The 1153433-nt window shown below is 45.3% G+C and overlaps 1 protein-coding gene across 1 annotated transcript; it reads right to left on the minus strand.

The window, feature by feature from the left end:
- Positions 1–35575: 35575 nt before the first annotated feature.
- PUDP (pseudouridine 5'-phosphatase) lies at positions 35576–973490 on the minus strand. Its single transcript, XM_078657972.1, has 4 exons — positions 973368–973490; positions 564327–564545; positions 409884–410113; positions 35576–35865 (listed from the first exon to the last, which is right to left on the minus strand). The coding sequence occupies exons 1-4, from the start codon at positions 973468–973470 to the stop codon at positions 35689–35691; spliced, it is 729 nt and encodes a 242-aa protein (XP_078514098.1). The 5' UTR covers positions 973471–973490; the 3' UTR covers positions 35576–35688.
- Positions 973491–1153433: the final 179943 nt, after the last annotated feature.

Below are 1153433 nucleotides of genomic sequence, written 5' to 3' on the forward strand. Positions count from 1 at the left end.
GCCGACTCCCATGCCGGAGCATCTGTGGACGGTAGGCAACACAGGGTCTTTCAGCTGGTGGTAGGTTCATTGGCACCGTCTACTAGAACAGCTTATGAGTTGGCGTGGAAAGAGTTTTTGTCTTCTGGAGCTAATAAGAGAGAACTGCAGTGGCAAAGGTCAGAGGATGTGGTTCAGTTTATTTTGTGTTTAATGGATAAGGGTTTGTCCAGAGTTACTATTGCTGGGAAGTTAGCGGGCGTTTCATTTATGGGTATGTTGTTCTGGGGTTACTCGCCGTCTGCGGGGGAGTTGGGTAGGAGAATGTTGGAAGGGTGGGCTCGGGAGCGGGGAGGTGTTCAGGCGGTGAGGTCTCCTTTGTCATGGCAGAAGTTGGCAAGTGTAGTGTCGATTTTGCCGGTGGTTTGCAGGGATAGGTCGGAAGCTTGCCTTTTTGCCACCTTGATGGTTTGGATGTTTTTTGGAGCCTTTAGGGTGTCCGAGTTGTTGGGTAACCGGTCTAACAAAGGAGTTTTGTGGGGGGATGTTCGTTTGTCGGGTAGAGGAGTTCATATCTGGCTTTCACGTTCAAAGACGGATCAGAGGCACCAAGGCAAGGGTATTTGGTTAGAAGCTGTTTCTTCATTGGAGACTTGCCCATTGCGCTGGGCGCGACGCTGGTGGGAGTTTTCGGGTGGGGTTTTGGAGCATAATGTTTTTCAACACTTGGATGGTTCTGTGGTTACTACATATCAATTGCGCATGGTGTTGCGGAAAGCGCTGCGTCAGCTGGGCTTGGATGAGTCACTTTATGGTACACATTCTTTTAGAATTGGAGCTGCGACAGAGGCTTTTAACAGGGGTTGGTCGAGGGAGGACATAATGCGTTTAGGGCGCTGGACTTCAAACTGCTTTCAGCGCTATGTCAGACGTGAGGTTGGGGATGCGCCTGCGTCTTCTTCTGTTTTGCCTATCTGATACTTCTTTTTCTTGCAGGTTCTGTGGCTGGTCCTCGTTCCGCCTTCCTGACTATATGGATTGTGGGACACTCCTTCGATAAAAGAGCTCAACTTCAAGCTCGTTTGAGTTATTTTGGTGCTATGCTTGGCTTCAATGACCGTTTATTCAATGTGGTTTGGAAGGGTAGGGGGGGTATGTTATGGAAGGATCTTATCCCAGCCCTTAACTCTTGGTTGGTGGGTGGGGTTTGTCCGGATGTTTTGGTTTTACATCTTGGGGAGAATGATTTGTGTTCGGTTAAAGGTGTTGTTCTTCTTAGGACCATGAAGAAAGATCTTTCTTTGTTGCATCAGCAATGGGCTGGGTGTCACGTCCTTTGGACGGAATTGATCCCGAGGAGGTGTTGGCGGAATGCGGTTAAACCTAAAGCTATTGACAAGTCTCGCAGGAAGGTTAATCTTGAAGTGTCTAGGTTTTGTAGAGATTTGGGGTTTGGTCGGGTTGTTCATAGTGACATCCATTATGATGCTGTAGCCTTTTTTCACAGTGACGGGGTTCATCTGTCCCGGATGGGGATGGACTTGTATCTCTTGGAACTGCGGGAGGTTCTGTCCCGCTGTTTGAAGGTCCAAAGTTTCTTAGGTTAGTGCAGTTTTTTCTTCCTTCAGCCTTTTTTTGCTTTGGCGGCAACCCCCAACCCCCCCCCCAGGTATTAGGCGTTGTTTGGGGGGCAGAAAGGTGGTTTTTGGTGTTCCTCCCCCACTGCTTTCTGGGTGGCGGATTAATTTGATTTGCCAGTTTTGGGCATGAGGGGAGTTGATAGTTTGGAATTTGGATTTTGTCAGGGGAAGTTGTGCAGGTGGAATTCGGGTTTGGAGGCATAGGCTGGGGGATCTGGACTGGCTTTGGCTGTAAGTGGGGTTTTGAGATATGGTTTTGGGGCCTGTTGAAGTTATAATGTTTTAATGGGGCTGTTGTATGGTTTTAATATGTGATGGGGTATGTACGGGTGGGGGCGGGTTTGACGAAGGGTGAGGGGCGGGGGTGGGTGTTTTGGGGGTTGGAAAAACAATACAATCATTTGGTATAGGTTTAGATTGTTAGGCATTTGCTGAGGTTATGTTGTGTAAATGTGCACCTGTTTCATTAAATCGGCCTTTTTCACACTCTACCTGGTCTCTTGGTCTGCTCACCCACCCCTCCCTCCCAACTGCAGTTGCTTGCTTAACCTCTGCTAGCCATTCTCTACTTATCCAAAAATGCAGTTTATCCCTATATTACGTAGTGACTTACAAACCTACCTGATGCATGTGCACAACTAAAACTCTCAAAGCTTCCAAGTGTGCCTGGCGTACTTCTCCATGTACTTCCCTCCTGTGAATTCTTAGCCCCACCTCACGCCTTTCAAGCTCTCATTAATTAATACCCCGTGACCTCAACCCTTGTAAATACTTAGCCACACCCCAAACCTTTGAAAATCACTCTGATTAATACCCTGTGACCTCAACCCTTTACAAAAAAAGAAGAAAGAAAGGCAAATGAAAATAAAATACGTGCCGAGTGCACTCTACTCTAGGGAAGTCCATGGAGAAGTACGCCAGGCACATAGACAAGAAAGTACCTCTAGTCAGACCTATATATTTTTTCAATGATAATCTTCACAATTTACTTAAAAAAGGATGCTATATATATGACGAAGACATTAAATTTATTCAAACATACTATTTTTATTTTTTCCTTTTGTTTTCCCATTTGTTCTGTTTTTCTTATAGTAAGTACATAGCAATTTATTTACATGTAGAAAATTAAGCACCACTTTTTATAAATCACTCTTTACAATACATAATTGGACAAAAGAAGAACCCCAAAAAATCCATCTTGCACTCATACCATTCATTCCATCATGCATGCTACTACATTCACTTCCCAGTCTAAAAAAAATTTTGTGGACATATCAAACAAAAAAACAACAAAAACATACAGTAGATTGTTTTGAAGGGACCCCTATAAGTTAATATGACCAAAGGTCCTCAAAAAATTTTTTAAACTAGGAAGCGAATGTAGTATCATGCAGAAATAGTTAACCAACACTTGTAACGCGTGCTCAAAAGACAATGTCTGCACTAGAAAATTTGAAACATTTAAGCATCCTTGACTCTCTGAGATATTGTGAGCAAGCAGTCCAAAGCTAACTTTAAGAGAGGGTATGTGGGGTTGTAAAAGCAGTATGATTTTTTTTATGGTGTTTAAGTAATGTAATCTGTAACCGGCATGATTTTTCAAAATGCTAAAACGTCTTGACCTAAGGATCCAGTTTGGTAAGAGATATGGGGTGCCCCTAGCACCCGAAGCATTATTTTTTTAAATCACTGCTTCTCTTGGAAGTTTGCTCATATGTCAATACTTTTAGTAGAACATTTACTCTTGCTCATGAGCTCAGTCTTCACCCACTCATTAGTTTACTAAAACCTCCCTTACATGATTGATTCTAAAAACTGCATGATAGCTAATAGTATGCTTCTTCTCTCCTCTAGGATGTTCTGTCCATGGAATATACTGCAGCTTTCTCTTGCTCCATTTTATTTTACTCACAGCTTTCAATAAGTAAATGTTTAGATTTGGCAAGGAGTGGCAGAATGCGCTGGACTGGACCTCCACTCTACAAATCAGTGCATCCTAAAGGTAAGGCACAGACTACTCTATAGTGTGTATGGTTCTTTTTCCTTACTGTTGTACTGCTCCTACAAATTCAGTAAGACTGTACATTTGGGCAACATAAGCATCAAAACTATGGGTGACTGTGTTCACTCATATCATCAGAATACATTGACCTGAATTTTGACTTGGGGAACATGGCGGCGGCAGGCTAGCGGCTGTCGTGGAGCTCTTCACCCGAGCGCATTAGATTGACTGATAGGATGTCCCGGCAGAACCCCGCTGGTAAGAACTGGTAGCGCGAAGATTGCGTCCTTCATTTCAGCGGAAAAATGAGGGTTTGTTTTTTTATCTACATGTGAATAACAGAGGAGGAAAATCGAGGCGTTGGAAAACAACGGGAGCAGCGGTCGGCGGCCGGCGGCCGGCGTTAGGACCTTGAAGCGAGGGGATGGTTGCAGCAGGCGTGAGCTGCGAGGACGGGCGGACGCAAGACGTGAGAGGCGAGGCAGTGAGAACGGCGAGAACGGCAAAAGCGGATCTGGGAAGCACAGCGGAGGTGCCTGCTACGAACACGGGGATCTTTCCAGGACACCCCTGCATATCTGAGATAAGTGCCGGTTTAAGACGCTGTGGAGGAACTCAGGAGGGGGTTATTTGGAAGTGGGATATTTTGCAGCGCAAACGAAGTTTTTTTCCACTGCAACACTATAGAGGACCTGTCTGCTGGGGGCATTTCTCAATTAGCAGGTACCTATCTCCAGTTACTTCAGTTATTCCTGAAAAGGGTGGGGTTCGTATGGAGGCGGCTCCACCTGCAACAGAAATAGTAGCGCCAGACACTGTGCCTGATACTGATATTTCTACGAGAGTAGAATCATATTCAGCCAAAGTCACTAGAACCCTAGAGTGTAAGGGAAAAGACCGGGCAAACAGTAAGCAGGCTAAAAGTCGAGGAGAGGTAGTTAAGAATAGATACCAGTTGAGGTCAAAACAAGAGTTAAAACAGAAGGGGGTTCTAGATTCAGCTGAACTCTGTGAGAAGGTGAGACCTTCTCCTTTAATTCCACATAAAAGTAAGAAGAAAACGAGTTCTAAGAAAGCTATTTGTAGTAAACCTCTCCAGCAGATTTCAACGCAAAAAAGTACTCCCTCTCTCAACAGTTACTTCAAGGTGCTAGAGAAAATGAATTCTTTAGAAGAAGGGGCTAATATGGAAGATGCCTGGCGGCCCACCCATAGTACGGCGCACCCCTCCTTACCTGGTCCAGTCTTGGCTAACAGGTATTCCCTATTAGCTGAAACTCAAACAGAGGAAACTTCAGAAGACTCAGAGAGTCCAGTTAATATAGATAACGATACTCTAATAAGCTGTAACAAAATCAATAGTCCCTCCGAGAATCTTCCTTCTCATCAAGACTCTTTGAATCTACAGACATTAGAGACAGCGGAAAGTAGTCATATTGAAAACCTCAAAAGTCTATCCACCACAGCTCCTACAATTCATGTTGCGTCAGGAAAAGCCGCAGAGAAAGACACCGGTTTGATCTCTACTCCCTCCCAGGAGTTTGATAAGATTGGCCTTCTGCTTCATGCTCTAAGAAGCGACCTGTTGGAGAAGTTCGAAACTTCAGAGGCAAATCAGAAAAGACTACACGACAGGTTTGACTCACTAGAAACTAGATTAGAGGGAATAGAAGCGCGAACAATTACCCTGGTGAAAAAGGTCTCTACCCTTTCAGATTCTACCATAGAAAACGGTGAGGAATTAAATGTCTTAAGGAAACAGAATAAGGCCTTAGCGATGGATATGGAAAGACTTGAAACTCACTCGAGACGGAACAATCTCCGCATTTTAAAGATTCCTGAAGGTGAGGAAGTAGGGGATATGAAAGCCTTTGTCTGTAGACTCCTAAGGGATGGGATATTGAAAGATCGTCCAGATATAGACCTTGAGGCGGAGATTCAGAGAGTCCACAGAGACCCTTTTAGAATACACCAAGACCGTAAGGGGCCCAGGAAAATATTGGCCTATTTCCAGACCTACACCGTTAAAGAGCTGATATTGAGTAGAGCTCTAGCAAGCGCCTCTCTCCACTATCGGGCCAACCCATATCTGATCAGGTCTGACATAGGAGGCAGAACAGCTCAGAGACAATGGGAACTGGGATCAAGAATGCCGGAGCTGAGATCATTGGGAGCAAAAGTACAGATGAAGTTTCCCGCCCTGCTTAAGGTTATGTGGAATAATAAAACTTTCACCTGTAATCAGCCGGAAGAGGTAGACGAATTGTTACAGAAAATGAGGGAGTAGGTTAGGGAGTAGGTTAGTCAAGATATAATTTAGCGATGTAGAGATTCAGGATAAACATAAAAACTATACATTATACTGCACGATGTAAAAAAAAAAGAATAATAAAAAAAAACTATATCTACACATAATAATAGGGCTCACACATCACACTGAAGGGTGAAAAAAAAGAAAAATGGGGGGGAGAAAGTAGGTAGTGAGAAGGGAAGAAGGGATGTGGTAAAACTACACTAACTTACACTAATTTACTCTAATTTACTCTGAGAAAAGCAGGTGTAGCTAACAAGGCAAGGGACAAGTAGGTAGATGGGGCGCGGTAAGGTGGAGAGCACAATAAGGGCAAGACAAACGCCCAAGATGAAGGGAGGGTTCCTTGGGGGAGGGAGTGGGGGGGAGGGGGAAAAAAGAAAAAAGTCCTCATTTATGCATAGAAACTCTAAAACCAATATTTACATACATAGACAAATACAGACTTATAAACATGTATATAGACACCCAGACAGTACCCTAAAGATTAATTGGGCGAGTAAAATTTGGCCATGGCAGTGAACCCCCATATAAGTAGTACGATTATTTCCTGGAATCTTAACGGAATAGGAAGCCTCAAGAAACAACAGAGAATTTGTGATTTCCTAAAGAATCTTGAAGCCAGTATATATTTACTTCAGGAGACCCATCTCGAAGAAAAAGAGTGCAAAAAGGTGTTTGAGAAAAGGCACTGGGTACAGGACATTTTATGCTCAAGGCAAAAGGGAATATCCAGAGGAGTTGCAATAATTATTAGAGCAAACAAGGGCATTAAAGTACAGAGATGGGACACAGATCAGACTGGGAGGTGGTTGGTAGCTGAACTTCTAATCACTGGCTCACCGTATACTTTTGCTGTATTTTATGGCCCGAATGAGGACAATGAAACTTTCTTGGGCAAACTTGAGAGGGTCTTAATCTTGAGCAGGGCATCTCTGATTCTTGGGGGGGATTTCAATCTTATTTTAGATATCCAATTGGATCGTACCTCCAGAGCAAAATACATTCTGCCTAAAAAATCCCTCTCTGTTCTTACAAATATAATGAAAGAACATAACCTGTTGGATGCATTGAGAGCAAAGAACGGCAACCTTAGAGAATATTCTTTTTACAGTAAAAGATACAAACAATTCTCGAGAATTGACTTATTTTTGATAGACCATTCTTTGGAATCAGTCCTGACATCTGTTACTCATATTCCAGTGGGCCTTTCTGATCACTCAGTAGTACAACTTATCATTAATTTTGCAAATATTACTACTGAACGAAGATGGACTTTAGACAGAACTATTCTCTTAGATGATAACATTGGAGTTAAAATCAGAAATAGCATAAGGGAATTTTTCTTATTTAATGTGGGCTCGGCACCAGAGCAGACTGTTTGGGAATCATTCAAGCCCTTCCTAAGAGGTTTACTGGGATACTACATGAGGCTAAAAAGAAAAGAGATAAAAGACACAGAAACGAAGGAACTAGATTCTATTAAAAATAAAAGGGCAGGAGCTTCAGCACGCAGCCTTGGAGGAAAGGGGGAAGATTCCAGAATTAGAAAAGGAACTTCAAAGATTACAGTTGAGTTTTAAAGCTAGAGCTGACAAACAGATACATGACAGATGGGAGACTAGTAAATTAAAAAACTTTGAATATGGAGAGAGGTGCGGGGCACTCTTGGCGTGGAAGGCCAGAGCAGACAGAACCAGAAACAACATCGAGACTCTAAATCAAAGGTCTTCTGGAGATCAACTAACCAAGGAAGAAGAGATCAGGGAGGAAGCAAGAGGATTTATGGAAGAACTATATCGGGAAAACATCAACGTTGGAATAGATGACCTGAAGAAGTGGTGGAATCAAAGGACTCTACCTCAATTGAAAGAAGATGATAAAAAGACTCTGTTGAGAGACATTACTGAGAGGGAAATTAGAGTCCAGCTAAAAAAGATGAGTAAGAACAAAGCCCCAGGCCCTGATGGCCTGCCAACGGAGATCTACAAAGATAATGAAGAGGTGATTATTTCACACCTACTGTCCCTTTTTAATAATATTTACCATCAAAGAGGAGATATTCCATCTTCCTGGTTTGAAGCAACCATCACTTTAATAGCAAAACCAAACAAGGACCCAAAGAACATAGAGTCATACAGACCTATATCTCTCTTAAATTCGGACCTTAAAATATTTTCGGGGATTTTGGCTGAGAGACTATCCAAGGTTATCAAAACTGTCATTCACCCTGATCAAAGGGGTTTCATCTCAGGACGACAATTGAACGAGTTGACTTTTCAGGTCATCAGTGCAATTGATTATGCCAAAGCAAAGGGATTGCCACTCACCATCGTGGCAATAGACGCCGCGAAGGCCTTTGATCAAGTTAACTGGGTGTTTCTGTGGGACACCTTAACAAGGTTTGGCTTTCTACCACTCTTTACTCAGGCTGTCAAAAATTTATACGGGCGTCCACGAGCTAAGGTTTTAATTAACGGGGCCCTGTCAGATTGGTTTGAGATATCAAGAGGGACGAGGCAGGTTGCCCCCTGTCTCCTCTCCTTTTTGACTTATATATTGAGCCCTTTGCGACAGTGATACGATCTGACCCAACAATTATTCCTTTTAATATGGGTGGGCTAGAGTTAAAAACAGCATTGTATGCTGATGATCTGTTGCTATACACTACTAACCCTTTAGATGCTATTCCGAAGCTATTCAATCTAGCAGAGGAATTTGGAGCTATCTCAGGTTATGGTATTAACAAAAATAAAACAGATGTAATGAGTTGGAATAGTCCCGTTCCTATACCAGATACAAAAATAAAGATCAGATATTTAGGTATATACATTACTCAGAAACTACAAGATACACCCAAAATATCTTGGCAGACTGTGGTCAAAGAGATAACTAAACTTCTTCAGAGATGGTCCAACCTTCCTCTCAGTATCTATGGAAGAGTCAATTTAATTAAAATGATAATATTACCCAAAGTGACCTTCCTATTCAATAGTATTCCACTAACATTTTGTAATAAAGACATTTCAAATCTTCAGGGAAAAATTGGCTCATTTATCTGGGCATCTAAGTCACCAAGAATAGCGTGGAAGAAATTGAGGAGGGGGTTAAAAATAGGAGGACTAGCTCTCCCAGACTTGTTATTTTACTGTTATGCATTTCAGTTGAAAAACTTCAGACTCCTGGCCAATAAGTTAGACTCATCATCACATGGTCGTTTGTTTCAAGCTTTGTTATCTGACCTTCCTAAGGGTCTTGAATTTTTTCTGTTTAAATTTAGCGCCCAAAAATTTTATAAAAAGTCCGCCTTAAAATTCTACTATCAGCCTTAAAACTTTGGCAAACAGCCTGCAAAATTTGGAAAATCCCCTACTATAACTTTCTGGCACCAATTTGGGACTCCCCCGGAACACCTGAATGTCTACGAGATCGACTCTCCCTTCCCTTGAGAGAGGCTGGTTTAAAACGATGGGGAGACGTCCAGGTAAATCAAGAATTATTAGATTGGACATCTATATATAATCTGACGGGAGGGTCACTTGCGAGGTTTAAATACTATCAAATATCATCATGGTGGGGAAGCCAAAATTGGGTGTCAGAAACAGTGGGCTGCGAATTCCTAGAGCTAATCAATAGACAAGAAGGGTGGAAGGGTGAGGTCTCAGCATGGTATAACTTATTAATTGGGGCAAAGGACAGGCAGGAGGAAGAGATCTCAAAACTCTGGGGGGATATAATAGGAGATGACACAGAGAAACAATCGGAGGTTTGGTTAGACTCATTTGCAATATCTCAAAAAATAGTAAAACCCGCCAACCTCAGAAGAAATCATCTCTACACGGCACACAGGGTCTATTGGACTCCCTCCAAGCTCGCAAAAATATCGGGAACACCACATTTCTGCCCCAGATGCAGAAATACAGAGGCAGACGATGTACATATTTTTGCAGACTGCATAAAGATAAAAAATTATTGGTCAACGGTCTGTATTTTCTTAGAAGAGGTACTGCCTAGATCAATCACGTGTAACTTCAGACTGATCTTTATGGGTTTGCTAGAGGAATATGATATCAGAGATAGTATCACCCAGTTTATATTCTATGTGATTGTTATTGCCAGGAGAGAGATCTGCAGAGAATGGAAATCCCCTACTCCCCCGAGGTTTGCAGACTGCCTAAAAAATATTATGATCATTAGTAAAATAGACCTCTTGTGTGGTGGAGAGGAGGCGGCAAAGATTTGGGCCCCGCTGATAAGATGGTCGGACAGTTAGACAACAAACGTCCAATGATTATGCCAGGGGTTTGCGGTCCGGTCCTCCCCAAGACAAGGCACAGAGATATCGATCAGGGGAGTTGGACTGGTAGAGAACCTACCTCTGGGAGATCTCTTGAAAGCTCAACATAATAATAAAGTATTCCAGGGCGCACAGTTAGGTATTATGTTGGCAGAATTGAGAGTTTCCATCTAGAGTCATTCCAACCCCACTGCCAACTCCAACGACATCACCCCCTCTCAAATGCTTTGCGACTCCCTAGCTTCATTCTTCCACGACAAAATCGCAGACATCCACAACAGCTTCGACAACCAACCCGAAGACCAACCCACCCAACCCTCTGCCGTACCTTCACCCCCCTTGAACATCCTTAATGACTGGAACCCAATCTCCACTGAGGACACCATCCGCATGATGAACTCCATCCACTCAGGATCCCCCACAGACCCATGCTCTCACCACATCCTCAACAAAGCAGACTACATCATAGCACCACACCTCCAAGACGTCATCAACTGCTCCCTCAACTCCGGCACCTTCCCAGAAAGCTGGAAACACACCGAACTCAGCGCCCTTCTGAAAAAACCCACAGCTGACCCCACCGAACTCAAAAACTACCGCCCCATCTCGCTCCTTCCATTCCCGGCCAAAGTCATCGAGAAAGCTGTCAACAACCAGCTCGCCACCTTCCTCGAAGCCAACAAATCCCTCGACTCCTCACAGTCCGTCTTCCGAGCCAAACACAGTACTGAAACCGCATTCATCGCAGCAACAGACGACATCCAAACTCTACTGGACAATGGAGACACAGTCGCCCTCATCCTCCTCGACCTCTCCGCAGCCTTCGACACAGTCTGTCATAACACCCTGCTACAACGACTCAAAAACATCGGAATACAAGGAAAAGCACTGGAATGGATCACCTCATTCCTTGCCGGAAGAACTCAGAGAGTACGCCTCCCACCATTCAAGTCAGAGGCCACTGAAGTCATCTGCGGCGTGCCACAAGGATCTTCACTCAGCCCCACCCTCTTCAACATATACATGAGCCCCCTCGCGACCATCGCACGCCAACACAACCTCAACATCATCTCCTACGCTGATGACACTCAACTGATCCTCTCACTCACCAAAGACCCAAACATCGCCAAAACCAACCTACATGAAGGAATGAAAGAGGTAGCCGAATGGATGAAGCATAGCCGTCTGAAACTGAATTCAGACAAAACAGAAGTCCTTATCTTAGGTACCTCCCCCTCCGCCTGGGACGACTCTTGGTGGCCAGAGGCCCTTGGAAAAGCACCCTTCCCGACGGATCACGCACGGAACCTAGGCGTCATCCTGGATTCCTCGCTCTCGATGACCAGACAAGTCAACGCCGTCTCTTCATCTTGCTTCAACATTCTTCGCATGCTCAAAAAAACATTTCGCTGGATCCCCACCGAAACTAGAAAAACGGTCACTCACGCACTAGTTACAAGCCGCCTGGACTACGGAAACACCCTTTACGCCGGTACCACCGCAAAACTTCAGAAAAAACTCCAACGCATCCAGAACGCATCAGCCAGACTCATATTAGACATCCCGCGTAAAGAACACATTTCTGGTCACCTGAAAAACCTCCACTGGCTCCCCGTCAATAAGAGGATAACTTTCCGCCTCCTCACCCACGCACACAAAGCTCTTTACGAACTTGGACCCGAATGCCTCAATACACGTCTTTCCTTCTACACCCCCCCCCCGCCAGCTGCGCTCTTCCAACCAAGCCCTCGCTGCTGTTCCCCGCGTCAACAAAACCACCATGGGAGGAAGATAATTCTCCTACCTAGCGGCCAAAATCTGGAACTCACTTCCCATGCACCTTCGTCTCACTCAAAACCACCTAGCATTCAGAAAGCAACTTAAAACCTGGATATTCGAGAAGTAATTCCCCACCCCTCTTCAAGTGCCTTGAGACCCTCTGGGTATGTAGCGCGCTATATAAATTTATTGACTTGACTTGACTTGACTCTGGTGGCATATATGAGGACAAGAAAAAAAAAATAAGAAAAAAAAAAAAGAATACATTGACCTAGTTCGTGGCTAGCTCACAGTGCACCATCTGAATCTCTTCACCCACGGTACCCGATTGTGTCTCCAACCTCAGAACATGACAACCCTAATTTCCCCAAGGAATCATGGAAAGAGATCTACCCTTTCGTTTTCAACTCAGGCATGCCCAAAGGGAGACAAAAGAAATAGTAATACTTGTATTTGTATAGCGTGGCTAATCACCCATGAGGGTCTCTAGGAGCTGTCCATAGGCACGTGGAGATAAAGTTATTTCGCCAGACTCACAGGATATTGGACCGACGTCAAGAATCAAATCTGAATCAGCTCCAAAGTCAGCAGCTCTAGCTGTTACGGCACACCATCACCCATGAAATTGGCATTTCAAACATTTATTGAAGCAATTATATTCCTGTGTAAAATATGTGTGCTGCAATTAACAGTAGTATTGATTTTATGGGTACATATAATTGTACTCCTACCTAGCACAGTCTATCCTAGAAAGCATAGGGTGGATGCAATTCTGACAGATTCCTCAGAGTGGGGGGGGGGGGGGGGGGGGGGGGGGGGGGGGGGGGGTGTGTGTGTGTGTGTGTGTGTGTGTGTGTGTGTGTGTGTGTGTGTGTGTGTGTGTGTGTGTGTGTGTGTGTGTGTGTGTGTGTGTGTGTGTGTGTGTGTGTGTGTGTGTGTGTGTGTGTGTGTGTGTGTGTGTGTGTGTGTGTGTGTGTGTGTGTGTGTGTGTGTGTGTGTGTGTGTGTGTGTGTGTGTGTGTGTGTGTGTGTGTGTGTGTGTGTGTGTGTGTGTGTGTGTGTGTGTGTGTGTGTGTGTGTGTGTGTGTGTGTGTGTGTGTGTGTGTGTGTGTGTGTGTGTGAGAGAGAGAGAGAGAGAGAGAGAGAGAGAGAGAGAGAGAGATAGAGAGAGAGAGAGAGAGAGAGAGAGAGAGCATGTAGCAAGTCACAGAACAGGCTGCCATCCCTCCCAGGATAGTGATGGGATTCAGTTTCGCTAGATTTAGGCTTCAGCTGAGTGCAACAATCCATCGAAATGCTACTCTGTCACACATTGTTCTATGCTTGAGCTCTGGTCTGGCTGTCACTGTTGATTCTACCCACCCAGAGCCGTCACTGAACAGACAACAAGTAAGGCCAATTTGCACATTGCACCCAGTTCTGTGCCAGAATATTATAAGGTATAATAATGTGCTTATGAAGACTTTTATTTGTAAGCAAACCCTTTCTGAGTACACTGCTCATATGGGCATGCCAGCAAATGTGTGCCAAAAGTCACAGTTTAAAAACATGTCAATTTTAAGCAGGAACATGAAAAATGGAAGTGTTTTCTGCTTAGGGCCTACTAACCTCACGACCCACACTCTTTATCTGTAGGGTGACTAAAAAACTTCATGTGAAACCTAAAAATATACTAAAATCAAAGTTTAAATTGCTCATCAAACCTAAAAGTCTAAAAAATATCTTCACTTTAATGACAAAGCATAAAGAATGCCATATTGCATTACAAGCCAATTAAATAAATATGCGATTAATATCTGCATAAGAACTCAATTTTTATATTAAAAAGTTGCTAAATTTTAAAAGCTCTCAAAACTGTATGAATGTTTAAATGTTCAGAGTCAGTAGAAACAATGTTGTTTCCAGCTTTCATAGACATTGTTTCCGTTGGCACCACAATGATAAGTTCCAAAGAAGAAACATGGTTTTGTCCAACCCAATCAGCAGCAGCTCAAAGTGTTACAGTCAGTAGTGCAGCTGCAAAGGACGAGCCAAGGACCGAAAGTCCAAAAGCCGAGGGATCCAGAGAAGACTCATAATATACCTTTTGCAGCAAAGGCAATTGCGCAGGATATCTTTTAAAATGGATTCTTAATGGCCCCATCAGCAATTTCATAAATGCCCACCTAAAGGTGTTTTAAACAGGACAAAAAGTGGAATGTTGAAATTGGCAAATAAATAAATCCATGAATTATCCAATCGTCTGCTGGCACTTCCGACACAGTGAGTGCTAATTCCTCTAGATGTTCTATGTTTAACATTGTGTATGCTGTGTCCTTCTTTGCCATTATTTTCTGCTCTTGTGTTAACTTGTATGGCAGGAATTATTCAGTTACGCTCAAATGCTTCCAGAGAACGCAATCATTCATCAGAGACGGCAAATGCCCAGCTCCAAAGCATGATAGATCTAAGCTGAATTTATCAATGTTGTAAAAGTAACATGTCACTATGTATGACATCAATATCCAATGACACAATATCAGTCAGAGTATAAATTCTAGTGGATCATGTAGTCATACTATTGTCAACTACTGCTAGAGGCTTTTCTACAACAACCATATCTAATGGCAACACTAGCCACTACTCTGGACTGGAATGTAAAGAATTGTATGTACCATTCCTTAGCATACTGTTGAGCTTTTCTTCGGTGTAGTTTCTGAATTGTTTCCAATTCGCAGATCAAGCAAATGTGGGAATGTTTGGTGTATTCAGATCCTTTATATTGGCTAAGCCTACGCAGGCTGTTTGTTGTAAAATGTTGTTCAGGAAAATCATTTGTCTTGTATTCAACATGCTCTAACCAAAACCTTATTACCTTGGACTTTACAGACTTTTGTTCGGCAAACAGATTTCAAATCAATATCATCTTTCCAAAAGTTCAACCTTTGTATCAACAAATGGGAACTAAATGGGGCCGAATAAATTAATTTTGTTTCGGTCAGCATATTTTTCTTGGATGGGGAAGGGAGATGTTTATTAAAAAAAAAAGACTCTGGGTCTACAGGTTTGTTGTTAGAAAAATATGTAAACTTCTGTGAGTAAGAGCAACCCAAAGGTGGTGTAGGGCAATGCTCCCATTGTGCATATTTAAATAACGCACATGGAATACTACCTCTGTGTAAGTTGTGGTTCGCATAGTGATCATAACAAAACCATTTAATCATAATTCGATAATCCACTATACATATCTTCACTCTCAAATACAGTATAATGTTGTCACTCAGAGAGCATAGATTTATAGCATTCATATCCCAATAGCCAGTGATACTGTCAGGAGTGATAATGTCATTGAGTGATATTTTGAATACATACAGTATTTGCAAAGTCTCTGTAGGACCAAAAATTTCAAATGGTGCTTTATTCCAAACAATTCCCTTTTTCCAGAGCCATTGAAGTGTTCACAATGGAAATTTAGGGTGCGATAAAATATGTCCTTTTGAGCCAAATTATAATGCACAAGTTCCATGCAATGGTGGTTCTGACGAATTCAAGGAAAAGTAATTAATGTCGGCAAAAACAAGGAACTTACAGGGTGTTGTGGAACTGGTAGTTAACCCCAATGGTGGATCATAATTAATAACTTTGTTGTTGGTATGCGGTGTTGAAAACTGTGAATTCGCTTACGGTATGGTGTTAGTAGTTGCAATTGGGATTAGCAAAACTTCAGTGTCAGGTATCCCCCACTGGGGAACAGAAACCTCTGTGTTGGGTAATGCATGTAAATGTATCTCCTATATCGTAGTGAGACGCTGCAGGTAACTACTAAGGAGCCTTTGTGGTCTACTGTGCAGGACTGGCCACATGGTGTGGTTTGATCAGGTCAATCAACATAAATTGTTTGTTTTTACAACCAGCAAGGGGCAGTAAAGTATAGCTCTGGTACCTTCAACTGCTAGGACCTGCACTCTGTAAGATGGGCCAAACTCCTTCTTGACCACAATCTTCGCTCAAACCAGATCTTTGGAATCAAGCCAGGAGTTGCTGGTTGCACTTTCACTTCTCCAGTGGCAGAACATTTTGTCAAGCTCATTAGACTGCTTGTCCCTTAAGTCTTTCAGATCCTGTAAGACAGCCAGATGTTCAGTGATTTCAAAAGGCGTCTCTGCCACCACTGTGCTAGGACTGTTGAGGTTTGGAATCCACATCTGCACTTCAAACAGGATTTCTCAGGGAGTCCGACCGCCCAAGGATCGTTTAGGCAGATTCTTTAACCCCTCCCATGCTGATGAAGAGCTCAGCTCGTCATCAGCCATGGTGCTCGTGTGCTGATAATGAGCTGAGCTCGTCTTGGCCGTTAGAATGCTCACACGCAGGGATAATTCCCCTGCTGTGCTGAGCGTTCTGAGAAACGGGCGTGGCCGTGACGAGCTCAGCTCGTCATCAGCACACGAGCACTGTGGCTGATGACGAGCTGAGCTTGTCATCAGTACCGAGGCGCTGTGCGCGCCCCCCGCCCCCCGGCACAGCGGGGGAATTACCCCCACAGAGAAGGGGTTAAAGCTTTCTGGAACTCTTACAGGTGGTGGATTCAGCTATGACCTGAACTTAATACTGTGGCTGTTAAAAATTGCTTTAAGTCTTTTTTTTCTATTCACTATCGAATTTCCCTCAGTATGGTGGGGAGAGGAAACGTGCACAGCCACACCCAAGGAACCCATGGTATCCCAATAAGCCTTAGGGGCAAACACTGGGTCCTGGTCCGAAAGGGAATGCAACTACTGCATATGTCCTGACAAAGACTTGCAAATCTTTCATAACAGTTCAAGCATCAGCTGGTCGCTTTGGTCGTACCCAACAGAATGTATTTAAAGGGACCGTCACTGTTTAATGTTCCACAGTGGTCAAGATACTCACAGACCGGTGCTTGTTAGAAATCAATAGCAGTGTGCATGCTGTTGTAGAAACTTTTATTTGTTGACAAATGTCACATTTAATGACATGAGGCCTGATTTAGATCTTGAAAGATCTGGTCCCACTGTAACTTTTTTTTCACCGCCCACCTACTTGGCGGTCCACCAGCTGTATGTAGATGTTGGCGGGTCTACGGATGAAACACCATCAACACCACCAAAATGTCCCTTCCCTGACGACAATGCTATATGCAAAACAGCTGTTGGAAGAAGTCCAGCCAGGATTCCCACCAGTCTAATCACAATGTGCCTTTCCGTCAGGACAACTGAGGCGGGGATACCTCCATACTTCTGTTGGCAGATTAGAACGAAATGAAGTAAACATGTACCTTTTTTCTGCTTCCCACTTTTGTTTCCATCTTGAACCTCATTGTCCAGGTCCATCCTTAGCTGCTACAACTTGAACAGGACGTTAATTAGCTCCATTGCTGCTGGGATCAAAGGTAAGCTTACTATGAATCTTACTATGAATCGTGTTAACATTTCCTTTAGCCTTGTGTATATTTTATATTGCCCTTACATGCAATTTTATTCTTATGTGTAATGCTTAAATGTTCATTTGACATTTTATCATTGTAAAATTAACACACCTGTTTTGCAAAAAGTTGTTTGTGGTGCCTGTGGGTGTTTTTTGTGGTGCATTTGGGTGTACATTCAATAGTGTCTGTATGTTGTGTGTGTGCTATGCTTTATTAAAAAAGGCACATGGCACATTACCTACATATAGTTTTTAACCACACACAACCTGTAAACATTATGGAAGTGGTACTTACCAGTCTCCACTCCATCAGGGACTCACTCCATCAGGAAACTGCAGCTAAGACTAACACTAGCACAGCGAGGACATCTAAATCAGCCCGGCACAAACCCACTGACTTGACGGTGACAGAGTACTGTTAGCCAGAAATGGAGTCTGCCACATAGATGAACATGCGCCATTTATGCGACGGAAGCCAGTCTGTCAATGTGGACGGCGGGTCAGCTGGCACATATCTAAATACGGAAGGCGGGACTCCATTAGCTCGAAGGAGTACTTGAAACAGCTGCCAAGGAGGGACGACAGGAGTCTCTGCAAGGTCTAAATAATGCCTATAGTCTTTAGTTTGTTTATAAATACCTGCCCACTAGTAGCAATGCTGTAGCTATGAAACTGTAGCCACCAAACCAGTGTGGGCAGAAGCTAACCCATCATGTGCTGCCATGATCAACTCTGGTCTGCGATTTGAATTTGGATGTCCTCTAAACCCTACTCCCGGAACATGAGCAAACAAAACAGCTTTCACATTCAATAGGTGGGAGTATTTTGCTGGATATGACTTTGGCAATGGGGTGCCACAGCGTGAAGCTGGGACAGCCACCATAATGTGTTCATCTACCCTCATTTGGGAACAGGTTACTGCAGCTATCACAGCAGTTTGCACTGCTGTCTTTGTGGCTTCAGCAGACAGTGAATTCTCAGCGAAATGTACTCCCATACTTTGGTGGCTCAGTGTCTGGATAACATAAGGCTGTGGCAAACTTGCTTTAAGATTTGCCACCTTCCCCCAGAGCAACTTGTGCCTAATAGTATACCCTTTAGAGTCTCTGCATCCATTCTGGCTCCAGTAGTGTAAATACTCATTGTAAAACTGAACGCAAGAATATGAACCACATACTATAAGTGTGGGGAATTCTGGATCCCTATTTTCTAATACCAGGATTAGTGCTTTCAGCTCAGCCAGCTGTGTTGTGCAATCACCCAATGACTGTGTGAATGTTTTGAGAGGCTGGAGGAGTCCATCCTTTGAGGGTTTTATTACAACTGCACCCTGGGCTGAACAATCAGTGTAAACTTTGAAATCATACTGAACTACAGGAATAATTTCACTAGGCACATGGTATTCTTGTCCATATTGTGAATATGCTTGTGTTTGTAATATAGAGTCGAAGACACAGTCTACGGCTGGTTCTGTTAATGAATTGGCCCACTGTATCTACCTAGGGTGTAAGGCTTTTGCGTTTGTGATGCAGGCATTTGTGACAGCCTCTAAGGTTGGGATGGGAGTAATGACAATAATGTGTTTCCCAGAGCAAAAGATCTTTCCTTCACAACAACTGTCTGTACTGCCGTAATTTTTCTCTAGGTGCAAAATGCATCTCTGTATTGGAATATAATCACGCCTTATATGCAATAATGTGTTTCCCAGAGCCAAAGATCTTTCCTTCACAACAACTGTCTGTACTGCCGTATTTTTTCTGTAGGTGCAAAATGCATCTCTGTATTGGAATGTAATCACATCTTATATGCAATTGGTACAGTGCCACCCTCGTTGAAAGTGACCTATGTGTAGTCTGTGGTCCCTGCAATTATGCAGTGCAGATCACCAAGTTTGTGGTGTTTACACAGGTGTGTAAATGTTTTGATGCTAACATATCAGTCTGTCCTCTTCTCATTTTGAATTTACTTCAGGCAAAGCAGCCATGGATGGTGTACCACCCACAATGGTATAGATTGAAGAAAACATTGTACCCCAAGTGGCATACTCTTCCACCGGGGGAACCATTCCTAAAGGTAGGCACATTGTGTTTATTTTGATGTCCTGTATGGGGAAACACTGCTTCAAGATGAATTGTTTTTCGTGCAATTCAGAATGAAAACTCCTCCCTTCTGGGGGGAACCTTTCGCATAACTGAATTAATAGTTACTGAACTAATCACTAGCAGCCACATTTGATTGTACAGCTTGAGCAGTCCTCTCTGGGTTTGTTGTTATTGTTCATGTAACAAACTGTTGGCCTGATTTAGATCCTGGTGGGACTCCCTTTGTCCATCCTTGGCAGCGGTTTCAAGTACTCCGTTGAGCTGAATGAGTCCTGCCCACCATATTTAGATGTGTGCTGGCTGAAACAGCATCTGCATCAACAGACTGTTTACCGATGTGTAAGCAGCACACCTACATTGATGTGGCGTACTTCACTGCTGTGCTGGCTAACGGTACTCAGTTGCCATCAAGCCGGTGGTTTTGCGCTGAGCCAATTTAGATTTCCCTTTTGTGATGGCATTGTCCTAGCAGCGATTTCCTGATGGAGAGAGTCCCTGGTGTAGTGGAGACTGATGAGTCCCACTTTTAAAATGTGTCACTATACATATAGGTTATGTGTGGTTAAAAAATACATGTAGGTAATGTGTTATGTCCCTTTTTGTACTTATAGCATAGCATAGCATAGCGTCGAAAAAGTGACGGCGGAACCAGATACGCTAGGACTTAAATCAGGCCCTGTGTCATACTTCTCTATAATCTAACAAGACCTGTGTAAAGTGTACTCAACTCAGCTGGAGTGAGTGTTGCTATCTGTAGATATGGTGTGTAGCCGGCTAAGACTACTGCAATGTTTCCCCGTCATTGCTGAGGGGAACCAGTCTGACGTTTGATAGTAGATGTGGTATAGCGTCTTGGAACCAGTTTATGTGTTCCTGAAATGTTAATGCAATTTCTAGGTATTCATAAGCTTTATAATTGTTAAGAATTGCTGCTTGAGTGTTTATATGGAATGTTCTGGTAGTAGCGTCTGCCGCCCGAAAATGTTACCCATGAATAGAATACCTTTGTTTTATAGGCTACGTGGACCTCCACCACGAAGGTAACATCTCCCATGGGAGCGAGCTCATGATGTTGTAACATCTCTGTTACTACATGTCTACAGTTTAGCAGTATGACCACTGGTATTGAATTAGCCACACGTAAGGTCCAAGATAATCCACAGACATTTGCTGATTATTTGCATTGATTGAAGGACACTGTTGGTCATTATTGTGGTATTGTAAATGGTACTCCAAATGCCATGGAGGCAGCTTTTGTCCAAAACCATGCCAAAGGTAGAGTAAATGCTGCTTGTGAGGGTTGGACAAGAGGGTCCCCAATAAATGGGAAATTTCTGTGTGAAACCCTCTTCCTACTCCTTCTTGGATTGGTCATGTATAATTTTGGTGCTATACGGTGTATGTAGGGAGGACACAAAAATTAATAGCCATTCTTTTCCTCTCGTTCACCCAGGCCCATAACCCCCATTTTGGACATGTGAATAGTGGTCTAGGTGATTGGTATTAGTTTTATGTTTGCAATGAGAACATTAAATGAGATTCCTCCAATTTCTTTGTAGTAGATTAAATCAATAGGATTTAGGAGTGATCATTAGTGGTTGGAGGATAAATATGTGTGAATTTATGCAGATGGTTGTGAGATTGATAGATGAGCTAGAGGAAATGTTATATTGTTTGATTGCAGAGACCTGACTTCCAAAGACAGGTTGTGATGTTTGAAATGAGATGTGGGCAATTTGCAAAAATACAACAATAAAGATTAAGACAGGCATGCCTGTGAGTTAGAGTACAGCAAAAAGAACAATTGATATATTGAATGGTGATCAAATCAAACATTCACCCCAGTCACAGATCTGGGTTTAATCAATAATTTTTTTGCTCACCACGCCACCCCAGTTTAGACCCAGCCACATGCAAATCAGTTTTGACCCTGCTCCCTGTGGCGACAGTCCAGCTTGAATTGACAGTCCAGGTCCTCCCTGGAACAGAAACAAGTATTCTTGGACATGTGTCGGGGTATTAACCCTCACCAACCAGGCTAGCTTGAATCCAGTGGCACAGTGAGCACGGGACACACATCTGGGCATACCTTTCCCACTTTGGGAGACCAAAGCAAAAAGAACAAATGATGGACGGAATGCGGAAGAAATAAACCTTCACAGATCTGGGTTTAATCCATCGTTGTTTGGTTGTTTTATTTGTTGTTTTTTTAGTTAGAGTAGGCTGTGCTCAGAAAGAGGCAGAATGCAAAGGATGTAAAGTTAGAAGAGGATCATTTGAAAGAAATAAGAAGAGGCACAGTAAGAATTGCAAGTCAAGGTTGGTTTTTCATGCCAGGTTTTAGGAATAAAGGGAAGACTTTTTTGAGGTAGCATGCAATCTGAAGATGTAAACTGTGGCAAGGTACAAAAAATATTTGCATGTGAGAAAGGGCTATATCAGATACTTTTGAAAGGTACTGGTGTCCACTTCTGACCTACTGGTATACCACTGCTTCAGCATGGATGTTGGCTAGGCTTGAAGGAAGCATTAACCTCATTATCATCCAAAGGTGAGAGAATATATGGGGCAATTAATGCCTACATTCAAAGTTTGGTTCACAGTAATAGTTACAAAAGCAAAGTGGGATCCATTCGGAAGCCCCTGGTTTAGCATGGAAGTAAGGGGGGCACACAGTGGAAGTGCTTTGCGAGAATTCCTGTAGCTGGAGCTAGTAGGCTGTGTCTCCTTTAGATAAGCATGAAAGAGATGCTAATTAGTCTACCTGAGCACTAGAGATGAGCAAGCCACTGAAAGCTCGTACCAGATGCTTAGCTCTCACTCAGCTTGAGGTCCTCTTGAGCATTCAAGCCCATATCGAGCCGAATTTTAATGTGGCTTTTGCCTGCCACCCATTTTTTAACCTCATACAACAAAATGAAAACAAAGCATTCTCTTTGCTGTAAAACACGAGAGAGGAGAAATTACTTATCTAGTGGCTGAATTGTACAGTGTGAAAACCTGGGCTCAAACTCTCCTTCCCCTCTTGACCAAATTGTGTGACCATAAGCAAATGTTCACTATGCCTCTTTTTTTTCCATTATCACATATGAGAGCACCTACAAATAAGTAAGTTCAGGATGTGTGATGTACAAAAAATCTTGTGTTTTCTAGTCTACAAGAATCTAGCCCACAGATAGGGTGCACATGCCAATTGACTTGCCTCTTAGTTCACATATTGCAGCGTGGGCAAGATGAAAGGGGGGGACAGTGATATTTTTAAGTTCATGTTTAGAAACTTTCACTTTTAATAAATGTCTTTCAATGCTGTGATTTCTGCAAATATAAACATTTTGAAGAAATGTAACATTTTTACATGATACCTGTTGCACTATGTACATGCCAAATAGTTCATGACTCAGGTATGGTCTATTAAAGCCAAGCCAGACCCTTTGTTCGGATCTGCATCAACTTTCGTTGTTGAAGTGTTGGTTTGTCTACCTGCACTGAGTGCTACCATTTGGTGAATGGTAGAGGTGAGTGGTGGCACGGCAGACTCTAATATGCAAAGTGAGAAAACCTTCAGTATGTTTCCTTCCTTTGTGGTTTGTATTTCCCTGATTACTTGTTCAGAGTTGTTCATGACAGTCAGGTGCAGAAACTTAATACCTCTTTTGTGGCTCTGTTGTAGGTGCTCCAGGATGGAGACGACCTTTCGTAAGACGTATCAGTTCTCACAAAGGTTGCATCTGGACAGAGGTTTTCACAACAATTTCTTGATCTTTTTTTTGTAATAAGTAATGTCTCTTTTTCTCCAAGATGTAGAATATTTAAAAAAGAATGAAAAAAATACAGATGCTGCTCTGGTACATGTAGGAAGCAGAGCACAGGGAGTTGCTTGGTTTGCAAGTGGAAAGAGGGGTGTGTCTGAAAATGTATATGTTATGTGGGAGACTGTCCATCGCAAAGTAAAATACCATTTATCACATAGATTTGCTTCAGGACATATGATACTTTGAGAAGGAGAATATAAAATAAAAACTAAGTAATGTAAATGCTTAGCTGAAAAAGGGGTAGAGTTATTAGTAAAAATGATTATGGAATTTCCTTTTTGTTTACCATTTCTAACAAGCATTGCCAAAACCATTAGGTCTGGCTTTGGAAAACCTGCAATATTTTTTGATTTAATATATTTCGCAAAGCAAAAATCCAACACTCTTAAGGTAGTGTGCATATGCACCTCCCCAAAATGACACACTGAAAAATAAAATGAAAACCATTTAGTGAAATCAGAATGAAAGCAGAGTTGCCCCTCTAATACTGACACTGAATTGACTACATTTTAGGTAGGTGTGCACATGTAGACAAGAAAAATGCCATCACTTATGGTGAATCAAGCCAAGTGACGAAAGGGATTGATCCAATATCTCCAAGCTATACACTGTGGTGGGTGGAAGCAAAATGTGAAAGACAGCTGAACAGAACAATGAATGAAGAGGGCTGGCCAAACGTTCCTGTATCTTTCAATGTATGTTTGTATTTTTATTATGAATTCTTTGGGAACATGAGGCTGGCGAAACAGCTAAAGCTGTCTCTAGGCCAGACCTAAAAATTTGACAGCCAAGAAGCCAAGCTTTATCTCAGTTATTGGCCTTTGGAATAAATTATTTACTTTCTGCAAACAGGGCAACCTGTTTTGAGTCTAGAGTGGATTTTGTGAGCCTATTAGTCCAGTGGGAACCTTTGAAAGTTATATTACTGGATGCCATCAATGAAATGGTGTCTCTAGAACCTCCAAAACTAATGTTAAATCAGCTAAGCTGTTAATATTTGTTCGATTTGGAAAGACATGTTTTGCAGTTTAAAATCAGCCACTTGAGGAAAATTGAAGAAAGAGACTGCGTTCTGCAGTAAAATCCCTCATTGAATTTCTCCTTTCTTGCAGTTGCTCAACTGCTTCTCCATAGGGCACCTATCCAGCCAAGATTCCTCCACCGCTTATTCTTTTAGTTAGAAAAGATATGCGCAATTGAATGAACTCATGTAAGAACAACAGAAGATTATTTTGATTTAAATGAGCCATAATCATACCACTCTAAAGAAACCACAATAGATCCAGAAGAGCTTACAGACTGTAACTAGCCAACTACAGATCACTGTGGAAGAGAACACGCTACTCAACTACTTTCTGGGTGTCTTCGGAACATATACATTCCAGTTATTTTTTTAGACATGGGTGACAATAGAAAGCCCTCATTTTTTTGGAAGAAATGCTTAATCCGGAGAAGAATCCCCTAGAGCCCTCTCCTCCACTGCAGGGACAGTGCAGGGAAAAACATTCTCCTGATTGACTCTGGACAGAGTTTTTCTTTTTAAAAACCTAACTAAACGAGGCCCTAATTTTAGGCATTAGAGAAAGTGGTACCCACCATTGCAATTACTACTTCAGAGTGGGAATCCATAGAATAGAATGTTCGACACAGTAATTTTGGAGATCAGTAAAGATAGTTGATATTAGGCCTTTGCTTTTTAGGATCTTCAGTTTCTCAAGGCGAAAACTAAACGCGGAAACTCAGGTATGTCATAGGAACCTGTTTGTCCCCCAAATTACTGTGTTCTTATTATTGCAGAAGCTGTACATTACTCCAACACCAGCTACACACCATCTTACACTTTACTATACCCACTCCTCTGAATAAACTGTATCTCACTGCAGCAGCAGCTCCTCTGTTAAGGCGGAGGAGCATCGCCCCACTGCGCAGAAGTTCCAAACCTGTGCCTGTGATTCAACCCCGATTAGAAGCTCTCAACATGCAAAAGCTGTAAATCTGTGCAAAAACTCCAAACCTGTGCTGGGGTGGGGCATCGTGACGAGAGTTGGGAGTATAGTGGCGGGCACTTGTAAGTGCGCATGCGGGTTTGGCTGGCTGTCTTAGATCGGCAAAACCAACATGCGTACTTCGCATTTCTCCACCCGGCTGTGTTGCACAGCCAGGCGGAGAACTGACACAGGCTCTCAGGCCATGTATGTTTGGCAAACCAGGTCCCTCAGACCAATCCCAACACTTCTCTTATGCTGGGACAAGTATTCCTAGCATGAGAGAAGCATCTGGATTAGCATCTGGGAGCGTGCGCAGAGTGTAGCAGTACATGGACCTCCTGGAGGCGAGGATCAGGGCAAGAGCAAGGTGGTGTCCGGCAGCAGCAGGTAAGTACTCTTTTATTCTTTGGTTCCATTAAGTTGTCCATGTTTTTTTAAGTAATTCTCCTCTGATGCCCATCACTTAGGACTGATTGAGGGGAGCCGCCATTGCCCGGTGTGCCATTTCACTCTCGCACCATGACAAATAGGCAAGACCCGGTCCCTGTCTGCCTCCTTTCCCCTCTTCAATAATCTTATATGGTCAAACGCAGCACATGACTCTAACCGCTTTCCCTCTGGAACCAGCTAAAGAAGATGAGATCTGACCCACAACTGCAGCATTGCTCCTCCGGCACATGGTAATTGGAGTGCAGTGCCCACCCCCTATCTGCCATTTTACCTCACCCATCAGAACTGGGAGTCCAGAATCTAACTCCTGTCTTCCTGATTTCCCCTCTTAATCTCTGGCAAAGTAGTCTGACCCTGCCCATCACTGAAACCTTTCCTCTCTCCCATGGGGCGTGGAAGTTGGATCAGCACACATCTGAGACCTTTCACCTCTTCGACTAGGAAAGGCGGGTCTCAGCTAGGGAGTTAAATGGGCCCCTGCAGCTTGACAACTGGAGCTGTTTATGGGGTCATACATTTGCCTTTTTGAAACAGAACAATATCACTTTCTTAGCAGGGAGCCGCTCAGAGACGAATTAGACTGTGGTACCTTGGTATACAAAGTGGAGTGGTGTGGCTCACTGGCTAGAGGCAGCAGACCCGGAAACAGAGAACAGCCCGGGACCAGGGTTCAATTCCCGACGCGACAGGGTCGTGGACCAGGGTCAGCGGACTCGATAATTCTCACCTCGGTGTCTACTCTAACCAGGGATCACACTCGGCAACTCTGGGCATTAGCTTGCCTCATCTCTACAACGGCCCCCCACATTCGCCGGGGATGCCTGGTTTCACCTTGGAGATACCCAGTAAGGACCATCTCACAGGGATAGCCAGGACGGGTTCCCCAGCGGTCTACAGCGCCACGACGCCTCAGGGCAGCTGTGCGCTTTACAAGACACATACATTTACATACTGAAACCTTTCCTCTCTCCCATGGGGCGTGGAAGTTGGATCAGCACACATCTGAGACCTTTCACCTCTTCGACTAGGAAAGGCGGGTCTCAGCTAGGGAGTTAAATGGGCCCCTGCAGCTTGACAACTGGAGCTGTTTATGGGGTCATACATTTGCCTTTTTGAAACAGAACAATATCACTTTCTTAGCAGGGAGCCGCTCAGAGACGAATTAGACTGTGGTACCTTGGTATACAAAGGTCTCAATCCATCCTGGCACATTCCTACATAAGTCCATTAACTCATCATTTCGAACATCTGTTACAATCCGTCCATCGTTAATCCATTGGTCCATCCACCCATCCACGAATGCAGCCATGAACCCAGTCGAGACGTTAATTTAAATCTGTATAACTCATCCTTCCATTGCCATCCATCCTAGCCCTGAAGATTCATTCATTCAATCACTTTTATGTTGCAATTCCACGAATATGACAGCACAGTACCTGCATGATGTAATCAGTGTTAGTTTAACAAGAGTTTGCCGCAGCCCACTGTCTGGGCCTTCACTCCAGAGTAGTAAATACAGCTGTGTAAACGATTAAAATGCAAAACAGCAGATTTCCCTTTGTTGATGGAGCTGTCAATGCAACCTTTCAACTTTTATTACAGATTCTTCATACTCCTTGTGGGTCAGGCTCCTACACATGCTCTTTATAGCTGAAGTAGCATGTTCACCTTTGTCAATGAGCGCATTAATTGAACATTGCAATAATGGCCCATCTAATTGCTGGTCTCATAAGCAGCACTTGCATCTCTTCACACGACAAGGTGAAGAAGTGTCCACAACCCCAGCACTTAACATAACTCATGGGTTGGCTGAACAGCACGCCAGATATTGGGGCTCCTCATTCCTTTTCACAGGCGCGATGCTGCCATGGTACTTGTGCACAGTCCTCTCCGCAATGACACCAGGATTCCTCTCGTGGCTCATGGGTCATCTTACTACTTGAGCCCACCAGTACCCCCACCGTGCTCATGGCATCCAGGATTGGCAGAAAACCAACGGGTGCATGATTCAGAGTTTTTCCATTTGACTTCGACATCACTACAGACAATATGACAAGTTGAAGCTCTTGCTATGTAAATGTGTGCAAGACAGAGCATCTTTTAATAAAAAAACGCGACTGCTTTTCCAGATACTAAAAAAGTAAATAACTCAATAAAACAGAAGAGTATCAGTAAATAAACCAAGGGATTGACAGATAGTAACATGAGTTTAAATCGAAATATTTTTTCTTAAGCAAACATTTCATCTGTGTCATGGTCCTATAATTTCTACATGGAAATGTGAGCAATGCTGCAAAGAATGGCACTGGCATATTTTTTCTTTGTAAAGGAAATTGCATACATACCGACGTTTCCATTTGAGGAACACATTCACAATCAGTGTATTCACAACAGTAAAACTCTATATGTCACTCTCTGCACAGCAGATTCTTTGAATGTTCCAATCACTTTAGCAAAACATCTACTGTATAATAGCGGCAGAGCTGATAAACTGGTCTCCAATTAACATTAGCAATGGGCCACCATTTTTTGGAGGCCAGCACGCAAGCAGCCTTCTTGTTTTGTAACATTAACTGGCCCTCCAAAATGGCCTTGGTGTAGTCTACTCCAATGATATACAGGACTTCAGAATCAGGGACGCATATCTGTGACTATGAAACGTTGAAACACATGCAATTTGCATGGAGTATTTGCGGACCATTACCAGGAGTGTGGAAAGTTACACCATAAGTCCCAGGCGCAAAGCACACCAGACAGGATTCACTGAAATGTTTCATGTGACATGGGGCATCTTGACAGATATCAAATGACTTGTAATGAGGGGCGACCAACTCTGAATACATTCCAGATCTCCCTTACAAGTGGTGTCAATATAGGCATGTTGCCTGTTCAAAAGAGCGAATGCATTCTAGGGCTTTAACATTTTTATTGGATTTATTTAACTTATGCTAGGGTGGTGTTCCAGTCTGACAAATCACAATAACTTGTATTTGCTCAGCAGATTTGATTTCCAAAAGTATATCAATAAATAATTAAATCTGTGAGGTATTCAGCACTGTTATCGCAAAGTCTGTTATGAAGTTCTGGGGTTGTAGTGAATAAGCAGCTACCTACATCATTATCACATGAAATCTCTCTTTATTGATGTCATAACTGCACTTTCAGTTTCCTTATTAACCTTCTTTCTTTCTTACATTTGCTTGAAAATGCACCATTTGTCCACTCTTTTTTTCAAATGTTCTCGGGGTGAAGCACCCACCACTCCCCCCCCCCCCCCCGGACTCCCCCTATGGCAGTCAGCTTGATCAATAGGCTTAGTTGCCACGGGTCACGCATCCTGAAATTTTACGCCTCACCACTTTCATATGTCATGAGCCGCCACTTTCTCACTGGAAAATGAGTTTGCAGATTTATGCCAAAAAGCACATTGGTGATCTATGGAGATATTAAAAAGGCTTAATGGAATTGCATAACCCACTAAATCAACTGCCACTGTAAAGAGAATAATCATCATTGTCCCCTAGTTGTTCATGCTGCACTGAGAAATCCTGTTGAAAAGCCACGTGTTTCATTTTGAATCATTTTCTGAGATTGGGGACTAAATTTGTTCGATTGGGGAGTAAGATGGCCATATAGTTTTGCCCTCACAGAGCAGGTCTATTCAAAGTACCATGGAGAAATTAACAGGGAAGTCCACTAAAAATAAAACGCAAGGTTAAAGGTAATACTCTGTATATAGCCCTAACACAGTCGATCAACCTGAAATCAATTTTGTCCTATATAGGTTTCCACTTTCTCTGAGAAAAATAGGAATAGTTGTGTTAAATAATGAAGAGGCTTTCTACTATCTCTTATTTAAGCCAGGTTCTATTTGGATTAAAAACCGCAGCACATTCACATTTTAGCTTTGTTTTCTTTAAATGATCATACCAATACCAAATAACACTAATGTTAGAGAGCTACAGCTTTAACAGTTACATAATGAAGAATAGAATAGTTTTGTTTACGATGAATACTGAATTTATTATTTTTATTTTCCTCATTTTATGTTATGATTTTTTTTATTTGTAGTGACTAATGAACTAATTGATTACTGGCTATTATTATTCAAACATTTTCATTCAGTCTCTGTTTCCTAGGTCGTATCTCTTGATTACCTCTTAGTGGGTTAGCTCTGTTATCTGTAAAGATTAGAGCGAGAAACCTGAGCAGGAGTGTTGAGAAATCAAATCCTGTATTCATTATGTCAGACTGTATATGGGATAAATGGGGTCAGAAACATGCAGCCTTTCAGCATCAGAAGATGATATAATTCATTTCTAAAGATTACCACAGAGTAGCTGCTTACCCGCAGTTTCAGCTGCTGAGCTTTGGCGCGCATCTCAAATGGAGCTCTGCAAACGCGCGCGTGCAGGAGTTTTGTTCCACCTGGGCACTCATCAGTGTCGTCATCCCTCAAAGATGGCAGGTAACGGGGGCCAGAGCAGCGGAAGGAGAAGTAGATGCCACGCACGTGCAAGAGGCGGTGCTCAAGAGTCCAGCAAACGCCCCCCCCCCATGAATCTGTTACAAAACAGGAACTTTTATCAAACTAGTCTATCTAGGTTATCGTGTGCTGAGCTCCATTTCGTGCCAGAATGGGTTCGTGGTGGACACAAAAATGACAAAACCTTTTTACCGATCTTAGATTTATTTACTGTTACACATTATCTTGGCTGGAAATTCTTTATTGAACTATTTTGTCATGAACATCAGCTGTTGCACAGGCCCAGCAAAGGCATGATGTACAGTAGAACAGCTGCTCATGTCCAACAATGAACCTTTTACATTTGAAAACAGCCTACTAGAGACCTTCCTACTAAACCTGGCCTCGTGACCATACTTAGTGTGATGGACACAGAGCGGGAGCCTCTTTAAAAATGAATATTCAGATCCATTTTGATTTACACTTTGCATTTTATAGGCTAACAGATTATGGGGAACATGCAAATCGGTTTTAATGGAAGATAAAAAGGACAAGCACATATCTTTGAACAGAGTCATAAATTGTTTCTTTTTCTATCTAAACAGAAATAAAGCACTGATGGAACTAGAAAAGGCCTCTCTTGAAATGAAATGAAAATATATAATAAACGCACACTACTACTCTGAGGTTTCTAGGTGCACAAGCTTGCAAACTGGGCAGTACCAGGTTATGAGGCTGGCCAATCTTGAGAGACTCCTATAGATTGAAAAGCCAGGTTTTCAGTTTTTTCTTAAAGCAGAGAAGGTCTGTTTCCTTTTTCAGGAATAAAGGGAGGGTATTTCAAAAATGGGAGGTGCTGCCAATAAAACTTCTCCCGCCTCATTTTGCTCTTTTTACTGTGGGAACAATTATATTGCATGCTATTTCTGAGCAAAGGGATCGTGGCGGAAAATACAAATGAAACCAAAGATTAAAAACTTGTGGGCCTTCCCCATGAAGAGCCCTGAAAGCAATGCACTGGGCCTTAAATTGTATACGCTTCTCAATAGGTAACCAATGGAGAAGCCGAAGGGGCAGCTGAGACTGATTCTCCTTTGGGTATGCCTAGTAACAGGCGAGCAGCTGAGTTCTGTAGGACCCGCAACTTCTTTAGACTTTTTTTCTTATATTTACAAAAAGAGCATTTGCATAGTAAATTTTTAAAGTATCAAATCAGAATTTACAGGTTTTTGCAGGTCAAGAATTTCATCGTAAAGAAGGAGGCAAAAGTGATTGTATTCACACGTCCTTCGAATGTCAGATGGTTGTCAAAGATAACTCCAAGATTTTTTACCTTCGTGACTGGCGACGGAAGTTGTCCAAGTTCAGGTGGCCATCAGTCTTGGGACCAGAAGGAAGTATCTTTCCCAAAGAGTAGCACCTCAGTCTTGCCTGAATTCAATTTTAAGCAGTTATGGGCCATCCATTTTCCGATCTCTTGCATTCAGTTGTAAAAGCACTTTGCTATCTCTGAGATATTAGATAATACGGAGATCACTATTGGTGTGTCATCTGCATAGGTAAATGCAGAGAACCCAAATGATCTAATGAGTTTGGCCAAAGGGGCCATATATATGTGAAAAAGGATCGTGCTACAAAACTAACCCTGGGGGACGCCGTAAGGGAGAAAGAAGGATGGGGATTTGAATTTATCAGCTGCAACAAACTGAATTCTGTCTGACAGAAATGATTTGTCAAAAGCAAGGGCTTTATCTTTTACCCCAATATCCTCAAGTCTATTCAGCAGGATTTGGTGGTTTACAGTGTCAAATGCCGCTGAGAGGTCTAATAGGACCAGCACTGCACTACCTCCAACATCCAGTGTCCATCTAATGTGTTCCGAGGCACTTATCAAAGTCAATTCTGTGCTGTGATGTTTCCTAAATCCGAATTGGCAAGGGTCTCAGTGGCTCCGGTCCCCAATGAAAGCAGCCAACTGTGAGTTGAGAGCTTTTTCAATTATTTTTGCCGGAAGGGGCAATCTGTAAATGGGACGGTAGTTCCCAGGATATAAAGGATTTAGGTTAGCTTTTTTGATTAAAGGGAGAATATCTTCCAGACACTGGGGAATTTTCCTGGCCTATCATAAGATTAGAAATTTCTGTTAGGTGGTCTGAAATAGTGTCAGCTACTTAATGAATAGTCTTCAGTGGGCATGGATCCTGCGGAGAGCCTGACTTAGTTTGCAGGAGGATGGTTTTGGTTTGGACTTGGGAAATTTCAGCAAAAGAGATAAAATTGACCTTTCATTCATTATTAATAGTTTGGGAGTCACTGTGGCATTCATTAATTTTACTTTGGGAATCGTTGTGATCAGCCAAAGGATTAGAGGAGAAAAGATTAAAAACCGACTTGACCTTTATCTTAATGCAAACAACGAATCACTACACATAGTAGTGATTAAATACCATGATCTCCGAACATACAATTCTAACATTTTCCTCAACTCTTGCTTTGTTATCATTAAAGGACTGCACACCACATAAAAGAACTGGAAGTTTTGAGTACTGTATTTGCATTTGTTAAAATCAAGAAGGCTTAAGGCATCATATGCTTGCATAGGTTGTGAACTATGAGGCTAGGACTAGGCAGCATTTCTAAAGACCTTCGAGGGAGCCTGATTATTCTTTTCTGAAAATTGAGCACTATTGATGGGATCTAGTGAAAAGTGTCCCTTACAGTTTCACTCTTCTTCATGCTCACAATTAGCACAGATATGGCATAGTTGTGCCGCAGTTATCTGTGGTGTTTGGCCAACTGTGCAGACAGGCTCATCACATAATTAGGATCAGTGCTTACTTTGTAAAAATGAAGTGCAAGGGCCCTCATCAGGAAGTTGGTGCAGCCTGCACCACCCATTGTCCCTGCTAGCGCTACCAATGACAGTACCAAACCAGGTACTAATGATCACACTCCTACAAGTGTGACAATTCAAAATATTTCAGGCCCGCAAAGTTATAACATTAGTATGGGAGGCAGGTATTAGTAATTTTTAACATATATTGAATTAGTGAACAACTGTTGTTGTGCTCATTCTAAATCAGACAACCAGCCCACCATGTGGCACACTGTCATAAGTGCCAATGCTGCTAATTATGTGCCGGTGCCGAGCATTGGGAACCACAGGCTAAAATTAAGCACTGATTAGGATGAACTCAAACAATGGTTATTGTCATTCTACTTGGAGAGACAATACAGTTTCCCGTCAGAATAACAAGGCTGGATAAAAAGCATTCTATCAATTAATTCAATGGTGTTTGAAGGGATAGATGGGAATTTGGCACTCCACTGCAGAAGATGAACTTAATTGATGAAGGCATGGCAATCAAAGTCCTATATTTTAAAGAGGGTAATTTTATGTCAAGTACTGGCCGTCGTTATAAATTCTTTTTAGTATTATTTATTATATCATGCCCATTTCATTCAAAACACAAATAAGAATTCCATGGTTTCATAATTTCCAGATTGATTCCGCTTGATAAGAGTTTCATCTCACATGCCCCAGGCAGTATAAATCTTTAGAATATCAGCAAATCGATTTTTGCAATGTTTCTTATTCTAAATTCTTGCAAGTAAACGTAATATTGACTGACCAGCTTAGTACAGAGTTCCAAACCTCTTTTAATTGTACGACTTTCCCCTTTTTTGTGTGGAGTTTTGTATAGCGCAAAGTTGACCCGAAGGTATCAGAGTGCTTTACATGAGCACCAGTTGCGTTACAGACAGACACATTCATATTTGTTAGGCATGGGGAAATTACATGATTTGCCTAGAATCATAGGATGTTGAGCGTCTCCTCTGAGACTCGAACCCAGTTCCCCAGCTTGGACGTTAACAGCCCTAGCAGTAAGACCACATCCTCTCCCCACTTCTTTTTGCTAAAACATTAAAGAAAATGGCAAAGTCTAAAAAGAAGTAATTATCTCTGGAGGGGCAACCTTTTGAAAATGAGGCTATGCAAATAATTAGCTTCAGGCGCCATGCAATACAGAGGTTGCTGCTCTTGATCTCGCAATTTTTCCCTTACCGATTGGTTGTCGCACTGATTAAAACAAGGCTAAGAGGCTTTAACTGACAGCAGGTGGTTTCTTCTAAAAAGCTCCTTAAGTTTTGTTTTTTTCAGAATTCTTCTGATGGTCACAAAGATAGTAAGCCCCATTTTATCTGGCATCAATAAGCATTTCAAGCGTAACACCCAAATATCTTCTGCCCAAAATATGTATAATGTCCACCTTTATTTAATTTAGGGATCTTTCTTCACAAAGGACTATCACTCTGGATGAAGATACACCACCGTTTACTATTTGGACAGAGATCTCATAGTGCTCACATTATTGCACTAGAGACATCCTTAGTAATAGCTGTTTGCATTTTTAATATGCAGCGTCTTTGTCATGTATTTTCTCCATTGACACCTTAGAGCAGACGACATTTGTGTAATCTCTAAATGTTTCAAAGTAAGACTATTTCAATGGTCTTTAGCTTGGTATCAAAAGTTTACTCCCAACTAGTTTTCAAAATTTTCAAGACACGGCAGCCCACATATTTAGTGGCACCCAACATTACAGCTCAGCTAAGCCTATCCTAAAAGCCCTGCAATGGTTGCCTATTTGCCAAACTATTACTTTAAGACACTGTGTTTCATCCATTGTGTCCTCTACAGTAACTCTCATTGTTACATTTCCAAAAGATTCTTAAATATACTCCAGCTAGGATACTGCTCTCTTGCTCATCAGTAATCCCACAATCCCCTTGTTTTCACAGAGCCCATTTTGGGCGGCAGACCTTTCCGCTCCAGGCTCCTCTGGCCTGGAAACCTTGCTAACGTATGTGCAATGTACACCTATTCACTTAACATTCAGGAAAGGTATTAAAACCCGGCTATTTCAAAAATATAATGCTTCTCATTTAGAATCCTCATTAACTTTAGAGCAGGGAAACTGTTCACTGATGTTGTGTCAATAAATTGGAATAAACAAATACATTGGCTTTTCTGGTCCACACTCCAGTTATGGAAAGCCTAGACGTGGTTACAATGGTTGACGCTACACATACAGCGATTTGTTAACTTTATTTCAGCGATTACAGTTTCCTGTCATTCTTCTCAGCCATATCAGCACTTGTCCAAACAACACTGTTATGTTACACAAACAACACAGCATAAAAGAAACCAATACATTGATCATTTTTATCAGTGGGTGATGTTGTTCTCAGAGAAGTGGCTGAAAGGTGTGTGGGGTGTGTACAAGATGAGTTTGAGAGCAAAAAATATCAAGACTAAGGAGACATATTCCCATGCCTTTAATTCATAACTTTCCACAGTTGGAAACATTAATAAAAAAAATTATACTGAAGAGGAGCCTTCTCAGAGTAAAAATCAAATGCAATGTTACAGCTTTTAATCATATGCTGGTAGACCAAACAGTTCAGGCGTAAAAACTTCCAAAGACTTCAACACCACTGTAGCATCCTTTGTAAGCTCTCTGTTCAGATTTTCATCAGGGACCATGACCACCTGCATCCCAGCTGCTAGTGCTGCCTGAACCCCAAAGGGAGCATCTTCGAACACCAGGCACTGCACATAAAAACAAAATAAAATAAAAATAAGATAAAGAAATGTACAGCACAAAAACACGAAATTGAGCAAAGCATTTGAAATGAAAGGCATACATTATACTTGTACACCATTTTAAGCTCTTAAAGGCTTTACGATCTACCACTTGAAATAATGTTCTGGAAATAGATTTGACACAGAGGATTCACAAAAATTAAATTGAAAGCAGAAGTGGAACTACTTTAAGGGTAGGTACTACTTTTTAGTCAACATGATTATTGTCATAATCACAGCTGAATGACAACGAAAGTGAAACTGTGCATACGGCAAGTACTACTTTATACTCAAACTCAAGAGTGACAAAACTCGAAAAATAGCAAACAGGTTTACAGACTTTTATCCGATAAGTAACTGCTTTAGATTTCGGAGACCATAGTAGAAAAGCAACCGCTTAAGAAATATTATTCAAAGGGCAGGGTGGGGTCAGAGAGTCCTGTGGCGAAGTTGAGGGCCCTACTCTACCTAAGTCAACAACCTTCCCCTTATATAATACTGATGTTGGGAATCAGTACTTTAGAATTTGGGGTGAAATTCCCAAAATTGTTTGGTAGATGTAGTTTTCATTGGAATAATTAGGTAAAAGATTACAAGAACCACAGCTGTTAAATTTTTGGGTGATAATTTTTGTCCCATTGAAACGCATTATAATTAAAGCCTGGATTTGAGGCTTCAACAAGGTGCACAAAGGACGATAAGAGATTTTCATATTAACATAAATCATTTGTTTATGGCATAGGAACTTTAATAATTGTTGGAAACTCTAAGGTGATTTCAACCATATGAAAAATGTTGAGCATCTGCTTCAAGGTTTGTGAGAAAGTAGTGCTCACACATGATTTTCTTATGGTAGTGATGGTAAGAGTTTTAGGGCTAGATGTAGGTAATTTACAATTACCGATTTGAAAATACCGAATTTTACCGATTCGGCATTTTCGAAATCGGTAATTGTAATGTAGATAATAATTCGGTAAAAAATACCGAATCGGTAAGAATCGGTATTTACCGAATCAGTATTTACCGATTCGGTATTTGCCATTCATTCCTATGGGCCTGGAGGCCCATAGGAATGAATGTCAATTACCGAATCGGTAAAATTGTGAAGAAGTCAAGGGTGGCAGGGTGTCACTTTGACCCCCTGTTGCACCCCTGATTAGTGCTGGTGTGCACATGTGGCATACATACATGCCCTAAGGGCATGTACGTCTGTCACATGAGTAAATGCACATTTATGCATTTACATAGGAATTCCTTATTTACCACCAACTAATAGTTGGTGGTAAATAACGAATTCTTAAAGCCCAGAAGCACTGTTTACAGTGCTCCCTACATATCATTTACCGATTCAGTAAATACCGAATCGGTAAATGATGATTCGGTAAATAAAGAATCGGTAAATACCGATTCGTTATTTACCGAATCGGAAACATAGCCACCTACATAGGCAAAGGCTTTTACCGGTCGGTAACGGCCGATTTCGGCCGTTACTGCCCGGTAAAAGCCCACCTACATCTAGCCCTTAGAAGCTTAAAGGAGGCCACATTTTCAACAAGTTTACAAATATATTCTTCTCGGTACAAAAGGGGGTGGTGATGGACGGAGCATCTGAACAAATCAAACACTCACACCCAGTCAACAGATCTGTGAGGGAAGGCATGGCTTGGCAGTTCGGGCTGGACTGTTCCCATGAGGCACAGGGTCAGACTGATTTGCATATGGCCATGTCTGAACTGTGGTGGCAGAGTGGGCTAAAGAACGGTGATGGATTAAACCCAGATCTGTTGACTGGGTGTGAGTGTTTGATTGGTTCAGATGCTCCGTCCATCACCACCCCCTTTTGTACTGCTTTGTTTACCATAAGTTGGCAGGGTATGCTCAGACGTGAGTCCCTTACTCCGTTTGCCACGGGATTCAAGAAAGCCTGGCTGAAGACGGCTGAAATGCCAGAAACCGGTCCTAGGAAGCTTGTTTCCGGTCCAGGGAAGGCATGGCTTGGCAGTTCGGGCTGGACTGTTCCCATGAGGCACAGGGTCAGACTGATTTGCATATGGCCATGTCTGAACTGGGGTGGCAGAGTGGGCTAAAGAACGGTGATGGATTAAACCCAGATCTGTTGACTGGGTGTGAGTGTTTGATTGGTTCGAATGCTCCATCCATCACCACTCCCTTTTGTACCGCTTTGTTCGCCATAAGTTGGCAGGGTATGCTCAGACGTGAGTCCCTTGCTCACTTTGCCACTGGATTCAAGCAAGCCTGGCTGAAGATGGCTGAAATGCCAGAAACCGGTTCTAGGAAGCTTGTTCCAGGTCCAGGGAAGGCATGGCTTGGCAGTTCGGGCTGGACTGTTCCCATGAGGCACAGGGTCAGACTGATTTGCATATGGCCATGTCTGAACTGGGGTGGCAGAGTGGGCTAAAGAACGGTGATGGATTAAACCCAGATCTGTTGACTGGGTGTGAGTGTTTGATTGGTTCAGATGCTCCGTCCATCACCACCCCCTTTTGTACCGCTTTGTTCGCCATAAGTTGGCAGGGTATGCACAGACTTGAGTCCCTTGCTCACTTTGCCACTGGATTCAAGCAAGCCTGGCTGAAGATGGCTGAAATGCCAGAAACCGGTCCTAGGAAGCTCGTTTCCGGTCCAGGGAAGGCATGGCTTGGCAGTTCGGGCTGGACTATTCCCATGGGGCACAGGGTCAGACTGATTTGCATATGGCCATGTCTGAACTGGGGTGGCAGAGTGGGCTAAAGAACGGTGATGGATTAAACCCAGATCTGTTGACTGGGTATGAGTGTTTGATTGGTTCAGATGCTCCGTCCATCACCGCCCTCTTTTGTACCGCTTTGTTTGCCGTAAGTTGGCAGGGTATGCTCAGACGAGAGTCCCTTGCTCACTTTGCCACTGGATTCAAGCAAGCCTGACTGAAGACGGCTGAAATGCCAGAAACCGGTCCTAGGAAGCTTGTTTCCGGTCCAGGGAAGGCATGGCTTGGTAGTTCGGGCTGCACAGTTCCCATGAGGCACAGGGTCAGACTGATTTGCATATGGCCATGTCTGAATTGCGGTGGCAGAGTGGGCTAAAGAACGGTGATGGATTAAACCCAGATCTGTTGACTGGGTGTGAGTGTTTGATAGGTTCAGATGCTCTGTCCATCACCACCCCCTTTTGTACAGCTTTGTTCGCCATAAGTTGGCATGGTATGCTCCGTCGTGAGTCCCTTTCTCACTTTGCCACTGGATTCAAGCAAGCCTGGCTGAAGACGGCTGAAATGCCAGAAACCGGTCCTAGGAAGCTTGTTTCCGGTCCAGGGAAGGCATGGCTTGGCAGTTCGGGCTGGACTGTTCCCATGAGGCACAGGGCCAGACTGATTTGCACATGGCCATGTCTGAACTGGGGTGGCAGAGTAGGCTAAAGAACGGTGATGGATTAAACAAAGATCTGTTGACTGGGTGTGAGTGTTTGATTGGTTTAGATGCTCCGTCCATCCCTACCCCCTTTTGTACCAAATATATTCTTCTGCCATGAGAGGAAAAAGTCTGATACGTCCCGTAACACATGCATTTCCCACAACAGCCGCAGTCTGTCAGTTGACACATCAGTATTCTACTGCAGCTTCACCACAGTGTTTCACTGAGCAACAAGAACACTAGCATTCTATGTTCATAACTAGTGTGTGGAACACTGGTAAGCCATGTTGCTGAACTAGGTGTTGAAGAATTTAAAAGAATTCCTACAGAGAACACTGCAGTAAATGAATAAAATGATTAATTCAATTTTGTCATACAAATGGCTGTGGGGAATGCTACAATGATGACACATTTTCTATAAATTCTCAATTATTTTACTCATCCATGCCAGAAATATGTCTGGCAGGCTGACTGAAACATACTTTCAACAGACAGCAGCAGCTCTCTGTCAGCTGATTCCCTTGAAGCTTCACCACAGATTTTTAATGAACAACTAGAACGTTAACATAATATCTTCATTATAAAATGGGTGCCATGTTGCCAAATAGGATGTGTTCAATTTAAAGTCTTTCCTGTGAAGCAAGCTGAAGCAATTAGCTTCAATGTGTTGTTATAAACATGAAACCAGCAGATTAAAAATCTGAGTGGAAAGCCATAGATTCATAGTCATTTCGTCATAATGTATTTTTAAGGTCTAAAAATATTTAATGAGTGATCTCAATTTAAGTCCAACATCCTTTTTCCACATATGTTTCCTCAGACCACCTACCCTCTCTTGCTAAATGTGTGACAGTAGATTACAGTAGGTACAGGAAACTATTTGCAGACTGATCTCTTATTTAAAAGGAATAGATTTGTGTTCTTATGGAAAGTGAGACCCTTCAAATGAGTTGCTATTTGGACATTTATTTTTTCTTTTAACTTTTTCTCATTAGTCATTAGTTTCACTTTCCTGAATGAGTGTGCCCTGGCCTTCAAGGTATTTTTATTGTGAATTAAATATAAGGAAATTATAAAACACATTTGAAAAGATAAAATATGTATGAATATTATGTCTATAAAAATGTACTGCATACCTTATAGACAGGACACTGGAATTATGTGATTGTGCGATTTTTGCATATTGTAGATTTGCAGCATTAGCCACATAATCCACTCCTAATCTGTATAATCTGCAGGTTTTAACCAAAAAATAATTGCGTTTCTAGCTCAAACAGTTTAAAAGTTACTAAAACACAGCAACATGTGATACCACGCAGTGGAAGGACCTTTTGAAAGGTTGACTGGTCACCCTTATGTTACTTTTTGCTAGATTTGTGTGTTAAACTGGTACTAATCAGGTGCAACCAATGTCTAGACTGTGTTACCAAGTGTAAAAATAAAAAAATTATGAAGTAACACTATCACAAAATGTGCCATAGTATGCAGCATAATTAGCCTTTTCTTGACGCATAATTTAGTCAACACTGCCGCATAACATGGCCTCTCTTGCCACCAAATTCCAGAGGCCCTGTTTATAGACAACTGCAAAGGTAATAATTAACGTTTTTATTGTTTTAAATAAGTACCATTGTAACTGAGGTAGAATACTGATGCTACTTTAAAAAACACCTTTAAAGTATACACAAACAGATTGAAAGCAATGTTTTCAGGGACTCATTCTGTCAGGAACGTGTAGTTGTGGGATAAGAACAATTTTCATGTACATACTTTCAGCAGTATGTGCAGGAAAGTGAATGATTCCAAAGCTGTCATCTCCAGCAGCATGTCTCCCAGTTTAGGTACAGTCTGTTACCTAGGTGTACTCTCTGGTTCTTTATTAAAACTCTGTCATTTTCGCAGGCAGCTTTTATGCTAAGAAGGTGTTGTGATAGTTGTGGAAATTTACCTATGCGTGCTTGACTAGCGCTGACCAAGTTCTGCTACTAAGTCTGAAAACCAATACATAAACGTTTGCAAATGCTAAATTCGCATTGCTGATGTGGCTATGGTCTGTAAGACTTTGTGCTATCGCTATGTGTAACACTGAGCATTTATTCACTTATGTTAATCTTGTTTTCTTCCTTCTCTCCTTCCCCAAATGTAAAACCTAATAAAAACATTTTTAAAAAGGTGTTGTGATATGTGGGTTGGTAACTGTAATGTGGCTTGTCTCTTGTTAACAGCAATGAATCTTCTCTGTAGGTATCGACTTGGTAGGAAGCAATCAAAATGCAGCATTTTTGGTAGGGTACAGCTGTCTGATAGACAATTGTGAACACAGTTGTTGTGATGTCCTCTGCAAGAAAAGCTACTAGACAGCGGAATCGATTGGATGAAAATGTTCATCAAAGATCAAACAGCACCTTGGGATTTGCAGGGAAAACATTGTATGGATTTTGACTTGTGACTGTAAATAGAAACGCACGAATTGTTGACTGGGTAACCGAATGGAACTCAATCCGGTTTTATCTTACGTTGTAATAGCGGGAAAAAACTGAATAATTGTGTTGGTCTGCCAAACGCCAGTCTCTTGACATAGGCGCTTGAATGCAAGAGGTATGGAAATTCTGTACTTAGCAGCTATTTTCTTTTGTTTGCCTCGGTTTGTCTGAAATGGTTGAAGAATTGAAAAATGGGCATTAATGGACAAGGGATTACAGCTCTATTTAGCAGTACATTGAATTCTAAGCACACAATAGAATACACATGTTTTCTTATCCACAAAAGGTAGCAGGACACAATACAAGCTGCAGCGTTGCTTTGATTCGCTAATATGACAATAGAACACACACTTACATATAAAAACATATGATTTTGCATTAAAATTAGGCTATATTTTCCTATGTTATTTTCTTCAATATACTGGCACTGCCATAATCTTTTGTCTCACCTGGGATTGTAAAAAATGTCATTAGAATCCCAATGTCATATTTAAAAAATAAGCAGATGCGAGTATTGAAAGCAGTGCACTTAGAAGGACTGAACAAAAGAGAGAGCACAGCCTTCACCAGAACAGAACTCCGGATATTTCATGTCATTTAATGGTCTTTGCATAACGTTACCGATGGCTCGTCGCTAATTTGTTTGTGCCCTTTACATGCATCTAATACAGTCAATACAAAAATACGGTAAAGTTGAGTCACATAACAAAGTAAAAAAGTTGGAGTTAAAAAGTATCCAGTAAACTTTGTGTTTGGATTTTGTTCCGGTGTCACTGATCACATTTGGGTAGAGTCTAAGTGGGATAGCAGGACACTGTAATTATTGTATTAATATAGCGCGTATTATCCATGTCCAAGCGTTGAAGAGCTTTACCTCGGGAAGCACGCTGCCCCAGAAGCCAAGGTTATAAGCTAGTCCAGATTTATATGCTACGATTGTTTTTTTTGGATTAGTTTTATATGCTCAAGCAAATCATGCCATGCCTTCACTCCAATTTCTTTGTGGTAGCTTAAAGTAATAGACGTTAGGTGTTACTAGTGGTGTTGGAAGGGGTAGTGCAGATGTTTGATGGGGTTAATAGATGAGTTAGAGGGAATAGGCTGTCTGGTTGCTGGAGTGTGACTTTTAAAATAGGAGACATAATACAGAACAAAAGGTAGAATGGCAGAGAGGCATCCCACCACCATATAAACAACATCGATCAGGTGTAAGCAGACTCTTAATGTGGGAGACAGACACATTTGTATTACATGTCTTGCAGAAGCAAAACAGCACTTTTCCTCACCCTCCTTAGGCATTACGAGAGCTAAATGCAGCCTCGTCCAGGGTAAGATATACTTGTGCCTATTATGATTTGTGCTGGTGTCCAATCCCTCATTTCAAAGGCTGACTGATCATTTACAAAAATTGTAAGAAATGGGGTTACTGGTTGACTGGGGTGTAAGCCCTGGTCAAGCAGCAACCACAATCCTTGTCAGGGTGAGGCACAATCAAACCCCAAATGAACCGGTGCTCAACACTCAGGTCCCTTATTTTTATTTAATTTATTTATTTTAAAGGTTTTATATAGCGCTGGCTAGACCCGGAGGTATCAGAGCGCTTTACATGAGCATCAGATCATAGTTACAGGTTACAACGTTACAACGGTTACACAGTTATTAGAACATGGCAACATAGTTACTTGTAAGGTCAAGATAAACAATAAGCACAAATACGTAAGGGGAAAAGCAGGCAAGGGGAAAGATTCAGGGGAGGGGGGAAGGAGCTGGGGAATTAGACTGGTAAAGAAGGTGGGAAAGAGAAGGTTGAGGGTGAAGGACATCGCTTGGAAAGAGGAGGGGAAGGGTGACGGGGACGCAAACCGGTAGACGAGTCAAAGGAACATCCAAAGTCCAGTAAGCTGTGATCCCAGGGGAAGTGGTATTGCTTCCCTATCTCTGTTGCGGGCGGCTCCCTAGGCGCAGTGGACTCTCTCAGCGGGTACGCTGAGACTCCAGAGTATAAATATTGGATCTTTACCCAACAAGGGGAGAAGGGGTGCTTAATCAAAGGGCACAAAGGACAGGGGGCTAGGCAGACTACCAGGCAAGGTGAGGGATTCAGGGGAGAGTGGATAGGAGCTAGGAGCTGGGGAGGTAGACAAAGGGAGAAAGAGTACTAAATGGGAACAGATTTAATGAATGAGTTATTATATAGCCCTGGCTAGACCCGATGGAATCAGAGCGCTTTACATGAGGGACAATAATGTTGCAAATTACATCAGTTACAAATTACATAAGTATCAAGAAAATCATTTAGAGAACATAGGGGACAAGGTGAATGGAGCAGGAAAGGTAAGGGGATAGGGTAAAGGGGTAGGAGGAAAACAGGACGTAGAGACGAGGGGAAATCTGCCCAAGGTCCGGCTTGGTAGGTGATGTCAGGGAGGGGGAGTCCACAACCCATCTCCTCTTTAGCTATATAGTAGCTCTACCGGGCATCAGCCAAATCGCTAGGTCTCCACAGTCTGGGGTAAGTTCCGCAGGTCCAAAGTCCTGATGTGTAGGCAAGTTAGGGTATAGGTTCACGGTCTGGTCAATGTCCAATTGTTGTCCCAGGGAAGTAAAACAACATGTAGGGGACCACTATGGAATCCATCTTGGGGTCAGGCAGGGGACTGTACTGTACACTGGTGGCCATCCTAAGGTTAGGCATCAGGCAGTTAAAGTCAATATCCAGGACAGCGGCCGCCAGAAAATAACAAATCCAGCGTGCACATACCATCACATGCACAGACATGCACAAGCACCCACCATTGAGAGCACACACTCTCCAATGCGCACTGACGCACACAGACAAGCACATAGCCAGAAACATCCAAGAACACAATCACACATAAAATCCAATACTCTAATGCAAAAACACCCATATACATGCACACGCAAACACCATCACATGCACAGACATGCATAATCACACACAAATGTGCTCACTCTCATATACACGCAGGCACGCACATAAAGAAACTATCAAGAACACAAGCACACATACAATCACATGCTCCAGAACAAAAATACCCAAGGACGTACACACAAATACATGCACACACCATCACACGCACAGACATGCACAAGCACACAACAAATGTGCGCAAACACTCTCATGCGAGAACAGAGGGCGCACATACAGAAATATCCACACGCACAAGCATACATACAATCCCATGTTCTAATACAAAAACACTCAAATAAATAAATGCACACACCATCACACGCAGACATAAGCACACAAACAGAAACATATGCGCACACACATAGAATCACATGCTCTAATACAAAAACACCCAAATACATGTCCACACCATTACACGCACAGACATGCACAAGCACACAACAAATGTGAACACAGTCTTTCATATACGCACAGGTGCACACACGTGCGTTCCCGCACCCCCCTCATACACGCACAGAAGCACACACAAAAGCATTCCCATGACACATTTCTCCAGGACTGCCGCAGCATTGATGGCACACAAAGGCAGAGTCAGCGGTATCGATGTCCTGGGGGCGCCTTGGTGTAATAGAGCCTGTTCCTCCTCTCAGTCGCCATCTTAGGGTCAGGCACTTAATGGTGCACAATCGTGGTCGGGCTAAAACATAATGTCTTGCAAAAAGAGCGGGAAAAGCTCGGTACGAGCTGTTCCATGTGCTCCTCACCGACCCTCTGCCCGCTCACCGTCAGGGCCCACCGATCAGGAGTCTGGTCTTCAGGCACACTCCCCTGTCCCTGGGTGCTGGCTGCCACAGATAGATGTTCGTCTCAGGGCAACACAACCCAGGGCACCCCGAATCAGGCCCCCACTGCTATGCAAACTTTCCTCACCACAAGTGTCTGTACTCTGCTGGCCCCCTACGTGCTCAGGGGGTCGCGATGATGCCCCCAGGCTCCGAGCCATGAACAAGGCAGAGCGCGAACCCCGGGCCGACCGATTGCCGCCCGCAGCCCTTCCAAATCTGCACCTCTCCTCGGGTGCAGGCGCCATTTTGAGCTTCATAAGTCAGCAAAGCCCTGGGTACAGATCGTCAGCAGGGACCACCATGCACGGTCCCCAGTGGCAGTGATGTTACTCTGCTCCTCTGTCAACTCCGGTTATCGGCCTCAATTGCTCTTTTCAGGGCATGTAGCAGAAACGAGAGTGACCCCTTTAACCAACCAGGGGATTGGAGTACTTTTAAATAGTAAAATCAAAGGATCCCTTGGCGGACAAATTGATTACTGAAAATCAATTCACACAGATAGCCCATGTATTAGAACTCTACTGAATAGCAACAAAAAGCTTTTCTTCAAAACAATTATACCATAAACAATTTATATAGACCACGTATTTTATTAAAAAAGAGAATACATAACCTCCTGCTCTCAAGCAGATTACAACTAATTGTTAAAATTAATTTCATTTAAAACAGTACCAACATTCATTGTATGTGCTATAGTCTTTCGAGAGACACACTGCTCATAAAACAACACAAAAATAATAATTCTTTCCTTCAAATGCACTAAATCTTTATACAAAATAAAAGAGAAGAAAAGAGAGACATAAAACAGACACCACAGTTTGTCATAAAGTTACACATCAGGGTTTGCACTATTCTGGCTAATCCTTATACCACTCAATTTGTAATCTTTAAAGGATGAGCTGATTTCCCACGATTGTGTTATGAAGCGTCAACACGTTTCGATGGTTTTAAAGAAAATAGTCCATCTTTTTCAAGACAATCACTTTTTGTCTCTCTCAATTTAAAAGGCACTCTTTTCAGGGCAGCCATGACTCACAGGCACTTCACATCCGCTCCCTCTAACAGGAACGGCGGTGCAGAGATCCCACGTTCCGCCCAGCAGGATGCCCCGACTTCCGCTCCCTCGCGTATGTGCCCCGGGCTCGCACAGAGGGCCCCTCAGAAATCGCTACCACACCCGCAGGGCTCTTCAGTGCAATCGAGTCGCAGCAGCCAGCGCACGCGCTCCGCTCGCCGATACCAGAAAGGAGTTGCTCACCCACGCAATGTAATATGTAAAACTAGTCTGAAATGACAAAAATCCAATTAGTAGAACTGGAGAAACTGACTATTTAAAGATTTAATTTAAAATGGTGCCAAAAAGCACAAAGCGCCAACTCTGGATATCTGGGCGCACCAGACCACCACTAAGCCACAGGTTGAGGCCCGCAGCAATGGAGTGCAGGCTGGCTACAGGGACTGAGTTAGGCCCGCTGAATAAGGTACCTTAAATCCTGGCATGCAGGGCCTTGTGTGGATCCGTGTTGAAGGTGCGTCGCACAGTCAACGCGATGGGTCGGTTCAGAGATTCGGTGAGGCTGACATGCGAGGGCCTGCGTCATCATCGAGGATCTTGTTGGCGGGGCTTGCAATACGAAGCCGGGTGTCAAGGATGCAGAGTCCAGTCGAGGTGATCCGCTGGTTTCTAAGAGTTGCAAGGCTGATTTGCAGAGTCTGGTGTCATTGTCATGGCTGCTGTTGATGAGAGATGCAAGGGCCCGCACCAATGATGAATTGCGCAGTCTTGGCGATGCAGTGGTTCAGAAGAGCTGGGATGTGATGCAGGTCTTTGCGACTGGTCCAATCCAAGCAGCAGGAGCAATGCATCGGTTCTGCTAGGGTTTGCCCCATGCAGCAGAAGAGATGCACAAGTTCTGCTGGATTCACAACGGCTGGCAAAGCACTTTAAGCTCTCTTCTTAGGGTCCAGGACTGAGATGCCACCACTTGGTAGGGTAAATGCACAGATGGCAGAGTCCAGATACAAGGCTGTTGGAAGCCTGTTTTGTCGCTGAGGCTTCAGATCACAAGAGCAGCAAAATAGCCCTTGGAGTCACTCCGGGTCCTGGGTTCAATAGATGCAGGCCCAGTCCTTTTCACCCAGCCAAGAGGGCAGCAGGTCAGCCCAGCGGGAAGCATTTCGTTCAGTGCAGCAGTCCAGTAGTGTGGAAATCCATCTAGCAACAGAGCAGTCTTTCTTCCTGCCAGAGTATACACAGGTCCAGAAGTGTACTGAAGAGTTAGTGTCTGAGGTCCAGAATGTATACCCAGCTGTGCCTATGAAGTGAGGGAGAAGCTCATACGGTTTCCCTCTGAAGTGCCCAGGCATCCAGCCTTCCCTATACTGGCTCCAGACTAAATGCAGGGGGTATGCAGCCACTGGTGTGGAGGCAGGACACACTTTATTCAGGTGTAAGTGGGGCTGAGCCCAGCTCCTCGTTCCTGTCCTGCCAGTGATCGCCCATCCAGGCACACCCACGCTTCCTATTGTGTGTGGCTTTCTAGGAGGAATAAACAAAGCCCAGCTGTCATCTACACCCAGTTGTTGTGAAGTTAGCAGGCTAGTGGTTGTGGGTGGAGCTTAGGGGGTGGACAGGAAGAGGAGGGAACCGACGAGGGAGAGGCAGTTAGAGTAGGGACAGGGTAGAGACAAGTAGCTGTTAATAAAGCTCCATTAATTAAGAACCTGTATCTGTGGTTCTTTGTAGCAGGATGCTACAACTGGCGACGAGGGTGGGATAGAGCAAGCCCCACTGTGTGCAGAGTCTCACAAGGACGCCCTGTCCCGAGCAGCTTCAAAAACGCAAAAACGCTGCTGAATGGAGCCACGCTGCCGCCTGAAGGAAGAGGCCAGCAGCTGTCAAGATTGCCCTTCAAAGTCTGTGAGGTAGCAGAGGGGCCGAAGAAACGAGCGCTGAACCGCTCGAGAGCCAAGCAGTCGATCGCGTTGAAACGCATCGCACGCTGGAAGCGTGTGCCCTGGGTGAGTGGCCCGTGTGCAGAGATCGGGAGCCCACTCCGACCCTGTACTGTGCCCAGGAAGGAAGAAGAAGTGCCCCAGAGCCGTGGACGGCGTCCACGACGTGCCGCCAGCAAGCGCTGCTAAGAGCGCTGCAATTTGAGCCCAGACGCTGTCGGAGATCGGGAAAACCTCACGCCTAACGCGTGAGGTTTGGCAGGTCGTCGGCGCGAGAGAGCGGGAACTACGAATGTGAGCTGGGCGCTCACCCCAATCTCACCTGATGTCCATAGTAGCTGAGGAGGAGTGAATCCTGGTGTGGACTGCCCCCAGAAGCCAACCGCTGGTGAGTCCTGAGTGACCTCGAATGAATGAGCCTGGAGAGCCAGCCTCGTGTGTGCCTGCAGTGACGGCGGCCATCTTGAAGTCAGGCATCCGGTAAAGACAACCCTGTATAGAGTGAAGGCGGCCATTTTGAAGTCAGGCACCAAGGAAAAGTAACAAGCATTGGCGGAAAAAAAAAAACAAGCATTGGTACCCAGGAACAAACAAGCATTGGCAAGGAAACAAGCATTGGCGCCTGGAAATAAACAAGCATTGGTTAAGAAACAAGCATTGGTACCAGAAATAATTTTTTTTTTTTTTTAAAAAGCATTGGTGCCCGAAATAATCAAGCATTGGCAAAGAAACAAGCATTGGTACCTGAAAGTAAACAAGCATTGGTGAGACCAAGTGAGTGTGACAAAGACACAAACAAACACTGCAACGATGTCCGATGACGATAGACATCCGCCAGATGCCAAGCCGACGATTCCAGGTGGGTCACACCTGCGAGCGCCCGAACCCCTCAAAGTGACCACTGGGGGAACCATGGGTCCCAAATGGCAAGAATGGTTCGAAGAATTCGAAGATTATATCGAAGGATCAGAAGTGACTGAGGATAAATAGAAGTTGATTGCCCTGCGCAACTTGGCGGGGCGGGAGATCGTCAAAATAATCAAAGACCTTCCTGCCGCAGAGGCGGACACATATGACAAAGTGCGTGACGCATTAAACAAGAGGTTCCTTCACAAAAAGAACGTCGACTATGAACGTCACACATTTCACTCGGCTCGTCAAGGGAAGGAGGAACCAATGAGCGCTTTCATGATGCGACTGAGAAGACTAGCTAAACATTGTGCATTTGACAATTTCTCAACAGATGCTGCAATTAAGTCGCAAATAATTGATGGGTGTCACTCCGACCAATTGAGGAGACGATTATTGAGAAAGGAACATAGCCTTGATGATATAGAGGAGATGACACGAATATTTGATCAAGCAGAAGAATATGCAGCAGACATCGAAACGGGACACAAAGGAAGTCACGAACAAGTGCGACGCGTGCACGCCAAGAATGAAAATCGAAGACGCTCGAGTGACGAACACTGGAGGGCACGTCCGTCATCACGTCGAGAGCGATCAGGACATCAGCGGCGAGAACCGTGGAAGAAGGACAGGAGATCAGAGAACGTGAGGAAGTGCTACCGTTGTGGGTATGACTACCCCCATGTAGACAGTTGTCCTGCCATGGGCCAAAGATGTCGGAAGTGTGGTCAAACGAACCACTTTGAAGTGATGTGTGGGGAATACAACAAGGAGAGACGAAGTGGTGCCACGAAGACAGCTCAGCACGACTCACGAAGAGATACCCCGAGAACGTCCCGATCTGGCACCCGAAGACACCATGCCCGAGCTGTCCAAGACCAAGCTGAACAGTCTTCTGGGTCGTCACACTCCAGCCGAGAGTCACGTCGGTCCAGGTGGGAACGGAGGTCACCATCCCAGGAATCTAGACCGTCATCCAAAGACTCAACTTACACCATTGAATATCTGAACTTAGCCGCAGATCAAGACCAACTTAAGACATATCCCAGGCTGGACATCAAGGTTGGCAATCATGACACACAATTTGTACTAGACTCAGGTGCATCCCTGAACTACATTCCAGTCCCCGAATATGAAAGAATGAAGCCGCGTCCTCCACTGACCTTTGCACCAGTCAGAGTCTTTACCTGGATGGCTAAGAAGCCACTTCCCTGCCTCGGGAAGTTTTCAACGACCCTCCAACATGAGGACACAACTATCCCAGCAGTAATCCATGTCATTAAGGGCCCGGAAGCGGACTGTCTGCTGAGCCTCCCGACGGCTGAACGCCTTCATCTAGTGGAAATCCTTTTCAAGGTCAGCGGAAATCAAGATGTGACCCGCCAGTTTCCCAGACTATTTCAAGGACTAGGCAAGCTAAAGAACTGCCAAGTACGATTACACATTAATGAACAAATCAGACCTGTCGCTCAACACCCTCGACGGGTACCATTTCATCTCCAAACCGCTGTAGAAGAAGAACTCCAGGATTTGCTAGCTGGTGATATCATCGAGCCCACTGAGGGTCCAACACCATGGGTGTCCCCAGTAGTTATCGTTCCCAAAAAGGGCACGGCCAACAAAGTCAGACTCTGTGTGGACATGCGCCTGCCCAACACTGCAATCGAAAGAGAGCGACACCCGGGGCCACACTTGAGTGATATGATCTCGGCCCTAAATGGAGCGAAAATATTTTCCAAGTTGGACTTAAATAAGGGGTACCACCAGTTAGAATTGGAGGCTAAGTCGAGATATATCACCACGTTTGCAACCCACCTGGGGTTGTTCAGATATAAGAGACTAAGTTTTGGGGTTTCCTCTGCAGCCGAAATATTCCAGGAAGCCATTCGGCAGGTCATTCAGAACATTCCCAATGCCTTCAACTATAGCGACGACATCCTTGTCTATGGTTCAGATCTGCGAGAACATGATATCGCACTCAATCGTGTTTGCCACGCACTACTAGAAGCAAACCTGACTCTCAACAAAGAGAAGTGCGAATTCCATCAGGATACACTAAAATTCTTTGGTCATATCTTCTCAAGCGCTGGCATGAAACCTGACCCCGATAAGATTGGGACTCTGAACAACACCAAGAGCCCCCAGGACGTCAGTGAGCTCAGGTCATTCCTCGGTATGGCCAGTTATTGCGCTCGCTATATCAGGGACTACGCAACAATCAGCCATCCCCTTCGCCTGCTGACCAAACAAGGCCAGCCGTTTGAGTGGACTACCCAATGTGAGAACTCCTTCAAGGAAATCAAGAAGGCGGTAGCATCTGCGGATCACTTGTCCTATTTCAACCCAAAAAGAAAAACTGAAATTACTGTGGACGCCAGTCCCGTTGGTCTTGGTGCCATCTTGGCACAGTATGACAATGACTCAGATCCACGTCGAATAATCGCATATGCTAGTCGTAGCTTGACTGACCCGGAGCGGGCATACTCGCAGCCTGAAAAAGAAAGTCTTGCCGTAGTGTGGGCATGTGAACATTTTCATGTCTTCATATACGGAAAACATTTCACTTTGATTACAGATCACCAGGCTCTTATCACCATTTACGGAAACCCACGATCCAAGATGCCCCCAAGAATCGAAAGGTGGTGCCTACGACTACAGGAGTACACATTCACCATCATCCACAAGCCAGGGAAGTCAGAAAACCCTGCTGACTATATGTCCAGACACCCGGCCACATCATCAGTCTCTAAATCGTCCATTGCGGAAGAGTACATACATTTTGTGACCGATCAGGCTCTTCCTCCCGCTATCCCAATGGACACCATCAGAGAAAGCACAGCACAAGACGTCATCCTGCAGAAGGTCCTGCGCAGGATTCGACACAACAGATGGAGGCATGATTCTAAAGATGAAGAGACTGATCCTGTCCTCAAACAAGAAATGCAGGCCTTCCGGCATGTGTGCAGTGAGCTGTCAGCCACCACGGATGGCATAATACTGCGAGACCAGAGAATCGTGATTCCCACTCAACTGAGACAAGGAGTGGTTGCTCTTGCCCATGAAGGACATAGGGGTATTGTGTCAACCAAACGCGCATTGAGAGAGCGAGTGTGGTTTCCGTATCTCGACCAAATGGTTGAAGCTACCTTGAAGGACTGTCATTTTTGTCAACTTACGAGCAAAAGTGACCCTCCAGCACCCCTAAACATGACCCCTCTACCACCTGGAGTGTGGCAAGAAATTGCTATTGATTTCTATGGACCCTTGGCATCGGGCAAGTATGTGCTGGCCATCATTGATGAACACTCCAGATACCCCATTGCACGCTTTGTGTCATCTACAAATGCCGTAAGCACTCTCAAGGTATTAGACGAAGTCTTTGCAGCCTGGGGCGTTCCCTCCACGGTTAAGATAGACAACGGACCTCCATTTAATGGAAATGACTTTGCAGCATTTGCGAAACACCTGGATTTCCATCATCGTAAGATTACACCCCTCTGGCCACAGGCCAATGGAACAATTGAAAGATTCATGGCCACGCTCAAAAAGACTTTTCAACATGCGACAGCAGAAGGGAAAGATCTACAAGTCGCCCTCAACGAGGTCCTCCGAGCTTACCGGACAACTCCTCACGCTACCACAGGAAAATGCCCGGCAACACTCATGCTGGGGCGTCCTATGAGGAATCGCATCCCAACGTGGGAAGGAGCCTTACGACCATCATTGTCACCCACTCAAGATCATCAAGAAATGATGAAGACAGACCAGCGCCGAAAAGACAAAATGAAGTCATATGCAGATCACAGGAGAAGAGCGAGGTCACTCTCGTTACATGAAGGAGACCGGGTGATTGTCAAGCAAGAACAACAGAAAAAGACTGACTGTCTATTCAAGGACGAACCGTTACTGGTCACTAAAAGGAAAGGAACTATGGTGACTGCTGAATCAGAACAGAGACGAATCACGAGAAATATCTCGCATTTCAAGAAATTGCCACACGACGTCACCGAGATCGCAATGAGTGAAATGGACACTCCCGGTTCGGAAGAACCACCTTCAGTCAGTCGTGAGAACACTGGTCCAATCAATGAAACACGGAGTGACACTAATCTGAGAGCGAGGTCACCACGACCTCATCGTGACATACGTCCACCCAAAAGACTCATTGAAGAAATGGACTAAGAAGTCAGTATGTTATTTGTTTTGTTACAAAGGGGGGAGATGTTCTGAAGTTAGCAGGCTAGTGGTTGTGGGTGGAGCTTAGGGGGTGGACAGGAAGAGGAGGGAACCGACGAGGGAGAGGCAGTTAGAGTAGGGACAGGGTAGAGACAAGTAGCTGTTAATAAAGCTCCATTAATTAAGAACCTGTGTCTGTGGTTCTTTGTAGCAGGATGCTACACCAGTCAGTGACCAGAGACAGGCTACAGGCACTTAATGGTTAAGGCAAGAAAATGACAACTTTCTAAAAGTGGCTTTTAATGGATTGCATTTTTAAATCTAACTTCAACATCAGTTAGGATTTTAAATTGTGATTCCGGAGACAAAAAACATGAACTTGTCAGCTGTTCCCATTTGGAATTTACACTTACATAATGCAATAAGGCAACCCCAATGTTATTCTATGGGGTTGATAGGCCCTGCAGAAGTAAAAACGAATTTAAGAGTGTTTCACTACGAGGACATGCAAAACTTAAAAGCATGTGTCCTACTTTTTAAATACATTGCACCGTGCCCTCTGGGTGTGTCTTATATGTATTAAAAAAGGAAGGTTTGGGCTTGGCCAAAGTTTTTTTTGCCAAGTCATAATCGGTGTTTAAAACTACACACTCTCCGACTGCAATGGCAGGCCTGAGACAGGTTTAACGAGCTACTTTTGTGGGTGACACAGTGAGTGCTGCAGACCCACTAGTAGCGTATAATTTACAGACCCTGGGTACATGTAGTACCACTTTACTAGGAACTAACACATATTTAGGTGTACAATTAGGTATAAGTCAATGTTAACATGCTTAGAGGAGAGAGTGCAAGCACTTTAGCACTGGTTAGACAGCTGACACGTGCTTAGCCTCCTTTTAGCTTGCAGGTCTGTGGTTTTCTCAAAGCTGAAAAAATACAGTGTAACAACAGCACCTTAAACACCCGATAACCAATTTTAAAACCAAATAGTCCTACCTAGAAAGTGAGTTTCACATTCCACTGTAAAGGTGATTAAAGTATCCACCAAGTGAAACTAGTAGCGCTCTAAATAAGGCCCTCAGTCTTCAACACAAATGCACTTCAGATAACTGCATGAGGTGGAAGAGCATGTATTGTGGAAATAGTTTGCTGGAATCCTGCGTTAGGGTTTGAAAAAAGGGTACGAAATGACCTTGCAAAAATGAAAACTTCGTGTATTGAAACACTATGCATTATGAATTGCAATAACCCCATAACGGTTTAGAAATGTCTTTATGTTTATTTAAACTACATTCCATTAAGCTACATTACAGATGTGGTATTATTGATCCATAACAAAAAAAGTGCGTGGTTCGAGGTTGGTGCTTTATTTGAATTGAGCACTCTCTTTTATGCAGTTGCCACCACAATGGAGATTGGAAGTTCATTCGTGTTATAAAGCCCAATCGCCTAGTATTTCAACGCCATACGTGCTAAACATTCTCTGAGGATGCTTTTAATTGGAGTTGCAATAAAATGTTCCGTGACAAAAACACATTATCTTTGTGAACAAAAAATGGTAAATGCGTCAGGCTGAGAAGATCACTCTTTTAACGTTTGCACTATAAAAGAGTTTAAAGAGGAACTGTAGAGACTGTGGCAAAGAATCATAGCATTTTAGGCAAACTACCTTCATAGTGCACAAAATGGCTGTGACCTTGGTGGAGTTGTAAAGGTGAACACAGGCCACTAGGGCTCCGTGAAATAATCAAGAAGGACCCAAAAATGTAAATTTTCCTTGTCTGTTTTCTCTTACCTTGGTCTTACTTACAATAACGACATACAAAGCAATTTAGGTCAGCTTCAGATGGCTGTGAAATGTGCAATGCAGCCTGTATCTTGTTTGAGCTATGTACCAATTACAACATATTCAGTATGCAAGGATACATTTAAAATATCGTTACATGGTAGAAATTCGACTTCTGCATCATGTAATTGTTTGCTACCTGCTAGACTCGGAGAGAGAAACGGAGGAATTGGGTCTATTAATGCAGGAAAAACAAACGTGCCAGGCTGCCAAAATTTCCCATGGGGACTTACAGTCCTGAAGGGCAGTGGAAGAACAGACATTTTTGCAAATTTGAAATGTGCAAATGGCTTCGCTTGGAGGAGGCGGAAAACTGTACTTTTCTTAAAGAACAGATTGATACAGCGTTAGATGTTTGAATATTCAAAAATACTAATGTACTTGCATCCCGAGGCTGCAGCAACGTTTCTGTAGACAGGAAGAGCTGAACAGATAACATTAAAAGGAAAAAATGATTACCTTATTCCAGTTATAAAATATGAGGAAAAATGTTGTTGGTTGACTGGGGTGTGATCCCTGGTCAAGAAAAGCAATCCCTTCCAGGGTGAACCCAAAAAAAAGTCATTACATTAACCTGTGCTTAATCCTGGGTAGCTTGCCACAAAAAGCCATCAGATTTAACTTAGAAGGAATGTGTAAAGTACTTATGCAGCACACAAAGAGTAATAAAGTGAAACCCAACACAAGAAAAATCCCAAACTAAATTAGAAACAGAGTAAATTAGAATAAATGGTTTGACACCATAACAACAAAAATCCAATTAGTAGAACTGAAGTTGTGAATTTTTAAACTTTTTAGTAAAAATGAGCACTGAAAAGATCAATGCGCCAACCGCAGACATCTGGTTGTGCAATATTGGGTCAAAGTTCAAAAATATGGTTGACCGCGATGAAGCGTGGTTCATATACAAAAAGTTTATTGGGCCTGGTCAGCGCTTACCTTCAGACTTAGAAATATTTCTGAATATGATGTTCTGAGAAGGTAAAGTTCAGCAGGGCAAGGTTACAGGAGTTGTCTGATAGCCTTGGGTCAGAGACGCGGTGAAGATTTCTACATTTAGACTTAGGCCCCAATTACAAGGGCCGTCGGACTGCACAGTCGGCGGAGGTCTGACCACCCATTGATCCAACTGCTGAATTACAATCTCAGTAGTTGGACCCACAGTGGTCGGGAGGAAGACCGCAGCGTCTTCCAGGAACAGTGAGCCGGACGGGACGACGGTCAGAATCGTATTCCAGAATGGTGGTGGTGCCGAGGCAGGCACCACCATCGGGATTACGATATCTCTTTCCAACAGTAGTTTCATGTCTGGAAGACCACCATGAAAAGGCTTTCGGAAACAGTATTTAGGGGCCCCAAACAGGGTCTCTGTCTGTCGTGGAGTACTATAAAATGTCCTGATGGGCACATTTAGTGCTACAACTTACATCCATGCACTGTGTGGCATGCACAACATGGTTTATGTTTTGTAAAGCGCACAGCTACCCGAAGGCTTCCCCGTGCTGGTGAGTACTGTGCTGAGAGTAGGGCCTCTAGTATATTAACGGGGAAACAGCCATGTCTTAAGTTTCTTCCTGAAGGAAGGAAAATGCTACTTACCAGTATGCATCTGTTCTTGGCATGTAGAGCTGCAGAGTCTCACACTGTGCATTAGATCGCCACCTGGTGTTGGACTCGGATGAATGCATGTTGTTGTTGTCTTGGACACAGCGGCGTTTGTGGTGGCCCTTTTCCTTGGCCGCAGCACAAGATGCTGCTGTATGGAGTACTTTCCGACCACACAGCGGTCATATCATAATGTGGTGGTCGGACTGCTGCATGCTTCTCTGGCGGTCTCCTGATCGCCGCAATAGCGGTCGGCGGTCCTACCTCCCACTATTGTAATAAGGCCCTTAGTCTTAAAAATCTCCAACTAGACAAGGCAAAGTGCTGAAGATTTAGACAGTTCCTCAAGGTTAGATACCCCTTTGGTAAAGGACCGCTCAAACGGATTTGCTGCTGCGGTGACCAATGTAGCGGGGTATGCCACGAAGTGTATTCGACAGGCAATGCAACTCCTGGCAGATAACCTGGCCGGTTGGTCCAAGGCTCCTCCTGATTCTCAGTTGTTAGCCCAACATTATCCAAGTCCCTACTTTTGAGTTTTAATATCGTTTCACCTTCAGCACCACTTCCAAGTGTCAGAACTGGCGGGACACCACTTGGACAGTCAGGACTTACTCAGGCTTGGTTCAGGTGTAGGTCCAAGGTGGAGGAAGCCTTTTGTGTCCCTGAGGCTCAGATCAGGAGTCCAGCAAAGTAGCTCTTTAGAGTCACTTTGGGATCCTGGGTTCAAGGTTCCAAGGACAGTACTTCTTCCCCAGGTAAGAGGGCAAGCAGGGCAGAAAGCCAGAAGGGGGTCAGCAGACCAGCAGTAGTTCTTCCTAGCAGATTTCACAGGTCCAGAAGTGTACTGAAGAATTAGTGTATGATGTTCTGCTTTTATACCCAAATGCCCTATTTCTGGAAGGTGGGACACGCTTCTAGACAGTGGCTTTGAAGTACATGGAATTTCCCGACTCCCCTGCCCTGACTCCAAGCTGGCTACAGAGACAATGAATCCTTTGTTTGAGGGCAGATAACTCCCCATGCAGTTGCTGGTGGGGCTGTGCTCAGCTCTGCCACCTCATCAAGCCAGCAGATGCTCCATCGAAGCACATCTAAACTCTCTATTATGTGGTTGTCTGGAAGTAATTCACAAAGTCGGCCTGTTACACCCAGTAATATGACCCAGAACAAGCTACAGGCACAAAAGGGCTAAGGCCAGAAAAATTTCAACTATCAACTTTTTAAAAATATTATTCTCATGTACAACTTTTTATTACACAGCACCCCGCCCTATGAGCTACCTAAGGCCTACCTTAGGGATGACTTGTATGTAATAAAAAGGGGAGTTAAAGGTTTGGCAACAGGATTTTAATGCCAAGTTGTCATGATAATTTAAAACCACTTTCAGGCTGCAGAGGCTGGCCTGGGAAATGTTTTTACAGTGCTACTTAGGTAGAAGACACAATACGTCCTGCAGGCCCACAGGTAGCATTTAATTTACAAGCTCTGGGTATTCAGTATACCACTCTACAGGGGACTTACAAGTAAACTAAACATGCCACTAGGGTGTAAGCCAATTCTAATATGTTTTAAGGAAAGAGCAGAGACGTTTTAGTACTGGTTAGCAGTGCTAGAGTGCACAGAGTCCTAAGGCTAACAAAAACGAATTAAAAATAAGTGGGGGGTAAAAGGCAAAAGGTTTGGGGTAGACCCTGCATAGAGGGCTAGATCTAACATAAAGCTATACTTGAAGCACTCTTTGGTTTCACTACACAGTGCTCACATTGTGCTATACAACTCACTTTACAAAAATAGTTTATATTTCGGTGAGTGCTCACAGATCTTAGTGCTCAGTGTGTTTTGATGTTTTTCATACCCAATATAATCTGACAGTGATATATGATTTCAGCATTTCAAAAAGATTTGAAAGGCCTTTATTGGGTGGGGTTTAAAAAAAATATGAGGATATTTCAGTTTTAGAGAAGTTAGCACAGTCATAGTAATAAAGAGGGTTCAAGTTTTTGTTTTAAGAGATACAGGGCACTCACCTCCCTCGTGGCATTATTAATCATTGGGTCCATTCCTTACCTTGGATATGATGTTTTTAACAAGGTTGGGCTCCTGAATGGTATGGAGCTCTTTATGAGAAACTTGCTACATATTTAGAATCTTACTGAGTATTTGAGCTGATTTTCTGATTACTAATACACTAAGCTTAAACTCATTGGTTTGTGGGAGAACTGGGGGACCCCCGTATAATAAAACAATTACATTGTGGTAGACTATGGTATTTATTCTAGTCTCACTAAGATAAGAATAGTTATCAGAAATGTGGGGATCTTTTTTTTGGAAGGGCAATAATAAACCCTTAGAACAAAAAAGACTGAATTTAAATTTAGAGGAGCGGGAGAGGATCCACTACATGCAGATACATCATTGGGCACTATACAGTAGATTAGACCTGTGCCAACGAAGGGACTCACAGGTTTTAAAAAAGCGCCACTGACATGAACAAACACCTGACATTGAGAGGTGTTGTGGTCGGCGAAGACTGCCAAGATGGAGCTTCTAGGACGCATGGGAAAGGGAATTGGGTGCTACATTCCAGGCATTAATTTGTGAAAGGAAGAGTGCCCGTGCCCGAAGCCATGCTTATAACCCAGAAGCTAGTGTAATGGAAAATCGAAGCGCCAAATACAAAGGCTGGTAGTCTTAAATCACCTCATGCCTCTTTAATACGCGTTAGACACTCCTTGCCCCTTTAAGTCATTGTTACAGGTTCCTGTTTTGTCTCTTTGTGGTGTTTTCTTTTGTCTTTCTGAATTGTGTGCTTTTTCCTCTCTTGCTCTCGGTAAATATCTTTAGCAAAAAAATTATTGTCAGTCCCCCAAAAAACTGCTGGGGCTCTCCACCAGCAACCACTGGCTCAAACTGACACATTCATGGATAAGGACATGGCTGATATCATGCGTCATTTACATACGGAGCAGAAATGTGAATGGGGTTCAAGGTTGCTTAAAAATAATACACAGTTGGTATTACACACTTGTTAAACGTCTTACATTTGATATACTCGACTTCCAAAAGAAGAGGAAGTTGGGCTTAATTTGTAGATACTTGTCATCTCATCTATACAAAGTCAAAATGTCTGTCCTGCCACAGCTTTCGCTTAATGGATATGAGAGAGCGAACCCATCAAACCAATTTAAAGACAATTTATTTTGCTCCTGTATTATAAATATGATGACACTTTTTTCTAGAACCACTTGTTTAGCCTACTACTAGAAAAGCATTATTGGTTGAAAACAATGGAAGAACACACGCATGCAGGCAGCAGGAAGGCAATAGTAAACAACTGACATGGAATGGATGGAGAATGAAGTTGACTACCGTAAGTAAGATGGACCTTGCAATATAACTTCTCTTTCTTCTCACAGTCCTTTCCTTTGCAGCCTTTTATCAGTCTGCACCACTTCCTGCATCTCCACCTGTCACAATAGCGTAGCAAGGGGGTCTCATACCCTAACACAAGCCAGGAAAGCAGGCCCTTTTACAACCCATTTAGGTAATAAACGATCCCCAGAATTTGGGTACAATGAGTTCCTCATGCATGCGAATAACAAGGACCACCTGTAATTATTCTAGAGCTCCTAGGACAGGGTAATGTAACAGTGGAAAAAAAGTTTCCTAGGCAGTTCAAATGATACAAATCACATCAATATATTTTCCATATTGCTAGAGGGATAACTAGAACTCAGTGTAAAGGAGAAACAATTGTTTAAAACATATTAGAATTGACTTTATTCATATTTATATTAAAAAGTGGATATAACGCGTCAGTGAAATGGACCACAGTAAAGACAAGAACTACTGGAGGGGTTGCGGACACTTAGGCACATTACTGCACATCTTGTGGGAATGCCCCCTGATACAACCATACTGGACACAAGTGATCGATGACGTAGATGCACACTTCCACACCGAGCTGCCCCGCTTTCCCGCCTACATCATACTTGGGCTCCCTAACCCATTAACATACCACCTGCACTCACGAAGAGGACGCCAAATGGCTATCGCCCTAGGCTCAGCGATCCAAAACATCTTGGTACACTGGCGCACTGCTACAGTCCCCTACACTACAGGATGGCTTCATCGGCTATGGGGGGTGTTGGGGATGGAGAAGATGTCCCTTACACTAGCCGGAGATAAAGATCAATTTGAGGAGCTTTGGCAACCATTCCGCACTTTATTAGTCACCGAATTTAGAGAACTTACATGGCCACGGTATCTCCGCTTGTTACGACTCACGGAACCAGAGGGCGAGGCCTAATAATGGGGAAACGGGGAGACTCTGAACTGCAGCCTGACAAGGCAACACTGGGGGAGAACGACTCGAGCACTGGACGGGGAGGGGTGGGAAGGGGGATTGGGGTAGTTGGGGGGGGGAAGGGGAGTTTCTACCTGGTTGGCACGATGCACTCTACTCGGTAGATCAACGCAGCAACAGATCTGACGAGTACTGGACTGTTATAATGATTTCCTCATGCCTTATCCTTACCCTTCTCATGTATACTGTTGCTGTTGATGTTATACTGCCTACGCTGAATGGTTTGCCTTCCAGGTGCAGATTTCAAATAAAAAGAGTTAAACCTAAAAGGTGGATATAAAAGAGCAGTTCAACATACAATTAAATACATTACAAAACAAATACGATGTGCTCATTATTTAGTGTTGTGGCTAAATAATTAAGTCTAAATAATAAAGTTACACGGACATATGATGAATAAAATTGTATGTCGAACTGCTTTTTATATCCACTTTTTAATATAAATATGAATAAAGTAAATCTCAATATGTTTTAAACAATTGTTATGTTATGTTAAACAATTTATATAGCGCTACAGCTACCCCAGCAAGGGGGTGTCCCGGCGCTAACCAAGGGAGTATAAATGACCGCTACCACAATGACCAGCTCACCACCTAATCCCTAGGAAAAAGGTAGGTCTTAATCACCTTCTTAAAAGGTAAGTGGCTGCTAATACCTCGGATATTAACTGGCAATGAGTTCCACAATTTAGCTGCCTTCAGTCTAAAGGCTCTACCTCCAGCCCTGATTTTCTTTATCCGAGGAACCAACAGCAAATTTTGGCCAGAGGATCGAAGCTGGCGCATGGGCTCATAGGGTGTGACTAGATCTTTCAAAATCTCAGGTGAAGCCAGCCTCCACGCTTTAAAAACCAAACAGAGGGCCTTAAACTCAATACGCCTCTGCATAGGAAGCCAATGTAAACGCCGCAAGGCACTCCTGGCTAAACTGGACCTCTGTAATCTCAGGAGTGTTTTAGCAGCCAGGTTCTGAACCCTCTGGAGCCAATTGATCTCTGACTTATTGGCTCCCAGGTACAGAACCGAGCCGTAATCCAGGCGTGACAAGATTGTCGCCTGAACAATAGTTTGACGCGTAGAAGCATCAAAAAATCTAAAAATAGGCTTAAGCTTCCGCAATAACCCAAAACAAGTTCCTGCCACTTTCTTTGTTTGGGTTTGAAAGCTAAGAGCCTCATCCAGCTAAACCCCTAAATTCTTCACCACAGTCTTTGGGGTGGGGGGGCGGGACCAAGATTAGTAGGCCACCAAAGATCACTCCAAGAGCCCCTATCTTTGCCCACTATCAGAACCTCTGTTTTGGATGCGTTTAGTTGCAGACAATTGGCTGACAGCCAATCCACCACTGAGGCGACACTGTTTTGAAAGTCTGCTGCAGCTGGGGCCGTATCACAGCCATTGGTGCTAGAGAGGGCTACCACCAGCTGCGTATCGTCTGCATACGAAACCAAGGTAAGATGTTTACTCCTCGCTAGCAATGCCAATGGCATAATATATATATTAAAGAGCAAGGGACTCAAGACAGAGCCCTGCGGCACACCTTGGCCGACCTTGAAGATGTTAGAGGAAAAGGGAGGCACATCCACTTGGAATGTCCGCTCTTCCAAAAATGAGGACAACCAACTCAGCGTCAAACCCCGAATCCCAACTTCCTTCAGACGTCGCAAAAGAATAGAATGGGACACCGTGTCGAAGGCGACACTCAAATCCAACAATATTAGTGCAGATGTTGTGCCGCCATCGAGGGCCGCCCAAAGGTGTTCAGTCACAGCCAATAGCGCAGACTCTGTGCTAAGGCCAGGACGAAATCCATTTTGCGACGGGTCAAGGATGTTATTGGTAGAAAGGAATTCGGAAAGAGTGGCGTTGACATGTGCCTCCAAGATCTTAGCCGCCCATGGAAGTCTTGAAATAGGCCTGTAGCTCTCAACACAGGCAGAGTCAAGGTTTGACTTCTTTAACAGTGGTAGAACCTTCGCCTGTTTCCAGGAGTTGGGAACAGAACCAGAGGCAATGGATGCATTCAGTACTTGCCCCAATGGTTGTAAAAAGACTGGCAGCAATTTAAGAAAGTGGGCTGGCTTCAAAGGATCCAGTGGAGATCCGGATTTTATTTTAGTACAAAGTACTTTCAACTCTGAGTTAGTAATCGATGGGATCTCGCTCATTAAGGAGGTGGGTGAGCAAACCTGCTCAGATGACTGTGGTACTACCGGAAAGGCCATGTAAATCTTGTTCACCTTCGGGATGAAATGTTCAGCCAGGTCATCGCACTGTTTATTAGACCGAATGGCTGATTCACTCATGGCCTCTGTCAACGTTGTGACCAATGTAAATATACATTTTTCCTTATTCTCGGTGTTATTTAGTTGTTCTGCATAAAAGAAGGCCCGAACCACCTGAATCCTTTTCTGTTATTCCTTTATAGTTGACCTATATTGGTTTTTGGCCAATATATCGTAGTCCCGCCTCCAAATACGCTCCAACCCCTTGCAATGTTTCCAGAGGGTAGCCAGCTCTGCATTATACCAGCGGCTACCCTTAGCTTTGCAAACAGGTGTCCATTTCTCCGGAGCTAGATGGTCTAGGGATCGTCTGATCCATGATACAAACTCATCATAGCCCTCCGTTGGGTCTTTAGCTAACATAGGGACCGACACCTGAAGCTCATTCGCGAGATTATCCCAGTTGAGCTTGTGCCAGGCACGTTTAAGTGTATGTTGACGTAAGCTTCTGTCTTTAGGCACGTCAATCCGCAGATTCATCTTAATCAGATAGTGGTCTGTCCATAGTAATTTATCAGGATTATGCACCATCAGTGTATTTAAATTCGAGAAGACTGGATCCAGAAGATTACCTGCTACATACTTAGGTCCTCGCACCAATTGTTCAAGTTGACACGCCCCTAAATCCTCCAGGAAATTGACTATGTCTGGATCTTCTAGATTCTCAAGATGGAGGTGTAGATCTCCTACCAGAGTGAAATTGGCCCAACCTAGGGCGAGCCTACTCACCAGTTCAACACAGGCTAATTTGAAAGTTTTGGAAGGACCAGGCGGCCTATAAATTAGTAGGCCAGAGAATGTGAACTTCTGAGAGATTGAAACATTAAAACTAACACATTCACTTCCCTCTAACTCCTGTTGTTCAAATATACAGGTATAGTTAGCTCTAAAAATCACTGCTAGGCCGCCCCCTCTAGAGTCTCTATTCAAGGTCAAAATTTTATATCCATCTGGGAGTGCCAATAATTCAATTGTCGTTGAATCAGCCGTGAGCCATGTCTCTGTGAGAAAACAGACATCTGGCTGATAGTCGTCCAGAAGGACCTAGATATCCTCATAGTGTCTAACCAAAGAACGGCAATTAAGAGAAATAATCACCAAGTTATTTTCCCCCTCGGTCCTGGCAGACTTGCCAGGACCCAGCAACTCATCTTTATGCTGATCAACTAAAGAGGAGAACTTACAATTCGGACATCTAAATGGACCATCACAGTGAGCTAGACCCTGAATGGGACATCCAGGACTGTCTTTCCATAAGGAACGCATAAAATCAGCCGATAGAACTAATCTCCCTGGGGCAAAACCGGCAGCATCCCTGGCTCCTGACGTCTGACTGGCGCTGACGGGCGCAGACGGGCTTGCCTCTGGCACGCCTCCGGTGCTCCATCGGCGCGCACGCTACGCGCTTGCATCGGGCTCGGTTAAGTAGCCGTCTGAGCCTGGCAGCTAGACCGCCGACCTCAGAGCCCCCAACACAAAAGAAGGACTCCTCGTGAGTCTGAGACTAGTAGTCAGTCCCTGTGCAAAAATGGGAGACCAGTTCCCTTAATCAAATTTTAAAGTGCAGGTATGTTCTCTAGAAAACGAAGTCTAAAAACGAAATTTAAAACAAATCAGTAGAGTGAATTTCTTCTTTCCTTTTTTAAAAACAATTTAGCAGCAAACAAAATAGCAGCGAAATTGACATGCAGCAGCGCGATACACCTCTAGGATGTTTCGCCTTTACCCTTAGTTCTAGTTATCCCTCTAGCTATGTTAGAAATATATTTATGTGATTTGTATAATTTGAACTGCCTAGGAAACTTTTCTTCCATTATGAGTTCCTCAAGCACTTGGGACCCGGATTGCTCCGCCTCATGCACCAATCATAGCTGGGTCTCTGGTCATTCGAATGCTTGTAAGGAAATTGCACTTTTTGTCCTTCTTCATTTTACAATGTACCACTAAGATGGCCGCCATACAGGACTGTATTGTGATTGACTTCTGTATGCCATGTGACACAGTCAAGGGATCAGAGTTTACACTATTTTCTTGAAATCCGTGGGTATACTTCAGTTAATCACACCCGAGGTAAATGGAGATGTGGCAGCTCACAATGTTCAGGACTGGAGGAAGTTGCCCCATCTTCCTTTACCTTCAGTAGGAACAGCCATTAATAGTACTCCCCATGGACATCCTCTGATCCTACGAAGCCACCATCACGAAGAAGACCAGCAGCCACCATCACGAAGAAGACCAGCAGCCACGTCCTTGATTTCTACTAAGGGAGACAGAAGACCCTAAAGTACTTTAAATAAATGCACTTTGGAAGGGAGAGGCACCCCCTTGTGCTGTATTCACATCCCCTTGCTGGGCATGGAAGGCTTCTGCTGGAGCTTTCTTTCATTTCTCATTTTGCTCTGTGGATAGGGTCGTTCAAAGGCTCAGCAGAACACATTACTTTTCTTCGGTGGGGAAAGTCAGGCTCCTCAGTGTTAAATGTTTCCTGTAGTTGAGGGCAGGCACCTGTAGAGTATTATGCTTTTCTCCACTGTAGCAGGCGTCAGAGACCACAGTCGGTGATCATGACTACCACTGTTTACCTCTCATCAGGGAGAAGGATGACTTGAATCAGGGCTTCTCTCAGCTGTGGTGGACTTCTACTTAAAACAAAAATGATAGAAAAGCTATTATGGCCATTGCTGTTTTCGTGCTTATCACATAACAGATTTCGTTGAATTGAGGCGTCAGTGTGGGGTTAAAGTCCATGGTTACTCCTAGGCTTTAACTGGTTTGGCTGGTGGTTGGCAGAGAGCTATTTTATTTGAACAGGAGAATGGTATTGGTACCACAGATAGGAACCTTGGAGATGGCACTTCAGTCAACGCAGGCCTGACCCTTTAGAGAGGTATTCTCCATGCAAAACTATTGTTCTTCCGTTTTTTTTACTTTTTTTAATTACACGACTTATAATACCATTGCAAAAAATCATACAATACACATACATTAAATGTTCCAGTTGCAGGCCATATCCAGGTTTTCTAGTGTTCATGTCCAGTTCCCTCTTGATCGCTGCTATATCTTTCCCCAGTTCCATCAACATTTTATTTCAACTGTAGTTTGACAAAGGACCTCCCTGTGGCGGCGTACAAATGTTTCCCCTAAATTTGTTCCACCCTCCCCACATCTGCTCTAATTTTTTGGGACACCCCCTATTTACATAGACCGCTTTTTCAGCCACCATTGCCCAATCCATGTCCATGCACCATTCTGCGTAGGTAGGTGTTGTTTGTGCCCCCCAGTATTTGGCTAAGTTGCGCTTTGCTATCATCATGCCCAGCGTGGCCCAGTCTTGGGTTTTGCAAATGAGATCTGTAGCTTCCTGTTCTTCCAGTTTTGTTTAGTTTTTCACTTTTCTAGGGCCGTATTATGCATTTTAATTGTTTGTGCCAGTGCAAACAATGAAAGTGCGCCCTATCATGGTGAATGAGCTGCCCCCAGGGCAGCGGCGAACTTGCACTGCCCTGGGTGAATGCATTCATATGAAAACATGCAGCAACTGCTTGCAACCACTCTGTGTTTTCACAGTGCAGGTGGCCCCGCTTGCACTTTTGCAGGGGATTGGAGATCCCCTTGCAGACGGGTGCCGTCAGTGACTGCACCTGCCTGCAAGGGGTTGTCTGGAGGGTCCATTGGACCCCCTTTGCCCCCTCTTGAGGGCAACACCTTTTAGGTTGCACACTGTGAATGCCCCTCCTGAGAGCTTTTTTGCCTCTGCACCCACGGGAGCAGAGGCATAGGAACTCCCTCATTTGCATAGGGCAGGCCCCCAAAACGAGGAAATGCCCCCTGAAGGTAGCGCTGTGATTTTAAGTGCAAAACCAAAGGGGATGATGGACAGAGCGTTGACAATACAAACACTCACCCCCAGTCAACTGATCTGGGTTTAATCCATCACCGTTCTTTAACTCACTCCGCCACCCCAGTTCAGACATGGCCATATGCAAATCAGTCTGACCCTGTGCCTCATGGGAACAGTCCAGCCCGAACTGCCAAGCCATGTCTTCCCTGGACCGGAATCAAGCTTCCCAGGACCGGTTTCTGGCATTACAGCCGTCTTCAGTCGGGCTTGCTTGAATCCAGTGGCAAAGTGAGCAAGGGACTCACGTCTGAGCATACCCTGCCAACTTAGGGCAAACAAAGAAAAACCAATGGGGATGATGGACGGAGCGTTGACAATACAAACACTCACCCCCAGTCAACTGTTCTGGGTTTAATCCATCACCGTTCTTTAGCTCACTCCGCCACCCCAGTTCAGACATGGCCATATACAAATCAGTCTGACCCTGTGCCTCATGGGAACAGTCCAGCCCGATCTGCCAAGCCATGTCTTCCATGTCTTCCCTTGTATCGCCGTGGTTTTAAGTGCGCCAGCGATATCAGTATTACAGAAGGGGCCGCACAAACGTCTGTGCCCCTTCTGTAAAATCAAAGTGCCCCGGAGGTGTGCAAAGCGGGCGCAAATGCCCGCTGCGCCACCAGGGAACTTACTGTAACATGGCCCCTGGTGTTGTACAAGCCTACATGGTTTCATTCTTCTTTTTGTGACTTTTTTCGTGTAAACCCAAGGGGCACCCACTGACACAAGTGAGTGCGGTCATTGACTGATCTGGGCAAATGCATTTACACTGTTAGACACAACATGTACACTTTGTTTGAAAACTCCAACAAAGAGCGGCAAAAAACAATGGTATTGGAGCAACTAACAGTTGTGACAACCTCTGACGAAGGAGTGAAAAATGGAGGAGACTGGAGACACGTAAGCGTTGAACAGAGGAGAGGTCAGCATGGACCTCTCAATAATTTCCCTAGTTGCTGGGCTTTTTGCATAGCGGTAGTGAAGGTGTAGGCTCTATGCGCTGCATGAAAGGAAAGCCAAGAACCAACCAAGTGCAGAGATGTTTATTCCTCATTATTTCAGTTTGCTGAGGAGGGCTAGGTGGCTCACTTTGTCATGGGCTGCTGATATCTACAAAAGGACAATGACGGCAGGTTCACCCTCACAGAAGGATTTTAGTTCCTCCCATATGATGCCCGACTACCTTTCAGTCCCAAACTACTTTGAAATTAACCTCAACTACTTTGAAATGGCCCAAGCCTGTGCTGATCTTGCACAAAAATGTGATAAAATAGATAGAATGCAACTTTTGAAATCCATTACCTTGACAACGCTCAAACTCCCAGATGGAACTTCGTCGATATCTATCTTGTTTTTGCTCATTATGACTTTATCACAATTTTTGAAAGATATAAGGAAGAGCCTTCTCCCTGAGTAACCTCTCTCAAAACACTGGGTCCAGACACGCACACCGTGATTGCCACCAAGACTATCACGGAAATACAGCTGTTCAAGAGGAAGTCTCCTGGTGACGCAGTAATAATTCGATATGTTAGGATACGTGTGCTGGGTGCGGGAATGCCATCAAAGCAACGCTGCAAGCAGGACAATTTATTAAAAAATATCACAACAAAAATATAACGGTATCCTCTTTTTAACATCGTAGTTTATTTACACCCGCTTTTCTTTCACCTACTGCAGTGTTTCTGATAGTATCCCTCCTCCTCCTACTATCATTAAAAAAATTCCTTTTTAATTCCGCCATTACTTGCCAATGTCATTTTCCTGTAATAGCGGCGTTTCTAAGGGATGGCAAAGCTGTCCTGCACATCAGCGTGGGCCAAACAGCCCCTCGCTGTTGCTATGCTGTATGCTCGCTCTATTTGCTGTGGCGAATACACAAATACCCTGTTTTCGTTTCTTCTGTTAGGTCCCAAGTGTCCGTGGGCTGTTCTAGAGAAGGAATGCCCTCACTTAACCCTGCGGTGCTGTAGCTGTAAAAGAATGTACGCTGCAAGTGAACTACAAAGCAGCCCTGCACTGTTCTTTTGGGAAGTAAAATGCAATTTCTTTGTATGGGTGAAAAACAACTGCCCTATCACCACTCTTGATAAGAATGCATTTCTATTTCAGCGTGAAGCATACATTATTGCCCTTTTTTATTTTGAGAAAAAAAGCTATTGGCAAACGATATAATGTAGCCAATACATGTATCACTTAATAACTCGGGAAATAATGCAGATATAACAATACACATGTACATAAAGCAGGTCCCGCTTACATATACATATTCAAGGGTATGTGTAATTTCGAAAAGAACACTGAGCTCATTGTTTTGAACTGAATAATATAGTGTACATTTAGTCTGAGAAGCAAACAAAGACAAATAAAGTACCAGTGATAAAATGCAAGGCCAAGCAGAAGCATACATAAGAAAACCTGTCCAGCGGTCGACCTCGGAGCTGAGGAACGGGGGGGGGCATATTATCAAGAACACGCGATACAATTATCGCCAGGAAACTGCCGCTAAAGCGGCGACAATGAGCTTTATAATATGTCCTTGTGAATTCCCATAGCAGCTCAAGTTCTGGTGTTAACCTGGGCTGCTATGGGAATTCACAAGGACATATTATCAAGCCCATTATCGCCGCTGTAGCGGCAGTTTCCTGGCGATAATTGTATCGCCTGTTGTTGATAATATGCCCCCCGAGTTCGAGTCTCGGCAGGGACGCTGAGAATCCTGTGCAGACCACTTAATCTCCCCCTGCCTAATAAAAAAAAATTAATGTATCCGTCCTTTGGGTCTATCTAGTTCACGCTATGTAAAAATAAAAAAAAATAAAAAACCTGAGCAGCAATGATTAATATTTACTGGAAAAGCAATTTCTAAGGTGGTCCCCAGTGTTGTAAAAATTAGATCCTATAACGATTATACTGCCAGTTGACCATGTCAACCTAGCTTGACCATGCCTGTTTGTCCTTGGCGAGAAGAGATCATCAGCTACCTTTCGCAAAATATTCAAATTGAAAAGCAAAATGAAAGACAATAACAAAATAACTTCATGTGGCAAACGAAGGCTGATATGCCTTCAAAGGCAGTTAGGCAATACTTCTGACAAATTCTGGCACTGTCCTTGGAAACACATGAACCAGTTATTGCAGCAATCTTAAAAAATTGCCAGCTATTTGCTCTTTAGGGTTTGAGTTTAAGTAAGTAAACATCTTCTAAAGCACACGAAGGCCGAGGCGTCTTAGCGCTAACACCCTAAAACGGAAGCATATGAGAATTTATTTCTTACCAGAAGTAAAAACCCATGTCTTCAACAATTTCCTAAAATGCACCAGACCCTGTTCAGATCTCACAGTGAAAGGCAATGTATCCAAAGTTTACTTTCCAAGTAGGAGAAGCTTCTACCTCCCCACTTGATGTTCATTATCTTTGGGATAGACACTCATTTGGCTGTTCCTGATCTAAAATTACGATGGGGAGTATACCACGAAAAGAGCATCTGAAAATAGAGGGGGACAGTATTGTGCAGGACTCTATGGACTATACACAAGGCCTTGAACTTGACTCTCTCACAAACTGGTAGCCAATGAAGGTCAAAAATGCTCTTTGAGACAGAGCTACATTTAGGTATCTTCAATGGACTGCGAGCTGCCACATTTTGCAATTTTTGAAGATTAAGCTGCAACTGATACTGAATTCTTAAATACAAAGCATTGCAATATTCAGTTTTACTGAGAACCAGGGCTACAATGATCATCTTTTGAATATCAGGGGGAATGAAAGGAAGAACTTTTTTAAGGAAGTAATGAATTTGATCAGTCAAGGCTTACTCAGTCTTGGAGGGTAGTGTGGAGTAGAACATTTAGTTCAATCAGCACATAGATCACAAAAATCAGATTTCAGACTTTGTACATATAAATAAAATGACAAAGCCTGCAGTATATATAAAAACTGATAATTTACAGGCAAATACATATATTATTGCTTTATGAGGTGTTAAAATATTGTTACCATATTTTGCCATTATTGGTAATAATTATCCATGTCAACACATATGTTGGAGTTACTCCTAGCTGTCTACTTCACCAACAAAGCATTTTCCTTTGTCCTAGCAGTGTAATCATTAACCTCACAGGAAGACAGCCATGAATATTGCTTCTGGTCCTCGTCTTCCTCTACAAATCTATGCTGAGCTCCATGAAGTACAAAATGAACACTGAAAATGCTGCAGGGATCTAGTCTGCGGTCAGTTGGCATAAATTCAACTGTCCAATCAAATTCAAAGTTAGTCCCAGATCTTTGGGGGAGAAAGGTCATTTACATTTTAGTGTGCTACATCTTCATGCCAGCAAGCTTCATGGTAAACTGGCCTGCTGAATTTGTGCACTACTTACAGATAATTCTTCTTTTCAACAAAACAAAGCACAGGTTATTGGGGTTGAGTAGGCACCCCATCTTCGTTGTATGAAGTGTGCAGTCTTGGCCCTGACTTCGCTCCATCATTGTGTTCACGAGTTGGTGTTGTTAGGCCACAAGCTCATCTGCTAGAACTAGTTTGGTCCAATCCCGGTGCAGCTGAAGGTCCTGCATTCCTCATTTACTGTGCATGCATCCAAAGTCAAACAGATGTACTTGACTTCAGAATGAATTCTGGAGGTATGGCGAAATCGGAGGAGCAGTGATTGGGGATTTGTGGAGCGCGTGCTGATGCAAAAAGGAAGCATGACCGGTAGGCATACTCACTCTTGAGCTCACTATTGCTTGTAGTTGTAGATTTTTTGGGCGGATCTCCGCAGGTCTCTGTCTCTGGTGAGGAGTAGAGCAGACCTCAAGGTTCCTGTCCACATTGCTAGACTCTTTGGCTGCCTCGGGTTTACCACGCAGTAAAGGTCAGTAGTATTGAAGGCTACCAGAGTGTGAACTGTGGCCTTCAGGCCTGGCACTCAGTTCCACTTTCTGGAAGCTCCAGCAGTAGCAAGGTCACAAAAGTCAAATTCAAAAGGATATTTCACAAGCTGGAGGAAAGCTCATGTTTATATATCCAAGTTCAAGCAGTTGGCCAACACCACTGCCAATCAGAAGTGGTACATCATCCAGATTCAGATGGTCCAGTCAATGTTGCAGAGTCACAGTTTCATCCCTTAGAGAGGAGCCCAGGAAGGTCCTCTACCCAGAATGAAATTACGTGGTCACTGCCTACATTAAGATGACCGGTGGATGATCAGTAGATAAACAAAAGAAGGGGAAAAGGTGGTTGTCCTCTATTGGGGAGCATTCATTTATCAACAGCAGTCACTCCCATGATAAACATAAGATTTACAGATACCTGGCACGACGGACTAACAGCACGAAAAACGATGGTAAGAATCACATTTTCATGATAAAACATTGATCTTCTTTGATGTCAGCCAGAGGGCATATAACAAAAGAAAATGTTTTTTTTGTTGAGAAAATGAAATGAAAATTATAGCTCCAATAGGCCTTCATGTCCCAGTTCTCCATCCAGCTAAACTAAAGGTTTTGCAAATGAGAGTGTGTGAGAGAGTGAGAGAGCGTGTGTGTATGAGGCCTGGGTTGGGGAAACTGAGATATTTGGCTGATGTGTATGACTTTTCCTTGATGGTTTTGTCCTTTCCTAAAATAAGTTGAAAGATGCAAAACCAAACATTATCTTTGTTACATTTCTAAAAGCAGTAATTCATATTTGTATGTTCATTGGGCTTAGACAGACAGCAGTCCCCCCCTTCCCCCGCCCCCAGTGCCTTGAAACCCTTACAGGTGAGTAGTTGCGCTTTACAAAACAACTCATTGATGGAAGTCACAGTATTCTCCTACTACCTACCAGCAAAGAGGTCACTTTCTGCAGAAAGAGACAGACCTGTCATGACTGATTTTCAACAGATGGTAATAGGTGGAATCAAAGTGCTTGTATAACTGACACACCAGACTGAAGGTGAAAGTGGTGGACCAGGCGGAGGTGTATGCAGAGAGAAGATAAAGAATGAAGGGCCGATGCATGATTCCCAATCATAATCAAGGGATGCGCAGTTTCCACACTACATAGTTTGAGAATGGGAATGGAATCTGCAACGTGGCCAGTGTACTAATAGACTGCATTGCAAAATTTCAATTCACAAGGGGTCACAAAATAGCTGACTAATAAATATCAGTCAGTCAAAGAACTTTATTTTGGCTGTGACTGCCATAAAAGCACAAAAAGTATAACATTATAAGTTTAACATCATGAAATGACACAATGATAATAAAAAGGTATAAATACAATATGACATTTGAACCCCAGATGGTTAAAGGGCAGCAATATGTAGAGGGTCCCACCCCCTCAGGCAAATGTCACATGGGGGACATTAAACGTGGGTAAGTATCTCTATCAAGGGCGCCACTATCAGCATATTAAACAATACCATCAGTTAAATCAAGGTCTTTAAAAATATAAATTAAACAAAGAATGTTAAAAGGAGTTAAAACCCATAATTAAAACAATTTAAGGTCAAAAAAGTTAGTCTTAAAATAGGACAAGACTACCTAAATTCTCTACTCTATGTTTTCAATAAACATCTGCATTTGCACCACATTGCAAATAAGAATTTGGAGATTGCAACAACAAAAACCGGGTGAGTGTCATATTTTAATATCCTAAAGACCTCTCTAAAGATTCTTATACCCAGGTTTCTGCAAAGTTGTAGGATCCATTTAGATCTAGCCAGACTATATGCAGGGCAGAAGAAGATCACATGGATCTTCTCGGTTTCTTCCACTACAGTTCACCCGGGACAAAGTTGTTAGGTAGCACCCGCCCAGTTATTAGTGGGAGCTTCCCGTTCCTGAAATGTAGGAACAGTTTCTTAGCTGCAAGGGGTTGAATAATGTCCAAAGCCAACTCCAAACTGTAATGCTGCTTTACATCCAAAAACCTGGAAGTCAGACTGGATGAGTCTACGGTCTGGAGAATACATGCCAGTCTATGTTCTTTCAGAGAAGATGATAATGATTTTTTAGATGTAGCTGGGCATGTCACCTCTGGTGCGGACCACAGGTCATTTCTCCCAATAGCACGAAATGCATTCCTAATATAGGACAACCACGGTGTGTTGCCCATCCCCAGAGTAGACATAACAGGTTTTAGTTCCTCCCTATAATATCCTAACTCTGGCGTGCACCATAGCCGTCGCCAGTAGAGAAGAGGACGGAAAGTAATCAGGTCGGCAATAAGAACAATACCCAAGTCCATCCTTTGAGGAATTAAAGGGGTGCTTTTGGAAGGCTCAGGAGTTGTCTTAAAAAATTATTTTCAGTTACTGTCAGAGTGTTGGTTGGGCAGTGACCCCAAAGTTCAGCACCGTAGAACGAGGCCCCCCTTGCTTGAACCTTATAGATTTCTGCAGGGGGACCAATTACCTTTACTGCGCAACTCCTATGGACTTCTTAGTGATTTGCGGCCCCCACTCCATTTTATCATTTAGGGTAAGGCCCAAGTAGTCAAATATACGGACCCTCTCTAGGGACCTAAGATCCATTTTAAGGTGTGGGCAGTTGGTAGAATCGGCGTGGAAGACCATATACTTTGTTTTCTGTATATTGATCTCCAAGTTCCTTTTCTTACAAAAGAGGCTAAATTCCTCTAAGACATGCTGCATCCCCATAGGTGTTTTAGAAAGGAGCAGCGTGTCATCCGCAGACATTAGGGCTGGTATTTTGTGGTTGGCAAGTCTTGGAGAATCAATGTCCTTAACAGTTAGAAGATCCTCAATTAGCCCATTTAAAAAGAGCGAGAAAAGGGTGGGTGCGAGCACACAACCCTGTGTCACTCCCTCTTCAACGGGGAAAGGAGCTGATAATTCCCCACTTTTTCCAAATCTTATTCTAGCAAAGGTACCTTCATGGAGGCATTTCAGCTGTTGACAAAGGTAAGCTGGAACTCCCATGTCGAGCAATAAGGCCCACAACTGATCTCGGTCTACCATATCAAACGCGGATATGAGGTACATGAATGTTAGATAGAGAGAGCCTCTCTCCAGCGTTATGGTTTTCCAATAGATCAGTTGTAGTCTAAACAACTGATCTATAGTTGAGGTTTTAGACCTGAAGCCTGCTTGTAGGGGAGTTAGTATATTATGGTCGTCCATCCAAACCTGCAATCTTCCCAAAAGAACACGAGCAAAGATCTTTTGTGTTACATCGATTAGACTGATCGGCCTATAGTTTGCGAATGATCTCAGCACCTGCCCAAGTTGGAGGGGGTGCCAAACCGTGGAGTATTGCATTAAAAAAAGGTCTGCAGGTATGGTGCCCACTATACCTGTTCAGTTCTGAACAGGTCTCCTGGGATCCTATCCAGTCCAGGTGCCTTATTTGGTAAAACTTTGGACAGTGCAACTGTTACCTCAGCCAGTGAACAGGGAGGTTATGTCGCCGAGGGAGACAGAGATTTGATCACTAACAGGTAGCTTCATCTCATTGGTTCCAATTTGAGGCTTAGAATATAAGAGTTTAAAATGGGCTCGCCAAACTTCCTCCCCGAGGTTTGGCTCGATTGAGGGCCTCAGTTTTTCCTGTCTTCACCAGGTTCCAAAATCCTCATGTATCTTTGTCATCCAGGGCTTTCTTAATAGCCTGCCATCTGTCAATTTCCCATTCAGATTTTGCTGTTAAATTAGTTTTCTTAAAAAACACCCTTGCTTCCCAGTGGTCGAAGTGGGGGGAAAAAAGTAGGGGAACTGTGGGTGGAGAATCAGGGGGCGGGAATAACCGAAGATTGAACCAGTGGGCGGAGTCAGGTGTGTGGCTAGAAATAGCAAAACATACCAATTTTTTGTACGTTTAGCATTTCACTGACCAGTTACAGCTTATAACGTTATTTAATTAAAACAATGAATAAACATGTTTATTTGAGGTTTAATTCAGGAAAAAGCAAACACTCATAGGGAATACAGGTTTATGTAAAGAGTGTGAAATATAAGCAGGAACAACATGTTACCTTAATGCTTTTACTCTCATTGTTCAGAATTCCATGATTATTTTTTGTCTCAAACATTGAGGTCATGAATACAGGGCTCCTCCTGTACACATGTGTTAAGCAGGGCTCAGAAGAGAAAGGGACTCTTCAGGAGAATCTAGACTCACGGAAACCCACAAAGGCTCCTTCATAATTATGTCAGCCAGCTAGCTGCTCAATAATAATATAGCAAAAAGAATAACTGGTGGACAGAATGCAGAACAATATCATACATTCATCCCAGTACAGAGATCTGGGCCTAAATCCATCGTTTTTTTGCTCACCATGCCATTCCAGTTTGGACCCAGCCATATGCAAATCAGTCTTGATCCTGCACCCAATGGGAACAGTCCAGCCCGAACTGCCAGGCCTGGTCATCCCTGGACTGGAAACAAGCATCCTAGGACCAGTTTCGGGCTTTCAGCCCTCATGAGCCAGGATGGCTTGATTCCAGTGACATGGAGAGCACAGGACTCATGTCTGAGCATACCTGTCCCACTCGGGTGACAAATGCAAAAAAGAACAATTGATGGACAGAATGCAGAACAATGTCATACATTCACCCCAGTTCAGAGATCTGGTCTTAAATCCATCGTTTTTTGCTCACCATGCCATTCCAGTTTGGAACCAGCCATATGCAAATCAGTCTAGATTCTGCGCCCAATGGGAACAGTCCAGCCCGAACTGCCAGGTCATATGTATTCAAGTGTCCTTTCATTCGGGAAGTGAACACAAAGGAGTACCCACTGAACTATGCTCATAACATATTGCTCTTTGATATGCATGGTACATGTTCTTTGCAGCAGGCATATTACCCCTCTGCACTACCTTAGATGAGTAAAACAGCCACTAGACAAAACATGCTCCCATCTCTCTCCGGCAGGTACATTGATCACCAAAGTTATCTTGGCACTTGTATTGTTGACTGAAACCTGCTGAATATACAAAGAACTTTGCAGTGTTTTTAAAACTCCTGCACTTCTACAAAACCGGTCCCCCCAAACTAAACTGGCCCCCTACCCTTCAAGTCGCCCTGGGAAACGCCTGCTCCTGCCCTTCACTGCTTCTGTCCAGTCAGTACTCCTGCTCATGTTCGATCAACACTCCTGCTTCATCTATTCCCCTGCCCCCTGCATTCTCCTGGCCCATCACTTCTCCTGCCCGTCACTGCTCCTGCCCTGTTCACTGCTCCTGCCCTGTTCACTGCTCCTGCCCTGTTCACCGCTCCTGCCCTTTTCACCGCTCCTGCCCTGTTCACCGCTCCTGCCCTGTTCACCGCTCCTGCCCTGTTCACCGCTCCTGCCCCGTTCACCGCTCCTGCCCCGTTCACCGCTCCTGCCCCGTTCACCGCTCCTGCCCCATTCACCTCTCCTGCCCCATTCACCGCTCCTGCCCCATTCACCGCTCCTGCCCCATTCACCGCTCCTGCCCCGTTCACCGTTCCTGCCCCGTTCACCGCTCCTGTCCGTTCACCGCTCCTGTCCGTTCATCGCTCCTGCCCGGTCACTGCTCCTGCTCATGCCTAATCACTGCTTCTGCCCCGTCACCTCTCCTGCCCCGTCACCTCTTCTGCCCCATCACCACTCCTGCCCCGTCACCACTCCTGCCCCGTCACCTCTCCTGCCCCGTCACCTCTCCTGCCCCGTCACCTCTCCTGCCACGTCACCTCTCCTGCCACGTCACCTCTCCTGCCTGTCACTTCTCCTGTCCGGTCACTTCTCCTGCCTGGTCACTTCTCCTGCCTGGTCACTTCTCCTACCCTGTTGCCTCTCCTGCCCTGTTGCCTCTCCTTCCCCGTCACTTCCCCTGTCCCAGTCACTTTTCCTGTCCCATTCAATTCTCCAGTCCCGCCACTTCTCCTGCCCCGTCACTTCTCCTGTCCCGTCACTTCTCCTGTCCCGTCACTTCTCCTGTCCCGTCACTTCTCATTCTTCTGTCCCGTCACTTCTCCTGTCCCGTCACTTCTGCCCCGTTCACTGCTCCTGCCCCGTTCACTGCTCCTGCCCCGTTCACTGCTCCTACCCCGTTCACTGCTCCTGCCCCGTTCACTGCTCTTGCCCCGTTCACTGCTCCTGCCCCGATCACTGCTCCTGCCCGGTTACCACTCATGCTCATGCCTAATCACCGCTCCTGCCCCATTACTTCTACTGCTTCGTCACTTCTCCTTCCCCGTCACCTCTCCTGCCGTCACCTCCCCTGCCCCATCACTTCTCCTGCCTGTCACCTCTCCTGCCCCGTCATCTCTCCTGCCCCGTCACCTCTCCTGCCCCGTCACCTCTCCTGCCCCGTCACTTCTCCTGCCCCGTCACTTGTCCTGCCCCGTCACTTGTCCTGCCCCGTCACTTGTCCTGCCCGTCACTTCTCCTGCCCGGTCACCTCTCCTATCCAGTTACCTCTCCTGCCCAGTCACCTCTCCTTTCCTGTTGCCTCTCCTGCCCCATCACTGCTCCTGACCCGTCACTTTTCCTGCCACGTCACATTTCCTTCCCCGTCACTTTTCCTGCCCGTCACTTTTCCTGCCCCGTCACCGCTCCTGCCCGTTCACTGCTCCTGCCCGTTCACTGCTCCTGTCCGGTCAGCACTCCTGCCCGATGACCGCTCCTGTCCCATCACTTCTTCTGCCCTGTTCACTGCTCTTATCTGTTCACTGCCCCTATCCGTTCACTGCTCCTGCCGGTTACCGCTCTTGCCTATGCCTAATCACCGCTCCTGCCACATCACTTCTCCTGCCCCGTCACCTCTCCTTTCCTGTCACCTCTCCTGTCCCGTCACTGCTCCTGACACGTCAACTCTCCTGCCCCGTCACTTCTCCTATCCGTTACTTCTCCTGCCCGGTCACCTCTCTTGCCCTAGTACCTCTCCTTTCCTGTCGCCTCTTCTGTCCAGTCACTGCTCCTGCCCAATTCACTCTGTGTACAACATTAACAAATTACACATGGTGTCAAGTCCCCACGTACTCTGTCTGGGAAAAGCTCCTCTGTAATCACCAACTCCGATCTCACTGGCACATGATATGCTCAAGGCAGAGGGCGGGCGCATTGTCATTCGAAAGGGGGTAATCAACCTCAATCGGAATGACAATGGGCCTGCCCTCGGTCTGTGCGAGCTCAGGGGGGGGCGGGGGCTGCTGCAGCCTCTGGAGTTCACAGAGAAGTGCGAGCAGCCCCTGGAATCTAATGAAAAAAGTTATCGTTTTTAAGTCTGACTATTCTTGCCGTCCCAGGGTGCTTTTTTGAAAGTAAGAAGTAGGGACTGAAATTATTTTTAGAAGTAGGGGCATGCCGTGCCCTTCCGTTCCCGCCCACTTCTACCACTGTTGCTTCCCTAGTACATGCAGTGTCCCCCTCTCTAAGTTTGGTCAACAGGGCGCTCTTTGCATCCCTGCATGCCCTGTTGTACCAGGGGTTCTTTCCTCTACGATGAATTCCTTTGTGGATTGTGCTACTGTAAAAAAAACTCTGCCAGAGTCCCAACCATATTCAGATATTTTTTTGCCAACGCCTCTTTGGGGTCAATGACACCGCTACTATCTGAGATGGAACTTGCCTTGTCTAAGAACGGAATAATAGATTTATACAAAGAGGCCATCACTTCTGGAGATTGTACAAAAGTACCCCAGCAAATTCTTCTGCCTCCATCGGTTGCTGTTAAATTAGATGGTGGCGGATCAGTCAAACCTTGCCCTTCTACCGGTTGGAACCTGTCCAAGGTTACAACCAGCGGATTATGGGCACTTTCAGCACAGGTTTGGACCAGAAAGTTCAAAATCCTGTGCAAGATTTCCACATTTACCAGGATGTAATCAATTGTGGATGCCTGCCCATTCCTTCCAAAGGTGAAGTTCCCCAGGTTAACAGGGCCGGACTGGGAACCACAACCGGCCCTGGCAAAGTGCTCTGCCGGCCCCCCATCCCCACTATTGTTGGAGGTGCTGCCGAGCCCTTTTCGGCCGATTTTGGTACAGGGCCGATTTTGCAGGGGCCCAAAACCGGCCCCACCTGTGCGGCGCACCAATGGATTGCCCGGTGCCCGCTATGGGCAGTCCGGCCCTGCAGGTTATCAGCCGACCATTGCATGCCCTCAGCGAATGACTGAGGGTACGTGAGGTCAGCTGTAGGACTAAAGGGGTCTAGCCCCTTATCGGGTAGAGATTACACATAGGGATTGCCCAGGTCGAATCCTCATCACTCGTAATAGAATATGGTAAACCGTTTAGGGGTTCGAAGTGGCAATTGAAATCCCCACCAATGATAGCATACATTTGCTCGGGCAGCGTGGAAAGAAAAACAGCCAAGCAATCTAGCGTCTGTGAGGTCTGCCCGTGCCTCACAGGGCGAGAGTAAACATTAATGATAGCCACCTTTCGAAAAGTACCTAAGGGAGAGAAGGATACATAAAATGTCTGGGGAGTACGTTTTCTATCTTTTTGACTGTGCAACTGAGATGTATACCAACCCAAACAGTCAGACCCCTGACGGTCTCCCCCTAGGCCCCTGAATGGCCACTTCGCAGTATGTAGCAAACCCAGTTCTATGCAAAGGTTTTAGTGCCCAGGTCTCTTGGAATAAGCAGATCTCATGGGTGTCAATGAATTCACCCCAATCGGGGAGATCCATTTGAGCATTTAATCCAGGTATATTCCATGACCAAATCCTTGGCATTTCTACTTTAGTACTCTGCAGAGCTATGCGGGGCCCCCCTCTTTCAGGAACCGTGAGCGGGTTCACCTCCTCTTCTCCACAGGCGATGTCATAAAGGGCCTCGATATGGCTATCAACTCTTCCTATATTGTTCTCTACTAATGCCAGATCATTACTTACCATCGGTAGCTGGTTGATAACCACAGCTCCCTGTAACCTTTGTACTTTCGTAGCATGGGTCACAAAAGTAGACTCCCCCCATTAAGGTGTTATGGGCAGGATCCCCACCCTTCCTGGCGGAGTACTATGTGAAACCTCCTGAATATCATCAATAGTACTCATGGGAGTCTCTTCTATCGCCAATTCATTTCTTGGGACCAATAGCTTATCAGTGGCCTCAGCTCCCTCACTAGTAGGGGACGAGCCTAACTGGCTAGCCTTAGATGGTGACTATTGGCTAATGGGGATCAGTCAATCTACCTGGTCTAAAACACTAAATCTGTTACTTAGGGAAAGAACAGCTGGTAGTAAGGTATCAAAATTACAACGTCTGTTATTTACATTTCCTACCTGAGCTCTCATCTCCCATCTTTCCCATGGGTTGTCCCTTCTCTCTATCAAAGAGCAAGGAGGGTAAAAATAGCTTAAGGGAAGGGTCTGTATTCCAGTTACTGACCGCGGCTGGCACCAATCACAGATATGTTTAACCACCCGCCTGTCTCTAAAATTGATCAAAATACATTCACCCGCAATGGGTTTCTCTCTTTGACCCACCAAACTTACTCTACGAGCAAATTAGATTTCACTGAACACCTGGGGTGGGAGAGGTCTGTGTTTAGCCAGTGGGTACACTTATTTTTTAAATCACTGTATGTCTCCTCCTTGCCTCGTTCCAACATGGGGACCCCAGCCAATACAACGACATAGGGAGATGACTCAGGTGGTAAATCTATGCGTGACAGACTGTGTTTCGTTACACCAGTGCTGGGAAGGCATGTGCAACGCTCGCAGGCTTTGTCTTTTCTCAGGACTTTTTGCACCAGGCCTGCCCCCTGGGTAAATGTTTCTGATCTCGCACTCTCTAAATTCCCTGCACCAGCATATGTCTCATCACCAGAATTGGAAGTGGTGCCGCCCCCATCATTCCTACTGAGTGGTGCTAATATTATGTTACGTGTTAATAAGGTAGGTGGTAGGGTAGCAGATATAAGAGGATTACACATCACATTTGTTGTGGTTACAGGAGACCCAGCGTTTCCCCCAAAGGCTTTTTGATGGAACCAGAATTAGATACAGCAAGTGATTCACAATGCAATAATTTTTCCTCTATTAGTGGTAGTCTTTCAAGGTTTGGCGAGAAAGATGTTGTAAGTAGGGCCCCCAATTTAGCCCAGAAACCCTCTTCAGCATAGGGTGGGTAAACGCCAACCAAGTCTGAATTTGGGACACCCAATAGAGGAATAGATAGCTGGGGCTCTGGTATAGATGACAATACTGCGGTTTCCGGCCCACCGATCCTGTTAGTTTCTTGAATCTTTGCATTTTTTTTGCCTATGCGGGCCCCCTCCCCGCTTTCTCTTTGTTGCTGGTTCCAGCACTTGATCTGTAACTTGAGATGTAGATTTAGGGGCAGACCTCGTTGAAACACAGGAACGTGTACTACAAACTGTCCCATTTGTCGCTGGAACATCAAACGAGGGGCTAGAGGGGGGCTCCAGTGTTAGAGAAGTGTTCACTGGGACCTGTGGGGACTGGCTGTTGCCTCCAACCAGAGCGTGGAGGCTAGGGCCCGTATCTGTGTGTTGCTCAGGTGACTGTGCAGACATCAGGCCCCCCCAGAGAAGATCGTTTTGATTGCAGGGGGACTAGCGATAGGCGTCACTCAGTCAGGGCTATTTCATGGGCCAAAACTGAAGTTGCTCTGATTATGAACTGGTCCAGCGTCCCTGCCACATTTCCTCCCATTAAAGGATTCCTCCCCTTTACTCCTCTGGTGGCCATTGTAGGGTAGGGTCTATATCAGCAATTGGCCTACAAGCTAGATCCCCTCATCAGGGTACAAACACAATATACAAATGTAAACTGACCTTGAAATATAGCAGAGTTTAGAGGGGGGCCCGGCCCGTCCTCTTCCGGTTTCGAACGGGCTCAAAAAGGCCCGCCCTTGGTACGGGCTTCGCCCGGTTCAAGCCCGCACGAGTCCCGCGAAGCGGGAGCGGCGAGGATTGAAGTAGCCCCCTGCAGGCACAGATGAGGGCGATCACGGCACTTGGGCTGCTGTGACCTGGAGTCCCTCCTGAGACCAGAGTCCACGCTGGCAAGAAAATGTCCGAAGCGGCTCCCAGTGACTGTGCAATATATGACAACCAGTGACTGCCTCAGAATGCAGGGATGGAGGCCTGCAAGTGACAGCAGACCTCCGTCACTGCATTTGCTTTCCCAAATGGGAAACCTTTTTTTAATAAAAGCAGCTTATGCCCAATAAAGAACGGAGCTGGTTTAACTAAAAAAAAATCCCATTTGTAACGATAATATGGAGCAATCTGTAGTCCCATGGGAGCTTCCTGTGTGCAAACCAGTTGCCACCACAACCCTGGCTGTGATAACTCATCAATGATATAAACCACTGATACATCTTTTTTTGATACGCCACTTGGAGGGATACAAAAGAACTATTAAGAGTCTGAAAGATTTTTACAAGTCATAAAATGCCTTTAGAACATTGTAAAAAGACCCCTTGCGGCTGCAAACCCATGATTTTGCAAATTGCAGGATTTGTGGCTACGTAAGAACTTTCGCTGCACGGGCCCGAACTGCAATGAACTGCTACCGTATCACACTGAAATTGGCGGAGAGTCAACTGGCATGTCTGTTACCATACAAGTCTACATCACATGGCCTCATCAATATTTCTTATTCAGTAAAATTGTAACGCAGGATTGCACCACGGGTAGGCTATGGCCCTATTAATATAGTTCTCTCACATGCTGTCATCTTGACATGTTTGCAGAGAAAAAAATAAAACCTCCAGGTTCCTATAAAGCCAAACGTCTTTATGCATGTGTCGCTAATCTAATAGCAGAGCAGTGCTGAATTTAACATGCGTCTCAGTTGTGATAATGTGAGCAAATCAGCGTGTGAACAAAAATACATATTTTCTAAAATTCATCAAATATAAATGATTCTTCTGAGCAGAAATATCAATCTTCAGCCTACTACTGAGAAATAAATGTAGTACACAGGCCAATCAGGCCCAGAGTGGGAACAAAAGGCAGGTCAAGCAAGGCAAATACGTTGTGATAAACAAATGTACTGACGGTGCTCGACCCTCCCTATGAGTTTGTATGGATTGTAAGAAACTTTAGAGAAAATATAGCGATAAACTGTGTATTTAATATGAACGTTTCATAAATATTGGCAACACAAATGGCAAAGGTGCTTTACTGTTAGAGCAAGGTTGCCATATATCCAAAAGTACACAGACAGAACTAATAAAATCGCTGATTTCTTGAGAAAACTTATTGGCATAACCCCTTAACTGCTGAGGCTTTTACACCCCAGTGAGAAGCACTTTTTTGGCTACTTGGGGTAATTCCACATAGGGCATCCACTCCAAATTTGCGCCCTTTTTCCCAACATCATGGAGATTCTAAATGAACTGAGGATTTGAGGATTCCCCTGAAGGGGACTGAGAAAATAGCCGAAATATTACTAAATTAAAAGACATGGGGGGGAAAATAGGCAAAAAGTATCATTTACTTCCTCCTAAAAGTTGCATCATTAAAACATTTATTCTGCTTATGTTACCATCTTCCCAGCTTTCAGAAACATCTGTTTTTTTGCCATTTTTGAAATTGTTGTACTTTCAAGCTACTTTCAGTTTGTGGTGGAAACCGGAGTAAAGCCAAGGGTGATCCCATAAAGCTATATATTCCTAAAAAGTAAACAGCATTCTGAATTCAGCAATGTGTCATTTCCGTAGATCCCTCAAGGTTTGCCTAAGGAAACTAAAGATTGGTTTAAAAACAATTGAAAAATGTTTAGGAATTACAGCCATTTGTGACAAAGTTTTCATCTGTAACTTCTTGCCACAATGGCTGATTTACAAAAGCAATATATTAATACTCTAGACTATTGTGGTTGCGGGGATACATAGGATCTGTAGGGTGCACAAGAAACTGACATAGCCAAAGCCAACAACTGAGCTGCACCTTACAATGATTTTTCATTATGCACCAAGTATAGATCAATTCATATGGTAAAAGATAAATAGTGAAAAATGGGTATGAATGAAACCTATGCATTTCTGATATGTACACCAGAACAGAGATTAGGAGCAGTAGTTATTTGCACATCTCTGAATTTGTGAATACACATATTAGCATGTGATTCAGAGGGCATTTTTCAAAATGTCTTCTTTTTCTACACACTGGCTTACATTTGGATGGCATATATGCAGAGAAATCCAATTGATAAGGACAAAATGATGTATTATATTGTGTTCCCACATGTCTCCCAATAAAAACTGTACCTCACTTGTGGGAAGGCCTAGTGCCTATGAGAGGAAAGGACCCAATTGCAAATTGGACGCATTACGTTTTCCCACTGAAAACTGACCCTTTTGTTGCAAAGTGGGTAGCTGTGAATTTTGAGCCCTAGCTTAGTCATCACCTAGGGAAACCTATGACCTGCACATTTTTTAAAACTAGACACACTGGGGAATCCAGGGCGGGATGAGTTGTGTTGCTCTCACCAGGCTATCCTACCCAGAAGCCCTTGCAAGCCTTGACAAAATATACACATATTTTCCTCACATTTATGTTAGTAAAACTTCTGGAATCTGCTGGGATCCACAAATTACCCTACCACTCAGCATACCCACAAGTTTTCGGATAAAAAAGGAACCTCACTTGTGTGAGTAGGCCTAGTGCCCGTGACAGGAAAGGGCCAAGTGAGTACAGGTAGATTTTGGGCCCTAGTTCAACCGCCACCTAGGGAAACCTAGCAATCCTGCACATTTTTGGAAACTAGGCAACCGGGGGAATCTATGGTGTGGTGGCCAGGGTTTCCTACCCAAATCGCCGTTTCACTTTTTGTTGATTATTTTAACATGCAAAGTTCTGGAATTGCGGGGTGACTCACTCTACCATAGAGAGGAAGGAGCCACTCCTCTTGACCATAGAGAGGTTAGCGCTCTAGTTGATCGGCCTCGCCTATTAATGGCAGCAGCAGTGCGGACGCGCAGCTGAAAGAAGGCACTGCAGGCATCGGTACTCCCTTGGGGGGGCCCTTATGCCATTCATTCCTTCTCCATTTACATTCAACACTATCCTGGCACTTTGTTCTATTTTTTAACTGGAGCTAACAGTGCACAATTACGCTTTGAATTAAATGTTTGAATTTGATTGTTCACCTTTTAAAAATCTCAGTTTCACTTTTTGTTGATTATTTAACAAGCAAAGTTATGGAATTGCTGGGTGACTCACTCTACCATAGAGAGGAGGGAGCCACTCTTCCTGACCACAGAGAGGCATGTGCAGGTTTATCGGCCTCGCCTATTAATGGCGGCAGCAGAGCGGATGCGTCGTTGGCTCGCCGAAGGTGCGCCAAAGGCAAGCCCATCTGTGCCTGTCCACGCTCGTAAGGGTCCATGAGCCAGGTATCCTGCCCAAATACCCACAAACCCACTGAGCCATATTAAGTTCACTGCTCAGGAACTGTGGCAACTCAGGCCTGCCCTGTCTCCACTCTGCGCACACTCTCTAGATCCATTTACCCCCGCATGGAAACGGAATACAGTGTCATAGCTGTCTCTTCCCCGCAGACAAGAGCTTGCCTAAACAAACGCCCTCACAAGTTAACCAAATACAACACTCACCTGAAAATGGGGCCCATAAACTGCAGATCCCTACCAGGACACAAAATTGAAATCGGGAAGAACCGTAAGACATTCTGTTCATCACCGAAACATGGCTCAATGAGAGCTTGGCACCAGATATTATCATGACCCTCCCCCCGGTATTAACTGACAGGCCTGGGTGGGAAAGTCAGGAGGATGGGTGGCCATCATTAATAAATCACAGCTTAGCTGCTCCACTACCCCAATGAAATTAGCCAATTGTGAAGCAATGCTGTTTAGAATAACACTTGCCCCACTGCCTCCTCCTCCGGAATCCTTGTCTATAGGCCTCCTGGGCCATGTGGGACATTTTGTGAGGCTCTTCTTGACCTACATACCAGTCTTATTGTAGAAAAAGGAGCCTTTACAGCGCTAGGGGACCTTAACATTCATCTAGAAAACACTAGGAACCTCTGCAAATCCCCCAGCTGGTGGGGTCAATCACACACAAAAAGGGACATCTCCTTGACCCTATCTTTTCGAATGACCCCAGAATGAGGGTCCTCACACCAGTTCAAGTTCCATGTGTGAGAAGTTGGCCTGGTATATGATGTTCACTATTCTAGTGGGCACCTTGCACCAGTCAAAACGACCCTTATTGATGGTAGGTTATAGAGGCAACCTTATAGAAAGCTATCCTAGTGGCAGCTGTGTAGAGCAGCCTTCAGGCTAAGACTTGGAGACGAGTTAAGCAAGTTGTTTTACCAATTATAATCTCTTGAATGATTGAATGAGGAGCCGCCTTTTGACTTTAATTAGATTCACTCGCACACTTTGTAAAGCACCCGTTTTTTCGCCTGGTAACCACGTTACCTCACAGGCATGCCGACCTGCTGCTGTTAATGGTCTCATAAACGCTCACTATCCGCATGTTACCGACCGTTTAGGGTCATGTCATTTCACGTTTGAACTTGCCCGCAGACACTTTCTTTTAACCTTTTCTTTCACTGTTCACAACTATGGGCGCATGTGGTCGTTCTCACAGATTCATTTATATGTTAAGTGCAGTTATTTCATTGTTCCATTATGGTTATTTGATACAATATTTATCATGGTTTTGGTATATCCTTTGTTTGCAGAGCTCCTTGAGAAAGGACATTTCGTCCGAAATGCATTGGAGCTTTTTGGAGCTTCTTTAACGCTTTATGATGACATCAACAACTGTCAATCTTTTCATATGAAGTTAATATGAAACATACTTATGCAAATTTGAATTAAAATCCTGAGAACTTTCTACAAGTTTGGAACTTTAATTTCCCTGGAACCTCCGTGTTGTTACACACTGGTCCACACAAGAGTGCCCACCACAGGGATGCGCTTACACCCCAGTAGCGCACGCAACCCCATAATCCTATAGGACGCACCTGAACAGTTGCGCCACCTGTAAGGAGCACCTTAAATTGATTAACTTTTGCTTCACCTTTTAAACCTTCATTCTCAACCTACAACTGTGCGCCACGTTCACATTACCTCCATTCAGACCTTATCACACTATCACTGACCACCGGGATAGTCCCTAAGATGTGGAAACACATTATCATGAATCCTCTGCTTAAGAAACCCCAACTAGATCCATCGGTATTGGGGAATTTCCGCCCCATATCACTACTACCCAATACGGGGGAAAGTTGCAGAAAAGCATGTCAACAGCATCATCTCACAGATCCTGGAGGAAAACAGCATCCTGCACCAGACACAAATGGGGTTCGGTCCAGGACAAAGCACAGAGTCAGACCTTCTAATATTAACCGATAAACTAAAAATGATACTGGACAAAGGGGGCTCCGCTGTGATTCTCCTTTTAGACCTAAGTGCGGTGTTTGACACCGTGGACCATAATATCCTAACGCAGAGACTAGGCGACATGAGTATCCAGGGCACAACCAAAAAATGTCTCAACTCCTTCCTAAGCGAAAGGTCGTTCCAATGCTTGGAATCAGCCAATTTCTCTGACACCTTTCTGGCTACCCATTGAGTACCTCAAGGCTCGGCACTCAGCCCGACCTTGTTTAATGTTTACCCTAATCCTCTATCACAAATTGTTCAGGAGTTTGAAACCATCATTGTGTCCTACGCCGACGATACACAATTGGTAGTCTCAGTGTCGGAGGAAGCTAACTCTAATCATATTCTGCTGGTGCCATGCTTGGAAAAGATAGCCAAATGGATGGCTAACTCCGATCTAAAACTGAACGGAGACCAAACTGACCTGATGTTCCTGGGCAATTACCCAGGGCCTTCGTCGAGGATCAGCTGGCCAGAGGACTGGGGTGCCCCCCATTCCAAAGTCTTCAATAAAAAACCTGGGGATGTGGCTAGACCACAACCTTTCTATGGAAACTCAAGCCACGAAACGTTCCTCAATCTGTTTCGGCATCATATAGATGATCCGTAAGATCTTGAGCCTCATCTCAGAACAGGCACGGAGAACAGTGGTTAAAGCTCTAGTGATTTCAAGACTGGACTACGGCAAGTCCCTGTATCTGGGTTCCCTTAAAACGTGACAGACATTCTACAAGTGGTCCAAATTGCGCGACGAGGATGTTCCTGAAGATCCCTAGACAGGAGTCATAAGATCCTCATACAAAATATGCATTGGCTCGCCATCCACTCAAGGGTCAGGTTCAAAGCTTTATGTCTAGATAACAGAGCCATGTGTGATGGGAGTCCTACCCTGTTAAAAACCGTGGTTGCTTCATGCCGACCAGAAATACTGCCCTTAATCTGCGCCACTTGTTTGGGGTGTTGGGCCACTCCTCTATGTTTCAGGAGGACTCGGTGATAGTGTCCCTGGAAGCTAAGATGGCCTTTGATATGATTGAGTGGCTCTTCCTGTTTGCTGTGCTGGAGAAGTACGGGTTTGGCGCCCGATTTATAGCTTGGGTGCACCTGCTTTACGCCCGCCCTTTGGCCCGGGTAACTGTAAATGGTGGCCGTTATGCCACCTTTGAGCTGGGTAAGGGCACGAGACAGGGTTGCCCCATGTCACCACTTCTCTTCGCCCTAGCCTTGGAACCCCTGGCCATATGGATCAGAGGGGACCCTCTGATTCGCGGTCTGAACTGGACTCCAGATTGGTCGGATAGAATTTCCCTCTATGCCGACGACATTCTACTGTATCTGGCCCGACCCCGGTCTTCAATTCATAGCGTGCTACACATTTTCGCCCTCTTCCAACAATACTCCGGTTACACGATCAACTGGGAAAAATCTCTGGTCTATGTATTGACCGGGGCGACGCCGACTCTTCCGGTGGTCTGCCAGGCCCAAATAGTCACCGAGGGGTTTCTGTATTTGAGGATATATATTACCAAGGATGAAGGGGTGTTCCAACGTCAGAATTTAATCCCTCTGCTCAAACGGTTTTGCGCAGATGTGCAGCATTTTAAAGCTTTACCTCTCACACTCCTTGGTGGAGCGGCTCTCTATAAAATGATATTGTAGAGAACAATGGTCCCTATTTTTGGAGCAGAAATCCCATTCATACAATAATCATACTCTAAATAGTTAGTATGTCTTTTGTCCAGCCGGACAAGAATTTATTTTTCAAATAAGAGCAAAAATAAAGAGGTGTTTCAAACACTAGATGACAAGTGGGCACAGCCGTGACCCACAGAACATTGAGACACAACAACGAACACAGAATGGCCAAAGGGCAAGGTAAGATATGTCTGTACACTTATGTATTAGAATTTTACAGAATTGAATCATTACTTTTTACACCATTGCACATTACAATATTGCTTAATCATATTGCATATGGCGTATGGGTGTCGACAACGTTTCGATGCCAGCACTAGATACTAGGCATCATCCTCAGGACATTTAGATCAATCATTGTTGTCTTAAATGATACAATTACACAATGCCTTTATCGCATTACTGTACATGTAATTAACATAAGGAAAAAGGGGGGGGGAAAAGACAAAATTGTTGATAATCATAAATTCTGCTAGGCATATTATATCTGTGACTTTAGTGGATTAAAATACGGCGATCTATATAGGTGGAGGGGGGCAGAAAAACGATAAGTGAGTGAAAAACGGCGGGTGTGATAAGATGCATACTAGTCAGAGAGGCGTTGACTCACAGTTGCTACAAAGTGCTGTGATTATGTGAGCAAGGAGGTGGTAAGTTAAGTCATTGAATATTAGTCACGTATACTGATAAAAAGAGGATCGGCGTGATACCAAGAATCCGATGGTGGTTCTCAACCGCTGGATGCACCGACCGATTACGGACCCTGCGTACACAATGGACAGGTACAATATGTCCTCGGGTAATTTTCTTAGGGCGCTGTATGGGGGTAAAAAGTATGCAACTAAGTACACTCCGAACTCGACTACTGTAGATTTATAGGGAGTGGCCACGGCTGCGTTGGGCTGGAAAGGTAGGATTACTAAGGCTACCCCGCGGTTTGAATCTCTTCAATTTCGTATGCTCTCGAGGTTCCAAGGGTTTGATAAGTGGGACTTAAAAGGTCCCTCAACAGTGGGGGGCCTATGGCAGAAGGGGGGAATTGTTCCGTTTGGAGAGCCGCAACGACAATACCACTTACAGGAAGGCGGAAACGTTCCATTATCTTCAGGTGCGGGGTGTACTACAGAAGGTGTTACCTAGTAGCTCGGACGTGCCACTTTCCTCACTGCTATAGGATCGGTTACTGGATGATTATTTCCGGACCAGGGAATCTTCCTGACATACCGAAAGATTCCCAATAATATGCCGGACTCTATGGGCAAGATAGGGGCAAAATGGAATGATGAGAGTGGGGAACTCGAGGACGAGCAGTGGAGGGAAGCCTTTGCCTCGCCATGGGAGGTGGCGATTCGCTCACGTTTTAGGTTGATCCAACTTAAGGTGCTTCAGAGGACATACTACCAGTTCGGCACTTGTTAAGATGGGTCTTTTGTCCTCGCCGGACTGTCCTCGGGGTTGTGGACAGCTGGGTACCTTCCTACATCAGTGGTGGGACTGCCCTGACCTCCTGAGATATTGGGGAAGAGTGGTCTCCGCCATGACCCACTTATGTCATAAATCAATAGCTCTATCCCCACGACTCTGCCTTTTGAATGTTTGGGAGGCTACTGATCTAAACAGGTATGAGCGTCTCTGGGTCACACTGGGCTGTATGGTTCCCAAGCGCAACATCGCTAGAAACTAGAAGGGGGGGGGGTTGCTCTTAAGCATGCGGAATGGGCTTCTGACATGGACTGGTGCATGCAGGCGGAGAGGGCGGTGTATCAAAGTAGAGGTTGCCCGGGTAAATGGAACAAGGTGTGGGGCCCTTGGAACAAAAGTAGAGGTTTTACTTGTACCCCATTTGCAGAACCGTGTGGTGTGGTTGATGATGTGACACCGTAGGCTGACTGTCGCAGGGGCTGATGACATTAGAGTGTTTTTTTCCTTTGACCCAATGTACTATTTGGTTTCATTTATGTTTCTGTAGTCCTTTGGTACTGTTTATTGTCTTGTAATTGCACCATTATTGTGTTTATTTGTTTTATTTTTATGTTCAATAAAAGGAATAAAATAAAAAATAAAAACATGGTCACCCCATATGTCCCTAATAGATCTTTCAGGATCTCATCCGGCTACCTCATGAACACCTTACGGATAAAGAGATCTAGATGGGGAGGGAATTCCTTCTTACACCTTACTCCAAAGCCATGGAACTCTATGACCAAGGAACTGAGACTGACCAGAGAGGAGAGAAGTTTCAGAAAAAAACTCAAGACGTGGCTGTTTCCTTAATTGCATGCGCGCTAGCGGTTTTCCCGCTGCGCGCTGCGTTTTAAAAAAACCCGCGTTACATGACGAGCTCAGCTCGTCATCCGCGTAGCGCAGGTTACGCCCATGAGGAGCTCAGCTCGTCATCCGCCCCGAAGGGGTTAAATTCCTTCCTCCACACTAAGCATCTACGCTGTGTCCTCTCTCTGTAGCGCTGGGAAGCCCTTGGGCAGCCATACACGTTATAAATCCCATAAACATAAAGCACCAGAGTCCTTTTAATGCCTCGCCAGTGTCAGCCAATGGCCGACAGGCGCAATGGGGAGGTAGTGTGAGCGTCAGTCATTGGCGAACTCCTGAACTTAAAGGGTTAAACTTGTTAGCAGGGCTTTATTAAACGTTTGGGCACAGTTTTAAAAAAATGTTGCAAATCTGCACACACTTTTTGACCTCAAAAGAGATTGGATTCCTGACCGTTTGGAGTATGCAGCTTTGAAGGTGTAACTCTCAAAAATGTTTTGAGAACTTCTTTTGCACCCATGGAAACACATATCTGCACCTCCTTGTTTACTGAAAAAAATTAAAGAACAATAGTAAATGTATTTTTGAGGAACGTCTTCTGCTATACTCTCTTCCCTCTTCGTGGAGGTATTCACTGTCCCTTGTTCAAAAAGGATTTACTTCTGCCTCTGACATGAGTAAATATGTGACCAATTCTAGGATGTGAAGAAGTAGGAACATTTCTTATCAATACCCAAACGTATTCGTTTGTGGGTGGTTCGCCATATATGTTATGTGTGATAGTCACTTTTTCTGGATCGCCCTTTCAGTGTGTCATTCGCTGTATAAGTAGGGGCAGACTTGGCAGGTGCAGGCAGTTATGCAGTGCAGAAGTGCATAGCTTAGCTACTCGAACATGCACACTGCATACCCAACATGTTGCCGCCCCCGGGCCTGATAATGGATATGGATTTTTTTTTAACTAAGATGGATAGTCACAAGGTATAAGGGAGAGAACATTACGGAATAATTATTATATTATCCCATAAAATACTGTGAGTCACATTACAACAGTGGAACATGCCAATAAATTAGTATATTCAGACACTTGGAAATAGACCGAGATAGAACACATTTCCTGCTTATTTCCCTTCCCGTTGCTGGCTCTCTGTTCTTGCCTCTTCCTCCTAAGCTAATTTATAGAACTCTCCTATTTTTAGCTCGACTTTCCCTGTGCTGGTTTTATGCTGCTTCCCTGAGCACGCCAGTATTAGCTCTGGGGTTAAAAATGTATTCATTCTCCTATCATCAGCTGAGAATGTTGCTCTGTGTTTTTTTAACTCTGTTCGCCGGGAAACTGAGACCGAACATAGGGTGTTGGGAATTTATTTAATGCAACTTTAAAGCTAAACATAATGAAGGGATTGTCGGTTTCGTTTCTGGGTAATTAAGAGGCTTAATTGCTTCTGAGTTAGGAAGAATTAGTTAAGCTTTTCTATCATGCAATACTGCCAACCATTCTCAGACGCTCCTTCTCCAGAGCAAGCGCAGTGACGTCATTAAAGTCATTTAGGGATTTTACTGCCGACTGTTGCAGTGTTGAGCATTTCATTATACTGCTGGATATTAACACGTTTCTCAAAAAAACAACATAAAGCTGTTTTGAGAGGCATTTACGCTTATGTATGAGAAGTACACTGCATATCACAGTTGTTTGTGTCTTTTATGTTGGCAGAAGACAATAACGATAGAGACAGAATTAATGCAAAAAATTGTTTAATTCCATCGTAAACACTAATAAAACTTTAGGTAAGCTTCAGATTTTGACAGCAATTATGTTTCAGCATGATAACAATGACACAGAAACAGTAGGTTGTATTCGAAGAGACATTTTTTTAGGATGCAATATGAAAGACAAATACAGCAATTCAACAGCACAGCAAACAAAGCCAGCCAAGAATAAAGTGGGGAAGGTAAATCCTTTGCCTGCTACACTCCATTAATGAAGAACTGCTTTTATGTGCTTGGTTGAAAGGGAAAACAAAATGCATTGATTTAACAGATTAAAAACGTGATAGAATAAACAAACCTTGACAAAGTCAATAGTCTTTGCTGTTGACATGCACACATTTACCAACACACCAGCAAACATCAATTTTCAATATACGTTAAAGAAGCATACAGGCACCCATGCACACACCAACAAACATACATGGATCAATGACATTCCACCAAAAGCCATACATGATCATATGCAGCATGGAACCCATTTGTAGAGCTCAGGATAATATGTAGCAAGGAGCAAGGCTAAAGGCTATAGCCAAATTGGGCTCCACAAGGCTAGATACCTTGTCCGTGAGGTCCTGCTGAATTGTATTTGCTGCTACATAAAGCGCTGAGCTAGAGAAATCTGAATGGCATTTCTAGCTGTTTCCTAGCCGGAAATACCATTATTAAATGTAATCGTGCATTCCACTGTTTCTCTATGGAACAGCTAGTCTTGCCACGGTGGAAATAGCTTGTAGGTGCTAGTCACTGTAGGGACATGTCTAACATTTCATTTGAACATGTTCTACTTTCAAATACCATGCAGCCTGTCTTATGGTCTAAAAGGCCTACCTAGGGGTGACTTAATAATATTTAGAAGGAAGGTTCAGACCTGTCAAAGGGTTTATTTTGACAGGTCAAATTGCAGTTTTTAAACGGCTCAGTCAGGCATCTGTGGTAGGCCTGATGGCATCTTTTACGCTGCCACTGTAGGTGATGACACAATAGGTGCTGCATTTCACTAGTTGCATTTTACCTTACATGCTCTGGGCAAATTTGCACCATATATTTATTGTTGACTTATAGGTAAGTTAAATATGCCAAACAGAGTTATGCCAATTCAACCATGTTTAAATGGGGAGCTCAGGCACGTTACTACCGGTAAGCAGAGGTAAAGTTCACAAAGTTCTATAGTCAGCAAAAATAGATAGGTCAAATATCTGGGGGTTCCCACAAAAAAGATGGTAATTTTCTACATATACCTAGAGATATCACCAAAGTATTGTGCAGTCCAAATCTGGCTGGGCATTCAAATATTTATAGCGTGAAAAATGTGAGAATTTTCTGTAGACGTAAATGATCACTCTTAAGGTGGACCTTGACAGCTCGTCCATTTATATAATTATTCACAGTTTTTTAATAGAGTGAATCAGACCCAATTTGACTACAGAGCCCTTTAAAGTGAGGCATGAGGTAACCGTGCAGTGGGTAGAAATAAACACACCAAGGATTGAATAGGAAAATACACATGTCTCAGATGCATGGATAAACGATGACAAAAACAGCTAGAGAGAAAAACAGAAAATAAAAAAACTACACTTGACTGCTAACTGGTGTCGAAGAAGAGAGACATGGGTTAGACAACTTGCATATGATGATAAGCGATTAGCATAAATGCAAACTTATCAGAAAGCATATTTGTGACTTTTAGCATTCTGAAGACGGACACCGGAAGATGTGGCTTCGGAACTTTTTATTTTTAAATAAAATGACATATACGAAGAACTGGTTCTGAGCACAAGGGAGCAAAAGGGATGCATTTCCAGAGTGTTCTGTTAAAATAAAGCTAGCTGAAAAAGCTTGATTAATGTTTTTATGAAAATAGGGGGATTCCAGATAGAGGATGTCAGCACTTCCAAGGTAGTCATATAACTTGATGGTAGTTTTGTCTCCCTGTATGGACAGATCTTGGCACTAACAGGCCCGTTTGAAGAATATTTTGGTTTCCATAGGATGTTATTTGAGGGAAAATAGGATTGAAGAGATATGTTCTGATCTTTTGGTTCCAGATGCTAGTACATGAATGGCAGCTTTTAAATCAGCCAAGTGAATTTTAAGGCTACCCATTCGTAATTAGATTCCATAATCAATTCTTGAGAAGGCACACACTTGCACTAGTATTATAAAATCTTCATCAGGAATAAGAGAATTTATTCCACAAAGGAGGCTGATTTGAAATGCCACAGCCTTTAGAAATGGCATTGATACAAATTAAGGTTATTATATAAAATGAAACCAAGAGATTTCAACAATTGTTGGTTAGCAGTCGAGCAAATGTATTGCATTAAGCTAGGTTTGAACTGGTGTAGAGCAATGACATAGGGATGACAAAAGAATAATTGTTCTGCACGTTTAGTTTTAGATGATGAAGTGACATCCACGACTGAATGTGTGTACAGGTCATTTCAAAGTCATGAGTGAAAATAAGTTGTTGGTTGGCATAGAACAGAGGTTCCAGGTCTAGATGAAAAGGCAGTGAAATTATGTTTTCAGTGAAGTAGTCAAGGATGTAATTTAACAAGTCATGAATTATATAATATGTTGTAAGCTGTCCACCAGAGTGGTGGAAGTTATGGTAAGTGTCCAACCAACCCTCCACAGGCAGCAAGCCCCGCTGTCTGCATCCGAGGTGAGCCACATTGCCTAGCCTTCAGCCAGGCCCTAAGTCCCACCTCTCTTTTCAGGCAAGTGGACAACCTCTGATGTGTACAGTCTTAGGCCATGTGCAGCTGGGTGAGCTGAGGCCAGAACGTGCGCCTCTACATCTGCAGGCGGGTAGGCAGTGGCCATCTGAGTGCTTGGCCTTCCACCTTAGGCAGTGGACTGCAAGGTTACGTCACCAGCCAGGCCCTGCAATCTACTCCCTGTGGGCATGCCGCCAACCCCCACTGTGTAAGTGCACTATGACCATGTGTAGTGGGGGTGAGTAGCAGGGCCCAGCCTGCAGCTAGGCTCTGCAGACAGCCCACTATGAGTACACACATTTTTTTTGTGTTTATAAGTTTGCTATTTGTGACATTTTATTATGGGTATTTTGTTAAACTTTTAAACTCTTTTAAACACTGTTTGGTACATTTGTAAACTAATTTTCAATTCTTCATTTTTTTTAAACTTTGAATAAATTCTTTGTTTGTTTTAGATGCGCATGGGAGATAACATCGTTATTCATCTCCCTTGACCAGATGAACTTACTGCACCATTTGCAGTAGGTGGAAAAGAAATGCAGCTTGTAATCTTCATTCTCTTCTGATTGTTAGTGGATGTCTGAGGCCAAGGTATCTTCCTCTACCTACTCACAATGCTGCCTCTGCGTCTCTGCTCTACCGAACTGATTGGGATGCATGGCTTCCATGTGCCTTATCATGCCACTGGTACCGACCAATAACATCCATGGACGTCCTTGTTGCAAGACGTGGTCACATACAGTGCGTGTGAGTTTGCCAGGATTTACTTTTTATTTTCTCTGCAGGACTTGTAAAGAACTTCCAAACCGAACTTTCTCTTCCAGGCTGAGGTGAAGCAACACCCATTGCTGTAGCCTGTTGGCTTGCTTTGTAGATAGTGTGTAGTGTTTAACCAATTTGATAGCTCCTTTCCCTTTTTTGGCGTTACCGGATTCACTGATCCCTGCAGCACCAAAAAACAATTCAATGCTAGAGTGCGGTGACATTCTTGCAAGAATGGCAAGGCGGAACTTGATTTACTGGTAGTGCGAACCCAAAGCTAGAGCCCTGAATCCTGCAACTGTTTACAAACCTGAGTTTGATAAGAAAGCATTAATTTTATACTTTGTAAGTAGGGGTTTGCTTACATTAATTTAAAACTCACAAATTCTGTTATACATTTGAAATGTCCACATTTTGAGAATTTTTGGAGATGCCTTACCAGGAACTGAAAGTACAAATCCAATGGAATAGGGTTTGCTAATCCTTGGACACCATTCGTAATTTCATTGGTTCCTATGAATGTACAATTACACTTTCAAAGAGTTCTTCACCTTTTGCACGTCATGACACTCCTTGCCATAAGAGATCTCTGCAGCAAAAAAGAGTGTATAGTTGGTTTTTCTGTTTCTTCATGTTTTTTGGGGAAACAAAACTCCAGCCAGGCCCTGCATCTAACCCATTGCAGCATAATGTGCACGGCCTATGTCCGTGCACAGTGGGTGATGCCTGGCCAGGCAATGTGTCCATCCTGCAGCGTGTAGACAGCCCCTGCTGAACAAGGCCTTCAGCCTTACACAGTAGGCATTGCCAACAGAGCCTGGCCTTTGGCCTCGCATTGCAGACAACCTCCTTCGACCATTCACAGTTGGGGATCCCCACAGGACATGTCATAAATCCTGCCCTTCATCTCACACTCCACGGGTGAGCAAAAGGGGTTGTGCTGCAAGTGAACCAACGTTATCCAAGCAGCCAACTTCTCCTGACAAGGATATATGGCCAAATGCAGCAGGAGTGTGCTCCAGAAGAGAGACACCCTCACAGACAAGTAACACCCACTGTGCATGGTATGTGGCCCACTGCCAGGCCTTGCAACCATTCGCAAACAGACACCCCTCACTACCCATAGCATTCCGCTGTGTGCAGCTGGGATGTGCTGCAGGAGCAACTCACTCTCCACGGGTTGTCAACCTCCAGTATTTGTGGCCTGTGACAAAGCATGGTGATCTGGCCAAAAGGACTGGCCTCCAACTGGGGTTTGCTGCAGAAGCGAACCACCCGCCACAGACTATCATCTCCCGCTGCACATGGCCTACAGCCGGGCGCAGCTGGGATTGGCTGCAGAACCTGGAGTCGTTCTCAGTCATGTCTCTCACCATCTCCGCCATGGGCAGACAATCCCGAATGTACATGATAAACGGCCATGTGCAGTGTGGGTGGCACAAGAACAGCCCTCCACAGCCTTCAGCCATGTCTAATGGGGTGTCCTGTAGAAGACACCCACACTCCACTAGTGGCCAACTCCTGATGCACACTGACGGTGGTGGTGTACAGTGGGGATTGGCTGTAAGAGCATTCCATCCTCTTGGCACAGCCAACCCCACGGTGAAAGGTCTTCAGCTAAGCGCAGTTAGGGATGGCAGCACGACTTGCCTCTGACCAGGCATCGCACCCCGTCCTCCACAGACAGACAACTCTCACAGTGATGGTGAGTGTTTAACCAACTGGTTTGTGTCATTCATTTTGAAAGGCCTAGTCTCACGGTTAACATACCTGCACTAGAGCTTTGTTCTGTTCAGTTTTGGAAACCAGTTAACCATATGAATATAGCACAAAACACCACGATTTAATACCTGTCACTTGCCACTCACTGAATAATCACATTATAAACATCTTCCCTAAAAGGTTCTATTTTTGAGACGTCTAAAATATCTACATACATCATTTATCAGAAACAGTAATGTAATAAAATTAACCCCTTGCACAAAATATTGGCATGTAAACTACAGATTCCCTAATCCTGTGTAAAAAGACTTAGAAATGGTCCAATTAAAACCTTGGTAAGCACATTCAGCCATGCTCATCCGCCATAGCAACGACAATCATATTCATTAAAGAATTCTAGCCTTATATAAATCTCAAGAGTCAGCCTCTACTATATGTAAGGAGAAGAGCTTTTTTAAATTATTTGTTGTAAACAAAGGCATTTGTTACACTTGGCATAATCTTAACCGCTTTACCCAATAATAAAAGGCATATTTCTTCTGTACACCAGTTTCCAAGGTTACATGATCATAGCATGTTTCTAGTCTCTAATCAGGTCAAATGGTCACCATATATCTATCCAAATCTTCACAAGAGTAAAACTTTAAAATCATTGCTAGTTCTTTTTATCACTCTACTGTCTTCCATTAATTATAGCACAGGCTTAATTTATTTTGCAATGCATAGTATCCCCTTACAAAGGTAAGAGGTCAAGCTGTGTTTCTGGAAGAGAGAGACAATATCTCTTAGTTGCCTCTCACTATCATTTTCTTTGTAACCTGCCATTTTGTTTTTGTCATAAATAGTATCCAAACACAAAGCAATTACTTTAGAGTAAGCACTTTCTTTCTGTTAAATAACACTGCTTCATATTGACGACTTGTCATTTTGCAACTCATTTTCTAAGATTCACAAGGACTTTAGCAGCATGGTTTGCATCTGGATAGTTTGTCACAATCCTCTGTCCACTGGCCTCATGAGTATGCTAGATCTTAATAAGTTAATGGGACTACCTAATGTGGACTTAATATGACTTGGCCTCCATGGAATTGTGGCAAGCATTCGACATATGATCAACTGGAGGTACTGATTGTGCATTGTAGGGAGGGATTGATTTAGGCATGGTTATTGATGTTGCTTTATCTTTCGAAATGAAATAAACTTTTGGAAATTTGAAGCATCTCTTTTCCCCATAGTTTTTATACATTAAAATATCTGTCTGAAGCAAAAGAGGAAATAGTGTGAGCTGATTTGTCCACAAACTAAGAAATCCTGTAAACATGCAATAACGCATTTTCTGCATACTTCAGGAAACACAGCATTGGATCTATCTTTACAACACTAACGTTCGGGTTAACATGCCTGAAATATTTTCGAAATGGTGGGAGTGCATTTGACAGCTTAAGGCAATACAATCTTCCTAAGCAACCTGAAATAATGTATCCAATTTCATCTAAAAGCCTGCACAATACACATCATGAACACAAAGACACTTTTCAGAGCCATCTTTAATGTAGAATTGCAATTGTTTTTTTTTTATAAAAACTTTTTTGCAACTTTTTGAAGCCACGGATCAAATGCAATACTCCATTTTGCTCCATGATTTCCCGCAACTCCCTTTATGAGTTAGTGACAAGTCAACGGACCTTATAAATTGCCAAAGAAAAAGAAAAAATGAGTATGTTATTTATACTGTAGAAGCAAGAGTTAGGCCCCACCCACAGCAGACCTCTGGCCCCAATATGCATGGTCTTTGGCAGATAGCAGCAGCACCTCACCCCAGCTGCGAACTGGCATAGGTCACCTGTAGCAGGGATGGGCTGCACAGCCTGGCCAAGCCCCATCTTTCACACATGTCGCATTCCCTAGTGCATAGCAGTGCATAGCTGGGTAGAGGGCAGGGCTAAGGCAAAGGCCAGGCCCTGCGCCACAGCCTTTGTAGGCATTCGACCCCAGCTGCGCACCGCCTTCAGCTGTCTGCAAAGGTGAGGGGGGGGGGCCATATCAATTGAAGGTTTGGGCCTCTGGCAAGCTTCAACGACCTATTCAGGATTTGTATCTCAGGAACTGGTCCACGGATCCATCAGTAGGCCAACATAGGTCCATAAAGCTTGCCCTAGTTTTGCAGCATCAGGAATGTGAAGTTTGCTGGTGTAACAAATACAAGACTGGGTCGGTGGCATTAATGGGATCATACTGGAAGCTGTAGAGGATCTGCGAATTCCATACCAAAATCCGCATTCTTTTTTAAGATTTAACAATCGGGGGGGGGGGCGGCGTACTTCCCCTACATAGGCATGAGGGTGGGCTAGCATGGGCTCTCCTTGCCCACTCATGTGCCTTTTCATTTTTACTTTTAGGGAAACAGGACCAAGTACCAACATCCTGCAATAGGTACTGCTACATTTTCCCTCTATACTGTGGCCTGCCGTTCAGATCACTTCAGTTTGGCGACTGTGACATGGCAGCTGAATAACCGAAAAAGCCGAAAAAATCCTATGGAAACCATAACGACACTGGCGCTTTTGATGTTAGTGTGAAATAAATAAATAAACATATATATATTCTATATGCAAGAGCACAGTTTGTGGAGGGGCAATGGCTCGCAAGAGGTGAAGCCTCAAGTGGATCAAGATGCACTTATCTTCTCTATACAATGTTAATAAATTGAATATTACACTCTGTGAATCGGAAAGTATCATTTGTTCCATGGAATTGTACTCACATGGATTTGTTTTGAAAATTACATTTGACCAAAAACAGTACACAGGGTTTTTAATTTGGCCAGCAAAGTCACACTGAAGAGCCCTCATAACCAATAGATAGAGTTGTTTCCTTGTATACAATAATTTTAACATGCACTCTGAGAGTTGTTAAACATTGTTTTTCATACATATATTTATATTTTGCAGTACTCTGGTAATAAAGTGCAATTTGACTACTTAATGTGGACATAAGCCTTGGCCTCCATGGAATTGTGGCAAGCATTCGACATATGAGCAACAGGAGGTATTGATTGTGCATTATATGGAGGGATTGATTTAGGCATGGTTATTGATGTTGCTTTATCTTTCGAAATGAAATAAACTTTTGAAAAGTTGAAGCATCTCTCCTCCCCACAGTTTTTATACATTCAAATATCTGTCTGAAGCTAAAGAGGAAACAGAGTGAGCTGATTTGCCCACAAACTAACAAATTCTGTAAACATGCCAATAAAGCAATTTCTGCATACCCCAGGAAACACAGCATTGGACTGAAAGAATGCATCCAATTTCATCTATAAGCCTGCACAATACACATCATAAACACAAAGACACTTTTCAGAGCCATCTTTAATGTAGAATTGCATTTAGCTTTTGAATAGAAACTTTTTTTTCAACTTTTTGAAGCCACGGATCAAATGCAAAACTCCATTTTGCTCCATGATTTCCCTCAACTCCCTTTATGAGTTTGTGACTGTTCAACAGACCTTATGAATTGCCAAATAAAAAAATGTGTATATTATTTATACTGTAGAAGCAAGAGTTAGGCCCCACCCACAGCAGACCACTGACCCCAATATGCATGGTGTTTGCACTGTAGAATGAAATGTGTGGTAGTGCATTTATTAGTACTGTTGGAAAATAAATGTGGCACTGGAGAAATACACTCTCCAGGGCCACATTTATTTTCACTGTAAAGGAAGGGAGGAAGGAAGTAAGGGAGGAAGGAAGGAAGCTAGATCGATAGATAGATAGAGTGATAGATAGATAGAAAGACAGACGGATGGACGGAAAATAGCTATTGAGACTGCATTTGGACCTAGGGTGAGCTAAGACTTTGATGGCTTAATTGATAATACAATCGACAAGGCAATGACTAATGCCTCTAGTAGCTCCCACGTCTGTATGCAATATGATACATTACAACTCCTTGGTGAATTAACTCGCCGTAAATTATATTCAGATTTAGGAACCTGTCTTCTCTTCCTATTAATTTATCAAGACCTAGCATACTCAAGAGGCCAAGGTGGACACAGGAGAGACCAACCATCCCAGACACAAACCATGGTGCTAGGGTGTGCCCCATAACTGCCATGAATTCAGACAAATCATGTGATTTAATAGGGTCATGCAGCTTTATCCTCTTAGTTTTACCATATTTAAAGTTGTTTTGTAAAATTGCTTTTTTTGCACTAATCTTTTAGTAATATGAGTCTCAGCTATCACTGATTAAGTTCAGTATGAGCAACTGCCTTAACTTCCATCTAGACCCTGTTTTTACCCCTAAAAATATCTAAAATGAATGCTCTCCCGTAAGCTTGACATGAGTCAGTAGATTGTTTAAGGCGGTGCCACTGGTGCGGCCCACTAGGGCCTGACCTGGGGAGGGGGCACTGACTTCTTGGGGAGGGGGGATTCTATTTAGCAATAACTTACTATTTAAAAGCACCTGCTGCAGTGTTCCTTGTGCAGCTAGCTTTCAGGCAGCAATAACAATGTCAAGATAACTCTAGTGATGAATGTTCCTGCTAGAGAGAGAGAGATCAAAGTTTTGTCCAGTGGCAGTTTTAACCTGTCGTAAAGTAGTGTAGAGGGGGTTAATATGCCTGATGCAAAGAACAGATCTGTATTTTATCTGGACAGCTGAGTGGATTAGTAAAGCCAGCCTTTACCAGCACCTTAAAAACAAGCATTTGCAATGCAATAGGTCTCGGCTTTATAGCAAGACGTATTGCATTGGAAATGGTTGGCATCACGGACAACAAGAGGGAGGGAGGGCAGGAGATGGGGAGAAGGCACGGACAACGGGAGGGATGTTGGGCAGGGGGGAAGAAGGCACAGACAACAGGAGGGAGAGAGTGTGGGGGGGTTAAAGAAAGCACCAAAGCATGTTGTGCCTGCAGTAGGAGAACCTCATTAAAGAAAATAGTGCCCACAGCCTAAATAGCACATACCGTTTAAGAACCGAATTAAAGGGGCCAGTCGCCATGGAAGGTGACAAATGAAAAGGAGGCACTAACAAGCCCATTTACGAATCAGAAGCCAGCAGTTAGGACAGACAATGACACAAGCCAATGGCAAATATGGGCGGAGAGTGGGCAGGGCTTCTATTCGCTACTCTGCCACAACAATTCTCGCAGAGAAGTGCATGCACGCTGGCTCTAGGCTTGACCTAAAAATGAAATGTACATAAGAGAGGGGAAATGGAGAGATGAGAGGCTGTTTTGCCAGGTGATAGTGAGGGAATCTCAGGAGAAGGTCCTGGGGAGACACCAACGTGGAAGCCGGCCCTAATTGTAAGATTCAACCAGCAGCATTCATATCTCTGTTTAAACTTCGCCCATTTTATGAACCACTTCTTGAAATGATACCAACTGTTTCATAGAAATTCTGACTCCTACTTCCAAAGAATTTGCATACTCTGTTTATTTTTGTTATTTTATATTAGTATTTCACATAACTCAGACCTAGCTACAAGAAGCGGTAAAGTGCTGTACAGAAGCACCTGAAACAGTATTGTGTCCTTGAAGTCTAGGTGAAATGAGATCACAGAAGCCAAAAGATGATGGTAAGGCGGTTTATAGCAACGTTATCAGGAAAATAACAGAAAATACCCATATAGTCAATTTTCCCATTACACATTTTTCAATCACATACTTTCACAATTTGAGATACAGTAAGATTTAGTTTCCTCGTAATCATACGATTTTTGGTCAAGTGCTGAAACCGAGATTAGTACACAGGATAGCAGGTTGAAGTTTAAAACGAGCACTTTGATACGATAATAATACAAACAGTTTCTTAAAATTGAAGATAAAACGCAGGAATTGGTTGGCAATTAGTATGCTACCTACTTCTTCAGTACATTCTCCAGCCACAGAAAATAACCGCTTCCGGCATTCGGGAGAATGGAAAAAAAAGTACATTATATTCATATTTTACAAATATAGATCTGAAAGTTGCAACTGCCTTGCTAATCAGGGCCACTTGTTAAGAATTAAAAGGTATATGGAGGCTGTAAGCACATTCTCCACCTGTCGCCACAAAAAGCACAAATTCAAATGGGAGCTGCTGCATACTTTTGTCCTGCTCCCCTACTCCCACTCCCCCATAATAAGAAGAGGTTCTTTGGCATTTTGACAGTGTGTCTGTCAACTCCCCAAAACCTAAAGTGAAAACTTCGCCTCTCGTGTCAGACTGGCTGAGAGTCATAGTTTTAAAAATGTGAAATGCGACATCTGGTTGACATCAAGATGGTAACTGACGCCAGCATCCCTTGTTTTGCTTTCTGGGGAGAGGCCTGACATCCATCCTATGGCGGGGGATCTGGGATTAGGGCTCTTGCCAGGGGACCTACAAATATGCTAAGCGCCCAGCTGCCACAGGGCTCTATGAGCAGTGTGCACCATTCGTGAAGGAGAGTGATGCACCTGGGTAACCTAGTGAGAAGGTACAGGCAGGGCTTATGGGAGGGAAGGCAGGGACCCTCATCCAGCAAGACAAGGGAAGCAAAGTTCCTTCTGGGAAGCTATGCTGTGGTGCCTTACTCCTGTAGACACCACCCAGACAACACCAGGAGACGCACAAGAAAAAAATCTTTCGCCATGTTGACTGTTGCGGAGCGGCCTTTAGTACAGTTTATAGCTGTTGGGCAAGGGTAGAGGCCCTCACTGGGGGACACGTGGATGCACAGAGTGCCCAGCCGCAATGGATGCTGCACTTCGATAGTTGTACATGCTAGTTTGGGAGAGGAGGAATGTGCCTGGTCTGCCTGTTGAGAAGTGGCGTGATAGGCTTAAGGAGAGACCGGTGGGCTAGGGGAAGTGATGTGCTTGCTGAGAAGAGGAATGCAGGATTTCTTGCCCCATCCCAGAGGAAGAAAACTAAACCAGATGACAGATGACATTGCCCAACAAGGGACAGTGGAGGAAGTCAGATCATTAAGCAGCAAACGTGCAAATTCCCATGATGGGCATACGTGGCACAGAGGCAGCAAAGCTTTACAACCCTCATAGCTAGAGAATTTCCAGTATAGTAATAGTGAAAGAAGAGGGCCCTGCATGCAGTGAGAGACCCACCTATGCTGAGGAGGGGGAAAAACACCATCTACTGCAGAGAAAGACAGATCCAGCCAGTGCCTCAACAGGTGTGCATGTAGGGGCTGATTAGGAGACAGTCAAGGTCTACGAGACGCAGGCGATATAAAGTACAGAAACAAAGACAGGATGCCCACTATCAGGTGCAAGTAAAACAGGAAAGATGCATTCTGCAACAACTTCTTTAGTTGCATGCTCAAGTCTGAAAATCACCTTTTGCACTCAAAGCTTCTTTTCTTGATGACCGTTCACTCCACTCCATCGTCTCAAGAAATACATTGGCACGATAGGCAAGCTCGATAGGAAAGAGGGAAGGAAAACCAGAAGACTTTTTTGGAGCAGACTAGCTCCAAGAATAAAGGATGAATAGACCTTGAAACAAAGAATTATTCAGAGCCTGTATACTTATAATGGAGAAACAATATACAATCCTCCAAGAGAAGCAAAACCTATGCCACTAAAACAAGGAATTTTCCCAAGGGTGCAGTGGACCAAAGATGTCAAGACATACATGCAAGATTTGTTTGGGGCCATCTTAGTAAATGGAGATGTCCCAGCCCAGACTAGGTAGGGTGCAACGCACAGAAACTTGATCCAATAAAAGCTCGGCACCTATGTACATTTTAGCCTAGATATTTCATTTCAATGAGAATGAATGCTTTATGGTAGCAGCTAGGAACAGCAGGGGCTGTACTGTATTATACAGAGACATACCAAGACACCAGGGCAAAGGGGAACAAAACCAGCTACCATTTACCATTCCCATGAGGAACACAGTGTTTGAGGTCATAATAACACTGCCACGTAACTTCCTATCCTGAGTGAACTTGCACAAATTCAATCAGATATGTTCCTCTTTCATCCCCTATGGCCCGACCAGGGCCGGATGAGGCTTAGGGTTTTCCGAGAGCAATATTTTTCTTTATTGTTTTTTCCAGGAGAAAGGGCTATAGAGTACAGGAGACACATACAAAAAGGGGGAAGATGGATTCTTCTCAATGTCGCACTTCAAGGAGCTGCTCTCCATTGCTTATATTTACGTTCCCAACTCAGGTCAGGGGAGCTACCTTAACCACATTGGTGCTAAGGCAACTCCCGCTGGGTGCTGAAAAGCTTTGAAACCCATTGTTCATGACAAGGTCAGCTCGTCATTAGCACAGCTCCAGTGTGCCTCATGACGAGCTGACCTTGTCATGAGCATGGAAGGGGTTAAGAGAACTAGGGGGACTTAATGTGTAATAGTAGGAGGAGAAGGTAAACTTAGTACTAACTACTGCCATAAAGAAAACAAAAATATGTATTGAGGAAAAGTGTTTTTCTGATTAGCATCATCTGTACCGGGACTCCATTGTTTTTTCATTGCCATCTCGTGTCAAACACTTCCACACTACCCACCTGGTAATTTCTGCTGATGCCTGAGGAAAATCTAAACTGACACGACAAAAACCATCTTGCAGCCTGCATTTCTGCCCAGGAACTGTTGCACACCCAACCCCCTGTTCTTTGCAGTTCAACAGAAAGCCATGAGACACCCACGCCCTGTGTAAACAAGCTTGTTTTCCATCTCCTGCTCCCAGCCTGGTGAACATCCTTGACACCGTGATCAGGTTATCTAGACAATGGTCTGACTGTTGGGCCCTGATCAGGGTGATTAAACAATGACTTGAAGGACCGGGCTTTGATCAAGGCAATTGAACAAAGACCTGAAAAACTGAGCCTTGATCAAAGTCGAGTGAACAATGATCTGTGTACCAAGCCTTGACCAGGTCACTAACTACAAACATCGTCTGGATCTGGTAATCAACTATAAACACTGCCCTGATTAAACAATGGTCTGACAGCCAAAAGACTGGTATGAAAAATGTATAAAAGGCTTGTAAGCTACAGAGTGAAGTAGCAGCCTCCTGGGTTTTGTCTCTGACTAGCTTGGGACTCTGTTCCATAGCCCGGGCTATTGAAATAAATCTGGGTTCCTCCTGCAGACGAAGGCTCCTGTGTTTCCTTTTACTAAGTATGGAAGGTATGGAAGATTTGGGCGGTTCCCCCGCCGCCGAGATCCCGTAAGTGGGTTATCCCGGTTCTTCAGTATGAGGTTTTGTAATGCTTACCAGACAAAGGTAAGAAATTGCATGGCATACCTATGGGAATTCCAACACCCACTCACAACACACTGTTCACATTACTCTAAGGTGCACTGCACCAATGCGAGACTGGACATAACTTTGGTAGATAAGGGCTTGTTACAGATGTTTGAGAAGGCAGATGAGGGCCCAATGACCCTACCACATCATGGCCTTCCTATGGACTTTATTCAATGGGTGGTGAGAGGGTCACAAGCATCTCTGGGTTATAGAAGACTGAAAGAACCCCCCCTCTAATATCATGCAGTGTGCAAGAAAATCTCATGTATTAAGGATTACCATGCCAATAAGGCTGGTGGGAGGTGAAGAGATTTTGTGGGGGTGCTTTTAATGCAGTGGTTTGAAGCAATTTAATGCAAGCATTTAGGCTCAAGTGACTGAGGGAGACTACAGCCAACTGTCTGAGGAAGGAACTGTTGCCAACAGAGGCAAAGCATAAGACAACACACTAACAATGAGTATGGCAGAAGGTCTTAATGTGAGCAGAAAGCTTAGTGCACTAGAAATGGATAAATCTTATAACACATTTAGACACACATATCAAGTGGAAGGGACTAACGAGAGCTGGTTATAGGCCACCAAACTAACAGTCAAACAAGTCAGGGGGTTTACTGAGGAGATCTGAAATGATTTTCTGGGATGCGCTACTGGTGAAGAAGTTAAACTGTGGGTTTTCCACTGCTTCTTTTGGCTCCCTGCTGCGGAGGACTCTTGTAAAGCTAACAAATACGATTCTTTCACTGGGGCAACCCTTGCTCCAACTATTAATGAAGGCTTTAAAACCCTCATAGGCCAACTGGGTAAGGACCCTACACTTTGCCAGTGGCGGCTCATCCCCTATGGCGTAGTAGCGTCGCCCCACTGCTTTCTCACAGTGCGAGAAGCAAAAACTTAAAATGGAAATAACTATTAGTCAGTACCATTTCATGTTTGCTGTGTGGGAGGGCAGGCGGGTGGGCAGGGCTGCTCTGGACTCCATGCAGGGCAGGGGAGGAGTGGTGTGCCAACCCCTGAGTGTGCAAAGACTGTTTGGTTAACCATCTCAGGCCACCCAAACCAGTCATGCACACTGTCCCTGTTCTTCATGCATGCATCCCGCATGGGGAACATGCCCATCCCTCCAGCCCCTAGCTCCACTCCAGACCAATCACAACGCTGCTTGCAGCATTGTGATTGGCTTAGGGGAGGGACCCTGGCGGCCTGCTTCCTGTTCCTGTCAGGAGACCAGGAGCAAAGAAGACGTGGGACACGGCCTCGAGGTACGTTTTTTAAAGTTGAGACACCCCCAAGCGCGCAGCCTCTCCTGTGCCCTACACTCCCCGTGTGACCCTCATGCCCGCCCTCCCACCCGCAAGCCATGCCAGCCGCAACTGCACTTTGACAGTCATACAGACCCATATCCCTCCTTAACGAGGACAGTAACCTCTTCTCCAAAATTTTAGCAATTTGACTGGATTATCTGCTGCATGGTCTGATACACTTAAATCAACCGGGTTTCATGAAAGTTAGAGAAACAAGAACTTATATTGCAAAGATTTTGCATATCGTACTTAGGTATAGTCCTTGCAAAGTCAGTCCCTGATACCTTGCTTCAAAATGTGACAAAAGGTCCCCATCCAGTAAAAGCAGACCTTAATCAGTGCAACAATAATATTTCTTAGAAGGAGCAAGCAGCAGCAGTGAGGAGAAATGTCCTGCCTAGAATTATCTATCAATATCATTCACTTACCTAACAGGTGATATTAAACATTGCCTGACCTGTACCCAAAATATATATATGAAAGGAAACAGGCACGAATCAGGCAAAACCAAGTAAATTGTAATTCCTGGGAGGGAGGTCTGGGTATTTCTCACCTCTGATAGTATGAAGCGCCAAAGTTGCAATTTGTATGGGAATGGTCATATATAGACACACAATGGGAATGGTGTTATATTGATCATACTGTTTCATGCAGGGCTCTTTAGGAGTCTGCATGGCTGCCTAAGCCGCAAGAGAAAGCCACATCTGTATGTTTCCACAGGCACACAGGCCTCTTTAACAGTTTGGGAAAAAGTAATAATTAAATAGGGACTCCATTTCTATCCTTCATAGATTTTACTGGGTTGAGGAACACAGTCCTCTCCCCAGCGATGTATCATAAAGCATTTCAAGCCTTGAAGTGGGTTATGTGTTGTGGTAGGGGACTGGTTTAAGAAGGGAGCCATCAAATCATTCCCCCAATTCAAGGAACAGTATGGCCGAAAGGGGAGAGGTTCGGCACTTGCTGATGCAGCCCGAGTCAGGAGGGAGGGAGGAAATAGGCCGCTCAAACACTGCTCAGTCCCATGCATGTCCCCTACTCACAAAATCTTGGTACAGTTAAAGTCCTTTGAGGGACTGGAGTTCAAGACACAGTAGGAGGCAAAACTGAAAATTTCCTTGTAAGACAATTAGTGGAAACATATCCTCCAGAGACAAAATAATTCCACCTAGAACGCACAGGACAAGGAAAAGTTAAAGAAAATAATTTCAAAATCAATATTTCGAAGTCCGACAGCCCATATATATATCATAGAATAGTAAAGATGCGAACACTGATGCAGATTGTCCCTTTCAGGTGGTCTAAAGCAAAAATCAGATACCTGGTTACATGCCGGAGAACCAGAGCCCCAGAGGTCAGATATGAAAACATAAGGACGGTCAAAGCAGACATATAAAGCTGGAGACACACACCGTTATCTTGAATGTTGTACACTGCAGGGTTCAAACTGGTGAACCTCCAAAAGATTTTATAGACCTTCTGACCTTACTTTGTGTATTATGAAGGAGAAGGTACAGACACTGCAACCCTTGCGTCTAGAGTATGGCAGGGGAACAAATAAAAGAATAGAGGTAGGGGATGTGTTGTGGCAGGGACTGATTTAAGGAGGGAGCGATCACATCATTCCCCCAGTTCAAGGAAGAGTATGGCCTTTAAGAGTGGAGAGATTCGGCACTGGATGATGCAGCCTGAGTCAGGAGGGAGGGGGGAAATAAGCTGCTCAAACCTTTTAATAAACTGGTGAAAATAAACACTGCTCAGTCCCATGCATGGTGCCCTACTCACAAAATCTTGACACAGTCAAAGTCCTTTGAGGGACTGGAGATCAAGACACAGCAGGAGGCAGAATTTAACATTTCCTCGTAAGACAACTAGTGGAAGCATATCCTCTAAAAACAAATTAATTCCGTATAGAAAGCACAGGATAGGGAAAAGTTATCAAAAATGATTTCAAAATCAATATTTCGAAGTCCGAGAGCCTCTATATATATCATGGAATGGTAAAGATGCGAACTGTGATGCGGATAGTCCCTTTCGGGTGGTCTAAGGCAAAAAACAGACATCTGGTTTCATACTTGATAAATAGAGCGCCAGAGGTCAGATATTAAAACATGAGGACGGTCAAGGCGGACATATAAAGCTGGAGACACAGCCCGTTATCTTGAATGGGATACACTACAATGTTCAAAGTGGCGATCCCCCACAAGATTCTATAGATCTTTCTGCCCTTATTTTGTGTATTCTGAAGGATTAGATACAGACAATGCAACCCTTGTGTCTAGAGTACGGCAGGGGAACAAATAAAAGAATAGGTGGAATACACATCTATTTGAGACCTAAAGAGGAGGGACGTGGATTCCCTTATTATGGCAGTACCTACAAGCAGCATAACTAAGAAACTACGGGAAAGGTTGACAGAGCCTGGTGTATAATACATCACACCCTAACCAACAGGATAGGTTGGAAACTACTATGACAGCAGAAAAAATACTGAGACTGCAAACTGTATGTAACCCCAGTCACAGAGATGGACCCAGAAGAGAAAAAGGCTTTCCTATCCTCGTTTACCCCATCTTAGAGCAGCCGCGAATTGTGCCCAGCTATGAATGAAGCTAGGTTTAGAGCATGAAAGAGGGTGTTACAGCATGATCAGAGACATTTTTCAGAGGAAAAGTGAAGTCATTCCTACAAGCAAAGGGAAACTTTGGGTTTGAAAAGAAGGCTTCCATACCAACAAGTGAGGCACTGGGTCATGCAACCTACAATTATGAGCTGATTGACTAGAATATTGACACTCTGTAAGAGGTATCTGTTGGAGGAAGAGACTACAAAACAAGCCATATCCATCATATATAGGCTTTTTGCGAGACCAGAAAGGGAAAGAGGCTGCCCTTCTTAGGATCCTGGGAAAAGGAGCTAGTACAGCTAAATGAAGAAAAGTGGGAAGAAGTCCTAGTGAGAGCAAACAATTTTGAGACCATGAGTGTAAGGGAGACACTGCTTAAAATTCTATATCGATACTATTACACTCCAGGCAAATTACATCACATAGACTCAAGCAGATCCAAGTGTTGCAGCAGAGACTGTAAGAAAGTCGGAAATCAGTCAGTCATGCCTCAAGATTCCACATCACCGAGGGAAGGACTTGCAAGGGATCGAGGATATCCCAGAGTCCACTAGAGGGAGAGGCCTTGAAGTGATCCTACTAGGCACACCGATTGAATCAATATACGCACTGCACAAAACAAAGCACAACATAATTTCCCAACTAAATCTGGTAGTGAAGCAGACACTGGTAATACAGTAGGGCACACAGCTATATTCTAAAGGTGATATGTGGCTTCGAATGGTATGGTGGATTCTGGCCATGAACAGGCTATCCAAAACTGCAAAAGGATATAAAATTGTCTTTTAAACAATGGTAGCCAAAACGTCACTATGTGGCCAAACACTATCAAAAGTGGCGTGCCCAGGCTGCTTGCAGCTAATGAACAATGTAGAAGAAGAATTAGTATAAATTGTGCCATGTAGGCAGAATCAGCAGAAAATTACTCATGAAGGGGCTTGGAAAAGAGAATGCATCTCGTGGGGAGAGATCTAGCATTGGTCGGAGAGGCTCGAGGTACACTCACACACACATTCCCTGGGCATGTCCAATATTGGCAACAGATTGAAAGGAAGTGCTTGTGGGGAGACATTTTAATGCAGTTGGTGACCTTGCTAAATGCTCATCAGTTGCACTCTCAGGAGCCTCCTTAGAAAGGGCTTACTTATGTTGGTGGGAAAGAGCTGAGGCACCAAGGTATAACATGTCGTTGTTGAGGATCTGTGCATATATCAGTACGTAAAAAAATATTATACGACATGGTAGGAAACAATAGAAAGTTGTAGAGAAAAGGGGGATTAGTCCTTGGTTTCCTGTCCCTAGACTGTAACAGTGTGCCCTGTCCCAGCAGACCGAGGGAACTCTGATAAAGGAAGAACTGGAGGGAGGCCAACACCATACAAAGGAAGCAATGTCAGAGATAAAAGGCACAATGTGAACTGTTAGTATCTAATAAAAGGTGCAACCAAAGTCATACAGGGCGGTGGGTTCGCTTGGAGGGAAAGTTTAATGCTAATTCTTTACCATCAAACTGAATCTGGCAGTTTGTGTTGTTTCTACTGAGAACTTCAATAAAGATTATTGAAACTTGAATGCTTCTTAACAGCAACCCCTTCCTAGCCATTTGCAAGAACTAATATGGCTTTAACACTCCTTTAGTTTCCGCTGCTCTGCCGTAAAGCGGCTGTGTGCTGGACTGGAAGCAGTAGTTGACCAAAACAAAAACTTCCAAGGTTCAGGGGGAAAATCTGCCTGAAGATAAAGTCCTGTTGATCCCATGGGAATATCAACAAAGACACTGCCAACCCAAACCAAGAGTAACTAGACCTAAGTACCAACTTGACAAAGCGTTTTCTGAGTAGGTCATGATGCCCTAAATACTCCTGAAGGCATGAAACCAGTGTCAAAGAAAATAATTCAGTACATCTGCCTTCAGATGAAGTGCATTGAAAGGACTTTGCTGTTTCAGCTTGTTGAGGATGAGCAGGAACTGTGGTGAGTACCAAGACCTTTGCTAGTTTGGGGATATAATGGTAATAAGAGAACTACGCTCATGCTGCGCTAAGATATTTATTTTTGGTTTTGACAATAGGGCTGAGAAGTTCATCTTATTGGTAACCTTCCAAGCCACTCACATGGAATACACATTTTCTTACCAACCAAACCAAAGCCTATGACTGCTGATATTCCAGCCAAATAGTTTTCTCACCAGTTGTGCCATTTGAGATCACAAAAACCCAGAAATCCAAATGAACATTAACAGGACCCAACTATCATAGCTGCGGACACATTTTTGCACACATAGGATAAAATAATGTTTATGGTGACTCTGGTACTCCTGTTCCATTATCAACGTCTTGGTATCCCACCAGCTAGGTCTCCAGTGTGAGTGCCATTCAAATTTCACTGGGGCCGGTAATGTACACTACTTACCCTACTGGAATTGCATGTTTCACCCTGGGACTTTAGAAGAAATTCCAATGCAATTCCAAAGGAAAATGAAGAATTACCAGTGCATTCAGACCACTCTGAGTTACTGGTTGCCTCAGGTAATTCTTTATTTCCGAGTGGAAAATCAGGGTATGTCTTCTAATAACTGTGCACTAGCCGAGTTACTGGTACACCGGTATTGGTAACTCCAAGAACGCAGTAAACACAGAGGGTGAAGTTACAGGTTTGAGGAATCAGTAACTGCTCCTATAGCTGTTTAACAGAGTTAACTAATTCCCTTCTTTAACAAGCTGTGTCAATGACAATGGTATTGGTGCCTTTATAGTTAAGAGGTTGTTAGCAAGCTTTACTAATAAAACAACATTACAGACTGGGCAACAACGTTGAAAGCTTCCTTAATGCAAAGAATATGCACAGGACATGAAGAAGCAGCAGAGGGGACATGGTTTCCTTACACACAGAATAGGTACAACACTGGTGGCAACAGTACTTACCTTTTTACACACAGCCAACAAGTGCCTCATGTGAGATGGCAGTGCACTCTTCCAGCCGATATATAGAACAGTAGTGTAAAAACTGAAACAGTGTATGCATCTTCACACACAGACCGTGGAAAGCTTTGCCATACACTGCATAAGTACAATAGGGCGAATGGCAGTGTAATCATACTGCACTTATGCAGAACTAGAATAGGACATGCAGCATCTCAGAAAGCTTCCTCTACATATATAACAGTGTAACATCAAAGGCAGTGGTAATACAAACATCATGCAGTGGATGAAGGGTGACCAGAGAGGAGGAGCTAGAACTCTCTATTTCAGAAGAACAGGGGTATAATGGATTCTCAATTTACATCACGTAGCCCATGGACATAATAGGGATTCAGAACGACAGTATTTTCTGGATGATTTGCACTTCTTCCACAGTGTACTGCATCAGTAGAAATGAATCGGGATTATATAACTTTACTCCACGAGCATATTCAGAGGAATGTCCATTATTTATTGAAACGGTTTATCTAGGGTTTATTGGTATAACTACTGAAGTTTTACTGCACATCGACCCACTGCACTATTTTCTTGTGTTGATGGTATAGCAATTCACATACTTCAATGCAACATTTAGGTATTATTGTACTTTCTTTCACTTTATATGGCTGAAATAATACATTTTTCTTCATTTTTGTATGCTGTTGCGCTGGAGGTAATTTTTACAATTGAGACTACATACTGCGTTTGCCCTTTCTAATTTTCCTATCCTTTATTGCAGTTTTCACCGCTATCATCAAATTGCTGAGGTGATTAATTGTGGTTCTTGTAACATCTTCCCCAGCCCGGGTTTTCACCAATGACTACACCACACACAGGGCTCAGTTTAACACGTCTTTATTCTTCTGCATGTAATCGAGAACTCAACATTCTAAACCTGCATTCAATTCACTATGCTCTAATGCTTACGTCACAGTTCTATGGAGTCCATCAGGAGCCACAAATGATCCTTCATTACAAACTCACACAACACTACATCTCCCCTCTGTTAAATGGAAAAATTCAAAAGTTTTACAAATATATACAATTACAGCATTTCGATGGGTTTATGTGGTGCTTGGATCACACGTCCCAACAGTTTCTTCGGAAACTGGGGACAGGCTGTAGAAAAATCCATGACCGGTATTGGTGATGGAGAAACAGCAGCAGTCAGGGGTTCTTCACTTGTTCTTTCAGACACAGTCTCTACAATGACATTAGTGCCTGACGAGCGATGACCCACATGTCCGAAATGAGAGGAGTCTCACGTAATGGAATTCTTAGGACGTAGGGTAGTCACCATGTGTCCTTTGCTGGTCAGAACATGAAATGGTTCAGCATGAAAAGGACCAACAAACTTTAGTTTTTTTATGTTGACGGACAAGCACTCGATCTCTTCTAGTGAACATTACATCTTATGCATGCAGGTGCTGGTCTGCATTGGCCTCATTTCCCTCTTACGATCCAAGTCTTTCATGTGTGACTTTGTTGTCATGGCTCTCCTGAACATCAACAGCTTAAAAAGTTTAACAGCTTAAAGGGCAAGCTTTTCCATTAGAGAATGGAGGGCAGCTTTCTTTAGTGTACTCATGAAACGTTCAACAAGTCCATTGGCATGTGGCCACACAGCCCAGGCTTCGAAGATACTGTCTAATGTCTCAATGACATGTTCTTGAGTGATAGATCAGAGATCTTTGATCAATGGAAAACGGGAGTATTCATCAATGATCACCAACAGGTGATGTCTACTGTAAAGAGGACCAAAGAAGTCCACTGCAATTCTTTCTCATGCATGCATTGGCAACTCTGAGATGTTTAGCGGGTGTTGAGAGGTTTTCAATGACAAGACTTTAATTCTCTTTCAACTCTCTCATAGAGATGTGAAAACCAGACTCTGTCACAGAGAGCTTGCTTGGTGGCAGCAATCTGTTGTCTCAGCCTCACCAGAATGACAATTCTCAAACTTCTTGGAATAATACCTTCCTGAGTAACGAACAGTTAATCTTTGTCATTATTAAACGTTTGATATTCACTGTCACTAGTAAGAGGTAGAGGGTGCTGGCTAACCCCTTACAACTGTCCTGCGATTAATCTGGCGATTCCTGATAATTATACGTTTATTCATCTAGATAGAGGGGGAAAACTAGGAGGAGGTATTGGGCTAGCTTTCAAAGATCATCTTAAAGCCCAATGGTTGGCGACAATTAGCAATGAATTAGTGGAATTGGGTATTTTTAGGGTCTCCATGTCGCCTACAGCACCTTACTTTACCGCCCACCAGGACCGAAACTGAATTTTGTCAACTACTTGACAGATTCATAGCTATGCAGGTCTTAGCTTCCAGGAACTTCATTTTACTGGGGGATTGTAATTTTCATGGAGAGGATCTGTCTAATCCAGATGTCACTCAGTTGACCTCAAGCCCATATGACACGGGTTTAATGCAACAGGTGTGTGGCCCCACCCATAGCGCAGGCCACATGTTGGATCTTATTTTTACGAATATGGAACACTTAAAGTTTCACTTCTCGTGCTCTCTGACATGACGGATCATTATTTGATTCTATTCTTATGCCCGCCTAATACTGATTGTTTCAACCCGAAGCCTTCCAACCCTTCAAACTCACAAAGGGGTAGACCCTGGCAGAAGCTCACCTTGGAAGCGTTCAAGGAGACGTTTCCACTCTATAATAAGGACTCCGTACAAAATGTTCAGGACACCTCCGCTATGTTGGCCAGTTTCAATTTGACTGTGATACAGACTCTGGATGTAGTCATCCCTGAGTGTAATAAGAAGTCCGCTACCCGACGGAAATCGGCCCCTGGTATTCAGGGGACCAAAAAATTGACAAACCTTCATGTAAAACCTTAGAGAGATGATGGAGAAGAACTAAAGATGAGGCGGATAAACAAAGTTATAAAGCAGCTTTATCTCGCTATCATCGAAAAATTAAAACGGGTAGATGCACATTTATACAGCTTCAAATAGAACAAGCCAGAATTTCATCTAAGGCATTGTTCGATATTGTGAAAGATTTTGCTTCCCCTCTAGCATGTAAACAGTCCTCTTTAGAAAAACAGGAGCTCTGTGATTCTTTAGCGATGTATTATTAAAATAAAATCTCATTAATTTATGACAGTTTTCCTACCAGGAGCTCTAACTATATTAGATCTACTGGGGTTTCTGATGCCTCCACAACAGTGCATGGCTGTCATCTTAACCACTTTGAAACTATCTCACGGGAGGATATAAAACATCAACTTCAGGCAGCAAAATCGGGATCTCCGAGTGACATATGCTCTCAATACAATGGCCCTTCTCTCTTCTATTTTTGCTCCGCCAATCCAGGAAATTCTTAACTCCCCCATTTTAACGGGCTCTATTCCAACAGTCTGGAAGGAAGCCTATGTTCGACCAATTCTTAAAAAACCGACAGCAGATCCTCAAGTCTTGAATAATTACAGACCAACATCTTTGCTACCTCTGCTGGGGAAGATACTGGAAACCCAAATAAATAAACAACTGAGCCATTATTTAGAGATTAATAATATCCTGGACCCCTCGCAGTCAGGCTTTCGGACGGGCTTTAGTGCAGAGACTGCCTTATTGGCGGTCACAGATTCAATAAGACAAACCCTTGATGAGGGTGGTTCCGCAATACACATCCTCTTGGACCTCTCCGCAGCTTTCGATATGGTCTCCCATCGACGTCTGGTGGAGAGGTTACGGGAATGTGGTGTTGAGGACCTCGCCCTGAAATGGCTAAAAAGCTTTCTGGCAGACAGAGGGCAAACGGTCATGTTGGGTGCTTTCAGTTCTCAAAAATTTCTGTTAGATAAGGGAGTGCCACACAGGGCTCCTGCTTGAGCCCTACTCTCTTTAACGTATATATGGCTCCATTGGCTAAGATCGTTCAACCTTTCGGGTTTGAGATTATATCGTACGTAGACGATACTCAGCTGATCTTACCCATGGGATCGAATCTTAATGAGGAGAGATTGCACTTTTCGGCAGGAACGGTGGCCATTTCAAACTGGATGACAGAATGCTGCCTCCAACTCAATCCAAAAAAAACAGAGCTTATGCTTCTGGGAAGAACAAATAATTTCAATATGGGCGATTGGTGGCCTGCCCAGTTGGGGAGGGTTCCCAACCCCTCATCCTCAGTGAAAAGCTTGGGAATACAACTGGATGACAAATCGACTATGAAGGATAAGGTTAAAAACATTACAGGCTCTTGCTACTATAGTCTTCGTCTACTCCGTAGAATTATTCCATATCTACCAGTGAAACATCTCAGAACGGTGGTCCAAGCGATGGTGGTGAGCTGCTTGGACTACGGGAACGCCCTATTGGCCGAAGTAGGCAGTGACAATTTGTTCCAATGAAATGGAAGCTGAGGTGCTTGATTTCACTATAAAATGTATGTAAGCTTCAGCTGTCTTTTAATGGGTAGCAGGGCATTGTGAAGGCACTTGTGAGAAGTAGTCAGCAGGGTTCTGATCTTTCCCTGGACGATGTGCAATGGTGTAGTTGTACTCTGCAATATCAGACCTCAATGTTCAATGCGGGGAGGCATTTTTGCTTTTGGATTGCCAAAGAAAGTCAACAATGCTTGATGATCTGTCACCAGCATTAAGTGTTTTCCATAGAAGAATACGTGGAAATGTTCACAAGACAGCACCACTGCTAAGCTTTCTTTCTCAGGTTGTGTAAAAGGACATTCAGTTTGGGGAAAACTTTGGATTGCACACACTACAATACGTCTTCGAGCATTTGGGTGTTAGCTGCGCTGTGCAAGGACGGCACCCAACCCAACAACAACCTCAGTATGAAGCTTTGGATCAATATATGCAATTTCAGTATCATTCTCAATAGCTTGTTTGATTATCTGGAAGCTTTACTCGCATTCATGTGACCAAAGAGAAGAAACATTTGTTTTTGGCAACCCTCTTGAAGTTGCAATGACAGTGGCAAAGTCTTGTATGTATCTAGGGCAGTAGCTGATCATGCTCAGGAATGAATGTAACATGGAAACATCTTGTGGGGGACTGGCAGTTGACAGCGCTTGCACTTTAGCTGGATAGGTTGGAATGCCCCCATCAGAAAAGATATGGACAAGTAATTGTAACTTTGTCCTATGGGACACACATTTCTCAGCATTCAAAGTTATACCAGCATCAGTGAGCAACTGAACTGACACACTGGCATGGGAGCTTTGTCATGCTCCTTTTGTGCCGCTCCAGAAAACAATGTCATCACAATAATTGAAAGCATTCATGACAGGCCATATAATATACCAAATAACATCTTGGAATAGCTCCGCAGCTGATGACAACCAACTGTTAATTAGATTTAAGACCATTTCTCACAATCAGGCAAGACCTCAAAAAGACTAGCAGGCAGGTAGGTGCTCTGGTGAACTAGGGGTGGGTGAAATTTGTGTAATTTGCTTTAGCATAATTATGTGAAATTAGAGCTCAATTACAAAAAATGCAACATGTCCACTGTGATGGAACAATGGGTGCTATGGCCTGACAGCATGTGGACCTCCTCCATCTCGGATGTGGTAAGATCGCCTCACAGATAGCAGTTTCAGCACTAAATTTGTGTGGCTGGATCACAAAACATTTCTGATTGGCACCATTTTGCATACTTGGTTGAAAGATAAGGTATTGCTTTGTGCAAATACCTTTTATCATCATATTATGAAAGCAGGTGGATGTTGTTATGTGTGGCAAGAATATTTGTGGGTTATTATGTTGTGGCTGTGATGTGCTCTGTTTCTGATTTAGACTGCATTACTCCAATGTGATGTTGTTGTGTTGTGGTTGTTTTTTTGTGTTGGGCCCTGTTATTTTTTAAGTGTGCTATGTTGCTTTGTGTATGCTCTTGTGCTATGTTATTTTTTTTTAGATGTGTTGACAAATGCTGCAACAGTTCATGTCAAAAGCAGCACATGCCTTTAAAGTTTCAGTGACGAGCAACCAACAACCATTTATCACTGCTTAGGGACCACGCAAGTCACATCACCCTGGACTCACCTGGATGTCTACTTTTCAGAAATGTCTGGATTTAGTAGGGCCCCTGGTTGCTGATCACCCAAAGCCTGAATAGTGCAGCCATTTAGAATTGCAGCTAGAGGAAACTGGGATTTAAATCCATGTTGTTGGCTTATTTGTCAAAACTACGTCCAATGGAATTTCCTCTCAGGTGCCATGTGGATGTGAGAGCTGTTGGCCACAGGTACTTATAAAGGGGTTGGGGCTGTTGTAAGACAATGGCTTTTTGCAGGTTCACCCCCACCTTTTGACTATAAGATACTGGTGTAATGACTCTGAAATGCACAAAGGTCCACTGTCCAGGCCTCAGTGCCTGTGTTCTAACCTTTAAAGGCATATGTCCAATTGGTTTACCCAAAACTGATATAAGTTAACTTGCTTATAAGTTTATTTATTTATTTATTTCATTTATAAATCGCTCTGTCACCATACGGCATCCTGGCGCTGAGAGACTCAAAGTACACAGTAAAAGGAACAAGCAACGAAAAGGTGTTGGCAGCTAGTAAAGAGCAGTACAGTAACTAAACTTTGGGGAATAACAGAGTCTTTAGCCTTTTCCTAAAGGGTAAAAGCTCACCAATATGTCTTACTTCCGGGGGCAGTCCATTCCACAGTTTAGCTGCCGTCTCTAGCATATAGTACATGGGGTACTCAGGGCCTGTAAGTTAAGTGTCACTCTTGGACTGCAGCAATTGTTGTGCCAATACGAGTGTGACAAAGCAAAGCATGACTCCCAGTCTGCCATTGCAGACTGGCAGAGCAGTTTTTAAACTGCTAACTTGACTCTGCCATTTAAACCAATGGCAAAGCTAAAACCTTCCTTTTTATTAATATTTGTAAGTCACCCTAATGCAGACCTACTGAGACCAATACTAAAATGTGTTTTGTTAACTTTACATGTTCTGATATTTTCTGTGGGAAGGCAAGTAGCCCCACTGGTGAGTATGAAGTTTCACGATGATAACCCAGCAGTACTATCTTCCAAATGAGACTACTAACTATGGTACTTCAAGGTATCAAAAGAATGCTGTTCATGTCAAATTTAATGTAGATATTTTATAAATGACAGCTTTATAAAGTTGCCATTTTTTAGCTCAAATTTTTCCATCTATTGCACACAGCTGCTGTCCTTGAGACAGCCTATTGCCCTCCCGGGAAGAGGTGAAAATGACTCAAGAAGAGGAACAAAGGACCTGCTGAGGTAAGAGGTATGACCTCCTCCTGGCGAGATAGCCAGGAGGAGGTCATACCTCTCAATGTATTGAGACATAACTATTTTGTCTGATGCCCGATGGAGCCACCTCGTTTAACTATAGGGGAGATGGGCCGTGGATTCCCTCCTTGGTCATCATCTACCCAGTCGGTCTTTAGACAGACTTCTTTTCGTCTCCCCTTATTGTCTCTCCCCTTATCCTCCCTTTCTCACCTCCCCTGCCCCCTCCACTACTTTTCTCTCTCCTTTCTCTCCTCTCCTAATTGTATTGCCTATTTTTTGGATTTATTGTGTAATTGTTGAACTTTTTCTGTTACATTGTTGATTCTCATGTAAAGCGCTCAGATACCTCCGGGTCTAGCCAGCGCTATATAAAACTCTTTAAATAAAATAAAATAAATAAATAAATAGAAGGGGAAGCTGCCCTTTGAAGGGCATATGGTAGTTATGGTATGTTATGTTAAATCCATTTATATATCGCGCACAGATACTCAGAAGAGTGTCCTGGCACTCGCTCAAGAAAAGGAACCACTAACCAAGGCGCTATTCAAAGAGGAAGGTTTTTAACTTTTTTTTTGAAGATCACTGCGTAAGGTCATGGGAAGAGCATTCCAAGCCAAAGCAGCTTTGCGCACAAAAGAGCTCCCACCGAGCCTCTGGCGTTTAAATCTTGGGGTCTGCATCAGGAGCTGGGAGGATGACCGCAACTTTCTCATAGGATTGTAAAAAACCAACCTCTTCTGGAGATAAGAAGGACCCCGGCCATACAAGGCCCTCTGGGCAATGACCAGGGTTTTGAATGTTATACGCACCTCCATTGGTAGCCAATGCAAAGAACGTAAGTGGCCACGCACACTACATCTGCGAGATATACCCAGCAAGAGTCTAGCAGCCGAGTTCTGTATGACCTGCAATTTGTTCAGAAGGTAGCCAGAGATACCCGCATAGAGCGCATTGGCATAATCCAACCGAGACAAAATCAACGCATGGACAACCGTTTCTTTGGCAGGTCTAGGAAGAAGAGGCAAGAACTTCCTCAAGGCTTTTAATGTACCAAAGCAGGTTCCTGCCAGCTTTTTGACCTGGGTAGAAAAGGTCAGATTGTCATTAAACCAGATCCCCAGATTTTTTGCTGCAGTGCCCATGGCATTAGGCATAGGGAAACCAGGAAGCCATAGCCTCTCTCGGAAGTTATCTGGAAAAGCGCCCTATAAAAGAACCTCTGATTTCTCTTCATTGCATTTTAACTGTGCCTGAGAGAGCCAACCGAGGAAAGACAATGTTGTGCAGCAAGAGCTGAGTTCTCAGCCCTTCCCCAGGAAAACAGGAGCTGGGTATCATCAGCATAGGCCATCACCTTAGCCCCAAGTGACTCCGCTAAATAAATCAGCAGAGTTACATAGATATTAAAAAGAAGGGGGCTAAGGGATGACCCCTGCGGCACCCCAGTAGCTACCTGCTGAGGAGCCGAGACACAAGGGGGAAGCCAAATCTGCTGGGAGCGATCCTCGAGGAAAGATTTGACCCAACGCCAGACGTAGCCAGAGATCCCAATCGCCAAAAGGCGATCCAGAAGCAAGGAGTGCGGTACAGTGTTGAATGCCGCCGACAAGTCGAGCATGACCAATGCCGCTCTTCCACCGGCATCCAAATACCCGCGAATTCCCTCTCTCACCTCCAACAAGGCAGACTCTGTACTGAACGAGGCACGAAATCCCGATTGGGCCAGATGTAATAGACCTGATACCTCTACAAAGTTGGTCAGTTGCTTGGTCACGACCTTTTCACAAACCTTGGCCAAGCTTGGAAGCAATGATATAGGACGATAATGTCCTTGCATCGTAGGGTCAAGGGATGGCTTCTTCAGGAGGGGGAGTATTTGTGCCTGCTTCCAAGAAACTGGAACACGACCCTCCCGCAGAGACATATTAACAATTTTATTGGCTTCAGGGTTAATAGAATGCGCAACCGCGGCCAGAAGTCTAGCGGCGCAGGGATCAGTCGGAGAGCCTGACTTCAGAGATTTGAGAATTTTGAGCGAGCCAGCTAGCTCAATAGGCTCAAAAGTTGACAGAGTATTATTAGGGGTGTTAGCCGACCAACCAGTCAGAGAAACCGTAGAATCTTTAGTACACGACGTAAAACTGGCTTGAATGGAACAGATCTTGTCCAGGAAGAAATTTGCAAGAGTGTTGCACCAAGTCACTGAGACTGGCGCAGTTCGAGCTTGGGCGCTGGGAGCCATAAAACTTTGCACGATGGAGAATATTTCTTTAGAATTATTATAGGCCTGATCAATGCGTAGAGAGAAATAGCAACTTTTTGCAGCTGCTTTAGCGCTATAATAGCTTTTTTGTTTTGCTCTCAGTAAAATTTTAGCTGGAAGACCATAATCACTAGAGCGCCATGCCCGTTCCAGAACTTTGCACTGGTGTTTCAGGGCTTTCAATTCAGAAGAAAACCAAGGCTTAGAAGGGGAATCTCTAGCCAACTTGGGCCGGCAAGGTGCAGAGAGAGCCGACACAGAGACAGAGATCCAATAAGTGAAATTGGACAAGTTTGCAAGATCTTCCTGGAGAGTAGGCCATGATGTGGCCAAAGTGTTGGAAAACTGGGTAGAGTCTATTTTACTAAAGGTTGGTGGATGATGACAGTTGGTCTGCCTAGCAGGCTGAGTAATTTCCCACGAGAAATAGATGAGAAAGTGATCCGACCAGGACATGTGTAAAGGCTTGGCCACCTGAATCGGAAATTTAGAGCAGACGGGGTCTAAAATATGGCCCCCTTGATGAGTAGGATGGGAGTCGCACTAGGAAGCGGCTTCTCTTTTATTTTTGCAGAATGGCTTTCATCTTGGGCAGAGACGGAAAAGCTGTCAAACCTGTTTTTTCAAGCTGAGTGTAGCCCCCAGATAGTCACATCTCTGGGTTGGGCTAGGGAGCTCAACACCCCAAGAGAAGGATCCAGCTGTGTTGGAAGAGGGCAGACTAGTGCATTCTGGGACAGTCAGATGTCTCACTTCACAGGAAGTCATCATCAGGCGGGAGGGTACCTGGTAGCCCATTAGCTAATTAGTCACCATCTCTACTTAGGCTAGTAATGGGAATCAAAGTGCCAACCCTGGCACCCAGACCTCAGATCACATCTGTACTGGAGAGAGGAATAAAGAGTTGACCTGCTGTTCTCTGGACCTAGCAAAGAGAGGCTGCACCAAAAACTGGACTGCACCTGTGGGCTAGCACAGAGGGGACTGTGCTTGGAGAGGCGCACTCTTGGAAAAGTTATCCACGAGTGCCAGAGAGAGAAGTGACTCCAAAAGTCCGTTGGCTGACTCCCTGATATAGTCACAGGGTAATAAATTGCTGAGAGGCTTGCACCCTTAAGAGCCCAGTGCCAAGAAGAAAGACTGCTGCTGGATACCGAGCTGTAGCCTGGGAGACGTAGTCCAGACCCTCAAAAGTTGCACCTGGTTCTGCTGGACACAGGAGAGTCACCAGAGAGATATTTAGTTGCCCATCAAGGAAATTATTGCCAACCAAAGGAAACCGCTGGATTTACTGTAACCGGAGACCAGTGTTAACTGGTCTTGTGCTGGACTTCACCTGGACTCCAAGGGAGATCAACCCCTGAAACCAAAGTCACTCCCCAAGCTTGAGGGCCAAGGGGTGGCCACAGGAAGACCCCTGAAACTGGCTCATTTTTCTACTTGGTTGTTGTGGCTAACCCTAAACGATTGCAGTAGATTCCTAAGATTTATTGCATTTAGTGAAATGCTGTGATGCCCCCTGCGCACAGAGTGTGTAGGCTCCCTGTGCACAGAGTGTGTAAAAAGGACTTTCTGCCTACCTTTTCTGGGACCCTCTGCTGGTTGGACGCTGTGAACCACGGACCTCTGCCTCTGGATACCCTGCTCTGGGCTGTTATTTTCCTCTCTGCCTCACTGCTTGCCGGACCAAGGAGAAGTCGTCCCTGGAGTTCTGCGGCAGCTGTGTAGCTTGTGGAGCGCTGGGTACTAGTGCAGGGCTGCGAGCGTTTCTGCAGGGACTCCATTTCCCAGGAGTCCCTGCCTGGCCAATTCACATCACCTGGCCCGCTCTCCCTGCCAGCCCCGCCCCCTGCGCACAGAGTGTGTAAAAAGGACTTTCTGCCTACCTTTTCTGGGACCCTCTGCTGGTTGGACGCTGTGAACCACGGACCTTTGCCTCTGGATACCCTGCTCTGGGATGTTGTTTTCCTCTTTGCCTCACTGCTTGCCGGACCCGCTGCGCGGCTCCCGCTTCGCAGGAGAAGTCGTCACTGGAGTTCTGCGGCAGCTGTGTAGCTTGTGGAGCGCTGGGCACTAGTGCAGGGCTGCGAGCGTTTCTGCAGGGACTCCATTTCCCAGGAGTCCCTGCCTGGCCAATTCACATCACCTGGCCCACTCTCCCTGCCAGCCCCGCCCCCTGCGCGTCATATTCATCCTTCATTAGTGGTGTCTACTTCCGCTGCGCGGGAGCGCGCGGGAGCGTCCCGGGAGAAGCCCGGGACAAGGGCAGGCCGTCAGTGGCCGTCAGGGGCTGCAGGAGGATGGGCTGGGCCCACTCCCTAACATCTACTCCCCGGGGCTATTTTCCACTGTTGCCTTAGCTTTGATGAAATTTGGGGTGCCCCAAGCGCTTGGGATGCTCACTGAAATGTCTAACTCTCTACCCTCTAGCGTTGGGGTGTCCATACTCGGCCCCTTAGATAAATATTTTGCAAGGGCAACCAAAGAAATAGATAAAGAACTTTTGCTAGCGGAGAAACGTGCAGAGCGCCGTTTCTCAATAGAACTTCTTAAAAAGAAACCACCAATTATTTCTCTAAGGTCATCCATCACTCAAGAGTCAGGCAATATATGTAGGTTGGAAACCGATGCTGAGCTATTTAGCACCGACCACATTCCTCTTATTTTTCAAGACCATAGCATAATCCCTGCACAATCTGATATCACCAACGATGGTAACCTAAATTGCCCTTCTATTAATTCCAATTGTCTTATAGATCTTAACTCCCCGGTTGGTCTGGATCCTGCTTCGCAACTCCAGTCTACCTTTTCCACCCAACCAATTGACATTGATGCACCTACAGAGTTACTTCCATCAGTTACTGTTAGTAAGATCAAAGACAATTCCAAGAATCCCCGGAGGGCACATTACTCTCCACCAAAGAAAAGAAGGAGAAAAGGCGGGGAGCAAATAGGGGAAAATTTCTCGAACACAATCCCTTCTCTAGTAGGCCCCAAAGATAAACCACCTGGCCTTCCAGAGAGGGATGTCTTAATAGGTACCCAAACACCATCTCTCCCTAGAGAATCAACACCATTCACTAAAGAGACAATGGAGACGTTTGAACGGCTCCTAAAATCCTACATGCTCCCTCTTATAGAGAGAGTCAGAACATTAGGGGAAAAAATGGAATGCATCCTGGCAGCCTTTTGCCCAAGCGCAAATCCCGACCCCGAGAAACCCAAAGATTTGCCACAGTTAAAATGCCAGCCAAGCTCTAAAACTCCAAATATAATTAGATCTTATAAAGAGAAGGAAAAACCAAAGTCTATTTGTAAAACAGCCCCCCAAACACTACCAAGCCAAAGGATGTACATGACCCACCTAAAGACAAGCATGTGACAGCCCCAAAAAAACCGTCTCTATCCACCAAAGCTCCAAGTATGATCCCGGGGACAGTTAAACCACAAAGCGTATATTTAAATCGTAGGAACATAGTGGATTTACCCCCAGAGTCAGCCAATTATGTGATCCTTCTAACAGGTGTCCCAATTATTTCTAAGGGATATACCGAATATAATGATAATCTTAAAAATAAAGTTATCTTCTGGTTGCGTAAAAACAGACCCCTCCCCCATCATCTAAACGGAGATATAATCTCCGTAAGACGATGTCAATGGGTGGGTCTTAGACCCAAAGACATTGAGGGGGATGTTGTGATCGTAAACTTTAAGGACCATAGAGTGGTCACACATATTACTGACTGGTTCCCAGGAAGAAGTGAGGGGGGAGTTTCAACTCGTAACTTTTATCCCGAGGCTTTGTTTATTCCTCCTAATCACCCCGTAACTCGTAGAAATGTTAATCCCTCGAACTTCGCTAATTGCCCACCACATTTTTTACGTCCCGCCAAAAACACCAATAATATTTTCCCGGTTCCCTTATGTCAACGCCCCCCCAGATATTCTTTTCCATCCAATAACTTTCTTAACCCTCCTAAATCTAACGAGTATTGGAACATCCCGTTGTATAACTTATATGAACCCCTTTCGGGACTGGAATCAAACGATTGACTTGTCCTGCCATTTTCTGATACGGAGGTCACTCAAGATCGTATGGGTGTCTTTGTCATATAAGACAATGACCAAACTAATGTCGGGGCACCGAAGGAAATGGCATGTCAGGTTGAGAATGTGGAGCCAGACTTATCAGGGCTCGACAAATCCACTCGCCCGCTCGCATTTGCGAGGGAGAATGGATGAGGACGAGCTATTTTTAGGTCCTACTCGCCCTTTCTGGCGAGTAGGAAATCAAACTAGCTTTTGTCCTCTGTCTTTAAAAACAGAGCAAAAGTGACAAGATAACACGATTTAAAGGCATTTTTATTGCTCACAAAGGAAATGAGCAATAAACATGCCTTTAAATCTTGTTATCTTGTCACTTTTGCTCCGTTTTCAGAGACCGAGGTCAAGTGGGTTGGAGTCAGGTCGAGGGGATTTTCCATGGTACTAGACCTGCAGGACTAGTACCATTTTTCGGATTTGTCGAGCCCTGCTTATATAGAGGAAATCATGATATAAGCTTGGTAACAGATAAGGCTGTGGTCCAGGGTGTAACGGCATCCCAGGTTGGAAATGGGGTGATTGATATACCTATAGGAAATCAAGACAGAAGCGTGGCATTGGGGACGGCTGTCTGGGGGGGATGGTGAAATCAATAACATCCGTCCCCACCTTAGGAGGGACGATGTACTAACAGAGGCCATTTCAAGCCAGGTAGAGGGTGACCTTTTACCATCAAGCATGAATGTCTCCGGAAGGGTGATATTGGCCAATAGTTCAACATCACTGAAAGTTATCTCATGGAACTTAGCTGGCCTACGTAGTAAACTACAAATTGAGGAATGGCTGGAGCTAGTGAATAACCAGGATATCTTAATCTTTCAAGAGACCTGGGCGATTGACCCGATATTCCACCATGGGTATCTAAATTTTTATAAACCAACTCGTAGGACAGGAGTGGGTAGACCGTCAGGGGTCTATGTGTCTGGCCAAGCCAGTCATTGGACTATTATATTACTGAGGTGCCCACCATAAATCCTGATATCCTTGTGATCAAGCTCTTAAGACCTGGTTCCCAGGCGATAGTTGTTATAAATGTTTATGTACGGGGAATCCCGGGGGGACGTAGCCCAATTGGAATGTTTAATGATTTAGAGCTCATTCTTAACCAAGTTGGGAGGGAAGCCTTTATTATTTTGGCAGGAGACCTAAATTGCACCTTTGAGCCACATCTTGGAAACGGGATGGACTTCCTGGTAGAAGAGGACAAACTCTGGAAGATTCCATGCCTAGAACTAGCATCCATTAAGAAAGGGACAGAAGTAGCTCTCCACTGGTTCGGGTTCTGCCTAGATTGGGGACTGAGAGCCACAAATGGGCATACCCCTTCAGACAAACAAGGGAAGCATACTTTTGACAATGTTCATAGGACGAGCAGGATTGATTACATCCTTATTAGGGCTGAGTACTGGTCCTCCCTGGTAGATATGACAGTGGTGGATCGCCCGAGAGTGATCATAACCCACTATCACTCAGTCTCGCACTTGATAGTAACCATCGGAAGGGAGCACCGCAGAAATGTGCCACGGCTGATGTGTTTCTGGAGAACGACAGAAGAAGGGTACAGTGGTGCAGGGTTGTGGAGGACACTGCCACCCTAAAAACAATCTCAGGGAAAGTTGCGGAGGTAACGCTCGTTATGGAGAATACAACTGACCCTGTTGACATTTGTGGGTTACATGATAACCTTTTTAAACTTCTGAAATCTTTCATTCTCACTTCTAAAAAACTTGGAAAAAAAACACAAATACCATTGGGTGGGGGAAAGTGGTATAATCAACTGTGTCGCCAAGCCCATATAGACCTACTAGCAGCACTTAAGTCACGTGATAGTGCAGCAATACGGAAGAGTAGGCAGGATTATAAAAAGTGCCAGAAGGAGGCTAAATCAGCCTGGGACGAGAAACATTGGCAGGATCTTTATGAAGCGAGTTTATCCCCCAACCAATCGAGGTTCTGGCAAGTTCTTAAGTAAATGTAGTTGAGCTTATATAGCGCACAGCTACCCGCAGTGGGTTTCCCGGCGCTTGCTTAGGGAACCCTTCCTGGTATTCCCCTGTGAGATAGCAGGGTATCCACAAGGTGAAAGTCAGGCATCCCGCCGCGAGGGGCCGTTGTGGAGATTAAGCAAGCTATTGCCCAGAGTCGCAGAGTGTGAACCCGTGAGTCGAGGAGGCACCGGGGCGAGAATTATCGAGTCCGTGGAATTTTTAGCCCAAGACCCCGCCGAGGCGGGGATTTGAACCCTGGTCCAGGACCGATCTCAGCTTCCGGGTCTGCTGCCTCTAACCCCTGAGCCACACTTCTCCATAAGTGGGGGAATTCCTATGAGTCTCAACTCCCCTCCAACCATGTAGCGGAAGAAGGATGGGTTGCACATTTTGGGGCACAATTCAGCAACTCTGGTTCCATAGTTGCCCCTGTAGCAAGTATGTGTGTAGCAAGTTTGTGTGCGGCCCCGCTAAGAACTCGGGGCCTAGTTCCCCTCTTTGATCGTTTAGATGTAGAGCTGGCCTTAAGCATGACCAAAGGGGGGAAAGCTCCCGGTATAGACTGTATTCCCTCAGATCTTTTTAAATTTGATCAAGCAGCATGGGTTCCCTATATACTAAAAGTTGCTAATGCGGTGGCAGATGGCGCCCCGATATCCGACTCATGGCAGGGGGCGGAAATCCTTCCTATATTCAAAAAGGGCGATCGCTCACAGGCAGCTAACTATCGTCCAATCAGCCTTATTGACGCCATCCAAAAGATCATCTCCCGGATGGTGCTGTTTAAGATCTCAGCTTGGATGGACGAATTGTCAATACTGTCACCCATGCAGGCCGGTTTCAGGCCCTTCGTAAGTACAATAGATCAGATCTTAAGAATCATTCTAATATACTGGAAGGTGGTGGTCCTAAGTGGAGGTGTGATCTATGCGGCCTTCGTGGACTTGAAGTCCGCTTTCGATTTGGTTCCAAGACCCAAATTGTGGGAAGCTCTGATACAAATGGGACTTCCGAAGGACCTGTTGGACATAATTATAAGACTTCACGATAAGAACTATGCTCAGGTCCGATGGGGTACACAGGGCCAAGTCACCAAAAAGTTTCCGGTGACACGAGGAGTCCGTCAAGGATGTGTCCTTGCTCCAACCCTTTTCCTTTTATTCATTAATAGAGTGGTTGCATATTTTTTGGATACTCCTACTGATGCGCCTAGTTTGGGTGGTATGAAGTTTCCTCTTCTCATCTTCGCGGATGACACGCTCATACTCTCAAAAACACAAAAGGGGCTTAAACTGGCTCTCAGCAGATTTGTAGAATTTTGTGATGCCAATGACCTGCAGGTCAACACAAGCAAAACTAAGTTTATGGTCTTTACTAAAAATAGGCCAAGATCAGGCCAGGTAAGCCTTAATGGCATTAATTTGGAACAGGTAAATAAGATGACCTACCTAGGGGTAGTCTTAGATTACAGATTAAGATGGACCGCCCAGATGGATGTATTATCATTAAAATTTTCTCAGCTGAGTGGGACATTGGTTAGGGAACAGCGATCGTCCCTAACCAAGAGAATAGGCTCAGCGCTCAAAATTTATAACACCAAGATTAGATCGGCCATTGTATATGGAGCATATCTCTGGGGCTATGTTGATTTGTCCCATCTTGAGAAAATCCAAAACAAGTTTTTACTAAACTTGGTGGGCCTTCCTCAATCGACCCCTATGCTTCCCTTATTGATGGACCTGGGCTGCAAACCAATAAAGGAATTGGCAAAACTTAGAATTATCTCACTTTGGAGGAGAATCTGGGTAACCCCTGAATTGGCCACATTTGCTGAGGGACTACAAGATCTTAGACATATAGTGGGCTGTGGAAATCTTCCTTGGTTTAAAGCTATAAAATCTATTTTGTCAGATATGGGCCATATTCAGCTATGGTCCGACCCTAGGAATAGTGTGTTTCCATCAAAAAAAGACCTCAAGGATCAGTTTTGGGCTGTATATAGAAACAAGCTGATTATGGAACATAGCTCGCCAACCCTTTCTAGTAGGTTTTTGAAGCACAAGGTGGACCCAGCCCTGGAAAGTTACTGGGACGCCATTACAAAGAGTACTGATAGAAAACTTTTTCATCAATTTAGGATAGGAACGCTACCCTTGAGATCATTTACGCATAAATGGAAGGGAGGGACGGGGAACTCGTGTCCATGGTGTACAGATCAGGAGGAAACTGTGGGTCATTTCTTTTTTGTTTGTCCTGCCTATGCCGCCCCACGGAAAAAATGACTGAAACCAATCTGCCGAAACCTTAATACTAGAGGGGCCAATGAGGCCCTAAGGTTGCTAGGGATGATAACATCACTCCCAGTGGCTATATCAGTTGCAAAATTTTTAGGTTGGTCTTGGATCATCAGAGTTAGAAATCCACAGTGATAGTTTATTCCTGAATATACCTTGAGCGAGGCCATTTGTACGTCTTTTTGACAAAAATTTAATCAGATTTTTAAGATGCGACTTTTGTATTACAAAAACTATGTATTATGTTGTCTTTTTAAAGTTTTAGGATGCGACTTTTGTATTATACAAAATTATGTATTATGTTGTCCTTCTAAAGTTTTAATTGTATTTTTTGTGATGTCTTTTATGGCTAATTTTACCGAAATAAAGACGTATGAAAACTGAAACTGAAATGCTGTGATGTATTGTTTCCTTGAAAATTCATATAGTCAGAACCCTTTGGTGCATTTTTGTCATTGAGGTGTCTATTTAAAGATGAAAATAGAAACTATTTTTAGAAATTGATGTGAGATTTTTATTGTGCTGCCTTTGCTTCTTTATTCAACTTTTTTGGTATTTCTAAATGCTTTTCCCTTTTCCCTTTGATAAAGCCTGATTGATCTGAGTCACAGCTACCCAGGACTGCTCTAAGGTTTTATAAATGAGCCTGAGTGGACCTGATACAGAAATGTGCCAATATACTATGTAATCATTCATATTTCTCACACCTGTGTACAGCAGATGAGAGGCAAGGCCATTCCCGAAGGCAAGGCCATTCCCGAAGGCAAGGACAATACATTTGTTTGTTTGGTCTTTAGAATGTTCGATTTTCATTGGAAAGATAGTCGCTGAATTCCGAACTCAAATTATTGGGGGTTCTTCTCAGAACAGGAAACAGGTAAGGGTGTTTTGGAAATGTGTTGCATGTCTTCTGACTTTAGGACGGTTGGCCTGGTGGTGTATCTCATCTAGGGTAGGGTTATACTTTTCAATGCACTGTGTCTTGTGTTATAAATATGCAGGGATATTTTCCCTAGGAAATGAACATTCATCGGAGGACTAAATTAATACTGTTAAAGGAAGGCCCATAAAGAGATTCCCAACCTGAGTCTAAATGATTGTATTGTTGTATACTGAATCACTATTGAATCAATGTTATATTTTACATTTGCTACACCAAAGAATGGGTGATAGGTTATTCTTTAACATTAAAACTTTATGTGTATATAAACTCATATAAACTTTGTGAACATATGAACTTGTATTGAGACCAAATTATTACTGACAGGGCCGGACTGGGAACAAAAACCGGTCCTGGCAAAGTGCACAGCCTCCCCCTCCCCACCCCTGGGGGTTGGGGTGCGGCCTAGCTGTTTGCCAGGGCCGTTTTCGGCCGATTTTGTTACAGGGGCCAATATTGCAGCTAAGCTGCAAAAATGGCCCTGTAACAAAAACCACCGCCCTGGGGCCCAAAACTGGCCCCCACCCTGGCAGCCCACTGAGGAGATGCCCGGTGCCCGCCACGGCCGGTCCAGCTCTGATTACTGACAGCACTGTCAATATGAGGAGCTCCTTGATGGGGAGGGATAACTAATCATTAAAGCATTAAAAATGGTAATAGTTTCAGATGACAAAGTCGTTTTGTACATTCAGATTGGCATTTTTGTATACTGCTATTTGTAGTCAAAGGTGGGCAGAAAGACTGTTGGGGCTTAGGGGTGGGGAAAAAACAGATCCCCGGGTAGGCAGGGATTTTCCTAAAAAAATAAAATAATAATAGAAACCTACCACCCTACAAAGGCAGATTGGTGGTAAACCCCTAATTTGTCTCTCAGCGGAGCAGAAAGACTGTGAGGACCTTTAGGGTTGGGGCACAGAAAGATGCCAGGGTGGGTTGCCCACACCCCTTATTTTTTGTTACCTTTTTCTCCAGGTATCTAATGGGCTTTCTGCTGGGAGTCTGGGGAGAAAGGTTAGGGGTAAACATCCCAATCCAACCCTCAGTAGTAGAAAGACTGTTGCGTCCATTCTGAGGTGGGGGAATGACCCGATGTCTGGTTGACCTGCCATCAACCCTTTTTTGGGGGGTCCCTGGTGTCTAGTGGGGTGGATCCCTCCTGGGGATCACACCCTGAGGGTGATACCCAAGCAAGAATCTAATAGGGAGCGATAGTGCTGGAAAGGGGACATTGTCGCCGTTCCAGAGCTGCCGCTCCCACAGAGATCAGTGCTCGGGGGCAGAATTATGCTCCCATCACCCTCCCCAGCACCGATCAAAGTGAAAGCAGAGAGTGGAATTAGGCTTTCACTTTGTTTGATGTGACGTCAATGAGCTGTGTCACATCAAACAAAAATACACTTTATTTTATAAAAAAAGAAAATGCTTTCTGCGCTTGCACCACAAGCATTCTCTGCTTCAGAGCGTTGGACGAGTCGTTTACACCCTCTGCACTGTGGAGATAATGCAGAGGATATCAACAGGTCACCCACTGCATTAAATTGGTTAATTGTGTTGTTATGTTGCTTATGTATGTTATTGTGTTTAGTTCAGTTTTTTGCAGGTAAGTCAACAAATGCTGTTACACTTCCACCAAAAGCAACACATGGGAGCGGTGGTTTGGGCAGTGCCCCCAGGAAGCCCTGCCCCCTCTAAAGCCTCTCTACGAGTACTCATGCAGTGATAGGCTCAGGGCCTGCCATATCCTAGGCCCCGCCTCCTTTTTCACTTAATGAAGAAATAGTCAACACTGGCACCTGTGCCACTTGCATGAATCCAACACAACGATCTGCCGATTTTAGTGATCAGTGTATGGAAAAACTCAAATGTCTCCACACTTTGAAAACAACGTGTCATCTGACTTCTGTACCGCACAGCTTGAAGACAGCACTGTCACTGAGACAGGCGTGATTAGCATCAAAACGCACATTATGAGTTTATGTATGAAACCCTGCAGCTCTCTGCTTTTACAAACAGCTTTGAGGATTGCTTTAGCACCCGGTCGCCAGTACTGTGTAAGTGTCTCGGCCTTGACAGACAGGCACATTCTGCTCCACGTTCAGTGTTGCCTAACAAACATCACAGCTGACAGGTGCTTTAATATTGCAAACAAAAACAAGTCAGCTTCCTTCAAGACAGAGTTGTCAAATTTTTACCTCCATTCCGAAACCTGACAAAAATCTTTCAAGGAGTGAAAAGGCACGGGGGGGGGGGGGGCGTGTTGTATACCCACAGCTTCTGGTTGGCACCAGGGTGCACCCACTCGCTGAAGTATTTTCAGCTAATCATACTGGTATTTGCATTGTTCACTACACTGTATGCTGGATGATTTGAAGTTGTCTCATGCTCTAGCTTATAATTACATTTCTTAGGTAAGCCATGTTAATAAAATGTTGCAGTTATCACTGGGCAAAGGAGAGCTTTGAGTTTATTCTAAGAACATCCACAGTGAAAGGGCTAAGAAACTAATACTAAAAGTACCTGTTTAACAATGCCTCCGCAACGCCCACCCCCTTCCCCCCCATCCTCTCCCACCCCTCTATTTGGTAGGCCATGCTCGTGGAAATTCTCGAGCAAGTCAGAAGCAAATCAGACTTAGAAAAACATATTTAGTGAATCTGGCCTAAACTGTTTTAATTTCATCCATAGAAATCATGTCAACTTCGAAACAGATAAACAAAATGATTGGTGTATTCTAGCCAACTATTTTAGGAACTGTTAATATTGTACAGCATATTTGAAAAGGTAACAAGCATTGGCTAAGCCAATAGGTCTCGCCTATCCGAGCGCTACTGGATTTGCCTTTAGCCATACTGTTCAGCAATGTGGCTGCTATTCAGCATGGCTGCACTGTACATACATATATTGTCAACAACAAGGGGCCCCAATTTAGTCAACAGGGGACCTCGGGGAGCAATTCTTTTCAAACAACATCGGTCCCATGTACATTCTAGTACAGCATCAATAAATATAGACGGAATCAGTTCTATATTTTAGAGTGACATGTCCAGCTGGACAGAGGTCCTTCACGTTTACTTAATAAACACAATTGCAGAATAAAACAAGAATACCTTCCACAAAACTGTACATACTGCATAGGTTTGTTTTACATGCATTTACTTTGTTGTTCTCGAGCTTGCATTTACTTACCTTGAAATGCTTTGAGTAAGTTCCACGTTCTAGCATGTTGCTCTTCAGGGTGTTTCATTCAGTTGTCTAACAGTTGTGGTTTGACACACTCTGAGGTGGCAGCAGCTAGTCTTTGGCTCCCGCTTGCTTCAATGAAATAAACTTCTTAGTACTTCTAAACGTTCTTGGTAAGCCACTTCTTTACAATGGCTAAGCATTAGTGGTGCGGAACAGAGTGGTAGACACTACAGTGGCGTAGAGTAGGGTGGGCATAGAGTAGAGTGTAGTAGACTGAGATAGAGTGAAGTGGAATAGAGCAGAGCAGAGTGGAGTGGTGCACAGTTCAGTGGAGAGGAGTTGAGTAGAGTGGAGTGGCGTAAAGTGATATAAAGAAGAGTGGCAGAATAGAGTGGCATAGAGCAGAGTAGCAGAGTGAAGTGTCATGGAGTGGTGTAGAGTCAAGTGTGACAGAGTGGATTGGAGTAGAGTAGAGTTGAGTGGCATAGAGTGGCGTAGAGTAGAGAAGCATGGCGTAGAGTAGAGTGAAGTGGAATAGAGCAGTGCAGAGTGGAGTGGTGCACAGTAGAGTGGAGTGTTGTTGAGTGGAGTAGAGAGGAGTGGAGTGGAGTGGCGTAGAGTTGTGTAAAGAAGAGTGACAGAATAGAGTGGCATAGAGCAGAGTTGCAGAGTGAAGTGTCATGGAGTGGTGTAGAGTCAAGTGGGACAGAGTGGATTGGAGTAGAGTAGAGTTGAGTGGCATAGAGTGGCGTGGAGTAGAGAGGCATGGCATAGAGTTGAGTGGAGGGCGTGGAGTGGCGTAGAGTATAGTGATGTAGAGTGGCATGATGTAGAGTGGAATGGCACAGAGTAGATTGGAGTAGCGTACAGTGAAATGGAATGGCGCAGAGCGGAATGGAGTGGTGTAGAGCAGAATGGTAATGCAGGAACGTCATGACCTGTTTTAGAGTGGAGTGGCATAGAGTGAAATGGCGTAGAGTAGCGTCACATAGAGTAAAGTGGAGTGGCGTAGAATTTAGTGGAGTGGCATGGAATTGAGTGGCAGAGTAGAGGGCAGTAGAGTAGAGGGCAGTAGAGCAGAGAGCCGTAGAGTGGGGTGACGTAAAGTGGCATGGAGTGACAGAGTGGCTAGAGTGGCGTAGAGTGGAATGGAGTAGTGTAGAGCAGAGTAGCATAGAATGAAGTGACATGGAGTGATGTAGCGTGAACGGGCACAGAATAGAGAGGAGTGATGTAGAGTTAAGTGGCATGGAGTGGCAGAGTTCAGTGGAGTGGCAAGGAGGGGTGTAGAGTGGGATGGAGTGGCATGAAATGGCATAGAGTGACATGGAATGGGCTAGCGTGGAGGGGAGTGGCTTAAAGTAAGGGCGTAGAGTGGCATACAGTGAAGTGGCTTAAAGTGCAGTGGAGTAGAATAGAGTGAAGTGGCACAGAATAGAGTGGTAGAGTAGCATAGAGATCTGCAGAGCAGAATGGGGCGGCGTAGAGCAGAGTAGTGTACAGTGAACTGGTGTGAGGTGGTATCGAGTGGAGTGGCATGGAGCGGCATATAATACAGTAGCATAGAGTAAAATGTCATCGAGTGGCGTAGATTAGAGTAGAGTACTGTGACAGAGTGGTGCTGTAGATTGGAGTGGCGTAGAGTCTAGTGGCACAGAGTGAAGGGGAATTGAGTGGCATAGAGTATAGTGATGTAGAGTAGAATGGCAGAGTGGAAAGGAGTGGTGTACAGTGGGATAGTGTACAGTGGCATGGAGCGGCATAGAGTGGAATGGAGTGGTGTAGGGTGGAATGGAATGGCGTTGAGCAGAGTGGCATAGAATGAAGTTTCATGGAGGGATGTAGGGTGGAGTGGCATACTGTGAAATGGAGTAGAGTTGGGTGGTGCAGAGTAGAGTGGAGTGGCGTAGAATTGAATGAAGTAGATTGAAGTGATGAAAAGAACAGTAGAGCAGAGTTGAGAAGAGTTGGGTGGAGTGGCATCGAGTGGCACAGAGTGGCATTGAGCAGAATGGAGTGGCACAGAGAATAATGGCATAGAGCAAAGTAGAATGGAGTGTTGTGGTGTGGCATGGACTGAAGCACTGTAGGGTAGCGTGGCACAGAGTAGAAATGGAGTGTGTTGGAGGAGAGTGGAGGGGTAGAGTAGAGTGTCTCAGAACAGAGAGTCAAGGAGTGGTGTAGAGTAGGGTGGTGTGGTGTGGCAGGAAGGGTGTAAAGCAGAGTGGCGTAGAGTAGAGTAGTATGTAGTAAAGTGGCTTAAAATGCAGTGGAGTATAATACAGTGGAGTAGCGCAGAGTAGAACAGCACAGAGTGCCGTAGAGTGATGCAGATTCGAATGGCATAGAGTAGAGTGGCCTAGAGCACAGTGATGTACAGTAAAGTGGTGTGGAGTGGCATACTATAGAGTGGAGAGCTATGGTATGGTGTAGAGTGAAGTGGTGTGATGTGGAGTGGCAGAGTGGAGTGGCACAGAACAGTGGGGTGGAGTGGCATGCAGTGGTGATGAGTGATGTGGAGTGGCATAAACCGGAAAGGAATGGTGTACAGTGGAGTGGTATTGACTAGCGTGCATAGAATACAGTAGTGTGGAGAGGAGTGGCATAGAGTGGAGTGGCATAGAATGGAGTGGCATAGAGCAAAGTGGCATAGAGCAGAGTGGCATAGAGTGGCGTGGAGTGAAGTTGTGTACAGTGGACTAAAGTGGAGAGGGGTGGCATTGAGCGGAGTGGCATAGGGTAAAGGGGAATAGAGTGAAGTGCTGTGGCGTGGCACATTGTACAAGGGTGTTGACTGGGTGATTGGTGTACAATGCAGGGAGTGGAGTGGAGTGGTGTAGAGTGCCACAAAGAAGTGTAGAGTGGCACAGAGTAGAGTGGGGTGGTGTAGACTGGGGTACAGTGATGCAGTGTGTTGTGGAGTGGCATAAACTGGAGTGGCGTGGAGATGAGTGGAGTGGCATAGACTGGAGTGGCACAGAGTTGAGTAGAATGGAGTGGGGAGACTGGAATCGGGTAGAGTGGAATCGAGTGGAGTGGCGGAGAGTGGAGTGGTGGAGAGTGGAGTGTCGGAGAATAGAGTGCCATATAATGAAGTAGAATACAATGGTGGGTGGAGTGGTATAGAGTAGAGTGGAGTAAAGTTGAAGTGGCACAGAGTTTGGTGGCAGAGAATGGAGTTGTGGAGAGTGGTGCAGAATAGAGTGGCACAGATAGAGTGGAGTAGAGCAGTACAGTTAGGAGTGTAAGTAACTTAACGTCTTATCAGCTGGGCCTTCGTCCACCCCAGGGCTGAGCCCTTTTTAGCTATTTGGGTTAGTTTGCACTTTTTCCACATAAGCTGTCCATGCCAACTTTGAATCCTTTTTTTCCTAATGTACTGGGAACTTTAAAGGTACCCAAGGTTTATGGATTGCTGTGAAACGTCTGAGAAAGATGCAAAATATAGCTACAATATGAGTTTTGGGGAAAAAAAAGGAACTAAGTACTCCAGATTAAAGTTCCCGTTTTTCCTCCCATAAATGGCATCAAGCAAATAATTTGCTTTGCTAAAGTCATCCTCTTCACAGCTTTCACGAACATGTAGAGCTGGAAAAAAACCTGAATCGTGTTATCACAATTTTGGCATCCCATTTTTCCTATTTTTAGTGCCTTCAACCTGCTTTGAGTTTGTGGTGGAAACCAATGTGAAAGCCATATGTACAAGGAAGTGGCCGAGAGAGGTGTTAGCCGTCATGGCTTAATGCCTCTCTCTCCCACTTCTGAAACGCAAGGCTGTACCATATTTACAAGAATGTGGTGCAGCCTTGCGTTTCCACCTGCAATGGAGCTAAGTTTAGCAATTTAGCTCCAACGCAGGCACCCTTGCACCATAGTGCAAGGGTGTCTGTGTGCCGGGAGTGGATTGTTTATGTGTACGAAGATGTCCCTTCCTGCACATAGACAATCCTAAAATGCCATTCTGTCACTGTCATGTGTGTTGTTTCTTGCAGCTCACATGAAAGTCACAAAATGGCATTTTTTAAGGATTGTTTATGTACAGGAAGGGGGACCTTCCTGTACATAAACAATCCATGGCATTTTGCTTTTTCCATGTGTGTTTTACCTGGTCTTAATTTTGGCGCTGCCTCCTATGTACGCCACCCTTGCAGTTAGGGGGCAGCGTCAAAAACAATGGGTGTTGCGGTGGAATGCCCACCAAAACACCCGCTGTCCACCTCTTTCACGCTAACCATAACAAGAGGAAACCGCCCAAAACCCAACATGAAGATAGCACATTTTTCCACTGCAAAACTGACACTTTTTTTTACAAAGTGGGTAGCTGTAGATTTTGGGACCTAGCTCAGCCAGCAATTAGGGAAACATAGCAAACATACACATATTTGAAAACTGGACGCCTACGATAATCTAGCGTGGTGTGACTTGCTTGCCTTTCACCAGGTTGTTTTAAGCAGCATCCCTTGCAAACCTCAAACGTTGACTAAAAAAACACATTTCCTCAAATTTCTGTGATGGAAGGTCCTGGAATCTGCGGGGAGCTACAAACTTCCTTCCACCCAGCATTCCAGACGTTTTCCTCACAGAAATGTGAGGAAAGCGTGTTTTTTTAGTCAAAGTTTGCAGATTGCAGGGCATTGTGGGTAAGAAGATGTTGTGGAATCCACATGAATCCGCCTGGGGTCTTCCTCCAATCCTTGGACACCATCCTTGTGGCAACTGTGTGAATTGTGCATTCACGGAAAAAAACACCGTATTCAAACATGGCAACTATGAACACACTTTGGTGACCTTCTCTAATTGCAATACGCGGAATGTCGTATACTGCATTTGGTGTCCCTGTGGTCTTCCTTACGTCGGCCAGACCCAACAGCCTGTAAAAGCCAGAATTGGACAACACCGGAGCCGTATTAGGAAGTCAGTCCTAACCGCACCTCTTGTTGCACACTACAAAGAAAAAAATCATTCAGCAGACGACCTCAAGTGGCAGGTCATTGACATTGCTACAATACCTGAAAGAGGCGGTGACATCTCACAAATTCTGCAATGCCGTGAATGTCACTGGATCGACAAAATCAACTCGATCGACGAGGGATTGAATTCCGCTGACGAATGGAGAAGGTTTGTGTCCACCATAACCCTTTAACTCAGAGACACCCACACATGCACCATTAGCACTCACACTTCATGATACGTGTAGATCCTTCCCTCAAAGATCGTTTAAACAATTTCTGCTGTAATCTTTTCACGTTTTAACTGTCTTCCATGTTGCATTGACTGATTATTATATACCTGTATTCAATATGTTTAATATCATAACAGAGTTCGATAATAATTCATATCTCATGTACATGACTGTAATATGGTACCCATCACGGTTCCATCACACCAGTCCGTTAGAATCATCACTTGCCAGGTAGTATCCATCACATAGATCGAGGTTCCCTTTCCCGCCACCTTACGAGGATGGAGAATCTGACTCTCCTCATTAGGCCTGCGCACGTACAAGACGCATTATGGTATAACCGCGAGGACGCTGTCCTCTGCATTACACCGAGTTCTCAGACGGAGGCAGACGTACTGAGAGACGCGATCGTGCGCCGGTAATCATCCCCCAGGTATGATTCCCCACCCCACTAGCTCCGCTAGTACTCTCTACAAATGGAGAGTAAGGCCCTTTTTAGTAACTAGTCCCTCTATTCTTTAGGCATCATCCTGTTAGATTCTCACTCGACACGGACCATCATACTGACGGCACTGACCGCCTAGTCCGAGAGTTGACATCCGCCAGCTATACATACCCTGATCACTAGCCACAGTGGTAAGTACCACTACTCATGTGTACTATTGGTCGGTTGAACAACACTCGATATATGTAACCTGCCCTTACCCTGCTTTCCTTTATTTCCCCTCTACTTGCAATAGTACCCGGCTGGGTCCACTGTCATTAAACTTTACCGTTCCTTAACCACGCATGGGGTGCGTTTTGTGAACACCGCACTGACCATAAGGTAATTGATTGTTCCACTGATTCACATACATCCAATATACATGCATACACATAGTAACAGGTCTTGACTGACTGACTGTTTTAATCCCTTTAGATGTACCACAACGCTCAGTCCTGATGAGACCCCTGATCCCATGGGTCGAAACGCCGTCGACGCCATAGGAAATGAACCGCGCTAACAGTGCCTATGATTGAAGATAGCCATTGTTTAAATTATTGTTTACATCATTGTTATGGTCGTTTTCCTTTTTCCTGTAAATACTCGAGTAGAAACCCTGTATGTATTCACGTACTGTCACTCAACTATTCCTTGGTTCTCACAAAAAAACACTTGGGACACTTTGCACTTTTTTCCGTAACACTATGTGTACAGAATGTATATATTGATGGAAACTCTTGTTTCAAAAAAACAAAAAAACTTTTGACCATGAGCCTTGCTTCTCCCTCAATCATCCCCTCTAAATCCCTCTACTGTAATTGCTATTATGCTATGTACTAACTGTGTATCATAACCGCATTGTACCACTGGACCCGTTGTTTTCTATATAAACTAATCTCCCTGGTTCCGTTGTGAGTAGGGTTCCCTTGTTTTTACTTTGTGGAATCCACATGAAGCACACCACCCTGGACTGTCCCGGGTGTCTACTTTTCAGAACTGTCTGGATCTGGTGGGTTTTCCCATACGGCAGAGTATCCAAGCTCAACAAGTGCAGCCATTTACCATTGCATGTGGGGCGATATTGGGAGTTAGCCACCTTCTCGGCCCATATGGAAAAACAACACCCAATGGAATCAAATGTCCTCTTGTTTGCCATTAGGATGGGATTTCGTAGCGAACCGTGGAGCAGAAGACTGTTAAGGCTTTAGGGGTGAGGCTAGGTCAGAACCACCCCATTATTTTATTTTTAAAATATATTCCTGCCATAGACTGGGCTTTTTCGTCCCCAAGGGGTAAATTGAAGTGAGACCTCCTGCCTGGATCTAGGCAAAAAGAATGGTTTGTTCCTTTTGGTGGTTGGATGTGGCCAATCTAAGAGTGCAGCACCCCATCACTTTCTTTTAACCCAAAGGCAAAATACCTAGTGTCAGGTGGACTTTCTACCCCACCGGGGGCATATTTGGAGCAATTACCCCAGTTGGAACAAAACTCCTACATGCCTCCAGAGGGGCAAAAAGATACTATTGCCCCTTCTGGAGAAGCGGTATGGCTCAATGCCAGGATAGGATACATCCTTCTTTGGTTTGCTTTGGTTCAATTTTGAAATACCTGGTGTTTAGTGAGCACCTGACCATGCCCATGCCCATGATGGCCAGCCCCCACCTCTCTTGTTTTATTTCCTGATGTCTAGAGGGCTTTCTGCCATCCTGTGGGGCAGATTGGGTGCAATAATCCCACCTGCCCTCCATGGGGCAGAAAGACTGTCACTATAATGTATTTGGGGTGAGGGCACAGCCATGCCCACAGTGGGTAGACCTCACCCATATATTTTTTTTATTGACCCTGTTGTCTAGTGGGTATTCTGCCCTCCCCTGGAGGGGGCAGATCGGAGGTAATCGGGAGAGAGAATATCTATTCTCTTGTTTGGGCGGGGCATGGCCATGCCAATGGGGGGCAGCCCTCTCCTATATTTTATGTTTTCAAAAAAGACATTCCCTAGTGTCTCCTGGGCTTTCTGCCCCCTGGGAGGCTGATTGGGGGAATCACCCCCTTCTGCCCTCCGGGAAGGGGATGGGGGTAGAAATAGTTCACTATATTTTGGTGTGTAGGGCTGGGGTATGGCAATGCCCATAATGGGCAGCCCCCACCCCTACATATTATTTAATTGACCCTGGTGTCTAGTGAGCTTTGCATCCTGGGGGAGAAGATCAGGAGTAATTACCCCCATCTGCACCCCAGGGGAGCGGAAAGACTGACTGTCCTTTTGTTGGGGGTGGGAGCCATGCCCATAGTGAGCATCCCCATCCCTATATTTCTTTTTTTTAATGACCCTGGTGTCGAGTGGGCTTTCTCCGGATAGGAACCAAACTTAAAATCAATGCAAATGTATGAGGCACAAACAGGATAAATGGCTGAAGGGCAACAACTTGAAGGTGTATATATGTTGCTAGTGTGGCATTTATACACAGGACCAGTTGTAGGATTTCCGGTGCCCCGAGCAGAAAGGGAATGTGCAAGACCCCTCTAATTTACATATGTGACACATTCATTGCTCCAGAAGCTGCTTTGTGCAGACGCCTCCTGGGCCGCAGCTCCTCCTCTCACCCACCTACAAGCACCTCTTTTACAGCCCGTTTTGGGCTGAAGGTGTGAGAATTGCTTGGGGGCTGAGAGTTAAAACTGTGGGGATGTTAAAGTGCTGACAATGGGCGTCCCGCAGTGTCTCTGAATGGGCAGCCGGGCAGGAGGGGAACATCCTGAACAACGACTCAGGAACAACGTGTTCCGGAGTCACACAAGCCGAACAACGACTTGTCCGAACAACGACTCAGCCTTAACCACGCATGTGTGTGTTTAAGGCTGAGTCTGTCTAGTGTTCGGGCAGGGCGGAGTTAGAAGAGCGTCGCAGAGGAACAGGTAAGAAGGGTTAATTGTGGGGGTGATCGTCATTATTTTAAGGGAGGGGGAATTACTTATATGGGGTAGAGTCAGATTATTAGGGGTGTGGGTGATCGTATATGTTGAATGTGTATATAATTCAGGTGGGGGAATTAGTTATTAGGGTTTGTGGGTGATCGTGTATAATATTAGAGTATGTGAATTTGTTTATAGAGGGTGGGCATTTGGGGTTATTTTACAGGGGTTGCATGGGTTTGGGGTTAGTTTTTAGGGGTTGGAGGTTAGTTTATAGGGGGTGTGGGGGAACATGTTTGTAATAAGGGTGTGGAGGAAATCGTGATTAATTTTAGGGTGGGGCGAATTAGTTTAGTGGGTGTGGGTGATCGTGTTAATTTTAAGGGTGGGGGAATTAGTTTATACGGGGTGGGGGTTTGGGGGACTCGCTGGAAAGCATTTTTTTAACACGGAAAATAGTGGTACAGGAATGCGTGGTAAAAAAAATTGTGGTTTAGATTAGTTTGTGGTTGCGAACTCGTTGTTAGGGAAGTTGTGGTTCGGGAAGTCATAGTTACAACATAAAACCGGGCAGGAGGCCTAATTGCAGGTGAAACCTGCAAAATGTGTCTCCTTGCAACTGGGACACCATCCCTAAGAGGCCCAGGGAGGGCCCCCTCCCCTCCCTTTCATGGGCCCAATTGCAAAGAGACGCCTTTCTTTTAATTGATTCGGCAGGAGTACAAGAGGGCTGGTGGTGTGTTAAACTGGTGCGGGCCCCATGCTGGTGGGCTGACTGCGAGGCCCTGGGCAGCTGCGCACACTGCCCATGACTAGCGTCGGCCCTGTTATACATTTTAACTGCTTAATCCAACCCACCTCAAATCTGATTCCATTCTATACCACTCCATGTAATGGGATTTTATAATTATGTCCAGGGCGCACAAATACCTGGAGATGTCTTGCCACTGTCTTTGCTGTAACAAATTGACAGAGAGCTCATTGACTGCCAAACAGGCACGTTTTTAAAGCTTTTCTAAAGGCGAGTAGTTTGGTCATGGATTTGACATGCATGGGTAAGGTATTCCATATTTTGGATGTGCAGATCACAAAACTTCTTCCACTCCCGGAGGAGAGTTTGAACTTGGGAACTTTGGCATTTTTGGCCGCCGAGGACTGCAATGTCCTAACTGGAAGGTACCAGTTGAAGCTGTTTTTCAAATCGTCTGGCTCTATAACACGCAGTGTTTTTAGGTCGAAGCCTGCGTAGGCTGCGCTTGCGCAGTCTAGCATGGCAGATCTTATGTTTTGGAGTGTGGAGGCTTGAACCCGCCCTTCTTCTCCATTGGCTGGCTTCCTAAACGGGGGCCAGCCATTGGAGGAGAGGGGCATCACTCCGTTCAAGGCCGGTCTTTTGGGGATTCGGGGGGGTGTTTTTTACTTTCTTTCTCTCCTCTTCCCATTGGCTGGAATTTTACCTTCCAGCCAATGGGAAGAGGAGAGAGAGAAAAACACGCCCCCGAATCCCAATATGAGGCTGCGTTTCTCCGAGGCATTTCTGCATCGCCTCGGAGAAACATGGTCGTGTGGAGCGCTCCTCTCGTTTTCTCTTCTTCCCCTTTTCTACTTTCTCCTCTCCCTCTCCTTTACAGCTCTCCTGTACCTCCTTTCCCTGTCCTTCTCACCCGCCCCCTCCCTCTTCCTCCTCCTTTCCTGACCGCTCCCTTTTCCTTATTATTACCCTCCTTCTGCCCGCCTTTACTGCCCCCTTCCGCTGCCTGGTCCCCGGATACAATCCGCAGTTTTCTGGCGCCCTCGCCCTCACGAGCCGCTGCAGTGTGAGCTGCCAATCTGTGGGGGACGGACACTCCAGTAGCTCCAGAGCCTAGGAAAGGGAGCGGCGTCCACCCGCTGGGGGCTCACCGCTCACACACGTCAGCCGAGGTAGGCCCTCCCTTGGGGCTCACAGTTCCACTGCGATTCTATTCCGGCAAGCCAGGAGCACTCGCAGGCCGCTCCCCTGAGTCTGGGCTCGTGAATGTGAGAGCTGCCGCAGCTCCGATCAGGGCTGCTCATACGCCCACCAGTCAGGCGATCCCCAGCGATCAGGCTGCTGCACCGTGTTCGTCGCAGTCCATTCACTTTCGAGCCGCGCGTTTGTTCACTTTCGCGGCCGCGCATTTTTGTTTTTTTTCCTTTGGGTGAGGGCTTGTTTTGCCATCCCAGCAGTAATGACATTTTACCAAAGCCTCTCCCTATAGATGAAACAATAGTTGCAATTTATGTTGACTATTGGATTGCGTTCCATGGTTAAATTTACTCGCAAGTGGGATATGTGTAGATTTATTACACTCCATACATAGAGCGTTGCATGCAACCCAGCACTGCAGCCTTCAAGAGTCATCTTACAGCTCACACCACCGCTGCTGAGTCCGCAGCAATTAACCACCAGTAGGAAAACCCTTGCGTGAAAAGCGCTGCATTGGCCCAGTGCATTAAGGTAGCGCTAGCAGCACAAGAACTGCCAGTAACAGATGCTTTTTTGGTCCAGAGATTTTGGAATTAAATAAATAGCGACACACCAAGTATTTTTGTTTTGTAATTATTATGCCATATCTGAACATATGTAGCAGCCATCTGTGTTCGTTTGCTTACTATCGTTAAGACCGCGTTTACAATTTTCTGCTGCTAATTTGTAGATGTTCCCTAGGGTCCACTGGTCGTTCCACTTGACGAGTTTCTCTGTCCACAATTCACTGCCGTGCCGTGCCCGCTCCCGTTCACTTGCACTTGAACCGTGTGTGCTTTGCAATAAATCAGACGACCGCTGGGATTGCCCGTAACCGTCTGTCTGAGGTCTGTCAGGGTGCCGCGCCTGTCAGGTCTTTTGTTCAGCAGGTTTTTAGCCTCTAATGTATGCCCGTCATAACAGTTCATATAGCTTAGTAGGCTGTGCACCTCCTGCAGAGATGCGTGTGCACGTGTATAGATTTCAGGTCACGTGCGCCTCTTTCAACAAGTACCACTGAGTCGGGTATTAATAAGAATCAATATAGGGTACCGAATAATTGCGTATTATTTAGCGATCAAATGCACACACAATTTGCTTGTGAAAACGTAGTGTGCAACATCATGGTATGTTATGTCATCCAATGCACGCTGTGTAATGTGTTCAGCTGTATTACATTATGATAAAGCGGGCATTTGTCTTATGTCATGTTACGTTGCATTAACTTATATTGTAGTAAGTTTTGTTAAGCAATTTTCGATAGCATTGTATGTCTTGTTATGTAATGTTACTCTCAATCATACTTTGGTATGTTATGCTTTGTTGTGCTGTTTGCATGATGTTAATATGTTTATGTTACCTTACATAGTATGTTACATTAGCTCATGTTATGTTGTTATGTTAATTACAACTATGCTTTCTTATGTTACCTTTTATTTTTCTGTGTTACACACTGTTAATGTAGTGGGGCTGTGTGTGTGTGTGGGGCTGTGTGTGTGTGTGGGGCTCTGTGTGTGTTGGGGGTTCTGTGTGTGTGTGTGTGTGTGGGGCTGTGTGTGTGTGTGGGGCGCTGTGTGTGTGTGTGTGGGGCTCTGTGTGTGTGGGGCTCTGTGTGTGTGTGTGGGACTCTGCGTGTGTGTGTGGGGCTCTGTGTGTGTGGGTCTCTGTGTGTGTGGGGGGGGCTCTGTGTGTGTGTGGCTCTGTGTGGGGGGGGCTCTGTGTGTGTGGCTCGGTGTGTGGGGGGGCTCTGTGTGTGTGGCGGGGGCTCTGTGTGTGTGGTGGGGGCTCTGTGTGTGTGGTAGGGGCTGTGTGTATGTGTGGGGGGGCTGTGTGTATGTGTGGGGGGGCTGTGTGTATGTGTGGGGGGCTCTGTGTGTGTGGGAGAACTCTGTGTGTGTGTGGCTCTGTGTGGGGGGGCTTGTGTGTGTGTGAGTCTCTGTGTGTGTGGGGGCAAATGCAATAGGTCTCGCATTTGCGAGAGATTAAGCTATTGACATTGTAAATGACAATGCCATTTATTTATCTGTTTTCAAAACCAACACATAAATAAACAGTTTGTCATTTACAATGCCAATAGCTCTAACTTTGGCAAAGGTGAGACTGTTGCAATGTAAATGCTTGTTTAGACAATGCAGAGGGCCGTAAATATATTTCTTTGCCTGACTGGTAGCCAATGACTTTTTTTATGGCATTCGAGGTGGTTTGAATTTTCGGGATCCCTAGCAGGGTTTGCAGTTGGTTTACGAATTGCTGTTGTATAGGCCATTGCAGTGATGTATTTTCGAGAGTACCAGAGATGTGACTACAGGAGGAATGGAAGGACGGATCCATGCCACTTCCCTCTATGACATTGTTTACCTACGCCCGCATTTTTTAAACGTACTCATACAACTAAAAATCAGAAAGTGACCGACTTTAAGGCTTAAAATATCTATGTAACTCCGTTTATGTATCCAGCTGTGGCCCGTGCAGGTAAGAGTGGTGGGGCGGAGTGAGGGGGGATTTCGACCGACTATGACGAAGGAAAATATATTTTTTTATTAATTTTCCCTTGTCATCGTCCGTCCAGATGCCCCACAGTTCTTCACTGCACATGCCGCACCTGAATGTTTCAGAGACAAAAGGTACTAATGGAAACCCATCTGCTGCACCTTTCGCTTCCTAGTGCTCTCACCAACTTCTGAGAAAGATGTCACTCATTTTTCCCCGAAAGTCCCTGATAGGAAATAATAATTAAAAATAGCAATGCTGTATAGGACACAATGACCATTCATGCGGATGAAGGCCCATTTCATACGGGTAAAGCCTCCTCGCCGCTACTGTTAGCATGCATTCATACGGCAGAATTTGCCAGAAGGTTAGCAAAAAGTAACATTTGCATTTCCGTAATAAAGCAAAAGCTTCGTGGTTCTCGTGCCAGATGGCGAGGTGCAGCACGCGGGCTACGAGATCAACACTGTACAGGTGCAGAGAGAAAGCAAACAGAACTTGCAGACGACATTAAACGGGGTAGCAAAGCAAAAAGGGAAAGCATTCATTTCCAAGTCTCAGACGGCATTCTGTGAATCCGTAATGACAACAGTTTCTACATTCTGGGCTATTGCACGAGTTATTTGACAGGGATGCTCGAAGGAGAAATGATAGCTCATAAAATGTGGTTGAAGTGAGGGGGTACTTATGTGGGTGACACCGGAAGGGAGGGTGAAAGGAAAAGAGAGGTTTAAGTCTTATAAATCCCCTGCTCCTATTCAGGATTAAATCAAGTGAAAGGATGCGAGTCTCTGAGTGACAGCTGGACATAGACAGTCCGACTCTGCAGAAGGGAGAAGGTCACATTTACATGTGAGGTTACTCCGATCATTCCGGATGGCTGCAGCTTTCTTTTTTATAGAGAGCTGTGTGTGTGGAACAACACTGCGAACTTTGTGAGGCATCTCGAGTCACGTGCCTCAAGAAATTCCCAAGCATCCCAGAAACAGTGCTCGGTTGTGTGAACTGCAGAGATCTAAATTCAGCTGAATGAGACTGGAAATAGCAACCGAGACTGTACTTCCGTCGCGAGCAAGGACGGTGATCCTCCTGGGGACAAATGTGCCAGCTACTCACTACCTAGCACTGACACCCCCCAAGCTACGGTGTTTCTGGAGGTTTACCAGCTCAGAATCGCAGAAAAAAATATCTAAATTGTCCCCGGGCCGCGCGCAGTGCAGCATGGCTTTTGTGACTGCCTTGATCGTTCTTTCTTTGAAACTGCTCTCCAACACTGCAGAGCAAAATACATGTCAGGGGATAAGATCCTGCCCATTCACAGACCAAATACTATCATTGTAACACGTTTAGGAAACGTCCGGGTGGGGGTAGTCCAAGAATATTGAGTTATTCACACTGTCCTGCCAAAAGGGGGGACCCAGGGAGAGCTAGGCGCGAGCCAGTCTCTTCCTGGGTAGGTTCACGCGAGAATCAGGGCACCAGGTGGGGGCTGATTAGGGGAGGTGATATAAGGGAGGCAGGCTGGCGGTTGGGAACTGCGTGGGCGGGAAGCTAGAAGGGAGGTTTTGTTTTGCCCCACCCACCCTCCCTCTTTTTTATTTTATTTTTTGGGTTTTATTTTGTGGTACTCTAGGCTGCTTCGTTCGGTAGGTTTGCCACGGTTAGGACAGGTGTCTTTGTTCTTTTGGAGGCGGGTTTTGGCTAGTGGGGTGGGCAGCCTGGAGCGGGTTGGCCATCCTTAGGGTAGCTCGTTGGGTAGTACTAGGGGTAGTAGGCAAGAGTTAGTTCGGGGTTTTGGGATTTAGGTTTTGTAGGATCACTGTATAGTTGATTTATGATAAATAAATAAATAATGAATGTGTTCACGAAATTTATGATGCACCTGTCTTAAAATAAAGTGGCCTTTCTTGCTCCTAAAGAGGTGTGGACAGTGATTTCTTGCGCGATACCCTATCCAAAATGTCTACCACTTGAACGTGAAGGCGAGTATGAACAGCAGTGGCTATGGCGGAGGAGCATCGCCCCACTGCTTTTAACCCCTTAAGTGCTGATGTCAGCCGTTGGACGTCGCGAGCACTACCTTCGTAGTGCTGCGCACGGCCGAAGCAGCCCCGCCCATTTTGCGGAAGTGCCGCACTGCCGCGGAATCGCAGCCGCCGCAAACGGGTTAAGCAGTGCCAATTAGAAACATAAAATGATAATAATTTAAGAGTTATTATCATTTTATGCTTCGTGTCCTGCTGCTTGGCCGGCGGGCGGGTGGGTGGGGCTGCTCTGCTCTCGGAACAGGGCAGGGGAGGAGTGGTTTGCCAACTCCTAAGTGCACATGACTGTTTGGTCGGCCATTTTGGAACACCCAAACCAATCATGTGACTTTCCCCTTCTCCATGCAGACTGCATTACAGCCTGCATGGAGAATGATCTGGTGCCCCCCACGACTAGAGGAGGGGCGCCCTTAGTTGCGCCACAGGACCGAGCCGAGCTTCCTATGGGCTAGAGAGGTGGGGGTCTGCAGGTGACGTATGGTCAGGGATGGTCCCTGTGACGAAAAGGAAACCGAATCCTATGGGGGCTATTTAAGAGGGTACGTCCAGGACCTCCTCCTCTTTGTCTCCTGGGACCCTCTCGAGGTAGCGTCAGGAGCGTTAACAACCACCCACCCACCCGGCAGGGTAACAAGTCTGGTGGCGGAGCGCTGACAGTTAGCAACAAAGGGGCAGACACAACAATGGTGGTTCAGTGCCTTGAGGGACCCCCAGGAGGGGGTAAAATTGCAGTGTGCTTTAGGTTGGTGGGGAGGAGGGACTGGCCTGACGGTGGTCCTTGACTCTACTGCCCTAACCTGCCACTTATGTACCGAGGTCAACCTTTGGGAGGCTGCCTGTGTTCAGGTATCCCCGGCGGGCCGGTGCGCTATGCGGTGCCCTTGATTTCAAAATGTCATTTTCGACAATTTGTAATTGTTTGCTGTAGCGCATTGGGGCCTGACGGCGCAATGTGCGCAGTGGAGCGTTCAAGTGTTTGGTCAACTTGATACAGTGATTATCTGTAAAGTGATTCTTAATTCCTTACTGCCTTAACATGATATTGACTTGAGACTGTGATGCCATGTATAATCATATATATACATATATAAAAATATGATACGGAGTGTGAAGCTATGTGTAATCATCTATCTCTATATATATATATATATATATATATATATATATATATATCCAATAGGATAATGGTACTCTCCTAGTACATGGTGGAGAATTTTCATGTTTTATTTGAATAAATTCTACGCCTTGGACACTAATAACTGGTCTGGTGATTCCTTGGGCTTAGTATTGTATGTGGGCATGACGGGCCTGTGTGGTGAAGGATGAAGGAAAGTGGAGCTAAGTGGGGAGAGAGAGTGTCATGTTGTGCGCACACTATATGCCCAAACCTTTAGCCCCTGGCTGAGCGCTGTGTCACAGCGCTCAGACCTATCACAATGCTGCATTGAAGCATTGTGATTGGTTTATGGGAGAGAGCCTGGCTGCCTGCTTCCTGTTCCTAAAGCCAGAGGCAGAAGAGTAAGATCAGAGACGCGGGACCCGGTGGCAAGGTAAGTTACATTTTTTTTATCACCCCTGCAACTCCCCCACCCCACCCCGCCCCCTCTCAACCCCGCGACCCACTGCGCCCTGCTCTCTAGCTTCTAGCCAAGCCGGCCACCACTGCAGGTAGGTTTGAGGTTTATTATCCTAGACCTCCACTCTGTGTTCCTTGAGAATATTTCAGTCTTTTAGGTAAGTAGATGTGGAGTTAAAAAAAGTAAATGCATACTTAGCTATGCATACTTACCATTATGATATAGCGGTAGTAGATACTCTAGATAAAAACATTTGGGAGGACGATATTTTTGTTGACAATATTCTAACATACAATGGGAGAGGAGCCTTGTTTTGCTAGGTGTGCCGCAGGAACCCCAAACTCGAATGCGATCTTATAAGTCTATAGTCTCACAAGAGTGCAGGTAAGATGTACAGCCAAGCCCTCACTGCCTTTTCTTAACAACGTTACATCAATCTGCACGCACACAGTGGTAGGAGGAGAGGGGATAGCAGCTTATCAGAGTGTGGGAAATAACATGTTGTTTCTCCTACAATTTTGTTACGTTAAAAAAGAAAAAAAAATACAAGTAGTGGAAGGAAACAGCTAGAAATGACAAGACGAGCAAAATCAGCAAAAAAACAATCACATTTTTTGAAGCAAGATTCTCAAGTAAAAACTATTTTTGCTAATACATTCTCTGGCAATTGTGTTCCCTCCAACATTTCCTGCAGGTGAAGATGGTCAAAATGTTGGGAAAGGTTACAAACTGTCAAACATTTCCCAGCATTTGTCTGACTCTGAAGGTGAAGCTCGAAACTTCGAAAACCCCTGTCCTGGTCCAGTACAAAACCAGTTCAAAATATCTGATAGAAGAGGAATAAACACATTTTTTATCTGCACCCATTGCATCTTTTTGATCAGGGAGACATGAATTAAGACAGTGACAAATCGATATCCCTGCCTTTCCTACAGTTCTGGTTAATACTAGACTCAAATGCAACATATGCTAAACACCTATATACATATGTCTGGTACAGTGATACAAAGTGGTTACATTAACACGAGCCTGTAATTTCTGAGATGTTAAGAAAAACATACTGATCTCTGGAAACAAAATTTTCCTACCAATAGGTCTCCAGGGCCGCCAGGTGGCATCAACCATCCTCAGCCACGACTCTGCCCTCACCAGATATGATGATACTAGCGTATACAAGGTACAAATCAACATGCTGGTGATAGTTCCTGCTTCTTTTTCCATGCCCCATTGAGGCATGTGGAGAATCAAGGACAATCTCACTACCACATACATGTTGGAATACCTTGGGAATGTATTAATCTCAGCACCAATTCACAGGGAAGGGGAGGGTAATGAGAAATTCAGTAGTGATGATTACTCAAGAAAGATATGCAGCATAGCCCTTGCGAAGTATCTGTCACTGCACTTGAGGTCTGAGGCAGTAATATTTAGTAAACATATGTAAGGATAACCATGTGGCTTCCTGACAGATGTCGAGTACTGGAACACCTTTTGAGACAGCCATAGTAGCAGCCATGGCAGTGGTGGAGTCAGCACAAATGCTAGACTGAGGCTCTTTCTTGGCCAAGGCATAGCAGATGTTAATACAGAGGATAAACAAGCTTGAAATTGTGCACTTAGTCATTGCTTTGCTCATCATGGCTTGAGCAAAACTTATAAACAACTAATCATCCATTCTGTCCTGCTTTGTGAGACTGATGTAGTAAGACACTGCACAACTGGAGTTAATTCAGTCTCTGCAGGCACTCCTACTCAGTGGTGGGATAAGGAGCAGGGGAGAAAAATGGAATTCTACTGGACTGATCAATGTGAAAGCTAGAGAACAATTTCTTTTATTTTTTTAATTTATTGGCATTTCAGAAAAATAAACAAGCACAGAAGACATTGGCATCAAATCGCGACATTGGATATTGCATACATTGTTTGAGAATCAAAACAGTAGACAAAAAGCATTCAATACCTGGACACAATAAAAGTGTAGGCCCGCATGGCATGTCTATCAAGGACCCACCAAGGTCAGAGTGCCTCGGTCAATTGTCCCCACCCAGGGCCTGTACAGTCAGTCTTTATCTCTGCAGACAGTTTACATGGTGTAATGAGCGCTTGGTGTAGTCGCTCCGCTAAAGAACTGTAGCGCCCCAGTCACAACCTCCGCTCGTGTATGTGTGTCCGCACTTTACTCATCTAAAGCAACCTGTGTGGGCCTTTTTTCGGTCTATTACGTGGGGGCAACATTTCACTGTATAGCTCAGTTTGCGTGCTGCAATACAACACCTCGTTGGTCCATTGAGACAGTGTCGGTACCGGGCCTCGCATCCAGGAGAGCGCCACACATCTCCTGGTGAGGAGGAAGGCCATGTCCACCAGCCGTCTAAGTAACCCAAAATGGCTAACAAGAGATCCGGAGACAGGTTTAGATCCATGACCCTGTTCACTTCATCATATACCTTGTTCCAAAATGATGAAATCCCCGGACAAGACCTTGCCACATGTAAGAAATCAGCCACTTGCGCCCTGCATCTCTCACATTGAGGGCTCTCCCGTAGACCGTATCTCTGGAGCCTTTCTGGGGTATAGTAAACCCTGTTTAGGAATTTAAAATGTAACAACCTGTGACGGCTGTTGAGTGATATTCTCTTCGTGCTAGAGCAGCAGTATTGCCACTTCTTGTCTGGCAGGTCTATAGCCAGGTCAGTCTGCCATGCCAGGCGAGGTTTAGCATAGTCGGCCGTCCTTTCTGAGAGGGCAATGTGATACAAATTAGTTACCAATTTGGCAGGGGACTTGGCCTCAGTAATGTAAGCAAATGCCGTGACCACCGGGGGCTCCATCATATCCTCCCCTAGGAGGTCCTTAAGCGCATGTCTCAACCTGTGGAACTGAAAGCGCGGTAACAGCGGATGAGGGACGTTCCCCGTCTCGATCTCTTCCCAGGTGCGCGCAGTGCCTTCCGCGAACAGGTCTCCCATATTATGTATGTTCAGTGAACCCATCGTAGCCAGCACCCCCTTGTCCCTACATGGGGCCAGCCATGAGCACCAAGCGAGGAGGGCCTTCGGGGCATACAACAGGCTGCAAGCCTGTACGTCCATCATATGGTGCCAGGCATGAGTAACTGTATTCAGCGAATCCAAAATACCCGTCTGGCGATCTCGCGGTCGGGCTAGCAATGCAGGAAGGGGGACAGGGGCTGCGACTACTGTTTCTATGCGTATATGCGGAATGTCCACTGGGCCATGAATTCAGTGGTAGGCATGTGCATTTTGTGCAGCCCGATAATAAAGTTCCAGGTCTGGGGCATTCAGGCTGCCCGCCGCATATGGACGAGTAAGAATTTTCCACGCCACTCTTGGCTATTTTCCGGCCCAAGCCAAACGTATCATTAACGAGTGCAGGCGTTGTTGGAAGAACGAGATGGATAGCACCATAGGGATATTGTTAAACAGGAACAGAAAGCGAGGTAATACAATCATTTTCATGAGAGAGACCCGCCCCATCAGTGACAGTGGCAGAGCAATCCATTTTTCAATATCTTCCTCCAGTTTGGAGATGGCCACGCCATAATTCTCTCTTAGGACTACCTCAGAGTCCGTGTGCAGGCGAATCCCGAGGTATCGCACCGCTTCTGTAGTCCACTGAAGCGGGTATTCCGGATCAACCCTCCACGTAGCCGGTGTCAGTGGGAACATAAGAGATTTGGTCCAATTCACATGGATACCCTAAAGAGAGCTGAACAAGACCACCTCATGTAGCACCACCGACAGGTGCACCTCCAGGATCCCGGACATATCGTAAATCGCAAATCATACGTTCTTATATAGCGCCTTTCACCGTAAGGTCTCAAGGCGCTTGCTTTGGGAACCCGTCCTGGCTTTTCCCTGCGAGATAACCCCTACTGGGCATCCCCAAGGTGAAAGCCAGGCATCCCATCGCGGTGGGGCCGTTGTGGAGATTAAGCAAGCTATTGCCCAGAGTTGCAGAGTGTGAACCCATGATTGGAGTAGGCGCCGAGGCGAGAATTATCAAGTCCGTGGACATTTTTGAGCTCAAGACCCTGCCGCGTCGGGAATTGAACCCTGGTCCCGGGTCTGACCTCTGCGTCCGGGTCTGCCTCCTCTAACCGGTGAGCCACACTTCTCCCATATAAGAGGGTGTCGTCCGCATGTGCGGACACGATCAGATTGTACGAGGGGAATCGTATGCCCCTGTGCCCGTGATATTCACGTAGGTGCACGCAAGATGCTCGGCCGTGAGCACATAAAGGATAGGGGAAAGGGGGCATCCTTGCCTCGTGCCCCAGCTGATTTGTATGGGGTCTGTGGTCAGCAATCCGATCCATATGCGGGCCGTAGGGGAGGTATACAGTGTTGCCAACAGGTGAAGGAACAGAGCACCCACACCCATTCGACTCAAGACCTGTCTCAGGAAAGGCCATTCGACAGAGTCGAAGGCCTTTTCCATATCCAAAAAGACTGCCACTGCAGGAACTTCCGGTCGCGTATGTTGAAGCGCCGGAAACACCGTCCTGAGATTATAAGTGAGGTTGCGACTGGGCACGAAGCCCGCCTGCTCATGGGCGACCAACGTGGTGACCATGGAGCTTAGGCGGTTTGCAATCAACTTGGCGAATATCTTCGCATCAACGTTCAATAACGATAGTGGTCGGTACGAAGCGCAATCCCCCGGAGGTTTCCCCGGTTTAAGAATGGCAACCAATATCGCTTCACACATAGTGGGCGGCATTGTACCGGAGTCCGCAATGTCTTCGAATAGCGTGAGTAACAGAGGTATCAAAAGATCTGCAAATGCCTTATAAAAGGCAACAGTAAGGCTGTCACTTCCCGGTGCTCTCCCCGCCCTCATAGCAGACAACGCCCCTACGATTTCTTCTCGCTCAATCGGACGCACCAGAAATTCACAGTGTAGATTAGACAGCCAGGGCAGTTCAATATGGGAAAGATAGTCCAATGTGCGTTCCTCCGGGGCAGGCCCACGGGAGGCATACAAGGCTGCAAAATACTCGTGAAACTTTTCCGCAACCTGATCTTCAGAGAGTGGTTCGTCCGTCGGGGTGGGCCTCATCTCCGGTATCACTACCCTGTTCCTGCGTTATTTGGCTATCTGTGCCAGGACCGATCCAGGGCAGTCCCCCTCACCATAGGATCGTGCAGTGGCGTATTTTCCCAGGTGTTTAACTTCAGAGTCAGCCTCTTTGTGGTATTCGCGCAGTGTTTTGGCAAGTTCCTGCGTGAGGGCATCACTGCAGTCTAGTAGGCGTCAGGCCTCCACCTCTTTAAGCTTTTTCTCCAGAGTCCCCAGCCGACCCCGGATCGATTTGAGCACCCCTGCATGTTTGGAAATGGCTATCCCCCTGATCTATGCCTTAAAGGCCTCCCATACTGTCTGAAACGAGTCGACAGTACCCATATAAGTGTCGAAAAACATCTCTATGGACGCGGCCAGCTCCTCCTTAAAAGAGTCGTCCAGCAAGGAATAAGGAGGGAAGCGCCAAGCGAAAGGTGGGATGCGCTTCGTAGGTGTAGGGATTGTCAGCAACAGAGGTGAATGGTCCAAATATGTGCGCGGCAGTATCGTGTAAGTCAGCACATTGTGAGTTAAATGAGTGGTGGCTAACCAATAGTCAATCCTAGTGTGGATATTATGTGGTGTTGAGTGGTGTGTATAGCCTCCCTGAGTCGGGTGTCGATATCTCCACACATCACGTAAGTCCAGTCGTGTCATTGCTGACTCTAACGCCCTAGCAGAAGGCGAGTGGCGACGCTCAGGGCCGTCCGACCTGTCTAGGTTGGGTTGTCTTGTCATATTAAAATCTCCCCCCCAAAGAACATTGCCCCCTGAGCGCTCCAGGACCTTATCTGTCAAAGACGATTAAAAGGCAGGGCGGTCGTAATTAGGGCCATAGGTATTCATTATACAAATCTCCATGCCTTTCCCACAGCATTTCATGATTGTGTAACGTCCCTCCCTGTCCATCTCCAGTAGGCTCAACTTTAGCAGTGTCTTAGGGTTAATCCACGTAAGAACCCCCCTGGCATGTGATGTAAATCTCGCCGCGTGCACATTACCCATTAAACCCCTGGATCGCAATATAGTACTGTCTGGGCGAAGGTGTGTCTCTTGTAAGAGCGCAACGTCAACTCTATGTCTAGAGAGATATTGTAGGACTTTCCTAACCTTACGGTGGTCATTGAGACCCCGGACATTCCAGGTCATCAGCGTCAGTGTATCAAGAGGCTCCCCTGGTGGTGTCATCGTAAAGTTAGCAGACGGTGTATGGATCCCAGCAGCGTGGCCTGAGCGTGTGCTATCTCGCCATGCCATGTCATTCATGTGCTATACGACCAACTAAAACCGCCAAAAAGCGGCGAAGTGACCCCCCCCGCCCGAGCGGTACATAACAGTGTCGCCACTCCCCCCTCCCACGCCTGCCCTGCCCTAACTAGGCCCGAACACCCCCCATCCCTTCAAAACCCCACACTCCCCCTGCCCCATCCCCCAAAATCTCATACCTAGAAAAAAAGAAACAAACCCCCCCCCCCTTTTAGAGGAAAGTGGAATTCACGCGGGGACGTAGGTAGCCAGCAGAAAAATCAAGGTACTGTGCTATGTCATGTGACCGCCGACCCCTCTCCCGTCCCATATCAAGTATATTTAGCATGTAACCACAACCTGTATACACGTACCCCAAAATCATGTCAGCACTGAGCGCACTTCCATGGGACCATACAGTCTGCGGTTTCAGCAGTACCTTCAACAACAGGGCCCCTCCGCACCCAAATACCCATAAGTAATGTACTTGTGCTCTGTACCATCTCACCGTACCGCTGTGTATCCTCATATGCGACTTCCGGAACTTCTGGATCGTGACCCAGCATGCAGCAAATCAAGTTGAATCTCACCACTCCCATCCTACCACCCTCCCCATTCTCGCAGCTCTAAGCCCGTTGTGGGCAACCCATATTATAATGCAAACAAGGGCCATATCATATCACCCACTCTTGGTAACCCCGCCCCGGGACTCCCAACAGGCAGAATTCGCACTCAACAGCCCATCGCTAGGTATCCTAGTTAGTCCTGTTCATCCAGGGGTCCTCCCGCTGCTCCATCCTGTTGCTCTCTGTGCGGGGAGGGCCGCGCGTCCTTACGCCATTCTTTGAGGGCCCTCTGGAGTGCCTTGGGATCAGTGAAAATCATAGACTTCCCCTGTCTGTTGTCCCGCAGCTTCGCGAGGTACAGCATTGCATTGTCAGTGCCCATCTCTCGGAGCTGTCTTTTCATCGGCACAAACTGCCGCCTTGCGTCCAGGACTTTAGCTGTAAAATCCAGGAATAATGAGAGCACCGACCCCTCGTATTGTAGCGGCTGTTTCTTTCTGGCGAGCTTCAGCGCCATATCACGGTCCCTGTAATTTAGTAGCTTAGCAATTATAGGCCTCGGAGGCGCCCCAGGTTTCGGCCGCGCGCCCAGAGATCGGTTGGCCCTCTCAAACACAAACATTCCAGAGAAGGCAGTGTCTCCCAGGAGTTTCTTCAGTAGGTTTTCCCCAAATACCTCCATATTCCCGGTTTGTGTTGTTTCTGGAAGGCCTGTAATACGGAGGTTACATCTCCGTGAACGTGCCTCCAAGTGCTCCGTCTTGACCTGCAACATCTGGATCACTCTGCCCAGCTGTTTGTGTTCCGAGTCCAGGGATGTTTGAGCCTCCTCCACTTCCGTTAGGCGGCGTTCTGACATGTCTATCCCCTCCGCCTGTTTGTCGAGCCTCTCTGCCATGCAGTCCCTCCGATAGGTGAGTGCGTCCATCTTGGAGCCCAAGGAAGCAATCCCCCCTGCAGACCCTTCTCCATGGCGAGCAAAAGGCTACGGATATCTTGTTGCGAAGGTTCTTCAGTAGGTTCCGACTCTCCAGGACCTCCCCCTAATGTGGACTCGCCAGTCTTGGGTCTCTTCCGGTCAAATGTCAGCTTGGGTTGGTTCCTGTCCGTTCGCCCCATTGCTGCGTCTCCGTGGGTACCCCTATCGCAGGGGCTGCAGACAGGGTCTTAGTGGCCAAGCGCCGAGGATCGTTGCCACTCCCACCCCTTGGCTAGGGTTCCCACAGAAATGTGGCAAAACTGCTTTGTTAAAGTGTAGCAGATGCTATGAGTCTGCAGAGGAAGCTTGCAAGATCTTCATCACAATTTTTGATTTAGCCTCTGTGGTAGGTGATGTAAATTCCAGCAATTCTGCCACTTTTTGTAGCACCCTAGTGAATGAAGAGACTTTCTCTGATGGGTGCCTGAAGAATAAGGGATACCCCCTTCTTGAGATGTATCCAGAGCATTTGGGCTGTGTAATTCCAGCATCGGTATTGTAAGAGGAGAGGAATCTGCCTCTGAATTCTCATCCTCTATGGTGCTATATTCTTTATCTAGCACAACAAGCATAGCGGTAGAAGCCAGACAGTTCCTCCATACGGGCAAATCTCTGACCCCAAAGGAGCTGTTATGCCAAAGATGTATCATCAAGACAGGCAATATCTTTTCTTTTTGGGACATCTGCTGACTTTAATGATTTTTGAGATCGTATCCAAGTAGTGTCTGATGGCGGTGCTGGTATCGGTGTCATAGATACCATCAAGCTCATGGGGGTGAGTTGCTAGGGGGTATACGCTTTATCAGAAGTGGCACCAAGGCCACAGCCTGTGGAGGCAACAAGTCAGAAGGTGCTGTAGTCCGAGTTTCCAGAATACCCAGACCTGAAGGAGAGGACTCACCCTTTAGGAGTGGCCCACATAGTAATCGGGATGACATAAAGATATTCAATGTGGCTTGCTGGAAAGCCTTGACATGCCAAGGTTGGCTAATGAATTTGACAATTCTAGTTTTTCAAGATGAGAAGTTGTGCTAATGACGAGGAAGAGCCTAGCATTGAGGAATGGTTCTTGAAGAGGAACTGTTCTGTAGCGGAAGAAGAACATTTCTCCTTCCTCTCATGTTTTTTTTTTAGATCTGTTGGGTGATTTTCTTCCTGTTGAGGGACTCGCCTAAAGGGAAAGGGGATCACATAGTCATATCCGAAAATAGATTGGCTATCTGATGACCTTCGGGTAATTCAATGATTTGGAATGGTGATCAAGGAGTTGTGCATTGATCCAAGACATCATATACAGATGTTGTGAAAGGTCCAACAAGGACATCTTGTTACAACATCTGTGAAAGGTTCTGAACCCCAACATCTTAGGAGTAGACATTTGAGCTCGTAGCTGACAAATGCTGAGGAATTTTGTCAGTGAAGCATTGAGAAGAGCTCCAGAATCACGCCGATTAGACACAGAAAAACAGGTTTACAAAACAGAGTACAAAAGTGTGCAAATGAGCCATAGAGTGACCATCCTTGGCTTGCCTACTACAAGGCAGGATGGCATTTGGACTTGCGACATTACACTGCTACTGGCTAAAAGCCAGAGAGTAATGTTATGAAAGAGCGCGAATGCCTCATCACTGAGTCAGTAGGAAAAATAACTTTACGGGCGAGTGGAAGCTAAGGTCATGGCTATAACTGCATAATCGCATAATCCTGGTAAATAAGTAAATTGTCGGCTCAGGGGATTGATGCAGCCACTCCATGAATGTGTGTATGACCTCATGTTCACAGGATCAAATCTTAGCTGGTCCACTTATCCTTCTTGGGTGGATAAAATGAGTGCCATTGAGCTGGATAACAATAAACATCTGTTGTTTCAGCGCCAAGAGGGCCAAGACAAGTCACGTTATGGGTATACATGTGATTTACATATGGAGGTTTTGTTATAGTAGTGTCGTGCAGAAGGAACTTTTAACAGAAAATCAATAAGTGTGACACGTTTCAGACTCAGTTGGCCAATAAAGACGATAACTGACCCCTGTGAAGGCATCAGGACAGCCTGCAAAATAAAGTGCTAAAACACTTGTAAACTGCTGGATGAGCAAGCATATCGTCCATGGATAGATGTTGTAGTGTACCGAGTTGGATTAACAATAACGTGAACAATACCCTTTGATATACATTGCAAGTGTCATTTATTGCCTGATGTGAAGAAACAGAATGCTGAATATTTGGCCTGCAAACATCTGTAATGAGAATGCTGTAATTGATTATTCCGGAATTTCTAAGTAGTAATAGAATCTATGGCATGCGTTAGGTTGATTGATAGTTCATGGCAAGTTCAACAAAATACATGTCATTAAAAAAAGAAACAAGAAACAATAAAACATCTGTCCTGTTTCCTTGGTACTCTCTAAACTGTTTTTTGCAAGGCCGTCCTCTTTCGATTTCTATTAGGTCAATCAATGTCTCAAAACCTTGGACCACCTCCACATCAGCAGAATTTCATGAAGCTAAATATACTGAACATACTTTAAATATAGGGTAAACAATCCTCAACTTTAGCAGGAGAACATGTTTCCTTATGCTTGGAAAAATTATGTGTTTAGTTTGAGATCTAATTGTTTTTTGAAATCCCAGATTAAAACAAAAATGTGTTTTTTAAATAAACTTTAATCTGCTTTTTTAAACCAAAAGAAAGTTTGGCGCGTAACAACATAATTGACACATATACTGCCATGTACATTTATATATACTTTAACAATTTGAGTGTATTATATTCAGAACTCGCAGGTAGGATCGACACAAATTAACACATGATGACCAAACGATTTTTTGCAGTTTCATCAGAGGATTATAATCAAACTAGAGTCAATAATGTGTATTACATCATGAACAATTAGGGAGGCTGTTGCAAATTCCATAAATAGTAACGGAGCGAGCCCAAATGTCCCTGTGGTGAGAAACCTGGGGCTGCAGTGCGCAATATACCTCCAAGAGATCAGAGCAGATGGTCAAGTCAAGGAGCCAGTGTGTGCATCTAGGAGGATCATTCTTCCTCCAGTTAGTAGCCCCTCTGAGTTTCCCAAACAACAGGTCCATGGCTACAAAACGGCAATGGGGATTAGGAAGATCTTTGACGTACCCCAGTTGGGCCAGCATAGGCGTGAGCATTTAGTCAGAGGACACCATCTTGTTTAACTCTTGCCTCAATTTAAGTTTGTATGCATGTATCTGGGGGCGCTACCAGGCCATTTGTAAGAAGTCTGCTGCAGGGGTTCTGCACCTTCAACAGCTAGACTCTGTCACCAGGCCAAAACTATACATTACGTTGGTGTATAGTAAGCCCTATGAAGAAACTTGAGCTGGAGCAGCCAGAATCTACAATCTAGCAAGATTTTATTGGTCTGCTTAGAGCAGTAGACCTAGCGTGCGTCTGCGATAAGAAAGCACAACTAGTTCTTGGGTTCAAGGAGTGCGACTGCATGAATGAAGCTGCTGTACATTCTTGTAATCAATTTAGTTAGTATCATTGTGAAGAGTGGCCATTCGGGAGATTCAGCAGGAAAGGGCAGATAGATAGCTCTGAGGGAGCTGCAGAGTCTATTACATATTAACATGTGCATAGAACCAGGCTGTTCAGATTCCTTAGACACATCACAGGAGAGGAAGCAGAAATTCACAAAAAGAGCAGCCATGGCGAGAAGAGTTCTTGCTTGTAGGTACTTCATCGTCCTCAGTTCTGAGGTCAGCGCTAAGCACAGATTATGGAATAGCGGGGAGTAAATATCAGGGAAGATTGTGGCAAGGCATATAGCATATAGAGCGCATATTGAGGTATACCATTGGAATCTGCTTGCCACAGACATACTGAATAGAACTATCATGGCATTTGCAGATGAAATGAGTTGAGCATTTTCATGATAATTCAAAGTTTAAGAGACGTTCTCTCTGGGTCTACACACATACTTAAGGTTAGTATGGCTTAATTTTTATTAAATGTAATGCTGTTTCTATACACAGTCGATTTCCAGCTCAATTATGGAGTCCCAGCGAGACACCATCTGCCCAAGACCACTTAGTGCTCGAGTTGATGGGCGGTAACTTCTATCTTGAATGCAAAAAGTCACTCGGCCACAAAGTAAATTTCGAATTGAAGAAAACATCTAAAGTGCTAAAGTTCGGACAGAGAAAACGGGAAAAAGTTGCGTAAGGTAAAATAAAGACAGATGACTGGTTTACACCAAAACATTGCCAAACAATCTTAATTTCGTTAAGAGTCAGAAAAGTTCACCTGAGAAATCCCTTACTGCAATTATATGAACACTTTCTTATTGTACTTATATTCCATATACGTATTTCTTTTATATGCTGATGGGCCTCGAACGCTTTATTTTTTCCAAAATTAAAATCTGATTAGATGTTCCGTAATTATTTTTATCCTGACAAATTTGGTGAGATGTCAGTGGAGAGGTGGGTAGGCCAGCAGGCACCAGTCACCTTTTTCTCCTGCCGGACTGTAAAACACAAATCGCCAGCAATAACATGGTAGGAAAAATCTTTTGTGACACATTTCTTATAGGATTATTCATGTTATATGCACACATAGCCCCAGAGTTTTCATTACATATTGCCATGCACCTGACCCAGGGCACCATGCAATTAAATTATGGTTCAGCTAAATGGAAAATATAAATGAATTATTTCGGCCTCGATTTGAAAAAAAAGGTTGAAAGAACTGAGCTTTGATTACATTATGGAGAGTAGATAAAAGTTTAAAAAAGCACAGCATACTGCACCATTTGACACAACTGCACCCGTTACAGGTTTGAGTAGCAAGGCTTTGGGGCAACAGAAAGATGAAGGCTAACAGGTGGAGGAAATCATTCCGATTACATAACCAGTAGAACAAAATGATATCTGGAAAATAATCAAGTATGTACACTGCCACAACGTGTACTGAAGCAAAGATTATTTTGGTTAGAGAACCGATGTGTCAGGCTTAATGCCCATGCGATTCGCTTGCTATGTAAAATATCCTGATTCACAAACCCCAGAGCTATGTATGAATCCGAATACCAAAACTCCTCACATTAGAGGACAACCGCTTGGAAACCCAGGGTTCTAAAAAGTAGGTAGCATTTAAGAAGGTGATCTCATTTAGGTGAATGAAGAAAATGTTTTTAGAGACAGATAATAGGTTTGAAAATTGTGAGACTCCCATTAAAGTCGATAGAGGCATTTTGTTTGCCAGGCAGGTGAATGGAATCAAAAGGAGGGCGGAACCTGCCAAATGTGGGTGAACTGACTGGTGTAGCCCGCCCCTAAGTTCACATACATAACAACAATATGTGGATACAAAATGCCAGCCACAATTGCCTAGACAATCCTTTCCTCTCATGGATGGCTGTTTGAGAATATTTAGATTTAGTTGCATGGCCTACATGCACCCAGAAAAATAAAAAATATTCCTTATGTGTTTACACTAACACTTCAATGTGGACCTTTCTCCAGGGCTCTCACCCACCCTAGAACTAAATTCTCAGTTGAAAGATCTTGTATGCAAAATCTTCAAGAAAAAGTACCTTTTTCGTTATTACCAGATCTTTGTGCGGAAGTTCAGAGCAATGCCCTAGTGGAAGGCAGCACTAAAACAAGTAAATTGTCGAAAATAATGAAATACACAGGGAAACAAGGAAGAACCAGGCAGTTGGTGCACAGACTGATCACGTTATTGACCTGTGGTTCTGTCCACACATCTTATTTACTATGATATCTAAATATCACACATGGTCCAAAGAAAGGGTGAGCAGCCATAAAACACTGGCCATGAAATATTGTCTGTGCTGCTTTATGTATCTAGCAAAACATTTTTAAGGTCAGAAGTTCGTTGCAAGAGAAAAAACACAGTACAAAACAGCTATAATCTGTGGGTTAAAACACATCCAAGCATTGGTATGAAACTTAAGTGTGTTTCGTGAACACCATAAAGACGGGAGATGGAACAGTGAAGACAAACATGCGTAATACAAATTGTACATAGATACAGAATTACAGATACGCATGGGATGATCGCAAGGAGGGATATACGCAAGTGACAATATGGGATGAGACAGACGAGGGATGCGGCAAGGTTTGAAGGGCCAGGCACACTAGGGTGAAGCAGTGCTTCTTAATCTGTGGTCCACGATGCCTACTAAGTGGTCCTTGATTAATTAGAAAGTGAAGTAATATTAGCAGATTAATAAAGAGTATGTATATAAACAAAATGTTAAATTAAACATTTTGAAATGATCCGTAAATTTGGACATTTGAAATTGGAGGCTTCAAATTAAGTTGGTATCCTCAGATTGATTTGTAGCAGCTATGCCAGTGCATCAAACAGAGTACAGTATGGACGATGGGTGGCCTCAACTGAATTTAGAAACGTTCCGACCTGCCCTTTTAAAATTTTGAATGAATATATGTTTATTTCAGGGATAGTCCATATAAAACAACAATGACTTAAATACATCATCTTTAAAATCCATGTTTAGAAAAACATAAAAATATATACTGAAAGACCTAAAATATTTATATATATGCCGAGTTCATTGCGTCATAATAACAATTTTCTTTGCATATGCCACATTGTTTGTAAAAATGAGCCAGACTAAATACTATTGCATTTCTTGAGCCAGATTTCAATATCTGCAAGGCCTATTTGTACTGTGCAACTTTCAACAAACGGCATATTGGTATAATCCACGATTTCTGTTGAGCCATGTGCAGCAGCGGAAGCACCTTTTAACAGTCTAGCACCGGGCCCAAAGCACTGCTATATTACAAATCGTTACTTAGTATACCTTACTACCGAGGCATTGGTCCTCTGATGGATCTTTCTTCGTCGCAGTAAGGGGTGGAATCTAGGATAAACCACTGTCAGTCTACCCAAAGACGACCATTAATTGGCACATACCCAAGCACAGTTTCAAAGAAAGAACATTAATTTCACATAAATAACTCAAGTAGTTCTTCAAAATAAATTAATTATTGTATTAGGGATTCCAAATTATTACAAGTAACATCTTTAGCAATTCTTTCATGCATACTAATGCATGCTGACAAAATTCTAAACATTTAGTCAATCAAATCAAAGAATGCAAAGGATGGTTTGCAAGGTAACAGGATGGTTCAAGTAGAAGTCTCTCAAAGGGTCACAGGGTTCGAGCTAAAGTCCACTAGGGGATAGCTTTGGAAGGTTGAGCATATAAATTAGGCTTCTCCAACGAGTAGCCCGTGAGCTACTGATAGCTCTCTAGCTACTTGTAAGTAGCTCTCCAGTGTGTTGCTCGGACTACTAAATTAGAAACTTTTGTTTGGTTGAAAGAATGTATGACTCCTAAATGAAAATATTTGATGGTTCAATGGTGTTTCATAGCGGAGACTTATTACAAATATTATTACATTGGTGCCTAGGGAATTGCAACTACGGCTGTCATGTAATAACCATAGTTAGGCATTCCAATTTCAAATACAAAATCATGCCTGGAGTGTTCAGTAATAAAATTTTCTCTGACATGGGCACTGTTACACACTAATAATATTACTAGCTCAGGATGATTTTCATATACCATAAGTAGCGCTTAATACAGAAAATGTTCGAGACCCCTTATAGAGATAACTCCCTCCCCTCGAGCGAAGATGGTTGGTTACAGATGTGGGGGTATGCTTATTTCCCCTATGCTATCCTAATAGGATGTGCCCATGGCCTTCCTGTGATTAGTTCTGGGTCCCACTGTATTTCTCATGGAGTCAAGATCAGGGCCTGATATTTAATGAGTGAAAAATGGAATCTCTAGTAAAGTCAGTTCTCATGTATTATTTTTTTCTGAGCTCAGACTAAGAATCTCTTTTAGTTAGTACTGGTGGATTATAAAAATGACTTTTAACATTGGCGTCAAGCAAACACTACTTGACCTGGTTAGTTGGGCCAGAAATCGCTTTAGATTTACTTGACTTTGATTGTGCAGAGCTGCCAGAGCTAGTACCCTATAATACATTAACTATTTTCTTTAGTTCTATTACTTCAGAACTTAAAGACTGCTTGTGTTTTTTGCTTTCGTCTTCCCTTTGGGGGGCTTCAGGGGCTTTCCTTTTGCCCATGAAATTATCAACGGAACGTACAAAGACTAATCAAATTGAGGTTAAGCACCCCAGCACTCGCTGTTTGCTAACAAAAACAAGTGAGACTCTTTGAAGTGAGACTCTTCGAAGTGAGACTCTTTAAAGGACAAAGTATAACAATCAGTGATCACATAAATGCGACTCATATTCACCAAGTTCAAAGATAAAAATGTTTACCCAGAGGTAAAGAATAAAACCAAGAGGACCGATGACAACAGGCCCACCTTCGCCCAGGGGGAATGATCCAGGCGCATTGTGGTGCTGTCAGGCCTAGAGTGTCTAATCTCTTCTAGGGCTTCCTGGGGCTTGGAGTGTCCCACCAGGTGCATGGTCCCACACAGAGGGAATGATCCAGGCATGTTGTTGCACTCTCTGGCCTCAAGCCCTGCCCCATTTCTAGGGCTTCCTGGGGCTTGGAGTCCACCACCAGTTGTGTGATGTCCTGCACAGCGGATATCATCTGGGTGCTTTGTAGCACTATCTGGCCTGGAGTCTCACCTCACTCCCAGGACTTCCTAGGGCTTCAAGTCCCCAACCAGATATTTTACGATTTTTAAAAATATTGATCTGTGTATTAATCAAAATATTTAATACTCATTTGCATATTTGTTTGATAAATGCTTGTTTCTGTGATTTTGCTTATTGTCAGCAGTTCAAATCATCAACATTGCTTAGGCTGGGGTTTCCAAATTCCAAACATGACTCCATTGAGGTCCTGGAATTCCTATAATGACTCATAAGGGGGTTCCTGGATTCCAGCAATGACTAAGTGGGGGTCCACATAAATCAAAAGGGTAAGAACCACTGTCGTAAAGTGTTTGTACTGAGCTCTGAGGTAGGGTAAAAACAATCAGGTTTGAAGCTGCAGAATGGGATGGATTCACTTGGTCTTATAAAGTGGAGTTTAGAGTGGAACTATTTTGTGATGTCACTTGATGGTAGAGTAGATGAGATAAAGAGGAGGGTTGAAGAAAGAGGGTAGAGACTAGAGCCTCCATGATAGGTAGTTTGGGGGGTGGGAGTGAAGCTATAAGGTTCTGGCATTACTTAGTTCTGGGTATGTCAAAGACATAGGTGAGGGAGTAGAGTGAGTGCTTGTAAGATTCCATATGCTATGAGATGGGGGATCTACTCTTGCTGCATTGGAATGATCACATTTTGTTCTGTTTCTAAATATAGGATTGGAGAATATTTTCAAGGCTGTGCTTGCATGCTGAAGTTGCTAATGGTTAGGCATGGGAAACGTGCATTGAGGGTGCAGTACAACATATTATTGAGGTGATCAAAATAAAGTGGACGAGGCTAAGTGGCAAGCTCCTTGTTTACTTTAGTATGGGAGGCTTGGATGGTGTCTTATCTCTATAATCGGGTGAGTTTGTACTGGATGAAGAAATCCAGGGAGCGTAACATGGTCCTAAGGGTGAGGGCAAGTTCAGAAGGGGGGAGGGATTCAGAGTGACTTAGAATGGTTGGAGTAAGATCTACGTTGAGGGTAGTTCGTGTTTTGGTTAATAGAAGGCATATTCCTCCACGTTTACGGCAGAGGCAGAGTGAGAAGGAAATTATGGCATGATCGTTGTGAAGAGCTACAGGGGCAACTGAGTTCTTGGGGTGGATGCATGTTTCAGTGAAAGTCGTGAAATGAAGTGTGAGGGAGAGACGGGTAAAGGAGTCAATGACTAAGGGCGTTTTATTGAACAGTGACCACCTATTCCGCAACTAGAGGGGTATGGTGTTCACATTCTGTGAGAGTTTGTGTAGACTGAGTAATTGTGTAAAGTTAAGGTGGGGTGGAGAGATGAAGTTATGAAGAGCAGGCATGGTAAGGCAAAGGCGAATTAAAGAGATAATTGGAGATAATATATAGGATGTTGGTTTAAGAGTGTGTCTTGTGGTTAAAAGGACAACACAGACAAGTCCAAAATGATATGTTACATCCTAGCAATCATAGGAAGCAAAGTACTGGAAGGAGCAGGGGTATCAATAAGTAAATAAAGTTGGGGTGACACAGTTATATAGTATAACTGGCCACCAAATACTGATGATGAAGAGGGGCAGTTATGCAAGGTGTGTATGGACTGCATCAGTGCATCTGAGTAAGAATGACATAGCAATGCAGTACACGGATGCAGGCCAGCAGTCATATCAAAAGAATGGGTATAGCAATGCAGTGCACGAGTGCAGGGTTTTCAACATTTAAAATAGAGGGACACATTTAAACAGTACACAAGGAGCCTGATTCTGCTAAGTTAGACATGCAAGGGAGGACTGGACAGGTTAGGTAGAGCTAGAGGCAATCAAGCCATCCCTTAGGCTGTGTAGAGAGAGGGTTATTGTAAATGTTCCTGAGGATGTTACAATGAATTGAAAAACGACCAACAGTGGCACACAACTTTCAGATTTTCACTCAGTTTGCTCATGATCTGCAAACCTACCATGCTGCTTAGGAGGACATCAGTAAATATAATAAGTAGACCAGGTAAGCAGGAGAAAAGAAGGGGCCTTGCTCGTCCCTGACTGAATAGAAGTGATGGGGAGGTGAGTGTAGGGTATGTGTCTTTTAGGCTGTGTGTCAGATTTAGGATGTTTACTGTAGATGAGACCTCGTGGCTGCCTGGAGGTTGGTGAGGTGATGCCTGGCCGGCAGAGATCTACAAGAGCATACAGTTAAACTGAAAACAAAACAGGCTTAGGTGTGGCACAAAACAGGGGAGTCGAAGCTGCGTAAAACAATGAGTCACAGAAGATAGCATCAATTTGCTCGACAAAGGAGAGGAAGAAAAATAAACAGCAAACACGGAGAGCAAGGTAGAATGGTACAACAATTTTGGATAAAAACACAAAACAGAAGGATACACGGCATTTCCCTAAAATAAGAAGGAATGATCAAATTCAAAACTTAACGTTAATGAAGCAAAGTTCCCAGAAGCTAGACAGTGACAATAACACCCCATCAGTCTTTTTAGAAACGGTCTTTAAATTGACAGACAATGCATTGAACTAGATATTCTGACCTCAGATGTGTGGGCTGTATTCATACAAGTTTACTCGATGTGCTCAGGCCAAGTTAACAATTACTTCAGGCGTATATGACTGAGTAATTTTACTTTACTCTCTTTCTGATAGCAAACTAATGAAGGTCATTTGGTTTCGATAAAAGATACGCCAGACTACCAGATTCTTAGCACAAACAAGCAGATGCATTCTTAAACCTTTTAGGGTAATTTTAGAGTTTCCACAAAATCTTAGACCCACGTGTTAACAAAAACAAGTTTCACAGAGATTGAAGAGTTCTCTGCAGTAGTTTGGTTACAAAAATCAGAAAAGAAGTGGAACATCAGGCAATGGATGAAAACACTAACAATTGTACTGATGTGTTGCTCCTTCAACATACCGTATTAATCTATGACATCCACATTCCGAACCTTGACCACTATAAGGGGACAACAACCATTACATAATTTATCTATCCCACTTTGGGATACTAATTAGATGCATCTGAATTGCTATATTCTTTAATTTTAACAAACCGGTAAGAATGCATTCTTAAAAAATAAATGATGTGAGATGTTGGTTTTGGAAGTAATGGGTTCTAAATTATAATGCATACAGGAATAAATAATTAAAAAGCTTTCTAGTTTCATAGAGCGAATCGGATTCCAGGTTTAATCAGATGAGAGAGATTAGATGTGGGAGTCGAGTATGTTGTGGGTTTGAGGCAGTTTGCAATGCTGGGTGATAGAATGTACGTAAGCAACCAAATATCAAAATTCCCAGGAGTGCTAACTTTTTAACTGAGTCACCATCATTTAAATACATATCGAGACCCCATTGGAATCTAATATCTTGTATTAATCAAAAGATTTTTGAGAGGCTGATTTGTTAGGCATGACCCTCTCTGCAGGGTAATCCCCTAAACAATTTGTCTTCACCCTTCTGTTTTCTAAAACCGTTTTTGTTGTATTTTAGGTCTCTTTGTACTTTACCACTGCTAACCTGTTTGTAAAATGCATGTACTCTCTACTTTAAACATGAGCACATTGGATTACACCCAATTGGCACATTTAATTTACTTGTAAGTTTCTAGTACAGTTATACTGCATGGTCATCCCTCAGTCCAACCCTCTTCAACATCTACATGACACCACTCGAAGATATCAACATCATCTTCTATGCCAACTTTACCCAACTCGTCCTCTTGCTCTGAGAGGACCACTGCTAGAAATGGGGTTTCTGGTTGGCTAGGGTATGCACCTAAACCAGGCAGAACTCACCACTCTAGTCAGGGCAAGGGAGTTACACACTGAAGATAACTCCTGCTCACCCCCTTTGTAGCTTTGCAGAGCAGTTAGGCTTATCCAAGAGGCAATGTGTAAAGCGTTTGCGCCACACACTCACACAGCAGTGGCACACTAGACACACCACAAAAGAAACTCCACACAAGGTTATATAAAAATATCCTTTGTATTATCCATAAAAAACATTAGGTCACAATCACATAAATATCACTGTGCCACTAGGCACTTTGTCATGACATCGCATAAAATCATGCACCACTATTGGCAATCGGGCAATTATCAGAAATATCCCAGTTAGTGCACTCTAGTAAATACTTATAGGTGAACACCACACTCAAAACATTAGGCCTAACATCACAGTTAGTGTAACCAGTAACTACTGGTAGGATTGCACATGTTAGAACACATCATCCCCTAATATGGCCATAAACACATGAAACACATGGTGAGGGCAAACACATAACTCATGACATCAGGGCACAAACTGCAAGATATGACACAGGAATCATAAGCAGGGCACTTTGAGTAAATCCTCCTAGATTGCACACATCACCCACATGTGATGAGGACAGCACCTTGTAATATAGAAGCACATTTTAGGCCCCATCACATAAGTCACTGTGCCAGTGTAACTAGTGTGGCAATGCAATCCATTAGGATAGGTGCTTCCAGGTGTGTTCACACCACACCACTTCACCTGCACTTCCCCCCTTGCTCCTTCTACCCCGAAACGCTCCACTGGTTTCCGTAGAACAGGCTAGTGTGCGGGGACTAACGAGACGCCCTACGGACAAGAAAACATCAAAAGATCTCACCCCTGGAGATTAGCCCGGCGGGAGGTCGGTATGTCGGCGCGAGCACACCATGCCTGGGAACTCGCGCTATCCCGCGTGAGGCATCCGCCGGTCCGCACTCTTCGTGTTCTACTGCAGGCAGCCTGGTGCAGCTGGGAGAATCCTGCCTTCCTTAGCAACGCCCGCACCCAGGCCTGGTATCCAGCTAGGGGCCCGCATCGGCCTGGTTTGGAAGCGGCTGAATGGAGCCCGCGAGGTCCCGGTCTCTGTTTGGGAACTATATTCAACAAGTACCCCATGGGACACGCTGAGTGAATGAAGTGTGCTCATGTTAGAGTAGAGTGAGTGCAGCTACTCAGGAGGTAGTTCAGGGATATTTCTTTGACTTTGATTGTCTATAGCACCCTGTTCCCTGGAACTAGTGGGGTCTTCTCTCTTTCCTTTACCACAAAGTAAGCCCACTCCTTGGGCAACAGAATTGAAAGCGCCCTCAAAGCACGCTGTGACAATGATGAACCAGGCGCTCCCAAATGCTCAGGTTTTGATAATTCCAGAAGCTGAGCAGCTCTTCAAAATTTGCGGCCTAACAGAAGCAGGCGCATCACAATGCTCACTGGAGAATATTTGGGGCACGATTATGGAGTAGGGTGCAGGCAGGCAGGCCAGCACATCAGGATCTTTTAGCAAGGTTGAAGTCCTTCCAGTAGCCCAGCAGGCCCCAGATCAGCACACCAAGAAAAGTCCAAGTGGCGGTTCCTTCTGCCAGTCCAACAGCTCCTTGTCACCAGTCTCTCACAGTGTCTTCTCTCCTTCTCACTTTACTTATAGTGCCCATGACTTTGTTCTGGGGGCACTTTAAAACATATTTACAAGTAAACAACACCCCCCATTCACAGTGTAAGCCCTGGCCCCAGACACACCACAGGGGCGGAGCCAGCATTGTGGAAGGTGCAGGTGCAACTCCTCCCACCACCCCAAATGCAGACCTATCCAGGTGCAAGGGTAAACTCCCCCAGCTACTCTAAATTCATCCAAGGTCTATTCAGCCTAGCGCTGAGTAACCCAGGCAGGGCAGGACACCCCTCAACCCCCGCAGGGACTGGCTGGAGTGAATGTACATTCCCTCTACCCTGTCAGTCAGAACCAGACAGTCAATACAAATCCAGGCAGGGCACAAACCCACATAGCACACAGAAGGGCCCACTGATAAAAGTGGCCTTTCTAAAATAGTAATAATAAATCTGCTTCCACCAATAAGCAGGATTTAACACTACTATTCCAAACATACCAAGAAGTCTACTTTGGTGGGTGGGGCAAGCAGCACTGCAAGCCCACCAGTAGCATTTAATTTACTCGCCCTGGGTATATGGGATACCACTGTACAAGGGACTTATAGGTGAATTAAATATGCCAAAAAGGGGTAGACCAATCTTACCAAGTTTATTACAGAGAGCACATGCACTTTAGCACTGATCAGATTTGATAAAGTGCGCAGTCATAAAACCACCAACAACAGGTCAGAAAAAATACAGGAGGAAGGCAAAAAGTTCTGGGATGACCCCGCAAAAACGGCCAAGTCCAACAACCCCTACTTCTACAACTGTATGAAGAACATCACTGTCTGGATGAAGGACTCTGCTTGAAGCACAGACAAAACTGAAATTCTGAACTTCAGCAGACACACTGCTCTCTGAAAGGACTCCTGGTGACCAGCAGAGCTCAGACCCACACCCACGCCAAAAGCCCGCGCTCGCAATCTCGGCATCATCCCGGACAGCGAACTTTCCATGAAACGTCAGGTCAACGCCATTTCCTCCCCCTGCTTCCACATGCTCCACCTGCTCCACAAAGTCTTCCGATTGGGAGCTTCCCATCAGCAACAGGAAAACGGCTGACTAGACTACAGCAACACACTCTATGCAGGTACCTCTGCCAAACTCACGCAAAGACTCCTGACGATGCAGTTTGCAGCTACCAGACTGATCCTCAATCTGCCCAAGAGGACACACATCAGACAGCACCTTAAGGAGCGCCACTGGCTCCCTATCCAGAAGAGATGACAGTTCAAGCTTCTGACCCAGCCTACAAAGCTCACCACAACCAAGGACCCACATACATAAACCAGGGCCTTCATGTCTACCAACCGACCAGGAATCTCCACTCTGCACACCTCACCCTCGCATAAATACCACATATCCACCGCTGACACTTCAGAGGACTATCCTTCTCTCACCTCGCTGTCAAAGTCTGGAAAGCTCTCCCCCTTCACCCCTGCACCACACTCTCGCTGACCCTCTTCAGGAAGGGACTCAGACCTGTCACTTCAACTGATACCTGCAGCACAATGCTTGGATACACCCTAGGGTGATAAGCCGTTGTATGCAAGTATGACTTGCAAATTAAATGGTACTGGTGGGCCTGCAGAACTTACTGTGCCACCCATTTAAGTAGCCTTTTGAACATGTCTCAGGTCTGCCACTGCAACCTGGGTGTGCAGTTTTAAACTGCATTTCGACTTGGGAAAATAAACCTTTTGCCAGACCCAAACCTCCCTTTTTAATAAATATAAGTCACTCCTAGGGTAGGCCCTAAAAAGCCCATAATTCAGAGTGCAGTGTATTTAAAAAGTTGGACTTGTACGTTTAAGTTTTACATGACCTGGTAGTGAAAAACTCTTAAGTTTGTTTTTCACTACTGCAAGGCCTACTTCTCCCATAGGATAACATTGGATTACCTTATTACATTTAAAAAGAGATAACTTTTGATTGGAAGTATGTAGGAATATCGACTTTGGTCTATTTAGAATTGCAATTTAAAAGCCTCTTTAATGGTAAAGTTGTATTTTAGGTCACAATTCTTAAGATGCCTGTTTTAGAAAGTTGGGTTTTCTGGTCCTAACGATTTAGTGTCTGCAGCCTGTGCCTGGGTCATATTACTAGGTGTAGTTGGCAGTTGGACTTATGTTTTACTCCCAGGCAGTGAAACCAAAGGGGAATAGGTGTTGGCAAGATGGGCCATTTCTGACTTGATAGGGAGCGGACCTGTCACCTACCCTACTTGCCCATGACAAAGACTCTGCTTCAGCATACTCACATAGGGTCTTGCACTAGTCCTTTGCGCTCCCAGACAAGATGGGGTCAGGGCAGAGAAGCAGGGAATTCCAGACACCTCTGTAGGGGGAGGACTCTAGAAGCTTCTCCAACTTAAAAGTGGGCACCAGCTATAAATATTGGACCCTCAGACCCAACTCTCAGTACACTTCTGGACTAGTGGAAGACTCACAAGGACTGCTATGCTGCTCTACTGCAACAAGGAATGCTCCTCTAATGTCTTGCGGCCTGAGTGAGAAGAACTGGACCTGCATCTTGAATCTAGGACCACCAGAGTGACACCAAGGGCTAGTTGACTGGACTCCTGATCAGAGCCTCAGGGACAGAAAAGCTCCAACCAACTTGAACCCTGCACCTGGACTATGCCTGCTGAGTCTCGCCCCACAAGTGGGTCCATAGTAACCCGGGAGCGCAGGCCGAAGTTTTAGCCGCGAGAGAGGGAGTGGCTGCGCAGGTAGAGAGGTTGCGCTAATTCGACCACAAAGAATATCTGGTGCGGGCACACGCGGAGAGAGATAAGGTGGGTTCCCTCTTGGCATGGTTGGCCAACCCGACCCGAGGGGTACGCCAGTCCTGGCTTTGACCACTTCAGCGGGCGTACCGGAATATACCCAACAAGGGATTAAAAAGATGTTCTTGGCATTCTATACGGACCTCTACGAGAGTAAGCTGTGGGGTGTATGTGATGGATTGGATGAGTTCTTGGCTGAGGTACAACTTCCGTGCCTTGAGAGAGACCAGGGAGACGCGTTGGGGCAGGAGATCACAGTGGGGGAAATACGTAGCGCAATAAAACATATGGCGCGTAAGAAAACCCCAGGTGCAGATGGCCTACAGATTGTGTTTTACTCTACTTATGTCGATATCCTGGCCCCCAAATTGCTGGCGGTTTATCTGGAAGCTCAGGAGGTAGGGAGACTGCCGGATTCCACCCGCGAGGCTATCATTATCCTGTTGCTGAAGCCAGGTAAGGACCCTTTATCCAGGTAGGCCTACCGCCCATTATCAATGTTAACAACCTACTATAAGATTTTGAGTAGGATTCTTGCGACCCGGGCTCTTCCTTATATGACACAACTGGTTCATTCTGACTAAGCGGGCTTTATACCAATTCGCAATACCGTGACTAATGTACGACAGCTGCTGCAAATTCTGGGAGATGACCATAGTGGGACCCCTGCCGCGGCGATTCTCTCAGTGGATATTGAAAAGGCATTTGACAGCCTAGAGTGGCCGTATTTGTACCGAGTCCTATGCGAGTTTGGACTTGGGGACGCCTTTGTGGGGTGGACGGAACTCCTTTATAGGTCAGCGACGGCTCAGGTGCGGACGGGTGTGACGATCTCATCGGTCTGCCGGGTGGGGCGGGGCACGCAACAGGGATGCCCGCTCTCCCCGTTGCTGTTTGCATTGGCCATTGAGCCCCTGGCCTCTCATGCTCGGTTGGGGAGGCATTATCCAGGTTTATACCTTTGCGGGGACATGCAGTTTATCTCCCTCTACGCGGATGACCTGTTGATCTTTCTCGCCAATGTGGATGCAGCTTTGGAGGGTGCGAGATGATTGCTCCATGTATTTGGGCAGTACTCAGGGCTGAAGGTAAATTGGGCAAAGACCTGCTTGTTTCCTGTGGCGCCGGCTGTGCTGAACCCTCCGCAGGTGGCAGGCATCCGCTGGGAGCCCCGTTGTTTACCTTATTTGGGCACCAATGTTTATCATACCCCCGAGGATTTGTTGGAGGGTAATTTGGGCCGGGCAATACACGGACTTAGGGGTAGTTTTGGGTTTTGGAGTATGTTGCCACTATCGGTAGCGGGTCGGGTGGCGTTCCTGAAGATGGTGGCGCTCCCGCGCTTATTGTATTATTTTCAGCTCCGCTCTATGGCGGTGGGCTTTATCTGGGGATCGGGCAGATGGCGGGTAGCTATGACCACAATGATACGCCCGAGAGCTAATGGGGGTATGGCAGTGCCAGATTTCGAATGGTACTATTTAGCGGCGCAGTTGCAGTGGCTCACCCAGGCTGTGGTTTGGGAGTTCCGTGGCCCAGATGGCCCTGAAGGGCGATGGATCCCATGATATATTTTGTCCTTTATAGTGCTTCGGCATAAGATGTGTCTTGAACCGCTCGCTGCTGAGAGAGGACTCTGCGGTTGTGCTGGAATCGGAGCCAGCGCCGGCCCAGATTCAGTCGTCCGTATGCTCCGGAGATACCGCTGGGTATGTGCACAGCCTTGCCTCATGACGGGGATTGGGCAGCACTAGCTAATTGGGAAGATCTGGGAATACAAGTGCGGGGAGACCTCTACGAAAATGAAAATCTGTTACCATTTCAGGATCTTCAACATAGATACGATCTTGCGCGAGGGGATTATTTGCTGCATTCAGCGCTTATTTCGGCTATGCAGTGTTATTGGGGGATGGGTCTGTTGGAACCACGGACCTCGAAGGTGTGCCAGTATGTGGTGACGGCGGCGGGAACTGTTAAGGCCATTATGTGCCTGTATAGGCGCATGGTGATTGAGGCTCTGGAACCATTGCACACGTTGCAGGGAAGTGGTAACAGGACCTTGGCAGGGAAATCCCGGAAAAATCATGAGTACAACTGATTAGAAGAGCCTGGAAAAGCACGAGGAATGCTAGGTTTCAATTGGTACAATTTTACGTCCTGCACCGGGCGAATTTGACGTCGGCCAAGCTTAATCAATACTTCACCGCGGCAGCCGCTCAGTGCCCGAAATGTGGCTTGGAGGGAGCCGACTTCCAGCACATGATGTGGGGATGTACGAGTTTAGGGACATATTGGAAGGAGGTGCTGGAACTGCTGTGTCATATAACTGACCGGACATTAGAACTAGACATGGGCGTTTGTTTATTGCACTGGTTTCCACATACATCTAAAACGAAAGTGACAAGTACATTTATGGACCTGGGCCTTGTATTAGCCAAGAGGGAAATCACAATGCATTGGAAATCAGTGAGGGGGCCAAGTGTGGGGAGATGGCGGACGGAATTGCTCAAATGGGCACAGTGTGAATTCACACTTAGGCTGCAGCAGGCCCTGCAAACTAATAATGATAAAGCACTGGAGGCGGCGAGGGCTTGGTAGGTGTTAGTTGCGATATTGAAGGCCCCAGACTTAGAATCAGCGGAGGGTTAGGACCTGGAGGATTGGCGAGATCCAACTGGCACTTTGGCATGGGGGGATTGATCCGGGATATGATCAATGGAATTAATGATGGTCTCTGAAAAGAAATGTTAGGCCTTGTATTATATCACTGTCGATCACGTTTATAATTGTATTGTATTCTGGTGTACTTTATTGTGGATAGATCATACTCTTGTAGCACAGCGGAGGTAGGGATATGGGCGTGGGGTATAGGGTGAAGCAGTTGATGATATATCATATTGTCATTTATCCAATTGATGTTGCATTGCTGTTCACCGGCGGTGGTTGTTTGAAAATCAATAAAAAAAATTTTTTTTAAAACAAGTGAGTCCATTGTAGTCCTATACCCTTGGAAGTGGTCATGAATTTGTTCTGCAGCCTAGTTATGGTCCAAGCAGAACCGACACAGCGCGATGCATTACATCGGAACTGCAGCTGATCTCTGAAGCAGGACCTTGCTGCTCTTTGGAACCACCATAGCATGGTATATCATTGACGCAGGACCTCGTATCGCAGCCCCTCACCTCCACGGAACCGCTGCTGTTTGACACATCCTCGACGCAGGACCTTGCACCCAGCGCTGGACAGTGCATCCTCGACGACAGATCTTGCAACCCTCCGCAAACAAGATTAAAAGTACTTTGTTCAGAAAGCCTGACTTGTTCCCTGTATCAAGCCTGTGCTCCATCGTGGTCGGGTTGAACTTGTGACTTTGTCCCAGTCCGGTGCACCAGATAACCACAATTGACGCTTTATGCTTTCAAGCACTATTTTTATCTAAATCTTTAGAATTGCATATCTCTGGTTCTAATAAGTAGATTTTTGTTGTTATGTGCTAAGTAATGTATTAAATTGTACATTTTCCTTGTGTTGTGTTTTCACTTTATTACTGTTTGACGTGCTGCATAATTACTTTACACATTGCCTCTAAATTAAGCCTGACTGCTTTGAGCCAAGCTACCAGAGGGTTAAGCATGGGTTAATTTAGGGTTTCCTTTTGTTTCACGCTGACAAAAATTGTGGTTCCTGCTTGAGTAGGGTTTCCATCCACCTCAACCAGTAACCCAGTTTTCTACATTGGTGGCAGCGATGGGATTTGTGTATGTGCAGCACCATACAGCAATTTTGTGTAACACTAAAATCCCATATAAATAATTTGATACTAGATGTGACCTCTTTTTAATTTCCCCTCTTGTCTCTTAAATTGGTAATTTTTCAGAATTCAATTTCTACCTCACCTTCATACACTTGGGTCTCTTATTGTTGCACCTGTTATACCTTGCCAGAAATGAAATGGTTCCCAACTGTCTGCCAGACAACGATATGAGGGAGCTGATCTACAATGATGACTTTAAGAAGTATGAGTTGCGGACTTTCTGCAAGGAGAAGCATCTAGCCATTAAAAAGGGGTACTCAATACAGGACTTGCGGGACACAGTGTATGCTTTTGAGGAAGTACGCTGGTGGGAGGCTTCACAATAGGACCAGGAGGGTTATGGCCCTGAGAAGGACAATGAGGAGGAGGATGGAAATGACTACGCAATGGCTACAAAGGAAAGAGGAGGGGCCACAGAGATGGAGTCCCCTGCTGGATCCAATGCAGGAAGCAGTGTTGAAGGAAAGACAAGCTGAGAGGGACCCGAAACTGTATCTAGCCAGACTGGCTGCAGAACAGAGAAAAGCTGAGGTTGAAAGAGCCTTAGCGAAGGAGATGGCAGAGGCAGAAAGGGTCTTTACAGAAAAGAGGATGAGGTGGGCTCAAGAACTGAGTCTAAAGGAGCTGGACCTAAAACTCAAACAAGCCTCAGAGTCCAGCAGTAAAGGTGGCAGCAACCACACAGTGCCCAATGGAGACCAAGGAGTCCACATACCCGAAATCCTGGTGCCTAGCTTTGAGGTGAAGGATGATATTGATAGGTTTGTAGCCTATGAGGTAGGCCCTAGAATACATAAGGTCCCAGAAGAGTTTTAAGGGGTCAGTGTATAGAGGCATATGCCAGTTGTAGGGAAGGATCTCCTGCAGCTTTAAAGGTGCTTGACCAGATGCACTACACTGCCATAAGAGCAGCACCTATGTCTTAGTACTAAGTTTAGCCTCACTCCAGAGGGATACTACTTTACGTTAAAGGACAGTCGTAGAATGATTGGCCAGTCTTGGGTAGATTTTCTGGACTTCTCCAATAATGCACTGACTGGTTGAGTGAAGAGCAGCTACGTGAGAAGTTATGAAGTGCTGTATGATCTAATTTTGCAAGATCACATGCTCACTAACTGTTTCACAGAGCTTCCCCAACACCTGATTGACTGTAAGCTCTCTGACCCTCAAGGGAGCTTGCAAAGCTGGCAGACCTCTGGGTTATACCAGAGTATCTAGAAAGTTACCTGGGAGTGATCCTGAGGAGGATGGTTCAGCTTCCCCCCAACAGTCTTGGGGGGTGGTACACAGTGACCCAGCCAGGTCAAAAAATAGTGTGTGGGGAAGGGTTCCCATGAGCCTTCAAGATTAGGAGGGGAGGTTCTGGTGCACCCAATTTCCAACCATGTTTCTGTGATTGCTCCCAGCTGGGACACAAGCAAGGGGACATGATCTGTACCAAAAGACCAGTCAGTGGTGAGACCTCTACAGAGATAGGTAAACCCTGATGCCCACTGGTCACATTCTGGGTGCTACATCACCACCAATGTTCAGTGAGTTTGAAGGGGCAGCCGCCCAGGGTACCTTGAAAGCTCAGTTTTCTGGGGGTATCACTACCGAGAGGAGGGTACGGAAGCCCAGATGGCGGGGTAATGGGAGGTAGGAAAGACTAATGCCAGCCTTAGGAGACAGACCCTGCGCTGAAGGGCCAGTCTCAGAACACCACTCTTGGACTGGTGAGAAGAAGAGTTAAAAAGGGTGCCTAACACCCAGTGTATTGCCCCCCTCCCCATTGAGAAAACGCAGAGGTCAGAGAACCCTCAGGAAACCCCTTGCCAGCCCCAAGGCTGAAAGTGAGGCACCTGGCAGTCGATAGCCTGGGGCCTGGCTCTTGACTGACTGGCCTCTGTTGGTTATTGCTCTCATGGGAAGTTTTCTCCAAGGGGTGGAATAGGCCACATCACTTTGCTGGCCATCGTGGTACTGTCTAACTACTCGGATGCATCTGTGAGCAGATTAAGTTTATGAGCTGCACAGATGGGGTCTTAAGTGAGCAGAAAACGTTCCCATGAGCCAGGTCAGTGACTAAGGAGAGGGTAGACAGAGGGATCTAACTGAGTTCAGAAGGGCGTAGAACTGACAAGTGCCACTGCATAACAAGACCTTTGTACATGTTCTATCATCTAAGCAGGCAAACCCATCAAGGTATTTATTAGTCGACCCTGGCTTTAGACTGGAGGGAGGTCATTTTGGACTTGGCCGTCTATGCAGGATCATCACCTAAACATTTTGCCTTCACCCTCCTGTTTTCTGAAATCATTTTTGTTGGCATTTATGGTTGCTGTGCTTCTCCTCCTCTGCTACAAGAAGGACTACTACTCTGCTGCCCTGCTGCCTGAGTGAGAAGGACTGGACCTGCACAGGACCATCAGTTAAATCAAGGGCTAGTTGACTGGCCTCCTGATCAGACAGAAAAGGCTCCAACCACCTTGAACCCTGTACCTGGACTCTGCCTGCTCTGACTCTGGCCCCCCAGGTACAGTCACCCCAATCCAGGATCCTTGGAAGTGGGCCTGGGTGTACTATAGCAGCCCAGCTGTGGTCCAAGAAGAACCGATGAAGTGTGATGCAACACCTCATTGCCTCGTATTGAAACCTTCACTGGGCAATGCTTCCACAACACAGGTCCCAACTTCTCCTCAGAACTGCTGCTGCATGACGCATCCTCAACGCAGTACCTTGCACCCGCCGCTACACGATGCATCATCTACTCGGAATTTCACAACACTTTGCAATCAGGATTTAAGGTACTTTGTTCCGCGGGAATAACTTGGTCCCTATAACTTGCCCGCGCCGCATTGCGGTCAGTTTGAATTGTGACTTTGTCCCGGTCCGGTGCAACCAGGTAATCACAGCTGGTACTTTGTCCTTTTAAGCACTATTTTTATCTAAATCTTTAGATTTGCATACGTCTGGTTCTAATAATTGGATTTTTGTCTTTTTGGTATGAAATCATTTATTAAATTTTACTCTATTTTTCTAAATTGGAGCAGGATTTTTCTTGTGTTGAGTTTTCACTTTATTACTGTTTGAAGTGCTTCATAAATACTTTAAACATTGCTGCTAAGTTAAGCCTGTCTTCTTTGTGCCCAGCTACCAGAGAGTTAAGCACAGGTTAATTGGGAGTTTGCTTCTGTTTCACCCGGACAAGAATTATGGTTGCTGCCTGAGTTGTGTTCCCTCCCATTCAACTCAACCAATACCAAATTTCCTACAATATTATTTTACAATTTACAATTGAAAGACTCTGAGACAGAAAATACCTACCCAATCAGTCTGGGATTGGTCATGGTACATATCCTAACCACCACTTTCCCTCTCCCACACAGAGAACCATCACAGGCTTTAGGGTTTTGACAACTTGGGAATGAGAAGAAATATATCAAATGCATGCTTTCTTCCATATGAATGGTTTAAGGGGTGTTGTCACTTAGTTCAGTTTACAGGTCAGTACAATGTATATACAGTGTAGCTATCCTGCCGAGGTGGTCTGCTAAAGCAATTTCTATGTCCTGATGTGAATAGCACACACAGCCAAAAAATGTGTATCTCCCTAGTCAATCATACTTTGGGACACTGTTGTTAGAGCAAGTGCACCCGTTGCCTGAACTTGTAGGATTGTGCCTCCATGTTGTCCCTGTAAACCACTTTCGCCTGATTTTATACTGCAGAGGCAAAAACACACACCACAACAATTTTGCCAAAAGTAACCTCCAAGTTCCATAAATAGGGAAATTATAACGTAGTCAAACACACCTGGGCAAAAAGATCCCTTAAGGTGAATCCACCATGAGGCATCAGTAATAAGAATCAATAGAGACAGTAACAGAAGGAGGATACAAAATGACCACTTGTGCAATTCCAATTACCACTGGATAAAAATTTCCGGTAAGGTCCGAATTCAATGTCTGAACCATATCAGAGTCTGGCCACCTGTACTTCACAATACATCTTGCCAGGAACACCATATGAAGCCAAAGACATTTGGCTTGAAAAACAAAAGGTAGGATTAGATCTACAAAGTATACCAATACTAGTACAAAACACACCATATCTCTAACCTTACCCCAGAAATCGCAGGACTTCTTGTGAAATGATCTATAGAAGTTGGATGTTTTTGTCCAATAATGATAATATGGCATAAAAGTTGAGTCCATGTTTCTTGAACATAATGAAATCTCCTTAATGGTTTTATTTCATATTCTTAAAAGCTCTTGACTGATTCCTTTTGTTACATTTCCATGGCTATTATCTCCTGAACAAGAGATTCTGCATGTAAAAATAGAGGAACTACTTGGCATTTAATATGTAAGCATCATGCCAGTAGTTGTGATATCAAACACCTCTCTATGTTCTGTTCCTCCCAGACTTTTGGGCTGTGCCAGAATTTTTCTCAGGAAAGTGGGGGCCTTCTATCAGGGGCTGTGGGTTTGCAGGAAGGTACTATTCACATCAGATATGAACTAGGATCCCAACTGGTGCCTTGAATTCCTCTGAAGCCTTGGCAGACATTAGCGTTGACTCGCTGTATCCAAACCACATACAGCCCACCGAAGGAATCTGTGTGTCCTTGTTTAACTACTCTACCTACTCTGCAGTTTGGTGCAAATTGCAAGGATGCATATCTGTCTCAGGGAGTTAGATGGAATCTTTTTGCTGGTAGCTTGAAGAACCTAATACCTGACCATCTAGCCCTAGAGACCACATGGGTCCAGTCGTTCCTCTTGGGTGGAGGTCCTAGGGCAGTTAGAACCCATATCCAAGGGATGATGTCAAATTCCCTGCTATCCATGCAAGGCTTAGCAGGGCAGTAGTGACCCTGCTGCATGGACAGAGATCATGAGTGCCATCCTTCTTTCCTCAAGGAGCAACTCTCAACTAACTGAATCTGCTAGGAAGGTGCACTCATTCACATATTCTGTTACATACCCGGGCATCTAATTAGACAACAGCAATTTCCATCAGTCATTCTGAAATCAGGTACCTTACCATCCATTGAAACATCCCTCCTTTCTTAAGGAAATATATTGTCAGCTTCCTACAAGGCCTCTGAACTCATTGATTACCTTGTACTATACAAAACACAGCACCTGTGAAAAGTAATACAGCTCCATGCATGCATACTCGTGCAAATCCATAGGGAAGGTGGCCATACACAAACATGTTCAAGCCCTAGACTAAGACAAAACATCTCTCTTAATTCTTTTGGACCTATCATCGGCGTTCGACACAGTTAACCATGAGATGTTATTAGAACATCTTGAAAATAGGATGGGATTAGGGGGAACTGTCCCGAAATGGTTAACATCCCTCCTTCGAAACCGCTCCCAAAGATTCTTAGTCAATCGAAAGCTATCCTCTCCTTCTCCGATTACGGATTCCCCCGAGGTTCAACTCTCTCCCCATCTCTTTCGAAACTCTATCTGGAACCGTTAGCTGAAATGCTGCGTATCTCCAACATCTCTTTCCACATGTATGCGGATGACACACAGATCTACATCAAAATCTCATCCCTAGAGGAGATCAAAACAATGAACGAGGCGCTAAAGCTAACTGTACAATGGCTTGCTAGCAACCAGCTCAAACTTGTTTAGCCTTGTAAAGCGATCTGATACCCTAACGGGTTACGTTCGCGCTCTATAAAACACTAAATAAATGATAAAATAAAATGAATAAATGTCCCCACAATTGGGTGATATCTATTTTAATGAAAACCTGCATTCAAAGAAATTCCAAACAAAGGGTCAGATTTACAAGCCCCTTGCGACATGTTTGCGCAGCTGTTGAGTCACTTTTGTGATGCAGGGGCAGCGTAACAATTGTGGCCAATTCAAAACGTGATGCATGTAGGGAGATGCCTCATGAAAGTGACGCAGTGAAATCTACAATATTTCACTGCGTTACTTCTAGGACGCCACTGCGTCAAAACCTTAAGCCTGCTTGAAGCAGGCATAAGGAATGACGCAGTGTTGTAGGAATTGGCCTCAAAATGCATTGCTGGAGTTGCGTTGTGCTTGCCACACGACTTTAGCAATGCGTGACTTTTGCCCCAACAGATGCTTCAGAATTTCTGACGCATCTGTCAATCCTTGCGTCATGGTGTACCGTATTGTAAATATGACGCATCCATGGTGGTGCAGGGGTTTCTCAGGGTGGCGCAGGGAAAGTGACGCATCTCTACAGATGTGTCACTTTCTTATAAATCTTCCCCATAGTGCCTAAGGTAGGTGTCTGAAATAACTACTTATCTCTGTAGCTCACAAAATCCATGATTGGAACCAAGAGGTGCAATCTTCTTGAAGCTCATCACACTTGTTGGAAAGTATGTAAACAAAAAACAAGCACTGGCAAATGCAATCTCTTCACTCTGCCAATGCTTTGAAGTTACCGCTATTGGCTTTGCCAATATCAGAAGCTTTTGAAATGTGATGATACAGGCAAAAAACAAATACCTCCCCACATCGATATCTAAATAAATTATATAAAATACTAAATATATAGATTTAACAAAATGGTGTAATCTCGTGCAAAGAAACTCCTTTTATCACATACACAGAATATAGAAATGCATATAAAAAATGACATTAAATTGAGTGATACCAATAAACAAATTTCACATACCTGCATCACAGGAAGAAACAAAAAAGACATCAACAAGTCTTTTAACAAAGCTCTACATCACCAATATGATCACTGTACAATCATGAAACAATGCTTCATTTGCATTTGTACAGCGTAGGGTTTTGATTGGGGATTAAAATACGTTGATGCGTTTTGGTAGATTCAGTGGTAGCCTCCACCTTCTAACCCTGTCCCCTTAGTTCTGAGCAGTTACTCTCTTTCAGATTCCTGGCATCGGCAAAGCCAACAGCTGTGACTGGTGATCTTGAAAGTGTTTTTCTTATACTGTGTGGATGGCCACCAGGTTGTGTGATGCTAAGTGGCAGCTATCTTAAAAGTAGAGAAACTAAACCTTTCATCATGGCAGCCATCTTAAAAGTGTGACAACATTATTTTCTATACCTTCAATATGGCCACAGAGTCACATCACCATGCTACATTGTGTGACGTAACAGTACCGCCTTCTAGTGTCGTGCTGGACACATTCTAGTGCCTCAGCAGACTCTTGGTTAGTCAGCCACTCCCTCGTGGGAGTGGACATACATGCACCTCACACCCACAGAGATTAGGAGTTAGGAGAGAGGATGTCATCTGGACCAAAACGCACTTTATGGATAGGGCGGGACTGGTACGGGAGGAACGGGAATTGCTGAAACCCACAGTTAAAGCGCACTATATTTTATTGTATTCCCCTGCAATTGAGCCATACCTCAGGATTGTTTCCAGGCCATTCCACAGGTTTTTGCTGACCAAGTTCAGATTTAATCTGGTCCATTTCTATTTGGGTAATTATCAATCATGGGCAAAACCAGAGGGGAGGGCCCCATGTAACTGCGATAATTATTCACCCCAAGATACAATGCATTTTATCATGTTTTGCGGCCACTTTGTAGAAATAAGGAAAACATATCTGTTGCCCATTTTAAAGGAAGCTGGCTTCATTCACGTGAGGCCAGCCTTAGTCTATCTTCAGTCCCTGAGCAACCCTTACATTATATTTAGTGTGGCCAATTTTCTGGTGACAGCATCGAGAATTAAGCCACACAATGCGAATACAACTGTACCATAAAGCACTTTTTTTATGCGCATCTTTGCACGGACTGTTTTTGATGAATTACATTTTATATGTTTTTATATGTATCTTATGTATTTTATCATATTGGAAAACTTTACTGAACTCAGACAATAAACTTTTAATCTTGTATGTAACGTTTTATCCCTTTTATGATTTTTAACAAATCGAATAAAGTGTACTTGACTGACTCACTGACTGATAAAAACACTTTCAAGATGGCCAGTTGCCACTGAGGGTTTTGTCAATATTGGGGCATTCTAAAAGTGCTGGATACTGGCAAAACCAGTAGCGGCAGAAACTACAGAGTGTGAGTAGGCAGACAGGAGAGGATATGGAAGGGGGGTTGAGGGAAGCAGAGTAGAATGGGGAAAGTGGGCAGCAAGAATCACAGGTAATGGCTGTATGATAACGGAATCCTCCAGGGTTTCACCAAGCCCGCCATATGCTGCCTGGTGTACCACAGAGAAGTCAAGCACATCTCCTGCCAATACTTGAAGGGAGGGTGGGAGGCGGGGTGGGGGAGGTTAATGGAGTGAGTGAAAGAGGACACGGTTGCTCTATGTGTACACACAGCAGTAAGGACGAACACTCAAATGCAATGCTAATAAGAAATCACAAATGAAAAAAGAAAGGTAAATCCCTGAAGTCAGCAGTGGAAGGAAGCAGAGGGGCAGGACAAAACAGGACTAGTGAGGTAGGTGATCCAATCAAGAGAAAGGACGCGAGAGTAATCAAATCATGTGCAACGGGCTGCCCCAAACCCACCACAATATAGAATAGTATGCAATGCTCTCCGCAACAGACAACGGAAAGCTGCCTGTGGTGAGACCGTAAAAAGGGGTGTAATAACTTGTAAGGCAAACAGACAACACCATTTGACTTGAAGAATTTATAGCACACGGTACAAAGTGCATTAAAACAAAAGATATATCTGTACGATAGCCATTCCTACCACCGATACAAGATTCATAGCTGCCAAGGTTTCAGATTGCCATGTGTGACATTTTTTTAAAAATTGTGAAATTATGAGTGACATTTCAATGACTATGAGTGACACTTTCTCGCGAGCAAAAATCATGCAATTAAGACGAGTGAAACTTCTAAATATCAGAAATTACAGCCATTTGAGCAACAAGAAACTGTTGCAGAGAGACACAAATGGAAGGACACTAACTAATTATCCAAGAAGGCTAGCCGTGAACAGAAATTGATAAGATCATGTTGCTTAGACATCTTACTCTAGTTTTTTACTGCAGCATCACTTGCTTCCAGTTTGTCTGTAGGAACGTGCTGTTTTAGAGTGAGGTTTAACCATCTGTGACCGCCAACCTTGCTCATAATTGCTATAGTCTGGATTTTGCTACCTAACCTACATACATACACCACCATCTCTGAGTCAGTGCTACCTAAAAGTTTTAACACAACGTACTTACGTTTCCACATCATTTACTTTAGTTGGCACTAATACTTAATCGGCAGTGCTACCAAGTACCAAATATTTTTGCAAGCATGATTCAACACGTGCCATGTAACTATAGTAACACTGGCGGCGTGGACTTTCACTTAGTATAGTGACGATCCTACTGGTCACTTACTGCACTCATTGCCCAGCCACGATGTATTCACTCTGCCGCAGCCTGTCTTCAACCTGGCAGCCACTCGAGTCGACACTCCTCGCGGCCTCTCGTAGTCCTCAAGGTGGGGCACTGAGGCTGCAGTGTTGCGCAGCGAAGCTCATCCCCATCCTCCCTTAATTCTCCCATAGTGCTTCGACTCCCTGACTCACAGCCCACCCCTTCCCTGGGGCCCGTCTTCTGAAGCGACTCGCGCACTCCTGTAATGTGGAGAGCTTACACCGGCCTGCCCCACGCTGTCCTCCCAGATTGCCAACTCTGTCTGTCCACGTAATAGTGCTTAATTTGTGCCCAGGCCTGTTTGTGCCGGTGGTTGCAGGTGATGGGCATCGGCTGTCGTAGTAGGTGGAAGAAAGAGACCGTCACCTAAGGTGAAATAAAGAAAGACTAAGCAGCCTTTCTATTTGACACCACCTGGTTTTACCAGCAGTGGTGGAGAGCGGCTGGGAGCTCCCCAGAAAAACTTCGGGCCCTAAGTTTTTGTTTTAATTCAGCACTGTCTGTCTTTGCCAAATATCTCAATGCTCTCTCGTCACAACTCCCATATCTCTCACTCTTGCATCTCTCACTCAATGTACTCTAATCAGAGCCCTCATTTTCACAGTAGTTTGACATCACAATAACTTTTAAGCACTCGTGTCCACTCACCAGAACTCGAACTTTAAATGTCAAGATAGCAGATCACTCGAATTCACTGCCCTCATAACAGACCCCTTGCAGTAGCTCTCACTGTCCTCTTACCAGATCCCTCGCATCTTCCCTGCCACTCGCCAGATTCCTCACTCGCTCCCTGTCTCACCAGACGACTCACTCTCCCCACCGTTTTATAAAAATCCCTCAAACTCGCTTTCCTCTAACTGGGACCCTCACACTTACTCTCACAGCCCGGTTACCAGATTGCTACTGCCGTTTTATCAGATCGCTCACTCAATGTTCTCTTAACCGATAATTCAGAGTCCCATCATAAGACACTTTCGTCACCCTCATTTTCATACCAGATCCTTCACACTCACTCCCACTGTCCTCTTGCTAGCTGCCAAAGCTGATGCCGAACATCGGTAAATACTCCTGTGAACTATGTCAACAATTCCTTTTCACACATGGCCTTCGCAGTTCTCACGTATTCACTTTCCCCCACCTTTGCTCACACCTCCTGATACAAGCCCTAACAGATCACTTCTTGCACTAACAGCCTTCTCACTTTCACTCCCGCTTCGTATCCCTATTGTTTTTCTGCCCCAAAACTCATCCTTTTACTTGTCAAACTTACTCTCCCACATTCTTGGCCCACACACAGTTCCTGCCTAACACTCTTCTTTCCCAACCCCTCCCTTTCACTCTTCTGGCCCCTATCCCTCCTCCTACACATCCCTCCCCTGCAATACAAAGTACTTTAGCTGAACTGACATGCACCCCCTCTGCCGCTCCTCCGGCTCACACTCACCTTCCGTGCCGCCGGAGCAGCCGTGCAGCAGGGCCAGCAGCCCCCAGATGCAGCAGTGCAGGTCGCCGTGCAGTGCCATGCTCCTTAGTGCAGCGGACAGTGCAGTTCCATGTTCCTCGGTGTAGCGTGCGGTGCGCCTCACGTCGGGAGCAGAACCATGCTCCGCTGTGCAGGGTGCTGTGCAAGCCTCCCCGGTAGTGCTTGGAGTGACAGGCGCCTCGTTCACGGGTGCACCAGCGGCATGCTACTTGGTGCAGTGTGAAAGCCGGCCAGTGCCACCCGCAGCAAATTCGATTCATCCCCCCTCGCGGTGGCAGGGGCTGGCCTGCCTGATGAGACTCGAGTCTGTCTCTCGTGCTGCCTCATGCTCCCTCATGCTCCTGCTCATTCAGATTCCCCGCCGCTTCTGCTGCCTACTTCCTTTTCCTCCTCCGGACGTGACGGCATTCTACTGCCAGCACATCCGGATTAAAATCCCGGCCCCATGGTGCCACGCTGATTGACAGCAGTACTATCGACTCCTAGGAGAGCAGCCTCTTTCCCCCCCTTATTAGTGCGAGGGTGTGATGAAACTGACTGTTGCCGGGCACCGCGCCGGCGCTGCAGCTGCTTGCCGCATTGATTAATTGTTTCCAGGGTAACTAACACAGCAGGTAGCTGCCTGGGGAGAGCAGATCGCCTGTTAACTATTTTGGACTCGGGAGCAGCAGAGAACCCGAGCACAGGCGCCGCTGGTGGCGCGCCTGGCAGGTGGCAAAATGCGTGACAATTCATTTCAGTGCGGTGATGCGGATCACCGCCTGAAATGCGTGGGCGTCACACCTGATGCGTGACGCTTGGCAGGACTGAAGATTTGAACAAAACTATGACAAACCTTAAATGTATTGTAGACATAAATGAGTATTTCACAGTTTTCCGTACACAGTAACGCTCTTTGCTGTACAAGCATGCGGAGCCTTGCTGTGCAGCTGAACAGTGCGTTTGTTGCACCGCTGCCCCTGTTCGGAAGCCTCCTACCTGGCGGAATACATGATAAAGCTCTCCATCTCGCGTTATTTGCGGTGTGGCTTACATTGAGAACCTGAAGCCCCGCGAGCTGCAGACTAACATGCTGGGAGGGCTGCGTTGAAGGGAGAGAGAGAGTCCTGTAAGATTTATTGTACAATTCCAGCTCCAAGTAATCTGGGTCATCATAGTGTGTGATAATAGGGGAGAGGCAGCGAGACTGCGGCTATCGATAGACACAGAAAAAGAAGGCGAGATAAACCGGCACTTAGCTCGGTGGTAAGGCAGTAATTTACACTTTCTAAATGATACTCCGCCGTTGGGAGTGATGGAATCAGCACACAGGCAGGCCATAATTCCTCATTTAAAAACATGAGACAATTGCGGATTGAACACAGCCATTGTCATAACAGCTCATCAGATCTGTGTTGGGTATTAGGTTGCTTTAAATTCATTTTCCTTGCAATTAGTGTATAAGTAGCGAGTCTGTTTACTTTTGAGATGGATTTCGAAAACATTTTTCACACGGCCATATACTTTTACAGTTGATAAATGTTTGTATTGTTAAATATTTATTCAACCTCTAGCCTTGTAGTCAGGGAAACCTGGTTTTTGTTTTGCAAGTGACCTTGCGAAAATGTTCACCTTCTTATACAAAAAACATTCATTAATAAAGCATTTATAAGTGATTTGTGTTTCAAATGTACAACAATAAGGTTCTTTATAGACTACAGTAAATATTTAATATTTTAATCACGGTCAAATTGAGAGAATGAAAGTTCATTTCATCAATGAAGCCCTCCCTCATATTGTTCTCTTCCTAGATCCATACTCTTAAAATACAACAAACACTTTAATAATATCGCAAACACGACAAAAATTGACGGTAGGATTACAACTGCACGGTTTTTGCAATCACAGAATGAACTTTCCCTATCTCCCTGGTCTGCTGGCCGTACGCAAAGTGATCGGGCCCACCTGCAGAATATGAACAGCGGCCCCCGGATGGTCCCCTGCAGAATATGAACAGCGGCCCCTGAGTCTACCATTTTTCATACATATTCATTGGACCTGGGCAAAAAGGGGCCTTATGACTGGTTGGGTTCCTCCTTGGGCCTGCGTTACGACCCTGCTGGGAGTTAGGAGATATTCTACTATAAGCATGAGAAGTTCTACTGTGAGCTGTGCTTCTCTGGGTGGTGTGTGTGATGGAGTGTGGTGGCTGAGTTATAGGGAGGAACAGGGATAAAGGAGAAAGGACATGAGGAGATCCTGAAGAGAGGTGAATGGTAGCTAAAAGTGTGAAAAAAGTGGATGAAGGGGCAGGAAAGTCATAGTTTAGGTGGGAGAAACAAAGACAGCTGGAATACGACAGACGTACCTGCTTAATTTGAGCTGGTAGTTTCTGGTGCTCAGCACCAGCACTTAATCATCAACACAGGCTCTTTTCATGAGCACCAGTGAACAGGGAGATTTAGCGATTTGCCCAGATTCACAGGATAATGAGCGGACGCAGAGACTCGGACCTGGTTTCTCAGCTCCGAAGTCGGCAGCTCTGGCAATTACCCCACATTCTCTCCCAACTTTCATGGTTAGTACTTGGTTCTGTTTTAGATGGCACCAACCGGAGAAATGGACTGGTGCAAGCTGCCTCCTGAGGAGAGCCTCAGAGCTTTATTTTTTTTTACAAATTAACAACTGCGTACATACCATCAAACAGCTCTCAACGTTTTTTCAAGTTGCTTCCAATAGGCTTGTAGGTCAACTAGGGAATGCTTGGAGAAGAAATCACAACCCTTGGGTTGTCTTTTAGTTACCCGTAACATAGTTCTAGCTAGCCCTGGTCTCAAGAACTAGGAAAACAGGAACAAAAAGGAACCGAAAACCTTTTTGGAGTCTTGGCCACTGATAGCTTTAGCCTCTTGATTCAATGTTTTCCTCCCAATTCATATGTTTGTCCCACCTGGAAGAATTCCATAGCATACTTGAGGGGATGCTTCCCCCCTCCCCTGTTTTTTTAATGGAAGTGCAAGTGTTTACTGGATCCGTTTTATTTTTTTATTTTTTATTTCTTTTCTCACACAGTTTTTTTCACCACCAGTGCCCCACCACTTAAAAAAAATTTTGTTATTACTTTTTTTTTTACAACTGACTGGTAGCTGTCTGGCTGCTCGTGTCCTTATCATTCCTTGCCCCTCATACTTCCCGCCTTGCTCACAGAGTTCTCAAAAATGTGAATATTTTGCTTTTTATTATTTTTCCCAACAGCCTGGCAGCTGCCAGGCCACTTGCATCCTTTGCACTGTTTTTGTTCTCGATATTTTAATTTAGGATTCTGATATAGCCATCCACCATGTTAGAAAGGTAAATTTAAAAGTGTCATGCCAAGGTGGTTGCTCAGCATCAAGACCCATGAACACGTCACAAAGCATGTGTCACAACGCACGAAGCACAGTGGCCACCTTGGAATCAGTATCCTTTGATAAGAAACCTATTGTAAAATTGTTAGCCATGTCTGCACATGCATTTATATGCCGATGGAAACATGGATTTGAAAAGCTAACTGCCCATCCATTTATAGCTGACACCTATTGGCTTTGCCTGTGCCTGTTACTTTCTGTGTATTTCATTCCTTTCCCTTCCTCCATGCCCTCACTTGCAAAGAGGAGGTGGTTGAGACCCTAAGGGTGGGACAAGGGTCAACCATGTGATCTCAACAAGGATCTATGGGTGCATGAAGTCACTTTCACCACCCATGGTGTTTTGGTTATATTGCATCCATGCCAACAGGTATAATCATAGCTCCCATTAGACCTACGTATATCACCAGCACATCTCACATACTCTCATAATGCTTTGCCCTAGCTCAAAACTAACCGTAACATAGTCTTTCAGAGGCCCTCACATACATAGCTCTCACCAGATACTCAAATGGCCCAATATAAATACTTGCATAGGTCTCCAAGAACCCTTCATGCACCTCCCAACATACCATCACAAAGCTAACAGCAGACCCTAATGTGACTTACAAAAGGCACATGGACAGCCTTGAAAAAGACAATCATATTCTTCAATAGACTGGTACAGAGATCCAACTATGCCCTACAAAAACAAAATTTCTCAGGATAATACTGTCAATGCATCAGTAAAACTAAATTCCACTGATGCTCCTTTGAATTGCACACAAGTATCGACAAGGAGATTTTTCCAAGCCAAGGTACCGTGTGGCATTGAAAAATTAGATGCCACTCTGACTGGCTTCAATGTTATGTTCCAAACAAAGAAGAGAGTAAGGGAGTTCGTTCACCCAAAAGTGAACTAGAGACTTCTCCTATTCCCCTGGGAGGAAATATAGCAAAAACAAAGAGAGGAGTATCCACTATGAATTTGAAGAACAGACGTATCTGGAGGACCGGTTCTTGGCAAAAAGGAGGAAATTCATCCTTTTGATAGAAACCCCTCACTCACCACCTAGTGGTGACATGCTTCATCATCGGGGTCCACCTCGGCGTCCTAGCGACACCAAGGTGTGCTGCGACACCTGAACTACAGTGGAGCGGGTTGTGGCTGTAGGTGCAAAAAAAATTGTTAAAAATTGTCCTGGTTGTACTCAAAAACAATGGATTTAATTATAGAGCAACTGAACAATGTGTTTAAAAATAATTACTGGCGAGATCCTGGTAGGGAGGGTTACGACCAAGTGATCTCTATATGTGTTGAGTGGTCAACATGTTTCTACCATAAGGGCTATTGCCCGGTATTCGTCAGGACCAGAAAAAACAGGTGGACAGGGGGTGCGTGCTCCCTAAAAAGCACACCCGGCCTTGATCCCCTGTGTGCCTACTGGCAAAAATGGCCAGTGGTGGGTGCTGCTCAATCAAATAAGTGAGCTGGCGAATAAAAAAGAGACCTGTAGGGAGAGAAGGGTGGATAAAGAACAATCAGGTATTGAGTGATAGACTTACTCTCCTGTAACGTCGTGTAGTCTCTTAGTGCAATGGAAATATGGTGCCAAAAGAGGGGGGGGGGGGTTCCAGATATACATAATTCCGTGGTGAGGGAGTGAAAACTAGTCAACATCTATGCCAAAGGATAGGTGCACGCGAGTTGCATGCGGTGCTAGCACGACCCAAGCGGGATAGAGTATTGAGTTTAAAATACTTGTGCTACAGGTCTGTCACGTGGTGCCTGGGCTACTCGCAAGTATCAAATGACAGTGCAGGTACCTCTATCATCGTAGATGGATGTGCGGTGGAGTGATTTAAGGCATAGTAGTAACTCGGTAGTGCTATATACATTTGTCAGCAGCCGACTCAAACGTATACGTGAATAACATTAAATTAACATACAAAACGAACACACATGTAACACTGATGGACACACTTGAGCTCAAAATGACATGGGATTGGGCTTACTCGAATATGAGTGCTCTGCGCTTCAACGGGCAGGGCGTAGGGTCATTGCCTGTATAGTAACATATTCTGTAAAAAACAAAAGGGGGGCGAGCATTGTAAATCTCTGCGCCGCTCGAGACGCTGCGTGGGTGGGGGGCGGCGCCCTCGTGGACCCGGTACTGGGATGTGTACCCGGGACCTGGTATTGTGAATCTACTTACAGTTGCAGGCAGAGAAGATCATGGTCGACCTACTCCTCGCGTCCACTGCTCGGCTAGTGATTTCGAGAGCAGCTGGGCGCGGTAAAGAGGAGTCGGCCGCTTCCGTGTTTGGGCGCGGCCTGGGCGAGTTGGGGGCGGGGCTGGCAGTACGCGGTGGCGTGCTGTCGGTAGCTAGGCTACCGAAAGGAAACAACCAGCAAGTTAGGTTGAGAAACAACATTTTTTTTTAATATCCATGCAGTGGAATTAACCTTTTCTACACTGTAAGCCCTCGCATTCATTCATACCAGCACTGCGGAGTAACTACGCTAGTCTACCGAACCTGCCCAATGTTGTTTCTCAAGACTCCTCTTTACCGCGCCCAGCTGCTCTCGAAATCACTAGCCGAGCAGTGGACGCGAGGAGTAGGTCGACCATGATCTTCTCTGCCTGCAACTGTAAGTAGATTCACAATACCAGGTCCCGGGTACACATCCCAGTACCGGGTCCACGAGGGCGCCGCCCCCCACCCACGCAGCGTCTCGAGCGGCGCAGAGATTTACAATGCTCGCCCCCCTTTTGTTTTTTACAGAATATGTTACTATACAGGCAATGACCCTACGCCCTGCCCGTTGAAGCGCAGAGCACTCATATTCGAGTAAGCCCAATCCCATGTCATTTTGAGCTCAAGTGTGTCCATCAGTGTTACATGTGTGTTCGTTTTGTATGTTAATTTAATGTTATTCACGTATACGTTTGAGTCGGCTGCTGACAAATGTATATAGCACTACCGAGTTACTACTATGCCTTAAATCACTCCACCGCACATCCATCTACGATGATAGAGGTACCTGCACTGTCATTTGATACTTGCGAGTAGCCCAGGCACCACGTGACAGACCTGTAGCACAAGTATTTTAAACTCAATACTCTATCCCGCTTGGGTCGTGCTAGCACCGCATGCAACTCGCGTGCACCTATCCTTTGGCATAGATGTTGACTAGTTTTCACTCCCTCACCACGGAATTATGTATATCTGGACCCCCCCCCCCCTCTTTTGGCACCATATTTCCATTGCACTAAGAGACTACACGACGTTACAGGAGAGTAAGTCTATCACTCAATACCTGATTGTTCTTTATCCACCCTTCTCTCCCTACAGGTCTCTTTTTTATTCGCCAGCTCACTTATTTGATTGAGCAGCACCCACCACTGGCCATTTTTGCCAGTAGGCACACAGGGGATCAAGGCCGGGTGTGCTTTTTAGGGAGCACGCACCCCCTGTCCACCTGTTTTTTCTGGTCCTGACGAATACCGGGCAATAGCCCTTATGGTAGAAACATGTTGACCACTCAACACATATAGAGATCACTTGGTCGTAACCCTCCCTACCAGGATCTCGCCAGTAATTATTTTTAAACACATTGTTCAGTTGCTCTATAATTAAATCCATTGTTTTTGAGTACAACCAGGACAATTTTTAACAATTTTTTTTGCACCTACAGCCACAACCCGCTCCACTGTAGTTCAGGTGTCGCAGCACACCTTGGTGTTGCTAGGACGCCGAGGTGGACCCCGATGATGAAGCATGTCACCACTAGGTGGTGAGTGAGGGGTTTCTATCAAAAGGATGAATTTCCTCCTTTTTGCCAAGAACCGGTCCTCCAGATACGTCTGTTCTTCAAATTCATAGTGGATACTCCTCTCTTTGTTTTTGCTATGGCTTCAATGTTACTCTGATCTCACCTCTTAGTCCTTTTTCATTCAATTTATGTGTTGCGGTGGTGTAGACCTGAAATCATATGCCAGTTTATTGCTACAATAATTAACTGCTCTTTGATGAAGGCAAGACTATTTTCTTATGTCTTTGGAATATCAACTCACGGCTGCTATTGCATCAATTCGTTCTGCATCCATACTTGTTTTTTCATTGTAAACTACTGCCTTTCTTGATCCATTTAACAACCTTCTCCCTCTCATACTTTGCTTAGCTTGTTGCTTATACCTTTCCCCTCCATAACTGTGCTCTTAATGTAATTGTTTCAGCTTAAATCGGTCCGTTTCCCTTATGACAACCCTAGTCTTTCCCTACAATAACTTAAAAACATTTTAATGTATGGAATGTTTCTACCCTCACACTCACTAATTTTAGCATGTCATATAATATATTTACTCTTATGTTTTTGTATATATATATTTTACCATCCTTGTATATTTGTTTGTCTACTGTTGTACACTTCTAACTATATTCTAATTTCAAAAGAATCCTTATATCCCTGTGGCATGTTTACACTACATAAAATCCTTAAATAAGTAAATAATCATCCCTAAAACAAGATAGCTAACCTACCATCATGGAGTGGATGATCTTAATTACACCAGGTACCCTGAGTAAACTGGTGTAGCCAACATCCACAGTCCATCAATTCTATGTCAGGGCAGAAGGTGAGCATTATGCATTCTAACTTCACTTTAATCTCCAACAGCAGCAATAGAAACATTGCTGCAAGACAATATTTTCCAAGGAAAAACAATAGTCAAAACAACTAGTCACAGTCAAATCACAGTAAGATATCTCAGTGTGACTCTCCTACTTTTTCGCTGCTCCAGAACAGATAAGAACTGTTTTTCTCACCTCTGTGTTTACCACATTGAATGTGCTTGAGGTATTATATGGACACTGGTGATTGGAAGGCACACAGTGCCCTGGTGGACGCTCATTTGATTGTGGTTTAGGTTTTTTTCTCCACAGGTTACGTTGTGGCCAAGAGGGAGTCATGTGTGGTGTCTTGCATTCTGACGACAGCCAGAGGGCGCCAGATAGCATCAGAATGCTCTGCACTTCAGCAGGCTCATCAGCAGGTAGCGATGAGCTGTCCTTTAGCTGGCAGCCCAGCAGAGCCTGATAGAGTGAGGTTGCTGAGCATGCAGGATGGCACAGACAGTCCAAGCACATAGCGATACACCAATGGGCCAGACCAGGGGCATAACACAGGCCCCCGCAGCCCACGTGGTGCAGGGGGGCCCCTAGCTCCAAGGGGCCCCATCGGCCCTGCAGTCTGGCCGGAGAGCTCCTGATTGAGCCTGGGGGGGGGGGGCCCTAAGTACTGTGCAGGGAGGCCCCTTCACTTTTCGTTACGCCAGTGGGCCAGACTGCTTTATTACCAGGACTGCAAGGTTAACAATTGATGACACACAAACCCCCTTCTGAAAGGTAAACCTGGATCACCCCTAGAGGAACCGAAGAAGCCCGCAGGCATCCCAGTGGGACGTTTGCCAAGACAAAGGTAAAAAGAAAATAGGGGCAGTACTTGCAGTCTAATGCCTTTGACAGCCTTAGGCAGGCCTTCATGGTACAATCTAAAGCGACTAAACTGGAACATGATTTCGGCAATATGCCATCAGCATGCCCCAGCGGCTCTGCTGCACCTTTTTAATGACAGATTCAGGCCCCATTACAATTGCAGACGATCGATTCAAAGAGGAGGATTCCCATGCAGATTCTGAAGGCCCTTAGGATGCAGATAGACCTTGACGCCCATGTCTCAGGGGTAAATGGCGTAAAGTGGATGTGGGAGAGGACCAGAACGATAAAACACCTAGGAATAAATTGGATGTTGAGAAAATATACCACCCTCAATTGTATGAGTGGACCCTAGGGGAAAAGGTTGCACAGTGTATAAGAAAACTCCCGCACAAGAAAGGTGGCACCTTTAGACAGAATGTCCTCAACCAATGACGGGGGGCAAGGTAATCGCAACACCCTATACTGTATAGTTCTTTTCTCACCTTCATTTTTAACTATAGACCGTTTTATTTTATTTTATATTTTATATTATGTATGGGTTTGTAACATAACCATTTAGACATGGGATTCAGGGGATATGGGTGGGAAAGTGTAGCAATACTCGGGTATTAATTTTAACACCTGAAAATGTATGTAGAGTAGTAATTAAACATTTTTAAATAGTTTAAAAAAATTATATTATGTATGAGGTTGTATCATAAGGCTTACGGCACGGGGTGAGAGGGATTTAGGGGTTATGGGTGGGGAAGTGTATTCATACTCAGGTATTGATTTTAATACCTAAGTATTAATTTTTTAGAGAATTAATTACAAATTTAAATTTAAATTAAAAAAACATATTATGTGTGGGTTTGTAACATAACCCGTTAGGCATGGGGTGAAAGGGATTTAGGGGTTATGGGTGGGAACGTGTATTAATATGCAGGTATTAATTATAATACTTGAGTATTATTTTAAATAGAAGTTAATTAAAAAAATAAAAGTTATAAATATTGATATATATATTGTGCAACAGTTTATTACATAATCCTTTAGGTACGGGATGTGAGGAATTAAGGGGTTATGGGTGGGAAAGTGCATTAATACTCTGGTATTAATTTTAACACCTCAACATTCCATTTAATAGAGAATTAAATAAAATATTAAAATTTGTTTTTATTTAAAAACAGCTATTATGCAAGGGTTTGTAACATAACCCTTTAGGCATGGGATGTAAGGGATTTAGGGGTTATGGGTGGTGACGTGTATAAATAATCAGGTATATATTTTAACACTACAGAATAAATTAAGATTTTATATAGTTAAAAAAACATATATATTATGTATGGGTTTGTAACCTAATCCTTTATGCAACGGTTATTAGGGTTTTAGGTGTTATGGGCGGGGAAGTGCCTTACTACTTAGGTATTCATTTTAATACCGGAGTATTCATAAAAAAAAAATTCTTTAAAATGTAAAGTTAAAAAAATACAAAAATATTTAGAAACAAGTTTATAAATTAGAATAAAATTTAGAAAATATAAAATAATAAACAAAGCACATGCAACTTTTTTACAAAATTGAAAAATATTTTATTCATACTTCAAAACAAATATGAGAATATGATATTGGTTATAAATAAGTAATGCATTCTTTTAAATCAATAACATTTTTAATAAAAGATATAAATGTAAAATAAAAAAAATGTTTGTTTAATTTTGAACTTTGTAAATCTTTTTTTAAACATTACACACATATTTTTCCCATGCTTTTGCATTATATTCAATGATAATAATTGTCCTTAATTCCTTTTTACTATTAGACTTGACGAATGCAGTTGTACTGCTATTTCTACAGTCGGTGGAGCGTAGCGGTCAAGATCAGTTGCAAGGGAGAGCTGCGGTCAGTTAAGAACTTGTAATATTTTATATGTAGAGTTGTAGGTAACTAAATTGATAGTAAGGAGAAAAGAGGGAGGTAGTTATGTGGTGTTTAGTGTAAAACACGATGTTATGTATGTTTTAACCCATTTTTCATCTTATTCAGGTAGCTGTTTTAGGCCTACGTTGGGAGGATTGCAGTTATTACAAGATAATTTTAAAAAGGAAACTCTCACCAAAAAATTGAATACATTTCTTAACTTATATGTGTTTTTTTCATAATAGCAGCCACTTGTTTAACAGCAGTTGCGGCCGGCATGACTCACCGGGGGTCGCGCGCGGAGTTTGGAGGATTAATTTTAAATATTAAAAAAAAATAACTTATGATCAATGGCCTGATCCGGCCCCACGGTGTCTCTGCTCCTCACAGGAAGCAGGCAGCCTCCCTCCCCTCCCCTAAGGCAATCACAATACTACAATGGCAGTGTTGTGATTGGTGGGGACGGCGCACAGCCAGGCGCCTATGGGGAGGCCATTTTCCCCATGTAGGTTCATAGCAGCCTACATTGAGAAAATAGCAAAGTGCGCATGACTGTTTTGGTCAGCCCCAAACAATCAGGGCCCGCAACATTGGGCTAGCCACTCTTTCCCTGCCCTGCTGCAGGACCTCCCACCCGCCACCCCCAACCAAACCCTTCTGCTTTCTCGCAGTGCGAGAAAGCAGTGGGGTGACGCTCCTCCGCACACATGGAGGAGCCGCCCCTGTTTAACAGACAGAAAAGGATTTGTGGGATGGGACGCAGGCCTTACAAAAGAGCGAAGAAGGATTATTTTTTTCTTGGGACCAGATTTTTTTAATGGATTACTGCATTTTGGAACTTGGAAAAGAAGTTGGACTTGACTAAACTTTTTTCGAATTAAAACATGGATCAAAGTATGGATTAGTTTTGCCGTTTTTTGGGCTCAAACTATTTATTTATTTTTAGTGAAAATGTGCTTTGGGATTGCGTTTTTTACTTAAAACACAGATTTTTAAACCAACAAATACCTTTTTGGTACTGGTGTTTACGCTAATCTGTGTTTTCTTTTTTGTATCGGGCCATTTGAAAATTTATGGATTTATGGTTAAAGATTGTGGTTTAGTGGATTCAGAAGACTTTTGGTGACAAGATGAATTGAAACATCATCAAAAGTTGAAGAAAGAAGACATCTGCAGGTAGGATTTCAGGTATTCCTAATACATTAAAAAAAAAAAATCACAAAAAAGCAATTTAATTGTTTAAATAAAAACAGCCAAGTAAGTTATAAGAAGGGGTTTGTTTGCATTAGAAATCTAGTACGCTGGGGCGTGGCCAACAGCATGGCCGAATAGCCGTGCTGATTGCGAGCTCCGCTGGCCCGGATTGAAATCCTGGCATAATCCTGGTCCTATTTGCCGCCACACTGAATCACCGGCGACTACTGGACATCGGAAAGCAGTGGTGTGGCCGGCAAGCTAAGTCGCAGCTTCCCTGTCCCGGAACAGAGACCTTTCCTGGCGCGGTGCTTGGTGCAAGGTATCCCTCAAGATGGCGCCTGCACTGTGGTGAATGAGGCCTGAGAACTGAGCTATGGTCCTCCTGCTTGGCCTGGCGGTAGGAGGTGCAGGCAGATACTAGGGGTGCTTGAGGCGGCTGCGACTCCAAACTGCATGAACCCCAGCGGCGTCATCGCTGGTCTTCGATCGCGCTGGGTGGCTCCGGCGGCGCTCTTGAGGGCCTGTGGCTGGCGGTGCAGAGATCAGAGATTCAGGCTACTCCCTGCCTCACGCTGCTGACAGAAGGACCACAGCAGCAGGGGCAATCATCATCGGGTCGCTGCCCGTCTCCCAGAACCCCAAATTATTGAGGTGGGGGGACGGCCTCAAGTTGCGACGTGGGACACCGAGTGCCTCGAGCCAACTCTTGGTGAAGCGAGGAAGCCCAAGTCAGGAATGACGCAAAGAAAAGCGTTGAAGACGAGTGCTCAGAATCCAGGATTTGGCTGGGGGCATGCCGGGAAGAGCATTGCGGTCCAGGGACGCTGGGGAACGTCTGTCGGAATCTGAGGAGGAGGTGGTTCGGTCGCGCCCGTCGCGAACCCTGATCAGATTGGATGATGCTGGCTATACTGGATTTACTGAGAGACAGGATTAACCGGATGTGGATAGTGAACACCCGTTGCTCGAAAGCATTCAACGATTAGAAGCATCGGAACAGACCCTGCTTGAAGCCGATGCACAGCAGCAACAACTGCCCAGCAATGGCGAAGAGGACTGAGAAATGGGGCCAGAAGGCTGCCAAAAGACAGTAAGACTACCCTAAGGTTAAGTGGGCACTACAGGATTTAGGCCTGAGTCAGGGAAGTACATTGTGTGTTTTTGTTTTATTATTGTGTAGTTAATTGATTGGGGGGAATGGGGGTTACAGACCTCTTAGTGGATTACTCGTGCCTGAATGGTTATGTTGACGAATTGGGGGTTGGTGTGGGTACCTTAAGAGTGTCGGGTGGGGGAGATATGGACACTGTTTTGCGTACTGATTTGAGATTGTTCTATGGGAAAGGGGATTGTTTCGTTTAATTTGTTAGTCAAAATTCTAAGGCTGAAAAGGGAGGGGGCAGGAAGGGCAGACCTCTGATGGGACACTGGGCAGGTGACAAACCAAGAGACAATTTACAATGGCTGAAGACAAACATACAGTACTGATATGGAATGTTAATGACTTAGGCAACAAAGTCAAGAGGGGGTTGGTGACCCGCTATCTCAAGCCTGATATCGTATTTTTACAAGAAACACACCTTTTGGGCTCAAGCCGTTCCTTCCTGGGAAGGGGACAATATACCACTATGGCACACACAGGATTTACCAAAGGTTCCAGAGGGGTTGCAATTCTCATTAAAAAGTCTCTTCCCTTCCATGTCACACAGCAATGGGTTTACGCAGACGGGACATACATTTCAGTGCAGGGCATTTAAAGGCGCAATACGTTTTTACTTATTAGTGTATATGCGCCCCCCAGACTACAGCAGCGTACTTTAGTTAGATTAACTGAGCTCCTCTTATATTACAGCCCTGCAATACATATAATAGGGGGAGAATTTAACGATGTGAATGATCCCTCTATGGACTGTACCCAGATCCGACATGGATCCCATGGGGCTACAATTTTGGCCCGATTCTTGGACACCCTGGGGTTAATGGATCTGTGGCAACGGCACCTCCTTCATCTACGAGCATGCTCTTACTTTTGGGGGGCCCACAGAGTGTTCTCACGGTCGGACTACCTCCTCGCCCCGGCAGGAGAGATCAGACAGGTGGACGCAATAGAATACCTAGCTAGAGGCATCTCTGACCACTCGCACCTACTAATGAAGGTGGGTGGAAGGGGGGTCACAGTAGCGACTGACCTCATGGGCACTGCAGAACAAGACAGTGGCTAAGGTGATTCGGGTGGAATCCGAGCTACATTTTCATGAAAACGAAGGCTCGGTACAATCGGCGATCACTTTGTGGGAGGCATACAAGGCGGAACTCCGTGATAGAGCGCAAAACATAATTGCCCACAAAAAGAAACGTGAAGCCCAGGGGACTGCAGACTTAGAAGACAAGCTCTTAAGCCTAGAGGGAAGCAACCCTACCACGCTAACTGATCAAACCCTTCGCCAAATTGAAATAAAAGAGACTATCTAGCGCTTGCAACCAAAGGGGTGCGGGCACAACAATTGCCTACCCAACATTGGCTCTATGAAACAGGGGATAGAGCAGGGATATTACTTGCATGGGTAGGAAGGAAGGAACTAGAGACACGATGGGTGATGTCTATTAAAGAAGGCACTGTCACGCATACTGCACCCATGGCTATAGCGGGGGCCTTTGCTCGATACTACACAGCACTATATGCAGCCCAACCCCAGAAGGAGGAGCTACAAATACACCAATACTTAAATACGATTGACCTACCCTCGCTCTCACAAGAGGAGAGAGACAGTCTGGAGGGAGATCTGACGTTGGCAGAAGTGACCAGGCAGAAAGTGGACAATGCCCCGGGTCCTAGCAGTCTTCAGAGTGAATTTTTTAAACTAAATAGTAGATTTCTGGCATCCCACCTGCTCAAGATGGTCAAGGAGTCGAAAGACCAAGGGATTTTGCTGCAAGACCTCCGTGTAGCTACGGTGGTGGTCATTCCTAAGGCGGGGAAACCTTCAGGTGATTGTGGGTCCCATCGCCCCATATCCCTGCCCAATATCGAGATGAAGACTCTGGCCACAATACTTGCTACACGTCTCCTGACAATTATTAACCCCCTGATACATAGGGATTAGTCAGGTTTCATGCCGAAGCGGGCCATATGTTTCAACTTACGCCGTCTCGTTAACTGGATGGACATGGTGCAGAGTCGGGATAGCCCCCATATGCTCCTTTCGCTTGACGCTGAGAAAGCATTTGACACGATTCATTGGCCCTTCATGAGGTGCACCCTGGAAAAGATGGGCTTCGACCCAGTATTCCGAGAGTTGTTGGCATTGTTAAATAACTCACCTGAGGCTAGAGTCCGAGTCAATAGGGTTGTCTCTCCGAGTTGGACGATAAAGCGCGGTACCAGAAAGAGATGTCCCCTGTCTCCCCTATTGTTTGCGCTCACCCTGGAACCGTTGGCTTGTGTAGTTAGAACCCATCAAGGACTTGGTGGCTTGGTAGACGAGTCCCGTTTTTTAAATGAAGAACACATATCACTATATGAAGATGACATTTTGCTCTCTGTAACACATCCGGCTGAGACGCTCCCCCAAATGTTGCAGATATTTGAAGGATATGGTGGCCACGCGGGCTATAAGAATAACTGGAACAAGTCCACTCTATATCCATTAAGCGGGGCGATGGAGCCTCAAACCTACCCAAGCTATTTGCGGCTTTCTACGGAGGGGTTTACATACTTGGGACTTTAAATCACCATTGACTCCATAGCTAGACTGGAACACAATATTAGAGGGTGCTTCTGAACTTTCAGGAAGATGTGAAGAGGTGGAGGAAACTCCCTCTGACCATCATGGGGAGGGCCGCCATGTATAAGATGGTAACTCTCCCCCAGCTCCTTTACATTTTACATAATACCTATTACAAACTACCAGATACTATTTTCACTGCCATTACAAGTGAATTACGTTGCCTTCTGTGGGACGGGGCCCACCCACGCATAACGCTGCAACGCAATCCATATAATGGGGGTCTAGCTTTGCCGGATATTAGAGCATACCACAGAGCAGCCCATCTTATAGTCATCAACGAATGGAATCATGCGCCGGGAGATATTCCTACTTATAACCTGGAAAGGCTGCAATTCCGAACCCGCACTCACTTACACTACATATACGGGGGAGCTGGTGGTGCATGTCTCATGCCAGCCACCCAACAAGTGCTGGTGGAATGGAAGAGTGTGGAAAAGCAGATGAAATGGGAGGGGAGGCCTACGCGGGAGACCCCTCTTTGGGAGGGTGCTAGATTACCTGAGATCAGAAAACTTAGGGGCTTTAAGAAATGGGACCTCATAGGTATCTCTAAGGTAGGGGACCTGTTGGAGATGGGTTCTCTAGCATTGTTTGCTTTGCTTCAGGCTAAATACCAACTTCATGATTCCCAAGCCTATGACTACCTTGGACTTAAACACGCCTGGCAGGCTGAGGGGTTGGAAGCTGCGACACTGCAAGAATTTGCCCCGTTAGAAGGTAGGCTCCTACAAGAAGAGATCCTGACCCAAGCCATATCCTTGACATATAAGACACAAATCAACAATATACCCGATTACGTTGGTCTGCTCCAAGCCAAATGGGAACTCACCACCGGCCCACTAGAAGATATTGATTGGGAAACTGCCCTCATGCACCCGTGTGAAGTAGCGATTAGATTAAAATTGCGCCTCATACAATACAAAATCCTAAACAGAACCTATTTTGATAGGGCACGCTTACAGGCTATGGGGAGGGATGATACCCAGATTGCCTTAGATTCCTCACGGAGTGGGGCACGAATATCCACACCCTCTGGGAGTGCAGACACATTCAAACCTACTGCCATAGGATAGTGAAAGAATTGAACGATATCCTTAGAGCTCAGCTTGGGATAGATGTAAAGTTTTTCTTACTAGGTATCTCCACGGATATTGATCTGCCGCGACACAAGCTCCTGCTGGCTAACCTAGGGTTAGTAGTAGCCAAGAGAGACATAGCTAAGGGTTGGGGGGGCTAAACGTCTTCCTAGATTCACCGAGTGGATGTCCAATATGGATCTATATATGGTCGCAGAGAAGGTGGTTTACAAGGCGAGAGGGTGTCTTTGTAAATTACGGAAAATGTGGATGCCTTGGATAGACTACTATGGCTTGGATCTAGACATGGAAGAAGGATGAATGGGCCTCCCAAAGGGCAGGACAGAGACCGGACATTAATAATTGTGACAAATGACCCACTCTTGACAAATGTACTTGTATTGGAAAGGACCCTTGTATCCGTTTATATGTGAAATTGGTTTAATCATGTGTTCCTCATTGGAGATTCTGCTGCAACATCTTCTGCTCACCACTATATCTTGCTTCCCACTAATGTACCCATATCGTGCATCAATGATTTCTTTTTTCATCTGTATGTTTCATTTATCAAATAATAATAAAACATTTAAAAAAAAAGAAAGAGATGTAGTATAAACTGTTGCATTGGTACCAATAGTCGTTCTGACATTTCTTTACTTCTTTTAGATAAATGTGGGTTCAGACTACCTGTTCAAGATTGTGCTATTCTCATTTCTTGTTAACTTTGCTCCTTCTTCAAGGTTTCCAAAAAGTTATAGAAGATTATGTTGGTTTTCCGATAGATTTGTTAAAGGAGCTGAGACATCCCTCCAATATTAGTTTTTGGGCCACCCTCTAAGCAGGTCATGTACCAGTTCCACCAGTCAATTGGGAAGCTTGGTTTCCTCCTGAGACCCGACTGGCTTAGATGGGCAATCCAAGTGTCTTTAAAATAATTTAGTTAGGGGCCCAATTTCTAGTCGTTTCATGTAAAGTAGTCAGATCCAGTAATTGATGTGTAGTATTCATCTACACAGTAGGGTGGCACAAAGCATAAGGCTGTTAGTTTCTTAAGTTGATATTGTAGTTCACTGTCTGATATGCAATCTTCACCTAAGGATGTTTTTGTACACCAATATGCCTGTGAAAAGTGCAAAAAACATACTTGAATTTGGGTTTCTTGAATTTGGGTTTCTTGGTATAATTTAGTAATGGTGTTAATCATAGATAATTCAAAATCAATAATCTATTTTCTAGGACTTTTATTTAGAGTTTTAGTTTTTATTGCTGACAAAAATTCAGTGTACACTGAAGCATTGTTTAACAGGCAGTAAACTGTACACTAAAGATACAGTGGGATTGTTAATGTTGGCATGAATAGTGTATATTTGGCTGAAGGGAAGGGGTGGATTTAAACGTACCATCCGTCACCCAAATATCCCTATTCTCTAGTTTAGCAAGGTTACGGGGGGATGCTAAAAATTAGTATTAGCTATAATGGGTTTTAATTGTGATGCAACATGAATGATTAATGATTCGTTAGTAAAGGTTACTGTTAATTCTTCTGGCATATTGATATCTGAGTAGGTGGAGGTGTGACACGTTGAGGGTTACTTGTCTGTTTTTGTCTGTGTACAGTACGACGTAGATTAGGAACAGAAGGCATAGAACTAGCTATACGCATAGGTATGTTTTGGGAAACCTCCCTCAAAACTGAGCCACAGGGTTCATTAGAGGTGGAGGCAAGGGTTTTTATTTGTTCAATATTTTGTCGACCTACAACCTCCATTGCAGAGGCAGAGTGGTTATGATTGGTTATTTTTTTAACATTTTCACTAAGAGTAACCGCTCTGCCTGTGAAATCTCTCCTTACAATAAATGTAGCCACCGTAGCTCAGTAGTCTGTTTTCCCTGCTTGATTTTATATAGTTTGTTTGATTTCTTGCTGACATTCTTCATCTATATTCATAAAGAAAAAAAGAGAAAACATTAATTTGATATATGAATTTATTTTTAAATGTCCCCTGCAAGCGAAAAAAGTTTATAGATTAATTATTTCACGGCCTATTTTTTTATTTTATAACAAGGGTGGAATTCCCACCACCACCATCCAGCACCTTCCCTGAGGCAAACAATGATTGGAGAGGGAATAGTAAATTTGCCCCAACAGCATTCAGCCCCTTCCCAGAGGCAAACACCTGTCGGATTAGGAATAGTAAATTTAACCCCGCCACCATCCAGCACCTTATTTATTTATTTTTAGAGTTTTATATAGCGCAAACCAGACCCGAGAAATCGGGTATCAGAGCTCTTTACATGAGCACCAGTTATTTGTCCATAACCACAGGATGTTGAGCGTCGTTGCCGAGGTTTGAACACGGTTCCCCAGCTTCAAAGTCGACCTCTCTAGCTGTAAGACTACATCTTCACCTACACCTTCCCTGAGGCAAACACCTGTCGGAATAGGAATAGTAAATTTGCCCCAACAACATCCAGCACCTTCCCTGAGGCAAACACCTGTCTGAGTAGGAATAATACATTTGCCCCACCACCATCCAGCACCTTCCTTGAGGCAAACACATGGACTACGAATAGTAAATTTACCCCTACCACCATCCAGCACCTTCCCTGAGGTAAACACCTGTCGGAGTAGGAATAGTAAATTTGCCCCCATCACCATCCAGCACCTTTTCAGAGACAAACACCTTTTGGAGTTGGATTAGTAATTTTGTCCCCTTTCACTTACATGCATGTGCCCTGAGGTAAATCATAATAAAAAATGATTGAAAATGGTTTGTTTAATACCAATCGATTTACTTAAGATACACTTACTTTTGAGAGTGTCTTTAGAGAGGGTCAGGCAGAAGTCTGTTTATTATTAACAAAAATTGTATTCAAATTATTCAGGGCTTTTAGTGCATTATGGGTGTGTGTTTGTTGTGACTCTTTTACGTACTTGATCTGTAGGTGGCAGTGTTCAAAAGCAATGTGTTTCTTTTTTTTCTCTATGCTCCGATGCTTGTGGATACCTGTGAAGTCAGTGATCCACTGAAAACAAAATGGTGGATGGCTCAATTAATACGTTTATGTGTGCTGAAAGGTAATTGAAAACGAAATATGTTTTCGATTGAATTTTAAATTTAGACAGTAAATATGACAGAAACTATATTTAATATGTAATGTTTAACAAGACTTTTTTTTCTTTCTTGTTTACAATGGCAGCCATTTTGGTATGTCAATGAATCCAGAGTTATAATTAATACTAGAGAAAGGACACCTGAAAAACTGCTTTTGCAATGCATCTGCTTCGTTTAGTATCGGTGTTATTTTGAATAGTTTTTTTAAAACAATGATAGATACTGTAAATGTCATCCTCGATTTAATGCGCAGCTGTATCTCTCTCCATTTTTTTCTTTTGTCCGACTCTGGGGCAGTGTGAGATGCCCTCCCAAACAGCTGCTCGTGGCTGTTGTAGCATTCCTCCTCAGCATGTCCAGTTCCTTTTCGGAGAATTTTAGTTTACGCAGATGCTCCTTGCTTGCCTTCTCACTGGGCTTGCTGGACATCTTAGGATTTTTTGGGGAGCGTGTCTGCAGCGTTGGACTGTACTGCTGCACCTTACCATGAGCTACAACTCTGTTCAGGATCGTCAAGGGACACCATTACCTGTTTAGGGGTCATTCTGCTCTCCCAGGAAGTGTTTCAGCTTTTTCTTTATTACAGTTGCTATTTGTGACTGCAAAAAGGTATTTTCTGCCACGTTCGGTATTTGTGAAGACTAAACAGGCATTTTGGACACAGACGCTATCTGCGAGTGCTTACCGACTTGCAATCATCCTCCTTGCAAAAATGTGATATGAGTCATTTGCGACATGCAATTTGGGGACCAGTTGGGTACGTACATTGTGATTTGCAAGTTGCAATTTGCCACAAATTGCGACTCGCAAATTTCAGCGGTCGTACATCTGGTCCTATATTCATTAAAAAATATTACTTTCTATAAAAACAGCAAATAACGTGTTTAAGGAATGCAATTAATGTGCACGTGCTAGCATACTGTGTATCTACGCTACAGCTTGTACTACTAGTCATCCTTGACTTGTCACTTTGAAGTCTTGCAATGCTCTACTCCCTACACGACTACTGCTCTGTCAAGCCTAATCTCCGACCTATTCATGCCTCTGCGCTACCTATCTACATTTTTCACAAGATGTGTTCTCACAAAGCGGGCCTGCACCTTTCTATCCCTGCTATATTTAATTATGTTTCTCTATTCTACTAAAGCATCTGTCTACCTCCCTCCCTCGGGACCTGATTCCATTTTGTGCAGCCTTTCTATTCTATTATTCAAGATAGCTTAGGCCTGTATTTCCCCTTTAATAGGTACATCTGTACACGACTTTCAGCTAATACCTGCATTGACATGTATGGGCCTTCTTCATTTCTACATTTAGCATAACAAGTTTCTTTAATAAGCACACATAATGTCAAACATAACGTTTCTTCTTGGATCACTAGCTCTCTTTTTCGACTTAATGTGAAGTACTGCAAGTTGAAGGACAATGGTGCAGATGTATTCTCTAGAGAAAAAATAGAATTGCAATTCAAAACTAGATAACTATAAAAAGCTATGTGTTCAACGCAGATTGTTTTCCAGCAAAATATACAAAATAGGCTTATAGTGTAGTCTAGATCCAGTGTAGCTTCATGAATGGAAAATGCATTGGCCAATGTAATACTTGCACATTGGTGTCACTGTTATGACTGAAACGTGTAAGTTACAATTACTTCCATAATTCACTCCTTCCCAGGTAACTGGGCATTGTGGGAATAAAGAAACTCTTTATAATTGATATATTTAATGTCCAATGTAGCCCTACATGTAAACCGATTTAATCTGACCACTTAATACTGCAGTCTTATAGGCAGTGTGAAAGAACAACTTGGCAGCCCTGCGGCCAAATTTTTGTTCAACTGTGTGCAGGTGGTATAAGGATGTTCAGCTTCCCATATTGGTCATGAATTTTTCATTCCAGTTGCAGAGTTGTTGCACATTTTTACCCGAAAGGGGTGTTTACAACGCCCTCGCTACCCAGAGGTTCAAAAATGCCAGTTAGCCAATAAAAGAAAATGAAGAAACCAAACAAAAAAGATGAATTGTCTTACAACTATCACAATCAAGAAACTATAGAAAGTGCAAAAAGTCAGATTTACTTTTGGCTCACATTTTGTCTTTCTTTTGTTTGTGGAAATTATTTGCAAAATAGTTTATCTATGGAGAATGTATCCTGCATGAGGCGCAATGTACTCACATAGTATTTCATCTCACATGTACATCAACCCCTAAAATAAATAGCACTTCCTGCACATGCTCATGGGATACACAAGTTGGTAAGATTAGCATGTGTTCTTTACTTCTCTTGCATGCCTCTGTTGCCCAGCACTCAGCAGTTTAGCTAGGGGGGGGGGCGGCACCTTTTTTGAGGCGGCTGAGGCCGCGCGGGCGGGCCGGCACTCACTCCTGGACTGAGGAGGCCCGGCCGAGGCCCGTGCGTTGCGGCCGCGGTCGCCGATGTAGGACAACACTAACACTGTCACCTGTTTGAGTTTGACCCGGCGTCACCTGCCGTCAGTTACACTCAGTGACTGTGACAGCCATCCAGCCAGCTCTTCTGATTTATCTGCGCACAATTGAATAAATCATGTCGGTGGGCACTGGGTTCCGAAATTGACTCAATCACGTCATAGCTGTGTATGTTGGGGGGCCCCCACCTCCCAGCCTCGCTCACAGGGCCGCAATCAGTGGTAGCGTGCGCGGTGCACACAGCTGCAACCAATGACGGCCCTGTAACATTTTGGCCCAACCCTCTCGCCGCTGCACTACGCGCTGCGCTGCGCGCTCACCTCACTGCACCTCCCGTCGTGTCGAGGAGTGTGGAGACGACCACCACCATTCTTTTTGCCTGGCCTGGCCTGGCCCTGCTCAGCTGCCCTGTGCTGCTCAACTTTACAGTACTCAGTACTGTCTCTCTGTGGGCTGTGGCTGCGGGCGGCCGGCACTCTGCGCGACGACAGACTGGTATGCTAATGCCTCCCAAAATGGCATCGGAGACAGTCCTGATGGAGCGAAGGAAAAATGGCACTCCAAACAGGATGTCTCCATGCAACGGAGCACCCGCCTTCGGGTCTAACTCGGTAGGGGTAGGTTCAATATAGAAGTATGTCCGGCACAGCGGAATTTAGAAAGAAGAAATGCTCAAGGTAGGCGCAATTACAAACATATTAAGCGTTACACTGTAAAACTAGGGCAGTACACTGTGGAAGTCATTTTTCTTACCATTAACGGGACTGTTCTGCTATAATACAAAGGTAAGAGCCACCAATCTCTGCCTTTGTCTCAATTGTTCCCCTTCCACTAAATTAGTGGTTTATATTCCCTTAACTACAAAGCATATTACCCAGGAGGCATTTAATTGATATACAAAGCTTTATTGGTAGTAATAACGCATGATAGCCCATCACCTTTCTAATGGAGAGTCTAGTTAAAAGCTTGGGGCAGTTCGTTAGTCTCTAAAGGTACCAGTCCAGTTCTCACTTTTCCTTTTGGGTCAGGGGTTGAAGAATATAGGGAAACATCTACGGAAGGAGAGGCATTTTATTTCTCCTGCGTAAAATAATTCTCCCCCAACCTACGACGCAGAAGCTGTACTATCGGAGGGGGGTGGGGGGGCGAGGGGGGGGGAGAAGCTCCCTTTCGAACTTAACTAGAAAATAGAAAGAGGACAAAGCGTCTGCTGAAGTTATAAAGCCAAGGTCACCATTAGGAAAATTAACAAAAGATACAATTACCAGATAATACAATTAAAATGGTACAAAGGCCATCGCCACCAGGCAGGAAAGTACCACTGCAGTATATAAAGTCTAAGTTAACTGCACTTTGCACCAAAGCATGTGGTGCCCTCATGCTGGTAAAAAATGCAGGTAAACAAAAATGAGTTCATTCAGAGAGGTAAAATAGCAGATGCGTTACTTTCACTGATATATGTTTTGTAATTGCAATGTATTATGACAGAGGGATTAAAATTAACACCAGCTTCGAATACCAAACTGCTTGCAACCATGTGATACCAAATACTATTAGTTGTCTTTTTTTAGATCCCAGCTTGGAGTGGTTTGGTAGATACACATCTAGGTAAGCTGTGCCAACGTTTACTTTAGATTCGCATTTTCAAAAACGGACTCATACTTCCAGTTTGGTTATTAGTGTCTGCACACAAGAAAACTTTCAATTTTAAGAGGGCACACCTACATTTGCACAGCTAATTTTCTAACCTGCCTTGCACCAGGCCAGTGTCCAGCGACATATTTTGAAGGTATGGACCTCCACCTTCCCCCCTGAAATGACAACATAAAAGACTTCGGGGCCTGATTTAGATATCTGCGGATGGGTTACTCCATCACAACGGTGACCGTTTAGGTCCGGGTTTGAGCTGTACATTGTGATCCAACTGTTGGATCACACAATGTACAGCTCAAGCCCGGATCTAAACCAATGTATTTTACAAATTCCAATGCCATTTTGGAATCGGGCTTAGTGTTGAGTACAACGCGCTTTGAAGGCAACAGTCTGCCAGGTCTTTCAAATACAAAATTCATCTGCGATTCCCGGCTTTGCACTTTTAAACTACTGGGCCGCCAGCGGCGACTACAGTAATTGTGATTTATGACCTTGGTCCAAATTTACTAAGATTTGTCCAACGAAGCTATTTGTGAAAATCTGTGCGCTGTGTTGCATGAAGGGTAAAAGATTGCACACTGCCCTATTTATAAAAAGTTGTGTGCTGATGATCTCATCGGTGACGCTTGCACAAAAAACAGTTTTTGAGTAAGTTTCAGCATTGTTCTACATCGCAAGGAAGGTAAGTTAACAGTTCTTGCCCAGCTTAGGTACTCGAGTGTCCGTCTCCAGTGCAAATTTCTAAATGCCGTCACCTTTGCATAAATCTCACAATGTGTTACTTTGCAGAAACTTTGCACATTATGCCCATTGTTTACGCCTGCTTTCTTTTGCTGCCAGGAGGTCACAGAAAGCCATGATGCGCTAAATTAGTATATATTACTAGGGGTGAAAGTGAATGTTTGGATTTGTTAATTTGCGCAGGACTGATTTTTCGCCCTAAGTGGGATGGATATGCTCAGCCGTGGTTCCCATGCTTGATGTGCCACTGGATTCTAGCTAGCATGATGGATGAGGGGGGATACCCTGAAACTGGTCCCAGGATACTTGTTTCTGGTCCAGGGTGGACTTGGCTTGGCAGTTTGGGCTGGACTGTTCCCATTAGGAGCAGGGTAAAGATTGATTTGCATATGGCTTGGTCTGAACTGGGGTGGCATGATGAGCAAAATAATGAGGGATTTAACCCAGATCTCTTGACTGGGCGTGAGTGTTTGGATTTATTCAGCATTCCGTCCATCATTTGTTAGCGCAATATTAGTGTATATGGCTTTTTGAGGGATAGGAGTTGACAGCAGTGTTTCTTCACTATTACTCCCACTTGCCAGACATTAACAGGAGTTTGATGCGACGTGAAGCACAGTTGTTTTGTAGTGTGCTCGTGTCTGCTTTTTGCTGAAAAATGTTATAGTGCAGGGAAATTGAGGCCACATTTTGCACCTCTCTCCTTGATTAGGACCACTTTACATCACGTGAGCTCCTGTACAAGAGATTAGTAAATCTCTCAGTTGTCTCATGTTGCTCGCTGTTTTGTCTATAAAGGACGTAAAGCTTCACTACAACGCTTTGGTATACAACATGTTGAATTTTCTTGGACATAGCCTTTTCCTGGTGGTTAATTTGTCTTTTTAGGGTAGATTTTTGCTGGTGTGACATGCAGTGCTGAAATATATTTTTTTTTACTTAACCACAAATCGATGGTCGCAAGTAGGTGGTGGGCAGAAATCGGCCAAGTCAATGACTCGTGAAATTATAGGGCCTTAGTCATGATGAAGTGCAGTGTTGTGACAAGCAGCGAGTCACTGGAAGGCAGTCTGTGGTCTGCTACTTCATGTGCAGTATTTTTCTACTAACTAGGCTCTCAATTGCTTCTTATTTGGCTACAGATCAAATTTACTTCAAAGATAGGTTTTTACGGACCTAAAACGGATGCTGCAGGGATGTCCGTGTATCAGGATGTTTAAAGAGTTTGTACTAGTTAACCAGATTAGGTAGTTATGTCTGCGCCCTTGTTATTCATTGAAAAGTTATGAGGGACATGGGTGGCCTGTGAGCGTGTTTGTTATTCAATGAAGAGGTATGAGATACATGGATAGCATGTCTGCACCCGAGTTATTGAATAAAGAGGTATGAGATACACCTATGGCCTGTCTGCGCCCTTGTTATTCGATGAAGAGTTATGAGATACACGGATGGCTTGTCTGCTCCCTTGTTATTCAATGAAGAGGTATGACGAGATACACAGATGGCCTGTTTACGCCCTTGTTATTCAATGAAGAGGTACCATATACACATATGGCCTGTCTGCATCCTTGTTATTCCATGAAGATGTATGTGATACATGGATGGCCTGTGTCACATGCGGTTTTTCTGAGTCCCCAGATAAATCATGCAGTCTGTGTGTTCTCTTTGGTACTGCCAGTCACCGGTGTATTCAACCGTGTAGCCTTTGACCGTGTCATGTATGTGCATGTAACTTGCATGACCGAGGTAACTATTAGCAGCAATACTACGTGTCTCTCAGACATCTTTCAAGTGCTCACCGTCCTTTTTCCCAGCACCCCCCCCCCACCCAAGGGACGGCAATCTGAGGGATAGCCCCGGGCGCCACAAGCTCTAGCTACGCCCCTGCCAGCATTAGGGTTTCGTGCGCTTTTTCATGGCATGGCATCGATATCTCTATGGATCAGTCGAGATCAGAATGATATATCGCTTTGAAAAACACAAGCATCACGTTGACTTCTTTTGAATTTGTCTGTAATTACCATTGTTCTGGAAAGAGTGGTGTGAATCACAGTAATTAACTGCCAAATTTGTTTTCTATTCCCAACTTGTTGTCCATTTACTCAAGCATTTATTAAACATCTGTGGTGTTAATTTGTATTTGAAAGTGCAGCTAGTAAACCATAACCTACTCTTGCAAAAACATGCATAAGTTATATTCTGGTGTCAATGAAGTAGGAAACATGTCAGTGGAAGTACAGTCGCACTGAGATGATTCACATAACATTGAATTACATTAGGTCAGGCTAAAGTGGAGGTTTAATTAATTTCTGGCTTGTTTCTTATTATTCTGGATGACATTTTTTTTAGAGTCAGCTGCATGTCTGCTATTCTATAGTGAATTTGTTTACTGCTTTTTTGAGAGTAAGCAAACATTGTGTAGAGTCGTAGCAATCAGCAAAAAACACTGTCAGCGAGAAGTGCTATTTGATGTGTAGGCAGGGTGGAATTATGATTCAATCGGCAGCACTAAATACCTAACTTCAGTGACAATTTCCAAAGGCTCCTATCACAAAAACAAAAAAAATGGCCTAGCCCAAAAGAGCAATAGGAGACCGACAGAGTAGTAGACTACTTCCCCAAAAGAATTTCACTAAGCAGTGATTCAGATATTATTAATGATGTAAAACTGCTATTTTAAGAATAGTAACATCTGTAATATTCGATAAGTGAATTCATGGGACCCAACCATACATTCACAATGAATACAAGAAAAATTATCTTCACGAGCTAGCCCTCTCTCTCTCTCTCTCTCTCTCTCTCTCTCTCGATATATATATATATATATATATATATATATATATATATATATATATATATATATATATATATATATATATATATATATATATATATATATATATATATATATATATATACACATACTGAATGTGTGGTTGGGTCCCATGAATCTACTTGGCGAATATATTATATATATTATATATATATATATATATATTCACTGAAAAAACCATAGGTTATAGACCATATATAGTTAGGAATTAGCATTTACAAAACCTTATTTTACTCACACAAAACCATTGAAATTCCATATATAGTTAGTTGCACTAACTATATATCGCGCACCCGCAATCCACTGCTGATGATGTCACATATTACATCATTCATGACATGGTCAGTGACATCACTGATGACATCACTGATGACATCTCAAATGACATCACTGATGACATCACTGATGACATCACTGATGACATCACTGATGACAACATCCAGTGACTGTATGTTTCTGTAAAGTTAAAATGTGTCTTACATGTTGAAGAATGAGTGGAAGTATAAGTGTCTGGACAAAGGATTTAGTAGGTGCATGACTGAATGTATGAGTGAGTGATTAAATGTGTCTCACTGAGTGCATGGGTTAGTGACTAAACTGTCTTAATTTGTGCATCATTATGTCTGTTGTTCTGTAAACTGCTGCATGTGTTGATCAGTAGCTATATGATTAACTATATGGGTTACTGATTGATTGTCCAAGTATTTGTATGGGAGACTGAGTGTGTGTGTGGCTGGCTGGGAGGTGTGTGACGCTGTGCATATCAATGTGTACTTGTATCAGTGATTGTATAAGAGAGTAAGTATGTGTTAGTATATGTGTGAAAAGTATGGTGTTCTGTGTTTAACTATAGATGAGGAAATCGAAGTGTTGTGGAAAAGTAAATTTTGCCATGTTCTGTGTCACTACGTGTCATCCATCATATGTTATGTGTGCATGATTAATATGCATATGTATTCCCCATGTTCGATTCAAGACACAATTATAGTTGTGTCCACCTCTAGTATGCCAGTTTCCAGTTCTCGTGAATACTACGAATATCAGGCCTATGTAAAGCTACGTTGCCACGTTTCTCAGTATGCACGTTATTCCATTATAAAGTCCCCGTCTCTAGGCCTCAAAAGGGCCTGGACACCAGATTCAGCTCCTGTCTCCTGAAACCTCGCTGAGGAGCGATACAGCCCCCACCTGTATCCTCGACCCTTCACTTACTTCCTGCCTCACAGTGCCCGGTTCAGGCTGGCTCTGCCTTTGAGTCTGCCAAAAATATGTTATGATTCCAGTTATCAGTTCAGTCCTCCTTCTCTGCATTCCTAAATTACTGAATCGCATCAATAGTTTCCGTCATTGTCTAGCCTTCACGTCTCCACGTTAGAGAAATACTGTATTAATGGTCATTTAATATTCTTCATCACGCACTACATGTAGAATAATGCATGGTCCAGTCTTAGAATCAAGTTAGCCTTTCCCCTCCTGACTTCTAGTTTATATCAACATGTTCTCTAAACATCAGATACTAGATACTGTTTAGGTACATGTCGCCCTGACTCTCCAGACTTCAGTCTCTGCTCCTAGCACAGAGTTCATAGCCCCCAGCTTCTCCTAGTGATACGTCATTGCTAGTTTGCGCGCACCATCAGGTTAGAGGTCCCGGCTCCTTAGGTAGCCCCCTCCATGGTTTCCGCCCCATTCATGACATATTCTGTTACGTTTGCATCACATGTCTATGTATACGCCCTGTTACACCTCTTTTCACCCTTATCTTTCGCGACTGCTACGCGTCACACCTTCTGCTCCACCCACTGCTACGCCTATTGCAATGTAATGCTATGTGTTTGCGTTATGTATATATGCTCATGCACTGTTATCAAAAAGTTGTTCCCCTTGTCCCGATCCTGACCCCGGCAGCGCTGCTGGGCCTTGCCATCCTATTCCTGTATTTGCTGTATTAAACCTGCAAAACTCCTACTACCTCGAATCTTGACTCTTATTTATTGAGCTATCTGTTATTCATTTATTCATTCAAAAATAGGGTATTATTTATTTATTTACCACATAATGGCGCCCGAATAGGGACTTGCCCTTTCCCCACGCGTCGGTGAAGCCACGCCGACCCCCTGACCCTCTGCAGTCGTGACGGAACTCTTCTGCGCACCGGCAGATATTTCTGCTTCAAGTATCCCTCAGGCCCACGGAGGAGACGGAGGAGGCGGTCCAGCATCCAAACGAGACGGTGGAGGAACGCGGCGAGTCCCGACCAGAGCCCAAGCCGAGAGTTCAAGGTCCGAGGTATCCGGAGGCCCACCCGTAACAGAAGTCCGAAGTTCGTCCGTCCGACGTCGAGGCAGTCCAGTCCAGTCTGAGGCCTTCCGTTCTTGCTGCCCGGTGAGTACCGTTACTGGGGTAGTATCTAGACAGGGTCAATTTAATTGACTCTGGTCCGTGGGTTGGTGGTACACAGACCCACAAACGAAGTGTCCACTTCGGTGGATGCGGGTCCTGACGTGTCTCTTTATGAGACCGGTAAGTTTCGTACTGTTTCAGCAGTGCATCTAGTTCCTGTTCTAGTCAGTTCTGTTCTCGAGAAAATTCATGTATTCTGTGTTCCGTATTCCAGGTAGTATTCTGTTCGAACTGTTATTTTTAAATGTTCTTCATGTATTTTAATGTCGTGGTATGAATGGGGAATAAGTATCGTGTTTATTGTGTATTGTATTGTGTCTAGATTATAGTTCAGTCATGCCGCTCTTTTCGAAATTACGTCAGTTAAAAACCAGAAAGGGTCTGCTGGAAGCAGCAGTTCCAGTTCCGCCTAGGGACAGTCCAGGTCATTTTATGTATCAGAAGCATGGCATAAGCGCCGTACTGTATCTAGATTTATGGGTAGAGTATACCAAACAGTTAGAAGAAAAGTATAGATGGCCCGTATCGGGTACATGGGATGCCGAATGCATCATGCGAGTAGAAGAAGCATTATGGAAAAAGAAAGCCAGACAGTCACAGAAAGATGCCATCGAGTTATGGCGCAAAGAAGCTCATAAAAGAACTGAAAAGGAAATCAGAAAGTCAGAATTAAGTAGAGAATCCTTAGAACGAGCACAAGAAAAAGAACTAATCGAGATAGGTGAACAAGTCAAAGCCGAACAGTCAGACAGACAGAGGCATGCCCTTATTAGGGGTATGTATCCTCTCTTTGCCGAGGGCTTGCCAAAAGCGACCCCAGAGGCATCCAGTAATTTCCCGCCACCATTAGTTCCGACCAAGCTACGTCACAAACAGACCGCAGCTGATATTTTTATTTCGTCCTATTTGGACGACACAGTCCCAGAATATGCAAATCCTGTTCGCGCTCCGCCAGTCCCTGTAAATCAGGCACTTCCCGCTCCTCCAGACACCGGAGTACCTGTTACGGTACCCCCGGTCCAGCCCGCCATACAAGTCCAGCCTACATTTCCATTTCCCACTCTGCCAGGACGAAGAGCCTCAGTAGACGACTCTAGTTTAGGGGCCGCAGGGGGAGGTACTCCTCAAACCCCGCCGCCACACAAGCGTTTAACGACAGCCGAATTACATATACAAGCATCACAGCGTACGCCCAGACATCAGACTGTAGCAGAAATAAGAAAATCCCTTGCCGAATGCGGCTATGATCCAGTCCCAGGCGAGGATAATATGGTTTTATATTCATTCCGCGTAAGAAAGGTGGCCGAGTATCTAGTCACCTTACCGAATATGAAAGAAGATCTAGACAGAATATATCGTTTCATCCGTACAGGGGATGATCCAGAAAGCATTAGCGAGGCCATGTCTCAAAGGAAAGCCGAGATCCAGCTCATGATATTAAAGTTTCTGATCAATTGTCTAATAAGAGAACAAGATTACCCGTCTAAAGATCCGGCTGAAATGAGAACCCTGACAAGGTGGAGTGATAATATAGCCGAGGGTAAGCACAAGACCGTCGGTGCTATGGAGAGTATGTACAAGAAAATCCGTAAAGAAATAATAAAGTTACACGAACAGCGTAAAGCAGCACAAGTAAGCGAGAAAGAAAGTAACTCTGATCCGGAAGAGGTTGAGGACGAGAATCCCGACAGAATAGCGTATGTAGGAAAATCTAGATTTCCAGATCGCCATTTACGCCTAGAACACAAGTCTATTTTTCATTCTCCAGCACCAGAACAAGGTTCACTAGAACAAGTGTTTCAAGCTACCGATCACATTCTGAAATCACGAATCGGTTACAGTGAGTTAAGTACCATGCATGAACAAGAACTAGCCCGATCAGCAGTCCGATGGATTACTGATTCTACCACTTTTCCAGACGAAAAAGTGGCACAAATGTTTCTGAAAATGCCCCCAGCCGAACAACGACTGGTGGGTATGTATATGATTCAGCACCTCATTACTTTGTATGAGGGTCAACACTCTGATCCAGGTCCGTTACATGATATCCTGAACGAGTTACTCCAGTATAGATGGAAAGGTTTAGGTACCGATTTAATTAGTGTCATTCTAGAACAGCGCCACAAATATAGAACGTTTCTGAACCCGCATTTTGTTCATGTCTCACCCTCAGAAAGTAAACCATTTTACATGGAGAGACAGAATCCGTTACGAGAAGTCCACCCAGTTAGAGGAACGGGTGGCGAAATGCAGCGAGTGTTTGTATACACTCCGATCACAAAGATGGAACTTCTGGAGATGAAGAAATTAATTCCCTGTCATGATAAAGATCCAGCAGGGTTCCATAGAGAATTAAAAGACATGCTCCGTATGGGAGAATACACGTATCCAGATATAATTAAAATGTTAAAGGTTCTGCTGCCCGCAGGGGTGTATGAAAAGCTCAAGGAAAAAGAATGGGAGGTGGGAGAGAAAAAGATCGATTGGGCAGTTCTAGAAGCTGAAGATAAGGCACGAGTACCAGGTACCGGTATTGGAGATAAATGTAAAGAATTACCGGAATTATTAATACAAGTTTTACCCAGATTATTGACAACTAGAAAAGAAGACTGGGATGCAATCTCAGCCTGTAAACAGAAACAAGACGAAGATATTAGTGATTTTTATTCTAGATTTGAAAAATGTTTTAGCATCAACAGTGGCCTCAAGACGAGTAGTGAGTCATACCCTCACCTTTTTGTTACTAAATTAGTCGAGAATTCAAGTCCACAAATTAAAAATCGAGTTTTGAAAGTCGAAAGTACCTGGCAAGCTAATACCCCGTCCCAGATGTTGCAGATGCTTCAATACCACCAGAATAGAATCAGAGAAGAACAAGAACACGAAAGAAAACGTATGAAAGACACGAAAATGAAAGTACTAGTTGCACAATCTGTTCCTCAAGACAGTCAGAAGAGGGGTCCAAATCAAGTCAGTCATCCTGCAGCTCCCGTTAAAGGGAACTGCAATTATTGTAAACAGCCAGGTCATTTTATAAATGAGTGTGCAGTTCTGAAACACAACATAGCTACTGGTAAGACTAAAGAAAGACCACGTCCGCCTAGACAAGAACAAGTTTCACAGATTCCTCAGCCACAGAATGCACCACAGACAGTTACCGCACCGCAGCCTATTGCTGCAACACAGCACGTTACACAGCAGATGTACCAGTATGCACAGTCTGAGTATCCAGAGTACCAGCAGTATTCATGAAACAGCCTAGAGAGGGAGGTAGGCTTGCCTCTCATCGAGATACCTGTAGATCAAGAAGGTCCCTATGTTCACAGTCAAGTATTAGGGAAAGACAGAAAGTTTTTGATTGATACAGGGGCAAGTAGGACCACAATTAGTCACGCCGAAGTTCCAGGGGCTCCGCTCTCAGGCTCAAGAAATGTTTCCCTTGGATTTTCAGGAAAACCTATCGTAAATGAGATTTCAAAACCAGTTTCTCTAGAAGTAGGTCCATTGTCCCGCACTACTGATCTGTTACTTACTAAGTCATGTCCAGAAAATCTATTAGGCATTAAAACACTGAAAGAGTTAGGTGCAGTTATATGCTGTTCCCCAGAGGGAATACGATTGTTCCTATGTGACTTTAAGGGTCACTATGTATTACGAGATTTTGATTCAAGACTGTCTAATGTTCCACAGCATCTATGGGCGCAAGGTCCAACTGATGTTGGTTATATGCAAATCACACCCTATCGTGTGACTCTCAAGCCAGGTGTGGTGTTACCACGAATCAGACAGTACAGATTGCCACCTGAGGCTGTAGCAGCCTTATCCAAAATTATTGACGAGCTCATGGCTCAAGGAGTGGTTGTAGAAACTGACTCCAATGTATGCAATTCCCCGATCATTCCAGTCATGAAACGTACTGATCCAAATGCACCCCCAGTATATCGATTAGTGATTGACCTACGAGAACTTAATAAATGTATTATTCCTCAGTACCCAGTCGTTCCAGATATCTCTTCCCTATTGACAGCCATTGATTCCGAAGCCACGTTCTTTACTGTAATCGACCTCAAGAACGCGTTTTTCAGTGTCCCTATTCATCCAGACAGCCAGTTCCTTTTCGGATTTTGTTTAAATGGAAGGAGCTATATGTTCACACGAGCTCCTCAAGGTTTCACAGAAAGTCCTAGTATTTACAGTCAAGCACTTAAGAGACAACTAGACAACATTCACATGCCAACTGACACTGCCCTGCTCCAGTATGTCGATGATCTCCTGATCACAGCCCGTTCTGAACGTGCTTGCGAGCGAGCATCCCTTACAGTCTTGTATTTCCTAGCCGAGATGGGGCACAAGGTGTCCCCTTCTAAGCTTCAATTCTGTGTCCAGCAAGTGGTCTACTTAGGACACTTACTGTCCAAGAGGGGTAGGCAGTTGACACCAGACCGTATCCAGTTAATAGCGAGTCTTCCTCAGCCCAAGACCCAGAAGGAGGTACGTGCTTTTATTGGCCTTACTTCTTACTGCAGACAATGGATTCCCCAGTATGCATTTCTAGCCAAGCCACTGATACAGTTAACGACACAGGAGGCAGCCGTACCGACTGTCCTCCCTTGGACATCTGAACATACACTTAGTTTCAATGAGTTAAAGAAAGCTCTATGCCAAGCTCCAGTTCTAGCGACACCGAACTACAGTAAGTCTTTTACACTTTTCGTAACTGAACGGGAAGGTACAGCATTATCTGTTCTCACACAAGATCAAGCAGGACAATACAAGCCCTGTGCTTATTTTTCGAGCACATTAGATCCTGTAGCCCAGGCTCTGCCTGCGTGCCTCAAGTCAGTTGCAGCCACAGCACTAGCTATCAGACAAAGTGATTCCATAGTCTTAGGACACTCCTTGACAGTACAAGTTCCACATTCCGTGGAAGTTCTTTTAAACCGAACACAGACTCAGCACTTGACAATTGCACGTTTAACAGGTTATGAATTGACACTGTTCCAGCCACACATAGAAATCAGACGCTGCAACATTTTAAATCCTGCTACACTGTTACCATCAGTTACTCCGAATTCTGCCACACATGACTGTGTGGAAGTAGTTAACATTACGACAAAGCCAAGACAAGATCTGACAGATATTCCGTTACCAGACCCCGACCTGACACTTTATGTGGATGGTTCATGTATGAGAACAAGTACAGGAGAACTAGTCGCCGCGTATGCAGTGACTACTGATACTGAAGTTATTGAGACACACCGCATTGACACCCTGTCCGCTCAAGCAGCAGAGCTAGTTGCTCTGACACAAGCCTGCATACACGCCAAGAACTTGAAAGTTAATGTTTACACAGATTCACGCTACGCATTTGGAGTTGTACACGACTTCGGAGTGCTCTGGCAGGAGAGAGGTTTCATGACTTCTCATGGAACCAAGATTCAGCATGGTCTCCTTATTCAAGCTCTGTTAGATGCCATACATTTACCGACATCTATCGCTATCATGAAGTGCAAAGCACATACGAAAGTTACTGACATTATTTCTCAAGGTAACGATCTAGCAGATCGCACAGCCAAGCTTACAGCACAGACTCTAGACATTCCAGTTAACATGACACACACTCCAGATCCGATTACATGCATGACAGTTAAGGACCCTACACAAGATGTCATAGATATCCAGTTACATGCTACTCCCGAAGAAATCAAGAAATGGTCCGAACAAGGAGGGGTCCAGACAGATCAAGGATGGTTAACGAAGGGTAGAGCCACCTGGTTTCTCCCCGACTCTATGGTTCAAGTCATTATTAATACCGCACATAGTCCAGCACATTTAGGAGAAAAAGCTATGTTAGACAGTATCCAGAACATTTGGTTCAACAAGCATTTACGAGCTGCAGCCAAGCAGAAAGTCCGTACCTGTATGATATGTTGTCAGTTTAATCCAGGTAAAAGTGTCCCGGTGGAACAAGGTGGATTCCAGCCTCCTGACCACCCTTTTGAAGTCCTCCAGATGGATTATATTCAGATGGAGCGATGTCGAGGTTTCAAGTATGTCCTTGTAGTTGTATGCGCTTTGTCCAGGTGGACAGAAGCATATCCAGTTCCAGATTACACAGCCGCGACCACTGCCAAGCAGTTGGTTTGTGAGTTCTTCCCCCGTTATGGACTCCCTAGAGTCGTATATTCTGACAACGGCCAGCCATTCTCATCTGAGTTAATGAAGCATGTTTCCCTTTTGTTGGGGTACCAGTGGAAGTTTCATTGTGTACGCCATCCTGAAGCAGCCGGTCTCGTAGAGAGACATAACCAGACCCTGAAAATCCGAATTGCAAAAGTGTGTAAAGAGAAAGGTGTGGACTGGCTGGTAGCTCTACCAGTCGCTTTATTTTATATGCGCATGGTCGCACATTCCAGATCAGGTCTGTCCCCGTATGAGGTCGTTTTCGGCCGCCCCCTAACATGTGGGGTACTCCTAGACCCCGAAGTATTACCGATGTTTCAAGTAGTATGCTGACAGATTACCTAGCTTCCTTGATGTCTGCCCTCAACTCATGTCGTTCACAGGTTGCCGCCGCATTTCCAGACAATACCGAGGTGGCACCGCATGAAATCGTTCCAGGATCCATGGTGTTGGTGAGGAATTTTGACAGATCAAGTCTGCTGGAGCCTCGCTGGAAAGAGCCCCGACAGGTCCTCCTCACCACCCGTACAGCCGTGAAGTTGGAAGGTCGCAAAGGCTGGGTGCACCTTTCTCATGTAAAACAGTTTAATGGACTAAAACCCGTCCCAAAGAACATTTCCCAGGATTTGAAGGATTGCCAAAGCATTGTTCTCAAGGACTGTCCCGCAAATGACAATGTTACTACACCCCCCCTGTTAGAGAAAACTCCGCAACAGGAGTATAAACTCAAGTTAAGGTCTAGTAAAATAAGTCAGCCAGTTTGATTGTCTAAGTCCTCCCCTAGGTGAAACGGTTAGACTGTTTCTGACATGTATAAAATAGACCCCCATAGTGAGAGAGTTAGCCAAAACTCAATCCGATGTATCATTTTTCTATGTTTCATATTATTTCTCAGTATTATGATTTCCTGCACCAGTTATGCGTTTTACCTGTACTTTCCAGTTTCTCATGTAAATATGTCTGCTAATGCTACAGTAGAGCACACGTTTAGTGATCTGCCTCCTCATGAACTCTCTTACCGCCTCGCTATGCGAAATAATTCCTTTATCCGCATGTTACATTACTCACACCAGACCAGCAATGCCACTAATTGTTGGGTGTGTGGTCGACTCCCCCCTTTCCAGACCCCGAAGGGAGTCCTGCCACTTTTTCCTTATCCATTTTCACATAATGGTTCGTGTGGAGCATGGTCCACGTTAACGTCATCCTCAACAGATATGTCTTTTCTTAACAGTACATGTTTTCCAGACAAGCAAGGTCTCCCCCACAGAACCGGGTTAGATCTAGAAAATGAAGTGTATAATTTAGGTAACTATTCTTCGAATTTCATGGTCCTGAATGTTCAGTCTGATTCCACTCCAGACTTACCTGCTATTTCAGTACTGCCAGTCAGAGGTGAATTATGTGTCCGAAATAATGGTTCCGTACATGTAGGACATAGTGATTGTACTACTATTGTCAAGTATAGTGACAGTGGGAAATCTATTTTCAAAGCTTCACGTCATTCTTATTTTATTTGTGGTCAAACTGCATATGTTCGTCTGCCCCTCGATTGGGAGGGAACCTGTTACATTGCCTTCCTACTGCCACCAGTTTTCCTAGCCCCATCTGATTATCATAGAAACACACATCTAGTACACATTAGACATAGAAGGGAGTCCCCAATTGTCGATTATACTGAAACTGCTCTAGAACAGTATACAGATTTCAACAGAGGTTTCTTTTTCTTTATCGGACCTATCCAGAATAGTAAGCTAATCCGTAGGTTAACCGGAACCCTTGAAGCAGTAGTCAATGAGACTGCTTCTGCTCTAGGTAATTTAACTGAAGAGCAATCTGCTATGAGATTTGTCGTTTTACAGAATCGTCTCGTCCTTGACGTCATACTGGCCGATAGGGGCGGGGCCTGTAGAGTCATCGGATCTAGTTGCTGCATTTTCATTCCAAATAACGCACCGTCTGTTTATTCAGCTATAACCAGACTCCATAAAATTGCCCATCTGATACACCAAGATCCAGGCACCTGGACATGGTCCGGTTGGTTCTGGAATATAATTTCCGCCTGGGGATGGAAAGTCTTGTCCTTTCTAGGTATTGCAGTAGCGATCATATTCAGCTGCTGTCTCTGTATACAATGTGGCCCTGCGATTTGCGGCATTTGTGCTACCTCTTGTATTCCTAGTCCCAAGCCCCGTTCTAAATCCCGTTCCAGGATAATTCGAGACGAGCAAATGATACTGTATGAAATGATAGATGGTATCATGAATATTGATGTTTCCTGATGGAAACGTAGTGACAAGGAGGGAATGTGGAAAAGTAAATTTTGCCATGTTCTGTGTCACTACGTGTCATCCATCATATGTTATGTGTGCATGATTAATATGCATATGTATTCCCCATGTTCGATTCAAGACACAATTATAGTTGTGTCCACCTCTAGTATGCCAGTTTCCAGTTCTCGTGAATACTACGAATATCAGGCCTATGTAAAGCTACGTTGCCACGTTTCTCAGTATGCACGTTATTCCATTATAAAGTCCCCGTCTCTAGGCCTCAAAAGGGCCTGGACACCAGATTCAGCTCCTGTCTCCTGAAACCTCGCTGAGGAGCGATACAGCCCCCACCTGTATCCTCGACCCTTCACTTACTTCCTGCCTCACAGTGCCCGGTTCAGGCTGGCTCTGCCTTTGAGTCTGCCAAAAATATGTTATGATTCCAGTTATCAGTTCAGTCCTCCTTCTCTGCATTCCTAAATTACTGAATCGCATCAATAGTTTCCGTCATTGTCTAGCCTTCACGTCTCCACGTTAGAGAAATACTGTATTAATGGTCATTTAATATTCTTCATCACGCACTACATGTAGAATAATGCATGGTCCAGTCTTAGAATCAAGTTAGCCTTTCCCCTCCTGACTTCTAGTTTATATCAACATGTTCTCTAAACATCAGATACTAGATACTGTTTAGGTACATGTCGCCCTGACTCTCCAGACTTCAGTCTCTGCTCCTAGCACAGAGTTCATAGCCCCCAGCTTCTCCTAGTGATACGTCATTGCTAGTTTGCGCGCACCATCAGGTTAGAGGTCCCGGCTCCTTAGGTAGCCCCCTCCATGGTTTCCGCCCCATTCATGACATATTCTGTTACGTTTGCATCACATGTCTATGTATACGCCCTGTTACACCTCTTTTCACCCTTATCTTTCGCGACTGCTACGCGTCACACCTTCTGCTCCACCCACTGCTACGCCTATTGCAATGTAATGCTATGTGTTTGCGTTATGTATATATGCTCATGCACTGTTATCAAAAAGTTGCTCCCCTTGTCCCGATCCTGACCCCGGCAGCGCTGCTGGGCCTTGCCATCCTATTCCTGTATTTGCTGTATTAAACCTGCAAAACTCCTACTACCTCGAATCTTGACTCTTATTTATTGAGCTATCTGTTATTCATTTATTCATTCAAAAATAGGGTATTATTTATTTATTTACCACAGTGTGATTGATTCTTCACAGGACTGACTAGGTGTATGAGTGCATATCATAGTGTTCTAATAATAACTGACTGTATGTATGAGTAATTGTATGGGTGAATGAGTGAATGTGTGTGTAGACGTACGAATCAGTGAGTGCGTATGTAGTAACTGGTATTGGTGTGTCATGATGTCATCAGTGATGTCATTTGAGATGTCATCAGTGATGTCATTTCAGATGTCATTAGTGATCTCATCAGTGATGTCACTGAAGTATGGTGTTCTGTGTTTAACTGTATAGATGAAGAAATGGAAGTGTGATTGATTCTTTACAGGACTGACTTGGTGTGTGAGTAACTCCATGGATGAGTGGCAGTGTGTGACTGTCTGCATAGGTGTATGAGTGCATATGATAGTGTTGTAATAATGAGTGACTGTATGTATGAGTGATTGTATGGGTGAATGAGTGAATGTGTGTGTAGACGTAGGAATCAGTGAGTGCGTATGTAGTAACTGGTATTGGTGTGTCATGATGTCATCAGTGATGTCATTTGAGATGTCATCAGTGATGTCATCAGTGATGTCATTTGAGATGTCATCAGTGATGTCACTGACCATGTCATGAATGATGTAATATGTGACATCATCAGCAGTGGATTGCGGGTGCGCGATATATAGTTAGTGCAACTAACTATATATGGAATTTCAATGGTTTTGTGTGAGTAAAATAAGGTTTTGTAAATGCTAATTCCTAACTATATATGGTCTATAACCTATGGTTTTTTCAGTGAATTTTCAAGGTTTTGTAAATGCTAATTCCTAACTATATATGGTCTATAACCTATGGTTTTTTCAGTGAATTTCATTGGTTTTTTAACAGCTAATATCTGTAGCTGTAAAATGTATTCTTCTTTAAATCCAAAAATATATTTTATATGTTTATTAATAACTTTTTTTTAAAATATTTTTTGTTCTTCGTTCCCGCTTCGCGAATCGGGAAGCTTCCCGTTAGCTGACCTTGATGCCGCGAAATAGACCGCGAGCCGGTAAACGTTTCTTTACCGCAACTGCCGCGTTAGAAAACAACATCGTGACGCCTCCCGTCCGCATGACGTTTCGCGTTGTCGCGTGATACGTCATATGACGTGCTACGTTAGCGAACTCGTACGCTTACCGAGTCGCAAAGCACAGGTTTCTGGAAGCAAACCGGGAGGCCCTGCAAAGCGCGTAACGTAAACACAGCAGGTCATGTGACTTGGTAATAACACTTTTCATTGGTTCATTTCACTTTCGGTTTCCTAATGATGTAAGACTAGGTCATATGATCTAAAATGAACACTTTTCATTGGTTGAGAACTATTTTTTTTCCCAAATGGTGAAAATCCCTCCTTCTTTCCTCACTCTGACTTTCATCATTGTGAGAGAAAGACCCTTTGTTACCAGTGAGCAATGGCTTCTTTACTAGCTTCAGCTGGTGCTTCCCCACCACCTCCACCACATCCAAGGAAGAGTGGACCACCTGCTAAAGTTATAATTCAGCAAGAAGAGGAAGAAGAGGAACAGGACGACCTAGATAATCTCCCTATTATGGCCAGAAGATCTGTTGTACCGGAAGTAACGGGACCAGAGGGCAGGGAGATGGTGCCAAATATACAAACGAGATTTCGTGAAGTAAAACAAGTCTGCGTACATTGCAGTGGATTCATTTGCTACGGAGAAAGTAGCATCACTCTGATCAACAGAGCTATTGACAATCATGCTCATGTTTGTCCGAAACTCCCCAAACAATAAATTCTTTTTTTTTGTTTTCTTGTTCCTGTTGAGCCCTTTACAATGAATCGTTTTCGTTGCCCCCTCCGAAAAAACCCCCAAAAAAATATAAAACTGTTCAGAAAAATTCAAAAAAAGTAAAAAAATGTTCAGAAAAATAATAAAAAAAATATAAAACAACAAAAACAATTGAAAAAAAAGTTATTTTCAGAACTACCTCCCCGTTATTAAAAAATTGGTACAATATTTGCAACTGTGCCAACCTCTATTTCTCTTAGTTCGCTTCCCAGTTCGCTCCCCGGTACGCGAACCGGAAGCGAACCCAAACATTTTTTTTTAAAAAAAGAACAGTAAGTATAAGGGAAGGAAACAGACAGTTATGTTAAAGGAAAGACAGCTATAGGGGAGTAAACTAGAGATACTATTACCCGTAATCCACTGCTGATGATGTCATATATTACATCATTCATGACATGCTCAGTGACATCATCAGCAGAGGATTGCGGGTAACAGTATCCCTAGTTTATTCCCTATAGCTGTGTTTCTTTTAACATAACTGTCTGTTTCCTTCCCTTATACTTACTGTTCTTTTTAAAAAAAATTTTTTAGATCAGTCAGAAACAGTGAAAGTAATGAAATATAAAAGACTACGTAGAATATGAGCACTGTATGCAACAACTTTGACACTTACAGAAGCCTCACCTTCTCCATGCCTCCTACACAGTTCTACATGTACATCATAAATGCAAACAGAACAGAATTAATTATACATGTTAAATGGTGTATTTTTGCTGTTCTCAGAATGTATCAAATTTCACTAAAACAGTGACTTAAAGGTATTCATCATATAACAGCGGGGAAAAAAAAACACAATCAAAATGATTGTGTTTAAAAAACCCATACAACATTACAAATCAGAATTCAGAACTCCTTAAAGTTAACTTACTTTCCATGACGGCCAAGGATGTCCTATGAACAGCTTACACTCTGTTGTGCTGTTATTACTTTCAACCCGCCACTTTCTGAAAGAAAACCTCCATCGTTTTCAAAAACATGTTACATACAATAAATGACTTCTTGCTCTCTACCACAAGATTCCACAAGGCCAAATCTTGTCAGAGCTATGTATAACTCTTGGATTTCTTGTTAGCCAATCCCGTCTTTTCGCATTTCCGCAACTTTCAGAATTAAAATGTTGAAGATCATTTACACAATCCTGGACTAGTAATATCTTCCCCTTCTTGCTCAATCATGTTCTACATTTCCTATCACACTGATACTGCTTACTATGAAGCAGACTTACACTACCTTTATGACTAGTACAATTATTTAATTCTCTACATCACTTTTAATCACAAAGCAATGTAAAACAGTAGACAGCATTGCAGACTTACATTCCCTCTACTCCATGTTTTGATTGGCTGCTTCAATTAGCTTATAAAAAGAAATAGTTTTTCTGAACTCATTCAAAGTGCACGTATTTCTCAATAACGTCCAGTGTTATGGTAAAAAGTTATGTCTCTGTACTACACTTATCCTCAAGGCCAAATAGTGTAGGAGCCATGAGAACTTCTTGAAATTCCTCAGAGCACATCCCGAGATTCTTTCCCTAAAATTTTGGTTTTAAAAACACCAGGTAAGAGTTTTTAAGGTCATATGGCAATTTTTTTTTGAAAATTAAAACAGAATCATTGCAGAATGACCAGCCATTTCTACACTTTAAATAAGCTGTATAATGTCCTGATGTTATTGAAGGACCATCATGATATATAATTGCTACAGTTACAAAAGTCCTTCCTGATATTGACAACTGTGAAGCCACAACATTTTTAATTAAAGTTGTCAATTTTGTTCCATCAGGCCTACATCGTTGGAACATTAAAATGACATACTGGCCATATGTTCGTATAAATAATGTGGACATCATTTCAGATTTACATTGCCTACACTCCATATTGTGATCAGCTGCTTTTACTAGCTTATTAAAAGAGACTGATTTACTGTCTGGCAAAGTTAAATATATAAATCTTTCTGAGTCTACACTAGCACTACTTGATACCCTACAGTTCTCGCAGTCATGCTGCCATTGATAAGAAAGCCCAAACAGGTGATCTACATCTACACCTTCAGCATGCAATACATCAAGCATATACATTAAAAACTCCTGACAATCTTGCTGACTATTTTGAGAGAATTGTGTTTGGCCTGAACATCTGTCTAACAGATTTCGAATTTCAGACACACTTTCTATGTTTGTTCTATCAGTGCTACATTTCTCTAACACAGAATTTAACAAACTGCAAAATCTTTGATCAGAATTGACCACAATCTCTTCTTTTACATTTTGTAGAGAAAACAAAACATTAACCACTACATTAGCATAGCAGTTGACACCAGAACTGTTTTCAAATTGAAAACCAACAACATCTTCAACAGAATCCTTTTTGTTTCTGCTTATAATTTCAGGTTCATCGACTTTTCGTCTTTTTGCTACAACCTCCCCAGTATTGGTCACATTTCTTCGTTTCCGGCCTACCACACGTTTCTCAAACAAAGGATACTGAGGCAAATGTGGCGCATACTCTCTTCTCAAACTATTGTATTCCTTAACACAATCTAGATCCGCACAAATGTTTGTGACATCACACTCAATCAAGTACAATCCCGATAAAGTCCTAACTCGTGACAATGCCACATATGCCATACCCTCCTTGAACACAGAACTGCCAATATTCACCAATGCACAGTCTACACTTAAACCTTGCGATTTATGGATTGTCACCGCATATGCCAAGCAAACAGGAAACTGCTTACGACGAACATATAAGTCTTTTACAAGCAAAAATCTAGCAGAACAACGAGCAATTAGCTGTACTTCCTCAATGCCATCAAATTAAATTTTTAAAAATTCAATTCCATCTCTATTTCTGTATTTCACAAAATCAACAACATTACCCATTGATCCATTTACCAGACCTCTTTCAACATGTAAATTCCTTCTTAAAATTATACGGCAGTTCAAGCACACATTCAGAGTCTTTTCAAAACCCGCAGTTTTAGATATACTCTTCTCTAATGAATCCAATTTTGTTTTCAGATTCTCAGACAAAATAATTGTTGATCCCATATGCTCTACTCTGTCAATAGCTTCCAATTTCACAATCTCTTGCTTTTCTAAATGCAACATTTTGTTGTTGAATTTGGCACATTTTGCAAGAGTTGGCATCAAACATATTCCAGATTTTTTCTCAGTAACTTTCTGAAAAATATTCTCAGGCACAACATCTTCGTCTGGATATAAATTTGTCAGTAATCGTGCATGTAAAGCTTCTTTCCCATGCTCGGTCACTTTTCCAATTCTAACATCTTGTAGAATAGTCTTGTAAACTTCATCCTTTGCCTGACGCATATTTTCATGCAGTTCAGCATAATTGAAGTTTAACCATATATTGACGTTGCCAATACTCCCTAAGCACTTCCTGGTATCTTCATGCGTGAGCATTTTGAACACAGGTTGCCCTTTCACTGGTGTCAGCTGCAGAAGATCTCCGAAAACAATGATGTGTTTGCCACCAAATAACACATCATACTCTGTTTTGAGAACTTCTTGCATTCTCAAATGCACAAAGGCAAGCATGACATTGGAAACCATGCTTACTTCGTCAATGATAAGAAGTTTCATTTTCCTCAAGACTCTTGAAACTTCAAAACAAGCATCTCCAGATAGCTGGTGATATTCTAATTTGTTGTCATGCTCCACTGGCAGCATCAGTAAACGATGTAAAGTAATCCCTTTAATGTTATGTGCTGCCAGTCCAGTTGGAGCGGTGACAACACAAGACAGCGATGACTCTGTCCTTTCCTGCAAATAACATGAAATTGCTTTAATAAGGAAACTTTTTCCAGTTCCCGCTTCTCTACTCACGTACAGTCGGACAGGCTTCAACGACGTACATGAGCACTCTTTCTTGTCATGACTTAATCCATGATCAATTTGCATGGTAAGTTCGTCATATATTTTCCTCTGCTCAACGTTGAGTTGTCTTTCCAACTCTTCTAAGTTAACCGCATCCTCCTGAGCATGTGCCATGGCTCTTTCCACTTCATTCATAGCAGTGGCAGCTTCATTTTCGATAAGAGGTCCTCCTAGTGGATCCTGACTCAATGAAGCAGAACTCTGACTGTCCTGAGAACTGTCTCTGGCAATCTCGGCTGCAATCGTTGCTTCCTGCTCAATTTCCACATTCAACATTTCTACATATTTGGGAAAAGCAGGACATTCTATGGTCTCCTTGGCAGCATTGAATGAGTCTTCGTAACAAAGGAAATCTCCAAGCAGTTCCTCTTCTGCACGCCAAGGCTTAAAAAGTTGCAAAAGTGCTAAATAGAAAAACTCCTTTTTTTCACGAGATTCGCCACTCAATTTTCGATGGTTTATCAAGTGGCATTTTCTTTGCTTGACCAGACATCCCTCACTTCCTATTACAGCATACACTCCTTTCTCAGTATCTTCTTTGATGTTCCTCTTGAATATGTAATTTTGCAGAACCTCATACAGACAAACATTCTCGAGGTGACTGCTTCGATTTGGATAATATGTATCCAACATGTTGCTCTTCAAAATGTCGGTACTGTTTGGCTCCTTTTTCGCCAAATACTCAATTTCCCGCACAGGTTTCAGAACTCGATTACGCGTTGCAGCAAGACCAACACTCGCCCAAACGATACTCCTGGACTTGGCATAGAGACTTGCTGAAGACAACCGGTCAGAACATTCGTAAGCTCCGATTTCTCGATGCGACAACATCTTCAGACTGAAACTGTACAACTTCTTGCTGAGGCTCTTTTCATGGGAAATGTCCTCCCACATATCCTTCAATTCTGTCTTCTCTTTTTTGGTGATGTAAGATGTCACATACCGAGCCACAGCCATACAGTTATCAGCCACAAACTGTATATCCATGTTAGCATTCCACATGGACAAAATCACCGGGTTGTAGTCGTTGATGTACTTAGACTCTTCGTTCCTCTTCAAATTGTATGTGTTTTTAGGTGATTTCTTCATCACATTATGTCGCAGCGAAGACATCAAACTGTTCACTCTTCCTTTAGAAATCACCGATCGTGGAAAGCCGAAACGACATTTGGTGTAGAACTTGTCTTTGTTCCGGAATTTACGACGACAGTACTTTCCACATCGATGGCTTTGGAAACGTAGAACTTTTTCTCTTAGGCTTTTTTTCTCCTTTGCGTTTGGAACAGCACACGTAGAATACTGTTCTATGAAACTCATCACTGAGTCGTCTGCATCCGTTCCAAATTTAGGTGCATTCTTGATCCACAGCAACATATGTATATGAGGAGCACCTCTTGCTTGGTACTCCTTCCTCCAGAAGAAATCCAACACCTCTCCAAGAGGTGGATTCTTCTTATTCATGATGAAAGACATCATACCTTCAAATCTATGATTGAAGTACCTACATACATTGACTGGATCCAAAGAGCACAGTTCTCCGGGTGTCTTGAATTCGATGTTTTCTACGTTAGCATTTGCCTCTCGTAGAAATTCAAGTAAGTCTTCCCAGCCATACTCAGCACAGCTCAAAGTGAGGAACCATGTGGGAGTTCCTAAGTTCCTCAGCATACATTTTAAATCACCATGACGACGGTACCAGTACTCATTAGTACCACGCTGACACGCCATGAGATTAATCAGGTGAGAATCCAAAATACTGTCTTGGACATTGACTTTATCCATAAAGTCACTTGCCGAGATGTTTTGCATGTGTATACCACTTTTCAAGATGTGGTTCACTGCATATGACAGTCCAGACAGATCGCTTTCAAACAGGAGATGAAACAAATAAGGAATGCATTGTCGAAACCTAGGATCTCCTGCATACAATCGCAAAGTCCGGTATTCAGAAGCAGGAATTTGATGAGGTCGCTCATCATATCTTCCTCCCTGACCTGTTGGAAAAAGCTGTGGGAAACACCGAGCTTCCAAACTTTCCTCCCAAACACTAATGGGACTCCCTTTCGCTTGTTTCATTTGAAACAACTCAATAGCATTCCCCATGACTTCCTTGGAATGCAAAGGATGAACACTATAATGTTCATATATTTCTTCACTAGTACAGGGTTCTACTTTCTCAATTTGACCAGCACACAAATCGCTATCCTCTTCCTCACTTACTTCCTCTTCTGCAACATATACATTTTTATAGTATTTATTATATTTTTTCAAATACAATGTTGCCCTTTTGACTTTCCTAACATCTACTAAATCTTGCCATATTTTCTTATTCTTTGTCGGAACCCCATTAACTAAGATAACAAGAGGTTCCTCTTCCACTTTTTCTACTCCAATTGTGTTAATGTTTTTCTTCAAATCTAGAGGCAAATAAACAACTCTTCCCTTTAATCCTCTCTGTAAATCTGATGGAGGCAATTTCCCTGTCTTTGGCTCCATTCTTACAATAGCCTGAAAGGGATGGATACTTTGAATCAAAATAGATTCATAAGTATTTAAATCCTTCAATTCAGAAGGAATCTCAACCAATTCCAGATTATTATGAACTGCTCTAGCAGGCATCTGGTTTTGATTTAATTTGTTACAACAATAAGTACACACACGTTGATCCAATCCCAAATCAAAACAATTTTCTACCATCAAGTATGTTGCAAAATCCTTCCATTCACTATTATTTTCCCTTTCACTTTTTCCATATAAATCCACTAACTTAGTCTGATTCTTATAATAAGTGCGTCGACAACACACACAAGTGAAATTTGGCCTCTCACTTGATTTCACCTCAAACGTCGCAATTTCCCTCTGGAAATTATCTGTACTGGAAACCTGTACACTATCTTCCACATTACTCTCTTCTTCTTGGTCAATTTCAACATTCTCCTCTTTACTTCCAAAGTAACAAAACTCAATTTCTTCACATATATTCTTCACATCTATTTCAGAACCATGCAAAAGAGCAGCGCATAATTGTTTAAGCATAATTGCTGGACTCTTAGCATAATACAACATTCTAACTAATTTCCTCACTTTATTATGATGCACTGCTAGCATCCTGAAATGATGAAAAACACTCTGGCATACTCTCCTGGAAAGACAAGCCAGTGAATGACCATGCAAACCTATCACTTCTCTCACTCTGCAAGGATCTAATTCTTGCAACAACTTCATTTTCTGCTTCAAACTTTTCTTATTAAATGACCGTATAAAATCACAAAGCAAATTGATGGAATCCTGTCGTACACTGCAAATACTACTACACTTCCAGGTGTAGACAGGACCCTTAGGACGTCTCCCTAAAACCTCATTACCTAACACCTCTTCTATCTCTGTTCTCACAAGTTTTTCTTTTTCAACTGGACAACCATCTTTCACTTCATAAGCTCGACCACTGGTGTCAACTGCATGCACCAAATCATTATCCTGGAAATAACTCTCCTCATTAAAAAATGCCTCAGAGCTTGAACTATGCATCCATTCTCCAGAAAAAACTTCACAAAAATTACTACGATTAACTATTCTCTTCCATCTACTATTTCTTTTGAAATCATAAATTACCTTGTTTAGCTTCCTAATTCTATTGATTGTCAAAATAAATAACTTACGTTTAATTTCAAATGCCTGATCAATAACTTTCTCAACTATTTTTTTTCTCTTATAAAAAAACACTTTCTGCTGACCTTTCTTAATATTTTTTAACAAATTCCAAATTATCCTGTGGCGGAACATTCGTTTACGAATATCCCTAAACTGTTGTTTCCTTCTACTTTCATGCATAGAGTTATCTCTTACTCTAGCAGTAACATTTCTCATTGGCCTTTCCTTACCATTTGAATTCTTTCTCCTTTTCTGGACTGAAACATTTTCTGTAGTAATATTTTTTTTACTACACATATTTCTTATGACTGTTTTTCGACTCTTACCCGGTGCTTTCTTGGTGACTTGACAAATCTTTTTGTTAGAGGACTGCTGCATTATTCCATGGTCCTGCTGTCTTTGACGTTTTGCAGCCTTTCTTACTCTTTCTTTGCTAGGCATCCTAAAATCTTGAAATAATCTGCAGTTGAATCTGTGGTAAAATATAATAAAAAATGTTATTAACCACTATTACCCAACAGTAAATTAATAACAGTCATCAAAAACTTAACACACTACTTAAGTATATAATATACTGAAGCCTATCTCCAATTTTTCACTGAACAGGACTCATCTCTTCTTAACCTTGGATAAACCTCACCTACTCTGTGTCCCCTGCACATAATTAAATGTAAAGGGGCAGATTTATATTAACTAGCACATCCCCAGGGATGCACCAGTTAACGTGCACCGCTGCTCTGCCACCCACGGTGTGCCGCATTTACAATCAGATAGGACAAAGCTACATCAAAACCCTGCGCCTGCTTGAAGCAGGCATAGATCTTGACGCAGGTAGGCTGAAAGCTAAAGCAACAACTAAGTGTCGTGTGCAGAAGTTACAAAAAAGGAAAAATGGCGTTTAAACCAGTAATGAGACCATGCTAACGTAATACAGAGTAAAAATATCCAGGATCTACATCAGTTTGGGGTTCACGAACCTGGCAGGTACAAGGCACTGAGGCTTTCCACCGTGCATGTCTCATCCCAAAACATATGTTGTTTGTGAATGAAACAATTTCCCAGACCAAATGCTTTGGATTGGCTACTTCTAAAAAATTAAACACCCCTACTATCCCGGAGTTAGAGGAATATGATGGTTGGAGTAATTTTACTCGTTGTCTATTAAAGATTTACAGGCCCTACTCCGTAATTCTTCCTTTAACATTTCCAGTATAAATCCAAAAGGTTGACTGCTTTGGCAACGTGCCTTATCCACGGTTTAATAACGCTGCCTTTTGCTTTATATAAGTTTTCAAATTGTATGAAATATATACCAATAGGTCGTTATTAACCTTTAGGTAGTGGTTTTCTTCATGAAGTCTGGTCGCTTCCATACACATACAGATTTTCAAAGATGATCAAGAACTTTATCTGAATGGAGAGGAATGCACTGAGACGCCAGATCATTCACTAATGTGTAGGCACATACAGTTACACGGTTCATGCAACAAACACCGACCAAATATGGCTTGCGTGTTGCAAGGCACACCAGTTCCTGCTATCATCCCCACGTTCAAGTTCTTGGAAAATGGTAGTTATTTGATGCTCAATAATGAAGATTGTTCTGGGTTAATTAAAAGTATTCATTTTATCGTAACAGTAAATGAACGGGTTATTTGCTGCAGAAATGTTCTATTTCCTCCCACACATGAACATAGGGAGTTTTCAATCTGGCCACAAATACCAACCTTGGGAGCACATTTCAACGGCATGGCAAGAATAAGAGCTATTTTGTCTCAGAAAGAGGTGGCCTTGAGTTCGGCCCGTGAAACTTTCGTGCTTCACACAGCGAACACCCGTACAGAGGTGCAGACCCTTTTAAATACAGATTCGCCTTTCCATTTCAGCAAGATGGTTCGGACTATCTCTAACGCGTCCTCCACAAAGGGCCTGGCGCACTTTTTTAAAGTTGTTACCAGTGGTCTCGTGACTTCATTTGAGAAAATCTTTGGAGTCATCCCTGCTTTCTTACATTCTATTTTTTCCACTCTGCTTCGTGGATTCCCATTTTTACTTGCATTACCAGCGGACGCTCTTGTGCTTTTTTACATTTTTAAATATGGATGTCCCTCCTGTGCAAGCTCCCGCCCTGCAGCTGCTGACACTGTTCCGCAATCGCATGCTAGAATATTATGGCACAATGCCGTTGGCGATATTAAGCACGGCATATGGATTATCTTTTCTATGCTGATGTGATTCCTTCAAATCTAAGACACTAAAGTATCGGCACGCCCTAAACCAACACAAAGAGACCTTCTTAGCAAATAATATATTATGTGTATTAGGGAGGGTGAGATATAAGCAGCCGCGGGCCGTGGAGGGAGTTACGGTGGGGCAGGGATGCGGGGAGGGGGAGGGGCAGGGTGGAGCCCTCTCCACCCTGCCCTTCCGCCTCCCTGCCCCACCGTAACTCCCTCCACGGCCCGCGGCTGCTTATAAGTGTTGCTAACTCTTATTCATTTACAGCATGTTAACATACTGTCACCATTCGCTTTTTATGTACTATTGACTATGCTGGTAATTTTGCTACTGATAATATGTGTACTTGTATAATCTAAGATACTACGCCTGAGAAGAAGGCATTAGTAAATAAACATTTCAAATACACATGTGTTCTTCTTAACTCCATGTTCTCGTTTCTAAGAAATATATAACGACCGACTGTTCATGAGTTCCACGTATCCTGAGGTACTATAAGTTCATATTCTGGATTGTCTAAACATTGAGAGTTTGTTATATCCAATGTGACACTGTACCTAGCTTGCTAAGGGGTTTTGATTACTAAGGTGAGTTTTGGGACACCCTAATTCGCCGAGGTTCCAATCCTCTGTCCACAGTTCTGTGTCAGAACAGAAACCCTGCGACAGGGGCACCCCTCAACCTTACTGGAGCTTCATCACACTTGCGATACAACTCCAGCAATGCGCCAACTTTACGGCACAAATACGTCACGCATCTGTGCTGTTTTTGCCCCATGATGCGCCGCATTGTAAATGCAGCACACCATAGGTGACGGAACAGCGGCACAGAATGACTAACACATCCCTGGTGATGCGCCAGTCATCATAAATCTATCCCTATGCTTCTTATCTTGTTAGAGATAAACCGCCATATGTATCATCAAAGTTTTTTGCATTTCCTAAATAGCGAACTTTAAGGAATAAATAGCGATTCTTTACCATTCCTAGTTTGCGATGACCTATTTGCTAATTACAAATTACCCATTCATTTCCATGCAGCAGGAGGCCCATAGGAATGAAGGTGCAATTTGCGATTAGCAATTACCTCATCGCAAATTACGAATTTTTCCGACGGTGCAGGGGTGTCTCAAGAACACCCTGCTGCACCCCTGAAAAAGAAATTTGGGGTCATATGGCGCACATAAATTTTGAAAACATTCCTTTACCTCAAAAACGATTTTCAACTCATAATTTGAAAACACTGCACATGGGGAAATGACTTAAAATGTCCTTAAGACACATAAAAGCATTTTTTGATTGCCTTTGCAGCATGTCTCAGTCACCTTTAACATGCCTATGTAACGGAAACATTCAAAATCTAAATTTGCCATGCACAGGTGGGAGCATATTTACAAGCAATTTGCTCCACAGACAAACTTCTTACATTGAAATGGGAAAAATAACATCAGAGACTCTCAATTACCTTATAAAGAAGCAGACACCATTATGTCCTTCTCATCAATATTAAAACCATTGCTTTTTCTCAAAAACGATTTACAAGTCATAATTTGAAAACACTCCACAGCTCCTATGCACATAAAAGCCCTGTCAGTACTAATACTTCACATTTTCTCCAATTACAATTTCTCAAAGAAACAAAATCTATTTGTGAAACACTTGAGACAAAGCAACATTTGAAAAACACAACTTTCTTCATAATTTTCTCCTTAAAGCACACTATTTTCTATCTAAATTAAAGAAATCTTTTCTCACCTTAGCAAATACTTTGAGTTTCAAAACAGTCTCAGAAACACACCAATTTGTCTTCAGCAGAGCAAAAGGTATGCACTCCAGAGTCTGCAGCTATCAAAAGCACAGAAATGCTGTAATTCCTCACACATATCTCTCATGTCACCCAATCAAAACTCTTCCCTCACTTTTTTTCAAAGCAAAACCCTTCCCCCCTCTGCCCCCTCTCTGCTTTTTCTGCATAGCAACCACCTCTTGCAAGACCTCTCACACAACAATGTTGCAATTGAACTCTGAACTCTCAGTGCACCTGCATATCCAGAGCATTCTTTCATTTAATGATTTTTTCTTCGCCACTCAAAATACATCTTTCAACGAACTCATCCATGCACACTAACTTTCTGTTTTCAGCAATCAAAATCCACCAATCACTCTTACTGCTTCATTAACACAGAAACTCCTCAGTTTTTTTCATTTTACACTCTCATTTTTTCAACTGCCATTTCATTGCCACACTTCATCTGACTGCAGCAGAACCTTCTCTCACCATGTTTTCTGTCTGGATTGTTGGACATAGTTACATATATTGGGCTCAAAGGTACGCTGAAAACAGGAATTTACCTAACCTCAATTTACAAGATGTGGAAATTAAGTGGTTTGGCCACAGAGGATTAAAATGTCACCAATTGATACCATTGGTGAAAACCTTTATGCATTTGCCAAAACCTGACCTGTTAATTGTGCACTGTGGAGGTAATGATTTGGGCACTTTGACTGGGGTAGGTCTGGAAATGCTTTTAAAGGACACCTTTGAGCAATTGATGGCACTTTTTCCTCAGACTGCCTTGGTATATTCAAATATATGCCAAAGACAGAAATGGAGGTGGTCGAACCAATTTTGTCCACAAATTGAGAAATCGAGGAAGCATGTAAACAAATCTGTTTCAGCTTACATGAGAGACCATGGAATGGGCTCCCTGTACAACAATAACTTGCGTTACTACATGCAAGATATCTACAGAGGAGATGGAGTTCACTTCTCAGATGAGGGCAACAGAGTTTTCACTCTGAATTTAAGACTGTGCATTGGTACCTACTTATAAGTACCTAAATGTACCATAAACCCAAAAGCTCTTCTCAGAGCTACCCTACATCTGATCACTCACAATTATTATTTTACTCTAACTTTTTTCACTAATTTTCAAGAAAGTACGCTCCCCAGAACGCTTCCCGGTTCGCGAACCGGGCGCACTCCACGGAAAAAAACTAAAAAAACAGTATATTTTTTTTTGCCCTGCGAGACCCTTTCAAAGCCTCCACATCAAACCTAGGGGGTCAGGGACGATCTACTATGCCCCCTTATGGTCATTTGCCCCTTCGCTTTGGCCTCCTCTTGTCTCTCGATCCTACCGAGAGACAAGATGGCGGCCGCTACGGACTGTTTGGAATGTTTACAGACGCCGAAAAACCAATCAGCTTCGCAAACCTCCGTAACGCGAAAAGTACGCGAAGCGGAGCGCTGTTACAGATATATATCTTTTTTTGAACGTTAATTTCTCAAAATCCACTGGAGCACATATATTGAGACCTAGCAAAGGCACATCGGGCTACCAGTCCCTACAATTTTGCCAAGTTTCGTGCAAATCCATTCAGCCGTTCGATTATTATTATTTTATTTTTTTTTGCCCCGCGGGGCCCTTTTAAAACCTCCACATCAAACGTAGGGGGTCAGCGAGGATCTACTATTCCCCCTTATGGTCATTTGCCCCTTCGCTTTGGCCTCCTCTTGTCTCTCGATCCTACCGAGAGACAAGATGGCGGCCGCTACGGACTGTTTGGAATGTTGACAGACGCCGGAGAACCAATCAGCTTCGCTTCACAAAGCTCCGTTGCGCGAAAAGTACGCGTCCTGGGACGCTGCCCGGTCCGCTGTTACAGATATATATCTTTTTTTAAACGTTAATTTCTCAAAATCCACTGGAGCACATATATTGAGACCTACAAAAGGCACATCGGGCTACCAGTCCCTACAATTTTGCCAAGTTTCGTGCAAATCCATTCAGCCGTTCGGGCTAAAAGTGAGGCCAACCGCCCTATGGAAATTAACATGGGAAAAACGCGTTTTGGGACCCCCCTTTTTTCTCGGCCCCCCCTTGACGAACCCCCCCAAAATTGTCAGGGGTTGCTCAGAAACAAAATGTGCCATTTTCCTGAAAATTTCAGCCAATTCCGTCCACAAACGCCAAAGTTATTAGACATAGAATTTTCAAAAATCCCATAGAGAAAAAATCCTAACTATATATACCTACTGGCGACCGCCAGTAGGTAATACATATATATATATATATATATATATATATATTCACTGAAAAAACCATAGGTTATAGACCATATATAGTTAGGAATTAGCATTTACAAAACCTTATTTTACTCACACAAAACCATTGAAATTCCATATATAGTTAGTTGCACTAACTATATATCGCGCACCCGCAATCCACTGCTGATGATGTCACATATTACATCATTCATGACATGGTCAGTGACATCACTGATGACATCACTGATGACATCTCAAATGACATCACTGATGACATCACTGATAACAACATCCAGTGATTTTTTGTTTCTGTAAAGTTTAAATATGTCTTACATATTGAAGATTGAGTGGATGTGTAAGTGTCTGGACGAAGGATTTAGTAGGTGCATGACTAACTGTATGAGTGAGTGATTAAATGTGTCTCACTGAGTGCATGGGTTAGTGACTAAACTGTCTTAATTTGTGCATCATTATGTCTGTTGTTCTGTAAACTGCTGCATGTGTTGATCAGTAGCTGTATGAGTAACTATATGGGTTATTGATTGATTGCCCAAGTATTTGTATGGGAGACTGAGTGTGTGTGTGGCTGGCTGGGAGGTGTGTGACTCTGTGCAGATCAATGTGTACTTGTATCAATGATTGTATAAGAAGGTAAGTATGTGTTAGTATATGTTTGAAAATGTAAGGTGCTCTATGTTTAACTGTATAGACAAGAAAATGGAAGTGTCATTGATTCTTTACATGACTGACTAGGTGAGTGAGTAACTCCATGGATGAGTGGCAGACTGTGACTGTCTGTATAGGTGTATGAGTGCATATGATAGTGTTGTAAAGATGAGTGATTGTATGTATGAATGATTGTATGGGTGAATGAGTGAAGGTGTGTGTAGACGTAGGAATCAGTGAGTGCGTATGTAGTAACTAGTATTGGTGTGTCAATGGTTTCAAAAATTATACTCTGTATTTAACACTGGGTGAAACAGAGGTTATATTAAAATGTGAGGAGATGCATTGTATTGTCACATGAATGATATCATCAGTGATGTGGTCATTGATGTCAAATGAGATGTCATCAGTGATGTCATCAGTGATGTCATTTGAGATGTCATCAGTGATGTCATCAGTGATGTCACTGACCATGTCATGAATGATGTAATATGTGACATCATCAGCAGTGGATTGCAGGTGCGCGATATATAGTTAGTGCAACTAACTATATATGGAATTTCAATGGTTTTGTGTGAGTAAAATAAGGTTTTGTAAATGCTAATTCCTAACTATATATGGTCTATAACCTATGGTTTTTTCAGTGAATTTTCAAGGTTTTGTAAATGCTAATTCCTAACTATATATGGTCTATAACCTATGGTTTTTTCAGTGAATTTCATTGGTTTTTTAACAGCTAATATCTGTAGCTGTAAAATGTATTCTTCTTTAAATCCAAAAATATATTTTATATGTTTATGAATAATTTTTTTTTTAAATCTTTTTTTTTCTTCGTTCCCGCTTCGCGAATCGGGAAGCTTCCCGTTAGCTGACCTTGATGCCGCGAAATAGACCGCGAGCCGGTAAACGTTTCTTTACCGCAACTGCCGCGTTAGAAAACAACATTGTGACGCCTCCCGTCCGCATGACGTTTCGCGTTGTCGCGTGATACGTCATATGACGTGCTACGTTAGCGAACTGGTACGCGAAGCGAGTCGCAAAGCGCAGGTTTCTGGAAGCAAACCGGGAGGCCCTGCAAAGCGCTTAACGTAAACACAGCAGGTCATGTGACTTGGTAATAACACTTTTCATTGGTTCATTTCACTTTTGGTTTCCTAATGATGTAAAACTAGGTCATATAATCTAAAATGAACACTTTTCATTGGTTGAGAACTCTTGTTTTTCCCAAATGATGAAAATCCCTCCTTCTTTCCTCACTCTGACTTTCATCATTGTGAGAGAAAGACCCTTTGTGATCACTGAGCAATGGCTTCTTTAGTAGCTTCAGCTGGTGCTTCCCCACCACCTCCACCACATCCAAGGAAGAGTGGACCACCTGCTCAAGTTATAATTCAACAAGAAGAGGAAGAAGAGGAACAGGACGACGAGCACGAAGAGAGGCAGTTTTTGCCTGAGCAGCCCAGGACGTCTCACCGGAAAGAAAACTTCATTTGGCAATTTTTTAAAATTCCCAAAGGTCAGAAAAAAGTAAATGCAAGATACGTAACTTGCCTTATATGTCAAGATAGACTGTCCAGAGGAACCGAGAAAAAATACAGTTTCGGAAACTCCACAATGCATCGCCATATGACTAGGTGGCATCCTAACAACTACAGTGCTGCACAGTTTCGGAACGACCTAGATAATCTCCCTATTATGGCCAGAAGATCTGTTGTACCGGAAGTAACGGGACCAGAGGGCAGGGAGATGGTGCCAAATATACAAATGAAATTTGGTGAAGTAAAACACATCTGCGTATTTTGCGATGGATTCATTTCCTACGGAGAAAGAAGCATCACTCTGATCAACAGAGCTATTGACTATCATATGCAAGTTTGTACGAAACGCCCAAAATAATAAATACTTCTTTTTTTGTTTTGTTGCTCCTGTTGAGCCCTTTACAATGAATCGTTTTCATTGCCCCCTCCAAGAAAAACCCAAAAAAATATAAAACTGTTCAGAAAAATTCAAAAAAAGTAAAAAAATGTTCCGAAAAATAATAAAAAAAATATAAAACAACAAAAACAATAAAAAAAAAAGTTCTTTTCAGAACTACCTCCCCGTTATTAAAAAATTGGTACAATATTTGGAACTGTGCCAACCTCTATTTCTCTTAGTTCGCTTCCCAGTTCGCTCGCCGGTACGCGAACCGGAAGCGAACCAAAAACAGTAAGTATAAGGGAAGGAAACAGACACTTATGTTAAAAGAAAGACAGCTACAGGGGAGTAAACTAGAGATACTATTACCCGTAATCCACTGCTGATGATGTCACATATTACATCATTCATGACATGCTCAGTGACATCATCAGCAGAGGATTGCGGGTTTTTTGGCAACGTGCCTTATCCACGGTTTAATAACGCTGCCTTTTGCTTTATATAAGTTTTCAAATTGTATGAAATATATACCAATAGGTCGTTATGAACCTTTAGGTAGTGCTTTTCTTCATGAGGTCCGGTCGCTTCCATACACATACAGATGTTTCAAAGATGATCAAGAAGTTTATCTGAATGGAGAGGAATGCACTGAGACGCCAGATCATTCACTAATGTGTAGGCACATACAGTTACACGGTTCATGCAACAAACACCGACCAAATATGGCTTGCGTGTTGCAAGGCACGCCAGTTCCTGCTATCATCCCCACGTTCAAGTTGTTGGAAAATGGTAGTTATTTGATGCTCAATAATGAAGATTGTTCTGGGTTAATTAAAAGTATTCCTTTTATCGTAACAGTAAGTGAACGGGTTATTTGCTGCAGAAATGTTCTATTTCCTCCCACACATGAACATAGGGAGTTTTCAATCTCGCCACAAATACCAACCTTGGGAGCAGATTTCAACGGCATGGCAAGAATAAGAGCTCTTTTGTCTCAGAGAGAGGTGGCCTTGAGTTCGGCCCGTGAAACCTTCGTGCTTCACATAGCGAACACCCGTACAGAGGTGCAGACCCTTTTCAGTTCAGATTTGCCTTTCCATTTCAGCAAGATGGTTCGGACTATCTCTAACGCATCCTCCACAAAGGCCCTGGCGCACTTTTTTAAAGTTGTTACCAGTGGTCTCGTGACTTCATTTGAGAAAATCTTTGGAGTCATCCCTGCTTTCTTTCATTGTATTTTTTCCACTCTGCTTCGTGGATTGCCATTTTTACTTGCATTACCAGCGGACGCTCTTGTGCTTTTTTACATTTTTAAATATGGATGTCCCTCCTATGCAACCTCCCGCCCTGCAGCTGCTGACACTGTTCCGCAATCGCATGCTAGAATATTATGGCACAATGCCGTTGGCGATATTAAGCACGGCATATGGATTATCTTTTCGATTCTCCTACTTCACCTGTGTCCAGCCTGTATTTCACTGCCTGACCTGTGATTTCGATTGGGCCATTGATTTGTGTCTCTGCGGACCGGTTTCTCCTGACGTCGACTTTAATCAGCTGATGACTCCTATCATTACTCACGAGTTGGTTTGTCCTGGCGAAAGGATTATGGCTGTGGCATTGATGCATGGACTAATTGGTCCCTGGAATTTACTGGCGGCAACACAGTCTTTCTTGGAACAGAGCTTTCTTGAAAACCCACCGAGCTGTCCTCTGATGGTGATAGAGGATCCGGTGCTGGGAGAGCACGTATGTTCTTTTCCGCTTTTAAATTGGATGGCTGAACTGTTTTCGGATGAAGACGGTGACTTCCTATTGGAGGCTGTTGCAGCTTATTTTGCATACACAGTTATGTCATAGACCTTTTTCATGTTTGATATGCTGAGTACTAGCATTTCATTGACAATTCATTGACTTATTTGTCAAGTTTTTATTATTTACCTTGCCTATTGGCTTAAGACTCGATAAAGTACTTGGCTGTTTTATTTTTCTTTAGCATTAAATTTTCCTAGTTTTTAATGCTTTACCTTGCGGACCGTCCACATATAAACTTGCAATCTGCTCTCATGAGATGGCACTTCTATTATCTTATTCAGTTCGTTTCCGGATCATGGGGAGGTGTCATCTACGTCCTGGATATCTTTACACCGTGTTAAGTTAGCATGGGCTCATTACCGGTTTAAACGCCATTTTTCCTTTTTTGCAACTTCTGCACACGACACTTAGTTGTTGCTTTAGCTTTCAACCTAGTAGTTCATCGTGGTTTACATGAGAATAATATGTTATTGCTCTACTATCTGCTTTGCTTGTTAAACTATATCTGTACAGCGAGTGCTAAAGTTTCAAGAACAACACGATACAGAATTGTTATGAGGTCTGATCTCCACGACTTCATACTCATAACATAAGTGCAACTTCTGCCAATTCTGGGCATGAGGCGGGTTTTATATTGCTTTGCCGAACACACATACACAACACTTGATGCGGTTCACATGAAGAGAGAGCTGGTGTATGCTGATGTGATTCCTTCAAATCTAAGACACTAAAGTATGGGCACGCCCTAAACCAACACAAAGAGACCTTCTTAGCAAATAATATAATATGTGTATTAGGGAGGGTGAGATATAAGCAGCCGCGGGCCGTGGAGGGAGTTACGGTGAGGCAGGGAGGCGGGGAGGGGGAGAAGCAGGCTGGAGCCCTCTCCACCCTGCCCCTCCCCCTTCCCACCTCCCTGCCCCACCGTAACTCCCTCCACGGCCCGCGGCTGCTTATAAGTGTTGCTAACTCTTATTCATTTACAGCATGTTAACATACTGTCACCATTCGCTTTTTATGTACTAGTAACTATGCTGGTAATTTTGCTACTGATAATATGTGTACTTGTATTATCTAAGATACTACGCCTGAGAAGACGGCATTAGTAAATAAACATTTCAAATACACATGTGTTCTTCTTAACTCCATGTTCTGGTTTCTAAGAAATATATAACGACCGACTGTTCATGAGTTCCACGTATCCTGAGGTACTATAAGTTCATATTCTGGATTGTCTAAACATTGAGAGTTTGTTATATCCAATGTGACACTGTACCTAGCTTGCTAAGGGGTTTTTGATTACTAAGGTGGGTTTTGGGACACCCTAATTCGCCGAGGTTCCAATCCTCTGTCCACAGTTCTGTGTGAGAACAGAAACCCTGCGACAGGGGCACCCCCGACCCTTGCTGGAGCTTCATCACACTTGCGATACAACTCCAGCAATGCGCCACCTTTACGGCACAGATACATCACGCATCTGTGCTGTTTTTGCCCCATGATGCGCCGCATTGTAAATGCAGCACACCATAGGTTACGGAACAGCGGCACAGAATGACTAACACATCCCTGGTGATGCGCCAGTCATCATAAATCTATCCCTATGCTTCTTATCTTGTTAGAGATGAACCGCCATATGTATCATCAAAGTTTTTTGCATTTCCTAAATAGCGAACTTTAAGGAATAAATAGTGATTCTTTAACATTCCTAGTTTGCGATGAGCTATTTGCTAATTACAAATTACCCATTCATTTCCTTCATTTCCATAGGGCGGTTGGACTCACTTTTAGCTCGAACGGCTGAATGGATTTGCACGAAACTTGGCAAAATTGTAGGGACTGGTAGCCCGATGTGCCTTTGCTATGTCTCAAGATATATGCTCCAGTGGTTTTTACGAAAATTAACTTTGAAAAATATATATTGGGCTACATTGGCCTATATATATGTTGGAACCCAAATGTAGCCCAATGTAGCCCAATGAAGCCCAATGAAGCCCAATGTAGCCCAATGTAGCCCAAAGATGGCCGCCAGAGACGAAAAAAAACAAATGTAGCCCAAATATCAGCCAGATGTAGCCCAACTTTAGCCCAGTGACAGAATGACCAATCAGCGTCGCAAACCTCCGTTACGCGAAGCGGAGCGCTGTTACAGATATATATCTTTTTTTGAACGTTAATTTCTCAAAATCCACTGGAGCACATATATTGAGACCTAGCAAAGGCACATCGGGCTACCAGTCCCTAATATTTTACCAAGTTTCGTGCAAATCCATTCAGCCGTTCGATTATTATTATTATTTTTTTTTTGCCCCGCGGGGCCCTTTTAAAACCTCCACATCAAACCTAGGGGGTCAGCGAGGATCTACTATTCCCCCTTATGGTCATTTGCCCCTTCGCTTTCGCCTCCTCTTGTCTCTCGATCCTACCGAGAGACAAGATGGCGGCCGCTACGGACTGTTTGGAATGTTGACAGACGCCGGAGAACCAATCAGCTTCGCTTCACAAAGCTCCGTTGCGCGAAAAGTACGCGTCCTGGAGCGCTGCCCGGTCCGCTGTTACAGATATATATCTTTTTTTAAACGTTAATTTCTCAAAATCCACTGTAGCACATATATTGAGACCTACAAAAGGCACATCGGGCTACCAGTCCCTACAATTTTGCCAAGTTTCATGCAAATCCATTCAGCCGTTCGGGCTAAAAGTGAGGCCAACCGCCCTATGGAAAACTCAATGTTAAAAACACGTTTTGGGACCCCCCTTTTTTCTCGGCCCCCCCTTGACGAACCCCCCCCCAAATTTTCAAGGGCTGCTCAGAAACAAAATGTGCCATTTTCCTGAAAATTTCAGCCAATTCCGTCCACAAACGCCAAAGTTATTAGACATAGAATTTTCAAAAATCCCATAGAGAAAAAATCCTAACTATATATACCTACTGGCGACCGCCAGTAGGTAATATATATATATATATATATATATATATATATATATATATATATATATATATAGAGAGAGAGAGAGAGAGAGAGAGAGAGAGAGAGAGAGAGATTTTCTGAGAAAAAGAGGAGCAGACTGCCACTGCACAAACTGTAGCACCACTTCATGTTTTGTTTCTTTGTTAGAAAAGTAATATACAAATAGCGTGTTTTCCTCTTTTTTTTGCCAAGCAAACCCCTGCTTTTAATATCTGAAGTCATTCAAACATCAGATTGAGATTTATTAAGCTGTCAGACTAACTCAATTTCACAATAACATCCACAATTTCAGTTCAATTCAACACATTTTATTGCTCCATAAACAGAAGTCTCCCTCATAAAGGCCTGACCCTTCCCTTCTCTTTGAAATACGATGGGGACGCCTCTGAAAATGAAAAACTGACTGACAAAAGGAGACAGGCAGGGAGAAACGTGCACACATGAACCCAGAGCAACTCTGTAACAAAAGCAAATGCAAACGCAGTGGAGCAGAAAAAATAGAAGCCTTCGTCTAGAAGAAGTCCATAAATTGCGGATGAGCAGTAATACCTGTAATGTAAAAAAAAGTTTGATTTTGATTTGATATGGTAGAATCTGGCAGATGCTCGAGTCCAGAATATACCTTGGTGTATAAGGCTTTAGGTGGTTTTGTATTCATCCCATGAGATTCATTCAAAGCAATACATATGTGCAAGATACTTCTAACAGTTCCAGCGTATTAGTGTGTCATAAAATAGCCATGTTCATAACCATTCCATCTATGAGTCACATGTATAAATAAATGTCTGACTGTCCAAGCAATTGCTGAATGTATACACAATATATGGGATAAAGTACCCCCTGGCATACATTATAAAGATATTGCAAGTCACCGAGGAGTTCCATAACCATATAGAGGAACGAGGCTGAAGGCTAAGTTTCTTCATAAGGGGACGGAACTCCAAGGTGACTTGCAATATCCTTCTTATGTACGCCAGGGGGTACTTTCATATCAGGTGAAATAATACATATTTCAAACACCACAACAGGCATTTGACTATCTTTAGAGGTCCCAGGTCAGCCCTGGTAGAGGAATTGCATCCTGCTCCCCTTCTACATCTCCTGTACTCTAAGAGGAGTCAGACTAACTATGGACAATGGACTGTTGGCCTTCCTTGCCCCCCGTTTATGTAATAACTGCTGAGGGTCACCTCCTGCAATAAAACTGTATATTCGTATCCTATACTCGCCCTCGACTGCGAGATGCCCCTCTCTATGTGTAAGTTTGTCATTCTGATGCCTTGCAGTTTTTCTCCCTGCAGAAGTTAGTTGTTAACTATTGATATACTTCATCTCCTCCTGACATTGGTAATATTCAGACATGTAAACACATAAAATTCTGATGTCCCCGACACCCCCTACCCTTGATGTGGGATGGCATTTCTCTTGGAGCACCTCAGGGGTTAAACCCTTACAGATGTTTATATTTCTTCGTCCATCTGCATGTGTTCCCTTTCTTGCTTTCTAGATGTACAGTATCTCTGTTGGGTCTGATTCCTTTCTGAAGGTAGGAGAGCTTTATTTCTTGATGCGATTGGGCCATCAGAGTAGGTGGGTGAGTGGATGGGAATTATTTTCAGTTATCAATCTATTATGGAGGTCGTCTTGGTGGTTTGGGACGTCAGTGTGGGAGAGGGATGGGGGATTGTTCTCTCTTCTTTTTTTTCAGGTATGGATGTTCAATAGTATGGTAGACTCTTGGCATATATATCTATCAATATGTTCCCCTGGCGAATGGTTGGGTTATCATCTGAATGATGCTTGTTACTCCCCACAAATTAAGGAAGATGATGACACTAGATGGCACTACGCATGAAACTACACACCCAGTGTGACCTGGATCAATGGAGGACTGGGTGTCCCTAGAAAAATGCAGTATACATTATCTTTTCTAGACAGGCATCATGTAAGCATAAACCTCCTGCAGGATACGCATCTTGACCAACCCAGGATATATTCCTTTGGAAAAAAGGTGGGCTGCCCATTATGTAGCATCCTCATACTTCACCTACATCCGCAGGGGTCACCATTTTAGTGAAAAGAGTGGTTCTCTTCATGCCTAGTGGACTGTGCATGGATACGCAAGGACGCTATACTATCCTCTAGGGCCAACTGGGTGGGAACCGGTGACAATTATTAACTGCTATGCACCAAATATAGATGATCTGACCTCTTTTGACTCATTCTGGGGAAGTCTCCCGCTACACACACCGCTCCTGTGGTGTGGCGACCTTAATTGCACCCTCCAGGACAGGCTGCATAATTTGAGGCCTACAGCTAGCCCACCCTCCACAGCCTTGAGGCACCTCACTAAGATAATGAAGAACCACCTACCGTTGGATGTCTGGAGGCATTGGCATTTGCAGCTTAAAGAGGGTACCTTCCACTCTGCCATATAAAATACTTGGACTAGGATTTTACGAGTCGTTAGTGACACAGGATGGGACCCTTAGGCGGTGGAGGTCAGACATCTGCCCAGGACACTATGTGATCACTCCCTTGTATTGTTAGGCATAAAGCTACCTGGATTGTGGTCCTTGGGCAGAAACTGGCAACTGAACCTGGAGCTATTCTTTGGTGTGGTTTCCCCTAACCTTTTGCCTTCTGACCTCCTGTTTTGCTGACTTTAGCATTCTGGGCACTTTAGCACTGCTAACCAGTGCATATGCTCTGTACTCTAAACATTGTAACATTGGCTATTCCACAATTGGCATATTTAATTTACCTATAAGTCTCGAGTGAAGTACACTCTATGTGCCCAGGGTTTGATAATTAAATGTTACTAGTGGGCCCGCAGCACTGATTTTGCCACCCACTTAAGTGCTGCTGCAGAGCCTGAGTGTGCAGTTTAAACTGCCATGTGGACCTGGCAAGTTAACCTACTTGCCAGGCACAAACCTTACTTTTTACTACATACAAGCCACCCCTAAGGTAGGGCCAGGGCAGCCCTAAAGGCAGGGTCCAGTGTATTTAAAGACTATGACATGTACCTTTAAGTTTTTCATGTCCTAGTAGAGAACTACTATTGGTCTTTAGTCTGTTAAATAACTTTAACCGCATTTAAATGTGATGGCTTCGACAATCTTCTACTCTATTATTAAAAGGCCCTGTCCAGCTGCCTTGGGCCAAACCCCTTCTTGGCTATAACACTTTTAAAAAGTTGGCATTATCTTGCTTAAACCATTTGGTGCCTTCTGACTGTCCCTGCAATAGACGTCAGGGCTACAGCTTGCTTCCTGCATTCCCTCTAGACAGCCACACACAAAGGCAGAGTAGATGTGAATGAACAGCCATCTGCATGTTGATGGGTAATTTTTAAGCTGGATGCGAGGGAGGAGCTGACACTTATACCTGAATAGGGCTCTGCCTAACCCCACACAAAGTAATGCATACCTTCTTGTAGTAAGTCTGGGGCTAGGACAGGAAAGGCAGGGCCTTGTGCACTTTAAAGCATCTCTTCGAAGTCTCCCTACTTCAAAAGCCAAAATGAGTATAAGTACTGGACCTCTGACACCATGATTTCAGAACACTTCTGGATCTAAGGACATTCTGCCAGGAAGAAGAGCTGCTGTGCTGCAGGAGGGACTGCCATTTTGATAATTGCTTTGCTGTGTTGCTGGACCTGCTCTCTACATCATTGAACCCAAGTTTTTACAAGGACTTGCTGGCTTGCCTCTTGTTTTGAAATCTCAGGGCCAGCAAAGACTTCCTTCAGTTGCTGGACTCCGCCAACTGTGAGTCCTGTCCTGCCAATAGGTGGCAATCCAGTCCTGGGCCTGAAAAGTGGGATGTGCAGCTATTTTTCAACAATAATTGATGCTGTGTTAGCTTTGTGCCGATCAGAACTGATGCCTTGAACATTGACTCAGAGGCAGCACTGATTCGGGGACATTCCTGCACGGCTCCACAACACCGCAGGACCCGACTGTGAGGCTTGACAACAACACAGCATCTGCATCATAAGTGGTTTGACACAGATGCAGGACACGACTGCAAGGCTCGACGAAGACGCATCGCCTGCATCAAAATGGGTTAAATGATGACGTAGGACCCGACTGATCGGAACTGACGCATTGAGTCTTCAGCGCCAACGCTTACTCCATCCAAGGTACTTTTTCATCTGGCCCAGCGGCGTTCCTGTAGCCAGCCTGCCCTCCAATGCAGTTGTCCTCAACTTTGGATTTACCCTGGTCCGGCATGACCTCAAGTAACCCCTAAACGCTATTGGCTTTTAAGCACTATATTTCAGCTTATTCTTTACAAATTCTTGTTTCAAATTTTTCTTATTGGATTTTTGTCGTTTTAGTCTTGTTTTACTCAGATAAATATTCTCTATGTTTCTAAACTGGTGTGGAGTCTTTTGTTTTGGTGTTTTCACTGTGTTTCTGTAATTAATATTTTGCTCAAATCCTTTACACATTGTCTCTTAAGTTAAGCCTGACTGCTCTGTGCCAAGCTACCAGAGGGTGAGCAAATGTTAATTTAGGTTGTGTATCCGACTTACCTTGACTAGGATTGTGGTCCCTACTTGGATTGGGTTAAAACCTCTGCCAACTAGAGACCCAATTTCTAAATCAGATAAAATGCATGCACACATTGACGAGATCCTCTGGACAAAGTTTGGGTCTGAGGAAAGTGGGGGACAGTATGGAAGGCTTTTACGGTCACAGTGCATGAACTTTGAATGTAAAAGTGTATGGGTATTTTGCAATCACTTTGTGCACTACTCGATAAACTAGAGCAAGAAATTAAGGAGGTGGAGGAGATGGCTGCCGGAGACCCATCTCGTGCGACCCTGACACTCAATGAAGTCGAGCTGACTGAGCACTATGATATGGCAGAGCGCAAGTGCCACTTCCGGGGGAGAGTGCCAGTACAGGAGCATATGGTGAGGGAAAAAGTCCTGTCAGAACATTGGCTATCATGGTTAAGAGCCCCTTAGTGACCAAAGGCATTGGGTGGGTGATGGATGGCTCTGGAGAATCTAACAGATCACGGATGCCATTCTACAAACCTTCCATTCCCACAATACACAGTTATACACTTCTAGGGGGACCACTCAGGACCGGGCAATTGTCGAATTCTTAGAGACAACTGCCCTGGGCTAGCTGAGGATCACTTGCAAGCTCCTGTCTCAGCCTTTCACATTGCAATAACTAAAGGACCTATTTGTGAGCTTTCTACCTGCAAGACCCGGAGCTGGACGGGCTGCCTACAGAGTATTATAAGCCATACTCTATCCCATTGCTACCTCGGCTGCTACCAGTGTTTGAGGAGGGTCACCAACAGCATATACGCCCCCATCCATGCGTGAGTCCATCACAGTTACGCTTCTGAAAACAGGAAAGGATCCTCAGTCCTGCGAGTCTTATCGCCTATTATCCATCATCAAGTGTGATGCAAAAATATTGGCCAAAGTAATGGTAAACCGCCTAAATCTATTGCTACCCGATCTGGTCCGGCCGGATCAATTTGGTTTAATGTCGGGTCTCTCGACTGGGTACAACTGGCACTCCTTCTTCGCCATCCTTCAAGACCTAGAACCTGACCCTAATGCAGTGTTTTGGGATGCCGCTCGAGCTCTAAACGCCCTGGAGTGGTGCTACCTATTTAATATCCTGGCTATAATATTACTTCTGCTGGTCTTTATAGACTGGATTCATCTCCTGTACATGTGCCCGGTGGCAAAGATCCACATCAATGGACAGATGTTACACCCCCCCCCCCCCCCGGCTGCTGCTCGAGGCAGGGGTGCCTCCTTCCCCCAATATCACTTGCTGGCGGGCAGGTTCAGGTAGCACTACGATAAACACGCAATCTGTTACACAAGTCAGCAATTCCTTATTTTCCTGTAAGTAGATGGCATGACTCTATACTTGAGAGATCCAGACATGTGCCTCAATAACATACGGAGAGAATACATGCAATATATCTGTCCTGTTCCTGCTCACCCCCAAAACACTAAAATACATCCTGGAATATCCACTGGAGTGGTGCAGTGACTTTGTCAAATATCTGGGAGTAGGGGTGCATAGGGATATGGACTCAGTGATTAGGGACAACTTTGGCTGTGCCTTGACCAAAACGTCTGAACAGATCAGAAGATGGATGTGTCTTCCTCTGTTACTCACAGGAAGAATAGGCCTTATCAAGATGGTACTACTCCCACGCCTGTTGTACCTGTGTATTAATATATCTTTGCCACAATTACAAGCCCTGTTCCTATAGATTTGCATGCAGTATGTAAGACTCACTTGGACAGCAAAGAGGCCCAGGATACCATGGGGCACTTTTGTACTCCTATTCCACCAGGAGGAGTTTGAGGCCCCAGGGCTGTAATACCTATGCATGCAGGCACACTTCACATACTTCTGGTTTTGCCCAGTCCCATATCTCCCACATCTAGCGATGGAGAAAAATGTAGTTCATCCATCACCCTTGACATCGATGCTCAATGTCCTGATGCCCTGCTGCCAACACCTCACAGTGGTAACTGACGCCTAAAACCTGGTTTGGCCTGTCCAGACTCACAGGCAAGAAGCTGCTGTATTACCCCCTCGCTCCTCCTCCATCGCCATTCACTCCTATTGGTACACATGATCCAAAAGCAATTGCTCAACTCCACGCATGGGGCCTTGACACATGGGTGAATTATATAACAAAAACCAATTCAAGTCACTCACTGACTTTTTGGTGAATCAGTCATATACACCTGTCAGGAGAAGTGTGACGCCGCGGCTAGGGCCACTGACGCTGGATGATGGGGATCACAGTTCAATCCCCGGCTCCGGAGGCAGGGTCTGCCCAGCACCATGCGACTCTGGGCAATAGCTCGCTTAATCTTCCCAACAGCCCCGAGATACCCCTTCGGGGGTGATTCGTAGGTATAAAAGTATTGTATTTTTTTTTTTCAATGTCTTTTTTTATACCAGACTAAGGGGGTAGTACTTCCTACAAGAGCACTCATCTAGTCACAACCTGGAAAAATTATCAGCCCCCAGCACAACTCTACTAATTTCCATATTGTACACAACGGCATTGGAGGCAAAACCCCTGGATCGCCCACAGATGAAACTTGGGTAGGCGGAAGAGCAGGCCTCGATATACCAGATAAGATATAGAGCTAGTGCTATTAACAAGTACAATATAAGCCAGTGGTCGGTTACGCATTATTCATTATAAATTTCTACATAGGGCCTACAACACGCCCAAAACCCTTTACAAGTTCAGACTGTGTCAGGACTCTAGGTGTGGCTTCTGTGGCCAGGAGGATGCAGGTTTTCTGCATCGCTCATGGTCGTGTGGTGTTGTCAGTGACTACAGGTGGATGGTGCTCACAGCCCTCTCGGGTATGATAGAACATGACACACCACATGACCCCCGGGTGCCACTACTGGAATGGGTGTGGGATGTGCCCCCTTCTTTTCATCGCTAAAAAATCACTGGCCCTTCTGAAAGGGAAACACATAGTGGCCTACTGCTGGAGTAGGGCCAGATCACTTAAGTATAAGCAGTGGGTCAGTTCTCTGATCTATTCTAATGAACAGATGGAACTCTATGCGGAACCGCTGCCGCCCACTGCTCGACCCAAAGACATTTGGAACCTACTTCAGAGCTACTTGAGAGCAACTGATGTACGCAGTGACGTCACAGGAGGGTAATAAACAGGCATGCTGAGGCAGACAGCGCTGGCGGTGGCCTGCCCTGCGCAGAGTGTCATTGGCTGTGGATCAATTGTGGGGGGAGAGATATAACGTGGTAATTGCTCACCACACAATTATGGCACTCAGTTGTAGGTGGGGATGCATACAGAAAGAAACATGTAAACTATGTCTGAATAATTTATGTCACTGAATTTAGAAGGCAGGCCGAGCAACACAGTAATCTATGTTAATACTCGAAGAATTTGGAGCTAATCAAATGATTGCACACGGTTTGGCTATTTAACTTCTGCAAGAACAATTCAATGCAAAGAACTACTACAAGAATGTGTGAAAAACAAAATCAGCGGCAGGCAAAACTATATCGCACCTCCCACAGTGTTCCCCAAAATTTGATCTGGTACACTTATTCCCTAGTCTGAGCCGCTGAATGGTACTACTGCAGGGCAGATAAATATAGAAACACAAGTGTGGTGGTGCACCCAAAAGTGGTTTGCATTGTGATGACACGACTGACCAGAGTTGTCATGATCGTTGACTTCATGGAATTATATGGATTATGGAATGAAAAACCCTGAAGAAGTTCGTTTTTTCTGAACGAAACTTGCTGGCTAATGCTGTATACGTTTTTTTTAAATGACTATGAAATAATGGATGCCAGATAAAAAATAAAGAAGACATATGAATTTGACTGTTTTTGATTTATTTCTTTAGGTGCACCACCACACTTGTTTTTCCATTTTTACAGGTTTATTGAGAGGTGTGTTGATTGTGCATGTGTGTGCATGTCTATGCACGTTTTTGCTACTCTTTTAATGAGTACCCAAAATGGTAGATGTGTCGCTATATGGCCGAAGGCTGTGAATGAACTTCTTTTCAAGCAGCATTTCATATATATTACTCCCCTCATCTGCAGAAGTGTAAGACGCTCCTTCTCCTACATTGCAGCAAAGACCTCGATCAGCCTCCACGCGCAACTCCGGACCATCATCTCACTTCCAGAATTCCGAAAGGCCCTCAAGACCTGGCTGTTTGAATAAGCCTCTGGGACCTGCAAGAGCCCGGATACCCTATCGGGTGATTAACCCGCGCTTTATAAATCCTGATTGATTAAACAGTCCTGGTACTCTATATGTTGCAAGAATTAGAAAAATAAATGTCATGTTTGAGCCTGGAGATGCAGGAATAGTCCTAAATGGTAAAAAAAAAAGAAGAGGAAATCTTATGAATCTATGCTAAAAAAGTACACATTGCTATCTTTAATCATAACTTTATATTAAGTCCATCCATGTCTCGTCGCCTCATAAGTAAGCAAGACTGTTCCTAGAACAATGAAAGAGCAGACTGTCCTGTGATAAAATTTGGGAAGTCGGAGTGCATGCAAGTCCCCCTCTGCACTATGGCTAATGATAGCAAGCCACTGTGCTGAAATCAAGAACAGGCTATTCAATTTAGAGTTTCAATATCTTTAAATTTCACACAGACCTGACTCCGCATCCCAATCCTCAAAAACAAGATCCCGTACCAAAAAAAGGATAACCATCAAAACTTCTAAAACCCCTTAAAAATTCCCTCCCACAGATCCAAAATTCAACTGCAATGCGATCATGGTATCTCCAGGGGGAAAGCATTCAGCAATGATATTCAAGCACTCTCCTCCAATGGGATGGAGAAATTCTTTCTTTCATCTGCGGTAGCTGATATATAGTCTCACTAGATCCAGAGAGAACTACAAAAATGCGATGTAATTCTGTCCCTACTAGGTCATCTCTCTTTTACAGCTATTCTTAAAAAATGTGTTCCTTTCACAAGTCCATACACCAGGGACCTTTGTGGCATCAAAGGCCATGGAAGTGGTTATGTTAGACCAGAAAAAAAAGAAATACTCCTACCCAATCGTTTCTTCACTCAAAAGAATAAATGTTTCAAACAACTTCTAAAATACAGATTACAAATAGTCACTGGCAGGAGATTTTCACTACTGGAAGATCAGTTGCTTAGATGTGTGTTTCAAATCAATAAATGTCTGTTTTGACGTTCCTGCAGGCGTCAACTAAAGAAAAATCCTGACAACTAAACTGGGGAATAGTAGATTTGTACTGCTACATTGTCAATAAAAATGTTTTTAAAAAACTATACTGGGGAATACTTTCATCAGTCAAAAGTGCTCGATTTTTGTTCTTAAATGTTGTTCACGGATTGTACTACAACAGCTCCTCTCCACTTCAGAAACTATTACAGATTTCTTTACACAGCACTACGTGATTGTAGCAACAGAGACCAGGCCCCTCATGGTAACAGGAATGGGAATATTCCATTAACCCCTTGGGCGCGGCCGCGATTCTGCGCCTGTGCGGCACTTTTATTGAGTGGGCGGGATCATGACGGCCCCCAGCCGTCATCAGCACACGCCCACCATGGTTCATGACGGCCGGGGGTCGTCATCAGCATGGAAGGGGTTAAAGAAGTCATGACACTCAATAGCCTGGGTACCTACATGCCTCCTCTGGCATAAGAGGGGCCTGTCTCAGACACTAGAGGGAGGTCCAAAGTCCAGTGAACTCATGCAGGTGATTTTGCATTGGGTCCTATGCTAAAAAGGGGCACTAGGGACTCCAGGCCCCAATTAGAGACAGCCCCCCTAACAATGGACGACTGGCTTCCCACTGAGCCATTAGACTGGTGAGGAAGGCAGAGGTGAGTTATGCTGGAGAACTTGATGTCTGGAAATAGTGTAGCTGTACTGAAGTTCAGAATCTTCACAGCGGTGGTTCCTTCTGGATCGCTCAAACAGATTTTAGGATTTCATAAATCTATGTCCAAATAGATTATTCAGTGAATAGAAAAACTCGTACTCCAAAAAGGTTCCAAAATATATTGTTTACAACATATTAATGCCCATAACAAACATATCAGGTTCTCCAAATAAGTGAATTGGCCCAGTGCATGTGAGTTGTGCCAAAGTGAGAAAAACAAAATAAAGCAACTCTCGACATGAAAATATTTGTCTGGAACATCAGGTGCTAAAATGGGCAAGTTTTTTCATCCATCATACAGCAAAAAATGTGTATATCTAGTCCAAAACCTCTATTCGTTAATGATTCAACCTCACTATTGCTTCAAACGAAGTGTTCATCAGAACAATAGTGATGCTCCCTGTAAAATAATATGAAGGGCAGAGGTAACTACCTCATTGGGTAATTGTCAAGGACCAAAAGGTATACTTTACTTCCAGTAATGTGGAATTCATGCCAACAGAAAAAAAACCATAACATTGTTTTATAATCTTGGTAATCTCTCTCTACTGCTTGCCCGCTAAAGCGCCGGGACACCTCTGTTTGAGGTAGCTGTCACGCTCTATAAATGCCGATAATATTATTATTATAATGAATATGGTGTAGGGAATTAAGCACAACACATGATAAGATAATGTAGATAGGTTTACAGAGAGGTAATGTGATATAAACCAAGATATCCTAGCTTCTGAAAAGTAAGGCACAAATCACACCTTAAAAATAGCTAGAGAATAGTGAACGTGCACTACATGCAAGTGAACATACCACTAACCACTCAATATACAAATAATGTGGTTAAAGAATCTACTGGCCCTGTAACGATATGAAACAAATGAAAAATTGCTCAACTTAAATGTTTGTTTCAAAAAGGGCTATCAATTGGCAGACAAAGAAACTTACCAGAGTTCCTATTGGAAAGACTTCTCTAGTCAGCACAAAGCAGCATGAGGCACTGTAAACAGAGTCATCTTGGATAAGTTGGATGGGCCAGTAAAGGTCCCCGCTAACTTCACTTTTGCTTTTTAAAGATAGAACTTACACGCAATTTCATCACTTTTCTAGAGTATTTTAAACTAGAGGGTGAAGGGAGTTGCTATGGGGACTGGGTTCACTTCAGACATGTATATGGTTAATTATCAACACCAACATATAAACATATATAACAGTAGAAACCTCTTTACAGCTAACATACTCTGCTAGACCTGGCCCTCTATGCAGGATCATCCCCACACGCTTTGCCTTCACCCCTCCTGATTTTCGAACCAGTTTTTGTTGTGTTATGCTTGCATTTATGTAATATTAGACCTGACAACCTTTGTGTGGTCTTCCTCCAAACCTTTTGCCTTATCACCTCCTGTTTGCTGATATTTGGTTTGGTTGGATTTAGGACCACTGCTAACCAGTGCTAAAGTGTATGAGCTCTCTCCTTCAAACATGCCTAATTTGCATGTTTAATTTACTTAAAATTCCCTAGTAAAGTGGTACTACAGGTATCCAGGGCCTGTAAATTAATCAGTACTAGTGGGCCTGCAGCATGTATTGTGCCACCCACTAAAGTAGCAGTTTAAAACCTGTCTCAGGCATGCCATTCTAGCTTGTGTATGAAGTTTTAAACTGACATTTTGACCTAGCAAAATATTTTTTTATAAACAGCCCATGGGGCAGGGTGAGTTGTATTTAAAAAGTGGACATGTACTTTTAAGTTTTTCATGTACTGGAAAACTCTCAAATTCGTTTTTCACTACTGCAAGGCACACCTCACCAATAGGATAACACTGGGTTACCTTATTATATTTAATAAGTGATAACATTTGTTTGGGAGCAGGTAAGAACACCATGTTTTGTGTCTGAGGAATTGTAATTTAAACCTCTCTACAATGGAAAAGTCAGATTTTGAGTCACAATTCTGAAAATGACACTTTTAGAAAGTTGGCATTTTCTTGATCTAACTATTTGGTGCCTACATCATATGACTAGGTGTCATTGGCAGTCTGCTTTTGTGTATTCAACCCAGGCAGCATCACAATAAAGAGTCTGGGTGTTGGCAGGATGAGCCCTCCTGGCTTTATTGGGATGCAGAAGCGGTCACCTACCACTCTTGCACTTCAAAGGCACTGGCCCAGCACATTCACAAAGGAATTCACCTTAGCCTATTGTGCACCCAGAGAGACTGAGACCAGGGCAGGACATTCCTGACACTTCTGCAGGGGGAAGCCTTCTGAAGTTTATTCCACTTCAAAGGGGGCACCAGGTATAAAAACAAGCCCTCTGACCCACTCTTCAGTATACTTATGGACCTGTGGATACTACAGAAGGAAAACCCTGCTGCAAGAGGACTGTACTGCTGTCTAAGAAGGAAGACTGCACCACCCTCCTTCATCCCAGGCTAACTGAGTGATTCCAAGGAATAGCTGTTCTGAGCTACAGGGACACAACAAGCTTCAGAGGCCCCCAAGCAACTGCCCAACTGACATGCTGCACAGGACCTGCCTGGACTTGCCTGAGCCCTGCTGGCCTCTGCTGGAGTGAGCTCTGGATTCCCAAGAGGTGCCGTCATATCCTGGGGGCTTGGCTTGGCATCAGTTGAGCTTCTCCCGCAGGATAAAGCAAAATCCTGATGTTTTGGGGTCCTCTTGGCCGTAAATGGGCCAGTTCGCACCAAGATCTTGCCACCCAATGGGAATATATGGTGAACACAACTCTTCGCACTTCAGCATCCGTCAGCAACGCAAGATCTGGACTTGGTGCTACAACAGCGACAGCCCGAGATGACCGCAACACAGATCTCCAACAACAATCATCTACAACGCCCAACAGGATCTTCGCGCTACAATGATGACCGTCTGCGTTGCTGAGGCCGCTCCTTGCACAACAACGATGACCATCCCCAATGCTCTTCCTGCTGCTCCACACGGCCTCCTTCACCATGAACAGAACTATTTGAACTACACTTTAGAAGGTAACGTTTTCAGCTGGACTTACCTGGTCCCTGTATCCAGCCCGCACTCCATCACGGTTGGCCTGAACTTGTGACATTCACTTCGTTTTGCATGACCAGTAACTGCTAGCGGTGCTTTGAGCTTTTAGGTGCTATAGGTACCTTAAATATTTGAAATTGGGTACCTTCAGTTCTACTGATATGATTTTTGTTGTTTTGTTATCAAATAATGTATTAAATTTCACTCTATATTTTCTAAATTGTTGTGGGATTTTTTATGTCTTGTGTTTCTTTTTATTGCTGTTTGTGTGCTTCATAAATACTTTACACATTCCCTTTAAGCTAAACTTGACTGCTTTTGTTGCAATCTACCAGCCAGGTAAGCATAGGTTAATTGAGTGGCTTTTTGTTGTTCACTCTGACAACCATTGTGGCTCCCGCTTGTGAAGGGTTTCACCCCTCTCACCCAACGACCCAAATTCTCACAATAACACTCTGGGGAAGGCATATAAATGATGTGTTTCAGGTTTGGAGACGTGACGTAGCCACTTCGGAACTTTTTGATTCCTGGTTAAACATAGGCAGCACAAATCATCTACAACTTCATGTACCCAGTTACAACCTTCATATGGCATATCCAGTGCAAAAAGTTCAAGTACAGTTTATATGCCCAAGTTCTGTTATCATATGAACAGGAACAACCTCAAACGCCTATTTTTATCTGCAAAATCGGAGAAGAAATGCACTATTGGAGTGTCACTTTAGGTGTAAAAGGTGTGCATCAGTAATTAATCAAATTTGTCTGACAGCAGCAAATTCAGTTGCAAAATTCCATTTAGGAGCGTACATATATTCAGTTACAAACTCAACCTAGGAGCAGACCCAGCAGGAATTGGATACACAGTTAGAAGCTCAAATGCACATCCAGCGTAGTGTGTGGATGCTTCATTTCAGTGTCCATCCATTGCAACTGGAAGCACTCTTCAGGAATGTGGACTAACAAAGATAATGGCCAACAGCTAACGCTGAGACAGAAATACTACTCAGGTCTCACCCAAAATGTGATTAACACTTTCTTCAAGCAATGGCTGAAGGGGCCTGATCTAAACAAACTAACTGAAAAGTCAAAATTCTACGTGTGTGTTTTTGGCGTTATTGACATGAGCACAGGAAAATCTATGCGTAGGCAGCACTAATTCAAAATAATTGAGATGTTTTTATCACCATGAGCTGCAATTATTATAAAGGTGCCATCCTCCTAGGCGAGGATCCTCCCATGCATATCATCACTAATTCTAATGCTGCATTAACCATGAGTACCACTGTTCATTCCAAATGTCAGCATGCTAGGAATATCACACTTGAGGGCTGGCACCCGTCGTCCATTTTATTTACATATTTGTAAGAATTTTTGTTACCCTAAAATAGATGGCAAATCTTCCAATAAGCACTGTTTCACCACCAAAGTTCCCCTTTTTGTTATTCTGATTTTCACAAGAATGAATGGTGTTCAAAAGTTAACTCAATGGTAAGGATATCAGGGTCAAATAAGAGCAGTCTCCTCATAGATGCAGGAAGAATCTATTTACTCATAAAATCAACTCATATTTGTAGTTTTAACACATGGCATACATGGATAATAGGAAAGAGACAGATTTGCTTCACCTAAATTTCAGTACTTAACTACCACTTTGTATTCCCAATCATACTCTAATTGCAGTGACTACAAATAATGTTCCATTAACTGATAGTAGTGCATGAATAACTTCTCTGTGTCAATGGTCGCAATTTAAAGCTAAGCTATTTTTCTGTTCTGCGTCCAACTGCTAACTGATGTATTATCTTGTCCATGGATATCCTTTCATGAGCGCATATCCTTGTGCTACACTATTGTTCACCTCAGCAACATTTCATTGACAACCACATCTATAAAAATAATGAAGGCCAGGGCAAGGTTTAAAGCTACTTTCTTGTGATTGATCAAATGAATGTAACTGGAATCGTCTTTCTTTTCAGAAGAGCTGGAAATTCAAGTAATATGGAACTATTTAACACAGCATAGGTGCTCAAGGTCCCACTTGGTGACATAAAGAAAAAGAGAAGAAACATATGTGAAACAATATCTTCATTACGTTTTTAAAGCCAGGAATGATTAAAGCAAGTGTTTTTTTAAACAGGTCTCTAACACTTCTGATGAATTTACATTTTATTCAGGTAAGTAAAGCAGAATATGCCTCAAGGATGTAGACTTTATCTTGAATTATTTTTTTTAAACGACAGACATACTTTTTTCTCATAATTGAGGTATTATTCGTTTAAATTACTGGTGGAGAGGGACCTTCAATACATGTATTCCTCCAGTAATATTACTAGACAACTGACAAACCTCTCCGGGATAACAAAGTCCAAAGTTCGGGTGTTGTGCATATTCAAAATAAATAATGTTCCCTACTTGATTTTATGATTGAAGCAAATTTATATTCAACATGCTTTAAAACATATGATGGCCATATTATCTTCCTGCAAGCAGGGGCATTATATTGTGAGCTTTTTGTTCTGATCCCAAATCTAATGAAGAATAGGAGTAACAGGTCCAATGGTTTTCCTTAGCCGTTTAAATTCTTCTTCATGACTAATCATCAATACGATAATATATAGTTTTCGGCAAATAAAAACATTCATTTAATATGCTTCTATAATTGTTCAAGATACTGTACTACATGGCAGCTTTGACACCTAAGAATTTGTACTCAGCAGACACTAATTCACCATCAAGCCTATAGTTTAAGCTATTCAAAACTCAAGCTTGTAGGATCTATGAGTATTTGATTTTAGCATGTTGGAAATAAGGGAATGAAAGCATGAGTGGTTACCAGGGACATAACTTAGCTGAATCGTGTGTGACTGGTTCCCATACAGACTACAGCTGTTCTTTGTTATGCTTCCTCTGACAACCAAAGTGGTCCTAGACACAATTTATCAAAGACATATAAATGAATTATTCATTTTTTACTCTTTGTAGGACTTAATCCTGGAAAGGAAGGAGACAAAACAACAAGCAGTATTATCCTAAATACCCAAAACGGATTATATGACACTGAGTTTGTATGTAGCAATATAAATTCGCAATTTATTTCACAATCATATATACATATTTACAAGAACCCAAAGAAAGTTTGGGGGAATTCTGCCAGATGCAGTAGAAAGTGCAAAGGTTTATGTGCTCAAGTGAAAGTAGGGAAGAAATGAGTAAAAAGGGGATAATCGATTGATTTTGAACATGGACTAAGGTTCTGTTCCCTTAGTATTATGCCAGCCCCACGTACATTAATCATACGGTTTGAATATAGTCTTTCAAAAAAGGCAGGAGAAGGGGTGCAGGCATCAAGGAATGAGGGGGATCGTCGACGTTTCGACCCTGGCGCTGTGGAGGAGGCTTCAAACACCTCAGCTACGGGTCTTCCTCAGGACGGAAGGAGGGGGGGGGGGGAACCTGGGGGAAACCATACGAAGAATCAACCAACTGAAACTTAACAAATTAAAATTTAAGAACTCCCAGTGAAAAGGTTGGGTATGTTACCTATACTGCAGAGAGACAGCGCCCCAAGAATGATGAGGGTGGCCACCTACAAACAAAAAACGCATATGGTTGATTCTTCGTATGGTTTCCTCCAGGTTCCCCCCCCTCCTTCCGTCCTGAGGAAGACCCGTAGCTGAGGTGTTTGAAGCCCCCTCCACAGCGCCAGGGTCGAAACGTCGACGATCCCCCCCCATTCCTTGATGCCTGCACCCCTTCCCCTGCCTTTTTTGAAAGACTATATTCAAACCGTATGATTAATATACGTGGGGCTGGCATAATACTAAGGGAACAGAACCTTAGTCCATGTTCAAAATCATTTGATTATCCCCTTTTTACTCATTTCTTCTCTACTTTCACATGAGTACATAAACCTTTGCACTTTTTACTGCGCCTGGCAGAATTACCCCAAACCTTCTTTGGGTTCTTGTAAATATGTATATATGATTGTGAAATAAATTGCGAATTTATATTGCTACATACAAACTCAGTGTCATATAATCTGTTTTGGGTATTTAGGATAATACTGCAAACGCATTTGGCTTGTTGTTTTGTCTCCTTCCTTTCCAGGATTAAGTCCTACAAAGAGTAAAAAATGAATAATTCATTTATATGTGTTTGATAAATTGTGTCTAGGACCACTTTGTTTTATACCATACGATACCCCGGTCCTTTGACTTTGTCTGGGTCATACCCCATTTTTCTTAATGGTTCCTTGTGCAAGGATTCCTGTGAGGGTTTTGTTTGTGTTTTAATTGTGATTAATTGTTTCTGGTTGTCTTGTGTTTGCTTAGTTTTTCCAACTGGTTTTTACTTCACTAATATCAAGACATACTGGATATGTCTGAAAAGGAAACATTAGCATATAGTGATGAGTACATCAATAAACTATTGACAGCACAGGGCAGTGGTAGTTTCCTGGGACGTACGACCCCTATTATTGATTTAACCCTTAATGACAAGGTTAACAAACTTGAGAGATTAGAAAAGAAACTTATCAGGACTAGATTACACGGCCACGTCCTAACACAATATGTCCAAGCCAACATAATCCCAGTGGGTTTGCAGGTTCATAATGAGCCTGCAATTTTTGTAGAAAACCCCAAGTTCAAGGGGAATTTCAGTTTCATTTCAAATACATGTTCCAGGCACTGGATGGTGCTTGGAATTGAAACTGCCCTTGAAGAAGTTGAGCGTCTGATTAAAGAAATTGCTGATCTCAGGAAGGAGGTCATAGAGGATAAAGCACTTAACAACGCAAAAGAGGCATTTGAACGCTTAGAGAGAACACTAAAAGATTTTGACACGTTCACGCAATCCACTAAGCTTGACAAACTTGCTAAAGATCTGAAATTTTTTGATAAGAAAACAGTCTACCCCTACTTAGCAGAGGGCTACTACAACCAAGAGTCACAAGGAAGATACACAACTAGGGGCCGAGGAGGTTACAGAAGGTATAACACTTTCTCAAATTCCTCGGCTAGCAGTGGATCTGAGAGTGAACAACCTAGCACTAGTGGCGCTGCCCAACAGGAATACCAAACTGATTTTTTAGAACAGGATCCATGGACAGAACCACGAGGCAGAGGTCGTCCCTGGGGATGACCCAGGGCTCGAGGCCAACCAACTTGGAATCAAGGGAGGGCCAGACCGACCAAACAGGTCCATTTCGGCCAGGAGGTACATGGGGACATTCGGACATGCAAACAACACTACAGGTGGTAAATCCACAGACTGAGATAAGATCAGGGAGCCCTTTGATCAACCTTTCCAACTATAATTTGACAATGGAGGAAGAACGAATTCTTGGCAAGGGTTTATCTTTTGTGCCTACGAGTCTACCCAATACATTTAACCTTAGGATAGAACTTCATCAGTTCTTTCGTAAGGTCAGATTGAAGCATTACTTCAATAAGATTCCTTATCAGCTGGTCTTCAGCAATACTGGGCTTCGACCACCTTCTACCTTTACTCCACCCTCACAAATGATGCCTCAGAAGATTCTGGCTTACGAACAAGTGGTCATAAGGGATGTTAATAAACTTCTGACGGAAAAGAAATATATTAAGTACAACATAACCAGACAGGAACGACAGGCACTTGAGGCTTTGAAAACCAATCCTGAAATCGTAATTAAACCCGCCGATAAGGGGGGGCAATTGTGATTCAGAATAGGGAGGACTATAAGTCTGAAATCATCACGCAACTAGGACTTGAAGGGAATTACAAAAAGCTGCCCACTGATCCAACTAAAGAAATTTCGGCCTCTATAAAGGCCATTACTGATTCAGCCTTTCAGGAGGGTTTCATTACCAAACATGAACTCGAATACGTAAATAACCCTCACCCTAGATTACCTACAATATACACACTCCCTAAAGTACATAAGCGGCTCAATAATCCCCCGGGTAAACCGATTATATCAGGGTGTGGCTCGGTACTTGAGCCGTTGTGTAAGTTTATTGACATATTCATAAAACCCATTGCAGAAGACACAACATGTTATCTAAGAGACACCGTGCAGGCAATAAAACTAGTTGTTGAACAATTTTTGAACCAGGAGCAAGACTTGTTAGTCACAATGGATATTACAACCCTTTATACTAACATCTCCCAGGGAGCAGCCCTAGATGTGATTAAAAAAGTTCTGGATGAAAGGCCCAGGCCACACAGAATCCCAACTAGTTTCTTGATAGATCTCCTCGAGATTGCTATGCGCAAAAACTTTTTCTACTTCGATGGTGACTATTATGTACAGACCAATGGAGTAGCCATGGGGGCGAGTTTTGACCCTGATCTGGATATAATATACATGGATGCTTTTGAACATGAACATGTCCTCAATTACTGTAACCCTTACCATGCCAACATCACACTTTGGCATCGATATATCGACGACGTGTTGTTGATATGGAAAGGCAGCAATGAACAACTCACATCTTTTCATTTGTGGCTGAATTGTAGGAACAGAGATATTCAGTTTTCCGTGGCCCATAGCAACAAGGAAATCAACTTCCTAGATATCACCATTAGGGAGGAGGAGGGAAAACTGCATACCACTCTCTTTAGGAAGCCTATGGAGAGGAACACACTGCTGAGATACTCTAGTCATCATCCTCGCAACCTCAGGGACAACCTCCCTTATGGGCAATTCCTGAGGTTGCGAAGGAACTGCAGTAGGAAAATTGATATCTTTACTTAGTCAGCCATCTTAATGGAACGTCTATTAGACAGAGGATACCCCAAAAGCCTTTTAAAAAAAGCAAGAAGGAGAGCATGGTTCTGCCATAGAGAACATCTTCTCGAGCCTAAACCAGTGAAATCCACCATTAATGAAAGAATGACTTGTGTTACCACCTTTAACACTCGTAGTACTGAGATTAAACAGGTTATCAATAACCATTGGCATTTGGTGGCTGATGAAATCGGTATGCCTGAACCACCGATGCATGCTTTCCGCAAGGGGAGGAGTGTGAGGACTTTGTGGTTCAGTCATTCCTGCCAAAAAGAAGTTTGGACTGTCAGATCACGCTGTGGAATATGCCTCCTATAGTAGGGCATCATAAATGCGGATCATGTAAGGGCTGTACTATGGCGTTGGAGCTTAAGCAATTTACATACAATGACCGTAGCCATGTATTGCAGCATCACACTAACTGCAATACTATGGGAGTGATTTACACTATCCTCTGCCCGTGCGGCTTTATGTACATAGGCCAGACGGTGCAGAAAGTCAAAACACGGATTCTGCAGCATTGCAGTCGAGTACGCTGCAAAGTGCAGGGGGCACCCCTAGTGGAACATTTTGTGAAATTTGACCACCCCCCGGAAAGTCTTAAATGGTGGGTAATTGAGAAGGTTACAAAAAACCCACGGGGAGGAAATTTTGCGAGCATTTTAAGTACCCGTGAATGCAAATGGATGCATATGTTTGATACAGTTAGCAGAGGTCTCAACGAATATGAAGTCACCAGACAAATGGCCTCCTTACATAATGGTTAATATATGAGCCTATTGTTTACCTTTTTCCATGTATTTGCTGTTTCTCACTGATATGTTATTATGAATATGGCTGTCGCAAACATTTTACCCTTTGTTTGATCACAGGCTATGTGATCGACAATGTTCAATTATTTAACATACAAATACTTTTCCTCTGTATATAAAGCTATCTATGCTTATGAGATTACACAGACCAACTGTTCTAAATTTAGATTATGTCTGTTTGTATTTCGATTATGTAGTGTGTTTTAACTAATGTTGTTTGTTGTTTTTATTGTGGGTTTTTATTCTGTGTCACGCGCTAACATTCGAGCACCTTCTGGTTGGCTTTTAATTCTCCATGGCAAGGCTTGTCTAATTATGAAATTCCAAACGGAGCCGTTTTTGACAGCAAGCTTTGCCGCAGTATTACCTTAATTTTGAATCAGGAAGTGATTTTCTCCTATAGACTCAATGCTAGAGTTACTTTTATTTTGAAACGGTGCGCGTAATGCTAGAGGGATCTTGACCTTTTATTTTGACACAGTGCGCACGCCTCTGGCTGCGTGCACGCCACGAACGAGGCGTTTATCTAATCGAACGCCACTTCCCTCGGGTTGTCTATGGTGACGGCACCCGTTGAGGAGGTCAGCGTTAGTATTCACAGGTACGGTGATAATTCGAGTCTGCCACGCACAATATTTGGATTAAATGCCACATTAACGATGTTCTTTTGGACATCTGCTCATTCTGGTTTTGTTTTTTGGCTTGACTTTGTAGGACCACGCCCTTGGAATTACCTGACTGGCGTTTTTGGTGTAAAATTATTCCTTGGTCTGCCTTAATCAAGATTCACCCTACGGTGAGTGTTTTGCCAGAAATCCATATGTGGTATACTGAGCTGTTTGGTTGTTTGGGCAATATAATGATGTTGTCCCCATATGATTGCTTTTCAGCGATTTGGATTTATTTCCCAATCAGCCCTCTCCATTAACAGGAAGAGCAGTATATCAAGTTTTCATTTGTTGAAATTTTAGAGCACGCCATCAATTGGTGAGCCTTTTGTTTTTCCCTTTTGAAAGAAGAGCTCTTGCTTTCTGTGAAATCAAAGTGCTGGTAATTGATTGATGGGCACTTAGCCATATGCGTTTTTTGTTTGTAGGTGGCCACCCTCATTCTTGGGGCGCTGTCTCTCTGCAGTATAGGTAACGTACCCAACCCTATGACTGGGAGTTCTTAAATTTTAATTTGTTAAGTATCAGTTGGTTGATTCTTCGTATGGGATCCCCCAGGCCCCCCCCCTCCTTCCGTCCTGAGGAAGACCCGTAGTTGAGGTGTTTGAAGTCCCCTCCACAGCGCCAGGCTCGAAACGACGACGATCCCCCCCATTCCTTGATGCCTGCACCCCTTCCCCTGCCTTTTTTGAAAGACTATATTCAAACCGTATGATTAATATGCGTGGGGCTGGCATAATACTAAGGGAACAGAACCTTAGTCCATGTTCAAAATCATTTGATTATCCCCTTTTTACTCATTTCTTCTCTACTTTCACTTGAGCACATAAACCTTTGCACTTTCTACTGCGCCTGTCAGAATTCCCCCAAACTTTCTTTGGGTTCTTGTAAATATGTATATATGATTGTGAAATAAATTGCGAATTTATATTGCTACATACAAACTCAGTGTCATATAATCTGTTTTGGGTATTTAGGATAATACTGCAAACACATTTGGCTTGTTGTTTTGTCTCCTTCCTTTCCAGGATTAAGTCCTACAAAGAGTAAAAAATGAATAATTCATTTATATATGTTTGATAAATTGTGTCTAGGACCACTTTGTTTTATACCATACGATACCCAAGTTCTTTGACTTTGTCTGGGTCATACCCCATTTTTCTTAATGGTTCCTCTGACAACCAAACATAATTTGTATGCAAATGTTAATCATCAAATGCTATTTGGTGCAATATAACTAATACAAAGCCAGAAACATTCTACCCCCTGATCACTGGCATATCAGGCAAAACACATTCAACGAGAAAAGAGCAAGTAATTGTTTTAGAGGTTAAAGAGAAACCATTAGAGAGCACACCTTTGAAACACTCCTCTGTCTGAATGCATGACTCCCGGTCAACATGTTTCAAGCCTTACCCCTATGGCTTTTCATCAGGACCAAATTAATTGATCCCTTGTACCACTCCTAAACGAAACCGAATGGTCATCTTAATTAATATTAAGGTGAAATGAGGAAATTATTGTGCAATACACAATACCTATTAGGTATGAGTATTCAATATTATCTGGAAAGATAAGATATTACAAGAGGATTAACTTGCCACTGAAGTTATACAATTCTTTTCTTCACTACTATGATGATAAACGGATTAAATAGATAATCAAATGACTACCAGCTAGGTATAGCTAGCTAGATAAGGAGCAATTACCCCAATCTCTCCACAGAAATATTAATGATTACTCCATAGACTATGTGTTGTCATGTTTGTTTTTCCAGAAGGCACTACGACAATGTAAATAAATAGACTAGCCATGCACAAGAAAAAATTATCACTTTGGTTCCACAGATTGGTGATGTGTTCTACACTATATAACTTCATTGACAAGTTAATCTCTTGTAATATGTTATCTTTCCAGGTCATATTGAAAAATCATACCTAATAGATATTGTATTTTGCACGATATTTTCCTCATTTCACCTCAATATTAATAAAGAAGATCATCCGCTTTTGTTTAGGAGTGGTACAAGGGATAAATTAATCAGGTCCTGATGAAAAGCCATACGGGTAAGGCTTGAAACATGTTGACCAGGAATCACAAATTCATTTTTCTGTGCTTCTCCCTGAACCCCCTTTTTTAACAATACCAGCCACAGGAATCAATAAAGTTTAGGTTCCAAGCAGCCAGGTATTTTTTTTATCTCACAAGTTCTGCTGACCCTTCCACTCTCACATTATTTTATAGCTCACGCCTTCCAAAGGGCGCCCAGATCTCCGTTGGTCGAAGAATGCCCTGTCCTGCAGCGGGCGGGAAGAACTCAATCATGATGCATGCCACCAAGGGACCTTTTGGTGGGGGAGGGTTATTTTAGGAAAACTCATCGTTTTCCTCAAGTATTACCAATATTACTGGAAGGATAGTTCTTTGTTTTTCAAGTGGACTTTCGTTGGTTGTTTTTATAACATTTCCTAAGAACCATGAGGTAAATTTCGAAGTAGAACACTGACATACTGAAATGCAAGGCAGTCTAGTAAGAATAGAAAGAAAAGATTCAATAGAGGTATATGAGCATCTTACCAAAATATCAGCTATATATATATATATATATATATATATACCCTCAAGCAGGGAGAGTTAACAAGTAGATCCATTAGCATGTAGGTTTGTCTGTGCATGATGGCTGGAAGGCATGCTGGGCATTTAATAATGGTTAGTCCATGCATGGTGTCACTAGTCTGTACACTTTTACCCATGTCAACCCTGTTTTGATGACCATTGACAAATCATGGTTTGTCTGTGGTCAATTACGGCTAAACGTGCTTTGACTGTTTGTTTGAATGCACATTTGCTAAGGGTGGGGAGTGGGCACAGCTCATGTACATTCTGACAGAAATGGCTGAGTTGTTTTTCTCTCAGCAAGGAATTTACCCTTCGGTGGTCCAAAGGTTTTTTTTCAAGTTTATCTGATGATCTATCCCTACTCAGAAACAAGGTATGTGCAAATTGTACACCAAATGGTTTACGAGCAGAGATGCAATTTGCAATGTGAACTGGGTGCTAATAGGTTGTGTCACAAATTGTTTAATTGTAGGGGTTGCAAAATTACCTGCCTAATATTATTTTGAAGGGTCACAGTTTGTGACCCTCCCACCTCCTCACTTCCGAGCAAGGCTTCAAAGGCACGGATGGTGGTCAGCACTATGCCTGTATTTGATTTGCCAAGCAGGACACATTTTGAACAGCAGCGGCAGTTTCACCGCGGTGCAGCGGTTTAGCGCAGTGGGAGGGGCCGCAACGGCATACACACATGCGCAGCACTGGGAAGGTAGTGCGCGCGACGGCCGTTGGACGTCAGAAGCAGCGAAGGGGTTAAAAGCAGCCACATCCATCAAAGAGATAAGTCCTTATTTTTCTTTTTATTAGAAAAAAGCAGGTTCCCTTTTGGAACACATCATGGGAAGCGGCTCCCACCGTGGCCATCCAATACTATTCCCAAAAGGAATCAGTTAACGCTCTGACTCAAGACGAAATAACATTTCAACGGTTTGTAACTGCAACTTGGGTCACAGACCATTTTGTTCCTTAGTGAGCTGCAAAAAAAGGTTGAAACACCTTTTTCCCGCCTCCCTTCCCCTCCCCTCCCCTCCGTCCCACCTCCTGTCTGCAGTTCGGGAATGTTTGCAAAACCCATTTTACGAGTTGGAAAAACTTTTCTGATTTGTAAGAGGAGCTCTGTGCATTGTGGAAAGACACTTTGCTGTCACATAGACAGGCTCCTATCCTTTGCACCCACTAAGCCCTTTAGTACACAAGGCCCACATTTACATAAGAACACTGAGGTACCACACAAAATAACACAGGAAAATCTCCCCTTATAATTCACTTAGGCTGTGAACAGTTAATGCATTCAACTGTTTCAGTATCCTAGAGTGAGATATTAGATGATTAAAAGTGGTTGGCTGACATTTCCATCTGGACTCCACTTTGAATCACACTCCCTATTATTCGGAGATAAAAGAATGATGGAAGGGAAGTGGCAGGCTTAATGTTTTAGCAGATACAAATGTCAGCCTGCCAAAGTCTACAAGATCACTTTAAAATAGTTGAGTATCTTATTGAAAATGACACTCCATCACAGGCATAGGAACCAGTGACTACTGTGCCTGACTGAGACAATAAGATTACAATGTGATTATTGCGGTGTGCGCTCTAGTCTATGCGCGCATACGCGATGACGCGGCGCGCACGAGACTAGAGCGAGGAGGCGGCGCATGCGCAGAGGGTGAGACAGCAAAGGCGCGAACGCTAGAATCGGCAGTTGGCGACCGGAGCTCGGCTCAGATAGACGCTCGGCGCCCTTAGCTCTATGTATGCAAATTTGTGATATAAATAAACCAAGTGTTATATCTCCAACCTGCCTCAGTGTGTCCTGTGGGAAAACACCAACATTACAGTGGCGACGAGGCTGGGACCCGGACATCACCAGGTGCAGGGACGACAGCAAACACCCCCACAGCCACCCTCACGAGCCAGCAAGGCAATTCACCGGCAGGAAAGAGCAAAGGGCGTGGCAGCAGCGCAGCAGCACGGCACGAAACCGAACACCAACCATACAAGCCAGGTTAGTGTGGCCCAAGACTCCAGGAGCCCCCAAGCAGCAACCTGGCAACCAAGGGAGACTCCCCCAAGCTAGAGGAAAAGGGGGAGAGTGCACAGACTGCGCACAGTGCGAGGGACAATACCCCAGGGAGCCCAAGGGGCCAAGGCGACACGGCAGAGAGCGCAGGAGCATCTGGTGAACCCACCATACGGAGGGCCCAGGAAGGCGAGCCTAGAGGCGAAGAAAAAAATGGCGAGTCAAGCGTCAGCCCTGATGGCACCAGTCCCGTTCCTACCTAGACCAGGTGAACCCCAACTAAAATGGGAAGATTGGAAAGATTATTTCTTAAATTACATTGAGGCTCTGGGAGATGAGAGTGAAGGGGAATACACGCCGGAAAGGAAAAAGAGACTGTTGCTCCACAACTTAGGCCCGGAAGGGGTGAGAGTGTTTAAGAACCTGGTGCCCAAAGAGAGGGGTGCAACGGAAACGGATGTTTTTGTGAATGCCCTGGACGACCTGGACAGCCATTACCGCCCAGCGGTTTGCGTCTCGATAGACCGCTATAACTTCCAACAGCGAAAACAGGAGGCGGGTGAGTCCATTGATGATTATGTGGCAGCCCTTCGCCGGCTAGCGATCACGTGTAGGTATGGGAACCTGCAGGATGAATACATCAAGGACCAAATCGTAATGCACACCACCAGCAGAGCGGTTCAAGACAAGCTATGGGCAATGAACGAGACAACCCTGAAAGAAGTGGTGGCGATGGTCAAAAAGGCGGAGATGTCGAAGAGAGGCGCAGACGCGGCGAAAAGGGAAAGTGGACCCAGACAGATGATCAACAAGATTGAGGAGGCACCACAATTCAGCAAACCCAAAAGCAATTACGGAGACCCGAGGAAGGATATAAGAGGGTCTGGAAAACAAATGGCTCGCTCCGGCCCGGGAACAAAATTCGCATGCTACAGATGCGGCAGTGCAGCACACGCGGCCCAGGACAGGCGTTGTCCCGCGTTCCGCGCCAGGTGCTCGTTCTGTGGGTTGACTGGTCACTTCGAAAAGGTCTGCCGGAAGAAAGGGACGAAGTCCACTGTTAAGTGCATCGATGCAGCCACGGCCAACGTAAGTGAGGAAGACGATTTGGATGAGGATGATCTGGTCCTGTGCATAGAGGATCAAGTGTTGGACGTGTCCGGGAAGCGAAGAGATAAGCCCCGCACCGACATGCTCATCGGGGGCGTCAAGGTACATGTGGCCGTGGATTCAGGGTCCCCCTGGACCATTGTACAAAGGTCGATATGGGAAGAGGACTTCGCGCCAGTCATAGGACCTGACCTAATGCCGCCGGACATCAGACCCATCTCGTATACCGAGAATGCCATCCCCCTGGTTGGGTGCAGGGACCTGGAGTTCGAATTCAGAGGACGGTCAGCCACGTGCACCCTGTATGTAGCAGAAAAAGGCCCGTCGGTACTGGGATGGAGAGATGCTGGTGATCTCGGTATCATACTCAACCCTGGGGGGGAAGAACAGATTTTGCTAACAGACGAATGGCCCCTCTCGAAGGAGGAGGACTGGAAGGCAGCCTACCCCAAAGTCTTTGAGGGCACGGTTGGCAAACTGGACAAATTCGTGCACAAGATGGTCCTCAAGGAGGGAGCAGTACCAGTGGTGCATAAGGTCCGGAACATACCGATGTCCACGAGTGAGGCGGTGCGCCAAGAACTACTGAAGCTAGAAGAGCAAGGCATCATCGAACCAGTGGACAGTGCGGAATGGCTATCGCCCTTGGTAGTGGTCAAGAAGCCCAATGGCAAGGTCAGACTCTGCGTGGACCTAAGGGAGCTCAACAAAAACCTCATAGTGGAGAGGTTCCCGCTCCCCAGAATAGATGAGATGCTGGCTAGGACAAAAGGCATCACCCACTTCTCCACCATAGACCTGACGTCTGCGTATTACCAGATAGAACTGCATCCGTCGAGTAGGAAGTACACAGCCTTCATAACGCCCTTTGGATGCTACCAATTCAGGAGAATGCCGTTCGGCCTAGCATCCGCTGCGGCTGTGTTCCAAAAGCTTATGCACAGGCTGTTTAAAGACATCTCGGGTGTGCAATACTTCCAAGATGACATCCTTGTGATGGGCTCTGACAAAAGTGAGCACGATAAGAAACTACATCGAGTACTGGAAGTGCTGCAAAGCAGAGGATTGACGGCGGAATGGAGCAAGTGTAGAATAGGGTCCCGCTCTGTGACCTACCTGGGGCACGAGATAGGGACGCATGGCATATCACCGAAGGAGCAAAATGTGAGAGCAATAAAGGACGCCAAGGCCCCAACTACCAAAGAGGAAGTGCGGTCATTCCTCGGAATGGCCGAGTATTACAGCCGGTTTGTCAGACATTTTGCCACTAGAACCTACAGGATGAGACAACTAATCAGAAACAATGCAAAATTCGAATGGGACGCAGAAGCCCAATCCGAATTCGAGTCCATTAAAGACTGTATCAGCCACGCCATCCCATTGCAAGGATATGTCCCCACCGGCAAAACAGTGGTGACAACAGACGCAAGCGACAAGGGCTTGGGGGCCGTCCTGGCGCAAGAAAGGGAAGATGGTGCCAAAGAAACGATCAGTTTTGCATCCCGGGCGCTGTCCCCGACGGAACAAAGGTACAGCGTCATTGAAAAGGAGATGCTGGCGGTCACGTGGGCTTTGAGCAAGTTTCGTCAGTTCATATGGGGCACGAGATTCAGACTTCAAACGGATCACAAGCCACTCATCAAAGTGTTGACATCATCGGGCCATGACACCGCCACCCCGAGAATAGCGAAAATGACCCTGAAGTTGCTAGACTATACATATGATGTAGAATATCTTCCAGGAACGCAGAACAAGGTAGCTGATTACCTCAGCCGGGCAGCTGCAATGGAGGAGGCGCCAGGTGAGACCCCCGACACAGAGGAGATGGTTGCCAGTATGGAGGATCACGAAACGTCAATCAGTGCACAGGAATGGCAGGCGGCTTACGAGCTCGATGAGGAAAAGATGGAAGTAAGGAGACACCTTACCGAGGGGTGGCCGGACAAGAAGAAGCTCAAGGAGGGTGTGCGACGATTCTATGAAATAAGAGAAGAATTGTCCCTGAGTGACTCGGGGATATTCTTGTACAGAGGAGAGAAAGTGGTGCCCCCAGTGACACTGATACCCAGACTGCTGAAATTGCTCCATGAGGGGCATTTGGGCATTGTAAAAACCAAGGCGCTGGTCAAGCAGATGTATTGGTGGCCAGGGATGGATAACCACATTGAGAGGCAAGTGAGGGAGTGCGAACAGTGCCAAGGAGCAGATAAAGTGCTTCGTCCACTCAGACCAGCTCTGGGGAAGTTCGACACCCCGCAAGGCCCATGGGAAGAGGTGGCCATTGACATTCTGGGGCCGGTGTTGGACAGCAGAGGTGTGAATAAGTACATCTGTGTGATAATTGACAAGTATTCCAAATGGCCGGAGGTGGACATACAAGAGTCGATGGACACGGAGACGATCCTTAAGTTCCTAACCTCGGTGTTCCTCAGAGAGGGAATACCCAAATCCATTCTCAGTGACAATGGACCGCAATTTGTGTCGGACAAGTGGAGGAGATACATGAAGAGGAATGGGATCGAGGTGAAACACACGGCTGTGTACCATCCAGCTTGCAACGGCCAGGTCGAAAGGTTTAACAGGGTGCTCATGGGCTCCATTCAGGCAGCCATATCGCAAGGAAAAGACTGGGAGGTGGAAGTGATGAACATGCTGTGGGCCTACCGGATAACGCCCTCGGTGGTGGGGTATAGTCCGTTCCAAGTGCTTAGGGGACGTTATCCCTTCACCCGGGACAATGTAGCATGGAGGGAGAAGACCATCACCAGCAAGTGGTCCCCAGCGGTGGTACAACATAATCTGGAAAAGGCCCAGAAGATATATGCAGCCCACTATGACAAGCGACGCAGCACGAAGGACACGGCGTTGGAAAAAGGGGAGTGGGTTAGGATCAAACTCCCCACTCTGCAAAAGAAAGGTGAAAGTAAATTCAGCCAGCCGCTACAAGTCAAGGAGGTGCGCGGTAGGGCGGCTCTTCTCAGTGACGGAAAGGTCTGGTCGCAAGACCGCATGGCCAGAGTCAACAAAATATTAGTCTGGCCCAAGGTCGAGGAGGAAGAGAGTTGCATGAATCACCAGGAGGCCAGAGCCCTCTCGGAGCACGGCACAGACAACCACGAAGAAGGTGCAAGGGATGACTGTGAGGCGGAAGGCCGGGGAGCCAGGATCTCCGACGGCGGTGATGTACAGGCGAATGCAGAACAGAGAGCAGATGCGAGAGAAGCTGGGGTGTCAGGAGGAGAGACAGAAGTGGGAGAGAACATGCCGGTAAGACACACCCGCAGCGGAAGGGCAGTTATTGTGCCCTCTCGTTATAGAGACTTTGAGATGGAAGGACACTAGCTAGTTGCTGCCCCCCCTGGGTGCCCCACCAAGACACTTTCACAGTTGCAGGACACTCAACCTTTTGGGGGGGGAAAGCCTCAACCTTGTTTTCATTAAAGGGGGGAGATATGTGGTGTGCGCTCTAGTCTATGCGCGCATACGCGATGACGCGGCGCGCACGAGACTAGAGCGAGGAGGCGGCGCATGCGCAGAGGGTGAGACAGCAAAGGCGCGAACGCTAGAATCGGCAGTTGGCGACCGGAGCTCGGCTCAGATAGACGCTCGGCGCCCTTAGCTCTATGTATGCAAATTTGTGATATAAATAAACCAAGTGTTATATCTCCAACCTGCCTCAGTGTGTCCTGTGGGAAAACACCAACATTACAATTATCAACTTTTCAGTCTCTTTTAGATTCGTAACTGCAAAGTGCCAGGGTCAATTAGATTTTGGTCCTAATAAATGTTCTGCAACAACATTAAGTACCTAACTTATGGAAGACAACTTTTAGATTTTGTTTGACAGTGTTATGTAGATTCATGTGAAGGTGTTCAAATATGTACCGGAGGGAATATGGCATACACATCACATTTGCCGTTTTTGAAAACACATCCATAAAAAAGAAACCAGGAAAGAGAATTAAAAAAAATATTTTCTTGTAATAACAAACGGTCACAATAAAAGTAAAATGCATTAAGATCAAATTACACTCAATATTCATAACATTTGTTTAAGTGCTGGGTGCCTAACAATTTGACAAAAGTCTTTAACATTTAAGTTGTGAGCTCGAATATGACTTGGATGTCTTAGTCCAATACCACCTCGTCTTTCGTACTAATCATAGTCCTTAAAGTAGAAAGTAAACAAATACAGGTAAACTCGTTGGCCTTACAAAAAAACTTTCCTCAGCATCCTTAATGTCTTACTGCAAATTTTTATTTTTCCCAAGAAAAGTGACATATGGTCGTGATGTTGTGCCTAGTAATGTTGCTTTTGTATTCGTTCTTGAATTTATAAAAAAAATGTGTATTTAACTTTGAAGCATCCACATGTATGAGTAGCTCAGGGAAACTCTGTATATGTATGTGCAAAATGGGCAACAACGTTTTTTCCTTTAATTCATTTGATTTCAACCATTTTGACTGGTACAGCATTACCTCTCCTGCTACTGCTTATTTTGGTCAGATGGAGGGACTTCCTCAACCTTCCTACTACAGATGTTAGGGAGCAGTGCACTGTCACAGTCCTTCCGTCTCTTTGTGTTTTTAAGTCTCCAGCGGGAGCCAGCTCTCGCCCTTGGTCCTTATTAAAGTAGTCAGAGGCATCTGCCTGGCTCTATAACTGCTACTGGAATGCGTCAGATGTGCACACATGATGACATAACCAAAGGTTGTGCAACTTGTAGGATCAGCATTAGTAGGAAGTGACAACAAAAAAGGAAATGCTCCATCCCCACTGAGAAGCTCTGCTGTGATATGTCGAGAGTTTAATAATTTGCATCTACCATTCACAGTTGGAAAGAAATGGCACAAAGTAAGCCATTGAACAAGGCCAGGGGGGTTCTTGCAACCTGAATATAGCTGACTTTCATAATTCCCATGACTAGCTTGGAAGAAATCTCTATCCTGAAGCGGTGGACCACATTTAAGAACGTTTCCTTCAGTTTTACAGATAGAGGCTTATTTACATAAACAAGATACTACTGAGCCAGTCTCTTCTGGGAACACAGCAATATCAGACGAATTGGCCCTGAAAACAGGGTATTCCTCTTTGACTGTGTGAGTTTGGTGGGGCTTTTGCTCCAATATATAACTTTGCAGGATATGGAAGATGTTACGTTCTTTGAAAAACTATGTTTTTGAACATGATCAGTGCCCACCTCTCTGGCTGTGATAAAAGTTTACAATGGTGCTCTAGGATGTGATTGAAAGAAACGCTAAATCGCTTAGGTGGTGCCTGACTATGTAATGGACCCTAAATAGGACAAGACTACAAATGTAATCAATTTAGGACATAGTAAATCTATAATATTTTGATCAATAAACATTAAAACAAACAAGTAGGTGTTTCGTGTGATGACACAGTGAAAGTGATCAGTGAAATCATTGTTGACCACACAACCAAACAGTGGGGAAACAAAACAGATAAACTGTTAGCTGCTTGTATGTTCATTTTATTAACACAAACCACATTGTTAGCTCAGGTTCTTAGAAGACACATTGAAAGTCCAGCCAACAGATTAAGTCTGTTGCTGTTTTGTACACTCACTTTTGCATAAGTTGTAGTCTCTTTTGACAGAATGACTTATGCAAAATTCAGTTACAAAAAGGTAACAAGTGTCTTGTTATATTGTAAAATACTATCATCGTATTGTCCTGATGAACATCCCTGATTTAATTAGATGAGTGGGGTCAAAACGTCAATAGACCTGAATAGGGCACTTGATTGACAAGGGGTACAAACACATACTAGAAGGGGGAGGGGGTAAAACCCTTATGATTATATCGAGCTTTATTGATGGTCCCAGAGGGGTGTCCATTTTTATGAAGGTCTTAACTGCTCCAGTTAGTTCCTATAGAGAAATTGGAGTGGTGTGAATTTGTCTCTTAGGTGTTTAACTTCAGCTAAAGCAAACAAAAATATTTAAATTATCAGATTTTTCAATACATGCATTTTCTTATTATGTAGTTATCAATTATGCATTTCAAGTATGCTGTATGCAAAGTATGAAAGGAAAAGAAATGAAAAATAATTGCATTTTCAAAATGTGGTGTATCACACAAGGGTACATATGGGAGAAGTGCCATTAAAACAAAATGAAATTTTAAAAAACATATCGAAAGATGGTTGGTCTTTCTGCCCAAATTATCAATAATAAATTAAATTAATTTGAGATAAATAAAGATACTGATAATAATTGCCTTGTGTCAAATAGTTACCACAACAGATATGAACCAATATTGCTTGAGGAATTACATCAAATAAGGGAGAACTATAGTGAAGACATTTTCAAGGACAAATATTACTAAGTAACTGAAAAAATCCAGTGTATTTCATACCTGAAGATACAGCAGACCATGTAAAGCTCCTATCTACTGAGCAATTGCAGATGTGTTTTGAATGTGCTGCTTCCTTAAGAAGGCCAAGAAGCTAGAGGTTTCCTTGTTGCTTCATAAACTGAATTATTTAATTACCAAAATACTGCCACAGGAAGACAGTGAACAGCAGTGACTGCATCCCTAATATTAGAAGAGAGTAGATGATGAATGATGGTATATCTGTGCCTGAGACAGATAACAAAAATCTAAAAAGGTTCATACACAGTATATTGTGATGTATCAAATTGGAAAAAGCTGAGTGTGGCCGCTATTAACTATTTAGGTACACAATACATGGTTTTCTGAGAAATTATAATATTGGAATTGTGTCTTCTGTTGGCTACCATATAGTCTGGACTGCAAACAATAACTTTGGTTGACACTCAATGCATAATATATCTATCTATATATGTATAAAAAAAAAATATATATATATATATATATATATATATATATACACACACACACACACCCACACACACACACACACACACACATCTCCTCTCGTTTGTGGCTCAATCGCCCCGGAGCTTTGGAGCTTCATATGCGGTGCAGTTCTCCACGGCGGAGCCAAGCCGTGCAATATTCTTCAAACCCTCTTTTGCCAAGAAGAAATGGAGACGCACTCACGGGTACTTTCGTATTATTATTATTCTTTTTTAATTGTAATTCACACCGGTCATCGGTTGAGCGATGACCCGTGTGAATTACAAATAAAAAGAAGAAGAAGAATGCAAAAGTACCTGTGAGAGCGTGACAGCTTTCAAGGAAAAATCTCTTTGAATACAACTTATTACTACCTTCCTAAAGGTGACACATATTAAAATAAGTATTAGATACTATGACAGAATAGTGAACAGGACTTATTGATCAGAACCTAAGACAATACACGCTCACCTACAATTAATCTGTATTGAGGAAAGGGCCAAAATCAGTAACTACCATAAAGATAACACAACTTGAAAAAGCACGGTAGCCTTCCTGCTGGATTACTTAACCATCTTTAAAGTTATGTTATTCACATAAATTTTTGGGTTTCTTTAAAACACTGTCTGGAATGTATTTGCATTCCATTGAATTGCTTTGATTACTTGCCGGTAATTGCATTACTCGGAGTCCTTCTCTCGCTTGGTTTCCTGACAATATGCGGCCTCCACCGACACATCCCCCTATTCATAATAAAAAACACTATCCCTTAACCTCCTGTATCATCACAAGCTCCACTAAAATCAGTTGGCCTGCAATGACAGGGGGGAGGGAGGGTGTAAGGAAGTGCTCAGAGCAATGCAACTACCAGTACGTAATGGAAGCATTACCTCCTCCTCCACCCTCACGCGTGGCTTCCTGATAGTATGAGATGTAGCCATGCTGTGAACTAAAGCAAGGACAACTAAATAGATGCAGAAACCAACTTTATTACAGAAAAAACAAGCCACTGTTATACCACTGCAGACAATGCTTTGGAACCAAAAGTATTTGCCAATGCAGGGCCCTGGGAGACCCTGTAATACTTAATAAAAGTAGAAGGAATTGCTCAAGTGGCAGTCCTGCAAATGTCATCTAGGGAAGCCCCTTGACACTCAGCCAAAGTATCTAACAATCCCCGAGTAGACCTGCCAGCTTCTCCTAATGGAGATGGAACACCAAACTGGGAATAAGCCAAGGCAATGAGAGAACGGATCCACCTGCTCAAAGTCTATGATGAAAACTCTCTACACTTTCCAGATAAATCAAGCCAGCTCTGCGTACACCCAGCGAATGAAGACTAACTTCCTCAGGAGATTGGGGTTCAGGACAAAACACCGCCAAAATAACCTCCTGCTGAGCATGAAAGATGGAATTAACCCTGGGAATAAATCCAGGACCTGGCCTTGGCACCAAACGATCCTCAAAGATCCACAAAAAAGGAGCTCTACCAGAAAGAGAACCTAAGCCACCCAACCTCCTCCTTGAAGTAATGGCCACCAGAAAAAAGACTTCCAGGGTAAGAGTCCTGAGAGAAATGGACAAAAGAGTCTCATAAGCACAATTATGAAGAGCCTGTGGCAAACCCCAGGACGGACAAACAGACAAAAGTCACATGTTGGAAAACCCCTTAAACAATCGCTAATTTAAACATTGGAAATCAGTCAGCGTACTCCAGGGAGCTCTGAAAGACCTCATCACAGCCCATTGTAGCTTCAGAGTGGAAGGAGACAGTCCTAATGGGAACCCATCTTGCAGAAACTGAAAGATCTGGGGAAGACAAGCTGACAGAGGCATAACCTGCTGTTACCAGCACCATTTCCCAAAATAACCCAGTGGCTATCATAGGACGGTCTCCTAGAAGCCTGAATAGAAGGGGACACTAAAACAAACCAACCCAGCATTATCAATCCAGACTGCTCAATCTCCAAACATGAAGTGCAGGCAAGCCAGCGATGACTCCCGAAGGGCCAGGAAGCTCAGAAGGGAAGAATTCAGAGGCAGTAACCACTACCTGCCCCTCCTCACTCTCACCAGAAGAGGAAAACAAGAGGAGTGGTCCCATGCTGAAGCAACTAGGACTATCTATGCTCCCTCTGTTCTCAGAAATTTCTGGATTAAAGGAAGGAAAGCAAACAGGGAGGAGGGAAAGCAATTAGCGGACCCTGAGGCAATGGACTGGATAGGGCACCTATCCCCCAAGCTGACTGTTCCCTCATCATGGAACAAAAACGAGGAAGAAGAAAGTTGTGAGTATCTGAAAAAAGATCCACACCACGCACCCCCACCTCTGCCAAGTCTGGCAGTCAGCCAAGGACAAAAATTACGAGAGGAGGGAATCACCCTGCTCAACACATTTGCCAACGAGTATAGATGACCTTGAATAATAATCACAGTCAGAGACAGGTCATGAAACAAAATCCAATAAAAAATACGATCCGAAATGAGAGATGGGGAGGAGGCGATGGTTCACCCCTGGCCTGTTGATGTCGGACTTTACTGTATTATTGTCTGTTTTGATCAGAAAAGCCCAGCTCTGAATCCATGAAGAAAAGGTCAGGGTGAGCAAATTAATCGCTTCCAGTTCATTGACTTAGCACTCTGGGATTATGTCCCCAGACTCTGCACCTGATGAGAGTCCATCCAAATCCCCTAACCCTTCATGCTGGCACCCATGGTTACAATTACTGAAGAAAGTGGAGATATGGGGCCCCTTTAATATATTCATGGGATCCAACCACCATGCCAGACCATGCCCTACACACCTTGCCACGGGCAGATGGAAAAACATATCCTGCGAGGAGGGATCCCATGCCCAAAGAAGGAAGTGTATGAAAATCCTCAGATGAAACTGAGCCCAAGGCACCAGAAATGGATGCCGGATCCCCTTGTACTCTCAACCAATTCGCAACCTCCGAGAAGGGGAGCACAGAAGGGATATAAGATGTGACTGAATCTTCTCTACCCTGTTGTCTGAAAGAGTAACTATTTCAAGGTTGATACGAAATCGAGCTCCGATGAAGACACAATCCTGAGCCGGAATCAACTGTGATTTCTGGGAGTTGATCAGAAACCCATGAGATGTTAACACCTTGATCACCTTGTGGAAAAGTAAATTTTGCCATGTTCTGTGTCCCTACGTGTCATCCATCATATGTTATGCGTGCATGATTAAATATGCATATGCATTCCCTATGTTCGATTAATGACGCAATTACAGTTGTGTCCACCTCTAGTATGTCAGTTTCCAGTTCTCGTGAATACTACGAATATCAGGCCTATGTAAAGCTACGTTGCCACGTTTCTCAGTGTGCACGTTATTCCATTGTAAAGTCCCCGTTTCTAGGCCTCAAAAGGGCCCGGACACCAGATTCAGCTCCTGTCTCCTGAAGCCTCGCTGAGGAGCGATACAGCCCCCACTTGTATCCTCGACCCTTCACTTACTTCCTGCCTCGCAGTGCCCGGCTCACCCTGGCTCTGCCTCTGAGTCTGCCAAGACTATGTTATGATTCCAGTTATCAGTTCAGCCCTCCTTCCCTGCATTCCTAAGCTACTGAATCGCATCGATAGTTTCCATCATTGTCTAGCTTTTACGGCCCCATGTTAGAGAAATACTGCATTTAATGGTCATTAAATATTCTTCATCACGCACTACATGTAGAATAATGCATGGTCCAGTCTTAGTGTCTGTTAGCCTTTCCCCTCCTGACTTCTAGTTTATATCAACATGTTCTCTAAACATCAGATACTAGATACTGTTTAGGTACATGTCGCCCTGACTCTCCAGACTTCAGTCTCTGCTCCTAGCACAGAGTTCATAGCCCCCAGCTTCTCCTAGTAACACGTCATTGCTAGTTTGCGCGCACCATCAGGTTAAAGGTCCCGGCTCCTCAGGTAGCCCCCTCCATGGTTTCCGCCCCATTCATGACATATTCTGTTACGTTTGCATCACATGTCTATGTATACGCCCTGTTACACCTCTTTTCATCCTTATCTTTTGCGACTGCTACGCGTCACGCCTTTTGTTCCACCCACTGCTACGCCTATTGCAATGTAATGCTATGTGTTTGCGTTATGTATATATGCTCATGCACTGTTATTAAAAAGTTATTCCCCTTGTCCCGATCCTGACCCCGGCAGCGCTGCTGGGCCCTGCCATCCTATTCCTGTGCAGGTTGTCCTGTTCCTGTCCTTTATGCTGTAATAAACCTGCAAACTCCTACTACCTCGAATCTTGACTCTTATTTATTGAGCTATCTGTTATTCATTTATTCATTCAAAAATAGGGTATTATTATTTATTTATTTACCACATAATGGCGCCCGAACAGGGACTTGCCCTTTCCCCACGCGTCGGTGAAGCCACGCCGACCCCCTGACCCTCTGCAGTCGTGACGGAACTCTTCTGCGCACCGGCAGATATTTCTGCTTCAAGTATCCCTCAGGCCCACGGAGGAGACGGAGGAGGCGGTCCAGCATCCAAACGAGACGGTGGAGGAACGCGGCGAGTCCCGACCAGAGCCCAAGCCGAGAGTCCAAGGTCCGAGGTATCCGGAGGTCCACCCGTAACTGAAGTCCGAAGTTCGTCGTCCGTCGTCGAAGCGGTCCAGTCCAGTCTGAGGCCTTCCGTTCTTGCTGCCCGGTGAGTACCATTACTGGGGTAGTATCTAGACAGGGTCAATTTAATTGACTCTGGTCCGTGGGTTGGTGGTACACAGACCCACAAACGAAGTGTCCACTTCGGTGGATGCGGGTCCTGACGTGTCTCTTTATGAGACCGGTAAGTTTCGTACTGTTTCAGCAGTGCACCTAGTTTCTGTTCCAGTCAGTTCTGTTCTCGAGGAAATTCATGTATTCTGTGTTCCGTATTCCAGGTAGTATTCTGTTCGAACTGTTATTTTTAAATGTTCTTCATGTATTTTAATGTCGTGGTATGAATGGGGAATAAGTATCGTGTTCATCGTGTATTGTATTGTGTCTAGATTACAGTCCAGTCATGCCCTTGTTTTCTAAGTTACGTCAGTTAAAAACTAGAAAGGGTCTGCTGGAAGCAGCAGTTCCAGTTCCGCCTAGGGACAGTCCAGGTCATTTTATGTATCAGAAGCATGGCATAAACGCCATTTTGTATCTAGACTTATGGGTAGATTATACCAAACAGTTAGAAGAAAAGTATAGATGGCCCGTATCGGGTACATGGGATGCCGAGTGCATCATGCGAGTAGAAGAGGCATTATGGAAAAAGAAAGCCAGACAGTCACAGAAAGATGCCATCGAGTTATGGCGCAAAGAAGCTCATAAAAGAACTGAAAAAGAAATCAGAAGGTCAGAATTAAGTAGAGAATCCTTGGAACGAGCCCAAGAAAGGGAATTAATCGAGATTGGTGAACGAGTCAAAGCCGAACAGTCAGACAGACAGAGGCATGCCCTTATTAGGGGTATGTATCCTCTCCTTGCCGAGGGCTTGCCAAAAGCGACCCCGGAGGCATCCAGTAATTTCCCGCCACCATTAGTTCCGACCAAGCTACGTCACAAACCGACCGCAGCTGATATTTTTATTTCGTCCTATTTGGACGACACAGTCCCAGAATATGCAAATCCTGTTCGCGCTCCGCCAGTCCCTGTAAATCAGGCACTTCCCGCTCCTCCAGACACCGGAGTACCTGTTACGGTACCCCCGGTCCAGCCCGCCATACAAGTCCAGCCTACATTTCCATTTCCCACTCTGCCAGGACGAAGAGCATCAGTAGACGACTCTAGTTTAGGGGCAGCAGGGGGAGGTCCTCCTCAGACCCCGCCGCCACATAAGCGTTTAACGACAGCCGAATTACATATACAAGCATCACAGCGTACGCCCAGACATCAGACTGTGGCAGAAATAAGAAAATCCCTTGCCGAATGCGGCTATGATCCAGTCCCAGGCGAGGATAATATGGTTTTATATTCATTCCGCGTAAGAAAGGTGGCCGAGTATCTAGTCACCTTACCGAATATGAAAGAAGATCTAGACAGAATATATCGTTTCATCCGTACAGGGGATGATCCAGAAAGCATTGGCGAGGCCATGTCTCAAAGGAAAGCTGAGACCCAGCTCATGATATTAAAGTTTCTGATCAATTGTCTAATAAGAGAACAAGATTATCCGTCTAAAGATCCGGCTGAAATGAAAACCCTGACAAGGTGGAGTGATAATATAGCCGAGGGTAAGCACAAGACCGTCGGTGCTATGGAGAGTATGTACAAGAAAATCCGTAAAGAAATAATAAAGTTACACGAACAGCGTAAAGCAGCACAAGTAAGCGAGAAAGAAAGTAACTCTGATCCTGAAGAGTTAGACGACGAGAATCCCGACAGAATAGCGTATGTAGGAAAATCTAGATTTCCAGATCGCCATTTACGCCTAGAACACAAGTCTATTTTCCATCATCCAGCACCAGAACAAGGTTCTCTAGAACAAGTGTTTCAAGCTACCGATCACATTCTGAAATCACGAATCGGTTACAGTGAGTTAAGTACCATGCATGAACAAGAACTAGCCCGATCAGCAGTCCGATGGATTACTGATTCTACCACTTTTCCAGACGAAATAGTGGCACAAATGTTTCTGAAAATGCCCCCAGCCGAACAACGACTGGCGGGTATGTATATGATTCAGCACCTCATTACATTGTATGAGGGTCAGCACTCTGATCCAGGTCCGTTACACGATATCCTGAACGAGTTACTCCAGTATAGATGGAAAGGTTTAGGTACCGACTTAATTAGTGTCATTCTAGAACAGCGTCACAAATATAGAACGTTTCTGAACCCGCATTTTGTTCATGTCTCACCCCCAGAAAGTAAACCATTTTACATAGAGAGACAGAATCCGTTACGAGAAGTCCACCCAGTCAGAGGAACGGGTGGCGAACTAGAACGAGTGTTTGTTTACACTCCGATTACAAAGATGGAACTCCTAGAGATGAAGAAATTAATTCCCTGTCATGACAAAGATCCAGCAGGGTTCCATAGAGAATTAAAAGACATGCTCCGTATGGGAGAATACACGTATCCAGATATAATTAAAATGTTAAAGGTTCTGCTGCCCGCAGGGGTGTATGAAAAGCTCAAGGAAAAAGAATGGGAGGTGGGAGAGAAAAAGATCGATTGGGCAGTTCTAGAAGCTGAAGACAAGGCACGAGTACCAGGTACCGGTCTTGGAGCGAAATGTAAAGAATTACCAGAATTATTAATACAAGTTTTACCTAGATTATTGACAACTAGAAAAGAAGACTGGGATGCAATCTCAGCCTGTAAACAGAAACAAGACGAAGATATTAGTGATTTTTATTCTAGATTTGAGAAATGTTTTAGCATCAACAGTGGCCTCAAGACAAGTAGTGAGTCATACCCTCACCTTTTTGTTACTAAATTAGTCGAGAATTCAAGTCCACAAATTAAAAATCGAGTTTTGAAAGTCGAAAGTACCTGGCAAGCTAATACCCCGTCCCAGATGTTGCAGATGCTCCAATACCACCAGAATAGGATCAGGGAAGAACAAGAACACGAGAGAAAACGTATGAAAGACACAAAAATGAAAGTACTAGTTGCACAATCTGTTCCTCATGACAGTCAGAAGAGGGGTCCAAATTAAGCCAGTCATCCTGCAGCTCCCGTTAAAGGGAACTGCAATTATTGTAAACAGCCAGGTCATTTTATAAATGAGTGTGCAGTTCTGAAACATAATATAGCTACCGGTAAGACTAAAGAAAGACCACGTCCGCCTAGACAAGAACAAGTTTCGCAGACTCCTCAGCCACAGAATGCACCACAGACAGTTACCGCACCGCAGCCTATTGCTGCAACACAGCACGTTACACAGCAGATGTACCAGTATGCACAGTCTGAGTATCCAGAGTACCAGCAGTATTCATGAAACAGCCTAGAGAGGGAGGTAGGCTTGCCTCTCATCGAGATACCTGTAGATCAAGAAGGTCCCTATGTTCACAGTCAAGTATTAGGGAAAGACAGAAAGTTTTTGATTGATACAGGGGCAAGTAGGACCACAATTAGTCACGCCGAAGTTCCAGGGGCTCCGCTCTCAGGCTCAAGAAATGTTTCCCTTGGATTTTCAGGAAAACCCATTGTAAATGAAATATCAAAGCCAGTTACTCTAGAAGTAGGTCCATTGTCCCGCACTACTGATCTGTTACTTACTAAGTCATGTCCAGAAAACCTATTAGGCATTAAAACACTGAAGGAGTTAGGTGCAGTTATATGCTGTTCCCCAGAGGGAATACGATTGTTCCTACGTGACTTTAAGGGTCACTATGTATTACGAGATTTTGATCCCAGATTGTCTAATGTTCCGCAGCATTTATGGGCGCAAGGTCCCAACTGATGTTGGTTATATGCAAATCACACCCTATCGTGTGACTCTCAAGCCAGGTGTGGTGTTACCACGAATCAGACAGTACAGATTGCCACCTGAGGCTGTAGCAGCCTTATCCAAAATTATTGACGAGCTCATGGCTCAAGGAGTAGTTGTAGAAACTGACTCCAATGTATGCAATTCTCCGATCATTCCAGTCATGAAACGTACTGATCCAAATGCACCCCCAGTATATCGATTAGTGATTGACCTACGAGAGCTTAATAAATGTATCATTCCTCAGTACCCAGTCGTTCCAGATATCTCTTCCCTATTGACAGCCATTGATTCCGAAGCCACGTTCTTTACTGTAATCGACCTCAAGAACGCGTTTTTCAGTGTCCCTATTCATCCAGACAGCCAGTTCCTTTTCGGATTTTGTTTAAATGGAAGGAGCTATATGTTCACACGCGCTCCTCAAGGTTTCACAGAAAGCCCTAGCATTTACAGTCAAGCACTTAAGAGACAACTAGACAACATTCACATGCCAACTGACACTGCCCTGCTCCAGTATGTCGATGATCTCCTGATCACAGCCCGTTCTGAACGTGCTTGCGAGCGAGCATCCCTCACAGTCTTGTATTTCCTAGCCGAGATGGGGCACAAGGTGTCCCCTTCTAAGCTTCAATTCTGTGTCCAGCAAGTGGTCTACTTAGGACACTTACTGTCCAAGAGGGGTAGGCAGTTGACACCAGACCGTATCCAGTTAATAGCGAGTCTTCCTCAGCCCAAGACCCAGAAGGAGGTACGTGCTTTTATCGGCCTTACTTCTTACTGCAGACAATGGATTCCTCAGTATGCATTTCTAGCCAAGCCACTGATACAGTTAACGACACAGGAGGCAGCCGTATCGACTGTCCTCCCTTGGACATCTGAACATACACTTAGCTTCAATGAGTTAAAGAAAGCCCTATGCCAAGCTCCAGTTCTAGCGACACCGAACTACAGTAAGCCTTTTACACTTTTCGTCACTGAACGCGAAGGTACAGCATTATCTGTTCTCACACAAGATCAAGCAGGACAATACAAGCCCTGTGCTTATTTTTCGAGCACATTAGATCCTGTAGCCCAGGCTCTGCCTGCGTGCCTCAAGTCAGTTGCTGCCACAGCCCTAGCTATCAGACAAAGTGATTCTATAGTCTTAGGACATTCCTTGACAGTACAAGTTCCACACTCCGTGGAAGTTCTTTTAAACCGAACACAAACTCAGCACTTGACAATTGCACGTTTAACGGGTTATGAATTGACACTGTTCCAGCCACACATAGAAATCAGACGCTGCAACATTTTAAATCCTGCTACACTGTTACCATCAGTTACTCCGAATTCTGCCACACATGACTGTGTGGAAGTAGTTAACATTACGACAAAGCCAAGACAAGATCTGACAGATACTCCGTTACCAGACCCCGACCTGACACTTTATGTGGACGGTTCATGTATGAGAACAAGTACAGGAGAACTAGTCGCCGCGTATGCAGTGACTACTGACACTGAAGTTATTGAAACACACCGTATTGACACCCTGTCCGCTCAAGCAGCAGAGCTAGTTGCTCTGACACAAGCCTGTATACATGCCAAGAACTTGAAAGTTAATGTTTACACAGATTCACGCTACGCATTCGGAGTTGTACACGACTTTGGAGTGCTCTGGCAGGAGAGAGGTTTCATGACTTCTCATGGAACCAAGATTCAGCATGGTCTCCTTATTCAAGCTCTGTTAGATGCCATACATTTACCGACATCCATTGCTATCATGAAGTGCAAAGCACATACGAAAGTTACTGACATTATTTCCCAGGGTAACGATCTAGCAGATCGCACAGCCAAGCTTACAGCACAGACTCCAGACATTCCAGTTACCATGACACACACTCCAGATCCGACTACATGTATGACAGTTAAGGACCCTACTCAAGATGTCATAGATATCCAGTTACATGCTACTCCCGATGAAATCAAGAAATGGTCCGAACAAGGAGGGGTCCAGACAGATCAAGGATGGGTGACGAAGGGTAGAGCCACATGGTTTCTCCCCGACTCTATGGTTCAAGTCATTATCAATACCGCACATAGTCCAGCACATTTAGGAGAAAAAGCTATGTTAGACAGTATCCAGAACATCTGGTTCAACAAGCATTTACGAGCTGCAGCCAAGCAGAAAGTCCGTACCTGTATGATATGTTGTCAGTTTAATCCAGGTAAAAGTGTCCCGGTGGAACAAGGTGGATTCCAGCCTCCGGACCACCCTTTTGAAGTCCTCCAGATGGATTATATTCAGATGGAGCGATGTCGAGGTTTCAAGTATGTCCTTGTAGTTGTATGCGCTTTGTCCAGGTGGACAGAGGCATATCCAGTCCCAGATTACACAGCCGCGACCACTGCCAAGCAGTTGGTTCGTGAGTTTTTCCCCCGTTATGGACTCCCTAGAGTCGTATATTCTGACAACGGCCAGCCATTCTCATCTGAGTTGATGAAGCATGTTTCCCTTTTGTTAGGGTACCAGTGGAAGTTCCATTGTATACGCCATCCTGAAGCAGCCGGTCTCGTAGAGAGACATAACCAGACTCTGAAAATCCGAATCGCCAAAGTATGTAAAGAGAAAGGTGTGGACTGGCTAGTAGCTCTGCCAGTCGCTTTATTTTATATGCGCATGGTCGCACATTCCAGATCAGGTCTGTCCCCGTATGAGGTCGTTTTCGGCCGCCCCCCTAACATGTGGGGTACTCCTAGACCCCGAAGTATTACCGATGTTTCAAGTAATATGCTGACAGATTACCTAGCTTCCTTGATGTCTGCCCTCAACTCTTGTCGTTCACAGGTTGCCGCCGCATTTCCAGACAATACCGAGGTGGCACCGCATGAAATCGTTCCAGGATCCATGGTCCTTGTCCGCAATTTTGACCGCTCAAGCCCGCTGGAGCCACGCTGGAAGGAGCCCCGACAGGTCCTCCTCGCCACCTGTACAGCCGTGAAGTTGGAAGGTCGCAAAGGCTGGGTGCACCTTTCACATATAAAACAGTTTTATGGACTGAAACCCGTCTCAAAGAACATTTCCCAGGATTTGAAGGATTGCCAAAATATTGTTCTCAAGGACTGTCCCGCAAAAGACATTGCTACAAACCCTCCCCTGTTAGAGAAAACTCCGCAACAGGAGTATAAGTTGAAACTCCGGTCTAGTAAAATAAGTCAGCCAGTTTGATTGTCTAAGTCCTCCCCTAGGTGAAACGGTTAGACTGTTTCTGACATGTATAAAATAGACCCCCATAGTGAGAGAGTTAGTCAAAGCTCAATTCGATGTATCATTTTTCTATGTTTCATATTATTTCTCAGCATTATGATTTCCTGCACCAGTTATGCATTTTTCTTGTATTTCCCAGTTCTTCATGTAAATAAGTCTGCTAATGCTACAGTAGAGCACACGTTTAGTGATCTGCCTCCTCATGAACTCTCTTACCGCCTCGCTATGAAAAATAATTCTTTCATCCGCATGTTACATTATTCACATCAGACCAGCAATGCCACTAATTGTTGGGTGTGTGGTCGACTCCCCCCTTTCCAGATACCGAAGGAAGTTCTGCCACTTTTTCCTTATCCATTTTCACATAATGGTTCGTGTGGAGCATGGTCCACGTTAACGTCATCCTCAACAGATATGTCTTTTCTTAACAGTACATGTTTTCCAGACAAGCAAGGTCTTCCCCACAGAACTGGGTTAGATCTAGAAAATGAAGTGTATAATTTAGGTAACTATTCTTCGAATTTCATGGTCCTGAATGTTCAGTCTGATACTACTCCAGACTTACCTGCTATTTCAGTACTACCAGTTAAAGGCGAATTATGTGTTCGAAATAATGGTTCCGTACATGTAGGACATAGTGATTGTACTACTATTGTCAAGTATAGTGACAGTGGGAAATCTATCTTCAAAGCTTCACGTCATTCTTATTTTATTTGTGGTCAAACTGCATATGTTCGTCTGCCCCTCGATTGGGAGGGAACCTGTTACATTGCCTTCCTACTACCACCAGTTTTCCTAGCCCCACCTGATTATCATAGAAACACACATCTAGTACACATTAGACATAGAAGGGAGTCCCCAATTGTCGATTATACTGAAACTGCTCTAGAACAGTATACAGATTTTCAACAGAGGTTTCTTTTTCTTTATAGGACCTATCCAGAATAGTAAGCTAATCCGTAGGTTAACCAGAACCCTTGAAGCTGTAGTAAATGAGACTGCCTCTGCTCTAGGTAACTTAACCGAAGAGCAATCTGCTATGAGATTTGTCGTTTTACAGAATCGTCTCGTCCTTGACGTCATACTGGCCGATAGGGGCGGGGCCTGTAGAGTCATCGGATCTAGTTGCTGCATTTTCATTCCAAATAACGCGCCGTCTGTTTATTCAGCTATAACCAGACTCCATAAAATTGCCCATCTGTTACACCAAGATCCAGGCACCTGGACATGGTCCGGTTGGTTCTGGAATATAATTTCCGCCTGGGGATGGAAAGTCTTGTCCTTTCTAGGTATTGCAGTAGCGATCATATTCAGCTGCTGCCTCTGTATACAATGTGGCCCTGCGATTTGCGGCATTTGTGCTACCTCTTGTATTCCTAGTCCCAAGCCCCGTTCTAAATCCCGTTCCAGGATAATTCGAGACGAGCAAATGATACTGTATGAAATGATAGATGGTATCATGAATATTGATGTTTCCTGATGGAAACGTAGTGACAAGGAGGGAATGTGGAAAAGTAAATTTTGCCATGTTCTGTGTCCCTACGTGTCATCCATCATATGTTATGCGTGCATGATTAAATATGCATATGCATTCCCTATGTTCGATTAATGACGCAATTACAGTTGTGTCCACCTCTAGTATGTCAGTTTCCAGTTCTCGTGAATACTACGAATATCAGGCCTATGTAAAGCTACGTTGCCACGTTTCTCAGTGTGCACGTTATTCCATTGTAAAGTCCCCGTTTCTAGGCCTCAAAAGGGCCCGGACACCAGATTCAGCTCCTGTCTCCTGAAGCCTCGCTGAGGAGCGATACAGCCCCCACTTGTATCCTCGACCCTTCACTTACTTCCTGCCTCGCAGTGCCCGGCTCACCCTGGCTCTGCCTCTGAGTCTGCCAAGACTATGTTATGATTCCAGTTATCAGTTCAGCCCTCCTTCCCTGCATTCCTAAGCTACTGAATCGCATCGATAGTTTCCGTCATTGTCTAGCTTTTACGGCCCCATGTTAGAGAAATACTGCATTTAATGGTCATTTAATATTCTTCATCACGCACTACATGTAGAATAATGCATGGTCCAGTCTTAGTGTCTGTTAGCCTTTCCCCTCCTGACTTCTAGTTTATATCAACATGTTCTCTAAACATCAGATACTAGATACTGTTTAGGTACATGTCGCCCTGACTCTCCAGACTTCAGTCTCTGCTCCTAGCACAGAGTTCATAGCCCCCAGCTTCTCCTAGTAACACGTCATTGCTAGTTTGCGCGCACCATCAGGTTAAAGGTCCCGGCTCCTCAGGTAGCCCCCTCCATGGTTTCCGCCCCATTCATGACATATTCTGTTACGTTTGCATCACATGTCTATGTATACGCCCTGTTACACCTCTTTTCATCCTTATCTTTCGCGACTGCTACGCGTCACGCCTTTTGTTCCACCCACTGCTACGCCTATTGCAATGTAATGCTATGTGTTTGCGTTATGTATATATGCTCATGCACTGTTATTAAAAAGTTATTCCCCTTGTCCCGATCCTGACCCCGGCAGCGCTGCTGGGCCCTGCCATCCTATTCCTGTGCAGGTTGTCCTGTTCCTGTCCTTTATGCTGTAATAAACCTGCAAACTCCTACTACCTCGAATCTTGACTCTTATTTATTGAGCTATCTGTTATTCATTTATTCATTCAAAAATAGGGTATTATTTATTTATTTACCACAACCTGGCAGACCTGATCTGCCGACTGACTGCTGATTCTGCCAAAATCAGGCAATTGACAAGCTAGAGTTAGATGTAAACTCCTTGCTAATGAACAAGATCCATCAATAGAGCCAGAACCTTTGTAAACACCCATGGTGCAGACTTCAGGCCAAATAGGAGTACACAAAACTGAAAGAGAGCTCCCCCCATCTCGAAACAGAGATACTTTTGATGTTGGAGGTGAATAGGAACATGCAAGTAAGCATTCTGTAAAACAAAGGTAGCCATGAAGTCTTGCATATAAATCAGAGGAATGATGATTTGCAAGGTTACCATATGAAAATGTATTTTTCTTTATTAAAAGATTGAAACTTTTCAAGTCAAGCACAGGACAAAGGCCTCCCAACACTTTCTGCATCAAAAATAGCATGGAGTACACTCCCTACTCTTGTTCATTCTCCTAAACCAGTATGATGGCCTTCATTTGCAGTAATGAAGGAAAACTATCCCACAAAGCCCGCATTTGAGGAGGGCTTCTGAGGACAGGAGTACGGATGTACAACGCACCTGGAGGTGGAGAGCTGAAATCGATAAAGTAGCTGTTCTGAATGATGTTCAGAACCTACTGATCTGACATTTGAAGCTTTCCACTGAGAAAACAAGTCCTTGAGCCTTCCTCCCACAAGCTCCAAGCCTGGAGGACAGGAATATTCAGGGCCACTGAGAGGAAAGACCCTCCTTGCTGGAACCCTCCTGAGACTTCCCTGACTTACTGGGATGGAATTCATGCAGCCTTGAGGAGTAAGATTTAGTATCTGCTTTGTGGAAATCCTTGAAATCCCTAGCCCAGGATTTAAAGGATCTGGCAGGAGAAGATTTATAAAACCAGGCATGTTTCTTGTCTTTAAATGATTTCCTCTGGGTGTGGACAAGATGGCGGCAGGATAGGATGCACGTTTGTGTTCCTCTGGCTCTGCCACACACAAACATTGCATTTCTGCCCGTTCCTGGCCCTAATTAGCTAGAAGGGGAGTCTTGCTTGTAATCGGACTCCGGCGGTGCTGGAGCAATCCGGAGCGGTAGTGGTTTCGTGTCTGAGACCACTGAGACGGACGCCATGGACTGGCGAGGCCTATGGCCATGGAAGGGAGATGGATGTCCCAGGGGCCCGCTGAGCAGCAATTCAGCAAACCGGAGGGGTAACGGCGGCCTGAGATACTCGCACCCACTCCCGGAACCTGTGGGGCTCACCTGGCAGAGGATTGCTGAGTGAAGGGCTGGATGCCTAGATCATTGGAGTTTGCGGTGGCAAGCAGCAATCAACAACCGCCATCTTGGAGCTCGCATCAGCGGCCCACAACAGGACTCCGGGGGTCGCTGAGTGCCCCAACAGGTCTGACCGGGGGTGGCCAAGCCCCAGTGACATTTTCAACCAGCACCTCTTGCTCCTAGGCTGGCGGCGGACAGGCCTGCGGCACGGGGGTGCGGCTATGGAGTACGGCGTTCGGCGGCCGCCATTTTGAGGCTTATCCCGCTGGGGATTGACGGCTGCTCCTCGGGCCTGCCGCGGCCGACCGGTTGTGTGATTCAGGCTAAACTGCCCTATTGGACAAAGACAAGCGCCTCTCGGCCAGCGCAGCCTGCGGGGGGAGAGGAGCCAACCATCTTTGGCACATGCAGTCTGTCTGGCCTCCCCCAGAACGGACTGTTCCGTGCTCCTGGAGCCCTCTGTGGTTGATCTGGTGGGAGCTTGTGACCACCCTGGCAGGCAATATCCGGCACCCCATGGACTCCGAAAATTGCAGAAGAACACAGAGACCCCCATCGCCATAAGCACTTCAGGCCTTGCTTGTCCGGTCCACCGGGAGTAAACTCAAGCCCATCCACCCAGGGGGGGGGGGGGGGGGGGGGGGGGAATTGCGCCAGCCGGAGAGATGGTTGGTGGGTGGCGCTGCAGAGCTTACCGTGGGCATAACGGAACAGCGGCCTGGTATAGAACTGGCGGCCTTGTATAGAACTGGCCAACCTCGCTGGCGGCAGGGCGCGACGTGGGACGCTCTCAGTTACAGCACGACACTCAGAGCCCAGAGGAAGATAACAAGCAATAGGGAGCCGGCTAACTGTGCCCTCTTGCAGGGTAATAGGTGCTGCCTGAGAAGAGTGGAGAGCAGTGGCTGTGAGCCCAGACTTGTGAGAATACTGCCTAGCGACTGCCCCAATGACTCGCACAACAGAAAGGGGCTGAAGTGACTAACATGCTGCCATTTTAAATAAGCCTCCCTGCGGCCTAGAAGCACTTGCGCAGCTCCAGATAGATCCCCAAGTCATGGGTGATCTTTACAGGGAGAAAATTGTGGCTGCACGGAACCCTGCGCCCCTCCCACTGTAAGATGGCAGAAAAGTTCATACTGCACTGGTGGCAGGGGGAAGCGAGGTCTGCGAATCCGGACATCGCAGAGAGAAGGGTGGTAAAAGGGACATGAGAGCACACACCTAAGGCACTTTCTTACTGGGTCAGGGAACGTGCACTAATCAATCCCGGACCCAATACTGCAGAGCGAAAGAGCAGAGCACAACAGGTGACCGACCCTGGATTTAACATCCTACCACAGTGCAGGCCCAGGCGATCGCAGGGTTCTGAACTGAGGGACCACCTCAAGGGCCTGGGGGCGTAGAGGAGAGTGACAGACACATTAAGACCTAGCAAAGGATCACACATTTGCGGGACCCCACAGGCGCTCAACCACGAGAAGGAGTGCTACCAGGTACCAGACACTGTCATGGCCACAGCGTGTGCAAAGAAAGACAGATCAGTGAAAGATATGTTGGTGAAGCAATCTGGGGTGAGCAGCCCAGTGGGAGAGGCCCACAGTGATGAGGGCCAGCAAGAGGTGACTGAAGGTGCTGATGGCCCGGCAACTAAAGCATTTATGACAGCACTGTTTACATCCCTCAAGGAAGATCTCTAAGACATGAAAGGTCAACTCTCCACCGATCTGAAGGAGATCCGGTGCGATCTAGAAGAGGTGAGGGAGCGAGTGGCGACCTTAGAGAAGCAAGACACCAACAGAGATGAGGAGATAGCTGTGATGCAACAGGAGCTTATCCGTCTACAGGAACAGCACATAGACTCACAGGCCCATGCTGAGGAACCTGAGAACCGTTCCTGGTGAAATAATGTACGTATTAGGGCTATGCTTTGGCAGGCCGAAGTAGACGATATCAGGGCTTATGTCCTCGCTCTTTTCCACCACGTCCTGGGACGCGATCATACCAAAGATATTCAGTTGGATAGGGTACATCAGGTGGGCCTTCTAAGAGGGAATAAGGCTCCACCGCCAGACATACTTGTATGTGTCCATGATTTCCAGCTGCAGGAGAAGATCAATCGTAGAGCACCAGAGACCGAGCCTATCCAATTTCAAGGTCATGCTCCCACCTTTTTCCAAGGCCTAGCGGCATCAACCTTGAAACAAAAGTTTTGCGCTATAAACACCCATCTCCGAGAGCAGGGAATCTCATATTCTTGGAGTCACCCCTTTAGAATCATCTTCAAATACCAGGGGAGGCTGAGGCAGCTTCGCTCCCTAAAGGAGGACCTGAGGTGCTGGGGTTAACGGAATCCTCTGCAGCTGATCATGATGGCGGCCCTCTAGAGAGCTCTTAGCATAAGTGTTCCCGATTGCACCTGGTTGGAACGCCCACCTCCAAGCTTAAACTGGATCCGGCAACGATTGCTCAAGAAAGGGAGGCGGTGATCACCTCGCTGTCCTGATCACCGGGTCGACCGACTTCCCCCTGAAATAACTTTGTAGCATGCGCCAGGATGGTTTACACGAGGTAGAGTTGGGGGGACCCACTGAATCGGCTTGAGGCTCCCGATGGTGGACGCTACCTCGCCGACTGGCAGAGGTTGGGAGCTGATTCATGAAGATCTTCCACCGTGCCATGACCCATATGGGTCTCCCTACGTAATGAACTTTTGTCCCCTTATGTTTTATATCTAACCCATGGGGTGTTAATTCTGTTTTTGGGTGTTGTTCTTCTTCTTTTTTTAAACTGTACCAGTCACTAAAGATCCTTACACACACTCACTGACATTAAAGTTAGCCCAATAAGTCTATTGGGGCCTTGGAAGAGAAATGCGCGCCATGTAGCTCGCCAACCCTGATATCACATTATAGGTAGGGATTTAAATGTTGTAAGCCTGAATGTTAGAGGTCGGAACAATCTAGTGAAATGGTCTGCGATCCTCTCCCTGTTAGAAAATTCCGGTGATATCTGATTATTGCAGGAGACACATCTCCTCCCGAGAGATACAGTGTGCATGCGAACACGCCTCTTTCCACAGCAAATATGGTCCTGTGGCCAAGCTAAGAAGAATGGTGTTGTAATCCTGGTTAGAGCAAATTTCTCTGGGAAGGTGGTGGACACACTTGCAGAAATAAGTGGGTGCTTACTCACAATTAGAATTCTGTGGGAGAACACATACATCACGATAGCCTCTATATACACACCCAACACACAGGAGGAGTCTTTTGTCCTTAAAGCCTTAACGGAGGTACTATCATCTCCAGATGCAGCTGTCCTGGTGGGAGGCGATCTTAATCTGGTGATGGACACAGCGATGGACCGGTCAGGGCAGAGGTCGATCCAGGCAGGGCCCTCTCACCTGGTGCTGGGGTGGCTAGCAGAGAATGGCTTTCAGGATGTCTGGCGTATTTACCAACCGGGGGTTAAGGATTATACCTAATATTAACTGTCCTACAAATCATACACGCGGCTGGATCCTTTTCTTGCCTCCAAGTCACTTGTGCCCTGTCTTCTATAGAACCTAGATCTCTTTCTGATCATGCATTAATTTTGGTCAACATCCACACAAATCACAGGCCAACAAACCCCCCCTAGAAGGCGTTCGAGGGAGAGCCTTCTGAAGTCTCCCTTAGTCTTGACAAAGATAAAAAACCAGACGAACGATGTGGGAACTGCTTTCCTGGCAGCTGTCTGGGAGGCATTGAGACTGGTGAAGAGAGGGGAATTTATCGCAATCTCTGCTGCAGAGAATAAGGTCAGTCGGGAAAAGCATCATACTTTGGAACGTGAGGTGACTGAGTTGGAATCCATACACAAAAGAACGGGGGCCGAGAGTATGGAGAGTGTTAGAAAAACAGAGGCTTCTATCGAAACGCTTAGATCTCGATAACGGCAGATTGCGCACTTCTCAGGCTATGGCATAAGTTTTATCTCAGTAGCGACTAAGGTGGCTAGATATTGGCTCAGAGGCTTAGGGCTAAAACGCTGGCATAATCGATAAATGTGATCAAAAGACCCACAGGAGAACAGGTCTATACTAATACGCAATTAGTAGACGCTTTTAGAACCTTCTATCAAACTCTTTACTACGGGCAGGATCCTCCATTAGTAGAACCCCGCTCCTACTTAGAGAAATGTTCACTCTCTAGCCTGCTGAAATCTGCAGCAGATCAACTAGATCAACCAATACGCACAGAGGAGGTAATCTCTGCAATTGCCCGCCTAAAAATTCAGACGACTTCTCTGCCTTACTCTACAGGGCTTTCTGTCAGGAGCTGGCACTCTTCTTGACCAGATTATTCTATTCATTCCTGAAGACAGGATCAGTAACAGATTACATGTCAGAAGTGGCTATCTCTGTAATCTTAAAGGCATCCAAGGAACCCCACTGAATTGGGTTATATAGACCCATCTCGTTATTATTACATAGATGTGAAACTATTCACCAGCATCAGGGCAGCTCGTCTAAATCCATTGATGGCGGGGCTGGTGGATCCTGATCAGGCTGGCTTTATTCCTACCAAACACGGGGGGATAATACTAAACACCTTTTTCATCTTATGGACAGTATTCAGACATTGCGCAAGCAAGCATTGTTTCTATCAATCGATGCAGAGAAGGCGTTCAAAAGGGTAAGCTGGTCTTCTCTGTTCAAGACACTGCGGTGCTTTGGGTTTGGCAAACAGTACATAAAATGGATCATCTGCATAAACTGTGCTCCTAGGGCCTTCGTCCGGGTGAATGGGGCGACTTCTGCCGCATTCTAGATCACTCGGGGGACAAGACATGGATGTCCTCTGTTTCCCCTCTTGTTCGCTCTATATATGGAGCCTTTTGCACAACGATTGAAGGAAGACCCACGGATGGAGGGAATAAAATCTGGGAAGGACATACATAAGGTCAGCCTATATGCTGGTGATGTAATACTTTTCCTATTAATCTACAGTCCACTCTGTCAGCATTGATTGCCGAACTAAATAGCTTTGGAGAAACCGCTGGCTTCAAAGTCAATCTAGGTAAGTCACACATGCTAAATCTCTGGATCCCGCAAGCCCTAGTAGAGACTATTCAGCATCAGTTCCCATTCCAGTGGACATAACAAGATATCTCTTATCTGGGTATCCAGCTTGCCCTGACTATTCAAAGAACCGTGGCCCTAAATTATGTGAATCTGGTTGACCAACGACAAAAGCATTAGACAGCTGGACGCGACCCCGGCTGGCCTGGTTTGGAAGAATTGCAGCTGTAAAAATTACTATCTTGCCTTGCATCCTCTACATTTTCCAAACAATCCCTATGGCGCCGCCTCTGAAAGCGTTTCGCCAACTGCAGTCACTAATTAATACATTTGTATGGGGGGGAACGGCGCATATCGCTTGCCCAAATGACGCTCCCTATGATGAATCAATATTTTCAGGCATCGAACCTTCGGTACATAGTAGAGTGGAACCGTCCCCTCTCTGGAAAATACTAGAATTTTATGGACAAATCTGTGGCAGAGGACAACATATGGCGCGAGATCTGGCTTCCCCTTAAACACATGGCATGGGGACTGTATTCCTCCCCGGTTCCATCTTCAACCATGAAGGTGTGGGATACAGTGGCTTGCAAGAGAGGCTGGACCACTTTTTCATCTTCAATGTCCCCGATAGTGGACAATCCAGATTTTCCCCCAAGGCGTGATTCAGAGGTGTTCCAAAGATGGAGGGAGGGGGGGTTGCAAGTGGATAGGATCCTTGTTTGATACAAAGTAACTGATTCCATTCAAACAGTTAAGGCAAGACCATGAGCTCTCTCAATCTGATGAGTTCCCCTACTGCCAATTTAGACACTGGGTTACATCACCTTCCTGCCAAAGGAGGGAGTCGCGACCACTCACTGCTTTTGAAAAATGGCTGGTATGTAAAGAAGATGATAAGCGCCTCATTTCTGAGCTATACTCAATGCTTTCCGCAGGCAAATATAGGGGGGCGAACTAAAGGGCAATTGCGATGGGAGGCAGAAATAGAAAGGACACTCTCCGACAAAGAATGGGCAGACATACACTATTGGGCATACCATACAGCGCATAACACAGCAGAAACCGAATCAGCATATAAAGTGATATTGTATTGGTACTTTATGCCAGCACGCATACATAGCTGGGATAAAGGCAGATCCGAGCAATGTTGGAGGGGGTGCAGGATGACCGGATCATTACTGCATTTATTATGGTATTGTTCTAAACTGCAGAGCTACTGGAAGGAGGTTTTAGATCATGTAGACAAGGCTTTCGGTACTTCCATTCCTAAATTTCCAGCATACACTTTTCTGGGCCAGTCAAACCCTCTGACCTTTCCCCTTTGATCTCTGAGGGGTAGACCGATTTTGCTAGCTTTATTAGCTGCGCGACAAGTGATTCTGGCCCACTGGGGGACACCGGCTATTCCTGAGTTTAGCGCTTGGCTTCAGAAATTATGGCTAATACTGGCTATGGAGCATATGCCTTTGGTGGCTGATCGCAAAGAAGAGCCATACGCTGAGCTATGGGCCCCTTTCCTACAATTGCTCTCCATAGAATTGCGGGAGATAACCTGTCCCAAATATCTACAAATTCTACAATTGCTTCCTCAAGACGCTCCTCAACACACATCGTGGCCGAAGATATAAGGATGCATCTCGGTACATTCTCTGCTATCTAGGAACGGGATGACTGGTGCAGGTCTTAGGGAGGGGGAGGGGGGAGAAGTTCTTTGTTTAGAGTTTTGTTCTTCTTATTTCCGTTATGTGAGTAAGTGTTTAAAAAAATCAAGAAACAATTCTATTGACACTGCCAGCCTCTGGGTTGTAGGCACACAGCTTAGTAATCTCATTTGATGTAAGCGCTGCCGGCCAGTGGTTGTAGGCATGAAGCTGTGTTCTTTTACTCTGAATCTCCTTAATAAAAAGATTGGTTCTCTAAATGATTTCCTCATCATGTTTTCCTGCCAATGGCCCAAAAACTTCTTACCCTCAAAAGGACGCTTCATCAAGGATAACGTCTCCAAAAAAACAGCTTTCAATCCTGCAGCCAAATATGATGGTGGGCCATCACCACCGAGCTAGAAGCCACAGATGCAGCCTTGATGATATTGGTTGAGATGTCTGTTAAAATTTGGACTCCAGTTCCACATGAACCAGGATATCTGAAACATCTTCACCCTTCTTCTTCAGCTCAGCCAAAGCATCAAAATCCTTAACTAAGGACTGTGAGGTCAAGGCAGCCTAGGAAGTAGCACGCAGAGTAAGGTTAGCAGCCCCAAAGCAGCATTTCAAACTCACATCATCCTTTTTATCAGTAGAGTCCGAGTGTGAGCAGTCATCAGCATTCAAAGATGACCTGTCCAACAAAGGAGCCAAAATTGAGTCCACTTTAATGTTCTGTCGCAACACAGATTCTTTCTCTTCCGATTGATAAGATATCTGTAAAAATCGTGGAATTGGAAATTGATCCTGCTCCTTTCAGCCCTCAAAAATTGCTTCCCTAATTTTGGGGTGAAAAGGAAGAGTCACCGGAGCCGCCTTGGCAAACTGAGACAGCAAACCATCCACGTTCTCCTCAATATGGGGAGAATCCAGCCCCAAATTATCCAGAATGTGCAACAGGATAATCCCCAAGTCCTCTTTGGAGAGAAACTTCCTGGCAAAGGAACTGAGTTTCTCGGGCAAAGAGCCACTGTCTGAATCAGACGAAATGTCCAAACACTTCCTTTCCTTATTGCGAGAAGGCCTGGCTGCCAACGCCCTTGCCACCGCCTCATCAATCATGGCCTGAACCTATCTGGCCGTCAATCTGTCCTCCTCATCAGGACAGTGACTAGAAAGGTATTCAGAGACTTCTCCATCCTCACCCTCTGGAGAAGGACTAGGGGAAAGCTTCCTCATCTCACAACGCTTTTCGATAATGATACCAAGCAGAAGTGACAAAAACAGGATTCCCCTGAAACCCAGCTCAGTAGGGAAAAAACACATAGGTCCCCCTCAATAAGGTAAAGGAGAAACATGAGAAGCAAATCCCACGGCGCCACAGCATTGATGCAGTCCCATAAGTGTGCTCTACTTACCTGTCTCTCCTGTTTGACCTGTGGTGAGCATTGCAATAGCCAGCTACAATCATGAAGGGCCCAGCCAGAGAGGCACAAAACTCTCCAATTGGGACTGTGTTTAGCCACTCAGGCTCTCCATTGGCTGAAAACCTGGAAACAATGCAATACAACACAGGCGGCGCTGGGGGACACATAGAAACTTTCGATGCTGAAGCGTTGCCTGCCAAAAGCTCCTGCAATCCCCAGGGCCCCGCCGGAGAAGAAATTAGCAGGCATTGTCGGAGAAAATCACTGGAGCAGGAAAACAGCACCAGCTCATTGTGGAGGCGACAGAAAGAAATAGGAGGTACGGAGGGGGAGTTTTTTAAAATTAAAAATAGGGGGAGTGTCAGTGGAGGCAGTGTGTCAGTGGAGGCACAGGAGGACTCATTCTGTCAGGAAGCCGAGCAAGAGGAAGGAGGAGGTAATGAGATGCTTTGGGTTAGAAAATAGTTTGACTCCATAACATACATATATATACTTCATTTTTGATTTCATGTAAACGCTTTTCCATGAAATGTTTAGCCATCCAACACACTCCCTGTGAGAATGGGTCATGTTGCTGGACTTCTGCACACTTTTTGCATTACTTACACTGTGTGTAAATATACAATTGCAAATAAGTACAGAAAGGCATTGTAACTTCTCTGTCACTCACTTGTTATTTCCAATACCAAAAGACTTGTGTCAGTTTTAAAAATTCCAAATGTTTGGCTTAATATCTGCATTGCTAGCTTTGCAAATCACCAGAGTTTTATGCAGGAGCTACATTTCTTCTGAGGTAAAAACCAAACCCATGCTAACAAAATATGTGTGTCAGGCCCAAACTTTGTGGTATGTGTTTTTCAGGAATCGCATTTATGCTAATTCTGATTCCAGCAAAACAGGTAACGCTTGTATCTGATTTTTTTTAAACAGCAAAAATAATTGCATTTTTAAATCTGGTTTATAAACCATTGTGACTTAGTAGCATTGGTCCCTGTTATCATTGGACAATTTTAAGAAGTGTTTTCATCAATAAGGAACATTTTGAATGTACAGTTTAGGTATTTTATATGTAAATTGTTTTTGGTATTCAAAGAGAATTTTTGCAACATTGTATTGTGGAGTTCACTGTACAGAAAATGTATAAACACAAATCATTAAAATAAGTCTTCTGTGGGTTGAAGAGAATTGATGAAGATCATGAGATGACTTAAGGTTTTTGCATAACTTTAAGAAGTTATCCTTGCGAGGTGAATATGGTAAAGGAATGTATAATGTTAGGGTGGGATTATCTCTTACTCTCTGGTGGCTAAAGCTATGCAAAAACTTGGTGACATACATCAAACTGCAATTTTCTGAGTTTGAGTAATTTACTGACCTAAAAAATACAAAAGACTTTTTGGTACGAATGCAAAATTTAGGACCAACACATTTATAGGCAGAAGTGCACGAAGACTCACTTGCTACCTTAGTAGAGTTCAAGTCTAACCCATGCAGGATTTGACAGGCAATAGAAGATAAAATATAGAGTTATAGATGAGTTACTGTAAATTATGAGGATGCTTTTCACCAATGGGTTCTGAGTGACACCAAGCAGACAATTAGAGTGAAGCTTGAGCTCTCTATGATATCACCCAGAACCCCAGGATAAAAAATTGCCTTGCAATTTAAGTTTTACCCATCTATAATTTTATGTTTCATATGATGTACTACCCCAAATCATCATCCACTCCTTCCAAAACATACGCAAGGCAGAGGAGTAATAAGGGAGCCATATATAAACTGTAAGAAAAAAATGTAAGACTCTCTTCCTGCCATTCAACCTTTCCCGTAAAAAAACGCATCCTTGCTCTTCTCAAAACATATATATAAAAGAAAATACCTGGCCACATGGCACCTACTCACCCCACCCTAAGCATATACCTCGCTACTCACCTTCTTAAAATACACTGCGTCATAAAATATCTGACCTTAGGTCACCCACCCTCACCACCCTCAGCAAAATCCTCCCCAGCCAAGAATGAAAAAAAAATAACCTGGCCTCTTTGGGAACCACTTGTTTGTACCGCTTAATTTCCCCTCCCAGTACAGATCTTCAGAGATTTGCAGTGACAGTGGACAAGGAGTGTGATGCCGGCACAGTGTCACCTGCATTCTCCTGTCTGCCTTGGGTCTGTGGAGACCTGGGAGAGGCATGAGAAGGTAGCTGAGACAGCCACTGCATCACCTCATTGGGATCTCCAGAGCCCTGAATGAAGTGGCTGAACACAGGGGGAGTTAGGGTTTCCACTGGGCAACATCACAACAGTGGTTTACTACTTTGGTTAACCATTGTGGTGATGTCATTGCATTGAGTAAGGATCATCACTTGGTTATTCACACTTAAGTCTTCCAATGGAAGCCACATACAACATTTCCAATACACAACAGTGTTAAGGAGTATCTAAAAATAATAATAATAATAATAATAATAATAATGTGTCAACTATGATATTACTGCAGTAGAAAGTAAGCAATGAATAAACTAAGGATAAAAATGATCAGCTGTTGATAAGGGTGTTAGAGATAGAGCACAAGTAATAAAGTTTATAATTGTATGCGTCTTTATTTTATAGTTATTTATATAGTGCAAAAGATTTCAGTGATACAGGCTTCATAGTCAGCACAGAGCTGAATAGAGTATGGATTACATGCAGTTACTTGTGCACCTAAATGTTTTTACAGAGCCCTGTTCTCTCAAGAGAGAGCAGAGGTACTCTGCACCACTGCACTCTACTCTACTGCACTCTACTATGCAACACTCTAATCTATGCTACTGCATTGTACGCTGCTAAATCCTATGTAGCTGCACTCTAAGCCACTGCACTCTATGCCACTATGCTCTGCAACACTCTACACTGATGTGCTCTGCACCAGTCTACTCTACGCCACTACACTGTATGCCACTTACACGATTCCACTCTGTGCCACTCAAACACACAACACTCTCTGCCACTCCACTCTACAACACTCTACTCCACTCTACGACACTTCACACCACTCTCCTCTACACCACTAATTTTTAGCCTTGCTAAATAACAGCCACCCAGGTCTACAACATGGCTAAAGCACATTGGCAAAGAAAATAGCTCTTGCATAGGTGAGACCTACTGGCTTGTTTAGTTTTTTCTGTTGGTACTGAAAGCCATAAGGTCATCAGGAGAGGACTCAGGAGCAGGAGTGTCTCACAATCTTTAGGTCGGTGCTCACAGTTCTGAATCTTGTTTCTTAGTTAAGGTTTTGTTTTGATGGCAATTAACGTACTTCAGGTGGTGTGCTTGATGTTGTCAATTCCATAGGAATGTGCAACTATGAATCTTTTGTTTATGGCTAAGGGAAGGAGGCCGTCTTCAGCTACTTTAGGCTTTGAAGACTTGTTTTCATTTCCCATATTTCTTCTGTAATGTGTTGCCACACCCCTTCTTCCTGTGGATTGTAGTCTTCAGCAAGTCTGGCTGTTTCTTGGCTATATAAAACAGGAAGTTAGGGATGAGTGTATTCATATTGTAGAAGTAAAGGTCGAACATCTAACAACATTTTTTATAGAAAGTACAGTTGCTTGTCCTAGATAAAGGCTACTTTTCAATAGAAAAGAAAAGAATGTGACAATAAAAAGAACACACATTTATTGTATGTAGCAGTTTTATATCAAGTGAACCAGAAATGCCAGGGCAGCAGATTGTTTTACAGAGATACAGGCAGTCAAACTGAACACGTCAAGAAAATGTACAATATTAAGAGTATTAAAAGTTAATAACGGCATAGATAGTCATTTAAGTTCTATGCTAAGAGTGACATTGATTGAGGTGGCTTGTTATTATATCAGCGGGGATGGAATCTGAGATTTAGAGTACACTCTATTGGAAGCTTATCTGAAGGTTGGACTCCAGAAAAAAAACAGTGTATGGACTAGATATTTAGCTGACAACATATATAGTTTTGCGCTCTATAGAGGCCAGCTTTGAATGAGCACAGCGGCAACTGCCACAATAAAGAGGGGGTTAGGATGGTGGAGGGAGCACGGGGAGCACACAGGGGTTTAATAATATGTATCTTTTAAAGAATCACTTACCTGGAGCTGCTGCCCAACTCTGGCGTTGTGCTCGGGCATCATCCTTCCTGGTCCCAGCAAGCACTGGGGCCACGTCTAAGACTCCGTGCTATCCCCGCGCTCCTCTCATGTGAGAGCAGTGCGGGGATTGGTCTGAGGGGGCTGGAAAGACGGTCCTCTGCTTAGACTAGGGAGTCTGTAGGGGTTTCTCCAGCCCAGCTGTTCGATGCAGGAGAAACCTAAGTGCGCATGTGTGTTTTGGTCGGCCTGGGATGGCCGGCCAAACACATATATGCACTTAGGGAGTGTAGATTGCACTCCTCCTACCCATGCCCCACCCCTCCCTAAACATGCTGGCTCAGAGCCGGCAAACAAAAATAAATAGATGATATCATTTTATTTTTAATTTGCTGGCTCTGAGCCAGCCAGTGGGGCGACGCTCCTCCATAATTACGGAGGAGCTGCCGCTGGCCTTAAGGGCTGCTTCTAAAAGGGAAAAGTGAATTCAGTGGATCATTAATCGCAGGAAGTCGAGCTAGGTCCTCAGGTGAAGATATTTTTTATACAAGGATGATCAATGTACACATGGTAGGACATTTTTGAAACTGAGACCTTTAATCTATACAATGAAAAGCGTTGGAGATAGAAGAGAACCATGAGGAACTCCGTGATGCAGGAGAGATTTTTTTTTTTTTTAAGTGCATGCAGGAAACTAAATGCACTTTAGTAACTTCACCTGCATAAACTCTCTGCACCACGGGAGGGCAGAATCTTGCTGGTAACGTATATATATATATATGTGTATATATATGTGTATATATGTGTGTATATATATATATATATGTATATATATATATATATATATATATATATATATATATATATATATATATATATATATATATATATATATATATATATATAAAATATATATATATATATAGCTTGTTCAGTTTTTCTGTGCTTAGCGCCACAAAATAATGTATTCTGAAAAGGGTTACACGAAAATAAGCTGCAATGTCGATCGGTTCGAACTGCAAACAGCATACTGGCATGTTTACTCTTTTTGCTGAAGGCACGAACTAACACTGCGCGTGAACGTACACGGCACGCACTTTCATGATTACTTAGCTGGGGATAGAATGGACAAACTGGCGTTTTCATGGAGGCATATTAATTGCCTGCCCATATCCCAGTAGACGTGAGGCGAACAGACAAAAACATTAATCTTGACTATAGATTATTTTTCATTATAACCCAATTTTTCATTGGTTTGTTCCGTTTGGAACCTGGGAAAACTTTAGGAAAGGACAGTGCTAGTGTGGTTTTTTTAATACTACTTAGCACGCTGAATTAATATACCCATAACGGCTTCTCTAAAACAATTAGTAACACATCTCCAATGACCTACTAATCTGCTTGCAATGCTTTATGCCTTTGGAGGTACACATTTCTCGTAAGATTACGTGACTGAAAATTCTCGTCACGTACAAGGTCAGAAGGAGGCTCATCCTAATTTGTTATTATTCTGCATTGCGTTTATTTAAATCCCTTACTCTTGCCACATACGTACCTGAATCATTAGCAAGATATACACACAGGAAAAAATAAGGGCCACCCAAAAGAATAGGAACCGGTTTCAATAAACCTTTTTACTCGTAGGCAAAAGGAACAGAACCCCCAGGGCCGGAATGTTTGTGTGAGAAATGTATGTTGGGTTTTTTCATGCGTAAAACCGAAACATCCAAAAAGAAGAATGAGGCACAGTAAAGTTGACAGTGTCTAAAACACTTAAAAAATAGAGCATATGTACAAGATCCTATCGCCACCATAATTCACTTTTATCAACGTTGTGGTGGCGATAGGGCCTGCGCCTTATTTACAAGGCAGTGTTAAGCCACTTGATGTGGCTTAACGCTGCCATGTAAATAAGGCTCCCTTTCATGCTATGGTTAGCGCTAAAGGGGTGGGCAGTGGTTGTTGCGGTGGGTGTTCCACCGCAACACCCATTGTGTTTGACGCTGCCCCCTATGTACAAGGGTGGTGTACGTAGGAGGCAGTGCCAAATTTAGGACCAGGTGCAACCTGGTATTAAGTTGGCAAAACGAGGAGAAATGCATTTTATTTCTCCTTGTTTTAGCTTCATCCATTGCGCAGCACACATGGAAAAAACAAAATGCTATGGATTGTTTATGTACAGGAAGGTACACCTTCCTGTACATAAACAATCCTTAAATACAATTTTGTGACTTTTATGTATGCTGCATGAAGCAGGTCAGTGTGCAGGTCGTGTCCCAGGCACCAAAAAGGGGGGGGGTGAAGGTGGGGGTATCCTCCTTTCGGAACTAGGGACCTCACACACCCAGCAAGCTAGGTGTCATGCTTCATCATCTGGCCCTGCTCCTCGTCGAGTCGGCGCTGCAATACCCGACAGGCACCCATTAAAGGGGCTCTTTGCCAGAGATCTTTTGTTCCTGCCGTATGGGTGCCGTGGGTGTGAGAGGCCTAGTGTGAGTGTAGATGTTCCAAATAGTAAAAATTAAAACAAGCAGGGAATCCTCATAGCAACTTTATTCTAGGGGATCCCTGCCTGATTAAAAGTAATAAACAGAGGCGACTGTCAAGCTATCAAGAGTTAAGAGGCGCTCTGCTCCTGGATGGTCGACATGTTTCACACCAATTAGTCCGAAGGATCAGGCGGCGTTTCTTCAGGACAGAGAAAGGTGACTATGTACAACAAGTGGGGTGTAAAATGTGCCACTAAACAACATTTAATATAACACGGTGGTATGGTGGAGTAATACCTGCCACCACAAGGATATGCGGGGTACTACCCGCAGGTACTGGGGCAAACTTATTGATAGCCGAGATTGCGCCCCATCTGCTACAGCACTATTTATGACATCTATATTAGGATGTCCTCTTCTGTTGGAAGCCGAGCAGTCCACCTACCCCTATGTGCTGAAGCCAGGATGCTTCCCCCAAGTCCTTTGTCTTATCTGTTTGCTGAAATTCGTTTTTGTTGGTTTTAGGACTCTGCACTTTACCACAGCTAACCAGTGCTAAAGTGCTTGCGCTCGCTCCTTTAAACATTGTAAAATTGGCTTACAACCTATTGGCACATGCAATTTACTTATTGGTCCCAAGTAAAGTGGTATTACATATACACAGGGCCTATCGCACTTATTGTGCTACCCATGCAAGTAGCCTTCTAAAACATGTCAGGCTTGCCTTTCAAGCCTGTGTGCAGTTTTAAACTGCCAATTCAAACTGTCAAAATAAACCTTGTGCCAGGCCTAAACCTTCCTTTTCAATACATATGTCACCCATACGGTAGGCCCTAAAACAGCCCATAGGGCAGGGTGCAGTGTATTTAAAATGTTGGACATATACTTCTAAGTTTTGTATGTCCTGGTAGTAAAAGCTTGCAAATTCGTTTTTCAATAAAGTGAGGCCTACCTTCCCCATTGGATACAAGAGTTACCTCAGTACATTTAATACGTGCTAACCTTTGATTGGTAACAGCCAAAAATGCCATGTTTGGTCTCATAAGAATTGTAATTTAAAATCCCCTTTAATGGTAAAGTTGAATTTGAAGTCACAATTCTAAAACTCCCACTTTTAGAAAGTCAGCATTTTCTTTTCATAACCATTTAGGATCTGCAGCCTGTGCCCTGGGTCACATGTCAGTGAACAGAGTGGTAGTTGGCTTTGTGTATTCCTCCCAGACATTAAGACAAAGGGAGACTAGGTGTTAGCAAGATGGGCCATCCTGCCAGGATGAGAGAGGCAGCACACTCACAAGGAACGTTTTTAATAACACATTTTATTGCTATTAAGAACGTTTTCATTACAGAATAAGAAAAATGTAACAACAGGATAACAATTGTGCTTCTTTCCTCAGTCTCCCCAGCCCACCACCCCTACCAAGAGCTCTCCCCGTCTGATGTATGCATTTCAGTCTGTCCGACTCTGACTAAGGGCAGCTATCACACATACATAAGGATTTCAGTCTCTAGAGTCCTGGCTTGTGATTCCCCTGGTGTAATGGCGATTCCCCGATAGTCCACCCATCTCCTCCGGATTTGTACCTACTTTTGGGGCAGCCTCTGGCATCATATAAAGGCTTCTCTTTAATCATACACCAGTCAAATCACCTTCGTCATTCTCAATGGACGGAGGGTCACCATCCCTCCATCGTCGAGCTATATCTCTCTTGGTAAAAGCTGTAGCAATGTCACTGTGCGTTGATCTTCATCGAGGTCCATAGTAGTAAGCAGCAGGACCACCTTTGGGTCCCAAGGCACAGCCCCTCCAAAACTATTCCAGGGCATAAAAGCACCTGTCACCAGTACGGCTCCAGTTTGATGCAGCCCCATACAGAGTGTAGTAATCCACCTTCCTGCAGTGTACATCCAGCCGGGTCTGGTGGCTCAGTGGACTAATGCGTCCACTTCAGGGGCCTGTGTTCGACCTCATAGTCACAGGTTCAAATCCTGGCGGATTCACTCAGCCTTTCATCCATCTGAGGTCGATAAAATGAGTACCATTGAGTTGGGTAACAACAAACATCTGTTATTCAGCACCAAGATACCCGTAGTGGTGAACGTGCGCTTTACAAATACACATGTTATGTTATGGTGTTATGTTACATCAGAGGAAGGTGGGGGAGGCAATCTCTCCCATTTTCCAGAGCTTGAGTCTCGTAATATATGTTCTATGAATATATTTCAGCTGAATGAGATGGAGTAGTGTTGCGACTGACAAGTGTTATGTTGAAGCCCTAACCTTTGCTCACCCTTCGCCCGTGGGGGGACCTAGGTCCTTCTCCCAGGTGGAGCAGACCACAGCAAACGTGTCAGACATGTGTTGTATTAGTGAGCAGTATACCTGTGTCACTTTGTTTTCCCCCACCTCTCTCCCATGAGTAACTCTGCTTCCAGAGGGTTATATTACAAGAGTTCTTCCAGTACAGCATTAGTATGTGCTGTAGTTGTAAATAATGGTAGAACTGGCTGTGTAGGTCATACTCAGTCTGTAAGATCTAGTATGATTTGAATACCATGCCCTCCATCAAATCCACCACATCGGAGCGGCCTATTGTGTCCCATTTTCAAAATCCTGCCACCTGCAACATTGCATAACCCATCCATAGTGGTGTCCGTTCCATGAGTCTCCCAGCCCATCTCATGTCTCTCAGACGGGTTTTCCACGTTTGAATCACCACCATAGTCACTAGAGGAAGTGGCAGCCCTGGTCTTCTCCCATAGAGTAGGTGCTGAATAGGGGTTTCTTGGAGCGCCCATTTTTTAGATACGTAGGCATGGATTTAAAATATTTGTTAAGGGCAATACGGGGAAAGACTTGGTTCCACAGGAAGCTGCGAAGTTCACAGCATATTATATGGGTAAGAGAACGGGTTAGGTTGCATGGGTAATTTTGCAATTTAACTGGGCGGTGATACCATTTTAAAGATGGCTGAACGACCCACGAGGGACAGAAGAAGGCAGAACATGTCTTGATATCAGCCTTTAATGTGTCCATCATATCCCATTCGGTGGTAACAGTTTGAATAATATATACTCCTAACTATTTGAAGCTGTCCATGACAATATGTAGATTGGATGCCCATCCCAGTCTCTGAGGGTAGAAGGGAATCAGGAAGACCAAGGACTTAGCAAAGCTGATGAATAGGCCCAACGTTTCACCAGATATTCAGAGAATTTGGAGTGTTAGAGGGCCGGAGCTTTTGGGGTCTGTCAGAAACATCAGGACTTCATCAGCATATGAGGCCACCCTGTCCGATACACCGGGTCCCCACTCAAACCCCCTCATCTGAGCATTGATGCAGAGCCATTCCACCAGTGGCTGTATGGTCATGGCAAATGAAAGTGGATACCGCGGACACCCCTGTCTCATGCTGCATCGGACAGCTAACAGTTGTGATGTTTCAGACCCCATTCGGATTGAAGCAGCAAGGTCTGTATATAGGCCTTGAACTTAACCACTTGGATGCTAAGGCAATTCTACTTTTTGTTCATCATTTCCATTGAAATGAATGGCAACTCCATGACGAGTTACCCTTGTCATTAGCAGCGAAGGGGTTAAACAATTGATTAGGGTCTGAACTTGAGGCGAAAGAGGAGGGTAAATGGGTATGTCCTGCCCACTGTGTCAAAAGCCTTTCCATATCAGCTAGAAGCAGTGTTGCCAGCAGTTCCACTCTGTCTGATACGGCCAAGGCATTGTACAATCTCCTGTAATTATGCTTAGTGACTTGCTTGGGCATAAATACTGTCTGATCTGGATGAGCCAGTGAGGAAATTATTGAGAGCATGGGGTCAGATCTAGCAATGATTTTTACCTCTGTATTTAAGACTGACAAGGGGCAATATGAGGAGCATCTCTCCAGGGGCTGTCCCGTATTCAGAATCACTACAATCTCTGATGTTCAAAAGTTGGGAAGGCAGCCGTGAGGCTTTCACCACTTCCTTCAGGACTACTTTCAGGGGGTCACTCAGTTTATGCAAAAACAATTTAAAGAATTCTCCCGGGAACCGATTAGGGCCAATCGCCTTCCCAGAGATTAACCGGCTCAAGGCCGCCAAGAGATTGCCAGCCATAAGGTCCCCTTCCAGGGATTGTCTTTTCATATCGGAGAGGGTCAGAAGGGGCAGGTCCCACACAAACGTTTCGATCTGTGCTTTGGCCAGCATATCATGTTGAGCATATTGAACAGTGTAGTGCTGTGTGAAGTTACGAGCAATGACTTTCTTACCAGTCATTTTTGACTTGTCTTAGTCCAAAAGGTATGTGATCAGAGTGACGTGTTGTATATTGGAACAAAGATAGTGGAGAAGCCGGCAAGCTTTGTCTCCCTATTGATAAAGGCACATTTATGAGGCAAGCCATATATTTTTTGCCTCATCTAGCACTGTGTGCTGCAATAGTGTTTGGGATTTAACCATTCCTCTACACAGCCTTGGATTCAGGCTTTCAAGAGAATGCATCTCCAGATAGAGGATCCAGGACTCCAAATCGTTTGCCACTTGCTTTTTCCTGCACGTCCTACCTGTTGAGTAGCCTATGTGTCTCCGAATGGTCGCTTTAAATGCTTCCCACAAAATGCCTGAGTCTGTGGATTACCGGTTCCGGGCAAAGCACTTGTCTAATGCTTCTACCACGTGTGTCGTGCATCGTTTGTGCTGCAGAGACCAGATGGTCAGCCTCCTCCGCAGGCGAGTCCTGTGAAGCCCGGTTGTCTTGTGGATTTCCACAGGGGTGTGGTCAGAGAGTTCTTGGGCCAAACTTTGTGCCACTGTCACCCTCTGTTTCTCTCTTTTGGGCAACAGATAGTAGTATAGGCAGGAGAAAGTGCTGTGTACCCGAGGGTGAAACATGAATCCCTTCTCCCAAAAATGAAACCGATGCCATATTTTGGATAATCCCTGTGCTTTCATGAAGGGGGGATCATCAGAGGTTGACTTATAGCAAGCCCCCCTCCCTGAAGTCTATAGTCTAAGACCCCGTTCCAATTCCTCCTCCAGCCACATGGGCTCTCCGAAAGCTCCCCTATTAGTCCTGTAACAACTTCCAGAAATGATGCAAAGAGTGGCAGGGGCCTAGACATTTACCAGTGTCAGAGGTTCTCCATACAGGAGTCCAGTAATTGTAACCACGAAGGGTATATTGCCTTTGATTAGGATGGTTGTCCCTCGAGAGCCCTTCGTGAAGCCAGAATGAAAAACCTGAGTGAACCATAACGTGCTAGAACGGGAACCTTATTGCTCATCAGGTGGGTCTCCTGGAGGAACAATATGCTGGCCTGTAGTCTTTTCGAGGCCATCCTTTTATTCTTGTCAAGTAGGCTTTTAACGTTCCACAACACTAACTGAATCTGGTACCGCCATACCTCTCTAATATTTCAGCCATTGGGGACGGGTGTGCATTCCTTGATATGGTGCATGTCAGAATCCACAGGGGGTTGTATTGGCACCAGCAACATAAACAGATACCAATAACTTCCCAATCTCACTACATATAGTTCAAGAACATGAAATACCTGTTGTGGGGCAGATCGACTCTCGGCACCGATGGGCCCCCAGAGCTTTCATGTCTCAAATGAAACCCTTACCAACAAGCTACCACCCAGGTCAGTGCCCCCACTATGCAGTCTCTCATTCCTCAAAAAAAAGGGAGAACTGTGCTCCGGGAGGGTGATCCTACAGTGCTAGCACTGCCCCACCTCAAATCTGTTTCTGGGGAGAATGCCTCATTGTAATCAATATTTATCTTCCTCAAGCAGGAGGAGGGAAGGGGCCATGTGATGCCGGGTGTACCGGTCTGCTCTCAGGCCTCCAAGGTTTAAGGCTCAGAAGTTCTGTCCAGTTTCCCCCCGTCATTGAGATACAGCAAATCAGGGCACAGCTGAACCCAGCAAGGTAGGACCCTCCCCTTTCGCCTGCTGCAATGTCGCAGCACCAGCTGCTGCCCCACCATCACTCCCAGGAGGCTTATTTATTGCAACATGTTTATTACTCCAAGACGACCGTGAGCAGTTTTTATTGCACCCACAGTTCCTGGACTGCTTAGGGCGGTCCTGGCTGCCGCCTCCATAGAGCGGTCTGTGTCGAGTTGTGCCAGAGTGTGTGACCATACATGAATCCTATCATCAGTCCAATGCAACACCTTCTTGAAAAATGTTAAAAGAGGGTTTGTGCTTGATATACAACTTTGAGTCTGGTGGGGTTTAGCAGCATGTGGTGGATATTAAGGCTGTGCAGCTTCTTCCTAGCTTCTATAAAAGATTTCCATTGTTGTTGAAGCAGTTTAGTGTAGTACGGGAATATTATCATGTTAGAGGATTGAAACACTCATGACTCTTGTGTGCCGGCGTATCGCAGGATGACATCCCTGTCAAGATAATTCAGAATCCAGAGGTGGATTTTTGGCTAGGGCTCTGTGAGCCCTTCCAATGATGAAGCATGAGGATAGTGAACCAGACCATGGAACATAGAGGAGCCATTGGTCTAAGAATTTCTCTTTTGAGGGTCCTTCAAACCCCACAATGAACCCCACCAAGCAAAGATTGCTTCTCTGGGCTCTACCCTCGGAATCTTCCATTGTCATGGCTTGTTCTTTAGAGATGGAAGAGAGTCTTGAGATAATCCGCTGTATATCCGCCACTGTGCTTTCCACTCCGGACACTGAAATCAGCCTCCACTATTCTGTCCAGGGCTCGGGGAAGGACTTGGCCCAACAGCATGACATTTGTTCCCACTGCACCAATCATGGCCTCTAGCAATTCCCTCAACAGGCTGATGATGTGAAGGATCATAGTTGTATCTGCTTCGGTGCCGCTCTTCCCGTTCCAATCAACCGACGGGGTGTCCAATGATTTTCTAGTAGGGTGTGCTATCAAGCATGCCCTTTTTGCCATGTTGGTGGATTTGATCCCTGGCCATGGTGGGTTCCCTGAGAGAGGAAGTCCTCGGGATGGTCACAGTTTATGTACGGTGAGACCCACCAGCCCTGGGACATGTGGCCTATTGAGGCAACATAAGCTGCCTTTTATGGCCAGTATCTGTATTTCCAAAATATTCTGTATTGAGTCTCATGTGAGGTCAGTTGTGGCCTTTCAGGTCCTGTCAAACTCTAGCGTCCCTCCAAGTGACCATCAGCCAGCAGGCTCTTTCCGCCTTGCGGGCCACCAATAGAGAAGTCTCTGAGTCCCTCCTCATACGGTCTTTGTGTGAGCCCAGGTCAATCGTAAAGTCTGGTTATGGGAGCCATGTGGGCCCTGCCCTTCTTAAACCCTAGGCCACTGTTAGGCCCACATAGTGGGATCTGTAACCCAATCCCCTTTTTCATATGATGCTGATGGGTGGGGGCGCCGCGTTCCCCAAGGGCGCTGCTGGGTTAGGCCACAGCACTCCGGCCGTGGATGTGGCCCGGGCCTGCGGTCCTACAGCGTCCACAGCCCTTTTCCAGGGCCCAAAGCCACTTAAATGTCAGCACTGGTACGGGGATACAACCACCCTCTTAGGAGAAGCGCCTTCATCCCACTCTGCCGCAGCATCTCTTTAAGTTGTAATGGCCCATCCCCGGAGCAGGCTCCCACTGGACGGGGCCCTTTACTGCCTAGGCTGAGGTGTCAGCCTCCCATCACATCCTTGTCGGCACCAGGATGCACCACAGGCCCGCATTTGCAGCTGGTCGAGGCCAACATCAGCTGGCCCGCACCTGCACTCACCTTTGCAGCAAGCCCTCGTTGCTCACTCTTGGGCCTTTCCTCTGCCGCTGGGCTCCCAGTCTAGTTTGAGGAATATTCGTCAGCCCCTCGCACCGTGATCACATTCCCCATAGCTGTCTGGCACATCAACTCAGTTGAGTGCAGGCTTCTTATGCTCAAAGAGGTAGGATGGTGTAAGTTGTGAGGCAGGAGTTGCAGAACTGGTGTAGATTGTGAACGCCATCTTAGGTGACCAGACGACGACGTCCCACTCACAAAGAACTTGATACCAGTCTATTGTCACCCTAGACTTCTTGGGCCCTGGGGAGCGAAGGAAGGTTAATTCCACAACCACTTATGGAGGGAATCTAGAAGTTTTCCCACTTCAAAGGCTCGCGCCATGTATAAATATTGGACCCTCAAACACTTTCTTCAGTTCACTCTTGGACCTGTAGAGGACTCACCCAGAAAATCGGCCTTGTACTTCAGAGGAATGCTCTGCTGCTTGAGGCCTGTTTTCATACCTTAGAGGACTGCAATGCTGCTACCAGAGGACTGCCGTGCTGCCTGAATCCTGCCTTGCACCCTCAGAGGACAGACCTGCTGCTTGACACCTGCCTTACAACTTGATCACAGGACTACCAGAATGACTTTAAGGGCTAATTTGCTGGTCGCCTGATCTGAACTACAGGGACACAACAAGCTCCAACTGCTCAAACTCTGGACCTGGACCCAGCCTGTACTGAGTCCTACTCTCCAAGTGGTGCCCAACTACTGGGCCCTTGAAAGTGGTGCTAAAGGTGTCCAAATAGCTAACACAAAACTTGGGATTTTAAATATTTTCCACTAAAAGGTGGCTTGGGTGGCTTGAGAATCAAAAAAAGACTGGGACTTCCCTGCTCACCAATCCGAACAAGGTGCATTGCCAGTCAACCTGACTTTGAGGTAGCTTTTGATATGCTCTCTGCAGCCACAAATCTTATTCACCAACTCCTCTTCAGAAGGGTATCTGGCCTCGTGGAGCATTCGTGGATTACAGCGTGCACCTTCATCCCGCTGTAGATTTTTGACTTCCAAAAAACTGTCAAATCTACACTGCGACTTTGTCCAGTGGCTCCCCGGTGACACTTCCTCCTCCTTGGACAATGTTGGCTGCCTTGTCCATTTGAAGTTTAACTTCTCAGACATTTTTCTTCAAAAATTCTTCTAAGTTGGCATTTTGATCTTTTAGGTGCTAGTTTTCACTACAAATATTAACAAATCGTAACTCTGGTTCTACTATTTGGATTTTTGTCATTCTGGTGTTATTTTATTTACTTAACTTTTCTCTATTTTTCTAAATTGGTTTTGGATTTTTCTTGAACTGTGTTTTCACTTTACTACTGTTTGTTTGCTACATAAATGCTTTATGGAGTGTCTATAAATTATGCTACCAGAGGGTTAAGCATATGTCAATTTAGTGACTTAAGTGGTTCACCCTGACAGGAATTGTGGTTGTTGCTTGAGGAGGGTATTCACCCCGTCAATCAAAAACCCAATTTCCTACTGGTAACATTCATTAATTTGGGCAGAAACAATGAATCATCTCAATGACCATAACTTTATAATCTGAATGAAAAAATCAATACTTAGCATTGCTGAATGCAACACTGAAGTGAACAGAGGCAAAACCACCAATTAGCATATATTCATGCACAATAATGAAAAGAACAGTGTAAATCCATACAGTTGCAAATAAAAAGATATTTAAATCAGAAACCGTTGATAGTTAAAGTATAAAAATCTTAGAACAAAAATTCCAATAAATCTATTGTAATTCTAAGTAAAGTGGCTTAGATATATTTTGTATTAGATATATTCATTTCCGGAGAAGTTGTTTAATAATGTATGTAAAACAGGTGTAAAGAGATGATAAGACTGTACCTAAATTAATGTAATAGAACATTGAAGTAGTGAAGGCACCCATGTCGTGAGACACTTTCACTAGGAAAATTCAGAATAACGAGCACGAGGTAAGTGAATGATCTATGTGTAATCTGAAGAAACAAAAGCAAATCAGTAAGATCTATGGGGGAAATGAGTTTAATAATATCTATAAGTTGTGTTATGATTTGTACTGCATGCAGAGATTTGATTGCCCTTTAAATTTAAGAAAAGACATTTCAAAAGAGAATCAAAGTGATGAATGCTTTCATAACCCCGGCAAACTTCAAACAGCAGAGTTCTCATCGACATTGCATCCTTAGGCTGAGCTCTATTCATCGTGATACTAACTCACAAATTATGTGTTAAAGCATCCATTGTAATATAGTATCCAAACATTCTAGCCAATAGAGCACATCCATAAATTCATCAAAATTTAAGAAATTCACACCGACAAGGCAAAGTATTGTGGACAAATTAGAGGCTTGGAAGAAAAATATATGCTAGAAAGGATGTATGTATGCTACAGAAGGTGGACATTGGGAGAATATAACCTGGAACGATTCACTGTGAATCTTCAAGCCAATTCTACTGAGGTAACTGATCTTCTGACTTTTGGGTGAAGGATAACAAAAGCCAAGAGAAGTTACTGTGGTAAACAAAATATAATAGAGTACACAAAAAGCTTAATTTAAAGTTGTAACAAAGAATGAGCACATGAGTGTAGAGATTTAGACATATTAAATGACATGAGAAAATAATAGATAAAAGGGAATAAATACAAAAAACAAATGTTAACAAGTTCAGCTATAGCCCAATAATTGATTATACTGAACTCCTAAATGGTGACACTAAGGGCCTGATTACGATGTGGGCTGAAATAGCTCCGACCCGTCAGACCGCATCATAATCGGCTGGTCGGATTCCTTTCTGACCGACCCATTTTGATGGGGTCAGTCGGAAGGGAATCTGAATCAGATTTCCCAAAATGGCCTCCGACGTCCGCCATTCGGAAAGCCTTCAGTAATCCCTCGGATGGCTCTTTCCAGCCGAGGTATTACCATGGCAAATTTCCACAGCTTTTCTGTGCCAGCCTTCCCAACACAGAAAGGCTTTGGGAATCTGTCCTGCGGGGCCCTCAGCAGGGTACCCAAGGGCGCAAGGCCACCGAATGGCGGCTTAGGGGGCACCATAGCCCCCTGTTGATCCCTGCCATCTTGAGGTGCCTGCCAACCGGGTGCAGGGATGAACTGCACCTCAGCTCTTTACAATAAGAGCATGCATCCGTTCTGAAGCCTAACAGGGGATCCGTCACCAGTGCAACTTAGCTACTTAAAGTGTAGTCTCCAAAATTAAATGCATATTTAAAAGTATTTATGTCGGATGTTACCTTCCCGCAACTTCTTAGAACAGTGCTCATTCACATCTCCCACAATGGATGGCATGTTTCACTAGAGTCCCTCACACATCTTAGTTGTTCTTCTGGTATCTTGTTATACTTTGTCAAAGAAGCTTCCTTCATGGGAAAAAATTACTGACTTTTGGAATTAAATTCAAAAGAATCTCAGTAGTCTAGTCTTTAAAAGCCCCAGTGTTACTTGTATGTATGTATGTATGTATGTATATATAGAGATGGGACTTTTAACGCTACGCAACTCATCCTGCATTCCACCTAACAACTTTGACATTATTCAAGTACACTCCATGCCGCACTTACCTGGGAGTGACCAAATGCATGCTGGGATTCATAGTCCACATGAATGTCGTGAACTGTGAATGGTGAGCTTAACATCAAAGGGGTGGAGCGGATATTCACCAATTACAGTGTGGCAAGATGGTTTTTAAACGGCATAGCGCAAAGCTTCCTGTAACATCTATGGCGCTGACGAAGGCCAGAACAGGCCAAAATGCATTCACCGAGACTTGATATTAAATAAAGGAAGTTTCCTCTGCTCCCCTATGTGGCCTCTGCTCTTTCTGTCAGGAGGAGCGTTTTGGAGATATTGTGCGCGCCGGCCAGAGGCGTGCTACAGAGGCCCCCGTTTCCCAAGCAGGCCCGGACGTCCCTGGCTCCAGCTTCGGCTTTCTTTTTCTTCAAGTTATTGAAAAGATCCGGGCCCGCCTGCATGTTCGGGAGAAATATTGGTGGTACAGCGAGGTCTTCAGCCTCGGTTGGGCGGGATGTATTGACATACCTGCCCCCACCTAAGTGAATCCTGAACAGATGGGCTGAGACGGTTTTGGGGACCCGAGGAGGCAACCCGAATTTTAATCAGCAGGAGATGGGACTTTTAACGCTACGCAAATCATCCTGCATTCCGCCTAACAACTTTGACATTATTCAAGTACACTCCATGCAGCATTTACCTGAGAGTGCCAAATGCATCCTGGGATTCATAGTCCACATGAATGTCGTGAACTGTGAATGGTTAGCTTAACATCAAAGGGGTGGAGCGGACATTCACCAATTACAGTGTGGCAAGATGGTTTTTAAACGGCATAGCGCAAAGCTTCCTGTAACATCTATGGCGCTGGCGAAGGCCAGAACAGGTCGAAATGCATTCGCCTAGACTTGATATTAAATAAAGGAAGTTTCCTCTGCTCCCCTATGTGGCCTCTGCTCTTTCTATATATGTATTTTTTTTAACCAGAGTTTATATAGCCCAAACTTGACCCGAATCGGGTATCAGAGCGCTTCACATAGCACCAGTTGCATTACATGAGGACAATTAGTTTGTAGTGCAGTAAATGGGGAGGTGAGTGTGGAAGCAGCTGGAAGCGTGTCTTGCTACACCTCTTCCTCTGTCCCTTTTGGAAACTCTTAGGCTTGCCTGCAGGAACAAGAAGCACAAGATGTGGCGTGCTGAGCTCCAGGAAAGGCATTTGGAATCTGGTGTGGCAAGCCCATATATTGTGATATCGCAGGGTTCCTCGGGGCACAGACACAGGTCTTAGGCTAGGCGTAACAGCCGGTGAGTGGTCTCCACACAATTGTGCATTGCACCAACACCTCGACCCCGGCTTCCATGAGGCACGCGATTTTGCGTTTCAAATTTTCTCTTTCGACAACTGAGAAAGGAAACACCTAACTGTGAGTACACGTTGGGCTTCACAGTGACCAAGGGTAGGGTACACCTTAGCGTGTGTAGACCGCCATGGCCACACTCACTGGTCCTGACGAAAACCTGGAAACTTCCTCCTAGAGGTTGAAAATTGTAGACCTTTTTAATTTCACTTTTCCACTATTTAGATACCGAAGGTCAGTCAGTCAGTCAGTCAGTCAGTCAAAATACTTTATTCGGTTCATAACAAAAACCACAAAAGTATACAGAGAACCACGAAGGGAAAAAACATTTAAAATTGCAATATGACTAGCTATCTACAACAACACAGCATCCAAAGAGAAAATGTAAAATTAAAGAGCAGTAAAAATTGAATATCAATTTCATATCTAAATTTACAAACATACACAATTCATCTACATGAGAATAAATATTTGTTGTTTAACAAACTATAAAAGAAGATCACAGAAAACTATCATCTCAAACTGGCTAATTCTTTCCTCAGTCTCATGGCTATGTTTAAAAAAGTGGCAACGTTAAAAATTTCCCACACATTAGACAGCAGTTGGAGGTATAGTAGGGCAGCTTTCACTTGTTTAAACCCCTTATCCTTTAGTAGGGGTACAATGAATTTTTTCCGAATCTCAATAAAGTAACCACAAAAGAACATGAAGTGGGCAGTATCCATTATGGAAAAACCATCACAGGTACATAGTTTCAGGTCTGATACCTTGGTCCAACAAGGGCGCCCAGAGAGGAGTAAATGAAATTTATTTAGTCTAAACTTGGTTAGTAAATATCTGTGGTTGGCATTGTTAACAACCTTCAGATATAATTCCAGGTCATTGTCTGTTGTTACGACTAGCTGATGGGCTCCTACGGTAGGCTTAATCAACTCGAAGCCCTCTCTGTCCATCCCTCTATGAAGCTTAAAAGCAGTCTTGACCCATTTTATGTCAGCTTTAACCAGTTTAGACGGCTCCTCAAATATTTCTGGGCGCCCTAGTGAGACTGCAACCTTTTTAACATAATTTAGCCACAGGATAGATTCCCAGTGTTTTAAACTAAGACAGTCCCTCAGGATCTCGTGGTTCACATCCACTTCTGGGTTCAACCAGACCATGATCCACTTTAAAAGGGGTGCGATGGCAATCCAATCCTCTAAGTATTCCACCCCACATTCCTGGTGAACTATAAAACCTGGGGTCGATTGTGGTACTGATAAAATGGACTTTAAGAATTTGTCCTCTGCCACCTGTAACAGCTTAACGTTCTTAAAACCCCACAAATCTGCGCCATACATGGCTATGGAGACACATTTTGCATCATACACCTGTAATACTGCCTGTAACGGTTTTACCCCCAATTTACGAGAAAAACCCAGGACAGCAGAGATGGACCGAACAAATGCATTTCTTTTCTCTGACAATTGAGGAAGCCAGGTTGAACTTTCATCGAAAACCACCAGAAGGTATGGAAATTTGGCTACCTTAGATAACCTATTCCCATTACAGTGGAGTGTCATCAACTTCCTGTGCCTGCCCTTTGTGCCCATGGCCATGATCTGAGATTTGGTATAGTTGACGCTAAGATCCAAAGAGGACATGAACTCGTAAAAGGAATTTAAAAGACTTTGTAGGCCTACTGGGGTGCGCGCTATAAGTGCGGCATCGTCCACATAAAATAATGCGGGGAGGGAAAACTTGCCTGCTTTTGGAATGTCCTTACAAACTGCTCCAAGGACACTGGCTAACTCATTGATATACAAGGTAAATAATAAAGGGGCTAAAATGCAACCTTGCCTGACCCCGTTAACTATACCTATCTTACCCGTGCAATTCTCCTTACGATCTTATCTTACTGTGGCTGTGAGGTCTCTGTGGAGGTCAGCTAGAAAGTATACTATATTTACGTCGATGCCCATCTTAAGGAGTAAGCCCCATAGCTTGGACCTGTTTACTCGGTCAAAGGCCGAGGACAGGTCCATAAATGCTATGTACAAACACCCTTGCTTCGCTATGGTATACTTTCCAATCAGTAATTGGAGATTGAGGCTCTGATGGTACGCCATCAGGGCCGGGGGCTTTATTGCTCGTCATTTTACTGATGGCTTCAGCCACCTCACCCTCGTTCACCACCAAAGTGTATGGGTGACAAACCCCCAAGGTTGAGTCGTCATCCCCTGTGGATACCTGTTCATAAACTGACTTAAAATGGGTGAGCCACTTGCCTTCCTGAATACCGCAGTCTAAGACATTATTGCTCGAGTCAACAAAGTAGGGTTGGTTGATCACTGCCCAGAATTTGGAGCTGTTTTTTATTACGTCAATAGAAGTCAATTCTGCCCAGGCATCTTCCCTGATCTCCCGTTTCCTCTGTTCTACTTCTGCTTTATATGCTTTCCTTAGCAATGCCACGCGTTGTCTATTAACAGGCTTACATTTCAAGGCCTCCTTTAAATTACGGTTGGCTGCTGAGCAATTGTGATTGAACCAGCCAACTGACCCTAAATCTTTGGTTTTGCCAGGGTATGTTAGGTCAGTCATGATCAGGTGACAAATCTTTTGGTATGCCTCCACTACCTCACTGCCCCCAGCTTCCTTATCCATGCATATCTGCAGCTCCTCCCCTCTGCTATTGGAGAGGTTACCTTGGAAATCCTCAGGAACAATTTTACACCATTTAATTCTGCGAGCCTGGTCTGTTGCGCGAATGTCTTGTTTGTCAACCCTGTTCGGTTGTGTCTCAGATCTACTAAGGACACCTCCTTCACGTAAAAAAACAGGGTTGTGATCGCTGAAATGAGACCAGACCGGAGAATAGTCTACAATGTAACTACCTAGCATTAAACTTGTGAAGATAAAATCGATAGTTGACCCAGTACCATTTACTTTAAAAGTTGGTATATCCACCTCATCCCCCATGGGTAACATTAAACCATTTTCAGCCAAAATGTATTCCAATAGGATTCCCTGCTCTGTATGCTCAAAATGAGCTTCGCTCTGTTGGGGCAGAAGGATCATTGGGCAAACATTTGTCTGGGCATCTATGGATATTGAAGTCCCCTAGTAATATTATATAGCAATCTTTTTCCGACAGCTCCTTATAATCTGTTAGAAAGGAATGTAACGCTGTCAGGTTGCTAGTTGAGGTGGCTCTGTCAAAAGAATTGTAAAAATTAATGATTAAAACGTTATATGCCTCTTTACGGGCAATTTTCACTACCAGACAATAGGGGGACCCTGAGGCAATCACCGTGTGTGTGCCTGAAATATTAGCTGCCACCAAGGTTACCAGTCCCCTCCTCGCTCTTCCTCTAGTGGTGGTGACTGCGGGGAGAGAATAGGTAGTGTATCCATCCAAGGTGAGTATGTTCTTTGTATCCCACGTCTCTTGTAGGGCAATGATGTCTGTGGTCCCTATAGATTCCCTCCAGATGGGGTCATCGACTTTGTTCCTTAGCCCGGCGATGTTCCATGTTCCTACCTTTATATATCTATTATCTCTAGGTGCATCCATACCCACCAGTTGACTGTTTGGGCTAGATACTGGATCCCTACCTTTACCCAGCTCATGGACAACGGAAACTGGTTCCCTGGTGTCCACACTTAAGACCCCGGTCTCCGGGACCATTTTTGCGGGTGAGGCAGGGTTGGTCCTATTTCCTTTATCATATCCTAGCACTTTGCCCGCCTGTTGTCAATCCACCCAACCCAGATCGGACAGGCAGTCATACTGATTTGTCGTTGGGATGTTACCAGAGTTATCTAGTGGATAGCGAGCCTGGGCATAGTTGGAAGGTTGACCAGAAAACATACCATTGGCCCTAAAGCTGTCTGCATGATGTCTATTGTCATTGTTCTGTCTACCTCCTCTTCTCTGAACCAGGTTCCAACCCTCCTCACCACCCCTGCCCCAACTATAAGGATTCTTTTCCCTGGGCACCTATTGTCTCAACGCTCCTCTATGATGATTTGGGTCTTTAAGCCAACTCCATCTGTTATCCCGTTGGTCATTGGGCATATAAAAATAGGACAGGGGCCTAGCCGTGACCAAGGTTACAATTGTTGCTACGAGGATTCCCCCGACAGATATATTCCGCGATGCGGGAATCCTCAACGGTCACTACAATGCAGTCCCCCTGTATTCTTTTCCTATTTTGTCCTACCCAAGGCGTTCTCTCAACCATTAAGATGGTGCCACAAAGATTTGGAGGTAAAGGATAATTATTAGCCAGCCAGTGGCATACCTTATTTTTGAGCGCGTGGAAGTTTTCTGTATTTGGGGGGACCAGTTCCGTTACCCCCCGTCAAAATAATCACATAAGAACAAGCATCTGGAGGTAGATGGATATTTCGCTGTGTCAAGTTATTTTGATGGGGGGCTGAGGCGGGTTTTGAGGTAGGGATATCGGGGCCTTTTACGTTGGGTTGGTCAATGGGCTTATTTAATGTGGGGGTTTGGGTGCTCTTGATGGAGCGGGATTCAGAAATTAAATAAATTTCAGCTCGTGAAGTTACACTTCCATAATTAATTAATAAAATTAATGATCTGTGCTGTGTGAATACTAATTCAACCTAGATTAAAAATTGCATTTACATAAACACGTGGAAAACTAACATGTGTGCTCATAAACGTGCATTATGTTGCATTTACATATATGTGAAAATAATGAATTAATTCTGTCTATTGTCATGTCAAAACTAAATGCGGCTGTTTATTAATGGCATGTGCTTATTCCTGTATGCTTATGTTTTGTTTTCCTGTCATGAATGTTGCACAAATTTGTTTGTTGCTTTGTTCGGCGTCTGCTAGGTAACATAGATTAATGGGTTAAAATTTTAGCAAAGGCGGGTGGGTAACAGAACGAATTTAATTTCTTGCATTAATTATTCTTTTGTGTTTGTTTATATATTAGTTATCGTGAAAAGTGGTTTGGGCCTAGTGTATTCGTGGTTGGCAAAAGTTCTGCTCGGAGAAAGCAAGAGTCTAGTGAGGAAAAAGAGTATTCTCTGCCAAAATTATTCATGTGGAGTGAAATAAATAAACGTGATGAGCTGACTGTTCTTTTAGTCAGCGAGGCCAAGGCCAGGAACCGGCAGAGGAGTATGACAAGCTGAGGAAGTTATGAACTTTTCTATTAAAATGTTGCAAACTGGAGGAAGCCTCACAATTCGAAAGCAAAGGACAATGGACTCTAAGAAAGAGACGGAACTAAAGTTTTGGAGAATGCAATGACATTATGGCCTGTCACTTGACAGCCAATGAAATCCCAGACCGAGCAGAAAGAATATAATTTTCTTAGATTAGTTTATCGTAAAAAGGTATAAAAACTCTTCCCCCGGGAAAGAGCTGCTGCTGCTTGCTGTCCTTTAGATGGATGTGACGTGCTGACGGACTTCACTTGGAGCACGTAAGAACTTTTTAGGGCCTAAGACTTTTACCCTTTATTCTTTAATGGAGCAAGTGTAGCTAGGGACTTAGAATTTAGGTGATGCCAAACTGTTATTTCCATTTGAATCATGCTTTTGAATTTTACATAAAACTGTTATTACCATTTTGCAAAAGACTTTAATAAAATGCTTTTAATAAAAGATTCTAATACATTTTCTATGAATAAATAGTTAATAAATAATTTTCTTTGAAAAACAAGCTGGCCTTGTTATTTCATGGGTTTAGGTTACCATTAGCAGATCTTTTCTCCACAGTGGCTTAATGAATCGTAGGGTTTGTTAAAGTGTGATGAATTCATTTACTGCAGTATGTAAATACATGTATATATTTTGTGAATAGGTTAATTAGGTCACATGATTCAGTTGGTCAAAATATGTCATGTTAGTTTATGGGCCTTGTGATTGATTTATGATTAATGGTGTGTATTGTGAAGTTGGGTAACGTTGTTTATGGCATATTTCCTATAGGCCGCTGGATCAATTTCCTGGTAGCAGAGATATGGTTGCTATGGTAACCAACATGCTACATGGTAGTTGCATAGGATCGATGTCTAACATATGTTGAGTTCGTTCACTCGTGTTACATGTAGTCGAAAGGTTTTTTCCTGCAGTGTGAAAAATCCTAGTTGTACCGGTACAGAGTGGTGTGACATGAGTGAAGTCACACAGTGCATTTGATCTGTTTCAGAATAGTGGTATTAATGTATATCACAAGTGTTGTGGCCGTACAACACGCGTTAGGGATATAGGGGTGCTAGATAGAATGTATGTATAGTGAGGATTATCTATGAAATCGTAGCTTTGAGTATAGGGACAAGGAGTCCGTTCTAAAATTCACTGCGAAAAGAGTAATAGAATATATTCGAGCTTGAGTGAAGGGTAAAGTAACGTTGTTTATTTTGCTAGCGATTCAGGTTTTCTGTGGCTGGTTAGAGTCGTGCCAGGATTCCGTGTATGTATGGTTAGGGATACTTTCCATTTGAAAGTGTATAAATGATTCTGTAATCCCGTTCGAGTCAAACTTTGAATTGCTACTTTATGTGCATACAGAGGGAAACGAGTTCGTTATTGCCTGTTTGAAGGGTAGAGTAAAAGTTTACTTTATCGGCGAATGTATATTCTGTGAGAGTAGCGTCGTCTATTCCACGCAAAAGAATACTTGCATGCCTGTAAAATCTGTCACTTTATTTTAGAGAAGCAGACAAATGGTTTGTTCTTTTTGTCGTTATTAATTGAGATTCATTGAAAAAGCGTTCTTAAAATGGCGTTCTGAAAAGTTTTTGTGAAGGAGGGGTGAGCGCTGAGAGTGAGACGCGAGAAGCCGCAGCGGCTGTGTACGTCACATGGTCCGCGCAGTGATTGGGTAGCATACATCACAACCTGTACACTGATTGGCACTCGTGACTTGGACGAGCTATAAGCTGATTGGCTCTTAGGGAAAGCACCATTTCTTTTGGTTGAGCAAAGTGGTGACGTAACCCAACCCTGATTGGCTTGTTGGTGTGTTTCGCGCACGGATTGGCTAGATTTGCAGAACAACCAGGAAATATTTTCAATCATTTCCAACTAAGCGGATTTGATTTAAAAATGAGTTATTTTTACAAGAAAGTTGAGAAAAAGCTTACATTGCTTCAGAGATTTAAACATTTTATTTCTCCCGATAAGAAAATTGAAACGCGAGGTGGAAAATTACTTCATAAATATAAAACACCTGCAGCGTATATGGAAGGTGAATATGGTTATCATACTTGCCTATGGTTTGATGTTTGGAAGCATTACACTAAAGACGATGGTGTTTTAGCCTGGCCTGATGATGGTTCATTTAACATGAGAATTTTGAGAAATTTGAGAGAAAAGATGTCAGCTCTTGTACCAAAGCCCAGACTAACACAATTCGAAGCTTTAGTTGAATGGGAGGATGAGATGTTTCAACTTCAGAAGGAAGCAAATGGTTTAATTAGACCTCCTAAAACATCGATTTACAAACGAGAAACGCATGAGGATAGAATGCGTCTGTGGAGACAGACAGATATGTGTGATGGTCTTTATGTAATAAGAGAAATGGTCTCTGGAATACCAGGCGAAAAAAGTACCCAAAAGAAAAATAATACTGTGGTAGAAAGTGAATCGGAAGATGCAGTCTTAGAAGAAATCTATATGACAAATAAAAAGCAGACCCCATTAAAACCAGCTTGTTCATGGTCCACTCCGATGGTTTCTCCAGGAACCACACCAAGTGCACCTCCATTAAATGAAGGATCACCCAGATTGTATCCAAATAATTCTGAATCTTTTGGAACCCCAGAACGAACTAATTCTAGTGCTTGTAATGAAAATAGAAATTTTTCTGAAACCCCAATGGGAAGGGAGGTTCCTAGAAATTCAATGGGAGCTGGCAGAAATGAGGAAGATGCAAATACTTCAGAATATTTACGATCAAAAGAGGAATTAATTCGGCAGTTAACTAAGGGCATGGAAGCAGTGACAGTTCCAGTAACGATTGGTCCTGTTCAGCCTGTTTTTGATAAAGGAGAAATTAAACAACCAGGTTTGACAATTCCATTAAATGCAGAAATTCAGAAAGTAGCTGAAAATTTTTATTCGGATTTAACTGAAATACATCGTGAGAAAACAAAAATGCCTGATTTAACTTTTAATCAAGGTTCTTTAAACGGAACACCAATGGGTGCAGAATCTGATGCGGAAACTTCAGAGAAAGCAGAATCCAATTCAAAACTTGATGTTGCAAAATTAAAGGCAGATTTAGAGGAGTTAATAATTGGCACAATTGGTCCTGACAGTTTGAAGTATTATCGAGATGATGAACTCTTGTTTATCAGTAAGAGCATTCAGTGGAAAACAAAGAATAAATATGATCAGTTGGAAGAATTGGCTGCAGAATTAGAAATCGATTTGAACAGACAGAAAAATTTGGGAAAACATTACAGATTAGACTTTACTGAGAAGGACATTGGAAACTTTAATACGATGGGAAGAATTATGCATATAAAGGAATTGATTGTGTACATCAAAAAGTTGGGTGACTTGAGTAAGTGGAGAGTGAAGTGGACCAAAAAGAAGGAAGAAGAAAGGTTGGATAAACTGGCTAAACAGTTTCCGATGAGAGAAATTGCAGGTGGTGGGTATGTTCATGTTCCATGGTCAAGACAGGACATTTTGTTATTTACAAATGATTTCCCTCGGCTGAGAGAAAAGCCAGTGGAATGGTATCGACAGGTAGACGGATTCATCAAGGTTTCGAAAGTTCTGTGGATTGATCTAGATGGATTTTTTGACATTGTCGTCCCATCAGATCTCTGGACAGAATGTAAAATTGCTGTGAGTTGGCCAAAAGTGGAACCAGAGCGAAATAAGGAGACAGGTGCTCCAGCATCAGAGGTCATGGATCTATATGACAAAGTGATTTACTGGTTAAAACAAAAGATTCCCCCAAAAGAAGTTGATTGGGTAAAAATAGACAGAACAAATCAGGGACCAAAAGAGTCAGTTCATTCATTTTATGAAAGGTTATTGCTAGTTTTCAAGCAGTACAGTGGCTATGAAAAATTAAATGAAAAGGACATGAGCCACTTCATTTACAGATTTGTTTATGGTCTTAGACCAGAAATTGGAGAAATGATCAGGAATAATATTGTCGGATGGCAATCAAATTCAGTTGACGATATTTTGAGAAAGGCAAAATACTGCAGTGATGAACTGGAAGCAAAACAGAAGAAATTAAAGGAGAAGGCAATGTGGGCACAGGTGAAGGTAGCTGAACATCAGATTGCAAGTCTTGAGAATAAAAATGTAAACTTTGTTCAGAATCAGAGCCAGAATCAGGGTCAGGGAAAGTTTAAAAATAACTTTAATAAGCCAAAATTTAATGTTAACATTGAGGAGTTAAAGCAAAAATTACCTTGTTTTAATTGCGGCGAAATTGGACACTGGAAGCGTGAGTGTAAAAACCCGCCCAGAAAATTTTAAAAATGCATCATTAAATCCACAGATGCAGAATGATGTAGAATAATATTGACCTGCTATTTATAACGGAAACTTGGCTTAAACCATGGTGCAACCCGATCATAACTGAAACTGTCCCCCAAGGCTACCTCATTCAGAGGACCGATAGATTGGAACTGAGAGGAGGTGGACTAGCCATTATCCACCGAGACTCTCTGAAATGCTCAACGTTCGAACTCTCGGACGTAAAAGGGGCAGAAAGCATGGGATTCTGTTTTCAGATAAATGAGGAGAACACCTTCGTGGGGGCCTTAATCTATCGCCCCCCAGGACCTCAGAATGGCTTCTTCGAAAGCTTCGAAGATGCACTCAGCACTTTAACCCTGAAATATGCTAATTTTACAGTTTTAGGCGACCTAAATTTTCATCTAGATAAACCCAACGACCCCAATGCAATATGGCTTAACGACTTAACTGATATCCTGGGGCTGGAAATACTGACCAAAATGCCCACACACAAAGCAGGCCATATATTAGATTGCATTTGTACCAACATCAAAACCTTAACCGTTGAAACTCCCCTGATCCAAACATGGACCGATCACTGGTTAATCCCTTTCAAACTTACAACTAAAAAGAAAAGACCTAATACTGCCAACCTAAAAATCGATTTCTCGATACAGAAAGACTGGAAAAAACTTGCCAACTCACCCAACCTGCATCACATCGCAGAGGAATCTAAACCGTCCCTTACCGGATGTACTGAAACCGACTATAACAATTTCTGTAAATGGGTCACAGACTTCTGTGGTCCTGCTAACTCAGGAAAAGTACGGAAAAAACAAAATAAAAAGTCAGCACCCTGGTTCTCCCCCGCTCTAAAAAACAAACGTACTGAGGTCAGAACCCTTGAAAAGAAATGGCGCCATAACTATGATGAAACGGAAGTTCTTGCCTATAAAACCGCTAGGAAACAATATCATTCTATGATAAAAAACGCCAAAAAAGATCACTTCCTAGAAGTCATTAATCTGCCCAACAACAAACAGAAAGAAATCTTTAAAATAGTTGATGAGTTCATGAACCCCAGAATTCTCAGGCAAGAGATACCACCTTCACTGACACTCTGTAACTCCATAGCAAACTACTTCGAAAACAAAATACTAAATCTCACCAAAGACTTCCCAGACTTTTCAGAACCCCCCTTATAATAATTTACAACTAACCAACAGTAAACCTCAGCTAAAAAACTTTGCCCCCATCAGCCTCGACGAAACTCGACAAGCAATTCTCTCCTGTAAATCAGGCTCCCCTTTTGACCCGTGCCCCCCACTGCTCCTCCACACTCTGGTGGACATGGTAAATCCAACTATAAATTCCATCATAAACTCTTCTCTGGCCACTGCCGTCATTCCATCCGAATGGAAGCGTGCTGCTGTAAAACCGCTGCAGAAAAAGCCCCTAGCTGATCCCACCACGCTCTCTAACCTTCGCCCAATCTCGCTGCTTCCACTGCTGTTTAAACTGACTGAAGCAGCAGTAAATAAACAGCTAACTAAACATCTGGAGGAAAACCAACTCCTACACCCTAACCAGGCAGGTTTCAGGGCAAAACACTCCACAGAGTCAGCCCTTCTACATACAGTGGAGACACTTAAGATGGCACTGGATCAGGGAAAAAAGGCCGTCCTGATCCTGCTCGATCTATCGGCGGCCTTTGATACGGTCTCACACCCCGTATTAATTGGCCGCCTGGCAGAATCGGGACTAACAGGAACCGCTTTCAAGTGGCTGAAAAACTTCCTAAGCCATAGGAAACAAGTCACCATATTAGGAAACTACTGCTCAGATGAAAAAACTTTAACAACAGGGGTACCACAGGGCTCAAGCCTGAGCCCGGTTCTTTTTAACCTTTACATGTCCCCTTTGATTGAACTCATCACATCATTCAACATCAGTACAATATCCTACGCGGATGATACCCAACTCATCCTTGTATTGGACAACAACTCAACCAAAGCAGAAGCAAATCTGAGAGACTGTCTCACCGTAACCTTTGATTGGATGAGAACTCACCACCTTAAATGCAATTCAGGCAAAACTGAAATCCTCCCTTTTGGCCAGAACAACCTTTTTTCCCCTAACAACTGGTGGCCCAAAGACGCAGAAGTCCCACCCAACACCATCACGTCGGCCCGTAACCTCGGGATAAGGTTTGATGAAGCCCTATCCTTCAAACAACAAGCAGGTGCTGTGGCAGGGTCCTGCTTCAACATTATTAGAGGCCTCAGAAGGTTCTTTGACCTCCTCCCCCTGACAGCCAGAAAAACGGTAGCAGTGGCCCTCATCACATCCCGGCTAGATTACTGCAACAGCATCTATGCAGGTTCCAACAAAGCTGTTTTGCATAAATTGCAGATGGTTCAGAATGCGGCTGCCCGCCTAGTGCTAAGACTACCCAGGAAATCATCTGCCTCCAAAGCACTTAAAACCCTGCATTGGTTACCCATCCACAAGAGAGTACTATTCAAAATCCTACTCATCACTTTCAGAGCTTACCACCAGTCGGGCCCTAAATACCTGTCTCAAAGGTTTGGAAGATATACTCCCTCCAGGTCACTCAGATCATCCAACCTAAACCTATTAGCCGTCCCCAAATTTAGACTAACCACAAAAGGTGGAAAATCCATCGGAGTGCTAGGAGCCAGAGCCTGGAACAAGCTCCCACCCCAAATGCGTCTGATCCATTCAGAGAACCTGTTTCGAAAAGCCCTTAAAACATGGATTTTCAAGGCCACTGACACACTATGTCTAGCGTTAATTTAATTCACTCCCTATCCCCGACTCAAATACTTCTCCCTTTTTCCTTTTCTGTTTTGGCAGCTCTCCCTTCCTTTCTTTCTCATCTGTGACACGTGATGATTAGCGCCAAGATGCTCCATGGAGTGTAAGCTGCGCTCTATAAAAGCCAATTCATATCATATCTGCAGCAACAGCTACAAAGGCAATTTAAAGATTTGAGTCTTCAGCAACATCTACAGCGACAGTTAGTACATCAGCAGAGTCAGATTCCACAGCCTCCTCTTCCAAACTGCGGGGGTGTCTGAGATATAACGCAAATACAGGATTCAGCGGAGGTGATCAGGTAATAAGAACTCAAAGGCAAAATGTGCAAAATGCATCAGGACAATTTTTGTTAACAGGAAACCAAGGGAGTGATTCTGAAGACTGCTTCTGACGGTGCCCGAGAGAGGGGGAATAGTGTGTAATTGGAGCCACTCTTGAGGTTGACCAGTCTGGTCCATATGTAAATGGTAAAGTGAATGATGTAGAAATCACTTTTCTTGTGGACACTGGTGCTACCCGTTCTACTGTTAGATCAGTGGAAATTGAAAACCTGCCTCTGGGGATACCATCCAAGTAGTTGGTGTAAGTAATCAGCAAATTAAAACAGATTTGACAGAACCTGTGAAGGTGAAAATTGGCAATTTTAAAGACAAACACAGGTTTGTAGTTTGCAACAGCAGTCCTGTAAACTTGTTGGGAAGAGATATATTGTGCAAGATGAATTGCAAAATATATTGCTCTCCAGAGGGAATTGAATTACAAACTATGGAAGAAGATGGACTGTACAAATTAACAATGTTAATGGTTGAAGCAGAAGAAACAAAATTATTTCCTGTATTTGATAAAGAAAATTTACCTGAAGAATTAAAAGAGACAGTCAAAGCTGAAATTTGGGATTTAACAGGAAATGAAATGGGTCTGATGAAAAATGTTAATCCATTCAAAATTACAGTGGAGCAGGGGATTGAATTTCCAAACATACCGCAGTACAAAATGAAAGCTGAAACAATTGAGGGTGTCATTCCTGTGATTGAAAAATTCATTAGGCAAGGTGTTTTGAAAGAAATTGAGAGCAGTCCTTGTAACTCACTGATTATGGGGATCAAAAAAACAAATGGAACGTACAGAATTGTTCAGGATTTGAGAAAGATTAACCAAATTGTTGTTCCTTGTTGTCCAGTTGTTCCAAACCCAGCAGTTATCCTTTACCAGATTCCGCATGATGCAGAATGGTATACTGTCATTGGTCTTTGCAATGCGTTCTTTACTGTTCCATTGCATCCAGAGAGTCAGAAAATCTTTGCGTTCAGGTTCCAAAGTAGGACCCTAGCATGGTGTCGAATTCCTCAGGGGTATACAGAGAGTCCTTCTATCTTTAATGAGCTGTTAAAGAAATCTTTGGAAGATCTAAATTTACCTGGCAGATCAACATTAGTCCAATACATTGATGACCTTTTAGTGGCAGCAAAAACAAGAGACAACTGTGTTACAGATACGATTACTCTTTTGAATCACCTAGCAGATGAAGGACATAAAGTGTCTCCTGCAAAATTGCAGTTTTGTAAACAAGAAGTAAAATATCTTGGTCATAGAATTGCAAAAGGAATCAGACAGGTGACAATTGAGAGAATTAAAATGATTCAGGGAATGCAACCTCCAAAAACACAAAGACAGGTCAGAATGTTTCTGGGAATGGTTAGTTACTGTCGTCAATGGATTAGTGGATTTTCAGTAATTGCGAAACCACTGCAAAGACTGACAAAATCAGACATAAAAGATCCAATTGTCCTTACTGAAACTGAGTTGGAAGCTTTTGAAAAATTAAAAAGAAGCTTGTGTGAAGCTCCAGCTCTGGGCATGCCAGACTATGAGAAGGATTTTGAGCTGTATTGCAGTGAAAGAGAAGGATATGCATTGTCTGTGTTAATACAGAGACATGGAAATTTAAGGAAACCTATTGCATACTTCTCAGCAGTCCTTGATCCAGTTGCAAAAGCATTACCAGGCTGCTTAAAAGCAGTTGCAGCAACTAGTGTGAGCCTTGAGCAAAGTGAAGGAATCATAATGGGATTTCCTGTAAAAGTCTATGTTCCCCATTCAGTTGAGATTCTCCTTACAAGGAGCAAAACGCAACACTTAACCAGCAATAGACTCACAAAATATGAGAAGATTATTCTGGGATCAGATAATGTTTCAATAGCAAGATGTGTGAATCTAAATCCTTCCACGTTGTTGCCTGATGGTACTGTAACTGAAATTGGAGAGGAAAACGATGTGGATCATGAGTGCTTGGATGTTTTGGAATATTGTACCAAGCCAAGGCAGGACATTAAAGATGTACCTTTGGCTGTTTCAGACCATGTCTACTTTGTTGATGGTTCCTGTCTGAGAACAGAGGGAGGCTTTTTCAGGGCAGCCTACTCAGTCTGCACAGTTGCAGATGTTGTGGAAGCATCATGTCTTGAAGGAATTCGTTCAGCACAAGTGGCTGAATTGATTGCTTTCATTTGTGCATGTGAAAGAGCAAAGGATTTGAGGATCACCATAATAACTGATAGCCAATATGGGTATGGAGTTGTGCATGATTATGGACAGCTCTGGTCTCAGAGAGGCTATATGACATCAGCAGGTTCATCAATCAGAAACGCAAAATTGATCAAAAGACTGATTGATGGCATACAGTTGCCAGAGAAATTGCAGTGGTAAAATGTGCTGCTCATAAGAAAGGTGAAGATTTTATCACCAAAGGAAATGCTTACGCAGATGAGATAGCAAAATACTGCGCAAGAAACAATTTTGCACTTAATCGGGAGAAAAACGATGAACATGCTTTGAGTTCATTAATGCTAACTTCAATAGTTGAAACTTGGCAGGAAGTCAAAGATTTACAAGATGAAGCTGATGATGAGGAGAAAAACACATGGTTGAGAGCAGAATGTAGGCAGAGAGATGAGGATGGAGTTTGGACCTACAAAGATGGCAGGGTAGTCTTACCAAATAGCATGATTGCTGACATGGCCAGAATGTACCATGGCCCAGGTCATATTGGAAGAGATTCGATGATTAGGCTTTTCAAAGAAACTTGGTTTAATACAAAATTTAGAACAATTGCAGAATCTCTTTGTCAAAGGTGTTTGATCTGTCAACAAATGAACCCAAACAGAAAGACGGTTGTGGGAACGGGAACCATAGGACGGGAGGGTGGTCCTTTCACCAGATTACAGATGGATTTCATTGAGATGCCCAAACACAACAAGCTACAATATGTTTTGGTATTTGTCTGTTTGTTTTCAAGATGGGTTGAAGCATTTCCCACACGTCACAGCGATGCAATTACTGTGGCAAAGTTGCTTTTAAGAGAGATCATACCAAGGTACGGTTTCCTTGTGACTCTGGAGAGTGATAGGGGAGGTCATTTTGAGAACAGACTGATGAAATTAATTTGTGAAGCCTTACACATTGAGCAGAAGTTGCACTGTGCATACAGACCAGAGGCATCTGGAGTTGTAGAGCAAATAAATGGAACAATAAAGAACAGAATAGGGAAAATGTGTCTAGCAACAGGTGTAAAGTGGACAGATGCTCTTCCACTTGTTTTGATGACTCTAAGAAGTACACCAGATAAAAAGACAGGTTTAAGTCCACATGATATCCTTATGGGCAGAGTCATGAGACAAGCATTTATACCAGTAGGAAAACTGTTGAGCCGAAGGTGCGCCAAAGGTAAGCCCGTCTGCGCCCGTCCGCGCCTGGACCGCGCCCAGTGCCAGGACCCCTGGCCCCCACCGACGGAAGCCGACCCGACGAACCTACGACGCCACCGACCTCAACGCACTCAACACCGGCCGAACCCCGGGCTGCTACCGAGCCACACCGAGACGCACCCACGGACCCTTCAGCTGCCACTCCTGCAAGTTCACCTGCATCCGGTCCTGCACGGCACCAGCACCCACCAAACCGAGCACCAGCAGCACCCACCTGAAGTGCATCCTGCTCAACACCCGCTCCGTCCACAGACACGCCGTCGAGCTCTGGAACCTGATCGACACCACAACCCCAGACATCGCCTTCCTCACGGAAACCTGGATGAACGCCTCCTCAGCGCCCGACATCGCCATCGCCATCCCGGACGGCTACAAGATCATCCGGAGGGACGGCATCAACCAGACAGGAGGAGGCATCGCCATCATCCACAGGAACACCATCCGCATCACGACCGACTCCAACGACACCTTCGCACCTGCCGAGCACCTGCACTTCCAGATCCACGTCAACCCCAAGACCACCCTGAGAGGCACCCTCATCTACAGACCCCCGGGACCACGCACACAATTCAGCGAAGACATCGCCGACTTCATCAGCCCACACGCCCTCCCCTCCGCCGACTACATCCTCCTCGGGGACCTCAACTTCCACCTGGAGAACAACAACGACCGCAACACCACCACCCTGCTGGACAACCTCGCCAACCTCGGACTCAAGCAACTGGTAGACACCCCCACCCATTACGCCGGACACACGCTCGACCCGGTCTTCTCCTCCAGCAAGGACATCGCCTTCAGCCACGCCACGGGACTCCACTGGACGGACCACAGCTGCATCCACTTCAGCTTCAGAAGGACCACGCTCCACCATCACCAGCAACAGATTCCCGGCAGAAGCTGGAAAAAGATCACTGCAGACCAGCTCGCTACCTCCCTGAGCAAGAACCCTCCCACCAGCACAACGAACCCCAGCCAAGCGGCCACCAACCTCACGAAATGGATCAGCGACTGCGCAGACGACCTCGCCCCTCTGAAGACCCCGCCGAGCAGACCCGGCAGCAAGAAAGCCCCTTGGTTTAACGACGAACTCAAGAACTCCAAAAAGAACTGCAGAGCACTCGAGAAAACCTGGCGCAGAGACCCAACACCGGACAACATGACTGCCCTCAAGCTCGCCACCCGAAAACACCACCAACTGATCCACGCCACCAAGAAAACAGCATTCAAGGAACGACTGGACAACAACGCACACAACAGCAAGGAACTCTTCAACATCGTGAAAGAGCTCTCCAACCCCAACGCCGGAAACAACGACACCACCCCTTCGCAAGACCTCTGCAACTCCCTCGCCTCCTACTTCCACAACAAGATCGCGGACATACACAACAGCTTCAGCACCCAACCGACGCACGCCACGACCGAACCACCGCCCCCCACCACCACCCTCCGAACCGGGACCCCGATCAGCACCGAAGACACCATCCGCACGATGAACTCCATCCACTCCGGATCTCCGACAGACCCCTGCCCTCACCACGTCTTCAACAAGGCCGACGCCGTCATCGCGCCCCACCTGCGGGACATCATCAACACCTCCTTCGACATCGCCACCTTCCCGGAGAGCTGGAAGCACGCCGAACTCAGCGCTCTACTTAAGAAACCATCAGCCGACCCCACCGACCTCAAAAACTACCGCCCCATCTCGCTGCTCCCGTTCCCGGCAAAAGTCATCGAGAAGACCGTCAACAAGCAACTGGCCGCCTTCCTCGAGACGAACGGTTCCCTCGACCTCTCGCAGTCTGGCTTCCGGACCAACCACAGCACCGAGACCGCCCTGATCGCAGCTACCGATGACATCCGAGCCCTGCTCGACAACGGAGAAACAGCGGCCCTCATCCTCCTGGACCTCTCCGCAGCCTTCGACACTGTCTGCCACCGTACCCTAGTACAGCGCCTCAGCAACGCCGGAATCCAGGAGAAGGCACTGGAGTGGATCATCTCCTTCCTCGCCGGAAGGACACAGAGAGTCTGCCTCCCCCCGTTCAGATCGGAGGCCACCGAAGTCATCTGCGGCGTACCACAAGGATCGTCGCTCAGCCCCACGCTGTTCAACATCTACATGAGCCCCCTCGCAGCCATCGCACTCCAGCACAACCTCAACATCATCTCCTACGCCGACGACACCCAGCTGATCCTCTCCCTCACCAACGACCCCGCCACCGCCAGAGCCAACCTGCACGAAGGGATGATAGACGTAGCCAAATGGATGTCGAACAGCCGCCTGAAACTGAACTCGGACAAGACTGAAGTCCTCATCCTGGGATCCTCACCCTCTGCCTGGGACGACTCCTGGTGGCCCCCCGCCCTGGGCAGCGCACCCAAACCAACAGACCACGCACGCAACCTGGGCTTCATCCTGGACTCCTCCCTCTCCATGACCAGACAAGTCAACGCCGTCTCCTCGTCGTGCTTCAACATCCTGCGCATGCTACGTAAGATCTTCCGATGGATACCCACCGAGACCAGGAAGACAGTCACCCAGGCCCTCGTCACCAGCCGTCTGGACTACGGCAACTCCCTCTACGCCGGAACCACCGCCAAACTCCAGAAGAGACTCCAGCGGATCCAGAACACCTCAGCTCGACTCATCCTGGACATCCCCCGCCGCAGCCACATCTCCGGACACCTGAGAGACCTGCACTGGCTCCCGGTCAACAAGAGAATCACCTTCCGGCTCCTCACCCACGCACACAAAGCCCTACACAACCAAGGCCCAGGATACCTCAACAGCCGCCTCAACTTCTACGCTCCCAAACGCCAGCTTCAATCGACCAGCCACGCCCTCGCCGCCGTCCCCCGCATCCGAAGAGCCACCACAGGAGGAAGGTCCTTCTCCTACCTGGCCGCCAAGACTTGGAACTCCTTTCCGACCCATCTCCGCCTGACCCAAGACCACCTCGCCTTCAGGAAGCAGCTCAAGACCTGGCTGTTCGAACAGTAGCGGACCGGCCCACCCCCCCCCAGCGCCTTGAGTGCGCTATACAAATGCTTTGATTGATTGATTGATTGATTAATGACAGTGCAATTTTGGAGTATTGCAGGAAGCTGTCTGATGTCGTGAATTCTGTGTCTAATCAGGTGGGAACTGAAGTACAGTCAAGAGAAAAAGAGCAAGCACATGATATGTCACCTGGAGATTGGGTGAGAACGAAAGTTCACCGAAGAAGAAACTGTCTGGTGCCGAGGTGGCAGAAACCGAGACAGGTAATACTTGTGACGACGAATGCAGTGAAGTGCAGAGGCATAAAATGGTGGATACATCCCAGTCATACTATTCCTGTACCTACACCTGAAAACTCTGATGAAGAGAGTGATACAACAGCTGATTCAGATTCTGAATAAGAAGCTGAAGAAAATCCAGATTCTGAAGATCGACAGGGAGGTCGACATCTGGAAATTTCATCTGTGAATGGAGATTTGACTGAAAAAGATTTGAGAATTATTGTTGTAGACTCTGAAAATGATGAAGATCTGCTAGAAAAAGAAGCAGAAGCGGCAGAAGAGTCTGATCAAGTTCAGAAGCAATACCTGGAGAGTATCGAAAAGCAGAAAAGAAGCTCTGAATGCAGGGACAAGAAATCCGAAATTGGGAAGTTGAAGGTAATTGAAGAAGAAGAGGAAGACGAATTGCCAAGTACCAGTTATGGAAGTAATGTTCCTAACGGAGTGAAGCTGCCGAGTAGAGAAGAACCTGAGTCAAGAGTTGAAATTTCTGACAGTGAATTTGATGAAAGTGATGAAGATTCGCAAATAAGAAATTTCAGAAAAATATCTTGGAGAACAGAGTCTAATGTGACTGAGCCAAAGAAGAAATTTTCAAGGAAAGGTGATAACTGGCCAAGTGAAAATGGAGGGCTGAGATTCAGGTTGATAAAGAAATCAAAAGAACACGTGAATGAGATAACTAGTCAGAAGGACCCTGAAAAGAAAGCAGAAGTTATTTCTAGAAAGACAAAGAGAGTTTTAAAGCCAAATCAGAAATACAAGTCTCCTGAGTGGGCTTATATTATAATTCCACCTGTAGTTGAGGTAAATAGTAGCAGTCAGGAGGAGATTGAAGACAATAGTGACAATGATTGAATGATTTTCAGTTTAGATTTAGGTTTCTGTTTTTGGCATAAGGCTGAAGAAATTGTGTTAGGTGACACAAGGTTGAAGAAATTGTGTTTAGCTGGAAAATAACTTGTGACGCAAGGTCGAAGAAAAGCTGTTAGAGGGTTAAAAAAAATTTTTTTAAAGAGGGGGGTGTTTAAAATTTTAGGTTTTACATTTAGACATATTTTTAAAATGTTGTTTTTTTTTTCTGTGATAAGGCTAGTGAAAATGCCTTTTGTTTTGAAGCGTGGTACCTCGAAATGTTCCATTCTTAAAATTGCTGTAAGATGACTCTGATATGTATGCTCATATTAATTCTGCTCTGATTAGTTTTAGCTGTCATCTTTCCTTTTGGGATCGATAAGGAGATGTACAAAGTCAATATGACAAGCAAAGCTACAGTTAGTCCAAACAAACATAGTGCAGTAGGCAAAGCTAACAAAATTATTGATCACAGACCAGAAGCTCATCAAGATAGGTCTGTTGGTGATTTTTCTAGCAATACATTTTCAAGACTTTTGGGAGAATATGTTAAGGTTATGGGTGTCAAAGATTGTTACATCTGTGTAAAGTTGCCTGCTTCTGTTTCTGAGGGAGTGACATACAATATGCTTCCTCTTACTTATGGCATGACCTGCAGTGTGATAGCTAGCCTATTTTATCAGACTGGTCGTTTAGAATATTATTACTCTAACTACGATGAGATTTTTGCTAACCTGAAAATTGAGAAGGCTTTATATAAACACAAACAAGCTAAACAGATGAGGGAATTCTTTTTAGTAACTAATGAACTCACCTATGAGTATGCTTATAGAAATAATCTAACTTGCAAATTGAGAGCTGAGGAAAAAACTTTCCTGAATCTTGTTGAGGAGAGAAGGGCAATCTATAAAAGAAATGAGATGGTCAAACAGACCAAATCCAAGTTCTGGCAGAAGGAGGATGAAAAGTTCAATGGTAAATCTTTTGATAATGTTGCAATTCACATAGACAAGCCAATTAGCGGCAAGCTTTGCATTAGAAGAGATAACACACTTTTTGATAATTATTTTGTGGGTGCTAGCAATTGTGAAGACACTTATCAAATCATGGGGGGTTGGGGATTCAAAGGTGGTAAAGACCCAATTTTTCCCGGAATTTACTTTGTCTGTGGAGACAAAGCCTATTATAATCTCCCGGACCATTGGTATGGGACATGTTTTGCTGGTCTTGTTTTTCCAAAAATATTTCATGTTGACAGAAATGCAGAAGGCTCATTTGAAATCAGTAATCATGTAAATAGGTACAAGAGAGAGAGTTTCTCAGAAATTTTGGGAGACATTTTTGAGGCTGTGATACCTTTAGTGTGTATAACCCTGAATGCAGGAAGAATCAGAAAATTGTCCACAATAGTTGACAGATTGTCAACTGACACAGCTGGTGGTTTTCAATTAGTGGATACCGAGGTCATTGCAATTAGATCGATGGTAATGCAGAACCGCCTTGCCTTGGACATACTCCTAGCAAATGAGGGAGGAGTCTGTGGCATTTTACATGTTCAGCACTGCTGTACATATATCCCAGATGAAAGTAGAAACATTGAAATGTACATTAAGAATATCACAGAGATGCATTCGGAAATAGTACCCTTAGAAGAGGATGATTTTTCAGAACGTCTTTACAAAAGATTTCAGGCTATCAAAACCTGGTTTCAAGAGATTGGTGGATCAATTCTTGGCAAGATTCTAACACCTTTATTTGTAATAATTTTTGTGATAATTTTGTTAAAGATCAGTTGCATGTTACACAAGAGGAAGAAGTATATGAAGGAAAAGAAGAGAATCTACAAAATCAGAAAGGAACAAGAGAGGGAGGTAGAGCTGGAGGAGTTTCGTAGAGCTCAATATGATAGTTGCAGACAAACAGCTGAGACAAGTCTTTAGAAATACTAATACAGTGCAATCAAACCATGTTCATCCTAGATAAAATTTGCTAAATTTTGGGTGTGGTGAGGTGATTTGGAAATCACCAGATGAGGGAGTTGATGGAGCGGGATTCAGAAATGAAATACATTTCAGCTCGTGAAGTTACACTTCCATAATTAATTAATAAAATTAATGATCTGTGCTGTGTGAATACTAATTCAACCTAGATTAAAAATTGCATTTACATAAACACATGGGAAACTAACATGTGTGCTCATAAATGTGCATTATGTTGCATTTACATATATGTGAAAATAATGAATTAATTCTGTCTATTGTCATGTCAAAACTAAATGCGGCTGTTTATTAATGGCATGTGCTTATTCCTGTATGCTCATGTTTTGTTTTCCTGTCATGAATGTTGCACGAATTTGTTTGTTGCTTTGTTCGGCTTCTGCTAGGTAACATAGATTAATGGGTTAAAATTTTAGCAAAGGCGGGTGGGTAACAGAACGAATTTCATTTCTTGCATTAATTATTCTTTTGTGTTTGTTTATATATTAGTTATCGTGAAAAGTGGTTTGGGCCTAGTGTATTCGTGGTTGGCAAAAGTTCTGCTCGGAGAAAGCAGGAGTCCAGTAAGGAAAAAGAGGATTCTCTGCCAAAATTATTCATGTGGAGTGAAATAAATAAACGTGATGAGCTGACTGTTCTTTTAGTCAGCGAGGCCAAGGCCAGGAACCAGCAGAGGAGTATGACAAGCTGAGGAAGTTATGAACTTTTCTATTAAAATGTTGCAAACTGGAGGAAGCCTCACAATTCGAAAGCAAGGGACAATGGACTCTAAGAAAGAGACAGAACTAAAGTTTTGGAGAATGCAATGACATTATGGCCTGTCACTTGACAGCCAATGAAATCCGAGACCGAGCAGAAAGAATATAATTTTCTTAGATTAGTTTAGCGTAAAAAGGTATAAAAACTCTTCCCCCGGGAAAGAGCTGCTGCTGCTTGCTGTCCTTTAGATGGATGTGACGTGCTGACGGACTTCACTTGGAGCACGTAAGAACTTTTTAGGGCCTAAGACTTTTACCCTTTATTCTTTAATGGAGCAAGTGTAGCTAGGGACTTAGAATTTAGGTGATGCCAAACTGTTATTTCCATTTGAATCATGCTTTTGAATTTTACATAAAACTGTTATTACCATTTTGCAAAAGACTTTAATAAAATGCTTTTAATAAAAGATTCTAATACATTTTCTATGAATAAATAGTTAATAAATAATTTTCTTTGAAAAACAAGCTGACCTTGTTATTTCATGGGTTTAGGTTACCATTAGCAGATCTTTTCGCCACAGTGGCTTAATTAATCGTTGGGTTTGTAAAAGTGTGATGAATTCATTTACTGCAGTATGTAAATAAATGTATATATTTTGTGAATAGGTTAATTAGGTCACATGATTCAGTTGGTCAAAATATGTCATGTTAGTTTATGGGCCTTGTGATTGATTTATGATTAATGGTGTGTATTGTGAAGTTGGGTAACGTTGTTTATGGCATATTTCCTATAGGCCGCTGGATCACTCTCTTTATTAATCACTTGGTTGGGGGGGTTTATTACCGATTTTTTGGGCATCTTGTTTTTTGTCACTGTTGCGCTCTTGCCCGCAAGCCTTGATTTACTAGCTTCAATGGTGGCATTGGTGGTCCTATTGGAAAAGTTGCTATCATGAAACCTTATATCCTTGTGTATGTCATGAAGCACTTTTTCAATGCCATGAAGCCTAGCTTCTAGGGGTGCGAGTAGGGTTCTAACAATTTTAGTTATGATGCAGCCTATAGGCTCCTCCTCCCCATTAGCCACCCCTGATGAATCAACCCTCGACCTATTGGGTATAATGCTATCCTCGAGGATGTCAGATAGGGAGTTATCCAAGATGGTATCATCGATGATGTTCAGGGGTAAACTGGCGACCTCAGCCGGGGCTACTACCGCCCCGGTTTTCTGACTAATGACTTCATTGCCAGGATTTCTCGACTCTACCTGTCCGCCCCTCTCATTCGAATCAATACTAGTATTCCCGGCTATAGTAACACGGGCTTTCTTGGCTCCAGTGATGTTAGTGTTTGGGAGCTTGCGTTTAGGGATTGCCCCCTCCCGCCTCCCCCTCTTTTGTTCATTTACAGTCACTACCTGGGTGTCTGCCTGATGATATGCCTGGTTAATGTCCGAACTAATCCCTGTGAGGTTATGAGCCTGAACCTGGGGATTAAGGGGTGATGGAACTCGTGAGCCTGACTGACTACAGTGCACATTGTGAATATCAGCAAGGACCTGCACAGGATTGGGTATATGGGATGAAGTATCAGGGGTGCGGGCAGAACCAATGAGACCCAAAGACGATATTTTGGCAAAAGCCAAATCCTGGGAAACCCTTCTTTCCATAAGTACAATACCTTGATCGATCAACGAGTTGGTACGCACAATAAAATCATCTAAGGTGCCTGTCAATTTTTTACTACCCGCCGCTGCCATACTTCTAGTTTCGCGGCACTCCATGCTCCTCACCAGAGCAAAGAGAGGAAACAGCAGGAACCGCGAGCACTAGACTCTCATAAAAATTTCACTAGAATGACAGCTAAGCAATTCAGAATATCCCTAACTAGCGTTGAACCCAATACGAGAAAGGAACACTTGCACAGCAAATAATAAAGCTACCACAGTCTCAGGAGAGGAGTCAAGAGCCTTGGCCCAGTCCAGTCTCTTCCGGCCTCTGACGGCCGCAGACGGTCCCGCCCTTGTCCCGGGCTTCTCCCGCTCGCTCCCGCGCAGCGGAGGTAGGTACCACTATTATAGGATAAGTATGATGCGCAGGGGGCGGGGCTAGCAGGGAGAGCGGGCCAGGTGATGTAGATTGGCCAGGCAGGGACTCCTGGGAGATGGAGTCCCTGCGGAAACGCTCGCAGCCCTGCACAGATGCCCCAACACTCATCAGGCTACACAGCTGCTGCACAAGTTCCCCGGCGACTTCTCCTGCGAAGCGGGACCCGCGAAGCGGGTCCGGCGAGCAGTAGGGCAGAGAACAAGAACAAGGTATCCAGAAACCAGGGTCCGTGAAGCACAACCTCAAGCCAGCAAAGGGTCCAAGGGTAGGGTACACCTTAGCGTGTGTAGACCGCCATGGCCACACTCACTGGTCCTGACGAAAACCTGCAAACTTCCTCCTAGAGGTTGAAACATGTAGACCTTTTTAATTTCACTTTTCCACTATTTAGATACCGAAGGTCAATTAAACCTAGCACGGCATTGCTAAGAACGTTTTAACATTGTCCAGTTGCTCCAGAATAAAAGTTTTTTCTAAAGGGGTTAAATCTGGCCAATTTTTAATTCACTCACTTTTTTTCACTCACTTGCCTCCAAAAAATACCTGCCCTACTGTAATCAGGTGTCGTAGCACACCCGAACGGCACTCGGCTGTTTGGGTGGGATCCCAATGATGAAGCCTGTCACGAACTAGGTTGGCGAGTGAGAGAACTTCTTAAAAAATGAGATTTTCGCCTTTTTGGGTGCACCTAGTTTTTTACTTAAGAGACATTGCACGTCTCTAGGGTGTACTCCTCCTATTGTTTGATCATACCGCAAGTGACCCCTGCGGCTAACACTGAATTGGAGCAGGAGGTAAGCAATGCCCTGAAACTTACCTCTATTACTTCAAAACATCAGTGGACTCAGATTCACCATGAAAGAATTTAGTGGGAAGAAGTAGGTTGCAGTGAAGTTGAGCGAGAGAAGGAATGAAGAGTACTTGACAGTGAAGCTCAAGGCTGATGAGCTGGAAGACTGCTTTGTAGAAGAAATGGTGGTCAAATCTGTTCTCTGTTCTCCTCTTCCTACAAGCCAATTTCACAATCCCAGCTCCATGTAAAGTACTCAACTCATGGATTCTAAAACCTAAGCTAAAATTCTGACACAAACACACCTGATTCTGGACATATATCTACCCTTGTAGCTGTTCCACAGCAACTACTTTGCTTTCACCCTTTCCCTTCACTACCACCCTCCATGAGGTATATATTTACTTTTGCAGTTGCAGGGTAAAGACTAATTGGTTGTGATCGAGTGTCCGGTACGATAAAGAGCAGATGAACTAGCACACAGATGAGCTGCACGAACACTGCTGTTGCTTATTTCTCCTATTCCCTTTATGTTCCTCTTCCTTGCTGAAGGCAGTCACTTTTAATTCAAAGACTACATAGATGAATGCACTCAAACACCTGTTAAATTAATGAAGGTAACTAGCACAGAACACAATTCTACTAGACCCCCTAGCATTTGAAACCATTTTAATGTATAGGTGGTAGAATGTGCCAACATGAAACGTCCAGTTGCTTTCTCCTTACTAACTTTGCTGCAATTTGAACCACAAGACAAGGTCTTCAGAAGGTCAAGTTTTAACTTTTTCATGTTCTCTGCAAATATAATTTTCTGCTTAGAATGTTCTTGTTCACGGGTCCTTTGTGCCACGCGATCAATCTAGACTTTTAATTTCTTTTTTACCTACCTACCAAATTCTTTTTTTTTTACAACTGGCAATGTTCTTAGGGCTTTGTGTTTCTTGCCTTGAATTGTACCCTACGAGCAGCAGTGGGCATGAGAGCACTGGAAGGACAACTTTACTATTCTACATCCGATCCTAGAATATTTGGGAAAAGCGCAACTTGCCCTCAAATATTCCAAACAGCTTATTTACTATTCTACTTCATGTCCTAGAATATTATGGGGAAAGTTATAAATTCCCCCAAGTATTTTAGGAAGTGCTGAAAAGTAGTTGCTTTGAGTTACAGAAAGTGCTGCCCTGAGCGCGTCGCTCAAGGAAAAAACTAGGAATGCTTAACTTTTCTGGACAGATGCTACCCTCATATTTGGAAGAGGACAGAGTATGGACTCAAGCATGTACGACAAACACAGTTGGCTTTATCCAAAATATCTGCCCTTCTCAGAAGTCTGTCTACTCTCCAGTAGTCCAAGAATTCTTTTTCAGTGTTCTCATCATTTTATCTCACCATCTCATCCTACTGTCCTAACTTCCTCCGACCTTCGGAGGCCTGTCTTTAACTTGGTTCGCTTCTGACTGGATTCACAGCTGAGGCCTTTCCTCTCACACAATCCTTCTGAATTGGAATCGAAAGCAAGTGCAATGTCTTTTAATGAACTGTCTGCTGGCTCTAGGCTTGTTTTCCGAACGTAATTCCCTTATTATGATGATAAAGTGTAGCTATAGTCATGCATGAGCCCAATGCTGATCCAGATATATGCTTATGATGCTGAAGAAGGTACTTAAAAAACCAAGGGTACCACAGAGAGCCTTTTGTTCGACTATTTGTGAATCAATGGTTTAACCTAGCCCCAGTTGGAAGCACAGCTGAGTTGAAAAGAATTGTCAGCAACCTCCAAGAACAGCTTCTTCTCTTCATCATAGAAAATCAGTTATCACAGAAGAAAGAGGAATAAAAATACTGCAATGTGACAATCCTCCTCTGCCCCAGAGTGATATCGCTCCTTTTCCTCTTAACTTTACTTTTACATTCTGGACTTGTGTCAACATAATCCTCCTCAGTTTAGCTTAAGAAACTACATCAAACTAATAACAGTCTATCATGACTACTTTGTGAAAACATTGCAAGCATAGTGTACACAAAAATAACATATAATGTTACTACAAAGCCTCAGAAATAGATAGTTGTACTATGAGACGCTGCCTCCTTTGAACGTTTCCTGAAAACCCAGGGTTGTTAAAGCACAAGGGTTTCGATATACTCACAGAGGGTTAGGTAGATTAGAAGGATGCAGTAGGACCTAACCACAAAGATAACACTGAAGGCTGTGAATGAACATGCCCTAATTGTAACACCGAAGGCTGAGACTGAACATGCCCCGTTGTAAAACTGAAGGCTGCAACTGAACATACCTCAGTTGTAAAACATAAGGCTGAGACTGAACATGCCCCGTTGTAAAACTGAAGGCTGCAACTGAACATACCTCAGTTGTAAAACATAAGGCTGAGACTGAACATGCCCCAGTTGTAAAACTGAAGGCTGTGACTGAACATGCCCCAGTTGTAACACTGAAGGCTGAGACTCAACATGCCCCAGTTGTAACACCGAAGGCTGAGACTGAACATGCCCCAGTTGTAAAACTGAAGGCTGTGACTGAACATGCCCCAGTTGTAACACCGAAGGCTGAGACTGAACATGCCCCAGTTGTAACACTGAAGGCTGCAACTGAACATACCTCAGTTGTAAAACATAAGGCTGAGACTGAACATGCCCCAGTTGTAACACCGAAGGCTGTGACTGAACATGCCCCAGTTGTAACACTGAAGGCTGCAACTGAACATACCTCAGTTGTAAAACATAAGGCTGAGACTGAACATGCCCCAGTTGTAAAACTGAAGGCTGTGACTGAACATGCCCCAGTTGTAACACCGAAGGCTGAGACTGAACATGCCCCAGTTGTAACACTGAAGGCTGAGACTCAACATGCCCCAGTTGTAACACCGAAGGCTGAGACTGAACATGCCCCAGTTGTAAAACTGAAGGCTGTGACTGAACATGCCCCAGTTGTAACACCGAAGGCTGAGACTGAACATGCCCCAGTTGTAACACTGAAGGCTGTGACTGAACATGCCCCAGTTGTAACACCGAAGGCTGAGACTGAACATGCCCCAGTTGTAACACCGAAGGCTGAGACTCAACATGCCCCAGTTGTAACACCGAAGGCTTAGACTGAACATGCCCCAGTTGTAAAACTGAAGGCTGTGACTGAACATGCCCCAGTTGTAACACCGAAGGCTGAGACTGAACATGCCCCAGTTGTAACACCGAAGGCTGAGACTGAACATGTCCCAGTTGTAACACTGAAGGCTGTGACTGAACATGCCCCAGTTGTAACACTGAAGGCTGTGACTGAACATGCCCCAGTTGTAACACCGAAGGCTGAGACTGAACATGCCCCAGTTGTAACACTGAAGGTTGTGACTGAACATGCCCCAGTTGTAAAACCGAAGGCTGTGACTGAACATGCCCCAGTTGTAACACCGAAGGCTGAGACTGAACATGCCTCAGTTGTAACACCGAAGGCTGAGACTGAACATGCCCCAGTTGTAAAACTGAAGGCTGTGACTGAACATGCCCCAGTCATAACACTGAAGGTTGTGACTGAACATGCCCCAGTTGTAACACTGACGGCTGTGACTGAACATGCCCCAGTTGTAACACCGAAGGCTGAGACTGAACATGCCCCCGTTGTAAAACTGAAGGCTGTGACTGAACATGCCCCAGTTGTAACACCGTAGGCTGTGACTGAACATGCCCCAGTTGTAACACCAAAGGCTGAGACTGAACATGCCCCAGTTGTAAAACTGAAGGCTGTGACTGAACATGCCCCAGTTGTAACACCGAAGGCTGAGACTGAACATGCCCCGTTGTAAAACTGAAGGCTGTGACTGAACATGCCCCAGTTGTAACACTGAAGGCTGTGACTGAACATGCCCCAGTTGTAACACTGAAGGCTGTGACTGAACATGCCCCAGTTGTAACACTGAAGGCTGTGACTGAACATGCCCCAGTTGTAACACTGAAGGCTGAGACTGAACATGCCCCAGTTGTAACACCGAAGGCTGTGACTGAACATGCCCCAGTTGTAACACCGAAGGCTGAGACTCAACATGCCCCAGTTCTAACACCGAAGGCTGAGACTGAACATGCCCCAGTTGTAAAACTGAAGGCTGTGACTGAACATGCCCCAGTTGTAACACCGAAGGCTGAGACTGAACATGCCTGAGTTGTAACACCGAAGGCTGAGACTGAACATGTCCCAGTTGTAAAACCGAAGGCTGTGACTGAACATGCCCCAGTTGTAACACTGAAGGCTGTGACTGAACATGCCCCAGTTGTAACACTGAAGGCTGTGACTGAACATGCCCCAGTTGTAACACCGAAGGCTGAGACTGAACATGCCCCAGTTGTAACACTGAAGGTTGTGACTGAACATGCCCCAGTTGTAACACTGAAGGCTGTGACTGAACATGCCCCAGTTCTAACACTGAAGGCTGTGACTGAACATGCCCCAGTTGTAACACTGAAGGCTGAGACTGAACATGCCCCAGTTGTAACACTGAAGGCTGTGACTGAACATGCCCCAGTTGTAACACTGAAGGCTGAGACTGAACATGCCCCATTTTTTGTACAGACAAACGAGACTATATGTAGCCCTTTAAAACACATAAACTGCCCTCTCTACCACAATTCATTTACAAGTACTTGGAAATACACAATCGTACCAAAACAACATTTTCAAGAAAAGTGGAAAATGCCTTGATAGGAACATATGGGATGAAATACAGACCTTCACCCTGCCCTATCTTACTCCCAAAACCAGTATGTGCCTGGTCTACAGAGCTTGTTTATGGAGCCAATCCGCATGATGGCCATTGTTACTTTCAGGAAAAGGGAGACAAAACATAGAAAGAATGAGATGTTGTTCAATGGAGATTGGAAGAGATTTGAAACGAGAAAGAAAAACAAATCAATTATCAGTCTGTCAATGCTAAATCTATTGTTTGGAGTAGGCTGCAGAGTAGATTTTGCCTGGGGACCCCTTCCCATTTGCGAGTGGCTTACCACCAACTTGAAGTAGGTGGTAAACTGTGAGTGTTTTGCGACCGCAATTGCGGCTGCAAAACAATGGTATATAGTATACCATTGGGACACGCTATTAGGAAAAGAGGCCCTTGGTACACCCCTTCCTGATAGGGATTCACAAACCCTATTTTGCGAGTCGGTTACATGTTACCAACTCACAAGATATGGTTTGTACATGGGCCAGACTTATTTTGCGGTTGCAAACAGGCCGATTTCCTGTATGCGACTGCAAGAAATGGTCATACATCTGGCCCTCAGTCCTTTATCTATACTACTATTATAAAGGAAGAACTTTGAGGCTTTGAGGCGGGTAAACTCGGGAACCACAGCGCCAATCCACACACCCGATACATCGTTGTAATCCTCAGGGTGTGCAGATGGACATAGGCTATATAAATTAAAAATAAATACGTTATTTAAAAAATATAAGTTAAAAAAAAGTAGTCCCTTCAAAGTAGCGTCAGCCGCGGCGTGCATGCTTACATCAGGAGCGGCGTACACGAGCACGAGGAGCGGCGTAGATCAGCGCGGGGAAGAGCGGCGGAGAACAGCGCGGGGAGGAGCAGTGACAAGGAGCAGCGGAGATCAGCACGGGGAGGAGCAGTGACGAGCTGAGGAGCAGCAGACATGAGCGGGGGACAGGCGGTGAGGATCGGCGGGCAGGTAGTGAGGAGCGGCGGTGGGGAGTAGCGGTGAGCGGCGGATGAGGTAGGGCACCAAGTAAGCAGTAAGCAAAGCAAACGTGAGAAGGTAGCAAACGGGGCATTACAGGAGGAAAAGTGACGTGGGCAGGTACCAAACGGGGCATTACAGGAGGAAAAAGAAACGTGTGCAAGTTACAAAAGCGTACAAAGTGGAGCGGTCAGCTTAAAGCTAAAATGACAATCGGGAGAAGGTACCAAACGGGGCATTACAGGAGGAAAAAGTGACGTGGGCAGGTTACAAAAGCGTACAAAGTAAACATAGAGGCATAATACTGCACAACGTCAGGGCGGGCGGGGGCCCTAAGCCATGATTGCTCCCGGACAACGTCGGGACGGGCTGCTAGTTTAGGTATAAAAGTCAGCAGAGAACCTGCGATAGTTATTAGCAGCAATTACGGAATGGCTTTAAATAATCTCTTGAATAACATAGATGGATTAGTCGAACTCTGTGATTAACATGCAGAATTGCTATTAGGAAGACGGTGGTTTTACCACAGTTGATTTTCTATTTTATTAAGCATTCCTATTGCCTTAACCCTGGACTTCTTTAATAAATTATGTCAACTGCTGATAAGGCTAGCCTCGGCTAGCAACCCACAATTGGTTAGTCTACATTAATTCCTCCATACGCACAGGGTGGTTTGGCTGTTTCCAACTTTGGGAGATATTGCCAAATTGCTGGCCCAATGTGCACATAATTGGGTTGACATTACATCTGGCCTCCCACATATATGTAAGAAACGAGATTCTACTGGTCCTTCTCAGTTGGTCGCGAAATTGTGTGAAAGGTCCTTAAGGAAAATTAACAGCGTAGATCTGATAGGAAATACTCTCTATGCGTGGCACTGGATGCTGGAGCGCCGTGGTGGGGATGTGTTGTTCTCCTAAGGTGCAAGAATTGAATGGTGCTCCTGGCTCACAGTATGTCTGGAAAGGGGGACTCGAATACAACATGAACATTTTAAATCAGCAGAAACTGCAGATTTATTCCCCGAAACCAACTTCAAGACTCTTCACCAGATCCGGAGTGTTAATCTGAATATAAAGGCAGCAACTGTATTTCTTTATTACTATATAGATAGTGCGCACACTGCTCACTACTTACAATGACCACAACACCATTCCAAGTTCTGACTTATTTAACACGTAGTGTTATTTCATCACACGATTTCCAGTTTATATGCTTTATCCTGGAGCATTACAGCTGCAACTTTCTTTGTGAGGTCTCAGCAGACGTAGCTAGTGAAGAGCTGTTCAGCAATTAAAATGTCTCCCTGAATGCAAGATAAAGACAAATAAAATTCAAATAATACAGAAATTCCATTACACTCAGTTAGGCTACATTGTTATGGCCTGAGGGAACATGCTTTCTGTTTATGGTGTAGGGAACAGACAGCAGATTTCATGCATTTAGGCTGGAATTGCCCAGGATAAGTAATTTTGGGAATAAGATGTTTATTGAGTTAGGCAAGATGATTGATATGATTTGGGTACCTTTTCCCTTTGTAGCTTCACTTGTCTATATAAAGGAAAAATCTATATAAACACATGAACATACGGCGTGAGCACTACTAGACAAACGGCAAGCCACCATACAAAGGGGAGAGGCCACCCTACCTACTATTACTGGTGGAATTAAAGACCTGATATATTGCAAAACCATGTCAGATAATTCCAATATATTTATGCAACTCACTCTAGACCTAAGGATATTTGCGCACTGTTGCACACACAGTTAGACAGTCGTATCCTAAATACAGAATTATTGTTTGTGACGTGATCATTGTTGACCTAGATGTTCCTATGAGTGATTGATTGTTAAATGTCTCTCTTACCAACCTATAAATGATCAATGTTTTTTCATGCACGTTTACAATTTAGTGATTTCTATAGCAACCTTCCTATGACTTCTAATGCAAAACATCAAATTTATTATGCTTGGTAACCTGCTCAAAGGCCTACACTCTTTAAGCTACCCTTCATATGTAACTCTGTGGTATGTTATAACTAGAATGTATTTTTTTAAACAGCCTTAAATATTTTCTCCAGTGTAAAACACACAACTAAAATGAGTTAGATCCCAGTCACTGACACACAGCCCACATGCTCCTTTGTCTGCCATGATGAAGAATTCAGTTCCTTGAGCACAGATCAAATTACCAGAACCAATGTTAATTCCCTTAATCCTAAAAACAGCTTACAATACTCACTATTCCTTCTACAGCACAACCTTCTACAGAATTAAAGATCCAGATTGTGCCTTGTGTGCATCAGATAATGGACCAAATAATCGGCCACCACATGTTATCATTATTTTGGAACCTTCCTGTAATCATAGCATGAGCTGAACTTTCAATAGTTATTCATAGGAAGTTCCATATCAGACCAATTCAAATTACCCTCAAACCAGTGGAATCAGTAACAATTCCCAAGAAACACCAACAAATGAAGCTCTTGTCAAAAACAAACACCTTTACAGTTTTTCTTGGTACATTTTCTTTCATTGTATCGTTTATAGTACACTTGAAAGGTTATTAATGCCTACTGTAGGCCTAGTGACATGGGGTCAAGTAGTATGCTACAGCTGACATAAAGCAACTTGGGAACTCAAGTGGCAGCAATTTTCGGGGGCAAGGACGTCCCTCCAGAAAACAGTGGGCGATGCCCACAAGAAGCATATAACAAAGCAGATTTGTGACAAAGCATTATTAAAAATAAGTAAGCTTATTAAAAATCAATTTGTTTCTGGGCACGTCCTCCTCCTCAATGCTATATTTTATTTGGACCATGGGCTGACAATTGAAGTTAGAAGGTAAGCAGTTATTCCTCTATTATGCATACATTTTCTTAACCAGGCAATATAGATCCAGGCACGTGTTCTTCAAATTAGCAAAGCTGCTGATATCTTCTTCGTCATGTGTTTCCCAGTGACCTTTAAAGGCCTAAACATTCATGTCATGTTAACACTCCATTCAGCAAGCATGATCGACCTCAAGGAACTAAGGCATTTTTTCTGCCCAACCGTGGAGGCCCATGAATCAAATATTGCAAATATTCAGCTTCTTATGTCCAGAAATGCTATCCAACTTCCAGTCTGGGGGAGCATCTTTGTGATTTTGTCTATTAAAGAACAAGAACCCTTCCCTTCCAGGATTTAAGATGCAGAACTAGATATACCTTCATGAAAAAGAAGCACAAAGTGTCTACTACCGAAGAATGTTAATAACATAGGAAGAAACACAATGTAACCTAGGGCACTGTGACCGTTTTAGAGCTTTAAAAGCCATACTTTTTTTTATGACTGAGGGCTTTAGATCTTCCGCTAAAGCAAATCCCAATTCTTCCATAACATAATGTCAGCAAGCTCACATTTTGCATACATATCTGAGATATATCTTTCGTTTCAGGGATTTGGCATTTGAACAGTGGAGATTATATATTTTTTAATGCCCTGGCAACACCTCTTTCCAGAATGTCTGGGTGCCTTTCTTGTTAATAACATTCAGGGTCGTGGATCTTTCAAAGAACCTTAATTTTGCTTTCTTGATGTGTTTACATTGTTATTAATGTATGGCTACTGTCATTCACTTTAGTCCATTCAAAATGTTGATGAACACAGGAATAACACGCAAAGCATATATCTTGTCTAAATTGACAGAATTTCTGCATTAAATCAGCTATTTATGGAATCCATGGGTTACTACTAACCTTTGCATATTCCAGGCTGCTCCCATGTAGGTTCAACCACTGTTCATAAAATATCTCATTATTTTCAAGGCGAAACCTGAGCATTCTGCCATAATAAGGACATCTCTGGCCTACCATTCAGAAGCTAAAATACATGTATGAAAGAAGTCAATCAAAACAGGAAGCTTACAGAACATCAATGTTTCCCCTCCCTTATGACAGTATTATCAGCAGAAACTGGGCACTTGGCCTCTTTCTATCATGTGCAGGGGTCAAAATTGATAAAAATTTATTTAATAATGGAGAGGGACGATAGTGTTGCATGCGTATAGTCGACCGAAGGGAGGGCCTTGTTCGCCAAAAAAGCATGCAGGGTACCTCCTCCATTTGAGCAGAGGAGCATCGCCACACTTACAAATCCCCCCAAATATGAAAAATAAAATGGTAATTAATTATCATTTTATTTTTCAACCCCCATCCCCAGCCGAGCGTCAAGATGGGGATGGGAGTGGGACCGCTAATGAGTGACAGAAGCATGTCGCTCAGCAGGGAGGAGGGTGAGCTGGCATGGCACTGTAATGTGCGATGTATTTTTGGCCAGTCGTCTTGTGATGGCCAGCCACACATGAGCACTTTAAACATTTTGTTAGAGAAAACTAAAGACTGCAGAGCGCTGCGGAGCGCGGAGTGGGGGCGCTCCCTCCGATCCTAGGGCTGCTCTCATTCTGGTGAGAGAAGCCCTAGGATTGGCCGAGGGAGTTGGTGCTTCCGGTTCCTGTGTGGAAAGAAGAGGTCCGGAGCGAGGACGTCGCTGAGTTGAAGTACCGGTTTTTTTATATACTATTTTAAGCGTGAGCGCCCAACCCCTCCCCGTATATGCTAGCCGCCACTGGAGCCAGTGTCTTAAAGAATGTGATGGCTCCAAAGACGTGCCATGGGTAGGAGCTGTGATGAAACTTTCGTTCAGGTACAGGCAGTGCTTTAAATGGAAAAAAATAAGTGCAGGTACTCACCAAAAATAGGTAGTGGATTGGGGGCGGGCTATGTTTGTCCATATATGGCACACTGACGAATCAGTACTAGTGCTGCAGTTTTTTTTTTTTTAAAGCATTAAGGATTTTATGTAACCTAGAGGGCCGGGATTTTGTTTCATGCAAATCCCTTTCATTTAAATTGTTGATGGGCGAAGATGTGCGCGGGATTAAACCAATGGGCATGCTAACAAGCTGTGTGCCCTGAACAATGTGGCCCACACTCGCGCCCATCAAGTGTTTTAGTCACCTTCTGGCACCCTCTGAAACGGACCCTGCAGGGATACTTGACCTTTCACTCCAGAGAGGCACACGCAACCCTGTCTCCTACTGAAGACGAGCTGATGTACTGCCTCTTCTGAACCAGCTCAGCACTGGCGCAGCTCGGTTTGAAAGGTAGTTTAACCCACTGCAGGTCGTGCAGCAAAACCTGCCTAGGACGGAGCTCAGAACCAACCCCATCAAAACCGGGCCATTATGAGTACCGGTACTCTCCTTTCCCGAGGAAAGGTCCCGGTACTCAAGGGGAGAAAATATGCAAGTGCCGGGACTCCGTACCGGCGAGTACCGGCCCATTTAAAGTACTGGGTACAGGCAAAGGCGAATGCTCAGATGGCGATTGTTTTCCTCACACTGGCAGAGAACATGCACAAATCATGTAACTTGCACAGGTCATGTGAGGTGAGCAGATTTTACTTAAGACTTGGAAAACTCCTCTACACCATTATATCACACTGTTGGCTCTTTGGTCAAAGGACTTTTCCAGGTAATATTTCCGTGGGGAACCATAGAGCAATAATAATAATATTAATAATTTGATTTTCTGTGGTCATTTCTGAACGCTAGGCAACAGGTGTTAAAATTAGCGAATTTCAACGTATCTTCTTCAAAGGTATGAAATTCCGAGATGACTTTGCTGGTAAGGACCTTCCTGGCCTGCAGATGCATGGATTTCAACCACTCGCGCTGCCTCAATGAGCTATCTTGTCTAATGCGTCAAGCACATTTGCCAAAGTCCAAAAACACAGTACTAAGGTAAGTGTATGAGGATGAAGATGCGTGTGACGCCTTATAGTCCACCCTGCACCTACCCATAACAATCCAGCCATGAGGTGACTAGCAAATCCGAATATGCTCGCCAGGGCACTGTAAAAAGACGGAATGGCGTGTCTTTAAGAAAACATGAGAAAATAGGACTTCGGACAACTACCGGGGTTTATTTGTTTAGAAGAAATAAAACGTCCACTGCAGCTTCAGGGAAAGTAATTTTCCGTGCCAGATCTAAAAAAAAAAAAAAGATGGAGGTAACACGAGGTTATAACCAGGCGTAATTGTGACGATGATATAAAGAAACACGAACTAGAGCTTACGTGCGCAGAACTGACATTTGGGGCGCTCACCTGAACAGTACACTTCACATCGGCGGTGTTTGAACGTAGGAGGGGAGAGAGCGCGCGCAGCAACGTTGCAGGCGGCTGATTTTGTGGCGCTCATAAAGGTTAAAGAACTATCAGCGTTGTAAATGGAAATGACTCGCTGTTAATCTTATGAATGGGTGGCATGGCAACAGATACTGCATTGCCTCCACAAAACTCTTGATATTTATCATAAAGGTTTGAAAGCATGATTTCCTGAAAGCAGTTTGGAGCTCCATTTGCTTTTTAATACATGCAATTCAATCGAACCAAATATATCCTCGTCCCATGTGCAGTGAGGTTTTTTTTATTTTGGGGGATCAAAGAAGTAGGACTGGCAAGCAATGGAGTGTATTTTTCCCTAGTCCTTCCAGTGTTGTTTAATTAATCTAGGTGGCTTGAAATATTCGTTGTCACAACACACACAGGCAATGACAATATCAATTGAGGGGTTACCTCTTTTGCAATGTATATGGTCCCCTGCCTTATCTGATACGCTACGCTCTGCGTTTAAGTATTTGAAAGTTGATGCCTTGGTACCCTCACGGGTGAGTAGCGCGCTTACAATTCCCCTGACTGATTGATTGAATTTTCCCCCTAGGACGCCAATCAAGATGCCAACTAGCTAGCTCCCAAATCGCACAAGAGAAGACACTCATGACACAGTAGCCAGTTTCGCACTACAAATTCATACGTTTTATTGCTTCATGGTGCGACTGGCTGCAATGTTTCCATCTGCTCGCAAGGTTTTTGTCAAATTTAATAAAAAGTGTTTGATTGGGTAGCTAAGCTAGGGCTACCTGATAATAAGTATCCTTATTAACCTGTAAATTCAAGTGGGTGTCCGTGTCTTCAGTAGGTCCACCAGTAGTTAGAGAAAATAAAGAATCAGAAAGTGAGGCAGATGTGTACTTGCGAGAGGTATTTGTTACAGCTGTCAACAAAGGCAAAGGAAGATGAAAAAATAATTCGGAAAGGTGAGATTTTCTGAAACTTAGACAATGAGTCTCCCAGTACCAAACTGTATTTTCCTTGCATGGTTATTGCACTGGAGCAATGTTAGTTATCTCCAATTGGCAGTGGCCGCTGCTCTGATTTAGAAGTGGTGTGCCAACGCGAACACAGGGGGGGGTGATATAATAAATTAACGCACTTACCTGCCGCTGCGACCACCACCTCGGTTCTCCTCTCCCGACACTGGTGCACACTGCACAAGCTCCCAGGGGACAATCACGGCGCTGCTCTCATGCTGGTACCAGTATGAAAGCCGCATGATAATTGGCCTGAGAGGGCCGACTAGACGCTCGCTGAGGCACAGGGAGCCTTTATCTGTACACCACCCGATTGTGAAACACAGGGTGCAGAGCAGGAATATCGATGTATAAATATTGAGGGACATAAATATCCCCGCAAAAATATCGTGGGGAAGAAATATCGACAACAAAAATATCGTGGACAAGAATATCGACCGACAGGTAAGTAATATCGATTTCAAGAACATCGATGTCTTAAATATCGTTTACAAATATAAATTTGTAAAAAATATCGAATTATTAATAATGTTATGTATTTTAGTATTTTAATGAGAATTGTTTGTCAGTTTATTATATGTTTTAACATTTTTACTAGTTATTAATTCATTTTAAATTAAAATTTGTGGTTTTAGTTCTGTAGTGGGTTATGGGTTTATAGGGGAATAGGGTGGGAAGTAAATTAATGATATAGATTTAAATAATAATTCATAGTAGTTGTTTTACTATTTTCTTATTTGAATTTTATGTTTTTAGTTCCGTAGCGGGTTGTGGGTTTATAGGGGAATAGGGTGGGAAGTAATTTAATTATATAACATTTATTGAATAATTAATGTGTTAATTGATTAATTAATAATAGTTTAATAATTAGATGTTAATTACTTTCAATTAATCAATTATTAATTAATTATGTTAATTGTTTAATACATTTTAGGTGTGTGTTGTGGTGTTTATATGTGTAAATGGTGTGAAGGGTGGTAAGTAATTAATTTTTTATTGATTCATTATTAAATATTTTAAAATTAATTTCCATTAATTAATTAGTAATTATTAATTGTAAGTGTGTAATTAATTGAAGGTGTGTAGTGTGGTGTTTATATGTGTAAATGGTGTGAAAGGTGGTAGGTTATTTTTTTATTGATTAATTAATAACTATAATTTAATTTACATTAATTAATTAGTAATTATGCATTTTAATTGTGTAATGAATTGAAGGTGTGTGTTTTGGATATTATAGTGTTAATGTGTAAATAATTATTTTGTATTATCTTTGTTAATAATAACATATTTAAATTTATATATTAATTATGTTAATATTGGAAATTAAATTTAATAAAAATGTAGATTTTTTTGTTTTTTATTGTTGTGGGATCTAGCGCTTTCCCTACTATTACACTCACTGGAGTGGGAATAGTAATTTTTACCCCTCCGCTATCCAACACTTCCGTACTTTTGCACTCATTGGAGTGGGAATAGGAATTTTTACCCCTCCGCTATCCAACGCTTTCCCTACTGTTGCACTCACTGCAGTGGGAATAGTAATTTTTACCCCTACGCTATCCAACGCTTTCTCTACTGTTGCACTCACTGGAGTGGGAAAAGTAATTTTTACCCCTACGCTATCCAGCGCTTTCCCTACTGTTGCACTCATTGGAGTGGGAATATTAATTTTTACACCTCCGCTAACCAACGCTTGCACACACTGTAGTGGGCACTGTAGTGGCCATAGTACATTTTACCCCTACGCTCTCCAACACTCTCCCCACTGTTGCACTCACTGGAGTGGTAATAGTAATGTTTACCCCTTGGCTATACAACGTTTTCACTACTATTATGTTTATTTTGTTATTAAATGTATGTTATATATTTTTTAATAGTTTAATGTGTTAATTAAATATAGAAATATTTTATTTAATTTTATTTTATTTATGTGTGTATTTTATTTTGATATAATTTAAAAAGTTTAGAAATTAAATAAAGATAATAGTTAATAAAATGTATGTAAGTAAATATATGTATATGTACACATTTTTTATATTTATATTTATTAAATTAAGTTTATTAGTTATAATTAGTTACAATATATAATAAATGTAATGTATTTTGTTAATAATATTAATAATAATAATATTTAATACATTTTATTTAAGTTATGTAATTTTGTTAAGTCGATATTTTTTACTTCTATATTTTTACATCGATATTTTTGTGTCGATATTATTGTACTTACCTGTTTATGTATAGGAAGTCAATATTTTTGTTATCGATATTTTCACATCAATATTTTTTTCAACAATATTTTTACTATCGATATTTTAACATGGAACCGCAACACAGCTGGGTTGGAAAAATGTAGGTGCATGTGTCGGTTTGGTCGTCCCAAAATAAACCGCCAGACTGATATGCACCCTTACAGTGCCCACCACTCATCCTGCCTACTTGCAGACATGACGCTCCATCAGGGTAGTCCTGCCCCAACACTCCGCTGGTAATGGGTAGGTAAGAAAAAATAAAATGATAACAAAATGGTTTTATTATCATTTTATTTGGCATGTTTGTATCTGCTGCCTCTCAGCTGCGGGGCGACACTCCTCTACCATAACGGAGGAGCTGCCCCTGCCAATTGGGTAATAAAGATAACAAGTTTGTTTTCTTGGAATTAAGTCAAGTAGGCACTTAAGTTTTTAAATTCTTGGCAAAGGAAACATATAAAATCCAGTAAAAAATGCAATGAGTTTACAAGTGAGCTTGCTTCTATGGATTAACCAGCCCTCTCAGCACAAAGTGTGCAGTATAATAAACGCAACCAGATTCCTATGTTTTTCTGTTGATGATCTATGCACTTCAGACACTGAACCGCTTACAATGTCGCCAAAGAACTGGATTCAAGCACATCTATGAATGCACCATGCACATGTATAGATTTAACTTATCTAAATCTTCAGTTGTGCATTTATCGATTCTTCCTTCAAGAACTAGATTTCTTCTTAAATCATTTTCATATTATTTCTGACTATGATACATACAAGTTGGTGAATGTTAGAAATTGGATTATTGTTTGAGGGGAGTAAGTACCCACCTCAAGCAATGATCACAATCCTTGTCAGGAAAAACCATTAAATTCACTACCCTGAGCCCAACCCTGTGGTAGCTATGGCTCAGAGCAGACAGTCTTAACTTAGAGGTTATGTGTAAAATATTTATGCAGTACTAAAACAGTGAAAAAGTTTAAATGCAAAATAATAAAACCCCCAAAACAAGAAAAAGAAAGTACATTTTAGGAAAGAAAATTAAACTAAAATGACAAAAATTTAGCAAGCACAAAGTACCAATGATAGTTAATGGTAGCGGTAGAACATGACCTATGCACAATTTTACGCTGACTGTGTTGGAGTGTGAGTTGGATACAATAACCAGGCTTGTCCTGATCAAAGATTTTACCTTCTGACTTTAGCTCTTTAAGTCCGAATCCACCACAAGAGTACACTTCTAAAGCTCCCAGGGCCCCAAGGGAGACACTGTGAAACTCACAGAGGGGCAGGCAGAGACTTATAGGTGAGTCTAGTCCAGGTCCAGTTGCCACTGGTCAGCTCGGTAGTTGCAGGAAAAGTACTTTTGTAGCTTGCTGTGTTCCTGTAGCTTTAACAGGAGGTCAGCCTTATGCCACTTGGACTCCACTTCATTGCCCTGGGAGCAAGAGAGAGAGCAAGTTTAGTCCTCAAGAGTTCTTCTCAGATTGCAGACAGCAAACTGAGAAGGGACTGGGGCCCCTCCATGGGTATACAAATATATATTTTAACATATATAGTTTAATGTACCCAGAGACATACATAGTGTAGTGTCCCTCTGGATTCTCTTCTTCCCTAAAGGACTGCTTAACAGTGGGTTACCTTTGAGGACCATACATAGAAGCGATCAGGTCTGCTTTGATGAGGAGGAAGAATTCATCCCCTGAGGGTGATGGGTTATCAGAGGTGGTAGACGCCTCAGTTAATAACGCTGTATCCAATTCCCTGAAGCCTTTTGGGAAGAAACTCTTCAATTCATCTGAGATCCTTCCTACCCCTCCCCAGGTAGGAAGATGGGACACCACCTTGTAGAATAAATGAACCCAGAAGACATAACGCCCCAGTCAGACCAAGGCCAAACAGAAGAGGGAGGTTGCCAATGAAGATGATACTTTTGCGAAGTACAAGGAGGCTTTCTTGGCTTGGTCCAAATGCATGGCAAAGGAGCATATCACGTGCCAAAGACCTCACCATGATCCTCCCAGTGACAAAGTCGCAAGAAATTCCGAACTTACCCCATCCTTTGCCCCTTACATAGACGATAATTCAAATGAGACTGGGTTTTATGAGGATTCCTATTATGGTTCAGAGGCTGGCAGACCCTGTCGACTGACCCAGGAACCTAAGCGTCTTGAACTAGATGACAGGGACATAATTTCAAAGTCATATTGGACATGCACGATCTGCAAGATGTCTTCCCTCCTACATCCTTTAATGGACTCCAGACAACAAGGTTGCAAAATACCTGGATGCTTCCTTCTAATAACCCTAGATAAGGAATCTAGAGGGCATTTCTGGGCTAAATGCTCCAGCCCCACTTTAGTAGGCACAGTGGCATCCACACCTGAGATTGAAAGCCACATAGCCATATTCATAGCAGAGTTCGTATAGGACCCCAGTAAGGGCATAGGTTGCCAGTACAGGCTGTTGGGCACAGCAGGACCACTCACAAAGATTCTGAATATGGCAGAAGATGCCAAGGAGTCAGGGACTCTGACATCCACAGCTGTTCTTTCAGGATAGACCAAGAGGTTGGTCCTCTTCCTAGGAAATACAAATTGCAACATCTATGCTGAGAGATGCAAAATGCTCCTTATAGAAGTTGATCCAAATCTTGGAGACTTGGCCACTTCTGAGATAGGCATGGTTGCCCAAGTGGGGCTCTTTGGTGATCCCTTCCTCAAAGAATTGGGCTAATATGTTTCCACCTTTACTTCCTCTGAAAAGGCACAGGTCTCAATAAAGATCCTTCACGGGCAGAAGGGTTTTTAGGGGGTGGAGGGCTGGAAGGGAGTGCTCCTCCACCCGTTACCCCAACCAAGGTTCTCATTAAGTGCAGGCATCTCGAAGACGCCAGTGGCTAGACCAGAATTGCTTCAGTAGATTTTTCCCATCAGGGGAACCGACAAGAATCGTGGAGGCAGAGGAAACTTCAACCCTTCAAATGGATACCCTTGTGAGTCAGATCACTATTCCTTTGTAGAAATAGGAGAAAGGTTGGCTTAATTTGTTCACAACTGATGAGAACTGACCAGCGAAGCCTGGCACTTCCAACTGTTCAGGGCATTAGGATAGACTATTACAGCTCGATAAGGCAATGGCGGAGGCCAAAACATATTTTGTTCATGGCCAAAGATTCCCCTTAAAAGACCAGGAAGTGCTAACCTTGGAGGAGAAAGGGACCATCGCTCCAATTAGGTCACACACTAAGGACTTCATTAGAAACATATTTTTGGTGTAGAAGAAAGACAGACGGCACCATCATGTAGTCAATTAAGAGAATTCAAAAAGTGACTGGCTTTCCGCCATTTCAAGATGGATAGAATTCATCTACTCAGGGATATCCTCCAACTGGGCAACTGGATGGTCCTTCTAGACCTGAATGACATCTATCTGATGGTGCTGATCATTTCTCCTCATCGCAGGTTCCAGTAGTTCTGATGGTGTATGAATTTCAAGGCCCTACCCTGCAGTCTGTTATTGGCCCCCTGGTGCTTACAAAGGTACTTAGACTAATCAAGGAGTTACTCCCAGCGAGGGGAACTCACATTATTTTCTGCCTCAGCCATATTCTACATCTTTTACTCTATACATTGATCAATGACTTCATAAACAATGTAACAGAGCCTGGGGTTCATACTCAATGCTGAGAAGTCGGCCCCAGTCCAGACTCAGAATATTATGTTCATGGGCTTCATTACAGATACCAGCCAGGCAACCTTGTAACTGCTGCCAAGATTAACAACATCAAAAGGAGTCAAACACTCCAAAAACCGATGGCCTCACTTCAGCAGATTGCTAGAGTAGTTGGGCTAATGGCAGCCTCCAGTCAAGTGGATTTCCCAAGGTCTCTCCACTATTGAACCCTGCAGCTCATGAAGGCCCGCATCTCAGAAGGGATCTCACTTATTTGGAGTAAGTAGCCCTCATGAGCGCGGCAATGCATCGGTGACTGCAACACATGGAAGCCTGGAATGGCAAAACTATCTTTGAATCCACACTAGATCTCGTGATAGAGAAGGATGACAGGAAACTATGCAGGGGAGCCAGATGCGCAGATTTATTTATTGGATGAAGATGGTCAGATGATGAACTGGCACTTCAAACCAGCTGCCTGGAACTTCTGGAGAGCTCCTTTAAAGTGAAATGTTAGAAAAAGGACCAGCTCAAATGTTGTATTCTGCTGAAAATGGACAACATCTCACTAGTGTGCTACATCAATCATATGAGAGGAACACAGTCAAAGCAAAGGATTTCTGGCATTTCTGCCTTAAGAACAAGGTGACATCAGAGTATCACCACAATATCACAGTGGATTGACAATCAAGAAACTTCCTGGATGCCAGTGCTTGGAAGCTTTATCCTTACATCGTTCACACTATCATAACAACATGGGGTCCATGCAAGATGGACCTGTTTGCATTGCAATCGGATCACCATCTTCAAAGGTATTTCAGCTGGAGCCCAGACCCAAGGATGGTGGCGACCAATGCATTCCTTTAATGCTGGTTAACTGAGCTCAACTATGACTTTCAACGGAGCTCAACTATGGAGCCAGCAGGTGAACCTGGTTTTAATTAAGTTGATCCAGAGGTCTCAAGTATTGTTTTCGGTTCTGTTGGAACTTTCTTGGGAACTTTTGAGCGAACGTACCCTTATTTAGGGGAAACTTTCTATAAAACAGATTACCAACAAGGAGGAGCTAACTATAATCCACCTAAGATTAACACTTTTTCTGACTCATCAGACCCAGATTCAGATGGAGATTCGATGTACCATGATGAGGGCCCATACAATCCAAATAATGGCCGTAGAAATCAGCGCCAACCTTTTTTAGGGCATCGCGGAGCGAGACGGGGCCGACAACGAGTCCGCTTCCAGCCACAATCGAGAGGCCACTACCAATCCCATCAGTATCCGAAAGAGCCCCAACAATATCTGGAAACTCGGAACAAACAATATCAAAGGTAATAGATACAATACCTATCTTTAACCTCTCAAAGCATGTCCTATCAGAGTCGACTGTTTCTATCTTAACTAAAGGATTATCATTCGTACCTCACTCAAACACAAATGTGTTTGAACTCCATCAAGATATACACTCCTTTTTTAGGAAGATAAGGCTACAGAAGTTCTTTATGAATAGAGAGAACATACAGATGGAAGATGATACCAACAACATCGTATCTTTACCTTCAACTTTTACTCCAACTTTAGACCAATTAGGCCCAGAGATGGCTATCTTTGAAAAAGTAGTCACCACTAAACTAAGAACAGCCCTTCGTTATGTTCCCAAACCAAAATATAATATCTCAAAAGATGAACACACTGTTCTACAAGACCTAAAAAATAATAAATCACTTGTGATAAAAAGCAGTGATAAAGGAGGAGGTATTGTTCTAATTGACTCAGCGGCATATGAAGAAAATATTCTTTCTATGCTTAATGATCCAACATTCTATAAAAAAATTACTAAAAATCCAACAGAGAGAGTAATCAAACTTATTCACGAAATAACAACTAAAGCTTTCAATAACGATATCATTACAAAGAAAGAATATGAATATTTAAACAAGTCCCAAAATAAAATAGCTTGCATCTATGGCACACCAAAGATGCACAAAAATGAACAGAACCCCCCTTATCGCCCTATCGTATCGACTATAGGTACCCCCACTGAAGCCTTATCAAAATATCTTGATAGCATTTTAAGACCTTTCATTCAGTTTACACCCTCATATATTAAAGATACTGGGGCTATTATTGCTAGAGTAGAGCATCTACCTTTCAATGAGAATAAAGATCTGTTAGTAACATTGGATGTTGAAGCTCTCTATAGCAACATTCCTCAGAACCAAGCTATGGAGGCCACCAGTTGGTTTATAGATTTACATCAGATACCATGTAATAAACCATTTATCCTACAATGTCTATCAGTGGTACTGAAAGAGAATGTGTTCCAGTTTGGTGAACACATGTACCAACAGACGAAAGGCGTCAGTATGGGGGCAGCAATGGCTCCATCGATAGCCAATATATATATGGCTAAATTTGAATCCCAAAACATATACAATGAGATGGCACCGTTCTACGAGTCTGTTTCCCACTGGTACCGATTTATAGACGATATTTTTTTCATTTGGACCAATGGGGAACAGACTCTCGTAGAGTTCCTGGAATGGCTGAACCTGGCAGATGGAAATCTCCATTTCACTGCCCATGTTAGTTCAGCTAAAGTGGAGTTTTTAGATATCAACATCAAAAATGTGTCTAACCAATTGGAAGTTGACCTACATGTGAAGCCAACGGCAAGAAACACGCTGCTTCATTTTAGTAGCTACCACCCAAGGAATCAAAAGGATGGGATACCTTTCTCCCAATTCCTTAGGGTGCGTAGAAACTGCACTAATATTAGGGACTATGATGTCCAGTCTGAACAGATGAAAAACAAATTCATTGCACGTGGCTACCCTCATAGATTAGTACGTGAGGCATACAAGCGAGCACGCTATTATGATCGAGATGTGCTACTTAATCCCAACAAACAGCAAAAACAACAGAAGTTAGTGTGTATTACTAAACATTCTCCACTAAATGCCACAGTCAAACAAATCATAAATTCAAACTGGCATCTCCTAAACGTAGAATTGACTCAACCCAAACTACCAAAGCCCCTATTTGCCCATCGTCGAAACAAAAACTTGAAAGATCTAGTGGTAAGATCACGTTTCGAAGGCACAGGCAGCAAGACTCCATACATCCAAAAGTCTTTTGAAGGCGGCAATGCCATCAAGGGAACTTCGCGATGTGGGTCATGCCAGTCATGTGAGGGTATCATTTCAGGTGAGACCTTCACATTCAATCAGATAAAGATTCAAGCTCAGGAACTATGGACATGCAATACCAGTAATGTTGTTTATCTTTTACTGTGTCCGTGCAATTTAGGTTATGTTGGTGAGACGTCAAGAACCATGAAAGTGCGCCTCACCGAACACAGATCTGCCATAAAAACACGCAAAATGGCAGCCCCTTTAGCCTCACATTTCTCTGAGTTCCACCATCTACCCTCACAGATTCGATGGAGGATTTTAGAAAAGATCCATACTTCTAATAGCAATGGTGGAGATAAAATTAGAAAGAAAAGAGAGGTATACTGGATTTTTTCTTTGAATACTTTCTCTCATGGGCTGAATAATGATCTACCATGGATTAATGCAATATTATAAAAAGAAGCTCTATTAGGCTAATTGTTCTAGTCTGCAGATGTGCTTACATTAGTCAATGCAATAATATAAAATGAGCTCTATTGGGCTATGTGTCCTAGTTTGTAGATGGGTTCACATGGAATATTGTGAATCCCTGTAGCCCTTAGGTACACGAACACGGATTTTTACGAATAGTTTTCCTGTCATAGGGTCTAAAAGACAGTTCAGTTAGACCTTATAAATAAAGAGCTTGAAATGTTAGCTTTTCCCTTTAAGAAACACATGGCTGCAATCTAACCAATAAGTGGAGCCGGTATATATAGCCAATGGAAAAGCCTAACTGAGTTTCATGCCGAATTTCGAAAAATCGCCGGGATTCATTTGCCACCGGTTCGTGCTTAGTCCTGTGAATCACGGTAAGCTGTAGGCAATGCGCGAAAAATCTTTAGCTCTTACTCTTTGAACATCAGGCAGCGCACCATTTTTAACTGCGGGTGTTCGGTTTTGCAGCAATCAAGACGCAGGGAACCACTTGCAGCAAGGCCACGTAGACAAACTTTTGAAGCCGAGCTGAGCTAGCCGAATGTGTAAGAGGCTGCTGACTACGGTGAGCCGCCGTCTACTACAGCGTTTTTCATATTAACTGCACGTGCGGTATTTGTGTTAGCATCTTTACCATTTGATTTAAAAGCACACAGGATTTACACTGTTTCCGGCTCCCGCCATAGCGTTGTTAATAATAGATCGGTAATGTGGTATTGTACTGGGGTTTATTAGTGACCTGCAGGTGATATAACAGTAACCGCGTTTATGCCCCCATCTTTAAACTAAATTTGTCGGAAACTAGTCATAGCAGGCCAATACTAAAATTGCCTTCCAAGTAGGCAAATATGGCTTGGCACACATGAGAAGGCGATGTAAACGTATGATATATCTGTCCCTCGCTACGATATCAATCTTGCTTTTACCGACATCTGTCATAGTGTCTTGCTTATAAAATTCTGTTAATGTAGTGGCTCTCTCAATAGTTTTAAATAACAGTAGCAATGTCTAATGCTTCGCCTATAGATACATAAATACGGACACCGGGAACCACACGCAGCCGGCTTACAATAACCATTACTAAAACAGGTAAATAATGTTTATGGTTCACGTTGGATGAAACATCATTTTGGCAGCCCTATCTAAAATTTTGACTAAATTCGGGTTTTTGCCTTGTATTCTCTCGTTATGCAGGAGGAAATGCTTGATTTTTAACGTGATAAACCTGCTGTTTTTCAGGATATCATCTTTGGAGGTAAAACCCCGCAATCATAACCTGATATTACCGTCAAGGCCGGTTTGGCTTACATTTCTTAAATAAACGGCAAAAACTGTTGAGCTTTTCATGGTTTAAATTTTGAACTAGATATGTTAGCAATCGGCTATATCGTTTGTTTCCATCAGCTCACAAGAGTAATAATAAATAATATTAGAGAATCTAACGTGTTAGCTAGCTAATAAGATAGGTAAAATATTTAGGCAAGAATAATACGTTCTATTAGGTTGCAGGATAGCTATAATTTAAAGACGGTCACTATAAAAAGTATGTAGGACAACTGAAAATAAATTTAGAATGGCAAATCCATGTGTTTCAGTAACTGAGTGGTACACTGATTTTTACCCCCCCCTTTTCTTTGCAGAACCTATTAACGTTCTATCCACCCGGGGATCTATTGCGATATAATCCGCCCTATATTGGCTTAATTCTGGCACCATGTTTTGGTATCTATAGGTAAGCAGACCCAACAATATAACAACATAGGGTACAACTTACCATCATGGCCCTAGAGGACTAATAAGGCTTTAAGGATGATACAAATGTACAAACCTTGATAGGCTCTCCCTATTGCTTCTATCTTTCCTTCTACTCTCCACTATAGATGTGAATGTATAATAATTTGGTGTAGCATTTATGTGAATAGGTTTCCATAAAAATGTAGACAGACTTGTATATATGTATATAAATGTTGCCTCTCATGTATGAATGTCTAGCGGTATTAATAGACTTTGTTTGATAATCGGAACACTAGCACTATTCATGAAATGACAAAATGTACAGTAACAAACGTTTTTTGCACTGTAGATACAAACCTGTAAATATTTTCTATATATATTTTTTACAGAAATATGATGGTACAGTCCTGAGGAAGACACAGTTGTGTCGAAACGCGTAGACAGGAAACCATCTTTTTATTGTAACATATATGTACCTACTCATGTGTAAATTGATGCATATGATACAATGCTGGAATATTTTATCATATATTGACATAAATGTATTTAAAATCTCTTTTTTATCATTGAATTATGTTTTATAATTGAAATTAAAATACACTAAATGTGCAAAACGTTTTTCTGATTATTTTCTCAAAAATCTTTGTGAACTAATGTCATTGCTTATGTCCTAGTGTTCGATTGAGGATTTGCCTGGGTATTTTACTCACATACACTGTTTTGCCCTGACCCAGGAAATTGATCCAAATCAGGGGGTCCTTGTTTACTTGCACATATATGGAACTTTCTTGGGATTCACCGATACATCTCCCCTTTGGAATAAAGTCACAGGCTGTCACTGGTGCTCGAGGGACACACACGGGTGAATGACACACCAGCATTTGGTCAGCAAGTTGGTGAGAGATATCAGACTTCCCTTTCCCTAGTGCCCCTGGTGCTCTAATCTGTAGGATGTAAATTTGGTTGTGAACTTTCCCAAGTCATGGCCACATGAAGAGTCACTTTCACAAAAGGAACTCCCAGCAAAGCTGGCTATGCTCTTATGCCTGGTTTGATGTTGCAAAATCTCAGGTGTCCAGGCTCTAGACACCTCATGTAACTTCAGATGGGGTGACATTCACAGTAGAAGGCAACGTCGTATATTAGGTTTATATCAAATCCAGGTTTTCCGGATGTTCCAACACTCTGTGTAGTCAAATGCACCTGAGCCTATAAGGACAAGACTAGGGAGGTTCATCCGGCAGGAGTAAACCAATGTCTGACTGCTGTTCAGGGTAGGTTCCTCCCCTTCTTTGCAAAATGGAACAAATGGATCATGCAGAAGGCAGGCATTGATATTCCAGCCTTTGGGGCTCATGGCACGGAAGGAGGTATGGGCTTCAAAAGCTTTTGCCCTAGGTGCATGCTTGGGGATATCATGAGAGCAGCAGATTAGTATTCGGAGTCCATGTTCACATAGGATTACTTTAAAGCTGTCAGTAGCAGCCGCACTGGTGGTAAGTAGGCTTTGCACATGCTCTATTTTGGCTCAGGGTCCTGCTATAAAATTTCCTAGCCATTGTAAAGGATAGTTTTAATTATATTAAGGACACAAAGGGCGAGGATTATCCGGACCAGTGATAGGTACATCACACTTACCAAGCCTGGATACATTGATTGAACTGTATGTTATCAATGAGCTTTTTTTTTTAATCTGGGGTTTGCATTAGATGGATGAGTGGATCAAAGGGTGGTATAATGCTGTCAATAAGATGGTTTGTAAACTGTTTAATGGATATAACCTTGATGACTTATGGGTTTAACTATAAATGTTGTTTCTTTTAGAAGCTGATCAGAAGCAAGAGTTAAAAACATATCGACCTATCCAGTGGTTAAAGAACCCGATGAAGTCTTTGTATGAGTGCTTCCTTGGTACTGTTCCTATCTTTTTTCAGCCAAATCATGTGATTTGTGCGCCAGAAAGAATTTCCACTCTGATATTGATGCTGTACCAACGATGATTTTGCACCTAAATTTTTAACCGACCCTTAGATGTGAGATGTTCTCCTATGTGTGTTTCCATGCTCCTGCTGATGTTGCACTAAGGGCGATTTTGCACCTGAATTTTTATTTTGCTCGTAAATATGATTTTTACTCCCACTAACACTTTCATATTCCTGCTGATGTTACAAAAGGGGTGACTTTGCACATCCATTTATTTTTGCTCCTAAATGCAATTTGTGCTCCTAAATATGTAATCAATTAATATCAATGGGGTATCCCAATATCTCACAGAACCTGGGGAAATATGACAGTATATAATGTAGACAGGTTCAGTCAAGAAATAAACAATTGCTTTGAAGAATTAAGTTTGTCCTGTTATGCTAGGATGCCCAGTCAATGGTCTACAATAAATGCTAATAACCACAATGACAATAAAGATGAGACTGACGCTGTGAGCTCAAATTGTGACCAATATATTATGAAATCATGTGTCGTATAAAACAATACGTACATCAATATTTAAGAACACAAGACTGTTTCACAACATAAACGATTACATACATATACAAGTGCCATATACATTACAATGCATAGAACATAACCAAAGACTATAAGACAATTGACAATATCAACACCCATAAAAGATGATAATTTGATTGGGCGTCCGTGTATCCTTATTTGACATATTGAAACATATGGCCTTATTCTTTGGCGTGGATATGTCAGATTTAGAGCAGAACATATTTCTGAACAGCCCGTAATGAAGTCTTCTTGGTTATTATAGGGAAGGTCCCCAGGAACATGCCGCCGAGAATGACTAATTTTACAGTATGGCCTTTGAAGAAATAATCTGAACAGTGAGACACAGGATGCATTATTGGCTCCTGTCATACAGGGTGCACTAACAGCTCCTGTAACTCAAAATGAAGGAACACGTTCTGTGGCGTCCTTCCCAATTGATATAAGCTACATAGACCACTACGTATTTATTTGCCATCCAGGAAGCACTAACTGGCTCCTTGCTACAGTCCCAACCAGACAGAAAGGTCCCATTCCATGTTCTGGACCACTGGATTTGAAGGCATTTATTGAAAAGGGGCGAGATTGTGTGATCTCACCTTCCCTATAATAACCAATAAGTCCTCATTACAGGCTGTTCGGAAACATGTTCGTAGTCCTGAAGAAGACCCTGTGATATTCTGTAAAAACACTCTACATTGGACGTTGACGCAAAGAATAGGCGTTCCGCTCTAAATCGGACATATCCACTACAAAGAATAAGGCCATATGTTTGAATATGTAAAATAAGGATACACAGACACCCAATCAAGTTATCATCTTTTATGTGTGTTGATATTGTCAACTGTCTCATAGTCTTTGGAATGTGTTCTATGTAATGTAAATTGCACTTGTATATGTATGTAATCCTTTATGTTGTAGAACAGTCTTGGGTTCCTAAATATTGATATATGAATTGTTTTACAAGAATTATGATGTTATAATATATCAATCACAATGTCAGTCTCATCTTTATTGTCACTGTGGGTATTAGCAGTGATTGTAGACTATTGACTGGTCGTCCTAGCAGAACAGGACAAACATAATTTCCCAAATATGTAATGACATTCTTAGTGATGTTACAACTAAACGTGATTATGCTCCTACATTTAATACACAGAGTCCTAATGGTCAAACTGAAAAACCTTAATCTGTAACAAAAACTATAGTCTCAGACTCACCTTCACCCTGTATAAAATTGGAAAGCCATGAATTGGGTGCAACCCTGAGACCAAAAACAATGGCATTATGCCTCGCTGAAAGACACTGCTCCTCTTATGCTTATCCCCCTACAATTCCCACCTCACCTGAGTTCCCAAGGGACATTATATATAAATAATACCTCAGTGTGACTCCCATACCAATTTTAATTAATACTGCAATACATCTAAGTTCCAACGTATGTACACCAGCATCCATAGGACCTACACAAAATAGTCCAGGAATGGAAACATCATACAATATTTCAGCATAGAAGTGCCGAATCTCTTCCTTATTACCCATCAGGAATTGCTTTTGCTCATCGTTTGTTATTGAGTTAGCCACACTGATTACATATATGGTGTTTCATGTTAACTTTGGCAGATTTTGATATATCTCTTGCAACTCTACTACATGCACCACACTCTAAACAGATATAACCACACTGTCATGTAAAGAATGCCTTTACACATCTCTGCTCTGTACTATTATCATCACACTCCATTATCACAATGATGTAATTTATGAAAAGGCATAGCTAAACGATGGTAATGGAATATACATTTGAAGGCCTTGTGCACAAATGGCCACTAGTACCTGAAGAAAATAAATCCTCAACTATACGTTGAAATCTTGTTAGCTTTCTTTGATGTATGTCCAGGCATTCTGTGGACAGTGGGAGTAGCACAAGTGACAGTACGAGCAGTTAGTTCATAGACAATAGGTTTGAAATGCTGTCCAGGCAGGGCACAAAGGAGTCGTTTGATATGTTAGTTTTGTTAACCCCAGAGTCACACAATATTTGGATTGTTTGTTCACAAAATCTATATTATTAATTAGCAGATCATTGTAATAGGAAATTACTTATTCCACACAAAGACAATAATGCACCCTTGTACCATCACCTATGCAAGCACCTATCCACACACAGTCATCTGTTTATCTACCCTTCTGGGCACCTTATACACCATGTGGGAGAGGTGTGGAGTATTGGCCAGAGCGGCTGACTCCGGAGCAAGAAGCTCACGGTTTGATCCCAGGCACAGGTGGCAGCTTAGCTCAGCTTCATGTGACTCCGGACAATAGCTCACTTAATCTCTCAGACGCCCCCGGTGCCTTGAAACCCTTAAGGGTGACATGTTCGTGCTTTACAAATAGGAATTAGTAGTATTATTTATCAATATTATTTATAATCTATCCACCCAACGTTATGTTAACACTTAGGCACCCATGCACTAATTTATTTTTTCTTCAACCCAGACACTGGTCTACCATTCCACATACATCTACTCAAGCTATGCATTCATCAACATATCTACAACTGTCGATCATCCAGCCATTACCGAAGCACATATCCACCCAGCCACATCTTCACAGATATAGCCCTGTAGATGCACCCATCAATCTACCCATCCATAATTGCATCCATCCAGTTATTTATTCATCTTTGTTAAAATTACACCGCCATCAATACATCCCTCCATGTATCTAACCAAAATCCACCAGTGCATACATGTGATCATCCAAGTGTTCCTTGACTGAATGTGTGTCTCTGTGTGTTTTTTCTACATATGTATGTTCACATCTTGGTGGTGTCTGCGTGCATATGGGTTTCTGCCTGTGTTTTCTGTTTCTGCATCAAAGCAGGTCTGGCCTTTGCTCACATAATTCCTTGTGCAAAACAAAATTTGGTGCCTCTTCTAATCCTGCCTCCTTCATTTTTCCCTTCCCTTTACACTTCTGCCTTTCATAAGAGCTGTATATAATAGGTGTTTCTATGACACAACATAATATTGCTGCTTTTGTGCTATGGTGTCTTGTGGAATGAGAAAACAGTGCTCTGTTTTCTTAAACTGTTGCATGTTATATTCATTATGTTTGCATAGCGCCAGGGTGCCCTCCTGATGGTAACTGTGTGCGTTATGAATAATATTCATTCATGAGGAAGATATTAATTAGTGCTATTGTAGTTGTAACCACTACCTTTATCAGAAGATCCCTAGTGTCCCTGGGGGGGAAACGGGGCAATGCTGAGTTATGGAAGGTCTGTGCCCAGTCATCGTCACTGCTCCTGACCTGGGCTCCCCCTTGCTACTGCAGAAGATCTTAGTGAAGGGGGACTCTTGTGCTCACAGGTCAGTCAGGTCCGGGCTGACGATTGACCAGCTGGCGAACACCAATTTCCCTTCTCTTGTCTCTCATCTGACTTAACAATTAAGATGCTTAAGTGGAGGAAAAAGCTATGGGAGGGGACGGGGTGAGAGGAGAGAAAGGTAAAGAAAAGGAAACAAACGAAGAGAATGAAAAGATTTAGAGAGAAAATGAAAAGGTAATCGTGGTCTGAAATAATAAAAAAATAATAAATAAAAGTAGCTCGATCAGCACCTTGTGTGCTCCTCTAAGCTAGGATCTCTGAGCCTGAGCCCAGCTCACCGATGCCCAAATTGGCCCACAGTGTCGGTTTCTGCATTAGGGCGGCGGGGCGTTGCCCCACATATATTTGGCCCCCGGCCTCCGTAGATTAACGTGAATTAAAAAATAAAGAACTGGGTAATTACTTTAATTAAAATCAGCCCGAGACCGGGAGTCAGTCAGCTTTTGGTCGGTGCAACGGCAAGTCTTACATGGACAGGTCAGGTCACGTGACATGACATGAGTCACTGTCAAACAGGTAACTACTACAAGCGAACGCCTAGTGAGCAAGCGCACATTTTTTTGGGGCCAGCCGCTTTTCACCAGCCAAACCAAAATGCTCACTACAGGCTTCTCTGTACTGCACATTGCATGACTGAGTGGTTGCTCAAAAAGGCAGACCCCCTGTCACAGAATGAGCGGTGAGTTTGCCTGCTCACGCCAATTCTGGTGCTGCACTGGGCACGAGAGCAGCGTCTGGATTGGCTGCAGGATGCACTTGCCAGGTCTAATGTAGGCCTTTCTACACATTGCACTGCTGGGTTGGGAGGGTCTGCCCAACGGAGCAATGACCAATCACTGTAATGGCTCATTGTAATGCCATGCAGTGATTGGCCATTTCTACCGTTACTGGGCTTGGCTGGGGTGATCGGCCTGCCTCTCCGTTTATCCCCTCCTCTCGGCGAGACCACACCAAGGCTTTCGATCAGGAGCTTGGTTGTGGAATTAATTTGGAGTAGTGGACTTCCGACTACTGACGACTCGGACTCGCCCACGACAAAGTCAATCAACAACTGAGCAAGATTTGGTGCTAGTCACTGCTAGTCCAAATGTCCACTTTTTTTGTTTGGTTTACGGCGGCTGAAGGCCCATGATGTAATATAATTTGCTGCATAACAAGTATCCTGGCTGGGTAACAAGTATCCCGTCGGGTTACTTGTTACCCGGCTGGGTTACTTGTTAACCCCTTCCACGCTCATGACGAGCTGGGCTCGTCGTGAGGTAGCCTCCTGCTACGCTGATGACGAGCCCAGCTCGTCATGTAACATGTGTTTTTATTGTTTCCAGCACACAGTGGGAAAATGCATAGCATCGATGTGGTTAAGCAGCAAATTAAATTATACGGGCCTGTGGCCACAGTAAACCAGGCCAAGTCTCTATTTGACCACTCCCAGCTGTTTCTCTGACTCCAGTCCATAATGAAGCAGCAAATTAAATTATAAAGGCCTGTGGCCGCAGGCCATGTTTTCTGCTAACATCAGATTCTGTTGTTAGCAGAAAACATGGTCTGCGGCCGCAGGCCCGTACAATTTAATTTGCAGCCTAACAAGGACCCCGGCTGGGTCTCAGACTCCATTCGGCCACTCTCAACGGAGTTTGTGACCTGCTCAGTTGTTCGATAAATTAAAAAGATCTGTGAGGTACTCAGCATTGTTGTCTTGAAGTCTGTTATGAAGTTCTGTGGTTGTACTGAATAAGCAGTCACCTATGTTATTATATGACATCTCTTTATTAATGTAATAACTGCACTTTCACAATTGCTTTATTAACCCCTCCCGTGCCCATGACGAGCTCAGCTCGTCATGAGCCACGGTGCTCCGGTGCTCCAGTGCTCATGACGAGCTGAGCTCGTCATGGCCCGTGGAACGCTCGCACGCTGGGCTAATTCCCCTGCTGTGCTGAGCGTTCCATTAAACGGGCGTGATCGTGACGAGCTCAGCTCGTCATGAGCACCGGAGCACCGTGGCTCATGACGAGCTGCGCGTCTCCCCGCCCTCAGCACAGCAGAGGAATAGCCCCAGCAGCCAAGGGGTTAACCTTCTTGCTTTCTCAAATTTGCTAGAAAATGCACCATTTGCCCACTCTTTTTAAAAAAAAATCTCAGTGAGAGAACCCCTCCATTCTCCCCATAGGTCACTCAGGCTGGCTCGTCACATTCTCTCGCCGCTGTGCACTCCACCACAAATTGTGCACCCCACCAGAAATTGTGCACCGCCCCACTTTCAAATATCACCAGCCACCACTGCCGACCCTGATAAAAACATATCATGTAACACACATATATTGCAATAAAGAATACATGTACCAAATGGAAGCCAAACTATGGCTTTGACAAAGGTTGTTTGGTCATAAGACCTCCTTTTCACAAAAGCTCTAGTTATGGCCTGGCTTTGCAGAACAGCTGTCCTCAGACAATTATGAGAGCATCACTAGATAGAGTCTTTTGCTCTGACCACATGGTGGGAGCCAGGTGTGCATGTTTAGATTGGTCAGAAGCTATGTGGTTCCACAAAAAAGTGTTTGCCCTCAACACAGCTGTGATCTTTTTGTTTATTTATCTAGCTGCCTGAGGTTGAATTTTCAGGGGCACACACATGGCATTGTAATGCTAAAAAAGTGTCTTAGAAAACTATATAATTGATGGTGTTTTTGCTCTGGCAGAACCACAGATGAAAGAAGGCAGTCATTAACCTACATGGATTTTTAGGTCTGGCTTGACAATGTATTCATAGGTTGACCTATTAGATTAGCCAATTCTTGCATATATAGTAGGCATCGCAGTACTGCAGGCCTCCCCATAGGATATGAATTTGAATGTGGCTCGATGAAGTTTCTGGAAGCTATTTCCGGTTGGCCAAAAATCGACATTCCAAGCCCCAACGAGCACCCCAGGGGCGTTTACAGCTTTGTGAACCGCAGCGCTTCATTTATCCTAATAAAACCTTTATCTGACAGTACCAGCTTTCTAAGAAACAGCAAGGGCAAAGGACAACGCTGAGAACATTATTTTGGACTGGCTGCCGGACGTCCTTGGCCTCCTCTGATAGAGGCTGACAATCAAGCCTGTGTAGCAGAAGAACCGTTAAATGATTGCTGCAAGACAGTCAGTTAACTAACAACAAACACAACACAGATAAGGCCATCAAATTCGTTCCATTCGGTGTGCGCCAGACCTGAGTTGCATTCCAAAATTGAAGTGACGAAACACTGAGTTTCAGAACTGATCCTGAGGCAAAGGGAGAACAGTTTGGAACTATAACAATTATATTTTAAAGCTGATGACTTTTATTTTTTTATTCTGCTGCACTATATTAATAGTTTGATTTAAATTACTGAACGTTGCAGAGCATTTTCTTTGGCAACTCCAACAATGACAAGGTTCCAGATTGGTTACTGTTTTCTCCATATTTTGCGGTACACTTCTATGCATTCTAGAAAATGGAATGGGATATCGGTGTGCCTCTATCATCTTTACGCTGACTCAATTTGTTCAAACATCTTCAGCCACAGCTCAGAGTCCATCTCCTTTTTAAGTTATGATTTTCTTCTGCTGTTTCTGTGAACTAGGCTAAATTTAGATAAATGTGCCGGGGAGAAACTTAGTCCAACCTTTTGTTTGAAGTTTATTGGCAGGTTTGATACATTAGGACATTTAAGCAGTACAATGCACATCTAAGGAAAGATGCTAGGAGCACAATTCTTGGCCGGGATGTGTCCCACTTTGAGACAGAATTGTGCATGTTTCAGGAAACAGCTATAAACTTGGCAGTAGTGTTGTTTATACCCAAACTGTAATTTTAAGCACTGTAGGCACTGGCGTCAAGCACCACAAAAAGAAATGAACATATAGATCCGTTTCGGAGTTATGAGAGACAACTGTATTTTGGCAGCGACTTTCCAATGTGGAGGCCTGTGGTGCTTGCAGCCAGTGCCTACAAAACTTGAAATTACAATTTGACTATGAACACTTCTGCCAAGTATCAATATCTTACCTAAAAATGCATAATCATGCACACAATGTGCTATGATTCATTATTAAAATCTAAATATATGACTAGCCGAGGAAAAACGATAATACTATCAATGTAGATCCACACTAGAGCCAGATGTACACAGACTTCCGTTTGGGCTTTTCTATTAGCGACTTTTTGCGATTTGCTATTAGGAAATCACAAACCAACAGTGTATTTTACACTGTTTGCTATTTCCAATAGGTCGCAAACTACCTGCCTCGTTAATATTCATGAGGCATGTCGAAATTTGCGACCCATTGGGAATGGTTAGAACTCACAAGGTTGGTGGCCTACTGGGGTTACAGACCACCATGTCTGTGACTGCTTTTTAAAGAAAACAGTTTTTTATTTTGAAATGCAGCCAGTTTTCCTTGAAGGAAAATGGGATGCATTCAAAAAAGAAAAATGAAAAGTTTCCTTTTCATTTTTTAAGAGCAGGCAGCTGTCCGTGGCACCACTGCCTGCTCTTAAAAAAACGTTGGTGCCCACATTCATAAAGGTGAAGGGGTCCCTGGGAGATTTTCTTCCCATGTGCAAATTGTTTACTACTTCCTTCACTGAGTTGGCAAAGTATGAATGTTTTGAGACCGCATTCCGGTCACGAAACATTGATATATGCCCATGGGACTCATTATTAGGAAGGGACACCCATGATGCCCCTTCCTAAGAGTGACTCGCAAACCGAATTTGCGATTCGGTAATAGCTTCCAGAATTGCAAATAGAGCTTTGTACATTTAAAAATGCTTTTTTCTGGTTGCAAACGGCCCGATTCTTGCAAGCAGAAAAAAGCTTTGTACATCAGACCCATAGCCTTTCCCGGTAGACAGACTAGAACAACAATTTCAGATGTCCAGAAACTTGTTTTAAAGCAAGTGCAATAATATTCTAGAAGGAAACATAGGTGGATCATCGGATTGGGGTACAGCGCAGTATCTGGTAGAAGAGGAACCAGGGTGCAGTGTTCACTTAAGTTACAAAGCCTTCTCATCAATTACATCAGGCTTGTGCATCAGAAACGATTAACCTTTGCCCTTTCTCCCAGGGCTCTTACGGATATTACTGCCTCCCATCATATAGCTAATGTCCTCAGAGAGGGAGGGGCACTTTAACAAATCGTATAAATGATGCAATTTTTCTATTAGCTTGTAAACTATGCACGTATGTGAAAAATAGATGGATTCACCCATAATGCCTTTCTCCCTAGGAGGAGTGGAACTGCTTCCACTCGCCCTACATATTTTGAAACTCAGTATCATTGGCAGGTGGGTGAATAAGTGGTCAGGGGGCATATATCAGCCCCAAACACTAATTCATTTAAGACAGATGTTCTGGTGAAAAAGAGGAGTATACCCCTGATAGTAACCCCTCTGCAGAGTAAATACCTACGCAGGGATTGTAAGAGGCAGTAGATCATTGTACAGGATTGAACGAACTAGATCTCTGGTTTCTCGGGGGGATTGCCTCTCAGGCCTGGGCAAGGCTTGTCTGCTTCCTCTGGCAACCAACTGTCTTCTGGCACCCCTGGGGCTGCATGCTGGATATTGGGTAGTTAACCATACTATGCCCCCAAGTGATATTTGAAGAAGAACCACTAGACACCGGGGGAAAAAAGGAGAAAAAGAAATTCAAAGAAAAGAGTGGTCTGGCCCACCTGGCTTTTGGGAATACTCTCTAGCTCCTTTGGGAAGGAGACATTTCTGCCCGACGGCAAGACAGTGGTCACCCCAATCTGTCCCCACAGCGGAAGCAGGCTCACTTAACACAAGAGGAAAAAAAAAGACAATTGCAGTAGATGACCTGTCTTTCTTGGTATCAGGTCGCACTCCCATCTCCTTAGAAATAAATAACTCTCTGTCACCTTAGAAGCAGATGGGAGCTTTAACTCCAAACTGCCGCCCAAGGAACAGATATGCCCTTAGATACAAGACAAAGTAAAAAATAACAAAAGGTGAATGGAGTGTAGGCTCGCCCTTTTTCGGATTTGGTGCATCCCCCACAATTTTGTTTGGGAGAAAGACTTTCGAGCCCACCCTAGATGGCAGAAGGAATTTACCCACGCGCCTCCCCGCTGCTATCTGCCTCCAGTCGCTACCTGCTCCCGGCCACTGACTGCCTCCCGTCTCTTCGGTGCTGCGGTGCGCCTTGGCTGTATCGCTCACTGCTGTGGGCCCACCTCGTCCACGGCCCCATCCGGATCTGCTGAGTTCATCTATAACGACGCATCAGCCCACTGCTCCGGTTCTGCTGCCCTACACGCTGATCCCCTGTGGCGCTCCACCCTGTTAACATTGGGGACTGCTCCTCTCGCCTCCCTGCCGGCCCTGCTGCCTTGGGGAAGCCTGCATGAAGCGCTTCGCCGCCCGGCCTCCCTTGGGTGCACCAGAGGCCTCACTGTCCAGCCTGTGATTTTTCAACTGAGATGGGCCTCATCTTCGCCGGCCTGCGGGGTCCCACTGCCCTCCCGGAAGCCTCTATTCCCCATTTGCTGCGTCGCACCAGCAACTCTCTGCTGCCGGCACGTTCACTACTGCCTGGCGCCCCTCAGCGGCCACCACCTTCGTTGTCAGCACCCCTACCCCCTATACTGGACTCTGGAGCTCTCCCTTCTGGGTAGGGAGCTAGGGTGTGCCGTTACGGCGAGGGTGACTGCCCCAGTAAGACCTTGGCCAATCTTCTGCGACAGCCTCACGCTGCCTCCTACATCACAGCACTGCAAGGCGGTGATCCGGAATGCACTACATCTTCCACCGAGGTCATTTCATGGGTCACTGCTTTTTACACTCAACTTTACACTGCCGGGGCTATACTATCGCGTGACCTACTGGACCAATACTTCGAAACTCTTGAACTCCTCTGGGTGAGCAATGGCCATCTGGAATATCTCGATGAACCCTTTTCTAAGGAAGAGATCCTAGCTGCCTTCAAAAGTCTGCCCGGGGATAAGGTGCCTGGCTCCGACCGTCTGGCCGTATCTTTCTATGAAATGAAATTAAATGAAATTAAATGAAATGATTACGCACTTGTATAGCGCACGACTACCCGTAGGCATCTTGGCGCTTGTACGAATACCGCCGAGGAACCCTTACTGGCCTTTCCCTGTGAGGAGCCCACTCCTGGGCACCCCCAAGGTGAAGTCAGGCCTCCTCAGCGTTGTTGGGGCCGTTGTAGAGATTAAGCAAGCTATTGCCCAGAGGTACAGAGTGGGACTCATGATTAGAATAGGCACCGAGGCGAGAATTATCAGGTCCGAGGAAATTGAGCCCGAGACCCGCCGAGGCGGGAATTGAACCCTGGTCCCGGCCAGGCTACTGCATCAGGGTCTGCCACTCTAACCATTGAGCCATACTTCTCTACAAAGCATTCGCATCCGTCCTTATCCCACATCTCGCCGCTATGTATAATGACTCTTTCGAGTCAGGCCATTTTCCCCCTTCACTTTGCGAGGCCCTGTTGACACTGCTCTTGAAGCCAGACAAATTCCTTGAACTTCTGGACTCCGTCTATCACTCATCAACACCGGCAATAAGATCTTCGCTAAGCTTTTGGCCTCCCGTCTTTCGCCCCTCATACCCATGATTGCTCGCCCGGATCTGTCCAGTTTCATTCCTGGGCACGCAACGTCACATAACCTCCGCACGATATTTGCTGTGCTTCACCAGATCAACCCCGCTCTACCGGCAAGGGCTACCAACATTTTTATATTTGTTTCTGAATGTGCCTGTTCCTCTCACAACTCACTTCTTTCGTAGCCTCCGTTCCCTTATCATCTCCCTTGTCTGGGCAGGGCTTCAGCCCAGAATCGCGTATGACACCCTCATGTTCCCCCTTGCGTGCGGCGGTATGGGTTCCCCGGATTTTAAATTATAGGCCCTCAGTGCCCAGGCCAGCTTCCTTCACTTCTGGTTGCATCCAACGCCGTTCCAGCCTCACGTGGCGGTTGCGGCCGACCTGGCGGCCCCCTTTCCCCTGCAGACTGCAATCTTTGCCCCTGCCAAGCCTCCACTTGGGGGAATCGACACGCTGGAGACCCTGTGCTGGGCTTGGGATGGTCTTAGGAAATATGTGGACTCGAGCTTGCTCTTCGCTGGCGCCATGCCTATCGCTTACCACCCGGCTTTCTCCTCGCTGCACATGGCAGGAATGGCGAAACGTGCGGCTGGCATGGGTCTGGCCACCTTATCTGACCTCTACCCTAATGGCAATTTCTTTTTGCTACTGGCAGAATCTGACCCAATGGACACACTGCTCTATTATCAACTTAGAGCGTCTTGTCAGGATTTGCATCCTACGTTCCCGGAGCCCCCCCCCCCTTCGTTGGCTGCCCTTGACCGGACATACACCTCTTCCTCTCCTCGCAGACTGGTTTCTAGGCTCTATGCCACCACGCTAGCGGCTTCCACAATATCTGCTGATCGCGCCCGCATGGCTTGGAGCGAGGACTTAGGCATCGATCTCTCTCAAAAGGACTGGCTGTACTGTTGTAAACAGACCAAACGCTTATCTCCAACCTACCGCCTGCGCCTCATACATTTTAAATATTTACACCGGCTGTACCGCTCCCAAGCTCAGGTATTTAGAATGGGTCTCGTCTCTAGCGACAGATGTCTCCAGTGCTCTTATAAAAAAAATTACGTTGGGATCTTCATAACATCGAGTCTGAGGTAGCGGAAGCCTTCGGTAACCAGTTCTGCAGTGCAATTGCGGAGCAATCGGGGTGGGTGCCCTAGCAGGTTGTATATTTGGGATTTTCGCCAACTTATCGTGTACCCTGAGTAGCAGGGAAATATGTGAAATATCTGCATTAACCTGCCTAGTGTAAGCTCTGGATTCTGTCACATAGAGCAGGACATTGATCCCATATAAGGAGATTTTATCTTTCCACTGTTCGGTCCATTGCAGGCCCGGAACAGTGAGTCCTGCCTTATCCATGCCAGTAGGGGTTTCAAAGCAAATGCAAAGGTCAAGGGTGACAAGGGGCTACCTTGCCGTATTCCAAGCTGCAATCGGAAGACTAGGGACTTTCCCCTGTTCACCCTTACCTGCGTGAGCAGATCGGTACACAAGAGTCGTACCCATTTAATAATTCTTGGACCGAAGACCATTCTAGCCTGCACCTCGAACATATACACCTATTCAACCGAGTCAAATGCCATTCAATCATCTAGCGAGAATACCAGTGCCTATTACTGTAATTGAGGATCTCTACTTAGCACGTTATGGAGATATCTCAGGTTTAATGAGGTTCTACGAATGGGCATAAACATCCTGATTGGTCTGGGCGCATCAGGCCCATGATCACTTTGGTGAGTTGGGTGGCCAGAAGCTTGGCCTATACCTTTGCCTCAGCATTGAGGCAGTGCACCCAATCAGAGACTTTCTATAATTTCACAAGATGTGGGGCTATTTTGTGGGTCAGCAGTTTGTATAATTCGATTGGCAGTAAGTTTGGACCAACTGCTTTGCCAAGGACAACTCTCTCACCACGGTTGCTATCTCCTCTGAGGTAATCTCCTCTTTGAGGAGTGCTTGATCTGGTGTAGATAAGGTTGGCACTTGTAAGTCAGTTAGAAACTCTCATGAGTCCTCTGCTGTGGCAGACACTGTGGGGGAATATGACTGAGCATAGTAAGCAGTGAAGACGTCTGTGCCACCTGTTGTCGCTCTCGCACCAAATCTCGCTCCCACAACTGCACTTCTAATACCTTTCGGCTTGCCTGCTCTCTCTTATCTAACATGGCTAGCAATTTGTCTGCTTTGTCACCGACCTCATACACTCAGTGTTGCGTTGCTCTACGACTTGAGAAGGTCGCATCTATTGCTACGTCTCTGTGTTCACATTGTTTAAGAGCAAGGGCATACCTAGCTTCAGCATTGTCCTGTTGAATCGGAGCTCTTTCAAGTGCCTGGAGTTCTCATTCCAGCGAGTCTAGGCGAGCTTGTTTGTCTTTTTTGTGTCCTGCTATTAAAGCAAATGCCTGTCCCCTAATTACTCCTAAAGGGTCTGGACCAAGTCGACCGATTTTTCATTCTCAGTGAAGCAGTGCTTTATAGCGGTTTGGAGACCCTTTTTTCATCTTTGGTAATTTCAGATATCATGGATTCCATCTCCTGAACTGTAAGGGGAGGCGAATTTCTGATCAGGATCCCCACTGCCCTGTAGTCAGTCCTATAGCCTGTGTGTGCTGCTAGTTTGTAGCCCCAACTGTCGAGTGCCTTATAGGTGTTTCCTTTCAAGTAAGTCTCTTGTAGCTGGCCTACGTCTTGGGGGGCATATCCTTTAAGGCATTGTAGTATTACTCCCCTTTTGATTTTGTCACCTAGGCCGTTGACATCCCATGATAGCTGGTGTGTCGTCACATATCCATCGTTGTGTTTACATATTTGGCACGGTAGCAATGACTCATGTGCCCAAACCCGTTGGAGGACTGGGGGAACCTCTGCAGTGCCCTTGTTTAGGTGTGGTGTCTGTGCTCTCAAACTTGAATGCCTCCTCCAGCGGGTCCAACAATAAAAAAACATGACAAAAATCACAAATGCACCCACCTCCCTGCTTCTATGCAATGTCGACTCAAAACTGCCCGCCACCCAAACCTTGCTGAGAGCCTGTCTCCCTTATCCAGAACTAAACAGTAAGACATAGTGGCAATTACTAACATCTAACCCATCCGCCACTTCCCTAAAACCAAGAGTCATTGGGTCCCTCATTCCATTCAGGATTCCTCACAGCAACTCTTCCAAAACCATGGGAGAACACTTGAGGCAGCCCGAGCAGCCAGTGCCCATGTCAAAAGGGCACGAGGTTTTCATGGTAACAGGTCATTTCAGCCTTCTCCATCAGACCAGTCCGGCACTGTTCTTGTGGTGCCTTGGCCTGTGACATTATTCGATGCTTGATTGTCTGTGGTCTTTTGATGGACCATGGTGGTTAACTCGTTATGCTGACGCTGTGAGCGATTCTTTGGTTTTGCGCCCAACCTGCCTCCATCCCTAAAGCCAGTCCCACGCCACCTCCGAAGTAATAAAATGCCATGTTTTCCCTTAGCCACCACTCTGAGTTGCACTGGAAAAAGCATTGATACTTCATGTCCCATTCTCGGAGGAGTCATTTTACTTCCACAAAGCTCAAATGGAGTTTCTCAACTCTGAGAGTATAGGCTGGGAAGATGTTTATGGCTGTGTTTTCAAGCAGTGGGGTGGGCCGCCTGGAGTATACCATTGCAATCTATGAAAATAAAGATCCGGGCTATTGCTGTGCATGGGGTTGCACCCAGCTTTGGAGGGGCACCCAGTACTTTGTGCCCTCTTTCCACCAAAGCATATTTGGAGAGTCCACCCGGTTAGAGCACACTGAGTATTATGTCTTCAACAAACAAGTCTACAAAGGGCCCTCTGCCTTCTCAGGCACCCCACCCCGGTGAATAATGTTGAGCCTTGAGCAACCCTCAAAATCTTCCTATTTCGCACCCAGAGTTTCTGTTGTGGAGTGCAGCTCTTTGGCCTGTTTCTTCAGGGAGACAGTTTTGTCTTTCACAGATGTAAGGAGTCCTTCACCTCCTTCTCACGTGTGCTCATGTTACATAGGTCTACTCTCACAAGACTCAATTCGGTCGAGACTGTGTCAATTTTAGGTTCTAGGTAGTCCTTGACTCCCTGTGTTGCTGCCATGATATCCTTGAGCGTCTGTGCCTTTTTCTTGTGTGGACTGGTCTGTCTTGTCCACCATGTCCTCCATGGCTGGTTTGCGTGATTCCTCATAGGGAAGGGTATATTTGTCCAACTTAGTTTGTTGCGCATTGCGTGACCCCCTTCCCCTGGTTATCTCGCAGGGCAGATGGTTTGTTCTCACTATCTGTAAATTAGTCATTATTCTGACATACAGTCAAGCCCTCTAATGAGTTTAAAGCAATTCGTATGGCTAACAAATGTTGACATAATAAAAATATGCAGTAAAAAAGATAGTGAAGCAAAACAGTATGTTCAGGAAAAAAGACCAGTGGGGGCTAGCAGGGGCTCAAGACTCTCCAATTGACCCATGCCTGCATGTGTGACCACAAGGAGTCTTTGCTTCAGATAAACTATATTGCATGATTCTAATCATTAAGTGAGTGGGCGCAAAGCAAGCTGTATGCATCATTGAAACTGTAGCAACCAGCAAGTGATTAGTGAGTGGACATTCTTTAGCACAGTAACAAGTAACAATTTATAGTCAACCAGTGTTGCAAGTGAAGCCATTAAACTGCATGACCATACAAGAATCACCGTATACACTGAGCCATATTCAAGTTACTGGTAGGAACTGGGCATATAATGCTTCACGTGGACTATTGCTAGAACCTCTAGAGTAATTAGACACCACCATCATAAACCTGACCACACCTAGGCATATTGAGCAGCATCTTAATATTATTCATAGCGTCGTGGTATATTTGATAAGCACCCTGTTTATGGACCATGGAAGGACTTAAAAATGGACTATTTGATAAGCCCCCCCTTCAGAAATGATTTTAAAATATGTGCGCTTTCTACTTCCTATGAGTTTATAAATGTTCCAAGGTCAGAGTTGAACCTGTTAAGAGGCATACTATGGATTGAAGTCCCTTTGCTTTATTTATTAATGAAAGGATGTAACTTATCATTGATCACTGTGACACACCAATCATTCCAAGGTCCATCCGAGAGCGAACACGATCAGGTTCCTAACTCAGTTCACGACACAGGGACTGGTAATAAGGTTATTCAGTGTGTCTATGAGTCATCTCTGTCAATAAGTCTCAGAGGCCCTGCTGAATTTCAAACTGACAATATCCATTAATTCCTAGATTTCTAAGTGATAGAGTCTGAAACCTGTTTTCCAAGTGTACGGCCTTATTCTGTTCTATCCTTTAGAACCTTTCTGAAGACTGAAAAGAATACAAGTTATTAGCATAAAAACAAACTTTGAGATGTTAATCCTTTGGAAGATGGGCAAGGAGAACAAGTTAAAGAATAAACAACTGGGTGAAGAGCACTGAGGGACTCCCCAACGCATTGGCTTCGCCTCACATATAAATCGTGCAAGCCTGATTTACTGCAGTCTATCAAACAGATAGAGTTCAACCTAGTTGAGCATTGCTCCGGAAATGCTCTCTGATGCCTGACGGTAAACGAAGATAGAATGGTCAACAGTGTCAAAAGGGTCTGGAAGATCTAATAAAAGGCCTGCTCTGACACTGTCCCCATCCATAATTATACACAGATCATCCAGCATCAATATCACCACCATCTCCGTGCCCATATCAGCCACGGATCTGGCCTGACAGTCACCTAGCACAGAGATCAATTTGACCAATCATGCACTTGTGGAGGAAATTCATCTTTGGGTAATCTGGATATGTACAGAATGGAGTAAATTGACCTGTATTTCAAAGAGTCATTAGGATCAACACTGGGCTTAGAAGGGGGGATCCAATAACGTTTTAAGGAGCTTTAGAACTCGCTACTGCTTCGATAAGCATTAATAAACTTAGAGACTAATGGTCAACTTTTTCTTTAGTTGTAACAAAATTAGGGAATGCGAGGCTTGCTAGGCTCTGGCATGGTTGCGCTTCTTTAGAGCTCTGGCACAGTCATCTCTCTGGGTCCTCAAGCAGCACAGGGATTAACAGCACTGCATTGAAGGGCTTCCTGGAGCTGCAAGGGTGCTCCCTGCTTTCATGGGGAGACCCCAGTGGCATTTGCAGATTCTGGGTGCTACTGAAACTTTGAAAGACATGCCCTTCTAAGAAAGGACCTAGGCAGCCACAGAACAGTTTAACCTAGGCCCAAATGAAGACACATATGGAGCAGCAGAGTGCGCAACACCCCTCAGAGGAATCGGTTGACCGGGGATGCTCTCTGGGTACCACCATGCTGCAGAAAACAGTGGCACAGGAAAAGACAGGGAGGCAGTGCTGAGAAGCATGTGGTGCATCCAGTGTCACTGATGGAGAATCATTGTTGAGTTTTTGCCATTATATATTGTTCACATGCTTGATCCTGGCATGAGGGTAATGCTTCTACATAAGCCAAGGTAGGGTTTCTGATTGGTATTTTCAGTCTTGTCGGTTGAGTTTTTGTTGAGGATTGGAGTTTAGCACTAATTACCTCCTGCCTCCTCTCTCTTTCCAAGCCACTGTCTAGGGTTGTACTAGACAGTTAGGTAGCCTGGGCAACAATCACAAGGCAGCTATTTCTACACAATTGTGAAAGTTACATGTTCAACTGTACAGAGATATACAACATTCTAGGTTCCGTAAATACAGTGTTTGAAACATGAAGACACATTTATTACAAACTAGTGCACCTCCATTGAAACACACAAAACATTAAATGCTAAGGCAGAGTTATTATTTAACCTTACTTGCATTAGGCACACATACTTAGAGTGGCTCAAATGTCATTCGGGTTTATTTCCTTCTGCAGCTCTCAACAAATGACCATAGTCCTTGACTGAAAGATTGCATTATTTCCTCTTCCGCTTGACATTTTCACCATTGTGAAGGCCTACCATTATGAATTCTGGTTGAGTCCTAAAACTTTCAATGATTAAGTAGGAGTATGCTAGCACAACACATAAATGAATATGGATTTCATATGGCTGAAGAGGGCCGCTGTTTTAAAAGGGAACAGAATGGGTGTAAGAAAGAGATTCCCGTAATCCAACAAGTGTTTAATAAAGGAAACCTTAAAAACTTTGCTTAAATTCAAGTCATACAATCGTCCCAACGAAGCCCAAGGTGAGTGTTTCAAACGATTCAAACATGAAGACAAGGCAATATCTGCTTCTTCAACTAACCCTGTATTAATAACTTAAACTATCTACTCATTCATGACTTAAAAACCTTCTACATCACTTCTTCTGTACAAATTAATAGAAAAACACACCTGCCAACCACCCAGATATTCTCACATTCTAAATTGGGAAGAGTTTTGAATAATACGGCCACAGACAATTTGACCAATATTTGATCATAAAAAACCTCAAGAGCAGCTCGCAAAGTACAATCTCTTTCTTTTTTTTAAACCTTGCAGCTTTTAACTCAAGGCAGACTGTTCAAATTCAATCCGGTACCTAATACTTAAATTCTGAAAATACATCAATGGTTTAGCCTTTTAGAGCACAGCCTGGTCCTATGTTGTTCATTAACTTCACTCTAATCAACATTTCTAAAATACATTCCAGATTTTTTCTTCAAAAGACTATACACCTGATGAAGGTAATAAATACCATGCCTCTTCTTTTAATGAGTTTCTAAGTAAGTACACTATTATGATGATGACGATTATGACAAACTCCATCCCTGTCTTGCCCAGGGCACTACCGATCAGTGAAAGCAGAAGAATCATCCAACATACTTATGTTAGTGGCGCCTTATATGTCACAACCATCGATTGAAACAGGCCCTTCTAAATAAGCAATCTTCACAAAACGAATAAATAATAGTAATTTTCTTTAATATACCATGCGCTACCACATTAAAAAAAGTTGTAACAGTAGTAATAACAAGTGCACTACTATCAATTCGCAGAATATAAGAAGATTACATGGAAACGAGAAATCGAACCTATGATCGCCATGTAACAGATGCCAGTAGGTAGCACTTAACCAAGAGTCTTCTATCCACCTTTAACAGCAGCATTGTTCCCATGCACAGATAGTCTGACAATCAACTGACCTCAATTTCATGAGTGCAGAAACATCAGAATACACAAACCCTAGCAAATTACTTCTATATTCATTATATTTTTATCTTCTAGATATCCCATTCTTGAATTATATATGCATTTATTTTCAGTTTATGACAAAACATATAAATGCACATCTATTAATGTTGTTATTCATTACATCATCATAATTACATCTGTTTGAATCATGCTTTCCTGTACAAATTGATTTTTCCTTTCCAGTGATTGTTTTTAAATACTGATCGAAGCTTCATAGAACTCTTGGCTTTCTCACGTATTGCTTTTAAATAATGGGCACAGTTTCACAGAATGTAAGTAAGTGAAGGCTGTCTGGGCTTTATTACTAATTGTTTAAAATGAAAATTTTCAACAATGTTCAAACACAATATATAAACTAGAACAGAGCATAATAAGATAGAGAGGAACTATGTGCCAGGGATCTGAGACTGAGGGTCATAGAGAGCTGCAATGACCTTCCTTTCGTTAGGGCTACGGGGAAGGCACATCCATCCTGCCTTTGGCTGTCTTAGCTACAGGCTTGCACATGAGAATAGCATCTGCTGTTTCTTTGCTGAACATTGGTTCTATTGTTCAGAAGAGATATGTCAGTTTGAACCATATTTAAAACTTAAAGTTGGCCCCTTTTGGTGCTAAGTTTAGGTGAATCAGCAAAAAAAGGTTGCGATGGGGATATTAATATTAAGAAGCTTTCTGATACCATCACAATGCGGCAATATTTTTTTACTATTCTGCCCCTGATATGTCGATCTATCTCGCTTATTTTTCTAATAGTTACTATTTACATTGTGTGCATTAGGAAAGGATTTTGATTTTAAATAACTCTTGAAATATGTTGCTGGTTTCCTAGTGTTCTTGAGTGTGCCTTTCCATGGCGAAAGAGGGTTTGAGTTCCACTAACTATCCCAGTGAAAGCTCACATCACTGATCATTACCTAGAATGCATGTCATTCAAGTAGGGTTAAGTGGGTTGTGGGGTGGCTGCAGTCGACTGGGGTTTCTGACTCAGTTTGCCAAACTGAGTGAGTACTTACTGCCAGAGGATATATAAAACCCATTTCCGGGCAATGTTCTGGAGAGAAATCTAGAAAACATATTACTACATCTTTTTCTCTACACAATTTCCTTCCCTTTTGAATATTTTCATTTGTTGTACTTGTCTTTGCTGTGTGGGCCTCTGTGCCCTATATTTGATCTACAGTAGCCAGTGACTATAAACTCAGCAAAGTGGGTAGGTATGCAGTTCCCACAGGGGTTGTAGTGTTTGCTCCAATATCTAGTAGGTCAGATCCAGCGTGAATTCCCTTTTTGGAATAGGAGCCCTCACACAATCAAAAGCATGTAATGCTTCATCATAAGGCTATTGCTCCTCGTCGAGTCGGTGTGGCAATGCTCGATGGGCACCCTCAAGGGGGCTCTCTAGCAGAGATCTTTTTCCAAAGAAGCCATATGTGAAGAGCCTGTGTAGGGCCCTAAGTATAGATGTGTGTGTGATGAGAGTGGAGTGTGTGACTAAAACGAACAGGTAAGTCTCAGGACCAAAACCTATTTATTCAATGAGTGTACCTGTCCTGGTAAAAAGTAATGGGGGCCACCAGTAGAAATAATGGACTTGGGTGGCAGAAAAAACAAAGGGTCAACATGTTTCTTACCTCAATTTGTCGATAAATGATCAGGGCAATTCTTCAAGACCAGAGGGATCGAATTCTATCTACACAATGCTTGGAACCATTAATATGTAGCATTTTATCCAAGCAGAAGCGTATTATCTGATTTCCACCATCAAAACCTGCATAGACTTGCCTTTTTGACCTAGCCAGGTAGACACAATTGTGGTTGCTTATATGCCTCATCTAGATAATCTAGAGAGGAATGCTGTGATTTCAGCATAATAGTCCTAGCAAATTTTGCACAGTGACCTAGCCAGCATCCAAAGCCTCAGCAAAACACTCTGGATGGAATCATTTCTGACACCCTGTTTTCATCAACTTCCTCCTCAAAATGTCTTCAACTTGTACACTTAATTCTTCTCTTTTGCTGCCTCTACATAAATCATATCAATGTTCCCTTAGATAAAGCAAGTCCCTCAACCTTTATGAATTAAAGTAAAACCATCTTTACATTGATCTCTAAAACTTTATTCTCTTGGGTCTTTCATTCTGTATATGTTCAACATTGTATATATACATATGCAGAGTTTGACTGGGGATTGCTTGCATCAATAAAAAGCTGTGGGATTCTGGGAGGTTCATGGTATATCCCTGTGACTCAAACTGTGAATCAGTGTGACAGTTTAGCTCAAGTTGTAAATCAGTGTGACAGTTTAGAACGCTGGAAAACTGGTAGATATACTGAAGACAATGCAATAGCAAACTACCAATAATGTCTGGTAAAGGCATTCTGTTAAAACATTCCAATGTCTGTCTTTCTGTTCACTTTGTTTTATCTTGAACATTCTACCCAGAGTGGGTGGAATGTTCTTCTTCCTCGGCTATATTGGCTATTAACCCCTTCCATGCTGGGGTCGGCCATTGGCCGACGGCTGCATTACCTCGCTGGTGCTACCGTCGGCCAATGGCCGACGCGGCCCCGCCCGTTTTGCGGAAGTGCCGCACTTCCGCAAAATCGGCGGCGGAGGGGTTAAAAATGCTTCCTCATTACATTCCCGCACATGGGATTATGGCCTACAACTTTGGTAGTGTGTGTTTCCATTGGTAGTGGGATACAATGTTAAAGCTGATATGAGTAATGCGTATGTAAGCATGACATAAAAAGTACCTGCACTGTGGCAGACTACTGTTGCTTCAGATGCATGATGCTAGCCCACCAACCTGATAGCCATTGCCTGGTTTCTTTAGTCTGATTTCAAGCGGACAACACAAACACAATGCTGTCTAGTATAGTATCTAATCTTTCAAAAGCTTCTGCTGCATTAACTACGTTCTCTCCAAATGTCAGCCCTTCTCCTTGGAGCAAGGTTCTTGCCACATTAAACACATAAAATAAATTAAGGTGTCTAATGAGAAGAGTGGAGTTCCACAACATCCGGAATACCGGAATTAGAAACCTAACCATAGGAAGAACAGGGATTCCCCTGTACATGTGTGAAAAACCCTCTTTCCAGAAAGAAAAATTATTTTCTAGAGTCCCCTCACCCACCTGGGTTACTCCTAGGTAGCATGCTTCATCATTGGGGTCCTCTCAATCCGCTGCGGATTGAGGTGTGCTGTGACTTGCGAACTACATAGGAGCACATCGTTTTTGGAAAATATGTGTGGAGCAGTGATGTGGAGTGGGGAAAATAGGTTAAATATACCTCACTAGTGAGCTCATATTTTATTCCTGCTCCAAGTCAGTATTTTTTAAGATCAGGGGATTAATACTAGGGAAAGACCTAACCATAATGAGTATGGTGTCCCGAGTACTGGGTCAACATGTTTCAAGCTTTCCTCTAAAGCTCTTCTTCAGGACCACACGAGGGCCAGCCAAAAGTATCCTGTGAATAGGAAACAATGGGGTGCACACCTAATGTGTGTTCATCTGATATTTAATACATACGGTTTTACACTGACACGCTGTATTTTTGTTTAGGCAGAAATATGCCTCATGATCTGCAGGGGTAGAGGGGCTTGTAGTCACACCTTCGTCAAAGCACTCCTCTCGCAAACTGACCTGATTGCAGGTGCGGTCTCCAGGGGAGCCATCTGCCTAAACAAAAATACAGCGTGTCAGTGCACAACCGTATGTACACTTTTATTAATACAAATGTCTACCCAATAATGAACAAGTCAAGCTTCATGCCAATAAGAACTACTCACTTCATATCTTAATACTTCCTTTTTTTCTTGTTACTCTTCTGATGAAACTCAATAAAATAAAATACAACAAAAACAAAGAAATGCACTTATACTACCACTGACATTATGAGGTTTAACAAGCAGTAAGAACCAATAAAATGCAATACTGACTCTACATGCTGAACTTTAAAGTGTTTAAACGCCCCCTACCTTTACCAGTGGTGGCGGTGGATTAAATCGCTGTGCACAGACCAAGAACGCGTCTGGATGTGGCTTGCCGTTCTTCACATCAGGGTCATCTCCGAGCACTATGTGATGAAACAAATTGAAGAAATCCTTGTGCCGGATTGTTTTCATATCAAATGTTACCTTTGCTGAACTTGTAGCAACAGCCATCGGGATCTTATATTTCAGCAGATGATTGACCAATTTCTGTACCCCTGTTACAGGAATAATAAATAAAAAAAAAGGTTAAAGGGAAGCAAATTACACATGGGAGAAATATCTACGGTGCCAAGTAATGCAAAGTTAGGGCAAGCAACAGTTATGTCTTTATTTCCTATAGAAAAACCAAGCATCTGCAATGGAATAGGTCTTGCATTTATGCGAGTTTGAGCTATTGGCATAGTAAATGACATTTATGTTTTGGTTTTTAAAACATTAATAAAAGGCATTGTCATTTACAATAGCTTAAACTCTCGGAAGTGCGTGACCTATTGCATTCCAAATGCTTGAAGGCATCGCTGAGTTGCCCCCTTCTGTCTCCCATGGCCCCTGAGGAGCTCCCCATTTGCTACGAGTTAAATAAACAAGCTGGTGGTCAAAACTGTGCAGAGAGACCCTCCTGCAGTAGAGAAACTCATTAAAGAAAATAGTGCTCACAGACTAAGGAAGACATACCGTGTAACAACCGAAGTAAAAGGGCCAGTCCTCATGTGAGGTTACAAATGAAGACAAGGCAGTTCTAAGGAGGGACTAAAAAGCCTAATAACGAATTAGAGGCTAGCATTTAAGAAGGACAATGACACCAGCCAATGACAAATATGGGCAGAGAGTGGGCGGGGCTTCAAGTACACACTCCAATACAGTATGGCTCGCAGTGCAAGCAATGCCTAGGCTCAACCTAACAAGAGGCTGTAATAAATGATTTAGACTCCAGATCATGAACTTCCCAGGCAAAATGTTGGAAATTTACTCACTGTAGTTTATGAGTAGGTTTTGAGTACTTTTCTGACTCACAAAAATTCCAGCAGCATTTTGGCTAACTGTGCCTGTCGTTAATTGCCAGGACTATTCCCATGCAAGGCCATTTAATAATCCACTGCCTTTCAGCTAAATTCACACTAAGCAAATACCAGGGTGTGAATTATTAATTTGGAAAGGGGTAGCACTTAGCAACTTATAAGAACACCTAGGTTAGGCCTCAGCATATTTCTCATGTGAAACTCTGCTCAACCCCTGGTACCTGTGGCATAAGTATCAGAAAGCAATGCCCCAGAGAAATTTGTGTTCAGTCCAAACAGAACTAACAATTATCAAAGTCAAAAAAACAAAACAATAAAATTCTCAAACCGAGTTAAAAAAAATAGACAAATTGTTAACAAAAACACACCAAAAGACTCAAAATTGGAGAAGAGGGAAGCAGAGATATGCTTTTTAAAAAATGTAAGCTAAAAAGCGCCTACAAAAAGTAAAGCTCCATGGGAAAAAAATTAGACAAGGACTGTAGGGAGCGCCTACCAGCTGCTTGGCAGCAGCGGGCTGAAGCCCCTCCATATGATTTTGAATGAGTAATGACACGCTCACCTGTGGGCGGAGTGATGAGGCACGCCCACTCAGCCTAGGGAGACACGCCATCTGGTAATTAAGTGGGCAGATGAGGGAGTGGTATAAGCGACATCGATGCCACCAGCATTGGACACCCTTGTATTATCCCCCTCATTCCTGGTCAGGCTCACCCCGTAAAGGTTAGGGAGACCATCAAGGATTGTCTTAAGGGGGCAAAGAGTGGAACTCACAATTGCCAGACCAGAAGCTCTTTATCAAAGGCTGGTAGATGGCCTAATGGGGGGGGTAGGTGAAAATGGCATTGTGAATCCACCAAGGTAAAGCTAATTGGGAATAAGGTATGTCCACATCACTGGTTCTGGCTAGGCTTTCCAGGGTATTCCACACTAAGAGAATGGTGCAGTCCAGTGAGAATGGAAATTTAGGCTCACTATGCTCCAATGGCGATAAAAGAAGACAGATAATACCATGATATGTGCTGTCGAACTGACTTTGTGCTAAGTAACAAGCATTTCTGAAGCTCTAGGTCAGCAGGAAAACTTAGAGCTGTCAACTTAGAAGTTGCCTCCGAACCACCCAGACATAATGACATTAACAAAGGAGAATCTAATAACGAGTGAGCAAACTTTTAAAGAATGAACTGCGAGAAGAGATCAATACTGGATGTTTCTATTTGGCATTTCTTTTGAATTTCAAAATAAATTTCACCAAACCTCAAATTGAGCACCTGGATCCTGGGAGTAAAGTTAGACAATCAACCTGATGATACAGATCTAAAAACTGGGAGAAATTAAAAGGCCCTCCGGGTAACCAAAGGAGTCAGGAACTCCCAGACCACAGCAAAATCAATGGACAAAAAACAAGGCCAGTCAGGAAGGAGGTGTCACCATACCCATAGGACTGAGTCTACGTTGACGAAGGAGGATAAAAGGAGAGGGGTGGGCACCCAGAGTGCTGTGGGAGATGAACTGGACTTGTTGCCACCCTGTCTTCATCCAAGCTGAAACTCCAAAAGACACAGTCCCCACATTTGACACTTTGACTTAATATTCTTTGATTTAAGCACAATAGTATATTGTAAATAGGCTGTGGGAGCCCCACTAGTGAGGTAGCGCCAATAATGGTGCAGATATTTACCAGGTCACTGTCTGGAGACGTTCCTCAAATTATGAGGCACGACCCTGGCACTGGAAGAATTATCATGAGGTTCAAATGATAGAAATGTTTGATTTGACAAGATGGTATGGGGAAAGGTATAGGGGGGACTGACCTTCACTGTATCCTATCAGGAATGTCCTCATGTCTCACAGAGGGGTCGGACTATGGATTGATACAGGCAGATGAGTCCCTTAACATGCAATATTCAGAAATAGAGTATCATATGGAGGAGTCTTCAGATGGTTGAAGTAATGACACAAGGCTAAACTCCCCTAACAAAAGAACACAAATATGGCAGTACATTTGGAAGGAAAGGTTTCATATAGTGGACATTCAGGAAACTAACCAAAAGAGCCCGCAATAGTCAAGATTTCAGCACAGGCCACATTCTCAGGCATACTACTTTTCAAATCACAACCAGCACAATGGGGTGGCCCTGTTTTCATGTATAATGAGCCCACACACCCATTCGGAAACCAAATAAGATAACAAAGGCTGGGTTGTTTGTCAACTTAAAGGGAAGACGTTGACAATAGCTACAGCCTGTACTCTCAATTTGAGCCAAGATAAAATAGTAGACACCCCATCAGGGTTTGCTGAGAGAGATATTATCCTCTTGGCCAATTTTAACCCTGTTTGTACCATGAAAAGCAATAGAATGGGAAGGACACCACATTCAAGAGCATTCTCATGTAGGTTAAAACACACAACACGGGAATTGGACCTCCTTGATATCTGACGAGCTCAATATGAGCCTGACTACACATTTTTCTCATTTGTTCATAGAATGTACTCGAGAATCAATTATATTTTGGTTAGCAGTACAGCGATCTCTGTAGATTTCCTCGTGGAGGAAATCACGAGTAGGGAAAGGAAGGCTTTCCTCCATTGAGCTCTACGTTTTGTGAAGAAAATGATGTCAGTGGTCGTAATACCTTTATGTAGTGAGAAGTATGGGTCAGCAAAAGGTGTTTCAGGGTGAGATTTTAAAAAGTTATGTTTAAAGCGTTTGGCAGATTTTTTAGTGAGTTGCGGCAGGTAGATGATTTTGAAGGTGTGAGTGCCTGAAGGTTCCATGCTGTGAGTTGTGATGTAGATCAGAGAGAACGGAGAGGGGAAGTACCACTAGAATAGATTCAGCTTGAGGTAATCAAAGACACTCTAAGATAGTCTAAGATGACCGACTCATTGGACGAGGTAGTGCTGAATAGATCTGAAGTCCTTTAACTATGTTCATCGGATGTGGGACAGGCCTGTTTCACTGTTAGTTGAGTTGAGGGGGAAACAGTGTGAAGCCTAAAGTTGTCCTATTTCACTGTGGGGCAGGGAAAGCCCTGATTAGTTGTAAGATGATAACAATAGAGGAAGGGCTAGTGAATAGCTTCGGGGATGACCATTGGAAGAGGGGGTCCCATTGGTTTTATTATTTGTGTCCTCGGCAATTTTAAATGCAGGAAATCAGAGCCAGTGAGTAAATAAAGTAAAATTCCCATAGGTAAGATTACCTTAAAATAATGTCGTTGCTGAGGTCGTTTCAACAATGAAACAGTGATCTGCAATTCAGTCGAGCCCCATGTCATGCAAGAGGGCTATCATGCCAAGAGTTAAGGATGCAATTAGAATAGTTACATCAGGGGATAGCCACCATCGAGATCACTCAAATTGATCAAAAACGTTAGGGAAGGAAAACCAGTTACTCTTGTGAAGGTGGTTCCCAGCTGTGACTGCCGCTAAGAGGGATAAACACCCGAAAGGGATCCCAAGCGTCAGGAGCTCTTACGGGAAGCTCCTACCAGTCGGCCATTTTGTGATCTGTTACCCTCTGAAATGCTCCTATGGAACCCGAAACCTGGCAGGCATCTGTTATGTAATGGTATACAGATTTGTAGAGCACACTTTAACCTAGTAGGGTATCCTGGTGCTGAGCAGGTGTGTACCGAGCCAAACCTAGGGCCTAGTAAGACTACTCTAAAAGTTGGGTGTTAGACCTGTCATCATTGGCGTGGGTCTCCCTTCCATTTTTTGCTGTTGCCTCTGATGTTTTTGCTGGTTTTAGATGTTTTGGTCACTGTGCCACTGCTGTTCAGTGCCACAGTGCAGGTGCTCCCTATGGTAAATTGTTGTATGGATTAGTGAATCCATGATTGGCTTATTTGGTTTACTTGTCAGATCCTAGTACAGTGCACTGCGTGTGCCCAGGGCTTGTACCCCAAATGCCGCTGGTGGGCTTTCAGCACTGATTGTGCCACCCAGCGGAGCAGCTTGTAAAGTGTGCCATTGCAGAGCCTGTGTGCAGTATGGTACTGCCATGTTGACTTGGCAAGTGCACCCACTTTCCATTTCTACCTATCAGACACCCCTAAGGTAGGCCCAAGGGCAGGGTGCATAGTAGATAAAAGGAAGGTCATGCCTGATGTGGGTGGCATGTCCTGATAGTGAATTACAGCCATTTTCGTTTTTCACTATTGCAAGGCTACCTGCTCCCATAGGCCAGAATGGACAGTTTGATTATAACACCCTATAATCCTAACTTTCCCAGGGAACATGGTAGAAAAACGAATTTAGCATGCCTGAACTCAGAATGATAAAATAAATCTTTTAGTGAAGTTGGTTTTAACATTCTGTGTTAGAAAATATCACTTTTAAAAAGTAGGTATTTTCTTGCCTAACCATCCAAGCCTGCCTCTGCTAGGTTGTGTATTCCCTGTCTGGTTTGTGAGTGACAGGGACTGGGGGGCTCCAGGAGACAGGGTGAGTCGGCACAAGGCTGAATAGACCGATCTGCCTGTAGAGTAGTGGGAGAAGTAGCACCTGGCCCTGAATAGGGCTGTGCCTGCCTTCCACAATGCTGGCTCCAACTCCTGTGATATGTCTGATGACCCTGGCCCACAATGTCAAAGGAAAGGAAGGAGTCCTGTAAACAAAGTGCTCCAGGACTGCACAGAACTGGTTTGGACTAGGTATAAACACGCTATGCCTTCAGAGACAAAGGATTTTGATGTATAAAAAGGGGGACCCAGAAATTTAGATCACTTCTGGGAATCAAGACAAACCTTTGCTGTGGAGAAGAACCAGGAAGCTGAAGGAGGTGACTACCCCTGTGCTGTGTGTTTGGGGGTTGGCCTGCATGGATTACTTCATTGCCAAAGAAAGGAGAAGAAGACTGAGTGTGCTTTTCATCAACTTGAAGAAGAATCCCCAAGGGCTTGAACTTGAGCTTGCCTCCTGCCTGAAGTCTCAGGGGTACACGACTTCACCAACCAGCTCCCTTCTGAATTCCCTTGCTGGGAATTGAAGTGCCTGCTGTTGTGCTGGGCCTTCTGAGAAACTGTGTGTCACATCGCACCGGAGAATCGCATTGAGGCGCCATCCTATCACATCGTACCGGAGAGCAATAAGAAACCGACACATCACCTCCCCGCACAGTAAGGAAGCGAGCATCAGCTCCCCTGCGCAGCAGTAAAGAACCGACGCATCCACTCCCCTGAGGGTAAGGAACCTTCCTGCGACCCTTTTGTTCGTTCTACGTTACGCATCCAAGGTACATTGAGAGTAAAGTGTCGCATTCACAACTTGAGAGAACTGAGCTACAATTTTAAAGTCTATTTTTGAGTACAGTATTGTGGATTTTTGTCATTTGGTCTTGTGTTAAGTCTATTTAAAAATACTTATTTTTATAATACAACCTGTCTGGTGTCCATCTGTAGTGTTGTCACTGTATTTCTGTATGTGTTTACAAATGTTTTACACACTGCCTCTGAGATAAGCCTGTCTGAACGTGCAAAGCTACAAAAGGGGTGAGCAGGGGGGGGTTATTTTAGGAGTGTAGCACCTTACCCTGACTAGACGCAAGGGTCCCTATTTGGTCAAAGGTACCTACCTCTGCCAACTAGAGACCCCCAAATCTAACATCGGGTCTTCTGCTTCTTGTGGTATTCAAGAAGTGAGGAAGAAGCTCTTCTGTGTAGTGGGAAGTCATTCAACATTTTAGGAGCGATGTAGAAGGACTGATTACCGGATCAGGTTTTCCATATGCGTGGGATGTGTGCAAGTAGGAGTCTGGATGAATGGAGGTGCCTGGAATTTTTGTGAAAGCAGATTTGATTATGAGGTATGCTGAGCCTGAAAGCGTAGGTGAGGAGTTTGAATTGTGCTCATGCGTGTCTGGGGAGTCAGTGGTGCTTCTTCAGGTACGGTGTGATGTTAGGGCTGCGGGGGGGAACGAGAGTGATTCTGGCTGCCGAGTTCCAAATGGTCTACAGCCTTCTGATGAGTATTTTGTTGATCCCCGTACAGAAGGTTTTCCTGTTGTTCAGCTTGGCTGACACCAGGTCGCGTGTGATGGTTTTCTGGGTTCTGATTGGGAGCCATTTAAACATCTTCTTCAGCATCTTCACAGTATGAAAGCATGAGGCTGTGATGGCGGTGACTTGGCCAGTCATGTCAGTTTTACTGTTGATTACGATCCTGAGGGACTTGGCGTAGCAGGTGGGGATGGGTGTTGGTTCTAGGACTGTTGGCCACCACATAGAGACCCGCTGTGAAATGCGCTTTCCGAAGATGATGATTTCTGTCTTGTCAGTGTTTCGTTTTAGACAGTTAGTCTTCATCCAGTGGGAGGTTTCAGTCATGCAGACATTGAACAAGGTCCAGGCACTGAGCATCTTGCCTGTGGGGGAGAGAATAAGTTGTGTGTACAGTGCCAGGCTGACTGACTGGGTCCTTCCAATCAGGAAGGAGTAGATCAACCGGAGTGCGTGTCCTTGGATTCTGATGTTGTGTAGGCGTTGGGTGGAAAATCATGTTAAAGGAGAGGTCTAGGAGGACAAGGGCCACCATGTCTCCTCTGTCCATAGTCATGCATATGTCATCATTGGCAGGGATTAGGAAAGTTTCCGAGCTGTAGTTGGATCTGAAACCAGAATGAGTGGTGTCAAGGAGTTGGTGGTCGTTCAGGTATCTGTTGATGAGTTTCTAAAAGAACTTGGATGGGAACTGTAACAGGGAGATTGGTCTGTAGTTGGCGAGCATTGAAAAGTTCATGGAGGGGTTCTTCAGCAACGGTGGGACACCTGTATATTTGAAAGTATCTGGGAAGGTCACAAAAGAGATGGAGGCATTCAGAATGGGTGTGATCATGACTCTTATGGGTTGAAGTCCTTTGGACCAGATGTGGTGGGAGTAAGGGTACGATGGAGTCCCTGAGTGGATTAACCTCATGGTGCTGGCGGCTTCTTATGTAGTGACAAGGGACCATGGGGTTAGCATTGGATCTGTTGGAAGATGCGGTAAACGGTGGTGATTTTGTTCCTGAAAAATTGAGAGAGATTGTTGAAGAGGTCCTGCAAGGGAGTGACCGAGCTGGAGGCAGGCTCTGGCGAAGTGAAATCCTTCACAATGGCAAAGACTTCTTTGCTTCTGTTGGCGTGGGTATCGAGGCGATCCTCCAGAATGGCACGTTTGGTCATAGTGTCGCAGGGAGGATTTGAACATGCTCCTGTCTGTATTTTCCTGGCTCATTCACCATTTGCTCTCCAGTTGTTTGCAGTAGCGTTCATAAGTCTGAGTTTCTCCATATACCAACTGACCAGGGGTCTAGATCTTGTTGTATTTCTGTGGGAATCGGGACATGAAGCGATTCAATTGTTGAAATGTATTTTTTATGGCTTTGAGGAGGCTGTTGCTGCATTTGGATCTGTGGGTGTTGAGAGCGGTGTTCAGGCACTGTCAGTGATGCAGTTCCAGTTTCAGCAGGTTGGTCTGGCAATAGTGCGTGTGCACTGGACTGGACCAGGATGTTGAACTTTAAGCAGGCGTGGTCTGTCCCCGACTTACAATACCAATCTAGAACAGACCAAATTCTGCAATTAAATTACCTAGAGTAGGTAAAAATATTATTAGCAGCCCACTGGAGGAAAAAAGATTCACTTCCTAGAGGCGGGAGAGAGGGTGCTGAGGGTTTGTGTTGTTGACTTGGTTGACTGAATTGGGATGGAGATTGGGATGAAATGTATAGCTCCGCATTCATCAACAAGAATTGCATTTGAGCATATTCTTTCCTATTGCTATTGTCTATGGCACAACAAATTAAATAATAAAATCATTTAGTTAAATAAAAAGAAAACACGATTTTCCCTCCTTTGGGGTTTCAACAAGATGGTTTAGGAGGGCCCTGGGAATGAATTGGAAGCAGATCCAGCCACCCCTATTTGGCATGTCCAATTCAAAAGAAAAAATGTGAAGGATGTACTTTGTTCAACCAAATACTCAAAGTCCCTCCTGGTCGCCTTATCCCTGTTAAGTGGCCAGCTGTTGACAACATCCTGCCTTTCTGGGCCCAGAGGCCCAACCATTGATACCTGGCAGCAGAGTAATTCACTCACAGCCGGGTATGGGACCTCTGGCAAGGGGAGACAAACAGGTCCTAAACACGTTTTAGCTCAGGTAACAGAAAGTACAACTTAATAAAGTAATTTTTCCAATACATTTCTCAAAAACCTAGTTTCGACAATGATTTTTTTTACTGAGTGAAAAATTAACTTTGAAACATTTTGATATAATTTTCGTAAACAGAGATATAAAATAAAGATTTTAATTACACCTAATCCTGTTAATTGAACATCAAACTTAACCTTCACAATGAAAACAGATTTTGAGGATTTACTCACAGTAAGGACACATTATTTCGAATAAGTAGTGTGCTGCTTTTTTGTATATTAAGCACTAAGCACTGAGAGATTACAGGGCACACTACAGGGGGTGACTTAATATATAAAAATACTTTTGCCTACATGGCAAAGACCCTTTTCTTTTCAATGTGTCCCTACAGCCGTGCCAAAGCGATGGCACAGGCCTTGTCCTTTCTTTCTGCCTATTGTAAAGCGCTCTGATATCCTTCGGGATCTTGTTCGCGCTATATAAAACTTTATAAATAAATAAATGCCATATATTTTTGTCACATACGTGGTTGGTATGAACACACACTTCAGCCCCCAAATGACATTTAACTTCCACCCACCTGGTGCATTGTCTGTATCTTCTATCATAGCGATACATGAGAAATTAAATAGTCCAATTGGGTGAAACCCATTTTGATATTGCTCTTTTAGGGCCAGAATATACACACAGTGGCACTGAATAGCTTTGTCATACTGCAGTCATATTACCAGAAAAATTTGGTTTCAGAAAATGTCGATAAATCTGTGGTGACCATGCAGAAAAGAAAGATTTGATACAGATACATAAATAAATATACTAAGTATAGAAATGTACATGTGTTCATTCAGCATGCGGACATGTCACGCTAAAGTACACTATTGTCATTTTTGTTTCTGTTTGCCCAGAAGGAAAATAAATGTCCTAATGGAGAAACACCTCCAGCCACACATTCTCCAATCAGGTGCTCTCTGCCCATTACATCTAAAAACAGGTTTACTCCTATACTTGCCAGGAAGAAATCTTCAACTATTTTCAGGGCACGAAACTACCAGCAAATCCTTTGTGAATAACCACAAATGCATTTTAGTTGTTTGCCAACGTTTACAATGTTCAAAGACCCACCCCTGAGAACAGATTTAATAATGCAGAAATTGATATACTGATAATTATTTACAAGTTTACATTCACATCATTCCTGGTTCTGTGAAGCAGGAATCCAAATATGAACTTGTATAGTAAGGTTATGTTTCATCCAAGTGCAACACAGGGGGGGCAAATAACTTGACAATCAGGGCCTTAGCTTTTAAAATGATCCCTGCCATGCTTAACACCAACATTGTGGTGGCTGTGAATATGACACCAGTGAAAAAAGATGTATGAAAATATTGGAAAGATACCCTAAATCCAGTGAAATAAACACCGGTCAGAAAATATTAAAACGATTAACTAAAAAATACATTGAAGCTTTTCAAAAGTGTTTTTAAGCATGTGGACTGTTGGCTTCTATATACCAGATTGGAGTTCGCATTAAGAAAAATGTGTTATATTTTAAGAGGGTATATGGATAAGCCCTAGTGAACATTTTCACCACGCGCAAAAATCTTCGTTTAGAGAGAAGAGTTGTAGATGGAAAAGGAAACACTGCGGTTATTTTCCTTCGCCATTCTCCCTCTAGGCTAACGTTTAAATATTCCAGCTATATATATATATATCTGATTTTCCCTGCTCCACTGACCCATTTTGTCTAATTTGGCTCCTGTGAGAGCCCCTGGCATGAACAATATGCAGAACTAATATATCTGAGGAATGATGGATGCTTTTTTAGTCAGCACTGTAAATCTTTTCCACTTGAATAAATCCTGCACTGCCATTATTATACAAGCAAACACAAATGTGTTAAGTAAAAAAAAACACTGCAGGTACCGTTCTGCACCACGGAGCCAATTTAAGCTTTTCCGCGCTACTTTGAAATACTTAAGAGAATACTGACTGACACCGCAAGCTGTGACGGAAAATTGTCTGGTTCTCCGAAAGCATCTACTTTTGTAACCGCATGCATGCGGCCGCTATTTTCGCGCTGTAAGGCTATTTTTCAAAAGCCGCGTTACATGACGAGCTGAGCTCGTCATGAGCATGCGAGCTGCGCAACTAGCTCGTCATGAGCAGGGAAGGGGTTAATACATGCGTGTCAATGGCATTCAGTGCACAAGTACCTAGAAGCTAAAAATGCAGTAACTATTGTGCAACAAAGAATTTGGAAAATGTACGTGTCTTCAACATAACTCCACAAAACTCTAGTTTCAAACTGGACTCCCCGAAAACAAGCACAAAATACCCTTGGTGATGCTGGTATGGGTGTTTAGATAGTTTCTTATGTATGGAATTGAGTTACTTAGCTATTTGTTACGATGTTGGGCTTTGTCCCTTTTATGGCCCACTTATTTATCTTTAGAAATGTACTGGTAACAATATTAATTAAGTAGGTGCATTCATGCCTGATCATATTAATAAGTAAGTACATTGCTGAAGCCCCTGCTATTTTACCCTGAGCACTTATGTGGCTAACCCCTATTACTCTACCCCCAAGAGCTTACTTGGCTCCAAAACGGAAGTGTCAATCGCACGCGTCACAGAGACGTTTCTACTTGGGCAGCCGCAGATCTCATCTTGGTGAGCAGGCCTCTGTAACCATCCCCTGGCCTCGCTCAACCTGAATCCAGCCTCGGGACTGGATTCATCTATCTCAGAAACCTGCTGGACGCAAGGGCTCGCATTACACAACAGGCCACTGTAGCTGAAGCCTACTGGACACGAGTTGGCCTTCCGGCCCGTCAGGCAGAGCTCGGCATACTAGAGGAAACATTGGATATCAGCGTGAGGCTGAGCCAACGCGAGATTTGGGGCCATCTTGCTTTCGGCTTAGTGCCATTCCGTTTTTGTATTATTACTCTGACGATTTTTATATCTGTAACAATGTGAAGGTGTCAGTTGACAGTTAGAGTATCTTTCTTCAACAGCTGAGTGGTTTTGACAATTATGGGTCAGGAGAGGTTTCTAAGCATTTTATTACCTTTGTGTTTTTATTCTGATACTGATAATATCTTGACACAGATCTTTTACCAGTTTGTTATGGAAAGATTGAGAATCACCTGAGATCCCTGAGGGGAAAGTGAATGAAGAATTTAAAGATAATACAATATGAAATGAGAAGCTTATTAGAGGCCGTCTCTGATAATGGAGAATAAAAAGGAAAGAAGACAAAAAGCATTGAAAAAGGGCACCTACTCTTAAAGAGAGTGCGAGGTCTTAGCACCTGTAAAGAGAGCAATGCCCCTATTCGGCATCCTACCTTACAGGAAAGGTGTCCTTTGCGGCATGCAAGAGATGCATGTCCTGATTGGCACGCATGAGAGGGATACTCAAGATGTTGAGTGTGTGGAAGATGAATACCAGAAAGATAATGAAGAATCCTATGATGAGTGTGAGCTCGCTTTCTAACAGGAAGATGATGGGGTTGATGACCTCTTTGCTGAGGATGTTATTCTTTCTGCTTCAAAGGATAATGTAAGGAACCCTTTGGGGGAAGAAATGTTCTCACCCCATAATGTTAAGCACCCAAGAAGTTCGGAATGGTAGCCTTTAGAACATTTGTGGAATTCTATTAAGAGGTGTATTAGGAATCTATTTAAAAAGGAGGTGAGGAATGTGTTAAAAGCAGAATGCTCTAGACCTGTCATCAACGATAAGGTCTGCCTCACCCCAAACATAGATCCCAAAATAATCACCTTTTTATTCAAGATGGACAGAGAACCCAGGAAGGGACTACAAAGGTCCCTGAAACAGTTCCAGGACCGGCTCCTGGATGTTGTTGGCCCATTGGCAAGAATAACTGCCATGAATGAAGAGGCATACTCTAAGTGTCTTCCACTGGAACTCGACCTTCTAAGGGGTTGGAGCCTAAAAGCTTTGATACTACTGGCCAATGCTAAAGCTGGCCTTAAAACTGAAAGATATAAAGCGGTCTTGATGAAAATAACCCTTAAGTGAGGGGATTTAATTGGGATGGAAGCCAGCTAGAACCTGATGGGCCTGTCATTCAGGGAAGACATGGCCTAAAGCCTTGGTAAATACATTACTACCCTCACAGCCCTGGACCAGGCTCAAAACAACATGCACAGTCTTCGGTGGAGGTGCTTTTTTGCAGGGCAAGCAGAAGGGGACTTTCTGTCAGTCGAGGCTACCAGATGTCCCAGTTCAGTCATTTCAGGCAGAGAGACTATGGTAAAGGATATCAAGCGCATCCTTCTACCCTCAGCGAAGCTGCTATTAGCAAGCAAAAGGAAGTAAGCCCCGAGGCCAGGGGTCTTCTGGATACCAGGGTGACTGCAACAACTTCTCCTTCTTCTTACCTGGGAAAAGTAGGTGGTCGCCTAAAATAGTTTACCAGTGTGTGCGAGAATATAACACAAGACCCAGGGTTTTAGAAAAATTCAGGGTTTCAAAATAGATTTCACGGAAATCCCCTTACAGTACATTCCTCCAAGGGAGTTGGTTTTGAACTTGGACCAACAGAGTATAGTAGAAGAAGAGGTAAAGTCTTTGTTGATGAAAGGGGCTACTGTATAGGTGAGAAAAGAAGACACTCTCCCAGGTAGAGAAAAAAGACAAGGGGTGTAGTCCCATTATAAACTTAAGGGATCTGAATACATTTCTGGTGTACAGTCATTTCAAGATGGAAGGGATCCATCTCTTGAGAGACTTGTTGAAAAACGACAGGTTGGTAAAGTTGGATCTGAAAGATGCTTACTTTACAATTCCCATGGTGAAGAGTAACCAGCCTTGCCTTTAGTTCACCAGGACAATCGACTTTACCAATTTAGTTCTCTTCCATTGGACCTATCTTCAGCAAGATGGTTCTTCACCAAGGTGATGAGGGCAGTGGTTTACTACCTGAGCGAGAGGAGTATCTGAATGATCATTCCTCTAGATGACAATTTAGTAATGTCCCAATGTCAGACTCAAAACCAGAAATATTTGGATATGGTTAAAAACCTACTCTAGAGTCTAGGCTTTATTGTGAACTAGGAGAAGTCTGTTTTGAACCCATCATGCACTCTGGAATTTTTAGGCGTCATGATACACACGGTCAAAGTGGTTTTGCTGTTGCCAGGAAAGAAAATACCCAAGATAGGGAAAGACATTTGCTAGGTGCACAAAAGGGAGTTTTTAACTCTAGGACAACAAGCGGGCTAAAAGGTATTTTTTCCCCTTCAATTCAGGTGGTCTTTCGCGGTCCATTACACTATCATGCATTACAAAGAGTAAAGACAAGAACAATCTGGGCAGCCTTATGGTATGGAAACAAGATAAACCTAGACCAGGAGGCGAAGACTGAATTGGTTTGGTGGTTAGAAAACTTAGATGCCTGGAATGGGCGGGCAATTTTTGGTTGTTCTCTGGACTTCATTTTGGAGTCAGATGTGAGTCTAACAGGCTGGGTGCACATTTGGGTGTGCATGGGGACTAGTGGATTGTGGTCAAACATGGAGAAAGTACTACAAATACATTGTTTGGAGTTGACAGTAGGTCTTTATGCTCTCATGAGTTTCAGACATTAATTGCAAGGCATAGCAGTACTGTTGAAGATGGATAGTGATTCTGCAGTGACCTACATATATATTGATTAGGAGGCACAAGCTTTCTTGATCTGTTGAATATGGCCAAAGTGCTTTGGTTGTTTTGTTTACAACACAAAATCAGTTTGAGGGCAGAAGATTTGCCTGAGAAGGAGAATGTATCTGCAGATTGGAATTGAAGGTTTTTAAGATATTGCAGCAATCGGAAATTGAATTAGGAGAGTTTCAGGAAACTAGATCAATCCTGGGAACCTCTGGAGATAGAGTGAAGCAAGGAGCCAGGCAATGAACAGACTTCAGCAGGAATAGTGAGCAAATATAATCAGGCAAATTGGTCTACTAATTAGATCTAACATGATTAGAAAGGCTTTAGGTAAAACAAGATCGGAGTCTGCATACATCTGGGAGGTTAGTCACTTTAGCAAAGATCCAGAGAAGCAGGGTCTATGAGGAGAAAAAGGAATGTACTTACTAAGCACCAGGGCCAGACTGGGACGAAAGCTCTGACCTCACAAAAATGTTCAAACCAGGGGGCATGGCTTGGCCACAAAAGATGGCGGTTGCTCTGTGAAGAACTATAGCTGCCCGCACAATATCTGATAGAAATCAGCTGTAAACTAAGCTGCTCCATTGCCGCAGAGAGCACACGGGACTAAAGTGTTGTGGTGAAACTATGACTCTGCCCCTCCACCCCCCCTCCCCGTTTTTGGACTGAGGCTGCTTGAAACGACAACACAGCACCTTGTGGCTTGCTCCCACTTGTACGGCCTGGCGGCAGCTGAGGTGAGGCTGCAGAGTCATTCGTCTGCACTGGCATTGAGTGTCAGGTCCTCCGTGGGCAAAGGTTGAAGATTTTCCCTTCCTTGCCTGTTGGCACCTTTGTTGGCACACCAATGTGCACAGGGAGGGGCGGGTGAGGGGCTTGCTTCTGGACCCTGCCGTGAGGCTGTGATCTGCCTGCAACTCAGTGACTGGATCGGGTCACTATGCGCTCCCCAATGCCACGTGAGTGAGCCCCCCTCTCTGATACCATGAGGTGGGTCCACCTCCTTTCTGTGCTGGCTGAGGGGGCTTTCCACGTCTGGGAAACAAGTCTGGGGTGTTTTCTCTCCCTCCCCTGCTCCCCCCCCCACCACGGGCCCCTCCTGCTTAAGGCCTGGGATCGGTGGCAAGTTTAGGCCGCAGGCAGTGCTTCTGGTGAGGCACTAGGGGCCTGTGGAGGTGTTGCCCTTTGACTGACTGCAGCAGCCAAACTGGACTGTGGAGTGTGTGCGGGGAGGGCTGCCCACACTTGTTGATTTCATTGCCTACTTACCCTGACATTGGTGGCCTCATCGGGGCCAGGGGGAATGCCTTGCAAGACTTTCTTTCTCCCCCCACGTACTTACGGCCATGAGTTTGCAGCTTTTGGATGGAGCAGGAGGCTTGGTGACTCTCTCAGCCCCCCATGCTCTCTTCCATTGCCCTCCCATTCAACAGGCCTTGTCAAACTCTCACCCTGGCTGGTACATCAGTGGATCTTCGGCTGCCATTGTCCGAACGCATTACTTACAGCCTGATCATGCTGCAGGCTGTGCTCTGGTTGAGGTGCTGGAGGCCGTGAGGGTGTGGCCCCTTATTTTTACTGCAGTTGTCAGATTGGACTGTGGGAGGTGCAGAAGGGCTGTTTCCGCCTGCTGACTCTCTTGCCCCTCTGCCCCAGAGTCAGTGACTGCACTGGGCTGCAAGGCACGATTTGAGGCTGCCTCTTCCTTCCTCCTCCCCTCACCATGTCCCTCCCCATGCCTCTGCTGTTGGTGGACATGCGGGAAGACTGTTTATTCTCCCCCTGCTCTCCTACACTATCCTCCTTTTGGGGAGTGACACTGTCACATCCTGGTCCTGTCTGTGAAGTCAGAGGGTTATTCAGCCGTCATTTTGGACTGTGACGTTTGGGGAATCTCCTGTTTGCGTCTGACCCTGGGAGTTTCTTTGCTTCTAGGCTCCCGCTAGACACTGCGGAGCAGGCTGTGCGACCTTCTCCTTTCTCTTTGGGTGGTTGACATCTCTTTTGGCTGGAACGGATTGGTGGTTGTGCCACAACCAGGTGAAGTAGGCATGGACCTCCTGGTACCGGCTTTTCATAGTGCCGTCCAGTGTGATTCTTCTGCCATCGCTTCTTCATTGCGGGGCGCACTGGTGAAGACTGTCCCACTGAGGGTGCGATCCACATCGGCTCCTTCTTCCTTTGTGAGAGACTTCCCCAGGCCTGCTATTCTCCCTTGGCAGTCTTGGGAGAGAGACTTCCTTTCTTCATGACGTTGTTTGCCATGGAGAAGGATAAGCTGCCCCAGCCCTTCACATAGGGGAAGATTGACAAATATATACTAAACCCTTTTCCTCAGCAGAGCCCTTGCCTGAACCTGTGGGTGCTCAGAGGACTACCCTCCAGTCCTCTGATGAATCCCTTATTTTGCACGCTATCCTAGAACTTCGCACTTCTGTTGAGGAGAAGATTGGGGAGCTTTGTGTTAATCTCTCTCTTATCCGCCAAGACTTATGCAACGCAGTGGACATGGTTGAGGATCACAAGACCCGGCTTTCGGTAGCAAAGTGCTCCATGCAGTCCTGCCAATCTAAGATGAGGGCCCTGGAGCGTTCTGTGGTCCTGCTAAAGGAGTGTATGGAGGATGAGGAGGGGTGCTCCTGGCAGAACAACATTTGAGTGGTAGGTGTTCCCGACGGTGCTGAGGGTTCGAACATGACTGTACTTTATTACTAATTGCTCTGGTCCTGGGTGCCGTCTGATGCCATGTTGTAGTGCTTAATTGTGGAACGTGTGTTAAAAGTTAGGCTGCAAACGTCAACATTATCGGCGCCATCTTGCTCTTCTTGAACCCATTCGTGCACGTAAGCGGCAGCCATTTTGAGCACCATGGCCTCCCTGCCCCTCGCTGATAGCCAGCGCGTCTCTCTCTCTCCCTCGACCTCGCAGGCATCCCCCCGCGCGCTGACAACCCCCCCCCGCTCTCACATGCCTTGAGTCGTAAACCCCTCTTCAGCGCAGCACTGTCCCGGAATCCCATCCTGTTCCCAGCGCAACACCTCCCTTCGTTCCTTTCATGGTCCCAGACCCTTTGATACAAACCCCCCTTTTTCCTGTGTGCCTGTTTTTCTTCCTCGTTCCCAGGCCGCCACCTGGCTCTACGGATACTGTTTATTGCCCCCCCGTACAGTAGGAAGCTTCCCCCATTAAAGGACCCTCGAATTGATCAAAGCCCCCACCCTATGATATCCGATCAATCCCACACATTCCGTGAATCGGCGGAATGTCCAGCTGCGCGATAATCATCACCTATTGTGACCGGGGTGGGGACTTCAACTGTAAATGTGTGTGGGAACGGGCCTGAAGGGGAGATTCCGAGGATGTCCTTTCATACTTCAAAGCATTGCAAGAATGTGTTACCTGCAATAAAGATCATAAAGCTGTGTATAAGAGGCCAGGCCTCAGAGATGCGGTTAGAGCAACTCGTGACGATACTTGCTGTCCGAACTGATGTGTTCTCCTCCGGAGAGAATAAACCCTTGTTTCCTGCCTTCCAGTCTCCAGCACCTGCCTCTTCATTGGTTAATATCTTGTGGGTTTAAGAGGCGACACCGCCGGGCAATACTTAAGGATCTTTTATTCTGATTGGTAGCCTGACCTTTTACAATTGGCGTCCCAAACGTGGGGCCCATCAGTGACTCGTGGATCCAGTGGGAGAGGTCCTGACGACAGAGTGAATGACTGCAACGATCGGGAGTGCACCTGTCCGATAGACCCTCGTCTGACAGCCGATCATCCGAACTTCACTGGTTCCGAACAGACCTCTCTCGAGTGATCTACGGTCCTGACTGGGAACCATCAGGAGTGCCGCGAGGATTACGAAGAAAAGAGGACGATCGGGCGCTGGATTCGGAAGATAAGAAACTGTCCATGCGGTCCGGGTAAGGTCGTGTAAACACGACGAATTGCGAAATGATTGTTTAATTGCTTAGAAAATACTAGTATTACTCTTTGTTAATTTATTTGGAGATTCGCTGTCTGCAAACGGAGAAACAACAGGCTCTCTCTTTGCAAGCAGTGGAGGATAGGTAATGCAGCCGTCGTGCCTATCTTTCTCCCCCACTGATTAATTAATTGAACCTGAACTATTGTTCACAGACTGTTTTCTGGAGATTCTCTCTCTGCAAACTGGAAGGCACCCCCCCCTCCTTTTTACAGATAGTGAAAGGGTAGGTAACGCAGACCTTTGCGGGCCTACTTATTCTCCCCACTGAATTGTTTTGATTGACCGAACGTTGACTATTTGATATTGGTTCATGAGGTATTCACTGCCTGCAAACAACGTAGAATAGGAATATTCTGTCTAGTCTTTGCACGCAGTGATAAGATAGGCAGTGCTGACTTTTGTCCTCGTTGTGAGCCGTCATGTCTGTCTTCTCCCCACTGATTGGTAGCCTGTTTAGCCCGGACCGCTTATTAGAGATGAACCATCCGGCTCCACTGGAAGGCACCCCTAATAAGGACATGTTCATGAAGCATGGATTGATCGCTATAGCCTATAACAAGCTGTGGCATAAATATACGAAAAAGGATCGAGAAAGTCAGTGGCCACTGATAGGATCCTTCGATGATGACAAAATAAATGCGCTAGAAACAGCCCTTGGTAAAAACAAGACAACGCCCACTATGCTTGATAGTTTCGGCATGTGGTGCAAAGAAACTGAACAACGTAAAAAGAAAACTGAAAGTAGGTTGGGAAAAGAGCTGCGAAAAGCAGCCCACCTAGCTGCTCAGAAACTAGAAGGAGAGATAAAGGAAAGAGAGAAAGCCAAACAGAAACTAGAAATGGAAACATCAAGTCAGTGTCCGGTTAGAACGTCCTCCATGCTCTACCCTGATTTACCCTCAAGACAACGAGCCAACGATGATCTGCTGTTAGGTCCTCCGACCATCTACATGCCCCCTCCATATGCCCCTTCCCAACCCTTAGCACAGCACTCACCACCCCCAGGTACAAACGAAGGTAGCGCCACAGCTTCGGCCCCCATGGCCTCTGTGCCGGCCGAACCCCTTGTATTAAATACTACGCAAACGACAACGTTAGGCGACCCTGAGACCCGAAGGGCTGGTTCTGCAAGAACAAACAGACTAAGCAAAGATGAGCGAACAGGGATCGACAAGATAGCAAGGACACTGGTAGAAAGGAAGGAAGATGAAGAGTACATCACGGATATGTTTAACTCGTATAAAGGGAGTCACAGACGACATTTTACCGTACGACTGTGTTACCATGTCTTGAACGCATACGAGGACCGATATCGAGACAAAGGTCCCGAGAGCCTAACGACTCTGTACCGGAAGGTCGATATCGGGGATGAGGGCGAGTGTGATGTGACGGACCTCCTTACGCGTACGCTTGAGGTTTTCCGCCACCTCACTGAACGAGAATCGGGAACTAAACCCACGACATCCATAGTGACCGAACCACAAACTGAGCAATCTAACACCATGATGCCGATACGAGAGGCTGCCCCTTACTGGGTTCCTCCACGAGGTGCAGGGACTAACGATGATGCAAACCACCAAGATGCAAAAGGAAGGGTAGTGTACAACTGGGTCTACCAGCCATGGGACCGGCAAGAGATTCTGACATTCCGGAAATCTCTGCCTGACCTACGTAAAAACCCCACTGCCTTCTATACTGAATTAGGTACAGCCCTAGGTTCAACGATTATGACCCTGGCTGACATCGACTTGTTTTTCGGGTTATGTCTACCAGCTGATGTGCGGAAGCAAATCCGGAAAGTCGACCACCTTGAGCTGTTTGGACATACCTGGTCACAACTCGATAACATTGACAAACAACGAGGACCTGGACAAAAGCCTTTGAAATCCATTCTAGACCTTCCAGATAAAATCGTACAGAAATTAAAAACCCTGATTCCAGAAAAGAAAGTGGACTGGTCGATAGTAACGGCCTGTCGCCAGAAACCCCAGGAGGATGTATCGGAATACTTCTCCCGGTTTGAAACGGTGTTCTCCGATTACAGCGGCCAGGACATGATCACTGCAACCGGACACCATCTGTTTGTCCAGAATTATGTTAAGGGTCTGTCATCGGAGGTCTCCCAGAAACTGCAGGCGAGCGAGAGTAGTTGGGCAGCCTCCAAACCTACGGCTATCCTCCAGATGGCCCAATATTATGAACATCAGAAAAATGAAAACGATAGGGCAACAGAGAAAAAGAAGAAGGACTTGAAAGAGAGGGTGATGATTGCCCAACTGCAAGGGGTGACTATAGGACGAGACCAATACCGGGGAAACTATCAGACGAACGTCCCTAAGGCTGCATTTCCCCAGGACCGCACTTTGACTCCCCACAGTGGACGTACAGACCTTAGAGAGGACCAGTGTGCTTTCTGCAAAGGAACTGGCCATTGGAAATCCCAGTGCCCAGTTCTTCTGGAAATAATCAGAAACAAAGACCCCAAGGACATAGCAAGTGGACCGAGAAATAAGGGACAACAGCGAGGGCCCCCAAATGACACGACTAACGACAGATCAGGCAGACCAAATACATTTGATCGACCCAGACAGAACCAATACCAGCAATCTGACTACGATGACGCCCACAACTTTGCATAGGACTGCCAAGGGCAAGGGAGGGATCCAGTCGAGCTCTATGTTGACCAGCAAGGCCCTTACGTCACTGCTAAGGTCCTGGGTACCAAGTCTCCATTTCTGGTAGACACTGGCGCAACACGTAGTGCGTTATCTAAACGACTGATTCCAAGGGCACCCTTGTCTGGCTCACTTATAACATCGACAGGTTTCGATGGAACGCCCTCCACTAACCCTTTGTCCGCCCGATCCTCTTTGACGTAGAAAACAACACCACTGACACCACGTTTTTGCTTTCCTCCAATAGCCCTGACGCCATTATGGGACTTGACTTATTGAAACACTTCCAAGCGACGATCAGATGTTCTCAAGACGGAGTTCGAGTTTTCCTTTACGACAACCCCGTTCTGCTTAGACATTGCCCTCCCCGACGCATGTTTTCCATCACCGACGCTGACACATCCCTGCTTGACACCCTGCCTCCGTATCTGTGGGCCAAGGCGGATTCGGACGTAGGGCGCATGTTGATTGACCCAGTGCACATTACTGTCCGACCAGACGCAACACTCCCAAAACTTCCACAATATCGGATATCGCCCGAGGGCGAGAAGGCATTGGTAAAGATTATTCAGTCACTGATAGACGCAGGAGTGGTAGAGGAAGTGGTTAGCAACGTTTGCAACAGCCCTATCTTGCCCATCATCAAGAAACAGGGAGAGGGAGATGAGAAAGCATACCGTTTTATCATTGACCTTCGAGAGATCAACAAAGTGGTGGTACCCCAGTACCCTGTGGTCTCAGACATCACCACCATCCTGACTTTGATTCCTTCTACTGCCACCACCTTCACTGTCATTGACCTCAAAAACGCATTCTTTTCCATCCCCATCCACCCAGACAGCCGATATCTCTTCGGCTTCACCCTAAAAGCCCGCTCATATAGGTTCTGCCGAGCACCCCAGGGCTACACAGAAAGCCCTAGCATCTACAGGCAGGCCCTCAAGAGGCAACTGGATCAAGTCCAGTTACCCGATGGAGTGGTGTTAGTGCAATATGTCGATGACATCTTTTTGGCAGCCGACACCACTCCATTAGCAGTTACAGCCACCATTCAACTCCTGCACTTCCTTGCGGAAAATGGCCACAAGGTCTCCAAGAAGAAGTTGCAATTCTGCCAACCCCAGGTCACTTACCTAGGCCACCTTTTGTCCAAAGAAGGAAGGAAACTCACTCCCGACCGGATCCAAACCATTCTCGAAACTCCTGTCCCTAAGACCCAGAAACAGGTTCGCTCCCTACTAGGCCTCACCTCCTTCTGCCGACAGTGGTTACCAAACTTTAGCCTCATTGTGAAACCGCTGCTTTCTCTGCTAGGTAAAGACGTCCCCTTCCCACTCCCTTGGACCCCTGAGTGTCAAACCTCCTTCACGGAACTACGAGATGCCCTTTGTTCGGCCCCTGTCCTAGGTACCCCTGATTACAAAAAGCCCTTCTCCCTCTACACTCACGAAAGGGAGGGGTGCGCTTTATCTGTCCTGACCCAGGCCATTGGCCCAAAGCAACGACCGTGCGCTTACTTCTCTGCCACTCTTGACCCTGTAGCCAGAGCCTTGCCTGCCTGCCTTCGAGCTGTAGCTGCTGCTGCAATCTCTATCCGACAGAGTGAGGGGATCGTACTCTCGAATTCCCTCACGGTACTGGTACCCCATGCAGTTGACACCCTCCTGAACCAAACCAAGACGCAACACCTGACGAGTGCACGACTGACTGGATACGAACTGACTTTGCTTGCACCCCATATCGCCCTGAAAAGATGCACCACACTGAACCCGGCAACTCTGTTACCCTTACCAGAGAACGATTCCAATGTGCACCCTGTACATGACTGCGTGACTCTCACGGACGAACAGACTAGAAGTAGGGTTGACCTCAGAGACACGGCTTTCCCTGACCCTGACGGAGAGCTGTGGGTGGACGGTTCTTGCATCAAACTCCCCGATGGCACCACTTCCGCTGCCTATGCAGTCACCACGGCTCGAACTGTAGTCGAGACAGCCCGCATCACGCAACGATCTGCCCAGGCAGCGGAACTGATTGCCCTGACACGAGCCTGCATTCTGGTAGCAGGAACCACAGCGAACATTTACACCGACAGCCAGTATGCCTTCGGGGTGGTTTACCATTTTGGGCTTCTTTGGAGGGAAAGGGGATTCTTGACCTCACACGGCACCCCCATTTTGCACAGGGATCTAGTCTCCGCCTTGATCGAAGCTGTCCTTCTCCCCAAAAAGCTTGCAGTCGTCAAATGCCAGGCACACAAAAAGGTGACAGACATCATTGGGAAGGGAAATGCGCTAGCCGACATCACGGCCCGAACGACAGCTGAAAATAGGACGACAACACATATGTAGGTGACCAGGTCACAAGCAGAAAAATGGACTGACGCTAGGGACACTATTAGAGACATTCAAACGGCTAGCACACAACACGAGCTGACTGAATGGACACGGGTGGGATTAAAAGATGACGAAGGCTGCTGGCGGACAAGAGACACAAACAAATGGTTGCTACCTGACTCGTACCTGATTCCCATACTGGCTATGGCACACTCCCCTGCCCACATAGGATCAGCCCCCATGATTGAACTTGTCTCCAGAGTTTGGCACAATGATAAAATCACAGACTCCGCCAAACGTCTGGTCCAACAATGCTTGATATGCCTGCAACACAACCCCGGGAAAGGAACTGTAGTACCCCGGGGAGGATTTGGGGTCCCAAATCACGAATTTGAAGTCCTGCAGATGGACTACATCCAGCTAGACAGGTGCCAAGGCCTGAAATATGTACTTATCGTGGTGTGCGCATTTAGCAAATGGGTGGAAGCATACCCAACCCGTGACAACACTGCTATGGCCACTGCAAAAGTACTGTTAAAGGAGTTTTTCCCCCGTTACGGCCTTTGTCGTATTTTATGGAGCGATAATGGCCCCCACTTCATAGCTGAAGTCATCCAGTTCATCTTAAAGGGGTTGGGCATCAAGCAGAAATTCCACGCAGTCTTCCACCCCCAGTCTGCTGGACTTGTTGAGCGACACAATGCCACACTAAAGCTTAAACTGGCCAAGATAGTGGCTACCACGGGTCTGAAATGGCCAGACGCCCTCCCACTGGCATTGCTATCGATGCGTTCCACCCCACCAGACTAGAAGTAGGGTTGACCTCAGAGACATGAAGTTGTTTTCGGTCGACCCATGAGTGTCTGGTCTGCACCGAAACCAACTTCCATTCATGACGTCCCGGACGTCCTAATGTCTGATTATCTGTATAAATTGACTGAAACTCTGTCTGTCATTCATCAGCAGGTGCAGCAGGCCATCCCCGATGCTTCCAGGGGTCCGGGTCACGCCATCCAACCTGGAGATTTCGTGCTGATCCGAAACTTTCAGCGGTCGAAGAGTTTGGAACCCCGGTGGACGGGCCCCTGGCAAGTGTTAATCACCACCCGGACGGCTCTTCGTGTGGAGGGGAAACGGCACTGGCTGCACGCACACCACTGTAAGAAGGTCTCCTCGACCCTGGCCACGACAGAAAACATCGACCACCAAGAAGAGCTCCTGAACAAGGACCGACCGTCGCTAACCTGCTATCCTGATACCGAAGCACTTGAACTTTCAAAATTCTCTGATCCCACCGTGCCATCCAGAGAAGGGTATTTCCTGCGTCGAAAGGAGGGAGCTTCGGCTAAGTAGACCACGAACTAAGTTGAATCTCAGAACGGTGACCCAAAGCAACCAAGGGTTACCTGGAGAGAAGCTAAACTAAGTCTGTGGTTCTGCCCACTACCGAGCACCAGGAAAATGAAGATGATGGAAGCGCCAGATAAGAAGATGATGGAAGCGCCAAATAAGAAGATGATGGAGGCAACAGGAAATACCCACTACAGAAACCCAAGAACAGACAGACTCCACAGCTCAAAGACAATTGCACTCTTCATCACAATCCTTTTCTGCTTTCTCCTCATGACCACACTCTGGATTGTGGAAGAAAATGCACCTGCTCACGAAACATTCCTGACCACTGCTCAGCCTACCACCATGAAGGAACATTATCTGATTTCGCTCTCTCCTCAACTCAGAGAGAGGCGAAAGGAGTTTTGGAATAACTCTTTCGTACAGCTCCTTCACCAGCACAATCTCGCCACAAATGCCACCAACTGTTGGATCTGTGGGTTGCTACCCCACGCCACTGGACACTCGATACCATTCATCCCCTCACCTTCTCAGTTCATGGCTCCTGCCTTGCTTGGCTGATCCTCCTGCAAGAAAGCTATAAGGACAATGCCACCTCCAGCAAAACCGTAACGCATTTCTTCCACGGGGTCTGGCGAAACAAAACAAAGGTACACTTCTGCCCGCAGACCTCCAACGACTCAATCCACATGGACATCCCTGCTAAAGAACGAATTGAAATGCAGGTGTTGAACAATCCAACCAGACCCACCTTCTCCTACCTGCGGAAACGAACGGCTGCCACTCTGACTGTGGCCCTGTCAGTCATCAACGTCACAGGCCACATGTGCATAGAAGGACATGGGACACAGCTGGTGGGCCGCAGTGCTTGCCGTTTTACCAGAACTTTGGACTCCACGGATCCACCTTCCTTTGTGTCGTCCCCAAACATGTATTTCGTCTGCGGCACAAAGGCCTACACCTGGCTCCCCAAAGGCTGGGGGGGCACTTGTTTCATCTCCTTCATCCTTCCTCCGACTTATGTGGCCCCAGCGAATCATCATAGACAAAAACGAGCCAAGGACATTGAGCAAGCCGACTCAACAGGAGCGCAGTTCCTCGATGCTATGAAGGGACTTGTTCCCCTCTGGGGCCCGATGGCAAACAGCCGTGCCATCCGACATCTGACTCAGGCAGTTGAGACAACAATGAACATCACAGCTGGTATCTTTGCTAACAACACCGCCAAGCTTCAAGCGGTCCGCTTGGTGGCCCTCCAGAACCGCCTTGTCCTAGATGTGGTTCTTGCGGACCGTGGTGGAGCATGCCGCATTATTGGGTCCAGCTGCTGTACATACATACCGGACAACTCACCCTCAGTGTACAAAGCCATCGAACATCTTCACAGACTCTCTGCAGAAGTCCACCAGGATCAGGAAGAATGGTCGCTTGGTGGTTGGTTCTGGAACACCGTTAAGAACTGGGGCTGGAGACTGTTCACCATTATCCTGATTCCTGTAGTTGTAATATGCGGTCTATGCTTAGGAATTCAATGTCTGCCACCTCTGTGTTCACTATGTACAAATTGTATTTGCCCTAAGACTGTGGACTTTGGAAACGAACGCATGGGAGCATTATATGATGCCGAGGTTAGGAACTTGATGAAGATTGACATTGAGTAGGCAAGTTGGCTAGATATGTTGAAAAGGGAGGACTGTTAAAAGTTAGGCTGCAAACGTCAACATTATCGGCGCCATCTTGCTCTTCTTGAACCCATTCGTGCACGTAAGCGGCAGCCATTTTGAGCACCATGGCCTCCTTGCCCCTCGCTGATAGCCAGCACGTCTCTCTCTCTCCCTCGACCTCGCAGGCATCCCCCCGCGCGCTGACAACCCCCCCCCGCTCTCACATGCCTTGAGTCGTAAACCCCTCTTCAGCGCAGCACTGTCCCGGAATCCCATCCTGTTCCCAGCGCAACACCTCCCTTCGTTCCTTTCATGGTCCCAGACCCTTTGATACAAACCCCCCTTTTTCCTGTGTGCCCGTTTTTCTTCCTCGTTCCCAGGCCGCCACCTGGCTCTACGGATACTGTTTATTGCCCCCTCGTACAGTAGGAAGCTTCCCCCATTAAAGGACCCTCGAATTGATAAAAGCCCCCACCCTGTGATATCCGATCAATCCCACACATTCCGTGAATCGGCGGAATGTCCAGCTGAGCGATAATCATCACCTATTGTGACCGGGGTGGGGACTTCAACTGTAAATGTGTGTGGGAACGGGCCTGAAGGGGAGATTCCGAGGATGTCCTTTCATACTTCAAAGCATTGCAAGAATGTGTTACCTGCAGTAAAGATCATAAAGCTGTGTATAAGAGGCCAGGCCTCAGAGATGCGGTTAGAGCACCTCGTGACGATACTTGCTGTCCGAACTGATGTGTTCTCCTCCGGAGAGAATAAACCCTTGTTTCCTGCCTTCCAGTCTCCAGCGCCTGCCTCTTCATTGGTTAATATCTTGTGGGTTTAAGAGGCGACACCGCCGGGCAATACTTAAGGATCTTTTATTCTGATTGGTAGCCTGACCTTTTACACGTGCCCACAGATCCCTTATGGCCAAGTCTCCGCTGGGGGCTTTGCCAAGACCAGTCATTGCCCGACTACTGAATTATGCTGATTGAGATGCTATCTTGTGGGTCACTCACCCCCAGGACTCATTACATTGCAACTCGGTCCAGGTGACGGTTTTCCTGGACTATACGCTTCGTACCCAGCACAGCTTGTTCCAGAAGGTGATAGAAAAACGTAGGGCCCTGGTAGTACAATGTATGCAGATTTTTCCTGTATGTCTTAAAAAAAATTTGGGGGGCAAATTATTCTTTTTTGACACTCCAGAGGCGGCCTGGGAATGGCCCATGCAAGGCTCCTCTCGCTTTGGAACGATGGCTGACCCGAATCACAGGGCTGCTGGGGGTAGGGGAGGGGCCCTCCCTACCTGACCATAAACGTCGACCTGGTTTTGGTCATCCCTGAGGCGGCATCTGTCAGCTGCCACTGACTCCTAATGTTGCTTTTTTGTCATTTTTCTGTTACGGAGATTTGTATCTTGTTTAATGGCTGCTGCACATGTTATGTCTTCACCTAAAACGTTGTTTTAATGTTATTTTGTCTGTTCTTTTGATTTGACTGTATGGTGTCATTGTGCATGCTCAGTTTCATTACAGATGTGTATTAACTGGGTATGGGGTGGGTCGCACCTCGGTGCCTGAGGCCTATTGGCACACGCCCTCCAGTAAATGGGCGGGGGTTTGGGTGGGGTAAGTTTTGGCGACAGTCAGAGAGAGGCTAGGTCTTGAGTGCGCCTGTTAGACCTGGCATCATTGGCATGAGTCTCTCCTCCATTTTTTCTGTTTGCCTCCTCTGTTTACGATGTTTTTACTGGTATATTGCTTTGGGAACTGTGCCACTGCTGATCAGTGCCACAGTGCAAGTGCTCCCTATGTGAAATTGATGTATTGATTGGATTCCATGTTTGGCTTATTTGGTTTACTGTCAGTCCCTAGTAGAGTGCACCAGGAGTGCCAGGGCTTGTAAATACAAATGCTGCTAGTGGGCTTGCAGCACGTGTTGTGCCACCCACAAGAGCGGCCTAGTAAAAGTATGTCTAAAGGTCTGCCATTGCTAGACCTACGTGCAGTCTGGTACTGTCACGCCGACTGCGCAAGTACACCTACTTGCCAGTCCCTAAACCTTCCCTTAACTTCATGTTAGTCACCCCTATGGTAGGCCCATGGGCAGGGTGCATTGTAAGCATAAGGTAGGACAAGCCTGACAAGGTTGGCATGTCCTAATAGTGAATTACAGCCATGTTCGTTTTCACTATTGTAAGGTTACCTGCTCTCCATCAGTTAGAATGGGCTGCCAGGATTTTTAATGCTATAATCCTAGCGGGCTCGGGGAGCATGGTGCAATGTCGAGTTTGGTATCCCTGAACTCAGGGTTTAATAACGCATCCGTTTGGGTGGATGGTTTTTGGACTCTGGGTTTGAAAATAGCACTTTTAGAAAGTAGCTATTTTCTTGTCTAACTGTCTACCGGTCCCTGCTGGTTCTGGTGTGCGTGTGACAGGAGCTGGGTCGCTCCAGAGGTCTGAATGAGTCAGTGTGGGATGAGTGGGGCATTTGCATTGAGAGTAGGGGAAGAGTAGCTCCTGATAGCCTGCCCTGCCTGATACAATGCTGGCTCCGCCCCCCTGCCGGGCGACTGATGACTCTGTGCCTGCCAGGGACTTTCCTGGCCCCACCTCCTACCGGGCAACTGATGGCCCTGCCCCTGCCAGTGACAATGCTGGCTCCGCTCCTGCTGGGCGGCTGAAGACTCTGCCCTGCACATTGAATAGGCCAGGTGCCTCGGCCTGGCAACACCCACAACAAATCCAAGATGGGGGGAAATTCCCCTGCATGGACAAAGGGATCAAAGCCAAAAAGGGGTATAAGAGAAGGACCCCTGAACCAAGATTTTAGATCACTTCTGACAAGGAACCCTGAACCAAGGACAAGAAGCCTGCTGATCCAAGGACTTGCCTACCCCTTCTGCCAGTGAGTTGTTTGTTGGGGGAATCCTGCAGTTGCTTCTTTATTTTTGCCAAGGAACCAGGAGAGAGGAACTGAGTGTGTACTCTCAAACTTTGCCAAGGAAAATCTCCAAGGGCTGGAAGAGTGCCAGCCTCCTGTTGAAGTCACAGGGCCAAAGGACTTCATTTGTTTGCTGAAAGTGCTTGTTGCTGGAACCTGAAAATCCAGCACCTCTGAAGAATCCAGCAATCTCGACGCCGAATCCAGCTCGACATCGTGAGTGCAGCTCCCTTGTCCCGCACCTTCGACGCCGGCCGCCGGGCCCGATCGACGCCAGTAGCGACGCCAGTGACTAGCGAGTTCGGCTCCAGCTCCAAGTGACCCTGTGTCGACGCCGCCGCTGATCGCATCGACGCCGAGCCCTCTCGACGCCGTGAGCGCTGCTCACTCTTGCAACATCGACATCGACGCCGTATCCTGCTTCGCCTCGTGAGCGCTGCTCCTGCCTGACTTCGGTCGACGCCGCTGCAGATCGCCCCGACTTCGAGGCCCGATCGACGCCGAAGACGCGACGCCGGACATCTCGACGCCGCTGAACATCGAGTGCTTCACTTTTCCAAGGTACTGTGTTGTGGGGGTCTGTGCGACTCCGGGCTCGACGTAGCGCTCCTCGCGGTCGACGCCGAACCTTTGGATTAACTTTGCCTCGACGTCTTGTGACTCCCGTGTGGGTTACATTGTTGCCAAGAACTGTGTTTTAAAGAAGAAGTGTTGCTTTTGTTACTAAAGACTTTGTGCTAAGAAGAAACCGTACTTGAACTATTATTTTTCCTTCCAAGAGTATTTATTAAGATTGTGGTATATTTTTGTCGTTATTTGGTCTTGTGCTAAGCCTTATATAAACATTCTTATTATTATAATATTACTGTGTCGTGTCCATTTGTAGTGTATTCACTTTATTACTGTATGTGGTCATAAATGTTTAACGCACTGCCTCTGAGATAAGCCTGTCTGCTTTGCCAAGCTACCAAAGGGGTGAGCAGGGGTTATCTAAGTGTGTGACCCCTTGCCCTGACTAGAATAGGTGTGTCACTATTTGTCAGAAGTGTATACCTCTGCCAACTGGAGACAGCCGCTTCTAACAGCGCCCAGTTGGCATCACCCTGAGAATTGTACTACGACAGGTACTTCATGTTTTCGAAGTATAGAGGGGGATGGGAGTGGTGGGGATTGGTTTGGGTATTGTTTTTTCTTTTGCTTCTTTTTGTTTGCATTACACTATAGGCACACACACTGCTCTTATTGCTCTGTGGCTGTGCTCACTCCCCACACCTCACATCTGACTTCTCGACAGACCCTCATGGTGACTGGCCTTCCTTTAGCTGATAAGCCCGGGTCTGTTCGGTTCCTCACTTGGAATTCCTATGTACTACTCGATAAAATCAAAAGGAGGGCGGTCATGAGAGCTGCCCGGAGGGTGGGTCCCAACTTCCTGGAAAATAATTTAGAGGGAAACAAGTGCCCCTTTGCTTGGTTTTGAATGAGGGTTTCATAGAGGTTCCAGGGCTGTAGCTATACTCATATGGCATAGCTTCCATTTAACCACGTTCAGACCTGGCACAATTCCTAGGGTCATTATGTTGCGATCACTGGCCTCCTGGAACAAACCCTTTTCTCTTCTCAACGTGTACATGCCCCCCCTTGTCTGCACCAATCTTGCACGTCCTACGCACCGTTGTTGTGGAGTTTCATGCGGGTCCTTGGCTGCTAGGGGGAGACAATAACTGTGTTGCTTCTACGAGTCTCTTCACCCCAGCTTGATTCATCAATGCTATTGGTTTGCTATTCGTTTGCTATTGGTTTGCTGGATGCATGGTGGTTTTGTCGCCCCACGGAGAGGGAATACACTTTCTTCTTGGGGGTGCATCAATCCTTTTCTCCGGCTCAATTATTTTCTTTTGCCTGAATCCCAGGGCTCCGAGATCAGCGAGGTGCACATACAGCCGAGTTACAAATGTTGGTGGGATAGAGAAGGGGGCCACCTTGGTATATGCTGAGCAATTGGACCTTGGAAGATGCCTGGTTTGGGTCGGCCCTTCATGATGCCATGCTTGAATACTTTCACCATAACGTGGGATCGGTTTCCTCATCAAGGCTTCTGTGGGAGGCTAGGAGGGCCATGACACAGGTTTCCGCAATAGTTATATGGCGCCTCACTGTGACTGCACAGACATTGAGGTGGAAGAGCATCTTATTGAGCTGAAGGCTCAATATCTGCCCCCCTCCCCCACCCGGCAGTCATTCAAGACTAGCTGCACCCCAGAAATGTCATAGATCAGACCCTGATGGAGGAAGTGTGCTCAGTGTGGATGGTGACTCAGAGAAGCATCTATTAATGGGGGATAAATCCAGCAAAACCCTCCACTGAATTTGCTCCATCACACTTGCACAGGACCCGATCCCTAGCATCCTCAATGCCTTGGGGGAACGTGTCTGGTGATCAGCTGGTTGCCGGTGCCTTTGTTGAGTACTATAGCACGCTATATGCCCTGCGCGATTATGAAATCCCCTCAGAGGTGAAGTGATTTTCTGGTATCTCCTTACCTGTACCCTTTCTCCCCTCAACAGAAATGCTTTAGAGTCGGATAACACAGTGGAGGAGTTGGAGGCTGTTCTGATGCAGCTGTGTCCGGGGATATCACAGGGTCCCAAGGCCTCCCGGCTACATTTTATAAGGGTCCCTGGGCCCCACCTGCTTGGAGTTTTTTGAGAAGCCCTGAAGGGCAAACTGCTGCTTCTGACCTTTAAAACCACAGACATAATAGTCCCTCTTAAGCCACGTCAACCATCGGAGAGCTGCGGGTCTTATCGCCTGATCTCACTTCTCAACATCGAGGTTAAGATATGGGCAAAAGCATTGGCTAAGAGGTTGAGCAAGGTCATATCCATTTTGCTTCACCCGGACAAATCTGGATCCATGCCAGGCCACACTACGAGACAATATTAGGCAGGCTTGTAATGCTATTACTCTTTCGCAGAGTCATCATACTGATAATGCACTCCTGCAAGGGAACTTCAGTAAAGCTTTTGATTCAGTCGCTTGCAGTTTCTGTTTTACCTCCTCCCCAACTGAACTTCGGACCTCAGTTCATCAGTTATGTGAAGCTTCTTAAGACTGATCTCTTCGCTCAGGTCAGGGTGGGAGGGTTCACCTCCGCTACCTTTCTGGTCGAGCAGGTGACGTACTATAGATGGACCCTCTCTCCTCTTCTTTTCACCTTATCCATAGAACCACTGTTGAGCTGGGTTCATGTCAATGTGCAGCAGCAGGGGTTTGAGTGGAGGCCTGGGACGGAGGAGTGGATTGCATTATATACCGATGACGTGCTAATTTTTTTAACCAACCTCTGTGACACGGGCCGCATTTGCTCCAGATCCTTGATATCTTTGGGAGATTTTCCGGACTCTGAATTCATCTAAGTAAGTCCTCTGTGTTTGTGGCGAATGCTTGCGCGGAGGGATTGTTGAGGCTATCGGGCTTCCACGTCCTCCCACAGGGGTGCCGGTATTTGGGAGTGTACGCCACCTTGGACAAACCCCGGGCATGGGCCCTAAATATACAACCGCAAATTGAAGGAATACCAGCTTATTTCAAGCACTGAGCGACATTTCCCCTCTTCCTTCTCTGCAGGTTGGCCATCTTGAAGATGGTGGTCTGTCCCCAATTTTTGTATCAGCTCCAGAACATCCCATTTCCAGTACCAGTGTCTTTCTTTTCCAGTGTTGACTCTCTATTGAGGGTCTTTTTACGAGATTCAGGTCCCTCCGGAATCACTCTGTCCAAATGTTATTACGCTATATATGACAGTGGCATTGCCACTCCGGACATGCGGTTCTATTACAGGGCTGCACAACCAATTATCCTGGATGACTGGTGGTTCGGAGGCTTCGGAGATCCAGCCTATGAATCTGAGGGATGGGCACTGGGCTATTTGACCCTGTTGCATTGATTATGGGAGACCGGTTCATCGAGACAGAATGAGGCCATAGTGCCATGCTTGTATCCTGGTAGCCGACCCTGCCCTGAAAGTAGCACCCTAGCCTGTACACTGCTAGGGTAATGATAGCGTGGCAGAATGACATGCTAACATACGGTCCTGATTAGCACCATATCACAAGATTATTTGGGTCCTATAAAGTGCAAGTCAAATAATACGGGCTCCAAAGAAAATGTTTTTTGTTTCTTTTTGAAGGTGGCAGTGAAGTGGTGGTGCAAAGGGCAGCTAGGAGTTTCAATCATTGAGTGCCCATCCAGAGATTGGCAAAAATAAAAGGACTGGCTATGAACATAATGTAAGCTAAGTATCTATAATAATGACACTATGAATGGAATAATTAGTACCATAAATAAAGCTGGAGAAAAGAATGTATATTCTCAAGATGGCATTTTTTTAAAATACAAAATTAGATACAAATGGACAGTGTAAAGAATTGTTATGCAATTAATGTATTTGTTGTATTTAAAAAGTTTTATGTGCCAAATAAAGCTACGCATAAGTAAAGCAAAAGCTAATTAAAATGGTTTTCAACCATTATCAATATAATGAAGAAGCATAAAATATGGAAGCATACCACCATTATAATTAAGGCTCCCAATTTTCAGTTTTTACTCATTTTTACAGATAAATTCAGACAGAAAACAATGTGTTTCCTGTCTATATTTATTTTTTACAGCAGAAAAATACAGAACATTGTGCTTCATGATGGTGACTCTCCAAGCTGCCCTCCATGAATTCCAGGCCAACAGATGAGCAGATAGACATCATGAGCAGTTAAAGACCAGGACGAGATTTCCTTAAATACAGGCATGTGTTAAGATATATTTGTATATTATGCTTCTATTCACCTGTGGATGTAGTGTTTTGTAATATTTGGCTGGGTAATTTTCTCCAACATGACATACATCAAAGTAGGAGTGAATGTTTATCAGTTAAATACATGTGGAAATACACCATTTTACAAATTCATTTATTGTCAAAACACAAAATAAATATGGATGAATACCAATAAAATGGCCCAAAAATAAATATGGATAAATACAGACGGAAATGTGAAAAAAATAAACACCATAAAACCGGGAGCCTTAATTATAATGTACGTTTCCTTCCATAAGATGCATCACTTCCCTAGATGGCCAGACTACTAGCAGTATCCATCTTTCACCAAGGGATTGGGCCAGTCAGTAAATTGGTTTTGGTGGACTCTAAACTTTGTGACACCGGAGCATGGACCAAATTAGCAGAAAGTCTTCATGGATACTGCAGCAGCGTTCAAGTGTCTGTAAATTCCTAGACTGTAACCGGGCAGAGACATCCTAGATGGAGAGTCGCTCATCAATCTGGCACAAAGAATAGATCCAGAATGAATAATCAGTGCCCTGGAGGACTAGGGAGATAACAAAAGTTGTTTGGGGTTTAACCATGGAAAACAATACAAAACTGGCTAGCTAATACCCACAGGTCCAGAGTGTAAGGTGAACAAGTGATACAAATGGACATTCAGTTTAGGTATGGAAGGGGCAGTGGCATCAGGAAAGCCTGTTTGCAGTGCAGCTATGGAATTAAAGGGCTTCTTTCCTCACTGTCATTGAGATGAACAATAACATTTATAAGATGGTCTAGCACTTTGACTATACCATTTTGTAATACCAGGAAATGAAAGGTGATATAAAGTATTGTAAATGTGCCTAGTTTACAAGGAATACACCACAGTGTCCTGGATAGCAATGTATGTACCATAAGTTTGGAATCTGATCTGGAAAACTTACCTTATAAAAGTTGTCAATTTGCTCACACAGGTTTAAGATTACTATTTTTTTAAATACATTTCAGACTTTTCAACAATTAACAGAAAATTCCATGAGTATTCACTAGATGCTGTGCCTGTCGCGAATTCTCAAGAGGAGTACACAGTGAAAACTATAGATGTATATTTCATTAGTAGGTGATAAGAAGCAAAACTGCATTTAACTTTGTAACTTTTTTTGTTTCTCTATGTGGAAAACACTTTTCTCGCCACAGAAACCCTTTCCTCTAAACACACATCTATTTTGAGGATGTGCTTGCCCTAGTCCCATGCTAAAAACAGATTACTCCTTTATACAAACATTTTAAGGGCAGGGAACTATATGTAAAACATTCTGAACACCCACAGACTTGTGAGTTTGTGTTTTTCATCAGCATTTTGTGTGGGCCCACTTTGGAATGCCCAAAAACTAGCCTAGGCGTGCTGATTTGTAGATATAGAAATTCCACTACACTGCCAGATTTTCTATGGACATGATTATGATCCCATGTCACGATTTTGCCGGCCCTAGTGTCTGTATTCACAGATACCTTTGTGAATCGGGCTACATGGCCGTCCCAAGAATAAACCTTATTTTGGGGTTGCGGCTGCGACCCCTGGCTTGCCCTTTGCAAACCATGACACTGCCTTTGCGACCCCTGGCTTCAGAGGAGCCAAAATCACTGCAAGGGACATAGAGCAGGTTGTCCTTATGGATGTCGATTGGGGCTCCACTTTCCTTGTTTTCTGTCATTTCTTTTTATTACATTAATATTGAATAAGATTACATTATTCACTATTAGTGTAATAAAAAATGGAATGCAATTAGCTGAAATATGACCCTCCCTAGAAGCTGAGGTAAATGTACGTAAGCTGTGTGTGTGTTTACGGGTGAGAGTGCGTTTACATACACAGCCAGTGGCGGCTTCTCCGCTATGGCAGAGGAGCGTCGCCCCACTGCTTTAAAGCAGTGCTAGAAGCAAAAACATAAAATGATAATAACTTTCAGTTATTATCATTTTATGTTTCCTTTGCGGGCGGGTGGGTGATTTGGGGCTGCCCTGTGAGCAGAGCAGTGGAGGAGTGGTTTGCTCACTCCTAAGTGCGCAATGACGGTTTGGTCGGCTCTCTTGGGCTGCCCAAACCAGTCATGCGCACTTTTCCACTTCTCCATGCAGGCTGCATTACAGCCTGCGTGGAGAACATGCCCACCTCTCCAGCCCCTGGCTGAGCACAGACCAATCACAATGCTGCATTGCAGTGTTGGGATTGGGTTAGGGGAGGGAGCCTGGCTGCCTGCTTCCTATTCCTGAAGTCGGAAGCAGGAGATCAGGAGCAGAGACGCGGGACACTGCAGCAGCAATGTATGTGATTATTTTTTTTGCTCACTCCCTTCATTGCCACTCCCCCCCCACGATCCCCTCCTCCAGTGCCAACCCTCCCCCCACCCCCAACCCCCCCCCCTCCACCGGCGAGCCTTGCAGGCCACAACTGTACATGGCAACATTTTAGAAGAGAAAAGTGAGAGTTTTAGAATAAATAAAAGGGAGAATGTATTTTCCCCATTAACCACAATTGTGATGTATTTCTATGGGTACTGTATCGATCCCCCTATTCCTGACCCTGGTTTGGTTAATAATTAACTAGCAGCCATCTAACGGCGCAAAAACCCGTTATCTGATTAAGCCACACCACGGCACAGAAGCGCGTTATCTGATTAAGTCATAACGCATGCCATCTAATTAGGCAAGCGATATTCCTCCAGCCCCCTGATAGGCATACGGAGTTCTCAAAACAAATCAAACCTACAGCGACCTGGGAAAATCCCCGCAGCCATTGTTTTGATTTAATCGAGAACTTCAGTAAAGAATGTGCGAACGAACCCGTTCGTATGACATCCTTATTGACGTATTTATGTCCATCCTTACGTCAATCTCGGCACCTTTCAGGTATAAATATTACCGACATTGCCTTAAGCAAAGACACGCGGTGGTGACGAGATTGGAGCAGCGAGACTTGCTGAGGAGCCCAGCTGAGAGCGAAGCCCACAGACACTGCCCCTCCTTCCTGACGCGCTGAGAGAGAGACGCTGCTTTACTCCTGCCGAGAAATCCAGCTCCGGCGCTTCCAAGCCGCCCTCGCAGGCAGCTGGAATATCAAGACCTGGGATGAGAGATACCAGCCCTCCAACCTTCTAGATCCCAGGTACAGAACTGAATAACCCCTTGCAGAGAATTCTTGAGTCAGTCCCTTGGCAAAACAAACTTAACTTAAACTGCTACTTATCTACTCCCGCCCACGTATTAGGCTTAGGTCAGGTACACTGGGGTAGGCGTGGTTAGAAGCACCAGTTGAGTACGATTAGTCAAATGTATATATGTATGTATCTATTTTATCCATTTTAAAGTATCATATGGCTCAGAAACCATATCAATGCTTTTACAGTATTATTTTATAATTCTGTCTTTACTGTATGCACTTTACTTAACTATAAGTATTGCAATAATAGCGATTCATTTCTCTTGTACGAGAAAAGAGACTGATCAATAAATAACATCTTTTATTGAACACGCCCATCTCTTCCTTTCTCTACAAACTGGTGAAACTAAGAATGCACTGAACTGACTGAGTAAAATAAGTTGTCTTTTGTTTTCACACGACTCTAGAGATACACTCTTGATTAGGGGAGAGCAAAGTTGTCATGTTCTATGGTTGTCAGAAACTAAATCCCTTCTCGTCTATCCAGGGAGGTTCAGATCCTCCTTGCCTATTCGAGAAAGTTTCTAGTGAACTCTGAGCTAGCTGGCCAACACAAAACTTTAAGTCTAATATCGTTGGTAGAAGACCTAGTTAACCTCTGCCCTAGGTCTATACTATTGAAGATATTATTCCAATGCGCAGAGCCTATTGGGATAATAGGAACTACACTACATGGCGCCCAACCGTTTGGATAGGCGATAAAACTAACGCAAGACATTAGAGTAACTCAGTCGTGCTTTTTCACACAGAGCCCCTTTTTTCCCATAATACTCCATAGACGTCTGGAGTGGGTGAAAGGTCATATCCGCCAAACCTCGCAGGAGGAGTCTCCTATGTAAGGCTATTGGTTTATTCAACGTTGAAGGATATACTGTTCCAAAATATTGTGCATCTAATCTTTGTTTCCGTGGAAACCTGATCTGCAAACAAACAAAATAACCTTTCTAACAGTAAAATGTCAGACAGTGAAGTAGAAAGGGAGACAGCTAGAATAGCAGCTGAGCTCATAGCAGCTGATAATACTCTGCTGCAAAATGACCCGGATATAATACTCATCCCGGTCAACATAAGAAAATCTATAACTTTAAAACTTATAGAAAATGGGCTCACACCAAGAGGTGGTACAGTCATATTCGTAATTGAGGCACACGAATATCGGCAGACAGAGGTATTCTATTCATGGATAAACTTTCCAGCAGCAAACGCTGTAACAAAGGACTTCCACTATTACAAAATAGAGGAACCTCCTAATGAGTACACTCCTTTCGAGGAGGTGGAAATACCACTCAAATTCCAAGAGCACCTGCTCTTGTTTAATGGCGCCCTAAAACATAATAATCACATCACCAGGCTCGGTCCACTAGGTAGACCAGGAGCGACGTGGCCGGTCCTAGCCGGATACACACCACATCCAGACATTGAAGAAATGCCTGCAGCAGACCTTTTAGCACAGCTAAAACAATTAATAAAAATACATAGACAATTAGTCCAATATGTAATGCGGACTTCAACAGTCCAACCAGCAATTAAAATTCCGCAGCTGACCCCTCATCAGGGGAACACAAATAAAATTACACCACAGAACATACAGTCCTGTCTAGGTAAAGTACCCGCAAAACGGGAACAAATTCCTTTCTGGCAAGCACAAAAAATCACTCAAATAGAGGCGGTGTTTCCAGATACCACCCCTGTTGAGAAACACAGGATTCTGACTATCTGTCTTCCAATGGGAATCGCACCACATCTGGAGGACTGTGACACTTGGGGAACAGTCTTTGCTTCCATTTACACAAAAACACATGGTGTACCATCCATGTCAGTAATACCAGATGTGCTAAAACAAATTCAAGACGAATACGGTCCAGAACCCGCTTTAACTCTCGGTATGAAATTACTGAAAGACTTCAAGCAGGTCTCAGCAATATTATTAGCCAACATAAAGGGAGAAGCAGCAAATGTGGCGATCCGCCAGAGGTTAAAAGAGACAAATATAGCAGACCAACCATCTGAAATTGCCAGAATTATAGAAAAATCCTATGAAGAACTAGGAAGAGATAGTTTGGGTGGAATACCGGTGAAACCCCAACTAATTGAAAGTCCTGAAAAGGTATTTATTAAAAATAATCTAAACACTCAAAAAAAGAGCTGGGAAGGAAATAAACAATCCACTCCTAAAGAAAAAAGATTCCAGTCCAGAGGAAGGTCTCCTCGGCGGAGAGAAAGATCTCCTGACCAAGGACGCAAGTCTCCCCAAAGGGAGGCCTCTGTGAAAAAATACAACCTTAGAAATAGGGATAATATAAAAAAACTGATAAATATCAAGATATTGATACACGTCCCTCTCAATCTTTTCAGACTTCCTCGCAGAAATCGGAAAGAAGAGGACGATCAGAACACAGGGAAGAGCACGTCAAGTCCAAAGACAAGGAACCTGCTCATCAAAATAAAAAATTACAATTTCCAAAGAAGAAGGTAGCCAGTATTAAAGTAATAAATCATGCCGAGAATACTGAGGACACAGCTGAAAAACGGAGAATGGGCTCAGACAATGCTAGACAGCGCAGCAGAAGTGAGCATAGCTCGCAAAGTCCTTATGAATCATCTGGAGACAGTGGACACGAATGAATACATTCAAGTGGAAACTGCAGATACCAGAGTTAGCAAACCTCATAAAATATATGAAATAACATTGCGTATAGAGGGGGGTAAGACTAGAAAAATAAGGGGTCTATTTTGGGATAATCTCTCCAAGGGCTATGACATCCTTCTAGCTGAATGAGACTGGCCACCCGAGTTTGTCAGGGAGTGCCCACATGGCGAAGAAATAATTATGCCTGCCTTCTCAAATCATATTCCAATTCATAAAAAATATACACTTGCAAGAAAGTGGGCAGTAGCTCAAGCCCCTGCCTTATATAAAAATCATGTGGGATGGGATGAGGACTCACCTCCTCACAAAATCCAGTTAAAATCACAACCTACTGCACAGAGGCAGAACCCAATTAAGCAAGAAGCTAAAAAACAGGTAAAAGAGATCCTAGATCAACTTGAATACCAGGGGGTGATTGAAACTTGCACCTCACAAATGAATAATCCTTTGTTTCCTGTCTCCAAACCAGACAATTCATATCGTCTTGTTTTGGATTACAGACATCTTAACTCATGTTGCAAAACCTTTGCAGTAAAAACCTCGCATAGTGCTGCACTAATGAATAACAGTGCGCAAAAAATACAAAACAACATTAGACATCTCTAATGGGTTCTTTTGTCAAAATATAGCACCAGAGAGCAGATATTTGACGGCGTTCTCAATAAATGGCGCGCAAAAAAAATTCTGTTGTTTGCCCCAGGGGTTCAAGAACAGCCCAGGATTATTCTCAGCGAGAGTAATAGAATTACTACAAACATATGATGACGAGGCATTATCTTATGTCGACGACATCTATCTAACAGATGATGACTTGGATACTCACTTGAAGCGAGTGAACACCATAATACTTGGGCTCGCAGCAGAGGGTTACAAATTCAACTTTAAAAAGTCAAGAATTGCCCATCTAACAGTCCTGTTCTTAGGATATGAACTATCAAGTGAAGGCAAAAGCCTGGCTGACAATTTCCTAGAGAAATGTGCTGTAATCCAAGCACCTAAAACATTAAAAAACTTACAATCAATTCTAGGCTTCCTAAATTTCGGAAGAACTTACATTATAAATTATGCAGAGAGAGTTAAACCTCTCTATGATCTAATAAAACCAGATTTTAAAAGAATCAACTGGACTCAAAAACACACAGAAATTTTGAGATCTTTACAAACAGACATGTTAGTTAAAACAAAATTACAAACACGTGATAACACACGCAACCTTGTGATTCGAGTCATCCCAGGAAGATGCGGATTCACATACCTGACCTTTAATGAGGGAGAAAAGATACCAATTGCATACAAATCACACTTGTACACAGAAGCTGAAAAGAAGTTCAGTGTTAAAGAAAACATTATTCATGCAGTTCAAACAGCTATAGCAAGAGAAAAAGACAAAGCTGACGGTAGACGTATCACAGTCAGAACAGCAGAATCAGCCTTTGAGGCATTAACAACCCCAGGTAATTTACCAACCACAGCATTGAATCCAGAGTGGATACAATGGGTACATTCGAATACTACAGAGAAAGTATACTACTATTTTGATCCAGAATTGAAAGAATTAAAATATCTAGATTATGAAAAAACATACCCTCTGCCAATCGACATTCTGCCCTTACGACAGTACGCCTGTGTAATCTATACAGACGGATATGCTCAACCCTCAGTTTGGGGAGAACAAGCATACAACCCCACATGTGAAGTTACAAAAGAAGTGTGGCGCGGAGGTAAATTAAGACCTCTATTGACAAAAACACACTCAGTGGAGAATAATTCAGAACAACAAACTGAAATTATAGCGTTAAAAATGGCGCTAGATAATGCCGATCGCGAATTCCCGACACTTATAGTGTGCGATTCGCATTACTGCGTCAAATCATACAATAACGATTTGCAGAAATGGATTCAGAATGGTTACAAAGATGACACAGGTGCCACAATAAACCAGAAAGCGCTTTGGGAACAAGTAGTTCTTTTAAAGAAAGAACTACCAAAAACTCACGTGATACATTCAGTGAGTCATCGGCGTGATGGCGTTCACGTTGCAGGGAATTCATTGGCTGAGACAGCCACAGCGGTTGCAACTAAATCGGCTTCCGTAGCTGCAAAAAAGCGTACAGTAAAATACATTGACGGTGAAACAGTGCTGGCGGTGAGAACATCATCAAAAGGCGACTGCTCAGCGCTACCGATCAATTACCCACTCAACTATACATACATAATCGATGCAAACTCCGTTCCTTTTGCTCGAATCCCTGGAGTGGGGGACAGAGTAATTCCAAACATGGACAGGAGAGGCTTGTTAATCGCAGACGCACATATGGGTGAGGGTCTTAGACACCTCAAGCTAAAAGATTCCCTAGAAGAATTACAATCAGTGTACTGGTGGCCAGGCATGAGTCTGCATCATCACATTTTTGCAAAAAACTGCCCAGGCTGTAACAGAGATCGCAGTGGCGAGCGAGGAGGACTATTGCCATGGCATTTCGCTCCAGATAAACAACAACAATAAGAAAGTACCCATCATGAAAAAAAGCGTCATATTAACATAAAAAGACTAATTTTCACTTATAATGTAGACCCCAGCGCTCGGCTGACGTCTGGACTGTTATAAAAAGATTTGCGAGTCTATAATGGCATATACGCTAGGAGCATGCTACGTTTTGACTACATATTTTCCCTTTAGCCCTCAAGCTTATGGGGAAGCATGGCCAAATGAGCATTGCATAGCGGGACTCTTCTCACTTCCTTCCTGAGGGATACGGAATGGTGTAAAGAAAAAACCAAGGCATAAAGCTATCTATAATGGAAAAGGTATTAGGTTCGGGAGCTGGGTGGGTCAAACATTTAATAAGTGTCCAACGTAGTCTAAATAACCTGCCAAGAAATTCTCTGAAAGGATTCAGTCCGTACGAACTATTGTTCGGGACTAGAATGATGATCCAAGATCTTGATAGTCAGACTTCAGTGGTTAAAGATAAATGCTTTGATATCAAAGATCGTTTGGCTATTTCACAGGACTTAAATGAAACAAGGAAAGACCTGAGCAACATAAAGTTGAAACAGCAGCCAACAACCACTGAAGAGAAACCACCTGTCCCAGCAAGGCCTGTCTGGATTCCAAAAGTCGGGGATCTAGTCAGAGAGAAGATCGCGGTAAAGAAGGAATTTGGGCCTTCTTACAGAAAAGCAGTTCCTGTCTTGTCTGTCAACGGGACAAGATCAGTAGTACTACCGCCCCTTGCTGGTAAAAAGGAGAACCGAGTTGTATCCATCGACCTGGTAAAACCACAATCATGTGGCCGATAACAAACAGTAGGCCAAGTGGACTCCCAAGAAGTAGTAGAACACCAATGCTACAAATTCAGAGGTTCAAACCAAGAGGCTAATCACATTCGAAATGCCTACAGAACATCAACAAGGACTATGCAACAAAGCAAAGGAAACTTAAACCTCTAAAAACCCAAATAAAAACATTTAGTCAAGACACACCAACCTACAATGAAGTAACATATGACTATGCTGATGAAACAAAGGAAACTTCTAGAACAAAAAGTAATCCAGAAGCAATTGGAACAATTGACAGAACAGCATCCGGCTACTTCATCAACTTCGATGATTCATCTGAAGATCTGAGTGAATCGAAGAAACAGCCATCAACAAAAACTTTTAAAGATAAAGCTAAGGAACTTTTTCAACAACTGAAGGAAACCTATCTGATTTCTCCATGGATTGAATTTTGGGTGGCCTTAGGTGCATTTATCCTCATACTTTGGCTCATCATGGTACTATGCTTGGGACATTTCATTGAGGGAAAATATGCTAAAATGGACACAGCAAGCCAGAAAATCAACTTGGTCCTTAAACCACACACATCTTCACACGTCGAGAAAAGAGAACTTTCTTCAGTCAACTTCACAGCCAACCCTATACCCGGCGGGGTAGCATGGGACAATACTGATTATGAAATCTATGGTCCGGTTGAAATCCTGAAGTATCCACACCAATTCAAGATCTCATTGAGTGACTTTGTTAAACCAAGCACATTTGCTGATGATTGGGACTTGAAAGTATTAATGATATGATGTCTGATCTTGTGATGTCTGCTAAATTTACAGAACATGATTATTTGCAGGGTTCGTCTAATTATGATCAGATGTTCTGCTACAACCACTATGGTAACCATTATCTACATAAATCTGCACAACCTAGAAATGTTTTAAATTATAACCAATGGGAACATTGTGCTACTCCTCCAAAAGGTAGCTCGAAAACATTTTATGATAAATATTCATACTTTTCAGGGTTTAACACAAGTAAAGCAGAAACATTTTATTTCAAATTGTCAAATAAGACAGGTATGAAGACCATGCTTACAAACACAAAATTGATATATTCAGATTCATTTTTTTGAGCAAATGAATACATTTGGTTTTGATTTCTGGAACAATAATATTGAAGCAAAAACTGTTTGGGGTACAAGAGATTGGCAAGTACAAGGTATAGAATCATTGTTTAGAGCCTGCATGATCCCAGAACAAATTATATTCTTGAATGACACTATTCAACAAACTACCTGTCTTGGCTTAGCCAAAATCAAAGATTTAAACAAACCGTCTATTCCAAAGCCAACAGTGAACAGTAATAGCTCTATAGATGTTGAGATAGACGTAAACCATATATTAAACCAAAACAGAACACATCCTGAATGGAAAAAATGGTTGATCTGGCCCACAGATAGTCAAGTCAAGTCAAGTCATAGGATTTGTATAGCGCACTACATACCCAGAGGGTTTCAAGGCGCTTAGGAAGGGGAGGAGGATTACTTGTCAAATATCCACGTTTTAAGTTGCTTTCTGAACGCTAGGTGGTTCTGGGTAAGGCGAAGGTGAGCGGGGAGTGAGTTCCATGTTTTAGCAGCCAGGTATGAAAAGGATCTGCCTCCCATGGTGGTCTTGTTGATGCGAGGTACAGTGGCGAGGGCTTGGTTGGAAGAACGTAGTTGGCGGGAGGGGGTGTAGAAGGACAGTCGTGAGTTGAGGCAATCTGGTCCGATGTCGTAGAGTGATTTGTGTGCGTGGGTGAGCAGTTGGAAAGTGATCCTCTTATTGACGGGAAGCCAGTGGAGGTCTTTAAGGTGACCAGAGATGTGTTCGTTGCGTGGGAGGTCTAATATGAGCCTGGCTGAGGCGTTTTGGATTCGTTGGAGTTTCTTCTGGAGTTTTGCGGTGGTACCTGCGTAGAGGGTGTTTCTGTAGTCCAGTCGGCTCGTGATCAGAGCGTGGGTGACTGTTTTCCTTGTATCGGAGGGGATCCAGCGAAATGTTTTTCTGAGCATGCGAAGAATGTTGAAGCAGGAAGAGGAAACGGCGCTGACTTGTCTGTTCATTGAGAGTGAAGAATCCAGGATGACGCCTAGGTTCCGTGCGTGGTCTGTCGGGATGGGTGCTTTTCCGAGGGCTTCCGGCCACCAGGAGTCGTCCCATGCAGAGGGGGATGTACCTAAGATGAGGACTTCTGTTTTGTCTGAGTTCAGTTTCAGACGGCTTTGTTTCATCCATTCGGCAACTTCTTTCATTCCTTCGTGTAGGTTAGTTTTGGCGGTGCTGGGGTCATTGGTGAGAGAAAGGATCAGTTGGGTGTCATCTGCGTAAGAGATGATGTTGAGGTTGTGTTGGCGTGCGATGGACGCGAGGGGGCTCATGTATACGTTGAAGAGGGTGGGACTGAGTGAGGATCCTTGTGGTACGCCGCAGATGACTTCAAAGGCCTCGGACTTGAATGGAGGAAGGCGGACTCTCTGTGTTCTTCCGGTGAGGAACGAGGTGATCCATTCAAGTGCTTTTCCTTGGATTCCGATGTTATAGAGGCGTTGTAGGAGGGTGTTGTGGCAGACTGTGTCAAAGGCTGCGGAGAGGTCGAGGAGGATGAGGGCGACTGTGTCTCCATTGTCTAGTAGCGTTCGGATGTCGTCTGTTGCTGCGATGAGGGCGGTCTCGGTGCTGTGTTTTGCTCGGAAGCCAGATTGTGAGGGGTCGAGGGATTTGTTGGCTTCGAGGAAGGTGGCGAGCTGGTTGTTGACGGCTTTCTCGATGACTTTGGCCGGGAATGGGAGGAGCGAGATGGGGCGGTAATTTTTGAGTTCGGTGGGGTCCGCTGTTGGTTTTTTCAGAAGGGCGGTGAGTTCAGCGTGTTTCCAGTCTTCCGGGAAGGTGGCGGAGTTGAAGGAGCAGTTGATGACGTCTCTGAGGTGCGGAGCTATGACGGAGTCTGCTTTGTTGAAGATGTGGTGAGGGCATGGGTCTGTGGGGGATCCTGAGTGGATTGAATTCATCAGGCGGATGGTGTCCTCAGTGGAGATTGGGTTCCAGTCGTTGAGAGTGTTCACGGGGGGAAGATGATCAGCAAATGGTAGGGTGGGATGATTTCCGGGTTGGTTGTCAAAGCTGTTGTGGATGTCTGCAATCTTGTTGTGGAAAAATGATGCTAGGGAGTCGCAGAGGGTTTGAGAGGGGGTGATGTCGTTGGAGTTGGCCGAGGGATTGGAAAATTCCTTGACGATGTTGAAAAGTTCCTTGCTGTTGTGGGCGTTGTTGTCAAGTCGATCCTTGAATGCTGTTTTCTTGGCTTTTCGGATCAGTTGGTGGTGAGTGCGGGTGGCGTTTTTGAAGGCGTCCTTGGTGCTGGTGGTTAGGTTTCTTTTCCAGGCCTTTTCAAGGGAGCGGCAGAGTTTCTTGGACTTCTTGAGATCATCGTTGAACCATGAGGCCTTCTTGCTGCCAGGTTTACTTTGCCGTTTTTTCAGTGGTGCTAAGGTGTCGGCGGTGTTGGATAACCATAGGGTGAGGTTGGCGGCGGCTTCGTTAGTGTTAGAAGAGGGGGCTGAGGAGTTTTGAAGGAGCGATGCGGAGATTTGGTCCGTGGTGATTTTGTTCCAGTTTCTTTGCAGGGTAGGTTGGAGGAGGATGTTGGGTTTTGGTTTGTTGTAGGAGAAGTGAACGAAGCTGTGGTCAGTCCAGAGGAGGTCCGTGGTGTGTCCGAAGGAGACATGATTGCTGGATGTGAAGATGGGGTCGAGTGTGTGACCTGCGATGTGGGTGGGGGAAGTGACTAGTTGTTTAAGTCCGAGGTTGGCGAGGTTGTCCACGAGGGTGGCGGTGTTGCGGTCGTTGATATTTTCAAGGTGAAAGTTGAGGTCTCCCAGAAGGATGTATTCTTTGGAGGGGAGCGCGTGTGGAGTGATGAAGTCCGTGATGTCTTCACTGAATTTTGCGCGGGGTCCTGGTGGTCTGTAGAGGAGGGTGCCTCGGAGTGTGGTTTTGGGGTCGATGTGGATCTGGAAGTGAAGGTGTTCGGAGTTGGCGAGGTTGGCGTCAGAGCTGGTTGAGATGCGGATGGATTTCTTATGGACGATAGCGATTCCTCCTCCTGTGTGGCTGGTACGGTCTTTGCGAGTGATCTTATAGTCTTCAGGGATGGCAATGGTGATGTCTGGTGCGGAGGAAGCGTTCATCCATGTTTCCGTAAGGAAGGCGATGTCCGGAGAAATGGTGTCTAGTAGATTCCATAGGTCAATGGCGTGCCTGTGGACCGATCGGGTGTTGAGAAGGATGCATTGTAAGTGGTTGGGGTCGGGAGCCTGATGTGTGGTTGTAGCGGGGATGTTGTCGATGCCGCTGAATTTGCAGGAGTAGCATGAGAAAGGTCCATGGGTGCGTCCAGGAGCGGCTTGGACGCAGTTGGGAGCGCGACCGGGGTTAAGGGCTAGGAGGGTGGCAGCATCGTAGGTAGTGCGAGAGGGCTGGGCAGCGCGAGGGGCAGGGGGTCTGGCGCTGGGCGCGGTCCAGGCGCGGACGGGCGTAGACGGGCTTACCTTTGGCGCACCTTCGGCGCGGACTGGGCGCGGTCGCTGCGCGTGAACGCTGCGCGCGGGAGCAACTGTCATATATGGAAAGTGGAGGGGGAGGGGCGAGGGCGTCGAGGACAACAACAAACAAAATGGAGGCGGAGGGGGGAGCACAGCGTAGCGCTAGAGTCAAACGCGCTAACAGGACTGAAAGCAGTAGGGAAATAATTAATAAAGCGCTAACGAAGCAAAGCGGCAATATGCAACACAGCAGTCGAAGTGTAGCTAAATCAAATTGCACAATTAAAGCAGTTCAAGCAAGGCAGCGCTACGGAATAATTAACACAGCAGGCGAAATGTAACAAAGCAGTTCAAGCAAGGCAGCGCTATGAAATAATTAACACAGCAGGCGAAATGTAACCAAATGGAAAGGCGCTTTTTAAAATCAATTCTAGCGATGCAGCGCAATAATACCAGATGCCTGCAAGAGACACTGGGAGCGACCACTCAGCCTGTAAGCGAGGAGCGAGTCACGGCGCATGTAGGGAGTGGAGCGCTATTTCTAATCTGTGGGAGGGCGTCACAGCTGGGAGGCGGGGCGGGCACACGAGGACAACAACAAACAAAATGGAGGCGGAGGGGGGAGCACAGCGTAGCGCTAGAGTCAAACGCGCTAACAGGACTGAAAGCAGTGGGGAAATAATTAATAAAGCGCTAACGAAGCAAAGCGGCAATATGCAACACAGCAGTCGAAGTGTAGCTAAATCAAATTGCACAATTAAAGCAGTTCAAGCAAGGCAGCGCTACGAAATAATTAACACAGCAGGCGAAATGTAACAAAGCAGTTCAAGCAAGGCAGCGCTATGAAATAATTAACACAGCAGGCGAAATGTAACCAAATGGAAAGGCGCTTTTTAAAATCAATTCTAGCGATGCAGCGCAATAATACCAGATGCCTGCAAGAGACACTGGGAGCGACCACTCAGCCTGTAAGCGAGGAGCGAGTCACAAATAACTGTCAAGACAGATTCCTGAACAAAATACAGGGGTTCACATTGACCAGGCCAGACCCTAGATATTCCCAAAGACAACATCCAGGGATAGTAACCACCTACAGTGTGGGCAAGCTCTGCCTTCAATGGCTACAAACATCCACACTGGCAGAAATTAAGCAACACCTAACTTTACTTACAGAAGGTGCTGACTTGCGTGATTTCATTATGGGACCACGCAAACAGCGTCAAAAACGTTTCATAGCGGCCTCTATATATGCAGCTTATAACGAAGCCTGGAAAGAAGCTCAAATTGAGACAGCAGAGAAAATACGGGAAATTGACCGTATTAATTTGGAAAAATCACTTTCTGTGGTGGACAATGGGTTAATGACTCTGTCCTCCAGAATATACTCTCTGGACAGCATTGTGTCTTCAGCAATCGATATAATATCGCAAGACTTACTGTTGTTACAACACGGTCAGTCCCAATTGCGTTCTATTGTACAGCTTGGCTGGACGTTACAAAATCTGCGTTCAGGCTATGTGCCTTGGCGTTTAATCAACACAACGTCATTATTTAATATCTTTAACCTTACTGATAAACAAATCAGTATGGCACAGAAGGGTGCTGATTATACAATCCTGAGCATTGAGAATCTCGAGAGATTGACATTGACAATGTCAGAACGACCTGTCATTGAATGGATAATACATGGGATAATTAATATTCCGATATCAACTTTCAGGTTTCAATACTGCCAAAAATATATACAGGCAGGCCAGTATGAAAGGTTGGGTAAAGGGTACATTAAGTCAACATGGAACTTGCCCTATACACACGCATGTGTCAGTAATAAAGGCCAGAGTGTGTTTCTTAGTGGCAATAATTGTGCGAGGTCACTAAGCGGTACACTTCTGTGTCAGGGTATTAGTTTGCATGGAGCCTGTGAAGGGACTTCAAATAACCTTTCATGTTACCAGCTAGGCACACCTGCAACACAAATAGAACCATTCTTTAGGAGGCTCTCGAACGGGAGTTACATTCTAATAGTAGATCGCAGATGTTGTAGTTTGCTGCCCGGAAAACCTTATCTCATAACCGTGACTAGGAAGGTCATGTGCTGTGAACGAGCATTGTTCCCGAACGATTCTCCAGACAGGGAGGCAAGGTTATGGCCCAACTTGAAAATTGCTTCTATTCGAATTGATACTTTAAGCAGAATGAAGACAGTGCTCCTACAGACGCCGACCAGGCTAACGTCATCTAAAGAAACGTATGATCTCCAAGTTGCAAGGACAACGGCAGAGATTCATTCATTGTTATCAACTAATTCCCCCATACATTTCGCAGAAATACTGAACGAAATCTTAAATATTTCTGATACCAGTGGTGTCTCAAGTGTATTTAAGACAGTGTTTTCAGGAGCTTTAACACCATTCAAAGCCATCCTGGGTATTTTTCCAGACTTTGTCCATTCCATTTTTGGCGGACTTCCTCTCCTTTTGGGACTAGTGGCAGGCATCCTATTTTTGATCCTGTTATTTCGCTATGGCAAACCATGTCACAGACAAAACACCTGCGACAAGGGAAGAAACGATCCTAGCCATTGGCTACCGGGACCGCATAACTAAAGTCCTTGGACTAGCACGGCTTCGGGACTTGAACATGACTTGGTTTCTTTCATTTAGACCGATGTGGCAACGTTGTGTTATGCCTATATTAAGGTGCTTGCTATGTGGCGAAGAATGCGTGTTGGACACCTGTCTGACACTACAATCGGATGTGCCAATGGACGCAGAAACCTTGTTGGGTCCGGTAACGGCTCATACATTGTGCTGTCCCCAGCGGCTACCTATCCTGATGACGGCATTCGTGGATACTTCACCACTGCGATTGAGGGGTAGTGAAGTACGAGATGAAAGCAGCATCGATCAGGTACGACCTTCAGTCAGCTATGCTGATCAAAACATCAATGGAGGCAATCATGCTCATGAATGCATGGTAACAACTTTTTCCAAGTTAGTGGAACTTTCGCAAGAAGCTGTTGACAGTTTTTTCAACAGTCTGAATGATATGATGTTTTCACCCGAGCAGAAATAATGACTTTGAGCAAGCTAGCACACGGAGTTCCCTACATCCTGAATTTGGCCTTCAACTTTTAAAAAGCGATATGGGAATTTTTTCTCATCAGTTTTTCAGACAGCGGGAACCTTTTTCCCCAATCCAAAAATATTTACAATTTTTTGGGACACTTATCTTCTGCTTAAAGTAGAAACTATTCTTAGAGAACTGAATTTCTATTTTAGGTACTCTAGGGACATTAGCTACCCTCTAGCATGTTCATACAAATTTTATGTTGTGATGAAATGGTCTCGCACTTTTCTTCTGTATTAAGAGCCATTTCATGTGTAGTTTTCGCATTTTATTCATGCTGAGTTTAAAATATGCGTTGTAGATTTAACATTATTATACTGCTTGAGTGCATATAGTACATATAATTATCTTTCGTATATTTCATATTTCCAGTTTTCAGAATGCATATGAATGTATTTTGGGGTGGTACGGTATACACATGCACTACTAGTTTTTTACTATGCCTAGATTTGTAAATATGGACATAGTCTACGTGGAGTGGGTGTGATGTATTTCTATGGGTACTGTATCGATCCCCCTATTCCTGACCCTGGTTAGGTTAATAATTAACTAGCAGCCATCTAACGGCGCAAAAACCCGTTATCTGATTAAGCCACACCACGGCACAGAAGCGCGTTATCTGATTAAGTCATAACGCATGCCATCTAATTAGGCAAGCGATATTCCTCCAGCCCCCTGATAGGCATACGGAGTTCTCAAAACAAATCAAACCTACAGCGACCTGGGAAAATCCCCGCAGCCATTGTTTTGATTTCATCGAGAACTTCAGTAAAGAATGTGCGAACGAACCCGTTCGTATGACATCCTTATTGACATATTTATGTCCATCCTTACGTCAATCTCGGCACCTTTCAGGTATAAATATTACCGACATTGCCTTAAGCAAAGACACGCGGTGGTGACGAGATTGGAGCAGGGAGACTTGCCGAGGAGCCCAGCTGAGAGCGAAGCCCACAGACGCTGCCCCTCCTTCCTGACGCGCTAAGAGAGAGACGCTGCTTTTCTCCTGCGGAGAAATCCAGCTCCGGCGCTTCCAAGCCGCCCTCGCAGGCAGCTGGAATATCAAGACCTGGGATGAGAGATACCAGCCCTCCAACCTTCTAGATCCCAGGTACAGAACTGAATAACCCCTTGCAGAGAATTCTTGAGTCAGTCCCTTGGCAAAATAAACGTAACTTAAACTGCTACTTATCTACTCCCGCCCACGTATTAGGCTTAGGTCAGGTACACTGGGGTAGGCGTGGTTAGAAGCACCAGTTGAGTACGATTAGTCAAATGTATGTATGTATGTATCTATTTTATCCATTTTAAAGTATCATATGGCTCAGAAACCATATCAATGCTTTTACAGTATTATTTTATAATTCTGTCTTTACTGTATGCACTTTACTTAACTATAAGTATTGCAATAATAGCGATTCATTTCTCTTGTACGAGAAAAGAGACTGATCAATAAATAACATCTTTTATTGAACACGCCCATCTCTTCCTTTCTCTACAAACTGGTGAAACTAAGAATGCACTGAACTGACTGAGTAAAATAAGTTGTCTTTTGTTTTCACACGACTCTAGAGATACACTCTTGATTAGGGGAGAGCAAAGTTGTCATGTTCTATGGTTGTCAGAAACTAAATCCCTTCTTGTCTATCCAGGGAGGTTCAGATCCTCCTTGCCTATTCGAGAAAGTTTCTAGTGAACTCTGAGCTAGCTGGCAAACACAAAACTTTAAGTCTAATATCGTCGGTAGAAGACCTAGTTAACCTCTGCCCTAGGTCTATACTATTGAAGATATTATTCCAATGCGCAGAGCCTATTGGGATAATAGGAACTACACTACACAATGCTCACATCATGATGCTTTTAAAACATATGTGATTTTATATTGTGTTTTACTTCAATTGCATTTTGTATTGTATTGCATTGGTTTTAATTAACTGTGCAAATAAAAATTACTACTACTTTACTTACTACTACCATTAACCTCTTTGAAACGGAAGCATTTTCGAACAGGAGACAAGCAAAATAAAGCCATGTTTTGCTGCAACAATCTAAAGACTCCCAAATGAATCGGATCCATTGGCATGTATGTGTTTTTGTAAGAGACAGTGTGTATATGTGTGTGTCTGGGTAAGCATGTGAGTGTGAGTGAAAGTAAGGTCAAATCAATGGCGTGTGTTGTTGCTTCCCCTAGCATTTTGATGAATTGACGTCTGTGGTCCCAGGCCTTAAATTTCAAGATGGAAGTCTTACTCACCTGACAACACGACTTATCCATCCAGTCAAAATACATTTTAAACAAATGGACAGAAATATTTCAGACAGAAATATGCATGTACCTTGCTACACACCGCACTGCTCATTTATATGATAACTCCCTGTTTTTGAACTTTCCCTTTTGCCTCCTTCCGGTAGTGCGAGCTTATTTGACACTTCATTGCATCTGGCACTTCCTCTTAAGGCATGTCATTTGCACTGGATGGAGACGTTCACCAGAAGCATCAACAATACCAGCTTTATCCGAGATTGTTTGAGCTAGATTCTGTCATCGCCCAGCTGTAGCGCGCCTCGCATAAGTGGAATTGTTCCTGCACTTAGGCAGGTAGATGGAAAAAGCAAATAGCCAATCAGGCGAGCCATCCATTGTTCACGCTCAATTCAGCCAGAGACTTGATTAATGTTTCAGAACATTTACTGCGCTGAAAAAGATTTTCCTTCCGTCCGCGGGGAAATACAGTGATTTTGGAACCCAGTGCCCGACTGATCACATGGTTATTTTCCCCCAATTTGTGGGCTGTTCGAGTGGTTTATTTGCTTCAGTCTCTAGGTACTGCTGTCTCAGCTAAGCCATCACAGAGCGCCTGTGAATGTGTGCCTGGCACACAGGGAGTTAGTTGACCGAGGAGATGGAATGCTCTCGAACGGCTCCTTCTCTAGGGTTCTAGGAAATCCCAATTCGGTTTAATGTTTGGAAAAGAACATCGCGCTGTTTCGGTTTTGCGCGAGATTTGACCTTTCCAGAAAAAAAATGATGTATGCGCATACAAGGGACTGAGTTGCTGCGTAACGTATTTCAAACAACATATGTTTAAAGAGAGTATCAACAAAACATAAGAGAAATCTAATTCGAGCAAATCATATAAAGCAAACAACCTTGTTTTTTTTTTAAATTAAGTATTTCACTGTCATGTGAATGAACAAAGAGTTAAAAAGAATTCCGACTGAAACCTGTCATAGTTGAAAGCCCGGGAGTGCAGAGCTTTATTATGCGAGCTTACACTTGATGAGCAGATCACATGCTTATTCGGCTAACCGTAGCTTGTGTAGTTCTCGCGTTTCCTAGTTTTTCTTATTTCCTCTCGCATGTGTTAGTTGGCGTTGGCAAGTCGCAAACATTTTTTATGCGAGTTTATACCTTGGTTAGATTTTTCTCACGAGTTCTCCGAAACTCTGTGGCACCAGTAACTCGCTATCATTTTGTAGGTAAGTGCAAATACTTTGCTTAGCTATTTCGTTACATTACATTACACAAGGTCATTTTTCTACTTTTACATCTAGTGTTAGCCATGATCTTTTCATTTTACAAGAATGGTAGTGATAGCTATGATATAATTACCTAAAGTAGCTTTCAGTTATAAATAAATAAGACAACTCTCGTCATGCATTGGTCTGTTATTGTGCCATTCACATATTTCTTGTGCCCACTACAACTGCCCACTACAACATACAGAATGCAGCAGTGGTTCAGCCCACTTTGGCCATTTACTAAATTTACTGTAAGTGATTACATTCTGCCCTTGCACGAGAAGTACATCCACATATAGAATATTTCTCTTAAGTGATAGGGACTACTATGGCAACGTGCCTTCTGAAACCAAAAACATATTTTTGCTTTTAGCCATTTTATTTTATAAATCAATTAGGGCCCAGCAGTTTCCACAAATAAGTTTTGCAAAAAGCCATAGCAGAACAATTCAAGCATTGAAAAAGCTAAAAAGATGGCGACAAATGCAATACCTAATAGCTGTGTCAATGCTTGTTTTATGAGGCATAGGGGAGATTACGTGATTTGCCTAGTTTTGTTGTAGAACTCCTCATATGTTAGGCCCTACATTAGATAAGAGCAGCAGTGACTCTGCCTCCAATCTGCCACCTCTTACCCCGGCACTGGAAGTCACTGCTGTGCTAAGCTGCAGTGGAGCCGGGGTGGAGGGGGATGGCCTGATTCTGACTTATTCTCACACAACCAATGCGCATCTCCTTTTTCCTTGGGCACTGATCTAGGACGAGTAGAGGCTGCCTCTTACTTCACACCAGTGACTGGTGTTGCAGAGCAGCTGGATTGTGACATTTTTATCTCGGGGACAATCCTCAATCCTCGAGGCATGAAGAAATTGAGGGCCAGTCTGAATCTAGTTATAGTCCATGCGGTTTGGTACTGTTTTGAGCTGAAGGGCATTGGTGATACTGTTGTCCAGATAAAGTACTGCTTCAATGCAAAACTGGGGAAACCGATTCATTTGGTCTTTTTTTTTCCCAATCCAACATGACAGCTATCTCTTAAGCTTTGCTCCCATTAGAACCAGCACTGTCCTGATACCTGAGGCCAACATTATTTTTCTTTGCTTCGTAACCCTTTGAGGTTTCCATCCTCTGTTGCGTGTAAAGCTTCACTGCACCAGAAGTCCCTTGTTACCTCTTTAGGGAATAATTTCTGACCTGTAAATTATGAGTTTTTTCCTATTTATATTTATCTGGCATCTTGTTGTACTTTCTGTGTACGAAAGCTTGTGAGAGTGTTTTATGCATGTTTTTTTCTCCTCTCTTTTTTGCCTTTCCTGGTGACGCTCTTCTTCTCATCTTCGGGAAAGTTTTGCTGTTCTGATTTGACACCAATTTCAGTATTCTTTCTGGGCTTTTGAGGGTTGTCAAGGGGACCACTGAAGAAGGTCTTTCTTATCAGCATTCTTTCTTTCACAATGACAGATGAGAGCCAAAATACGGGTTGTGTCATATTTTGTACGAGTTACTTTTCTAACTTTGGCTTTTTATTCTCTCTTGAGTGCCACACCTGATGTCGTTTCACTTCTTATTTTCAAAAATTTATTCAGAGCGCCTAATAAAAGGAAGATGTGCATGAGGCAGGAGAGGCAGTGCTTAATTTGAGCAGGAAAGAAGCCATGAACAGCACCTCCAGAACCAACAGAACCCCAGCAGTACCACCACCGCCCTCCTAATTCCTATTGCAACCCAACACATATTGAGAGGCAGTTACACCCGTTATGAGCTTCAAGAAACACTCTAATCCATTTAGACAACTTCACAGCAGTATCCTATATAAACAGACTAGGAGGTGCGAGATCCAAGGTACTCTCAAACTTAGCACGACAAATTTGGTTATTTTGTTGGGAACACAAAACTATCCTAAGAGTGGAGTTTATTCCAGGGACACAAAATGTAAGAGCAGACTGGAACTCGAGATTTCTGAAGGATTACAACGATTGGAAGTTACATCCAGAAGTCTTCACTTTGATTCACGACCTATGGGGCCCATTTCAGATACATCTCTTTGCGAGCAGATTGAACTTTCAAGTTCCAACCTATTTCTGCTAGAAGCCAGACCCCCGGGCTACAGAAGTAGATGCTTTTCTTCAACCTTGGGGGAAGAACATAGCCTATGCATTCCCCCTTTCTCCTTTACCCAGAGAGTTCTCTGGAAGGTGAGAGTAGAGCTGAGAACTATAATTCTAGTAACTCCCTTCTGGAAATCCCAGGTGTGGTTCCCCGGAGTGATGGAACTGACTGTAGACATCCCTCATCTAGTTCCAGCATCCCTGGGACTGCTTCAAGAACCAGAGGGAGAAGAACACCCTTTGGTTTTAGAGGGGAAAATGAACCTTCTTGTCTGGAAGATTTCAGGTGACCTAATAGATATTCGCAACTTTCATCAGAAGTTAAGAACTTATTTGATGAATGCTGGGCTCCAGGAACCAGGAAAAGATATAGGGGTGTGTGGAAAAAAATGGTGCAGTTGGTGTTTCGAGAGGAGTTTGGATTCTGTGAAGGTCCCTGTTCAACAGATAGCAAACTATTTAGCAACACTTTTCAACTCTGGCCTCTCTGATAAGACCATTAATTGTTACAGATCCGCTATTTCACCTGGGCATGCTTTATTGAACAATTTAATGTTCTTTAAAGGGCTGCATGTTGGGCAGCAAATAAAAGTATATGCATAATGTTAGCCTCCGTTGTCTTTAATGAAATCAAGATTCTCTCTGCATAGTAACTGGAGAATTGTCATTCTCTTTTAAAACCGACTGATCATGCCACCATGAGATGCACCATATGGAGAGTGTGTCTGTACCTGAAATTGACAATATCACCTACAGGTAAGTAGAATGTCAGGTGGCATAGCAGAAGGGCTGCTGAATACATCTGTGTCTCTGCCTGAGAGTCCACATCACTGCAGAAAGTATCTTTTTGCTTGAGATTTCTAAGTTCCCTATGGTGCAAAAGATCAACTCTACAGTGATATGTTCCTTAAATTCTAAAGGAGGTTTCTGAAGAGAAGATGAATCAACTGCAGCGTATGCTATCTAAAACACCAAACTAGCGAGGGGGGGACAACATTTGTGCATATCTCGCTGCATGAACAGCGTTAGTATCTTTAGGGTAACAATGTTGTTTTGACAATCGAACAGAAAAACACCTAGGGTGCTGCAAGGGTGCTGCACATCTGAAACACAAGACAACAACTGACAACAATAATACCAGCCACTGTATTTTTTAAACATTATTATGTTTTATGCCTGGATGCGGTAATGTTAGTGAGCTAGAGATAAAAATAATATACTACAATATACCATAAGTCATTCAATGACTACTGGCAAATCTTGCAAAAAGCATTGCTCTAATACGTAAATGACTGCAGGTCAAATATGATAAAATCAGAATTCTTCTGTAGCAAGGAGGGATGTGGAGGTGCCATGTGCTGGCAGCTTTCGCTACACTCACTGTATGGCACAGCTGGCATGTCTGCCTCTGTCGAAGACAAACATGACAGAAGATCCACTCAGAAGGAGGGATGCTGGGGTAATTGGGGGCGGTTGTCAGATGTCATGCAACCCCCTCTTTCTGATAGACAAGATCCCCAGGACATCTGCTGGAACCTGTGGCAAACAAGTTGGGGAAGCCACTTATATGGATTCCATCCTCACTTAAATGGAGAGAGCAAACCACACACTGCTCATATTACACGTTAGAAGGTTCTGTATACCTTCTTGAGGATGCGCGGGAGGGTTGGAAAATCAGGTATGGGACCGTTTTTTTGAAGGGCGGGTCAGGAGGAAGGACAAAAAACTGCAAAAGTACAAGCAAAAGCGCCATTCTGAGTGGCAAAATAATTATTTGTAGTGCTGCTAAAACTGGTAATTCATGCTGCACTATCATGAGCAGTCTGATTCCAGAAGAAGCACAAAGCATATCTTGCAATGCTGAAAGAGTATTCAACCCTACATTAGGTGTATGTTTAAATGCAGGTGGTTCACCATCTGCAAGAGCTGTCAGTTGATACTAATGCAAGAATCCCCTTTAATATTGCACATTCTCCCGTACAAGAGAAAAGTCCAAATGGATAAAAAAAATGCCACGAAGCTCAATAACAGCAGCAAATAGTTAATACAGACTCCAGGGAAATGCATGGCTCATTTCTTCTGCACGCACTCACATGAACACAACTTCTCTGTACAAAAGCATCTGACTGGCCATATTTTGGGTATTGTTAATAGGGTGCATGGCTATGCAAAAGGTGTACAGAACAATTTCAATGTGATGAGAATAAAGATGATACCCTGCACCATTCCCTAGCCTATCCCACCTCCTAACCACCCCCTCCGAACTGTCCAGGATTACAAGGAAGCAAATGAAGAAATGTCTACATATCATGGGGGTACGAAGGTTCCATGTTCTTGCTCCACTGTCCTGAAGGATCTCTACTGGAGGGGTATTCTGGTGCCAACGAGGCCAGACTTTGCGTGGAGAGCAGAAGAGCGCCATGAAGAAGGGATGGCAGCCTGCGACACTCCACAGCAAGCACCACCTCCCAACCACTGTCTCCAGTTCTGCCAGGGTTGGGTGTTGAAGAGGATGCACAGTTGTAAAGATGAAATGTAGGCAAAGTATTGTAAAAGGAGGGTTCAGGGTACCATCACTGGAATTCCAAAATTATACCTGAAATGTTCCACCATTACCACAGGGCAGCCATGTTATGGTTAACTAATCTAAAATTACTCTTACACGGGGAGCAAAGGGGTAGCAAAGCTTGTGACTTAAAGGGGCTGGGCCATTCCCTTCCTCTTCATATGCTGTCCTGTGGGCAAAACTCAAAAGTAGATGAGTGAAGGTGGCTGTAAAGGATGATATAAAGCCATCTTGTGTATTGTTACATATAATTTTGATTTATTACAGAAGTCGGACATAATCTAAAACTGTCTTCAGGCCAGTTAAACCAAATAATAAATGCTATAAGGATTTATAATAAAATGGATATTAGAAGACCCATTACAGTTTTCTATAATTTACGGAGTTGTGCCCTTCAAGAAAATCTCTCCAGGTGTGTAGTTTTTTCCCTTGATTCCATGGTTGCCCTACAGCTACCGCTGAACCCCCTGGTGTCACTCGCACTAAGGAGACAGTAATGACTGCAGTTTTACTGATTCGTGGCTTGGAGACTCTACTTGAACATAACAAGTCCTGCGACTTACACTTTCCATTGATCAGGGGGAGCATGCACTGCTGGCACTCTTTTACAGATGCTATTACAGTCCATGGGAAGCGAGCACTGATCTGACAGCCTTTGTATGTCGGTGTCTTTGAAGTTCACCCAGTTGTCAGGCAGCTCGCCCGTCCGGTGCTGCCTTCCGCACGATCGAAAGCAGAGACTTTATTACAAGACACAATCTCTGTGCTGTGTCACTCACACCGTACACAGACAACACAAAACCGTGAAGCACCTTTCAAAGTGCAGATCATGAAGCTCTGATAATCCAAATATAAGCGTGTCTTTTTGGAAGTCCCGTTTGGTGCTCAAAGGTAAGAATCGTGAGAAATAAAAAATAATAGCAGGAAACGTGACAGAAAATCGCGCGGAAGGGTATTTATTTACTTCTAATATAAAGTGTGTGGAAATAGAACTCGCAGTTATGTTACAAACCTAATAATCTTCCGCAGGACTGGCTAGTTTGCTAAGACAAAGAAAGCAACGAGAGCGTTTACTCTTTTTTTACTTAACTTTACAGTTATTGAGGGTACGTAAGGAAGGAATAAGATTTAAACATGAGCAGTCTGAAGCTTCAGTGACCATCTCAAGTATTTTAATCCTCTTTAAGTTGATTGTAAATACTCAGGCTACTCAAAGTGTTTTTCCACTGGAAGAAAATAATGGTCCCTTCCACTATGTAGGCCCTCACACCTTCACCAAGGAGTGTGCCAATAGTTAGCCTTGCCAAGACTCCTCGAAATGCACCTCTCTTTCGACCAACATTTGCCCCCAATACAATGAAAAGGATTCTTGAAGTTCACTGAGCCACACACTGTATTGTCCAATAGGCAGTGCCAAAAGGTTGCCATTTTTTTGTCTTCATATTTATTTGAATCGTACTTTAAGAATCAAAAAGAACAACAAATCAGTAGAACATAGGCACCTTTAACCTACCAACCAGTACAGATGTAGAGTAGCTCCTAAAAAAAAATCTGAACTCCAGAGCTAACAATGTTTTCGTTCGTTTGAGATTATTTTTCAGTATATCTAATTTAGGTATGTATGTATGTGGTATTTCTATAGCGCAAACCTAGCCAAAGTCAACTAAGTGCTGTACATGACCAAAGATAAAAAAAAAAACACAAGTGAAAAATACCTACTAGTGTATCTTGGCAGGCAGTGTGCAAAGGATGAGCCCTATCATGTCATGGATGCCCACTGTATACCAAGAACTACCACTATTGTGCCGGGATGGGATTTTACCACCATTATGGCATCATTATACCTAGGTCATACATTCCCACATACTCCTGTGTGTGCACAAACATGCATATATGCACTAGCAGTGCTTAATGTCTCTCTGTAGTCTTCGACAGCAATTGTTTTGGAGACTGGAACCCATCTTGCCAACCACGGTCTGCCCCCTCAATCTGTGCCACTGAAAAATCAAAATTTCTCATTCCTGCCTGTTCCATAATTTAGGACTGCGAAGGTCCAGACATTCACAATCGGTCAGGCGGAAGCTTAGAAAGGGTCATGCGAGCCATGCAGTAGCACAGTGCAGTTAGTTACTTTCACTAGTTATGAAGACTGGTGCCAGTTACTGCAAGGGGGCAGCACTGGCCAGCAGTTACAGCCACAAAGCTTGGGAGCCGCGGTGGAAACTGAAAACTGGCTGTCCTCTCCACTGCCAAAGAGTACCTGGCAGAGGTCAGGGAAGCCATGAAACACCAGAGGAAAGGTAATGGCAGTTGAACTCTTATTCTATTTGCAACAGAAAAAGCACACCTTGAGGTAAATACTTGCATGGCATGTAGTAGGTTGTGGGCAACATCAATGGGGACTACAAACACAATGCTGAGATCCCTTATACAGTAAATTCAACAAACTCGTTTGAAGCAGCGTTTAGCTGGTTCCGGATCCTCCAATTCTTTTGGCGGATAAGACAAATATTTTGTCAGTGAACATAACTGAGAGAAATGGACAAACCGGCATTTGAAGCTTAACAGCAGCCACTGATTAAAAAGCATTTTCTCTTCTTAGAACATGTAATGTGGTGAAACCAATCAGGTGATGAACCATAGCTGTAAAAAACACTATTGTGAGCCCTGTTGCGCAACATGGCAGCCTTATGAGTGACTACAACACATCTGTAAATTATTCATCATGCTAGGTAAAGTGTCTTCCCTGACTGGTTCAATCAAAATCCTATGAAAGATCGCTGAATTTAATGTGCCTGCTTCCTAGATCTCTATATAATGCTTATATAAAAAGTTGTAACCTAAGCAGAGGCCATTCAGCCCTTTGTCCTTTCAGGGATTTTACATGTAATAACATCTATGATAAGGAATGAAGTAGGAGCAATACATATTTCTGTCACATACAGGAAAGGTGCAGCGCATACGACTGCAATGCAAGCTTTTTCACACTCATAAAGAACATGTACAGTACATGCAAGCATCCCACACACACAATAGGTGCAGCTCGGGCGCCGGCATAAAATATTCCCTTGCACACAGAAAAGAAAAACCACTGGGAACCAGTTGCGGCTACTGCTGTTATGGAGTGGCAGGGAAGCAGGAGTATCGGACGGGCAGTCCTGTCAAGTATCACGCATCAGGTGTGACGCTAACGCATTTCAGTGTGGTGATCCGCATCACCGCGCTGAAATGCATTGTCAAGCGTTATAGTGCCTCCTGTGCTGCTATATAAATGCACGTGATGAACTGAGCTGCAGCGCCTGTCAGCGCAGTGAGCACTGCTCCCAGCAGGCAGAAGCTAATGGGGCTGGCTAGATCTGCTTGCAGCTCTGCAAGTACTGCTACAATGTATCCAAGTTGTATAGGCACGTGGCGCCGAAATTAAGCTGACATCACAGCAGTCAGTGCCCACAGGTGAAGTTAATTGACTTCCTGCCGCCCGCGCTTCTTGAAGTTCTGCGCAGCTCCTGCTCCTCCTGACCTCACCACAGCAGGGAGGCAGGATGAGGTGATACTCGCTCTTGTGTATCAGCGCTTTCATTTTCGAGGAGCAAATATCTTCTTATCACTGCAACATCAACTCAGGCCCGCGCTGAAGCCGGCTTCCGTATTTGATCCAGAGCTGAGACGGCAGATAGAGGAGGCCTGCTCCCAGACTCCTAGGTGCAAGATCCCGGGGTGTTCGGGACAGTACATTTATTTAAACAGGGTGTCACCGAGAGCCAAGGTATGAACTGCCTTGTGCTCACTTGTGTTCAAAACGGAGGTCTGGTCACGGGAGCCCTGATTCCACACAGGTATGTATAATGTAGGACAGGAATAACTTCATTTCTTTTGGGCTCGGCTGGAACACCCGATATTTAAAGAGTGCTTGTGCTAACAGCGTTGCTCATCAAACTTTTTCTGTGGTGCATAATGCAGTCTCATTCCTTTACGTGTGTATTAGCTCTCCTTATCCATGCCGGAGTTACGTCTGTTTTGCTGAATATCCACGAATCCATGCGTTTTCATCATGCCCAGGTAGAGCTGAGCTTCTGAAAGGACAGTAGTCTTAAGTATATGTATTCATTTTTTGCCTAGCCCAAAACACTACTTCCAAGAATATCTGCTACATTAAATCATTAAAATATGTTTTGAAACAGTGAAAGGAAACCCACAGTTATGTTTTTTTAAGTATACGCATTCATGTTTTGCCTAGCCCTGAGCACTTACTTCCAAGATTTTTAAGATCATCTTAGAGTTTCTTGTTCTCAAATGGGTGTAATTTCTGATAAATATAGGTTTCCCTCCTCTTCATTGCTGGATTTTGCTTGCGAGAAAGAGTCACTCATAGTCGTTGAAATGTCATTCATAATTACAGTGAAATTATGAAAATGTCACACATAGCAATCTGAAACCTTGGCAGCTATGAAGCGGGGGGGAAGTTGAGGGGGGTTGAATTAAATGTTTTTTTAAAAACTTACCTGTTCCTAAAGCCACCTTGCGCTTTGGTGCTCCTCCGTCCCGCTGCTCCTGGCAGTCCATAGGATAACAGACTCCCTATCCAATCCATACGTGGGGATTGGCCTGGGCAGGCTGGTTTTACGCTCCTTTCAGGCACAGGGAGTCTGGGCTTTTCTCTAACCCGGCTGTAGAATACAGCCGGGTTACAGAAATCTAAGTGCGCATGTCTGTTTGGCCGGCCTAGGGCAGCTGGTCAAACATACATGTGCAGTTAGAAGTGCAGAACACTCCTCCCCTCCCCGTGCCTGGCCCGGCTCCTCCATAAACATGCTGGCTCAAAGCCGGCAGTTGAAAAATAAAACAATAGTAAAATATTGTTTTATTTTTCAGCTACTGGCTCTGAGCCAGTGTGGCGACACTCTTCCATATTGCGGAGAAGCCACCGCTGCTGGGAACAGCAGAGCAATTACATACACATCAAGCATGAACCACACACAAAAACATACAACACATACATCAGCCTTTCTGCAATATTGCTACAGTGCAATCCTCCCTCGCTCACAGAAAAGTTATAGCACTGACAGTAGCAGTACAGCCTAACGGAAACAAAACAAAATGCTCAGGACAAGAGGTAGCTAAGCAAGTTTCCCTAGCATACATAGATTAAGTGCAGCTCTTTCAGCAGCTCTGCAAATTCACTTGCACACAGAAAATGGGCAACATACAAAGCAATATATTAAGCATTGATCCCACAATGAAAAGGAGCAGAGCAATGAGCAGCAGTGTAATGTTCACATGTTCACACACACACACACACACTAATATATCACATGCACTAGCTGTGCTGTCTTCACCCACACAAAGGAAAAAGTACAACGTAAGTAGTACGAAAGTACTATGTGGGTAGTAGGAAAGCACACCGAACACAGGGCACACAGTATGGCATGGCTACCAGCATTACAACATTTGCACTCTCAGTACAGATTCAAGCATACACAATGGGCAGCAGCAGTATAAGCTACATTTGCACATGAAAGAAATGTAGTAGCAATACAAGCTTCCTCCACACACACAGCATATCTGCTTCTTTCACATGAAAAAGGTACTGCACAGGCAGCTCCACTAAAAAATTCCATCACACACTAGTTGATTGAAAATATTTGTAGCAGGAGCCAAAATGTATCCCACCCACAGAACAGGTATTAAACACAACAGTCAGCAAAGCTGAAAGCTTCCTTCTTGCACCAAAAAATCGACACAACATGAAGAAGTGTCTTTTTTTTCTTTCACAGACACCAAACAAACACAGTCAGTATCAATGAAATGTTAATTCCAAAATCAGGATATGTTTAGCACAGACAGCAGCATGCAGCCTACAGACACACTCAAAAAAAGGTACTGTATAAGCGCTACAAGTCCAATACGCATTTGGTTAACAAAAATACAAGAGTTACTCTCCCAGCACAGATACGCTCTGGGCAGCTGCAGAGTAGGCTTTCCTTGTACAAAAAAGATTTGCAATAGATGTATAAAGTACCGTAACACACTGTATATGTGCATCAACTATGTAAGCTTCCCGCACAAAAAAGGGTGCAGCAGGAGCAGTAAAATATTTCCTCACACTTAAGGTGACCTGAACACCCATAGATGTAGTAGAACATTGTCTCACATACACAGCAGCAAAATTACAAGCTTCTCTCATGTACAACAAAAGTAAAGCACCAGAAGCAGTGAAAGATTTCAACTTACATGCACTAAACACATAAAATACAGGAAGTATAAGTTCTAGGTTCATTCACAAATACTTGACTGATAGAGCATTGGTAGAGTATTAATTATGATGTAAAAACATGACAGTCAATTTCATCTGCACATTAGCAGTATGAGTGTTCTAGACTGGCTGTTCTCCAGTATTCTGCCCTTCTGCATTACTGCGACTGTTCTCCAATGCTGCATCACTCACATTCTGTTTCATATACCGAGCACCCTCTGCTCCGCACTGCTGTCTTGTCCCTGGTCTCCATTTGCCCTCTTTCTTGAGTGAGGTCTGCAAGTCATCTACAAACCCCTCCTGCATTAGAGGAGTTGGTATGGGCACCCATCCATCCTATGGCCCACCCTGAGGCAAATGTGTCAGCGGAGACCCTTCTACTGCAGACTCCAGCGGCTGGCCTCCAAGGAGACTTCCTCAGCTACTTCTTCTGTCCTGGGCCCCTGAGTGTCCCCAGGTTGTTAGTGTAAGTGGTGCAGCGTCTGTGACCATGTTTCCTGGATACCCACCAGTATTCACAAGTAGGCGCCCTTTTTGCTGACACCCCATCCTGCTTGTATAAGTGTTGTTATAATGTTCAAGAGCACAACAAAACAAATAAATTGGAAGCGTGAGATAGGTTGGATGAGAAAATACAATTTCTTGATATATGTTTCTTACACTGTGAAAACTTGGTAAACCAAATCAATTAGCAGTGTGTGATAGTTTGCCAGAAAAGGACTCATTTATGATACAACTTTGATAAACTACTGTGAAACAGTCTAGTAAAACAAAGTAGGGAGTAGTGTCTGGTTGTTGGGCACTGTCCAAAATGATGAGCTATGAACCCAGATAACAGCAATGAACTATGTCTGTGGGTTGTGATAAATATCAGTGAAAATGAGCTCCGACTGATTGGGTTTAGGGATACACAGGTTGGCTGATTTAGACCCAGGTTTAACCATTAAAGTGTTCTAGTTTAAAATGTTAAAACAAGAACATATCTGAAAAATTAACATGTTGCCAAATAGGATTACAGCAAACACAGCTCAAAAGTATATTAAAGCAACTGTAATTAATATGGACGTCGCTGTTGGCATTAGCCACAGACACAGCAGAAAAACCTTCAATTAACTGATGTGAAATTCACAATAATGGTTTATCATTTCCATAAACCAGTGACTGTTACTGTAGCCAACTTTTAAAAGTCGAAACATTAAGAGGTGTATGTATTCTTTTTATTATTTTATTCGCAACCTTTAGCCTGAGCACAGCCTATCATAAAATTCAATGAGCGCTACAAAAAATATTCATTACAGAAAAATAAAAGTCTATACAAAATAGAGGTGTACTATGTATCATGAGAGGTAACAGAATTGTACAAAAAGAAAGAGGAAACAGAAAGAAATATAGAAGAGTAGAGAAGAAGAAAATGGCCATAGTCTTTATTGCAAAAAATGAATTAGCCTGTCTTTTACATCAATTTCATAAAATAAAGTAAAATATACTAGAGTGCTTCCATAACATTAAGAATAACAATGCTAATATTAGATATAAATAGGTATAGCTAGTATATGTAATATACAGTCATGGTGAATTCAACTTAACTATCACAGTCCGGTTGTTGAGAAATGACATTGATTTCTACAATTGATTGCTAGACAGATATAAGAATGGGTTCTGGAGAACTCATTTGTTTACGTCTAACACACATGCCACTCTTGGGCAAGTTACTCATCTTAAAAAACTCACAATCGTTCCATGAACTTGCGTTGTCCTTCAGAACAGCGCTAAAAAACACAACACAAAATGATGAGCAATCAGCCCAATAATTGCAATTAAATATATCTTTGTGTTGTGCTAAATTCTCAGAAATCTAGTTCTGCCCTGCTCTAGTTTAAGGGTATATATGTTGGTTGATGTAGAATAGGGGTCTCCAACCTTTTCTGTAGTGAGAGCTACTTCTGATAAGTGAAAATCATTGTGAGCAACTAAAGGCCAAGCAACTCAGGCATTGATACCAGACACACATGCCCAGCATCATTGACTTAAAACCTAATGTCCGAACAGACAGATACTATGATTTGACAGGGCTGCCATATGTGTCAGTAAGAGTGTGGTTGTTGGGGTGTATGCACATGTGTGCGCAGAAATGGAATATATGAGTATGTGTGACTGAGAGCCCGTGTTGTATGTACTTGTGTCACTGAACATCCTTTTTGCCCTATGTGGCATAATTACACGTATAACACAAACATAAAACAATTTTTTTAAATAGAAGAAATTTAAAGTGCAAAAAAATATTCAGCAAAAATGTTCATAATATGGGAACATTTTACTGCACTAAATTTCTCTCACTTAAAAATAATGGTTGCATTATTAAGTTATAAATATGGTACTGTGTCTACCGGTCAATTAGGATCAAGATGGCTGCGGTGTGTGAAGATGACACTTTGAAATGGGAGAAAATAAAACTGAAACGTTAACTTCAAGTTCATATGGATTCCATAAAACCCATCATTTAAAGTTTCTCCCATATCCAAATGTCACATTTACAAACAGCAGGCATCTTGCTCCAAGGGGTCTATAGGCACAGTGCCATATTTATGAAAGAAAAATACAACCATTTGATGAAAAGGGAGGAATTTAAAGTGAAGAAACATCCTTCATGAAACATTAAGGCATAATTGACTTAATTGAAAGTGGAGAAAATCATTGAGACTTAAGGATTCATAGAAATATTTTTCTTCACTTTACATTTCTCTCATTTAAATAACATGACTGTATTTTTCAGTAATACTGTGGCAAAGCATCTACTGGCCACTGGGGGCAAGAGGCTTCCTGTATGTAAATGCAACACTTTGAAATGGGAGAAAATGAAAACTAAGAGTTTAAAATTAAGGTAACTTTCCATTTTAATTTTCTCCCATTTAAAAACAAGTAGAAACATAATATTGTTCTTGAGTTGACAAGGACCTTTATTTAGGAGCTAAATATCTCACTGCTTGAGTTCTTCACCTTTGTGTTCCAGCCTGGGTCATATATCTGACAGAGCACCGCTCATTATTAGGACCTGCTATCTGCAGCCTGATGATATTGTAAAATAATCAAAGGCTTCCCTTAACTTTAGAAGGAAAATGTGGTCCTGTGCTTATTTAAAAATTAACTCAAGGCTTGAAGCTACTCTGAAGGGGTCTATGAGCTACTGGTAGCCAGCGATTAACCGGTTGGAGACACTTGATGTGGAAAAACGTTTAACTAATAAAACGTTACAGTTTAACATTTTAAACAATAACATGAAACATATTTTTAACAGCAACACGCTGGCAAAGTGGGTGTTATAACACAAAGACAACACAGAAGAATATTGAAGCAATTTTAATTATCAGAACATTCTTTCTGCTGGCATTAGATGAACTCCCAGACAAAGCAGCTAAACATTAAAATAACTGGTGTGAATTTCAAGTTAATGGTAAAAGTGGCTGTTACTGTAGCACTCTATTATGATAACTCTAAACATAAAGAGATGTTTGTATTTCTTGGGTATTACATTCGTAAATTGTACACAGCATAACTTATAAAATAAATCAATAGGTGCTACACATTTTCATAAATAAAATAATTTCAAAAAAATTATCAAAGAAAAATAAAAAACAATGCAGAATTAAAGATCAACAGAAAATAGGAGATAGAAAAGAACAGGACTTGAACCCACACGTTAGAAAACAACACAGAAGAGAGCAAGAAAGATAATAAAACAACCTATAGAATTAAGTTTGCTGAAAGGTTAACTTGGAAAAAAGTGCTTGCAAAACAAAGGCTGAAGTTGATATTCATTCAATAAATCACAACATAAATCATGAGCAATGGAGGAAAAGGCTTGATCCTAAATCAGTAATGCCAATAAAAAGCTATGCATTATTTCGCGATATGTCTGAAACTTTTCCTCAAAATTTGGCCTCCTCAAACCTACAACTAAGAATAAAGGTACAAAGACTGGAAATTAAAGAATGTGTATGTCTCAGCGCAGATCTCTGTATTCTAACCATATTTATATTTCCAATCTAACCAAACTCATAATGTAAATATAAAACAAAATAGAATATACATACTTTATGAAGTACAGTTATAATGGATGATTAGTTAAGATTAAAAGTTAAAGTGGTAGTAAACATTTATTGCTAGTCAAATATGGGTCATCAGTCTTGTTTGTAAAAGGGGCATCTTAATAGAACGTCTGTTGACACTATGCAAGGTTAATGTAATCTGCAATGCCATAAAATGCAGCATGGCAATTTCTAAAAGATATCTATATTTAGGAGGCACCAAAGTAAAAAATAAAATGACAGCATTATTAGTAACAGCGAATTTTTTAATGTAAACGATAACATACAAATACATTGTGATAGCCTCTACATAAACAAGACAACCATGGAAAATAATGACTAGCATAAACATCATGGGAATAACCCACACAAAATGAATTAGGGAGGACCAATCAAAATAAATATTTTCTGTCATATTCATATAGTGATGATAGTGCAGGTCTGTAAAGTGTTTGCAGATCCACTCATGCATTTTGTCTTGATTGTTACATGCAAGCATGTTTTTTTCCGGAGAGCAAAAGTAATACAAGAATCAGCTCATCATTTCAGATGACAAAACGCCGTACACGACCAGTACAAGCACAAACATTGCCCCACATATATGTGCAAGGTGTCATGGCTCCGAAGCAAAAAAACATACACATGCTAATTCAGAATTGTCATTCCAGTTATCAGATCCACCCTGCTTAATAAATGTGCTCAATATGAGCAACAGTTTGAAGACTTCAAATACAGTCACTCAAAGATATTTCTGCAGGTCAGCATAAACTGTTGTCTAGTAATCCAAATAATGCTGTGGTCTCTGGTGCTCAGAAAAGTCTATACATTGACTTGTGCTGGGTAAGATTCACACTGACATGTGACTTATCAAAGTAATTCTTTGGTGTTTGAACACATTGCATAAAGTATGGTAATTGACCTTCTGTATGAAAATCTCCACGTCATCACTGTGCCAAAAATGGAGAAATCAATAAGCTTGGAAAGGGGTAGACTTTTCTTTTACTATTAACACAAGCTTGGTGATTCTGATCATCTAACAACAAAAGTACTCTATTCACCAGAAATGGCTGCATATAAATGTATCCTCGCTGTCCGTGTGCCTTTTGCTCATATTAGAATGCAATAAATCTGAAAGAAACTATTGATCTTTGTATTCACAGTGAATTAAATGTGTAGTATTCCAGCAGAGATCCAGCTCCTTCATGACAGCTGGTCAGTATTCAATAGCAACATCAGATTCCAAGAAATGTATATCAATCTATTTTTTCAGTTTTATACTATTTATTAAAATAATAAGAATTGCAAGTAAATACCACAGAAGTGTAATAAACATGTGACTGTTATAAAATATACAATCAATTGGGTAGTAATTCCATTTCAAGAGTATTAATTACAAATACAACAATAATAATAGTACTGTCTACAAAATAGATGTATATTGTGTAACATGGGAGCTAACAGAATTGCATAAAAAGGAGAAAGAAAGAATTACATAGGAGAAGGAGAAAAGGTACATGTAGTCCTTCTTTTGTTAAACATAAGAGTGTCATTTACATTAATGTTATTAAATGAACTAACATATACTAGAATGCTCCCATAATAAGACTTGCAATGTTAATTGTATATATATAAATAGAACAATTACAGTGTTTTTTAAATCATGGTGGATTAAAGATAACATTCTGAGAAACATGTCTTGACATAATTAAGAAACATTTAATAAATATCTAGAGAAAGGAAACCAAAAAATATATATTTTCCTTCAGGAACATCTACATTAAGATTAATACAAATTCTGATCCACCGGGTTTTAAAAGATATGATTATTACAATCTTTCCAATATGAAGTTATTTGTTGAAATACTATTGCAATTACTAACAACTATAACTTATAATCGTTAGCATTACATTTGACTGGTAATACTAAAGATCCCAGGAAAATAAAGAAGCAACAGCAATTTAATTAAAATATACATTTTGCACTAGCTAGATTAAGGTTTTCAATCTTTAATCAATCGTTTCCAAAGGAATGTGTAACTTTCTTAATGCACATATTTGATAGATTGAAGGAACTGTACTGCCATTGGACATCCTCTCCTAATATAGGCACAAAAGGAAGAGGCATTTCTAAGAATCATTTAAAGGAACACCATTTCCAATTACAGAAATCATCCCAAGTGGAGACCAAACGCTCTTTAATCAGTGGTGTAGATCATGACTGCACTCATGCATGAGTTGTAACATAATAAGGGTTTATTTTATAATGCCCTTCAAGTTATCCCATATTTAAAGGTAGTTTATTTTTGTCTATTACATTTACATAGGCATGCTAACAACATACATAAGGTGTTGGACAGCCCTAGCTTATTATAAAACGTAAAATGGAAAAGGTCTCTTACTAGAAATGTTTTAATGGATGGATATCCTTTCCACCGAAATAAAAATCCCATATGATTTATTGGGATTATATTTCAATGGACGGGATATCCATCACCGTTGTGACAGAGTAACCCATCCGCCGAGATCTAAATCAGGCCCAGAACAGACACAGCACTATCGTAGCCAAAAAAGCCAACCCAGCCTTCGACTAAGAAGTGTTTTACAAGTCTACATGTAGCTCCTCACTCTATTCTAATATCCTGTTTTTCTTGAGTGCCAGCTTCATCCTCGTTGTACTATTAAAATAAATGTTTCAGTTCAAAACAAATATTTAGAAAAGAGAACAGGTAACTAAAAGATACAGGTTTGTTTCAAAGTGGTTATGATCTTCCATGTTGACATATATACATTTTAATATTCCTTATCAAAAACAAACAAGTTACAATTAAAAGGGGGTTTTAAGACATTGCAACATATGTGGTACATAGAGCTAGAAAATGGCAAGTAAGGATGGAGTCTTTGATTTTGATCTTATGCAGAAATGTCAAGGAACAAATGTAAGATCCTTTGCTGAATTCCTAGAAGCCTAGAATAGGAGAGAATGTCCGGGAGAAGAAATTAGTACAGAAACAAGAGGCAAAAAAAGAATAACAGCTAATGGAGAGCACATGTCAAAGAATGGAAGGAGAGAGAAGCAACATAGGAAGTATGAAACTTGCCAAGACTGCCTGTGAGTGTAATATATTGACAAAAGAGGGATTATGATTGCAAGTTCAAAAACACGGTATGTCACAGCCCAAAGGGTGGCTGAGTGAGACTACCAATGGCAACATAGGGTGCCCATGTAAGAGGGTGAGAATGAAGGACTACACACAAGATAGGATCTCTCCAAGTGGGAATGGAACCTGGGAGATTTTGATTGTTGAATGTAAATGTTTAGTTTGTCACAGAGTTTGTTTCTTAAGAAGTTTAAAAAATATTTTGTGCAGTACACCTATAAACACTAAGAATGGCAAATGTTTTCCAATTGCAGACAATTGGTTGAGAGGTAAGTTCTGTTAAAAAGTCAAGAAGAAGCACGTCATTTCTGTACTTCAATGGGTCAGGAGTTTCGACTAAGACATCTAGGCAGGGCCATCAGAAGTACATTGCTATCCAATGAAAATGTATTTTATTTTTGATGGCTGCCCAAAGGGGCTTTATTTGATCACGTGGAATTCCCTGTGCATCATTGTGCCACTGGTGGCCTGGTAATGCCAGATGGTATCTAAAACAGAAAGCGGTATCATTTATTTAAATGAAGGGTTAGGGCTACACTGAATTAACATACAGCTACACTAAGATCAAATGAACAATGAAGGTGCACATTCAATTGCTGCAATATAAACTAGCATTCCAGCTTTTTGATATAGCTTTTTTTTAATTTAGTGGTGAGGACTTGCGTAAATTGTTATACGGCTAAGGATGAGTGGCCTTCGATAGTGATCAAACGAAGAAGTTTAAATCAGTCAAGAGCTGGAGATGAAAGCTTCAGTTGAATATGGCATGCTTTAGTTTAAGGAAGCTGTAAAATTCAATATTAAGGAGTTTTTTGTGTACCTGAAGTTGAACAAATGATAGGGGTTGATCTGAACTAAGATCAGTGAAGGATTTTAAAACAAATTTTATCCAAGACTTTCACACTGGGAGGAGCCTTCCATGTTTATCTCCTTGTGCTTTACTGGGTCTTTGATTTATTATCTCTCTATCCACGTTGTCCTCAAATAATTTTGGGGAAGGCTTGAATTGTTAACTTTGGGCACTAAAAGATTTCACCAAGAAGCCTGGCATATGGAATTTGGCACCTCTGTGCAATTACATTAAGGTCCTCTATGGTTATAGGGGGTATCAAAAGATGTACAGATGGTGGCTACCAAATGTAATCTGGTTGCAATGGTTGACTTGTCATGATTGACTCCTACATATAGTTTTTAAAAAAACCACATATACTGAAAATAACTAACACACGTTAATAAGGACCACCATAAAATGGCAGCATGGTAAATAATAGAGTCCAATCGGTGTGGTTCGAATTTTGTGTAATGTTGAAATGGTGATCATTAAAAATGGTTGTCGCTTGTAGTTGTTATTGTACATCATAAAACAGTATTCTGTAAAAAATACGAGGTCTCAGAATTTGTAAGCCGTAAAAGTTGATCATCAAAGATGGCTGCTCTTTAATCTAGTTTTTTGTTATATATTACAAAATAAGTTCATGAAAATATCGTAGTTCTCAAAAATACGAGGTCTGTTCACGATGTATACTTAGTATGTCTTACTTTTTTTGTTGTAAGGTGGATGTTTAATGAGAAACTGTACAGAGTAATAGGAACAATATGGGCGTACTGAGCCATTATAAGATGGTCGCACTAGAATGAAAGAACATTTATAAAACAAGTTCTTAAAAATATGGTAGTTCGGGAAAAGAGGGGATCTATTCATGATTTACAATTAGTAGGTTTACATTTTTATTGCCTGGTATGTATACCATTGCTGAAAGCTGGCTGTTTATATAAAGAATTGTATGGTGTAACATGAAGATTATGGCCATACTAACCCTTATATGATAGCCACCTTGGGAGAATGAAATTGACGAAAAATTTGTACTGGAGTTCATGCATGTGATCTAGTGTGAGAAAGCTCCTGTGCAAAGCGAACTACCTTACCGATCCCCAAGACTCCTAGATCCAGATTCCCCTCCTCTGTCTCCACATGGACGCGATCGGGACTACAACCCGGAAGTCCCGCCTTCGAGAACCGGAAGTGGTTACCCGGGACCAATAACAGAGGAGTGGAAGGACCGTGACGGGAGAGAAGGCGGAAAGGAGTCAACCCGAAAAGAAGACGCGGGACCCGGTTTCAAGCAGGATGACGCGGGACCCGACCAAAGGAAAGAAGACGCGGGACCCGGTTTCAAGCAGGAAGACGCGGGACCCGACCCAAGGAAAGAAGACGCGGGACCCGGGTACAAGCAGGAAGACGCGGGACCCGACCAACGGACAGAAGACGCGGGACCCGGTCTGCAGAAAGAAGACGCGGGACCCGACCCAGAGAAGACCTGGAGATCGGGGATTACCGAGGACGGTGAAGAAACCTGGTCTGAGGATTGGTGGTGTCTGGAGGTGGCTGGGGAGCGGCCGTGACTCAGGAGAGTTACGGCGGAGCCAGGTTAGTGCTTGTGTCTTGGGAATAGGCGGGAGAGGGTGGAACAGAGTTGGTGGCCATAGCGTATAACAGAGGAATTAGGTTAAATCCTTTTGTGACTACATACGCTGCCGTAGTTAAACCACTTACCGACGAAACAACTGTGAATGCGCACCCTTTCTTTTCCAGTTAGGCACTGAATGAACCTAAGTTAAAAACCTTATAGATATATTTTCCGTTTCTCCTCTTCCTTACCTTAACCCTACCTTGCTTTACTTTGGCTGTGGGACTATCCTCGAGGCACCTCAACAAACATAGTGCACCAAGGTGTGGTGATGGAAATACACCTCTAAACCAGTGCCATATATCAGTTTGACGGCTCCTTTCATTTCTTTATCCTCCTATGAGCCTCCGGGGAGAACACCACGGTCAAGGACAACCCGAAAGCAGGACACCTTTATCCTCGTCAGACCATTCCAGTTCAAGGGAAACATCAGACGAAGAGGAAAAACATCCAATAACTATAACACAACAACCTGCTTCTGCTACTTTTGTTAATAAACCTACATTTAAACCTGTAATTAAGCCTCCACGCCTGTTTATCAAGCCTGCCGTCCCACACCTAGATTGTTTGAAATGGCTGAAGAGAATTTAAGAGGGAGTTTTTGCAACACTCAATTTTTTTTAGTTTGGAAACCGATACATTTGGTGCCTGACTTGCAGGGGCATGGATTCTGATGAGTTGACATGAGTGTTTGATCAAGATTTTCATTGTGTGAGTCGCTCCTTTTTTATGCTAACTGAACGTTTTTTAAATCTGAACGTTTTTGAAATTTCATACATTTCTACCTTGTTATAGTCTAAAAGTTTGAACTGAGAAATCTTATTGTTTTGCGAATGGATTAAATGGGAGGATATCATTGCATATTGAAGGTTTCATGGTGTAGCTAAAACAATTTGAAAAACTTTTTGAGGATACAGATTATTGAAAATTAGATATATTGGAATATGTTATACATCAGGATTCATGCCCGTCTTTCCATACCCCTTACATCTAATGGTATCTGAGGTGTCCTTAAATTGTAAAATACATATTTTTAGGATTAATGGTTATGATTGAGCAAGGTTTTGTAGAGGGAGAGAAGACTTTGAGTATGTGATAATTAAAGGCTTTCATAACACCTGGATATATTCAGATTGTTCATCAAATGATGTCAATGGCAACAAAAGCACACCTTGTGTTTACCAGGATCCCTAATTCACAATGTATTATGGATTCTTAAGGCGGTACTTCAGTACCATCAAGGGTGAGAGTCATTTGTGCACACATATTTATGCATATATGGATGACCCTATGTGATGCATCCGATCTCCGATGTGAGGATTGTGGTGAAAGGCAGCTATTCCTATACTGATAACTTGATGAGTCACTTGACGGCATAAGGAATGAATGCGTTGTTAATTGTGACTTTGCTGAATTTATGCCTTTTTTCTGGACATACGCACAAATTGTTGTGCCTTTTGAAATTAATAGTACATGCGTTTCTTAAACTATATGTATATTTACTGAATGACAATATTGTAGGATCTTAATGCAAATGTTTCTTTTTTAAATGGTATCAATATGAATTTCTCTTCTATTATCGCTAAGTGATGACACGCTATTGATATTGAAAGGATTTGTAGAGTACGCTTATACCTGGAGGCATATTGGCTCTGTCTGGTTTCAATGGAGGAGGGACAGTAAGTTAGAGAAAAGCCAAGGTTTTAGCGACTTTCTGAAAGCCAAGAGAGTGGTGGCAGATTATAGATTTTGAGCCAGACTGTTCCATTTAAGAGCAGTGCATCTGGTGAAGGTCTTGCCTCCCCAGGACACACGTTTGTGGGGAGGCACGACCAGATTTCTCTAGTGGCTGGAGTGTTTGGAAACCGATACATTTGGTGCCTGACTTGCAGGGGCATGGATTCTGATGAGTTGACATGAGTGTTTGATCAAGATTTTCATTGTGTGAGTCGCTCCTTTTTTATGCTAACTGAACGTTTTTGAAATCTGAACGTTTTTGAAATGTCATACATTTCTACCTTGTTATAGTCTAAAAGTTTGAACTGAGAAATCTTATTGTTTTGCAAATGGATTAAATGGGAGGATATCATTGCATATTGAAGGTTTCATGGTGTAGCTAAAACAATTTGAAAAACTTTTTGAGGATACAGATTATTGAAAATTAGATATATTGGAATATGTTATACATCAGGATTCATGCCCGTCTTTCCATACCCCTTACATCTAATGGTATCTGAGGTGTCCTTAAATTGTAAAATACATATTTTTAGGATTAATGGTTATGATTGAGCAAGGTTTTGTAGAGGGAGAGAAGACTTTGAGTATGTGATAATTAAAGGCTTTCATAACACCTGTATATATTCAGATTGTTCATCAAATGATGTAAATGGCAACAAAAGCACACCTTGTGTCTACCAGGAGCCCTAATTCACAATGTATTATGGATTCTTAAGGCGGTACTTCAGTACCATCAAGGGTGAGAGTCATTTGTGCACACATATTTATGCATATATGGATGACCCTATGTGATGCATCCGATCTCCGATGTGAGGATTGTGGTGAAAGGCAGCTATTCCTATACTGATAACTTGATGAGTCACTTGACGGCATAAGGAATGAATGCGTTGTTAATTGTGACTTTGCTGAATTTATGCCTTTTTTCTGGACATACGCACAAATTATTGTGCCTTTTGAAATTAATAGTACATGCGTTTCTTAAACTATATGTATATTTACTGAATGACAATATTGTAGGATCTTAATGCAAATGTTTCTTTTTTAAATGGTATCAATATGAATTTCTCTTCTATTATCGCTAAGTGATGACACGCTATTGATATTGAAAGGATTTGTAGAGTACGCTTATACCTGGAGGCATATTGGCTCTGTCTGGTTTCAATGGAGGAGGGACAGTAAGTTAGAGAAAAGCCAAGGTTTTAGCGACTTTCTGAAAGCCAAGAGAGTGGTGGCAGATTATAGATTTTGGGCCAGACTGTTCCATTTAAGAGCAGTGCATCTGGTGAAGGTCTTGCCTCCCCAGGACACACGTTTGTGGGGAGGCACGACCAGATTTCTCTAGTGGCTGGAGTGTAGGGATCTACCTGGAGAATACCATTTAAGGTTGTTCTTCAAGTAGTCAGGGCCAGTTCCATGAAGTTCTTTGAAAGCTATGCAGAGAGCCTTAAAGCGACACAATGCTGATTAGAATTAGGGAATGTCAAGGAGCATCCATGCTGCAGTGTACTGCATTGACTGGAGTTCATTCAATGATATTTTTTGTAGATTTTGGAAGCGTCCATTGCAGTAATCCAGTCTTGCAAGGACTAAGGCTGTGACCAAGGTCTTTAAGGAATCAAAGGGAATAAGATGGGCGATTTTCTTTATTATCGTCAAGATGTAAAAAGAAGAGGAGATGAGGGCATTGACTTTTTTCTTTGTTCGCAAGCTTGTCATCTATGAGAACATCTAGATGTTGTACTTTTATTGCTGGCAAGGGGAGTGTCTCCAGGTATTTTGGCCACCAAGAGGAGGGCCACAAGGAAACATTGTTTCCGAAAAGCATGACTTCCGTCTTGGTTGAGTTTCATTTGGGACAGTTGTCACTCATCCAATTGCTGATTGCAGCCATGCAGCTCCGAAATGTCTCAGCTGTATTGTGGCGTCATTGGAGAGTGACACAATGATCTGGGTGTCATATGCATAGGTCACCAATGAAAACCCGAAAGACTTAATCAAATTTGACAAAGGAGTGACATAGAAATTGAACAGGGTCGGGCTTAATGACGAGCCCTTAGGAACCCCACAAGGCAGAACAAAAGGCTCTGAGGTGAATCCCTTGTGGGTTACCGATTGAATCCTATCGGGGAGAAAAGAGTGAAGTAGTGCAAGGGCTGTGTCTTTGGTCCTGATATTCCATAAAAGGTCAATCAAACAAGCATAATTGACCGTGTCAAACAAGTGTTATTGATCATGATTGACCGTGTCAGAATTGACCTGACAGGTTGAATAAGATATGGACTGCTCTGCCTCCCTTATCTAATGATGATGTGATTTTGTCTGTGGCCACAATAAGTGCAGTTTCCGTACTATGGCCACTTCTGAATCCAAACTGGTTCTTGTTAAGAATATTGTCAGTTTTAATGTATAATGACAACTGAATGTTCATGACTTTTCCAGCCATGTGGCTAGTAACACAAGCCTGGATATAGGACGATAGCTGTTAACATCTTCAGGATTTAGGTTGGATTTTTTTATCAATGGAAGGACTTATGCCTTTTTCTATTGCTTGGGGAAGTGTCCTGTGCTGAACATGGTGTTGAAGATTTTAGCCAAGTAGTTGGCAACGACATCGGGAACAAGTTGAATTATTTGTTCATTTGATCAAGGTTGGTGAGCTCACACTTTTTGCTTTCCTTGTTGGCACTCTGGTGCTGTTTTAGGAGATGCCTGGCTCCTTCATGTGGCCACCATATTGCTAAGGGCTTAGACTCTGCTTTAATCAGTTTATGCTTTTAACTTTCTTCCCTTTTAGCTGCCTTTGCATTGTGATTATCAGTATTCTTTAGCATCAGGGGAGCCTGCGGCTAGAGAAGGGAATTGCTGGACTCCAGTTAGTTTATTTTTTAAACCTACCTGTTTATTCTTAATTGCGCTGCAAAGTGCTGTATTGAAGCCACGTCCCCAAACATGTCCACCCTTCATGATGGACAATTTAGTCAACTACACAGCCCGTCCGCGAAGCGGGTGTGCCAATGGCAAGCCCACCTGTGCCTGTCTGTGCCCAGATAGCGCCCAGGGCCCATCCGCCTGGTGGTTTTGCTCCCCAGTCGCATTACGCTGAATCTACTCAAGAGAAGAACTTCTACTCCTCAAATCAGGTAAGGTGACAAACTCTGTAATATTCAACCCTTCTGCAGCCATAGATGCCACCCTCACATGTCAGAAGTGTAACTTTAGGTGCCTAAACCACAAGCCATGTGGCGGCAATCCACCACTTTTCTTGGTTAGGCCCAATAAGCATAAAATCACCGGAAACTAGAACCCTAAAATCCAATGTGCATTGATTAATGCAAGGTCCCTGATAAAGCACACTTTTGAATTTTCTCAATTCATGGATAGTCATCAGCTGGATTTCGCCTTTGTTACAGAAACTTGGGCAGACCCTATATCGGGCCCTGATATGGTTACAGCCACGCACCCGGGATACACCTATCCATAGACTAGACAGGCTACACAAGAAAGGTAGAGGTCTAGTGGTTATATACCATGACTTCTATGAAGCCACTTTTTCTCCAGTCAACCTTAACGAATGCAAAGCACTAAACCTCAATACTGAGCTCAACAAAACTCAGTCCTTCAATAGACTTCTTCTATATCGTCCCCCTGGATCAAGATCCATGTGTTCATCCAAGATATTAATATTCTTTTCGAATCTTTTTCTTTCAAAACCGATTTCACAGTGTTAGGTGACTTGCACTAACACTTGGAGAACAACTCTGACAGGGACACAGAAGAACTATTAGACAACATGTCCTGCCTTAGCCTAACCCAGATAATGGATGGACCTCGTCACCTTGCTGGCCACACACTTGATGGCATCTTTACTAATAACACATATTTGGCTAGCACAGATATCCTCACTTTGACCTGCACTGATCACAAATCAGTGACTTTTGAAATAGAAACCCCCTTGAAACAGCTGATTCTTACTAAAAAGTCACAATCTTTTAACTAAATCATTCATATCCATGATTGGCTATAAATTCAGGTTTTTAATGCGATTTAAATTGTGGACTTTGTTTGTATTATATATACTTATTATAAATAAACCTTTATGTATTGCATCACAGCCCTGAAGAAGTTCATTCTTGAACCAAACGCTTTAGATGAGGCCGTATCATTATAAATGAAAACGGAAGGAAAATACAAGTTTTATTATTTGGAGATGAAATAAAGAAGACACAAGAACTTCAGAAATTACGAATGGACTTTTTCTTTGGTGCACCACTATACTTGTAATTTTATGCTGGTCTGCTATGAAGAAGTATCAGTGAGCAGCTGATACTATTTAGGGAGTGCACCAAGATTATAAATCGGGGAGGTGTAATGAGATGTACCTAACCGATGTTTGTAATTGACTAGGAGAGACAACGGGTTTAAGAGGTTTCACTACATTTCTCGCAATAGTAAACCAGAGTGGGGTAGATTTTATTACTGATGGTTCTATTAGGCATCAAATCCTTATCATCACTAATATTCAGGTCTGATAAACGTAGTAATTTATGGGTTACACATATGCAAACTCCTTGGTCAAACCTATAATCAAAAATGTGTAAGGGGATTCATTGAAATATATGACTATATTAATTAAGCAGTCTTATTGGGGAATCTCAGGAGTAACTTTGCAGTGGAGCAACTTAGCATTAGGGTATGTGTTATTTTTGTGGCTTTGATCCCCCCCCCCCCACCACAATAGGAACTTAGGCAACCATGTTTCAATAAAGTTATTTTTTTTTAAATTATGTTTTCGACACTGATACTTATGGTTTCCTCTATGGTACTGGAGAAAATGATGGGACCCAAGAATTTAGGTGGACTGTGCTGTTCTCAGTCTTTGATCACTGAACTCATGAAGTGCACATTCAGCAGCATCATGTCCGATTTATGTCAATAAAAGCAAAAACTTGACACCAGAGAATAGGTTTTTAAGACTGAGAGTCCCATGCAGGGCTCAAATGAAATTACGTAAACTGCGAGTAAAGTAGCACTTCATAAGCAATGTCTTCAAGTTATGCTTTTAAACCTTTCGTCTATTTTGTAAGGCTCTGATGAAAGGTTCCAGTTCTACCAGAAATAGAAGTGGGGACAATGGAAGTCTGTACCTGGTGTCTAGTTTTAAGGTAAAGTAGTCTGAGTTGGAACTTTAAGTCAAATATAAACTTTAGGCTTCTGATAAAATGACTTTACCCCACTGATAAAATAATGCCCCAGGTTGCTCTTAGTAGTGTGACTTCCAAAACTACTCAGAAAAACTTTCAAAAGTCTTTTTTTTTGCACAGGGTGATAGCAGCAGAGGGGATCTTGGATCCTTTTGCCTGGTTTTTCATACAAGAGATGAGCTAAGATAAGTCTTCCTTTGTTTTTTTAAAACTTTGTTAACCAACAGAACAGTGGTAGCCGGTACAGTGGATGACAGAGGGTGTTTCCCACCCACCAAAGAGCTAGAATAATTCTTACAGAAAGAATTGAATAGATTATCATCAGTAGGATATGTTTGGGAAATTAACTAAAGAATGTGTGAAGGCCATTCTAAATGCTCATCCGGACAACATCTAACATTCAACGGTCAAACTTCTAAAATTGCCTTGGAACCAGCATAAAAAACGTAGTCGATTGTAGCACCTGGGTCGTGAATTGCTCAAAACACATGACTCCAAACAAATGAGGTACTTGAAATCCAGTCTTGGTTAAAATTCTGTGCTATAGCCTCTTGACTGGAGTTTCCCTTCTTTAGCACTGTGCAGTTGAAATAAATGGCCAACTTAGCAGCAGTGTATCCTGTTATCATAGTTCTGAAATACACTTCCATATTCATCTAAAAACATAAACACTTTTATTTATTCAGTGTACACAGCAAATAACACAACAATGCTCCTTTTCAGATAAGCATACTGCTTTTGCAATAATGTGTTCTACTTATCCTTTACAAGCAGAATCTTCTAGGTGGAATACTATTAGCCCCAATGTTTTTGATAATATATAGATTACCTAAACAAAAACATTTGTGGATAGCAATTTTATGTCACAAATTGAATCTTACTTTGTGTCAACGTTTGTGTGAAATACACCAGAGTTCCAGGGTTCATTTTTACAGAATCAAAACCCAGTTCCAGGCTTTCCTGCAAATATCATACATTTAAAATAAAATATATGAATGTTCAAGATTTCCTATTAACAGCTATGAGGTGTCTCTGCAATTTCTCCCTCTGGCTCCGGGTTAACATCTCTTTCCTAGGAAAGAGAAAAGGCATTAAGCATGCCCCTATAGTACTCCACTCCTACCAAACCCACTTGTGAGGGAAAAGCTATTCCTGACGCCACGAGGTCTGATGTCTTTGTAGGTGACGCTTTGAAAGAAACACTGCCTGGCTCTGTTCACTTTTTAGGAAGCTTTTACCTTGTTCGAAAGAAGTAAAAATGGGTGTGTGTTGGGAGTTGCGATGTCCTTTATGACTGCCGGCACCACCTCCTCAAAGGCAATAACCTTTATGATCGACTCCTCAAAGGAAATAACCTCAGGTGGTATAGAGGCTGCACCGGAAGTATTTTCTTTTTAGTACAGTTTACCCTGGTCTGGGTCTGGTTGAGGTAAGTCATAAAAAAAATTTAATGTTACTTTGCGAAAGAATTCTGCCATCTCGCATCGTAGTTTAAATTTGAGGTTATTGCCTTTGACGAGTCGGTCATAAAGGACATCACAATTCTAGACCCTAAGAAAGTAGATTATCACAACCTCACAGAGGAAGAAAAACTGGGCCTGAAAAGTTTAAAGAAAGAAAAAAATGTGTCATCAAATAGGCAGATAAAGGAGGAACTACTGTGATTCAGACGAAAGAAAACTACCACAAAGCATGTGTCTCTGCTATGAGTGAGAGAAATTATAAAATCCTAGGACACTGATCCCACTAACTCCTTACAATCTGAGATAAAAACTCTAGTACAAACATCCAGGGAGAATGGGTGGCTCACCATGAGTTTTTGATAATGCTAAAATAATTCTAAGTCCAAAAAAACCCATATTTTTATACGCTACCTAAAATCCACAAACTGCGTAATCCCCGTCCAGGAAGGCCAAACGTTTCGGTAATGGGTTTCGTTTTGAACCCCTCTATGAATTTGTTGATTGGTTCCTTCTCCCCTGGTTCCTTCTCCCCCTGTTAAAAAAATGCAGTCTTACATAAAAGATATGAAACATCTATTGAATAAACTGTCTGATATTGACTTTGACTCTAGTACAAAACTGCTGATGAGACTTGATGTGGAGACTCTATACCAGAATACCACAGTAGGACAGCCTCTGTGCCATTGAAAATGTACTACAACAGGAGGAGTGATACTACAAAGTTCAAGTCCATTGGATTATGAAATTGGCCAGACTGGCTCAATTCTATCCAGATGCCCTTTTTGGACGTCACAATCACAACAGTAGAGGGTAAATTAAAAACCAGTGTGTATACTAAACCAACAGATAAAAATAGCTTGCTTGATTTCGAGAATGCGCATCTATGGGCTTTAAAAAAAAAAACTACCTAAAGAACAATAACTCCATTAAAGAGGGAACTGTTCAAATTTGGCAGACTATGAATTAAAAGCTAAGAACTTGACTGACAAACTTACTGAATGTTTCTACACAAAGAGACTGACTGATTCAGAGAGGAAATACAAGGGCAAGTAACAACAATAGGCAGTAGCAAATACATAATTGACCTGCGTGAGTATGTACAGCATTGTCACTAATGAGGTCAAGAAAATTATCACTATAAACTGGAGTATAGGGGGCGTGGCTAAGATGGCGACTTGAGCAGACGTGCTGCTCCGGAGCTCCCGCCGAGTATTAGCACCAGCTCTCTGGGCCGTTCCTGCTACAGTCGGCCTTCATCCTTGTGGGAATCTGTCCAGGGTTCAACGAGGACAGCGCTGAGGCAGTCAGCGGCTCCCGAAGGGCCGATTTGCCCGAGAGATGGGCTGGTCACCGCGCCGTGACTGGAGGAGGCTCGGTGCGACCTGGAGCGGCGGCGGAGTGGCGTGTGGCTGGTTGTGCCACCCGTCGCCCTTGTCTGGCCGGTGTGCCCTGGGTGCTCTCAAGCGGAGTGGCGGACTGCGCCGCGGCGGTACAGCGGAGACAGGCCGGTGTCCTCCCTCCAGGCGTTCGGGGACGACTGCTTCGCGGCGGAGCCGAGTCAGCCGCCATTTTGGACTGAGCCTGGATCGCTGGACTGGGCTGCAGACAGGAGAAGCCTGCATCAGCCACCGGTGAGCTGCGATGTGCAGGGATCGGCGCCGGAGCTTGGCCCCTCTGGGATAGCCTGGCCTTTAAATTTTGAAGCTCCTCTGGAGAGGGGGCTTGGCGGCGCCGCTGCGGTGAAGAAACGTGACCGCCATTTTGCAACTAGCCCACCGCGCCTGGACCGGCGCAGACATCAGAGCGGGGCCCGATGGTGTGGCTGGAGAACGGAGGGCCCAGGCGTGCATCACCTGAGGTCCGGCTGGGGGCTCAGCGGGCACGTGCTGCCCGGCTTCAGTGCAGGCGTGAGGGAGGCTCGGGGCGCTGGCTTGCAGCAGGCCCACGCTCGGGCCCTCTGCTCGGACTGCTGGTTGACGGCAGGAGATGGCTGAGGAGTCCACTGGAGATGCCGGTGATTGGAGCGGTGGATGGAAGAGCGGCGCTGAGCGGCAGAGGCTGCTGGTGTAACATCGTCTGCTGACCTGCGACCCACAGTTGTGGTCGGAGAGGCTGTGTGGGACCGTCTATGTGCATAGCCCAGCACCGGGAGACAGGCTGACGGGGTGAAATGCTACTCCCGGGGTAGCCTTCTAGAACTATCGCCCCTGGTGCCTGCGGCGAATGTTGGTGTCCGTGGTGGTGGAGACGGTTCTGCCTGTTGATGGGGTCCCAGTAGCCCTGGATGGAGTGACGGCGGTGCAGCAAAGGGGAAGTGCGGCACGTCCGGCTGAGGCCCGAATATCACCCATGCTCCGTTTCAGCTTTTACGACTACCTGACTTGGACTTTGGTGGGCGAGACTGAGCGCCAGGAGAGGCCCTTGCCACTTGCGGAGGTGGTGATGGGCGGACGCAGGTGAGAGCACCACAGTCTGAGCACATTGAGAGCATCGGTGAGCCACGGGGTAGAGTGGCTAGACTCTGGCCAGTGAGGCCTAACGTGAACCCTGCCAAAGCAAAGAGTACGTGAGCGTATTGGGGGGAAGTGAAAACAGCACCCCTCATAACTTCCCCAGAAGCGCCCAATGTGCTGACTCCTCTGTGGGGCAGAGGGGACACTAATTGACATTATTTGTTGAAGAAGAGCTGGTCACAGTGATAAGGGGAGCCCTGCACAACGCTCCTGAGCCTTGACCGGAGTGTGTTATGTCCTCCTACAGAAAAGGTAAGGATAAGACCATTAAAGACTTGTTTGTCAAGGCACAAGCGGACCAAATGGCCTCTAATGCCGTGGCGGTGTCCTCGGGCCCAAAGCCAGGGAAGGAAGACGGAGCTGAACCCATTACAAAGGCGTTTCTCGAATCCATGTTTGCCGCTCTGAGGGATGACATCCATACCCTCAAACAAGAGTTCACATCAGAGATCCGGGAGGTCAGGCGAGATGTGGACGGCATCAGCGAGAGTGTCGCTGACCTGGAAGGGAAAAGTGATGGGAGGGACACGGAGATAGCGGCTCTGCAACAAGAGCTTCTCAGGATCCATGACCAGCAGGTAGACCTCCAAGCACACGTCAAGGACCTGGAAAACAGGCCCCGGCACCACAATATACGTATCAGAGGGGGGAAGATGGATGAGGGCTCGAAGGACCTATTCGCCTACTCCAGGGAACTCTTCAATCACATACTGGGCAGACCACTGGAGACGGAGCTGAGAGTGGACGGGGCACACAGTGGGTCCCCGGAGGGCTCCATCGGCCCCGCCGCCTGACATACTAGTTTGTGTCCAAGACTTCGGCACCAAAGAGGCTATCCTCCAAAAGGCTCGACAACTGCGCCCCATACAGTTTCGAGATCACGCTCCTGTACTCTATCAAGACTTGTCCGCCCTCACCCTGCAGAATAGGAGACCTTTCGAGCCTATGACTATGCACTTACAGCAGCGCAATATCACGTACAGCTGGGGACACCCGTTCAGACTGGTGTTTCGCATGGATAATAAACTGTACCAGTTGCTTTCCCTGTATGAGGCCTGCAGGCTGCTGGGTGTGGAGCTACCGGAGTCTGAGGGTGGAGATGAAGATTCCAAGGAGGAAGTTGATGATTCCAGGCCCGATGGCTTATGCAGGGCCGCAAACGTTGTCTTAGCAAACACCGAGCTGCAAAGGTCATGGAGGGCAGGAGGGCAGCTTTGGAGGCCGTCTCTGCAGATCTTCCTGGCAGTCAACCCGGCTGACTTTGGACGCTATGCCTGACCGATTGTCTGATTTCCTACGGCTTAGGCCGTTGGCGGGAGGGAGATGTCATTCCTGTTGGTGTTCTACCCCGATAATCTCTCTCTGATCAACCATGGTTGATGGACTCCATGTTTTTGTCTCTTTTTACTAATTCAGAATGTTTTGTAGTTTGGGAATTGCGGGGGGTTTGAGGGGGGTGTCCAGTGCTCCACTGTCTACTTTCCTTTAGTGTTAGCGTAGCTCCGCATGGCCGTACGGCCCTTCCCTGCCTAGCAATCAAGAGCGCTGGAGGCGCCCTGCATAGCTCCCTATTTTCAAGCCTGACCCTGCCAGTTATTGGTCATGCCCGATACCACCCTTAACATCTTAACCCTCAATGTGAGGGGTCTTAATAACCCAGTGAAAGGCAGAGCGGTATTGTCGTGTTTGGAGAAGACACAGGCCGATCTATGTTTACTTCAGGAGACCCATCTACTAGCACGCGACTGTCATATGCTGCGGTCCCGCAAGTTCCCCACTCAGTTCTTCTCCTCATGCTCTACTAAGACGGCTGGGGTGGCGATTTTGGTGGCACAATGGTTTAAAGGGGAAGTACTACACAAAGGCGCTGAGATTAAGGGGAGACTTTTGACCTACCGTTTTGCCTTAGGCGGTCTAACGTTTACTATTGGGTCCCTGTATGCCCCGAACGAAGGCCAGGAGAGGTTCCTACATTCCGCGCTTACTGAGGCCACAGCCATGTTGGACCGTAATATCATTTTAGGGAGCAACTTAAATCTGGTATTTGACAACCTTTTGGACAGATCCAGTCAACGCACTCACCAGGTGGGTGCACTCTCTGCAGAGGGGCTAGGGCGTTTGCATGACTTGGGACTTCATGACCTTTGGCGCAGCTCCACCCCCTAGATAGGGAATACTCTTACTACTCCAATGCACATAAGACTCAAGCAAGACTTGATCGCCTGCTGGTTTCCGCCCGATACGCGCAATCACGACCACAGTCGAGATAGGGGTGGCCTCACTATCGGATCACGCTCCGGTGGTCGCCACACTCACCCTTCCACCCACATCGTGGCCTTCCAGGGTTTGGCATCTCAGGGACACTCTCTTACACAGAGCTGACGTGATAAAGCACATACACAGCGCCATCACTGACTGCCTCTCCCATAATACGGATACATCCCTTGCGACCAAATGGGCGGCACTGAAAGCAGTGGTTAGGGGGAATTTATTGCTCTCTCGACTGCTGATAATAGGGAACGCCAGCGTAAGCGAGATGAGCTCACGCAACGAGTCCGTGAATTAGAGCAGATGCACCAGAGGACGGGTGCCCCTAGGGTGTGGCGACAACTTAAGACTACGAGCCATCAATTAGTGGCGCTTGATCAAGACAGGGCAGAGTTTGCGGCCCTACGGCTGCAACACGCCTATTATACTGGGGGGGACGACTGTGGACGCCTGTTGGCCAATAGGCTACGAAAGGCCCGTCAACAACAGGGGGTCAAGGAGGTTGCCCGTCGGATGGGACTACAGTATCAGAGGATGCTGCTATAGCGGAAACATTCCGTGACTTTTATCCTAATGTCTACACCGGGGGCCCGGCGGACAGCTCCGAGTGGGTCGCCTTTTTAGACTCGGTTTCCCTGCCATCTCTGACAGAGGCGCAGGCCGAACACCTGGACAAAAGCCACATTCTATCACACGTTGTGGTCTTGCCCCAAGGTACGTCCCTTGTGGGAGGGAGCGACGACTCGTATGCGCACAGCCCTGGGAAAGGATATAGTACTGACCCCACAGTTGGGAATATTAAATATCTGGGAGGCTTCGGACCTGACTGAGTCGAGCAAGAATTCACAACGCTGGGATACACGCTAGCAAAGAGAGAATTGGCTATGGGATGGGGGAGTGTAAACCCGCCTCATAGCACCCTGTGGGTCACAGAAATGGATTTGATGTATGCTGGCAGAGACAGAGGTATGCAAGGCTCGGGGATGCCCCAAGAAATGGGATATGAAGTGGTCAAAGTGGAATAAATACAGGGGAGATCTTTGTGTGTCGCCTACTGTGGAAATGGAGATGCGTAGACAGGAGAGACTTGTAGAAGATATGTAAGGTGCACCCATGATTAATGTTTTGCAGGATCATATGGCTGAGAACTTGAACTATGTTGTCCAATCATGTACTGTATGACTACGATTTAAATCAATAAACAAAGTTTTAAAAAAAAGAAGAACCAACCTTGAATTAGAAGATGAACAATGTAACTACTATGCTGAAATGAAAATCTTAGAAAATAGTCGAAGAAAGTGGTTAAAGACAACAAACCCATAATCTGTGCTGAGTAGATATTGTTTTGGCTTGATTCTCTATCATAGGAGGGCTTGATGAAGCAATTCTTTTTTTTTAACTTTACATTACACTTTTACTGATTTAGATAAAAACCTGAATGTGCACATTGCACAAGATGAATGAAGTGATACAGCAAGCATTGGCATAGTCAATAGGTCTCGCATTTAGGACCTCCTAAGTGTTTAGCCAGAGCAATTGGCTTTGCTAATCTGCCTAAGCTATGTTGTAAAGTAGTATGGATTGTGTGCAGCATGTTGCAGAGTTATAATAAAAGAGAGCTAGGCATTTTTGTTACCTTATCTATAAATAGGATTATGTATAACTGAACGACTTATTAAAAAAAAAATTAAAGTAGTGCTTCACTGGCAAACTCGGAAAAGTGGCGCTAATATGAGAGATTGTGAATAAAACCAATTGGGCCACTTTGCGGACAAAAAAATAGCATTTGTATTAAACTAGGCAATATTAAATAATCATTGAAAAGTTAATCGATAAAGAGGCACAGGGATCGGGGCAGAGACTAAAAGGGGAATTACACTGCGACATTTTCTGGGAAATTCAAAGTGCAGGGCAATTCAATAGCTCAAGCACGAAGATGCCGGGTCTCTACTCTGGTCCATTTGACTACAGAAGAGGTTACTTTCACAGGTAAGGGTAAGTTGCGTAACTTGAAGAAGGAGATATCCTTTTTTGCCATGCCTCTCTCATTAACGGCATTGTTCATTTAGTTTGAAAAAATAAATGCAATCATTTTGTTTAAATCTAAAAAACAAAACAGACATATAGATGTCTCAAGCTGTTACAACCTGTGTTCAGAAATTCCAGTAAACGGTCTAGCCGTAATTTTACTAATATATGTGCTCTTACGAGGGCATTGAATCATGCATGCCCCCACTTGTTGAAAAGATCATTAAAGTTTTGACCTCATAATGCTTGTAATTTTCTGACTCATTGAGCATGTTTAATTCCTTCACAAATTTACATTTAATTCACTGGTTAGAGAGAAGCAATTAGGCCCTAATGTATACAAATTATTGACAGTTAATCCAATTACGAACGTACAAGTTATAATTAAACCCTTTGTTACAGATAATGTAGAACAAGTGTAGAAGTATACATAACTAGCAAATGTAATGATGGTAGAATAGCTCAGATTTTTTACGTAAAAGAATATTACAACATAAAAGGGCAGTCATAATTAAAAAGACATTACACATTTTAGACTACCGATTTACATATCTTGTTCCACAAATGCCCTGATGAACAGACCTTTCAAGACAGCTTCAAATTAATTGTTATTTTTTTAAACCGAGTGTTACTGCTTTAAACTCATCAATAGAGATTTTCGGTTATTTTTTTTAGATAAAATAAATGTTTTACTTTCAGGTTTGGAATAAGGGTTGGACATTCTCCAGAGTGAGCACTGCACCCAACATCTTTCAATACTAATTATTGATTGCTTGCAGTGTGCTCAATACAAACACACATATTGCTTTATAGTGTAGAGGAAGCCAATGACAGACAAGGACAGGGAACCAAAGACGGTAGGTAGAGCAAAAGGCAAACAGGGTAACTGCCCGATGGAGATCACACTGAGCTCAAAATGCATCCTGCCCACATTACCATGACCAGGTTAAGGTAATACGGCCACAGTCCGTCTTAAAGTGTATAATGGCAGATGATTAATGATGCATTGACACATCTCTACTCCCTGTTATGTAGCTGCTAGGGAATGTAATATGTATAATAGCTGTATATAATTACATACTGAAGTGTGTACAGTGACGTCACCTTTTATTATATAGCTTTTCAAGGACTCCTGTGATTTGTCCTTCCCCTTTCTTTATCCCTTCCCCGTTTCTCTTTATTTTTTTTTCCTCTCGAATATGCTGGCGTAGTAGTTGTTTGTTGTACTGATTGCAATGTTAAATGCCAATAAATGCATTACGTCTTAAGGCAAATAAATATGAGGATTAAGCACCTTTCCCAAAACATTTCCAAGGTTTGAAAATCCTGAGCTACTGCTGTATCACAATGTCAACTGAATGCTCTTGAGAAGTATGTCAGTAAATGGATTCTGTAACAGGAGAGGAGGCTTTATGCTTCACTTTTCCTTATTCTGCTGACAGCAACTCCAATAAAACAGCATCCCAAAATCTATACTACCAGGACCCCAGGGTAGTGAAACTACAAATACATGAGCCAGTTCAATCAGTGTGCTCTTGCCTCAATAATCAATAGTCAGAGTTCATTGGAAAAGAGCATTTTTATTTGCTCCTGAGAGCCGATTTTTTGTTCTCTGTGGATCTGTGATGATTTCGTTGTAATACTTATTTCTCACAGGGTTTATATACGCTCGTTTGTGTATCTAATACTTGCTTGACGTGGTGCCTCTGTTTTCACTTTGCCTGCCATGTTTGCAGTGAGCAAGAAGGCCTTATGGACCGAAATCGGGAAGACAGAAAGAAGAGCTCTCAGTTTTGCATTAAATCTAGGGCGGTGACACGTCTCTAAACTGCACTGTCTTATCAAACATTTATTTATTTATAAAGTTTTATATAGCGTGAACATGACCACCGAGGGGATCAGATGATTCAGAAAAGGGGGTGGTGATGTGATGAACAGAGTGCCTGAATTAAGCAGACCACTCTTACCCAGTCCAAAGATCAGGGCTTGATCCATCGCCGTTTTTTAGCTCACTGCACCATCCCAGCTCAGAACTTGGCTATATGCAAATTAGTCTGTTCCTGTCCCAGTGCATGATGGGAACAGGGCAAACCAAACTACCAAGCCAATTCTTATACTGGGAAGGAAACAAGCTTCCGGGGACCGGTTTCTGCCATTTCAGGCGTCGTCGGCCCGGCTTGCTTGAATCCTGATGGTGCAATGAGCAAGGGACTCACATCTGAGTATACCCTTCCACGCTTATGGTGGACAAAATGATTCAGAAAAGGGGGTGGTGATGAACACCGAGGGGATCAGAGCGCTTTACAGAATACGCAGCAAGGAAGGGTATAGGCACACATACAAAGTCAGCAAAGCAAAAAGTACAAAATTAAAAAAATGTCCAGCAATCACGCCAGCAAAGCCACTGGACTACAAACAGCAGCTATAGACCCCAGGTCAAGTGGGGAAGGCGGACTGAGGCAGAAATGTCTTCATCAAGAGTCCTTTAACATCCATTTTGAAACGGACAGTGGAAGAGATCACCCTGACTTCGGAGGGAGAGAGTTCCAGATCCTCGGCGCCATGCCTGAGATTGTAAGTCTTTTTTTTCTTGAATGTTTGTGGTTTGAGTAAAAGGGTGCTGGCACTTCTGGAGGCTCTTGTACCACATGAGAGCTCCAGTTTCTGAGCGAGGTACAGCGGGGTCTTGAAGTGGATGGCTTTGTGTGCCATGCATGCAATTTTCAACTGTAACCAAGATTCTTACGGGAGCCACTTCAGGGCCAGCAGGTACGGAGCGATGTGGTTGTATTTTTTTTAGTCCCCGTTAAGAGCCTAGCAGCAGAATTGAGGGCCACCCTTGGAGGAGCCGTTTTCCCTCTGGGCAAGCCGGACACAGTTGTGCTGCCATAGTCCAGCTTTGCGATCACTAAGGATTGCACTGCAACCTTTAGATCATGTGCAGGGAGAAAGGGTTTGAGCCTCCTTAAGATGCGGAGTTGGAAATTCGCTCCTTTGGTGAGGGAGCTGATGTGCTTTTGCATCTTCAAACTATTGTCTAATATAATACCAAGCGAGGATGCCGAGTCCACGAGGTGAGGTATACAATTGAGAGCAGTAAACTGATACAGCCATTGTCCCATTACTGTGGATTGCTTCTGGGGTGAGATTAGGATGAATTCTGTTTTTAGAGCATTTAGCTTCAGGAGGTTCTGTGTCAGCCAGCTTTGTGTTTCCAGTAGGACTGAGTTGAGGGACTGAATGTCCTCAGGGGAGGCGATATTCAAATAAAGTAGGATGTCATCGACATACATGTGGTAGTGAATGCTGGATGATTTCAGAATTTCTGTTAGAGGCTCCATGAACAAGTTAAAGAGTGTGGGCGAGAGTGCTGAACCTTGTGGAACCCCCAGCATAACCGGTGCAGGATGGGCAAGGATTGGTTCACCTTGAAGCTTTGAGATTGATTCAGTAGGAACGAAGAGAACCAGTTAAGCACCGGCCCAGACAACCCCATCCTATACTCCAGGAGGTCAATTAGGTTATCGTGTTTGACAGTATCAAATGCTGACGAGAGGTCGAGAAGGATCAGTAATCACAACTCATTTTGGTCCAGCATTTTTAGCGCATCATCGACAATATAGGTTAGAGCCGACTCTCTGCTATGGCCCGGGCGGAAACTAGATTAGAATTGGTCCAGGATTGGAAATGGTCGATGTGGTTGCAGAGTTGGGGAAGCACACATTTCTCCAGGAGCTTTGTCAGGGTGGGGATGTTGGAGATTGGGTGAAAGTTATGTAGGTCTGTGGGATCAGCTGTTGGTTTCTTTAAAATCGGGGTAACTTGCCCCGATTTTAGGCTGTCCGGAATATCCCCTTGCTGAAGTGATGCATTGACGATCTTAGTCCATAGCGTTAGGAGGATCTAACTTACAGGAAAAAGTTTGATGGCAGAGGGACATTATAATGATTCGAAAGTTTCTGAGTCGAGAGTGTTTTGCATATACTGCACTCATCCAAAGTTTGGAACAGTCCCCAGGATGCATTATTTTTAGGGGGTCTGGATGCACAGGGTCAGAGATAGCCACGCCTAGTAAACAGAAGAAGGTCTGTGTTCTGATCGACAGGTGGGCCTGGGCAGATCGTAATTCAGTTTCAATCTTACTAGACTTAGTAGTGAAGATGTCTGCAAATTCTTCACAATTAGGCACTGCTCCTTGACCAGGAGATACAGGGTTCAGATGACTATTGGCTTTGGACTTGATGAGTTTGAACAGTTTTTTGGGACGGTTTTTTGCTTGGTCTAGTTGAGTTCTGAAAAAGGTGGCCTTCAAGCATCTGATGTGCTTATTATAAATGCTTCGCAGGGATCTCAGGTGGTAGAGATGATCAAGGGAGGGATAAGACCGCCATTGCCTTTCAGCAAGCCTTAAGTTTCTTCTTTCGGAATTAAGACTATTCGTAAACCAAGGATTGCAGCATTTAGAGGACATTCTTTTGAGCTGTAGCATTGCAACCAAGTCTAGTACATTCAGCATTGCGTGGTTATAGTGGGCCGTAAGTTCGTGAACATCAGACATGCTCGGTGGGGGAGGCAGGATGTTCTCACAGAGAGCGGTCAGATCTTGCGGGTTGATGTTCCGTAGGCATCTTTTCAGCTATTTTTGGTTCTTAGGCTGGGTTTTACCTGCTCTTACCGAGTCAAGAATGCGAAAGGAAATGCAATAATGGTCTGTTCAATCACATGGTAGGATCGGGTCCAGGAGGATGGAGTTGGGCTTACCAATTATAAGATCTAAGGTAGCTCCTTCGATGTGGGTGGGGCTGTCACATATTTGGGTTTGGTTGAGGTCAAGAAGGAAGGATTTCAGGCTATTGACCACAACATCATTTACATTGTTCTAGTGGAGGTTGAAATATCCCAGGAAGATCTGAGAGCCATGGAAGGTCAGCATTGGCCGAGATAAAATGTCCATGATCAGTTCTGAGAAGGGAAGGGGGGGGCGGGGGTTTAAACGTGTGCAGTTTGCCGGAGTGAATATTGCCACTTCACTACATAGGTATTCACAAGACGGCAGGGGTCCGTCTGTAATACTTTCACTGTAAAATTGCTACGATGTAAACATGCTATGCCTCCACCTTGAATAATTGATCCGTCCGACCTAATGATATCATAATTGGGAGGTAATAAAAGGTCAAGGATGGGGGCAGCTGAGTCATTTAACCAGGTTTCCGTTACAATTACAAGGTCAATCTTAGCTCACCACACCCCCAAAGGGCCCAAAGAGGTAACTGCAGGCAGTTCATTCATTTGTAATATTAACTATGATCTGATCGCCTGATGTATAACAAGGATGAGTGAATGATTTTAGTACTTGGCCTTTCAGTTTCAACCTGGAAGCAACAGGTTCAGCAATGAAGGATGCATTCAGTGGAAAGAGAGATTCCTCTGAGTTGAGGGGGAACTGGCAATGTTCTGGATAAGACCATACAATGGCTAACACCATTTCGGCCACACTAAAGAGTTGGCAGTTTCTTGGGGCAAAAGGGATGCATCATCTGGATGTGATTCTAGAACACCACAAATAATTCCAGAGAACATTGTAAAATCCTGTGAAATTTAGAGTCAGCTGTCAAGTTCACTAAACAGTCCTGGACCAATGCAACCAACAAGAGATACTGCTCCTCAAGGCAGGTTTTGTGTAGCTGATGTTTGGAATGGACAGCAACCCTATAGCAGAAGTTCACTATTCAACTGTCTGGCCCAGCTGCAGTAACCAAATTACCTGTAATAGTGACTGCATGAAAGTCACAACTACACCACCCACCCTGGAAATGCATCACTACTACGACTGACTGCCGGTTGTGTGGAAAAGGGAAAGAAGACATGGAGCACCGGGTGTGCATCTGCAAGAAGCTAAAGGCTGAGTAAAGAGCCATGATATGCCCAATATTCAACGGAGGAAGCATTCGATCATGCAGACAAGCAGTATTGGCCTGTTACTCGCTCACAGATATACAGCAGACAGACACACAAGTTATGGAGTTTAATTTAGATTATGACTAGTTTGCATGTATAGCGGTCATCAATCTGATCGCCACCACTGCACATGTACAAACAGCACTACAGGTCAGAAGGAAGCAACTGAAGGCAGCACTCTCTGAGTTGAAGAAGCGGACACGTAGCATGCGTGTAAAAAAAAGTATATAAGGAGGATGTAAAAAAATTGTGTGCATAATATAATTCGATTTCAGGGGATAATTGATCTAGCATGTGGCGCTGGCGCTGCCTGGGTTTTAAAGTCCGTAGTACCAGCAGTAAATAGCTCAGGCATGGGTCCTTGTATTTCCTTTCTTCCATGTACTTAGTCCGATTCACTTTACTTGTAGTACTAGCTTTTGATTATGATCACCCCAGCGCAGACCCCATTAGTCTGGAATTTCAGTGTCTGGGCACATCTACATGCAACCTGATGTAGTGTCGCAGTCTAGTTTACGCACGTCACGTACAGACGTGACGTGCGGCCGTGAGGAGGGTGCGCGCGCAGCGCACATTGAGAAGCGCGAAAAGCCGGCAGAGAGCTGTCGGAGCCGGCGCTCTTTAGGGAAATTAAGCTAAATAAACAAGTTTACCAGAGAACATTGCAGCGTCCTCATTGGGGTCAAGAAGGGCATTACTATCATTACAATGGCGACGAGGATGGGATCCTAGACCCCCTGCCCCCCCACAGAGGACCAGACCACCAAGGACACCATCTGCCACTGGTAGCCAGAGAGGCGAGCAGTAAGAAACTGGACCACAGCAAAGGAAGAAAAAAACCTGGTGCCAGGCAGAGCCAGAGGTCAGGAGGAGATCAGCTGCAACACTCAGGTACCACCCTAAAGAGCGTGGCAGAGCTCAGCACAGCCCAGGGGAGGTGACTACCAGCCCAAGGGGTAGCCCACACCCCAGAGACGTTAGGACAGTGCGCCTGAGCACGCGACGACCCACCAGACAAGGAGGACCGCGCTGGATCCCCCAGGCAAGGTTGAGGGGGCGGACGAAGGCAGTCCCCAACCGCAACCGAGCAAGGAAGAGCGGGACAACACGCCAGGAAGTCCCAGAGGCCAAGCGAACGCACGCCCTGCGATCAAGAGCAAGAAAATGAGTGCGCAGGCGGGGTACGCAATGGCGCCAGTGCAGTTTCTACCAAGACCAGGAGAACCGCTTATGAAGTGGGAAGACTGGAGGGAGTATATCGACAATTTCATAGGAGTATTGGAGGATGAGAATGAAAAACAATTCAATCCCAAGAGGAAGAAACGCATATTATTGCTAAACCTGGGCCCTGAAGGCCTGAGAATTTACAAAAGCCTTGTCCCGAAAGAAAGAGGAAGCACCGACGTGGACGTGTATGCCCATGCCATCGAAGACCTGAGCGAACACTACAGGCCGGCGGTATGTGTCTCAGTGGACAGGTTCAATTTCCAGCAAAGGAAACAACGGCCAGGAGAGACGGTGGAGGAGTACGTTGCGGCCTTGAAGAGACTAGCGTCCACGAGCAAATATGATAACTGGGAGGAAGAGTTCATCAAAGACCAGGTGGTGATGCATACCACGAGCACGGCGGTGCAGGACAAGTTGTGGGCCAGCGGAGACACCACCCTAAAAGAAGTGATGGTAATCGTCAAAAGGGCAGAGCTGGCACGCAGATGCTCGGACGCAACGAGGAAAGAGACAACCACCAACGCAATGGTGAACAGAATAGACGAGGAGGAGCTCCGCAGGGACTACAAGAGCAAGGGTTCGGCGGCAAAGGGACACAACAAATGGCAAGGTAACCCAGGCCCTCCAGGGAAACAGGCAGGAAGTACCAAGAAATCGTGCTATCGGTGCGGAAGCTGGTCGCACGAGGCACATGGCAGGAAGTGCCCCACGTTCCGCGCCAAATGTTTGTACTGCGGCATAGTGGGCCACTACGAGAAGGTGTGTCGGAGGAAGTCCTCGAAGAGCATGGTAAAGTACGTCGGACAGGAGAGCGAAGAACAAGGAGAGGGTGCGGAAGAAGACGTGGTCACAGTCATTTACATTGAAGATCAAGTACAAAGCGTAGAGGGCCAGGTGTTGAACATCGAAGGCAAGAGAACAATGAAACCGGTGCTGGAGATGCTGATTGGTGGGATACCGATTAAGGTCGTGGCTGACACCGGCTCGCCCTACACCATCATCCAAAGAGCGGTGTGGGAGGAGAGCTTTGCACCACATCTTGGCCCAGAATTGGAGCAGTTAGACATCCGCCCTGTAACGTACAACGGGGACCGCATTCCCATGGCAGGATTCAGACCACTACAGTTTGAGTTCAGAGACCTGTGGTAAATAAATAATTAATTACCGGTTCTATTTTTCAGGATACTCATATAAACAGATAGCTCAATAAATAAGAGTCAAGATTCGAGGTAGCCGGAGTTTACAGGCTTTAATCAGACATAAAGGACAGGAACAGGACAGCCTGCATGGGAATGGGATGGCAGCTGCCGGGGGCAGGAATAGGCTGGCAATTGGCGTCACTTTTAATAACAGTGCACAATATTTATAGTTAAACAAATACATTACATTCAATACAGTAGGCGTAGCAGTAGGCGTGGTTTGTAACAGTCGCGAAAGATAAGGGCAAAATGATGTAACAAGAAGGCGTGTACAGGGCGTATACATAGACATGTGATGTAAACGTAACAGAATATGTCATAAACGGGGCGGAAACATGGAGGGGGCTACCTGAGCAGCTGGGACCTCTAACCTAGTGGTGCGCGCAAATGGGCAATGACGTGTTACTAGGGAGAACTGGGGGCTATGACTTCTGCGCTAGAAGAGGAGACTAAAGTCTGGAGTGTCAGAGCGACATGTACCCAGGCATATCTAGTATCTGGTGTTTATAGTACATGTTGATAGAATCCAAAAGTTATCAGGGCAAAGGCTAATAGACTTTAAGACTGGTGCATGCATAATTCTACATGTAGTGCTTGTGTGAGGAATATTCTATGAATATTAATACAGTATTTCTCTTACATGGAGACATAAAGGCTAGACCATGACGGAAACTACTGATGCGATTCAGTAGCTTAGGAATGCAAAGAAGGAGGGCTGGACTGATAACTAGAAACATAACATACTCTTGGCAGACTGGGAGGCAGAGCCAGGCCGGGCCGGGCACTGCGAGGCATGAAGTAAGTGAAGGGTCAGGGATACAGGTGGGGGCTGTATCGCTCCTCGGAGAGGGTTCAGGAAACAGGAGCTGAATCTGAGTCCGGGCCCTTTTGAGGCCTAGAAACGGGGACAATTCAATGAATTAACGTGCACACTGTAAAATGTGGCAACGTGGGTTTACATAGGCCTAATATTCGTTGTTTTCACGAAGACTGGAAACTGGCATACTAGAGATGGACACAACTGTAATTGCGTCTTTAATCGATCAGAAGGGAATACATGCATATCGATCATGCACATATAACATAAGATGGGGAACACGTAGGCACATACAACATGGCAAAATTTACTTTTCCACACACCGGTCAGCGTTCTGCAAATTGCACATCTCTGAGAGAGGACCCTCGGTCTTAGGATGGCTCGACCAAGGCGACCTGGGCATCAAGCTGGACCCAGGAGGAAAGGAACAGATACTACTCACGGAACCGGGAGTCTGGCCGGACCTAGAAAAATGGAAGGAGGACTACCCCAAGGTTTTCGGAGGCACAGTCGGCAGGATGGAGAAATTCGCGCACAAGATAGTCTTGAAGGACGGTGCTGTGCCCGTCGCCCACAAAGTGAGAAATGTTCCCTTGGCGGTAAGGGACGCTGTGCAAGAAGAACTACAGGACCTCGAGAGGAAAGGGATCATCGAACCCATTACGTGCGCGGAGTGGCTCGCACCCCTGGTGGTCGTGAAGAAACCGAGCGGGAAGATCAGGCTGTGCGTCGACCTACGCGAGTTGAACAAGAGCATAGTGGTGGAGAGATTTCCCTTGCCCCGGATCGAGGAAATGCTGGCCAGAACCAGGGGGGTCAAATGGTATTCCACCATAGACTTGACCTCTGCCTACCACCAAATAGCCCTGCATCCGGAAAGCCGAAAACTCACGTCTTTCATCACTCCATTCGGGTGCTACCAGTTCCGCCGGATGCCGTTCGGGCTAGCCTCGGCGGCTGCGGTGTTCCAAAAGTTGATGCACCAGCTGTTTAAAGACACCGATGGGGTCCAGTATTTCCAGGACGACATCCTGGTAATGGGACGAGACAGACCGGATCACGACAACAAACTGGGCAGAGTACTGAAGATCCTCGAGAGCAAGGGCCTCACAGCAGAATGGACCAAGTGCCGGATTGGAATGGAGTCGGTGACGTACCTGGGTCACGAGATAGGGGTGCGAGGGGTTACCCCGAAGACAGACAATGTGAAAGCCATCTGCGAAGCGCCACCGCCATCCACCAAGGAAGAAGTACGATCATTCCTTGGAATGGCGGAGTATTATAGTAAGTTCGTGCAGCACTTTGCCTACAAAACCCATCACATGAGGCAGCTGACACGAGACAACACGGAATTCTGTTGGTCGGAGGAAGCACAAGGTGAATTTGAAGTCATCAAGAGAGAGGTGGCTGGAGCAATTCCGCTCCAAGGATACGACCCCCAAGGAGCCACGGTACTAACCACGGATGCCAGCGACAAGGGGCTGGGTGCCGTCCTCATGCAAGACCGGGGCCAAGGGAGAATGGAAACGATCAGTTTTGCGTCCCGCACGCTCAGTGAGACCGAGAAGAAGTATAGTGTAATTGAGAAGGAGATGCTGGCGGTTGTGTGGGCCATGTCCAGGTTCAGACAGTTCTTGTGGGGCACACGGTTCTTGCTAAGGACAGATCACAAACCCTTGCTGAAAGTGCTAACGTCCAGTGGACATGCAAGTGCCACACCGCGGATCTCAAAGATGACCCTCAAACTGCTGGAATTTAGGTACGACGTAGAGCACATCCCTGGCAGCAGGAACAGAGTAGCAGACTACCTGAGTAGAGCGGCAGCCATGGATCAGAGTGGAGTAGACCAGGCTGGAGCGGAAGAAATGGTGGCACTCATGGAAGATCAAGAGAAAACCATCGGACACCAGGAATGGAGGCAGGCTTACGGAAAGGATCCGGTCATGGAGGAAGTGAAATCATACATCACAGGAGGGTGGCCCGATAAAAGACTTACCCGTGGAGGCCTCAACCCCTACTTCGAAGTCAGAGAAGAGTTGTCGATGGACGACCAAGGAGTATTTGTATACAGAGGGGAGAAAGTCATCCCCCCAGCAGACATCATCCCCAAACTGTTGGACACGCTCCACGAGGGACACTTGGGAATCGGAAAACTTAAACTAAGGGCCAAGCAGAACTACTGGTGGCCAGGTATGGATGTAAGAGTTGAGAGGCATGTAAGAGACTGTCCACAGTGCCAAGGGGCAGATAAAACGCTCAAACCACTCCGCCCTGCCCTGGGCAAAATTGACCCCCCAAGGAATCCGTGGGAGGAGTTGTCCGTGGATATACTGGGACCCATCTTGGATGCGCATGGAGTCCAGAAGTACGTGTGTGTCCTGGTGGATCGGTACTCGAAATGGCCTGAGCTGAAAACAGACGAGGTGATGGATACAGAGACCATCATAAAATTCCTGGCGGACACCTTCGTGAGAGAAGGCATTCCGAAGTCCATCTTAAGTGACAATGGTCCCCAATTCAGGTCAGAGAAATGGAACAACTTCATGCAAAGGAATGGAATCCTAGCGAAACACACGTCCATATACCACCCGGCTGGGAACGGACTGGTGGAGCGCTTTAACAGAGTAGTGATGGGCTCTGTGCAGGCAGCCATCTCCAACAACAAGGACTGGGAAAGGGAGATTGAGCGCATGGTGTGGGCGTACAGAATCACCCCCACAGGTACAGTATACAGCCCTTTCCAAATACTGAGAGGCCGCGAACCATTCACCCAGGACAACCGTGTGTGGAAAGACAGTCATAACAAGCGAATGGTCCCCTTCGGTTGTACGAGCCAACCTGGAAAAAGCCCAAGCCACTTACTCTAGACACTACAATGCCCGGAGAAATGTGAAAGGGACAGAGCTGAAAAAAGGGGAGTGGGTACGAGTGAGATTGGCCACGCTAAGGAGGAAAGGAGAGAGTAAATACAGCAAGCCCCTGCAAGTCAAGGAAGTGAGGGGTAGGGCGGCTCTACTGAGTGACGGTAACGTGTGGTCACAGGATCGCATGGCCAGATGCAACGGAAGGCAAATATGGAACTGTGATGGATGAGACCCTGAAGGGGCAGAAGCCGGGTCTCAGGAACAAGAACAATCAGATGGAGAGTTGGATGTGAGCAGAGGAGAACAGTGGAGAGAGACAATGGAATATGGTGATCAGGGATCAGTTGGTGAGGCGGAAATGAGCAGGCGAGAAGGAGGCGCGACCGCGCTGGAAGGTGGAGGAATGAGCGAAGAGTCGCAAGAAGGTGCGGTCCCGCCTGTCCCCCCGAGACTCACTCGGAGTGGTAGGATGGTGAATAAGCCTGCAAGATACCGAGACTTTGACATGAGCGACGGACAGTGAGTTAAATGTTTGGTTGGGAAAAAGGGGAGATATGTAGTGTCGCAGTCTAGTTTACGCACGTCACGTACAGACGTGACGTGCGGCCGTGAGGAGGGTGCGCGCGCAGCGCACATTGAGAAGCGCGAAAAGCCGGCAGAGAGCTCTCGGAGCCGGCGCTCTTTAGGGAAATTAAGCTAAATAAACAAGTTTACCAGAGAACGTTGCAGCGTCCTCATTGGGGTCAAGAAGGGCATTACTATCATTACACCTGATCCTGTCTAATCATTTAGACTAAATGGTTAGCAATGGTTTGCTAAGAGATGTTCAACCCCTCCCTGCTGTGTCTTTCACTTGCTGCCTTTCACAGAACAAAACCCTAATCAACACTCCAGGTCTCAGAGACAAGGCTGGGCAGTGATGTGGCAGCCTGCCTTTGATGCCGCTAATAAGTTTGTTTTACTACACTCTTGTTGGAGATAAAAAATAACAACAGAGCGATGGGGTTGGGGGACATCAGAAGAGCAGGAGGCTGAGTAAGTGGGACATGCTGGGAGTGTTGTCTGCCCTTCCCGTCTTTTACTCCCTGGTTACGTTTACATCTAACCCCCTCACAGCTTTACCTGCAGCTAACGAAAGCCATAGCGCCTGAAAGTAGCCACTTTCTCAGCCAGGGAGGAGGAAAGACTGGAAAGAGAAAGGAAGTGAAACAGCCCCTATTAGTAGCCATACAAGCACGAGGAGAGAGGCTGTTATTAATGATGCTGGGGAATATTTTATGTTGAGCCCCACAAGACAGAATCATGTAGAGAAGATAATGTTCATAGCCAGGCAGTGCAACACAAAAAATAATGCACCCACTACACTTGCAAGACCACACACACTCCTCTAGTGCTCTGTACTCAGGATCAGAGACAAACAGGTTCCCATCTGTCAGGCATCATTGTGCGCTCGTCCAGCACCCGAGAACACAGGCATGCACTGCAGGCTCAGAAAAAAGTGCAGTCAGTAAGAAGCATATGTGCACTACACAGTGTACCCACTAGTACACCAAAGAGCACACACATTCATCCAGCACTTAGGAACCCAGGCACACACTAGCGCACTCAGTAGAATGTGAAATCAGGATGGCATGCACTAGCACCCATAAGCACGGCGGCCACCGTGCTGTGTAAAATTGATAATAATTATAATGAGGCAAAACATTTATTGGACTTTGGTCTGTGGCTGTCTGATTTTGTTGAACTGATAGCATGTGTCGCTGTCCAAGTGAAAAAGTCAATAAAGCTGTAGTGATACAGGCAATAGTACAGGCCCCACTCATTTAGCATGAGTGTAGTAAAAGTGCAGTATGTTGTTGGTGGTGCATTTGGGCCACACTGGCACAAATATTGTACTAACGGATGGTGCAGTAACATAGCACACTGTCATTAACATATAGCACATTTCCATTATCCAGCAACCACAGTTTTGCAGTGCAGTATATTCACAAGTGCAATATGGCAGAAATGTAAGTTTTTTTGATCATGGGTGAAAGCTGCTGGCTTTTTGTTTAGGATTATGGGAGGTTCCAGATTTGATCTGTAGATGCGCCAAAAACTCTAACTTTGTGAAAATGTATCTCTCCAACTTTTTACCAGTATGAAAAGGTGGCTGCAAACCAGGATAATATGTATGCCAAAGGGGATGCAGTGCTTACCTTCTACACAGTGCCCCTAAGTCCAAAAAGTTTGATATAGTATTGTGTGCTAAGGTAAATAAAATAAGCTTTACAATATGTGCCTGCGCACAAAGCCCATCGCTGTTCCTGTGCCAGAAGGTACCAGGCAAATGTCTGTACTGCGATTGCGAACAAATTGAATGTAAATATTAAGCCTAGCAGGAGTGCTGCTCAACCTTCCTGCTTTCCAAATTTGCTTGAAAATGCACCATTTGCCCACTCTTTTTTCAAATTTTTCACGGGAGGACCACCCTGTAGGTGATTCAGGCTCGCTCGCTATGCTCGCTGGCCACAGTGTAGTACGATAATTGTTTCACGCTTCACCACTTTCAAATGTCGCCAGGTGCCACTGCTGATCATTTACAAAATTCACCACTTCTGCTTGCCTTTTTTTACCCAAAAAGTTCGCTGTGCCGTGATGCGTTGCGGAAGAAGAGGAGAAGCTAATTTCCTATCCAGTATATGGGTATCTTGAATTCAAATTACAGCTGGGTTTTCCGTCTTAATCCATGAAACAATAGCCCGCATTTTCTTTTTATTATTGAGGCCGTTGACGTAAAAAGAGACCACATTTAAGATTTCCTTTTTATCCATTAGCAGGCTGCACTATTTGGTCTCAGAGGGGTAGCAAAAGTAAATTGGCCTATGCTTGGCCCCCCCAAGATCTATCATTAATACTGCACTTACCCTCACAGGGTATAGATTTACGAATGGGGTTCGGATGACTCTAATTCCCCCTCCACCCTACCCCCCACTCCCCTCTCCCAAGAAAAGCTGTGGTGAGCAGTCCACCGTCCCTGCTCCTGCCTGACAGGCTTACCCCGCTTCCCAAAACTGGCACCTTGACCTTGTGCCAGATGATATCGTCCTACCTACCCCACCCCTCCTCACTCCAAGACGTGAAGAAAATAAAGAAAAAAATCTGAGACAACAAAGGAGAAAGAAGTCCCAGGAAGCTCCAAAAGGGCGTCTGAAGAACAGACTCACACGAGAGAGAAAAGGCAAGAAAAAATATACAACTAATAGCAGCGACTGCCTAAGAACCCTGAACAAGGAAACTAGGACTTGTTAGAATGTGTTGCAATAGTTCCTGGGCTTCGGGGACACTGCAGTGTACATGAAATATTCCTTTTACAAGCACTTTATTTTACTTTGTTGTGTGATCATAGCCTGTGCCCCCGTTCTTTAAATAAATGCAACATCTTAACAAATTCTTTCCACCTTTTCGCTGCAGAGGCAGACATATCAGGGAAAATACGACATAATGGTGCGTCCGAAGGGGTGAACTGTCGCTGCTTCACTGCCTTGGATAGTATTTGTTCCTTCACCCTATAATCACCAAGATTAACAAGGATTGTCAGCGGAAATTTAGCATTAGGAGGAAGATATTCAGGCACATGATGGGCCCTCGTGAGAGTCAAATCACCATTATATTCCGGAGGACATATTTTTTTTATAAAAGAGTTGACCTACTGTAGTGTTTCCTGGCCCTCAAGTCCTTCCGGAATACCAAGGATACAGAAATCGGAGTGTCTAGTATGATTCTACAATTCCTCTAATTTATACTCCATTACAGATTTTTGGCTCTGACGAGTGGCAACCTTGTCATTCATGATAGAGACTTGTTCCTCCAGCTGCGATATCCTAGTTTATGCTTTATTAAGTCGCGCCGGCACCCGGGCCATGTTATCTTCGATTTTAGTAAGCCGGGCAGGTAAAGCAGCAATTTCCATTGATTTAGAGGCTATAAACTCCCTAATCTCCTCCAAAATTAAATTGAGCAGGCTCCGAGCATCCAATTGCAGTGTAGCGAATCTGTCGTACTGAGAGGAGCCTTCCTGGATTGATTCAGACCCAGGTGTAGATTGTCCTGCAGATGCTACAGAGGTTATGGTGCTGCTTGCCCTGAATTTTCCAGCACAGGTAATCCAAATGGACTCTGTGAGGGAGACAGCAGCGATTGTGGTGGAAGTTGTGATAGGTCTTTGCTGTTGCCACTGGGAGACGTACTCACGTTTGAGCCAGGGGACTGTCCAGTTGCTGGTGGGGCGCTCGCTGACACCTCTGCACCAGGCGTTAACCCAGATTTGGCTTTGAAGAATAGAGGCCATTTTTTAAGTTCCTTAGATTTCCCAACGTCAGCATCACTCGTGCGAGTAATCGTCTCAGGTCGCTCAGATATTTGTGCAGTTGAGGCCCCCCCCCCCCCCCCCCCGGCAGAACCAGCGAGGATCAGGACCAAAACTCATATCCAAATCGGCTGAGGAACTCCCTGACAGTCTTGCTGAGGGAGGTCTGTAGCAGCCATCTCCAAAATTTCTGTAGGCAATACCAAGTCCTTCTGTGAGGATGTGGTGCGATTAGCCCATGCCGCTGCTTGCCCTACAAGCTTTTTGACCCTCTGAACCAAAACTGGGGAATCAAGATGGGTAGCTGCAGTACTTTTGGAGATGTTTTGCATGTTGAGAGTTTCTCCAGAAGGGGCTTTTTTTCCCTCTTTCTCCTTTTTCTTACCTTCACTCTTTCAATTTTTCCTCGCCTCTACTCCGCCTCTCCTCAGAAGTCTCCACTGGAATTAATATGCTGCTTTGCTATGCTGGGCTTTCAGGGGTTACAGGAGTTTACCAAAATAAATTGTAATATGTTTGTGCATAGAACCCCCCAGCGACCCTCTACCAGGTAGTACGAAACCCCTATGCCCGAACAGGCAACAGAGCCCATCTAGTTACCCCCTGGAGAGAAATCTGGTGTTCCATGATGGTGCAAAAAACATCCCCCCGCAGGCTGTGAACCTGCTCCGATTCTTGGAGTTAGCACAGCAACTCCCAAAATTCCTCAGCATGTTTTTTTCGGCAAACCCTTGGAATACCACAACAAAGTTGATTGAGGAGATTACTTTCAGCTTGCTGCTGTTGCTGTTTTGTGAGTCTGTGGGTCTAAGGGGTACAGAAAAAAGCAGATCCTTTAAATAACTGCTTGCCTGAGAGATCCCAGTCACTGACAAAGAATGTAGCAGAACATCTGCCAGAAGCAAAAAAGAGGAGCCAGGGAGCTCACACAGACCATATGGTCCCCCTGCAATCATTTATCCAACACGCTCGCCCCCCTTCAGTCTGCAGTTCAAAAGCCCAGTAAAATCCCGCCAGGTTGCGGCTCTAGGCAGCTACACACCTGCAACAATACTCTCACGGGCTCCGACTTTAACTCCGACTCCATCTTGAAAATCAACCGCGGCCATTACCGGCCACGCACACATCTTCCTGGTGCAGAGAGGGGGAGTGGCCTACGACACGTTCAGCCAACTGCCCTCATCGACCGGATTTGATCCTTAACGTGGTTGCTGACTCGGAGGAGAAGCTCATTTCCAGCCCTTCTTCCTTGGTGAAATTCCTGTTACTGCATAAGGAGTGGTACGATAACACCACAAAATAAAGACTTTGTTCATTCTCTCGACAAGTCTATTTGTTTGAGGAAACAAACTGAACACCATTATCAGATATTACCGTGGGAGGAAACCCTTCTTTAGAAAAACTTCTTTCTAGAAATTCAGCCACTATTTTGGATGTCACCTCACTCACAAACTTTACCTCAGGCCATTTACTATAATATCCATTGTGACCAGCGCAAACCTTGAAGTGCTGTCAAATGAATGTAATGACCCAACAATGTCTATTCCTACTTTTTCTCAAGGTCCTGTGGGTAACTTAATGGGCATAATGGGGGAATGCTTAATTTCATGGACTTATCACAACTCAAACAGATTACACATTCTTTGACTACTTGAACAAACTCTGGATCAATGGCAGACCACCAAAAAGACAATCTTACCCATATTTTGGCCATTGTAGTACCTAAATGACCCTCATGAGCTCCAACTGAGATTGAATTTCTTAAAGTAATGGGTGGAACAAACGTATCTGATCTCAACAATAAACTATCTTCCGCTGACAATTCGTCAGCAACTTTGACAAACGTTTTGAGAGCAAAATCAAAATTCCTCTGTTTTGTCCAATCTGATTCTCTGTACTTCATTACCAAACCTATTAAAGTATCTTCCTTCAGCTCTTTATGCCACTCCTGCTCCCTTAAAAGCTCCTGACTAGGGTAATTCCACTGGCGACACAATAAGGTCCTACTTATCCTCTTGTCGACTCAGCTCCTTATCATCTTCTTCAATTTCAGAAGAGCGTGATGAAAAATCGGCACAACCATTATTCTCACCTAGAATATACTCAGGCGCAAAATCAAAATGCAACAGCTTTGTGGAAAGCTTTGCAATGGGGGGCAGTACAACCCATGGAATTCTTTCCACCAAGATATAAACCAAAGGTTTGTGATCGGTCTGGATCACAAAACGCTTTCCCCACACATAGTTCTGAAACTCCATGACAGATCACTAACAGGCCAATAGTTCCGTTTCAATTATTGAGTACTGTTTTTCAGTATCAGACAAAATATTGGATGCATAACCAATGGTCCGCATCTGAGAATCTTTCACCTGGCTCAGAACCGCTTCCAACCCCACATTGCTCTCATCTACTGTCAACACACCTTTGAGTTCTGGATCGTAATTTTTCAACACTTTAGGTGATATCAGTTGCTTAATTACCCACTCAAAAAATTCTTGACTCATTGTTCTCAACTTAAATACAAGACAACGATCTTAACTCATAATTTTGTATGCATCTAGAATGACAAACATATGCCAAGAAATCACTTCAGAACGTCTTTGTCCACCGTAGGTTTAACCTGAGTGATAATTTTTAGAAAACCGAGCTTAGATTCAATTCCCTGACTTGTTACCAAGTGTCCCAAATATTCCACTTTGTCAGTCAGAAAAACACATTTGTCTCTTCTGAGTACAACCCCTTGAGTTTGAAATCTACACAACACTTCATCCAAAATCTTGTCATAAAATTGTCTATCTGGAGCAAATACCAATACATAATCTTGAAATATGGAGCCCCTTGTATACTTTTGAGCATGTCGACCATCACTCTTTGGAAGACAGAGGCTGCCGAAGTTAGCCCAAAAGGCATACGGTAGTACTGGTACATCACAAAAGGGGAAACAAACGCCTATGACATGGCTTGACTCTACTCTTTGACAAAAAAGTCTGCTTTCAATCCTGCCAATAACTCTGAGATATTGGGCACATGATGTGAGTCAATCCAAGTTTTTTTGATGAGACAACGAAGGTCAACACATACTCTCAATTCCACATTATTTCCGCCCCACTACCAGAAGTGACAATCATAATGAGGAATACACTGGTTCAAGTATGCCTCTTTTATTTTAAACATATTTCATTGATTTTCTTAACAGTACAACTTCCATATCCATTTTGCCGCATTGTATAGATTTCACTGCAGTAATCAGTACAAAGACCTACTATACAGCAATTAAATATAATGTAAGCATTGACACTGAAATCACATGCACATCATCATTGCCAATCATTGAGCCAAACAATTATACATACAATGCATTGCAATGTCTCGCAATTATGCCTCTTTACATAACAAATCCAATTCTTTTTCCAGATCTTTCCAAAAAGAGCACATTTCTGAATGTGTGTTTAACTGGTCTTACTCCATCTTTTACTATCATTTTGTGCTTAAATGTCTTCTTTGCCCAACTTGCCAGAGAGTTCATGTGAAATATTTAGTCATATTTTTTTCTAAGTCTTCATTATCTCAAATCGCTAGTACCTGTTTACTAATGCCTAATTTCAAAACCATGCCAAAAATTCCCTGGTGGAACCAACCTAGAATATTAAGGCCTTTATGAGCCACATACATTTTGCCTGCTACTGTACAACCTTTGAACTCCAATATAATGTCTAAGTATCCACACAAGTCAATACTGTGTCCCTTGTATGATACAGCCTTTCAATCAGGAGGCAAACATGGTCTATTGAGCCACACCTTGTCAAATAACTCTTGTGCAATCATAGATATGCATGCACCAAAATTCACCAACAATTTAAATACTTTGCCACCCATTGTGATTCCCACATAAGGCTCAATATATGCACTTGGGTCACCTGTTTTTATATCTCAGTATTAACCACCATAACCATTTCCCTCAGGTCCCTCCTAATACTTTCTTCTTCATTGAGTGCACTGTCATCAGTAATACATTTAACAGATGAAATCATCCTAGAGCTCTGACTAACAAACTGTAGCAAAGTGCCCACGTTTGTTACATATTTTTTGCAGGACATTGTCTTCCCACAAGTGAAACACCCATCCTGTTGTACAAAACATTATTTGGATTTTTCTCCTTGCTTAGGATTCTTCCTAAATGTATTCACCTTTGTATTCACTGCTGCCAGTAAATCCGAATTCTTGCTATCCCATTCCTTAGCAGATACCTGTGATGTTTTGAGGCTTTTGGCAGTCTTGATTGTAACCTCTAACAAAGGGTTTCTCATGGCCAATAATTTTTGTTTAATTGCTTTATCTGTACAGTGACCTATAATCTGATCTCACGCTAGTTGATCCACTAACTTTTTGAATTGACACTCATCCGCAAGTCTCCTGAGTGCCATAAGGTAGGCATCCACATCTTCCCCTGAATTTTGGACTCTCTTAAAGTACTCATGTCTAACAACTACTAGGCTAGGTTGAAGATCAAACCAAACCTGTCATTTTGTTTTTTTGTTGTATTTTTTTACAGTTTCTCTGTATTTATCTAGCTTGTCCTCTCTTTCCTCCACCTGTAAAAGTGGTAAATATTTCAGAATGGCTCTATCCTCAAAACCCATGGACTGCAACAACAGATATTTTTTCCATTCCTGGCAAAAAAACATAATGCCCCAATGGCACCCAGATACGTCTCCAAGGCATCAAACTATTGTTCCCAAGCCACAGGTGCATCACCGGGTGTTTGCAAGAAGGTATAAGGAGACGGTCTTACTGCCTACATTTTACTTTTGGGGGAATAACGTTAAAAAAATATCACCTTCAGAGCACACCAGCACCCTGTATTTCCCTATACTTAGTGTTAATGGTGACACCAACACTAAACTTTATGATAAAATGAGGTACTTGAATCCATTCATCCTCGTCCACTTTTCCTTTTTTTTAACGTATTTTATTGATGTTCCATACAATATAGCTTATACGTATCCCAGTGCATATATCCATGAGTCTGTAGTACACATCAAAACTTTACAGTGAGAGATACATATCCATTATCTTATTGTACTGATTGTAAATGTCCACTTTTCCTTTTAATCTGTACTAAAAACAATTACTAGACAGGTAAGGACATTGATATATATCAATACGTCTCAAAACAACACCCTTTCAGGCATAGAGTGATGCATAAATTATGCAAAAAAGAAGCAGAGAACTCTTTGTAGTTGCCAGGTTTAGATGGACAGCAGCTTCTGTATAGAGCACCCTACAACACCAGTGACACTGTGAATTTGCTCACCTCAAATGTCTGCTTTTCTACCAAAGTTTTTAAGCATAGGATTAGCACAGTGCCATCCACGTCGAGATTGATAGGGACAAAGTATTTTGCCATTTATACAGCAAAGTCTTTAAGCATAGGATTAGCACAGTGCCATCCACGCCAAGCTGTAAATTGACAAAAGCCTTTTACCACTCCAGGCACAGTATTACAGCTTTAAATTAGTAAAATTCCAGCCAAGCCAACCTGAATGAATAAAAGCAACCCCTAACACGTGTTTCGCTATCATTATAGCGCTTCAGGGAGGTTTTCCTTTGTCCAGACACAAAGGAGCACCCAGTATAAGTCAAAATTATACCCTTTCAGGCATAGAGTGAAGCATAAATTATGCAAAAAAAGAAGCAGATAACTCTGGGTAGTTCCCGTGTATGCTTCCCGTGCTGTGAGTGTCGAATCAACATGATATTGCCAGAAGCTGTCAATCCGTAACCAATATGCTTCTTCTTCCTGATGCAGCTGTGCACATTAGAATCCTGTGTGTGATAAAAAAAGATAAGCTAGGGTGCAAAAGGTCTTTACAAAATGGCTGCGGTGGTTGAAGACATGCGTCTGACGTTGGCTACAACCAATACTAGTCTCTATTTTCAAACACACCCAAAATGGCCGTCCGATGAATCTGCTGCCCGTAACAAACACTGCATTCAAATACAGGCGGATGCATTTCACACAATGGATAGGTCGTCCTTGTCAGCCAATAATGTCTGTGCTGCAGTCCAATGCAGACATGTGCGTTTCACTGCTTCAGTAAATGCACCTCACACTCTATTCAAACTCTCATTTTGCCTCTCCAAAAAGTTGCCAGTGTCTTTGATAGTCTGGTATTTTTCTGTGTGCCGCAATGTCCACTTTGCCCCCGTTGTACTACAAGAGAACGCTGGAGGAACCGAAAGTGTCGTTATTTTCCATGAAAACACGTGGGTCCATGTCAGTAGATAGCCACTTGGTCAAGCCAAAAAGGAATGTCATACTCCAAGAACGCTGGAGATCAAATGTGAATAATAAGATGCTTCCCAGAAGAAGCTGATGAGGGCGAAAGCACAGGCCATTAATTATGGTTTCTCATCATTGGCGACAACCATTCGAGGCCATGATCTGAAACCCATGGGCTTAGTTATGAAAGCCAAATTGCTGCCAACGCTCACATACGGATCAGAGATAATGCTAGGTGATGAGGCTCCTCTGTTAGGCAAATTGATGATAAGAGCCTTCAAATAAACCTTCAGGCTCTCTTGATCAGCCTCTCCTGCACAGCTCTGGTTAGCATTCCTACTTACAAAACAAACACTTGCTAGGCGGGCAGCGTTCGTAAAGCTCTGCCATAATCTGCGAACAGCAGCCGAAAACACACTGGCTAATTTAGTCTGGATCGAAATCAATTTACAACGGGGTAATGGCGCTCACAAGAAATATCTTGAAAATAGCATTAGGATGCTCGAATTGGGTAACCTATGGACCTCTAATACCTCTGGGCAAACTTTTAAGAAATTAGTAAATAAATCAACCAAACTGCAAAGCTGGATGGCAGAAGGAAAGCCTGTCTAGACTTCGTCATGGGTGGCTGGTGTTGAAATCATATTGCATCCTAAGAGAATCATCCCTGCTGGCAGCACCTTTCGACCGGAAGATCAAACAATCATTTCTTGCCTTAAGATTCGGAGAAATACCCACACTAGACCTTATGCCAAAATGGAGGATGGCTGGTTTAAGTAAACATCAGTCCTGCCATTTATAACACCAGGGGAATGAAACATTGCTCAACATTGTATGCATCTGTCCTGTATTGATGGTTCAACGAAGATCTCTATTAAGACAGGATTTCCTTGAATAGGGAATTAGGTCATATAGGCCTGCACTGGTGGTGTCTATGGACCCATGCAATACAATGCTGAACATTAGACTAACCCAGTTTTTTGTTTTTTTAATATCTTTATTGCATTTTTTATCATTTATATGAGACAAACAAACCAAACAAACACGTGGTACACTTCCTGTAAAATAAGAAAAATGATTGCTAGGTCATCGTGTGCATCCTCCTAGTTATTATCTCTTAGGGATCATGGCGTTATATGCACCTACATTGCAGGAGTTGACGTGTTGTAGTAAACTAATACGGGTATTTAAAACGTGCGCGTATTTTTGCCTCTAATTGAGGGACAGGAAATGTCCATCATATGTGGCATCTCCTAATAGTGATTAATCAGATGCAATCTCATCTAACATTACAGTGGTGCAAGGTCCCATTCGGTTCAACTGCAGGAGAACGACAAACAATAAAGCATGTGTGAAAGGAGTTGAACATCGTCATCTGATGAAAGACATCAACATTTTTTAACATTTAAACCACAACTAAGAAATATAAAATCAAATCAAAAGAAAAGGAGATATCCAATACAGAAAGGAACATGTGTCTAACGTGTGTGCCGTTCAAACGAGGCCATGCCGAGGTTCATGTGTGTGTAGTAGAAGTGAGTTACTTTTTCTGGCTGTTGCGCTGTTGCACGGACACTAAGGTATCTAACATTTGCAGTTGTGTATATGGAATGTCTTAAAGGGATGTGGGGCCGTTGCCCAACTGGACAACTGTGGCTATAATGTTTTGTGAATGCTACCCATCCGCTCCACCAAGGCAACACGTAAGGCAACTACTTCCACCTGTTGCATGGGGAGCCCCTGCGATGCCGCATTGGCCTGTATAAGGGCCTTCAGAATATCGTCCCAAGCCTGGTGATGGGAAACTTACGCAGCCCAGCCGTTTCTTCCCTATGAAGAATAGTGCTCTCCGCCTGTGCCCAAACTTCTAAGAATTTCAGCCAATGGGGAGTTTCTGGAGGGTCCTTGTGTTTCCATCTCTTGGTTATCAATCGTTTCGCAGTGATTAAGCATAAATCACAAAATGTAGAGCTTACTTTGTTAGCTTTTGTTCGTTTATAAAAACCCAGAATGCAAACCTCCCACGTGTTTGGGAGCTCGGTGTTGGTGCTGCTTGCTAGAGTTTCTGTTATCTTGTGCCAATAGGACTGGAGTAGGGGACAGTACCACAGCATATGTAGGAGGTCAGCGCCTAGAAAATGACATCTCGGGCAGTCAGAGGTGGTGATGTTAAAATATTTGTTGATCTTGTCCGGTGAGAGATACGCTCTATGTAGTATATATGTTTGTATGAGTTTAAATCGCGAGTTGCATGGTATGTGTGGCACTGGCTAAGACACGTTCCCAGTCTTTATACGTCCAGGGTGGACCTCTGTCCTCAGTCCATCTCGCTCGGAGTCTCTGTGTTGGTTTTAAAACGTGTGTGAGCAATGCCTGTACTAGCCAATGGATCACATGCGATCCCTCTCCCATCACATGCAGGTACTGCAACAACTGATATGTTTGCGGCTCTACCGTCAAGTCTCCCCATTTTAGTGCTAGTGTTCGTATGACGGCTGCGTGCAGGAGAAACTGTCCCACCGGCAGGCCAGTATCCGCTGCCAGGGTTTCAAAGGGCAACAGGGCGCCGTCCGTGTATAAGTCTCCCAGTGTCATACAAAAGGGGATGATGGACGGAGCGTTTGAGCAAATCAAACACTCACCCCCAGTCAACTGATCTGGGTTTAATCCATCACCATTCTTTAGCCCACTCAGCCACCCCGTTTCAGACATGGCTATATGCAAATCAGTCTGACCCTGTGCCTCATGGGAACAGTCCAGCCCGAACTGCCAAGCCATGTCTTCCATGGACCGGAAACAAGCATCCTGGGACCGGTTTCGGATTCATAATCCTCATCAGCCAGGCTATCTTGAATCCAGTGGCCAAGTGAGCAAGGGACTCACGTCTGAGCATACCCTGCCACACTTAGGGCGAACAAAGCAATACAAAAGGGGATGATGGACGGAGCGTTTGAGCAAATCAAACACTCACCCCCAGTCAACTGATCTGGGTTTAATCCATCACCATTCTTTAGCCCACTCAGCCACCCCATTTTAGACATGGCTATATGCAAATCAGTCTGACCCTGTGCCTCATGGGAACAGTCCAGCCCGAACTGCCAAGCCATGTCTTCCATGGACCGGAAACAAGCATCCTGGGACCGGTTTCGGATTCATAATCCTCATCAGCCAGGCTATCTTGAATCCAGTGGCCAAGTGAGCAAGGGACTCACGTCTGAGCATACCCTGCCACACTTAGGGCGAACAAAGCGATACAAAAGGGGATGATGGACGGAGCGTTTGAGCAAATCAAACACTCACCCCCAGTCAACTGATCTGGGTTTAATCCATCACCATTCTTTAGCCCACTCAGCCACCCCATTTCAGACATGGCTATATGCAAATCAGTCTGACCCTGTGCCTCATGGGAACAGTCCAACCCGAACTGCCAAGCCATGTCTTCCATGGACCGGAAACAAGTATCCTGGGACCGGTTTCGGATTCATAATCCTCATCAGCCAGGCTATCTTGAATCCAGTGGCCAAGTGAGCAAGGGACTCACGTCTGAGCATACCCTGCCACACTTAGGGCGAACAAAGCGATACAAAAGGGGATGATGGACGGAGCGTTTGAGCAAATCAAACACTCACCCTCAGTCAACTGATCTGGGTTTAATCCATCACCATTCTTTAGCCCACTCAGCCACCCCATTTCAGACATGGCTATATGCAAATCAGTCTGACCCTGTGCCTCATGGGAACAGTCCAGCCCGAACTGCCAAGCCATGTCTTCCATTGACCGGAAACAAGCATCCTGGGAGCGGTTTCGGATTCATAATCCTCATCAGCCAGGCTTTCTTGAATCCAGTGGCCAAGTGAGCAAGGGACTCACGTCTGAGCATACCCTGCCACACTTAGGGCGAACAAAGCGATACAAAAGGGGATGATGGACGGAGAGTTTGAGCAAATCAAACACTCACCCCCAGTCAACTGATCTGGGTTTAATCCATCACCATTCTTTAGCCCACTCAGCCACCCCATTTCTGACATGGCTATATGCAAATCAGTCTGACCCTGTGCCTCATGGGAACAGTCCAGCCCGAACTGCCAAGCCATGTATTCCATTGACCGGAAACAGGCATCCTGGGACCGGTTTCGGATTCATAATCCTCATCAGCCAGGCTATCTTGAATCCAGTGGCCAAGTGAGCAAGGGACTCACGTCTGAGCATACCCTGCCACACTTAGGGCAAACAAAGCGATACAAAAGGGGATGATGGACGGAGCGTTTGAGCAAATCAAACACTCACCCCCAGTCAACTGATCTGGGTTTAATCCATCACCATTCTTTAGCCCACTCAGCCACCCCATTCCAGACATGGCTATATGCAAATCAGTCTGACCCTGTGCCTCATGGGAACAGTCCAGCCCGAACTGCCAAGCCATGTCTTCCATTGACCGGAAACAAGCATCCTGGGACCGGTTTTGGATTCATAATCCTCATCAGCCAGGCTATCTTGAATCTAGTGGCCAAGTGAGCAAGGGACTCACGTCTGAGCATACCCTGCCACACTTAGGGCGAACAAAGCGATACAAAAGGGGATGATGGACGGAGCGTTTGAGCAAATCAAACACTCACCCCCAGTCAACTGATCTGGGTTTAATCCATCACCATTCTTTAGCCCACTCAGCCACCCCATTTCAGACATGGCTATATGCAAATCAGTCTGACCCTGTGCCTCATGGGAACAGTCCAGCCAGAACTGCCAAGCCATGTCTTCCATGGACCGGAAACAAGCATCTTGGGACCGGTTTCGGATTCATAATCCTCATCAGCCAGGCTATCTTGAATCCAGTGGCCAAGTGAGCAAGGGACTCACGTCTGAGCATACCCTGCCACACTTAGGGCGAACAAAGCGATACAAAAGGGGATGATGGACGGAGCGTTTGAGCAAATCAAACACTCACCCCCAGTCAACTGATCTGGGTTTAATCCATCACCATTCTTTAGCCCACTCAGCCACCCCATTTCAGACATGGCTATATGCAAATCAGTCTGACCCTGTGCCTCATGGGAACAGTCCAGCCCGAACTGCCAAGCCATGTCTTCCATGGACCGGAAACAAGCATCCTGGGACCGGTTTCGGATTCATAATCCTCATCAGCCAGGCTATCTTGAATCCAGTGGCCAAGTGAGCAAGGGACTCACGTCTGAGCATACCCTGCCACACTTAGGGCGAACAAAGCGATACAAAAGGGGATGATGGACGGAGCGCTTGAGCAAATCAAACACTCACCCCCAGTCAACTGATCTGGGTTTAATCCATCACCATTCTTTAGCCCACTCAGCCACTCCATTTCAGACATGGCTATATGCAAATCAGTCTGACCCTGTGCCTCATGGGAACAGTCCAGCCCGAACTGCCAAGCCATGTCTTCCATGGACCGGAAACAAGCATCCTGGGACCGGTTTCGGATTCATAATCCTCATCAGCCAGGCTATCTTGAATCCAGTGGCCAAGTGAGCAAGGGACTCACGTCTGAGCATACCCTGCCACACTTAGGGCGAACAAAGCGATACAAAAGGGGATGATGGACGGAGCGTTTGAGCAAATCAAACACTCACCCCCAGTCAACTGATCTGGGTTTAATCCATCACCATTCTTTAGCCCACTCAGCCACCCCATTTCAGACATGGCTATATGCAAATCAGTCTGACCCTGTGCCTCATGGGAACAGTCCAGCCCGAACTGCCAAGCCATGTCTTCCATGGACCGGAAACAAGCATCCTGGGACCGGTTTCGGATTCATAATCCTCATCAACCAGGCTATCTTGAATCCAGTGGCCAAGTGAGCAAGGGACTCACGTCTGAGCATACCCTGCCACACTTAGGGCGAACAAAGTGATACAAAAGGGGATGATGGACGGAGCGTTTGAGCAAATCAAACACTCACCCCCAGTCAACTGATCTGGGTTTAATCCATCACCATTCTTTAGCCCACTCAGCCACCCCATTTCAGACATGGCTATATGCAAATCAGTCTGACCCTGTGCCTCATGGGAACAGTCCAGCCCGAACTGCCAAGCCATGTCTTCCATGGACCGGAAACAAGCATTCTGGGACCGGTTTCGGATTCATAATCCTCATCAGCCAGGCTATCTTGAATCCAGTGGCCAAGTGAGCAAGGGACTCACGTCTGAGCATACCCTGCCACACTTAGGGCGAACAAAGCGATACAAAAGGGGATGATGGACGGAGCGTTTGAGCAAATCAAACACTCAGTCTCCCAGTGTCTCTACTCCTGCCTCAGTCCAGTGCGTCAGCGCTACGTCCGTTACAAAGTCTCTGCCCCTGGGCATCCCTACAAGTGGCAGTGTTGGGGCATAAGGAATGGTATCCATTGTTAGCTGGAGGCTTCTCCAGTAACATGGGTGGGCTAGTTCTAAATGTATCTGTGTCGGTCGGGAAAGTTTTTCCAGTGGGTGGAATAAACTGTAAATTTGTATCTGTGTCCATGAAGACGATTCAGTCGCAGTATCTGCCAGGTTCTTGCCGCTTAGCCATTTTGCGACCCATTGGAGCTGTGCAGCTAAGTAATATAATTCTAAATGAGGGACTGCTAAGCCTCCACTTTCCGGCGGCGCATATAATTTCTGCAGCGCTATTCTGGGCCGCCCCGTATTCCATATTAGACCCCTGACCAACCCTTCCTGTTCACGAAACAGCCGCACCGGCACATATACCGGAGGATTTGCAAAATAATATAATAGCCTAGGTAACATTATCATTTTAGTTAGGGTGATACGACTCATCAGGTTGAGCGGTAGAGTCTTCCAGAATTGTATCTGTGCCCATAAGGATGAGATGGCGCGCACCAGGTTGCCTTCCAATGTGTCCGCCGGGTATCTGTAGATGTATATGCCCAGGTATCTAAACGTGGTCGGATACCAGGTAAGCGTTGTCCCATTAATTATTATATCAGCCTCGCCCACGTCATCGCGAGAAGAATACGCGCCCGATTTGACCCAGTTAACCTTGAGGCCCGAAACTTCCTCGAACCTACGGAATATCTTGGATATGGCTGGCGGCATGACATGCAAGTCCCTCACATACAGCAACAGGACGTCAGCATATAGGGACAGCGAGTGAAGCCCATCTTCCTGGGGTATGCCCCAGTCTGCACCGTTTTCTCGCAGCATAACTGCCAGAGGTTCCATTGCGAGGGAGAAAAGCAATGGGGACAACGGGCATCCCTGTCTGGTTCCACGCCTGATTGCGTCAGATATGAGTTTTCCTGTGCCGGCCCGTGCTATGGGTCATTGGTACAGTAATTGCACCAGCTGCAGGTACTCATCTCCTAACACGTATTTGCATAGTACAGCTGCAAGGTAGGGCCACTCCACCGATTCAAAGGCCTTCTCCAGGTCTAGCACTAAGCACCCAGAGCATGGCCAGGTCTTCGTTGCGTATCTCTGCACCTGAAATAACCTGGGTATGTTAAGAGAGGTGCTTCTAGATGGGACGAATACATTTTGATCGCTGTGGACCAAAGCTGGCACAAATGGAGCTATTCGCCTAGCCAGGGCAGAGGCAAGGATTTTATAGTCTGGTTAGCAGGGCCAACGGATGATAGGAACCAAGGTTTTCGGGGTCTCTGCCTGGTTTTAGGAGGGAAATCAGTGTTGCCTCATTTTGCGTAAGTGTAAGGGTCGAGACCTCTAACGCCGCTGACTATACTCGCAACAACTCCAGCACTAATATGTCGGAATAGGCTTTAAAAAAATTCAGCCGGTAGTCCGTCAGGGCCTAGAGATTTGCCGTTCGACAGTGAGAAAATGCTATCTCGTATTTCATCCGCCAGCAAAGGAGCACCCAGGTCATCTTGTTGATGCTCTGTCAGCCGTGGCAGCGTCAGAGCAGTGAGGAACTCCTGTATGTCTGTGGCTCTCAAATAAGACCTATACATCATGGAATAGTGCTCCACAAATGCATTGTGGATGTCACTTTGGGTATGTACCTCGTTGCCACTTGCGTTTTGTATAGATCTCACCGGTGTGGTAACTGCATTTTGCTGTATCAGCCACGACAGTAGCTTACCAGGTTTGTATCCCATATGGTGGGTGCGCGCTGAGTGTGCAGCATAATTCAAATTGCGGAGCCATTCCAGTAATCTGGAATGCTCCCCTCTGATTCGTGCCAGAGACCCATCATCACTCTCTATTGCCACTCCCTCTCTTCGGAGCAGATCATTTTCAATTTGTGCAAGTTCATTTTCCAACTGTCTGCGTATACCCGCCTGTGCACTAAGACTTTCACCTCTAACCATCAAATGAAAGCATCCCATCCTACTTGTGGCGTCGTGGCCGTGTCAGTATTCTCTTCAAAGTATTGTGTAATGTGTGTGGCCAGCAGGTTCCAGAAGGGTGCATCCAGTAACATATCCGGTTGCAGCCGCCAGGTTGGAATTGGTGGCCGGGGGCTTTCCCATGATACCTCTAATATATGCGGGTTGTGGTCCGAATATGTCCTGCTTAAATAATAGACTGCGGATATATGTGGAAGTAGCTCTTCCGACTGCATGTATCGGTCCAGCTGCGCATGCCAGGTCGTGGGCACCGGAGTAGTGGGAATACACCCTGTCGTGGGGGTTACGGTGTCTCCATATGTCTCTGAGATGCCACTGTCCTGCCCAGTTAACCAGTGCCTTAATGGCGGTGTGTGTGGTTGCGCCCTGAAGGGGTGAATAGGAGCGATCCAGTGAGGCGTCTAGTACGCTGTTATAGTCTCCCCCCAGAAACATAGGTATGTCATGCCATGGCGCTAAGACTCGCGACATATCATCAAAAAAGGCTGCCTGGTCAGTGTTGGGAGCTTACAGGGACGCAATCACCACCCGCCGGCCATCCAAAGTGCCCCTCACCACCATTCACCTCTGGCCTGGTCAAGTGGAAGACAGTTTTGGATCATTGTAAGACTGGCCAGAAGCAGGCATTTGGAGATTGTGGTTGTCAATGGCAGCATAATGGGGTGTGAGCTGGCTGTAGGAATACTATGGTGCAGGTATATCAGAGGATAGTGCAGTGTAATACTTAACCAGTTGTGTACGTCGGACAGCCGGAAGCTGTCCAACGCCACAGTGCTCATGTGCGTTGGATGGCTCCATGCCGGACGCGCACAAGGCAACTGAAATCCCTCTGGAGCCGGTACAGGGTGGATTTCCTTTAGTCCAAAACAGCCTCGGGAGCTGGGAAAGAGCTTTTCCAGCTCCCGAGGCTGTTCTGATTGTTTCAGAGAAATAACGATCAGCACGCACGGTGCGCTAACTTCATTTCACTAAAACCGACACTGAAATGAGTCGATAGGCTAATTTCAGTTTAACTGCCTACGTGCTTGTGGGGCTATCTCAGCCCCCAAAGCACATAGGCAGGCGGGAGAGATATTATTGGAAAGGGGAGAATCTGCTTGGGGAGCGCCACAAGAAGGCAATCCCCAAGCAGGGATCCACCAGTAGACACCAGGGAGGGGGGAGGTGGCACCTTGGGCAAGGCCTTTCTGCCTCCTGGGAGGCAGATGGGGGCAATAGCCTACTGGGGGTAGAGAGCATACTAGACACCAGGGATTCACTTCCCTTATGTATACAGGGGTGGAGGCTGCCCAAAATGGGCATACCAATGCCCCCACATCTCCCAAAATGCCAGAATCTTTCTGCCCCACCCCCAGGAAGCAGATGGGGGCAATAGTCCTTGACCTGCCCCAGGGGGCCAGGAAGGCTACTAGGCACCAAGGGATTCTGGTTTTTCTATACATAGGGGTAAGGGATGCCCAGAAAGGGCATGTCAATGCCCCCACCCCCAAAGAAGTTTGACACATTCTTTCTGCCACCCCCCCGGAGGCAGATGGGGGCAATAGTCCCTCATCTGTCTCCCCAGGGGGGGCAGAGAGCCCACTAGGCACCAGGGATTATGTTTTTTTATTGTACGTTGGGGTGGGGGCTGCCCAGAATGAGCATGTCAATCCCCCTACCCCCCATTAAAAGTAGCCACAGTCTTTCTGCCTTCCCTGGGAGGCGGATGGTGGCAATAGCCCCTGATCTGCCCCACGGGAGCAGAAAGCCCACTAGGCACCAGGGATTATGTTGTTTTTTTTATACGTAGGGGTGGGAGCTTATGCTAATGCCCCCACCCCCAAAATGTTTTTGACACAGTCTTTCTGTCCCCCCTGGGAGGCAGATTGGGGCTTTAAGAACATTTGTTTTTTTGACAAAGTTTGAGGTTTGCAAGGGATTCTTGGTAACAGAACCTGGTAAGAGCCACACAAAAAAAATAAAGTACAGGTTTGCTAGGTTTATCTAAGTGCCGGCTGAGCCAGAGTCCAAACTCCACAGCTAGGCACATTGCGAAAAAACTGTCAATTTTCACTGGAAAAATGTGATGTGGCCACGTTGCGTTTTGGTCCGTTTCCTGACGTAGGCACTAAGCCTACCCACACAAGTGAGATACCATTTTTATCGGGAGACTTGGGGTAATGCTGGGTGGGTGGAAGTTCCCTCACAGAAATGTGACGAAAATGTGTTTATTTTTCCTTAGTTTGATATTAGCAAGGGATTATGGGTAAGAGAACCTGGTGAGAGCCACCCCATCCTGGATTCCTATGGGCATCTAGTTTTCAAACATGTGCATGTTTGCTAGGTTTCTCTAGATGCTGGCTGAACTAGGGTCCAAAATCCACAGCTAGACACATTGCGAAAAAAGGGTCAGTTTTCACTGGAAAAATCTGATGTCCCCACGTGGGGTTTAGGGCTTTTTCCAGTCGGGGCAGTAGACCTATCCACACAAGTGAGGCCCCATTTTTACTGGGAGACTTAGGGGAACACAGAATTGTAGAACAAGTGTTATCACCAATTGATTTTCTATACATTTCTGCCTTCCAGAAGTAAGACAATGTGTAAAAAAGAAGTCATTTTGAAGAACTTTCCTCTAATTCACATGCTAGTATGGGTACCCGCAATTTCGAAGATGTGCAAATCACTACGGCAGGTAAACTCTATATTTTGTTCCCATTTGGAAATACATTAATACCTATTTATTTATTTATTTATTTATTTATAGAGTTTTATATAGCGCGGACTTGACCCTTGGGTATCAGAGCGCTTAACATTTACATTTTGAAAATAATTTTTAAACAATTGAGATACATAGCGAATAGCAACAATTATTATAAATAATATTCCTGTACATGACTTTCTTATCGTTTTCAGCAAAAATATTTTTTACACTGTGTAACAGTATTTCTATACACATGGTTCTGATGTGTTTTCCGTTATTTCTACAGCATAACCGGTTCATGGTCGACATTTGGGTGTTAGACATGATGATAAAGAGAGCAGTCTCGCCTATGGAAGGAACTTGCTCATTAGGAAGTTCTTATCTTCCTTCTTGAATGTTGCTATGTTTGGAATTTTTCTAATGTTTGGAGAGAGTGAGTTCCAGATTCTGGGGGCTGCTCCAGAAAACGCTTTTTCATACGTTTTCTTCTTCCAAAAGATGGGTGGTTTCAACAGCCGATCTCTGGCACTCCTAGCTGGTCTGCTTCCCCCTGACGGCTCTATTTTCCGAGCTAAGTACCTTGGAGTTTTGTAGTGGAGCGCTTTGGTGTAGTACATGCCAGTTTGAATTTAATTCTGGCTTCGTATGGTAGCCAGTGTAATACTTTCAGGTGACGGGAGATATGGTCCTATTTTTTGGTTCCAGTATTGAGTCTTGTTGAAGCATTTAGACATGCTTTTAGTGGAGCTGTGGAAATTTTTGATAGACCTGCTAGAGTTTTACATCCATATTCGATCCTTGAAATAACTAATGACTGAACTGCCAGTTTGAGGTCCGCCGTAGAGATGAGTGGTTTCATTTTTAGGTCGAGCTATTTATAGCTCTGAACTATTAAGGTTAAAACAAACTCTTTGACCAAGAGGATTCCAAGCCGGATTCCTGCCAATGCATGTTGTCTACTGAACCGTGACGCTTCGCCAGGCCCGCGCTTGGCCTCACTCACACCCCATGCTGGTTCCTTCCCACTCGCTTGCTCCCCTGCTCCCCCACCTCCCACCCCCATCCACCTCACACACCACATCAAAGGCTGTTGCTCCAACCCCCCCCCCCCCCACTGCAATGCCGAGAGCTTGTTGCTGTGTGATTCCTACCCTCCTCCACCCACAGTCTCTGCTTTCCCTCCCCCTCCCACTGTCTCTGCTTTCACTCCCCCTCGGTCACAGAAGGGGGTTGTGCTGCTGTATGAGGCATTTTTATCAGCGCGGCTCCCTTTCATGTGCGCTGGTTCTGCTTTAATTCTTGTATTTATTTACCCTGCTCCACCACCCCACCACTCTCGCTCCCCCCTCCATTTCAATCAATCACGGGCTCCAGCATCACAGCGGAGCCACGTGGACAGGAACAGAGGGCTGTGCAGGTAGTCTCTCATGCCCTCGCTATAAGGCTGCCTCGCCCCTTGCTGAAAATCACAGCTCGCAGCGCTTGTGTTTTTGACTGTCCTACAAGGCTGTGAGCCTTTGAGGACAATCATCTCAGCGCAAGCTCTGCTTTGTAAACAATACACCGCAGTTGACCCTGTACCCTTCAGGCTTGCCCATCCTCCCACAGCGGCGCACTCAGAGCGCCTTGTTCAATGCAAACAGTGCGCTCTTTAAACTGAGCCATTTACAGGCCAGTCCGTACTTCCTGAATTTGGGAACTGCACTCAAAGCTCCTCATTCTTTGCACGGAGACACGGAAGGCGCTGCACGCCCTAAGCTGGAATATTTATATTGTTTTTGTTTCGCTGGTCATCTTGTAGGGCTAAGCTAAAACCCCCAGCTCTTGTTGAGAGTCCTCGAGGTTTCTTATCAGCTGCATCTCTCCACTTCCACTTCTCTTAATGCAGCCGAACCTTTTAGCAGCCGCCGTAGGAGCTGTTTGTGATACCAATCTGAAAACCAATGGCCAGCGGGCATGCTCTACTTGCTAAACATATCACATTAAAAAAACTTTTCTCCAAGAGTTATAGTGGGTATTATTAAATGATTGCTACCAAATCCTCCTACACTTTCTCGTGAAGAATGAAGACGACGTTTGCATTCCACATCACCTATGAAATGTGTAAAAATGGCATTTTTACCCTCAACATTATAAATCTATTCGTTTTCGCCCATTTAATTCACCAACGTGATAGGAATGTACATTATACTGTTATTATCCCGTCTTCTCTTTTTAGTAAATATAGGTAATTAATACATCAATCAAATACCCAAACTCGTTTTGAATATTTGTGTGGATACTAAAGGATTCTTAACTGCCAAAGTGTTACTGATTTACATCACACCTAAATGGCGGGGAGTGGCTGAGGGATAGTACTTCTCTAAAGAGCATCAACGCAATTGGTGTAACTATGTGAGAGTTGTGCCGGGAACTTTGATTCCTCTATTTTTCTTGGAGGCCTTGGCAGCAGTTAACTGTTCATTGTCCGCTGAGAAACACCGGGCCTCAGCTGAAGGTGAGGGTGCATTATGAGGGTAGATGGTAGTTAATCATAGTTAACGCCCAACAGCCTATCGAAAACATGACAAGCAGCCATTCTGTCACTCAGACCAGTAGAATCACAAGCACTGTTCGTCTTTTATTCACACCCGTGGCTCCCACTAAACTTAAAATGCAGGCACACAATACTAGAGAGTGCCAGCAAAGTGCAGGTGCGTGGCTAATATTTTATTCACAACATTTCTATATTGTGCTGCAAATACCAAGGTCAAATTACATGTAAATCTGCACCTTTTTTATGTATTCGTGACTGCTCTCTCAAATTGCATTACATACTTGGGATAGCACTAGTGCAGATAAGGTCCTAGGTGTTACATTTGTAAAAATAAATAATAATAAATAACAAATAAAAAAAATGTGCTAGTGTCCAATGTATTTTTCAAGAGGTTATGTGCGATACTACTTCTCAGATTGCTGCTTCCATCACTAAAACAGTGCACTGACTTCATGGTCCCGTACATCGCATTCGGTGCAAGCACTCACTCCCTTGTTCACACGTGCTTTTTCTCCGAAATCAGTGCTCAAATCTTTCTTAGTATATGGGCAATCAGGGGCATCGCTCTCTGGCTAGTAAACCTTTGGTACCCGCAACACAGGAATAGTTACCCGGCCTCTTGGGGATCATTCTGGAGTATTTCTTGCACGTTCATTTGTTTTCACCCAGTTCATGGGGAACAATTGAGGGGATTGTGGACGGACTAATGGGGGGGGGGTGCAGGGTTCAACCGGCCCTGTGATGTCATCAAAGCATGCAGGACGTCACAGGGCCATCGTTCAACCGGCCCTGTGATGTCATCAAAGCATGCAGGACGTCACAGGGCCAGGGTTCAACCGACTCTGTGATGTCATCGAAAGATGCATGACGTCACATTTCCGTCTCACACCATTTCGTTGAATAAATGCCCACGTGATGCAGTCCGGGGATAGCACCTTTTTTTCTTGGACCCTTATACTAGTCAAAGTCAAAGTCAAAGTCAAAAGTTTATTATGTTTTGGCTCTCAAAGAGGGCCACATAAAATAAGACACACCATTGTACAATAAAAATAATTGAAGAATAACAGCATACTACAGAAAAATAAACACTACATTATCAGAAAGCAAAGCAATAATCATCATCTCCATGTACATCATTAATAAATATTTAAGAACCCTTTGAAAAATTTAAAAATTCTACAACAAAACATTTCACTTGGAGGGCAGTAAAGTGCTTGGAAGAACATTTTTGCATTTACAATTCCCAATTGTAAACAAATTGGTTTTAACCATTTTTGGCGCAAAAAGCGCAATGCAGGACAAATAAACAAGACGTGATTACGATCCTGTACAGCAAAATTACAAAGATTACATAATGGAGATCCCCCATACCATTTTGCTAGGAGTAAGTTGAGTGGAAGCAAATCATGTCGTAGAAGGTACCATAGTCTACGGACTCCATGGGGAATATTCCAAATCAGGTATTGTTGGGTCTGCCTTGGCATATATGTTTTTAGAAGTAATTCCCTATCTTTCAGACTTGGTTGGGCAAGGATATCCAGCTTATAACAGAGTTCCCAAGATATACATTTTAGTTTAGATTTTAGTTCTATGGGTGAGAGTAAAAATAGTGTACTCTCATCCAACTCTAACAGAGCTACTGCTTTCCTAAAGCTTTTTACTAATAACGAGAACTCGTTAAAATTGCCCAATAGTTCTTTTTTAATAACTTCGCGTAGGGTACCAGATTTGCCTCTGGCCAAGCAGGCTACCCATCTTACGAGAGCAACCAGCCCCTGTACCCAACAACTTCGGAGTCCAAATTCCAACCTACATGAAGATATGGAACAAGCATTATTAAGCGATGAAATTTTCCGCAATACCTTTCCTTCCATTTTATGCAAAAATCCCCAATGTTTCAATTCTACTAATTCCATTCCATATAGTAGAGTGGCGGGAACCTTTGCTCTAAATATATCCAGAAAGAGAGAAAAATGTCTCTTCCCGGTAGCATTATATAGCGAACATAACCCCGTGCCATGGGCCATTGCTTTACGAGAGTTATGTTCGATGTGGGGGTTCTCACTAAGATTTGCTGATATTATTTTACCTAAGAAGGTATAGGTTTTAACCACCTCGAGTTTTTGTCCACCAATAAACCAATTATAACTTCCTGACCTACATTTTTTCTTACCAAAAATGCACATAATTTTACTTTTCGATGTATTAATTTTCATATGATGTGCTACAGCGAATTGGCTCAGTGCATGTAGACGATTAGATAAACCCTTCTGGGTCAAATCTAACACAAGTATGTCGTCTGCATACATGAGGATCGATATTGCAGACCCTCCAATTATCGGGGCTAGTCCCTCACAAGCTGTGATTGAGTTTGGTAGGTCGGCCGTATATAAAGAGAACAATATAGGCGCCAAAATGCACCCTTGTTTGAGCCCATTCTGGGAGGGGATAGATTGAGTAAGACCCCTTTCTCCACCTTGTAACACCATACACCATGTATTCGAATGCAGAGACCTAACCAAATCAAGTAGGTATCCTGGCATACCCAATACCGCCAGCTTTCTCCACAGCGTTTGACGGTCCACTTTGTCAAACGCCGTGGAGAAATCTATAAAAGCGGCGTATATGCCGCCACCACGGACACGTACGTATTTGTCAGTAATCACCTGCAATAATGTCAGGTTGTCAAGCGTTCCATGCTCTTCACGGAAACCTGTTTGTTCCATAGGTAAGATCTTATTAGATTCTGCCCATTCCATGATTAACATTAAAAGACATTTAGCGAAAATTTTCCCTATTGCGTCTAATAGAGCTATTAGACGATAATTAGATGGCTTCTCCCGGTCACCCTTTTTAAATATCGGAATTAATATACTTCCCCTCCAAGATTCGGGGACAGTTCTAGATAAAAAGCATGCTTGAAATATTGGAAGAAGAATCCTACTCCAAGTAGTGGCATCCTGCTTAATTATTGACATGGGGAGTTCATCAGGCCCCATAGCTCCGGAAGAGCGCATGCTCATTATCACGGTAGCTATGGATTTGTCAGTAGGGAATATTAATTTTTGCTCACAATTAGGGGCGAGATTACTTATATCCCCCATTGGACCATTAGAAGCATATAATGTAATCACAAATAGAGTCCAAACATCTTCCGGGATTGCTATTGGAGTGGGATTTATTATTGAACCACATCCTTTCCTTATTATGGACCAGAATTCTCTTGATTTATTATAGGTCGATGCCTCTCTTAATTTAATCCAGAGAGCGTCTTCTTTTTCTCTTTTTAGCTTGGATCTCAATCTAACTCTCCTTCGTTTTAGTAGTGTTAACTGGCGCTCATTTTCCCCTGATCTATTAAGATATTGTTTCCTTATTAGTTTATTTATCTCCCTATTCAGTAATAGTAATGAACTAGGAGAAAACTGTGGTCTCCTAGGATTTCCCATTTTCTTGGCTATCCCAGTAACTTTTTTAATTAAGTTTACAAGTTGTAAGAATTCTGTACCCTTCCACTGATCAAGTTCGATTAAGGTTTGGGCAAGGAGATTCTGCACATCCATCATATTAATGGATCCCCAAAAACATCTACCGGACTTACGATCAATAGTGAGATCTCTATTCTTTAGGGACCAGGAATTAGCATCAGGGGGGCTTAATGAGACGGTTATGTTAATCATTTTATGATCACTCATGGGAGAGTGAGAGATCACCATATCTCCAATAAAAGGGAACGTATCATAGTCCGTAATTGCATAATCCAAGATGGACTCGCCCCTAAATGATCCATGTGTATAATTAGCAGGAGTATCAGAGGGCATCCTGCCGTTTATAATAAGCCCCTCTAAGAGACTAAGTTCCTCCAGGAGGATCTTACCTCTTTTATTAGTTTTTGTTCTAGAAGGCCAGAGTGCTTGGGGTATATTATATGCTTCTTCCTTAAATTTATTTCTAAACATGTCTAAAGTGAAGTTGGAGAGTTTGCTATTTAGATCGCCTACCAACAGTATATAGGGGGGGTGTTCAACCTCCAATAGTTGTTGAACATAGGAAAACATTCGCTTTAAAACTGGATTAAAAGTTTCTTCAGGGGGAATATATGCATTTAAAATAACAAACGAGGACCGAGTACCCACTGTGGCTAGATTACTAATAGTTATGGATTGAAAAAGGTTACTAGAGTCTGTGTAGTGCGAGGATTGCCATTGTAGAGAATTCGATAGTAGACAGGCAATTCCACCTTTAGCATGGCCTTTTTTAGAAGGTTTCGCGGGAGCCTCCAGGACAAAATAATCTTTCCCTGTATAAGGGAGATTTTTACACCATGTCTCCTGGAGACATAATACATCTGCATTTAAAGAACATAATAAGTCAAATTTCTCTGGGCAATTATACAAACCAGTGGCGTTCCAGGAGACAATTTTTAAATGAATGTTAAAGATGTTGGAATAGTCGTGGGTTTTTCGTAATATTGGTTGATAAAACCCCTGGTAACCAATTCCACATCTGATTGTCTTCAGTTAGAGGAATATCAATGTTGTCAGGTAATGGGAAAACCTGAGATACCATTCGTTTGCCTCTAGAGACCCAGATTTTTAGGTCCTTGTTACAGGTTGGATATTCATCCTGTGTAAAAGCAGGTTTTATAGTGCTATCTCTAGAGGAAATACGAAAAGCATTATTATCGTAAGGTAACACGTCAATTCCTCTACATTGGAAAAATTCCGCCTGTTGAAGAACAAGATTAGTAATTATTTTGGAGTAAAATGTTACCCTAGTTCGTTGCCCATTCACTGATCTTATTGGTAAAACCAAATCAATGTCATTAGATAAAATTAATTTTAGGCTTTCAATATCTTTAAAGCAGTTAAGCAGCCAAGATCTGTTCATTTTTAGGTCTTGATCAAACAACGGAAAAAAGTCCAATGTCAACGTGTCCACAGATAACATAGTGCTTTTTAAAGGCTGAATATTTGAACTTCTAGCTATATCAGGGTGAGGCCGGAAAATAGGCGCAGATGGATTTAATACATTTGCCACTAACAGAGAATTTCCCGGGTCATCAACCATCAATGCTAGGGGTTCAGGCGCATTTATCACAAGACATGGAATTACCTCATTTAAAACCCCAACAGAGGTGCCCACCAATACATTATTAGCAGTATCCTCCACTACCTCTTTGACAGAGATATCCGACTGTGAATTATCCCCATTTTCTCTAACGTCAGGGACTTCGGATATTAAATGTTTTTGAAAGATGATTTGCCTTGGCCTTTTTTTTTTATATTTGCAAAGCAACTTCCTATTTTTCCCTTTTGATTTTACTTTTGTAATTATATTTCCTGTCAACGATCCTTCTGGGCCCTTTTTTTCATAAGTAAAGATAGGAAAAAGGTCATTACCGACCGTTTGTACTATCTCTACCAAACTATCTTCCTTGACAATAGGTTTTAGATCTTTTCTCTGGTCAAAGGAAGATAAAATAGGGCTCTCGAGAGGCTTATGGATGTCAGCCTTTATAGACATTTTCAACGGTGTATTACCCTCCAGAGGATTATTACAATCTTCAACTTTTTGTGCATCAAGATCAGTAGGAGAAATAGATACATTCGCAGCTTTTTTAGCCAACAATTCCTTCAATATCTCAGTTACTGAAGTCAAAATACAATCAGAACTCACAGCAAATTTACCAAGTAGAAGCAATATAGAGGACAGAATTTGTTCGAGAGCTATCAGAGACTCAGAAATGGGTTTCTCATTTTTTGGATAGCTAGATGGAGCAAAAGAACAAATCCCCGATAGATTGAATTGTGGGGACTTCAAATCACTCTGCATTGATAAATTGTCATTGGATTTGATTGAAGGAGTGCTGCTATAGAGCAGCATTCCAGATGGCGTGGCTCTAGTTGGTGTTTTACTGTCCCCTACCTGGGTCAAAAGTTTCTTGTCCATATATCGACCACAGAGTTCAAGATCAATACTGGTAGAAATAGATGCATCACCCATGTCTTCCTCCGCGTTTACTCTTCCATTGGAGGTGTTATGATGGACTACTTGCGGATTTTTTATCATGGGGACTGAATCCTCTCCATTTAATCTATGAGTTGAGAGAATTACTTCATTTAATTGAGTCAGAGGAGGCTTATTTGTTTCCATCAGTAGGTCCGAATTTAAGTCAATCTCCACCATCGATTGCAGTTTCGGTTGCAACAATGTATCAACATCAATCATTGTTGGGACTACTAGAGAATTATTTGCAGATCTTTCCCAAATTTGTTCCAACTGCATCTGACCCTTCAATAGTACACTGTTTTCAGACTTTTTCCTCAGGGGAATAGAACCAGATGTCAAACAAGCTTTATCCCCTAACACTTTCCCGGAGCGTAATTTCTTTGTCGACATAGTGCCTGGGAATTAACTAGCCCGTAGGCAGGATACACAGACCCAGATATAAACAACACAAGTTAAAAAATAAATATAGATCCACAAGGAGAAAGAATTAAGCTTATACTAACGAGAACGTATTTCAGGCAGAGAAGTCAATCTGCGTGTTTTCAATCAAGCGTTTACTATAATGAATACCAATGAATTGTTATGCAGGAAGATGAAAAAATACCGGGGCCCAGCCCGGCCTACCTCGGCCACTGAGGGCCACAGAGGGCCCGCCCTTTGCCCGGGCTTAGCCCGGCGTCGCCCCCGCGCGCGTCCCGCGATGCGCGCGCCTACTGCCCAATTATCGCCAGGTGAGGGGGACGTGGCGGGGCGGTGCTCCAGGGCCAGATGGTTTATGGTTCTTGGAGTCTGTCTTGTGTCACAGACCGCCGACCAGCCAGCAAATACGAGTGTTTCCGGGAAACGCGAGCAGTGGGATTCAAACGCTGCACAACAAAGTTCTTTACAACGCTGCCCAGTAGCGCTTTAAGTGAGTAGCGCCGACAACGTCCTTTTCATTCAGCAAGGGCTCTGCCTCCACGCACTGCAAACCGGAGCACAGAGTATCAGCATTCACTGCGGCATACACCTCTCTCCAGCGCGCCTACTGCCCAATTATCGCCAGGTGAGGGGGGCGTGGCGGGGCGGTGCTCCAGGGCCAGATGGTTTATGGTTCTTGGAGTCTGTCTTGTGTCACAGACCGCCGACCAGCCAGCAAATACGAGTGTTTCCCGCGAAGCGGGAAACGCGAGCAGTGGGATTCAAACGCTGCACAACAAAGTTCTTTACAACGCTGCCCAGTAGCGCTTTAAGTGAGTAGCGCCGACAACGTCCTTTTCATTCAGCAAGGGCTCTGCCTCCACGCACTGCAAACCGGAGCACAGAGTATCAGCATTCACTGCGGCATACACCCAGTATGACCCTTATAACATGCTCTGTCTTGTGCCCCTGGGTGGACTCCACGGAGTCCTTCCCAGGCTCTGGTGGGGGTCGGGGCATTTCTCTGCTTTTGAACGCGCTGAACCAACTTTATGAGGGCAAATAGCAACATTTTGGATCCAAAAACTTAAAACTCATTAAAAATGCATGTTAGGAATCAGCTCTGCCTATTGTTCACACTCTCAACAATACATTATGCTTATGCACTGTGACGTTCACTACACCATGTGTGAAGCACGTCTTAGAACCTCTTGCACCTCCAACAGAGACCAAACTACATCCGACGCACTACCAACTATGCAAGGGCCAGGAATCCGATGCTGTATACACCTGTTTACTCGCAATTCTGTTGCATTAAATACTTGTGAAAACAAAATCATTGTCCCTGACGAAGAATGTCAACTCGAAACGTGTAGGCAATTTAATGCAAGTGTAATTATTAAAACAACCTTTTCCAAACAACGATTGTGAAACAAACCAAACAAACCAAATGAAACAGATGAAATCTCTTTTTTCCTCATAAGTGTGCACTACCGCCAATAAAAGGCTTCTATGATATTCACATTTCTATATAGAAGGTGCCCACCTCAAGCCAAATTGCCCCTTGGCATGTGAACAACAGGTGCTATTGTTACCCGACTCACTGGTACTCATATTATCTCTCTCTGAAGGATGAGAGGCCTAATAGGCCGTGCCAGGTGGTCGCCCCAGTGGTGTACAGGTGACACGGAGACCTCTGTTGAGAAGGTCCAACAGTGCAGGCCTTCTATCTATCTATCTATCTATCTATCTATCTATCTATCTATCTATCTATCTGTCTGTCTGTCTGTCTGTCTATCTATCGCCCTCACTTTATCTATCCATCTATCGCCCTCACTCTATCTTTCTGTCTGTCACCCTCACACTATCTGTCTATCGCCCTCACTCTATCTATCTAGCTAGCTATCTATCTATCTATATATCGCCCTCACTCTATCTATCTATCTATCTATCTATCTATCTATCTATCTATCTATCTATCGCCCTCACTCTATCTTATTAATCTATCTATCTATCTATCTATCTATCTATCTATCTATCTATCTATCTATCTATCTATCTATCTATCTATCTATCTATCTATCACCCTCACTCTATCTATCTATCTATCTATCGCCCTCAGTCTATCTTATTTATCTATCTATCTATCTATCTATCTATCTATCTATCTATCTATCTATCTATCTATCTATCTATCTATCTCCCTCACTCTATCTTATTTATCATTCTATCTATCTATCTATCACCCTCACTCTATCTATCTATCTATCTATTGCCCTCACTCTATCTATCGCCCTCAGTCTATCTATCTATCTATCGCCATCACTCTATCTATCGCCCTCACTCTATCTATCTATCTATCGCCCTCACTCTATCTATCGCCCTCACTCTATCTATCTATCTATCTATCTATCTATCTATCTATCTATCTATCTATCTATCTATCTATCTATCTATCTATCTATCTGTCTGTCTGTCTATCTAGCTATCGCTCTCACTTTATCTATCCGTCTATCGCCCTCACTCTATCTAGCTGTCTGTCACCCTCACTCTATCTGTCTATCGCCCTCACTCTATCTATCTATATAGCTATCTATCTATCTATCGCCCTCACTATATCTATCTATCTATCGCCCTCACGCTATCTATCGCCCTCACTCTATCTATCTATCGCCCTCACTCTATCTGTCTATCTATCGCGCTCACTCTATCTATCTGTCTATCTATCGCCCTCACTATATCTATTTATCTATCGCCCTCACGCTATCTATCGCCCTCACTCTATCTATCTATCGCCCTCACTCTATCTGTCTATCTATCGCACTCACTCTATCTATCGCCATCACTCTATCTATCTTTCTATCTATCTATCGATAGCCCTCACTCTATCTATCTGTCTATCTCTCTATCAATCAATCGCCCTCATTCTATCTATCTATCGCCCTCACTGACTCTGTCTATCTATCTATCTATCTATCTATCTATCTATCTATCTCCCTCACTCTATCTATCTATCGCCCTCCCTCTATCTATAGCCCTCCCTCTATCTATCTATCGCCCTCACTCGATCTATCTATCGCCCTACTCTATCTATCACACTCACTCTATCTATCTATCGTATCACCACGACATCACTGAGCACCACCACAGCATAACTCAGGGGCACCACAACATCACTATGCGCTACCACAGCATCACTGAATGCCACAGCATCACTCGTCGGCACCACAGCATCACTCGTCGGCACCACAACATCACTCAGCACCACCACAGCATCAATCTGTGCAACCATTCAACAACAACTGGTTCAAATATGTTCTCTCAATGTTTCAAGCTTCATTACAAATGTCACAAAAAGATGTTAATATTTCACTTCTGTTTTGGGATTTTCGTCACAATAAAATACACTGAACATAATCTTCACAAAGTTATTTACAAAAGTTTAAGCTATTGCCATTATAAATTACAATAAATTGTATTTAAGTATTAATTTAAAAAAACATTGTTATTTGTAATGTCAATACACCTAAGTCACGTAAATACAACACATATTGTATTACAAATGCTATAGGTGTCACATTTGCAAAAGTTAAAACTGTTGGCATTGTGAATGACTAAGCTATTAATTCCGCTATTTTCAAAACCAACACATAAATAAAAAATGTGTCATTTACAATACCAATAGCTCAAACTTTAGTAATGCAAGACCAATTGCATTGCAAATGCTTGTTCTAATATAGTTCAGGTGAAACAGGCACTTTTTGTCATTCACTTGGTGTGGGCTTTCATGTCAAGCGTGATTACCAGTGATTTAGCAGATTCGACTAGTGTTGGGGTGCAGTTTAGTGCTGTGATCAATTTGGTCCATTCCTTCACTTCTGTGGGTTTCTTAGGTGGTGAAATTAATAGGAATTCCGTTTTGTGTGTGTTTAGTTTTAGATGATTGCTAGTTAACCAGTGTAATGGCATTCTCAAGGCCTCATTTATTTTCTTTATGTCTTCCAGTGACGATATCTTGATATAGATCTGAGAGTCATCTGCGTACATGTGAAAAGATATGCAAGCGTCTCGGAGAATATCTGTGAGGGGTTTAACATAGAGGTTGAATAGTGATGGGGATAGTGTAGATCCTAGAGGAACTCCAATTGAATTCGGGCATGATGGGGAAAGCGTCTGGTTGACTAAGAATCTTTGAGATCTGTTCTGGAGAAAGGATTCAAACCATTTCACAACAATTCCAGATAGTCCCATCCTGTCTTGAAGCCTGGCTAGCAATTTTTCATGGTTTACCATGTCAAAGGCAGACGACAGGTCAAGAAGGACAAGTAGGCATGGTTGATTGTGATCTAGGGCCTGCAGCGCCTCATCCACTATATGTAAGATTGCTGATTCTGTACTGTGGCCGGATCTGAATCCGGATTGGCAGTCGTTTAGCAGCTGGAAATTGGCGATGTCGTTGCTCAGTTGATTTTGTAAACATTTCTCAATTAGTTTGGCAAGTATTGGAATATTGATTACTGGGCGAACGTTATTCGGCTCTGCTGGGTCCGCTGTAGGTTTTTTGATGATGGGGAGGACTTGACCAGTCTTTAGACATTCAGGAAGGATCCCTTGTGATAGTGAGGCATTTATTATCTTTGTCCATACTGGGATGACGATATGATTGATTCTTTCCAGGCATTTAGAGAGGAGGGGGTCATTGTAGTGGTTGTTAGGTTCAATATCCGATAGAGTTTTGTCAATTGTATTCTGGTCATATAGCTCGAAGGTTGCCCATTGTGCGTTGTTTTTCAATCTATCATGATCGTTTATCGTGGTATCAATGTTTTGTGTTGGTGGTTGTCTAGGAAGGTTGTCGGGTGCCAACCTGAGCTCTCTTTCTAGCGTGTTGGCCTTTTCAGTGAAGAATGTTGAGAATTCTTCACAGCTCAAGTGAGTTTTAGCAGTTTCTTGTGCAGATTGAGCCAATTTATTTTATTGTTGTTTTAACATCTCGAATAGTTTCTGTGGTCTGTTTTTGGCGCGGTCTAGTTCCGATCTAAAGCATTCCTTCTTGGAATAGAGTACTTTTTTGTTGTACTCGTGTCTGATCTTTCTGAGTGTTTTAAGTTGGGGGGATGATGGGTGCTGTCTCCATTTTCTTTCTGCCAGTCTCAGTTTACGCCTATCTTCATTCAAATACTCATTAAACCATGGATTTTTATCCTTCTCAGATATTCTTTTTAGTTTTAGTGGCATGGTGGAGTTGATTATATTCGTCATTGACTTAGTGTAGTGCTCTGTGAGTTCGTTAGCGTTCAGTAAGCTGTTAGGCAGATATGGTTCCTTCTCACATCTTGCTATTAGCAGCTCAATATTAGGGTCTTTGGTGTCCCGGGTCCATTTTTTTCATTTTGACAGGCTGCGTGGTTTTGCTCTTTTTTTATTGTGGGTATCAGGAAGGTTATGGCATGGTGATCTGACCAATGGGGGCGTGGCTTGGGCGCCGATGCGGGCAGTGGTGTGAGTGTTAAGCTCCGCCCGTGATCCCCGCTGCAATCCTGAAAATTTACCCCCTAGATCCCCCAAACGCCACCGAGGGGTGATCCGGTGGAGAGGAGCTGGTCCTGAGCGTTGTGGGCTCACTGGACAGAGAAATCTGAGGTATAGAGGGATTTCAGTGTCGGAGCTTTGTCGGAGGGCGCAGACAGATGGCTCCTGGAGCGGTGGTCGGCGGAGAGGGATACACTGGTGGCCTACTGAGACGAGGTCTGTGGTTCACACATTGGGACTATTGATGGCCACAACGGAGTGACCCAGGCGGCCCATCCCGGTGCCACAGGGGGCGAGGTTCATGGAGATGGGCCAGCAACGTGCGTGGTGGGGAGGCCTGTACCCCAGGGCGCCGCCCGATGCCTCACGCCGTAGACTCCTCCTTGGCACGGACTTAACAAACAAGCAGCCCTGCGGGAAGCGGGGCGGGAGTGCTTGGCCACTGCTACAGTGTGGAGGCTGTGACCGCTGTGATATATTGGACCTGGAGTGGACCTAGGGGTTATCACGATTGGAACCGCGGAGCGACCACCGGCTTTGTGAGCACGTTGAACTGGGTAACACAGAGTGTGGGCGGCCTGACGGGGCCTACGCAGATGACGCGGTGAGCAGAGGCACTGACTGGGGGCGTTGGGGGTGCGATATTGGCCGGGGACAGGCTGGACATCCAATGGGAGCTCTGGAGGGTCCGATGATCTAGGACTTGACCTCGGGCCCACCCGCTACGTACTGCGAGACTACGTTCTGAGGGCCCCTGGTGTGAGATTGGCCTACCGACGCCATGGGCAAGTCCCGAGGACAGACGGAAGAGGGTCCCCAGCCCTCAGACGCTGCGTCTCCGTCTCAGGATAGCCAAAACGCGCAGGGCCTGGCGCGTGAACCTGGATTGCAGCAACAGCTGGATAAGATCCTCTGTGCCATCGCGGACTCGCGGGCCGCCCTACAGCAGGACATTGCACAGGTGGCGACGGGGCTGGGCCTCCTGCGGGCAGACCACTCGAAATTATCTGATCGGGTGAAACAAGTAGAAGATGTGCTCCAGGAGGTAGCACCTGCACAAGCCACACTGACTACAACGATGACAGGCGGTCTGGACCGGATCTGGAGAAGCGCGCGGAGGATGCGGAGGGAAGGAATAGGCGGAACAACATTCGGGTAGTGGGCCTACCAGAGAAAGCAGAGGGCTCGGACATGGTGCGATACCTGTAGGACTGGCTGAGAACGAAGGTGGCCCCTGAAGGATTGTCCGCCTTTTACACTCTTGAGCGAGCGCACCGCGTCCCTGCTGGACCCCCGCAGCAGGGACGTCCTCCTCGACCAGTGGTGGCGCTCCTGTTACATTTTAGGGACAGGGACGTGCTCCTTCAGAAGGCCCGCACGGATGGCCCGTACCAGGTTGGCAATAGTAAAGTTACCCTATTTCCGGACTATTCTTTTGAGACTCAGCAACATCGAGCAACCTTCCAGGCAGTCAAGAAGGAATTGCGAACAGAGGGGATACAATACTCCCTGTTAGTCCCGGCCAAACTTCGCACCCTACTGGATGGGAAAACCTGTTTTCACGATACGCCAGAGGAAGCGTGGACGTGGCTGGAATCTTATCGCGCTGGTAAGAATGGGCCGGAACGAGAGGTGAGGGCGATGGCCGAGGATTCGCTGCCCCGAAGATCACAGCGTATAAGACGCCGGCGGCGTGGGCTGCGGAAACCATCGACTTCACAAACAGAGTTGGAGCGCAAGGGGGCATTAGCGGCGGTGTCGGCGATCTCTGGGGAACTGTTGCTGACTTCGACGAGAGGCTCGGATCTGGACAATGACAAGGAGGCTTCAGAGACGGACACTTCAGCATCGGGCAGCTTGAATCTGCCCCTGGTTACACCGGGAACGGCGGACGGCCTGATGGATGAGTAGACTCTGTGTATTCTGTGAGGGAGGGGGGCCTGACCTGATCAAATGCGGGTAAAGCGCTTGGGGAGAAAAGTAAACATTGTGAGCTTCCTAGGGGACTACGTAGTGCTGAAGAGAAAGGGGGCCCCGGGATTGGCTTAAGTTGGACGGCGCGGACTAGCGCCTAGGCCACTGTGATATGTGGATTTATGCTTGGGGGGGGAAATGGGGGGATAGGCGGTTGGGGGGATGCGGGGGTTGCACTGCTTAATTACTGGTTTTTTGCTAGGTCCGGTCCAGCCCCCACCGGATGGTCCCCAGTTAGTTGGCCTGATTACAAGCTAAGGCAATTGTTGGGCTAGTTTGGATGGGATTCACTACGTTAGTGCCTGTTCTTGGGGGGGAGGGTGATGTAGCGGGTGGGGTGGGATGGTTGGGGGAAGGGAATGGCTCAAGTGGGGAAGGATGCCCGCCGGCGCAGCTAGGGGGGAAAGTGAGGTTCCTGTGTTTTTTACATTACTGCTATGGCTCCATTACCTGATGTGAAATGTGTGACTTGGAATGTACGGGGATTGCACTCCATGCAGCGTAGATATAAAGTCCTCTCTTATTTAGTGCGTAGAGGCACGCAGATAGCTTTCCTACAGGAGACTCACTTGACTAAAACAGAGGGTTGGCACTACAGCGCAGGTGGCGAGGACAGCTTTACTATTCCACTTATTCAGCATTTGCGAGAGGGGTGTTGATTTGGATTAGGGCTGGGTCCCCTTCCAAATGACTGATCATCTGGTAGATTCTGAGGGCCGCTATGTAATGGTTAGCGGACGCCTTTATGGGCGAGAGGTGACCCTCTGCAGTATCTATGCAACACTGCTAGCAGCATACGCAGGCTGATACGAATATTGGATGGAGACTACGGAGCAGAGGGGCAGGCAATGGTCCTCTCGGTGGATATTGCCAAGGCGTTCGACAGCCTGGAATGGCCCTATTTGTTCTCAGTCATGAAAGCCTTCAGGTTTGGATAAGGATATGTCCGCTGGACTGAAATACTGTATTCATCGGCAACTGCTAGGGTGAGGGTTGATAGAGTCGTTTCCTCTTCATACCCTGTGGGGCGTGGTACTAGACAGGGCTGCCCGCTCTCCCCGCTGCTTTTCGCCCTAGCAATGGAGCCATTAGCGGCGCGCGCTTGGATGGGAAGGGCATTGAGGCTTGAGACTTAACGATCAATCGCATTATATCTCGCTGTAGGCGGATGATCTCCTATTGTTTCTGAGAGATGCGGGGGGAGCACTGTAGGGAGCGCGCTCCCAGCTCAGCCGGTTCGGAGATATCTCTGGCCTGCGGGTCAACTGGGCGAAGACTTGCGTATTTCCAGTAACCAGAACGGGCGACCCCCCTGCACTACCACCTGACTTGACGTGGGAACCTAGGAGTCTTCCCTACTTGGGGACGAATGTGCATCATACTCAGGAAGACCTCCTTGAAGGCAACATAGGTAGAACGCTAAGGGGCCTGAAGGGTAGCATGCATTTTTGGGGGGCTCTACCATTGTCGGTGGCGGGTCGAATAGCGCTGTTGAAGATGGTGGCTCTTCCTCAGCTCTTATATTTTTTCCGGACCCTGCCTATACGAATACCCGTTGCATTTTTTCTGCAGCTCCGCTCTGCGGTGGGGGGTTTTATCTGGGGTGCAGGGCGGCGCCGGGTAGCATTAGATACTTTGGTACGCCCAAGGGCTGAAGGGGGTCTTGCTGTCCCGGACTTTGAACTGTATTATTTAGCTGCACAATTCCAACATCTTACCCAGGCAGTGGCACAGGAGTTTCGAGGACCGGAGAGGGAGTCTGAACCCGATGTGCCACGGCATGTTCTGTCCTTCGTGGTCCTGCAGCAAAGATTGCGGACTACTGTTTTATCGACTACGACTGCGCCCTGAGGAATTGCTGGAAACGATTCCACAATAGAATTGGGGTGCAACGACCTTTCGCTCCGGAAATACCGCTGGGCATGGGTACGGCTCTACCGCATGGTGGGGATTGGTCTGCCCTTGTGGAGTGGGCGGTACTGGGCCTTCAGATGGTGGGAGATCTATTTGAAGACGGGGTACTATTGCCCTATGGTAAATGCTAGAGACTTTTGGCCTTCCGCGAGGTCATTTCTTAATACATGCGGCCCTGGTTGCCGCTATCCAGAAACATAGGGGCACTGGCCTCTCTGAACCGCCAACAAGCGGGGCGTGCCAATATGTAGTGATGGCAGCGGGTACGTACAAAGCGGTCAATTGCTTGTACAAACGTATGCTGGGGGAGGGGTTGGCCCCGCTGCAGAGGCTACACGACCAGTGGGCGATGGATATAGATAAAGAAATACCCAACACGGCCTGGTCACAACTACTTAAAAATAAATACTTTCTGGCATTCATTATTGCTTTCGCACCCATTTCTATCACTAACTGGAAGGAGATTGATCGCACAAAAAAAAAGCCTATGCCCCAGTAAAATGCCAAAACTGTGTAGAAAATGTTGGTTTTATGACAAATGTCTGTCTCATCCTGAAAGCTGAGAAGATGGCGATTTAAGCACCACAAACCCTTTGTTGATACCATTTGCAAGGGAAAAACAGATGCTTTCTTCTGCAGCACTTTTCCCATTCCCCTCACCCCCAATAAAGAAATATGAGCTGTATTTTGACAAAATTTGCTGTCCCATCCAGGGTAATCCACAAACCCTGTGTACCTTTATAAGCCGCACGATGTTGGAAGAAAATGACGTAAATTTGCAGTGGCTAGCTTATGTGGACAAAATGTTACAGGGGCCTAGGGATGAACTACCCAAAATAAGGCTTAGCGCAGGGGTAGAAATGGCCGAGTAGCAAAGGGGTTAAGGTTTAGTTTCTGTACTTCCCACATGGCCACTACAATGCAGTGATGTATTATGAAAAAATGACAGCTGCAGTTATGTGTATTATTTACTCATTTAGATGTAAGTGATGTTGTTGTCGTATTTAATAAAAACAATAAGGTTTACTATAAAAAAAAGTGGTGTATTTATTGTGATCATAGTTACTTTGTAACAAAGGCCAAACCAAGTATTGATTAGTAACTGTCTGGGGCGGATTCTTGCTGATTTACCAGCTAAACCAGCTGGTTCAAAGTGACCATTTTGTTTAGGTGATCACCTCAGTTTTCACATTTTGGGAATCCCATTCTGGCAATCTTCAACTTTAACACTGAGACTCTGCTATCCAGTGCCACATGTATGTACTTTGACTTCTAAAACATGTAAAAATTGGCTTAAACCCTTTCCTATTAGGCACCATGGTGGAGAAATACATCCCTGGTATGGAAAGTTAAATGCCACTTATGAACTGCAGCAAATATGGTACAGTAGTAAAACCATGACTTCTGGTCTGCGTTGTCTAGCCTGACAGCAGCAGCTTTAAGCCTGTGGGCCAGACCTGTCAAAATCAACCCTTTGACAGGTAGGAAAACCTCATAAATAAAAACCTGCTGCCCACAAGGTAGGGTGCATAATATTTAAGAGTGGATCATGCGAGACATTATGAATTGCATGTTACCGCAGAGACTAGGCCCAAACCGACACTGTCACTGATCAGGCTCTAGCTGTAACACAGGAAAAGTCAAAGTACAGATTATAAGCTTTAATATATATAACGTTTGACCTGATAGCCTTAGGATGGTCTTCCCCTCAACTTATTTGACTCACTCCTCCCTCAACTTTTTTGCCTCACTCCTCCACTTTTCTTTTGCTGGTATTAGAACTCTGTTCACTTAGCCACTGCTGACCAGTGCTTACGTGCTTGTGCTCTATCCCCTAAACATGGCAATATTGGTTCATCCCCAATTGGCATGTTTAATTTACTTCTAAGACCTTAGTAAAGTGATACCCCTGTACCCAGGACAAGTAAATTAAATGCTACTAGTGGCCCTGCCATTATAACATAATGGGGTTACCCATTACCTTTTTGCGGACTGTATGCATGTAATAATTTGGATTCTAATTGCGAATACTCTTAGACTCTATTGCTTGACAAATATGTCCAGGACCAACTGTTTTCTCTAACACTGCCATGTCGACCTGCTAAAATAAACCTTTTTCCAGGCCCAAACCTTCCCTTTTTATACATATAAGTCACCCCTAAGGTAGTTCCTGGACAACCCAAAGGGCAGGGTGCAATGTAGCTAAAAGGTAGGACATGTACTTTTAAGATTTACAAGTCCAATTAGTTACAAGCTCCTAAATTTGTTTTTCACTATTGCAAGGCCTGCCTCCCATAGGATAACATTGGGATTATCTCATTAAATTTTGTAATTGTAATTTCCAACTAGTAAGACATAACTGATTTAAGTCTGGAGTCTCTGGAATTCAAATTTAAAATACTAACTCATGGTGAAGTCGGATTTTAAATTACAATTATAAAAATGCCTCTTTTAGAAAGTTGTCATTCTCTTGCTTTAGCCATTTGGTGCCTGTAGCCTTTCTCTGATCACATGGCTGGGTGCAGTTGTCAGTTGGGATTTGTGTATTCCTAGACAACTACACACAACAGGAGCTTAGGTGTGACTTCATAGGCCATACTGGCAGGATGAGATGGAGGAGCTGGACACAGCCTCACTTACACCATAATATGCTATGTCCTGTCCACACACAAATGGCTGCATACCCTCCTGCAGTGAGTCTGGAGCCAAAGCTGGGAGGGAAGACCTATGAGCATGTCTTTGAAGTCTCCCCCACTTCAAAGGCACCACTGGGTACAAGTACCGGACCACAGGCACTGCCGCTTAATTACACTTCTGGACCTGTGGATATTCTGTCAGGTAGAAGAACTGCTGTACTGCTGAAGACTGGCACTGTCCTGGACTGCACTCTGCTGAACTCCTGCTTTGCTGTGCTGATCTGCTGCCTTCTTGCCCAGGTGGGAAGGACTGAACCTGCATCACTTGACCTAAGAACCCAGACTGCCTTTAAGGGTTAGTTGGCTGACTTCCTGATGTGAAGCCTCAGGGACATATCAGGCTTCCAACCCCTGCACATGGACTCTGCCATCTGTGAGTCGACCCAGCCAATTTGTGCCACCCCAGTCCTGGACCCTTGGAAGTGGGCCTAAGTGCTTTCCAGTGGAACCAACATATTTTCTCTGCTAAATAAAGCATCCCCAAGCTGAACCAATGCATTTCCTTGGCTAAGCAGCACACCCCGAGCAGAACCGAAGCATCACAACTGCAACATGGTTTTTGGCCTATTGCAAAAAACTTGCATTGCCTCCATCTCCTGAATCTAGGGACAAACTCATCGCCTTCGGAATCGCCACTGCGCAAATCCCTCATCGACTGCAGACTCGACAGCGATGCCGAAAAGTGACCATTTCAGCTTCACCGCTCATCATAAGTGGCGTATTGCCTCTGCTGCGCTTTGTACCCTCAACACTGGACTTTGCATCGCAAGCCCAGTCGACAGCATCCTCGATGTTGACATAACAGGGCCTCGCACTGCAGCCTCGTTGCGGCTGGGAACAGATACATCGCCTGACGTGCATAACGTATCATCGACACAGATTCATGCAATGCTCCACAACCAGGAAGTAAGGTACTTTCTCAGCTGGCCTAACTATGTCCCTGTAGCAGGCCCGTACTCCATCGTGGTCGGCCTGAACTTGTGACTTTGCCCCGGTCCGGCGCGACTAGATATCTCCAATAGCGCTTTTTGCTCCTTGGCATATTTTATTTAAATTGATAAAGTATTAAGTCCAGCACCCGTGCGAGTAAACCAAAACTCAAGTACTTTTAAGTGAATAAGTTCGCTGCTATATTGGCGTGCAATTAGGTATCGTCCTCTGACCTTGGACGTGTAATATAATAAAACTGCTGTATTTCTCAACTGAGAAACGTTCCTGAAATGCACTGCACTGCCTGTGTCCCAATGGGAATTTGCAGCAACATTTTGAACTTTGATTGACGTTGGGACACAGGCAGTGCATTTGAGGGACGTTTCCCAGTTGTGAAACGTGGCAGTTTCATTGTATTTTATTTTATAACATTGAAATTCAAAATCTCCAGTTCTACTAATTGGATTTCTGTCATTTTGCTCGTTTTATTTATTAAACTCTGAGCTAATCTGGAGTGGAATCATTTTGTGTGGTGTTTTCACTGTTTTATTGTTTGAAGTGTCGCACAAATATTTTACACACTGCCTCTAAAATTAAGCCTGACTGCTCTGTGCCAAGCTACCAGACGGTGCGCACAGGTTAATTTAGGGGTTGCCTGCCTTTTACCTGGATTTGGACTGTGATTGCTGCTTTATCAGGGCTCATACCCCAGTCAACCAACAACCCAATTTCTATCACAACTACAGACTCCATTCAAAGGTTTAATTTTATATATAATAGAAATCAAATCTACAGGTGTAGTTGGATGTTTATTAAACAAATGGGGAAAGTAACTTTTAGAAAGTGACCTTTAATCTGCTAGAAGCAGCTGGACGTTAATTGATTTAGCTCTTCAGCAACTGCCCAGCTTGTCTTTGGGAAGAATTAGGTGTGTAACCTGCTCCCACAGCAGAGACAATGATCTGGGAGTGGCAAGATGCTTTCTTTGCCTGGCAGGAAGACCAGTTATGGTGGGTCCTAAAACTTAATTAACTTCAACTAGGCCTGCCCCATCACAAGCAATTGCTAGGTGATACTTGGAAAGCCCCAGGTTTTGTCTCTATAGTCAGGGTGGCACCAAACCCAGTTGGAAGAAAGGCACCTTCAGAACCAGTTTTGAATGACCACAGTGGAGGAGGACTGCTCATTACCCTGGCAACATCTTTGGTTAGGCAGACAGGGTCTGCACAAGGGGAGAAGAGTGTTCTGACCTTGAATTCTGAGCACGGTGGGAATGTTTACAGCAGGCCAAACAGGAACTTTAAAAATGTGGGTAGGGTTGCCCCGTTGAACTTCAACCTCATTGGTTAGGGAGTGCCCATGAGCTTTAAATTGTCAATGGTTGTACTTTTAGTGGATTGAGGTAGACATCTTGTCAAACGCCAGGCCCAGACAATATCCTGGTTGACTTCTTTGAACATAATTTACTGTTCTCTGCCTCTTTTCTACTTCATATTTTTAATGGTGTTTTAACTGCTGACCAGATATCCTCATTGAATGGTGGAGAGAAAAGGTCTCATCATAAGGAGGATGTAAAGACAGATCTGATAAACCATGGACTAGCCTCACTATTAGATTCAGTAAATGATTTGACAATACTAATTCATATTCAGTAATTTATTCAGGAAGAAACTAATTATGTCCCGGCTCAGGTTGATTTTGGTAAAGAATTAGGAATGATTGATCAGTTTGGTTGGGCTCCATAGCTTCAAAGTGTAGTGTGAAGAAATTGCCCATTATTTATATATACTTTTTATCTATTAAAAAGCAATTTGATGAAACTCAGATAGAGTTAGTAATGGGATTCATGGTTGGCTGAGGTATGCACCCAGGCCAGGCAGTAACCACCTCTCTTAGTTAGGGTAAGTGTAGTAAACCCTAAATGTTTACAGGTGCTCACCCTCTGGTAGCATGACGCAGAGCAGTAAAGCTAAACAAAAGAGACAATTTGTAAATCAATTGCACACAAACACGTGAACAGTAACACAGAGAAAACACCACATAAGTACTCCTCACCAGTTTAGAAAGATAGCCAATATGTATCTGAGTAAAACAAGATCAAAATGATAAAACTACAATACATACTAATCAAGATATGAACTTTGCAAGATTAATCAAAAATGCTGTGCTTAGAAATCAATAGTTCCAACTACAGCTATCTGGTTGCGCTTAACCGGGGCAAACCCAAACGTCCAGTGCAACCGCAATGGAGCGCAGGCCCAATACAGGAGTCATACAGACCCGCTGCCAGTACCTTGGATGCGTGGAATCTTGGGGACAATGCATTGAGCAAGGAAGGAGATGTGTCGCTGTACAAGGCGATGCGTCATGTCCGAAGTTGGGGCAACTGCATGGATGTGTCGAAGTCAAGAAGGAATGGGCATCGGGCTGATGCATCGATGCCGATCCCCTGGGATGCAAGCCAAAACAAGCGCTTGTAGAACATTTAGAGATGCAGGATGTAGAGAGTCAAGTCTAGTCCTCTCATTTATAGGTAAGAAGCACCAGGCAGCAGGCCAACACAGCAAAGCAATCAGAAAAGTGGCAGTCTCTCATGGCAGCACAAAAGCTCTTCTTCCAGGTAGAATGTCCTCAGTTCCAGAAGTGTTCTCCCTGTATGATGTCAGAGGTTCAGTACTTACACCCATTTTAGCCTTTAAAGTCACAAGAATTCAAAGGAAAGTCTTTGTAGTGCAGAAGACCCTGCCCTGACTCAAGACTCACAACAGGGGGTATGCAAACCTTTGTGTGGGGATAGACACAGCCCTATTCAGATCCAAGTGTCAGCTCCTCCCTCTCACTCCAGCTCAGGAAGACCCATCAGCTTGGTGATGGGCCATCAGGATGTGAGTGACACACCTCAGCTCCCTTTGTGTTGGACTGTCTAGATGGTACGCACAAAGGTCAGCTGTCGCCCAACCCAGACATGTATTCCAGAGACAGGCAGAAGGCACAGAATGATTAAAGTAAGAGAAGGTCAACTTTCTAAAAGCTGCATTTTCAGACCTTCAGTTTTAAAACCAAATTAGCTCAAAGATGTATTTTTAAATTGTAAGTCTAGAGACACCAAACATACTCTTCCTATCTTTTCCAAATTGAAGGTTACACTTGTAAAATGTTACAAGGCAGCTCTAATGCTACCTTACGGGAGAGGTAGGCCTATCATAGTGACAAGTAAATGTATTAATTTTTCACTACCAGGTCATGTAAAACGTAAAAGTACATGTCCTACCTTTTAAGTACACTGGACCTGTTCAGAGCCTACTCTAGGGGGAACCTATGTATGACCTATGTGCAAGAAAAGGAAGGTTTAGGCCTGAAAAATAGGTTTATTTGTCAGGTTGAAATGGCAGTTTAAAACTGCACACACAGCCTCTGCAGAGGCAAGCCTGAGACATGTTTGAAGGCTGCTCATGTGGGTGACACAGTCAGTACTACATGCCCACTAGTAGCATTTGATTTACAGGCCTTGGGCACGTGTAGTGCACTGTACTAGGGACTAATCAGTAAACCAAATATGCCAATCCTGGAGAAATCAAATGCCATTACATATTAGATTCAGAGCAGATGTATGTTAGCACTGGTCAGCAGTGAAAAAGTGCACAGAGTCCTAAAGCCAGTAAAAACAAAGTAAAGCACACAGTCAAAACAGGAGGTCAGAAGGTAAAATGTAAAGAGAAACCACACCAAACGATGCCATGTCTAACAAATAACAAAATATTAGTGACATTTTACAGCTGAGTTTGAACAAGGGAAATCTTAATATTCATATTTTCCATTGAAACAAGCACATAGTCAGATATTACATTGCTTTTAATGGTGAGTTATTAGACACAAGTCCAGTTGTGAAAGGTGTCAAGAAAGTATTCTTGCACCAACCCTCTTAAATCTATTCATTATTGCTGTTCAAAGCTCCCTTAACAATGTCTCTGCAGATTTTTGTAGCATTGGCAGAGTATGCGGTTCTGTGCTGTCCTTTGTTTGAGATGTCATGGGGAAGCATTCTCTGTCATAGTTCTAAGGTTCCTAGGGTTAGTCATCTCTGAGTTCTCAGAATAAGGCTCTCCTTGAGACCATTATTAATGCCTCTTCTCCAGATGATAAGGCTGCTGTTAAGTCACTACTCGGTTTATGTGAGTATTACTCGCAGTTTATCCCTGAATTTGCCACTATAGTACGTCCCATCAGCAACCTACTCAAGAAAGGTGTTAAGTTTCTGTGATCTGATTATTGTGTTTCTGCATTTGATCAGGTAAAGTCAGATTTACCCTGTTGCATTACTGTTGTTCGCAAGCCAAGTGGGGCTTGGTGCTATTTTAACACAAAGGTTTGGAGATAAAGAGGATACTGTGGCGTTTGTGTCCAGAGTACTGAGGAATGCTAAGATACAGTACTCTGTTAATGAGAAGGAGCTGCTAGCATGTTTGTGGGCCATAGAGAAATTTCGGCCACATATTTGGGGTAGGCGGTTCAAGTTGCTAACGGATCACAAGTCTTTAGTCACTATTCTGTGCTCTGGTGTCAGTAAATGTTGGACCCCTAGAATTAGGAGGACAGTCACTAGGTTGCTGCAATACCAACTAGATGTGTCCCACATTGCTGGTGCAAAAATTGGGGGAGCTGATTTCCTTTCCCACTTCCCGCAAAAAAAGAGGAGAGTGAGAATTTGGGTTTCAATTAACTTTGTGATGAAGATTGCGAAGATTGTTTTGTTGCTGCATCGGACATACCTGAACTCAATTTAGGTTCCGAAGAAGACTGGAGGGATGCATTGAGCAGCGATGCATTGCTACAATAAGTGTGCGAGTTTGTGAGTAAAGGGTGGCCCAGCGAAAAGGTCTTGTCTCCCCTTTTACAACCTTATTGTAAGGTTAAGAATAACATTTCTATTGAGGATGGTATGCTTCTGCGTTGGGACAAGCTTGTTCCTCCCCATGAGGTCAGACAGGCCATTATTTAAAAAGCCCATTGAGGATCACTTGGGTGCGACGCTTAACAAACGCTGCATTCGAGATTGTTTTTGGTGGCCAAGAATGGATGGAGAGGTGGATGGGGTTGTGGCGAATTGTGGTGTGTTTGTGCTGTTGATAAAAGAATCAATGTGGTTTCACCTCCTCTCTTGCCTATCGAATGCCTCTCTGGTCCATGGGTCAAATTGGGAATTGATGTGAGGGGACCATTCGATTCATTGCTTGATGGCTCTAGGTACATGCTAGTACTCATGGATTATGTGTCTCGATGGCATGAAATTAGGTTAGTAAGAGAGGCCAATGCTTCTAGTGTTGTGGCATTCTTGAGGGAAGTTTGCACGAGAGCAGGGTTCCCTGAAATTCTTGTCTCTGACAATGAAACTCAGTTTGTAAGTAGTGAGGTGCAACCTTTTCTTGCTTCATGTGGTATAAAGCATTCTAAGAGATATTTGTACCACCCACAGACGAATGGTCTTGTGGAGAAGAAGAATGGTTTGGTGGCGAGTGCATCAAGTGGGCCAAATCATGGAATGGCATTGCTAGGTCTTTGAGTAGCATGTTGTGGTGTTACAGAACAACACCTCATTCCTCCACCAAAGTTTCAACCTTTGAGCTTTTGAGGGGACGGTAAGTGAACCCCAGTTTTAAGCCTTATTGAATGTGTATATGGCTTGAATCAGACTCTGATGTGAAGAAACTCATGGGGTTGGTGAAGGAAAACATGTCTGAGGCAAAATTTAAACTGAAAGTCTGGTATGATAACAGTAAGGGTGCTAAAATTGTTCCTTTTGGGGTAGGAAATATGGTCTGGATTAAATCTCCTATTCATGTAAAAAAGGGAGAAAGCAAATTTGGTGAGCCGACCAGAGTTGTGAGAATAGGCAGTAATGCAGTTCAGGTTGTGAGCATTGGTGGAATCTTTCCAAAATTGTTAAAGTAAGAACCGGTTATAGGTTTGAGGCTGGCAAGGACATTGTGGAAAAGACACCTGTGTCTGGTGAGGATTATGGTAGTCTTAGGAGAAGCTCAAGATTGTCTATCACTCCAAGCAGGTTCCAGGAGTGATTCGGATTTTGGTTTTTCGTTTACTGTGTCGCATCGTCTTTTAATGTAGTTTTTTTTAGGTTTTTGTTTTGTTATTTTTGGGAAGAAGAGGAGGTGTGTAATATTTGCAGAGTATGCTGTTCTTTGTTTGAGATGTCATGGAAAAGCATTCTCTGTCGTAGTTCTAAAGTTGCTAGGGTAAGCCATCACTGAGTTCTCAGAATGTTATTGTTCAACTAATTGTATCTGTACAGTGGAGTTGGTGGCTGGTGAAGTCAGTGCTACTTGGCTCCACAATCGTGTAGCCGTACAATAAATCTTCTCTACTTACCCTGGCTCCAGCGTCTTCACTACATTTTCCCTATCTAAACTAACTTGCCGACACATATTTTAATGTACCTCAATGATTATGTGCTTTTAAGTAGATCTCCAAATTGTAAGGTCACCTCACTATTTGCTTGTGCGGTCATCCACAACTGAATACTGCTGTGTATTAATGCTCACAACTGTAATAACTTGGTGGTGGGTAGGCCAAAATATATGAAAGTTAATTCGGTATTTTACAATGCTCTCTTTTGCTATAGTGAATAACTATTTCGAACCACATAGTTCAAAGGTAAAGGTTTGCGGTCAGAACATTTTCTCAAAGTTTCTTATTGCTTCACGCTACACACATTACTTTTTTTACTCCCATTTAGTCAAATATCCACTGTGCTTGTTGCAGTGACCCGCAGAGGGATTAGCTAAATTGCATATTACAACCTTTACTATGAATTTGTTGTTTTAATGACTACTCCATTTGGGCGGAGGAGCCCCTCCTCCCCGCCCCCCCCCCCCCCCGCCACCACCCACAAATAAAATGATAATTAAACAGGTTTCTAACTCATTTTATTATCATTTTATTTTAATCTCCCAGGACCGCTCTCAGGACTCTGATGAGCCTTGGGGGCGGGTCCAGGGGGGTGACACTGTGGTGGGGGAGTGCTAGTGCACTCCCTTGTCCCTTCAATGCGCATGAGGTATTTGGCCGGCTGTTTCAGACCAGCCAAACATCTCATGCGCAGTGAAGCTTTCTCCAGCCCCAGCTGCATTGCTGGGGATGGAAAAAGCAGGCACATGCTCCCAGTCTGCCTGGGAGCGCAAAGTCATAGCGCTCAGGCCAATCCTGATGCTGCTTTCCTGCAACGTCATGATTGGCCGCATTGCAGTCTGGGAGCCGGTCCCATAAGCAGGAAGAGCGTGATCGAGTGGATGACGGAGGCGATCAGGTACATTTATTTTACTTTTTTTGTATTTTGTCCCCAGACCCACCCCTCGCTCCTTCCTCCGGCCTGCCACGCCACTTTGGCGGGGGACAGACCACGACTGTTTGTGCTGATAACAGGCACCCATGTCTTCTATTATAAGTGCTCTGGTACCTGGTTGGTGCACTCTAAACCTCTAAAAACAAATACATAATCGATAAAATGAATACTGACCAATATATATGAAATAGGGAGCAGGAGGACTTTAGATTTGCCTTATGCCTTCAAACTCCATCAGCTAAAATAGCATACAATGAATTTGCTCTATTTTCTATTAATTCTTTTTCAGCATGGAACAAACTAACTTCAGTACAATCATTTTTATTGGGAAGCAAAGAAACAAAAAGCATGGGTGACACGCTGCAACATATGATATAATGTTTCAAGTTAATTAAGATGAACATTGCTTTAAGAGCTGTATGCATTTTAGAAGCAGAAAGATTATTTGGGTGGGACGTGCAGGGAAACAAATTTACACAAAATAGCGAGTGTTTGAAAATGTGGCATACCTGGCATTAAAGAGGCACTTGGAAATACTTTCTCTTGCTTAATCCGGCTTTCCGTTAACAGTTCTTCTGCAGTTATAGGGAGATCCAGTTGGTCACGAATTACCTGAGCAGCTGGCAACGACTGTTTGCCCATAACTAAGGATTTGACTTCCCATGTGTATTTCTTTCCATATCGAGCACAAATTTCTTCGAACACGTCTGTGTACAACTGTTCAGTATCTGGAAAAGTAACATTTGAAAATATGAGTACTAATGGATAACGTCTTTATTGCTTGATTACGAAAAATCATTGCAATTAAAACATCTTAATATTCGGACAATATATAAAAAAGATTATCACATTTAGTTATAGGCCAATAAAACTATTTATGAGCATTTTGTTTTTAAACATTGACAAAAATATTCTTGACAATTTATAAATACAATCATAATCATGCAATAAAACCGATTAACTTTTATCAATCCTTATAAAAATGAACTATAAAATGTATCAGACATGGACTGGACTATGAGTACTAGCCAAAACTTACATTATGCGGTTAAAAGAGGCTGGATTACATTAAAGGCTCACGTATGCTATATTTCAACTATAGTTTAAGAGAGAAAAAATATACAAGTGCATAAGAGATATAAAGAACAAATATGATGCTAAGAATACATACGCAAAGTGTATTTATTAAACGGTTGAAAGGAGATCAAAGGCATGTAAGAGTATGTTAAGGAGTACTCCTGTGATACTCATTTACATACCCTTAGATGCTTTTGTGAATCGTGTCCAAAAAGAGCTAAAATGGGAAAAACTGTGAACATTCGGTCATTTTCATGCACAATTAGTAGAAAGAGAAAAGAAAGTGTTCTCTTTGCACTTTTGCTACTAAGGGGTTAGACGTTTTGATTGTAACTCATAACTGCATACACGCGTACGTAAATTGAGTACTCCTGCAGTACTACTTATCATGGTCATATTTTTTTGTGAATCGGCCCCATCATATTTTAGATGATGTATGAAATACTATAACTGTAATCTGGCAGCACTGTTTTTACTTCATTCCATCTTTAATCACCAGGCAAATTATTCACAGGACAAAGTGCACATAAACCTCTGGTATTTGTATACTAATTCTAAATCCCTTTCTTTAAACGCTGGTATCACTTTTGCTCAAAAGATGATCATAAAGCTGCAGAAAGGAGCTAAACGAAAAAGTCTATCAACCATCATGTCGTGCTCAAAGACTGTGCTTTAATCTGGAATGGATGATATAGCTTTTCCTCTCTGTAATTATGGCCAACAGTTGAATCACTAAACGGTTGTAAGTTCAGATCAAAAGTGACCACAATCACACAGTTCTCCTATTTATAAAAATCCCAGTTGCTGTTTGCTTATAACCGGCCCCATTACGAGTATAGCAGAGCTGCTTCACTGGAGGGGACGATGCCATCTTTTCCCACAGACCATGTCGGGGGGAAATACAGGTGTAAAAAAATACAGGGTAGATACCGTTGCCCCATGCAAAGAAGTTGGGCCCCATGTAATATGCTGAACATGTTCCGGGGTAATTTTCCGACAAGGACACAATCAGCAGCGCCTGCACGTTGTCTGCTTTCCCTTCTGAACAGCAAGGTGCAGGTAGTGGGGTTGCTTTCTTACTTTCACCCCCAGCAGGCTAACATACAAAGCCCTCATTTAGAGGGCTATTAGCCCTCCTTTTGTTCGAGTAGCATCCTGACTTGGAGCTATCTCGAGCCTATCGCCTAGATTCCAGAGCTACAGACAGGAAACAAAGGCACACAGCGTGTTATGCCTCGCTTAAGGTAAGCAAGCTGTTGACTTTATTCAATCATACATAAAACAGATATGAATGCACTGGTATTTCAGATTTAATGGTATGTACGAATATTTCAGGGGCTGCTCTTCTGCTAAGGCGGAGGAACGTCGCCCGACTTTCTTTCAGCATGGCAAAAAAAGGAAAAATAAAATGATAATAACGCAATGTTTTTATCATTTTATTTTTCTGTGCTGAGGCAGTTTGGTAGGTAGGGGCTAGGGTGGGCAGCGCAGGGGGAGGAGTGGTGGCACCCTCCTAAGTATGCATACAATGTATAGGAGTCGCACATCGTCCTTCATAGCTCACTGTGCTTGATTAGAAGGATTGCAGTTTATGAACTGCAAGTGACAAAATGATTTATATTGTAAAAGCTGTAACCCACTTACCTATTTACATCAAATAAAAATCTGTCATCTGCATGTTACATAATGTGCTTTGCAGGTGACATATTAACCCTTAATGCTGCTTTGAGTCGAAACTGTAACCAGACAAAACACAGATATCTCCAGCACATGCATTAAGCACCATAGTTATCTTACAATTATTATTATTCCTTGAGATTTACTGGCCACAAAAAGATCTCTGCAGTAGGTGCCTTAACCCCATAAGATATTTCAAAATGTGGCCTTTGCAACCAGTGAAGACAGAACAGATTTACTATCAGGTTTTTCCCTTGTTGCCAATTTCTTTGGGTCAGAGTTCTTTATTTTTTGTTAAATAAAAGTTGATTGTCAGACTGCTTTCCATGACACTGCCCCTTGTGAACCCATCAGCATTTGTTGCACATAGACATGGGTAAGCCAACAAATTAACAGGGAGGCCCGAGCCAGAGTCGAGCATAGAGGCTGGCTTGGCTGTATAAGGCTGTGCACGAGCGAGCCCTGGAAAGGGCTGGCAAGTAAATCATCCATCAAACATCTTGTTAGAATACAGTATGGTATATTCAACATTCAATGAAGTGTATTTAGCATGCAGAAGTGTTTTACCTTAGTACATCAGATCATATCACTGTATTGATTAAAAGTGACATTTTAAATATGAATTTGTAAACATGCCTGCCCACCCCTGCCCCGGCTACAATGGCATTGGTAAACTAGATGAAAGTCAGTTGTCATACCCTAACAATGGCCCAGATTCTTATTATAAATGGAGCAACACTGCAGTCCACTAAATTAAACACAGATTGGTTTTTGTACAGCGCACATCCTGAACTCACCTGTCTGAAGGTGCTCTCATATGTGGTGGTAAAAAAGGCTCAGTGAAATAAACTACTTCAATAGGATTACATAATTGGTGAGCATGGCAACTGTGATTGATCATTAGTTTTGTTGTTGCATACTGTGCAGTTCAGGCCCTAGATGGGTATCTTTTTGTGTTAACTGTTAATGCTTTGTCTTCAACTCTTGGTGCACGAGGTTAGAGCATGATGTCAGGCAGAAGCCACATGGAAGCTTGGCTTATGTTGGGATTGAGAGCCCAAGAAGACCTCAAGCGAGCCAGAGCCAGGCAACTAGCTCAAGCTTTCAGTGGCTTGCCCACCTCTAGTTCACACCGTTTAAAAAGGTAAGCAGCCAAAACGATGGTCTGTTTGTTCTTGTGCCCCTACACCTGCTTACCCACCCTGACCCTTTCTGTCTATTTGAACTGAAGCACACATTGCACATGGACAAAAAGAGGAAGAAAGAAGCCAGATGGCGATTGCTGGTGGAGAAGAGTCAGCTGTATCAAGTCTTTCTTTCATTCCAGCTCTTCGTAAGTACTAATACCCCAGCTAGAATTCACCTCATCCCATTGCAAAATAAATATTGCATCTTATCTTTGGACAAACTGCGGCCCCTGCTGTCTGAACCTGCAACTGAAACTGCCTGAGCCCTACTGGCCTCTGCAAAAGTGAGTCCCTGGTCCACAAGAGGTACCGCTCCAGGTCCTGGACACTTGGCTGGCATCAGAGTGCACTCCTCTGACTCAAAAACGAGAACTCCTAAAGATTTGGGATCTAAGCGATTGAGCCCATTCGCACCAAGATCTTGCTGCCTGTGCCGAATGTGCCAACACAAAGCTCCAGTGAACATAACTCTTCGCACTACTGCCACCACCGGCAACATGAGATCTGCACTTTGCGCAACAGCATTGACAGTGTGTGGTGACCGCAAACGTGAATCTCCAGCAACAACCATCTGTGACGCCCAATAGGATCTTTGTGCTACAGTGGCACTTGTCCGCAATGCCTAGCCAGCCTGAACTTGTGACTTATATCCGGCCTCAAAAGACCAGATAACCGCAAGTGGCACTTTGTGCTTTTTAGAGCTATACTCGGCTGTATGATCAAACAACAACCTAGTAAATCACGAGTGCCTAAACCACGAAGGCTCAACAACGATCAAAGTCAAAGCACTAATGTATTGAACCATGACTTCCTGAACCACGAACAATATTTAATTTACATATATACCGAATCTCCCACTATGTGCAAGAGGGGAAACATCCTTTATGACGCTACTTTTACGACGCAGTGCCTTTACAACGCAGGTTTTTCAGCGCAAGTCATTACAACGAATTGCGCTGTGGGGCGCTCTAGGATAGGTAATAGTTTAATTTACTATCCAACACCTTCCCTACTATCCACGGGGACTGGAGTTGGAATAGTAAATTAAACTATTCACTATCCAGCACCCCCCAACGCAAGTCGTTGTAACGACTTGCGTTGAAAAACCTGCGTTGTAAAAGCATGCGTGGTAAAAGCATGCGTTGTAACAACATACATCCGTGCAAAACAGAATATTCCGTGAGCAACCTGCTTTCTGCACGTCAGATGAAAACGGGGAAATGTCACAACATCCACAACTGAGCTGGCGCGCATCTCAATGGAACGTCGCGCAGAACAAAAGAGAAGAATCCAGACTCCTACACGGCTCCTCAGGCTCGAGATAAGCAGTTTCAATGCATGTTTGTGCTATGTTTAAAATGCACTCACCGCTGATTTTAAAAAGTACCGGGCAGACCTCAACATTAAAAAAACGCACCCACAAACTCCTCAGCTGCACACAATATTCTTTTTCCAATCATTACCAGAGGGTTACAGCAAGCACAATCAAGCAGAGAGGTTGGTAAGGCTTTGCTTATCTGCGTGAGCACCTAACAAGTGATGAACACAAATACATCAAGCTGTGCCCATCAACGCAAACACAATAAAGTGGTGTAGACTCGTAAGGCTGGAAAACATGGAGCGCATGCTTGACGCAGAGCTGTGCCAGCCGAGTCTTTCAGATCTCCAAGTCAGCCAGCAGGAGCAAAGGCCGCATTGTCATGTTAACAACGAAAACGCTGTGCTTATCAGCGTAAGCACTCTAAGCAGAAGCACCCACGCTGTGACATCAATCACTGAACCTAAGTATCAAAGTACAGTGTTATACAAAAGCAATGTAAAAGTAAACTGCCACAAATATTTCTACAAGTGACGTAATTCTTAGGATAAAAACTTTATTAAGCTGTGCCTGTCAGCGCAAGCACTTCCATTGAGCCAAGGCCTCCAGGCATGCTATATGTTTTACAGAGTATAAAGGCAGATTAGATAACGATCAGCCTCCCTGCTGAGCAGAGCAACTGGCTGACTCATTCAACGCTCCATAACTAAACCGAGGCAGCCCTAAGCTGTGCTATGTATAATTGTCAAGTTGTGCTTGCAATTACAAAAGTGCCATCTATTGGCCAGTCACGAGGTCTTTTTTTTCGTGGTTTAGGAAAGTCGGTGTTCGAGTAATTCGTGGGGTGTTGTGGTTAAGGATGTCGTTGTTGTTTAGGATTCGTTGCTCAGGTCAGTCGTTTTTAAACTTTCGTAATTAAGGCTGTTTCCCGCTATAGTCACCGGAAATGTTTTAAATTGCGTATCTCTGGTTCATTTGATTGGATTTTTGTTGATCTTGTGTCATTTAGACAGCTATGTGAGAGTAGTTTAAAGTGCGCATATGTGGCTGGCCATCTCAAGACGGCCAGCCAAAATGACTTGGGCACTTTAAACAATGGGTTGTGCAATGCAAACCCCCCCTCCTACCTGCTGCTGTCACTGAGCAGCTACCCCGCCCCTGTCCTAACGCTCTCTTCAGGACGGGGGATAAAAATAAAAGGGTAATAAATTACCATTTATTTTTCTTCTCTGGGGCATTTAAGTGGGGCGACGCTCTTCCGCTGCACCAGAGGTAAAGCCCCTGCTCATGACAAATGACCAGGGCAGAGAATAGCCAACTCAAGTTCACTCATCCGATACAACGCATGCCATTACAACGCGGTCATTACAACAACCGCGTTGTTACATCGCATACCATTACAACGCAAGTCATTACAACGAATTGCTGTAGGGGGCAGAGGTGTCTGATTTAAAATCCAACACCTTCCCTACTGTTACACAGACTGGAGTTGGAATAGTAAACTTACATCAAGTCGTTGTAATGACTTGCATAGTAATGGTATGCAATGTTACAATGGGGTCATTGTAATGACTGCTTTGTTATGGCATGCGTTGTAAATGCATGTGATGTAACGTGGCCTATTCTTTCCAAACACATTTTAATGCTTCATAAATAAGTACTACAGAGAGGCTCTGATTTGGTGCTTGAGCACAGTACATGTAGTTTTTTGTTTTTTTTAAACTTTATTCACAGCTGTGGAATAGGAGTTATGACATTACATTTGGTATCCACATTACATCAGCCGGTGTTTTGTATTTTTACCCTTGTACATAACTCCCCATCTTGACAGGATCATTTCCAATATATATCCGACAGTGGTACCGATACCCTGTGCATTCTGCATGTTCCTGCAAGCATCTATTTTGTGGGGGTAAACAATAAGACTGTCCAGTCTTTTCCCCTCCCACCCACCTCCCCCCTCCTTCTTGGCAACCCCACCTACCTGTCTCCTGACGGTTTAGCAACCTCATACATCTAAATTCGGACTCCTCTGGCTCCCTTGTATTCTATTATGTGCTGAGTCATGGTATGGTGCAAGGTATGGTGTAAGGGCATCTGGGACCCTCCAGACTCTCATAATACAGCCCTTGGCTTCCCCTTCTTAGCCCTGTGGTCCGTGTTCTGCTGCCTGGGTTAGGTCTGCTTCCTCAAGCGCTATGAGCATAACTGCTTAATGGGTCTGGCCCTGCCATTCTGAGAGACCTGGTCACTCCCTACAAAGCTCCCAGGTCCCTTCGCTCGGAGAATGAGAACCTGGCCAATATACCTAGACACCGGAAGACACGTACTGGCGGCCGTCGCTTCTCGGTTAAAGCATCCACCAGATGGAATGCACTTCCCCGCTCCCTTCGGCTTGAACCTAATCATCTGATTTTTAGGAAAAAACTTAAAACGCTGTTGTTCCCTAAATAGAGTCCCTCCTTTTCTGCCCTCAGATCTTCATAATTATTATAGCGCGGGGATGCCCTCGGGTCACCAGGCGCTTTTACAAATCGCTAAAATAAAAAAATTAAAAAAAACTCCCATTCTTGGGATATGGGGAATTTCCGGTGGCCCCGTACTTCTTCCCTCCTAAGTGCTGTCCCCTCTGCCCGTCACCCCTTAAGCACCTCTGCCTGCCATAGGTGTGTCCCCGGTGATCTAGGGGATTTCCACCTCATCATTATTGCCCTAATTGCCAATAAGAGCGCTAAGTCCAGCAATTTCAATTGGGCTTTCAGTGTCTTAGGTCGTCTGCGCAGCCCCAGTAGGCAGGGCATTGCTTCTTCCGGCACCGGTAGGTTCGTGACCGTCCGCAGCGTCCGGCACACTTCCGACCAATACCCGCAAAGTCGCTGGCATGACCAAATCATATGGAGGAATCCGGCCTCTTCTTCTCCACAACGCAGACATCTGTGGGGGGAGTCCGGGAACATTTTATGTAGACGTTTGGGGGTCAGGTATGCCCTGTGCAAAACCATCGCTTGGATAAATCTGAACTTAACGTTGCGTGATACACGCCTGGGGTGTTCTAGTATTGTGTGCCAGTCCTTCTCCGACAGAACCCTATCCGTGTCTTGAGCGCAATTTTGCATAAGCGCGGTGAGCGAAATTGTAGCGTGTGCCCTGACGCCCGTATACAGCCACCGTACTAGATGTCCTCCCGGTCCCATGTAATATAGTAAGTGGACTAATTCATGTTGAGGGGGTTGGAGGCGTTGTGGTGCCCACCTGTGTTGTATATAGTGTGTAACAGTGGCATGTAATAGATACAGTCGGGGAGGGGCGCCAGTGGCTTGCAAGAAGGCCTCATGATCAAGTAGGTTGTCATCACCGAAGAAGTCACCCACTCTCACTACTCCAACCTCCTGCCAGGGGCGTAGTACTCTATCTGTAAGCCTGCCTTGTGGCGTCGGAATACCCAACAGCGGGATATTTGCCGCGTACGCCCCAGCTGACGATGTGTATGCTAGGGCTTTCCGCCAGCATAACAGGGCCGTGCGGAGGAGCGGGTGGCAATCCGCGGGAATGCGGCTCCGCGGGAGCAGCAGGGTGTGTCGTTCCCCCCATCGCAGTCTCTCAGCCGTGTAGTCTATTTTGTGAAGGTTCCGTCCTGCCGTCCCTTAGGAGAGCCACTGCAGCTGACTAGCATAATAGTAGCCTTTAAAGTCTGGGGCCCCCAGCCCCCCGGCTCTGGTCCCCAGCTGTAACTTACGGAGCCCTATCCGTCGCCTCCCAACCCCCCAAATTAAGGTGATCAGAAGTGAACTAAGTGTATCAAAGATTGACTGCGGCAAAGATACAGGGAGGTTAACAAAGAAGTACAATATACGGGGAAGCATTACCATTTTGTAGATCACGATCCTACCCATGACAGATAAGGGTAGCGTCGTCCAAAACCCCACAGAAGTGCGGAGACGCGTGATAGCTCGTTTGATGTTCCCATCTATCTGGTCTTCCTGCTATCTATATACCTGGATCCCCAGGTATTTAAATGTAATGGGAGCTACCGGGATAAGGTGGGCTCCAAAGGGTATAAAATCCGGGCTTGGAGTATCTCGGAAATAGAAGCCGTTCGACTTGTCAGGGTTTATGGCCAGGCCCGAGATGTCAGTAAAGCGGCCGAAGATCTCGTAAATATCAGCGTGGTCCGCCTCCAGGTCTTGGAGGTATAATAAGATATCGTCAGTATAGATCAATATCAGGTGGTGTATGCCGCTGCTTGGGATGCCTCTCTGCTCCATCCCGGTTCGTAGGGCTATGGCCAGAGGTTCGAGGGCGAGGACAAATAACAGTGGGGACAAGGGGCAGCCTTGTCTAGTGCCACGGTGGATAGCGTATGTATCAGATATATGCTGCCCTGTGCGTGCCCTCGCCGAGGGTGCGGTGTATAGCAATCTAATCCATGTTAGGAGGGAGGCCGGAAGCCCAAACTTCTCCAAGGTTAGGAACATAAATGGCCAGGACAGTGAATCAAATGCCTGTCTAAGGTCCAAGGCTATGCAACCCGCTCTAGGGAGAGCCTGTGGGGTGGTCGCCATGAGTGCGGGTAGCCGTCGTGTGTTTATGGAGGTGCTCCTACCCGGAAGGAATCCCCATTGGTCTCTATGGATTAGGGTAGGGAGATGCGTCTGTAGTCTTAGAGCTATCGCTTTGCTAAGTATTTTGTATTCTGTGGAAAGCATTGATAAAGGCCTATAGTTTGACATATCCAGACGGTCCCTACTGGGCTTTGGTAACGAGATAACCAGTGCTTGCATCGTGGAATCGGGCAGGCGGTCCTCCTCTAGCGCCATCCGGTATACTTTTTCTAGTATTGGTACCAGAGTGTCTGAGTAGGTCACGTAGAACTCCACCGGGAGTCCGTCCATGCCAGGCGTTTTATTGCGGTTCAGGGACTTGATGGCTGCCCGTATTTCGTGTTGTGTGATGGGTCCCTCGATGTCTTTTTGGGCATCAGCGGTCAGTGTTGGGAATGGAAAGTCGGCCAGAAAGTCGGAAATACGACCTAGGTCGACGTGCGCAGGCTGGGCATATAAAGCAGTCAGGTGGTCACAGAACGCCCTGTTGATCTCAGTTTGTGTGTTAACTAGGTGTCCGTCTCGCGTCTGTATTCTAGTTATCACCGGGATATCCGGGTGATCTCGTACCAAGCAGGAAAGTAGTGCTCCCGACCTGTCAGCCTCCGTGTGTTGTCGGCGGAGGTATTCTTTGTGGTCTATGACTCGCAGCGTTTCTAAAGTGTCAGCATGTTCTATATTCTCTATGTGTAAGTCTTTCTTCTTTTCAGGGTCGACACCAGCTTCCTGTTCTAGCGTTTTCAGTCTGTCTTCTATATCTCGGAGTTTTTGATGTATTTCCTGCCTGGCTCCTACCAGTTGTCCAATCGCTGCGCCGCGTACCACTACCTTCATGGCATCCCAGACCACCAGATTTGTGGAGGCTGTATCCCAGTTTTCTACGAAATATTTGTCTAACGTCTCGGACAAGGAAGCTCTGAAGGGGCCGTCCTCTAGCAGAAGCGGGTCTAGGCGCCAAGTAGAGACCGGAGCCGGAACCCTGCCCCACAGGAGGCTGAATGTTAGGGGCCTATGGTCAGAAAAGGTTTTTGCTAAATATTCTGGGTTTTCTACCTTCGAAACCAGTGATTCAGAGCACAAGAACCTGTCAAGCCTAGTGTGGAGCATGTGTATATGTGAATAATGGGAATATTTCCTAGTCTCTGGGTGCAGTGCACGCCAAATGTCCCTCAAGCCCCATCCTGCCGCCCATGTGTGGAATAGCTCCATCAGTCGGGACACCCCTGCCACCTGCAGGGGGATGTGACCTGTCCTGGTCCAGATCCAGGATCATATTCCAGTCCCCTCCCAAGACCCAGGGAATATCTGCCCAGTCCGCCAACGCCAGACCCACTCTCTGCAAAAACTTGTCCTGATCAAGGTTCGGTGAATAAATACAGCCGAGCACCACTAGTGTACCATCCAATGTGCCCTTCACTAGTATGTAACAGCCTTGCTCATCTACCCTCCTCTCCACCTCCGAAAACGGCGTACCGTGACTGACCCAGATTCTCGCCCCTCTGGAAAAGGCGGAATAAGTTGTGGAGAAAATCGTGCCTCTCCATTTTTTCCTCATTTTAGTAGCTTCTGAAGCAGTAAGGTGGGATTCCTGGATGAAGGAGATCTGTGTGTGGTGCCTTATCAGAAAGGAATTTATTCTATGTCTCTTCTGTACCGCTCCCAGTCCCCTTACATTCCACATTGTAATTCTATACGTTCCTACCGCGTCAGCCATAATCATATGTGTACATGTTCTTCGGCTGCCAGAGACCTCTGACCTGATCCCTATGCATTAACCACCAGGAGACATCCCACCCCCAACCCCACTCATAAAAATGAACAATAACGGCGCAGCATAAGAACACAGCTGGGCCCAACAATAAAACAAGTCTCAAAAAGTTTGAAAGTCTAGTGCGTTCGCCTTCGGGGGGTGGCCGAACACCAGGACAGTCCTCGCTTTCAGCCTATCGGGCTCCGCTGGCTCTACGGCAAGCTGTCCTTAGGGGCAATGTTACCAAAGCGTAAAGGGAAGAAAAAAAAGAAAAAAACACAGAAGTCACCCATGCCTCACATATATGTCGAAGTGCGGTAGCTCCTTAACAGGTGTAGTAACAGTAAACCAGATTATACATTCCCAGGTAGTGTCGTCACACCCATGTACAGCATCCTCCTCCCTCCGCAACCCCACCAAACAAGTACACCGTATGGCAGAATCAAATAACAGGAAATACAATACGGTTTGTAGGCAGATCAACCACTTCCGGCCAGGTCTTCTCTCCCGCAATTGTCCATCACATTGTCTGCTGTACGGGGCGTGACAGTGGGGAACAAAAGCACACTATGGTCCGAGTCGGAGTGGACCGTCCTGTCCTCCGAGTCCGTTGTTATCTTCCTGGGGTCTTCTCTGAAGGCGCCTGCCATCGCCAAAGCGTATAACTGCTTCTCCTTTTGTTGTTCCCGTGAAGGTCCTTGTGCACCGCGTCTCGGCTTGGGGGACTCGACCGCTCTTCTAAACTGTGTGCCACTCGATCCATCGATATTCGTTTCTTGTGAGGTCCCTTGGCTCCCATCTATGCCCATTACTTCCAGCCATTCCTCGACATCCGTAGGACTCTCGAAAAAGTGTGTTTTCCTATCATGTATGATTTTCATACAGGCTTGAAAAAGCAATGCGTACTTGAGGTTGGCCTGTTGCAATTTCCTTTTCACCTCCAAATATGATGAGCGCTGTTTCTGGACAGTGTTGGTGTAATCCGGGTAGAGGGAGATTTTATGGTTGTCATATTGAATAAGGGACTTCTCCCGTGCTTTCTGTAGTAGAACATCCCTGTCTCGATAGTTCAGGATTCGCACTATGAGAGGGCGTGGGGGCCGGATAGAGCTGGGTCTGCCCGTCGGCATCCTGTGTGCTCTCTCCACACAGAAATGTGGTGATAGGCCTTCTTTGGCGACATGGTCACGAAACCACTGTTCCATGAAATCCTCGGCTTGGGCCCCCTCACATCGTTCCGGAAGGCCTATAATGCAGATGTTATTACGGTGATTGCGGCCTTCCGCATCCCCCACCCGGTCCATGAGAGAGGTAACCTGTGATTGGAGTCGTTGGATGGAGACGGTATGCTCCGCCACAGTTGGTGTGATCTCGCCAATGGTCGGGCCTTGGTCTTTCACTCTGTCCGCCAGTTTACTGGGATCCGCCTTCAGCAGGGACAGATTCGTCGTCAGGGTACCCATCCATTGTTCCAGCACCGCTCTAGGTCTCTTATTTCCAGCAGTATAATGTCCAGCTTATCTATTTGTTGCCCTTCCGCTTGCTGCTGTGCGGAGGACATCGACGATGCCCCCTCTCCGTCAATGAGCGACATTATACGAGTCGATGTTGGTCCCCCAAGCCTTCCGCCGTCTTCACGCCCTTGCTGACCATGTTTTGCAGTGCTCACGGTCCTTGCGGTCGGCCCGTGCACCCCCTAGCAATAAGCTCTCAGTAGAAGGACCTCACCTGGCAACACTCCGTCTGGCAGGGCCCGTGTGTGGGTGGGGTGCCCAGCCGCCCGCGGGCTAGTGTGACTGGAAGGTCCGTGTTTCTTTGCAATTATTGGGGAGAGGGGGGGGGAGGATTGTGGAAGCTCTCTCGGCGTCTCCCTCTGCCCGCTAAGCAATAGTCCTGATCACCTCAAGCAGTCGTTCCCGGCGGGGGCACCATGGCCCGCCCCGTCGGGGTCTTCAGCCTTCTCGGGTCCAGCGGTCCCCCTGTGGCGCACAGAGGCTCACTTGCGCCATCGTCGCGGAAACCAAGGGGGGGAGGGGGGGCCGGGATGGTCCTTCGTTCCCAGCCAACGGCGCCCTGCTTCCCACTATCGCCTCAGGTCCGTTGGTGAACAAGTGGGGGAAGGGAAAAAATGAAGAGATGGGGGGGGGGGCCTTTAACTTAAGCAATGTCCATGCCATCCACTTGAGTGTCTGGCCGGCCCCCGCCCACGTCCCGTGTACAGTGTTCCAGGGGTGCTCCTACCACGCTCGATCTCCTCCACGTGGCCACTGGTGTGCTGTCCCCTCCGCCGACTCCCTCGGTCCCCGCAACTCGCACCGCCTGTGCACAGCGATCGTGACTGCTCCTCGGCGACCTCCCGGCTCGAGCTGGGTCCTCCGGTGCCTCAGGGTCGTTCTCTGAAGCGATCCTCCGGCCACTTCCGGCACCGCCGGTCGCGGGGCAGGCGGCCTCGCCTCTCACTGTGGGTCCCGTCTCCTGCTCGCACACTCCTTCAGCAGGCCTCATCGCAGCTATCCCAGTGTTTCGGGATTCCTTCGCACCGAGCGGCCAGCGCCGAGGGCAACAGGAGGTGCCGACTGTGTTCCGACAACCTTCTCATCCACCCATATGTACAGTTAACCAGCTTTCCTGTGCAATGTATTGAACCTCTCAATTAGTCTTACGACTAATAATGTATAACTGTAAAGAATCTTCTTGATCCCTTTTTCCTGTTTTTTATAATGTTTTTATCAAGCAAAATAAAACATTATTATTGTTACTAGTATTACACTGAATTTACATGATCTAAATACCCACCAGGAGGCATGCATTACACAATGCCTTCTTCACATGAGACAACTACTAAAGGAAAGCATTGTTGTGCAGGAGACTTTCACCTGGTATGGGACGGCAATCTTGATCGCTCCAGTGTCCAGGTTCAGACCATAGAGCAGCCATCAAACACAAACATATATGTGAAGAAACCGGTCTGGTTGACACCAGGAGACAGCCACATTAGAGGGAGAGGGACTACTCCTTCTCCACTTCCAACAGAACCGACACAAAGAAAGACTGCATTTTCATAGATAAAAGACAAATAAACAAGGGGCACAGATTGGGGGATTCTACCCTTTCAGATCACGTACATGTGACAGCAGAATGGGATGTTGAAACTGAAAGGAAGGGGGTTGGAAATGGAGAGTCAAAGAATACCTTATAAGAGACCCAGGAAAACGTGTCAAACTATGGGCCAAGATAGAATTCCTACATAAAGATGAAGGGAATGACACTGCATAGCTCGTGAAGTGGGATGCACGCAAAGCATACATAAGGGGACTCTCAAACAATAGAGAACAGCAACTAGAACATGTCAGGATAGTTAGGAAATTACTAATCCAACAACAATCTACTAAAGCCCATACTACTGCAGATAAAATAAGGAAAATAAACAGGTTCAGAATACAACTAAACATATAGAAAAACAACAAAGGGGAGGGGACCCTCCTGGGATTAAAATATAGGTTTTACACAAAACAAATGTCAGTTTGAGTGCTAGCCTTACAGTTGGGGGCCAGACAATAACAAGAGGCATATAATTGAAATCTACAAACCGGCAGGTGAGAACAGACTAGATGAAGAGGGGAAGGTCAATCACTCAACCAATCAGTATTTGTAAGCACAGCTAATCACACCTAGGGGTATCCAGGTGCTGAGATCTTGGAGGCCTCTAGTCGAAGAGCCAGGTCTTGAGCCCCTTCCAGAAGTCCGCTAGAGAGGGTGCTGTTCGTAAATGGGAAGGTCGCTCCAGGCCTTGACAGCGAGGAAATAGAAGGAACAACCTTTACAGTGGCTCCGACGGATGCGGGGAAAGTGAGCAAGAGTGAGGCGGAGTGCAGTTGTCTGGCGGGCTGGTGGAATTTCAGATTGAAGTTTTCTCGTATTTTTGTGAAAAGCTGTATAAAAGGGATCACAAAGAAGAGGCAGTAGGTGTGGCATGTTGAACTATATGTTTTCTACCTTGCCTCGCAGAGGAACAAAGAGAATATTATGTTAGCTAATTGAGGAAGTTCGATTGGCCATAAAATCACTGAAGTGTGGGAGAGCACTTAGGACAGATGGCTTCTCAGCAGTGCTACATAAAATCTTGGCAGGGACATTACCAGTGACTCTGAAATGTTTAACTGTGTCGGAGAGATGTCGGGCTCACTCAACCAACGAGAGGACGATATAACTGTTATTCTAAAACCAGATAAAGATCCACAAGTATGTACATTCCACAGACCAACTGCCTTTGTGTAACCTACATACCGAACAGGTTTGATACATATGGGCCTGGCTTCACAATGGCGGATTAATCAGGGTTCATTAGAGGGCATCAAACTCATGACAGCATCTGAAGAGCCACTCACCTAACAGAAAAAGCAAACAGAAAAATATACCAGCCATTATGGTAGCACTGAAAGCCGAAAAGGCAATTGTTAGAGTTTCTTGGAAATTAAAAAGCATAAAATAGGCCAAGCCACACAATTTGCAGTTGGGTGCTCACTAGCTATATAAATCAGACATACTAAAGTCACGATATATTCATACTATACCCTGACCTGCAACTAGAAGTGGCACCCAACAAATTCACCCAACTGCTGGAGAGGGTGTGGGCAGAGGGGGATGTACTTACTACGGCACTACCCTAAACTGCGGCGATACTGGGAAGAGATGTTCAGACTAGTGTTAATACTATATTTTTCACAGATAGCCCGCTGTTCCCAGTATATACTCTCCTGGGCATACCTTTGAAACTGACATATTCTCTCCGCTAGATCCGAGGCAAAGTAATAACACTAGCTAGACAAGCCACTACTACACAAAGGGGGAGAAAAGAGGTGCCAGTACACATTGCATGGCTCTGTCAAATGTAGGAGCACCTGGGAATGCACACATTTCAGCAGGTTTGAAAAGGCGAGATGCTCAGTTTGAGAAAGTTTTGATTCCCTGAATAGAGTTTATGTCACATGAATTTAAGGAGTTTACCTACCGAAAATACTTATGGATTTTCCATCTAACACAATGTCCCAGAGTGGACCGATAAAGAACGTGTCTCCAGGAGACACCTTGGCGGGATGGTGGGAGGGGGAGGGGAAGCATCATACAATGGAACCAAACGTCGATCCTCACCATTTCCTAAATCTGATCAGAGTATCCTGCTTACTATAGTCTCTTAATCCACTATTTAACTGGTGTTTTGCGCCCCAGCAGACACTAGATGTAGGTGACTGTATGTGTGGCTCTGAAACAGTCGGCAAAACAGAGTTAAACCATAAAAATCAGACCGCTAGAGTGGTAGTGAATGGGAACAAATCAGATATAATACAGCTATAGAGAGAACATGCCATGGTCGCCCTTTCTCACCCCTCTTATTTGCTGTCACTTGAGAACCTTAGGCTGCAAGGACCCAAGACAACCCTGGCTTCAAAGGCTTAACATTCGGTGGAGTCCAGCATAAAATGTGCCACTTTGCTGAAGATGTACTACTGACTTCAACAGAGCCAGAGAAATCACTAGGGCCCCTAATGCAAATTCCAAATGAACACGGACAAATCTGAGATAATTAATATTTCCCTGCCCAGAGAAGAGGCTGATCAGTTGAGGAATAGAGTTACCTTTTTGTAGGCAGGACTGCATATCCCCTATTTGAGAATAAAAGTCACATCTAACTTAGATTAAATGGTCAGAGTGAACCAGCCTCTCCTAAAGAAGTTGATTTTTACTGGCTTAAAGAGATAAAGTAGCCTTCCACTTTAATAGCTGGGGAAAATCGCCACTGTAAAAATGAATGCTCTGCAGTACTTTCTTCATGTTTTCCAGACACCGCACATTCAGCGCTCAAAAGAAGAAATATCAGTGTGGAGAATATTATTGGATTTTATGAGGGGGGGGGCAGGGGAAGAGCCACAGTCTCTTCAACACTCTTGTCAGCATCTAGATCCAAAGTGGTATGTTAGTTCCCAGACATTTAGAGATACAACAAAGCAACATATTTGAGACTCCTCCAAGATTGAGTTGTCTGCAAGACAAACAAGAAATGTATGTTTATTGATAGAGCTGTGAGGAGACAGCACATTTGGGTTGTCTTAAGCCTGCCTAGGTATACAAGTCCTAAATACGCATACACCATTGATATAAAAGGCACACTAATGAAAACTCAGGATGAAGTGCACAGGAAGTTGGGGCTGACTACTTATATAGTTCCAGATGGCTTAGCCCATTCTCTAAGTTATTTAATGTTCCTCTTAGTTAATGAGGTCTCCCACACACCCTAGGTACATAAATGTTTCTAATTCAGGCCTTCATTGCTTCCCGTTCTGTGGCCTGAATAGATACGAAGTGTTCATCTATCCCAAAGTATGTAGGCAGGACATTTGCTGATATTAACCTAGATTTGGGTTCTTTTTACTTTGAAAACATTTTTTTATTGAAAATGAACATATTCAAAGCATCACGAACATATTATACAATTCTTTAAAAAAGGCATATTGTGTCATAACTCTTTTAACTTTCTACCTTTCCTCCTCCCCACCCACAACTTCCTTTAGCCATCCTCGCCCAAGTAATTAGTCAATTAGATGCAAGTCGATCTCCCTCCTCTATTTCATAACATCTGTTTATGCAGATCACTTTAGTAATTTAGATCTAATACTCTTAATCTTTGAGGTCTGGTAGAAACACATTTGATGCTTGTAGGATGACCAATTAGTGGTCTTTGAAACTGGCGGCACTGTTAAGCCAGCTCATACATCATTTTCTCCATAGACAGAACCATCCCTAATGTAGCAAAAAACCCTAACATTGTAAATATTCTGACTTTTTTCAGTCAGCGGCAACCAGTAGTTCGGTGAATATTAGAAGATGCCCAATGAGTGTCCTTAGTGCCATTTCACATTGCGAATGCCTAACAAGACTACATCTGAGGTTCCCATATTGGGAAGCCTTTCATTTGTTTAATTTTGCTGAGCAACTCCTTTTAAAAAAGGTCTGAATGTATCACAAGGCCACACAATTTGCAAAATTGAACCTTCTGGACCCCCACGTCCCTAGCACGCACCTTTAAGATTGAGATATATCTCTTTGAAACTTTGGGGTGTCCTTTATGGAGTGATATTTTACAGTGAGACCATTTGAGGAGGAAAGTGGCATGGTGGCAGCTTGACCTGGGTGTTATCCATTTGTATGCTGTGCTGTGCTGCGTTGCCTGAAATAATTGTAAAATTGGAGCCTGCTGTTTAATATAGTGCTAGCTATCAGATAACTGCATTTATGTGCAGTAAGCACGCTCAACATCATGTGATTCTGGGCAAATCACTTAATCTTCCTGTGCCTAACAAAATGAATGTGTCAGTCTGCAACGAATCTGGTGCTCATGTAAAGCACTCCGATACCTGATATCCTCGGGTCTAGTTCGCGCTATAACCCCCCACCCCCAAGAAATGGTACTGAAGTTGGCAAAGACGTAAAAAGGAAAGTTTAAGTCATCTCTTTCAGGATTCAAACCTGCAACATGCTGGCTGCACACACATCTCAGGAGCAGGCACTTCACTCACTGAGCTATCCTACCTATCGTATAGTAGAGCATAAATGATCTCTGAAAAAGGGTCGGGACAGTACTACTACAATACAGCAATTCTGGGCAGTTAGCTAGGGAGTCAACAGTAGGGTCAGACTGCCTCTAGAACTAGCAAATATGGATATTAATAGGGGGGAATTACATTTTGTATAAATCGACAAAAAACCCTGAATAAACTCTACAAATGGTTAAACGTTCAATATATACATATTTTTTAAATTCGAGAATCTATTTATTTGGCATCTCACCTCTAGGCATGCATTGACAACGACTGATTGTGAAGCCGTGTAAAGAAATAATTAAGGTTCAGGGATTTTTTTTGCAGGCAGAGATATTTTGACAGCGGCCTCTGAATGCAGGCACGTTTTCGAGTTGCTGACTGAGCACAAGGAATGAGCTTTCCCCAAAAAGGTCGGAAATTAACCACTGTAAGACCCCTTGGCATGTCTCCAATCTTATGGGGGGGGGGGGTTCTGGCGTGAGAAACGTATTTTCTAGGTAAGGGGCATTAGTCAAGGTCACAGAGGCGGAAAAGATGAATCAAGGTGAAAAACTCCTAGTCACAGATGAGTCTGGCAGCAGCTGGGGTGACGTGGACCATAAGATTGGGTTGGCAGCTCAGACAGTGCACAAGACATTTTCGTGCCTGGGATAATCTCCAAGCACTTTGCTTGAAATTGGATCAGCAACAGGTTGTGCTTGTGAGGTGAAATGCACCGGACATGGCAGATCACAGTGAGATAATTCCTTTAGCCGCTCTGCAGTGGCACTTTATTCTTCTGTTCAGGTCTTGGTCCCAGATGGACAAGATTAGCACCTCGGCGCCAGATGAATGCCCAGCTGTTACCTTTGTAAAGGTTTCCTTGCCACAAGCAGCGGGTGAGGGATTTCGCGTAATAAAAAAAAAAAACAAGGATCGTCATGTTACCGTTCACGCCGGAATCATTTAATAACATTTTATAAACTCTTGATTATGAAAAAGCTGCCGGCCAAAAGTTCTTACTACTGAAAATGGCATCATCGCACTGTCGAAAATTCGCTACCAACCGACATGCACTAGCAAAGAGCCGATTAAAAATACTGGCATTATTTGGAATTTTCATTTCAACATTAAAAACGTTGATTTTATTCAGTGTCTGTTTGCTACAGCCTCATCCGTCATGGTCATTTAGCACCACTGTGCGCCGGAGAGTGACAGTTCTACAAACAGTGTTGATTGAAGAAGTTGCGGGGCGTGCAGGCAGCACCTACTTCAAAGCTAAGCCGGCGTGGCTAGGCCTCAACGAGATGAGATGAATTTATGAAGTGCGTCATTTTCTGCTCCTTAATTACAGCGGGCGGCTTTCCAGACCTTACCACAGTGTTGGCCTTATAACCTCACAAATCAAATTGATTCCACCCACATTTAGCGCTGAATCAACTGTGCGCGCGCAGCTGACTTGTTTGCCAAATGTATTTGCATTCTTCTTCACACTCTTTAGCTCACAGAGGCACGCGGTAAAAATTCACAACAATATCGGATGCTATCCGACGCATAAATCCCCACATTCAGCATCCACTAATCATCGTTTTGTCCTCCTCCGGGCGTTGGGAATGCTGCTCGGTTCTTCACTTGTGCCAACGACTGCATTTTCATGTACTAATTACTTTCTGCTAAAAAGAGGTCCTTTGTGTATTTGTATTTTTAAATTTGATCGCTTTTGTAGTCTTAAAATGATTTACAAATACCCATCTAGTGGCGCGAGTACAAATCTGCAGAGAGAAAGGAAACAGGCCTAACATGTTTAAGGATAGATTGACTGTTTGCCAGAAGAACAATATGTATGACGCCCTTACGTCCCAACCACAAGAGACACGGTTAGTTATGCACTGTATGTTGAAGAAATACGCTGGGGTGGGTGCTCGGGGGTTATTGCATATACTTGTTTCTTTTGATACAGTTTAAGAAGCATGTCCATCAATACATAATTATTAAATATGGCCTCGAAAGCAATGTTAACATTTTATTAATTCTCTTCAAAATTAGAGGGAAACATTGTTTGAGAGAATGGAACACAAATGCGGACTAGCATTGGGAGTCGACCATAAAAGAGGGCAAAGAAATGTAAGGCTAAATAGGTGCATAATTGCAGTCTGCTTCTGAATCAGCCCCACTTACTTTGCTGCATTTTTAAAATACTATTTTGCATACTTTGTTGCTCAGCCATATGTTGCACACATAAGGAAAAACTGAGCCATAACCACAAAAAACAATACTATACTATCCAGGTATTTGAGCATTGACTCAAAACCAAATATTAGATTCACCATGACCATACATTTTTCGTCGACCAACTTTTTGTCACTAAATACACATAATTCACAATTGCCAAAACTTTCTGCATGTTTATGGTGATAAATGGCAGCATTATTTTTTAATGGTGTGGTCATCTTTTCAAAATAGCACACCTCAAATCTCACCCTTAATCGAGAGGTATCACCATCCTTCAACTGCTTCATAAGGATCCAAAACAAGGAGAATGCTGTATTTATGTATTTATAAAGTTTCCACAGATGTCAAAGGGGCCCCACGCCTGAAAACCTTTCTTACAATCCAAACACGTTCAGCAACATTGCTTTCAATGTGTTCTTTTAAAACCACTCAATCTCACCCTCCTTAAATACTCAAAATGTTGATAGGTATGAAACAGGTGCCTAAACAGATGTCTTTCTTAAAAGTATACAGAACTTATTTCAGATTACATAGGTTATGCTACAATGGCCCCATTGCCCACATTCACCAACTTCTTCTCTGATATGGATGTTGTAAGAAATTGGGTTTTTGATTTAAGGGGTGAAAACCCTTCTCACACAACAACCACAATTCTTGCCGGGGTGAACCACAAAAGTCACTAAATTAACCTCTGCTTACCACCTGCTAGCTTGGCACAAAAGCAGTCAGGCTTATCTTCAACCAGTAAAACCAGAAATATGCAGTCTTAAAGGTTTAAGTAAAAATAGGACTTAGAAGAATAAATCGCTAAATTTGTGTATGTGGTAGCGCTAAACCTGGAAAAAGTCACAAGTTCAGGTCGGCTGTGATGGAGGAGCTCAACTGATGCCAGTCAAGGGTCCAAAACCTGGGAGAGGCACTATTTGGGATCAGAAGGTCACTCCAGCAGAGGCCAGATTGGCACAGACAGGTCTAATTGCAGTCCAGACATGTCAGATAGACAGTGTCAGGGAGGCCCCCGGATCTTATTGTGTCTCTATAGCTCAGAACAGGCGGTCAACCAACTGACCCATGGGGTAACTCTGGTAGTTCTGGGTTCATGGAGATGGTTCTCGCTCCTTCAATCAGGAAGGGGGGTCTCAAGTAGTAAGGTAGGCCTCTGAGAAACAAGGCAGGCCTCATGTAGCAGGGCAGTCCTCATGAGTACAAAGCAGTCCTTCAGTAGTCCTCGCAGGTACAGGAGTTCACTGACGAGTGTGTATGAAGGTCCTATTTTTTATACCTGTTGCCAGCTTTGAAGTGGTAGAAACTTGTAGAGTTTTTTCTCTACAATTGGTTTTGGAATTTCCTTTCTCCCTGCCCAGGCTTCAAGAGGCTTGGGGTGACAATAGACTGGTGTCAAGTTCTTTGTGAGTGTGTTGGAGGCAGTCTTTTAAAGAATGTAAGATGGGCACGGATCAGCTCCACCCCTCCAATCCGAGCATGATAGCCCTCTTCCAGATACACTTAGGTCTTATTGTTCACTGTTGGGGCCAATACACATTCCTGATGGGGGAGCCATTAACAGGTCCAGGCAACTAGACGCTTCTAAAAGCCTCCGCAAGCTTGGGGTAGGAAAAAGCCAACTTTCTAAAAGTAGCATTTTCAAAACTGTAATCTAAAATTCGACCTTATCATTAAAGAGGATTTTAACTTACAATATGGGTGAGTCCAAACATGGCATTTCTACCTGTTCCCAATCAAAAGTTAGGACTTATTAAATGTATGTAAGACAATGGGTTCTGCCCATCAAATCCATCTGGATTTTTCGCTTTTAGATCACTTGGTTTTTGGCCTTCTTACTGTGGGTAAGCTTCACAACTGGTGAATCTCCCACTGCAAACTCATGGTAAATGGACTGCGCAAGATTACCACCAGTGTCTGCTTTTAGGACAAGGCTTGCGTGACGCAGCAAGGGTAAGGTGCACTTGGCTGGTTAAATGTGAACACATGCACATGTGTGAGGGCTGCCCATGTAAGACTTCAGTCGTGTGCAGCCCAGTAACTGCACATAGATAGCCTGGCGCAGAAGGGACCCTGCAGGATTGGATATTGACCTGGGGTAGGTCTCATAATGTTAGTGTACACTGATAGGGAAAGTCAGTGTGGTTTACTGTCTTGTCTGCAGTGACACTCCATTATACTCCTATGGGGAAAACTGTCTTAGAGTGCAGTTTCGCTTCGCTTTGGCCTACATGACTATGGTGGAATCTGCAAGCAAATCCCAAATATGACAGTTCCAAGAAGATATCTGTACAGTTTATGGGTCATTTAGGATTGTCATAGTTCTCTGGCTCAATTCAGAATCCAAGCCCAGGTCTTTTATCATCTTGCTGTGTTAAGTTAATTGCTTTTCACTCCAGTAGCAGGAACAACGACCCCTCCCTCCCCCCACACGAAGGGAGCAATGAACAGTACTTCATTCATCTCTAGAGGAGGAAAGAATGGTGATGAAGGATCTGAATCAATCAATCAGCTGTCATACTGTACCAGGGATGAACCATGAACCAGCCCAAGCCCACTGTACAAAGGGCTCAGTGGGAGTTCCCATTTGAAGATTTGGTAGGAAAGGCCCTGGCAGCAATGTCAGCAAGCAGAGAAGCTGAGGCCCCCAAGAGGAGATGTGACTAGTGAATCCTGCATAACGCCATTTTGTATTGTCTCAGCATGCTGTGCAGAAGGGTTGGGATGGAGCAGAGCGGTCAGGATAGGCCAGAGGTGCATCACTTCTTGAACCTTCCACCTATTTTTAAAAGTTCTTGCACAAGAGAGAGAGCTCTCTCTTAGTTGTGTTTTCCTGCTGGACACTGGGACTGGAGGTGGAAGCCATGGACAAGTGGAAGGAGGAACCCCCTGATGCTCACCTGGACTAATGACTCTGACTACAGTTGCCCCCAGGTTCGATGGAGCTCTCCTCAGGACCAGATAAACTGGTCCTCTTAGCGGTGCGTCCATTGGGGCGTAGGGGCGTAGCCCCACTAAGCCACATGGACGCACCGTGGTATTTGCGGCAATAATTACCTCTGTGTGACTGTGTTATCAGCGCTACCGGCCGGGAGTGGGAAGTGCGCAGGGGGTGGGGCTGGCTGGGCTGCTGCAGCTTGAGTGACAGTCCTCACTCAGCTGCAGCAGTACTGGGCATGACAAGGTGAGGTGCCACCTTGCCCGAGCATGCGCGCTAGACTTTCCCCATAGAGAGGGGTGCTGCTTCTTACAGGCGCCGCCGCTGAAAACACGTTAAAAAAAGGGCGAGTGGTAAATGTGCCCCCCCCAGCGCCAGGATTGGCTAGTCCTACCACCGCTCGGAAGGTGTCACAGGAGTAAAGGCGGGCATTTAGCCCGGAACTAGCATCGACCCGCGTCAGTGCCTGTGCTCGCGCCAGCAAGTTGAGAGCAGTTAATGCGAGGAAAGAATATTCAGGCCCCGGCGCACCGAGGCTGCCCCTGCCTCCCTGTTTGCGTTTCACAATGCGCACGAACGCCTGACTTTTACAGGTTTATCTGTGCCAATGCAGGGCGCTTTCCCCCAAGACATCAATAATTAAAGCCTCATTGGCATCTCCGCAGCTGGCCCTGTGGATTCACTTGGGGCTGGACAGGTGAGCGCTGAGCTGCGCGAGGGAAGACGGCCCAGCTTTTGTAAGCGCCACGCTTAATCTGCTTTGGCCCGTAAGTTCATTTTCTCTTCTCTACTCATTTTATCGGAATGCTTGCTTTTTATGCTACAAGACCCACACCTGTGTCTGCGCAGCAAACATCAATTAAGACTCAGCACAAAGAAAATGAAGTATATTAACAGGGGAATAAAAAAGGTACGCTTGATCTTTACAAAATATATCGTCTAAACTTTACGAAGGTACAAAATGCACTTTGTAGAATTAAGCTTTTTAAAACTTCACGATTCCTGCTTTGAATTTCTTTGTTGAGGTGAATAATTCTTTTAAACAGGTGAAAAGGGGCCTGTACTAACGATCTCAAATGTTTGTATTGAAGTCAGCTTTAGTTTCCAGCAAGGAGGCGGAAGTGACGCCTCCTCTAGCTCGAATGTTGTCGTCCCCCTTTGCAGTCATTATCTGATCTAGATTTCCCTTGCCAAATGCTTTGTGGAAAAGGATTCCCAGTAAACCCGTCTATGGGAGCTGAGCCCGATTCGACTGTGGGAGCATGTAATAAAACGACACAAACCTTTGGAAATGCCATCGTTAGCGCGCCGTTGTCATGTTCCTTCTACTCGCCTTGTGTTTTCCATGCTCGTAAAATCCTCTTGCGGCCCAGGACGCAGTTCTTTTGTGTGGGAATGTTGCTGAAACAAACGGACCACTGCAGTTTGTCTTCAAACAATATTGTTTGCATTTCAAAAATGAAGGCAATGTTTTTGAAGAAGGAATCCTGATAGAACAATAAAGAGCTGTATTTCACTCGTGGGAATACAGAACATGAACTTGTTTTAACTTGTGAGTGTTTTTACGTTATTGCTTTAAAAGATTTGAGCTTTTCATATTGCATATTGGTTTGCTTTAATAAACAAGGTGGGGGCAGTGAATCCGAGGCCATTTGCATGATTGAAACGGATATAAAGGTAATTTTAAGTGCCTTGTGTGTGAAATGGGATGTATTATTAATGAGCATTGCTTGGGCTAAGGTTTCAGCCTGTTTGCAGAAGTATTCGTCAGCCTCATCTTTTCAGGCTGAACTTGTTTAATGCCATAATTGCAATGAGGGGTTAGCTGTGAGGCTGCTTTATTCCATCAGTTTTCGGTTGGGGGTCGAAGGCGCCAAGAATGTTATTAGATTTCCATTGTGCACTGAAGGTTCAGCTGCAGAGCAGAGAGCAGTTGGGTGTGTTGGGGGTGGTGCTGTGGGGATGGGGTGGATGTGGTGGAGTGCGAGGAGGAAGGATGGGTGATGAGGTAGGGCAGGCCTCTTCACCGAGTGCCTCATGAGCTGCTGGAAGCTGTCCAGGCACCGAACCAAGGTTCGATTCTCGACCTTGGCTCAACCTCATGCCATTCTGGGTACACCACTTAATAAATCTCTCCGCGCCTATCAAAAATGAATTTGTTTGTCTGTAATGTAAAACTCTCCAATACCTTCGGGAAGAGTTCGCTTTGTACAAAACTGCAAAAGTAATCTGTCTTGCCCGTTTTTTGTTTGTTTTTAGAACAAAAGCTTTATTGTACAACCTTAATCTATAGACACGTTCCAGTGCTAGCAGTATGTAGACACTGGGTGTGATATGTCATGTGTGCCACATGTCGCTGTCCTGATGAATAACACAGAAACACTAATGTGTGGCCTTGTCACCAGGACTGAGGGCACACCCGATCTGTTTTTCTCCAGCTGTCCGATTCGACGTGACACGCGTTCCGTTTACTAACATGAACTGCTGCTCAATAGAAATAGGGAACTTGGTGCCTGGGGGTCTGTTGGTCTGTGTGCCTGGGGGTCTGTTTTTCTGTGTGCCCGGGGGTCTGTTTTTCTGTGTGCCTGGGGGTCTGTTTCTCTGTGTGCCTGGGGGTCTGTTGTTCTGTGTGCCTGGGGGTCTGTTGTTCTGTGTGTATGGGGGTGTGTTGGTTCTGTGTGTATGGGGGTGTGTTGTTCTGTGTGTATGGGGGTGTGTTGTTCTGTGTGTATGGGGGTGTGTTGTTCTGTGTGTGTGGGGGGTCTGTTGTTCTGTGTGTGGGGGGTCTGTTCTGTGTTCCTGGGGGTCTCTTGTTCTGTGTTCCTGGGGGTCTCTTGTTCTGTGTGCCTGGGGCGGTCTGTTGTTCTGTGTGCCTGGGGGCCGGTTGGTCTGTGTGCCTGGGGTGGTCTGTTGTTCTGTGTACCAGGGGGCCGGTTGTTCTCTGTGTACCAGGGGGCCGGTTGTTCTCTGTGCCAGGGGGGGCGGTTGTTCTGTGTCCCTGGGGGTCTGTTGTTCTGTGTGCATGGGGGTCTGTTGTTCTGTGTGCATGGGGGTCTGTTGTTCTGTGTGCCTGGGGGTCTGTTGTTCTGTGTGTCTGGGGGTCTGTTGTTCTGTGTGCCTGGGGGGGTCTGTTGTTCTGTGTGCCTGGGGGGGTATGTTGTTCTGTGTGCATGGGGGTCTGTTGTTCTGTGTGTGGGGGGGGTCTCTTGTTCTGTTTGCCTGGGGTCTGTGGTTCTGTCGGCATGGGGGTCTGCCCGGTGGTATGTATGCATGTGGTACTGTAGGTGTGTTAGTCTGAGAGTGCATGGATGTTTACATGCATGTATCATCTATGTCGAGTCAACATGTGCTTGGATGGTGTGTATCTGTATTTACTATAAAAGTCAAACACATTCGCTTTGCCAATATTTGGATTTCATCTCACTTCAAAAGCAAATTTAAAGTCTAATTTTACGCCCACTTTACCTCTCAGCCTTGGTCATGGTTCCTCTAGAGAGATAACGGATGCAGAAATCTGACATTAATAGAAACTGAGTGGCTGGCTTTTATCTGGTATAAATGCTATCTCCACGGCCTGTAAGTATGAGTTTTTATGAAATTGCATTTTTGCATGTTGCCTAGCTGCAGGGAGGAGGTTAATATTGTTGTGTAGATATCTCAGTGCACAGGAGTCTGTGGCAAATTACTCAGGACATAAATACAGTGGGGAGTTCATTGCATTGATTGTAATTATTTCCCAAACACATGTAAACTCAAACATACTCACACATGTAAACAGCCAAAAACACCAGCACATGTAAACGCAAACCTGCTCACACATGCAAACAGCCACAAACACCAGCACATGTAAACTCAACCATACTCACACATGCACACAGCCACAAACACCAGAGACCAACAAGCAGACAACCACATCCACTCACTTATTCTGATAATGGGAAGTTCCAGGCTCAAGCATGCGTACCGGAGGGCCCTAGAACAGGTGAGGTGCCAAAGATATAAAGACAACACTCCTAGCATTACGGAGTAAAGCTCATTCTCTTTCCGGTTTTTCAAAGCTGTTCCGCTTAGAAAAGGGTCAGTTCCTCTTGAGCATTCCACAAGAGTGACTCGCAGAGTTGCTACAGAAGAGTCACGTGCTGCTTCCTGGGTGTATAGGCCTATGGGGAAGGCATATGAGTCATCAGTCATTGCTTCATAGGTTCCTCGCAGTGACCGTGTGTAGGACCTGTATAATTTGATCATTGAATAGTCATATTGTATGGCTAAGCAGACCTTGAAGTTCAGATTTTTTCTTTTTTGAGTTTTATATAGCGCGAACTAGACCTGAGACATCGGGTATCAGAGCGCTTTACATGAGCACCAGTTTCGTTATAGATGAACACCTTCATTTTTTTATTGGTAGGCACGGGGAGATTAAGTGATTTGCCCTGAATCACAGGATGTAGAGTGTTGTTGCTGAGAGTCTAACCAGGTTACCCAGCTTCAAAGCCGACCGCTCTAGCCGTAAGGCTACATCCTCTCCCCTGGATTGTTGATTGTAGTCAATTGGTCACAATTATGCAGCTCTCCTGTACGGATCGCTCATAGTGTTCTATTTACTTAATAAAAAATGTTTGGGGAAAACAACAGAAATATTTGCCCATATAACGTTATTTTGTATTGCACGTTCTTTAAATGCCATTGCCGACATCCGCCATGCCGCTGTGCTTTTTCCTTGAAGCACATGTCTTTTCAATGCCATCTGAAATTCCTGCAGAGATTGGATGGGCCACATATTGGGTGATGTGGAGTTTCGGTGTAGAAGGACAGAGATGTAAAAGTCCCAGAACTAGGAGGCAAACATGGTGGCTTTGGTGTTGTTTGAAGGTTGTGATTGGTGGATCTAAGGTTCTGATCTGGTGTGTAGTATGGTAGAGTGTCAGAGAGGGTGTTGGGAGCCGTGTCATTTGCTGATTTGAAAGTTGTGATTGGTGAATCTAAAGTTCCAAGTTGGTGTGTAGCATGGTAGGGTGTCAGAGAGTAGGTTGAATGCCATGTCATTTGCTGATTTGTATGTCCATTTAAGTGGTTTGAATACGGTCCTGTTCTTGAAAGTGAGCCAGTTGGCCTGGTGACCAGATTCAGTCTGAGCATAATAGGACGGAATGTATGAAGCTCTGTGGTTATACTGAATAAGCAGCTACCTATGTTATGCCATCTATTAATGTAATAACTGCACTTTCACAATTGCTTTATTAACCTTCCTGCTTTCTCAAATTTGCTTGAAAATGCACGATTTTTCTTCTTTTTTTTTCAAAATTTTCTTGGGGGGGTTATCCCCCCAAACCCCCCTTTGGGAGTTCGGGCTCGCTCGCTGCGCTCGCTCGCTACGGTGCTGTATGCAAATCACTTTGCGCCCCACCACTTTCTAATCTCACCCACCGCCCCTGCTCTTACCCCTCCTAAGGACTAATTGGAGGAAGAACTGGACTTTTGCGCCAAGGAGGAGAGAATCACCAGTGGTGAAAATGCAGGAAGGCTGGCGTGGGAAGTCAGTGGAACTAGTTTCCTGCAAAGTTTGCCACATTGGGGGCCTGAGTAAAGTACCACAGGTGGCAAGGGCTCCTCACTAGGAGCAAAATGAGCCCCAAACCATGTAAAACATCCCAACGGGACCTGAGATATCAACAGGAGAAGGATTTGACATTTGACCTCCCCCAGCGGGGCCGGAGTGCATGGGGCTCCACTATCAGACTGCTTCATGCCCCAGAGGTGGGCCACGGCCCATGGTGGTCACCGCAAGCAACAGTCTCCACTTTTATACTCTGGGGGTGGGAGTGCGAGGGCCCCCTTCCCAGAGCTAAAAAGGCCCGGTGATCCAAACCCCCAAGCTAGACCTCATCAATGGGGGACTGGACCCCCAACTCCGGGCTCCCACCACTAAGAACAATGGGAGAGCACTGCTGCAAGTCCTGCAACATACAGGGAGGAGCCCAAGATTCAACTACAGGCAAGTCCATACTCTATGTCCTACGGGGTGACACTGCCGCACCCCCCCAAAACTGCCCGATCGCGGTGGCCACGGAGGGGTTCTGCTATCTAGGGATCTTTATCTCCAAGGAGAAAACAATTAGATACGAGAAAAATCTTCTCCCGCCCCTGCAGCGATTCAAAAGAGACGCAGCCTCCTGGCGGAAGCTCCCTCTGTCCCTCCTCGGATGGGCGGCACTCTTCAAAATGATGGCGTTGCCTAGATTCCTATACGCCTTACAAAACTACCCAGACTTGGTCCCGCACTCCTATTTTACGTCCATTGAGGCCACGCAGAGGGAGCTACTGTGGTCTGGAATGCCCCGTATATCCCTTCAGATATTGACTCTAGGATGGTTCGACGGCGGTATAGCGCTCCCAGACATCCGCAAATATTACTGGGCTGCACACCTCTCAGCCATTAACCAGGGCACATACTGTGATGGTAATGATCCGGCATATGGAATGGAGCGCTGGCTTTTACCGGGTGGCAACTTTGAAGCGGCGCTCTACTCCAGGCCGGGAAGGTAACCACTGACTGGGCCCACGCAACATTCCGTGCAGTTGTGGCATATTGTGCAACGCAAACTAGGATGGTCTAATACCCTTACGATGGCCACACCTTTGTGGGTCTCGGAGAGACTTTGAACGCTCGGCCGAACCAAGGGGTTCCGCAACTGGGACCTCATAGGCATCTCTCACGTTCGGGACATGTGGGGCCCGTATGGGGTGGTGCCCTTTGCCTCGCTCCAACGCGCCTACGAACTGGCGCACTCGGAACACTTTAGGTACCTACAGGTTAGGCACTCCCTTCAGGCTAACATCCCCGCGGGAACACAGCCCCCAGACTCCTCCCCGCTAGAAGATAGACTCCTAGATGACCCCCTCCCCGAACATACCATATCCCTCACGTACAAAAAGATCATTAACAACTCCCCGGACCTGTTGCTCCCCCTCAAAGGGAAATGGGAAGCAGATGGAATGGAAATAGACGAGGAAGAATGGAGAATGGCTCTTGCTTCCCCTAAGGAGGTGGCCATATCGGCCAGACTCCGGCTCATCCAGCTAAAAATCCTGCATCGAGCTTATCTCTCAGGAACTAGACTACAATGAATGGGCCGCAGTGAGGATGGATGCTGTAGGCGGGGGTGCGGAGAGGTGGGTACCTACTTCCACATACTGTGGGAATGCCGACGGTTGAGGGACTACTGGGCCCGGGTGACCCGCTGTATGCAAGAGGTGTGGGGAGTGGAGCTCAGGCTGGAAGCTAAGAGGTGCCTGTTAAACATATGGGAACCTACAGGCCTGCCACCTCGTGGGAGGTTATGGGCGACTTTAGGGTTTGCAATAGCTAAAAGAAACATCGCTAGGCTGTGGGGGGCGGATCGGCCTCCTAGAGTGGGCTTATGGAAAACTGACATGGACTGGTGCATGCTCCAGGAAAAAACAGTGTACGTAGCACAGGGATGCCAGAGGAAGTGGACAGAAGTCTGGTCCAACTGGAATGAATATAGAGGCAACATCTGTGACCCCCCCAGGCCGCCCCGATTGACGAACCGCTTGCACTGTGATACCTTATTGTGAAGTACTGCCCTGCGTGCTTAATAACATCAAAACTATGTATGTAATGTGACTTCTTGCACTGAACATGTGATATTGAATGCTCTGACTGTGATGACCACTGCCCTTTTTTTCTTTGTTGTTAATAAAAAGAATTATAAAAAAAAAAGATTCAACTACAGGGCCTGGCACCAGGCAGGTGCAGGGGGGCACTGCCATGCCCCCAGTAGTAGTAGGCCTACCCTGCTCCCCATGACTGTGTCTTGAGGGGAGCGGGTGGTGGTACCCTGCCTGCAGGAGCGGGCAGGAGAGAGTGCCGACTCCTGCGGTTGCATGGAGAGGTGAATGCCACAAGAGGAGTTGGCGGGCTGTCAGGAGAGAGCTCCCTGGGCTGGCTCTAATGTTGAAAATGTATGCAGGGTTTCCGCGTGGGGTCAGCACCCCCAATTAATAAAAAGAAAAAGGCAAGTTACGTAGCACGAAGCCACGTGGCACATCAACTGCAAGTGGCCAGAGCAGCTCATAAGAAATGCACAGGCTCCACGAGAGGGCACCCCATAATACCCTGTGCAGCCATTTACAGAGTATAAAAAGTGGAACTTGGTGGCCCCAGGATGGCAGGGGCTCCACCAAGGTACCCAAGAAAGTGAGGGGGCTGCATAAGGGCAGCAGCAACCCCTAAAATAATTTAATAAAAAAAAGCTGACTCTAAGTTTGCTCGGTGTGAACAAAAACGGACAACCCAGGAATTGTTTGGACTTTTCAAACACTCCACGGGTGGAGCTGGAGCTGGATCTTTACAGCTGGGAGTCAAGTGCAGTGCCCTCTATGGACTGATATTATGGCTGCCGGCTCTGTGGCCTAAAGGTTATTAAGAAAGACAGAGAGACATGGAGCATTGGTAATGCTTTATTTAAAAGATTTCTCCATGGTCTGATGCGATGCTTCATTTAAAGTTGTCAACAATGCTTTACTTGAAAGTTTGTTAGTGCTCCCAATTTATTTTCCCAAGAGGTTGCAGTGTTTTATTAATGATGATGTGAACACCTAGTTGCACAGCCTGGTTACTTATAAGTGCAGAAGGGGATGTCATGCTTTATTGTTGTTAATGCAGGAATGTCCTACCTCAGTATTGGTAATGTGGGCATGTAATTACAATGGTTGACTATTCTTAATAAATGCAGAGGGATTATGATTATCGAAGCCAGTGATGGGATGAAGTATTACCATAGCAATTGACTCCAATTTTGAAATGGGATAACATTGACCTTGTGTAAACTGACACCCCCATATATGATTAGGTGGTGTGTTGTGTGTGATGGCGGTGTACTGTGAAGTTGCAGGTCATCACCCTTTAAATATTGTGTGGCTAATGGTATTTTGCAAAAAGAACAATTGATGGACAGAATGCAGAACAATGTCATACATTCACCCCAGTACAGAGATCTGGGCCTAAATCCACAGTTTTTTTGCTCACCATGCCATTCCAGTTTGGACCCAGCCATATGCATATCAGTCTTGACCCTGCGCCCAATGGGAACAGCCCAGTCCGAACTGCCAGGCCACGTCCTCCCTGGACTGGAAACAAGCATCCTAGGACCGGTTTCGGGCTTTCAGCCCTCATCAGCCAGGATAGCTTGACTCCAGTGGCATGGAGAGCACGGGACCCACGTCTGGGCATACCCGCCCCACTCTGGGTGACAAATGCAAAAAGAACAATTGATGGACAGAATGCAGAACAATGTCATACATTCACCCCAGTACAAAGATCTGGGCCTAAAGCCATCGTTCTTTTGCTCACCAGGCCATTCCAATTTGGACCCAGCCATATGCAAATCCGTCTTGACCCTGCCCTCAATGGGAACAGTCCAGCCCGAACTGCCAGACCAGGTCCTCCCTGGACTGGAAACAAGCATCCTAGGACCGGTTTCGGACTTTCAGCGCTCATCAGCCAGGATAACTTGACTCCAGTGGCATGGAGAGCACGGGACCCATGTCTGGGCATACCCGTCCCACTCGGGGTGACAAATGCAGGATGCTTGTTTCCGGTGTAAATTTTCTTTTAATTTTCTAAAGAAAAGCACAGACTGGACAGTCTTTAATTAAGTATATTATTTTGTACCAGTAAATGGTGATTAGTAGCCCATACCACCTCCCTTGAGTAGGCCTTAGACTGCTCTTCTCCACTACCCTGAAAGAGTCAAGAGCTACAAAGGGGTGTTTGCTTCCCAGTGGAGGGTGATTGTGGGCCCATTACTTGTGCAGGCCACACAACTAATGGCCCATTTCCTCACAATGTACTAAGGTAACAATGTTAACCTATAGGAGAGGTAGGCTGCACAGTAGTGAAAAATGAATTCAGGAGTCTTGCCTACCAGGACATAGAAGTACATGTGCAACTTTGTAAATACACTGTACTCTGTCCTATGGGATGTTTAGGTCCTACTTTAGGGGTGACATATAGTGGAGAAGCGTGGCTCAGTGGTTAGAGGCGGCAGACCCGGAAGCTGAGATCGACCGTGGACCAGGGTTCGATTCCCCGCCTCAGCGGGTCTCGGGCTCATAAATTCCACGGTCTCGATAATTCTCGCTCCGGTGCCTACTCGACTCACGGGATCACACTCTGCGACTCTGGGCAATAGCTTGCTTAATCTCCACTACGGCCCCTCGTGGCGGGATGCCTGGCTTTCACCCTGTGGACACCCTGCCGGGGTTTCTCACAGGGGAATACCAGGACGGGTTCCCTAAGCAAGCGCCAGGATGCCCTTTGGGTGACAGGTTTGCGCTATATAAGTACACCTACATTTACATTTACATATAAATTAGAAATGGGAGTTTAAGACCTGGCAAAAGGTTTATTTTCCTAGGTCAAATTGGCACTTTAAACTGCACACAGGCTGCAATGGCAGGCCTGTGAAATATTCAAAAAGCTTTTAAATGGATGCCACAATAAGTGCTGCAGGGCTAATGGTAGCATTTTATTTATAAGCCCTGGATACCATGTATTACCACTTTACTAAGGACTTCTAAGTAAATTAATTGTGCCAATTGGGTGTAAGCCAATTTTACCATGTTTTAAGGAGTGAGCACAACTACTTTAGCACTGGTTAGCGGTGATCAAGCGCACAGAGTCGTGAAAGCCAAAACAAACAGGTTCAGAAAACAGGAAGCGTGAAGTCAAAACGTTTGGGTGGGTGACACTGCAGAGAGGGCCAAGTCCAACGGGTCCTATCCCAAGTAACTCTGCATTCTCGGCTACTAACAGTTAATACTACAAAAAAGGATTTTTGGGGATGGGATGAGAGGAGAAAATCCAGAAGATAGAAGGCAAGATGGCTGCCGAATGTCACAGTTCATCTATCGCACACCACTGAAGAATGGTTTCATATTAGTGTTAGCATACTGTAGTCTAAGAAATTGATAGGAGTAGTATCTCTCACTCAATATTGCATCATGTGTTCCAGAGAGTGTCCTTGCAGTCTTGACATAAGGAAAATCTTGGGGTCTGACTGCAATGTAGTTCAGTTCTACAAATGCTTCTATATTATAAATTAAATAAAACGTAGAATCCACAAGAATTTTCAAGCTCTGTTTAGGGTCAAGAAGATGAGTAGTTGTAAAGCAGAAGCTATAATTACAGTTTTGTCAAACCAGAGAAAGATTTTCAGAAGCTGTTCAATTACAACCAAACGTTACTTTTAAATGAGGATTATAAAATATATGTGGAAGTCCTGTCAAAATCTTTAGAAGTTCATCTAAACTTCGATAACCACATCCAACTGGATTCTGGTGGACTTGCTATTGCTATTACCATTGATGCAGCAAAACCTTTTGACAAGGTGTCCTCTGTTCATGTGTAACCAGCCCAGTGTCCCTTACCGTAGACACACAGCAGTGGCCTTATCTTAAAACCGGACATTAGCAGTAAATAAGCTCCATCCAATTTCAGTGAAATTATCACGAGTAAGACTCAGGTAGCGAGACTCACCCACAGTAAAAGTCCAGAAGCCGGATAGTCATAAGAGAAAAAAATCCGGGTAGATGAAATGGGCGAAACCCAATTACTACACCAATATTGCCCTCCCTCTATAGTCGAGATCTTTATAATCCTTCAGATATTTCATAAATTTGCAACTGTCTCAAACTATATCAGAAGACTTTGGCAGGGTTTCTGGAATCGCAATCAATCAGGGGCTTGTAAAGCGTGGCTACTCACCTGTGAATGTCTCAAGGCATTGGGGGGGCATTGGAGGAGACTGCTGGTCCCTCTGGGTGTAGGATCATTCGAAGAGCCAGGTTTTGAGGCCCTTCCTGAACTGGGTCAGCGACGTGGACTGCCTGAGGTGGAGGGGCAGGGTGTTCCATGTCTTGGCAGCGAGGTAGGAGAAAGAAATTCCACGGGTTATGGTCTTGTGGATCCTGGAGACAGAGGCTAGGGAGAGTTGGGCAGAGCAGAGTTGTCTGGCGGGCACATGGAATCCGAGGCGGTGGTGCAGGTATGCTGGTCCTTTGTAGGCATGTGTGAGGAGCTTGAAGGTGAGTCCCTTGTTGAATGGGATCCAGTGGAGTTGTCGGAGGTGTTGCATGATGTGGCTGCGGCAGGGGATGTTGAGGACCAGTCTGGCTTCAGCGTTTTGGAAGTTCTGTAGTTTCTTGAGCTGTTTCTGGGTGACGACGGCATAGAGTGCGTTGCCGGAGTCGAGTCTGCTGGTTATGAGTTTGCGGGTGACCGTCTTTCTGTATTCTGTGGGGATCCATCTGAATGTCTTTCAGTGCCGGTGGAGCGTTGGGAAGTAGGCTGAGGAAAATGAATTGATATGGAGGTTCATTGTAAGTGAAAAGTCCAGAATGCCAAGGTTGCATGTGTGGTCCTTCGGAGTATGGGGGGGAATTCCAGACCGGCTGTCACCAGGAGTTGTCCCAGGCTGACAGGGTGGGTCCCAAGATGAGCACTTCAGTCTTGTCTGAGCTGGGCTTGAGGAAGCTGTCTTTCATCCAGGTGGCAACAGCCTTCATTCTGCTGTGGAAGTTGGTTCTGGCGGTTGTGGGTTCATTGATGAGGGAGAGGATCAGCTGGGTGTTGTCGGCATTAGAGATGATGTTGAGTCCATGGCTTCTAGCACTGGCTATTATGGGGGCCATGTGGAAGTTGAAGAGGGTGGGGCTCAGGGAGGAGCCCTGGGGTACTCTGCAGCTGATCTCTGTAGGCTCTGAGAGAAACGGGGTAGTCTGACTCGCTGAGTCCAGCGGTGAGGAAGGAATAGATCCAGTCCAGTGCCCTGACGCGGATTCCGGCGTCGTGGAGTTTCATGATTAGGGTGCGGTGGGAGATGGTGTCGAAAGTGGCCGAGAGGTCCAGTAGGATGAGGGCTGCAGTCTCACCTCGGTCGAGGAGGGAGCAGATGTAGTCGGTGGCAGCGAGGAGTGCGGTCTCTGTGCAGTTGTTGCTTCGGAAACCAGATTGGGAGGTGTCCAGGACTTGGTTCACTTCCATAAATGCAGAGAGTTGAGTGTTGATGGCCTTCTCAGTGACCTTGACTGGGAAGGGGAGGAGGGAGATGGGTCTGATTTCTTGTGGTCACTCGGGTCTGGGGACGACTTCTTCAGCAGGGGGTTGATCTTGGTGTGTTTCCAGTCGTCGGAGAATGTGGCTGTTTCGATGGAGCAGCTGAGGGTGCAACAAAGTTGGGGGTGATGGCGACAGCTGCACTGTGAAAGATGTGGTATGGGCAAGGATTCGACAGGGCTCCTGAGTGGATGCTCTTCAAGGTCTTGAGTGTGTTCTCGGTTATGAGCGGGGTCCAGCAGAGCACGGACTGTGGGGGTGCGGCGTGGTTGCCTGCGGTGTTGGCAGGCATAGAGGCAGGCTCTTGGGTGTCCAAGTTGTCATAGACCTGCCTGATCTTGTGCTGGTTGAAGAGGTCTTGGGAGCGAGGGGCGTCTGTGGTCTCGCTGTTGGGTCTGTTGAACTCCTTGACAATGGTGAAGAGTTCTTTGCTGTTGTGTGCCTGGGCGCTGATTCTGTCTTGGAGGGCGATTTTGAGGAGGGGTGGTGTGCGGTGATGGCGGCTTTGAAAGTATAGTGGGTTTCCAGGATTTTTTTGTTCCTCCATCTATTTCCGAGTCGTCTGCAGGTGCATATGGACACATGGAGGGTAGGAGTGAACCATTTGGCTTTCTTGGAGTGTTGCTTGCCTGGTCTTTTCTTAAAGGGTGCCAGGGTGTCGCTGCATTCGGAGATCCATCGGTGAAGGTTGCGTGCTGCGGTGTTGGCATCCATTGGAGTTGGCGGAGTGGATGTGCTGAGGGAGTCAATGAGAAATTCTTCGGTGGCCTTGATCCAGCTGCAACAGTGAGGCGGTGGTGTACGGTGGGCGTGGCGAAAGCGAGATGCACGCAGTGGTGGTCGGTCCAGAAGAGTTTGGTGGTTTGGCTGTAGCTGATGTTCTCGCTGGCAGAGAAGACGGTGTTCAGCGTGTGACTGGCTGTGTGGGTTGGTGCAGAGACTAGTTGCTTAAGTATGATGTTGGCAGGTTCTCCAGTATGGAGGCGGTGTTCTGGTCACTGGAGTGGTCCATGTGGAATTTGAGGTCTACGAGTTGGATTTAGTCGGTGGATGTGAGAGTCTGGGGTGCGATGAGGTCTACTTTGCCCTCAGTGAAGGGCAGTCGGGGTCTGTTGGGCCTGTAGACGAGGGTGCTGCAGAGGGTGGAGTTGGATTGGTCTGGAAATGGGAGTGGAGGTGTTCTGTGGTCATCATTGGGTCGCTGGAGTGCAGGGTCAGTCAGAGGGTGTTCTTGTGGATGATGGCGATGCCTCCTCCTGGGCGGTCGGTGGTCCTTGCAGGTGATTTTGTAGCCGTCGGGGATGGTGATGTTCGGCCCAGGGCAAGGATTAGTCCAGGTTTCCGTGAAGAAAGAGATGTCAGTAGAGGTGGCGCTGAAGAGGTCCCAGATTTCTGTGATGTGTTTGGGGAGGGATCATACATTGAGCAGGATGTAGCTGAGCCAGTCGGGTGCGCTGTTGGTCGACTGGGCGGCAAGAGGAGCTGGGATACTGGCATCAATTTCCAACTATTATTTCCCTTAAGTCAAGTCTAATATGCCTTGCGTTAAGATTGCTACAGGTCCAGTTGAAGTGGGATTGGCCATTGGTGGTGAACAGCTGCATGTGCATTGGAGGGTGTTGCCATGGGACCTAAAGCCTCTCTTGATAATGCCCTGCTGCAGGGAGAACATCGGAGGGTGGCCAAAACAACACAATAAAAAACCTAATCAGCACAGACCTTTAGATGAAAGGGGAGTAGTCACTGGACCAATGTGTGGAAATAAAGTGGTGTCAAAATCAAAAAAGGACTAGCTATGTTAAAGGGAGAAGGAGACTCAATGAAGTACGTATGCCGGCAAACCAGTTGGTTTGTTCAAGAAGCCCTCACCCACCAACCTAGTTGGTGGCATGCTTCATCATCGGGCCCACCACAGTGACACCGAATGTGTCCCGGGTGTGCTTCAATGCCAGGTTACTGCGGAGCTGGTATATTTGATGAGTGTGCAGTGTAGTGAGTGAGAAAGTGAAAATGAAAAAGCTATACAGTGGGTCCCAGTACCCGAGGGTAATGAGATATACTTTAATTTACTGGGCCCCTGTTAGCTATTAAAAGGCAGACGGACGTGTTGGAGTATGGATTATGATCTCCAGCAACCCGTGTGGTCTACATGTTTCAGCCTGGCCTTATTTAATTTAAAACAGGCTTTCCTCAGGACCAAGTGAGTATGTGATTAAGGTGCAATTTAAATAAATAAACTAAATTATAGTGGTTGTGTTATTTTTGGCTATGTGTAGCACTCTCTAATGTGCTATATGGGTGAGAGGGGGATTCCCTCTCACTTTGACAGGCTATTTGCTGTACAAAGCTTCCTTGGGTCATCTGGCAGAGAAAAAGACCGGAATTGCCGGTCTGGTTCCTCCTTGGACCTATCGTCCTTCTGCGGTGCCCGAAATGCGAGGGGATCCGGACTAGCTTACCTAGTCCTCACTCTCTCCTTTGATTTAATAATGGAAATAAAGTGGTCCATCTCCAAAAATAAGGGGGGCAACTGGAATGGGTCAGGCCAATGTAGTATGTATAATAAAGTCTTTTAGGGAATGACCAGACGTGGAAACTACCTGGCCATCTTCATTAGTGGACCAGAAGTGGGAAGAATTTGTTGAGAACAGTTGTCCAGGATGGTAATATATTTAGTGGAAAATTATGGCAGCAGTGCAGGAACTCGCTGGGAATCTGAGGCTGCACCTTTGGCTGGGGCAGACATCTGGGTTCACACAGCAGCTGTATGATCTTTCTCCCTGCCATGTGATGAATTGAGGAAGTTCTGTCGGGACGTTCCAGTGTCCCTGATTCTCTGCAGGATCCGGACCCTTGTGTGCCCATGTGTGGGAGAGGCCTAAATGCAATAGGAGGATGCTGACACCCAAGCGATTCGCCTGCAAGACCTATGTTAAACATACTGTGATCAATTTGTGCAAACTGACAAGGGAGGACATTTTGAGATTAGGCAGGAGGAAAGAGGAGCCCTAAGAAAGTTGGAGGAGAGCAAAGAACAGTTTTTTATTGGACTCTGTTTTGACCATTGATCTGGGATGCAGGAGGAAGAATTGGACAGGACACACCAACAACCCACATTCATTGGACATTTAGACAGCAGAAATTATGGAATAATGTTTTGTAAACCCATTCATTCACAACAGTAGGATCTGACAGGGTGGACAGGGTGCAGTAGAGTTTGTATCCTATTGATTTTCATTTGCTGTTCTGAAGACTTTGTGGTTATTTTGTATTTTTGGTCTGGTTTCAATTACGGCTATTATTGTGATGAGCAAAAGAGATGACACTGCGGGTGGCCTGTCATTTATACAGCTATTCAGGGAGGTCAGAGCAGTTCTGCTTTCTTCTCTCCAAGGAAGGGGCAGCATAAGGAAACCCCCTAAAAGATGCATTGCTGAAGCCCTCTTCATCATCAAAACAACTAATATTGGAGATGCTGCAAAAAATAGAGAACACCACAACAGGGACTGAAAAGAAGCTGAATATGATGAAAGAAGGCATTACAGGCTGGAGTCACAACTGAACAAAAATGAGAGTGAATATAAGCAGCAGTAGATTGGATGTATCCATATAGCCTCTTAGATGAGGAGGCTGAACAGTGAGCTAAGGCAAGATACAATAATACTGGTGAGCCCCTCTGACCAGGTTGTGAACCTCACAACAGTGGATTTATTTTAGGGTAACCAAGTTAGCAACAGATGCCGTGAGACTGGATCTTAAAAGGTTTCTTTAAAGATGGTTTGAAGAGCAATAAGACATTGAGACAATTTGAAATTGTGGACTGCATTATGCCTAAAATGGAGGCAACTCATTGGGGTCAGTGACGCTCCCATAGTCATCATCCTGTTAAACTGTCGTATCTGGAACACGTGTTGAGCAGGGTCAGAAAAAATGGTAACGTCTTTTTCAAGGATTCTCATATCTTGAGTGTCCCACACTTAAGCAGTGCAACAGAGAAAAGACAGAGGGAAGTGAAGACGGTTAAGAAAGACTTCCTGGACCTGGAGATGAAAGTAAGGGCATTACTACTTGCTAACCAGATAGTCATAAGAAATGACAAACATTATGTTTTCTGGAATTAGAGCAGTCTACATCTCCCTTGGAGAATGACAAAGGTGAACTGGATGAAAATGCTTGTAAGAGATAAAAATGTCAATGCCTGTAAATCCCCAGGGTGGCATTGTGTAGTCTAACTAAGCAGCCTGCCCCATACTCAGAGGCTAGTCGATGAGAGCATTGACAGTACAACCATGGTTTCTCAAAGGCATTTTACCTAGCATTCAGAAAGAACAAAGGAAATTGAATCTGCCATGGAAGGCCCACGAACCAAATTGGAAATGCAAATGTCTGCACTTAGGATCATCACCTTCACAAATGCTTCTTCGGGCATTGAACCTCATGAGTATTTGCTATAAATGAAACACAAGAACATCAGTAACTAAACCAAAACTAGGCTCCCTCTTGGACGCTTGGCTTAAACCGAAGACATAATCTCATAGCTATATGGATGCAATGAAATTCCTAAAGAAAAATAAAATTTTAATTTAGCAAGAAAACGAGTTAAAACATTCCCAGTGATATACAAGGCTGTTAGCAAAGTATTAAAAACAGCTAATACTAGGTACATGATCTAGAAGCTTTCAAATCCGAGTCGGTGGTTACCAGAAGACTTAAAAAAAGATTTCAAATTGTAGAAGTAAATATCTACGTAAGACCTGTGAAATGAAGTTTCTGCAAGATGTTTTGGATAATGTGCAGGCAATCTTATACAATAGAATACTGACATCAAAGAAGCCTGATTCAAATAGCAGGCAATTTCAACACAATAACAGGAAACCAGGATACAACAAGCAACAAAGTATTAGAGGAATGAAATGACAAAAGAACAGCCCTTCTGGTATGGAAGTCTATAATCAATAGCCATGAGGCAGTTATATTTCTAACGTATCTCATTACTCGTCAGCTGCGAGGAGCCAGGTTTCACTGTGGACAGGACTTGAACATACAGAAGTTGCACGTGATTGTTATAGATTTCAAGACATATTGCATATATTGCACAAATGATTCACAGCCAATGAGAGCCAGTTGCTCGGCGAAACAGTAGGGGTTCTCCACTCATGTATCCAATTATTAATCAGAATAAGGTCAGTAGCTATACATAGGCATTAATTTATTAAATCAGCAGGAGAAGCATAGCAACAGCTTGTCGCATATACTTGTGACTTGGTCATTACTCAAGGCCTTGCACTTACAGCAAAAGTGCAGACAGTCAAATTTCACTTAGAGGCCAACAGCCTGTGCACCATCTCCAGGCTGGCTCTTACTTGAGTGTCACAAAATGGAACTTGAAATATAATATATTCTATACCGGGCTCACAACTCATAAAAAGAGGCATCCGCTTAACATACTTTATAGAAGGAGATGGAATCGTAGGAAGAAACATTCAAAGCTCATGCAACAAATGTCCCTTTCTATCGTTAAAGTACAGCAAGCTCAAACTTAAAATACATTTTTATCCTCATTCAATAATGGCACCACTAAGCAGCATTCATGTATGGTTTCTACAGAAAGATCACAATCCTGCTATGATTAAGCAGAATGTTTCTGCTGGGAATGTATAGGTTCACAGGAGAAGCTCTGAGATCAGCAACAAAACATACCTCGAAAAAAATCAGCAAGTCCCTACATATACCGGAAACTAAAATATGTCAAAACCAACTTTAACACTAGGACAGGTATTAGTGCCCGCAAAGGGAGGTAAATGTCAGCCTGTGGTATAAACAAAAGCGCTTTACCATAAAATAATATCTGGACAAAAAAAAACAGATATAAAGAACACAAGAAACTTATAAAAGGAGCAGAAAATCTTCCAAGGTAAAACATAGAATTTAAAATGCCACTGAAGAAAGCAATGAAAACAATACTTTTATTAATCGCATAGGGAATACGCAATGGACCAAAGATCATTGTGGTAAAGATCACAGAAGAAGAAGAATGGATTAAGATTTCAGATCAATCTTCAGCATTGCCTGGACCAACATTTATAGTTTCAGTAGTACCAACCTTCCATATTCAGAACATATAATTAACTTCATGTACAGAAAATGGCAAGTGAAAGCAGAGAAAGTAACAGACTAGATAAAATACAGTTCTCTCACTGAATCCATACAAAGAGTGAGAGCACAAAAAAGTCAGACTGTTTTAAAACACCACCAGCAAGTTTCAAGGATTTTGCCTACTGGTTACAAGCAGTGATCCAGCCTTTGTAGCAGAGAACTCCCTTCCTGAGTCAAGGATTGCAAATATCTTGGTATCTTTATATAAGAGCTCCACTTCCACCCCAGAGGCTTACAACGCAAGACAATTATCATCATAAATACTGGGCGAAAACTGTATTCCTCTACATTCTTTATTATCTTGTCTAACAGTCAAACTTGGATGAATGAAGATCACATTGTAAACATTTCCATACAAAGACAACTAATCTATGTAGCCATTCTCAACTTCTTTAAAGCGTAAGCCTCCCCAGACATAATCTAACGTATGGGAAAGCTCCAAAAGATGGAGACCAATCTATATCTTTTATTCATTGTTCATCCTTATAAGAGTCAGCTTGAATGGTAAGTCTGAACAGGAATATGATTGGCCAGGGGGTAAAATGAGGGTGCATACTTGCTCTCACACTGTACAATTTGTGTGTTAATGGCAGCAACGATGTGGTCACCAATGCCATCCCTAAGATTGGTAGCCAGGTTTACATTAATAAAAGCTCCACATGAATACAAGCCCAATTCCTACAATTTAAAGAGAAGAAACTGAATACACAAGACGAGAACAGTTCCATTGAAGAGGAACGCAAATTACAGTTGTTCATTAATAATAGTGCAAGAGAAGACAGTCCAACTGGCTAATGCTCCACTTTTCTCACTAGAGATAATCAGCTCAAATCTTCAGATGAACACCAGTCAGGTGTTAGAGACATAAGTTAAAGAGATTTAGGGTCAAGGAGGAACTGTAGGCGATCCACACTTTACAGGCACTTACTCACAGCAGAAGGGAGGGAGAGCAAATTACCCATTTCATCTGGCCACACAATGGAAGGAACCCTCGACAGAGGCACATGTTGGGTGTCAACAGCAAATACAACAAGCCTGAAGTCAGAGGATCTATCCAAGGGAGATGAGATAAAAAGAGAAAGGGAATGCATAGCCATGAAGTATTGCTAATTTCCTCAAATTGAAGACAAGGACTGAAGTATAGGAGTCCAATTGATACTGCAATATGCTTGTCTGGCTTACAATAAATGATACATCTGCTCAGCAAATATGTGCCAGTGTACCCCGACCATAGTTCAGCATTTTCCATAAGTATAAACCAAGTGGAGCTAGGAGGTACAAGTAGGTTAAACTGCTCAGACCAGGGCAGGGAATGCTATTAATCGAGGAAGAAGATTGGCCGTAGGTCCGCAGGTTGTGGCAAGAGAGCTGAGGGTGTTAAATTTTATCTTTGCTGGATCCGGGGCACAAGTTTGCAGACTGAAACAAGGGGCAGAGTTGAATTATCCAAATGGAATAGCAGGAATGCACACAGAATCTTTTAAATAGGGAGGTATAGGAAGGATGAAGAGAGCAATAAGATGCAGCCATGTCAGAAGCTTTGGTGTGCCAAGTATCAAAAGGTTTGCAGAGCCCCTTTTAGTTTTGTGATCCAAGAAACTGCTCATAGTCTAAGGAAAGTGAGAACACAGTATTTGCACCACCTATTAGTGCTGCTACACTGGCTCTTTTTAAGAAGGAATGGGTCATGTAGTTTGTTCTATGGTTTACAACATGTTGTAATAGGAGAGCGGAGCCCCAAAATGAGCATGGCCCTAAAAGTCATGGATCCTGGGGAAAGAGCCCTGGATGCACTCTCCTTATGATGGCCCTCATAAGGTGTGGGCTTTGACAAGGAAGGGGAGAAATTGACTGTTGATCGACTCAGTGGGGACTAAAGGGAATTTATTGACTGACTGGGGCACACAAGGGGGCGGATTACGATGGAGGATTTTCCGCATCTTCCGGGCCGGCGGAAGCCACCGCCGGCCCGGAGGATGCGGAAAATCCGCTGCGGACCCACCAAAGACCCACCGCCACATTAGGATGGCTGGTGGGTCCTGGTTTCAGTCCGCCGCTTTTCCGCCGCGGTTGGCTTACAACCGCGGCGGAAAAGGCCTAATATGGTGGCGGTGTCTCTCAGACACCGCCAGACATATTAGGATGGCTGAGAAAACATGCTTTTCCGCGGCGGCTTCTCTGCCGAGGAAAAGCATGCGGATCTTCACCTCGGGGGCCCGTAGCGGGCCCCCTGGGTGAAGGGGGGGTGGGGGGTGCACATGGGGGGTACCTATGGTACCCCCCTGCATTTGTATGCAGTAATCGGCAGGCACCGCGCGGTGCCTGCCGCTTTCTGCATACGAATGCAATGTATGCATTTGTAACATTGCGGCGGGGGCAGCTTGAAGACGCACCCGCCGCAATGTTACAAATAGAGGATGTGACCGCCAGGGTGGCGGTCACATCCTAATTGGACAGGAGGGAACTCCGCATGCCCATGCGGAGGTTCCCTCCTCCTTGGTGATCGCGGACGGACTCAAGTCCGTCCGCGATCATAATGGGCCCCATAGTGATACTTGGTTTGTAAAATGTATGGTTACAGCGTAATATCTCCGAAATTCTATTGTATCTGTATTAATCCCTTACTGTGTGTATCCGCCTATTGATGTTGGGTTTATTCAATCAACAATATATTGAATGCAGTAACAGTTTCACTCCACTATACTTAGATAGTGTAATATATTTTCATTGAAGCATGATTCACCGATTTAAACCACCATTAAATACATACAAGTGTGTTTGCATAAGGTTTAAACCATTTGCAATTGCTGTTGGTAGGATTCCAAACCATTGTTTTTCTCCCACTGTGCCATATAGACATAAGTCTCCTGATGCAATTCAGTACTGACCTGGTTTCTCACTGGAACAAATCACCCGAACTGCAAGTCAAGGCCCCCTCTGAAGAGAACGCAAGCAACCCCAGACCGGTTTGCCCTCATCAGTGAAGTACAGCTTGCATCCTATTGCACATCGAGCAAGGCACCCACATCTGGGCTTACCCATGGCCACTGAGGACACTAGACAAACACATAAGGTGATGGGAGGAATGCTTTAAAATAATCTATATCACCGGCAATCGCTTTGGGTTGCATTCCATTATTTTTCACCCATTGTGCCACCCGAGACAGAGGTCCACCGTATGCAAATCATTACTGACCCTGCACCTCGTGGGAACAGTACATCCCGAAATGACAGGCGAGGCTACTTCCAGAAGAGAACAGAAGCAACACTTAACAGTTTTGGCCTTGTAAGTTAGATATAGCTTGGATCCGAGCACCCAAGCTATACCTAACCATTGAGGGTGAAACCAGTTGGTTAAAAGCATTTCTTTTTGCTGATGCTGAACAGGAGAGGTAAAAAGCATGGGTCAAGTCAACTGATCTACAATGGCAGCCATAAGGCAAGATCTATTCCTTTGCTAATACAGTTAAATGCAGCCTTCCCTTAATTTATAATTCTTAGTTTATAAAGTTAGGATTATTTTTTTGTTGTTATATAAATTGTCTTTTTCTGAAATAAATTGACTGTTTTAGGTGAGTTTATTCAATTTAAGGTAATGGCAGACAATGCATGCAATGGTGAAGAGTTGGACAACCAACAAATTTACCTCAGACCTGTTCATTAAAGAAACAGGAACAGATTTTACATACCACAACCTTTTTTCCACATGTATTGCCTAACTCTGCTGTAGAGAGAACAAATGTCCCTAACCCTTAGCAAAAACAATAAAGGGAGCAGTAAATAAAAACTGTTAGAAATTGGGTCTCTAGTTGGCAGAGGTATGCACTCTATCCAAGTAGGGACCACAATCCTAGTCAGGATAAGTCAGATACACAACCTAAATTAACCTGTGCTCACCCTCTGGTAGCTTGGCACAAAATAGTCCTAACTTAATAGAAAAGGTGTAAATTATTTGTGCAACACTTAAATTACAGTAACACAGTACAAACACCACATAAGAATATTTGTCAAAGTAAAACAAGACCGAAACAACAAAAATCCAATAAACAGAACTTGAGATATTAATTTTTAAAGGATAAACTTCAATATAGTGCTTTAAACTCAATAATGCTAAGGGGTTACTTGAGGTCGCACCAGACCTCGGTAAATCCAAAGTTCAGGCTGACCGCGGTAGACCACAGGGCGGCTACAGAATTCAGACAGTTCCAGCTGTCAAAGTACCTTGGATGGAGCAAGCTTCGACGTCGAAGACTCGATGCGAGGAGGCAGTACGTCGTCAATCCGTGTATGGAAGTGATGCATCGGTGACAATCCGGGCAGTCGATGAAGACTTCAGCGTTGAACCCCTTTATGATGCAGGTACTGCGTCATTGTCGAGCCACGCCTTTCATTGAGGTGATGTGGTCAGCGGCGAACCTCGCAGTGATGTCTTCGGGTTGACTCAATGTCAGCGGCAAACTTCGCAGGCAGGACCCGCGTCATCGTTGAGCTGTGCAGGGAGGTCTTCGGCTCGACACTGCGTCGACGTCAAAGGGCACTGCACCGGTTCTTAGCGGCGCAAAGTTGTCACTGCATTGATTTCGAAGCAAAACCAGCTGCAGAACCCACTTCTGAGGAACGGGACGGGATTGTCACCTCAAGCAGGGGAGGACTTACAGATGGCAGAGTCCAGCAGCTGGAGCAGAGTTTAAGGAAGTCTTTGAGACTTCAAGAACAGAGGGCAAGCCAGCTAGCCCTTAAAGAGCTTGAGTTCAAGGAAGTAGAGAGCAGGTCCAGTCCTTCTCACTCCCAGGCAAGATGCAGCAGGCCAGTACAGCAAGGCAAGAAGTAGCAGTCCCTCCTATAGCACAGCAATTAGAAGGCAGCATGCCAACACAGCAAAGTGGAAGTACCTCCTGCAGCACATCAGCTCTTCTTCCAGGTAGAATGTCCTTGGTTCTAGCAAAGTTCAGATTTTGTGGTGTCAAGGGTCCAGTACTTATACCCAGTTGTTGTCCCTTTGAAGTGGGGGGGACCTCAAAGCGGGCTTTGAAGATCACAAGGTCCCTGCCTTTCCTTCCCTGGCTCCAGACTCCCTACAGGATGGTATGCGGATCTTTGTGAGGGAACAGGCACAACCTTATTCAGGTGCAAGTGTCAGCTCCTCCCTCTCAATCTACCACAGGAAAGCCCGTTAGCCTGATGATGATCATCTGAGTGCAAATGTCACATTCCAGATCCCTTTGTGTGACTGTCTAGAGAGAATGTACAAAGAGCAGCTGTCACCCAACCCAGACGTGTATTCAGAGACAGGCTGCTTAAAGTAAGAAAATACCAACTTTCTTAAAGTGGCATTTTCAGATTTACAATTTAAAATCCGACTTCACCGTGAGTTGCAATTTTAAATTGTTAGTCCACAGACACCAAACTTCTATCTTTTCCCAATTAGAAATAACATTTAAAAGATGTTTTAAGACAATCCCAATGTTAACTTACTGGAGAGATAGGCCTAGCAGTAGCTAAAAACAAATTTAGCGTGTTATCACTACCAGGACATGTAAAACTCAAAAGCACATTTCCCACCTTTTAAATACACTGCATCCGGCTCAAAAGACTGCAAAGGGCCTACCTGACGGATGACTTCTATGTAATAAAAGGAAACGTTTGGTCCTGGGAAGTAAGATAACTTGCCAGGTCGAAATGGAAGTTTAAGCTGTACACACAGCCTCAGCTATGTTTAAAGGGCTACTGAAGTGGGTGACACAATCAGTGCTGCAGACCCATTAGCAACATTTAATTTACAGGCCCAGGCCACTGATACAGTACTTTATTGGGATGTATATGTAAATATAATATGGTTAAGCCAATGTTACCATGTTCAAAGTAAAAAGCATATGCACTTTAGCACTAGTTAGCAGTGCTCAGTGCCCAGAATCCTAAAATCACAAAAGATTAACTCTGCAAAACAGGAGGTCAGAAGGCCAAAAGTCAGGAGAGACAATGCCAAAGATGCCAGGTCTAACAATAAATAACTTTAACTATGGAGGACACTCAGCTGATTTTTTTATGAAAAACAGCAAACAGCCTTAAAATACTTCCACCTTGCTAATATTCAAAACACACACAAATAAATGCAATAGGACTTTAATTTTCACTTTTTTTGTGTAAAATCAGGCTACTGAACACCACCTATTAAAACACTAGATTTGCCAGTGGAGCCTTCAGATGGATAAGTCTGGGGCTTCACACTCTTTACAGTAGTTTCATAATAAAGGTATTAACTTCTGCCACTTTGCTATGATCCATGGTCTTTAGGCACTCTTACTGTAGTGAGTCTATAGGGCCTAAACCCTGATCCATAATGTATAAGCAACACATCTACACCACAAATATGATAGGTGTACTTTCAGACTGATTTCAGGCAATTTACACATAGCATTTACATAATTGTTGGGTGTCAAATATTCCATGTTTATTAACTAAACAAGTGCAAATCACATAATTGTTTATGGATGTAAATTATGAGTTCCACTATTAACACTAGGGGACAAGCCATTTATCTGAAAATGCGTCACTATAAAACTGTACAATATAACCCTCTGATAGTGACATCTAATAAACAATTAATGATCGCATTGCCACTTCCACTGCAAAGATCTACTTTAATTTCCCATGCCATTAGATTGGTTTTGCGTAACAACTTTTACTATCGTAGAAGATTCATCAGGGGAATGCCTGGTGTCTATGCCAACCAACAAAAGCAACCCTCAATGAGATGGGCACAATCTGCTTGCAGTGGCCACAGCCTTGGACCGCCTAAAAAGTGGAGGGGCCATATCTCCATCTCAAAAGGCTCCATAAAATGTTTAGGGACTCCTGATTTCCTATGGTGCATAATTAATCTTCCACCTTCAGGATATAAGCCATTCTAGTGAACAGATCCAATCGACCATAATTAACATCTTGACAAGCATCACTGTCATATCTGTCAAAGTGTTTTCCCTATAGTATTTGGCACGGGAAAGTCCTCTGCCTGGTAATGGAAATGCACCCCTGCCCTGAGTGCCCTGTCTCATGGACTGCGGTCTTGATGAACCAGGAGGGCTGCCCAGAGCACAACCATCATATTGGTTGAAGGCTACCACCTTTACCAGAAGTTAAGTAGCATGAGTGCGGTATTGGCAGCATGCTGTTAAGTGATCAGTAGGAGTGAACTGGCCCTTTCTAAACTGTGCCACTGGAGTGAGGCCTACAGGCTCACTCATGTTAAAGTTCTGCTGCTGTGTGCTTTAGACACCCCTTGGCCTACAATGGTTTGGTGTGCAAAGCTGGGTAGAACATGAGTGGTGTATATGCGCAGGGTGTATGTGTTCCAGTGAAGGGCACAATACAAGGGTAATGCAGTATTGTGCAGGGCGTGCATGCTGAATGCATCTGCAGGTGTATGTGTGCCTGGGAGTGGTACAGTACATGAAGCATGTTTGTGCTGGGCAGTGCATGCATGTTAAATGTATGTGCGGAATGTTTGTGTGCGTATGAGTGGTACAGTACAGGAAGGAAACAGTGTTAAGCAGTGTGTGTATGCTTAATGTATTTGTGTATGTATCTGAGAAGTATTTTATTGCTTGTAGTAGAAATAAAATACTTTTTTCAGAAAAGTGAGTATTCGGCTGGACAATTATTTCTGCTGCAAGCATTTTGAGTTGTGAGCTTTTTTTCACTCCTCAGCATCCCCCTACGCGCAGGGAGCCTTGGACTGCTCAGACCATGTTAATGCCAAGAGTCAAATGCTGGAGGGTTAGTGGATCCAGTTGCTTAGAATCTATAGGGCCCCGCTATATCAAAAGTAAAAGGCCTCAACCCCCGTGGTTAGGCCCAGTAACTCCTGTTGTTTGCCCTGCCGCCTTCTGAAAGGGGTTCCGACAATCTTTATGCATCTGAGCTCGACAAATAAGGCAGTTTGAGTGGAATTCCATTATCTGAGAGACCACCTTTCATCTAAATCAGGTTCAGGAGAGCAGCATTCACCTGCGGTGGAATGTTAACATACAGGTTCTCTGCCTGAGTAGTAGAGAGATATTTCCAGGGCACCGCTGAAGAAGAGGATCATGGGAGAATTTCTGTTCATTTTCTATTCTCACATGAATAAGATACCGAGACTTTCACCTCTTTAATGGAACAGTTTGTCAGAAGAGTCACAATATTATTTTCATTGGATATTTCTGTGGGGGATTATTTCATATGATTCATTGTATACAGTGGCCCACCAGCAGTGGTGGCTCCTCTGCAAAGGTGGAGGAACGCCACCCCACTGTTCTTTGAGCAGTGCAAAAAGGAAAAACAAAATGATAATAACACTATGTTATCATTTTAATTTTCCGTACTGATGCAGTTTTGTTTACTTTACGAGGCAGGGCAGGGCCTGTCACCACAGCCAGCAGGGGAAGAAGTGTTTGGTGCACTTAAGTGCGCATGACGGTTTGTATGGCCATCTTGGCCCGGCCGAACAGACATGTGCACTTAGCATTTCCCTACTCGGCTGTATTGCACAGCCGGGTGGAGAACATGCACAGGCTCCCACTACCTGTCTGAGCACCAAACCAGGCCACTCAGACCAGCAACAACGCTGCTGTCATGCTGGTTACATCAGCGTCAACCAAAAGGAGAACCCAGGGGTGCCCCAGGCATCAGGGGTCTCCCTAGTTTGCTTGAATAGTCGGCTAGTCCTGAACGTGATATTGCCACCAGGGAAATGATTGCCTCTTTCCTACTGGAGAGTCTCTTTACCGGCAGAGCAGGGACTCTTACCCTCTCATAAGCAGGCAGGTACCCATTGACTTCCAGGCAGGTTAAAAGCTTCTCAAGTAGTAAATCCAGACTTCAGGTGAGTTCCCCTTACCTTTGGGAGGAAGACCGGTAGGCAAACACCACCCCTTGTTGCACTCTGTGGAGCAACCCTTCCCTGGTCATAAAGGACTTTGAACAAAGTAGGGTAGTTTGGGTCCCACTTTTATATCCAACTTCTAGATAGGGAATATGGATTCACTCTCTCAAATGTAGAACTGATTTAGGGTAGTTCTCCAGGCTGTATCTCCAGGCTGTTCTCCAGATACAGGGTTTCAGTAGAATGATGCTTCTCACAGCAGGTAGCACTGGGGCTCCTATTACTCCTGGGGCAACCACAACAGAAGCACCAAGAGGTGTGGGATTTCTGCCATTGACTGTCATCAGCCCAACTGAAAGGGTAATCAGGGACAAACAAAAGGGCAGGTCTAGCCTTTTATCTAACTCTGCAGTCTAACCACTGACCCCTACAAAAATCGATCCTACTGGTCTCCATTACTCTGGCCACTCATATACACCATGCATGTACTGCACTGAGCACGCGCATAACACGCTTAAAAGGATGGCAGTGCAAAAAACTGGCCAAGTGCATAGAAGCAAAACTTTACATGGATGGGCAGTAATTTCTCCACTTGGTGACCAAGATAAAAAGGCCTGGTCACAATATTGACCCATAATACACAATATCCTGCCAACACTGCTCTATTTTCTAAACCTATGACAGGGACAGTAGTCCTCTGTCACAAATGAGAGCCCGCTTGGTCACAGGACAGGTAGAGATAGCTGTACATGCTTGGATTAGGGTGATGCCATGACCAAACTAAACAGCAATGGTTCTCATCTCTGCTGGTACAAGTTCCTGAAATACATAAGCCCCCGATGACATGTCTTTCCATGTGTTTATTATTTACTGAATATGATCCCAGTCTCTGAAAATTGTGTAGTCTATGGTAGATTGCTTTCTGCTTTAAAACAGTTGCTTCATTGTTGTGCCAGATTTACAATGTTGAAAATGTTTTGATAGGTTTTTATGTGGAAAGTAGTCCTTTAAATTTGCTAATAGACAATACATATACATTTTCAAATGTTTTATAATTTTCTTAAATGTAACACAATAAAAATGATGTTGAAGCAAGTGCATGTTCATGCATGAAGATGCGACTGCTGTCAGTAAGAAGTGGGTGAAGTAAGTAGAATATGCACTAATAAAGCTAGTTAGTCACGGTTCCAAAACTCCAAGCTATTGCCCGGTAGTCGCAATTCTAAAAACCTAAACTATTGCCTTTACCAATGATTTTTCTTTGTGGTTCGTCATGACGCATGCACATGCCTAGTTAGCAATCATGCATCATTCTATGAAAGAAACACATTTCGAAATGGACGCCAATTTGTAAGCATGTGACACTACAGACATGCATACATGTGCCATGACAAGGGCATCGTGACACATGCATACGTGTTCCTCATGATGTATAAATGCAAATACATCATGACGCACTGCAGCCATTTTATTCTCCTTAATGTACCGTTCTAACATGGCAGACAGCCTTGTTAGAACTTTAAATTAAAATTAAAATTTGTGAAAAATAAAGCGAGAACCAACAAGAACAAGCATTGGAAATACAATAGGTCTCGGATTTATTTGAGTTTGAGCTAATGGCATTGTAAATGGCAATGTCTTTTCGCCATGTGTTATGGAGTGTATGCATGTGGTGTGTAGTGGAATTATGTGGGTTGGATTTGAATTGTAGCAATGGTGTCATGCTGCGTTTTAGATGAATATGTTTAAAAGTAAAGTGTGCCATACTGCGATTGCTACAATAGTTAATTGTGGATTCGTTAACAATTTGTGTCTGTACTGATGGCTGGGGGTGTGTGCTTGTGGAAATTGTGCACTGATGGCTGGTGGTGTGTGTGCCTGGTGGAAGCGTGCACTGACGGCTGGAGGTGTGCGCCTGGTGGAAGCGTGCACTGACAACTGGTGGTGTGTGTGCCTGGTGAAAGCGTGCACAGATGGCTGGTGGTGTGTGTGCCTGGTGAAAGCGTGCACAGACGGCTGGTGCTGTGTGTTCTTGGTGAAAGCGTGCAGTGATGGCTGGTGTTGTGTGTGCCTGTTGAAAGTGTGCACCGATGGCTGGTGGTGTGTGTGTGTGTGCCTGGTGAAAGTGTGGTGGTGAGTGTGTGGTGGTGCAGCAGTGTGTGGCTTGCAGCAGTGTGTGGTGTGCAGCAGTGTGAGGCGTGCAGCAGTGTGAGGCGTGCAGCAGTGTGTGGCGTGCAGCAGTGTGAGGCGTGCAGCAGTGTGAGGCGTACAGCACTGTGCAGCGTGCAGCAGTGTGAGTAATGCAGCAGTGTGCAGCGTGCAGCAGTGTGAGGCGTGCAGCAGTGTAAGGCGTGCAGCAGTGTAAGGCGTGCAGCAGTGTAAGGCGTGCAGCAGTGTGTGGCACGCAGCAGTGTGAGGCGTGCAGCAGTGTGTGGTGCGCAGCAGTGTGTGGTGCGCAGCAGTGTGTGGAGTGCAGCAGGGTGTGGCGTGCAGCAGTGTGTGGCGTGCAGCAGTGTGTGGCGTGCAGCAGTGTGTGGCGTGCAGCAGTGTGTGGCGTGCAGCAGTGTGTGGCATGCAGCAGTGTGTGGCGTGCAGCAGTGTGAGACCTGCAGCAGTGTGAGGCGTGCAGCAGTGTGAGGCATGCAGCAGTGTGAGGCGTGCAGCAGTGTGTGGCTTGCAGCAGTGTGTGGTGTGCAGCAGTTTTTGGCATGCAGCAATGTGTGGCGTGCAGCGTGCAGCAGTGTGTGGCATGCAGCAATGTGTAGCGTGCAGCAGTGTGTGCGGTGCTGCAGTGTGTGGCGTGCAGCAGTTTGTGGCGTGGAACAGTGTGTGGCATGCAACAGTGTGTGGCGTGCAGCAGTGTGAGGCGTGCAGCAGTGTGAGGCGTGCAGCAGTGTGAGGCGTGCAGCAGTGTGTGGCGTGCAGCAGTGTGAGGCATGCAGCAGTGTGTGGGGTGCAGCAGTGTGTGGAGTGCAGCAGTGTGAGGCATGCAGCAGTGTGCCGTGCAGCAGTGCAGCAGTGTGCCGTGCAGCAGTGCAGCAGTGTGCAGCATGCAGCAGTGTGAGGCGTGCAGCAGTGTGAGGTGTGCAGCAGTGTGAGGCGTGCAGCAGTGTGCAGCGAGCAGCAGTGTGAGTAATGCAGCAGTGTGCAGCGTGCAGCAGTGTGCGGCGTGCAGCAGTGTCAGGTGTGCAGCAGTGTCAGGTGTGCAGCAGTGTGAGGCATGCAGCAGTGTGAGGCATGCAGCAGTGTGAGTAATGCAGCTGTGTGCAGCAGTGTGAGGCGTGCAGCAATGTGAGGCGGCAGCAGTGTGAGGCGGGCAGCAGTGTGAGGCATGCAGCATGCAGCAGTGTGAATAATGCAGCAGTGTGCAGCAGTGTGAGGCGTGCAGCAATGTGAGTAATGCAGCAGTGTGCGGAGTGCAGCAGTGTGCGGCGTGCAGCAGTGTGCGGCGTGCAGCAGAGTGAGGCGTGCAGCAGTGTGCCGTGCAGCAGTGCAGCAGTGTACAGCATGCAGCAGTGTGAGGCGTGCAGCAGTGTGAGTAGTGCAGCAGTGTGCGGCGTGCAGCAGTGTGAGGCGTGCAGCAGTGTGAGGCGTGCAGCAGTGTGAGGCATGCAGCAGTGTGAGGCGTGCAGCAGTGTGTGGCGTGCAGCATACAGCAGTGTGAGTGATGCAGCAGTGTGCCGCAGTGTGAGGCGTGCAGCAATGTGAGGCGGGCAGCAGTGTGAGGCGGGCAGTAGTCTGCAGCATGCAGCAGTATGAGTAATGCAGCATTGTGTGGCGTGCAGCAGTGTGAGGCGTGCAGCAGTGTGAGGCGTACAGCACTGTGCAGCGTGCAGCAGTGTGAGTAATGCAGCAGTGTGCAGCGTGCAGCAGTGTGAGGCGTGCAGCAGTGTAAGGCGTGCAGCAGTGTAAGGCGTGCAGCAGTGTAAGGCGTGCAGCAGTGTGTGGCACGCAGCAGTGTGAGGCGTGCAGCAGTGTGAGGCGTGCAGCAGTGTGTGGTGCGCAGCAGTGTGTGGAGTGCAGCAGTGTGTGGCGTGCAGCAGTGTGTGGCGTGCAGCAGTGTGTGGCGTGCAGCAGTGTGTGGCGTGCAGCAGTGTGTGGCGTGCAGCAGTGTGTGGCATGCAGCAGTGTGTGGCGTGCAGCAGTGTGAGACCTGCAGCAGTGTGAGGCGTGCAGCAGTGTGAGGCATGCAGCAGTGTGAGGCGTGCAGCAGTGTGTGGCTTGCAGCAGTGTGTGGTGTGCAGCAGTTTTTGGCATGCAGCAATGTGTGGCGTGCAGCGTGCAGCAGTGTGTGGCATGCAGCAATGTGTAGCGTGCAGCAGTGTGTGCGGTGCAGCAGTGTGTGGCGTGCAGCAGTTTGTGGCGTGGAACAGTGTGTGGCATGCAACAGTGTGTGGCGTGCAGCAGTGTGAGGCGTGCAGCAGTGTGAGGCGTGCAGCAGTGTGAGGCGTGCAGCAGTGTGTGGCGTGCAGCAGTGTGAGGCATGCAGCAGTGTGTGGGGTGCAGCAGTGTGTGGAGTGCAGCAGTGTGAGGCATGCAGCAGTGTGCCGTGCAGCAGTGCAGCAGTGTGCAGCATGCAGCAGTGTGAGGCGTGCAGCAGTGTGAGGTGTGCAGCAGTGTGAGGCGTGCAGCAGTGTGCAGCGAGCAGCAGTGTGAGTAATGCAGCAGTGTGCAGCGTGCAGCAGTGTGCGGCGTGCAGCAGTGTCAGGTGTGCAGCAGTGTCAGGTGTGCAGCAGTGTGAGGCATGCAGCAGTGTGAGGCATGCAGCAGTGTGAGTAATGCAGCTGTGTGCAGCAGTGTGAGGCGTGCAGCAATGTGAGGCGGCAGCAGTGTGAGGCGGGCAGCAGTGTGAGGCATGCAGCATGCAGCAGTGTGAATAATGCAGCAGTGTGCAGCAGTGTGAGGCGTGCAGCAATGTGAGTAATGCAGCAGTGTGCGGAGTGCAGCAGTGTGCGGCGTGCAGCAGTGTGCGGCGTGCAGCAGAGTGAGGCGTGCAGCAGTGTGCCGTGCAGCAGTGCAGCAGTGTACAGCATGCAGCAGTGTGAGGCGTGCAGCAGTGTGAGTAGTGCAGCAGTGTGCGGCGTGCAGCAGTGTGTGGCGTGCAGCAGTGTGAGGCGTGCAGCAGTGTGAGGCGTGCAGCAGTGTGAGGCATGCAGCAGTGTGAGGCGTGCAGCAGTGTGTGGCGTGCAGCATACAGCAGTGTGAGTGATGCAGCAGTGTGCAGCAGTGTGAGGCGTGCAGCAATGTGAGGCGGGCAGCAGTGTGAGGCGGGCAGCAGTGTGAGGCGGGCAGTAGTCTGCAGCATGCAGCAGTATGAGTAATGCAGCATTGTGTGGCGTGCAGCAGTGTGAGGCGTGCAGCAGTGTGCGGCGTGCAGCAGTGTGCGGTGTGCACCAGTGTGTGGCGTGCAGCAGTGTGTGGCGTGCAGCAGTGTGCGGCGTGCAGCAGTGTGAAGCGTGCAGCAGTGTGAGGAGTGCAGCAGTGTGTGGCGTGCAGACCTGCAATTCTGGCACTGATTCATTGCTGTATGGGCAAGTCCAAACCAGTTAGCAAATAAGAAAAGTATGCCCGGGCTGAGCAAGGGAGTTACTTAGGATCGTAGAATAGTGTCAAGACGGAAGCCATGATTACAGTTCTGGTCTCCTGGTTCACCTGTCCTCAGTACGGCCAACATACCACAAGGAAGGATTTAAAGCAACATAACTGCCTCTCAATCATGTTATATCCAAGCAGCCTCCAAAGGCTTTATTATCTCTTCCTGTGTTTTCTTATAATATTAAAAAGCTTGAACCTGTGCCAACTGAGACTACCCACCAGTCCCAGCTCCCTACAATGCCCACCGCATAGTGCTGGTCATATTTTACTCTGAACACAGTAATTAATTGCTCAAATTGAATCTAATCTGGCAGGGAAGAGGGAATGTGAAAAAGGCCTTCCTGCGCCACCAAAACACAGCACTACTTGTGCCACCACAGTGCTGTCGTTTCATTACACCGGAAACAATATACGACTGGAAACAGATCTCAATGATACTCATTTTAGCTTCCTCTGAAGAGTAAAAAAAATAATAATAATATACGGTCGCTCTGCAGGTACCCAAACCTGACATTTATAGACGACACACATCTGCAGCAGGCGCAACAACCCACTGGGTTATTTTACCTGAACTAATTTGCGAACCAAACACATTAGATAGATTGGCAGTCAAGAAGAAAACCGAAGGAGCGATTACGAATCGAAAGCGCAGCTTAAAAAAAAAAAAAAAAACTGAGACCGAAATGGGAGTCACGAGTCTCACTGTTTCCTCAATGCCGGGCCCCGGGGGAAGCACAGTCGCAGACTAGTCTTACCCCGGGGTCATTCGCGCAAGACCCAGGCTAGCTAGGGGGAAAGGGAGGAGTTAGTGGGGAGGTTATAAGTGCAGGGGAGGAAGGGAACTTCCTCTTCCTCCACGCAGCACCATCGGGAGGGTTGTTAGAAAGGGGAGTAGTGGTTTGTGTATTTAGGTGGCCGTTGCGTTGTCGGGGGAATTTTTTGAGGCGTTTCTGTGGCGAGGTCGCTGAGCGGTGACGGGGATATTTATATTGTGTTAGTTGGAGCGTCGGCGGTCTTTTGATGGCCGAGGTGCCGGCAGAAGAGGTGAGGGCGGCATTGCCTGTCTTAGCGAGGGCCGGCTGGGAGGATTTGCTGCAGCCTGGGGTTTTGTCCCAGGCGTGGGTTGGCTGTGAGAGGGCCCCGCGCGCGGCCTTGGCTGGGGTCGCGGCGGCGGTCCTCGCGTGTCAGGATGACTCACGGCCGCCCAGTGAGCAGGCGGCCGTGAGGGGGCGGGCAGCTCCTCGAAGCCGGCAACGCGGGGAAGCTGGCGTAAGAGCCTGCCCCCGCGCAAGTACCCACCGCTGGAGTTTGTGGCCGCAGGGCCGAGTGCAGCCCTGAAGGGGGAGAGGCAACTGGGAAGACTGGTGGAGCGCTGGGGGAGGGGGGGGCGAGGCATGGGTCCCCGGGGGTAGGGGCGGCCCGGGGGGACTGGAGGTCAGACCTGTGGAGTGTAGGGCCAGGGAAGGTGGTCAAGGAGACTAGCCAGGCAGCGCTGCAGGTTCCTGTGCCTGCGGGGGATGTGCTGGTAGGGGGGGGCAAAGGGAGGATGCTCCCATTGACCTTTCTGTGGGGTCAAGGGCGGGTACCCCGGCCCCAGTCAGTGGGGGGAAGGTGGCAGCACAGCTAGGGGAGCCGGGTGGGGCGGTTTTTCTGGGTGACCTGGGGAGGGTAGGGGGTCCTGACTTGGGGGCCCCCCATGACTGGTTATTGACGCATGGAGCAGGGTTTCAGGGCTATTGCCCGCCCCCTCTCCTCCCGAGTTGGGGGCCAATGGTGTGGGAGGACAGGTTACGGGAGCAGAGGCTCCTGGCGCAATGGCAGGAGGTGAGGTGGGACGAACAGACTGCAGCCTGGGGGGATGAGATTGAGGGACCCCCTACCCCCACGTCGGAGGAGGAGAGGTTGGCGGAACACGAGGAGATGGATAGGAAGGCAAAGGGTAAGAAGGTGAGCGGAGTGGGTGCAAAAGGTCACAGGTCAGGTGTAGGGACAGCCAAGACGGCTCTGAGGCCCGATGGTGCTGGGGCCCTCTCAGGCTGGAGCGACCTGAGGGGCGGGGGGGATCCAAGCCGGCAGGTGTCGGCAGAGGTCGGGGTGGCCTGGGGGGGCGCAAGACGACTCCAAAACGCAGGCCGGAAGCAGCAGGGCGGTCCGCGGCGGCCGTCCCTCCAGCGCGGGACCGGGCAATGGCGACGTGTACGCCTGGTGTGCGGAGAGCGCCTGCAGGAGTGGGCAAGGGTGTGAAGAGAGCGATGAAGGAAGTGCTGTGTGTGACTGTGGATGAGGAGCCTGAATTAGAACAGGATTATGAGGATGAGAGCGAGGAGCTTGAGGACGGGGAGGTGAGGGATGACAATGACGACAACAGAGGAGTTGGTGTTTTGCAGGCTCCACCGACGACGAAGGGCATAGTCCAGGCGGTGGCGAAGAAGGTGTCGGCTCCAGAGAGCGGCCCCGAGAGTTACAATCTACGTTAACAGGTGAGGGGACTTGGTGGGCGGCATGGGACGATGGGCCAAAAGGTGGTAGGAAGAAGGCTTGTAGATCGGTGGGTGTGGGGGATGGGTCAATGCGGGAGCCAGGGGCACCAACGGGTGGTCCGCCTGCGGATGGTAAGAAGGCAGAGGGTAAGTCTGTGACTACGGCAGGGGTACAGACAGACAAAGGGGATGGGAAAGATGACAAAAGTGAGAAAGGGGATACAAAGGTGCAGAAGAAGCTCCCTTACATGGGGTTGGCTATGCCACTGGGGTCGCATTTGTCGGAGAAGATCAGAAGGAGGATTTGGAAACATGAGTATGTGGATGTTTTTAAGCTTTTGCACAGGGAGGTGCAGGCGAAGGAAGGGTCAAAAGAGGAGGAGTGGGAGCTGACTAGGCGTCCCAGGGTACCGGTAACGATGGAGAATTGGACCTCTGCTTTCTTGATTTATGCCAGCATATACTGTGAGAAGTATTTGGATAGGGCCATTGCGTTGTTGAAATACATGGACATCATACGTAAGGCGCAAATGCAGTTTGGAGGTTTCGCTTAGTTGAGTTATGATGAGGAGTTCAGGGCTAGGGTCAGTGCCAATCCAGATAAGAATTGGGGGGAAGTTGATCAGGAGCTATGGATGCAGTGGATGGCATACACACACTCTGCTGCTTCTACTCATACAGCCAGCGGTTTGCCCGTGGCGTATCAGTCTTTTCCGCCGCGTGCCGCCCACGGCGGGGCGGGAGGAAGTGCTGCAGCAGGCACACCTACCACGGGTCAAGCCAGCAAACCCAGGAACTTCAACACCGGGGCTTGCTGGAGTTACAACAGGGGCTATTGTTCACCCTACCCGTGCAAGTTCAAACACGAGTGTTCCAAGTGTGGAGGGAAGCATGCCCTTACGCAGTGTGCGCCTTACACTGGTCACCCCCTCAGAGCAGTGGTGAAACGCCGAGGGCAGGGGCCAGCCTGGACAGAAGGGCACCCACACCGGTTAGGGTGGAGGCGATGGCCCCGTGGCTCTCGTGTTACCCGGACCAGGAGGCGGCATTGCGGCTTTTCTGGGGTTTCACAGAGGGCTTTCGGGTAGGCTATCAGGGTCCCAGAGTACAGAGATGGGCGGACAATTTGAAGTCTGCTAAAGAATTGCCAGGAGTGGTAGATGCAAAATTGAGAAAGGAGGTTGAGGAAGGAAGGGTAGCCGGCCCGTTTACTGATTGGCAGATGGATGATTTGATCATTTCTCCACTGGGGGTGGTACCGAAGAAGGAGGACGGGGAGTTCCGGATGATACACCATCTCTCGTGGCCAGAAGGGCAATCAGTGAACGATTTCATTGCCGTAGAGGACTCGAGGGTGCTTTACGCTTCGGTGGACGATGCGATTCGCCTGGTGCGGGTGTGTGGGCAGGGCGCGGAATTGGCAAAATGTGATATCAAGTCAGCTTTCCGACTGCTGCCCATACACCCCGCGGATTTCTTGCTCCTGGGAATGCAATTCGGGGGAGCCATCTTCGTGGACAAGGTCTTGTCCATGGGGTGTGCTATTTCCTGTGCCCTGTTTGAACTCTTTAGTACATTCCTGCAGTGGGCCTTCACGAAAGTTAGCGGCTGTCGGGATGTCACTCACTACCTGGATTTCCTCTTTCTTGGGAGGATGGGCTCGGGAGACTGTGGCAAGGCTTTGGCAGGGTTTCTGGAGTTGGCAGTGCGATTTGGATTTGGTGTCCCCTTGGCGCCGGAAAAGACGGCTGGTCCCAGCTGCTGCGTGACGTTCTTGGGGATTGAGTTGGATTCGGTCCAGTGGCGGGCTCGCCTCCCTGTGTCTAAGGTTGAAGAGATTTGGGTGTGTCTGCTGTGGGCAATTGGTGAGCAGAGGATTGCTTTGAGGGCAGTGCAGAAGTTGCTAGGTTTCTTGAACTTTGCTTGCAGAGTAGTCAGGGTGGGACGGACGTTCTGGCGGCGGCTCGGCATGGCCATGTCAGGGGCAGTGCTTCCACATCACAGGGTTCGGATCTCCATGGGGGTGCGGGCTGACTTGAGGACGTGGCTGACGTTTCAGACGGAATTCAACATATTGTCACTGGACTTTGAGGAAGTCAGGGCGGTTTGGCAATGTCAAATTTTCTCAGACGCAGCGGGGTCATCTGGGTTTGGCATCTTCTGGGATGGCAGGTGGTGCGCGGAGCGCTGGCCGGCTCACTGGTTGAAACAAGGGAGGAGCATTGCCTTTTTGGAGTTTTTTCCTTTACTGGTGGCGCTGGAGGTGTGGGGGCTGGAATTCCAGAATAGGTCCGTTCTTTTCCACGTGGACAACATGACAGTGGTTGAGTTGGTTAACCGCCAGAGAGCCAGGGATCTGAGAGTGCTGAGGTTGCTGCGAAGTTTCATGTTGAAGTGTCTGCGCTTGAATGTGGTGTTTTGAGCCAAGCATGTCCCTGGAGCAAATAATGACATTGCGGATGCTTTGTAGCGTTCGCAGTGGCAGCGGTTCCGGCATCTGGCACCGGGAGCGGAGCTGTGCAAGACCGAGCTGCCGGCCGGCATCTGGGCCTTGGGGGAGTGAGAGTGGTAGGCCTGGTGGAACACTCTATTGCCGAAGCAACAAGGAAGACATACCAGCTGGCGTGGGCTGAGTTTGGAGCTTGTATGGGTTGGCAGCGTGATTCAGTGCCAAGGGACCGATCAGCAGTAGAACAGGGAGTGCGGCGTTTTGTTTTAGGTTGCATTGACAGAGGATTGACTGTGGCGATGATATCTGTCAAACTGGCAGGAGTGTCCTTTTATTGTACTTTGCTCTTGGGGTTTGATCGGACGAAGGATGTGGTGTTGAGTAGGATTCTCCGTGGTTGGGGTAGAGAGCGTCAGAGGGGGGGTGGGAAGTTGCGGGAGGCAATCACATTTGAGTTGTTGGTTCGCCTGGTTGGGGTGTTGCCGGAATGCTGTTATGATATGTTTGAGGTGCGAGTTTTTCGGTTGTGTATGGTTTGGATGTTTTTTGGGGCATTTCGGGTGTCTGAGTTGTTGGGCACGAGGTCCTTGGCTGGGAGAAGGCATGAGGAGATATGGTTGGATGGTGGACGTTTGGGGATTTGGCTGGGGCATTCTAAGACAGATCAGTTGGGCTGGGGTAAGTGGGTCTGGCTGAGTGAGGCGGGTGAGGGGGGTGTGTGCCCAGTGGAGGAATGGAGGATGTTCTCAGCTGCATCGCTCGGGAGGCAGGGCGAGATTTTCTGTCATGAGTCTGGTTCGAGGGTGACGTCTGGGCAGTTGCTGGCGGTGTTGCGCATGGCTTTGCGGCGTTTGGGGCTTGAGCCGGCCGGGTTTGGGACTCACTCTTTTCGAATTGGGGCCACGACAGCTGCGGCCCGTTTGGGGTGGTCATGGGAGAGGATTCGGCAGATTGGGAGATGGAGGTCACGGCGCTGCGAGCGATATGTGCGAAAGTGAGGGGAAGTTGTGAGTGGCCTGTTGATGGTTTAAGGTTTTTTTTTTTGGTGGTCTAACATATGTTTCTTTCGTAGGTTGCGTGGGAGGACCGGGGCCAAGACGGTCACCTGGATTGTGGGGCATTTCTTTGTGCACTGGGCGTCAAAGTACGTGGATCAGCAGGTGTACGGACGTAACCTGGGATTGAAAGAACATCAACATGAGGTGCACTGGTGGGGAAAAGGAGGGATGCGATGGGGGGCACTACTGCCTTGGCTCGCAAAGATGGTTCCGCAAAAAGGATGCCCAGACTTATTGATAATCCATTTGGGGCAAAATGACCTGGTAGGGCTTGCAGGGACTTGCATAGCCTGGACTGAACTTGTCCCCAGGAAAGTTTGGAGGGGTGCAATGAAGCATGGGGCCATTGAGAGGGCACGAAGAAAACTTAATAGGGCAATGCGACTGTTCTATGATGACAGGGACATACAGGTGATCTCTCACGGGGGTATTCGACTGGAGGAACCCTTACTGTTCAGGGACGACGGTGTGCATCTGTCACGTTTGGGGAATGAGTATTATATGAAGGAGATGAGGGATGTGGTCAGTAATCTGTGGAACGAGGCGATCTGGTGCCGTAGGTCGATGTGAAGAGTGTGATTGAGGTATGCATTTGAGGCTGACTGGAACCAGGGGGGTGGGGCAGTGAACCGCCCTACAGGGAGTAGGTTGGCGATACTTTTGAGGGACAGGGGGGGTCAAGAGCGGGCGCACCCATCCTTTGGGGGGAAAGTTCTGAGGAGCTGAGAGCATGACGGGAATGTCAGAGGCATCGGGATATGAGGACAGGTGATTTGTGAATTGGATGAGGTACGGTATGGGATGGAGCGGTTGGTGTATGAGGCAGAGTGGCGGGAGAGTGTGAGGTATGGAAGAGTGATATTGGGGGGTTGTTTATAATGTTGATGTTGGTTATTTGTTATTGTTAAGCAGCCTGGTCTAATAAATGGCCTTTTACGCTTTAACACCTGCGTGGTCTGTTTATTGCGCGATGCCGGGCCCCGGGGGAAGCACAGTCGCAGACTAGTCTTCCCCCGGGGTCATTCGCGCGAGACACTGGCTAGCTAGGGGGAAAGGGAGGAGTTAGTGGAGAGGTTATAAGTGCAGGGGAGGAAGGGAACTTCCTCTTCCTGCACTCAGCACCATCGGGAGGGTTGTTAGAAAGGCCACCCACCCACCCTGCAGTTATAGGGTTTGGTGATGGGTTGGCTTGCGTGCCAGTTTAGGCCAGAGCTGCTGTAGGCGATACTTTTGAGGGACAGGGGGGGTCAAGAGCGGGCGCACCCATCCCTTTGGGGGGGAAGTTCGAATGATCTGAGGAGCTGAGAGCATGACGGGAATGTCAGAGGCATCGGGATATGAGGACAGGTAATTTGTGAATTGGATGAGGTACGGTATGGGATGGAGCAGTTGGTGTATGAGGCAGAGTGGTGGGAGAGTGTGAGGTATGGAAGAGTGATTTTGGGGGGTTGTTTATAATGTTGTTGTTGGTTACTTGTTATTGTTATGCAGCCTGGTCTAATAAATGGCCTTTTACGCTTTAACACCTGCGTGGTCTGTTTATTGCGCGTTGTGGGATCACGAGCCGCACTCTCTGCCACTACTACTGCTCATAATAATAAAACTTGAATAAGAAATAATAATGAAGGCTTGCATGGCACACACCATAATCCTCGCTCGGCGGTGGCGGGTCAGTCGCTGTTCTGCGGAGGAGGCCCTGGTGGCAGCATGGCGCCCCCACGTCTCCTGTGGTTCCCGGGGTCCCCTTGCAGCGTCAGCGCTTTCATGCGAGGGTGGCACTGCCGGGACAGTACACTAAAGTGCAGCTTACAAAAAAAAAACTGAGTCCGAAATGGGAGTCACGAGTCTCACTGTTTCCTCAATGCGAGATCACGATCCGCACTCTCTGCCACTACTACTGCTCATAATAATAAAACTTGAATAAGAAATAATAATGAAGGCTTGCATGGCACACACCATAATCCTCGCTCGGCGGTGGCGGGTCAGTCGCTGTTCTGCCAAGGAGGCTCTGGTGGCAGCAGGGCGCCCCCACGTCTCCGGTGGTTCCCGGGGTCCCCTTGCAGCGTCAGCGCTTCTATGCGAGGGTGGCACTGCCGGGACGATACACACTTCCGTCGCGCTGAGACCGCATCGCCGCCGTGCGTGAGCGCGGCCCCGCTGTGCGCGCTCTCGCCACCGGAGGATCAATAGGCAACAGCGACTGCAGCGCTTTGCAACACAACCCACAGGGGCACGACCCGCACCCGGTAGAGTCAAGCGGAGTGCAAAGGGAAGAAAGAATGAATCTCAGTACACTGCTGTAGAAATAGCACTGTTTCCTCCTCACTGACAGGACGATGCACCGCCTACCAAACGGCTTCTCAGTGAAATGTAGCAGCCCTGGGACAAGGAAGGGGGGGGCGTAGCAACAGCAAGGAAGGGGGGGGCGTAGCAATAGCAAGGAAGGGGGGCGTTCTCTCGACTGCATTCGTGCCCCCCACCCCTTTCCAGGGGCTTAATTTAGGAATGTCCTTGCCCTGATAAATGCCCCCCACCAATCAGGCCTAAATACAACACAAAGCTTCCATCGTGATGACACCCCCGGAACCCCCTCCCCCTCAGATCAGACCTAAATACAATACAAAGCTCCCCTCACGCTGCAGCTGTCATTTGCTCAGACTGAGTTTAAAGGGACAGGGGCTGCCGGGAGTCCAGACATCCCCGCCCCGGCCCCAGCCCCAGGAATTACAAATGCTGGCTGCCAAGGCAGGAGTACAAAGACACCTGCGCCCCTATTGCCTCTGCCACCCAAAGCTCCACCCAAACTAACACAATATGCTATCAAGAAGAAAAGAAAAAGCTTCAGCGACAAAATGCAGACAAAAAACCAGTTGCTGCTATCGGGAAGTGTTTTTGTCGTAGAAAAGTGCCTACGTGGGATATTGGTCTAAGTGCTATATGGATATTCTAAATAAAACAAGCGATCGAAAGCGATTGCGAACTACAAAAAAAATAAACGCCCGCGAGTGGTGCGCGCGCGCGCCACTGCGAGCATATGTTTTGAATTATCGCGGCTGTTAAGCCGCGATAATTCAAAACATATGGCCTCTGGTGCGCGTAACAGACACCAATAGGCCATAGGCGGAGCTACGCGACCGCCCATGGCCTATTGCGTGTTCTGTTTTAAAAACAGCACGTACCCGAAGGCCAATAAAATTGGACCTTGGACATCCACATGTGCAATTTCAAGGTCCATTTTCAATTCCCCTTGGTAAAGGACTCGCTGCGCGACACTGCTGCGCAGTGTACGGCAGGCCCGAGCCCTAAAAAAGAAGCACGCAGCCTAGCTGCACTTTGCAGCTGCGCAAACAATAAATAAATTAATAAAAATATTTTAAATGGAGAGCAAGATAGGGAGCATCAGGGAGGGAGTAAAAAGAGGCAGAGGAACAAGCAGCAGAAGTGAGAAACCACATTAACTCCCATGGAGTGCTAAATGCTAAAGAAATACGCATTGGTAAAGCCAAATAGATCGTGTCTTTTGGCTTGAAAAGCAGACTTATTACCCTATCGACGTTACTGAACCACATCAGCAAAAAGAGAAAGAAATGGTTTTTTAGATACTATACCGCATCAGCCAAAAAAAGAAAAGAAAGAAGCACAATGACGTATATGCTTGTATGCATCATCAAACGTGCAAGTGTCATGTCAGCACACTGAAATGTACAGGTGTATACAGCATGATGAAGCCCCCGTTTCGTATTTTATTTACTGTTTGAAGATTGTGCGCACCATCTTGAAGACGTAAGAAAAATATTTAAAATGTGTGTGAAAGTGAAATTTGAGAAAGGAGAAGCCCAGCAGCAAATTCGATTTTTCCAGCCACTTCCCTCAAAAAATTGTTTTAAATCAGAAGACCTTTCTAGAACAGGAATGGAAGTAATGGAGGAACTGAAAGTTGGTTGAGAGGTGGAAGTCAACACAGGGGGAGCATCAGGGAGTGGGGGATAGAGGGGGATTTAAAAAAAAAATCCTGGAGAGTCCCATATCTACATTTAAGATAAAGCTGTTTGGCGAGGGATGGCATAATTATGTTTCAAAAGGACTGCAAAGATCATTATAAGCAGCATAAAAATTGGTGAAGTGTTCAATCCATTTTTTTATGCTAGATGAAAACGTCTACAGTAATCTGATTGTACCGAATACCATGTGCTAGAACAGCTTTATGTTCTTATCATTTGCCTCTTTTGTGAGGTCTGTCTAGTTGTTATCATACCACTCTCTTAATTTGGGTTAATATTTTCTTAGAAATATTTCTAGCTGCTTGTATATTATCACTATTCTTCAACCAGATTTCAGTAATTAAATTGCTCTTAGTTCACCTACATTGCTTGTTGAGCCATGGGCTGTGCTTCGAGTTATAATTAACATGCTTCAGTTCTCCAGAGAAATGCTTTTTTAAAGATTTAAAAAGTTCATTGTGAGAACAAACTGTGCTTTTGGGCTGGAAGGACTACCATATGTTCAAAACAGAGACTCTAGCCCTTCAGCCAATTCCCTATATAGCTTAGCCTGTGACTCAGGGTGCTGCTTCAGGGAACCCATTTCACATTGCGTCTGTTATTTGGGACAGTACATTCTGTGGCAGTCTGTAAGACCGTTGATGTTGCCAGAAAAAAGACACTAATCGTCATAGTTCAATTGAGAGCTTTATGATTACAATCACAGCGTTCCTTGATTGTCATATCTCACAAATCCTTCCACAGCCTTAGATCTTACATGATTTAATCAATTTGACTTGTATGGCTTGGTCTATATTAGGTATGACCTCCTTTCGTGTCAGAGCAGTGCACCCATTACAAAATCTGAGCCCAAGTGATATTGCGAGTGCTAAACACTAAAACTGTATGTTGGGGAGGCATATAAACAGTATCTGAAGGGATCAGTGAAAGGATTCAACCCATCCAGCCATACACTATGAATCCAAAATTCTACTGAGTGAGACAAATACAAGAAGAGGAAGGAAAGCCACTGAATCTAGAGCGGGCACCTTACCAGGCAACAAAGCAATCTTTTATAATTGGCTGACCTACGCCAAATCTGAGTGCGTATTATGTATTAGGAACAACAGATTTGCCAACAGGTAGCTAATGCTGTCTGGAGCTGAGTTCTAAACATGAACTGTCCAAACAACAACTCATTTGAGGGGTCTCATAACCCATAGGAGCGAAAATCTATTCACTTAAATTAAGTCTGCGAAAAACTTCCTTAGCTTATAAAAAAAATCGAATTCAGTCCATTTAAATGGAATAAACCCCCTGAAGATCTTATACTTGAAACTTCTGCACAGGAAAAACTTTAAATCCATAAGCTCCAATTTCAGCAACAAAGCAGAGCCTCACCTCTGTCATGAACATAGCATATTGTTCAAAATAGCTCTGTAGAGGCGCTACACACTGTTTCTGCTGTTCCAAATGGCAGGAAAATGCATACCATCTGAGACAAAAGAGGAAAATGCGATTCAATAACCTATCGTCAAAACATCAGCAGCAAACTCACCAGAATACAGTTAACAAAAAAGTCTAAACTGCATAGACCAAATGCATGACCAGCGGATACTGCTTCATCCTTCAGTCAATATTCACATTCTAAATCCTGTGCCGTGTTTGTCCTGAACAGTCCACTAAAACCACTCTCATGTTAGGTCAGGGATTATATCAATATTTTCTGCCAGACAGGGAAATAAACTTTTAATACAGAGTGAGTCCGGACCGTGTCTAATGGCTAAGCAAAAGGATTATAGCTTCAGTAAAAGAAGTCCAAGCAGTACTGACGGGGGGATTTTAATAGGTAAATAAAATGAACATCCTTTTATGTCGCCCAGCATACTGATAAGTCAAGGCATGCATGCCGCAGCGTATGATTCTGAGCTGGATGAACGGAAATGTACCACCTGATTGATGTTTTTCCAGAGGCTGGTGTCCTAAAACTTCTGAGCAAACAAAAATAAATGGTATTTTTATTATTACTCAGTTTTACCAAAAGTCAAGTTTTTCAATGTGATCAAAACACGTAACTTCCCACACATCTTTTAAAGCTGAAAGTGAAAATTGTTAGTCAAGCCTGTTAGCCAACATGTTTAGAAGAGGGTCAGAACAAGGACATTTTGAGATAATTTATCACTCATAAAAAACGATGCTGGGAACAACAGCTCGTTCTGTGAGTGCTTATATCATACTCTGTGCATAAGGCAGGCATGCATGAATATGCGAGCCCTTGCACTTTTATGTATGATCAGTATTTAAACAATTTGAGAAACATCTTCTCACAAGAGATGCAACACCACTTTTCAATGATCTAGACTGAATGAAGACAACAAGTAACTTCCTTGATGCCAACCAGCAAACAAACACCCTACTCCTCCTCAAACAAAACAACCTTTACGATGGTTGTCGCCCTGTGGCTCAATTTATTCAGCAGACCACCTCATTCAATGAGAACCTCATGCCTGTCTCATATCAGTTAATACAAATGCTCCATTCGCTAGATCTTGATGAAGTCTGCTCATTTGCAGGTAGTCCTTGCCTAGCCAAGGCAATTGCAAAATGCGCTTCTACCCAACTAGTAAGTAATCTTATTGACAACAGCCTGTTCAGTGTTTATGAATCATGATTGGACTGGATAAGAGTATTCAAATAGAAAAGGAGGTCATTTATGACACATCCTGCCTAATGAAAAGCACTAGAATCTGGTACTTCATTCTGTTTGGCACGTCACTAGCATCTGATACAGTTCACCACGAAGTTTAATTAAATGACTGATCTTTCAAATGGATTTTAGTAGCAAAGACTCTAACTGGTCCATATCTCTCCTGCAAGAACACAAATTCAGCTTGTCGAAGTCGAGGATGCAGGCCACATCCTTAAGTCTGTCGAAATCACTATGCATTTATAACATCCCCCTTGTTCTTCAAAACTCATATATATGTATATATATATATGTATATGTATTACCTACTGGCGATCGCCAGTAGGTATATATAGTTAGGATTTTTTCTCTATGAGATTTTTGAAAATTCTATGTCTAATAACTTTGGCGTTTGTGGGCGGAATTGGCTGAAATTTTCAGGAAAATGGAACATTTTGTTTCTGAGCAGCCCCTGAAAATTTGGGGGGGGTTCGTCAAGGGGGGGCCGAGAAAAAAGGGGGGTCCCAAAACGCGTTTTCCCCATGTTAATTTCCATAGGGCGGTTGGACTCACTTTTAGCTCGAACGGCTGAATGGATTTGCACGAAACTTGGCAAAATTGTAGGGACTGGTAGCCCGATGTGCCTTTGCTAGGTCTCAATATATGTGCTCCAGTGGATTTTGAGAAATTAACGTTCAAAAAAAGATATATATCTGTGACAGCGCTCCGGGCAGCGCTCCGCTTCACGTACTTTTCGCGTTACGGAGCTTTGCGAAGCGAAGCTGATTGGTTCTCCGGCGTCTGTAAACATTCCAAACAGTCCGTAGCGGCCGTCATCTTGTCTCTCGGTAGGATCGAGAGACAAGAGGAGGCCAAAGCAAAGGGGCAAATTACCATAAGGGTGCATAGTAGATCCTCCCTGACCCCCTAGGTTTGATGTGGAGGTTTTAAAAGGGCCCCGCGGGGCAAAAAAAAATAAAAAAATAAAAATCGAACGGGTGAATGGATTTGCATGAAACTTGGCAAAATTGTAGGGACCGGTAGCCCGATGTGCCTTTGCTGGGTCTCAATATATGTGCTGCAGTGGATTTTGAGAAATTAACGTTAAAAAAAAGATATATATCTGTGACAGCGTCCCGGGTAGCGCTCCGTTTCGCGTACTTTTCGCGTTACGGAGCTTTGCGAAGCGAAGCTGATTGGCTCTCCGGTGTCTGTAAACATTCCAAACAGTACGGAGCGGCCGCCATCTTGTCTCTCGGTAGGATCGAGAGACAAGAGGAGGCCAAAGCGAAGGGGCAAATGACCATAAGGGGCATAGTAGATCCTCCCTGACCCCATAGGTTTGATGTGGAGGCTTTAAAAGGGCTCCGCGGGGCAAAAAAAACCACGTTTTTTTGGGTGGGGTGCGCCCGGTTAGCGTAACGGGAAGCGGACTGGGGAGCGTACTACAAGGAAACAAGAATGATTGACTTTTAACTTATTGTATGTTTATAGACTTTTTTTTTACTTTTTTTTCTGCTGAGTGACGTCTCAGCCTATCTCCACGGGATGCAGTCCCTACCATCTTGGCGTTTAAGCCCAGGGGGACCGGTAGTGTGGGAGAGATTACGTCTGTTAACGTTCGATTCGAAGGAAATCAGGAAGTGTTGAAAAACATTGTCTGCGCCATCTTGCCTTTTTTCAAATGCCACACTTTTGTCGTGCACAGCAGCCATTTTAGATGCCTTGACCAGACCCACTCTCTGCACGCTGTCGATCCTTAGCATTGCTCCCCACCCTCGCAAGCATCTCCCCCAGGCACTGGTCACCCCCGCTCTCTGTCTTATGCATGGGCAATAAACCTCCCCCCATCTGCGCTGCTCTTCCCTGAGAATCACACTCTGTGCCCGCCCGACACCTCCCTTTCGCCCTATTCACTACCGCACCCTCTGACACTCCTCTTCCTCTGTATCCGATTGTCCAGGCCGGTCCCAGGCTATCAGGTAGCCCTGCAGATGTACTTTATGGCCCCAGCTGTAAAGAATCACCCCTCTTCAAAGGAGTTACAGTAGATCAAGGCCCCCACCCGATGAGATCCGTCACACCACACGCGTTCCTACTATCTGAAAACTATCCTGTATTGTGATTGGGGAGGGGACCGAGCCTGAAGCGGAAGATTCCAGGGATGCCTCTTTGTACATCAAAGTTTTTACAATTATGTGTCACATTAAAAATATATAGCACTCCAACAAAGTAGTAGGATTATAAAACTTTAATAACTTATAAATATATACAACGCAACAAAAACAGTAAAAACATTTAAACATTTTTAGGAAAAAAGAAGGAACACTGCTCAGTAGCGGTCGGTTGTGCGAATAGTCCCAAGGCAGCACAACGTCCTGAGTTCTGGACGGCACCCAGGTGATGTTGCCTGGGTGCCGCACTGGTTTTGGGTATCCTACAATGCTGCTCCGAATAACGGCGTGGGGCGTCCCGGGGGGTGGCTCGTCAGTAGCGGTCTGTTGTGCGAATAGTCCCAAGGCAGCAGAACGCGCTGAGATGTGGATGGCACCCAGGTGATGTCAAGTAAGTTGCCGCACTGGTTTTGGTATCCCACAATGCTGCTCCGAATAACGGCGTGGGGCGCCCCGGGGGGGGGTGGGGTGAGGCGGCGTGAACGGGCCTCCCCAGGTGGAGGCTCGTCTGCTGTAGTGGGGTGCCCTTTTACCGTTTCAGTTGCCATTCCGCCCGCTTTTGGTACACTGTGTCAAAATCCGCCATTCAGCTGAGTTGCGCCCACTCTTGCGGTGCAGCGATAGGCGGCTGCCACAGGACTCTCAAAATGGCGGCAGGCTCTTTCCTTTTTGGGCCTGGTCCACTGAAATGGCCCTGGGACACCTTGGAAATCGGACGCTTGTCTGCTAGGTCTTGGACCCCATTCTCGAAAGCGTCCCCTCAGCCTTGAGGATTCTACAAAAGTCTTGGGGGCCCCCGACTCCTGCAGACTTCCGGTGGGGAGCGGCTGCCATGATTGCTCGCGGAATGACCACGACGGAGCCACGAGATGGTGGTGCTCTCATGCTGACGCCAGCTTCAGTCTGAAACATCCAGAAACAAGGTGGGGCTTTCATGGTTTGGGAAAAAAAAAGTTTTCATCCAATGAAAAGTGTTATTTTTAGGTCATATGATCAAGCCTTCCATCATTAGGAAACCAAAAGTAAAATGAACCAATGAAAAGTTTTATAAACAAGTCACATGACCTGTTATGCGGCATAGGGTATAAAAAGCGTAGAAAATCCGTTGGCACGTGAGGCGGCGTCAGTAGCGGATCGATGTGCGAATAGGCCGAAGGCAGCACAACGCGCCAAGATCCGGATGGCACCGAGGTGGTGTCTAGCAAGTTGCCGCACTGGTGTGGCCATCCTACAATGCTGAAAGTCGGCGTGGGGCGCCCCGTTGGCCTGTGAGTTCGCGTCAGTAGCGGACTGATGTGCGAATAGGCCGAAGGCAGCACAACGCGCCAAGATCCGGATGGCACCGAGGTGGTGTCTAGCAAGTTGCCGCACTGGTGTGGCCATCCTACAATGCTGAAAGTCGAGTTGGGGCGCCCCGTTGGCCTGTGAGATGGCGTCAGTAGCGGACCGATGTGCGAATAGGGCCAAAGGCAGCGCAACGCGCCAAGATCCGGATGGCAACGAGGTGGTGTCTAGCAAGTTGCCGCACTGGTGTGGCCATCCTACAATGCTGCGCCGAAAGTCGGCGTGGGGCGCTCCGTTGGCCTGTGAGTTCGCGTCAGTCAGTGGGGGTTGTTTGAGGATCTGACTGCATCGGAAAGCAATGTGATGCTGTGCGTCGCCCCCAAGATGAAGGTTCCTCGGCTGCAGTGGGGCGCTCCTTGGTGTTTCACTCGCTATGCAGCTGAGTTGCGTGCGCACTTGCGGCGAATAGGCCGAAGGCAGCACAACAATATTTTCTGAATAGAAGACGCCACAAGGCGCTGAGATTCGGTTGGCACCGAGGTGGTGTCTAGCAAGTTGCCGCACTGGTGTGGCCATCCTACAATCCTGCTCCGAATAACGGCGTGGGGTGCCCGAAGGGGGGGGGGGGAGGCGGCGTGAACGGGCCTTCCCAGGTGGAGGCTCGTCTGCTGTAGTGGGGCGCCCCTTTACCGTTTCAGTTGCCATTCAGCTGAGTTTCGGCCGCTCTTGATGCTACAGCGACAGGCGGCTGCAACAGGACTCTCAAAATGGCGGCCTGTTCTTTGGATTTGGGCCTGGTCCACTAAAATGGCCCTGGGACACCTTAGAACTCGGACGCTCGAATTTTTTTTCCTTTCCCCTACATGCAAAAAAGGTAAATGCCCGGTACGTTACCTGCCTCATCTGCCACGATGTACTCTCCAGAGGAACCGAAAAAAAATATAGTTATGGTAACTATACCATGCATCGTCATATGGAGAGGTGGCACCGATTAATTATAGTGCTGCACAAAAGAGAGATTTCGAGGAGAACCCCCGACCTGCCAGTACATTCACCAAAGAAGTGGCACTGACAGCAGCAGAGGCAAGGGAAACGGTCCCAAATATTTAGAAGAACTTTGGAAAGATTAAAATGACATGTTTAGATTGTGGCAAATTAATTTCATGTGGACAGATGAGTGTTACTCTAATAAATACAGCATATGAACATCATCATAGTCGATGGTTGGTAGAGACATTTTGACTATATCCTGGACCTGCCCGTCCTCGCCCAAAATGGCGCCGGAATAAATGGGACTCCTAACTCCTTGTTGTGTACTGGTTGCAGAACCTTGAAATCACGAGATACGTATGCAGTTTTGAAGCACATGGCGGGCGGGGACGAGAATTGATTGAATATTTCGACATCCCTATTGATATTAAGTTCTGATGTGTTATTGATTACTGTACTATTGAAAGTTCGAATTAACGTCATCCATGGTACTTGCCCGCAAATGTATATCTAGATAATTTTATTGTAACTGGCTCTGTCGTATTTTAATTATAAAATGTACGTCCACCGATTCCGCAACTGTTAGACACCTTAGTTCTTGCAACCTAATGGCCCGCCCGTTACGTTCCTCTACAGTGTAAATGTCTACTCATCATATACGATTACAGTTTGCTCCGTGGCCGGCCCACGTGGTTATAGGCCCGTATTTGTATACTGACATTTTCACAATAAAGGTTTTTAAAAGAAAACATGGTAGTAGTATTTACATTGGTAAAGTTTTTAATAATAGTCACTGTTTTAGAATCAGTAAAAGGCAAGTGAAATAAAGCAGTCCAATTACATGAAGGGTAAAAGGTATAATACGCAGGAACGCAGTAAAGATAAATGGTCAAGGGCTGTTGTGTTTCTACTTCTGCAACATAAAGTGATCGATAAGAATCTGATATTCAGGCGTATCGGCGACTAAGACAGCAGGCCGAGCCTCTTTTGCTCAACGGCTCCGTCATGGGACGAAGAAACGCCCTTTTTCTCGAAAAAGGAATATATTTTACTTGCAGGACAGTTGTAAATTTTCCGGGAAAGTACATTAGCCTGGAACATTATAACATATGTTTAAGAAAAAATAATGTTCGAAAGTAATAAAAAGCGTAATTTTTAGGTCATATGACCAAGCCTTTCATCATTAGAATAAGAAAAGTAAAATGAACCAATGAAAAGTTTTATTAACAAGTCACATGACCTGTTATGCTTACGTTACGCGTTGCACGCCGCGCCCCGGATCGCTTCCGGGAAGCTGCGCTTCGCGCACCGGAGCACTTCCGGATGCGCTAACGCGGCGCGTCATATGACGCATTACGCGACAACGCAGGTCCAGAATATAGTCAAAATGTCTCCACCAACCAGCGGTCGGAACACAACCCCTTTCAGCAGGCTAAATAGTTCTGTTAAATGACAACAGAAGGGACAGGCAACAAGAACCATCAGTCAAAGAGGGGAGGGCAAGTTCTTCTCTACCGGGTCACGTTGGGGCGCTACCGGAACTGATCGAATTGGTAGTCTACAGTGTTTCTGGATGTTTCAGACTGAAGTTGGCGTTAGCATGAGAGCACCACCATTTCGTAGCTCCGTCGTGGCCATTCCACGAGCAATCATGCTAGCCGCTCCCCACCAGAAGCCTGCGGGAGTCGGGGGCCCCCAAGACTTTTGTAGAATCTTCAAGGCTGAGGGGCTGAGGGGACGCTTTCGAGAATGGAGCCCAAGCTCTAGCAGACAAGCGTCCGAGTTCCAAGGTGTCGCAGGCCCATTTTAGTGGACCACGCCCAAATCTGAAGATCCGGCCGCCATTTTGAGAGTCCTGTGGCAGCCGCCTATCGCTGCACCGCAAGAGCGGGAGCAACTCAAGTACATGGTGAGCGAGACGCTGTAGGCGAAAGAGCGGGCGGTAAACAGCTGAATAGCGGAAGAGGCACAGTGTAGCAAAAGCGGCCGAAATGGCAACTGAAACGGTAAAGGGGCGCCCCACTACAGCGTGTCTTTAGGTGAAACGGATTGTGGGACAAGGTCAAGAATGGAAGAGTCACCAAAAGGCAAAAAGTTCCGCTTGACCCCGGGAGCCGGCCACCTATGTCGGGGGCGATCTCAGGCCACACCAGGGCAACACGACTTGCGGAGGGGGCCGGAGCCAAGCGCCCCCTCCGAGTCCGCGTCATGACACCGTCCCCCGGGGGCCTCCGTCAAGCGGTTCAGGGTGGCACCGCATCACATTGTTTTCAAATGCAGTCACGTCCTCAAACAGCCCCCACTTACATTGAGAATAGTGAAGCTGTAGCAAGTGCAAATAGGCTTCAGACAGTGTTACAAGCACTCCTCAAAACTTTGAACTATCAGAGTGCATGAGTTTCATGCTCGATCGATTGAGCTAGCCGGATCGGGCAACAAAAAGTATAAAATTGTTATGTAAATAGTTATTTAATAAAATGTTTTACCCTGTTACTTTGCTGGTGTCTGCTGATCATGTCACATATTACATCATTCATGACATGGTCAGTGACATCACTGATGACATCACTGATGACATCTCAAATGACATCACTGATGACATCACTGATGACATCTCATTTGACATCAATGATCACATCACTGATGATATCATTCATGTGACAATACAATGCATCTCCTCACACTTTAATATAACCTCTGTTACACCCAGTGTTAAATACAGAGTATAATTTTTTAAACCTTTGACACACCAATACTAGTTACTACATAGGCACTCACTAATTCCTACGTCTACACACACATTCACTCATTCACCCATACAATCATTCATACATACAATAACTCATCTTTACAACACTATCATATGCACTCATACACCTATACAGACACTCACACTCTGCCACTCATCCATGGAGTTACTCACACACCTAGTCAGTCCTGTAAAGAATCAATCACACTTCCATTTTCTCATATTTACAGTTAAACATAGAACACCTTACATTTTCAAACATATACTACACACATACTTACTCTCTTATACAATCACTGATACAAGTACACATTGATCTGCACAGAGTCACACACCTCCCAGCCAGCCACACACACACTCAGTCTCCCATACAAATACTTGGGCAATCAATCAATAACCCATATAGTTACTCATATAGCTACTGATCAACACATGCAGCAGTTTACAGAACAACAGACATAATGATGCACAAATTTAGACAGTTTAGTCAGTAACCCATGCACTCAGTGAGACATATTTTATCACTCACTCATACATATTTAATCACTCACTCATACAGTCAGTCATGCACCTACTAAATCCTTCATCCAGACACTTATACATCCACTCATTCTTCAATATGTAAGACATATTTAAACTTTACAGAAACATAAAATTACTGGATGTTTTTTTTCAGTGATGTCATCAGTGATGTCATTTGAGATGTCATCAGTGATGTCATCAGTGATGTCACTGACCATGTCATGAATGATGTAATATGTGACATGATCAGCAGTGGATTGCGGGTGCGCGATATATAGTTAGTACTACTAACTATATATGGAATTTAAATGGTTTTGTGTGAGTAAAAAAAGGTTTTTTAAATGCTAATTCCTAACTATATATGGTCTATAACCTATGGTTTTTTCAGTGAATACATATATATATATATATATATATATATATATATACACACACACCCTTGTGCGCTCTGATAAGCAGCTTGGGTATCGTAGTTCTTTCACAGAAGAAATACACAACACTACCTGGAAGTAACTATATAAAAGGACACTACTCAAGATGACAGACAGTCATTGAGAACTGGAATGCACAACACTACCTAAAATGTAATCCCCAACCAAAATATTCGGCGTTCCTGCATTTTACTGCCAATCCCAACATACTTTCTGGACTGAACAGACTCGGTCAAATAACAGCTACAAGGAATCACAAAATTTAGCATCGATCCCACAAGCCCTAGTGTAAACCCTGGTGTAAAACCAGTCCTCAATCCCCACTACAGAAAAACATGGAAAGGAACACGGTTTCTCCTATCCAAGATAAAAAATATATATCTTTGAAAATAATCATCACAAAAACAAACAAACATTTCTAGCTGGGAAATAAAATAACAAAACTGACTGTTTTTTCCACAGAGCATACTGGTGCTCATCAAAGACATGCACGATGTATAATTTCAAGCAACTGTGACTCTTGATGCAATTAGACATCGGAGGCCTTTGCACTAGTCCTCTGCAAGCATGTCTCATTTTCACAAGTGTATTTACACTACTGGAGCAACATCCATAATACCCCAAGCCACCTGGCCGAAAGCTCACAATCTCAGAAGAAACGAACGGGCACATGCATCAAAGGAAATTGCATTCGCAAACGGTGCGAATCGCAGAATTCGGCCGTTTGCGAATGCAATTTCCATTTTTGGGATCTCAAATTGAGATTCCTTAAATGCAATGCATCAAACTTTTAAAATTTGCGAATTCGCAAATAAGGGGTGCAAATTACCATGAAGTTGACCTTCATGGTAATTTGCGAAAACTTTGAAAAACGCACAAAAGTGCATTTTTCAAAGTGCCATTTTACACACACACATACCCTTGGGGCATGTGTGTGTGAAAAATGTACTTAATGGCAAATTTCAGGGGTGCAACAGGGTGTCCTTTGGAACCCCCTGCACCCTTGAAATTGCATTCTCATTTTGCGATTCCTTAATTGCTATTCGCAAAATGAGAATGTCTTCCCATTCATTCCTATGAGCCTCTAGGTCCATAGGAATGAATGGGAAGGGATTCCTTAATTGCGATTCTTAAATTGAGAATCGCAATTAAGGAATTTTAAGAAAGCGCAATTTATTTAGCGATTTCTTGATGCATTGCAGTTTGCGATTCCTTAATTGCGATTCCTTATTTTTCGCAATTAAGGAATCGCAAACTCCAATGTTGATACATGTGCCAGTAACTCTCTTCCTAACAAGCACTCTTTGACATATACATTCCAATACTCTAAAGTTACACATGCTGAATCAATACAGTTCTTGATGTGTTTAGTGAATCTGTACTCACTTGCACCTAATTTAAAAGAGTGCATTCAATAAATGTTCCTACTCAAAACATATTGCCCAAGCATCTCTGCATTATTACAACCATAATATGTACCAATGTTGAACACTGAATTGAATCTGTATTTGTCCATTTGATATCCATTTTTGATTTTGGATAGCACCATTATTTCCCAAAAACATATCAGGAACCTTTACATAGAAAAATAGATATACGGATGCTGCCAGGGTAGAAGGAAGAGTGGTAATGGAGAATAATGGACGGAACAGTGTGAGATTGGATGAGTGCGTTCCATTACGAGTGTACAAGAGGACATGAGTGACTGTCTAACAGATATATCTACAAGATATATTAGATATATTATCACCTCCCTCACCACCAACATCATCTTCTTCACCAAGCCCTGGCGCAACCCCGCATCCACACCAGTCGTTGCCTCAGCAACTACCGTCAGTTACATAATAGCACTCTGGGACCACATCAGCAAAGATGGAGGTGGAATCGTCATCATCCAAAAAGAAGCCAGCCACTGCACTATCACAGCAGACATCATCACACCTTCCGATTCCAAACCGACAGCCAAACTAGAATCAGGCACCCACGCCTACAGACCTACAGGAACACGGCCAGTGGGGTAAAGAAACTTGAGGGCCTCCTCCCCTCCAGAGTCAGTCCGGAGCTCTCAGGCCTGGATACTGTGATGAGGGGACCCTCTGGAACTCAGGCCCCCTGCACTGCAGAGGCGATTGTTACGCCATTGACTATGGCCCCGTTTCTGCAATGCCATCCCCAAATTCATTGCCCCGCTCACCATTGACTCCAAACACTACATCTTCCTCGGAGATCTCCATTCCCACTGCAACAACCTTAACAACACCAACACTGCATATCTCCTCGAAAGCATGAACAACATCGGCCTCACCCAACTAGTCACTAATCCCACACACAGCACAGGACACACGCTCAACCCCATCTTCACTGCTAGTGAGAGTCAACAGTGGCGTAGCTAGACCTTTGGTTGCCTGTGGCATTGCAGAGCGAGGGGTTCTCTAGACAGGGGGGTGCTGGTGATTGCTGCCTGAGAGGGGAGAGAATGCCGCCCTCAAAATCTTGTGCCCCCCCTCCAAGCCACCTTGCTAAGCCACTGAGAGTCAAGTATAGCCAGGTCACCAAGCTCACCTGGGCAGACCAAACCAACGTCCATGTCACCATCTCAGGATCCCCTGGCACAAAGCCTCCTATCTCCTCACACTGCAGCTGGAACAAAGTATCAGACAGCCAGTGGACTCACGCCCTCAACAACTCCCACCCAGACACTGCAACCAACCTTGAACAGGCTGTCAAGAACTTCTCTGCCTGGATCACCGATTGTGCCAAGAGAGCAGCCCCCGTCAAACCCACCAAACTCAAGGCTCACTAAATGGGCCAGCTGGAACACCACGGAACTGAGAGCCATGAAACACAACTGCAAGCAACTAGAAAGGAAATGGTGCGACAGCAAGGAGCTCACAGATTGAGCACCTTCAGGACATCCCTCACCTAAACCACCAACTCCTGAAAAAACTAAAAGAAGCCCCCTAGCCAACCACATCAAAGCCATTTCTAACCACAGCAAAGAACTCTTCAACTCTGTCAGAGAGTTCTCCAGCCAGTCAGCCATCAAAAACATCATCACCCCTTCCCAGGAACTCTGTGACAACCCGGTAGACATTTTCTACGAAAAGATCTCCACCATCTACAAAACTTGGAACATCAAACCACCTCCGCCGACATCCTCAGCCTTCTCACTACCACATATGCAAACCCCGACTGCCTGCTCACCAGCTGAGACCAGATCACCACATAAAACACCACAACATCTGTCCACCCAGGAGCTCCCACTGACCCTGTCCCCACCACATATTCAACCTCAGAAGCAAGATGATCAGCAACAAACCAACCACCATTTTCAATTAATGAGAAATGGCGTCCCTGATCCTCCTCACCCTCTCAGCAGCGATTGATACAGTTTACCACCACACCCTTATTAAGAGGCTTCATCAAATCAGAATACAAGTATACACACTCAAATGGATTACCTCCTTCCTCGCTGAAAGAATCCAGAGAGTCTGCCTACCACATTTCACCTCAGAACTCAAGATCATCATCTGCGGCATTCCGATAGGCTTGTCCTACAGCCCTACATTATTCAGCACATATATGAACTGGCTAACAACGTCAGAACCCATGGACTAAACATCATATCGTACACAAACGACACCCAGCTCATTCTCTCTCTATCAGAAGATCCCTCCAACATGATGACCAAGTTCCGCAGGTGCATGATGAGCGTCGCCAACTGGATGAAATACAACTGCCTAAAACTCAACACAGACAGAACAAAAGTACTGATCTTCGGGAAAAACACCTCCCCATGGAACGACTCCAAATGGCCTTCCAAACTAGGACCCTCACCAACGCCGACAGACCGTTGGCATTATCCCAGACAGCAAGCTACCCATGAAAACGTAGTCTCTACCGCCTGCTTCCTCACTTTTCACATGCTCCGTAAGATCTTTAAATGGCTTCTCGTCAAAAACAGACAAATCGTCACTCAAGTCCTAATCACTGCCTAGCTGGACTACAGAAAGGCACTCTATGTAGGAATCGCCATGCACCTCCTTAAGAGACTGTAGACCATACAGAATTCCTCAGCCAGATTCATCCTTGACCTCCCCAAATGAACACACATCACCCCCACATCATAAAGCTCCACTGGCTCCCTATTCAGAAGAGATGCTAATTCAAGAAGCTGATTCACACCTTCAAAGCCCTTCACAATCATGTATCGGCATACATCAAGCATGAACGTCCAACAACTCTCCAAACACCTGCGCTCCGCCTCCCTCTGCCTCACACGCCCCCGGAATCCGTCAAAGTAACAGTGAAGCACGCTCCTTCTCCTACCTCGCTGCGAAGTCCTGGAACGACCTCCACCTTCACCTCCTGACCACATCTTCTCTTTTGAAATTCAGGAAAGGACTCAAGACCTGAATGTTCAACTGAACGCTCCCAAAGCAGAAAGGCTCTCGGCGCCTGGATACCCTCGCGGGTGATTGGCTGTGCTTTATAAATCCTGTTTGATTTGATTAAAAATTGTACAATATATGCATACAAAAAGAAACCCCATTACTGTGTTGTCCTATACATTGACACTAACTAGGTTCACTATCTGCCCACCTTGGCGTATACAAATAGCAGCAGTGGGAAAACTCTCCCTTGACTTTTATTATCTATTCCCAACTGCCAGCCTATAACCTGCCTTCAGCTTATAGAATTTCTCCGACTTCTTGCCATTGGCTGGCTTTATTGTAACTCTCATTTGCTTCCTTCTTATTGGATGGCGTTCCTTTTCCTCCTTGTGAAGATAGTTTATTTACCTATGTGCCTCTAATGCTCACTTTTAGAGAAGTACTTTTTTTTCTTTTAGGTTAAGCACTGCATGAGATAGAATGTGTTTTCTTCTGCAGGAAAAGACCCTGTAGCCCTCTTCCTTGTGCAGTTTTCTTGCCCTACAATGAAGCCCCTCCCCCCACAGACACCCACACTCCGTGTTGCTCCCCCTCCTGTGCTTTTTCCCACTGTATTCCTGCCAGTACACAAAAGTTCTCTTTTCATGGGGGCTGACTTAATGTGTCACATTTGCTGATGAGTAATGTTACTTTGTATAGTACATAACAGGACACCACTGTAGTGATCTAGAATGAAGCTGACTGAAGTAGATTGTAGCAGCTAAAACAAACATACCATGACGATCCCCGATACATATTCTTTAGAAGTGTATTTCTTTGATGACTGTTAGAAAAACTGAGGACAAATATTGTAGCACCATTTCACACGAATTAAGTTTCTTAATAAGTAGGTTAAAGTCCACTTTTTATTCTGTTTTTATGAACCACTTACAAGCAACTCACCTTACAAGTAGTTATTTGTGCAGCATTCGCTACAAACTAGTGTGCTTCAAGTTTCCCGCTGATAGCTATTGCTTTCATTTTCACCCAACTCAATGGCTGTTTATAGTTTTCAACAGCTGCACAAAGAAAGGCTGAGTTGGCTGCTGTTATTCCAACGTAAGATCTTGGGGCCACTCAGCGGGTGCTTAGCTCACAAATATCTGATTTTCAGCGTGGGTTTGTTTCCAGCAGCCTATTTCTGTTCTCATAATCCAAAACACCCATGTTCTTGACTGAACTTCACCCTCCCCTTAAATGAAAACATTACATGGTTTAAAAGGTGCCACGCCACATAAGTGCCGGCATATCTTAAACCCCTTAAAAGTGAACAATGTTTTATCAATGAACAGAGTAACTCAAGCAGATGGGGTTCAGTCACAAATGACAAATTAATTCAACTAAGACTGACAGCGAACAGAACTACTGAGGCAGCCAGGGTGGAGCTGGAGGGTTGTATGACATTACGACGCGGGCTTTTACCACGCGTGCCATTACATCGCTGTTTTTACAACGCAAGTTGTTACAACGACTTGCGCTGTAAGCGCTGGATAGTGGAATAGTTTAATTTTCTATTCCAACTTCAGCCCACGTTACAGTAGGGAAGGTGCTGGAATAGAAAATTAAACTATTCCCTATCCAACAGCGCCCTGCAGCGCAAGTCGTTGTAACGACTTGCGTTGTAATAGCAGCGTTGTAATGGTAGCGCGTGGTAATGCCCGCGTTGTAAAGGCTGTTCCCCAGCTGGAGACCTATAATGAACTATCTCACAAGTAGGCAGTGGTCTGGTGGCCTCAGCAGATTTGCATCCCTCTTCTGCCATCAAATTGAATGTTTTTTTCCATATGATACCACTGACAGTCCAGATGTGAGATAGAGGTTTCCTGTGCTACGTCATACAGTTTAAACGGCTATGCCATATAGTTGCCATTTGTGTAGAGTACAATCTGCCACTGGTAATGCACCAAAGCAATTTTTGTAGTTTAGGGATACTTTTCCAACAATTGCAGATTTCCATCATAAACCGTATTCCGATTCACACTGTGAATGGGTATGTTTCTCTGTTGGGTGAATGTGTCAACTTTAATGTGCTGTATATCAATTTTCTTGGTGGTTTGGTCCATGAGAAGGGGGCTGGAAGCAGAGGTTCTACCAATCTGTTGGTGCATCTTCAAAGTTAAGATGCAAGCCCACTGCCCGGCAGATGCATATGTGTGTGTCTACAAGGCGATTAGTGGCAGTAGATTCCTTTGAGTGCCATAATAGTCAAACAATAGCTTGATTTAGCCTTACTTTCTAGGGAGTTGTGTCTTACTATGTTCTGTTGAGGAATGATGTGTAGTGTGCAATGGGGAAGAGTGCTGTTGTGAACAGTCTGTGATGGGTTAGAAAGACATTTTTTCTTCACTTGCTTTGCAAATGATTAACATGAAAACCTCATAGACTGTATAAGAACTAGTGACACATGAGATTCATATTATTTTATCAACATTTGTGACAATGTCTACGTGCAGTAAATAAAAAGTGTTAGAGTGTAATTGTTCTCAATTTAAGGTCTAGGGAAGGAAGACCGGCTGAGTCTACTTTGCCATAATTCTAATTTGTGATGTACATGTCACACCAGATGTCATCAATGGTTGTGTAACTTGCAGAGGCATCTTGCTGGCTTTTAGTGGTGGTTCTGCAGTTAGTACCGTGCTTATCAATGAATATATGCCCTCCTTAAATGTTTTTCTGTCTCTCGGTTTCTGCCTCTCCCAGGACTCACTACTAACCGACTTCCTTTCTCTGGGTCTGTGCCTCAGTCTGTGCTAGTTAGCCTCTAATTCTAGTCTGTCATCACCAAGCCTGTCATAAGTTAGCATTTTAAAAATATGCACAGGCAAAGTTTTATCCTAAGTGATTTATTGCGTGCTACCTGTTTGTGTTGCCTAAGTATGTCATTTAGTCTATCATGCAGTGTTTCTTCACAATATTTTCTGCATCCTGGGGGCCTTCCTTCACCATCTATCTTTTTCATGTTAACATTCTGTGGGCTGCTGGTGCATTGGGGCTGTAGGGTTGTGAGATAGGTTTTTACTGATCATTCTGAGACCTGGCATATTTGGTCTTTCAGTGCCTGATGGTCAAAGGTGCCACTTTCTTTTATATGGCGCCAAAATGTAACAGCACTCCTGGACATTAAGCAGCTGTGTATTCCTCTCAGGTTTGCTTTGTGCATAGGACGTGGGACTACACTACTCATTTGCAGAACTAGAGGTACAGGGTTTCTTTGAAAGATTTATCCCATTCTGAACCCTTTCTAGGTTTCAAATACAGGCAGTATTTAGCTGTCTGCAGTTAAAAGACCTATTGGTTACAATAGCAACTCTTGGCATGCGCTTTGGGTCAAAATATTGCTCTTGATAGGTAGGCATTTTTGTCTTTTTAGGTCTTGCTTATCAGATAGTGCAAGCTGTCTGGTTGAGAAAGACCTATTGTGAGCCTACCAAAAACTTACAGTGGGCCTAGAGCCTGCCCATGCTTACCATTTATTGGCTTTAGTGTTGGTCTCATTTGCTTGCTTCTTCGTGGATTCCTTGCCTTTCACTTCTTCAGTTCGTCCCTTCCTTGGACCAGAAACTCTTTACTATCCTTTTGAGTGAATGGCTTATATCCTTCCACTGCTCACATTTAGTTAACTTCTTTTTTCTTTCAGCACTCAAAGAGAGTGTATGTGTTTTCTAGCTCCTTCCCCATGTGCTGCGTCCTTCCCCAAAAATCTGTCACCCTGTATGTGCTCCATGTTGCTCTTTCTCTCTCTCGTTCTTCTTTCCCTGCCTCCCCACATTCAGAGTTGCTCTCTCCCTCGTGTGTGGCTTTGTTCCTCACACAAATTTGGATTTTTATTATAATTCCCCCCTACTGCTTCTCCCCCATACACTTCTCCACTGTTCCTCCACCGCTTGAGGGCATTTCAATAGTATTTGTTCATGTTTTTTTGAGGACCCAGCAGCTGCTTTTTTGTGCATAACATTCCTAGAAGCAATACACTAAGATGGCACCTGCCATTTTAGATCAGATTAAAATAAGGAAAATGGCACCTGTGTCATTCCACAAGCATTCATGGTGATGTGTAGGCGTGACTGCAGAATGATGCGACTCTGTACCAGCTGCCACATCATCATGCCTTTTTTTTGCTGATGCTGTGCAGTAACAGTAAACAGCACTGGCAAAGCCAAAAGGTCCAAAAGGCAAGACCTATTTGGCTTGCTCTTTAAGGAGTAATGGAAAAATTAAGTGCGGATTGACAAGAATAACACTCCTGCAAGTCTAGGCAGGGTTTCAGCAGAAGTTGTAGACAGCGTAACATTGATTCACTTTGGCATAGCCAGATCAGAACCAGGTCTTACAGAGAAAAGTTTTCCTCCATTGTGCCTTTAAGGATCCCAAGGCTGTCTTCCACAGTACCAACAGATCTTTGTTATAATGTGAGCCAAACATGATGCCTAGCAATTGGACTTCTAGACACTAGAGGTGCTGGGGGCAGAGGTGACGGGAGGGGTTTTAGTTTCCTTTGGCAGTGGAAGATGTCTTGCTGGCAGAGTGATATCTGCAGACTAAGTATTTCCCTGTGGAGAAGCACAACATCCATCTGGAGCTTGAAGGAATTATTGGTCTGTATTTAAAGGTTTCTTGAAGAAAGACAACACGCTTTGCCTTTTGATGTTGCTCACTGTCTCAAGAAGCAGGAAAATGGCTGCCGCCCCTGGCCTTCCATACAAAATGGAGTCCTACAGCCTGTATGATTCTTGCTATCAAAACCATCACTCTCTAAGAGAGACTTGTAGACCACTGTCATGTGACCTCAAGTCAACTTCTTGATTTTGAAGAAACTGTCCGACGATGTCTGAATTTGTGTTGCTTGCCCCACTGTCAGAGTCATGGTCAGAGCTGCCGACTTCAGAACTGGGGAACCAGGATTGAGTCTCGGCATCGGCTCAGCATCCTGTGATTCTGGGCAAATCACTTTGGGTACATGCATCAAGAAATGCTTTTACGAGTCCTTAATTGCGATTATTAAGGAATCGCAATTAGGGACTCTCAAAAACCTTTGCATGAGGAATCACTATCAAAATAGCGATTCCTAAACATTCCCTAATTTTTGCAAGTCGCAATTAAGGAATGGCTTCGCATTCATTCCTATTGGCCTACAGGCCCATATTAATGAATGGGAAATTGCATGAGCAATTTGCGAGTACCAATAGGTACTCGCAAATTGCGCATGCAATGTCAAGGGTGCAAAGCTGTCCAAGTGACACCGTGGGCATGTGTGTGTAACCTGAAACCTTGAAAAATGCACTTTAGTGCATTTTTTAAAGTTTTTGCAAAATACAGAACAGAGTAATTTCTCAGTATTGTGCGGCCCCAAATAGCGAATTCACTATTTATAAGTGTTTCTAGCATTGCATTTAAGGAATCGCAAATTGCGATTACTTAAATGCAATCCCAATTTTAGAAATCGCAATAAATTGCAATTCCTTAAATTGCGAGTGCCTAACATTTTAATGCATCGCAAAAGGCGTTTTTTGCAGGTGCAGAAGGACGATTTTTGCGAATTGCACCGTTTGCGCTTGCAAAAAGCTTTGATGCGTGTGCATGTTTATCTCCCTGCGCCTACCAAAAAAAATAAAATACAAATAATTAAAGTATCCTTGTGTAACATAGCTGGTGCTCATGTAAAGCGCTCTGATACCTTCGGGTCGTGTTCGCTCTATATAAAACTGTAAAAACAAATCTCCTTGTCATTGTTTGTGACTTACTGTCCAAGTTTCTTTGAATTTTGTCACGCTGTGTCTCTTTAATTTGGTCCCAATTAATAAGTCACACTGCCCAAATGAAGATGGCTCCATACTTCACTTATTTAGACAGTGTCTCTGCTAAGATTCCAGTTCCACTCTGACTCCCTCTATGTATAGGTTCCACTATGAACGGCACTTGTCCCCATGAAATGGAGTATTTTTCTCTTCATCAGTGGTGCCCTAAATTTTGCAGACTCATGTCACTTTGACACGGTTTCAAAGCTTGAGTTGCCCAGACCTGCATGGATAACCCTGTCCCTGCCTCCTTCAGTACAAGCTACTTAGTTCCCAACACTATCAGTGAAGCTGTCAGCGTCGCTAGTATGGTATGTTTCGACTTCCAGTATCAATTCTCCCCATCGCTGTCAGTGTCTTCCGAGCAGTGTAAGTGACTTCCTATATCAAGTTATCAGACACAGGATGCTGTGGTATTGACATAAATCATTGCCAGCATCATCAACGTGGTATAAATGTTTTGAACTGGGACAAAAGGTTTCCCTGTCTGTAAGAAATAAACTGATACAATACAAAACTCCCCATAGGGGGGTGTGGCCTACTGCCGGGCATGGAGGACGTGAGCTGAAAGAGTTCCGTCTCATGCCCTGACAATTAACTAAAATATCCTGGGAATCCCTGGACCTGCAGAGCTGGGTCGTCCCTACTGCGCTGCGGGGCCCCCTTGGTACCCTGTGGCTGTGATTTAGACCCCAATTACCTGGCGGAAGACACTGGGCTCTGCATTGCTTCTGCGCGGCTGGTAGCTTGGGCCGGTGAGAGGCGGAGTTGCGTATTCTGCATGGTGGCCCCACTGTGACCGACAGCCTCTGCAGCGTTTCTGATGCCTTGGGATACAGGCGTGTGGATGGGGGTCGAGTCTCTTGTTTGGCGGAGCTTTCAGCTTGGAGCGACGATTGAGGCAAGCGGCTGTGTTTCTATCCTGCTGAGCCGCGACCGCAGCGATCGCGGGCAAGATGGCGGACGTGCCTGAAATCAGCATGTGTAGGAACAGAAGTCGGAGTCACAGGCGTACGAGGGATCGAGGATTGGGGGTACCCTGATACGGCACCGTGCAAGACGAGCAGGTATTAGTGCTGTGGTGAGTGGAGACTGCGGGCGCTTCAAACCCCCCCCCCCACCCCCGATTGAGATGCTGCTGATGCCGGGATGAAGACGCGCTGAGTGGGGTGTGGCTGACATTTGGGGGGGCGCCACTGATGCCATACTGGACATTGCTGCTTCCCCATGCAGGAGATACTCGTCTCTTGTCCATGATTGTATTGAGGCAGTGTTTGCATTGTGCCTCCACATCGGGGATGTACACCTATCCTTCCTGTACTGCCTGCAGCACTGCTGAAAGACTCTAATAGGAAAGATCACACCCCTGTACTTCAGATTTAGCACCCGCACAAATTGAGCGCAGTGACGCTCTTCAACTACGACCTACCCTGGTTGTGGGGGGGCGCTCCTGACTGCGTTGGAGGGAGGGTGTACTCCTCATTGCTGGACTATACTGTCCCAGGCTGCTACAGCGGCGCCTGACAACCCTGGTGCTGTTTGCGGGAAGCGTATAGCCACTAACTGGAGGAGTCAGACGACCTGTGGCTTATGGAACCTACGCCACTGGGCGTAATATAAGCGCGCAAGTAGTTTGGGCCTAGCTGGGAGCACGTCGTTGTGGAGTAGTACCCTGGTTGGCCCCCATAAGATCATCCTGGAGCAGAGGAGGACGGGAGGACGCAGTGGCGCAATGAGACGTAGAAATAAGCAGACGGACGCTACCGCGAATGCTGAAGCGCAGCTCACGTTCGGCAGTGACCCCTCTAATGTCTCGGAGACTGATGAGATACCGCCTACTGGCACGGATTCCCACAATGCTAAACTAGATATAATTCTAAAAGAAATAAGGGACTCTCGAATGGCGCTGGAGACGCGTATGGGCACGATGTCTACTAATCTTGGCTTACTGCAGGCGGACCATAAAAAGCTGGCAGACAAGGTCAAGTTGAACAAACTGGCGCTAGACGATCTCATACCTCAGCAGACTATGCACTCCACTCAACTGGAACAATTTCAACGACAATTGAAGAGCTTGCAGGACCGGGTGGATGACGCGGAAGGGAGGTCCTGTCGCAATAACGTTCGCATACTTGGTATACCGGAGCGCAGCGAGGGATCCAACCCTACACAGTTGGTAGAGGACTGGCTGAGTGACCATGTGGCAACAGAGGGCCTTAAATTGCTGTATCGTGTGGAAAGGGCACACCGTGTGCCTTCCAGACCTCCTCGGCAGGGTGCGCTGCCGCGCCCGCTGATAGCGTGCATCTTGCACTACAAAGACCGTGCGACTATCGTCAGGGCTGCGAGAGAGAATGCTCCTGTGCGTTTCAAAAACAGAACAATTTCTCTTTACCCGGATTTCACCCCGGCAGTCCAGAAGGCTAGAGCTACATTTTTTGGAGTTAAGAAAAGCCTGCGTGCCCGCAACCTGAAATATGCACTGCTCTTCCCGGCTAGGCTGAAAGTTGTCTACGGACAGAAATCGTACTTTTTTGACAACCCAGAGGACGCGGTGGACTGGCTTGAAATAACCTTTACACCGGAGACTTCTCAGACTTCACTGCCGTCGGGACAGCTGCGTCGTGCTTCCCAGATACGAACGACTGGACTACCGCGATCGTGACACGGCACTGCCGCAAACACTATGGGCTCAGGCCCGACTTCGGAGCAGATCACATCCTGCCAGAATGACGCACTCCTTACAGCGGCGGCTCTGGCGGCTCATGATGCCCGGGCTGCGGCATCTCCGGAACACTCATCAGATGCTGACACGGTGCACTCTGAATCTGAAACTAGGATGACGCTGTTCCCCTCGATAACAGCTCAGGTTGCCAGTGACTTCTAATGTGGCGATTCGAGAGGCCTAGGAGTGGTAATGTATACTGAGGTTGTGCAATGTATGTATTGCTATTGATGGCTGCTTTATGGGTCCAGGGTACATATGCTTTAGAGGGTAATATGCTAATGTAAATGAGATAAACTCGCACGTGTATTACGTTTCTTTACGAACTGTTGCGGTTTGGCCTCCAAGCAGTTTCTGATGGTACTCCTCTTATGTTTATTTGATGCGGTTTGGCCTACACCACCCAGGCGACTGCGATGGAGCATATATTGCTTGTAATTCAGGTTGGAATGTTGTTCAATGTTTGGTCCTCTGATGTTTCATGTGGGAACCTTGAGTTGGGGTGTTTCTATGATATAACATGCTCAGCTCTTCAACAATTTCTATATATAGGGTTTCGGCCTCCACAGATCATACTACAGTTGAGCTTTATACATCAAGATGACATTACGTAGTACATACACCTGCTGCACATGGAATGTGAGGGGGTTGGGTTTTATTCATAAAAGACACCGGGTCCTGGCGCAACTCACTAGAAGGAAGATTGCTATAGCCTGTTTACAGGAAACTCATCTTACTATTGACGAGGCAGCCAAATTGCAACGGAAATGGAGAGGGCAACTATTCGCTACAACATACTCAGCGGCCGCCCGCGCATGCGCATTGGTATCCAAGACGGCGGCGAAGGCGGCGCGAACGAGCAGAGGGAGCCCCGGGACGCAGCGGACAAGGTAAGTGCCTTTTATTTACTTTTATTTCAGCATTTACAAAAATTAGGTATGTAGGGGAGGGCGGGAGGGAGGCGGGTGGCGGGCAACTTCGCTGCGCCCACGGAGTGGGCGTAGTGTTGCCTGCTACGCCTACTTTGCAAAGGGCGAAGTAGGCAACACTACGCCCACTCCCTGGGGGTAGCGAAGTCCTTCGCCCAGGGTTATTTATGATGTTCGGTTCACTGATTTGTAAAATCAATAAAACAAATTAAAAAAAAAAAGCTCCCCATAGAATGTTCCTCACGCTGGTTACACAGTACCACATTACCCCCTCCAAATCATTTCCGGGTCCCAGGTGCACATATGAGCTCGCGAGTCTGCGGAATTACCAGGCAACTAGGAATACTGGGGCGAGATTGAACGTAAATACTGCGCGGGTCCAATCGCTATAATCCTGAGGCCCTTGGAATCAAGACCTGTGTGATTTACATCTTTCTGTGGACGTTGCTGTTACACACTATGAGCTTGTTTGACTAGAAGAAGAGTCTGCACAGAAAATAAGCAGGGCTTTTTCTCTCAAAAGTTTTGGTTGGTAGCAGAACTGTGCCGAATGACAATTGTCTTCTGCTTGAGAGGTCGTTTGGAGGTATTCGCCACAGTGAATCAATAATTCGCACACAGCCAGTCTTTCTTCTTTGCTTATCTCGGTTTGTCTGATCCAATTTCAACAAGTCTCTATAAGATTACAGCAAATCCTCTTCTGCCTAGTCAAAACCCCACTGCCAGATGTACCTTTGACCTTTTGTATTATTCTTGTGTTTACCTTCGTCTTTTTTCCAGCTGCTGAAGCTGTCCTTTTCAAGCCCTTTGCTTGCAGAATAAAGCGATTATTCACTCAGGACTGCATCCTCTCTGTTCATGTGCCATTCTGATTTCTATTCTAAGTGTGGTGATATGTTTTTCCCACTTTGACAGACAGTTCAGACAGCATTCGGTATAATGTCCCTACTTGGTGCTTCAGCTCTGAGTGGTGTGAGTAGTTACAAGTTATACTGCTTGACATCGGAGATTTTGTAATTTATTTTTCATGAACAAGCAACAAATATGTGGCTTCTGCAATTGCATGTTGGCATAAAGAGGTTCAATATAGTAAAAGGGAGGGAAAAAACAAATTTCAGAAAAGGAAAAACGTCTTCAACTTTAATTGCAAGCACCGGGTTATTGCCCATAAGATTTTCTCAAATATAGAAAAGACAATGGACAAAGAAACATCATAATGGTCACTGAAAGCAAAAATTATTTATTAGTCTGTAATGCAAAAAAGACCTCAGTTTCCTGGTCCTAAGGGACTAAGGCCGAGATGTATTATAGTTGTGGTCTCAAAAAGCGGGCACAATTTGCGACCAGTCTTTTTGCCGCCAGATACTTACTTTGCGAACTGCCCTATCTACTAGTAGGTTGGTTAGCAAAATAAGAATTTGGATTGAGTCGGAATCAAACCTCCCTAATTAATATTCATATATGTTGCAACAGTCACACGGATGGTGACCTGCAAATGTCAGCAGACCACCATTTCTGTGATTGTTTTTAATAAAGGCTTTCTTCCATGAAGGAAAAAGAGTTGTTTAAAAAAATAAAAAAGAAAAAGTTTTTTTAAAGTTTCTCCTTGATTACAGCCTACTCCTACAGAAAATGTTTCTACAATTTCTAAAGGTTAAGGGGTCTAAAGGTGACCCTTATCCTGCTGTGAATGGGTTACCAACCCAACCTGGGGTGTTGACAACTTTTCAATGGTGTGCGACCCATTGATACATCAAATACTGATTCAGTGCTTGCCCAAAACAAGCTCTTTCCAAATACCGAATCAGCATCAAACATAAATCCACTTTAGAGTCTGTAACAATTTACTGACAACTAAAATGGGTTTGGTGCTTAGCCAGTGTTGGACCTGACCCTTTCTGCAAGGCCATTCCAGATGTTTGCCTTCCTCTGCCTTCCTTTGCTGAACCTTTTTTTGCTGACTTTTAGGACTGTGCACTTTTTCCATGCTAAACAGTCGTAACATCCTTGTGTTTTGTCTTATAAACATGGTAAAACGAGTCTGCACATGATTGGTTCATGTAATTTACTTGTAAGACCCTGGTATATGGTGCTAAATGTACCCATGGCCTGCATATTAAATGCTATGGGTACTTGTGCCCCCCACTAAACTAGCCTTTAAAAACATGTCTCAGGACTGACACTGTAACATGGTGTGCAATTTTAAACTGCCATTTCGACCTGGCAAAATAAATCTTTTACCAGGCCTAAATCTTTTTTCTTAATACTTATAAGTCACCCTTAAAGTAGGCCCTAACCACTCATAGGGTGCTTGAAATTTAAAAAATAGGACGTTTTTAAGTTTTACATTTCCTGGCAGGGAAAAACTCCTAAAAGTATTTGTCAATGTTGTAAGGGTATCTCTCTGATAGACTAAGACTGGGTTACCTTATTATGTTTAATAAGAGCTAACTTAAGTTTGGGACCAGACAGAGGTATGCTGTGTACACTCAAATGAATTGTAATGTACAATCTTCTTTAATGGTAAAGTCGGATTTTAAGTTACTATTCTCAAAATGGCACTTTTAGAAAGTTGACATTTTTGTACCCTTCTGTCTGTGTCCAGGGTCACATGTCTGTGAATGGCTCTCCTGTGGTGTTTTGTATATTGCTTCCAGACATTGAGACAAAAGAGGCCTAGATGTGAGGGGATAGGGTCTTCATGACAGGATGGTTGGGGAGGAGCTATGCCTTGCCCTGAGTACATTCGAAAGGGACCTGCCTGCAGCACACACAAGGCCTGCTCTTGCCTTTGTCACCCTAGGCAGTTTGAAGCCAAGCCCAGGGAAAGAACTGACCAGAACTAGTTTTGGTTGTAGGTCAGGGAAATCCCCCACACAAAAACTGGCACCATGTATAAATGTGGCACCTTCAAAACAACTCATCAGAACACTCCTGGACCTGTGGAAAGTTCAGAGGAAGGACTGCCCTGCTGTCTGACGAAGGAAGAATGGACCTACTTGCCTTGAACCAAAACTCTCCAGAAGTGACTACAACCGTCAGTTGGCAGACCTTCTGTATAAGCTACAGGAACATAACAAACTTGTAGATGCCTCCCTGCAACTGCCCAGATGACCTGCACAATCTGGACCTGCCTAAGTGCTGCTGTTAGACTCTGCTGGAGTAAATCCTGATCCTCAAGACCCCCAGGTCCTGGACCCTTGGCTGGTCTCAGTGGATACTCCTCTTGAAGAAAGGGTGAAAATATAGAAGTTTTGGACTCCGTGCAACCGCAAATGGACTTCTTTGTGGAACCTACTCTTCGCCACCAAAAACGACCGTCAGCATGAAGCTCCAGTAAGAACTGCTCTTCGCGCCAAAAATGACAGCCTGTGTTGAATGCAAATGTGAATCTTTAGTGACAACTGGCTCTTTATGCTACAGCAGCGACCGTCCACGATGCCTGACGTGCTTCTTGCACCAACAATCTCCTTCTAATGGAATCCGTCAAGGTCTCTCTGCTCGTGGACTTGAGAGGGTAATTCTTCAACTGAACTTCTCTGGTCTCTGTATCTACCTCGAACTCCATTGCAGTTGGCCACAACTTTTGAAATTTTCCCCGGTCCAGCGGGGGCAGATAACCACAATTTGCGCTTTGTGGTGCTATTTTCACCGGAAACTTTATAAACTCATATTTCTGGTTCTACTGATTGGACTTTTGGCATTTTGGTGTCATTTTATTTATTTAATCCGGCTGTATTTTGCTCAATTTGTTAGGGATTTTTCTTGTGTTGTGTTTTCACTTTGTTACTGTTTGAGTGTTGCATACATATTTTACACATTGTCTCTAAGTTAAGCCTGCTTGCTTTGTGCCAAGCTGCCAAAGGGTTAAACAGAAATTAATTTGGTGACTTTTATGGTTCACCCTGATAAGGACTGTGTTTATTTTTTGAGTATTGAGTCCACTTGTTTCAAATAAAAGCCAATTTTCATACAGCCAGAAACATTTCTGCAGTCACAAATTCTGAACTGGAGTGTTTGCAAAATACATTTTTTTTCCTACATCTGGTCCTATGTACTACATTTCAATGCAAATTACAGAACCTGGTGAGGGGCACACAAGTCACCCCATCCTAGATTCTCCTGGTTGCGTAGTTTAAAAAAATATACAAGTTTGCTAGGTTTCCCTAGGTACCGGCTGCACTAGGGCTCAAAATCCACAGACAGGCACCTATAAAAAAAAAGGTCAGTGCCTAGTGGGCTTTCTGACGCCCTGGGTGGGTGTGGGGGGAGGGCAAATCAAGGGGCTATTTCCCTGATATATCCCCAAGGGTAGAAAAAGACTATGATCATTTTTGGAGGGGCAGCCTCCAACCCTGAAAAAAAAAACATCCCTGGTGCCAAGTGGGTTTTTGGCCCCCTCGGGAGGTGGGGGGCAGATATGGGGCTCTATCCATTATCTGCCTCCCGGGATCAGAAAGACTGTGGCAATGTTTTTTGGGGGGGGGCATTGACACACCCATTCTGGGCAGCGCGCCACTCCTATGTATAAAAAAAAGAATAATCCCTACGGCTAAGTGGGCTTTCTGCCCCCCCCGCCAAATCAAGGGCTATTGCCTCCATCTGGCTTCTGAGGGGGGCAGAAAGACTGTGGCATTTTTGGGGAGTGGGCTAAGTCGCACGCCCATTCTGGGCAGCACCTACCCCTGAACTTTGAAAATAAATAATCCCTGGTGCCTAGTAAGCTTTCTGCCCCTGGGGGTACTGCCCCCATCTGGCAGAAAGACTGAATATGCCCATTAGAAATGGAGAAGCAAAGACACCTGCCCAAGGGGCCACTCCCCCACCCCTCTCTGGTGCCTAGTGGGTGCATTCCTGCTTGTTGATCGTCCTTCTGGGGTCCCCAAGCAGGGATCAACTAGAGAGTGGTACCATTGGAAAGGGGAGATTCTCTCCATTCCAATGATACATCTTCCGTGTGTTTCGGTGCTCAGAGGTCTGAGATAGTCCCATGAGCACCGAAACAGTCAATTGAAACTAGGTTTCAGTTTCAATTTTATGTGATGACATCAGACTGTGATGCACGCAATTGTCATTATATTGGAGGAAAAATGCATCGGGAGGCTGGGGAAGCTCTTTCCCACCTCCTGAAACTAAAAAAAGGAAATCCCCCTGCTGTTTACAGCAGAGGGATTCAGTGCGCTTGTGCACATGACGGAATGGTTCCGTCATGAGCACACGAGCACTGGTGCTCATGACAGTACCATCCCGTCTTGAGCACCGAAAGGGTTAAGGATAGCAGGTAAGATATTTATTTTTCACATTTGGGTCAGGGAGGAGAGGACATGTTATGTATAGCTCTCCCATTATCCTCTGCCCCAACAGTACGTTAAGGCAAGGCCAGATCATTTTGGGGGCATGCAAAACATAAAATTTGAGATGGGTAAAAAGTGAATTACGGGGATGTTTTTCACCTTGGGATTCTGAGAAACATCATAGACAATACGAGCTTCACTCTCATTGTGTATTTGATGTCACTCAGAACCCCTCGGTGAGAAACATCCCTTTAATTCAATGTTACCCATCTATAATTCTATATGTTATATATGGCTCGAGCCTCTATCGTTTATTTCAGTTTGTTAATCTCATAACTAAGGCTCCGTGTTTTCAGTTTTTACCGATTTTTACAGATAAATACAGACAGAAAACCATTCATTTTCTTGTCTGTATTTATTTTTAAATGTGGATAAAAACGGAAATTGTGAGCTTTTTGAGTGATTCTAAATACAGTTTGCCATGACTGCCAGGCCAATAACAGTGTGGATTGATAGGTCAGGGTGTTAAAATAAAACCATTTTAGTAAAGATGCTTAAACAGCAGTAGATCTGCACAAGGCTGAAACTGAAATGTGCATATTTTCATAGAAATGCATTGATTTATCTTTTTCAGGTGTTCATATAACTGAAACCTGGCAGGCATTCAAGCATGACTGCATAGTTATTAGTAAAATAAATGTGGAAATATGCCAGTTTCAGCTTTACTTTTTTCACAAAACCCATAATAAATATGGATAAATACAGATAAAATTGACAAAAATAAATATGGATAAATACAGCTAGAAACGACAAAAAATAAAGACCATAAAACCGGGAGCCCTACTCATAAACCACTACTTTGACATCACAACATTTAATAACAAAACTGGTTATCCACTGCTGTAATGTCATAAAGGCCTTCCAGGCAAAGCTACCAGGACTGTCTGAGAGTCTGTCGTCACAGCTCTGCTTGTGTGCTTTGACTCAAAGCAGAAAGCACAGCTGCAGTAGGGGGAGGAAGGCAGGAAAGGTGATGGGTTTGAGTTAAAGATGGCAGGTAAGATATTTATTTTTCACATTTGCGTGAGAGCCATTAGTGTGAATGACTGGAGTTTAAATCCAGTAATTCACTGCTTCGACATGGCAATATTGGATAACAGAACCTTTTAACCACAGTTGCTTCATAAAGGAATTCTATGTCAGGACTCGGAGGCGAGGATTATGCCATCACTTTCTTCATTTGTTGAACAGTAACCATTTTAAACATGTATAAAAAACACTTAATTTAAGAAAACTCATTGTCCAATCAGATCAGAGTGTGTCCGCCTACGATCATCCTGTTTGTTACTGCTGTAGCCGAGATGAGTATCGGGACCACAGTTCCGTCTTCACATATGCATGTTTCTGTCTGTTTATAATTGCCTTGGCATGTTTGTTTAACTGATACAACTCTTCTGTGTTTTAGGGCAACCGTGGGAACACCCATCACTCCTTTGCGGCCACTTGAGTGTTTTTTTGTTTAACAGTTAGCCATCTCTGTGTAGCAGTGGGGCGGACACACTGAGGTCTTCTGACCGGTAGAGGGCGAGCGTCCTTGCGCATCACGTCTCTTAACTCACCCGCTTCACTCCCTACCATGCGGATCGGAGAATATTTTTCGGGACTTCCCTTCTTTGCAGAGCGTTCTCTGATTGAGCTTCTGACACAGTAGGGTGCCCCACACACCTTGGAATTTAATGGCCCTCCCGGGGTATGTATTCTTGCATAATTACACAGCGGTGCTGCTCACAAGTTTAGTGCATCGACCCAGGCAGTTCTCATCGGCCAGATAAACATAAGGCCATGTTGGGTGTCCTTTGAATTCTACAGCCCCTTAATTTAACTGAATTGTAGCGCTGTTCTACCCACTTTATTTCTGGGTTCCCCCTAGATACGATATTGCCCTTTATAGTATTCACTAAGTGGGCTACTTATTGATACTTACAGATACCTACCTGATCCAATGGAACCGTATGAAGACTCATACACTGAAGAAGATGAGGTATCTTACTTCCTGGAGTCCGATGAGTTTCGCGAGGTGGTAGACGCCTCCTTCCACTGGGCGGTCTAGGACCTGGTAGCACCTCTGGATAAGAAGCTTTTAGCTATAGCACAAATGCCTAGAACCTCTCCCCTGAAAGAAGGACTGCCTGGGCCTTCTGCCCACTATCGCCTCGGTTGCCCATAAATTCTACAGAGAACCAGCGCAAGCACCCCAAACTCCTGGGGTACATCTGGATGCTTTTTCTAGACTGAAGAAGGCCTTCTTAGGCCATGCCCTGCTCTCGTCCCCAATGCCAGAACCCACAGGGGACTCACAGGTGCCAGTGTCTGAAGCCCTGCTTTCTCCGCCTTGCCTCTGCTGGATCCCCTGTGAGATCAGATGCAGACTCGGACCATGATCAGTCCTGGAGACCAAACAACACCCCTTCGAGGCGGACCCATCAGCAGACTGGACCCCCGGTACAGAGTCTAACATGCTCGACCAGGAGGCGTTCATGCATCCGTGCTCAGCAGAATGGTCTGCAGCTGAGAAGGTGGTCACGTATGTGGCCGGGAGATTAGGTAAGTCCTTGGACTAGGAGATTCGCAACGGCCTGTGGGTGGAATGCCCTCGTCCCTCAATATAAGGCAAAGTAGCGGCTACCCCCAAGATTGTCTCCCGCATGCCCACTTTTTTGGCCAAGTATGTTAGAGAGCCAAAGAAGGGCACTGACCGCTCCTGGCGTTCATGCCAGGATAAATGGATTTGATGGGTCCATTGACCAAAATCCTAGACATTCTTGAGGAGCCAAAAGGCATCCAGGGCGCTTATATCCCCTGAAGTTCTCTATTGATGGCCCCAGCGTGCAGTTATATTCCTGCGCAATGCAAACTGCACTGTCTCTTTGGAGAGATGCAGGTCTCTACTGATCAACATAGGTCCCAAGTTAGAGGACCTAGCGACCTTAGGAGTAGGTCAGGTCACACAGGACGGGCTCTTTGGTGAGCCTTTCACCAAAGAACTCAGAAAGTTAGTCTCTACTTTTAACTCGCTCGACAAAGCACAGTCATCGATCAAGCGCATTTTCCCCCAGCAGGTTTGCTCAGGGATCGGCCGTGGCAGGGAGCGCTCAGCTGTCCTCCCTCACTCTCAGGCCCCAGGCAGAGGTCAGCCCTCCCAAAGAGGACAATGGCAGAACCCTGTCCGCCGCTTTTATTCCACCAAGCAGTACCTCTGCCACAGACGATCACAAGGTGATTCCCGCGGAGATGGCTCCTCCGCCAACACGCACGGTGAGTCTACACCTTATTTCTCACAAATGTTTGGGGGGTAATCTGGCACATTTCGTGCATGCTTGGAGCACTCTTACCCCCAACGAATGGGCTCTACAGTCAGCATGGGGGTTCCATAAAGATTTCTACAGTTCCCCTTTCAGCCTTTTCCACCTTAACCTATCCACTTTTCAGGGAGGGAGGAAGCTCCTATTCAGATGGAAATTTAGGTGGGGTCATATCTCTGTCCACGCCCCATCCCTTGTGTTTCCCCAGCAATTTGTTCCATGTGGAGAAGCGTGAAGGAGGACAACGCCTGGTGATCAATCTCCAGGAATTCAATTAATGGCTGTTTTTCCGCCATTTCAAGATGGAGGGTATTCATCTCCTACGGGACGTCCTCAGGCCCAACGATTGGCTGGTACATCTGGATCTGATGGACGCATACCTCAGGATCCCAGTTTCCCCGCCACATTGTCGGTTTTTGCTGATCCAGCGGAAAGGTCAGACTTTTTAATTCAACTCCCTCCCTCCCTTTCGGCCTATCATCTGCCCTGTGGTTCACCAAAGTGCTCAGACAAGAGGCAGAATATATGAGGGTGTCTGGGATTCGCATGATTGTTTAATTAGACGACATGCTGTTCATGGATTAGTGCCCACGTGCTTCTGCTATGCACCTATGGATAGCAGTGAACCTCCTTCAGCCTTTTTGTTTCATCACAAACCGCCAAAAGTCAGCCCTTACTCCTTCCTGATCCCTTACCTTCCTGGGCTTTGTGATAAATTCAGCGGAGACCACCCTGACTTTCCCATCCAGAAAAATGGCCAAGCTACAAAACTCTCCACATCTATCCGGCAAACTGTCAGGGTCATTGGCCTCCTGTCAACCTCCATTCAGGCAATTTTTTTCTGAGCCCTTTCACTTCAGGGCCACGCAGTACCTGAATGTGTCACACCTGTGCCACGTCCTCATGTACTCCTAACCTCTTCTCCTCATGCGCCTCCGCCTGGAACAGGAACACGATATGCGGCTCACAACCGTATCTCATGACAGAATTCTACGCCAGTGGCAAAGGTTGGGGCACACACTGTGGGTAGTTCACCACCAGAGGATGGTCCGTCACAGAACAGAACCTGCAGATTAACTGTCTGGAGCTGATGGCGGGTTCCTTCGCAGTGAGGTGTTAGACGTGGGATTGCATCCAGTGCTGTGTGCTCTTGAAGATGGACAGCGTAGTGGCGGTCCACTACATCAACCATTTGGGAGGCACGCGCTCCAGAGGACTGTCAGATCTTGCAAAGAGTTTCTGGGAATACTGTCTCGACCACCATGTGTCGGTGGTGATGGAACACCACATGGGCGCTGACAACCAGTTGCGGATTGGCAGTCCTGGCACCTCAAGGATATGAGCATGTGGAAACTCCTCCCAGTCACATTTCAAGCTTTCTCAGATCGCTGGGGTCCTTTCACAACAGACCTCTTTGCATCTCACCTAGGTCGCCAGCGTCCCCGGTACTTCCGTTGGAGACCACATCCCAGTGTGATAGTGACAAACGCATTTCTCCTAGTTTGGCGGGGGAGTCGGGTTATGCCTTCCCTCCTTTTGCCATGATAATGAGACTCATGACGCAGATGCGTGGATCTAGTAGTTGTGACACAAATATGAAAGTCGCAAGTTTGGTTTCTGGTTCTGATGTCAGAAACGGGACTTGGATCCGGTGCAGACGGACGTTGTCCACAACTAGAACTTTTTGGCCTCTCTGGCAGCAGACAGGATGGCCTATAGGTCGGTAACACATTCTGATCTGCTATTTCCTCAGAACATGCCCATGTGGGAGGTATCCCAGTGGGGGAGCATCCGTTGGTTCGTAAACTGCTCAGGGGTATCAGGCTGTCTCTTCCTCCGGAGCAGAGATATTTGGCTGTTTGGGATGTTCACAAAGTGTTGCACATTTTTCTTTCCTGGCCTCATAACAAATATCTTTCCTGGAAACAGATATTTTCAAATTTGTCTATTCTGTTCTGTTGTGTTTGGTGTCTTGCCAATGGGACTCGGATGACCGGGCCCTGGATCTCACAGGAAGAATTTTTACTCTGGATAGAGTCTCCTTCCATGTCTCTCAACATACGAAGTGTACCTCTAGAATCATTTCATACCCAGCTTTTCCAGATTCTCCAAAGTTATGTGTGGTTCGCTGTGTCAAGATGTATGAGGCCATGACTGAAGAACTCCGTCCCCATAGGGAGCGGCAATTACTTATTGCCGTTTGTAAACCGCATAAGGCAGTTTCCTCCCTCACCCTTGTAAGGTGGGTCCAATGGGCAATGCAGAAGGCAGGTATTGACTCTAAGGTGTTCGGAGATCATTCTACTGGAGGAGCTATGCATCAAAAGCATTCACCCTAGGAGCTCGTCATGAATGTGGCGGACTGGTCCTTGGATTCGGCCTTTAAAACGTTCTATTTCAAGCCAGTTCCCTCCATAGGGATTCTGGTGGTAGATAAGCTTTAAACTTGCATAATCCTTGCTTCCGGGTCCTGTCATAGAACGAAAAATGTCCTATCATTCGGAAACAAAAGTATCAATTCTATTAAGGACACGGAGGCAAGTATTAGCCCACCCTCTGCTCCATGCACATCCCCCACCTGGGGATGTAGGATACATCTGTGTGGATGTAATTAACATGTTTTGACTTAATTCATTGATATGCTCAAGTTCCTGGTGAAAGACTAAACTGTCTCTTCTAAATGTTCGCATTATCGCATTTCCGGCATTACATACACTTGTAACATGACCTCTGGGTGTTTTAAGGGATGGCGTTATGTATCTTTAAAAATGCCCCATTAAATTACCTTTAAATCCCCTTACTGCACATCCTTAACCCTACCAAGGCTTTATGAGATGCAAACGCAGGGAAGAAACCCATTAACAGCAAGTTGCGATATCTAATATAAACACCCAGCCCATTTTATTTACTACGTAAAATCAATATAAAATGTAATTACCCAGTTCGAGTCTTTTTTTAAATGATGCCACTTTCACTCACTGCTATGCTCAAGGACACTGAAAATGTGACTAATGAAAAGTACAACTGACTTAAAAAATGTTCTTTCCATTTTTTGAATAACTATTTTAATTTGTCTTTGTAAATGCACGTACAGTCAGGCGCACACTTTAGATCACACACCTTATGCACCATGGCACATATTTAAATGTTGTATCACAAATAACTGTCTTTACTTTAAAGTGTTAGCTCAGATAACTTCATTAGTTCCAAATGTACATGACAACACTAACAGTGTGTTGCTTCCTAATATCTGTAGTCGTGCATCCTATCCTTAATTGTACACGAGACACATACATTACCAGGCATGCCACTGGAAATGTCATGTGCCATATCCCACGGGCTCTTAATTAATTTGTGAGGAAATCAATGTAGCATACAGCAAAGTACATGGGAATGGAGAGGCTATGAAATTAAACATTTATTTTCTTTTTTGTCCTCCGCAGGACAAACATTTTTCTCGGTAGAGAATGTCCTGCCCCTACATCATCCACAGATTTTGGGGTGATCCTTTCTTCCTTTCAAACTAGACGGGTAACTACTCAAGCTAATGGCTAAACTGATTTACCATCTATTTCCAGGGTGGAAAGGTGGAAAGGGATTGTATCGGACTTTGTGAATGCTTCAAAATGTACATGTTAGTAGGCATTCACAAACTTACAAGACTGATGACACCATGTAACCCCGACTTCCTGTCCCTTGCGTGAGATTAACTACTGTTGATTTCTCCACAATCATAGCAGAGAAATCTGCACATGTACATCCAGTAATAATAAACACAAAAGAACTGTCTCATATAAGACTAACACTAAATGAATACCCTAAGGTGGAAACTAAGAAAGTTTAAGGACAAAAGCCCTCATTCACCCATTGGGCGGTATGATTAATCATCAGGCACCAACCCAAATGGGTCCTATGTAGCAAGCTACTACCCAATAAATGTATTTATTTAGGGAGCTTAGAAGGAATGTTTTGATGGCTGTAATGCTAGGCCACTCATATGGTGTCTCAAAAGTGAAAACTATGTGCAGAGGGGAAACAAAAGTAGTGAAGGTGAAGATTAAAAACACCTATTGGGTAGAAATGTTAATTTTATTTTCATATCCAAGTGGTGTCATTAAAAGCAGAAGTGGGGAATATTGCACACACTTGGCAGAGGTCGACATGTTTCAGCCCTTTCAAACCCTTTATCAAGAGGTCATTGGAATTCCTCAAGACCTTATAAGCCCTCTCTGGTTTAAATTAGTAAACATCTTTGAATTTAATACAACCCGCAATTTCTGATAGCAATGTGATGTTCCATTGTCAGTGATATAGAGCCTATAAGAAAGCATTTCAACAACACAGTTATGAGTAGATTAACAACATATGTCGACATAATAAATCTCAAAGTTCCAACAAATGCAACAGCGAGCGTCGTCCTTGGAGAGCACCCAGCGGGGCCTGGCGTCAAGGGTGGAGGATGCCGAGGGCTGGGCACGCCGCAGCAGTCTCCGGTTTGTTGGTTTTCCGGGGGTTGTGAGTCCGGAGATATGGAGAGGTTTCTTACCCAGTGGCTGGAGAGTTGGCTGCCTCCGGACTCCCTATACAAGTGCTTCAATGTTGAGCGTGCCCACAGGGCCCTGATGCAGAAGCCCCCGCTGGGGGCTCGCCTGTGGCCAGTGATTGCAAAATTGCTTCATTATCAAGACAGAGACGCTATCCTGAAACAGGCCAGGACCCTTGCAGTACAACAATGCCCGCATCCTGATATTCCCTGACTATACTAAACTGGTCCAACAGCAGCGGCAATCATTTCTAGTGGCCAAGGCCCGCCTGCGTGAGCTCAAGCTTCTGTATGCATTGCTCTATCCGGCTCGGCTGCGGGTCGTTGATCGTTCTCGCACTCACTTTTTCGATTCCCCAAAGGAGGTTATCCAGTGGACGGGCAAGACGGTGCGGCTGCACACTCACTCGTCGCCTGGGAGAGACTCTGATTCGTCCTCGAGTGGAGCGGCTAGAACTTTGCCTAATATCAAGGGGAAGGGGTCTAGGCGATTCAGGTCTAGAAGGAGGTCCAAGTAAGGCGATGCCTCAGCACGGAGGGTTCTGCCTCGAGGCAAACTGCACCAGCTGAGTGAATTATGTTTGTGTTCATACATTTAAAGCCCACAGGTGCTTAGAGCTGGCCAGAGGAGCCCGAAGATGGACTGTCAATCTGTTAGACATTTACAGTTAGGGACAGGGGCCAGAAGAGAGTTGGGATCCATTGGCGGGTGAGGGGTGGTACCTTCTGTTGGGGTCAGCCTGCTCTGCCTGCCGCGACAGATAATTCACTGTTATTGAGGTTTAGGGTGGGGGCATGGGGGTTGGATGGGTTGTTCAGGGGTGTTGTTGTTTTTAACAGCACTATTCAATTACATGTTGGAGCCTTGCTACGCCACATATCTCTAGACACCAGTATTCTACATATTTCTGAAGCCCTCACATGGCTTCTGTATTGGGTGGACCGTTGGATTCCATGGGGTCCCTATGTATATTGAGCTGGAATGTCAGGGGGGCGCTTGATAAGATTAAGCGCAGATCAATCCTTAGGCAAGCAAAGCGTGCCGGCGCTGATGTTCTAATGTTGCAGGAGACGCACCTCATGGGGACGAAGGCATTGTCTTTCAGCAGCACATGACTCTTTCTCCAGCATTGATTGCATCTTTGTCTCCCAGGACATTGCTGGCAGGGTGGTTGAGGCGGACATTCTCCCCTGTGGGCTCTTGGATCATTCACTGCTGGCCATTACTCTGCATGCTGGGCTAGCACGTGGGCCGTTCTGGTGGCGCCTCTCCACATGGAATCTTCAGAATGAAGATTACAGGGACCGTATGGAAGACGCCATTGACCAATATCTATCCCATAATGTGGGGTCGGTGCCTGTGACGGAATCCCTCTGGGAGGCAATGAAGCCCACTCTTCATGGGGTGAACATCTCCTTTTGTGCCGCGGCCCATAGGGCCCGTAGAGAGTCTCTTATTCGGGCAGAAACTACACTCTTGGATAGGCGTAGCAGGGAGATGGGGGGGGGGGCGGCTCGTCCGCCGCCAACTGATACTCGCGCTACAAAGCTAATTATCCCTCCTGCTCGATGAGGCCCATCAGGTTTGGCTAACAACCCGGAGTAAGATATACCAGTGGGGAGACAAATCAAGAAAGCTATTAGACAGATTGTGTAGGGGTGCGTCGGGTTCCCTTGTTCTTCCGGGGATTGTCAGGCCGTATGTGTTGCCCATATTGGATACATCGACTATAGCAGAGAGTTTTGCAGTGTATTATGCAGACTTATACACTCCCAGGGACTGTCTGCCAGCGGAAGTGATAGGTTGGTTTTTAGACGATCTTCTGCCTCAGGCCCTCTGTAACGAGGTCAATGCTGAACTGGACTGCTCACTCACTGAGGAAGAACTGGGTTCCGCTCTACGGGAGCTGCGCCCTGGGAAAGCCCCTGGTCCCAATGGTTACCCGAACAAATTCTTCAAACGGTACTTCCTCCAGCTTGGCCCTCACTACCGTAAAGTGGTGGAGGACTCCAGGGAGCTTGGTCATCTGCCTAGTGATTGCGGAATGCAGAGGTGGTGGTCTTTCATAAACCCAGTAGACCGCCCAAGCACCACGCGTCTTATCGTCCCATCTCCCTCCTCAACGTCGAGGCCAAGGTCCTGGCCAAGGCTTTGGCCAATCGTCTTCGGCCTCATGTCTCCTCCCTGGTACATCCGGACCAAGCTGGGTTTATGCCCCAGCGGGCGACCCGTCATAATATCCACAGAGCGCAAACAGCAATTGCAGCAGTTCGGGACCTGGGGGTATGTGCAGCACTACTGCTCGCGGACATGGATCGTGCTTTTAACTCATTGAGTGCGGAGTATTTATTTGCGCTCCTCCGCAGATTGAATTTAGGGCATCACTTTTTATACTATCCAACCCAGCTTTATACTGATATAACGGCGTCTGTACGCGTGGCAGGCTGTGTCATCAGTTTTTACCATTGGCCGTGGAACCAGGCAAGTGTGCCTACTGTCTCCGTATCTGTTCGCCATGGCGATGGAGCCCCTGGCAGCCTGAGTGCGCATCGATGAGCAAGTGGCTGGTCTTGAGTTGGTCGATGGGCTGTCGGACCGTATTGCCCTATATGCCGATGATGTGTTATTTTTTCTTACCAATTTGGATAGGACTGGCCCGCAACTGTTGCGCATAATGCAGGTGTTCGGCGAGACCTCAGGCCTCTATATGAATGAGCAAAAATCTACCCTTTGGGTTTTGGGCGGAGGGGGCGATCTTGGCAACTTGGCCTCCGCAGTAAGGGTGGTACACTCTGGGCTGAAATATCTAGGTGTGTTCCTCTCTCATTCGCAGTCGACTGCATGGGACAGAAATCTTGTGCCGGTGTGGAACAGGGTGCGCAAAGATATTAAAACATGGTCCCACATGCCCTTATCTATACATGGTTGCTGGGCTATTTTTAAGATGGTCTCTCTTCCCCTTCTTTTATATCAGCTACAAAATCATCCATTTCCCATCTCCTCAAGATGGTTCTGCCAGGTCAATGCAGTCTTGGGTCAGTTTTTATGGGGGGGTGGGGTGGCCAGTGTGGCTCTTCATTCCTGTTTCCAATCCACATATTGTGGAGGGCTTGCGACATCTGACATTCTTTCGTACTATATGGCTTTGCACTTTCTTGTCCTTAATATATGGTGGTATGGGGACAGGTTGGATCCGGCATATGCAGTGGAGCGGCGGCTCATGGGTGATCACTCGCTGCACACTCTCCTATATTCTGCGCCCCTGCGGAGCTCTCTGCCAGTCGTCACACAGCACATTTTTCGGGCCTGGAGGAAGGCTTTGCAGAGGATGGGTTGGTGGAACCGTTTGACCCGGGAGACCCCATTGTGGCAGAATGGACGCCTGCCGCAGTTGGCGGCCTTGCCTGGATTCCGTGGTTGGTACGCGATCGGGATCTCCGTGCTGGGGGATGTCATGCGGGGGCCTGTGTTGAAGTTGTTTCAAGACCTGCAGAAAGACTTTCAGATGCAGCGTACCTAATTTTTTAAATATTTGCAATTTCGACATGCTATTTCCCCTAGCTTGGAGGGACTGGGGGAGCTGGCCGATTTTAGCCCGGTTGAAGCGAAAGTTTTCATGGGTGATTTGAAGGACCATAGGATCTCTAAAACGTATCAATCCCTTGTCACGCACAGCTCCCCATCCCTGCAGCGTCTTCGTGAGGCGTGGGATAGTGATGTAAGCCCACTCGAAGAGGAGGACTTGGTGGAGGCCCTTGCCTCCCCTCGTGGGGCAGCCATTGCCATGAGCCTTTGGCTTATCCAGTTTCAATACCTTCATAGGGTATATTTCACTAGAGTCAGGCTGTACAGGGCGGGCTTGGTAGCTTCCCCAGTGTGTCTACGTTGTATGCTTGAAGAGGGCACTCTGCTCCAAACTATATTGGATTGTTCCACCCTGGCGCGGTTCTGGCGGGGAGTGATGACATGCCTGTCAGAGGTTTTGGGTTGGGACCTCCCTCGCTCACCTAAGCTGGTGCTCCTGCATGCTATGCATTATATCGGGGGCAACGTCTATAAACGTCATCTTATGCTCCTGGGCTTTACCGTTGCCAAGCGTGAAATTGCTCGACTTGGAAGGCGACAGTGGCGCCATCCATCTGGGTTTGGAAGACAGGATTAGATTTTTATAGCGAGGGGGTGCCCCAGTAAGCATTATAAGATCTGGAAGCGTGGGGCGGACTATCGGGGACTAGATTTGGAGCCTGTTCCAGCACAGGGCTCAGACCGGCTCTGATCTTCTCCCCCCCCTCCCGTCTCTATATTTATTTTGGTGGGGTTACTATTTAATTTCCTTTTATCTGATTGTATATATATATATGATGGTGGGATTGTGCCCTTCTGTAAGGTATTGTAGTGAGCGTAGGATTTATGCTCCGACTGTATTATTTGATTTTGCATGGCTAACAGTGCGGTTGGGTGGGGGGTTTTGTTTGTTCCTTATTTCTTTTGTTCTATTTAATTTGCAAGTACTTTCAATATTGTTTTTCATTTTTATATGAGAAAAGTGTCAAAGTCATGATAACGTATGTTGATGCTACGGAAGGCTCTGGGTTACAGAGCTCCGCTCTATGTGTTTTTTGACAAATAAAATATGTTTTAAAAAAAAAATAGATCCAACAAATATGTGCTCCATGAATAATGCACACACAGTAGTGGAGAGTACATAAGTATAAACCATTGAATGCTCACCCCAGAATTTGCTTCTTAAATAGGTCTAATATTCCTGTACTGCAGCATCCCCAATGTAGGCAAATGCTTAATTATAGGTTTTATATCGCTGACAACAGGAGCAAGCACCCGACATTACATGCATATACTAATCCCCCAGTATATTTTGTAGGAATTGTGCCCTGGTAGAATTGGTATAAAAAAATAAAATAGGGGAACATGAGTCCAGAAAATTAGAGAAATACGTGAGGCAGGAAAAGATATATGTGTAATAAATAGGAGAAAACAAATTTGACAAATAATATTGATATATACAGATTTGGGTAGCATCTTCACAGAAACAGCGTAAGATTTTAACGTTAGTCTGAAAAACATACATATTCAACGGGTTAGTCCATAAGACTTTGAAAATATTAATGAATATACAATGGGGATTTAAAAACACAGAAAATAAAGTATAAGAATAATGTGGTAGGAGGGGAAGGTCGGTTTGGAACTTAGGATACTAATGCATACTGGTTGAGAAGAACCAACATCCTGAAATAGTAAGGAACAATACAAATACAGACAAGCATTTGCAATGCAAAAGGTCTCGCATTAGGAACGTTTGAGCTATTGGTATTGTAAATTACACATTTTTTATTTATATGTTGGTTTTGAAAATAGCGAAATTAATAGCTTTGTCATTTACAATGCCAATAGTTTCAACTTTTGCAGATGTGACACCTATAGCACGTGTAATGCAATATGTGTTGTATTTACGGGACTTAGATGTATTGATATTACAAATAACAATGGCTTTTAATTTTTTTAATAATTAATACTTAAATAACAGTTTTTGTAATTTATAATGGCAATAGCTTAAACTTTTGTAAATAACTTTTGTGAAGATTATGTTCAGTGCATTTTATTGTGACGAAAATCCAAGAACAGAAGGGAAATATTAACATCTTTTTGTGACATTTGTAATAGAGCTTGAAACATTGATAGAACATATTTGAACCAATTGTTGAATGGTTGCACAGATTGATGCTGTGGTTGCACATATTGATGCTGTGGTGGCGCTAAGTGATGATGTGGTGGCGGCGAGTGATGCTGTGGTGTTCAGTGATGCTGTGGTAACGCATAGTGATGTTGTGGTGGTGCTGAGTGATGCTGTGGTGATGTAATAGATAGAGTGAGGGCGATAGATCTCAAATATCCTATCACATGTATGCTGACGACACGCAAATGTACATAAAGATCGGATCCATAAAAGAATTGGAATTAATGAATGAGACACTAAAAATGGCACTTCAATGGTTAACGGCAAACCACCTGAAGCTGAATGCTCATAAAACAGAGTTCCTACTAATCTCTCCACCAAAGAGGAATACAGAAATAAAGGAATGGATGAAAGTCATGACTGCGCTAAACTGCACCCCAACTCTTGTCAACTCAGCCAAATCTCTAGGAATCATCTTAGATGAGAACCTAGACATGAAAGCCCACATTAACTCAATGGCGAAAAGTGCCCGCTTTCACTTGAACTACCTAAGAAAATTGAAACCATTCATCACAGAGTCAGACCTCAAATTGGCAATCCAATCCTTAGTTATCTCGAGGATCGAATATGGGTGCACCACCTTGGCGGGATTACCAAAAATGTCCACAGCACCATTGAAAGCCTGTCTTAACGCTGCAGCAAGACTTATCACCGGAACTAGGAAATATGACCATATATCCCCGCACCTAAAAGCATTAAACTGGCTACCATATGAAGCAAGAATCCAAATGAAGATAGCATGTATCACACATAAAGCATTACACGACAACACCCCAAGATATCTAGCAAAGAAAATTCAGTTGTCCGGTGGCAACCGACCTTCTAGGAGTGCTGGGGAGCTGCTACTACGACCAGCCTTCTTCCGAAAGAAGAAAACCTATGACAGAGCGTTCTCGGGAGCGGCCCCCAGAGTATGGAACTCACTCCCTCCAAACATCAGGAAGATCCAGAATCTGGTCACATTCAAAGGGAAGTGAAGAGCCTGCTGATGAACAGATACATTACTTAGCGAAGATCACTGATCATAGATCTGCTATAATACTGCCTTAGTACAGATCTTGTACGCCACTAGATTGGGAGGCACAGGCAATACTATAATGGAACACATATCCTATGATACTAGAACAACCCAAAGGCTAATAGGAATGGAGATTTGACTGAACAGGAGAACAGCATCTTCATGAACTTATACCATGCTACCTCATACATGAACCTATACCGTGCTACCTCACTTTTGTAATATATACATGTTTTGTTATTATTTAATCATAGCATAATTGATGAAGCAAAGCTTCGCATATTTTGCGGCTTGCCGAAATCAAGAACCTCGTTTATGTGTAATAAGGTAACAAAAATGTATGTTTTACTAACCTTTATTTTGTTTAGGCAAAGTTCCCGAAGCTTGCCTATGTGTATTTCTAATGAATTAATCCGTGTCCCTAAAAAATGGCCGCCGCTTGTATTTTAGTTACTGCGCATGCGTCAGCCACACTCACGTGTCCTGACGCGTCTGCAGAAGTGGAGGGAAAGTTATGCGCATGCGTAATTCATAGCTGTGCTTATCATGTGGTACTGCTCGTGCCACTGCTCTTGTGTCCGTGTCAATGTAGCTAACCTTTTATGCAATAAGTTTATTTCTTGATGATGATTTAAAAGTACAAACCCTGTGATGTATTTTCATAATGACATTATTATGTATTAATTTGTTTTCGCTTACTTTTCATGTACCGCGGGAAATGGGGGTCTGAGTGAGAGGAGAGCCATATTGGAGGTCCCTTCTGCGCCTGTGCGACATTCGGCAGCACGAGGGACCTTGGCTGATGGAACACCGCCAGTTGGCAGTGATGGGCAAGATGCTCCTGAGAAAGTCACCTCTGCCCTGCAAGAACAGCGAATGTGGCTCCTTATATGATACATTGTAATGTTGCGCTACTGTTTGCCGTGTAACTTCTCATGGGAACCCCAAACCTGCTAGGCGGTACCCAAATATGTTAATGAAGGCTTCAATTCGTGTATTGTGATTGGTGTGTTACCCAAACCCTACCTTAGGACCAATCGAAATTGAGGGATTCTGACACTTTGCAACATTGGGGGGTGGTACACTGTCCCTAAACTGTATATCTACCCTGGGTTCACCTAGTGAACCGTCCGACTTGTCTGGTTTAGCTGACCTGTCACTGACCCAACGCACTCAATAGGTGACTGAAGATACAGAGCGCTGCGGAGCACTCTGTCCGAATTTGACCATAGACTAAGGTTCTACTGAACCTTAAAGTGCTGGCAAGGCACTTAGCTGGGAGTTCGCTAACCCAATCGGGGTCTTGATCGATAGCTGCAGAGCGGGTGGAGCGCAGGCGTTGCTTCCGAACTGTGGGTTCCGGTCCTGTCCTGAAGAGGGTCCTGTCCTGAGGGTTTGCTGTCCTGTCCTGAGGGTCCTGTCCTGATTCCTATTCCGAGGGTATCCTGTCCTGTTCTGGGTGTCCATTCTGCACCTGCCGTCCTTGAGGGGTATCTTTCCTTGAGGGTTTCCTGTCCTTAACCGACCCGTGGCCAGGGTTTGGTTTCCACACCTTTCTAGGTAAATATTGCTCTGAACCTCTTGAAATTCTTGCACCTTCTGAATTTCTAACTTTTGCTTTAATAAAGTTCAACATTGCATATGTGATATTTTCCATGCCTTTCTGCAACTATTGAAAGTCATTTATATTTTCCCTAAAGTTTATTCCTATGTCTTCTCATTTGTTAGAAATTATATTTTGCATAGCAGTGTGTCATTTCCTGATATGGTCTAGAACTTCGTTGCCTAGATTGTTCAAAGGCCCATTCACCTTAAGTGAAGCGTGTTATTCATTATAAGCTCTCCTATAGTCACCCACACTTAGTCTATCCCTGTCTAGATAATACTGACTTGCATAGTATTTTCTCGCTACATTTTAATTAGTACTTTGATGATTACTCTGTCATTATTTCTTTATGCTTATGTGATTTACGTTATCTTGGTTATTGATTGCCTTGTTTTATTGTACCTCATGCAAGAAAATATTGAACTTTAGATAAACATTTTAAAACTTCCAGTTGTCCGTGGTCATTTAAACAGTATTTGAATGTTATTGGTTGGGTTTGTATTTTGCTGCCTTTTCTTTTACAGCTAGCTCCCTGATTCATTGTGGTCATTAGGCACCCGCATCGGTGGATGGTAAGTCGGGTGCACCGAAAAATTAGTAGCAGGGAACACACACACACTCAACCTGGTAGAGCTCGTGAAGTCACCCGATCGATGTATATGGTGATTTGGAAAGTATATGGGCCCTGAAGCCGGAAACGGCGAAAACTATTGGCCGGGTGGCCTCGCGCGCTCTATCAGTTTTCTGGTAGCTAGAGGATGGTTAGGGACTAGTTGAGAGTAAGGCAGGGATTAGTTGGACTAGTTAAGTCGGAAGCTGCTATTATATTAATGCTGCTATAAGAGCGGCTGTTCTGAGGGAACTGATCACTCTCTTGTGAATACGCTGCTGAAATTCATGAATTACTGTATTGCCATTATTCTTGTTCTTATATTGTTATATGTACTAATCCATGCAATTGTCAATCGTCTAGTTGTATGTTGTCCGAACTCCCCGGGGAATTGAAAGGGCAAGTGGTGAATAGAATCCATTGTCCTGAGGTCACAGGTTCGAGGAAAGTTAGGTGCAGGTTAGGATAACCGGGAAGCACTAACTAGGGTTTTCTGAATACATGTGTGAATAAATGACAGTAACGGGGTTCATTGGCAAAATTCCCATAGTGGCGTAACCTAGTAAGGGTCACATCGGAAAAGTAGCAGGTTCCTCGGAGCTAGCGTGAAAGCAGAGGGGTCCGCTGAGAAACCTTAAACTCGGAATATATCCCGGAAAGAAGTGGATGAGTTTAGGGGAATAACAGGTTCACCGATGCTAGAGTGAAGGGTAGGCGGAAGAGATCTGCCCGCAGCGAGTGAAAAGTAAATGGAAGTAGTTTACTTGCAGTAAAAGAATTCTTTCTCTGTCTAGACACTTGAGCACTGTGGCGAATGTGTATTTGTTGTAAAATAACCAAGCACTGAGCACTTTAAAAGAAAGAAAGTTTCCGTTACCTTGTGAAGGGAGGGAGTCAGTCGCGAAGCGCCTCTGACGTCACTCTGTGCCGCGCTGGGATTGGTAGAAGCAGTGGGCGGGTAGCGGAGCTGAAATTGTAAAGGAGGGGTGAGCGCCGGAGCGTGGGAACTGTCTCACGAAGGGGCCGCGCACCCATTGGCGGAGCTTATTTTGTGTCGCGCACCCATTGGTTGCACGAATTTTCTGAAGCGCGTTCTGATTGGAGGTAGTTTGTAAACAAAGTTAGCGCAGAAGTCGTATGTGGCACTCGCAGACTACAGAGACTCGACCTGATCCAAGGCATCTAGGGTTTGAAAGGGATCAGTGGAAGGCTAATAGATACGATATTATGTACGGAACCAAGAGAAAAATGTCCCTTGTAAGTAAGGTGAAAAATTATTTTAAAACGGACAAACCGATTAAATCTAGAGAAGGTGTTCTTGTCCCAGCACCCAATACTCCCGCCTCATTCATGATGTTTGACCGAGGGTACAATACCTGTGTGTGGTTGGAGAATTGGGTGAAGTACACAAAAGATGACGGAGTATTGGCTTTTCCGTTAGATGGTACTTTCAATGGTAGGATCTTATTTAATTTAAGAACCCGAATGAATGAACTGCATCCCAGACCGAGACTAACGCAGTATGAGGCATTAGAGGAATGGGAGATTGAGGCTTTTGAAAGAGAAAGACCCCGAATGGACAAGGGTTTGACCAAGTGGTACCCCAGGCAGAAACAGGAGTCCAGGGATAAAAGGATGAAACAGTGGAGGCAGAGCATGATTGTTGAGGGTCTGTTTCCCATGATGCCGGCATGTCATAACATTGGAGCGGGTGAGAAAAGTACTGAAAAATGTAAGCATTGGGGGGCCCTGGGGGATTCAGATGATGAATTAATAGATGACATCTGTACCAGAAGTCCGCCGCCTTACAATGAGGGAACCCGACCTTCCAGTGTAGGAGATGTTCCCCGACGCCACTTCCTAAAGGAAGAAGACAGGTCCCTGGGACTGGGAGGGGGTGGTCAAGTATTGCCCTATCCTGAAAAACCCGAACCGGCGGAAACAAGGGATATATATCCCAAAGTGCCCGCAAGCCAGGAAGAAAAATATTCACGTACGAAAATCTTTTTTCCCAGACCCTTGTATGAAAGCGAAGAGAAACCATCGAATTCAGGACTGCCTTTTGTTCAACCTCCATATGGGGAAGAGCGCAGGCCCTTTAATACTGGAACTTTATTCCCGAAACCTAATTATGGGGGAGGACCAAGTGAAACGCATCCTACTGCCCCGAGTTTTACTCCTCCATTGACCCCACAGATATTACATGATACAACTTTAAGAAGGGTACTAGTGGAAAAGGAGCAAGAGGCTCTAGCTAGACAAAGGACAGAAATAATTCAGAAAATTTCCCAGTTAAATACCAGTCCTGAGGCACTGACTATTCCAGTAACTATTGGACCGGTGGTCCCGTTATACGGAAATGGTCAGGGAAATCCGATTACTCCAGTTATGACCCCAGTCATGGCAACCCCGAGACAGGAACCGATCATCATAGATGATCAGTCCAGTGAGTGCGAGTCTGAAGTTGCGTTTTTGGAATTGCCAAACAAACAGACTGGAAAGGGAATACAGCAGAGGCATAACCCTTTTAATACAAAAGAAATTAAATTAGAGACAGCAACAGGTACTAGGAATGTCTCTCTGGTAACTCCGGATGAAATTGAGAGTTGGAGTCGTGAATTAGAAAAACAGACTCCGCAAACAAAACCTTTAGACCTCTACAAGCTGAGGGTCGAAATAGAAGAATTAATGGCAGGAAATGTGGGGTTGGATCGATTGAATACCTACTCTGAGGAAGAATTGTCGTTCATATGTAAAAGCTTTACTAGGAACACCAGAGTGCTCCATGAAAAACTGACCGAAACAGCAGTTAGTATGGGGGTAGATATCTCAAAATCCAAGCCCTTACAGAAACCGTACAGAGCAGACTTCTCAGACAAAGATATAGAACACCTGAATGTGGCAGGGAAGAAGTTGCAGATTAAAGAATTAATGGGGGTACTGCAGAAATGGGGAGATGTGGAAAGATGGAGAAGCAGGTGGGCGAAAAAGAGGGAAGAGGTTCGCTCCCGACAAGTGACTCCCGAGTTTGCTTTAAGAGAGGTAGAAAAACCTGAGCAGTTATGCCCCATGCGCGAAGTTCCAGGGGGGAAATATGTGCATGTCCCCTGGTCTAGGCAGGATATTGTGTCCTTCACGAACGATTTTCCAAAATTACGAGAGAAACCAGTTGACTGGTACAGGCAGGTGGAGAGGTTCGTGAAGGTACAGAAATGTCTGTGGAAAGACCTGGATGGGTTTTTCGACATTGTGGTTCCAGTAGATTTATGGACCCAGTGTAAAATAAACATAGACTGGCCGAGTGAGGAGTACCCCAGAAACAAGGAAACTGGAGAGCCATCAAAGGATGTCATGCGAAAATATGAGCAGGTAATTCAGCATTTGAAAGAAAAGGTGCCCGCAAAGGAAACTGATTGGACAAAAATAGATAGAACAACACAGGAAAGGGACGAGACAGTGCACTCCTTCTATGAGAGGTTATTGCAGGTATTTAAAACATACAGTGGTATTGACAACATCGACCTGAAAGATATGACGCACTTTATTTACAGGTTTGTAAATGGTTTAAGACCTGAAATTTGTCAGTGGATAAAAGACAATAAAATCTGTTGGCATACTAAGAAAATGGATGAGGTCCTGCGGTACGCTAAGTACTGCGAGGACGAGATGGCAGAAAAGAAAAAGGCCCTTAAGGAGAAGGTTATGTGGGCTCAGGTGAAGCTCGCAGAACAACAGGAAAAACAATTGAGTAACATGGTTAAAAATGCTGAGAACAAAGGTCCTGGGGGAGGGGGTGGAGGAAAGCCCCGGCCCAAATTTAGCAGGGAAGAGGCTATGAAAAAATTTCCCTGCCATCAGTGCGGCGAAATTGGACACTGGCGAAACGAGTGTCCCCAATTAGTCGATGTTAATGAGAAAACTCCTGATTTAACTCCACAGACGCAGAAAGAAAGACCAAGAAAGACTCAACCCCAGGTAAAAACAGTTCAGGTGCCTCGAGCACCCAAGCAGGTATACAGGGGAAGACAGGCAGAAAATGAAGAGATAGAGGTTTGGGAAAGCGGGGAGAACAGAAATACAGCAACTTCGCAGTATCTGCTAAATGATACCTTCCTTTGTAACGATCAGGACTGACGGGGCCTGAGAGGGGAGGACGAGGAGTGCGTACTTGGCGCTTCCTTGCCGGTAGACCAGTCTGGACCATATATTGAAGGAAAGGTTGACGGAAATGATGTCACCTTCCTGTTGGACACTGGCGCTACCCGTTCTACTGTAAGAACAGTGGACGTCCCAAACCTACCCCTCTCGGGAGAAAATATCCAAGTAGTAGGTGTATCTAATCAATTGATTAGTACTCCTGTTACCGAACCAATGGAGATTTCAATTGGAAATTTTAAACAGATGCATAGATTTGTCGTCTGTGACACCAGTCCAGTGAATCTACTGGGACGTGATTTGCTGTGCAAAATGAACTGTACCATCTTTTGCACACCAAAAGGTGTTGAAATACAGACCCCAGATGAAGACGGCATTTATAAATTATTGTTGCTTAGACCTGACTCAGAAATTAAAAGATTGACCCTGCAGGACTTGCCCCAAGAACTACAGGAAGCTGTAAAGCCAGAGGTGTGGGATTTCACTGGAAAGGATGTGGGGTTGATGAAAGATGTGGACCCCATACAAATAGCCATCAAGGACAATGCAGTATATCCTAACACTAGGCCCTACCGAATGAATGCTGAAGTGAAAGCAGGGGTCACTCTGGAAATACAAAAATTATTGGAAGGAAACATCATACAGGAAGTGATGAGCAGCCCATGCAACTCACCGATTATGGGCATCAAAAAGCCTAGTGGCAAGTATAGGGTAGTGCAGGACCTAAGAAAGGTTAACAAAATTGTAGTTCCTTGCTGCCCTATTGTCCCAAACCCTGCAGTGATATTGTACCAGATTCCTTGGGATGCTGAATGGTTCACTGTGATTGATTTGTGTCATGCATTCTTTTCGATACCCCTGCACCCCGACAGCAAATTTATTTTCTCATTTGCTTTCGAGGGTCAAGTGTATTGTTGGAACAGGGTCCCTCAGGGGTATACAGAGAGCCCCTCTATCTTTAATCAGATCTTGAAAAAATGTCTAGAGACTTTGATCTTACCTGGGAACTCTGTGTTAGTGCAGTACATAGACGACCTTCTACTGGCGTCTAAAAGTCACCGGGACTGTGTAGTTGACACCATTGCCCTCCTAAATCATCTGTGTGAGAAAGGGCATAAAGTAGCCCCTGACAAACTACAGTTCTGTGCGAAATCTGTAAAATATCTGGGACACCAAATAGAAAAGGGTGTCAGAAAAGTCACATCAGAAAGAGTGAGAATAATTCAAAAAATGCAGTTGCCCCGTACTCAAAAAGATGTCAGAATGTTCCTGGGTGTATTAGGGTACTGCAGGCAGTGGATTCTGGGATTTGCAGCCTTAGCCAGGCCCTTGATAAAAATGACCACGAGAGGAATGCCAGATGTTGTACAGTGGGACGATGAAAGTCTAATGGCTTTCACAAGACTGAAAAACTGTCTGTGTACAGCCCCTGCGTTGGGAATGCCAGATTATTCCAAAGAGTTTGCCCTTTTCTGTGACACTCGCGATAATTGCGCATTGTCTGTCCTGACTCAAGAACATGGCACGACCAGAAGGCCTGTGGCTTATTTCTCTGCCACACTGGACCCAGTAGCTGCTGGGTTACCAGGCTGTCTGAAAGCAGTAGCTGCTACCTGTGCAAGTTTGGAACAGAGTGAGTCCATTGTCATGGGACATCCTGTGACCGTGTATGTTTCACATGGAGTGGTAATTCTATTGACCAGAACTAAAACACAGTATCTCACCCCTAGTCGGCTGACTAAATACGAGAGGATTCTTGTGGGTGCAGCAAATGTAAGCATTGTTAGGTGCGGTATTCTGAACCCTGCCACCTTACTCCCCGACCCCTTGGAAATGGAAGGTGGGGATGATGATGAACATGATTGTATTGACCTGACAGAATTCAGTACTAAGCCACGCCCAGACATAAAAGAAGTACCATTGCCTGAGCATGATAAAGAACTATTTGTGGATGGTTCCTGTCTAAGACATGAATTAGGAGGCTCGAGTGCTGCTTATGCAGTAGTGTCTTTCACAAAAATTGAACAAGCAGGTTACCTATATAACATCAAGTCTGCACAAGTAGCCGAATTGATAGCCATGATAAAGGCTTGCAAAATTGGGAAGGACTTACGCATAACAGTGTATACTGACAGTCAGTACTGTTATGGCGTTGTGCATGACTTTGGCCAATTATGGCTACAGAGGGAATTCATGACTTCCTCAGGTACTCCCATTCGGAATGCAAAAGTTGTTCATGACCTTTTAGAGGCCATCCAGTTGCCCAAAGAACTGGCAGTGGTAAAATGTACCGCTCATCAAAGGAGCATGGACAGAGTATCACTGGGAAACGATTATGCTGATCGAGTGGCTCAATGGTGTGCCAAAGATCGGTATATTGTAAATCCAAAACGAGGGGGGCCAGGAACCAGCTGCCAGCTTCAGGTGTTTGAGGAAGTGCCTACATGGGATGAGGTGAGAGAGTGGCAGGAGTCGGCTCCTTGGCAAGAAAGAGAGAAATGGAAGGAGGATGGATGTAGACCGAGACGTGTGGATGGTGTCATCTTGGGCCCAACTGGTATGCCTGTGTTACCCCGACACTTGCTTGGCACAATGGCTAGATTAATACATGAAGGATCACACATTGGTAGGGATGCCATGATTCTGGTATTTCAACAGACTTGGTACAGTAAAAAGTTCAGGAAGGTAGCAGAGTCCCTTTGCCAGAGGTGCCTGTCATGTCAACAGATGAACCCAGGCAAGAGGACAATGGTTGAACTGAGCAAGATTGGGAGATCAGGGGGTCCCTTTATAAGGATACAGGTTGATTTCATCACCATGCCCCGTTGTGAAGGGAAACGATATGTCCTTGTCATTGTTTGCGTATTTTCAAAATGGGTAGAAGCTTACCCTACTCCTCAAAGTGACGCACTGACAGTAGCGAAGTGTTTACTAAAAGAACTGATACCTAGGTTCGGAATACCATGCATTATTGAATCAGATAAGGGTGGACATTTCCAAAATGACATACTGGCTGAACTCTGTAAGGCCTTTGGAATAAGGCAGAAACTCCATTGTGCATACCACCCAGAGGCTTCTGGAATAGTGGAACAAGTAAATGGAACCATCAAAAACAGACTAGCAAAGCTGACAGATGCTACTGGCATGACCTGGGTGAAGGCCCTGCCCTTGGTCCTGATGGGACTGAGAAGTGTTCCTGACCGCAAGACAGGCCTAAGTCCCCATGAAATCATTATGGGAAGAGTGATGAGACAAGCATGGGTGCCAGGAAGCAAACTGTTGAATATTACTGATGATTTGGTGCTTGAATACTGCAGAAGATTGGGTGATCAAGTGCGTTCTATCTCTCGCCAGATTGGAGACGACGGCATCCTCAATCCAACGACTCCTCTCCACAGCTTGGTTCCAGGAGACTGGGTCAAAATAAAGAAGCACACTCGATCAAGCTGTCTGGCACCAAGGTGGGGAAAGAAACGCCAAGTAATCCTGGTGACAACCACTGCAGTGAAGGTCGCAGGTGTTCCTCAGTGGATCCACGCTGGACACACCCAGAAGGTATTGCCAGACAAAGGATTTGAAGAAGAAGGGCAACCAGCAGAGGACCCTGAAGGAGCCAGACCAGAAGCAACTGACAACGAGCAGCCCAGCACCAGTCAGGTTGCAGGAACAGCAGACGTTGGCCCAGGAGTAGTTGACTACGAACTGCCAAGAATCCAGCCTGCTGAAGAGGTCCAGGAAACTGAGCCAGGAGTAGCTGAAGACGAGCTGCCAAGCATATGGCCAGAAGAATGGATACCGATGATTGATCTGACTGAAGATCCTATCAGAACAAGAGAACGACTTAGTGAAGGTAGAGAGTGGACTAGTCAGGAAAAGCAAGGCACAGGCGAAGAACCTCAGCCGTTTGAGATTCAAATCAAAACTGAGGAAGGAGAAGGTCAGACAGGGACAGAGCAGGTATTTGATACACCACCGCGCACACCTGATGCAGATAAGGGAGAGACTAGAAAAAGAGTGATAGTTCGAGCAGAAGAAAATCAAGAGATCGAAGTGCTTGAACAGGATCAGAGAGGGTTAGAAGAACGGGTTCAGGAAACAGAAACAGAAATAAAGACAATCGAAAGCCAAAAACAAAATATTCCTGAACAAGGCCAGATTAACAACCAGGCAGAAGAATTTGATGCTAGCCCTGGAACTAGCCAGATAAGGGAAGTAGGAGAAGAAAGTGGAGAAGAATTACCACAAGATAGAGAGAACAAAAAGATAAGGAAAGAAAGTGAAGTCCAAGTACCGACTAAGAGACTAAAGAAAAGAAACAACCTTGAGCCTAGATTTGTAAAAAGATTGAGACTTAGGATAAAGACAGTGGAAGAAAAACGTGCAGAGGCAAGAAGAAGTGCTCGGATAGCAGAGCAAGAAGAAGACTCTTCCAAAAGAAGGAGTGAGCGAATAAAAAGACAAAACAAAAAGTACAAGTCTCCTGAATGGACACTGGTTTTGGAAGAACTTGAAGATCTTGATATAACTGACGTGAGCGACGGGGAGCCTGTCCCAGAGTACTCAGCTGAAGAGGAAGACGAACCACCGTGAATTTAAATAAAAAGTAAGCTAGTTGTGTAAAAAGCCAAAAAGAGGGGTGAGAACACTCCTTCTGAGCCAAAATGTCTGATTCAACAGTGAATGGTAGACCTAGTTGCAGCCGTTTTAAGACGTGTTGCAAGGTGTGTATATGTAGTGTAGTAGTACTGATAGTTATCTGGATAGGATTAACAATTTTCATTCCCTTTGCTGTAAGTAAAGATACTAACATTGTCCCTGCTGAAACTGTAAATACTGACAGTGAGGAGTTGACAACCCAGAGTGTAGAAAGACATGAAAGAGCTTTGAGACAAACAAAACAGAACTTAGAAGCATCAGATGAGGGAGGACTACATTATCATGGAGTTAAGAACAAGACACACTTAAATGTTTTCGCAAACTTGTTAATACACTATGTAGAGACTATGGAAATTGAAGATTGCTATGTCTGCATGAAGCTACCTACTTCTGTGGCTGAAGGCGTGACATACCATCATCTGCCATTGACATATGGAATTTCCTGTAGCATTTTAGCTAGTTTATTTTACAAAAGGGGACCGTTACAGTATTATTACTCTAACAATGACGTGATCTTTTCTGAACTTCCTATACGTGGGAACTTGAATCCTGTACATACCAAAACTGACACCATAAGATATATGGGAGACTACTTTCTGACTATAGGGAACATTGACATAGCAGACGCACACAGAGATAACTTGACTTGTTCTTTGCGTGAGCAGGAAAAGATGTTCCTGAACATGGCAGAGAAAAGGAGAATTAAAATTCAGAAGAAGGCTAATGACGAAAGTCAGAAAAAGCCAAAGTGGGCAGAAAACATGGAAGGCACCTCATCTGGTGGAGCGGGTCCTGCTCTGTTGCTGGATTTTGAAAAGAAAGGCAAGCTATGTCTTCACCGCGAGAAGACTAGCTATTATAATAATGTTTTCATTGGTTCCAGTGAATGCGAACATAATTACAAGGTAATTGGAGGTTGGGGTTTCAAAAATGGGTCAGAGCCTGTGTTTCCTGGAATTTATTACATTTGTGGGGACAAGGCTTATTTCAAATTGCCGGATCACTGGTATGGGAGCTGCTACTTTGGCATTGTTTTCCCGAAAATATACCATGTGAATGGAAAAGCTGGAAGCAATGAAGATACTAATGGCTTAGTGCGTAGTAAAAGAGAAAGTATAGGTGAAATTATGGGTAGTATTTTCAGTGCACTGATACCTGGAGTGGGAGTGGTTCTGAATACTCACAGAATTTGCAAATTGTCTACTATAGTAGATGTGCTGTCTACTGAAACAGCTCATGGATTTCTGCTGGTCAATACCGAAATGGTTGCGATCAGATCAATGGTTTTACAAAATCGACTTGCTCTTGACACCTTATTAGCGAAAGAGGGCGGAGTCTGCCGGATGTTGAAGGCGCAACATTGTTGCACTTATATTCCGGATAAAAGTGTGCAGATCAAAAGATATGTGAAAAACATTACTAATTTGGCAAAGGAACTCAAACCACTCGAGGTTGATAGTGCCTGGAAAAGACTGGTAGATGGTCTCTCAAATGTAGGTCATTGGCTTGCTAGCATAGGTAAAAGCTTATTATTCAAAATTCTGATGCCAATTGGTATTATAGGTCTTATTATACTTTCCATTTTCTTATGCTGTAAATACCGCAAGCGCACCAAAAAGCACGAGGTAAATGCAAGAGGAGTGAAACGAAGTGTGGATGAGATTGAATTAGAGGAAGTGAATGATCAGATATACAAAAAGGTGAAGACTTCTCACCCTGCTAAAACTGAAAGAGAAAAGTTAGAACGGTTGCTGGAAGAAATAGAACTTTATAAAGTGTGAAAGAAAGTTGGCATCTGGTTCCATTATAATTTGTGATGATAGTAGATATCATCAAAGAGGGGATTGATGAAGCAAAGCTTCGCATATTTTGCGGCTTGCCGAAATCAAGAACCTCGTTTATGTGTAATAAGGTAACAAAAATGTATGTTTTACTAACCTTTATTTTGTTTAGGCAAAGTTCCCGAAGCTTGCCTATGTGTATTTCTAATGAATTAATCCGTGTCCCTAAAAAATGGCCGCCGCTTGTATTTTAGTTACTGCGCATGCGTCAGCCACACTCACGTGTCCTGACGCGTCTGCAGAAGTGGAGGGAAAGTTATGCGCATGCGTAATTCATAGCTGTGCTTATCATGTGGTACTGCTCGTGCCACTGCTCTTGTGTCCGTGTCAATGTAGCTAACCTTTTATGCAATAAGTTTATTTCTTGATGATGATTTAAAAGTACAAACCCTGTGATGTATTTTCATAATGACATTATTATGTATTAATTTGTTTTCGCTTACTTTTCATGTACCGCGGGAAATGGGGGTCTGAGTGAGAGGAGAGCCATATTGGAGGTGCCTTCTGCGCCTGTGCGACATTCGGCAGCACGAGGGACCTTGGCTGATGGAACACCGCCAGTTGGCAGTGATGGGCAAGATGCTCCTGAGAAAGTCACCTCTGCCCTGCAAGAACAGCGAATGTGGCTCCTTATATGATACATTGTAATGTTGCGCTACTGTTTGCCGTGTAACTTCTCATGGGAACCCCAAACCTGCTAGGCGGTACCCAAATATGTTAATGAAGGCTTCAATTCGTGTATTGTGATTGGTGTGTTACCCAAACCCTACCTTAGGACCAATCGAAATTGAGGGATTCTGACACTTTGCAACATTGGGGGGTGGTACACTGTCCCTAAACTGTATATCTACCCTGGGTTCACCTAGTGAACCGTCCGACTTGTCTGGTTTAGCTGACCTGTCACTGACCCAACGCACTCAATAGGTGACTGAAGATACAGAGCGCTGCGGAGCACTCTGTCCGAATTTGACCATAGACTAAGGTTCTACTGAACCTTAAAGTGCTGGCAAGGCACTTAGCTGGGAGTTCGCTAACCCAATCGGGGTCTTGATCGATAGCTGCAGAGCGGGTGGAGCGCAGGCGTTGCTTCCGAACTGTGGGTTCCGGTCCTGTCCTGAAGAGGGTCCTGTCCTGAGGGTTTGCTGTCCTGTCCTGAGGGTCCTGTCCTGATTCCTATTCCGAGGGTATCCTGTCCTGTTCTGGGTGTCCATTCTGCACCTGCCGTCCTTGAGGGGTATCTTTCCTTGAGGGTTTCCTGTCCTTAACCGACCCGTGGCCAGGGTTTGGTTTCCACACCTTTCTAGGTAAATATTGCTCTGAACCTCTTGAAATTCTTGCACCTTCTGAATTTCTAACTTTTGCTTTAATAAAGTTCAACATTGCATATGTGATATTTTCCATGCCTTTCTGCAACTATTGAAAGTCATTTATATTTTCCCTAAAGTTTATTCCTATGTCTTCTCATTTGTTAGAAATTATATTTTGCATAGCAGTGTGTCATTTCCTGATATGGTCTAGAACTTCGTTGCCTAGATTGTTCAAAGGCCCATTCACCTTAAGTGAAGCGTGTTATTCATTATAAGCTCTCCTATAGTCACCCACACTTAGTCTATCCCTGTCTAGATAATACTGACTTGCATAGTATTTTCTCGCTACATTTTAATTAGTACTTTGATGATTACTCTGTCATTATTTCTTTATGCTTATGTGATTTACGTTATCTTGGTTATTGATTGCCTTGTTTTATTGTACCTCATGCAAGAAAATATTGAACTTTAGATAAACATTTTAAAACTTCCAGTTGTCCGTGGTCATTTAAACAGTATTTGAATGTTATTGGTTGGGTTTGTATTTTGCTGCCTTTTCTTTTACAGCTAGCTCCCTGATTCATTGTGGTCATTAGGCACCCGCATCGGTGGATGGTAAGTCGGGTGCACCGAAAAATTAGTAGCAGGGAACACACACACACTCAACCTGGTAGAGCTCGTGAAGTCACCCGATCGATGTATATGGTGATTTGGAAAGTATATGGGCCCTGAAGCCGGAAACGGCGAAAACTATTGGCCGGGTGGCCTCGCGCGCTCTATCATATTTACTTACGCTAACGTCACATGTGTCACGAATATATATGTCATCTACCTCAATGCGGTTGCTTGTTAACTGCTTATACATATGCTAACCTTGTTTCCTTTTCTTACTTCATGTTAAGCGCTCTGATACCCACGGGTCTTGTTCGCGCTATACAAAACTTTTTAATAAATAAATAAATAAATAAATAAATAGATAGATAGATAGAAGGAGTGCGATAGATAGATAGAAGGAGTGCGATAGATAGATAGAGGGAGTGCGATAGATAGATAGAGGGAGGGCGATAGATAGAGGGAGGGCGATAGATAGATAGAGGGAGGGCGATAGATAGAGGGAGGGCGATAGATAGAGGGAGGGCGATAGATAGATAGAGGGAGGGCGATAGATAGATACGGTGTGGGCAATAGATAGATAGAGGGAGTGTGATAGATAGATAGAGGGAGGGAGATAGATAGATAGATAGATAGAGTGAGGGCGATAGATAGACAGATAGATAGAGTGAGGGCGATAGACAGATAGAGTGAGGGTGATAGATAGAGTGAGGGTGATAGATAGATAGTGTCAGGGTGATAGATAGTGTGAGGGCGATAGATAGAGTGAGGGCAATAGATTGAGTGAGGGCAATAGATAGAGTGAGGGCTATAGATAGATTGATAGAGTGAGGGGCGATAGATAGATTGATAGAGTGAGGGGCGATAGATAGATTGATAGAGTGAGGGGCGATAGATAGATAGTGTGAGGGCGATAGATAGATAGTGTGAGGGCGATAGATAGAGTGTGGGCGATAGATAGATAGAGTGAGGGCGATAGATAGATAGAGTGAGGGCGATAGATAGATAGAGTGAGGGCGATAGATAGATAGAGTGAGGGCGATAGATAGAGTGAGGGCGATAGATAGATAGAGTGAGGGCGATAGATAGATAGATAGTGTGAGGGCAATAGAGTGTGGGCGATAGATAGATAGATAGATAGATAGATAGATAGATAGATAGATAGATAGAGTGAGGGTGATAGATAGAGTGAGGGTGATAGATAGATAGAGTGAGGGTGATAGATAGATAGAGGGAGGGCGATAGATAGAGGGAGGGCGATAGATAGATAGAGGGAGGGCGATAGATAGATACGGTGTGGGCAATAGATAGATAGAGGGAGTGTGATAGATAGATAGAGGGAGGGAGATAGATAGATAGAGTGAGGGCGATAGACAGATAGATAGAGTGAGGGCGATAGACAGATAGAGTGAGGGTGATAGATAGAGTGAGGGTGATAGATAGATAGTGTCAGGGTGATAGATAGTGTGAGGGCGATAGATAGAGTGAGGGCAATAGATTGAGTGAGGGCAATAGATAGAGTGAGGGCTATAGATAGATTGATAGAGTGAGGGGCGATAGATAGATTGATAGAGTGAGGGGCGATAGATAGATTGATAGAGTGAGGGGCGATAGATAGATAGTGTGAGGGCGATAGATAGATAGTGTGAGGGCGATAGATAGAGTGTGGGCGATAGATAGAGTGAGGGCGATAGATAGATAGAGTGAGGGCGATAGATAGATAGAGTGAGGGCGATAGATAGATAGAGTGAGGGCGATAGATAGAGTGAGGGTGATAGATAGATAGAGTGAGGGCGATAGATAGATAGATAGTGTGAGGGCAATAGAGTGTGGGCGATAGATAGATAGATAGATAGATAGATAGATAGATAGATAGATAGATAGATAGATAGATAGATAGATAGATAGATAGATAGAGTGAGGGTGATAGATAGAGTGAGGGTGATAGATAGATAGAGTGAGGGTGATAGATAGATAGAGTGAGGGCGATAGATAGAGTGAGGGCGATAGATAGAGTGAGGGCGATAGACAGAGTGAGGGCGATAGATAGATTGTGGGCAATAGATAGATACAGTGAGGGCGATAGATAAATAGAGTAATTATGTGGCCTGTAATTATGTGGCACTGAGTGGTATTTGGAGTGTATGTTGCGTTGAGCACAGTGTAAATATGTAGCACATAATTATCTGGCACTGAGCAATATTTGGAGTGAATGTTGCATTGAGTGCAGTGTAATTATGTGGCATGTAATTATGTGGCACTGAGTGGTATTTGGAGTGTATGTTGCGTTGAGCACAGTGTAATTATGTAGCATATAATTATGTGGCACTGAGTGGTATTGTGTGGAGTGTATGTTGTGTTCAGTAGAGTGTAATTGTGTGGTGTGTAATTATGTGGCACTGAGTGGTATTGTTTGGAGTGTATGTTGCATTGTAATTATGTAGCATATAATTATGTGCCACTGAGTGGAATTGTGTGGAGTGTATGTTGTGTTCAGTAGAGTGTAATAGTGTGGTGTGTAATTATGTGGCACTGAGTGGTATTGTTTGGAGTGTATGTTGAATTGAGTGCAGTGTAATTATGTAGCATATACTTATGTGGGACTGAGTGGTATTGTGTGGAGTGTGTGTTGCATTCATTAGAGTGTAATTATGTGGCATGTAATTATGTGGCACTGAGTGGTATTTGGAGTGTATGTTGCATCGAGTGCAGTGTAATTATGTGGCATGTAATTATGTGGCACTGAGTGGTATTTGGAGTGTATGTTGCGTTGAGCGCAGTGTAATTATGTAGCATATAATTATGTGGCACTGAGTGGTATTAAAAGTGCTTCCACACCCCATCAGGGGTAACAAGCGCTATATAAATACAAATCTTTTTTCCCTCCTCTATCTTTCCGCTATCCTTCTGAATCCAAATAACTGACTAACCTATCCACCACTCAAACTACTTATATATTTCACTATACTAATTTCAACACTAATCCTTTATGGGTTCTGGAGTAGCGTACTACTTACCGAAAAATCGCTTCAAAGCCTCGTTTGGGGTAGAAAGCGCTATATACATGCAATTACAATACAATACGCGTAATGTGACCACAACATGGTAGAATATTTTGCTGTGAGACTACAGGTCTTGGATAAAAACTTGAAACATTTCTGTTCAGTAAATCCACTACAGGTAACAGATTGTTGCTTGCCTTCAGTGGACACCCTGATAATCCTCAATCGTGTACCTCACGTCCTCAGCTGGTGAGGTCACACTGGAATGGTAGCACTGTTTCTGAATATGAGCAAGAACATGAATGTGTGATTCAGCACTTGAGACAAAGTGTTTACTGAAAACGTTTTACTCGAATACATAAATAAGGTGAAGGAGACACAAAGGGAGTAAATTACTGTTTGGAAGTAGATTGTTGGAATACACCAATAAAAAGTAGACATTGTTTAACTGTATATCTAATATCAGACAGCTTTTTGGAAAGGACTGGGATATTCTGCAAACAGATTAAGTAATAGGATCTAGAATAGGTCATGGTTTGGGGATTACATGCTGTACGGCCAGATCTTTGAATGAGGCATTGGTCAGGAGTTATATTCCCCAACATAAGGATAACAAACGCTATAAGCCATCAAAAACGTTTTAGATGCATTAAAAGTAAAGCATATACTCAGTCATAATGTGAAATCAGAGGCCACACACTACAAAACCAAAAAGGAACAAAAACACAATGTGTCGGATTTTACAGTTTCCCACCTCTCTCTCTCCGTCATCATTTACCCCGCCAAATACCCCCATGCTCTGTATTGCTCTCTCCTGCATGTGCTGGTCACTCTCATTCTTAAGCTCTTGTTGCTCTGTCCATTGTGCGTTTCTCCCCTGTCCTTGTGTTTCATTTGCATGTGCTGCTCTCTCGTGCTTCTCCTTTCCCGCCCTCCATGTTGTTCTCTCTACTGTGTGTTTCTTCCTCAGGAACGCCATGATCCACTCTTCTTCGTGTGCAGCTTTTTCCCTCGTCCCATCACACACTACTCCATTATTCCCTCGTCCCATCACACACTACTCCATTGTCCCCCAAATCAGTGGTCCTTTTTAAAGACTTTTTTAAATTTACCGATCCAAAATAGCAAACGCAACTTGGATCAATAAGGAAGATTGTCCCTGCATGGTTAAGTAGGTGCGTGCATGTGTAGTGACTCATACATGCGCCTACACAATGACACGAACAGCAACAGCAGGCACGCCATAAACTTTTTCTGTTTTTTCCCCCGATGTACAGCATCTGCAAACAAAATTAGCAAAGACTATCTTTCAAAAGCAATGGCAAGACCAAATGGTTTTGCCAATGGCCGTTTATTATTATGTTTGAGCCATTTGTAATTTTGTTTTTAAACTATTACACCACAGGGTAGCATTAACTTTAAGATGAAAGATACATATAACATGCGAAATGGATTAGTAGATATGAACATCGACTTCAATATATCTGCATATGATTCGATAAATGTGGCTATATTTTGGTCACTTGGGCCGAATTTGTTTTGACCGCAATAATGGCTAATCGTTGTAGTCATCTATTTTCATTGCATTCTGGGATTGCAGCATCGGTATTTTCATAATAAACACAAAGCTACATGTAAAGTGGCCATTTAGTGAATGATGTCACGATAGATTTCACAACCCAGCCAGACATCCTCAAAGAAGGGAACATTCCAGAACACTTATTGGTGGTTATTGTTGACGAAAGATTGGGTTAAAGGACAAAAAAGACCGAGCATCTTGGCATTGCATCATTTGTGTGGCCGTGATGAAGTGGAATTCTAAATGTATCAGATCAGACAACTATGCATAAGCTCGACAATGCACACAGCCAAACAAACGCACACGAGGCCCTCCCTCACTTGGCCAGAACACCATGAATTACATAACGCAGGCACACAACCGTATACTGGGCCCGTGCTACACATTTCCAATCTTGCGTGTTGTGGTCTGGTCTGTCTACGTGACTGCGCGGGTATTTCCTGATGTCGGCAGCACTAAGCCGAATAAAATTAGTCGCCGCTTTACAGGAGAAATCCTTTTCCCCCGTGAGCGGAGAGGCCTGGCTAGCGAGCATTAGCAGCATATTGTGCCCTCCGACGAGTTATTAGCTGGGAAGAACGGGGACAGGGTGTGCGCGCGTCCCCGGGCCAGCGGAATCGGAAGGAATTAAAACAAGTCAGTCGTGGGGCGGGACTTCCACCTTCTGCGGGAAGCCTGCGGCCACGGAGTGCCTGGCAGAGAGCAGCAGTGGTGACGCGGTGCTCTCATGCCTGAGGGAGAGCCCCGCGGTGGCTGCACACGTAAGGAGGAGCGGCGGAGTCCGGAGCCTGTAGCCCGGTGAGTGGGGCTTAGTTGGGGGGGTGGAGTGTGTACACGTGTGTATGTGTGTGCACGCTTGTACGTGTGTGTGTGCGCGCGCCTGTGTGTGTGATTGACTGATTGCAGGAGGCTGACTTGCCTCGGAAGCGGGACAGGAGATGTGCACGGCGCGTGGCTGTACGTGATCGTACACATGCTGAAATCGCCAAAAGCGCGTGCCCATCCCCTGTTCCACTTCCAGAGCAAGTCGCTAACAATAGAGGCTTCGCTGGACAGTAGCTCGCCCTAAAAATGGAGATTACTGTTTCTAGCCTCTCTTCAGGACCAATACAACACTCAAATCCCTCTACAACCGACGGAATGCAGCAGAGGTCGATCCACCACAATGTATAGATATATGTCATCACATTTTGGGTGTGCAGAGCAGGGGGTGAATGTCAAAGAGAGCAGATAGACTGGAACAGAACATGATAAAGACCTATGTGTGAGGCTGGGGAGTCAGAAACACGTTTTGTTAATAAAAGATCATAAGTGTATTTACATACGTTTTTTCTATGAAGGAAAAAGAGACAGAACGTCAGAGCAAGTTTGTCATGATGACTATATTTACATGGGAGCTGAGGTTATTAGTTTTTTTTAAACAAGTGTGCATAAACTGTTATCATCATTTCAGAGAAGTTGTTGAAAACATCAAGGTAAGTATTGCGTATTATCTTTAAAAGAATAAACTGAAAAAAATTGTTTTTATTTTGTTAAGTGATATTTGTCCACTTTTTTTAATCTTGTGAATAGTTGTTTGCATTGCTTTATCTCTGTGCTTTCTGAAATTCTAATTAGTGTGCTCGATCACGATTGGGATCACTATCAAATAAATGACATTTGGAGATATCATCCCCAAAGTTCTTCCTTTTTGTTTATATCCCCCTCAACGGATGTAGTGATTTCACTACGCACAGGAATGGGGCGCAAATGACTGTCTGTTTTCTGTAATAAAAGGGTTTCCACTGGCAAAGACAGATTCTTTACAGGGCATGATCAATTTGCTCAGAAAAGCACTTAACTACCAGAAAACAACTAGCACCCAATAAAACTAAATCCAGAAGGAAGGCCACCAATCAATGGTTCAATGCAGATGTAGACAATCTTGCATATGATAGAATGAAACCATGGCGAATGTGTTCAAAAAACAATTCTGAAGTCCATTAGACAAACCTTTTGCCACACGGCAAGAAAGCTTCCTACGCGAAATCTTTCAGGAGAGCTCTTTGTTATTGTCTAGGAAATATGAGATCCCAGCTCTCAAAGCTTCCCAGACCAGCACTCAGGGCAGGACTGGCCAATGCGGGCACCGGGCAATCCCCTGGTGCGCCGCAAGGGTGGGGGCCGTTTTTGGGCCCCTGGGGACCGTTTTTGTTACAGGGCCGTTTTTGCAGCATAGCTGCAAAATCGGCCCTGTACCAATATCGCCCGAAAACCGGCCCCAGCAAACAGCTCGGCAGCACCTCCAAACCCTCCCCCCCTCCCCCAGTGGGGAGGGGGTCCGGCCGAGCACTTTGACAGGGCCGGTTGTGGTTCCCAGTCCGGCCCTGCCAGCACTGTGGACATCTTCCAACATTCTTTTTAGGAAAAGTAAGAAATATTCAAACAAAAGTAAGATATGATTGCTGAAAGTCACTGTGCCCCCAATAAGCCCACCAACAGTAAGACATTTCTTCAGGGATCTCAAACTGACCACTGAAAAGCTCATCAGAACTTGAGACAACAGCGAGTAAAATCAAGGACTGCAGAGAAAAAATGGACTCATGTCTGCATTGAGAGAGAAAGGACTATATCACAATTCTTGCCTCAGATCTTCCACCAATGATAAATGCATCCTAGCCACAATGGGGGTTTGACTACTGAAACACTGTCTCTATCAGTTCCTCCATATAACACAATAAACAAGCATCTGCAATGCAATAGGTCTCGCATTTACGAGAGTTTGAGCTATTGGCATTGTAAATGACAATGCCTTTTTTTAATGTTTTGTCTGTTTAAAACATAAATAAAAGGCATTGTCATTTACAATGCCATCGTTGAGTTGCCCCCTTCTGTCTCCCATGGCCCCTGAAGAGCTCCCCGTTTGCTACGAGTTAAATAAACACGCCGGTGGTCACAACTGCGCATGAGAGACCCTCCTGCAGTAAAAGAATAGTGCTTAAAGACTAAAGAAGACGTACTGTGTAACAATCAAAGTAAAATGGCCAGTCCGCATCGGAGTTTACAAATGACGACAAGGCTGTACTAAAGAGGGACTAACAAGCCTAGTAGTGACTCCGAAGCCAGCATTTACAAAGGACAATGACAAAAGCTAATGACAAGTATGGGGGGAGAGTGGACGGGGCTTTAAGTACTTACTCCAATACAGCATGGCTCTCAGAGCAGTGCATGCGCTGCCCAGGCTCGACCTAAAAACTACAGAGACTGTAAAACAAGGCAGCTACAGCATGCCTCAATCTAAAAAAGCAAGAGAGCTAAAAACCCGCCTTTGAAATTAGTCTAGCGGCTCCAAGGGAAACAAAGAATAGACAACACACAGAGTTCGCTCCTAAAAAACACTACATCTCTCCTTGGAATCCACCCGCTGGCATTGCTAACTTGATCAGACAGATCATGTGCAACAGAGAGAAAAAGAAAGGAAAAATGCCACGCTTGACAAGCATCATTATTTAGAACAAATTGAATGCGGCTCTAAAATAACAACAAAAACATGAACCGTTCAGGAAAGTTCTAAAACATGCTTTACCAAACAGGTATTCGACAACTCGAAGTACAGCCCCATCCCTCCCCCTATTTTCTGATGAATTGTCCACACCCATCTTGGTGAGTATACTGAACAAAATCAGGAGGAGTCTTGACAACCATAAAAACCCAATAAAGATGAATGACTGACAAGCCCTTCCTAATAATAATAATAATAATGAAGCTTATAAAGCGCCTGGTTACACTAGGAAACCGTGTGTCCCCGCGCTGTGGAAACAGTACCATGCAAACTACAATAACAGTCCAGCAAGAGCTCATAGGACCAGGGAGAAAGACATAGGACCTGCACTACTTAGGAAAGATGTAGGTCTTCAATTTCTGACTGAACCTCCTCTCGGATGGTTCCATGCGGAGCTCAATCGGAAGAGCATTCCACTGCTTGCTGGCTAGGTATCTAAAAGATCGTCCACCCATCCGTGCTCTATAGATATGTGGAACCTGGAAGAGCATACTCCCAAGGGATCTCAACAACCGCTTAGGCTGGTACACGGTCAACAGCTTTTGAAGGTATACAGGACTCTGTCCCTGTGCAATACGTTGTGCCATGCACATCGTTTTAAACATAATTCGTTCACGGACGGGGAGCCAGTGAAGGGTGGCCAGGGCCCGTCTCCCGGATGACTTCCGGGGAAGGTACAGAGCCAGCCTGGCGGCCGCATTCTGCACACACTGAAGTCGGTGCAGACCTTTTGTGCTCAGACCAATGTACAACGAGTTCCCGTAATCCAGGTGGGGAGTGACAAGAGTGTGAATTTACGTTTTCCTACTGGTGATGGAGAGTAGGTCCAGGGTTTTACGCAGGCTTTTTAGAATGCCATAGAATTTGCCAGAAACCCCTCTCGTATGATGTTCAAAGGACAGGTTGATGTCCAGTTGTACTCCCAGATTTTTCACTTGCTCCGCAGGGTTGGGAGTGGGCCCCAGTTCCATCGGCCACCACGCTGAAGACCATATTGAAGGTGCCTTCCCTATCACTAGAAGCTCAATTTTGCTCGCGTTGAGGCGCAGGTAGTTGTTATTCATCCAGCCTGCCAGCTCCCTTAGACAAGCGGAGAAGTTCGCTGCCGCCTCTTCCGGGGGCTGAGAAAGTGTCACCACCAGTTGCGTGTCATCTGCGTAGGACACGGTCTCCACCCCATAAGCTTCCACTAACTTCGCAAGGGGTTCCATATATAGATTGAATAAAGTGGGGCTCAAAATAGAGCCCTGCGGAACTCCTTGCTTTAGTAAGCGCACCTCTGATTTAAAAGGGGGGCAGTGGACTTGGAACCTTCTGTCTGCTAGGAACGAACACAGCCATGCGTGAGCCGGACCTACAACCCCTGCCTCCCTGAGGCGGGTCAGTAGTATGGGATGTGAGACGGTATCAAATGCCGCACTAAGATCTAACAGCAACAGTGCGGCCGCCCGTCCCTCATCCACTTTCCCGTGCATCAGCTCCGTGGAGAAAAGCAGAGCCGACTCCGTGGAGTGGTTAGCTCGAAAACCTGACTGCGAGGGGTGAAGAAGTTGGCCCTCCTCCATATGTTTAACGAGCTGTGCGTTAGCAATTTTCTCCACCACTTTGGCACAGAAAGGTAAGAGCGAGATAGGACGAAAATTGTCTAGATGGAATAAGTTAAGATTGGCCTTCTTTTTGATCGGAATGGCCTGAGCAGTCTTCCAATCCTGCGGCACATAACTTGTTTGAAAGGACAACTCTGCCATATGTCCTATGTGGTTTATCAGAAGTTCCAGCAGATTCTTAAAGATCTTAGGTCGGGCTGCGCCCGTTGGGGAGCCCGACTGGATACTGCGGGCTATCCTCATCAGTTCTGATTGCTCGGGGACAACAAACTGATTAAGGCACATATCAGCCCTGAGCCTCACTTCACTAGCTCTTCCTGTAGATGTCTCCTGCGATGTCATAGGGAAGGACCTATATATGGTCTCTAGCTTATGCACAAAGTGGTCAGCAAGAGCCTCACAGAACTCCTTGGAATAAGTGTCTGGAGCTAGAGTCCGATTAAGTGACGTGAGCTCCTTGTAAATAGAGAAAAGCACCTTGGATGCATTCTCTGCTAGCTCAATTTCTTTATTTAAAAATTCTCTTTTAGTTCTTCTTATCAGGCGATGGTACTCCTTCATACTATTCTTATATTTCGACTTGGCCGTCTTCTCATAATTTTTACGCCAAGTACGCTCTAAAATTTTGCAAGCAGACTTGGCTGCTCTTAAATCAGCATTAAACCACCGTGCCGTCTTAGTGCACCTCGCCGGGGCATTATTCGTCCATGGCGCGGCCTTATCTAGGGCATTGGTCAACCAGTCCTCGTATTCTTTCCATGCCTCATCCAGGTTTTCTCTCAGCGGAGGACAGTCCAACCTCAAAGCAAGTTCTAACTCATCCTGCTTGACTTTCCCCCATTGCCTACGTTTATGTGCTACCGGTCTGCCTTGCGCGGAACTTTTAGGCCGACCATATGTATAGAAATGAATCAGGTAGTGATCTGACCATGTCACCTGAATCGGTGGTTGGACCTCCACTTCCTCCCAATTCGCAAAAATTGGGTCAAGAAGGGGCCCCGCCTGATGTGTTGGCATCCAGGATTGGAGTTTCAGCTTGAAAAGCTCCAGCGAGATAATCACCTCTTGAGCTTCCCTGTTCTCTTCCTCCTCCAAGTGAAAGTTGAGGTCCCCTAGAATTAGGAGCCTATTGTAGCGCAGAGCAGGTTGCGCGACCATCTCCACCAGGTTATCTATAAATTGAGATGCTGCCCCAGGTGGACGATAGATCAAGTAGCCATGTATAGTAAGATTAGGTGCATATGTAATTGTAAAAAAGCCTGCTTCGCTATTGCTAATGTCCACAGCTTCTAGGGTGCATCTCACCTCTAGTTTATGCACCATAGCGATCCCCCCCCCTGTTGTCTACCACGGTCTATTCTCAATATGCCATATTCGTGGGGGAGTGCTTCCAAAATTTCCGGGGCGGACTCCCCATCTAACTAAGTCTCTGTTAGAAAGAGTACATCTGGTTGATGGTCAGTTAGAAGATCAAAAATTTCAAGTTTATGTTTCTTAAGGGAGCGACAATTCATTTGTATCATGGTCAATCTTTCCTCTTTACTCTTGTTCCCAGGAGTTTGCATAGGATTATAAAGACAAATCTCGCACCTTTGGTGCGCCTGATCCAAACGCAGACCATGCTTACAAGCACCCTTCAAGGGTGGGCACATAAGTTCCATTTGTTTTTTTGAGTACTGTAGCCTTAAAGGGGCGACCGGGGGCCTTTGGGCAGGGGTTTGGGCCCTAACCCACCACAGTGTAAAAAGCTCACTGAAGCGACCATGAAGGGTGAATGTCACACAACACAAAATCCACTAATAAAAACACATAAATTATATAAATTCCTAAACTGGTTAAGGTGCACCACCTGGACACACAGTGCTTCCTTAAATAGGTCTTTATCACATTTATCATATAGAATTGATTTAACAGAATATACAATGTGGATTAACAGTGGTTAAGTTGTAAAAAAAATAAGTGTGTGGACTCTCGTCAGGAGACTGCTTGAACCAGCCCATTTCTCCTATTAGCAACCCCTAAAACAGAACCAACTAGTAACCATGAAAATGGGGAGAGGATGTGGCGTAATGGGCAGAGCTGCCGACTCCGTAGCTGGGGTACCAGGTTAGAGTGTCGGTGTCGGCTCAACATCCTGTGATTCTGCGCAAATACCTTCATCTCCCGGTGCCTACCATAAATGAAGGTTTCCTTAACTGCTGCTAACGAAAAGTGCTGGTGTTGATTATTAGGTGCCGGTGATGAGCACCGGAAACCACCAGCTCAAATTAAGCACTGCAATAACAGAACAGGCATGCCTCACATTACACCATGATGAATCAGCTGCGTAAATAACAAAGACATTTCTTTAGTTAATGGTTGCTTTTTAGTTTGAGAAAGACAGTTGTGTTACTTGGAGAAATAAACTGCCCTTTGCCGGCGTTCTTTTTATTTTACTATTGTAAGAAACAGACACACAGAAGAACAGTCTCAGTACGATCAATGAGTTGATGTACTTCTAGACTATATCTGCCAGTGGTATATATTTGTGTGTTTAGCGCCTTAGAAACTATAAACTTCGTTGTTTCAGTCCCCATTGTGCCTTTCTCCTTTTGTGGCAAGAGCAGATTCACTTCACATGTTTGGGTGACTAAAAAGAAATCCTACATTTAATCTGACTTTTCAAACTTCACACACAAGTTTTGCTGTAATTTGGAAGCTTGCACAAACGCATCCTTTCAATACTCAGAGGGCGCCATGAGGAAGAATTCTCTAGTTTAAAGTCATCAGCATGACTTTCCCGGAAATGACATCACAGAAACTCTGCTTCATGATGGCCTTAGAGAAAATCATACTACGTGAACAGAAAGCACCATTTTGCTTCTGATTCATCGGGGCATCATTAGTGATACACTATTCATGGAAACGAGTAGTGAAGTTTGCGGCTATTTTTACCTGAGCCAGCACCTCTTCGTAAGCATGCATTTGTGGACAGTGCACTTCTGCCTGCAGCAAGCAAGGCGTAGCTTTCAGAACACTTCACAGTTTCAAACCTTGCCAGTAATTCTCTTCCCGCTCAGGAAGCTGGATTGCACCTCTTAGTATGTTCAGTATGCATGCCTTCCAAAAACAGCAAGTTCACTCTGAACAATATGTAAGCTGTTGTTTTGCCACAAAGCGCTATCCTACTTTCCAAACCATGAAATGTTAGCAGCTATCTAAGGGGCTCATTACAATGGCGGAAGGACCGCCAGAGCCAGCCTACAGTGGCTGGCCCTCCACCATCTGACAGCAATTTCCCCCCCGCCAGATTATGAAGGCGGGAGAATCCTCAGGGAAGCGTGGCGAACGCAAAGACCGTCCGCCACGGTCCTTATTCGCCTGCCTTGCGGAACCAAAACATAGGGCAGCATTGCGGCGGTGCCGCCATAGAGATTATGCTATCCCTTTCCGCCTATCTTTACGCAGCGGTCATCCCACCACGAAAAGACAGGCGGAAACTGATTTGGATTTGGGGGCCCGAAGCGGGCCCCCCTTGTGTTGGGGGAGGTAGCTGTGCACTGGGGGGCACCCATGGTACCCTCTATATTTCACAGCACTAAGTGGCAGGCACTGCGTGGTGCCTGCCACGTAGTGCTGGGAAATGCAGTGCATGCCATATTAACATTGCCAAGGATGCGCCCGCCATACTGGTGGGCGCACAGTAATATGTGTGGTGGGACCGCCGCAGGTCCGCCCGCCATCGTAATGAGCCCCTAAATTCGTTGGTTCATGCAAGGTCCGAGTGAGTGCAATAGCTAGGGGAATTATTTCAGCAACTGGAATACATTTGAAAAAAATATATTTTGTAAAATGCACAGGCACCAACAATGCATTGTCTCTTTTTTTCTATTTCAATCAGGGACAGCACCAAAAAAGTTTTATGTTTTTATTTAAAGGGTTGATTTCTTTCTGTTTGATTTATTTTAGTGTTCCTTTTCTAATGCCGCTGTCGTCAGTTGTGTTTAATTATATCTCATATTTGTAGTTATTTTTAAATTGGTATACAGATGCCAGCGGTAGAGAATTATATTGTGTACACAGTAATCTTGATGGAGGGGAAGCTGATGTAGAGGAGGTGGGAGAAATCAAGAGTTTGTTGACGAAAACTAAACATGTGTAAAGAGTTAGAATGAAACTATAGTTTGCAGGTTGTGTTAAGGCGCTCATGAGGTAGTAAAGTCTGAGGGTAGCAGTGTCAGACTATCAGCATGCACCTCCGGCAGAGGTGGTGGTGGTGGAATCTGAGAGGGCAGAGTAGTGTAGTATCTATATATATATATATATATATATATAAATATATAATGTAGTGTCCGGAGACACGGGGGCAAGGGATGCCTAGGCCGCGAAGTGGGGCCTAACTAAAACTTGAACAGATGACGCAACACTGACTGACAGTTAGGGCCAAAGACCACGAGCGGTCTTCCGGCCGTTTATTTATACTCAGGGGCTACCCCGCCCCCGAGGCGTATGCGTGCGTGTGTGCGTACGTGTGCGGGCCGGGTGGCTCCATTACTACATCCCTCCAAACTCACAGATCAATAGTCCCGGCCATGAGATGTTTTCGATCAGTTCATATTCCATGCATAGTCCTTCAATCGTTGATTGGGGGTCGGATTGGGTCGCAGGTGATATCTTTGGCTTTGACGACTTTCCAGACTCCCCGTCTCCGCTGGTTGTTCAGGGCGATGTTGATCATTGCTCGAGGAGTTTTCGGGGCTGATGTTGTCGGCCGGCTCGAGTCTCGGTGAAGTCGGTCTTTCTTCTTCTCGTGGGGACGTGGGTGACTCCATGCGTGCTGGCTCCTGGTCTCCGTCTTCCGTCTCCTTAGATGCAGAACCGGCGTGTCCACCTTCGCGAGAGACACGCTTAAACCACGACACGTTGCGAGTCACAACTCGTGTACCTCTGGATGCGGACACCATGGTGCCGTGCACATTCACAATCTCCCACACTTCCGGTTCAAAGGCTGGGTCGTATTTAGAATTTCGGTGCCTGTTCTTGAGGACCACTTTGTCGCCAACAACTAATGACCTGGCTTGGGCTTTCCTGGCCTGACTGGCTTTGTCGTTTGTGCGCCTCCGTCGTTCTTGGGTGGCTTCGTGGTTTATTTCTGGGGGGCACCAGGCAGGTGTAGTCGGCACGCAGTCTCTGGGTACTTTCTTGAATACTAGGTGCGCCGGAGCGCAGCGGGTGGTCGAGTGGGGTGTCTGTCGATATGCGCTGAGGAACTGTGACAGGCACTCTTCGGCATCCTCCCTTCTTTCCACACCGATTTGTAGCGCGCGGTTCAAGGTCCGCATAAATCTCTCGACTTCCCCGTTTGCTTGGGGCCATTGTGGAGTGATTTTTCTGTGGTGGATGCCTCGGGCGGCGAGGTATGCTTGGAAGTCTTTCCCCTGAAAAGGAGGGCCGTTGTCCGACCTCACTTCTTCTGGCAGGCCTACCATGGCGAATACTCTCTCCAGGGCCTTCTTGACATGGTGGAACGCTGTGGAGGGTACAATTTCCACTATGGGAAAACGGGAGTAGGAGTCAATCAAGACAAGGGTGTGCCGTCCATCCGGGAATGATCCAAAGTCCACACTTATTTTTGACCATGGCTCTTTACAGGGATCTTCGGTGATCACAGGGTGGGGAGCAGGTTCCCGGCCTGTGATGGTGCACGAATGGCAGTTGCCAACCTCTTTCTCTACCGCTGCGTCCATGCCGGCGAACCACACCTTGTTGCGCAGGCGTCCTTTGGTCTTTGACACCCCCTGGTGGCCTTGGTGCGCGAGGCGCACGACCTCCCCCTGTAGCCTAGCAGGTACCACGATCGCTGTCCCTCGGAGGATCACACCATGGGGTCCGATGCTCTGCTCGCTCTGAGCCCTCCACAGTTGTTGTCTTGCCAGCTGTTCCTGGGGCGTGAGGGCGCTGACTCCATCCAGAAAATTTTTCCAGTTTCTATTTGCCAGCGTTGCTTTTACTTTGATGAGGCACTCGTCTTCATCCGTGGCCTTCCCGATGTCTTCCAGCGTCAGGGCCACTGGGCAAGCGTCTTGAGAGATCATTCGGACGTATTCCTCGACATCGTCTTCATCGCTTGTAGTTTGGACTGCATCTGAGGATCCGGGGTGTCTTGATAGGAAGTCCGCAGGATTATCGGCTCTAGGCCGATAGATGACCTCGAAACGGTATGTTTGGAGTTGCACAGCCCATCTCTCAATCCTGGGTGGGGCGAGCCTAGCGGTTCCTGCAAACAGAGGCACAAGGGGCTTGTGGTCAGTCACTACTTTGAACTCATGTCCAAACAGGTAGAGGTGAAAGTGCTGGCACGCCCATTTTATGGCCAGTGCTTCACGTTCAATTTGGGCGTACCGCATCTCCGTCGCGGTCAGTGCTCTGCTAGCGTAGGCTGTTGGCACCCATTCATGGGCTTCTGTCTCCTGCATGAGGACGGCCCCCAACCCAACGGGACTCGCGTCCACAACGACTTCCGTGCGCCGGTGTGGCCTGAAGTATGCCATGACTTTGTCGTCGATTAGTGCAGCTTTGATTGCCGCGAAGGCTTCGTCTTCCTTGGCAGTCCACGCCCATGGTTGGCTCGATTTGGTGAGGGTGCGTAATGGCTCGGAGAGGGATGCCAATCCAGGGATGAAACGGCCACAGTACGTGGCCATCCCCAGGAAGCTTCTGACCTCAGTGGCTGACGTCGGTTTGGGAGCTGCCCGGATAGCGTCTGCTTTCTTCGGATCGACCTGAAGTCCCTCCCTGGAGAAGATATACCCGAAGAAGTCCACTGATTCCTTGTAGAAGGAACACTTTTCTCTATGGAGAGTGAGGCCGTGATCAGCAAGGCGTTGCAACGTGGCTCGGAGGTGGACGTGATGCTCTTCCAAGGTTTTGGAGAAGACAAGGATGTCATCACTTAGGTTTATGACTCCTGTCAAGCCTGAGAGAGTCTCCCTGATGGCGTTTTGGAAAACTTCAGCCGCCGATGACACCCCAAAGCTCAGCCGCTTGTACCTCCGGAGTCCGACATGGGTGGAGAATGTCGTGATGTTGCGACTGTCCGGGTGAAGCTCAAGCTGGTGATATCCGGCGTTGAGGTCCAGTTTGGAGAACCAGCGAGCGCCGTTGAGGTCTGCCACGATGTCGTCCATCGTTGGTGTTAGATGCCTCTCCCTTTTTACTGCTCTGTTCGGAAGACGCATGTCCACACACAGGCGTATAGCGCCTGGCTGCTTCGGCTTAGGAGCAATCACGAGCGGCGATACCCAGGGCGTCGGGCCCGACACCTTTTCGATTACCCCCAACTCTTCAAGTTTTAGCAATTCTTCCTCCACTTGCTTCCGCAGGTGAAACGGCACTCGTCTGTGTCTGAGAGCAGTGGGTCGGACCGTTGGGTCAACGTGTAGTTTGAACTTTTTCCCCTTTAAGCAGCCAAGTCCTTTGAATAGGGTTGGGTAATCTCGCAAGATTGCTTCTGCGTGTAGTTCATGCACTTGTCGCGCAAAGAATACTAGTTGCAAATCTTCCGCCGTGTGGCAGCTCAGGAGCGTGCCGCGCCTGCCTCCGGTAACATGGAACTTGGTCTTGACTTGTTGATCATTGCAAGCAGCTGTCACTTCGATTACTCCCCTCAGGGGAAGTGGGTCGTCGCTGTCATAAGTGTATATCTTGGCGTTTGAAGGAGACAGCGGTGGGCGCGGAGACAGTAGCTCATATTGCGTGCTGTCCATCACATTTACCGATGCCCCAGTATCAATGAGTGCTTGCACGGGAGAGCCAGCAATGGAGATCTCACACATCGGGGGTGGGCGTCTTCTAGAGCCTTCTCTTCCCACGAAAGAGACGAAGAAAACGTTGTCATCATCGTCATCGACACGGAATGCAGATCTGGAGGCGTCGCTGCACGGGCCTGGATCTTCTAAGGAGAGTTGTCGCACTGCCTGGGTAAGGCCTCTTCCACTTGAGCTAAAACGGCGGTTCCCGCTGCTGCGACACACCTTCGCAAAATGATTCACTTTTCCGCAGTTGGAGCATACTTTTCCTCTCGCGAAACACCTTCCGCTTGCAGGGTGTTCCATGCCGCAGTTCCCACAGGGGTTCCGGGAACTGGCTTGTGAGGCTCCCCTCTGTGTTTGTGGCCGGCGTCTAATGGCGTCTACTTGTTCCTCCTTGATATGAGGGGTCTTTGCGGGTGCACCGGGTCTGTCAAGAGCAGCTTGCATTTCGTCAGCTCTGGCGTTGGATAGCTCATGCGAGCGCGCAAGGACGAGGATCTCATCGAGGGAGATACGTGGTTGCCTAAGAATGAGGCGTCTGAGTTGTACCGACCGGCACCCCTGGATTAGTTGTGCGCGAATCTCTAGGCGCTGGTCCGGAAGTTCGCAGGCAATAGCTAGTTTCCTTAACCGGGCATAGAAAGAGTCAATGGGTTCCGTCTCTCCCTGCCTAGCTTGGCGCAGCTTAAACCACTCGTAGTCAGGGTTCACTCTGGGATCGAAGTAGAGGTTTAACGCCCGTACTGCGGCGTCGAAATCTTGTTCTCCACCCCGATCTGGCAATGTTTCAAAAAGTTCATATAGCTCATCACCGCCATAACACATGAGCAAAGAGCGCTTAACTTTGCCATCGGTCTCACGGACACCGATAAAATAGTGCTCCAACCTTCCAATCCACAGACGCCATCTTGCCGCAGCCGTGGGTGGATCCACCAGTTCGCTGAACGGAGGGAGCGGTGCTGCGAGGCCATGCCCGGGGGGGGCTGCAGCAGCGGCTGCGGCGGCACCAGGAGCCGGACCCGGAACAACAAGAGCCGGCACCGTGGCCGGGGGACCAGTAGGAGCAGGTGGTTGGTTCTGTGCAGGGGTCGCGGCAGTGGCACCACCATCGGCTTGTTGTTGGCTCATGGTTATTTATTTATTTTTTTTACAGTTCGAACACGTGAGAAAACACGATGTGAGAGGCTAAGGCAGGGCAGGCACAGTGAGGCGCAGGTCCCACGTGGCAGAAACGGCAGCGCCGGGTAACTAGGCTTTCAGTCCGGGTGAGGCGTGCAGAAATATGCTCGAATAGACTAGGATAGCCAGGGGTGCAGTGTTGGTGGATGAGGCAGCCGATGTGAACTGGAGTGAGCCGATTTGCTGTCTGGTCGAGGGCTGAAAAACTCCTTCAAAGCGAATCCCAGCGTCCGCCCAATGCGTGAGGATACGCAGGTCCTTTCTCCCCGGTCGGCAGCCTGAAACGCGAGCTGACAGGGCTTACGCGACCTGATGCAGTGTGCGCATGCGCGAGCCCGCGGCTCCAAGCGCGGCCGCTGAGGTACGGGCGCGAGGGCCGAGGATTACCCCCCGATGCGCCGGCGGCAGGCGAAGAAACGCACACGAAGGAAGGCGGACGTTGGCGTGTGCTCTGGTAAGCCGCTTAAGAGCGGGCAGGGTGGCGGGCGTCGGTTGAGGCCTCGAAGAGGCGCGAGCTCACCTGACGCACCACGGCCTGGTGCGTACGTCACACTCGGCAGCACCACCGCGGGGCTCAGCCAAGTAGGGATGGCCGGCGCAGCTGCGTGGCGAGGCGCGGGTAACCGTGACCGCCTCGTCGCCAGTGTAGTGTCCGGAGACACGGGGGCAAGGGATGCCTAGGCCGCGAAGTGGGGCCTAACTAAAACTTGAACAGATGACGCAACACTGACTGACAGTTAAGGCCAAAGACCACGAGCGGTCTTCCGGCCGTTTATTTATACTCAGGGGCTACCCCGCCCCCGAGGCGTATGCGTGCGTGTGTGCGTACGTGTGCGGGCCGGGTGGCTCCATTACTACACTAGACTATGGGTGGCACAGCCCACATAGGAGATAGCAGGATGCTCTGAAACTGAGATGACAAAGGATCCTTAAATGTAGAGAGCAAGAGGTATGAACGACAGCCATCAGACATAGGGAAATGTAGACATAGGGCTATTTTATTGTGAATTTTAACACGAGAGCCTGAAATAGGGGCCAGTAGAAAGAACTAGGACGCATTAGGAGGAAAGACATGCTCTGTCTCCTGTGAAGAGAACATTCGTTCCGTATTACTAAAGACCTGTAGATGTAGCACAGTAGCAAAGAGCAGGCAGCCACATTCTTGTGGGTCTGACCAACGATGAATAAAAATTAGCTAGCTATCGCGCCAAGAATTTTCAATTCTATTAAGGACACGGAGGCGAGGATTATGCTTTCTCTTTCATTTATTGCTACACACAGCAGCCAATGAAATTTAGTATTGCACATCAAAAACTACATTTCCCATGATGCAAACAATACATCACATCCTGTCATAGCCCATAAGAGCCAGTCAATACCCGATATCCTACTCTTTCTTTACTTCGAACAGTAAAGTCCATGAAATAACTGAAGTCCAACAAGAACATCCTCCAACATGGAAGAACATCCAACTGGAATGAAACCTCTTCTCAACAGGAAGCATATTTAGTCCATCTTCTTCTCAGAACCTGGAAGAATGAGAAATAGAGCCCGTAATTCTGCTTAAACAGAACATACAGTCATGGGTGGAAAAAAACATTACAGTACATGTAATATAACCGGGTAGGATAATCCTCGCCTCCGTGTCCTTAATAGAATTGAAACTTCTTGGTGCGATAGCTAGCTATTTTTTTATTCTATTACAGGACCTGAGGCTTCGTATTATGCTAGTTTAAAGCTGATGAAACACCACAGAGGAAATATCACCCACCGGTTTATAATAAAACTGTTTGAAAGTAGATTCTGAGGACCAATCAGCAGAATGCATAATGTCTTGAACAGTAGATCCTAACATAAAACTCTTAGAGGCCATAGCGCCACGAACAGAGTGCGCCCCAAAAACCTGGGTATCAATACCCCTCTTACATAACATATTTCAACCATCTGGCTATAGTAGCCGCAGTAACAGGCCTGTATGGTTTCTGCAAAGCAATCAATAACGGAGCTATACCTGTAGGTCGAATAGACCTTGTACATTCCTCATAGGCCTTAAGGCATTGTGCTACACAAAGCTTAGCATTACTCGGAAACGCATGGTAATTAACACTTCTAGACATTGTCTTGGTCCTGGAAGTAATATTGAAGGAGACTCCCTCCGGAGTATATACTCTACCTGTAATGTCCAGAGCTTTAACATCTGATGACTGTCTATATGCCGCAAGACATAAAAGCATAGCCAACTTAGCCGAGAGTTGTTTCCTTGTCAACATGTCATTTTGGGGCCAAAGATTAAACAGGGAAAGAACTAGAGAGACATCCCATAAGGAAGTATACTTAGGTTTGGGCAGATTCACTACTCTAATACCTTTCAGAAGCTTACATACGAGCGAGTGCATACCTACAGGTTTACCTTCAATTTGAAAATGACCCGCCGAAATAGGGGAATGAAAATTATTAACGGAACTATATGCCAATCCCTCGGAGGCTTTCAGAAAAAGAAAATTCACAATGCAGGGTAAACCCGGGATCCACGTGTTGTTCCACGCACTAATGAACCCAGCCTTTCCAGGCTGAAGTATATCTCTTTCTGGTGGATGGAGCCTAAGCTTGATTGATAAAGGCTGAAGCTTGCTCCGAAAAACCTGGCATTTGCCAACGTTGCCGGAAAGTCTCCAAGCCATCAGGGACAGTTGCCCCAACATCACCATCAGGTGCATCTCTCCATGAGGGACCTGGAGCATCGTCGGGGATTCCGGAATCTTCCTGGGGAAGTCGCAGCTCACCTCCAGAAGACTCGGGAACCACGGCTGCGACTTCCAGAGGGGAGTCACCAAGATCACTTCTGCCCTCTGTCACATTATCTGTGTATACACTCGAGGGATCAAAATGAATGGGGGAAAAGTCATAATTCAGGGACTGGGACCAGTCCTGAGTGAAGGCATCCGTTGCCAGAGCTAAGTGATCCGGTCTCCAGCTGAAAAACTGAGACATTTGCAGATTCAACCTGGACGCAAAGAGGTCGATCTGGCATGGCCCCCAAATCGCCTGTAACCATTGAACTACCTGTGGTTGGACTTGCCAGTCGCTGTAGTCCTTGAGATGTCGCGAGTGCCAGTCCGCCCCCAAGTTTGACTGGCCCGGAATATATTCGGCTATGACTGATATCTGGTGACTTAGGCAATAGTGCCAGAAGTCCTTCGCTATCTCTACTAACATGGAGGATCTTGTGCCTCCCAATTTGTTGATGTAGCGAACTGCCGATATGTTGTCCATTCGTAGTAGGATGCAACACAAGACTTTCTTGGGTGACAAAGTCCTGATCGCGAATGAGCCGGCGAGCAGCTCTAGGCAATTGATGTGGAGATCTAATTGTTGAAGGGACCATCGCCCTACTGTAGGAATATTTCTGCAGCGCGCCCCCCAGCCCCAGCGGCTGGCGTTGGATTCTATGTCTACCTCTGGAAGGGAGCCGAAAATGGCTCGACCGTTCCACGCTTCTACGTGGCCTAGCCACCACTGAAGTTCCTGGCGGACCTCCGATGACAGAGGAACCAGGTCCGTATAGGAGAGACCCTTCTGCAGATGTTGAATCTTTAATCTCTGAAGGGCTGGATAGTGAAGGGGAGCCGGGAAGATCGCCTGAATAGATGATGCCAGGAGACCCACTATCCTGGCAATGGCTCTCAGTGAGACTGTCTGTTTGGACAACAGAGAGCGTAGTTTCTTCTGTATGTCTCGCAGTTTTGAACGGGGAAGACTCAACTGAGCCGCGTGGGAATTTATGACAAACCCCAGAAATTCTATGTTCTGCGAAGGTCACGATACGGATTTGGCTTCGTTGACAACAAACCGAGATCTTGCAGTGTAGCAATGGTCAAGCGCAGGTGTTGAGCCGCCATCTCTGGCGTCTGCGCCATAATCAGTATATCGTCTAAATACACAATCATGCGAATCCTTGCTCTCTGAGGTAGGCTACCACTGGCTTCAACACCTTGGTGAAACAGCATGGTGCCGAGGAAAGTCCAAAAGGAAGGACCAAATATTTGTACCAACGGTATCTCCACTGGAATTGCAGAAATCTCCGATGTGGAGGAAAAATCGCAACTGATAGGTAGGCGTCCTTCAAATCCAGAGGGACCATCCAGTCCCCCTGTTTCAGAAGGTCTGCCAAGAGATGGATACCCTCCATCTTGAAATGTATGTAGACCATGTAATGACTGAATTCTTTTAAATTGAGTACCAACCTGTAGCTCCGCCTTTCTTCTGAACCAGAAAAATATTGCTGCAGAAGCCGCGAGGGCCCTTGTCGCAATGCGCTAGCGCGTGTTTCTGCAGCAATTCTTCGATTTCTGACTATAAAAGCGCATTCTGTTTGGGAAAAAGACAGCTGCCTGGGCTGTTTGTTCTGATAGGGGACCTGAAAGAAATCTAGATGAAAACCCTGAACAGTTTCTAAAATCCAAGCATCCTGAGACCAGTGAGCCCAATTGTGAAAGAAATATCGAATACGACACCCCAAAGGGAGTGGGAAGGTGTCTGGAGCACTCACCTGAAGATTTTGAGGCTTGGAAGCCACCACAATATGCTCCCCTGTTGAAACATCCCTTGTTGAAACGTTGCCTGGTAGGGTAGAACGTTCCCCCACGGGTGGAATCCCAATCGCCTCTGCCTCGGCCAAAGTCACCTCTCTGGGGGCCTTGGGAAGATTGGCGGCCAAACGAGCGTCCCAGGCCTCGTCCGGCCCTGTTAAAAACACCAGCCTGAAAGACTCTCTTGATTCCTGACTGGGCTTTATCGAGAGTCGTGGAGGTGCCCACATACTTAGCCATGTCTTTTACAAAACGCTCACCGAATAAGTTGCCGTCCGCCAGAGGGCCTGGTTCCGCCGCTGCTAGCTCGGTGAGGTTGGAATCCATCCTTATAAGGAGGGACTTCCGGCGCTCCGTGAATATGGTGCAATTAGCATTACCGAAGAGGCATACCGCCCTTGGCATATCATTCCTTTTGGCCCAGCGTCCCATATTTGTCACGCCATTACTCAATATTTTCACAACAAACAGAAATAAAACCAAAAACCGAAGGAAAAATGTATTGAACCAAATTCAAGCAAGAGCGTTTTTCTTCTGTAGGAACTATTTATAGAAACTCTCTCTTAACAGATAGATTTGATTAAAACTAGACCCCAGTTTCTTCACTCTACCAGTCCCAGTCACCGCAAAGAAGATTCAAACTCCTTTTCCTACCCTTTCCTCGCTGCGCACTGGTCGCCTTCTCTGCTCAGTAGACGAGCCCTGACCTGTGTGAGCCACATTCAACGTTATTCATGGTTGAAGCTGGCTGCCATTCTGCTCTGCTTTTACGCTGCATGGCACTGCGGCTGAGGGCACTGCGGCTGAGGTCTCTGCCCTCATGCTGAACTCGTCCCTGTGGCTTACTGTTGAAGACCAATAAAACATTTTTTAGCGTACTTGTTACGAATTTTCAATTCTATTAAGGACGAAGGCTTCACCCCCCCAACCCTTCAACCAGTAATCGAAATGTACTATAGACTAGGCGCACACCAAGCACTTTATGATGAAATCATTAATTATAACTATGTGTTTGCTGTTTTTATAAGAAATGTTCTAATCTTTGCTATGCATCTGTCCCTCTATTATTGTATAATGTATGTGCTGTGAACTTTTATGATCCTTTGTGATCGAAATAAAGTGAAGATGATGATGATGAGTAATCCAAATTGTTACAGGCGACTCCTCTTTTAATAGACTGTCTACGAGCATCAGGTATACAGTAGCGTCGCTCTTTTTTACCTACACTATGTTCAATTATAATAGCATGGGATGCTACATGAGTTCTTCCAAGTAAATCTGAGAAAAGTTTTGAAAAAGACAAGAAAGTTTGATTTAAAATTATCTTCCGATCTTCGCTAAGGCTATCCCCAATAGAGATATCTGCTCTAGTATTTGCTTCAGACACCGGGGTGGTTGCTAGATTTATCTTAAGGTCAAGAGGGCCTGGCCACTTTTTAAGTAGATTGATGTGATAGTTTTTCCTTTGGGTTCTTGACATCTGGAGTTTATGAGTAAGTTTTCCTATTCGTAACAAGGAAAAAGGCTACCTAGCCCACCTTATCTACCAATGCCCAACTCTTAAAACATACTGGGTGAAAATCTTTGGTTTTATAAATAAGGTACTGGGTTGTACACTAAAAACTGAGTTCGCCTCCCTCGCCACCGCATTTGTTACCGCAGAACTAAGATCAGAGTACGATAAGGACCTTCTAGACCTGCTGCTGACCGCAGCAGTGAAAGTGGTCCTAGCAAATTGAAAAGACTCAAGTAAGGCTTCATCCAAAGGCAGGTTCAACTGGATTACGCACCTCAGGGGTGCTGACAACATTGCACTACAGAACTGACCCTGGAGACCAGCAGCCAGGGGGATGGGGAAGTCACTCGACACATACCTAGATTTCTACAAACCCCCATGAATCCCCCCAGGTAATCAAGTCTTCCCAGGGACAAAACCCCTGATCCCCCTGCCCCCCAGTAAGTGTGATAAAGGAACGTAAATGAGTGCAATCACGTTGGCCCTAAGGATCGGTTGGACTGACTTGACTGCCCATATCGCCACAAACAATCTAGCGATGTGGTGGCCTGGTCAGGCGATTATAAGCCTCACAGACACAGAACCTCTCTTGTGTCCTTCTCTTCTGCTTTCTCTTTCTTTCTTTCTTTCACTTTCTTTCTTTCCTTCTTTCTTTCTCTCACCAAGCCACGTCAGGTGGGGTTAGCCAAGCACATGTATTGAAGCCATTGTAAACACTGTCATACAAGCCACGCATGACTAATTCTGTATCCGAAATGCTAATGTCTTTAAATATAAAATCAATAAAATACTTTGAAATCGAGATTTGGTCTCTGTCACTTGGATCACTTTATCAGTAGTGGGTAACAATACTAAAACCCACTCACCTACTTTTAGTTCTCTCTACTTCGTGCTCTTATTATAAAAATATGGGTGCTCTTGTTGTGCTTAATCCAATTATTTTTGGGCCACATCTCTTAGTTTTCCTGAAAGGGTTTTAAGTAAATAAATATAGTGTATTAGGGTTTTATCTTCTTGAGAGGTTTCCTCCCTGGCTTCTTGGTTTGTGGCCGTAGAGGTTCTGGTGCACTAGTGGCACTAACAAGGCAGACAGATGGGACGGTGCGACTGGTAAGTGCTCCCACTCCTCCTCCTTCTCTCAACCCCTGGACTCTGAGAGATGGTACCATTCCAACACACAGAAGGGCACAACCAGTTTTCCCCCAGGCTGACTCAACTCCAGTTGAACACTCCACAGTTTTTATACAAACACTACTGCATAGGCATCACGTACACACTCAAGATGGGCTCTTCTTCCTATGGAACCGTTCCTGTTGTGGAAGAGAAACCATAGCAGTGCCACTTTGAATAAAACCTCTGTTACACTCAAAGCTGTATTTACACACAGAAGTCCCCATATTGTGCAAATTCTACCAAATAGGAATCTCTTCACAAACAGATTAGGTGCTTCACGAAAACAGCTGTTCCCCTCCAACTTGACCAAATAACAAGTTATGATTGCACAAAATCTACAATAAGTGGAAAGAATGAATCAAAAGGAAATCCACCTTTCCATCTTGCTTGTGGTTATGGAATTATTTCATGGTGTCTTAGCAGCTTTTAGCTGCAGAGAAGGAAACTGTGGTGCTAACAGTGGGACAAACCAGCAAGGAACATCAAGCTATCTGCCAATCATTCTGAAAGAACCATATCCCTTCTGTGTCAAAGGGTCCTGAAAAAGCCTTATATTGAATTCGCATGAATTCTCTATGTTAGCCAATATATAATTCAATTAACATAAAGAGATACAACAAACAGTTTCAATGTTGTACAGATTATTGTCTACTTACCATATACCAAGGTGAATAAGAGGAATGCACTTAGGTTTGTGGGAATGTGACAAGTTGTACAACATTGAAACTGATCGCTATACCTCTTTATGTTGTTTGATGGGAATGTTCCCTGCTTAGTAAACAATGATGTATCCCTGCCCTTTGTGCCGGACTGTATGTGCAACTAGGTTCCTGACTTTTTGTTTGGTCCTGGCATCATGCTAATCTAGCGTGTTTCACAGAGACATAGGCCTGTCCCCAAAAATTGGGGGTCCAGAACATGATCTGTGACTTGGAGGGAAACACCATGGGTACCCTTACAGTGGGCCCAAGACTACTGTCCATTCAATGGGTGAATCACATAGAGTGCTGGAGGCAGTGTACTATATTGTGTAACTCTTTACTGTGGACAGACCTTTTTAGGTTTTGCCTGGCGAAAGCTGCGCAGAGAGCGCAGCTTTTTCGCGCAGGCGAAAACCTAATGAGTATAGTAGGGGAGACAGGAACGGCCCCCGTCTTTCATTGGCTAGCTCCATAAATGGAGGCTAGCCATTGGAAGACGGGCCTGTCCGTCAATGCCGGACCAGATTCGGGGGTGTTCCCGAGAATTTTTGGCTTTTGGCTACGTCACGCTACGTCAGCCGAAAGCCAATTCTCGAGAACGCCCCCGACCCCCATTGCGCTTTATTTGTGCCTGCATAGCGCTGGACGCGCTTATATTTCTCCCCCGAGCGCTTCATAGCGCTTTTCTGCCCTAGCGAGTGCCCACCTCGCTTATTTGTTATTTAATTGTTCCCTGGCAGGCGCCCAGGGACCTTGGCGCTATTGTTTCTTTCACCTCGAGGGAGCCCACCCCTCGGTGAATTCACTCCCCGCCTGCAGTAGCTGAGGCGGGCCGCCGCGCTGCCCGCGGCGACCCGGAAGTGACTAGCCGGCCGGCCAATCCTAGCGCGGCCGGCCGGAAGTGCCCGCCCCCCGCAGCCCAGGGGAAGAAGGAAGACGGCAGCCCAGGAGAAGAAGTATGGCGGCCCACGCGGGGCTCCCGTGGCCTGGAGGGAGCCCCGGGAGAAGCGGAGGACGATGCCGGTCTCCCATGCTGAAGAGGGAGACCGGAGAAGTGCCCAAGAGATTGCGGCCATCGCAAGGAGCCCCCGCCAGAGTGCCCGGTAAGTTAAATGGGCTACCGAGCGCAGCAGCACCACCACCAGAGGCTTGGGGCTCGGAGCCGCACCATGGTGGACCTGGGCGGCTGCCCCAGGAGACATCTCTGCGAGCCCCTGCCGCCCCCCGCCCTGCTCTGCTGGGCCCTGCTGCTGCTCTGCGCCCCGGAGAGCTCCGCGCTGGCAGACTTCTCAGGTAAGACCCTCTCTGCTTCCCAGCCTGTCCTCTCCCAGCCTGTCGTCACCCAGCCTGTCGTCACCCAGCCTGCCCTCTCCCAGCCTGCCCTCTCCCAGCCTGTCCTCTCCCAGCCTGTCCTCTCCCAGCCTGTCCTCTCCCAGCTTGTCCTCTCGCAGCCTGTCCTCTCGCAGCCTGTCCTCTCGCAGCCTGTCCTCTCGCAGCCTGTCCTCTCGCAGCCTGTCCACTCCCAGCCTGTCCACTCCCAGCCTGTCCTCTCGCAGCCTGTCCTCTCGCAGCCTGTCCTCTCGCAGCCTGCCCACTCCCAGCCTGCCCACTCCCAGCCTGCCCACTCCCAGCCTGCCCACTCCCAGCCTGCCCACTCCCAGCCTGCCCTCTCCCAGCCTGCCCTCTCCCAGCCTGTCCTCTCGCAGCCTGTCCTCTCGCAGCCTGTCCTCTCGCAGCCTGTCCTCTCGCAGCCTGTCCTCTCGCAGCCTGCCCACTCCCAGCCTGCCCTCTCCCAGCCTGTCCTCTCCCAGCCTGTCCTCTCCCAGCCTGTCCTCTCGCAGCCTGTCCTCTCCCAGCCTGCCCACTCCCAGCCTGCCCTCTCCCAGCCTGCCCTCTCCCAGCCTGTCCTCTCGCAGCCTGCCCACTCCCAGCCTGCCCTCTCCCAGCCTGTCCCCTCCCTGCCCTTTCCCAGCCTGTCCACTTCCAGCCTGCCCTCTCCCAGCCTGTCCCCTCCATGACCTTCCCCAGCCTGTCCTCTCCCAGCTTGTCCACTTCCAGCCTGCCCTCTCCCAACCTCACCCTCTCCCAGCCTGTCCCCTCCCTGCCCTCTCCCAGCCTGCCATCTCCCAGCCTGTCCCCTCCCTGCCCTCTCCCAGCCTGTCCTCTCCCTGCCTGTTGTCGTGTCCCGGTGGCAGCAGGCAGCAGGCAAGAGCGTGCACTGCGTCCCCGAAGTAACAGCCCTAAAGCAAGCAAGAAGTACGCCCCCCTCCCACCAATCCCTGTTAGGTAGTGGAAACTGTCCAAACTGGGGTGCAGACAGCCCCTCTCACCTTTCAGCCTGGTACCACTGCACCAGCCGCACTACTTCCCTACTGACCGTTCTCCACTTCAGCCCCGTCTAAATTACAATTCCTGCTTGTGACCCTTTTGCCTGCTTGTGCTTGTTTTCGTGACCCTGTTGCCTGCTTGTGCCTCCGTGTGCCCCTGTTGCCTGCTTGTGCCTCCGTGTGCCCCTGTTGCCTGCTTGTGCCTCTGTGTGCCCCTGTTGCCTGCTTGTGCCTCCGTGTGCCCCTGTTGCCTGCTTGTGCCTCCGTGTGCCCCTGTTGCCTGCTTGTGCCTCCGTGTGCCCCTGTTGCCTGCTTGTGCCTCCGGGTGCCCCTGTTGCCTGCTTGTGCCTCAGGGTGCCCCTGTTGCCTGCTTGTACCTCCGTGTGCCCCTGTTGCCTGCTTGTGCCTCCGTGTGCCCCTGTTGCCTGCTTGTGCCTCCGTTTTCGTGCCCCTGTTGCCTGCTTGTGCTTCCGTGTGCCCCTGTTGCCTGCTTGTGCCTCCGTGTGCCCCGTTGCCTGCTTGTGCCTCCGTGTGCCCCTGTTGCCTGCTTGTGCCTCCGTGTGCCCCTGTTGCCTGCTTGTGCTGTGTGGGTGTGTGTGGAAGGCTCTGTGTGAGTGTGTGGAGGGCTCTCTGTGGCTGTGTGTGTGGGGAGCTTTGTGTGGCTGTGTGTGTGGGGGGCTGTGTGTGGCTGTGTGTGTGGGGGGCTCTGTGTGGCTGTGTGTGGGGGGCTCTGTGTGGGTGTGTGTGTGGGGGGCTCTGTGTGTGTTTGTGTGTGTCATTTGCGAGAGATAAAGCTAGTGGCATTGTAAATGACAATGCCATTTATTTATGTTAAAATAAAACATAAATAAAAATAATGTCAAGAGCAAGCCAATAGCTCTAACTTTAACAAAGGCAAAACCATTGCATTGTAAATGCTTGTTCTTGGTGTCAGAGAGAATGTGGGCTACTGAATATTCTCGTATTAAGTTCTGCTGCTTTGTGAACCCCCGAACCTTGCACTGACATATATGGGCCTGTTGAGTGTGTTTGCAAGAATGTATATAACATGTATGGTATTTAGACTGATTTACAGTCCTGGGGCAGCAGGATTCTTTCTAGATGCCTCGGGTTGAGTATGGTACAAGATGGTGGATGAGGTCAGCTTCCCTGGCAGTAGAAGAGCACTGCTTGCATTCCTGTGGTTGGAGGGGAGAGATCCAAACACGAAAGTTAGAGAGGATGGAGACAGGGCTTCTCTTAGACGTTCAAGATTCTGATAAGTCTTTCTGAGCACAGCCACATGGTAGAAGGCATTGATGAGGGGTGGGACTCCAGTTCCTGCTATTCACCATGACAAAGTTTATAGGCAGGGTCTGCTCTTTTGTCTGTCCCTATTAGTTGCTCCCGGGAGGCCAATGACAGCTAGATGCAAACATCCCAAACTTCATTGTGCCCTTGCAACCAGCCCCATTGCTTCGTGCAGTGAGAGCACAAAGGGTTTGTCTAAAAAACATCCAGAAAATTACATTTGAAAAAAGGAAAACCCAAACTGGTTGTGGAGGCTTAGTCAGGGAAGCCACACTCCTAGACTTGAAAACAGCATAAAAGTGGAATCCAATCAACCCCACTTTGTTCCAGTTCCAAGTCCCTGATCAAGGGTGGGAGTGCTACTCAGAATAACAGAATACTCAAAGTGCCTCTGGGTGATCAGGGTTGGTGTCAGTCCAACAGCTATTCCCCCAGAGGTAAAAGAACATGACCTGAAGTTTGTACTTTCTGCTGGAGCCAAAGGTCTTCCTAGTGCCTATAAGCCCACCTGCCTGCTGAGACAGGGAAGGAGAATGCCTGGCCCTGCAGGCAGAGAGACTGTCAAGGAGAAGAAGCCCAGCATGTGGAACACCCAGAGTAAGCTGATTACAACATACAGCGAAACCAGGAGATACCCATGCTTTGAGGGGTAGCCCCAGTTTCTCTGCATGGATCCCGCTGTGAATTGTACCAAGACTTTGTGAGCACAAACCTCACCTTGTCTTCTGGTAACCTAGAATGAGCCATTTACCACAAAATGACATTTATTGAGCAAGACGTGCTTGCACTTCACCACACTCCTACTCCTTTAGACTATTATATGTTGCATAACCTCAAACTCATTAGTAAGAAGTTGACAACAATATCTACTCAGGAACCTGACTGAGCTGTCCCCCTTGAAATTTTGGTCACTGCTAGAAGCCCCAAAAAACGAATCTGTCTTGTATACAGTACTGCGCAGAAGCCAATAACTAGGGCTATACTCCCAGCGTGATCGGCTTGGGAAGTGGATTTTAATAAACCGATAATGGTGGAGGTATGGTTCTACTGTTGTGCACAAACAAGGGAACTGCTCCCAAGTAGTAGATTACGACTTATACACTTCAGCTTTCTTCACCATCTCTATTACATTCCGTGGAAGTTACACCAATGGGAATAGAGAGAGAATTCTTAATGTGTGCACTGTGGTTGAAGGGAGGCACATTTTATTCGGTATACAACCGTTTCAACGCAACTTTTACAACGAACTTCTTTTACAACGCAACTTTTACAACACAGGATCCATTACAACGAATGTCTTTACAATGCATGTTTTACATCGCAGGTACCTTTACAACGCATGCCATTACAACGTAAGTATTGGTAAGTATATCATTATATTAAAAATGTTATTTAATTATTTTTATAAAAATAAATAAATATTAATTAATTATTATATTTAAAAATAAAATATTATGTATTTAAAAAAATAATTTATGTAATTATATTATTAATTATTATTTTTACCCCTACACTATCCAGCACTTACCCTACTATTACACCCCCCTGGAGTTAGAATAGTAATTTTTACCCCTACACTATCCAGCACTTACCCTACTATTTCATCCCCCTGGAGTTAGAATAGTAATTTTTACCCCTACACTATCCAGCACTTACCCTACTATTTCACCCCCCTGGAGTTAGTATAGTAATTTTTACCCCTACACTATCCAGCACTTATCCTACTATTACACCCCCCTGGAGTTAGAATAGTAATTTTTACCCCTACACTATCCAGCACTTACCCTACTATTACACCCCCCTGGAGTTAGAATAGTAATTTTTACCTCTACATTATCCAACACTTACCCTACTATTTCACCCCCTGGAGTTAGAATAGTAATTTTTACCCCTACACTATCCAGCACTTACCCTACTATTACACCCCCTGGAGTTAGAATAGTAATTTTTACCCCTACACTATCCAGCACTTACCCTACTATTACACCCCCTGGAGTTAGAATAGTAATTTTTACCCCTACACTATCCAGCACTTACCCTACTATTTCACCCCCCTGGAGTTTAAATAGTAATTTTTACCCCTACACTATCCAGCACTTACCCTACTATTACACCCCCCTGGATTTAGAATAGTAATTTTTACCCCTACACTATCCAGCACTTACCCTACTATTACACCCCCTGGAGTTAGAATAGTAATTTTTACCCCTACACTATCCAGCACTTACCCTACTTTTACACCCATTATTTTAAAACACATAAATTATTTAATAATATATATATATATATATTTATTTTTAAAAATTAAGTAAAATTAAAATTAAATTAAATTAAAATATATTAATTTAAAATAATTACATTTCAAAAAAATTATATACTTACCAATACTTACGTTGTAATGGTATGCGTTGTAAAGGTACCTGCGATGTAAAAAAATGCGTTGTAAAGACATTCGTTGTAATGGATCCTGCGTTGTAAAAATTGCATTGTAAAGGTAGGCGTTGTAAAAGTATGCGTCGTAACGTCATACATCCATTTTATTCACCTGGGATGGCACTGCGAACTGATTCAGCACTTCTGGCTACAGATTACACACATTTTGCAGAAACTGACTGAATTGCAGGAGCCAATTAGCCCATTGTTGCGCTACTGGGATGGACTCCCAAGGCTGATTGTAAAGTTTTTGCCCTTGCTTTGCTCATTGCTAAGAGACTAGCCGTGTGACACGGGTCATGGCAAAGCCCGGACGAAAGATCAATGGTTTCAGGAACTTAATAGTGACTTGTTGCCATATCGAAATTTCTTGCTTCGCTAATGTGCAGCGCAATCTGAGTAACCCTATTGGCTGCTCGATTGTATTTGTTGTTGGTTTGCCTTCTTCATTTGGGGGAGGAACAACATTAATGTATTGCTGAGTAATGACCAATGTGTCATTTGTCTGGCTCACCTGGAGCTGTTGCGCCATGATGATACTTGTGTATTGTGCCATCCTTTTGTTTGTACCACAGTAAAAAGAATACAATTGTGATGAAACAAAAGCATGCTATGAGCCAAATAGACCAGGTCACCTCGAAGTAAAATCCACAATTGACCAGGATGAAGCAACTGCCGCAGACACACCATCATGGATGACACGGCCTGGAGATCACAACTGCGATACCTAAGCACTTGTTTATACCTGGGGGGGGGAGGGGGGAGGGTTGCAACTGTCGAAGAGAAGTGCAGTGCAGCACTGCCTCTGTCCAGCCACCCCTCCCCAAAGTGAGGTTGTGACCACAGCCCCAACCGATGTGAAGCTACTGATGTGAGGGCAGGTACTCTAATAGCACATGTTTTCTACTAATACTGCAAATGCCAACCAGTAGGTAAAAGTTGGGCTGAGCCTGCAACCGGAATGAAAGAGGTAAATGCGCAGAAGAATCTCTTATGTGTGATTAAGACATTTTGCCTGAGTGAATGCAAATGGGAAAAATGCATTGAATGGAGTTGCACACCTGATCAGTAGGGTAACTTAAAAGGAATCCGAACCTGTTCAAAATTAATGCCTATGTCCACTGTATACTAGGGACTATAGCTATTAGAAGCTATCTAAAGTAGGGAAAGAGTACTGTAAATTGGGGTGTACCGCCTTACTGAACATCATAACCAAGAATACAATCCAGTAATTGCAATTCCTTTTGAAACCTATGGTATTTAATTTTGCTGTGAGATTAAAGTATTTCTAAAGGGTAAGCCATGGGCTGGACAATACATTATTGTGTCTGCTGGTTGAGTTTTGAGATCTGGCCCCCAGCATTTGTCCATACTAGAGCCTTGAGAAGAACGTCAACCCTCACTACCCAGAGAGTCAAGTGAGTAAAGGGTTGTACTTTGTCTATTTTGCAGCACTACTGGTCGGACCCCAGACAGCCAGTGGCAAACCACCTCAACCATCTGCACCCTGTCTCCCTAAATGGGGTCTGACATGGTGTTACTGACATAAAGACATAAGGCCCTCTCCATTTTAAGCACTCTACAATTCAGTTATCGCAATCTCATTAACATGTCTGCCTTTCACGGAGACAAATTGAAAATTCCTCAATTCCACAATATTTCTATTGCAAATAAAGGGCATATATATATATATACACAATTTCATCATATTCAGATCACATTATAAAATGATACTTTCCATTTTAAAAGGCATTAATATTGTCAAAACATACTCTCATTAAAAATATGAACATTCCCTATAAGATGTGATAAAACCTAATCAATTTTAACTACAGCTGATGGCTCAAAGTTCAACTGGGTTGTCCTCAACCTTAAGGCTGACCACAAAAAGGAAGCTAAGCAGTAGCACACAAACGGGTCCCCAAGCATTTGGATAAAATAGAGTGCTATCCAACGTTGCCTAAAATTGTATTTTCGAATGAGAGGTAAAATGTCAAGTCATTTAGATATAGACATCAACAAAACACTTGATGTGACATCAGTCTGGAACAAGTGCCTTGTTATTTCAATTTAAAGGTCAAACAACAATCAACAGTAAAAACAGTGTAGCCTGTATTGTGTACTTTTACTTTACATCTTTAAAGGAATGCGTCCTAAAGTAGCATCTTCGTGCTTATTGGTTATATCAAAGATATCTACGGTGACATTGCAAATCCCATCTCTGATACGATACAGTATGAAAGGTTTGCCAATTGACCACCTGTCAAGAAAGGTCCTTTGCACCAGATTATCGTGAGCAAGGTACTGCCAGAACTGCCGTCGATCCTGCCTGCAAGAAATGCTGCTGGCATATTGTGCTTTCTCCTGAAAGGTGATAGCAAGCCCGGAAGGATTTGATGCTGATGCTAAATATGCATTTACCTTTAGCAATGAACACGTCCACCTTGACTCCTGACACTTATAATGTTTGTTATAAACAAGGTATGCAGTGCATTCATCCTCCCTAAGAAAATCTAGCTGCAAGTAATTCAACTTTCCATGCTGTCCTCGCGTAGCGCATAGAAGTAGTTTTAGGGTGTTAGTTTTTTAGATGACATTTTAGCCATGGTAAAATTTAAAATTTTCTTTTTATTGTTTTCAACATGCATTTGAGATGTTTTAATTGTATTCTACATGATTATTTTAGATATGTCGAGCAACATGGTGCACCTGTGAAATAAATGAACTTTTTAGTTAAAGTGTCTTTTCTTAGCACATTTTGTGCCTGTGTTATTGAAGAGATTTAAAAAAAGGTTTGTTTCTGATCACCACAGTTTCCCTGGATGCCTGTTTAAGGACAATTGGTAACGCAAAAGTATTGAACTATGTATTGGATGGGGTTCTGCAGGGCTACAAAAACCTGTCTTTCACATTCAAGCGTGGTGCATTGAACTAAGTTCACTCGTGTCACCCGTAAGTGTGAAACAAACCTCGTAGAGCTGAGCCATAGACTCAGTTTATGCAACATTACATTTAATTTCCAACTGAGGAGTCAAGAGCTTCAGGATTTGTGGGTTGCTCTCATCGCCATTCCCAGCACCAATAATTTGTGAGATGTTTTAAGTTCTAATTTTATTTAATGATTTAATTTAATTTTATTTTATTTAATGTGTTGTAAAGTGATTTCATCAAAACACGGAACACAATTTAATAAATTCAGAAGTTGCAGTTTTGGTGAAGATATAAGAACAGTAATGACTATTGGCTGACAGGGTTTTTCCACTCACCATTCTTCCTGCCAACAGAAGCCCCGCCCACCCCAGGACCTACTTAATGCAGGCCGCAGCGTGACCACATCAGTAGGCACCTGGACACCTAGCTTGCCACTTGCCTGTGGCCTCCAGTTCCTGTTTGTTCCAGACTGATCCAATGACAAAGCAGCTGTCTGGAATTTCGATTTGGGATTTCCCACTCACCGTTCTTTCTGCCAACTGAAGCCCCGCTACTTAGTGCAGGCCGCAGCATGACCACCACATCAGTAGGCACATGGACACCCAGCTTGCCACTTGCCTGTGGCCTCCAGTTCCTGATTGCCCCAGACTGATCCAGTGACACTGCAGATCCCATGGTATTCTTACTGGGATTTTCCTAACCGGGTTTTTCCACTCATTTTTTTTCCTGCCAACAGAAGCCCATCTGTGACCATACGCAACTGGACCGCGTCCAGCGCCACAACCCCTGGCTCTCCCGCCCCCAAAGTTACACCATCGCTGAGCTCTACACCCTCAACACCGGATGCTGCAACACTGCCACTGCGCTGACCCACGCTCCATGGTAGAACCCTTCACCTGCATCCACTGCCACTTCACCTGCCACGGCATACAAACCACCCCACCCTAAACACACCACAGACACCACCTGAATAAAAACACCAACTTGCATGCACCCATCTCATCACACACCCACTATACAAGCATTCCACTGATTTATGAGACCTCATCGCCACGCGCGCACCCGACATCGTCTTCCTCATTGAGACCTGGCTCCACCCCACATCTACCCCGGATACTACAACAGCGGTCCTGACAGATATAAAATCACTCACTAGGACCACACCAACAAGCCAGGAGGAGGAACCGCCATCATCCACAAAGAGACTATACAGTGTATTATTTATTTATTTAATCGGGATTTTATAGAACGCGCAGCTACCCCCAACGGGGGTGTCCCGGCACTAAGACAGGCAGCAGGAGAAGGCACTAGCAGGAGTATTGAGGCTAGTAAAGAGCCAGGTCTTTAGCGCACGTCAGAAGATGGGTTCTGTCTCAGCAGTGCGTAGAGAGAGTGGCTGGCCATTCCAAGCTTTGGGGGCGATCACTGCGAAGATTCTGCCACCCATTCTAGAGAGGCGAAAATGAGGAGTCGTCAGAAGTAGATCATGGTTAGATCTAAGGTTACGACTGTGTTGAGAGTGCTTGAGGCAAGCCTGAAGGTAGCTAGGGTCACGACCTTGAAAAGCCCGAAAGGTCAGGACGAGAGCCTTAAACTGAACACGTTTGCTCACCGGAAGCCAGTGAAGCTTCCTGAGATGAGGGGTGATCAAGTGACAATAAGGAATTTTACATATCAATCTGCCCGCCGCGTTTTGAATAATTTGCAGTCGTCTGATCGAATAGGCTGGTGCCCCAAGATAGAGACTATTTGCGTGGTTGAGATGAGAAGTAATTAAGGCATGGACGATGGTCTTACGGGACTCCAGGTGAGGAAAGTGAAGGAATTTACGGAGCATTTGCAGCTTGCCAAAGAATGAAGAAGATATCTGACTGATTTGGGATTCGCAGGACAGATCGTTGTTAAACCGGAAACCATGGTTCCTAGCAGAGTCCACTGGCTTAAGAGGGGGGGTTCCGCTCGGAAGACCACCAGAGCGTCTGACTTTTTGATTGAAAAAAAGAACCTTCGGTTTTATCCGAGTTGAGTTTCAAAGTGTTTAGTGGCATCCAAGAAGAGATGTTACAAAGGCATTGTCGAAAATTGGCAAATGCCGCTTGGGAGTGATCTTCGAAGGAAAACACCAATTGGGTGTCATCGGTGTAAGAGATCACTCTAACCCTGTGAGATTCTACTAAGGCAGCGAGGGTGGAGAGATAAACGTTGAAGAAGAGAGGGCTTAAAGCTGAACCCTGGGGTACCCCATGGTTCAAGGGTTTCTCTTCAGAAACAAAAGGAAGGACGGAAACTTGTTGCGTCCGGCCGCTGAGGTAGGACCGAATCCAAGACAGGGGAATGCCCTGGATCCCTAGGTTGTGAAGTCTCTCAAGATGGATGGAATGAGAGACCGTGTTGAATGCCGCGGACAGGTCAAGGGGCACCAACATGGCTGCTTTACTAGAGTCAATGCCTTCCCGCAACGGTCTCAGAAACTGCTAGGAGGGTGGTCTTGGTACTATAGCAGGATCTAAAACCGGACTGGGAGTTGTGAACAAGATGGCAAGATTCTAAATAGCTGGAGAGTTGTTCCTGTACTCATTTTTCCAAGATTTTGGCAGGTGCTGGTAGAAGTGAAATGGGTCGGAAGTTTTTATAGAACATAGGGTTGGCTTCAGGTTTTTTAAGAATGCGCACTAAAAGGGCCTGTTTGTTGAGGGGAAGATACCAGTGCAAAGGGAGGAGTTCCAAATCTGGTTTAATGGGAGATTTCTGAGGGGATATATCCAGAATTTTTTCCTGAAAAACATCTGATAGCCCGTTACATAGATCCTGGGTGGGAGGATTTACACTCGAGGTGACAATCGATTTTGTGAAGTCTTTGACAATTTTAAAGAGTTTTTGGTGAATTGCCAGCCATTTGAATTATATTAATAAAATACTCTCCATTGTGGAGCGTTTAGTCTCAACTTCAAGCTCCCTACGGATGACAAGACAGCCATCAGAAGCACCCTCGCATACCGACCCGCAGGCCCGCGCTCCAGCTTCTGCAACATCATTGCAGACTTCATTGCGCCCCAAACCTTAGACTCCAAGAACTGCATCTTCCTCGACGACCTAAATTTCCACATCGACGACCCCAATGACAAAAACACTGCACACCTCCTCGACAGTATGAGCAGTCTCAGATTGGCCCAAATTGTCCATAACCCTCCCCACACCACAGGACACACGATGGACCCAATTTTTACCTCCATCAACGGCGTCAAATACAGCCATGTCACAGAACTCAGGTGGACCAATCACTCCATCATCCACTTCAACATCTCCAACACTCACATCGCCACCCCCAAGATGACCAACGCCCGCCACCACAGGTGGAACAAAATCTCTGACACCAGTTTGGCAAATGTCTCAACAACCCTGCTACCACCACCAACCTCGAACAGAAAGTGAAATACTTCAAAGCCTGGATCACCAATTGTGCAGACAGCATTATCCCCATCAAAAACAATTCATCATCCCCATCAAAAACAACAGCCAGAGAAAATCCTCCAAAAAGGCCAGCTGGTACACCCAAGAACTCAGAACAGAGAAACAGGACAGCAAACAGTTTATAGAGGAGATGGCGACGCACTAAGGACACCTTCGACAGGGCACCTTCAAGACCTTCCTCAACCTCTACCATCACCTGCTGAGGGCGACAAAGAAGACAGCCCTTGCCGCACACATCGAAACCAGCGGCCAACACCACCAAGGAACTTTTTTTACATTGTTAAGGAATTCACCAAACCGACTGCCAGCGAAAACAACATCATACCCTCACAGGAGCTGTGCGACAACCTTGCCCACTTCTTCCACATCAAGATAGCAATCATATACAGAAACTTTGAACCCCAACCCACACCTACGGACTTCCTCATCAGATACGCCACCATCGTAACTGACAAGTACCACAAACTGACCACCTGGAACATCCTCTCCACCCAGGACATCACCTCCACCATGAAATCTGTCCACTTGGGAGCTTCCACAGATCCATGCCCACACCACATCTTCAACCTTGGAAACGAAAGGATCAGCCAGGAACTCATCACCCTACTCCACTACTCTATCACCAACGCAGCATTTCCAGAAACCTAGAAACATGACTAAGTCAAACCACTACTCAAAAAACCCTCTATCAACCCAAGCAAGCTCAAAACCTACTGGCTAATCTCCCTGCTGCCATTCCCAGCTACTTGAAAAGATCACCAACAATAAACACATGACACACCTGGCGCAGAATCAGCTACTCAACGCCCCCAAATCCGGCTTCTGCAGCAATGACAGCACCATAACAACCCTGACATCCAAACCCTCTGTGACTGAGGAGAAACAGCAGCTTTGATCCATCTCAACCTCTCAGCAGCATTCAACACCGTATCTCATCACAAGCTGATCGAAAGACTCCACCACATCGGCATCCAAGGGGAAAAAAGCTATGATGGATCACCTCCTTCCTCATCGGAATAACCTCCCACCTTTCACCTCTGAATCCAAGGAGATCACCTGTGGTGTCCCCCTGGACTCATCCTTCAGCCCCATGCTCTTCAATACATATATGACCCCGCTGTCCAACATCGTCAGATCCCACGGTCTCAACATAATTTCCTACGCAGACGACACCTAACTCATCCCCTCACTCACCAACGACCCAACCACCACTAGAACCAACTTCCACAGATGCATGACAAAAGTCGCTGACTAGATGAAGAACAACTACATACAGCTGAACACAGGCAAGATGGAAGTACTGATCTTTGGCAACGCTTCACAAGATATTCAAGTGGCTACCCCTATACAAAAGACGCGCGTGACACAGACCCTCATCACCAGCCAACTGGACTCAGGCAACGCCGTTTATGTAGGAATCACCACACACCTCCTACAGAGCCTTCAGACACCCAGCACACCGCAGCCAGTCTCATTCTTGGCCTTACTCGACGAGCCCAAATCACACCCCACCTCAGGCGACTCCACTGGCTCCCTGTACAGAAGAGATACCAATTCAAGCTGCTGATCCACGCACACAAAGCTCTACACAACCAAGGACCCACATACATTAACCACCACCTGAACCTCCACCAACTGTTAAGAAGACTACTCTCAAACTCCTTTTCACTTGCCCATAATCCCTGCAGCTACCAAAGCAAAAGTGGAGGACGCTCCTTCTTCCACATCGCAGAAAAGACCTGGAACGGCCTCCCCGCACACCTCCGGACAATCATCTCACTTCTGGAATTCCGAATGGTCCTCAAGGCTGGCTGTTCTAAAAAGCCTCCAGGAACTGCAAGTGTCTGGATACCCTATCAGGTAATTAGCTGTGCTTCATAAATCCTGATTGATTTTGATAATGCAGGAAATGGGGAAAGGAAGTGATATTAAGCAAAAAGACAAAATATTGTGGCCTAAAGTACAGTGAGAGGCAAGCCATTACAATTGTTGGAGTCCAAGGGGGAGGATCCACAAATATACAATTAAGCACATGGCAAGCAGAGTGCAACTTGCATGACTTGAGAGAATGCCCCGCACATTTCTACCTGTTACTAAAGGTATTCCAGCACCTTGGGGATTGTTTACCTGCCAAACAAGAATGTGATGCTCTATAGTAGGTTCTGACATCTAGAAACAAAGCTCCCCTTTACATCTGAGCCTAAGTAATTTATTACGCTCTCTACATAGGAATCGACACACACCTCCTACAGAGACCTCAGACCACTGAGCACTCTGCAGCCTGTCTCATCTTCAGCCTTTTCCGACAAACCACATCACACCCCACCTCAGGCGATTCCACTGGCTCCTTGTACAGAAGAGATGCCAATTGAAGCTGCTGATCCACGCACACAAGGCTCTACACAAAAAAGGACCCACATACATTAACCACCCCCTGAACCTCCACCAACCACCGAGAAAACTACACTACACCTCCTTTTCACTTGCCCATACTCCCCGCAGCCACTGAAGCAGAAGTGGAGGACGCTGCTTCTTCCACATCGCAGAAAAGACCTGGAACAGCCTTCCCGCGCACCTTTGGACCATCCTCTCACTTCTGGAATTCCGAATGGTCCTCAAGGCTGCCTGTTCTAATAAGCCTCCGGGACCTGCAAGAGAATGAATACCCTATCAAGGAATTAGCTGTGCTTGATGAATCCTGATTGATTGATAATGCAAGAAATTGGAAAAGGAAGTGATATTAAGCAAAAAGACAAACAATTGTGGCCTAAAGTACAGTGAGAGGCAAGCCATTCCTATTGTTGGAGTCCAAGGGGGAGGATCCACAAGTACACAACTAACCACATGGCAAGCTGAGTGCAACTAGCATGACTTGAGAGAATGCCCCGAAGAGTTCTACCTGTTACTAAAGGTATTCCAGCACCTTAGGGATTGTTCAACTGCCAAACAGAATAGTGTTGCTCTATAGTAGGTTCTGACATCTGAAAAAAAGCTCCCCTTTACATATCAGCCTAAGTAATGTATTACGCCCTCTACGTAGGAATCGCAACTCACCTTCTTCAGAGTCTTCAAAACATACAGCACGGTGCAGCCAGTCTCATGCTCGGTATTCCCCGATGAACCCACATCACACCCCACCTCAGGCGACTCCACTGGCAGCCCGTACAGAATAGATGCCAATTCAAGCTGCTGATCCACGCACACAAGGCTCTATACAGCCAACAACCCACATACAGTACCACCGCCTGAACCTCCACTAACTGTCGAGACGACTACGTTCCACCTCCTCTTCACTTACCCATACTCCCCGCATCTACCGAAGCAAAAGTGGAGGACGCTCCTTCTTCCACATCGCAGAAAAGACCTGGAACAGCCTCCCGGTGCACCTCCGGACCATCATCTCACTTCTGGAGTTCTGAATGGTCCTCAAGGCTGGCTGTTCTAATAAGCCTCCAGGACATGAAAGCACCTGGATACCCTCTCAGGTAATTAGCAGTGCATATTAAATCCTGATTGATTGATTGATAATGCAGAAAATGGGGAAAGGAAGTGATATTAAGCAAAAAGTCAAACAATTGTTGCCTAAAGTACAGCGAGAGGCAAGCCCTTCCAATTGTTGGAGTCCAAGAGGGAAAATCCACAAATATACAATCAAGCACATGGCAAGCAGAGTGCAACTAGAATGACTTGAGAGAATGCCCACAGAGTTCTACCTGTTACTAAAGGTATTCCAGCACCTTAGGGATTGTTCACCTGGCAAACACAATTGTGATGCTCTATAGTAGGTTCGGACATCTGGCAAAAAGCTCCCCTTTACATCTGAGCCTAAGTAATTTATTATGCCTGCTAGGTAGGAATCGCCACACACCTCCTACAGAGACTTCAGACCATAGAGCAGGTTGCAGCCAGTCTCATCCTCGGTCTTCCCCAAAGAACCCACATCACACCCCACCTCAGGCTACTCCACTGGATTCCCGTACAGAAGAGGTGACAATTCAAGCTGCTGATCCACTCTCACAAGACTCTACACAACCAAGGACTAGCATACATTAACCACTGCCTGAACCTCCACCAACCGTCAAGAAGACTATGCTCCGCCTCCTTTTCACTTGCCCATACTCCCCACATCTACCGCAGCAGAAATAGCGGATGCTCCTCCCCTCTAATCGCAGAAAAGACCTGGAACAGCCTCCCCGCACACCTCCAGACCATCATCTCACTTTTGGAATGCCGAATGGTCCTCAAGACCCGGCTGTTCTAATAAGCCTCCGGGACTTGCAAGCACCTGGATACCCTATTGGTTAATTATCTGTGCTTTATAAATCCCGACTGATTGATTGATAATGCACGAAATGGGGAAAGGAAGTGATATTAAGCAAAAATACAAAAAATAGTGGCCTAAAGTACTGCAAGAGGCACGGCATTTCAAATGTTGGAGTCCAAGAGGGAGGATCCACAAATATACAAATAAGCACATGGCAAGCAGAGTGCAACTAGCATGACCTGAGAGAATGACCCACAGAGTTCTACCTGTTACTAAAGATATTACAGCACCTTAGGGACTGTTCACCTACCAAGCAAAATTGTGATGGTATAGTAGGTTCTGACATCTGTAAAAAAAAGTTCCCCTTTACTTCCGAGCCTAAGTAATTTAATCCAACCAACTCTTAGAGGTGTTCCTTGGCGCACACAATTCCGGATTGATTTTTACAAGGTATTGAAGGCCTATTTTTAACAGGAGTTCAGGAAATATGACTAAAAATCTAGTTATGACCGACATGTTGACTGTAGAAATTCTACCTAGCCATAAAATAATCCGAGTTTCACTTCGACTGGACTATTTGGATGTTTTGTACTAGAGGAGCTAAATTGGCTTTTGGTGGGTCTGGAATGGTCGCAGAAAGGTGCATACCATAGTTGCGGTTAGGTGTATCCCATAGTAAGGTGTATCCCTTACGATTGACAGCATTGAAACAATTGTTACAGTTCATGTATGGTTATCACGTTAATCAAATGCTACCATGTTCATTCCAACAATGCACGTCCTGATACACAAGTAAATTAATGTCAACTCTATCATAAATGTTGCAGTTCTTATAAGCAGCACATTTCAGTTGTCCCTGACTGATATAATGAACGGTCTAAATTCTATGGTAACCAATAGTGCATAGAAGAGAATGACTAAGCTCTAGGTACTTTATCTAGTGAATGTTGGCAGACTTACAGAGGGTGTGCAGAAAAGAAGACATCACAATCCACAGCCAGTCACCCAAAAGAGAGCCATATGTAAATATCCTTTACAGTTACACCGCACAGTGCCCAGGCCGAACTGACATTACAATCCACTGAGTAACAAGTCATCCCCATACAAAAGTCCTCCCCCTTTTTAAAATTCCAATCAGTAGTCAAAAGAAGGTGCACTGACTTCAAATTGAAACAATGCGCTAGCGTGCAGTAAGAAAAGAGTACACCTAACAAACCCTTGGATGAGGAAACTAGTCATCCAAGGCAATTCTCTAGAAAAGCTAAAAGCCATTCTTGTGTTCCTCACAAAGCAAGGGAGGTGGTTTAACTTCAGTTAGCAATCAGGGCTGCTACAAGACACTAACACTGGACCTTCAGTTGGGAAGGGGAAGGTAAGATGATGTCTACAAGGGCTCATAAAATCCTGGTTGGCATAAAAATAATCCAAGCACAGAGTATTTTGTTAAAGTATATATGGTGCAGAAAATCACAAGGTCCTAACAGTAGCCTTGCAAGGTCTGCTAAAGTGAATTACAGGAAAACATTTCAAAACACATTAGACACACAATGACATTGTAGGAGCTTCCAAAATTCTACCTCTATCACAATGCACTGCTCATGGGGTCTAGTGCCCAACGATATGCTGTACTTCCTCAGTGTTCCAGGAAATGCCAACATTTTCCGTAAATTATAAATGGTTCTATTAACACACAGTGCAATTCCTCAGCTATACGGTGTGTGTTCCTAGATGGGCACGTTTTGGGGAACTTCTGTTGCCACCTATATTTTGGCCACAAAATACAGCAGTCTTCTTTTTTAATTTAGATTCTCTTAAAAAATCCAGGCCTTTATTACTCCTGTCGAAATGGATGACTGGTCTCCATAGGTAAGAAGCTAATTGCTTAGTATAGAACTATGTAAGTAGACATCTCGTTCACCTTAGGTTTTGAGCATGGGTCAAATTCAAATTTGCTCCTGCCTTTTCCAATTGCCAATTTAGGGAAAGCAGATGTTTCTACCACAAATTACTAGTACTTTTGATCACAAACTACTACTAATTATAACTACTTACGAATATCCATTAATAAACCAGATCTTCTGTCTGTACTTATAAGTCTAGAGATACACCCACAAAGCTCGCCACAATCATTGGAACTGCCTACTTGAACAGCTGCATTCCTGCCACCAACATTCCAGACACCTCCACTCTGCCAGTCTCTCACAAGCACCCAACCGTTGCATACACAAAACTGTACCTCCCAGAACACCACAGATCATCCTCCTCTCTTCCTGGCTTTTGCAAAAAGCTGAAGACCTAGCTTTTTGATTGGGCCCCCAGGGCTGGCCTCACACACCTGCTACGAAACGCCTGGATACCCTCATGGGTGATTAGCTCGCTAAAAAAACATAACATAACAGCCGTGGTCTCCCCTAACTTTTTGCCTTTAGACCTCCTGGTTTTGCTGACTTCATTTTTGCTGGCCTTATGGCTCTGTGCACTTTACCACTGCTAGCCAGTGCTTGTGATATTTGCTTAATACCCAATTGGTATATTTAATGTACTTGTAAGTCTTTAGTGAAGTGCACTACATCTGCCCCCCAGGGCCTGTAAATTAAATGCTACTAGTGGGCCTGCAGCACTGATTTTGCCACCCACTTAAGTAGCATTTTAAACATGTCTCAGGCCAGCCATTGCAGAGTCTGTGTGTGCAGTTTTGAACAGCCATTTTCAGGCCTTAAACCTTCCTTTTTAGTACATATAAGTCACCGCTAGGGCAGCCTTGGACAGCCCAGAGAGCAGGGTACAGTATATTTAAAAAGTAGGACATGGGGGTGTGTCCAAGATGGCGGACGAGTAGGACGCTTCTGCTCGCCGCTCCTGCCCACAGCCGGAGCCTTACCTGCATAGCCTTGCCCAGCATGTCCCTACCGGCAGATTTTGCTTTGGGAGCAGTCCGTGATCCATACCTTCACCTTTGGAGCGTCGAACGAAAGGTGGAAGCTTGTTTCGGACACCCGGGGCTGGCTGCGATCGTGCTGAGGCTGCCTGAGGAGCTTCCGACAGTGGCGGCTGTTGTGGCGGGTGGTAGCGCGAAGGGTCCTGGCTGCCCTGGTCGGTCCTGGCTGAGGTCGTGGTGCCGGATCCTTACGGTGGCGATACCCCGGCCGAGATTCTGCCGCTCACGCGGGCTGCCTGATAGCCGCCAGATACAAAACTAAGATGGCGGTGCCTGCCCGCACCTGAGGTCCCGCGGGGCTGGGGGAACATGGAGGGGGATTGCAGACGGCGGCGGTGATCAAGACCATGGTTGGAGGTCGCCCTGGTGAGTCCCGACGGCGGGCGAGGGGCCGGCGCTGTCAGATACCTGTGACCTAGCTGCGAGGAGTTCCTGGTCTCAATAAGATGGCGGCACAGCCCACTGCTGAGGTGCCGTGGCGGTGACTGTCTGGAGTGAGTGACTGCCCGGTGAAAGCCTGGATGACGAGTGGGTCCCGCTCTTCTTCCGCTGCGCTGTTGGTGCTGAAACTCGCACCCCTGTGGTGCGCATCGCGGCGACATTGAGGATCGGCGAGATCTCAGAGCACTGGTGACAGACCCGGTTTGTCTGCAGAGGTTGATGACGGAGTGGGCGAGCCTGGAGAGGTGGGAGAGGTGAGAGGAGCCTAGCGGCGGCTAAATTGCTAAAGTGCCTTTGTGACGGCTTCTCTGCGACACCGTGGGTGTTCCTGCAGTTCTTGCCAGCTAGTAGCGTGCCATAGCGACAGCGATTGGGACCAGCCTTCCTCACTGGGGACAGCGGCGAAAAGAGGGCGGCCTCATTGCGAGGCCCGCGCGACTGGACTGGCCTACAGCTGTCGGGGGCAGCACAGGCGAGCCTAGTGTGTCCTTTGGGGAGGAGCAGTGCCTGGCGGGGCCAACACCTGGGATACGCTGCATTGGAGGGGCGCTGCGGTGCTCCCGCATCCTCACCGGGGCCCTGCCTGCCTATCACCCTCGCAGTTAGCACAACCGATCAGCAACATAATGGCTGGAGCAGCTGATTCAGCCTTAAGTGCCCTTTTGCTCTCCTGGACATTGAGGCTACGGCGCAACTGGATAGGGCACAGCTGCCAACTGGACGCTCTTCACGAGAGCCCGAGTAAGGCCTTAAAGCTCCGGGTGCCTGACTGGAGGCTTAGCTACGCCCTTGCCCACAGGTGTTGACTCTGGCGGAGTGACCCTTCCGCCCTGATCTATTCTGGGAGTCGCCAGGGTTGAGAGAGCATTTCTTGTGTTGCCAGGGGTCAGCCATCGAAGCAAAGGGACAAGATTGGACTTTGGAAAGTGGGTAGTGGCACAGGCGCTCTCTCCACGACCTTGGTTCTGCAACGATATCTCGAAGTGCTGGTGCGGTGGACGGGCGCGACCAGAGCTACCCTGTCTCCAGCTGGCTGCCTGACCCTCTATATGGCGACCTCCAAGAGCCAAAAAGACAGGTCCTTCAAAGACTTATCTCTTAAACCTGGCACTGGGGGAGCTGACGCTATGTCGCGGACGAGTGGGGTAACTGACCGGCAGGACCCGACGGAGACCGATGGACCTGTCACACGCACTGTTCATGAAAAAAGACCTCACGACCGAGATCAGGGAAATGCGCAGGGATCTTAACTCTGTGGGGAGGCGGGTAGATGAGTTGGAGAATCAGACGGCCAGGGATGAAGAGATGTCTCAGCTTCAACAGGAGGTGCTTCGCCTACGTGAGCAACATTTAGATCTTCAAACCCACACCGAAGCCTTGGAAAACCGCTCGCGTCGAAACAACATCCGGATTCGAGCGGTTCCACAGGGTTTGGAAGCTCCTGACATAGAGGCCTTTGTAGTACACCTGTTCCGTCACGTTTTGGGAGGTCCCCCTGACCTGGAGATCCGGCTGGAACGCACGCATCAAGTGGGCCTCAGGAGGTCAGCAACAGCCCCGCCCCATGACATCCTGACATGTGTTCATGATTTTAAGCTTAAGGAGCGCATCCTGCGAGAGCCACATTCGAAGCATCCAATCGAATTCCGCTCCTGCAAACAGCTCCTTTTTCAAGACCTAGCGGCCTCCACTCTTCAGAAGCGGCGCGATTTCCGGCCTATCACCACATTTCTTCGCTCCAAGGACTTTGCATACTCCTGGGGGCACCCATTCAGGCTCATTTTCAAATGGGAGGGTAAGCTCCGCCAGGTCTGCACTGTGGAGGAAGCGTCCTCTCTCCTGCCAACCCGGGGGCGACCCACGACAGTCCTGAGAAGCGTGTCAGCCCCGTTCAGCGAGAGGACGTTGGCCGCGGGAGGAGAGTGGAGGGCTCGCGACCGATATCTTGTCCGGACACCGAAGCTATGGCCAAGGAACGTTCGGCAGTCCTCCGCTTCTTATCAGAGGACTCCACCCTCACTTCCGCCGACTGATATGTCCACTTTCTATTAGCATGTCATCCACCTTTGCTTCCTTAGTCCGGATTTCCGGTGGGACTACTCTAGCTGTTTGGGCTGGGTCTGGGGGGGGGCGAGTACTCCTGCTATCCATCCCACCTCTCACCGCAGGCGGTTCGCCTGGGACTTTTGTGAACTTTACACATGACAGTTCTTCTGGGTTTGTTGGTTCGGGGTATTTTTTGTATGATATTTCCTTTTTTTATGGGGTTCTCTCCTCCTCTTCCGATGTTGAGCCACGTTCTCCACCTGGGCCGGTGTACCTGTCCTAGGTTCTTCAGCCGGGCGGGGTTAGTTGTGGCAGCCTTACATTCCCGCCCGCATGGTCACTGATATTCATATTGTGTCCTTAAATGTGAAAGGCCTTAACAACCCTACTAAATTAAGAGCACTGCTGTCTTACTTAGAGCGTTCTGATGCCCATATATGTTTAATTCAAGAGAAACACCTCCTTACAGCAGATACCCGCCTTCGATCACGGGCATTTCCGATTTAAATGTTTTCATCCGCTCCTTCTAAAACTGCAGGGGTTCCCCTCTTGGTTTCCTCCCGCTTTTCGGGCCATGTGGGTAGCAAACAAGCTGAAATCAAGGGGAGGTTTCTGGCCTATACCTTTACAGTAGACAGGGTTTCATTAAAACAGTCATTCAGGACATCGCAGGGTTGCCGGACCGGACAGTTTTGTTGGGAGGGGACATTAACTTGGTCTTAGATGGGGACATGGACCGTTCAGATCGGCGATGGGGTCAGACGGGGACCTTGTCCAATGCGGGGAAACGCCTTTTGACTGATGCCGGGCTCACTGACATTTGGAGACATAAACACCCTAACACCAGGGCATACACGTTTTATTCACACCCGCACAAAACTTACAATCGCATTGACTACTTCTTTACTTCCGACCTGCTCACACAGCGCGGCAGCGAGGTTGAGATTCTCCCCTGCCCATTGTCCGACCATTCTGCGATGTGTCTCTCTCTGACCTTTCTCCCAAGGCGCGTTACTCAACGATTTTGGCATCTGCAGGAGATCATGCTCCAGCGTCCCTAAGTAGTGTGGCAGGTCGAGGAGAGCATGGCGGACTACTTAGCTTTAAACGATACGCCAGACGTTTCTATGACGACCCTTTGGGAGGCGATGAAGGCGGTTCTTAGGGGGGTCTTAATTGGCATTGCATCCGCGGAAAATAAAGACAGAAGGGAGAAGTGAGCACACCTGTTAGCCAAAGTAGTGGAATTGGAACGTATTCACCAGCGCACCGGAGCGCCGAGGGTCTGGCGACAGTTGAAAGCAGCTCGCGTACAACTCGGTGGGTAACATATTGACCGGCCGGAGTATGCAGCTGTACGCCTAAAGCATTCCTTCTATGTTGGGGCGATCGATGCGGGCACCTACTTGCCAATCGCCTTCGTGCCCAGCGACAAGCGCAAAAGGTGACATTATTACAGGATTCTGGGGGGCAGGACTGTAGGGAAGATGAGACGATCGTCGAAGCTTTTCGGCAATTTTACGCATCATTATATTCGGCTTATGTATTGCCTGACACTGCACCATCTTGGTATCTCCGGAAAGCGGCCACCTCCACGTTACTACCATCACATGCGGCGGAACTGGAAGCCCCCATTACAGTTGAGGAGGTTATCTCTGCGATTGCCCGTCTTAAGCATAACAAATCTCTGGGTCCCGATGGGTTCTCTTCGGGTTTTTATAAGAAATTTTGCAGAAAGCTGGCCCCTATTCTTGAACGCGTTTTTAATTCCGTAGGATCAACAGAGTCTTCTCCTGTCCCTTCCTCTATGTTGGAAGCTTTAATAACTGTAATACCTAAGCCTGGGAAAGATCACCGTTTCTGCGGCTCATACCGCCCTATATCACTTCTTAACGTGGACTTAAAGATATTTACCAACATCTTGGCGACGCGGCTCTCCAAATTTCTTCCCGGCCTGATAGATCCGGATCAATCCGGTTTTGTCCCCAAGCAACAGTGCTAGGATAATACTAAACGCCTTCTCCATCTTATGGACCGTCCTGAACGATTTCCGGCAGAACGCATGATCCTCTCTGTCGACGCTGAGAAGGCGTTTGATAGGGTTCATTGTCCGTATCTCCGAGCAACCCTGCTTCACTTTGGCCTTCCTGAGCGTTTCAAAGCCTGGATCTTCCAGTGCTATGCGAACCTCACAACCACAGTACGGGTGAATGGGGTGGCGTCAGCGGCTTTTCCAATACGAAGGGGGACTAGACAGGGATGTCCGCTGTCGCCGCTGCTTTTTGCCCTGTATATGGAGCCCCTAGCCCAACGCATTCGGGATGACCCATCGATCCGAGGGGTGTTCTTTGGAGGGTCTGAGCACAAGCTTTGTCTTTGTGCCGACGACGTGGTGGCTACCCTGGAGCGTCCTCGCGACTCCCTGTCGGCTTTTCTGGACGAATTGGCTCAATTCGCCTTAGCATTGGGCTTTCAGATCAATGTGCATAAGTCGCAAGCTCTTAGCTTGTCCCTAGAGTCTGAGACGCTGGTGCTCCTCCAGCGGAACTATCAGATCCAGTGGGTCCCGGACTCCATCTCATATCTGGGCCACCGGGTGGCCCCCACCGTTTCCCTTACCAGACAACTGAATTACTCACTCCTATTGAAACAAGTATGAGCCTCACTCCGTAAGTGGAGGCCTCACTCCGGCGGTGAAGATGGTGCTGTTACCACAGATTCTTTACCTCTTTCACACACTCCCGCTGATGCCCCCCACCGGGGTTCTACGAACCCTGCAGAGGGACATAGAGCAATTTATTTGGCGGGACCAAAGAGCTCGGATGCGCCGCGATCTCACCTACAGGGATCCGTTGGAGGGAGGTTTAGGGATCCCAGATTTTTTGGCATATTGGCGGGTGGCTCAGCTGCGGGTATTGGTGGAATGGACTCGACCAACGTCCAAGAAACATTGGTTATTTATGGAAAGGGCTCTTGCGGCTCGCACTCTTTGGGGGGGTGCCCTTTCTACCCCGTCAGAGTCGCCATGGCAATTAGTATTTATCTGAGGTGACTCGGCCCATTATGGCGGCTTGGGACAGGACTGCGACTGTGAGAGGACTTACAACATTTCCGTCCCACATCACACCTATTGTGAAGAACCCGGACTTTACGCCCGGCTTTACCTATAGAGAGTTTCAACATTGGACAGCGGAAGTTACCCGATCCATCGAGCACTTCTTTGATCTCTCTGGCCTCCGTCCGTTTGAGGAGTTCCGTACTGAGCTTGGGCTTCCTGAAACGGAACTATCACATTATTTTCAGATTAGACACTGGGTGCTGCAAGAGGGGGTACGGGAGGGAGCTGTTGCTAACGCCGTTTGAGAGGTGGCTCATCTCGAGGCACAGTGACGTGCGCCTGACGTCGGACATGTACAAATTCATGAGGGCCCCCCCAGCCACTGCGAAAACTGCGGGGCAATTGCGGTGGGAGGGCAAGCTGGGAAGGGAACTCTCCCCGAAAGAATGGAAGGACATTCACCATCGGGCCCGCCGCACGGCTCGCAATGTGGCATCCATTGAAACGGCCACCAAACAGGCCACTTACTGGTACTTGGCGCCTGTAAGGCTCCATAGGAGCAATCCCTCGCGCAGCCCGTTGTGCTGGAGAGGCTGCGGTGCGCCGGGTACTCTCACTCACTTGCTCTGGGATTGCCCTTCCCTGGGGACATATTGGTCACAAATACTAGACGTGATCGACTCCCATTTCGAGACACAGATCCTGAGATTCCCAGCCTATATTCTTCTTGGCCTCCCCAATGCCATCACCTTCCCACTCCATTCTAGGAGAGGCAAACAAATGGCCCTGGCTTTAGGAGCAGCAGTACAGAACGTCCTGACACACTGGAGCTCCACGGTACTTCCTACCCGGTTAGGCTGGTTACACAAATTGTGGTTTATCTTGGGGATGGAAAAGATTTCTCTCTCTCTGACCAACCCCAAACTCTGGGCCCCTCTTGTACCGCTGCTGACATCTGAATTTACGGAGCTCACATGTCCCAAATATCTTAGATTATTACGTTTGGCTGAAACCCCACTGGCACCCACTCCTGACACACCTGATCCTTAGCTGTTCTGGGCCTCATTATTGGCTTATAATATCCCTATTGCACGAGTTTACCTTATCTTTGAGGAGGAGGAGAGGGGAGGGGGGAGGGGCGAGGGGAGAGGAGCGGGAGGTGAGGGGAGTTTTGTATTCAAGTTTATTGTTCTCTTTGCCACCTGCACAATACTACCATGCCGGGTTCTTGCCCGATGATTGTGGAGCACAATGGCTCATTTGTTCTTTTTTTGGAAATCAATAAAGACATCTTAAAAAAAAAAAAAGTAGGACATGTACTTCTACGTTTTACATGTCCTGGTAGTGACAAACTCTTAAAGTAGTTTTTCACTACTGCATGGCCTATCTCTCCAAAAAGTTGACATTGGAGTTACCATCAAACATTTTATAAGTGTAATTTCCAAATGGGAAGAGAAAACCAGATCATGTTTGGTGTCTCTATAATCACATTTGAAAATCCCAACTTATGAGGAAGCCATATTTTAAATTGCAAGTCTGAAAATGCCACTTTTAAAATGTTTACGTGTTCTTGCTTTAGCCATTTTGTTCCTGCAGCCTGTCTCTGCTCACATGACTAGGTGCACTTGGCATTTGGACTTTGTGTATTCCTCCTAGACTGCCGCACACAATGGAAGCTTATGTGTGTCTGGATGGGCCACCAGTGGCAGGATGAGAGGGACAAGCCGGGCACAGCCCCACTTACACCTGAATAGGCAGTGCCCTGCCTTGACACAAAGGGCTGAATACCCCTGTAATTAGTCTGGAGCCAGGAATGCATGCCTCAAGAAGCTTCTCCTCACTTCACAGGCACAACTCTGTATAAAAGAAAGACTTCTGACACCACCACTTCAGCACACTTCTGAACCTGTGGATACTCTGTCAGGAAAAATGACTGCTGTACTGCTACAAAGATTGCCACTCTGCTGGACTGCTGGACTGCTGCTCTGAAGGAACTGCTGCCCTGCTGTGGTGACCGGCTGCCTGCTACCCTCTTGCCTAGGGAAGAGGAACTGGATCTGTAAATTCATCTTGAACTCAGGATCCCGGAGTGACTCAAAGGATTCGTCTGCTGGCCTCCTGATCTGAGCCTCAGAGGCATAAAAGGCTCTCCAACAACAACTAGCCTGTCTTTAGCATGTTCCTGACCCCCAAGTGGTGGCTCTCAGGTCTTGGACCCTTGGTGTGGGCCATGGGCTCTTTATATCAAGCTTTTGTGCTCTTCAAGAAAGGGGCCCAGTAGCGCGCCACTTGCACTGAAATTCAGTTCGAGCTGGTGTCAGCTAGTCTCTTTGCACAGCAGCATCGACAGCCTGCGGGGCGCTGCCAAAGGAAAGCTGCAGCACACCCGTCCACAATGACCAGCCTGCTTTTGCACCATGCCAACTACCTTCCGCGATGCTCTCCTTGCTCCTCATGACCCTCTCAAATGCAAACAGGAATCTTGGCACAAAACTTGAGAAGGTAAGCCTTCAGCGGACTAATCTGGGGCTTTATCTGACCCATGTTCCATTGCGGTAGGCTTGAACTTTAGACTTTTTACCTCGCCCAGTGTTCTTTTAGAGGCTGTATTGCAATTTATTCTATAACTTTTCATAACATTTTCGTTCTACTGATTGGTTTTTGTAGTTTTGATCTTTTTAGGTCTCGTCCTTTACCATTCCGAAGGAATGGGAAATGGCCGAGAATTCAAGTGCTCGAACTGATTGTCAAACCACCGCTTTTTTTCGTGGCGTTTTCTTCGAGTGCACGTACAGGCACGCGCTTTTGGCCCATACACTTTCATGGCCATCTGTTCCTCAATGTCCCTCCCACCCTTCGTCAGGCTAATGGCCCTCCCCCCTCCCCCAGCAAAGAGCGCGCATCGCGGCCGCACAGCACATCAAAGGGCTTCTCCCAGCGTGTGCTGTGCGGCTTCTCCTCCCCTAATTATGTGGCCGGCCGTACTTGTGTTTCCCGGCCGCTTCCCGGCCGCTTCCCGGCCACTCTTGTATTTAATTAGCAGCAGCAGCATTTCTCCTGCGCCAGGCCACATCAAAGGCTCTGTGCCACTTTCACCCACACAGCAACACTTACAGACACGCAACGCCACTCACACCCACGCAAGCCCACTATCATCCATGCAACGCCACTCACACACGCAACGCCACTCACACACGCAACGCCACTCACACACGCAACGCCACTCACACACGCAATGCCACTCACACATGCAATGCCACTCACACACGCAACGCCACTCACACACGCAACGCCACTCACACACGCAACGCCACTCACACACGCAACGCCACCCACACACGCAACGCCACTCACACACGCAACGCCACTCACACACGCAACGCCACTCACACACGCAATGCCACTCACACACGCAACGCCACTCACACACGCAACGCCACTCAGCCACGCAACGCCACTCAGCCATGCAACGCCACTCAGCCACGCAACGCCACTCAGCCACGCAACGCCACTCAGCCACGCAACGCCACTCAGCCACGCAACGCCACTCAGCCACGCAACGCCACTCACACACGCAACGCCACTCACACACGCAACGGCACACACACACACGCAACGCCACTCACACACGCAACGCCACTCAGCCACGCAACGCCACTCACACACGCAACGCCACTCACACATGCAACGCCACTCAGCCACGCAACACCACTCACACACGCAACGCCACTCACACGCGCAACGCCACTCACACGCAACGCCACTCACACATTGTGGGTGCAGATTGTGGGTGCAGATTGTGGGTGCAGATTGTGGGTGCAGATTGTGTGTGCAGATTGTGTGTGCAGATTCAGAGTGCAGATTGTGGGTGCAGATTGTGGGTGCAGATTGTGGGTGCCGATTGTGGGTGCAGATTGTGGGTGCAGATTCAGAGTGCAGATTGTGGGTGCAGATTGTGGGTACAGATTCAGAGTGCAGATTGTGGGTGCAGATTGTGGGTGCAGATTGTGGGTGCAGATTCAGAGTGCAGATTCAGAGTGCAGATTCAGAGTGCAGATTGTGGGTGCAGATTCAGAGTGCAGATTGTGGGTGCAGATTCAGAGTGCAGATTCAGAGTGCAGATTCAGGGTGCAGATTGTGGGTGCAGATTGTGGGTGCAGATTCAGAGTGCAGATTCAGAGTGCAGATTGTGGGTGCAGATTCAGAGTGCAGATTCAGAGTGCAGATTCAGAGAAAACTCAGCAGCACCACCACCATTGCAATGCAATAGGTCTCGTTTTAACGCAAATTTAAGCTATAGGCCTTGTAAATGACAAAGCCTTTTATTTATGTTCCAAAAACCAGAACGCAAAAATAAAGGGCATTATCATTTACAATGCTAATAGTTCAGACTCGCGTTATTGCGAGACCTATTGCATTTCCAATGCTTGTTTTTTATTACATTATGCTCTATTCTTCTTACATGGTGTGGGTCATTTTTGTGTGGTGTTTTCACTGTATTACATTTCAAAGTGTTTCACATAAACTTTACACATTGCTTTTAAGTTAAGCCTGACTGCTTTTTGGCAAGGTACCAGGGGATAAACACAAGTTAGTTTGGGGCTTGCTTGTGCCTTAACCTGATAAGGATCGGGGTTGCTGCTTGACCAAGTCACACCCCCCCCCGTTAACCAATACCCCATTTTCCTCACAACATCATTGATAATATCACTACAACATCTGAAATGACATCGAGGACAACACTGTGCATGGGGAGGGTGCAAGTTACAGTTACTTTAGGGGCACGAGTTACAGTTACTTGAACAGGTGAATTTCAGTGGTTCTGTTTATAATAATAGTGGTTGAGTCATTTCATTAGCTTGTCCCAAACTTGAAATATCAGAATTAATATTTTAATCTGCACTTAGATTTTCTCATAAAACAACCAGAGCCTTCCACAGTGTAAACTGCTTTTGGGGGCTTTTCCTGTACAGACATGGCAACAGTCCTAATGTTAAATACTATGTGCAACACCTTGTGGGCTACAAGGCCTACACAGGGGTGACATTAATATTTAAATGAACGTTTTTCGCCTGTCAAAAGGGTTACTTTCACAGCTCAGGCTGCAGGATTAAACTGTAGTTGTGAGGATACATTAGTAGGCCTGAAGCCATGTTTTTCTCGTCACATTATTAGTTGGCCCACTAAGTGCTGCAGACCACAGAGACTCATCATCTTAGGCAATACCTTAGTTTCTAAAAAACATGTATTCAGTGTCAAACTTTTCACATGAGGTCCTCTTCACCTGAATGGAGCACTGGCTGTCACGGGCACCAGTCCTGGTACTACCTTTGGTCTTCCAAAATTCTGGGGGGTGGGCCTCCACTAGCCAACAGGAAGTTCCTGACACTTGCTGAATGATTCAGTCTTCTTTTATACTTGTGTCCCAGAAGGGGTCTGTGTATTGCTCATCTGCACGTTGGAAGAGGAATATGCTTGGTTGGCCACTTTGTGTAACTGTCATTGGTCTACCCAGATATTCACTTTGTCTTCAGGTGAGGGCAGGCAGGAGAAGGCAGTGGTGTGATTCATCGACTTCCAGGCATACATATCATGGACAAAAGGAAAAAGATAGCATTCACACCTTTTATCGATCAACCTTTTGGGGGTGACACATGGGGGGAAAAGGAGAAACTCTGACACAAGATTGTATTGCACTTCTAAAAAGACAGAGGTCTGTAGCTCCCAACACCTTGTACTCTCACCCTAGAAGCTATTTCTTTAAGGAAGGATAATAGGCAGGACAAGACCAGGGCCTAGCCCTCCATTTCTAAAGTGTCAATTATCTCAATCCTCCCACACAAAGGCTACAGAATTGCAAGCACAACACATCCGGTCTTTGGGCCAAGCAGACTCCTTTTTTTGCATGTCGCTAGTAGTAATCCGAGATGGATTCCACTAGTCCACAATCACACAGGGACTATACACTGCTGAATCACGCTATAACACACCAACACAAAATATACATTACCAGTGTGAGGCTAGAAAACTTTCACCAGGTAAATGTAAACATTTTTTTTAACTGTTCCACTACAACCTATTACATGATCCCACCGCTGCCAGTCTCAAGTAATTCAGCAAGTTGACAGTAATCACTCTCTTTAAGAGGGTACGCTTGGTGACGCCCTCCAGACAGGTCTACACTGGATCTCAATTTCACACACTAAAGAGGCCTGTCTAGCCAATAGGTCTCAGCCATGAATCCTATTGGCTTTGTCAATGCTTGTTTGCTCTAGGGACAAGCACCACCCCCGCCCCCTCATCGGCTTGGCTCCAGACTAAGTCAGTGGCTGTGGATATGCACGCCTCCTTGGTGGCCATTTATAAATGTAGTTTTATAATGGACTTAACAAAATGCATGGTCTCAAGAGATGCAAGTGCATCTGCAGTGGCCATCTTTGAATTTATTTTGTTAATGATTTATATAATCTCTTTTTAGTGTGTTAGCAAATAAATTAAAAAACAGTCCCTGCAAATGCACGCACATCCGGAAAGTGAATATTTTTTTAAAATACCTTGAAAACCAATTGCTAAGGGATAGAAGCACACATCCACTGTGGCCATATTTTAATGTATTTTATGTGCATCAATAAAATACATTGAAATATGTTTGCCGTGAATGTGTGTGCATGCACACTCATGTACAGCCATCATGAAACAGTTACAAAAACATTTCTGATTTGGCCACTCTCCGATGTGCCCCAGTGCAGGCACTCAAAGCAAACGGAGCTTAAGGAGCCTACGGGGAGGGCCAAGGAGCCATTTTAACGAGGGGTAATAAAGAGAAGGGAGTTGATAGAAGGAGGAGGAGTGAGAGAAAGAGAGAGGAGAATATATATAGTCCCTCATTTTCACTGGATACACCATCCAACCAAATCACTGTGATATGTACAATCCTGAAGAATATGGAGGAAGGCCACAAGCGCAGGTAAGCACGGTAGACAACAAAGCTATCCAATCATAAGCAAGGGGTGACCCTAAGCCATTCTATGTTTATGTATTGTTTTGGAAACAAAGGCACACCAGCAAACAACCAAACATTGTCTCTAACTGAGATCATAACAGGGATCCTCAACTCACAAGCATTATAGTCGATTTGTCTGGGAGTAACTGGGAGTAACTCAGGGCAGGGTCATTCTGTGGGTGGTTGTAACCACGAACCAGGTGTTTTCCTGCAGCCAGATGTCCAGCCAAAGAAGGGAGGGACTTCTAGTGACCGAGAACTCCTTGGTGCACAGCTACAAATGGCTAGTGGACAGAGAACCTTCTGGCTACCATCAATAATCATTTACTCACTCCTGCTTAGACCTGTCCTTTGCACACCTGCTGGTCAGCAGCCATATACTGTCCATGACATTTAAACCCAGCTGTTTCACGAAAAACGCATTCAACAAATATTTCTCTGGCTGAGCTTATAGGACTTGTACCTCAGTTTATTTTATTTATTTATTTGAAAGGTTTTATATAGCGCTGGCTAGACCCGGAGGTATCAGAGCGCCTTACATGAGTATCAGACCATAATTGCGGGTTGCATCGTTACAAAGGTTACACAGTTATTAGAGCATAGCTACATAGTTACATGTTAGGTTGAGACAAACAATAAGGACATATGTGTAAGCGAAAAAGCAGGCACAGGGAGAGATTCAGGGGAGAGGGGGTAGGAGCAGGGGAAGATGACAGCGAATGAAGGAGGGAAAGAGGAGGGTGAGGGTGAGAGACACAGCATGAACGACAGGGGTACAAACCGATAGACGAGTAATAGCTGTGTCTAAAGTCCAGTAAGCTGTGATCCTAGGGGAAGTGGTATCATTCTCTTAACTCTGTTGCGAGAGGCTTCCTTTATGCAGTTGACTCTCTCAGAGGGGTTTCGAAGACTCCAAGGCCTACCTACTGGATCTTCCCCAACAAGGGGAGCGGGAGTGCTTTGGTAAGGGGTGCCATACCATGCCTCAGCTGTGCGTGGTTCCCTTGACGCTGTGGACTCTCTCAGAGGGGTCACTGAGACTCCAGAGTAAAAATATTGGATCTTTCCCCAACAAGGGGAGAAGGAGTGCTTAATCAAAGGGCAACAAGGGACAGGAGGCTCTTCCCTCTCTCTGAATCACCCCACTTCCTTTTTGTTAAAGCGTGAACTGAAAACATTCCTTTTTAAAGCCATGATTCTCTTTTCCATTTCACTAAGCTTCTTCATTCCCCAACTTAGTGAAATAATTGTCTTCTCTACTATACCTCCAGATAGTGATGCAATCTATTCCACCCTCTCCCCCCTTTTTCTTCATACTTTCTATTGCTAATATCTCTTGCATCAATATTCTCATTATAAACCTAAATGACCAAGTCTACTGGGCCTATAAGCGACTACATGCACATATACGTCTGAATATAGATTTTCATTCTTATGCTACTATACTGCTATTTTAATTTAATCTGTTGTAATGCTACTATATATCTGTAAATGTTGTACATTGGTTGAAGGCACTTCTGCTGTTACTTAAAATTTCTCTACTGCGGTGGTGTGGAATTGAACAGGGAAGGGAAGGAAAGTTTCAAAAATCTACTTGTCCTGTAAAAAACTAAAAAACAATCCCCTAGTCCCTTTTGGTGCCTTGAAGGGGTGAAAAACTATGGCAGCACTCTCAATATAATATAATAAACTCTGATTATTACCCCTGTGATTATCTATGGACTTATATCATATCCTGGTTTGATTTTTGTAGTAAAGTTCTGATTTTGCTACCTTTCCTCAAATCTACACAAAGTGGCTGGAAGTACACAGAAACAGTAGTTCCAAGGTTGCCTTGCCCTCTGACTCTGCTCATGCCCACAAACTCATGTGTTTGAGGGTATTCACCAGCTCGCCTACAATCTCTGCCCACAATGGAAAAGGTTGGAAATGTACTCCTGATAAGAGCAGGAGTAAAATCTTTTCCAGGGTGAGAAAAACGGAATGTGAGGAAAGGGAATGTGCAACCACTCAACAGACATTTGCATAGAGAAATATAAACATGCCTATTTTTCCCCATGCAATAATGGAATTCGCAAACGTTTTATAGGCAAAAGGCTTACAAGCCTACTTCTGTAAACTCTTGTGAAGTTCTTAAAGTTGTAAATCTGCACCCATTCAAGGACATATTCTTGTGGGTGCACTTTTGCGAGTTTTTCAACAGTCCCAATAACTTATTTTCATGTAGCCCTCAACAGTTTTCCATGAATTATCCACTATTAATCTTTTTTTAATTAATCAATAAGGTTTTATTAAATGATGCCTCAAAGAAATAGTATTGAAAGCTGCAAATTTTTTTCCAATTTGTACTCTTTGTGTGCCCTGTATTTTGAAAGAAGACAATCACCAATATTGCTATAAAACATATACATGTATTTGTAAGCTTTATGGGAGTATTATAATAGTTTCAAATTGTTAAAGTTTGCAAATGCGGACACGTTACCATAATAGAACCATTTCCAGTAATGCAAGCTGAGTTCAGAGCATTGCCTTAGCATGTTCATCCGTATGGTAAATACTTTGCATTAAAAAAAACATTTATACAAGTTTTAACTTATTCGTATGGCTACAAAACCTTGCTTTGCTTATTGGCAGAAAATCCTCTTTCACGGATCCATACTGTGGGACTACAAACTGTTGGCCAAAGGGTTTGTCCCCGGGTGGTGGGAGAGCAATGGGAGAATGGTGCTGAGAAGACTTTTCCAGTGGACAAAATGAACATCAAAACTTATTGTCCTTCAATGCAAATAATAGAATCTCGGCTTTGGGCTTTAGGAATCCCACAACCCCTGATACTATACCTATAGAAGAACGTGGAGATTCAAAGGTGCAGCGAGCTTTTATCACAAAGGCCCTCAGCATCTGTCTTGTAGATTTACACCTTCCCAACCAGCACCGTCTCTCCGGTCTTCCAATGCCTTGCTGGTTACAATTCCTCACTTTAGACGAACAAGCATTTACAATGCAATGGTTTTGCCTTTGTTAAAGTTAGAGCTATTGGCATTGCTCTTGACACTCTGAAGCTCCACTCTGCACTCTGAAGCTCCACTCTGCACTCTGAAGCTCCACTCTGCACTCTGAAGCTCCACTCTGCACTCTGAAGCTCCACTCTGCACTCTGAAGCTCCACTCTGCACTCTGAAGCTGCACTCTGAAGCTCCACTCTGCACTCTGAAGCTGCACTCTGAAGCTCCACTCTGAAGCTCCACTCTGAAGCTCCACTCTGAAGCTCCACTCTGAAGCTCCACTCTGAAGCTCCACTCTGAAGCTCCACTCTGCACTCTGAAGCTCCACTCTGCACTCTGAAGCTCCACTCTGCACTCTGAAGCTGCACTCTGAAGCTCCACTCTGCACTCTGAAGCTGCACTCTGAAGCTGCACTCTGAAGCTCCACTCTGAAGCTCCACTCTGAAGCTCCACTCTGAAGCTCCACTCTGAAGCTCCACTCTGAAGCTCCACTCTGAAGCTCCACTCTGAAGCTCCACTCTGCACTCTGAAGCTCCACTCTGCACTCTGAAGCTCCACTCTGCACTCTGAAGCTCCACTCTGAAGCTCCACTCTGCACTCTGAAGCTCCACTCTGAAGCTCCACTCTGCACTCTGAAGCTCCACTCTGAATCTGCACTCTGAAGCTCCACTCTGCACTCTGAAGCTCCACTCTGAATCTGCACTCTGAATCTGCACTCTGAAGCTCCACTCTGCACTCTGAATCTGCACTCTGCAGCTCCACTCTGAATCTGCAGCTCCACTCTGCACTCTGAAGCTCCACTCTGAATCTCCACTCTGAAGCTCCACTCTGAAGCTCCACTCTGAAGCTCCACTCTGAAGCTCCACTCTGAAGCTCCACTCTGAAGCTCCACTCTGAAGCTCCACTCTGAAGCTCCACTCTGAAGCTCCACTCTGAAGCTCCACTCTGCACTCTGAAGCTCCACTCTGAAGCTCCACTCTGAAGCTCCACTCTGAAGCTCCACTCTGAAGCTCCACTCTGAAGCTCCACTCTGAAGCTCCACTCTGAAGCTCCACTCTGAAGCTCCACTCTGAAGCTCCACTCTGAAGCTCCACTCTGAAGCTCCACTCTGCACTCTGAAGCTCCACTCTGAAGCTCCACTCTGCACTCTGAAGCTCCACTCTGAAGCTCCACTCTGCACTCTGAAGCTCCACTCTGAAGCTGCACTCTGAAGCTCCACTCTGCACTCTGAAGCTCCACTCTGAAGCTCCACTCTGAAGCTCCACTCTGAAGCTCCACTCTGAAGCTCCACTCTGAAGCTCCACTCTGAAGCTCCACTCTGAAGCTCCACTCTGAAGCTCCACTCTGCACTCTGAAGCTCCACTCTGAAGCTCCACTCTGCACTCTGAAGCTCCACTCTGAAGCTCCACTCTGAAGCTCCACTCTGAAGCTCCACTCTGAAGCTCCACTCTGAAGCTCCACTCTGAAGCTCCACTCTGAAGCTCCACTCTGAAGCTCCACTCTGAAGCTCCACTCTGCACTCGGAAGCTCCACTCTGAAGCTCCACTCTGCACTCTGAAGCTCCACTCTGAAGCTCCACTCTGCACTCTGAAGCTCCACTCTGCACTCTGAAGCTCCACTCTGCACTCTGAAGCTCCACTCTGAATCTGCACTCTGAAGCTCCACTCTGCACTCTGAAGCTCCACTCTGAATCTGCACTCTGAAGCTCCACTCTGAAGCTCCACTCTGAAGCTCCACTCTGAAGCTCCACTCTGAAGCTCCACTCTGAAGCTCCACTCTGAAGCTCCACTCTGAAGCTCCACTCTGAAGCTCCACTCTGAAGCTCCACTCTGCACTCTGAAGCTCCACTCTGCACTCTGAAGCTCCACTCTGCACTCTGAAGCTGCACTCTGCACTCTGAAGCTGCACTCTGAAGCTCCACTCTGAAGCTCCACTCTGAAGCTCCACTCTGAAGCTCCACTCTGAAGCTCCACTCTGAAGCTCCACTCTGAAGCTCCACTCTGCACTCTGAAGCTCCACTCTGCACTCTGAAGCTCCACTCTGCACTCTGAAGCTCCACTCTGCACTCTGAAGCTCCACTCTGCACTCTGAAGCTGCACTCTGAAGCTCCACTCTGAAGCTGCACTCTGAAGCTCCACTCTGAAGCTCCACTCTGAAGCTCCACTCTGAAGCTCCACTCTGAAGCTCCACTCTGAAGCTCCACTCTGAAGCTCCACTCTGCACTCTGAAGCTCCACTCTGAAGCTCCACTCTGAAGCTCCACTCTGAAGCTCCACTCTGAAGCTCCACTCTGAAGCTCCACTCTGAAGCTCCACTCTGAAGCTCCACTCTGCACTCTGAAGCTCCACTCTGAAGCTCCACTCTGCACTCTGAAGCTCCACTCTGAAGCTCCACTCTGCACTCTGAATCTGCACTCTGAAGCTCCACTCTGCACTCTGAAGCTCCACTCTGCACTCTGAAGCTCCACTCTGAATCTGCACTCTGAAGCTCCACTCTGCACTCTGAAGCTCCACTCTGAAGCTCCACTCTGAAGCTCCACTCTGAAGCTCCACTCTGAAGCTCCACTCTGAAGCTCCACTCTGAAGCTCCACTCTGCACTCTGAAGCTCCACTCTGAAGCTCCACTCTGAAGCTCCACTCTGAAGCTCCACTCTGAAGCTCCACTCTGAAGCTCCACTCTGAAGCTCCACTCTGAAGCTCCACTCTGCACTCTGAAGCTCCACTCTGAAGCTCCACTCTGAAGCTCCACTCTGCACTCTGAAGCTCCACTCTGAAGCTCCACTCTGCACTCTGAAGCTCCACTCTGAAGCTCCACTCTGCACTCTGATGCTCCACTCTGATGCTCCACTCTGAAGCTCCACTCTGAAGCTCCACTCTGAAGCTCCACTCTGAAGCTCCACTCTGAAGCTCCACTCTGAAGCTCCACTCTGATGCTCCACTCTGATGCTCCACTCTGATGCTCCACTCTGATGCTCCACTCTGATGCTCCACTCTGAAGCTCCACTCTGAAGCTCCACTCTGAAGCTCCACTCTGAAGCTCCACTCTGAAGCTCCACTCTGCACTCTGAAGCTCCACTCTGCACTCTGAAGCTCCACTCTGCACTCTGAAGCTCCACTCTGAAGCTCCACTCTGCACTCTGAAGCTCCACTCTGCACTCTGAAGCTCCACTCTGAAGCTCCACTCTGCACTCTGAAGCTCCACTCTGAATCTGCACTCTGAAGCTCCACTCTGCACTCTGAAGCTCCACTCTGAATCTGCACTCTGAAGCTCCACTCTGCACTCTGAAGCTCCACTCTGAATCTGCACTCTGATGCTCCACTCTGCACTCTGAATCTGCACTCTGCAGCTCCACTCTGAATCTGCAGCTCCACTCTGCACTCTGAATCTGCACTCTGCAGCTCCACTCTGAATCTGCAGCTCCACTCTGCACTCTGAAGCTCCACTCTGAAGCTCCACTCTGAAGCTCCACTCTGAAGCTCCACTCTGAAGCTCCACTCTGAAGCTCCACTCTGAAGCTCCACTCTGAAGCTCCACTCTGCACTCTGAAGCTCCACTCTGCACTCTGAATCTGCACTCTGAAGCTCCACTCTGAAGCTCCACTCTGAAGCTCCACTCTGAAGCTCCACTCTGAAGCTCCACTCTGAAGCTCCACTCTGAAGCTCCACTCTGAAGCTCCACTCTGAAGCTCCACTCTGCACTCTGAAGCTCCACTCTGAAGCGCCACTCTGAAGCTCCACTCTGAAGCTCCACTCTGAAGCTCCACTCTGAAGCTCCACTCTGAAGCTCCACTCTGAAGCTCCACTCTGCACTCTGAAGCTCCACTCTGAAGCTCCACTCCGCACTCTGAAGCTCCACTCTGAAGCTCCACTCTGAAGCTCCACTCTGAAGCTCCACTCTGAAGCTCCACTCTGAAGCTCCACTCTGCACTCTGAAGCTCCACTCTGAAGCTCCACTCTGAAGCTCCACTCTGAAGCTCCACTCTGAAGCTCCACTCTGAAGCTCCACTCTGCACTCTGAAGCTCCACTCTGAAGCTCCACTCTGAAGCTCCACTCTGCACTCTGAAGCTCCACTCTGAAGCTCCACTCTGCACTCTGAAGCTCCACTCTGAAGCTCCACTCTGCACTCTGAAGCTCCACTCTGAAGCTCCACTCTGCACTCTGAAGCTCCACTCTGCACTCTGAAGCTCCACTCTGAAGCTCCACTCTGAAGCTCCACTCTGAAGCTCCACTCTGAAGCTCCACTCTGAAGCTCCACTCTGAAGCTCCACTCTGAAGCTCCACTCTGAAGCTCCACTCTGAAGCTCCACTCTGCACTCTGAAGCTCCACTCTGAATCTGCACTCTGAAGCTCCACTCTGCACTCTGAAGCTCCACTCTGAATCTGCACTCTGAAGCTCCACTCTGCACTCTGAAGCTCCACTCTGAAGCTCCACTCTGAAGCTCCACTCTGCACTCTGAAGCTCCACTCTGAAGCTCCACTCTGCACTCTGAAGCTCCACTCTGAAGCTCCACTCTGCACTCTGAAGCTCCACTCTGAAGCTCCACTCTGCACTCTGAAGCTCCACTCTGAAGCTCCACTCTGCACTCTGAAGCTCCACTCTGCACTCTGAAGCTCCACTCTGAAGCTCCACTCTGCACTCTGAAGCTCCACTCTGCACTCTGCAGCTCCACTCTGCAGCTCCACTCTGAAGCTCCACTCTGAAGCTCCACTCTGCACTCTGAAGCTCCACTCTGAAGCTCCACTCTGCACTCTGAAGCTCCACTCTGAAGCTCCACTCTGAAGCTCCACTCTGCACTCTGAAGCTCCACTCTGAAGCTCCACTCTGAAGCTCCACTCTGAAGCTCCACTCTGAAGCTCCACTCTGAAGCTCCACTCTGAAGCTCCACTCTGCACTCTGAAGCTCCACTCTGAAGCTCCACTCTGCACTCTGAAGCTCCACTCTGAAGCTCCACTCTGCACTCTGAAGCTCCACTCTGAATCTGCACTCTGAAGCTCCACTCTGCACTCTGAAGCTCCACTCTGAAGCTCCACTCTGAAGCTCCACTCTGAAGCTCCACTCTGAATCTGCACTCTGAAGCTCCACTCTGAAGCTCCACTCTGACTCTGCACTCTGACTCTGCACTCTGAAGCTCCACTCTGACTCTGCACTCTGAAGCTCCACTCTGAAGCTCCACTCTGAAGCTCCACTCTGAAGCTCCACTCTGAAGCTCCACTCTGAAGCTCCACTCTGAAGCTCCACTCTGAAGCTCCACTCTGAAGCTCCACTCTGAAGCTCCACTCTGAAGCTCCACTCCGAAGCTCCACTCTGAAGCTCCACTCTGAAGCTCCACTCTGAAGCTCCACTCTGCACTCTGAAGCTCCACTCTGAAGCTCCACTCTGCACTCTGAAGCTCCACTCTGAAGCTCCACTCTGCACTCTGAAGCTCCACTCTGAAGCTCCACTCTGCACTCTGAAGCTCCACTCTGAATCTGCACTCTGAAGCTCCACTCTGCACTCTGAAGCTCCACTCTGAATCTGCACTCTGAAGCTCCACTCTGCACTCTGAAGCTCCACTCTGAAGCTCCACTCTGAAGCTCCACTCTGAAGCTCCACTCTGAATCTGCACTCTGAAGCTCCACTCTGAAGCTCCACTCTGACTCTGCACTCTGAAGCTCCACTCTGACTCTGCACTCTGAAGCTCCACTCTGAAGCTCCACTCTGAAGCTCCACTCTGAAGCTCCACTCTGAAGCTCCACTCTGAAGCTCCACTCTGAAGCTCCACTCTGAAGCTCCACTCTGAAGCTCCACTCTGAAGCTCCACTCTGAAGCTCCACTCTGAAGCTCCACTCCGAAGCTCCACTCCGAAGCTCCACTCTGAAGCTCCACTCTGAAGCTCCACTCTGAAGCTCCACTCTGCACTCTGAAGCTCCACTCTGAAGCTCCACTCTGCACTCTGAAGCTCCACTCTGAAGCTCCACTCTGCACTCTGAAGCTCCACTCTGAAGCTCCACTCTGCACTCTGAAGCTCCACTCTGAATCTGCACTCTGAAGCTCCACTCTGCACTCTGAAGCTCCACTCTGAATCTGCACTCTGAAGCTCCACTCTGCACTCTGAAGCTCCACTCTGAATCTGCACTCTGAAGCTCCACTCTGCACTCTGAAGCTCCACTCTGAAGCTCCACTCTGAAGCTCCACTCTGAAGCTCCACTCTGAAGCTCCACTCTGAAGCTCCACTCTGAAGCTCCACTCTGCACTCTGAGGCTCCACTCTGAAGCTCCACTCTGAAGCTCCACTCTGAAGCTCCACTCTGAAGCTCCACTCTGAAGCTCCACTCTGAAGCTCCACTCTGAAGCTCCACTCTGCACTCTGAAGCTCCACTCTGCACTCTGAAGCTCCACTCTGCACTCTGAAGCTCCACTCTGCACTCTGAAGCTCCACTCTGCACTCTGAAGCTCCACTCTGAAGCTCCACTCTGAAGCTCCACTCTGAAGCTCCACTCTGAAGCTCCACTCTGAAGCTCCACTCTGAAGCTCCACTCTGAAGCTCCACTCTGAAGCTCCACTCTGCACTCTGAAGCTCCACTCTGCACTCTGAAGCTCCACTCTGAAGCTCCACTCTGCACTCTGAAGCTCCACTCTGAAGCTCCACTCTGCACTCTGAAGCTCCACTCTGAAGCTCCACTCTGCACTCTGAAGCTCCACTCTGAAGCTCCACTCTGCACTCTGAAGCTCCACTCTGAAGCTCCACTCTGCACTCTGAAGCTCCACTCTGAAGCTCCACTCTGCACTCTGAAGCTCCACTCTGCACTCTGAAGCTCCACTCTGCACTCTGAAGCTCCACTCTGAAGCTCCACTCTGCACTCTGAAGCTCCACTCTGAATCTGCACTCTGAAGCTCCACTCTGCACTCTGAATCTGCACTCTGAAGCTCCACTCTGAAGCTCCACTCTGAAGCTCCACTCTGAAGCTCCACTCTGAAGCTCCACTCTGAAGCTCCACTCTGAAGCTCCACTCTGAAGCTCCACTCTGAAGCTCCACTCTGAAGCTCCACTCTGCACTCTGAAGCTCCACTCTGCACTCTGAAGCTCCACTCTGAAGCTCCACTCTGAAGCTCCACTCTGAAGCTCCACTCTGAAGCTCCACTCTGAAGCTCCACTCTGAAGCTCCACTCTGCACTCTGAAGCTCCACTGAAGCTACACACCGCGCAGGGCAGCTCTGGATGCTGATGCGAGAGGCCAGCTGGGAGGCGCGCTGCTCGTCTTCCTGCTCGTGCTGACTCGGAGAGAAAACTTGTTTTCATTGGGAGAGCGGCCTTCAAAGACCCGGTCACTGCGCCTCTCCGAGTGTTTAGCTTGGGATAAAATGGGCGCAGTGTTGTGGTGATGACAGTAGAGCAAGGGAGGTGCCGGCAATGCCGGAACAGACTCGGGGGCGTTCCCGGCGTCGCGTGACGTTGGCAAAAGGCAAAGAATGTCAGGAACGCCCCCGTGTCTGGTCCGGCATTGACGGACAGGCCCCTCGTCCAATGGCAAGGCTCCGTTTACGGAGCCAGCCAATCAATGACGAGGGCCGACCCAAAGCACCCTACAGTTCTCAACAGGATTTCGCCTGCGCGAAAAGCTGCGCAGAGCGCAGCTTTCGCTAGGCAAAACCTAAAAAAGTGGGCTAGTAGCCCCTTCTCTCATCTGGCCGCCAGGGAGTGGAATGCTCTTCCAGTTCTGCTCCGTGCTTCTAGGGACACTGTGGCCTTTAAGAGACTTATTAAGACCTGGCTCTAATGCTATGCTTTCTAGTCCCATTGTTTAAAGGGTTTAGCCTTGCTATGCAGAGCTAGGACACTCTATGAGTAGCTGACGCGCTGTATAAATCCCTAAATAAGAATAAAACTATACACTTATACTAAGGGACTCTTTACAACAGCGGAGGAACACTTTACGTGACTGGGTTGAATAACTTATGGGGCAAGAAAAAGCAAATTATGCAGTATCATGTGTCACATCCTGTAGCAGTTTGACTCACTGGTTCATTCATACAAAATGTATCCCATAGACTAGGGAAAAAACAAAGATATCATTAAAAAGAAAAGCATACACATTAACTCGATCGCATTGAAAATGTAATTCACTTACAAGTAATGATTTTGTGAGGCTTGTAAACTGAAAAACACTATTTTATGCGCACCGACCCTTTTATCGACAAGAATGAAAATAGTGTGTTACAAGAAGTGTGTATATATAGGCTTGTTTTCTACTGGACACTGAATAAAACATGCTTGTATGTGTACACCTCTTGAAATAAAAGCGGTGTTTCTTTTATTCTGTATTTACCAATTATGTATCTTCTTGAAAGAAATGTTGCTAGGAGAAAAGTGTCGCCAGTTATCCATCAATTTGCACCAATACTTAAACACATTTTCAATAGAAAGTAGGAATCAATATTTGCAACCCGTTTAGATTGCATTTGAATAAGAAAGGATCTTTTTCATGACTCCCAAAAACGCCATTCTAAACCCCATCAACTGTCAATTCTGTCTTGAAAATTAAATAAAAAAATAAGACTACAGTTTAAATGTGGGCGCAATAGAAAAGACAGTAGGCGAACGCTGGGAGACGCGAGTCCCAAGTAGGTGGGATCGAGGGCCAGGACCTTAGATGAATGTGTGACTAAAAGGCTACCCCTTCTACTGCTCCCCCTGAGACACATGCAATCCACCGTAATAGGGCAGATATAAGACATAAAAAAACGGATGGAAGATAAGTATACCATCCATACGATTGGTGAGAATGCAGCATTCTGCATCCTCCAACCCAAGAGGCCAATTTGAAGGGCTGAAACATGTTGGCAAGACACTAGGGTCATAGGACCATCACCTCCTGAAGACCCATTGTATATATATAATTTTAATATCCACTACGCTTCTATGAATAAAGGGATACTTGGCGACAGAGTAGGATTTTTATCTTTAGAACCCCTGGCCTATCTGTCCAAAGAGCTCCCTGTATTATGGTTGAGCCCACCCTGATCTCTATGAATCAGGGTGACACCGATGACGAAGCAACACACCACCAGGGTGTGTTAGGGTTACTAAACAAAAAGGAATTGCTTCCTTTCCCGCGCCGAGCGGGCAACACCATGAGAGTTTAGCACTGAGCCTTTAGTACACTGGTTGGGATACCTTTAGTAATTAACAATTATCTATCAATTTGCACCAATACTTAAGCACAGCATTTTCAAGAGAAAGTAGGAATCAATATTTGCAACCTGTTTAGATTGCATTTGAATAAGAAAGGATTTTTTTCATGATTCCCAAAAAGGCCATTCTAAACCCCATCAACTGTCAATTCTGTCTTGAAAATTAAATAAAGAAGACTACAGTTGAAATGTGGGTGCAAGAGAAAAGACTATATGCTCAATGTCGGAGAATAAAATAATACATAGTAGATTGAAGTCTTTTCCTAGCAATACAAAATTAGAAGTTTAGTTCTGTAATGTTTTATATAACCTTATAACAGTATTAAACAGGAACAAATATCTATTGCTGCTTCACTATGAGCACTCACAGACACAAGCATTTGCAATGCAATAAGTCTCGCATTTACGAGAGATTAAGCTATTGTCATTTGCAATGGCAATAGCTCAAACTCTTTTAAATGAGAGACTTATTTCCCTTCAAAGAAGCGGCCGCCTTTGACCGGGGCTACTTGATAGTTAAAGCGCTCATGGTGAGAAAAGCACGTCGTGCCTGCAGTAGGAGAAAACCATTAAAGAAAAGAGTGATTACAGACTAAATAAGACATACCGTGTTGCAACCGAAGTAAAAAGGCCAGTCGCCATGGAAGGCTACAAATGCAGACAAGGCAGTACCAAGGAGGGACTAACAAGCCTAATAACGACTCACAAGCTAGCGTTTACGAAGTACAATGACACAAGCCAATGACAAATATGGGCGGAGAGTGGGTGGGGTTTCAAAGTTACACTCCAATACTGTATGCCTTGCAGGGGTGCATGCGCTGTCCAGGCTCGACCTAAAAATAGTTTCACTCATTTCTCCTACAAATAGTATAGTGACTGCATGAGCAGCAAAAAAACATTGTGTGTAATGATAATTCAAACGACCGCATGGAAGAGAAAAACTGCACATCAATTGTGGCGTTGATGTCCCTAAAGCCCGCAGCACATCTATCACAATACTGCAAGACATCAGCATAAATTCAACAGGCCCCACTTTCAAATGCACCATGATGGATATCCTGACAGAGCAAAAACGTTTCACTTGACACTGCCAGGTGGTGCTCACAGCTAGCAGAGGTGAAGATAAATTGACAGTCCAGGTTTTAAACGGTGACATCCAACCTAGCGTTTTACCTTCGCACTGGTTACAGGGAAACTAAAAATATGGTTTAAAAAAAACAATAGCTTCAAAAGAGCCATAGTTATCCACTCCTGTAGATGAGGGAATGGGTTTCTGAAAATAAACTCCCTACCTGAGCATAACAACGGATATAAATAAGGTTTCCATAAACAAATGTGCGTACACGAAAATAAAACGAAGGAATAGACTAATAAAAAGCAGGGACAAAAAAATAGCAATTTTCTTTTTAATTAATTTCAATAGGCAACCAGAACTGTAAGCTCTCTTCTCAGATAAAAGAAACATAGGTGCTACCACTAGGGCGGAGGAGTATCGCCCCACTGCTTCTTGCAGTGTGAGAAGCAGAAACTTAAAATGGTAATAACTTTTCGTTATTACCATTTTATGTTTGGTTGCGGGTGCTGCTCTCACAAGTTCGCAAAAACTGTTTGTCGGCCCCCTGGGGGCCCCCCAAACCAGTCATGCGCACTCTGTCCTTCTCCATGCAGGCTACAATACAGCCTATATGGAGAAAATGGCCTCCCCATAAGCAGCTGGCCGGGTGGCGTCCCCACCAATCACAACGCTGTTTGCAGCATTGTGATTGGCTTAGGGGAGGGAGGCAGCCTGGCTGCCTGCTTCAGCTTCCAGTTCCTGGAGAGCAGGAGAGCAGAGAAAATGTGAGACCTGGCCAGCAGGAAGGTAAGTTTAATTACATATATATCGACAATCAGCAGGGGGAGGAGCGGTCCACGCCAAGACACACATTTAAGAGGCAGCGGACATTACACATATGAAGGACTTTGGTGCAGGGTATTGAGAAAGGCGTTCCTGCCGAAATGCATTTGCCGCCACCATGTTGCCCGTTATGCTGAATAAACCCGCCTTACCTGACCCCTCGAGGCTCCTGCTTCTTTTGTCATGGAGGAAGAGTTTTTTGCACGAGTATCTGTGCCTGCCAGCGGCGCAGTTCAGGAGCCCCGCCACAATAGGGAACTGGGCAAATGCTGGCGCACGCTCCTTGGAGCCTTCATTTTCCTGGTAAGGACAGCCCAGCTCCCGCTTCGCGCACAAGGGACTGTAAGCAGTGAGGTATCATGCCTCGTTTGGACGTTGTGCATTGCGCATTCGATCCCTGCAAATGGAAATATGTGCGTGGGGCTGTGGCGTCATGAGGGGACAGGAGGACGGACTGCTCAGCATTGGGGCAATCTAAGCCTGGTCTCCGTCTGTCCTGTGGCCGCGGTGGAGATTACACTCCACGTCCTCCCCATTTCCACCAGCCCGACTCGCTCAGAACATATGGCTTGCTGGGAGCTGCAGTCCTCGGATGTCAATGGACTGCTGCAGGTGGGCTCGACAATCAGCAGGGGGAGGAGCGGTCCACGCCAAGACACACATTTAAGAGGCAGCGGACATTACACATATGAAGGACTTTGGTGCAGGGTATTGAGAAAGGCGTTCCTGCCGAAATGCATTTGCCGCCACCATGTTGCCTGTTATGCTGAATAAACCCGCCTTACCTGACCCCTCGAGGCTCCTGCTTCTTTTGTCATGGAGGAAGAGTTTTTTGCACGAGTATCTGTGCCTGCCAGCGGCGCAGTTCAGGAGCCCCGCCACAATAGGGAACTGGGCAAATGCTGGCGCACGCTCCTTGGAGCCTTCATTTTCCTGGTAAGGACAGCCCAGCTCCCGCTTCGCGCACAAGGGACTGTAAGCAGTGAGGTATCATGCCTCGTTTGGACGTTGTGCATTGCGCATTCGATCCCTGCAGATGGAAATATGTGCGTGGGGCTGTGGCGTCATGAGGGGACAGGAGGACGGACTGCTCAGCATTGGGGCAATCTAAGCCTGGTCTCCGTCTGTCCTGTGGCCGCGGTGGAGATTACACTCCACGTCCTCCCCATTTCCACCAGCCCGACTCGCTCAGAACATATGGCTTGCTGGGAGCTGTAGTCCTCGGATGTCAATGGACTGCTGCAGGTGGGCTCGACAATCAGCAGGGGGAGGAGCGGTCCACGCCAAGACACACATTTAAGAGGCAGCGGACATTACACATATGAAGGACTTTGGTGCAGGGTATTGAGAAAGGCGTTCCTGCCGAAATGCATTTGCCGCCACCATGTTGCCCGTTATGCTGAATAAACCCGCCTTACCTGACCCCTCGAGGCTCCTGCTTCTTTTGTCATGGAGGAAGAGTTTTTTGCACGAGTATCTGTGCCTGCCAGCGGCGCAGTTCAGGAGCCCCGCCACAATAGGGAACTGGGCAAATGCTGGCGCACGCTCCTTGGAGCCTTCATTTTCCTGGTAAGGACAGCCCAGCTCCCGCTTCGCGCACAAGGGACTGTAAGCAGTGAGGTATCATGCCTCGTTTGGACGTTGTGCATTGCGCATTCGATCCCTGCAGATGGAAATATGTGCGTGGGGCTGTGGCGTCATGAGGGGACAGGAGGACGGACTGCTCAGCATTGGGGCAATCTAAGCCTGGTCTCCGTCTGTCCTGTGGCCGCGGTGGAGATTACACTCCACGTCCTCCCCATTTCCACCAGCCCGACTCGCTCAGAACATATGGCTTGCTGGGAGCTGTAGTCCTCGGATGTCAATGGACTGCTGCAGGTGGGCTCGACAATCAGCAGGGGGAGGAGCGGTCCACGCCAAGACACACATTTAAGAGGCAGCGGACATTACACATATGAAGGACTTTGGTGCAGGGTATTGAGAAAGGCGCTCCTGCCGAAATGCATTTGCCGCCACCATGTTGCCCGTTATGCTGAATAAACCCGCCTTACCTGACCCCTCGAGGCTCCTGCTTCTTTTGTCATGGAGGAAGAGTTTTTTGCACGAGTATCTGTGCCTGCCAGCAGCGCAGTTCAGGAGCCCCGCCACAATAGGGAAATGGGCAAATGCTGGCGCACGCTCCTTGGAGCCTTCATTTTCCTGGTAAGGACAGCCCAGCTCCCGCTTCGCGCACAAGGGACTGTAAGCAGTGAGGTATCATGCCTCGTTTGGACGTTGTGCATTGCGCATTCGATCCCTGCAGATGGAAATATGTGCGTGGGGCTGTGGCGTCATGAGGGGACAGGAGGACGGACTGCTCAGCATTGGGGCAATCTAAGCCTGGTCCCCGTCTGTCCTGTGGCCGCGGTGGAGATTACACTCCACGTCCTCCCCATTTCCACCAGCCCGACTCGCTCAGAACATATGGCTTGCTGGGAGCTGTAGTCCTCGGATGTCAATGGACTGCTGCAGGTGGGCTCGACAATCAGCAGGGGGAGGAGCGGTCCACGCCAAGACACACATTTAAGAGGCAGCGGACATTACACATATGAAGGACTTTGGTGCAGGGTATTGAGAAAGGCGTTCCTGCCGAAATGCATTTGCCGCCACCATGTTGCCCGTTATGCTGAATAAACCCGCCTTACCTGACCCCTCGAGGCTCCTGCTTCTTTTGTCATGGAGGAAGAGTTTTTTGCATATATATATATATATATATATATATATATTTTTTTTTTAATTGAATTAACTCTACCCCCCGCGCGACCCTCCCTGCACAGCCCCCCACTACCTGCGAGTCATGTCAGCAGCGACTGGGTGCTATATTTGCATCGATCTCTCACACATTATAAAACGAGACCAACCATGCCTTCACTGCTTACACCTAAGCTATAATGGTGGATTAAATCATATTTTCACCTCTTATCCATTACTTCAAAAGAAGGTACATGAGTGATAACATTTAACCAGTTTGCTGCACAGTGCAGATTTTCTAAGGTTTCTAGTGAGCACTTGTGGCATTTCACACCCGGTTGGACATACAATGTGTGATGTTAGTCCACAAATGAGTTTGTGCATTATGTGGGATGCTCTCACCCTAAGGTACAAATTACAAATGGGCCATGAACTTCTAATTACTTTTTTCACAGACATTGGAATTAAGAGTTGTGCGATGAACTTCGCACTCCATGCATTTTACCAGGGGGTGGCGGCTACTCCGCTAAGGCGGAGGAGCGTCGTTGCACTACCCGCAGAGCAGTGTGGAAAAAAATGATAACAGAAGTTATTTCTGTTATTTTCATTGTATTTTTTTCCGGCCACGTTGGGCGGGGCTTGAACTCCTGTGACGTCCGGGAGGAGGAGTGGTTTGCACTGCTTAAGTGCGCGCAACTGCTTGGTCGGCCCAATCAGTTATGCACACTTTGCATGTCTCCCACCAGTCTGCAATACACAGCTTGATGAGGAACATGCAAAGCCTCCCAGTCCCCGCATAAGCGCCGATCCATGATGCTCACACCACTCACAACACTGCAATGCAGCGTTGTGATTGCTCAGGGGAGGGAGCATATGTGCTTCCTGGTTCCAAAGAGACGGCGAGGGACAACACGATGGACCTGAAGCGACTGCAGATGCGGCATGGAGGTAAGTGTTTTTTTTTATTTTGTAATACCCCCCACCCGTGACCACCCCAACACTGCCCGACCCTCCACTCTCGTTCCCTGCCAGCCGCTACTGGTAAAATGTCTGGCAAATATAGAGAAATGCGAAACTCTGTGCTGAGGAAAACTCTAGCCCATTTCTGTATTCTTGCTATCCCACGTGCCTACTCAGGCCACAAAATCCTTGAGTAATGTCAAAAACATCAAATGGTCATACACCTATACTCCTGCCAATCCAATCAGCACATCCAGTCCAATATGCATGCTTTTAAATGCCAGATTAGCCAGTGCTCGTCAACCTGAAATCTCCAATGTCATCTCAATATTCTTTGCATGACCGAATTCTAGCTAAAGGTTTATACCCAATGATACATTCTCTCTTATTCCGCTAATGATCAACAGCAGTGAAGGACACAGCCTTTATGAGGGTTCTCATCAATTCATGGCTAATGAAGTTCTATATTGCTTGTTCTTGCGCCAATGTTTAAGTGATTAGCTGTGAGTAGTGCCCTACCTTATATATAGAAACATAAAAAATACTACTGTTGTGTCGCTCACTTTAGAGAATTCCATCTGCTCTGGTGTTTTGACAATAATTTTTTCTCTTCTGGACCTTTAGATTTTGGAACCCAGAAGTGGCAGCACGCCTGCTCAAAAGGTTACAGACAGTGCATGCTCTGTACAAAATGGTAATTCCCTTCATCTTCATTGTAGCCCAACTACAGTCGGACTGAGCATAATATGAGGTCAGGCTATTACGCTGACACCCAGTGGCGGCCACCACATACAAAAGGTTGTCATGAGGGGAAGCGCTGGGGTGGGGAATATAATACAAAAGATAAAACTTACCTTAAGTTGCCGGCTGTGTCCGCGTTGCACCAGGTGTTTCTTCTTCTGTGTCCCAACGGGGACTGGGGCTGCATCAGACTCCCTGTCCAATCCCTACACTGCAGAGCAGCACGGGATTGGCCTGAGCGGGCTGAAAAAATGCTCTGCTCAGGTCAGGGGGTTTCTCCAGTCAGACTGCTCAATGCAGCTGGGCTGGAGAACCTAAAATGCGCATGTGTGTTTTGGTCGGCATGAGACGGCGAGCCACACACAAATGGACACTTAGGGAGTGCACATATCACTCCTCCTACCCCCTTCCCGGCCCCCCTCACTGCACACGCTGGCTGAGCCTGCTAGTTAAAAATAAAACAATAATCAAATATTGTTATATTTTTTAGGTGCTGTCTCTGCCAGTGGGGCGGCGCTCCTCTGCCATTGTGAAGGAGCTGTCCCTGCTGACATCGGGATTTGTAAAATATCACTACCTATTTTATTTTTCGGAACTCCGTCAGTCAGGATATTTGGCAGTTTTACAGGAAAAAAAGATGAGTATCTGCTATATCTGCAGAGCAGAGGTACTAATAGAACTAGTCGGACAAAGAGACAATCATTAAGTCTACATAAAACCCTCCCAGTCACTCATGCCACGCCAAACTCATTAAACTTTTACCTGTTAATAATTCAGACTTCATTCCATGAAGATCACAAATATTTCATACAGTTAGTTTAGTCTATTACTATCCACCATGGTAGGTCCATCCACATATATTGGATACTGTTTTATCAGTAGTCATCTGGGAAGGCAGGATGGAAGGACATTTGCAGTGGATGGAAGTTCCCTTATTTTCTGTCACATAAATTCAGTGTGTAACCAAATTTGATGTTTGCAGAGCATTGTCGGTAATATAATGGAAGCATTCATAAAAGCCCCGCCCTCGCTAGACTCTCCTAGGACTCTGCTTTTCAAAAATGTCTGTGTCAATCCAATTTTATTTGCTTTTTCTAAGCGAATCCTGATACAGCAAAATACAAACAATTTCTACATATACATGTATAATCATTTAAATCAAAATATAAACTTAATCCAATGATTGGAATGAGTTAAATAAAAATAATGTAACAATCAGAGGCATGATAGAGACCCTCACACCCCTGTGGTGCGGAGGGGGGGGGCAGAGTTTCTTGTTTAGGAGGGGGCCCCTCTCACCCTCTAAGCCATGCCATTTTATGCCTTGCAGAATGTGTGCATAGCAGTCCCCGGTAGAATAGGCCAGGCTCAACCGAATCCAAGACCAATAAATGTCTGTGTGATGTGGGTGGCGCCAGGGGCCCTCAACACATTCTGCAGGTTGCCTAATCATTTTGCGTTACGTCACTGGTAACAATCACATAAATCAGCACATTACATTATAAACCATAAAGCTCCATATACAGAGCAAATGCCCAATAAGTAACAGAGAAAAAACTAGCATCATCACAGCAGTATTAATTTCTAACCACAACCCACTATGTTTATCCATGCCACAAAAGCTTAAATTCAATTTTATGCTGATCAAGAGCGAAGGAAAATCTTCGACTAAACCAGGAATGATGTGCAGAAATGTTAACTCTAAGTGAATATAATCCCTTAATGGAAAATTGTGCCCAGGGCTCTAAAATCAGTCGCTGTAATTCCGGCTTCAACGCACTCTGCTTGTATTGAAATACTCTGCCTCAGCTAGAGAAATTTCTTCAGATCTTTTCCCTCCATTAAAAAACAAAACATTTATCCTACGATATAAATTCCACAGTAAAGAGTAGGAGACGCTGCTGCGTCGTGCACAGGTGAGCAAAATGTCTCCTACTAAATCCACAATGCACATTTCTGTGGCTTCTCCGTGAGAAATAACATGAACAACTGGCTGGCGGATATATGGAAGAAGTTTAGCTATTTGACGAGAGGATAATCCCAAGGTAAGTGTAAGATTTAACTCACTCCACACAGCTATTATTTAGCCATCCATTAAACTGATTCTTTGTTTTCCATCAAGAGAATACCAATACCTTTCTTCTTTACAAATTTCGTTTCAGATAATTTTATTTGTCATATTTTGCCATCTACCGAGGCCTCTCTGGCAAACCAATAGGCATTAGTTTGCAAATGATAAAGTATGAAACACATTTTACCCACACCAGGTGGAACTTTTCACGTTACTGAACACTGGAGGGAAAAAAGGAAATATAAGGAGAATAGCAACACGCGAGAAGATATCACTGTTTAAGCCGTTTCTGGTAGTCATACTTGCTTTTAAGACGTTAACTATATCCATTAAAACTTTTGACCATGTATGGGGTATATAAGACACTCACGAGATCCAACAGGCCAGATGGAATGCCTTCGACTTCTTGCTCTGACCACAATGTATATCTGTTGACAACAACAGAAACTGTGGCGAAAACAATAAAAGCAGCTTAAATAGCATGATTTTTTTTTCAAAAACGGTATTAATCCACAAAAGACTAAAACACTATAATGTTATCAAGGCATGAACATCCTTCCCAAAATTCTAATGGCTGAAGAGGTATAACTCCATTCTCCTTAACACCCTCCTGCAGAGGGTCTAATAAGAGATTTTCACAACAGTTTACCGCGAAAATCTAAAACAGTAATCTGCCTGCAATGTTTTGTAGCAATTTAGAGCCTTTTCTCTGGGTAGGTAGGTAGAATGCTACCTCTCCATAACTCTGGGATATTTCCTAATCTATAATACATTTAAAATGTCGATTGGTGACATTTCATTTCTGAGTGTGGTATTCCCTCACAGCCCTCTGCTGAAGAACCATTTAGCCTGCAGCCTGTCACACGACTGCTATTAGCATGGATTCTATGGCAGGACCGGAGGCTTCGGATTAGGCTTTTCTTTCTCCCATTTATTATGCTTCAGCAGCTTTACCAAAGTTATGTCATAACAAGAAAAAATACATTTCCCATGATGCCAGGGGACAATGCGAAAGAAAAAAATGTCCAACAGTCCTCAAGCAATCATGTGCTAGGAACACCAACAACTTCCTGCGGGGGACGCTCTGTACTACTCTTTCTTCGCTGCTCCAGCACCATTCAGTTAAGTGCGTGACCTTCTCTGTGTGTTGGAAGTGTTTTTATAACATATATTGTTAAATTGGTGCGCGCTGTGTTGAACTGCATTGCTTTGCCACATGAGCACTGTTTAACGTCTTTTTTCAGCACAGGAGTGTCTTTCGCTCCTTTGCGGCCGCATCTGTCAGTTTGGGCCCCCAGGGGGACTGGGCAAGAGCCGATGCCCCCCTGGGGTATTTCGCGCGAGGGACGACCTCACGCGACCTGATTGGGGGATCGGGAGGGTGGGAGGGGCTGTTCCAGGCGCGGGGAGGGAGAGGGAGGGCGACGTCACTCTGTGCGAGTGAAGGAGCGGTGGTGTCGTTTTGAAGCAGCTGAGAGGAATTTTCTGTCAGCGTCAGAAATTGTGTTGCGTCGAGTGGTTTTTTTCGACGGTGTTTTCTCTGACAGGCGAGTCATAGCGGCGGAGGAGATTACCAAAGAAGCAATTAGAGCATTGTTGGCTGTTGGGCGTGGAGATTTATTACGGCCCGGCGCTATCGTTGACACTTCTGTGGAAGTGAAGCGCACTCGTCGCTTAGCAGCAGAAGGAATGGGTCGAGCTGTTGCCGCCTGCAGGCCTATAACAGGTACTTCCTCAAAGACTATGTGTGTGGATAAAGCCCCCGCTGCTCGAGCAAGGAGGGCGAGATCTTCGAGTAGGGGCAGCAGAGCCCCCTCCTCTGCGTTCTGCTTCCGCTCCGTGTGTGATGAGGCGAGGTCAGCTGGTATTTACACATTAAGCCAGGAAACGGGCTGGGAGGTGAGGAGGTAGAGCCAGTGGTACATTTGATACCCGAATGAGCCATATACAATTCAATGAGGATGCTTCCTGCAGTGGGATCGGTGCTGGTTTTGGTGAAGCGCCAAAGACGCCAGAAATGTCTGTTTCGCATGGTGATAAGACGTTGTCTGGAGAACTGCCTCAAAGGCCCTATGCAGTATCGAAAGCAAGCATTAGAGTGGACAGTGCACCTCAGGTTTGCGTTATTGGGCAGAGGAATAATTTAGTAGACTATTCAAGTGACAGTGAGGAGGAAGACTATGGGCAATTGGAGGTTTTGGAAGGTGAAAACTCCATAGGGGGGGAGCGTGCGTCGGCTGAACCAATGCAGCTGAGTGAGTTTGCTGACTGCCAGGAGGTGGTAGTGCCGCAGCCTAGAGCCCCCCCGAAAGCCTTTAATGACACAGACTTTCATGAGGAAGAACCCTATTCTTCGGGTGCTATGTATGACTCACAAGAGGTTGGAGGAGCATGGTGGGATCAGCAAGTTGGGGTAAATCAAGGATGGGGGGGGCCAGGGTGGGAGTGGTTTTAACGGTCAAGACATTGGAAGTTCTGAGGTGTTTCCGGAAGAGAGGCCTCCGCCTCGTCACCCTCAAATGGATTTTGAGTCTGGTTTGGGTCCACAGGGAGGGCAATGGGTTTGGGTCAACCATGCTGAGTTACCCAAGAAACAATGGTCTGGTACCCCAGCAAATCAGGTTAAAGGTAAGTATGGAGCGGTTCCTCGCTGGAGCGGCGGGAATTTGGCGGCGACTTCAGGTTTCAATCCTGAAGTTCAGAATTCCTTTCTTCACACAGCGAAGCAAAGTGCGGCTTTGGGGGCGGGGGTAGTTTCTAGAAGCGGATCTGGTGCGGATTTTAGGCCTGCGACTAGGATGTCAATGTGGCGTCTGGCGCTAGGCCAGGTACAAGTTTTGAAATTGCTGAATTTAGAACTGTGCATGAGGATGATGATGAAGATTGTGATAAAGAAAATGACATGTATCCAAGAATTGGGGTGTCTTCAGAGGTGGCGGTTGGTTTGGGCGGCCAGGCGTCTAGAGGGAGGGGGGAAGGCCAATTAACCTCTGCCAGTGTATTTCAGAGACCTGGAGCGGTTCTCTCAATGGCACATAGGCACCATGGCGGACATCATCAGCGTGATGGTCTTGAAGAATTTCATCAACGAGCTTCGCAGCTACCAGCAGGTAAGACAGACTGGTGGGCTGCGTGGACACGGCCGTTGGCAGGTGGACCAGGTGTTGCGCCTGTGGAAGGTGGAAATGGGGTATTGGCAAAAGGTCAGGAGTTGGGTGCAAGGGCATTGGAGGCCGCAGTCCACTTCAGGGCCTGGGGAGCAGAAGGACAAAGAAGGAGGAGGGAGCCCTGTGTCATCAGTAGCTAGTTCAGTGCACAGTGAGAATCCGAGAATTAGCCGTACAAAATTGCCATATATGGGGGTGGCTATGCCCTTGGGCACCCATTTGTCTCAGAGAACTAGGCAGAGAATTTGGAGCCACGATTATGTGGATATTTTTCGCCTTTTGCATAGAGATTTACAAGCCAGGGAAGGGTCTAAGGAGGAGGAGTTGGAGTTGTCTCGCCGCCCCAAAGTGCCAAAAACAATTGAGAATTGGATGGCTGCCTTCCTTATTTATGCCAGTGTTTATTATGAGCGTTACCCTGAAAGGGCGGTTTCACTTTTTAAATACATCGATATCATCAGAAGGGCGCATTTACAGGCGGGAGGATATGCTTGGTTGAATTACGACGAGGAGTTTCGGGCGAGGGTGAGTCTCTTTAATGATAAACCGTGGGGAGAAGTTGATCAGGAGTTGTGGTTGCAATGGTTGTCAGGACACTCGGCTTCCAACACGATTCATACGGCCAGTGGTTTACCAATAACTTATCGGCCCTTTCCACAGCGTCCCGCCACGATGGGGGCGGGTGGATTGGGGAGGGGTCAGTTGCCTACCACGGGAGCTTGTTGGGGTTTCAATAGAGGTTCCTGTGTGCGCCAATATTGTAAGTTCAAACACGAATGTGCACAGTGTGGGGGTAGACATGCCATCTTCCAGTGCTTTCCTAATCAGCAACTCGGAGACCATGGGAGGGGACAGAGGGGGCGTGGGGCATTACCACCTCTTATACCAAAAGGCTCCTACCCCAATTAAGTTGCAAGCGATGATGCGATACCTGGAGATGTACACGGATGCTGAGGCGGCAGTTAAATTGATTTGGGGTTTTAGGCTGGGATTTCGAATTGGCTATCAAGGTCCTAGAGTGTTGCGTTGGGCGGATAACCTCAAATCGGCGAAGGAATTGTCTAAGGTGGTACAGGGCAAATTGCAAAAAGAGTTGGAACTAGGTAGAATAGTTGGACCTTTTTCAGACTGCCCCTTGCCAAATTTGATGGTTTCACCTCTTGGAGTTATTCCAAAGAAGGCCAAAGGTGAGTTTAGGCTTATTCATCATCTGTCTTGGCCAGAAGGGCAGTCAGTAAATGACTTTATCTCGACAAATGACTCGGCTGTGTCATATTCGTCAGTTGACGATGCTTTGCAGTTGGTTCGCAAGGCTGGGACAGGAGCAGAACTAGCCAAATGCGATATTCAGGCAGCTTTTCGTCTTTTACCCATACACCCAGTGGATTTTGAATTACTGGGTATGTACTTTGAGGGAGCATATTATGTGGACCGTGTGTTACCAATGGGTTGTGCTATTTCCTGTTCACTTTTTGAAACATTTAGCAAATTTCTGGAGTGGTGTGTCATTCGTCGCTCAGGGCATTCAGCAGTCTGCCACTATTTAGATGATTTTCTGTTTGTTGGGGAAGCTGGTGCTGACCAATGTTCTACTGTTTTGGCCTGTTTCCAGAATATGGCAAGTGAATTTGGAGTGCCCTTGGCGGAGGACAAGACGGAAGGTCCGACTACAACATTGGTATTTTTGGGTATAGAGATTGATACCACGGCAATGGTGGCTCGCTTGCCTTTGGCTAAAGTGCAAGAGATTAGGTTTTTTCTACAGGAAATGTTTGGTGCTAGGAAAGTTCAACTGCGTCAGGTCCAGAGGTTTCTGGGTTACCTCACTTTTGCATGCAGAGTAGTTCGAGCAGGTAGGACCTTTTGTAGGCGCCTGGGTTTTGCATTGGCGGGGGCTGTATTGCCTCATCATCACATACGCTTGACAAACAAAATCAAGGAGGATTTGCTTATATGGTTGATATTTTTGGAGGACTTCAATGGAGTGTCTATCAATTTTGTGGATGAAGACACGGTGTGGCAAGTGCAAATTTTCTCAGACGCCTCTGGAGCCATGGGTTTTGGGTTGTTCTGGGAAGGAAGGTGGTGTGCGGAGCTTTGGCCGACACGCTGGTTGGAACAAGGTCGTAGCATTGCCTTTTTAGAATTCTTTCCACTTTTGGTTGCACTGCATATATGGGGTGAGGAATTTAAGGATCGCTGCGTGTTATTTCATATAGATAACATGGCAGTGGTGAGTCTGGTCAATGGACAACGGGCAAAGGATGTGAGGGTTCTACAGTTATTGAGAGCGTTCATGTTGCGTATCCTTCAGTTGAATATTGTTTTTAAGGCCAAGCACATTCCTGGGGTGAACAACTCAATTGCTGACGCTTTATCTCGTTGCCAGTGGCAGAGGTTCCGGGAGTTGGCACCCAGAGCAGACAGACACAAGACAGAGATCCCTTCGAGCATTTGGGACCTGGGGGACTGAGGATTGCAGAGCTGGTTGAGCAGTCATTAGCGGAATCCACGAGACGAAGTTACCAGCTGGCGTGGTCTGGCTTTCTAGGCTATGCGTTGCAGCGAGGGATGGACGGTACAGCGGTGCAAAATGAACAGTTTATGTTAGAGTTTGTGTTATATTTGATGGACAAGGGTTTGTCCCATACGACGATTTCAGGCAAGTTGGCAGGTATTTCCTTTTACAGCCAGCTTTTGTTGGGGAATGAGGTTCGGATAGGTTTCCTTTTGAGAAAAATGTTGAAGGGCTTTGGTAAAACCAATTGGCAGGCAAAGCAGTTGAGGGATCCCATTACCTTTGATTTGTTACAACGAATTTTGGGGGTCCTGCCCGTTTGTTGTTATAATGAATGGGAATTGTTTCGTTTTAGGTTATGCATGGTGTGGCTGTTCTTTGGAGCTTTCCGCATCTCGGAATTACTTGGGTTGCGAAATCAGGTTGGGATCCAGACATCGGATATTCACGTACTGGGAGGAGGGCTTTTGCAGATCAAGTTGAAGCAGTCAAAGACAGACCAAAAGGGGAGTGGGATGTTGGTGAGATTGGGAAGGAGTGGGGTGGGGGTTGTTGCCCTGTGGAGGAATGGGAATAATTTCTTAAGTCTGCTGTGTTTCAGGAAGGAACTATATTTTGCCATAAGAAGAAAGCCCACTTGACTTGTTTTCAATTTTTGGCAGTTCTGAGAAAAACTTTGTCATTGGTGGGGGTAAATCCAAAAAGTTTTGGTACGCACTCTTTTAGAATAGGTGCGGCTACAGAAGCTGCTAGGTTGGGTTGGGGGAAGGAAGCTTTGCAACATATAGGGAGATGGAAATCTAATTGTTGCTACAGATATGTCAGATTGTAATGTCAATGGTCACTGTGTTGTAGTATTAATGTTAGTTTTTGTATCACAGGTCGAGTCTTGGATTTCCCTCGCAAAAAGAGGACTTGGATGGGGGGGCGCTAGAGGGCGCACTGCGGTATGGCTGGCTAACGAGTCAGCTCCGCCGGGCGGTCGCACTTCTATCAACTCCTGACCCCCTAAAACCCCACCGGCACAAGCGCTGAGCAAAGATTTGTGCATCGGAATGTGGGGCTGACCTCTCCTGACACGGTGACTCGGCCTGCGCTGCGAGAAACAGTCGTTACTGCTACAAAACCGGAGCCCTCGCGGACGCCGCTCAAAATGGCCGCTCCGGAGGCTCAGAGACCCGGAGCGATTGCCAGCACCTAGCGTGCCTGGACTGCAGCTGACGCTCGGCGCGGCTTGGTGTGTGGCTGTCTGAAGACACCTGGGGCTCAGCGGGGCCCATGCAGGTCCCCAGAACTTAGCGCACCTCCACATCGGCGTGCGTTCCACTGCGGGCAAGATGGCGGCGCCCGTGGAACGCACGACACTGACGGCGGCACTGGTCGATCAGGCCGGTCGGAGCCCCTCGAAGACCAGCGGTGCCACTCGCACATGAGGGAGAGCAGCAGCATTTGAATCCTCATCTGCAGTAGGCGCCTGTGAAGCGCTCGGCCAGCGAGGCCCCCACACGAGGACACGCAGTGAGTACCGTGCACGCCTCAGCTGCCAGCAGGAGATATCTGCAACATACAGAGGCACCTAACTTTCATAAGCGCTATCTCTAGCCCCCACGTGAGTCATGAGGCTGGCTGCGCATTGCCCAGGAGGTGAGGGGTATGCATGGAGCATGCACTTATGAGGAACGGACCCCATAACTTTGCCACGCACGTCAGTTCTGCGCACCTGATCTGAGGGGAGGCCCCCCAATGCATTGCAGCCACTAAAATAGCGCCGTTTGGAGCACTGAGCGGACGGCCCTGCACGGAGGCGATCGGCCATATTTTCAAAGCACGTGGCTGGCTAATGACTGCACGTAAAGCTCGGTGGGGGGCTGCAGCGAAAACACACCGCGTCAACTCCACGGCCGGTGGGACAATGGCTAGCAGCCCCAGATTGTCATCGGCACAAACTACGCCAAAGCAGCAGATTGACATGGGGAAACCAGACAGGCAACAAACTAAGCTCCAATTTGAAGCGCGGAAGCAAGATAAAATGGCCGCGACAGACCAAGAGGCGGAAGGGGGCCAGGAACAATCGGGCGCCACGGGCATGGAATCAGTGCTACGGGCGATTCAGAAGAGCCTGCAGGAAATGAATGGGACACTGGACAACGTGGTGCAACGAGTGGACAACATGACGGCGAAAATTGAACAGCACGACGGGCGTATAACAGAAGCCGAACTACGAATCTCGCAAGTGGAGGATGACCATCAGGCCATGTCCAGGTCCTGCGGAGGCCTGGAAAAGACAGTGGAAAGCTTGCGCGCCAAGGTGGAGGACCAGGAAGCCAGGTCCAGGCGCAACAACGTCCGGATTTCGGGTTTGCCGGAATCCACAAACACAGGGAGGATGGAGACTTATATAGAATCATTGGTGAAAGAGGTATTTGGTTCTGAGAAACTGTCTTCCGTGTTCCTGGTCGAACGGGCACACCGTTCACTTGCGCCTGTGCCGAAACCTGGTGCCGCCCCACGCATGGTCATAGCCCGCTTGCTCAACTACCGAGACCGTGACACGATACTTAGGTTGGCCAGAGAAATGGGTAAGGTCACTCATCAAGGTAACACGCTAGAGTTCTATCCGGATCATACCATGGCGGTGCAACTGGCTCGGAAGGAATTCGCTCCAGTTAAAAAGAAGCTGAGAGAACTCGGACAGGAATATGCAATGTTATACCCGGCGAAACTCAAAATCTTCACTGGCGGGAAACCGGTCATACTACCAACAGTACAGGCGGCGCAGGAATACGTTCGGCAACAACTGAAAAGGCGCAAGCAGCAAGATCGAAGTGCGGACACGAGCGATGTGGAATGACTGACCCAAACTATGGACGCACGGAACTGAATTTCGGTGCCCATCTGTGCGGCGCAGGCGACGGACACTGCATTCGTGAGCGCATGTTCACACACCCCTAAGCAGTTGTGATTGTAGCGGATGGTGACCTGGCGTGGCACTTACGAACTCACTGTAAGTATGGACCTTGCTGGAGCTGTGCCGCGGCAGAATCAGCATGACTGTGAGTATCTCTGTAATAGAGGGCATAGGGATTTCTTGTTATTTGCCACTCGGATGTGAAGATTGCGTGATCACGACCTAGTGCCTGCCACCCTGGTAAAAAATATGGATTACATAGCTCAACTGACAGAAGGCACATTGTCCATACCATGGCTCAGTCTGGTGGCTACGCAGATGTCACTAATAGTGGGGGAATTGGCGTACTGACATTATGCCACTTTGGCGGCCCTGCTTGTGCTGGAGGAGGTGAGGGGTTGGGGAAACTAGAGCACGTGTATTACACTACAGCATGGATTTGCGACCGTCCACGTCCACTATGTGGATGGTGACGTGTGAACCTGGTGATACCCCCGAGTGGGTGTACCCCGCTAAGAATTTTACATTACAGTTAAAGGTTGTTGAGGGATGGCTTTGGCAAAGTTCGGGGGCTAAAGTGGGTGGGGGGAGGGTGGGAATTTCTGAATATTTCCAACTGCAATTTCTGTGTCTGAGACGCATGGCGAACTCCTTAGTTGTGTATTATGATGTGAGAGATGTCTATGTACAGAGCGTACCAACGTCGATGCCGGTCACTGTCAAATGTTTACGTCAATACGCACTGAACAGAAAGAGTTATAAATGTAAGGTATACACCATTGATATCCAAGTTCACACCCATGACAGGTACTAACACGCTCAAATTTCTAACGTGGAATGTAAGGGGGCTAGGCGACCCGAAAAAGATCAGGCGACTCTTTGCTTATTTTGACAGGATACAAGTCAGCATTGTGTTTTTACAGGAAACGCACTTAGCGCGAGACAGTACTTCCACACTAGGCGCTAAATGGGCTGAGTCTGTCACCAACTCGAACTTCTCGTCATACTCTAGAGGGGTGAGCATATTAATCAGAAAGGGAACGGGTTTTGAGATCACGAGCATACATAGAGACTCAGAAGGGAGGACCGTAATAATAGCTGGAGTGGTAAGGCGGCAGAAGATACTATTAGTAAACACATATGGGCCTAATGTGGATGACCCGGAATTTTTCAGACAGGTATGGCACACTATCGTCGACATGCAGACAACTCACGTAATTTGGGGCGGGGATTTCAATGTCACCCTACAGGATACTCTGGATAGGGCAACACATACGCTGGAACAGCACGGCAAAGCGCGGTTGATGCTGCGAGACACCATGGAAGACCTAAACATGGTAGATTTATGGAGGACACGCAACCCAGTAACGACTATGGCGACACATATAAATGCAGCAAACAATAGTTGGGCTAGGCTAGACTACTGGCTGGGCACGCAGGAGATACTTGCGTGGGTTAAAGACATAACTCACCTACCACGAACACTTTCGGATCATGGTCCAGTACTATTAGACATCGCTATACCATACTATGACCCACCACCTTTTACCTGGCGTTTCAACGCGGCTGCACTGCAAGACCCCATATATGTTGAAACCATACACAAGGCTATAATAGATTACTTCGATCTCAACGCCCCAACTACTGAAGACCCTGGTCTGCTATGGGAGGCCTTTAAAGCCACGATACGGGGGATCTGTATCAGCACCACCTCTGGCATCCTCAAAGATATCAGACGACAACTGCACACACGAGAACAGGCTATACAAACCTTGGAACAAACGTACACCCGGACGGGCGACGCTGCTGTTTTGGGGGAAATTAAAGCGCTCCTAATTGAATACGATGAGTTCGCGACGGACGAACTGAAGTATGTGTCAAAGCGTGCGACAGCGAGGAGGTATGGGGAAGGAGGGAGGCCTGGTAGGGAATTGGCCGCAAAAATATGCGCGGGTAGAGCCCCACAAAACATAACGTCCATTGGCACGGACACAGGGGAGGTGATCACGGACACCAAGGGGATATTAACTGAATTTATGAAAACTTACGAGGCACTTTACACAGCGCGTCCTTCACCGACACAGGGTGATTTACTACACTACATGGAAGATATAGAGCTGGCATGGCTAGCTGAAGGGCACAGGAAATATCTAGAACGCCCGGTAACAGTGGAAGAAGTGGCTGATACCATTCGGAGATTACCAAATAACAAAGCACCTGGGCCGGACGGCTTTGCCACGGAATTCTATAAAAAGTACGCTGATACACTAGCACCATACTTGGTGCGGCTGTACGGGGCGGCGCATGAAGCTCAGACGCTACCAGCATCCATGAGAGAAGCACTGCTCGTGGCGTTGTTGAAACCGGGTAAAGAGGTAGATAAGTCAATCAATCAATCAGTGACATTTATAGAGCGCGCTACATACCCGTAGGGTCTCAAGGCGCTGGGGGGGGGGGGTGCCGCTACTGCTCGAACAGCCAGGTCTTCAGCTTCTTTCTGAAGGAGAGGTGGTCTTGGGTCAGGCGCAGGTCGGACGGGAGGGAGTTCCAGGTCTTGGCGGCCAGGTAGGAGAATGACCTTCCTCCTGTAGTCGCTCTTCGGATGCGGGGGACGGCGGCGAGGGCGTGGTTGGCTGATCGGAGGTGGCGTCTGGGAGCGTAGAAGTTGACTCGGCTGTTGAGGTAGCTCGGGCCTTGGTCGTGCAGGGCTTTGTGTGCGTGGGTGAGGAGGCGGAAGGTGATTCTCTTGTTGACGGGGAGCCAGTGAAGGTCTCTCAGATGTCCGGAGATGTGGCTGGATCGTGGGATGTCGAGGATGAGTCTGGCTGAGGCGTTTTGGATCCTCTGGAGTCTCTTCTGGAGCTTGGCGGTGGTACCGGCGTAGAGGGCGTTACCGTAGTCCAGTCGGCTGGTGACGAGGGCCTGGGTGACGGTCTTCCTGGTCTCTGTGGGGATCCACCAGAAGATCTTCCGTAGCATGCGTAGGATGTTGAAGCACGCCGAGGAGACGGTGTTGACTTGTCTGGTCATGGAGAGGGAGGAGTCCAGGATGAAGCCCAGGTTTCGTGCATGGTCTGTCGGTTTGGGTGCAGTGCCCAGGGCGGGAGGCCACCAGGAGTCGTCCCAGGCGGAGGGTGAGGAGCCCAGGATGAGGACCTCCGTCTTGTCCGAGTTCAGTTTCAGGCGGCTGGTCGTCATCCACTCAGCTACCTCTTTCATCCCTTCGTGCAGGTTGGCTCTGGCGGCGGTGGGGTCGTTGGTCAGGGAGAGGATCAGCTGGGTGTCGTCGGCGTAGGAGATTATGCTGAGGTGGTGTTTGCGTACGATGGCCGCGAGGGGGCTCATGTAGACGTTGAAGAGGGTGGGGCTCAGGGATGATCCTTGGGGGACGCCGCAGATGACTTCGGAGGCCTCTGACTTGTACGGTGGTAGGCGGACTCTCTGTGTTCTTCCGTCGAGGAAGGAGATGATCCATTCCAGCGCCTTGTCCTGGATTCCGATGTTGCTGAGGCGCCGAACTAGGGTGCGGTGGCAGACCGTGTCGAAGGCCGCGGAGAGGTCTAGGAGGATGAGGGCCGCTGTTTCTCCATTGTCCATCAGGGCTCGGATGTCATCGGTGGCGGCGATGAGGGCGGTCTCGGTGCTGTGTTTGGCTCGGAAGCCAGACTGTGAGGGGTCGAGGGATCCGTTCGTCTCGAGGAAGGCGGCCATCTGCTTGTTGACGGTCTTCTCGATGACTTTGGCTGGAAACGGGAGGAGCGAGATGGGGCGGTAATTCTTGAGGTCGGTGGGGTCCGCTGTTGGTTTCTTGAGTAGAGCGCTGAGTTCGGCGTGTTTCCAGCTCTCAGGGAAGATGGCGGTGTCGAAGGAGGTGTTGATGATGTCTTGCAGGTGGGGTGCGATGACAGCGTCGGCCCTGTTGAAGACGTGGTGAGGGCAGGGGTCGGTCGGTGATCCGGAGTGGATGGAGTTCATCGTGTGGATGGTGTCTTCGGTGCTGATCGGAGTCCAGGCGTGGAGGGTGGTGGTGGGGGGGGGTGGTTGGTCGGTCATGGTGTGCGTTGGTTGGTTGTTGAAACTGCTGTGTATGTCCGCGATCTTGTTGTGGAAGTATGAGGCGAGGGAGTTGCAGAGTTCTTGCGAAGGGGTGATGTCGTTGTTTCCTGCGCTGGGGTTGGAAAGCTCTTTCACGATGTTGAAGAGTTCCTTGCAGTTGTGTGCGTTGTTGTCCAACCGGTCCTTGAATGCTGTTTTCTTGGCGGCGCGGATCAGCTGGTGGTGTTTCCGGGTGGCAAGTTTGTAGGAGGTCCTGTTGTCCGGTGTCGGTTCCCTTTTCCAGACTTTCTCGAGGGCTCGGCAGTTCTTCTTGGAGCTCTTGAGTTCGTCGGTGAACCATGGGGCCTTCTTGCTGCCGGGTCTGCTAGGCGGGGTCCTCAGCGGGGCGAGTTCGTCCGCGCAGTTGCTGATCCACTTCGTGAGGTTGTCGGCGGCCTGGCTGGGGTTCGCTGAGCTGGCAGGAGGGTGCTGGCTCAGGGAGGTGGCGAGCTGGTCTGCTGTGATCTTGTTCCAGCTTCTGCGGGCGGCCTGTTGCTGGTGATGGTGGGACGTTGTTCTCTTGAAGGTGAAGTGGACGCAGCTGTGGTCCGTCCATTGAAGCTCTGTGGCGTGGCTGAAGTCGATGTCTGTGCTGGATGAGAAGACGGCGTCGAGTGTGTGTCCGGCGAGGTGGGTGGGGGTGGACACCAGTTGCTTGAGTCCCAGGTTGGCGAGGTTGTCGAGCAGGGTGCTGATGTTGTGGTCGTTGTTGTTCTCCAGATGGAAGTTGAGGTCTCCCAGGAGGATGTAGTCGGCGGAGGGGAGGGCATGCGGGCTGATAAAGTCGGCGATGTCCTCGCTGAATTGCGTGCGTGGTCCAGGGGGTCGGTAGATCAGGGTGCCTCTGAGGGTGGTGTTCGGGTTGGTGTGGATCTGGAAATGTAGGTGTTCGGCGCTGGTCAGGGTGTTGTCGGTGCTGGTCGTGAGACGGATGGTGCTCCTGTGGATGATGGCGATGCCTCCTCCCATCTGGTTGGCGTTTCGGTCCCTCCGGACGATCTTGTAGCCCTCTGGGATGGCGATGGCGATGTCGGGAGCTGAAGAGGCGTTCATCCAGGTCTCCGTGAGGAAGGCAACGTCTGGAGCTGTGGTGTCGAGGAGGTTCCAGAGTTCGATGGCGTGTCTGTGGACGGAGCGGGTGTTAAGCAGGATGCACTTGAGGTGGGTGCTGCTGGTGTTCGGCTTGGCGGGTGCTGGTGCGCGGCAGGTCCGGATGCAGGTGAACTTGCAGGCGTGGCAGCTGAAGGGTCCGTGGGTGCGTCTTGGAGTGGCTTGGTGGCAATCTGAGAGTCGGCCGGTGTTGAGAGCGAGGAGGGTGGCGGCAGAGTACGTCAGGCGGGTAGGTCGGGGTCTTCGAGGTCGAGGTCCAGGGGTCCTGGCCCTGGGCGCGGTCCAGGCGCGGACGGGCGCAGACGGGCTTACCTTTGGCGCGCCTTCGGCGCACAATCGGCGCGCCCGCTGCGCGCCAACGCTGCGCGTTCGCACGGTCGCCATTTAAGGCGAAGTGCGCGGGTGGGCGGGGCAGCTGGGAGGCGGGAGCGGGGAGGGTTACAGAAGACAAAAGGGGCGGGGACAAGCGGCGGTGGCGGGAAGGGAGGGCGGGGGGCGACGAGGTAGGCGGACAACAAGGAAGGAGAGCACACGGAGAATACAATAAAACAGGCACAAAATAAGGCACAAAATAAGCGTAAAACAGGGGAAAAAGAAGGTTAAACTAAGCAAGCACAATATACCGTCAAAACAAGGCAAAAGACACTCGCAGCGGCGGCAGCCGGCAAACGAGGCAGCAGCGAGGCAGAGGGCAGGCAGGGGGCACACACAGCAGCTGGTGGCCGTGCGGCGCGGGGGTGTCCCACAAGTGGGTCACACTCACCTGCGTCGCACGGTCGCCATTTAAGGCCAAGTGCGCGGGTGGGCGGGGCAGCTGGGAGGCGGGAGCGGGGAGGGTTACAGAAGACAAAAGGGGCGGGGACAAGCGGCGGTGGCGGGAAGGGAGGGCGGGGGGCGACGAGGTAGGCGGACAACAAGGAAGGAGAGCACACGGAGAATACAATAAAACAGGCACAAAATAAGGCACAAAATAAGCGTAAAACAGGGGAAAAAGAAGGTTAAACTAAGCAAGCACAATATACCGTCAAAACAAGGCAAAAGACACTCGCAGCGGCGGCAGCCGGCAAACGAGGCAGCAGCGAGGCAGAGGGCAGGCAGGGGGCACACACAGCAGCTGGTGGCCGTGCGGCGCGGGGGTGTCCCACAAGTGCGACTCATATCGCCCTCTTTCATTATTGAATGTGGACACTAAAATCATAGCTAGTTTATTAGCGGACAGGTTGAAACCCCTTATGCCTTTGCTGATCAGGCCAGACCAATCTGGTTTTATCCCCGACAGAGCGACTACACATAACACTCGTACATTGTTCGCATTGGCCCATTATTTAACACCGGAATCGAAGGCGGTGGCTGTGTTACTGGACGCAGCAAAAGCATTTGACACAATCGGCTGGCCCTTTATCCAAGCAGTACTGGTGCGTATGGGGTTTCCGCAGATTTTTCTGGGTTGGATAACGATGTTATATTCAAACTTGACAGCACGCATCAGAGTGAACAGGTACATATCAGAGCCCATTCCAATATGCAGAGGCACTCGACAGGGGTGCCCGCTCTCGCCGATGCTATTCGCGTTGGTGCTGGAGCCGCTGGCATGTAAGATCCGGCAGCATCACCACTATTCAGCTATACAAATGCCCTCCAGACCCATACATATCTCACTGTACGCAGACGACATGGTGCTATATGTTAAGAATCCTGAACAGCACCTCAATCCACTCCTGAGAGAGTACATTAGGTTTGGCCTACAATCCGGGTTGCAGATTAACTGGGATAAATCTCTAGTTCTGTCCTTAACGGACAGCACCTGCCCGACCAAACTAGACTATCCTTTAAAATGGCAGGAGGAACCTACGAAATATTTGGGTGTATGGTTCCACAGAGACCCGGAATTGGTGGTAAGGACGAACTACGGGCGGACCATATCGTCGCTGGAGGACAAGGTTAAGAGATGGAACAGACTTCCCCTATCGTTGGCAGACAGGGCGGCCATTGTAAAAATGGTGCTTCTACCGAAGTTCCTGTACTTGTTTAATAATATCCCAATCAAACCACCCGCAGCAGTATTCCGTAATATTAACACACTGGTCCTTAATTTGTTGTGGGCGGGGAAACAAGCGAGGATGGAATTACGTACCATGACGCTGCCATATGCTAAGGGGGGCTTCAGGGTGCCGGACTTTTATTTATATTACTTATGCGCGCAAGCGCAATACGCGCATTACTGGTTCCACGAGGTGCCCTTCTTGACACATGTGGCCGTAGAGGCGGGTGACGCTGACCCTATCCCACTAGCCAACATATTGACACATAAACGCACTAAACTACATGAACGTGACATAAATCCAGTTAATACCACGACTGAGGCATGGCGGCTGATAGGCAAGGCAACACACAGCTTACCACTGTATGCACCGACACTTCCTCTGGCACATCACCCAGCTCTTTCGGTAACGCAGGAGCGGGTCGGCATGGATCTGTTCAAGCGGGCGGGCCTAGACACTCTTGGGGACCTATACGATGGCGGGGTCTTCCTAACACTGGACAAGCTAAACTACATCACAAACCCGACTCCATTGTTCAGTTTCAACTACTATAGACTACAAAGAGCGCTTAGGGAACACTACCCGACACATCCGGAGGAACCTCCCACACTCGCGCCCCTACAACTACTCCTAACTACACCGACAGCGTCACATCTAGTATCCAAACTGTATGCAACTGTACAAGAGGCGGTGGGGGCGAATACTCACAAGGCTAGGGACAGATGGAGCGCTGGACTAGCAGAACCTCTCACTGACTTGGAATGGGATTCCTCCTGTGCGCTCACTGGTATGTTGACCCCTAACGGGAACTTGAAAATAATACATTACAAGTATTTGCATCAGGTATACCACACGCCTCAGAGATTACATAGATATGGTTTGCGAGATGATTCACAATGTTGTAGGTGTAAGCAAGATGATGCGGACTTCATGCATCTAGCGTGGCACTGCCGCAAAGTGGCGGGGTTTTGGGAAGGCGTCATGCAGGTCCTGAACGAGATGCTGGGGACCTCTATGATGTGTGATGCGAAAATCTGCTTGTTGGGCATTATCCCGCAACTTAGAGCATTGAAACGCAAATTTTGTGCTATAGCGCTTTTACTGGCTAAGAGAAGGGTGTCTATGCACTGGAATGGCAGAAGGGCCCCTGAGGTGAAGCACTGGATGAGAGATATGGTGTATTGTCGAGACACGCTCGCAACATATGAAGAAGAGCTGCCAGGTGGCTCTAGGCCCAAGGATTATTGGGGATACTTGCGGGTATATTTACTGGCACATGTTGGTTCTGAATCGGAGACGGAGATAGAGGGACCTACAGATACGACACTGACAACTCAGAGTGTACAAGTTTCGTAATAATGACACTGAGGAGGGAGGATGCTGTGACACAGAAGGATTAATGCATAAGGTGAACTAAAAGTTGGGGACTACATTGTTTGGTTTTGTTTCAGTTACGGTACCAGATAAGAAAAAAAGAACTTTGAAAATGTAAGATTACTGATTTATAAGTGAGCGAATACAGCACTGACATACATGTGGATGCTATCAGTCATTACGCCGCCGGTCCGCTGGATGTCGGCTGATGGGCCGTGTAACACTAATGCCAATGATTTTGATTTTTGAGTGCGGGTAGCCGGCCATTTATGGATGTAGGCATATGCACTGTATATGTTTACCCTGTTTTTTCTGTTTGTAAGCAACATGAAGTGCATCAATCCTCTTACCTCAATAAACAAATAAAAAAAAAAAAAAAAAAAAAAAAGAGGACTTGGATTGTTGGACATTCCATAGTTAAATGGGCGGCAATTTTTGCTGAACAGCAAATTTGCGGACGAGGTCTAGGTTTGTATAGCAGTGATCATGAGGTGGTATGGAAAGGTGTGGGGGGAATGAAATGGAAGGAGTTATTTCCTTCGATATCCAAACTAGCTGCGGCTTGGGGTATTCCAGATTTGTTAATAATACACTTGGGTGAAAACGATCTGGTGGACTTGTCTGGATTAACGCTCATTAAGCAAATGAAACTGGATTTAGTGGTAATTAAAGACAATTGGGTGGGTACTCGGGTGGTTTGGACGGAATTTTTGTACAGAAATCAATGGAGAGGTGCCCGGGTACATGCGGCTGTTAAACGAGCTCGCCGCAAGGTGAACAGAGCGCTAAAAACTTTCTGCACAGCTATGGGTATCACGGTGCTGGCTCATGAGCATTTTAACAGCGAAATGCTTCATTTGTTGCGAAGTGATGGTGTACACACAGATGGGCCACTCATACTATCTCATGGAACTGCGGGATACATTGGCTAACTTGTGGTGCGTGGATTTATGGTGCTCATAGAAAGACAAATAAAAAAATTTTTACAAAACGGAAAGAGAGCTTTGCTCATATGATGTGCAATGGCAGCACAATTGGGCCACTTGGGTTATGATGAGGTCTGGGTGGGGCAGGAAAACTCTGAAGGGTTTCCTGGGTGGCGTGTTTTAAGGAATAGGACCCTTCCACGCTGATAACAAGTGCTGGTAAGGGCGAAATCGCCGCCTTTCCCGCCTAATAATCTCCTCCCGCCCTGATTGGGACATGCCCACTCGAGGCCACGCCCCCTACCCCAAGCTATAAAAAACTAGCTGAATCACAAGCAAGTTAGATAACTTGGACCCTCCTGAGGCGCAGCCGGGAGTAGTAGGAGACAGAATTATTTTCACTGTTTTTAACTTAAACAATTGTATTTTTGCCACTTGAATTTTAACTCACTCACCCCTCCTGGGAAATATCCTCTGTGTGCAGGCACCCTTCCACGCTGATAACAAGTGCTGGTAAGGGCGAAATCGCCGCCTTTCCCGCCTAATAATCTCCTCCCGCCCTGATTGGGACACGCCCACTCGAGGCCACGCCTCTATCTATCCCCTCCCAACAAAAATGTGCATGTTCCGGAAGCGCAGCGGACGAGCGCAGCGGGCGCGACGATTGCGCGCCGAAGGCGCGCATAAGGCAAGCTCGTCTGTGCTCGTCCGTGCCGAGACCGGGCCTAGGGCCACCCCCCCTATATCCCAGGCTACAAAACGCAAGCATTACAGCACGGAAACTCTCTTGGGATTAAGACCCCATGGCAGGGATTGCTATCAGTCCCAGTTCCACGCAGAAAACATCCCATTTACCTGTCCCTCCTGTCAATCAACCCTCAAACCTAAGCCGGGCCCAGACCAATCACACGAGTACCGCATGTTCTTGCTCAATTGCAGATCCCTGCCCAAACACAGGGCAGAGTTTGCGCTACTGCTGGAAGAACGTTTGCCAGACATTGTTTTCCTGACGGAAACATGGCTGGCCACAGACTCGGATCCGGCGGTAATCACAGCCCTCCTTCCTGGCTTCCAAATCATTCGACAGGACCGACGTGAGGGCAGAGGAGGAGGTTTAGCTATTATCTATAAAGACCAATTCCTCTGTCGAGTAATCCCGGAAACCATCCCGGACTGCGAGAGCTTAGCCTTCAGCCTCGAACTCTCCCCTAACATCTGCTTCACCGGTACACTAATTTACCGCCCCCCAGGCCCTCCCAAGCAATTCCACAATTTTCTCGCTTCAATTGTGGCGGAACGCGTCAGCACTCCCTCGAACTTCACCCTGCTAGGGGATCTTAACTACCACTTTGACTCCACAACCGATCACATAGCCACTATGCTGGTAGATGACCTAGCAGCGCTGCAGCTAACCCAAATCGTCAGGTCCCCCACTCACGTCAAAGGCCATTTGCTGGACCCTGTGTTCAGCAATTGTGCAGATCTTACATCTAGCCCACCAATCCCCCTTCCATGGACTGACCATTTACTAGTCCCCTTCACCTGGACCACATTCAAACCCCCAACCATCAAACCCACAGTACGAATAGCCAGAGCCTGGTCCCGCCTCCCAGTCGATAAATGGACGACCAAACTCGCTAGCAGCCTTCCTCTCCATAACAAGGATCCCTGCCTAGCCAACCCGACATTTGAAGACTGGATCACCCAATCCCTTGACAACACTCTCCCCAAAAGAAAAACCACTCTGAAACGTTCCCACAAATCTGCACCCTAGTACTCAGAGGCCCTTAGGGCAAAGAAACGCCTATGCAGGAAAGCTGAAAGGAAATGGCGTTTGGACTTCTCTCCAATGGAAAAAACCCAATACCGAACGCTACTTAAAGAGTACAAAGAAGAAATCAAAGTTACTCAGGCGGCATATTTTGCTAACAAAATCATTCTAGCCAAATCAAAACCAAGGGAGATTTTCCAAATAGTAAAAAATCTCACCAAGCTACCACCCAGTTTGCCTGAAACCACATTCTCAGAGCACTGCAATAAGGTGGCAGCCTTCTTCCATCAAAAGGTTGACAAAATCTACGCCTCCTTTCCCCCCTTGGCCGCACCCGTCACAGCCTCGACTAACACAGCCTTGGCACACCTTTCCCCACAGACTCCCTCCACACTAGATCACTTCCCCCCCCTAGATCTGGTATCTCTGGAAACTGTAGCCCAGAAAGTCAAATCTGGCTCCCCCAATGACCCAGCGCCACCTGACATTATAATGTCGGCATCTCAGGTCACCCTGCCCATCATTATGGACCTCTTGAATGCCTCCATCTCCTCCGGCACGGTTCCGCCTGGATGGAAACGGGCCATGGTTAAAGCGCTGCTGAAGAAACCCAGTTTGGACCCACTAGACTTCAGCAACTATCGGCCAATCTCCCTACTTCCCTGGCTGAGCAAGGTTTTGGAGAAATACATAAAAAGCCATCTGGTCACCTTCCTAGAAACCAACCAACTACTAGATCCCACCCAGACAGGCTTCCGACCCAAGCACGGAACCGAGACCGCCCTCCTCATGGTCACCGAGGAATCCAGAAAAATCTTGGACCAAGGAGGATCAGTGGCAGTGATCCTCCTTGACCTTAGCGCGGCCTTTGACACGGTCAGCCATGACATCTTGCTGAACCGTCTAGCTAATGTTGGTGTCAAGCACAAGGCTTGGCTATGGTTTGAGTCCTTCCTGAAAGACAGATCATTTCAGGTATTCGATGGGGAATCAGTGTCCACCAGCAGACCTTATTTATTTATTTATTTTATAATATTTGTAAGGCGCGCAGCTACCCACAAAGGGTTTCCCGGCGCCGCGCCTTTAAGGTGCGGGGTCCCACAAGGCTCCTCTTTAAGCCCGGCGCTATTCAACATTTATATGAGGCCACTGGCTGAGGTTGTTCGTCCGTATGGAGTTAAGATCATCTCCTATGCGGACGACACCCAGCTGGTGGTCTCACTGGCACAGGAGGCCAACATTCCCATAAGCGGAGGACTCTATAAGTGCCTTGAGGAGGTAAAGAGCTGGATGTCTGCCTCATCACTCAAGCTAAACGGGGACAAGACGGAGCTGATGCTTCTAGGTTCTGCGAACCCAAGCTCCTTCAATTCCCTGTGGCCACCCTGTTTGGGTACCCCTCCAACACCCAAGGACAACATCAGGAGTCTTGGGGTGTGGCTCGACAAAACCCTGTCATTCGACACACAAGCTACCAAACTTTCGGCCACCTGCTTTGGCCTGCTTAAAATGCTCAAAAAAATTCTTCATCTTTTACCCATGGAGGCTAAACAGGTGGCCATCCAGGGTCTGATCCAGTCCCTCCTGGACTTCAATAACGTCCTGTATCTCGCGGCACCAGACTACACACTGCGGAGACTTCAAACAGTGCAGAACTGTGCAGCCCGGACACTGCTCCAGCTCCCACGCCGACAATCCATCAGAGCTGGTCTGACCAGTCTACACTGGTTGCCAGTCCGCCAAAGAATCCACTTCAAAGCCTTGTGTATCGCCCACCAGGCCTTCTGGGACACAGGCCCCATTATCACCCGCGACCTAATCTCTCACTACCATCCAAGTAGAAACCTACGGTCAACCCAGACCTTCATTGCCACCACACCCAGAATAAAAAGAGCCAGATCAGGTGGTAGGACCTTCGCCCATAACGCCTCCAAGCTGTGGAACGCCCTTCCCCTTCATCTGAGAGCTAACTCCAATCTTACCTCATTCCGGAAACAGCTCAAGACTCTTCTTTTCAACTTCCCACAGTAATTCCTGGTACTATCCCCGCCTCTGCCTAATCATCTGTTGGTCCCTTAGCGCTTGGACGCCCCCGGGCATCAATCGCGCTCTATAAATCCACTTACAATTACAGTTACAATTACAATTACAATCTAGAGCGGATTCATCCTTTCTCTAAGGGGAGGGGTTGGGAGGGTAGGTGGGAAAGAAAAGGAAAGATGGAAATAATACTGATGGTTATGGAAAACAAGTTATGGATTGTTGCGAAGAATAAAGCATTGGAGAAAGGAAATGTATACAATGGAAAAGGTTTTGGGGAAAATAATACAAGGCATTGTTTGGAAAAAGTTAATGTTGCGGGGGTCTGTCTTTGGCTGTCCTAGTAATAAAGGTGACCTTTTATGCTATTATGCAGAGTCGTGTGAGAGTCCTTATTTGCGCGATGGGCCCCCAGGGGAACTGGGCAAGAGCCGATGTCCCCCTGGGGTATTTCGCGCGAGGGACGACCTCACACGACCTGATTGGGGGATCGGGAGGGTGGGAGGGGCTGTTCCAGGCGCGGGGAGGGAGAGGGAGGGCGACGTCACTCTGTGCGAGTGAAGGAGCGGTGGTGTCGTTTTGACCCACCCACCCACCCTGGCTTTGAAGGAAGTCGGGGAAGGTGTTTTTTGTTCTCCGTTGACTGTATTGTGGTCCTGTTTGAAGTCTAAAAAAAAAAAAAGATGTCACTTTAGGGCACTATAGGCAGACTCCTTTTGTTTTGTGTTGTTGGCGTGTTTTAAGAGATAGGATAATCTAGAGCGGATTCATCCTTTCTCTAGGGGAGGGGTTGGGAGGGTAGGTGGGAAAGAAAAGGAAAGATGGAAATAATACTGATGGTTATGGAAAACAAGTTATGGATTGTTGCGAAGAATAAAGCATTGGGGAAAGGAAATGTATACAATGGAAAAGGTTTTGGGGAAAATAATACAAGGTATTGTTTGGAAAAAGTTAATGTTGCGGGGGGTCTGTCTTTGGCTGTCCTAGTAATAAAGGTGACCTTTTATGCTATTATGCAGAGTCGTGTGAGAGTCCTTATTTGCGCGAAAGGCTCTCGGCGCGGTTGTGGCCCTCCCGCCGCTAGGGGTCCGCGCACCCGTCAGTTTTCGCGCGCTTCTTCAAGCGCTACCCCCCGCGCAGCCGGTAAGTCCTATTTCCTCAGTTTCTGTGTGCACAGAAGAGACTTGCTCGGCTGCGCTTGTCAGTACACGCGGGAGAGGATTTCTCTATTAGATGATTAGCGCGTTTAGCGCTCTGGCATTAATTCACGAGAGCCTCTGCCTGGAGCAAGCACACCCGTAAATGGGTAAGACCTTTCTTTTATTGACAGGGACTGGCCCAGGCAGTCATTTTCCCTCAGTAAGAGCAGGGTGAAGGGGTACCAGGGCTCAGTTCCCTCAAATTTCTTTGGCTATTGAATATATTACAGGGTGTGAATCCCTTCCATTTCCCCTTGTGTGTCTGTTACGGTGGCATAGCTTCACTATGGAAGAGTATGATGAATTCTATGAGGAGGAAGTCACCTACTTGCCCATAGACTATCATTTCTGTCAGGTGATGGACTCCTCTATCCTCAAAGCAGTGACTCATTTGGTTACGTCACTGGAGAAGAAGGTGGAACAGCTTCAGGCTCAGTGTCTCTTACCCCTCCCTGCGAGGGAACATTTATCGGGGTCTAAAAAAACCCTACCTCCAGTTGAGCGTTCAACTAGCACTCTAGACTCCAAACGGAAACACTCTGAAGTGGAGAGTGTTGATACAGATGCATTTACACGCCTGAAGAAGGCGTTCATGGATACTCCGTCCGCATTATTGCCCGCACCACCATCAGAGGATCTGGAGGGACCCTCTGGCACACCGATCACTTCACCTGAGGGTGATCCAGATGAGTCCCCCCAGACATCTGATAGGGATGATGAATCCAGTAGACCCTGGCATTACGCTAAAGGGTACCAGTTACCCCCTCCTGTGGTGGACAGTGACATGCTTAATCCTGATGACCTACTCCACCCGTGTTCTTCTGCATGGTTTCCAGCCCCCAATGTTGCTGCTTATATGGCAGCTCATTTACGCAAACTGTTAAACCAGGAGGTTAGGAGCTGCCTTAGGGCGGAGTGCCCGAGACGGGCCCTGAATGGTAAAGTGGCGGTCACACCAGAAGTGGATCATAAGATGGCCACTTTCCTGGCCAAATTCATCCGTGGCCAAAACAAAGGCATTGATTGCTCGTGGAGAGTGTGCCAAGATAAGCTTTTGGACACAGCAGGCCCCTTGGTAAAGATACTAGACATGGCCGATGACGCCAAGGCTTCTGGTACGCTTATTTCTCCGGATGTTCTATCCGGTTGGGCCCAGAGGGCGATCATTTTTCTGAGAAATGCCAACATGGCAATTTCTACTGAAAGACGCAGATCTTTACTTACTAAAATAGACCCTAAGCTTGGAGAGTTATCCACCTCAGAGGCTGGCCCAATGGCAGCCTGCAATCTCTTTGGAGATCCGTTAGTGAAAGAGTTGGACAAATATGTTAATACTTTCAAGTCTTTGGATAAAGCCCAGTCATCTATTAAGCGGATCTTCACCCCACGTGTTTTTGGCGCAGCCGGTCGTGGCAGGGGTGCGCTCGACCAGCTGTCCTTACAACCGAGCCTCCTTCAAATCGTCAGAGCCAAGTAGAGGGCAGTGGCGAGAACCGGAGAAGTTTGGCAACTTCTACCCCCACCAGATCCTACCCACGCCGTAGAGGTGGCAGAGGCAGAGGAAATGGTTCCTTCAACAATCAGCACGGTGAGATTTCAGTTCTTAGGGGATGTCAGGATTGGGGCAGGTTGCAATTTTTTCTTCACAGTTGGTCTTCTCTCACCTCAGATGCCCGAGTCTTACAGACAGTCACAGGCTTCCACATAGAGTTCTTCGAGCGACCAACCCAGTTTGTTCGCCCGCACCCTCTGTATTTTTCACAGGACCAGAAGTATTTGATAGACAAGGAGGTCTCGGAGTTGCTGCTCAAGGGAGCTATCCTTCCCACAATCTTACACTCACAAGGTTTTCTCAGCAACAAATGCTTAATAGAGTCTAAACTTTCCTTTACGATAGCTAGGAAATTTAGTTTTGTGCATTCCTCCCAGACAGTGAAACAAAGGGAGACTAGAGTTGACAGGATGACCATGCGGCCAGGATGTGTGGGACGGAGCTGTTCCCTGCCCTACTTATATTTTTAAAAAAGCTGCCTCAGCACACTCACAAATAACTTCACACTAGCCTTTTTGTCACCCCAGATCCCTTGGAGCCTGGTTAGGGAGAGAGGAAATTCCAGGACCATCTGTGGAGGAAAACTCCAGAAGTTTTTTCTACTTCAAAGCTGGCATCAGGTATACCGAGATCTCCTCTTCAGTTCACTGCTGGATCTGCAGATGACACTCAGAAGACATGCCCTAAACTTCAGAGGGTTGTCTTGCTGCTTGAGGCCAGCTTTGTACTCACAGCACTGCCCTGTTCCTTGAAGCCAGTTGTGAACCCTCAGCGGACTGCCCTGCTGCCAAAGGACAACCTTGCTGCTGGAACCCAGGACTTTCAAAGTGACTCCAAGGGCTATTTGGCTGGCCTCCTGTTTTGAGCTACAGGGACAAAAAAGCTGGACTGAAGCGAGTCCTACCCTCCAATTGGGGCCAATCTAGCTCTGGACCCTTGGAAGTGGTCCTGAAATTGCCCAAACAGCCTAAAAACAAAACTTGGCACTTAAAACATTTTCAGCCAAAAAATGCCTTGAGAACCGAAAGAAGACTGGGACCTACCTTCTTATTGATCTGCTCGAGGTGCATCGTCAGTTGGCCTGACTTTGCAGTAGCTCCTGTTATGTAGCAGCAAATCCTGTTCTGCAGGTCCTCGCAGAAGGGGTATCTGGCATTGTGGAGCTCTTATTGGCTACAGCTGCTGGAGATTTTCAACTTCCAAAAAGAGTATGGACATACGAATCTTCACCCTCACTTCATCCAGCGGCTACTTGATGACAACGCCTCCTCCTCAGACACCACCGGTTGCCTTGCCCCTCTGAACTTTACCTTCTATAACATTTTTTTTCAAAAAAGTTTTGAATTCCGAAAGTAAACAGAGACCAGTCACAAACCACTTTGTGTATCCAAACCGCGCTCCATCGTGGACAGCCATACAGTTCAACTTTGCCCCGATCTCGCCTGACTACATGTCCACAGTTGGCCTTGTAATCTTTTAGGCATCAGTTTTTACTAAAACTTAAAAAATTCACAACTCCGGTTCTACTGACTGTAGTTTTGTCGGTTTCATGTCAAATCATTTATAAACATTTACTCTTTTGCTAAATTGGTGTGGGATTTGTTTATGTACTGTTTTCATTTTATTACTGTTTAAGTGCTATACAAATACTTTACACATTATCTCTAAGTTAAGCCTGACTGCTTTTGTGCCAAGCTACCAAAGGGTTAAGCATAAGTTTATTTAATGGCTTTTGTGGTACACTCTGGCAGGGATTGCGGTTTCTGCTTGAGAAAGGTTCTCACAGCTCCTCAAAACCCAATTTCTGACAACCAGTCCCAGATTACGCCAAGAAAAAGTTGTCTTGCAGCGTTTGATGTTCTAGTATAGTATAACCTTACAGGAGATTGGAATGTGTCAATCTGGAATTAACCAGTGTTTACATGTTTTAGGGGTCAGATCATATACACTGGGCAAAGGACAGCAATGCCGAAGTGTGCAGAGCCCAAAAAACAGCAATAGAATTAAGATAAAATGGAGGAACCACTCAAAAAAGATATTTTCCTCACAGTGTAACATCAGATTACTTTCGTAGATTTTAATTAAAAGACAATTTCATTATTTGCTGCCGTTCATGGTGATACAAATTTAAAAAAGTGTACTAAAAGTAAATAGAGATTGGATAAGGCACCCCAATTAGAACACCTACCCACAGATCTAAAAGTAATTTCTCATGAGCCAGCTTTTTCTCTGAATAGCAAAAATATATATACTTGACTGCGGCTAAATGCAGGTCTACCAATAAAATGCCAGTGTGCATGACTGTAATACAATTAAAGTGCCAATGTGTAAGACTACAGAGCAGATAAAGTGCCCATGTGCAATAAATAACTGCTTGTTAAGAAAATATTTCCATCAGTTGACGGGATAGGGAACAGCTTATATCGCTTTACACTAGCAACCCGTCCTTACACATCAATGTTCCAATTCAAGTTTATTTAAAAAACTTGACTAGGTTGATCAAGCCTTATATCAATTTCTTAGCAGCCCAGACAATCAGAACCATAACTCCACTAGGTGTTTGTCGAATCACTACACAGCCCCCCCCCCCCCACCCCACTGCCACCCAGGACCGGACCTATACTTTTATCAGGTTTTTAAAAACAACCAGGAACTGCACTAATCTAATGTTCAGCATTATGTATATTGGGTCCAATGACTCGATCAGTGCAATCCTGCAGGACCTGATTACCACATTGATGAACTCTCTTCTCAATAGACTTCGCCGCTGAATAACCAAAAATGGACAGATACATATGACGTGCTGTAGAGTCTCAGTCCCCTGATGGCATAGTTGGCAGCTTGTGTCATTGCCTAGGGCGTATTTCCTCCATTTTGGCAGGAAGTATAATGTGGGTATCTCACCAAGTCGGAGGGCCAGGAATGACTGTTTGACCTTCCAGAGTTAAGAGGCTGCAAGGAGTGATGATTATTTTAGGGATAAGTATGATTTCAACACCAGACACCCATGCAGACATCTGATCAACCTTTCTTTATCTGCGGTCCAACTTTGTAGTTTAATCGACTTGTTTACCATTTTCTTGAAGGCTTGCCAAGATATATTAGAGTTCCATAGATCATTCAATTCCACCCCTCCAGCCCCTGGCTGAGTATAGTGCCACAGCGCTCAGACCAATCACAAAGCTGCACTGTAGCATAGTGATTGGCTTAAGGGAGGGACCCTGGCTGCCTGCTTACTGTTCCTGTCAGATTCGGAGGCAGGAGAGCAGGAGCAGAGACAAGGGACACAGCCTCAAGGTAGGATTTTTTTTTGGTAATTCAGATTTCCCCCTGTTGCCTGCTAAACTAATTTCCCTCCTACTCATACCGTGTTCACTGCGAATAGTTCGACAGATCTTTATGCAATGTTTTTATTTTTCTAAGATGCAAAAATATGCAGTGACAAGCACACAGAAACACGCACCTATAAGTCTTAGGACATTTATTGTAAGTGACAGAGACCAAACGCTAAGAAGAAAAAACTAAGCGACCACAGATGAATCACGGTTCTTAACATGAGCCTCAGGACTAAGTTCGCAGCTACAGAAAATAAAGAACAATAAATCACAACGTGCGGCAGACGCTGAACATTTCAGTTGCAGATGTTTTTATGCAAATAGCCAATAGAGCAAACATGTCTGCAGTACCAAAAGATTATGTCTGCTAATTTGAGCCCTGATTGCGAATTAAAAGATATAATTAGATGTGACATAATCCACTAAAAAGTCCAATTACATGGTTTCCATTAATGGAATGGATATGTAAAGCTTGCTCTCTGTCAAGGAAGGTTTTTTTCATTTAGTTGCCTTCCTTCAGGCATAGGTTTAAACTGTTGTTTAATTGAAATGTTATCATTACACGTTGTCTGGCGATTTCTAAAGGTTCAACGTTGGAGAGCAGTGAATCAACACATGTCTTTTGGAATGCCTCTGCATTACACGTTCTAACGCCCATGCGCCCTGTTCAACCCCGGGTGATTTTCCGGCAAGTACGGATGAAACTGTACACAACACGGGAAGAAGTAATTCGATTTAGCTCGCGAGGGAAATATAGTGGTTTTGAGATGTTTAAAGGGACAGCCGGATTGGCGTGACGCACTGGGATCTGAAAAGTGTTGTTTGACACTGCTTCTGGCTGTCCCAATTTATGAAAGGTTTCCTTGGGGATCAAACGAACAAGGCGCTAAGCAGCCATCAGGCCTACAAGTGTCTGATTATCCCAAGAGAAACTTCTACCCTGACATACTTTTCATGTAGGTTGCTCTCGTTAAAATCCTTTAACCGTGTTCTAACTTCTTTCATGGCATTGGTACAGGGCAGGTGAGAATTGTCATGACTGAATACCTTAATCATATTTGTTGTAACAGAAAAGCAAGCATATAGCTATAGGTTACATTTGTACTATTTTTATGTTTACAATATCTCTTGATCGGAGGATAAAGAGGCACAATTCGGAGCGGTAAAAATGGCTTATTCAAGGTTATTAAGTCCTTCACTTAAGACAACTTCCTCAGTCATAAATAACCCCAGCTTCATGTCGTCACTAAGCCATCAAAGAGCTCCGCAGTCACACAGACAGTCCAGACTGAAGGCCAAGATCTTTATAATGTCACATAACTCTGCGGTGACATGCAATATGCGTATAGGGGTATTTTATTCCTTATAATACATGGATATGCCCAGTGCTTTAAATGGAAAAATAGAAGTACCGGTACTCTGCACCCGAGTACCTGCTTAATTTCTGAGAAGTGCCTGTACTCTCCAATTAAAAGTATAGCATTTCTCTTGAGAAGTCGCAGTATTCTCCTTCTCAGAATAAAAAAGTGCTGGTACTCCATACCGGACAGCACCTGCCTATTTAAAGCACTGGATATGCCAACACTCTTTCCAAACAGGCTTTAAACACCTCTATTTCTTGCTTCAAATTATCACATCAAAACTATGGTTGCAGATCACAGACTCAAGGTTGAATCTCATATGAAAATAAACATCAATATGCAGTTATTTGGTAGTAAAATATACTTGTAAAACTTTAATATGCTACTTTTAAATGCGGATGCAGATCATAATGTCTAATAACCGCATCATCCAGATGGATTCTCGCACTTTCGCATAATGACATCCAGATATGCAGAACTTAAACATACTGCCATAAATGCGTACCAATCAGTTGACTACTGTGACTTTTCAGTGGAAAATAGTTCAGAAGTAATAGATGGTTATTATATCTGGAAATCAACACCGCTTATTTTGAATAAACTGAGCTCTGCGGGGTACAATACTGTACCTTGCGACAAGTGAGTGAGCAGTCCCCCATGAGACCCCTGTTCCATGCCTGCTCCACAATATTTAATCCAGCAACGGCAAGTGAGTATTAGGCACAGCCAGACATGAGACACCTCCAACATGGAATGACTTTTCCCCTTGCACATAGAAGCAGGCCACTTGGGTTGCTAAATTGTAATCACGGTTATGTCCCTCTGTCAACCATTTGTGAGTACTATACAATGCATCCATCAGATCAGCAGGCCAATACTTATCAACAGATCTGTGAAAGTGAAGTGGATGCTGTAAAACGTTTTTGCTATTTCCCTCCGCACAATCACAGTCTTCTGTCATAAAGATGCAAGCAGTGAGGACTGCTCCTCTACCTCCATTAGACATGCTTTTCTCAGGGAATGTTCTCCCTGTGTGTCATTCACCCTCTGTTCTGGAGTATGCTGGGGGTCGCACCCCTCCTGTAGGTGGGGAACAAAGGGTTGACAGGGAGACGGATGTTGACAGGGCAGGTTGAGATGAGGAACATATCTCCATGGTTCCTATCTACGTCATGTAAGCATGTGAATCTTTCAAACCCAGATCGTAATTCCTCAAGAGATTCAGATATGTTGGGGACGGAAGATCTGTGCCACCCCACGTCTTTGGACTGGTCTTCCTTGGAAAATGTCCCCAAAATGTGTCCCATAAACGATGGATACCTCTTGGTAAGGAGGTCAGGGGCCAACTAAAAGTTGAATGCCTCCACATTTTCTTGGAGGGGATGGTAGCGATCACACCCGAGATAGAGATCAAGATGGCCCTTTTCCTTTACAAGTTTCTAAAGGACTTCAAGAAAGGGTTCGACAAGTCCTGGCTGGCCTGTGAGGACAAGTTGCTCAATGTTTCAGGCCCTCTCACTAAGATACTGGACATGGTAGCAGCCAGGATCACGGGAGCTGAATAGGTCATAGCGGGTGACGCGTCTTTAGGAAATGCCCCTGATGAAGGGAACAATCTCGAAATGCATTGGGTTCTTTTTTAATAAAGAAAGCGTAACATGTGGTAACCATCTTTCCTGTGTTTTTGTGAATATCTCTGCATGGTAGTTGAATGAATAAAATGGATTGAAGAAAAGTGAAAAATTACGAAAAGGAAATTGAGTTGAAAATGGAAGAAGAGTGTAAAAAAGAATATAGTATTTAATTGATTGGATTCATTCAGTTTCATGGCTGTGCTGCCCGTACGGGATCAAAAACTTGGTCTCTTTGTGTTCACATAAACAATGGATACCTCTTGGTAAGGAGGTCAGGGGCCAACTAAAAGTTGAATGCCTCCACATTTTCTTGGAGGGGATGGTAGCGATCATACCCGAGACTGACATCAAGATGGCCCTTTTCCTTTACAAATTTATAAAGGACCTCAAGAAAGGGCTCAACAAGTTCTGGCTGGTCTGTCAGGACAAGTTGCTTAATGTTTCAGGTTGTTGTATGTCGTTTTCAAATCCGGATGGATTTCCCGATTCATGCCCATATATAGGTACAATTTGCGTTGCCCTTATATAGCCATAGATATCCAGTCCTTATTTAGGCATAGCCAATGCTGCCCAAATACAGGCACGGCTACTTCTATCCGTTCATCTACGTCACAGCGATTTCTTGGAAAACCAGACTCCTAAGCCGTTAGGGACTTCCCCTTGCTTGAATATTGATTTCTCCAAGAAATCAGTCATTATGCATGAACAACTATTCCTTAGGGGTTAGGGGTAGATAGATAGATTGATGCAGATAGATAGATAGAGTGAGGGCGATAGATAGAGTGAGGGCGATAGATAGATAGAGTGAGTGAGTGAGAGCAATAGATAGATAGAGTGAGTGAGAGCAATAGATAGATAGAGTGAGTGAGGGCGATAGAGTGAGTGAGGGCGATAGATAGAGTGAGGGCGATAGATAAATAGATTGAGGGTGATAGATAGATAGAGTGAGGGCGATAGGCAGATAGATACAGTGAGGTAGATAGATAGATAGATAGATAGATAGATAGATAGATAGATAGATAGATAGATAGATAGATAGATAGATAGATAGATATAAAGATATATAGATAGATAGATAGATAGAGTGAGGGCGATAGGCAGATAGATACAGTGAGGGAGATAGATAGATAGATAGATAGATAGATAGATAGATAGATAGATAGATAGATAGATAGATAGATAGATAGATAGATAGATAGAGTGAGGGTGATAGATAGGTAGAGTGAGGGCGATAGATAGATAGCTAGCTAGATAGATAGATACATAGATAGATAGATAGATAGATAGATAGATAGATAGATAGATAGATAGATAGATAGATAGATAGATAGATAGATAGATAGATAGATAGAGTGAGGGTTTCTGACTCCCCTTGTAGGATGTTGGGAAATGGAGTCCGTGAAAGAGATACCAACCTCTCTCATTCTAAGGTATGGAGCTGATTACAACCTAGAGATACCTTTGGCATTTCTTGGCAAAACTAAACCTATGCTAAAGACCATACTTACTTCTTCCCTCGTACTAGAATTAGGTTAGGTAGGCTTATTTTAGAAGCACCAGTTGAGTATTTTAGCCTGTGTTATTTATGTATGTATTTTTATATGGCATAGCACCAGACAATGCTATTACAGTGTTATTTTATATTACTGTTTATGCTGTACGCATTATACTTTGTATTCTGTCTAACAATTGTAGCAGTTCACCTCTCTTGCATGAGAAAGAAAACTGTTCAATAAACCTCTTTTATTGAAACGCCCATCTCTCTATTTTCTCTACAACTCTGTAGAAACGAAGCATGCACGATTGACTGAGTAAAATAGTTATCTATTGTTTCCACAACTCTGAAGATAAGTTTCGATTCTTGGAGAAACAAAGTTTTCATGTTTATGCGGTTGTCAGAAACAAATCCCTTCTTGTGTATTCGAGAAAGTTTCTATTGACCTCTGAGTTAGCTGGCACACATAATTAAGTTTAGTATACTCGATAGAGACATACTGACCTCAGTACTATGTCAAATCTATAGTGTATATTATTCCAATGCGCAGAGCCTATTGGGAATATAGGAACTACACGACATGGCGTCCAACGGTTTGGTAAGGCACTAATTTAACACTAGATACTGGAGTAACTCATCATGCTTTTCTCAGAGACCCCTTTTTTCCGTAATACTCCAATAGACGTCTGGAGTGGGTAAAGGGATAATATCCGCCATAGCTGAGTAGGACGAAAAATCCTATGTATTAGCTTTTTGGTTTGTTCAACGTTGAAGGATACAGTGTTCCAAAATATTGTGCACCTTATCTTTGTTCCCTTGAAACTTGCTCTGCAAACTTTCAGTCAACAAAATGCTGGTTAGCGACAACAACACCGAAGCTGGTGGAGCTGCGGCTGATCCGGCTTTTAACATTTCTGGTTTCAAAGAAACCAACGAGGATGATATAGCCATCCCTCTAAATTTAAGGAAAGCCCTCACTATAAAACTTATAAAACATGGACCGGTCATTGAGAGGTGGTAGGGCAGTTTTTGTGATTGAGGCACATGAATATCACCAGACAGAGGTATTCTATTCATGGATAGTCTTCCCTGAAGCAAATACAGTAACACATGTGTTTCACTTCTACAAGGAAGGTGAACCACCAGAGGAATACATTCCTTTCGAGGATATTAGAATTCCACTCACATACCAGGATCATGAGCTCTAGTTTAAAGGCGCCCTAAAACATTTAAATCACATTACGAGGCTCGGTCCAATAGGTAGACCAGGAGCAACATGGCCGGTCTTAGCCAGCTAGACACCGCATCCTGACATTAATAATATGCCAGATGTAAACTTACTACCTCAACTCAAAGAGTTAATCAAAATCTAGAGACAATTGGTTCAATATGTCATGCGGATTCTTACAGTCCAACCTGCAATAATGATTCCACAACATACCCCTGACCAGGGAAATACACAAAAAATAACACCACAGACTCTACACTTAGTCATTGGTAAATTACCTGCAAAACGGGAACAAATTCCATTTTGGCTATCTCAAACAATTACTCAAATCGAAGCAGTATTTCCTAATACTAGCCCCCATGAGAAACACAGGATTTTAACAATCTGATTACCAATGGGGATCGCACCACATCTGGAGGACTGAAACACTTGGGGTACCGTCTTTGCTGCAATCTACACTAAAACACATGGTGTTCCGTCCATAACGGTAATACCTGACTTCCTGAAACAGATTCAAAATGAATACGGAGCAGAGCCTGCTTTAAATCTGGGTATGAAATTACTAAAAGATTTCAAACAGGTCTCAGCAATAATATTAGCTAATATTAAAGGTGAAGCAGCATCAGTGACGATCTGCCAAAAGTTAAGGGAATTTGATGTAACTAAGCAACCACAAGAACTGGCCAGAATAATTGAAAAATCCTATGAAGAATTAGGCAGAGAGAGTCTGGGTGGAAAACCAGTGAAACCCCAACTAGCTGAAAGTCCTGAAAAGGTCTTTATTAAAAACATTCCTACTCCTTCTAAAAAGAAGTGGGAAAACACTAAACAAACTTCTAAAGAGAAGCGTTCTCATTCCAGAGGTTGGTCTCCTCAAAGGAGCCCTCTGAAAGGAGGTACAACCTCAGGAATAGGGATAATTTGATAAAACCTGATAGATATCAAGATACTGATTCACGTTCCTCTCGTATCTTTCAGACTTCGTCACAGAAATCCGAAAGAAGAGGACGGTCAGACAAGTAAGAACGCGTGAAGTCCAAAGACGATCAATAAGTTTAGAAAAATAAGAAACCTCAATTCACCAAAAATAAGGTAGCAGGTCTAAAAATCAGACATGTCGAAGATCTTGAGGACACAACTCAAGAACGGAGAATGGGCTCAGACAATGTTGGACAGCGCAGCAGAAGTCACCATAGCTCGCCAAAACTTGAAGGATCGTCTGGAGACAGTGGACTTGAATGAATTCATTCAAGTTGAAACTGCAGAACACCAGGGTTAGTTCTCCACATAAGTTATATGAAGTAACACTCCGGATGGAGGAAGACATACAAAGAAAAGTGAGAGCACTCTTTTGGGAGCGGCTTTCTAGGGGTTATGACATTCTTCTCGCTGAACAAGACTGGCCACCAGAATTTGTCAGGGAGTGCCCACATGGTGAGGACATCATTATGCCAGCCTTCTCCAACCACATTCCAATTCATTTAAAATATACTTATGCCAGGAAATGGGCAGTTGCCCAAGCTCCCGCATTTTACAAAAATCATGTAGGATGGGATGAGGATTCTCCTCACCATAAAATCTAGTTAAACAATCAACCAACTGCACAAATGCAGTATCCAGTTAAGCAAGAAGCTAAAAAACAGGTCAGGGAGATCTTAGATCAACTTGAATATCAGGGGGTGACTGAAACTTGCACCTCGCCAATGAACAATCCTTTGTTTCCTGTCTCCAAACCAGACAATACATATCGTCTAGTTTTGGATTACAGACATTTAAACTCTTGTTGCTAAACATTTGCAGTGCAGAATGCACACAGTACAGCATTAATGAATAACGTTGTGCGTAAAAGGTACAAAACGACATTAGATATTTCTAACGGTTTCTTCTGTCAAAACATTGTACCAGAAAGTAGGTATTTGACCGCTTTCTCAATAATGGGGACACAGCGTCACTTCTGTTGTCTCCCTCAAGGATTAAAGAATAATCCTGGGTTCTTTTCAGCAAGGGTAACAGAGTTACTACAAACGCATGATGATGGAGCATTGTCATATGTAGATGTCATCTATCTGACAGATGATGACTTGGATAGGCACTTGAACAGGGTGAACACCATTATATTGTGCTTCGCCTCTGAGGGATATAAATTAAATTTTAAGAAATCAAGAATTGCTCACCTCAACGTCCTTTTTTTAGGATATGAATTATCAAGTGAAGGCAAAAGCCTGGCAGCCAACTGTTTAGAAAAGTGCGCGCTGCTCCCACCTCCAAAAACGCTGAAAACTTACAGTCGATTCTAGGTTTCCTGAATTACAGTAGAACATACATTCTAAATTACGCAGAAAGGGTAAAACCTCTCTACGAATTCATCAAACCTGATTTTAAAACAGTAAAATGGACACAAAAACACACTGAAATTTTGCCTTCATTGCAAACAGACATATTAGCTACAAAACATTTACCAACCCGCGTAAACCTACGCAACTTAGTGATCCGAAACATTCCAGGACAATGCAGATTCACGTACTTAACTTTTAACGAAGGTGAAAAAGTACCAATAGCTTACAAATCACACTTGTACACACAAGCAGAAATGAAATTCACTTCTACAGAAAAAATTCTGACAGCTGCTCAAACTGCTGTAGCAAAAGAGAGAGCCCTCGCAAAGGGTAAGCGCATTATTGTTGTTACACCTGTACCTGCCTTAGAGGCAGTGACAAAAGCGAGCATTCCCAATGCTAAAGCTTTACATCCAAGATGGATACAAGGGGTTAATTCTCTTGCTGCGACAGACGTTGAATACATTTTTTATCCTTATTTGAAAAAAACACAAGCATTTTTACAATACGAACAAGAATGTCTTCTGCCTACAGAAATTCTACCTCTAGAGCAGTATGAATGTATAATTTATACTGACGGATCAGCTCCACCCGCTACGGGGGGGGGGTAAACAAGCCTATAGTGCGGCGTGCGCGATTGTTAAAGGTCGTTGGAGCGATGGCAAATTCTGACCAATGGCCACTAAAACGTAGTCTCTAGGAGATTATACAGCTCAGCGAACTGAACTACAAGCATTCAAGATGGCACTTGAGAATACGGACCACGAATTCCCCACACTCATAGTGTGCGATTCGTTTCATTGTGTTCAATCTTACAATGAATTCTGGCAAAACTGGATTCAAAACGGTTTTCAAAGATGCAAAAGGTGGCACAATCAAGCATAAATTGCTTTGGGAACAAGTAGTTCAGTTACGACAAGGACTACAAAACACTCACGTGATACATACGCTGAGTCATCAACGTGATGGCGTTCACGTTGAAGGGAATTCATTGGCTGATGAAGCCGCAAAGGCAGCTGTGCAAACGGCTTCCGTAGTTGCAATCACTCATTCAAAAACGAAAATAGACGGCGAAATAATGCTAGCTGTCAATGCTTCAAGCAAAGACAGTGGTAAAACATTACCTAAAGGGTTTCCACTCAAATACTCGTACATAACTGATGCGAACAATGTTCTGTTTGCTCAAATCCCTGGAGTGGGGGATAGAGTAATTCCTAACATAGATTAGGACTAATGCTAGCAGCACATGAAGGGATTGCCTCTGCACCTGCAGGTGTTTCCGCCGCAGTGTCGTTATTAAAACAGAGATACTGGTGGCCACGCATGAGGAAACAAACCAGAAACTATGTTTTGGAATGTGAACTATGCCAGAAGATGAAAGTCTCTACTGTAAAACGTTCTGCAAAGAAACCCCTGTTAATTTCAGATACCCCTTTTGATTGCGTTTACTTCGACCACTGTGGTCCCTTACAAAGGGATGGTAACTACAAATATATCATGGTCGCAGTGGATTCGTGTTCAAGATTCATTTGGATGTGACCTCGGCTCTCGGCTGACGCTTGAACTGTTATAAAAGATTTGCGAGTCTTTATCGGCACATACGCAGTCGGCACGCTACATTCTGACCAGGGTCCTGCGTTTAGCTCTCGAGCTTACAAGGAGGCCATGGCCAATCTGGGCGTTGCATTGCGGTACAATAGTCCATTCCATCCTGAGGGTAATTCGATATTGGAGAGAAATAAACGGGATATAAAGCAATTTATAAAAGCTAGGGTATTAGGTTCAGGTGTGGGTGGGTCAAACATCTAATAAGTGTCCAACGTAGTCTTAACAACTTGCCAAGAAGATCTCTAGGGGGTATCACTCAATATGAAGTCCTTTTGGAACTAGAATGCTGGTTGTGGATCTTGATTGTCAGACATCAGTGGTGGACCAAAAAGATTTTGATATCAAATATTGTTTGGCTGTTTTAAAGGACTTAAAAGAGATAAGAACAAAACAAAGTAACCTGATCCTGAAACCCACCACCACTGAGGGAAAACCGACTGTCCCAGCAAGGCCTGTCTGGATCACAAAGCTTGGTGATCTATCTGAGAAAAGATCACGGATCAGAAATAATTTGGGCCTTCTTACAACCAGTACCTGTCCTAGCATTCCACGGATCAAGAACAGTATTACTGCCCCCCCTTGCTGTTAAAAAGGAGAACAGGTTTGTGTCAATCGACCTGGTCAAACCACATCATGTGGCCAATAATAAGCAGTAGGCCAAGTAGACTCCACCAATGTAGCAGACGCCCAGCTCTATCTACTATCTAAGAGGTTCAAACTGAGAGACTCATCACCTTTGAAGAATCTGCAGTACGAAATGAAGGACTAAGCAACAAAGCTTGGGAACTTGTACTTCTTGAAACCCAAATAACAGTTCGTCAAGAAACACTTTTCTACAATGAAGTAGCATCTGACTACACAAATGAAACAATTGATCCTTCGGTTCCAGCGATTTCAACGAATCCTTTTGCAATCCCAACAATTGACAGAACTGCCTCTGGCTATTTCATTAACTTTGATACGTTTCCTGAGGATCCCAGCGAGCCTGCAACTACGCCAGGGAAAACAACTTTGAAAAAACAAGCAACAGACCTTTTTCATCACCTGGAAAAGACTTATCTGGTTTCACCATAGATTGAACTTTGGATGATGTTGGGTTTATTTTTTCTTCTACTTTGTTTGACTCTGGTAATAACTTTGGGAATGCTAATAAATGGAAGATATGTCAAAATGGACATAGCAAGTAAGAACATCAACTTACTCTTCAAACCACACAAATCATCCCATCATGAACAAAGAGACTTGTCAGCAGTGAACATCACAGCCTCATACCTGGTGGTATAGCATTGGACAAAACGGATTTTGAAATGTTTGGCCCGTCGGAGCTGTTGAAGATTCCACACTGGTTCAAAATTTCATTAAGTGACTTTGTTTCATCAAGTACCTTTTCTGATGATTGGGACTTCAAGATTCAAGACTGTTAATAAAATGATGATGTCAGACATAGGAATGTCTGCAGTATTTACAAATCATGAATATTTAGAAGGTTAATCAGACTATGAACAAATATAGTTATAATCATTATGGTCACCATTTCTTGCATAAATCAGTAAATCCTAGAAATGTATTAATGTATAACCAATGGGAACATTGTGCTACGCCACCAAAGGGTAGCTCAAAAATATTTACTAGAAAATGTCTGTACTTTTCAGGGTTCAATGTATCCAATACGGAAACGTTTTTCTTTAAAAATGTAAACAAAACAGGCATGAAAAGTATGTTGACAAATACCAAACAGATTTATTCTGCAGCCTTTTTATGCCCAGCTGTGTAAATTAGGTTTTGACTTTTGGAAGGACAACATTAAGAAAAAAACTGTCTGGGATTGGCAGGTACAGGGTATAGAAGCTTTATTTAGAGCATGCATCATCCTTGAGCAAATTATGTTTTTGAAAGACACTGTCCAACAGACATCTTGCCTTGGGTTAGTCAAGATAAAAGACATGAACAACCCGTCCATACCTACACCTACACCTGTTAGTGATAACACTTCAGAGGGGGAGGTCGACGTACATACTATTTTGCATCACAACAGAACAGAACCAGATTGGAAAAATGGTTGATCTGGCCCACAAACACAAACAACTGTCAAGATAGATTCCTGAACAAGACACAGGGTTTCACATTCAATAGGCCAGACACGAGATACGTTCAATTACATCATCCTGGAATAGTAACAACATACAGTGTAGGGAATCTCTGCCTTGATTGGCTACACAGACCTACACTGAAGGATGTAAAGCAACACTTATCTTTACTTAAAGATGGCGCTGATCTTAGGGAATTCATGCTAGGACCAAGAACACGGCATCATAAACGTTTTATATACGCCAGTATCTATGCTGCATATAATGAAGCATGGAAGAGAACGCAAGCAGAGACTGCAGAAAGAATACGAGAAATGGATCGTATGAATTTAGAGGTAACTCTCTCTGTAGTTGACAATGGGTTAATGACTCTGTCGTCCAGGATATATTCATTGGACAGCATAGTTTCTTCTGCCATAGACATCATGGAACAGGATTTGGTCATGTTGCAACATGGTCAGTCGCAACTACGTTCTATCATGCTATTAGGCTGGACGTTGGAAAACCTTCATTCAGGCTATGTGCCTTGGCGTTTTATCAATACTACATCACTGTTTTCAGAATTCAATCTCACTGATAAATAGATCAAATTGGCACAAAGGGGAGCAGACTATACGGTGCTGAGCATTGAAAAACTGGAAAGATTGCCATTTACAGTAGCAGAAAAAACAGCTATTGAAAGGATAATACATGGACCATCACTCTGCCTGTTACAATTTTCCATTTTCAGTATTGCCTAAAACATATACCAGCAGGCACATATGAAAGGTTGGGTAAAGAATAAATCAAGACATCCTGGGAATTACCATACACACATAGATGTTGGAGTGGGGGACGTGAAGTGTTTCTTAGCTGTAAAAACTGTGAAAACACACTAAGCGGTTCTCTACTTTGTCAGGGTATAAACTTACACGGGGCTTGCAATGGTTCCTCTAACAATTTATCCTGCCACCTGTAAAGTTCACCAGCTGCAGTGATTGATCTAATTTTTGCACAACTTTCAAATGGAAGTTACCTCATGTTGATCGATCACAGCTGCTGTGACATGTTGCCAGGAGTGTGGAAAAGTAAATTTTGCCATGTTCTGTGTCCCTACGTGTCATCCATCATATGTTATGTATGCATGATTAAATATGCATATGTATTCCCCATGTTCGATTAATGACGCAATTACAGTTGTGTCCACCTCTAGTATGCCAGTTTCCAGTCCTCGTGAATACTACGAATATCAGGCCTATGTAAAGCTACGTTGCCACGTTTCTCAGTGTGCACGTTATTCTATTATAAAGTCCCCGTTTCTAGGCCTCAAAAGGGCCTGGACACCAGATTCAGCTCCTGTCTCCTGAAGCCTCGCTGAGGAGCGATACAGCCCCCACCTGTATCCTCGACCCTTCACTTACTTCCTGCCTCGCAGTGCCCGGCCCAGCCTGGCTCAGTCTCTGAGTCTGCCAAGAATATGTTATGATTCCAGTTATCAGTTCAGTCCTCCTTCTCTGCATTCCTAAGCTACTGAACTGCATCAATAGTTTCCGTCATTGTCTAGCCTTCACGTCTCCACGTTAGAGAAATACTGCATTTAATGGTCATTTAATATTCTTCATCACGCACTACATGTAGAATAATGCATGGTCCAGTCTTAGAATCAAGTTAGCCTTTCCCCCCCTAACTTCTAGTTTATATCAACATGTTCTCTAAACATCAGATACTAGATACTGTTTAGGTACATGTCGCCCTGACTCTCCAGACTTCAGTCTCTGCTCCTAGCACAGAGTTCATAGCCCCCAGCTTCTCCTAGTGATACGTCATTGCTAGTTTGCGCGCACCATCAGATTAGAGGTCCCGGCTCCTTAGGTAGCCCCCTCCAATGTTTCCGCCCCATTCATGACATATTCTGTTACGTTTGCATCACATGTCTATGTATACGCCCTGTTACACCTCTTTTCGCCCTTATCTTTCGCGACTGCTACGCGTCACGCCTTCTGCTCCACCCACTGCTACGCCTACTGCAATGTAATGCTATGTGTTTGCGTTATGTATATATGCTCATGTATTGTTATTAAAAGTCAGCGCGCTCATCCCAGATCCAGCCCCAGCAGCTGCTGGGCCCTGTCATCCTATTCCTATGCAGGTTGTCCTGTTCCTGTCTGTATTAAACCTGCAAAACTCCTACTACCTCGAATCTTGACTCTTATTTATTGAGCTATCTGTTATGATATATGTCTAGTCAAAAAGAGAGGTATTATTTATTTATTTACCACATAATGGCGCCCGAATAGGGACTTGCCCTTTCCCCACGCGTCGGTGAAGCCACGCCGACCCCCTGACCCTCTGCAGTCGTGACGGAACTCTTCTGTGCACCGGCAGATATTTCTGCTTCAAGTATCCCTCAGGCCCACGGAGGAGACGGAGGAGGCGGTCCAGCATCCAAACGAGACGGTGGAGGAACGCGGCGAGTCCCGACCAGAGCCCAAGCCAAGAGTCCAAGGTCCGAGGTATCCGGAGGCCCACCCGTAACTGAAGTCCGAAGTTCGTCGTCCGTCGTCGTAGCAGTCCAGTCCAGTCCGAGGCTTTCCGTTCTTGCTGCCCGGTGAGTACCATTACTGGGGTAGTATCTAGACAGGGTCAATCTAAATTGACTCTGGTCCGTGGGTTGGTGGTACACAGACTCACAAACGAAGTGTTCACCTAGGTGGATACGGGTCTTGATGCGTCCCTTTATGGGACCGGTATGTTCCGTACTGTTTCAGCAGTGCATCCAGTAACTCTAGTCTGTTCCGTTCTCGAGAAATTCTTGTGTTTCTGTTCTCAGTATTCCAGGTAATATTCTGTCCGAACTGTTATGTTATGATGTTGTTCAATGTATTTCCAATGTCGTGGTATGCCTGAATTGTTCTCCAAATTGTTATTGTTTCTCGTGTATTGTATTGTGTTCCGATTCAAGTTTACAATGTCTCTCTTTTCGAGATTACGTCAGCTAAAAACTAGAAAGGGTTTGTTAGAAGAAGCAGTTCCTGTTCCGCCGAGGGACAGTCCAGGTCACTTTATGTATCAGAAGCATGGCATAAGCGCCATATTGTATCTAGATTTATGGGTAGAGTATACCAAACAGTTAGAAGAAAAGTATAGATGGCCCGTATCGGGTACATGGGATGCCGAATGCATCATGCGAGTAGAAGAAGCATTATGGAAAAAGAAAGCCAGACAGTCACAGAAAGATGCCATCGAGTTATGGCGCAAAGAAGCTCATAAAAGAACTGAAAAGGAAATCAGAAAGTCAGAATTAAGTAGAGAATCCTTAGAACGAGCACAAGAAAAAGAACTAATCGAGATAGGTGAACAAGTCAAAGCCGAACAGTCAGACAGACAGAGGCATGCCCTTGTTAGGGGTATGTATCCTCTTCTTGCCGAGGGCTTGCCAAAAGCGACCCCAGAGGCATCCAGTAATTTCCCGCCACCATTAGTTCCGACCAAGCTACGTCACAAACAGACCGCAGCTGATATTTTTATTTCGTCCTATTTGGACGACACAGTCCCAGAATATGCAAATCCTGTTCGCGCTCCGCCAGTCCCTGTAAATCAGGCACTTCCCGCTCCTCCAGACACCGGAGTACCCGTTACGGTACCCCCGGTCCAGCCCGCCATACAAGTCCAGCCTACATTTCCATTTCCCACTCTGCCAGGACGAAGAGCCTCAGTAGACGACTCTAGTTTAGGGGCCACAGGGGGAGGTACTCCTCAAACCCCGCCGCCACACAAGCGTTTAACGACAGCCGAATTACATGCACAAGCGTCACAGCGTACGCCTAGACATCAGACTGTAGCAGAAATAAGAAAAACCCTTGCCGAATGCGGCTATGATCCAGTCCCAGGCGAGGATAATATGGTTTTATATTCATTCCGCGTAAGAAAGGTGGCCGAGTATCTAGTCACCTTACCGAATATGAAAGAAGATCTAGACAGAATATATCGTTTCATCCGTACAGGGGATGATCCAGAAAGTATTAGCGAGGCCATGTCTCAAAGGAAAGCCGAGATCCAGCTCATGATATTAAAGTTTCTGATCAATTGTCTAATAAGAGAACAAGATTACCCGTCTAAAGATCCGGCTGAAATGAAAACCCTGACAAGGTGGAGTGATAATATAGCCGAGGGTAAGCACAAGACCGTCGGTGCTATGGAGAGTATGTACAAGAAAATCCGTAGAGAAATAATAAAATTACACGAACAGCGTAAAGCAGCACAAGTAAGCGAGAAAGAAAGTAACTCTGATACTGAAGAGGTAGAGGACGAGAATCCCGCCAGAATAGCGTATGTAGGAAAATCTAGATTTCCAGATCGCCATTTACGCCTAGAACACAAGTCTATTTTTCATTCTCCAGCACCAGAACAAGGTTCCCTAGAACAAGTATTCCAAGCTACCGATCACATTCTGAAATCACGAATCGGTTACAGTGAGTTGAGTACCATGCATGAACAAGAACTAGCCCGATCAGCAGTCCGATGGATTACTGATTCTACCACTTTTCCAGACGAAATAGTGGCACAAATGTTTCTGAAAATGTCCCCAGCCGAGCAACGACTGGTGGGTATGTATATGATTCAGCACCTCATTACATTGTATGAGGGTCAGCACTCTGATCCAGGCCCGTTACATGATGTCCTGAACGAGTTACTCCAGTATAGATGGAAAGGTCTGAGGAACCGATTTAATTAGTGTCATTCTAGAACAGCGTCATAAATATAGAACGTTTTTGAACCCGCATTTTGTTCATGCCTCACCTCCAGAAAGTAAACCATTTTACATGGAGAGACAGAATCCGTTACGAGAAGTCCACCCAGTTAAAGGAACGGGTGGCGAAATGCAGCGAGTGTTTGTTTACACTCCAATTACAAAGATGGAACTCCTCGAGATGAAGAAATTAATTCCCTGTCATGACAAAGATCCAGCAGGGTTCCATAGAGAATTAAAAGACATGCTCCGTATGGGAGAATACACATACCCAGATATAATTAAAATGTTAAAGGTTCTGCTGCCCGCAGGGGTGTATGAAAAGCTCAAGGAAAAAGAATGGGAGGTGGGAGAGAAAAAGATCGATTGGACAGTTCTAGAAGCTGAAGACAAGGCACGAGTACCAGGTACCGGTCTTGGAGATAAATGTAAAGAATTACCAGAATTATTAATACAAGTTTTACCTAGATTATTGACAACGAGAAAAGAAGACTGGGATGCAATCTCAGCCTGTAAACAGAAGCAAGATGAGGATATTAGTGATTTTTATTCTAGATTTGAAAAATGTTTCAGCATCAACAGTGGTCTCAAGACAAGTAGCGAGTCATACCCTCACCTTTTTGTTACTAAATTAGTCGAGAATTCAAGCCCACAAATTAAAAATCGAGTTTTGAAAGTCGAAAGTACCTGGCAAGCTAATACCCCGTCCCAGATGTTGCAGATGCTTCAATACCACCAGAATAGAATCAGAGAAGAGCAAGAACACGAGAGAAAACGTATGAAAGATACGAAAATGAAAGTACTAGTTGCACAATCTGTTCCTCAAGACAGTCAGAAGAGGGGTCCGAATCAAGCCAGTCATCCTGCAGCTCCCGTTAAAGGGAATTGCAATTATTGTAAACAGCCAGGTCATTTTATAAACGAGTGTGCAGTTCTGAAACACAACATAGCTACTGGTAAAACTAAAGAAAGACCACGTCCGCCTAGACAAGAACAAGTTTCACAGACTCCTCAGCCACAGAATGCACAACAGACAGTTACCGCACCGCAGCCTATTGCTGCAACACAGCATGTTACATCGCAGATGTACCAGTATGCACAGTCTGAGTATCCAGAGTACCAGCAGTATTCATGAAACAGCCTAGAGAGGGAGGTAGGCTTGCCTCTCATCGAGATACCTGTAGATCAAGAAGGTCCCTATGTTCATAGTCAAGTATTAGCTAGCTAGCTTTTAATAACAATACATCAACTTATATACATAGCGCAAACACATAGCATTACATTGCAGTAGGCGTAACAGTGGGTGGAGCAGAAGGCGTGACGCGTAGCAGTCGCGAGAGATAACAGTAAAAGTAGGTGTAACTGGGAGTATACATAGACATGTGATGCAAACGTAACAGAATATGTCATGAATGGGCGGAAACTTTGGAGGGGGCTACCTAAGGAGCCGGGACCTCTAACCTAATGGTGCGCGTAAACTGGCAATGACGTGTTACTAGGAGAAGCTGGGGGCTACGAACTCTGTGCTAGGAGCAGAGACTAGAGTCTGGAGGGTCGGAGCGACATGTACCGAAACCCTATCTGGTATCTGATGTTTAGGGAACATGTTGATATAAACTATAAGTCATGAGGGGAAAAGCTAACTTGACTCTAAGACTGGACCATGCATTATTCTACATGTAGTGCGTGATGAAGAATATTAAATGACCATTAATACAGTATTTCTCTAACATGGAGACGAGAAGGCTAGACAATGACGGAAACTATTGATGCAGTTCAGTAGCTTAGGAATGCAGAGAAGGAGGACTGAACTGATAACTGGAACTATAACATACTTTTGGCAGACTCAGAGGCAGAGCCAAGCTGCACCGGGCACTGCGAGGCAGGAAGTAAGTGAAGGGTCGAGGATACAGGTGGGGGCTGTATCGCTCCTCAGCGAGGCTTTCAGGAGACAGGAGCTGAATCTGATGTCCGGGCCCTTTTGAGGCCTGGAAACGGGGACTTTATAATGGAATAACGTGCACACTGAGAAACGTGGCAACATAACTTTACATAGGCCTGATATTCGTAGTATTCACGAGGACTGGAAAACTGGCATACTAGAGGTGGACACAACTGTAATTGCGTCATTAATCAGACATGGGGAATAACATATGCATATTGGTCATGCACACATAACATATGATGGATGAGGCGTAGGGACACAGAACATGGCAAAATTTACTTTTCCACATTCCCTCCTTGTCACTACGTTTCCATCAGGAAACATCAATTTTCATGATACCATCTATCATTTCATACAGTATCATTTGCTCGTCTCGAATTGTCTTGGAACGGGATTTAGAACGGGGCTTGGGACTAGGAATACAAGAGGTAGCACACATGCTGCAAATCGCAGGGCCACATTGTATACAGAGGCAGCAGCTAAATATGATCGCTACTGCAATACCTAGAAAGGACAGGACTTTCCATCCCCATGCGGAAATTATATTCCAGAACCAACCTGACCATGTCCAGGTGCCTGGATCTTGATGTAACAGATGGGCAATTTTATGGAGTCTGGTTATAGCTGAATAAACAGATGGCGCGTTATTTGGAATGAAAATACAGCAACTAGATCCGATGACTCTACAGGCCCCGCCCCTATCGGCCAGTATGACGTCAAGGACGAGACGATTTTGCAAAACGACAAATCTCATAGCAGATTGTTCTTCGGTTAAGTTACCTAGAGCAGAGGCAGTCTCATTTACTACAGCTTCAAGGGTTCTTGTTAACCTACGGATCAGTTTACTATTCTGGACAGGTCCTACAAAGAAGAAGAAACCTTTATTGAAATCTGTATACTGTTCTAGAGTAGTTTCAGTATAATCGACAATTGGGGACTCCCTTCTATGTCTAATGTGTACTAGATGTGTGTTTCTGTGATAATCAGATGGGGCTAGGAAAACAGGTGGCAGTAGGAAAGCAATGTAACAGGTTCCCTCCCAATCGAGGGGCAGACGGACATATGCAGTTTGACCACAAATAAAATAAGAATGACGTGAAGCTTTGAAAACAGATTTCCCACTGTCACTATACTGGATAACAGTAGTACATTCACTATGACCTACATGTATGGAACCATAACTATGGACACATAATTCGCCTTTGACAGGTAGTACTGAAATAGCAGGTAAGTCTGGAGTAGTATCAGACTGAACATTCAGGACCATGAAATTCGACGAATAATTACCTAAATTATATACTTCATTTTCTAGATCTAAACCTGTTCTGTGGGGGAGACCTTGCTTGTCTGGAAAACATGTACTGTTAAGAAAAGACATATCTGTTGAGGATGACGTTAACGTGGACCATGCTCCACACGAACCATTGTGTGAGAATGGATAAGGAAAGAGTGGCAGAACTCCCTTCGGCATCTGGAAAGGGGGGAGTCGACCACACACCCAACAATTAGTGGCATTGCTGGTCTGGTGTGAATAATGTAACATACGGATAAATGTGTTGTTGCGCATAGCGAGGCGGTAAGAATATTCGTGAGGAGGCAGATCACTAAACGTGTGCTCTACTGTAGCATTAGCAGACATATTTACATGAGGAACTGGAAAATACAGATAGAATGCATAGCTGGTGCAGGAAATCAAAATGCTGATGAATAATACGAAACTCAGAAAAACGATACATTGAATTGAGCTTCGACTAACTCTCTCACTATGGGGGTCTATTTTATACATGTCAGAAACAGTCTAACCGTTTCACCTAGGGGAGGACTTATACAATCAAACTGACTGACTTATTTTACTAGACCTGAGCTTTAACTTATACTCCTGCTGCGGAGTTTTCTCTAACCAGGGAGGGGTTGTAGTAATGTCTTTTGCGGGACAGTCCTTTAAAACAATGTTTTGGCAGTCTTTAGAATCTTGGGAATCCTTGGAAATGTTTTTAGAAACCGGTTTCAATCCTTTAAAAAGTTTAATATGAGAAAGGTGGATCCATCCTTTTCTGCCTTCCAGCTTGACGGCGGTACGGGTGGTCAAGAGGACCTGACGTGGCTCCTTCCAACGAGGCTCCAGCGGACTTGATCTGTCGAAATTCCGGACCATCACTAGGGAACCTGGAACGATTTCATGCGGTGCCACCTCGGTATTGTCTGGAAAGGCGGCAGCAACCTGTGAACGACATGAGTTGAGGGCAGACATCAAGGAAGCTAGGTAATCTGTCAGCATATTACATGAAACATCGGTAATACTTCGGGGTCTAGGAGTACCCCACATGTTAGGGGGGCGGCCGAATACGACCTCATACGGGGACAGACCTGATCTGGAATGTGCGACCATGCGCATATAAAACAAAGCGACTGGCAGAGCTACTAGCCAGTCCACACCTTTTTCTTTACAGACTTTGGCAATACGGATTTTCAGAGTCTGATTATGTCTCTCGACTAGACCGGCTGCTTCAGGATGGCGTACACAATGGAACTTCCACTGGTACCCTAACAAAAGGGAAACGTGTTTCATTAACTCTGAGGAGAATGGCTGACCGTTATCAGAATATACGACTCTAGGGAGTCCATATCTAGGGAAAAATTCACGAACCAACTGCTTGGCAGTGGTCGCGGCTGTGTAATCTGGGACTGGATATGCTTCTGTCCACCTGGACAAAGCGCATACAACTACAAGGACATACTTGAAACCTCGACATCGCTCCATCTGAATATAATCCATCTGGAGGACCTCAAAAGGGTGGTCAGGGGGCTGGAAACCACCTTGTTCCACCGGGACACTTTTACCTGGATTAAACTGACAACATATCATACAGGTACGGACTTTCTGCTTGGCTGCAGCTCGTAAATGCTTGTTGAACCAAATGTTCTGGATACTGTCTAACATAGCTTTTTCTCCTAAATGTGCTGGACTATGTGCGGTATTGATAATGACTTGAACCATAGAGTCGGGGAGAAACCATGTGGCTCTACCCTTCGTTAACCATCCTTGATCTGTCTGGACCCCTCCTTGTTCAGACCATTTCTTGATTTCTTCGGAAGTAGCATGTAACTGGATATCTATGACATCTTGAGTAGGGTCCTTAACTGTCATGCATGTAGTCAGGTCTGGAGTATGTGTCTGATTAACTGGAATGTCTGGAGTCTGTGCTGTAAGCTTGGCTGTGCGGTCTGCTAGATCGTTACCTTGGGAAATAATGTCAGTAACTTTCGTATGTGCTTTGCACTTCATGATAGCAATGGATGTCGGTAAATGTATGGCATCTAACAGAGCTTGAATAAGGAGACCATGCTGAATCTTGGTTCCATGAGAAGTCATGAAACCTCTCTCCTGCCAGAGCACTCCGAAGTCGTGTACAACTCCGAATGCGTAACGTGAATCTGTGTAAACATTAACTTTCAGGTTCTTGGCATGTATACAGGCTTGTGTCAGAGCGACTAGCTCTGCTGCTTGAGCGGACAGGGTATCAATACGGTGTGTTTCAATAACTTCAGTGTCAGTAGTTACTGCATATGCTGCGACTAGTTCTCCTGTACTAGTTCTCATACATGAACCATCCACATAAAGTGTCAGGTCAGGATCTGGTAACGGAATGTCTGTCAGGTCTTGTCTTGGCTTTGTCGTAATGTTAACTACTTCCACACAATCATGTGGGTCTGGATTTGAATTAACTGATGGTAACAGTGTAGCAGGATTCAGGACGTTGCAGCGTCTAATTTCTATGTGTGGCTGGAACAGTGTCAATTCATAACCTGTTAAACGTGCAATTGTCACTGTTCCAGCCACACATGTGGTATATAAATAAATAATACCGGATCTATTTTTGAATGAATGAATGAATAACAGATAGCTCAATAAAATAAGAGTCAAGATTCGAGGTAGTAGGAGTTTCTGCAGGTTTATTACAGCATAAGGACAGGATCAGGACAACCTGCATAGAACGGGGTTAACAGGGCCCGGCAGGACAACCGGGGCCCAGCAGCTGCCGGGGCTTGATCTGGGATGAGCGCGCTAGCTTTTAATAACAATACATCAACTTATATACATAGCGCAAACACATAGCATTACATTGCAGTAGGCGTAACAGTGGGTGGAGCAGAAGGCGTGACGCGTAGCAGTCGCGAGAGATAACAGTAAAAGTAGGTGTAACTGGGAGTATACATAGACATGTGATGCAAACGTAACAGAATATGTCATGAATGGGCGGAAACTTTGGAGGGGGCTACCTAAGGAGCCGGGACCTCTAACCTAATGGTGCGCGTAAACTGGCAATGACGTGTTACTAGGAGAAGCTGGGGGCTACGAACTCTGTGCTAGGAGCAGAGACTAGAGTCTGGAGGGTCGGAGCGACATGTACCGAAACCCTATCTGGTATCTGATGTTTAGGGAACATGTTGATATAAACTATAAGTCATGAGGGGAAAAGCTAACTTGACTCTAAGACTGGACCATGCATTATTCTACATGTAGTGCGTGATGAAGAATATTAAATGACCATTAATACAGTATTTCTCTAACATGGAGACGAGAAGGCTAGACAATGACGGAAACTATTGATGCAGTTCAGTAGCTTAGCAATGCAGAGAAGGAGGACTGAACTGATAACTGGAACTATAACATACTTTTGGCAGACTCAGAGGCAGAGCCAAGCTGCACCGGGCACTGCGAGGCAGGAAGTAAGTGAAGGGTCGAGGATACAGGTGGGGGCTGTATCGCTCCTCAGCGAGGCTTTCAGGAGACAGGAGCTGAATCTGATGTCCGGGCCCTTTTGAGGCCTGGAAACGGGGACTTTATAATGGAATAACGTGCACACTGAGAAACGTGGCAACATAACTTTACATAGGCCTGATATTCGTAGTATTCACGAGGACTGGAAAATAACATACCAGGGGTGGACACAACTGGAATTGCGTCATTAATCAGGCATGGGGAATAACATATGCATATTGGTCATGCACACATAACATATGATGGATGAGGCGTAGGGACACAGAACATGGCAAAATTTACTTTTCCACATTCCCTCCTTGTCACTACGTTTCCATCAGGAAACATCAATCTTCATGATACCGTCTATCATTTCATACAGTACCATTTGCTCGTCTCGAATTGTCTTGGAACGGGATTTAGAACGGGGCTTGGGACTAGGAATACAAGAGGTAGCACACATGCTGCAAATCGCAGGGCCACATTGTATACAGAGGCAGCAGCTAAATATGATCGCTACTGCAATACCTAGAAAGGACAGGACTTTCCATCCCCATGCGGAAATTATATTCCAGAACCAACCTGACCATGTCCAGGTGCCTGGATCTTGATGTAACAGATGGGCAATTTTATGGAGTCTGGTTATAGCTGAATAAACAGATGGCGCGTTATTTGGAATGAAAATACAGCAACTAGATCCGATGACTCTACAGGCCCCGCCCCTATCGGCCAGTATGACGTCAAGGACGAGACGATTTTGCAAAACGACAAATCTCATAGCAGATTGTTCTTCGGTTAAGTTACCTAGAGCAGAGGCAGTCTCATTTACTACAGCTTCAAGGGTTCTTGTTAACCTACGGATCAGTTTACTATTCTGGACAGGTCCTACAAAGAAGAAGAAACCTTTATTGAAATCTGTATACTGTTCTAGAGTAGTTTCAGTATAATCGACAATTGGGGACTCCCTTCTATGTCTAATGTGTACTAGATGTGTGTTTCTGTGATAATCAGATGGGGCTAGGAAAACAGGTGGCAGTAGGAAAGCAATGTAACAGGTTCCTTCCCAATCGAGGGGCAGACGAACATATGCAGTTTGACCACAAATAAAATAAGAATGACGTGAAGCTTTGAAAACAGATTTCCCACTGTCACTATACTGGATAACAGTAGTACATTCACTATGACCTACATGTATGGAACCATAACTATGGACACATAATTCGCCTTTGACAGGTAGTACTGAAATAGCAGGTAAGTCTGGAGTAGTATCAGACTGAACATTCAGGACCATGAAATTCGACGAATAATTACCTAAATTATATACTTCATTTTCTAGATCTAAACCTGTTCTGTGGGGGAGACCTTGCTTGTCTGGAAAACATGTACTGTTAAGAAAAGACATATCTGTTGAGGATGACGTTAACGTGGACCATGCTCCACACGAACCATTGTGTGAGAATGGATAAGGAAAGAGTGGCAGAACTCCCTTCGGTATCTGGAAAGGGGGGAGTCGACCACACACCCAACAATTAGTGGCATTGCTGGTCTGGTGTGAATAATGTAACATACGGATAAATGTGTTGTTGCGCATAGCGAGGCGGTAAGAATATTCGTGAGGAGGCAGATCACTAAACGTGTGCTCTACTGTAGCATTAGCAGACATATTAGCATGAGGAACTGGAAAATACAGAAAAAAGGCATAGCTGGTGCAGGAAATCATAATGCTGATGAATAATACGAAACTCAGAAAAACGATACATTGAATTGAGCTTCGACTAACTCTCTCACTATGGGGGTCTATTTTATACATGTCAGAAACAGTCTAACCGTTTCACCTAGGGGAGGACTTATACAATCAAACTGACTGACTTATTTTACTAGACCTGAGCTTTAACTTATACTCCTGTTGCGGAGTTTTCTCTAACAAGGGAGGGGTTGTAGTAATGTCTTTTGCGGGACAGTCCTTTAAAACAATGTTTTGGCAGTCTTTAGAACCTTGGGAATCCTTGGAAATGTTTTTAGAAACCGGTTTCAATCCTTTAAAAAGTTTAATATGAGAAAGGTGGATCCATCCTTTTCTGCCTTCCAGCTTGACGGCGGTACGGGTGGTCAAGAGGACCTGACGTGGCTCCTTCCAACGAGGCTCCAGCGGACTTGATCTGTCGAAATTCCGGACCATCACTAGGGAACCTGGAACGATTTCATGCGGTGCCACCTCGGTATTGTCTGGAAAGGCGGCAGCAACCTGTGAACGACATGAGTTGAGGGCAGACATCAAGGAAGCTAGGTAATCTGTCAGCATATTACATGAAACATCGGTAATACTTCGGGGTCTAGGAGTACCCCACATGTTAGGGGGGCGGCCGAATACGACCTCATACGGGGACAGACCTGATCTGGAATGTGCGACCATGCGCATATAAAACAAAGCGACTGGCAGAGCTACTAGCCAGTCCACACCTTTTTCTTTACAGACTTTGGCAATACGGATTTTCAGGGTCTGATTATGTCTCTCGACTAGACCGGCTGCTTCAGGATGGCGTACACAATGAAACTTCCACTGGTACCCTAACAACAGGGAAACGTGCTTCATCAGTTCAGATGAGAATGGCTGGCCGTTATCAGAATATACGACTCTAGGGAGTCCATATCTAGGGAAAAATTCACGAACCAACTGCTTGGCAGTGGTCGCGGCTGTGTAATCTGGGACTGGATATGCTTCTGTCCACCTGGACAAAGCGCATACAACTACAAGGACATACTTGAAACCTCGACATCGCTCCATCTGAATATAATCCATCTGGAGGACCTCAAAAGGGTGGTCAGGGGGCTGGAAACCACCTTGTTCCACCGGGACACTTTTACCTGGATTAAACTGACAACATATCATACAGGTACGGACTTTCTGTTTGGCTGCAGCTCGTAAATGCTTGTTGAACCAAATGTTCTGGATACTGTCTAACATAGCTTTTTCTCCTAAATGTGCTGGACTATGTGCGGTATTGATAATGACTTGAACCATAGAATCGGGGAGAAACCATGTGGCTCTACCCTTCGTTAACCATCCTTGATCTGTCTGGACCCCTCCTTGTTCAGACCATTTCTTGATTTCTTCGGAAGTAGCATGTAACTGGATATCTATGACATCTTGAGTAGGGTCCTTAACTGTCATGCATGTAGTCAGGTCTGGAGTATGTGTCTGATTAACTGGAATGTCTGGAGTCTGTGCTGTAAGCTTGGCTGTGCGGTCTGCTAGATCGTTACCTTGGGAAATAATGTCAGTAACTTTCGTATGTGCTTTGCACTTCATGATAGCAATGGATGTCGGTAAATGTATGGCATCTAACAGAGCTTGAATAAGGAGACCATGCTGAATCTTGGTTCCATGAGAAGTCATGAAACCTCTCTCCTGCCAGAGCACTCCGAAGTCGTGTACAACTCCGAATGCGTAACGTGAATCTGTGTAAACATTAACTTTCAGGTTCTTGGCATGTATACAGGCTTGTGTCAGAGCGACTAGCTCTGCTGCTTGAGCGGACAGGGTATCAATACGGTGTGTTTCAATAACTTCAGTGTCAGTAGTTACTGCATATGCTGCGACTAGTTCTCCTGTACTAGTTCTCATACATGAACCATCCACATAAAGTGTCAGGTCGGGATCTGGTAACGGAATGTCTGTCAGGTCTTGTCTTGGCTTTGTCGTAATGTTAACTACTTCCACACAATCATGTGGGTCTGGATTTGAATTAACTGATGGTAACAGTGTAGCAGGATTCAGGACGTTGCAGCGTCTAATTTCTATGTGTGGCTGGAACAGTGTCAATTCATAACCTGTTAAACGTGCAATTGTCAAGTGCTGAGTTTGTGTTCGGTTTAAAAGAACTTCTACTGAATGTGGAACTTGTACTGTCAGGGAATGTCCTAAAACTATGGAATCACTTTGTCTGATAGCTAGTGCTGTGGCTGCAACTGACTTGAGGCACGCAGGCAACGCCTGGGCGACTGGATCTAATGTGCTCGAAAAATAAGCACAGGGCTTGTATTGTCCTGCTTGATCTTGTGTGAGAACAGATAATGCTGTACCTTCGCGTTCAGTAACGAAAAGTGTAAAAGGCTTACTGTAGTTCGGTGTAGCTAGAACTGGAGCTTGACATAGGGCTTTCTTTAACTCATTGAAACTAAGTGTATGTTCAGATGTCCAAGGGAGGACAGTCGATACGGCTGCCTCCTGTGTCGTTAACTGTATCAGTGGCTTGGCTAGAAATGCATACTGGGGAATCCATTGTCTACAATAAGAAGTAAGGCCGATAAAGGCACGTACCTCCTTCTGGGTTCTGGGCTGGGGAAGACTCGCTATTAACTGGATACGGTCGGGTGTCAACTGCCTACCCCTCTTGGACAGCAAGTGTCCTAAGTATACCACTTGCTGGACACAGAATTGAAGCTTCGAAGGTGACACCTTGTGCCCCATCTCGGCTAGAAAATACAAGACTGTAAGGGATGCTCGCTCGCATGCACGTTCAGAACGGGCTGTGATCAGTAGATCATCGACATACTGGAGCAGGGCAGTGTCAGTTGGCATGTGAATATTGTCTAGTTGTCTCTTAAGTGCTTGACTGTAAATACTAGGACTTTCTGTGAAACCTTGAGGAGCGCGTGTGAACATATAGCTCCTTCCATTTAAACAAAATCCGAAAAGAAACTGGCTGTCTGGATGAATCGGAACACTAAAAAATGCATTCTTGAGGTCTATGACAGTGAAGAACGTGGCTTCGGAATCAATGGCTGTTAACAGGGAAGAGATGTCTGGGACAACTGGGTACTGAGGAATAATACATTTATTAAGCTCTCGTAAATCAATCACTAATCGATATACTGGGGGTGCATTCGGATCAGTACGTTTCATGACTGGAATGATCGGAGAATTACATACATTGGAGTCAGTTTCTACAACTACTCCTTGAGCCATGAGCTCGTCAATAATTTTGGATAAGGCTGCTACAGCCTCAGGTGGCAATCTGTACTGTCTGATTCGGGGTAACACTACACCTGGTTTGAGAGTCACACGATGGGGTGTGATTTGCATGTAACCTACATCAGTTGGACCTTGCGCCCATAAATGCTTTGGAACATTAGACAATCTTGGATCAAAATCTCGTAATACATAGTGACCCTTAAAGTCACGTAGGAACAGACGTATTCCCTCTGGGGAACAGCAAATAACTGCACCTAACTCTTTCAGTGTCTTAATACCTAACAGATTTTCTGGACATGACTTAGTAAGTAACAGATCAGTAGTGCGGGACAATGGACCTACTTCTAGAGTAACTGGCTTAGATATCTCATTAACTATTGGCTTTCCTGAAAATCCAAGGGAAACATTTCTTGAGCCTGAGAGCGGAGCCCCTGGAACCTCGGCATGACTAATTGTGGTCCTACTTGCCCCTGTATCGATCAAAAACTTTCTGTCTTTCCCTAATACTTGACTGTGAACATAGGGACCTTCCTGATCTACAGGTATCTCGATGAGAGGCAAGCCTACCTCCCTCTCTAGGCTGTTTCATGAATACTGCTGGTACTCTGGATACTCAGACTGTGCATACTGGTACATTTGCGATGTAACGTGCTGTGTTGCAGCAATAGGCTGCGGTGCGGAAACTGTCTGTTGTGCATTCTGTGACTGAGGAATCTGTGAAACTTGTTCTTGTCTAGGCGGACGTGGTCTTTCTTTAGTCTTACCAGTAGCTATATTATGTTTCAGAACTGCACACTCGTTTATAAAATGACCTGGCTGTTTACAATAATTGCAGTTCCCTTTAACGGGAGCTGCAGGATGACTGGCTTGATTCGGACCCCTCTTCTGACTGTCTTGAGGAACAGATTGTGCAACTAGCACTTTCATTTTCGTGTCTTTCATACGTTTTCTTTCGTGTTCTTGCTCTTCTCTGATTCTATTCTGGTGATACTGGAGCATCTGGAGCATTTGGGACGGGGTATTAGCTTGCCAGGTGCTTTCGACTTTCAAAACTCGGTTTTTAATTTGTGGACTTGAATTCTCGACTAATTTGGTAACGAAAAGGTGAGGGTATGACTCACTACTTGTCTTGAGACCACTGTTAATACTAAAACATTTTTCAAATCTAGAATAAAAATCACTAATATCTTCATCTTGTTTCTGTTTACAGGCTGAGATTGCATCCCAGTCTTCTTTCCTAGTTGTCAATAATCTGGGTAAAACTTGAATCAATAATTCTGGTAATTCTTTACATTTATCTCCAAGACCGGTACCTGGTACTCGTGCCTTGTCTTCAGCTTCTAGAACTGCCCAATCGATCTTTTTCTCTCCCACCTCCCATTCCTTTTCCTTTAGCTTTTCATACACCCCTGCGGGTAACAGGACCTTTAACATTTTAATGATATCTGGGTAAGTGTATTCTCCCATACGGAGCATGTCTTTTAATTCTCTATGGAACCCTGCTGGATCTTTGTCATGACAGGGAATTAATTTCTTCATTTCAAGAAGTTCCATCTTTGAAATCGGAGTGTATACAAACACTCGTTGCATTACGCCACCCGCCCCTTGGACTGGGTGGACTTCTCGTAACGGATTCTGTCTGTCTATGTAGAATGATTTACTTTCTGGGGGTGAGACATGAACAAAATGCGGGTTCAAAAACGTTCTATATTTGTGGCGCTGTTCTAGAATGACACTAATTAAATCGGTACCTAGACCTCTCCATCTATACTGGAGTAACTCGTTCAGGATATCATGCAACGGACCTGGATCAGAATGTTGACCCTCATACAGAGTAATGAGGTATTGGATCATATACATACCCACCAGTCGTTGCTCGGCTGGGGGCAGTTTCAGAAACATTTGTGCCACTATTTCGTCTGGAAAAGTGGTAGAATCAGTAATCCATCGGACTGCTGATCGGGCTAGTTCTTGTTCATGCATGGTACTTAACTCACTACAACCGATTCGTGATTTCAGAATGTGATCGGTAGCTTGAAATACTTGTTCTAGTGAACCTTGTTCTGGTGCTGGATGATGGAAAATAGACTTGTGTTCTAGGCGTAAATGGCGATCTGGAAACCTAGATTTTCCTACATACGCTATTCTGGCGGGATTCTCGTCTTCCTCTTCAGGATCAGAGATACTTTCTTTCTCGCTTACTTGTGCTGCTTTACGCTGGTCGTGTAACCTTATTATTTCTTTACGAATTTTCTTGTACATACTCTCCATGGCACCGACGGTCTTGTGCTTACCCTCGGCTATATTATCACTCCACCTTGTCAGGATTCTCATTTCGGCGGGATCTTTAGACGGGTAATCTTGTTCTCTTATTAGACAATTGATCAGGAACTTTAATATCATGAGCTGGATCTCGGCTTTCCTTTGAGACATAATCTCGCCAATACTTTCTGGATCATCCCCTGTACGGATGAAACGATATATTCTGTCTAGATCTTCTTTCATATTCGGCAAGGTGACTAGATACTCGGTCACTCTCCTTACACGTAAGGAATATAAAACCATATTATATTCGCCAGGAACTGGATCATAGACACATTCGTTAAGGGTTTGCCTGATTTCTGTAACAGACTGATGTTTGGGCGTGCGCTGTAACGCTTGAGCATGTAATTCGAGTAATGTTAAACGCTTGTGTGACGGCGGGGTTTGAGGAAGACCTCCTCCTGCGGCCCCTAGACTAGAATCGTCGACTGACATTCTTCGTCCTGGCAGGGTCGGTAATTGTAACGTGGGCTGGACTTGTATGGCGGGCTGGACCGGGGGTACCGTAACAGGTACTCCGGTGTCTGGAGGAGCGGGAAGTGCCTGATTTACAGGGATAGGCGGAGCGCGGACAGGATTTGCATATTCGGGGACTGTGTCGTCCAAATAGGACGAAATAAAAATATCAGCTGCGGTCGGTTTATGACGTAGCTTGGTCGGAACTAATGGTGGCGGGAAATTACTGGATGCCTCTGGGGTCGCTTTTGGCAAACCTTCGGCAAGAAGAGGATACATACCCTTAATGAGGGCATGCCTCTGTCTGTCTGACTGTTCGGCTTTGACTTGTTCACCTATCTCGATTAATTCTCTTTCTTGAGCTCGTTCCTGGGATTCTCTACTTAACTCTGACTTTCTGACTTCTTTTTCCGTTCTTTTATGCGCTTCTTTGCGCCATAACTCGATGGCATCCTTTTGTGACTGTCTGGCTTTCTTTTTCCATAATGCTTCTTCTACTCGCATGATACATTCGGCATCCCATGTACCCGATACGGGCCATCTATACTTTTCTTCTAACTGTTTGGTATACTCTACCCATAAATCTAGATACATTATGGCGCTTATGCCATGTTTCTGATACATAAAGTGACCTGGACTGTCCCTAGGTGGGACAGGAACCGCTTCCTCTAACAGACCCTTTCTAGTTTTTATCTGACGTAACTTGGAGAATATAGGCATGACTGAACTGTAATCTGGACACAATACAATACACAATAAAAACACGAAATCACATCACACTCATACCACAACATTAAAATACATAAAGAACATTATAAATAACAGTTCGAACAGAATATTACCTGAAATACTGAAAACAGAAACAGAACAGAATTTCTCGAGAACGGAACAGACTAGAGTTACTGGATGCACTGCTGTAACAGTACGGAACATACCGGTCCCATAAAGGGACACATCAAGACCCGTATCCACCTAGGTGAACACTTCGTTTGTGAGTCTGGGCACCACCAACCCACGGACCAGGAGTCAATTTAGATTGGTCCTGTCTAGATACTACCCCAGCAATGGTACTCACCGGGCAGCACGGAACGGAAGGCCTCGGACTGGACTGGACGACGGACGACGAACTTCGGACTTCAGTTACAGGTGGGCCTCCGGATACCTCGGACCTTGGACTCTCGGCTTGGGCTCTGGTCGGGACTCGCCGCGTTCCTCCACCGTCTCGTTTGGATGCTGGACCGCCTCCTCCGTCTCCTCCGTGGGCCTGAGGGATACTTGGAGCAGAAATATCTGCCAGTGCACGGTATGGTTCCGTCACGACTGCAGAGGGTCAGGGGGTCGGCGTGGCTTCACCGACGCGTGGGGAAAGGGCAAGTCCCTGTTCGGGCGCCATTATGTGGTATATAAATAAATAATACCGGATCTTTTTTTGAATGAATGAATGAATAACAGATAGCTCAATAAAATAAGAGTCAAGATTCGAGGTAGTAGGAGTTTCTGCAGGTTTATTACAGCATAAGGACAGGATCAGGACAACCTGCATAGAACGGGGTTAACAGGGCCCGGCAGGACAACCGGGGCCCAGCAGCTGCCGGGGCTTGATCTGGGATGAGCGCGCTAGCTTTTAATAACAATACATCAACTTATATACATAGCGCAAACACATAGCATTACATTGCAGTAGGCGTAACAGTGGGTGGAGCAGAAGGCGTGACGCGTAGCAGTCGCGAGAGATAACAGTAAAAGTAGGTGTAACTGGGAGTATACATAGACATGTGATGCAAACGTAACAGAATATGTCATGAATGGGCGGAAACTTTGGAGGGGGCTACCTAAGGAGCCGGGACCTCTAACCTAATGGTGCGCGTAAACTGGCAATGACGTGTTACTAGGAGAAGCTGGGGGCTACGAACTCTGTGCTAGGAGCAGAGACTAGAGTCTGGAGGGTCGGAGCGACATGTACCGAAACCCTATCTGGTATCTGATGTTTAGGGAACATGTTGATATAAACTATAAGTCATGAGGGGAAAAGCTAACTTGACTCTAAGACTGGACCATGCATTATTCTACATGTAGTGCGTGATGAAGAATATTAAATGACCATTAATACAGTATTTCTCTAACATGGAGACGAGAAGGCTAGACAATGACGGAAACTATTGATGCAGTTCAGTAGCTTAGGAATGCAGAGAAGGAGGACTGAACTGATAACTGGAACTATAACATACTTTTGGCAGACTCAGAGGCAGAGCCAAGCTGCACCGGGCACTGCGAGGCAGGAAGTAAGTGAAGGGTCGAGGATACAGGTGGGGGCTGTATCGCTCCTCAGCGAGGCTTTCAGGAGACAGGAGCTGAATCTGATGTCCGGGCCCTTTTGAGGCCTGGAAACGGGGACTTTATAATGGAATAACGTGCACACTGAGAAACGTGGCAACATAACTTTACATAGGCCTGATATTCGTAGTATTCACGAGGACTGGAAAATAACATACCAGGGGTGGACACAACTGGAATTGCGTCATTAATCAGGCATGGGGAATAACATATGCATATTGGTCATGCACACATAACATATGATGGATGAGGCGTAGGGACACAGAACATGGCAAAATTTACTTTTCCACAAAAGACAGAAAGTTTTTGATTGATACAGGGGCAAGTAGGACCACAATTAGTCACGCCGAAGTTCCAGGGGCTCCGCTCTCAGGCTCAAGAAATGTTTCCCTTGGATTTTCAGGAAAACCTATCGTAAATGAGATTTCAAAGCCAGTTACTCTAGAAGTAGGTCCATTGTCCCGCACTACTGATCTGTTACTTACTAAATCATGTCCAGAAAACCTATTAGGCATTAAGACACTGAAAGAGTTAGGTGCAGTTATATGCTGTTCCCCAGAGGGAATACGATTGTTCCTACGTGACTTTAAGGGTCACTATGTATTACGAGATTTTGATTCAAGACTGTCTAATGTTCCGCAGCACTTATGGGCGCAAGGTCCAACTGATGTAGGTTACATGCAAATCACACCCTATCGTGTGACTCTCAAGCCAGGTGTAGTGTTACCACGAATCAGACAGTACAGATTGCCACCAGAGGCTGTAGCAGCCTTATCCAAAATTATTGACGAGCTCATGGCTCAAGGAGTGGTTGTAGAAACTGACTCCAATGTATGTAATTCTCCGATCATTCCAGTCATGAAACGTACTGATCCAAATGCACCCCCAGTATATCGATTAGTGATTGACCTACGAGAGCTTAATAAATGTATTATTCCTCAGTACCCAGTTGTCCCAGACATCTCTTCCCTATTAACAGCCATTGATTCCGAAGCCACGTTCTTCACTGTCATAGACCTCAAGAACGCATTTTTCAGTGTTCCTATTCATCCAGACAGCCAGTTCCTTTTCGGATTTTGTTTAAATGGAAGGAGCTATATGTTCACACGCGCTCCTCAAGGTTTCACAGAAAGTCCTAGTATTTACAGTCAAGCACTCAAGAGACAACTAGACAACATTCACCTGCCAACTGACACTGCCCTGCTCCAGTATGTCGATGATCTACTGATCACAGCCCGTTCTGAACGTGCTTGCGAGCGAGCATCCCTTACAGTCTTGTATTTCCTAGCCGAGATGGGGCACAAGGTGTCCCCTTCTAAGCTTCAATTCTGTGTCCAGCAAGTGGTCTACTTAGGACACTTGCTGTCCAAGAGGGGTAGGCAGTTGACACCAGACCGTATCCAGTTAATAGCGAGTCTTCCTCAGCCCAAGACCCAGAAGGAGGTACGTGCTTTTATCGGCCTTACTTCTTACTGCAGACAATGGATTCCTCAGTATGCATTTCTAGCCAAACCACTGATACAGTTAACGACACAGGAGGCAGCCGTATCGACTGTCCTCCCTTGGACATCTGAACATACACTTAGTTTCAATGAGTTAAAGAAAGCTTTATGCCAAGCTCCAGTTCTAGCGACACCGAACTACAGTAAGCCTTTTACACTTTTCGTTACTGAACGCGAAGGTACAGCATTATCTGTTCTCACACAAGATCAAGCAGGACAATACAAGCCCTGTGCTTATTTTTCGAGCACATTAGATCCTGTAGCCCAGGCTCTGCCTGCGTGCCTCAAGTCAGTTGCAGCCACAGCACTAGCTATTAGACAAAGTGATTACATAGTCTTAGGACATACCTTGACAGTACAAGTTCCACATTCCGTGGAAGTTCTTTTAAACCGAACACAAACTCAGCACTTGACAATTGCACGTTTAACAGGTTATGAATTGACACTGTTCCAGCCACACATAGAAATCAGACGCTGCAACGTTTTAAATCCTGCTACACTGTTACCATCAGTTACTTCAAATCCAGCCACACATGATTGCGTGGAAGTAGTTAACATTACGACAAAGCCAAGACAAGATCTGACAGATATTCCGTTACCAGACCCCGACCTGACACTTTATGTGGATGGTTCATGTATGAGAACTAGTACAGGAGAACTAGTCGCCGCGTATGCAGTGACTACTGACACTGAAGTTATTGAAACACACCGTATTGATACCCTGTCCGCTCAAGCAGCAGAGCTAGTTGCTCTGACACAAGCCTGTATACACGCCAAAAACTTGAAAGTTAATGTTTACACAGATTCACGCTACGCATTTGGAGTTGTACACGACTTCGGAGTGCTCTGGCAGGAGAGAGGTTTCATGACTTCTCATGGAACCAAGATTCAGCATGGTCTCCTTATTCAAGCTCTGTTAGATGCCATACATTTACCGACATCTATCGCTATCATGAAGTGCAAAGCACATACGAAAGTTACTGACATTATTTCCCAAGGTAATGATCTAGCAGACCGCACAGCCAAGCTTACAGCACAGACTCCAGACATTCCAGTTAATCAGACACATACTCCAGATCCGGCTACATGTATGACAGTTAAGGACCCTACACAAGATGTCATAGATATCCAGTTACATGCTACTCCCGAAGAAATCAAGAAATGGTCCGAACAAGGAGGGGTCCAGACAGATCAAGGATGGTTAACAAAGGGTAGAGCCACATGGTTTCTCCCCGACTCTATGGTTCAAGTCATTATTAATACCGCACATAGTCCAGCACATTTAGGAGAAAAAGCTATGTTAGACAGTATCCAGAACATTTGGTTCAACAAGCATTTACGAGCTGCAGCCAAGCAGAAAGTCCGTACCTGTATGATATGTTGTCAGTTTAATCCAGGTAAGGGTGTCCCGGTGGAACAAGGTGGATTCCAGCCCCCTGACCACCCTTTTGAAGTACTCCAGATGGATTATATTCAGATGGAGCGATGTCGAGGTTTCAAGTATGTCCTTGTAGTTGTATGCGCTTTGTCCAGGTGGACAGAAGCATATCCAGTCCCAGATTACACAGCCGCGACCACTGCCAAGCAGTTGGTTCGTGAGTTCTTCCCCCGTTAGGGACTCCCTAGAGTCGTATATTCTGACAACGGCCAGCCATTCTCATCTGAACTCATGAAGCATGTTTCCCTTTTGCTAGGGTACCAGTGGAAGTTCCATTGTGTACGCCATCCTGAAGCAGCCGGTCTCGTAGAGAGACATAATCAGACTCTGAAAATCCGTATCGCCAAAGTATGCAAAGAAAAAGGTGTGGACTGGCTAGTAGCTCTACCAGTCGCTTTATTTTATATGCGCATGGTCGCACATTCCAGATCAGGTCTGTCCCCGTATGAGGTCGTATTCGGCCGCCCCCCTAACATGTGGGGTACTCCTAGACCCCGAAGTATTACCGATGTTTCAAGTAATATGCTGACAGATTACCTAGCTTCCTTGATGTCTGCCCTCAACTCATGTCGTTCACAGGTTGCCGCCGCATTTCCAGACAATACCGAGGTGGCACCGCATGAAATCGTTCCAGGATCCATGGTGATGGTCCGCAACTTTGACAGATCAAGTCCGCTGGAGCCTCGTTGGAAAGAGCCCCGACAGGTCCTCCTCACCACCCGTACAGCCGTGAAGTTGGAAGGACGCAAAGGCTGGGTACACCTTTCTCATATTAAACTTTTTAATGGACTGAAACCCGTCTTAAAGAACATTTCCCAGGATTTGAAGGATTGCCAAAATATTGTTCTCAAGGACTGTCCCGCAAAAGACATTGCTACAACCCCTCCCCTGTTAGAGAAAACTCCACAACAGGAGTATAAACTAAAACTCCGGTCTAGTAAAATAAGTCAGTCAGTTTGATTGTCTAAGTCCTCCCCTAGGTGAAACGGTTAGACTGTTTCTGACATGTATAAAATAGACCCCCATAGTGAGAGAGTTAGTCAAAACTCAATCCGATGTATCGTTTTTCTATGTTTCATATTATTTCTCAGCATTATGTTTTCCTGCACCAGTTATGCATTTTTCTTGTATTTCCCAGTTCTTCATGTAAATAAGTCTGCTAATGCTACAGTAGAGCACACGTTTAGTGATCTGCCTCCTCATGAACTCTCTTACCGCCTCGCCATGCGAAATAATTCCTTTGTCCGTATGTTACATTACTCACACCAGACCAGCAATGTCACTAATTGTTGGGTGTGTGGTCGACTCCCCCCTTTCCAGACACCGAAGGGAGTCCTGCCACTTTTTCCTTATCCATTCTCACATAATGGTTCGTGTGGAGCATGGTCCACGTTAACGTCATCCTCAACAGATATGTCTTTTCTTAACAGTACATGTTTTCCAGACAAGCAAGGTCTCCCCCACAGAACAGGGTTAGATCTAGAAAATGAAGTGTATAATTTAGGTAATTATTCGTCGAATTTTATGGTCCTGAATGTTCAGTCTGATACTACTCCAGACTTACCTGCTATTTCAGTACTACCAGTCAAAGGCGAATTATGTGTCCGTAATTATGGTTCCGTACATGTAGGACATAGTGATTGTACTACTATTGTCAAGTATAGTGACAGTGGGAAATCTATTTTCAAAGCTTCACGTCATTCTTATTTTATTTGTGGTCAAACCGCATATGTTCGTCTGCCCCTCGATTGGGAGGGAACCTGTTACATTGCCTTCCTACTGCCACCAGTTTTCCTAGCCCCACCTGATTATCATAGAAATACACATCTAGTACACATTAGACATAGAAGGGAGTCCCCAATTGTCGATTATACTGAAACTGCTCTAGAACAGTATACAGATTTCAACAGAGGTTTCTTTTTCTTTATAGGACCTATCCAGAATAGTAAACTGATCCGTAGGTTAACCAGAACCCTCGAAGCTGTAGTAAATGAGACTGCCTCTGCTCTAGGTAACTTAACCGAAGAGCAATCTGCTATGAGATTTGTCGTTTTACAGAATCGTCTCGTCCTTGACGTCATACTGGCCGATAGGGGCGGGGCCTGTAGAGTCATCGGATCTAGTTGCTGCATTTTCATTCCAAATAACGCGCCGTCTGTTTATTCAGCTATAACCAGACTCCATAAAATTGCCCATCTGTTACACCAAGATCCAGGCACCTGGACATGGTCTGGTTGGTTCTGGAGTATAATTTCCGCATGGGGATGGAAAATATTGTCCTTCCTAGGTATTGCAGTAGCGATCATATTCAGCTGCTGCCTCTGTATACAATGTGGCCCTGCGATTTGCGGCATTTGTGCTACCTCTTGTATTCCTAGTCCCAAGCCCCGTTCTAAATCCCGTTCCAGGATAATTCGAGACGAGCAAATGATACTGTATGAAATGATAGACGGTATCATGAAAATTGATGTTTCCTGATGGAAACGTAGTGACAAGGAGGGAATGTGGAAAAGTAAATTTTGCCATGTTCTGTGTCCCTACGTGTCATCCATCATATGTTATGTATGCATGATTAAATATGCATATGTATTCCCCATGTTCGATTAATGACGCAATTACAGTTGTGTCCACCTCTAGTATGCCAGTTTCCAGTCCTCGTGAATACTACGAATATCAGGCCTATGTAAAGCTACGTTGCCACGTTTCTCAGTGTGCACGTTATTCTATTATAAAGTCCCCGTTTCTAGGCCTCAAAAGGGCCTGGACACCAGATTCAGCTCCTGTCTCCTGAAGCCTCGCTGAGGAGCGATACAGCCCCCACCTGTATCCTCGACCCTTCACTTACTTCCTGCCTCGCAGTGCCCGGCCCAGCCTGGCTCAGTCTCTGAGTCTGCCAAGAATATGTTATGATTCCAGTTATCAGTTCAGTCCTCCTTCTCTGCATTCCTAAGCTACTGAACTGCATCAATAGTTTCCGTCATTGTCTAGCCTTCACGTCTCCACGTTAGAGAAATACTGCATTTAATGGTCATTTAATATTCTTCATCACGCACTACATGTAGAATAATGCATGGTCCAGTCTTAGAATCAAGTTAGCCTTTCCCCCCTTAACTTCTAGTTTATATCAACATGTTCTCTAAACATCAGATACTAGATACTGTTTAGGTACATGTCGCCCTGACTCTCCAGACTTCAGTCTCTGCTCCTAGCACAGAGTTCATAGCCCCCAGCTTCTCCTAGTGATACGTCATTGCTAGTTTGCGCGCACCATCAGATTAGAGGTCCCGGCTCCTTAGGTAGCCCCCTCCAATGTTTCCGCCCCATTCATGACATATTCTGTTACGTTTGCATCACATGTCTATGTATACGCCCTGTTACACCTCTTTTCGCCCTTATCTTTCGCGACTGCTACGCGTCACGCCTTCTGCTCCACCCACTGCTACGCCTACTGCAATGTAATGCTATGTGTTTGCGTTATGTATATATGCTCATGTATTGTTATTAAAAGTCAGCGCGCTCATCCCAGATCCAGCCCCAGCAGCTGCTGGGCCCTGTCATCCTATTCCTATGCAGGTTGTCCTGTTCCTGTCTGTATTAAACCTGCAAAACTCCTACTACCTCGAATCTTGACTCTTATTTATTGAGCTATCTGTTATGATATATGTCTAGTCAAAAAGAGAGGTATTATTTATTTATTTACCACAGGAGTACCATATCTAGTAACTGTGGCAGCCAGGGCAGCCAGGGTCACTTGCTGTATGCAAGTATTGTTTCCGAAAACCAAGACAGACAGGGAGTCGCCTTTATGGCCTTCACTGAACATCTCTTCTATAAGAATTGATACTTTAAGCAAAATGAAATCCATTTTTTTGCAAAAAACTGTGCCACTGACCTCGGCCAAAGAAACCTATGATCTACAAGTCGCAGGGACTTCTGCCGAGATACATGCCCTCTTAACTACAAACTGCCCTATACATTTCTCAGAAATGTTAAGTCGTATCTTAAACATGTCTGATACGAGCGGTATTGTACATGTATTTAAGACCGTATTTTCTGGACTGTAAGCACCGTTTGAAGCGGTCCTAGGAATATCTCCAAACTTCGTGCACTCTGTGTTTGGCGGACTGCCCCTCATCCTCGGACTTGTTGCAGGGATTCTATTTTTGCTCCTACTGCTGCGATATGGCAAGCCAATTCACAAGCGACACCCAGTTCTCCATGGAGACAACTCTACTGGCGATGAAGTGACTTGAGCGCATCGTCCAAATTTTGGTACTATCTCGTCTACGAGAAATAAATACCACATGGTTTCTGTCATTCAGACAAATTTGGCAAGATTGCATCTTACCTGTTCTACGCTGCCTGCTATGCGGAGAAGAATGTGTGTTAGACACATGTCTCACACTCCCATCAGTCATGCCAACGGGTGTTGATACTTTGCTTGAACCAGTAACGGCCCATGCACTGTGTTGTCCCCAGCGGCTACCAATTCTGAGGAAGGCATTCATTGAGATCTCACAGACGCAAAATGATACAGTTGAGGTACGAGAGGAAACAGGCGATTGGCTTAGAGTTCTATGGGTACATAAGCAAGAATGTCAGCCCTGGCCTGTGGTCTTCTCAGAGGACGTCCAGAAGTCAGTGGTGGCCACAGAAATCGAAAAGTTGGAAGCCAAAGGGACTATTATGAGATCTTTCCTACACCCCAAGGGATTCCTGGGCAATATCCCCATAATGTACAAAAAAGAGAGAGGTGCTCAATCTGTAATCAATCTCAAGGAGTTTAATGGCTGGTTAGTCATTTCAAGATTGAGGGAATTCAGCTCCTTGGTGGCCAGGAAATGATTACATATTGCTGATTATTTACTCAGAAACACACATCCATTACCAGATAACTAGATGACCCCCTGAAAGCTGGCTGCACCTCAGAGTGGGAGGAACATTAACAGAAAGCATATCAAGAAACAAAATAGATATTGTCCGCTTAGACTACCATGCAATAGTATGAACAAATGAAATGTACTCAATTGGCACAAAATACAGCCTCACTGAAAAGAGTGCTGCCCTTTTAGAATACCAAAACAGTGGAAAATATACACCAGTAGCATATGTTAGCTTGTCCTCAAAGCTACCAAGCAGAAATTACCACATTGTTAAGAAAGCAATCACAATTGTGTATATTGCTATGGCAACATTTCCAGGTGTCAAACTTCTCATTCCAATTATAAAAACCACACAACCATTAGGCAAATGTATCTTTCAGCTCTAAGACCAATCGTTCATAGTTATCTACAGACAAGGATCAGAAAACCAGTAAATCCAGAGACGCTACTGTGGCTACAAATATCAACCTAGAACAGACAGGTAAACGCATATACTTCATTCATAGTTGATTAAACATGCCCATGTCCAACCTTCATAGGCTAATTAATTTCAGCCACTTATGTGAATTGTTGGATTTGGCCCTGTCTGCAGGGTCATCCCCAAACTTTTTGTCTTCACCCTCCTGTTTTCTGAACCCAATATTGTTGACTTTTAGGACACGCACTAGTGCTAAAGTACTTGTGCTCTCTCCCTGTCTACAGGGTTATCCCCAAACTGTTTGTCTTCACCCTCCTGTTTTCGGAACCCAATATTGTTGACTTTTAGGACATGCACTAGTCCTAAAGTACTTGTGCTCTCTCCCTTAATCATGGTAACATTCGCTTACACCCAATTGGCATACTTAATTTACTTGTAAATCCCTAGGAAAGTGGTACTGCATGTACCCAGAGTTTGTGAATTAAATGCTACTAATGGGCTAGCAGCACAAATTGTGTCACCAACTTAAGTAGCCCAATTAAACATGTCTCAGGACTGCCATTGCAGTCTGTGTGTCTAGCTTTAAACTGCCATTTCGACTGGCAAAAGTAGCCTTTTGTAAGGCATAAACCTTCCTTTTTAATACACAAAGTCACATAATACATTTAAGTTGGGCATGTAATTTTACATGTCCTGAGAGTAAAACAAACTCTAAAATTCAGTATTCTCTACTGCAAGGCCTACATCCCCCATTTGATACATTGGGTTACCTTACTACAATTACTAAGTGGTAACTTTCAATTGTGAGCAGATAGGAACATCGGGCTTGGTATTTAAAGAATGGGAATTTAAAACGTATCTTTTAAAAAAATATATTTATATTTGCATTTTCAACAAAACAGCCAATGTGTTACAGATGGTCACTCTCACACCCAAATACCCTCCCCCACCCGCCTCCCACAGCATCTCTTTCATGACATTTACCCACTGAAGAAGCAGCTCTGCAGACGGTAACATATTTGGGAGTCTACTCCCCTCTCTGTCTGTCCTCCCCCGGGGTCTAATACACATGTTCCCTAACACTCCATCCCTGAATGCTGTACGAATCGAAGAGACCCACATTTCGCTATTCAGGGTCCAAACCCCTATCCAGACCATGATACTTCCTCCATTTCCCCATACCTTACGGAACTTCCAGGGACACCCTCTCGCTGTATATGTGACCCTTTCTGCCGCCATGTAAAGGTCCATGCCCCATCTCTATTCATCCAGTTGTGGGGGAAGCGCTGCCCCCCATGCGCGAGCAACATCTCTTTTCGCCACCACTAGTGCCAATAATGCAAAGATAAGTTGTGGGCTACTCAAGTCAACGTCAGGTGATATTCTCAACAGTATGAATTTAGGGCCTAGGGGAAGTGTGATCTCAAGCACCTTACTCAACTCACCCAATATTTGTGACCAGTATGTGTGGATGACGGGGCAGTCCAAGATGGTATGATAGAAGTCCCCCTGCGAAAGGACACATCGCAGACAGTCAGGGTCACTTGCCCAGCCTATTCGGTGAAGTCGAGCCCTGTCGAAGTATACCCTGTGCAATATTTTGTATTGGATGAGACGGAGGTGTGATTTGATCGCTACCTCCCTAGGATGCATCAAGGCAGCCTCACAGTCTACTGTGTCCATCGCGCCCACGTTTTGCTCCCATGTTTCTCTTAATTTTCCTAATTTGTCTGCCATATTATTGTTCAGGGTTCTATATGTCAGAGATACTGTCTTTTTGGTTATCCGTTCTTGTAGTAAGCGACCTTCCAACGGAGCATATTCTGGCAGGGGGCCAGAGAGCACGGTCTCCGCCCTCCACGCATGTCGTAGTTGGGCGTACTTAAAAATTTGGGTGGGATGTAGTCCGAACTCCCGCGCCAAAGCCCCGAAGGCTTTAAGTTCCCCCTTAGCCACCACATCCCCCAGGGTGGAGATTCCGATGTCGTCCCAGCCCCTAAAGCCCTTAAGATTGTGAAGTTCCCTCAACCAGGTGCAATTCTATATCGGTGTTTGTTTTGTCGGTTTACGTGCCCAACCTACGGCCTTAGTCGCCCTGTCCCACATCTCAATGGTTATTTGCGTGGCCGGCAGTAGGCGTCTCCTACCCGAACCCCCATATAAATAAAACAGGCAGGATTGACGTGCCATGGTGTCCCTTTCCGATCTGTAGGTGGGATGATCCGCCGGGGCATGGAGCCAGTCATTCACCGGCGCTAGATGTTCCGCCCAATAGTAGGCCTCAATATCCGGTAGGGATATCCCTCCGTTGTACTGGTTTCGTGGCAGTGTACTTAACGCAATCCTCGGTTGTTTCCAGAGCCACAGCAGCGAACGTAGTTCTGCTGCTATCGTCTGAAACGTCTGTCACGGGAGAGGGAAGTATTCATTTTGGAGGGCGTACAGAAAGCGAGGCAGCATTATCATTTTAAACTTGGCGGCTCGGCCAAGTATCATAAGGGGGAGCGTTTTCCAGCGTAGAGCATCCATTGTAAAATTCGTTATGACTCGCTGGATGTTTTTTTGGTAGGAGAGATTCCTGTCTGTGGTAATATAAATCCCCAGGTACGTGAACCCCGTCTGCGTAACCAGGAGTGCCCCTGGGAGAGGGGGCCATATTACCTCAGTTCGTGGGCTATACAGAACCGACTTATGCCAGTTAATCGTATACCCCGAGAAGGTGCCATATTTGCCCAGGAGCCTGATTAGTGTGGGGATCGTGCTGTCTGGTTGGGTAACTTACAATAGGATATCGTCCGCGTATAGCAAAATCTTTTCTTCCTCTAGGTCCGTCTGCGCTATTTGGAACTCCCTTATCTCCACTGTCTGATCTCACAGGCCGCAATTTCAATGGTGAGGGCGAACAGTAGTGGGGACAGAGGACACCCCTCTCTGGTTAATTTTAAAACCTTTCCTAATAGAAAGTCAGATTTTATGTCACAATTCTGAAAATGCTACTTTTAGAAAGTTGGCGTGGTCTTGTCTTAACCATTTAGGGCATGCAGCCTGTATCCTGGGTCACATAACAAGGTGTAGCTGGCAGTTGGCCATTCTTTATTTTCCCAGAATGCGAGACAAAGGGGGAATAGGTGTAGGCAGGATGGGCCAAATATGACTTGATGGAGGGGCTGAGCTGTTATCTACCACACTTGCACATCACAAAGATCCTGTCTGAGCAAACTCACAAAGAGTTTGGCACCAGTCTCTTGTGTCCCCAGAAAAGCAGGAGCCAGGGCAGGGAGGCAGGAAATTCCAAGCACCCTTGGCAATGGAAACCTCTAGAAGCTTCTCCTACTTCAAAGCTAGCACCAAGTACAAATATTGGACCCTCAGACCCAAGAGTACACATCTGTACCAGTGATACAATAGAGGGGCTGCTATGCTGCTCTCCTACTAGGGATAGAATGCGTGCTACCCTGCTAATTTTCTGGCCTGCTTACTGAGAAGGAAGACTGGACCTGTACCCTTCATCCCCTGCTGATGATACTCCATGGGCCAGCCAACTGACCCCATGTTATGAGCTAGAGGGGCATAACAAGCTCCAGAGGCACTCTGCATCTGCCCAGTTGACCTGCTGCCTGGACCTGCCTGAGCTCTCTTGGCCTCGGCTGGAGTGAGTTCCTGATCTCCTAGAAATGTCCCTCAGGCCCTGGACCCTTGATGTAGCATTTGTGGAGCTCTTCCACAAAGGGAAGGAAAAATCCTGGAGTTTTGGGATCTTCGCGACCACAAAACAGGCCGGTTCGCACCAGAATCTTGCCATCTGCGCCGTCCGCCAATGTGAAGCTCCGGTCAACCCGACTCTTTCTGCCACTGCAACCACCAGCTAAGCCTGGCAAAGTGAGGTCTGCACTTTGCGCTACAGTATCAACAGCCCACAGTGACTGCCAACACGAATCTTCAGCAACGGCTGTCCAAAACACCCAACAGGATCTTCGCGCAACGGCAATGACCGTCAGCAATGCCTGGCCTGCTCTTTGCACTACAGCGACGGCCATCTGTGATGCTGTTACTGCTCCTCGTAGCCCTCTCTACCACTAAAGGAACTCTTCATGCTGGACTTTTGAAGGTAACTCTTTTAGCTGGACTAACAAGGTCCCTGTATTCAACCTGTGCTCCATAGCAGTCTGCCTGCACTTGTGACTTTCACCCGGTCTAGCAAGACCAGATAACCACAAGTGGTGCTTTATGATTTTAGATGCTATACTTATCTTAAATCTCTGAAATTGCATATCTTCAGTTCTACTGATTGGATTTTTGTTGTTTTTGTCTCAAATGATTTATTTAATTTACTGTACATTTTAAGACAGCAATTATTTAATTTAAGTAAAGACACTGGGGGCATCCTTGAGGCCTTGGATAAAAACATGGAGGACAATACGGTTAATGTGACTGTGGTAGCGGCTGAAGTTTCTGTCTCAATGCCTCTCATATTTATCACAGAAGATTCTACAAAAGAAGTTAAAAACATTGAACTCATACCTGCCACACCTGCAATGCAGGAAGTATCTGAAATCTCTGACCTTCTAGCCAAAACATCTCTTTCAGTTCCAAATATTGGGGAAATACCTGGTGGTGCCTGGTCATTTTCCAATGTGTTAGCATCAGCTGATTCAGACTCACCCAGAGGCAGAACAAACCTCTTACCAAAGGGGTCAAAGCAGCCAGCAGTTATCATTGCACTCCCACAAAATAAAATCACTAACTCGTTCTTGACTGCATTGAGCTACGAGCAGCCATTAGCGAAGTCAAATATGGATCAGTCATCTCCTGACTCTAAATTCAAAGACTGTCAAGAAAAGAATGCCGGTGTGTGTACTACCCCACTACCCCCCCCCCCCCAAGAGTCCAGAAACTATACAGGAAAGACTTGCCAAAGAAGTGCTCACACATAGGCTCTGGAAGCAGAGGCAGGTCATCCACTAACTCTGGCAGAGTGTGCATTGTCTAAGCACTAAATCAGAACCGTAGCAGCCATGCACAAGGAATATAATGCTGGGGGGAGTAACAACCAGGACCCGGTGCCCAGATTATACAACAGTCCTTCTGTAAAGAACGAGACAAATGAAAATGGCAGACAAGGTCTATCTACTCCTATTATTGGTCTCTCTAAATTGGTCATTCCTTTTAGCAGAGGGGAGTCTGACATCTTGTTTGAGTTGGATGATGCAGTCTTGTGCCTTGTAGACACATTTCATGAGGCGCCTGGTTAAAACAGTACCATGAAATCAATATCTTTGGATTGCCAGTCACCAATGCGTAGGGCCACTGATGCTAAAGATGATCCTACTCTGGAGCAGCACCCAGAGCAACCAATTCTAGCCATTATGGACACCATGAGCAGAACATTGGATATTATGGCGAATAAATTTAGCAGCATTCAGTATGAAAATGGATGACCAAACAAAAATCCTTCGTGATGTGTTATCTAGCATAGCAACCATCGAATCTTGCATGCAAGCAATGGAGTGTGCAGGGACAGAATTCCTTAAGCGCAACGTATTCTCAAATAAGATAAGAACTTGTGCAAAGATTGTCATTAAGCTTGTAGGAATCCCGGAAGTCATCAGCTCAATTTTAAATGATTGTAAAAAGGCGAAGGAAAGCCGACATCTCCAGTAAGTGCAAGTAAGTTTGATCCCAATATTTCGGAACCCTCGAAGTAATGGGCCATACAAGGGCAGGCCTCGAGTGAGGTCCAGAGCCCAATAGCAGATTCTGAAGATAGAGTCGACAAAGGGTCAAATGACTGCTTGAACAAAAGCGTTTTTTTTCTTCGAGATCCGGCGTTTCCAAAGAATCACAGAAACATAGGAAACTTTTCAAGCAATCTCACAAACAACGATTGTTTAAAACCATTAAAAAACCACAAAAGAAAAATCGCAGAACGACCAGCATGCTAAGTGAGAGTACAAAAATCTTCATGTAAGGAGGAGAAAACAACAAAGGTGGTAGAACATAACAATCGTGATGGGCAAGCCAGAAGCCGACTGCGCCGACATCCTTGCTCCACTGAAAAACCCTCCGAGCAACCTCAACAGCAAGAAAGCCGCGTGGTTCACCAACGATCTCAAAGACTCCAAGAAATCCTGCCGTGACCTCGAGAAAGCCTGGCGCCACAACCAGTCAACGGAAAACATGACAGCCCTCAAGAACGCCACCCGCAAACACCACCAGCTGATCCGCACCACCAAAAGGACATCCTTCAGAGAACGACTGGACAACAACACCCACAACAGCAAGGAACTCTTCAACGTTGTGAAAGAGCTCTCCAACCCCAACGCCAGCAACAACGACATCACGCCCTCTCAAGTCCTCTGCAACTCTCTGGCCACCTTTTTTCACCGTAAGATCGTCGACATACACAACAGCTTCGGTGCTCAGAACTCGTACCCCACCACCGAACCTACACCCCCCACCACCACCCTGTGCGCCTGGACTCAGGTCAGCACGGAAGATACCACCCACGCGATGAACACCACCCACTCGGGCTCCCCAGCCGATCCCTGCCCACACCACATCTTCAACAAGGCTGACTCCATCATCGCACCCAAACTTCGGGACATCATCAACAACTCCTTCATATCCGCCACCTTCCCGGAGAGCTGGAAGCACGCAGAGATCAGCGCCCTCCTGAAGAAACCCACCGCAGACCCCTCAGACCTCAAGAACTTCCGCTCCATCTCGCTCCTCCCCTTCCCTGCAAAAGTCATCGAGAAAACCGTCAACAAACAGCTGACAGCCTTCCTGGAGACGAACGGCTCCCTCGACCCATCGCAGTCCGGATTCCGAGCGAACCTCAGCACGACTCGTCTTGGACATCCCCCGACACAGCCACATCTCCGTCCACCTGAGGGACCTGCACTGGCTCCCCGTCAGCAAGAGGATCACGTTCAGACTCCTCACCCACGCACACAAGGCTCTCCACGACTTGGGCCCCAAATACCTCAACAACCGCCTCACGTTCTACACGCCAACCCGCCAGCTCCGCTCCGCCAGCCTCGTCCTCGCCACCATCCCACGGATCCGCAGAACCAGCACCGGAGGAAGATCCTACACCTACCTGGCGGCCAAGACCTGGAACACCCTCCCCACCCACCTACGACTCACCCCGGAACATCTCTCCTTCAGGAAGCAACTCAAGACTGGCTTTTCGAGCAGTAGCAGCCCCCCCCCCCTGCGCCTTGAGACCCTAGCGGGTGAGTAGCGCGCTTTACAAATGTTCATGATTGATTGATTGATTGATTGAAATAAGAAGGAAGCAGGTAAACCAAGAAAAACACCTATAAATGCAGGAAATGTGAAGCATCCTGCTGGAAAGCACACTCATACAGAAAGATTCCCTACTGGCCCCAGAATAATTCCTGGACCTGTAGCCAGTGGGCAAGTCGCTCCTGCTAACCACCTGAATGTGCTGAGCAGTGCAGAGAGTGGATCAGAAAATAAAACACTCTCAACAATGAGGCCATCTCACTACAGTTGATTGGTTTACTGGTACTCCCCTCTCAGGACACACTCAAAGTATACTCAGGATCAATGGTCGCCACTCAAGATAATGATCAGTTTAGTATGGGAACAGGGTATGGTACTGGTAACAGGGGCAAGCTGCAGTAGCTACCCAACTCCCAACTGTAGGCCATCCAAGCAGGGCCTGTGAGAACATCATAGAAGCTGTGCAGAGTACAGTAGCCCTACTTGCAGGACCCAAAAACAAACTCTATGATAATGATTCACTCCGACGGCCCTCCAAAGCTACCTTTAATAAAACCGGCAAACATGAAGTTAATCCCTGGGCTAAAGGCAATCATACAACAGCAGTCTATCTATAACATAAAATCCCAAGATTGCACACTACCTAGTCTAGCAACCCAAGGAGCAATGTTAAGGGCTAATCTCAAATACATCGCAGGTAGTACACTTGCAACATTGGCGTTTAATAGACAAGTTTACAACCTTTAGCAGTGTCAGCATAAAAATATTGGCATAAACACCACAAAACCCATGGCTAGGAGGAAGGGACCTGAGGATCTGCACTTGGTAATGGGACAAGAATGTCCTGCAAGTCCTTCAGCAAATGATATGGCACCTTGGGAGTTCTGCAAGGACCATGCAATCTTAATATTTACACCAACATTATGATCCCAGAGAAATCCCAACATCCTCAATAGATACAATCTATTGAGAGTCCAACATTACTTGCACGGGTTACATAACGTGTCATCATAGGAACTACTGAGAGTTGGATTTGCATCTGCTAACTCTACAGCAGATGGAGATTCCACAATAAATTGCTGGGCAAATAAGCATACAGCGGAGTTGTTTCTTGCCAGTAGCAATACATTGGCCAACCGGGGAATACTGGTTCATGAAGGTACCCCAGACCTTATCCAATGGTATTTGAAACTGTATACCCAGATCCGACAAGGCACCAGGAACCAGAACTTCAGAACCCCTGTGTATTATCATCAGCCTTGGGTGCCCCCAGCCATGTTTTTAAAGCAGAAGCTCGAACTTTAAAGGTTAATATACAGTAGCCGACTGTAATAACTAATCTACAAAGCTCGGGGAACAACCAAAGCTTTGCCAATATGACATACACAATAGCTGAAGTGACAAAAAGAGGGTCGCCATGTCCCGATACCCAGCATATGTTGCTCACGATCCATAGGAGATAGGTGCTGGTCTAAGTCATAAGATAGGCTGAAGGTGCCTAGTTGGAATATCACTGAGATGAAAAAGAAGTTAGATGACACAGATTGGGTAAAACTTATCAAATTAAATACTATTCGCTGCTTCCAGGAGACTTGGGCTCTGGATGAGTTTACTATGGATGGATTTATTCTGCTTTTAACAGAAACCACAAAGGAAACAAAAGGGAGACTGAGAAGTGGTCTTACTATTTGCATTTTCACTCAACTGGATACAGTTGGCCAAGTGTTCACCCAAATTAATAAGAACTTTTAAATGCTAGTGATTTCCATCGAATTTGGGATGTTAACCATAATAAATGTTCTCTTTCTGCCAGGTCTGCAATGGGACTTTCCCAGGCAATTGAATACTGCCTGGCAAAATAGTTTGTCTCCTTCATTTTCCAACTACTCACAAGCAGAGCAACATGTCATTCTGGTTTGCAGGAATTTTAATACCAAACCCGGCGACACAATTGCCAACTTAGATGTGCTGCACAATCATGTTATCTGCAAAGCAACCTATCCACGTACTTTGCTAACTCGCCAGGTGCCTCCCTAACATCTCTAGCACTTAAAAATGATCTTAGTTCTCTAAATGGATCTATGCCTTCAGATTCACCTGCTCACCACACCTTCTGATCAGGGGGTTAAGCAAGTTTGATAGGTTATATTTTAATTAATCTGGAATCACGGCTGGTCAACGACTTCATAATAGAGCAAAGAATTGAGAGTGATCATGACCCAATGATAGCATTTTCAAATGTTTCAGCAAGGATTAAATCGAATACTACCTGTGTCTCTGAGCTGAGAGAAAAGTGCACTACAATTAACAGCTAATAGGTGGTCCATTGCAAGACATAAATATGGCAGACCAGTACTGAGCGCAGACAGAGCCCAAACCATCCCCTCAAATAGCACTCAGGGCCTGACAGGAGTCAAGTGACTTCAATGACTTAGAGACCATTTAAAGATTTAAGGATTCAATTAATTTGTCCCAGAGGCACAGTGGTCAACAACCAGACCGTGGAAGCAACTGTAACGTCTTGCATACAGAATGGTTTGATCAGGAGTGCAGCAAGTTAAAATCTGAACTTGTACTGGCGTGGAAAGCAAAGCATGACACTCCTGAGAGGGACAACCAGCTGAAAGAGCTAAGGCAGAAGAACAAGCATCTCATTAAATATTTATTTTTCCGTCTAAATAAAGGCTTGGAGGGCACTCATGGGAACTCTCTGGAGTAAGAACACCAGGCACTTTTGGGAGCTGGTAAGGGTGGGGATCAAAAGGTACCCCAAGACAGCTGGAAAACACGTATATGCCAGTTTCCTCGTTCAACAATTTTTCCACGCTATGTAGACTTCCAAATCTGGGAAACCTTAGCATTAAGGGATTAAAACTGGAGAATGAAGGCCGCCTGAATAACGATTGTCCTACGGAGGAGCACTTTAACATTAAGAATGTGAGAAGGCGTACCAACAAACAAGGAATTTTCTGAGAGTAAACTTTGATTAGCAATTCTCAGCCACAAACAAAACAAAGCCCCAGGTCGTGATCTGATTTCTGCAGACATGCATAGATCTGAGCTTACTTCTTGGGTACCTATTTTGACTGCAGTGTACAATGCAATTTATTTCCAGGAGAGGGTACCACTGTCATGGAAATCTGAGATAATTGTTGCCTTACACAAGAAAGGTCCCCGAAAAATCCCTCTATTTACTGACCAATATCCCTACTCAATGCAGTGGGGGAAATGTATGCTAAGCTTTTGTACACTGGTCTAGAGGAATGGCTGAGTGATAATGGGATCATCAATGCTTCAAAAGCAGATTTCTAGAAAGGGCAAAGAACAACTGTTCAAGCAATGCGACTATTTAATATCTGTCTGAAATACACCTGCATCAAAAAGTCAAAACTACACCTGACTTTTATACATCTAAAAATGGCTTCTGACACTGTAAACAATGAGCTACTTTGGCAAACATTATTAGCTTAGGTCTGCGCACCAAAATTAGTGTCCGCCATTCAGGAATTATATAGCAGTAAAACTTAATCGGTCAGGTAGGGTCAAAGGGGCGAAATTCCTCAAAGCTTTAGTGTAAACACTGGAGCAATACATACACGGATGTGTATTGGCTCCAGCCTTGTTTAATATTTTCATCGACGACATTGCCGGCTACCTGGAGGTCCTAACTCTTGGGACCCCGCTCAGTGGGGGGCAATTTTGTTTTATCGCCCACACAGTGCTTCTGTCACACACAGAACTAGCCATGCACAAGCTCTTGTACGCACTATTGTAACAAAAAGGATCTATGGAGTAATACTGTGAAAACAAAATACATGATTATAAAGGGAAGTGCTAAACTGAGTAACTCTTTTAGAATGTATGGAAGACTGCTGGATTTTGATGACCACTACGATTACCTAAGAGTAAGGTTTGACTCCAAGTTGGCTTGTTCTGCCCAACTACCTAAAGGAGAGGCGACATTGAGTCAATATAGTGGTGGGGTACTCCGTTTTGCCAGAAGCCAGGGGAGGTGAATGATTGTCCCCCACGCTCCCCGAAGCCTACTGAGTGCAAGTCCTTGATGCAGGTCTATATGAAGCAGAGCTATGGGGCTATCAACATGTGAAAGGGTTGGCTAAGGCTGAGAACCGCTTTCTATGTCGCCTTCTTCTACTTGGTCCTATGGATGCATTAAGGCATGAGCTGGGTGTTAAATCTATTGAGCTGCATGCAGCATTATGTCCCATCCAATATTGGGTAAGAATTTGGACAAAACCTGAGCTGGAACTCTATCTGGACATTATGCGAGAGATATGGATGCAAGCAGAACAAGTCAAATTACCCTGTTACAGTCGTGTGGCCAACACCCTGCAAGCCATAGGATGTGCAGATTGCTGGTCTGAACCGGGAAGAATGACGAAGGACACTGGGCAGGGTGTGAAGGAAAGTTTTTGGCAACATAGGTCTATAAACGTGTTCAGACTAAGTTAGAGCAGCTTCAGATAATCAAGCCCATACCAATTTTCAAACCCTATCTGGATACATTGAACCCCCTTTTAAAAGAGCACTTTATATTAATTTTGAGCTAGGTACTTTGCCGGTGAAGCAGTACACTAGCGCATGACAAACGGGTAAGAGTAGTTCCTGGAATTGTGGATGTAAACTTGGTGGGGGGTAGATTACAATAGCCTATGTTATGAGAAATTGTAAGGATGTCTTGACATTGTGTATGTACATTGATTCTGACCAAATCATTAATCAAGTGTGTGTGTATGTGTGCGCTCGGGCGTTGGTGCGTCTGTCTGTCTGGGAGAGTAACTAGACAGTTGCACTTGTCGTGCTATTCGGGAACTTTTATTAAAATTTTGACCCATTTAAATTTAAATGTTTATAATATGGACTATCCTTCAGAGGTCAATATTTGTCTCTGACAAGTGGTGGGGGAATTTGAATTACTTCATTAAGCTTGATTGTTTTTATATGTATTTCTGTGACCTTTTACCTAGATGTTGTTTTGCTCAGCTGTAACAAACCTATAGTATCAGGATCGCCTTGAAATGCTCCTCATTAGTGAGTCCTGGTTGGTGCTGAAGTCATCCATGTGGTCCAGCAATCAGTGTACTTCTGGTCGGTTGCAACAATATGTTTTCATAAGATTTAACGCTTCAAGGACTGACCATTGGCCCAGGCACTAGCACCTTCTTAGTAGCCGGACCACCGTGACAAGCACCTCAACTTTAAATGAATTTGTATTTACATCTCTGTGACCTTTTACCCAGTTGTTGTTCTGGTCAGCTGTAAAAAAGCAATGGTATCAGGGTCACTTTGAAATATTCTTCATTAGGGAGTCCCTGTTGGTACAAAAATTATCAATGTGATCCAGCACTTGATTTACTTCTGGTCGGTTGCAATAATATGTTCCTGCAAGACTTAACGCTCCAAGTACTGTCCAAATGCTCAGGCACTAGCACTTTCTTAGTAGGAGGGCCCTTGTGACAAGCACTTTTAATATTGTCTAATTCTAATTTGGCGACTCCTTAAATACTTAAGTGGCTTCATCATTTTTGCCCAATGATCAGCATTAATGTATGTACTTTTTATGCATTAGTATTTTAGAGTTGCCTGTCAGCTATGTACCAGACTGATTTATTGTCAAGCTATGTTTTAGTCATTGAAGTATGCTATTTATTTTTAAATCTTCGAACATTTTGCTATCTATATTTTATGACCTGTCTATGTCCGGCTGACACAATAAATAAATAAATAAATAAATAAGACAATGGTAATGACATGCGAAGAGTTGAAATATAGGGAGCGGAAAGGGGAATTATTTGACCCAGCACCTCTGGAGATGCTGGGAACCACAGGGCCTCTAAAAACCTTATTGGGATCAAAGATGCATGCCTCTTACAGTGGGAAATCTGTCCTATTGGAGTGAAGTAAGGAGTTACAGTCCACTTCCATCATCAAAATAGAGGGTGAAGTCACCTCAACAGAATAGAACTTGAAGACTATGCAGAACACGCTCGAGAAAGTAGAGAAGGCCTTAAGCTACTCTTTTAAGAAACTAGAAGAAATTGAATTTGGAGAGGAAACACCCAAGAAAGATTGTAAACACTTCACAGACTTCACGTAATGTACTAATCACTCTAACTTGAGGTGACAGTGGAGCGTGTCATAAACTAGACCTGCTAACCTGAGGATCTTGGTTTCCTACCCATCACCTGTTCTGATTAAGAACTTCCTTATAGTACTTAATGTAAAGAAGGAGGACTCTGCGATACTGAACGGGGTGTTCAGACTCCCTACCCAAGGTCCAAGGGGTGTCTATTTGAAATAATGGACAGCTACTGCAGTGTTCAGGTCAAGTGACAACAGAGATGTGGTTCTTGGAGTTTGATCAACAATAAGTCTCATGACCATGGAGACTAAGGATTTTTGGTTTCAGAAGGCAATCCCACAGAAAGAGAATGGGCTTGTAAATCCCCAAAAATAACTTTCTGAAACTGGCTCTGCGACCTTCAGTGTGGCACAATGTAAGTTATAGGGTTGTACACAAACAAGAAGTATATGAGAGTAACGGTGGGCATGGCCAAGCATTTTATGAGGGCCGTAAGGAGGATGGTGCCAATTAAGGCGGCGGCTGCCTGGAGAATTTGTGGCTACAAAGGGTATATAGTACAGTGTCTATCCTCTGCACTAGATGTAGTCTGCAGGACGTGGGGCTTGTTATTGTCGGCTTTCAAAGCGAGGTGATGCACCATACTGCTGCATTTCTGTGATCATTGTGGATACTGTGGAATTCAGCGCATTGGGCTGCTTGCATATGTTTGGTGAGATTTCTAAAAACAGTATTAAAGGAAAAATGACAACCAAGGTATGCTGTTCAAATGCACAGGGTGAATGCAGCTTTCTAATACACCGCATGGGGAAAACTCCAACAAAAACGTAATTTATTTCAATTATAAATTGTCTTTAGGTTTACACACGTATTCAGTTGTATCTATTCTGTTATAATCATATTAATAAAGTACTGCATGCATACATTATTTCGTTAAACATTCTTTTGTTAAGAGATCCAAAACAATTTGGAAGATTCTCAGGCGGGAATAAATATTCTCTGTTTATTTTTATTTTTTAAAGTGAGTGCATGTACTTATAACAAATTATCGGAGCAACTTGCTATGAAGCATCAACAATATGTTCAAACTAATACACAACTCTATATCGGTTTCTTACTATTAAAACAATTAACCCAATTGATTACAGTGCTACTTAGATCACATAGATGCACGGTCATTATAGCAAATCGTATTTCTAAGATTTAAATCTTTATATTTTAGATGAGAAAGAATACAGATTTTTCGTAGCATCTATATTTGAGCCACCAGGAATCTGAACAATTTCTACAAATACTACCACGCACCAAAAAAGCCTAGTGCTGCAGACAATAGCTTTTAATAACTACTACAGTACAATCTTAGAAGGCACGAGGGATCCAAGCTCATAACTTCGGAGCCCAACGGGATCAATGTAAAACCGCTATGAGTAGACAATATACTGCAGCACGCGCTTCTTCTAATGTGGATTGTAAAATACAATTACTGCGGCACTCCATTTGCCATCCATCTAGAGACACCGAGAAATGTACCATACCTTACACGAACAGGTAGGGGATAAAAATCAAACATGATAAATACCAAACTATATTTAGGCATAGCGAAAAAAGAATGCTGTCCTTATGCGACAGATTAAGGAAATAATGCACACTGCACTGGGTCTATAATTTAAGGAACTAAGCTGGGAGTTTATAAATAGTTGTATATTTGAAGATAACAGAAAAGAATTAAAAATGATGAACAGTGCCAAAGAATCCAAGAAAGGAACCAGATAGTGTCTTAAATCACCTTGTTAATCCTGATATATTTTATTTTAATTACTTTTTTACAGTTTTATATAGCGTGAACTTGGCCCAAGGGAATTAGAGCGCTTTCTTTGAAAACCAGATTGCATTACACATTTTCACTCAGTATTCCTTTATTCTTTGGAAGCATCAACCAAGACATTGGTTCGTTTCGGCATTTTGAACATCCATCCAGGCGAATTTTGGATAATTCATCTGGGCGTCATATGTGCATTAGCTGACGCATGATTATGCAACAGAACTATGTTGGCACTTCTGGTATTGTACATTGTAAACTAAAACATACTTTGTGATGAGTTAGCACTGAACATTATAAACCCCTTGGGCACTTGTAGGAAAGTGCACTCTTTCAGCATGGTTGCCCCCACTTTTTGCCTAATGTTGATGTACTTTGACTGAGTGTGCCCTGGGTTCCTGCCAACCAGGTACCCAGGGCCTATGTTCTTTCCCTGAAACCGTAATGTTGCAAAACCCAATTGGCAACTCTCCAGCCACATATAAGCCCCTTGTAAAAGGGGGTGTGTCTTTGCCGGTTACCTGCTGTTGTTAGGAGCTCCCTGGCTGTCCGCTGCTGCTGTTTGCTGGGCTTTCCTTGGTGCCGCGGTGCCTGCTTCCATCGTCCGGTCCGCTGCCATGACATCGCCGGTCTCCTCCCCCCGCTGCAGCCTCTGACCATCTGTGCTGCCGCCTAGCGGGGGAGTTGAGACTACAAGCCCCACAAGCCTCCGCGACCTGGACGGAAGTCGCGTCGAGGCTGAGCGCGCCAGGAGGCGCACAAAAAGGGGCATCCCTTGCTGGGGAGCGGGTGTGTCTTTGCCGGTTACCTGCTGTTGTTAGGAGCTCCCTGGCTGTCCGCTGCTGCTGTTTGCTGGGCTTTCCTTGGCGCCGCGGTGCCTGCTTCCATCGTCCGGTCCGCTGCCCTGACATCGCCGGTCTCCTCCCCCCGCTGCAGCCTCTGACCATCTGTGCTGCCGCCGAGCGGGGGAGTTGAGACTACAAGCCCCACAAGCCTCCGCGACCTGGACGGAAGTCGCGTCGAGGCTGAGCGCGCCAGGAGGCGCACAAAAAGGGGCATCCCTTCCCGCGTCGCGGGACGCGCGCGGGCAGGAGCCGGGCGAAGGGCGGGCCCTCTGTGGCCGAGGTAGGCTGGGCTGGGCCCCGTTACTTTTATTGTATGTTAGGTAATTTAGTGATCCGAGGTGTGACGCTTTGAAGGAGATATCTCTGAATACTGGCTGAGCAACTATAAGGACTAGTTATTGTTATTTTTATATATATCTTCGGAGCAATATCCTGCTGCTTGGTTCCTTCTCCGTTTATGATGACTGCAAAGAAATTACGCTCTGGAAGAGTTCTAGGGGGGAGGTCATGTATAAAAACTAGATCTAACCCCCTGAGGAATAAATATGACAACAGTGTGTTATTGAAGGGACAGATGCAGTTACTGAAATTATGGGAAAAACCCGTTGATAACTCTTTAGCAGTCCCGATAGCTGCTGGTTCTGAGATGGTGCCTTTGGTGGGTGCACCGCCTGATGTGGAAAAAGATTCCAACTCTGAGTCAGCCTCTATAAACAACTTGTTCACTCTGCCAATAATTATTGCTGCTAATCTCCCAGTATGCACTTTAGGAGGAGAGCAGCCTGATAATAGGATAACAGATACGAAAGCACCCCTATCTAACATTCCTAGTGGTGCAGAATGTGCTGACGTGGTTATAAAAGGAGAGTCTTTTTTGTCCAGTATTGACCTTGAATTATGTGGTCGCTATATGGAGGATGGAAATCTGAAACATCTGGATCCCAGTAAGACAGTAATTGGAGCCACGCCGTCAGAATTATTACTATATAGTAGTACTCCTTCTATAACATCTAATGACATTCCTTCAATGCAGAATGATTCTAGGAGCTCACTACTTAATTTATCCGGTATTTGCCCCATCACCGCTTCTGGGTTTCCAAAAGAGGATAGACCTATCTCTGATTCCTTGATAGCACTAGAACATTTACTGGCTTCCATATTGTCTTTATTGGGCAAATTCGTTGGGAGCTCTGACCGCACCCTGGACTCAGTTACACAGATATTAAAAGTATTATTGGCAAAAAGCACAGAAAATTGTACTATTTCTGCCCCGGAGATTGTTTTGCAGAATGCTTCGGATAGCAATAATCTATTGGAAAAAAATGCTCCTGCAGGTATTTCAGTAGTGGTTGACAAACATGAGTCCTCAGGGATGCCTATTCCATCTGTTTCAAATTGTAGGAAGGTATCAGAACCTATCCTAAAGGAAGAAAGTTCGTTGGATGTGGACTTAAACGCTGGAAATGAGTTATTCCCAATTTTCACCCTTGATAAAAAGGAGCCTGAAGTGAATCTTGAGGTAAGTGGAAAAGATAAAGAAAAAAGTAGAAAGAATAAAGGGAAAAATAGGAAACCTGTTCGTAAGTACAAGAAGAAAAAACAGAGGCAAATCATTTTTCAAAAACATAAATACAGAAGAACATGATGTTGTAGATATCGAAGATAAATCTTTATTGGACACTTTTTCTAATAAGGCTGCTGTTTGTACTATTGGTTCTGTAGTCGAATGTCCACTTAATATTTGTGCCAATGCTGGGGGAGCCCCTTATCAAGAGGAATATGCATTATTGCCCATCGCTCCAATCGAAGAGGTGACAAGAACTACTCCAGTTGTATCAGGGGCACATAACCCATCAGCGCCTATCTTTCGGTTGCCGGTAGATGTTGCTACAAATTCTTCTTCTGTACAGTTTAAAGCTCCTAATTCTTATGTGGACACCCTGACTTTGGACTTTTTGCCCTTATTCGACTCTGACTTATACCTAAACAGGTCATGGTTGCTTAATTGTTTTAAGGATATTGAATGTTTAAAACTTATTCAGTCGAATGACATTGACTTGGTTTCTTTAGTAGGGTATGAAAATGGTCTATGTGTACGGGCAAAATTCTATTCTAAAATAATAGCTAATCTTGTACTACAACAAGCGGAATCGTTCCAATGTAGAGGGATTGATGTGTTACCCTTTTCTTATAGGGGAAAGGATATTTTCCCTAGAGAGGGGGGCACAAAGTTGGGCTTTAGGCAGGAAAATATGTCCACATCCAATAAAGATTTAAAAATCTGGGTCTCAAGAGGTAAACGTATGGTTTCCCAGGTTCTACCCACCCCCTTGAATGCTATTGCTCCTATAACTGAGGATAATCATCTGTGGAACTGGCTTCCTGGAGTCTTGTCTAATAATATTACGGATAATCCAAGACTGTTTCAACATCTTTAGCAGTCAATTAAAAGTTATATCCTGGAATGCAGCAGGGTTGCATAATAGACCGGAGAAACTTGATTTTTTATTTACTCTGAATGCGGATGTGATATGCATCCAAGAAACCTGGTGTAAAAGTATTTTGTATGGTGGGAAAGATTACTTTGTGCTTGAGGCAGCAGCCACACCAGTGAAAAAAGGTCACGCAAAAGGGGGAATTGCCTGCCTCCTGTCTAATTCATTACAATGGCAATTTTCCCATTATGTTGACACAAGTAACCTTTTTCAAGCAATAACTATTGATAAACTAGCCAGTGTAGGTAGCCAGTACTCCCTGGTAATTATTAATGTATACATTCCGCCTGAAGATGGTTTTAATAATGTATTGAAGCAAATGTTTTCTTATGTTAAACAACTATTAGAGCTTGACCAGCCCCCCTATATTCTATTCGTGGGCGATCTGAATAGCAAAGTTTCCAACTCAAGCGTAGACTTGTTCAGAAATAAGTTTAAAGAAGAGGCATATAATATACCCCAATCTATTTTCCCAATTAAAATAAAAACTAGCAAAAGAGGAAAGATAATGTTGGAAGAACTTAGCTATCTAGAGGGGTTAATTGTAAATGGTAGGATGCCATCTGATAGCCCTGCTAAATTTACTCATAGGTCCCCTAAGGGTGAATCCATCCTTGACTATGTAATTACGGACTATGACTCTTTCTCCTTTATTCAGGATATAATGGTCTCTCAGACTCCTATGAGCGATCATAACGTGACCAGTATAACTCTTTCACTACAACCTCCGGTCACGGATTCCTGGTCTTTAAGTACTAGAGGAGTTTCTCTTCTTTGTAAGTCCGGTAGATGTTTTTGGAACCAGACTACTATGAAGGGTTTGCAAAACATTCTTGCAAAAACCTTACTTGAACTAAAAGAATGGCAGGGTATGGAATTCTTTCATTTTGAAAACTTTATGAAGAAGCTTACTGCGACTGCAAAGAAGCCTATATATTCTAGGAAAGTGACTTTTGTTCCTAGTTTATTATTGCCATTAAATAAATAAATAAATAAATTAGTGAGGCAACAATTTCTTTTTAGATCCACGGAAACTGCTAATAAGTTATCCTTACTAAAAAGAAGGAGGACCAGAGTGAGAGCAAAATTAAAAAAAGAAAAAGAAGACTCACTCTGGATTAGTTTAAGGGAGGCTTCTGTCTATGGTAAATCTAGAGAATTCTGGTCCATAATTGGTAAGGGATGTGGTGCAATAACTTCCCCTATTCCCATTTCTATTCCTGAAGATGTTTGGATTTAATTTATATTGAATTTGTATGCATCAAATGGCGTAGAGGGTGAGGATAGTGACCTTGTATTGGACAGTGGGTTTTCTATGGATCCTCCGTCTGAGAAATCCATTGCTTCGGCGATTAAGAGTATGCGCTCTTCCGGAGCAATGGGTCCGGACGAGTTGCCCATTTCAGTACTGAAGCAGGATGTTTTTACTTGGAGCAGGATTCTTTTCCCTTTGTTTAAAGCCTGCTTTGCACTTAGATCAGTTCCTACATCCTGGAGGGGAAGTATATTAATACCCTTATTTAAGAAGGGAGAGCGGGATAAACCCATGAACTACCGTTTGATAGCTCTTCTGGATTCTATCGGAAAAGTTTTTGCTAAGTGTCTTCTAATATTAATTACGGATTGGGTGGAGGCAAATAGTATTTTACCTTTGGAACAGACTGGGTTCCGTAAAGAGCATGGTACACTTGATAACTTAACTGCTCTTCAAGTGATTATGGACAAATATGTACGAGTGCGAGGGGGTGGAGTATATGCGGCATTCATAGATTTCTCCGCAGCGTTTGACAAGGTGGACCGTCCGACGCTGTGGAGAAAGCTTGCTGTATTGGGTATGCCGCCCCATCTACTGGAACTTGTAAGATCCCTTCACTCGAATACCTGGTGTAAGGTGTTACAAGGCGGAGAAAGGGGTCTTTCACAGACTATCCCATCCTTGAACGGATTAAAACAGGGGTGTCTATTGGCCCCCATGTTGTTCTCATTATATATTGCGGACCTACCTGCTTCCATTGCTGCAGGTGTTGGTTTAGCCCCGGTAGTTGGAGGTTCACCCATCTCTGTTTTAATGTATGCGGATGATATCCTCATCTTAGACTTAACGCCTAAGGGCTTGTCTAATCGCCTGCAAGCTTTACATTTATTTGCAGAAGCACATTTTATGAAGATTAATGCCTCCAAAAGCAAAATCATGTGCATTACTGGAAGGAAAAAATGGAGGTCTGTAAACTTCGGATGGGCTATAGGAGGCCAGAGACTAGAGGTGGTTAAAACGTATACCTTTCTAGGTAAAATAATCTCGGCAAACCTAAGCGAAAAACCCCATATCGAACATATTTCGCGTAAGGCATTGGCTCATGGTATGGGGTTATGTTCCCTGTATTCTGCTACAGGGAAAAGACACTTTGCCCGTTTTTTGGAAGTGTATAGAGCAAAAATCCCTGCAACTCTGCTTTACGGAATAGAACTGGTGGAGTTAAGGCATTGGGGTTTTTTGCAGTTAATGGAGGGAAAGGTCTTGAGAAGAATTTCTTCCTTTAATACAGCTTGTTCCGTGACCGCATGCAGGCTGGAATTTGGCCTCCGGAGTTGTTGGGTACAGGGGTTGATTGCCCTGGTAAGATGGGTGGCCTGTTTGGCCAGAGGTGAATCGGGTTCCTTACGGGCATATATTAAAAAGGAACTGCTGGGCAATCTAAACGAGTTCTCATTAATAATAAAAAACTTTAGAAAAGCTGTAACAATGTTAGAGTTGGACGAAAGTACTTTGTTCTTACTCTCTCCTTCTCAACTAAAGTCTCAGCTGAAACATGCATCTTGGGAACTCTGCTTTAAATTGGATATGACTGCTCTACACGAAAAGAAGGGTGGGGATTTACTCCTAAGCACGTATTCAGTAAAGCAGGCCCAACAGTATGTTTCTTGGAATATCCCTCATCGAGTCCGAAGGCTATGGTACCTTTTAAGACATGATTTCCTTCCTTTAAATTCACTTTTAGCAAAGTGGTATGGAACATCTCCTGTAAGTAACTTTTGTAATAAGGCAGTGCAGGACCGAAATCATGTTTCATATTTGTCCTACATTACGTCCATTGCGCTCTAAATGGTTAAAATCTATTTGTCTACAATTAGGAATTCTTAATGTAAATACTTTCTTTCATGCCCTTTATTGTCCACCCAATAAAAAATGTTTTGCTTCAAAATTTTTAACTTTTTAAAGTTTTTTTTAGATATTTATTAATGAAACCTGTAGATGTTATTTGATGATTGTTCGACCAGTGTTCATGTTGTGATCCTTCAATAGGCTTTTTTATTGTAATTTTTTACTGTATCTATTGGTGTATAGTTATGTATTTGTTATATGTGGCCCTCTTTTGAGAGCCGAAAAACATAATAAACTTGAAACTTGTAAAAGGTACCCTAGGTACCAAGGGCACTGTGACCAGGGAAGGCCTCTAAGGGCTGCAGCACTTATTGTGCCACCCTTAGACTCTCTGCACCTTTACACCCACACACTGCCTTTGCAGGCTGCATGTTTTGGTGCAGAACAAAGTAAAGAGTCGACATGGCATCCATCCCTGTGTGCCATGCCTACAACCTACTGGCCTGGCATACGTAAGCCACCCCTCTAGATGATGCAGTATACCAGTGGTGAGGGTACAGGTGCATGGGCCCTGTACCCCTACAGTGTCTAAGTCAATTCTTAGTGAAATGTTATCACACTTGCACTCAAAGTAAATTCACAGTTCAAAGTTGTTGCGTGCTCTAGGATGTACCCTCCGATGCAGAGTACCAATATATCCAAGAATAGCGTGACCCTAATTGGGTGGCGTCCCCTAGTCACAGCTTGATCCCGTACAGGGTTGTAAGTTTCAAAAAATGAAAAGTTCAATATAAATGTTCCAAGATTTTCTTTATTCTTCAATCTTGATCAATGTGTTTTCATGATTTCTGTATTTGATATTTTGCATTCTCAATGTAAAGTATTGGGCATTCAGCTACATGTCCAAAAAAACATATTTATATCCAATGCATTTCGGCTATGCAAGCCTTCATCAGGGATATCGATTCCAGAATCAAAATAGATAAATCATACATGAGGGTACATGGGAAACATATATCTTGTCAAAGGTTTAAAACAAAAGAATAATGAACATATGTTTATCGACGCTGTATCTCTACAACCAATAGATAAGGGTGTTCAGATAGTATCAGAGTGAAGGTGAAGAGCACGAATAATGTGAAATAGCCACAAAATCTATTCTATTCAATCATCGTAGTGAGAAAAAAACGATAGGTCCGAAGTGCAATCACGAGAAAAGATGACCAAATGTGTCCCAAAATCACAGAAAGCATTGTCTGAACGGTAAATATGTGGTTACAAACGTGCTTAGTCTCCCGTTTGGTACGTGTGCAACAATTAGTAAAAGCCGTCTAACCCTCCTACGTGTTACGAGAAGGACTATAACTTACATGCAGGACACCTTATATCCTCTCTGCGAAGTGCCGTTGGTCAAAGGATACCGGCAGCGTGGAAAAGCCGCGTTATCCAATCTAGTTCAGATATCGAAGTAGGACTTAACCGGAAAATCTCAAACGAACATTCAGTCCACTCCTGGTGGCCATCTTGTAATGGGGTCACAGTGAAAATCTACAGCCATCAATAACTACAGGTTTGTGCACACGCTATGTATATATTAAAAAAGTACATATGATGGTCTAAAGTGTATAGAAGAATATCGGGGAATGTTCTAATTGAACAAAAAATGATTATAATGTTCGATGAAATATGGCGGCCATCTTTGAACGAGTAATACCCCTAGGCTCTAACCTGATAAATCGAGGAAAATAACAAGATACCAAGAGAACTTATGTGTCCTAATGGATATATCTGTCGTTCAGGTGAATGTTGAGGCGAAATAATAGATGATAAAAACAGAAAAATAAGAAATAAAACATAATAAGACATATTCAAATATATTTTCAAAAGGTTAAAAAAATCCCACCATGGTATGTGAAATATGTGTATATGTGAAAAGGTACAAAGGTATGTATTGGTGTAGACATCATTCAGGCCAAAAAAGAGAAAATTAGCAAGCAGTGCATGAATTCATATGGATATTCCAAAAGTCTATAAGTAGCAGCTAAATTCAGTCCGGTCATTCATTCCAGCTGGCTTCAATGTATTTAGTTTCTAAATCCAAAAGTTTTCACGTTGTAACAAATTCTTGTTGTTGTCCACACCTTCTCTTTTTGTTACAACCTCTAAGATAGTGTATCTTAGTTGACTTATATTGTGTGAAGCCTCATTGAAATGAGCCGCAATCGTCGATTTCATCAGTTTATTGCGAATGTTGGATTTTTGTTCATTCAATCTTGTTTTTATCTTCCTCTCAGTCAATTCTTAGACATTGTAAGTGCAGTAATGCCATAAAGAGTATATGGTACGGGAGTTTTTCATTACGAACTCCACAGCCCCATAATGGCTTTACTGAAAACCGAGAAGTTTGGTATCAAACTTCTCAGCACATTAAACCCACACTGACGCCAGTGTGGGATTTAATGAAAAATGCACTCAGAGTGCAAATTAGAGATGCCTCCTGAAAAATGACCTAACTCTAGTTTCCTGGCTGAGTGGCTGCTCGCCAGCTGCCATCACCAGACACGTTTCTGGACCCCTGAGTCGAGCGCCTGCTGCTCTCAGGGTCCTGAAACAAAGCACATCCTGGGACGAGGTGCCAAGTCCCCTCCCCAGGATGGGCAGGATCGACGAAGGGGAAGCTTCAAAGGCCTGCCGCATTGTGAGCAACCCTAGCCAACTGCTGCTCCAAGCAACTGTCCCCCACTGATTCTGACCCCCACTTTGGGCATGAGAATTGTCTGGAAAAGCAAGTTAGGAAGAGAAGTGTGCCCACCTTTGCCAACCCCACCCCTCAGGTTGGGGAGGCGAGGTGAAACACAACTCTCAGTCCCCACCATCATGCAGATGGGGGGATCCAGCCAACCAGTGTGAGGCTTATGCCCCTCTCCCACTGGAGGTACCCACCCTAGGGAGGGTACCTATTTGTCAAGACCTGTACCTACCTGTAATGCTCCTAAATTTAGTATTTAGGGCCAGCCCTGAACCTTGCCTCCTAGACCAGAGCCGAAAAGAAGAAGGACAAACCAGCCGTGCAGAGAGAAGAAGAGGAGGAGGACACCAACTGACTTGGCCCCAGCCCTACCAACCTGTCTCGACCTCAGGCTTCTCCAACTGAACCTCGAGGCATCCTGCAGCCAGTAGTCTTCGAAAACCAGGAGAACCTGCCCTTGCAATTAAAAAGGACTTTGTCTCCCGTGAGCATCCTATTTGCTTAAAAGTAACTGACTTTGACTCCAGCCGACTCCATGAGTCTCCACCACTCCACTCCTGGCGCCCAAGTGAACCAACATCGTAAGGAGGTCCTCCTAGCAATCTTAGCCTAGATCCCAGTGACCCCTGAACCTCAACAAGCTCCCAAATCAAACCTGCAGCAAACAACTGGAAGGTCCCCTCAACCGCATCAGAAGGTGACAGCCTGACCAACTCCGTAACGGGGCAGTCCAGAAAGAGCAACCGCGGCCGTCTGACCGACACCGTCACCGAACACTTGCGGTCACAGGAGGTCAACTCCCAAATACCCCATTCACCTCAACAGCAGTTGACGGACTCGGAGGGAACTGCAACCAAATCTGCAGCATCAGCCACGAACGCGTCCTACACCCGGTCACCCCTGTGCCACTGGTGGTGTCGTTCTTGTGTTGGCCATTGGGCCTACAGTGCTGACCTTGACCCCAGGAGCTTTTGTTCACCAATCCGGTGGCCTGCTTGCCGCAGTCCCCAAGCCCACGACCATGCTTAGCACGTTGGCTAACGTGTGTTCCCTGCACTCTGCACCCAGCCGCCTCTTTGCCGCTGGTGGTGCAACTCGAGTACCCATTTAACCGAATCTTGCCCACAGACCCGTAAAACTCAGTTCTGCTTTATGAGGAATAAATGTGGCTTGTGAGTAGCACTGTAAACCTTTATTAAGTTTTGCAAAATGCAATGTCTCATTTTTCTTTCTCTCAGTAAATGTACCAGCCTTGCATGTAGGGATACTTGGCTGCGTAAGAAAAGTAATTACAAAAGTAATTCTACTGTAAACTAATTCACTGCATCTGAACTGTATTTAAATTGCATATGCTTGCAAAGTATTTTTATACTTACCTGTACCAGGCCTGGCTTAGTTCTAGACAGTAAATATAACTAAATAATATGTTTATACAAACCAATTGGTCAGAGTTCAGTCCTTGAGTGTGTGGAATTATTTCTTGCCTGAGTTATAGAATACATGTTCAGCACTACCCTCTGATAAGGCCTTTCAGCTCCCCCACACGACCACAAATAGAGAGTAAGGTACTATCTACTTTAACCTCTGCCTAGCTTCGGGGATCCACTGGACTCTGTGCACACTATACCTTACTTTGGTATAGTATATACAGAGACAGCTTCCTACAGTGCTGTGACTGGAACAGCTGCATTTATTGTGAACAAGACTTGTACAAAGGCATACAAGTTGCACCTTAAGACAGGTTACAACTCTTTAGTTTGTACTTTTTAAAATAAAACAGGCTTGGTGGCGACATGAAGGAATATCATGGGCCAGGAAAGGGGGCCACAACATTGAACAAGACTGCCACATATTTTTTCTACAGAGCCATATTTGGTCAATGTTTACATTTTCTTTTTCTTGCAACACAATATTTCCATGGGATCCTCCCTGATTCATAAACTCGCTGCACAGAATGGTTATCAAAGTTGTAAATTACTTGTATGTGTGTTCTCCCTCGCAAGCACATGGCTCCTCACTTCTCGTTCTAGCTCTCCTTGCCTGCTGTGTCATTCCTAAATTTCCCGCTCACCCTTTGACCACTCCGTCTGACAGTCTGCATCAGTTTCGCTTTTTTCTACCATGAGTATTTAGTATTCATCGTTCTTGCTAAGGTTGTATTTTTGCTCTTGGAATGAATGTTTGTGATTGAGTTCTTATACTCAGAAAAACAGATGTCCTAACACGCTGCTAACAATAAACAAACATTTGCAAAGCCAAAAGGTCTCACCATTGTGGCCTATTGGCTTTGCCAATGGTTTTGAGCTATCCTGTATAGCATCACCTCAGGTGTCTAAAAAGAGAAAGGGGTGTAGTAAGAACTGTAAGGATAATATGATAATGTTGACAGGGCTCCATGGGATGAGGTTCCCAAGCTGAAATCAACTTGGGGAGGAAGGCTGCAGGCCCCCTCCCCCTTAAATATCAGCCAGGGGAGGGGGCAGTGTGCTCCCCCCTCTTAAATATGTTAATAGGCCCCAGGGGTGGAGTGCCCTGGGCCAAAAGTGTGCCCTCCCTATAAAAAGTTCACTGGGGTTGGAGGATGCAGACGCCGGAGCAGAAATCACCCCAGGGAGCAGGGTCACGTGCCCCCACCCCTTAATTTTAATAGTGACCCTTGGGAATGGGGTCCCAGGGCCTAATAAGGCTCAGGGAAGAGGGCCACACGCCCGCTTCCCTGTAATAAAAAAAAGTACCCTGAGGGATGGGTTCCAATGGAGCTAATAAGACGTATGAAGGGGGGGCATATGCCCCCTCCCCTTTAAAAATAATAAGGCTCTGAAGGGTGGGGTCCCCTCCTCTTTAAAAAAAAAAAAGGCCCTAGGATCCCTAGAGTCAAGATCTGTCGCTAACCCCGTGCAGCTGTGTGTGGTGTGGAGTTGGGTGCTTTTGGGGGGGTCGGCCACAGGGCAAGAGCATGGCTACAGGCCAGGCTTTGTGGCCAACCTCCCCAATGTACATGGCCAAAGGCCATGTGCAGCGTGGAATTGGCTGCATTCATGGGATTCGCCACTGGCTCTATGGCCAACCCCCTGCCATGGACAACCCAAAGAGAAGTAAGAGTAAATGTGAGAGGATGCAGAAGCTCACCATAAGAGAAAAATAGTTTATTTATAGATTGTTTTCAATAGCACAAACCGAACATGACCAGGTTTCAGAGTGCTGTACGAAACTTTGATATAAGAAGCGCGTGGTGATATAAATGCAGAACACTGTACAATGCGTTGCAAAAAAAAAAGGAATACAAGAAACAATTGAACTGAGACAGATGTATAAATTAAGCAAACAGGGAGCAATCATTGAGTAGGACATAGCAAAGATGTAATAGCATGGGGATAAAAGACACAATAAAGCAGTCTTGAGCACTGCACAAAACATGTGCCTAAAAAAGTACAGAAAGCACTGAGTGGAACAGTGTCAGAGTGCTGTAAAAGAGCATTTACAACCGGAGTAAAATGAACTATGCAGTTAAGGAACATGTCAGCGAGACAGCAAGTACACAGGTGTGGCAAAACCAGATGGAAGTAACTGGATAAAGCTGAAGTAGAGAATTACATCATGAACTGAGCGTCACGGGGCGTGGCTTGAGCGCCGATGGGAGAGGTGGCGTGAGCTGGTAGCTCCGTGCCCGATCCCTCAAACATCCTGTAAAAAACCTGTATCTGGCTGCAAACTTCAAGAACCGAGGGTTGGAGAAGTAGGGGAAAGGAACGCGCCCGACCTCGGGGTACCCGGAGCTTCCTGCGCAACCCAGGTGCGAACGATGGCATGAGAGCGGCCCTGGGGGTAGCGGCAAGATGGCGGCGGAGGCCAGCGGGTAAAGAAGCACCGCGACACGGAAACCCCCAAGGAAAAGGGCCATAGGAGCGCCAAGACCTGACAAACTCACCCTGCTGCACCCGTGGAGGAGAAGGCAAGCACGTCGAATCGAGCACCTCGGTGTCCGGACTATTCCACGGGCCGACAGGGAGAACCAAAATGGCGGCCGGGGGGCTGTCCGATCTTTGAGAAGCGGAACTGTGGAGACACGGACCGGGGGACCTGCTGCCGGCGAGCTGGGCAAGGGAGAAAGTACAGCGGAGCAGCCTCTGTGAGTGCTGATAAGGAGGCGGAGTGCCAGTGAGCGGAGGAGCGCCTGGGGACCAGCCAACACAGCGCGGAGATAGCAGGCCCCGGAATTGGACGACAGAGTGGCCCGGGGTCTTGGAGTGCCATGGCAGTGGCGGAAAGCAGTGCGGAAACCAACGCGCTGGAAGGGAAGTAGAACCGCCGGCTGCAGTGCCCGACAACAGTGCCCGGGTAAGTGTGGTGGAGTGTGCCTGGAACCTGTACTGCGGAGGTGGGAGCGGGAGACAGGTACGCAACACAGCATGAGCGAGGGCAGGGGTGCGTGGTCAGCGGCGGCAGGCTGAGGGAGCGAACACGGGACACTACGAGGCAGTAGCACAGAGGAGGCTGAGAACGGACCCTGGGAACCATACGATTGAGAGGGAGAAGAGTGCACCCCAGGGACTGGGTGCTGGGTAACGGGCGATTCATGTGTCTAGTGGCAAGCAGAGACTCTGGGAACGGGAAGAAAGGAGCCCGGAGTCTTGTTACGGAAAGTGAGTGCTGTTGGAGGCCAGGCACAGAGAGCTGTCGGCTAGACGGCTGGAGAACCCGAGGGTTGGCCTAGGTACGAATCAAGATCTGGGAAGTTCACGGACGCACAACCAGGTGGAAAAGGCATTAGGGCCTGTGGTAATGGGCGACACTGGGAACGGAAGATAGCGAACAGCTGGGGCCTTAGAGATATTGACTGCAGGACACCGGGGCTGGAGTGGGGCGATACTCAGGGGCTGCACCACCAAGCGTTAGACTTTGTGTAGCACGCATTGCTGGAACTTTCAGGGACATTGCGATTACGAAGCGGGAATCAGCGAGCCCTTGAACACTGCGATAAGCTATAGCGCACAGAGTGACGACCGGCTGTGGCTATGAAACCGAAAAACAAGAAAGAATAAGCGATGGGGCAGGACGACACTCGTGGAGCAGAGCGAGGGACAGAGGAGGCTATGTCGGACTCAGGGCTACGTCAACACCTTGACAAGATCCTAGAAGCCATTGCAGCAACGAAAGACGCCCTACAGCAGGACATTGCGCAGGTTGCATCTGGGCTGGGGCTTCTGCGTGCAGACCACTCGAAGCTGGTGGATAGGGTGAAAGCAAATGAATTGGCCCTCCAGGACCTGCCGCCGGCCCATGCGGCTGTGGAACTCAAACTAGGGCACGCTCTGGAACGCATAGCGATGTTGGAAAAGAGGGCAGAAGACTCCGAAAGTAGGAACCGCCGCAATAACATACGCGTGGTGGGCCTGCCGGAAAAAACAGAGGGGACCGACATGATGGAGAACTGGCTAAAAACAGTAGTTGCTCCAGAAGGGCTGTCTCCCTATTTTACGCTTGAGAGGGCACATAGGGTCCCGGCTAGGCCCCCGCTGCCTGGCCGTCCGCCCAGACCGATGGTGGCCAAGTTGCTCCACTATAAAGACAGAGATACGCTGATCCAAAGAGCACGTACAGCGGGGCCCTTCACAGTAGGAAATAGTAAAGTCACAAAATTTCCAGATTATACGCAGGAGATTCAGAGACGCAGGGCTTCTTATCTGGCAGTCAAGAAAGAGTTCAGAGAAGAGGGGATTCAGTATTCATTGATCTTTCCACCCAATTTGAGAGTTATTGTAGATGGCACAACGCAGTTATTCTTTGTGCCTGAAGAAGCGTGGACATGGCTTGAAACGTACAGAGCGGGTACTGATCGTGGGGGTCTCCGACACTCTGAACCGCCTCAAACATCCCAAGTGCGTAAATCTCAACGGATACGGAGAAGAAACAAGAGGCTGCGGAAACAGCAATCAACGCAAATAGCGGCAGACAGACAAGGGGCACTGGCAGCGACGGCTGAGATAACTGGATCGCAAAGAACTGAGTCGGCGGTGGGAACAGAGTCAGAGGAAGACAAAGTGAGATCGGATACTGAATTCTCAGAAACGGACAGCAACAAGGGCCCCGCAGTTACGCCCGAAACAGCAGAAGGCATGATGGATGAATAACCCGCCCGAGCGAACTCTAGCAGTTGGCAAGACAACTTGGACTGGCTGAACATGTGATTGTGCCTGGGGGCGGCAGGGGGCAAGGCAAATGCAGCGAATTACCAAATGGGATCAAGGGCGGAGGGGCGTGAGGCGAGCGCCACTACCTGTCGGAACCGAGTCACCCCTCAATTGCCCTTAAGGCAATCTGTAGTGACTACTACACAATATAGTTGTGTGCACTGTTGTAAAGTTTGGATGGGGGCTGATAGCTTGATATTAGGTCCTGTTCTGGGGGGGAGGGATGTGGGAGTTGAGTGGGGTGTTGATGCATGGGGGGGTAACGATGGTGTGGGCGGACATGACACGAGAACCATGAAGCTGGGTGGTAGACACAATGGGAACGTTACCTGAATTACGATGTATCACATGGAACGTAAGAGGTCTGAACACGATGACAAGGCGCCATAAGGTTCACGCGTATCTAGTGAGGAGGGGGATCCAGATAGCACTACTACAAGAAACACATCTTACTAGAGCAGAAGGTCAGGCGCTGCAGCGCAGATGGAGGGGACAAGTCTTCAGCACAGCATACTCGGCATTTGCTAGGGGGGTGCTCATCTGGGTGAGAGCGGGAGTCCCTTTCTAGGCCACGAGACACATTTTAGATACAGAGGGCAGATTTGTGGCGGTGGAAGGACGGCTATATGGAAAGGATATCATATTATGTAGTATATACGCCCCAAATGTAGACCAGGCACGCTTCTTGGAGAGACTGTCAGTAACACTTGCGCACTATTTGGCTGGTCCCGCCACAGTGGGAGGTGATTTTAACGCAATAACAGACATTGACTTGGACAGATCACATCCCCCGTTAGCCAATTCACCAGTTCGGAGATTAGCCAAAAGCAGGTCAGACTGGCAAGACAGATGGTAGATACATGGCGCAGGCAACAACCCTGAGATAGGGATTTTCTTTCTTTTCGTCGATACACGAACTACATGTCAGGATAGATACAATCCTATGCTCTCACGCGATTGCACACGTGGCTGCACGTTCTGAGTACCTCACAAGAACTATATCTGATCACAACCCGATGTCAATGTCGATTAATTGGCTGCGCGCGCGATCCACGATTCCTACATGGCGGCTCCGCCCGGAAACGCTGGAAGATCAGGTGTTTCGTACAGAAATACAAGAGGGCATCGAACATTACTTTGAGGAAAATCAAGGGGGTGGTTTCTACCAGGGCAGTTACGCACAATACATCGACATTTTGGCACCCCGCCTATTGGAGGTCTACAAGGAGGCCGGGGAGCTGGGCCGTCTGCCAGTGTAGATGCGGGAGGCACTGATTATTCCTCTACTAAAACCTGGGCGAGCGAATATAGACGTGGCCTCTTATAGGCCATTATCCATGCTGACAGTGGACTATAAGATCTTGAGCCGGTTATTAGCGACCCGACTCCTGCCACACATGACTACGCTGGTACATACGGACCAAGCGGGGTTTATCCCTACCAGGTACACTGCTTCGAACATACGAAGATTATTACAGGTTATTGATGAGGGACAGCATAATTCGCGGTCACCGGCGGTCCTCTCTGTCGACATGGAGAAGGCGTTTGACAGCCTGGAGTGGGCATTCCTACACAGGGTGCTGAAACGGTTCGGACTGGGTGAGCGATTTGGAAACTGGACAAGAGTATTATATTCCTCGGCGACGGCCAGAGTACGACTGGGGGAGGTAATATCCACCCAATATCCGGTTCTAAGGGGGACGAGGCAGGGGTGCTCGTAATCTCCACTACTATTTGCGCTAGCAATAGAGCCCCTTGCGGTCCAAGCGCGATCAGGACAAATCTACCAGGGGCTGACGCTAAGTGGTGCACCACAGTATATCTCTTTGTACGCGGACAATTTGTTCCTTTTCTTGGAGAACACTGAGGAAGCCTTGCGAGAAGCAGAATCTTTGCTTTCGCGATATGGGAAGGTATCGGGCCTTAAGGTAAATTGGCGTAAGACGTGTCTCTTCCCGATCCGACCATGTTTGAACCCACCGAGGTTAGTCGGAGAGATCACATGGGAACCGACCTGCCTCACCTACTTGGGGGTTAGGATCTATCATGACAACTTAGACTTAGGGGTGTATGGCGTTCTGGTCTACGCTCCCTCTTTCGGTGGTGGGGAGAGTAGCTTTGCACAAAATGGTGGCTTTACCCAGGTTGCTTTACTATTTCCGTACCTTACCAATTTGGGTGCCACCTGCGAATATTTAAAGAACTGAGGTCCCTGACAATAGGCTTTTTGTGGGGTAACGGGAGAAGGCGAGTAGCACTGACTACTCTGATGAGACCTAAACCAGAGGGCGGGATGGCTGTACCCGATTTTGAGCTTTATTACCTGGCTGCAAAGCTGCAGGTTCTAACACAGGGAATTGCAATGGAATTCAGAGGCCCTGAAAATAGGCGAGGACACAGGATACAACGACATATACTGTCTTACATAGTCTTACAGCAGAAACTTGATATGAGGGACCTCACAATGGAAGAGAGAACGCTGCGGCTGTGCTGGAATAGGAGCCAACGTAAAGCCGGTGTAACCCACCCCTACGCACCACAGATTCCATTGGGAATGCTGACAGCACTTCCGCATGATGGGGACTGGACTCCCCTCTTAGAATGGGAGAGACTGGGAATATACATGGTGGGGGATTTATACATGGATGGGGAGTTGATGCCCTTTCAGGCGCTGCAAGAAATGTGTGGTCTCACCGAAGGTAGCTTCCTGATTCACGCAGCGGTAAGAGCGGCGATTCGGAAGCACTGGAGAGGTGGGCAAAGGGAGCCAGTGACCACAATGGCCTGCCAATATGTCGTAATGGCAGCGGGGACTATTAAAGCGATCACATGCCTCCAGTCAAGGATGCTGCATGAAGGGTTGCGACCGTTAACAGAACTGAAATTAAAATGGGAAGCGAGTATAGGCCGCCCAATACCAGATACAACATGGGACCACATTCTTAAAAGAGCATGGAAGGGGAACAGGAATGCACGGTTCCAGCAGGTACAATTCTTTATACTACATCGAGCTTACCTGACTCCGGGGAAGATCAGGAAATATTTCCAGGTCCAGGACGCAGCATGCCCTCGATGCCTAGTGAGGGATGTGGAACTATTGAGAATGGTGACAGAGTGTTGATTTGTATCCAGATTTCTCCTTTAGTCAAAACGTAAATTTGTGGCTACATCGAGGCACTGAAATGGTCAAGGTGTGGCGCTGTATAAAATGCATACATATATATTAGTCCTTTACATTATACAGGAGACATCGGGGCTCATAGAGGGACTTTCCCCAGCACATTTTCTGATTCTGCACTTTTCTGCTGGGGACACTTGAGAGCAAGTTGTGAGGAAACTTGTTTCCACTGTTTAAGAAAACCCAATTAATGAGTTTTCATACATTTTCAAGCCCAGAACTGCAGCTGTACGTTAAAAAGACAACTTTCTCCACTTTCATTTTTTTTGGACAAATTGAAAAGCAAAAAAAAAACGTAAGCGATATGGAGGGAGCATCAAGCAGGGGGAGCAGGAGGAGGGCAAAAATAGTACATCAATCACGTCAGGATAAACGGATAGGCACGGATTAACTTGAATCAATCTGCGCTTGGTCCCTGCTCCACAGAAATGATGGGAAATTATGTTTCGCCTAGACTGGCTAATTAAGTAGGGGGTAAACAAGAGTGACATCAAGTCAACAAATGGTAAGCAATAGGTGGGCTCCAAGCACTTTTCGTGTACAATAGTGTCTCGTAAGCTAGATGCATGTGCTAGCGTATCCTCTCGCAGGCTCAACCTTGAAAAGTAGGACATTTCTTTATCTCCTAATGGACACATTGTATCCACACTATAGACTAGTTTTTGTTTTCACTTTTATAATTATACTGTTCAAATGTTTATATCCGTTTACCTGCAGTGAATATCAATAAGCTACCTACTGTTTTTGACACAATAGGAAGGTAACCATTAGCGTATGTATTTCGTTGTATATATCAGTTTGCTCAAAGAATGTACTAGTGAAAAACTTTCAAATCTTTTGTGGACCATCATGCAGAGAAAACAGTTTGGAAAAAATCTGTATTTTGATGTAGAATTGTTTTTTAACTCAAACATAACCATCCCAAAAAATAGAACTGCTACCTCTACTGTACATCAAACCACAAACCCTCTCATACTCGTGTGGAGTATGAATGGCAACTGATCCTAATATGACTCAGGATATTAAGATAACCCCACAAGTTAGGGATTGCTTTTTGTGTGTGAGTTTTAGGAATTGTGGAGATGCACAAATGTAAGGATATCTGCACTTTGTGTGCACCATGAACATGAAGATACCTTAATGTATTGATTTAATTAGTCTGTTGTTTTTTTTACAAGTTTCATCTTATCTTTCAAGGATAAGGATTGTTATGTTTACCGAAGCCCTGAAGAAGCAGCAGGACGCAGTAAAACACGTGTTGGTCCAAGTGTATAGGATTTGGCTGTGATTAATATCAGGATAGGATCATCGGTTAATCTCTTCATTGGAATGATGACAACTTAGAGTATTCAAACCATATCAATATAAATAGGATTGGACATAATCATCATATATTTGGATTTGATGAACTATTAAAAGATAATGTTTGTTATTTGATAGGAATGCTTAAAACTTACTTGACTGAAATATAAAACTCTTATTCTTTAACAGGGAAATGACACTTTTTTTCTTAGAATGCAAATGAATCGCCTATGTAATTTTCTATACATTTTTGTGTAGTAAAAGATGAAGTCTAAAGAGATTTGCTTCCCTTTATTTATAGGTTTACTGTCCTTTGAGTGGGGAGGATCTGTACTTATGAACCTTGGATAATGTATTGCTCTCCTTTCATTGACTGAATACAGTGGGTGGTTGGCCTTCTCTCTAATTGGTTGGAGAAGTCAACGCTCTGAAAATGAGATTCTAAATAGTTTTCAAAACCATGCATATCAACATTTCTATCCCTTCATACACAAACTGAACAGTTTCATGGGATACTTGGACCACAACAATTCAATTTGGCCTGCAAAGTAGTTTACTAATCTGAAAGATTTAATGCATTGCATGGAATGCTAAACACTTATGGCCCTTCAAGGCTGAGGATAAATTGTGATTTGCTAATCATGCCTTTAAAGAATTTGACAAAATAGAGGCATTTGGCATTTCCCTTACAATTCTCTCTTCCTAAAGTGATTGTTTAGATTATCCATAGCCCTTTGTTTGTTTTTTGTATAATGTACACACTACTGTTACTATCAATCTGTATGGTTTAATTACACTGGTTGGCTTGCTCACTCCTGGAAAAAGTTGTACTCCTCTTATGACCTCTTAAGAAAACTATATGTATCATGGCCTGTTCTTTTCAGTGGCAGGATGACTTGGAAGATATTTGACTAATCACAAAGCTTGATTTCTTTGTCTACAATGGTAAATGCAAATTGTATTTTCTGGCTTAGTGTAGATGTTCTTTTACTAGTCCAGTACATAAAGATTTTGCCAAAATTGGTCACCTAAAATACACCAATAGTTCAAACAACAACAGGGTGCAACAGATTTTCTGAATCATGAAACACCTTAGTTAAGAGAGTGGTAATCATGATTCTCAAAAGTTTTGATTAAAAAAAAAGTCATACCTATGCAGACACTGAAGATGTTAGTGATACCGTCTTTTTTGTGGAATACTTGTATTATGCTGATAGACATGAAAGGTCCAAATGCAGATTGATCAAAGTGTCTTGACAGGGATTTCTAAAAATGTTAAGAATGTAGCATACTAGATCATATGAGGAGGTGATCTTAACTGTTTTAAATAGCTACCCCAAAAGGTCACAAACTAGCTACATACCACTATCGGCTGTGGCAATGGCTATTTTAGAAAGTAATGAGATGTTGTATGTAGTAGTCATATGTATACAAACACATGGGAGAGAGAAAGCGTATTCATATTACACTACTTACATAGCTCTATGTCACTTAACAATTACCGGCTCCTGTTAGAAGATTGAATCTATTCGGTAATAGATTTCCGAATACTGTCCAGAAGGTTGCCAGATCACTCCTCCATAAACCTTGAGTGCTAATATTCAAATGACAACATCTATAAGATGGTTCGGGCGGTTCCTGTCAGATTCCCTAAGGAACTGGTGTTTCAAACAGAGATCAGCAAATCAATAGAGGAGCTCTTTAACATTAATGTGAGCTCTGTCCTCTCGATGGGCACCATGCGATTGTGGGAAGCCATTAATGTATACATATGCAGAGCCTCCTAGCAAAACGTATGAAGGTCCTTAGACCTGCGAGATCAAAAATATTCAAAATAGAAAGAAAACTGGCAGAATTGGATGGCCAATATTCTGAGACTCGCTGTAATGACATATAGGAACTGTTCAAGTTAAATGAACTATCAGATAGAGAGGCCAGATTACTGAATAAACATGAGCGGTCAGAAATATGGGGCTGGCAAGTAGCCATCGAAAACTCAGGTCTGACTCAAAGTCACCCAGTACACAAAGTAGTACATAATCTTCACAATGGTCCATCAACTTCATCCTAACACACAGGTGGCAGTGTTCTTCCTCAAAGCAAAGATGACCTCATGGAGGTGATGTGTACGTCAGGGATAGATAGCTATATGCTTCAGCTCATGTCACTATTATACACTGGCCCATCAGTTGGAGTGTGAATAAATTGACGTCTGTCGACCACCATCACCACAACCAAATAAACCTGCGAAAGTTGCCCACTATCACCACTCAAACTCTCATACGATGAACCCATTGGCTTGTAATGTCAGTGAATACCATCCCCACAGCGATTTAAGATTATGTCTATGTCATATTCTTGTGTCACTATATGGAGACAATATTCTGCTACTTGTGAATCATTAGCTGAATGTCACTTTTGGTCCTATCACCCATGCAAGTGTCAAACTTGGTCATTTTTCATGGACGGACATATAAACTGGGGGAAGTTAGATATGTACCCATTAATGAAGTCCACCAAGACCACACCTAGAAGTGCTAGAAAACTGACTGGATAGGTTATTTTGGAATCACAATATCTAGGGATCGAGGTAATGTGAATAGGCACACGTATGGCTCAACAACTGACTAACGGCATGCTCAGCTTGATAGATGAATACAATTTATGCTTTCTATTGCAGGAAGCATTGCTCCAACTAAAAGGGAACGGCTCTCTGATTTTTTGTACGACTTTCTAAATGGATCCCTAATTCAGTGAACAAATTATTTTTCAGGAATCTACAAACACACGTTACTCGACTGGTGTGGGCTGGGAGGTATGCCTGAGGGGGTGGATTAAAGGGAACCAGATGCTCCATGATTTGCACCTTTTGAAATGTACTGATATAATCTCCCGCAACATATGCCTCATCTGGTGGCAAACAGATACCAGCTCACAACAGGGAAATTGATCTACACTTATGAGCAAGGTACATAAAACACATACCTAGATCACTACAGCTGCAGATGTTCACACTAATCCTACTAGGCAAAAATCCCTCCATCCCAAAAATGCTGGAACAGAACCCGAAGAACAACCTTAATAGGCCTGGCCTGAACTAGGTGGGGGCTTTAAATGACGATACATAGTACATCTCCATATATCGATTAAAAAATAAAGGGGTGTCTATTGACTTGATGTCTTTTTACATTTTAAGCGATTCTACGTGTTACACGTAGACAAGAAGGGACCACCTTAAAGTCCATTATTGATCTACGGAACTTTGCCCCTGATTTACAGTAAAAGTAAATGGAAGCTGGCCACTGTAACCCCACTGTGCCCTGTATGCAGCTTTAGCCCTGAATCAGTAGACCATTTCATGTTTTTTCGTCCCTCCTACGCACAAATAAAGCAAAAGGGGATCATACAAGTTTGTTGCTTTGCAAGTGCTAAGATCAGATACAACAAAATGGCTACTGTTCGCGTTTACAAGGTATTTTTTTACGCCTGGCCCACTAGGATGAAGTCATTAACTAGACTAAGTAATTTGGTCCCAATATGATGCTATCAGGAGAAGTTTATCTTTTTTAATATGGTCTTAATTGTAGGGTGACATTTACCCATTAAACCGGTCATATGATGTATGGGCAACACTTTGGATGATTTAGGATAAGGGTTTATATGTCAATTGACATCTTGATTTTACTGGAAGTCATTTTAACGTTGACAACTATCCATTTTTAAATATTTATTACCTTTTAAAATCGTGATCTTTTTATTTTAAGTTTATTTTTTTATTAATGTATAATGTATTTTATAAGGAAGATTGTTGAGTACATTTTTGTGAATGCAATAAACGTGGATAAGCCCACAAAGGGATGTGGTCACTTAAAGTGACACATAAATTAGTATAGGAGCACAGACATCCAGTGGATGTATGAGACCACTCACCCACCAAACTAGTTGGTGGCATGCTTCATCATTGGGATCCCAGCTGGGTTGCCGAATACAACCCAGCTGGGCTTCAACGCCTGATTACAGTGGAGCAGGTATTGTGATGTGAGGTGAGTGCTATGTGTGAAGTGACTGAATGTTAAAAATGTCTCTAAGAAATTCCCTTTGTAAAACAGTTTAATAATAGGATCTTAGGACATGGTTAAAAACATAGGCAGGATATAGTGAAGGTAAAAATTGTACTTCAATATCCCTAAGATTGTAGGTCAACTAGTTTAAGCCTTCTACAATGTTCGTGAGGCTTTCGTCAGGAACAATTTGAAGTGACTAAAAAGTGGGGTAGCCGCAGAAGTGCAAGTATCGGCACAGGTCCTAAACGGTGCTGTGAGTGTGGTGGGCACGTTGTACTTACGGACCTGCCAGCGAGATCCTGACCAAGAGCAATGCAGGTTTGAAACGAGGGAACCTTTTCTTGATGAATGTGTGATTATAGGAAGTTCCCCTTGGCAGGATCAGTATGTCCGTATAACATATAGTTAAAATAACAACCTTGACGGGTCCGTAACTACAACGTGCCCATCCCACTCAAAGCACACTTTAGGACATGTGCTGATACTTGCACTTCTGTGGCTTCCCCACTTTTAGTCACTTCGCATGGGTCCTGACGAAAGCCTCACAAACTTCTGCCACATGTTTGAATAAGGCGGAGAGGTGGGGGACCAGCAGCTTTCGGATAGGAGGTGTAGTATTCCTGGGGGAGTCCATCTGGGCCCGGTATTTTCCGGGATGCCAGTTGGGAGATTGCAGCACTTATTTCTTCTGGGGTGAAGGAAGGTCCAGAATAGCAGCCTCTGAGTGTGTCAAGCAGGTAATATGGACCATCACAGGGTCTAGGAGATCTGGGAGGGAGTTCTCCAATTTACGTGCCGAATATAAGTGGGCGTAATAGTCTGCAAACGCCTGCACAATCTCAGCTGGAGTATGGGAAGTGGTTCCCAAGGAGTCACAAACTTTGGGACGATTCGATTTGCTAAGGGGTATGAGGCCAGTCTGTGTAGCAGCTTCCTGTTTTTGTCGCCCCGGCCATATACCCGGGCAACAGTCGAGAGCCACAGTAATTTGGCCGATTCTAATGAGATCTGCTGGATCTTTTCAAGCAGGGCTGCTATTTGCTGTCACAGGCTGCATCCGGGGCCCCAGCGAGGTCAGTCTCCAGTTGGACCGCTTGCCTTTGAGAAGAGTTAAGTGACTGTCCTGGGCCAGTGGTTGCGCCCAGAGGTAGCTTTTGGCCACTCCTTGGAAGGTGGCCTTACTCGCCTCCCGGAGGGTACTCGTTGAAGAGACCAAGCCCAGGTTTGTGAGGAAATATTGCCGCAGTTCCTCTCCTATAGTCTTTTGGAACTCCTTGTTTTGCTGAAACCAGGCGTTCAGTCGCCACCATCGGGCACAGCACGCCAGGAGTGTCACTTAGACTCAGGAGTAATGCTGAGTGATCTGAGATTCCCCAGGGGAGGATGGACATGTCGGTCACACGATGGTAGTCAGGGGAAGGCATAAAGACCATGTCAATACGCGCATGGGTATTGTGCGCCGCTGAGGTGTGCGTATATTGGGAGATTCAAGGGTTCCAAACTCTCCATACATCGCAAAGGCCCGAGGCGGCTGCTCATTCAACTAATTTCTTAGCCTGAGTTGCCCTGAGGGGGGAGGGTGTGCCTGTGGTATCAAGGGTGGGTTACATGACCGCGTTGAAATCACCTCCCAGAATCGTCTGCCCCCAAAGCAGAGTGGAAATTATGTCAGTAAGGTGTTGCAGCACTGAGGTGAGCATCGAGGGTGGGATGTATATGGATATATGGTTACGGGTGTTCCCCTCCAACGTCCCAGAGAGAGTCACGAATCGCCCCTATGGGTCCCCATCGACGTGAGTGGGTACAAATGGAAGGATTCTCGTTAGTAGGATGGCCACCCTGTGAGCCTCTGTTAAAGCCAGAATGCCACACCCTGTCGAAGCCATAACATGCAAGGAACGAACAGTGGGTTCCCAAGAGATGAGTATCCTGAAGCAGGAGAACATCAGGGGTGTGCCGTTGGGCATATTTCAGGACTGCTGTACGTTTGAAGCGATCAGGCAGTCCATTGACGTTCCAGGACATGACCCGGAGAGAGTTACTTCCCTGGTTTGCGTGCATCATATGAAGCGCGTGGTCTAAGGGAGTTACGGGGTCGTAACTTGTTATGGACCCGTGGCGGGATACAAGGAGGGTGCCATCTCCTCAGTCGAGACCCAATGTGTGGGATCACAGCACATGTGTGGCATTCCTATGCTAAAGTGCTGAGTGCTGTTAGAAAAAGGAAGAATAACACAAAACATAAATCTAAACATTGGACAACGGTTCAAGTACCCCCTCCCCACCTCCCCCCACCCTATACTTTTAGAAATGAAGCATCTGTCGCCCTACAAACTAGGGAAGAACAGGCTAAACTATAATGCTTAGTTTTAGGAGCTGCGTGGTGGACCACTCCTTCAGTGTCAGATGTAAGTGCATCATCGGCAGATTTCTCTGAATTCTACAGTACAGTACAGTAGGATACGTGTACCAGGACTCCCCCATTTTCCCTCTGAGGGGTCCTCAGATCGCTGAACTTCGGGAGAGATCCGAGTCCATGGCCATCAAGTCCAGAGTTCCGGGGGGGGAGGGCTGTGTTCTATGGATGAACTGTCCGCAGACCTGTTCCGCTGCCGAGGATGGGAACCTGGAGGGCTGGTGGTGTATCCACGCTCTCTGGTGGGCGAGCCTGGTGATCCCTATGCTTCTTTATGGCCCCCACATCCCCTTCGTGATTATGTGCGCCTCCTGCGCTACTTGGGGGACAGAGGCCATGAGGTTTGGGGTCCATAGTGTATGGGTGGAGAGTTCAGACGGGCGCTAAGGGGGCGCTCCTCGGTCAGCCAAGTCCAAGCCGCCTGTGGGGAGTCAAAGAATTGCTCTTTGCCTTGGAAGACGAAGTGAAGGCAGGCCCGGGAAGAGGAGCCTATATTGGAGGTCAAGAGTGCACAATTTCTGTTTGACCTCCGTATAGAAGCGCAGCTGGGTCTGCACCTCTTTGGTATAGTCTAGGAACATCATTATGGTATTATTCTGAACTTTTAGGGTACCCAGAGTCCGTGACTCCCTTAGGACCGGATCCAGGATGATATCCATGTTTTGATGAAGGTTGCCATTTGGCCTTGTTCTACTCCCTCCGGAAATCCCACCAAGTGGAGGTTATTGCGGCGTGATCGATTTTCGGCATCCTCAGCTCTTCTGTGTAATTCCCTGGTGTGGGTCTGCAGGTGAGCCACTTGTTCTTTCAATTGGTGGACATCATCCTCCACCGTGGAGAGGCGGGATTCTGCTTCTGAGATGCGAGCCGTGGCGTTGCGAAAGTCCTGCCGAATGAGGGACATGTCAACTCGAACCTCACCAATTTTTCCCTCCAACGAGGCTTGGGACGTGCTGAACACCTGCAGGATTCCTGCCAGATCTTTACCGGGAAGAGACGGGCCACCCATGGCATCCCCCAATGGGACCTGTTAAACTGTAGTGAATTGGTCCATTTTCGTTTGTGTTTGGGTGGTAGAAGATTTAGGGCCTCAGTCTTTCCCCATGGTCAATTGTGGAAAGGTCTCTGGCAGGGTTAGTGTCAGGGAGTATTTAGCCCAAACTTGTTCAACCAAGGACTCGCCGTCGCCCCAGCCTCCCTGTGTTGCGGCTGGGTAGATGAGCCTTAGGACTCGAGACTGGAGGTCTGTGGATAATGGAGTTTCGGGGGCAGGCAAGCAGGCAGCCGATCCAGGAGGCTTTGTGTGTGGTTCCCAGGCTTAAGAACGTCCCCACTGAAGGCGAGCGGATGTGTCAGAGGGTCCAAGGAAGGAGCGGGACCCCGGTGTACCGGGACATCAAGCCTGCAGGTCAGAGGCAAAAATCACAGCAGTGCGCCAGGAGTCACGGCCAACCCGCAGCAGCAGGGTACAGCCAGAGATGGGGGGGGACCCAGGGTTCCAACGTGAGCTACAGCTCTGATGCATGGGGGAATGATCCACCGCCCCTCCTCAAATTCCGGCCGGCAGACTCCCATCTCTTCCACGTTCCAGGGTGGAGTGCAGCATCTCAGGGGTTCATGTCTCATCACCTCGATTGTCACGCCGTCACAGGGGGCGAAAGTGGGAATCCCAATAGCCTCTAACTGGATGTGTGGGGACTGCCACCCCGGGCGCTCCGAAGAGAGGAGGCTCAGTTTGTGGGTGCACTATTGGGCGTCACCAACCAGGGGGTCCCAGCCCTGCCAACCGTAGAAAGGAATAGTGGTGTTGTTTAAAGCCAAGGTGTTACTCCGGGCTTGTCGCAAGGGAGGTCCTCACAGCAGGATATGGAGGTGGGAGTGGGGGAAGGAGAGATGCAGAAGCCCGGGCCCGACGTATCCACTCCCGGGCCGCTGTGAAGTATCTCCACACGTCGCAGGTTAAAGGAGGCCCGGCGGGCTGAGTCTTTCAAGGCCGCACACACGGGGCACAGTCACTTGGATCGGTAGTAGTGTTATCAATCAACTGAAGTGTCTCTTTTGTAATGCCCTCTGCATAAAAAGGGAGCTTCCCCACAGTTCCTTCCCCGGTGGTCAAGATGTCTGTCCACACCACTGAGGTAGCCACTGAGGATAAAAAAGGGGTGGGGCACTCACCGCCAATCCAAGGATCCGCAAGACACGGAGCCGATCCCTCCAATCAGGTGCGGCGCCGACCCCATGGAGCCGCGTCGCCCAGGCGCAGATTCCCCGGCCTCAGAGGCATGTTGCGAGGTCTGCGCTGGGCGCAATTTCCAGGCAGGTCACCGCCGCCCTCCAGACGTGCCCCCGCACTGCCGATCTCAATGTGTGGCTTGCACGGGCGCTGCATCTGGGGAAGGAGCTGTCATCGTCCGGACAAAAAAGTAAGTCGCTGATGGCTGTGGATCATAGAGCGGATGATGGAGGGGTCCGGATCACTCTTAGAGTGCGACTGCCATCTTGACACTCCAAGCCACGCCCCATGATTATGATATTAATGCATTAAATGCATCATCTTGGTATTGAGAGAGAGTGGCTTAGGATATAGTAGGCACATACCATCCTAATTGAGATAAGGTTCCTTTGCAACGTACTGCATCATGTTGCTGTTAATGTTTTATTTGATCAGCTTAAAGTAGTGTTATCAATCAACTGAAGTGTTTCTTTTGTAATGCCCTCTGCATAAAAAGGGAGCTTCCCCACAGTTCCTTCCCCGGTGGTCAAGATGTCTGTCCACACCACTGAGGTAGCCACTGAGGATAAAAAAGGGGTGGGGCACTCACCGCCAATCCAAGGATCCGCAAGACACGGAGCCGATCCCTCCAATCAGGTGCGGCGCCGACCCCATGGAGCCGCGTCGCCCAGGCGCAGTTCCTTCTTTAGGTTTACATACTCAACTGAGGGTTGACACTTTAGCAACACCGTCTAACAAGGCTATATTTATACTAAATGACTGGGGTTTGTAATGAGTGTCAATATGAGTATAAGAGCTTACTTAAGCTTCTGAGTGTGAATACAGGTGCCTGTATATGAGCCAGGTGTGCAACGCCAATTGGACTAAGAAGGCTTTAGCTCTCCGCCCCCCAATCATCTGCCGTACTCCGGGCTGTGGAGTGTTCAGGCAGTTAATGAACTGTTCTGGGCTGGGGCTGGTCAGGAGTTGATGACTCAGACAGGCCTCATCCAAAGTACTTTGCAGATCTTCAAAAGACCATTCATCAGTTTACTGGTCTTTGTATGTTTTAATTATTGCTTACGGCCCCTTGCTGTCACTGCTCTTGTTATGTGCTGTTGCTGCCAGCTTGGGAGAAAGGATTTCATTTACAATAAAATGGTGGGCAAGCAGCATATGAATATGGAGTAACGAGCCAGAGTCCAGCAAATATTCTGGTTTGGCTCCTGGGCAGGCACCCCTCTGCATCTAGAGGTAGAGGCATCATTAGTTGCACCACAGGCAGAAGCCTGCCTTGGATCCCAAGGTTGGTTTCAGTGCTGTGGGAAGACATCATCAAGGTGTGCCACAGTTCAGCGGGCACTTAAGACAGCGTTCACCAGCAGCAGTCCCAGCTTCCTCTGCATTGAACCCTTGGCAGTACCCATATTATTGCAGGTCTTTGCTGGCTTCATCGATATTCCTCCCAGCTGTTGTGTGTCGCAAGGTGAGTTGGTCGCGCTGGAGAGGACTGCCAGTTGTGTACCCTTTTCTGTTGTGTTGCTCTTTCTGTATTGTGCATGATCTATTGCTGTTGTGTCGGGGGCCATAGGCCCACATGCTAATTAGACGTGACACAGACAGTGAAGGCATGCTTAGTGAACTGGCCACAAGCATGTGCACCTGGGCCCTTTTATTGGCAAGATCACGTCACTCCAGACGCCTGTGATGGATGGGTGTAGGGTGTCTGTGTGCCAAGCCCTTAGGTGAGTGGCTGACATTACAAGTGCTTGCTGAGACACTGTAACGTGTTCAGCACAACACTACATATGGCGTCGGATCACTGACATAATATCGAATACACAAATATAGAATTAACAAAATATTGAAGAAAAAATATAGAATGCAAAAATATCAGATTCCTATCTACAAACAGGTAAGTACAAAAATATCGAATCAAAAATATTGAATCAAAAATTTTGTTTTAAAAAATAATGTAAGTCAAAATATCGATTTTTTTTAAAATGTCTTAAAAGTAATTTTAAATTAATGAAATAATAAATATAATTAACTAAAACATACTTAAAAATACTTAAATAACCTTAAAATTATTAAATAAATAATTTAAGTTATAAAAAAACCATACAATTTTATTTTTTAATACATATAAATATTAATATAATACTAATAAAAAATATACAATATTTTTACTGTAGGATAACGGGAGGGTAACATTTACTATTACCACTCCAGTGAGTGCAACAGTAGGGAAAACGTTGGCTAGAGTAGGGGTAAAAATTACTATTCCCACTCCAGAGAGTGCAATAGTAGGGAAAGCTTTGGATAGCGCAGGGGGAAAAATTATTATTCCCACTCCAATGAGTGCAACAGTAGGGAAAGCGTTGGATAGCCGGAGCGTAAAAATTACTATTCCCACTCCAGAGAGTGCAACAGTAGGGAAAGCGTTGGATAGCGAAGGGGTAACATTACTATTCCCACTCCAGTGAGTGCAACAGTAGGGAAAGCGTTGGATAGCGTAGGGGTAAAAATTACTATTCCCACTCCGGAGAGTGCAACAGTAGGGAAAGCGTTGGATAGCGTAGGGGTAAAAATTACTATTCCCACTCCAGTGAGTACAACAGTAGGGAAAGCGTTGGATAGCGGGAAGGTAAAAATTACTATTCCCACTCCAGAGAGTGCAACAGTAGGGAAAGCGTTGGATAGCGTAGGGGTAAAAATTACTGTTCCCACTCCAGTGAGTGCAACAGTAGGGAAAGCGTTGGATAGCGTAGGGGTAAAAATTACTATTCCCACTCCAGAGAATGCAACAGTAGGGAAATCGTTGGATAGCGTAGGGGTAAAAATGACTATTCCCACTCCAGTGAGTGCAACAGTAGGGAAAGCGTTGGATAGCGGGAAGGTAAAAATGACTATTCCCTCCCCAGAGAGTGCAACAGTAGGGAAAGCGTTGGATAGCAGGAGGGTAAAAATTACTATTCCCACTCTAGTGAATTTAACAGTAGGGAAAGTAATGATTTAATATATTAATAAAAATAAATTAAATATCAATACCAAGAAAACATTAATTAAAATGAATTGCCAATTTAATATTATGTAATAATTAATCAATTACAAATACAAATAAATATTAGTTATTCAAATTAATTACCTATTCCTAATTAATTAACAACAAATTAATTTTCAATACCAAAACTAAACTAATAATAATAATTAATACCAATTATTAAAATTAATTACATATTCATAATTAACAACTAATAAATGTTCAACAAAAACTAATTAATATACAAATTAATACCAATTAATAATTAACAGTAAATTAATTATCAATACACAAAAAGTATTTTTACGATGTAAATAATTACAATTAAATTACTTCTTACTCTATTCCCCTATAAACTCACAATCCGCTACAGAAAATAAATTAATACAATTATCGTAATTATCAGTTAATAAATTAATACAAATTAATTACCAATGAATACAAATGTATTACCAATTTACAATTAATTAACAATAAATAAAAAAATCAATACCAATAAATAAATAAAAAATATTTACTTAATTACAATTAAATTACTTCCCACCATATTCCCCTATAAACCCACAACCCGCTACAGAAAATAAATTAATAAAATTAACATAATTATCAATTAATTAATTAATAAAATGAATTACCAATTAAAAATTAATTTACAATTAATTCAAAATCAATACCAATAAATGAATCAAAATATTTAATTAATTAAAATTAAATTACTTCCCACCCTATTCCCCTATTCCCCACAACCCGCTTCAGAACTAAAACGTTAAATTAAATAAAAAAATATTAGTAATTTCTAAAAATGTATATTTAATTTAATATAATTAAATTACTTCCCACCCTATTCCCCTATAAACCCACAACCCGCGACAGAATTAAATTACTCAAAAATTAAATAACATAAAATTCATTACTTAAAATAAATTGCAAAAATAATATACACTTTTCACACATATACTAACATACAAAACACTTTAAAAAATTCGATATTATTAAAAATTCGATATATTTTAATACCTATATTATATACTTCGATATTTTGACTTTCTATATTTGAAAAAATCGATATTATATTACTTACTTTCAATTCGATATTTTTAACCATTATATTCTGTCCATTCGATATTTTGTCCATTTTATATTTTGCTACACAAGGGGGTGGTGATGGACGGAGCATCTGAACCAATCAAACACTCACACCCAGTCAAAAGATCTGGGTTTGATCCATCACCGTTCTTTAGCTCACTCTGCCACCCCAGTTCAGACATGGCTATATGCAAATCAGTCTGACCCTGTGCCTCATGGGAACAGTCCAGCCCGAACTGCCAAGCCATGCCTTCCCTGGACCGGAAACAAGCTTCCGAGGACCGGTTTCTGGCATTACAGCCGTCTTCAGCCCGGCTTGCTTGAATCCAGTGGCAAAGTGAGCAAGGGACTCACGTCTGAGCATACCCTGCCACACTTATGGCGGCCAAAGCGGTACAAAAGGGGGTGGTGATGGACGGAGCATCTGAACCAATCAAACACTCACACCCAGTCAAAAGATCTGGGTTTGATCCATCACCGTTCTTTAGCCCACTCTGCCACCCCAGTTCAGACATGGCTATGTGCAAATCAGTCTGACCCTGTGCCTCATGGGAACAGTCCAGCCCGAACTGCCAAGCCATGCCTTCCCTGGACCGGAAACAAGCTTCCGAGGACCGGTTTCTGGCAATACAGCCGTCTTCAGCCCGGCTTGCTTGAATCCAGTGGCAAAGTGAGCAAGGGACTCACGTCTGAGCATACCCTGCCACACTTATGGCGGCCAAAAGCAATACAAAAGGGGGTGGTGATGGACGGAGCATCTGAACCAATCAAACACTCACACCCAGTCAAAAGATCAGGGTTTGATCCATCACCGTTCTTTAGCCCACTCGGCCACCCCAGTTCAGACATGGCTATATGCAAATCAGTCTGACCCTGTGCCTCATGGGAACATTCCAGCCCGAACTGCCAAGCCATGCCTTCCCTGGACCGGAAACAAGCTTCCGAGGACCGGTTTCTGGCATTACAGCCGTCTTCAGCCCGGCTTGCTTGAATCCAGTGGCAAAGTGAGCAAGGGACTCACGTCTGAGCATACCCTGCCACACTTATGGCGGCCAAAGCGGTACAAAAGGGGGTGGTGATGGACGGAGCATCTGAACCAATCAAACACTCACACCCAGTCAAAAGATCTGGGTTTGATCCATCACCGTTCTTTAGCCCACTCTGCCACCCCAGTTCAGACATGGCTATATGCAAATCAGTCTGACCCTGTGCCTCATGGGAACAGTCCAGCCCGAACTGCCAAGCCATGCCTTCCCTGGACCGGAAACAAGCTTCCGAGGACCGGTTTCTGGCAATACAGCCGTCTTCAGCCCGGCTTGCTTGAATCCAGTGGCAAAGTGAGCAAGGGACTCACGTCTGAGCATACCCTGCCACACTTATGACGGCCAAAAGCAATACAAAAGGGGGTGGTGATGGACGGAGCATCAGAACCAATCAAACACTCACACCTAGTCAAAAGATCAGGGTTTGATCCATCACCGTTCTTTAGCCCACTCTGTCACACACGTTCACTAGTCATCCTGCCCTCACATGGGCTCACTTTTTACTCTCCAGATCCACTAACAAGAGTACCCGGGTCACCAAGTTCTCACATCTCTCACCCTGCACTTAAACAGGCATTCCTTTCACCCTGCTCTCACTGCTCACTGTCATTCAGCACTTACACAGAACACCCCTAAAACAGCACACATTAAACTATACACTTGTGAACATGCACACATGCCTTCGATGAACCCATAAAATACCTGATCTTTTTGAAGTATGAGATGCCTATCAGTTCCATCCGTACCTAAAGGTCCTTTGCAAGAGGGGGAGCAGGTACCAAGAGTGTGGGATAGTCTGGGAAAGGTGATTCAGATGAGGCTGTGGCAGTTGGTTTGAGAGGCAGGTTCAGTGTTAGGCTGTGAGGGTCAGCTGAGATGGAGTGATGAAAGGAGCTGAAGGCAGCAAGAGGAGGAGCAGTAGAACAGGAGTTGACTGTGACTGCAGAATAAGGGTGTGGGTGCAGGTGGGAAAGAAATACAGCTCAAGAGGCACTTGTTGGCCCTGCACCGAGCTCTAGTGACCTTCATAACAGTCGGTGTAAAGAAAGGTGGGGGAGGAGGGTCTCCTTTGGCCAAACATGCTGCTTTTGCTGCATCTGAAGCCATGACGTAGATTAAAATCTGAGCCCTTCGGCCAGTATAGCAGTAGGGCTCTGCAGGAGCTGGTACCTTAGGGGAGACCGTGCTGAAGCTGCAGCTGTTGTTTGGGATGGGAGGAAGCTGTGGGGGAGCAGGTGAAATTGGGGAGAGTGAACTGAGACTGTAGGTTGGTGTAGGAGGAAGGACTATCATGAGCCTGTTGCGACAAGGTACCACAGGCTAAGGCTGGAGTGTACAGCACTTCTGAATGTCACTCAAGCAAATGGGGAAGAAAAAACAAACAGACTCAGATGCCACTGAGTCATCACGCTGGACATAGCAACCATTCTGGATGCGGGAAATCCCTTATTGGAAAGCTCTTTTCACCAATACTTCTACTGATGGTTGCTCACAGTGCAATATTCTTAGCCAGTACTATTACATTGTTGTGGAGGGTCTTTTTTTGAACACTGCCACGTTATTGTGTTTTAATAGGGCTGCCATCTAAGGTGAGGGAATACAACTCAGAAGTCAATAGGGGTGCAACAGGCCCTGTACTCTTTCTTGGCATCATGACTCAAGTTCTGTCCAATCACCGGCTGTAAACATGTGGGCAGAGCCAAAGTCTCTGACAGTTGTGCTTCCTAACGTTTTTTTCTGTTTATCACACAAGGTGTGCTTTACATAAAACACTCCGTAAGCCAAACAGGCTTTGAGCCAAGAGAGCCTTCTAACCGCTGGCATATAATAGACAAAATAGAACAATTTAAAGATATACTTCAAAACATATACCTACATTCAAAGAAAATAACCTCCTTTCAGACTACCAAAACAAATTCTGATATGGCTTACGCTCAGAAGCAACATGTGATTTCCATATGGGATGATTTTGAAACTACAGTGGTTTAGAAATGGGGCACCATCACACCTATAACTTGAACTCTTCTATGCCTTTAATACTTTTCATCATCCCAATCTTCCACAGAAACATGACAACTTCAGAGTGCATGTAGGATAACTAAATCTGATTGCACCTTTTCCATCAGACAGATCATCATCCCACTTCTCTCTTCAGGTCGGCTCCATTCAATTGACAACTAATATACCAAACATCCTTAGCCCCTCTTTAAATTTTACCTTAGCTCTCTATTGCACCCCATTTACTCATTCAATCTCAAGCATTAAAGTTAAGCAGATAATAAACAAATCCTAATTATGAAAACCAATCTGACTTTGACTCATACTCAATTAGACAATGTCTCAAACAGTCAAAAAATGGATGATATCTAACCACAGCAAAATAAACAGGTCACAAATCGAAATATCCATATGCAGTAAATGGATCAAACACCGCCCATCAACAATATGACCTCAGCAAGTAGGCCCCCACCAAACAACTCAGCCCAAGTGAGGAATCAAGGAATAATTATGGACTCCATTCTGTCAATCGTAATAGGATTGTGTTTGATTGTAAACTGCAGGTCGACACTTCTTTCCCTTATATTGGTTATGAAGATATCTCCACCTACATTGCTTGAAATGCTTGTCCCGCTCCATTGACTGGAAGGGTTAGCCACCCCCCTCCCCCGAAAGTCGAATCTAGTTGCACCCCTGATATGACATGCCCCCTAGCACGAGTGATTGTTAATAGGCTAATTGTGCGCTATACAAAGAGTAAGGCCTGATAGCTTTGTCAATATTTCTTTCTATAAGTCAGACTACATTGCTGTTCATTAAGTTTCAAGGTCTCCGTTACTCGTTTTTTTACATTCAGGTGGTGTTTATGGCGGATAACTAAAAAATGTCTTTACATCAGGCACCATTTCCTATATCCTCGTTTGACAAGCTATCCCCATCTGTGGAGTTCTGAAATAGTTTATCAACATAAAATGCCACAGACTCTGAGTATCTTTTGTCCACTTTATCAAGACTTGTGCCTCCAGGGTTCAGAAGCTAAAATCAGTTGAACAATTTTTATTCAATCACCAGTGTCATTTGTGTCTGCGTTTCTGAAAAAAATCTATATCTACGGACACTTAGGGGTCGATTCCGATTGGGAAAAAAACGCTCTGAATAGCCGTTCGGAGCGTTTTTCCCATACGAATCGTACCCTGCAACGTCCCGCGTACGTTTCGTACCAGGAGCCGGACTCCATACGAATCGTACAGAGACCGTACGACTCGAATCCCCCTACGAGTCTCCGTCGGAACCTGCTGTATGCGAGATATGTACGGCTCGCGGATTGTTTATACGACCCAACAAGTACGATACGTGTCGGGTACGCACCGTACAACCCTTTTTTTTACGAGAGCTGAAAACAGCCGTAAAAGCAGAGTTCACGCCGAAACAGGTACGAAACGCCCCCCCCGGGTACGGTGCGTACCCCCCATGATCGCAGGGGTACACACCGTACCCCATGCACGCTGGGTGTACAGGGCGTACCCCTGCGATCATGGGGGGTACGTACCGTACCCCATGCACGCTGGGTGTACGGGGCGTACCCCTGCGATCATGGGGGGTGCGCACCATACGGTGTGTATGTGATTGTGCGCTTTTCCGTACGAATCGCCCTTACCTGACGTGGAACGTACGGATCGCGTCCTGATGCCCCGGTCCGGATCGTACTCGTCGGGTCGTACGGCATGTGTACGAGTCATACGGAGAGGGCTCCGGATACGATTCGTACAGACGTTTTTTTTACCTGATCGGAATCTACCCCTTAGATGCATAATTGCTTTATTGTCTATATGTTTAGCATAAAGGAGTATGTAACATTTTATTTTGCTTTCTAGACGACTTCTTTCAACAGAAAGATGAGCTAGCTAGTTTATCATTTTACCCAAGATAATGTGTACTTTAGAATCCTATAAAGTAGATATATGAATTACAGAATGCACTAAGGGGAGTGTACCGGAGTACATTTACCTTCCATTAATTATAATTCAACATGAAATATAAAACCGAAAGGGACTGTAAAGAAGGCACACATCAAAAGCATTACCGTGCATTTAAAAGAAAGTAACTGCGCAAAATGCTGCAAAACGAACACCACTGTAAAATGCACTTCCTATTAAAGCCTTGTTATGTCTTACTTATTTACAGAGGAATTTGCGCCTCTGAATTTAAGGCCGTCATGTCACACGATAGGAAACCCAACTTTACAGTATTAATACCTATAACCATCAAATGCAACTTTAGCCATGAAAAACTAAAATAGCTGAATGACTTGTATCCCAAATTTGTCAGGATGTAACACCTGCCTCCATTTAGTGGATTTTGTAGGTATTAGAGTTCAGTCATCCATACATGGTAACATTATAAAAGAGAAAAGTGGGAGATAAAAAAAATCTCCTGCATCTCCTATATTTGTCACTGTGTTTTTCCATCTCTCTCTGGGCCTGTGTCTCCTTCCCTGTGCTTTCCATCTCTCTCTGGGCCTGTGCCTCCTATATCTGTCCCTATATTTTTCCATCTCTCTCTCTGGGACTGTGTCTCCTTTAATTGTCCCTTTGTTTTTCCATCTCTCTCTGGGCATTTGTCTCCTATGTCTGTCCCTGTGTTTTTCCATCTCTCTCTGGGCATGTGTCTCCTATATCTGTCCCTGTGTTTTTCCATCTCTCTCTGGGCCTGTGTCTCCTATATCTGTGGGACTGTGTCTCCTATATCTGTCCCTGTTTTTTCCATCTCTCTCTGGGCCTGTATCTCCTATATCTGTTCCTGTGTTTTTCCATCTCTCTCTGGGCCTGTGTCTCCTATATACGTCCTATATAGTCCCTGTGTTTTTCCATCTCTCTCTGGGCCTGTGTCTCCTATATCTGTCCCTGTGTTTTTCCATCTCTGTCTCTCTGCCTCAGACAGGGCCGGACTGGGAACCAAAACCGGCCCTGGCAAAGTGCTCGGCCGGCCCCCCTGGGGAGAGGTTGGGGGTGCGACCGAGCTCTTTGCCGGGGCCGGTTTTCGGCCGATTTTGATACAGTGCCGATTTTGCAGCTATGCTGCAAAAACGGCCCTGTAACAAATACGGCCCCCAGGGGACCAAAAGCGGCCCCCACCCTTGCGGCGCACCGGGGGATTGCCTGGTGTCTGCAATGGCCAGTCCGGCCCTGGCCTCGGAAACCGGTTTGCCCTGACACAGAGATTCTCTCTTCCTGTCATATATTCCATGTTTACCGCACCAATCATCTGAGCTGACCTGTCAAAATGTCCGTCTCTCCCAGTGAAAGTGCTCGTTTTCAACAATTTTGTAAAATACAACTAAGAACCAGCTTTAGGGAGAAGGGATTAGCAACACTGTCAAAACTGAAGTCTCTGCTATATTTGTAAGAAAAAAAGACTGAACGAATGCCAGATGTTACAGCAACAATTGGTTCTGTTGACAGCTTTTCGAGCTTATAAGTTTAAAAAACAGTGATTTATGAATACATTACACCTACACCTTTTCAGTGGGTGTATTCTCAGTTGCTAGAGAAACGAGCAAGGTTACCATCTTCTGAAGGTGCTTAAAGTGAACATTAGTAATACTGTGACAAAACAGAGAGGTAAACATCTTTATCATAACGTCGTGGGAATAACTAGAACATATGTCTTCTTCTGTTTGAGTGGGTGGAAATGATGTTTAGATCCCAACCAACAGGGAGATAGTAAAAATGCGATGAGGGCCAAATAGGCATTTTAATTTCTATTCTAAATAAAAGCACGTATAATTTAAATGTGCTTTTAAGCAATCATGAAGTTCACTGATCGTGAAATCCACCGTCCTTCTACAACTGTCAACATATGTCCCATTCTTTTGACATTGAGATCATTTTTAACAGGCCTTTGTGGAGACTCAAGAGCTATTCAAATACGCACAATATTTTTGTAATTCACCTGGTGGTTCTTGGAAACTGTAGCATGAGCTTACTTCTAGACCCTACATGAGGCAATCACCCCCTGATTGCTGTGTGCAAATGTTGGCAATTGGTGTGCCGTTCGTCAGCAGTGACTCTGTCTTTGGATCTATTTGCTTGTTCCTGGAGTCCCATCCAAATTGCCGGGAGTTCAACTTGGAACTAGAAACTGCCCGCATTGAACTGAGAGGCCACCGAGGGGACCCGGCTGCAGGAGTGAGCTTACGGGTGCGGGAATGCGAGGCCCAGCATTCCAAGCAGCTTGTCACTCGCCGCAGCTGGAGCCTCTTCCCGCCCCGCCTCCCTGCAGCTTATCACTGTTCTTCAGCAGTGACTCTGTCTTTGGATCTACTTGCTTGTTCCTGGAGTCCCATCCAGATTGCCGGGAGTTCAACTTGGAACTAGAAACTGCCCGCATTGAACTGAGAGGCCACAGAGGGGACCCGGCTGCAGGAGTGAGCCTACGGGTGTGGGACTGCGAGGCCCAGCATTCCAAGCGGCTTGCCACTCGCCGCAGCTGGAGCCTCTTCCCGCCCCCGCCTCCTCCTATATAGCTCCGCCCATATCCGCGCACGGGCGAGACCGGACCAGGCCACCCCCCTTGGCTCTTCTCCCGCAAGCCCTAGCTGGTTATTTGTTGAAGGGAAAGGACCATGTCTACAAGAGAAACAAGGAGCAAAAGTGCTCTGGCCTGTGGAGCTCCAACCGGCACCCTAGACAACTACTTTGTTAAAGCAGGCGCCCTCCCGATCAATGAAATCACAGTACTGGAACGGCGCATATCCCAGGAAATCGAGTGGGTAAGAAGATCTTCCATGGGAGCTATTGCACAAGCAAGGACTCCTGAGAAAGAACTTGATTGCATCCCGCTTGCTACAGGGGACAATGGGAATAGTGGGATAGTGGCTATGTCTGATGTAGATATTTCGATTTCTTTCAATGACCCACCCCACCCACTAACTCCACCACAGATCCACACACAACCTGCCACCCCCCCCCTGTTGTTAACATCGCTAGTCCCAATTCCAGAGATAGTCGCGTAAAGCAGGGAGCCAGGGAAGGAGCAATACCGAAAAGGAAAACAGCCACCCAAAACCCAGGCGGTCGCAAGGCAAAAACCGCCAAGCTTAATCCCTTACTGGAAGCTGACTCGGTAGAAACTAGTAAATCCGCACCCACACTTCCGGAGAAAACCACATTAACACCCCGAGAAAACTCACCTCTGCGGGTTATGGAGCAGGCGATTCCCAACTCTAGCAAGACGGAAGGAGGCGACATTACCATCTCTAACATTGCCGCTCTCCTGAAGTCCCTCCTTAGCCCTCTAGAAGCCCGCCTAACCAAAATTGAGGCCAGGCTAACGACCATAGAAAAATCAACGGTCCGATTAACAGATGCACTCAAAGTTGATAACAGGGTCGATAGTGGTGGTACCGAGCCTAAGAATAAGAGGGCTACACTAGTTCCACCAGTGAAGGAGGTTAGACAGCCCACAAAAACTGTACAACTTGTGCCGACCACCACCCACTCTTTAATTTCCCAGTCAATTGAAGGAGCTCCCAAATCGACTCACTCAGGGTCTAACACCACAGCCCATCAAGGAGAACCCGCCAGGACACAAAAAATCAGGCACTTGAATCTTCCCCCAGAGGCGGGACCATATGTAGTCATCCTAGCTGGCACACCGGAGTTGAAACCAGAGGTCATAGAATCGGCCACTTCTCTTAAGAACAAGGTGGCCAGTTGGCTGTCCTTGAACCGACCTCTCCCCCAAGGAATAGTGAGCGAGGTTCTCACGGCAAGAAGAGTCCCCTGGGTTGGCAACTCAAGGAAATCAATCAAAGGGGACTATGCCGTGATCAACTTCAGGGACCATAGGACCGTTTCACATATTTGTGGTTGGCCTTATCGCAACCTGGGGACTTCCATTCAATCCTTACCTCTTTCCTTCTTTTATCCACCCCCGAAGCATGAACCCGTTGAGGAGGGATGGGAAACAGTCCCTAGACGTGGGGATGGGTGGGGAGGCTGGGAGGGGGGAGACTCTTACCGGCACATACCCAGGCAGCCTGCCTACTTCAATACGTATAATAGGTTTAGCTGCCTGGATATGAACGAGTGACACCTCCAGAAGTGGGGGCGGGGAGGCAAACAGCGAACTAGGGATGATGAGGAGGGAAACAATAGTCGATCTAACAGTCACACTGACCTTATTATAGGGACTACCCTCCACTCCGAACTGCACTATGACCAGGAAGGCCAACCCCCCCAATTGGGGGTGTTGCCCACTCATGGGGAACTGACAGGTATTCGAGGGGATCCGGTCGAAACCACAACACCACCTGCTAGTCAATCTGACATGAGGTTTGCCCCAAGTGCCGTTCCCAATCCCAGACCGCTTCCGCTAAAGATACTCTCATGGAACCTGGCTGGTTTGGGAAACAAGCTTGACTGCCCAGAGTGGAGCACTTTTGTGGGCAGCAAGGACATCTGTATATTCCAAGAAACCTGGGCACGGGAGGAATACTCCCGTTCAGGCTTCGCGGTATTCTCTACCCCTGCGACATGGGGGGGCAAGGGGAGGCCTTCTGGCGGTCTTGCAATTTGGGTGGCTACACACCTAGGCTGTAAGGCCTCACCTTGCCCCACAGCTTCGGATGACATTCAATGTGTCATCCTGGAATGGCTAAATTCCAGTAAACTGGCTCTGGTAAACGTTTATTCAAGGCCGGTGAATGTAACCAGGGAATCGAGTACCATCGAGGAACTCTCCGCCTTCCTTAGTGAGCTCCCACAGGGAATCTCGTTCCTGGTGGGAGGAGACCTGAATTCCCATTTCGAGCCTCTCGCAGGATTATCCGACGGGATATCATTGGAGGAAGATGCGATGTGCCTGGTTCCCCCCATGGGGGCCCCTCCACCTAGGGCTTGGACACCCCTTGCGGTACAGATCACCACTTTAACTCTTAATCATGGCATCAGGGCTTGTAATGGACGCACAAAGTCTGACATTCCCCCAAAATGTACATTCAACAAAGCGGGCAGGGAGTCAAGACTGGATTACATCTTTGTTCCACTGCCCTCCTGGTCGCTCATTGAGGACTTCAGGGTGATACCCAGGGAGGATAGCGATCATAACACGCTAGAACTTGTATACTCCCACCCTGGTATGATATTCCAAATGGGGGCGGGGCAGACGTGCCAGAAATGGGACTATCCCTGACCAGCAATAGACGGAGAGTAAGGTGGGAAAAGTTAGCTGCCAACCCAGAGAAGGTCTCAGGGTTGTATGCCCGTGTTATTCCCATTCTTGAAAGGGTGAGCACACTTATAGAGCAACCTAACTGTGGCGATGCGCACACAAAACTGTGGGGGGCACAGGAGGACCTCATCAAGTCCATGGCAGAAGTTCTTTTCTCTATGGGCAAGTCAAGGGGGGGGGGGGGGGGGGAGGCCACAATGTCCTACCTGGTACAATGCGGCTTGCCGAAAAGCTAAATCCGACCTACTGCCTACCCTCAAGGGAGGCAAAAACATAGCTCTTGTACAGGAAAGGAGAAAGGACTATGAGCGGATGATCACCCATGCCAAGGCCGAATGGGATCACGACAATTGGGAGAACCTGACTATCGCACTAGCTGTTAAGGACTCCCGGAAGTTCTGGCGATTAGTAAATGCAGGGTCTGGGGAACTGTCCCCTGCAACTGAACCTAACATCTCAGCCGAGGTCTGGCAAGACCACTTCCAGACCTTGTACACGGGCGGAGACAGGGCCTCAGCAGATGCAAATCCCATTACTGTCACACTGATAGAGGGGGATCATTTCACAGAAGAAGAGGTACGGGTGGCCATTTCAGGGCTGGCCTCAGGAAAGGCGCTTGGCCTAGATGGCCTTCCAGGCGACATTTTCAAACAAGAACCGGATATCTGGGCTCCCTATCTGTTGATAATTTTTAACGCCGTTCTGAGGGGCATGGAGGTGCGCTGTACCTGGCTGGGAGCAGAGGTTGTCCCTATATTTAAGAAGGGATCGCCTCTGCTTCCAGCCAACAACAGGCCTATCAGCCTTATCGATGAAGCCCAAAAACTATTCGGCAGGCTGATACTCGATCGCCTCCAAAATTGGATTGAGGAGTTCTCCATTCTTAGCCCCTATCAGGCGGGTTTCCGAAGTAGGATCTCAACAACGGACCAGATTTTCCGTCTGAATCTTCTCTTCTGGAAAACTGCAACAATCGAGGGAGGCAGCCTCTACACGGTCTTCGTAGATTCGCGCGCCGCCTTCGATTTGGTCCCAAGATCTAGACTATGGACCGTGTTGGCGGAGATGGGTATCCCTCCTGGCATTCTGAACATCCTGATAAGACTGCACCATGACAACTTTGCGCGGGTCAGGTGCGGTAGAAACGGGATGCTTTCGGGAAGATTCCCCGTTGACAGGGGGGTGAGGCAGGGCTGTGTGCTTGCACCAACCCTGTTCTGCCTCTTTGTCAACGGGGTAATCGACCACCTGACTGGGATAGCTGACATCGATGCTCCAAAGCTCAACAGCAGCAGGGTGCCCGCTAGTATGTTTGCGGACGACACCCTGCTGTTGTCAAAATCCCCGATGGGAATACAACGGGTCCTGGATGGGTTTGAATCTTTCTGTGCTGAGCGGGGACTGGAGATCAATGCCCTGAAAACGAAATACATGATTCTCAGTCCCCCACCTTCAAAAACGCTCAAATCCCACCATAGGCACACTGAGATTAGAGAGGGTTCATACATTTGAGTATCTGGGGGTGACCATCAATCAAAATCTAACCTGGGATACACATCGGACAAAGGCCAACATTAAATTAGCTCAGTTAACGGGTGGTATCTCCAGGATGGCTAACAGATCAACTCACAAACCCCTCAGTGCAGTGCTCTAAATCTATAAAATGCAGGCCCGGGGGGCAGTCGCACACGGGGGGAGTTGTGGGGGCATATACCCGCCCATAACCTGACAACCACTGAGAACAAATGTATCAGGTAGATGGTGGCCTTACCACCAAGCACTCCACTCTTCCCGCTCAGACTAGATCTGGGCCCAAGATCAATTGAGGAAGAGCTGGGATTAAAACCACTAACCTTCTGGCGACGAATTTGGAGTACCCCAGAGCTCTTGAGCTACCGGATGGAGTTACAAGAGATTTTATCTCTACCAAACATAATGAATATTTCCTGGCTAAAATATATAAAAAAGACATGCGAGAGCCTGGCAAGGCCAGAACTGTGGTTGGACCCAATAAATGCTTGTAGCAAGGTCTTGCGAAAATCATTATCACAGGACTACTACAATCTCAAAATAGCATCTTCACTACAGAATTCTCGAATGGGGTCTCTAACTCAATCATTTATTAAATTCAAAGACTCATACCATCGGGAACTCGTCCTTGACTCAATCAGCCCTGTCCTGACAAGAAAATTATTTCTACAGTGGAGGTATGGCACATTCCCTCTTAGAGCACTTACTAGTAATTGGTCTCACCCTCCTACCCCAGAACTTTGTCCAGCTTGCACGTACCATCAGGAAAATGATTTGCACGTCCTATTTTTCTGTAATGCCTACCAGAAACCCAGAAAGTACTGGATCGTTCCCCTTCTCAAAAACTTGGGGTTCAGGCATTACTTGCCCGCTTACAGAGTCCTAAAGACGGACGTTTCACCTCCGATTGTGTTTGCGGTAGCTAAATTCCTAACTGCGATGTGGCATATACATACTCGTTGCTTGCACTCTAACACAGATTCGGTATAATTTTTAACCAATTTCCTGCTTCATTGGTATTTAACCGATTCACAGTGCAATTAATCTTGGATAATTTTTTTATTCGGATTTGTGTTTCAGGATAGGCAAACTATTATAATTGTCTGACTTTGTATAATTGGATGAAATCTGCAATGTCACTTTTTAAACTACTGTAGAACATACTTGTATTAACCAAGTGTGTTTTTAAATAATGGATGTAATCTTTTATGATCTATTTGATCGAAATAAAGAATGAAATGAATGAAATCCACCATCCTTCTACAACTGTCAACATATGTGTCATTCTTTTGACATTGAGATCATTTTTAACAGGCCTTTGTGGAGACTCAAGAGCTATTCAAATATGCACAATATTTTTGTAATTCACCTGGTGGTTCTTGGAAACTGTAGCATGAGTTTTCGGCCGATTTTGATACAGTGCAAAACGGCCCTGTAACAAAAACGGCCCCCAGGGGACCAAAAGCGCCCCCCACCCTTGCGGCGCACCGGGGGATTGCCTGGTGCCCGCAATGGCCAGTCCGGCCCTGGCCTCAGAAACCGGTTAGCCCAGACACATAGATTCTCTCTTCCTGTCATATATTCCATGTTTACCGCACCAATCATCTGAGCTAACCTGTCAAAATGTCCGTCTCTCCCAGTGAAAGTGCTCGTTTTCAACAATTTTGTAAAATACAACAAAGAATCAGCTTTAGGGAGAAGGGATTAGCAACAATGTCAAAACTGAAATCTCTGCTTTATTGGTAAGAAAAAAAGACTGAACGAATGCCAGATGTTACAGCAAAAACTGGTTCTGTTGACAGCTTTTCGAGCTTATAAATTTAAAAAACAGTGATTTATGAATACATTACACCTACACCTTTTCAGTGGGTGTATTCTCAGTTGCTAGAGAAACGAGCAAGGTTACCATCTTCTGAAGGTGCTTAAAGTGAACATTAGTAATACTGTGACAAAACAGAGAGGTAAACATCTTTATCATAACGTCGTGGGAATAACTAGAACATATGTCTTCTTCTGTTTGAGTGGGTGGAAATGATGTTTAGATTCCAACCAACAGGGAGATAGTAAAAATGCGATGAGGGCCAAATAGGCATTTTAATTTCTATTCTAAATAAAAGCACATATAATTTAAATGTGCTTTTAAGCAATCATGAAGTTCACTGATCGTGAAATCCACCGTCCTTCTACAACTGTCAACATATGTCTCATTCTTTTGACATTGAGATCATTTTTAACAGGCCTTTGTGGTGACTCAAGAGCTATTCAAATACGCACGATATTTTTGTAATTCACCTGGTGGTTCTTGGAAACTGTAGCATGAGCTTACTTCTAGACCCTACATGAGGCAATCACCCCCTGATTGCTTTGTGCAAATGTTGGCAATTTCTTACTTTACCCATACTGTGCCCTCTGTCTGTCCCTAGAATACATCTAGATTGGAAGACAGCTTGAGTATGTGAATTTACTCTAGACAGTCACACACAAAGGGAGCTGAGGTGTGTCCTGCATATCTTGATAGCCCATCGCCAGGCTGAGGAGCATTCCTGAGCTAGACTGGTGAGAGGAGGGGACACTTACACCGAATAGGAATGTGCCTGTCCACAAAAACAGCTGCATACCCCGTGTAGTGTAAGACATTTCTTTGAAGTCTCCCTACTTCAAAGGCTAAAATGGTTATAAGTACTGGACCTCCGACACCCTATACTCAGAACACTTCTGGACTGAGGACTTTCAGCCAGGAAAAAGAGCTGTTGTGCTGCCAGGACGGAATGCCACTTTGCTACTTGCTTTGTTGTGTTGGCCTGCTGCTTCTTGCAGAGAATGAAAGGACTGGACCTTGCACTCAGCATCCTGCTTCCTAAAGGTTCTTCAGGGGCTTGACTGAGCTACCCTCTTGTTGCTGAAGTCTCAGGGACATCAAAGACTTCACCTGCACCTTGCAACCAGCATTTGGGCTCCTCTGCTGCGAGTCCTGAACTAAGAGGTGACAAACCCAGTCCTGGGCCCTTGGAGGTGAATTTAGTACTGCAAAACAAGACAATAGACAACTCAACACCTTTGGAACCAGCATCTGCCAGCATCGCTACTGCCTGCACAGAAATTGTGGCTACCGCCCGTCCAGCGTGAAACGCCACAACTGCGACTTCAACACAGTCTGACCGGCCTCAGTGCCTCCGAAGTACCACTGGAGCGTGAGTCGCGCCACCGATGACCTTGGTTACCCGTCCCAATGCATGACCGGCCCGGTGTGACTCCCGATCGACGCAGTGCCTTGAGCCCAACGGTTCGAGTCCAACAACGAGGAATCGAAGCTTCATGCTCTCCACAACGATGCCACATCGCCTTCTGGAACCGAGGTCTCGCACCCGCAACCAACACATAACCTCTATGCAATGCATCATCCCAGAGTAGTACAAGCTTCAATGACCCTGAACCGCCTTAAGGAACTGACGCCTCAACTGCAACTACAACACCTCATCTCCACTGCGTGATGCCACATCCGTAGTCCAATCACACTGCCAAGGTACTGAAGCACGCCTAGATAGCCCCAGTTGGAGCTATAGACTTCTAAGCACTGCAATTTTGATTCAATCTTTAGAAATTCGTATCTTGACTTGTGTATGTTGTTTTTTTTCATTTTGGTCTTGTTTTACTCAGTTAAATATGGCTATTTTTGTAAACTGGTGTGCGGTACTTTTGTGGTGTTTGCACTGTTATTGTGTGTGTGAATGTGTGTGAACAAATACTTTATACATTGCCACCTTAAGTGTGTACTACACTTACCCTGACTCGAGTGTGGGTCCCTATTTGGGAAGGGTGCATACCTCTGCCAACTAGAGATCCCATTCCTAAAATAATGACAGTTCTAGTTAGCATAATTGCCGACAACAGAGTAAATGACATCACATGACCTCTGACCCAATTACATCACAGGAAGTGACATTACAGCCAGCGAAGTCACAGGAAGTGATTTTCCAAACAGTGCACTCATATTTTGGAACTCTTTGACTCATTACAGATTCTCTTCTTAAATGCGGTCAACGGAAATTAAAAATTTCCTAGCTTTCGTAACGGAAAGTTTCAATTCTATTAAGGACTCGAAGGCGAGGATTAGGCTTTTCTTTCTTCTATTTATTCAATTGCAGCCTTAGAAAATAACAGTGAACAACAATAGGACTTCATTTCCCATGAAGCCTAAGGAAAAAACAACAATGTCATGTAACAGTCCATTGTCCAATCAGGCGCCTCCTGGGATCATAACAACCCCTGCTCTGTGCTGGAAGTCCTCTTTCTTCCTGCAACAAATCCAACCGCCAGCATTCCTAATCCTGTTTCGACGACTCTGTCCCTGCAGGCAGAAAAAAGGAGTCGTAAAATCTGAGAATCAAAGTCACCAGTACAGAAGCAAAAAACAACATCCACAACCAAACAGGAAAACACTTTACTTACGCCTGACGACACATCCTGATGAGCCCGGGTGGGTGAAGGAGTATCCTGAGGACGGGCAAATCCTTGCCTCCGAGTCCTTAATAGAATTGAAACTTTCCGTTACGAAAGCTAGGAAATTTTTCATTCTATGTCAGGACCCGGAGGCGAAGATTAGGCTAGTTCAAAGCTTATCCAACACCAGAGACGCAATGGAGATGACTGGTTTGAAGTAAAAACTTTTAAAGGTTAAGTCGGAAGATCAGTCAGCTGCATTCAAGATGTCCTCCAAGCGTGCTCCTAGCACAAAAGACTTAGATGCCATAGCACCCCGAGCGGACTGTGCTCGGAAGACCTTAGTGTGGATTCAGGCCTCAACCATCACCCAACAAAGCCATCTTGCAATCGTCGGAGAGGAGACCGCCCGAAAAGGCTTCCGCAAGGCAATCAGGAGCTGACGTTCCCCATGAGGGCGAACGTCCTCAGTCATGTCTTCATAAGCTCTGATACACCTGACAACGCAGAGTTTGGGACAGTCAGGGAAAGCCGGATAAGAAATAACCCAAGACTGGGTTTTGGTGCGCCGGGACACATGGAAGGTGACTCCTTCCGTCGTGAAGGATCTCCCCGTAATACCGAGGGCCCGTAAAACCGATACCCGTCTGCAGGACACTAAACACAACAACATAGCCTGCTTCGAAGACAGCTGTTTTCGTGACAGGTATTTGTTGCTGGGCCATTCCGACAAGAGGTATATGACCTTATTTACATCCCAGAGTACCGAATATCGCGGTTCTGGGGGAAGGAAAAAGCGAATCCCCGAAGGAGCTTCCGCACCAGGGAATGGTCACCCACGGGATGAACCGCACCACCGAGTGTCCAGCCGAAATTGCAGAGCGAACCGTATTAATTATCCTGTAAGCCAACCCTTCCGAACCCAGGGGGGCCAGAAAATTCAGGATGTGAACAACATCTGCCCCCACGGGATCCAGACTCCGTTGCAGACACCAACCCATCCATCGGGACCAGGCCGATCAGTAGCGATTGACGGTACCATCGGCCCCATGCTCTTGTTAGGACCTCTGCAGCATGGCGCGAAAGACCAGGGACTTCCCATCGAGACCTGTAATCTGCCACGCCATCAAGGGCAACGAGCCGTTCACTCTCAGGGGATGAGGGCTGCCCGATGGACTGAGCAGGAGATGAGGGAGCCGGGGTAGACGGATTGGAGAAGCCCAGGAAAGTTCCATCAGAACCGGAAACCAGGCTTGTGCTTTCCAAATTGGGGTAATCTTCACCAGATCCGCCCCCTGCCGACGGACCTGCGTTGTCAAATGCATGATCATAGCGAAGGGGGGAAATGCATAACCCCTCTCTAGCGACCAATCCTGAAGGAAGGCATGGGTGGCTGCCGCCCCTGGATCCGGCCTCCAACTGAAGTACCTTGGAATCTGGAAGTCCAGGCGAGAGGCAAAGAGGTCGACAGTAAAAGGATCCCACTATTCCTGCAAGGTCAGGAACACCGGCCGGAAGAGCTTCCACATGCTGGAGTCTCGAAGATGCCGAGAATGCCAATTGGCCACTTGATTGGCCGCTCCCGGTAAATGCTCTGCAATCACCGACACTTAATGGGCCAGGCAGTATTCCCAAAAGTCCTTGGCCAAATCTGCCAGGGCTTTGGAACGCGTTCCTCCCAGATGATTGATGTAGCGTACTGCTGCCACATTGTCCATCTTGAGGAGGACACACGAGTGAGCCCTGTCCTTCGTCCAACAGCAGACCGCAAAAGAGCCTGCCATGAGCTCCAATCAGTTGATGTGGAGTGAACCTTCCTTGGCGGACCAACCTCCTCCTGTAGTGAGCTCGCCACAACATGCTCCCCAACCAGAGCCGCTGGCATCGGACTCGATCACCAAGTCGGGAAGGGAACCAAAAATGGTTCGACCGTTCCACGCTTCCATGTAGGAGAGCCACCACTGAAGTTCGTCCCTGACCTCCTCGGACAGCGGAACCTTCTGAGCGTAAGTCAAACCCCTGCCTAGATGGAACGCTTTGAGTTGCTGAAGGGCCTGAAAATGCAAAGGATCCGGAAAGATGGCTTGAATCGGGGCTGACAGGAGGCTGACCACCCTGGCAATGCTGCGGAGGGACGTTAGTTGTTTCCGAAGCAATTGCCGGATCTCGTGACAGATATTCGTCATCTTCCTGGAAGGCAGACTGAGAGTCGCAGCAACTGAATCGATCACAAAACCTAGAAAAGTGATCGAGCGAGTGGGATGGAGGCAAGACTGCGATTGGTTTATGACAAACCCCAGGGATTGCAGAAGACGAACCGCCGAGCGGAGCTGGAGCATGAGAGTCTGAGGGCACTGATGTAGGAAGAGCATGTCATCCAGATAGACAATCATCCTCAAGCCCTGCACCCTTAATGCTTCCACCACTTGATGTAAAACCTTTGCAAAAACACCAAGGGGCCAAAGGGAAGCGAAGTGAACTCAAAAATCTGGCCGTCCCACTGGAACTGCAGGAATCGACAGTGGGGCAGAAAGATAGGGACCGTCAGGTAGGCGTCCCTGAGGTCCAAACAAACCATCCTGTCGTCAGATCGTGAAGGAGGTGAATCCCCTCCATTTTGAAATGCCGGTAGACAAGCCATTCGTTGAACTCCCAAAGGTTTATCACCGGACGCTGTCCGCCATCCTGTTTCTGAACCAGAAAAATGTTGCTTAGAAAGGCCCCAGGCTGAGGGTGGGAGCGGCAAATTGCCCATTTGCTCAGGAGCTCCTGGACCTCGAGGCATATCAATGCAGCCTCGGCACCAGAGAACCTGATTGGAGCAGGAGGGAAGGACTGAACTGGGGAACCAAAAAACTCTATGTGAAACCCCTGTACGGTTTGAAGCACCCAAGCGTCGGATGTCAGAGCCCGCCAATTGTCCAGAAACCGGGGCAACCTGCCCCCCAAGCAATGACATGAGACAATTATGGAACTCACCGTGATTGGCTGGGACGCGGTTGCCTCTCTCACCGTTGCGCTGGCCTCGGCGACGGGAATGGCCTCTTGTGGAGTAGAAGCCCCCAAAACATGAGGAGTCCTGGTATTGCCCCCTCTGGGACTGCTGACCTCTGCCGTAGGCTGCCTGCGAGAAGTGGCCAGCCGAGGGCCCCCTGCCAGGACAGGCCCCTCCGAAAACCCGCGCATTGAAAATGCGCTTCACAGTGGACTGTGCCTTGTCCAGAGAGTTAAATGTGGACACAAACTTACTAAGCTATTTAACAAATGGGTCTTCTAGTAAGAAAGGTGGCCATCCTAGCATCGATCTCGGGGGTCACCACCACTTTCCCTTCCAGGGATGGGCACGGGCATTCGGATCTAAGGCGTGAGCGGACATCCTGATCGAGGGGTTTCCGAAGGCGCGCCGCCACATACTTGGCCACCTTATCGCAGGGGACCCGCTGTGAGGAGTGGGGATGCAAAAGGTCTTCCGGATCTAGGAGGTCAGACTAGGCTCCACCCTGGGAAGCCAAGGCTTAGGGACGTTCCACAGAACCTGAAGGAGAGGGGCGCCACGATCTGCCCTGGTCAGAATCGCCATCTGAAGCTCCCTGGGAGTCCTCAGAAGGAGGCGTGGATGGCACCGGATCCGGGGCTCCTACAGGCGGAGGGTCAGCAGAGGAAGGATCCGCCGGCAAGGATGGGGTTTGGGCATCCAAAAAGGCTTGCAGCAGTCGCTCAAAGGCATCAGGATCAACCCCGTCGGAGCGGGCCCACTTACGTGGTTGCTCAGGCTGTGAAGCGGGACTCGACTTTGGAGGTAGAGAGCCCGAAGGCCCCGGAGAGTCTTCCCTCGCAGGGAGGGGTTCAAGGAGTTTCGCTAGGTCATCCAACCTCTTCTCCAAAGGAGCCACCGCGTCAGAGACCGCCTTGGCGATGGAGGAATCAACCGCGTCGCAGAATTCGTCCGACACGGTTTCTGCCTCGTAGGAGCGGGCAGAACCTTCCCACGGGCGCGATCACGCAGCAGAGGCTCCCAAATACTTACCCGTCAAAGACGGCTGCGGGCAGAATAAAATAACGAAGTACACGGAGCAGAAGCTCCAAGTCCTCAGAGACAACAAAGCATATAACTGAACACACAGAGCGGAAGCTCCCAAGCAAAAGTAACGTTATTCACCCAAAGAGTAGACAATACCGTCAGTAAAACAGCAAACAGTGAGCCCATATCACGGAGCGAAGGCTCCTGGCACAACCCACAATACAAAGTGCCCCCAAACCACCAGCCCAAACTTGACTGAAGGAAGGACACTTATCTGAGGGAAGGCTGCTAGCAGCGAAGAAAGAGGACGTCCAGCACAGAGCAGGGATTGTTATGATCAAAGGAGGCACCTGATTGGACAAAGGACTGTTACATGGCATTGTTGTTTTTTTCCATAGGCTTCATGGGAAATTAAGTCCTATTGTTGTTCACTGTTATTTTCTAAGGCAGCTATTGAATAAATAGTAGAAAAAAAGACTAATCCTCGCCTCTGGGTCCTGACATCGAATTATGTATTATAGTTTAAAACAACCCATGAGACAGTGTAAAGCGCTATGCTGCAGGCTAAAATTAGGACCCCTTGAGTGCGCGTAAAACTGCAGTGTAAAAATCTTCGGTGCACACTGCAATACCCACCATACACTACAAATGTCTATGCAGTACAATCACCAGTGCCCACTGAATGCAATAATGTGCTGTGTGCACTTTAAAAAATACTGTGTCGAGCTGAAGTGTGCACTAATTAAAATGTTCCAAAGACCATGTTCACCGTGTGCACCACTATTCACTCATCATGATAGTTACATTCATATTGTACATACAATATAAAGAAAATCTAACTATCAATGTTAGTGTCTTCCGGTGGAATCATAGAAACCGATTGCAGGCAATAGAGGAACAGATGACAGCAGCGGGCACCTCGGCCCATAGTGGCAGGCAGGCCAGGTTGCTGCCCACCACTGCCTTGGCTATGAGAAGAAGTGGTCACCACAGAGTACCATGGCTGAGTTGCACAAAAGGTTTGGGTGCCCCACTAGGCCCAAATAAGGACCCGGGGGTGATAAAGCACCTGGCTAGTTACTCCAGGCCTGGCAGCAGACACCATCCTCACCAGAAGGCCACAAACTGTGAAAAAATGAGAGCTAGACAGGCTTATATCTGACTCCCAAGTCATTAGTCCAAGCTCCTTAGCCCATCCTAATCTTGTGTTTTAAAATTATATGAGTTTCGTGAATATCTTTAGGGTAGGCTTGCGATAGGAACCGTGGCCAAACACCGGTCAGCACTTCCATGCCCGCTACTAGTTGCAGCACTGCCCACCAGGTAAAAACTGGAACATGTGCGTCCTGACAGTCTCTCTACTAAGGTCTCGGACTGCACCTGCAAAGCTGCTAGTAGTAATCCTGATACCCTTGGACGTCTGGTCAGCACAGTGCATGCGAATCGGCTGTTTCAATGTGAACACTGACTCTGACCAATTTGCCTTAATTTCACCACAATCCGAGAGACTTGAGGTCTCTGGAAATAAGAAATATAATGAGTTACCTCAGACTCCGTTGTAATGTAATTTGGTTCACAAGATACATATATATATATATATATATATATATATACACACATATATATATATACATACATACATACATATATATATATATACACACATTTTTTCACAACGTTGCGTTTTCTCCCAAGCACTTCTCGGACAACAACCACCACGGACTCCAAATGCATTTAGCAGTGATTTTTATTTTCAAAAAGTGGCAACACTCACTCGACGCGTTTCGAGACCTTGTCTCTTGATCACGAGTACCATCAGTGAGTTAAAGGTGAGTTTTTATATGAACATGTGATCTTTCCCCAGGTACCATAGAAAACAGACTACGTAATATATTTCAGTGAAGACATTTACAACTAAACGTGTAAAATAAAGTAATTAGTCAGCAACGCATGTTCAATTCACAAAAACAATTGCAAACTGTGATCCTGTGCTTTGTACATAATCAGTGTCTTTTTGGAGTTACGTTAGTTTCCCTAGAGTTACATTATTTTCTAGAGTTACATTTTTGTCTCCCCGGAAGCATTTTTCCAACTATCAGAGAAGTTGTTTTGCCCAAGTGGGCTCTATTTCTTATTGGATCAACTCCTCACTTTCCACCCAAGTGGGACACTCAAAAACTATACTTTGCATATCACAGCTATAATATACATTGCTATGTTACAATTCATACATGGATTCTCATCCTCCTTGTTTATCTTCACATTGAATTTTATGGTACGTGGCCTGTCAAAAAAAGGGAAAATAAAAAAACGAATTAATTCCCCTCCTGGAGCAACTAATAATAAGAATCTATAAACTTTTCTTCTGACAGTGGAATTAAAGAATTAAAAATTAATAATTAAAAATAGAGCGAGCTGTTCTGTCTGCGAGCTGGATGAAATTGTCACCCTATTCACTAATTCAGTTATTTCAAGTAAATCATTGCATTCATTAACCACAGTGAAAACGCATTACAACATCATGTACTGTTCATTATCCTGACTTCTTTCTACCCCAAATGCACTTCTAGTTCCTCATCGCAGTTATGCCCCCTTGGTGTCATGGTTCTGTACTGTATAATTAGCCTTGACTCTAAACGTCGTAGGCTTTGTGTTCTGTTTCCCCCTCTCTCGTTTTGTTTAACTGTTTCCAGAACACAGAAACTTAGTAAGTCTGTGTTTTGTTTGTGATGACTTTCGAAATGGCGGGCGATAGGATATTGTTTGTCACCATTTTTTATCGCTCTTAGATGTTCGAGTATTCGGAGTTTTGCTTTTTTAACAGTACTCCCGATGTAAGCTTTTCTACAGGGGCAGAAGAGAGCATAAACTGCAAAGTCTGAGTTACATGACGTGTGTTCTACAATTTTGAATGGGGCAGTACCTTCAGATAGAATAACTTCCTTTCTGTTCCTGCTGTTCTTGCAGGCTTTGCAGTTTCTGCATGTGTAAAATCCCTGTATTCCCTGTATTTTGGTTTTAGGGGGTTCTACTGCTCTGCATAGGGAGTCTTTCAATGATCTAGTTCTTCTGAAGGTTACTTGTGGTTCCAATGCCACACATTTTGTCAGGTCAGGATCTGTATGTAAAATGGGCCAAAACTTCTGCAAGCTTTTTCTTACATTATATGCTCTGTTGCTGTAAGTGGTGATGAACCTTGTTGTACCTGGTTCTGCCTTATCTTTTGTCCTCTCTTTTTGTAAGAGTGAATCCCTTGTTCTTTCAGCTGCTATTGCTTTAGCTTTGTTGATCACCTTAGTTGAGTACCCTCTTGCTAGGAAACGAGATGTCATTATTTCTTCCTCAACTTTAAAGCTGCTTTCAGTGCTGCAGTTTCGTTTTGCCCTTAGTAATTCTCCCAATGGGATACTATTTATGAGAGAATTTTGATGACAGCTCCTAGCATGTAAAATGCTATTTCCCGCCGTCTTTTTCCTGAATAGTGAACTTTCCAGTTTGTTGTTTTCTATCCTCAGGCTCAAATCTAAAAACTCCAGTGTTTCCTTTGACCACTGGCTTGTGAATTGGAGATTGTATTCGTTAACATTTAGCATGGCCACAAAATCAGTTGCCTCTTGCTCGGTTCCCCTCCACACCACAAAAATATCATCTATATATCTGACCCATTTTGCCACCTTCTCTGAAAAAATGGGTAACTGATAGACGACTTTTTCTTCCCAATGCCCCATAAAGAGGCCTGCAAATGATGGGGCAAAGCAAGTCCCCATTGATGTGCCAAGGGTTTGCCGGAATATTTTGTTGTCAAACAGGAAGAACTTTTCAGTCAGACATATATGCATCATTTCCATCAACATATCAGTATGATATAAATATGAAATGGATCTATGTGCTAGAAAATGTTTGCATGCGTCCAGTCCAATTTGTGTGGGATACATGTGTAGAGATTGGCAACGTCTAAGGACAGTAATGAGAAATCAGATTCCCATTCAATCCCTGCTATACATCTCAGAAAATCACTGGAGTCTTTAATGTACGATGGCAATTTCTGTACTGGAGTCTGTAAGAAATGATCGACATATCGTGAGGTGTTTTCAAGGCAGCTGCCTATTGCTGAGACTATAGGTCTCCCAGGCGGGTTGTCTTTGCATTTGTGAATCTTGGGCAGTAGGTACAGGGCTGGTAATTTTGGAAACTTGCAATCAAGAAACTTCAGTTCTTCTTCTTCGATCAGTCCTTTGTTTTTCCAACTCACTAGTTGTGCCCCAAAGTTTCTTACTGCCCCCTCGTATTCCATCCTATTGCTTCTGCAATATTTCGTTGTATCTGAAACCTGCCTCAGACCCTCCTCAACATATTTAGTTCTCGATTGTATGACAACATTACCGCCTTTATCCGATTTTTTAATGACTATTGTTCTGTCATTCTTCAGATTCTCGATCGCTTTTCTCTGTGTTGGGGTAACATTGCTCCAGCCACTATAAAACTTCTCCTGGCTAAGTTTTTGAAATTCGTTGCACATGCCTCGTTCGAAAACATCTATTGCGTCATTTTTTATCTGAGGCAAAAATCTAGATTTTGATTTGAAATTACTGTCAGCACTCAGATCAAATGGGATGTTTTCATGCTGTAAACTCTCAATGGGGTTACTACCTTCGTCAGTGTTTTCATTAAGTATATTTAAAGTGTGTAACAGATTAACATCAGCTATTGAAATACTACTTGGTTTTTCCCCAACAGTCACACTTTTTTCTTTTACTTTGGTGGCATACCATTTGTTTATTTTTAATTTCCTTATGAAAAGGAATAAATCAACTCTGCTTTGCGCATAATTAAACATACTTGACGGGCAAAATGTGAGACCCAAAGATAAAAGTTCTACCTCAGATGTTGTCAGGGTCCTCTCAGATAGGTTGATGACTGTATTTCGTTCCATCATTTCCCCTTTAGTTGGCCCCTTGTCCGTTTTCCCACGGGGCTTCCACCATTTCCTGAGGTTGGCGCGCTGTTGTTTCCTCCGCCTCTGTTTCCTTTTCTTTGACGTTGATTTTGTGATCCTCCACGTTTGTTGTTCATTTGTCTCCCTCTCATTATGAGATCGAACTCCGTTAAAACACTGGTTTTTACCACTCCCAAGTCTCCCAAAATCGAAAAATCACTTCCACTAGTGATACTTCCATCCGTTTGATTATCGCTTGTTGGCTGTCCAGATGTTGTTGCAGCATCTGTGCCCTGATTCGCTGCAATTGCCAGTGTAGAAACAGTTGCATTTGTGGTTGAGCCTCTTAGTTTGTCGTATTTTTTCGCAAAAGTTATCATTTGACCTTTCTGATAATCCACAAGGTCTCTCTGGAACTTGCGTTGTTTTTTTACTTTAATTTCATCCTCAATTTTGTTGAGTCTTATTTCCATTTTATCCATATCTTTGCGAAATTCATCTTCGCTGCACATTGTTTTCAGCTCCCCTGTGTATTGTTCGATGTCTTTATTCAGTCTCTCAACATCCATCGTTGCATGTTTAAATAGCATGCGTAACATATTCATGGAGCACGCATGGTTGTTCTGAGCCCAATTTTCGACCAAAACAGGATCTGGATTGCTGAACGTTGGAGTAATAAAGATTCGGAGACCTCTTGGGATTCTCCCTACCTCTATGTACTTTTGCAGCGTGGTGGCTTCCCACCATTTGTTCTGCTCCAGTTTAAGTGCTTTCCACAAATTGTCCCATGCAGTTTTTTTTGTTGATGTGATAGGGTTTGTATTTACACCCCCGCTCGCTTCTTCATTTTCAATTAAACTGCAATTGTCGAACATTTTATCTGCAGCCTCCGCTCGTTTGTTTTTCCTTGAGTTTGCCATTATTTTGAAAACAGTACCGTGCACTTCTTACGTGTCACTGCTAATGCCGCAGCGTTGCTTACTCGATCGCAAGCTTAGCTGCTCCGTAAGCAAAAGTTCATACCGGGTTTTCACTTTCCCACCGACTTGCTTTGTTGGATTTTCACGGAATCCGCTCGTATCTCAGCCGACCCGAATCCTCCGTTTCAGCCGGTTTTCACCCGTATTGTCTTTTGCGGGCAGAGTCAATCAGTTTCAAATACCTTAGTGCCTGGATTTCACCAGGATCGCCATAACTCCGCCATCAAACAACGGCGGCCCGTGGTAAAGTAGGCAAGCCTTCAATATTTTTTTCACAACGTTGCGTTTTCTCCCAAGCACTTCTCGGACAGCAACCACCACGGACTCCAAATGCATTTAGCAGTGATTTTTATTTTCAAAAAGTGGCAACACTCACTCGACGCGTTTCGAGACCTTGTCTCTTGATCACGAGTACCATCAGTGAGTTAAAGGTGAGTTTTTATATGAACTTGTGATCTGTCCCCAGGTACCATAGAAAACAGACTACGTAATATATTTCAGTGAAGACATTTACAACTAAACGTGTAAAATAAAGTAATTAGTCAGCAACGCATGTTCAATTCACAAAAACAATTGCAAACTGTGATCCTGTGCTTTGTACATAATCAGTGTCTTTTTGGAGTTACGTTAGTTTCCCTAGAGTTACATTATTTTATAGAGTTACATTTTTGTCTCCCCGGAAGCATTTTTCCAACTATCAGAGAACATATATATATACACACACATATATTACCTACTGGCGGTCGCCAGTAGGTATATATAGTTAGGATTTTTTCTCTATGGGATTTTTGAAAATTCTATGTCTAATAACTTTGGCGTTTGTGGACGGAATTGGCTGAAATTTTCAGGAAAATTGAACATTTTGTTTCTGAGCATCCCCTGAAAATTTGGGGGGGGTTCGTCAAGGGGGGCCGAGAAAAAAGGGGGGTCCCAAAACGTGTTTTTAACATTGAGTTTTCCATAGGGCGGTTGGCCTCACTTTTAGCCCGAATGGCTGAATGGATTTGCACGAAACTTGGCAAAATTGTAGGGACTGGTAGCCCGATGTGCCTTTGCTAGGTCTCAATATATGTGCTCCAGTGGATTTTGAGAAATTAACGTTCAAAAAAAGATATATATCTGTAACAGCGGACCAGGCAGCGCTCCAGTTCGCGTACTTTTCGCGTTACGGAGCTTTGTGAAGCGAAGCTGATTGGTTCTCCGGCGTCTGTAAACATTCCAAACAGTCCGTAGCGGCCGCCATCTTGTCTCTCGCTAGGATCGAGAGACAAGAGGAGGCCAAAGCGAAGGGGCAAATGACCATAAGGGGGCATAGTAGATCCTCCCTGACCCCCTAGGTTTGTTGTGGAGGTTTTAAAAGGGCCCCGCGGGGCAAAAAAAAAAAAATAATAATCATAATCGAACGGCTGAATGGATTTGCACGAAACTTGGCAAAATTGTAGGGACTGGTAGCCCGATGTGCCTTTGCTAGGTCTCAATATATGTGCTCCAGTGGATTTTGAGAAATTAACGTTCAAAAAAAGATATATATCTGTAACAGCGCTCCGCTTCGCGTACTTTTCGCGTTACGGAGCTTTGCGAAGCTGATTGGTTCTCCGGCGTCTGTAAACATTCCAAACAGTCCGTAGCGGCCGCCATCTTGTCTCTCGGTAGGATCGAGAGACAAGAGGAGGCCAAAGCGAAGGGGCAAATGACCATAAGGGGGCATAGTAGATCCTCCCTGACCTCTTAGGTTTGATGTACCATTTTGCCAAGTTTGGTGTAATTCCGTTCAGCCATTCAGGCTGTAGACGTATCTAAATGTCCTATGGAAAATTGCATGGGGAAAACACATTTGAAAGTGTTGAAATTTAGAACCAATTAAAATGTTACTTTGGTTTTGTATTTGTGTGTGATGAAAGTTAATTGGTTATGTATATATCTAAAATGAGAGGAAACCACAGCCATTTTGTGATACTACTGTCTGAGGTACATTTGTGAGGAATTTTTGGTGGTCAATTGCTGGTGTTTGATTTACACAGTACTAACACTTCTCCTACTTTTAAAAAGGTGAGTTGTTAATTTGTAAGGGGAACTATGTTGTACACTTTAAGATAATTTGAAAAATGTTTTCTGTTATTTATTTACAGTCCTTCTGTTATACTAAATACTTGATAAAGTTAGTTTTATATTATGTATTACTAAAAACGATAAATGAAAGTGATTATTTTTTTCTGCAATTTACAGCAAGCAATTTCAAAATAAAATGGCTCACAATGAAGAGACCGTGGCAATTTCTTTTGAATTATCCACTACATTTATTGAAATTGAGAGCACCAATAATGAAATATTGTCACAAGGAGGAGATGACTTGAATGATTTTTTTGATCAATCTGTTGATGGCGAATTTATCGAATGATTGGAGACCATAGAGTTACAAGAATCATCATTGCAGACTTTTCATGAGGAGATTCCAGATGAGATGATTGAAGAGGAAATTCCTGATGAGGACATGTTACTAGTTCTTTCAAATTTTGAAAATTCAGAAGAATAAATTTATATTTAGAAATCAAAAATTGTTTGAGACATTATTCATTTTTATTTTTAATTTATGAGGTTGTAGCGAAGTGATTGTAGTATAAAATGAGACTTATAGTATAGAGTGCAACATTTTTATGTTACATGGTAAGTTTACTCATATTTACTTCCCTTCTCCCACTATATTATCTCCAATGTGTATTTGACATCTCTTCTTCATCTCCGGCCTCCTTTCTCTCACTGTCTGTCTCTGATGCATCTTATCGCTGCCATTTTGTGTAATTACAGAAGAGAGTAAAAAAAAATAGTTCGGAACGTGAAAAGGGGGCAAAGTAGAGTACCCCTCACCTCCTAGGCCTTCTCAGGCGGTCCCAAAAGGATCAGTTTCTGCTTTCCTGAGAGATTATGGTATGAGTTCCATATACCACAATAACTTGCATTCCAACATGCAAGATATCTATCTCCTATTACCAACTTTGGAGATATTCGCGCTAAGCGCGAATATCTCCAAAAACTAACACCTGCCCTGAGCAGTTCTTACCCATGTTATCCAATGGGAGGTGGATAACATGGCTAAGAGCATTAGCTCGGTAATGCATGAATATCGCTGACTTTGTAGCGATATTCATGCATTGCGGCCGTTTTTTATCGCATTTGCGATAAACCTTGATAATAGCAAGGTTTATCTTCGATAATTTCTGACGATGCTTAGCGGTAAAAAATTCGTTGCTAAGCATCGTTAGCGATAAATATCGCTTAACTTTGGTAATATGCACCAACGTCTGTTAACGTTCGATTCGAAGGAAATGAGGAAGTGTTGAAAAACATTGTCTGCGCCATCTTGCCTTTTTTGAAATGCCACACTTTTGTCGTGCACGGCAGCCATTTTAGATGCCTTGACCAGACCCACTCTCTGCACGCTGTCGATTCGTAGCATGGCTCCCCACCCTCGCAAGCATCTTCCCCAGGCACTGGTCACCCCCGCTCTCTGTCTTATGCATGGGCAATAAACCTCCCCCCATCTGCGCTGCTCTTCCCTGAGAATCACACTCTGTGCCCGCCCGACACCTCCCTTTCGCCCTATTCACTACCGCACCCTCTGACACTCCTCTTCCTCTGTGTCCGATTGTCCAGGCTATCAGCTAGCCCTGCAGATGTAGTTTATGGCCCCAGCTGTAAAGAATCACCCCTCTTCAAAGGAGTTATAGTAGATCAAGGCCCACACCCGATGAGATCCGTCACACCACACGTGTTCCTACTATCTGAAAACCATCCTGTATTGTGATTGGGGAGGGGACCGAGCCTGAAGCGGAAGATTCCAGGGATGACTCTTTGTACATCAAAGTTTTTACAATTATGTGTCATATTAAAAATATATAGCACTCCAACAAAGTAGTAGGATTATAAAACTTTAATAACTTATAAATATATACAACAAAACAAAAACAGTAAAAACATTTCAACAACGAAGAGACCATGGCAATTTCTTTTGAATTATCCAATACATTTATTGAAATTGACAGCACCAATAATGAAATATTCTCACAAGGAGGAGATGACTTGAATGATTTTTTTGATCAATCTCTTGATGGCGAATTTATCGAATGTTTGGAGACCATAGAGTTACAAGAATCATCATTGCAGACTTTTCATGAGGAAATTCCTGATGAGGACATGTTACTAGTTCTTTCAAATTATGAAAATTCAGAAGATGTTGCCTGGGTGCCGCACTGATTTGGGTATCCGGCGTGGGGCGTCCCGGGGGGTGGATTGTCAGTAGCGGTCTGTTGTGCGAATAGTTCCAAGGCAGCAGAAAGCACTGAAATCTGGATGTCACGAAGGTGATGTCTAGTAAGTTGCCGCCCAGCAAATAACGGCGTGGGGCGCCGCGGGGGTGAGTGAGTCCAGTAGGCACCACAGCTATACTTACCGGCATTGCAGAATTACTGCTGGGGACAATGCCTGTGCTGTAGCAGGGTCACAGCAGAAACAAAAAGGATTCTGTTGAAGATGTTGTTGGTTTTCAATTTGAAAACAGTTCTGGTGTCAACTGCTATGCTAATGTAGTGGTTAATGTTTTGTTTTCTCTAGAAAATGTAAAAGAGGGGGAGGCAGTCCAAAGTTCCGGTAAAAGGGCAAAGGAAAGGATCGGTGGTTTGAACTATCAGTCAAAAAGGGGAGGGGGTGCAACAATTTTTCCTACCGGGTCACACTGTGCTTTCACCGGAACTGAGGTCTGCAGGATTCTAGTCATTCAAACTGAGGCTGGCGGCAGCATGGGAGCGCCGACGTCCCGCGGATACAGTTTCGTCACTCCACGGGCGATCATGGCAGTCATTCCCCATCGGGGGTGTCTGCAGGGGTCGGAGACTCCCGCGGCTCCTCTAGAATCTTCAAGGTCGTGGAGGACTACGGTGGTGGAGTCAACCAGTGACCGGGCCATTTCTTTATGCTGGGCCCGCTCTTGCCAGGTCGACCGCCATTTTGAGAGTTCGGTAGCTACTGGCGATCGCGGGGTCAAATGAGCGGACGGGCTCCACCCTGCCGGGCGAGACGTTGCAGCATTGCCACAGTGGAAGAACCCTTTTCCGGGCGCCTGGAGCGCTGAGGGTGCAGCTGGGAAGCCTCCACCTGGGGAGGCGGGAGAGGCCTGTTCGCAGCGTCTCTCCCTCCCAGTGCACCCCACGGCGTCTCGCTTGACATTTGTTATGGCCGGACCAGGCGATGAGGATGAGGGGGGGGGGGTCGGAGGCATGTGCAAGACATCCCCCCCCAGTGTTGTCGCAGCCATTATAAAAGAAAGAAGAAATGTCCCGTCCGTCTTTGGGCCGCACCTCCGGTGGATGGCGGCCGGACGCCCTTTGCTCTGGCCCCATGAACGGGTTCCTTGGCTCATCGGCTGCAGCCGGATCCTTTTCCGGGCGCCTGGAGCGCTGAGGGTGCAGCTGGGAAGCCTCCACCTGGGGAGGCGGGAGAGGCCTGTTCGCACCGTCTCTCCCTCCCAGTGCACCCCACGGCGTCTCGCTTGACATTTGTTATGGCCGGACCAGGCGATGAGGACGAGGGGGGGGGTCGGAGGCATGTGCAAGACATCCCCCCCCCAGGGTTGTTGCAGCAATTATAGAAGAAAGAAGAAATGTCCAGTCCGTCTTCGGGCCGGACCTCCGGTGGATGGCGGCCGGACGCCCTTTGCTCTGGCCTCATGAACGGGTTCCTTGGCTCATCGGCTGCAGCCGGATCCCGTCGGCCCCAGCCCCCGGCCGTTGGTGGCCGGACCGGGAGAGAGTGTGGAGGGACAACCTGCAACTCTCAAGGGCCACCGCTGCCGGACTGGGAGAGAGAGGGGAGGGTCGAGGACACGGACATTCCCCCCCCTGAAACTCTCCAGTGTTGTCAATCCCCCTGGCCGGGTCCCGCTGGCCTCGGCCTCTCCTCCGGCTACACCCTATGTGATGATCTCCTGGCCGAGGCGTGGCAGCAGGACCTGCCTTATATGTGTTGCTTCCGGCTGGGCGTAGCCGAAAACCTGTTGCCCTTTGGAAGTTTCTAGAATGGGGCGGATGTCTGCTGACTTCTATCTTTCCCAGTTTGCCGTTATTTGGCCGTGGCAGGCGGTGGGACAGACACGTTTTGGGGCAGTGAGGGGCGATGTTTTCAGGTTTCTTATTACGGGCTTACTTCTAACGTTTCTTGTTTCTAGGACAATAATAGGTTTTATCATTACGTATTGTTATCGTTTCTTTGTTTGTTATTTAATAAAAAAGTTCATCAGTGGCCTACTGATTTTCGTTTTCCTATTCTTTTCTTTCCAGGTTGTTTCATGCTAAAGTTTCTGTTAACAGAATACAGTGATCACTTCGTTATTATTGCATATGTCCTTTTCACTAGGGGTGCTCTCTGGTCGGGCCAGATGACCTATCTCTAGTAAATGGTCCGGGTGAAACAGGTGCATCAATCAGTGGGGAGTAGATAGGCATGACAGATTACAACGGGGGAGAAAGGTCCGCATTACGTACCCTTTCACTACTTGCAAAGATTTTCCTACGTTTATTTGCAAACAGGGAATACCTCCAAAAAGAACTAATTCCCAAACAGTCAATGTTCGGACAATCAATCAATCAATGAGGAATGAAATAGGTACGACGTGTTAAAGGCTTGCGTTACCTACCCTTCACTATCTGCAACGGGAGAGAGAATATTCCTATTCTTCCTCGTTTGCAGGCAGAGAAGATCCTTAAGAGAACCAACTTCGAACAATTCAATGCTCGATTCAAACAATCAACAAGGGGTACTGTGAACACAAATGAACGCCGCTTATGTACATACACATTGCTATTTTCAACAGGTTGTTCCTAATGTTTCTATTTTAGCGAGGTCAAAAAGAGATCCCATTAGTGGCCTACTGATTTTGCTCGATTCCTTTTGTTTTTTTACACCATTTTTCGCTATCTGCAAAGACTAAACAGAGTATTGCGACTCTGTGCTTGTTTGTAAATAGAGAATGAACCAAAGAGAACAATCAATCAAATGGAGAGAGAAGCAGGCACGACGGATTACAACGGGGGCAAAGGCCTGCGTTAACTACCCTTCACTATCTGCAAAGAGAGAGTACTCCTAATAGAAATGAGGGGTGGGGGGCAGCATTCAAAGCAGATCAGTGTGCATAAACACGAAAATGTTTTTACTTACCACGTACTTGACATTCGACAGTTTATGATATTTGCTATTAAAAAACCATTGAAATTCACTGAAAAAACCATAGGTTATAGACCATATATAGTTAGGAATTAGCATTTACAAAACCTTGAAAATTCACTGAAAAAACCATAGGTTATAGACCATATATAGTTAGGAATTAGCATTTAAAAAACCTTATTTTACTCACACAAAACCATTGAAATTCCATATATAGTTAGTTGCACTAACTATATATCGCGCACCCGCAATCCACTGCTGATCATGTCACATATTACATCATTCATGACATGGTCAGTGACATCACTGATGACATCACTGATGACATCTCAAATGACATCACTGATGACATCAATGATGACATCTCATTTGACATCATTCTTGTGCTAATACGATAAACCTCTTCAGACTCTAATATAACCTTAGATACACTCAGTGTATACAGACACTCACACACTGTCACTCATCCATGGAGTTACTCACACACCGAGTCAGTCATGCAAAGAAACAATCTCACCTCCATTTCTTCAACTATACAGTTATACACACCTTACTTATTCAAACATATACTAACACATATTTACTCTCTTATACAATCCCTGATACAAGTTCACAATGATCCATACAACCACTCACACATTCAGTGGCTCTCATGCACAGTTATTTATATATGCCAACTCTCACATGTACTGTGTTTTACATATGTACTTACTATGACATGTAGCATTGAGATATCCATTCACTCATCAATACACTCATGCACACAGTCAACTGCCCATGTAGCTGTTTCCACATGCACTCTTGAACTCATACACCTAGTGAATCAACTGCTCACACATCTATGCACAGAGTCACACACCTCCCAGCCACCCCTACACAAACTCAATCTCCCATACAAATACTTGGGCAACCAATCAATAACACATATAGCCTCTCGTATAGCTAATGATCAACACATGCAGCAGTTTACATCACAACAGACATAATGATGCACAAATTAAGACAGTTTAGTCACTAACCCATGCATTCAGTGAGACACATTTAATCACTCACTCATACAGTCAGTCACGCACCTACTAAATCCTTCATCCAGACACTTATACATCCACTCATTCTTCAATATGTAAGACATATTTTAACTTTACAGAAACATACAGTCACTGGATGTTGTCATCAGTGATGTCATCAGTGATGTCATTTGAGATGTCATCAGTGATGTCATCAGTGATGTCACTGACCATGTCATGAATGATGTAATATGTGACATGATCAGCAGTGGATTGCGGGTGCGCGATATATAGTTAGTGCAACTAACTATATATGGAATATCAATGGTTTTGTGTGAGTAAAATAAGGTTTTTTAAATGCTAATTCCTAACTATATATGGTCTATAACCTATGGTTTTTTCAGTGAATTTTCAAGGTTTTGTAAATGCTAATTCCTAACTATATATGGTCTAAAACCTATGGTTTTTTCAGTGAATATATATATACACACATATATATATATATACACACATATATATATATATATATATATACACACATATATATATATATACACATATATATATATATATACACACACACATATATATATATATATATATATACACACATATATATATATATACACACATATATATATATATACACACATATATATATATATATATACACACATATATTACCTACTGGCGGTCGCCAGTAGGTATATATAGTTAGGATTTTTTCTCTATGGGATTTTTGAAAATTCTATGTGTAATAACTTTGGCGTTTGTGGACGAAATTTTCAGGAAAATGGCACATTTTGTTTCTGAGCAGCCCTTGAAAATTTGGGGGGGGTTCGTCAAGGGGGGGCCGAGAAAAAAGGGGGGTCCCAAAACGTGTTTTTAACATTGAGTTTTCCATAGGGCGGTTGGCCTCACTTTTAGCCCGAACGGCTGAATGGATTTGCACGAAACTTGGCAAAATTGTAGGGACTGGTAGCCCGATGTGCCTTTTGTAGGTCTCAATATATGTGCTCCAGTGGATTTTGAGAAATTAACGTTTAAAAAAAGATATATATCTGTAACAGCGGACCTGGCAGCGTCCCAGGACGCGTACTTTTCGCGCAACGGAGCTTTGTGAAGCGAAGCTGATTGGTTCTCCGGCGTCTGTCAACATTCCAAAAAGTCCGTAGCGGCCGCCATCTTGTCTCTCGGTAGGATCGAGAGACAAGAGGAGGTCAAAACAAAGGGGGAAATAACTATAAGGGGGCATAGTAGATCCTCGCTGACCCCCTAGGTTTGATGTGGAGGTTTTAAAAGGGCCCCGCGGGGCAAAAAAAAATGATAATAATAATAATCGAACGGCTGAATGGATTTGCACGAAACTTGGCAAAATATTAGGGACTGGTAGCCCGATGTGCCTTTGCTAGGTCTCAATATATGTGCTCCAGTGGATTTTGAGAAATTAACGTTCCAAAAAAGATATATATCTGTAACAGCGCTCCGCTTCGCGTAACGGAGGTTTGCGAAGCTGATTGGTCATTCTGTCACTGGGCTATAGTTGGGCTACATCTGGCTGATATTTGGGCTACATTTGTTTTTTTGTGTGTCTGGCGGCCATCTTTGGGCTACATTGGGCTACATTGGGCTTCATTGGGCTACATTGGGCTACATTTGGGCTCCAACATATATATAGGCCAATGTAGCCCAATATATATTTTTCAAAGTTAATTTTCGTAAAAACCACTGGAGCATATATCTTGAGACATAGCAAAGACACATCGGGCTACCAGTCCCTACAATTTTGCCAAGTTTCGTGGAAATCCATTCAGCCGTTCGAGCTAAAAGTGAGTCCAACCGCCCTATGGAAATGAAGGAAATGAATGGGTAATTTGTAATTAGCAAATAGCTAATCGCAAACTAGGAATGGTAAAGAATCGCTATTTATTCCTTAAAGTTCGCTATTTAGGAAATGCAAAAAACTTTGATGATACATATGGCGGTTCATCTCTAACAAGATAAGAAGCATAGGGATACATTTATGATGACTGGCGCATCACCAGGGATGTGTTAGTCATTCTGTGCCGCTGTTCCGTCACCTATGGTGTGCTGCATTTACAATGCGGCGCATCATGGGGCAAAAACAGCACAGATGCGTGATGTATCTGTGCCGTAAAGGTGGCGCATTGCTGGAGTTGTATCGCAAGTGTGATGAAGCTCCAGCAAGGGTCGGGGGTGCCCCTGTCGCAGGGTTTCTGTTCTCACACAGAACTGTGGACAGAGGATTGGAACCTCGGCGAATTAGGGTGTCCCAAAACTCACGTTAGTAATCAAAAACTCCTTAGCAAGCTAGGTACAGTGTCACATTGGATATAACAAACTCTCAATGTTTAGACAATCCAGAATATGAACTTATAGTACCTCAGGATACGTGGAACTCATGAACAGTCGGTCGTTATATATTTCTTAGAAACCAGAACATGGAGTTAAGAAGAACACATGTGTATTTGAAATGTTTATTTACTAATGCCGTCTTCTCAGGCGTAGTATCTTAGATAATACAAGTACACATATTATCAGTAGCAAAATTACCAGCATAGTTACTAGTACATAAAAAGCGAATGGTGATAGTATGTTAACATGCTGTAAATGAATAAGAGTTAGCAACACTTATAAGCAGCCGCGGGCCGTGGAGGGAGTTACGGTGAGGCAGGGAGGCGGGGAGGGGGAGAAGCAGGGTGGAGAATACAAGTACACATATTATCAGTAGCAAAATTACCAGCATAGTTACTAGTACATAAAAAGCGAATGGTGACAGTATGTTAACATGCTGTAAATGAATAAGAGTTAGCAACACTTATAAGCAGCCGCGGGCCGTGGAGGGAGTTACGGTGGGGCAGGGAGGCGGGGAGGGGGAGGGGCAAGGTAGAGAGGGCTCCACCCTGCTTCTCCCCCTCCCCGCCTCCCTGCCTCACCGTAACTCCCTCCACGGCCCGCGGCTGCTTATATCTCACCCTCCCTAATACACATATTATATTATTTGCTAAGAAGGTCTCTTTGTGTTGGTTTAGGGCGTGCCCATACTTTAGTGTCTTAGATTTGAAGGAATCACATCAGCATACACCAGCTCTCTCTTCATGTGAACCGCATCAACTGTTGTGTATGTGTGTTCGGCAAAGCAATATAAAACCCGCCTCATGCCCAGAATTGGCAGAAGTTGCACTTATGTTATGAGTATGAAGTCGTGGAGATCAGACCTCATAACAATTCTGTATCGTGTTGTTCTTGAAACTTTAGCACTCGCTGTACAGATATAGTTTAACAAGCAAAGCAGATAGTAGAGCAATAACATATTATTCTCATGTAAACCACGATGAACTACTAGGTGGAAAGCTAAAGCAACAACTAAGTGTCGTGTGCAGAAGTTGCAAAAAAGGAAAAATGGCGTTTAAACCGGTAATGAGCCCACGCTAACTTAACACGGTGTAAAGATATCCAGGACCTAGATGACACCTCCCCATGATCCGGAAACGAACTGAATAAGATAATAGAAGTGCCATCTCATGAGAGCAGATTGCAAGTTTATATGTGGACGGTCCGCAAGGTAAAGCATTAAAAACTAGGAAAATTTAATGCTAAAGAAAAATAAAACAGCCAAGTACTTTATCGAGTCTTAAGCCAATAGGCAAGGTAAATAATAAAAACTTGACAAATAAGTCAATGAATTGTCAATGAAATGCTAGTACTGAGCATATCAAACATGAAAAAGGTCTATGACATAACTGTGTATGCAAAATAAGCTGCAACAGCCTCCAATAGGAAGTCACCGTCTTCATCCGAAAACAGTTCAGCCATCCAATTTAAAAGCGGAAAAGAACATACGTGCTCTCCCAGCACCGGATCCTCTATCACCATCAGAGGACAGCTCGGTGGGTTTTCAAGAAAGCTCTGTTCCAAGAAAGACTGTGCTGCCGCCAGTAAATTCCAGGGACCAAGTAGTCCATGCATCAATGCCACAGCCATAATCCTTTCGCCAGGACAAACCAACTCGTGAGTAATGATAGGAGTCATCAGCTGATTAAAGTCGACGTCAGGAGAAACCGGTCCGCAGAGACACAAATCAATGGCCCAATCGAAATCACAGGTCAGGCAGTGAAATACAGGCTGGACACAGGTGAAGTAGGAGAATCGAAAAGATAATCCATATGCCGTGCTTAATATCGCCAACGGCATTGTGCCATATTATTCTAGCATGCGATTGCGGAACAGTGTCAGCAGCTGCAGGGTGGGAGGTTGCATAGGAGGGACATCCATATTTAAAAATGTAAAAAAGCACAAGAGCGTCCGCTGGTAATGCAAGTAAAAATGCCAATCCACGAACCAGAGTGGAGAAAATAGAATGAAAGGAAGCAGGGATGACTCCAAAGATTTTCTCAAATGAAGTCACGAGACCACTGGTAACAACTTTAAAAAAGTGCGCCAGGGCTTTTGTGGAGGATGCGTTAAAGATAGTCGGAACCATCTTGCTGAAATTGAAAGGCAAATCTGAATTGAAAAGGGTCTGCACCTCTGTACGGGTGTTCGCTATGTGAAGCACGAAAGTTTCACGGGCCGAACTCAAGGCCACCTCTCTCTGAGACAAAAGAGCTCTTATTCTTGCCATGCCGTTGAAATCTGTCCCAAGGTTGGTATTTGTGGCCAGATTGAAAACTCCCTATGTTCATGTGTGGGAGGAAATAGAACATTTCTGCAGCAAATAACCCGTTCACTTACTGTTACGATAAAAGGAATACTTTTAATTAACTCAGAACAATCTTCATTATTGAGCATCAAATAACTACCATTTTCCAACAACTTGAACGTGGGGATGATAGCAGGAACTGGCGTGCCTTGCAACACGCAAGCCATATTTGGTCGGTGTTTGTTGCATGAACCGTGTAACTGTATGTGCCTACACATTAGTGAATGATCTGGCGTCTCAGTGCATTCCTCTCCATTCAGATAAACTTCTTGATCATCTTTGAAACATCTGTATGTGTATGGAAGCGACCAGACCTCATGAAGAAAAGCACTACCTAAAGGTTCATAACGACCTATTGATATATATTTCATACAATTTGAAAACTTATATAAAGCAAAAGGCAGCGTTATTAAACCGTGGATAAGGCACGTTGCCAAAAAACCCGCAATCCTCTGCTGATGATGTCACTGAGCATGTCATGAATGATGTAATATGTGACATCATCAGCAGTGGATTACGGGTAATAGTATCTCTAGTTTACTCCCCTATAGCTGTCTTTCTTTTAACATAAGTGTCTGTTTCCTTCCCTTATACTTACTGTTTTTGGTTCGCTTCCGGTTCGCGTACCGGCGAGCGAACTGGGAAGCGAACTAAGAGAAATAGAGGTTGGCACAGTTCCAAATATTGTACCAATTTTTTAATAACGGGGAGGTAGTTCTGAAAAGAACTTTTTTTTTTATTGTTTTTGTTGTTTTATATTTTTTTTATTATTTTTCGGAACATTTTTTTACTTTTTTTGAATTTTTCTGAACAGTTTTATATTTTTTTGGGGTTTTCTTGGAGGGGGCAATGAAAACGATTCATTTTAAAGGGCTCAACAGGAGCAACAAAACAAAAAAAGAAGTATTTATTATTTTGGGCGTTTCGTACAAACTTGCATATGATAGTCAATAGCTCTGTTGATCAGAGTGATGCTTCTTTCTCCGTAGGAAATGAATCCATCGCAAAATACGCAGATGTGTTTTACTTCACCAAATTTCATTTGTATATTTGGCACCATCTCCCTGCCCTCTGGTCCCATTACTTCCGGTACAACAGATCTTCTGGCCATAATAGGGAGATTATCTAGGTCGTTCCGAAACTGTGCAGCACTGTAGTTGTTAGGATGCCACCTAGTCATATGGCGATGCATTGTGTAGTTTCCGAAACTGTATTTTTTCTCGGTTCCTCTGGACAGTCTATCTTGACATATAAGGCAAGTTACGTATCTTGCATTTACTTTTTTCTGACCTTTGGGAATTTTAAAAAATTGCCAAATGAAGTTTTCTTTCCGGTGAGACGTCCTGGGCTGCTCAGGCAAAAACTGCCTCTCTTCGTGCTCGTCGTCCTGTTCCTCTTCTTCCTCTTCTTGTTGAATTATAACTTGAGCAGGTGGTCCACTCTTCCTTGGATGTGGTGGAGGTGGTGGGGAAGCACCAGCTGAAGCTACTAAAGAAGCCATTGCTCAGTGATCACAAAGGGTCTTTCTCTCACAATGATGAAAGTCAGAGTGAGGAAAGAAGGAGGGATTTTCATCATTTGGGAAAAACAAGAGTTCTCAGCCAATCAAAAGTGTTCATTTTAGATTATATGACCTAGTCTTACATCATTAGGAAACCAAAAGTGAAATGAACCAATGAAAACTGTTATTACCAAGTCACATGACTTGCTGTGTTTACGTTAAGCGCTTTGCAGGGCCTCCCGGTTTGCTTCCAGAAACCTGCGCTTTGCGACTCGCTTCGCGTACCAGTTCGCTAACGTAGCACGTCATATGACGTATCACGCGACAACGTGAAACGTCATGCGGACGGGAGGCGTCACGATGTTGTTTTCTAACGCGGCACTTGCGGTAAAGAAACGTTTACCGGCTCGCGGTCTATTTCGCGGCATCAAGGTCAGCTAACAGGAAGCTTCCCGATTCGCGAAGCGGGAACGAAGAAAAAAAAATATTTAAAAAAAAATTATTCATAAACATATAAAATAGATTTTTGGATTTAAAGAAGAATACATTTTACAGCTACAGATATTAGCTGTTAAAAAACCAATGAAATTCACAGAAAAAACCATAGGTTATAGACCATATATAGTTAGGAATTAGCATTTACAAAACCTTGAAAATTCACTGAAAAAACCATAGGTTATAGACCATATATAGTTAGGAATTAGCATTTAGAAAACCTTATTTTACTCACACAAAACCATTGAAATTCCATATATAGTTAGTTGCACTAACTATATATCGCGCACCCACAATCCACTGCTGATGATGTCACATATTACATCATTCATGACATGGTCAGTGACATCACTGATGACATCACTGATGACATCTCAAATGACATCACTGATGACATCATCTAGTGTCTGTGTGTTTTTGTAAAGTTTAAATACGTTTTACATATTGAAGAATGAGTGGATGTATGGAAGACTGAGTGTGTGTGTGGCTGGCTGGGAGGTGTGTGACTCTGTGCATATCAATGTGTACTTGTATCAGTGATTGTATAAGAGAGTAAGTATGTGTTAGTATATGTGTGAAAAGTATGGTGTTCTGTGTTTAACTATAGATGAGGAAATCGAAGTGTGATTGATTCTTCACAGGACTGACTAGGTGTATGAGTGCATATGATAGTGTTCTAATAATAACTGACTGTATGTATGAGTAATTGTATGGGTGAATGAGTGAATGTGTGTGTAGACGTACGAATCAGTGAGTGCGTATGTAGTAACTGGTATTGGTGTGTCATGATGTCATCAGTGATGTCATTTGAGATGTCATCAGTGATGTCATTTCAGATGTCATTAGTGATGTCATCAGTGATGTCACTGAAGTATGGTGTTCTGTGTTTAACTGTATAGATGAAGAAATGGAAGTGTGATTGATTCTTTACAGGACTGACTTGGTGTGTGAGTAACTCCATGGATGAGTGGCAGTGTGTGACTGTCTGCATAGGTGTATGAGTGCATATGATAGTGTTGTAATAATGAGTGACTGTATGTATGAGTGATTGTATGGGTGAATGAGTGAATGTGTGTGTAGACGTAGGAATCAGTGAGTGCGTATGTAGTAACTGGTATTGGTGTGTCATGATGTCATCAGTGATGTCATTTGAGATGTCATCAGTGATGTCATCAGTGATGTCATTTGAGATGTCATCAGTGATGTCATCAGTGATGTCACTGACCATGTCATGAATGATGTAATATGTGACATCATCAGCAGTGGATTGCGGGTGCGCGATATATAGTTAGTGCAACTAACTATATATGGAATTTCAATGGTTTTGTGTGAGTAAAATAAGGTTTTCTAAATGCTAATTCCTAACTATATATGGTCTATAACCTATGGTTTTTTCAGTGAATATATATATACACACATATATATATATACACACATTTATATATATACACACATATATATATATATCAATTCCATAGGGCTCCTTCTGAGGCATTGGCACCCATGAAAGTTGGCGTAAATTCCGGCGGAGCAATGCCGGTAGTGTTCTATTCCTTAAATAAACCAAAGTGTTCCTACGGTCTCAGGAATGATAGGCAAAACAGCTGAATGGGTATTCTAAGTTTTTAATCCACACGACGCGTTTCGGCAGAGAGCCTTGTTCTCTGCCGAAACGCGTCAATTTGTCTTATTGTTTATTGAATAAAAAGCAAGTACTACTGGCTGAATTTTGCACCCATGATATGAGGCCTCTTGATGGCTCTATATGTGGTATATATCTGAATGTCAAAAAATCACTGGGGTGGGGGTAAATCACAAGCTTCTAAGTACCAGAGTCTCAAAGAGAATACTTCCGGAGACCCTAGACCATACATTCACAGCATTGGGGATTAAAGGGATGTGATGTCACTTTCGCTGCTCCTGACAATTGGTTAATTGACATCTATGTCGGTGGAGGTTAATGTGTGGAAAACATTGCAAAACAGAGAAACAACTGGAAAATTAACTTTGAGTTTTCTCCTGTCAAAAATATATTTAAGGTTTGAATTCATTGTAGTAAGTGAGAAAAGAAAAACACCATGCCTGCAAGTATGCGGGTAAGCCATTACCAAGCACAAACAGCCCATGAAAAGATACCAACAGTCATAGTCGGACTGGCCTACAGGGCAAGCCAGAATTGTCACATGGGCTAGTCTAACAAGTCAGTGTGTGGGCTGTTTTTAGGGCTCGGCTGAAACGCGCGGAAGCGCGTCTCCGCCGAGAACTTATTGTGGCCGTGTCTCCTTCCCAGGAGACAATCCTGGCCGCGCGCATCGCCTTGGAGGCGATTCCAAACTGACACGCGCACGCGAACGAGCGCTGCGGCCAGGGGCTGTCTCCTGGGAAGGAGACACGCATGCGATAGCCTCACAGCCAGACATGCACATTGGGTAAACCCGCGGCTCGTGCTTTCATTAATTGGATCTGAGAGTTTCTCCTTACTCTGCCGAGTGAGGGGCGAGAATGGATTTCACCCACTAATCGGGTTCCCGAAATGCTTCTAATCGGTAAGAAAGGCGCACGCGGATTTTCATTTGAAGTTGGAGCTCACTCTACCCCCATTGCCATGTACAGTACTTTGAACCCCTCTTGCGATTCGCTTTATAATAACATTACTATCATTATGTTTTCGCTTTCTGAACAAGTTAAATATACGTTGCGGATTCGGTATAAATTGCCCCATGGTGTAAGGTGAATTGTATCAGGGTTGGACGATAATTATTGGTTGAAATCTGATGGCAAGAAAGAGTTAACAAAAACAGAATACATTGCCTTAAATCAGTGTCCTCAAGGTTAAGATCTTAGCCACGGAAAATGTCACTTTCTGTATTTATCTAGCGATTTGATGTTAGTGTTGCCATGCCATTGGACTACTATATTTTCTTTCAACATACTTACTTATTTTCGCTGCGGTTATTAATAATGCCATTATTTTTTATTTGTTTTTTTATTATTGTTTCTATGAATATTACAATTAATAACAAAATGCGTGACCATTGCAGCACGTTGCACATGATGCTTAAAGAGGGCGCAAACGCATTTGCCATCCCCTAGTACGGGTCTCACCACCTATACTTTTTCAGTGGGGTCCGACTGCTCCCGACTTTCATGTAGCCACATAACAGAAGCAGCACTAATCTGAACTTGCGTGCTCTGTGGTCCAAGCGGAGGGGGAAAACGCCTAGTAGACCGGGGGAGGGACGTTTAGTATTTCAACATCCATTCATCTTCACCACAGCCCATAACCAACCGGCACCAACCATGTGCCCTTGGCCCAGACTGCGCGCACTGCCAACCTTCCGAGACAGCTGGCTGGCTCTAGCAAATGTATGTATGCGCCGTCTCCACAGAGCACGTGCATCGTCCCAGAGTGAGTACACTCTTCAGGAAGAGTTTGCACCCTCCTCACACCGACTGTGCACTTTCTGCCGCATGAGCATCCTCCCAATAATGAATGCGCCCTCTGAAGTTCGCTTGAGCAGTCAGTCTGCTGAACATGGAAACCCTAAAGTCAGCCAGTGTCACCTACTTTTCAAAAGCTTTAAGAACGTCTAGTGTAGAAAAAGACTGCTCCAGATTTCATCTGTTTTAGAATGATGAAATCCCAAGTAGGCCCTGCCGCAATCGGAACCTGTTTTCTTCCTTCAGACTGTCTGCTGATCTTTGCATCAGCCAGCGATTAATACTGCTTGCGTGGTTATTTAAAAGGGCGTTAGCCTTGCATGCAAGCACTTGAAAGAGCAAACATATAAAACCATTCAAACCAAGATCAAGGCACGTAACTGCGGGTGAAAAGGCACCCCCTGCTGGTGATGGAGCATTATCGGCAGGAGTCCTCGGGCACAGAAATAGCTTTCTGCACTATTTTAAACTACACTTCCTCAGATCCAGGCACAGAAGCCCTTTAGTGGTTTTTCTGACACCACTATCAGAAGAACACGCTCCACTTGTGAACAGCATCCTGGCTTGTATTTTCTGTCATGGATCCGTAGGCAATAGAAAGCTGCACTTTCAGTTCTCCCTACCCACTAAAACAGAGTTTACACGCACTACATGCTTGGTAGCCAGTTTCGGGGATCCCTGTTTGTGGGCTACTCTTTGCTCATGTTCTTAAAAACTGACTCTTCGACCTGCTACTGCGTTTGGAAGGGGAACTGTGGAACCCTTTTTGAGGAGAACGCATCATACATTCTATTAGAAAAAAACCAAATAATCAGTCAGACAAACTTCCCCTATCGGTATCTCAGGCATAAGTTAGGCAATCTGTTAGACACATGCAACTTCTGGGCTCACTCCTGCATAGAAGGTCAATTAATTCATTTTACTTTTAGGTATTTGAATTAGTACATACCTGCCTCAAGAGGCAGCAGAGAGGCTGTCAGAGAATAATCTTACTGCATAAACATCACAAATCTAAGGTGCGCTAAACGGAACATGGGGGCAGATTTACAAGCCCCTTGCGCCACTTTTCCATCACTTTTTAGCGCTAGGGGCTTGTAAATAAGCCCCATGGTGTTTATAGATCTTGTAGAAGTGTTTTCAGAAACTCAGATAAATTGTATTTTGTTATTTTGGCACTCCCTTTCGCTTAGGAACGAGGCGATTTTTAAACCTTTAGTTGTAATCAGGGCCTTCCTTGTGCCCACCTTATCAACCATAACATTAATGCTGTAATGCTTATTTGTATGCCCATTATGCTGCAATAATCTACTAGTTATCCGTTTCTTAGCATTTTATATGTAGCTTTTCTGTGGTGAGCCCTATAGTTTGCTTTGTTAATAGCATTTTGACTATAAAGTTGCCTCACCCTTCAGTTTTCGCTCTTTTTAAATACATCGAGACAGTCAATGTGGCGCGTCCAGCTAGCGCCATATTGGTGATTTATTTCCCTTTACTAGCGCTTCAGTAACATTTGTATATAAAGTTGCCTTTAACCCTTTTGCTCTATATGTTAGGAGCATGTTGTGCTAAATTGCTAGCACAGCATACGTCTGGTATTAAAAAACACATGTGCGTAATGTGCACGCAGTTTATTAGCCGTTATCACACCATATTAAAAAACACATGTGCGTAATGTGCACGCAGTTCATTTGCCGTTATCACACCATATTAAAAAACACGTGTGTAATGTGCACACAGTTCATTTGCCGTTACTAGTGCATTATAAAACTATGAAAATAAATGCTGTACTGCTTATTTGTATACCCAATATGACGCAATGATATACTAATCCAGCCCTGACGCCACATTTCAAATTTGTTACCTTCGTGGTAACACGTCACGCAAAATAATAGTTAGCCTGCGCCTATTCCTATAGAAGAAGTGCTTTTATGGCTCCACACCACCGCTCAACTCCACACCACCGCTCAACTCCACACCACCGCTCAACTCCACACCACCGCTCAACTCCACACCACCGCTCAACTCCACACCCCCGCTCAACTCCACACCCCCGCTCAACTCCACACCCCCGCTCAACTCCACACCCCCGCTCAACTCCACACCCCCGCTCAACTCCACATCCCCGCTCAACTCCACATCCCCGCTCCATCCATCCATCCCTCCCCGCCCCACACGCCATCCCTCGCCCACACGCCATCCCTCGCCCACACTCCATCCCTCGCCCTTTTGCCCTGCCTCTATCTATCTATCTTTCGCCCTCCCTCTATCTATCTATCTTTTGCCCTCCCTCTATCTATCTATCTTTCGCCCTCCCTCTATCTATATTTCGCCCTCCCTCTATCTATCTTTCGCCCTCCCTCTATCTATCTTTCGCCCTCCCTCTATCTATATTTCGCCCTCTCTCTATCTATCTATCTATCGCCCTCACTATCCATCGCATCACCACAGCATCACTCAGGGGCACCACAATATCACTATGCGCTACCAGAGCATCACTGAACGCCACAGCATCACTCAGAGCCACCACAGGATCAATCTGTGCAACCATTCAACAACAACTGATTCAAATATGTTCTCTCAATGTTTCAAACTTTATTACAAATGTCACAAACATTTTTTAATATTTCACTTCTGTTCTTGTATTTTCATCACAATAAAATAAACTAAACATAATCTTCCAAAAAGTTATTTGCGAAAGTTTAAGCTAATGGCATTATAAATTACAATAACTTTTATTTAAGTATTAAATATTGAAAAAAATACAACCCATTGTTATTTTTAATATTAATACATCTAAGTCATGTAAATACAACACATAGTGCATTACAAATGCTATAGGTGTCACGTTTGCAAAAGTTAACACTATTGGCATTGTAAATGACAAAGTTATTAATTTAGCTATTTTCAAAACAAAAACATAAATAAAAAATGTGTCATTTACAATACTAATACCTCTAACTTTACTAATGCGAGCCCTATTGCATTGCAAATGCTTGTTAGTTGTTTGTGGGCCTGTCTTTTATCATCTGGTGGGCCAGGTTTTACTGATGATTTCCCTGATATTACCACAAACATTGACTGCAGCAAGCCTGAATGCATGCTGTCTCCCATTCCTTGCAAAGCTCTTACAAAATGTATTGTTCAAACTACTACTATTCGCAACTATGAGCCAATTTTTTAGTTTTCTGATTCGCTATAAAGGGTCACTTTTATTTTGATCCCCAAGCCTATTTTCTGCCAAGTCCGCCCCTGCCAACAATTCTCCAAACCATATAGTTGCATGTAGTAAATCTACAGCATTTTACTTTAGTGCAAAGAATACAGCACCTCAGTATCAGTATAAATAAGAGGAAGGGGAGCAGATGAAGAGATAAAAGCCAGATGAACCTCCACATGCAATCCTGTAAAAGAAATTTGTTTCAGTGTCCCTTTCCCGCTCATTCTCAGGAGGTACACTCTAGGGTCTCAAGACCTTCTTGACCACCTCAAACCTCAAATTTTCCACATATCTCCATGTCATCTGGAAATGTCTGCACCACAGGAGTATTCCTTGCACACAGATGCTAGAAAGTATTAAGAACCCCCAGCTGTGTGAAATGTTAACCCATCAGCTACCCTGGGTTTCAGAGCATATTTAAGGGATGCAGTGACAGTGAGATTATTAAAATCATTTATAACCTCCATAACACATTCCTGTTCCAAATCTCTGAGCTGAGACCCAGGGACAAGCACTTATCCTCAATGATCCTCAAAAATCCCAGTAATCCCAGTGTACATGATATAATCAGTCAAATCAATCACCAACTCTAATCATCCAATAAATGGCATTGACTCCTGTCTGAACAGAAAGGCACACTGAACAGGCAGCGTCACTATGCCTGCTTGACGTAAGCAACAGATGTCGTTTGAGGAAAAACACACACACTTGCACAAGAGTAAGGTAGATTATTCAATTCTAAGGCAACAGTCAAAGACCGTAACATAAAGGGCTTTATGATACTCCATGTGCTGTGCATTAAAGTAGACATTAATATCAAAATAATTTGGATATATCACAAAATAATCTACACCTTCACCTGCCAAAATTAAATGACCAATTTAAACAAACACTTCCCACCTTGACCCCCCAGATCCAAGTGTAAGGTTTTTATTTATATATTTGTTTGAAGTTTTATATAGCGTGAACATGACCCGTTAGGGTATCGGAGCGCTTTACAAGGAAAGATACGTAATGTACATGAAGGCATGGGCAAAGTACAGGGATGGGGGATAGGGAAAAGTCACTAGTGGGACAAAGCCGTGGATATATATACAAGAGTCAATACAGTTCCAAAATCAGTGGTGACTGGAGTACAATAGGGCACAAGGAAGAGATATATACAATAAATGGTACAGATCCAAGTACAGGGTATCAAGGAAGAGATATATACAATAAATCGTACAGATCCAAGTACAGGATGGCGTGGGCAGAATACAAGGATGGGAGTTAGGGAAATGACAAATGTAGGACAAAGCTGTGGATATATACAAGTGTCTATACAGTTCCAGAATCAGTGGGTGATTTGATTACAATAGGACGTAAACGATCTGTACAAAGATCAGGGCGCACTGAAAGGAGTGAGAGCTGTTCCAAGAAGCAAGTCAAGCGAGAAAAAAAATCACTAAAAAAGGCAGTATGTCCACCAAGGGAGTGTTACGGGAGGAATTTGCTCATTAATAAGGTTTTAGCTTCTTTTTTGAAGAGCACCAGGGAAGGTATTCTTCTGATGGAGGAAGGAAGCAAGTTCCAGATTCTTGGAGCAGCTCCGGAGAATGCGCGATTGTATGTTTTTACCTTGCGGAAGCTGGGTGGCTGGAGCACACGGTCTCTGGCGGATTGGGAATTCCTGGATCTCCCAGATAGCGTGATTTTCTGGGCGAGATATGCTGGGGAGTTTGTGTACAAAGCTTTGTGAGTGATGCAGGCCAGCTTGAATTGAATTCTGCCTTCAAGAGGGAGCCAGTTCATGGCCTTCAGGTTAAATTCATGATCGAAAGGGCTTTCAGGCAGTGTTTTGACAGAAGATCTCTACCTCAAACTAGCACCCAGACATGCAAAAGTAAGAATGGCCTTCTAGACCCATTCTGTTTTGTCAAGCGTAACTGAATTAGGAGATGACATCTGATACTATCTGCCCAAGTATTGCTAACCTTTTTGAAAGTAGGGCGCCATTTTGTAGCTCACGGTGGCATACTTAATACTTCCTATAACAAAACATAAGCAAAATAACATAAGGTATATAATGCTCAAACAGTTCTGCCGGCACAGAAAACTGGCCAGCAAGGAGTTGCTCTGAAGAATCAAAATGTATAGGTTGGCTAAGAACCGTATACCGATGGAGCTAGAATGTTAAAGTATCAACATTTTAGCACATATACTGCAGCACCTAGTCGTTAGTTTTGTACACCTAGTCATTGGTTCTGGATGAGCACAGAACCACAAACTGATTGAGCCAAAAAGTGAAATATCATCTGTGCCCGAACACTGTAGCACCTAGTTACCTATTTTGGTGGCTTTGAAATTAGAGGTGGGTGGCTGGCATAAACACTAAAATTCACTATCAAATACAAATCAAGCCATCCAAAAGGGCGCCGGACGTTTGCCCAGTGCAAGGTAGTTTTCCACTGAGGGGTACACTGAGTGACGCCCACGTGAGAGACATAAAGAATAAGATGCTATTGGTATCAGAGTGATTTGTACGAATGAAAGATAAGTAACATATAACCTTGAGCTTCCCACAAAAACACCAATAGGTAGATGCTCCCAAGCCAAGACTTAGTTGAGAGAGAGAAAGAAATAGGAGGCATCTGTATGTGTCGGATGTACACACGCCTGCCCTTTCTGTCTCAAACATGAGTGGTGTGATGTCTAAAAATACATACATCATCACTTGGCTGGTACAGCAAATAGATAAATCCCAGTGATTTGTGGGGTGTGCAAAAGAAAGACTGAACAAGCATAAGGAGAAGCCTGTACACCACATCATGAACGTGAAGAAATGCTGCATATTATACAGTGTGGTTGTGTGATCTCAATATGTAATGAACTCACAAACCTGTCTTGAGTCCCGTCAGGCGCATTTGTAAAACCTTTAGTTCAACCCTGGGTAGCTTTGGCTTCAAGTGGTCAAGCTTTAACAATAGAACAAGTGCAAAGCATTTAAGAGTACCAAAACAATCAAATATTAACGATAAGCAACACAAAAGAACTGCAACACCAATTCATAAAAATAGATCTTATTCTTATATATTTTAGACACCAAAACTAAAAAAGTCCACTTGAGGGTTCCAGGGATAAAATGTATTAAGTAGATCGTAAATCACAGCTTTTTCACTCCAATCGCAAACGAGCCTTGGTACCTACTGCAGGTAGCGTTTAGGTTGCAAACTTTGGAAATCGTATGTAAAATTGTGTTAGTCTACTCTGGTCCACTCAAGCTGACTAACTACAGCAGGGAGCAAGACACAGAGAGCAGTAAGGCTTAGCAGGACTGTGACCTTGCAGTCAAAGCTGTCTCGAGTTCAGTTCCAGGCTCTATGGGGGAAGTGCCATTGACATCAATGAAGTAGTCCTGATGCAAGGGATATAGAATGATGAAGATGCTCTGCATACTGATCAAGTCAACAGGAGTCCTCCTAGGGCCACCCCTCAGTCCACGAACATGGTGGGGCGACTTTGCCCACCAAGGTCAATGGCCCTTGAAGTCCAGCCAAAAAACAGTTGCCACTAGTCTACTGGTCACCAGTCACAGTAAAACTAGTGTTCTCTTTAACTAAGCCTAGTGTATGTCTTGGGCAAGCAAACTGCACTCCGACATCTCTACCGGCAGACTTGGGTGCAACTTCTGAGTGTCGGGACTCAGTCTCCCAGGCTGTGCTTTGGCAGATAGTGGAGATCAAGACATTTTACAATTCTATAATAATCAACTTTGGCATTGTTTGTTACATCTGCTATGAGATTAACCATTTTGCAATCTTAGTATTTTGTTTTATATTACATCTATTTCTTTCCGCTAGGTTCAATTCACCACACAACTTATGCTTGGTGAAGCATGGAATTTATTTTCTGGCCAGCATCGTTAGTAGCCGAGGACCCCACCCTCTTTTCCATTATTGCTTGGAATGCAACTCCTTTCAAGCCATGAGGCTTGGAATGCATTTTCTGCCAAGTTTCGGTTCAGACCAAAGCTCTGCAATCTTTTCCATTTATATACACACTAACCAGGAGCCCTAGTTAGACGGGCCACCGGCACGAACATGAGGGAGGATTCTTGCTCCCCCATTATCGGTTTTCGCCGCAACAACCTGAAAGAACGTACAGCTATCTTCTGAGACGGTGCATTGCCACGGGCGCCAGGAAGCAATCCCTCCTCCGAGCTATTGCCCTTCGGCCTACGGCTACATTTTCTGGGCAGAGCCGGCCGACTCTTGGTAAATTGTCATGCTGCAATGTGGGTACTTTACTCATTAATACCTTTTGTTGGGTGGCCCCCTGGAACTTCGCTTCATTTCTTTCCATAGTTTTCAAAGAGTAAGGTACTTCTGCCTCACTATTTTGCTCTGTGAGCATGCTTACAGTTGCATGCCACGCCCGTCATCACTCAGGAACCCCACGTCCTACATTTGTTTAATTCCACACAATGTACCACCTCTACATAGTTCCGTTATTATTTTTTCCTCTTTTCATTTAGAATTCCCATGCAATTATAAGTCTTGATGAGACCCTTCCAGGAGTCGATATGCCATCGACAGATCATTGTAACAGATAAACAGTTGTCTGTATCTATCCTCTCTACGAAACGAATCAATTACTTCTCAGAAGCCCCTTTTACATTATTACATCTTACTTTTTAATATACAGCACCCTGCCTTAGGGCTCAACAGGGATATATATATATATATATATATATATATATATATATAGGCAGCTACCAGATTCTGTGCCTTAAATAAAGAACACTTTAGCATCCAGAAAGCAGCCTATGTGTTTTCTTCGTAACGGGAGAGACTAGGTGTCCCGGTCCCATCGGAGGAAGTGAAATAAATATAAATATATATATATATATATATATATATATATATATATATATATATATAGATAAATAGATAGATAGATATATATATATATATCACTTCCTCCGATGGGACCGGGACAACTAGACTGCGGTGCAATGCAGGGTCAGAGGGTTCCCAGCCATGTATACTCCGTTTCACCACACGCTCCAAACGTCGCGTAAATGCACTCCAGTCCAGCATTAATCACCACTCCTTAAGACCAAACGATCGTAGTTCATAAGTTTTCAATTTATTTCCAGCATGACAAAACAGTGCGTGGAACCAACCCAACGCGTTTCACCGAATACTCGGCTTGATCACGGGTGACTTGTGTTCCCAAAACAATTATTAAATACATTTTCACACAACACTTCCTTGTGTTAACACAACGAAAAAAGGACTAAAATTCGAATCATCAACAACGCGGCCATATTGGAACGGTGTCCTGATAGTGAATATCAATATCAGACATGTGTTGTGCCATTGTTAAATAAACTGTAGACATTTATAACGGAATTCACATTAAAAGAAATATTATATCAATGTACTTTTTTGCATTGGTCATCTTGACAATCAAAACCAATTCAATTTGTAAATTATCCCAGTGGAATGGTTCCCGCAATAAATCAGAAACAATCATGACAATGTCCTTGTACGTTAGGCATTTGTTAGTCCCAAGTGGGAATACATCTTGTCTTGCACATTCATTCTTCTTCAACAGATATGGCCTGTATGAAAAAGACATAAATCAATAAGTCTTAATATTCACTAAAAGTGGCATGGCCTTACAGATTCAAATCATAAAGTGCATACCATAAACAATGATAAAATCTATGAAGTGATAAACAATTATGTGATATTAAAAACAAAAGAAGCACAAACAGGAGACCAAGAGAACAGCTATACATTCCTGTAAAGTTAAAATCTTATTTCTGACAAGTGGTTTACTCTCCTAGATGCCATTTTAATTCCTCTTCAGAATTTAGACCACCCGGAATGCGGGTGTCTAAATCCAGAATGTATTTACTTTCTAACTGTCGTAACCTTCGTATTCTGTCTCCCCCTCTTTTCATGGGGGGTATTTTGTCAATCACAAAAAACTTCAAAAGATTACGATTGCTTCGATGTAGTTCTTCGAAATGTCGGGCTACCGGTGAATTTTGATCTTTATTTTCAATTGCCCACATGTGTTCCAGAATACGTTTCTTCGCAGGAAACATTGTGCTCCCTACGTATTTCTTGGAACACGGGCAGACGAGAATATACACCACATATTCGGAAAGACAGGTCAGATGTTGTTTGATAGTTTTTTCTCTGTCTTCTATTGGATAGTAGACTGATTTGACATTTTGGCTAAATTTGCATGCCTTACATGTCATGCAGGTATAAAAGCCCTGTATGTCAGTTGTTTTTCTTTGCTTGATGTTAATTTCATTTTTACTCAGTCTATCTTTTAGAGAGTCTGCTATCCCATATGTGATGCTGGGATTACAACCAACTACATCGGTTAATGTAGGTTCAGTTTTCAATACACTCCAGTGTTTCTTTAGGCTACTCTGTACCTGCCAAGATTTTACATGGTAGGTTGAGATAAATCTGACCACCTCCTGTACCTCACTTTTCTCACTTTCCTTGGGGACCAGTAACGTTTCATGGCTGATTTTACTTGCCTTCACAAAGGCTTCTTCAACTACTTGTGGATGATATCCACGTTCCTTGAAGCGCTCTTTCATGCATTCCCCTTCCAGAATAAAGTCTTCATCTTTACTGCAGTTCCTCGGAGCCCGGAGGAATTCACCAAACGGAATACTGCGTATTAGGGATTTAGGGTGGCTACTCGCTGCGTGAAGCAACGTGTTACCAGCAGTGCTTTTGCAAAATAGCTTCATCACTAGTCGGCTACCAGCAACCTCAACTTTTAAATCCAAAAATTCCATGGATTCATTGCTGATTTTACCTTCCAGACACAAGTTTAGATCATTCCTATTCAGGTCCTGGATGAAACTTTCTGCCATTGCTTGAGGACCATCCCAGATGATAAATAGGTCATCAATATACCGTAGCCAGGTTTTCACATGGCTGCGGTATAATGCATGGGTCTCTGCCACCTGTTGCTCCCAGCCAGCCATAAACAAATTGGCAAAGCTGGCAGCAAAACAGGTTCCCATCGCAGTCCCTTGTCGCTGTCTATAATAGACCTCATTAAAGATGAAGAAGTTGTTTTCAAGACAAAACAACATCATACTTACAATCATTTCAGTGTGGTCCCGAAAAGAGATGGATCGTTTCCTAAGGAATTGACAACATGCATCTATTCCATCCATATGCCGAATAGAGGTGTAAAGGCTGCACACGTCAAGGGACATGAGTAAATAGCTATCCTGCCACACAAAATTCCTGATTTTATTGATGAAATCCCTACTGTCCTTCAAATAGGAAGGTATGGCTTCCACAAATGGACGTAGGAAAAAGTCGATGTATTTAGACGTGTTCTCTAACAGAGAACCCATGGAGGAGACAATAGGCCTGCCAGGTGGTTTGTCTGCGTTTTTGTGAAGCTTCGGCAGGAGATATAGTACTGCCACTTTGGGATTGCGATTCAATAAGAAGGAATACTCATTCCACTCTAAAAGACCTTTTGAATGCCAATCCTTTAACATCCCATAGTAAACAGTATTAGTTTTTTCAACAGCCTGACTGGAGGAGATCTCATAACAATCTATACAGTTCAACTGTCGCATCCCCTCATCAATGTAGTTACCCACATCCATCACAACGACATTTCCTCCTTTATCCGACAGGCGAATAACAATGGAGGAATCACTTTCTAATGACTTAATGGCAAGACGTTCGCTTTTACTCAAATTATCCTTGGTCCAACCCTTCTTTCTGGACAACTTTTTCAAATCACTGATAACCAGAGTCTCAAAAATGTCAATTCCACAGGTTGGTAACATGGGATTAAAGTTCGACTTGGGTTTGAACATATTTGGACAGTTTAGACTGGTGCTGAAACCCAATGATTCAGCATCAATCGGTCTATCCAATGGTGTATTCTGTTCCATTTCTTTAACAGCAATAAGAGCCTCTACCTCATCAATAGACTCTAAGGCAGGGGGAACAGCATCAGTGATTTTACCAACATTTTTTACCTTCAATTTGTTCCACTTGTGTAGACGCAACTTGTGGGTAAATTTAAATAAGTCAATGCGCTCCTGAGAGTAAGTGAAATTCGAAGTTGGGCAGAAAGAAAAGCCATACTGTAAAACCTCATGTTCAGTTTTAGAAAGTAAACGAGAAGATAGATTTACCACGTTTTTCTGGTTCATTTTCCTCTCTTGTTTTTTTTTTTTTTTGAAAAACCTTTATTGTAGCATTCAATACAAATACAAGCATGGGCCTACAACCGCAGGGGCCGGCCGCTAAACAAAATTTAAGACCCCCTATATCACAGTACAACACAGCTCATCAGCCGACAACCCTGAGGTCCGGCAGCGATTCAGGATAGAACTTGTATTAGAATGCACAACTGAGTCCCAGGATGAGACAGAGGTTCCATTTTATATTATTTAAGAAAGCATCAGGTGCCATACAATCAAACAGAAGAGTACGGGGGACAGGGCAAGAGACAGGATATGTACGTAAGAACCGCTATAATGGAACATTGGCGCCTAAGCATATGGATCGATGCGAACGACAATACAATATACACTCAATGTTGAGCGCCAGTTCTCAGGGCCAGCCCACCCGGGTATCAGGATATCATATCATAAAAGCATAAGCACTAAATACAAGTACACGATAAGAATCTGAATGATTCACAAGCTATACTGATCCTTTAAGGAAGAAAAAGGGAAGGAAAGAAAAAGGCCATAGAAATAAAAAAAAGGCAAAATAAAAAACCCGTTCCAACCCCCCACCCTGCACCCCTGCAAATGGCTACAGCCTAACCCCACTAGCAGCGTGCCTGTCGCCTCTAATAACTAAAGACCCTTAAAGTAGGAAAAAGAATGGAGGAGGGCTATCCATTTGGGCTCCCAGCCCCTTTAGTCCCCCCGCCAGAAACAGACACCCCCTATCACTAAAAGACCAACGTATGACAACACTTATTGAAGAAATTAGGGGGAACCGTAATACACCGCCCAGCCGTTTAGATCAATCAGTTGCAGGTCGAACACCTGTAAAAGCCACTCTAACCCGTCCCGACCTAGTTGATCTTAACCTTGGCCCTCCCGAATCAGCACACGAACCCCCCCCCAGCGAGACCCAAAGGCACACAAAGGAGTAATAGAGGAGAAGGGAGTCATCACTAGAACTTCAGACGCAGAAGAGCTCTCCCTCTTAGATAGACAGTCCCAATGTATCTTGCCCAGGAGTCGTAAAGTCACCAAAAAAGGAGAAGACGACCACAAAATGAATGGAAAGTCAAGAACAAAAGTCTCCGGGAGGGGAACGCCTTTCGATACCTCCAAAGTCGATAGTGGTGGAAGGTTCGGCAATACACTGACTACCTCGCACCATCCGATGGTTGCAATACTTGCTTCCTCACGGGGTTCTCGCACAGAGGCAAAATGGCCGCGGTTTGAATGGCTGCAGAGTGCTGTGCCAACAGTAAGGCTGGGTCCGATTCTGCCAGGAGCATCTCAGATAAGCGCGTGTCCAATTTGCACAGTAAGACATCCACATGTGAATGAAACGCCCTCATTTCTGCCAATATTGACCTCAGCGATGGCTCAAGCACCGTTCGATCCATAATCTCACACCCGACACCAATCACAATCACCTCCCCGGGTGAATCTGGCATCCTCAGGGGGGACAAACAGGGTCACGAACGAGCAGATGCGGAGGGTGACCAATCTTTATTCGCAGCCACGGTCAACCCGGTTAAGGCCGCAGGCCAGAGACCCCGACCCACCGAACCCCGGCGGGCCCAATACCGGGTCCGCGGGATGGGGACCCCCACCCGCAGCCAACAGCGAGCAGAGTCACTCCTCCATCGATGCTGAGCAATAGAAACGATCGCCGCCAAGTTCGGGCTTAAACAAAGCCTCCACTCCGATTGACCGGACCCAGCCTGGGTCTCCCGGCCGATGTTGTTGCACTGCAGCCCGGCTGTGAAAGTACTCGAGGCCCCGGCTTCACCGCTGGAGTAGGCCACAATCTTCAACTCGATGTAACTTCGTCAAACCAGCCGATAAAAGTTCCCGGATTTCACCATCGGAGTGCGGAACGGTTCATGTACACAGAGGTTAGGCGAAAAATCAGGATAATGTACAGGATATTGCGGCGGGATACGGAGGTCGGCGGAGCCGGGAGCCTAAGCGACCATCTCGTTTGCTGACGTAGCTCCTCCTCCTCTCTTGTTTTTTTGACCCCGTGTTTCCACTCCCATTGGGGTAATATTCACTTTTCCTGCCGCCCCTCCTTGTTTGACATTGGATGTGGTGGCTTCTTCTCCAGCTTTGCCTCTTCCTCTGCCTCGTCCTCGAAATCCCCTTCCTTTTCCCATTTTAAGATCGTATTTCAATTACCAAACATTGTTCCATTATTAAAGCATGTGGAGATAAATATAATTCTCCAAAACAACAGGAATGGATGAAGATGTTGAATCACGCAGGAGACTAAGAGCACAATCTATGTTTACTCAGTCAACAGTACAACAAGCCACTCATGCAAATTCGAGTCTTCCCACATCTATTCAACAGAAATATTCTAAATTGAAAAACTAATCCGGAAGGAAGTTTCTAAATGGTGGGAAGCCATTACTCTTGAGAAGTATCAAGAAGAGAAAAGAGTGCCAAGGGGCCTGAGAATTTTAATAGCTCCTTCATATGAGGAACCAGATGTAGAACTGGCCGAGGAATGGGCAGAGAACCTGATGGACAGCTCCAATAGAATGCTGTCAATACTGATTAAACACGCCTGGAAAGACAGAGTGGTACTACTTAAAGAAATTGACGAACTTAAAGAGGAAATAGCCAATGAAGATACACCTGAGAATTTAATCAAAAAATTGGAAGAAATAACCAAAATAATCTCAAAACCTGAAGATGAGATTGTGGCTAAGAAGGAGAGAAAATTCCTTAGAGATAAAATTGATTATCAAGCAGGACGTATTTTCACATTCAGCCGGAAGTATGATAATGCGATACAAGCCACCTTAGACAAAGTTCAAACTGAAGGGGCATCTGAAGAAGAAATCGTTGAAAGCGATGTTTCTGAAGATGGCAATACGCCTATACAAGCAAACCCAATTAAACCTTCACATTTTTGGGAGGAGTTTCGCTTAATGAACCAGTCATTACAACAACAAAACTGGCAAATAGATCGTGGCAGGGGAAAAGAAGGAGGGGCGGCAGGAAAAGTGAATATTACCCCAATGGGAGTGGAAACACGGGGTCAAAAAAACAAGAGAAGAAAATGAACCAGAAAAACGTGGTAAATCTATCTTCTTGTTTGGTTGGTAAAATCACTGATGCTGTTCCCCCTGCCTTAGAGTCTATTTATGAGGTAGAGGCTCTTATTGCTGTTAAAGAAATGGAACAGAATACACCATTGGATAGACCGATTAATGCTGAATCCTTGGGTTTCAGCACCAGTCTAAACTGTCCAAATACGTTCAAACCCAAGTCGAACTTTAATCCCATGTTACCAACCTGTGGAATTGACATTTTTGAGACTCTGGTTATCAGTGATTTGAAAAAGTTGGCCAGAAAGAAGGGTTGGACCAAGGATAATTTGAGTAAAAGCGAACGTCTTGCAATTAAGTCATTAGAAAGTGATTCCTCCATTGTTATCCGCCAGTCGGATAAAGGAGGAAATGTCGTTGTGATGGATGTGAGTAACTACATTGATGAGGGGATGCGACAGTTGAACTGTATAGATTGTTATGAGATCTCCTCCAGTCAGGCTGTTGAAAAAACTAATACTGTTTACTATGGGATGTTAATGGATTGGCATTCAAAAGGTCTTTTAGAGTGGAATGAGTATTCCTTCTTATTGAATCGCAATCCCAAAGTGGCAGTACTATATCTCCTGCCGAAGCTTCACAAAAATGCAGACAAACCACCTGGCAGGCCTATTGTCTCCTCCATGGGTTCTCTGTTAGAGAACACGTCTAAATACATCGACTTTTTCCTACGTCAATTTGTGGAAGCCATACCTTCATCAATAAAATCAGGAATTTTGTGTGGCAGGATAGCTATTTACTCATTTCCCTGGACGTGTGCAGCCTTTACACCTCTATTCGGCATATGGATGGAATAGATGCATGTCGTCAATTCCTTAGGAACAGTCCATCTCTTTTCGGGACCACACTGAAATGATTCTAAGTATGATGTTGTTTTGTCTTGAAAACAACTTCTTCATCTTTAATGAGGTCTATTATAGACAGCGACAAGGGACTGCGATTGGAACCTGTTTTGCTCCCAGCTTTGCCAATTTGTTTATGGCTGGCTGGGAGCAACAGGTGGCAGAGACCCATGCATTATACCGCAGCCATGTGAAAACCTGGCTGCGGTATATTGATGACCTATTTATCATCTGGGATGGTCCTCAAGCAATGGCAGAAAGTTCCATCCAGGACCTGAATAAGAATGATCTAAACTTGTGTCTGGAAGGTAAAATCAGCAATGAATCCATGGAATTTTTGGATTTAAAAGTTGAGGTTGCTGGTAGCCGACTAGTGATGAAGCTATTTCGCAAAAGCACTGCTGGTAACACGTTGCTTCATGCAGCGAGTAGCCACCCTAAATCCCTAATACGCAGTATTCCGTTTGGTGAATTCCTCCGGGCTCGGAGGAACTGCAGTAAAGATGAAGACTTTATTCTGGAAGGGGAATGCATGAAAGAGCGCTTCAAGGAACGTGGATATCATCCACAAGTAGTTGAAGAAGCCTTTGTGAAGGCAAGTAAAATCAGCCATGAAACGTTACTGGTCCCCAAGGAAAGTGAGAAAAGTGAGGTACAGGAGGTGGTCAGATTTATCTCAACCTACCATGTAAAATCTTGGCAGGTACAGAGTAGCCTAAAGAAACACTGGAGTGTATTGAAAACTGAACCTACATTAACCGATGTAGTTGGTTGTAATCCCAGCATCACATATGGGAAAGCAGACTCTCTAAAAGATAGACTGAGTAAAAATGAAATTAACATCAAGCAAAGAAAAACAACTGACATACAGGGCTTTTATACCTGCATGACATGTAAGGCATGCAAATTTAGCCAAAATGTCAAATCAGTCTACTATCCAATAGAAGACAGAGAAAAAACTATCAAACAACATCTGACCTGTCTTTCCGAATATGTGGTGTATATTCTCGTCTGCCCGTGTTCCAAGAAATACGTAGGGAGCACAATGTATCCTGCGAAGAAACGTATTCTGGAACACATGCGGGCAATTGAAAATAAAGATCAAAATTCACCGGTAGCCCGACATTTCGAAGAACTACATAGAAGCAATCGAAATCTTTTGAAGTTTTTTGTGATTGACAAAATACCCCCCATGAAAAGAGGGGGAGACAGAATACGAAGGTTACAACAGTTAGAAAGTAAATACATTCTAGATTTAGACACCCGTATTCCGGGTGGTCTAAATTCTGAAGAGGAATTAAAATGGCATCTAGGAGAGTAAACCACTTGTCAGAAATAAGATTTTAACTTTACAGGAATGTATAGCTGTTCTCTTGGTCTCCTGTTTGTGCTTCTTTTGTTTTTAATATCACATAATTGTTTATCACTTCATAGATTTTATCATTGTTTATGGTATGCACTTTATGATTTGAATCTTTAAGGCCATGCCACTTTTAGTGAATATTAAGACTTATTGATTTATGTCTTTTTCATACAGGCCATATCTGTTGAAGAAGAATGAATGTGCAAGACAAGATGTATTCCCACTTGGGACTAACAAATGCCTAACGTACAAGGACATTGTCATGATTGTTTGTGATTTATTGCGGGAACCATTCCACTGGGATAATTTACAAATTGAATTGGTTTTGATTGTCAAGATGACCAATGCAAAAAAGTACATTGATATAATATTTCTTCTAATGTGAATTCCGTTATAAATGTCTACAGTTTATTTAACAATGGCACAACACATGTCTAATATTGATATTCACTATCAGGACACCGTTCCAATATGGCCGCGTTGTTGATGATTCGAATTTTAGTCCTTTGTTTGTGTTAACACAAGGAAGTGTTGTGTGAAACTTTATTTAATAATTGTTTTGGGAACACAAGTCACCCGTGATCAAGCCGAGTATTCGGTGAAACGCGTTGGCTTGGTTCCACGCACTGTTTTGTCATGCTGGAAATAAATTGAAAACTTATGAACTACGATCGTTTGGTCTTAAGGAGTGGTGATTAATGCTGGACTGGAGTGCATTTACGCGACGTTTGGAGCGTGTGGTGAAACGGAATATATATATAAATAAACAAAGGAACTCTGCTGCTCCGAGAGGGCACACTGCGATGTCTCAGCTTCCAGCATGTTGGCCCCCAGTGCGTGCCTCTCCTGCCCTCTCTCCATTATTTATCACATGCTCCGACGCGTTTTGAGGCCAGTCCGCCTCTTAATCATGGAATCTTCACTTTGAGGCAAACAAACTCACCCTCTGAATTCAAAATACTTTTTTTATTGTTGAATTCGACCGCCCTCAGTGGGCGTGGCTGACTGAAGGCATCAGTCGGCATGCTGGTCATTGTAGTCCGTGAAAGTGAGTTTTTAAATTTAATCCTTGAGTAGGTTAGTTGCCTCTGAGTGCAATAACAGTCTATTTAGTAACCTTTAGTAGGAAGGGAAAGTCGGGCTGAAAGGCTGTGCATCTCCTGGAGACATCGCGCTGCACGGTAAGGAAGGTTCCTCGCCACAGCTTTGCCGCCTGTAGGTGTTCTTGCTGCAGTGCGGTAATAGTGCTCCTCTCCACGGCCAGAGCCAGCCGTGTGAAATCTAAATAAACAAAGGAACTCTGCTGCTCCGAGAGGGCACACTATGATGTCTCAGTTTCCAGCATGTTGACCCCCAGTGCGTGCCTCTCCTGCCCTCTCTCCATTATTTATCACATGCTCCGACGCGTGTCGAGGCCAGTCCGCCTCTTAATCATGGAATCTTCACTTTGAGGCAAACAAACTCACCCTCTGAATTCAAAACACTTTTTATTGTTGAATTTGACCACCCTCAGTGGGCGTGGCTGACTGAAGGCATAAGTCGGCATGGTGGTCATTGTAGTCCGTGAAAGTGTTATTGCACTTAGAGGCAACTAACCTACTAAAGGATTAAATTTAAAAACTCACTTTCACGGACTACAATGACCAGCATGCCGACTGATGACAATTAATGACAATTGGATATAAGCTAATTAAACAAACTTTAAGGGTCAGACCACTGGCACTCATTAGAAAGCCCTCAGTGCACTCTAAGACTCATTGCTCCCAGTAGTACCAAATAGTCATTAAGGGGGCAAAATGTGAAGGGGAACCCGCAAAAAGCCATTTCCTCATAATGAATGTGTTACCACTGCACAGTACAGAAAACAAGATGTTAATTAAGTGCACAGTTCAATGTGCTTAAGTAATTAAAAAATGGAGAAAAAAACTTATTTGGATAAATATCAATGCAAAAAAAATGAATCAAGCTAGCACAGTTATATTCACAGGGAAGTATACAAAATATTTTACAGCTGCCTGTGAAATACGAATTTCCTCATAAAGCCAGCCCCTACTAAGATCATACAGCATGGAGCACCACTTTATGGGCAAGGTTATCTAAATAATGCAGCAAAAAAATGCAAATGATGCGGGACATTCATTAGTAATATTTTTAGACATTTGAAACAGAAACAACATTTTTGGTGAAATCTGAAAACTTTTTTTAATTATGTGGAGAGTGGAGTAAATACATAATCATGCAGTAATTGATGCCTCCAAGGTGGTAGAGGTGGGGAAGGTTCACATCCTCACTTGCACCAGGACACAAGTTGTGTCTTCAGCAAGTTAAAAATTAACTAGGTCTCTGCATCCACCCGAGGGGGCCCTTTTCTTTCCCTAATACGAGTGGAGTAAAGGGTCGTAGAGTGGCATAGAGTTGAGCAGAGTGCCATAGACTGCCACAGAGCTGAGTACAGTGTCGTAGAGTGGAATAGACAGGGGGTAAACTGTCATACAGTGGAGTCGATTTGAGTGGCATAGCATAGAGTGGAGTAAAGTGGCATATGGTGAAGTGGTGTGTCCTTCAGTATAGTGTGGTGGAATGGAATGCAGTGTATTGGCTTAGCAAAGACTGGAATACACTCTTATAGAGTGGAGTGGCATGTTTTATAGTGGAGCGGTATGCCATGTCGTAGAGTGTGGTAAACTGTTGTAGAGTGTGGGTAACTGGAGTAGAGTGGAGTGGCACAGAGTGAACTACAGTGTTGTAGAGTGGAGTAAGATAGAGTAGAGTGTTGTACAGTGGAATGGCATGAAGTGTTGTAGAGTGAAGTGCCATACAGTGCAACTGAGTAGAACAGAGCAGAGTGGAGTAATGTGTTATAGAGTAGAGTGAATTGTGATGGAGAAGCATAGAGGGAGGTGCGTAGAGTGTGGTAGTGTGGAACAGAGTGGACTACTGTGTTGTACAGTGACAGACTGAAGTAGAGAGTTGTACAGTGAAGTAGCATAGAGTAGAGTAGAGTTTGGTAAAGTTGAAGGGCATAGAGTGTCGTAGAGGGTAGTAGAGTGGTGTAGACTAGTGTGGCATAGACTGGAGTGGCGAAGAGTTCAGATGTCCAGATTCCGTATTCCTTCTATGACATTCTGACTGGAAATTTAGCACTGAGGGCCTCATTATCAGTTGGTAGGATCACAACCCACAGGCTGTCGGTTGCAATCCGACCGACATCTGGAGCCGCAGTCCGACCGGCGCATTATGATGCGGGTGGTTGGAGGCAGCGGGCGGACCGATGAACGCTTCTGACAGGCTCAAGGAGCTCATTGGATGGAGCGTAATACTGTACAATAGGGGCAGTGCCTGCTCAGGTACCACCATAGGGATTACGATGTCTCTTTCAGCCAGCCTTTCAACCGCCATAGAAAAGCTGTTGGAAACTGACTTTGGGGACTTCTAGCAGGGCCCCCGCCCCACCACGGCCTCTGCTATGTGGTACCCCCAAAACATCCATACCCCGTGTGCCAGGCACGCAGGGCATGGATGTTTGAAAACATCAATTTTTCCAATGCGGCTTGTGCTTTGGCCCATTTTTGGCCACAACACAAGCCGCAATAGATAAAGGAATGTTTCCGACCGCCTCATGGGCGGTTGCATCCCAATTTGTCGCATGGAACCGCTGACTACTACAGTTTCCATTCCAAAACGGTGTTGGTCGGATGCTCGTCGACGGGCATCGGAATAAGGCCCTGAGTTTCTAGACTTCTCTACATGAAAGGTTATTTAGCCTAATTCTATATGTATGCTGATTTATGACTGTGAATAATTTCCAGTCTGATATGCAAAAGCTTCATGCCCTTTCTCTCTCCGCAGAACTCTTCATTGGGTGTCTGAACTGAGACCTTTTTCTCTCTTAATCCCAAATTAACTTAGATTAGGGAATTTTCTTTACGAAACATGCTTGTTGTATTATTACTATTCTAACTGTGATTTTAACAAATATTTTGTTCTATTTCATAATCAAATATCGATTGATGGATTATATTGACTTTTAATGCTGAAATCTAAAGATTAATGACTAATGAATAAATAGATGAAAGACTAAAAGATCTGAAAATGAAACCCTTTAACTCACACTAACTCTCTTTATTGACAGAATTTAAAGTCTTTAATGATTTATTGCTATGCAGATGTTTGCTCCTCATTTCTCCTCGGTAATGAACAAAGGTCCATATGACCAATGGTGGGAGCTATTTAATACTTGAAGGCGGAGGTATAGAAAACCCAGACCCCCAGCGTTACACATCTGATTGCCATATTGATGGAATCAAAACTGTAAAATGGAAAGAATTTCCTACAGAGGATACTGAAATAGGTTGTTTCTTTGTGGAACTTATGGTTAATGCCAAAGAATGCTTAAATCAGGAGAATTTTTTTCAAACCCATCTTGCCACAAAAGGATTTCATATAAATGAAGAAGGGTTCTGCACTCGTATTTGTATGCTGTTTTTTTGTTCAAAACGATAAGTGTGCTGTACCAGATTAGTGCCTGCCCACTAATTCTAAATGTGTATATGGCCCAGTGTGGTGAACCACTGGGACTCTAGTACGCACTACGCAAGCTAGTATTCCTTTAAACCATTTTATTTATTTCATCATCTCATGATATCAAAGTTTTTTAATGCTGATATTTATCGTACATATCAAATAGTAAACTGATATGATATTTTTCACAATAACATAAATTTATACATGACACAATTTTTTCACAACACAGGATTACAAACGCAAATTAAAAATAACAACCCAATGCATTTCGGGGCGTAGTAGCCCCTTCGTCAGGGGTCTATGAGAAAAGATACAAACAAGGAGAATATTATTCATGTAAGCTGAACAGTATTGAATCTTTCATGTCATCAAAACTATAACTTAACCACTCTTACCTAAGTCATAGGGGACAATGTGTATCCTGTGGTCTATTTATTTAACTATTTATAGCAATTGTCTGTGGAAGAAACCAAAAGAAGTATATGAACTGGACCAGTTTTATGCACAGTACTAACCTATTCAATATCTATTATTAAAATAAGTTCAAAACCGGTGGTGAAGCTTTACCTGCAAGAATGTATTCTGGCAGCGGTTCTGCATTTATGAGAAACAAACACGATCAGAAAAACCAATTAGCCACAATAATCCAAGCGTTACAGAAGTACATGTCTGTTTTTTAAGTCAAAGGAAACATGAGGCTCACCTGTATGAAATGCGCAACCTGTTGTTGAAAACGACCTGAACCAAACAAATAGTTGGCATCAGAAAACATATCTATTTATCTTACGCGGTGAGGTAATAAAATTGAAGCTCGTTTACCTGCGGATCTACAGTGCAGGCTTCGATCTCACTGCCGTTTTTCCCATGAAATACTGAAAACGAAAAATACCAAGACTAATTAATTTCCTACCAAATTTCAAGCAAGAATCCAGAGATACTGTTGAAAACAAATGCCAAACTAAGGCTTACCGTTCTTGAATTATAAGGTTCTTAACAAGAAATTTCCTCCGTCGCCTCGTTTGCTAATGGAAAACCTCCGGCGGACGTCTTGGTCCTACCTCGCTTTTTTTGAAACTCTCACAATGATAGAGAGTAAAAATAGACGATAGATAGATAGACTGTGTTTATTTCAGAAAATAAACTCTTCGAGCAAACCTGTATTTCACGCTCGCTAACATTAATTCGTCCTTTTGTCCGACGAGTAATAGAAATAAGCGGATGATCACGAAAATATGTTCAGAGCGATTTTTATGGTCATGCCTGCTATGCTTGTTATAAACGAACTGTATTTCCCTCAATGCAGCATTTGTTAAAAAAAAACGGATAAGGAGAAGATACTGCTTCTGAATTATAGTGTAAGTTAAAGTGGCATTTGAAAATGCGAGAACCTGTGTGTGTTTTAACAACCTGAAATACATCCTTTTGTGCATATAACATAAAATATACCATTTACATGCAAATTTATGTCTTGACAATTCAGGTTTTAAAAAAGACTTGTGTATAGATTGTAAATAGGTAGGTAAATGAAAAATCTAATGTTTGCATTTTGCCCAAGTTGCATGTAAATGGTATATTTTATGTTATATGCACAAAAGGATGTATTTCAGGTTGTTAAAACACACACAGGTTCTCGCATTTTCAAATACCACTTTAACTTACACTATAATTCAGAAGCAGTATCTTCTCCTTATCCGTTTTTTTTTAACAAATGCTTTATTGAGGGAAATACAGTTCGTTTATAACAAGCATAGCAGGCATGACCATAAAAATCGCTCTGAACATATTTTCGTGATCATCCGCTTATTTCTATTACTCGTCGGACAAAAGGACTAATTAATGTTAGCGAGCGTGAAATACAGGTTTGCTCGAAGAGTTTATTTTCTGAAATAAACACAGTCTATCGTCTATTTTTACTCTCTATCATTGTGAGAGTTTCAAAAAAAGCGAGGTAGGACCAAGACGTCCGCCGGAGGTTTTCCATTAGCCAACGAGGCGACGGAGGAAATTTCTTGTTAAGAACCTTATAATTCAAGAACGGTAAGCCTTAGTTTGGCGTTCGTTTTCAACAGTATCTCTGGATTCTTGCTTGAAATTTGGTAGGAAATTCATTAGTCTTGGTATTTTTCGTTTTCAGTATTTCATGGGAAAAACGGCAGTGAGATCGAAGCCTGCACTGTAGATCCGCAGGTAAACGAGCTTTAATTTTATTACCTCACCGCGTAAGATAAATAGATATGTTTTATGATGCCAACTATTTGTTTGGTTCAGGTCGTTTTCAACAACAGGTTGCGCATTTCATACAGGTGAGCCTCATGTTTCCTTTGACTTAAAAAACAGACATGTACTTCTGTAACGCTTGGATTATTGTGGCTAATTGGTTTTTCTGATCGTGTTTGTTTCTCATAAATGCAGAACCGCTGCCAGAATACATTCTTGCAGGTAAAGCTTCACCACCGGTTTTGAACTTATTTTAATAATAGATATTGAATAGGTTAGTACTGTGCATAAAACTGGTCCAGTTCATATACTTCTTTTGGTTTCTTCCACAGACAATTGCTATAAATAGTTAAATAAATAGACCACAGGATACACATTGTCCCCTATGACTTAGGTAAGAGTGGTTAAGTTATAGTTTTGATGACATGAAAGATTCAATACTGTTCAGCTTACATGAATAATATTCTCCTTGTTTGTATCTTTTCTCATAGACCACTGACGAAGGGGCTACTACGCCCCGAAATGCATTGGGTTGTTATTTTTAATTTGCGTTTGTAATCCTGTGTTGTGAAAAAATTGTGTCATGTATAAATGTATGTTATTGTGAAAAATATCATATCAGTTTACTATTTGATATGTACGATAAATATCAGCATTAAAAAACTTTGATATCATGAGATGATGAAATAAATAAAATGGTTTAAAGGAATACTAGCTTGCGTAGTGCGTACTAGAGTCCCAGTGGTTCACCACACTGGGCCATATACACAAAAGGATTTCAAGCAGGTGGTACAGGCACTTGTCTTATCAAGGTTAGACTATAGCAGTGCAACTCTCTGTGGCCTTCCTAAATACGACTTGGCTCCACTTAGGGCCTCGCTGAACTCTGCAGCAAGACTGATTACAGGCTCAGAACGAAATGAGCACATCTCCCCAGTCCTTAAATCTCTCAACTGGGCAACCCTTTGAAGCAAGAATCCAGCTAAAGATTGCAATCCTGACGCACAAAGCCCTGCACTACAACACTCCCACTTATCTAGCGCAAAAACTTGAATTATCCTGGAGGGTGAGGGCTTCCAGAAGCGCCTCTACTCTCCTCCTGAAACCTATCATCCTTAGCAAAAACAGAACTTGTCACCGAGCCTTCTCTGGTGCGGCCCCTAAAATATGGAACTCTCTTCCCCCGGATGGACGCAGACTCGCCTCGACGACGGCTTTCAAACTGGAAGCCAAGAGATTCTTAATGAGAAAAGTCCTACCATAAGGGGTTGTGGTACTCATAAGGTTGCTATCTCTTGGTTCCTAGCTCCATAGCACAACTAACAGTCACAGACCATATTGTCTGCTTAATATTGTACCTTTTATGTGTTCCATTGCTTACTGTTTATCATTGTGTTTTTTATCCCCCAATTGCTGTGTATATTTCATTTTGTCCTCTCCACCAACTTATTGTAAAGCGCTCTGATGTCCTTCGGGATCTTGTTCGTGCTATATAAAACTTTATAAATAAATAAATACAATATTTTAAACAATGTTAGTAAAACAGTCTGGCACACAGAGTGAAACATACTTCCATCAGCAGCAGCAGTCTGTCAGTTAGCTTCCTAGTGCTCAACTGCAGCTTTATTAAAGAGTTCTAATGAACAACTAGATTACTAATATTTTGTATTCAAGACAAAAGTAACATTCTACAATGCCATTTTGTTGGAATAGAAGCTGTTTAATTTAAAGCCTTTCCTAAGGAGCAGGCTGAAGTAAATGAGCATTAAAATGTTAATGCAGGTAGAAAACCAGCAGATTACAGTGTGAAGGGGGGTATGAGATGAGTTTTTAGTAATTTGAGGCAATATGTATTTTTTAAAGAGGCTAAAAATTGTTAAAGAGAGAAATGTGCATAGTTACAGAATTCACTTTCTACTTCTGTATACTCACGCTAACTATCCTATCATTCGTGGGGACTCTGCGGCACTAGTCCTTCTAGACCTAAGTGCTGCTTTCGATACTGCTTCCCATTACATCTTTCTAAAAGGCCTCAAGGAAGTGGGGTTGAGAGATGTGACATTGGCCTGGTTTCGGTCCTTCCTCAAAGACAGGTCCTTTCAGGTCCTTGTTCCTCCTTACCACACTCGGGAGGCTGCCCTGCAGCGGGTAGTCCCTCAGGGCTCCGTTCTGAGTCCTCTTTTGTTTAACCTGTATGTCAGACCCTTGGCAGAGGTGGCTAAGAGTAGGGGGTTGTCCCTGGTGTCCTATGCCGACGATACCCAATTGGTGTTTGCTTACTCGAAGAAGTGCAACACCAATCTAGGTAAGGTTAAGGACGACCTCTCGGCTATCTCGGACTGGATGGCGGCTAACTGCTTACAGTTGAACGCCAGCAAGTCTGAGATTCTTCTCTTTGGCATGGACCGTGAGCAGTCTGAGCAGTGCTGGCCGGATCGTCTCAAGCCCGCCCCCCGCCCTAGAGAGGCGGTGTAAAACCTGGGTGTGTGATTCGACAGTAACCTGTCATTTTATAAACAGACGAAAGTCGTCGCGGGGATCTGCTTTGGCCTATTGCGCGGTCTCAGACCAATGCTCGGTTTCTTTACCCCTAAGGTGCGACAGACTATCATCCAGGCGTCCATTATGTCCAGATTGGACTACGCCAAATGTCTTTACCTGGGTGCCAATAAAGCGAGCATTAAACGCCTTCAGAGGGTTCAGAATGCGGCGGCTCGGCTTTTGGTTGCCCTGCCTCGATACCATTCGGTTGCCCATGTGCTTCCTAGGCTTCATTGGCTGCCAGTCGACCGGCGTATTGAGTTTAAGGCACTTTGTTACTCCCACAAGATTTTGTCACGACAGGCCCCTCCAGGGCTATTTCACTTGCTGGAGTATTATGTGCCGGGTCTCCTCCTTCGATCCGCGGACCTTGCTCTGGTCCGTTTCCCACGCGTCTGGAGAGTGAGCGCCAGTGGTCATTCCTTCGGTTATCTGGCCGCGAAACTTTGGAATTTACTCGCTCTCACTCTGAGAGTAATGCCAAATCATTTGGCATTTCGTAAAGCCTGAAAGACCGGGCTCTTTCCCTGTAAGTAGTCTAATCTGCTGTTGTTTACCGATCGGCCCGGGTTTCCTGGGGTTTCTGGTAGCGCTGGGACGCCTCGTCGCTGAGGCAGCTACGCGCTTTACAAATCTAAAAATAAATAAATAAATAACAGCTCCCTAACATTAAAATAGCAACATTTTGGTAGTCAATGTTTGTGCACTGTACCACCCGCACAGGTGTTGGGCACTGGGACAATTTCGACTAAGACTGATCAATAAACAGCAGAAGTTCACTGAAAAATGGGCTAAAGCAGCAATATTGTTAGGATGGGTGCTAGGACTTTAATTAATGTAACAAAAAACTCTAAAGATTCACTGAAAAAACAAAGGTTGGAATGACATGATAGTTATGTGTTGAAATGAGACAAAGAAGCAGGTTGAAAAAAACCAAACATTAAAATAGGCCAGTAATAGTAATGTAACTAGCCATAACTTGCAGCCTATTCATGCACTGATTATAGCCTCATATATTACATCACTCATGGCATGTTAAATGACATAATTGATGACATCACTAATTAGATTTAAAGAACAGTTTTGTTCAAATTCCAAATGAGAACCGCTGTCCTCCTTCAAAAAGAAGTTACAGAAAAAATCAGGTGATGTGTGTGGGAAATGATCACGCATGGAGGGTTTGGTACGTATGTCAAGGCTGATATAATACGAGGTCATAAGCAGTGCATAATGGGGTGCAATTTATCGCTAGATGACTGAACTATAACTGGTGTAGTTCAGTGACCTTTAGGATTTTCAACTTTAGTGCTTGTCTACTTCCAACACCTAACTATACCATCAATTGTTTTTTACAGAATCACACTCAAAGACGGCATAAAAAGCCATCTGCAAAGACAAAAGACATTTTGAAAACAAGGACTTCATACAATATATCAAGACAGTACCCTTTCAGACTTAGAGTGCTTAATGAATTATGCAATACAGGTATCAAGGAATTTTGGGTAGTTCCTAAGTTTAGGCAAAGTGCAGCTCCTTTATATGGAGTAACCTACAACACAAGCAGCACTCAGAATCATCTGTTCATCTTAAATGTCAGTTTTTCTAGCAAAGTTTAAAGCACAGGATTAGCACAGTGCCCTCTATGCTGAACTGAAAAATGACAAAAACTGTTTACCACTCCAGGCACAGTTTCACAGATTTGGATTTGTAAAATACCATCCAAGCCAACCTGGAATTAATTAAAGCAACCACTGACACGTGTTTCAGTCTAGTTAGAGCTAATCAGTAAGGTACAGCTTTGTCCAGACACACGGGCACACCCAGTATAAATCATGACAATACCCTTTCAGGCTAAGAGTGCTAAAAACATTATGCAACACAGGAAGCAAGGAACTCAGGGTAGTTTTCAAGTTTAGGCGGAGAGCAACTCCTTTATATGGAGCACCCTACAGCACCAGCAACACTCTGAATCTGTTTTTCTAGCAAAGTTTTAAGCATAGAATTAGCACTGTGCCATCCACACCGAGCAGAAAAATGTAGCTGTAATACTGTGCTTGGAGTGGTAAAAGGCTTTTGTCATTTTTCAGCTCAGTGTGGGTGGGACTGTTCTAATCCTACGCTTAAAGATTTTGCTGTAAAAATGGCAACAAAACGTGGCAAGTGTAATAATTGAGCAGCTTGAGCCACTCATTGATTATTCACTGCTCCCGGGAAGGAACATCCCATAATGCACTACTTGGGCCAATTGAAATATACTTTGGTACATGGCGGTGCCCCAGAAGCATATTTTTAAGTGCTTTGGGGGAAGAGCAAACGAGTGAGATAGTATACCCATTCTAAGAACGGTGTCTAGCTAGAAGAATCTGAGTGATTCAACTGTAAATCCTAAGCAAAATGAGAAGTGGGAAGTAGATAAGGATTGCGCCTGGAGTAGGGTTATCCATGGCTATGTGCATATGGCCTTGTGTCAATGTGTGTGCAGGAGCTTTTGGATTGAGTTTGTCATGCATATGTGTTCTTGTTTGAGTATACTTGTTTGATTGCCTTTGAGGGACACATTAGTAGAACTAGCATATTGTAATCTTGGCATTTTGTGACCCTGATACCCGTGTTAAGGGGCATTCTTGACAATAGTATGGCTATACCGAAAAATACAGTGGCCCTCCCATGAAGTACTGTGGGCATTCTTAGCAGCATTCCGACTATCCATACCACAAAAGAGATATAGCTCTGGCATATTATTGCCAGTTTCAGCAACATTACAGCTATCCCTAGCATAATGGTGGTTGAACCATGACATACCACAAACATCCTTGGCAAGATTTATGCAACTACTAGCAACAAATCCACAAGGGTCTAAGGGACAATTTACCGACCATAAACCAGATTCAATCCCCAAATCAACTAATTAAATACATATAAATCTGGTGGTCAAAGAGGAATAAAGAAAGAGAAACAGCAACCATCAACCATATATCCCACTGCTATTAAGTAGAATTCCAAAAGTAATATTACATTCCATAATCGGGACTACTCACAACAACAAAAACAGAGACCATTACGAAACAGTCAGATTTCCTTCAACTGCCAGCCATGGCCAGTCTCATCATCTGGATATCCTTCTTTTCTTACCACTCAGCCTTTCTGATACAAAAGGGGATGATGTAGTATAAATTTCGTATCGATCTCTGTGACCTTTACATGAAGTGGTGAATAAAGACCAATGACCAGTTATATTCTTTTATCATCCGATGTCTCTAAAGGATATCCACTAAACCTGTGATGGAAAAAGAATAAGTGCAGTGCAAGAGGAGTAGTGATTTCAAAAGGATATAGAAGAGAAAAACCTTTTATTCTAATATCTCTCCTAGACCTAATAAAATTATTGCAGATGCAACGTAAACCAAATATGCCGCTGCTCGTGAAAAAGTGGTCGACTAGTTTCAGCCCAATGGGCCTATAGCCCAGGCTTTCTTCAGGACCTTTGTTTACAATAAGCTACTACATACGAGAAAAGATATAAACGTGTATTTATCATATTACCTCCATACAGGCAGAGTGATTGTCACACCTGTCATATATGAGGTATTGGCCTCACCTCACCCGGTAATCGCTCAGGTGTATAGACCTCCCACACACTGAGGTGAAGCCCGAGGCACCGACAGAGAGGGCGGGGTCTCATACACCTGAGTGATTACCGGGTGAGGTGAGGCCAATACCTCATATAGGACAGGTGTGACAATGTAGGAGAGATATTAGAATAAAAGGTTTTTCTCTTCTATATCCTTTTGAAATTATAGAATGTAATATTCCTTTTGGAGTTCTACTTAATAGCAGTGGGATATATAGTTGATGGTTGCTGTTCCTCTTTCTTTATTCCTCTTTGACCACCAGATTTCTATGTATTTAATTAAGATTTATGCCACACCTGGTAAAATAGTAGCCCTTATATGTCATACTATGGCCATTCTTATTGACACTGTGGCTATCATTGCTGTGTCAGTGGCCCTTCACACAGAATGTGGACGTTCTTGATAATGCTCTGGGTATCTCTACCATGGTAGCGGCCCATCCATTACATTTTGCAAGCATTCTTGGTCATCTGGTAGCTGTATCTAACAAAAATGCTTTTCATTCATTACATATTATTAACATTCAGGCTACACCTACAAAACAGTGGCCATCCAAATATTACGTATGTGGATAATACTGGTAGCATTTTGCATTCAGTACCATAATAGTGGCCCATCCACAGAATATTGCTGCCATTTTTGGCAATGTTTTGGCATCATGACTAGACCTACAGTGAACCATGCAGGGCAATTAGTGGACATTCATGGTGATATTCCACGTAACCCATCCATAAAAGTTACATAACATAGGTGTTCTTGACAACATTGTGGCTATTCCTGGCAAATAATTAGTCCATTCATAACACACTGTGGGCATTCTTTGCAACATCAGTTAGCCCTGTCCAAACAGTGGCCTGTCCATTAAATACTGTTGCCACCCTTGGCAACATCCCGGCTATATTTGCAAAATAATGACATATTGTAGGTATTCTTGCCATGTAAGTGGACATTCAAGAGAGTGTGGACATTCTTGGGAATGTTCTGGGTATCTCTAACATGATAGTGGCCCATCCATTACATGTTGCAAGCATCTTGGCCACATGCTGGCTGGATATAACAAAAAAGTTGTTCTTTCATTACATATTAGTGACATTCAGGCTATACCTACAAAACAGTGGCCAATCAATGACTTATGTGGACAATCCCGGTACAATTCTGCTTTCAGTGACACAATAGTGGCCCAGACACAGTATTTTCTTGGCATTTGGGGAATCATTTTGGCAACTGACTAGCCCTACAACAGTGACCCATACATGGCATATTGTGGACATTCTTGGCAATATTACAGCTAACCCATCCATAAAAGTGACATAACCTAGGTGTACTTGACAATATTGTGGATATACCTGGCAAATAAGTCCATTAACGACATACTGTGAGAATTCTTTGCAACATCAGCTAGCCGTGCCTAAAAAGTGTCCAATCCTTAAAATAATGTGCCATACTTGTGGGTATTCGTGCCAACATTCTGACTACACATTGCAAAATAGATGCAATTATAGGATTTATGGTTAGCATATTTAATGATAGTCTGTCTACCTCTGGCATTATAGTTCTCCACACTTGACATACTGTGGTCATTCTAAACAACATTTTGGCTACCTGAGGCATAATGGTGTCCCCTTAAGGAAATAGTGGGTTCTCTTTAGTACATCTAACACACAAACTTGGCAGTGTGTCAGCTCCTTCGCAAGTTAACCCTAACAACAACCAAAGGTACAGTGCAGACCTAGAGTGGTATAATGTAGAACTAGGGAAATCAGGGATACTTAAGCAAAGGTGCTATCCAGATGATGAAAGTAAAGTTACTGTTGCACTGCGTTTGAAGATCATGCTATAATCACTACTTAGAGATGATTTAAATGAATGTGTTAGTAATTATGTATGTACAATAAATATGTACAGTTCCATGGTATGAACCATTTTCTTTAACTAATAAATCAATATAAAAGACAATGAGAAAATCTGTCAAGCACAGCCACACTTTCAAGGAAGATGGAGTTTCAGATAATGTAGCACTGCGTTCGCCTGAAATGCAGCATTTTTAAAGAATAACAAAACACATGTAGCACCCCTATAATTTAGGTACAAGGTGTTTCTCTCTCTCTTTTCTTTCCCCTACAAAAATATTAAGCACTGCTACCCTAGACAGGATGAAAGCACCACTCTAGATATTCAAGCTAAGCAACAAAACGCTTTCCACGTGCACCATTCTAGGCAACCACTTCCCAAAAATGTTGCGTGCTACCAAACTGATAATGAACATCTTCACCTCGGCGAGGTATGAGGTATTATACAAGTGCAATTTAAATACTATTAACAATTACTGCCAATATTACTGACATCCCTGGACATTTTCACATTATTTACTAACAACATGTAAATGAAGAATGTTTTAAAATCCTAGCAGCCCCACAAAAGCACATAAGAGTGAACCAGAGTCTCCATATTCTCAATATTATTATTTGCATAGTATTGGCATTGCTGGGAGGGGGGTAATTTTTCACTTCAGCATGGACCGCGCTAGCTCATCCTATGCTTAAAGACTTCACTGTAAAAATTAAATAAGGCTTTGTCGCTTTTCTAGATCAGCATGGATGGTACAATGCAAATCCAATAGTTAAAATTCTGCCAGAAAAACAGACATTTGAGTAGAGCAGATTTAGAGGGTTGGTGGTGTTATGGAAGTGTCCATAAAAAGGAACTAATCTCCACCTAAAATTTGAGAAATTCAGTTTTGCTTATGAGAAAAAAATTTCTGCGTATTAAACACATTATAAATTGGGCTTATGCTAACCAAGGCTATGTTTACACTGTCCTCCATTTTGCACTAACGTCAACATATCTCATGTGATAACTGCTGCCATTCTTCTTGCTCTAAATAAAGAATTGTGAGATTCACACTAACAGCGAATGGGCCCCCAGGGGCACTTGGCAAAGCCAATGTCCCCCTGGGGCATTTCGCGCGAGGGACGACCTCACGCGACCTGATTGGGTGGTGGGAGGGACTAGGTCCAAAGGAAGGGAGGGGAGGGAGGGCTGACGTCACTCTGAGCGAGTGAGAGGAACGGTGGTGTCGCTTTTTGAGGCGCCCTGTTTACTTTCTGTCAGAGCTGTCATTTGCGGTAAAAAAGTGTATTTTGACGTGATTTTCAGTCACAAAGCGGGAAGATGTCGACCGACGTTATTGCCTTGGAGGCAGTTCGCGCTTTGGTAGCTGTGGGGAGAAGTGATTTACTGAGACCGGGCGCTGTGGTAGATACTTCAGCACCTGTGAAGCGGCCAAGACGTTTGGCGGCTGAAGGTGTGTCAAGAGCGGTGGCGGCTTGTCAACAGATGCATCGTGATCCCCATGAGGCGGACGGCAGCGGGAGGATGCCTGCAGCACGAGCCAGGAGAGCACGCTCGACGAGCAGAGGAAGCCGGGGTAAGCAACTGCACCCCCCGAGCTCGTCTTCGGCCCCCAGTAAGTTTCCAGGGGTTCGTAATCTGAGTGTGGCAGCGCCCAGATGTAGGGCTGGCAGGCGCGGAGGCAGCGCTGGTGGAGGCTTCGACACGCGTGTGTCCCAGGTACAGCTGCGCGAAGATGAGGCGGTCGCTGCTTTTGAGGTGATGCGCGCTTCCACGTCGCTGGAGATGGGAGAGCCTGGGTCACAACCTAGAATGAATGATGCTGCGCAGTCAATTGGGATAGCAGCAGGGCACAAGGTGACCGGAGGGAGAATCGACATAGCGCCTGAAGTGGCGGATGACAGGCGGAGTCCTATGTTAGTGGACTACTCAAGTGATAGCCAGTCTGAGGAGGAGGAATGCTCGGGTGTTGAGGAAGGTGATGATGGCGAAAGAAGAATGCCAGAAGTCAATGAGCAACCCCAGCAGGTGGCTTTCGTGGACTGCCAGACTATTCTTGTTCCGCGGCCCAGAGGCCCACCGAGACAAATGGTTGAAGATGAGTTTAATATGGGTTTAATGTGTGATTTTCCTCCACAGGATGAACGCCGGCTGGGGAGTTTGAGGTGGCAGCCTCGAGCCAGGCAGTGTGGTGGGGGGAGGGGGAACGGGGTGGGTGGCGGGGGTGAGGGCGGGCAGGCCCGACAAGACACTGTAGTGTTTCCCAGCGACAGGCAGCCGCCTGGGCGACCTGAGGTGATTCATAGTGCAGGGTATGCAGTTCCTCAGGGTCAATGGGTGTGGGTGGAACACACAGAATTGACAGTGCCTGATGGGGTGGGTGCTTCGTCTTCTCAGGTGGCGGGTAAGTATGGTGCGGGTCCTCGCTCGAGCGGCGAGTACCTCTCTGAGGCGGTTAGTCTGGTGCCAGATGACCAGTTCGGATATGCTCAAGCGGCGCCGAGGAGCGCGGTGCTTAGGGGGGGGGCTATTTTGAGAGGCAGATCTGGTGCGGGTCTGCTACCGGCGGCAGGGCGCTTTACACGGAGGCCTGAGCTGGATGAGCAAAGTGGTTTTATCAGCTTGGCGTCTGGCATTAGGCCAGGTATGAGCTGTACACTGTTGGAACATGATACGCAATTTATGGATGAGGAAGGTGAATATGATAAGGAGAATTGTTATGAGACAAGAGGTGGTCTGTCTCATTGGGGAGTTGGGGCTGGGAGTTGGGAGGTAACTTCTTCATGTTCGACGTTCTCTCGGGCACACGGGATTCAGTCACATTCGGCGTGATGGTCTGGAGGATTTTCGGCAAGGGTGCTGCAGTTACCAGCAGGTAGACAGACTGGTGGGGCTGCTTGGACACGGCCGTTAGCTGGTGGTTCAGGTGGGGCGCCTGTGGAGGGTGGTCCAGTGAGGGGGGAGGTGGTGGAGGGTCTGGGGTCAAAACAAAGTGAAGGTGTGAAGGTGGGGCATGGGGGGACGACGGGGAATGCCAGCCCAGGTTCATCGGTTTCTAGTTCAGAACAGAGCGAGATGCCTAAATTGAGTGGTTCAAAACTGCCTTACATGGGGGTGTCCATGCCATTGGGCATACATTTGTCAAACAGAACTAGGCAGCGGATTTGGGACCATGAGTACGTGGATGTGTTCAGGCTTCTTCATAGGGAGCTGCAGGCAAAGGAAGGTTCTAAAGAGGAGGAGGTCGAATTGTCCCGCCGTCCCAAAGTCCCGAAAACAATAGAGAACTGGACAGCGGCCTTTCTGATCTATGCCAGTGTCTATTGTGAACGCTACCCAGAGAGAGCAGTTTCGCTTTTCAAGTATGTAGATGTCATTAGAAGGGCTCACTTGCAAGCAGGGGGTTATGCGTGGCTGAACTACGATGAAGAGTTTCGGGCGAGGATGAGTTTATTCCACGACAAGCCATGGGGTGAGGTAGATCAAGAGCTGTGGTTACAATGGCTGTCAGGTCACTCTTCTACCAACACGATCCATACCGCAAGTGGGTTGCCGATTCCTTACCGGCCCTTTTCTCAGCGTCCCGCCACACAGGGGGCGGGTGGCGTTGGACGGGGACAGTTGCCCACAACTGGAGCATGTTGGAGCTTTAACCGAGGTTCCTGTGTGCGCCAGTACTGTAAATTTAAGCATGAATGCTCTCAATGTGGGGGCAGGCATGCTGTCTTTCAGTGCTTTCCCAACCAATACACGGGAGAACATGTTAGGGGACAGAGGGGGGGGGGAGAGGATCTGTACCACCTCTTATGCCAAAGGGCGCCTACTCCAATTAAATTACAGGCCATGTTGAGCGCATTGGAGGTGTATCCTGAAGTGGGAGGAGCGGCTAAGTTGTTTTGGGGGTTTCGACTAGGCTTTCGGATTGGTTACCAAGGACCCAGGGTTTCACGCTGGGCTGATAACTTGAAGTCGGCAAAAGAGATGGCGTCAGTGGTAAGGGTGAAATTGCAAAAGGAAGTGGATTTAGGCAGAGTAGTTGGCCCTTTTGAGTTTTGCCCCTTGCCAAACCTCATTGTATCGCCCCTTGGTGTCATCCCAAAGAAGGCAAAAGGTGAGTTTCGGCTGATACATCGCCTATCTTGGCCGGAAGGGCAGTCAGTTAATGACTTTATTTCTACTTCTGATTCAGCAGTGACTTATGCGTCAGTGGACGACGCTTTGGAATTGGTGCGCAAGGCGGGGATGGGAGCTGAGCTGGCTAAATGTGACATACAGGCCGCTTTTCGCCTGTTACCTATTCACCCGGCGGATTTTGGTTTGCTGGGCATGTATTTTGAAGGAGAATTTTATGTGGATCGGGTGTTACCCATGGGCTGTGCTATCTCTTGTTCACTTTTCGAAACTTTTAGTACGTTTGTGGAGTGGTGTGTGGTCCAGCGTTCAGATCATGTGGCTGTATGTCATTATCTGGATGATTTTTTGTTTGTGGGCAAAGCAGGGACGGAGCAATGTGCTAAAGTTTTGGCCTGCTTTCAGGACATGGCGGAGGAATTTGGTATTCCCTTGGCGGAGGACAAAACGGAAGGTCCAACGACCAGTTTGACATTTCTAGGCATAGAAATAGACACAAAAGAGATGGTGGCTCGTTTGCCCAGGCAGAAAGTGCAGGAGATCAGGTCTTTTTTACAAGAAATTTTGGGAGCTAAGCGTGTGCAGCTGAGACAAGTCCAGAGGCTTTTGGGCTATTTGAATTTTGCTTGTCGAGTTGTCAGGGCAGGCAGGACTTTTTGCAGGCGGCTGGGATTTGCGCTGGCTGGGGCGAGTTTGCCGCACCATCACATACGGATGACAGCAAAAATTAAGGAGGATTTGAACATTTGGTTGCGATTTTTGGATGAGTTCAATGGAGTGTCCATTAACTTCGTATCGGAAGACACTGTCTGGCCAGTGCAGATCTTCTCTGATGCGGCCGGGGCTTTAGGCTTCGGCTTATTTTGGGATGGACGGTGGTGTGCGGAGCAATGGCCTGCACAGTGGTTACATCAGGGTCGCAGCATTGCTTTTTTAGAATTTTTTCCCTTGTTGGTGGCGCTGCAGATTTGGGGTGAAGAGTTCAGAGACCGATGTGTGTTGTTTCATATCGACAACATGGCGGTGGTTTATCTGGTGAATGGGCAGCGGGCAAAGGATCTGAAAGTATTGCAGTTGTTGCGGGCTTATATGTTACGGGTGCTGCAGCTGAATATTGTATTTAAAGCGCAACACATCCCTGGTGTCAACAATTCAATTGCCGACGCTTTGTCTCGTTGTCAGTGGCAGAGGTTTCGGGATTTGGCACCGGGAGCAGACCATTGCAAGACACCGATTCCGCCGAACATATGGGACCTGGGGAATTGAGAATGGCTGAGTTTGTCGAACAATCCTTGTCAGAATCTACACGACGCAGCTATCAGCTGACATGGTCTTGTTTTTTGGGTTATACGGCTCAACATGGCAGGGAGGGTACAGCGGTGAGAGATGAAAAATTTATGTTGGGCTTTGTGCTGAGTTTAATAGACAGAGGTTTGTCTCCGTCCACCATTGTGGGCAAGTTAGCAGGCATTTCTTTTTATAGCCAACTGGGATTGGGGTGTGAGGTTCAAAAAGGTTTTCGTTTACAGAAAATGCTGAAGGGTTTTGGGAGGTCTTTTGGTCAAGCATCAAGGTTGAGGGACCCTATTACTTTTGACGTATTACATAAATTGTTGGGTGTGTTGCCTTCATGCTGCCATGATGAATGGGAATGTTACAGGTTCAAGTTAAGCATGATATGGTTGTTTTTCGGTGCCTTTAGGATATCAGAATTACTGGGATTACGAAATCTAGGTGGGATACGTTCGTCTGATATTGTTCTTCTGGATAATGATATATTGCAGATCAAGTTGAGAAGGTCAAAGACGGATCAAGCAGGTCGAGTGGCAGATTTTCCTCGAAAAAAGAGGACGTGGATCGTCGGCCATTCCATCGTGAAGTGGGCGGCGAACTTTGCCGAACAACAGCTATGTGGTAGAGGTTTGGGGTTGTATGGTAATGACCATGAGGTGATTTGGAGGGGTTTAGGGGGGATGAAATGGGGGGAGTTGTTTTCGGTCTTAAACAAAATGGCAGAGGTGTGGGGCATTCCAGACTTGTTGATCCTGCATTTAGGGGAAAATGACTTGGTGGAATGTTCAGGGCTGGCTTTAATCAAGCAGATGAAACTGGATTTGGCTGTCATCAAAGACAGATGGGAAGGGACCAGGGTAGTTTGGACTGAATTTCTTTACAGGAGCCAATGGAAAGAAGCCAGAGTTCAGACAGCTGTTGAGAGGGCCCGCAAAAAGGTTAATAAAGCACTGAAGTCATACTGCGTGGCAATGGGCATTACGGTCATTGCACACGAACATTTTAATGGTGACATGCTGCATTTGTTACGGAGCGATGGGGTGCATCTGTCACAGATGGGTCAGTCCTATTATTTAATGGAACTAAGAGATACTTTGGCAAACCTTTGGTGTGTTGACTTGTGGTGCTCCAAACCGACAAAATGAGTTGCAATGGAACAGTTTTTCCTTCGCAGTTATTCTTCATTGACTTGAGCAGTCCATGTTTTATAGATTTGGGGAGGGATTTTTGGGTGGGGCAGGAAAACTCAAGGGTTTTCCTGGGTGGCGTGTGTGATGGGGATTGGATAATCTAGAGCGGATTCATCCTTTCTCTAAGGGGGAGGGCTTGGGAGGGTCGGTGGGGAAGAGATGGAAAGAAGAAGGAAAACACAAGGATGGTATTAAAACAAGTTATGGTTATTGGAAAAAGAAAGAATTGGAAAACGTTATGGTTTATATGGAAAAGGTTTGGAGAAGAAATAAAGATAACGTTTGGTTGGAAAAGTTATGTTGCGGGTCTGTCTCTGGCTGTCCTGTAATAAAGGTGACCTTTTATACTATATTCAGAGTTGTGTGAGAGTCCTTATTTGCGCGATGGGCCCCCAGGGGCACTTGGCAAAGCCAATGTCCCCCTGGGGCATTTCGCGCGAGGGACGACCTCACGCGACCTGATTGGGTGGTGAGAGGGACTAGGTCCAAAGGAAGGGAGGGGAGGGAGGGCTGACGTCACTCTGAGCGAGTGAGAGGAACGGTGGTGTCGCTTTTTGACCCACCCACCCACCCTGGTTGGAAAATCAAAGGGGGGATTGGTTTTTGTCGTCTTTCATGTCTTCATGTTCAAAAAAAAAAAAAAATAAATAAAAAAAAAAAAAAAAATAGGCAAGCATATATACATCTTGCTACAGGTCGAGATGTCAGGATGTCACCTCAGGACTACTCAGGCAGACTTTTTTGTTGTCTTCGTTGGCGTGTGTGATGGGGATTGGATAATCTAGAGCGGATTCATCCTTTCTCTAAGGGGGAGGGCTTGGGAGGGTAGGTGGGGAAGAGATGGAAAGAAGAAGGAAAACACAAGGATGGTATTAAAACAAGTTATGGTTATTGGAAAAAGAAAGAATTGGAAAACGTTATGGTTTATATGGAAAAGGTTTGGAGAAGAAATAAAGATAAAGTTTGGTTGGAAAAGTTATGTTGCGGGTCTGTCTCTGGCTGTCCTGTAATAAAGGTGACCTTTTATACTATATTCAGAGTTGTGTGAGAGTCCTTATTTGCGCGATGTTTCCAGAGGATTTCCTTCACTGCACCTAACGAATGGCGTTTCAACTGTCCCAGGCTATACAGTGTGCAATTTGAATGCTCGAATAAACCATGAAAATGACCGCAAACTCAATGTATTACTACTATGAGAGAAACTTGAATGTATTCTGTAGTAAGATGTTTCTTCTTGCTCTTTCCCTATTGATGCATATCCTGATAACCATGTACTGATGTAAAATGCATGAACATCATAGTTGGAAGTCCTATAAAAGGGCGCTAGCATTTCTATGCATAGGATTCCTTATCCTGCACCTTTAGAAGGTGTATCTATGCAGGATTTTACTTAGAACTGCAAGGGGTTTTCTGTCCTTATGATCTGAAAGCTTTGCTACTAAAATCTTGCATAGCATGTTCTATGTAAACTACCTATTAATCATTTATGTAAAGCTTTGAAACGACAACCATTGTCTTTCATTCTTACAAGAATGTTTATCACCTGCAACTGTGCTTAATCAAGTCAACAAAAGTGACTGTTACAGTCGGGGAGTACCAAAGACCATATTGGGACTACACCACTCCCAGTCCTAGACCTTGCAGTGCCCCATGGGTTGGATTTTAGGAAGTTTGTGCGTCGACACATATATTTATATATTATAAATACGTGCACAATTTTCATAATTGCCAGTTGCTGATGGACGCACCAATTTTATATCACCCTTTATGTGCTCCCCCACCCAAAAAAAATCACTTCTACAGGCGCACCACTGATGCAAAACTGTCAAGAGGTCCTTAAATCTCCAGCATATTTTAGATGTCCTATATACGTTTTAAGAATATAACTCACTTAAAATGCAAAAACAGAATTCAAACTGTTTTGGCAAAAAAGGAATTACTTTCTGGTGCTGTCACACATGACTAAGAGTTATTTGGAAGTTGCATACATTTAGTAAAAGTGAGAGAGCGTGGGTTAAAAGTATAGTCCTTGTGTGACCAGAGTATTTCGATCTCGACGGACCCTCATTCAAACTTTTGGGAACTAATGTAAATGCTTGCGTGTTTTTTATTAATTAATCAAAAAAAGAACCACGTGGGTATTTATTTATTAGGTCTTGCAACGAGGTGACGATAATAAGTTTGGATAGTAACAGTATTAAAAACCTCCGTTTCACTCCAGTGTGTGTGGCTGCACTAGCGGTTGATGGAAAATACATACATTTAATGCAATGAAATATGAAAGTTCACCACTGTAAATGATTGGGGGTTGCACTTGGCAATTAGTGATACTGATTGTTTACATGAATTTAAAGGCATGTTCAGTTCCTAGCTGGTTGGGGTATAACAGTGTATTTAAAAAGCAAAGAAGGAATCGGAGCTACAGACCCAGCAGCAGCCCGTCCATGTCAAAGATGACGTGGGTGACAGGTAAAAACCGTGCTTGTCCCATGATCCAAGCTTCTGCGCGCTCCATGCTGTCAGCGTCCATAGAACCAAGCAACAAAACAAAAGAAGGAATGGGTTAGTAATCATAACCTGTAAAGCCGCACGGCAACCGTAGAAGAACGAAGCAGCCATCTTAGAAATGGGTACTTTCTTATTGAACGCAGATTCGCATAATCAACTCGGTATACAAAGTATACACTGTAAAGTAGATGGCGTATCCCTGGCTTGTCAACACAAAGTAAATCCATAAAAGGTGAAAGTAAAATCATTTTTATAAATTTAATTTATATATAATCCTCTTATTTCGTAAAATTGAAATGTTTCATTACGAGTTCAGTGGTTTGTAATAAAGTAGGTTCCGGTAATCGTTAAGTCCAACCCACGTTTCTAAATAGAAGTTCCGTATTATTTTCAGACACTAGATAAAAATAACGACTGATTAGAACTGCGGGCTGCGGATAGCCCATTTGGGCACGTGATAATATTACAGGTAAGAGGCAGCTGTGCACAGGATAAAACAGCTTCGTTTTTTTGTCGGTGTCGTTTTATCTTTTTCAGTTTTAAAAGCTCAACTCATTTTATTACCTTTAAAAATACCAACTATTCAGCCTTTGCCATTGAAGTGTGTCACCCTGCCCACCAGACCACAGCATAATGAATACGATAAGCTTAGGTATTTATTTATGCATTTTTATATAGCGCGGACTTTACCCGAAGGTGTCAGAGCGCTTCACAATAGGAACATAACTGATATATGAGGAGAACATTACACGTGAACAGATTACAAAAGCAGACGTTAAGTTACATAAGGTAAAGTGACAATTGTGAGCAAACAAAATACATGAGGTAGCAAAAAGTGCACAGGAGGACAAAGTGACAAGTGTGCAGGTTACAAGAGAAAACAAAGTACAATTAGAGGTATAATACTGCAATATATGCTAGACACTCAGGCACAAGAACAAACGTTACGTAGGCAATGGTGGCACTTGTGCAAGTATCAAAGGCAAACAAAATGTGAGAGGTAGCAAACCGTGTGTTACAGGGGAAAAGTGGTGTGTGCATGTTACAAAAGAGTACCAAACACAAGTACAAGGATAATACTGCAATAAATGGCAAACACTCCAAACACAAGGACACACTGGGAAGGCACTTCCATAGTCATGGAGAGTAGAATTTTCAGTAATGGGAGGTCTTCCTTCAAATAATAGAGAGGATGTGAATTACTTTTGGAGGTGTCTTTGGAGGAGGAGAACTTTGAGGTCCCTTTTGAAGGCCTGGGAGGAGGCGGTGGTCCGGAGCTGAGGCAGAAAGGAGTTCCAGATTCTTACTGCGTTGCCTGAAAAGGATTGGGCCATCGTTCTTTCCTTCTTGAAAGTGGGAGGTTCAAGCAGTAGATTTTCCGCATTACGTGATGGTCTAGAGCCTCCAGAGAGTTTCAGTTTATTCGCCAGGTAGCGAGGAGAGGGAGGAGTGCAAGGCTTTGTGGGTGATACAAGCAGTCTTGTAGATAGCTCTAGCCTCGATAGGAAGCCAGCGGAGGGTGATAACATCGGTGTGATGTGGTCGCTTCTTTTAGCCCCATAAATGAAACGAGCTGCTGAATGGAGAATAGATTTAAGGGGGGACAAGTGGGATTTGGGGAGGCCAGTAAGAAGAGAATTGCAGTAGTCTAGTCTGGAGAGGACCACGATTGCACCAGGGCTATAAGGTCCTGCTCCGGGAAGAAGCGACGGATTCCCCAAAGAAGGCGCAGTTGGTATCGAGCTGACTTTGCAATGGAATTGATGTGGGAGATTAGATTGAGTTTTTTGTCGAGTATGACACAAGGATTTTGCACTGTCAACAATGATGGGTTTATTGTTAAGTAGATTCATCTGATCCATCCATGATTGCACCGGGGGAGGAGAGAGTGAGGAGGAAAAGAGGAGGAATTCAGTTTTGGAGGGATTCAGAATCAGTTGATGAGTTGACCACCAGTTTTGAATGGAGTCGAGAGTAGAGCTTAGGATAGAGAGATCGTGAGTGGAGGCAACCTTGAGGTAGATTTGAGTGTCATCTGCATAGAGATGATAGTGGATCTGGATTTACTTAGGAGATTTCCCAGTGGTTCTAAATAGAGATTGAAAAATGTGGGTGCAAGTATAGAGCCTTGAGGAACACCTTGACCTACCGCCACAGGGGATGAAGACTGTTCGCTATTTTGATCATTTGGGATCTATCAGAGAGGAAGGAAACAAACCATTTAAGCACAGTGCCCTCCATGCCCATTCTCTGTTGAAGAATGTTGAGGAGGGTATTATGAATGACAGAGTCAAAGGCTGCAGAAAGGTATAGGAGAATTATAAGACAGGACCCCCTAGAGTCGAGTATCCTCAGCGCGTCATCAACTACTTGCAGCAGGGCTGTTTCAGTGCTGCAGTTTTGAATGAAGCCAGACTGGAAATTGTCCAAGATCATTGTCCTTGATATGACGAGAGAGTTGTTTCGCTACACATCTTTCTGTGATCTTCGCAAGAAAGGGTAAGTTAGTGATGGGCCGGAAGTTGTTAAGGTCAGTCGCATCAGCAGTTGGTTTTTTAAGCAGTGGGGTGCCTGCCCAGTTTTGAAGGGAGACAGGAAGGGAGCCTTGATGGAGGGAGAGGTTGACCAGAGTGGTCCAATAGGAAAGGGAAAGGGTATAGGTATTCAGACATGGGCATCCGCAGAAATGTTTCCAGGGGAGGGGGCAACATTTTAACTTCATCACCATCCTCCGACATGATTGAGCACCGACATGATTGAGCACAAGTATTAAATACATTTAAAAAAAATCTAATAAGACAAAGAGCATAAATAAACAAAGAAAACCATAGGGGGAAGAAATAAATCTTGTGAGGCTCCACAGCTGACGACGTGGCGACTACAATAAAAAAGAGGGAAAAATTAAAAATGACTGGAAATAAACAAAAGTATTTTAAATCAGGTTAATGCGGTTCTAGAGCATGGGTACTCACAAACTTTCTCTCAGGGGCCAAATTTAATGTGTGGTTTGTGGCCGAGGGCCGCACCGGTGGAGTCGGGGTCAGTGGGGGAGGGGGGAGAGGCTAGAGCAACAAAAAACTATGACCATGAGGTTGAACACAGGTCCCTGCAGCGGACGCCTTCGTCCACTTAGCCACCAGACCCGGCATACACACATCTTTCTTTCTTTCTCTCTCTCTCTCTCTCTCTCTCTCTCTCTCTCTCTCTCTCTCTCTCTCTCTCTCTCTCTCTCTCTCTCTGTCTCTCTGTCTGTCTCTCTGTCTCCCTCCCTCTCTCTCTGTCTCCCTCCCTCTCTCTCTGTCTCCCTCCCTCTCTCTATCTGTCTCTCTCCCTCTCCCTGTCTCCCTCTGTCTCACTCACTCTGTCTATCTCTCTCTCCCTCGCTCTTTCTCTGTCTCCCTCCTTCTCTCTCCCTGTCTCACTCACTCTCTCTCCCTCTGTCTCCCTCCCTCTGTCTCCCTCCCTCTGTCTCTCTCCCTCTTTCTGTCTACCTCCCTCTGTCGCCCTCCTCCCTCTGTCTGTCTCCCTTTGTCTGTCGCCCTTTGTCTGTCGCCCTTTGTCTGTCGCCCTCTGTCTGTCTCCCTCCCTCTGTCTCCCTCTCTCTGTCTCCCTCTCTCTCTCCCTGTCTCCCTCTCTGTCTCATTATCTCCCTCCCTCTCTCTCTATCTCTCTCTCTCCTTCCCTCTCCCTCTCTCTGTCGCCCTCTGTCTGTCGCCCTCTGTCTGTCGCCCTTTGTCTATCTATCTCCCTCTGTCTCCCTCCCTCTGTCTCCCTCTCTCTCTCTGTCTCCCTCTCTGTCTCCCTCCCTTAGTCTCCCTCTCTTTGTCTCCCTCCCTTTGGCTCCCTCCCTTTGGCTCCCTCCCTCTGTCTCCCTCCCTCTGTCTGTTGCCCTCTGTCTGTCGCCCTCTGACTGTCTTCCTCTGACTGTCTTCCTCTGACTGTCTCCCTCTGTCTGTCTCCCTCTGCCTGTCTCTACCCCTCTGTCTCCATCCCTCTGTCTCCATCTCTCTGTCTCCCTCCCTCTGTCTCCCTCCCTCTGTCTCCCTCCCTTTGTCACCCTCTCTCTGTCTCCCTCTGTCTTTCTCCCTCCCTCTATCTCCCTCTCTCTGTCTCCCTCTCTGTCTCCCTCTGTCACCCTCTGTTCCCTCCCTCTCTCTCTCCCTCCGTCTCCCTGTATGTCTCTCTGTCTCTCTGTCTGTCTTAGTCTCTGCCCCTATCTGTCTGTCCCTGTCTCTGCCTCTATCTGTCTGTCTCTATCTGTCCCTGTTTCCCTCCCTCTCCTTCTCTCTGTCTGTCTCTGCGTGTCTTCCCCTGTCCCTGTCTCTGCCTCCATCTGTCTCTGTCTGTCTCTATCTGTCTCTGTCTCCCTCCCTCCCTCTCTCTCTCGGTCTCCCTCCCTCTCTCTCTCTCTGTCTCCCTCTGTATCCCTCTGTCTCACTCACTCTGTCTCCCTCTCTCTCTCTCTGTCTCTCTCTCTCTCTGTCTCCCTCTCTCTGTCTCCCTCCCTCTGTCTCCCTCCCTCAGTCTCTGTCCCTCAGTCTCCCTCCTGCTGTCTCCCTCTCTCTCTGTCTCCCTCTGTCTCCCTCTCTCTCTGTCTCCCTCTCTCTCTGTCTCCCTCTGCCTCCCTCCCTCTGTCTCCCTCTCTCTGTCTTCCTCTCTCTCTGTCTCCCTCTCTCTCTGTCTCCATCTTTCCCTCTCTCTCTGTCTCCCTCCCTCTGTCTGTCTCTGTTTTTCTCCCTCTGTCTCCCTGTCTGTCTCCCTCCTTCTGTCACCCCCACCTCTGTCTGTCGCCCTCTGTCTTCCTCCTTCTGTCTCCCACTCTCTCTCTCTCTCTCTCTCTCTCTCTCTTCCTCTGTCTCCCGCCTATCTGTCTCCCTCTCTCTCTGTCTCCCTCTGTCTGTCTCTGTCTCCCTCCCTTGGTCTCCTTCCCTCGGTCTCCTTCCCTCGGTCTCCCGTCCTCTGTCTCCCTCCCTCTGTCTCCCTCCCTCTCTCCCTCTGTCTCCCGCCCTATCTGTCTCCCTCTCTCTCTGTCTCCCTCTGTCTGTCTTTGTCTCCCTCCCTCTGTCTCCCTCCCTCTGTCTCCCTCCCTCCGTCTCCCTCCCTGTCTCCCTCCCTCTGTCTCCCTCCCTCTGTCTCCCTCTCTCTCGGTCTCCCTCTGTCTCCCTCTTTCTGTCTCCCTCTCTCTTGGTCTCCCCCTCTCTGTCTCCCTCTCTCTCTCTGTCTCACTCTCTTTCCCTCTCTCTCTGTCTCCCTCCCTCTGTCTGTCTCTGTCTGTATCCCACCCTGTATCTCCCTCTATCTGTCTCCCTCCCTCTGTCGCCCCTTCCCTCTGTCTTTCTCCCTCTGTCTGTCGCCCTCTGTCTCCCTCCGTCTCCTTCCCTCATTGTGTTTATCTATAATTATGTCCCCCCCTCTCGCCTCTTTTCCTATCTTCTCTCGTCAATCATTTCTCCCTCTTTCCTCTCCCCCCTCCGTTTGTCTCTACTCCCCACTACGTCTCTTATTTTTCCTTTTGGCTCTGTCTCTCTCTTTATCTCTCCTCTGCTCTTACGTCTCCCTTGGCCACAACATGGAGGAGAAATTAAATTTTTCACTACAACATTGTCAAAATCGAATTTTCATTTTTTTTCCATTTTTAGTCATATTGGCCCAGATGTAGGTAGCCAAATACCGGTCGGTAACGGCCGAATTCGGCCGTTACCGACCGGTATTTGGCTTTTGAGATGTAGGGAGCAGGAAACAGGCCATTTCGGTAATTTTACCGATTCGGTAAATATACTGGTCGGTAAATTTACCGACCGGTATTTTTACAGAATCGGTAAAATTGAGATGTAGATGGGACTCTTCTGAGTCCCACAAGCCCTACAAATTTGGTATTTTACCATCAAATTCAATTTGATGGTAAAATACCGATTCAGGGGTGCATGCACATGTGTGCATGCACACCTGTGCCATATGACAGGCAGACCTGCCCTTAGGGCAGGTATGCCTGCCACATGGTCCCCGAACCTTTTTTGGGGGTGCTAGAGGGTGTCAAAGTGACACCCCCTGCACCCTTGTCAAAGTCGGTATTTACCGATTCGGTAAATACCGACCGGTAATGCCCCATTCATTCCTATGGGCTTCAAAGCCCATAGGAATGAATGGGGCATTACCGGTCGGTATTTACCGAATCGGTAAATACCGACTTTTAAAGATTCGGTAAATCCACATCTGGATTTACCTACATCTCGGTACTTCTATTTTACCGATTCATAAATACAGAATCGGTAAAATTCGGTATTTATGAGTCGGTAAAATAGAATTACCTACATCTGGCCCATTGTTCTTTAAATGTAGTTATTTCAGTCCTTAGTGTTTTTTGCAGAGTTTTTTCACTGTTAGCTGTATACAGCATTCTCCCCATTGCACAAACGGATGGAATTTCATAATAAAGTTTCAATTTCAATCCGGTCTGTCACTTCACAGTTTTTAAAGTAAGAATGTTTGCACTAACCCCGCTCCCCAAACACCCCCACCAGCGCCCCGTAGCTTTTTATCTGATTGATGTGGCCTGCTGTGAGAGACTAAAGCTCCCGTCCCCTGCCTAAGACTTGCTAATTGTGCTGCTCACCTCCTGAGGCCTGGGATGGGCGGAGATGCTCCATGCTGTGCCTCCTCTGCCGGCCCATTGTCATTCTGCCCATGACAATGGACCGGCCTCACTCTGTGACCTGCTGAGAGTCACACTCGGCACTGTAGCAACCTTTCAGGTAGGAAAATCAGCCCAGGTATGTGGGCCCATCCTCTAGAACCGGGCCTGGATCCAGGGGGGGCAAGCGCCCCCTCTTGCCCCCCCCCCTGCGGACGCCCATGTATTCAGACCGTGTAATTGCCAGTTCCTATTTAATTTGTAGTGCAACATTTATGAAAATTCCTACAGTTCCAAGGTGGGGCACTGAAGCGCTTGTTTGCAGCTTACATGGGTAATGTAGTGTTGTGTATGGGTGGGCGGAATTTGCGAAATTGACTTTTGCAAATTAGCGCGAAAATGTCGAAAATCTCAGCAAACACGCGGAAATTTCGCGAAGACGCAGAAGTTTTTTTCCCGCCTGTTCGCGATATTTTCTGCGTGATCGCGTTGGAAATGTCTCGCCAACTTGCCCATGCGGTCGCCTGTGGGCGCGGCCATCTTGTTTTCACTTGTCCCGCCCGCTTGTGATGCTTATTTCCTGTTCCGGGTCGCGCAATGCATGCTTGCGCCCGTTTGCGATACGTATTTCCTGTTCGGGAACGCTTTTTCGTGTTCGCGTCACTTTTTGCGTGTTCGGGGGAAAATATCGCGCAAACGTGCCCACGCGGTCGCAATGGGCGCGGCCATCTTGTTTTTCACTCTATTGCTATGGTTCTTGGGCCTGCTTTTGAATCCTCCCTTTATCTTTTCAATCCTTTGTTTCTAGAATTTTTTTTATTTATTATCTCCCAGACTATTTGTCTGCTTCCAAATTTTTGGGTTTTGTCTACTTTTTGTTGTGTTTTTAACTACTTTTTCACTCTTTTTCTATTGCCTGCCCTTTTATTTTATTTTACTTACTTTTAACATTTTTTTACCTTTTCTTCCCCGCCCCGTCTACCCCAGAACCATGTCGAAAGGGCAAAGGGCTCGAGGCAGGAGCCAGAGCCGCAACCGCCTTCCTTGCAGAAGGCGGCGCCCACAAGGGGTGCAGGCACGGGCCTTATTTGGGGAGGTGGAGTTGACTGCACTGGTTTTCTTTGTGCAGCGCCACCTCCCCTTAACCCTAGCAGCAGGTGGCAGGCCTGGGACCGGATACGGGCTCTGGGAGCATCGGCAGCGGTCGGGGAAGGTGCGCCGGGCAGTGTTTCGTTGCTCCGGGGTCCGGCGCACCCAGAACCAATTGACGCACCGGTGGTCCGATATCCTGGACCGGGAGCAGAACCTGCTGTACCTGCTAGGAGTGGAGATCCCGAGTCTTGGTGAGTAACTATTTAATTATTACTACTTTGGGGCCGATTCCGATTCGGGTCAGAAATCCGCCCGACCGACTCGTAGCAGGAACGGAGTCGACCGACACCTACAGGCACCGTACGACCCGTGAAGTATGATATGAAAGCAGTTACATACAACCGAGCCGTACGGAAAACAAGCCATATTACCGAACCGTACAAAAATCAGCCACCCGGCCGGAAAATGGACGCGAGCCGCACCGACCGTACCAAACCCGGAATACACCCGACCGATTCTTACCCGCGACGTCCGAGCAGCTCAGTATGATGCCAAACGCATGGAATCCAAGCAAATCGCACAGAGCCCGAGCCGCACGACCGACACGGACCGAAAACGTACCTGAAGCGAGAGAGACCACCGCGATAGATTTGCATGCAACACAGAATAATACCAGCGTGAAAGACACAGAGCAGCCCTTACAAGCCAACATGAGCGTCCGACTTGGACAGAAGAACGTCTCCTACAAGACCACCCAAATAAATTTAAAAAACACAAGAAAAGGACCAGTCAAGCAATGACAAAGTCAATAAATACCCAAAAAAATATATATAAAAAAACACAAAGAGACACCCACAACCCCACCTATAAAAAGGCAAAAAAGCTACCATGATCCTTTGCAAATACAACAGAGTAGCCAGCACACAACTTGAGACACCAACCACTAACACACACACAACTCACCCATCGCACAACCCACACACCATCATCACCACTCCAAAAACTCACACACATACACCCATCCAAAAAAGACACTCACCCACCCTCACTTGCACCCACCCACATCACTCCTCACCACCACCCATCACCATGCCCCCTAAGAAGAATCCACAGTTCACAGACACTGAGCTAGAAATATTGGTAGATGAGATCCTCAGAGTGGAGCCACATTTGTTTAGCGCATTGGTACAAAGGACCCCCATGTCCCAGAAAACCAAGATGTGGGACAGAATAGTGGACAAGGTGAACGCACAAGCACCAGCGTATCGCACAAAGACCGACACCCAGAACAGGTGGTATGACGTGCGCGGGAGGGTCAAGAAGCTCCTCCAGAAGGAACACGCCCTGAACCAGGTCACTGGCAGTGGCCCTCCTGCCAAACCAGTCTACTTCAGGTCCTGGGAGGAGAAGGTGCGGGACATACTACCACCAGAGGGCATCCATGGCCTACCAGACATACCAGAGCCTAGTGAGTACACAACCCATATACCCAATATTGTGTCGCAATACACACACATCACCGTTACGGGGACAGTGAAACCATGCAATGTTAGCAAAGGCATAGTAAACTGAAGTCAATCAGCCCAAGAAGCCTATGCTAGTCAGACCAACACAATAATGGCCACATCATAGTGATTTGTAACTGTGTCATGACATGTACAAACCTAACAACAAATAGGGCAAGGCAGTGGCACTAATCTGAGGTAACACCGTCAGACATCCCTGCCACCACAACCAATATCCCACAGTGAAGATGACTGACAGGAAGGAATAGTGTGTATGCTTGTGAAGTCAGTGTATACCAAAGCATGATGGGGTTGTCGTCACAGATAATGCACCCCCTCACAATAGCACCATCAACACCTCTCTGAAAAATGCTCACCTCTGAGGGCCTGGAAATGGGCTGGGTAGTACTCTGGGACTGGGCTCTGCTGTGGGGAGCACAAGGCCCTGCTGGCACTTGGCTACCAATAAACACCAGGACTCCACTGTCAGCCATCTTGTCAGCACAGGCACACCCCCTTACAGGGAAATAGACTCAGAAGGAGGGACGTGAGGGCATGCTGGGAAGGGGGTGTAGCACAGAGCATGCTGGGAGTTGCAGTCATTCACAATACCCACCCACCCACATGGCCCAGCAAGTTTACACTGCACCATGCTCCCCTCAGGGGGAGGAGGACTGATAAGATTTCTGTACCTGGGCACTGTTGTGGGGAGCACAAAGCTCTACTGGGAATTGGCCACCAACAAACACCAGGACTTCACTGTCAGCCATCTTGTCAGCACAGGCACACACCCTCACAGGAAAGCAGAGTAAAATGCTAACAGGGATCACATTCCTGTGTCAGCCACCTGATGGCCCTTGAGTAACAATGACCATGTAAATGGAAATCCAGACATGAGCTGGGTATGTGCACACATCAACATGCACATTGAAAGAAGTCATGTTGGCAGGACAATGTGCTACCAAAACATCAATCTCTGTCTGTGACGACTGAGTACAATACAGTTTTCAGGAATGCACCCTGACGTCACGTTGCAAATATCATGCATATCTAACATTGTTACAAAAATCAAGGAGGGGTGAATGGTCTACTCCTCCTGTGCAACCTGGTTCATTACTTATTGTGTTGCCACATATGTACACATGCATAGTGCGGGATATCATGCTTTTCCACATCAGTGTACTGTAGCAGCGCCATCATTGGCTCCCCATTGTTGCAAACTTGCTGTGCCTCCACCTGGTGATAACCTTCCTGGTTCACCAGTAGTGCCCAGAGGAGAAAACTGAGAGTGTGTTTTTGCTCGAGAGCTGTGATTCAAAGCCACACATAACACCCAAAGGCAAATTCAAAATGTTGACTATTGTGATGTATGACGTTGCAAACAAAGGTGTTGTGTGTGTGTATCCAGCTACTGTTCCTCCGCACCTAGGCTTGGTCACTCTTGGTCAACATGTAGCAGCCCCATGGGATCCTACAGCCAAATCTCCTCTGGACACGACTTGTAAAGCAGGCAGTCCACATCCAGCTGGAGGCACATCATATGTGCAGCAAAGGTTAACCAAAGTAAATGCAGCTATAGTACACTGAGGCGGCAATCCAAGAAGCATGGCCCCATTCCTGGATACGTATAGGAGGGAACTTACTAAGGGATGAGGTCATGTACATACCATGGCTGCACAGGATGAGTGATCCCTTGCCCCTCCTACATTGTTAGTATTACCCATTGCAAGATGAATGTATCAGTACCTCTTTCCCCCTCCCTGTTGAAACATACATAGTTCAACCATTGATGTCTGTAGTAACATGACTGACAATGTCTGTCTCTTCCAAACACAGGTGCCACTGGGGAAACACCAGCAAGTGAGGATGAGTCCCTGGCCCAGACTCTGGTGGAGGATGAGCTCTCTAATGTGGATCTGGCACTATCCTCTTCGGATGACGAAGATCAACCTGGCACCTCCGGTGTGAGTCGTCAGGCAGCCCCACCATCAGAAACACCTGCACCCCCTGCAGCCACACCAACACCATCTGGCCACAGACCTAACACCCCTGCCAACACGGACAGACCCAGGAGACCAAGTTCATGCAGCACAGGGGCCCCAGCCACATTGGATGCTACCAACAATAACACCAGTAGCAACACCCAAGGGGCCGCAGGGTCAACTGTGCCTGCCACCACAGGTACAGCCCGTGTGTCTAGGGGTGGTGGGAGCGGTGTTAGGCAGAGGTCATGGTCTGCTGAGGGGCCTGGACTGCCTGATGACCCACAACTGGTGCGCATCATAGATGCTTACCAGAATACCACCTGAGGATTCAGCCAGGTAGTGAGGGTCCTCAAGGACATGCAACGGGAGCAGGCTGGCCATCATGCACGCATGGAGGCCAAGTGGGACAAAGTCACTGGGGTGCTCAGTGACATATTGACTTGACTCTGCCAAAACAGCACAAATATGTCAACACCTCCCTGTGTGCCCACAACATCTCCTGCAACATCTGCAAATGCCACAGGGAGGGAGGCTGAATCTGGTGGAGAGTCGGATGCAACGTCTGTGCGTGCTCCTGAGGATCACCCCAGGAAGAAGAGGAGGGGTCGTCCAAGGAAGGACAAGTGAGCCACAGTTGTCCCTGCACATCCCCCAGGGTCCTTGAACCTGTTTTAGATATTGGTCTTTGTGTGCAAAGCGTTCACCTTGCTCCACATGACACAAGTCCCCAACATGACATGGAGGGTCCATGTTGTACCAATATAGAAGATGAATGTGGCTTCACTCTGGACATTTCATCTACCAATGCTTCACTCATCTGTGAACTATGGATTCTAAACCTTAATTACAGCGCTATCTCCACACATGTATGTAAATAAACTCCCCATTACACTCTACTTGCCTATGTTGTGATTCAAAATTGGTATGTGTCATGGAGCTGATGAAATGCCGAAGTACACAGTGCATGCAACTACTACAGCAATGTCCTTACCGTTATGTGACACCTATGAGGGAGACACAGCATTAGGGCACCAGAACACATACTCACCATGGACATGTGACACATTGCCTACAAAGATGGTTGCCAGATAAATGGTGGAATGCACAGACACCACACCTTTCCACAGTCACTGCCAAAAAGCCCACAGGTGAGGTTGCCAAATGTCAGTCAGATGTGGGAAGACAGACAACACATATAACTAAGTAAAGCACAGGTTCATTACAAATCAGAAACAAATTTATTGCACAACAAGAACAGGGTGAATCCACATTACAGTGGGCACATGGTCACCAAGTGTTGTCAAATGGCTCCTTAAAGGTGGATTCTGGTTGTTGGTGTCAGACTTGCCCCAGCAACTGGCAAAGTACCTTGGGAAGGACAGAAATGAGACACAGTCAGAAGCACACCAGAACAGGATGGTAACGCTATAAACATGTCACAAGAAACCTACGCACTGACAAATTACCATGCAAACACCATTGTGGACTACATACCATCTGACAGGACAACTCACTGCACACTTCCAGTCAAGTACCACACGGACACACTCAAACAGCTACTGAGCTGCACAAACACATCACAGGCTCACTCAGGACATTGACATGACAACCCTGTGAACTCACCTTCAGCTGAAAAAGTTATTGATGAGCTGTGTGAGGACGTCACCTTCATCATCATCACTGGCCTCGTGGCCCAGGCCAGGATCCTCCATAGGTGGTGGCTGTGGGTCGTCATCGACGTGGATGAGAGGCAACTCCTTCTGTACTGCCATGTTGTGGAGCATGCAACAGACGATGATGATTTTACACACCTTTGCAGGCTCATATGGGAGGGCCCCTCCGGTCTTCTCCAGGCAGAGGAAGCGGCTCTTCAGGAGTCCAAAGGTACGCTCGATGACTCGCCTGGTTCTGCCATGTGCCTGATTGTAGCGCATCTCGGATGCTGTCAGAGGGTTCCTCCGGGGTGTCGGCAACCATGGCATGTTAGGGTATCCAGAGTCACCTACATACAAAGATTCACACATTAGTTGAGGATTGTAAGGGTGTGGGAGACAAAAGTGCAAAACACACACAATGGTAAACAGTACACACCAAAAAGCCAAGTGTGCTGGTTTGGCATCTGTGACATCATCAACGGTATGCGACTCCTCCTCAAGATGTAGGCATCGTAGGCCAAACCAGGGAACCATACACACACATGTGAAATCACCATGTCCGCCAGACATACCACAAGAGCATTTATTGAGTGGTAATGTTTGCGGTTGCGGTATTTCTGTTCCTGTGCCTGTGGTGGTATCAGGGCCACATGTGTGACATAGATTGAGCCGATCACGTTTGACATCCTACCCAGTCCATAGAAGGCATCCTTGACCTCTGCAAGTTCACCCGGTTTTGGAAACTCGATGTAGGAGTCCAGGTGAGTCAATATTCCCTCCAAGACATCTCGTAGCACATGGCTGAACATAGTATGTGACATACCACCAACACTAGCCACAGTGTGTTGGAAGGTACCGGTGCCAAAGAAGTGCAGGGCTGCCATCACCTTCACCTTTGCTGTCAGTGCTGTTGGGTATGTGCGGCCAGATAGGAGATTTGGTGACAAGTGCTCCGCCAAGTCATCAATCATGCTCCTGGTGAAGCGGTAACGACGGATGCTGTTGCGTTCCTCCATGGTCCTGAGGTCAGAGAACGGTCTATGGACTGCTGGGGCCCTGCAGTACAGAGCTGGGCAAAGTAACATTATATATTCAGATACCCATGTAGCACTAATCTATAGAAAAACAATCACATCATACATCATAGCTATTCAAAATTGAATAAGGTGTGTGCGGTTGGTTATGGACACATGTCACCTTCATGGCCATCATCTCACATATCATTGACACATGTGTGCATGAGTTCCTTGTGATGTAATGGCAAATCATTGGACTGTGGCACAGTACCCATGGGTTGCAGTCACATTACAAACACACAACACAGTGACAAGTGAGGACTGATGTTTCACAGGTATCACAACTCATTGTGAGGGAGATAGCCATGGTCCCTGTATTGCCACATGTGCACTGGAATGACATGCTGTAGCATGAACATCACACAACCAATCATGAGTCCCACAGTAAGTGGCCCCTGTGGACATAGCAGGACATACATGGACGTCCCTGAGACACACACAAAGCATACATGTGGATGGACAAGGCACATGGTGGACCCTGTTTCACATTAAGCACATGGAACAACAAACATCAGAGACACAACATGCACACAGACTGTGTGTGTAGGTCATGATTGTAGCCATGGGTCTGGCTGTGATGTACACAACATGCAACCATGTGCGCATGTTGTATGTGACCGGTAATACACATCTCCAACCTGGTACCGTGTCCATGACTCATGCCCATAGTACAAAACTTTGAAATAACTTTTGTGAGGTGCACCACACCAAAACTATTCTGTCCCCATGAACTCCTGCCCAGCCTGGGAGTGGCTGCACCTAAGGGCCATCCAAATATGGAACTGTTGTCCCCCCTGCACACACAGGTGATACAGCCCTACACGGCATGGGATAGAGTGTGGGACATGCTGTGGTGTTGAAGGTGTGGCCATTGCACTTAAATCTGTGTTAAAACTGTCTGCAAGTCACACCAATGTGATCCAACGCGGCTGACTTGAATGCAGACGCGCCGTACATGCATGGATCGAGTTGTGTACACACCTTGTCCATTGACTGTACGATGCGTATGCATTACAGTCACCCGCATCTGATCAAATTGATGTAAAATGGGCAATGTGTGCGCATGGCTCGGTTCGTGCATGTTGGACGCATATGCAATTGTGCCAGACGCGGGTGATTTGTAAGCAGACGCGTCGTACAGGCATGTACCGAGCTGTGCGCATGCATAGCCCATTGATACGTATCAAGACGGATGCATCTTTTTAAAAAAATACGCGACCTACAGTTCAGTTTACCGAGCCATGCGCACTCATTGGCAATGGGCTGTCATGAAGACGGACGCAAATTAAAAAACGCTTGAGTCGTGCGCTGGAAATACAGTTGGATGCGTACAACAATGTTGCAATCCTAGGGCGTCCTGAAGGTGAGTAATTTGAACGATGCGGAAGACGTCTAGGAGTCTTTCATTTCCATGGATTGGACAGATTCACAGAATGCAACCCTGTCTTGCCTATCAGTGAGGGGCAATGTCACAGAATATGCCTCTGCAGCACAAATTTAAGGCTGGCAGGCCCCCAGGAACCTCACTTGCCTGCACCACATGCTACAGGACCATTTTCCACAATCCACTGCTGCTGCTGTCTGTGCTTCCTCTGGATCCTGCAATGGCACGTACTTTGGAGAGGGCCCCTGCATTCACTGAGGAGGAGAAAGAGGCCCTTCTGGATGGGGTCCTCCCAGAGTACAGCAAGCTGTATGGGAAACCAAGGGAGCAGGTGAGTGTGCAGTCTACTGCCTATAATTTGATGCAAGTTGAATGACTGGAAGTAATGGAAGTGTGCACAGCAGTGTGAATCATATGAACTGAGTACTTTCAGCTACCTATTCATGTGGGTACATGTGTTGAACAGGTGTCCTGCTGCAGTAGTGCTGGCCTTACAGTCCTAGCCAATGTTACCATGTCAGACCTGCAGCAGAAATGCACATTTCTATGGGTGCAGTACCTGTGTACCTCTTTTGGCTTTGTGATGAGTACATGTATTTTCAACTGTATGCAGCACAATTATGTGGCATGTGTGGTAATGTCCTCTTCACTTTGTCATACTCACAGGTTGATGCCCACCAGAAGCAAGAAATCTGGCGGGCCATCGACTGGGCAGTCAGATCAGTGGGGGTCTACAAGCGCCGGATCCGCAACTGCCAGAAGAGGTGGCAGGACCTACATGGCTGGACCCGGAGGATCGCAAGGGTCCAGCTGAAGCTGTCGCCTCCTCGCTGTAGGGGCGGACACCGGACCCTGACCCCCCACATGCTCCGGATTCTGCCGGTGGTCTTCCCGGAGCTGGATGGGCAACTGAAGGCCAGACAGCAGCAAGGAGGGGGTAATTCCATGCCTGATCTGTCAACATGTCTGACATGCTATGTGCAGTGTTTTGTCCTGGTCATACTCCCACATTACATTGGTCTTGGAGTCCAGGACTTGTGTCCCTCTATTGTGTAAGTCACACTCCTCACCTGATCACAGTTGTGGCCCCTACAGTCTGTGACTATTTTCAACTTGGGCACTGTGTCCCTTAACTCAGCTACACTGATGGTCCTTCACAGCATATGTTACTGTGACTCTGATGTGTGCATCGTGCTTGGGTCTCTTCATTGCACTATGCTTGGTCTCTGACGTGTTCTGTGTGTGCCTTTCATATGTGTTAAAATTGCTGGTCTGGGTCACAACCTCTGTGTGGGGTTCCTAAGACAAACACATGTAGCAGGCGAGTCCATGTAGTGCCCTCAGGGCTATGTGGAGGAAGTATGTCACACTGGCCAAGACACCTGCCCACTGTCCATGCCAATGCACTGTATTTGGTTGACCTGCTCTGTCATGCCCACTCCACGGCATAGTGAGTCTCTGTACTCACACTCACATGTATGGACCTACTGGTTGTGGTTCCTGAAATGTACCATCAGGTGTCTGACACAATAGCATTGTGGTGTTGCTTCCTATTTTGTGACAACTGGTGTGTTGAGGATTTTAGTGTGAGCAGGACACCTGAGTAGCAACAATAGGGATGATACCTGTACAACATATAGGTGTGTGGTCAGTTGAATGTGCACAATGCTGTATGCAAGAGTGACTTTCACACAGCTGTGTGTCATTGGCACCTGACTGTGCGGTGCTCATGTTCAGGTAGTTGTGTTTGCAGGCACTCATATGTCAGAGTTAAGTGATGTAGGATCATCATAGTCCAAGAACAGTGTGTGGCAGGGGACAGACTGGTGCACTTGTCAGCTGCAGAGTTTGCTATGGGCATGACCTATGAATGTGATGCAGTGCAGACTGATGTTGTCTGGATGCATTGCCCCATGACATGTGACAGTGAATACTGACTTACCATTCATGTGTGTTGCAGGACATCGACTTGCTAAGAGGGATCCTACATTGGAGTCTGAGGTGCTCCATGCACAGCATTGTCTCATTTACTATCCGGACGTTAGGACATCATTGTGTGTTGTGCTGCTAGGCATCACAAGATTGTGAAATGTGAGTGTGGGCATATATTCATCCAGACACCTGTCCAGAGGGATTGGCATTTGATGTGATGTATGTTAATAGTGATGTACTTGTACATGGTCATTTGTATGGACAACAACTGGGCATGTGGTGCATGTGTGCACTTTGGGGTATTAACAGCCAGCATGCAACAGACATATGGGTACCTGTCCAGGAGGGATATCGGTGCCATGTTTGATGTTCACACTGGGTATTGCCCTATGTACCCCTGTGTGTGCATTTTTAGTAAATATCAGCTAAGGATGCCAGTGCATGACCTGTGATGTGGTGTATTGATAGTGTTGTGTTCAGTCAGTGCAGGCGACTAATGTGGTCCTTCTTGTCCTACTTATATGCAGATACATCCACGGGCACAGGAGACAGCGCCACGGACCAGGAGGAGCCGCAGAGCCAGCCTGGGTCAGCAACTGAGGAGTCGGAGGGACCCAGAGGCACGGAGGGTGAGGGGAGCCACACCGAGGAGTCCTCAGCACCATCCACCTCAGCTGAGGACCACAGCAGGTTGGAGGATGACTCCCTTGTTGGGGCGGGTGTCAGCAGCCAGGAAACAACGGAGGGTGAAGCTGTCCCTGCCACCACCATCACCACCACCACCCTCCCCTTGACTCCCATCCCAGAGGTCCGTGGCAGCTCCCGTGTTCGGGAGCATGTCTCCTTCGTGCCAGGCACCGCACCCCCTGCCCCTGTGTCTCCTGCTGCCCTGAGTGTGGAGGCTGCGGACCTACTTAAACAGATCCATGTAGGGCAGACATCAATACTGAGTGTCTTCCATGCACACACCGGTCTGTTGACACAACTGGTGTCGTTCATGGAGGGCATCTCATCTGGCATGTCTGCCCTACAGAGGACCAATCAGTCTATGGCCTCCTCACTGATGGCAGCAGTATCCCTCCTCCAGCAGTCCCTGACCCCTTCAGCCTCAGCCCAAACTACTCCTCCTAGCACCCTACCTGTCCCCAGCACGCACACACCTGCACGGTCACCGAAACATACAGACACCGACAGCACACAACCACCCACACATAAGTCTAAACATGCACGCAAGCAAAGTCAGGGGACTGATACCACACACACAAGGGATGGGTCTCAGACACACACACATGCATCCACAAGCACTCCGCAGTCATCAGATCCCTCTCTCTCCAAGAGCCCTTCCCTTGCCTCACCTGCAACCCCATCTCCTAAGAAGCTCTTCCTGTGTGACCTAGGCCTCTTCCCCTCAGATCCATCAGATCCTGACTACAGGGGGAAGGGGAAGTCTCCCCACACAGAGAAGAGTGCCCCTCACACCCAGACACCCTCCCCAAGGCGCAGGCAGACTGAGGCCCCCATCCGCAAGTCACCCCGTAGCGGAAGAGAAAGACCCCATCCCCACCCCCCAGCTCCACTACACAGTCTCCTTCCTCCATCCCCCAGGTCAGCACACCACAGGTTCCCCCGCCACACCCTGTCACAGGTTCCCCCACCCACAGATACATCATCCCCAAAATGTTGAGGCCCTCCCCCCCGCCACTTGCTCTTCCACTGACACCACCACCAGTCTGTCTGTATCTGCAACTACTGTGGGGAGCGTGTCCCCCCCAGCTGTCCTTCCAACCTCACCTGCACCCCTTTCCACTCCCATGGGGTTAGGCACTGCAGTGGAGTCCACGCCCATCCAGTCTGACATGGGCACTGAAGTGGGGAACATGTCCACTACACCTGACCTGCCCACTGCAGTCGTTCCAGTACCCACCCCATCCGACTTGTGCCCCACAGTTGTGATGGCACAACCCATTTCAGATCCCTCCACTGCAGTTGCCACTGACTCCCCAGCACCCCTTCCCAACATACTTCTGAGCCCTGATCCTGTCTCTGTGGTGCCTGGCCTGCCCAATGTATGCCCCTCAGAGTGGATGTCCCCCAGTCCTTATCAGTGCAGGCAAGCAATGGGTGACAGGTGTCACTCACACCATCATTGGACTTTAAATTTTAAAATGGACATTGGACTACATTTCATATTTTATTTTCCCCTCCAGATGGCAGATTGCTGAATAAAGCTTTTTTTTGTTACCCTTGTGCATTTGATTTAGCTGTAGATTTAGTTGCTGCTGTTTACCCCGACCTTGGTGTGAAGATGCAGGATTTACAAATGTCTGTTACTGAGGTGTTGATGTGGGGTACTCCATGTGGCCCATGAGATGAATTTTATATTCATGTTGGTATCCATGTCATCCTTTGCAGCTGAGTGGGGGTGTCATGATTTGCTAATTTGGCACAGGGATGGTAACATTTCATTGGCATGGCCACATCTGTGGCTTGCACCCATGCATTATGATGTGCTTCACAATGTCCAATTTGACACTTTCCCAGACTGTTGTGCCGCCATCTGCACTGTACATGCAGGTGTGGACATCATTGTTGTAAAGTCAACTGTGTACTCTGTGCAACTTGGTAGACATATGTATTGTCTATGTGCAGGTGACTTAAGGGGCAATACCGTACCCAGGCGTATGACACCAGTACCTACATTGGGTGGTAGATGATGGTTGACAGTACAGGTGTTGTGCTGACATGCCCAGGAATCATACATACTGTTTGGCATGTGCTGCTATTTCCATGATGACACCTGCCCTGTGGTCACTGTGATGATGGGTGATTTTCACCCTTTGACACAATGCTCAACTTTAGCTGCACTTTGTGTCCACACATTTTACATTGATTGTACACACTGATGGGGTGTTTTTTCACATTGGCCCAGTACTATTTCTAAGTTTGACTTGTGTAGCCCAAACTCTGGTGTTATTCACACATGTGCTGGTAGTTACTTTGTGTGTCATGAATCAAGATCCCTGTTGGGGCTATTTGTCAGGCACTACACACTGTTGGCATGATGTTGTTGTGAAAAGTATTTGGCTGACATGCCTGTGGCTGATGTTTGATGAATGTGTGTCACATCATCCTCCCTATGGGTGGAGTGGCATCAGTGATAGGCAACATAACACATATGGATGGGGTGGCATCAGTGATAGGCAACATGCCCCTATGGGTGGGGTGGCATCAGTGTTAGGCAACATGCCCCTATGGGTGGGATGGCATCAGTGATAGGCAACATGCCCCTATGGGTGAGGTGGCATCAGTGATAGGCAACATAACACATATGGGTGGAGTGGCATCAGTGATAGGCAACATAACACATATGGGTGGGGTGGCATCAGTGATAGGCCACATGTCCCTATGGGTGGGGTAGCATCAATGTTAGGCAACATGCCCCTATGGGTGGGGTGGCATCAGTGATAGGCAACATGCCCGTATGGGTGGGGTGGCATCAGTGATAGGCAACATAACACATATGGTTGGGGTGGCATCAGTGATAGGCAACATAACACATATGGGTAGGGTGGCATCAGTGATAGGCAACATAACAAATATGGGTGGGGTGGCATCAGTGATAGGCAACATGTCCCTATGGGTGGGGTGGCATCAATGTTAGGCAACATGCTCCTATGGGTGGGGTGGCATCAGTGATAGGCAACATAACACATATGGGTGGGGTGGCATCAGTGATAGGCAACATGTCCCTATGGGTGGTGTGGCATCAATGTTAAGCAACATGCCCCTATGGGTGGGGTGGCATCAGTGATAGGCAACATGCCCGTATGGGTGGGGTGGCATCAGTGATAGGCAACATAACACATATGGGTGGGGTGGCATCAGTGATAGGCAACATAACACATATGGGTAGGGTGGCATCAGTGATAGGCAACATAACAAATATGGGTGGGGTGGCATCAGTGATAGGCAACATGCCCCTATGGGTGGGGTGGCATCAGTGATAAGCAACATGCCCCTATGGGTGGGGTGGCATCAGTGATAGGCAATATAACACATATGGGTGGGGTGGCATCAGTGATAGGCAACATGCCCCTATGGGTGGGGTGGCATCAGTGATAGGTAACATGCCTCTATGGATGGGTTGGCATCAGTGATAGGCAACATAACACATATGGGTGGAGTGGCATGAGTGATAGGCAACATAACACATATGGGTGGGGTGGCATCGGTGATAGGCAACATAACACATATGGGTGGGGTGGCATCAGTGATAGGCAACATGCCCCTATGGGTGGGGTGGCATCAGGGATAGGCAACATAACACATATGGGTGGGGTGGCATCAGTGATAGGCAACATAACACATTTGGGTGGGGTGGCATCACTGATAGGCAACATAACACATATGGGTGGGTGAGGCAGTGGGGATACACAACATGCCCCTATGGGTGGGGTGGCATCAGTGATAGGCAACATGCCCCTATGGGTGGGGTGGCATCAGTGATAGGAAACATGCCCCTATGGGTGGGGTGGCATCAGTGATAGGCAACATAACACATATGGGTGGGGTGGCATCAGTGATAGGAAACATGACACATATGGTTGGGGTGGCATCAGTGATAGGAAACATGACACATATGGGTGGGGTGGCATCAGTGATAGGCAACATAACACATATGGGTGGGTGAGGCAGTGGTGATACACAACATGCCCCTATGGGTGGGGTGGCATCAGTTATAGGCAATATAACACATATAGGTGGGGTGGCATCAGTGATAGGCAACATAACACATATGGGTGGGGTGTCATCAGTGATAGGCAAGATGCCCCTATGGGTGGGGTAGCAGTGGTGGTGGGTAAATAAATGTCGGAATTTGTAAAGCGCACAGCTACCTCCACCGGAGGTGTCCCGGCGCTGTCCGTATACCGCTTAGGAACCCTTCCTGGCTTTCCTGGGAAATGTCCACTCCTGGGCACCCCCCAGGTGCAGCCAGGCATCCCAGCGCCTTTGGGGCCGTTGTGGCGACTAAGCAAGCTATTGCCCAGAGTTGCAGAGTGGGACCCATGATCAGAACAGGCACTGAGGCGAGAATATCCAGTCAGGGGAATTAATGAGCCGGAGACCCGCCGAGGCGGGAATCGAACCCTGGTCCCTGGCCAGAGCTCTGCATCAAGGTCTGCCTGCTCTAACCATTGAGCCACACTTCTCCATAGGGTAACATGCCCCTATGGGTGGGGTGGCAGTGAGGGTGGCCATGGGATCCCTAAGGAGGCGTGGTAATGGTGGATAGGGTCTGGAACCCCTGGATTTGTTTGTGGGGTAGGTGTCGGACTTACCGTCTGCGCCGTCCGCGTCTGTTCCTGATCCGGTCATATATGTTCAGGACTGGTATGACCTGCGCAATTGAATTCATGCTCTGTGTCGATGCGTTGCTGGCTGCTCCGTTTCGAATCCGTAGAATGGGTTAATGGCGCGAATCAGAGTTGATATGCAGCTCTTCCGGGTGCTGTGACGTGCTGTATGTAGCGTCCCGTCCGGAACGTAGGAACTGCGCATCATACTTGACCGTCCGGAAGTAGCAGTGTTTAGGTTGCCGTGCGGCGCAATTTGAGTGTCAGGCTCGGACGGAGATTGATGATAGAGTCGGAGCGTGCGGATCGGTCAGGATATTGGCACTTTTCCGCATCCTACTTCCTCGCCCGGATGGTTTCACTCCTGGTACGGTTCAGCCGTAAGGTAAGGGCTACTGACACACATCTCGGAGAGCTGACCTACCGAGATTGGAATCGACCCCTTTGTGTCTATTCTTCTGCTCTGTGTTATATATTGCAAATATCTTTTTTTTTCAACAAGCTAGAATGCTGCTGCTCACATTACAGGTAAATTACATTTAAAAGTCTTCTGTGATTGTTATGACACAGGTGCTCTTCTGCACTACTAATCTTACTTGTTTGCAACTTTGCTTTTGCGCTCGCTTAGCGTGATTACGTAAGAGTTTATTTTAGAGAAATTAAGTTACGCAATGCTACAGTTACTCTAGTCCTTACTTTGTCCTGTCACTAAGAGATAGGGGCGGATTGATACTTAGGTTTAGTCACTTTGTATGAGTTTGTAATTTTTTAGTGGTATGCGTGATGCCCCCTCTGTTATGTCACGTGCTGCGAGTTGTACCCCAGTCTTTAGTTGAACCTTTTCTAGTTTGTTCAATGAGTGGTAATAGGCTTAGCACTAGCAGAACGTCAGCATCAATCAATGAACCAAAAATTTGGTGTATACAAAAATGTAGTCATGTGTCCTCCGTTTGACCATTTATGCATTGTTGAGGGCTAAAAGAAGTGGAAATGCATACTTAATGTACAATTGGCACGCCTGGATTAGGTGGGCGAGGTCAGGTGGTACATACTACTTAGGCTTAGTTAGTATTCTGGAATCAGAATGGAAGACTGGATTAGTGTTGATAAATAGTAAGTAGTCGTTCCACGAATCCCCCGATACTACTTGTTGACTATATGAGATCGGTCAATTTATTTATTGCAATTGTTGTCTACATAAATGTTTTTCTGACCGTCCTTTAAAAATATTTTATTTGTTTCACACCAATCATCAATGTTTGTCTCTTTCTTATATCTTTCATGTTCGGATGTATGTCATTAAGACGCAGTGTTTACACCGCGCTACCATTACAACGCAGTTATCAAAACACAAGTATTTACAACGACTTGCGTTGGAGGGCGCTGGATTGTGGATTATTTTAAATTTCTATTCCAACTCCAGCCCACGTAACAGTAGGGAAGGTGTTGGAATAGAAAATTAGTCGTAGTAATGACTTGCGTTGTGATGACTGCGTCGTAAAGGCTCAGCGGTGTAAACACCGCGTTCTAAAGGATGTTTCCCTTCATGTTCAGCACCCAGGGGCAGGCAGACAGAGTCGCAGTTGGCGGGAGGAGCAGAACAACAGCAACAGGAGGACAACGATGAAGCATCTTCTGCTGGCCCTAGTAAGTCGAATGAATATAAAGAGATGTCTGATCCAAGAAGCTATTTGTGTGTCTTGTTGAGACTAGAAATCAAAAGGACCATATAGCCACATTAAGAAATAACACTGGGTTGAAAAATTCCCATCAGCCCACCCTTATGGCGGAATATCATCATGTGGGAAGTGAGCGGTAAATCCAAATCTCACCCAACGCACCTGGTAATGATGCTGAGATGGATAATCAAAGTATTTTTCTTACCACAGTGTATTCCAGATGGTGCCAATGGTGTGCAGTGCTAGTGAAAATAACGTGAGAATAAAGTGAAAATAAAATTGGCTCCTAGGTCAAAAAATATGTTTAATAGGTATTGACATGGACATGGTCCAATATCGACAAGAATGCTTAAGACAACTGGATAATCACCAATTTTACCGACGGCTGTCTGAAGACCCCACATCACGATTGCTCACTGAGATTAGAGCCTTGGTAGAGGAGGGAAGCACCGAAGGTTGGATCACTCCTCAGGAGGCAAAATTTCTGGTGACACAGAATCCTGTGACACCGGGGTTCTACTGCCTACCTAAGATCCTCAAAGCCACCAGACCACCACCAGGTCGCCCCATTATCTCGGGGATTGGCTCCCTCCTCGAGCCTCTTTCAACATTTGTTGATTTTTTCCTCAGACCTATTGTTAAAAAAATGCCTACTTACCTGGAGGATACAGCTGATGTCCTTAGATTGTTACCAAGTATAGAGTTCAACGTCGAGACAGACTTATTAGTCAGCTTTGACGTTGAATCTCTTTACACTTGTATACCGCAACAGGAAACTCTTGACACCATAAGACACCTTTTATCTGCAGAAGATCTTGACAGCATCACTCCTGTCAACTTCATCCTTGCATGTGCTAGGATAGCCATGATGGATAACTTTTTCAAATTTGAAGACCAGTTCTTTCTTCAAATCTCCGGGACATCGATGGGGAGTATTTTTGCCCCTAGCCTCGCCAACCTCTATGTTCATCAATTTGAACAGGATCATGTTCTCAACCATAGTAACCTGTTTCTCCATCAAGTGGTACTATGGAAGAGATACATTGATGATATTTTGGTGGTGTGGCGAGGCTCTGATGATGAGGTCAAGTCCTTTCATCAATGGCTCAATGAGCAAAATCAGTATCTTAAATTTACAGTTGAGTGCAGCCATGAGAGACTCCCCTTTTTAGATCTATCCATCTTTCCTGAAGCAGGGGGATTACAAAGTGAACTTTTCACTAAATCCATGGCCAGAAATTCCCTGTTGCTATTCAATAGCCATCACCCTCGGTCGCTGAGGGAAAACTTGCCTGTAGGGCAATTCCTCCGACTCCGGAGGAACTGCTCATCTAAAGAATTGTTCAACAAACATGCAACTATCCTCTCTGCCCAACTGCAGGAACGTCAATACTCCAAACACCTTGTTAAAAAGGCATGGAAACGTGCCTCAAACAACAATCGCGAGGCACTCGTGGAAAGACGCCCTCTTAAACCACCATTGGACAGGCTGACATTTGTCAGCACATTTAATACACTGTCCAATAGAATTCAAAAAACCATACAAAAACATTGGGGAATCTTGAACATCACTGATGCCAATATCCCTTTGCCACTGTTTTCATTTAAAAGAGCACCAAGCCTGCGTGACACTCTGGTCCATACGAGACCCAGAACACAAAACACTGTAAGATCCATGTCCCTATGGGAACTCCCTCCTGTCTCTGGCCACCATCCTTGTGGGTCGTGTAGCGTGTGTCCTCAGACAAGTAAAACTGACAGAGTCAATTTGGGAACGGGCAGGACTTGGCTCCTAAAAAAACATACAAACTGCAACACTGACAAAGTCATTTATATGATCACCTGCCCTTGTTCTCTAAGATACATCGGCTACACCACCCGAAAAATTAAACTGAGGATTGGTGAACATAAAAGCACAATCAGGTGCCGAAAACAATCAACGCGGCTGACCAACCACTTCTTAACCTCCAAACACACAGCAGATGACATGAGGTGGGTGGTTTTAGAACACCCTTACATCCCCCCTCACATTAGTGATGTGCCCAGGTTCCTGTTCACTAATGAACAAAAATGGATTTTTTATCTTAAAAGTGACAGTAAGGGCCTTAACGATGACATACCCTGGACATCATTATAAATAATTTACAGAGGGTTCCACACGAGTCCAATGAGATCTGTATACACTAGGTTGAATAGGGACTTAAGGATAGTAAGAGCACTGTACACATTTTTTCTACTTGCCATCATGATATGATATAGTTATTGTACCATCTGGCTGTACAGTCTGCTCATAAAAACATATCCCTACTACATCTTCTCCCACAATGTAGCTCTGTCTGTGTTGGTTGAGTTTCCCGGTATTACTGCTGCACAGAATCATCTGATGATACCAGTTTATAATTACATCTTGGCCCATGGTAAAGCGCCAAGGGTTAAATCAGATCTGTATCGTCACAGCAGACATCTCCTGTCATTTTTTAGCACACTCGCGCATATGCAGCGTCTCCATGCGCACGCGCGATAGCAGACACCCCCTGTCATTCTATCACACTCGCGCGTATGCAGCAGCTCCATGCGCACGCGCGGTAGTAGATTATCTACATTGTTGCGCATGCGCGACCACACCAATCAACTGCGCATGCGCGATAAAGAGAAGTGTGCGGCTTTCAGCGCGACCGCACTACGCGGCCTCTGCACAGTAATTAATTCATTACGAAAGGAAGGTGCAGGCAATTGTCTAATTTTCCAATTACAACAGCGCTTAAAAAGACGCGCGAAGAAGGAGCCAGTTACCTTCACTCCTACTCGGACGCTGGTTGGAGGCACCGACGGATAGGTAGGCTCCTTGCTAGTGTTTAGTATTTTGTGTTTAAAATTGTTTTCTTAGAACTGCTGAAATATTCGATTCTCTGCCTCTTTTCTGATCTGTGTTGTCTCTACATGAGAGCCTGTTAGATGTGGGCTACTCTGTATGAGAATGCACCAGAGACAGTGTGTCAGTTCTATTTCTGTTTAATTAATTTTCATTGAATTTTCTCTCCTCTCCATGCAGAGTTGAGAATTATTTGGGTCCTTTTTCATCTGGGTCTTGCCATGCTTAGTCTCAGCCATTCTTGTTTGTTTGGGTCATAGTCTTTTTATAAAAAACAACTGGTAAATGTTTGAAATTTTGAAAATGAGGGAGCAATGTATCCATACACCTCTGAAGAGTTTCTGAGGTGTTTTACTTCAATTTCCATTTCCACTCTAACAGAGCGGGGCCTCATTTCTTCCCGAGCGGGTGCCGGGCGAGGTGAGGTGTCTTCCCACAAAACGCTGGGTAAGTGATATACTGTAAATACAGCTTTATTCTCCTTATAGCTAAATGACCAGGAGAACTGTATGTCTTCTGAGTGGCGTTGAGACTCTCTCTTCGCCTTGTTTGTGTCGTCTTGTTTTGATTTTTTTATCATTGTGGTACCATTACACATTATATTATATTCTGTTTTTGTGCACTATCCTTCTATTTTTAGGAAAGAACTAATGATTAAATATCCACCAGCTAACATTAGGGATCCAAGTTCCTGGTAGGAATAATGTATTGTATTTGTGCATAAACACTCTTGTTATCACTTATTTGCAGTCGCTATTTTTCATCCGGTCCCGAAGAAAGCTGGACAGTTTGTCCATTTGAGCTGAAACATGTTGACCATACTGCACTGCGCCTCTGCATAGTTATAATTTCAAACTATCTAGCGTTGTTTTAAACTTTGACACTAGGTCAATACCTATTAAACATATTTTTTGACCTAGGTGCCAATTTTATTTTCACTTTACTCTCACGTTATTTTCACTAGCACTGCACACCATTGGCACCATCTGGAATACACTGTGGTAAGAAAAATACTTTGATAATCCATCTCAGCATCATTACCAGGTGCGTTGGGCGAGATTTGGATTTACCGCTCACTTCCCACATGATGATATTCCGCCATAAGGGTGGGCTGATGGGAATTTTTCAACCCAGTGTTATTTCTTAATGTGGCTATATGGTCCTTTTGATTTCTAGTCTCAACAAGACACACAAATAGCTTCTTGGACCAGACATCTCTTTATATTCATTCATTATATAGTTGGGTTCCGAGATGTCGTGGTCGTTAAACAACCCTCCTTTGACCCTCCTCACTCTTTTTTCTTAGGCCCTAGTAAGTCTTCTTGTTGTTAATATTAATAATACTTATTCCTGAACTTTTACCATATTTTTTCCAAACTATTGTTTCCGTTTCCTAATGCTATTTTTTACCAACAATTATCCTTCGATCTGGTCTATTTGATTCTTAAATCTTGTTATCCCTGCCTCTAACTACCTCTGCTATAATGACTCTCTGTAGTACTACTATTAGTCTGTCTGTAGCTAAGCTTGCCCAGTTGGCCACTCATTATTTAAAAGGTTTTAAATAAAACTCAGATTCCCCAGTAGCTCTAGCCATTGAGTCCAGTCCTTTTGGTTGTCCTCTTGTACTACTTCTATTCTTATTGATCTTGAGGCTTTTCGACAATTGCCACCAACAAATGCACAACCAGATTTTACTATTTTGATAGGATAGGACATACTACTACTGTTGTAGGGATTTTGCACATACAGAACTTTGCACAAGAAAATAGGATGTTGGTGATGGTAGGTTGGACCTTCCTCGCACCTCAATCAGAAGTTCAGAACCCACCACAATCCCCTGCTTGACTAGTTAGTAGTGTCTCATCATAACTATTAGCTCTCCGAACAAGTAGACAACCCAGAACATAACCCTCCCAACCTCTCAGTCATGGAAGCAATGCACATGCACACTCGTCCTTTTTCTTGCTCACTTGTGTAAGGCCACACCAAATACCACAGAGTCTATGTAAGTTCAAAAGTTTTATTTTTAATTGACAAGCTCTGTACCTTGTTCTATAATGCAGCACCAGCATGGAAATGCATACCATTAAAACAATAAACATTCTTACACTTAGTTATAGTTACAACAAGTACAGTTGCATAGAAAAAAATGGGAAATCATGATAACTGAACAGTGGTGGAAGCAACACCATCCACTTGGTAGGAATATAGTTTATATAAAATTATAAATGAAAATCTCTGAGCGAATTCTGGGGACCTATCACCTTAGAAGAACCTAGTACTGGTAGTTGTTACATCATAAGCTCTGCAAAGCTCTGTTTCGTAGAAGGGAATCTTCTGTCTGTAATGAGAAAAATGGTGCGCGTTACTACATTGCAAGCATTTCTCAGCCGTGCCAAAAAGTGTAGCATTCTTATGGATAAGCAATATGGACTAACACCAGCGGCGAAGGCGACGTGGCTGGCGAGGATGCGGCAGTTGCGGATGGAGCTGCGGGGGGGGCAAGCCAGCACCAGTGGCGGGCGGTGGTAAGTTAGATTCATAATCCTTATCTATTGACATTACACTCACTGCAAGGGTGTACTGTATGTATACTGTACTGTTGAGACTTAGTAAGTAAGAAGTTGTTGTGGACATTTGAAGAGTGAAGATACCCTTTAATTGGCATTAGTAAAGGCATTAGGGGTGGGAGTATTGAGTAACCAATGGCCTCTTCTATCTGATTTTAACTCCGCTTTGAAAGTTTTATGGAGAAGACTAAAAGTCAGATCAGATCACCTGGTGTTGAACTAAAGGGAAAGACGGGTTGAAGGAAGAAGGACGGGCAAGATTGAATATTTATGACTGACAGAGAGAAGGATACGTGTGATGCAAGCATGCAAATTGCAAAGGTGACTGATAGGAATCAGATGCATGGTTGGTTGAATGCCTGAAAAAATCCTGCAAATGTTAAAGCCCAAGCAAGTGGGAGGATAGATACATACCACAAATGTTATGTACTGTGCTTTATAGTGCTACCATCATGCCACCATGTGTATAATTAACTTGTCTTTCTGTTTTTCTAAGAGTGTATTTTACAATAGTCTTGTTTTTTCTTTTTGATATACAGCTACTCCTTCCAAACCGGATCGGAAGGAGTTGGCCGCCAAGGCATGGCGCCACAAGCTGGAGGCCATACAATTGGAATATCGTCGGCTGGTGTTCCTGGGAGAGGAGGAGGAGGAGGCGGCAGCAGCTGAAGCCTCCTCCAATGCCTCGGGCCCCAGCCACCGCCCTCCAGCGGTACGGCACCACCGTCTGGCGGCAGCCCACCGCCTTTCCATCACTGGTGCCCCCCACTGTGACTGCAACAGCCGCGCTCTAAAGCACCGCGTCGTCCTACTTGACGAGGCAGTGCTTGTCCTCCAAAGACAATCCCGCCGAACATAGGAGACCCTGTTTATTGCCCCTTTTTTATTTATTGTTTTGGTTGGTGGGAATTGGGCGTTGGGGTTTTGGACAATTGGACATTTGGTTGGACGTTTTCTTTACGGACATTGGTTGGGGTTAGGGAGAGGGGTGGGTCGGGTTTTTGTGTTTTTTTACATAGTTTATTTTTGTTAGGGTTATTAAATCAATATTTCTAATTTACATACAATGTTCCTAATGTTTTGTGGGTGGGGTTACTGTTTTACATCACACTGTTTCCTTGCTGGTGCAGGGCCGCCCATAGCCAGTGTTTGATTTAAATAATTGTCTGACTTTGTAAGACACAAAAAGATGGATGCGGCACCCCTCACTGATTGAGTTGTCCTACTAGTACTGTCAGTCTCTCTCTTCTAGTCTATGCATTCTTTAACTGGACTCAAAGGGGTGTGTGAATTGATTGAAAACATGTCCATTATTAATTATGCCTCCCCCAAACTTCTCTTACCTTTGCTTGATGTTTAACTTGGGCACAGCGATGGCTGCATGGTGATGATGGTTTCCTTTCCTAACATGCCACGGTTGTGGTGGTGATAGTAGTAGACATTGGCAGGGCAGCAGCATTTGCAAAAAAAGAAAATGAGACAGTCAGTCGCCTGAGAGAGACTATTCGAGTAGTAGTAGAATGAAGTACAGTACAGAACTTACCGCGAAACAATAATATGCAAAAATATTTTACAACAAAACATAACGGTGGTGGGGATAGCCTACTAAACAGAGTTACAAACTATAGATGTGTCGAGTCACTCGACTAGGCCTACAGTACACTCGACACAAGCGTAACAGTTAGTGCTGTGTATGAGGGTGACAACAAATCCAATCAATGCAGGCAATTAATGCGGAGGTATATGTTCCTCTGGTAAATAAAAATCACCTCTAAAATATACTGCTCATGGGTGGGCAAGCAGAAGAAGATCCTCGCTCTGCCTTGAAATTGAAGTACTGTTGCTTTTGCCACATCCGCCCCAGCAAGCGTGTGATAAATTATTGGTGTACATTTAATTTAGTCACACCTCAATAAGTCACACAGCCCGGGGTAAGAGGGTTAGGGTTTGTTGAATGGATGGGAAAGGGGGTTTGGGAAAGGTTTGAAAATGAAAAACAGACAGTACGCATGGACAAACAACAAACGATAAACTCTGTAGACTACCATATCCATATCAATATGTTAAGAGAGAAAAAGGAAATGCATGCATCATGATGATTGATAAGGAGACCCGGATTACATACAGTTCTTGTTCAGTTGTTCCGGGCTTACTTTACAGATAGCAAATACATTTTTTAAAATATTGGTAGGGATGAATCATAAACCGAGAGCAAACCTAATAATAATAATAACAACAACAAGAACACACTGTTGTAAAGATTGTAGACAAAAAAATGAATCAAAATATTTAAAAGATGATGAAAGTTGATACTGTTACTGTGTTATCCTGGGCAAAAATGTGGATTTGCATGTTGCCAGTCGCCACTACCTGCCTGACAAATGTAGATTTATTGGTAAGGTAATTGTAGATGGAAAAACAAAAGGGATATTGAGAAACAAAGTTGAAAAAATGCACAAGTTATGGTGTAGTGCCACAAGAACACTTTCCGAGGCGGCATGTATGCATCATCTCTACTCTAGTCTGTTTCCAGCATTGACCTACAACAACAACAGGACAGAGCAGGCCCACAGTGACGGCACATCGCTTTGCACATCCTCCATTTAGAGTAATTTTTTTTAAAGAGTTGGACAAAGCACATATCCAGCAACATAGCATTTTCCAATTTAAGTGACTAAATCAATGCACTGTAGTCATCCCACCGCTACACTCGACTCCACTTCTACACAGACATTTAGGTCTGCTGTGGTTGTTGTTGACTTGTTTACCTTTTATGCCACTCATGAAACATCCTCCTGACTTGTTATTATTCCATCAATCATCTCTGATACTTTTACTGACTGACTGTGAAGATCGGCCTGCAGTAGAAGTACAATTTTGTTATTACACAACAAGAGTAGAAATATTATTGACTTGAGTCACTCTTTAGTGTGTACAGTAAGACTACTAGTACAGTTTGACTTCTCTTCATGCACAACAAACAACAAAAACACAAACACCAATCACTCAGAGTCAGGTGTCCAATGCATGCCATTCATTTTCATTACCTGTTCCTTCTCATCTTAAGTTAGCGGACCGTCTTTTTTGCCATCATCATCATGGATGGTGCTGTTGTCATACTCAGTGTGCAGTGTACAGATTGAGTCTCCTTCCTGTATTCAATCAACAGCAATGTATCAAGCTGCAGTAGAAGTACAAATGTCTTATTAAAAATAGTTGCAAGAAGGGGAAAATTGACTTTTAGTGTGAAGAATGATGATTAGTGCAAAATGAAATAACTTCATGCACAACAAACAACACCAAAATCACTCAGTCTGCGTCCAATGCATGGCATCATTCATTACCTGTTCCATCTCATTTTCAGTTAATGGGCAGTCTCTCTCGGCTCAGAAAGGAGGATAGCTCTAGTAGTCATCATGTTCAACTTCTTTTGGAGGGACTAGGAGAGATTTTATTTTTTCTTCTATTTTGCATCATCCAATCATCATCTGTCTTGAGGGCAATGGATTTAGGGAGATTCAGGAGGATGGAGCGGAGGAGCTGGATTCGGAGGACTGTACTGTGAAATGCAGACATCTGAAACTCGTATATTGAAATAAAAAGAGTAGAAGACGGTGGTGATGGATTTGTTGTGATTCAAAGTTTGTAACCGGAAAGACAGACACACAAATAAAGGAAAATAAGGGAGGAAGACAGTAAGTGCAAGCTTAATTGTCAGGGAAGTATAGCTCATCCTCAAACTCTGGGGGTTCAACCAGTAGTAGGTAACCATCATGTAATACACTACTTCTGTCACCTGAGCCGCTGTCCTCATCTTCCTCCCTTGATTCATGTATTGTGTAATTCGGTGGTATGAAGTGCTGACTCATTTTGATCATTGTTAACCTCTCCACATTTTTGGGCGAGAGACTGGTCCTTCTCACTGTTACAATGGAACCAGCAGCACTGAAAACACGTTCGGAAGAGACACTTGCGATAGGGCAAGCCAGATAGCTTATCGCCAGCCTGCTAATCAGTGGCCATTGGGCCCTTTTCCTATACCAATACCGCAATGGGTTTTGATCAATATACACCTCTGTTGGGTCGTCCAGATAGGCCTGGATCATCCGCTCAATGTTCAGGGATGCTGCTAACCTTTTTTCGGGCTCTTTTCTCTGTGCATCAGCACTGTGCTTACCAATGCCTAAATGTAAATACCAGTCCTGTAATGATTCTACTGGGCCTAATGTTCCAGTTATTGTTGCTGTTGTCGATAGTGATGGTGAGCGTTCTGAGCCAAACGCACTGCCCTCAGCCTCCGAAGTTGCACTTGATGCCGGATGCCCTGCTGCTGTACTTCTTGTGAGTTGATCTAGCGTGCTTTTAATTAGCAGTCGTTTATTTTCCAACTTACTCAGTGCCTCAGCTATCCAAGTTTTGTAGCGGGCAACATCCATCTCTGAAAAAGGAATTAATGTCTTCAATGCCAATTTTGCCCGTGGATCCAGAATTGTGGCAGAAATGTAATGTCTTTGTGACAAAATCTTATTTTGCACCCTTGTATTGTCAGCTAAGCGACGGGCTAAGCTCTCCACCAAGTGATAGGCTTCTTTTTTTCCTCTACACCTTTGTATGATTCAGACACCGCCTTCAGCTGATGCTGTAGCATTTGCAATAATGGATTAGCTTGGCCCATTTACAGCCTCCTTGCTGACTTCACGTGTGAAGACCTCAAAAGGAAGAAGCATGTCAGTCAGGCATTTAACTAGGCACCATCTGAAGGGTCATGCCTTTCACAGTATCATCCCCTCTTCGCATGGCATATTCATTGAGTGGCCTGTACTGCTCAAACCGACGATCAAGCATGTAATACGTTGAGTTCCAACGTGTTGCCACCTCCTGGATGAGTGCTTTGACTGGCATGTTATAGTCACGTTGAATGATCCTCAGCTGCTTCCGAACTTTAAAAGAATGGCTGAAATGAGTGCATATTCTTCGGCAGGTGGTCAATAAGTTGTTGACTATGGATTCTTTTTTCAGAAAATGTTGAACTACAATGTATATGCAGTGTGCCAAACACGGAACCCTGAAATAGGAACCAAGCTCCATGGCCTTAAGTACATTACTGCCATTATATGTGGCAACAAAACCAACACTAATCCCTCTTGGGCGCAGCCATTCAAAAACCTTGCTGTGAAACTTCCAAATTGTTTACAGCAGTATGAGATTTCTCCATGGCGAACATGGCTACAGTTGCATGTTTCCGAGTAGCTTTAAAAATCTCAGCTGTGTCAACAGCACCTCCTTCAGATAGCTTTTCTCTAACCCCCACAAAAGAGACCCAGTGTGCAGTGATGCACATGTAATCTGTGGCTTGGCAACTGGTCCACATGTCTGTTGTCAGGTGGAAATTGTGAACAGCACTCTGCTGCAAAGCTTGTCCAACCAATTCCAGCACATCATGATGTAGTGCCGGAACAGCAATTCTTGTGAAATAGGACCGGCTGGGAACCTTCCATTTAGGGCAGATGGCAGACACAAATTCAAGGAAACCCACCCCTTCCACAAATGAAAAAGGGAGAAGGTCCAGCGCTAACATTTTAGCCAGCTTCGCATTGTACAACGGTGCCTTGGGTGGTTGCGTTGGAACTGCCCCTCCAACCTAAGCATGCTCTCAATGGTAGGCTGGATTACTTTCCTTTGTGGGGCTGTTGTTTTCATTAACCCACTTCGGCTCAACGACGCACTTTGTCTCATTGCAGTACTCGGTCGCCTTGGTGTCTCAGCCTGACTCTGAGTCTGGCTCTTACTGCGGTGCCACTGAGATGTTGCTGAGCAGGATGTGGGCGGTACCACTACACTACTGGGGACAGGGCTAGAAATGCCTCCCTCTTCTTCACCTTCCACCACAATAATATCGTCCCCTGATTCTTCATGCCCAACATCAATGGGTTGAGTTTTTTTACTTTGTTGTAAGTGAAGTAGGTGATCCTCCCACACAATAGTGTGGTGTATTATGAGATGACTTGTTTGGCCTCCGGTACCGTAGTTTGTACCAAGCTTACCCCGCCGAACACCTTGTCGACAAATTGAGCATATAGCAACGTTCTCCTCCTTGGTGCTAACAGAAAAGAAGTCCCAAACTGGGGAGGAGAACTTTCTGGTGCTGCTGGGTGTGCCACTTTCAAAACCAGATGAACTGGAGGGTGTGCTTGGAATGTGACTCTGTGCAGCTACACTGTGACTTCTACTGAGATGGTTGAGCTGGATGTAGGTCCCTGCCAGGCCTTTAAAAATATGGCAGCTGGAGGTCGTGGTGGTGTAACCTGTGTTGGTGGTATCCGTGCTACATCCTGCTCAGCAGCAGCCTTTCTGGATAGGGTGATAATGTTGGTCTCCATCCACTTTGGGGCAGGAGTGATGTGCGTGATGACTGGCTCGTCTTCATCAACATCATCCCCCTCTTGGACATCTACCTCCATAACTCTACATTTTTCTGGAACCTTCCTTTTCAGAAGCATTGTCTTGTGGCGTGCATCACTCTCAGACTGAGCTGGTGGCTGCCAGGTGGCATCACGATCATCAGAAGCGGGGCTTGAAGAAGAAGATGATGGAGTAAGCCTCCTTTTCCTTGCTGGTGATCTGGAAGACAATAGATCTTCCGAAACAGTGGTTTGCTCCACTTTGTCTGCAGGAAGCTTGATTTCCTGAAATACCCCTACTTCAGGAGCAACAACTACTATTGTGGGCTGTTCTTACGGCTGCTGCTGTTCTTGCGGCTGCTGCTGTTCTTGCGGCTGCTGCTGTTGTTGTTGCGGCTGCTGCTGCACACTTATCTGCTGAGTTTCCGCCTGTGTTGATTGTGTACTACGATGCGATAATGAAATTTCAACATCGCTGCTCGTTAGTAGACTGGCTACCTCTGCGACACTCAAGGGCTTGGGCCTAGGTTGGTGGGGTTGGACCGCTGGTGCGGAGGTGCTACTCCCAGCTTCTTTCCCGGACAACGCTGCTGCATGAGTAATTTTTTTTATCCCAAAATAACATTGGCCGGCACACCAGTCGTGGTTAGTGGCACTTCCTTTTTCTGTTCCTTCTTCTCACCGGCCACTTTCTTGGTACTGGACCTGGTACCTTTCTTTGGGGCCATCTTCCTCATATGTCAGGCAGGACGCAGGTGCACAAGTTGTGGTCACACATGGACGTGATGCGCAGCAGGACTTCTGTCTGGCTGGCAGTACATCGGGTGGTGATGATGACACCTCCTCCTCTGGCTTTTTGTGCACCTAAAAGCAAATAAGCCAGGGGAAGAACATCAGTGAAATGTTGCATTTGTTGTTGTGGTTCAGTTACTACTGTACTAGTACAAAAAAACAGACAAAAGAAGATATAGTCTAGCCATTTCTGAGACTTTGTCAACAAGGGCAATGTTATACTACTGTGTACACACTACACTCTCAGGAAGGATAGGAAGGAGAATAGGAACCACCAATGGGGTGGACCCTATTTGGCATTAAATTATTTGAGCATCACATCATTCATGGAGCTGCTGCTGACAAAGGGGGTGGATGGATGGAAGCAGTAAGCCAATAGGAAAACCATGCAGGCCTATATGGCAAAAGCAGGACACTTATAACTCCCACCACAAAAAAAGGCCACCAGCCACATGGACAATCACAAATCAAAAGCAACAAGCAGGAGGCCTGGGAAACACCATGAACTGACAAAAGGCCTAAAAAACCCAGGCAAAGGATGCATGCTAAAGCACACTGTTCTGCCTTTTTAATGCAATAAAATGCAAAAACGAAAATACACAGGCCAAAAAAATCTGCAGGGCGCATGCATTGCACACCAACACACACCAGACCAGACACACACAACAAAGGCATGTCTTTAAGACATCCAACATCAGAAACCCCACCCCAAAAAAATACATTTCCCAACTCAATCCAATGCCATCCATGCCCTAAATTATGTTTAAATTCAACAAACCACACAGAAACACTTGTTTAATGCACCTGGGGCTACCTGCTCTGAGCCTACTGGATGAAATCAGGCCTGTTGGCAGACAAGGTCAGACAAGCTTGCAGGCCTAGGCTTCAAAATGGCCACCAGCCACATGGCCAGGCCCAACATCAGAAACCCCACCCCAAAAAACACATTTCCCAACTCAATCCAATGCCATCCATGCCCTAAATGATGTCTAAATTGAACAGACCACACAGAAACACTTGTTTAATGCACCTGTGGCTACCTGCTATTGGCCTACTGGATGAAAGCAGGCCTGTTGGCAGACAAGGCCAGACAGGGTTGTAGGCCTAGGCTTCAAAATGGCCACCAGCCATATGGCCAGGCCCAACATCAGAAACCCCACCCCAAAAAAACACATTTCCCAACTCAATCCAATGCCACCTATGCCCTAAATGATATCCAACTCCAACAAACCACACAGAAACACTTGTTTAATGCACCTGTGGCTACCTGCTCTGAGCCTACTGGATGAAAGCAGGCCTGTTGGCAGACAAGGCCAGACAAGCTTGCAGGTCTAGGCTTCAAAATGGCCACCAGCCACATGGCCAGGCCCAACATCAGAAACCCCACCCCAAAAACACATTTCCCAACTCAATCCAATGCCATCCATGCCCTAAATGATGTCTAAATTCAACAGACCACACAGAAACACTTGTTTATTGCACCTGTGGCTACCTGCTCTGAGCCTACTGGATGAAAGCAGGCCTGTTGGCAGACAAGGCCAGACAAGCTTGCAGACCTATGCTTCAAAATGGCCACCAGCCACATGGCCAGGTCCACACATCTACAAGAAACAGAAGACAGACAATGCACTGCAGGCCTATTGAAAAAAAGCACACTGCCAGCATTCAAAATGGCCGCCAGCCTCATGGCCAGGCCTACCCACAACAAGAAGCCGAGGCCACACAGGAATAGCATGCAGGCCTATATGGCAAAAGCAGGACACTAATAACTCCCACGACAAAAAAGGCCACCAGCCACATGGACACTCACAAATCACAAGCAACAAGCAGGAGGCCTGGGAAACACCATGAACTGACAAAAGGCCTATAAAAGCCAGGCAAAGGATGCATGCTAAAGCACACTGCTCTGCCTTTTTAATGCAATAAAATGCAAAAATGAAAATACACAGGCCAAAAAAAAAAGGTCTGCAGGGTGCATGCATTGCACACCAACACACACCAGACCAGACACACACAACAAAGGCATGTCTTTAAGACACCCAACATCACAAAACCCCACCCCAAAAAAACATATTTCCCAACTCAATCCAATGCCATCCATGCCCTAAATGATGTCTAAATTGAACAGACCACACAGAAACACTTGTTTAATGCACCTGTGGCTACCTGCTCAGAGCCTACTGGATGAAAGCAGGCCTGTTGGCAGACAAGGCCAGACAAGCTTACAGGCATAGGCCTCAAAATGGCCACCAGCCACATGGCCAGGCCCAAAAACAAAAAGCCCACCCAAAAAAAACACATTTCCCAACTCAATCCAATGCCATCCATGCCCTAAATTATGCTTGAAAATGAAATACATTCAAAACACTGCAAAGTAACAGTTTCTTCATCATGCACCCACCCATTTCTAGCTCTGGGCCTACTGACTACTACTACCCAGAACAATTAAAAAAAAAAAAAGGAATGCTAAGTATCAAAATTAAATTGTAGTTGCAACAACTGCAATGCCCCCAATCAAACAGACACAACACCCACTTACTTGTAAAATATCCAATTAAAAATCCTCAAATCCAATGATAATGATGCAGCAGACAAAAAGAGTGATCTTTCCAGCTCAAAATCCAAAGGCAGAATGAGCAGGAGATGGACAAAGCACTGGGAAGAGCCTGCTGGACAGGAACAGGAAGTTGGAGATTCTGTGGCACTTCCTCCCTCTCCCCCCATTTTAAAAAAGGACTCCTTGCACAAAAGGGACAGCCACATGTCAATCTGAGGAGTTTTTTTCATCCAAATCATCATTTACAGGAGGTTTTATGCTGCTAGAGATGATATTCTTCTCCAGATTGACAATTTTACATGTTTGAGCTATCGAGCTTCACCTTACTTCCGCCGGATGTCGAAGGCCCGTCTGAAATGACGTGTTCGCGTTCTCTCGCACCCTGTCGCGTTGGATACGATGTGTTCGTGTCCTCACGCTCTCGCTCGCTGTGGAGAATGACGTGTTCGTGATCTCATACTCTCGCGGTGCATGATCGCGAGACGAATGACGTGATCGCGGGCGCGAAGTCTCGCGAGATAGCGCAAACGGATACCAACATCTCGTGGAGGACGAGACCGGATCGGGAATATTTATCGGCGAACTCGGGGATCCCAGTAAGGCAATTGCGCGCGCGAGAATGTATTTTCAAAATGCGAGCATGAAAAAAATCTCCCGTACGCTGAGGATCGTGGAAATTTTGCCATTGTCGCGCTCTCCGCGGAACGCGAAAATGTCAAATTATCGCAATTTCTGCGAGCGGAACGGAATTTGACGCCCACCCCTAGTGTTGTGGGCCCTGGGTAGGGTGATCAGTAGGGTGACCAACTGCCATGGGTGCAAATTCATGACAGTGAGTGTAAAAATTCAGGATAAAAATTCAGGACAGGAAGTCGAAATTCAGGACAAAAGGTTAGTTTTACAGACATATCAGAGGAAGTTATGCAATAGTATATAAGTAAGTAAATAGAGAACCACTTAAATACAAGTGAAAAGAAGTTTATTTTAGGTTGAGATAATTGTGCACTTCATGGTTTTTCAGTGTGCATGCTTCTTTGAGCAAATGTGCAGGTCTTTATGTCCATTCCAGCCTCCGAGGTAAACACCATATGCCCAGTCCGGCCTTGCTACCACCCTCCAATGATGACCCTCCTCTTCACATAGACCCTCTCTCATGTCTATTTAATTTCTTTTATAGTGATACTGATCTCAAGTAAGTAGGACAGGGTGTCAGAGTGCATTACATCACACACATATTATATAGAGACAATGACTCAAATAAATGTGAAAGTCAATCTATAGGAAATGTACTTAAGATAATGGGGTTAAAAGGTGTAATCATTCTTTCATCTATCAGTCTTTCACCATTCATTCTATTCTTCCATCTGTGTGCCCATCCATATCAATATTCAACCATTTGCAAACCGATCGATCATCTATCCTTCCATCCATCCATCATTCCACTCATCCATCCCTCCATCCACCCTTTCACTCATCCATCTCTCCATTCATCCTTTCACCTTATCCATCATACACTCATCCATCCACTCTTCCACTCATCCATCCATTCACTCATCCAGCCGTCTACCCTTTCACCCATCCAGCCATCCTTTCACTTACTCATTCATCCACCCAGTCACTCATCCCACTCATCCCACCCATTCACCCTTTTCGTTATCCATCCATCTTCCCTTTCTCTCTCATCCCTCTTTTATTTAGCCATCCACCCACCCATCCATCCACTCATCCATTCATGAATCCATCCATTGATCCTATCACTCATCCATCCTTTTACTCATCCATCCATCCTTTCTCTCATCCATCCACCCTTCACTCATCCATCCATCCTGTCTCTCATCCATCCTCCCTTACACTCCTTCATTCATCCATCCATCCTTTCTCTCACCCATCCAGCCTTTCATTCCTTCATTCATCCATGCATCCTTTCTCTCATCCATCACGCTTTCACTCCTTCACTCATCTATCCACCCTTCTGTCTATACACCCTCCCTTTCACTCACTCATCCAGCCTTACATCCACATTTTCTTCAATCCTTCCATTTACCCTTTCACTTATCAATTCATCTATCCATCCATCAGTTCACTCATCCATCCACCCACTCGCCTGTCATCCACCCTTTCACTCATCAATCCATCCTTTTACCCATTCACCCATACATCCATCTATTTACCTTTTCTCTCACCCATCCTTCCACTCACTCATCCATCCTTTCTCTTGTTATCCATCCATTCACCCTTTCATTCATCCATTCACCCTTTCACTAATCCATCCAGCCACCCACCCATTCCTTCACTTACACACCCTTTCAATTATTAGCTGAGCCTTTGTCTGCTGAGTTGCAGGCAGAAGAGGCCCTTCAAGGATGTCACCCCTGCTGTAGTTCCTAAAGCAAGGGGCGGGGCGGGGAGGGCTCACTATGCCCCGGTGCATAGGCAATTCGAAAAAGTGGAAGTCATTGTGGTGTTTTGGGCCACTAGGTCCACATGCTGAATAAATAACCACACGGACCCAGTAGTGGGGTACTGGAACTGGGCCCAGGGCACGTGCCCCCTGCCCCCGGCCCCTTTTATTAACAGGGTCACCTGGTGTAGAGTATCTTACATCACAGGCTAAACACTAGAATGTATCCAGCCGGATACTACACCCATGAGTCATGCATGATGCACAATGCCACTGTGACATGGTGTTGTTTCCAGGGCTTTAAGTGGGACGAAAAAACTGGAGGGTCTCTCCAAAGGGGGTGTTCGATGTAATTAAGGACATGGCTTAAAACACCTCAGCTAAAAATCTGTGCTTAGAATAGTGTGCCGCCCGACTGGAAATGTACTGCTTCTGTCATTGCAAGTAGTACATCTACAAGCCAGAACTTGTGGCTTTGCCAATGGTTGCTAATTGCATAAAATAAAAGAAGCAGCAACCATGGCTTTGTTGAATATAACATTGAAAATGTGTCAGTTTTAAATTGATGAGACAGTGAAAGACCCATAACCATTTTTTTTAAACTTGTTTAACCACCTTTTCATGAACTGGATTCTCACCTATCAGCATGGGCGTTTTTGTTAATTTCTTCCATCTGACTGAATGACCTGCTCTAGACCGAGGCAGGAGGAAGCCCACCACATGCAGTAAGAGCCCAGACTTGCCCATTGTCATTCTGCTTGTGGCAATCAGCCACAGACAGAATGACAATGGGCGGGGTGGGGCTGCTCTTGTGCTCAGTGTAGTGGGAGGCTTGCCCTATCAGGGAGCTCAGGCTTCCGGCAGGGGAACAGTGATGTTCCCCAATGCCCAAAATTACAGACAAACGTCATCTGTAAAAGGGATCGTCACGGACAATGGAGGTGAAATCCAAATTACTGACGGTCCGTGAAATGTACGGAGAGTTGTTCACCCTAGTGACCTGATTGTGCGACCCTAAAAGCAGGACATTTTGCAAAAATAGAGGAAGGACTGCAAATTTACATCAATAAAGTGGCAAAGATGACAGCCCTCATCCCCATAAAAACACAGAAGAGGCACTAAGAAAATAAGTCAAATGTAATTTATAAAACCAGCTTTCATTCCTGTTCATCCAATTGCTTACTCATAACAGCTGCTTACTAGCCCTGTTTTGGAACACCTGAAAAAGTGCCTCTCGCTGTTTTCAGTTTACCCTCTCAAAAAACCAGGACATGAGTCACTTTTACCGAAATCTGCTGGGACAACTGTAGAAAAACTGGACCGTCAGGGCAAATCCCGGACACCTGGTCACTCTAGCCCTGGGCCCACATGCTACTAAATGAATGCCACAGAAAACAGGAGTGTGGTTCGTTAACTGGCCACGAGCACCTGCACCTGGGCCCTTTTATTAACAGGGTCACGTCACTCGTGACGCCTGTGATGGATGGGTGTCCGGTGCATGGGTGTCCAGCCCTCTAGGGAGTGGCTGGAAAACTCGGTGCCTGCTGAGACACTAGAAGGTGTCCCGCAGGGCACTACATTCCTTCCAAACTTTATTGAAAAACAAAACAAACACCAGTCCAACCTGTGGGGGTAAACAACAATCAAATAGACTCCACAGGATCAATCAGCCGCTGGAATCGTGCAGCGGGAAGACAGCAGACTTGGGGCTGGTGACTCGGACTGCAGCAGGACATCTTCGCTTACACTCATAACTTAACCAGAGTGGCTCAGGACACGAATGCTGGCTTGGAGACATCAACGCACACTGGCAGCCCACTAGTGGAAACCTGTCTGTTGATTTGAAGTCGCTCCACTCCGCTGACATTGAAGATGATTTGTGGTAGGTCATAACAGTTTATAAACAGGGTGCGACATGAGGGTTGTTGGAGTCCATGGTAAAAGTTCACAAATATGTTGCTTGATCAACTGAAGCCTCCGTTAGACGACCTCCTGCATCCTGGAGTCCTTCAGTGGGGCAACTCTCCTGCCAAAAGTGGAGACCCCTTGGCTGGGTTGCCACAGGACTGCGTGTTGGCTGTGCTGGGGCTGCGTGTGTGCCTACGTGGGGGCAGTTGCAAGACCACAGAGGAACCAGTGCCTAGTCACTCTCATAACCTCTGGGGTGGATGGATCTTGGTTAAAGTCACGCTATCTCTTCTGTAATTCAGATGCAAGCCAGGGTAGCAGGTGGTCTCTGATTCTTCATGTCAGTTGGCACGGCAACGGTATGGGACTCTGGTCCATGTGTTCAGTACTCTAGGGATGGTAGTGTTTGACACACTTGACACCGACTGGCGTGTTGGCATGGCCAGCCATGTGGTGAATCTGGATGACATTTGGTAATGACTGGCAGTGGTGGGTACAGACCTTCGTTTCTTGAGTCGATCACCTGGAGTGGGGGTAGCCAGGCGCTTCCATTTTCTTTGGGGAAGCATGTGCATCAGTGCACTTGGATGTAGTGGGCTACAGAGCCATCGGTGACTGTGGGTTGATGGGCATGCTGAGAACCGTGAGGCAGAGACTCTGTTCGCACATGCTTGCTGTTGGTGTGTCAGGATGCACTCCTTCAGCAGCTCGAGATTTCTTCAGCGTCAGACCCGGCCACTCACAGCTTTCCCTCCGGAACTTGGTCGGTAGTCAAACTCTTACTATAGACCATCAAGTCACACATCCATATTCCCTGCTGGGTGCGGTGGCATGGACATGTCGTGGTGACTTTCTGGGAGAGAGGATGTCTGGAGTGACTTTGCAGCCAGGTATCTTCGTCTTACTTAGGCTGTTTTTCACCCATGGCATCTACGGTCAGGAACAGGGGTGCTGTCCACCTTAGACTCCCGACGCTGGGGGATGGATGGTCGCACTGGGAAGTGTCGGAGAGGGATGCGGTTCATGCTGGCTGCGGCTTACATTTGGTTCTCCCATTGAGCTGTCTCAAGGGACGTCCGTCCGCCTCGGTGGCTGTCTGGTGTCTCTGGGTACGCTCTTGTCTAGTGGCCGTGCAAGTCCCCATTCTTCTCACCTCTGTCTCTCCAGCGCACCTGTGGTCATCCGTTTTTTCATGGTAACAGCATGGTTGCACTTCTTGGTGGTTCTTCCTATGGGTGCAGTAGCATGCACCTTCTTCCAAACAAGCCAACAGGGCTTATCAACTTCAGTGGTCTCTGGACCATACGGGCGAGACTTCCAGTCGCTCTTCTCTCTTCTTCCTGCTGGGTGCTGGGTGGCGTCCAGCCGCTTGTCTTCTGTGTACCTTCTTCAGGGATTTTCACGGTGCTCCTCTACCAAGATGACAGTCACCTTATTTGCTCAAGGGTGTTGTGCTTGCGCCTCGAGCCTGCGCCGTCGTGGCGCCTGCTCATGCCTCCATTCAGGCATGCTTGGCGGGGTCGGTCACATAGTGTGACATGCTCCTTACTTGCTGGGCGATGTGGTGTCTGCCCTCGTGTCACCTGTCTCTGGAGCACATGTTGTGGTGGCAGCTTGCCATGTGGAGTGTGTGACTCCCCTCTTGCCTGTCATGGGCCACTGGAGACTCGGTCTTGAGGCAGTGTGAGGGATCACAATCTGTCTTTGGCCCACTGCGGGGCTTCACTGGTGCAGGGGAGATGTAGTGGTTCTCCCTCCTGCATTCGGCATTGCTTCTTTTTTGTGGATAGGTCTTCCTGCGTTCGGGCCATGCTAGGCCTTACCTCCTCTCTTGGATCTGTATACTACTCAGCTGGGTCTCTGTGTTCCTGCATTTTCTCTCTGGCAGTGGTTCTCTTTTGCTATAGTGGGAAAACCATAGTGGCCTGTTTCCACTAGTGTGCACATGATGCTCTCCTCCCTTCCAGGGAGAGAGACAGTTATTTTCTGGTTCTTCGGTACCGCCTGGTCTCTGTAGCAGCATGGAAGACGAGGAATTGTGCTTGTCGCTGCCCTTCAGGTGAGTCTATTCTGGGGGGACAAAGTAGCTACCGTTGGGATTTGCTGTTTAGGCCTTTAAAATCCTTCACAGTTTAGGTGCTGTATTGGGCTTTGGACTTTTTGGTATAAGCTGCTCTGGGCGGAGGTGCGGGCCTGGAACCTCCTTCCAGGAGAATTGTTCCCTGCTTATTGTGCAGCTGTGGGCTGTGGGCAGTGTGTTTCAGTGCTGCAGGGCTGAGTGCTGGCTTGTTCACCATTCTTCGTGCTATGCACTCCTTTTCCAGGGGCTGGTCTTTAGCAGGGTTAGTTATAAAAGCACCTGTTCTGCTTCAGAGGCGGAGAAAACTGCTAGGCGGCACCTCAACCACAAATCATTCAGGCCGGGGCAGCTCTTCTGAGGCTGCCAGCCTTTTCAGTTCAAACGCCGGTGTCATTGGAGCACTTGCAGTGCTCGTCGGGCAGGTGTCCTCCACTGCGGGTTGTGCTTGCCAGTGCAGAGCTGTGCACTGAGCTGCCACCAGGTGGCGCTGCAGCTACCATCTGCCCTGTGGTAGGCCTCAGCACTCTGGCTGGATTGGAGCCTCATGGCGAGGCCACTGGCATGTTCCTTAACCCCTTGCATGCTGCCGCGATTCTGCTCCTGTGCTGAAGATTTCAGCGTGGGTGGGGTCATTACGGCCCCCAGCCGTCATCAGCACACGAGCACTGTAGTGCATGACGGCTGGGGGCCGCCATCAGCATGCAAGGGGTTAAAGCAGGCTTAGCTTCGGGTTGCTCAAGGTATTTATTTGTTTTATTTTTTATTTGTTTGTGGCAGCTTTTGGCTTCTTTAACTTCTGCTGGTCTCTTCACTGGGAGCTGCAGCCTTTTTCAGGCTGTGCATGTATGTACCTGCGTCCTGGGATGCAGTCTCCTTTGTTAGTGTGGGACTTCGGGAGGGTTACCTAAGAGATCCACAGACACCTGGATAGAGGGTAATGATGGTTTTATTGTTTTGTACAGTTTACGTTGCTGGACCGGTATACGATAGAAAGGGAGGGGATTTGCTGCGTCTTCCGTCGCCTCCCTTTCCAGGCCCCGCCTCCTCAGCTCCCGATGTCTTCTGGGAGATTAAGTCCTTGTTTCCGCCGTTGTGGCTCCCAAGTCGGTTCCAAAGGAAAAAAACAGAGAAAAAGGGAGACCACTATTAATTGGCCGTCCGCTACTCTTAATGCCACACAGGGGGGGGGGGGTGAGGGAACACACGTGCTCTTAAAACCCCGCTCCGTGGATGTGCAATGTGTGAGGGGGTGAATCCGGGGTTGTCCGTGCACGGATAGGTCCTAGTGGTTGTCCCTCCTTCTCCCTGCCCATCCCAGGAAACGGGACCGTACCTGTCCTAGCCACACTTCAGGTGAAGCGTGGCTGGGCGATTCGCCTTCCCGTTGACCTCCTGGCTTGTCGCGGGTGTCTCTCTCCAGCTCCTCTGCTCCGTTGTCGGGTCTCGATCCTTCACGGTCCGCCTGGTCTCCTCTCCCGCTCCGCTCCTCGGCTCCCCTCCACTCGCCTTCGTCCTCCTTCTTCGTCTCGCCCTCCTCCGCACCGTCCTCTCGAAATCTCCAGTCCTCTCCGTCCACGCTCGAGCTCCTCTCCGCTCCGCCTTCACTCTCCAGTCTCCACTCGCCTCCTCCGGGTGTATCACACACCTGTCTCAGGTCCTGGGGTTGTTTTACCACGTTCCAGGGGGCCGGTCTGTCATCCGGATCCGCCCACTTAAAGAAACAGTCCTCGTCCTTGTCGATCCCCGGACTGCATACGATGTCGGCAGTCTTCCATGTATCCGTTTGCTGTGTGAAGAGAGAAGATACATGAGTAAGTACATCGGGGGGGCCCGAGTCAGGGACCCCCCCGTCACAGTTAGCTATATCATTTTTCCAATTTGCGCCACTCTGGCGCATTAGTACTAAAAGCTTGACTGCTCGAGCCAGAATCGCCGAACATGCCAGTATATTTGCGGGACTGATCCAGTCCTCTGGGGGCCTCGATTCTAGCTGCGCGCTATCACAGCAATCTTCTCAGGCCTCCTTGCTGTGCTGCTGACGACAGTGTGGTGGCGCTGTAGACACGTCTCTTCACTGGGCCACAGCCGCTTCCCTGCTGCTGTAGGCCTCCGGAGATGCCGGTGCAGGGCTCTACGCGCTGAACGATCCGGGCAACCTCAGCAGAAGCTGGTGCCAGCCTTTGCAGGTGACAGTTTGCCTCTTGCTTATGCCAGGCAGAAGGGTTGATTTGCTTTAGCCTCAATATCACCCAGTAGGGGCCAGCTGGCGCTGCAGTTACTGCTATGAAGGGGCCAACACCGCCTTCTCTTCTTTGGGCTGGCTTCTCCTCCACAGTACAATCTTCTTTGCAGCTGCAGGCTAGGGCTGGCAATTCTGGCGCAGCACATAGGTCTTCCTCACCACATTACCCCGGTCGCGGTGCTGCATGGAAGGGTAGGCTCTTTTGCGGGCGCTGTGGCAACGGGTGCGAGGCTTTCTTTCACGCCAGTCAGTATTCAAGAACTATGCCTCCTACAATCTCCTCTCCTTTGGGACAGCACTGCTAGATTACGGGTGGCACTTCATGGGCCTGTGGCAGGCCGTAGACACAGACTTACTTGTTGCTGGCAGCTGGGCGGTCTCATCGCCCCACGCGGGCATTGGCGGTGGGCTCACTCGGTGGTGCGGCAGCAAGTCACCCCCATCTTCACTTCCAGTCCGATCGTGTGCAGGTTCTTGGCAGCAGTGTCATGCCTTACATGCAACGGGTGCGGGGTACCTCGAAATGCATTTGCCCCAGGGCACGACATAATCTGCATAATCTGCAACCGGTATACACGTGGGATCAGACCTACTCGTTGCCAATGTAGTGTTCTGGGCCCTGGGCCCACACGCTACTAAATGAAGGCCACAGACACCGGGAGTATGGTTTGTTAGCTGGCCACGAGCACGTGCCCGGGCCCTATTATTAACAGGGTCTTGTCACTTGTTACGCCTGTGATGGATAGGTGTCGGGGCATGTGTGTCCCACCTTCGGGGGCATGTGCGTCCCACCCCTATGGAGTGGCTGGTAAACTCAGTGCTTGCTGAGACACTAGAACGTGTCCAGCAGGACACTACAGGTTGCATCCCATTTGAAACTGGATTACTTTAGAAGCCGTCCCAGAGTCATCAGATGAGCATCCAACTACTTTAGAAGTCATTTTCACGTCATCAGACATCATCAAGCTCTTATAGTCATCCGCAAAGTTTAGAAACTTGAGCATGATGATTTGAGGATGACTTGAAAATGCCTTCACAAGGTGTGACTGTTACTGATGACTTCAGGAGGATTTAAGAATGAGTATCTGATAACTTCGCAAGGTGTGATTATTCCTGATGATTTCACAATGGGTATCTGATTACCTAACAAGATGAAATTACTCAAGATGACCTGAGAATGTTTGAAAATAATTAGTTGATTAATCCACAAGCACTGCCATTTTTAAATAGTTTGAAATGTTTTCTGATAATCAAAGAATGATTTGCTGTTAATTCACAGGTCACCCTCTAACGTTAAGCCTTTGTCAGCAAAATAGAAATTATGGTAGATGATTTTAAATTTTTTTTGCAGATAACTTCATAACTGTGCTATATAGAGTTAAAACATTGCAAAACTGCAGCACTAACACGAAATAACATAACACATTTAGTATAAACACATCTATCTGTAGTTGTTGCACAGTTGACATTAAAAATGACAATATGATTACTGTAGCAGCTCAATACTGATACATTATTTTTATTTTTGTGCACGTAGGGTGAGCACAAGCCATAATAGTGTGTGCATAAAATGTATGTCGAAACCCAGTGGAACAGTTCAGTTTGTTTTATGCTCAGAGTCAGTATCTGCTGACCTAAGATTTAATTTGAAGAAGACATCTGAGCTCAGTGGGAGAGCACACCCACTGCATATGACTGCATATAAGTTGCAGCTCAAATATTTCAAACTTGGTAATATCAGCTTAGACTTTTGCACAAAAATAAAAAGTTTTGAGCTGCTACAGTAATCATAATGTCATGCTCCGTGTCAGCTGTGCAATAACTGCAGATACATGTGTTTATACTAAGCGTGTTATTTTATTTAGTGTTGGTACCGTAGCCTTGCAAAGTTCTAACTCTATAAAGAATACCCACAATAAGGATGGTTAATTTATGTACAACAGAATGATAGGCGACAAAACTAGTTCTTACAAGCTTTTAGCGAAAACCCTGCATGTTAGTCACAAATCTTTGCAACGGGCACATTAACCCAATGAACTATCAAACCAGTTTAAAAAAAAATATCTGTCAGAAAAAGCTCTCTTACGCATGATCCTGACAAGGTAATCAAACTAATGAAAGTTTCCAACTTTTTGAAAAATTGCATTAGTAAAATCAGCTCTTTTCTTTGTTAGACTGCATGCGAGTTGGACAATAAATCTTACAAATGAAGATCTTGATAGATGTGAGGCCCCCATTATTATTAGAATTGTCAAAGGTACGTTGAGGAATACTGCAATAAAACCATTGCATGCTCTGGCAGTTAAACTCATTTTACACATAGACACCAGGCCAGTAAGCTAATATTGTGTAAAAACAATTCTTTGGATTGGAGCTGCTCTGTCACTTTGTCCTCCGGTAGATCTTGAGTTTTCCTTAAAGTTTGTTGATGAAAATGTAAAGGGCTTCTCCTGCAATCAACCTTCTTGATTTTTGCCTTCTCCAATCAACAATCGGATTGTTGCAACTAAACGCGCAATTAAGTTTCCCAACTACTGCTCGCTCTTTTCTTAGTTTCAACTGCTTTGGTGAAAGCAGGGAATTGCCCACCTGTTCAAGTAGCGCTTATAAGGGAGCTGAAACCCAGGAAAATGCAAGCAAAACTCTAGTACTGCAGGACCCCTGTTTCTCATAATGTTATAAAATGGAAGGAAAGCTTACACAAAGTGCAGCGATTCGGTAGGAAAGGGTTGGGTGCCTCTTGTCTTTTTAGCCTGCTCCGATACTCTTCTCTGATCAGTAAATCCTGCTCTTTCTGCTCTGCTGCATATTTTACGCTTAACACATTCTATCCCGTTCTAACATCTACTTTCTATACTCTGTTGTCCATCTTCCAGATACATGCTTGCATGTTGCCCTGGAAATCCAATCCCTGCGTATGTACACACTCAATTTATGCACGTTTCACAGCCTCTCTTTTTGTACGCATACTTTACACCACACATTCATTCTTTGACTTTCTACCATGCATATCCACTTTCCACCTCCCATACACTCTCTGCATCCACACCTACCCTTAAATATGCACCCTCCTCTTCTCCTATGTAGATCTGTGCCCTCTAACTTCTGGTCCCCTTTACATACACTCTCCCCTACACATTGGCAATCCTGGCTGTACACTCGCTCTCAACACTGTAAATATCCCTCACCTTGTAAACCCACTGTAATTTTCATTCTCTGCTACCCACCCTTTGATCTGTTTGCATCCCTTCATGTGCTTTCTCAACTCTGTCTGAAAAAAATGGCGAGTGGCCCCACTACTCCAAGAGGCATGGTTCCTTAAACCAGAAATATAACAAAAGAGAAACTCTTGGAGACACAACCAAATTACTCAATCAGGCTACAATGCATCATCAATCGGATAGCTATTCGCTCAAAGTTTTGAAGGACCCAAGACGCAACGTGAATATAAATCATTCTTTAATAAAATGCAGATATTGAAATATATAAGATTCATATAGTTAAAAACATTTCAAATAATCTAATAGAGAAATTGTTATAACATGATTGTAAATATCACATAAGAGAAAGATAACATTCCAGACATATGTATCAGTCATGTGAAGAACTGTTAATCTGAAAAAATCTGTATAAAAACCCAAACTGTTAAAAATGATTCATTGTTCCTCAAATTTAACAAAATTAATGAGGCGTCCTCATGTCTGGAAAGTTATCTGGAATGTTATCTCTCTCTTATGTAATATTTACAATCATGTTATAACAATTTGTCTATTCGATTATTTGAAATGTTTTTAACTTTATGAATTTTATTTATTCAATATCTGCATTTTATTAAAGAATGATTTATATTCAGGTAGCTGAGTGAATAGCTATCTGACTTTCTCAGCTATGGACATCTGTTCTTCTGCTTCATTTCACCTGTTCATCCTATACATGAGATCGCCCCCACATGTCCATTTTCAGCCCTAAGTAATTGCTCTACACCTGCAACCTTTACTTTCTACACTGTATATACACTCATGACACTGCATCAGCTTTCGACTCTCCATCATAATCTCTCCAGCTCAGTTTTCAATTCAGGGTGGGTAGCATCCACTCTGTCATGTAAATACACTCTTTATCCTGCACAACCTCTCTCCACATGCATCCACTTTCTCCACTCTGTTCATGTGCTCGCTCCACTTCCCATTTTCTACATGAATTCTCTAAGCTCTACATTTTCCCTCCACCATTTTTACAAGTTCTCACCCTTCACTATTTTCTTGCTGTACTTCTGCTCTCCACCCTCCATGTGCTTGGAACATGCCAAACATCCACTTTCCTCATTGTAAATGCACGTTCATTCTTATATAGCTCCTCTACACAGGCGCTTCCCCCTCATGTGCTCCCTACCCTCTACAGGGGCTCTGTATTCAAGACCTGCATTCTCCACCGCAGACATTTACTCCACATACTCCATATCCGCTCTCTACATTATTTATCTGCTCTCTACCCTGTAAATCCACTGTTAACGTGAACTATCCACTCTCAACGTCCACACCCTACATTTTCTATCCCACCTTTACATCCACTCTCCAACCTCCACCTGCGCTTTACACCCTACATCCTACTGTCTGCCATCCAGATGGACTCTTCACCTATATTCTCAGTCCCTTATATCCACACTCCACACTCCATGGTCCACACCCACACTTCAACATCCAAATGCACCCTCCACCACCTTTCCCTAGTGCTCTCCATCTTTTACTTTGTTTTCAATGCTCTCAATTTGTGCTCTGCCTTCCATATTCATTATCCATTCTGTGTGCACCCACCCTCCAAATATACTCTTCATGCCACATCTGCACTTTCTAACTTCTACATCTACTCTCAATGGACCACACTTACTCAATATCTATCCTACTCACATCTAACTGTATGTCCTATGGGAGCTATACATCCCCTCTCCACCCTCCACATCCATGCTCCACAGCCTTACATCAAACCCCCTCACCATTCTGTTCATTTACTTTCCATCCTGTGATACCACTGTCACTGCTGTTCATATACCTCTTCTTCTGCACTCACCACCCTAAACATCTGCTCTACACTTGTCCACATCTGCTCTTCACCCTCCACATGCACTCTGTACATGCAATCTGAAATCGTTCATTGCCTGTCCACTCTACATATGACCTCTATATTTTCCCTCCACCGTACACATCCACTATAGCCCCTCTACGGTAACTCTCCAAAACTCACTTCCTATTGTGTACATGTATTCTGTTCTCCCTCTCAGTGCACCACTTCCAGTCTCCATACACTACAGCGTATGTCCACATTCTGTAACCTTAGTCCATCCTCTACATCTGCCATTTTCATTGCCCTCTACAGGTATTCTGCTTTCCATGACATAAGGTCTTCAAATGACTTCCCAACCTCACCATCAGAACGGTCAACGAGACCTATCACCAGAAAACTTGTCTATTGCAGCACCCTCTAGTCAGAAGTCCATTGACTAGATGACTCCAGACTATTAACAACAAAACGTCCAGACTCACCCTCAACTTCCCATCCCGCCCTAGCATCACCCCACACCTCCAATGGCTCCCTGTGCACAAACGAGCACTCTTCAAACTCTTAATGCATGCGTTCAAAGGTTTACACACCATTGTCCCGGAATACATCAACAACTGCCCCAACTTCCAGAAACCAGTCAGACACCTCCACTCAGCCAGACTCCCTACTTGCACACATCCCCTGCATATACAGAACATGTGGTTATGCTTACTCCTACCTTGCTGCCAAAGCCTGGAACAACCTGCCCTTGCTTTTTTTTTTTTTTGAAATTTTTTTATTTGAGCAGATTTTCAGGGTACATAAACGAAAAATACCAAAAAAATATATAAGGAATTTACAAACATGAGTTCGAAATAGGAAAAAAAAAGTGAATAAATATAGATTTGTACAATAGAAATAAGAGCTTATGATACATTTACCGTTTTAAACAAATATATTAAGCTAAATAAGTACTGCAACATTACATAATTCATTTCACCGTCATTTCATAAAAGCTCTTAAGTATCCCAAGAATTTTAAGGAAGGAATATCTACAAAGATTACTTTTGTATAATGTTTTCCAGTTAGAAAAATTATTAATTCCTTTGACTTTCATACCAGGTGGTAATTGGAGCCCATATTTGTTCGCCAAGTGATCTCGATTTATTACCTCTGGTTCTATAAATTGCTGTTTCTTGTTTATAAATGCCTAGCAGTCTATTCAGCCATCCCTGAAAGGTAGGGGGCGTCGTGATCTTTCCACCGTACTGCCAGGATAATTCTATAGACAGCCGTACCTACATATATAGCCAAGGTTTCTTTATTGCTATGACCTAAGGAGTCATCGTATCCTAGGATAAAAAGAGTTGATGATGCTCTTACTTCATGTTCGAAGATTTCGGCCCAAAACGTAACAATGCATTTTTTAATCTCGTCAAGCTTTGGGCATTCCGCGAACATGTGAATGAGATTGGCTGGTCCTAATGCGCATCTAGGGCATTGATCATGTGCCCTTTTTCCCCAAGTGAATAATTTAGAAGGGGTAAAGTATAGATTATATATTGTTTTGTAGGTTTGGGCTTTTAAATTGGAAGCCAGTAAAACTTTAGATGATAAATGTAGAGACATATCTATATCAATATTTGCATTATTCAATTTGTTGACCCAGTTTGTTTCGATATATTCGAGATCATCAGGATGATTCCTTATAAATAAATCGTAGATATTACCTTTTCTGGTTGTACGTTTACCTATGAGATCTAAAAGTGGTATGGATTTTACGTCTATATTTAATATCGACTGTCTAAGGGATGTGGAGATTTGTATGAATTTTAAATAATCTGTAGGGGGGATTTGATATTTAACACAAAGTTCTTCAAAGGTAGTTTTACATTCTCTGCCAAGAAAATCACCAACTGTTACTAGACCTAGTCTCTCCCACCGCCTAGAGGTATTATCATTAAGATAGAGTGGTATTATTGAACTATGCCATAAGGGTGTATATTTAGTATATCTTGGTATTGTTAGTGTTTTGGTAGTTCTTTTCCAAGTTTTTAAAGTATCTGTAAGAATCTTGAATTTAATCTTTTTAAAATAAGATGGTTCAACTTGTCTTAACAGTAAGCCCCTGGCTTTGCTACCCAACATTAATTCATAAATTGATGGTATAATCAGGTCTCGGCTGATGTCCATATAGCTTCGGGTTGAGAACAAGATAGTCATTTGTTGTAAGAGGGTTGCCCATAGATAGTATGTTAGGTTTGGAATTGCCAATCCGCCTCTAGAATATGGTAGTGTCAACTTAGGGAGCGCTCTCCTAGTTTTTCCATAATTCCAAATAAACCTAGATATTGCTGACTCTAAGGTTTTGATTGTATCTCTGTTAACTAAAAGAGGAATTGCTCGAAACATATATAAAATCTTAGGAAATACACTCATTTTAATGTAATTTCCTCTGCCGATTATAGAGAGGTGGAGATTATTAACTCTAAGTAGTTCTTTTTTAATTTTGTTAATAAGTGGGTCATAATTTAACCGGTTAATTTTGCTAATTTTTGGCGAAATATTCACCCCCAGATATTTTGCACTATTGACTCTATATTGGCTGATAAAAGGCGTGTTCTCAGTACAAATGGCCATCGTTTTATCCCTATTCAGGGAGTATCCTGAATATAAACCAAAGGATCGAGCAATTTGATCGATCTCAGCTATAGCCTCTGTGGGATTTGTTGTTACTACTGCCACGTCATCAGCGTAAGCGAGTACTTTAGTGCTAAGTATACCTACTTTGATTGGTTCAATTAGAGACGAGGTTATGAGTTTAAGAATTAGTGGGTTGATATATAGGGCAAAAAGTAGTGGAGAGCACGGGCATCCTTGCCGCGTGCCTCTCTGGATGTTGATATGTTCAGACTCGCAGCCGCCCACCATTACCTTTGCCTTAGGGTCCACATAAAGGGCTTTAATAGATTTTATAAAGACCGGGCCGATGTTATTTATAGCTAGTATCTCCCAAAGGAACTGCCATGAGACCCGGTCAAAGGCCTTCTCTGCATCTAATAGGATCATCAACAACTGGCCTCCCTCTACTCCCATGATGTCAAAAAGGGCGATGACTCTACGAGTATGGTCTGTCATACTTTTGCCAGGTATAAAGCCGTGCTGCCAGTGGGAGACCAGCTGTTCGATGATCCGACTCAGACGATTGGCAAAGATCTTGGCATAGGTCTTTGAGTCTGAATTAATGAGTGATATTGGTCGGTATGAAGTTGTTTGTTCTGGTGGTTTATCTTTTTTTGGGAAAATGGCTATGTTAGTTTGTTTCCATGATTCAGGGGCTTTACCATGCCATTGTATCCCGAGAAAAAGATCATGAAGAAATGGAATGATTAAGTTACCTAGTATTTTATAGAGATCTAATGGAATTTTGTCTGGCCCTGCTGCTTTTCCTGTAGCTAGTTCTGATAAAGCTAATTCTACCTCCGTTCTAGTTATTTCTTTTTCAAGATCTTCTCTTGTAGCTTCATCTATGGTTTTACCCAGATTTGTCTCTGTAAGCCAGTTGTTTAAAAACTCTTTAGTATCAGATGTCGACTGTCTATCTTCGTTCTGGTATAATTTCTGATAATAGTCTTGAAATGATGCTGCTATACCATCCTGTGTAGTATGTTTCTGTCCCCCATACTCGATACTTTGGATGGAATTACGCGATTGTATCTGGCGAGTTCTAAGAGCCAGATATTTCCCTACATTTTCTCCAGTTTCGTATGTTTTATTTCGATTTACTTGGAGAATTTCCGCTGCTTTTTGTGTAAGGTCACTATTGATCTCGGCTTTATGAACTAAGATCTTACGGAGGGTGTCTTCCGCGTGATTCCCGTGATGTATCTGATTGGCGTGTAGGTGTTCTAAATTCAGTAGGTCATTTATTAGTTGTGCAGATTGTAGGAAGTGTCAGGAACCAGAAATAATACACAAAAGATGAATTAAAGTTGGACGAGTTTTATTGGCATCCTCTCGTCTGAAGATACAGGCTAGTAATGCTCAACAGTTCTTACTTCACCCACTTCCCCACATTCTAGCTCTTTGAGTCACAACATAGCAACCCCAAGAACACGAGCTTGTCACGAGCTATAAACAACATAGCGCTTGTGACAACTCACTGCAACCTATGTACAACCCAACACAGATAGTCTGTCACGCTCTTTTTTGCGAGTTGCTAACAGTTTCTCCTCTTAAAGCTGTTTGTAGCTGTCCCATACATTCAGCCTAGATGCACTATATTGATTAATATCAAAAAATTCTTTAGTCCATTGTCTGATATGCATTATATAGTCCTGATTAGCAAGAAGTTTACGATCAACTGACCACTGGGAGTACACTTTCTTATACCTGGGAACTTCAAATGTTATACAAAGTGCATTGTGGTCTGATATCGTCTTGGGGGTTTTAGAGATAACGGCGTTTAGGGCAATATCGGCAGTCGACAATATATAGTCTATACGTACATACTTGTTATGAGGATATGAGAAATAAGTGTATCCAGGGTCACCTTTGTTCTTTAAAATCCAGATGTCTCTTAGATTGTGACTAGTCATCAACTGCTGTATTGTCCTAAATACTTTGAGTTTACGTCCTGTGTACGCATACTGAGACTGTCTATTCTGTGTATGGCCCATCGTTATATTAAGGTCCCCGCATACTATTAGCGTGCCTGCCCATAATGCCAGCTCTAGTTCTAGGTCAATAAACAAAGTGGGATCATCAAGGTTTGGGCCATAGATCGAGCAGATGGTAATACCTATGTCAAGTTGTACAATGACCCACCTGCCATGTGGGTCAGCCTTTTTGCGTATTGGTTTACCCAGCTTCACTCTTGCTAGGATGATAACTCCCCTGATCTTAGAGGTCTGTGTAGTTGAGACCAGAATGTTATACCCAGGGATTTTTAGTTGGTCTATTTCGCCAATTGGAATATGGGTTTCCTGTATACATATAATGTCCCATGAGTTTTGATATACTATTTGATACAGTTGAGCCCTCTTCCCCCTGTCGTTAAGCCCTGCCACGTTCCAACATCCTAGATTTAGCTTCCCCATAATATTATTTCAAAGTTTAGACGATATGTAGTATTATTTGAATTCGTGCATTGAACCAAAGTAATTGTGCTATTTACCAAAGTAATATTAGTATCCTTTAACCTGCTCATTTTACACTGCATTTTTCCCTCGCACCCCCACCCAACACCCCCAACAAACCCCTCCCCCCTTACAACCCCCAAAGAGGCAGTTAGACTCCATAAGAGTCTATAATGATGGATTAGCACTGCCTAACCAGTACCAGAAAAAAGCACGCAACATTAAGAAGAAAAGAAATAGATAGAATGAAGGGAGAAAAAAAAAAATATGTAAATATTGTGAAAAGAAAAGAAGAAAAAGAGAAAAAAAAAGGAAGAGAAAAGAAAGAAGAGGGGAAAATGGAGAGAGATATAACATATTATAAATGTTAATTTAAATCTAGACTGTTGCGTTCAGTGAAGGACTATTCGGTCCTGTAATTAGGATGTCTTCATAGCTTCTCTATCCATATAGTGCTACAATCATTATCTTCCTGGTTTATTTAGAGTCCCAGTAGAGTCTACAGACTGTAGTCTAAAAAACTACAATTAAATTTATTTTATACTTTCAAGGTATTCTTTTGCTTTGATCTCTGATGTAAAGAATTTCGTTTGTCCACCATATATGACTTTGAGTTTGGCTGGATTGTTCAAATATACCACCACTCTTTTCTCTTGAAAAGGTTTGATTAGCTGTCTGAGTCGCCACCTCCTTTCTACTGTGAAGTGGCAGAAATCCGGGCGTACAAAATACGAGATAGAATCTTTACTGCGGTGTTTGTCTGGTGTAACTTTATCAGAGATGGCCTGTCGAAGCATAAAGTTCCCAAAATAGACTAAAACAGCTTGTGGGTATTTCCCTGTTATAGCTGTGGGTTTTAAGGTTAGAGGAACCCTGTGAGCCCGCTGTATCTCGTAGTTCCAATCCCAGCTAGCGAGTTCAGGAAGGGTGTCACGCAGTAGCTGTATAATAAATGCTTGACAATCCACGCCTTCAGATTTTTCAGGTATGCCAAGGACGCGTAGGTTATTTCTACGCAGCCTATTTTCATAATCCTCAAGTTTCCATCTTATGTCCTGGAGCTCAGCTTCATGAGCTTCTACTCGCTCATTAGTCGCTGCTGCCTCTGTCTCGTTCAATACTATACGATCTTCCATGTCGTTAATTCCTTCAGTGAGGGCACCTACGGTTTTAGAAAGCTTACGCACAACACCTTGGACCTTTTGTAAAGCAGCTCGTGCCTTTCGACCATCCTTAGATGTCTCTTCGCGATGGGATGCAATGGCTTGTAGTACTGTGTCCATGACTTGTGTTAGCGTAGCTCCTGACGAGTCAGTTTGCTCTGATGTTGAGGTTTGGGTTAAGAGTGGCAATTGAGGCGTTACAAGAGTAGGACTTTGGTTTGAACCCAGATTTTTTGGGGTATAATCCCAAGCCAGGTCATTTGCCCCATGGTGTCCTGCTTTTTTCTTTTTGAGTATAGTCCTCCTTCTGTCACGCGTCTCCTTTGGGGGATCTGTGTCAGTCTCTGAACTTATATTTGACTCAGGATCTTCTTCTGCTTCGTCAATCTCCTCCTCTGTATCACCCGACCAGCTGATATCCTCCGAGAATGAGTAGAAGTCTGTAGGATCTGTAAGATCTTTATCTGTTTCTATTATCTCAGCCAGATCGATCGCGATAGTTTCTGTCGCATTATCAGTTGCCATGACCCTTTCATTTACTCCTACATCTACATTTACCTTCAGTTTGGTGGTTGCTTGTTCGGGTATGGTGCCTTGTTGAACAGATGTATTTTGATCAGTACCAAGCCCCCTATTGGTGTTTTGTGAAAGTAGGGGGGATATAGGTGTAGTTATAGGTGCTTCCATACTCTGTTGGGTATTATTGTCATTGTCATTAGTACCCTCACCGGTAAGAACAGTAGTAGTAGGAGGAGCAATAATATTTAGGGGGGTCTGTACAGATATTTCTGAGATATCTATTATCGCCACTGCAGCACCCGTGTTAGATACTGCGCTGCCATCACTCATTAAAGACATACCTCTCACAGCTTGAGGCATCAGGAGTTCCGTTGGTATTTCTTCATGATTCAAAGTCCCAGGAGTCTCAGGAGTGGCCGTCGCAGCGACCCCTTGCCTTTCCATTTGCTCCACAGGGGCCAAGCCTCGAGGCACCTCCATACACTCTGCCATAGATGCAGACTCCAGCCGTTCAACAGGTGTCCCAGCTGGCGAACAATCCTCCACCCGCACAGAGGCCTCAGGAGCAGAGGTCGCCTTCGAAGAATCCTGCTGTGCGTGTTTACCTGAGGCTTTCTGGCTTGCTGCTCGCTGCATCAGTGAAATCACAGTCGGGGCGGTCAGGGCAGGAGATGATGCGGCAGTGGACTTAGCCGTACCCTTCCGAGCCGGTGTTCCCTCAGCTACAGGGCTGCCACCACAGCGAGCAGCTCCACGTCTATTCATTGCCTCCTGGTAACGGAGAGCTTGTTTCGCCGCTCTGGTCTTCGCTGCGGCGGCTGCAACCGCGGCAGAATTCTTTGGAGCCATGCTAGCGAGGAAAGCAGCGTCCTCCGTGTTTCCCACTTGCTGCTGCCGCCGTTGGGAAGGCTGGACACCTGGAGAGGGGCGGCCACCGGTCAGCAGCCGTATCACTGCGAAACCGATCAGGGAGGCAAACAACGAGAGCTGCGTTCTCAGCACCGCAGCTTTGCAACCGGGAGGTGAGTTTACTAACTCGGTGCTCTGGTTATTCTGCAGCACGGACATGCTTTCAACTTAACTTCGCGTTAGACATTCTTGCTGTTTCTTATTGATTGTTTGTTGATACCGAGACAGCGTGAGGCCATCTCGGAATATTATTTAAATTCCCAGCCGATAGTTAAATTTTAGAGGCTTTTTCATTAATTTCCCCCCATTATCAGCGTGTTTCTTCTGGAGCCAGTTAGGAGCTGCTAACGGCGTTCTAGCCTAACGCCGCCATCTTGCCATATCCCTCACAACAACCTGCCCTTGCATGTCAGATCTGCCTCCTTCTTATCTGAATTCTGACAGAAACTAGAGACTTGGCAGGCAGATACATAAACAGCAGTTCAATATTCAAGCCCTGATGATGTCCTTTTAGGACGAAACGCGTCGGCTGATGTATTGTTTGGAATTTTCTTGGAATACGAATTATAATAATAGAGAAGAAGATTTTGACTGCTTTTGTTATATGGATTTTGAATTGTGATCACTGAAAAAATAAAAAAGAAAGAATCTTCTTGAATTCAACATACTGCCTAAGGACTTATTATTGGAAGACTCCCAAAAATTTTGGACGGTTGAAAATCTTTTTGAAATTGTTTGGTGCTCCTCTGATTTGCATTTACTATTAATAAAATATGTTTCCTTTCTACCTCCCACATCTGTTCTCTGCTCAGTACATCTGCTTTCATCTCTTCGCATGCTTGCTCTCATCCATGCTCCATATCTGCTCTTCACCTTGTACATGTGCTCTCCTCCTCCATATATGTTCATGTAACAGCCCACAACCAATCTCCACCCTGTAAATCCGTTCTCTTGAGCATCTATTTTCCAGTCTGCATCTGCTTTCCATGCTCTCAATGCACTGTCCGACATCTACATCCATCCTCCACTCTGTTCTTGCATTATGCATCTGCTCTGCACAGTTCACATGTGTTCTTCATGCTGGGCAGGCACTCTCAACACAACAGAATAATGGGACAATAACAATCAAACTGACAGATAAAGGTGGTGCGGTGGTCGTGATGAACACCAAGGATTATGAAGCAGAGGTCCTCAAATTATTGGGCGTGTGTGCGAATTACCAGCCATTGGCTCGTGACCCCACAGGGGAACTATAATATCTGATCACGGCTATGGTAGTAAACAAAGAAAAGTGGATCATTCATAAAGAGGGGGACTTCCTTTTGAGCCCAAAGCCTAGGACATTGGCATTTTACATCTTGCCAAAAATTCACAAGGTGCAACGTCCACCTCCTGGCCGCCCGATAGTGTTGGGGATCCAGTCACTTTTGGAGCCGCTGTCACAGTTTGCAGACTTCTTTTTGAGGGAATCTGTGATAACCCAACCCTCATTTGCCCAGGATACTACTGACCTCTTAAATGTCCTGGGCACTGTTGAGTTTGATCCTGAGCACCAGTTCATGGTGACTATGGACATTCAATCCTTGTACACCAGAATACCCTAGGATGCCACACTGGTGACAGCAGCACGGGCTCTTCGGGTACAGGAATGGTTTTGTGATAAGCCGCAGTCCTTTGTGTTGCAGTGTTAAGAGTTGGCCCTCACAAAAAAAAATTCTGGCTATAAGAACCAACTGTATTTACAGGTCTCCGAGACCTCTATGGGGGCTACATTTGCACCCAGCTTTGCCTGCATTTATGTGGGTCAGTTTGAGTAGAATTGTATCCACCATACCTCCAACCCCTTCCAACATTGCATCTCCCTCTGGAAGAGGTTTATTCATGATGGGATATGCATCTGGATGGTACTGGAGGCCAAACTTTTGGAATTATTGACATGGCTTAATGAGGCAGACAGGTGCCTCAAGTTTACATGGACCATCAGTAAACGCCCTGCGGTCTATCTAGATCTGGACATCACTGCAACTGAAAATAAACTGCATACAACTGTTCATCAAACAGTAGAAATTGTACCTCAACAAAGATGTATATGGAGCAGTCTGAGGACCTAGTGACAAAGCTAAAGAACAGAGCCTATCCTACTAGGGTGGTGAAAAGGGCTTGCAAGAGGGCACTCAACACTCCCCGTGACGCCTTGTTGGAAAGGAATGAAAGACAGAAGGACGCCTGTCTGTGGTGACAACCTTTGTCCCACTGTCAACGCGAATTAGACAGAATATCAGAAAACACTGATCATTGTTGGATACGAGTGAGATCAAGATGCCACCTCCCAGGTTTGCGTTTAAGAGAGCCTCAAATTTGAGAGATCAGATGGTTGATACCAGCCCCATTTAACATAGAAAAGAATTTGGAATTCCATCAGGGCACTTCCCATGTGGTAGTTGCTAGACAGGCGATTTAACTGAAACAACTAAAAGTGTTCAATTGGTGAACGGCAAGACTTGGCACTTAAATAGATTCAGTAACTGCAACACAACAAATGTAATATATAGACTGACTTGTGCCTGTGGACTTCACTATATTGGTTTAACCTCCCGCAAAATCAAAGTAAGAATACAGGAGCACATCAGCACACTGAAGGCAGGAAAGTTGACCACATGATTAGTCATTACCAAGAACAGCGACATACGTTCAGGGACCTGAAATAGGTAGTGCTTGAAAAAGTAGTGGGAGACACTGTGGGGCCGATTCACAGAACAAACTTAAGACTAAATCCTAAACTTACTACTTTTGGTATTCACAGAAGTTAGGATTTTGTCCTAAGTTTGTCTTAAGACAGACTTAAGACAGACTTAAGACAAAATCCTAACTTAAGTCTGTCTTAAGTCTGCCTTAAGACAAAATCCTAACTTCTGTGAATAACAAAAGTAGTAAGTTTAGGATTTTGTCTTAAGTTAGTTCTGTGAATCGGGCCCACAGAGTATGGAAAACAAATTGGCCAGGAAGAAGGCACAATGGCATTTTTCAGAGAAGGTGGACCAACTGGGCCTAAATGATTGTATTGAATGGAACAAGGCAGGTCGATAGCCCAGACAGCATTTGGTCTCTGAATCACTGGAGGGGTGCACCCGGAATAGATATCACTGTATACAGCAACATGGAGTATGAGCTTACATCTCTCTACTGACTTTGTACAATTAAGTACCTTTGGCGTGTACCTACATACCTCATCATTATAACACAGGTGAGGGCAATGAATGTGAAGTCCTCTAGTACAATCTTCCATTGGGATGATAAATCGTATAACTTTGGAGGAAGACTGTAGTGTTGAAGTGTTGTGTACATTATTTAGAAGCCATACGCTTATACGCATACAGAGGAAGGTCTAACATTTTCCCTAATAATGATGGTATCCGTTCCTCACAGAAATGCTAACCCCCTGTTTTTAATTAGGTCCTTCCAGTTCAAGGAATAAAAGATAAACAGTTAAATGCAGTAGGAGCATTATGATATACACACCCTTTCAACATGGAGCCGCATATAATGTTGAGGCTAAACATTGGAAGGTTATGCGTTCTGTTACCCATTGATAGTGTTGGCCCCTGTAGAAGTAATTATGCTTGTAATTGAGAAATTGCCTATCAAAAGTAGCAGTGAGTATGCAACCTGTGGCACGATGATGTATCTAGATTGAACTAATAGGCATTGTACACTCCTTCAATATGGCGCCTAAAGATTAAATTGGCTGGAAGAGCGTCTTGGGTCACAGGGCGGGGCTATCCAGGTCCTTCTGGCAAACTTGCTTGAAGTAGCACGCTAACGCCCGGTGTGATTGGGATGAGTGCAAGCCGGACACGCCCTGAGATAGCGGTAAAAGTCATGGGAGGCAGGCTTTTTGTAAAGAGAGATATTAGTTGCTGTGTGAAAGTTGTGATACCAGAGAGTTGGTATCAGCTTGAGTATATTTTATTACATTGAAACACCACAGAGTCGGTGACAGCACGGTTGAACATAGAGTGAGTAAAGATGGGTAAGGCTTGGCTGGCATTCCCATATGAAATGGGGATTGTATAAAAATGTGTTGAAGTGTGCACATACTTTTTAGTATTAAGTTTGTTTATTGACAAAAAACTGGGCATGAGAAAAATCACAATCAAGTTCGCCTACAACCCAGCGGGCCAGCGTTGAAGCTCAGTTGTACAACAATGCAAAAATCCTAAGGGGTGTCAGAAATTAAACACAGCAAGCTGCCTACAACCCTTACAGGGCTGGCCGCATATTCAAGCAAGGGGCAAGGCGGTACGAGGGCTGTATTCTAACAGGCTCCTCAAGAAGGCTGTCATAGGTCACCAATCCCATCCGAACCCATGAGGCAACCTCACAAACCTTCACGGGAAAGGGCACCAGCATTGAATTCCGTCCACCGGCCTTGGGCACACATGCAAACTGGGCAAATAGTAAAACCAGGAAAATGAGCCCCAGAAGGAATAACCCCCCCCCCAACCCAGCCCAACCCATTACCCCCTACCATCCCCCAACTCCCCCTTTCCTCCTCCCCATGGTCCATGTCCACCACACACACTGTTAACCTACCGACCACCCCAGCTCTACCCAACCGACCCTGTCTATGCCCCACTATCCTGTGTCCGTAAGGCGCAGCAATCTGAGATATCTGGGGCAAGTAACCTCCAGAAACTCAGAAGCCAACAGAGACAGGAATGGTTGCCACAACTCTGCGTATTTAGCGCCCTCACCTGCTCTTGACAACAAGAGTTTTTCCATGCCAAGCACCAACCAGAGGCGGTGAAGCCACCCATGGTATGTGGGGACTTGGGTTGAGCGCAAGAGTGCCAATATGTTCGGCATCGCTGAACCCAGGGCAATAGCTATTAAGCTATTAAGCGGCCTCTACGGGAACGCAGCGGGTAAGTCAAGGGGTTGGGGAGTCCCAGAAGAACGTACAAAGGGAAACGGGGAATCTCCGTGTCAAAGTGGGAGTCTACATCGTCCAGGATCTGTTTCCAATACCCTGTGAGCAATGTGCAGTCCCAGAGCAGATGCACCAACGTGCCCACCTGACCACAGCCGCGCCAACATAGGGCGTTCTTGGCAGGGTCCATCTCATGGAGGCGCTCAGGGGTGCAGTACCAGTAGGTCACCACCTTGGTGAGGGTGTCGGTGAGCCCCATGTGATATGCTGAATGGTGCGCTCTATAATATATCCCCTCCCATTCTTTGTGTGTAAGTCTCCTCCCCAGTTCCCATCGCACCCTGCTAGCGCAGTAGGTATAAGTGTGTTTGCTCTGGAGCATCTTGTATAGGTCAGAAATCAGTTGTATGTCTGTCCGATGCGTAATCAACCAACGTTCGTAGGGCGTTAGGTGTCGGTTCGCCGACGGGCGCACCTGGTCACTGAGAGCCCAGTGCCGCACCTGCAGGTAACGGAGCCTCTCTGATTCCGGCAATCGGAACTCCTGACGGAACTGCACAAATGGAATAATCCCGTCTGGGCTGCACACATGATAGAGGAACCGGCAGCCAGAGGGCTTCCACTTAGCAAAGGCCACCTCGTCCAACCCCGGCTGAAAGTCTGGGTTCCCCACAATGGGGGGGAGGGGGGACGGGAGAGTCGTGAGTTCATGGCTCACGTTCGTATGATCCCAGATCTCTAGCGGGACTCTCGTGACATAGGAGGCATACAGGTTAGGAAGTCTGTGTCGTCTATGCAAGAAAGGGATCTCCTGTAGGGTTCTACCAGCAATGGATTGATCCTGGAATAACCAGTGCTTCCCCGACTCCCACTTGCTCCACTCCACCAAAAAGCGTAGCTGCGCAGCTTGGAAGTACGTTGCCAGATCCGGGACCCCGATCCCGCCTTGTTCAGGGGCCAGCATCGCCAGACACAGCTTCAGACTGGGCTTCCTCCCACTCCAAATGAACTGTGACAGATCAGATTGCACCTGCTTTATCCAGCTCAAAGGGGGGCGGAGAGGGATTGTTCGGAAGAGATACAAGATCTGAGGGAGGACCGTCATCTTGACCGCCTCCACCCTGCTCAGCCAAGATAGAGGATAGTGCCTCCATTGCCCCAACTCATGCCTTATTTTCAGTCACAATTGGGAGTAATTGATAGTCACGGAGGCCGCCGGTGAAGGGGGCAGCTGTATCCCGAGGTATGGTACCGCCTCTGCTGCCCACTGAATGGGAAATGACTCCTGCAAGAAGGCTCGAGTGGGTTTCTCAAGGGACAGATCCAGGGCCACAGATGTGGTCATATTGACCTTGAACCCTGACACACGACCGAAGCTCTTCAGGTCCTCAAAACACACCGGCAAGGACTCCCTCGGACTAGAAAACGAGATCAGAACGTCGTCCGCGTACAAGCTAATTGTATGCATGTCGCCTCCAAATTTGATCCCCCGCACTCTCTGGTCTAAGTGAAGAAGTTGCGCAAAGGGTTCCAAATTGAGGGCGAATAGCAGGGGAGACAAAGGGCACCCCTGTCTTGTACCCCTTTCAATAGCGAATCGGGGAGATGTGATCCCATTGACCCAGACCGTGGCTGTAGGAAACTTGTAGCAGTTCATCACCCGAGCACGGAATTTTGGACCCATACCTGCTTTCACCAGGACCTTCTCGAGATAAGGCCAGTGGACCCTGTCAAACGCCTTCTCGGCATCTATGGCCAACAACATGTATTCCCCCTCCGTGCGTGCAGCCTTTTCTAGGAGATGGAAGGCCCGCTTAGGGTTGTCAGAGGTCTGACGCTCCGGGATGAACCCGAACTGGTCCGGATCCACCAGGCATCCCATGTATGGGCCCAGGCGGGCGGCCAGAATCCCTGTATAGAGCTTGAGGTCCACGTTTAGCAGGGAGATAGGCCGGCATGCCTCACATTTCGTACGGTCCTTACCCGGTTTGGGTATCGCAGCAACTGAGGCCTCCAATAGGTCCCATGGGATCGCACCCTGCTCCGAGAAAGAATTAAAGAGGCGCGCAAGCATCGGGGTGACTGGGGCACAGAAGATCTTGTAAAAACTCGCCAGGAAGCCGTCCGGGCCAGGGGCCTTCGCTACTTTAAGACGGGAAATGGCCAAAATGACCTCTTCCGGTCGTATATCTCTCTCCAAATTCTCCACCTGCTCCCGTAGGAGAGCCGGGAGGGGGACCGAGGCCAAAAAATCAGTTTCTTCCCCGTCAGCTGGGGGATCGGCAGAATAAAGGTACGCATAGAAGGAGCTAAAGGAGCTGGCAATGTCATGATCCTCCGTGACCCGCTTGCCATCCTCTCTAACTATCTCCCGTACCGTTCGTTGTTGCATCACCTCCCGCAGCTTGTGCGCCAACAGTCCCCCACATCTGTCCCCGCCCGTGTAATACGCATGGCGCAGCTGCAGAGCCGCGTATTCCGCCCGTTCTAAATCTAACGCCACCAGCTGCTGCCGCGCTGCCTCCAACTGTCTCCATATTCTCGGGGCACCCGTTCTCCTGTGTATCTGTTCCAGCTCCCTGGTCTATTGAGTGAGTTCATCCCTTTTAGCCTGACGCTCTACATTCTCCGCTGCTGAAATGGCAATAAACTCCCCTCTGAGAAACGCCTTAAGCGCAGCCCACTGCTTGGAAGGCGTAGTGTCATCATTGTGGTTTTGTAAAAGGTAGTCTGCAATCGCGCGCTGAATCTTAGCAACCACCTCCTCTCTGTGTAGCAATGTTTTGCGCAGTCGCCAAACCCTGCGTGATCGCTGTGCTGCCGGCATGGAGAGGACCAATGTCACTGGGGCGTGATCAGAAAGTGAGGCAGTGCCTATGTCCACCTTGGTAACAAGCGCATGAGTAGGCGTAGATGCAAGCAGGTAATCTAAACGTGCATAGGAATTATGTGCATTGGAGTAATACGTATAATCCCTCTCACCAGGGTGAAATTTGCGCCAAAGGTCCTGGAGGCCCAGCTCCGCCAAACGTTCCAAGCCCTCCGACGAAAGAGCCCCCCCTGGGAAGTGCGCTGACATGACCTATCTAGGGCGTTATCGAAAACAATGTTCAAATCCCCCCCCAAGCACTATATAGCGGTCGGCTGCGGCCGTGATCTCTGTGAGTGCCCTATGGAAGAACTTTTCTTGGCCCTCATTGGGGCCATATACAGTGCCTATCGTGAGTGTGGAGTCCCCTATCGAAAAACTGTAGGCTAACAGCCTCCCCTTGATCTCCGCAGTTTTGTGTAACACCCTGCCCCTAAACTTCCACCAAGATCGCAACACCGGCCTTCTTAGTGGGGCTCGAGGAGAAGAATTGACAGGGGAAGTTACGAGATCTAAGGTGATGACAATCTTTGGGGAGGAGGTGTGTCTCCTGTTGGAGGCAAAGATTGGCCTGGGATTGCTCCAAACATAACAGTACTGCCCTACGCGTGACTGGATTGTTCAGCCCTCGAACATTAAGTGTAAGTATTGTAAGATCCCTGACAGGCATTTAACCAGTGGAACACCAACCCAGCCCTATCAAAGCCATAGCAAAATACGGTGTCGCAGCATGTAAACACAGTCCCGCCCAAAGGCCCCTGGAGTGGGGACTAACCACAGACCCATACTCTCGGTGGACCATGAACCATTCCCCCCCTCCCTACCCAACCCCCAAAACCCCCAAACAACAAAAGCACCATAAGTCCTTCATCTACAGATGATAGGGAAAATGTGAAACGGGGTAGTACACCAAAACTTCCATTGGCCACCCTCCCGCCAACGGCCAGGCAGTCAAAGTAGGGTATCATGGCTCAACAATGAGCTTGACCAGTCAGTCATTGGGATCCGAGCTGCCGCCTGCAGCCACCGCCTCCACCGCAGACCTTTGGCCTTCCGCTATTTCCGTCGCTAGCGGTTTTTTGACTCTCCGTCGTCGCCTCTGTTGTCGCCATCTGGGCTTGGAGTCGTCCATCTCCGGCACGGACCCCTGTCCTTTCTCCTCCTCGGAGGGCGGTTCGATACGCAACAAACGGCAGGCCTCCGAAACCGAGCGGAGCTGATATTGCTTGTTATCTAGTCTGAAGACCAGGCGAAAAGGGTGACCCCAGCTGAAGGGTATCTTCTGCTGTTGCAAATGGGCCATGACCAGTTTGAAGAGACGACGCTTGTGCAACGTGAGGGCCGCCAAGTCCTGAAACAGCAATGGGGAGTGGCCTTGGAATGAGAGTGGATGCATCTGTCGCTCTTTCCGCATTATCTCCTCCTTCGTTCGATAATCTTGGACGCGGATCAGGCTGTCCGGCGGTGGAGCTGGCGACACCCTCGGAGGGCCCGCACTGTGCGCCCTGTCAAGGCGTAGCTCAGATTCCAATGGGCGTCCCAAGACGTGATTGAAGAGCTCCCGTGCAAACTGAAACAGGTCCTTGGTGGTCTCCGACAGTGCAACGTTCTGAATGCGGATGTTATGCCTCCTAGAACGGTTCTCCAGATCTTCAATGTGCAGTTGGAGGTCTACTTGCTGATCATGGAGGCGGCCAATCTCTTGTTGTAGGGCGGCAAGTTCAGTGTCCTTATTGTCACTCTTATTCCCCAAGTCCGCCACCCGCTCACCGATCCCATCCACGTCCCTCCTCACACACCTGATCTCTCCAGCAAACTCCGTTTTCAAGGCGTGGATGTCCTCCCTCAGTGTCGTGAAGAGGGATTCTAAGAACAGTTTCATGATAGGCTCCAAGCTAGCCTCTGCCTCCGGACCCGTCCGTACCACAGCCGACGCCATCGCACCCATTTGCTGGGCCGTTTGCGCTTTCGCGAAGAGCTCCTTCACCATCTTTTCCTTGCTGCCTCTAGCAGTAGACATTGCACCTCGGTCGCCCCGGTGCCCACCTCTGGCACTCCCTTGCCACCCGCTAGTCTGTGTCTCTGGTATGGCCAGGTGGGCGCCGCTATGGATTAGCTCTCCGCGCCACCTATTTCACCAGCCGGTCCAATGCGGAATGTCCCCAGCAGCACCTCTCCAGCTACAGGCTGCGCCCCGAGCAACCCCACGGCCGGTACCGCAGCCCCACCTCAGCACCAGGCCACAGCCACCCGCAGGCCCAGCACGCGCCGCTCCTCACCACCTATCCTTCCTGCAGGCAGCCAGGCCTCACTACGGCAGAGCGCTCCCCAGGTCTACAGGCCTACCACTCCTCAAGGCCACAACTCATCGCAGGACTGTCCACAGTGACCCACCTCTGCTCCCCTGCCGCCGCTGTCCAAAGTTACCACTTCGTTCAGAATTCCCAGGCAGCCCAGCATCACTCTGGCCCCCAGGATCACTGGCTATCGATGGTCAGATCTCTGCTGTGCCAGCTCCCGCCTCAGGGCAGGCACCCCCCGCTGCTCTCCGCCGGACACTGCTGCTGCACTACTCACAGGTCGCACTTTTGGGGTCCCCACGCCGCTCACCGTACTGCAGGCGCCGTCCTTCCCTTGCGGGCTCCCAGGGGCACATCCATCACACTGGGGTCTTCCTGGTACCAAAGGGGAGCCCTGGCCAGCACCACTCGACCGCTTCTCCCGGCTCTGCTCCGACGAGCCCGATATGGCGGCCAGCGCCTGCTCCAGCGTCCCCCAGCCGCCAATCACCTCCGTCCTCCTCCTCCAGGTGGTGCCGGACCCTGCAGCTGCCCGCTCTCTCAGGGCCCTGCACCCAAGGATGCCGTGCCTGTCCGGTCCCAAGGCGGTGACTGCACACTCTCGTGACCCCCACTCTCCGCCTCTCGCACCACACTTTGGGCCTAGGGCAGGCCACGGCCCCGCTGCACCAACCGCCGCCTTCTAGTGACTCAGCAATGTCGCACTGGCTCCCGGGGGCACAGGCGTCATGTTAGAGTCTTCCCAGTACCACAGGGGAGCCCCGGCCAATACCACTCGACTGCTTCTCCCGGCTGCGCTCAGACGAGCCCAAGATGGTGGCCAGCGCTCGCTCTGGCATCCCCCAGCCGCCGATCACCTCCGTCCTCCGCCTCCAGTCGGTGCCGGTCCCAGCCACTGCCCGCTCCCTCAGGGCCTTGCACCCAAGGACGCCTCACCGGTCCGGTCCCCAGGCGGCGACAGTACACTCTCGCGGCCCCCTCTCGCACCACACTACGGGCCCAGGACAGGCCTCAGTCCCGCCGCACCAATCGTCGCCTCCTAGCGACTCAGCACTGTCGCACTGGCGGCACCGGAGGCACTACGAGCACTTCCTGCCTCCGGCTATACCTGGTCTCCCAGTCTAAGCACCCCAGGATGACCGGGATTTGAAGCTATATCGGCGGGAGCACAGAAGACCTCCGTCTGCTCACGTCGCCATCTTGGCCACGCCCCCGCACATACTTTTTGAAGCGTTTGTGTGTATATACTCACAGGGCGATGAGCGGCGATTGTGTTTATTTACAGCGGGATGTGTGGCTAAAAAGTGGGAATACTCCCCAGGAAGTGCGTTACCAGTACGAATTTAGATAGCAACCACCTGCTAAATATTTGATCACATCTGTCTTTTAATTGTTTACAGAAAGGCAAGGCCGGTTAACGTTTTAAAGTCATTCTATTGGTTGGCACCGTCTTTCTTTCTTTTATTGTTTGTCAAATACCACAGGTTAAGCTTGAAGTACCAGTGAGGTGAATACTGGTTACCAAAGCCCTGGTGAAATTGCCACATGGTACTGGCAATGAAACATGTTGGCCTTTCCTAAATTAAATGGTCTGAAGCATACCGTTCATTTTATTCCGAGTGTGCTCACGGCACCCAATAAAGTACATATATGTGCAAGTGAGTTACAACTCATTTTATCTTGGAAAAGAAAAGTGTGCTCTTTTTTCACTACGGGGTCCAGTGGGCATAGAATGACACTAGCACTTGTATGTGCATTCTCTCACATATCATTTATGTTTCTTTCCTCACCTCTTGAGCATTATCTTGACAGCTTTTTTCACGGTCATGGAAGTTGCCAATGAGGAAAATGTGAGCAAATTGGTGAGTACCAGCCAGCAGCTCCCTTGGTGATGCTTACGTGAGGTGCTTTCTGACCTTTCACACATTTAGTTCTTGATTACTTTAACAAGACCGCTCACATTTTGGTAGTTTGACAAACTGTGAAACTTGTACACCTGGCTCCGGATGTGTGTGGCCTTTTTGGAAAGCCAGCATCTGAGCAGGGATACTTTTCTACTGCTCTCTGGATCTTCAGACCTTGGTGGGTGTTTTAAGTACAATCAGGTCTTCTATATATTGTGACTCTCTACACTCCACCTGTACACTTCAACCTGAATGTTGCTCTCTGCACTCAACATGCTGCCTATACCCTAACATATGGCTTCCAGGTGGACTCTCCAGGCTGTACATCTGCTCTTCACACATGCTCGCCAACCTGTACATCCCCCCAGCAAGTGCGCTCTCTACATTTGCTGCGCAAACTGCACTTCCCAACATGCACTATTCTCCTGCATATACTCTTCAGTCTATATGTTCATTCCCACTTTTCAAAAGCGTTCCCAACCCCCTCACTTAATTTGCTCTTCAAGCTCAGCTTACAATCTCCAGTCTCTACATCCAGCTTAACAGTCTAAACTCTCCACCACTACTCTCCAAATACCCACTCCACATTGAATATCTACTTCCCACACCATACCTCCCCACATCTTCCCTCCAAATGTTCTTCCCCTAGATATCTGTTCCTCACCTTCCACTTATGCTCTATAGAGGCCATCCCCTTGCTTTTCTTTTTTTTTTTTTTTTTTTTTTTTTAAAACCTTTATTGTGCATGAAAAAAGGACAAATACGGGCCCACAACCATCAGGCCGGCCACGATACTTTGAGCACAAGAGCAAGCAATACAGATTCTCAGCGGCACCAGGATGGATAGCAACAATCAAGTAATAACACTCCAAATGATTACGCGTCGCCGGGCAAACAGGAGCAGTGAAGGTTAGTTTTAAAAGTTTTTTTTTTTTTTTGACGTATAAAATATAAACAGTGAAGAATAGAGACCAAGGAGTACTGAGTCCGTACCGTTACTTCACAGCATGAGCAGGCAACAGCATCGTATGAAATCAACTGTATCAGCTAGCAGCTCAGGCAACATGGCGGATCAAAGCAAAACAACAGGATCATAAACTGGCAAGTACACGCCATGCACAGCGCCACCCACTCCCCACTAACCCTTATCTCGGACCCAGGACAGAAATAGGTGAAGAAAAGCGCAGGAAATAGAAAAAAGAAGGCCCATAGAAACGAACTGTGTAAATTAAACCCCCCCCCCACCCTACATCAATGCGGAGGCTACGGCCTACCCCCCCCCGGCAGTGTGTCTGTCGCCCACTAAAGAACCCGAAATATAGGCAAAGAAAAAAAAAGGAGGAATAGAAAAAGAATTCCCTAAAACTCGAGGAGGGCCAAATTTTAAATCCCCGGCCATTAAATACTCTCCACCCTACCCACAATACCGAAATCAGAGCTTCCATGCACAGAATGAAATAGGGAGAGACATCTTAAATCGCTGCAGCACGCGTCGAGGAAGCGTCCCATCTCGGGCCCCCACCCGTCCCTCAATCACAGTTCACATGAAGAAGATCACTCCTAACCCTGGCCAGATTTCAAGCGTCCCCCTAAACATGGCTCCGGGAAAGAAACCGCCCCAGATGGAACAAAGGGGTAAGATGGCCGCCCTCGGCAAGAAGAAGGTCCCCATGCACAAAATAAACACCTCCAGTTACAAACAATGGCATCAATCCAGAAGAGTGCCGCTCCCAGGTCCGCCCGATGTAGCATAGAACAACGATTGAAAGCCACATCATGCCTAGCGTGTACAGTGTAGGAACATAGTTGCATCGCCAGCGGAGCCATGAACGAGGATAAGGGTTCATTGTCCGACAATGAGAGCTGAGGCAGAATAGGAAACATTGTAGCCTCCACAACATGAGCTGGCGGTAGTCCTGCAGAGAATTCAGTCCCAGAATGTTGCTTCAATTGACAGTCACGCGGCAACAATGTTCCCGTTGCGATGCCGGGAGGGGCCCGGTCTATGCTGCCAGAGGGGACAGCTGACGATACACTCTCCGAACCGAGAGCGGCTGCATCCAGTTTCGCGCCGAGTGCGCGGTAACTCTCATGCCAGTCTGCCCTTAAATCGGCTAGCGCTGTAAGAATGGAGGCATGGGTGAATATAGGCGGGCGATCCAATGAATCTTTAGTGCGAAGTACAACAAAGTATTCCGTACGCCACCCGAGGCCATGGAGGGCGACCCCTTCAGGGGCCGAGATGGAGCCCATCAGTGCTGCGGAGGAGACGACCGCCATATTGAGCCCAACCAGGGGGTCACCGATCACATGAGTGAATTCCACGATAGGCAGCGGGGGTGTGATCGCACAATAAATCCTGGGCTCCGCTATGTGCATGCAATAAACCACACAAGTCCCGTCGTGGAGACCCAACCAGGCATTAAAGCAAAGGCGAGCTGCAGCGTCCAGCGTCCCAACAAAGAACAGAATAGCGCGGCTCACCTCAACGCCGCTCTGAGAGGGAGTAGCGATGGAGACCCACAGTCGGTCGATTCACGCTTCCCCAGGAGAGAGCAGAGCGGGCGTCTTAACAGGCGATGGATCGTGGCGGGGAACAGCAGTCACACCACCCGGCGGTAGGGTCCAAGGAGTTCCGGCCGTCTCCGGCTGTGCACATCGATCCGGGGCACTGATCCAGGGCTCGGCATCGGTCATCGGGTGAACACGCCAGTACAACCCTCAATCGGGCAGGTAGGGACACCGGAGAAACGCCCCCGGCAACAGCGCGCTTCCCTCGTCCTTTCGCGGCAGCGCTGTAACAGGATAGAAATCAGGATAGGGTCGCTAAAGGCACAGGCTCGGGGAGCCGGGCGATTACACGTCCGTCTCCGCCGCCATCTTGGCTCCTCCCCATCCCCTTGCTTTTCATTCCTCTCATGGGCACTTCACCATTGATAGAGCTTTTCCTTCATATGCTGTCTACTCCAATTCACCTGTTCATACACAATATTTGGTCTCTACGTTCGTTGCTCACTCAGCATGTACACCTGATTTCCACATCATCTATTCTCTATTTGTGCACTACATCTCTCACTTTATCGCTACTCACTACATCAGCTCTTTACTTTACTTAGTTACGCTTTGCTGCCTTTTTTGGCTCTCTATGCTAAACATTTGTTCTATAAACATTTAGCCATCTCATAACTGCTAAATCTTCCCATCTCCTCTACAACCGAAGTTCACCCACTCTCCACCATTCATATACCCCAACCCTTCTTTTATACTCTCCATACTTGACATACATACTCCCCACCCACTATATCTGCTCTTTTCCCTATACATAAGATCCTGTCTTTACATTCGCCCCATCGCAGAAATTCCATCCTACACACTCTACATGTGCTCCATGCTACACAAGCACTCTCCGTGCACAGAATTCACTCTCCACCCTCCAGATGCATCACACCTGCTATCAGAACTGCACCTGTTAGAAATGGGATTTCTGGTTGGCTAAGGCTTGCGCCAAAGCCAGGAAGAAGCCACCGCTCTAGTGAGGGCAAGGAAGTTACATGCTGGTAGCTTTGCACGAGCAGACAGGCTTGTACTAGAGGCAATGTGTAAAGCGTTTGCGCAACACACACACACAGCAGCAACACACTGGGCACACCACAAAAGAAACTCCATACAAGGTTATATAAAAAATAGCCTTTGTATTATCATAAACACATTTTAAACATAATCACACATTTAAACTGTGCCAACTGGCACTAGGCAATATTCACAGGGGATTATATACAGGACCAGGCCAATCAGGCCATGGTCAGAACCATCAGAACAGGTAAGTAAAACCACAACCAGTAACTACTGGTACCATAATGACCTAAGCATTATCACATTAGCATTAGACACTATCCTGAAATATCATAACATGACATTAGACAATAAATCACCTTAGGCCCAAACCTCACTAGCATAAACACATTACGCAATAGGCCTTACCAGCATAAACACAGCCTGCGATAAATCATGGTGCATAAATCACATTTGTCATAGGCATCACAGTAGGCATAAAACTTCCTAAGCATAAACCGTGCTCCACAGTAACACGGGGAAAGTGCACACAGCACCTTAGGGCCTTGCGCCCTATCCCTAGCAAAAAAATAACCCCTAGGCCAACTGGCCTTTCACTGGGGCTCAAAATGCCCTATGTCCGTAAATGTGAAGGCTTGAATTGGGGCCTCTCAACTGGCCCCCTAGCTGCCGATGCAGCAAAGATGCTGCACAATGCGCTGGGGCACAGGGGAGCGTCTCTCCCCCTCCTTATCACCAAAAGAAATGCACCCTAAACGTTGTAGCTGCCTGCGCTCTCGCAGGGCAGCTAGGAATGGCAATGGCACCCCTGTGCCTCTTTGGTCCTTCTGCGGGGCTTGGGGAGACAACCAACAAAATTGCCCCCTTCGTAGCAGCTGTCCGCAATTGCGGTGCAGCTGTGAAGATCAAGGAAGGCACTGGCCACAACGGAGCCTTTGAAGCCCCACTCCGGGACTTCTACATCAAAGATTGCTTCCCACACGAAATCGGGCCCAGGGGGCCCTGCCAGGTGCCCCTCTCTGGGCACCATCTTTGCCTTGGGAGCCCTAACTCGGCTCCCTCACTCTCCGGTCTTAGCTCCCACTCACCGGGCTGGTCGGGGACTCCTCTGGTCTGGGGCGTATTCTCACCAGAAGGACTCTGGAGTGGAGCCCGCGAGGTTCCAGTCGGCTTCCTCCTCTTCAGCCTCACCCACCGGGGCTTTGCGGCAGAATATGTCATGAAGGTGGGGTGGGCTCCCGCCAGTCTCAGGCCACCCGGAGTGAGGTCTCCGTTTTACTTCTCGGCCCGCCCAGCACGGGGTAGGCTCCTGTCTGGGTCTTTGCTTATGGCCACCTTCACCGGTCACCATGCGACCTACGGGGCTCTCCCTCTCCTTACGGGAGCCCCGCTCCAGCCGGCGCTGACTTCCGGCCTTTGTCAATTACCCAGGCTCCGCCCACAGTCAGGCAGCTTGCATGGCTTCCGGGCCGCAGCGGTGATTTTCTCTCCGGCGGTGAAATGTGGGTTGGGCACCCGCTCTGAAAATACGCATAAAGCAGGGTGGGCTCCCGTTCCGTTGGGCAATAATGCGGGGGAGTCCCCACGTTGGGATTCCCCCTAAATGAGATGCAGCTCCCTGCTGCGAAGCCCCAGCCCCCTCTTCTTGGGCAATCCAAGTATAGCGCTCACGCGTCACTAGAAGCAACAAGCTCCAGTCAGCAAAGTCCTAGGGGCACAAGGCTGGGTCCAGGCAGGCCAGCTCACAGGGCCACCAGCAGGGAGGCAGTCCCTCATGGCCGATCCTCCTGGAGCCCAGCAGCAGCAGGTCCCCTCAGCAACAGGAAGCACAAGCACCCCGTCATGGGGTCACAGCCACTATATTTATATTTAATTTCTCCTTTGTCTGCAAGCACAGGGCTTGGGGGAACCAGTTAGAACTAGCTTTGGAGCACTCTGTTTACAGTGCTCGCATCCTTCTTTGGGAGATGGGGGCTCGGCCATCAGACACACCACAGAGGGGCGGAGCCAGCATTCACTAGGGCAGGCATAATCCTATTCAGGTTCAGGGAACGACTCCTTCCACTACTACAAATGCAGATGTCCGATTCAGCCGAGCGCTGACTCATCCTGCCCCTCCTGGAGCCACACACACCTCTCAGCCCCTGTCTCTCAGAAGCCAGACATCCAATCCACATCAGGCCGGTAGACACATAGCACACAAAAATGCCAACTTTTAAAAGTGGCATTTCTGAAATAGTTATTATAAATCTGCGCAGCATTTATTATCCCTATACCAAATTTAACCACGCTGCGACTCTCATATCAGGACTTACCACTGAAACACTTATCAGGGACTCCCCCATGCATTCCTATGGGAGGGCAGCCCCACAATAGTGAGAATCCAAAATGGCTATTTGTCACAACCAGGACATGTCACCCACTTAAGGTACATGTCCTATCTTTTACCTACAGTGCACCCTGCACATAGGGCTAGCTAGGGCCTACCTTAGGGGTGACTGACATGTAGTAAAAAGGGGAGTCACGGACATGGCACACACTTTAGGTACCACGTCACAGCGGCAGTAACACTGCGGCACAGGCCCTGCAATGGCAGAGGCCTGGGATAGGTTTGAAAGGCTACTTTGGTGGGTGGCGCAATCAGCGCTGCAAGCTGAACCAGTAGCATTTAATTTACCAGGCCTGGGTATATGAGATACCACTTTACAAGGGACTGACAGGTAAATTAAATAGGCCGAACAGGTGTAGACCAATCGTACCATATTTATCACAGAGAGCGCACGCACTTTACACTGGACAGCAGTGCTAAAGTGCCCAGAGGCCTAAAACCACCTACACCATGTCAGGAAAAAAAACTAGGAGAAAGGCAAAAAGTTTAGGGATGACCCTGCAAAAAGGGCCAAGTTCAACAGCTACCTACAGCCAGTTTCCATGGTCCATACCCACTCTGCATTTCCCTTCTCAAAAAACCTCACCTCCACTTCTGTGTAGCCGCAACCTAATCTCTCCACACTGTATATCCATGCTCTACTCTGTATCCTGTACATGCCCCACAACAAATCCATATCCTTCTCCATCCAAACCCTTTCGCCACTCTGTATTTCAGCTCTCCTCCCTTGTGTCCCCTCATGTGACATCCGTATACACTCTCTTCCTTCTACATTTATGCTATACTCTCTACATTTGTGCTACATGTGTTGTCCTCACTCACTCTTTAGCCTAAATATGCAATCGTTACCATCTGTATGCATTCTGTATCCTCTACAGCTGCCCTCTACGCCTATTCTTTTCCTTACACAGCCATCCTAAGCTGCCTGCATCTACTCTCCAAGTTTTAAACCCAGTCTTCACCCAGTGCATCAGTTTTCTACTCTACATGTCTGCTGTATCTACTCTCCAATTACCATATCCGCTGCCGCTGCACATTTCGCTCTGTTGGCTAAATTAACCATCCACCTCTACATCTGCCATTTATACCTGCTCTCTACTCTACTCATTCCTCTCAGTCCCTTCATTCTTTCTGTCTCTACCCTGTACATCCTCTCTGCCTGTAAAATTTTCTGTTAACGCGTATATCTGCTCTCATGCCCTATTTATTCCCTCTTCACCCTCTATATCGACCCTCTCTACATCTGCTGTTTGTATTTTATGCACTACATTCTCCCGTTACTCTTGACGTGAGCTCTGCATAGCCATTAAACATTCCCTGGCGGTCCAGCTCTACTCAACTATAGATCCCAAATATGCACTCCATTTGTTTACTATTCAAAGAGCTCTACAACCACTACTGCAACTCACTGAGATCCGCTCTCCGCATCCAATTTCAAAATCAACTCCCACTCCACCCTCTTCTCTTCACAAGAAGGCTCCATATTTGCCATCAAACCATTCCCATAGACTTCAAATGCAATATTAGCATGCTCCTCTACAGCACTGATTTTTCCACTATCCATAACTGTTGCTTAATTCTGCAAACTCGGTGTTTGTACTAAACCTCTGCCCATCGTATCACTCCATATGAACACCATCCACTTGTGCTTAATCAAAGCTCCACAGCATCAAGTGTTCAGTTTATGCGTTACCACTTACAACACTGTTTACTAATTAGATAATCACCACTATCGACTGCTTCGCCGTCCATTACCCACGTTTACCAAAACAAATGAATAACTCCTGTTAACCTACAGATACTACACTATATTCGTGTCCTTCCACTATCCCCATGCAGTGCCACACAACACCACTTAATAAAGTAATCAGAGCACAACTGCCAACTGGTACTTACAATACTACTTGTAGTCACCCTCAGCTCACTAATGGCCACTTACATTCAGTCACAATTTTTCTCGCAGATACCCGTACTCCTAACCCTCATCCATGCTCCACCACTTACTCTTCTCCGTCACTCAATTAATATGAACATCGTTCATACCACTCAACAACAAATATTCACACCTGTTCCTGACACACATGCCATTGGCATTACCACCTACTGATGACACCATAGTGATTAGCCACTTACCTGCCGGAACTCAAATACCTCACTCACACTAGTACCTATTCTCACTGGTCACTCCCAACACCACTTACAACATTTACCCACTCTGCAATGGAAGCTTACAAAACTACTGACTCTGTATTGAACACACTCGCTCAAAACCATTCACAATCAAAAGTGCACTTCTCTCTCTCTCTCTCTCTCTCTCTTTCTCTTTCTCTCCACTAAGGTCTCACATGAAATTCACTCACAATGTTTATGATCACCTAACCTATACTTCCTTTCCCTGTCATTGGCAAATACTCTTTACCACTCATGTCAGCAAGAACTAAATTAAAGGAGAGTTAATAATAGTGAGTTAAGTGGGTAGATGCCATGGCTCTGACATTTATTTACAAATAGTCAAGTGCAAACACTAATGTTGAATATACTGTATGTGGACTTGCACATATTTACCACCATAGTTTCTAATTAGCAAAAAAATGGTAACCCTAAATAAAAAAATACAGTAATATTTGTTATGGCCCTGAAAATTCTTTCTAACTCTGCATTTTTAAATGTGGAACAATATGCAAAAACAGTTTTATCTTAATTTCTGGTAATGCTGAGGGAGACACAGTGAAGTAATACAAACAAATCTTGAATTAGTCATTAAGTCATCACGAAGTAATACATTTGCATCTTTAAGTCTTCATTCAGTCATTCTTGGTTTAAATCTTTTCATTATTTTGTTACGTTCAATATTGCTATGAGCACATCACTTTTGCAAAATACAACATACATGTTTTATACAGGCTACTCCCATCTTTTAGTGCAGTTACATTCAATGATGAGCAGTATGGTAAATATGACATGATTATCCAAAATATATGAAAAGGGAAAAACAATACAAAGAAAAATACTAACATTTCCCCAAGTCTCCCCCATCCCCCTTCCCGGTATTCTCATTACGAACTATATGTGAGTCCATTATACAGAGGTATCACTAAGCAAAGTTCTATTATAAGTTGATGGAACTTTTCTTTGTCTGTTAGTCGGAGAATGCAGAGATATTTCGGGCAGGTAAACTCCCTGAATTCCGTGAACAAGAGGGTGAGGAGTGGTTTCCACACTTCTTTAAATGCAGACTCAGAGTTCGCAAGAGTGGCATTCATTCGTTCCATCGCTAGGATGTATTATGATCTATGGAGCCAGCCTAAGGACGTGGGTATTGTTTGCATCCCTCAGTGTGTCAAGTTATTTTTAAGCGCGGCCCCCAGAGCCAGTCCCATATGTCTCCCCCCATGAGATTTGAGTGGGAATGTTAAGGGGTTAGGCAATCCCAAAACTGTGTCTGATGGAAACCTTGGGATCTGTGTTTCAAATTGCTGATCTATTTAATCTAAGATCTTGGACCAGTAAGAAGTCAAAACAGGGCAATCCCAAAGCAGGTTCAAGAGGGTACCATCTGCCCCACAGCCATGCCTGCTAGTTGGACTACGATCCTGGTTTCTCCTGTTGAGGCACACCGGTGTCAGATACCAATAAGCGGCTATTTTGGTAGCAGTTTCTATACTGGGCGTATTGTACGCTGTGTGTTTGGTCCTATAATATGTTTCTCCCCATTCCTTACCTGATATGTCCCTCCCTATTTCTTTTGCCCACCGCTTTTGGCTAGGTGTGGGTTGCAGGGGAGCTGGCTGGCGGAGCATGGCATAGAGTTGAGAAATCAATCTCTTATCAATGTTTTTTGTGACCAAACATTTTTCGTAGTTTGTTGCTCGGCGATTAACTGATGGAAGTATATAAGGATGAAGCAGCCAGTGTCTTATCTGCAGGTAGCATAACAGTTCTGATTCAGGTAGTGTGTACTGTTGTCTTAGTTGTAGACATGGAATAATGCCCTCAACATCAAACATGTGTTCTGCAGATCTGCATGGTGTAGCATGCCACGCTTTGAATGCTTTACCCTCCATGCCTGGGTAAAATAAAAAACGTTCTCCAATGATGGTGTCATAGGAGAGGGAAATGTAGTGAGTTCCCTTCAAGTAGCCACCCCATCCCATACCTCCATCACCGTCTTTGTAATGTGGGACTTCTGGAGACTCTGCTGCCTATCTGTTTCTTTAAAAAGAGTACCTTCCACAGGGAGAGCCTTGCTATCGCCCTGTCCTGGAAGAAACCAGTGTTTTTCTGACTCATCTCTGCTTCATTCTACCAGGTATCGCATTTGAGCCGCTCGAAAGTAATGTAGTAGATTTGGGATCCCCAACCCTTCATCGTCCGGGCTCAGATAACCCAACTCCCATCGCATATGCGGTCGAGTTCCCGCCCCCACAAAGTGGAGTATGTCCTTTTGTATTGAAGCAAGGGTTCCCCTGGGCAGGGGGTTAGAGACCAGTAGTGTTTGAAACAGGTTCAAAGCTTTAGGTAGAATTGACATTTTAATGGCTGCGATGCGCCCCCAAGAGCGATAGGTGATGGGATGGCGTTTCCAATTGTTTAGAGCTCCTCTAATTTGCTGGGACAGTGTGGCGTAATTCAGCTGACTGTGCGCGTGATTGTCGGGGCCTGTTCCATCCCCAGGTACGGGATGGATCCGTCTGCCTGGGTCACTGGGAAATGGTTTCCCATTGCCGTCGGGCCTTCAAGTGTCTTGGTTAGACTGAGGGCCTGGGTTTTACCTGGAAACCAGAGGCCCGACCAAAGGCTTCTAACTCCTCTAGAAAAGCTGGGACCAACGTCTCCAGGGTCTCGAGTGATGCCAATATATCGTCGGCGTATAAGCTAATTGAGTGCTCCTCCCCTCCAAATGGAATGCCTTTAATGTCTGGATTATCTCTAATCTGCAGAGCCAATGGTTCAATATAAAGGGTGAACAAAAGGGGTGACAAAGGGCACTCCTGTCTGGTCCCCCGTTGAATGACCCTTACTGAAGCTGTAGCAACTTGTCACCCTGGCCTTTAATCGATCCCCCATGCCAAAGTGAGACAACGTCCGTTCTAAATATCCCCAATGTACCCGATCAAATGCCTTCTCAGCGTCGACCTTCAACAAGATTGCATCTAGACTTGTATGATGGGACTTGTCGATTAAATGAAGAATCCATTTGGTATTGTCACTTCTTTGGCGGTTTTGGATAAATCCCGCTTGATCTGGATCTATGATAGCCTACATCAATGGAGCTAGTCAAATAGCCAGGATACTCGGGAACAACGTCAAGTCCACATTGAAAAGAGCTATAATGGGCAATAGGAAACGCATAATTTTTTATCTTTTCCAGGCTTGGATAGGACCACAATAGGTGCCATTAGCATATTAGAGGGAATCAAGCCCGGGCCCCCAAAAGAGTTGAATAGTCTTGTTAGAATAGGAGCTAAGAGTTGGCAGTACTTCTATAGAAGCCCACAGAGAATCTGTCTGTACCCAGAGATTTGAGAGGCTTGAGGCGAGATATCACCGCTATAACCTCTTTGATTCATATGGGATCGTCAAGTGGATTACCTTGATCGGTAGTTATACTGAGGGTGTGGCTCCTTCTAAGTATGATGCTATGTGGTGTTTTGCTAAGGCCTCTCCCTTACATAATTCCGCATAAAAGTCCTGAAATTCTTGTGCTATGTGTTCGTCATCTGTAAGTTCCTCCCCTCAGCGCCCTTAAGGGATTGGATCCTTGTTTGCTGTCGTCGAGCTCTCAGCTTGCTTGTTAGAAAACGTCCCGTTTTGTTTCCCTCTATGTAATATTAATGTTTTAATCTTAGCGCGTTGTATTCAACTCTATCTAAGTCGAGCCCAGCTAATTACGCTCTCGCCACTCACAGCTGGCCCCAGTACGAATATGCACCCTCTCAAGTTGTTTAACCTGTGCCATTAACTTTTGCCTCTTTTCTTTACTCATTTTATTGTCTGCTGCGCATATATAGCCATGAGCTATTTAGATCTAAGTAATCCTGTATACTTTTTGTGAGTTGTTGTGTCACTGTCGGTGTGTAGAGCATGCTTTCTCTCAACCACCAGGTCCCTAAATGTTTCTTTTGTGGTGGCAGTTGTAAGGTGAGAGGCACTGCATCATGGTCCGAGAGCGCGTCTGGTTCTATTTCGATATCTTTCACAGCACTACCTATTTCTTTGGTGTGAATATGTTTTATGGGCATGGGAGGAGAAAGAGTATTGTGTCAACTATGTTATGCGCTTCTCACTGATCCACTAATCCCATTTCATGTAGCCATTTACCCCCTCCCTGTGACAACACTCCGGTCTTGGTGGGGCGACTGCTTGATCTATCCTTGCCCTCTTCTAAGACTATATTCAGGTCCCCTCCACTAGTGTCATACGCATTCGTGTAATCATGACGTCTGATAATGCTGCCTGTAGAAAGCAGTCTTGTCCTGAGTAAGGTGTGTATGTAGACCCAATCACAATGGGTTGGCCCCCGACATGAAGTGTGTAGGCTAGTAATCTACATTTTATTTCCGCAAACTTGCCAGGCACCTCCCCTCTAAAGCTCATAGCATTCAAGATATCAACTCCAGCTTTTTTATCTGGGGTAGAAGTGAAGAATTGTTGGGGGAAGGCCTGGACCGTAGACAGTGCCAGTCTTTAGATAAGAGATGGATCTCCTGGAGGAGGCAGATATCTGCTTCAGAATTTCTACATACGAAAGGATGGCACGCCCCTTGATAGGGTTGTTAAGGCCTTTCACGTTGAGTGCGAGGACCTTTAGTATTTGCTTTGACAGGTAATTATGTGTGACTATGCTGAGCTGTCATTGGACCGCATATATCGCACCCCGCATCCACTCTGAACCTTCAATCCTCCCCTGCGTTGAAAGTGCATTACCTCTATCGGCTCATTTCTATAAGTACCGGCCCCCAACCAAACCCTCCCTAACCCCAACTGAAAGAGAAAGAAAACCCCATTCAGTCAAAGACCCGCAGGTCGAGTTTGCGTGTCACTGGAAAACAAGGTAGTTGGCTGCATAATGTGGCATACAAGACGTCCCTGCACTCCCAGGGACCTGCCGCCTGCCAGGCCCAATTATGTCCACTTATCTGTCCCCTGGAATTTCAGGTGCCATCCTTGGAGAGTTTCTAGTTAGATAATGTCTCCAGAATTGCCTGTCTCTCCAGTGCAGTTGTTACGGGATCTGGTTTCCTTATTCTCCATGGGTCGACCCCCTTGGACCCACTGCTATTGCTTTCAAACTGCTGCAACACCGCCTCTCTCCAGCTCTTCATGCTGTGGGCTATCGATGCGAAGGACACGGCACCTCTCCTGCAGTGAACGTAGTTGGTGAAGTTTGCCTACCCATCTAAAGATTAGTCTAAAGGGGTGGCCTCATGAGTATGCAATCCCTAGGTTACAAAGGTGTGTTGCAGCAGGCCGAAAATCTCCTCTTTTCTGTAGAGTTATCATGGCCAAGTCCTGATAGAGAGCAATCGAATGTCCCTGATAGGTCAGGGCTTGTTTATCCCTAGCTTTACATACAATTTGTTATTTCAACTGAAAGTCTGGAAGATAGGCCAAAATGTCTGGGGGTGGAGCCGGTGAGTGTCTCTAGAGGCCCACCCTGTGTGCACGTTCATTTTAATTTCAAACTCTGGAGGGGCTTCCAGTATGGATCTAAAGAGGTCTTGTAAATAAATAGAAATGTCGCAGCCTTCTGCCTGAGACAGGACCCCTTTAACGTGAATATTATTTCTTCGAGAATGATTTTCAAGGTCCTCAGTATGTGCTTGGAGATCAATTTGCTGGGCTCGTAGAGGAATGACCTCCTGTTGGAGCTGCTCTACCTTTTCGTTTCGGTCCAGCTTGTGGTCTTCAATACTTGCCACGCGGTCTCCCATCGCATCGACATCCTGAAATAAATCTCCTTCAGCTCCTTGGAGAACTTCCCTTTGAGAGTCTGCAAGTCCTCTCTTAGCGTGGTGAACAGTGCTTCCAGGAAGGAGCGCATGACTGGCTCTTCATCAGTGTCTGATTCCTGCCCTGATTGTGTGGTGGGCGATACTCGACCTTCTTCTCCAGGTGCCGATAGGAGCTTGGTCAGCATATCCTTTAAGTTCCTATCTTTCTTCCCCCTCAACAAAGACATGACTGAGCTAGATTTGTGAGGCTGCAATGAGGTTTCCTAGGTAGCCGCTATTTAAGTTCAAGATTTCAGGATGCAAAGTGTTTAGTTTCAATGGTTTGCAAGGCACCTGTGGGTTGCACCTCTTTGCTTTTGCCGGATGGTGTTAACCAGGTTCCTCAGCAGTGACTGCAATGTTTGAGTTTCAAGGTTCGGTGAAGCTTCTCCGTCTAGAGACGCCTCTACGTTTTATAACAATGTACTAGGGTCCTGCAGAACAGATGTCGCTCCGTGGATCCCCGTTGTCTTCATTTGCTTCCTGAGTCAGGGCAATGCTGTGTATAGGATTCAGCCAGGTGCGCCCTAGGGCAGTGTCCAACTGTCCTCCCCGAACTCGTAGCTATTTTGCGGGCCTCTCCTCTTATCCCTGCGAGAGTAAATCTCTGCTTCCCCTCTTGCCTCTGCCCCTTTCATTCAGGTTGATTGGGCTTCCCTTATCAGGCCTTAATGGGATCCAGGGGCCTAGTGCCTTATATCTCCTGTGAGATCCACTTTGATGCGCAAAGCGAGCATGTCCGGTCCCAGGACCCCGCTTCAACAACTCGCTTCCTTTTCTTCTGTGGCAGCGCTATGTGTGGCCTGCTCACCCTGGTCTGGATGCCAATATGCAAACCTTTTCTCTCAACGTCGAGCCCCTTGCTTGTTTGTCCCAAGATAGTGCTTCAAGGGGCTAGAATCTCTTATCTCGCGTTCTTCCTCTGAGATGCTTCGATGCTCAGTCGCCCCCACCCCCGCCCTGGGTGCCGAGGTTAGTAATGCCTTTGGGCGCAGTCCGGGCCCAAGCCATGCCGCGATATCCTTCTCTCATGTTCTCTCCGCCCTGGTCTTCGTCCGCTCCTCGGCTGCCTCCCCTCACCTCCGTGTCACGCTGACAGGATCTTCTCTGTCCTTTACACGGCTTGCTTGCTTCCCTCGCTGACAGCTCACCAAGGTGGTCACTGTAGAATTTCGCTTCTCAGGCACTCGGCTATGGTTACAGCATAACCATTTGGCTCCAGGAAGCCGTTGCCATCTTGCGCTCCGGAGTCTGCTGCTTTCGGGGGATGTGGGTCAGCTCCACAGGATGTGCACCGCTCAATGTTACCTCCAGCGCTATGGGGCAATTTGCGCGGTTGAAATATCGTCCGGCATTGTGGTGGGCAGGTGGGAGCGAGGAGGCGAACAAAAGTACGTTTTACCCGGTCGCTATCTTAGCCACGCCCTCATTCAGTCATTCCTGAAGTAATATAAACACATCCTGAAGTCCTCATTAAGTAATCTTGAAATAATCTATTCTCATCCCCAAGTTGTCGGAGAGTCATTTTGTAGTAATACAATTTCATCTTCAAGTATTCATTCAGTCATCGTGAAGTAATATAAACACATCCTGAAGTTTTCATAAACTAATCCTGAAATAATCTGTTCTCATCCCCAAGTTGTCGGGAAGTTATCTAGTTAAAGATCATCATACATTTTCCAGGGACGTAATTCGAAACCCATCCTGGAGTAGTTTCTGTGATCAACGGAGAAGAGAATCAGGGTTGTGATGACCAACCCCCACATCCCAGACACGGACATTGCGTCACTCCTCCAACGATATGGGACCATCAAGACTTGACCCACCAAAGTCAGCAACAGCAGAGGAGTCTGGAACACGACCTGGGAAGCGATTGTCAGCCTCCAAAAGGACCCAGCATCAAGGGATTGCCTGAGACTCCCACCTGCGAGCTTCTACCTATTAGCTGATGAGGGACAGATCAAGAATCCAGGACAACCCTTCAAGTGCCAGGCAATGCGACACATGGGAAAGGACTGCCTGGAGAAGTACTGCAGGATCTGCAAACAGACCAGACACGATGCAAGCGGGATCAAGAAGTGCAAATTCTGCGGCGGAGAGGGTCACGCCTACTACCGATGCCCCAAGTCTGACTTGACAAGGACCTACGCAGCGGCAGCAGTAGGAACCACAGCCTAGAGAGCCACCAGACCAACGGTATCCCCAGCAGCTAGCGCCAAGGTGAACGCATTCCTGAAGGATGCAAGGCTACAGGTGACCAAGACACCAGAAGCACCCAGGAAGGCAGAACAGGAGGGCCCGGCCCGAAGGTCCCAACACTCCCAGGACCAGATCAAAGGACCACAGAGGAGCCCAAGACAAGACCACCCACAGTGGAGAAACCAACACCCCGACTGGGACGGCACTGGCCAAGGAAGTCCACCAATCCAAGGGAGCCCCCGAAGAAGGAGCACCACAAGCAGCCCCACCAAAGGAAACCCCAAGTGACACAGACTCGACGCCAGAACCAGAGGTAAAGGAGGAGGAGGAGGTGACAAAAGACACAGCCACGGCAAAGGGGGGAGAAAAGAAGAAGGGGAAACAACCCGACATGAAAGCAGAAAGTAGCAGTGAGAAAGACAAGACGATTGTAGAGGCATGGAGTGAGGTGAGGTCCCAGTCGCTGTGCCAGAAGACAGCAAAATAGAGGGAGCAGGCAAGGGAACGGAAACGTACCAACGCCATAACTCAACAGGCAACCCCGCAAGGAACCTCACGGGCCCAGACCCAAGCCAGAGAAGTTGGAGGAGGACGCATCACCAGACATAGCCCTTCAGCAGGGAAGCAGGAAGAGGACGATGACAAGGAAAAAAGACTTCCTAGCCAGCAAGAAGATAAACAAGGCCAGCACAGAGGAAGATGAGGATGTCATAATCGTCAAAATCTAAGAGGACCACAATGAAGAGATGGAGGATGAAGAAGAGGACCACAAGGAGGGATCCCTCCAGTCGGTTCTCCAAGAACTCCATCAGCAACTGACCATGGTGGGACTCACAGGAGAGACAGGGCAGTGGATCCCGGATTTGGAACAGAGGTGTTCATCGGAAAGGCTGAGGACAGCCCAGAAGAGGGTGAGCAGGACCAGCAGGAAGCTCAGCACCCCAAGTAGAGCAACCCAGGGCCTTCAACCCCAGGAGGTTTCGAACCAGACACTGACTGCTAGCGCTGAGACAATGGCTGTATCATTGTTCACCCTATCACATCAGAAGTGTGAAGAATAAGGTCAGGCTGGTTGGCACGTTGCACTTCCTGGCTGCCCAGAACAGAGATATCTCCTTTTCTGCAGAATTGCGGGATTCCATATGCCCAGTCGTACAGCTAGCCTGAACGGCAGTGGATGCATGGGCCATCGTTTTGGTCTGGAGGAAATTATTGCAAATCATCTGGAGTGGCCATTCTGATCAAGGGGAGGCATTTCACCGTGGACAACGTCATCGAGCAGGTCAAAGGCAGAGTGCTGGTCGTGGATGGCTCGTTGGCCGGTGAGCCTGTTAGGCTCATCAATGTCTATGCCCCCCAGAGAAGAATGAGTGGCTCGAGATGTTCAGGATGCTCAGGATGCAACTCGTGACCTCCAGGAGCATTCTGATGGGTGGTGATTTCAACTGCATAGTAGAGGTGGATGGACGTACTGGGTCAGAATTTTCCCTGGAGTAGGCTGGACAAATCTGTGCGTTCACGGATCGACTTCCTATTCACCTCCCCATTGCTAAAGCCTGGGTGAAGCTCCATGGTCGCCGTCCCTTCCCTGACCACAAAGCAGTCAGTTTCAAGGGGGAACTTACAGGGAAGTTACCCGCTGGCCCAGGATTGTGGACACTGAACTGCTCTTTGCTGGAAAATGAGAAGTGAGTGGCAAGCCTCAGACTCACGTATGTAGAGTGGAGGGACATGAAGGACCTCTTTCACTCCGCCAGCGAGTGGTGGGAATCGGTGAAGGACAGGTTCCGGAGTTATTTCCAGCATGCAAGCATAGCTACTGCATGGGAAAAGAAGAGGTCTTTCATGAAGCTGCAGAGCAAACTGCAGCAACTGTAAAAGCACCGGGGATGGTTCGTGGATGAAAAACTGGAGGAAACCCGAAAAGGTCTCACAGAGCACTTTAGGGAAGTATCCAGGAAAATCATCTTCCGGACCAGAACCGAGAACCTCAAGAAGGACAAGAAATGCAACTCCTTCTTCAAGAAACTTCACTGAGCCCACAAACCTCTGGTAGCGCTTCGGGAATCGGTGGGCAACCTCCAGGAGATGGAGAAAGATGGAGAAAAAGCAAGTCATGAGAGACGTAACAAACTTTTATGGCTTTACTTACGGAAGTCATCGAAGAGAGCGCAGGCGGATAGCTTCCTGGAGGGCATCTCGAAGGCACTGGGTCTCGGAAGAGAGAGAGGGCCTGAACGCGCCCTTCACCATGGAAGAGATGCACTTAGCCGCTACGACCTCCAAGAGAGGCAAGGCACCTGGAAATGATTGTCTACCAGTGGAACTTTGTCGAACTGTGGAACCTGATCGGGCCGGACTTTCTGGACCTCTACGAGGAAATGATGGGCAAGAGCAGTATGCTGCAATCCCTGCAAGAGGTATGATAACACTTTTGTACAAGTAGAAGGGAGAGAGAGAAGACCTCAAAAACTGGAGGCCCCTCTCTCCTTAATGTGGACTACAAAATTCACGCGAAGGTGATGGCCAACTGCCTAAAGAAAATGATTGCAGAGATGTTCACCCTGACCAGTCCTGTGGGATAACTTGTCGGCAAATCGCAGACAGTCTGGCCCTGGTCAGGGACACAATCAAGTACGTCAAGAGCCGCAAAGTTCAGATGATGTTGGTCAGCCTGGTTCAGGAATAGGCGTTTGACCGCCTTTCCCATGAGTTCATGGACCGTACACGCAGAGCACTGGGGCTGGGACACTTCTTTTGTGACATTGTGATCAAAATGTATTTAGATATTTCTAGCACAGCGTTGGTTAATGACTGCAGAACCGACCACTCCCCCGTCCTGTCAGGCATTAGGCAAGGCTGTCCACTCTCCCCTCTTCTCCGTGATAGAGCTTTTCACTGAATGCATCAGAACAGGAACATCAGAGGAGTGACAGCGCAAGGAGGCAACGGAAAGGGCGAAGTGAAGTGCTCCCTCTGCATGGACTACGTCTCAGCCTTCTGTGTGACAGACAATCTGTGAAAGAGCTGGAGAGGCCTTGTATCAAGTTTGGAAAAGTGTAAGGAGTGAAGATAAACAGCGCCAAGTTGGAAAACCGACTCTTCGGCCACTGGACCCCCACCCGAGATCCACTGCTATTCCCAATCAAGCAGGATTTCCTGCAGATCCTTGGAGTCTGGTTCGGCGGAGACGATGCGGCACAGAAGGCATGGGAAGAGAGCCTGGCAGACACTGGGACTCTGGAGCCTCCGGAAGCTGACAATTGAATGGAAGTCCTTGGTCCAGCGGAACGAGACCCTACCAGTTCTCCAGTACGTCGTTCAAGTGTGGCCTTTGCAGACGCGTACGGCCAAGGCCATCACAAGAATGATCTTCTACTTCATCTGGAGCTCGAAGATGTACTGAGTGAAGTGGGAAGTGATGTTCAAGACCCATGACAAGGGAGGCAAGGGAGTGCTGGATGTCGCCACCTTCCTGAGGGGAATCTTTGTGTGGCACTGCGTTAGGAGCACCTTGAGGACCAAAGATGAGAGCCATGCCGGCTTTCTGATAACACACTTCTTCCTGTTGCTATCGTTGAGGCGCCTCAGATGGGCAGAGTGGGTGAGCGCCACCCCCTACATCTGGGAGACCTCATGGTTCTACAAAGAAGTTGAGAAGTTCATCAAGGAGTTCAGTCTGGAGGCTGCCACTCCAGCCACGTGAATTCTGAAGATCGTCCAGTGCCAGATACGTGCAAGGAGTGTCAGAGAACCGATTGGTGCCCTCCACTCAGCCACAGTGGGTCACGTGTGGGAGAACGTCACCTCCAAGGGCCTGACCAACCAGCACAAAGAACAAAGACATTGCCTGGATGGCCATCCAAGGAGAACTTCCAGTGAGAGCCTTAATGCATACAAGAGGACTCAAAAATTACAAGTCCTGCCCGTGAGGGTGCACCGCGAACGAGACGACCTACCATCTCTTTGGGGGGCACGCATATGCACAGGACCTGCTGTAGGCCCTAGGCACAGAGCTTAGGTCCTGGATACCTACTTCATGCATCACCGCGGACTCTGTGATGTATGGTCTGTTCCCAGGGATACATGCACTGGGGACTCCAGGACTACTGGAGGCTCCTGTGCTGTTTTAAAGATGTTCTTCTGTTTTCCAGAAATCGCCTGGTAGTAGGGAAAAAGGAGACATCAACCCTGGTGTGCCAAAAGATGATCCACAGCCTCCTGCGTGACTACAAAGCACTGGGCTGATCATATGAAGACAATGATGACAAAACCTGAGGACCCAAAGGATTCCCTTGTACCCTTACACTAGGGTGCCCTGAAATGCTCAGGCAATGAAGACGACAATGACGACACCTGAGGGCGCAAAGGGGTCCCCCCTGCCCTTATTTATTTATTTTATTTATTTATTTAATGCAATTTTATATAGCGCAAACTTTACCCGAAGGTGTCAGAGCGCTTTACATAAGAACCAGTTGCAAAACATAAGAACTTAGGATTACATGCGTTACATAAAAGATACAAACACAAGGAAGAGATACAAACAGAAAGAAAAATTGCAAATGTACAAATAGTAAAGTCACTCAAGGAAGAGATACAAATGGATATACTCTGAGTCACATAGGAATGGTAGAAAGTACAAAGGTCTACTACATATACTAGTGATTAGAGTTTTCTCTATATACATATATATACACATAGTAGATTTGCTGAGGTCAAGACCCAAAAAAACCCCCAGAAGAGCAGAGTTCCACTGAGTGGGGTCGGAGGGGGGACACAGTCACAGCACCAAGGGAGGGTGGGAGGGATACAAGGGTATGGAGAAAAGGCAAATAAGAAAATGGAAGAAACATTTGAGGATCGTCAAGGGGGAAATGAGGGAAAAGGGTAAAGGACGAGGGAATGGAGAAGATGGTGAGTCGGGGTCCAGAGAAAAGCGTTTGAGAGCAGCAGCAAAATGGCGGCCAGGACAAAAGAAAAAGTAAAGAGGTTCATGAGAGTCCGTGGCGGGACAGGCCCCTCCGATGAAGAGTGTTCTCTGGGGGCCTGGGGTGGGTATGTTCCGGAAGGTTTGGCCAACTAGTTGCTGCTGTCGTCCGGGACTTGGCCGACCTGGTGAGGTACCCCATGCGCGGTGCCTGCTATGCGCTGGGGTCTCTCGCCTTAATTGCCTCATCACCACCGCAGCCCCGGGACCTGAACCGAGGAGCACTGTTGGCCGCCAATCACCGCTGCAGCCCCGGTACCTTAGGGAGGCTGCCTCGCCACCTTCTCCTTTGCGCCTGCGGCTCTGCCTTTCGCTCCGCCACGGCGATCCCTATCCTCGCTGCCCAAGACCGGAGTAGTCTTCACCTCGCTCTTTCCCCTGCCGCCACATCCTCACGTGTTGCGCTGCATGGCAGTGGGGAAGTGTTGGCGCTCCACTGGTTTTGTCCTTTTTGACTTTTGCCCAGGAACCGGTCGGTGGCAGGGAAAGGGAGTAGGTGGATGAAGACAGATGGAGTAAATGTAGTTATTTACTGTATTTGACTAACTTCACCATTTCCTTCACAGGTAAAACGTCAATGAGATAGATTGTGCACTTGTCGTCAAGTTTGTTACCAACTAATTACGAATAAAAAGGGCTTTGTGGGAGATGACGAATGGCTTATCTGAACCAGAAGTGAGGCCCTAACAAGGGTTTAGGAGAAAACAAATGTGTGACATTTTCATAATTTCAGTGTAGTTATGAGTGACATTCAACGATTGTGAATGACACTTTCTGGCAAGAAAAATCAAGCAGTGAAGACAAGGGAAACATATCAGTATCAGAAAAACACCCAATGGTGCAAGAGAAACTCCAGGAAGATCTTGAAACTGCTGCAACATACCAGAAATGGAAGGGCAGAAACCTAGTGCCCCTGTAACCTGATCGTACTGTGAAATAAATGTGTAATCATGATATTAAACAATAAGCAAGTTTTTCAGAGGCAGTTCTTTATTCCAATTACGTGCACATATGCAAACACTTGCAGGTAAACCCAAAAGATAATGCGTTCTGCAAGTGTGTGGGGGGCAAAGGAGAGTGAGAGTGGAAACCTGGTGAGTGAGATAGATGGGTGGATGAAGAGACAGGCATGTTACAAAAAGTACAGTTGAAAGAGAGAGAGATGGGGCATGGCTGTCAAGTTTTCAGTTTGCTTATGTGTGACTTTAGTAGGTTTGATATATAACTATGTGTGACATTTCATCATCATGTCTTATGTGTGACACTTTGACGAACACTTCATCCCAAGATAAGTGAAGCAATTTGATTTCTCTTTCATTGTTAAATACATAAATAGCCCTATTTTTACAATTCCAAGAGCTCCTCCAATGCAAATATTTAAATTCAAATACATCCAATTCTTGAGATTCCAATGAATTCTTAAGTAGTCTCTATTCCATAACATTTAGCTAAGCTCGCTCTTCCATCCCACACATCTACTTTCACTTCTGCCTTGCCCTTGTGCCTATGTTGCATTCCATCTCAGGTACCCTCTGCTCTATTGCTGCTCATGTAATATTTGTCTACTACATCTACAAATATTATCCCTTCCATTCACCGGTTATTTCTGCATTTAACTCCCCTCAGGTTATTTCTCACCTCCATTCCTACAAAAATTGTCCTTGTCATTGCACTTTGGCACAGTTCATTCATCTAATTTCTCTCTTTGTTTTCTCAGTATCACCTTCCTTCACATTCCGTACCCCATAGATGGTATTTCTTCACTCCTCCTTTCTAAGGAACTCACCATTATGGTCTCGTATCCTCTACTGTTACTACACAGTAAACTTCTTCTCTCAAGTTCTTATCTAGTCAACACTGTTACTCTTACTTACATAGACCACTTCCCTTTTGTTCTTGTGTACAATTAGGTTCCCAGTGTTCAGCATCAAAGAATGTTTTCATCCATTCCACTCTGGTATCCTCTATCCCTCCTCAATTTGAAATTGCATACTCACCCGTCCGAGCAAACCCATCTCTGTACTGTGAATGCACATATGCCAGCCCACATCTCCACCTCAAAGCAAGCAGCTTGTTGTATCCTCAACCTCTACCCTATCATGCGCCACCCGATTCTCACAAATACAATACCCCTGCGTGGATTCTTTGTGTTTTGAACCTTTGAAGCTAGTGAACCTTGTTACATTATGCAGGACAAAGGATTTCTACAGAAGTACATCAAGATTTCTCCAATGAACAGTGCAGAATCAGCTTCAAAGGCTGTTCTGTAACAGTCTACTATTAAGACAGCTGCTAGATCAGTGCTGGAGCTTTTATTCATGTAGGAGGGAAATGGCTATGCATGTTATCTCATTTAAAGGAGGAGGCACTCAGTCCCCTTAAACTCAAATATTCCATATCATGTTATTTTATTTGGCTGACACTTTCTATACTGGGAATTTTAAGTGCATACTTACAGTGAAATCACAAGTCTCAGAATGCAATCTGTAGTAAGCTAAACAAAATATATATAACAGAATTTTCTGAAGGTGTCACACATGACATGGAGCTGATTAGCAGATATGAGCAAAGCAGAAATTAGTTCTAAAGGATCTTGAAACCTTCCTGCGCAAGATTCCGTCTCTGGTAATTAACTAAAGCACTTCACCGCCCACTGTAGGAGGAAACGACAGGCTGCTGCACAAAACTCTTTCTAGAAGCGAAAAAAAGAAGGACCAAAGTGTCATGTTTTATTCTATTTCTATATTCACAAGCTTTCCACGCCAAGAAAGGTTCTCACCTTGCAGGCACCCAGCCAACACGACTGTAACAACCTGAAGCACCTTGTTGTCTCCAAGATGAGTTAAAGATGTACAACTGCCTGAACGAGAGTTATTAAATAGTGGGACTGTTTTATGCAGCAGCCAATCATTTTACTTCGACATGAGGGAAATGTTTTGATTTTTATAATACGTTTTGGGATTCATATGCCACAGTGAGGGTGACTGGAACTTAAAAGTGGAAAGTGCAACAGGTAGACATAGCAAAACAACGTTTGTGCCACTGCCTGTAACTGCGTCTAATCTGAATATATGACAAACACAATAAAACCAAGTAACCAAAGAAGTGCAAAATAATTTTTTGAACTAAAAAACAGCGTTTCTGAGCTCAACCTCTCTGCATATTCTGGCTTGCACGCATCTTTCTGTGCGATGCGGAGTGCTCCCAGTCCGTGCACCACTCGGCTTCCTCTTGGCGAAACCCGACTGCTGTGCGCTGAGCTCTAACTGTCAGAGAAGAGTTAGGAGAGGGATGGGAGAGAGGGCTCCTTCAATAAGGCTCACAGCTCCGGGGTTCTTTCTCTGCCGAGCTGTAGGCATGAAATGGGCAGAGGCCGCCCCCGAAGGAGGCTTTGAGGGCTGGTGCCATAACAGACGCCAGATACCTGCAAGGAGCCGGTTTCAGCCACCTGGAAGTGCCCCGAAGCAGAAGGGGCGCTTCCCTTGCGGAAAACTCGTGCCAGAGAGGCGTCCAGTCACCTGGCCAATGGGGAGGCCAGGTGATGTCGGACCCCCCCCAAATCACTATGCGACCCCAGTTTCGTCAGGGAAAATCATGGGGGGGATATAAGGTGCCGCTCCCCACACTATAGGTCGTTGAGCTGGGGAGCAGTGCCAAAGGATTTTCAAGACCCACCCACCCACACCTACGCAGCAGCAGTGTCACAGTGCTGGCGGATAAGAGGAGTACATTGGCCGAAAAGAGGGGTACATTTGGTTGGTTATGGAGGCACACCGACAGGGCGGTGTGTAGAAGGAGGGCCCCTCACTTTGGGATGCCTTACGACAGGGTAAGTAGGCCTGACATAAGGTGGTAGGAAACGGAGACGCCGCTCACAGCCCAGACCCCGCCACACGGCAGGCCACAAAAAGGAGACAAGCGAGATGGGGCCTAACTCCGAGAAGAGGTTACCCCCCACACGCAAAGGGACTTGGAAACCAACAGAACAACGTTTGACTCCAAAAGTGGCAAGAAAGGAGATTTGCCTGCAAAACTGCAGAATAACAAACTCTCAAGGTGATTTATGACTGTATGATATGCAATGAGTTATGATAAGCAAGCGAGTTATGACCAACGAATGATTTATGGCAAATGATTTATGACCGATTATGCAGAATGATTTATGACCCTATTTTTGACTGTTCGTGACCCAAATGATTTACGATTCACAAATGATTTATGACACATGATTTATAATGAGCGCAAAAATTATTTACGACACCTGATTTTTTTTTTAAAATATTTTTTATTGAAGATTTTTTTCACATATAGCACAGCACAGCATTTAATGTAAGAGGAGTGAATGAGTATATAAAAAAAAAAAGAAAGGTACACACATTAGTTGTTTATCCATACCAAATAAAATATTCCCAAATTTGTAGAAAACTGTATATGATTTAGCATATTCAGTCGTAGAAACCATAAAGAAAGACTCTTACTTGCCTATTCCATTAGCACAGAGAGGGATCTACCCGTACATTGTTACTAGCACCACTCCACTATTCCTCTGTCCAATCCCCTTTCCACAACATCAATGGTTTCCAAATCTTCTTACCTAATGCCCTACCATTTTTGCCTTTCCTTCCGTATATCCCTTTTTCAAGATTGTAAACCGCCAATAAACTAGCAAGCCAGTGTTGCACAGCTGGGGGAGTCTTTTCCATCCATGCCCTAGCGAGCAACAATCTTAAAACAGCCATAGCTAAGAATAGGAATTCTTCGTATATATTATTTTGTTCTGATGTCACACCTAGCAGCATTAATTCTGGAGTAAGGACAATGTTGGCCCCTGTAACCTGTGATAAGAATTGCTCAATACTTTTAACCAATGTATACAGTTGCGGACATGTAGAGAAGATATGTATAATATCAGCTTCTGGTTCAGCACAACGAAAGCACGTCGCCCCTGAGGTGCCGCCCCATTGGGCTATTCTAGCATGGGTATGATAGAGCGAGAAGAGCGTTTTGTAATGCTGAGATTGCAGCGGGGCTGAACACAACACTGTACAACCTAGCTCCAGGGAATCTTGAAATCTAGTCATCTCGACCCCCAACTTATTCGTCCATTTCCCGGTATGCTTCTCCATATCATCTGGCTTAGTGATAACTAGATTTGCGTATATACTATGGATTGTCGCCCCCCTTCCATTCCTACCAGGTCCAATATACAATTGTTGTTAAATCCTGCCACTCCCCCTCGTTTATTGCACAGATAACTGCGTACCTGCAGGTATTTAAAAAAACTGTTCCTTTTTATATTAAACTTATCCTGCAGTTCCACAAATTGAACAATTCCCTGGGGGCCCATCAGATCACCCAGTTTTCTAATCCCTTTCCCTGCCCATTCTGCCAATTCACCTGATTTATGATGTAATGAATTATGACCCTGGCTAGAAGAGTATACACAGGAGATTACAAAATGAAGATGTCTATAAGGTAATAAAACTACAGCCAACAACAACCACAAAAACTACGACTGTTGCCTGTACTTTGGTAAGACATCTATAATAAGGTTTGCATGACCTCCTGGAATGGGAAAGTGTTATGTTCAAGGTGAAAAAGACTCTCAGTCGGACTGTGAATTGTTTAAGGAGAGTCATAGGTACAGAGGCATGGAGCCACATGGTACCCTGCATGTTAGAGCTGTGGACTGTGTTCACTGTCTGGATCAAAGTGCAGGCACCAAGCAGTGTCCCACATCTCCGCACACCACAGCTAACTTCATCTGGGTGCTCGAAGACGGATGTTTGTCTGCTCTGATCAGTGGAGGCGCACCATCAAGCTGCACGTGCGGTGTCCATGTGGGTACACTTTCACTTTTACCCAATCACTGTTGAAAGAGGCTCCGAGAGGGCGGATCCAAGAGACTCAATACCACCTAGAATGAGGAGGAGCGCCTCCCTTAGTAAATCATCCGAGTAATAATGTCAGCTAAGGGCCCCAGTGCGTGAGTGGAAAGTACAAACTTACTAAATGAGGAAACGCTGAAACCTCTCATTGCGGGACAATACTGGGGGCTTGCGGTGATGCAGAAAAAAGTACAGAATGCGTTATACTAACGCAAGATGAGCGGGACTTGGCAGAACTGTTCATGCACAGCTACCAAGGTTTCAGACTGCTTTTGTGTGACGTTTTCAGAATTTCTGTGTAATTATAAGTGACATTCAACAACTATTTGTGACACTTTCTCGCGAGCAACATCAAGCAATGAAGACAAGGGAAACATATAAATATCTGAAAAGACACCCATTTGAGCAATGAGAAACATAAGAAGATCTTAAAGCTTCCACAAAGCACCGGAAATGGAAGGGCACTAATGGTCCCTGATTTGGTTCTGGGTAGCGTCTCACTAGTTCGGATGTGAGTGAAAGGAATGGGTGCTGTAAGATGGCAGCGAAGATAGATAGTGCAGGAACGGGCTGCAAGTACTTTTAAATCTCACCCCCAGCAGCGTCCACAACCAAAAAACATTGAAAAGAACACATGCTATTCACAGAAATGGCTCATTACAAATGAATAAATACACAATTTTGTTCCCAGTCCTGTTTAGTATCAATTACAGACCTTTGCACATTCTTTGAACTAAAGCTATTGGCCAATTTTTCTCTTGAAAAGGTATCAATCCTAAGGTGACTCACCTGACTGCTGAATTCTACCAGTGCCTGAGAGCAGCTTGGTTTACAGTCTTGAGCTGCGATGTGTCTTGGTGCTTCAGCCGGGGAAGATGGTGAATGGCTACATCTGCAATTTAAAGATGTGTCAGAGTGCATGAAGAGCTACAGGCAGTTCTCCTCAGGGGTTTCTCGCTTTGGCTCACAGCAGCTTTTGCCTCTTATAGGTCACGCTGCATGCTGGTTTATGAGGGCTCGTCGAGCAGCAGCAATTGCTTCTTGGGGGCGGCCGGGGAGTAAAGCAAGTCAAATTAAAAACATCCTGCATGGTGTCGGTCACGCACGGTGACAACACTGTGAAGGCTGATAAGCACACACACAGTGCTCTGCCACTCAGAACCCTAGAGGACTATATGATGCCAATTCCACACTCTCTGTGACTGCGGCTAGCACATCAATAAAAACAAGCAGGTCTTGACTACAGGAACCCTCCTTACTCACTGCGTATGTGCACTATCGCACTGTCTGCAGGGACATTCACTGCAGAACACTTCACTGCAGAGCAACGCATTGTAGATGCCCACTACACTCCTCCACTGCAGCTCCCTTTACCAACCAGCCAATGGGAAGAGGAGAGAAAGAAACTAAAAAACACACCCCTGAATCCCAAAAAGACCTGGCTTAAATGGACTGACGCCCCTCTCCTCCAATGGCTGGCCTCCGTTTAGGAAGCCAGCCAATGGAGAAGAGGGGCGGGTTTAAGCCCCACACTAAGAATCATAAGATCTCGCCGGCGAGACTGCGCAAGCGCAGCCTACGCAGGCTGAGACATAAAAACTATGTTTAATTTGCCCACCACTCAGTTCATAGTTGTAGCTCAGTTCCTGCTGTGGAACTCGTTGTTAAGTAATTCTGTCAGTGTATTCAGCTCAAACTTTAACATTTGCTGCCAAAAGACACATGTGAAGGTGACAAAGTACTGAAACTGAAATGCTTGCAGACTGGAAGATGCACTGAACATGTGCTGAAGTTGCCTGCTTTCAAGAACAAGCACAAGTGTCTGTCAACATTTCCCACCCGGGCCACGAATCCTGGGGAAAATAGAAAAAATAAGCTGCAGCCACAAAATGACAATGACTAGTTTAAAAATGTCAGTAAAGAAACAATAACTCAGTACACCTGACTCACGCTGCTTTGCCTAAAGGAGTGTGGCTCCTCCTACCGTCTTGACTTGTGCATGCAGCACCAGAAGGTGCTATAAATGATGCAATTTAGTGCGGTGATGCAGACCACTTCACAAATATGTGTTAGTCTAACTCATGATGCATGGCACTTGGCATTGTTGTGCCTACAGACCTGATTCAGGTGGGAGTTTCACAAATTTTGAAGATTTATTTTTAGAATTTTAGCTATCTCCCGCCTGAAGTAGTCGCATCAAAATAAGTCAATGAGGAAAATTAATTCTCCCAATTATTTTTCAAAATCTTCCGCTTTCGTGTTCTGAAATGTTGGTATGCATGTTATTGTGTAAGGAGACTGTAAGAAATTGGATTACTCTTTGAGGAGGGGTAAAGCAGAAACCACAATTCTTGTCAGGGTGAAACACAAGCAAACTGGGAATTAGCAAGAAAAAATTAACTACAATTTATAAAACTAGCGTAAAATGTAATACATTATGTGAGACCAAAATCATAAACATCCAATCGGTATCACTGGAGATATGCAATTGTAAAGATTTAAGTTAAAATAGTGTGTACAAGAACAAGCTCCAACTTTGGTTATCTGGTCATGTCAGACCTGAAAAATGTCACAAGTTTAAGGCCAATGGGGATGAGGCGTGGGATGGTTACATGGACCCAGTTAGGCCCTGTAAGAAAGTGCCCCTTTTGGATGGTTACCCCTTAGCTTTCTGTCAGATACCTGATGCCAACTTCACTGAGTGTGTACTGAGATCCTGCATACCAGGTCTCACCCCCTGTGTTCTTTCCGAAAACTGTACCTTTGTACGCACAATTGGCACACCTCTGTACCACCTGTAAGACCTTCGTAAAAGGCAGCTTTGGTACCAAGGGCCTTGTGACCAGAGAGGTCCTCTGAAGGCTGCAGCATGTATTGGGCCACCGTCAGAGACAGCTCACTAAAACACCTCAACCCTGTCATTGAAGGCTGCGTATTTTGGTACAGACCAAACTGAAGAGTCGACATTGGCACACATTACCTGTGTGCCATGCCCACCAACACTGCCTGTGGCATGAGTAAGTCACCCAACTAGCAGGCCTTACAGCCCTACAGGCAGGGTGCACCATACCCAGATGAGACCATTGCTGCAAGAGCAATATGCCCCTACAGTGTCTGCGCCAACCACCGACATTGCAAGTGCAGTGGTGCCATTCTGAGTGCATGGGAGGTTGTCAACACAAACTCCAAAGCCTCCATGGTGGCTTTACTGAAATCTGTGAAGCTTGGTATCAAAGTTCCCTGTACATTAAACCCACACTGATGCCTGTGTCAGATTTAAGGAAAAATGCACTCAGAGGGCATCGTAGAGATGCCCCCTGTAAAACAACCAACCCTAGTGTGCTCCCAGCCATCTGCCGCCACCACCAGACAGGTTTCTGAACCCCTGAGTAGAGAACCTCTGCTCTCTGGGTCTGGAAACAAAGCCCATCCTGGGCAGAGGTATCATGCCCCCCCAGGGTTAACAGGGTCCTTAAAGAGGAAGCTTCAAAGGCCTGCCACCTTTGTTAGCTACCCCCAGCCTTTTGCTGCTATCAGCAACTGGCTTCCACCAGTTCTGACCCCCATGTTGGGCATGAGAACCAGCAGTAAAACCTAGCCAGGGAAGAAGGTGTGCCCACCTCTGCTGACCCCACCCCTCAGGTGGGGGAGGCGAAGTGAAGGCCACCTCTCAGTCCCGCCATCTGGAAGATGAAGAGACCCCTTCAGTCAGGAAGATGTCTATGCCCCCTCCACTGGAAGGTGACATACTAGGGGGTGTAGAACGCTAGGGAAGGGACCTACTGGTCCCAACCTGCACACTCCTGCAACACACCTAAATCTAGTATTTAGGGGCACCCCTGAACTTTGCCTCTTCAGATTCAATGTGACAAGAAGAAGGACGGAAGAGCTGTGCTGCAGAAGAGGAGGATGATGACAACTGCTTTGGCCCCAGCCCTACCGGCCTGTCTCCTGCTTGGAAACCCCTGCAAGCTGAACCTGGCGGCCAGCAGCCTCCAAGAACCTCTTTGGCATGCCCTCCCTTCCTAAAGAACTCTGATCTCACGTGGACGATGGATTTGTCTAACACCAACCCAAGACAAGACTCCAAATCCAGCCGGATCTTTGAGTCCACACCACTCTGCACCTAATGCCCACGCGCCGAGTACGTATGGCCCTACACCCCAGTGAGGTTTCCCTGATGAACCTGACCTGTGTTCCAATGTTGTACAACCTCCACCGACCTTCTCCTCGAGGCCTGCAGCCTCATCCTGAAGGGTCCCCCCGACCGCAACTGAAACCGGTGAGAAGAACCTGACACAAAATGACACTCCTGTAGCTCCAACTCCTAAGACCTGAGGTGCCCAATTGATGGTGTCCTGGTGTCCAGCAACTCTTCAACTTGATCCTCTAGACATTGGTTTCCTTCATCCAGTCTTCTGGCTCCAGCCTGAAGTTCTTTTTCGCGGCCAACATCCTTTCATAGGAAAGCATTGGGCTCCCGACACCTCCTGAGCACCCAGTCACCCCTGCCCCGCGAGTAGTGTGGACTTGGTGCAGTCTGGGACTCCCTGCGCCCTTACCTTAACCCCAGGAGCTTGACTCCTGGGACCGAGTGGGCTGCCCGTGAGCAACCCCTAATTGAGGTGCCCCCAGCCCTATTGACTAACATTGGCACCCCTGCACTCTGCACCCGGACTCTAGAGTGCTGCTGGTGGTGCCCCTTGAGTGCCAACCTGAATCTTGGGGAACCTTGGTTCTACCCTCCAAAACTCTCATTCTAAAACCGTTTGCTGACCTGTAAACTTAACACTTCCTTTCTCTCCATAGGACTGAAAGGTGTTTTTTTCTGTTGAACTGTCTTGTACTGCAACAAAAAGTAACTCAGTCCCTTCACAAGAGTTAACTAGTTTTTTTTTTAATTCTTTTTATTAACAAATGACAAACAGGTGGCAATCATCACAGTCAAGCAATAATTCGGCTACATATTAAGCGCAAGGAATCTCAGGACATATACAGTGATCACAGTTTGGAGGTACACAAAAGTATAATAAACAGAGTTCACAGTACAAGTGGTTCGTCATTTAGAGCGGTTTGGGGGGTTCACAGATGTTCCCTCTGTATTCGTTCCAGGCGGACCAAATCTGTGTCCACTTCCTAGGGCATCCCCGTGCCTCATACACCGTCTTCTCCTGGAGCATGCACCAGTCCATATCGGACTTCCATTGTCCAATCTTAGGAGGTTGAACCGCTCCCCACAACCTAGCAATGTTTCTTTTAGCGACCATATATCCTAGAGTGGCCCAAACCTTCCCACTAAGTGATAGGTCCGTGGGTTCCCAGATGTTCAACAGGCATTTTTTGGCTTCAAGCCTGACCTCCACCTCCCACACCTCCTGCATACAGCGGGCAGTCCCAAAGTATGTGGAAGAAGGTCCCCACCTCTCCACATCCCCGTCTACAAAGTCCATCTGCACTTCAGCCCATTCGCTGCAGTCTAGTCCCTGAGAGGCAGACACGATGTAGGATTTTTAGTTGAATGAGCCGAAGCCTGGCCGAAATAGCCACCTCCTTAGGGGAGGCTAGTTCAATTCTCCATTCCACCTCATCTATCTCTAGCCCATCAGCTTCCCAATTACCCTTGAGGGGGGACAGTAGGTTAGGGGACTGATTAATGATTTTTTTATATGTGAGTGAGATTGCGTGTTCGGGGAGGTGGCCATCAAGGAGCCTGTCCTCCAGCGGTGAGGAGGCAGGGGGCTGTGTTCCCGCAGGAATATTGGTTTGTAGGGAGTGTCTGACCTGTGTGTATCTGAAGTATTCCAAGTGAGCTAGTTCGTATGTTTGCTGGAGTGATACAAATGGTATCATCCCCTTCGGGCCCCACAGGTCTCTGACGTGAGAGATGCCTATGAGGTCCCAGTTTCGGAACCCCTTAGTGCGGCCAAGCCTGCTGAGTCTCTCCGAGACCCACAGGGGGTGGCCATCGTGAGGGTATCTGCCCAGCCTAGTGTGCACTGTACGATATGCCACAGCTGTACCGAATGGTGCGTAGGCCCCGTAAGCGGGTATCGTCCTGGTTTGGAGTAGAGTGCCGCTTCGAAGTTCCCGCCCTGTAGCAGCCATGAGTCCATTCCGAACGCCAGGTCGTTCCCATCGCTGTAGGTGCATTGGTTAATGGCAGAGAGATGCGCGGCCCAGTAGTATTTGCGGATGTCCGGAAGTGCTATACCACCATCGAACCATCCCAGGGTCAATTTCTGTATGGAGATGCGGGGCATTCCAGACCACAGCAGTTCCCTCTGTGTGGCCTCAATAGAGGCGAAGTATGCCTTCGGGAATAGGTCCGGATGGTTTTGTAGGGCGTACAAGAACCTAGGCAGAGTCATCATTTTGCTGCCCGTCCGAGGAGGGACAGCGGGAGTCGCCGCCAGGAGGCAGTGTCTCTCTTGAACCGCTGGAGAGGCGGAAGGAGGTTCTTCTCGTATCTCACCTCCGGCTCTTTGGATATGAATACCCCCAGGTAGCGGAACCCCTCGATGGCCACCGTGATAGGGCAGTTCCGTGGGAGCACAGGAACCTCTCCCTGTAGTACGTAGAGAACGGATTTGCCCCAGTTGATGCTGTAGCCAGAGTTTGTCCCGAAGTTGTTTATGATGTCCATGACTACTATTAGGGACTTACGGGGCCTGGTGAGGTATAGTAGGACATCATCCGCGTAAAGCGAAATCCTGTCCTCCCAACCATCAGCCCAGCGTATCCCCTTCAGGGATAGATCTTGCCTGATCCACGCGGCCAGGGGCTCTAGTGAGAGGGCAAAGAGGAGGGGCGAGAGGGGGCAGCCCTGTCTCGTTCCCCGTCCGAGTTAAAAAATGGTGGAAATTTTGTTGTTAACTGATGCTTGGGCTAAGGGCGCTGTGTACAAGAGGCGCACCCACCCTATAAAGCTAGGGCCAAATCCCAGTTTGCGGAGGACCGCCATCATATAGGACCACTCAAGCGTGTCAAACGCCATCGTAGCGTCAAGGGAGAGCAACACAGCGTCTTCTTGGAGAGTATGGCAGCGGCCCAGAACTCCATGCAACCTTCGGAGATTAAGTGCAGTGTTACGGTGTGGCATAAAGCCAGACTGGTCCGGGTGGACTAGAGCGGGTAGGACAGGTTTTAGTCTGTTGGCGAGGACTTTGGCCAATATTTTGGGCTCTGCATTCAGAAGGGATATGGGCCTGTAGGAGGCACAGGAATCTCTGGGTTTCCCTTCTTTGTGAATGGCCACTATCGTGGCTATGCGCTGATCCCGCGGCAAGATACCTCGTTCCTTGCATTCCTCGAACATCTTTTTTAGGTATGGGCTGAGGCCAGAGGGGTTTAGCTTATATAGTTCTATTGGTAAGCCATTGGGCCCTAAAGCCTTTCCAGACCGAAGGTCTCCGATTGCTCGGGTCAATTCCTCAACAGTGATCGGCGCCTCTAAGTCCTCTCTCTCCAAATCTGAGAGAGAGGGCATTCGAATATCTGTCAGTAAGGAGACCGAGTCCTCCTCTGGCCTATCCGACCCTTTACTGTATACCTTTTGGTAATGTGACGCGAATTTCCGAACTATGTCACGGGGTTCGGTGAGTGCGTCACCAGACTCCGTTCGGAGTTCAGCGACTATCCTGGGTGCCTGTTGTTTTTTGTCTAGCCAGGCTATGAGCTTGCCCGCCTTGTCCCCTTGGTCGTACAATCTACCCTCTTTGTCCCTGGCCATAGTCTTGGCAGCATCGGTGACTAGTGCTTTATATTCCGCTGCCTTGAGTTCCATAAGATGGACTGCCGCGGGCTCACCCTCTGCGTTAGCCTCTGCTTCTCGCTGTAGAAGGTCTCTCTCCATACTTACAATTTGCTCTGCACGCTCCTTTCGGCGCCCTGAGATTGCCGATAGGGCCTCTCCTCTAAGCACAGTTTTAAAGGCCTCCCAGAGCACCATGGACGAGGCCACCGTACAATCGTTTTCTGCGAAGTAGCGGTCTATAGAAAGGAGGAGACTACGTCTGATGGGTTCGCAGCGCAGGTACCACGCGTTAATCGGCGCCGTGCAGCCCTCTTGTTTGTCAACCATAGTGAGGTGGGCCAACAACGGCGAGTGGTCTGAGATTCCTCTCGCCAGGTGTGTAACCTCCTGGAGTGTTGTGTCATGATATTGTGGTGCTAGTATGTAGTTGAGGCGCGAGAACGATCGGTGTGGGCCCGAGAAGAAGGTGTACTGTGTGTCTCCTGGGTGGCGGGTTCGCCACAAGTCTAGAAGCCCGAATGCATCTAAAAAGTCAGTGAGCCATCTGTGACCCTGTGGGATGTCTCTAGGTGGATATCTGTCTAGGGTACTTGACACTACAGCGTTAAAGTCACCCCCTATCAGAAGGCATCCCTCTGGAAGCGAAAGGATCAATTTACCCAGATCTTGGTATGATTGTGTCTGAAGACCAGGTGGTATTTACACTGTAACTAGGTTAACCTTATAGCCCTCCCAGGAACCTGACACCGCAGCGAAGCGCCCCAGGGGGTCTGAGTCCGAATGTTCAATGACTAAGGGGAAGTTGCGTCGAAGCAATATGCCTACCCCTCGAGATCCTGAGGTGAGCCTGAGTGTGTCGCAATATAGTAGCCCCACCGGTTCAGTGCGTGGCATGCGTTGCCCAATAGATGTGTTTCCTGAAGTAGAACTACGTCAGGGGGGTGTCTTTTAATAGCCTGTAAAACGATAGTGCGTTTGAGCTTTTCCCCCAGTCCGTTGACGTTCCAACTCAGTACGTTTAGACTCTTATCCCACTTCATCAAGACGTGTATCAACTATTGGATTCTCCCTCCAAACCTCCTGTAAGTGTAGAGAGCAGTATTTCTGGCCGGAAGCTCTGCCCAGAGTAGCGCTTCTTTTACCATAACAATAGAATGAATGATGTGACATTGCCAAAATCACAAAACTGTTCCCAACCACCTCCCATCCCTTCGCACCCACGTCCCCAACACCCTGTGCCCCATCCCCCCGCCCTGCCGCCCTGCTCCGCGGGTATAGAACCACCCACATCCCCAATTAGCAGAGTGCCTTTCGCCCCAGTTACACACCCCTGAAAGGGAAGAAACTACAACACTAAACAACCCGTCCTCCCTCTAGATGGACCTTTCACTTGGAGCGTGTATTGGCCCAGCCCCACCCGCCGCCCGCGACCCTCCCCCCAACTTCAATATGAGAATTGTTCATGAGTCCTGCAACCCGGAATGCCCAGTGTCTACACTTAGTTATGATGCCAGATGGGTCACTAACCCCCTTTAGGTCGGCATCTCAGGGTCAAAGGCAACAGATCAATATACAAAGCGACACTTATCGGCATTGTGGGTCTCTCGATTCTCGCCTCAGGACGTCTCGCTGCTGTGTCTCTCATCTCGGACTCGCGGAGCGGGATCTCCAGGAGCGTTGACTCTGACCATCTTGTTCAGATCTCCCGGCCACTGAGCCCGGGGATGCAGTCTGGGTGTCTCTCCAGTTCTGACTAAGCATGAGCGCAAAATCCGTTCCGCTCGCGGATTTTGCGAATTTTCGGTAAATTCGCGTCCGCGAACGCCCGCGAATTTACCGAGAATTCGCAAATCCGCGAGCGGCGGATCCGGGGGCAAAAGTTTATGCCTGGCCTGCCTAATAGATAAAATAAAGCAGGTGCTCGAGCACCTGCTTTATTTTATCTATTAGAGATTCCTGTTGAAGCTAATTTAGTAACTATTTTAGGATGGCGCTGGCAGCTTGCCGGCGCCATCGTAAAATAGTTACACCATGCCCTTTGGTGTGCTTTCTTCCCAAATCTACCGTCGAAAATCAGCTGTGATGCTGGATAGAGGCCTTTGTATCCTTGACTTTCACGAGCGCAATCCCTTTGCTGTTCCTGTGACCAGGAGCTTCTGTCTCTTCATCTACTGCTCTGATCGGTCTCAGACCTTTTATACACACAAGAGGCATGTGCACTTGCATGGAAGCCCCGCCCACACACTCGCGGTGTGCACCGTCTTCCCGCCATTGACCCACTGTGATGGACAGCTCACCCAAGGGACCCCAGCGCCCCTTGGGGCGATTGCATAGTATTAGTAACACACACATGGTCGCTGGAAATCCGCATATCCGCAAATCCGCAAAATCCGCGGATTTTGCGGATCCACGATCCGTAAATCCGCAAATCCGCGGATCGTGGATCCGCAAAATCCGCCCATGCTTAGTTCTGACCCTCCGCACCCTCGCCTGCCACGGGCACCTCCTTATCGATCCAGTCCTGCACCTCCGACGGCGAAGTGAAAAAGAAGGATTTGTCTCCCATGAGAACCTTGAGTTTGGCAGGGAAAAACATCATGTATTTGATGCCTTTTTCTCGAAGCACCCTCTTCACACCCGTAAAGGATCTCCTCTCCCGTTGGACCTGGAGGGTGAAGTCAGGGAAGAATCGAATTGTGGCGTTCTCGTAGAGTAGGTCCCCAGATTGTCTGGCCGCCTGCAGGACGGCGTCTCTGTCTCTGTAGTTGAGAATTTTAGCAATGATCGTCCTTGGCGGTGCTCCTGGTTTAGGTTTTGGGATTGGCGCCCGGTGTGCACGCTCAACGGTAAATATTTTAGACAGGCGCTTTGGCTTGAGGTAATTGAGGATTAAGTCCTCAACAAAGAGCTCCACACTGGGCTCCTCGAGGTCCTCCGGAACACCAACAAGGCGGACGTTACTCCTTCGGGCCCTCCCTTCCTGGTCGTCCAGCCGTATCGTCATCTGGCGATGTTGATGGACCAGATCATTTACGCGCCTTTCCAGTTGCTTCGTGGACGTCTGCAGGTCAGCAATGCCGGCCTCATTAGCCTTAGTCTTTTCCGACGTTTTATTAAGGTCGGTTCGGAGAAGGTTAACTTCTATGGCCATCTTGTCTATTTTGGTTTCCAGGGTAGTGCCCAGTGATTGAATGGCCGTCATAATACTAGCCAGCGACGGTTCTTTTGGACTCTGTCGGTCGCCTGCCGGCACCTCCGTCGGTGGCGTGCCCCTCTGCACTGTATATTTATAGAGGTTATTCGACTGGGTGGACGTACCCTGCTTAGGCCTCATGGTTGTGCTTCAGTTGTAGACCAGTCCCGTGGGTAGGAACGGTGACCTGTCGTGACAGAGGCCCACAGGCAATCAGTGGGAGAAGGTCCACTAAAAGGGACGCTACCAAAACACGCGCCGTGGCTCTGCAGAATTTAGTCTCGCCGTAACCGCCCCTCCAGTACAGCAGCGCGCCAACCGGCCGGGCAGCGGACCCCACCGCGTCCAGGAAAGGACTACCAGGACAGGCGGAATAAGTCTGCGCTTCAAGAGAGTGCGTTAAGGGCCAATGCGTGTGAAGCAAGCGATAAGGGCACCAAGGGCTGCACAACCAGGCAGCCCGGCACTGCTATGAATTACTGGCAAGGTTGGAAACCGCCTCCGCGCCGTCCCGTCCAGATTATGATGTAGGGACCACTTCTCAAACGATAAGGCCCATCTGATCACCAGGCCCAGGCACAATAGGGTCACAGCCACCCAGCACAGGCGCGCCAGCGCGCCGGAGGCCACAGCCGGTTCCGCCTTCCACGGCGCCCCGTAGCCCCTCACCGGCCCTCTTCCTCCTCAGGCCGGTGCGCCACACTCATGGTCACGCTGGCGCTGCGTCGAGGGTCCTCGCACCCAGAGAATCTCACCCCCACGGGCACCGCACAGAGGAAGCCGGGCGCACGCTCCAGGGCCCAGTCCGTCCCCGCAGAGACTAGGCCGCAAGCCGGGGCCTCACGTAGCGCGGCACGCCGGCCGCCATGCACTCACTTGCTGGGTCCTCTCCCGGGCCGCCACCTCGAGGACCGCTTCTCGGCGGCGGAGAGGCGCAGAGGGGCCAGAGTTAGACCGCTGTGTGCGGCGAGATTAGGGGAACACAGCGACAGTGGGCATCTACGGAAATCGGCAAATTTTGAGAGGATGGAAGGAAGTTGAAGGCTCGGGCCGACGGAGCTTCCGGTTCAGGCGGCCATTTCAACCGGCGCCAAGCCACTCCCTGTTAACTAGTTTATTAATGTCCTGTGTTATGCCAAAATAGAAAAGCTATCACGAAGTAATCCAAAAGTTATCTAAAAGTAATTTCAAATGTTTTCAGTTTACCAATTGTTTTCTCAACTGCAAAAGTGATCTAAATGTTCATACCAAACCAGTATTCACTGTCTGTTGAAAAGTTACAATGTATGAAGAGTTTAACTTATTTGCTCCTAAGTAAATCTTGGTTCTAGAAATAAAACATTAAAATAACTACTTTTTATACAAACAATTGATCTGGATTCAATCTATGAGTGTGTGACATCATTCCTTGCCTAAGTGTGTATAACAAATGCTCAATACCACCCTTTGATAAGCCTGACCTGTCAACCCCATTACCACAAAAGAGAGTAAGGTATTATCTACTTTACCCTCTGCTATACCTTTGGGGATTTACTGGACTTTGTGCATACCATACCTTGCTTTGGTATAGTATATACAGAGCCAGCTACCTACAGGCCCACTGAACAGAGTAACTTAAGTCCTGGTGCACGGTCTGTGTTGCGTTACTTTGCTGAGCTTCAAATCATCCAGCATAAGTTGCAGGGACCTGCAAGGTCATCAGTGCGAGGTCCTCCATCTGGTTGCGTCGCTCTGCATTGGTTCCAATGAAGTTATGTGGTAAGCTTTGCATCGAGTCACGTCGGTTCCAATGGTCTGGCGGCTGGGCAGTGAGGCTGTGAAGGGTATGGCGTCAATTCCGGTAAGGCTGTCAGCAGTGTAGCGAGGCTTTGTGGGGCTGTGCATCACTAGGCTTTGCGGGGTTTGAGCTGCTTCATGCTGGATTTGGTGAAGGTCACAACTGGGCTGACAAAACACTTCTATCCCCACTTCCAAGGGTACAAGACTGGTGGGACACCACTTGGGGAGCTAGGGATCAGAGCAAGCAGAGTCCAGGTGCAGGGTTCAAGAGAGTTGGAGCTATTTCTGTCCCTGAGACTCTGATCAGGAGGCCAGCCTACTAGCCCTTGGAGTCACTCTGGTGGTCCTGGGTTCAAACCTGCCAACACCTATTCTTCCTTTGTCCCACTTTCTGGGAGTAATATACAAAGACCAACTGCCATCTACACCTAGTCATGTGACCCAGGATACAGGCACCAGATGATTAGGAAAGGTAAATGCCAGATTTGTGACTTACAATTCAACTATACCATTAAAGGGGGGTTTTAAATTACAATTCCTTGGACACCAAACTCAATATTCTTACCTGTTCCCAATTGAAAGTTATCGCTTATTAAATGTAATAAGGTGACTCAAAGTTATCCTAAGGGAGAGTTGGTATTGTAGAAGTGAAAAATAAATGTAAGAGTTTTTCACTACCAGGATTTGTAACACTTTGAATACATGTCCAACTTTTTAAATACACTGCACCCTGCCGTACAGACTGTTTAGCGTCTGCCCTAGGGGCGACGTATATATATATTAAAAAGGGAGGTTTAGGCCTGGAAAAAGATTTATTTTGTCAGGTAGGAATGGCAGTTTAAAACTGCACACACATGCTGCAATGGCAGACCTGAGACACGTTTAAAGGGCTAGTTAGGTGGGTGGCGCAATCCAGGCTGCACACCCACTAGTAGCATTTAATTTACAGGCCCTGGGTACGTGCACTGACACTTTACTAGGGACTTTCAGGTAAAGTAAATGTTCCAATTGGGTGTAAGCCAATGTTACCATGTTTTAGGGAGAGAGCACCAGCCTTTTAACACTGGTCAGCAGTGGTAAAGTGTGCAGAGTCCTAAGGCCAGTAAAAACAAAGTCAGCAAAAACAGGAGCATTAAAGGCAAAAAGTTGGGAGAAACCACTCAAAGGATGTCATGTCCAACAGGGACTCGCACTAAGCAGTGTGATGGACGAAGAAGCGCGCGAGAGAGAGAGGGGTGCAGGTTATGGTTTTCAGTGAGGTAGCAGCTTTGAATAGCTCTGCAGGTCCCTTTTTTGTATTTCGTATGATCACAGTTCACTAAATTAGCTGATTGCTGCACTAGGATGCCAATTCTAAGATATTTTGTTTAAAGTTTGTGGTCCTGAGCAGGCATTGTTTGGAGGAAGATATTGTGGGTGGTATGCAGACAAAATATTGATTTTTAAATATCGATATACAATAATGTCGATGTTTAAATATCGAAGGGACATAATATAGAAGGTAAGTTATATCGATAGATTTAATATCGATATTAGTAATATTGATGTTTTTAATATCGATGTTAGTAATATCGATGTTAATAATTTCGATGTTACTAATATTGATTTTATATTATTTTTATGTATATTATTATGTATTTATTATGTTTTTAATTTTTATTTACGTCATTTAAGTACATTTTGTATTTTAGTACTGTAGCGGGTTGTGGGTTTATAGGGGAATAGGGTGGGAAGTAATTATGTTAAATTAATTATTAATTATTAGGAATTATAAATTAATTTTAATTAATTGGTAATTAATTTGTATTAATTGATTAATTAGTAATTATGTTCTGTAGCAGGGTTATGGGTTTATAGGGGAATAGGGTGGGAAGTAATTTAATTATACTAAATTAATTATTAATTTTTAGGAATTAAAAATTGATTTTAATTAATTGGTAATTATGTTTAATTAATCGATTAATTGATAATTATGTTCTGTAGTGGGTTAGGGGTTTATAGGAGAATAGGGTGGGAAGTAATTTAAATGTAATTAAGTAATAATGTTTTTTAAATAATTGTTTTGTTAATTATATTATTGTTAATTAATTATTAATTGATAATTAATTATTATTAATTGGTATTTATTATTAATTTGTTTAGTTAATTATTTATTGCTAATCATGTTTTTAATAATTATGTATTGGTATTTGTAAATGGTTTATATTTATTTAATAATTAAGTTTTTTATTATTTTAAAATATTAATTTATTTATAAGTATGTTATTTTTACCCCTACGCTATCCAACACTTTCCCTACTGTTGCACTCTCTGGACTTGGAATAGTAATGTTACTCGTACGCTATCCAACACTTTCCCTACTGTTGCACTCTCTGGAGTGGTAATAGTAATTTTAGCCCTACGCTATCCAACACTTTCCCTACTGTTGCACTCTCTGGAGTTGGAATAGTAATTTTAACCCTACGCTATCCAACACTTTCCCTACTGTTGAACTCTCTGGAGTTGGAATAGTAATTTTTACCCCTACGCTATCCAACACTTTCCCTACATTTACTTACTTTTTTTAATTTGTTTTTCCTTTTTATTAATTGGTATTTATATTATTATTTTATGTGTATAAATGTATTTGTAATTTATTATATTTTTATTTATTTATAAGTATATACATTGTATTATATCTATATTATTATTTGTTTTTTATTAAATTATTTCAATCAATCAATAGAGACTTTATTTCGGTTTTGTTTCACACCATAAAAGTACATATAAGCACATAAAAATTCAATCTTTAAGAATCATAATCACATAAAAAAGACAAATTATACATATTTCATTACTAAGTAAGTAGACAAGACCAGCAGTAAAATGAAAATAATACTGGGTTTACAACATGATATAAGATCTTACAATAAATAAGCTCAGTTACCTTAAGAGGTATAAAATCACAGATCCAAGCAATTTCTCAGTTTAACCGTTAATTTTAAAAAATCTATTACATGAAGAACACTGTCACTGTGCAAAAGCTGTAAATACATAAGTGCTGGTCTTATTTGGTTAAAATTATTTTTTTTTAAAAGAGCAACAAGGTAACGTCTGCGCGGGTATTCATAAAACCTACATAAAAATATAAAATGCAGCATATCCTGTGGAGACTTCCCGTCGCAGCCACAGGGAGCAACAGATTTGTTAAAAATATGCGACTTTGGTCTAATTAAAAGATGATGAAAAATATTAAACCTAAACCTTGTCAACAGAAATTTTTCATGAGAAGTGAAAGTGCATGTTAAGTATGGTTCCATAGTGTCACAGGTTGTTAACATGACATATTTCCTAATATTAGGTTTCTTAAGCTCCTCCCCTTCTCTTTGGGCAATCCTGTCCAAATGAAAAGCCCGCTTAAGTGCTGCCACATCCCCCTTTACAATCCTGCAAGGGTTTTCAAACAAGTTCAAACAACCAAGCCTTGAAAAGCTAGATTTCAGATATTTTAGCCAGGGCACTCACATTGAATTGTCCTGAGACACAAGGTCTTGCACAATCTGGTGGGTAAGCGGTATATCTTGGTTTAACCACAATTGTGCCCAGCATATCAGCGGTCTTATAGCAAGTATATCACATAAATACTGTGTCCCCAGTTCTTCATGTACCGACACAGAGAAGACGTTTTAAAAAGTTGTTTTCAATGACCAGTAACTGTTCTCCATTTACGTAGCCCCATAGCTCATTGCCATATACAGCAGTAGCTATTGATTTAGCATTATAAAGTTTAATCATTGCAGTATTAGGCTTCTTCCCCAATTTCGTTGCAAAGTTAAAAAAGAGGCATTTACACTTGTCATTTCCCTTTTCTTTCTAGCCAGGTGAGGCCCCCAGCTGAGCTTTGTGTCAAATACGACACCCAGATAAGAAAACGTTTGTGTAGTGGGGATCAAAACATCATCAAGTTTAAAAATAAAATAATTTTTCGGTGGTCGGCCAACATGCATAACATATGATTTGGAATTGTTGACCAATAGGTCTCTGTTAGTCATAAAAATATTAAAGGCATTCAATAACGCCTGGAGACCCTTTTCTGTTCTAGAAATTAAAACCGCATCATCTGCGTATAAAAGAACAGGAATACCCCGCCTGCCAACTCTGGGGCAGTCTGATTGTACCTCCTGTAAAACAGCATCTAAATCATTAATGTAAAAATTAAAAAGAAATGGGGCCAGAATGCAACCCTGGCGCACTCCCTTTTTAATATTAAAATTGCCAGTAGTGTCCCCGTTTGCTGAGTACCTTACATTTGCACTAGTGTTACTGTGCATGTCCATCAAGAAGTCAACAATCCCTATATCCACACCTTTCTCCCTCATGGTCTGCCACAGCCTTCCCCTGTTGACACAATCGAAGGCCGATGACAGATCCATGAAGGCAAGGTGGACAGTTCCCTTCTGCACAACAGTATATTTACTCGGTATAAGGAAAAGATTAAGGCACTAGGTTATAGTGAAACCGCATTTACAGAAGCCATACTGGGAAATGGACATAATGTTGTCCGACGTCCAGCTTGACAATCGCTGCGGTAGGATTCTACCCATGATCTTGACCATGAAATCTATTAATGAAATTGGACGATAACATAGGGGGCTACCCTTGTCACCTTTCTTAAACACAGGGACAATTGTTGAAAGGCCCCAGGATAAAGGACAGCCCACTATAGCTGCTGCATTAAATACAGCTACCAGAATAGGTGCCCAGAAACTTGGATCAGATTAATACAGATCCGGAGGGATTCCATCAGGTCCTGGTGCCTTCCTAGCTGTGAGTCCGTCTATGGCCTCCATTACCTCACTTATATTAAATTTAATGATGCCTCCCCTGTCATAAGGTGATACATCGACTACTACAGGGTCCCCTAAATGGTACAATTGTTTAAAATGAAGTTCCCACTCCTCCTTAGTTATACAGCAATCTAAGCCATCACCTGGGTCTTCAGCCAAAAACGGTCTTTTAACTAGCGCCCAGAATTTAGAGCTACATTTTAAGGTGGAGGGGTTAAGTATCTCGTCCCAAGCCTCTTTTCTTAAAGACTCCTTGTGGGTAGCGATAACAGACTTATATTCTTTCCGTCGCAGTTTTACATCCTACCGATTTCTTGGATTAACTGACAGAGCTAGCCTTAGATTACGTGCTGCTTTGGAACAATCGTGGTTAAACCACCTAGGTCCCCCTTTCACCAGGTTCTTCGCAGGAACCATCATCAGTTCTGACACCTTTTCCGACAGATTTTGATATGCAATAAGGACCTGACTGGGATCACCCCCTCAAGTGTACAATTCTTAATATCCTCAGTACATTTATCCACAATATTTTTGTATAGTAAATCTGGGGTAACCATTGACCATTTAAGTCGCCGCCTCCCATCTGTTGTACACAGCCTACCAGAGCTACAGTTCTGTTTTTCCTTGTTAACCCAAGGTCCCTTCAGACGAATTATTAAAGGATTATGGTCGCTGAATTCACTATGCTCTATACAGAACGAATCCAAGTAAGTCTGCATCGTCAGTGAGACTAACATATGATCAATAAAAGTGCCCCTTCCATGCCCCTTAAAAGTAGGAACATCAAAGCATTTCAGCGGGTCCCAGAGTGTCATAGCCAATGAGAGGTCCAAATTGTTCATTAGGTCATTACAAAGTTCCCCATCCACTGTGTGTTCCATATGTAGACCACCCAAGCGCTCACAACGCAAATCTGTTAAACATTTCTTCAAGGGATCACCACACGGAAGCACATTAAAATCACCCATGATCATGAGGTTATGACTAAAATCCTTCATAGAAGTGGTAATAAAAGCGTTCAGTACAGATATTTGATTAGAAGCTGCACTGACATTAATCGCATTGTAAAAATTCACAAGACCAGCCAGACAGTTTTCTCCATTTAAAACTATACCCATCACTCCAGAATACTGTGATTCAATTATACGAATTTTACAAGGAACTAAAATATAAACAAAAATCACAAGTCCCCCCTTTGGTCTACCTCTTATTGATGGTGTAGCTGGCACGTAAAAGGCCTTATACCCTTCCAAGAAGAGATCACACTCTACCAGCCAGGTTTCTTGTAAACAGATGACCTTAAATTGCTTAATGTAGCTGACCCAGTTTTCGTCAGCCATTTTAGCAGCCAAACCCGCAATATTCCACGAAAGAACCAGACATCCAGGCACTAAGTCCTGTAAGTTCACTGCGGGTACAGGTTCTCCTAAAGCGACAGTGCCCTGGGCCACAGGTACCTCATGTCAATCACACAACTCAAGGCCAGACAGAGCATCGTACCTATTCTGTGTGTTGACATTGAACCCGTGATGGTAGCGTCCAGCACTAGTAATCCTATTGTGGGTTTCAGCCGAGTTTCCGGGCCCACATGGATTATCAATATTATATAAAAATTGTGTGTCCATGACCGGGGTCTGAGGTTCAAACACCCCCCTAATTAACCTTTGTTGGGGGGGGGGGTTTAAATAGATGGGCGTAAAAGTACCCCAATGGGCGCACACATATACTATTGTCATTATATATTAATGAAGATGCTCTTAAGAGGACAGTTGCCACATGTTGGGGATATTTAAAATTTACAACAATGCAGTCCCCACTTCCCAGTTTTTTGGACGGGCCTACCCAGTTCACCCTCCTTACTGCCATTATCTGATCTGAGTAAGAAATAGGGAAACCACAGTTTTTGCTAAGCCAGGCGACTGTCTTGTTTTTCAGTGAGGCGTGAGATTCATCATAGGGTGAGGCAGGATGAGTACCACAAGGTGGAACGTTAGTCAATACTGCTACAAACGGTGCACAGTCAGGTGGTAAATTCAAATATCGAATACTCCTAGGGGGCCTTGGCTCTAGTCCGCTCCTTGAAGCTGAATTGGGTTGTGTCAACAAAGCAGGTACTACCGGAACGACTGGTGTACTCAGTACCTCATTCACAGTAGTAGCTGCTATAACAGTATTACGAGTGTTCAGATCAATTTTAGCACTCATCACCTCCTGCCCCTCCCCCCCAGCCTTAGACCTTACACTGGTGGCTTCAGCCAAGTGTGTAGACAGCAGGCCGCCGAGCCTTGCCACTTCCATAACCAGAGTGTCTATCTGAGTAGTCAGCTGTTTGATCATCTCCTCTATTTTTGCTTCTAATTTTACCTCTAGATTTTTAATAAGAGATGCAAACTGTTATTTATATTAAGACCGCTTTCATTGTTTCCGGTAAACAGAAAGGGGTTTATGACAGGGCCATTGGTTTCTTTCCCATCCAAATCCCTTCTTTTTGTGCTGTGTTTCCCCCCCCCGTTTTTGCTGAGCTTTCCTACAGGTTCGCATCGGCCTTATAACAGGCGGAGCTTCTCCTGAATCTTCGCTTGACAGGGCGTGTTGGTCTAAATGTACCTCAACACTCACCATAGTGGGCGTCGGCAGAACTCCTCTAACCACTCCACACGTATTAGCCTCAGCCTCTACAGTCATCCCTTGCGGAGACACCTCTTGCAGATCCTGTATCAAAGTCCCCTTCCCTAAAGATGCACGCCCTTCGTTATTAATCTGGCTTACTTTCTTCACCATATAATTGTCAATGGTGCCGGGGCCTATGGCAGGGTTACCATTTTTAGTTTTAGACATCTTATATTTGGTTATAAAGCAGTATGTAAGGTCATCAAAGGACCACTACTCACTCACGAGAAAAAAACCCAATATAATTAAGAAATAAAGTCTCACATAGATGGTACACAATAAAATTCCAGTATTAAAAGTATAGAGCCCCTGGCCCAGTCCAGTCTCCTCAGGCCTCTGAGGGCCACAGAGGGCCCGCCCTTTGCCCGGGCTTAGCCCGGCGTCACCCGCGCGCGTCCCGCGATGCGAAGGCCCCCGCTGGTTATGAGCGCCTCCGGGCGCGGACAGGGCGTCGGCGGCTTCCTGCCGCAAGAGCTGCTGGGACCTGTAGTCCCCCAACTCGGCGGCCGCGCCAGGTGTCAGGAGGCTAGCGGCGACGGGGAGGGACCGGCCGTGAAGCAGGAAACTGGCTGTGGAGCGAAGCAGCCCCCGCAGTCCGCCAGCAAGACAAGGCAAGGTTCCTGAAAGCAGCGTCCCCCACGGGTAAGTTGCGGCGTCTGTAGATGACCCCCGCTCTGTCAAGGGCCCCCGCTGGTTATGAGCGCCTCCGGGCGCGGACAGGGCGTCGGCGGCTTCCTGCCGCAAGAGCTGCTGGGACCTGTAGTCCCCCCCCACTCGGCGGCCGCGCCAGGTGTCAGGAGGCTAGCGGCGGCGGGGAGGGACCGGCCGTGAAGCAGGGAACTGGCTGTGGAGCGAAGCAACCCCCGCAGTCCGCCAGCAAGACAAGGCAAGGTTCCTGAAAGCAGCGTCCCCCACGGGTAAGTTGCAGCGTCTGTAGATGACCCCCGCTCTGTCAAGGGCCCCCGCTGGTTATGAGCGCCTCCGGGCGTGGACAGGGCGTCGGCGGCTTCCTGCCGCAAGTGCTGCTGGGACCTGTAGTCCCCCCCACTCGGCGGCCGCGCCAGGTGTCAGGAGGCTAGCGGCGGCGGGGAGGGACCGGCCGTGAAGCAGGGAACTGGCTGTGGAGCGAAGCAACCCCCGCAGTCCGCCAGCAAGACAAGGCAAGGTTCCTGAAAGCAGCGTCCCCATGGGTAAGTTGCATCATCTGTAGATGACCCCCGCTCTGTCAAGGGCCCCCGCTGGTTATGAGTGCCTCCGGGCGCGGACAGGGCGTCGGCGGCTTCCTGCCGCAAGAGCTGCTGGGACCTGTAGTCCCCCCCACTCGGCGGCCGCGCCAGGTGTCAGGAGGCTAGCGGCGGCGGGGAGGGACCGGCCGTGAAGCAGGGAACTGGCTGTGGAGCGAACCAACCCCCGCCGTCCGCCAGCAAGACAAGGCAAGGTTCCTGAAAGCAGCGTTTTTAATTTTAATATTATAATATATTTTTAACTATGTTTATTACATTTATAAGTATTGTTTTGTTTATATTACATTTAGTTTAATTTAAAAAATATATATTTTTAATAACAATATTTTGGACATCTATATATTTTTTCGATATTTTTGTACTTACCTTGTTAGAGAAAGGATGTCCATATTTTTGTAATCGATATTTTTGTTGCGATATTTTTGTAGGTAGATATTTTTGTAATCAATATTTTGTCATAGATCCATTGTGGATAAATCTGCTGGGATGGGCTTTGGTAATATTATCGCACATCTGACTGTCATCATGAGATGTCAAGAAGTGATCATATTATGTCGTTTGTTGGAACCTGCAGTGGTGGAAAACATTAAAGTCCTCTGTTGGCCAGTGGCATGTGGCAGATGTCCTCAGCTATTCCATGCCTGTTCAGTTGGTGATTGGTGGGTTACTACTGTGGACTGGTACTGGCTGATAGACATGGCCATTAGAGGTTTTGACTTCTGTGAGTGTGTCAAGCAGTATAAAGAAATTAATACACTGTCTGTATGAACTATAGTCAAGTGCCCAACCGCTGTGTGGTATGGTATTACTATTAGTGTGGGGAAGGAGGGTTACATATTGTATTGTAATTGCATTTATATAGTGCTTACTACGTTGATGGCTGTTGAAGAACTTTACGCCGGGCACCACGCTCAATCGTAACCCAAGGTTAAAGATTTTGTCTGTGGGTACTGGGATTAGTCTTGTGCTCTTACACCATTTAATACATTCACTCCAGTTTCTATGTGACAGATTAAAATAATAGGAGTAAGTTGTGATCATTAGTGGGGAGGATTGGGAATGGATTCAAATGGTTGGTGGTATTAATAGATGAGCTACATGAGATTAATGTTAATTAGGTTGCAGGGCTTTGACTTGTGAAGATGTAACTAAAAGCAGAATAAGATGAAGGTTGAGGATAAAAAGGTCTATTCTGTATAAATGCTCTAGCCACAATGGAATATGTTCTATCCAATAGTTGCCTCAACCACCCAGCATCTATGTCAACTATTCCACATTCCATTTTACATCTTGGTGGATGTTAGAAATTATAGTGTTAGTTGAGGGAGTTCTCAACTCAAAAAGTAATTACTATTATTTTCAGATTGAGCAAATAAAGTCACTAAAGAGACCTATACTTAACCATCTTGTAGCTTGACACAAAGCAGTAAGGCTTAACTTAGAGGCCATGTGTAAATTATTTATGGAGTACTCAAACAGTAATAAAGTGAAAACAGATGGCAAGAAAAACCCAATACCAATTTAGAAAAATAGCAAATAAGCAATAATAAGCAAAATAACCTAAAACAACAAAGATCCAGTAAGCTGAACAGGAGATATGATTTTTTGAAGTTTGAATTAAAAATAGAGCCAAAAACACAAAGCTCCAACCACAGTTAGACTGAATCGATGTTAAAAGTTAAGGTCGGCTGCCATGGATCCCTAGTCGCATACAGGGACCAGATTTGTTCAGGTGGAAAGTTTTCCTTCTGATTTAGACACATTTATGGAGAAAAAGTGATCGTCTATGACTCGTCGGTGGGCCAAGCTGCACGCTAGATCCTAAACGGGGACCAACAGCAGTGGAAAAGCTTAGAGCGGACAAAGCCCATACCTGGGAAGGCCTCAACATTGATTGGCTGCCGCTTGGCATTGGTCCATATAAAGACCTACATTTGGATTTAAAACCTTTACTGGAAGTCACATGTCCTTCAGTGGAGCAAACCAGCAAGCCGAGGGCAACCAGCAATTCAGGGTCAAAGACTGTGGCTTTGATGGTGATTCCAGTCTCTGTCAGTTCTCCAGGAAGAAAGTTGGCAAACGTTTTAAGTCCCATGTCTTGCAGTTAGGGGTGGCAGAAGGAGTACACACTAATACCAGCCAACAGTCCAGGACCTGGGACGCACCACTCGGGGGTTTGAACTCACTCCAACAGAGGGTAGCAGCAGGGTCCAGGGCAGGTCTGGTTGGTACTGGTGAGCTCGGCAGTTGCCATCTGGAAACTTGTTGTGTCCCTGTGGCTCAAATAGGAGGTGAGCCAACTGACCCTTGGAGTCAACTCTCTGGTCTTGGTATAAAGATAAGTAATTCTAGTCTTCCTTCAGGTCTCAGACAGGGTAGTCCTTCTCCAGCTCTTCGAAGTTCTAGGGGCCAAATGTACGACCGTTTTGCATGCGCAAACGTGTTTGCAAACCCGTTTGCGCATGCAAAAACCAATAGGGGTATGTAGGTCGCTATTTAGGAATTGCGAGTCGCGATTAGGAAGGAATGTTCCCTTCCTAATAACGAGCGCAACCCCATGTACAAATGTTTTGTGACCACATTTGCGGCCGCAAATTACCACCCTCTTCAATGACCCCTTCCCCTTTGTAAAAGCAGGGGAAAATATGCTTTAAGGGCAGGCAGTGGTCCCAGAGACCACTGCCTGCCCTTCAAAAATGAAACAAAAATGTTTCATTTAAAAATGTTTTTAAATGCATCCCGTTTTCCTTTAAGGAAAATGGTCTGCATTTAAAAAAAAAGTTGCTTTATTAAAAAGCTGTCCCAGACATGGTGGTCTGCTGAGCCCAGCAGGCCACAATCCCTGGGAGGAATGGTATTCTCAATGGGCTCGCAAATTGCGAGTGGCTCAATAATATTAATGAGCCTCGCAATTTGCGACCCCATTGGGAATCGCAAAACAGTGTAAGAACACTGTTGTACATGCATAATAGCACCTCGCAAAATGCGAGTCGCAAAAGACTTGCAATTTGCGAGGCGCTATTTTGTGCTTCATTCAGCTGGCCCTAGTAGAGTATTCTGAGGGTAAATCTGTGGGGTCCACCTTTATGGTCAGTGCCACACTATGGGGGTCATTAGGATGACGGGCGGACTTACTCCGCCCACCATCCTATCTGGATTCAGGACCGCCCGTCATAAGGGCGGGGGTCCCGTGGGGGGTTGCTCTCAGCACCGCCCACCACAATGCTAAAAATGCATTACAGCATTTGCATAAACAAAGAGGCAGGCACCGCGCGGTGCCTGCCGCTTTGTTTATGCAAATGAAGGGGGGTACCACAGGTACCCCCCGTGTGCAACCCCCACCCCTCCTTCACTCTGGAGGCCTGCAGGGGGCCCCCAGAGTGAAGACCGCATTGCCTTTCTGTGGCAGCATTGCCGCCACGGAAAGGCACGTCTGAAAGCCCATGCTAATATGGCTGGCGGTGTCTAATAGACACCGACACCATATTAAACATTTTCTGCCACGGCCGCAAGGCGTCTGGGGCGGAAAAGCAGCGGACAGTCTTTCCGTCCGCCGCAGTCCCCCCCGCCATTCTAATATGGCGGGGGGGAATTCTGGAGAAGATGTCGGGCGGATTGCCCCCGCCAGGCCGGCGGTGGCTACCGCCAGCCTGGCGGGGGCAATCCGCCCGACATCATAATGGGCCCCTATATGTGGAAGGCAAACTTTTGTCCACCCCTTAAACCACTTCTGATCAGTTCTTCTACTCCCTCTAGGTTTGGTGCCACCATGATTATGAACACAAAGGGGAGGCAGGCGAAAGTGCGAGTTTCATCTGCCAGTGATATTGTAAAGGAGATCATGGAAATATTGAAGATTATAGTTTAATTGTCACTCCAATAAATAAAAGACAAAGCAGAATTAATTTACCTTTGTTTTCAGGTGCATCCTCTTGGGCTTTTTGCAGATCCTCCAAAGTCTAATAGCAAACACGTCTTTGAAATTTCTGGACGCATGCTTTTATCTTAACCATTGGCAAGTAGAGAAAGCTGAGCCAAGAGTTTACCTTTGCTCTAAGGTCGTGAGCTGAGCCGAGCCGAGCCGTTGCATTATTTATCATGTAAATAGTGCAACAAATGCTTTGTAAAAATATGATAGACTCTTCAAAATTAAGACCTGTATTTCTTTACATGCAGCCTTGTTTCACTTTAGTATATTAAATTATATCAATACTACCAGTGACATGTGTTAGAAGTGATATTATCTAAGTATGACCGTAGAAACATTAATGTAGCCGCACTGCCCTGATGATGACGCTGTGGGCGCTGTTTCACTTAGTCGATCTGTATGATAGTGTCACCTAAATGCAGGGTCGAACTGGTGTTTCTTTTTTTAACATATTTTTATTGCCATTTAACTATTACACTGTAATTATACAATAAAGAGCAGGAGCTTCTTCCTCAATTACTCAGTGGTTCACGTCTTAGCAAATGAGCCTAACTACTACAAACGTAGTACCAGTTTCCGGCCGGTTAGTTGCAAGCTAAGATGGTCAAGGACTCAATGATCATTATACATTAAAAAATAACAATTAAGGGGCGTGGCTAACAGCCGAGCAAGATGGCTGCTTAGTCGAAGAGCTCCGAGGACGGCGTAGTCCTTTACATTAATCCGGCCATATATCCGATACATTAAGGTGCTCCAGGGGCCTGAGCTGAGGTCTAGGACCAGGCGGCAATGATCGGTGTAAAGCCGCGGCAAATCCGAAATTGGGGAATGGTGAAAACAGTGTGAGACCGGCGGCAGCCTACAACCAGTGCTGAGACCGGGGCCTAGATTAATTTTGGAGGCCTGAGAGCGAGACGGAAAGGCAGCAGAGTGAGGCGGGTGTAGACCCGACAGCGGAAGACACATCCTGCAATAATGCGATGTGCTGTGGCCGAGACACCCCTGGGGGACTGTTGCATCTGTACCTTTAAATTCACTTAGGTTCTGTTATGACATGTTCTGTGTTCTACATTCTTTTACCAGTGTTGGTTGTCGTGTCATTCTGATCTGTACCTGGACACGACAGCATCTTATCTGCATACCTCTTCTTGTGGGACTTTTATGATATTGACTTTTATTAAGAATAAACACCTATCAATATCACTCCTGCCGTTTATGTTGTCTTTCAATACAACATAAATATGGCGACGATGGATTGGGATCCGAAATAAAAAAAAAATTTTTTGAAGGCAGTTGAGTTTGAGAGTCAACCCACCGAGAAGCAGAAAATTGTAAAAAGGAAGAAGGAAGCATCTACTTCCATGGACATACAAGAAAATGTTGCGGTAAGATTAATTTGCCAAAATAGTGTACCTTGGATGTCGGAAGGATGTTAACTGCCTCTTTTTTGAAACGGAGCCGGAATTCCAGAGCCGCGTGTGACTGCAGCGTGTCAGTGAAGCGCGTGTCAGCCTTCTACGCGTTGTGACAAAGCTTCGCATCTTGACTGTCAGCGCGTCATTGAGAAGCAGAGCGTAGCAGAGTACGCTGCGCGTTTGGTGTGTCATCACGCAAGGTCAAAGGACGTGACCCAACGCGGCGGCCATTTTATGATAATTGGAAACATCGAAAGAAGCAGATTTGCAGTTCTTCACGAAGGAAGGAGAAAAAGGGGCGATTTAAAGTTGTTTTGTGGTATTTACAATTTCTTTTCAAATCGGAGGCTAAAGGGAACAGTTACTAAACATTTGCTTTGAAAATTTTAATTTATAAAAAAAAAAAAAAAAAAAAAAAAATTTTTAGGATTATAAGCTTTAAAAAACAAACTGTTTATTGAGATTTATTGAGAGGATGTCTTATCAAATACAACCCTATCAAATTAATCCTTTCCTACAGAATGCTGGTAAACCACCAGTTAGGTGGGAACAGTGGCATAAGTCATTTGAGAGTTATCTCATTGCAATAGATGGGAAAGAATATTCTAATGAAAGAAAAAGGGCTGTTTTATATGGACTTCTCGGTGATGCAGGAAGAGAAATTTTTGATAACATTCCTGAAAGTGAACCACCAGCTGGGCAATTCATTCCATGGGATGATTACACTGAAGCAGTAAAAAGGTTGGAGAAGAGATTTCATGAACAACCTAACATAATGGTGGGAAGACACAGTTTTAACAAAAGAAAACAGTTGCCAGAGGAAAGTATAGAAGACTATGTTTCAAACTTACGTATTTTGGCAGCGAAGTGTGATTTTGGAGACATGTTAGACATTTATTTAAGAGATCAATTAGTATTTCATTGTTTCTCAAAAAAGGTACAAGAACGTCTCTTGGCATGTAGGAATCCAACCTTAACGGAAGTGATTGACATTGCTATCGGAATAGAAAGGTCTTCAGTGTCAACGAAAGTTATATCTGGAACAGATAATTCAGAGGCTGTATGTTCAGTAACCGACAAGATGAAAACTATAGAAATTAGAAAAGAAAAAGGTGCCACTTCTGCTAAAAAGAAATTTGTCATGTTATCGTTGTGGGTCTAAGTCTCACTTTGCTAATAATCCAAAATGTCCTGCACATGGAAAAAAATGTGCAAAGTGTAAAAAAATAGGTCATATTGAAAGTGCATGTAAAACTGTTTTTAGAAATAGGAATGTTTCACAAACCAGTGTTAATGCTTTAGATGATATGGAGGATGAAATCAGTAACCTTGTAATTAATGTAAATCTAATTCATTCGGAAATTACATTCAAAGCACCTCTTGGTGAAGCAGTTATTGCAGGTGTTAAATTGGAGGTTATGGCGGATTCTGGTTCGCCAATAACCATTGTTGATGAAATAACCTATGCTAATAATTCTTTTCCTACCAAGCTTTTGGTTCCGGATGTCAATCCGAAGGCTATAGGAGGTCATTACATCAACATAATAGGATATTTCACAGGTTTGGTGGAACTACTTGGAAGAGAGATAACAACTAAAGTTTATGTTGTTGAGAAAGGTAAAGATATCATTGGTTGGCGCGCTTTAGGTAGAATGGGTATCATGTTGAAACCCGGTAGTGATACACCCATTATTCTTGGGGACATTCCCATTGCTTTTATGGAAGAATGCAAAGTGTCTGAAAATTCACATGATTTAGAGTCAATTCTTAAAAAGTACAAGGAAGTATTTGAAGACAGAATTGGGTGTGTGAAAGGGGTGGAGCATGAAATTGTATAAAAAAAAATGCGTCACCGGTGATACATAAGGTTAGAAATGTACCGTTGAGTGTAAGAGAAGAACTGAAAGACCATTTAGATAGCCTGTGCAAGGATGGAGTGATTAAACCTACCAGCTCATCGGAGTGGGTTTCAGCTGTAGTTTTAGCTAAGAGGAAAAATGGAAAGTTGCGCATGTGTGCGGATTTGCGTTCTCTAAACAAGAACATTTTAGTGGATTGCCATTCCTTACCATTGATTCAGGAGATGCTGATGGCTATAGGCGAATCTACTCATTTTTCTCTTATTGATTTAAAGTCAGCCTATCATCAGGTTGTTTTATCAGATAAGTCACAGGATCTTACCACGTTTGTAACCCCCTTTGGTGCCTTCAAATATACGAGACTCCCATTTGGATTAGCTTCTGCGGCTAGTGTATTTCAGAAGCTAATGGACTCGTTGTTTGTAGACATCAAAGGGGTGCAGGCATTTCAGGATGACATCCTCATCTTTGGAAAAGGAGTTGAGGAACACAACAAAATTTTGGGAAAAGTTTTGAGCATCTTGAGTAAGAGGGGTATGACTGTATCGAAAGATAAGTGTACGTTTTTGGTACAAGAGTTGGAATATTTAGGGCACTCTATCACCAAAGAAGGCATTAAACCTAAACAGGATCTGATTGATTCTATTATGCTTGCACCAGCACCAGTTGATAAAGACTCACTAAGGTCTTTTTTAGGACTTAGTGAGTACTATGCACGTTTCGTGCATGGCTATGCATTTGTAGTAGAACCACTCAGGTGTTTAACCAGGAAGAATGAGAAGTATGATTGGTCTTTAATTCATGAGGAAGCTTTTAAAAAAGTAAAAGAAATGATCAAGAATGCTCCAGCATTAAAACCTTTTACTTGTGGTATCAAGTGTATTGTCACTGTGGATGCCAGCTGTGTAGGTCTAGGTGGAGTTTTAACACAGTTTGTGAATGGAAAGGAGAATACGATTGCTTTTATTTCTAGAAGTTTGAGTGTGGCAGAAGCAAATTATAGCACTATAGAACGGGAAGCTTTAGCCTGCTCTTGGGCAGTCGAAAAGTTTAGAAATTATTTATGGGGTACTTGTTTTGATCTATTTACTGATCATAAACCGCTTATTTACTTGATGAATGGCAACGGAACTGGTCAAGCTACTTCGAGATTAGTCAGGATAATTTCAAAATTGCAGGAATATAATTTTGAAGTGAAGCACATCTCTGGAGGAGCAAATTTTAGGGCGGATTGTTTGTCTAGGATTCCCTTAGTGAATCAGAATGAAAATTTAGACTCAAATGAGGAAGAATGTGTGGTTGTTTCCGCTTTAGATGCTTGTGATAATACTTTGGGATGTTTTACAGAGAGTGATTGGTTGGAGGGTTATAAAAAAGATTCTCTTCTGTTGAAAGTCAAGGAATACATTAGAAAAGGTTGGCCACCATTGAGAAATCTAAGTAAAGTTTTGATTCCTTCCAACAGGTTTCTTCCGAGCTAAGTCTAGAGAATGAGTTCATCACTAGATGTGGTTTTTTTGTACCACCTGAAACTCTGAAAGAGGGTCTTGTGGATAGAGCACACTCTGGACATCCTGGCATGTCTGGAACCAAGAAAATTTTAAGAAAATTTTATTGGTGGCCGTGCATGGATTCTTTTGTTGATCAGTTTGTTAATCGTTGTCCGGAATGCCTTCTATCGGACAAGCATTGGAAGAGTAAAAAGGCAGTTACTTCCACCAATTTGTTGCCAGACCAAGCATGGGAAAAGTTGGCAATAGATTTTTCAGGACCTTATAATATTTTGGCAGAAGACATGAGATATTTAATAGTCTTGACTGATTATTATTCAAAATGGTTATCCTATGATTTTGTGAGGTTCCCTAGTACAGAAGTTGTGATTGATTTTTTGGAGAAAGTTTTTTGTGTGGATGGGTTTCCCAAGAAATTAGTATCCGATAATGGCACACATTTTGTGTCAAAAAAGATGGTTGATTTTTTAAGTAAGCATAATATTAAGCATATTAAAAGTCCGTTGTATTTTCCAGCGGCTAATGGATTAGTTGAGAGAGCTAACAAATTTTTCAAAGAAGGGATACAAACAGCTCTATCTTCTGGCATGGATGTAAGGAAACATATCAAAGAAAAAGTTTGGAGTTATTTGAACACTCCACATTCAGTAACAGGTTTCACACCTTTTTTCTTATTGAAAGGGAGAGATGCAAATGATATAAACAAACCTGTATTTCAAAAAGATATGACTGCTTTAAAAGAAATGGAGGGAGATACTTCTTTTAGTTCTATTGATGAGTGTGTAAAAAAAAACTTTGCAAAAGGTACGGATTACAGAATGGGGTTTCTCCTCTGAATGACTTCAAAATTGAAACAGGTGATTGGGTGATCATCAGAAAACCGAAGAAAGTTATTAAAGGAGAATCTAGGTATTCTATGCCTCAACAGGTGGTCAGAGCGTCTAATTCATCAGTGATGATTAAGAACAAAGGCTGGTGGAACAAAAGTGCTGTTATTAGGATTGAGCCTTTTCAAAAAGACATTATCCATAAAAAATTGGAAGAGAAAGGTTATTTGGACGATTCTTCCTTTTTGTGTTTTAAAGATTTTTCAAATAAAGAACAATCTTTACTAGATTCAGGGTTGGTAAAGCAATTTTCCTTACAAGAGGGTGGTGGTGTAGAGCAGTCATCATTGGATTCACAAGTTTGTGAAACTGGTGATGAGTCTTATCACAATTTAGATAGAGGTGAAAATGGTAATTCAGTTTTGGAAAGAAGTGTGAACAATAATTCAGTTTTAAATGAAAACTTGAATTCTTCAAGTTGTGTTCCAGATAATTTAGAAGACAAAACTAGTCTTCTTCCTGAATTTGGTTCTGATTTGAATAAGACTTATGCTAGAAGAAATACTGTAATGCCTACAAGGTTTAAGGATTATTATTTGTATTAATGTTATTTAATTGTGTTTTTATTTTTATTTTTTGTTTATGGAAAGGAGATGTTGCATCTGTACCTTTAAATTCACTTAGGTTCTGTTATGACATGTTCTGTGTTCTACATTCTTTTACCAGTGTTGGCTGTCGTGTCATTCTGATCTGTACCTGGACACGACAGCATCTTATCTGCATACCTCTTCTGGTGGGACTTTTATGATATTGACTTTTATTAAGAATAAACACCTATCAATATCACTCCTGCCGTTTATGTTGTCTTTCAATACAACAGGGACCCAGAAGTTAACTGCAACGTGGGGAGATATAACAGAGGAAGCAGCAAGTGCGCAGTGAGGCCTGTAGATTGAAGAGCAGCCGGGAGCTCGAGTGACAGTAGGCAGTGACTGAAATTGGCCTGAGTGGAATGAGGGCTCAAAACCTTGCAGCGCCTGTGGCGGCACTCTTTGCGCTAGGTAGCGGTCATATAATACCGGCTCCCCCCCCCTCTGGGTACGGGTGCTAAGATGACGCAGCAAGCCTGGGGCCCATGCATGACCCCAGAAGCCCCAGTGAATAATTACAGCAAGGCGGGATAAAACAACACGAGCGAGGGGACGAAAGGCGCAGGCACGGGATCGAGATTGTGGCCAAACACAGATGCAGACCCCTAGGATCCAGGTGCCAGGCTGCAGTGGCGCGTCCGCCCATTCAAACATCGCTCAAAGTATCGAGGCCAGTATAAGACTCCATGCTTGGCGGCCGGCAGGGCCCATACACCATATCAAGAATAACTCTGTTAACCCGATTGGACCTGGGAGGACACTCCCTTCCAGCACAACCACGGTCCTGTCGCCTTTGGACACTGGACTGCAGCAGGCGATGGAGGGGAAGAAGGACTGATGCTTCCCTTGGACTCTTTACCCCAGTCAAGCAAGTACTATGGTTGGGTTTGGGAATAAGCGCTCTGCTGAGTTGGGGTGGCGGGTGGTTCTAAGTCTGTTAAGCAGGGAGGCAGGGTGGGGGGGAGGGACAGTGGGGGGGGACATTTGGACTTTGTTTAGTTTTGTTTTGCTTTGTAATGACACTGACAGTAGGGCAGAGAATCGAATGGTCGGCAGATCTTTAATTGTGATGATGAGGCAGCAATTCCCGATATTCACACACAACACCCATGGCAAGGGGTTCACAACCTGACAGTACCCAGACTACAGTTCAAGACGCCCAAGTAACCCCACTGAAGGTAGTAACATGGAACGTCCGCGGCCTGGGTGATAAAATAAAGAGGGGTCTGGTACTGCAGGCTCTGAAACGCCAAGGCCCCACATTAGCATTACTGCAGGAGACACACCTCATAGGGACGGCGTGTAAAGCACTGGACAGATGGGGGTATAAAATGGCAGTACATTCCGAGTTCTCATCCGGATCCAGGGGGACAGGCATCCTGATGAAGAAAAACTCTCCCTTCATAGTGCTCCAGACTAAAACAGATGATCAAGGGCGGTTTGCAACGCTGCAGGGTCAATGGGAAGGCAGACTCCTTAATGTGGTATCAGTATACATCCCACCGGCGCTTCACGCAGTGGCACTCCTGGCACTCAGTGACTTCCTCCTTGCCCTGCCGGAGGGTGACCTTATCATTGGAGGGGACTTCATTGCTACAATAGACGCCACCATTGACAAATACTCACCCAAATCCCCAACGCTTGGTACCTCTCGCTTCCAGGGTTTCGCAGAGGCAATGGGACTCATAGACGTTTGGAGGTACACACACACCACGGCATACCAATACACGTATCACTCAGCGGTACATAATAGTCTGTCCAGGATAGACTACTTTATGATGTCAGACGCAAACCTACAAAACATCAAAGAGGTAGACATCAAACCCAGGGGCATCTCTGATCACTCCCCAGTAATACTGACTTTCTCCTATCACCAGTAATCTCGCCGGAGGATATACCCTATCTACCCCGTATACCTCCACGTTCCCCAAATAAAAAAGGAACTCCGTGCAGCCACAAAGCATTTCTTTGAGGAAAATGTAGCATCAGTTAGTTCGCCATCAATAGTGTGGGAAGCATATAGGACCGTCTTTAGGGGGCAAGCAATAGCCTCTATTACGGGACATAAGCGAGAGAAACAGAAGAAACTCTCAGAGCTAGAAATAGCGCTACGGGCAGCCGTCACGGAACACTCAGCAGATCCCACACCAGATACAGCACACATCCTGCACCTCAGACAACAACAGCACAGAGCGCACCTACGAGAAAACACAGAGGCTGGCATAGCAGCGACTAGGCACAAAATATACGACGTAGGGGACAAAGCGGGAAAACTGCTGGCGTGGCTTGACAAGTGAGAGACTGGCACTAAGGGAATACGACACATAAGGAAGACGGAGGGACACCTCACGACAGACCCAGAAGACATAGTAAACACACTGGCAGACCATTTCCGGGAAGTTTACACACCGACATCAGAGGTAACGGAGGCGGAAGTAGTGGAGTTCTTACGGAATATAGAAATGCCAACACTAACGCAGGAGGCATCCCAGGAATTGGAGGTAGAATTTACGATCGAAGAGTTGCAATTAGCAATTAGATCGATACAATCAGGCAAAGCACTGGGACCCAACAGAATCCCGATAGAATGGTATAAACAAATGGCGGAAACCGTGAGCTCGCCTCTATTGGCAATGTACAACGAAAGCTTAGAGAAGGGCGAACTGCCGCTAGACCAGCAAATAGCAACGATAGTAGCAATCCCAAAACCTGGTAAGCCCCGTCTGAATGTACCTCCTACCGCCCTATATCTCTGCTAAATGCGGAAGCAAAGATTTTAGCTAAACTGTTGGCTAACAGATTGATGACTCACTTACCACACTTAATACACCCAGACCAATCGGGCTTTATGCCTAATAGGAACACGGCACTCAACCTCCGACGCCTGCATGGGGTGCTAGCGAAGGCTCCATCGCTATCGGAGCCGGCAGTGATACTGTCACTAGATGCGAAGATGGCCTTCGATATGGTAGAGTGGAGGTATCTCTTTGCGATCCTTCCACGACTGGGGTTTGGCCCTATATTTTGTGCGTGGATATGGCTCCTATACACGGAACCCCTGGCTCGTGTGACAGCTAACGGACACATATCAGGTGAGATACCGTTGGCGAGAGGGACGCGTCAGGGATGCCCCCTGTCGCCGCTCCTATTCGTGCTGGTCCTAGAGCCCCAGGCGACGCTGGTCAGAGAGACTCCATTACTAAAAGGAATTCAGTGGAGGGAAGGGTGGGAGGATCGTCTCTCGCTCTATGCGGACGACATACTAGTGTACCTCACGGACCCGGAATGCTCTATACCAGAACTCCTTAACATATGCGATAACTTCGGGAGGTTTGTCAGGATACATGATAAATTGGTCTAAATCGGTCCTATATATATTAAAGGAACCCGCGCCACGCCTCCCTCCCGAATGTCCGCTGGTAGTTACAAGTGACTCCTTTAAATACCTGGGTATATATATTGCAAAAGATCCAATAGAGTTTTTCTCCAGAAATCTGGCACCCCCTCTGGAGCGATTACGAAATGATGTGTTACATTGGGCATCCCTACCCCTCACGCTACTGGGTAAAGCGGCGTTATACAAGATGATGGCCCTACCCCGGTTTCTTTATGCCCTAGACAATACGCCATTCCTAGTCCCACCCCGGTACTTTAAACAGGTAGCTGCACAGGTATCTGCACTCCTTTGGGGCCACCGACCTGCACGCATAGCACAAGCAAAACTGCATAAAAGTTGGTATGAAGGCAGGATAGCACTCCCTGACATACAGTCGTATTATTGGGCAACACACCCTAAGGTCATCAACCAGTGGATCCACGCACCTCAGGATGATCCAGCATATAGGGCAGATAGAGCCCAACTGGGCACAAATAACATGCTGGCGGTCTTGTATAACAGAGGGCTAACACTGAAACTAGAGGGCCCTACAAAACATACGGTCACATTATGGCACACAGCAGAGACACGGCTGGGATGGAGAGGGGTTATCACTAAACTTACTCCACTTTGGGACACAAAAAAACTGGGACAGCTGTGAAACAGCAAGGGATTTGACCAATGGGACAATATAGGCATCTCCACGGTGGATGATCTGTGGGACAGGGGGACTGTAATACCATTTACCCAACTTCAGCTACAATACGACTTGGGCCCAAACCGAGACTTACAGATACACGTAAATAAGACATGCGTTGCTAGCAGTGATCCCGCAAGATACCGAGGTCCCAGAGGCTGCCCCGTTGGAAGACCGACTGCTTACTGACCACATGCAAAAACGCGCCATGTCCTTCACATACAGAAAACTAATCAACAACATGCCAGACCCGACGGTCTCACTGCGGGGCAAATGGGTGACAGAGGTGGGGGACATAGACGACTCAGAGTGGCAGGAAGCCCTGGCATCGCCGAAGGAGGTGGGAATATCTGCAAGGCTTCGGTTAGTACAGCTTAAGATCCTGCACCGAGTGTACTACACTAGGACCACATTACATAAAATACAAAGGGCACAACATCCATATTGCCTTAGAGGGTGCGGGGAGGAGGGATCGTTTATACACACAATGTGGGAATGTGCAGCAATAGCAGACTACTGGGAAAAGGTACTGCGTACAATATCACAGGCGATGGGGGTGTCACTTTTACCAGAACCGCGTAGGTGCCTAATCAACATATGGGAACCCAATGACCTCACACGCCACAGACAAACATGGGTCACTTTGGGACTCATGGTAGCAAAACAAAATATTGCGCAGAAATTGGGTGCAGTGGAAATACCTTCATTGGCGACCTGAGGCAGAGACATGGATCTGATTATGGTAACAGAACGGACAGTGTATGCCAATCGAAGGAGCCCCAAAAATGGACTAAAATCTGGGCAGCCTGGAATACATATCGGGGGGACATCTGTGACCCAATACCAGAATCAGAGGGGGATAGCTCAGATGAAGAGTAGGGGAGGGAGGGTGGGCCTGATAGGGACTGTACTACCGAAGAGGATACTGCAGGAAATACGGATTGCTATTGATTCCATAACGGCAATGTATTCGGATGTTTATAACCTAACTACACTATGTGCTTCTCTGTATACTGTCATTATTACCTATATGTTGAATGAATACAATAAAAACATAAAAAAATATAATAATAACATTTAGTAGAATTTCGGATTACAGTGAACTTCTGATTACATCCTATCAGTTGCAGTTCGTGACTGAACATATGCATACATAGCTAATAGTATAGCTAACCACTGCCCTCGCCCAGAGCCCACCCGCAGACCCGACCGACCCCGACGCCGCAGCCCACAACCTCAGACAATGGTTCGACGACTACACCAACACCCTCGCCCTGCTCAAGAAACCCCCCAACATCCAGACCAGCAAGAGAGCCAGCTGGTTCACCGAAGACATCCAGGCCTCCAAACGAACCTGCTGAAAACTGGAAAAAATTGGACCCGCAAAAGAACACCGGAAAGCTACACAGCCCACAGGAACGCCACCCGCCGACACCACCAACTCATCAGATCCACCAAAAGGACCACCTTCAGAGACCGCATAGACAACAACGCACACAACAGCAAAGAGCTCTTCAGCATCGTGAAGGAACTCTCCAACCCCAGTTCCAACACCAATGACATCCCACCCTCACAAGACCTGTGCGACTCGCTGGCCACCTTCTTCTATCGCAGACATCCACAACAGCTTTGACGCCGACATCACCCCGGCAACTGCCGGCACTCCCGCCCCATGACCACCACCCGCACCAACCGCCTGCTCGCCTGGACCAACATCAACGACGACGACACCATCAAGATCATGAACACCGTCCACTCCGGATCCCCGGAAGACCCCTGCCCACACCACATCTTCAACAAAGCCAGCAGCACTATCGCACCCCACCTGCAGAAAACCATCAACATCTCCTTCGAGAAAGCAACCTTCCCAAAGAGCTGGAAGCACGCAGAGATCAACACCTTACTCAAGAAACCCAAGGCGGACCCCAAGGACCTAAAGAACTTCCGACCCATCTCCCTGCTCCCGTTCCCGGCAAAGGTCATCAAAAAGGCCGTCAACAAACAACTGACCAGTTTCCTCGAAGAGAACAACATCCTGGATCCGTCCCAGTCCGGGTTCCGTAGTAACCACAGCACCGAAACTGCCCTCATCGCTGCCACCGATGACATCAGGATCCTGCTCGACAATGGAGAAACCGTGGCCCTCATCCTCCTGGACCTGTCAGCCGCTTTCGACACAGTCTGCCACCGCACACTAAAAGCACGCCTCCACGACGCCGGAATCCAAGAGAAGCCCTGGACTGGACCACCTCCTTCCTGTCCGGGAGAACCCAGAGCGTCCGCCTCTCCCCCTTCCTCTCCAAAGCCACTGAGTTCATCTGCGGCATACCCCAAGGATCATCTCTCAGCCCAACGTATACATGGCACCACTCGCCCACGTCGCCCGACGGCACAACTTTAACATCATCTCCTATGCTGATGACACCCAACTGATCCTCTCGCTCACCAAGGACCCCCACACCACCAAAACCAACCTCCACAAAGGAATAATGGCAGTCGCCGACTGGATGAGGAACAGCCGATTGAAGCTGAACTTGGACAAGACGGAGGTCCGCATCCTCGGTTCCACCCCCTCAGCCTGGGACGACTCCTGGTGGCCGACGGCACTAGGAGCACCCCCTACACCCACCGACCACGCACAAAACCTTGGGGTCATCCTCAACTCCACACTCTTCATGACGAAGCAGGTCAACGCCGTCTCCTCCTCCTGCTTCAACAACCTCCGCATGCTTCGCAGGATCTTCAAGTCCACAACTAGAAGGACGGTCACCCAGGCCCTCGTCAGCAGAAGACTGGACTACAGCATAGCACTCTACGCAGGAACCCCAGCCAAACTCCTGAAACGGCTCCAACGCATCCAGAACGCCTCCGCACGCCTGATCCTCGACATCATGCACCGCAGCCACATCACACCCCACCTGAGAGACCTGCACTGGCTCCCCATCACCAAGAGGATAACCTTCAAGCTCCTCACCCACGCGCACAAGGCACTCCACAACACCGGACCAGTGTACCTCAACAGCTGATTCAGCCTTTACACCCCATCCCGCCATCTCCGCTCTGCATACCGCGCCCTCGCCACTGTCCCCTGCATCCGAAGAGTGACCGCCGGCGGCAGATCATTCTCCCACCTCTCTGCCAAGACGTGGAACACCCTCCCCATCCGCCTACGGCAGACCGAAGACCTCCTCACCTTCAGAGACTCCTCAAGACCTGGCTCTTCGAACAGTAGCAGCGTCCCCCTCCTAGCGCCTTGATACCCTCACGGGTATGTAGTGTGCTTTACAAATGCTATGATTGATTGATTGATTGATACATCAATATCCTTTGCTTCTCCATAGAATCCTGATTAACTGGGAGTCGTCATTGTAGATACATAAATGCTGTTGACAGCAATCATTGTTGTTAAACATGTAAACAGTTATAACAGAATTAAAATCAAAAAGAAACTACAAAGTCACCTGGTGGGCATGGAGTAGTTAGTTATGAAGAAAATCGTTACAGGAGGTGTACCAAGTGTGTGGAGTGTCTTGCTGAGGGGGGAATTTGGTGGGGGGTGGTATTATATTCTGTCGGCTCAAGCAGGCTGCCTCCCATCTTGCAGAGACCACTGAACTAGGAGATTCTACAGTGCCTTCAGTTGATTGTGATAACAAAATAGGGCTGGCTCTAATCAGTAAGGCTGAGCCTGATAAGTACAACAACAAAGGGGGGATGCCAAAACTGATATGTTTTTTTAGAACAGTTACTTTCACACAAGTATAGACACCGGTTCAATACCTGGGATGGCTGTAAAATAGCTATTTATTTACAATAATTCAAAAAACCAACGGACACCATTTCAAGTTTGGGCGCCTTTACAGGTTGTATTCTTAACAAACAATGCAAATTAGGACAAAAAAAATAAGAGATTCTTTCAACCATATCATCACTTTTCAAGCATATCACATTCATACCACTCTCATTCAGACATTTATAAAACACACAAAAGATAAAGAAGAATGAATTGGGAAAATATCGGGTCAACTATACAGTTCTAATGCAATAGTTAAGTGTAACACTATATACACCGCAATTATTTTGTTTTTGATATTCAGTTGTCAAAAAGAATGTGTAACACTCAATGGGTGTATAAGTACAACACCAAGTGTCAAAAAATTAAACACCAGGATAACACAGGAGAACCTCCGCCCACAGCGTCTACAACAGACGGCACCTTCATTCCTGGGCATCTTCCCTAAGTAGGGCCCTCCCCACTGCTCTGGCACATGTATCGACATACCTTTCCCAGGCATCGACTGTTGGGCCCGCCCTCGTCATCCATTTCAGCGCTATTAGCCTTTTCACTAGGATCAATGCAAGATCAATGAATCTAGTGCCTACCATACCTGCATGCTTCTGGCCTGGGGAATAATCACAGTAGGAAGAACTCTGCCATACAAGGGAGGAGTACTCCAGTACCCTATTGCTACGCAAACAAATGATGGACAGAATGCTGAATAAATCATACATTCACCCTCAGTCAAGATATCTGGGTTAAATCCATTGTTCTTTTGCTCACCATGCCACCCCCGTTTAGACCCAGCCATAGGCAAATCAATCCTGGCTCTGTGCCTCATGGGAATAGTCCAGCCCGAATTACTAAGCCAGGTCCTCCCTGGACCAGAAACAAGCATCCTGGGACCGGTTTCAGGGAGTTACCCCTCATCAGCCATGCTGGCTTGAATCCAGTGGCACAGTGAGCAAAGGACCCACGTCTGGGGATACCCATCCCACGTAGGGGGAAAAGTGCTACGCAAAAAAATAATGGACGGAATGATGAATAAATCATACATTCACCCCCAGTCAAGAGATCTGGGTTAAATCCATTGTTCTTTTGCTCACCATGCCACCCGAGTTTAGACCCAGCTATATGCAAATCAGTCCTGACCCTGTGCAGTTCGAGCTGGACTCTTTTCATTGGGTGCAGGGTCAAGACTGTGTTGCATATGGCTGGGTACAAACTGGAATGGCATGGGGAGCAAACAAATGATGGATTTAGGCCATGATCTCTGTACTGGGGTGAATGTATGACATTGTTCTGCATTCTGTCCATCAATTCTTCTTTTTTGCATTTGTCACCCCGAATGGGACGGTATGGCCAGACGTGGGTCCTGTGCTCTCCATGCCACTGGAGTCAAGCTATCCTGGCTGATGAGGGGTGAAACCCCGAAACCGGTCCTAGTCTGCTTGTTTTCAGTCCAGGGAGAACCTGGGCTGACAGTTCGGGCTGGACTGTTCCCATTGGGCGCAGGGCCAAGACTAATTTGCATATGGCTGGGTTCAAACTGGAATGGCATGGGGAGCAAAAATAAGATGGACTTAGGTCCAGATCTCTGTACTGGGGTAAATGTATGACATTGTTCTGCATTCTTTCTATCAATTGTTTTTTTTGCACCAGTACCCTATTGAGCACAGCAATTACAGCCATCCAGAAATCCCGTAACTCCGGGAAGTCCCACGTCATATGTGTAAACTCAACATCCGGTTCCTCACATCTTGGATAGGCCCATGGTCACGTGCAGGAAATTCCACCACAGCGAATCAAAGGCCTTCTTCAAGTCAATGGACATGATCAAGGTGTCCAGGCAATGAGAGGTACCTGATGATAAAGAACATGAAATAACCTACGAAGATTCCCCGAGGTGGACCTAGTTCGAATTAATCCATTCTGGCCCTCATACACGAGGTCCGTCATGTGGAGGAGTAATCTTGTCGTCAGTATTTTACTAAGAATTTTAAAATCTACGTTTAACACAGAAAAAGGGCGGTATCCCGACGAGTCTGTCACAGATGATTTAGATTTAGAGAGGGGACCGCCATTGCCTCTCTGGACGATGCTGGTAACTAACCCAATTGTAAAAACCCAGCATATATGTTTTCGAATTTAGGGACAAGAGTGGATATGAAAGCAGAATAAAATTCCACTGGCAGGGCACCTGGGCCAGGTGTTTTCCCCATAGCCTTCTCCCTGATGGCCAGGTGAATCTCTTGTACCGTCACAGGCCCCACAAGGTTCTCACAAAGGACTTGGTCCAGAGTGCATAACGGCAGCGGTGCAAGGAATTCCTCCTGGGCTTCTGGTAAAGTCACCTCTGGGCAGTTGTAAGGAGTAATATAATAATTAGGAAAAGATGTGTTAATAGCCCTGGGTATATATACTGGATTCTCCTCATTGGTGGAAATCTGCGTTATGGGCTTTCCCCAGGATTCCGGCGCAACAGGCAAGTAAGGAGCCTGCCCGAATGCTCCTCTCCTCATGAATCTGCTCTTTATTATCTTAGGTCAAGGCAGCGGGGTCATTCCAGAGCGGCACTATATCTGCACTTTGCCTCTATGAAGTCCACAAGCACTTTATCATTGTTACCTAGTCTGTTACCTATATCGTGCAAGCAGTGTTCTAGGACAGTAAGTTCTCTACATAGTTCTCTCTTCACCTCAATCGACTGTTCCATTCACTGGCCCCTCACCACAACATTGAAAGCGTCCCATTCCAATAGGGGATCCCTGGCAGTACCCTGGTTGCTCTGGAAATATTCTGAAACAGCCGTTTGAAGGGTGCCTCTAAAGCATATGTCATCGAGAAATAGAGGACGGAGGCACCAATCTCTGAATCATTGGGAGCTCGGTAATTGGACAAAAGGATATCAGTAAGGGCCAATGATTGGATAGTGTACTTCCCAAATACTCTGTGTGTTATACCTGGACACAGGCTGGCTGAGCACACAATCATGTCAAGCCGTGTGTGTAATCTATAGAGTCGTGAGTAGTAAGAATAATCATGTACATGTGATCGTGTTGCACCCTCCAAATGTCCATGAGGCCCCAAGAGGAAGTCCAATCACAGAAACCCCTTACAGTCCTATATGTTGTCGACCCACGCAGTGGGGGTGTGGCCCTTATGGTCAGGGATGGTGTTAACCTCAAGAATAGATGAGGCTATGTGTCCCCCCAAAAAAGATTCAAAACAACATTGCAAAATACAGTCAATAAGAAAGGACTGACTCAAAAAGGCACACTTGCAGAGCTTCAGGACCATTGGAAGAAACAGCTCCTTTCCCAGAAGTGATTCCATTCATGGTTGCAAGACCACCGGAGAGGACAAGCCAAGTTGTGGGGGTTCCTGAAGAGGCTGAATACACACCAAGTCAAGCTGAAGGGGGGTTACACTACACATGGCCCAGGTAAAGACACTGAGGGAGATGGTAACATTGCGAGTGGTGTAGTCTGACTCAGCTGAAGAGACTGGTGTGGAAAGTGGTCATGTGCTGCGAAAGAAAACTGAGGTTTCAAAAGAATCGTGGCAGATAAGACAGAAAAGGCAACATTTCAGATTTACATCAGAAAAAGATCTTGCTCCCTTATCTGAGCCATCTGAATCCGATCAAAGTAAGTCAGAACAAGCTCCAGGGAGCGTTAGGAGATCAGGGATTGTTAGAGTACCTTGCCAGAGATACACCTCTCCAGATTGGACTTACCTTGCTACAAATGCCGGGGAGAGTGAGAGCTGAAACATCGGTACTGATAATTGAGATTGAACTAATAGTTCCGGGAGTTGAGGCTAACGGAATTTTGATACTGACTGTACCATATCCACTGAGACTGGGTGGCTTGCAGAGTTTGATTTTAGAAGATCTCATGTTTCCAACCTTTGGGACTCAGCCATCAGCTAAGAAGATTGCAGCATTTTGCTCTGAACTTTTGCAATGTGTCATTGATAAAGTTGGCTCTGATCTCATAAAGGATGTAAATTGAACTTTGAACTGTAAATATAAAACCCTTTTGCTTGAAAAGATAAACTAGGCCTGAGTGGAAGAAGAATAAAAATAGAGACTTTTTCGTAGAAGAAGAAAGAGTGCTAGGGAAGTCTTTCAAGCTGTGTAAATATTGTGTCAAAGACTGATAACTTTTTCCACGATTTCAAGGAACTGTCTACGAACATTATTGTGCAAAAGTGAGAGGCAGAGAAAGAGACACTGTGTTAATCCTCTTACAGCTACAATCTGAACCGTTGAAAATGGAGAATGGAAATCCGAACCTTAGGCACAAATGTATAGTAGGTACTCTTATTGTTGGAGTAAGCATAGTAATGGCTATAGTCTTCATTATGTCCTCTATAAGTTCACACGAAGCTGATGGTAAGGGGGTGGGAGTACATGGGACATCCACACCTACTACCTCTAGCACAAAAGAGGGTACATTAGGATCTGATAGTGTTGTGATAGAGCAAACGAATCGCTTACTACATATAGATTTGCCCAAAGGTGATTACACGCTGAATGCTTATGCGAAATTGCTATATGAGTATGTGAATACCATGGATGTGAGAGATTGTTATGTGTGCATGCAATTGCCTGCCTCAGTTGAGGAGGGCATTAGATACCATCACCTGCCCTTGATGAATGGCATTAGTTGTAGTTTGCTTCTTAGTATATTTTATTGAAAGGGTTATCACGAGTACTATTTCTAGAAATATAATTTGGTGCTTTCAGAATTCCCAGTCTACAAGCATCTGAAAAAATACTCTTATTACAAGCAAGATGAGAGAATGGGAAAGTATTTTGTACCTACTGTTACACTGGACACAGCTTATGCACATAGACACAATCTAACCTGTACACTAACGGAGATAGAGAAGAAGTTTGTAGATCAAGTAGACAATAGACATAGAGGATTAATGGTTAAACTCGATAGTAGGGAGGAAGTTTTCAAATGGACCAAGAAAGAGTGAGCTCACAAGTCTAAGAGAAGTTATGGTCCAATAGTTTTAGATTGGGAACAATGAGGAAAGCTTTGCATTTGACAAGTACAGACGTGATCTGACACCATCTTTTTGGGACAGAGTGCATGCTAACACACATTTCTGAATGATGCTTCTTCACAGATGTTTTGGCAGGATGCAGTACAAGTGGTGCAGAATGTGTACTTTGTATGTGGGAGAAATGCATATATCCTACTGCCGAACAATTGGTATGGTACTTGTTATGTGGCTGTTGTGTTTTCTGAGGTATACCACGTGGAAGACTCGAAGACATTGGAAGGGAAGTCATCACATAGAGACAAATGTGGTACCAGTGCAGGAGAGATTGTCGGAGACATGTTTAGAGCGATGGTAGCTAGTTTGGGAGTGGTCTTTTAAATGATGTTAAGATTGGAAGGTTTTCAAATATAGTAGATAAGTTTTCAGTCAATGCAGCTCAGTCCTTGTTACTTGTTGATGGAGAGATGTTTTGATAAGAGCTATGGTGATAAAGAACCGTCTTGCTTTAGACATGTTATTAGCAAAAGAGGGCGGAGTCTATAAATGTTGAGGGTTCAACAGTGTTGTACTTATATCCCAGACCATAGCACGGATCTGAGGAAGTATATAAGCAACATCACCGAGATACATCATGAGATATATGACTTGGAGGCTGAGGGAATTTCAGAAAAGGTTGGCAAAGGTTTTGGAAAAGTTAGAAGTTGATTTGCCAATCTTGGGAAAGGAATTCTTGGTTATATCTTGAAGCCAATAATGATAGTTGTGATCTGTGTCATCTTGTTCTTGGGAATAGTGAGGGCCTACAAGTAACATCAGTCTAGACAAGCTGAAAATTCCATTAGAGATATAGAAAGGAAAATGGAAAGACTGCAGGACATTCACTATGAAAATCTTAAGTGCTTAGAGAGGTTACGACAGGGAGACTCGCTATGACATCTGTTTAGGTCGGTACTCTCTACAGGGAGTTGAGTTGGGTGTGATGACAATTGTCATCAGAGAGGGGACTAATGTAGCGTACATTTTGCTCTTTCATTTGTAGGGGTGCATCATAATCACAAAAAGTGTGCACCCTCATATAATCCTTCATCGTATTAACCTAGGGCAGTAGAACGTGAACTATAATAACGTGAATTGTGGTGTGTTAGGGAATTTTCTGTAAACGTGAAAAAATTAACGTTAAATTAATATGTGTTTCGCTGAAAACATAAACCTGCAGAAATTGTGCCTGCTGATGACATTATTTACGTAGTCCTTCGAAGTCAATAGCCCTAAAAGGTTTCTTGAAGTCACGCTAGACCGGGGTAAATCCAAAGTTCAGGCCAACCAGGATGGAGTGCTCAAACAGGTCCCGCTGACAAAGTACCTTGGATGGAGCAGAGCATCATCATTGATAATACAATGTTTCAGTTCCAATTCACGTAGTCGGGTCAATGCTTCAAAGTCGAGTCTCACAGTCTGGACCTCGGATCGGTGCTGCCTTGTCATCGAGCCGCAAAGGGATGTCTTCAGATTGGCACTGTATCGGCGTTGACGGGCACTGTGCCGGTTCCGATCGGCACTATGGTGACAATGTGTCAATTTTGTAGCAAAGCAGAAGCTACTTCTGAGGCCCGGGACAGGAGAGGGAACCTCAGGCAAGGGTAGAACTCACAAATGGCAGAGTCAAGCAGCACCAGCAGAATTTTAGGAAGTATTTTATGACCCTGGGACTTCAGAGAACAGGAGTCAAGCCAGGAAGCCCTTGGAGTCACTCTGGGTTCAAGTGAGACGGGTCCAGTCTTTGTCCTCAGCTGGTTAGAGATCACCAGGCAGCAGGGCAGCTCAGCACAACAGTGAAGCTGTTCCTTAGTCAAGCAGAGTGGCACTCCTTACTCCTGACAGAGTTCTTCGCAGGTCCAGTAGTGTACTGATTTGGTTGGGTCAGAGCCTCAGTACTTATACCCAAATGTGTCTTTGAAATGGGGGTGTGACTTCAAAGCAACTCCTAGAAGTACACAGGTCCCCTGATAAAAGGGGAGTTTAAGGCTTGGCAAGTGGGCTTAAATGCCAAGTCGGAGTGGCAGTAAACTGCACACACAGGCCCTGCAATGGCAGGCCTGAGACAGGTTTGAAAAGCTACTTGTGTGGTTGGCACAACCAGTGTTGCAGGCCCAATAGTAGCATTTAGATTACAGGCTCTGCGTATATGGTATACCACTTAACAAAGGGATTTACAGGTAAACAAAATATGCCAATCAGGTATGCACCAATGTCACCATGTTTAGGAGATAAGCACATGCACTTTAGCACTGGTAAAGTGCTCCAAGTCCTAAAGCCAACAAAAAGATACAGTAAAATGTGGAGGTAAGCAGGCAAACAACTGGGGGAAGACCTCCCCTAAGGATAACAGGTCTCACACCTTGCATTACACAAATGACAACAATCAACAAGACTAACAGCACTGTGTAGCAAAAAACATTTATTTTTACAAAAGGGAGGTTGTCCCCTCTTTGGCCACTTTTATGGTCAGCACCAGCCCATCTCAGGAATGTCTGCAATAGACTAACACTCAGTGGGATAGTAACCTCAGCTCAGTTGCATACATATGAACATACCAGTGCTTCTAGAATGTAACCAGCAGGACTCTTTCATTCAGGCACTTTCAGATACTTTCAATATGTGCAAAACACATAACACACACACATATACATACACGTATGGGCTTAATATCTCAGCACAAGGATCTAGGTTCACTTGTACCAGGAGAACGTTGCACAAGTGGAGCAGTAGCACATCACTTCCGTGGCATAAATAAAAAAGGTCTTGTAACACTAAGGGCCAGATGCATCATTCCAAATTACGATCGCAAAAGCCGAAATACGCAGAATTTCAGCATTTGCGAACGCAATTTGGCGTGTATGAAAGCAAAACTGCCTCACAAAATAAGTGATCACAAATTTTGCGATTCCTTATTTTGCGATTGTATTTAAGGAATCGCAAATTGCTATTCTTTAAATGCAATATAAGAAGCACAAAAAAGTGCAATTTGGCCTTAAGGAATAGCAAATTACCACCAACTTCAAGTTGGTGGTAATATGCGATTTCTTTGGAAAATGCACTTTTTTACATTTTTCAAAGTGCCATGTGGGGCACATACATGCCCTTAGGGCATGTATGTGTGCCACATGTACACACATGCACATTTTCAGGGGTGCAACAGGGTGTCCTTTTGACACCCTGGCACCCTTGAAATTGCATTCTCAATTTGAGATTCTCTAATTGAGAATCTGAAATTGAGAATGTCTTCCCATTCATTCCTATGGGCCTCTAGGCCCATAGGAATGAATGAGGAGGTATTCCTTAATTGCAAATTGCAAATTGCGATTCACAGTTAAGGAATATGTAGGATTCGCAAACTTATTTGCAAATCCTACATACATAGCATTTTACGATTCTCAAATATCGATTCTCTAAAAATCGCTATTTGAGAATCGCAAAACCTAAGTTTCATACATATGGCCCTAATGGCCACATGCATCAAGTGATTTTGGAGTCGCAAACGGTGCGATTCGGAAAATCGGCCGTTTGCGATTCCAAAATCACTTTTTCGGATGCATCAAACATTTTTACAAAACTCGCAATTTTTTGCAATTCCTAAAAATGCGATTGCATTTAAGGAATCGCATTTGTGCGATTCCTTAAATGCAATGCATGAATTTTTTTTAAAATGCAAATTTTGAAATAGGAGGTACAAATTAACACGAGGTTGACCCTCGTGTTAATTTGCGAAATCTTTCAAAGAAGCTCAAAATAGCATTTTTTATACTGTCATGTTACACACACACATGTCCTTTGGACATGTGTGTGTGAAACTTGCACTTAAAAAACATTTCAAGGGTGCAGGGGGGGGGTCCTTTGGACCCCCCTCAGCACCCTTGAAATGCATCAACAACTTGACATTCTCAAAATAAAATTTGCAAAAAGGCCTTGATTCCTATGGGCCTCTAGGCCCATAGGAATCAATGTAATGCCATTCCTTAATTGCGATTCGCAATTAAGGAATCGCAAATACAGAAAATTAAGAAATCCTAAAAACTTTTAAGATTTCTTGATGCATAGGATTTTGCAATTCCTAAATTGCGATTCCTTAATTTTCGCAATTTAGGAATTGCAAAATCATACAATGATGCATGTGGCCGTTAGATCCCACAAAATACAGTATGCTTTAATCTGTGACAGAGTCAGATACCCTTTGTCACTATGGAACAGGTGCTAGGGTGCTTGAGCTGTGCTCCAGGTCCAGGAAAAGTCGAGGACTGGATTCACAGCAAGGGACAGGCCTAAGCGCACACTGGACTAGTTTACGGCTGGGGACCAAGTTTTACCATCCTGGATACCAGAAACTCAAAATGGCCCTTAGGTGAGGGGACACAATTCTACATTATGCATTTCTGGCACAACTGGTGACAAGAATTAAGCAGTGCAACATTTGTCAGCTTGGTTTTCACCCTACCCTTCATGCCATGTACTAACATGGAGGTGATAAGTATCTTATTTCCAGCAGTGGCTCATTAAAAATATAAACATTCGTTAAAATTTCATATAATAACACAGTTCACTCACTAGATGATACTCTATTATCAAGATGTTCAATTAATTTTAGTAGTATGGATCATATCTTTAGATACTTCTGCAATGATCCTTTATTAATGTTGTTACATGATTGGTAGGTGTTTTATAAAAACACGAACCCAGATTGCACTACATTGCCACTGATTATTGTTTTCTTTTGGAAATCTTTGCAAATATCTCCCTGAGGACTTGTGTGTAATTTAGCACCAACAATATCAGAACTAAATTTCATTGAAAAGATTAAAAACAAATAATGTGTTTTCCTTTTTACAAGAACAAGAACAAATATGTACACCCTGTATAGCTGTTCAAATGTTTCCAACAGTATATTGAAAAGAAAGCTTAACTTTACCCAATGTTATCCTTAAGAAAACAATAACGGAAAACAATAACAACCAAAAAACATGAATAAGAACTCCCCATAGGCTGTTTAGTGTGAGTAACAAATTGAAAAATGTCGAAAAAACATAAAAATTCTCAGGACGCATTTTGGAGAAAGAAAAGACAACATGATTACCAACATGGGTGTAAGGCAAAAGCTGAACAAAATACCCACACTGATATCTAATTTGGAACACTGCTACTTATCATCAATTACGGCATACTGTATTGAATTCGTCATCATCCTCTGATGTCTCCCCATGCTCTTTGATATGCTGGGATGATGTTGATAGAGGTGTAGATGTCTGTACTGAGGGGACAATAAAGCTTTATGGACTAAGCTAGATACCCTCGCAGACATCGGTATGTCTACTGAAAGCTACATTAATAGCGCTTGCAAGGGTCTGTTGAGATAACATTACAGACAATGTTTCAATGTAGGACACTCATTTAAAAGATAAAAAAAGAACAACAACAGTTGCCATTTTACAGCAAATTACAATCAAGAAAAGATTTGGCTCGTGCAGGCATGAACACATTAGATACAACCATGGTGGGGAGCATTCTTAGGGATGTAGGTCTGTTGTGTGCAGGATATTTGGTGCTTGAATATGGCCCAGTTTTAACGTAATTTGAAGTGAACAGTGGAAGACCGAGTCGGTTGGGGAGGGCCAGACAGTTCAGCTGTAGTGATTAGTGTGTAATAAACAGTTTCAAGCAGGGGGGTGTGAGGGGGTGCCCCTTTGCATCACTTACAGGTAGAGCTGGGCTGGGGATATGTGGTGGACGGGCATCGCAGATTGCTTCTATGTCTTGAGGGTGGACCAGGTGAGTGAAGAGAAGGTGGCGCGTTCACAGGGGAACATTGGTTTTTTCCTCACCACTTGGCAAAAGTGTGTAAGTATCCAACTATGGGGATATGGGCCACCAGCGCATCTTTTGAACCTCCTCATACTGGAGGGCGTCTTCCTCTGCTGCTCCCCATTTGTGCATTCCTCCTCTCCATGCCTTTCATAGGTAGGCCATTGGGAAGCGCCAGTAAAGCATGATCATGTGATTAGCGAGTAGCAGGGCCAGGGCTGTGAAGTCGGGCTGGATTTTCCATTGCTTTTTGTGTATGTGAAAATGCCTAGAGAGCATGCTTCCCATATGTATGTGTTTGGAAATGTGACCAGTGTAGAGTGGATTGAGTGCCAATAGCTTTGGAGGGCTAGGCAGGAACACAGCATGTGTATAAGTATCGCATCCAGGGTCTGGCAGTGGGGGCATTCAAACTGTGTCTCAGGGAAGTGACGATTCAGCTGAGCTGGGGTTAAGTAGGCCCTGTCTAGGATGAAGAATTGTATGTTCTTGAGCCATAAATTGTGGGAGACCTTTTTTGGAAACTCTAGTGCCCGCTCCCATTCCTTATCATGTAACATCCACCCAAACTCCCCCTCCCACATTAGACGATGTGCTTTGAGGGATGCAAGTGTTATTTTGCCTATGGCCTTATACATCCAGATGATACCGTGGCAACTGCCCCCCACAGACAGTATGTCCTTTAGCACTGGATGTATTGTGAGCCGTCCACCCGATGGTCCCGGAGAGTCTGGCAGGTGTGGCTAAGCTGACGGTGACAGAGGAACTGTCCCGGTGGGAGGGATACTCTTCTCTGCCAGCTGATCAAAGGAGAGGAGGTGCCCCTCTATGAAGAGGTCACCCACCTTGATTAGCGAATGGTCTGCGAGGCCCTCAGCTCCCCAGCAGTGTAATAAGATTGGCTACGGAGAAGACCCACCAGGGGCAAATTTGGGGTATAGATGCATCCTGGCCATGCATGCCTTCGCTACCACCACCTGCATAGGCCAGGCGGCTGTGGGGCATGCCTTCAGGTAAAGAAGGGGTTGCATTTCAGGTCCCCTTAAGGGCCCGAGGTCTGAGCTGGCTTCATCCAGGTATTGCTCGGCCTTCCAGCGGGACAGCCATTGGAGCTGTGCCACCAGGAAGTATGCTTTAAAGGATCGGGCCCCTAAGCCTCCTCTATCCAAAGGCAGCTGAACTTTGGTCTGGGCAACGTGCCTACGCCCGAACACCCATATGAGTGTACAGATGAGAGAGTCTAGTTCCCTGAAGAAAGAACGAGGGGGAATAACTGGGAGATTCGCAAAGTAGCACAGAAAGCGTGGTAGGACAACCATCTACCCCAGGGCAATTTTGCCGATAGGCGTTACAGGAAGGGATACCTGAAAGTACACGTTTGACTGGATGCCTCTCAAGGCCCTGCAGAGGTTCACCTTGTAGATGTGCAGGGTAGTGTGATAAATGCGGACCCCCCAGGTAGCACATCGAATGTGCGTGCCAGTTAAGGTGGGTGTCACCAAGATATATGTCCTGAGGTGTTTGCCTGGGACTGAGCGAGTAAATAGCAGACTTAGCCAAGATCTGAGTGGATCATCTGCTTATAAAGACACCGCGTGTGTCCTACTCACCAACGGTATAACCCACTCCCAGCCCCACTTGCGCAACTGTATGGCTAACGGCTCTATTGCCAGTGCAAATAGCATGGGCCAGAGTGGCCATCCCTGCCTCGACTCTCGGCCCACCGGGAAGGAAGCCGAGACAAGACGACCCATGGCAATCTGGTACGTTGGTTTGGAATACAATAGTTTTGTGTAGGCTAAGCGCTGGGATGTGACTCCCATGTGAGTGAGCACTGTGAACAAGTAAGGCGAGGTCAGGTAAATCAAGAATGAGGCAAGCCGCCCGGGGGAATCGCCCACTCACCTGGTCTGCATATGGAAGTAGCAGCGCATATTCTGTGAAGTGCTATTGCCTAGGATGAAGACATTTTGATCAAAGTGCACCAGCTCCGGGAGGATCTGAGCATACTGATCAGCTAGAATCTTGACTAGATTTTATATTCTGAGAATAGCAAGCCAGTAGTGTGGAGTCCCTGTCTGGCTAATGGAGGGATACCTGGTAGAACTCATGAAGTGGCAGGGGTAGTTCCCCATTTACCAGTACTACATTATATCTCTGCCAGAGGGCGAGACAAGAGTGATGAGAAGGTGTGATAATACTCCAGGGGGAGACCGTCCAAGCCAGGTGTCTTGTTTTAAGTCTGCTGGTGTGATATCCGCATCCAAGGAGAGTCTGGTGGGTGTCGAGATTCGAGGAAGAATAATGACTGTCAGGAATAATGTCTGTATACTCTGCTGGAGGTTCTAGTGGCACCCGATAGATGGATGAGTAATACTCATAAAATGCTAGCAATATACTAGCCTGGGTGTGAATGTGACGCCTGCAAGATGGGCCACTTCAGTTATGGGATGAGTTACTGACTCCTGCCGGACCAGCCAAGCTTGGAGTCTGCCAGGCTTGTCGCCTGGCAGACTAAAGCTAAAGTCAGCTAAAGCTAAAGTCAGCTAAAGTTCCCGTTGGACTTTAGCTGAAGTTATAGCACCACAAGTTTTCAAGAAGGGCAGCTAACGCAACTTTTGCATCTACTAGTTGCAGGAAAAGAGTGGGATCAGCTATTGTGCTTAGCTCCGGCAGACCAGGGCCCGATAAGCTGCCACTATTTCCATCTCCAAGGTCCTGAAGACACCCACAATCTAGCAGATAGAGGCGCCTCTCACAACCACTTTGAAGGCATTTATTCCAGAGTCCTAGTGGACGCCATATTGTGATTTTCAGCAAAGTATTGCCGGATGCATACATCCTACTTTGCCCGGAACACCGAGTCCTCAAGACAGTCTTGTGGAAGTTTCCAAGTGGGTGTGGGAGGCATGGGAGACCCATTTGAGATCCATGACATGTGCGTCATGATCAGAGACTATTCGTCCTAGATAGTCCGCTAGCTGAATAAGGGGTAACAGTACAGGAGAGCAAAGGAAGCGATCGAGCAGCACGTGCAGGCTAGGTGGAATGGAATGGAAGGAGTAGAGCCAAGACGCAGGGTATCAGTACCGCCATGCATCTGTAAACATCCAGTGGCATATCCAGGTTTGAAAATAATATGTCTGCGTGTGTAGGGGGAGCACAGTAGGGGAGGATGGCATTTGTACAGGTCTAGGTCAAGCACGCAGTTATAATCTTCACCCAACACCCACAGTGATGCAGTATTGTGGGCAAGTTTAGCGGAGAGGGTATCCCAGCAGGCCCCAGGCTCAGCATTGGGCCAATAAGTGCTTCTGATTAGAGCTGGCACACCATTTAGGTGGCCCTCAAGGAGGGCGTAACAGCCTTACCTGTCTGTTGTCCTCCCAGTTTCCTGTAACGGTACCCCGGGGTGGATCCACACCAGGGCACCACAATCGTACACCGAGTAGGTCGTGGTGCAAAAAAGGCCCCCGGGCTCCTGGTCAAATAGTCCAACTCACTGGATGTGACGTTTCTTGTAGTATAATAACCTGCCCCTGCTGGTGTTTGATGTAGAAGCAGACGGCATAGTGCTGCCTAGCAGTGTGCATGCTGGGAATGTTTAAGGTGAGGAATCGGATGTCAATGCTGTGAAGCCATTCTGATGCATGAGCAGTGTAATCTCGGGGTGCCAAGGGTCCGCCATAGTGTATCATGGAGGGCAAGGCTAGTCATGGGGTAGGGTAGCTAAAGAGCCCATCAAAGGATAGGATCAGAGGATTGCCGGTGGGTGGAGAGGAGCTACCAGCGGCCAAGGGGCATGCCGCTTGGAACATGTGCGCAGCATCCGTCCCAGGGATGACGCAGGCATGTGCAACACGATGTGGTTAAGTTCGGCCTTTTGTTGGGCGTGGCCAGTTTGACACTGAATGGCCTGGTTGATGTCAATGAGGCATCAGGACGCAACTATGACACTAGGCAGTCTATCAAGGAAACACAATTTACAACGCAACTTTTACAACGCACTACCATTACAACAAAACTTTTACAATGCAACATCCATTACATCGCATGCCATTACAACGCAACCATTACAACGCATGACACTACAACGCATACCATTACAATGCATACCATTACAACGCATACCATTACAACGCAAACCATTACCATCCAATACTTACCCTACTGTTGTACCCCCTGGAGTTAGAATAGTAATTTTGACCCCTACACTATCCAACACTTACCCTACTGTTGCACCCCCTGGATGTAATGTTATACGTTGTAATGGTATGCATTGTAAAGGTAGAATGCGTTGTAATGGAATGTGTTGTAAAGGTAGTTTTAAAAAATTTGTTGTAATGGCATGCGTTGTAATGGAATGCGTTGTAATGGATGTTGCGTAGTAAAAAATGCGTTGTAAAGGTATGCGTTGTAAAAGTATGCGTTGTAACGCCATACAACCGTCTATCATAATGGTCATGCAGTGTTCAAATGAGGGTGTCTGCTGCTGTCTGGGGGGTCACAAGCAGAGGGGATGGGGAGTCATTGTGGGAGTCATCGGAGTGTGACTATGTGGGAGCGAATACGTGGGAGCTCTTCTCATCATCTGTGGTGATTGTATTAGGCCTCAATCATGCTGCACCTTGTATGGCCCGCTGGCAGTCAACTATGATTTGCCCCAGGTTGGGGGAGCTAGCTGAGGACACCCTAGACAAAGGTCTTTTGCATGGCTGCGTGCCCCGAATGCGTCCGCTGACATGTGGGCTCCATCTGCCCTGGGGTCCGTAAAGAAGGATGACCTTGAGGTAGGCAGGGAATAGGAGTAAGTACTGCACTCCCCACTGCTGGAGACACCACTTGATGGCCAGAAAGAAGGCCCACTGGCTCTGCATAGCCTGGGTATAGTCTTGAATTAGCATATTGATTTTGTGCTTTAGTTGGATAGACCCTGCTTTCCTGGCCGCTCGTAGTATGACATTGTGGTCTGTGGAGTGCAGGAGTTTTGCTAGCATGGGGCAGGGAGAGGACCCCAGGCACAGGTGCCTCTCTGGGACGTGGTGCGCTTTCTCGAAAGAATAGAAGGGAGTGAGGTGCGGTGTTAGAGTGAAGGTTTCAAACCATGTCTCAAGGTAGGCGAGAGGGTCTGTTCCCTTAATCCCCTCCGGCAGCCCCTGGATACAGATATTACTCCTACAGGCGTGTCCATCCACAACCTCTGCCCTTTTCTCGAGGTGAAGGACACGGTAGGTCACAGATTGCAGACCGGTTGTCTTTTGGAAGCAGTTACTGGGTAGCCAGGATCTTTTTGCTTTCAAAGACTTTGTCAGCAGGCTTTCAGTGGTCATTATGCAGGAAGTTAAGATCCGTGACCAGGGCTTCAAACCTGGCCAGCATGGTGACTCAGGAATGCTCAATGGCAGCTAGTACCTTCTCCAACTTATATGATGCAGTGAGGAAGGAGGTATCTCCAGGTAACTGGGCTTTCAGGACCTCTGAGGGTGGGTCTGCAGGACCCGGAGGTGGGGACACGGCGGCAAGCGGATGCAGCCCATGTTCGGTGACCCTCCTTTGTGAGGGGCAATACCACTCAAGAAGAATACTGAGCTGTTCCATGTGCCTAATTTGAGGGGTTTTGCAGGGGGTTCTTGTCCTTGGTCTATCGGTCCCTTCCGGTGATTTGAGTAAGTATTGTAAGGATTGACCTGCCCTGGGCCAGGGTGTGGGCGCTGCCTACCATCTGCTGTGCTGCTGTGTGCACCTCGATTGTGGTGCCGATGCATGAAGGCCAGGGCATGGGAAAGCAAAGGGGAGAGTGAGGGCTCCCAACCTTGGCTGCAAAAGTACCCCCCCGAAGCTCGTGACTACTATTCACATGCCTCGATTAGTGTGCCAGGTTGCAGTCATGGATGTAAGAAGTCATTCCAAGTCAGACGCTAAGACTACGGTGGTCTGGGCAGAGGCAATGCCTGGTAGCCAGTACGGATCCTCCAGGCCCCCCAGAGACTCCGGGATGAGGTGAGCCACGGAACAGCAAGGCACCAGGAAAGTGGTGAGGCGAACTCCCATGGGCACACTGTCTCCTCCCTTGAGTCAAGTTGCTGGCCCTGACTCAGGGAGGAAAGGCGGGTCTGGCTGCAGGGCATCACTGTCCGTCGCTGCCGCCCCTTACTCATGAGCCAGAGGGTGTCCAGGTTTCCCCTGCAGGTCCAGTGAAGGCACCAGGATGAGACAACCTGGTAACAGATATCACCCTACAAATCCAAATGGACATTGGAATATTCCATTATATAATCCATTTGACCCTCTCTCTGGTTTAGATGACAATGAATGACTCATTCAATCTGATCTTCAATTAGGATGCACTCATGAGTACTTGAGCAATTGTAAAACACCTAATGAACCCTTTATTGTTACTACTATTCCCACTAGTAGATCACCTGAGCCCCTACAAGTCACTCCGGGGGACTACTTTCTTTCACATATAGATCTGAATGTGAGCTTAGGGGTTGGCCCTGAGACCTCGGTTTCTACTAAAATGGGAAATATCATGTTACATTCATCTCACTATGAAGTGAAAAATGATTGCTCCGCAGGGTGTAACTTATTATGCAATAGTTCTGCTAGCCCGATTACTACCGTTGAGCTTACCCCTGGAAAATGTCCTACTCCGTCTGCTAAGCAAATAGAAACCAACTCAGTGGGGGATGCTGAGAACTATGATACTGTATTATCTCCTAAACCATGTTCTACTACCTATGGGGAAAAAAAAGGGATTGTGTCCAGGCTTCCCACACACTTACCTGTTTCTTCCCCCAACTTGGTTCTTAACTGGAATGTGGCAGGCCTAGCAACTAAAATTGGCTTTCAACCATGGCTGGATTTAGTGAATAGCTATACCATCCTATGTTTCCAGGAAACATGAGCACTAAATCCTGTCCACCTTCTTGGGTTTCAGACCTTCCATTCACCAGCTCTAGTAAGTAACCAGGGAAGAAACAGGGACGGTTTATGTGTTTATGTTAGTATCTTTAGTGGACTTACTGTATTGAAACACATTTCTACTGAACTCTACCAGGTCGTTGTGATCAGATGGGGTAACTCACTTAATCTGATCATAATAAATTTCTATAATAATGTGGCCCCAGAAATTTTTTCACGAATTTTAAATGAACTTAGTCATGCAATTGTCACACTAAAAGAAAATATAGGCAGGGAGTGTGTCCTTGCTTGGCTGGGTGATTTCAATTGTAATATTTGCCAGCATGGCCCGAAGGGAATCTGTGGCCTTGGGTCCCCTCTGGATGACACCCCGAATCATTTTATCCACTCCAAAACAGGGGATATCTTAAATAATTTTTTCTTTTATTTTAACTTGTCATACATTAACGATCTATGCTCACCTCCCATACCTTTCCAGCCAACTTTCCATGGGAGAGGTTTTAACACCGTGATAGATTTCACGCTTTTTAAAAAAACACATGCTTATTTACTCTCATCATGGAAAACGTTGGATGATATTTATGGCGACCATTATGCAATATTTTTATTATTTCCAATCTTTATTTCGGCCATTTGGCCATAAAAGATAAGCAATACACATATACAATCAGCACATTTACAATATAAAACATTGGAATAAGTATTACTAAAATACCTTAAAAACTGTAAATCTTAAATTTAAGTGGAAACCAGCGTTTTTAAAATGCGATTGCGGGTGTGCCAGACATTGGTAAAAAATTTTGCCAGAGCAAACACAGTAGGGCCTGAGACATCAGATTTAAAAATCCTGTACATTGGGGCATATTCCCTGCAGCCCATATTTCTTATCAGTGGCAGAAGCCAGTATTTCCTTGCGACCCTGTAAGCTGGGCAGAAAAGGGCCACGTGTAAATCAGTTTCCTCCGTGGCATCACAGGCCGGACACTGCTTGGTGGAAGGGGGTGAAGACCAGGAGCTAGTAAAAGATCGAAAGGGCAGCGTACCGTATCTCCATTGGAGGAAGAGCTTTCTGGCAAGCACTGGGGAAATGGCGTCCAGAGCCCCCTCAAACCTATATAGGTCCTTACTTTGTACAAATACAGAGGATAGTGACCCTTCAGTCTGACTATCTAGGGCCCTAACTCGTTTTTGTTCAAAGTATGCATTGGCCAGGGATCTTTTAGAAATTTTTAGTGCGGCGCTGGCAGGATCAATCCATAAATCAGAGAACCCTAGTTCCATACAAGTGTTTTGGATGTGTTTTATCCAGGGGATCCGAAGCGCTTTTGGGTGGGTCAGTAGTTCCAACAGCTCCGCCCTATAGGCTGCAAGATTGTTACTACTCCACAGCCTACGCCAGAAGGCTATGGGTCTCAAACCTATTTCTTCGGCTATTGGTCGTAGACCCAGATCAAGCCTCAGGGGAAGGAGCGGGGTGCTGGGCGGGAGTGCGGCTATCTGTCTGATGAAATTATTCTCTGTTAATGACAGACTACGGCAAGATGTATGTCCCCACAGTTCCGCCCCATACATGGTCGCTCCCCTGGCCTGGACCTTGTATATCTGGATGAGTGATCCCAGCGGACGGTATGAAGAACCATTCATCATCCGGGCAATACCCCCGGTAGTTTGTATCAGTTTGAGGTTTGCCCTACTCTGATGGGATCCCCAAGCCATGGTTTCGTTAAGAGTCACACCGAGGTATTCAAAGGTGGAGACTCTCTCGAGCCGTGCTGCTCCTAATATCGGGTCCGGCCGCAGTTTTTGGCTCGGATTCAAAACCATGAACTTGGTTTTGGCCGCATTGATTTCCAACCCCCTGTCAGTGCAGAAGGCCACAAATGAATCGAGGATCCTCTGTATCCCCATAGGGGTTTTAGATAGCAGCAGGGTGTCATCTGCAAACATAATTGCAGGCACCCTGCTGCCATTCAATTTGGGGGCGTCGGTATAGTCAGTGGCATTCAGGTGGGCGATTACCCCGTTGACGAAGAGGCAAAACAGGGTCGGTGCCAACACACAACCCTGTCTTACCCCCCGGTCAACGGGGAATCTTTCAGTGAGTTCCCCGGACCTTCCACACCTCACTCGGGCATAATTGTTGTGATGTAGCCTCTGCAGGATTAATAGGATGTCCGGGGGAATGCCCATCTCCGCCAGGACGCTCCAGAGTTTCCCTCTGGGGACCAGATCGAAGGCGGCCCGTAGGTCCACAAAAATTGTGTAGAGACTGCCGCCCTCGAGTATTGCTGTCCTCCAATAGATAATGTTCAATCTAAGAACCTGGTCCACTGTGGAGACCCCCTTCCTAAATCCCGCCTGGTAGGGACTAAGGACACCCACCTCCTCTGCCCAGTCCTGGAGCCGGTTCAGCAGAACCCTGCCAAACAGTTTCTACGCTACATCGATTAAACTGATGGGTCTGTAATTGGCTGGGAGGAGAGGCGAGCCCTTTTTGAAAATGGGCACCACCTCCGCCCCCAGCCAAGTACTAGGGATTTCCATGCCGCTAAGAACTCCATTAAAAAGAGCGGCAAGATAGGGGGCCCAAACAATAGGTTCCTGTTTAAACAGGTCCCCGGGTAGGCCATCCAGTCCCGGCGCCTTTCCCGAGGAAAGTCCTGCTATGGCAGCCGTAACCTCGCCCAGTGTTATTAAATCCCCTTCATAATCTGGCCAACCAACCCCGGTGTCAGAGATAAGTTCTCCAGGCTCAGAGCTGTATAGGGACTGGAAATGTGCCTGCCACACCCCTGGAGCGATGTTTGGCTCAATTGCCGAATGGAGATTTCCCGACCCCCCACTCACTATCCTCCAAAACAGGCGATGGTCTTTAGTCGCTAGGGCCTTAGTGAGTTCTTCCCACTTATTTTCCTCCCATTCGGCTTTGGCGTGGGCAACAAGTTTCTTATATGCCTGTCTACTTTCTCTTAGAATATCCCCCCCTAACCCCTCCTTGATGGATCTGACGAGTTCCCCTTTTGCCCTTCTACATGCTTGGTTGTACCATGAGGACTTGCATTGCCGCCCCCTACTTGGTTTCCGTATATTACTAAAGAGGTTAGGGGCCGCTGCTTTTATGAGGTCCTCGTGAGCCTTCCCTAGTTTAGCCTGGGCATCTTTGTTATTCGCCTCGGCCTCCAGGCTCCCCACAATCTCCAAGATTGGAATTATTCCCTCGTAGAGCATGGGAAGTTTCTTCTCACTTGCAGCCAAATGCTCCCACCTGATTCTTCTCCTGCTATTTTCCAGGAGAAGCGCAGGCTTGCTCCCCTCCAGAGCGATCGTTGGAACCTGGAGGCCAGGATGGACCAGGTCGAGCTCGAGTGCATTATGGTCACTATCTACCCTTTCCGTTACCCTTAAGTCCCGAATGGTTGGCCACTTCTCTATTTGGGCCAAGACATAATCCAAGCGAGACTCTCTTCCCACTCTATTATAGGTGGTTCTGCTGGGTATGTCAGATCTCATTCGCCCATTACAGGCTCTAAGTCCGAACTTTAGGGTAAGGGCTGTGATTTGTAATGCAAGTGGGGTCCATGCCCTCGGGGGGGAGCTTCAACCGCGGGCACCGCCCATCTAGCCTATTCTTCCATTGGGAACCCCTCTAAAAGACCTGGTAATGGCTCAAAGTGAGAGTTAAAATCCCCTCCCACCAGATAGAATGAGTCCCTTGGTAGCTCAGATAGATAGTTCGTAAGTTATGCAATAGCATTTAATATTAATAAGCCCTCACCTAAGCAGGCACCTAGGGAAAATTCTACCATCTATCGACAACCCATTTCTGTCGGGCGTACCAACGGTTACACACTTAAATGAGATAAGGTTGATCCCGCGGCGCTCCTTGACAAATTATTTACTGCAAGAAAGGAAGAGATTGACACTTGTTTATCTCTTTCAGAACATCCTTTAAAAATCTTGGATTCTTTTTCAAAGATACAAGAGTTGTTAAAACATCTACTCTCCCGCCAGTTCAAATCAGGACCTTATAAACCCAAAGGGTGGTTTGATAAGAACTGTACATCTGCACTAAAATCCTTAAAAAAGGCTTTACATGCCACGCCTAGATCCCTGTGTGAGATCCGCCAGGCCAGACACCAATATCACTGTGCGATTCAGACTAGGGAGAAAACCCTGAAACACGAGGCCTGGCAAGCTTTAATAATTTCCTCGGAAAACAGAGATCGAACTGCCTTTTGGAAGGCTGTAAATGCCCCTTTGTCCGGGAAAAAAACCCTGAGATGATAGATATAGCAATAAATGGGGACACCTGGGTTGCCCACTTTCAAAATCTCTATGGTAACCCAATCCCCTCCCATTTATCTCTCCCGGCTCTTACTTCATCTTGCGATAATATTGGATCCTGCTTGGGATCCCTTCCGTTGAATATTGTTTTCACTTGCGAGGAGGTCACCCTGGCCATAAGAGAAAGTCCATCAGGCAAGGCACCGGACCCGGATGCGATACCAATTGATGTTTTTAAAGCTGAAATTGATCTCTGGGCCCCTTTATTAACCATCGTGATGAATTGTGCTAATACCCATGGACTTATTGCAACGTGGTCAGAAGCGATAGTAGTCCCTATATTTAAAAAGGGGGACAGACATGATCCAACTTGCTATCGTCCAATTTCCCTCCTCGACGCCTTAATGAAGGTCGCTGGCCGTATCATCTTAAAGCGTGTGCAACAATGGATTGAGGAGGCCAACATTCGATCGATTTTTCAGTACGGCTTTCGCCATGGCATGGGAACGGTTGAGCAGAGCCTAAACGTATACTTTTTAATTTCTAAGTACACCGAAGCTAAGAAAGGGAACCTTTTTATTACTTTTATTGATTTGAGTTCAGCTTTCGATTGTGCTGATCACAATCAGTTATGGTCCACACTAGAGGGCCTGGGTTTGGACCTTTCAATCCTTAATTTCATCAAGGAAATATACAGAGATGCAGGGGCAAGGGTGCGCTTTGGACAACTAGGGGAGTGTTCGTCAAGATTCTCCATCAAGAGGGGGGTGAGACAGGGGTGCATTTTAGCCCCCCTACTCTTCTCCCTCTACATAAACGCTATTGGCGACCACCTTAAGAGCTTCCAAAATGATTACCCCTTAGCCCAGGGCCACCCCGTCCCTATACTCTTGTATGCGGACGACGCTGCCATTATGTCCCAAACCAGGTTGGGCCTACAAAGGGCTGTCTCAAAGTTTACACTTTTTATGAGGGAAAAGGGACTTAAAGTTAATATATCAAAAACCTTTTCCATGTCTTGTCGACATGGATCAAAGAAAACACTTTGTCCCATTTTTATAGAGGGTAGAAAGATAGAGACTACAGATCAATTTCCCTATCTTGGGATCTCTTTTTACAGGAAGTGTTCCTGGCATACAGCAATTAAAGCCAGAAGGTTAGCGTTTTCTAGGGCGATTGGAGCTCTGCAGAATTTTTCGGCTAAAATTGGGGGTAGACCCGTTAAGGAGTTGATTGTAATATACAAGGCGAAATGTGTAGCTACGGCCACATATGGTTCTGGTATCTGGGGGATTGATACTTCAATTTCAATTCAACAAACTGAAAACTGCTTTCTCAGATACCTCCTTGGGGTCCCCAAATCGACAGCTAGTTATTTTGTACACATAGAACTGGGTCTCCCCTATATCTCCGATATATTAATGACTGAGCCCATCTTGTTATGGCATAAGTTGTGGCTAACCCCAGAGACAGTCTTTAATCGCAATATAATATCTGATTGCCTACACCTTGATGGTGTAAAGTAAATTAAATGGCTGTCTTTTGTGGAAAAAATGTTGACCGAGATTGGCCACCTTGAGTTTTTTAAGAATCCATCTAGTATGGAAATAATGCCAAGGAAAGTGCTACGTAAACTGGCTATGGACTACCTAGCGAATAAAAGATGGTCCACGGAAAAACTTAAAAAATCAGTGCTAGCCTACCAACAAATTACAACGGAACAGGGCCTGCAATTGTACCTTGCAAGTGACATTAATTGCTACACTAGAATGCTTCTTGCAAGGTTTAGATTGGGATCTTTTTATCGTTTAATTACTTTCCCAGCCTGTAATGACTGGTCGAGAGAATTGTCGCCCTGCCCCTGTGATGATCTCGCCCCCCAAACTAATATGCATTGTATTTTATTCTGTAAATTTGACCAGGTTCCAAGAAAGATCCTACTTAAACCAATTCTTAAGGAGTGGGGCCTCTGGTCCGGTAGAAATGCTTTCCTTAGACTACAACGGCTGGAAAATATGGAAGTGGTCCACACTCTAGAAACATTTTTGAAACTTTTGGTAAAGTTTAGGAACTCGATGTAATATATTAAATGTATATATGTATTTTAGAACCTTTTTAAATGTATACTATTTTAAAGACCGTATCATTCTTAAACTTAATTCTGTTTTTATAAAAATGCACCTGTCATTTTTTGATAATACCTCTGTTTTTTTCTAAAATGTTTGATCCTTCAATATTGCAAATGTCCCGGCATCTTGTGACTTATATCTGTTTTTAACAATGTATGCTTATTTGCTAATGTATGCTTTTATGATATTACTGTGTATATCGAATAAAGCTTTTTGAATTTGAATGAATTTGAGACAACTTGTGAGGTCTTTATGTAATGTACCGGTAGACACCACCATCTGCCGGGCCTCAGTGGTACTGAGTTGGCCTGTAAAGAAGAGCTGCCGGGGGAAAGGGGAGTCCCTCCGAAGTGAAGAAAGGAATGAAGAAGTCTGACACTCTAGAAGGAGTTCAAAGAATTCTGAGCCCAAATAAGAACAAGGCTCAGAACATTGAAGAAATTTAATTGCACTGATAATTCTCAAGCTGATATTGCTAGAACCGAGAAAGAGCGACAGCATAGACCAGTTTTCAAAGCAAAACGAGACTCCTTCCTTACCATCATGAGTTTCCTACATTAAGGGGGCGTGGCTAAGCCACCCAAGATGGCGGATGCAAACTGCACACCAGCCAGACCATCCCCTTCCAACCTTGCTGGTGGCGGGGCGAGAGAGCTGCAGGGGAGCCTGCGAGCCCTGAAAGGGTTGCTGGACCCCAGTTAAACCACCTTTTTTAGTTGTCCCGCTTCGTTTTCTTGTGGCCTGGCCCTGACTCTCGACATGCCCCTTGTCATGTAGGGCAATTTAAATTGCACTAAGGCGCGTCCGCGCTGTTGGCGTGCCACAGGCACGTCAAAAGCAAGTCCGTCTGTGCCCATCCACGGCCGGATCGCACCTTGCACCAGGACTCCTGCACCATTTTCTCAAGGTAAGATGCAGAATATGGCGGCTTACACTGGTGAGGAACTGTGAGCCCTTAACAAGCCAGCTAAGGTCCCAGCATGCTTGCTCGCGCAGTAATCCAGTGGACCTGCTTAAGCTGACAAAGTTTTCTTGTCCCATTTGTAGCTTCTCACTCGAGGCCCAAGATTTGGCACAATTAGGGCGCATACATTCCATCACCAGTAACATTCCCACCCACAATAATAATGAAAGCGACAGTGTTCTGCCTGCCTTTATTAATGAGTACTCGCTTCCTAGGCACAAATATGAAATAGCTGAACTCTTAGATAATTATCAACTTGATCTCCTAGTCATAACAGAGATGTGGACAGACCCTTCAGCTGGTCCAGTTTTCTGCACTGCCACCCCTGCTGGTTTTTCTGTGTACAGATTGGATAGACGAAAGAAAAGCGGGGGAAGTTTGGCACTCATATATCGATACACTTTATCAGTTAAAGGAGAGACAGTCCCTTAAACAGTTTGTGAGGCACTTGGTTTTAACACATTGCTCTTCAAACATCAGTTATTCAAGGGGATCCTTCTTTATCGTTCGCCCGTCCCTAAGGGAGACTTCCTAGCGCTGGCTGGAAATGTATTTGAATCCTCCGCAGGTGAATCGTACTTCACCATTTTGGGGGATTTAATTTTATTTAGAGGCCACAGATGACGAGGACTCAACATCCCTTATTGCTGAGTTAGAATCAGTAGGACTCTTTCAGAAAGTTAGCGGTACTACTCATATTGCCGGATACGTTTTAGGCAGCGTTTTTACCTATAATGAGCAGATCATCATAAAGGAGGTCCTTCCATTGACCGGGTCCGATCACCACGCAGTACTATTTGAAGTTTATCTCTTGAAACAAATTCCTTTGTATGCCAGGCCAGGGCCCCCTAAACAATTTAGATCTTGGAGAAGTATAGATCATGCTCTTCTTAGACAGCAGCTATCCGTAATTCAGCCACAACTCTCCCCAGACCCAGAGCAGGCTGCTAAATGTTATACAGACTGGCTCCAAGATTCCTTTGCTAACCTAGTCCCTTATAAAAGAGCTTCTAAAAACAGGAAAACTCCTTCTGCCCCCTGGTTTTCTGAGGCTTGAGAAACAATGCTGCAGGACACAAGAGAGATGCTGGTGTCAAGACTACGACGGTCAGGAGAAATCTCTTAATGTTTGACTCTCACATCGAGTTACTAGATAGTCCTTGTTTTAGGGAATTTGCCCCAATCTTTTCGGAACGGATAGCTGATTTGGTGACTACTTCAAATGAGGGCTACTGTTTGATCCTTGTCCCCCTATGGTCCTGAAACTAATTCCTGATCTCATTGGTACTAATCTGGCCAACCTTTTTAACTCCTTGTTTATCTCAGGCATCTATCCCTCGCAATGGGAAAATGCCTCCATTCTTCCACTACTAAAGAAGTCCAATCTGAACTCAGCGGATACTAATAACTATCAACAGATTGCGCGCCTCCCATTGTCTGCCAAACTGGCTGAAAAAGTTACAAATTACGAATTGGCCCAATACATCTATTATAATAAGCTGCTGGATGAAACCCAATTTGATTTTAGAAAAGACCATTGGACAGAGACTGCGCTTATCAAAGCCACCAATGGGATTAGGTCTGTCCTAGAAGGGAAACATCCTTTACACCGCGGATGTATCAACGCAGTGCTGTTACGACGCGTCCTTTACAACGCAAGTCGTAACCACGACTTGCGCTGGAGGGCGCTACAGGATTAAGAATAGTATATTTACTATTCCAACACCTTCCCTAGTGTCCAGGCGGACTGGTGTTAGAATAGTAGATTATACCATTCTCGATCCGCGCCCCAAACGCAAGTCGTTGTCACGACTTGCGTTGTAAAAGACGCGTTGTAACAGCACGCGTTGTGACGGTACGCATCGTACCATCATACATCCGTTTTAGAAAGAGAAGGAGCAGCTGCCCTTGTTCTACTAGATCTATCAGCAGCCTTTGATATGGTTGATCATGGGCTCCTGATCAACCGTATCTCCTCTTTAGGCATTTGGAAAAAGGCCAAATCTTTGTTGACATCTTTTTTATCTAAACGCACTCAACTAGTTAGCTTGGGCGATTTTGATTCCCATGTCTTTTCACTCCCTTGCGGAGTCCCGCAGGGCTCTTCCACCAGTCCCGCGTTATTTAACATTTATGTTACTGATTTGGCACGGGAGATCAAATCATTTGGCCTAGTGATTACGTCTTATGCAGACGACACCCAAATAGGGCTCTCCGTTCACAAGAAAGGGGAATTACATTTCTAGTCTTTTTCTGTGCCCTGTGGATATGTGTGATGTGTGATTCATCATCATCCACAGAAGAATGTTGTCGTCTTCTGTGTTGTGAAGAAGAGGCGGAATGACATTTGGAACACATTGTAACATTTCTTTACCAGTATTGTTGAAGACCTGCCCAAATTATCTTTGAGATTAAATACTATATGCTCATCCAAGAAGGGAAGGGTGGTCTTTAATGACTCGAAGATGCCATTTTGAATGGTGGGCGCTTTAGAAACATTGTTTTGATCTACATAAAAAAAAATGAAATACTTTAAGATTGATCATCTACCATACTAATAGCCAAACTGACAGTGATTTGGAAGAGAGAAACAATATTCACCTGTTCTAATGGAAACTTACCATTATGAGCAACAGAGATTGCAGTCCCAACCTTCACCACCATCATCTATCAACGGGCAGTACTCAGGAAAAGTATTCGGCAGCCCCTTGCAATAACAATTTTTCCATAAATATAAGGACAGTATTAACTCTTATTTTGCTATTTCAGTATATAGATTCCCTCCCTCCAGTTTTAGGAATGTCAGCAATACACTCCTGCTCTGTGACACAAACACACCCCCATCTTGTGTACATGAAAAGGCCACGAAATTTCAAAATGAAACCCACATGCCTTCTTCGGTCTGGTTATCTCACAAACCTTCCATGTACGTGTTCCACAGGACAGACACAAGCACACAAGCATACATACGTGTGGATGTTATCACTAGGATTCAAGCTATCAGTTAGCAGTATGGTATTCCACAAACAGCCAATAGGTTCTTACTCCCATGACATACGTAACACAGTTAAGACTACTAATAGACAAAAACTCAGTATTCTGTCACCACAACTCTCCCTGCTAAGTCATGATGGGGACAGTATTACATGAATGCAAAGGAGAGTGCCCTTGGTGCACACTTCCAAGTCCAGGACGGTTTCCAGAAATCACTCACTTCATGGGGCAGGCCTAGGACACACAGACTAGAGGGAAGATGTGCTAAGTTTTCACACAGTGCAGCACAGTAACCAAAGTTGCTGCACATTGTTGTGTGAAAGTGAGAGAGCTGAACCTCACCATCAACACATTTAAATTTGGCAGTTTAGGTAAATGTGGGTGCATTCTGTCACAATCGTAATGTTCAGTAGCGTCCCAGACTCAATATGCTGGTGCTTTCAGAGGAAGAGGGTTACACAGAAGGGTAAACCCGGAATCACTGGGACCTGGGTACTAGATAGTATATAAAGGGGTGGTCCCAGTATTTATAACATCAAACGTGCTAGCGGTCAGGACAAATTGTAAAACAGATACTCGAGACAAACAAATCATAACAAAATTTAAGTTGCAGTGTTATTTAATCACACTGACACTGATCATAGGTTATTCAAACAGAAAACAACCACAATGAACATTGAATACATAACTGGCAACATTGGAGTGCCCAGGGGACGGGGTAGGGATGGGAAAGGCTGTGATTCTGGGGAGGTAGTGGGATGGAAAAGAGTGCAAATCACATATAATGCAAGCACATATTAATGATGCGCCAAAGGACATGAATCAAAAACAACATAAGAATAGAAGTACATAATATCTGTACTGGTATGCCATGTAACATATATTTCCTCAGTAATTCAAGTACTGTAGAGAAGACTGGCATTAGACAGTTGTTCAAGATCTTCTTCATTCCACCACTCTTGCCAAAATATGTTTCTTCTTGATGCAACTTCACCAGGTCTACATCAAGGCTACATTTATTAACATTCTCAAACAGTCGCAAAATTCCTCCTCATGACTCACATAACCTTCCAAAAATTATTTTCACGTTTTATTGAAGATTTTATATATCTCCCCATCATATCCTTTGCATCTGACATACCAATCCTCTGCACTACTGTGTGATGAGTCAAAACTGCCACTAGACAAAACTCAGATCTATCTCCGGCAGGAGCATTAATCGTCAGAGTTATCTTGACATTTTTATTGTTGCCTGAAAACTGCATACACAAGTAACTCTTCAATAGTTGCTTTTAAAACCATCAATTATTTCTAAACTAAACTGCAACTCCCCTTGAGCTCCGCGCCGGGTGCGGTTACTTGGGTATAGTTAAGCTTTCTTTTTCTGGTAGTCTCCTGACCCCCACCCCCTCCCCCCTCCACCCCAACTCCCATTGTTGCTCACCGTTCTCCTGGCTGTTAGCACATTTCTGGCTTGCTACCATGTTAATAGTAAGATTCCAGAAAGGTTACATCCTATTTCCGTAACTTTTTAAAGGGAAGTTCTTGAAAACCCTGTCTCTCTGTTAAAGGGTAATGAGGCATCTTTTATTTCACTTTTTTTTTCGCCATATAAGAATTGATGCCTCATTCAACCTGTAGTACAAATCCAGGTCCAGAGCACTTTTATAAATCTGTCATACTATGTATCGCCATATGAGATGTGATTCTACCTCCAACACTTAATCAAGATCCCCCTTTCAAAATAATGACAGTTACATGCAATCTTCATGGCTTTGCTCCCCAATCAGAGTGTATATGTCCTTTAACACTTTATGCTTTTAACCATGATCCACATTACACTGACACAATGAGATACGGTATTTGGCCAGCAATTGAGTCATTTGTTTTAGTTTCCTGAGTAATTGACTTGCACTTGCCTTCTTAATTATGAAGTTGGGCTATGTTACCTGACATTTGCAGGTAAGCTAACACATCTTAGTTGATAGTACATAGCGCATTGATGCATTGGTTCCCTACAAGAAGTACTCATTGTTATGGGTTCCAGGATTTTCCTGTGAACTAGAAACTGCTGGAATAAATGCTATGATTTATCACATTGAATTGAATGTATGTCATATTGAAATATGTTGTCTCCTTTTAAGGAGCAGCTCCTCCGCTATGGCGGAGGAGCGTCACCCCACTGCTGGAACCAGCAGACGTATGCAAAATAAAATGATAATAAAGCAGTTATAAAACTGCTTTATTCTCATTTTATTGTACATTAGAGCCGCAGCCAAGTCTTGAGGGTGGGGCAAGCGAAAGGTATGGTGGGCTCAGGGCACTGCTAGTGTGCATGTCGCTTTGGCCAGCCGTCTACGGCTGTCCAAACCGACATGCGCACTATGATATCATCAGGCTATTGCTTGGCGATATCAGCAGGCTCAGGAGCACTGGCTCCCAGTACCTGGTAGAGCATGGAAATAGCCTGCTCTGCCCAATCTCTACGCTTCTCCCATGCTGGGTAATACCAGCATGAGATTAGCATCTGGATTGGCGCAGGGGATTCTGGAAGCCTGAGCAAGCAACGGAGCTGAAAAGGAAGTGAGGCAGCAAACATTAGGCTGTAGGTAAGTTTTTTTTGTTTTATTTTTTATTTCTCCCTCGCTCCACCATTTTCCCCTCCCTGCGGCCACTACTACTCTTTCAGGCAAATACCTACCAGTGGAGTTCTAATTGAGTGGATTAGCACTCCAACCACTGGTTTTGTATATTGACTATTTTCTTTTGACTGCACGCAATTTGTATTAACACACATGAGGTCCTGTAGATAGCCGCCAGACCTCTTATGAGGGTATTAGGCTGAAACATGTCGACCTACTTTTCACACAATGATTTAATTCCCTCCTGTTATAGCCTACTTTTAATCTTGGTCTGGGGATGCCCTAAAAATGTGTGTTGCGTACCCTGGAACCCATTTTATGTTTTGTATCCTTCATCACACCATGCTCACCTAAGGTATTTAGTATACCTCTCTTTACCAAAGAAAACATCCCGAGCTCCTCCCTTTCAGGGAGGGGGTTCTAGCCCGTATTATGACTAGGTTCATCATGCGACTAGGTTACCCTATGATGAATCTTGACACCTTTGAGTGGGTGAGAGAAACCGTCCTCTAAAAGGGACACAGACAGTTAGAACCCGAAGTTCGGCAGTGAGTCTCCTCGACAGCATGGCAGAAGTAACCATAGTATGCTGGACTCTCCACCAATTTCTGGAAGCAAAAGCAACGGAAACATTTATTATGGTTTAAACCATGAACACCTGGGTAGCCCTTCCAGACAGACTATATCACTTAGATATTCAAATTGAAGGTGACATTAAACACAACATTAAAGCATTATTTTGGGACAACTTAACTACGTCTTATGACATACATCTGGCTTTTGTTCTTACATCCCCCAAGGTGAGGATGTAATTCTACCTTCATTCCTCACACCTTGTCCCTGACGACGTCAAAGGAGCTTATGCATCCGAATGGGCCATTGCATTGGCCCCTGCACTTTATCGTAATCATACTGGTTGGGATAAGGATTCACCTTATGATTTTTTTCCTATATGATATACACCTCAGGTACAACCAAAGTATCCTATTAAATGGGATGCAAAAGTACCCGTTAAATAAATAGTTTCCCAACTGGAGTAACAGGGAGTAATTGAACCCTGTGTTTCTCAAATGAATAATCCTCGTCCTCACACACATTTGCAGCGCAAAATGCCCACATTACGGAACTCATTAATAATGTGAAAAAATATATAAAACTACTTTGGACATTTCCATTGTTTTTTTCAGTTATAATTTGACTGCTGAGAGCCAAGACTGGTCCCCCTTTAACTTCAAAAATTCAAACATAGAGTTTCTGAGTGTCCTTTTCTTAGGATATGAACTTACACATGATGGAAAGAGACTCATCCCTCATTTTCTGGATAAATGTGCACCATTGCAACCTTCAGACACACTTAAAAAAATGCAGTCCTTGCTGGGATTTTTGAATTTTGACAGCACGTACATACCTGATTATTCATAATGCATAAAACCCCTTTATGCATTACTACATCCTGATTTTTCCATTTCATCTTGGACATCAAAACACACAGAAACACTCAGATCTTTACATCTGACTTGCTTGAAACACAACACTTGTATGCATATGTTAATACCATGAACCTTGTCATCCGAGTTTTACCAGGTGAAATTATTTCTAATGAGGGTGAAACAGTTCCTATAGCATATAATTTGCATTTGTTCTGCAGAAATGCGTTTGGCTTCCACTGAAAAAATAACGACTGCTATGCAGATGGCCATCCTTAAAGAATGGGTCCTTGCACAAGTGAAACTTATTGTTGTTGTTACTCTCGTGCCAGCCTTAGAGGCTGTCACAAAAGCTAGCTAAAGCCCTACATCCTAAATGGATTCAATGGCTACATCCTTAACAGCCATAGATGTAAACGTTGTCTTCAACCCTTCTTTGCAGACACAAGAATTTCTACAGTATGCCCACCACTGTACTGTTTCTTGATCAGTACAAGTATGTTATTTACACTGATAATTCAGCTCAACCAGTTATACGTTCTAAGCAGCAGTACTCTGCTGCATGCGCCATCATTATTGGTGTTCTGTTAGATGGTGTTTTTCACCCCCAGACAGCTCGCATACAGTCTTTAGGAGACTGCACTGCGCAGTTAGCTGAATTGAAGGCTTTGCTTCTTGCACTTAAAAACGCGGATCCTAAATTCTCCACACTTATAGTGTGTGATCCATATTACTATGTACAGTCCTTTAAAGGTAATTTACATTTTTGGCAACCATATGAATTCAGATATTGAAAGGGTAGCACAAGCAAGCACAAACTGCTTTGGGTTAAAGTGTCAGATCTTAAGGATAGGTTGCCACAAACTCATGAAAAACATACATTGAGTCACCAACGTATGGGAACATACGCTGTAGGGATTCTCTGGCTGATGAAGCAGCCAAATCTGCAGTAGCCACAGCTAAAATAGCAGCAGTCACTCACTCTAAAACACGTATAATGATATCTTGGTTGCCGTGAATTGTTTTAAAAATGGTATCCCTTTACCAAAGCCTTTTCTTCTAAATATTCTTATCACTTAAAGGGCCAGAATGTTCCTTTCGTAACTATTCCTGGAGTTGCCGATCGCGTGATTTCCAAAGCAGAACTCAGACATGATTTCATTCTAGCCGCATTTATTTGTCTAGCTTCCGCTCATGCAGGAGTGGCTGCATCTATTTCTCTCCTACAACAACGTTTTTGGTGGCAACGCTTATACCAACAGACCAAAAAATATGTCCTGTGTTGCGACATCTGTCAGCAGATTAAAAGCTCCACCATGTCTCATCTACTGCAGACACATCTCTTGATACAAGCCTTTTGACTGTATTTACCTCGATCACTGTGGTCCACTGATTTTGGATACTGCGTTCAAATTTTTCTAGGTTGCAGATGATTCTTGCTCTAGATTTCTCTAGATTTCTCTGGGCTTGGCTGACGTTCGAACTGTTATTAAAGTCTTGCATGTCTTCACCAAGACTTATTCCTGTTGTGCATTCCTTTGGACCAGGGTCCAGCTTTCGTTTCTAAAGAGTACTGTGATTCAATTATGCCCATGGGTGTACAGGTGCATTATTCTTCTCCATGTAGTCCCGAGGGCAATTCTATTGTGGAAAGAATGAATTTATTTATTTATTAATTAAGCTTATTAAGCGCGACAGCTACCCAAAAAGGTTTTCCTGGCGCTGGACAGGCAATGTGCTAGGAAGCCATCGTTTTAGCAGTTACTGGAGATTATTGATTGAAAAGCCAGGTCTTAATGGCTCTGCTAAAGCGGACATATTTGGTTTCCATACGGATACTCAAGGGCAGAGAATTCCAAAGTGTGGGGCCTAAGTAAGCAAAAGACCTGCCTCCCATTCTAGCAAGTCCGATTCTGGGCACGATAAAGTAGCCCAGGGATGAGGATCGAAGGTGGCGTGAGGGAGTATAGGTATGGACAAGGGATTGCAAGTAAAGGGGAGCTGTGCCCGATTTGATCTTGAACATGTAACTCAGGGTTTTGAATTTAATACGACTCTCTACCCTGAGCCAATGTAAATCACGGAGGTGTCCTGATATGTGGCTCGATCTGGGGATTTTACACAGCAGTCTTGCGGTGGCGTTTTGAACTAGCTGTAGACGTCTTGTCACAGCCTTGTAAGCCCCAAGGTAAAGGAGATTACCGTAGTCCAGCCGAGAAGTATTGAGGGCATGGACCACAGATTTTTGGGTATCGCTAGGCAACATCCAGATCATTTTCTTGAGCCATCGCAGTATAGTAAAGCAGATGGCCGAAACCTTGTTTACCTGATGTTGCATAGTCAGAGCATTGTCAATGGTAAAACCTAAGTTGCGAACATGGTCAGATGGGAGAGGGAGGGTACCCATCTCAGAAGGCCAGTGTTTGGAGCTCCAAAGGTCGTGTTTTTGACCCAGAATTAAAACTTCGGTTTTTCCTCTGTTCAATTTCAGTAGATTGTGATTCATCCAGTCTGCAATTTTCCTCAGGCCTGACTGCCGGAGGGATGTGGGGGCCTGGTCAGGGTTTGAGAGGGAGAATGCGATCTGGGAGTCATCGGCATAGGTGAAAAGAGTAAGACCTTCTTGTTCCGCTATACGGGCCAATGGTTTGACATATAGGTTAAAAAGAAGGGGGCTGAGTACAGAGCCCTGGGGTACTCCATAGGGAGATGCATGAGTTTTGGAGGTTGCTGTGTTGGAAAAGATTTGAAACGTGCAGTGAGTGAGGAAGGAAGCCAGCCAGCTCAGAGCAGAGCCGCCGATACCCATAGAGGTTAGTGTCTCTATGAGTATGGTGTGAGAGATGGCATAAAATGCGGCGCTGAGGTCGAGTAAAATCAGTGCAACTGTGTCTCCTCTGTCTAAGAGCTGGCATAAGTTCTCCATAACTCCCAACAGGGTTGTTTCGGTGAGGAAACCGGGACGGAAGCCAGATTGTGAAGGGTGAAGTATTAGGGTGGTCTCAATGAACTGGGCAAGATGGGAGTGAATGTGCCTCTCAAGAATCTTGGAGAAGGCTGGCAAAAGAGAGATGGGGCGGAAGTTGGAAAGGACATTAGGGTCGGTCGTGGGTTTTTTCAGAAGAGGTGTCACCATGGCATGTTTCCAACTGGCCGGAACAATGGAATCTCGCAAGGAGAGATTAAGGGTTTAACAGATTATGGAGAGTTGGGAAATGTCAAGTTGTTTAAGTATTGGAATGGGAAGTGGATCATTAGGTGAGCCCGATTTTAATCTACCTAAAATCTCGGTCAGGGCCTCCTGGTTGAGACATGGCCATGCATTCAGGGATTCCTGAGTATAAGACAGGTGAGGTGATGTGAAGCAATTTGTGATATTCAACGTAAGAGACTGTAAAAGCTGGGGTCTGTTACAATGATGTTTAGCTATGTCCTGATAGATGGTTTCTATTTTTTGTGTGAAGAATTGAGCTAGTTTTTCACATTGGTTGCTGCTCAGGGGGGGGCGGTTTTGCTGTAGTTTCGGAGCCCGCAAGCTCTTTAACCAGTGCAAAAAGGGGGGGGGGGCGTGGCTTGACTGCCGAGCGGAATGGCTGCCTGAAAGCGCAGCTCCGCCGATCGAGTAAATTAATCCGGCATTAATCCGCTTCTGAAGACACTGGAGCTCGGATCTCGTGCCCCTTGAGCCAGCGAAGCATCCCCACATCGATCCGCGGGAGCCTTGCTGCGGTGTGCCTAAGCTTCGGAGGCGTCCTGTCCCCCTTCCATGTGGACGCTGTGAGGCCTGCTGTGGAGTGGCGTGCCGGGACCTCGCGTTGCCGCTGCCCGACCGGAAGTGGCTGCCAACCCGGCCTCGCGCGAGTGACCCGTGCCGCATGGATAGTGAACTGGTGCATCTGACCGCGCCGTCCGCCTGACAGGTATTTTGAAGCAGGGGCTAGCGGCGGCGGCTACCTACACGGCGGCTCCGGACGCCGTGACCGAGGAACACAGAGCAGCTGAGGCGGACGGGCGGAGGAGAGCGGAACTGCGGACCTCGTGGCCACAACTGAACAGTGAGTGGGGCTCTGTCTGCACTGCCCGGGTGTGGAGGTCTCCGGTAACGGGGATAGCGCCCTGGGGTGCGGGCCGCTTGCCATTACATTTGGGCGGCCGGCCACAACGTCTGACATTTTGGGCTCGCACCGCCGTTTTATCCTGGTGCCTGTGACCGCATGAATAGCAGACCGTATGAGACGACTGCAAAAAGGGGATAGTCGCGCTTTGCCTCCCCACATCTGCACACCACAGCCTACCTGTCGTGAACTTGTGAGACTCTGTACCGGGTCACTGGGAAGTGCTCTTCCTGACCGGGGGGACCGCTTGTACTACCATAACGCGCCGCCTGCATCTTGGTCTATACCGTACCAGTATCACGCCCGCTGCCGGACGCGGCGCCTTGCCTGGCCGGCGTGGGTGGCGTGGAGGTGGACTCGGGCAACTGTTGGTGGTCGCGCTGAACTCAGCTGTCATCATGGGCAAACCAGACACGAGACAGCCCAAAATTGCGTTCGATAAGACGACCAAGAAACCACAGGGTTAAGAAATACCGGAACAGGAATCACAGGGAAAAGCTCGGCCTGTACTCCCGGCGGACGACATCAAAGCCATGTTCCAAGACCTCAAATCGAGTCTGCAAGGCATTGATGGCAAGATGGACGCGCTGGCTGCTCGGATGGACAGCATGACAAGAAGAATGGACAAGCAAGAAGGAGTGGTTGGGGTGTTAGAAACACGTGTGACAGAGACGGAGGAAAGCCAGTCGGATCTAGACAAAAAGCTGCGAGGCATGGACAAGGTATTGGCCCTAATCCAAATGAAGAATGAGGATTTGGAAGCGAGGTCCAGAAGGAATAACGTGCGCATCACAGGAGTGGCAGAATCGACAGACATTGGAAATATGGAACGCTACATTGAACAGATGATGAAAGACCTTTTTGGCGAAGAGCTGTCCTCCATGTTCCTGGTGGAGAGGGCGCATCGTACGTTGGGACCAGTTCCAAAACCGGGAGCCGCACCTCGGCCCATCCTGGCCCGGATCCTCAACTATAGAGACAGAGACTCGATATTGAGACTGGCACGAGGTATGGCGGAGATACAATACAAGGGCAACCGGATAGCAATGTACCCTGATTTCACGTTACAAGTACAATTAGCGAGAAGGGAATTTCTGCCCGCGAAAAAAGTGTTTCAGCAAATTGGCACGAAATACTCCCTAATCTATCCAGCGAAACTGAGGGTCCAGGGCCCGGGCAAACCCACGTTCTTCACAGATGCAAAAGCAGCGTTGAAGTTTGCTAAACAGCTTGCCAAGGAACAGAAGGGTCAGCAGGAGGTGGTGGAGCAGGGGGACACTGCACAGCTAAGTGATGTTGAATAATGCACAGTACCTTTATGCCTCACGTTGATGGGGACTTTTCATGTAGGGGAGGGATATGAGGGCGCTGCCTGCTTGAATGGGGAAAGTATTACCGTTTGCTATTTGTTTGCGACCTTTGTTACTAGAACACTGTTACTCCGCTTGGCTTGAGGGGTGGGGGGCCCTGTAGCGCGTAGTGTTCGGCCTGCGCTCGATCGCCTTGCCACAAGTGCAGGGTTAGAAGGCACATACCTGCGTACCCCAGGGGATGACTCCCACAATCTGTTTCGACCATCTATTACTGTTGTTATTTTGTCCTGTTGGGATGGAACAGGTGGGGATGACTGCACGACCTAATTGGGGGGTTGGAGCGGGTGGTAGGGGTGGGACGAGGTTTAGTTATGTTTGGTTCGCATTGTTCACCTACGAAAACGCTACGTTGACATTGTCGCCGAAGTTCACTTACAGGAGAGTCATTGACCCCGACACGACATTCTTGTGGATGGAATGGATGTGGTTGACTTTTCGATTGACTGTGGAGTGGGGACCGCTGGGTCTTGAGCGGACTGTGATGGGTGCGCTATTGATCAGATTGTACACGCAATTCCTGTTACTACTATGGCAGCTGATGGGGGCTTAAGATCTAATGCACCCACGACTCCTGATACGCGCAGCGCTACGGCCTCGATAACATGCATATCATGGAATGTGAGAGGAATGAATGACAGAAGGAAAGCGAGATTGGTCCATGCCTATTTAGCTAGGAAAAATGTGGATATCTGCATGCTTCAAGAAACACATTTACATACCACTGATGCCCCACAACTCAAACACGCTAGATGGGGGGAGGTGGTGCATGCCCCATACTCAAATTATGCACAGGGGTGGCGGTTCTAATCCGAAGAGGCTTACACTGGGTAACACATCAGGTGTTGAGGGACGGGGACGGAAGATACACGCTAATCCTGGGAGTGTTGTGTGGCATCCGGGTACTGCTTGTGAATGTCTATGGCCCTAATGATGACAACCCTGCCTTTTATGAGCAGCTATGGGACAAAATGCGTCCCCTCACCGATGCAGCGATACTGTGGTCAGGTGATTTCAACGTCGTACTGTCTGACGCTATGGATCGACAGGGCACTGCCCGTGAGCACCACCCGAAGGCGGCCGAGGCCCTGGGAAGTATTATCTTGGAAGCGTCCCTGGTAGACTCCTGGAGGATATTACACCCTTTCACGCGGGCGGGCACTTGTATCACGGCCCACAGGGCCGCGTGGTCGAGACTCGACTATTGGCTGCTATCCAGGGAATTGCATGCTTCAGTTTTAACGGCGGTGCATTTACCGAGATCGCTGTCAGACCACGCCCCGGTGGAAGTGACCTTGGCTACCCCAGCGCAATACGTACAGCCGTTTAGCTGGCGGTTTCCCTCGCAAGCCTTACTAGACCAGGTGTTTAGGGAGGAGCTGAGAGATAAACTAGAAGAGTTCTTTGCGCTCAATGAAGGGTCTGTGGACTCGCCCGGTACACTCTGGGAGGCCTGCAAAGTGGTGACGAGGGGGCATTGTATGGCGCTTAAAACCGGCGTACTGAGATCCATAAGAACTACACTAGCCGCGCTAGAAAAGGACTTGGCGGCTCTGGAGGTGGAACTTACTGACTCGCCTACGACTGCGACCCAGGCGGCCTTCAGGGCGAAACTCACCCAATATCAAGAAGAGGCTGAGAGGGAGGTGAAATTCCTGCACAAACACGCTCAGGCTAGGAGATATGGGGAGGGAGACCGCCCTGGTAGGACACTTGCCGCAATGCTTCAGAAACCGAGAGGTACGGAATACATTTTGGAACTGACCACCGAAACTGGCGTAATAGCACGGACGCCGGGAGAGCTCCTGAAAACTATGGAGGATTACTATGAGAGACTGTACACCTCCAGGGTGCAGCCAGAGGACGAGGTGATTACGGACTACCTAGACACAGTGGCGTTGGCGTGGTTCAACAATGGGGCACGTGAATATATGGATTTGCCGATCACACATGAAGACATCCGAAAAACCATAGCTGACATGCCCTCGGGCAAAGCACCTGGCCCTGATGGCCTCACGGCCTCTTTCTATAAAGAATATGCGGACATCCTAGTCCCTAGGTTACACAGGATGTACATGGAAGCGATTGAGGCTGGAAGCCTCCCCCCGTCGCTTCGTGAAGCCATGATAATTACGCTCCTAAAACCGGGCAAAGACCCCGCATGTCCTGATTCGTATAGGCCACTGTCCCTCATAAACTTAGATGCCAAGATATATGCTAAATTGCTAGCGGAGAGAATGACACCTATGATACCACAAATAGCACTATCGGATCAATCGGGATTCGTGACGGGTAGGTCCACATCACATAACCTGCGCACACTATTTGGACTTCTGCATTACCTGGATCCGAAGGTTCAGGCCGCAGCGGCTTTGTTGGATGCCACTAAGGCATTTGACTCCCTTGAGTGGAAGTTTTTGCAGGCACTGTTCACTAGAATGGGGTTTAGCAAACTACTTATTCAGAAAATTTGCGTTCTTTACAATGGCCCGACGGCAAGAGTAAAGATAAACGGACAAGTCTCGCAGCCTATAAGGATCACTAGAGGGACCAGGCAGGGCTGCCCATTATCACCGCTGCTCTTTGCCATTGCCACAGAGCCACTGGCGGCAAGATTGAGACAACATAACACCCAGAGAAGCATAGGTTTTACCTCTAGGGGATTATTGGTGTCCCTTTACGCGGATGACATAACAATCTTTATGCAAAACCCGGCGGATAATTTTGACCCCCTCTTGAGGGAAATAGTGCGATACAGTGGCTTGACAGGCATAGACATTAACTGGTCCAAATCCACACTGTTGCCGCTCACGGACGGCACAGCACGCTGTCATACC

Source organism: Lissotriton helveticus, chromosome 8 (assembly GCF_964261635.1).
Source record: "Lissotriton helveticus chromosome 8, aLisHel1.1, whole genome shotgun sequence".
Taxonomy (NCBI): Eukaryota; Metazoa; Chordata; class Amphibia; order Caudata; family Salamandridae; genus Lissotriton; species Lissotriton helveticus.

Coding starts and splice junctions, on each gene's coding strand:
- PUDP (XM_078657972.1), bottom strand. CDS start 973,470: ATGGACGCTGACAGCATGGAGCGCGCAGAAGCTTGGATCATGGGACAA. Junction 564,546..973,367: donor CATGGACGGGCTGCTGCTGG/GTCTGTAGCTCC, acceptor TTACTTTTCCAG/ATACTGAACAGTTGTACACA. Junction 35,866..409,883: donor CACCGCCACCACTGGTAAAG/GTAGGGGGCGTT, acceptor TTTTATGTGCAG/TGCCTGGTGTTCGAAGATGC.